The sequence below is a fragment of the Kogia breviceps genome, chromosome 13 (genome assembly GCF_026419965.1).
Source record: "Kogia breviceps isolate mKogBre1 chromosome 13, mKogBre1 haplotype 1, whole genome shotgun sequence".
Lineage (NCBI taxonomy): Eukaryota > Metazoa > Chordata > Mammalia > Artiodactyla > Physeteridae > Kogia > Kogia breviceps.
The window spans coordinates 66,516,881-67,670,313 of record NC_081322.1 but is presented as its reverse complement, the minus strand read 5'-3'; the positions used below and the strand labels follow the sequence as shown (position 1 = coordinate 67,670,313).

Below are 1,153,433 nucleotides of genomic sequence, written 5' to 3'. Positions count from 1 at the left end.
AGGTGCCCGGTACCAGCCCTCACCTATGCCTGTGGCCTGTAGTAGTCGTGCAGAGTGCACTGCTAGCCCCAGAGCCACTGAGAGCCCAGGTTGACAGACTCTGCATCACTATACGCTCTCTGCCTTTGTCCAACATTCCCAACCAGCAAGGGAGACGTGTCATCATGTCCTATGGGTAAAATGCCAGGAAGTTTACAGAACCCTAAACATTTTCGTAAAATTGGCATAAAGTTTCCCTACACTTGACCTCAAAGTCAGTAAGGGAAAAGGCACTTGGCTCACTCGGTCAGTCTTCTTTCTGTGTCTCCTGGATGTCTACTCTCTATCTGGGGCCCAGTCATGGGTGCCGGATGATCCCAAACCTGCTCCCCAGACACTCAGATTTCTTCATTCCTTCCATATCCATCCCTTGAAGCTGGATGCTGTTCCTGACCTTCACTGCCTCCTATTATATAAGCAGTACCTCACTGCAGACCCATGGAACTTTTGTATTTGAAGTTAGGGTAATCCATGATTACAGCAGAAGAATGGGAATATGCTGGTTTGTATGTATTCGTTGAGGGATAGGGAAAGGGGGGTGGTGTCAATACTGGAAGGCAAAGGAGAAAAGATTGTCAAATTTAAGTGTTACCAACCAGAGCAGAGCCATAGATGGACCGGGCAGTAATACCCCAGGAGTGCAAGGCAGGAAGGGAGATGGAGACTCCTGGAACAGAAAGGGCTGAGCTGAAAATTATAGTCATGAAGACACGAAGGCTGAGCCATAGAGGAGATCCCATAGGCACCCAAAAAGGTGCAAACACTGTTCAAAAAGCATATCTCATAGCCTTATCAGTTTTTCCTGCTGTATAGAAACAAGGAAATGTGGTAGTATTTCCTTTACCTTAAAAACCAAGGTATCTATAAGAAATAGCTTCAATCCCTTAACCTCAATACTGAGCAACACAAAAGACTTTAGATTGTTCTACTTGTTCACCAGTGACTAGAAATGACATCATCTCCTCTACCTGTATTGCCAAGATTCCAGAAACAGAGTCTCTTTGGTCAGTCATGCTACCTCTTGAGAAGATTATGATCATGATATAACATCCCTACAAATGCAAACTAGATTTATCTGTTTTCATAGACTCATTGTTCCAGAAGAATGTTCAATAAATCATTTATAACTGCCCTTTGACTTTAAGGCTGGTAAATATTTAAGGCAAGACTATTATATACTATAGATCTACTGACGGACATGTGTGATAGACTGATACTACCAATGACATAGTCTGGTCCAAAAAAAATCAAACCTTAATCTGATCAAGTCTCTAGTCTCTAGATCTAACTGCCACTTTTACAGAAAACTCAAAGTTCAAAGGAACATGTTAATTTATGTTCCTGAAGTTACATCTATTGTATCTGTACGGTGGAAATACTACATAAAACTACATAATGACATACTACTGGACATCTCTTGCCGAATCTGCTTTCTGTGACCTCACGCTGATAGCTTGAAATTGTCCATAGTAGAGTATCTACACCACAGAAAATGACAAGTGCTACAAACTAGGGCTTTTATTTCCTGAGCATCAGTTGTTAAACACTTACCAGCACACCACTGCCTTAGCCTAGTCCCCAAAATGCTCACACCCAGGAATACAAGGAGAAAGACGCCAGAGGGGAAGTAGGAGAGGAAATAGGCAGTGGTCGTAACTGACTGCAGTTAAAATATCTTATTTTGCAATTTTACAAAGACATAAGGCCACCACTAGAACCCTTTCCAGGGCTACAGGGTAAGGAGCCCTAAAACATAATCATTAGTTTCTTGATCTGCTTGGCTCATTCAAATCTTGTTCAAATGTCACCTCATCAGAAAGGCCTTCTCTAACCACTCAAGCTAATCACCCTCTTTGTCATTCTCTACCCTTAATATTGTTCTTTTTCTCTTTAGAGCACTACCTAGCATTATATTATCTATTCATAATGAATGTAAGCTCTATGAACACAGATTCTGTTCTGTTTTGTTCAGCACAGTATCCCAGCACTAAGCACAGTACCTGGGAGGTGCTCCACAAACATGGGGTGAGTGAACTAAACACCATGTGCAATGACATGGAAGGGTGTCCATCAATTATTATAGGGAACGAAAAACACACTGCAGAAAGATACTCAGTCAAGCCTCATTATCCACAGATTCTGTATTTGCAAATTGTCTACTCATTAAAATTTATCTGTAACCCCATAATCAACATTTGCCGCACTTTGACAATCATTCACTGGTATGCACAGAGCAGCAAAAAAATTTGAGTCACCCAGTGTGCATCTTCCCAGCTGAGGCTGAACAAGGTGACTCTCTGCCTTCCTATTTCAGCTCTCATACTATAAACGTGTGAACCTCTCATGGTCTACTTAGTGCCATGTTTTTTGCATTTGATTTTGCTGTTTAAATGGCCCCCTAACATAGTGTAAAAGTGATGCCTAGTGTTCTTAAGCACAAGAATTCTGTGTTTTACAAAGAAAATACATATGTTAGATGAGCTTCGTTCGGGCATGAGTCACAGTGCTGTTGGCCATGAGTTCAAGGTTAGTGAATTAACAATATATATTGGCTAAGGTATCTTTAAATAGAAATATATATAAAACAAGATTATTTATTGATCAGCTAACAAACATGTTGCGACCAGAGACTCATAGGAACCTAACCCTGTATTTTCCCTAGGAGCAGTGGTTCACTAATGCAGTATTCACAGCAACTTTATAGAATATAACTATCACAGATAATGAGAACTGACTGCATACAGTATGTTCCATTTGTTTTAAAAAATATATGATAGGTAGATAGAGATAGAGATAAATTTGTTTAGACATAGAAAAATATCTGGAAGTGTACATACCAAACTGTTTACAGTGGTTGCGTCTGGGGAGCAGAATTAAGGGAATATAAAAATAGCTTCACTCTGTGCCCTTTTTTCCACCTTTGTATTTTTTCCAACTTTTTTCAATAGGTAATTACTGTTTTGCTAACTTTTCAAACCAATGTTTTTTTAACAATAAATTCTTTTTATAAAACCCTCATAAATCTAAGAACTGGAAAAAGGTCATACATTTGTAACTTGAACATTTTCATTTTAAAAGAAGTGTCAATAAGGGACTTCTCTGGTGGTCCAGTGGGTAGGACTCCACCCTCCCAATGCAGGGGGCCTGGGTTCAATCCCTGGTCGGGGAACTAGATCCCACATGCATGCCGCAACTAAGAGTCCATATGCCTCAACTAAGATGTCCACATGCCGCAACTAAACATGACGCAGCTAAGACCCAGCGCAGCCAAAATAAATAAGTAAATAAATATTTTTTAAGAAAGAAGTGTTAACAAGAAAGTGCAAGCCTATAAATAAATAAAATTAAAATAGACCAGTTAAGTGATAGAAGAGGCAAACCAGCATAAGATCAACATTTCTTAACCAAATCGCTAAATAAGTACATAAATAAATAACAAATATCTGTGAGAATGAGCCCACTTTTAAGCCAGCAATGATGCAAATGAAAGAGAACATGTAAAAAAGGAGAGTCACCAGGTTTGACATTACTTATGTAATCAAAGAACCAAGTCAGAAAAACAAAATAAAATACAAAAGCTTGAAGCAAACAAAGCTATCTAATTCACAATATGGTGAAAATAAATAAGCACAGAACAAAGGAATCTTCTTGGGTTTGACTCTTTTCAGCATCCTACATTTAAGCAGCTAGCATTTTTTTTATAGTAACCTCCTATTCAACCTTTTCAAAAATATTGGCCCTTTAATAAGAAATGTTTTTTATTTCCTCCAAAGAAGGAATACAGCATCCATGTTAGCTTAGTAATTCTCTACAAGAGTAGGTTATGTTTTGTACAGTGTTGGGCAAAGAATAAAGACAAGGATTGCTGTTCATTTATTGCAAGAATAAGAGATTCAGGGCATGCACGGGGAGATGGAGAAACAAGAGCTAGCACCCATTCCCAGCATAATGCCTGAGAGGCAAAGGCTGTTCTCTGAGTTGAAATCATTCTTCTTGTTTCATGAACAGAAACTCACGAGGTAAGAAGAACTGGGGTGCTATTTCTCATCTCTTTCTCACAGATGGCAGCAATACAGGACAGCACAGTATTAGAATTGGGTGTTAGAATCAGAAATTGTTTAACACTGTCATTCCCATCTCCTTGCACCTGCATCCCTCCCCAGCACCACCTCCCAGAAGCTCCTTTTTCCATGGCGCTCCCTGTAAGATGTTACTTTTAAAAAGAATTCTGTGGATTGAACATTTGGACTGATAGATTCCCAATCAACCCAAGTATAAGAAAATCTAGACAACTGAAAGAGCTGTTTTGGAACCTTTTCCCTGGAAGGAAAAGAAAGTTGAAGGGGTAAATCTCCATGAGAAACCACTGCAGTGTGAGGATGTCACTTGGGAAAATGCCCCTGTAGGATGCTGGATCAAGGGTTTTTACCACCATAGACGTGACTGACGTAATTGGCTATCATCAACCAAAGAAGCCATATAGCTACAACCTGCCCTCTAAAGTCCATATATTACATCACTGTATAATATATCACAGAATAGAAATTAGGACTCTCCAATGAGAGATTTTTCCAAAAGAGCCACAGGTAGCATGAGTATATGCCTGATCAATGGGTATGAAATTGTACTATATTTCTTTCCCAAGTACATTTGTTTCCTTAAACAGGCAAAATTTCTTTAATTAAAAAAAAAAAAAAAAGGTTCCAGGGCATTTACTGCTCCTTCACCGTGAACATTAATGGTTGAGAATAAAATTTGAGCATTTAAGGAGAGAAAAACATCACTATGCAAGCTAATCTTACACCAAGCCTGCAGCCAAGCTAAGTGAATTTTAAGTATGGTGGTGACTTCCTCCTCCTTCCTATCTCTGATCTATTTCATTGACTATAGAAATAATTTTTCACTACATATTTTTAAAACACATAAATAGACAACACTATGGCTCACAGATGAACTAAAGAAAGGTTTCTCCTGGGGTTTTTGTTCTCCATCTTTCTTTATAAGTCTGCAAGAAAGGGGAAAACATGGACCTTAATTAGAACCTGGCCTGGAGCATTTTTAGGGCACGTAAATTCTGGGGAAACCTTCTAGAAGCCATCACTAATAGTAAAACAAATACATTTTAAGAGTTCAGGGTTAACTTCATCTTACGAGCTGATAATAAAAAAATTTTTCTAGGATTGTTTGCCGGAAGGCTTTAAGCTTTGTTATTAGAAAATAAGAAATTCTAGAGTCTGAGGAAGGTCACGTGGCTCGCATGGCTGATACTTTCAAACTCCCTGATTCTAGCTCCCTATAGTTTCAAAATTTACAAATCCATCTCTTTGAAAAAATAAAATGATGCTTCTAGCTTCTCTAGAGTTTTTTGGCAACTGCTTATTTGTGACATTTATCTTTCAGGTGAGAGCATTTTTGGCAATAGCATCTTTTTTCTCCTACTGTCCTATTTGTATAAGGTCAGATTGGCCTCTATACTGTGGTCAGGAAGAGGTTAATTGGAACAATATTATTTTCCTTTACAATTTACAGAAATATATTTGGCCTCTGTGAAGTGTCACTTTCCTCAGAGAGAATAAGTTGCTTCCTTATTAAGCCCTTTGGAAAAACAGAAAAGTTCTCCTGAACCCTTTGGTGTTGGCAAGGCATTCTATCCTGTTGCTCTTAAAGCAAAAGAACAGAAGAGACACAATGGCCTTAAAATTTTATTCTAAAATAAACCCCAAAAGTGAAAATCTGAAAAATCATTGAGTCAGTCTTAGAATTGGTAGGTTTCAGAGGAAGAATACCATTGAAGCCATATAGGAAGGGATTTGGTTTGTAAGCAGACCGGATCTACCCCTATGTGATCTCCATATGTGAATCTAACATCTTACGGAAAAACCCAAACAAACTTTTTGGCCAACCCAATATCTTGTTTCTTTTCTTTGTAAAACCAATCTTACCCATTCCTATGACTTCAGCTCCTTTTAATACAAAGATGGCACTAAGTCTAGGCAGCCATATTCCTTGGCTCTCTTTCCCTCAAAATTTTAGCAGAAAAGCTACAACCAAAAATTCCATCCTCTCAAGATCAAAATCGATGGAATCATTGGCTTAAAAAATTATTTCAGGGCTTCCCTGGTGGCGCAGTGGTTGAGAGTCCGCCTGCCGATGCGGGGGCCGCGAGTTCGTGCCCTGGTCGGGGAGGATCCCACGTGCCGCGGAGCGGCTGGGCCCGTGAGCCATGGCCGCTGAGCCTGCGCGTCCGGAGCCTGTGCTCCGCAAAGGGAGAGGCCGCAACAGTGAGAGGCCCGCGTACCACACACACACAAAAAAAATTTCAATTCCACAGTTTAAATTCTTCTCAATCTTTTTCACAACTCTTAGTTCTCTTCATTTCAACAACAGAATCTGTCACCATGTACCCAAGAACTAAGTCTCCCTCAGTTTCCCCAGGTTTTTCCTCAATGGTATTACCTTTATCTTAGCCTTTTGATCTTTAGAACATCTGGCCATTTTTCACTGCCTCTTCTCTTGGCTTCTATGTACAGTATCTTGTCAATTCTTCCTCCTCAGGTCTACTCCTGCCTGTATGTTTCTACCACCACCGCCCCACTCCAGACACTCTTTATCATATATCCTTATATTACTGGAAAATCCTAATTCGTGGTACTCAATTTACCCATATCTAGCCCCTCCATCCCGTCCTGTTTTAGTCCATTATACCCCATGTAGCCATCTCTATCTTCCCAAAATTCCATTTTCAGTATTTTGCCCTTTGTTCCCACCTTTTACAGAAGTTTTCACCCAAGTTTAATAATCTACACTGAAACAACAGCAACCATCCATTAGCTGAGTACCTGCAACAATCATACCAAGTGCTATACAAATTGCTTTACATACATTACATATAATCCTCACTGCTATCCTAAAAGTTTTGTTTTTGCTGTTTTTGTTATTTCCATTTTATAATAAGAGAAAACTTGAGCCTTAAAATGAAGAAGCAACTCTTCCAGTAAGGACCAGAGCTGAATCAAAAGGCTCATCAGTTTGACTTTCAAGCCCATGCTTTTTCCTGATCATGAAGGTCTCCGATTGCCTAATGGATCTATCTAAACTCCCCCAGCCTGCAATTTTAACAGCCTCATCACGTGGCCCACCTGATCTACTACATCACCACAAACCTTGTGCCCCAAAGGGTGGTGTTAAGGCCATGCACTCTGTAAGCAGCTTGTCTAGGTTCAGCTCCTGGCTCCATGGCTCACCCATTTGGCTAGTTCCAGCAAGTTACTTCACCTCTGTGCGCCTCAACTTTCTCATAAATCCTGATAATAGAGTCATCTCAGAGAAATATTGTGAGATTAAATGAGACAATGCCCCTCTTCACATGACTTCCCTCTGTTTCCTCTGTCAGAAGGATCTTCTGTCTCCTTTCAACTTATGAAGATGCCACACAAACTCAACACTAACCCTTTAGTACTTAACTTTATCTTACCGTAATATTTTGTGTAGTTACTTACTTTCATTGACATATTCTCACAAATATTGAATATATTTAGAAAATGTCACATTATCTTGCTCTTGATTACATATTACCCTCTGATATTCTTTTGTTCTTCCTTAGTGTTTTTCTCTTCCCCAAATGATTATAAATTTCCATAGGATGCAGACATTATTTCCTATATGCCTCACAATAAGAACTTAGTACTGTGCTGAGCACAGAATGTTTTGCCCCCAAGCTGAGAACTTCAGATTTACATTTCATAAATTATTACTTACTAACCGTAATATCAGTTACATTTCATTCTTTCTTCTCTTTGCTGTGGTCAAATTCTTCCCCTAGATTCTAATCATCTCCAGACTAGATTCTAATATTCCAACCCACTGCCTGTACCCTTAGTAATTCACTCACTCATTCATGGCCAGTAAAAGGGACTGAAGGAAGGCCAGTGTGACTGAAACAGGAGAAGGTGAGAGGACACCGAGAAAGATTAAGCCTGAGAGGAAGGCAGAGTCACAACAGGCAGAGCCCATCTGTTTTCCTCGTCCTACTTTAAGACAGAGCATCGCCGCTGAAAGCGTTCATTCTGGAGCTAGAGAAGTGGGGTCTGAATCCTGACTGTGTAACTGTGACTGATTACCCATCTCTAGGCAGTTTCCTTACCTATAAAATGAGAATAGTAATGAAGTTGGTGTGATTATCTGATTCCCTAGGAAATAGATTCTGAGATAGAAATTTGGGTAGAGAGTTCTCTGAGGAAAAACATCAGAATGGCCATGAAGGAAGCCAGTTGCAGGAGAGGATGAAGTTAAACTGGGAAATAGTTGCAACAGAGCCTCAGCTGATCCCACAAAGAGCACTGAATCTAGAATGGTCCTGTAGAGATACCCTGAACTGAGGCAAGTCAACCAGCACTGTGTACCCCTGAATTGACCATCACTGGATGCAGGCTATCCCTGGAAAGGTATGCAGCCTTGGGCAAGGCAGCTCCTTTCTGCCGAGGGGAATTTCTAGGGAGGGATTTAGCTAAAAGCTGTCAGCAGGCAACACTTCAGGAAATGAGGGAATGAATGTCTTAGTCCTGTAGGGGGGGATTCTGTCTAACACATCACAGCATCCACTAACTACAGTCGACATAAAAATTAAATGAATTAATAACTATGAATCACTTAGGATGGTACCTGGCATATTTTAGCCCAAGATAAATGTTAGCTATTACATCAGTTTTATTGCCAAAAGGTCTCTGCTTTACCTGAAGGCTTGCTGACTAAAATTTTATAAGAAGGGTGACAGTATTTCTTTTTATTTCAATTCCCTAAGCAGCTAAACTCTGTAAATATTTATGCATTCATTTGATTATTTTGGGGTTTTGCTTCTACCTATTACATAATACTGTGTCTTGTTGTACCTTCAAGTGTTTATTTCCATACTGTCTATCACAGCTTAAAGCAAAGAGAGGAGAACAGTGTCTTCTTAACTAAACATGGTCATCACTAAACACACACCAGAGCAACTGCTGGTTATTTAAGGAGTAAATGAATACAGATAGTTTTGGGGGTTTTTTGGTTTTCTTTTTTTTTTTTGATATTTATTTATTTATTTAAGCTGTGTGGGATCTTAGCTGCGGCACACGTGATCTTAGTTGCGGTATGCAGACTTCTTGGTTGTAGCATGTGGACTTCTTAGTTGCAGCATGCATGCGGGATCTAGTTCCCTGACCAGGGATTGAACCTGAGCCCCCTGCATTGGAAGCATGGAGTCTTACCCACTGGACCACCAGGGTAGTCCCAATACAAACAGTTTTGAAGAGGAAGATGAAACTGTAAAAACAATTCCAAACTTAGGGGCATTCTTAAATGCCACAAAGACCACAAATTGGTAAATCCCTGAATGGATACCCTTCCAGCTACACTCTGGGATTTTTCTTGCCTCTTGGCATTATTCCTGAGACACTGATTTCCTCATCCTGAGGCCTAGACACCCAGCAATCAAAGTTTGGGGACCCTGGGGCTGTTATTGCAAGGGATCTGCTATATGTATGCAGCCACCAAACTTTAAATTTAGCAAAAATTGATAGTCTATAATCTCTTGCCATATATACCACTACCCTTCAAAACAATGTAATAGTCTGATTCACATGTAAGCTTATTTAATAGCATTACTGAATAAATATATAGTCTTCTGTCATCATGAATTTTCTTAATCAATGTTTCATAAATGTACAACTATTATATATTTTATAGTAAGAAAATATTCCCATACACAATCTCTGGACCTTTACATTCCTCCTCTTCTCATACACTATGTGTCTTTTTCAACCTGAAGGCATCGGAGACACTAGAATCCCTTTAAGGCTATAGACAATATCCTATTTATCTGTATATTCCTACGGTACCTCTTATACAACAGAAAATGCAAAAAAAATGTCATCAGTTTACAAAGATGTATTGCATACTTGGTTTGTACCAGGCACTGTACTAGATGCTAGAAATATATTACTGAAATAAATACATAAATTCTCTACTCACATATAACTCACAATCTAGTAGGAGAGACAAACCATTAAAAAAAAATCTATCATTGATACTTTTGATAAATGATGGAGGGAAAAAAAGGGTATGATGAGTGATTAATTTTCAGGGAAGTTGTTTCAGATTCAGTGGGCAAGGGAAGAGAGGGAGATGCCAGGAAAAGAAGCCAAGTTCAAGGTGAGATGGAAAGGATGAGTAGGAGTTAGCTAACAAGTCTGATGGCTGGAATATTCCAGGCAGAGGGCATACCATATGTAAGTAAATGGAGGAATCTTCAATGTTACCATTGGCCAATGGAAAGAACCATTTACAATTTAGAATGCAATTCAGAGATAAATTTGATTGAAAACTTGACATGCAAGTTTTTGAAAATTTGTTTACCTCAAAACCAATTTAAGAAAGCACATTTTTGGTTTGATAGTGAAATATATATTACACTAAGGATCAACCGTCAAGGTAAGTGTTATGAATATAGGGTGAACAAGATGGTGTTAGTCCTCCAAGAGCTTACCGTTCATCCAGGAGAGGCCAACAGACAATGATACTAAGAGGGGCAAGTGCTGGGAAGGGACTAGTACTGGGAGATAAGACAACCCAGAAGGGGCCAGTAAGTTCAAAGAGAGCCTCCTGACAGGAAGTAGCATATAACTGGAGATGTGCTTCAATTGGAGATGTAGCTATTGCCACAGTAGCAGGCTGAGCAGAAAGCTCAGGGTCCCTCATGGGAGAGGACTAGCCTGCCTGCAAAGTTTGGGATGCCTGAAAAGAGGTCTTGACCCCAGAGAAAAGCCTTGAAAGAAGATAGAAATATGGGCATTTGAAGGGGCTAAACACTTGAACTTGAAACCTCAAAAGTATTTTTTCTTTTCTTTTTTTTAAAGAAGTGAAATAAATTAAATTATATTTAAAATTAAATTAATTCATGAAAATATAATTCCATACTGGGACTTCCCTGGTGGTCCAGTGGTTAAGAATCTGTCTTGCAAGGCAGGGGATGACAGTTCAATCCCTGGTCAGGGGACTAAGATTCCACATGCCATGGGGCAACTAAGCCCGCGTGCCACAACTACTGAGTCTGCGCACCACAACTAGAGAGTCCATATGCCGCAGCTACACAGCCCATGCGCTCTGGAGCCCGCATGCCACAACTACAGAGTCCACGCCCCACAACTAGAGAGAAGCCTGCACACTGCAAGGAAGACCCGACGCAGCAAAAACAAAAAACAAAAAAAAATCCATACTACTTTATAAGCAAATCCAAGTATTATTTCACTCAGTTATTTACTATTCACTGTTTTTCTCAACTCAGTAACACTGTGCTTTCTTTGCAGTTACCCACTGTTTATGTTTCAAACAAACTTCTTAAATTTAGCAGATCTCATTTGCCAAATCACAAGAGAGCCAGTTTTCATGTGGACTTTATCACATGTACCCCATACATTTTTAAAATAATACTAATACTAATAATGAAAACCACATTATCTGGGCATTTCCTGAGTGTTGTGGCTTTGATAGTAGACTCTTTACAATGTCTTGGCATCTCAGATGGCATTCATTTGGGGGTTTTGTTTGTTATCTCTTCAGACATGACCCTCTGTACTCGCTCTTCCTTAATCAGCTAAACTGTTGAATGGCAAACGCTTCTCTTCCTTGGGGAACTAGAACACTGTTAATATAATCTTTTTGTCATTCTCAACCAAAGACTGTCACCAGACTCCTCAGCCTCCCTAGTCCCTAAGTATTTAAGTGTAGATTCTGCACACTTGTGAGTAAGAGAGAAATGAGTAGAGAAGAGAAGGAAGCTGGATGGAAGAAGCGGAAAACCAGAGGAAGGACGCAAGAGGACCAGAAAGAACAAAACAGAAGAGTTTACTACAGAAAACAGAGGAAGAGAATGCCAAGGAACTTCTTTCATGTATGTTACCAGATTTTCTAAGGTCAGAAAAGTCTTAGCAGCTGTTTCTTTACAATTTTGGCCACATTTTATAATGATCAGATAATCCCAGGAGTCTAAATGTCTTGCATTTTTTAGTAACTCAACTCAGTTCTAGTCACGGCTCCAAATACGTACACTTGTGGACTCAATAAATACTCCTCAGTAGGCCTGTGCTGAAAGCAAAACTTTCTCCTGAAGAACTCCATATGCTTTACCATGATCAATCAACATACATGGTAAGAAAAAGAGACAGGGCTTCCCTGGTGGCGTAGTGGTTGAGAGTCCGCCTGCCGATGCAGGGGACACGGGTTCGTGCCCCGGTCCGGGATGCCCCGGTCCGGGAAGATCCCACATGCCGCGGAGCGGCTGGGCCCGTGAGCCGTGGCCGCTGCGCCTGCGCATCCGGAGCCTGTGCTCCGCAATGGGAGAGGCTACAGCAGTGAGAGGCCCGCGTACCACAAAAAAAAAAAAAGAAAGAAAGAAAAAGAGACAGAGGTTGCTGCTATCTGCACTTTGCATTCAGAGTAAGTGCCAAAGAAATGTATTCTAATGTCTAAGGGCAATCAAGGGCAATGCGAAGACCAGGTGCCATGCCTTACCCTGTGGATTCAACCTGCCTCCCTCACTGAATCACAATGGTTTATTAATTTAAATAGTCATCCTTTAGCCATAAAATAAACAAAAGAGGATTTTTTTTGTGATGGGTATAATTTTTTTTCTTAAAAAAAAACAAACACCCTTTGGAGAAGGTATCTGTTTACCCCAAATTTAATAGAATGTAGTAAACATTTATAACATCTCTCTAAGCTTCTTTCTGTTAATACTGAAACACTGAACCACACGCGTGCATTGCATGGTAGAACCATCTGCCCCCACTGGGGTGTTACCTAATACTTACTTGAAAAACAATTTTTATTTGGATTCATGCTTCACTTCATGCTTTCAGGAGATCTGTATCTAAGCAGGCAGGGAGTTGATTTCCAGAAATTACTGCACATGCAAGATTTTGGCACTATGTTTACCTCTGGTAAAGTAACTCAACTTTTGTATTTCAGATGTGGTCTCCTGGTCTCTTTCAGGTGCTCCTGGGGACCCAGAACAATACATGAGCTCCGCTACTGCTCACAAGGGCACAGCGGTGGCTCTCAGATGGAGTCATCCTGTTAAACCCGAGCATAACAATGGGAAGCAGAGGAGCTACTCTCCAGCTGGTGTTAAACATGCAAGATATTTTTACCAAGTCCTTTTCCCAAGGCTGGCATCTTCCCTTCCAATCAGTAAATCCCTCCACAGAATCCAAATACCCCCGGGGTTCAACTGCTGCCTGGTAAGCACTGACGATCCCCCTTATACTTTCTGCAGGGGATGTACATATACAGTGTAGGTGGCTCAAAGCTGTCAGCAGTTTAGACGATCTTAATGAAGTCTTGCTTCCCTACAACAATCAAGTCTGGTAACATTTACCACCACCCTGTACCACAGCGTGAAAGTATTGTACTTTATAGAATCATGAAATGTAAAGGGCCGGAAAAGAGTCTAGAAATCAAAACCCAGTGTTTAACAAAGGAGGGAAGGGTTTCTAAGAGCTAAGGTGACTTGTCCAATGCCACGTCAATAGATGGTGACACAAATGAGACCTGAAGCTCAGTGTCTTGGCTCCAGCCTGCCTCTCACTGTATTACATTTCCTACACAGTAAGCTGTGAGAGTGCAAAGACCATGCCTCGTGCATTTGTCTCTACATATGCAGCTTCTAGCACAGAGCCTAACATGTAGCACAGAGGGAAGGAAAGAAGGAAGGAAGGAATATTTAATGGTCGAATCCTGAATCTAACTCATTTTTTTTTTTTAAGTCTTAACTATTTTAGTTTGTGTAGGTGGGTCTGTGAGAAGGGGGTGATTATGGTGGAGAAAAGACTCAGACAAAAGGACCACCAGACACATGGGGGAGCAGGCTAAGGGGCTTGAAGAGAAGGATAGGGTTGGATGGAAGTATCAGAAGCTTGTAACTGAAGAAAGAACATCAGGGTAGGATGTCTGGCCCCAAAGTATGGCTCTCTGAAGTCACATGTCTCAAAGAAGTTTTGCGGTGTGAGTGTGAAGAGGATACAAGGGATCCAGGACAGAGCAGCTATTAAGCTCCTTTTCCAATCAAGACAGCAGCCCAAAGGGTGGGGCATGGATTCTTAATCAGAGATCTCTGCCAAGTTCAGACCCCCTCCCATGAGACTTTAGACCTCCTTGAAGCATTAACCCTGAAAGTGACTTGAGCAGTGAAGATCTTGAACCCAGCCTCCTGGATCCCTCTCGGGGATGTCACCCAGAGCCCAACTTATATCAAATTCCACTGTGGGATATAGAGGGAACTAATACAGATATAGAAGCTCACCTCACAAGGATCCAGAGTTCCTCCAGTGCTTTGACATATTCAACCAGCCCCGGCCCTGACATCACAACAGCCACTCCACCTGCACATTCCCAGTGAGGGGGGGCAAGGCAGTGCTCTGCCTTCTCGTTAAGGCTCTCCTACAGTAAACAAGTGCTCCTTCTGTAGTCTGTTTAGTGCCACCTTTTTCACATTTTTGTGTGTTTTGTTTGAAATTTCACTCTCAAAATGAAGACAGCAAGCACAGTGCCAAAGGGCTGTGTAATGTCCGTAAGCACAAGAAGACAGAGATGCGCTTACAGACGAAATACCTGTGTCAGGTACGCTTTGCCCAGGCTGTTACTGGCTGTGAGACCAATGTTAGTGAATCAAAAGTCTATATTGAACAAGTTGTCTGTGACCGTGAATTCTATGTGTCAACTTTACTGCTCCTTGGGGCGCCCAGATTAAACATTATTTGGGGGTGTGTCTGTGAGGGTGCTTTCTGACGAGATATGCATCTGAATCAGTCAAGTTGATTGCCTTCCCCGGTGCGGGCATCACCCACTCCTTTGAGGGCCTCAGTAGAACAAAAGGCAGAAGGAGGAGGGATCTGCCACTTTCTCCTTCTGCCTGCCTTGAGCTGGGTCTTCTGCTCCTGCACTGGGATTTACACCACCGCCTCCCCTGCTTCTCAGGCTTTTAGACTCAGACTGGAGTTACACCACCAACTTTCTGGAATTTCCAGCTTGCTTATGGCAACTCATGAAACTTCTCAGGCTCTGTAATCACAAGAGCTAATTCCTTGTAAAGAATTCCCAGGCATATGTTTATTTATTAGTATATACGTTCTCTCTATATATATAGTGTATATATATACTATATGTGTGTATATATTATATTATATATTATATATATATTTTTTTCTCTATATACATATAGATTCTTTGGACAACTCTGACCAATACAGCGTCTTTAAACAGAAACACACCTAAAACAAGGATATGTATTAACCAGCTGACGAAAATGTTGTGACCGGGAGCTCACATGCATGTAACCCTGTATTTCGCCTAGAAGCAAGGGTTCAAGATTCACTAATTCAGTGTTTGTAGCAACTTTACAGAACAGAACTACGGTGAATAAAGAATTGACTGTCATTCTCTCTTTACTTGATCTTAAATCTCTACCTTACCCACAAGCTCAGTTAATGTCCCAGAAACCCGGGGTTAATCCTCCCCCTCTGCATCCACACCCCATCAGTCCTCAGCCTAAGTGAGCGCATTCCCTCCTCCTCTGCCCCTCTACTTGGGATCACATCCTCATCATCTAGTACCAAAATGGTCACAAAGGGCTGCTAACTTGTCTTTCCCCTTGCAGTTCCCCAGCCCCCCACCCACTGCCGATGTGAACCGACTGTGACCCCCCCCTGCTTAAAACCCCACCTCTGAGATCTCACCAAGCCTGTAGCCACATCTCATCTCCAAATTCCAAGGGAGCACTTGAAGCTCCTGTGATAACAAACTGTTGGGGGGTCTCTGCATTTGTCAGGCTCCTCCCAGCCTCTACTCCTTTGCATATGTTGATCTCTCTGCCTGGGATGCCTTTCCTTACCTTTTTAAGTCAATGACACCTACTCATCTTTTGAGACACAACTCAAATGGCACCTCCAACATGAAGTGTTCTCTGATCCAAACAGAGGAAGAGGCAGGAGCTCCTTGCTCAGGGCTACCTCTGCATCTGGTACGCACTTTGCTAAGGGCCTTGATGATATTCAGTGGTAATTGTTTACGTTTTCCTATTCCTTTGCCCTACTAGACTGAGCTCCTCGAGGACAGGAACTACTTTTTCACGTATGATCCACAGGAAGTTTCCTATACTGCTCAGAATATGGTAGTCAGTAAGTAACGATGAAAAATGAATAAGTGAATGAATAAATGACATTATTCCCACGGATCTCACTTTGACTTACTCTCCTGTGTCTTATGTGAATCTCATCCTGGTCTCAGCTCTCTACCTGCTTAAAGTAATTATAATTTGATAACTACCCACTCAGAGAAGGGCAGAGGTTTCCAGGCAAAACTGTAACTGCCAGGTGTTGACTTTTAAAGCTTATGGTTGAAACCAGAAAAATACCTGGTCTCCGGCCTAACCTTTGCTTTGACCAGGAAACTCCATCCCCCTTTTCTCTATTATCTACAATGTATCCTTCAAGGTCTAAACTTCTTCTCTAAAAAGCCTTTCCAGCTACCCTCCCATCCACCCCCAACCTCTTACTACCTTATCTTCTGTTCTCCTTGAGAGGTTCTTAGTACATGAGATCTGGTACTTAATTTTAATTATCCTTCTAGGTCTGCTGACCTGTGTCTACACCTGTCTCCTGAGCAGCCATAGAGATTCTTGAGAACAGGTTATCAGTGCGCGCCTAACATACAGGAGATGTGAAGCAGATGTTTGCTAAGAAAGTGAATCACAATAACTCTGTGAGATCCATGTGACAATAGCATAGGAGCAGTACAGCATAATTATTGAGACTAATGCTCTGGGATCCAACTGCCTGGGCTGTAATCCTGATGTGATCACATTCTACCTGGGAAACCTTGAGCTATTAAATCTCTTTATGCCTCAGCTTCCCCGTCTATAAAATGGGATTAATGAAAGCACATATCACATAGGTCTTTTGTCCTGCTTAAAAGGGGTAATGCAGGGCTTCCCTGGTGGCGCAGTGGTTGAGAGTCCGCCTGCCGATGCAGGGAACACGGGTTCGTGCCCCGGTCCGCGAGGATCCCACATGCCACGGAGCGGCTGGGCCCGTGAGCCATGGCCGCTGAGCCTGCGCGTCCGGAGCCTGTGCTCCGCAACGGGAGAGGCCACAGCAGTGAGAGGCCCGCATACTGCAAAAAAAAAAAAAAAAAAAAAAAAAGGGATAATGCATACCAAACCCTTAGCAAATTCCTTAGCACAATGCCTGGCCCATAGTGCATACTCAATACGTAGTTGGCTATTATTAATCTATTTTGTAGAGATAAGAAAACTGATGCTAAAGAATAATCTATCCAAGATCACGCGGAGATAAACTGAGAGGCAGGCTTGAAGTAGTGGAAAGTTAATTGAAGTAGTGGAAAGTTAAGAGGGTTTCAAATGGTAAAATGACAAAGTTGAAATGGGAGTAACAAGGATGAGCTGACTCAAAGAGGAGGGTCTCAGAGACAGTCCTGTAGGGTCATATCCGTACAAGGGGGAAAACTGCACAGGTAGAGATCACTGTAGGATGAAGTGATCGTGGGTGTGCAAGGCTTGGGATGAAGGGATAAGCAGTTCAACAAAGTAGAGTTCATTCTAGAACAGGGTCCAAGGGCATATTGGTTCAGATAAGGCACATAGGGCTAAAAAGAGAGCAAGAAGGGCTGGAAAGGGGTTCAACAATATGAGCAGGGAAGAGCCCAAGTGAGCCCCACCCCCAAGAGCTAAACATGGCAGGGGAACCTGTGACAAAGGAGTGTCTGAAAAAAAAACTGTCAATGCTTTGATCTGAGGAAAGGAGTACCCCTGTGGCATTTCTCACTTGCACTTGGTTCCTTCACCTAAGCTATCTTCCCTTTGGGCAAAGGTCAGCTGTGTGCTTGTGCCCACACTTGGGGCCAGCTTCTCCGTTAGGCAGAGGAAACACGGTGCCCAGGGTCCGTGATGCCTTCAGTGGTCCATGAAAATATTTTCATTCTCATTACTTTTCAAATCGGAAGAAAAAAACGTACATAATAATAATGAACACATAAAAAGAAATCCACCCTGGATGATATGCATCTTTATATCAACACAGTCGTAAACTATGACTATCAATATGGAGGACGGGGCCTTCGAAGGCAAAAGTTCTCATCTCAGTGAGTGAACTACGTTCTAGATAAAGCACCAAAGTCATAATGCAGCCCCACCAATCATGTGAGCGGGAATGAGTGAACAAGAAAAGTTAGAAAGAAATAAAGTCCAGAACACTAGGGTCTTACGTTTGGGGAAGAAATCTCTCTCTTTGGGGTGAGGACCAAGAAGATGCCAGATGCTGTCCACTCCCTCACCCCCTACCCCACCTCAGCAAGGGTACAACTCTGTATCCAACCACATTAATTACACCTGGGGGACCATTCAGTCATTTTCATGCAACATCAAAGATGACCCAAACACTTCGGCATCCTCATGTCTATCATTTACTCAAGCTCTTCCTCACTTTCAGCCTGGGCAATGCCTAGCTCACTGATGCTGTCCCAAGATGCTTAAAAAAAAATGACAGTATCAATTTTCCCTATGTTTTGAGCTCTTGAATCATAAATTTAGAAGAACGGAATTTTCATGCTGTCCTAAAACCTACACATCTATTCTTACAAAATATTAGGATCAATTAAGAACAGCTCTCATCACTGAAATATTTTAAACGAGTAAGAAAAAAAAGAGGTTATTCCTTCCTCTTATTTTGCACTGAACACAATCCACTGGGGTTTATAAATACACTTTATCATATCCCTCTGTGCTAGTCCTGAGTGTTTCCCTCACCAACGCTGCACCAACGCTGCACCATGAGAGAATGAATAAATGAATATCTAAGAGGGCCCACACAATACCCACGAGATAATCGGCATGCTGAATGTGTCTGAAGATATCATGTATGATAGACACCAAAGAGTGACCCTGTGCGTTTTACTCCTGAATTACTGGTTGGCAGGAATGGTTGAGCGATACAAACAGATCCGAGGAGGACGTAACAGCTAAATTCAGAAAACCAGCGGGCATGATTAGTAGATGTCAGAAATGATATTCTTCTGTCCCACGCCGCCCCTCAGATTTATGTAGGCCACAGTTTCTGATTTCCTTTGTTTTTCAGTCTCAATCTATTCTAGCTCCAGTTACTCACTACAAATGGCCACACTGTTTACAGAAGGCTGGGGTGTCAGCTGTTAAAGGAAGAAGGAACCAGAGCAAGTCCACCTCCCGAAGCCTCATTCCCAGCCCCATGGAGGCTCTTGGGGTTCCAGCCTCCTAGGGAGTAAGTGAAGATGGCCAAAAGTTGATCTCCAAATTGAGTTTCTGCAAGGCCAGCTAGCAGTGGCCTTGCAATCAGAAGGAGACACGGAGGGAGCATCCCCATAACAGCCACACTGAAAATAATTATTCGGATCCAGGAACACCAGCTAAGCTGTAAGAATGGTCTTGTAAGCAAGGTCTGCTTTAATAGGAACGTAAGTATTAGACATTGCAGTCTCTTATAAATTGGTTGTAATTTTCTCCTGACACTTTCTGAGTTAAACTAGTTAGTACACAAAAAATAATAATAATAATAACAAATGCCACAAAGCAAAAAGCAAACTCGATGTCTGAAGGTTAATGATTGCTCATGAAAGCCACAGAAATAAATTATCTGCCTAGGGACACTGTCACATGATCAGCACAAAAGCTGCAACAGCCAAAAATGTTTATGTAGAGGAAAAAAACACTGTCAGCGTCACAGAACCCTTCCCCCCACAGCTAAATTCGAGTCCTGAGCCAGCCAGCTGCTCCTGACTGCTTACATTAAACTAATTTGTGCTGCTACATTGCAGCTGCTTAATTTTTAGTTTGAACTTTATCACCAATAAGTGTTACAATAACAAGCGATATGATGGTATCTCTGAGGAAATATCCATCACCCCCAAACAATGACGGCTTCACAAGAGGAGATTGCAGAAAAACAAATTAAAAAGAAAGAAAAGAAAAGAAAATCACGCCCACACTGCCTCTTTAAAGGGGGGGAGGGGCGAACTTTTAGTGAGAAAGGCTTTAAAACGCTGCTTTGTTCCGAAGGCCATTCTAAAATGAAGAAGGGGGATGATTGAAAAGGTTAGCGAGCAAGGGAGGAGTTAACAAGTAAGATGTGCTTTTGCTAAGAGAGGGTGATTTGCAAGGTGAGAGCCTGAGACGGGAGAAGGCAATTTTGCTACAACAATGCTATCCATACCCTCTCTTTTTCTTGCTCACTGCCCCCCAAAACCTTATGCCAGCCCAACCTGGAGCTTAAGCGGTGATTCCGGACTTGCTCTAAACAGTCTCCTTTGGCCAGGCAGGCACTGGAGCTGACAATATTACTTGTTGTTCCCCATGTTTTCCTGTGTTGTTTTCCTAGCCCAGTGTAAATGCAGAAACTCTTCTTTGGACAGAAACAGACACTGACCTGAACTGGTTTCAATTCCTGCCAAATATGCAGGCACTGTTTTTGCTACATTGTGGAATTTGGCTTAGACCCTATGTCAGGCATTTATTTGTACTCAGAACTAGAATAGAGACCTAACTACTTAAAACATAAAAGATTAAACAAAAGCACTAGGAATGCACTGAAACTTTTCCACCATTAATTCATCTGACTATGATGAATGTTTTTAGTTGAGATATTTCATTACCCTCTCCTGTTCACTGTGTTTGGGGGGGCAGGGGGTGCAGTTTGGTGGGTGCAATTCAGTTTTCCCTGCCCTCCCCCCCTCAGTAATTACAAAAACAATTCCTTTGAAAAGGGGGGGGAAGGGGGGAGGGGGGAACACCCATGTCAGCTATTAACAGCATTTTTTAAATTCTGTGGTTTTCAGAATGAAGGTTCAAAGTGAGTGTCACTAATGTTGAGTAATAAAGTAGTTTTTCTTACACAAAGATATCCTAAATTTAAAGAGAGATGTTGATGCTGGAATAATTTTCTCAGGCAGGGAAGTAGGGGAGGGGGGAGATTTAGATCCACCCCCTGTTTTTTCAATTCGACACCATTACACCTCGTGGTCCTGGCCCAGGTCCTAGCAGTATTTTCTTTTTTCAAGCAGCTGGTAAATCACAGTACAGGGCTGACTCAGAATGCCACGGGGCAAGGCCTTCCTTGTTTCCATGGGTTCTGTTGATGTCCCCCGACTGTGGCTGGGTGAGTGTGTCTGTGAGAGTTCTCGAAGGGACGATCCCACGGGACAGACGTGGATGAGGAAGGAGTCCCTGGGGCCCGTCAGGATGGCTCATCCCCTGTGCCAAGTGGGTCACTCTTGTGCAACTCCAGGCTTTCTCTTCACCCAGGGCTCAGTGGGATGCCTCCGTCTGCTGTTGGCAAGGCTTTAAGACTGCTGGGAACTCAGACACGAGCATCCTGGGGCCTGGAGGTGTGGCAGGGCGGAAACTTGAATGAGGACAACTTTCTAAAAGGCACCTAACGGCAGGCGGGCTGGGAAGGAATCAAGATGGGAGGACAATGGAAGGAAGAATCTCTGAACGGCCACTCGATTTCCTTAATGCCGGAGTCGTCCACTTCCTTCGGTTGCCCTTGAATGGCGTGCAAGACCTTCTCCTTGCAATTGGAGGCCAGACGTCCTGTTAAAACTTCAACTGTGAAATGAGGAATTAATTTGATGGAATGTATCAGTCCATCTTACCTATCTGTTTCTCCAGAACTGCACTGAATAGGTCTGACTAGTACACTTGAAGGTTTGTGAATAAGCTCACGCACTTGGTGTGAAAGGCAGGTCTAAAGATGTGGGTGCTGGTGCGTATGTGTGAATATGCACACGCACGTATGTGCGGGGAGCACGTGGGTGAATTCAGAAGCAGTAGGTATGAAGACATGCTTCTTCATTCTCAAGCAAGCCCCACAATGACAGAAAGAACTTGCTACCAGCCAGGAATGATGTCACAGCATTGAGCAGTTTGAATTGGCTACTTTCCTGAATATCTCTAGAAACAAATCTTTATCCATGTAGCCTTTTCCAGAACAGTGCCAAATTGGCATAGACTCTGCAAATCCTGAATTAGGATCATAATTCAGGAATGTGGCTATTTTTACCCCTGTGAGCTCCCTAAGCATCCAGGCCCGATAGCCGCAGATTCCTTCAACATGCCTCTGAACTTCCCTCAGCCTAACTTCGCTTTTAAGCTGGAAATTATGCCTTTCTGGCTGCTAAATGTCAGAGAAGTGAAAATAGTTAATGAGGTATGTTGAAATTTCCAATTCAAAGCATTAATGCTTATCATTATCAGCTTGAGATATATCATTTTTCACAGAGGCAAAGTGTGGAAAGTAATATATAAAACGAAGGAATACAAATTTTGTTTTGCATTTTTGCCTCCCTGTGAGCACATGGGCCAAATTATAAAGTGACCAAAGTCACATATATAACTATTCTTTCTTAGTATTATAAATGACAGATAGCGTGTCTAAAATTAAAATCACTGTCAAACAAGACCAAAAGACAACCCTCAGAATGGGAGAAAATATTTGCAAATGAAGCAACTGACAAAGGATTAATTTCCAAAATTTATAAGCAACTCATGCAGCTCAATAACAAAAAAACAAACAACCCAATCCAAAAATGGGCAGAAGAACTAAATAGACATTTCTCCAAAGAAGATATACAGATTGCTAACAAACACATGAAAGAATGCTCAACCTCATTAATCATTAGAGAAATGCAAATCAAAACTACAATGAGATATCATCTCACACCGGTCAGATTGGCCATCATCAAAAACTCTAGAAACAATAAATGCTGGAGAGGGTGTGGAGAAAAGGGAACCCTCTTGCACTGCTGGTGGGAATGTAAATTGATACAGCCGCTATGGAGAACAGTATGGAGGTTCCTCAAAAAACTACAAATAGAACTACCATACGACCCAGCAATCCCACTACTGGGCATATACCCTGAGAAAACCATAATTCAGAAAGACTCATGTACCAAAATATTCATTGCAGCTCTATTTACAATAGCCAGGACATGGAAGCAACCTAAGTGTCCATCAACAGATGAATGGATAAAGAAGATGTGGCACATATATACAATGGAATATTACTCAGCCATAAAAAGAAATGAAACTGAGTTATTTATAATGAGGTGGATGGACCTGGAGTCTGTCATACAGAGTGAAGTAAGTCAGAAGGAGAAAAACAAATACCGTATGCTAACACATATATATGGACTCTAAGGGAAAAAAATGTCATGAAGAGATTAGTGGTAGGACGGGAATAAAACACAGACTTACTAGAGCATGGACTTGAGGATATGGGGAGGGGGAAGGGTGGGCTGAGACGAAGTGAGAGAGTGGCAGGGACATATACACACTATCAAATGTAAATTAGATAGCTAGTGGGAAGCTGCTGCATGGCACAGGGAGATCACCTCTGTGCTTTGTGACCACCTAGAGGGGTGGGATAGGGAGGGTGGGAGAGAGGGTGATGCAAGAGGGAAGAGATATGGGAACATATGTATATGTATAACTGATTCAGTTTGGTGTAAAGGAAAAACTAACACACTATTGTAAAACAATTATACTCCAATAAAGATGTTAAAAAAATAAAATAAAATAAAATAAAAAAATAAATAAAATCACTGTCACTATAAATATTTTTATATAAGTTCGTGATAAAATATTTTCCTCCTAAGATCATAAAATTTCTTTACAGGTTATTAAAAGAGATGATATACATGATATCATCATTAAATGATGATATCATCATTTTAATGATATCATCATTAAAAGAGATGATATACATGAAAGTGTGTTGCAAACTGTAGATTCTATTTAGACATAAAGGATATCATATTATGACATTTGTTTTCAAATTTTAACCATAATCTATTCTTTTATTTGCAACAAAGGTAAAAAAAGGTAAATTGATCAGGCAAAATATCCCAGGAAACAGGATTAAAAGACAAGTCTTGTCACAATTCTTCACTCAACTAGTATTTATTGTGTGTTTATTTTAGGTATACAGTGAGGGTATTATGGGTTCATTGTGTATACGGATGCCATGGGACTTGAGAGGCACTTTAAATAACAGCTTCCTGCTTGAAATATGTATTCTCGCCAATGGAAAACATCCCCCCAGTCAAACACCAAGAGGTGAGACAACAAAGCAAGAAACCAGTATCTCTGAAATCCCTCAGCTGGCATACACGTGGCTATACTGACTCCAAAGTGGTGAACGATGGGGAAGATTTGGATAGAGATGCCCACAGGCAGAGCCCACTTGTCCAATAAGCACACTGGGCTCCATGCCCAGAGCCCAGAATACTTTTAAGTACCTACGAAAATGTTCTAATTTCTTTTAAAATCAGAAGAGAAAGGAAACTTTTAAGTCAAAGAATGTTTCCATTTATAATATTAATATATTCATCTTTGCATTAACATAATCATAGAATGTACTTTTTAACATTTTTTTTTTTTAATGGAGGAAACAGCCATGAAGGCAAAAGTGCTTGTATTACTTTCCTGTTGCTGTTGTAACAAATTAGGACAAACTCGGTGTCATTATCTTAGAGTTCTGCTGGTCAAAAATACAAAATGGGTTTCACGGGGCTAGACACATGCGGGCTTGTTCCCCACAGAGAGGAAGAATTGAGGGCCCTACATCATATTAGGGCATGGCACAAGCCCCACTGAAGCTACACGCCAATCTTATTGGGAACCTCTGGGACTGCACCATCAGGGTATGAGGGACCCCTCCCACCTTCTGCTTGTGAATACACTCTGATCCCACCAGCTCATTCACTTTAAAATAAACTTTCTAGGGCTTCCCTGGTGGCGCAGTGGTCGAGAATCCGCCTGCCGATGCAGGGGACACGGTTTCGTGCCCCGGTCCGGGAAGATCCCACATGCCGCGGAGCGGCTGGGCCCGTGAGCCATGGCCGCTGAGCCTGCGCGTCCAGAGCCTGTGCTCCGCAACGGGAGAGGCCACAACAGTGAGAGGCCCGCGTACCCGAAAAAATAAATAAACTTTCTAAAGCCAGTGCTCATAGCCAGAAGCAAATGGAACAAGGTGGTCAAGATACCTCCACTCAGTTCATTGGACATTTCCTAGAGATAGATGCTCTTGTCCAAACCTGGTTCTCTGAGGCCACAGCAGTATAATCTTAAAATGACCTTTGAGAATCTGAGGGACACATTTTCAAGATTGGAATTATAATTACAAGAAGAATGTGCAAGGCAGCTATTTCTGGCACCATGATGGACAGGATAGTGATGTTTATGAAAACAAACTCGAGTTGAGCAATGGTCCAGTGGACTTCATGCTGCCAGGGAAAACCACTGGGCAAATAGGACCCATGGTTTCCTTTACTACAAGGGATTTTTTTCTCTGTAATATTATGTAATTGACTCACATCTCCTCATTTTTCCTTTAACAAACCCAGACACAGCCCCAGAGATGCCAAGTCCCCACATATTTCTTTTTTTTATCAGATACTTAACACATGGAGACACATTTACAGTCTACAGTTTAAACAACAGTCTAGGAAACTTTTGTGATTGTAGGATCTAATTTCAACTCCCCTGTAATCCACTCCTCTGTATTACCATCTATAAAATGGATATAGCAAGAATAAACCAAGTCACGAAATTATTTATGGGAATAACCACTGATGGGATTGTATAGCACTTTACACATATAAAATCCTAAGTAGTCCAAGCAATAAAAAGTAGCATTTCCCAGTGACATCTCCAAGAAAGCCAATTTCTTCTGAACAAGTACAAATTTTCCACAGAGATGCCTTAACTACAGTACTGCATAGACAGACATGAAATGTAAACTTGATAGAAAAACAGAGCACTATCACTAAATGTGAATTTGAAAGTTTGAATTTTATCACAATCACAATACATCTAGCGGTCTCCTTCTTTTTTGTTTTTTTAAGTTACTGCATATTGCGTTTTGGTTTTCTTCCCATCGTGAGGAAAAAAAAAAAAAATCACAGAAAACTATTTGACAGACAGGCCTACCAAATACTTTCTGAGTCTTCTGGTGAAAGATTGGGTCTTCAAAATGCTTCTCCAAGGGAAAATTCTTTGAAGTGTTTTACTGCCATTTGATCATTGGAGATTTTGATTATTTGCATTATTTTAAAACGTCTTCATTCTCTAAAGCCTAATAATAGTAAGTATTTTTGTAGGAAACACTTTGATAAATAAGAGAAAACTAACAATAGTATAAAATACATGTGGAATTCCTCACTGAATAGAATTGAAGTGGGGAGGAGGTAGTTAAAATGAAAAACTGACAACAGATATTTGGTGCCGCTTTATTTTTAAGGGAAGAAAGTAATTCTCCACATTGATATGTACTTTTTACAAAGACAAGGTGTAAAAAGAGTAAAAGAGCAAAGTCAGGAAGGTCAGGGTGTTAAGTGGGATTTCTGCAGAGAGATTATCTAATGACACTTTGGAAAGAAGATTTAGGTGAAACTGGAATAGTGACATCCTGAGTACTGTTTGGCCACAAACAGTAGAAATTTCTCCCTTTGTAATACCTTTCACCTCATCTTTGCAAGACAGGATAGGGAACAGAGTGAACTCTGAACGGCAGAGAACTACATCCGACTTGCAACAGAAAAAAGGAAAGAAACCGTGAGTGTTATATTATTCCAAAATATTCTTGGACCTTCCCTAGATTTTTCTTTTCCATCTTGCTACTATACTTGCCCAACCATGCTGGGGTGTTATGCTGTTTTAGACATGAGTTAACAGGTCTCTTACATACACACATTTCCACATTCCAATGAGACCTATTATATCCTTTTCCTCCCTACCTTACCCCACTCCCCGCCACACACACACACACACACACACACACACACACACACACACACACACACACACCCCACTCTCCTCCTCTACCCACACAGGACCCTCTCCCTCCACTCATTTTTCCTTATTGTTTAACACTTCCCAATGACTGAATGTTTCCAAGTCCATGCAAACCCACAGGACTAAGAAGGGTTTCCTACCACGTGACGTGGTTGATTCTGCAAAACGAAATGGCTTCAGCCAGAAAGCAGGTAAAATAGAGCAAATGGCAGGGAAAAGGAAGAGTTTGACTGAGCTGATGACTAAGTGAAGGGGTGGGAAGAGGCCTCCAGGAATCTTGTAGCACCTTTCTACTCACCCTGTGACATGTGGACCAACAGAATCAGCTGGGATCTTGTCAGAAATGCAGAAACTCAGGACTCACTTGGAGTCAAACCTACTGAATCAGAATCTGCATTTTAACAAGACCCCTAGAGGATTCAGAGGCGTTAAGGATAGAGAAACACTGCCTTGTGTCAGTCTCCTTCCACCAGAAAACTAAAGAAAGTGGTCAACAATTTAAACATTTATATCCAATAAGGAGAAAAATTATAACTTCCCTTGATAACATATTTCAAGAACTATTAGCCTTAGCAATCATGATGCAGTTATACTCATCCTCACCCTGTCATTTACTACCCTTCTCATAATTTACTAGGATTTTCTTTGCTTTATCTGCAGATTCCGTCTCTCCAAGTTCATGGCAATGCAAGAAAACTACAGTCTAAAATGTGGAATTTGGGGACTTCCCTGGTGGCGCAGTGGTTAAGAATCCTCCTGCCAATGCAGGGGACACGGGTTTGAGCCCTGGTCCAGGAAGATCCCACATGCCGTGGAGCAGTTAGGCCCCTGTGCCACAACTGCTGAGCCTGCGCTCTAGAGCCTGCGAGCCACAACTACTGAAACTCACGTGCTGCAACTACTGAAGCCCGTGTGCCTAGAGCCCGTGCTCCGCAACAAAGAGAGGCCACCGCAAAGAGAAGCCTGCGCACCGCAACGAAGTGTAGCCCCCGCTCGCTGCTACTAGAGAGAGCCCGCACGCAGCAACGAAGACCCAACGCAACCAAAAATAAATTTATAAAATGTGGGATTTGGAACAGAGATCATTAATCCTGTGATGGGCACTCCACCCTCCACTCCCAGTGAAATCAGCTCACAAAGAGGGAGAAGGGGGAAAGTAGCGTTACCCACCCCCCAGAGTCTTTTTCATTCAACTCAAAAGAACTCACTGCATATACAGCGTTTGGTAAAGGAGATGAACATTTATTGTTTCCTTTTTATGCTAAGTTGTGCTGGGGATGTTGAACCACTATATCACACCCGAGAGTCATCAGCCCTCTTTCTAAGGCCAGTCCTTTCCTCGCGACAGAGGGGAAGGGTGGGGGTGGGGTCTGGAGTCACTTGGGGTTCTACTGGAAAGTGCCTTCTAGAACTTAGAAGTGATGGAAAAAAACAAGTGAAGAACCAGGGCAGAGTTATGCAAAGTCACCTAAAAGAAAGAAAAAGAAAGAGAGAGAGAGAATTGCTCTATGGAAAGATGAGTCAATCCGAAAGGGAGTTCATTGCCATGGAAGCACAGTAAAGGAGGAGCCCCAGAGGCAAACAGTGGCAGGGCCCATCCAAGCACTCTGGGACAGGCACCCTCCATCATCAGATTTTGCATGTGAGCATTTCTAGTTCCACTGAAAACCCATCCTTATGGTGGAGATGGGGGCAAAATGTGTGACCACAGACTATTTCTGATCCCATTCACACAGTTATTCCTAATATGGTTTGGATGTTTCAAGCTAACTTACTGATGCTGAGAGTCATCCAATTTCTCTAAATCCTACTTTTCAGATTCTGCCCTACCAAAAAAAATTGAATTAATACTTGACTTTCCTTAAAGCTTGATCATAACAAGGAAAGGGGTAATCATGTGGATTCTACTCTTCAGGTTCTTTTTTTCTTATTATTATTATTGATTTATCATTTTTGGCTGTGTTGGGTCTTCGTTGCTGCGTGTGGGCTTTGTCTAGTTGCGGCGAGCAGGGGCTACTCTTCGTCGCGATATGAGGGCTGCTCATTGCCGTGGCTTCTCTTGTTGCAGAGTATGGGCTCTAGGCGCACGGGCTTCAGTAGTTGTGGCATGAGGGCTCAGTAGTTGTGGCTCCTGGGCCCCAGAGTGCAGGCTCAGTAGTTGTGGAGCACAGGCTTAGTTGCTCCGTGGCATGTGGGATCTTCCCAGACCAGGGCTCGAACCCGTGTCCCCTGTATTGGCAGGTGGATTTTTAACCACTGCGCCACCAGGGAAGTCCTATTCAGGTTCTTAATGCCATAACTTCTCACAGTGAATGAATGGGTTGACTTTCTAAATTATACATCAATCTTAAAACCTGGGTTAATGTGAGTCTGCCCGTGAGAAAGGGACATTCAGTCAAGATCCTGACAAATCATCTTTCTGGGCCTAAAAGCCCAGGGGCTAAACAGACCATGACCACTTAATCAAAGCCCAAAAGGCTGCCTTAGTAAGCTTGTCCAGAGACACTCCTGGGCCATTAGCCTCTGGTGACCATATTATTAACATGGGATTGTAATTAATCTCTGAGGTCTGTGGTCCATAAACCTTTAAAGCTCCTTAGAACTATTTGTTCCTCATACAGTTCTGGAAATGCCATGGGGATATCAAAAGATGATCACAAAGCTGCCGGGGAGGCGGGGGGGGGAGTGCTGTTCATGTCTCTATTTTTCAAAAAATATTTTCTGTTTCTCCCGTGTCCCTGGCACTGTGACTAATGCTGGGAACACTCTGAATCGGGATATAGATAGATAAACAAGAATCTACAATGTAATGTGTTAGGGCCATATAGAAGAAAATAAGAAATGCAATGTACATAGGAGAAGAGGTGCCCAAATCTTCCCATGGGATTCAGAGCAGTTTTCTTTTTTTTTTTTTTTTTTTTTTTTTTTTTTGCGGTATGCGGGCCTCTCACTGTTGTGGCCTCTCCCATTGCGGAGCACAGGCTCCGGACGCGCAGGCCCAGCGGCCATGGCTCACGGGCTTAGTTGCTCCGCGGCATGTGGGATCTTCCCGGACCAGGGCACGAACCCGTGTCTCCTGCATCGGCAGGCGGATTCTCAACCACTGCGCCACCAGGGAAGCCCCAGAGCAGTTTTCTAAATGAAATTTGCATTTGAGCTGAGACTTGAAGGGTAAAAAGGATTTGGCCAAGTATGTGATTTAGGGAGAGAATCTGACCGGTTCTGTTCTGAAAAATAAAACGGCCAAAGATATAGCACAGTTAACACCAAATGGATGGCAAGGAAAAGAAACAACTCTGACTGTTAATAACTAAGGAATAGGGTAAGAATAGTTCCTGGAGCCTTGCTACTGAAGTCTAGTCTGTGGGTCAGCAGCATCAGCTGGAATCTTATTAGAAATACAAATTCTTAGGCCCCATCTGAATCAGGTTTTCTAAAGCAGATTCAGCATATTGGCATGTTTGGAGAACTACACATACTTCCATCAGTTAGGTGCTAAGTCACTAAGAAATGGTAGGAGATGAGCCAAACAAGTAGCACAAGTCTAGCTCACAAAGGATCATATTTGCCATACACAAGGGTAACTTTAAGAACTTGAGACTGGTGAGATATCCAATTTGCATATTCAATGCATCTCTAATAGAAGAATGGAGAATGAATTGGGTCTAAGAAAAGTTCACTAGTTGTGGCAAAAAAAAAAAATCTAAACTAAGGCAGGGACAGTGGAAGAGAGAGAGAGACATTGAAAGGCTTTTCAGAGGCAGACAGGATAAGAACTGCTTGTTGACTAGTCTGAGGAGCGTGATTTTCAAGTGTCTGACTTGGATACTTAATTGGATAAGGAGGAGCTTTGCACAGATAGTATGTAGAAATATCTACTACGTGTTTGAGCCTGAGCTAAGGAGAGATGCAGAAATACAGATCTGGAAGTCATCAACACAGGGAATAACTGACGCCATGAACAGAGATATTATTTTCCAAGGAAGTTGTGTAAAGTGGAAGAGAACCCTTCCTCTGCTTGTTTCTTCGCAGTCTTCCCCTCCTTCCTCCACTGCCCCATCACAAAATTGTCAGGGCCATGACTGGTGAAGAGCAAGTTCTAGGTTCTGGGATTTTTGGGTGACATCTCCAATTATCTCTAGAATATTTCTGTCCCAAATCCTACTTCATTATGGTTCTACCTTGGATGGGATGATTGTACATGAATCTGATTTTAAAAGGCATACTAATGATTTCTGAAAATTAATGTTTCCCATCCTAAGAAGTATGTGTGCATTTTACAAGATTGTTTACCTAGTGCCTAAATTTAGAACAATACACCAAAGGATACATAATTCCCTGGTAATTTCCAACATCACACGAATGAAAGCTGTTCTTGGGAAGCAGATGGACTTTGCGTTGATGCTCCTACTACGCTAGTAGATGGAAAGCAACCAGCCACCCCAGCCCCACCCCCTAGACAAGGCTTGTTAAAACAAGGGATGAAGTGATATGATATCTGGGGTTGTCTTTAAAATAATCCAGCGGCATTCAAGGGGAGAGGAAAGGGAATATACAGACCAAGACTGGTCATGAGTTGACACTGGTCAGAGCTGGGTGAATTGTACTCAGAGTTATTGTTGTGTATGTTTCAAATTTCCACAATAAAAAAAAAAGTTTTTTTCCCAAATATTAGGAACGACAATTGAAGACTGAATTTAACTTCTTGCTCTGAACCCATCATGTTTGACCTAACTTCTTGCTCTGGACAAGTCAGATTTCTAAGGACACAAAGTAAATAACAGCTTTATCTTTGGATTTGCCGAAAGTCTCAAACTATCACTCTTTGCTTAAGGTGTTTTTGTCATTCCAATTAATCCAACATCATTCAACACATTCATTAACATTATACTTACTACATCTTCCAAATCATAATTAATAGAAAGTATTAATGGCGGTATAAATCGCTGGGAGAATCTTCTCCATTATATAGTCGGTGAAAAGCGATAAATGATAATAATTCTGCAAATTCACCTCAAGATGATCCTCAAAAGATCCATAAGGTGCATTCATTTAATTTAAATTCCTACACTGCCCAGTGAAATGTCTATAATGTCAGTTATGTCTAATTTGGCTTTTAATTTATCAGTGGGGAAAAGATTTTTCATGAGAAATGCTTATAAATATAGCCTCCAAGTCTCTCTCTTAGTTTGCCATTTAGAAACAAATCAGAAAAAAAAGTTTTTTTAAACATTGAAAAATTTAGCACAATGACAAAGATTCCTTCCATGAAGTGAGAAAGAAACATGTGTTTATTTTTAATGCCATAATACACTATTAAAATAATACAGGAGTAAAGAATCAATAAAGTGATTGACAATATTATCTATTACTGTGAAAAGGATTCTTGAGTAAAAAGGCTGAGAAATAATTAATGCTGTTCTTCAAACCACACTGATATTCTTACCCAACTATATAAATAAATGTTGTATAAAGTAATTCACATGACTAAGTATATCTAAAAATATTTTGTATAAAACTCGACTATTGCATGAATAGAATATATTTTTTCCTTTATTATGCCATTCGTTCAGGTTATTTGCCTGTTTTCAAAACTGTTCCTGATTTTACCTGATCTGCACTGTATTTCAAGGGACAAACTCTGTAAACTACATTTCCCAGGATCCCTTTCAGAGTGACTTCCTGATAGGTTTGGCCAATGGCAGGCACTAGTAGGAGATTGAGGGTAGGGAGAAGGAAGAAGCCGGAGTATTTCTTCTCCTCTTTCCCCTTCTGGTAGTGACTATATCTCCTACATAGACCAATCAGAGAGTCTCTCCTTTATGGTTCTGTCCCCTAATAGATAGCCCCTCCCTTTGCCTCTGAGCAGTCCCAGTTCCTACTCAGTGGTGCTGGCCTCAGGACCCTGGTGACGCTACTTTCTGCCTTAGTTCATCCAGCTCTAAAGGTGATAGAGGATTCCTGCTATTGCTAACCTCTGGCTGCCTTCCTTCTCCATCTGACTTTCAAGCACTCCTAACGCCTTTTGTAATTATTTCGCCATAATAAATGGGTTTAGTGAAATAAATGCGGTTCAAATTCTGTTTTCCTGACTAATATACTCTTCATCTTTAATTCTGCAATTTTATAGTCTTTTTAAAAAAGCTATTATGTGTACTGGCATAATTTTTATCCTTACAAAATGATTCTATTTATTGTTTATGATAATTGCTTCTTAAGTGGTTGCAAGTATTCTTACCAGAAATTCTAATATTTTGCTGAATACTGGTGAAAGGCTGTTTCCAGACATTTGGAAGATACGCTTATTTTTAAAATTGGTACTAATGTTGTTTTGTTTTGCCCCAGAAGTTTGGTCAATAATTACATATTAATTTCTTACCACATATGAAATAGTAAAAATAGATTTAAAAAATATGAGCCCTCCCTAAAAAGGAACTTACCATCTCACTACAGAAAATTGGACATATTTACTGAAAAAGGCTATAGAACATTAGTAAACATACATTTGCGTTACAACATAATATCTACATATGCCTTCACTTGTTTATGCAATAGGTGCATTCCTAAAAAGTTAAATGTAAATCAAGTCAAATATAGTTTTGTTAAGTAATGCAGAATGTAAACAACATTGAGGTTTATAAAAGCCCACCATTCTACCTCTTTCCTCCAATTCTCTCCCAGCTTTGCTAATTGTATTCCCCAGAGATGGGTATTGTTAATAATTCGGTGTCTATTCATCCAGATACTTTTCAATACATATATTAATTGTTTCATTTATTCAACAAATATTTATAAGCACCTACCATAAGCCAGGCACTTTCTAAGCATAGGAGATATAACGGAGGAAGAACGAGACCAAGCTGCTACGTGAAGTTTATATTCTCACAGGGTAGACAATGACAAACAAATAAAAACATAAATATCTAGTATGCAGGTAGTAATAGAAGCTAAGAAAGAAAATAAAACAGAGAAATGGACAGAGACAATGGGGAAAAGAGGAGAGGCTTTCTATTTTAGTGCCTTCTCAAGAGTATGCTACTCTACAGATTTTAGAGAGTTTTCCTTAGATACAAATGTTTAAATGGTTGACAACCACCTCTTTTAATCTTTTGTAGTAGGAAAATGATCTAGATAATCTCTTGAGGTTCCTTTCTGCCCTATCACTTTGCTATCAACAACTTCACAATTAACCACATAATTGACAACTCTTTAGAAATGTCTTTAAATGTTAATATTCATAATATCCTAACAGTTTCATGATCCTTAGCCCCTCATTCTCTTTCTATTCTAAAAAGCAGATTCTTTCTCTGTTCCCCAACCCACAGCATCACAAATTACTGACTTGGGTCACACAGGCATTCAATGTAGAAATAAATCAATAATATGTTTATACTGGGAAAGCTATGCAACTTTGTCTGACAGTTTCACTACACCCTTCTCAGATTCTCAGAGTGCCTGACATGCCCAGAACTTCCTGCAGAAGGCTTCCGATATATCAAATGCTAAGTATCATCACAACCTGACCATAAATTAGGAGACAGGGGTCAGCTCCTGAGTCAAGGGCAACTGGCTCCAGACTGGCCATCAGCTCATGCGGGACCAGCGCCAAACATCTGCCCTGACCAGGTGCCTTAAACCAGATCCCATCGGATACTGTCTCACGGGGAATGTAAATCTGAGGCTTACAACTATGTCAGCAAACATACAGCACTATGGAAATAAACGTGCAGTAGATGTCATGAAGCAGTGGAAGCAGAACGTAATAAGAAGGTGTGGGCGATCAAGAATAAATGTGGAAGAAAAAAAGGATAAACGTGGAGAGGGAACTGAACTGTGGAGAAAAAGCAGGCAGAGAAGTGTTATCCCAAGGACAGCCTCCTCTAAGAGATGCTGTTGGGTCACCAGGTGTCCTGCCAGCCTCCCTGAAGCATCACTGTATCCCAAAGGCCTGGAACTTTCTGGCCTGTGTGTGAGCTAAGATAGTCTTATGTCCTCCTTACGTACCCAGGGTTTATTCTTATTTAAAAACCTGTTAATTGAAGTCGCCTGATAATAGCTATCAGGATTAAAGCAGGATTAAAACTGCATTTTAGGAAGTTTGCCAACATCATTTGTGCAACAAGATGACCTTCTCTGCCTGATTGGTGAAGTCAGTTATCAGTAACACATTCCAAAGCTTCGTTGCATGCAGAGCACTCCGGAAAACATTAATGACATGGCCCACAGGGACATTATGGCGCAATAAAAGGGAGATGTATAAGTACTAATGCTCTGGACAAAGATTTACATTAAGTTTAGCACAAACAATTGCATCATTGCAATATACGCAGTCATGATGAAGACCATAGACTCTGCATGGACACTGCGAGGGTTCGGTTCCCAGCTCTCCAGTTTACAAGCTGTTCTACCCTGGGTAAATTACTGCCACCTTTCTATCCCTAAATGCTTTAATTTGTAAAATGGGGACACCTGAGACAGAGTGGTGTGCGGATTAAATGAATTAATACGTGTAATATGTTTATTGCTACACCAGCATTTATAGCTTATGATAGTGGAAAAAATAGTACAAATACAAACCTTGAGAATAGTAAAAAGAAAAAAAGTTGTTTCAACTATATATTTATCTTTTACATTTGTGCTAGTGTTTTAATATGCACAAAGGCTCTCCCACAAGACTATAAACTCTGAGAAGGCAGGGACCATGTTTAAATTACATATCATTGTCTCTCAGCAACTGTCACAGTTTCTAGCACATAATATGTATGTGACAATATTTGTTAAAGTAATAAATGGATCATCTAAGCCCATATTTATATCCTGTGGTCAATACACTCAATTAACAATACAGTGCTGCCCCATTTTTTCCCTTTTCATCTTTCTTTTTTAAAAAAAAAATGTATTTATTTATATTTATTTTTGGCTGTATTGGGTCTTCGTTGCTGCACAATGGCTTTCCCTAGTTTCAGCGAGTGGGGGCTACTTTTGGTTGCGGTGCACTGGTTTCTCATTGCAGTGGTTTCTCTTGTTGTGGAGCATGGGCTCTAGGCACGCGGGCTTCAGTAGTTGTGGCACATGAGCTCAGCAGTTGTGGCTCGCGGGCTCTAGAGCACAGGCTCAGTAGTTGTGGCACATGGGCTTGGTTGCTATGCAGCACATGGGATCTTCCCAGACGAGGGCTATGAACCTGTGTCCCCTGCACTGGCAGGTGGATTCTTAACCACTGAGCCACCAGGGAAGCCCCATCTTTCTAGTATAGGTTTTATCTATTCACCTTGCTGCTTCATATATCTGATATTTAAGTTTCCTCAGCAACAGTATAAGGGGATTCAAACTTGCTGTGACCATATTCCCACTTGACAAAGCATTTCTCCCACTTAGAGTCTTTTCTACCTACTTTTTAAACACAAACAATTTATAACATCTATTATCTATTCTAGATTCTGCCAGGAACAAAGTAGGAAAACCCTGGAACACCCAGTACCCACTGTGCACCTGGGTTCCCCATAGCTGGCCTCTGAATGTGTTATGATTGATTTACCATGACCTGAGTGCACACAAGAGCAGTGCTGAAATTCCTCATGGCATCCTTAGATCTCTTTTTGCCACATCCTTTGCCCTGACTTTAAGAGAAAGCCAACCATCTCTCCTCTGGCCTGTGCCACAGATGTCTTCCACATCAGTACCATCTGTGATTCTGAACAAAATGATAGTTAAAATTTGTTGCATCTGTTATTGGACCTATCTTTGCAGTACGAGTAATGAAATTTGGCTTCCAAACTAATTCATTTTTATGCCCATAGCCCAAAATAACCTGTAATTAAAACACTAAAGGTAGACACAACTGGGAGATACAAAATGAATGTGAGAAAAAGTTCTTTTTCAATAAAGAAGCATGACAGTTGTTGAAAAATATCAAGTCTAAGAGCTATTTATAATCTAAGCTAGTAGAAAATAAAATTATGGAAAGATAGCTTTTTATTGGTAGACCTGAAACTATGGAAATGGACAGAGTGTTTGATAACCTGAAATATGCTCTGTCTAAAGCACTGGGGGTTTTTTTGTTTGTTTGCTTTTTGCTGTACGCGGGCCTCTCACTGTTGTGGCCTCTCCCGTTGCGGAGCACAGGCTCCGGACGCGCAGGCTCAGTGGCCATGGCTCACGGGCCCAGCCGCTCCGCGGCGTGTGGGATCTTCCCCGACCGGGGCACGAACCCGTGTCCCCTGCATCAGCAGGCAGACTCTCAACCACTGTGCCACCAGGGAAGCCCTAAAGCACTGTTTTTATAGTGGAATCCGGAGGTGACTATTGTTTTGTTCTTATCTTAATTGTTGTGAACATATGGGGTAAAGAGAGGGAACATAAATATGATTGCAGTTAAAGTGTATCTACAGGAGTCAATTAAATTATTTTCTAAGGGATCATAAAAATGATATAATTCTATCACTTAAAATTGAAGATATGTAATTTACACATTAAACTGGTAATTTTTTAAGATTTTCAAATAATGTATTTTATATTAATTAAACAAGATGTTGAGAGTTTTCAAATGGCAAAAAAAAAGTTTAATAGGCTTGATGCTTTGGTATTTATCAAAAATATATTCTTACAATTTCTGAATTAATATTGATAATAAATTTTACATTGATAATAAACTTCTAGCCCTAGAAGAAAACTTAATCATATTTTACTTAGTTTTACATACTCTTTTTATGGATAAAAACACTTCTCTGGTTTTCCAGTGGCCTCACATATGACTAGTGCCAAGCTGGACCACAGCCCCATTTTCTTTCCATCCAGGCTCTGGGGAGTCCACCACCCTCCACCCAACAGGATACAGAAAGTTTAACCAGTTAAAACTCTCTGAGGATGAACTATTCCAAGGACATGTGCATCATCATTGTAACTTTACTAATGGTGACTATTTATTCTGCCACAAGTGATAAAATAATCTTTTTTTTCAACAAAAATGAAGAATTTTGCAAAACAAGAATTTAAGAGATAACCGAAGTTATGCTGGCTAGGAAAAGCTATAAAGATTACTGAATAAGGGGCTTCCCTGGTGGCGCAGTGGTTGAGAGTCCGCCTGCCGATGCAGGGAACACCGGTTCGTGCCCCGGTCTGGGAGGATCCCACATGCCGCGGAGCGGCTGGGCCCGTGAGCCATGGCCGCTGAGCCTGCGCGTCTGGAGCCTGTACTCCGCAACGGGAGAGGCCACAACAGTGAGAGAACCGCGTGCCGCAAAAAAAAAAAAAAAAAAAAAAAAAAAAAGATTACTGAATAAAACATTCTTAGGGCCATTTCACATAGAAGTATCAAAAGTTCTATCCTGAGAAGTAAAAAAAAAAAAAAAAAAAACCCAAATTAATTGCTATTCCAGAAAAACACATTTCAAGTCTTACCCCATTCTACTGGTTGCACCAGGTTTCATAGTTATAAAGGAGGACTGATATTTCATTTAAGGAAGTTTACCAGAATGACTTACACAAGAACATGACCATTGTGGAAGGGAACATAGCTCTGGGATTAGGATGCCTGAATTCAATTCCAGGCTCTATCATTTCCTAGGTGTGCACCCAAGGTAACCTGCTTAACCTCTCTCAGTCCCTCAGTTTCCTCAAACAGAAAAAAGAGTATAATAATAATATCAACCTTAAAGGATTATTGTGTGTATTAAAAAGGTAGCATATAAGTTTCTTGGAACTGCTTGGGTACATAGTAAATAGTCAATAAATAAATACAGGGTCACTATTATTGTTGTTATTATGATCAATACTCGGTTAGTAGGTCATCAACAACAAGTATCCATGGAAAATGAGCACTTTAGAAGACACTGTAAGATGTTACAAAGGAATACTATGATTCCTTAAGAAGATATAATGCAGTGGAAGAAGGAAAAAATGTAAATACAAGTGATAAAAAACAAAAATATAAATGGATAATAAAGTCTAAGTTAAGTGAAATAATGTAAACAAATGTTACAAATGCTAGTTACTATAATTACCATACCACTATCCATTAATGACCAATAAATTAGTAAATTATGCTCATACTGACACTTTTACTCTCTACACAATAGTTTTTTAAACAGATAGCTACAAAATTCTTTAGAAAGTCTTGTCCAAAGAATAAGTTTTAAAAGTAACTATTAATTACTCAGCATAAAAAGGAGCACCTATCTCAAAACAGCAGATAACATGATATAAATCTATAAAACACTGGACACAATCTCTTTAAAATAGAGATATCAGTATTATTAATCTTATTCTTTTTTTTTTTTTTCTTTTTCTTTTTCTTGGCCACACTGAGTGGCTTGCAGAATCTTAGTTCCCCGACCAGGGTTCAAACCCGGCCCGGTAGTGAAAGTGCTGAGTCCTAACCACTGGACTACCAGGGAATTCCCCTATTAATCTTATTCTTGACATTTTAGTCAATGTAATAAGGCATGAAATGGAAATAAGAGGTACAACTGTTATCATTTGCCAGTGGTGCTATGATCTGCTAAAAATTTCCAAGAAGTAAACTGAAAATTAATATAAGTAATAAGAAAATTTACTAATATGGTTGAAGAAAAAGTAAACACAAAAAAATCAGCAATTTTCTTAAATAATATCATTAATAACAGTACATGTAATGCTAACACATATATATGGAATCTAAGAAAAAAAATGTCATGAAGAGACTAGGGGTAGGACAGGAATAAAACACAGACCTACTAGAGCATGGACTTGAGGATATGGGGAGGGGGAAGGGTAAGCTGTGACAAAGTGAGAGAGCGGCATGGACATATATACACTACCAAACGTAAAATAGACAGCTAGTGGGAAGCAGCCGCATAGCACAGGGGGGTCAGCTCGGTGCTTTGTGACCACCTAGAGGGGTGGGATAGGGAGGGTGGGAGGAAGGAAGACGCAAGAGGGAGGAGATATGGGAACATATGTATATGTATAACTGATTCACTTTGTTGTAAAGCAGAAACTAACACACCATTGTAAAACAGTTATACTCCAATAAAGATGTTAAAAACAAAAAACAACAAAAAAGAAAAATAAATAAGAAATAAGAGTACATGTAAATATAAAAAGAGTCTTTTCACAATTGCAATAAAAAAAGTTAAACACCTAGAAATAACTTAAGAAAGAGCAGAACTTCTGCACCCACAGGGGGGTGGGGGGGTAACCTACAACATTTTACCAGAAGACAAAAGAAAACTTGAACAAAGGTTATACACCATATTCTTAGATGGCAGACTGACTATTATAAACATATCTACTTTTCATGGATTGATTATAATTTCAAGTCAATTATAATAAAAATATAAGTGAAATTTCCTCACAGTTGGCAAGGTGATTAGAATATCCTCTGGAAGGATGGCTGAAGGATAAGGTCAGACTTCATTTGGATTTAAGAAGATAAAAAAATATGTCTTATACATCCAAGCTAACAGACTGAGGGTCATGCATACACATATACATGCGAAGAGTATGGCAGGAAATTATCTTAAAAACATTATCTCTAGGCAATGGGATTATGGATGGATTTAATTTTCTTGTTGTCCTGTATTTGCCAAAATCTTTACAATAACTACTTATTGATTTTAGAATCAAAGGAAATACACATTTTTAAGAGAAAAGAGGAACCAAAAAAGTAAATAAATAGCTTGGGTTCTGGGAGCAAAGATGAACTCCAACAAAAATGATAATTTTGCCATGCTCAATAAAAATTAAATTGATATACTAAGAAACCACTTACAAGGACTGTAAGCATATATTTACTATTAAATCTTATGAGACTAGGCAACCACACAGGTATAATTTATTAATTTGTTAATTATTGACCAAAAGAATACATTTAATGCCATATACCTAGACCTGGCATTCCAGATGAAAAGGGACTACAGATAAGATAAACCTAGAAATTTTCCAAAAAAGAAGATGCCTTTTGAGGAGAAGATGGTATGTGGATAGCTAAGGCAGGAGATTACTTGGGCACAGAAATGAAATGTGATGTGGCTGCCAATGAGGACCAATAGATTGTGTGGATTCTGCCTGGCCCTGGGTCAAGATTACCAAGGCTGCTTATTCAATTTGGTTCCACTTTACTAGGATTGATGGGTCTCCTGTGAACTCAGCATACTATTAGATACTGTGATAGTCACAAAAGCATTATAAAACATGGCCCTTGATCTCCAGGAACTTTCAATCTGGTTGTGGAGGCAAGATAACACATGAACAACTTGAAAACAAGACAAAAGAATAAAGAGATTAAGTGCCGTATGAGAGGTTCAGAGAACTGCTGTAATAGAAGGCCACTGAAGGATAAAATGTAGGGGCCAGAGGAGAGAGGAGGATGTTCATGCCCCAGAAAACATGCTGTGACTTGTAAATTTATCCTTGTATCCTCCATCCCCTCTTTGATGTTGCATGAGACTCACAAATCCTACAGGTCAGCCAGTCTCAGACTGTAAGTCAGTCCTTAGAAATTTCGCCCATCTCCTGAACAAAGCTTTGTTTCAAATCACTTTTTTTTAACCATATCAAGGTTTAATCATACCACACTTTTCTCTGACAAAACCCTTACGTTTTCTACATTCATGAAGCTGATATGTCAAGATGTTTTCCACTAGAGTCAATTTATCCAAGCTGTGATAATGTAAGAGACTTTAGAGAAACCTTGTTTTAAACAGCTTTGAATCAGATACAAAAAAACCAATGTGGGCAATGATCCAGCAGGAGAGCATACTTTTCACATAGACTACTCTGGAGATCCTTGTCAACATCAGATTGCATCAAAAATTTCAAAGGGAATTGGATTATTCCGTTTTCTTTGATTGGAATTCAGAGGCAAATGGAATTCAGGGTGCGATCTGAAGAGATAAGGCCTTTGTTTTTGAAGGAATACCAAGGCCTTAAAAGTGGTCAGAGATCACTCCAATGGAGAGGGGTTCAAATTACAGAAGGAATTTAACCTAACACACACATTGCATTGGCTCCCACAGATAAACATGACACAGAGCAGTCATAGTGGATGACTTAATAAAATCACAATACAACTCATCATTGCAAGTTTTTCATTATGCTCTATGGGTACGAGATGTGTAAGAACTGGTGCATTGTTTTATAGGGAATTGATAGAGTCATCCAAGATATTTCTGGCACATGATGAAATCTAAACTGAGTTAGAATTTAAGCATTCCCCAGATGAAGATACTCGGTCTCACATTCTGTCCTTGTGTCAGGCAATAACGCTGAACATAAAACACACTCAAAGTGCACTTCAGCTTCTTTGGTAGAATTTCTTTGACACCTGTTAAATTTTAAAGAGCTCTGTGTAAAGCATTTTCTTAACTGTTCAACTGGCTCTTGATTCATTTATGTGCATAGAAATGCTCTGAAAGCTCAAAATTGAAAGTACTCTACTTACTAACATTTTTTCCTCTGGTGTGCATTCTCACGCTTCCTGATAGGGGCCTACTCATAAGTGGACAGCCTATTTGAAATGCTTATGGGCCAGAATCATGCAGATCTGATACTGTTGTCCTGAACTTTGCTGTCAGTTATTCTGATGAGCAAATGTGATTGGACCACAGTGTGTTTTATGATAAATTTCATCTGAAAGCCATGGTAATTTAAGCCCCCAAACTAAATAGATGAAACCAAATCTTAACACTATGTTTATATGATTGAAATAAACAGGTCTCCATCAGCTCTGTTATTTCAACCACCTTCACCATTGATGTGAGTTGCTGGCCAACTGTGCAGACATTTTGTTGATAAAACCCAAAGAATCAAGCCCACCATGCCTCAGAAAAGTTGACAGCCACAGAGAGACACTTACATCCACACCCAACAATATACAGTTCTCCCCAGTGAGCCACATTCTTTGCTCTTCCGTGTCATTGTAAAAATTGCCCTTTTCTGAAATGCCCTTCTCTTCCTCACCTGGCTAATCGCTTCGGGAACCACAGCCTCCAGAATATCTTCTCTGATTATGGGGTGCAGAGATCAAGCTCCCTAACACTTTCCTTACCACTGTGTACCTTAAGCAGACACTCCCAAGGAATGAGGCAACTTGGATTCAAGTCCTGACTTTGCTAATTTGCACATTTGTTAATTGTGTGGCCCCATGCAAGCTCTACCAATTTTAGTTTCCTCCTACATAAAATTAGGGTAATGGCAACGCTTGCCTCGTCGGACTAATGTGAGAATTAAAGGACGGATGCTTATAAAAATAGTAGAGAGAGGAGCCTGGCACAGAGCAACATTCAGTAAAGATTAGCCCATGGATATTCAGTCAGACCTACTTTTTTCCTTTAATACATTTAAGCTATTTATTTAGCTAGGGATTTCTTGTTGATATTTTGCATGTTATATATTATTAATATATTTTTCAGAAATTCATACAATCTAGATATGTAATCTAAATTCACTTGTTAAATTGTTGAAAATGATTTTATAATGAATGAGGCCAAATTAATCTTCAGGACAAGCCCATCTTCAATTTTATTAAGAAAATGAGTGAGGCTTTGGGGTACAGAGAGCAAATTTTTCCCCACAGGAATACATCTAATTCTATAATCTAAGTTTCTTGGGTCTGGCTGTAAAAGAATGATAGCATTATTTCTAGATATTCGGGTCTATTTCAATAGGAAAAAAATGGTAAAAATAATAAACTATGATTAATAACTGTTGAGAAGATTTTTTTAAATTATGGACTGCAAATGTTGTTTCTCCTTTTCTGTCTACTGTTTTGGTGTTTCTCACAGCCTGTTAGTTTTTGGGGGGTTGTTTTTTCTTTAAGATAAAAAGCAAGAAATAATGATAAAAGAAAATTCAGACTCTTCTTGCCAGGAGAGCTTTAGGATCTGACATTCTGAATATTCCTTCTTAAAATGGCCAACGACGTGTTGCATCAGAAAATTTTAAAAAGCAAACAAATAAAAACACAAACAAATCCTAGTAATATTATTAAATTCCAAGGACAAAGAGAAAATCTAAAAATTTTCCAAGGAGGAAAAAAAGGGTTACCTAAAGAACAAAAATCAATTTGCCATCATATTGTATATCAATGATGGAGTACTCAAGGATAATAGAGAAATGCTTTCAAAAAGAAAAAATTATCTTGAACCTAGAATTTCATAACCAGATAAAATATCAATCCAGTATGAGGGAAAAAATAAAGATATTGTTATATACACAATGGCTTATAAACTTTACCACCCAGGCATCTCTTTTGGGAAAAAAATACAAAGTACAAAAAAGGAATTTAAAATAAAAGAAGAATTTTCAAAAAGTATAACATGCTCCAAGGGGATGAGAAACAAAGCCCACTAGCACTTGTAGTTAACTCTAAATTATTTTTAATAATGTGGCTGTGAGGCTCAATTCAGTTATTAGGAAATGTCATAAGAAATAGAGGAATAGCACTTTAAAAATTAGCAAGTCTAGAAAATTCCAAATGATCTAGTCAAAATAAAGATGGGGAGGAAAGGGAAAAGTAAAAGCATGTTACCAGTCTTGTCATGTTCAGGGGGAGGAAGAAGTTATAGATTCAGATTAATTCTCAATGTCAGTTAAAGTATATAGATTTAACTATGTTTATTAGTTAAACTAACATTTAAATTGTAAGGATAGGTAACCCAGATTTAATGTGAGGTTCCATCTAAGGATGTGAATATGGGAGGCCATCGTTAGAGATCATATACCACAGAAGACTCTATCAAAAAAATAATACATGCTCCCTGACCCAGCAACTCTATTTCTAGGAAATTAGCTACAGAATTCTTGCACCTGGGCACAAAGATATGTGTACATTTAGCATTGTGGAGCCCAATCCACATGTTCTTCTAAGGGGAATTGGCTTATAAGATACATACTCCTTAACATGGAACATGATGTCACCATTAAAAAGACTGAAGTAGATTTATTAACACGGACACGGAAAGATATATTATTACATGAAAAATGTGCTGAAGATAGTATGTATGATGTGATCTCAGTTTAGGAAACTTAAAATTTTACTACATATAACTTTACATTCTGAATATGTCCTACAATAAACATGTATTACCAGCATACCTCAGAGATATTGCAGGTTTGGTTCCAGACCACCGCAATAAGGCAAATATCTCAGTAAAGCGAGTTGCATGAATTTGGGGGTTTTCCAGTGCATTTAAAAGTTATGTTTACACTATACTGTAGTCTATTAAGTGTCCAGTAGCATTGTGTCTAAAAAAAACAAGGTACCTAACTTAATTAAAAATACTTTATTGCTAAAAAATGCTAACCATCATCTGAGCCTCCAGGAAGGCATCATAGTAACATCAAAGATCACTGATCACAGATCACCATAACAAATATAATAATAATTGAAAAGTGTGAAATATTGTGAGAATTACCAAACTGTGACCTAGGGACACAAAATGAGCAAATGCTGTTGGAAAAGTAGTACTGACAGACTTGCTCGACGCAGGGTTGCCACAAAACTTCAATTTGTAAAAACTGCAATATATTTGAAGGGCAATAAAGGAAGGTGCAATAAAACAAGGTATACCAGTACTTCTGTAATTTTATAAACAAAACAAGAAAAATGAATATATATATTGCACTGTATTGATGCAAAGTACTGTATTTTATGGTTGAAAAATTACAAAACCAACCTGTTTTGGAGAGAGTGGAGAGATAGAATTTTATGTGACATTTTCAGCATGAAGTAAAGTCCAGCTATAGGAAGGAGGAAGGGAGGGAGGAGAGGGACGGAGAGAGGAAAGAGGGAAGGAAGGAAAGGGTCGGGTAACAGAGCTAACAAATACCTGGGATGGACAGATGCTACCTCACTCAACAGAAAATGGCCTCTTTCAAACCGCAACATGACTTAAGTTTGTCTTAGGCTTATATTCTGTGAAATGTGGTATTTATCTCTGAATAGATTAAGGGTCTCTTCAACTAAACCTTCCATCTGGACACAACAGCTAAAAACTGCTAAAGGGAGAGGGAAGAAGATACAGGCTGTCAGAGCTGCAATTATTTTACCTTTGGGAACTGAAACTATTTTTACTCAGAAAGAAAGTTTGCAGAGACAGCATTTTCACATTTGGCTTCACAATGCTACACACACAGAAATGATTGGCCATGGAAAACAGAACAAAATGGATGCATATCAATTGTCCTAGAAAAATGACCCAAAGACAACAGTAACCAATCTGTTTATCAGTCTCTCTCTCCACATTTATTGAACTTCTATTTTGTGACTAGATATAGGGGATAAAAAGTTGGAAGGAACATCATCGGGGCCCTCACAGACCAGACAGAAGAGTGAAAGATGTCCTAGGTAGTTAATGATTTGGGAAGTTCTGTAACAGAGGTAAATAAAAGTGCATCCTGACTTGGCTACTTTGGGGGCCAGGCAGCTTTTGAGCAAGTTGCTTAGTTTATTTGTGTCTCGGTCTCCTCATTCACAAAACAGATATAATAATTGTACTTTCTAACAGTGTTCTGGGGACTAAAGGAAGATAATACAGAAATCCACGGACAAAGTAGGCAGTCAGTAAAAGTTAGCTCCAGTTATTTGGGGAGGGACTCAGGCTACCTGGGTTTGAAACTTTATTGTGAGAACCTACCAGTTATTACATTGAGTCAGGTTTCTCAAGCAAAATCAGTGGATGATAAAAGTACCTGTCAGAGTTTTCTGTGCAGATTGAATGAGATCATCCATGAGAACTTAAATCAGAGATTAGCATCTAAGAATTCAATTAATGTTAGTCATGATCACTATCAAAATGCTCCAAAAGAAAAAAGGAAATAACAAAAACTCCTCTTCAGAGTGACAGAGAATGTTCTGAAGAGGAGGTGGCAGCAGGGGGGGGCGCTGGTCTTGAATAACTAGCAGGAGTGCTCCAAGCAGGGAAGGTGAAGGAGGAACCAAGAAAACAGCATGAGCAAAGGCACAGAGAATTTAATAATGACGATAACGAGAATAATAGTCATCATCCATCACATTCACAGAAAACAGTTGAAAATGTCCTATGGGCTCCAGGAACTATGAACTAGAGTTCAGCTGAGAAATTATAAGCCAGAGAACTTCATCAATGCATTTGGGGTTTCTGAGAACAATAAAGCAGAGTAAGGGTGTATGGTGTGAGCAAACCGTAAATAGATCCCCTAGAAAAACAACATCAAAAGGCAGGAGGAACCAGAAAAGGAAGCCCATGAAGAAAGCTTAGAGAGGCAAGAGCCTATGAAATAAAAGAGCCTGAGAAGGGGAAGAGTTTCAATAAGGAGTGGCTGGTCAACCGTGTCAAATGTTGCATAAATGTCAAGCAGGGTGACAAGGAAGAGTGGGGCCGTTGAACTGGCCAATTGGGAGGATACTGGTGAGAAAGCATTTTTAATTGCACAGTGTTGGTATAAGCCAGACTGTAATGGGTTGAGGAATTAATGAGATGTGACGACACTAAGTATTGACTAAGTATAGAGCTATTTCAAGAAGTCTAATGATTAAAAAAGTGAAAGAAAACAATCTCATAGAAACCAGAAGACATTAATTTTTAAATGTCCAAATAAGCAAAATTCACTTTTGGTTAAAAAAAGGAGTGGGGGGCTGGGTAAACTTCCCAAGGCAGCCAGAAAAATACAGGGAGAAAAAAAAAAAGAAAAAAAAAAACCCACCAACAACAACTCAATACTTTGCTAAAATGGGATTAGGGGATTACAATAAAGGTCGGGGTAGGGGGTGGAGGGGGTGAAAGTTGGAAAACAGACAATTTTCAATGACTAGGAAATTAAAATTCCAGAAAACAGGAAAGAGAAGAGAGTAAACACAATCTTATGGATCAGTTGGAAGAGCAAGAGGCAAGCTTAAACTGCCCCGAAAGAAAGTGATCAAAACCAAAAAGCACTCCTCTCTATCCCTCAGACTGAGCCAGGGACACATAGGGTCAGCAGAGAACCTGGTCCCTGTTAGAACTGTTCTGACTCCTGTATGCTAAAGAGTCCTCAGTTCTGAGTCAAGGGCAAACAGCCGAACATCAAGGCCCACAACGGCAGCGAGAGAGATTTGTCTCTAGCCAGAGTTAGGGTCCCCTTTAACCAGAGCCAGACTCTCCAGGTCCTGTCTCAGAATGTTCATCCACCTAAGGCAGTCTGCCAAAAAGTAAACCTTTTTTTGTCATAAATAAGCATGAGAAATTTGAGAGAAATATAGGAAAAGACTTCCAGGCATATGAATGATTGGATTTTGGAATAAAAGAGAATACTGGATTTTTTTTTTTCTGGAATATCTTGAAAAATCTGCCTTGAAATGTTTCAATCAGCTCTTGGATCACAGGCCAAGTGTTTTTAGAAAATATAATCAGTCGCTTTGCTCTGTGGTTCCCAGTTCCCACATGTGTAGAAGAAGGAAGATTAGATTAGTTTTAAGTCCCTCCAGCTCTGAACATTGTGAAATTTCATGATTCTCTCCTTTGTACTTCCTTCATTTTCACAGGAATATGTGTCCCTAGCACAATGCTGATGCCCTATCTTCCTAACCATATTGTTAGCCCCAATTTGGTTTTGGTTTCCTTCTTTTGTCTAAAAGGAGTTAGAAAATGTGTTAGAAGATAAGACAGTTTTAGGACACCCTGGGTGAGGCCGGTTCTTATCCAACCACGAGGCTTTTATGTGGAAAACACCCCTTAACTAGGCTGAACCCACTGGCTTGAAATAAACATTTTGATGAAACATTCTGTAAAGAAGAGCTGGTTCTTACATGAAGAAATTAATGCCTACACCCCAGTTCAATAGTGAATTCCTTCCTGAAACATTTTCTTATTGTTATGTAAACATAACCTAAGTGAGTCTGTCAAAGATAATTGCTAATATTCTCCTACCCCTGTGACTTGGGGAAGAATAAAAGGAGATGGAAACTGTTAAAAGGGGACACAGCGGCAAGGGGGGAAGGACCAGTTTACATACCACAACCAAATGTATCTTTTGTACGCCAGAGACTCTGAGAAATTATTTTTAATGCCTGGTTTCTATTTCTGTTTCTATTCTGGTTACTAAGTGGACAGATGATTTCTCAGAGTCTCTTTGAGTACCTTTTTCTTTGTGTTATGAGTATGTGTGTTAGAATACCTTTTTTTTTTTTTTTTTTTTTTTTTTTTTTTTTTTTTTTTTTTTTTTTTGTGGTACGCGGGCCTCTCACTGTTGGGGCCTCTCCCATTGCGGAGTGCAGGCTCCGGACGCGCAGGCTCAGCGGCCATGGCTCACGGGCCCAGCCGCTCTGCGGCATGTGGGATCTTCCCGGACCGGGGCACGAACCCGTGTCCCCTGCATCGGCAGGCGGATTCTCAACCACTGCGCCACCAGGGAAGCCCATAGAATACCTTTTGCGTCTTGAAGTAAATGTGGACAAAACTCCTATCTAAGTCAAGAGAACACTTAAATTGTGAATATATAATTTTTAGAGATGAGAACATTTTATTTTTAGTACCTTTTAATCTATTCTCACCATATTCTATTTTGCTAATTTCTTTCATAGAAAAAGAACTAAGGATTGGCTTTTGATCAACTTCAAAGCAAAGTAGAAGGTTTTATCTAGGAACACACAATTTGGCAAATTATATCTGATTTCAGTGTTTATGGAATGGCTGACACATGCACAGACCCCCATATGAGACTTGGTGTCTGTCTCAAACCAGAGAAGTGGGCTGACTCCTCCAGGTTACAAAGGATTTGCCATGTTCCTGCTGCCCTTTAAACCACCTGAGATGCTCAGAGATCACCACAATCCATGACAGTAATTCTCTTGCATCCTATCAGCCAGCACACTTCGAAGGAAAGGCTCCCAGGTATAAGATGTGGGGCTTTCCTCTGTAGAGCTGGATCTTTTCAAACAATTTGGTCTACTCTGTCTGTGACTGCCCTTTCAGAAAAATTTCATGTTTAACAAGCACTGAGGGGAAAAAAAGTGAAAACAAACAAACAACAAAAAAAAACCCCACCAACCTGGAAGATGATCATGCTCTAACACTAACTTGCAGAATTTTAAGCTCTGGCCAAGATTCTGGTGTTTTGCCTCTGACTTGCCAGGAGACCTTAACACACCAGCAAAACATCTTGGTGACTCAGTTTACCTCCTCGGGAAACATTTGCCTAGTCCTTGGGGTTGCAAAAGAAAATCTCTTCAGAGTGTTATGAACGTCCACATTTGCATAATCTTTCTCTAGCATTTAAAGTTTGTTGAGGTAATCCAGATGGGGACATGTAGCAAAATCAGAATTCAAATGAACCCAGTGGAAACGAATTGCTATTATTGTGTTATGAATGAGGCTGTACCAAACTGAGTTATCTTAGTGAAGAAGAGCAGCCTGCACCCCCTCTGTGAGATGCTGCAGTCTCTGGTGGGAGTTTTTGTTTGTTATTCCTGTTGAGTGACTCCTTAACAGAACACACGTGTAAGACTAATGTGAGACAAAGCAGGTTTGGGCGGTAATTTTTCTTATATTCTAATTGGGGGAAATAGTTTGAACCCAACAGGATGTCACTGAGTGCAAACACAAACCTGGAGCAGGGCCCACTGGGCATGAATCTCAGGGGCTATCAATCTACAACCTTCAATTTGTAAATATGCAGGAGACTGAGTCAGTAGAAAAAAAAATAATTTTAAACATCTGTGGTATTCTTTCTGTTCCACATTAATTACACTGCTTGTTTGCTGATGCTGACCAGAATTTTCAATCTTCAGATGCTATGCTAGGAACGTCACAAGTATTTTTCTATGTGTTTATCACTTACGTCTCTTGAAACTTTATCTCTGCCACAGTCTGTCTTTTATCATTTATTTTAGGTCCCAGTTTTGTTCTTTGGCTTACCCACCCTAGACTTCTTGTTTTTCCTTTTATGCTAAGCAATAGGCAACTCTTTTTTTTCAAGTATTTATTATAACTTTGAAGAGATACCTTGTTAATACACAGTCCCACACACATACACATCATTCAGTCAAAATGATGATATAAATGAAAATCTAAATATGCTGTTTAATCATTTGGAGAGATTGATAATTACTTTCAATCAGCTAGGATTGCTCTGACAGTTCAAAGAATTATAAATGAGAGACAAATTTGTTAACAGATTGTGCGCAATCCTTTTCTGTGTGTGGGGAAAGATATTGGGAAGGTCATTTTAGAAATTGCTATTCAGCCATCATACCATACCCCTGTGAAGCCCATACTCTGAGTTAGCCAAGAGTCCAACTGCTAAAATCATCATCCTACAACCCATGGAGGTCCATGGGTAGTTTTAGGTCCATGGTAGTTTTAAACAGAGAAGAATCACAAAGGTTTTTTTTTTTCTTTTTTCTAAAGCAGCCCAATTTGGAAACAAGAAATGGGCAGGTCCTTTGCAACAGGTAAAGCTGCCATGATCCCCACCTCCAAGTCCGTTCTGCCTTGAGAGTCGGTCTCCCTTCTCTTGCCTCTCTCCCACAACCAATGTCTCATATGTGTCTTCTGTGGCCCCAAAGTGACCAAAGAGCCCCTGTTTTGGAAACTCAAGCTCCCGTCCCTCACTCTGGCCCCAAGAGCTTCTCCTCAGACTCCAGCCTGCTCCTCTGATCTTCTCTTCCTCTGTGCCAAACCCTCGAGGCGTTGGCCAGCGCTGGGTGTCTTTTTAACCTTGCTGCAATCTACTAAATTTCCTGGAGTTTTCTCTTTTCAGGCTGAGGCAGTCTACACAGCAGCTCAATTCCTTCCTCCTCCTAATGGTAAGCCCACAAGCCATTTTTGTTTTGTGGGTTTTACTGAGAATCACCAAGGACAAAAAAGAGAAAATAACCGAAGAACCCACATGGAAGAGACGTGACTATACAATAACTCTTACATAATTGCTTAGTTCAACAATAACCATTTATCGATCACTTCCTACATGTTGAGCACTGCCCTCTAGGATCTAATAGTTATTGTTCCTGGGATGATCTTGGAAGTCCTGTTGCCCACTCACTTCCCTTGGCAAATAGCTGACTAGCCTCTCCTTCTCTCAACAAGGAGGGCAAAATAAAAACTGGACAGTGCTCGCTCCTTGGGTAGTTAGGTTTCTCAGCTCTTCAGGTGGATAGCATATTAAGATCATGACATAAACTAAATTAAAACATACACACATAACATGTAATTAGAGTAGAATTCTTTGCCATTGAGACTATTGTGAAAACTTTAGAATGGCTGCTCATACTCATACTCACCCTGCCTGTTCCCCTCCTACTATTTTGTTTTGACCAATGAGGCCTTTTTCCTAGAATCCGATAATTTGGCAACTCTTCACTGATAGGATCATAAACTGGCTCTCTGAAAAGGGCAAACAAACAGAATGCCCTGATTCACACACAGTGTTTGCTGATTCTTTTTTTTTTTAATCCCACCATCCCCCCCACCTGACGCCGCTTTCCTCCCTTGGTGTCCATACGTTTGTTCTCTACATCTGTGTCTCTATTTCTGCCCTGCAAACCGGTTCATCCGTACCATTTTTCTACGTTCCACATATATGCATTAATATATGATATTTATTTTTCTCTGACTTACTTCACTCTGTATGACAGTCTCTAGGTCCATCCACATCTCTACAAATGACCCAGTTTCGTTCCTTTTTATGGCTGAGTAATATTCCATTGTATAATATGTACCACATCTTCTTTCTCCATTTGTCTATTGATGGGCATTTAGGTTGCTTCCATGACCTGGCTATTGTAAATAGTGCTGCAATGAACACTGGGGTGCATGTGTCTTTTTGAATTATGGTTTTCTCTGGTATATGCCCAGTAGTGGGATTGCTGGGTTATATGGAAGTTCTATTTTTAGTTTCTTAAGGAACCTCCATACTGTTCGAGATAGTGGCTGCATCAATTTACATTCCCACCAATAGTGCAAGAGGGTTCCCTTTTCTCCACACACTCTCCAACATCTGTTGTTTGTAGATTTTCTGATGATGCCCATTCTAACAAGTGTGAGGTGATACCTCACATTGTAGTTTTGATTTGCATTTCTCTAGTAATTAGTGATGTTGAGGAGCTTTTCATGTGCCTCTTGGCCATCTGCATGTCTTCCTTGGAGAGATGTCTATTTAGGTCTTCTGCCCATTTTTTTTTTTTTCTTTTTGTGGTATGCGGGCCTCTCACTGTTGTGGCCTCTCCCGTTGCGGAGCACAGGCTCCGGACGCACAGGCTCGGCGGCCATGGCTCACGGGCTTAGTTGCTCCGTGGCATGTGGGATCTTCCCGGACCAGGGCACGAACCCGTGTCTCCTGCATCGGCAGGCGGATTCTCAACCACTGCGGCACCAGGGAAGCCCCTTCTGCCCATTTTTTGATTGAGCTGTTTGTTTTTTAATATTGAGCTGCATGAGCTGTTCATATATTTTGGAGATTAATCCTTTGTCCATGGATTCGTGTGCAAATATTTTCTCCCATTCTGAGGGTTGTCTTTTGGTCTTGTTATGGTTTCCTTTGTTGTGCAAAAGCTTTTAAGTTTCATTAGGTCCTATTTGTTTATTTTTGTTTTTATTTCCATTCCTCTAGGAGGTGGGTCAAAAAGGATCTTGCTGTGATTTATGTCAAAGGATGTTCTTCCTATGTTTTCTCCTAAGAGTTTTATAGTGTCTGGTCTTATATTTAGGTCTTTAATCCATTTTGAGTTTATTTTTGTGTATGGTGTTAGGGAGTGTTCTAATTTCATTCTTTTACCTGTAGCTGACCAGTTTTCCCAGCATCACCTATGGAAGAGACTGTCTTTTCTCTATTGTATATTCTTGCCTCCTTTGTCACAGATTAGTTGACCATAGGTGCATGGGTTTATCTCTGGGCTTTCTATCCCGTTCCATTGATCTATATCTCTGTTTTTATGCCAGTACCATATTATCTTGATTACTGTAGCTTTGTAGTATAGTCTGAAGTCCGGGAGTCTGATTCCTCCAGCTCCATTTTTTTCCCTCAAGATTGCTTTGGCTATTTGGGGTCTTTTTGTATCTCCATACACGTTTTAAGATTTTTTTGTTCTAGTTCTGTAAAGCATGCCATTGGTAATTTGATAGGGACTGCACTGAATCTGTAGATTGCTTTGGGTAGTATAGTCATTTTCACAATATTGATTCTTCCAATCCAAGAACATGGTATATATATCTCTCCATCTGTTTGTATCATCTTTGATTTCCTTCATCAGTGTCTTAATAGTTTTCTGAGTACAGGTCTTTTACCTCCTTAGATAGGTTTATTCCTAGGTATTTTATTCTTTTTGTGTTTGCTGATTTCTGTGATGTAAATACTTCCACCACCAGCAGGCAAGAGCCCTCACAAGTCAGTCAGAACCAGTTCTAGGATATCGTTTATCCTTCCAGTCTTTTATCAAAACTTGTTCTGTGTCTCATCTCCCAAAAACTGTTTTGGAATTGCCTCTCATTTGGAAAAGCAATAAGATAAGTAAATCCCAGCAGAATGTTAATGGCTGCATGAAAAAGGCTCAATGGGTAAACCCTGGAAGTGGTGTCTGCCTTGTCATGGAGGCTCCTGGAAGAGGGCCTCAACTCAATGTATGAAATCCACTATCAGAAATGGCAGGGGTCCCCCCAATGCTAAGGGTGCACCCTTGGTGGCAGTAAAAGCAGGGACAAAGGAAAGCCATGCTGAATGCCAGGAAGGGCACAAAGTAGATAAGAGTACAAACTCTGAAGTTTGAATGCCAAGGTTTATGATATTGGGCAAGTTACCTGACCTCTCTATGCCCAAAGTTCTTCATTTGTAAAATGAGGATAGTAATGTTGTATTACACAGAATCTAAGCTACCCTCTATTGCAAAACATAAAAATATTTTATGTTCCATTAAGAAATGTTGAAATGTTGCCAATTAAACTTACATGCCATCAAAAGTAAGACACATTCCAGTTTCACAGATGCTAAAATGTGAGAGAAAACATGTTTTAGAATCAATGAATTATGGTTGTAATTTCCTCATAGGGTTGTTGGAAAGACTAAATGAGTTGATATATGTAAAGTGCTTAGAACAGAGCCTGACACCTTGTAGGCACTATGATTTTGCAATTATAGATTTTGCCATTATAGATCATTATTATCACAAAGAGATTAATGAAAATTAAAAAGATGCAAAATACCTGATTCAAACATGAAAACTTCAGATTTCCTTATAAAACTAAGTATGAACTAAAGTGGTTCCAAACCAGCATTTTTCAAGCTGTTCTTATAACCACGTGGGTCTAGTGGACTGCAATAAAAAAGAAGTAAAGGTGGAGTTAAGGGTGAGGTGAAGGCTAAGGGAGAGAAATTCTCAGTCACCTAATTCGAAACTCAACCAAAGGAGCTTGATTTTTATCAACTGAATGCACTGGAGTTCAAGGTAAGGTTTCATTTTAATTGTGTGTTTGTACTTAAATATACATACATATATAGGTTGTGCCCCGCTTAAAAAAACACTTGCCCCCTGGTAGATAGGGACATTGGCAGAGGCACAGGGATGGCCTTTCCCAATAGTAAGCTAGTTCTCACTCAAATTCACAGATCCCTGAGTCCAGAAAGTTCTCTCTCAGGTCAGCAGGCATGAGCTATTACCTTCCCTGCTCTCCAGAAGCCCTGTAGTCTCTTCTGACCGTGCCCTCTGCCAGACCACGCCCATCACCCCTACACCATTTCTGTCTTGACTGGAGCTGTTCAAATGTTCACGTCCAGGAAGCCAGGATGGTAGCAAGAAATTTGAATATGATAGCAAAGTTTATACCCTAAACGTCTCTCTAGAAGTTTCCTTAGCTCTTACTTTTTAGGACTCACCTTGGCTACACACTGCTTTAGCAGTTGTCTGTCAGACTGATTTCCAAAACTGCTCATAGACCTCTCAGAACCAAACATTCTAAGTAGGAGATGAGGGATAAAACTTAACACATTTTTCAACAGAGGCTTAAAAATCTCCTTAAAAGTACTCACAGTCTCCCTTGAGATCCAGGTCAATGAAAAAAATATATATGAAAAATGAGTAGGGAAAAACAAAGAAAAGATAAAAAGCTATTGCACTGTGATTCCAACTATATAACAAATGTATATAAATATGAAAAATAATACCTAAAGATGAAAATAGTTGTTTTGAGGTACTGTGAAAGTAGGAGATTAAAAAATAATTCGATATTCTTATTTGATTTGTTTTGTCTGATTTTTTTTATTAAAAATGTCAAAACGGGCTTCCCTGGTGGCGCAGTGGTTGACAGTCCGCCTACCGATGCAGGGGACACGGGTTCGTGCCCCGGTCCGGGAAGATCCCACGTGCCGCGGAGCGGCTGGGCCCGTGAGCCATGGCCGCTGAGCCTGCGCGTCCGGAACCTGTGCTCCGCAACCGGAGAGGCCACAGCAGCGAGAGGCCCGCGTACCGCAAAAAAAAGAAAAAAAGAAAAAAAAAAAAAAATGTCAAAACACCTCTTATACATTCATTCAGTAACTGTTTACTGTGCAGGTAATTTTCATTTACCTTTGTTTGCTCCATCCCACCTTCATCTTTTCTTCACTTCTCTCATGTCCTCAGGTGACATGATATTAAGCCCTTTAATATCTGTCCCTTAGGTGTATACGCTTGACCTATCCAATCAGGATCTATCATGGCAAAGGACTGTCTATTTTTTCCCTACAAACCTTAGGAACTCCCCTCCCATAGATCGTATAATACTTGAGTTACAGAAAACAAGTTCAAGATTACAAGTTCAGCCAACATACCAGATGAATTGCAGAAAAGATTCTTCATGCCTTCCCCCACTAGAGTTGGTGTCCCCCAAGACAGTACAAAGAACATCTGAACTTCAGGGCCACTGTTTTTTTTAAAAAATGCTTGTATTCATTTAGGATAAGAACAGTGTACCAATCAAGGTTCAATTAGAAAAGCAGAACTACCATGAGTGACATCGAAAAGGGATTATTATCAGGGCTAAACCTGACACAAGTATGGGGGCTGGTGGAAAAGGAAGTCTGTGGAAGTTGCGTCTGTGACTGGCATTGGTCATGAAGTCGCTGTGGACCTGGGCCAGCGATCAGGAAGGTCAGCTGGACAGGAAGGAGGGGAGAGCAAGGACGAACTAGAACCTGAGACCCATGAGGACAAACTGGAGCTCATACCTCTCCTTCACTGCCCGCTGCTCAGTGATAAGGCGGTCTGCACGGTAAGACCAGCAAGTCACTATGGCGTTGCGTGTAACTCTGTCTCAGGACTCAGAGAGGCTGAAAGAGGGTCTGGTGGTTGCCGTAGGAGCTGTGGCCTTGGGGTGGGGGGGATGTCCATGAGGTGAGTTGGCAGATCAGCATCAAAAGGCATGACCCACCATTGTGCCCGGAGTTCTACACCCACCTTCCACGGGTGAACAACGGCTGCTGCTTCACTTTCACCTTCCAAATCTTGTTTAAATTTATCTTGTGCTCAGTGTAACCTGGAGCCATACAGGGTAAGAGACTATGGGAAACATTGTTCCAGTTTACCAAATTGAATAAAGCCACACAATAGATCTCTCCATTTCCCTCCCTAGAACGTGTCTGCAGAAACAACTGCTATAGTAATTCTAAATTCAATTTAATCCTAGGCTTGGCACCTAATCTCAAGACCCTGGAATTTTCAAAAGATTCTCTAAAAGGACTCAAACTGATACCCAAATGCAGGGATGGAGAAGTCAACACAAAGGGAGATCCTTATGGAAAAAGAATAGAGATCAAGGATTCAAACTGGGAACTATTTGGAATTACACTAATGCCTTCTACTGCATAAAGAGCAACTACCAGTAATGTACTAAGGAATTTTCCAAATGCCTTAATCTTCCCTGTTACCCACCCACCCCCTGCCAAAAAAATAAAAACCAAAGCAACCCACAGAGAATCAAGGCGAAAAGGAGCAAGCTGCTCTCCGCATGAAGAAACCATTTGTGTATACATTACAAGAAGCCGCAGCCAAACATTTACAGAGTACCTAACTAGTTCCTCTCATGGGCTAGACACTGTGCTGATACAGCATCCTACGCGGGGTGTCTTAAGGGAGGACGGGGACAAGGGTCAAATCAGTTCTCAATATGTTTGAATAGAGAGCTTCTAGGCAACAGTCTCGCACCTAAGCAAAATGCTGGCCACTGGCCCTGAGCCCGGGCTTGGCCAAGGGCAGGTGCAGACAGCTGACACCAGGAGCCTTCTCTCAGAGACAACCCCTGCAGAAGCCCCACCACCAGAGTGCACCGGAGACCTCTAGACTGAAAATGCTGCGCCCAACTGCAAGCATCATCACCTTCCTCATCATCACTCCCATCATCGGTGCCGTAACTACTGCCAATAGCAGGACTTTTGTCTTTCTACAGAGACATGCAGTCCAGCCAAATACCTATGTGAGGTAGAGCAACTGCAAGTCATAGACCTCTGCACAGCGGCTGAGTGACCGGATGAGGGCCAGAGAACTCTCTACTTTTCTTTCCCCCGCCTGGTAGAATAAGAACACTGTGCCGCACTGCTAAAGACCACTGCTGTGCCTCTTCCCTTTCCAACAGGAAGGCTGAACATCATTATTTTGGAAACATGACATTTTTTACATTCGTGAGTTGGGTTGGGTTTTGTTTTGCTGGGGTTGTTTCCTGTATAATGATTATTCACATACACCTGATTAACCATCTGTCAAATTAAAAGTCAAGGGTCTCCCGTCAGGAATTTTGAGGATTTTTTTTCTCCACCACAGAGGGCTCATAAGGAGTTCCTGTTAGAACCAGCTGGATCGCCACAGCTGACTGCATGCTCACAATTGCCACCACTGTCCTTTTCACCACTTCTTAGAGTCCAGGCAGGTACCTGGGAAGTCTGACTCCACTGTGGGATATTCAAGTTGAGAAAACGGTCTCCTCTCTCTCCCATATGGATACAGAGTGTCACAATAACATTTATCCTATTAACCTCAATTAGGTTTATTTGACTCTCTGCTTTTATTCTAAAACAGCTAGTCAGAAGTTTGACCTGCTGTGGACCACACATTGTCCCATATAAATTAATTGGTAATGCCAAAAATGTGCCTAATAATGGATTTTTAGTAGGCATTAAAGAAATACAATCAAGTGAAAGCAGCTGTATTGAAACACTCATATAAACTCTATAGTCAATACACTTGGTTTCTCCATTATTCCTCCGTGACAAACCAATAGGTATTAAATGTCTGTATATTAAGTGATAACAATTCTTCAGGTTAAGTGAAAACTCCAGCCATTTCAATATTTCACTAGCCTACAAGCAGCTGACTTTTAAACTCATCTAATTTTTATTAGTGATTATGATATATAAAACTGTGCTCATCAGTATAAAATAGATCCATTTAGTTCATCAGGACTTTATACCTTCATAAATTTTATAAAATATGAGTACCTATTTAATAGCATTTTCTGCTATGCTTCACTAGAGAATAAAAAGTCTATTTTTGAAAAATTGTATTTGTTTATTCATCCTGTTGTCTAGTCTCAAAATTCTCTGACAAAACTATATATATATTGCCCTCAATAATAAAACATATTCAGAATTTGAAAACATGACAAAGAAGAAATGATTGCACTTTTATTTCTTCAGTATAATACAAATGTTATACCATCACTAAAAATTTGCTGTATGATGTAGAGAACAAACGTATGGACACCAAGGGGGGAAAGTGCCGGTGGGTGTGTGTGTGATGAATTGGGAGATTGGGATTGACATGTATACGCTGATATGTATAAAATAGATAACTAAAAAGAACCTGCTGTATAAAAAATAAATAAAATTCAAAAAAAAAAATTTGCTATATGCCAGGAGCTGTGCTAACCATGTTACCAAAACGCAAGTCCGTGTGCCCGATGCACTGTGAGGCCAGACAATACAAAAACGCCTGAGCTTGGCACAGAGAAATGTTTATTGCAGGGCCATGCAAGGAGAGGGCTGGCTCAGGCCTGAAAAAGAACCCCAAACTCCCTGAAAGCTTCAGCAAAGCCCTCTTATAGGAACGGTGAGGGAGGGGCGTGGGTAGCTGTTGCAAACTTGTCCACGTCAGATCCTTTGTTCTTGAGGTCAGGTCAAGGTCAGGTAAAGATGTTCCTGTAAATCTCCACCAAACAAATGTCACTCTCTGTTCTGACAAGAAAGGGGAAGGTCCCAAGGCACAACTTTCACCCTTCGAGGTCCAGGCCTGGCTCAGAGAAGGGAGGATCCCTGCCCCGGAGCGTTCGTCCAGCACCCAGTCTGGCTCCTCCCGCCAGGGCCCAGGCCTGGCTGAAGAGGCAGATCTCAGTTGGTGGCTCCCTCAGGGCCACGTGCCCAGACCCTGCCCCGCTGTCATTGCCGAGGGAGCCAGGCGCCCAGGACCCAGCTGGCCCTCAGGCTCCTCACGCTGCGCAAATGGTGGGGGCCAGGTCCCCCAGACTGTATCCCATGCAGACTGCCGCTGCCGTTATTAGGTCGCAGAGGCAGGGAGGCGGGAGAGGTTCACCGCTGCCTCAGGGCCTGCGCGCGGCCAGTGGGCGGTCTTGGCAAGGACTCCGGAGCCCTGCAGGACACACCCCCAGCCTGTTCCATGGGCGCCCCCAGCTCACCCGCCAGCCCGAGGCCAGATGAGCTGGGGGGCCCCGGGGAGAAGGCCGGGATCTGCCACTTACCTCACTACACCGATGGTTGGCTCAAAAATGCCCCTCTAACGAGGGCCCATTGACAGTTGCTCTCTTGGGGGAGGGGCCCCCTGTGGCGCCGACCAATGGCTGAGCAGGACCTCTAACGTGGCTCTAACCGTCCGGAAATAACGGTCTCGCGGTAACCTTGCCGCGTAACAGGGTGCGTGGGGGGCGGGTATCGGCTGGCAGCAGTGGCTGAGTGCTAAGCGCTGCGCAGCGCAGCGCAGCGCTCTATTACAAGCGCATTACATCTGTTAGCTCTTTAAATCCTCATAACACTCCTATCTGTAAGTACTATTGGTATTAGGCCCATTTCATGCATGAAAAACATAAGATGTAGATAGATGTAAAGCAAATACTTAAGCCCACCCAATGGTAAGTGGTACATAGGGGATTTCAGCTACAGTTCTGATTCTAGAGCCTGAGCTCTTGGCAACCCAGCTATGCTAGCAATAAAGTAGTGATCCTTAACTTTTAGGGAGTTATGGATCACTGAGAATCTGGTTAAAGTTATGGAAACTCTCCTCAGAAAAATGCGCACGCACACACACACACACACACACACTTTCACTAATTACCGTTTCAGGGGTTCTGTAGACCTCCTTGAAGACCATCCAGAGTTTCCCTTGTGGTTCATAAGCCCCAAATTATGGAACTCCAATTTATGTATTTCCTTAAGGATCAATGTATAGGAATTTAATTGTTGTCTAATTAAGGAGCTGTAAATGAAAACATTACATGAACGTGGAGAAAGAGTGACCTGAACACTTGAACACAGGAAAGCCCTACCAATGCCAGAGCAGTGAGTCAGAGTTCAGGAGTCCTACCTTAAGGGCGCCTGTGTTACACTCTTCTAGTTACCAAAAAGAAATGAGGAAGGGGTGGCTGTTGGAAAGATACACACTGGAGAAAGAACCTCTCAGAAACAAGAACAGGAACTGCGGTTGGCCCAGACCTTTCTGAGCGTGACATTGGACCAGAAGATTGTGCAGGTCTGAGACAGCCTTCCAGACCACAGTGGCAGGAACGTGTGGGCTTGATGCGAGTGGTCTTTCTCTCCTTGTCCACTCTGTTCTCCTTTTTCTCACCTGCTTACTCTTTACTCCAGATCGTCTATCTCATCCCTCAGGGACTTCTATGTGTAAGTATAGCCCCTTAATTTTTGCAAACTCCAGTTTCTGCCTCCTCATCACTTCAGGTTGCCGTGACCCCTCATGGTTCTAACCTTACCTCAGGGCTCCTCTTGTGTGTTTTCAGCTACTGTTTCTACCACTGGAATGAATGGGGTTGGTTGCCCCATTCTTGCAGTATTTCCCAGTTCAAGAGCCTGACTGCAGCTAATGTTTTTTGTATGAGGTCATGCCATGGGTTTGTAACCAGCCTACAGTTTGGTTGTGCTTGTGACAGATGCCACACAATCCAAACAGCTGCAGCTGGTGGCAAAGAGGGTAGGGGACTCCTCCATGGAAATGAATATACCCCTGCATAGGCATGCTTTCCTCATTAGAAGATGTGATCGGGGAATTTCCTGTAGACAGGTATAGTGATAAACTATCTAGTCCAGACCCTTGAGATAGGCTGGCTGTGGGAGACACCAGTGGACTTTCCACGCCTCAAACTAGGTCCTCCAAGCGGGTCCTCCACACCGTTAGGTGGCTGCGTGTTGAGATAGGGATTAATGGCACTAGGAGTCCTCGCTGCCGATGAAAGGCCAGGAGTTGGAGGGAACCTCTGGATCTGAGACCAGCCAGGCATGTGCCTCGGTTGCATGCCATCCAGGAGATGTGTGCCCAGAGGTTTCTGTGCCAAGCTTCAGGACACAACATCCTTCCCGGTACATTTCACCGGTTGCTCACTGAGCTTTTTAAGGAGGAAGCAGCTTAACGGGCACTGTGACACATGCAGTATAATACAGTTACAGAGCTAGACAGAACATTGAACACCACCTATTCTACCCGCATATCTATGGAGCGGGAGGCCAAGCCTGAGAGGAGCTAAGTGCTGAAAGAAAAGCACATAGAGAGCTGGCGGTGAGGCTCTGATTTCCAGTCCACTTCTCCCTGTATCACCCCTGGGTTGTGAGCCACGTTGGCTCTTCATTCCCTTGCTGTCACTGAGCACTACCAATCTGTGGTGAAATAGAAAAATAGAAAAGCCTGTAAAACAATATCTCATGCTATAAAGATGCAGTCCCTATTTGTCTATATCTATAGGGTCTCTCTAGCCACAGATTGATGATTTAATGGAACTAATCCTAGATTAGAAGACTCACTGAGTCACTCTTAGACGTGTGAGTTAACCTCTATTTCTTCTTCTGAGAAATAGCAATTCATTATGCACTCATCATTTATCTAACAAACATTAACTGGATGTCTGCTACCTTCCAGACCCTGAGAGTAAAATGATGTCGATCAATTGTCTTGTTCCTCAAAGAGCTTTTACACTCTAGTAGGGGAGTGTAAGAGAACTTACACCCAAGGGATAGGGAGGCGAATGGGGAAGGGGACAACGAACTCGTGCCTGGAAGGGGGTCAGTATAAACTTGCCAGATGGACACTTGAAATTCGAAGGCGCAGGTAGAGGAAGAGTTAGACAAGCAGGGACCAGGGCTGGGCAGGCAGATGAGGGAAGGCACCGCACATCTGGAGAAGATGTGTAGCATGACTGAAGCACAGGGTTCAAGGGGAAGACAGGGTAGGAAGGGCAAGAGATGCGGCTGGCAAGTAAGCAGGGCCCTGGTGTCAACTTCACAGGCCATCCTCTCGGTTTACCCACTGGCCATGAGATATATAGCCAGACTTTTATTCTGGAAAATTATTATAATGGCTGTAGGAGAATGTGTATCAACAGCTAAGATTGGAAGCCTGCAAACAAGTTAGCCCACTGCAGTAATTTAGGAGAGTGATGATGGTATCCTGACTATGGGAGCAGCAGAGAAGTGGGAATGTTCTAGACATTTTAAAAAGTTATAATCTGAAGGGCTTGGAGATTGACTGTAGGCTGTGTGGAGTGTGGAATGTGAGCGGAGAGGGAGAAAAAGAGGCTGCAGCCACAGCGGGGAAGCAGGCACTAGCAGGTTTGGTTTGGGACATTTAAGGAAAGTTGTGGCGAAATAGCCAAGTGTAAAGTCCTGTGGAAAACTGGACAGAAGATCCAGAGTTCAACAGAGAGTTTGGCTAGGAATATAACAATCAGCATATGTATGTAAGTGGGACTCAAAACTGAAAGACAGGAGGGCTGTCAGAATTACACGGGGAGATTTTTCCAACTACACAGACCGTCCCCGTGAAATTCTCCAATGCCCTTCCTCCTACCCCCCTGCACCCCGCTCCAATTCTTGAGGGTGTCAGCCATGAGTCTCGTAAATCATTACCACCATCATACAAAGGAAGCAGAGGAAAGCAGGAGACAACACCTTTAGGGACACTGACATTTAAGGGATGGGATGAAAGAAAAGAGTGACAGCAGATCCTGAGGGGCATCAAGGGAGATGGAAAGAAAACTATTAGCCCCAAATCTTACAGAGGCCAGGAGAGGAGAGAATGTCAAAGAGGAGGACATGGCCAATCGTGTCAAACATGGTAGAGAGATCACATGAAACAGACCCCAAAATTGTTAACCCTCTCTGCACCATGCCACAGAGCTATAACGAAAACCAAATAAGGTCCTGTAGGTGCGGGTACTTTCTAAAATACAGAATATTGGGCTTCCCTGGTGGCGCAGTGGTTGAGAATCCGCCTGACGATGCAGGGGAGACGGGTTCGTGCCCCGGTCCGGGAGGATCCCACATGCCGCGGAGCGGCTGGGCCCGTGAGCCATGGCCGCTGAGCCTGCGCATCCGGAGCTTGTGCCCCGCAACGGGAGAGGCCACAACAGTGAGAGGTCCGCATACCACAAAAACCATAAAATACAGAATATTATACAGCATGAGCAGTTACTATAACTTAAGACTCAATTCAGTTCCCGCCAACTCTAGGAGTCCCTCCCTGGACCCTCCAGGCCACCCTCCTGAGGTTCCCTCAACACCATGTTTAGTTGGTCTGTACCTAGGGCAGGGGCTGTGTTTAGTTTGCCTTCACCCAGTACCAGAACAGTGCCCAGCCTAAAGGAGATGGGGAACATGTGCTCGTGGAACGAATGAGTGGTTAGGATTACTTCACTGCATCCCATAATTCTCTTCAATGTGGAAAAGATCCAGATTCAGATTTTTTTTTTTTTTTTTTTGGCCACTCTGCATGGCTTGCAGGATCTTAGTTCCCCAACCAGGGATCGAACCTGTGTCCCCTGCAATGGAAGCACAGAGCACTAACCACTAGACCGCCAAGAAATTCCCAGATTGTTTTTTTTAATAGAATCTAAAATGCTTATTTCTTTTTCTGGGCATATCATTATTTCTGTTTTATTTTATGCCCTCACAGTTTAAAAAAAAACTAAAAACTAATCAGCTCCTATAGCTATGAAGAAAGATATATATACATAAAAAACTATTTCCTCCTCCTCCTATCTCCCTTTCTGCTATTGGGCACCTTGTATCTTTCCAGAGCCCATGTTTGTTGTCTGATTTCCAGCATGTTCATATCCAAATCAATCTGAACTACTTTTGCAAGTAAAATGTTTTGAGAGCTCACCCTAAGTGCTTTCCTATATTCTAAACATTTAACATCTGCTTGGCTGGACTCAATTCCTAGTCTTGTAAGTCTTCCTATATCCACCAATTTGACTTGTCATAATTTATCATTTCAAAATCTATACTATTTATTGCTCTTGATTACAATATCACAGGTGTTCTGTACTATTCGTGATTCCTTCAATTTTTCTTATATTCTCTTGCAAAATGATCATATCTAATTAACCAGGAGGTCATTTCTACTCTTTTTCCAGCTTTTGCAAACTTTTTCCTGAATCTGCTCCTAGCTCCAGTGTGCATTTTTAAGGGTGATAAACTCAGGAAGTTTATCTTCCAGACTTGTAGATTTTCAGGGCATTTATAGTTCAGAGACATACTTTTCATGCGCAGATATTTTTACAAGGTGTTTCTGACTAATCATCTCTTCTTTATTTTCAGGTGTTTATTCAGTTTTCCATAGGCAGAGATGAGCTTTTCTGTACTTAGAGCTTTCCCCCCTCCCCCTGCCACACTCCTTATGGACATACTCTCTCCTGCAGTGTACTGGCCTTCCTCTTCCTCCTTTCATACCCAACAAGGAGCAGTGAAGAGCACAGCCCCACCCTGCAACCTTTGGTCAGAGCCACCTATTGCTTTCAGCCTCACTACCCACCCCTTTCAACTTCAGGACTGGATAACAGCAGATAGGAAAGGGGAGGTGGTGGTTGCCGAGCAAGTAGCATAGTAACGAGAATAAGTTTAGGAGACTATGGCCTCTGGGTCCACCCCACAACCCACAAAGATGGAATAGATTTCTGCCTCTTCCTGCAGACTTTGAATTCAAGGCAAAAGAAAGATCAAAATAGCAGAGCTGTACAAGCCTTGCCCAGATGACATATGGATGCCTGTCAGTGTACTCCCAGCCCAGCTAAGGATCTGTAAACACCAGAAGTACAAGGCATCCACATAGGGAGAGAAATAGATACCTGTCAAAGTCTCAGGAGCAGGCAGTTTAAAACCAACCCTCTTGTGTACTGAGTTTATTCAGCACTCACAAGAGAGAGATTGGGTCAAGTATTTCTGGACCAGTCAGCTAATGATCAAGAGCAAAGAGTTGATACAGACATGGACATTGGGGGGAATTACTGTCAACCTAATTTGTATCTTTTGCATCCTAAAATATCAGCTCCTACTTAGAGAAAATATCTGTTGCTCACCCTCCCACATCACCCTCCCACCTGGTACGTTTTTCTCTAGCAAACCTCTTAAACACCCTTGTCCTTGGTCAACGGGGGAAATAAAAACTGTTCATCTGCTTCATTTCTTCCAGTCTTGGGCAAAACAAAGGAAAAAGAACAACCTGGAAAAACCATCAGTTAAAATTTTGGTATGCAAGTAAGATATGTAACCTCCTTAAGCCTCATTTTGGCTATTTATAACGTGGAGGTAATTGTACTTATCACCTAAGGGCTGTTGTGAAGACTGAATGGCATCTCTAATGTAAAGCAGAAAGCATCTTACCTGGAAAGAGCTCAAAACACCTGAGCTACAATTATGTATGTATGTGTATTTGTTATCTTTAAGACGTATTACTCTGCTAGGAAGTACACCAACAAGATCACCCTAACCTCAGTAGACAGACAATTAGGTTTTCAGTGAACCCACATTCCTTCATAGTATGAATTAGAACATTAGTATGTATAGTAACCAAAGGTCCCTGGGTGTTGCTTGAGTATTTTATTGGTTAGAACCCTGCTTTCATCTATCTCTCTGAATTCTTCAGCTCTCTCAAGGTCTCTGCTGCACCCAAGGCCCCCTCTCCTCTTCTATGGCTGGGACCCAAAGGTCCATAATGAATAAACAATTTATCTGCACTTGAATCTTATCGGAAGGCATTCTACCAACCTAAGGGAAACTACCCATCTGGCAGAGGCACTCTGGCTGTGGAAAATTACTGATCCGCTCTAAATCATATAAAAATCCATTCGTAAAAATCCTAAGAAGAGCAAACACTTCCCCTGGCAAGTTCTCCAGCAGGTCCTCGGCTGGCAGGGGCAGCCACCCTCTCCAGGCACCAACCAAAAGGCCAGTCCTGAGCGGTGACAGATCTGGACTCCACTCCAGGGCCTACTGCACAAAAAGGGGCCCTTCTTACTAGCTCAACACTGAATCTGAACACACTGAGGATTCGTTTTGGCTGTAAAGGAAAAGCCGACGTGGAACATATAATCTGACGGACAGGATTTGAAATGAAAGACACAATACTGCCCAAGCTTCCAGGGCCTAAATTCTTATAGGAAAGAAGCAAAAACACTCTTTGGAAGCTGAGCCCAGGATACAATATGATACCTCAGCAAAAACTCAAGAGTAGCAAGGAGTTTGAACATTAAAAGACTAACTCCAATTTTCACACTGTGAATCACCAAAATCTAAATAAAGAGGAAAAGGTGTATCAGCCAGCATTTACCTTGCCGTGCCCATCCTGAAAAACTCCCCTGGTGCCTGCGGCACTCCCTCACAAAGATGAATAAGACAAGTCCTGGCCCTTGAGGAGTTTGTACCTGGTGGGAGAGGCTGGCAGGTACCTGAAATACAAGCCTTAGTATGGAAAGTGCCAAAAGCTAAATACAAGGAAAAAGCAGCAGGAGCAGTTAGCTCTAATCTCCAGGGCTGCCATGAGTTTCCTCCCAGAAGAGAGGTCATCCCTTCTGGGTCTTGGAAAGACAGCAGGATCTTGAGAGGAGGAGGGCTCTCCCGGCCCAGCGTAAACAGAGGCAGCTCAAAGAGAGAAGAACAGGGTGTGGCGGGGAGCTGGGCTCAGCCTGGCTGCCGCAGCTGCTGAGCCAAGGCGGGGTTGGGGTTTGGGGATGGCTTGAACATCCAGCAAGATTGGCCTGGACTCCTGGGGCCTTTCGAACATTGCAGATCTGCTTTTCAAAGGAAAGGCTTTTGAATGACTGTCAAAAATGAATTGGAGCCAGGGAGAGAGCTGAAATGAGTATCTTTGCATATGTACTTTTTTCTTTTTTGCCACTTGAAGAAATAATCACACGTGCAAATCGACAACTGGCCAGTCATGTATCCAGCAAGTACTTATTCCTGAGCATACATATACTCTCCACAGCAGTGATTCTCCATTGTAGGGGATCCATCCACCCCCGCGGGACACACTCCATTAGATTTAGAGGCCAAGGGTGGTACCTCTGGGCCCAAAGGCACCTGGATAACCCTATGGAGTTCTCTCACCTCCTGTCCAAGGAAGCTCACAATCTTTGCTGTACCCAGCTCACTGAGCGTGAAGTAGAGGAAGACCTTTGATGTGATGAAAAAAGATGATGTGATGAAGGTGATGAAAACAAAAACCTTCTACGGCTTTGTAGGCCTATCAGACCAGATTATCTTTTGTCTTAGAGATTTGCTCTCACCTGTTCATGACACATGGAAAGCTAACCTTCTATGTAAGAAGGTCATTATTATCACTGCAAGTGCACAAGTCCTCACAATTATTTTTTTTTTTTTTTTTTTTTTTTTTTGCGGTACGCGGGCCTCTCACTGTTGTAGCCTCTCCAGTTGCGGAGCACAGGCTCCAGACGCGCAGGCCCAGCGGCCATGGCTCACGGGCCCAGCCGCTGCGCGGCATGTGGGATCTTCCCGGACCGGGGCATGAACCCGTGTCCCCTGCATCGGCCGGCGGATTCTCAACCACTGCGCCACCAGGGAAGCCCCTCACAATTATTTTTGATTTTGTTTCTGTTTGGTGGTTTTTGTTTGCTTTACTGGGTTTCCTCCATGTTTTTGTTTTGTTTTTTTTTGTTTTTTTGCAGTTCGCGGGCCTCTCACTGCTGTGGGCTCTCCCATTGTGGAGCACAGGCTCAGGACGCGCAGGCTCAGCGGCCATGGCTCACGGGCCCAGCCGCTCCGCGGCACGTGGGATCTTCCCGGACTGGGGCACGAACCCGTGTCCCCTGCATCGGCAGGCGGACTCTCAACCACTGCGCCACCAGGGAAAACCTCCTCCATGTATTTTTAATGCAAATGGAATTTAAGGAATAATTCTAAGGGGATGTTAAGTACTTAACTTTTTCTTATATATCATAAAAACACAATCCCATGCCTTGTTGCTAAAATGGAAACTATTTTGATGACAGTTTAAACATAAAATAACCAGCAGAGACAAATCATGATTATTTATAAAAGGCTCTATCAAGAAATTATTAACTTCTTTGGGCAATTTCCACTTCACTTGTGATTTAAGTCCTAAGAGTATATTCACCTAGTTATTCACACCAAATTAATGGAGCTGTTTCTTATTATGTTTTTGACAGTACAGCATGTTGAATCTGACTCCCATCTTACTTTTCCTAATTATTTGTGAGCTTTCCTCACCTATGTTTTCTTTCACAGAGCCGTTCTTCATTTCATTAAGGAGGTAACGTGTGGAGTATTAGATGCGGCTTTGGAGTGTTCTCTGATGCCGGAGCCCTTGTTCTGGAGCAGGTGCTGACTGCTCAGATTACAAGAATAAGAAGAGTAATCTGTATCTGTCAGCTGGAGAAGCTCTTGTCTAGTGATATCAGGTACTGTCCTTTCCACCTGATTCAGAACAAAGATGTGGGATCTTGTCTTGGTGGGACCATTATACTTTCTCAAATTGTCCCTAGTTTTCCAAACTGTGGCTTTGTCTCCTCAGTGAGGAAGTCAGTGGGCTCTTCCCAGCCATCAAATTAAGAGAGAAGCACTTGACCAACATCTGTGTCACTGGCCAGAAACTCTCTCTGTGGTGGTGATGGCAAAGAAATTTCTGGCACAGCAGCCCAGACTGAAGAAGAGATTCATGAAAGATGAAGCCAGAAGAGTATCTGTTGTTTCTCCAGCACACTTGCAAGTTAGGTGAGCATAGCTGATCACCCAATTCCCAAACCAGTGGGTTTTAAAGGGGAAGCAGTCACACCACAGCACTGAAAGAGATCAGCCTCAAGGCAGGTTCTGTCACTTTCAGCCACCAGTTGAAATAAGTGTGTCTTGTATTCAATGCAGTGGTAAAGAGAATACATTTCCCACCACACCACACATGGGGAGCCGACACTTCCAAGATGCACTGCAAACCCATTCATAATGTATGAAGTCCTAATGGACAAATAAACCTGTCACATAAAAACTTCATTCCCAAGAAGGCTTTATTACCGAACTAAGAGGGAGAGGGTAGAAAAAAAAAGACGGAAACTGTCACTTTTCTGAGTATGTTCTATCTAAATGCCAGACACTTTATTTGTCATCCCTTTTTAATCCCTAAAAAACTTGTAAGAGGAAATTTTCCTCCATTTTACAGAAAAAAAAAAAAGAGTTTAAATTTCAGAAAAGTAAACTAAATAGTTCAAAGTCACACACTAATAAAATAGCATGTCAGGTTCCAAATCCAAGACTCCCTTAAATGAAATCCCATATTCCCTCCAAGGAACCACACTGCCTAATTTTAACCTGTTGTATTTAATTAAATAGAAGTATATTCTAAAAAAGAGAAGAGGGTGGTAAAGACATGAAGCTAGAAATCCCCCAGTTTTTCACATTACTGGTAAGAGCAGTGTTCCAGATTATTGAGGATATGGTATAAAACAAACATCATTTACAGTTGGACAGTTGGTGTTAGAACGCATTACATAATCATAATTTTTGCAACAGCAGCAGAAGTAAAGTTACCTTCCTTAATATTTTTAATATGTTCTGGTTGTACTAATACTGAAATTAGACCGTAGGCACTGAGCATGTAGCAATTGACGAAAAGGTACCCAAGAGCTTTCAGTCTGGAAATGAAAACTTTACCGTAAGTTCCTATGGCAGGAAGAAAAATGCCGTCTGCAGAGGTAGGGGAATTGATGAGGGGGGGGAGGAACAAAGCAAAAGAATTCAAAAATAAGACTTTCACCTTTATAGCCTGTCAAATTATAACCTTTGAAGGTACATGTACGCAGGCAAATTCCCCAGGGATTTCAGGAAATCCTATGTGTGTGTGTGTGCGTGTGTCCCATTTGTACTCTTAAGAAGTCTTACCTGGATTACATCCAAGGATATGACCCATTTCCAGAAGATGCAGTTGATGGTAAACCTCAGAAGACAGTCAACAAGAATTGGAGCAGAGTTTGTTTGCTAATATTCACTGATATCACTAGAGCCTAGGGAAGAACAACAAAAAAAAGATTTTGCACATCATCAATTTTAGGCTGTGGAAAAAAAATCCCCCCACCGTCACGGGCGGACATCACCAGCTCTCTAAGGAAATCTTGTGGCCTCTGGGATAACCCTGATATTAGGAAGCACAGTGGTGACCATCAAACGCACATGTATTTATCCACCTAAAGTAATCACCATATAAGAAGTTCCCAATGAATAACCAGGTTTGTTCCAAATATTTGTTTGAAGTCAATTGTTTGAAATTTCGAACATTTTTTCCTACAGAGAAAAATGACAAAAAAAATATTTCCTACAAAAGTCTACAGAAGAGGGGGCTTCCCTGGTGGCGCAGTGGTTGAGAATCCGCCTGCCGATGCAGGAGACACGGGTTCGTGCCCTGGTCCGGGAAGATCCCACATGCCGCGGAGTAACTAAGCCCGTGAGCCATGGCCTCTAGGCCTGCGCGTCCGGAGCCTGTGCTCCGCAACGGGAGAGGCCACAACAGTGAGAGGCCCGCGTACCACAAAAAAAAAAAAAAAAAAAAAAAAAAAAAAAGTCTACAGAAGAATACTGAGAAAAAGTCATGACAACCAAGCTTTGAAACTGAGTCTTGCGGGCCTCTCACTGTTGTGGCCTCTGCCGTTGCGGAGCACAGGCTCCGGACGCGCAGGCTCAGCGGCCATGGCTCACGGGCCCAGCTGCTCCGCGGCACACGGGATCCTCCCGGACCGGGGCACGAACCCGTGTCCCCTGCATCGGCAGGCGGACTCGCAACCACTGCGCCACCTGGGAAGCCCATGAAACTGAGTCTTTTAACCTCAGTTTCCTCATCTGTAAAACAGCGGTGAAATTACCCTCTCTGTCCACCTCACAGAAGTATTGAAACGAAAATTTAGAAACTGTGTCACTGTACAGGTACAAGGCAGTTTAACATCAACTGATAACATTGTTATGCTAGTGTATGAAATTAGTCTCAAATAATATTCCAGTCATGCTGGTAGTGAAAAAATAACTAAAGAACAAGAAATTGTAGTGAGGGAAAACACTGGGGGATATTATGAACGCTAGAGGTAGAGGAAAAGCAAAGGAGGAAGATTAAATAAATGGCATCTTTTCTTTGCATTTCTTTTTATTCCTCGGTTCTATCACCTTCTAACATGCAGTTCAACTTACTTATCTTCATTGTGTGTCATCTGTCTCTCCTGCTAGGCAGTATGCTCCCTGAGGGCAGGGATATTAAGCAGTTGGTTTCCTGATACACCCCAATCCTGCAGCACAGTGGCTGGCACGTAATGACTCAGTAAATATACTTTAATGAGTGAATATATAGGGCTTCCCTGATGGCGCAGTGGTTGAGAACCCGCCTTCCGATGCAGGGGACACGGGTTCGTGCCCCGGTCCGGGAAGATCCCACATGCCGCGGAGCGGCTGGGCCTGTGAGCCACGGCGGCTGCGCCTGCGCGTCTGGAGCCTGCGCTCCGCAACGGGAGAGACCACAACAGTGAGAGGCCCGCGTAACGCAAAAAAAAAAAAAAAAAAAAAAAAAAGAGTGAATATATAATGTGCTAATGATGCAAGGCACATTCCCATTACCAGTGTACCATTCAAGAAAGACTGATGGAACAAATTTCTCTCAGCCATTTCCTTAACAAACATTCCTAGGAAAACCAGGCGGCTGCAGCCTTTCAGTCAGGGCTTTGTGATCACGAGGAACTTGAGATTGCTCTGGCCTTCAGCAGATCTTCAGGAGCTGCAGCTTTGCTTTCTGAATGGCGCCGCAGCATGTTTCACCGTGAATCTTTGCAGGGAGGACACTTCGGTCACCCCTGGTTCACGCCATCTTCTCCTCCTCCCCCTCGGGTAGGGCAAGCTAACAGAGCACTGATAACACCTCCTCTTTGCTCCTTGATTAGAAGAACGTCCAGTGTCCCCACAGCTCTTCCTCTTTCTCCCCCTGGGGCTGTTGATTCATTTTTCTCAGCAGGCTCCCACCCATTTTCCTAGAACTGCTGCCTTTTATCAACAGGCACTGTGCTGCGGGGTGGGGGGGGGCCAGGGAGCTGGTTGTTGAGTGCAGCCCTCCAGACATCTCAACAAAGGGAGGGAGCCCACCTCTCGGCTTCAGGTTGGGAAGAGTCGCGGTTTGCCATTCTGGGGGAGCCAGTCTCCCTGGGATCCTGCTTTGCAGCCCTGCTGAAGGAGTTTGTGTTCCAAAGCCCTGCTCCAAACCAACATTTCTGATTTCACTCATTAGATTTTAGATCTATAAGAGAACTTAGAAATCAAATTCAACTCCCTAGTTTCAGAAGCCAAGAAACTGAAGCCCAGAGAGGGGAACATGACTTGCAGCAAGTGGGAGGCAGGGGGGCCTTTCCCACCTTAACCTCACCATTCCCTGCAGTGCCAGGAATGTCTGAGGAAAGTCAGACACTCTTACTTCCCAAGAGTAAACACCAGCAGTGTTGTAAGAGCAGCAGCAAAAGATTGCATGCATTTGGAGGAATTAATCAGATTTTCATAATTTTTGAAATGCCTATATCCAGATAAATCCAGTAATAGTTACTTAATTTATTTATTTTAAGTACGTTTTTTCAACAGGTTTCCCAGCAATTTGCTTTAAATAACCTGTTCTCCCTAATCTATGTGAAATGTGGTTTTCATTCCCACACTTTGCTGCTATAATCTCAGTCCACAATATAGTCTTATAAGATGTGATTGAACTCAAAACTTCTCAATGTAATCATTATAACAAATGAGTGTCTAAATTCTCATTATGGGTTAATAAAAGTTAGGCTCTGGAGAAAACAGGGTATAGATGAAATAAAGTGGATAAACAACTGCAAACAAACATTTTTGCAAACATAGGTTTATAAATTGGTGTCATGGAGGGAATAGGGGTTGCTTCTAAAGTCTGAGTTGGCAGACTCAAGAGGCCAACAAAATTTAAAATGTTCAGACAATAATATTCTAGAGCTGAAAGGCCATGAAGATGTGTTATCTAGCCCAACTATGTCAAAGCGTGGTTGAGAAATCAAGAGCCAAGAACAGGGAGGGACTGTCTCGCCCAAGGTCAGTGAGGTCTGCTGCTTCCTAGTCGGATTCTCGTTTTATCAGTTTTCACACTGGGTGGAAAAAGAAAGGAGTAACAGGGTAAGACCAGAGAGGAGCATGGAATTTTCAGGAAATATCATGAGTTCCACCCAACCAATAGGGAAGCTCTCAAAATGTTTTTGTCAACTCTAGCTAGTTTTAGCACAAGAGAGTAAATGGATCTTTCAGAATCACTGGGCAAAAAATGTAAGCAGAGTCTGGGTAAGCAAGCAGGCCTCACTGGAGGTAAATTTATTTCCAGGGATCAAAACCAGTCTGTACCTGGATAGGAAGAGATTGCCCACAGGAGAGAGTGGGAGATTTGTCAAAGCCCCTACTAGAGTCCTGAAATGCATTGCCAAGATCTATGCCTCTAAGTCAGGAGACTTTGGGCAATGTCTGAAGATGTTATTTGTTGTCACAGCTGGGGAGGGGTGGGGGTACTGCTGGCATCTAGTGCATAGAGGCCAGGGATGCTGCGAAACACCCTACAATACACAGAACAGCCCTCCACCTTACAAAACAGTATCCGGTCCCAAATGTCAGTGGTACCAAGGCTGAGAAGCCTTGTTCTCCTGCTACCTGTCAATCAGTGTTCTGCTCAGATGCAGTATTACTTCATCATTTTCTGCTAAACCCAAGAAATCAAGTAACAATTCTAAACACTCATGTCTCTCTCTCTTCAGATCTTTGATTGTTAAAGCCCTTTCCACCCCCCCCAAAAAAAATCCAGATGAAGAGGAGGTAGGAGAACAGGAAACAACAATTTCAATAAAAATACTTAGTGCTGAAAATATCTGTGTAGGAGAGACTATTTCCATGTACTTACATTTTTCTTGCTCTTTGTTGTCGTTTCACTATCCTTGGTAAATGTGTTTTCATTTTAAGTGTTACAAGCAATTATTACGTATTCCAGGCAGGGCTCCCAAGCTGTGACAATTTAAATAAGGGGGACTTTTTTTTTTAATAGGAAAAAAATGATAAAATGTTTGTTGAACACTGAAGAAAAGCTTACATCAGAGAGCAAAATGCTTTTTTATGTCATTTTAATATTAATCCAAAATGAAAATGCCCTTTACTTCTAAACGGTAAGATTTGGCAGATATAAGAGGGCAAGGATATGTCCCCTCCACATTTGGAACTGCATGACTCCTGAGAAGACTTTGAAATCAATAGTGTATAAGCAGCTACAAGTAATTTTTAAAATGGCTTAAATCGTTTACATATTCAACTCAAAGGAATAGAAGCGATCACTATGGCAGCATAGAAGGGATTTTGGATGAAGGAGCTGAAAACTTAGGTTCTAGTCCAGGGTCATTACAGTAGCCCACAACCTTGGGCAAATAATGTACCACCTATGTGTTAATTTATTCTACAATTTTATAATAATGATACTTGCCTTACAGGTCTCATAAGGTTGTTGTGAGGCTCAAAAGATATGTAAGTGCAAATGCCAGCATGTAGCCTCCCCACTCCACTATCCCCAGTTGCCCTCCGCACCACACCTTCAAGTTCTCATCAAAATGAGGAACAGCCACTACTGGCAAACATCGTCAGGGTCAGACTTGGAGCTTTAACGAAGGAGAGCTTTTGATGGACTACTTATTACACACTTTCCAATTTCCCTTCTTTAATTCCAAAAAAAAAAAAAAAAATTTGTGTGTAAGGTGAGGAATTATTAGAAGAGGGTCAATATAGCCCCAATAAATATCTTTACAGAATAAAGTCCTGACAAGTGGTCATGCACCTAAAACCAAAATACTGGAATGTTAGCTACCAAAGAGAATAATTGCTTTCTTGAAATTTCTGACAAGTTCATGAATGAGTGAGTTAGCAAGCCATGATTCTTACAGTTCTGAAGGGGCCACGTAGTGGGACGTTTTTACTTTGTAAAGTAGCTCTAAACAACATTAACATGAGGTAGGAACATGTCTTTGGTTTGCGGAGGTTCAGTGGGGATGATACAAAGAAAAAGTTATTATTAAGGGAAAGAAAAAACAAAAAAGGCAGCATTAGATGCTATAATAAAGGGACATATCCAAAAGGGGGAAAAGAGGTTTTTAGAACACTTAGAATGTTGTTTTACTTATGTGCCTTTGGTATGTTTAATGCAAAATTTTAAGGAGGCAACAAAATAGTGGGTAAAGGAAAACTAGAGGATGTAATTTATTTAGGCTCTCAAAGGGCTTTTGATGAAATCCTGCACAAGAGACTATTAAGGAAACTTGCTAACCACGAGGCAGGCCATAAAGATCTGTCAATCATGGGTTAAAAGTGAGTTAAGTAATAGAAGGAGAATAAATGACCAGCTCTCAGCATGGAAAAGAGTTAATGGTGGGGTGTCAGCAATCGGAACAAGAGTACCGTCCTCCAAGATATTTATTCACACCCTTAAAAATGGACTAAATAATGAGGCGCTGAAATTTGCTGACTAAACAAAACTATTTTGGTTCTCTAAGTCTATACAGATGGATGTGAGAAACAGAATCCAAACTCGGTAACTGGGCAAAACTCAGAGCAGGCAACTGCATAGTAATGCATGTTGTAAGTAGCAATTTAAATTACTCATCCACTGGGGTAAGTTCTGAATTAGTTCTAAACTTACAGGGAAAAGATTTAGGCTCACAGAAGACATCTTAATGAAGATGTATGCACCATGCTCAGCAGTGTTTTAAAAAGAGAGAGAGACAGCAAATAGGCTGTTAAATTGCTGTAAGAAGGAGAGTACATTCCAGTGCCATTACAGAAATCAGTGGTGCACTCTTGTTCTACATTCAGTTAAAATCGCCTTATTTCCAAAGGAAAATGGTAAGAATAGAAAGAAATACCTGGTAACACCCAGGAAACTCATTAGAAGCAGTGGGAAAAGACAGGCACAATTTCTGATGGGAAGTTTTTAAAGTTAGCAACTAGTTAATAATTTGAATGAAGGAAAGATGAACATAAGTGGCATATAAGTTTTCCATAAAGGTAAAAACCTATATTAATATTTTTGCAACTTAGATTGTAGGTAGACTAGAAACTGTCTATAAATGGCATTAAAGGAAACAGAATTTTCTTCTGATATGAGATGCTATGAGCTGATCGGGACCTCAATTCTCCCTAATGATACCCAACCCATTAGTTGCCATTTTGCATTTATTCTAAGATGGGAAATAAGAAAATGAATGTATTATAAAGTTTCATAAATATTACTTCAAATACCATTTACAAATCATATATCTCTTCTTTCAAGCCCAGAAAGATGCACAAAGATTTCATACTGATATTGTGTATCCACGCTACTAAATAAAGGCAAGCACCAGGTAGAGCCAACAGTTAAATTGTTGTGTTCGCCTGACCTTGTAAAGTTCCTGGATACACAAATCATTACACACTTTCGTTTCTCCCTTTTCCCCAGGAGGCAATTTATCCCTGGATCTGCCCACTAGGAGCAGTAAGACTGCCCACTCCTCTGCCCTCTCCCCCTCCCCAAATGTTTAACTGAGATTGGCAAGTGTTACCAGGAGATAATCAATCCAGAGGCTTCTAGAGATCAAGCCTCTGCTGACGGAGATCAGGAAGAAATGCCCTGCCACAAGGTCCAAGTAATTTAAAATTGAGCCAGTGCTTGTTGAGAAAACGACATCCTCACACTCAAGCTAAGGATTGCACAATTGGGCAGCTGCATGGAGGGCAGGGAACGATGAGGGGGACGGTTATTGGCTAATTCCCTTCCTGGAGCATTTAGACTTCACCAGAAAATTAGGGCTGAGCTATTGGAGTCTTGGTGTTTCTTCGCCTATACTTTCTGTGTTGAGGCAATTGATGTGGTGTGGAACTTCAGAAGTACTTTTCCTTGTTTGTTTCTCTTCCTGAAATCTAACCCCTGAGCACTGTGGTAAACAAAAAGAAACTAAGAATGACTAGCAGTAAAACGTGAGCAAGAACAAACCAAATATTAAAGTAAAAAGAGCATTAATAGAGCTGAAAATTGAATTTCACCACAGAAAAGTCCCAACATAGCATGTTTTTTTAATCTTGCAAGTGGAATGCAAATATTCTGTAAGGGATCCTATTATCCTTAAGAAATGATATATTTTTTTCCTACAGGCATTTGAATGCTTTAATAAAACATTTCAAGTGACATTGCTATTTTTCCCTTCAAATATGTAGATTATTTCTAAAAAGGGCATAAGGTAACATTTTCACAGCAATTCTGCAAAGTATGAAAGAACATTTTGCTGGGAGTTGGTATAATGCAAGAGCATTCTATCAAGTGGAAAGTTACTGGCTTGGCTGGGTGTTTACATAAGTATCTTCACCTCTACACTCTTTGCACCAAACTATTTTACAAGTTTCTTTTCAAAAGAAACACACACACACACAGAGCCGTTGAAGAGTTCGCTATTTTTAGGCTACCTCTACTCGTCATGTATCTTCATTCTACCATGATAGTCATAGATATCATTGCCATCCCCACTCCTCATTTCACTCTCCCCCAGTCTCTGCAGAAGCCAGGGATTAAAGTATCATTTGTGAACTGCAATATCACTACGGTCATCCAAAAATATTGAACTTAAACATACCAATGGAGAGAGAGAGAGATTTATTCAGTCCCCTCTGTATTTGACCACTAAAAGGGGAATTAAAAATGCTTGTGTGGGACTTCCCTGATGGTCCAGTGGTAAAGAATCCGCCTTACAATGCAGGAGACCGGGGTTCGAGCCCTGGTCAGGGAACTAAGATCCCACATGCCGCAGGGCAACTAAGCCCGCATGCCACAACTACGGGGCTTCTAGAGCCTCAACTACAGAGCCCGCGTGCCACAAACTACAGAGCCCACGCACCCTGGAGCCTGCGTGCCACAACTAGAGGAGAGAAAACCCGCACGCCACTACAGGAGAGAAGCCCGCGATCCACAAGAAAGATCCTGCATGCCTCAACGAAGGTGCCACGTGCCGCAACTAAGACCCGACACAGCCTAAAATAAATAAATAATAAATAAATCTTCTTTAAAAATACGCTTGTGTGGTAAACAACTCATTCAAATAGACGGCATTACTTACCTGAGACAGTAACTCTCCAGAATACAGCCAAAAGGAAAAAAGAGTTTCTTAACAGCCAAAACAGATGTCAAAAATCCACACACTTCCCTTTCAGATGAGCCTCTCAGGTTGTCTCTCAAAGCCGGTTTGCTTTTTCTTTTTAAGTTAATTAATGTATTGATTATATAACAATATTTTCTTAGGTTTAGATCATTCTTGCCGTCTATGAATTAAACCTTACTTCATGATAATGTATTTTAAATAGTTTTAACAGCTTTATTGAGATATAATTCACATAGCATGCAATTCATCCATTTAAAGTATATAATTCAATGTTTTTAGTACACTCACAGATATGCACAATCATCACCACAATCCATTTTAGAACATTTTCATCTCAAAAATAAACCCCATAAGGTTCAGCATCACTCCCCTATTCCCCTGTCCCTATCCCTACCCTAGCCCTAAACTAATAGGGTTAATGCACTTTCTGTCTCTATAGCTTCCCCTGTTCTGGGCTTCCATATGAATGGAATCATATAATGTGTGGTCTTTGTGACCGGCTTCTTTGACTAAGCATAATGTTTTCAAGGTCTATTCATATTGTAGCATGTATCATTATTCGTTCCATTTTATGGCCCAACAATATTCTGTTGTATGGACATACCACATTTTACTTATCTATTTGTCAACTGATGAATACCGATCCACCTTTTGGCTATTATGAATCAATGTTACTCTAAACATTCTTGTACAAGCTTCTGTGTGGACAAATGTTTTCATTTCTCTTGGATATAAAACTAGGAGTGAACTTGCTTGGTCATATGATAGGGATCTATGGGTCTCTTTTTAATCATTTGACAAACTACCATACTGTTTTCCAAAGCAGCTGCACCCTTTTACATTCCCACCAAGTGTATGAGGGTTCCAATTTCTCCACATCCTCATCAACACTTGTTATTAGTGGATGTTTGACTGTAGCCATTCCAATGCATATGAAGTAGTATCTCATTACTACTTATGGTTTTGATTTGCATTTCTCTGATGACTAATGATGTCAAGAGTTTTTTCATGTGCTTATTGGCCATTTGTGTATCTCCCTCTGAGAAATATCAGTTCACATCCTTTGCCCATTTTTTAACTGGGAGCCAGCTTACTTTTACATTACACATTATTTTAACAGCTGATTTTTTAGTTGAGACATCATGAGAAACAGCAAATAATAAATGGGAAGGAGCTATTAGAGACAGATATACTAGCTAGCATGATATAACAAGAGGAAAAAAAAAACTCTAAAAAGCAAACATAAAACCTCAAAAAGCAGAACATTCTCCAATCATGCAGGATGGAGACGACAGTTTCAATGAGCCCCGACAGAATCTCTGTGTTACAATATGAAAAGTGACTGAAGTTTACTGTGATTACCTTAAATTTTCTTTAAAGGCCCATTTTTAATTCTATATGGACTGTTTACAAAGGCTGGGAGGTTTATAATATATTTTGGAGCTGTGGGGATGGGGATTAATACTTGCCATCAACTGTGTGCTCTTAAATGTTTAGCAACCAACTCTCCAGGGAGAAGGAAAGGTCTGGTTTGCACTTCCACCATAACTGATTTCAGGCTACCAACTAGCGCAAGAGCTTCCTGAAATTTTAACCATCGGTTCACGAGCCAGTAGAAGTCAGCTTGGACACACCACAGCTTGATGTGTGACTGGTATAAACTAGGTGCTGTGTTAGTCTCTTTACATACATTATAACCTCATTTACTGCTTTCATCAATTTTTAAGAAGAAATGTGCTCATCCTCAAAGTAAACGGAGGCTCAGAAAGGTTTTATAAACTTGCCCAGGGAGACCCAGCTAGGAAATGTCATTCTGGTCTTTCCAGCTACAGTTCTTCCTAGTATGCTAAATTGATCCCTCATTTTAAGATGTTAGTCAAAAACAAATTTTAAATTGACTTAAAAGGCACTTCTGAAGGAGAGTCATCCATTATTTTGAAATTTTACTCATTAGGAACACCACAGCCCTTGACATCCATCCATGGGCAAGTGAGGTTTAAAGCAGAGGTATTTAGAATCAGAAAAGGCTAATTGCAGCTTCACTGGAGACAAATAGGCAGAGGCGGGTTCAGTGATAAGCCCAAAGTCAAGCAGGAATTTGCAAACAAATCTTCCCAGCACCCCAAGCAGTAGAAAGTGGCTCTGAGTAATCTAGAGATAGTCCCTTCCAGCTTCGCAAGCAGCAGTAGCTCCTGCCCAGACCAACCCCTGCCAGGGCCAGGCATGGGACTCTCACTACCCCAGTTCCACAGAGCCCCAGTTCGTGCATTCACACATGCAAAGTCAGCACATTAACACACCTCAACAAACAGCCTTATGGCAATTCCATTTCAGCATATGTCATACAATGTATGTCATACTGTCATATAACAATATGCCCCCTGCTTGCACCATGCATCAGAAACCAAGGTAGCACCTCACCACAATCTTTGGAAGCAGAGTAAGTATATCTTTGGACTGAACATTACCAGGATTCTATTCAAATTAAACACCAAATTCTCTACCCAGAAGCTAAATCACTATACTTAAAAATTTGTAATTAGACAAAGTACATGGACGGAATCACTTATGCAATCAGTGGCAAGTTTCAACTTTTGTTTCCAGCCAGAATCAAAGAGGTGGGGTGATCTACCACAGGATAACACATTGCCTTTGCCCTCCCTGGCACCCACTGTGGAATATATTACTCCATGATTGTGTGCCTGTTAGGTAAGCAGGATTATAACTCAGCAACCACGCTTTGGTAATTATTTCTCTATCAGCCAAGGCCCAAACCTCACCACATACCACTGTCTACAAGGCTTCAACACTACAAGAAAAACTAAGATACCAGTCAAGGCTTTGGAAGTCTACTTTTAACTTACAGCAAGAACACAGAGCTATAGTCTCTCAATACCTTAAAGAAACAAGAGACCATTAACGTACAATACTCTTCATTGTATTTTGATCTTCCCTATATTAAACCTGAATGAACTGAATAAAAAAAAAAAATGTACTTTTTTTTAATGCTTCTAGTGCTCCTTTTTTCTTTTTTTAAAAAAAATTATTTATTTATTTATTTTTGGCTGTGTTGGGTCTTCGTTGCTGTGCGCGGGCTTTCTCTAGTTGCGGCGAGCGGGGGCTACTCTTCGTTGCGGTGCACGGGCTTCTCATTGCGGTGGCTTCTCTTGTTGCGGAGCACGGGCTCTAGGCGCGCGGGCTTCAGTAGTTGTGGCATGTGGGCTCAGCAGTTGTGGCTCATGGGCTTAGTTGCTCCGTGGCATGTGGGATCTTCCCGGATCAGGTCTCAAACCTGTGTCCCCTGCACTGGCAGGCGATTCTTAACCACTGCACCACCAGGGAAGTCCAATACCTGCACTTTTCTTCTAACCCTGCACTCAACAAAGAAGACAATAAACAGTAGCCTCATTCAGAGATCTTTGCTAAAAAGTAGAATGCTTTGACATGCAATATTGTCGTTATTATAGGCTCAGTAGTAGACATGTAGGGGAATAAGGGGAGAAAAGACAAGAGGAAAGCAGCAATGGGCAAAGGCTGGATGCCTCCCAGCCTCCCCTTTCCACAGCCCACATTACTGGCAACCACATCCACCCTCTGCCCATTCATAACTAGAACTGCCTTCCTGGGCATGACAGCGTTCTAACGCAACCTTCCTCGTGCCATGCTCTCTTCACGCTCCCTCCATCCCCCCCATGCTCCGCTTTGCAGGCCAGCCATCTGGAATCTCATGTCCTTGGGACCAGGCTTTTGGTTGTTAGGAAATACAATAAACTAGTTTAATAAGCTAACGGGAAAAGAGTAAAGTAGATGACACCAGTCACCCTCCTGCCTCCTGTAGGTACATTCAAACTGCTACCTGGGGTCTCCTGGAAGTAATGGCTACTTTTTTATTGACTCATCCCAAGAGTGACCCCAGGGATGAGGATTTCAGCGCAGGCTATGAGAAAGGATGACACCATGTCAGGCTTTGTCCCTGGCCACTGAGATGGAGATGGCTAGAGTCAGGAATAAGTGTGGTGAGACCTGGCCTTATCAGTATGCACATTCCTTAACGGTGTGCAGATAGCTGAGCAGAAACCCAGCCAGCCTTCCCTAGGGACGCTTCCATTCTCACATCTGTGCAGATTAACCACAATCAACATTTGAGTCACAACACCCATCAAAGTAGACGGCTTGTAGAAAACAACCTTTTAGAATTCAAGCACCAGAAACACCAGTCTCTAGCAACAGCTCTTATAACCAAGATGTTGTGAGTTGTGCAACCAATTTCATACGGCTGGAAGGTTCTTTTGTCTGGTAGCCAGGTAAAACGAGGGTTGACTCCTTTAAACAATCTCCCTTCCCCCACATACCCTTCCTACACCGAATTCCTTTTGAAGCCACTGAAGATCCCTTTCACAGAACAGAGGGATAAGAACAATCCATTTGCTTTTATATGAACCTATGGTCTCCCTCCAACTATCCGAGCTAGTTCCCTTTTCTTTTTCAGACCTCTTGTCAAAATTCTCACATTGCAGGAAGGCTCTTTCTACAATGGGGCTCCTCTAAACCAACACGGCTGCAGTCCAAAGGCTGCCCAAAGAAAGATTCAGCTCGCTGCCAGCAACGTCTCGGCAATACTAGTGACCTTTCCTTCTTCCATGTGTTGATTTCTTAGTTGTCATGACCCAGTGAAGCAACAAACATCTGAGGTAGGAATTGCGTTTACACTTGTTTTTGTTTTTACAGTGCTTCAGATGATGACTCTACTCAATAAATTGAAAATCATTATTATACACAAATGCATATGCTAATGGTGACCAGCAAGCTCAGATGGCAGAATGAATAAACAATTACTGGCAAACACCATGGTATGGCGTTTCAATGAAGTCATCACAGAATCACTAGCAATTATCTTTGCAAACGTAAGGTGAGGTGTCTATGGGCTGAAAGAGAGAAATGCATACTTGTGCCTTAAAAAGAGAAATAGGAAGACTCAGAAAATTAGATTCAACACCTTAACACTCAGATCCAGAAATAATATTACAATCTTATAAACACACACTCACACACACTCACACACACACACTCACAGTAGCATGCTAGATAAGATCAAGGCAGTTTTGTTTAAAAAAGAAATCCGGGCTTCCCTGGTGGCGCAGTGGTTGAGAGTCCGCCTGCCGATGCAGGGGACACGGGTTCGTGCCCCGATCCGGGAAGATCCCACATGCCGCGGAGCAGCTGCGCCTGTGAGCCATGGCCGCTGAGCCTGCGCGTCCGGAGCCTGTTCTCCGCAACGGGAGAGGCCACAACAGTGAGAGGCCCGCGTACCGCAAAAAAAAAAAAGAAATCCTATCACATTAGTCAAACACTGTTCCTCAGGAGCAATGACAAGTCTGGTAAAACCAAATAGAAGGCAAAGATATGAAATAGTTTTGACTATTGTATAGTTTTAAGTTTTGTCTTGCTTGACATCAGGCAATTAAAGTATTACATCCTGAAATCCTCTTCCCATCAGGAGGATTCATAAGTGATTAGAAGGCCTTTCTCAGTAAGTAATTATTAATGGTCCAGTGTCAGCCCTGAGATGCACACTTCGTGGGATTCCAAGGAGACTGGTCTTAACCTGGTGCTATTTTTAGTAGTGACTTAGAGGATGGTAGAGAATATGGTTATTAAGTTCAGGATGACATCAAACTGGGTGTGGTACATTCTGCTTTGGAAAACTAGATAGAAGTGCAAATGGCCTTGATGAGTTGGAGAAGTGGGTGGATGTAAACAGATTGAGGTTCTGTAGTGTAATTCACTTGGGAAGAAAAACAGACCACAGGATTGCAGGATTCATTTTGTGATGTCATAAAGAAAACAATCTGGAGGTCAGAGTCAACACAAACTATTGGTGTTTGTGCTTTAACCTTCAAAAACATGCCTGATTTAGTAAAAGAAAACCAGGAGTCCTTTCCCTCATGCTCAATACAGACACAGGCTATACTAGAATACTCTGTGATGTCTTTAGCCCCATATTTTAAAGTAGGATATGGAGAATATGGGGGCTTTTAAGAGGAAATAAAATTTACTTACTGATTACAAGTTATACAAAGAGCCCTTAGAGAAACAACTGTAATGATAAAAGTAATGACTTAGGGGCTTCCCTGGTGGCGCAGTGGTTGAGAGTCCGCCTGACGATGCAGGGGACCCAGGTTCGTGCCCCGGTCCGGGAAGATCCCACATGCCGCGGAGCGCATAGGCTCGTGAGGCCCTGGCCGCTGAGCCTGCGCGTCCGGAGCCTGTTCTCCGCAACGGGAGAGGCCACAACAGTGAGAGGCCCGCGTACAGCACAAAAAAAAAAAAAAAAAAAAAAAAGAAAGTATTGACTTAGAAAAGTTGGAGGAAAGTACTAAACCACTTTCAAGCCTAGAAAGAGGAAAAATAGATGGAAGGATATCAGTTGCAAAGATATTAGAAAATCTTCCTAGCAAAAAAAGCTGTGGAAACCAGAGTGCTTTGCAATGGAATCAGAGGTCCTACTCTGAAAACTTCAAAGAATTGGCCTTTCCCCAGATTGGGGAACAGCTTTATGTATAGACAAAAGACTATACAGGTGAAAATAAAAACAAAAGCAAAAACCTTGTATTTCCTGTTTATCTGTTTTTTCCCCCTTTTAAAGGGTCAGTGGTGGGAGGGAAGGAAGGAGAAGGAATGTCCACTAGGTTTCAAGACTCTCCCTTCTCCATTTGAGACCATATGGCACCATTTCCCACCTATGCTTCTCCAGGTCCAAACACTGCATTGCTCAGACTCTTTGCCACACTGTTTCAGGGATGGTCTTTGCAGGTAATATTGAGTTTTGGAGAAACTACAAAGCCCAAGCTCTTTGCCACCTCTGAGTGGGATGCAGCCTGATTCCAGCAATTTACACTTTGCTCATTTCCCATCACTGGGTTTTGGCTCAAACCTTGAACTCTGTCTGGAATGCGTACCATGTCCTTTCATCAACTTCCTGAGAACTTCCTACCTTTCAAGGCTGGATACCGTCCCATCTCTCATGTAGCTGGTCTAACCTCTCCTTGCACAGTGATTTCTCCTTCCCAGGAACTCAGAGCATTCACGGCATTCTTTTGATACACAGTTACACATAGCCTTGTGACATCTAAGGTACTGCTGACTCACCATTTAACATTTACTGTGTCTCCACTACATTCCCACTAGACTGTAAGCTCTTTGAATGTGAGGATTATGTGTTAAATTGTTTCATATCTTCCTTTAGCACCCAGTTCAGCAAGTACTGCGTTCATAGTAGGGGCTGAGTTAATAGTTGCTTAATTCATTAAGGAATGATTAAGGAGCATGTTTAAAGTAAATTTGATCTTTACCTACAAAAGTTGCTTTCTACCTTGGAAGACTATTTCCAAGGAGAGACTATTTCATGAGAAAATAAAAACCGATAAAGGACAAAAATACCTTAACATCTCATAAATTCTTAGTGAGAAAAGTAGATGTTAACATTATAAAACCAAAAAAATGCCTTTATATATAGAAAATATTACATTACAGAGTCTTCAAAATGGTGTAGACAATGCCCCCTCTCCCTCATCGCTGGTGCCTGGGTGGGGTGCGCCTAGTGTCTCTCCCACGTTCTTCTGAGTTGTTTGTCTTATTGCTTTGTATGATTTCTGTTTGTATTCGTTTTGTTTTTTTTCTGTTTGTATTTTGGACATTAATGCTTTGTTGTATTTATTGTGACTATCTTCTCCCATTCTGTTCTTGTCTTTTTTTTTTTTTTTTTTTGCGGTACGCGGGCCTCTCACCGCTGTGGCCTCTCCCGTTGCGGAGCACAGGCTCCGGACGCACAGGCTCAGCGGCCATGGCTCACAGGCCCAGCCGCTCCGCAGCATGTGGGATCCTCCCGGACCGGGGCACGAACCCACATGCCCTGCATCAGCAGGCGGACTCTCAACCACTGCACCACCAGGGAAGCCCCTCAAAATGGTGTAGATTACAAAAATTATGCAACCGTTGATATTTTTCATCTAAATAGAACATTTCTTATCAGTACATGCAATTACAAAAGCCAAAAAGAAACTATCTTTTGTGTGTGTTTCATTTAAGATGATGATTTGGTCTAATAAAATTTGAACACTTTCACTATTTGAAGATTAATATTTTATGTTTATTTTACCCCAGCTCACTAAGACTGGTCTTTCTGCTATGACGGCCAATAAGGTGTCAGGGGTGGTGGACATATTTAACATGTGTATTTCCACATCTTAGATTTCAAGTTAGAACACTGGTTCATTTTACAGAGATAAATATCTCATGATAGTCAATAATCTGGGTTGCGTTTGAACCCATGACCTGGAACTTAAAAGCATCATATCTATAACACCTTTTCAAAAACCTCAGCATGGGCTTCCCTGGTGGGGCAGTGGTTGAGAGTCTGCCTGCCGATGCAGGGGACACGGGTTCATGCCCCGGTCCGGGAAGATCCCACATACCGCGGAGCGGCTGGGCCCGTAAGCCATGGCCGCTGAGCCTGCGCTCCGCAACGGGAGAGGCCACAACAGTGAGAGGCCCGCGTACCGCAAAAAAAACCAAAAAACAAAAAAAACCTCAGCATGAAGCATTGTCTGAGAATGAGCAGATACAGCTACTGTAAGCGCTGTTCAGTTGTTTATCATCTCAATACTGCAGGTGGTGCGATGTTCAGATACCATAGAAGCGTTGCGATGTGCACTGGTTGAGGAGGTTGCTTGACATCCAAGTAAAACTTGTTCTTCGCTTGAGTTATACTTTGCAGTCATCTCCTGGGAACCTGCTGCACATAGTGACACAGAATATCCCCCAAATTTCTAAAATAATTCATGATGGCCAGAGTTCTTGGAAAAGCAAGCAGAGTAGGTTAGGGGTAAAGAAATGAATTTTGACCTAAACTGTGGGTTTGAGAATTAGTCAAAAATAATAATATCCTGCCAAAATCTACATTACATTGTTCCCATCTGAGGCTGTACAATGGAAATCTGTTTTTATTCTAACTCTTATGGGATTTCCTTTGAAGACTTGCTACCACCCTCCATAACTCAGTCACGTATGTTTGTCCAGTTGCCCAGGGGGAAGCCGTTTCTGACTCTCTTTAGGACAGTGAGCAGGGCAGTCAGTTGAGTGCAATGCAACACCTGCATCAAGCCAACAACAGCCACACAGCAGAAGGGAGTGCGTAGGGATCTAGAATAGAACAGCCCCATGGGTAACAGGAATTCTCAAAGCCTTTGGCTGTTGGTGCATCACCTATTCAGTGTTCAGAAGAAAGGTCTTCACTCTCTTGAGTCCTCATCTGAGATTTCCAATAAGTGGCAAGTCATAAGTTCGGGGGCAGCGTGGTGGGGAATGTTTCAAATACTTTCTGCCAGAGGCAGGCAGAAGAAGATGCAACTTGAACAGCATAATGGCTGAGAAACTGGCTTCAGAGACCAAGAACCCCAACTCCGCCAGCAGCACTCTTACTAGCTTACTAGTGACTAAACCAGTCAGCATCTCTCAACTTCAGTGTCTTCATCTAAAAACAATCCTTACCTCAGGCTGATATGAGGGTTAAATGAAAGAAGGTTTGTACTGTACTTAGGACATCACCTAGAATATACTAGACTTGCAACTAATTGGGCTTTGTGGGATTATCACTTATTATCTGGGATAAAGGAGCTCATAAAATATCCAGGACAGCCAGGATCACCTGCACTGGAACCATTTACACTGAGGCAAGACCTGTAATGGAAAATGTCACTAACCAGGTGTCTGGATAAACAGAATGTAGGCTCCAAAGCAGCAGGGTCCTATCTTTTACCTGTCTTCCCAGAGCCTCTGGTGATGCCCTAGGCACAACGAACGCTTTTCAAGTGTTTCCCAATAAACTGAACAGAAGAACAGGATGGTGCAAGAGACCAGAGCAGAAGCAACATCATGAAGAATCTAAGGCACTGTATTGAAGCAATTACAAACTAAAGTTCTGGAAATTTCTTTTAAAGCCAATATTCATTCTTTTTGGATGTATTATCCTGACTCAGTTTTTCTTCTCTCTCCTACCCTCCTCATCTTTTGGCTAAGATTTGTGAACTCCAAAAACCTCAGCCAGATGTAATTCATGACAAAAATTGCCAAGTAAAGGGCTTCCCTGGTGGCGCAGTGGTTGAGAGTCCACCTGCCAATGCAGGGGACACGGGTTCTGCCTATATAGTCGACCTGTAACATGCCTAAGAGATGATTCAATATATGTATATGTTGTGAAATGATTACCACCGTAAGGTTTAACACGTCCATCACCTCACATACTTAACATTCTTCTGTGTGGTGAGAACGTTTGGATCTGCTCTCATAGCAGCTTTCAGGTTTACGATGCAGTGTTATTAACCACAGTCACCATGCGGTGCATTATACGCCCAGGATTTATACATCTTATAATGAAGTTTGTACCCTTTGACCACCTTCACCCATTTCTCCACCCTCCCACAACCAAGTCCCTAGCAAATCACCAGTCTACTTTGTTTCTATGAATTTGGTTTTTTTACATGCCATACATGAGATTGTACAGTATTTATCTTTCTCTGACACAGTTCACTTAGCATGCCCTCAAGGTTCATCCATATTATTGCAATATAATATAATATTTTTGCAATATAATATAATATCCATATTATTGCAAGTGGCAGGATTTCCTTCCTTTTTTTTTTTTTCCTTCTTTTTTTAGTGGCTGAATAATATTGTTTTGTGTGTGTGTGTGTGCTCCACAACGGGAGAGGCCACAGCAGTGAAAGGCCCGCGTACCGGTGGGGGGGGGGGGGGAATGCCAAGTATGTTTTCGTTCCTTTTTCATTCAATATTTGTGGGCAGGTCAGAGTGTGACAAACACAATGCTAGGTGCTCAAAGATTGCTACTAATTTCAGCAATTCTTCTTGTTCCCATAGGTTGAGAGAAACCACAGGCCATGAGGACAAAATGGGACAAGCCGTCAACCACTCTCTAAATACCCTTTTTCTGAGCCTGGTAACACATCAGACCTGTTTCTTACTGTTTCTCTCTACCAAGGGTGTCACTTCCTGGCCATGGATTGAAGTGAGAGAAGAGGAGGAGAAGATGATTTGGGTGTCTTTTCCCAGGAAAAAGGTGTATGGTTGTGATTCATAAGTGCTTCACGTGGGACACTGATTTCTCCATTTTTCACCTTATTTCAAGCATTCTTTATGAAATTCAGTTACTCGAGTGCTCAGGATTTAGGAAGCCTGGCTGATATTATGAGGTAAGGAGTAATTTCATTTTGTTTTCTAATTCAGTCACATATGAACACAGAACTTTCCCCCAAATTCCCAAGATATTTCATGTGGAATTGACACTCTTCAAAAAAATCGATCCTGGACATCCCCTCAAAATTTTTTTAAAGCCAGAATGCTAGTTAGAGGATTATAGGTCCAAGAGTTATCTTTAAAAAATGGTGCAAAAGAACCAAAAATCAGTTACATTTCAAATAAAAACCATAATTTGGTATTTAGTATCAGATGTATAAATTTCAACAAATAGTAATGTAACATTTATTAAAATGTAAAAACAATTTCAGCCCCAGAAACATATGTGAAGTAAATAGTAAAGGGGATGTTCCAAAAGATTTAATGGATTTGCCACCTAAAAACTTCGGCAATTCCAAAGTTATGCTAATTCAATTGACATTTATTAAAATAGTACAGACTGACTGGAAAACAGAGATGAATAAGATGCAATCTTGGCCTCACAAAGTTCCATCCTAGCTGCACAAAGAAAGCAATGAAGAAGCAAATTGGTGTAATACAAAGTACTATTGCCATGCTTATTGCTGGCAAGTGTCCCAGAATGAGCTCTTAGTCCAATTCTCCTAGTCCACAAGAGAATCCTGAAAGGTGAAGAGGAATCTTCCAGGTGGACGTGGCAGAGGGATAGTGATGGCAGAGACCATCACGGAACACAAGACAGTTTGGTGACACGAGTGCGAAGCGTCTATATTGGGTGGTGGCAGGGAAGGAGATCGGGCAAAGATAAAACGGGAAAGTAGGTGAAGGCAGGGACACTGAAAGGCTTGGAGTGCTTCGTAGGGTAACAACACATCCTGCATTGCCCGGGCAAATCTGGCTTATAACTATGGCCCCAACATAATTATTAATAGTGCCCTTTACACCCTCAAAAGTGTCCCAAATTGATTGGTAAGTTTTATGGTCTTCCCAGTGGTTGGAAGCTATTGGCCCTAGGGATCCAAAGATGAATAAAGCCTGACTCCTGCCCTCAAAGAGTTCACAAATATGGAAGAGGCAGACAGGAAAAGAGATAATTATAGTACAAATCAAAAGGTGATATATGCTATAACCTAAGAATGATATACACACCCAGAAGTGATGACATTTGAACAGAGTTTTAGAGAATGAGTGGGAATTGAACATGAACACAAAACACTCTAGGCATGAAAGGTCATACCATGTTGGAGAAAAGAGGGCATCCAAGGTGGTTGGACAGAAAAGAACCTCAGTGGCTCTGGTGGCAGATGAAGCTGAAAAGTTAGCCTTTAAGATGAATTGTCAGGCTTCCCTGGTGGCGCAGTGGTTGAGAGCCCGCCTGCCAATGCAGGGGACACGGGTTCGTGCCCCGGTCCGGGAGGATCCCACGTGCCGCGGAGCGGCTGGGCTCGTGAGCCATGGCCACTGGGCCTGCACGTCCGGAACCTGTGCTCCGCAACGGGAGAGGCCACAACAGTGAGAGGCCCGCGTACCGCCAAAAAAAAAAAAAAAAGGTGAATTGTCAAAGGCCTAGAATATCACATCAAGGAATTTGGAGCTGAAAATGTCAGCAATAAGGAGCCTTCAAAGATTTCTAATCAGAGGACCCATAGGATCCAATCTGGCTTTTGAATTGGAAACTCCAGCTTCTCTGTGGAGAATGAACTAGAGCAAGGAGATAGATGATGGCTGCACTTCAAATGGAACAGAATTCAGTGCTGCAGATATCAGTGCTCTCTCTCTCTTTCCTTTTGAAAAACAGTAATGACAAAATTTTTGAAAAGAACATAAATTCAACTGTATATTACATCTGGTGGTCAATGGATGGCAGTTAAAGAAACTAGATCACTCTAACATTCAATGGTCAACAGAGACGTTTAAAAAATCTTCAGTAGGGCTTCCCTGGTGGCTCAGTGGTTGAGAGTCCGCCTGCCGATGCAGGGGACACGGGTTCGTGCCCCGGTCCGGGAAGATCCCACATGCCGCGGAGCAGCTGGGCCCGTGAGCCATGGCCGCTAAGCCTGTGCTTCCAGAGCCTGTGCTCCGCAACGGGAGAGGCCACAACAGTGAGAGGCCCACATACCACACACACACACACACACACAGACACACACACACACACACAAATTTCAATAAAAAAGCCTTATTTGCACAAACATAAGATAATTTCCTCAGCTTTCTGAAAAAGGGGATTCTGTGCAGATAAGAAGATTGTGGTCTACATGAGTCCATTAACTAAGGCAGAGACTTCCCCATATTTGTGGAGGATCACAAGGAATCACCATAAAGAATCACTTTTTTTTTTTTTTTTTTTTTTTTTTTTTGTGGTACGCGGGCCTCTCACTGTTGTGGCCTCTCCCGTTGCGGAGCACAGGCTCCGGACGCGCAGGCTCAGCGGCCATGGCTCACGGGCCCAGCCTCTCCGCGGCATGTGGGATCTTCCCAGACCGGGGCACGAACCCGCGTCCCCTGCATCAGCAGGCGGACTCTCAACCACTGCGCCACCAGGGAAGCCCAAGAATCACTTTTATTAGAGTTTTCCCCCTTATGATTCCAACTTTTGAGAAATTTCTTCCACTAAACAAGCAGCATTTTAGTTATTTTCTTATTTTATTTTCTGATTGTTTTATTAATCACACATAAGACTTTCCTGCCGAAGTTTCTGATCGTTAGGAGAAAATCTCTGTTATCACACCAAGTTGATATGATTTTAGCCAAAAGCAAAGAAACTTGACATTTTATTTAGCCTGTAGGGACTTATCTCAGGTTAATAAATAGTTTCTGTTAGCATTTCTGAAATATTGAAAATACCTCAAGGAGTCCATTAAAGTCTTCAAGGACCCTGAGGGATGTAGAAACCTTTTGACAGGGAACTTGTGCACCAGAGAATAGACTTTAAAGGGTGATTGAGAATAAGCAAATCCAACACGCATCATACTCCCCCAACTCCTATGCATTCATTCTGTTTGACAAGAGTTCATTGCACACCAACTAGTCATGCACTAGGCACTGAAGTAGACATTGGGGATACAATGACAAAATCCCTTGCCCTCAAAAAGCTCGCAGTCTAGTCAGAGACACAGAGATGTACATGGACCCAATACAATTTAATAAGGGTTCGACTGCACACACTAATTTCGTGCGATGGCTGTAGAGGCATCATTTCCCAACTCTGCCTTGGGGAGCCTGGGATGGCTTCCAGAGGAGTTAGCAACTGAGCCATGTTATGGTGGAGAAGCCCAGCCGAACAAATGGGACAAGCCTTTCCAGGAAGTAGGAACAGAAACAACTAGCAATTCATCAGGAGAGACAGTATAGCACACTTGTTAAACTCACAGACCGTGAGGACAAACCACCTGGAAGGGACTCTACCCTCCACCACTCACAAGCTGATGACTCCCCACAAGCTACTTAACCTCTCTAAGCCTCTGTTTTCTCTGTAAAATGGGGACATCTAATTTTTGGAGTCATTAAGAGGACCGAAGTGCACACAGAGCATTTAGCTCCAAGCTTGGTACTCAATAACTAATGCATCTACATGCTGTTTCTCTATTGCTCTTAGAAAGCATACTGATTGTGGGAGAGTAGGTTTGAGCAGGATGGCACGGACTCGGGCCTGAAGGATTTTTCTGCTGCACTGTGAAAAGGTAGCATCGTCTTCTGTGGATCCTTGAAGGATTTTGAGTGGGGAGTAAGGAGTAACATGACATGATTTTTGCTAGAAAGATCGCTTTAGCTGTAGTGTGTAGAATGCATTGTGGAGAAACGGGAGACTTGGAGACATAGGGATAACTAGGAGACTTCTCACAATGGCACCCAATAAGCTTAGTGTCACTCAATGGTAATAGTTATAACTGTGATTGCCAAGATGAATCTGCTAAGGGAAGAAAAATATTAGTCACATTCACTCACACCAGATCTGCAATATTCCGTGAAAACTTCTCTTCCTGAAGTGTTTGCTTTTCTCCTTAGAGCAACAAAGCATCTTTTGAATTAGCACAGCAACGCATGTGGGAACTTCTTGTCAGCTCAACACAGGGGAACGTATAGAAAGTCCTTTCTAAAGAGTTCCACACCTGTAAAAAGCTTCTTTGCCTTAAATGTGATGACTTAACTAATGGCATAAATAAACCCTCTTTGAAATGCAGAAGCAGCATAGAAGGAGCCTCTAGGAAGTCTCATTTGATATGCACAAGCATCTTGAAAAAAAAAATGGTTTCCCTCTCCCCGGTCCCCACTTGACAATTCTGAAAGCCAGGAAAGCACACCAACAAAGCAGGGTCTTCACAGCTTGATCTCCACCCCCTAGCAGCTGGGCTTTGAGAAGAGTACATGTTGCAAACCACCTTTTGCCAGAAATCTCCAACTTCAGGCTAACACCAGGCCTCCAAGGGAGATGAGGAGCTTAAGCGCTATGAGCCAGACAAAAGAGACCACCAAAGTTAGGGGGTCTTGAGGAAATGATGCAAAAGGAACTCTGCCCATCAGGAATACAGCTCTACTGTCGGTGGTCTCCTTATGTTAAAAGTGTGCACCACTAAAAAAAAAAAAAAAAAAAAAATTGTTCTGGATAGATATGTAGAAAGGGAAAGCCCAACAGCTTTAAATAAAAGCTCTTAGGCAAGGGGCTGGGGAAATAAGAGAGCATTTAGAGGGAAGAAAAGGAAATTAGAGCCAAAAGCAAAGTGCCACGTTTGAACGTATTATGTTTTGCCCAAATGGTTTCTTCACAGCCTGTTAACTAACAGCTGAGGCTCTTTCCTATAACCAAGACCACCCTGATGTGAGAACTGGGTTCTGAACTCACCTTAGTGGCATGTATAAAGGCAGCTAGCTGCCTGCAGCCCAGGGAGTTAGACACAACCCATAGAGCAATTCCAGTCACGTGCAAGGTCAAGGTACATAGCTTTGCAAGCAATACTGCTGGAGAGAGTCCTGTACTTTCACCCCAAACCCATCTGGAGTCCTTGGAAAATCCTTCTGAAAAGTACCGTTAAGAAAAATTCCTAAAATGTCAACTTTAGGAAAACTAACAATTTTTGTGTCATTTTCTGAGGGCTTCCCTGGTGGCGCTGTGGTTGAGAGTCCGCCTGCAGAGGCAGGGGACACGGGTTCGTGCCCCGGTCCGGGGGAATCCCATGTGCTGCGGAGCGGCTGGGCCCGTGAGCCATGGCCACTGAGCCTGCGCGTCAGGAGCCTGTGCTCCGCAACGGGAGAGGCCACAACAGTGAGAGGCCCCCGTACTGCAAATAAAAAAAAAAAAAAAAAAAAAACTTTTTGTATTTTCCATGAAAATTATTTTTCTATAACGGAAAATTAATTTTTCTATAATTTTACTCCTCTATAATGTGTTTGAATCAGTTGCTTTTATAACATTCATACAGAATTTATTAGAAATCAGCTGTAAATGTATTGTGCTGTTACAATATAATCTCCTCCTTGGTCTGCCTCAAACTTCAGTGAAGCTTAATCCACATGCAAAATTTTTAAAAAGTTATGTACCTGTATAATGCCAGAGGTACACAAAATCTATGGATGCAGAATCAAAGAAAGAATGTGTAGAAATGCAACTGAAAAACTGTTATGAATAGGAAAAAGTTGGAAAATAACTAAAAATTATTATGATTCTAATAAAGATGGGAAAGAAGAAATGGATTATTCAAGTCCAAAATTATCCATTGTAGTCTGTAGAAAGTTTTGATTTCTGGCATGTGCAACAAGAAATAAAGCAAAAAGAGAGAAAGACTTGTGAATGGTTCAGTCTGGCTTGTTAGGAGCTTTAACAAGGAGAAAAACAAACAACACATCAGTGGGTCACAGGTCAGATGTAAAAGATATGGTTTAATGAATAAAACTCAGATGTCTGGCATGACTGCTACGTTTCCCAAGTAGATATTGATAGTAGATTTTTTTAAGTATAAAACATTATAAAAATCTAGCCCCCATGGAAAGATTCTTTATATGCTGTATACTGTGTGTGTGTGGGTGTGTGTGTGTGTGTATTTTATACAAAGCACAAGGAGCCAGCATGGTCCTTCTTCAAGGATTTTCAGTCTAAAATGTGGCAGGGAAATAATAAAGAGACCAACACTTAAAAACTTCTGGGAGAAATATTGAGTGGTATCATCGAAGGAAACTATTGAAGATTTTCAAGGGAAGACCTTCCTATGATCAACCTATCAAAAGTTTTTGTGCCATATTGAATAAACAACTAAGAACATAAAAATTCACCTCTGGACATCTGTAGTGGACAAAAAAATTATCTTAGTTTTTTTTTTTAAAATAAAACTATTCTCTAGTATTTTCTCTTATGTCACTGAATATCCCTTTCAGGATAACTCACATGATAAATTCCTTTCAGAACTAAGAGTAACTACAAAGAAAAAAGTTTATCTTTCCTAATGAACACTAGTCCTTTCCTCATTTGACACTGAAGCCATATAACCCAGCATATTTCTCCCTTTGCCTTGGCTACCAGGAAGCTCTGAGAAAATTTGCTTTCCTCAGGATTTACGGATCCCATTATCCATTTTTCTTCCTCCTTTGATGTTTATCTTTTGCTGTTTTATTCTTGTGTGAAGGTCCTTCTGTCCTACTGTGTCTTTTGAAAAGCTGTTATCTCATTCAAAGTTGGGAGGTGAACAGTAGGAGAAAGAAAAGAATAAGCATTTTCTTCCTTTCCATCTAGGACAGCGCCCTTTGCTCAAAGTGGAGAAAAAAAGGGATGAAAGGCCAATGAACTTTGAAGCCATTTTTCTGGATTTGGAGAAACAATAAACACAACCCTTGCTTTGCAAAAGGTAACTTTGGTCTGGAGTCGTGTTCCACTGTCTTTTAAAGGCAATAGAAAATGATAGAAAGTCTTTCACCTGTGAAGTCAAGCAGACTTCATTTGAAACCCCAGCTCTGCCCCTTGGCAGCTGAGTGGCTTCAGTCGAATCACTTTACTCTCTGGGCCTCAGATAATAATACTTTTTTAGCAGAGTTGATATTGAAATTAAATAAGACAATGTATACAGAAGCAAATGGCATATTATATGGCACACAGCAAGCACTTCAGCAAGTGTCGTCTCCCTCCTTTCTTTCTTTTATTTTCCCCGAGGGCACACTCTTCTTCTATTTCTAAGACATCAGATATAGTGTTGTCTAAGGAGGAGAATTCAGTGTGGCAGTTGATGATAGCCAAAAGCCATTACCAAAGACTTCTTTTATTGTTTTTCTCCCTTAGAGACTATTTGGGGGGCGGGGGGGATAAGAGGGATCCCTAGCCAACTGGGTAAGTTAATTATTAACTTCCTTCTTCTGTTAAATATAATAATATATTATTGCCAATTAGAGTTTCTGATCAACTTGAGGTTCTTATTGTTACTGATATTATTTTAAATAATTCAAGTCAAAAGCAAAACCTGCTGAACGTTTTAAATAGCTTGAGCAGCTTGATGGCCTACAGGCTTCAGAAGTATTGAAAGGCACTAGAATGCTTATCTCACTACCTGACTGACTTGTAGGAGTCTGGAAGCTTCCACTGGGGCATCACAAGGATGGTGGCTGATGTGGCAGCTATTTCTGATGAAATCTACCAGGCTTGAGATAAACTAACACCAAGGGCATCAGAATCAAGAGATGTGGTCTTCAAAGAGAATGAACTGTCTCTCCATGCCCTAGAGGGTGTCCATTTAGCCATCAGATGACAATACCTGGCTGGGGGGCGGGGGTGGGCATCACCATATTGCAGAATATGATTCTTAGCTTTCAGGTACAGAAACTCAATTTTGTAAGTGCTTAGCAGACTCTACAGTCTGACATGCCCTAACCAAAATTAAGATAAAATATATATTCATCCCCAGATTTATTAATTTTTAATAGGAAAGGAACATGCTTTTTCAGTGGCTGAAATACTTCGGTCCACCAAGTAGATTATCTTCTTACATTTATCACCCTATCCTGATTCTTTTTTTTTAATAGCTTACCATTTTCTCAATTATACATAAACAAAGAAGAAAGAAAAAACACTTTTTTGAGAATGATTTATGTAGATTTTATTATTTATTATTATTTATTTATTTTATTATTTTATTATTATTTATTTTTATTATTTCTTTCAACTGCTATATATTGTTCTATAGTATGGCTATAGTATATTTTATCCATTCCCTTCTTGTACACACATACAAGAGATTCTCTAAAGTATACACCTGGAGGCAGAATTGCTGATTTACAGGATATGGGCCGTCCCATATGATTATACCTATTCACACCCTAGCAGCCATGTTGGTTTGCTTCCTCACATTCTGAACAACAAATAGTATTAGACTTTTTAATTTCTCCAAATTTATGAAAGTGAAATTAAATCCCATTGGCATTTTATTTTGAATTTCCCTGGTTACTGTTGAATTTATGAGCGCCATCTCATATATTCATTAATCATTTGGTTCCCTGTGGTTTACTATGAGTTGCTTGTTCATTTTTTTGTCCAGTTTCTTATTGGGTGGTTTCATCTTTTTGTTTTTTTTTTAGCCTGATAGCATTTTTAAACATATTTTTACAAATTTACATATTTTACACATCTTGGGTAATAATCCTTTTCCTATCATATAAGATATTATTCTAGTCCACTCTTTGTCTTTGAACATTATTATCTCATTTGTCATTCAGAAGCAGTCTTTTCGTGTATAACTTATGCTTTTTTTGTATATCGCTTCAGAAGTTTTTCCCTACCGTAAAATCTTAACATTATTCCCTATGTTTTCTTCTGGTTCTTACAAGTTGAATTATTTATCAGAAATGTCCTTGGTGGACATGCAGTCAGAGCAACAAGACTGATCATGGAAGACAGCTGACAAAGGCCATGGTAAAGCCAGTGAGCAAACAGCCCCATGTAGCAGAGGACACTTCTCAAGGGACCAAAACTTGTGTCTTGTTTGTCCAGTGCCGATAATCACAGCCAAATTCTTACTCTTTAGATTCCACTTCATCTAGGTGCCATGCTGACCATCTGCCTTCAGTTAACACCTCTTCCCCTAGACAACTCATTAGACTTTGGCGTTCATAGTTGATTCTAATCATTTATGTTGCTCTGTTGCTCAGTGGTTTCATTGCTCTATTGTCACGGGAGCGCCTCCCTGAGACTCATGGCCTGGTCACCGTGGTTAGATACGGTTGATCCCTGCTATCCCCAATCAAACCCACATAGATAGTCTTGTGAGTTACTTCTCTAGATAGCTAATCTCACCCATTATGTGTGGTCCTTTCTAGTTTTCTTACTTTCAGAGGGCAAACCTCGTGTCTGTTTACACTTCAAAATTCCAGTGATGCCTTATCTCATCTCTGTGTTCTGAAAATTAAAAGAACTTTGTAATAAACCACCATGTTTGGAAAGAAAGGTGATCAAGTGGTCTCTCTAGCACTGATAAAGGGACACAATTAATTTGTCACTAAAAACCATATCAGTCCATCAACAGATGAATGGATAAAGAAGATGTGGCACATATATACAATGGAATATTACTCAGCCATAAAAAGAAATGAAACTGAGTTATTTATAATGAGGTGGATGGACCTGGAGTCTGTCATACAGAGTGAAGTAAGTCAGAAGGAGAAAAACAAATACCGTATGCTAACACATATATATGGACTCTAAGGGAAAAAAATGTCATGAAGAGATTAGTGGTAGGACGGGAATAAAACACAGACCTACTAGAGCATGGACTTGAGGATATGGGGAGGGGGAAGGGTGGGCTGAGACGAAGTGAGAGAGTGGCAGGGACATATACACACTATCAAATGTGGATTAGATAGCTGGTGGGAAGCTGCTGCATAGCACAGGGAGATCACCTCTGTGCTTTGTGGCCACCTGGAGGGGTGGGATAGGGAGGGTGGGAGAGAGGGTGATGCAAGAGGGAAGAGATATGGGAACATATGTATATGTATAACTGATTCAGTTTGTTGTAAAGGAAAAACTAACACTATTGTAAAACAATTATACTCCAATAAAGATGTTAAAAAAAAAAAAAAAAAAAAAAAACCATATCAGGCACTTTTCTTTTTCAGATTCTATTTGTCCACTGAGCAGTCTTCACCCAAGTCAGAGCTGCACCATGGCCTCTAGGTGTTCCAGAATCCTAGTTATAAACGCTGATTTGTATCATGTTTGCCTCTGGTATTCTTCAAACCAGTGCTCCGCCTGTCATAAATGGTTCTCGCGAAATAATCTGAAAGCAGAACATCAAGAAGTTATCGGTGAACTGGCTCTGCACCTTTGAACAGGGGTCCTTTTTCTTTCATCTGCTTCAGAGCAACTCCTGGCTACCAGCACAACCTACATGCACTCCCCAGCATGAGTTCTGAGAGGGGCTTGCCTGTGTAGCGATTCCAGAAGCTAGGAACAACCCTGGCAGTCTCATGACAGTCTTTGGCCTCTACTGTGAGGGCAGCCTTCAGCTACCTGTAGCTTCTCTGTCGTGCCAGCTGGTACGCAGTCGATCTTCTCAAGTCTGTCGGCAAGGCATAGGCAACAGGGCGTGAACTCCGCAGAACAGTTCGGATGACCTCGTGCAACTCTTTCTGGCTTGCTCTTGATTCCCTCCATGTCCTTGGGCAAGTCATTTCACTTCCCTTAGCCTGAATCTCTGTAATCTCCAAATGAAATAGGTTGGACTAGATGGTTTTTATGGGCCCTCCCATCTGTAACTTACACTGATTCCATGACTCTTATGAGTTTACTTCAGAGAAACTCCAGCATCTTTCAAGGTGTGGCTAGAATCAGGCACATTTTTGCATACGGCTTATGAACGCTTCCCTACTATTTTATAGTCACAGTTTGTGCACCAACTAAATTTTTTTTTTAATTGAGAAATACTTGACATATAACATATTAGTTTCAGGTGTACAACATAATGATTTGATATTTGTATATATTGCGAAATGATCACCACCCCAAGTCTAGTTAACAGCCATCACCACACTTAGTTACAAATATTTTTTTCTTGTGATGAGAACTTTTAAGATGTCCTCTCTTAGCAACTTTTTTTTTTTTTTTTTTAGCAACTTTCAAATACGTAATACAGTACTTTTAACTAGAGTCACCGTGCTGTACGTTACATCCCCGGATTTATTTTGGTTTATAACTGGAAGCTTGTACCTTTTGATCTCCTTCACCCATTTTCACCACCACCACCACCACCACCTCTGGCAACCACCAATCTGTTCTCTGGATCTATGAGTTGGAGATTTTTGCTTTGTTTTTTTAGATTCCACATACAAGTGAGATCTTGTCTTTCTCTGTTTGACTTATTTCACTTAGCATAACACCCTCAAGGTCCATCCATGTTGTCAGAAATGGCAAACTTTTCTTCTTTTTTATCCATGCATCCATCAGTGGACACTCAGGTAAAGATTTCGATGATGTTGGTAACTTGACGCATTTAAAGAAAACTAAACCTTCCTAGCTCTAGCTGCCCAGGCCCTCTCACTTTTAGGAGCACAGCTCCATCAAGTTAAATCACTACCATCATGATTCAGTTGTACACTCTTGGTGGCAAAGAGGGGGATCCAAAAGAGAACCACCAATGTTGATGATCAGAGAACGAAAGATCAACGCACAGACTCAAACCTCAGTGAACTTCCTTAGTATCTAAGCATACTTTGTAACTTAGTCACCTCCTCCAAAAAAAACTCTTTAAGAGTTTTGTAAAGCCAATTAGTCCAGTTTGTTGTTTACCAAATTAATATATATCAGAACATAGCTTCCATTCTCCATTTAGAGTCTATATTTAAATAGATTAACTCTATTCTGATCTATTTTTGAGCCTGTTTTTATTGCCTGAAAATAATTTTACTTATCCAAATCTCTTCCCCCCGAATTAATAACTCTCTATAGGCCAAGTAAAGTGAAAAGGAAATAGGTTGTAGTGTCATACAAACCATATTACGAATTCACACTGTGCCAAGTATTAGGACACAAAGAAAAATAAGTTATGGTCCCCAGCTTGGAGGAGTTTGTGGTGGTAGCAATGACAGAAAGGGGGTGACATGTAGGAAAACCATGCTCTGTTGGAGCTAGCTGAATGAGTTTCACTTTGCGGGTTCCAGTCTTGCACCCTTTATCTAATCACCTAAGATCTCAGATAGCAGAGTCCTCTAGCCTCATGAACTCTGGACTTTTTTCTTTATAACTGCACTAGCTTTTCCTGTCTCCTCTGCAAGGAGGTCTACCTATTAAGCAACGAAGACCGCAGAAAGGACTCCCTGTTGGTGTTATAATGCTCTGGAACTTACATCTAAATTAATATTTCATAAAAAGCATCCTTATGCTCCACTACTGCACCAGATAATATGGGAACACATGAACACATTGCATGTGGGTTCATCTTCTGCTGGATCCACTTCCAAAATATCCTCTTAAATGTAGAAAGAAAAATGGATGAGGAGGCCCCACCTCCAGGCAGAGAATCGATTCTTAGAATTCTTTTTCTTCCTCCTGGTAATACGTTATGAAGGATCCACAAAGCCAATAAAAAAAAAATACAGGAACAGTGGCCTAGGGAAGAGCTTAATTACTGGGGGAGAATGTGGAATCTCAAGAAGGTGGTAAATGCAAGAAGAGCTAAAGAAGTTTTGAAAACATAAATAATAATTAATTTTATGAATGCTCTTTCTAAATTATTTAGCATAGATTAGCATTTATAGAGAAAACTTTTACAGAGTCCACAGAGAAGCAAACTAGACTATTGGAAAACATTTTAAATTTTTTTTAAAGAAGGTTTTAAATTAGATCTCAGTGGCTTAACTGTAAGGGTTAAAGGAATTAGAATTTTTAGCTTTATGATCACTGCCCCTGAGCCAGGTACTGTTTTTGCACTGGGGATATGATGCTGTGACAGTGGGATAAGTGTGGTCCCTGCCATCATGGAGACAGCAATTAAAGAGTCACAAAATAAATGTGTAACTACACATTGCAAGAAGGACTATGAAGGAGAATCATGAGGCATTATATAAAACGTGGCGATAATGGAGGTCCTAACCTGTCTGGAGCAAAATCACAGTAAAGCTTCATAGGATGGCAAGGTGTTACAAGCTTCCAGTAAGTAGGATTCTAATGATTCGGGATTTCAAATGATTTCAGCAGACCACTGTAGTTGTAGCTCAGAGATAATAGGAAGAGAGGGAGGCCGAAGGATCGGTCATTGCACTTATGTCTTTCCTTTGGTGAAGACACCACAGACCAAGGCCTGGTCCTCAGCTTGGCTGGTCCATCCACCCAGAGCTGAACTGGCTCCCACACTCATTAGACCACAAGAGACTGATGAAGAGCTGGTTATTAATTTACAACAGGAAGTATGCGCTTCTAGTGCCTGGAATTTAGGTGGCTACTAAATCTCAAGGGGACCCAGGAGGCCTAAGAAGCTGAGGCTTTCCTGCTAAGAATGCTGATCTTATCTTGAACACATTTATGCTCTTTTCTTTCACTCCTAGAAGATAATCTTATCTCAAAGTTAATCTGAGGCTGCTTCTCTGATACCCCTACATACCGATTCCAGAAGGTAGGCTGCACAGCAAATTAGCTTAGAAATCCCTTGCTCACTACAAATTGATGGTGTAAACAAGATTGTTTAAATTACTTAAAAGAACTGAAGCACCTACAAGCACTCCAGAAAATACCACTTAAAATACAAATAATTCACACACTCATACAAATCATTCTTATCTAGTTATTACACAGGCATCTGAATGAACAGAAGAAGGAACTAATGAATCAACAAGTGAAAGAAGACTGAACCCACAGACAACTTTGGGGTCATATATTTATTTGCTATTAGAAAGAAACCTATATTTTTAAAAGGAATTGGTTAACATTCAGACTTCCCGGTAGCTTAAACTCTCCATTCCCTGCCCTGACTCAGCCACTGATCCAAATTATTTATTATAATAAATAATTATATGATCCAAAATATTTATAATAATAAAGACTGGCCACCACCAAAATCAGTTTTTATTCAACTAGGGTTCATGGATCTTTCATAGTCCTTAAAAGAGTAGGGGGGGAAGGGGTCTCTTTTTCTCTTCAAGACCTCTTTAACTTTATGTTTTCATTTTGTTGTTAATTTTTAATAAATTATTACAAGCATATTATGGATCATCCAAATGGACCATCTTTCAATATCCAGATTTGTGATTACAATCGTGGAGGTGCCAAACGGCATTACTTTAACTGTTAAATACTAGTTAAGAATAGACGTGGATTTAATATATAAGTGATAGCTTCACACCATGTGAAAACCAAACGTCATGGTGCATTGTACATAAGGTTGTGCAATGGTTCAAATAGAGAATTTCATTGAACAGCAAGCGATAGCATCAGCTAGCCGAACTTGATAGGAAAAAAACTCGTGCTGTAATTCTTTTTGCTAGATTCACCCTGCAAAGGATGACTTAATCTTGATAAAATCTGCCATGTAAATGTTGTTAATTTCTATTTTTATTGATTCTCTAGTTTCATTTTTTATGTAGCATGCAATTGTGTTCTAGTGTTACAGTTGTATAGGAGCTATAAACATAAGTGTGTCACATATCATTTTCTGCTGTTCCATACTTAAGAAATGTAATAAAAATAATGTAAGTAAGCATTTGAGGCCTTCCTTAGAGATGTTTTTCTTTTGAAAGGGGCCCATATATTCCTCTTGAGAAACACTGATTCAAGCCAGCATTTTTCAATATTTCTATTCCGTGAGTCTCCGTCACTATTATTTCACAAACCATTTAGGCATTTTAAAGTCATTTTTAAATCTTTGTATGGCATATAGAAAGAAGAGAGTTCACATGAAATATTATATTTTAGATAAATATATTATTGAAGTTTATTTTGAGGAGTTTATTTTAACCCGATTTTTAATAATATTTATTACACAAAAATATAAAAACAAATTCTCTTTTTCTTATGTACTGCACTTATATTGTATGACTTCTTTTGAATCAAATCTCAAGGAAAAGCATATTTTGTTGACAAATTTAAAATAGGCAACATATTCTCTTTGGATTTTGTGCTAAGTGTGTATTTAACCTAGATTGAAATATAACTACATAGAATGATATATCAGAAATTGACACAACATACTTTCATTTCTCCATGCTTTTAGTTCTTGCATTTTGTACTTAAAAACCAATTAGGTTTTTAAAAAATAACTTTTGTGTTATTTGTAACTAATTAGATAAAAGGAATAGTTTCAGGCCATTATTTGTCAACATAACTTCACTATTTTTCCATGTGGCAGTTGAATCTTTATTTCTAACAAATTGAAGGCCAATCTATGTTTTCTCTTTCTAGCACTGATTTTTGAGTTCTAGAGTGACGGACGTATTTGTGCTATGTAAGAATTTTCATTATACGAAGGTAACCCCTGCATGGGGTGAGCGTCGTTGTAAGTCATTTGCAAAATAATTATCACAATGACGTTTCTCATTGGTTTATTTTATTTGGGACTATTTGTTTTCTATCTTAAAAAAATTCATGTGTGAGTGAGAATCAAAACAACTTCAAGTAGCAAAACAGTAAAAACCTCCCCTCTGACTGAGGTATTTGGCAAGTGAGTAACTGAGTTAAGCGCCTGGTGTTGATTTTCCATGTCTATTACCAGCTTAGTAGGCTCACTCAGCACCCTCTCAGAAACTCTCAAACTTCCATTTCGAACTGCAAAAAATACTTTTAAATGATTTTACTTCCCACTTTTTAAACAGTAGAAATTGATACAGATTCTGTTACTGCCTTTTACAACCCTCCCACCCATAACACAGAAGGCCAGTTGGGAAAAGCTGATTCAATACATCTCTATCCTATTTCACTGAAGTCTTCATAAAGACTTAGTTCCCTCTGATAATCTGCTCTGGTGTTTTAAAATCCTGATGTTTAGGAAGTCCTTTATGAGCAGTCATTTAACCTCTCAGGACTTCAGATGTCTCATCTAGAAAATCAGGGAGTTTGGATAAGATTATTTTTAAAGTCCCGCCCCAAATTAGAATTCTGTGATTTTTGTATTATCTGAAGCTTTAGTTTTCATAACTGTTTAACATCAGAACAATGTTTTAAAACAAATTTGAACAAGAAATCCTTTATATATAAAGCACGTAAAAATGAAGCTAAGAACACTCCAGGTCTGTAGAACACAATTTGAAAAGCACTGATCCAAAGCTCTTTTTTAAAAAATGCTTTCCTTTCTTCTTTGTCTCAGTGGAAAAGGAAAACATCTGGAAAGGATCCACCATATTAGTTTCCCTATGCGTACACCAGAACATATGGATTAAGTCACCTGTCAGCTTTTTCTTCTCCAGATTAAATAGCCATTATAAGTCACATTTCCCATCCCTTTAAAATATATTTCCCCTTTTTAAAATGAACCTTATTTAGTTTCTGTAACTCTTTATTAAAATGTAAAGTTAAAAACCAACCACAATCTCTGAAGAAGAGCCAAGTGTAGCAAAAGGACTACTTCCAGCTCTATCATTTGATTTTTCTCACTTCTAACACACTCCAAGTTGTTTCCTTTTTAATAACAGAATTGCATTGCTGCCTGCCATTCAACCAATAGCTCAGTTTGACTCACAATTTTCTTTTCTTTTTTTTTTTTTTTGGCTGAATTTGTTATACCTAGTCAGTAATTTCCCATCCAATACCCGTGCAGTTTGTTATTGTCCTCTGGGGCCTTTGAAGTTTTTCCTATTGAATACAATTCTGATTTTGATGGCATATTTATATAGTTAAGGTCACTCAATTCTTCCTCTGCTTTCCAACATACCTCATCCAACTTTATAACCCAAATAAGTATCATCTAGTTTATTGTTAAAGTTGTAGACTAATAACATGTCATTTATCGGAACATGCGTGAGGTACGTTATGGGCTAAATTGTGTCCCCCAAAATTCATATGTTGACGTCTTAACCCCCAGCGTCTCAGAACGTAACTGTATTTAGTTATAAGTTCTTTAAAGAGGTGATTAAATTAAAATGAGGCCATATAGGTGAGTCCCAATCCAATCTGACTCGTGACACCCAGACTTCAAAGAGACACCCGGGACTTCAGCACAGAGGAAATACAGAAAAGACCAGGTGAGGACACAGCAAGAAATCGGCCATCCGCAAGCCAAGGAGAGAGGCCTCAGAAGAAACCAACCCTGCTGACACCTTGATATTGGACTTCTAGCCTCCAGAACTGTGAGAAAATAAAGTCTGTTGTTTGAGCCACCCAGTCTGTAGTATTTTGTTAAGGCATCCCGGGCAGACTAATAAAAGCTACTCTATGCATGACATTGTGTATGTAGTCCCTGGGGGCTCACCAAGGAACCTCTGCCATTACAGAAAAGGCTACACGAGGGCACAAATGCCCATAACTGAAGCCAGAATAAGTCATAAAGGAAGATCTGAGCAAAATGCCTTGGGAGCACCAAGGGAGCCAGAATTCTTTCTATCTGGGGGATCAGGGAAGGCTTGAAAGAGGAGACATCAGTTGAACTGGACCTTCAAAGATGGGCAAAATTCCAATCATGGGGGGTGGGGGCAGAGGGCAGCAATCCAGGGGAACAGGACTTTATGAGGCTAAACCAGGCTTACCCCACACCCGTGAACACTTTTAGAACAACCCCAGTTGTCACCCACCTATGGACAAGATTGGTGGTTTGCAAACTTGGCTGAACATGAGAGCTAACTGGAAGATTTTTAAAAAACATGTAGATCCTCAGGCCCCACTCCCAATCTGCTGAATCAGAGATGATGTTCTAGAATCTTTAATCATCTTCTCAGGTGAGACAGAATCAACTCCATCAAGTTTAAAGCCCTTTTTAAACAAAAACATCTCACTGTCCCCCCCTCCATGGTAATAACTATATTTCTTATCAAATATGAAAATACATAAAGACAGAAAAAACTATTCCGAGTTTAGTAATGATTTCCAGTAAATTTGCACTTTATTAATTAGAACCAAATCCATAGGCTTAAAAATTATATGAATTTCCTATTTTGACATATACACATACATGTAAGACATTATTTCTTTTTTTTTTTTAACATCTTTATTGGAGTATAACTGTTTTACAATGGTGTGTTAGTTTCTGCTTTAAGGACATTATTTCTTCAACTTGCAGATAATGCAAGGTCGTATATAGGGCTTCTGCCTCTTTACTAACCATGTGTCCTCACCCTGCCACTAAAGTCCATCCGCAGTTTCTGGATCTGGATCCACTGACACTGCCTACCCCCAGTTATTCCACAGACCAATAAAATATCAGAATTTTCCATCCTGTGAATAAGGGAGAATAGGAGAGAGAAGGAGAAAGGCAGAAATAGGGATGGTTGCCACACTTCATGCTCAGACAGAGGTCCTGTGTCATTATGGCGGCCAAGTGGATGGTGGAACAAAGCAGCAGCAGTGTTTTTCTCACCAGCTAAGACCTGGAGTCAAGGTCTTGGGAGGAGGGGAAGAGAAGAATGGGCCCAATCAGAGTCTGGCTCTGACTGATTCCTTCTCTCCCCTTTTCCCTAATCCCTCTGAGAAGAAAGGTTTGGGGGCTGGGGTGGGGCTGTTTTGTTAACTCTCAGGGTCCTCCTTCCTGAAGTGATGAAAGTAATCCCTACTTGCTAAGGTGAGGATTAGGTGAGATCGTTTAGGTAAAGCACAAAAAAGACCCCATATTAAACCCCACACTGTGCCCCAGCCTCACCCTAGCTCTACCACACAGGTATGAACTCTTTCGTATATTTTTTGAAGCTGGGCCCTTCAGTCAGCCTTTCCTCAACTCAAGTTTAGCTGAAGCCCAAGGCTTACCTCCAAAAGCCTTGAATGTGAATCAAATTCAAATTTGATTTGAATTTCAATCAAAATTGCACACCAATGGGGACCTTCCTCCATACTCAGCAGCCAACCATCCCTCCCGAACAGATCAGTTTTCCTCAAGTCCATAAGAGGCCACAATGCAGACAGTGGTAAGCTGCCGTTCTCCTTTCCACTAGATTTCTCTACTGCCAGCATTAAAAGTAACATTCTCCAGAAAAATCTTTCCTGACCACCGGCCCTTAAGCCCTTTATTTGGGTTCCCTTGGTACTTCTGCTATATTCCTTCCATCCATCCATCCATCCATCCATCCATCCATCCATCCATCCATCCATCGTCTCACTAATCTAATCAGTAAAAGACTTGTTTTGGACACTGAATAAACAAACAGGCAAGGTCCCTGCTCTCCTGGAGCTGCCATTCCAGGGGGGAAGACAGTGAAAATTCAATATGCAACAAGTCAGGTGGGGATAAATGCTAAGAGGATAATCAAAACAGTGTAAGAAAACAAAGAGGGATATTGCTAGTTGGGAAGGATAATCAGGAAGACCTCAGAGAGGTGGTGTCTGAGCAGCAGAAACATGAAGAAATGAAAGTGTAGGCTAGCAGGAGAGCTGGGAAGAAAGTTCCAGGCTACGTCTTTCTTCCATAATGGCGGGGGTCTTGTGTTATTCAGTTTCTCCAACACTGGTATGGGTTGAATTGTGTCCCTCCAAAAATGTTGGAATTCTAATGTCTAGTACCTCAGAAAGGACTTTATTTAGAGTCAGGGTCTTTACAGAGGTAACCAAGTTAAAATGAGGTCATTAGGATAGGTCCCAGTCCAATATGACTGGTGCCCTTATAAAAAAGGGGAAATTTGGACACTGAGACACACACAGGGAAAAATACCACGTGAGGATTAAGACGGAGATTGGGGTGATACCTGTACAAGCCAAGAAACACCAAAGATGGCCAGCAAACCACCGAATCTAGAAGAGGGGCACGGAACACATTTTCCCTCACAGCCCTTAGAACCTACCCTGCCAACACCTTGATCTTGGACTTCTAGCCTCCAGAACTGTGAGACAATAATTTTCTTTTGTTTACGCCTGAGAAGTGTAAACAAAGTCCGTGGTACTTTGTCACGGCAGCCCTAAGAAACTAATACAACCATCGAGCACGGTCAGGGCCACGTGCAGACCACTGCCTCACCCCGGTTCACAGGATAAACCCCTGGTTACACTGGGCTTTGCCTACCCCTGGATGACTGTAACAACCCCCTCACTGGACTCCCTGTCCCCGGTCTTACTTTCTCAATCCATTCTCCACAGGACTGTCCTGAACTCTGTAAAATGAAAATTTGATCATCTCACTGGTTCACCAGCCTTCACTCACTTCTCATTATCTTCAAGATACAACCCAAATTTCTCAGCTTGGGGACCAGTGCCCATAGGATCCAGCCCCTTTACCTCTCCAACCTTGTTTCTCTCCCCACGGCATGGGATGGCCTAACTTCTACTCATAGTCAGGGCTCAACTTATCACCACCCCACTGGGAAGCCTTCCCAAGGCCCGAAAACTAGGTTAGGTGTCCCTCCTGTGTGACCCTGGAAGTGCTTGTGTGTAATGCTGTTGTGACACTTATCAAAAGTGTGTCCGAGGCTTGTTTGTCCAGCTGCACAGTTTGACCATGAGTTCCTGTCTTGGTTGTCTCTCCAGGAGCTAGGAAAAGTGCCCGGCACCTGGTAAATATTCACTGGATGAATGAATAAATGAACAAAGCATACCAGGTTCTAACCAGCTGGCCCCAGAAGGAATTTCTTTTCCCTCTAAGGGGTGGAGGATGGGGAGGTGACCTTTCAAGGGATTTCCCAATAGTATGTGGAACCACTGGAGCAGGATGGAGCTGCACCTTTCCTTAATGGTTGCAAGAGGAATTTAGATTAGACATTCAAGAGTTGGTCTTTGTGTCGCAAGACACTGCAGTACAAGGAAGGGAAGTAAACAATCTATCTGGCAATTTTTGAGTCGGGGGTTGACCAATATTTTCGAGTCTATTTTCTGATAGGAAGTGGCAGGTCTCTTCCAAGCCTCTGATTCTGTAGCTGCAAGTCCATGACCTACAGGTAAAAGTGGTGGGTGGGCAGGAGATGAGTCGATTGTTGCAACCAAAACTGCGATGTATTCTGTGCACAAGTATCCAAAAAGCAAGTATTTCTGAGCTTTAAAAATCATTGCATACACGGTTACAAATGCTGGAGAGTGTGCAAAAGGAAAGAAAGGAAAAGAGGAAGACAGTAACAATGTTTAAATATATATATTAAATATTCTATACATATAACTTGACAAAGACAGAGGGGTAATCGAATCAAATAATCAGGATTCGCTCTCTTCAGCAAATTCCTGAAAGGGGAAATATATCCGAATTTCCAGTCCTCAAGAAGGGACTAAAGAAGTCCTGTGAGCAAGAAGGGAGAAAAAAAAGAGGGGGGCGGGGGAGTTGCTCTTCGCAGCAGGAAGTCGTCAATGGATATCGAGTTATGAAGAAACAACTCTGAACAGAAGTCCTTATTCGGAGCGCTAAACTCACTTTTACCACATAAAGAGCAATATAAAAGCTCCGAGCAGCCTCATCGTGGTGTTGGGGAAACAACTCGGCTTCCCCATTTGAAAAAGCAAGAGAGCTCCGACTGGGTAGTGGCCCAGACGGGCGTTAGGGCTTTTATTTGCAAGTCAGTGAGCCAAATGGACGACCAAGCTAGTTGTGCCGCGTTCAGGGAAGCAAGGTTATTATTATCGCCTATTACCCCACTGAGCAATTTCACTGAAAAGGAAGAGTCCCAGCAGTGTGTGCCACGGTGCCATACGGGACGTGCAGCTACGTGCCCACCTCCAGAACGACTTTATTTACAAAACGATTACCATGTTATCTATTTGTTTTCCTTTTCCAGCTACAGCAGCCGTACTCAGCCCCCGAATTTCTTAATTACAAACCCGTCCGCTTCTAAATCAACCCCAAACAGTCAGGCAGAGCCCGGAGGGAGGCTGTGCAAGTTTGCACACACCTCCACCTCCCGGATCAAGGGCAAGAGCAGAAGCAAGAAACTGCGTATGTGCAAAAAGGTGGATCTGGGGACGAGGATCGCTGAGTTTGTTTACAGAGCAGAGACGCCTCAGCTCGGATGCCAAAGCTACCAAGAGCTGCAAACGCAAACTTAGCAGAAGCACACGTACCCCGGGAGCGGCGAGCGGCCCCGAAAGCACGGCCCGGATTCCAGGGCGCTGGAGCGGAGGCGGTCGGGCCCGCGAGCGCGCTCAGTCCACCTGCAGCTGCTGCCGCTCCCCGCCCCCAGCTCCTGTCCTTGAAAGGAGTGGGGGGAAAAAATGCATCTACACGCAGAATGTTTAGCTCGGGTTTACCTACTGCCCCTATAAAAACACAAAAGCACAGCCTAGGAAAGCGCGCACAGGGGAGGGGGCATTATTTGCCCGGGGCTTAAAAACCCACACGGGTAAACACAGCCATTCTTTGCAACCTGGGTAGGCTTTTGCAAAGCCGGGGAGGTAGAAGGGCACTATGGACGGGGCGCTGGGTGAAACCCGTTTTCCCACAGAAAGCAGCACAGATCGCTAGGTGAGCTCGGGGTGGGGAATCCGGCCAGAGGGGGGCGGTGAGTTTTCCTCGCTGCTCTCCGGGCAGGCGCTACCTTCGGGCTGAGAGTCCAGGGAGGATTCTGTCCTTGCTCCGGGGGCGGCCTGGTAGTTGTGAGCCGAGAGGAAGCCAGCATCCGGGGTCAGCGGGGCGGCGCCTGGGCCCGCAGCCTCTGCGCACGTGCCTCCGGCAGTGGGGACGCGGCTGCCCGACCCGGTCCGGTGTGCCCGGTGTCCCGGAATCCGAGTTTTCCCGCCACCCTCCCCGGAGGCTCTCGCTCCGCCCTTCCTGAAATCCCTTATATTAACTGTGGCCAAAGCCCTAAGAAACACAGCTCATTGTTGGCAGCTGCCGGGCGATCTTGCCGAGCTGTGAGGGCAGCAGAGGGGAAATAAAAGGGAACGGCTCCGATTCTGCCCTAGCAGCCGCTGCAAGACTTCGGCGCCGACTTCGCGATAGCGAGCGCCTTGCACGCCAGAAAGGCCCCCTCTATGTGCTGCTGAGCCGGTCCTGGACCCGACGATCCCGCCCTCGGTCTTTGGAGCAGAAATCTCAAGGACGGAAGGTAAGCGCGGCGGGCGAAACTGGCTGGGGCTTCTGCCAGCCCAGTCCTCCGAGGGCTGGGTTTGCCCGGAGGAAGAGCGTGAGGCGGAGCTGGGGAATAACAACAGGATGTGCAACAACAGGATGAGGAGGGCTGATTTAATGCCTGAAGTTCGCGGCAGAGCTACGGGGCACTTCCTTTATTAGGCGACTTCGGGGAGCAGAGGGGGGTGTGGGCTTGGGTCCCCCGCCCGATCGCAGGGGAAAGGGCTGTTTGTGCAGCGCGCGGCTCTGTTGTGGGTGGCAGGTCCGCCTTGGTGGCGAGCCCGGATGCACAGGCTCCTACTGGGATCCTCGGCATGATGATTCGCAGCCGAAGTGCGTCGGGTGAGCCTGGGGGCCAGAGCCGAGAAAAAGTGGGGTGCACCGAGGTGGGCGACACGTGTGGCGCCGGGGTTACAGTCTGCCCTTTTCACTTTCAGGACTGGAAATGGCAGACCATATGATGGCCATGAACCACGGGCGCTTCCCCGACGGCACTAACGGGCTGCACCACCACCCTGCCCACCGCATGGGTGTGGGGCAGTTCCCGAGCCCCCATCATCACCAGCAGCAGCCCCAACACGCCTTCAACGCGTTAATGGGCGAGCACATACACTACGGCGCGAGCAACATGAACGCCACGAGCGGCATCAGGCATGCGATGGGGCCGGGGACTGTGAACGGAGGGCACCCCCCGAGCGCGCTGGCTCCCGGGGCCAGGTTTAACAGCTCCCAGTTCATGGGCCCCCCGGTGGCCAGCCAGGGAGGCTCTCTGCCGGCCAGCATGCAGCTGCAGAAGCTCAACAACCAGTATTTCAACCACCACCCCTATCCCCACAACCACTACATGCCGGATTTGCACCCTGCTGCAGGCCACCAGATGAACGGGACGAACCAGCACTTCCGAGATTGCAACCCCAAGCACAGCGGCGGCAGCAGCACCCCCGGCGGCTCGGGCGGCAGCAGCACCCCCGGCGGCTCGGCGGGCACCTCGGGCGGCGGCGCGGGCAGCAGCAATAGCGGCGGCGGCAGCGGCGGCAGCGGCGGCAGCAACATGCCCGCCTCCGTGGCCCACGTTCCTGCTGCAATGCTGCCGCCCAATGTCATAGACACTGATTTCATCGACGAGGAAGTGCTTATGTCCTTAGTGATAGAAATGGGTTTGGACCGCATCAAGGAGCTGCCCGAACTCTGGCTGGGGCAAAACGAGTTTGATTTTATGACGGACTTCGTGTGCAAACAGCAGCCCAGCAGAGTAAGCTGCTGACTCGATCGAAATCCCGACGAAAGAAATCAAATCCCCCAACTTCTTCGGTGTGAATTAAAAAACATTCCCTTAGACACAGTATCTCACTTTTCAGATCGTGAAAGGTTTGAGAACTTGGAAACAAAGTAAACTATAAACTTGTACAAATTGGTTTTAAAAAATTGCTGCCACTTTTTTTTGTTGTTTTTGTTTCGTTTTTGTAGCCTTGACATTCACCTCCCTTATGTAGTTGAAATATCTAGTTAACTTGGTCTTTTTTGTTGTTTGTTTTTACTCCTTATTTCCTCACTTTCTCCAGTGCTCAACTGTTAGATATTAATCTTGGCAAACTGCTTAATCTTGTGGATTTTGTAGATGGTTTCAAATGACTGAACTGCATTCAGATTTACGAGGGAAAGGAAAAATTACATTAGTTGGTTGCATGAACTTTGAAAGGCAGATATTACTGCACAAACTCTGCCATCTCGCTTCATATTTTTAACTATGCATTTGAGTACAGACTAATTTTTAAAATATGCTAAACTGGAAGATTAAACAGATGTGGGCCAAACCATTCTGGATCAGGAAAAGTCATACTGTTCACTCTCGAGGTGGCTGTCCCCCTCCCCGGTATGTACAGACAATAACAGGGTGTGGAATGTCATCAGTGGCAAACATTTCACAGATTTTTATTTTGTTTCTGTCTTCAACATTTTTGACACTGTGCTAATAGTTATATTCAGTACATGAAAAGATACTACTGTGTTGAAAGCTTTTTAGGAAATTTTGACAGTATTTTTGTACAAAACATTTTTTTGAAAAAATACTTGTTAATTTATTCTATTTTAATTTGCCAATGTCAATAAAAAGTTAAGAAATACTTGTTTTCTAGAAGTCATTTGGGGGTGGTTATTCCCTTTGGTGGCTTTCTTTTTTTCTCTGAACACTTTATGGATGAGAGTAAAGCATTCCAGAGGATAAATTACAGGACACTAAAACAGGTCATGATGAGCTTAAAGCAGAGAGCAGGATTTAACATAATTGGCATAATGCTTCATTGTTACCACTGTAACATGCCTCTTGGTGTGGTTTAATCAAAAGCTGCGAAGTTGTCAGAGCATTTTTTTTTCTTAATTGCCATCATCTTCAAGTGTACTCCAGAGTTTAAAAGGTTTGTAATACTAAATGTTATAAATATTATTTCACAGGGTGGGAAGGGAAAAATCAAGTGTTTCTGGTTATACCTGATTCAACTACTTAGGTGGAGGTAGGAGGTAGACTGGAATAAAATACTGGAAGATTGATGAGAATGGCATTAAATATAAATCTACCTTCTTCATCTCTAGTGACGAATTTTATTTCTCAGCAAAAGTATTAAAGACAGGCACACATTTTCTAGCTTAATCTCTGAAAAAGCTTCTGGCTGGTTTATAGTTCTAAGAAGAAGAGGGGGTGGAATTCCACCTTGAGGCTTTCCATTTTGTTCTCTTATAATATTTAAAATTTACTCAGCAAGGTTGACGCAAAGGTCAAATTACAGTCTTTACAAAGATGTTCCCTCTCAAGCATGCCCTGTTTTCCAGAATTCTGAGCTTTTACTGTTACAGGCATTGGGTGCAAAGGACATGAGGATAAGATCCTTTTAAATTTTACCTGGATGCGTTATCAAGAAGACATAACTACAGTCAAGTAGGTGTCAAGTTTTGCCTTATATAATCAAGCAAAGGAAAAAGTGATATTGTTAAAATCTCAAATGATCCCAGTTAGAAGAAGAAAGAATTTTGTTTTCCCTTTCATGTTTTCCTAGCTTATAAGAGCAACACACGGTACACTCGTGAAAAAATACGGTCTTGTATATAACCTACTGGAGGAGTACAGAAATGTAGGTTGTGAAAAATCTCACAAATAATCCTGTAAAAGAGCATTTCATTTAGACTATTAAATTCTAATCTTAGATCCCATATTTCATAATAAAAAAATCAGGAGAGGAGGGTATATAAAAGTGTTAAATTACACTGAGTCTGGCATAAAAGCTGATTTCAGTATAATTCAGATCACCTACATTCTATAATTCTATTTCCAAGGCAGGCCATTAAAATTAAGATGCATACTCCACTGGGTTTTTTTATACCTCTTAATTGACACTTCCTTATTAAAAATTATGTTGTAAGTAAATTTCTCTGAAAATACATCGTTCAAAGCTCTTTACTCCATTTTAAAGGCTGATCCAGATTTTCCACATTAATAGTTAAAACTGAAGTTTTCTTCCACTTAGACATGTCAATACTAAATCTGCAATCAGCAGTAAATCTTCCTGGCTAAGCATTTTCACAGCAAGTTTTTTTTTTCCTTTGTCTTCTTTTTTTTTTTTTCCAGAGGTTCAAGTGAAAAAATATGTTTGCATACATATTAATACAACAATTCTAGTTCTCTTCCACTTGTGCCAGGAAGAAAATAAAAAGGAAGGCCATTGGAGGCACTCTTTTTTTTTTTTTTTTTTTTTGCATAAAGAAAGAATCAGGAGAACTGCCTTGCCACCACCCTTCGCCATTTATTCTGCCAGGGAATAAGCCACAACACCTGCTCTGTCACTAAATTCCTCCTGCTGCTCTAACGCCGGAACACGTATGTGGAGATGCAGAGCCGGAGGAACTATTATTAGATCCTGAGCCTATCTCTGCCAGAACAGGGGACTCAACAGGAAAAGCTGGGTTAAAAGCACAATTTCTCTTCAGTACAAACTCTCCCGTCCCCTTCGTTTGAATGATCTCTGTTTCATTAAAACTCTTTCATTATCAACAATTGAGCAGATTCGACGTGATATCTGCAGGTCTCTTAAGCAGGGAAAAATAACTCCTTGTTTGAACAACCTGATTAATGAAACCTGTACAGTGACCTAGATCACCGGGCTACTGGCAGACATTTGCAAAACCTTTAGCGGTCTTGCTTCCTACTAAGTTGCTTGTAGCATATGGGGAAATTTGACCTCTGTACCTTGGCCGTTTTTCAAAAAGTTCTAATATGGTACAAGAGAGCTTCTATTCTTTAAGCTTTGCTCACAATTAGTCACTCTTGATTTTCAAGAAGAGATCACTGATAAGCCACAGCAAACTATCATAGAGACACATCAGAAAAAGAAGAACACATTATAAAAAACTTATACCTCTGCTGTGGCTACTAAAAATCCTGGTGGCACTATCCTTGCTGGAGCTGATAAAGACGTTACAGCTATGGATGGGCGTTTGAAGAACAGTTACCTAATCCCTGCTGTTTATGGGGTGCTTGTCTAAAGCACTAGTACCAGAAGGCTGACATCTACTGTGAAGTTTATGGTCTCCAAGACTTTTACTACTGTAAACTGGGATAGCAATAAATTGATATCAACATTAAAGGCCAGATCCTTTAGAGCAAAATATTAATCCACTAATCTATTACGGGTGGCCAGCTTTGAAGTATAAACCTTACGGTCCTGGACCATTAGGTGTTTTCGCCCCCTTGTGGAATTTATTTAGAAGGTCAAAGAAAAGCTCTTGGCTTAAGAAGGGTTTTTTTGTTTGTTTTATTGTTTGTTTTTTACCATTTCTGAAGACTTCATTTTCTCTCTTGAAGCAAACAGCATATACTTGAGAAACAAATTTTCTATCAAAGGAGATTCCAGAATAAACACCCATTATGAAAATAAGAGCGTTTTACTTATTACCAAAGACCTTAACTTATGATTAAATGTACATACTTGAAATTTCAAAATAGGCATCGGCTAAGGGATTTTCTTACTAAAAGCAATGCTTTTTAGCCTGTCAGTTAAAGGTGACACACTCTTCACCCTCACAACAGAATTGTCGATTTGGGATCAGTGCAAATAATAATGCATTTGATGTACAGGGTTAGAAAGGTGGAGGAGAATCTCCAGGAATGCAGAATGAAATTACCTACGTTGGAATGTGATCAAGCCACAGGCTCTAATCTTGTGAAAAGGGCCACAGGATGTTTAATGAGACTGAGAGTTGCTGCCTAATTGATTCAGTAAAATTTACTTTAAAATCAACTTGGCAGATAACATTATCTCCCCAAAATAAATAAATGTAGAATTCAAGGAATTTGGGACTCAGGCCACCGGCAATTTTCTCCTCTCTTCTATTGTTTTACGGGCACAAGAGAGAGACAGCCTCAGAGATGGTATTCATCATTTTGGTACTTATACTACTATCATCAGAATGAAGCTCCTGGGCAGGGTGAAGCCAGAGAGACCCATAGGTAGTAACATCAAGTAACTTCGCCAATGAACCCCTATTATCATGTGTTCTGTTTGTCTTTTCCCCCCGCAGAACAGAAGGAACAATGGCAATGTCAGAATTTTAATTGCAATGGATTGGCTTAAATTACTTGACCTATTTTCATCCAACAAGGAGAAAAATGATTTTTTTCCCTGGTAGTCATATTTATTTAAATTAGAAAAAACAATATAAGGACATTTTGTAACATATAGTGTACTGTTCATAAAGAGTTTTAGTTTGCCTTATAGTAAGACCCACCTATATTTTTTTTAAAAATCGACACCTGAAGTAAAGAATGTTTTCCCCTTCACAGGAAGACTTAACTTCATAACTAATGCTAAATAATGAATTGAAACTATTCTAAGAGCTGCTGGTGTGAATTTCTATAGTATTTTGCTATTTGTGAACATAATAAAGAGAAGTTAAGAGAAATAGGGGTCTACTGTGTCGAGGAACCAAACCCATGGTCCTCGGGAAAGAGAGAATATCAACCAACCCCCATCACCCCATATTTTCTATGAACAGACAATGAGTTTTTAGTGGTTGGGTCCTTATCAGTTAGTTCTTTCCCTAAGGTGAGCATAAAGTTGTCAGTCCCAGGAGCTGGTTGGTAGGGCTTCTGGAGAATTCTGCTTGGCTAAACCAAGGCATGCAGAATGAAACAAAGCAGATGCAAGACAAACGATGAGTATCATTACTTGCTTTATTATGTTGTTGGTTTTCATTAGGCTGAACTAATCCGAAAGATTAGTAAGGCAGGGCGCGACGTGGGGTGAGGAGGGGGGCTCACAGGATTCCTGGAATTTTCCCATGGCCTGGCCATTGTGCTCCGCCCTGGAATCCTTCCCTTTCTTCCCTCTCAAGGAGAGGGGTTCCTTGAGTACATTTCGGGTTGCTGAACAAAGCAGACAAGGAATTCTGGCTCCAAAGCAGCCTGTGTGGCAAGACCAGGTTGGTGTGGCAAGGCTTGCAGGAGATATGCAAATAGATGAGCAGCTTTGAAAGTTAATAGTGCTAGAGGAATCCTGTCAATCCGTTCTGAAGGCTGGGTGGGAAGCAAGCTTTCGGCTTGAGCGAAAGTCCAGCTAGCAGAAAATCAGAAAAAGTCATCACAGGACAGCCAACTCCAGGTCGTGATATTATTTTGTGAACACTTGTAGGAGACAGTATCCCGGAGTGACGGAAATGTGATCGGGGCTACTGAAGGCTTTTCTCTTTGTATCTCCCTAGGGACTGGTATACCTTGTATTTCTTTAGGCAGCTTGGCCCACAGAGCTTTTTTTAATTTCTGGTATCCTAGCTTTTTTAAAAAAAATTTTTTTTTTCTTGGCTTTCTGACAGTTAATAACTCCATGCTGACAAACACACAGTAGTAAAATTGTGCATAAACATCGATAGGTCACCTTGTAAATACTGTCCCATTACATTTATTTGGATTGACTCTGAAGGAGGATACGCAGGATGATGGCTAGTTCCACGTTTCTTCTCTTTACCCAATGTGTTTAGCAAATATACGGACGATGAGGCCAGGAGGTAAAAAGTGATTGAACTTCTGTACTCCTAATGTGAACCTAAAATAAATATGTAAATCTTTCTTAGGTCTCCCTGTCTGATACCATGTTTTAGAGCAATGACTCTTAGCTGGGTGGGGCTACCCCTCTAGGAGGCAGATCAGAATAGGAAGAGGGTAAATCAGGGCAGAAACTTGAAAAAAACATATTCTATACTATTATATATTGGGGAAAATGCTTAAATACATCATCCTTTCTGTAAAACATAACGTAGAAGACTTTGAAAAATCTTCTTGACTAATGGGGCATGGATTTTGAAATGGTGAGAAATACTGTTTAGACTACATGGGACCAAATCAGAGAAATGCACCCTTCAGCCAGCATTACTGAAATCATTTTGTTGAGATGAGTTTCCAGTGGCTGGGCTGACTTTGCTGAGTACCTGCAACGTGGCAGGCGTTGTGGTAGGCTCTTTACATACATAATCTTATTTAATCCTCACAGTATTCTTGCAAGGTACAAACCATTATTTCAGTTTTAGATAAGGAAACTGCTATTTAAAGAGGAAGGGAATTGCTCAAGGGCAAAACAGCCAGTAGGAGGCTGAGTGGTTTCACAGATCTAGCTTCCAAGACAGGGTTCCTTCTAATACATAACACTGCTGTTCTAAACCAAATTACTCCTATTCTTAGATGTCACTGATTGTAAGATGATGAGACAACTTAATAAGAGTGCTTCAGGGAAAAACCCACTATATTATATGTACACAAACTGTAAACTATACTAACACAACTATGACATGTATCTATCCATACAATTACATACCACTTCCTTTTGGGATTCACAAGATTTGGGTCTACATTTTTTTTCAAACCCATAATGAAGCTTCTTCCAACTGAAGTGTGGCCCCTGCCAGTGCAAGAATAGCACGGATGATGAGTCTGCTGAATTCTTTCCTAACACCTTCACCACGTTAGCACTTGACGTCAAATGAAAGAATACCAGTGATTTGAACTAATTTTGTTTTTCTTCTTAATTGAATTACATATTGCTGGATAGTAAATAGTTTTCTTTCAGAAATTAAGCCAACACCTTAGCTTTGTCAATTCTATAATCTAGTAAGTGAAAATGTCAGTGGCTAAATTCTTCCATGTAAAGATGACCATATCACAACTACACACACTGCCTGGGAGCAACTATGATTTTACATTAATTATAAGATTCAGGCTGATTTAAGAATAATAATATATGAAAAATAAACATCTTACCATAAAGGAAATACAGTATTTAGTTATTTTACACTTAATCTCCCTCAATCTATCGAAACTTTCTTGATGTAGGTGTAAGCCCACTTCCTTTTGCTTTGGTCTTCTACTGAAATGGAGAACTCTTCCATTAATAGTTGGAGTAAAAAGAATAGCAGATCAGGAGTAAAAACCATTGAGTTGCAGCCTTAGCTCTGCAACCAAATAGCTGGGTAATTTAATCACTATTGGCTCAAGTTTCTCCATCAGTAAAATGAAGGTGTATGTTTAATTAATACATCCTGTATTTGAATTCTCATGAAGGAAACATAAACCCATTCCTATCATGAAAGTTGGAGTAAGATGTTATAAAACCCCTTCGAAATATCATTTCTTGCTGTTCTTTCTCCAAGCTAACTGTGAGCCTGGGGGTGAGCCACAGACCTGATCCAGTCGAGTCACCTCTCCAAGGGTTGGAATCACGCCTGTAAATGTTCCACTTCAGTGTCAAAACGACCAAAAGTGTTGCTACTGAGATTTCCCTATCTGTAAGCAAACACCAAAAAATTGCCACCCACAAAATATTTCTAGTACATGTACTTGCAAAGATACAGGTGACTATATAACATTGTTGAAAATAATTTGATCAGGTCTATATTTCAGATTCTGTTCTATTTTCTTACAGATTAAGTTTATTTTTTCCAACCTCATAAATAACAGACTCTCAAATATTTACCCTCTCTTTCCTTCAGACAACTCTTCCTGAACCACAATCATCATCATCATCACGGCTATCATTGTTTATTTTCTCAAAGAGACAATTCTATACATAATGCTAAAGTAGAGGAATCTAGCAGGTGTCAAACACTGTAAGTTGGTCCTTAAGAGTTACCATGGAGGTAGGAGGCACGCCGCTACGCCCACTGACTTCCCTTTCCTCAACTTCCCAACCCACGGTCTCTCTCTTTTCCCCCCACAACATTCCTCCAGTTTGGAGAATCAGTTATTTAGCTAGACGATAAACTAATAGACTAATCAAAAATAATTATACAGTGGGAATTGTAGAGCATAATTTGTAACTACCCAAGAAATAATTCTTAACTGATTATAAAAGTAACTTAGCTAAAGAACCATGATACAATATTACAATAAAATATTTGCTCCTTTCCCTACTTGGCCACTAGGTGTAGCTAAAGGTCTGTTAAGTCCACCATTGCATTTTTCTCCCGGGCAACTGCTAGACTACAGTGTCACATGCCTAAAGAAATCGCCCCTCCTCCACTGCTGCTCATGTTATTGAAACATACAATATCCCATGTGACCTACTATAACCTTCAAAACTAAAGACATGCCAAGGACACTTCGATAACACTCTGCCCAGGCACCGTTGCTCACTACACTCTAAAATTACAAATTGACAAAAGGTGTGTCTTTGAGCAATCCTCCACTTTTTTACCCTAATGCTCCTCCCTTTTTGAAGTGCTCTCATCCTGCCTTCCATTCACTCAGGTACCAGTGGCTCAATTTTCTGCCCTGCTGGGGACATTTATACCTTAAGGGAGAAATTCTAGAGAGAGGACAGCTTTAAAACTACAGGAATGTTTTGAGTGGTAAGAATGTATATCAGTCAGAAAGATAATTGCAGGTCGTTAACCCTTTTCCTACCTTCCTCTGACGCTTAAATCATTCCTCTCTCCTGTTTCTCCTCTTGCCTCTCAAGCCTGTCCAGTTCAATGTCTTTCGTAGGCCCTTCGCTCTTACCTTAAACTTTGGTGGACTGGACTACAGCCAGATAGCGGTCTGAAGGCTAGCACATCGGCTGACCAGGAAAATTCCAACAGAGAAACTATAGTCAGATCACAGTGGTGCTTAAACTGAAATTATCTTTTTTTTTTTTTTTTGGCGGTACGCGGGCCTCTCACTGTTGGGGCCTCTCCCGTTGCGGAGCACAGGCTCCGGACGCACAGGCTCAGAGGCCACGGCTCACGGGGCCCAGCAGCTCCGCGGCACGTGGGATCTTCCCGGACCGGGGCACGAACCCATGTGCCCTGTATCGTCAGGCGGACCCTCAACCACTGCGCCACCAGGGAAGCCCTGAAATTATCTTTTTTTTTTTTTTTTTTTTTTTTTTCTTTTTTGGCGCGCGGGCTCAGCAGTTGTGGCTCATGAACTTAGTTGCACCGCGGCATGTGGAATCTTCCCGGACCAGGGCTCGAACCCGTGTCCCCTGCACTGGCAGGCGGATTCTTAACCACTGAGCCACCAGGGAAGTCCCTGAAATTATCTTGATGTGAGCCTGAGATGTCCTTCTGGGGCCATATATTGTACTTATACTGAAGACCAGAGAAACTAGCAGGAGAGTTGGTGTTCCCCAAGCTTCTCACCTCACCGCACTAGCCAATTCCATGAATCCAGAGGAGTGGAACACCTGGTCAGAAGAAAGCAATACTAAGAGGCCATATAACCCCAAATACAGATGGAGAGAGAAGGTCCATCTGTCCTTTGAATTCCCTGATTCAGCACCCAGCACCCCCAGCTGTCGGCTACATATAATTCCTATGAAATATGCCCAGACTTGTCTTTATTTCTTCTAACTTGAGTGAGTTTAAGTTGAACACCTATTTAGTCACTCTGTGCCTCTGCATATGTTCTTCCCTGTGCCTGGAAGGTCCTTTTCATCTTCATCCCATTGTTGAGGTGCGCTGCAAAATCCATCTCAAGTGTCTTCCTCTCTGAGAGACCTCCCTACATTGTGGCACATTGGTTAATTCACTAATTTAATAATGTCAACAAGGACCTGGGGTTTTTTCATCTCTCTGCTGGGCTGTCCTCAGTGCTGGCCTCACCTTAGACTGGTGACAGGTAACATTAGCAGAACTTACATGATGTATGGACCCAACAATGTCCAAAAGAATGGCTGTCTCTTTCTGTGGCTTTCTTTTTTCTTTTTTCTTAAAGGGAAAAGAAAACTTCACAGAAGCACTCCTTCCCTCAGTGTATTGTGTCACATTCCCTTTTGTGGAGCAACCAATGACTGGGATTGGTTTTACCATGGGATGGAATTAACACAATTAACTCAAACTAATATTAACCCAGGGTGGAGTAGGCCAGCAACTCCATCACTAGAAGAGTTCAAAGCTAAGCTGACCCTTTCTGAAATTTTTGTTTCAAGGCATGGATATTTGCTGGAACTGAGAAGCACTATTTTTAAAGTTTTTATATTTTCAAATAAAGTCTACTTTAATGTAATAAAGATATATCGCCAACAAAATTATGTTATAAATCACTCAGAGCAGGTTTATTTAATAAAGGTTGAAATGTCTTCTATAAAGTGACATTTGCTAATATAAATAAATATCCTCTTAAAAAGAAATATATAATCATTTATGTCTTCATTTCAAAAATCCCCTTGTTAATATGATTAATCAACAATTTCTCTGAACCAAGAAAATCATGTACTGTAGGCAGGTGATTAATCTCAGTGCAAAGTGAAGAGAACCTAATATTTATGAACAGATTACTGATAGCCCTGTGGTCTATTTCCATGATAAAATGCATTGGTCCATATGCCAAACCCCAAAAAGAATATAAAATTAGTCTGGTAAGATTGAAACGGGGGCCGGGGGGGAAGAAAGAGAAATCTACTACATGACATCCTTTGTTCTATCTACTCATTGCTTGCTCTACCCTTCCACAAAATGCCCCTTTCTCCATTCCAGTAATATATCCACATAGAACTCCCATGATCTTGCTTGATGACCATGCTTGTTTATTTAGGGTTGCCCAGATAGACTCAGTTGGTCTAATCATTATAACTTACCCACTTGGCTGCAGCCGACTGGTCCATGGATAACACCTGACTCAATAAAAACCTTTCCCAAGGAGTTTAACAACAGAGAGGTCACGTTTTAATTTTTCTCTAGTGATGAAACTATAAGCCTGGAAACTGCTGTTAGCCATAGCGCCAGCTGTACTAAAGGAGCTAGTCTGGCAAAGTAAAGACAATATGAAGAGAAAAGCAGAGACCAAAAAAGTGATCTACTATCATTCATCTGAGTCCCTGAAGTCTAGCTGCAACTTTGCCTTTCCTGAAGTTTAGCTACATGAGACAATACATTTTCCTGTCCCTGAACTAATCTGAGTTAGATTCAATCACATGAAACAAAATCATCCTGACTAATACATACTAACATTCACTGACACAAAATTTTTTAAATGTTTCGTTGAAATACATGTTTGGGGGAATTTTATTTTATACCTACACTAGTGAGTGACACGAGAATGACCTTTTCCATGAAAAATATGAGGTCTATAATGTGTCAGTATTAAATTTCACCTTTTTCCTCCCCAGGTGAAGTTTCTAACATCCTTGGCACCAATATTACAATGAGCAACGGACACCGTGATGTGCTGCCCAAGCTTCCCTCCAGGACTGAAAGAACTTATTCCCTCAGTTGCCAGGAATGCGGCCAGCAGGCGGCCCACAGCTCTTTCAGAATTCCTGGTCGCCTTGCCCAAGATCATTCCCTTCTCCCAGGCAGCCTGCCTCCAATGACTCGGATAAAGGCATGGCTCTCTGACCCCAACTCAGAACAACCCTGGAAAGGCCATCCTAGCTCCAGAGCGTCCCATGGGGTGAGCTGAGGACTTTACCCAGGCTGCACCGCAGCCCATCTTCTCTTCGGCCCAATCTGCTTCCTGCCCCTTGCTTCCATAGACACTGTTTCCAACAGCATCCCCCCCAGCCACTTCCCAGTGTGGAGGTGCTAATCTCCAACTCAGAGGCCATCCCCTAAGAAACCCAACCTGCAAGGCAGTGCTTTTCAAAAATTATCAAACCACAAAAGTATTATGTGGTTTTAAGAAAAACCCAATAACTACTTAATGGCTTCTTATATTTTCCTAGCACTCTGCTAAGCATTATGATAGAGGACAGAGTAAAAGTATAAGGCATATCTCCTACCCTTAAGGAACTCACAATCTCACTGGAGACATGCAGCTTAAGCGGTCATCTTCCTATAGCTTAGCGATGCGCTCAAATGAAGAAAACGAAAAGGAAGCCAAAATTGGCATATAGGGTATGATTCACAAATATTCATTCAATGAATAAATGAGTGAGTGAATGAATAGGAAGGGATAGGTGAACTGAGACAGACCATGAAATTTATTTGAGGCCAAGCCACATTGACCACTGTCATTTTTCTTCTACTCATTAACCCACTTTATCATCTTCTACATTTCATATCAAAATATAGACTAATCGACCAAAGCAAAAATATAAGACCCTACTAGGAATTCTTCTTTGGTCTAGAACAGTTCTTAAGGAAAAAAGCTTGTCCTTTTCCCATTTGCCAGAATCTAATCTCTCACACACTGTGAATGGCCAATGTGGACCAACCACATTCCCATTTCACAAATAATCTATGGAGAAAGAAGGCTTTTCTACAGTCAGTAATGATCATCTCAACACTGACAATCTTACATCAATCACTATAGTGTTTTATAGACATCAACCTCACCTTATTTGATCCTCAACATCATCCTGGGAGGTAGGAAGAGTAAATATCCTTGTGTCCCTCTTTCACAGATGGAGAAACTCAAGTCCAGAGGTCCTACTTGATAGAGGTGGGATTATAATGAAATCTTCTGGGCTTCCCTGGTGGCGCAGTGGTTGAGAGTCCGCCTGCCGATGCAGGGGACGCGGGTTCGTGCCCTGGTCCGGGAGGATCCCACATGCCGCAGAGCGGCTGGGCCCGTGAGCCATGGCCGCTGAGCCTGCACGTCCAGAGCCTGTACTCTGCAACGGGAGAGGCCACGACAGTGAGAGGCCCGCATACCGCCAAAAAAAAAAAAGAAAAAGAAAAAAAAAGAAATCTTCTGACTACCACAGCATCCCTACAAACTCTTCAGTTTTACACAGACTATTCATGCGGCTCTGTCTCTTAATGCTCCCAAGTGAGAGTTATGGTTTCTGTTTGTAATAAGAGAATTTATATTTTTAGTTCTAGCAGCACAATTAGCTTTGGACTCAGTAAAAGTCAATCAAGCTTAATCAAGCAGAATTTGTATCATTGCATATATTACTCAGAAATAATGCATTTGAATAAAAGCCTTGAATTAGAAAGAGAGAAGTTTGTCCAATTAATTATACTCATATTTGAACAGATAAATATGTACTGCATTCTAGATAATAAAATCTTTAACTACTATCTAGGATACTATTTACAATTACACGATTCCTCAAGTGATAAAAACTAGATTCTATCAGAAACTCCTTTCCTTTTCTACTCAGCTCTACAGCATAACATTCTATTCTTAACTGCGATACACTTATTTTAAAACATGTCTACTCTGGCAGATCCCTTGTGGAGGAGAAGTGGGGGCAGGGGTGAAAGCTGACGGGAAAAGAAATTGTGCTGCGAGCTCCTGCGATGCACCTTCAGCTAACAGCAGCTTGCTATTTTCTCTACATGTTTGCAGCCAGCATATGGCAAAAATATCAGTTCACTTTCTCTTCCCTTCATGAGTGAACTGAGGTCATCTCTTGTGCAGACATTATTCTGTAATAATTACTCTGTAGGATGATTTGATTTCCTGTTCTCTTGTCTACTTTTGTTTCCACCTATAGTTACATCACACTGATGCTCAGGAATAATGTCTTACTCAGCTCCATTCCATCTGCTCATGTATATAATGAAGATTCAATTTCTAAAGTGTTCTATTCCTGAATCTCAGTCTCATCCCAGCAGCCTCATTTATGGACTATATGACCTTGGCCAAGACAATTATGTCCTTACTGGCTTTAACGTCCTCCTTTAGACGAAAGGGAAAATTATAACTGTCCTGCTTATTAATGTGTTTTGAAAGATCACAGGGGATCCCTGGAATGTATGGATTTAATGTTCGTGGTTATGCATTTACATGTAATTCCTGAAAGTCCTTGACATAGATAGTAGATTGTCATTTTGAATTAGCGGATGTTTAAGGACAGCACCCAAGATAGTCACTCAGCTGGTGCCTGAGCTCCTGGACTGTCCAATAACTGTATCTTCTACAGGCTTTGTGGTTCCCTTCTCATAGGCAAAAATTCACGTTGAGCAATAAAAACTTTTTTTGTTAAACACGGACCCCTCAAAGCAAGCCATCTACAGCTGCTGTTGGAAAAACTGAAAAGAAAGTAAAGAGGGCTTAGAAAGTGATAATTATTTGTGAGAAAAAATAAGTTTTGAATACATTAAAGAGTGGAATGTTGAATTTGGCAGTGACTAGTGACTCTGTTTTGTAAATGATTCTGCCATATTTATTCAACGTGGAGGGAAGAAAAAGTGATTAAAGAAACTATTTCAGTAAGTACTTTAGCCAGTGCAAATATGGAAATTTCTGGGGGAAAAAACCGATATGTTAAAATAGGTTTGTAACTTGAAGGATTCCAGATGAGTTCAGATGTATCTCTCTCGAACATTAAGAACCTACTAAGGGGACTTCCCTGGTGGTGCAGTGGTTAAGAATCCGCCTGCCAATGCAGGGGACATGGGTTTGAGCCCTGGTCCGGGAAGATCCCACATGCCGCGGAGCAACTAAGCGCGTGCGCCACAACTTCTGAGCCTGCGCTCTAGAGCCTGCAACCACAACTACTGAGCCTGTGTGCCACAATTACTGAAGCCCACATGCCTAGAGCCCGTGATCTGCAACAAGAGAAGCCACTGCACTGAGAAGCCCACACACCGCAACGAAGAGTAGCCCCGGCTCGCTGCAACTAGAAAAAGCCCATGCGCAGCAATGAAGACCCAACACAGACAAAAATAAAATTAATTAATTAATTTAAAAAAAAAAAAAGAAGGACCTGCTATAATCGGCAGTGTGGAAATGCTGGGCATGTTATTATTGTCCTACCAATGAGATATTGTTCCATGCAATGAGTCCTGATCACATAAAAGTTACTTTCAAATTTTTTTTTGACTGCTACATAAAAAGACAAAAACATTTTAAACCCCCCCAAGAGCTCATAGGAGAATATTAAGCAGATTAGATGTTTCCTGTGTTTGCTTAAAACTACTGACTATTTTAAAGGTGTCCCTATGATTGTATAAATGCTCCTACCTTTTAAATTATCTGTTTTCCTTCTGTGAATCTCTTCTAAGAAAGCAGTCCAAAATATGGAGAAACATTTATGCATTACAATATTTGTTGCAGAATTTTATGTAGTGAAAACCTTTTGGAAATAATCTACATGTCCACTTACAAGGGGATGGTTCAGTAAATCATGGTTTAGACATGAAAGGAATATTATATAGTCATCGGAAATGATGCATTAACGGATTTTAATGCAAAGTAGAAATGCTGTGACAAAATTTTAAGAAATTCAGAATAAAAATCCATTTTACTGTTTGAGCTCAACCTGGTAAAGATATGTGTTGATAAAAGTCTGAAAATGAATATGCCAAAATACAGTAGTTTTTGAACAACGGAATTTAGAGTTCTTTCTATTTGATGTATGTACTTTTCAGTTTTTCTATAATGTACATATATTATATTTACAGTTGGGGAAAAAAAGAAAATTTTAAATAATCTATCCTTTTAACAATGAACAATATTATCTGCAGGAATGATGTGTCATGAATAAATGAGACACTACCTCAATGTCAGAAACCAGAATAGTTGTTGACAATCTATGGGTTTGTAAATGTCTCCCAGCTTGCTGTCTGCCACTTATGAAATCAGACTGTCTATAACTTTTAAATGTTTCTATAGCTAGTAAAACAGAAATTACTGACAATGTCAAGAAAAGAAACTTCCAGATGCCTATTATTACCCAAAGTAGTTATTTATTTATAAATGTCTGACTAACTAAATACTAGGTACTGAGTATGCCAAAGGCTGGGGAAACAAGAGAGAATAAGTAACGCAGAGTTTACAGTCTAACGGGAGAGACAAATGTGAAGCAAATAATCATTTAACCTGAAGCCAGAAAGATTAATGGGTGTTAGTGAAACCAAGTTGGGGGCTGAGTCAGTGCCCTTGTAAATTGCGGAGAGCCACGTGACTAATTCTGTCCACTAAAACATGAGCAGGAGTGACATCAGCATTTCCAGGCTAAAGCAGGCTCTCCTTCCGTGACCTTTAACTGAGGAGGCCATGTGTTTAGAGGGTACAGGCCTCAATCACTGAGTCACCACATGGATAGCAGTGGCTCTGGAGAGTCACTTGGGCACACAGCAGACTTTGCATTGATAAGAAGTAAATCTTTACTGTGTTCAACTGCAGAGAATGTGGGATTATTTATTTCTAGTATAACCCAACCTATCCTGTCTTAAACAGGGAATTTAAAGGTCAAAAGTGGGACTGAATCAAGTAAATATGCTTTGTTTAGAGAAGGAATGTGCATCTAGAAATGAGTGTGAATTACATCCATTGTGTCTGATATCATTATAACATGACCCCCATGGGGATGCATCCAGCAGTGTTGTAAGTTGGGGTTCACTCTCTTGTTCTCAAATCTCCCCATGACATGAGACTGGAACATGTTTTTCCCAGCCCAGTTTGTTTAATTTCTGGTCAGTCCTCCCCAGTTGAGGTTATGTTTGAAGTATACTTCACATTAGACTGCCACCAATCTCTGACTGACTAGTTCTACAACTCTTTCTTTGAAGATGCCTCCATTCAATGTAAAGCTTGCATGTTAATACCTAGCATGAAGTTCTTTTGCTTCACTTTTCTCAAACCCTGTCATCAAATATGTTTTTCACACACAGAGCAAACAACACAAAGAGAAGTCATAGAGAAGAAAGCTACCATGTTGTAAAACACACAGACCACTCAACTCAGGGTGGTGTTCTGGGGAGCATTTGGGGCGTGCCACACAGATGTGCACCGCCATGAGTGCAGATGGCACTCTGCTGAGCTAGTCATCCCTGTCTAAATATATGGTAATGGCTAACATTATGCAGGCCTCACTGTGTTAACAGGTCCGAACCAGAACAGCCATGTCCACCAGACACACAATATTGGGATCTGAAAGAATTACTTCCAGTTCCAACTTCACAATGTCTTAGGACTCGCATAACATTTCTTTCTTCATTCAGAACTTCAGGTCACTTGTATCAACCCTCAGTTTAAGAAATCAACAACGATCCACAGATTTTCCCCACGTGCGATATCCTAAAACCAAATAATGAACAATAAAAACTGTGCAGTCATTTCTCCTAATGAGATGCCATTTCACAATGGAAATTTTCTCCCTTGTTTCTATAAGTTTATAAAGGTCAATTGTTTATATTGTAACAGGTTTCTTTATTTGAAGAGGAGGCTCTCCACATTTTGGAGGACCTACTAAGATTCAGCTCTGACCTTCCTGCCACAGACCAGGACCCATGAGCCTGACAACTTCTGCATGCATTCCTCAAGGCCCTGTGGGTCTCTTCTGCTTGAGGTTCCTGGCCTATGGTGGAGAGGTGAGCCATATACCAGGTCTAAAATACAAATTCACTGAAGCTTTCAACCCTGAATTTCTTTTTCTCTTTCCTGAGAAAATTATATTTTACTTATTTATGTATTGAACTTTCTGATCAGACTTGTTTTGCTAAAAACTCTTGGTAATACTGTGTTATCTACCTAACCTCAACTTTATCTTATTCTGTCTTCTCATAAACATTTGTTAATAAGACGGAAAACAACATCAAATGATCAACAGATAGAGTTCCAATAAGTCTAAGTCCATGACAAAAACCAGCTCCAAGGACTTCTGCTAATGACCAAGATGGAATAACAGGAGCTAGATTCACCCTCTTGTCTGAACAACCAGAACGAATGGACAAAATATATGAAACAACAGATTTCAAGATACTGGGCATCAGGCCATGAAGAACACTGGTCACTGAGAAATGGGAAACAAAGTGAATCCATGATTTCCTCAGCTTACAGCTTTGAGAGAGTTTTCAGGCCCCAGACAGCATAGAAAAGGAGTCCTGGAGAAGCCTGGCTGACTCTCTGAGTTGAGGAGATGGAGCTAAGAGTCTGAGGAAAATTAGGAGGCTAGAGTTCACAGGACAGAGTATTGGTGATTGCTGCTGGGAAAGAACCACCCAAAAGGATTAGAGCTAACAATAGTTGGTGCTCACCCCGGACTGGGAACAGTGCCTATTCCCACTAGCCAGAGAAAAACATCATATTAAGTACAGAGAGCAAAGATAAGGATGATGGCAGATTTCTTATAAGAAAAATGCAAGTGAGAAAACAGTGAAGCAATATCTTAAACTCCAAAAATCTGCCAACCTAGAATTCTATACCAAGTAAAATGTCTTTTAAGAACTAAGGTGAAATAAAGACTCTTTAAGATGTACAAAGGCTGAAAAAAAATTCATCACCAACAGACCTGCTCTATAAGAAATGTTAAAGAAAGTTCTTTGGGCAAACACGTGAGGAAAAAAGGGAAAAAAAGAAACATGGAACAAATAGAAAACAAATGGCAAAATGATAGACTTAAACCTAACTATGTCAATAATCACTTAAATATTAACTGCTAAAACATCCCAATTAAAAGGTAGAGACTGTCAAATTAGATTTTTTTAAAGAAAGGCCCAACTATATGATATCTATCTATTTATCTATCTATCTATCTATCTATCTATCTAGTGCATGTGTGTGCATGTATTGAGTTGGCCAAAAAGTTCTTTTGGGTTTTTTTGTAAGATGTTATGGAAGACCTGAATGCACTTTTTGGCCAACCCATACTTATATTTATAATGAAATAAAAGGAGAGAAAAATAGGTACCATGTTAAACCTAATTAAAAGAAAGTTGAGGGCTTCCCTGGCGGTGCAGTGGTTGAGAGTCTGCCTGCTGATGCAGGGGACACGGGTTCGTGCCCTGGTCTGGTAAGATCCCATGTGCCGCGTAGAGGCTAGGCCCATGAGCCATGGCTGCTGAGCCTGCGCGTCTGGAGCCTGTGGTCCCCAACGGGAGAGGCCACAACAATAAGAGGCCCACATACCACAAAAAAAAAAAGTGACTGTACTAGTATAAGACACAATAGATTTCAAAGCAAAGAATATTATCAGGAACTTTTTAAAGGTTATTTCATAATAATAAAGGGGCTAACTCATCAAGAAGGCATTAAATATCTAAATATATCTAAATTTATGTACCCAATAACAAAATACATAAAGTATAAACTGATAGAACTACAGGAGTAGTAGATAAATCCATAATAGTTGGAGATTTAAATATTCCACACTCAATTATTGATTGAACAAATATACAGAAAATCTGTAAAGACATAGAAGAATTAACATAATCAACCAACTTAATTGATATTTATAGAACACTCCACCTAACAAAAGCAGTATATGCATTCTCTTTAAGTGTGTATGAAAAATTTACCCAAGGTAGACCATATTCTGGGCTATAAAAAATGTCTCAATAAATTTAAAAGAATTAAGTCATACCAAAGATTATCTCTGACCATAATAGAGTTATTAGAAACTAGAAGATGACTGGAAGATCACTAGAAAAGCTTCAAATATTCGGAAACTAAATGACACATTTCTAAATAACCCATGAATCAAATAATAAATCAATAGGAATATTTCAAAGTATTTTAAACTGAGTAAAAATAAAAAGAAACTATTTCCAAATTTGTGGGATGTGTCTAAAACAGTGTTTAGGGAAAATTGATAGTATTACAAAGTGAAATCCAAGTATCAGAGGAAGAAAATAATAAAGATCAGATCAGAAAGCAATAAAATAGAAACACAAAACCAATAGAGAAAAATCAATGAAACCAAAAGCTTTGAGAAGATCAAAAGACTGGCAAAATCTCTAGCCATTAGTCAGGGAAAAAAAAGAAAGCTTTCACAAATTATCAATATCCACAATGAGAAGTGATAACAGTCCAACTTCTACAGATATTAAAAGGAAAATAAAGGAATATTATTAAAAATTTTATGCCAATAAAGTTGACAACTTAGATGAAATGGAAACAAATCCTTGAGACACATAAACTTCAAGAAATAGATAATCTGAATAGCCTTATATCTCTCAAAGAAATTGAACTTGGAGTTAAAAACTTTCCCACAGAGAAAACTTCAGGCCCAGATGTTTTTACTGGTAAATTTTACCAAACATCTAAGAAAGAAATTATGCCAATTACACACAAAACATCGCAGCAAATTAAAGAAGGAGTACTTCCCAAGTCATTCAATGAGACAAGTATTATCCTATACCAATATGAAATAGTACACGAAAAGAACACTACAGATCAATACCTCTCATGACATAGATGTAAAATTACTAACACAAATTTTTTCTTTTTTAATATATTTATTTATTTTTGGCTGCGCGGGGTCTTTGCTGCTGTGCACGCGTTTTCTCTGGTTGCAGCGAGCGGGGGCTACTTTTTGTTGCAGCGAGCGGGCTTCTCATTGCCATGGTTTCTCTTGTTGCAGAGCACAGGCTCTAGGGCTTCAGTAGTTGTGGCTGGAGGGCTTAGTTACTCCGTGGCATATGGGATCTTCCCGGACCAGGGCTTGAACCCGTGTCCCCTGCATTGGCAGGCGGATTCTTAACCACTCAGCCACCAGGGAAGCCCTAAATACAAATTTTAGCAAATTGAATCCAAAAATATGTAAGAGGGGAACTTCCCTGGTGGTCCGTCCAGTGGGTAAGAATCTGCCCTCTCAACGCAGGGTGCCCGGGTTCAATCCCTGGTCAGGGAACTATATCCCACACACATGCCACAACGAAGATCCCGCGTGCCTCAACTGAGACCCAGGGCAGCCAAAATAAATAAACAAGTAAGTAAATGGTTTTTTTTTAAATAAAATAAATTGCTTATTAAAAACAAACAAAAATACATAAAAGGACATCATGACCAAGAGGGGGTTTATCCCATGAATGCAACAATTGTTTAACATTAAAAATCAATTAATGTAACCATATCAACAAACAAAAAAGAAAAAAACACATGGTAATCTAAATAAATGCAGAAAAAGCATTTAACAAAAATCCAACTTCCATTCCTGATAAAAATTCTCAGCAAGGGAACTTTCCCATCCAAAGAACGGGAAAAAGTTCATCTAAGAAATACCAAAGGCCAACATCATTCTTAATGAAAAACAAATGCTTTCCCCCTAAGATCAGAAACAAGACAAGGGTATCCACCCTCATCAGTTTTATCCACCACTTTACCAGAGGCTCTAGCCAGTGCAAAGGGTAAAGAGGAAAATAAATAAATAAAAGACACCCAGATTAGAGAAGAAGTAAAACTCTTATTTGCAGATGGCATGATTATCTATATAGAAAATCCTACAGAATTGATTAAAAAGCTACTAGAACAAATAAATGAGTTTAGCAAGGTTCAGGACACATGGTCAATATACAAAAATCAACTGAAGCTCTATTTATTAGTAACAAGCAATCCAAATTTTTAAAAAGCAATACCATTTACAATAGCACCAAAAATGTGAAATAGGGATAAGTCTGGCAAAAGATGTAAAAGACACAATGAAAACTACAAAACATTGCTGAGAGATAAATAACAGAACTCCTAAATACATGAAAGGATAATATCATGTTCTTGAGTTGGAAGACTCAATATTGTTAAGATGCCGATTCTTCTTAAATTGATCTACAGAGTCAATGCAACTCCTATCAAAATCCCAGCAGGCATTTTGTGGAAATTGACAAGTTGATTTTAAAGTTCAAATACAAAGTTTAAAGGAGGTATAAAGGAACCAGAACAGCCAAAACAAGTTTGAAAAAAAGCATGAAGTTGGAGGGCTCTCACAACCATATTTTAAGACCTAGTATAAAGCTACAGTAATCAAGATGGTATGTGTTTGGCATAAACACAGACAACTACATTAATGGAACGGAACAGAGTCCAGAAATAGACCCGCAAATAAATGGAAAACTGATTTCAACACAGATACAAAGAAGAAAGTATAATTTTTTCAACAAATATGCTGAAATAATTGGATACCCATATACAAAAATATGAACTTTGACCCATATATCTCACCATATACAAAAATTAACTCGTGACTTCCCAGGTGGCATGGTGGTTAAGAATCTGCCTGCCAGGGCTTCCCTGGTGGCGCAGTGGTTGAGAGTCCGCCTGCCGATGCAGGGAACACGCGTTCGTGCCCCGGTCCGCGAGGATCCCACATGCCGCGGAGCGGCTGGGCCCGTGAGCCATGGCCGCTGAGCCTGCGCGTCCGGAGCCTGTGCTCCACAACGGGAGAGGCCACAACAGTGAGAGGCCCGCGTGCCGCAAAAAACAAAACAACAACAACAAACAAAAAAACACAAAGAATCTGCCTGCCAACGCAGGGGACACGGGTTCGATCCCCGATCCAGGAAGATCTCGCATGCCGCGGAGCAACTATGCCCATGCGCCACAACTACTGAGCCCATGCACCTACAGCCCATGCTCCACAACAAGAGGAGTCACCTCAATGAGAAGCCCGCATACCACAACGAAGGGTAGCCCCTGCACGCTGCAACTAGAGAAAGCCCGCATGCAGCGATGAAGACCCAATGCAGTCAAAAAATATTAAATTTTAAAAATTTAAAAACTAAAAAATAATTTAAAAGATAATAAATTAACCCAAATGGGATCATAGATCTAAATGTAAATCTTAACAAGTGCGTGACTTCTAGAAGAAAACGGAGCAAAATATTTGCGACCTTAGGTTAGGCAAATATTTCTTATCCATAACTACAAAAGTGCAATATTTCTTTAAAAAACAGTTAAGAAATTCTGCTCTTTGAAAGACACTAAGTGAATGAGAAGCCAAAGTCCGAGAAAAAAATATTTGCAAATCGTTATCTGAAAAAGAACCTGCATTCAGGTTATATAAAGAACTCTAACAACCCAGTTTAAAAATGGGCAAAAGACTTGACTGAACAGACATGTCACCAGAAAAACCCAAAAACCCAAAACAACAACAACAAAAAATACACAGATGGTAAGAAAGCACAAAGGATGTTCAATATCATTAGTCATTAGGAAAATGCAAATTAAAACTGCAATGAGATACCACTGCGCACCTAATAAAGAGGCTAAAATTAAAAACATCGACCATGCAAGTGTTGGTGAGTATATAGAGGAATGAGAGCTCTCATACACTGCTGATGAAAATATGAAGTGGTACAAACACTTTGGAAAACAGTGTGGCAGTTTCTTAAGATGCTGAACATATACCTAATAGATGACGCAACTCTTCCACACTTAGATATTTACTCAATGGAAAACAAAGCATATGTCCGCGTAAAGACTGTTACATGAATGTGCACAGCAGCTGTATTTGTAATAACAAAAACCTGGAAAACACTCCAATGTCGAAGCACAGGTGATGGATAAACAACTGGTGATATACCCATGTAATAGAATACACATCAATGATTAAAAACAAATGAATTATTGACACACAACAACATAGATGAATCTCAAAATACTCATGTTGAATGAACGAATCCAGAGAGAAAATACATACTATATTCCATGTATATTAAGTTCTAGAAAACATCAACTAATCTATAGTTAGAAGAAACAAATCAGAGGTTGCCTGCAGACCCAGTGGTGGAGAGTAACTGGAAAAAAGCAGAAAGGAGGTATTACCAAGGGGCATGAGGAACCTTCTGGAAGTGATGGATATTTTCATTATCTTGATTGTGGATTGGTTTATGAGTGTATACACATGTCAAAACTTATCAAATCTCATGCTTTAATTATGTGCATTTTATTGCATGTCAGCTATACCTCCAAAAAGTTGTTAATAAAAATCTTACAAGCTACTGTTCCTCATTGGATGAAATGTACTTTGGGTCACCACCCGAAAAACTTACAAGGCCTATTTTAACTATTTTCTGTGTTTACAACCCTGAGAGTTTAATTTGGAAAACAAATCTCCACAAAGTCTATCTGGTGAGGGCCAAAAATTATCAAGTCTGTTGTCAAAGATAGCCAACCACTGGCTAGGGGCTCAAGATATGAGCTATAGAATCAACACATTAGACTGACCATGATCATTTCTCCAGATGCAGTCCATTCAATCCAAGTTTGCACTTCTGCGAAACCAGACACCTGCTTCTTATGTGTAGTAGCATTGTTTCTCGAATTATTGCACACATTTCACAAAATGGCACTATTTCACCCAGGGTAATTTGGAATCACAGTTGCCACTTTAGATGAACTCTAGGTATTTCCAAAATTGTCCATCTTAGAGTCATCTTAGAGCAAATGGGCAGTCCATTTCCTAATGTCAAATGTACTGTCTTTTTTGATTGGTATAGAGAAGCCTCCAAGCAAAATTCTGATTCCATAATAGCTTTAATTATAAGGAAAGCACCAAAAAACCATAGCATATTATAGTCTCTCTTTTTTTTTTTTTGGTACACGGGCCTCTCACTGTTGTGGCCTCTCCCATTGCGGAGCACAGGCTCCGGACGCACAGGCTCCGGACGCACAGGCTCAGAGGCCATGGCTCACGGGCCCAGCCGCTCCGCAGCATGTGGGATCTTCCCAGACCAGGGCACGAACCCGTGTCCCCTGCATCGGCAGGCGGATTCTCAACCACTGCGCCACCAGGGAAGCCCTACAGTCTCTCTTTTGATCTACAGGCAAAGACCTACCTTGCCTCAAGTCTATAGCAGTCACTGCCGAATTCACAGTGCCTTCTGCTGGCACAGTTTCAGGCTCTTTCTTGCAGGTAATGCTATACCGTTTTGGCACTTCAACTGGCTTATATCCTGTAAGATAGTTAAGTAAAACTATTTGTAATTTACTTTGTAAATTACTAGCTATTGTTCTAACACTATACCTTGCTGATTCCTTTCTCACATGAGGGAAACATGCATACAACCTGAGGTTACATAATCCACAACACCTCCCTAAAGTTAGATGCCACTTAAGCAAAATTGAAGTTTAAGGGAAGAAGTCTAAAATGAATGAGTTTACTTTGAAGTGATATTTTTAAAATCCTGATTTGATGAGGTTTATTCTGAATTAGCAAAATTAAATTTTTCACTACCAGGTAGAAATTAACATTTATAATAGAAAGCAAATTTGGTTATAAAAAAAATTTAAGTTCAATTTTATGCACAATTAGGTCACAGATACATTACATCCACTCAAAAGCATTAATTCCTAGTAGGAAGAACCAGGCTATGGATGATCTCACTCAGACAATGACGGAGTGAATTGTACAAGCTCCTAGACAGACTTTCAAACTAGAATTTCAAATAATTCCACTGCAAGGATAAAGGAGGTTATGGTACAAACTGGTTGAAGGCTTTGGGACAGAAATGGGAATTTAAGCCAGAATTCACACCTAAGTTTATTTGCATCTAAACCCAGGCTCTCTTTCTCTGAAGAGGTAGCCCAGGGTTAGAAATCCAACTCACCAGCTTGGTGTCTGGGCATCACTGCCACTTATGTAAGAAAGGAGATTGCAGTGATCTTGAAGTATGAGATAGCGTCTGTAAATCTCTGACATTACCCATTGCATTTAAAGTTATAACTATTTATTGAGCAGAATGCCAGGTAGGTGATATGTGAAGAACCTGAGGAGCCACCAAAAAAAGAGGCTTTCATACCGAACAATCAGCTTTCTGGCCAAGGAGAACTTACATCCAAATTGTCAGGAAATAGGCAGCAGGATTTTGGAACTGCCTGTACATGATTAGCTGGAAGTCAGAGGGAGTCAGAGTCTTTATAGCTGCTTATCCAGCTCCTGTCTACAGTGTGTCACTCCCCAGCTAAGGCTCGAAGGTGCTCTGTTCAGACCAGCTCTAAATGCCTACAGGAGCTAATGGCCCCACCTTCTGGAGACTATCACTTCACAGACCTCTGCTGGGAGACAAACTAATAGACCCTCCTGTGAAGAATATTTCTGGATACTAAATTTATGCATTTTCCTCTGTAGTCTGATCTAATTTGTTTTTTTATATTCACCAGTTTTCAATGATTTCCCTTCGATTTATTCTTGTTTTTTACCTTGGCTCATGCTTCCAGGCCATTTCACTTATCATCCAGCTTCCCTCCCCTGCATGTCCCCCACAGCCAAAACAAACAAAAACTCTTTAAAAAAGAGGTTTTGGAGTATGCTTCTAAATAACAGCCTCACTCGAATGTTAGGGCCTCTAAGATTATAAAATCGATACAAATATTTTTCTTTTGAGACAGATTTCATCATTGTATCAGTGAAAGAAATGTAAGGTGGTGTTGGGTGTTGATTTTTGAAGATGAAGATGCCTGGGGAGAGGTCTATTTGATGGAAGATGAGTCACATCTGGCAAAGGTTTAAGTCAAACAGCGAGTTTGATAAATCTGTCCAAGGTTTAAGAATATTCAGACACCTTTTCTTCCCAGGAAAATCCCCCACGGATCTCTTCAGGAACAAAAGCTTCTCTACAATGGTTCTAAACGATTCAGACATAACTTCCTGCATATGCCACCGAAGGGATTTCTTTACTTTTAGTAAGACCATTAGCCAGCTTGCCAAATTCTTCAGCATAACAAAATTAGAGGCCGTTTCCCTCTTGGGCATGCTGAAATGGTGAAAATTGCCCGAGAAAATTGAAATCCTGATCATTGATTTTCTTGCTGTTTTCAAAAGACCCAAACCTTTCTACGATTAAATTGAAACTTTTCAGGACAAACACAATCAAAACCATAGGGGGGATACCTCTCTACATTCTTAGAACAGTTTCACAGCTAAAACCTATACATGACATTTCTTCAGACACAGATTTAGAATTCAGTTATTTTTCTAAAATAGAACTCTTCTTTCTGGGCTTATGCGGAATCCGCTGCTTTAACTGTGTTATTCCATTTGTCCTTGGTATCTGGGGTCCGAGAATTAAAGGCAGAAAAATAACTGGTAAATACGGTCTGCAAAACAAATGCTTCACGTCACAAACTTAATACTGAAAAATAAATCTCTCTCCCCATCAGTGGGCTGCTTCAGAGAGAGACTCTTGGCAAAATGGCCAAAATGTGAGACCTTTGGTTTTCTCATAAAATATAATTCTAAATGAGTAGATAGTGCTGTCAGTATAAACATGTGGTGTGTATACTTCTGAATCAAGATGCTTTGTGGTTGTCCGCAAGTTACAGATGTGGTTGCGCAATGCCACCGTCAGATGATACGTGATAAAACGTGTTAAAGCATTGAAGGAAAGTTTACATATGGAAGCTTTCACCACAGAAAAACGGGATGACCTTTTCCAGGATAACTGTACTCCACGAGAATATCTGGGCTATTAAGAGAAGTTCTTTCGCTCATTCATTTCCTGAACACGATACAACAATATTTAACCTCTCAATGAATTTGTACGCCCTTCATTCCTAAAGACCTAGAGCAGAAGGAGGGGTTCATAAAAAGGCTTTCAAGGCCATGGACCTCGAGCTCAGGCCAGCTCTGCCACCGGAACATCCATGTTCTAACTTAGAGTGCGTATTTGTTCTTTTGCCGAGAGCATTCCCTCCCCCTCTTGGTGGGAATGGTATCCCGGTTTTCTTGTGAGTGAGCTGTCTCATCCACTCTCCACGTGTGTGGGAAAACTCTCTCCACTTTACTCAGGAGTGGGGCCTAGGCTGAACTGCTTGTTTTGCTACTATCCCCCCACCCTACCCCTCTCACCACTCCTCATCAGCAGTGACAGGCTGAAGGGTGGGCTGGGCACAGCAACCCAATCGGGGCCACAGACAGGGTGTGTGGATCCCTAGAATTACGAGGAAGGTACAGGAAGCAATTCTCTCTCTGAAGAATTTTAAAGTAGAGTAATATAAATCTGAATCTGCTGTGAGCCACAGAATGGAGCCTACAAATGGCATTATTTGAGCACAAAATCTAGCAGTACCTAAAGTTAGCTCCAGTTCATCAAAAGGAACATCAAATACTGAGAGTTCAGGCTTCAAATATTTGCAATAAAAAAATCCTAACTGGCATGTGAGCTTCTCCACCTGCTCAAGAAACAACATGTTCATTTTACATCTCAATTAAATCATTATTCAAGACATGTTTTCAAAGAAAACAATCTGAGACAAAATGAAACAACTTAAAAACATAAGTAGCTATATATGTAGCTTGTAAATTACGCGTATAGTTATCAATTTTACAGTTAAATTGGAATGTATTAAATTCAAATATTTAATCTACACTATCCTTAAAAATACGAAGGGTCCTGAATACAGCCAACAGGATCAATAATAAGTATAGATTTAGGGACACAGTTACCCCTGCTATGGCTTTCTCAAGAGCATCTTGAAAGCACAAATTCTAATTCTCACTAACTGAGCTATTTCACTCAGCTTTACAGGCTTATAACCACCCCTGCTCATTCTATAGCTCCAAGAACTTTTCCCAGTCAATACTTTATTTGAACAAACATTTATAGCTGTATGATGAGATCTACTCAGTCACCTCAAAAAGAATGGAGACTCAAAAGACAAGCTTTTGTTTACAGAATCCTTTAGAAACTATCCCGAGTGACGAGACTCACTCTTTGTCAATTCTTTATTCTCATTAATAACTCAGGTATAGTTTCCTCAGAATGGACTCTGTGTGGAATCAATCTCCTATGCAGAAGGTAATTCTGTTGTCATTCCAAGTTACAAATTCTTCAGTGCACTTTCTTCCTTTGAAAGTATAGGACAGATTTCAGGTGTAAGGTCTGGGTTTTTCAGTGTTTTTTCCAAGGGGAAATAAATGACCATCTGACAACAGAACACTGCTTTATTTTCCTTCCTGCCAGTCTCATGAAGCAGTCAAATTAGTGTCAGAATCATGTTGGCATTCATTAACCATTTTAACTGGTTTCCTTTCCATGTAAATGATCTTGGTGTAGAAACCAGCCTTTGAATTTTTTTCCAGCCAGTATCGTAACATTCTGGCAGAGTGAAAATGGACAAGAGTAACATCCTGAGAGACAGAATTTTAATTTTAATGTTTTCAAACTTGAATATATTTTAGCCCTTTGCAATAGAACTAAAAGCAAAAATAAATAAATGGGACCCAATCAAACTTACAAGCTTTTGTACAGCAAAGGAAACCATAAACAAAATAAAAAGCACAGAATGAGAGAAAATATTTGCAAATGATACAACCAACAATGGCTTAATTTCCGAAGTATACAAACAGCTCAGACAACTCAACAACAACAAAACAAACAACCCAATCAAAAAATGGGCATACCTAAATAGACATTTCTCAAAGAAGACGTACGGATGACCAACAGGCACATGAAAAGATGCATAACATCGTCACTAACTATTAGAGGAATGCAATTCAAAACTCCAATGAGGAACCATCTCACACCGGTCAGAATGGCCATCATTAAAAAATCTACAAATAACAAATGCTGGAGGGGGTGTGGAGAAAAGAGAACCCTCCTACACTGTTGGGAATGTAAATTGGTGCAGTCACTATGGAAAACAGTATGGAGGTTCCTCAAAAGACTAAAAATAGAGCTACCATGTGATCCAGCAATCCCACTCCTGGGCATATATCTGGACAACACTATAATTCAAAAGGATACATGCACCCCTATGTTCACAGCAGCACTATTCATAATAGCCAAGACATGGAAACAACCTAAATGTCCATCAACAGATGAATGGATAAAGAAGATGTGGTATATATATGCAACGGAATACTACTCATCCATAAAAAAGAACAAAATAATGCCATTTGCAGCAACGTGGATGGACCTAGAGATTATCATACTAAGTTAAGTAAGCCAGAGAAAGACAAATACCATATGATATCACTTATATGTGGAATCTAAAATATGACACAGGGCTTCCCTGGTGGCGCAGTGGTTGAGAGTCCGCCTGCCGATGCACGGGACACGGGTTCGTGCCCCGGTCCGGGAAGATCCCACATGCCGTGGAGCGGCTGGGCCCATGAGCCATGGCCACTGAGCCTGTGCTCCATGACAGGAGAGGCCACAACAGTGAGAGTCCTGCGTACCACAAAAAATAAATTAATTAATTAATTAATAAAATAAAATATGACACAGATGAACTTATCTATGAAACAGACTCACAGATGTAGAGAACAGATTTGTGGTTGCCAAGATGTGGGTGGGTGGGAGAGGGATGGATTGGGAGTCTGGGATTAGCAAATGCAAACTATTATATATAGAATGGATAAACAACAGTCCTACTGTATAGCACAGGGAACTATATTCAATATCCTGTGATAAACCATAATGGAAAAGAATATGAAAAAGAATATATATATAACTAAATCACTTTGCTGTACAGCAGAAATTAACACAACACTGTAAATCTACTATAGTTCAATAAAATAAATTTTTTAAAAAAGAATATATTTTAGCCCTTTGAATTTGTGTGTGTGTGTGTGTGTGTGTGTGTGTGTGTGTGTGTGAAGCATATTATTTAGATCTTAGTTAAACATATGTATTCCAACCTTCTGAGTAGGAAGATGTTTTAGTTAGATGTTCTTGGCTGCATACAACTGAAAATTGGACCCAAATTGACCTAAACAAAAAAGGTATTTCTCCAAACTTGGCGGGATTCAGGGCTCAAAAGCTAACAGCCAGGCATTTCTCTATCCAGCTTTACAATATGTCTTGGCTCTTCAGGGTAGCAAGACAGAGGAAGTAGTTACTGGACTTTTATCCCATGAGATTTCGTGTCTAGCTGGGAAGAAGATTCTTTCCCGGAAATCAGCAAATGTCATTACACTTCCTTAATTCTGATTGGGTGGCTGGGCAATCTCTGAACCAATCAAGAAATGTAATGTTCAGATTGGCTCCACAAATTCCTGTTACCAAAATGGTGAATGAATAATGGAAAGCAAAACAAAACAAACACAACACTATCTTTTATGAAATGTCCACTATGGAAGACAAGAATTATCTTTCATTTTTGGAATAGTTGTATAAAAACCTATGAGGGCAGTTAACAGTTAAACCTATTATCTAATTATGGTCACAAGATTCAGCTTAGGATAAACTATACTAAAATACTTTGGAACATTTTCAAATCTACATAGCCTGTAAGAAGGAAACTCCACACAACAAGTCAGTTTATCCCGAAGGTATGATATGTTTTACAAATCATTCTCCGAATGTAATTCTAAACAAAATCAGATTTAGAATAATGCCCTAGCTAACCCAGCAATTCAGGGTGGAAACCTGGGTAGAAGGCATAAAGGGGAATAACTTTTTCTGCTTCATTTTAGGGCTCTATTATCATAAGTGATATTTGAGAAGGACATATTGACCACTGCTTGTCTCTTTTCTAAATAAACTTTATCTTTCTTTTAGATTAGTTCATCGAAAAGCAACAAACATATACTATCTTAACACCTTACTGAAAAGCCTTTACAAAAGTTTAATATTATCATCTCAGTATCTGTCAAAGGTTGACATAAAAAATGGTCATTCTTAGACCTTTTTGAATCTTCTACAAAATAATATTGAAAGGTACTGCCCACTGTGTTATCAATTGCTCCTCTGTATGGATCCAAGCAAGGAATTCCTCTTGGAAGATAATTCCTGCCTGGAACACAATGTTGGGAATACTGTTTAGTTTTGTTTTGTTCTGACTGAATATATATGTTTCTTTTATAATATCTAAAAGGACCTCTAGAATCCATTATGTTTCCTTTCTGGTTTTGTCTACCAGTAAACTAAAAAAATATATTGCTAAATTTATATTAAATCATATATGTATTATATTATGTTAATGATACAATGTTAGATTTTTGTGAAAATAAATTCTTCTCCTTAAAAAGTTTTGACCATTCTTTTACTCTTCATATCAATTGCTTTGTCTGATATCTGGGAAATGTCAGTAATATGAAAGTGGACTGAAATCCTATTTAGAAGTAAGGGTAAAATAATGTATTTAAAATATATGTTACCTTCCTAAGTTACATACAGTTAAATTAAAGGTGAAAGAAAGTTATGTATAAGGACTTTTTGATACTAAAGCCAAAAGCACTGTGGAGATGTAGAGTACTGTGGAGGTTCATAAAACATAAAAACATTGGTTTAAGCTTTTTCCTCAAAAAAAAAAAAAAAGATAAAGAAACACAACTTTCAATTAAGTGAGATTAATAGCAAGTGAGGTAACCTGAAATGAAACGCCACATGTCTTTTGATATTGGTAATCTAAATTTTGTTCTAACTCATTCATCGATTAATTTACACTGTATATACACTGCCATCTGGGAAAAAAATGGTTTCCCTCTCTCAGAGAAATTCAATCCTTTTAACACACATAGAGCTGCAAGAGAGGAAGAGGATACTGCGACCATTCAGTCATTTATTCATTCTTTCAACAAATATTTACTGAGCACCCACTATGTACTAGGCATTACATTTTCAACCCTATTCTTGTGGAACCTACAGCCAATTGGAGGAGGCAGACATTAAACAGACAAAACAAAATTTTTAGATAAATATATCATAACAAAATGGTAAGTGCTATGCAGAATTCAAAAACAAAGTGTGAAGAGGAAGAAAACAGGTAAGATCAGGGGACTGGGGAAAACAATCCTGAGGAAATGACATTCATGCTGGATGCTGCAACAACAGTATGAGTTAGGCAAGTCAAGGAGGGCAAGAGGGAAAACATTCCTAACAGAGGAAAAAGGGTATGAAAGGGCCAGAAGCAAGGAAATGCCCAGCACATCTGAGGAACTGAAAGGCCAGTATGGCTTCAGCTTGAAGAGAGAGGCGAAAAGTGGCAGAAACTTGGTACGGAAATGAGTATCTGTTTAAACCGTCAGATCACTCAAACAAATCTAACGATGGGGCAAGACAGCAATAGATACGGTGGACAGATTGCCCTTAGACTCTTACTCTCAACTGAATTAGAGATTAATATATGTGCATATGGTACTGATTTTTAATAAAGTGAATTTTTCAAAAAAAGACCAGAAATCCATGACCACTTGCTGCTAACTGATGCTGAGCTGTTCTCTCATTAGTTAACAAATATTTATTGCACTAGGGCTGGATGTACAAAGGTGAATGTAATAGATACCTCTCTTGCCCTCATGCAGCCTGCAGTCTAGGAAAGATAGAAATAAACAAGCAGGCAAACACCTGGGACTTTTACATAGGTCAGCAGTGGTAGAGATGGCCATTCCATGGAGGAAGGAGAGGAGAAGGCAGTGGTTAACAACGGCCACAAGCATGTGGGTGAAGTAGTTGTGAAGATCGGACGGGAGCCCAAGGCTCCAGTGGGCAAAGGAAATATTCCCCAGCCAAGAGACGTGGACTGACAGGTATGGGGGAGAGGCTCTTTTGGTGTCACCAGGTCAGCACTGCCAAGGGCAAATCTCTCCTAGTTCTTGACTATACATGATGCTTCACTTTATTTCCTTCATCAGATGGAAATACTACTGACTTAGAGAATCATGCAGCTTAGAGTTTGGGGTTCTTTTAAGACAAAACTTTATGTTTTTTAACTATCATATAAAATGCTCTACAATTAAATGTCAAATTATTTGACTCTGTGCGTTTGTATTTGAGGGAAATTGTGGTTATAAGCAGGCATAAAAATGTACACCCTGAAAGAATGAGGAAGTAACTATTGCAGTTAGTACATTGTTTCGGTCTCTGACCACAGAGGCAGAGGCTAGAAACAAACTTGATTTACAAAGTAAATATAATTTCTACAGTTGGGTTCAGCCTGTTGTTTTCTTAAAGGAAATATATTTTAGTTTGCACTGTGAAAAACACAAATTAGCATTTTTCAGAACATTAAGAATCAAACACGGTTATCATAAAAGCATAGAAAAAAAGGAACTAATTTTATCTTCCAGCCATAGATGATGTTCAGAATCAAAATGACATGTTACTAATGCTCAGATATCAAATTTGTGGGGCTCTTCTCTTATCCACATATTTCCCCATATCTGTCTCTTTATTTCAGCAGAAGACAAGACTCCAGCAATGGTTCATCCGTGTGATGGGAATATTAATATTCCAGAACTTTCTCTGTGTCATTTGATCAGGAACAACAGTCTCTTAATATTCCCTGACTCTGTAAAATATGGGCATACATTTGAACTGAACTTGGGATTTTTTTTTTTCAAAAGAAGCCCTAATCTTTTTTTAAAAAGTGTTTTATATTCAAATTAAAGCACTTTTTATAGGAATTTTCCTTCCAGAAACAGTGGCCAGGGGAGGGGAAATTTCCCTTCTTTTCTCTCTTAGTTCTTTTGGCTGGCAATTAAAATGACATAGGCAGATTGACAGGAGGAAATCAAATTTATTACATGTGCACGGGGAGTCCACATAAGTATGAAAAATTCCAAAGATAGCAAAGCAGGGTGAGGTACATATATTTTGACCTAAGGAGAAGGGGGCAGGGGTCTGAGGTTTCAAGAGGAAGTAGGGTCATTCACAGGAAGATAAAAACAGTTCATGTTTGGGAAACAAATGTTTGCTGGGCCATCCAAACACAGTGGGACACAGAGAGGACTTGGATCAAATGGGCTCTGCTAGGTTCCCCCCTGTCCACTACACCTAATACTTTACTGTAATTATGCAAGGTGATATAGCTCCTTCCTGGGACAGGCCTCCTATCTTACATTCTTTTAGGCAGTTAGGGGGAAGTTCAAAGGTTTTTCCCGAGTCTTTTGGGCTTTGCTTGTTTTCAGCTCAAAATAATCCACGTGCCAGAGTGCCACATCTTGAGGCGGCCTGCCCTGAGCCCCACCACAATAATATAAGCAGCAAGGCATTTTATACCTGTGGTCCTGAACTAGTCACAGTACAAAAATCAAAATACACTGAATACACTCCTCAAAACAGAGGCTACTCTCTGTCCCTTGAGCTAGGAAGGAAGCTGAAGGCCAACCTACTCAAAACTTTGGGCCGGGATTTCCAAAAGCAAAGCTGAACTCATGCATTAAGGCTGCATGTTTAACATCAGATGCCAGGATAAGGCGATGGAAGATGGGGATTATAAATCAATGTCAGTATCCTGAAGCGCTTTGCAAGGTCAAAAGTGGAGTTGTAAGACTTAAATAAACAGTAACTTGAATAGAACCCATTTGTATGGAGATGACCAGTGGAGGGTGGCTTCCATTTACCTCCTACGCTCCTGAGGGCATATTTTGGTTTATGGGACCCTTTCCAAACCCTAAAGGCACCAGACTGGAAATAGGGTGGGCACAGACCAGAGCAATCCATGCACCGTCCCCTGCTGAAAACCAGAGCTGGATCAATTTTGGGAATCAGAGGCTGACTCAGTCAGAAGTGGGGGATGGAGCAGACTGAAAGGAAGCCCTGGGGTAGACTAAGGCCCTTGCAAATTGAAGAGGAAACAGAAATTATGACTAAGCAGCGGAAGTTGGTAAGTAAGCCTAGAGAGGAAAATGGAGCAGATGTGCAGAGAAAAGATGTGCCTTATGATTCTTGGTGACTTTCCTGTTCATCCCCAGCTCAAGTGTACATGTGTCCTTATTATTATAGGTTAAAAAGTAAACACTTTTTCCTCGGATCACTATAATAATCTCTAGAGGTTCCTTGCAAACGCAGAGGCTCTAGTCACACACCAATCCAAATCCCTACTTCATCTTGTGCTGACCAAAAAGGTCAACACTGAGAAAATTCTTTTCTGTGTGTTTAAGTGAAGGAAAATCATAGTCACTGACCCAAAATGAAGCTTCTTAAAGAAAAGACAACTGAAATTACTCCTGATCTCTCACAGAAATCCTGGCTTAGCATTTGAAAATGAAAAAAGGTCCAGAGGAGATAAAGGGACCTGGGGAAATGACATCAAAAAAAAGTTTCTGATTGTGCCAAGAGCCTCTGTCTTGGGACACTCACTGTTCAACAAGCAAATGTTTATGGAGGATTCAGCAGGGGAAAACCTGACAAAAAGTCCTGCCCCCATGGAGCACACAGAGAAGAGGAGAAGATGTAGAAAAAACAAAGTAAGTAAAACATACATTATGTTAGATGAGTTCTAAAGAGTACACAAAGCAAACGACAGAGATATAAAGCTGGGCGTGGGGCACATTGCTATACAGAAGTGTGTGCAGAAAAAGTAAAAATTACTTGTAATCACCAACAATAAAGAAATTACTGGCTGCAGAGTGACATATTTCCTCAAATTTTTTCCTTTGTATGTGTATATATACAAAAGCAGTCACATATATACAAATATCATTCTACAAGGACAATTTTTAACTCATCTCTCCCCATGACCTTATATTATGAGCATGTCCCCATGTCCTTCTTAAGAACTTCAAAATATCCCAATTCATAAATATGTAATAATTTTATTTTTCTCCTGTGGGTATTTCAGTTGTTTTCAATTTGGGGTATTATTATAAGTCTGCAATGAACATTCTTTTGGGTGTAAATGTCTGCATCCTCTGATTATTTTACTCAGGATAAATTATTAGAAGCAAAAATACTAAGTACTGGGGAATGAATATCTCTAAAGCCTTTGCTTCATTTTGCCATATTGACCTCCAGAAATCTTGATCAATTTTTCCTTACTGCATTAGGAAAGCATTGTTAATAAATTTTCATGGACAACATTTTATGAAGGGAACCATACTCCATTCAACATACAGCTTACATAGAGTATATCTAGCTTTGGGCCACTATCTTTAGAGTATCTCTCCCTTCATTTCCTGTTCTTACTTGGAGTCCTTCTGCATTACCCTGTCCTTAATCCATCATTGTACTTTGGAGTAGGAGGCAGATATCTTGTCATTCAGTTCACAGGTTTCCAGATTAAGAAGAGCCACACTTGGACTTGATGTAGAGACCCCTGTGAACCATCCCCTAATGAAGAGACAATCCTACACTACTCAGACATACTGGAGTTTGAATTTGATATCATGACGGGTGGGACTTGGGGGATGTCACCCTCAGAAAGGAGATGAGTGTATCTGGCATGCAGGAAGGAAAGTGGCCTGAATTTAATTACCAGAGAGGTGAACTATGGCGATTATTTGTGCCTGTGGTGGATTTGTACTTCCCCTGGAAGTTAAGCTCATATGACTGGTTTTGGTCAATGATATGTGGGTAGAAGTGATGGTTCCTTCACCGGCTACAGTTACCCAGAGAAACGCACTCCTGTCTTCCTTTTTAGAAAGTGGTGCTTCCTGAGATCTGCCACTTTTGTCTCCAATCTGTTTGTTCCATGGCATATTCTCCATCTCCCTCAGTAATTATTCCTATTTATTCTCAGTCCTACTCACACAGAGTAGTGCATTCTCCTTTAGAAATGAATGTTGATGGTAATTTCTAATATTTTCCACAGTTGGCCCTCTTCACACTACCCATTCTTCCCTATAAACTCAGTACTTCATCAAGGATTCCCATGAAGATTTTGCTGATCTCAATTGCCTTTGACCATACTTTCATAGAACATGGAGTTTGCAGGATTTGTTTCTTAAAGATTCATTTTGCTTTCTGACTATATAGCTGTAATGTGTCTTTAAATTATTATTTTAAAGATTATTATACAGTTAAATTGAACTTGGGGGGGTATGTAAAATTCCAATATGTAAAATTCCATATTCCACAAATGTTAGCACATATTTACGTAACCACCACCTCAATCAATATACAGAACAGTTCCATTGCCCCCCAAAACTTCCCCTGTGCTATCTTTTTATAGTCACACCCCCCTACCCTTAAATTCTAGTCTGTTCTCTGTCACCACAGTTTTGTCATATAGAGACTGTCATATCATTGGAATCACACAGTCTATAAATTTTGAGACTGAATTCTTTAATGCAGCATAACACCTTGAGATTCACCTAAGTGGTTGCATGTTTAACAGTTGGTTCCTTTTTATTGCTGAGTAGTATTCCGTTCTATAGATGTACCAGGGCTTGTTTACCCATTTATCCACTGAAAGACATTTGAGTTGCTTCCAGTATTAGCCATTATGAAGAATTCTATAAACATTCATGTTCAGGTTTTTATTTTGAATGGGTGTTGAATTTTGTCAAAAGTTGGGGTTTTTTTGTATCAATTGATACAATTATGGTTTTTTTTTTTTACACTATTAATATTGTGGATTACATCGATTGGTTTCCAAATATTGAATCAGCCTTGCTTTCCCAGGCCTCACTGCCTGTGGTGTATTATTCTTTTTATATATTACTGGGTTCAACTTGCTAATATTTTTTGGAGAATTTTTATATCTATATTTATGTGGGATATTGATCCACAGTTTTCTCTTTTTTGGGAGTGGGGTGTTGGTATCAGGGTAATGATGATCTTATAAAATGCATTGGGAGGTATTCTTTCCTCCTTGATTTTCTGGAAGAGATTACATAGCATTCATTCTATTCCTTTAAATAGTCAGTGTAATTTGCCAGTGAAATGATCTGAGACCACAGACTTATTTCTCTGAAGATCTTAAACCTTAAATTCAATATCTTTAATAGTTATAGAACTGTTCAGGTTACGTATTTCATCTTGGGTGAGTTCTGGCAGTTTTTGAATCTCGAAGAATTCATTCATTTCATCCAAATTGTTAAATTTATGTGCATGGAGCTTTTTTGTAGTGTTCCTCTTTTGTCATTATATATATATATTATATATATATATATATATATATATATATATATATATCTGCAGGCTCTGTAGTGACATTTTCTGTTTATAGTTTAATACCACTATGATCAGATGTAGAGTGTTTTTGCACTTTCCTTATTGCCCTGTATGATTTTCAGAAGTAGAAACATTTGGAACTTTCTTTTGCATTCTTACTAAAACTAAAATATGAGAAAAACTTTCCTCAGACTTCCAGTGCCTCATCTCTAGCCTAGGTCCAAAGATTTAGATTTTAGGTGACAGAGCAACTGTCACCTAAAATGGAAGGAAACAGTTTACTGGCAACACTGTATTTCTGCAGGACTGAAACTGGCAGGTCATAACAAACTAGCAATAAAGGAGATTGTCTCATTCTTTGTGTAAATATTCTTTGTGGTTTCCAGAAATTATTTGGGAGCAGAATCCTAAAGGAAGAGTGCATAAGTACAGAATATCACATTAGATTTTAATAATTTTAAGAAAATTTAATTTTAAAAAAAGATGTAAAGCACTGTATTTAATAATCACCACAAATTATAAAATACATCAGTTCTCTATTATAGCCATAAGCAAAATCTTTATAAAGTTGAAGAAATTTTTTTTAATCTGATAATCTTTTGACTTTTTAATCACTTAATTGCCATTTTAGTATGTTGTGTTTTGCTGAGCCTTTCTAAATTTGCCCATCATTTCCTGTTACAATTGTTTGTCAAATTCTACAAATGGCCCTTATTGTCATTCATTAGTTAATGTGAAGTACTCTTCCAAAGGATTTATTTGTTCTCATGTTATTCCTTTTAAAAAGGAGAAAAGTAACTTAATAAACCCTGAACAAAGCTGCACTTTCTTAGACCCCCCCAAAAAGTTAACTACCTTTTGTGAATTCATCATTTTAGTCTATTCATTTATATAAATTAATATTTGAAGGTATCTCTACATCAATCAATTTTACTGGCAACACTCTCAGATTTTGTTTTTAAAAAATGTCTTTATTAAACTCTCATTTTTGAAGGATATTTTCACTGCTTATAGAATTCCGAGTTGGCAGGTTTTTTCTCAGAGCATGTCAAAAATATCATTCCATTGTCATCCAACTTTCATCTTTTTTTTTCTCCTCAGAGCTGATGTGTTTTATCCTCTGGATGCTTTCATAATTTTCTCTTTGACTTTAATCTTAAGCAGTGCCTAGGTATGCTATGGTTTTATACAAATTCTTGAATCTTTGGCTTGATGTCTTGTATCAGTTTTGGAAAATTCTCAGATAATATCTCTTCAATTATTGCTTATCCTCCATCCTCTCCCTCTTCTCCTTCTGGGGCTCCAATTACACATATGCAAGAACTACTCTCACCATTTGCCATATATGTCTTGTTCTCTTTTGTACTTTTCATCTTTTTTATTTCATACTTTCTACTTAGCAGTTCAGTAATATTCTGCTGTCTCATCTACTGTTAAATTCATTTGATGAAATCTTTTGATAATTGTGTTTATCAACTCCTGAATTCCCATGGACGATGTTTATAGGTTCCAGTCCCCTGGCAAAATTCTTTTTATCTATTTTCTTAAATATATTAATCACAACCATTTAAAACCATCTGTCTAATAACTCCAATACACAGATGACCCTAGGATCTGTTTTTATTGTTTTTTCTCTTTGTTTTTGGTCATTCTGTCCTGTCTCTCAGGATGCCTGACTATTTTTTATTGAATGCCAGGCATGTGTGATGAATTATAAGGGCTCTGGATATCTTTCTTTACAGAGGTTGTTGGTTTTTTAACGTTGTTGTTGTTTGTTTTGTCTTTCCAGGAAGACAGTGGAGTTATAGATCACTTTGATCCAATCGGATATAAGATGATTAAAATCCAAGAGGTCTTTGGAAATATCTGAATCCAGTTTTTCTATTTCTCAAACATTGTGAAACTGCCTAAAGTTCTAGTTAGCATCTTAGCTTCCACTTTCTGCTTTGTTGCTTATATTCTCACTGTGTGTGTCTCATCAAATACACTTACAGGGAAAAAAATTGTAGAATATCAAGCTTACTTACCTGCAATTCCCTTTTCTCCAGGGTCTAGACCCCTGAAGTCTTAGCTAGTTTTGTCATACTGAGCTCCAAATTTTGCCTACCCAACTTTGTGAGCCTACCAAAGTTCTGAGACTTTTTTTTCTCTTATCTTCACACCCGTGCCACTTTCTTATTGGAAACTGGCTTCAGAGGATAATCAATAAAGAACATCAGGTTTACATCAATGTCTTGCCCTTGTTTCCAGGGTTTTATCCTGTTAATCCGAGTAGGTTGTTAGTTGTTCTCTGATGCCTCCAAATGCTATTTGGCTATTTTTGTTTTTTGTTTTTAATAAATTTTCCTATTTTTTTTTTAATTGTTCTTGTCAGGGGGAGGGAGTCGATCTGATATAAACTACTCTGCCATAGCTAGAAGTAGAAACTTTCTAATAAGATTTTTACATTATTCTCTATATTCTTACTAAACATATTTTCTCCCTGTCATTTTTCACTTACTATTTCAACTGAAAGATATTTTACTATTATCATTAATTATATAATGTAGCTTTTTAATTTCTTTCCATTTATTTAAGCCTATAGCCTTATATATTGTTTCTTGTTAATCTCTAAGCTTCATCTCATAATCCAAATTCTCTGTAAAGTTTCTGTGTCTAAAATAGTATCCATTATTATCCTTACGATTAAATGACTTATTTCTAAAGTTACAAGAAAGGTATTATGATTTTTAAAAAACTGGCCCACAGATATTTTATTCATGTTGGTATAAATTCTTTTCTTCTATTGTTTATTTTATTTCCATAAAGAATTTCAAATTCCCTTGCCTAGATATCCATCCTTGCTTTACAGTTTTTAATAATATATTCTACTTAAAGAGAAATTGAAACTTAAATTTTTCTGGGATGCTCTAAATACTCTACTTGTATGAAATTTGTATTCAAATAATTGTTTATTACTTCATTCATATGAGTAATAGTCTCAATAAGAGGTATGACAAATAATTACATGGATGCAGACGTCATGCAAAGAATGCAAAGACTGTGAATTTTATTCTTCATTTACTCTCTTTCATGCCAGTAATAAGTTAAAAAAAATTAAAACTAAAAAAAAACTACTTTGTATTGTTCCAGATAAAGATGAAAAGTTTGAAGTCCCATTTTGAAGGGAAAAAATTCTTATAAATGAATACTACGGCTTCCTGCCACACAGATGTCTTAAAAAATAAGTTTTCAGTTCTGTTTCTATCAGAAATTTACCCTCCCAGCATAAAACTTCCCCATGTCAAACTCTCCTGGGTTGTTTCTGAAAGCACCATGAGCTCCTTCTCACATGTGCGCCACAGCTGACCCTGCATGTGGTTCTTTGGGCCCAAACTCCTGGTCAAGGTACACTTTCCTTTCTTCTCTCCTGATCCATGTTCTGAGATCACCATGATGCAGGAGCAGCTACACGCCTTGGATGATGGCCTTTGCTAACACCCAACCAGCCTAGGAGACAGACCCTTCCCTGTCCATGATGCAGCTATGTTCAGACGGCAGCATTTAACAAAACTACTGTAGTTTCTCTGATACAAGATACCAAATGGAAGGGTCTCTCATAAAGGCTACCCTCACAGTTCAGTTTCAACTTGCCTTCATGGTCTCCATGGGTGCCCCCAGCCAGCCTGAACAGAGTAAGGGTTCGGCTGTTCTAACCCCAGGAATGCCCTGCGTATAACTGTGCCTATAGGTCCAGGATCACTTAAAATGAGAAAGAGGGGCTTCCCTGGTGGCGCAGTGGTTGAGAGTCCCCCTGCCGATGCAGGGGACACGGGTTGGTGCCCCGGTCTGGGAAGATCCCATATGCCGCGTAGTGGCTGGGCCCGTGAGTCGTGGTCGCTGAGCCGCACGCCCGGAGCCTGTGCTCCGCCACGGGAGAGGCCACAGCAGTGAGAGGCCCGCGTACCGCAAAAAAAAAAAAAAAAAAAAAAAAAAAAAAAAAAAAAAAAAAAAAAAAGATGAGAAAGAAAGATTGTTTAACTTTCCTCAAATTTAAGGTCCTCAGATTAGCTCCTCCAGCTCAAGGAGGACTGAAGAAATGCCTCCTTCACAGGGAAGTCTAGTCCTCAACCACAGGATTGTGCTGCATTGCAACCCGAACAGAACAGTGGCACCAGAACAGAACAGTGCAGTGACAGCCATCCCAGATTCTGTCTTAACTCCTGGTGACGTTCAGGACACAAACAGTGGCGTCCGGGTGGAGCTGCAGCAAATCCAGTCCTGTTCTCTTTGACTGTTTTTCCTCCAGCCTGAGGTCAAGATTCTTTCTGGAGGGCCTTCCTTCAGTTCTCTCCAGCTCAGTGCATCCCAGGCAAAAAAAAAAAGCTAACTGCCACAAATGACTTGTGGAAGAGCATCTGCAGTGTCACAAGGTCATGCAAGAGGTTTGTCAGCAGCAGATTCTAAATTCATTACCCTAGACACCGCACAAAAATTCAGTCTCAGAGGCATGGTCTAGGCTTGAATACACCATGCACTCTGTATCACTAGACAGAGCATTCAGCAACAATGTCCTCTGCAGAAAGATCCACCCACAGATGCTTGATTTTCATTTGTATGACTCGATTACCAATTCTAGAGGCTTTATGCAAAATAAAAGAACGGTGTGGCTCTAATTTAGCAAACAGAAATGCTGGCTACTTTTTAAAAAGTTTCTTCAGCTTCTACCATTCAAAGTTTCAAAATGCAGCTGGGCCACCTCGTCAACCCATGTTCCCAATGACACAAGATGCAGGGAAGGCAAAAAGAATACATGGCTGGCTCAGTTCCTCTGGACTTAGCTCTTGACCAGCTTATTTAAATCATGATTCCATCAGTTATTATGTATCAGTACTTATATCGCCAACATTTCCAATCAGGCCCCAACGAGGGTCCTCCTGCCCAGTGTCACTGGAGCCAGTAGAACGAGACCGAGTTTGGTTCAGAAGCAAAGCAAAGCTTTCTTCCTTGAGCAAAGAAGGAAGAGAAGAGCATGCTCTAGCATATATGCTCTCCAGGACAGGCGTGGGCGGGGCCTCATTATAGCGTTCTCCTGAGCGGGGAGGGGCAGAGTTCTGGGGTTGGCGCAGGCACGTTGACCACACTCCGGATCGGATCGCAGCGCCGGCTGCAGCATCGCTTCACACGACTTGCCGCCGCCATCTTCAATTGAGGTGTCCTGGGTGGGGGGGGGCTTCTGCACACGGCCCGCTGATCTGACAGGTCTGAGCAGCCCTTGGGCACTAGGAACTCTGGCCTGAAGTGGTGGGTGCAAGACCTCTGCATACAGCACCCTATGAGCAAGTGAAACTAGACTAAGCACGGAGGAAACGAAAAAGGTTAGACATTTTTATTACCCAGATTCTATTTTTCTTTCCCGGGAATGTTAATGGACCTTGCTGATGACACTTATAGACAAAGGTAATAAGACTTGACGATGTCTGGAAGTGAAACAGAATGACATTTTAGCTTCCAGTGCAATGGTAATAAAATTTACCCAAAAAGGACACGTAAATGTCCCATTTAATAATTAAAACTCTTCTTCATTAGGTAGCTGGGTGGCCGGATCTTGGTCCGAAGACTTCATAATTAGGAGGAGAGACAGACTGGCCATTCTCAAACTGCCAGACATTTACATCTGAGAGACTGAATGTCAGGGGTAGGACTTTGTAGTTAGGATGGACACCTTCCAAAGGAACACTTTGATGAGCATTTCAAAGTCAGGAACCTAAGCATTTCCCTTCAGATATCTCTGATCGTGGCTGGAGGAACCCAGAGGCAAGTGCTTCAGCCTGAGACACTGAGTACTCTGTTTAATAATGTTAAAGATTACCCCACAGGAAGTAGCACATCTCCAATGAAGGATTTTTTTACTCCAAACTGACTGTCACTTTCCCGGTCTGAAAAGAAACAAAAAAAAGCAAAAAAAAAAGAAACAAGGTTGGGGAAGCACAGAGCGTGGGCGGGGAAGGCAAGGGGAAGGCTGAACTGGGCATAGGGACGCCAGGGGCGCACACCTGTCCTTCCTCTGCCTGCACCCTCTGCCCTGGGGCTTGGAATGGCCAGTTCTGTCTGGTCATTTGAGTTTCAGCTCAGATGTCACCTCCGCAAACAAGGACTTCTTCAACCTCCCTGTGCACGGCAGCTTCTAAGATGGCTTCTTACTGTTACAGTCTTCAAGGAAGGAAAAGAAATTATTTTCAAATGCTTCACTAAAGAAAAAAAATTTACCACAGTTTAAAAACCTTCTCCCTCTTTTGTACACAGAAACGTCACTTCTTTTTTTTTCTTTTTTTTTGCGGTACGCGGGCCTCTCACTGCTGTGGCCTCTCCCGTTGCGGAGCACAGGCTCCGGACGCGCAGACTCAGCGGCCACGGCTCACGGGCCCAGCCGCTCCGCGGCACGTGGGATCTTCCCGGACCGGGTCACGAACCCGTGTCCCCTGCATCGGCAGGCGGACTCTCAACCACTGCGCCACCAGGGAAGCCCAAGGAACGTCATTTTTTATCAGAACCATTCTTATAAATGTATTGGCTCCAAGCAAAATTTCAAGAAAGAATTCCCATATTGTTAGGTCAAAAACCAAACCAGCCAAACAAACAAAACGATTTAACTCTTCCCACCTCCTAAACATTATAAACGTTGTAACCAAAGAAACTAGCCAGAACTACAGCACCACTTCTGTTTTCAATTTGCTTGCTAGGGCAGTTTTATATTTTCACCCACCCTGTTTAGATCCTTTGAGGAATCAGTGATGAGTTCTAATTTACTAAGTGTGTAATTTGGGTAAGAAGCAGTACTGACTGCTTTCTTTGTACAAGGAAACATAGTAAGCACCTTTTTGGAGGGGGTTAGTGAAGAGAAATAGACCTTTAAAGAGCTTATAATACAACTGGGAAGGGAACAAGGAGAAAAAGAAATCACCATTTAATGCGCATCTGCAAAGCCCTGTGATGTGTACTTTGTGTATTGTACTGCTTTGAGATCCTGTTGCAAATGATAGAAACTGATTCTGGAACACTTAAAACAGAAAGGAAATTTACAGTTAGCTTACTAAATCTAAGAAATAATGGGGAATCAGGTTTGAGAAATGATAAAGAATCAAGGAAATCGAAACAGAAGAGACTTGGCTTAGAAATACGCTGATTAAGGTTATGCTGCTAAAATCTCTCGCAGTAATGCCGGGACTGCTGGAAACTCTCCATCGCACTGGACACTTACCGCTACCCCAGAAAATAATCTTTGTTCCCTGCATCACTCCCCAGATTCAAAGTTCCAGCTGGGAGTGGGTTTGGACAAGTTTGGGTCATGTGCTCACTTCTAGCTCTCGCGAAGTTTCCCTTACTACAGGAACGCAGAACCCTGCCCCCAAACATACCTGACTCACTGATGAATGAGGTTTGAAATGGACAGAAGATTTGGATGTTGGGCAGCCAACAGAATAGCAAGTGTTCACAGGTGTCTACCGCTTCGGTCTCCTAATATCTACACGCACCACTCCTCCTTTATGTTAAAACAAACATTTACATGTCAAAATAAATCCTCCTTCCTAATGTAATACAATGCCTGGCAAAAGCTTGGAATGTAAAATATTTAATGGTAGAACCACCATTCCGACATGTCAAAATAAGTTGGAATAATGAGCCAAACCTATCAGTTTAATAGAGAAACAAGTTAAATATTTAGGTTCAAAACAGCAATTTAGTTCAAAATACACAAATACAGAACTGGAAAATCATATTTAAAACATATCACATTGAAAACAACCAAAACAAAACACGGGGATTTGAGTTGACTGCAAGTATGGTGAGAGTAGGGCTGCCAGGTAGGCGATGACATTCTGACTACAGTGACGTGCGGGGCCCAGAAGAAGGGCGGCGATGGTTCCCCACCCTCTGCTTGAGTCAGGCCATAACGTTCTCATTTCTGGATCTTCGAGACCATACGTAGGAGAAACACAGGCAAATTAAAAGAGGAAAACCCGGTGCAGGAAAGGTCTGGAGACTGTGTCATATGAGGAACAGCGGAAGAAAGCAGGAGTCGTTAGATAAAAGGGATACGGTTTTCAGACATTTTAAGGGTTGTCATGCGGATGTGGTTTGAAATTTATGATCCATCGCTCCGCATAACAAATGCGTAGTCGGGGTCTGACAGGAAAACTGTCTCCATGCCTAGGCCATGTGGCATTCAAGCATAGTTGCTGGCAGGCAGACCTTTGTACAGCACATCCTTTCACACAGAATGTCAAGGGCCGTGTCTCTGGAGCATCCCTGAAGTTTGACCCTTCCCATCTGTAAACATGACCTGGACTCAACATCAAAAACATCAGAGAAATCTTTTCCTCTATTTCCACTACATATGTCTGAAATGGCTACCGGAAGGAGCCTTCAAAGTGGGGGCAGCTCAGCAGTACTGAAATGAGACAGACTTTCCTCTGATCTCTTTGGAAGAAGATACTGCAAGAACCAAGTCTGTCTACACCCTTAAGGACTTCATTTATTTACTCATAAAAATCTTCTGAGCACTGACTCTGGGCCCGTCACTGTGTTGAGAACACTTAGATAAAAGACACCATCTTTGTTCCCAAGGAACTCACAGTCTAGTGGTGATATGGGTAAATAGATCATTGTAATGAAACTCAATGAAATGTTATAATCATGAATATTTTCCTAGGTAGATCTTATAGTTCCCTACTTGACACTAATATTAATAAATCATTTTGATTTTTTAAGTTTTCCATACTTAATTCTAAATGTTCTGGGGATTAACAGATGCATACTTATTAAGAAAGATATTTCCCTTCCTAATTAACTGAGGTTATTTACTATTTAGAGACAGACGGAGGATATGGATCGTTCCCAACACCTGAGGATACATGTTCCCAAGAGTTGAAGATACATGCAAACTCTACTAATAGTTACTATGTTAATATTCCATAACTCTGATCAAGGTTATCATCCAGTCCACTTTCCTGGATTTACACTATCTAACTCTCTCATCTACCTATAGGAATCTATAACTGCTATACAGGATGATCCATTTGGTGTGTTTGGGATTCTTAAACTATGTAAATATGTCTTTGACTCTAAAGACTTATAAACTGTTAACAACATAAAACATATAGATGCCTTTCCACTTAATCTTTTTCATAATTGAAATTTTTGTTCCATAATCAGCCCACAGATGTTATGAAACTATTTGTAAATAATTCTTAATACTGAAAAATTTTAAAGTCATGAGTTATAATCCATAGCAAATTTCCAATGATTTTCTATCTTAAAATTTGCAGACAAATTGTTCTTAAATAGAGGATTTCAAATACCAATATTTTAAAATATTGATAAGCTGTTAGACCTAATTTCCCTCCAACTTGTAATTTAATACATATACACCACATGCTCAAAAATTTCCAATTTTTCTCAACACGTTATTAAAGTAATAAGGAAAAACTCTACTACCACTATCAAAGATGTCACGGTTCTAATGGAAGAGCTAAGGACAGGAGGCAGGCATTTGTGGGAACAATTCTACTTTTAAAAATGGGTTAAAAAGGTAAGTCATTTAAAATATTTGTCATGTGAATGCATGATTACGACTTCAAATTGCTATTTAGTTACATTTCATATTGTAGGCTATTAAAACTGCGCTTCTGCAGCCTATCAAATGCTAAGTTGACAAACAAAACAGTATTCACTTTTTTAACAAGGGTTTGCACTAAGAAAAAAAGAAAACAAAACAAACCCACCTACCTAAATATGTTAAAAAGAAAAAAAATAGAATAAGAGGTGAGGTTCTTAGCTTTCAAACGTCCTCCTAGAGCTACCAAATATTTGCATTTATAAATGAATTGATACAAATGTTTACCTTGAGATTAACAAAAAGAAACACATGAGGATCACTGGTGAGAGCTGGTTTACACAGCTGGACTTGGTTTCTTTTTCACTGGCTTCATCAGAGACCAGACTGCCTTCATTTTTAGCTGCTCTGCTTTGTGCACAGGAGTCTTCTGTAGTTTCCTGATTAGCCACCTCAGGTTTTTCTCTTTTTTTTTTTTTGTGGTACGCGGGCCTCTCACCGCCGCGGCCCCTCCCGCTGCGGGGCACAGGCTCCGGACGCACAGGCCCAGCGGCCATGGCTCACGGGCCCAGCCGCTCCGCGGCACGTGGGATCCTCCCGGACCGGGGCACGAACCCGCATCCCCTGCATCGGCAGGCGGACCCTCAACCACTGCGCCACCAGGGAAGCCCATAGGCTTTTCTCTTTTATTTGCATTTATTTTTATCTGAAGAGCTGTCCTGTCCTGGGCCTTTTGTGGCTTTTTTCAACATGCACTTGCAGGCTTGGCTCCTGCTCCTTGGGTTGAACGGACCTCCTTTTTTGCCTTGTGGCAATGTTTGCTTTTTCCACTTACCTAGAACAACATGTGCACGTGCTGCATTCTTTCACATTCTTTACATCATTTAAAAACTGATACAAATGAATAGTGGCTACTTCCTACGGCGTTTGTCTGACTTGTAGGCACAGAGTAGGGAATCTTCTACTGATAATCCCACCTTGTGTCAGAAAATACCTCCCAACTGATACATTTAGCATTAGCTAATTTCTATACTCTTTATAGACACAATAAATGAGCCAAGAACACCAAATAAATGACAAGGCTCAGCAGTAATAAATTCTAGTCCCTTCATCTTCTTCCCATAACTTAATGTAATTTTTTTTTCCTTTTGTTCATCATTGGGGAATCATGGCTTTTTAACAGATTAAATGTGTTTAAGTTAACTGGAAGATTTATTATAACTTTTAATGTCAGAACTTTGGCCAGCAGTAGCTTCAGTGGTAGATTTTTAGGTAGGTTCCTATGTCTCTTTGGTATGTATTAATCTTTGAAAGCTTTCTTGCTTTCTGGCACAAGATGATCCAAGCTATCTTGGTATATTTCTAAGCCAAGCATAGAGGGAGATGTTTCTTCAAGGGGCCTTAGTTTCCTTTAGTGAAAAAATACAGAGAGCAAGAACTGGGTGATAGAGTGCAACATGGGTACCATTGTTCCTAGGTTACTGCAGTATCAAAGGTACACATTTTTCTTTTAAAGTTTACATCGATATTTCTAATTCTGTTCTAGAATTACAATGTTCCTATGTAATTTGAGGGATTCTATAATTGTAGCACTTTTTCTCTTACACAAGCAAGAATAATTCCTATTTTCCTTATTGAACTAAGAGTTCCAAGATACCCACCCCAACATCAATATGGACAATAAAGTACTAACTAAAACTCAACATTTTCTGGGTAGCCACTTTGTTTTGAGAAGGGATCCCAGGAAGGATGGGATTTTTCCAGCTACTCAGTTATAGGTTCACTCTTCAGCCTTCATTCTCCGTGGCTATGTAGGTGCTTGTTCGACAGATAGTTTGCTTCAGTTTTTTCAACTGGTTTTGAGTCTGAGGTCTTTTGCATCCTCATCACTGCCAGCTCTGCATTGTCAGAAGTGGAAGCTTTGGGTCACTACCCTTCTTGGTTCTAATACCCAGTTCTGGAAGAGAGTCCAACAGCTAGTCTAGTTCACTCTGAGAGGATGGAAAAATTTCCCTATGTGGTCCATTATAACTTACTGCACAATTAAAAGTACAAATTCATTTATCCAAGGGGATGCTGGGCAAATTGATTCTTCCCACTTCTCTTTAATTTCTAGTAATTAAATTAAATTAAAATTTAGCTCTCCTAAATTTTGCCCTTATCATAAAACTCTTTAAATGTACCCTGGTCTCTTTCCTAAGCCAAAAGCACTTCCTTGTATATACCACAAAACATTTTCTCATTCCCTTAGCAAACTGATATATCATGGAATGTTGTATTTGCATTAATGAACCTAAGTGATTGTCCCAGTGAATACCACTTCCATCCAGCCCCGGCCAGTTCAAAGTGTTTAATTTTCTGCAGGAAGATCAAAGAAAGACTTTGTGTGCAAATAACATTACATGTAAACTCAAGAGTTTTGAAGTTTAGACTAAAAGTCTCTCCTTTGACCCATGATCCGAAATTCATTTATTTTGAATATATCATCTGATAAATTTTCATGTATCAAAAACAAATATATCTTTCATTTAATTACAGATGACACTGGTGTAGAACTCCAATTTTTCAGTCTTGGACTCCATTTTTCAATCTTCCAGAAACTACTTTAGAATATCAGAAAACAAGCAGAATGCATCAAAATGAGACAGTTCAATAGAAATACTATGTACATTTACATAAGGTAATTGCATATTTTCACTTCAGCTTTTCTGTCATTTATCCTTATAGAGAAAAAACACAACATCACATTTAATTTACCAGTTCCATTATACAATATAGGTGTGGTTATGCATTGAAATTTTAACAGGTTTTTAATTTAAAAAACACCAAATTTTGGAATAAATATTATTTTAAAACCCACCAGATTAATTTTTGTTGTTGCTATTTTTCAACCCCTGTTTTTCTATAACTGGGACTTTTACTATTTAGGATAGATTTAAAACTATTACATTTTTCCCTTCTCAGACTCAGGCCCAAGATTCCAATCTTTTCCATGACCTTATTTTTTTCTTATTCGTACAAAGTTAAATTTCTCTTCTTGAGTTTAAGTCTCTGATATAAAAAAGTATTCATTTAAAACAGCTTAGTTCATATAATATTTAACTTCATACACATAAATTTATATTGTCATCCTATTTTTTTAGCTAAATATACAAAACACATTCAAGCAAAATATTCAAATTCTACAGGATATGCTTCTTACCAATAAAGCTTGATAGTTTCAATTAACTGTATGGGTTTTGTTTAATTGTTTGCTTATTGTTGCCTCCCCCCTCATAAGATACTCATTCTTTAGATTCTAAGATCTCTGAATTTTACATTTTGAATTTTAAAAACGTTAAATATATTAGTAGCCTGCCAAGTGTGGTTTATTTTGTCTTGCTTTTCTGTTTTCTTGTTTTTCTGTTTTGTTTTGTTAATGCACACACAGTTATTTATGATTATACATATTTAAATATGTACTCTGGGGGGAATTAGTCCATTTTCATCTACATCCTGACTCTAAAAGGAAGGTTCAGGCAGTGGAAGTGTTGATTTCTGTGAACAGACTTCTGGTGAGCCCCCTTTTCCCGTTCTGCAGTGTGGGACACTGCAGGACTGCACTTCCTTAGGTGAGGACCCAAACCCATTACTTCTAGGCTGTGCTCTTCTAATCCATGGGGATGTAGTGATCCATCTCAGGGACTTCATCTTATTTCCAGACAATCTATAGAAAACTTCTTTTCACCAATGGGGACCTCATAGGAAGGTAGATTTGGGGCTAAGAGTGGAAGTTTACAGCTGGGCTTTCATTACTTTTTAATAATAGTTACATTTTCCCACAAGAAAGTCTTTAAAGAAGTCATCTTTTGATGACTTGGTGGTACCATACAGATAGCTGAGAGGATTCCCCTGCATTTTTTCCTTCATGCTTTTAATGATTTTGCAATCTCTCTTGCATATCTGTGGGGAAGGCAGTTAGGAATTTGTCCTTTCCAAGGATACCATGACTGCATCTGGCCATAGTTCCAGGTTGAGTCTAGGACCATCATGTTGCAGAAAACCAGTGGGGCCCACATTTATCTTGTTTGAACAGTGACCCCTGGAGTTAGGCAACAAGGCAGCTCTGTCAGGATTCAGCTACAATTTAGGATCATAACTGATAAACAAGATTAACTGGTTAACATGATTAATTTAGTACAATTCAAATTGATACAGAATGGATTACAAAATGGTTTAAAGATGAATGGAAGAGGTGAGGTGCTTCCTTTCCAGTTCCTGAACTTGAATCAAGGCCCACACATGGTAAATTAATCGAATCTAGGGATAACCGGTCACAAAAGATATTTAGAACAGGAAAGTGTCCTTAAAGACTAGGCAGGCAGATCGACAAACTCAATTAATAGTCTGTTTCTAAAATAACAAAGTCTAGGCATCCATGCAACACAGAGGGAGGTAAGGAGGTGACATAATAAAGAGGATTAAAAAGCAAAGGATCAGAGTTCTTAACCATTTGCTCACTCCCTCCTATCCTGCTGACCACCTCTGCCTTCTCAGGGTTTGTGTTGTTCCAGAGTCTATCAAAACTACATCAAATTATTGTGGAGAAAAAGACCATACACTTAGAATTTAAAAATAGGTCCATACTCTTTGATAAGAACTGCACTGCAAGAAAGAAGGAAAGGAGTACTCACTGCATCATAATTAGGTGACCACCACACCCCTGTTTTTTAACACATCAAAATGACAGGCTTTCCTTTAAGCATAATTTCAACCATAGACCCCTTCTTAGAATTGCTTTGTGATCAACAGAAGTGGAGCCTCATGACACTCAGGTAGGGGAAAGGAGAACTCATGAGCCTCAGGGAAGAAAATCAAAATCAAATCAATGAAAAACTAACACTAAAAGTGTTAGTTACCAAACCTCAAAAAAAAAAAAAAAGCGCTATTTGAAAGAGATGCCTTTGGCAAAGGAGGCACACTGCTCGAATGGCAAAACACCATGGATCTATCATTTTTGGAGAATTGATTCCTTTATTTAACTAATGGCAAGCAGTGCTGTCTCATTGGGAAGGGCTGATTTTTTTTTTTCATCAAATCTCATCTACCTGAGGATGGATCAGGGTGGTGGCTCTGGACAGGACCTCTGAGTCCAAGGGAGGTGGGAAGATGATCTGCGGGACCCCTTCCCTTGCCAAGATTCTGCAGATGCCACTATAACCATCAAACCCCAGAACAAGGAGTAATGAGAAGAGGGGATGGAGGAAAGAAATATACCTGACAGTCAAGTCCCAGTGCAAAACCACAGGTCCTCGAAGTTGCGAACATCAGCAACTGACGTTTCAGTCAGTCTGCATCATTGCCTTCTTGTCATTAATTTTGGTATCTTATTACCAGAGTTCTTTCAAAAGGGATATATTTCCCAAGTCTCCTGTGGGGAACACGAGGAAGTGGGACACCATGAAGTGACTGTAACCCTGGAGTTGGGGAATTCTGCCCCCAGGGTTATGCTCGAGTATTCAAATGCCAGGAGGGTTTTCCTGCCAAGCTGCAGCAACAAGCAGATCACTACCCAAAACAGTATCCTAGAACTCTGCTGGATAAACTGTTGGTGACACAGGTTTAGACAGGATGGAGGGGAGAAACATCACCATGCTTCAGCCATATGGTCTTCCAGCCCCCTTGCCGGCAGGTTAGAACAGTGAATGAAGCCTGTTCTGGAGAATGTCATTGCTGCAGTCCTTGGTGGCCATGAAAACTCAGCTCTACCCTCAGTACACACATTTCATGTGAACGAGGCAGTACACAGTCCCATGCTCCTGGGTCTCTACTACATTCAGCAATGCAGTAGGCAGGGACTCTTCAGAGATGAATCCAATATTACTGCAATATGACAGATTTTATTCTGACCTTCCTTGAACAAAATATTGACATGAGCCAAATCTCCCTTGTGGAATGCATGCAGCAAATCTTTTTAATTGAGATTAGAGAATCTGTGTAAAGGAGCTTACTCTAAAATTTATCTGCATTATTTATAAGAAGAAATTCATGATTAAATTGTTATCACGAAAAAGTATTTAAGTGTAGATATTTTTACACTTAAGAAGTGGAGCTCTTCTTTCCAAGTGTGGCACCCAATACTTATGCAAATTTCAAATGATTTATTTTATTTGTGAAAGCTCCTTCACATTGCCCTTTAACAGAGACAATCCTTGTTTAACTAATTCTCACTTTAAAGTAATAAAACTAAATTCTTTTCCTAGGGTGTGAATCATACATTTCACTTCTGGAGACCATCTACACACAACTAGCACAAATTAAAGAGGTATCACCATAGGAATCAAATATTATAACTTGCTGCATGGTTTTGTATTTAGGCTAATTGAAAATAATCTCTGCTTGACCACAAGCCCACACTTTCCCCTATTCTAGAAACACAAAGGTGATGTCTGCTAAGGAAAACAGAGTGTACAGACTTGCTCCTTACCCCAAGACAAATCTAACCCAGGTCAAGTGTATATACACCATGACCAAGAAATGACAAAATAGATTCTCACACTTAAACTCGATTCTAAACAGCAACAATTTCAAAATGCTATTAGTTTAGAAAATATTAATTCCCATTTCTCAGGCTTGACTTAAACTCATCATTACTGGAATTAGTTAACATAGATTAGTGTTCATTATATGGATCATATTTACTGTGTTAATCTCAGATCAACCATATAAAATAGATAGTCCCATTTTACAGAGTAAGGAATTAAAGCTGAAGAAATTAAAATAGAGCCTAAGTAAAAGACAGAACTGGAATTCATATGGAGGCTGCCTAATTTTCAGGATTATAGCCATAATTATTATATGATTTCTGCTTCTCTTAAGCCCGTGGTAGAATTCATAAACTCTTATATTTGAAACAGATCATAAGTGAGTCATTTAATCTAATCCTCCTCCACTGCTCCCACCATGCAGAAATTTCTTCTTCAGTATCTTTAAAAGAAAGAACAACCAGGCTTTATTGGATATTTCCAAAATTGGAGCTTCTTTCTTTGGAAGATAGTTCATTTCATTGCTGGACTATTATAATGGTTAAGTAGATCTCCCTGAATCCAAGATGACATTATAAAGATTTCTTTCTGACCTCTTTCTTCTCTAAAATTCACTAGCAAACAAGAACAAGAAACAGAAATAGAAACTCTAACATCAATGAAATCAGAAGAACTGAATCCGTAAACCCCAAACCACAATGAATGAGGACTACAACACAAGACATAATGGCAAATGATCCCACAGAAAAAGTGTGCGTGACAGAAACGGGGTTGGAAGGCCACAGGAAAGGCAGTAAGAAAGTGAAAAGCAAGCTAATTTGCCTGGTAGACTCTGAAAAGACTAAAGAATTTCAAGTTAATGCTCAGCAAGTGGTGATACTATCAAAAGTATAGTAAGGCAAGGGACTACAATGGGATCATTTGAATGCTAGTCCTTTTTTCTTTTTTTCTTTTTTTTTTTTGTGCAGTACGCGGGCCTCTCACCTCTCCCGTTGCGGAGCACAGGCTCCGGACGCGCAGGCTCAGAGGCCATGGCTCATGGGTCCATCCGCTCCGCGGCATGTGGGATCTTCCTGGACCGGGGCACAAACCCGTGTCCCCTGCATTGGCAGGCGGACTCTCAACCACTGCATGGCTAGTCTTTTGTTTGGTTGGTTTTTGTATTTGGTTTTTTTAACTAGGAGAACAGTTAAGCCGAAGGGTCCCCAACTCCACATCACAAAGTCAAGTAACCTCTCTCCACCTTCTGGGGATACCTGAGGATTGTTCTCTGGAGAAAGTTAACCAAAAAGGTTCTGGACTCAGGGATATGAGGCCCAGAGGAGGACAAGGTGAGGAACAAATTATAAAGTGGGAAGGAGGTTAAATACATGAGTCTTCAGATTAAAAAACCCATTAAGCACCCAACACAATAAATGAAAAAAGGTCCACATCAAATTTTATTATTGTGAAGCTTCATGATATCAGAGATAAAGAGTAGATTCTGGGCTTCCCTGGTGGCGCAGTGGTGGAGAGTCCACCTGCCAATGCAGGGGACACGGGTTCATGCCCCGGTCCAGGAAGATCCCACATGCCGTGCAACGGCTGGGCCCGTGAGCCATGGCCGCTGAGCCTGCGCGTCCAGAGCCTGTGCTCCGCAACGGGAGAGGCCACAACAGTGAGAGGCCCGAGTACAGCAAAAAACAAAAACAAAAACAAAAACGAGTAGATTCTAAGAGGTTCCAGAGAGGAAAAAAGAAATAGATCATACAAAGGACCAGGAATAAAATTTTAAGAAAAACATTTGAAATGAATAGACAAGGGAATGATGCCTTAAAAACTTTGATAGAGATGTAAAAACGTTTTATCCAAAATTTTTTTTTACATTTTGTAAAAAGGTTTATATCTAACCAATTAATCAAGTACAAGAGTAGCAAAAAGGCATTTGAGGCATACAAAGTTTCCCATAAATGCTTTCTCAGGAAGCCAATAGACAATATATTTCACTAAATGAGGAAGTAAACCAAGAAAGAGGAAGAATGGAAATTAGGAAACATGAGAAAGGTAAAGGGAATTCCCAGGATGACAGCAAAGGAAGTGCTAGGACCACAGCTGTGCAGCAGACCAAGAAAGTTACAAAACTGGACCGGAGCAGGAAGTCAAGGCTCTGAGGGTGTTTGTATGTGGAAGAGATATCTCCAAGAAATATTAGAATGTATAAAATTACCTGACAGATTTGATCTTGGAGGAAACTGCACAGAGAGGTATTTTACAGAGTTCTTGTACAGGTTGGGAAGACACAGTGTTCTCAATACTAAACAAATACAAAGAAAAGGTAATCATTAACTCCAGGAAAAACAGAAAATTGCAAAAGAATGGAACTATTATAACAGTGTTCCACCTGATTTAGCATTGAAATTTATTTCAATAATGAAAACATAGAATATGAATTTAAAATTGAGATGTAATTTTCTTGAGAAATATGAAAAGGAAAAGTGGTGTAAATAATTTAAATCTTTACCTATCATTATGGGAAGACAATAGGTAATGTCAAAAATTGATGAGTTGACAGATAGCAATCTAGGCATCTTATTTACAAATGAGAAAGTAAATCACAGAAGCAATATCTGTAATAGTTTAGTATTTTTGCCTGGGGAGCTTTGGGGAGCATGGCAAAGTTGAAGGAAGGGATAGTGGAGAGAACAAAGGAATACTGTTTCTCGTGATAAGCTTTTTAGTATCATTTTTAACTATTTTCTTGTAATACTTACCTAACAATGTTATTTTCAAAAACTAAATTTATTCCTTACAGTAGCTCAAAGATTGATTTTATAATAAAGTACTGAGCTCTATTAATTTCTCTTTTTAGTTACCTACTCCAGTTCTTTGAGCCTCTACCAGGCTACAGATAGATTCTTGGGAGCCACTAGTTAGTGTGTTTGTAGATTCATTTTAATTGTAATTAATATGTACAGGCATACCTCATTTTATTGAGTTTTGCTTTACTGTGCTTCACATATATTGCATTTTTTACAAATTGAAGGTCTGAGGCAACCCTGCATCTAGCAAGTCTATTGGCACCATTTTTTTCTAATAGCATTTGCTCACTTCATGTCTCTGTATCACATTTTGGTAATTCTCCAAATATTTCAAACTTTTTCATTATTATCATATTTCTTATGGCAATCTGTAATTAGTAATCTTTGATGTTATTACTGTAATTTGTTGAAACACCACAAACCACGCTCATATAAGATGTGGAACCTTAATAGATAAGTGCTGCTTGTCCACCGACCAGCTGTTTCCCTGTCTCTCTCCTTCTCCTCAGGCCTCCCTATTCCCTGAGACATGACAATATTAAAATTAGGCCAAGTAATAACCCTACAATGGCCTCTAAGTGAAAGGAAGAGTCATACATTTCTCACTTTAAATCAAAAGCTAGAAATGACTAGGCTTCGTGAGGAAGCCCTGCTGAAAGCCAGGATAGGCTGAAAGCTAAGTCTCGTGCACAAGTTGAGAATGTAAACATTCTTGAAGGAAATTAAAAGTGCTATTCCAGTGAACACATGAATGAGAAGAAAGCAAAACAGCCTTCTCACTGTTAGGGAAAATGTTTTAGTGGTCTGGATAGAAGATCAAACCAGACACGATATTCCCTTAAGCCAAAGCCTAATCCAGAGCAAGGCCTTAACCCTCTTCAATTCTATGAAGGCTGAGAGAGGTCAGGAAGCTGCAGAAGAGAAGTCTGAATCTAGCAGACGTTGGTGCATGAGGTTTAAGGAAAGAAGCTGTCTCCATCATATAAAAGTATAAGGTGAAGCAGCAAGTCCCTGATATAGAAGCTGCAGCAAGTTATCCAGAAGATCTAACTAAGATAATTAATGAAGGTGGCAACACTAAACAGATTTTTAGTGTAGACAAAACAGTCTTATATTGGAAGAAGATGCCATCTAGGACTTTCACAGCTAGAGAGGAGGAGTCAATGCTTGGCTTCAAAGGACAGGCTGACTCTCTTGTTAGGAAGGTAAGTTGAAACCAATGCTCATTTACCATTCCAAAAATCCTAGGGCCCTCAAGAATCATGCTAAATCTACTCTGCCTGTACTCTATCAGTGGAACAACAAAGTCTGGATGACAGCACATCTATTTACAGCATAGTTTACTGAATATTTTAAGCCAACTGTTGAGACCTACTGCCCAGAAAAAAAATATTCCTTTCAAAAGATTACTGTTCATTGACAAAACACCTGGTCATCCAAGAGCTCTGATGGAGATGTACTATGAGATTAGTGTTGTTTTCATGACTGCTAACAAAACACCCATTCTGCAGTCCATAGATCAAGGAATTATTTCGACTTTTAAGTCTTATTATTTAAGAAACATATTTTGTAAGGCTATAGCTGCCATAGATAGTGATTTCTCTGATAGATCTGGGTAAAGTAAACTGAAAACTTTCTGGAAAGGATTCACCATTCTAGATACCTTTAAGAACATTCACGATTCATGGGAAGAGGTCAAAATATCAACATTCACTAGAGTTTGGCAGAAGTTGATTCCAACCCTCATGGATGACTTTGAGGGGTTCAAGACTTCAGTAGAGGAAGTAACTGCAGATGTGAAATAGAATTAGAAGTGGAGCCTGAAGGTGTGACTGAATTGCTGCAATCTCACAGTAAAATCCTTAACATGAGGAGTTGCTTCTTATGTATGAACAAAGAAAGTGGTTTTTTGAGATGGAATATACTCCTGGTGAAGATGCTGTGAAGATTGTTGAAATGACAGTAAACGATTTAGAATTTTATACAAACTTCGTTCATAAAGCAGTAGCAGGGTTGGAGAGGACAGACTCTAATTTTGAAAGCTCTACTGTGGGTAAGATGTTATCAAACAGGATTGCATGCTACAGAGAAATCATTTGTGAAAGGGAGAGTTAATCAGTGTGGCAAACTTCACTGTTGTCTTATTTAAGAAATAACCCCAGCCACCCCAGCCTTGAGCAGCCACCCTCCTGATAAGTCAGCAGCCAACACTGAGGCAAGACCCTCCATCGGCAAAAATATTCCAACTCACTGAAGGCTCAGATGATGGCCAGCATTTTTTATCAAAACAGCATTTTTAAATTAAGCTATGGACACTGGTTTTTTTTTTAGACAAAATGCTATAGCACCCTTAATAGACTACAGTACAGTGTAAACATTAACTTTTATATACGCTGGGAAACAAAAAAGTTCATGTGACTTGATTTACTGCAATATTAGCTTTATTTTGGTGGTCTGAAACTTAACTCACAATATCTCCAAGGTATGCCTGTGTAAGTCAATTCTGGATTATCTGGGTAGCTGTCATTTCTGTGTTACCATGTATATCGTTCATCTTGTACCTTCATTATCATGTGCACATCTGGTTAAGTTAGCACCAATTATTTTAATAATTGCAGGAAGATGAGAAAGAGCAATAAATGATGCATTAATATCAAAGGAAGTCCAGTTGAAATTATGGCAGGTCCTGTGAATGAAACTTATGTAGTAATCTGAATGGACCAAGTGTTGATGAAATTGAGTCATTTCATAAAGCCTATTGTAGACGAGTGCCAGGAACTCAAAAGGACCAGCAGCCAGTACCATATTCATGTTGCAAGTAGCAATTTGGGTTCAGCAAAATATTATCTGTCACATAAAAGTAACGTTGTTATTTTGTTTTTGTTTTTGTTTTTTAACATCTTTACTTGAGTATAACTGTTTTACAATAGTGTGTTAGTTTCTCCTTTACAACAAAGTGAATCAGTTATACATATACATATGTATCCATATCTCTTCCCTCTTGAGTCACCCTCCCTCCCACCCTCCCTATCCCACCCCTCTAGGTGGTCACAAAGCACAGAGCTGATCTCCCTGTGCTATGCGGCAGCTTCCCACTAGCTATCTAATTTACATTTGGTAGTGTATATATGTCCCTGCCATTCTCTCACTTCATCACAGCCCACCCTTCCCCCTCCCCATATCCTCAAGTCCATGCTCTAGTAGGTCTGTGTTTTATTCCCGTCCTACCACTAATCTCTTCATGACATTTTTTTTCTTGGATTCCATATATATGTGTTAGCATACAGTATTTCTCCTTCTGACTTACTTCACTCTGTATGACAGACTCCAGGTCTATCCACCTCATTACAAATAACTCAGTTTCATTTCTTTTTATGGCTGAGTAATATTCCATTGTATATATGTGACACATCTTCTTTATCCATTCATTTGTTGATGGACACTTAGGTTGCTTCCATGTCCTGGCTATCATAAATAGAGCTGAAATAAACATTTTGGTACATGACTCTTTTTGAATTATGGTTTTCTCAGGGTATATGCCCAGTAGTGGGATTGCGGGGTCGTATGGTAGTTCTATTTGTAGAACTACAAATTAAGTTATTCTGTTAAGAGGAAATGTACATTACTTAAATTTGAGAAGCACTGACTTATTGTTTGTATTTACCGAGAGATCTCTCTGGGCTGGTTTGCTACAATCCAATATGAAATATCACTCACTGTGGCCCTCACCAAGTACTCATTAATTTCAAAGGAAGTACTTTTTTCTCTCACCCGTTTTAATTCACCTACTTTATTATCAAATGATGCAGTAAACAGCTTCACTGTCTTCCTCTCTGGAATTTCTTTATCCTGACCTCCACTTACTGGGTACTCATCTATCTATAACCTATGCCTTCCCTGAACTCGGAGAAAGGGGTGAAGAAAAGTCGGGGAGTAGGATATTTCAGTTTCCTTTTGCTACTGTAACAGGTTACCACAAATCTAGTGGCTTATAAACAACGCCAATTTCTTCTTTTACAGTTCTGGAGGTCAAAAATACAAAATGAGTTTCACTGGGCTGAAATCAGGTGTCAGCAGAATTGCATCCCTTCTGGAGGATCTCAAGAAGAATGTGCTTCCTTGTCTTTCCCAGCTTCTAGGGGCTCCTCACATTCCTTGGCTTGTGTCCCTCCATCACTCTGACCTCTGCTTGCATCATCAAATCTTCTTTTCTGACTCTGACCCTCCTGCTTCCCTCTTTCATTTACAAGGACCCTTGTGATTACAAGGGACCCACCCAGTGATTCTGGATAATCTATCTCAAGATCCTCAACTTGATCACATCTGCAAAGTCTCTTTCACCATGTAACATAGCATATTCACAGGTTCCTGGGATTAGGATGTGGAAGTCTTTCTGGTGGCATAATTCTGCCTAACACAGTGGGTATCAATATGCCCAGCCAGTCCCAAGAGCAGAAACTCTGATGGGGGAACCCAACTTGGAAAAGTGTGGGAACACATTCTCCAGAAAGAGAAGAAAAGGGGAGTGGACGTAGGTTAAGAGAAAGAGACATTATATGGTGAATAAAGAGGAGGTTCTTTTTCTGAGGAGGATTAAGGAACAGGTTGAAGGCTTGAGATGGTGGGAAAGACTTGGAAAAGTCACTGTGGAAGGTGGGAAAGCCTGCAACTAAAGAAAAAGCAACTGCTTTCCCCAGGGCTTACCTGAGTAAAGGCAGTTACCTGAGTAAGATGTGGGGTCTGAGTTCACGCCAATTAGCATGTACATGAAGATGGCACTAAACCCAGTGCCAAAAGAGCCGTCTAAATTTTTATTTCAAATTTTAGGACGAAACCAAACAATGACATCAGAATTAAAGTGCTTCTACCATCTCCTTTTTGTTAGGCCATGTTTCTTCTTTTCCCTTGATTCCTATAAGAAACTTGACACTAATTAAGCTAGCATAAGAAGGTGGTAAAAAAAGAAGATGAATCATAGACCACACTGGAAATAAACCAAGAAATAAGAAAAACTGATCTCTGCCCCAATGAACAACAATGGTGAAAAACTGTGCTAGCAAAGGGGCTATGTACTGAGAGTTTAAATATTTTTTAAAGGACAAAACATGGAGTCTGATAAGATGTACCAGCTGCTTCTCTTTTCTAAGGCATTTGCCCAGGAGACAGCTACTAAAGCTGGAGCGTATTTCTCTCTTGCTATGTCACAGGGTGTTCCTCTCCCCTCCCCACCCCCTCCCGGCTCTCCTGCTGCTCGCGCGCGCGTGCGTGTGTGTGCGTGCGTGTGTGTGCGTGTGTGTGTGTGTGTGTGTGTGTGTGTGTGTGTATTTGGTTTCTCTTTCCCTCTTAAGAACTCGGCCCCTGCCTGTCTTCTGATCTTGCTGCCGCTCTGACTAGTTCGCTGCCTCTTGCCTCTCCTTTCTCTCTGCTTAGCGCCTTGCCTTCTGGTAAGTATGACAAACACTCCCCCAAGCCCTGTGAGATGATGTAGGGTGCAGTTTGTGGTGTTCGAAACTTGCAACTTTGAGACTGCCAGTGAACTGTTGAAGAACTTTCCATTGTTTTATTGACAATTAAAATGTGTTGCCCAGGAAGGGATGTGTGTGTGGTAATCTGTTGGGACTGCCAGGACAAGTGAAAAATTCTCTCTCAGAGGAGGCAAAAGATGGGCAATGAGGTTTATAGAAGATAAAACAGAAATAATTTCTTGCTGTAAAACTGACTGATATAGAAAGAGAATTTAAAAGTAACAGAGTCCTTTGACTTTGTTTTTTTCCTCTTGTGGATTTGTCTTGAGGCTACTTTTAGGAATTGAGTTGTCCTGTGGTTTAGGACGACTCAGCTATTCTGTTTTAAAGCAAATGTGGAGCCTGAGTTTAAAGGAGATCCATGGACTTAATATAAAAAATCAATGATTATGGCCTCTGATGAATGAAGAATAAATCAAATACAAACAAAACACTTGCATTTAGACTAACCACACTAAAATTCCTAGGGACAGTCAGTTTTAAATTCATTGCTTTAAAGTTTGGTTTACTTTAGATTTTATTTCATCCTCAGGAGGCTCCCTGACACTTTAAAACCCACATATGGATTTAAACCAATAAATGTTTACTGTTTTCAATTTGATTTTTAAAGTATTCTCTTCCCTTGATTTCCAAAGATGAAGTGCTAAAGGCCAGGGCTCCTTTTAGAAGAGCTTAAAATAACTTCTGGCTGGACAGCAGGTGCCATGTGTCCTTTTCCAAGTTCAGGGGAAGCATAAGTTATATATAGTTGTATGTGCCCAACAAGCAGGGGTCAGGATAAAGAATTCCAGTGATGAAGACAATGAAGCTGTTTACTGCAGCATTTGATAATAAAGATGGTGAATTAAAATAAATGAGAGAAAAAAGTACTTCCTTCAAAGTTAATGAGTACTTGGTGAGGGCCACAGGTAGATGGCAATGTCTGTACATTGAGTCTCCTGTTCTTGTTTGCATTCGAGCATTTGACATCGCCTGCCCTGAGAACGAAGGAGGAAGCTGCATGGTACATGCAGCGGTATGTTTTAGTTTTTGCTTTCATGCCACCACAACAGCAAAACCTGTGTGTTATTAGGACCCTGTCATAATTGTATGCCGCTAATTAGCAGCATCACCATTAAATATTACTTACAAATAAAACGTACCATAACTTAAAGGTCTAAGCCAAAGGTACTGCAACACTAGAAATGGTGATAGCCAGAAACCCTCAGCCCATTCCTCACCCCCTATTTCCAAAGAGCCCATATTATACCTGGATTATTCCCCTAGTTCATTCCCTCCCTGCTTTTTAGACATTCTTACTTCTTAAAAAGTATTGTTATCCTAGAGCTCCTTCACTGAGACAAGAAAGTTGTAATCTGTTTTTTTTTTCTAAAAGAAAGTCCGTTTTTATATCAGATCAAAAAGGTATAGAAACTCAAGAAATTGTTATTATGAGCAACACCGTTTCCATACAAGTTCATTAGTTAATTTATACCTTTCCTCATTCTCTCTTATTCCAAAAATGAGGCTGGTTTGAACCTCAGGAAAAAAAAGTATTTTCCTGATTGATAATTACATGTTGCTCATTTGGGAAAAGGAAAATACCAGACAAGCAAGTATCTCCTGTATCCACTATAATAATTCATTTATATTAGTGGACTCATACTAATCAATGTGGATTAAAATAGAGTTCAGAATGTTATCATTATGAATGATTTTAGTAAGGTCAATGGCTCTTGTATTCAATGTTTTAACTTTGGGGGAAAAAAGTACCAATTTAAATTTAAACATTAAATGTATACATCTATGTATTTATAACGACTGTAAATCTACATAGAATTATTTAAGAGAATGGTAACACAAACTGGCTATTCTAAGCAAAATGACAAATATGACCATGAAAAATGGTATCCTGAATTACTCTGTTAACGTCAATAATAGGAGATACTGTCGGAATTTAAAGACCAAAACCAAAACTATGCTGGCAGTATGACTCGATTTGGAAAGATGCTTCTTACTGTTCCTACTCAACTAATTGCAATATTGATGGTTTGTGGAAGTACAGTCATCCTATGTTAGAAACTGTAATTAGTAGGTACCATTTACGTGTAACTGGGTTAACTACATCGACGCTGGCTGTGCTTACCACCAGATACCACTCCCAGTATGGAGGCCAATCAGTCTGCACAGCTGTCGGGGGAGCCACAGTCAACACCTGTGGGGGACAGTTCAGTATTGCCCAGTCAAAATGGCCTGGAGAGCCAAGATGATCAGGATTCCTCAGCCCCACTCCCAGCACCTGAGGAGGAGGCAGGTGTGCAGCCTGAACAGGGAGCCCACGATATCTCTGAAGAATTGAACCGACAACTGGAAGACATCATTAACACGTACGGGTCTGCTGCTGACACGGCAGGGAAAGAGGGTCTCGCCGCGGCCGAGGAGCAGCCTGAGAACACAGAACCACCCGACAATGAGGACAGGGACTGCGAGGAGACCACCGGAGAGACGGAGAGAGAACCTCCGGCCTCTGGAGAGCCACCTGCAGCCAAGGAGCCTGTCAGCAATAAAGAGCAAAAATTGGAGAAGAAAATTCTAAAAGGATTAGGCAAGTAGTTACGTTCTAATGTACGACTTTTCTTTGAATTATTCCTAGAAGGGGGCACTTCCTCCAATCTTGCTAAGAGCCACATCTCATATTTGGATTTTACCACAATAGCTTCCTCCAGGATCACCAGTACCTTACTGTGCTTATGCTCAGTCCCTTAGCAGTGTGTTCCATTACTACACATATAAAATATTTTTTAATTTAACAAAGCTCTTTGGAAGTGCATTAATTATAGAATGTTGAAAATCTCAGAAAGCAATTTTACTCACATTAGTTCACTGGTTCAGCAAATATTTACTAATGCATAGTCTTTATGAGGTACACAAAGATAAAAGAGTCTTTGGTTAAGGAGCTCTAGGTCTGGAGAGAAAAAGACATGTACACTAATTGTTATATAGGATAAGTGCTACAACAGGCGCAGGAGAATTTAGGAGAGCATGGAGCACTGGTAACACCACAAATGGCCCTGAGAGAAGGATGAGAGAGTAAATTTCTTAGCTATTAGTGAGGGCATGTTACTGCACCTAGGGGCGTCCCTCTGTCTGTCCTGGTGAATTTCACTGAAACACTCACTACAATCACCACCTCCTGTGTGATACATTCCCTGACATGCCCAGGTAGAGTTAGCATCACCTTCCATAGTTCTCCATGAAATTTTCTGCAGCAATCATTTGTTGATACACCTGCCTCCCAAGCTGGAGGGAGAATCTATTGAGACAGTGGTCACATCTTACTCATTTCTGGAAGACACTGTGGAAGAGTAAAAGATCATGGGCACTGGAGTCAGAACTGGGTTCAGACTCCAGTGAACAGGTTACGTGTAAACCCCAAAGTACGTCTATGCTGTCATGGGACCTCACTTTGGCACGTGAAACCACTGCTGGCAATGCTTTCAAAAAGGGCTAAGGGACACATTCAGACAGCTACTTTACCTACTCAGCATGAAGATTAACCCAGATAACACCAAGTTCTAAAGTGCAAGATTAGAATCACTTTAGTGTTTTGGAACTCTGGGAAACAGAATAAAGTTGCTCTGTGTTACAGAGCTATTTTTTCTTCTCTATCCAAGGCATCTCAGAAATAACCTTTTGCACTAGTCACTGTTAAACTTTCCATAAGATAAAACAAAATCACATCGCAGAGGTAAATGATTTTAGTATTCTTAACCAAGAAAGTTCTTTGGCTTTATCACTTTAAAACTATTTCTAGGGCTCCCCTGGTGGCGCAGTGGTTTAGAGTCCGCCTGCCGATGCGGGAGACACGGGTTCGTGCCCTGGTCCGGGAGGATCCCACATGCCGCGGAGCGACTGGGCCCGTGAGCCATGGCCGCTGGGCCTGCGCGTCCGGAGCCTGTGCTCCGCAGTGGGAGAGGCCACAACAGTGAGAGGCCCGCATACCGAAAAAAAAAAAAAAAAAAAAAAAAAACCTATTTCTACATGGGAATTTGTATGTGTTATAATGGGGGGATAGGTATGAAGAAAGCAGGGGTGAAGTTAAAGATGACCAATTTTGGTTTCTACTCTGTCTTCCACGAGTTATTTCAAAGTCTGTATTAACCTCATACTTACCAAATAATCAAAAAAATTTTTAGAGAAAGAAAAAATTTCACAACTAATTCTGCCACTTTCTATAAGTTACCAAAGTTCAACTGAATGTGTTTATCAGAACCAATGTTTGTGATCAGAGTGCCCAGGTGGGTCCACTCTAATTACATGTGTATAAGCTGCTGACACTTTCATGCTGTTCCTCTGAACACTATCAGTATATTCTTCTAAACACTGTACTATTTCAGCTATGAGTTAAAACAGTATTTTTTTTTAAATTTATTTATTTATTTATTTTTGGCTGTGTCGGGTCTTCATTTCTGTGCGAGGGCTTTCTGCAGTTGTGGTGAGCGGGGGCCACTCTTCATCGCGGTGTGCAGGCCTCTCACTGTCGTGGCCTCTCTTGTTGCAGAGCACAGGCTCCAGACACGCAGGCTCAGTAGTTATGGCTCACGGGCCCAATTGCTCCGCGGCATGTGGGATCCTCCCAGACCAGGGCTCAAACCCGTGTCCCCTGCATTGGCAGGCAGATTCTCAACCACTGCGCCACCAGGGAAGCCTAAAACAATATTTTTAAGCTAATTTAAATATTTTAAACATCATTTCAACTATCTGCAAGTGGTTTTAACAGGTTTCTTGGCTATTTATCAATTAAATGATACTACACTATGGTCTAGACCAATGATTTCAAACTTACTGTGCATTGGAATCAAATGCAGAATTTGTCAAAAATGCTGTTGCTGAGCAGAGAGACTCAGAATTGGTAGGTCTGGACTGGGGCCAAGGCACCCTGGGTAATTTTGACACAAACAGATTGTGGAAGCAATGGTTCTGATGCTTCAGAAAGTTCTTCCTCCACCCATTTGGAGAAAATATAAAGTGCCGGCTGTGGTCTTCTTTTAGAAAGTATTTGGAGTTTTTATAGAATATTAGTATGTCATTCAATCCATACCTGAAGATATATCTTTAGTCTTTGCTTACATATTTGATCAAAGATGAGTCTTTAATTATTGTATGTTTATCAGATAACATTTGCTTTATTGATACTTTTGAGATACCGAAATGTTCTGACTCTCTAACCCCAAATTTTCTTAAGTATATACTTTGGGATATTTGAGATTTCAGACCAAGCTTGTTTCCTAACTGCCAGAATTCTCTGACCTTTAATATATACAACAGTGAAAAATCTCCAACAGTGATGGGCACAGTTTACAACATTTTCTAAATTTATTGGACCAAAAACACCCTTCTTTCACAGAACACCTTTGAATATTTGAGAAATGTCTCTACAACCCAAGCACTCAAGACTTGTTTTTCCTTTACAGGCTGCATATCCTCCCACAGTTAACACATTATACACTACAGCAGCTGGGGGAACACTTTAAAATCTCTTTGGTTGGTGGAGTCACTTTCTCCTTGGCATTGACCAAAACAAAAAACAGATTCCACATTAGACAGCACCATGACATGTCCTCTTAACATCTAAGTGTCCCCCTTCCTTCCCCCACCCCATCTTCCAGCTCACAAGTGTTTTATTAATCTCTTCTCTGTCAACGTTATGTGGGCTGCACAAGTCCCACATAGTAAGAAGCACAAAACAATGATAACATGTAATATCCCTTCTGATATTTAGACTGATAACGGATTGAGTAGGAATTCATAGGTTTGAAGCATAAACCCAAGAGAAAAACAAAGCTGATCCACAGGTCCATTCTGAGCTCAGAATCTATCTAGTCAACCCACTGATTTACTGAGAGAGAAATTAGAGCCTAGAGAGTTTTAAAGTCTGCCAAAAAAAAAAAATTATTCAACTAATTGATGTGGTTGTGAGATTAGTCATAAAGAGAGCAAGGTGCAGACCTGAAGCCACTAATATTACAGGGCCAAAGATATATAAAAATAATTGGTATTTTGGTTAGGAGCATTTAATTGAGCTATAGTTAATCGCTTTCATCTTTCCAGTGACAGGTGAGTTTCAGTTCTACCTTCTGAGTAGAATCTTGACTAGGACATTGATTTTCGGCCATTGACTTACTCTGCGTTAGAATGGTCACTTTCCCAGGTAGTCTGTTTTATAAGATTTTAGCTTGATTTTTCTCTAGTTTCACTCTGAGAAGGAAATAAACTGTTGCTTTGATACAAATGCTAAATTTTCTGGAAGAAATGGTAGAAAACCAGAAGAATTTAGGAGAGAGAGGAATCCACGGAGACTGAAGGGTCCGTGAGTAGATTCACAGAGAAACTTAAACTTAGGCCAGATCCTGAAAGGAGAGGAGGGTTTAGAGGAGTAAGTGAAATAAGAGAAAAAATAATTTGTCTTGGGCAAAATGATTAGTACTTTCTTCTGACCCAAGTTGGGAATGGATGTATTTATTTCCTACTGCTTTTTCTGATATTATTCTTTTTTATTGTAAGGTTTTGCTTTGTTTTGTTTTCCCTGGAATAATCTCCTCATTATTAGGCTCAAAGCTGTTTTCTTTTTAAGAGAGTTTTCTTTATAGTTATAGCTAAGAAATTGCTAGCAGTTTAAACACATAAAGCCGATTTTTCCTCTTGTGTCTGACACTGTCACCAAATGACCTCATTTCCTAAAATTGTAATTATAGCCTTTCTTAGAAGATGAGTGGGTCTCTGTCTATCCCCCTCCTCAACAAAATCCACACAGCACTCTAGTCCAGTGAAACCAATGGAAGTTTACAAATTAAGCTCTCTGATGTTACAAAGTTACGTATTCCATACATGCTTGTCTCCAGTTTCTTGGATTTTTTTTGTTTAAATCATTTTTGAAGGGTAGACTGATGCATCTGAATGTTAAACTTCTATACAAAATAAGAGAATATGAGAGCAGAAAGACACCTCAGTGAGTGTGACAATTAAAAAAACAACAAAGGGCTTCCCTGGTGGCGCAGTGGTTGAGAGTCTGCCTGCCGATGCAGGGGACGTGGGTTGGTGCCCCGGTCCGGGAAGATCCCACATGCCGCGGAGTGTCTGGGCCCATGAGTTGTGGCCGCTGAGCCTGCGCGTCCGGAGCCTGTGCTCCGCTCAAAAAAAAAAAAAAAAGTAAAAAAACCCCTATTCTCATCATTAAAGAAAACAAAAGGGGGAGAAGATACTGAATATGGAGAGAAAAAGAGACCCACTGGACTCACTCAAGACACGATACAGTTTTCTACATTGATACTCCCACTGAGAGGTATGCTAAGCATACATTAAATGTCACAGGGGAGGGTAAGACCTGTCTTTCCTCTAGTTGATCACAGAGTTGTCTTCTGGACAGTATTTACTTGACTTAACATGACATTAGTGCACAGGTTGGCTTTGTTCCATTATTACCAAGATTTACCAAACACTTGCCACCGGCCAGACACTGTGCGGGGTCCTGGGCCAAATCTGACCAACAGTGCAGAGTCTCTTGCCTTTAACAGATGATCCTCCAACTCAGGACAGCAGTCATCACGTGAGCACAAACTGAAGACAAGGGTGAGGGGACGGCCTGACCAACACAAGTCCGTCCTGCTGCTACAGAAATCACTCAAAGCCATGCCTGGTGGCGGCGGAGGGCAGAGCTTACCAGTTTAAAGGCAGTGTTATGCCACAGGCCACACTGGATTGCTGGTGGGGCACCGCTCACCCCCACCTTCTCCCCTGTCTCAGACTGTGTCTCTAATCTGAGCTGACTTACTGGGCAAATATAGATGAAACCAGCTGTTAGGAATGAGGTCACTTTTTTCAAAAAAAGTTTCCTTTAATTTCTCTAGGTTTCCCTGGCATCAAAATTCCACATGGGAGTGGAGTGATTTAGAGCAAGTAGACAAACCTTGGATTCAAGCCTTGGCTCTGCCAGTACTGATTATGTAACTTTGGACTTCTCTGGGCTTTCGATTCTTAATCTATAAAATTAACCAGTTGTCTGGGTGCTCTTTGAAGTCCCTTCTAGACCTAAAATTCTTTGATGCCATTAGAGTTAGCAGTTTTAGCAAATGAAAATACAAGCTGCCCAGGGAACTTTGAATTTCAGATAAACAAACCATTATTTTTTACGACGAGTGTGTCCCATGTCCTGTGTTTCATGTGGCAATCCTAATTCCATGATATATCTGCCTCTCCAGGATGAAAGCAAAAATTCCAGCAAAGGACACATGGCTGTTCTTGGGGGAGAGGTTGTCCAAGTTGTTAATATTCTTAAGCAGATTTATATCAGGAAACTTGGGCTCCACTGTATGGTCCTGACCTCCCAACCCTGATGAGAAAGGGTGGCTGTCACAGGTGGGTGAGGACGGGGAAGCTGCTCCACCTTGACCCTACTGTTTGCAAAGATACCTTCAGTGGTACATACATGTAGGCCTCAGCCGCCGGCTCCTGCCTACAACGCTCAGCCCAGTGGGCACTGAAAGACAAGATTTCCAGGCATCATAGAAAGGCTAACCAGGCAGTTTGAGCTGAAGAGGACGAAAGGAAGAGCAATGGGGAAAGAAAAGAAAGAATCTGAGGCTCACTGTCAAATAATCATGAACAGATGAGTTTTTCAATGTAGCATAAACTCCAACTGGAAACAGAAAATGAAACTGTCAACAGAGATTAAGGCCTGGGTGAGAGCAGGGAAGACCCGGGGAGGCTAAATCTGCAGCCAGAGAGACACAAAAAGGCCTGTGAAAAAGGCCCTGCATGTCTTGGGTCCATTTTCTCTATATTTTGACTTTATTCCCCACTTGTTAGGAAATACAATCAGAGTCATTCCACCCAAACGTCACGGAGTAAGGCTCACGCACAGAAACAAGAGAATTGGTTCCCCCCCAAAAGAGAGCAAAGAGGTACTAAAGGAACAAAACCAAAAAAATGCGTGGACTAAACTGTCATGTTTCTCTGCTTTGGGCTGGAATTTTAACAGCTCCATGTATTAATGCTGGCTGTTTCACAGTAGTCAGATATTTGGATAGGCTGGTTTGCTTCTTTTTTTAGATAATTAACATGGGGAAGTGGATGATTTATTCTTTCATAAAGTCAGTGTTTTTTATTCTTTTGAATATTTTCAGAATGTTCAAAATCCCTTGGAATATTTAGAACATGGAGGGAAGTAACAAGAATGGATTCTTGGGATGAAAATTTGGGGACTACCCGTATAGCAGACATTTATTGAGAATCTACCACGCACCTGACACCGTACCACACATTTTTACAAACTTCTCATCTAATCACTTATTCTGCAAAATAGGTATCACTCCTTCATACAGGGGAAAAAAAACAAAATTACATCTGTGGCTCAGACAAGTGAAGCGGCTTGGCCAAGGTTGGATAGCAGCTAACAAGCAGACAACCTGAGATTCTAACTCTTATCATCTGACATCAAGTTCAACACTTATTTTTTTAAAATGTCTTTATGGGTTTTGTTTTCCTTTAAGGCAAAGAAGCCAATCTGCTAATGCAAAATCTGAACAAGTTGCAAACTCCTGAGGAAAGGCTTGATTTTTTATTCAAGAAGTATGCTGAATTGGTAAGTTCTTTGATTAGCCCTTTTTGTCAGAAAGATTCAAGCTCTGGTTAGAGCTGAGAAAAGGATGCTGTTAGTTTTTCAGGTATATCATTATAGCTGGTTACCTCAGACAAGTCAAAGCCAGAATTCATAAAGGCAGAATTTTTAAAAAAGAAGGAAAGAAAGAAAAAGAAACAGAAAAACTGAGGAATAACAGCAAAAAGGAAGAAAGAGGATACAGTTGGAGTCTACTCCACCTTCAATTATGTGCATAATTTGGGAGATGGAAGAGAGAATCATAGATAATTAAAAACTGTGGATATTTAAAAGTTCTTTTTGCCTTCTCAATAAAATAGAAATACACTAGAATAAAGGCAAACTTTCATCCAGTTCTTGTACACAGATTTTTTTGAGGGGGTGGTCCCCTCAGGAAGGCAGAGGGTTGAGTTTATCCCACCCCTCAGTTTGTGACACATTCTCATTTATTCTTGATGACTTTATTGATTGATTCATTCATTCATTCTCTTTGATCTACATTCTTCTCCTTGGCCCCCACGATGGCAAAGCATTTGACATGGATTGTTTTGTTTCCGGTTATAGGTCCTCCCATGCAGTCTCCCTCTCAATAAGGTAGGACCACTGGCAGGAAGGGAAGCCACTCCCAGACTTCAGAGAATCTGTGAAGTGGATGGTCTCCTCGCCAGTACTCTTATAATAGGCCAGTTAGAAGAAAGAGGAGGGTTCAGTGAAGCCAGCCCCCTAGTTTCAGTGAACCCTCACAAAAACTGGCTAAAGGAGTTGCACCTGAGGTCCATGCACCACCCGTGAGGTCCATGCACCACCCCTGAGGTGTACAAGACCCACTGAGGAGATGTGGTGTCCTCTCAGGTGAGGCTGGGCAATGTACCTTTCTCTCATTTCTGCTTCTTTTCCTCATATTTTTCCATTTTCTTATTTCTTTTGGAGAAGCAGTGACAGGAAAATGAAACTTAAGCCCCTACACACAACAAAACAATTCCTCCAGGCAGTAGATTGAACTGCCCCTGAAGGCAGATTGACCTTACAGCAAAGAAGCTTAAGAGTCAGTGCCTCTCACTTGTATGGGCCCCTGTGAGGCCCTGAACATAATTCTCTTTTTTCCTTTTTTTTTTTTTTTTAAAGAAGGTCTCCAAAACTGAGACCCACAAATCCCTCAGGTCTCTGGCTGCATCTTATCCCTATTGATGGAGTAGAATTTAGTGAGTGACTTGTTTTCCTTCTTTTTTTACTCTAATTTTAGCACTGTGATCCCTATTTATTTTTCCTTTCTTCCTGGTACCTCGATGCATCCTGCTATGCTGAATTGTCATGCAATAGACCCAGAGAAATTCTGAAACCCTGAATGACTAGTGATCGCTTAACTCTACCAACAAAACTTTTAAATTATTTTTTAATCACATAAACCACATCAGAATAATATAAGGCAAATGCTGAATACACAAGTAAAAATATCTCTAATCCTACAATCTAAAACACAATCGTCGATTTATCTGTCTTCCTTTCCAGTTCTGCCATACATTCAGAGACACCTTTTGTATAACTACCATCATAAGGTGCATATAATTTAGTATCTGTTTTTCTGGCTCATATGGCAGACATTTTCCCATGTAGTTTGTAGTCTTCATAATTATATTTTGTCAAAGCTATGTAATTTTCCATTAATTGACTTTATCTACTGGTTCTCTAATTTGGGGACATTTAGACTGCTTCCAGTGTTTGTTTTACCAAATATTGCTGCAGTGAACATCATCATGCATGAGATTTGTTCGTTCTCTTTTATGATCCTAGGAAAAAGTTTCAGAATTGGGATTCCTAAATCAAGCAGTATAAATGCCTTTTTTAATGGCCATATTGTTTTCCAAAAGAGTGGTAGAAATTTAAAAAGCAAGTATTAGTGTATCAATTTTATTGCAACTTGTTTAACACTGGCTGTTAACCACTCATGAGCAATTTCAGTGCCATAAAATGGTAGGTGTCAAATTTAATATTTTTCCCCCAAATCTGGCCCCATCCTCACCTGTCCATCCTTGCTCTTTTCAATAATTACTACATTGATTTCCCTTTGCCCTTCAATTTACTCACTCATACCAAGGCCATTCATATTTAGTTCCTAGTGCCATGTTCCATACTTGGATGAACTGGGCATCTTCTAGACTACTACTCTTTATGGTGCTGTAGCCCCACAGCAGAATATCGGGAAAGAACCACTTATCTAGTCTTTCCAAGATTTTCTTCATAAGCCAGGGTTGTTCACCCTGGTCTCCAGGAACTCCCCAAGCCCACTCACTCTCCTAGCCAAGAAGTCAACCCCACAGAGGTTATTTTTCCAGAAATTCTACTCAATTCAAGTCTTAACTATACTTTGGCATTTGTATCATACCCTATAATAAACTTTTAAACTCAAAATATCATTCTAGAAAAAATGAATAGGAGAAAATTGACCCCCAAACCCCATTACATATCCTATTCAGAAAGGAAAAATTATGAAGAATTTCAGTCTTTTACTTGGACCCTAAAAGCTATTTTCCCTGATCATTGATTCAGATATTAATACAGAGAGTGTCTGAAATACAAGTGTTAACATAGAATAAATCATTAAATTCAAGGCTGTGAATCAAACTGTCACCCTAGCTCACTCATCGTTACAGATTCTAAATCCTGTAATATCACCAACTGTTGTATTTATTAATAAATAAGGAGAAGTTCATTAATAAATAAGGACACCTCATGACTAAATTAAGAAATGACCTGGAAGAAATATTTTTTTGCAAATTTCCTCCATTTAAAAGTAGTTACAGGGCTTCCCTGGTGGCGCAGTGGTTGAGGGTCCGCCTGCCAATGCAGGGACAGGGGTTCATGCCCCGGTCCGGGAAGATCCCACATGCCGTGGAGCGCCTGGGCCCGTGAGCCATGGCCGTTGAGCCTGCGTGTCCGGAGCCTGCGCTCCACAGTAGGAGAGGCCACGACAGTGAGAGGCCCACGTACCACAAAAAAAAAAAAAAAAAAAAAAGTAGTTACAACATTACTAACTAGTTAGCATTAATTTTATTTTTTTAACTTAATAATTTAAAAAGAAAGAGAGAACAAAAGAAATTCCAGATAAAAATCTTATATGCCTGTTAGAATTGAACAGAAGACACATGTCTAAGGGTATTATTAAATCACAAGGCCAGCATTTGACTGAAGTTGACCCAGCTGCAATGTTTACTTTCACTCATTAAGAAACCCCATATGCATTCACATAAATCTGAAGTATTGAACAAAATTAGCCAGTCTAAAAAAAAAATCGTCAGCAAGTTAAGGGGTTCTATTTAGAGCAAAGCAAGACAGACCTAGCTATATTTCAGATGTGTATGATCCTGCCTTAAAACTGGAACATTTAAATGGCCAGTGAGGTATAGCACAAATCATCTCTTCCAACTTATGAAACACATGCAAGGTACCCTCCTCCTGATGCTCAGATAAATCCACGCATAGGGCAGTGATCCCCCAAACAGGGGAAGTTTTGCCAACCATGGGCTAGTAGGCAATGTCTCCGGAGATACTCTGGATGTCACAGTTGGGGGTGCCACTGGCATCCGGTGGGTAGGGGCCGGGGATGCGGCTAAACAGCCTACAATGCAGGGGACAGCCTCCACAGCAAAGGACAATCTGTCCCCAAATGTCAACCGTGCTAAGGTTGAGAAACCCTGACAAATGGTTTAATCTTCCATAGGTAAAGTCTGAACCAAAACGGCAATAACAATAATAACAACATATAAATTTCAAGAAAGGACAATAGGTCATGTATGAAAGTATGAACACAAGTATGAGAAGTTTCACCCCTGTCTAATAACTATGGTGCAAAATGAGGTTAGCATGAGAAATATATAATAAAATATAATTGGTTTTCCAATTGAACCTCAAGAAGGATACCAATTTCAATCGATATTTATAGTAATATGGACTTAGTTTTTCCTGATGCTAATTCTCACTAATAAGTAAAAAATATCCTGAAGTATGAAGATAGAATATCATGTATGAATACCCCAGCTTAATCTGGCAAGGGTTTATCATGGACATTTCAGGCTGATGGGAGGGAGGGAGGAAAGGATTAAAATAAGATGTAAACTGAAGAGAGTGTGACAGTCCTGTTCATCTAGTTCAGAAAGAACAAATGCTTTCTCAAGACAGGGTAACTGAGACATGCATCAGGGCTCACACTGTGTGTGCATCCACGCGCATCTGGCTCTGCGAGGTACCAGGAGCACCTGGGATCCGGAGCACCCAGAGGCTCCCAGGCCTTTTCCTCTTCATTAGCCAACAAGGTCATTATTAGGGCGACTACCCTCCTGGCCTACGCTCCGTTCGGGTTCTAAGGGAACGAAGTGCAGCAGAGGAAGTGGGTCTGGAAAAAGGCTCCAGCTTGTTCGTGGCCACACTGATCATCAGTCTGGGATCCGCACTCCTACTACGCTAGTCTCTGGAGGCTGAACCCCAAATTCCCCCCATTCCAACGAGATTTCCATAAAAATGTGTGCCCAAATTTACCAGATAAAAATACAGAACACCCAGTTAATTTTGCATTTCAGGTAAACCGACAACATTTTTTTTTTTTTTTTTTTTTTTAGTAAAAGTACCTTCCATGCAATACTTTGGATATGCTTTTACTAAAAACTTATTCCCTATTTATTTTAAATTCAAATTTAACTGGGTGTCCTACATCTTACCTGGCAACCCTACCTCAGAACTTTAGCATCCCGAGATGGAAAGCCCAGGGGTTCGCTGGTTTCATTTTCCATGCTGCCCTTGATTTTGATACTTCAGCTGTGGCTGCTGGAGGAGTGTGAGAAGAGGCCCCACCTGTGCTCAGCAGATAACAAGTGTCATGGTTTATTCACCATAAGCACAGAGGGTGAGGGAGATGCGCAGGGAGCAAGGCTTGTTAAGGATACTTGCCATGTGTGCTGTTGGGCTGTGCAGTGGCTATTTCTGAAACTTTGGTGACACATCATCAATCCTTAAGTAGTCGAGGGGTACGTTCTCCGCTCCCCCTTTCTCATAACCACAGACTTCAACTTCTGTTTGCTAGGAAGCTGCTTTTTGCCTTCCTACTTTTAAAAAGTTACTAAAGCGTGTCTTGAGAAAGAATTGTGAAAACTAAATGTAAACCAAGCAGACACACCATTGACTATCCTCCTAACGCAAGGCATTATCATGAATTCTGAGACATGCTTTTCTATACCGACTGACTTCATTAGACTCAGGAAAGATAAAACTGTTTCTAGACCACCAAGAAGAAGATCAAAGCAAAAGAGATCAATAATAAGAATGATGAAGGAAAAAAAACCCATAAATGTTATGCTCTTAAAACCATATCTACAAGTACTGCCAAGTTAACATTTATGAAGTTCTTTTTTTTTTTTTTTTTTTTTTTTTTTTTTTTTGTGGTATGCGGGCCTCTCACTGCTGTGGCCTCTCCCGTTGCGGAGCACAGGCTCCGGACGCGCAGGCCTAGCGGCCATGGCTCACGGGCTTAGTTGCTCCGCGGCATGTGGGATCTTCCCGGACCAGGGCACGAACCCGTGACCCCTGCATCGGCAGGCGGATTCTCAACCACTGCGCCACCAGGGAAGCCCTATGAAGTTCTTTTGATTCCAGAGGGACAGCGATAATAGCAAAACATTTTCCAAATAACCATACAGTGGTCTTTAGGCGTTTCCTCTTTGGGTCCTTTTCTATCAACTCAACAGAGATCCCTGCTGTTTTCTTTCACATTTGCATCCCCACATCCAGCTGGATGAGCATCGCACTGAGCAAAGGAAGTTAAAACTCTTACAGAAGAAACAGGCACAGATCCAAAAAGAAAAGGACCAGTTACAAGGTGAACACAGCAAAGCTATCCTTGCACGAAGCAAACTGGAGGGTCTGTGCCGGGAGCTGCAGAGACACAACAAGACACTGAAGGTATGTGTCACTGAGGCCCCATATAACACACCTTCTTGCATGCTTTGTAGGCACAGGCTTCTGCTACTTATGGTAAGGGTGTGAGTTTTAGAATCAGAGAGAACTGGGTTCAAATACTAGCCCTGCCACTTGCTCACCTGTAACTTGCAATAAATTATTTTACCTCCCAAGCCTGTTACCTCATCCATAAATGAGGATTATACCAACTTCGCTGCGTGGTCAGGGAAAAATTAAATGAGGCCACACATGTAAGGTGCTCACATAGTACCTGATGCGGAGCAGACCTTTAGTAAAATGTGTGCCATGCCTCTTCCTTATGTTGAGTTTGTTTTGTTTTGTTTTTTAAGGTAGGCCTTAGTTCTACTCTTTAAAATACAAATTTATAAAAATTCAACATTTTTTGTATGATAGTGAAATCTGCATGACATGAAATAAATTGACACAAAGCTAACTGACAGAATAAGGCAAGATTCAGAGCTAAAATGTCAATAGTCATCTGAAAAAAGAAGCTACTCGAAAAAACAATGAAGCTCTTCAAGCTTAATTATTCAATCTAAAAATAATAGACTGATCACTTCAGTCAGTCTGCATGGGTTTCATTAATTACAGCGTAAGCCTCTAGCAGTGTGGCTAATTTGATTACACACAGACACTAGCTGCATTCAGTGAAGCAAGATGCAGGGCTCTCCAAGATAATACTGCATGCATCCACAATCCCCTTTCCAGCTGAAGATCCTAAAGTTTTTGACAAACAAGAATTAATTAGATAGCAATATTCTTGTGAGATAGTTATTATTACACGTGTTTAAAAGAAGATACTTTAAGAAACAGAGAGATTAAGATCATTGCTAAGCTTTTACAATGGAGTTAGGAACAGAAATAGAAGAGGATAATGGCTCCTCATATTCCAAAATTGTTTTCTGATATCTGGGAAATGAGAGGCCAGTGCGACGAACTCTAACTCTCAAATTACGAGTTGTAGGAGATGGGCTTCTGGCATCTCTTTAATCATTGTGCTGGGACAATCGAAACCCAGGTTATATGGGAATGGGGTCATCCTCCTCAACTTCAGATATGTAATCAAGTAGTAGCATTCTGTGCTTACATAAATCTCCTGGCTTTCAGTAGTGTTGTACAGTAAGGAGATAAAAGTTAAATTTCCTTTAATGATGTGGATGGAATGATGTGGCTTGATCTCTTTGGACAGCATTCAAAGACAGAATGATGGAAGTGGCAGGAGATCCTGTAGCTATACCCATACACCATCAGTAATGGCTTCCAGTTATGGAAATGGAATTAAGTAGCATTATTATGCCAGGACTTGTGCTGAGTGCTTTTTACATATGCCAGGACTTGTGCTGAGTGCTTTTACATACACATTAGGTGTAATGTTGCATAAGTAACAAGCAGCTCTAGATCATTTATGTCTTTACTGAATTTCTGTCTTGTTGCTCTATCAATTGCTGAGGGATGGGTGTAAAAAATCTCCTACTATAATTGTGAAACTGCCTACTTCATTCTTTTAATTACATCAATTTTTGACTATAGGAATCATCTAGTTCAAGCTATTCATATGTCTATAGGTAAATTAATAATTTATTGATTCATTAAATAAACATATACTGAACACCCATGGATTGTGTCCCAGGCACAGCACTGGTTCTAAGATGCACAATGATGCTTGAAAAGTTTTCTTAGTTATTTCAGATTTTGTCCCTCCATTTTCTTTGCGTTATTAATTTTCACTTTGAATTTTGTGCATGATAAAGAAAATTTTATCTCAGACACTGTCCAAATGATTGCATTTTCTTTACCAGTGGACTCAAATTTTATGATTGCAGTACATTTATTTTTCTCTCATTGAAAAACCATGTAATGCAAAATGCAAGACGCCATTCTGTGGGCCAGGATTGGGTGCTATGATGGTTTGACATGTGTTTAATGCCATATTAACAGCCATACCTTCTTTCTCTAGCCAGTGACCAGTGAAAAACTCAGACTTGCTGGGTAGCATGGGGTGGTCCTTTCATTTACTCATTCATTCATGGATGGAATAGTTATAAATGCAAATGACAATCAGATCACGGAGTATAAGTCTACGACTAGGAGGTTGTTGGCTTCTAAACTAATCGGGAACAATAAGGAGACAATCAGTATCACATGTATATTCAACTGCTCTTAACAGACGCCAAAATCACTTTTAGTGAAATACATATAGTAAGTGTTAGCATTCAAAGTTCAGGGAAATAACATCTCCGAGTTAATTTCTTCAGATTAGGAAGTGTAGATTTCTTCTACAATATCCCTAAGAAATTTCCACTCAATAATTATTTATACCATGAATAAATTATGATTCTGATATCAGGAGTCATATTAGAGTTAGAAAATATGCAAATATTGTAGAAGAAAGGGGATACGTAATGATAAATTAAAATATTTCCAGAGCATGTATTTTCAGCATCAACTTTTATTTTGATCACATTATTCTACTGTAATAATAAAGACTTGCACAATTACTTCTGTTTCAATCAGCATTTCTTTTTAAAAATCCTGTTACATAATTTGATCACGGTAGGCAACTAAATGCAGTATAATTTTACTTGCCAACAATGAAGCAAGCTTTCATAATAACAATTAATCAGAACTAAAGGAATCCTAAAATGTCTGTATCACTTGTCAGCAGTGTCTCTATCTTTGGTATGATGTAGCAAGATTAAGCCCTTTTATTTTAAAAGAATGAGAGGAATAAGTACAATGCAAGTAATTCTCAGTATAGATATGGGGAAAATTTGGGTACATTGTTAGCAGTTAGCAATGAAGGGGGACTTCTGATTTAGGAGAAAAGAGAACAGAAATGATATGAGTTAATTTTCAATTCTTAGATGTTAACAAAGTAGAAGAGGGGAATATTAGATATTTCATTTTAGAGTTAAAGAAGATTTGAAACATAATATTGCTTTCAAATTCAAAATTTACACTGAACATTTCAATTACCCTATGTGACACAATGGATGATTGTTCCTTCAAGAAATATCCAGCATAGGGGACTTCCCTGGTGGCGCAGTAGTTAGGAGTCCACCTGCCAATGCAGGGGACATGGGTTGAGCTCTGGTCTGGGAGGATGCCACATGCCATGGAGCAAGTAAGCCCGTGCGCCAGAACTACTGAGCCTACGCTCTGGAGCCCGCGAGCCACACTGCTGAAGCCTGCGCGCCTGGAGCCTGTGCTCCGCAACAAGGGAGGCCACCACAAAGCCCGTGCACAGCCACGAAAAGTGGCCCCCGCTCACCGCAGCTAGAGGAAGACCACGTGCAGCAACAGCGAGCCAACACAGCCAAAAATAAATACATAAATTTATATATTTTAAAAAATATCCAGCATATTTTCTAAGATTTCCTTTTACATTCTTGAACTGCTGTAATTCATCTATGGTTATCTTAGTTTACTTTTCAAGCTTTTTGATGAGAGTGTTTTTTTAACTAAAAAAAAATTTATATTGTGATCACTTATATTTTAAAAACTTGGGGAATACAATTATGTGATTAATATGCCACCATTTTTATAGAGGCATAAGATCTATTGTTCTTCTTTCTATACCAAACCAAAGGAACACGTGATATGTCCCATCAATCAGTAAAACGAAGTGGCCTTTTTTTCCAGGCTTCAGCCAGGAGATCAGAACCTTAGGGCTGCATGTCTGTTAGAAATCCCAGCAGTTTATTCACTCACCAGGGGACCCGTTGTCTTTAAAACAAGCCTACTCATCACCAACCATCAAATCCAAGGCCCTTGCTGCACCTGCTCTGAGTGACCGTGTATTCACAACTGAAACCTTTGCTCAAACATTTGTTTGGGGGCTGAGCAATGTTACCTCTAGAGAGCTGAGGAAAAACATCCTTCTTATTAGCCTGCACACTAATCTCCTTTCACTGACCAAACCCTGAGTTCTGTAAACCCTGGTGCATGTAAACCAGCATAACAAAAGAGTGTGCTTTCTATCCACAGGAGGAAACCCTTCAGAGGGCACGTGAGGAAGAAGAGAAAAGGAAGGAGATCACAAGTCATTTCCAGGGCACCCTCACAGATATCCAGGCCCAGATCGAGCAGCAAAGTGAGCGAAATAGGAAGCTCTGTCAGGAGAACACTGAGCTCGCAGAGAAACTAGAAAGCATCATTGACCAGTATGAGCTCAGAGAGGAGGTGAGAACCACATCCAAAAACTTAGAAGCACTGCATATAAAACCGGATCTGGGGCTTCCCTGGTGGTGCAGTGGTTGAGAGTCCGCCTGCCGATGCGGGGGACGCGGGTTCGTGGCCCGGTCCGGGAGGACCCCACATGCCGCGGAGCGGCTGGGCCCGTGAGCCATCCATGGCCGCTGAGCCTGAGCGTCCGGAGCCTGTGCTGCGCAACGGGAAAGGCCACAACAGTGAGAGGCCCGCGTACCGCAAAAAAAAAAAAAAAAACAAATTAAAAAACCAGATCTGGGTTGTGAAGGTGGGGAACTTGGTTAATGACAAAGTTATGGCCAGCCCTCTCGATTGATTAATATTTAGGATTGGATTTCTTTTACTAGCCAAAATAAAAACAGACAGTATTACAAAATACCTGGCTGAAAGTCATACAGGATTTCTCTGCAACTGGAATCACTGCAAAGCAAAGGCAACAAATAGAAAGTGCTGGGCCGTGAACACAGTTATTCTTGAAAATAGTATTTCTCAGCCTTTTTGTTTTGTTTTGTTTTTTTGCGGTACGCGGGCCTCTCACCGCCGTGGCCTCTCCCGTTGCGGAGCACAGGCTCCGGACGCGCAGGCCCAGCGGCCATGGCTCACGGGCCCAGCCGCTCCGCGGCATGTGGGATCCTCCCGGACCGGGGCACGAACCCGCGTCCCCTGCATCAGCAGGTGGACTCGCAACCACTGCGCCACCAGGGAAGCCCCTCTCAGCCTTTTTGAAACTCTCTATACAGAACCAAGAAATACCTCACACACTCCCTCTTAAGAATTACTATGTCATCGAAATTAAAGGTCTGCATTGTATATAATCCACAGTCAAATAATATATAAAATATTACTCTATATAGTAATTATAGTAATAATGGCATTATTATTTATGCTTAGCTTGTGCCAGGCAATATGCTAAGTATTATCCTTACCATATATTATGTCATTTAATTGTCTCAACAATCTTATGCACCAGATGATAACATATTATCCACATTTTATAGATGGGAAGCAGAGGCTACGAGATTCAATCAATTAGCCATAGACGCAAAAGCCAAAGAGTTTTGTTGTCAATGGTTTACACTGGGGGACTAATAGGGATCTTTTATTATTCCAAAATTAAACTTTAATATTCCATATGTTTTTAAGACTCCAGATGCCCCCTCAGGATTTTGATATATCATATCCCTTTTCCCCATCCCACCCAAATTTTAAATATCTGCCTTAAAATGTAATATAACATAGTCAAAGTAGCCCTGTTGGCAACATGCTAAGGTTTTATCAAGAAAAAAACTGAGCCAATAGAAGGTGGTCATGGCAGTTAGGTAAATCAAGAAACTCCTCACAGTAAGCCATAATGCCGTGCTACCATTTTATCTTGTCACGAAGATCAATCCTGCTCCGAAGTGGAGGTTCGGGAGAAAACAAAAGGGAAGGAGCTAAAAAGAAAATGTCCACACTCTTCAGAGAGATCTCATATGGGAACGGCCTGGTAGACTAGTTGTATATTCCTAGGATTGGTTCTAGGTAAGGACCAAGGATGGAATTCCACGTGTCCTCTTGCCAATGGGACCTCCTAATGACCAAGAAATTCTCCACACTGAGGTAGAGTTGGAAGTTTCTCTTCACCAAGGTAGTCAAGAGGTCAAAAGGCTAGCACATCTGCATGTCAATTCACCTGTGACCCCCCAGCCTTGTCTTGCCCACCAGAGAAACAGAGCTGATGTCAGGAGCTCCTGTTTCAGTCCCAGGCCCAAGGCCACAGGCTGTTGCCTCAGGGCTTCCTCACCACCCTTTGAGGCAAGCAGGTAGAGGAGAATTCACCATGATAAAATAAATCAATGTTGTGATTAAAAGTGGTTTCAGGGCTTCCCTGGTGGCGCAGTGGTTGAGAATCTGCCTGCCGATGCAGAGGACACGGGTTCGTGCCCCGGTCCAGGAAAATCCCACATGCCGTGGAGCGGCTGGGTCGGTGAGCCATGGCCACTGAATCTGCGCGTCCGGAGCCTGTGCTCCGCAATGGGAGACGCCACAACAGTGAGAGGCCCATGTACCGCAAATAAAAAAAATAAAAATAAAAAAATAAAAAAATTTTAAAAAGTGGTTTCATATTCACAGAAAGAGCCAAAATACCAAGTGATAGTGCTGTAGCCCTTGCAACATACATCACTGTCTGTGCTGCCAAGCATAATTACTAGCGCCATATCTAATAGTTACTAAATTTAGAAAAATACTGTTCGGACCTTTTGGAGTTAGCATTGCTGAACTCTGGCACCTCCACCTTTTGCAGCCACTTTTGTGTAGTGCAAAATGCAGGGGACTCCACCAATTTATGACTTTCATATAAAACCATAAGCAATGCCAATGCATTTATGCCTCTTTTTTTAAAAAAAATCTTAAAACCCAGGGAACACGTGTTTATGTCAACATTACTTTTTTTTTTTAACATTTTTTTCAGCACCAATAATAAGTCAAGCTTGATAATGTGCACTTTATTTTTCCTTAGCACCTGGACAAAATATTTAAACACAGAGAACTGCAGCAGAAGCTGGTGGATGCAAAACTCGAGCAGGCACAAGAAATGATGAAGGAAGCAGAGGAGCGACACAAACGTGAAAAGGAATATGTACTTATCACCTGAGTCTGTGTGCTTGTCTGGTCTGCCTTGGGGTCAGAGAATCCCTGGGAATGTTGTTCTTGACAATGGTCATAGAGCACTAGACTGATGGAGAAAGAGCCTAAGCTTCCCTGGAGAATGGAATTAGCTAGCCCAGTAGGAAACACTGTAGCTACACTGTTTTTTACCTAAAACAGTCATGCAACCATTCACCAGACCCTTTTCAAACACCTTTCATGAGCTATGCACCCTTCTAGGTGCTGGGGTGTAGCGGTGAACAAGGAGGAGAAGGCCACACTCCAGCATGAATCTAACTGGGAAGAGACGCAATAAACAAGAAAACAAATAAGGAAGGATAATTTCAGAGAGAATAGTAAGTGCTACTAGGGAAATAAGGAGGAACCTCGAACGGGGCAGAAGGAGAGGACCTACTTTAGACTGGCTGATCAGGAAGGCCTACCAAGAGGAGGAGCTTGAGCTGCGCCCTGCCTGATGAGAGGGAGTCAGAGAGGAGGTCTCCAGCAGCAGTGTCTGTAGAAGAGACAAAGATCCTGATGCTGGAACCAGCGTGGCATCCTCCAGAAATTGGAAAAGGTCAGGGTGGCAAGAGCAGGTTGACCCAGTGGGAGAAAATTTCAAAATAAAATTGTAGACGTAAACAGGGGCCAAACTGTATAGCTTTGTAAGCTTGAAATGTAGTTTGGATTTTATTCTAAATGTAACAGGAAAGTACTGGGTAGTTTTAGCAAAGGAAGTGACATGATCTGCTTTGCATCTGTAAAAACTGAATTTGGCTCGTAGGTGGAGAGTGAACTAAAGAGGGACAAGAAAGCAAGAAGAGAGCTAGGCAGCAATCTGGGCAAGATCTGATGATGGCTTGGATCGGGGAGGCGGCAGTGGAGGAGAGCTGGATGTGGATAAAAGTTATGTTTTTAATGTAAAACCAACAGGCAATGCTTTGAACAGGAAGATGGTGACAGTGAGGAAAGGAAGGGGTCAAGGATGACTCCTGAGTTTTTGGTTTAAGAAACTGAGTGGTGACTTTGACTGACATCTCATTAACCCCAAACACTCCAAAACACTTGAGAGAATTGAGGCTCAAAAAGGATATGTGACTTGTTTAAGGTCACACACTGCTAAGTGACCAAGATGTGCTGGTCACGTCTCCAGTGTATCTGTCCCCAAAGCCCAAGCTCTGTGATAGTACATCACACTCAGAGGTGTGTTCCAGAGGCAGGAGTTAAAGCACATGTCTATTGCTGGGGAGAGAGAGATTTGACACAGTCAGTGGACAAGTTGTTCAAATGTAGCCATTTAATAATTGATCAAAAGCTCTGCATTTACCTAAAATCAGACTACAATCATTTCAATTTGTTAGAATAGGAATTTTTTTAAAACTTCGGTTTTCAAACTTGGCAACAAAAGGATGAATTCTGGAGAACATAACCTGCTGGACGTTGCGTAATTTCAAATCAGATGTCCGTATGCTCTTAATAAAAATATTAATTTATTAAATCCATCTATAACCTAGCTCTCAAAGTAAGAAATAAAGCATTTATTTATTATTCAGAATCCAAGAAAACGGATACTCCACTGTTGATATAATCACTCTCGGGTAAAATATGCTTCCTACAGAATATCAGCACCTTTGGTATTTAATATATGAGGCATGACAGAGGAACAACCAGGCAAAGATTCATGTGAGAGAGACTGGGGGGCAGACACGGAGTGACTCAACCTTAGCAAGAAACTAGCATGCTGCCCTCTTTTCCTTCCCTGATTTAGCAAAACAGCAGGTACAAGTCAAAGAAAGGTAGTCCCCCTCAGTTCTACAAAGCTGGCGGCTACCTTCCTGGGTTCCAGCTCTGACACTTCTTTTTGAAAGTGATGAAATATCAAGTCAGAGCTGGGGGGTAGGGGATGGGCCGTTCTTCATTTCAAGAAGAACAGGCAGCCTCCTTCTTCTTCATCGGGGAACCACCCATCACAACAGGGCCCCTGTGTGTCAAGCAAGGGGTCGGCCGTGTACATTGCAGCCACACAGCTCAGATGGCCAGAGGGGGCACTGCACGACTTCCACTCCGCAGCTGCCTCAGACCTCTCTTACACTGAGTCAATTGCACTTCTATAATAATTGATCCTCACTGCTCACTGGGAGGCATGGAGGGACATATACAACCCCCTTTTACAAATGGAGAGGTCAAGACTAACTTGGATAAGAAAAAAGATGCCTCCAAGTTTTTACAAATAATGATTTTATTATTTTTGGTTCTGATAGCAAAGATGAACATTTTTTTTTACAACATGAATAAACAAAAAAAGTTTTACATCAGCCGATCTTGAAATAAAATAGAAACTTCTTAACTGACAGCCACCTGACTGACTAACCAGGTTACCCATGATGTTCACCGTTCTCTGGAAGCACGCTGACAGATGCCCATAGCATGCTGAATCCTGGGGCTAGTTAGCCGCTCTGGAATATCTACACGTGGTTGCCCATGTTAAGTAAGATAGAGCTTACTAAGAATCGGGTCTTTGCTCCCAATTTCTTCCCAGTTATCCTTGGTTTTGTATTATGTAAATCAACAGAATGATACATAAACTGATGAAATATGTGTTAAAAGAAAGAGTTGTTTCTAAAAAAAACTATGCTTAATGATTTGAAAGCCTAGATGTAGGCCAACAGCAAAAAAACAATTGTCAACTTAGACGTGAGCAACTATAAAAGACCGTAAGAAAGTTGTAAAACTCTAGAGAACTATCCAATCAAGCTGCTTTACAAATATCTTAGGTCTTTAGGTTCTAGCAGTACTGTTTTAAAAAAATTATAAATCTTATATGCCATATTACAGATACGATTTTTGTAAAAACAAGCAAAAACCCTCCGAATTCCAATCAGAAGATCCATACCCAAAACAAAGATCACAGCCCTACATCAAAATTGATAAATAAATGAACATACATCTTAAGTTAGAATAACATGTCTTACATATGTATGTGTCATTTTTACGCCTAAAACGACTCTTTCAATTTAACCTATGAGTTCCAGTTCTGATCATGTTTGACATGAGGGCCTTGGTTGTATTTGAAGGGCTGCCTTATAGAAGAGGGGTGAGACTTCTTTTGTAAACCTTATAGAGGATTTGTAGTAATAGGTCAAATTTCTAACCTGGTGTTTCTCAAAGTATAATCCATGGACCACCAGTAGCCAAACCGTCTTGGATATTTGCTCTAAGTACAGATTCTAATCACACCCTATACTTCCTAACTTATTTTCTCTGAGAAGAACCTGCACTTTAACATGCCCCTGAGGAGATTCTGACGCATACTATGGTGGAGAACACTGGTCTAATATAAAGGAACAGTTGCTCACAACAATGCCCCAGGTGGGAATATTATGGAAATGTTCAAGCAGAGGCTGAATGATAGTTGGCCAGAATTGCTACAGACGGGTCCAGAATTTGGTGGGAGGTTGAAATTTCGTGTGATTCATGCTTGAGTTGGAGACTTTTTTTCCTCTTTTTTTTTTTCCATTGGAATCACTAATTTTTAGTTGAGAATCAAACTTTTTTTAAACTAGTTGTTTTCTTAGCTTTCTTAGATTATTTACAAAGTTCCTCCAAAATTACTTAAGAGGATTACTTAGCAAGTAATTAAGTTTACACACAAGTTACAACAAATGGTAATCTAGAAGATAATTTGACAGTCTTTCCATGCATTCTCTCCTCACAGTTGCTGAACCAGGCAGCAGAGTGGAAACTTCAGGCCAAAGTGCTGAAGGAACAAGAGACAGTCCTGCAGGCTCAGGTGAAGTAGGGGGACAGCGATGCATGGGTGTGCCCTCCCCTCTGTGAACCAAAGGTAGACTGCAAGATGCCTTCCCTGTGGGAGGGGAGGTAGGGACAGGAGTTGGAAATGAAGAGTAACTTCATATTTATTATTTTTAAGTAAAAATAAAAGTACAATGTTATATCTAAGAAAAATAAGTGCTCTGCACCAACAGCTTCTAGTCCAAAGGTCTGTTGACATATCAATACAAATGAGGGTCAACCAGAATAAGCTGGTGGGCAGGTCCTTGCCTACCTGTTCATATGTCCTCTCTCTCCTCCCCCATTAACCTGTCAAGGTAAGGGTAAAATGTAAACTGTCCAGATGCACCATCTATAATTGTCAATACTGAAAATTTCCTTACTTGTTTGACATTATTTATAATAAAAGGAAATTAGAAAAATAGAGTCAGCACCCACGTTTTTGTGCTATCACAGGTTGGCCTTGTCAGTGCCAAATGATTAGAGATGGCAGACGTCAGAAACCATTTCGATTTGGCTTCGTGATGTTATGTGTATGTTTTGATTAGACTATGGGAATTTGTATTTCAGGCTCAAAAATAAAGCCTCATGCAACAGCTGGCTCTGGAGGAAAGCCAGACCTATCCATCTTTCTGGTGCCCTTGGGGCTCTGCCCCTGCTGGCAAATGTTCCCTGTCAGGTTCCAGGAGAGCCATCCTGCCACAGGCTGGGCCACAGAGGGGCTCTAGCTCCCCGGCTGAGAGAAATGCCCAAGTGCTAAAGGGACTGTAAAATCTCACAGAGCAAATTCACAGAAAGCGAGAAAATCAGAAGCCTTCCAAACTGGGCAGCATTAATTTAAGATTTGAATAATTCACTTGTAAATGTTTACGTGCTGACTGCTGAATATTTGTTCATTGTGAAAAAAAAATTCTTCGTAGTATGAATGAACAAGTTCAATGAATACGTGTTCATTTTTTAAAAAGGAAAGTAGGAAAGACAAGAAACTTAAAATCACAAATTATACCACTACACAGACAAAAACATAAATAACATTTTGATATCTAACCTTCCTAAAGCGCACCTTTCCAATGTGTGTACAAAACGCAAAGATGAATTGTTTCCCCCATTAATATATCAAAATAGTTCTAAAATATTAATTACATAAAAATACGAATCGTAATTTATTTTCACTATTAATAGTATCGAAGGACTAAACTCTAAAGTTACAAACTCAAGGTCATCCTTTAGGCAGTCGCGGAACACATCATATCATGGTGTGGGGTGGGTGGCAGGCAGTGGCAGTTTTCTAAGCAGAGGCAGGCAGGGGGGAAAGGAGGTGTGACCTCACTGTCCAGTGGTGGGGGGCTGCTGTGGGGAGAGTCCAGAGAAGCAAGTCAGGGCTTCTGGCTCTATCTCTGTCCCATGCACAGCACAGAGCCTTGAGGGGTACAACAGGCAGTACTTGAAGCTATTCATTGTTCCATCTGTTATAAGCAATCTCTACTCCTCTATGCTAAATGAAGAATAGATTAATACCATTAGACTCTGAGCTAGAGAGTGACTCATTTGGCTGGTATCAGAATCTAGGTCTTTTAATGACCTGTGAAATAACATAAAGGTGTGATCCAATTTCCCACCTATACCCACTCAAGTTTGAAAAAGTATGACCCAGGGTTCTAGACTTGCCAGTGTTCCTCGTTCATCCCTCAATACTGGGTCGAACCCAGGGACCAGGGTCAGAGTCCTGGCTCTTCTACTGTGAAGCTGTCTGATTCTGTGCAGCTCACCTAAACCTCCCTGGACCTAAATTTCCTGGTCTGTAAAATAAGGATGCTGTAATGGATCAATGATCCCAAGCTGGAGTCCTCTGACCTCTGGGAGGCCCATTACTTTTCAGTATTTCCAAAACCTAACAGCACATAAGGCAGCAGCTACTATCTAAAATGTAGCTGTTTCTGACATTGTATCAGCTTTTGCTTAGCAGCATGGATGGCAGCTATTCATATGTTGATTAAGTTTATAGAAGGAAAATGAGTTAATGAGCATGTAGTATATGCAGTTTGTTTTCAAGTTATGCACTCAAAACCCTTAGCTCAGGGCTTCCCTGGTGGCACAGTGGTTAAGAATCCGCCTGCCAAAGCAGGGGGCACGGGTTCGAGCCCTGGTCTGGGAAGATCCCACATGCCATGGAGCAACTAAGCCCGTGCACCACAACTACTGAGCCTGCGCTCTAGGGCCCGTGAGCCACAACTACTGAGCCCGTGTACTGTAACTACTGAAGCCCGTGCCTAGAGCCCATGCTCCGCAACAAGAGAAGCCACTGCAGTGAGAAGCCCGTGCATTGCAACGAAGAGTAGCCCCAGCTCGCCACAACTAGAGAAAGCCCGCGCATAGCAACAAAGAACCAACACAGCCAAAAATAAAAATAAATAAACTAATTTAAAAAAAAGAGTAGACACGTTCAACAATTAAAAAAAAACAAAAAAAACTTAGCTCAGTGCCTGCCCCCAAAGTAAGCATAATTAATTCAACTAATATTTATTGAGCATCTAAGTGCTAGGTGTGGTTCTAGATGTTAGAAATATAGTACTTAATAAGAGAATCAAAAATCCCTGCCTAATTAAACTCACAATCTAGTGATAAATATTAATTAAAATGCTAACAACTGATTAGTGTATGAGCTAATATTAGTATTATTTCATAGGTAAGGATCCACATAGTGATATATCAGACAAAAGAAGTTTTTATTTGAAAAAAAGTTTAAGAACCACTGGAAAAGATGTTCTCAAGACCATGTTCAGCTCTAGTTTATGAATGTAGAGAATATCCAGGGCTGAAGAACTCAGCTAAACTAGATAACCCTGTCTCCTCCATCACCTTGCTTTCCATGGCACGTGGCTCTCTCTGTAAGGACCCTCCCTTGCCTATCTCTTTTGTCTTCAAGGCATTTTCAGAACTGCAATAATTACTTAATCATCACGAAGAAAATAGAGGCCCCAAATCCCTATGTGTAATAATGGTTAAATGAGCTCCTCTTGAAAATATCAGCATTATATTTTTAAAATGTTTAAACCTTGAAAAACAAAATCTATCACAGATGATCTTGCAAAGCACTCAAACACCTCCTTCGGTTTGACAATTAAAGGAGTCGGAGGGTAAGAAGGAGAGGCCTTAGTCTCCATTTCTATGGTCTGAGCAAAGGAAATATCAAGGATAGATTGTGTTTTCCTAGGCGGAAGTCACTTTTCAGTCATAAGACAACAGCTTGCCAATCTGGGGCATGATTCTCACTTAGGGAAGAGATGTCTAGCTTTCAATTATACAAACCAAGGCAATAGAGTAAATGTCAGAGATAATCAATGGGATACAATTGTGGCTACAAATAGAGTGTTCACTGGATCGATAAGGATGAAGATGGTAGTAGATGTGGGAAGTCAGCAATACCAACGCAACACAGCAGCACAGACACAAAATACTACCCCAGGGGAAAGATCAGTAAGTCAACTGTTAAAGATGGGTAGTCATAACAATCATAGTCTTTAATCTCAGAATGCCTCACCTATCTATATAAGATGAAAGGAGATTCCTCTGCAATTACTATTATATTCCCAAACCAAATCTCCCAAGTTGGCTAAGACAATCCCTGGACACATTTCTGTTTCACACAGGCTATGAATGTTTATAATCAAAATTTCTGCTCAGGTAAAAGAATGTGTGTGCCACTCCGCCCATTTAAAAGTGAAATGTCAGGGCAACTGTTGTTGTTACTAACCCTAGAATAGTTTGTTTCTATTTCTGCCTCTGGTAAAAATACTGAGGAAGGCCTCTGGATGTTCCTTCCATGCTTCTCTGAGATACCAAAGTGAAAGAGGGAATATGACACATCAAACATGCATCATGTCAGCATAGTAGTGAGAGAGAAAATATGACCAAACACATATCCATAAAGTAAACAAGAAGCGTGCATTTTAGTTCGTATCAATAAAGAGTGTCTGGGCTTCCCTGGTGGCGCAGTGGTTGAGAATCCGCCTGCCGATGCAGGAGACACGGGTTCGTGCCCTGGTCCGGGAGGATCCCACATGCCGCGGAGCAACTAGGCCCGTGAGCCATGGCCGCTGAGCCTGTGCGTCCGGAGCCTGTGCTCCGCAACGGGAGAGGCCACAACAGTGAGAGGCCCGCATAACGGAAAAAAAAAAAAAAAAATAAAATAAAGAGTGTCAGAGTTGGTTACTTGAGAAAAGTATAGTCCATACAGGTTTTGCCACCTATGACAAAGAGGTCAAATAGGAAGAAAAGCAGACTATTAAAAACAGTCACTAAAAGGAAGAAACGGAGAGCTATTGTTTAACAGGTGTAGAGTTTCAGTGTTGCATGATGAAAAGTTCTGGAAATTGGTTTGCACAACAATGTGAATATACTTAACAATATTGAACTATATACTTAAAATGGTTAAGATGGCAAATCTTATGTTATGTGTATTTTACCCAATTTAAAAGATAAAAAGAGAGAAAAAGTTGGTGGTCACTAGAAAAAAGCCAGAAGTGGTAATGAAGTGAGACACTGCTCCTTGGAACTCTAGTATATCTGTCTTCTCCACAAGAAAACGTGGGAAGGGAAACAAAATCTGCCCAATTTATACACCGAAAGAACATTTTGCCCAAAGAATGAGGAGAGAGCTGGCCGGGGTGGGTGTGGTTGCCCCCCCGCTGAGCCTGTCAAGGTTGTGCAGGTGAAATGGACCGCACACGTGCCCACTCCTTCCCTTCCTGTCTGCAGCCTACAACTAGAGGGCTGCAAGAGAGGGTCGGGGAGGGCCAGCTCAGGAGATCATATCTGCGAACCCCCTGTACTTCTGCTGGAATTACTGAAAAGCTGGAAAAAGAAAGAGGAGAAAGTAAGGAAAAGAAGTTAACAGGAGGCTTGGCCAAAAATACAAATGAATGGATTCTGTGATAGGTGAAGAGGATCAGCTGGGGGTAGCTGTCCCCAGCCTACACCACTAGACCACAGGCAGTACAGGCAGCCAGTCCCACAGGAGCTTACCCTCAAATCGAGGGACTTGACCTATTCATGCACCCTGAAATCAATTCAGTGGATCTCAGCCAGTACTTTGGGAAAAAATGAAACAATTAAATAGACTATGTCAAGAATGCATTGCACATAATGAGCAAGTACAGTTGACACTTGAACAACATGAGTTTGAACTGTGCTGACCTAATTACACGTCGGTTTTTTTCAATAGTAAATACTACAGTACTGCAGTATCCAAGGTTGGTTGAATCTGCAGATGGGGAACCAGAGGTATGAGCACCCGGGAGTACAGAGGGCTGACTATAAATTATACACAGATTTTGCACTTCATGGAAGATCAGTGTCCCTAACCCCCTGAGTTGTTCAAGGGTCAGCTGTATTGTCTTATGCACTATGTGTGTAAAACCCTAGGGTACCTTCCTGGCCATGAATTCCCTTCTGCCACTTTACACAGTCTTTTTAAATCTGTATGCCAAAGAATCATGAGAAAAATTTTCGGCCACTAGAGCTACCTCAAGTTTTATCACATATCCACAGTGTTAATGATTGATTTCAAAATGATGGTCAGCTGTTTTCTGACTTGGGAAAATCTGTGTCCTATGAAAAGTTTCACGTTATTCTGTTGTTCTTGTGTACTGCAGTAAAACCTCTGCTATTCTGAATCATGTGAGAATGAGCCATTCCAGAAAAGCAAATTTTCTTGGTTCTAGGGGTTGTCTGATTCCCACACACTCCCTCTAACTCCCATCCCCAAGACTGGGAACTCTCCAACCTACTGGCTTTCGGTCAGTCACTCTTCTCTGCTTTTGAAAAGACAGTCTCACAAGTACCACCAGCCAGCTGGTGCCCAACTGAGGACTTGAGGCTGTTCCAGACAGTCAAGAGTACCAAAGTCTCATTTGAAAATGGAAACTTTCCATGTTAGTAAACAAGAATCATCCATATTAAATCTCCACTCACTCAAAACGTGCTATCCTAAAATTATTTTCAAAAGCAAGATTTTATTATTGTATCACTGTCAGTAACAATCAAGTATTTATACACTCTCCTTCCCTATCCTGCCCTATTCCTACCCCAAATACAAGCCTCGGAATTAAGGATGTGGAGGTACAAAGGCTCTTCTCCATGCTCCCAAGCTAACCCGTATGATGTTTTATTGGTGCAAATTAGAAAAAGGCATTTCTTCCTCAAGACTCATTATTTCCATCTATAAAAAAATTGGTATAATAAACTGATTTTGTTGAAAAGAGACAATTAACTGCTGTTGGCTACAACACTGTATTCATAAATACACAAAACCACAATGTCAAAAAGGGAAATGACAATTGCTTATAATAGCACAACCTGCATAATGGCAGCAACCCTAGTCCATGTCTGGCCCACATACTTGCCTTCATTCTTGCTTCCTTCAAGACCAAGTTCAAGGCTCACCTTCTCCACAAAAATGTGGCTCAAATGATCCACCTACCACACTCACCTCCTCCTCTGATCAGTACTTAACTGACTTGGTACTTTGTATTCACTGTCCCATAATCAAGTTGTCTTTGGGATTATCTTCCTGTCAGGAGTGCAGGTCCCTCAAAAACAGGAACTGCAGGTTAAATGCTTTTGTACACAGAGTCAGTGCTCATGTTCAGTGCTCAAAAAATGTTTGTTGGTAAAAGTTAAAATGAAATGGTGATGACATATTTTATTATTTCATTTTTCTTTAAAGAAGTACTTCAATCATACTCACTGACCTAGCCTGATCTCGTAGTAAAAAGAATTGAACATATCACTAACATTGTATTAAAAATTACCTTAAATCATTTTTCTTCTCAAATAATAAACAATGACATGTTGTTTTATTCTGGAAGCATTCTGAAAGCAGTCCTAAAACAGATCTACTCTTTCCCCTGTTTACAGCTTACTGTCTACTCTGGAAGGTTTGAAGAGTTTCAGAGCACACTGACAAAAAGCAATGAGGTGTTTGCCACCTTCAAACAGGAAATGGATAAAGTGAGTACTGCTTATCCCCCACGAAATACTGACATCTTCTAGTTCGACAGGCAACACTCCTTCGGGTTCATTTTTCTCTTGCTAAGATATTTCAGTACATTTCATGAAGTAATGAAACATTTATACATGCAAATGAGATTTGGACTGTATTTTTTTATTGGTAAGTATCTGGTGAATTAGTCTTAGGAAGAGTCCGAAAACACTAGGATACATTTTCACTCTGAGGAAGAATACTTTCTTTTTCTAGGCCATGGAGAAGTGTAAAAAGAAAAGATAAAGGCTAGAAGTTTAATATTATGTTGTTTATACTGAAATTAAAAACTAATCTTTTAAAGGTTAAAAAAATTAATTTTCATACAAATATGCAAAAGCAGAATGTTAGAGTAGAAAATACCATTTCATAGGATCCTTCTCAGAAGAGAATATATGTAATAAGATATAATGGGACAGGGCCTTGAATGAGGAGATGAAGTCTGGGTGTGTTTTTACTCATCAAGTAGCGGCGAACAATTCACTTAACTTCCCCCTTATCTATAAATCAAGAAACGATTTCCCTTGCCTACTCCACAAGATTGTGAAGTTCAAATAAGTTAATGTATTTTTAAGGGTCTTAAACTTTTTTAAAGTCTTTTACAAATATGAGGTGCTAATATTATTGTTGAAAATACTGTTTACGTTTTGTTTAATTCAGTGTCTTCCCAAAATAAAATCAGCATCAGAATTGTGTTTCTGAACAGGCACTGGCATTACCCCTTTTTAAGTGTAGAAAGCATTCTTTGAAAACATTTTCATAAACTAGTATGATAAATTTCACAATTCATCAGCAAACTTAATGGGCCAATATTTGTTAAAAGTTACATCTTTCCCACTCCATGATGGATCCATCCATTAAAAAAAATTTTTTTTAATTACAGAGTTTTAATTTGGAATAAATATTAGAGTAGGAAAAATGCTGTTATTTATTGCAAAATCACACAGTTTTAAGACTGGAATAAATAATAAAAGAGGAGTTTTCTATCTGGAGTTCATTTATAGATTCTTAGTAGAATTAGCAAAAAAATTTGATATGCATTATTGCATTTCTTTAGGTGTGTGTGGTCCCATGGATTTCATCAAATTCCTAAACGGGCTGATGACTTTTAAAAGTTTAACTCAGTTAAGAAATGATCAAAATAAAAAAGCACTCAAGGCTCACGTAGCTTCTCTATAAGGACCAGGGGCCAACTGTCTGGGCCCAGCCTCTAGCCTCCAAGCAGACCCAGCCTCAGGCAGATTAGCATGAAGCAGCCAGTGCCCAAGGTGTGGTTCATCCAGGGTAACTGCACCTGAACACACGCCTTGTCCTTCACTTCAGGCAAGCAGAGAGGAGATCCTATAACCAGGAACGTGAGTAGTTTCAGGTCTGAAAAAGCCAGGATGCATTTTATTAACTTCTGGATGCCCTACACCCAGCCCCGGCCTGGCAACTAGCATGCACTCTGCACATGTTGCATTAAAGGAAATAACTCCAGCCCTACTCTTCTGCTAACTCACAACTCCACCTCTCTGAACCTTAGTTTCCCCATTTATAATGTGGAGGTGAAAACAGAACCCTCCTTGGGGGACTATCTCAAGGATGAAAGCAAGAACGCATGTAATCACATTCTGTGAATCCTACTGCTCTACAAATGTGAAGGCTGAGAAAACAGAAAGTTGCCTCTGTGTGGCTACTTCTCAGATGTGCCCAGATATTATCAACATTTTAACATCTGAAAAACCAGGCCGACTTTCTCACTAATAGTCTTCCATTCAGTACAGTAAATAATCTAAATTTCACGCTTATTCTTGGAACTCAATAAAGCTATTTTTATTTTAAACAAAAGAAAAAGCAATGTGACAAAACAGAAAGGACTTAAGTAGTTTTCCTTTCTCCTTAACTGGCTCTGGTGCAAGTAAGTTTGTTCACCACTGACCTAGATGATTCAGAAATAAATCATGACTCTCTCCACTCAGTCATCATTTCTTGACAAAGAATTTTTGCTTGCTTCAGCAGCTGGCAACGAAAGGACTTTTCTTGAAGTCACATACGTAACTGATAGTTTCTTTGATCTATTAACTCTTCAGAATTAACATTAAAACACTCATTTTTGTAGACCACTAAGAAAATGAAGAAGCTGGAAAAGGACACAGCCACGTGGAAAGCTCGGTTTGAGAACTGTAACAAAGCTCTGTTGGACATGATTGAAGAGGTGAGGAAGTTTTTCCCCTTGTTCATCTTCCCTTGTCTAGTCAATATATTTATACTCAGAAAATAATTATGGTCTAATACCACAAAATAATTACTTTAGAAAAAGAGCTGAATTTTTCTGGGATGTGGTATATGATATTGTAATAAAAATAATTAGAGCAAACATCAATTTAGTAATTTAGTCTCAGGTCCAGACTCACCAAGGGTGTTGTGACCCTAAGTCACACGCCTACTTGTTGATTCCAAAGCTGTCCCCAAAGCAGCACCACACCTGCTGGATTGTGAATTCCTTAAAGGCAGGATGAGTGTTTCACCTGTCCTTGAATTTCCCTGGTGCCTGACACATCACAGGCACAGAATAAATTAATTAGTTGATTTGAACATAACTGAGAGAAGACACTAGCCCAAGCACCCAGGGTAGGTGCTATTCGATAGACAGATACGGAGATATATTGTCTAATTCCTCCAACAGGCATTTAAATACTGATATTACATCAGGCTCTGGAGATTCTGAGACCATAAAGGCAAAGATACATGGTCCTTAACCTGAGAGGCAGGGCTTTCAGGTGAAGGCCTCTCCACGTAAAGAAGTGGAAAAAAAAAGTCTTAAAAGGTACAGAGTAGCACAAAGGTGGGGCTGAAGGAGTAAGATGATTTCACGCACAAACACACCAACATTTCTAGATAAAAGGAGAGCTGAACAGTTCGAGCAGCATCATGAATGAGTCTGTGGTGAGTTTCTCTGGATATAATTACTGTTCTAACAATTCATCCCAAATTGCAACCAATTCCAAAGAGATGTGCTTATTCATAAACATAAATCAAACAGTTGCTGGATTAGCATACAGCAGTTTATCTACAGAACAGATAAGGCATTGCTGAGGGCCAAGACCCAGTCCATCTCAGTCATTTTGCCATAAACTTCTACTTATGCCTTCTAAGTCTTAGAAGCAGAAAATTCATCTATTATAAGAGTTTAAAAGCCCTAGACTGAAGCAGAGAGAAGCTTTGCTACCTTTCTTTTCTAAAGAAAAGAATACGTGGATGAATATTCTATCAGAGTCTCCAACACAGTACAAAAATAGAAGTGATGTCCCTGACCAAGTATCTGTCCAGCCACCACCCTGTGGTCAGAGCCTAACAGACAAATTCCTGGACAAATGGTTTTGCTTCTCTCCATAGAGCATCCTGGCAATTTTGCTTTTCATGTCGTTTTATGAGTGTGTGTCTGTTTAAATCACAGAAAGCATTGAGAGCTAAAGAATATGAGTGCTTCGTGATGAAAATTGGAAGGCTAGAGAACCTCTGCCGAGCTTTACAAGAGGAGAGAAACGAACTCTATAAAAAAATTAGAGAAACAAAAATGCCTGAAAAGGATGACCAAGGTCAGCTCACCTCTGACGACGACGAGCCAGGGTCAAATACCTCCGTGGGTGAAGAGGCAGATGCGCAGGAAGCCAACAGTGTTCACAATGCTGTGCAAAATCTGGCCGCGGCCTTCATGGTCATTCATCGTCCAGAGTCAACCCTCGATGCGTCCAAAGAAATCCAAACATTAGTCAGCAGTCCTCAACGGGCCGGCGGCACGGCCCTCAAGGGGCTGGAACAAGCCCCTCTGAGGCCAGCATGCCATTCAGGGAGTCCCCTGCATCCCTCAAGTCCTCAGGCTGAGGCGGAGGGAGGCAACGAGGCAGAACCTCCCCTCAGATCAGGGTCAGGAGCACAGGCCCAAGGCAATGGTCCCCCTGCTGGACCACAGGCTGATCCGCGGGCCCAGAAGCCAGAGGCAGCATTTTCCGGCCAGGCCCCGGAGCCTCCGGCAGAAGCATTTCTGCGGGAGATGGAGGCCAAAGGGCAGCCCCGGAAGCCAGAGGCAGCAGCTTCCGGCCAGGCCCCGGAGCCTCCGGCAGAAGCATTTCTACGGGAGATGGAGGCCAACGGGCAGCCCCGGAAGCCAGAGGCAGCAGCTTCCGGCCAGGCCCCGGAGCCTCTGGCAGACGCATTTCTACGGGAGATGGAGGCCAAAGGGCAGCCCCGGAAGCCAGAGGCAGCAGCTTCCGGCCAGGCCCCGGAGCCTCCGGCAGACGCATTTTTACGAGTGATCGAGGCCGACAGTCGTGCCCCGCCCCCCGCAGCGGGAGAGCACGTGCCAGCTGGGGAGTCTAGACGTGAGCCCAGGAGGCAGCCCCCAGAAGCAGCAGCAGCGGAGGGGCTGCCAGGAGGGCCCTCAGCTGGGCCCCCGCTGCCCGAAGTGGCCGACACCAATCTGGAAGGAGTCGACTAAGCCTCCTCTGCCTTCTGAGGCTGTTCTTCCCGAGTTTCCATCGTCCTAACAGATTGTCTCCTGAAAGAGGCATTAAGGGCTGGGGACGTGTAATGGAAGAGACTTATTTAGAATCAAGACATTTTAATGTTATGCGAAGTACCTTAAGCCTTTGCTATTTGTTCTCAATTTATAACTGATTTGGAGATTTTCTGTTTAACACTGATAGTATAATTTTCTCAAATGGCAACAAAACATACGAGTAGCAAATTTATATTAATTTGCCATTAAGGTGGTACTTAATTTAATTTCTTAATCAACAGTAAGATTTGGTGTTTAAAGACTCCCATTACAATATATAAATACTGAAAATGTGATGCTTTATTTATTTCCATAGAGTTTAATAAGTGCCATAGTAAGTAACGGATGACCAGGTTCCATTTAAACATATACATTGTGTGTGTATATGTATGAATATATACATATATGTGCTTATGCACTTATATACACGTGTATAATTTATACACATGTGTGCAAATATATATTACACATACATTTTGATCATCTCTTTTTGGCTTTCTCTCATGCAGAATATTTAGATGCTTATCAAAAAAATTATCTCTTACTTGCATCTGGGACTACAGTAGACTAATGCTCTGTGAATTAGAAATAGGTTCAGAACACAAATATTAGGCTACATAATGTTGGGTAAAAATAAATAACCCAATGGTAGGTCAATAAATTCAAGCAATGGATTAAATGACAGAACAGCATTGGGTTTGACTGCAAGGCTATACAGAGCACATAGACACAAAGATGGCCAAAAGAGGCCCTAAAAAATGGGGGAACAATCACAGCAGTAGACTGCTCACCTCTTGCAGCTGCTTCTCCCACACAACTCGGCCCCTTGCCTTGCAACACCCTCATGTGGTGAAGCAGCCCACTCACGGCTTCCTGCGAGGAAAGGGTTGGAAGTGGGAAAGGGAGCTGGGGATGGAGGGATTGAGGGCCCTCAGGCTGAGAGTCTGTGCTCTGGTACCCCGCGTTTTGAGCTAGAGGTCTGGAGAGAGCATATTCACCTGGCCCTGCCAACTCTTCAGCTGCCTCCCTGTTGTCTACCACTCTCTCCAGAGGGTTTCCCCACCACCTCCTGCTGTCACTGCCCTAGGCTATATTCTCAAAGCTTCTGCTCCTTTCCAACCTTCTCCTTGGCATCAGGAAATTACATTCAGCCCTCATCTCAATTATGGCTTAGTAAAAGCTATTATTTTTCCAAAACAAATCCACACGGGATCTAAATATGAGTGATGAGGCTTGCAAACCAACACATTTTCTGCTTTGATGAATTCTGTACAGCCAGAAGTTCAAAGCAAAGGACAAGTGGGTCCCTACTCAAAATGACTTGAAAAATAGGTGAGGATTTAGGAGATGCAAAAGCTAGAAAACACCTGGGGTTGTCTACATGAGTATTACATTATTATTGCGTGACAAGAACCTCTAATAATACTGACAGCATGAATTACTCTATCTAGAGTAAAGAGAGACTGTAACAAAGAAATAGGAGGGAAGAGAGGGAGGGAGGGAAAAAACAGCTCTAACCCAACCCTACCTTAAAAGTTGAACTCAAGTAGAAACATGGTTAAAAGCTAGATTCTCTACTACTCATCCAAGAAATCATTTTTCAGTGTTGCATGTGGCTGTCTGCTAAAGCACACAAAGTGCTTGTAGGCAGCAACCATATGCTATAAGAATTGTAAACTGCATAATATTTGTTTGAAGCAGACAGTGAGGGTAGTAACAAAATGCTAGTCAGGAGAAAAAAATCAGGAAAAAAGCATATGCTATTTGAGAACCCATGTATTTTTAAAGGCTTAAAATTTTATAACCACAGGGTATCCAGCCAAATTCAACATTAACTGAAAATCTTAGCTATTTAAACATTCATTTAATTCAGAGCCAAATATGCACTACAACAATCCAGGAGGGTCTCTTTTCCCATTATTTACAGAGGCTGAACTTCCAAGAATGGGGTAAGATTAGATAATCATAGTAAAGTCTCACTCTGAATGTTTAGCAAGAGAAATAGGCAGGAGAGGAGCTGAAATCCAGTAAATCAAATATTCTAATAAATATTCTAAAAAGTTCATTTTTTTTTAATCCAAAAGCTTTCATAGCAACACGTTACTCACTATGGTGTATATCTTGGGCAGATTTTCAGATACAATAACTGGCCTGAAATTTGCAAGGCTTAATATAGGCTTTGGAAGAATTATTTTAATATTCAAAGAATGTTTTATTATAGTCCTTTGGCCTTACTAATTATAACGATAACTCATAAGACCCAAAAGAGTAAGGAATTTCTGTTCTTTATCAGGTCATATAACTATTTCTAGAGATGCCAAGTCTACTTTCCAGAAACACTGAAGTTATTGGTGTTTTCTAAATTAAATAACTATAATTTATGTATTTACTAAAAAGGCACTTCTCTTCCCAAATGCTCCAGTAGTGGTTTTATTTTAAAATTTTTCACTTATATTTATTTTTACTTACGTTACTTCTATGTTTCAACAATACCTAACAAAGATTGTGGTTATATTCTCTTGGTTGAATTTTTGGTCTATGAGTAGAATGTACATAGAATGAACACTTTGAAAATCTTGGTGTGGGTGTGTGTGCACGCATGCGCTTGGTGAGAGAAAAGAGGGAAGGAGGAAGGGAGAGAGAGAGAATGTGACGGCCCAGGCCTAATGAGAGAGCAGAACCCAGGCTCCTCGGCCTGGCCATCCACTGCTGCAGACCTATCACACTTCAGTTCCAGTCTCCCGCGAGACCACGTTTCCACAAACTTCTCTGGCATGTGCCCTCTCGGACATATTCTGAGGAGTAAGGGAGGGAGTGTAGAGGTGTCAGCTTATTTTCCTTTCTCTACCTGCTTCAAGACTTTTCTCTAACAAGCCCGGAAGAGGCCCAACATTCTGCCTTTTGCTTATTCTCTCTCCCCAATCCATCTTGATCCAGGAGGGGCTTCTTGAACGCAGCATTTCCCAGCATGCTTGGAGAAGAGGGTTGCTTAGCTAGAATGAAAAAAAAAATAAAAGATTAAACCTTGCTTTTTTCACATGGTATAGATACACATTTTTAAATAGCTCTTTTTTTTTTTTTTTTTTTTTTTTTTTGTGAGATGCGGGCCTCTCACTGTTGTGGCCTCTCCCGCCGCGAAGCACAGGCTCCGGATGCGCAGGCTCAGCGGCCATGGCTCACGGGCCCACCCGCTCCGCGGCATGTGGGATCTTCCCGGACCAGGGCACGAACCCGTGTCCCCTGCATCGGCAGGCGGACTCTCAACCACTGCGCCACCAGGGAAGCCCTAAATAGCTCTTTTTTAAAAAAATAATGAAAGTATTATGTGTTTGTTGCAAAACTGAAGCTGCTTTTCAATAAGACTAAGAGATAGCGAGGAGAGAGATCATTTCAGGAAAATTTCCTTAGCCCCTGCTCTAACCAGTAGTTAAATCCAGTATTTAGAAAAAGTGAAAGTAATTAAAATGTAAAGGATTCACTACAAGAAGATATGAAATAAAAATGATAACTCTGGTCTCTAAAATTTGTTCCCATCATAAACTGGCAAGTAGGATTTAGGAAGTAAGTAGGCAAGTAGAGTATATAGGTTAAATTTTCACAAGGCTTAACTAATTTCCATTTCTGAACCTGAAAATGAAAGTTATCATTAGATCAACCATGAGAGCATTCCGTGAGAATAGAAACAGTCATAAGTGAGAGCAATAAAGGTTTTCCTCAACACTGTTCAGTTGTATCCTCAATACCTGAAGTCGAGTCTCCTTGGTGGTATCCCCTGATAGAATTTGCACAAATGCTAGTTACTCATGCATATGTGTGTGAATGTACACACACACGTGCACACAACACACATGTATAAAATTTAACATAGATTTAATTCTGTTCCTATAGGTGAGTTTTTACACCTGTATTTCCAAAGGATACCTACTATCATTTTTCCTGACAAGGGCAAAGTATAAAAAGGAATCATTTTCTTCATGAATAAGGATATTTGACAGAAACATTTAACTAGCGAAAGAAACCTACAAATTCATTGATCCATGGCAGAAAAACTATTCACAGAAGCTGTTTCACTCTATCAGGAGATAAGAAACAAGATAAATCACTTCAACAGGACAATCAACCTTGGCAAAATCTGAATGCAAGTCCTTCCTGCCGGATATTAGAGCCTCAGACTTTCTATTAACACCGATGTTGATCCCATTTAATTAATTCATTTATTTGCAATATATGCAAATATTTTTGAATGAATGAATGAACTGTTTATTATATTTAAAAATTTTTTTACTCTTTTTTAACCCCAAATTAATTTTTAAATTAAATCCACTTCTTAAAATTTTTATATAGTTTTTAAAGGTTACTTTCCATTTACAGTTATTATAAGATATTGGCTATATTTTAACTTTGAATTTTTAAAAGTGGCCTATCAATGTTCAATTACCTCATATCATAATTAAAACATACCTAGGTGTCAGATTATTTCAGAACTGACAGTCAATGGGTGACATAACAAATAACACAAAACCACCATAACAAGAAAAGCAAGAAGACATATGTTAAGAGAGGGGAAGAAAGAAGGCGAGCGAGCTATTATATAAGAGAAAAAATGAAAAGATAAAACTTTAAGACTATTAAGAGCAATAAAGGAAGTGGCACATCAATTGGTGGTCCCTTTTGTGAAAGCAGGATTATAATAAAGGGCAAGAACCATAATGACATTCACACACCTCCACACCGTAATGTCAACTTGGGGAAATTTTTACAAACATGCTTCTCAGTGTTGTTGTTTTATTGTCTTTCTTCTTGTTTGCCTTTCTTTTAAAATAATAAATGTTGTCTTTTTAGTATTAAAATAAAATTATAGAACATTTAGAAAATAGAGAAAAGAGAAGATTTACCCAATACTCTATCACCCTAACAACCACTGTCAGCATTCACTATATAATAGTGTATTTTAGATTATTATAAATTCATTTTATTTATTTATTTTTGGCTGCGTTGGGTCTCCGTTGCTGCGTGCAGGCTTTCTCTGGTTGCGGCGAGCGGGGGCCACTCTTCGTTGCGGTGCGCGGGCTTCTCATCGTGGTGGCTTCTCTTGTTGGGGAGCACAGGCTCTAGGCGCAAGAGTTTTAGTAGTTGTGGTGCACCAGCTCAGTAGTTGTGGCTCACGGGCTTAGTTGCTCCGTGGCTTGTGGGATCTTCCCGGACCGGGGCTTGAACCCCTTGTCCCCTGCATTGGCAGGCGGACTCTTAACCACTGCACCACCAGAGAAATCTTATCATAGTGTATTTTAAATTACCTATCTTTTTGATTTAACGTTGCGTTAGTTTGTCTTTGAGGGAGGGTGCAGTAGTTCAAGTGAGAGTAATAGCTGTTAATAGCTTCCAGCTTTGTGCGTTCACACTCTGTATTCAAATTTTATATGCTTACATGGAAGCATATTATACTATTTTTAGAGTAAGCATGACTGTGCAAATACAGATACACAGGACACTTATATGTTGTTTGAAAAAGTTATGCCGTGCAATGCACGTAAACGTTCCACCTCACATATACAAATTTCCAAGTAAACCTACTGGACGTGGGCTAGAGTAAGACGTCTAAACTTAACACAGCTCAAAAAATTATATAAATATCAAAAACCAACTCTAGAGAAATACAAATAACAAAACAAAAAAAAGTCGAACTCCAGTTTATGAAGTGACAGGAAACATATGATAATACCATAAATCATTACATTGGCTAAATAAAGGTCAATGATCTAAAACAAATCTAATCTCTTTAAAGTTAATGAGACAGTTAGTGGCTTTGCTGCTCTAATGAAATGATGGTCACCATCACTAGCTATAGCCTATCTATTAAGTAGGGCAGGGCTAAAAACTGTTGTGACCTGAGATTGCTCTAATAACTACCAGGCAGATGCAACCAACCATGGACTATTCAGGGATCCCATATACTAAGAAAGTCAGAGTTGAAATTTATAGAAATAGTACAACAGGGATGCTTTCATCACATCTAAAGTCACAAGGTTAAACATGTGTTAGATTGGAGGACTATCCGTGTGACAGTATGGGCAAGATTTATTAGAAAACAGCTAATGCTCTACCCAAACCAGTATAATTCCTCACGGACAATTGTAATATAGTGTATATTATATGTTAAGGCTTGTTTTCTTAATAGTCTTATCAAGAAGTTATTCCCTGGAATAAAATCAGTCAAGTCCAAAGTGAAAAGTGTAGGATAGCACTGGTCCAGGAATCAGGCTGTTGAGTCCCTTGTCCCTGTTCTGCTACCAACCAGCAGGGTGACTTTGGAGAAATTACTTAATATCTCTGGGCCTCAGTTCACTCATCTATAAAATGACAGCCTTGGATTAGATGAGCTCTAAAGTTCTGACAGCTCCGATTAAATTCTCAAAAGACTTAGGAAGTTATGTGGGTTTTCTACTCTCCAGAGAGGGTTTTAGTGTTAAGAGATCTGCATATCGCCTTGGGCATGTCTGTTAGAAGTTAGGCAAGGGGAAAGAGACAAGAAATTACTCTAATAAAAAGTTGTTTTTAATTTTCAAATTTAGACAAGGAAAAGGTTAAGGGGTAAATCATAAATTCTTTGATTTTTCTCAATAAATATTGAAGTCTTTCTATGTGCTAAGTTCTGTGGTCGCCCCTGGTCAGAGCACCTGGTCATCCGACTCAGGCCTGAGTGTCCCTCCTACTACTTGTCCCACAAATTTCAGCAGCCAAACAGCAGGAAGGAAACTTCTAGGAGCATTTTTATTACAAAGGCTACCCAGATCTCCAGGTGAGAAAGTGTGTTCCTGGTAGAGAAGGAAGGTTATATGAAATGTGTGTGTGGTTGTTTGTGTGTGAATGTATAATGTGTGTGAGTGCATACCTGTATGTGAGGGCATGTATGAGGATGCATGTGCAGCATGTATCAGTGTATGTGTGTAGTTTTGTGCAGGTGTGTGGTATGAATGTAGTTCTATGTGAATGTTTATAATTCTATGTGACTATACTTCTGCATAATAAGTTGACGTGAGCCTACGTAAGTGTGTGGCTGTGTGAGAGTTTCTGGGGTGTGCAAGTTAATGGTGTGTGTGCGATGAGGCTGGGAACGGAAAAGCTGAAATTCTGTAGATGAGGTTTTAGGCGTGTGGCTAGCTTGTTTTTCACAGGATCATGTCTTGTTGCAGACTTCTCTTTGCACAGCTAATCCTTTTTTTGCTTGCAGTGTCACAGGGCTCATTCTTCTTTGGCTGACAATCTGCCTCTGAACAAACATGCAAGTGGGTGAGGCTGTAAGTGGTAGTGGCAGCTATTCATGAAATACGTGCATACACCACCAGCCCAAGGTGACGGCCACCACTGACTCACAAGGCCCATCCTCAGGCAAGGCTATGGGTATGTCTGGGGAAATTCACAAAGACCAGCCACAGCTTGAGCAAGGAACATAAGCAGTGGTAGCTGAAAGGCTAACTTTATTCTGGTCTTTCTACATGCAAAAGAAATTTCTCACATGGGCACTGTTTCTAACAAAGGCGGCATCCTTGGAGGCAGAGTTATAATCTCCTCTGCCAACCCCCTGAATATCAAGAATGTTTCTCTGAGCTAAAAGCCAAGATCGTGCCCAATCTATTTATGATTTAATCAGTGAGTCAGAGGGTAGCAAACCAGAGTTGATTGCAGATGCTAGCAGCCAGTCCGTCATGCCCATGACTCATCCTTTGAGCAGAGAGATTTTTTGCTCTGATACAATTCATCTCCCCAAAATATCTAGTATTGACGAGCTGTGCTGTCATAGCTAGACCATCTGGCTGCTCCCTTGTCGGTCATTAGCAAACTGATCCAGAAGTCCTCCAATTCAGTCTGGGAGTAATTTAAAGCAATGCCCAAAGGAAGGAGAGTGAGAGTTTTTATAACAAATTAATTGCCTGCCATACAAGTTAACTGATGATCTTCCAAAGTTAAAGGGAACAAAACAACTAACCATAAATAAAATTAAAAGACAAGAACAGGGGCTTCCCTGGTGGCGCAGTGGTTGAGAGTCCATCTGCCAATGCAGGGGACGCGGGTTCGTGCCCCGGTCCGGGAGGATCCCACATGCCGCGGAGCGGCTGGGCCCGTGAGCCATGGCTGCTGAGCCTGAGCATCCGGAGCCTGTGTCCGCAACGGGAGAGGCCACAACGGTGAGAGGCCCGCGTACCCCCCCCCCCAAAAAAAATGACAAGAACAGAATGGGAGAAGATAGTCACAATAAATACAACAAAGCATTAATGTCCAAAATACAAACAGAAAAAAAAAAAAAACAGAAATCATACAAAGCAATAAGACAAACAACTCAGAAGAATGTGGGAGAGACACTAGGAGCACCCCACCCAGGCACCAGCAATGAGGGAGAGGGGACATTGTCTATAGAGACTTTTAAAATGGTAATAAAACCAACTGCAAGCCAGTCTTCTTTTTATCATCATCATGCACAGAAATTCTGAATAGCATCAGTGGTAAAATTGTCCTCCCTGGCAGAGATGATCACTCTTGCTGTGTGCCCCGTCCCCCATCTGTACACCACTGGCATGGAATAGGATGAGCAGCTCATAAAGGAAGAAATGCAAATGACGGACACACATCAGGCCAATAAAAAGTAAAACAATGAGATGCTATCACCTTTGCTCATTAGACTGACAAAAATTTCAATATTGATAATATCAAATATTAGCAAGGATGAAGCAAACCAATAGTCATAACCTGTGGGTACACTACTGGGTGTCTTTTTCTTGTCCATTTGGGCATTTTGGCAGTGTGCGTTACACTTTTTCTAATGTGCAAAAGTAAAAATTATTTACCAAAGAGCGGACACATGGCTCTTGCCTGCCCGCATCCTTTCTTTGTTCACAGAACCAACTATTGGCTTTTGGTTTCATCTATTTTATCTTTTTTAATTGCACATTTTGTTTCATTAATTTGTGTTAATTTCTTGATGTTTCATTTGCTGTTCTTTTTCTAACTTCTTGAGATAGAAGTTTAGATTATTTTCTTCCTTTCTTCTTTTCTAACATATGAATTAAAGACTACTTAAGAATATCTTTAACTACATTCCACAAGTTCTGATCTATTATATTGATTATCATTCAACATATTTTCTAATTTTCACTAGTTTTTCTTTGAGATATGTTTAAAGGTATATTGATTCATTTCTAAACAGAAAATTTTCTATTTATCATTTCTTAAGCTTTTAATTAATAGTTTAATACTGTTATGGTCATAAACCATATTCTGTAGGATTTAATTCATTTGAAATTTGTTGAAATTCTTTATAGCTCAGCATAGGTCAATTTTGGTAAATGTTCTGTGTGTTGAATGCAATGTTCTATATACTCGGTATACAACAGTTTGGTCAATTTTTTAAATTAATTAATTTATTTTTGGCTGCATTGGGTCTTCATTGCTGCACACAGACTTTCTCTAGTTGTGGCGAGTGGGAGCTACTCTTCGTTGCAGTGAGCAGGCTTCTCTTTGAGGTACCTTCTCTTGTTGGGGAGCACGGGCTCTAGGCGCGTGGGCTTCAGTAGTTGTGGCACGCAGGCTCAGTAGTTGGGGCTTGCGGGCTGTAGAGCACAGGCTCAGTAGTTGTGGCACACAGGCTTAGTTGCTCCACAGCATATGGGATCTTCCCAGACCAGGGCTCAAACCTGTGTCCCCTGCATTGGCAGGTGGATTCTTAACCACTGTGCCACCAGGGACATCCCAGTTTGGTCAATTTTGTTAATCATGTTCAAATCTTCTTTATCCTGGTTGACTGATTGATTGATTTTTGGTCACTGGTTCTATCAGTTACTGAGAGAGGTATGTTAAAATCTCCTACTATAATTGCAGATTTTCATATTTCTCCATTTTGTTCTACCAAGCATTACCTTATACATCACCAGGTGTATATAAATTTACAATTGTGATTTTCTTATGTTGGAATGACCATTTTATTATTATGAAATGTCCATTTTTATCTTTATTAACACTTGTTGCCTTAAAGTCTACTTTATCTGATATATGTACAGGTAAATGAGATTCTTTTGGTTAATATTTACATGCTATGTCATTTTCCATCCTTTTACTTTCAACTTTCCTGGATTCTTATACTTTGCAACATGCACTTGTGTACAACATAGAGCTGGGTTTTGTTTTGATTTGTTTTTTTGTTTGTTTATTTTGTTTTATTCATTCTGACATTTTTTCTTTTAATTAGAATTTTTATTTATTTACATACAATAAGTGATATATATAAATCAAACTCACCATCTTGCTATTTGTTTTAAATGTGTTCCTTCTGCTTTATGTTTCTTTTTTCCCTTTCTTCATGTGTCTTCCTTTAGACTATTAATTTTTCTTATTTTTATTATCTGATTTCTCCCTCTTTACCTGGCTATTTTAAATTATACAATATTGCATTATGTATTTAGTGGTTACCATAGAGATTTCAGCATTCATCTCTGACTATTAAAGTCTAATAAAAAGTATTAAATTTACCACTTTCTGGCCAAAGCAGGGCCTTAGTCCAGTTTAACTCCATCTAATCCTTTTCTGCCTTCCCCTGACTCATCTTTCAGTTTATGTTCTCTCTCTTCAACTATATCTAAGCCATTGTGAAACAAATCCATTGAAATCTTAATTTTAGATATTAATTTTCAAGTTTAGATATTCCATCTGATTTCTTATAGTTTCCAGTGCAATTTCTATCTCATCATTTCAATTCTTGAACATACTAATCACAATTATTTTAACTTCCATGCCTGATAATTGCAATATTCAAATCTCTTGAGTGTTTCCCCACTCAGTTTTCAGTAGTTTTCTCTTGAGGTGTACTAGATAATTTTTGTCTGAATGCAGGGCATTTTCTATTAAAAATTTTGAGATAATTTAAAGTTCTAGATTGCATTATCTTCCTGAAGGGAGTTTATTTTTCCTTCCAATAGGCAGTTAACTTGGAGCAGATTATCTTACCCAATCATAAATTGAAGTGATTTGAAGTTGGGCTTCTGACTTTTTAAAGAGTCTTCTATTTCCTATGGTATAGTAATTTGAGGGTCCCAACCTAAAACCTGAGTGGTGCCAAGACCCTAGATCACTGGCTGTCCCTAAACACCAACTTTTGCTCTTCGTGCCCCATAAAACTATTGGAAGCATAGCTTAGCTTCTCAGCCTCTCAGCCACAGCTTGGATATTTGCAAGTGCCTTGAGGGAGAAAACCAGTCCGAATGTCACTTCATTTCTTTATTTTCTTTTTCTTAAGGACCTTGTCCCTTCAAATTTTTGCTGTCTGAGTAGCACTCCAGTGCCTTCACACAGGTATCCTATGCATTTTCTCCATCTTTGCTAGTTGTTCTCAGAGGGAAGGTTACCCTACAGCAAGTGATCCCAGCCTCACCAGAAGCAGAATTCTCACCCAGCTTGTCTTTTGAGCATCAACTTCATCATCTTGAGATTCTGGAAATTCATCATACTTCCTTTGAGCTCTAAAATTAAATGATTCCCTATGGCTTTCCTTAGAGTTTCTGTTTCTTTAAAGAACCAACTCTAAGGGATCTGTTTTTTTGTTTCAGCTAGTATTTTGACCTTTATTATTATCTAATATAATGAAAATATTAAAGATCAACCATAGTTGAAACCAGACAAATAAGTTTTTTCCTGTGTGCCAAAGCAGCTGAGGTCACAACTGGTCCAGCAGGAAAGTGTGCCATGATAAATTAATAATGCCTACCGTAGAGAGAAGTAGTGGCAGCATAATTGCCAGGCATTTGTCAGACACAAAGGAGATGATCCACAAGTGGATTCATCTCTCAGAGAAGTTGCTTTGCTTTGCAAATCCATTCAAATTTTAAAAAGACAGCTACTGCCTCTCTCTTCAAGGTGGACAAGGATTTGCTAACATGGCAAGTATTCATCCCATAAACTGAGACTAGCAAAAACCAAATCCCAATGGCTCATGGTTTCCCATCCAGTTGTATAAGAGTTTAAGTCTGAATTAGATAGGAAGAGGGGGCAAGCCGGCAACTGCAGAGTTTGACATAGAATACAGCTGTCTTAGTTCATTCAGGCAACTATAGCAAAATACCTTAGATTGAGTGGCTTGTGAACAATATAAATTTATTTCTCACAGTTCTGGAGGCTGGGAAGCCCAAGATCAAGGTGCCACCAGATTCAGTGTCTGGTGAGAGCCTGCTTCCTGGTTGATAGAGATGGCCATCTTCTCACTGTGTCCTCACCTGGTGGAAGGGGTGAGAAAGCTCTCTGGAGCCTCTTTTCCAAGGGCATTAATCCCATTCGTGAGGGCCCCACCCTTATGATCTAATCACCTCTCAAGGGCCCCACCTCTAAGTACCATCATATTGGGGATTAGGATTTCAACAAAGGAACTTGAGGGGAACACAAACATTCAGTCCATAACATTGCTTGAGAGTCAGCTGTCAGAAAATGGAGGGTAATTATGGTGACCACATTTTCTATACCCCAAATAGAGGGAGGCACTGTCTGAGGAGGGCTAATGCTCTTATATTAGCAATAAGACAGAATGTTAGAAATTAAGACTGACCAGAAGCCAGCACATAGGTATAAAACATTATAATTCTGTCACTGGTTCAAGATGTTCTTGATTTTCACTAATGTGGTTCCAAGACAGGACTTTGGAGAGTTGGCCACATTGATGAGATTTTCCAGAACAGAGTTACAGGAGGGAAGAGCCTCCCTGCAGCCTGGTGTCAGCCTCCAAGCTGCTCCCGGACCCTCCTACAGGGAACCAGAGAGCACTCCTAACCTGCTTATTTCAGACAGTGGCTTCGCTTCTTGTCTGCAGCCTCACAGATTCCAAAGGCCTTTACTTTAAACCAGCCTGCGAGCAGGGACAGTCAGGAGCGGCTGCCACCGCGCCGATCATGGGTTTGTGCAGCTGCTTGCCCAAGGAGCTGCTTTGAGTTGACCATCTGGACCAAACCCACGGCCTCCGCGCTGGCTGCCGCCGGCTCCGGCACAAAGAGAGCACGAGCGCCACCTACTGAGCACTCCAGACGTAGCCGGCGTCGCGGCCAGCCGTGTCGGCCCGTCACCCAGCCACGGGCCTGAACCACCTTTATACAGAGGTTAAGGTGGCCTCGTCTTCTGCCAGAGTTAGTGATTGTTTACCATGGTTAGGCTGAAAAAGTCTCAAGAAAGTTTCTTTTGCTCTGAACAAGCGAAACGAAACTACAGTTGGGATCCAGGCTGTATTCCACTGAAGTGAGCCGTGGGCAAGCCAGCCAGGGCAGAGTTTGACATAGACCACAGTTATTAAGGACTCACCCTGAGCCAGATGCTGGGTGAGGCACTAGGGAGAGAAGGGTGAATGATCTACACTAGACCAACAACAGAAATATGATAAAGCTGCATCTGTACTCCACAACTGACGAACCCACTCGAGGAGCCCAGCCACAATTCACTCCACAGAGTATATTTCAAAGTATGGAATTGCGGGGAATCCGGGTTTCCCATCTTTCCCTGTGTTCTATCCCCACTGTCACTGAGCTTAGATTAAGAAGTGATGATGGGGCTTCCCTGGTGGCGCAGTGGTTGGGAGTCCGCCTGCCGATGCAGGGGACACGGGTTCGTGCCCTGGTCCGGGAGGATCCCACATGCTGCGGAGCGGCTGAGCCCGTGAGCCATGGCCGCTGGGCCTGCGCGTCCGGAGCCTGTGCTCCGCAACGGGAGAGGCCACAGCAGTGAGAGGCCCGCATACCGCAAAAAAAAAAAAAAAAAAAAAAAAAAGAAGTGATGATGACTTCTTTATTCTTCTGTTTTGGTTTGTTTTTTGAGTTACCAATTAACAAATAAAATATTTGGAATCTTGGTCTCAAAATAGCCATTCTGCAGATGCCCTAAGCATCCTCTTGGCCTGCCTTTCAGAAAATCTTGCCAGGAAAACTCTCAAAGTGCTAAATCCTTTCCCTGTATTCACAAACTCCTCTACATGTGCTAATAGCACATTTCTGACAATGATTAGTAAAATACATTTTTAAACGTTTTTGGTGCCTAATGACATCAGGAAATCTTAAAGTACAGACAGACAGACATTAGGCTAGTTAGTAAACAAACACCCTATTAAGTCAAGACCCCAACACACAGTGATGCGGTCACACTTTTGCAGCTGGGCAGCAGAACCTGAACACCCCGGGGGGGGCCCTTCCCTAAAGAGAGATCCTGGTGTTTTAGCCACGAGGCACAGCCATCATCCAGGCATATTCTAATAAGCTGTACAGGTGAGCCTCCTCCTCTGGGAGGAGACCAGGTAAACGCAAATGATAGGAAATAGGCAAAGAAGTGCCCTGTTGGATGCAAGATACATAGACTTAAGGGAGAAATTAATATTCACAAACTAAAAGTTCTTAAGCTACTAGTGTGAGAATTGTATCTGAGGCCCTGCTAAAGTTTCTGGTATTTTACTATGATTTTACTTTTGAATACAGTCCAGGTGAGCAATAACTTGAGTATTAGGTATTCAATATTTATATTAGCTCATATTTTTACCCATAAAGATTCATTCATCATGTTTTCCATCCATCCCACCCCCCTTCTTTTTGCAAGGTTCTGTGCAAAGTAGTTTTGAAAATGTTTCCATCCGATCATTTTGACTGCTGACCTGATACAATTTCTTATATGCCTTATTCTTTAATTTCAACAATTCAGTTTAGACAGGGCACTTACAGCAACTATCAGCTACTACAAATCCACAGTTAGCCATTAGGTGAGCTGCTGGGAGGACAGGCATACACCACTCTGGACTTCTCCCAGAACCTGCCATAGAACTCTAAGGCTGCTCTGGCCCTCGTTCTTTCCAGAATACCTCACTGGTCTGAGGATTGGCGTTGTGCTTCTCTAGTCTCTTTTTGAGGAGTACCAACTGGTAGGTACTGGGCAGGACCCAGAGGCTGAGGCTCAGCCTTCATTCATCCTGCTTTCCTTCCTTCCTCTCCCTCCTGCTCCATCCCTCAAGGTCAGCAAGAGACTATGAACTGTCACCTGACCCAGTCAAAAATGCTCAAGACTTGGGGACAGCCTTGGTGAAAATAAACAGAAAATGAAACAAAACAAAACAAAGTAACCATACATGCTTATACAGGAAGGAAACTTAATACTCCAATTCAGCCTCTTACTCGGAGCTTCAGGGCCCTCCATACTCCCAGCCCCAAAGTTGTAATCACATTAAACATCTCCAGCGATGGGCACTTATAACCCCAGAGCAGCTCATTCAGTGTTTAGATGAATCTTCCTTATACCAGCCAGAATATGACATGATAATACTAGTTAACTTGTTAGATATTCAATTTTGTATATATAATATTTTTTATTCTCCTCAATAATGCAGTGAGGAAGATACTAATATGATCCTATTCTACAGATGAGAGAAATGGAGCTTAGAGAGGTTACATAACCTGCCCAAATTCATCCAAAAAGGAAGATTCAGTGCAGGATTTGAACACAGGCTGTCTGACTCCAGAACCCATCTAAATTATTAAGTTTGCATAGCGTAACGATTCCTGCTTCCTCTCACATCCACTAATTTAGTCTTTGGTTTACCCCTTGGGCCATGAGGGCATCTCCTTCCTCTTCCTCGTGTTAGCCTTGACGTTCCGCATAGAAGAGGTACTGTCCCTTCTCCTAGCTGATTACCCAGGTCCTTCAACGTGCCTCTTAGGGCATGATTTTCATTTCTCTCATTTTCCAGGCCCTCTAATCTAAAATGCTCTATTTGGTCTATGTCCCTCTGAAATGTGTTACTCAGACCCAGCATAACCATATCCTTGAGGTGGTAGGACCAGTGCATGGTAAAAAGATGTGACCGCTGCCTGCACTCTAGACTAGCACCATCCAACACAACTTTCTGCAATGACAGAAATGTTCTACAGCTGCACTGTCTCACTCAGTAACTACCAGCCTCCCTGGGCTAGTAGGTGCTTAAAATGTGGTTACGGAAACCAAAGAACTAAAATTTATGTTTTATTTTATTTAACTAATTTTATTTTACATAGCCAGGTTTGTTAAATGGATACCTTGTGGAGAGTGTAGTTCTAGATTCCACATTTCTGCATCATATCCTGATCCCTGTTGAGTCAAACGTTCCCAGTAAGTATGTCATCCCCATCAGAACGCATAGCTGGCTTTTGGGACCCCTGCGCATATTTTACATTTATTTTTGACAAATGTCACCTCGTGATCATTCCAGTTGTCAACTTAAAGAAAAACACACAACCTAAGAGCTGTAAGTTTAAGTTTTATTCTGGGTCTTGCTGAGGAGTATAGCCCAGGAGACAGCCTTTCAGTAGCTCTGAGGGAACTGCTCTGAAGAGGCGACAGAGAAGCCAGGTTATATATGATTTTTGGCAAGGGAATACATGCAGTCAAGCATACATCTTGGTAAAAGGCTACTGCTAATCACAAAGAACCAATATCTCAAGTTAATGATTTTAGTGCTTTTCTATGTATGGGAAGATGCAAAAATCTGGGTTCATTAAAATTCTTCCTGAGATATGCATCTAACTGTCTAAGGGGCCTTCTTGTCCAAAGCACAGAGGGCCTCACCCTGTCATCGTCTTAACTTCTTCTCAGGGTGCCCTGTCGGTCAGCAACTGCAGCTGGTTATGACTTAACCCTTGTAGAACTGGGTGCTGAGGAATGCAGATGGAAGCAATGTTGCTAACCAGCTGACCTTAAAATAGGGAGGTTCTTCTGAACTATTGGGTGGGCCCAATGTACTCACAAAAAGTGGAAGAGGGGAGGTAGAAAATGATGGTGGAGTGATGCAATATTAGGAGGACTCAACCCACCATTGTGGACTTTGAAAATGGAGGGAGGGGGCCGTGAGCCACGGAATGTGGACAGCCTCTAGAAGCTGGAAGGGCAAGGGAACAGATCCTCCTCTGGAGCCCCCAGAAAAGGATGCAGCCCAACCAATACCTTGATTTTAGCCCAGCGAAACCTGTGTCAGGCTTCAGACCTACAGAACCGTAAGATAATAAATGTATGTTGTTTGAAGATGCTAAGTTTGTGGTCATTTGTTAGATCAGTGATGGAAAACTAATGCAAGTGGAAACACATTGGTAAGTTAGAGAAACAGCAAGGAAACATCACTGAAACAAAGTAAACAAGGGAAGGAGTGATAACATATGCACTAGAGAAGTAACTGGGGGCCAGACCATGTAGTTTCTTGTTGGTCAGTCTAAGAATTTTGACTTTTACTCTAAGAGAAAGGCGGAAGCATTACACAGTTTCAAGTGGGACTGTTATGCTGAAAATCCACTGAGAGGGCAAGGCAGAAGCAGTAAGAGGGACTGGAGGGCTACTGCAACGAGCTGAGCAAGAAACAATGACTTTGTCGCTTGACAGTGACATTGACAATGACCGAGCAGCAGCACTGGGCAGTGTGAAGTATTTGGATTCTAAACATATTTCAATGGCTGAGTTGACAGTACTTTCTAAAATATTGGATATAGAATATGAAAAAGAAGAGTCCAGCATGATCCCAAGGATCTTGGTCTAAGCAATTGGAGTTGCCAGCAACAGAAACGGAGAGGGATATGGGAAGAGCAGTTTTGGAGGGAAAGATCAGAAACTCGGTGTGGGACACGTGAAGGCTGAAATGTCTAATAGACATTCTGCTAGATTGTATTGTTCGACATCATTCTCTCCCTTTCAGCTGATGGAGTATACTTCCCTATTTTATTGACTTTGGTCTCGGCCATCAAAAATCCCCACCTACCCTTTCATTCCTGCTCTCTGCTACGAGAGAATAGACCAGACCAGACAGAAGTGGTGCCTTCAGACTGGTACCTAGAATGAGAAGACAGAGAAGATCCATCTATGGAACAAGGGAAAAATCGGAACCCAACCTATAGCCTGGAGCTGAGATGCAGCTGAACTACAAACCCATGAGCAAGAAATAATGTGTGTCAGTGTAAAAGCCACTGAAATGTGGGGTTCATTTGTTTTTGAACTAATGCAGCCTAGAGTTTAGGGAAGAAGTCTAGGCTAGATATGTAATGTAGGTATCCTCACTATATGGTTAGCATTGAAAGTCAGGAGACAGGATGAGACCATGAGTAGAGATAGAACAAAGAAGAGCGTTGGAGAGTGACCACTGGGTACTTCGCGGTTAAGTGAGTGGGGAGGTGAAAAGAGCCAGGTGGGGAGGCATTGAGAGGAAGCTAGCCAGTAAGGTAAGAGGAAAAACTGGAACCTGTGGCATGGTGCTCTGGCAAAGGGAGTGATCGCTGTATTAAATGCTCATAATTTAAGTACAGTGAGGACTGAGAAATGACCACTAGCTTTAACATATGGAGGTCACTGATGAACTTCGCAATAGTCTTACTGGAGTGATCAAATGAAAACATCACTCTTTGTGATCCTGGTCACCTATTTATTCATTCACTCAATAACTACTCAGAGCACCTACTCTGTGACAAAGCACTATTCTAGACATTTGGCATATACCAGTGAAACAGACACCCACACCCACCCCAGAAAAATACATGCCCTTAAGGGGCTTAGATTTTACTAGAGAGACACACACACAATAAACAGAAAGCATAATAAATGAGACAGAAGGTGATGACTGCTATTAAAAAATAGTGCAGGAAAAGGGAAATCAGGGATGCCAGAGGATTGCTGTTTAAATAGGGTGGTCAGGGTAGGCTTCGTAAAGGTGACATTTGATTAATAGCTGTAAAGAGCTTTCTGAGCTAAAACTATACGCCAAGATTTTATTTCCCTCAATGTCCTTAGTTTACATCCCTCAGCTGACATTAAATAATCAAGTATTTCTACAAGACCTGTGACTTTAGAGGAGTCCCCAAATGTTAATTAGTTGAATAAATAAACCAGGAGCAAAAACCAGGATTCAGCCTCCACTTATATCACTGTTAGAATAATCCAATTAGTACTGTGATCTATCAGAACCACTCAACAAAGAACACTCATCTTGGATTAAGTCTGATGAAGGTTCATAAGATATTATCAACTCAAAAAAAAGCCATTAATAATAGATTATTAAAAACTGAATTACGGGGACTTCCCTGGTGGCGCAGCGGTTAAGAATCCACCCGCCGGGCTTACCTGGTGGCGCAGTGGTTGAGAATCTGCGTGCCGATGCAGGGGACACGGGTTCGAGCCCTGGTCTGGGAGGATCCCACATGCCGCGGAACAACTGGGCCCGTGAGCCACAACTACTGAGCCTGCGCATCCGGAGCCTATGCTCTGCAATAAGAGAGGCCGCGACAGTGAGAGGCCCGCGCACCGCGATGAAGAGTGGCCCCCGCTCGCCGCAACTAGAGAAAGCCCATGCGCAGAAACGAAGAAACAACACAGCCAAAAATAAATAAATAAATAAATAATTAAAAAAAAAGAATCCACCTGCCGATGCAAGGGACACAGTTTGGAGCCCTGGTCCGGGAGGATCCCACATGTCGCAAAGCAGCTAAGCCTGTGTGCCACAACTACTGAAGCCCGGGTGCCTAGAGCCCGTGCTCCACAACAAGAGAAGCCACTGCAGTGAGAAGCCCGCACACAGCAACGAAGAGTACCCCCTCCCCGCTCTCAACTAGAGAAAGCCTGTGCACAGCAACAAAGACCCAACGCAGCCAAAAATAAATTAATTAATTAAAAAAAAATTTTTTTTAACTGAATTACGTGTACATTTAGCTACTCATAGAAGAGGCTTAGTTAAGCATACGTGCTAAATAAGAACACCAGCATTAGAAAGTTACTTTCACATGACACAGACCTGAAATTAATCTTGGTGTTTCACATGAGGCAGGCAAGGGCCAACAGCCAGTTTCCATTCTGTCTTGGGAACATGCCCTGTTATTGCTCATTCAAGACTGTTGATGTCTGAACCACACACACTCCATGAGGCTCCCGGTTACACCTCCCTCCTAGGAGAACCAAAAATGCATAATAAGTAACAGAATCATTTCACACATGGTTTCCAATCTTAAATTCTTTATTGAAATATATGACCCAGTGCTAGGGGCCAATCATCAGGAACCTGTACATTAACGTTTTCCATGGTGGAGAGGAAAGAGTTGTGATGAAAAAGTCTAGTCCAGGAAGGTCCAACAACTTTCTCCAATGAGGCAAAAGTCTTACAATTGGCCCAGCCCAGTATGATAGCCACTAGCCACACATGGCTATGGAGAACTTAAAATAGTGCAACTTGGGAAGGGGATTCTTATTTTAAATATTTTAAAATTTAATTAGAATGGCCACTTGTGGCTCTTGGCCACTGGACAGGATGGGACGGCTCTGAAGCCCTCGCTTCTAAGTGACGCTTGTATCTGTTTCCTTTTCTATAGGAGGCGGATTGACAAAGAGGATTTTTAAGGTGCCTTCTATTTCTGACATTTTCTGAGTTTTTCATCTTAACTACTCAAACAGTCATAAACATGATCACCTTTCTTCTAAATATGTGAGAGATTGAAGTGACTTTTTACCAATGCCCCAGAATAAATGTCAGTTTTTATGACCTAGGTATTTCTTTCCTTTCAATATGTTGATATTTGATTTTCTAAAAGGAATCCTCAAAGGAGCAGGCATCAAAAACACAAAACCAGGGAACACAGGACAATGTATGCTATGGTATAACATGTGAAAAGAAAAACTCTTTGAATTCTCCCACAACTAGCTCTTTCGTGTCTCTGGCATGCGGAGCTGCTAGTACATTCAACTGTTCATTTAGCTGACGGCTAAGGCTCTGTCCTGGGCATTATGAATACAAGATGTTGAAAACATAGGCCCGGCCCTCAGGGCATAATCAGAGTGGTATCTGCCTGAAATCCTATCACATGGTTTCCAGAGCACAACAGTCTACATCATCTCTGTACCCCACATCTGGGCAACTTCATAACAACAAGAGCATCCTTGCTAAATGCTGACACTGCAATCCTATAAAGCTCTGTTTTCATCTGGCTCTGCCCTCCCCGCTCCTGCACCCCCTGACAGCTGCAGAGACAGTACTGTTTTTGAAGAGTTGAAAGCTTACTTCCTTGGCCCACATTAGAAATCTGACCCGGAAGTGTATACTTTCAAAATGAGCACATCTCCACAAGCAGATCATTTACTTCAAGACATTTCTGATTTTCTTTCTTTGGGGTTTAATGATAAATTTTGAAATCTTTACATTCATAATTAGTATCTTGTTAATTAAAATTATATGTAAACCAAGAAAACTAGTAGTACCAAAGTACTTGTTCCAATCTCAAAATAGAAGTTCTAAAAGAAAAAACTTCAACTTGACTATCTTAAACATCATTCTTCTTAGATAAAATCATCTCTTTTGAATTTTAGCAATTTTGAATACACTTTCTTACATAGCTCAGATGATTTGCTAGAGATATTTTCTTAAAACTTTCAACGAATACAAATCCAAATATGCACATCAGCTTTAAGAGAAATCATAAACTTTTTAGCAACAGAAACAATATGCCTGTCACCTCCTTTGCAATGTTTTTACCTCAAAAGTTATAATAAAACATTAGTACTTCTTACACTAAGCATCATATAAATGCTTAATGTTAAAATCCCAATTTCAAAAGAATAAGAACCAGAGCCTATATCCCGCCTACACAGACACCAGATGAAAGACATCTGGAAAATGACTGCGATTCCAACACAATTCTTCAAAAAGCTCTTGCTTCCCTGCACACAAAGTGCTACATATGCATTAATAAACCTGACAAAAATGTAAATGAGAGACATGCCAGGAGTTAAATTTCTCTTTCAGAGTTTTTTCAATCTAATAAAATTCTTAATTGAAAAACGCAAACCTTGTAAGTCAAACGCTTTGTTAGAACTTCAATTCATTATTTTAAAAAGGATCTACATTTACAATTTCATTTCGGCATCAGGGTAATCACAGATGAACACAGTAATTTTGACCAAGAAGTATTTTAGTTGTACATACCTCGAGGAGTCTTGTCACCTCTCACGGAATGCCACCACTTCAAAAGTAGAATTCAGCAGAGTTTTTAAAAGATGTTAAAAGCTATTGAAGGTGATCAGCCTTCTGAACAAATAATCATGACTCCTTTTGGCTCCTACTCCTGCACATAGTATGTGCTCAATAAATGCTGAATTGACTAGCATTTAGCATGTCAAGAATGACATGTGAAAGATTTATTTTCGTGAGAAAGTCACAGATGTTTAACACCAAAAATTAAAGGCAGGGATAGATGCTTTTTTTTTTGGCCACGTGGCATCCAAGATCTTAGTCCCTGACCAGGGATCAAACCTGCGCCCTTGAAGTGGAAGCATGGAGTCTTAACCACGGGACAACCAGAAAAGTCTCAGATGCTTTTTTTTTAACATCTTTATTGGAGTATAATTGCTTTACAATGGTGTTAGTTTCTGTTTTATAACAAAGTAAATCATCTGTACATATACACATATCCCCATATCTCCTCCCTCTTGCGTCTCCCACCCACCCTCCCTATCCCACCCCTCTAGGTGGACACAAAGCACTGAGCTGATCTCTCTGTGCTATGTGGCTGCTTCCCACTAGCTATCTATTTTACATTTGGTAGTATATATAATTCATGCCACTCTCTCATCCCAGCTTACCCTTCCCCCTCCCCATGTTCTCAAGTCCATTCTCTACGTCTATGTCTTTATACCTGTCCTGTCCCTAAGTTCTTCACAACCTTTTTTTTTGGATTCCATACATATGTGTTAGCATATGGTATTTGTTTTTCACTTTCTGACTTACATCACTGTATGACAGCCTCTAGGTCCATCCACCTCATTACAAACAATGCAATTTTGTTTCTTTTTATGGCTGAGTAATATTCCATTGTATATATTTGCCACATCTTCTTTACCCAGTCATCTCTCAATGAACACTTAGGTTGCCTCCATGTCCTGGCTATTGTAAATAGAGCTGCAATGAACACTGTGGCACATGACTCTTTCTGAATGATGATTTTCTCAGGGTATATGCCCAGTAGTGGGATTGCGGGTCGTATGGTAGTTCTATTTTTAGTTTTTTAAGGAACCTCCATACTGTTCTCCATAGTGGCCTTATCAACTTACATTCCCACCAACAGTGCAAGAGGGTTCCCTTTTCTCCACACCCTCTCCAGCATTTATTGTTTGTAGATTTTTTGATGATGGCCATTCTGACTGGTGTGAGGTGATACCTCATTATAGTTTTGATTTGCATTTCTCTAATGATTAGTGATGTTGAGCATCCTTTCATGCGTTTGTTGGCAATCTGTATATCTTCTTTGGAGGGATGTCTATTTAGGTTTTCTGCCCATTTTTGGATTGGGTTGTTTGTTTTTTTGATATTGAGCTGCACGAGCTACTTGTAAATTTTGGAGATTAATCCTTTGTCAGTTGCTTCATTGGCAACTATTTTCTCCCATTCTGAGGGCTGTCTTTTCATCTTGTTTATGCTTTCCTTTGCTGTGCAAAAGCTTTGAAGTTTCATTAGGTCCCATTTGTTTATTTTGGTTTTAATTTCCATTTCTCTAGGAGGTGGGTCAAACAGGATCTTGCTGTGATTTATGTCATAGAGTGTTCTGCCTCTGTTTTCTTCTAAGAGTTTTATAGTGTTTGGCCTTACATTTAGGTCTTTAATCCATTTTGAGTTTATTTTTGTGTATGGTATTAGGGAGTGTTCTAATTTCATATTTTTTTTTAAGTAGAAGCAAATGGAGTCATTACTGACTTGCTCACTTTAATAACCTATGGTGTCTATTTCTCATTAAAGAGTTTATAAATTCATGAAGCTGTTAATTCATTAAACCTCACTCTAAGAATGTTAGGAAGTTGGTGTTTACGTTTTCCTGTTGTAACAGAAAGCACAATTCGAAAGGTTAAGTGATGTGCCTGAGTGTGTAAGAGGCACAATTTAAACCCGGGCTTCCTGCCTCCAAAGCCAGGTCACTGGCCCTGGTCGGCTGAGTTCAGATGCCTGTCAGGGGTTAACGACCCTGCAGCATTTCAGCAGGTGCATTGCAACTTTGATCCCTCCAGCTGGATCGGGCCAGTCGAGGCAAACACCAACACCGAAGGGCATCATCCTGGCCAGCACAGGGTGACCATGATCTGTTTCCGTCACATTCCAAGTGTTAGCATTTGCAAGTGATGTTCACTGCACCAAGTCTGGAGTGTGGATGCCAGCCTCCACGGGCATATTTCAGATGAAAAATACAATCCCTATAGCACAACTGGTAGGCCAGTTTGTTTTCACCATGAAGGGGAAAAAAATGGATCATTCTCCAGCCCAAGAAAGCATAGGTCTTAGTTTGAAGCTACACCCAAGTGGGAAAAACCAAACATGGCTTTCATAAAATTTCTAACCCACCTGATTAAATCAGATTTCATCTGTTTATTAGTCCCACAACCTCCTGACTCCCTTCGCGGCTCACTGAGGCCTGGTTTTAGCTCGCTTCACACACCCACTGCTCTCAGCTGTGTGAAGGAATACCGACACTTCAAAAGTAGAATTCAGCAAATGTTTTTAAAAGATGTTCACAGCTATTGAAGATGATCTGCCTTCTGAACAAGTAAGGCTGCTCTCAAAAGAAGCTCTTTTATGAGTCTGACATAAAGTGTGCAATTCCTCCCCTGGTATTAAAGAACTCTCTAGATTTTCAGGAGCCCCTTAGGAAGAAGCCTCCTGGGAAGCGTCCTGAGATTATCTGATGTGTGCGACCTTCAGCCCTACTTGCCAATGTGTGTGTTGTTGAGCCACTTTCCTCATCTGTAAAATAAACGGGTTGAGTCAATCTCTAAGGTCCTTCCTGCCCTAATATTATAAAGATGTTTTCTGAAGTAACATACATGATCAAATTAGGCACATATTTAGCACTTGCTACATGCCAGGATAAGTGCTAAAGCACTTTACTGCACTAAGCACTTTATTTACATTACTTCACTTAAACCTTAATAATACCCCTATCCCCAGGCAGAGACTTAATATTTACAGCTGAGGAAAGTCAGCATTAGCATGCTTGAGCAGCAGAATCTTCCTCAACCGACTTTTCCTTAGCCAATCCAGCCAATGCACTGACTCCAATTCATTTTGTAAAACTGCACTGTGACGAATGCCTTCAGTTCAGTGGATGCTAGCGGCTGGTAGCTTCTACCAGGCAGGGTCTGCATACAGTTTCCCCCGGCAAAGCTGAGTGCTTACCAAAAGTTAGTCATGTTTGTTCCCACCTTGTTTATGCCAGTTATACTTGGCACTGCAATAATGTAATTTAATAAAAATAGTACATAAACCACTGACATATAATTATATAAAGACAATACTATTTCAGTAACTCAGTAGGATGCTTTGGAATGACAGGACAAATCATATACACGCAGAAACATTGTTGAGTTAAACACAGGAGATAATACAGTAAAAGATTAGGGCACAGAAATCCCCAAAGTCTAGAGAGTTGGTCAATTTATATTGTTTCTCGTATGTCTTTAAGTTCTCATTCCATTTTGAAGAGAACTAGATGGGAGGTTTCTTAGATAATGCATCACAAAAGGAGATTTTGCAAAAAAGGCAACATGGCCCTGCAAGTGCAGGAATCACACATGAAAACTAACAAAAGAACCAAATCTGTCCAACGAATGTGTATTCCTGATTTAAATAAAATGTTTATGGTACATAAGTCATTGGGGGTGGGACTTCTTTATGGAGGGGTATAATTAATGTAATAAACTACACACATTTGAAGTATACAGTAAGTTTTGACATATATATAAGAAACCATCATCATAATCAAGGTTATGAACATATTTGTCACCCCAAACTTTCCTCATGCCCCTTTGTAATCATTTTCTCTACCTCCCCCATTAATATTCTTCTGCCCACCCCCAGGCAAAATTGATCTGCCAATACAGGCTCATTTGCCTTTCCTAAAGGTCCACGTACATGAAGTCATGTAGTATATACTTCCCACCCCCATCCTGGCTTCTTCCTCTTTAGTGTAATTATTTTGTGACTCATCCCTGTTGCTTGGATCAATAGTTTGTACCCTTTTATTGCTGAGTAGTATTCTACAGTACAGATAGCCCATATTTTGTTCATCCATTGTCCTGTTGATAGACATTTGTGTTGTTTCTGTTTGGGGCTATTACAAATGAAGCTGCCAGAAACACTCATAAACAAGTCTTTTTGTGGAAATGCTTTCATTTCTCTTGGGTAAATACAGAGAAGTGGAATAGCTGGGACACAAAATAGGTATATGTTTAACTTTTTAAGAAACTGCCAAACTGTTTTCCATCAGCAGTGTATGAGTGTTTCCTACTTTGCTTACATCTTTGCCAGCAATTGGTATTCTTTTTTTTAAGTCATTCTAATGGGTGTGTAGTGGTATTTCATTGCGGTTTTAACTTGCATTTCCCTAATAACTAATGATGTTGAGTACCTAGTCATGCGTTTGTCACCTTCATTTTTTTGGCAAAGTGTTCAAATATGTTGCACTTTTTAAAAAATGGGTCATTGTTTTGTTACTACATTTGGGGAGTTTTTCATTATTTTCTGGATACAAGTCCTTTTCTTCCAGTCTGTGGCTTGTCTTTTTATTTTCCTAACAATGTCTCTTGAGACGCTCTTAATTTTAATAAAATTCAATTTATCCACTTTTTTAGATTTTACATTTAGATCTATGATCCACTTTTAGTTAATTTTTTTTAATAAGGTATGAGTATGGATCCAGGTTTGGTTGTTTTGTTTTTCACATATGGTTATCAAATTTTCCAGCTCCATTTGTTACATTATCCTCTCTTCACCGAATTTTTTACACCTTTGTCAAAAATTAACCCATATATGTAAGTGTGGTTTACTTCTAGACTCTATCCTTCCATTGATCAACTTGTCTATGTCTGTGCAAACTGGAGGAATCTACTCTTTTTAACTTTTTATTTAAGTTTTTTTTTGATGTGGACCATTTTTAAAGTCTTTATTGAATTTGTTACAACATTGCTTCTGTTTTATGTTTTGGTTTTTTTGGCCCCAAGGCACGTGGGATCTTAGCTCCCCGACCAGTGATCGAACCCGCACCCCCTGAAGGTGCGGAAGGCGAAGCCTTAACCACTGGATTGCCAGGGAAGTCCCTAACTAACTTTTTTGATTTACCGACCAACTCGTGTCTACGTTTGTCAGGTGGCTTTTACCATATTCCAATGGTTAAGAAACTTGATACAACAGGAGAGGCAAGAGAAGGACAAGATAGGAAAGAGAGATAGGCAGGTACAAAAAAGATAAAACAGAGATATCACAACAGGTACAAGGAAAATGATTAGGAAAAGCGGACACTTGAAAAATGGCTTTTTCCCAACTCTGCCATCACCAAAGACCACCCCCACCTAATATAACTCTATCTTGTTTTGAAAGGTTATGTCTGTAAAATAAACATTTATTAGGTATTAATTCATTTATGTTCTCATATATTATGCATCAAAGGCATATACTACTGCCAGTGTTTCTGAGCTGTATGAGATAACCAAGGTTGCTACAACTCCGGCCAAAAATAAACTGACCTTTTAGATATTCTGTGCAGCCTTGTGACAGGCAATGTTCTGATCTCCATTAAGCTTTCTGAATTATTCACAACAGCCCCTGGGACGGCCACCATCTCACTCTCAGCCCAAACTACTTTCTTGTTAGAGCCATGAGGCTCTGGAGCTTCAGACAAACCCTAGCCTAGGGGCTTCCCCTGGCTTTACTTTCTTCATCAACCACTTGCTGTGTCATCAGAGTTTCAGAAAAATATGTGATTCATTAATGTGATGCGAATAACAAGAAAGTGTAAGGCACTGATTGCCAACCCATGGTTTTGCAATAACTAGGACTATCACTAATTATTAGCTCAAGAGATAACCCCTACAACATGAAAAATTTTAATTGTCTCAGACGTGTAACCAGCACTACATATAAACAGTGACCAGGTTTAGCAACTCAAAAAAGTCTGAAATACCAGAGCTTCAGACAGAAGAGTACTGAAGAGAAACTCAAAGTGAAACACACCAAGGGCAACTGTTTGAAAAGTTTGAAAAGCAAAACCCTGCCCCAATTGGGTAGACCAAAGCTGTCAGATCTGACAGACTGACAGGGTTGAATCCAGAAACATCTCAAAGTCAGATCCCAAAGTGAATAGAATGATGGATTCTTAATGTAGACTGTTAAAATGTCACCTTACACTCAGATGCAGTTCTCCTCAAGCAATGATTGATCTTAACAAAAGGGAACAGAAGTCAACAAATGAATGCACAAAAAATGAGGTAAAAGACACAACTATTGATTTCAAATATTATTCCTCCCTTTTAGAAGTTAGAAGTGTTCCATTTGTTTTCTTCTTTCTAAAAACAGGGGATGCTTTCAAATGTGCTTACCTTCATGCAAGGGTCTCAGCAAGGCCTCTCAGAATTACTTCCACCGGGGCTGCTGAAGCAAGGGCTACTATACCTTTTACATCCAGCACCTTGTAAAAACAAACCCAAAGTTCTCAACCAAAAACAAAGTCCCCGCCCACTGATGTCATTTTGAGGACTAGGAGAAGGAATCCAGACTTAATTCCCAGTCAGCCATGAACTACACGGACTTATTTATGTAGATTTAAGTTCTCTGGGCCTCAGTTTAACTCTACAATGAGTACAATAGTCAATACGATTTAAACACACAAATGAATGTAACAAAACAGAGAACAAACTAGTGGTTACCAGTGGGGAGAGGGAGAGGGGAGGGGCAAGATGGGGGAAGGAATTAAGAGGTACAAACTACTATGTATAAAATATATAAACTACAAGGCTATATGGTATAGCACAGGGAATACAGTCAATATTTTACAATAATTTTAAATGGAGTATAATCTATAAAAATATAGAATCACTATGTTGCACACCTGAAACTAATATAATGCTATAAATCAACTATACTTCAATTAAAAAAAATACACACACACACACACACACACAAAATGTGAATATGACAAAAAACACAGTCCCTGCTCTAAATTCTGGTATACTTTATGGCTATGAGTTTTCTATAATACTTTGAGGCTTGTGAGGAATGCAATTAGATAGTTCCAAACTTGACTTTTAAGATATGATCTAAACTTTCAAACAAGTCTATCAGAACCACTTGGCATGGTGTCCATCACCAGCAAACAGTGCTATAAGGGCAGATTCCATTTGGACACTGACAAATGTAATCAGTGTTTTTACTGAACACCATGAGACAAAGTACTTTGCTTAGTTTTTACAATGTTTTTGCTGTCCTTGAGGCTTAGCAATACCAAATCGAGCTTATATAAAGTGATTATCACAATGCTTAAGGCTGCCATTAGAAGAAAAGTATTCTTTAAAAATACATTATTTCTAGTACATCTATACAACACTTTACTATCTTCAAAGATATTTCATATTCGGTAGATAACATTTATCCCGTGTATAGAGAGCTGAAAGAACATGAAAAGAAAAGCTTTTTTTCTTCCAAAATTTAACTCTTTACTAGAGAAACAGCCTATATAATTAGCAATCTAATTGCCGCTAAATTGAAGTCAAAACAATATAAGCAAGGTTTAAAGAAATGGAAACCACTAAGAACAAATAAGATTTTCTTCCATTAAACTTAATTCTTAATAATCACTGTTTAACTTTGGTTTTTTTCTATTATAGTAAGAACTGTATTTTCCTTTCAATTGCAAAGGAATTTTGTTGATATAAATTACACTCTCACAAGTGTAATATCCCAAGTCATTAAGCCTTTAAATGAAATAAAATTTATGCCTCAGATGTCTGTAGTAAATAATGGTAAGACAGGCTGTGAATCCACTGGAGACTCTTTCTTCACCCACGTTTCCTGTGTTCTTATGACTTTGTGGATTTCAATCCATTGGCTGAGTATAATATCTGAAATGAAGGGGATGAGGAAATTTGAAAGATAAGCTAAACCAGATCACAGTGCAAGTCAGCAAGAAGTTTAACAGCAACTCAGTTCTTATTTTCTTATAATGAAGAAGGATATAATCCAGTCTTTTCATTATGAAAATTGTTACAGGCCTAAGAAGCAACAACAAATTGTAGAATAGGATTATCTACGTAGTCAACAGAATTCCCTATAACCAGAAAAATAACTGTGGATTATCCACATGGAAACAACTTTGTTATACAGAATGCTTATTTTGTTGCAAAGGGAATTTACATGTGGTACATCACTTTCAAACAGCATAAAAAGTTCGTAGTTTTCATTAGCTGCAGTAGTGACTTTGAAGGGGCTACCTGAATAGTGATCAAACCCTCAGAATGTCTTCTCTACTATCTTTTCTTATCAAACAATCCCAAGTTCAAAAACCTGGAATCCCAACAAAAAGTAAAGTGACACACTAAAGAGAGAATACAATGTTAGTTTCCGAAATTTTATTATTTTTAATACATACATTTCACAAACAGAAACCTTCTAACACCACACAATTCCATAACCAAATGTTTCAATTTTATCAACATTCTTTAACTATTTACACTGTCTTCCCTCAACAAAAGTGCAATCCAAGACATTTGACAAGAAATCTTCACTGATAAGAATATGTTTTTGAGCTGGTGTTAATGATGCCCATTCATTATATTTTGCAATTACTTTTCTTGCCCATTCATTATATTTTCTTGCAATAATAAAGTCAACAGGACACAGAGATGAGCTGGGTTAGGCAGCATCCTTTTATAGGAAACAAAACACTGAACGAGAGCACTTTCTCCTCACCTCCTCCCCAACCTCCGACTAAAATTACCCAACAGCTGCTACCACAAGACTAAAGAGAAGAGCAACCTGGAGTTACTGACCTGGGCACCGGAGGAGAGACTGCATGTTAAGCATTGATCTTACAGGACAAAACAAAAGATTTCAGCAAGTTAGTTTGGGTGATCTAATAAGTTACGTATCAGTTTATCTGTTAGTTTTAGGATTTAAACACCTAATAATACTTTCCTGATGAGTTAATTTCCCCCAGACAGATACGAAAATACTTTTTACTCAGAAAATGAATGAGCTTCTTCTACAAAAACTGGGAATTAAAGACTGTTTGGGGAAAGCTCTTTCTTAATTACAATGGGATAATTCACCCCACTCCCTAACTTCACAACAAATGTCTATCTTTTAAGGTGTAGACCCAGGATATCAACTGCTTCAAGCGCAACCAGTAGAGAGTGAGGAACTGAGCTGGCCTGAAGAGAAGAAGATGAGATGATCAGAAACGGTCTTCCCATTAAACTAAAGCAGGTAATTTTATTTGTTCAACGTATAACTCTTAAAAATAAAACAAGTAGATAAAAATCACTTATTAGTCACTCATGAGTAGGTTCATGTTATTGAACACTATTTATCAGAAAAACAGAAAATGGATCTCTTGGGTGACTAATATCCTTTAATATCCAAACCACAACAAAAATAATCATCTTTTCTGACATATTCCAATTCCTGTCAAGGTACTCAGAGCAAAGTACTTTGAGAAAGTGTGGAGAAAATATTAAGGTCAGCAGATTCCAAAATAAAATGTATTCTTCACATGGTTGCATACTCAATTACATTTTATTCTCAAATCAGCCAAATTTTCCATTTTAGACAAGAACGCAATGCCTCAAAGGCAAAAGATACTCTCGGATATGATACCTATGCCTCTCCTTTTATAGCAATTCAGCATCCATAGAATCCTAACTTAATCATCAAAATAAATGCCAAAAGCAAATTTTACTCACTTACAGTGAAACTTCCTCATACTTATTTCTCAGAGTAGACAACAATATAAGGAGAAAATAGTGAACGCATCAGACACTACACTTGCAAAAGTTTTAGGCTGAGGAGCTTGCTGAATGTGATCTCTATGTAAACTTGAAGCTTCAGAACAACAATACAAGCAGGTTTCTCTTTAGAAATTTAGGTGGGTTAAAGAACAGCATTACAAATATTCTACTATTCATTTAAAATTCAGAAATAAAATCCAATGGTACTCTGAAGAAAAGAGAAACTCACCAATTTTTATAACTGGGTACATGAGAGAATGAATAGCGAAACAGCTAGTTCAGTTACACCTTTGTGTATTAAAGACAAATTTGCAAGGGATGTGTCCTATAGACCTCTTTTCCTTGCATCAAATACTGTGAGACCAATAAAAATTTGCTGCTTCTTACAGACATTCAGCCTGGATGAGGTCAGCCGAATTACAATCATGCAAACCAAAAGATAAAGAATGTTAGTCAATCTCTCACTGTCAGCTGTGTTCTTTCAAACAAAACATCAAATATTCCATGTAGGAGAACTGAAACTCACTTGCAATGATGCCTAAACACTTCTGAGAGGAAAAACAACTGTTTTTCTGAGAAAAAAAAATGGTATAAACTAAATAACAGAAAATATTCACATAACCTCAAATTTAGCTACCCATAAAAGGATCATATTTTCAACATTCTTTTAGCATATATGTGTATTATAGTTGAAATTATCAAATTCATTTTTGAGAAATCATATTCCAATTCCAGTTCTCTAAAGGTATGGGGTGTCAGTCTACTTAAATCAGAAAGATCTAACAAACAGAAGGCTGGGATTTTGGAAAGCTCAATGCTCTGACCAATCAAGTTCTGTAAACGATCATCTTCTTCACCAATGGTAAGGTATCATGGAGATCTTCAGAATAATCTATTTTCAAACATATTGTTATGCATTATAATCAGTGATCTTCCAAAATTAAACACTTTAAAAAGAAATACTAAAATTATTCTTTTCCTCAAAGGTTCACAAATAATTTTTTCCTTTCCTTCTTTAGGGCAAAATCTTTGATTTGGGAAACGCAGCATTAAAGGGGTAAAATGCAGCCATAAGCAATCTGGGGGGAAGACAAGTGTGGCAATTGGTTCTGAAACTCACCAGTTAGGGTCTGTGGCTGTGAGATTTACCTGTGAGAAGGATCTGCCATCGAATGGCACTTCGACAGTGCAACCTATATAAATCAGTACCGCTCAAATCATGTTATTCTTGGATTCTCCTTAAGAGCTTGTCTGACCAACTTCAAAGACATAGTTCAAATGACAGCGTTCTGCCTTTTTGCCCTCTTGAGTCAGTCTGCATCATTTCCAAATTCGTTTAGCATATTCTCTTTGTTATAGGTCAGCTTACCTAAAAATATATACTTTCATATGCCTTACAATTTGGATATTACTTTCAGTATGAAAACTGGCTGCTAAACTACAACAGGGATAGAATCAGGGCTCGTGTCCACCTTCCAGTGATCTGTCAGTGAGGGGAAACTGCAGGCCAGCATGAGCTGCGGAACGCCAAACCAAGGTGGACAAACACACCATCAGCTCTCCAGGCACAGATTACATTCACTTGTCACATGTTTTTCCCAAGGCCCAGAGAAGATCTAAAAGTGGGTCTTTAGACAGTTAACATTTTAGTAAGAGTTTCTTCCCAACTCCTGCCATGCCCTCAGTTTATGACCACATAATCCCTTTCCTAAATCCACCCCATCCTCCCCACCACCCTAAAAGCTGCCCGAGAGACTCTTAGTGATAGTTAACCGCTCCCCCAAGCTCACAGGAGTACTGGCTGGGCTCTGGTCATGACCACAGACTAACACTCGGGAGTCAAGAGAAGGCAAGGGGCAGCCCCCCTTTTAGTGGCACACATACACAAAGGAACTCTCCTTTCAATTAGAAAAGAAATGAATGTCACAGAAGGCTTCCCTAGAAAAGATATGTAATAAAGTAATAATATCAATAAAATAGCTATTACTAAAGCAAAGCTTTCATCAATAAGCTTCGAGAACTTTGAAGGAGGAAAATGGCTTCACGAAATGGTAGTCCAGGTTGCCACAGTGTGGACACTGCTGGACGTTGCTGTACTCGGAGAAGTACTGCATCCCAATCCGCACGTCGATCACTGGCTTCCCGCAGTGCTTACAGTTCAGGCGGGCCTGGCGGGGGAACACAAGATGCCGTGAGCCACAGTACCCCTCTACCTCACAGCGCTGCCAACGTCAAACCAACGAAAACGCGAGACTGCTCTACCCGGGAAACTGATCAAGAGTTTAGTAAAGCATCCCTTTTATTACCCCAAACAGGGTATGCAGAGCATCAGGTAAGCATGGGATATACACTCAAATATTCACCCATCAGCCTGAAAGATTAATGACTCTTCTCTCCCGACGTGCAGCACTGCTAGTAATTACTCCTACTGGTGGGAAGAAAATTCTCAACTTGTACTGCCTAAACTTCTCCGGTAAAGTTCCCCTAACAATTGGAAATCTCTGCCCCCTGGATTTTAACAAGTGACTGAAACCAACTTCCCTCATCCAAACCTGCATGAAATTTCTTTGAAGTTTTTTTTTGGTTTATTTTTAAAATCCATATACATTTTTCATTCTACTCGTTACTACATTTCTGTCTTCTTTGGGGTAAAAATAAAATTTCCCTAAAATGCTCTAGTAAAACTGAGGATCCAGGAATAAGGGCTACCTTTACCCCGAGGCTTCTGGAACCTGCGAGCACACTGTACCTTTATTCATGCCCAGCGTCCCTCTAACAGCACAAGACCCAAGCTTTCAGCAACAGGTCCAAGGACTTCAGTGAATAACCAGAAATTATAACAGGCTCTCAATTCAGACTCATTCTAAAAAGGTAATAGAGAAGTATAATCTCATTTTGTCCTCAAAACGCTCCTGTAGGTAGGTAGTAGTACATGAATTCTAGATGATGGAACTGAGGCACACGGCGATAAAGCGGAAAGGCTGAGATCTGAACCACTCCAGAGCCTACCCTCTTAGCCATTACATGGACTACCTTTCTGTAACCTGAGATAAACTCCCTTTTAACAGACTAATCTCTCTGAACAATATTAAAAGTGAGATTCTAAGCAAACCTCTCTCTTTAACCACTCTCTTTAACCTATTATTCCTTTTTAATAATGAATTCCTGCTTATTCTGGCCTCGAAGTCTTATTGGAAGACACTCCTCGATGCCTTAATAGTGTCTTAACACTTGTACCTTCTCAGTGAATATAGTTAATTGATTTTTTTTTAAGCCAAAAGTAATCAAACATGTTTTCCATTTCAGTAAGGGGCCAGAAAAGAAGTGTTTGGGCTTAAATTGTTTTAAGGCTGAGTGTGGCAGGATGCCATTCTGCTTTTCTCCCTGAAGATGAGGAAATAACCCCAGTGCCTTTCAGTGGTGGAGTAGAGGGCACCAGAGAGGGAGTGACAGAGGTTGTGGTCATGGCTGTGACACGTGTGGGGAGACCTGGGAAAAACGTTCTAATTGTTTAGGCCTCCACTGTATGTGGAAAATAAGAGTCGTTTCCAGTGCTAACACTCTATGAGTTATAGACCCACACATTCTTTCACTTCCTTATTTCTTTAAAAGATAAGCCTGTCTGGTGTGTATGGGAGAGAGGAGTCTCTTCCTTTGGTTCCTCTCATTTCAAGAGCTGGCACCAAGGAACAGTGGGTATTATAAAATGCTACAGTGAATAACTAAAGGACAATGATATCTCACTTCCAAGGCTAAGTTTTAAATGGAAACGTGGTCCATGTATGAGAATAGCGTAAAAGGAGTCAGTCCGATCTGGAATCAAACGACAGGCTACAGATGGCCATTCAGGTCTCCCACGACCGTATTTCTCTTCTAAGATCACTAGTACAGACACAGCATAGCTGAAATACCAACTATGCCAACCTTTTAATTCAACCAACACAGCTTATCTTCTGAATAAACTAATAATGGTAAGGATATTCTCTTTATAAAAGTCAAACCATAATGCTAAAGATATAACACTGTGTAATAAAACTAATGAAATGTTTATCAGGTTATTTATATTAAAGACTTAGCCACTTAAGAGGGAAGGAAAATATCTCTCCAATCCATGAGTATCAAAGAATTATATAACAAGTGTTTTCTTTTCCAGAGCACTTGGAAATAAATCAAGATACTTCCAAGGATTTTGTTTTGTCTCCTGTGTTTCTATGGACTTATGTAAGGCATTTTCCAATGTTAATACTTCCTCATGACAGCTAAAGTTCAGATGCTTTCTCAGCATCAGAAGATGCCCCCCTTAGCAGAGCTTTAAGGACCACAAATCTTTCAAGTCAACCTCAAACACCTGACAGGGCAGGCAGTTCCTGGATAACTGCACTGTCCCACAGAAAGGAAACAAAAAGAAAAACCTATCTATTAAAGAAAGTGAAACTTTCTTCTTTCCTTTTATTTTTATTCATTTATTTATTTTTATTTTTTTTATTTTTTTGCGGTACGCGGGCCTCTCACTGTTGCGGCCCCTCCCGTTGCGGAGCACAGGCTCCGGACGCGCAGGCTCAGCGGCCATGGCTCATGGGCCCCGCCGCTCCGCGGCACGTGGGATCTTCCCGGACCGGGGCATGAACCCGCGTCCCCTGCATCGGCAGGCAGATTCTCAACCACTGCACCACCAGAGAAGCCCTCTTCTTTCCTTTTAAATGACAACTTTTTCTTACTAGAAACTATGTTAATCATATAAAACATTAAAAAAATATAAGTAAGCAAAAAGAAAACTAAAGGAACCACTCAGCATCCCACCACCCAGAGACAACCTCTGGTAACAGGCTAGCAGGTTCCTTTTCATGGTCACTTTTTACAAATGGAAGCATATTATTCTGCCATTTAAAGGCCACTTTTTTGACTTAAAATACTGAAAATATTTCCCACATAATTACAAGTTCCCTTTTAATGACTGTCTAGTATTCCAGTAACAGCAGCACCATGCTGCAGTAAATCAACCATCACTGCTGGAATTTGGGGAGTCCCATGGCTGCTCCCACCTCAAGCACGTTCTCCACACCCTCCCACTTCCTCCAACATAACCGCAGTGCTGCCTCTAACTCCTCTGCATTCACTTGGGGACAGAAGCCTGATAGCATCCACTACTCACTCTGTGGGGTAAATACCAACCTGACAACATGGAGAGGCGGCCAGGATGTCATAGGTGTACATGGTGCCCAGCTGGTGCCAGCTGCCATCCCACCGCGACTTACACTTGATGCAGATGATCTTGTGAACCCCTTCCAGGCAGTCCACGCACACTGCGTACAGATGCATGAGCCTCCCTGTACACAGAAGACACGATGCTGAGAGTGGCTGGCCAAGAAATCACCTTTTGTCACCAAAGGGGATTAAAACAATGGCTCATCTATCAGTTATAAGCAAAACTTTATCATTGGAATAAATATAAAAAGCAAAATAGATGATATTTATCATATATCCCCAAGTTGTCCTTATACAATAATGATGGATTACTAACTATTGTCAATGGGACACATACTTTAAGTTCAATCTTATTAAATACCGGCTTCAATTCATTTTTCCGAAAAGTGCTGCCAGGTTTATAATACGGACATCCAAACTCAAAATGACCAAGCCACGGATGCTCAAAAGCAGCCTGTGATCATGCAGGACTTTCTGCTCAGAGATCTACTGTGGATTATGGAGGCTGAACCAGCAATGCTGGTCTGTGTTCATGGGCTCTCCTGCATCAACAAGTCCCATCATGAAAAAGTCCAAAGTCTGCCTTGGTATTGGTAGCCCAGAATTATACCATAGCCAAAATTACTATGTTAACTGTTCTTGTCTCCAAAATTGCTCATCCATCACCACATCCAATTTAGGAACCAGAATTATATCTTATTTGTGTGTGTTTTTTTTTTCCAAGGAGTTCAGCGTCTTGTTATTTACTGGGCTCTTGAAAGTCATAAGCCCATTCCTCCACTATTTATCAATATCTAATGCTTGTAAAGGAAAGATGTCACCCTAGTTTATATGGAAGGGTTCAGGTTCAAATTGGGGAAGAGCTGGAATGTCCAGCATCTGTCTGGGCAATGTGTAACAACAATAACACTGCTCTCTATGTGGGGATCCGGGGTTCCACTGTGCTAAATACCTACCAGCAGCAGAACACATACTCCTAAGTGACTTCTTATTCAGAATGTGCTGCTCGCTGCCGTCAGCCAGACCATGCTCTTCATATTTTCAGTGGTTAAGGACCAGCCTGCTCCTTACCCATTAGAAAGGGCTATACAGTACTTATAGGGAAATCTTTCATTTCATTCATTTACAAGACTCTCTCTCCCCCTCCTTGAGGGCAGGAACTATGCTCTCCTTGAAGGCTCAGTGTCTTGCACAATTTCTGGAACGCAGAAAGCACTCCATAATTGTATGTTACATGAATGAATGGGATATATTAACAGCCGAAGGTGTTATAACCTTGGAGGCCTCTATGCCAAAAAATGGGAAGGGTGACAAGAGCTTCTTGCAATACTGCCCACCTCTGCTGTAGGGCACCGAAAAGAAAACAATCTCACACTCAGAGTGGCCTGGGGCATTTCAGGATGTCAGTTCAATATCTAGCAGCCCGCGGAAAAGGCTTCATTTCCAATCTCCGTCCTAGACGGAGTTCTCAAACACTGCAGATCTCAAACATTCAAAGACATCAAGGTGGCTGCTAGGAAGGGTGGGGACGGGGACGGACGGAGAAGTCACATGTTGGTAGCAATGACCGTGATGATGAAGTTGACAGGGAACTTTCACCGAGTGCTTACCAAGGATCTGACACTGTGCTAGGAGGCTACGTGAATCATTTCATTTAACCCTCACACAACAACCCTCTAAAGTAGGCGTTACTGTTATTCCCCCTTCAGATAGGAGGAACTGAAGCTTAGAGAGCTGGAATGGCTTGCCCGAGTTCAAAAAGATAATAAATAATAGCAAGGTCCAGACTCGTCTGACTCTTAACCTCCAGGCTACCTCACGGAATTCCTGGCTGGGAATTTGTCTCAGTTACTGTTATATATTGTCCTAAATACTGAGAATTTGAAATTTCTAAATTCTAGGGTTGTGAGTTCAAACAAAAAGCAGATTTCTGAGAGAATAATTACCTATGGTTCTAAGTGGTAAAGAACTATTGGACCAAAAGAAATTCCTAACTCGATCCACCTTAATAAATGGCTAAAACCAAACAAAAACATCTTCTTCTGGAAAAAATCAGGGAAGAGAGGCTGGAGCTGGTGGCTGGGGAGGGCGCTGAGGGGGAAAGAGCCCAGGGCAAGGGGATGACAGTCCACACGGTCCACCGCTGGAAATTACACATTATTTCAGCAGCGTGTAATCAACTGCAGCCTGGAATCCTGTGGCCTGGAACATGCCTTCCTACTGGAACTGAAAATGCCTTAAAGAATACATGGTTGAAACTCTGTGATGGAAGAAATTATTGACACTGGCTTGTTATAAAAAAAGATGGCATGGACTTCAAGATGTTGCAGTAAAAAACACGGACATATGACAAGGCCCCACTTATGGCACTGACTTGTCTGGTGCTGATAAAACAACCAGATCCTCAGATTTTATCATCGACAGTTAAACTTCTCAAGACTTCTGTAGTGTACACCTAACGCATCCATTATCTATTTGGATAATGTGTGTATGTACTTAGGTGTACACACACACACACACACACACACACACACACAGAATTCTTAGGCCTGTCTAAATTTTTACCTTTCTCCATCTACTCTGATGGGTACCCTTAAGATCTGGTCCTGGGCTCTGTCATATACTCCTCCTTTTCTTTCTCTTTTCTCCCCATTCAAGGCCTCTTCCACTCTTTTAGCCACTAATTTTATAAAATTAGCTTCAGTGTTCATCCTAAATGTTTATTTCTAATAGCGCTTGTGAAAGACACCTCCACACAAAAGTCCCAACATCTCTTCAAACCCAATACACACAAGTACCCCATCTTCTTTCCTCTAAGATCAGGTCCCTTCCCCAACTTTCTCTACTCCTGTTGGTGACAATACCGTTTACCTGGTCTAGAGCCAAAGTGAGCCAACAAGGACACATCTTTATCCTGTACAGTAAAGCTGTCTCCAAAGCTGTGATCTTTCCTTTAAAATAATCTCTTACAGCTGTTCCCACCTTTCAATCCCATCACCACCCAGCTGTCTCTCTTCTCCTTGCATCTAGAATACAGATTTAAGTTTCAACTGTATAGCTTCCACCCCTTTCAAGCAACTTTTCCCCCAAGCAACCATTGGCTTAAAAAAATACTGTTAAACCCTTCAATTCATCAATATGGCAAAGCTCTTTGTTATGGCTTGAAAGGACAGCCACAACCTGTTCTCCACCTACCTTACTCATTTCCTACTCTAGAACCTCTGCTCCAACCAAATGGTGCTCTTCGGTTCTCTCACTGTCTCCTCACCTTTTTATGAACAACTATTCCTTTGCTTACATTACTTCTTATCAACAAACCCCCAGTGTAGTTAGACCGTGTACTTATCAAAATCCAATGCCCCTCTTGACATCTGCCTTCACATTACCTCCTTTGACTACCCAGGCCAAAGTGTCCCCTTCCTCTTTGGAAATGATAGGTTGCTTCATGTACATAACAACCAGGTGATACCAGTTCCAAAGGTGGTACTAGTGCCTTAGGCCTGGTAAAGTTAGTTACACTTTTGTAAATGCATCTTACATCCTAAGATTATAGACTGATGAGTGGCAAGGACTGATAGTACCCAGTACAAGTATGCAATTCATAAGTTTGATTGGTTGGTGAACAGATTAAACGAAAAGGATTTGTCCATCATGCATAGAAAAAGGACAACTCTCCTCTCATGTACCCTGTACCCTTGTACCCTCATTCATCTTCATAAAGAATACTTCCAGTCATAAAATGGTAAAGTGAAGATGTTTCCATCTACTTCCCTCTAAAATTATCCCCACACAGTATAAAGTACAAGTAACAAAATACAAATTCTATCTTCCATGAAACTATGAGGTACTTGCAACACTGAATATGAGATCAGAAATTAGAGGGAGAAATAATAAATGGTTTAGCTCTGAAACTGGACAGCAAGCACAGGGGAGGCTGAGATGAGGTGCTGAAAGAGAAAGAGTGGGGTATAACAAATTACTAAATAACCACACATTCTATACAACTTTTTTCATCAAGAAGCAGAGTCTGTTGAATCATCCCCGGAATCTGGGATAGCCTTACAACTTATTTTTATGAAGAACAGAATGTGATGGAAGTGATGTTACTCGGTCCCAAGCTTAAGCCTCAAGAGAGAGAGGCCATGCAGCTCCATTCTCACCACCTTTAATGCTATCCTGAGAACACCATGTGAAAAAGCCCAGGCTAGTCTACCGGCAGATGAAAAGATATATAAACAGGGATAAGCCATTCTAGCTGAGGCTCCCAAGACCAACCAGACTGCCAACTGCTAGACATGTGTGAGAGGCCATCCTAACCAACCAACTCATAGAATTGTGAGAAATTATAAATCATCACTGTTTTACACCACTAAGTTTTAGAGTGTCTTGCCCTATAACAAAGGCTAAAAGACACAGGACAGTAGGCAAAACTCTAGAGAATGAATGAGACCACTCCTCGCAAATTCAGCTCCCTTTCCCTGCTGAGAAAGATGAAACAGAAATAGCATGCATGAAACAAGAACAGGATGCTATTAAAAAAAACTTTTGGAAATTACAAATATAATAGATAACAGAAAATCTTAAACTCAGTAAAAATACTGGAATATAAAATCAGAGAAATCTTCCAGAAAGCAGAATAAAGATAAAGACATGAACAGGGCCAAAAATATACATAATAAAGGATCCCCCCCCCTCCTCAAAAAAATAAAAGGATCAATCTAAGAGGTCCAACATCTGATTAACTGTTCTACAGAGAAGAAAGAAAGAAAGAAAGAAAGAAAGAAAGAAAGAAAGAAAGAAAGAAAGAAAGAAAGAAAGAAAGAAAGAGAGAGAGAAAGAAAGAAAGAAAAGAAAGAAAGAAAGAAAATGAAAATGGGAGGAAATCATCAAAGAAATAAATCAAAAGAAAATTTCCCCAAATTGAAGACTATAAGTTTACAAAATCAAAAAGCCAAGAAAGCCCAACAAATGGAAAAAAAGACATCATGGTGAAACTTCAGAATACTAGAGAAAATCTAAAAACCTTTGGAGGATGGAAAGGGGAAATAAAGGGCCAGGAATAAGAATAGTGTTAGACTTCTCAGTAGCAACATTGGAAAACAGGAGACAGTGAAGTAATGCCTTCAAAATTCCAAAGGGAAAATAATTATAACTTGGAAGACTATGGGAAAATATTCCAAAGGGAAAACTATTCCAAAGGGAAAATAATTATAACTTGGAGGTGTGAAGATAGAATCACGATACTATCAGACTTTCAAAATCTCAAAGCATCTATTCCCATGCTTCCCTTCTCAGAAAGCTCCTAGGGGATGCTTCGTAACAAACTGAGGAAATTTACCAAGAGAAAAGAAAGTACAGGATCTAGGAAACAGAAGATAAAAAATAGGAAAGAGATGAAAGAATTCCTAGAAGGACAGCTATGTAGTACAGCAGGTATTAGGTGCAGCAGGACAGACAGGAGCAGGAAGATGAAAGGCTCCATGAAGGAAATTTCTAGAAAAAAATTCATAAAAATGTTTGACAGCTATGTGGACATGTTTTTGAAAGGTGGTTTGTAGAGCTGCTGGAGAGTTAGAACCGCCAGCCAAAGCTTCAAAAAAAAAAAGGCTAAGCCAATGAAAATGTGAAGCAATTATTAACTTTGATAAAAACAAAAGGAGTCCCAGAACATACAGTTCTCTAAATAGGAAATACATCTACACTTCTTGGCTCAGCACTAAATATTTATATACTCATAATAACAAAATCATTAAGGATTTAACCAAGAATTGTGATGGATTATCCTGAGAGAAAGGGGAAGATGCAAGAAAGCATGAACCATCATCCACCTTAAAAGTAAATCTAGAGGTAATATCTAAAATCGGAGAATGAAGATAGCAGTTTTAAAATTATGATGGTAAAAACCTGAAGAATCAGTTAAGACTTGAAAGTATCTCACTCTGAGAAGTGAGACAGCAGGGGTGGGTGAGAAGAAGACAGGTGCGGATATATCATTTTTACTATAGGCTTTTTTAAGCACACTTTTAAAGTTATAAATGGGTTATATGTCATGGATCCCATATTTATATAAATTCAGTAGTTTTACATGAATTGACAGATTTCTCTGTCAACTGACCCAGCCCCTGTTATTCATTTTCTGGCTGAAATGTCCCAGTCTTTGTATGTCATCCACAGCACTACTAATAAGAAGCTCCCCACGCCTCACCACCAGGGTAATATCTGAGCTCTCATTTTCCTTTTGCTGCTATCAAGAACGTCTCACCTTTCATACATTTCAAGATTAATTCAACTAATCTAAAAACACATCGACCCTTCCCTCGCTGTGTTACGTTTACAAGGATCAGAGAGAATACACAGCTTGCTGGGCACAGTAACATAGGTTTCAAAGGCACCTATTTTATAGCAAGTGAAACATTTTTATGCAATTCCTTCTCTGAAGTTCCTCCCAATTATGAAAACCTATACACCTGACTCCTCTCTTCAAATTACAGCAAGACAGAAACATAAAATTACCCACCAGGACCGTTGTACTTGGTATAGTGTGACATCAGAGGAGAGGATACCACCTCACCGGGCAGAGCTGAAATATTCAAAAGTTAGCTAGCTCCTGACTAGAACAAAAACACATCACCAGTTAAAATTAAGCATCATTAACACATCATCAGTTAAAATTGGCTTTTCACTTCTCACAAACAGAAAACAGGCAAGGTGAGTGAACACCTGTACCTTGAAGGTGACAGGGAACATCGTATTCGATCTCGTCGTGTCTCGAGGGGCTTAAGAACAGAGTTCCGTCCACCAGCGGGAACTGCTCGAACACTGGGAGCGCCCGGTGGCACAGGGCACAGTTCACCACGTTCCTGTGGCTGGCGCTCAGGGCCGCGAGGATGAACTTCCGCAGGTCCTCGCCCTGGCCCATCTGGGCATCGTCCTCCACCCGCACGTGGAAAGTGTTCAGCTTGTGCCGGGGGATGTGCGTGAGGAGCTCGGACAGGTCCAGGCGCCGCAGGAACTGCACGGGCGCGTCGAAGTGGCCCCCCCTGTGAACTGACAACCCCGCCGGGCTGTAGTCAAAGTGGGCGTTTCGGAACACGTGGCCCCCCGCCAGAGCCTTTTTGTGAGGCTCCAGGTGGATGGCGTTCTTTAGGAACTCCCCGAGGTACCTGGAGGAGCGGGGGCCGCTGAAGTGGGCGGGGGAGAGGATGGAGTAGCCGGTGGGCGGGGACTGGCCCGGGGAGCCACAGGGCGAGCGCGCCCCGTAGGCTGCGGCCCCAGCGCCCTTCTCCTGGGAGTTCTGCCGGTCCATGGAATGCCGGCGGGGCAGGTCGTGGCTCAGGCCTTTCTGGGGCTTGGCGGGCGGCCGGCACTTCTTGGCCTCCTCCACCGCCTCACCGGGGGGCCTTCCGGTGTTCCTCTCCGACCCCGACTTCTTCTTTTTCTCATCCTGCATCCGCTTCACCTGGTACCAGTCCGTGTCCTTCTTCAAGTGGCCCTGGCCGCAGCGGCAGGAGCAGAAACGGAAGGCCAGGTCGTAGCCCTTCTTGGTCCACATGTTCTGGCGGCACTGCTTCTCGTTCCAGCTGCGGGCCCGGCCGATGCAGTTGAACTGCACCAGGATGCTGCTCTCCCACTCGTAGAAGCACTGCAGGTGCATCCAGGTGCTGTGAGGGCAGTGCTCGTTGTTGCACACCACCTTCTGGTAGTCGTCCTTCTCCAGGTCAACCGGCCTCCCGAAGCTGCAGATCAGCGGCGTGGCACAAGGGGCTTCTGGGGAGAAACACGCAGAGAGAAAGTCAGCCAGCGGGCTGTGGGATTCCAACCCACGGCCAAGTGTGAGATCAAAGCTACCATCCCACCTTAGCCCGTTCACGCCAAAGGTACGATTTTTCTCGTGTGGAGATTTCTACTACTGGAATAACACCAGACAGGGTTCAAAAACATTCACCATTTTCTTCTGGTGTGATGTTGTACCAAGGGAATTTATTTTCTGATTTTCCGTTATCTGCTGAAAAACATACCAGTAAGCTTCAAAAAGTCCAAATCCTTCACAGTGCAATTAGCCGTATGTCAGTACTTGTAACAGTGTAGTATGAGGTCTTCCTGAGACGTGGGTGTAATGAAAGGCAGTTTCAGGGTTCTTTTAAAAATGAATCACTCCTGGGGCTTGCCTGGTGGCGCGGCGGTTAAGATTCCGCCTGCCAATGCAGGGGACACGGGTTCGAGCCCTGGTCCGGGAAGACCCCACGTGCCGCGGAGCAACTAAGCCCGTGCGCCACAACTACTGAGCCTGCACCCCAGAGCCCGCGAGCCGCAACTACTGAGCCCGTGCGTCTAGAGCCTGTGCTCCGCAATGAGAAGCCACCGCAATGAGAAGCCAGAGCAGCGCAATGAAGAGTAGTCCCTGCTCGGTACAACTAGAGAAAAGCCCACGCACAGCAACAAAAGACCCAGTGCAGCCAAAAATAAAATAAATAAAATGAAATTTTTTTAAAAAACCACACCATTCACTTTATAAAAACAAACAAACAAAATGAATCACTCCAGTGAACTAGGAAATACGACGGAGCTACTGAACCAACAAGTTCAGATGGTAGCTCCAAAAGGGCCCTCGAAACATTATCACGGGATTTAGGTTATCCTGAATACCACAGAGAAAAGAAGACAGACTTGCCTCATATGATACAAAATGCCACCAAACGAAGTGGCAGAGGTGATGGGACCCACAGAGCCTATGGCTATGTTATAATCATCCCCTTCAATGTCGGATTCCAGGAACTTAGCCAAATGGCCCAAACCGACCTGTCTACCCCCATGATCACCGTGGCTTCCCCATCTACCTCCCAGGTGTCACAACACTTAATCTTCACTTCTCCAAATCCCAACCGTCCAGTGTGGCAATTCACAGCATGGGCTCTGCAACCAGACTACCTCGGTTAGAACCCCAGCAGTACCACTGATGAGCTGTGTGCTCGTGAACAAGTTACTTTACTTCTCTTTGTGTCAGCTTCCTCTGTATAAAATGCAGATAACAACTGAATGTACCTTATATGGCTCTTAAAAGGATGAAATATACTGATACACAGGTGGTGCTTAGAGCAGGGACTTAGAGCACGTAGTAAACCTCTTCCCCTTCCTCCCATTCTTCAAGGCCCATCTCTAGATGCCAGGACTCCCCTCTTCCCTTGCATCCTGATCTCCCCACCCCCAGGAAGGTTCCAGACTGAACCTTACTTGAGTCCCCACTGTGGTTGGTCCCCAGCGGGTGACGACTCAGGAAAGGATGCCTATTACTCAGCTTTGTGCTCCTGGCACCACCGGGCTCATGCCTTGCACACATGCCGTGCTGAATAAAGGTGCACTGAAAAGACACTGGCACATGAAACCCACACATGACAAGCAGAGCAGAAGGAAGAGAGACGGCTGTAACCCTAGGTAGAAAGACTAGTGCAGGGAAGCACACAGAAAAGAAGAGTGGTATGTATACGGGGTAAATTAACTGTAGTCACCTGAAATGTAGACACCTTTAGTATCTTAAAATGTTAATTAGTCAATTAAACAAAGTTCAGTTGCTTTTGTCTTTAATCCTTCAGAGGAACAGCCTCAAAGGCAGTGACTCTGTAATGTAATGGCAATAAGCAAAGTGATATTAACCCAGGACTAAGGAAATCAAATTTAAAGAATGACCTCGCAGTACCCTTGCATTCAGATATCCAAAATTTTAAATTTCAAATGCTGAGATGGACTTGATATTTCTTTGAAAAGTATTTTCACATTTCACACACTAGGTGTTCAGAAAGTAAGTAAATGAATAATGTCATGGCTCTTTTTCAAATTCCTAAGTCTTACAATTTACTGAAACATATAGGAAACATTTTTTTAACTGTCAAAAACAGGACTGGTGGCATTCAAAAATCACACCTATAACAAATTAGCCATATTATAGAAATGTATTTGATTGTTCCCTGAAAGCCGTTTCTAAATTTACAAAATTCCTAGCTCTTAAGAATAGCAGTCCCACAAAAGTATAAATGGAATATAAACACCTGATACAACCAAACCTTTAAGGGGGAAGTGGAAAGAAGGGAATCCCACATTCAGCGAGGGCCTGTGTTACACACCTCCCCTGGGACATTACTCTGAGCTGTGATAGCTTGACTAACAAGCAAAATGAGAAAACGTTCCTTTATACAAAGTCAGCATGGTTTTACAAAATGTATACGAACACTCCAGTACCTGTTTCTACAGCTTCACCGTCAAATATTCTGTACTCGGCTTCTATTTCTCCCTGCCCAAGTGAAAATAATCAGGGCTCACCTCATTCTGGGCAAAAATCTCAAGTAGTTTCAAGTCTGGACAATAAGATAATGAGGCTGACGTCACTTGGGCAAAGTCTGTCACTCTCTTTCTCATCCTGTATCCTTCCTACCCACTCAGGCCTCGGTCCTCCCCAACCTAGTAAAAGGGAGGGACCTGACTGCAGTCATTTACACTGGCTGGCCAACAAACCCAAAGCTCTTGACAAACTCATTCACGCTAACAGGAACCTCCCCAAACCAGACACTGCCATTTTCAGCTTCTTAACTGTGAAATGTACCGTTTTCACCACTCTTAAAATAGTTTCGGGCATCACAAGAAGATGGGGAGTTCGGCGGGGTGGAGGGGCGAGGAGGGGCTTCTGAAGTCACATGAGGCTTTCTAGACAAAGCCTAAGGCAGGGACTCGGTCACTTTCATCATTGTAAACCCACTACCGTGAAGACTGTATCATGCCTGACAAACGTCTTGTTGAAGGCAAGTGCGGCCCGGTCGGATTCAGGACTCTGCAGTGACTGGGTGCTGGAGGAGGGAGAGGGCAGGACAGTGGCCACTGAGGAGCACAGCTCACCGCTCCGCCCCTGAGTCGCAGCAGGCCTTCTAGACTCAGCACAGGGTTCTCTCTGGGGCAGAGCCTGGCCCTCACCCTCCCTTCCTCAGACTTACCATAACCTATTCTACCCTCTTTCAGCATCCAGGTGCCAAGGGCAAACTTCAGGGTTTCTGAACAACTATCTTACGACAGGGATCTGGTTCCATACAGTCATTCTTCTTACATGGGAACACAGCCGCTTGTTTGCAGAGCAAGTTCCCCTCGGGGTATGACGGTTCTGAGCAGAGGATACTCATCGCTGAGCTTCCTGAGAGGCCAGGGCATGGTGACTGAGGATATGGACTCTGGAGCCAGCCAGCCAGCCTGCATTGACTCTCGGCTCTAAACGTATTAGTTTTAAGACCTTTGACTAGTCACTCAACCTCCCTGTGCTTCTATCTTCTCAGCTGTAAAATGGCAGAAATAAGAGTGAGCACCTCCATGAAAGGGTTGCCATGAAAATCAAAGGAGTTATTGAGGCAGTTTGACAGTGTCCAGCACATAATGAGCGCCATTTAAATATAAGCAATTATTATTAAAAGCTTTATCACTTTATATTACCTGATGTAAAACCAAAGGACTGTGAATGTGTTTAGAGCAAAGCTACAACCAGGAAGTGACCGTCTTCCTTTCTCCGTCTGTAAATAAGTGCAAGAAATGTTCTGCTTCCCTACAAGAAACAAAGCAGGGTGGTGTGCGTAAAATAATTCACTAAATATCTACTGACAAGTTTTAAAGAAGAAGGAAAATTTACTTCTTCTAACCCCTTAAAGATTTTCTACTCAGTGTCAGACAAATAAGTATCTTGCTATGTGTATTTTTCAACCTAAACAATCTTTTCCAAGCCTGGATAACAGGGAGTCATAAAAGGCATGGCTGTATTTGATTCATGAGATGTGTTCCTAAAGAACTTACATAATTCAAGACTGATTATCCCCTAGTCTGGGGGTAGAGTATGGGGAAATGCATCCTCAGAATGCATAAATCTGCAGCCGTTGTGCTGTATTTTTGCTTTACTGGTGCTTTTTAATATCAGCATTACCTCTAATATTTCTCAGTTGTACCTCATAAATTGACAGCATGGCATATCATAGTGTTTTATCACATTTCTGTTCCAAAGTTACAGATTTTCAGGATGTTTTTCAGTACCAGTATTAGCATACTTGGATATTTTGAAAGCTATAATAAAGGTTTAAATTATAAGTTAATTTTAAAATAATAACACAAATGTCACCAAAATCCATGAAAAAGTTCTATAAACAACAAGAGTTCACATAATACTGCCAAGGGTTAGTAGGTATTTCTCTTTAAAAGAAAAGGTAATGACATTGGGTAACAAAGCATTTTTATAATTCAGTTGACCTGCTGGCTTTGAAAATATGAGACGGCTTGATGCATAACTTGGGGGAATGTGCCTGTTGAAATTTTCCATATAATGTGAAGCTTTTATTATTATTTATGTGTCATTAGTTGAAATTTGCATAATTCAATTCACATATAATGGGATCACACTGTACTAGGAAATAAATTAGCAGGCTGCCTTTTCTCCTACTTGGGAGATTTAGATCTTGAGGGCACTGTATCATGGAGAACTACATAGCACCCTAGCATTTCATGTACTGCATGCACTCACCCTGAAGGAGAGGTCGGTCCAAGAGCTCTTGGAACCAAACCACAACACCATAGGATGGGAACAGAACTCCAGATTAAGTATATGTGTATGTGCACTAGTGTGTGCATGTGTGCCTGTATGTGTGTATATATATAACTGCAAAGAGACTGCCCAGTTGTTAAACTATCCCACTGTTAAAGACCCCAGAAAAGACTTCACGTCATCCTCAAGTACTATAATCCAAATTTAAAGCATTTTCCTTGCTTCTCTGAAACACTCTAGAACCTGATTTTGATTATCCTTGTCAATGGCCTCCCCTTTACCTGCACAAATATTCAAAATATGTCCATAATCAAAACTCCTAAATCATATTTTTTATATGTAATTCCCATTTTACCACCTAAGTTATACGCACAGCGTGCCCAAAGCGTTAACTTACTTCTCTCTTGATGCACCCAGAATGGTGCCTGGAGACCAGAGACCACAGTGGAGTTGGCCCCTCCCCCTGCCTCTGGATTCCCAAAGCCCTCAGCTTAAAAGACAAATGGCTTCACCTCCCCGCAGTCTGTCCAACGGGTAAAACATATGGCTACATGATTAACGGCCAACATGGGTTATCTGCAGACCAGATACCTGTCAAAGAATACGATCCATAACTCACTGCTGTTCAATATCTTCCAAAAGCTCAACTGAGAGAAACAATTTTTAAGAAAGAGTCCATAGATGATGTCCAGACATTCCTCTAGATCAGACTTCCAGTGGGGTGGTCTGGCCTGCACTGTCTTATTAAGCCAGTACAGGGTTTTTTGTTATTAAGTATAAATGACTTTTAGATGTATCATGCCCTCTCTGGGTCATCCAGGCCTCCACTCCAGCCCCGTTCATATACTTACTCATATGCCAGGACCCTGGATTCACTTGGGTGTGTGAGCCCTGCGCTAGATAAAAGCTATCCCTTAGTCAAGCCAGGTGTCCCAGAGTTGCTTACTTGGACCACATTGTTTTTTTCCCTGGACAGGCTGTTTTGAATGACGTGAGCAGGCCTAATAATTTGTTTTATTTATGAAAGGACATGGTCATGGACATTGCTCAGTATTTTGTAACATCTTATAAGTCGCTGGTTTTGTTTTGCTTCATTTGTTAATCTGATGGACACTGTAGTGCAGGCCACTGCTTCTTTCCACTGAGGCCACTGTTTGCCTCTTTCCTCTGTGTGCTGGAAATCTGAAAGCCACATTTGCGACCTATCTCTTGTAATGCCTCAAGACGTCCATTATTTTTCCCAAGAGTATCATCTCTATTACTAATATTCGCACTTATTTATTATTTCTTATAGTAGTACATGTATGTTTGAAAGCCACTTTATTTTTAGAAGGAGGCTACAGATGATCAAAACAAAAATCCATTCCCCATCTCTCCTCATAACTTTCAAATCAGCTTTGCCTAATACGTGTCAAAACTTGGACTTGACGGGGGCCCAGGTGCTCCCCTCCCTTCTCACTTTCCAAAGTCGGCCCAGAGCAGGGTGCAAAGTGAGAGGGAAGGCCGGTGCTGACCCACGACCCCAGGAGCCCCACAAACACAGCACCTTCAGGAAAGGCTGCCCCCTCTGCCTTGCCTGCGGCACAAGCCGGAGGGTGCTGGAGCCGCTCTGCTCACCCGCTCCGTGCCCCTCCCCCATCCCGCAGGCCACGCCTCTCACCCACTTCCCCTGGGCCCAGCGTCCCACTCTGCTATTCATACCCAGGCCTCTACGGTTCCCAGCCCACCTGGCTTCTCTCAGACACATCTCGGGCCGGCTCCTGCCCCTCAGCTCTGCCAGCCAACCTGGCCCCTCTGGCCTCCTTGCCCCACCTGGACCGTGCAGCTGCCTCCCCCATCACCTGCTCCCAGCCTCACTGGTGAAATTAGACATGGTGAAGTGGGCTCAGACTCCCCTCAACTCCACCCCGCCTTGTCTTCTTCTGGGTGTGTGTGGAGGGGGGGGGGTCTCTCTCCTGGGCTCTAACCCACAGAGCCTAGACTCTTCCGGGCACTGTCATCCTCATGTGGGCCCAGTCTTGCCTCCACTTAGCTCTTCCCAACAACAGCAGCCTCTTTACCTCCCCTTCTCCCCTTCTCCCCCCTCACCTAGCAAACCCAGGAATTCATTTCTGGAAAATATGAAAAGGAGAATCCCATGTTCACTGCAGAGACTAGCTCTAAGGGGAGAGGCAGGAAAAAGAGCAATGAACTGAGAAATTGCAAGTATCACAGATGTGGCCACACAATCTGGACCTGCCGCAGGGTCACATTACCACTGATGACTACAAGAATCCAACCAACTCCATCTTCCTGGGATGGCTACTGAAAAAACGCCAATGTAAGAACTTAATAGCAAGAATAGCAGATTACTGTAGTCATCTCGCTTTTATTAATGGCATTAGCAATTATGACGACAACTTGTTTTTATAATAAAAGTCATATTCATTGGTAAACTAATCATAGATAAATGTACTCATATATAAGAATACAAGAAAAATAAGTTTATAAAAGGTGCCAAGTGAAATAAGGCACATGCGGGCATATATATGTGTACATGAGCGTATCTATGAATAACTAGATATCACCTTATCAATGTAATTTCATACACATGCACGTGTACACACACACACATGCCTACTCTAGATGCAATATTATTTCCACAGTGAACAACAACAAAAGACCCTTGCTTTTGCTAACCAAGTTCTTTAACAGTTAACTATGAACCTCGAGATCCACTGTAAACCCATCCTTTTGGCAATTACAATTGCCAGTAAACCACTGTTTGCTTTATGGGTTGCCCTTTCTCATGTCACTCTGAATACTGGCCAGCTCAGCATTAGCCACGGCAGGAATCTGTCAACACCTTTTGGAATTCTGACCACATTCTCTAAGATATTAATCATCCCTTGCCCCGCTGCTTAGCATCAAAGCAAATTCAGTGAGCATCTTCTCCTTGCAGTGACACGGGGTTTTGAAGCTTGCGGGTCCAGCAGGTTTGCTTCATCGTTTTTACAGACACTGGAATAAAAAAGAATGATGAAAAATATAGAAAAATATACACAAATGAGTATCTGGAACCAGGATATATTGTTCCACTCTGTGCACAGATGTGATGCCATCAGCATTTCCGCTTTCCTCCTTATGCTCCTGGAATGAATCAGGGAACATCAATACAGTGCATGACAACCCTGAATTTCTTCCATCATCGCAAGTGATCGTGAAAATGGTAAAGGTTTATCATCTGCAAATATTATGGATTTGAGGCCAGATTTTTTATTTATTTATTTATTTATTTATTTATTTTTTTTTAGTGTTTCAAAATTTTTATAGATTATTCTCCATTTAAAGTTATTATAAGATATTGGCTATATTTCCTGTGCTGTACAATATATCCTTGTAGCTTATTTATTTTATTTTTATTATTTATTTATTTATTTATTTATTTTTTTAAAGGGCATAATATTTTTTTTAATTGATCATTCAAAAGAAACAAGATAAATCCTAACTATTTTGATTGAATTTAGGGCCAGATTTTTTAAATCAGCATATCCTGATAAGTAGACTTAACACCAGTTTACCAGGTCTGACACTAAAATCTTCTGAATCTTTACTATAAAGAAGTCACACAAGAGGGAAGAGATATGGGAACATATGTATAACTGATTCACTTTGTTATAAAGCAGAAACTAACACACCATTGTAAAGCAATTATACTCCAATAAAGATATTTAAAAATAAACAAATAAATAAAAATAAAATAAAATATACGTAAATTTTTAAAAATGTCAAATACAGGATAATATGAGTACTTGACTACATACAGGTCTCTAGAGATCTGGACATCTGCAAAACAGTACAATAGTTATATTCTCAAAATGCTGTAAAAACTCAAACTATACAGGTAAACTTCATATAGGAAATATTTCTAAGTGATCTGGTCTTTGAATAAGTCAGTTTTCTCAGCAGGTTTATTATACATAATTACCCAAAGAAAGAGCCTTCAAATTTTCCAGGATATTAATAAACACTCATTTGGGCAAATGTATGGCTTCTTTTAATAGTTATCGTTTAATAAAGACCCTGTTTTAGAAGACGTAATAAAAACACCAGGGTTTGTCTTAGGGTTAAACACTTAACTACAGAAGAAAGAAAATACATGGGGTCTCTGAAAATCAGCTAATTACAAGTCAATTCAAATAACGTTTTTGAACACCTGTTATGTGCCCAGTTCAGAGTCTAACACAGGGGCTGCAACTGTTGAATAAATTTGTAAGCCATTCTTTCCTATGTCTTTGAGTATCTTATACTTTTTTGTTGAAAACTGGACACTTTAAATAACATAAAGTGGCAACTCAAAATCAGATTCTGTCTCCTTACAGGACATGCTTCTGTTGTTGTTACTGCTGCTTGTTTAGTGACGTTTAATTCTGTAAAGTCTCTATTTTTTCGTCACGTGTAGCCACTGAAGTTTCTGCTCAGTTAGCTTAGTGGTCAGCTAATAACTGGACAGAGACTTCCTTAAATGCCCTAAACCAGTAAGTGTCCCATCCTTCGCCAAGGGGCTGTGTGTGCGTGTTGGGCCAGCCTTCGATGCTTCAACAGTTCACAACCTTACTTAGCCTTTACTCTCTGCTTACTCAGACCCTCAAGATCAGCCAGAGGTGAGAATGAGGGCCTCCTCAGGTCTTTCCTGGACATGCCCAGAGCGCTGCCATGTGCACAGGCTTCTAGAGCACCAGGAATACATCAGAGCTTCTCAAAGCCCCTTATGGACCTCCTACTTCCAAGACATTCTTTTTAACTTTTTTGACCCATTTCTTGTTTGCTCCAACTGGTATCACTGCTGCAGGCAGTTGCAATGATAAATAATTGCTGCTGAGTGTTTTCTGCAGACATCCTAAGAGGGCTTCGAACACTGGGTGACCTCTGAGCCAGGTCAAATACAGACCAGCCCTGTGAATGAGGCTTTACCAGGGACCTTCCAGACAGGTCAAATGGTGAGAGTTCCCTGGGGCTAGGGCTTTTGGGGAAGCTCCAAACCTGTTCTTCTCCCTCTAGTGACTATGAGGTTGCTTGTTTTAAAGCTACCACGCATACTACTATATAAAAAATAAACAACAAGGTCCTACTGAATAGCACAGGGAACTATATTCACTATCTTGTAACAACCTATAATGGAAAAGAATCTGAAAAGTATATACATAAATACACATACATACATGTGTGTATATATATATATATATATATATATATATATATATACACACACACACAGACACACACACACACACATACAGCAGAGTAATTCAGGTATCACTCTGCTGTATACCTGAAACTAACACAACACTGTAAATCAACTATACTTCAAATATATATATAAATTTTAAAAAATAAAGCTACCACAGAGCTAGGGAGAAGGAATGGGAATAAAGCAAGTTAAAAGAAAACAAAATTCACTGTTCTTACTACAATTCAATCATTTTCCCGAATAAACACTCCTAGGATTATTACAAGCCTTCAGTTAATTTCTAGAATTTTGAAAAGTTGATTTTGATCATTTTTGCCAGTGTTCTCATTGTTTCTATGGAAAGGCAGACTTTTAGATGTCCTTCTTCTGTCATTCCAGAAGTGCTTCTTAATACAGATTTAAGTTCAAATACATATTTTGTTACAGAAAAATGATAAGATGATCAATAAGAGAGTTTCAAGCAGGACGATACTCTTTCTTCAGATCAGACAGATTCTGGGTAAGAATTTAAAATTAAAGAAAAAATGTAAAATTTCTGACCATTATCTTTTAAATGGCTGATAATGGTTAGCAAGTTATTATGATATTTGTATTCTGTTTAAATACATTAAAATGACACCATTTACAATAAACTATGATATTTGGATTCTGTTTAAATAGATTAAAATGACACCATTTACAATAAACAGGAGACTGTATCCTCTGCATTTACTTAAACCTTTAAAAAAAAGTGGGTGTGACAGTATTAATATGCAAAAGAAACTTTGTTTTCTCAAATTCTTTTAGAGGATACACAAACAAAAAAGTTTTATCACCACCTTCAAATGAGCCTTCTAAAAATTACACTTTGACGACATCAGGGACATCATACACACATTCAGGAACCTGGGAAACTCCCAGACTGAAGCCCCACGTCCTTTGGCTGTGATCAAGGAGCTCCACAACTAGGTCCCCAGGCTGGATCTCCCACCTGGTCACCCACCAGGCCCTCGCCCCAAGCCTCTGCTTCAGCTGCCATCCCTCCCTGTGGGGCAGTGCAGAGTGCAGATCGGAAGGCAAAGGAGTGGACCCGGACCACTGTGCCCACACCACACCTCAAACTCACCAGGGGGTTAAAAATCATTTCTTGACTAACTGGTATTTGAAGTGAAAACTAAAAAAGTTTTTAAATAAATGTTCTCAAATATTTTGAGATCTTTCTCTACTAAAAATTTTTAAAAGACACTAAGTCCGGTACAAAAGGGAAGCTAAAACTTTCAAAATATTTTGTCAACTTGCTTTAATTAGTATAGGAGCTATAGTAAAGCTCACTTAAGCATATCTGTCTTAACCTCTGATTTAGTTTATCCTCCCTTATGTTATTTTAGTGTGTGAGACTGTTCCAAAGAGGGTGGCAAGTTGAGTACATGGAGATTACATTCAGTTAAACACGTTTTTATGCTTTGAGTAGGATTTAAACACAAGGCTTTTCACTCAGACAAAATCTATCCAAATAAACATGAAAGCCTCACATTCTCCCTCAACCAAAAAACAAAACAACAATGTGCTTTTCAACTATATTTAACAACTTGGGGTTTTAACACTCTCTTAATATATTGGGTTTATTCTCCTAGACTCTTTTCTTGCGTTCAATTAAAACTCACAAGGCTACCCAGCCTCAAGTTCAAACTAAATAGAAAGCTACAGGCTTCTATTTTACCCATTTTTAAATTTCCATTCTGGCTCCAACACTCTGACATCAGTAAGAAATATGTATAATGACTTTAAAGTAGAAAATTCATATTTTTTCTTGTCTACCAAAGGCCATGTCAAGACCTAAAAGGACATGGACCCAAAATATGTCTGGTTTAGGCTGAATATCAGGATGAAGATAATGGTTTCATAGTTTTCCCTGAATGTCTCTTCAAAATACCAAAATACCAGAATAGAAATAAGATGATCCCTTGGTTCAGATTCTACAAACACGTCCTGAGCCCACGAGAGGATCCTTTAGGGACCTGCCCAAGCCATTCAGCTGGTAAGGGGCCTTCCCTCTCCCATTCCCACCCACAGTGGACACAGAGCCAGTTTATAAGGAGAGGAGGCAATGACCAACAGCTTTGTGTAACCAGATCATAGTAAGCAGTTCTATAATTTGGAATAGTGTCTCATTCCAAATTGTAGAACTGCTTACTATGATCTGGTTACACAAGTTTATTCAATATGGTCAATGTCCATATTAATCTTCAGAATTATTTAAAAACTACACAGGTTCGAGCCCTAGTCCGGGAAGATCCTACATGCCGCGGAGCAGCTAAGCCCATGCGCCACAACTACTGAGCCTGTGCTCTGGAGCCCACGAGCCACAACTACTGAAGCCCGCGCGCCTAGAGCCCATGCTCCGCAACAAGACAAGCCACGGCAATGAGAAGCCCGTGCACCACAATATAGAGTAGCCCCCGCTCGCTGCAACTAGAGAAAGCCCACATGCAGCAATGAAGACCCAACACAGCCAAAAATAAAATAAATGAAATAAATACATTTATTTTAAAAAGCAAGTGCTTAAACCCAATTACAATTTAAAGGTTTCCCAATCTTTGCACTCCTTAAAAACAAAGATAGACAATGAGGTAAATCTATTCTAGCTAACAGAATTGCTAATTCCAAAAAAAAAATAAAATAAAATAAGCCACGAGCAAAGGCTTACTCGTTTCTTAACGAGAATAAAGCAACTTTTCTTGGAAAGAATGTAAAGAAACGGCGCTCTACCGGTATGGAGACTATCGAATAGGGCAGCAGAAACAGCACTGATGTTGAGAAACAGAAGCTCAACCTGCTTCTCCTGAACCCTGTTTGGGTCAACATGCCAACCCCCAAGAAGATTTTTAGGGTTACTACTGTATTTAAATCAATAACCCCCTAGCACACGTGATTACATTCATTTCCGTACTCTACCAGTGCCCTAAACTAAACTAAATCCTTACACTCCTTTGTTTTCCATGTGCCTTTTCTGTCCTGCTGAACTCCCTGAAAAATACACTCTTTCAGCTCCCCTGCCTTCGCATCAAAATAAACCTGGGAAAATACTTTACAGCAGTGGTCCCCAACCTTTTTGGCACCAGGGACCAGTTTCCTGGAAGACAATTTTTCCATAGACGGTGGGGGGGGGGGGTCAGGCGATAATGCGAGTGATGGGGAGTGATGGGGAGCGGCAGGTGAAGCTTCGCTCACGCACCCACCACTCACCTCCTGCTGCGCGGCCGGGTTCCTAACAGGCCGGACCGATACCAGTCCGCGGCCTGGGGGTTGGGGACCCCTGCTTCACAGCAATCCTTCCCACCCTGGCCGTCACTCTGCTGTGATCTAAGGAGAAAAGACAAAGCTTTGGCCTGTGGGCCACACCACTCAACCTATTTCTGAATTGATGCATCAGCAACCAACAAGCAACTTATAGAATCTGTTGCAACAAGGAAAGACTTGTCAAAGGAGAGGGCGTGTCTAAGTCTTATACAGACCTCAGTAAAAGTGAAAACAAGACTCAAAAATAAATTATGTCTAATGTCCAAGCCCCGTAGTTCACCACATATACACACTCAACACAGCTGCTATAACATCACTTGTTTTCAGGAGAGCATGCCATAAAAGTTCCTACTGCAGAGGAAGCTCAAAGTTTACAGCCCAGTGATACATTAAGCCAATGAGGTCATTTTAACTAGATATTCATTCCTTTTCCAATTACTAACTTTTGTGGAACACAGATATAATTTCATAGTATGACTATTTTCAAAGACTCAAAACTATTCATTTCTAGGCCTCCCTGGTGGCACAGTGGTTAAGAATCTGCCTGCCAATGCAGGGGACACAGGTTCAAGCCCTGGTCCGGGAAGATCCCACATGCCACAGAGCAATGAAGCCCGTGCACCACAACTACTGAGCATTCTAGAGCCCGCAAGCCACAACTACTGAGCCCGCGCACCTAGAGCCCGTGCTCTGCAACAAGAGAAGCCATAGCCCCAGCTTGCAGCAACTAAAGAAAGCCTGCACGCAGCAACAAAGACCCAATGCAGCCAAAAATAAAATAAAATAAATAAATTTATTTTTTAAAAAATTATTCATTTCTGAACCATTCATTTCTAACCTCATTTATAAAAGAGTTACCAGAAATATCCAGAAGGGCTTCCCAGGTGGTGCAGTGGTTGAGAATCTGCCTGCCAATACAGGGGACATGGGTTCGAGCCCTGGTCTGGGAAAGATCCCACATGCCGCGGAGCAACTGGGCCCGTGAGCCACAACTACTGAGCCTGCGCATCTGGAGCCTGTGCTCCGCAACAAGAGAGGCCGCAATAGAGAGAGGCCGCCATAGTGAGGGGCCCGTGCACCACGATGAAGAGTGGCCCCAGCTCGCCACAACTAGAGAAAGCCCTCACACAGAAACGAAGACCAAACACAGCCAAAAATATCCAGAAATTTGTCTTTTGCCATAAGAGAATTTGTCCAGTTAAATACAGTTCTATTAAAATATATAAATATATACAAATGTATATATGATTATTTTCCATATGAATTCTAAACAGTATTTCCAAGTCTGTCAAGAGAAAAACATTTCAAATTAATTCTTTAAAAATTCTTCCAAGTCATCTTTAGATCACATATCTCATGGAACATTAAAAAATAAATTATGAGGAAAACTGATATATTCCAAAGTCAAAAATTTCAAATCTGACCATCTCAAAGAGGAGGTTTGTTTCTAATCAACCAAATCCCAAGAAAAACAATGACTTAAAAAAACACATCCATACATTTACATAAACACACTGATACAGATACATACCCAGTATCACGTGCCTGTAGAAGTTATTTTGATAAAATCCATAATACGGTTTGGTACAGTCACAATTCTTTAAACTTATTTAAAATGCAAAATGTGAAAGGGAGGTAAGGAAACAACTGAAATTCATAAGTAAGCATTCCACATGCTTTTACAACACAAACTCCCACTCCATAGGACCCTAGAGGCAGATAAAGAGCAGAAAGCAGAAAGGCCTGAAGTGAATGGAGATACAAACTAAAGAAAGTGTGATTACAGATACAGGCACACCAGTGTAAATCATGAAGTACAACAGGCCAAAAGTAAGGCTCTGTTAATCAAATGGTTAAAACCACAGAACAGTCTGCGGTTATAATGAAACCTGGGGACAGATGATTCACAGATCACAACAAAACCATACACAAGTTAGCTATCCTCAGGCTGGTGAAAGCATCCTCCCCAAGGCTTCAGCCTCCACAGTCCTTCCCCACAGTGGGGTCAGAAACTCTAGAAGGAGCTCACTCAAGGAGGTGGGCTTGCCCTGAGACCAGCAGGTGAGCACTGCATATTCTCTGGGAAAATCCACATAGCTAGAGCTCCCAGACCTGAACTTGTAGAGAAACTAAAGGTTCCCCCAAGGAAGCAGAATAAGGATGTTGGGGGAGTAACATTCACTGCAAACTCTGTGGGGCAAAGCCCAGGTTGGCCCTGGCTTCTTTCAACAAATCGGAGTATGCATTCATCACTAGGGGAAGCAGCCACACCAACACATGACAAACAAAAAACCAAAAACCCAACTAGAAAACACTAAAAAACCCCAAATCATGACACAACCATTTGCTTTTTCAAACAGATCTATGGTTTTTTTGCAAAGAGTTAGTCACAAACAATAACACGTTATCCTCCTTTGCCACAGAGAAGAATAGTTGGGGTCAGAAAGGTTCATCAGCCTTGCAAAATGGCGGACCTCAAGCTATGACCTGTGTCTTTCAAATCTCACACTCTTTAAACAAGCAATGCGTTTGGGAACCTCTTCCAAGCCACAGACATTTGAGAAGCACAGGGCAGACTGGATCAGCATGACACACAGGGTGCAAATAAACTCTTGGTTCAATTCAGTACTACGTTCTCATTTTACTAACACAGAAATGTAATTTCAGCACAAGCGCCAGAAAGACAAAAGTGAGAACTTTCCTATGATTCAGCATTTAAGTTTATTATCACAAGGAAGTTATGGGTAATTTAGCCTTAAGAGGCCTCAGTTTGTAGCAGAGGCGATAAGTAAATAACAAGCCTTTGTCTACAAGTTTCAAAGTCCTTGGAACTGGCTCGAATAAAAACCACAGGGGATTTTAGGAATGCGCAGGAAATGACAGGTGTTGAACACAGGAGCTTCAGCTGTCAACCAGACAGCAGTGGTCAGGGAGGAGGTCAAGGAGGGCGGCAGGAACTGTAACCAATTCCAAGAAACAGAGCTTTGCAGATTAAATACAAAAAGGAAACAGACCCTCACAAATGTAACAGCATTACTGTGCACTGATTCCCAAATGAACTCAGTCACTACCCTGATGCCAGGCCAAAACTGCTCTTCCTACAAGTAATTTCACAGACAACTTTTCCCCACTCTCCCCTTTCTCTTGAGGTTCTATCTCTATGTGGATGTTCTGTGATCATACAAAATTGTAACATGTCTAACCAGCAACACCTTAAACAAGGCAAAAAGATAAACAATAAGCCAGGGGAGACATATGTCCAAAAGTATCCTGAATATAAAATGACCTTGTTTAGATCAATGAGAATACAACTATCCCATTAGTAAAACGGACAAAAGTTACAAATGGAAAAAATACAAATGAACCATATACATATAAAGAGACATTCATTAGGCTGGCAATCCAATAAATGCAGATACAAATTACAGCGAGATGTGATTTTTTATCTATCTGATTGGCAAAGGTGAAAATGGTTATCAAAATCCCTGTGGAAGGGTGTGAAGAAAGAAGCACTCCATGCAGGGCCAGCGATAGTGGAAACGGGGAAACCCTTTCTGGAAAGCGGTTTGGCAACATGTATCAAAGCCTTGAAAGTCACATGCCTGCTGACCAGTGATCTCACTTCTAGGACTGTAGCCTAAAGAAGATAATCGCATCCTCTCTATGAACTGTGATCCATTAAGAACAGGAAGTGTCAGTTCAAATGTTCACTATCACCAGGATCCCAAGACCAGGAAGTCCTTGTGTCATAATGAGAAGGATCAGATTAACAGGAGCGAAAGACGTGTCAGCTAAGTGCTTCCTTGGTCAAGTGTTTTCTTGTTTCACAAATTCAATTTGAGTTCAAGTACCAGAATGATAAGCATGAGGCCTTCTAAAAGTAATTTAAATAGGCCTATTGCCTCCTTAATGGTTTTATACTAAATTTAAGCCCTCTACTTAAAAACTTGTTCATTTTTCATACACATGTCTGCGTATCAGTCAAATGGAGCCAGTATCACATAGGATCCAACTGCCACAGCGGGATCAGGCACATCTCTCTGACACGAGTGTGCCTTTTCTGCAAAAAGGGAAGGAGGCTGTCCCTGGAGCTGAATGCCCCCATCCTCCAATGCAGACCACAGACGGCTAGGTGTCCCGCTTGGCTTCCAGTCAGCACTCCATAAAGGGAGTGCTCCTGTGGCTGACAACAGCTTTTCCTCCTTCCTATGGGTCCATGGGTTCTGTAGCCCCAACACACCTACCATCCAGGTGTCTTACCTAATTTCCTACTGAACTGCAGCACATCGTCAGCATTTGTAAAACTAAATTCCTAATAGAGTGGAACCATATCATTATAGGGCTAACGTTAACTCCAACATGTAAGCACTGCCCAATAAGAACAGATCTGAGGAGTTGGAAACAGAGGAATTCTTGGAGCTGCCCTGTGTATCAGACGTGCTCGTTTCTGCCTCTACCACAGAAGGATGCTTCCCGTTTCCCAGTGCCAGGCTCTCTCCATGGCTTCTGGCAGCACTGTGTCTATTCGTTAACAACAGTCACCAAGCATCCCAGGCTCAGCCTCTCAGATTACAGACTGCACCTGCTGCCAATCAAAAATAGCCAGACCTTGATTCCCCCCATTCCTCAGTCTCCATTTCTGCCCAGATACTGAGGTCTGTCAGGCATAACAAGTAATGTGTCACTTTAATAAGAAGTTATGTTGTAATACTACAGTTCTACTAAATACTATATTGACATAATCATCACATTCAGGAGTGCTCATTTAGAAACCTAAAACAGTTTGTGATTTAGTTTCAACACTAGCGTCAAAAGACTCTCCTGAGATGCTTTTATAACTTGAAGGGACATGATCTAAGATATCAAACCTATGCTAACCCCTGGGAAAAACATCCATTTTAAATTTGACAAACATCTCCCTCACTTATAGGAGCAACTTGATACCCTGCTAACCTTCGCCTACAGTCATTCTATCAGTTTTATAAAAGCATATGCCTTCAGGCCACCTATTTCTAATAAATTTCCAATAAAATGAAAAATAGAAATCCGGATTTATGACACTATCTTTTGCTATCTATCTGTAACTGCTATTATTACAGGGGTGATACTGAACTGCAACAAATTTTGAAGGGGTCCAGAATATGCCAGTGTGGCCTAAAAATTATTTTGAGCTTAAGGCATTTGAGTTCCTGAAATCTCTTATCTGCCTAAAAGCAGAGCCTCTCAAAAGAACTCAATTGTCATAAATCCCCTCCCAAAAAGCAACCTGGGAAGACTGACTTTTACCACCAGAGATAACTGTCCACACCACACCTAAACAGACATTGTCACAAAACTATCTATCATCTCCCATCTATTCTCTTAGGGCCCATTTATCTTTTCAAAAAGTCATTTGTTTTCTATAGGTGTCCTTTCTCGCCCCCCTCTCCTACTCTTACTAAGAAGCCACTCATTTTCCTAGAAGTGCCTTTCTCCCCTCCCCTTCACCTATTAAGATGGTATATAAGCCACAAATTATAACCACCCCTTTGAGTCACATTTCTTCTGTGAGTAAATCTATCGTTTCTCTTGCTGCTCTGTCTTTTGTCAGCTTAATTTGCAGGCCCCAAATCCATTAACCTAAGAGGGTAGAGGAAAAGTTCTTCCTCTCTGACAATTTAAATCAGTGAAATACACTGCACTGTGTGTGCATATGAGAACCATGCTAATGTTCTTATTAATTATTCTAAACAGTTGTAAGATTAACAGTTAACACTTCCTTTTTAAGTTTTCCTCTTCCTTCACTTTTCTTTAAATTTCCTCTTAATATCTTTCGTTTCTAATTCTTAGATTGTTTTCAAGTATTATCCTCCTAAGTATAATTTTGCAGAAATAATTTGTTTTTCCTTTCTACTTCTGATAAATCAGAACATATAATTATTAAGTATTAGAAATGCTACTTATTTTTTGCCAGTTTATAAAAACCTCTCAAATACAATCAAGCTAAAGCATCCTGTTGATTAAATAAAGCAAGCTACTATTTCACCAACCACTGAGAACTGGAAGCCTTCTGAAACACACAGATTTAAAAAACATAGTCACTTTGTAGAAAACAATGACATCCCCCCCTCACCAGAGTTTATCCTTGTGAAACCGATTCGATGAGGATAAAAATAAAATGACAAAGATAATTAGTCCAACCTGGCACAGAGACAGATACTTTTCTACCAAGATATGAAAAATAAACCACAGGGTCAACCACTCCCTCCAGAGACAGTCCTTCTGTTCAGATGGCCCCAAGCCCTCCCTTGGCGTTGGGTTCTCTGAAGTTCACCTCAATTAGCTAATCTCCCACGGCTCTCAAAGCATCAGAATGCTGGTGCCCACAAATTAAGACAGACTTTCCGAACAGCAGCCTTGGGTGCTGTGACACTTTCATCTTGCTGTGCAGAAAGGCAGCGTGTGCAGTGTACCCACTACTTTACTGAAAAATCACAATCAACAGTCCACAACAGGTTGTACCACCAAACCTTGATTAGCTGTATCAAAAGGAAAATGGCCCAAAGATACCCATTCTGTTAAAATATACAATAACTTTACAAGCTTGCCAACTACGTATGATTATCCCCCTTTGCAGGGATGGCTCTGCACTGGTGACAAAACATCCAGATTTGACAGTCTGGCCCCACTCCCTTTCCAGTCCCGTGTCCTACCACCGTACCTCAAACCAGCCACAGACTCCTGGCAGCAACCAGAACTCAAGGCTCATTCCCACCACCTCCTGCTGAAACATCCTTCCCTCGGCTTTCACAGCTAACTGCGTCTCTTCCTGCAGCACTCAGCTCAAATGTCCCCTCTTCCAGGAAATGAATCCTTTCTTCCACTGGGCACCCATAGCACATTATCACGCCTGCCGATGTTTGTATGTCTCTGTCCCAGCTCCACCATAAGCCCAGGGGGGTGCAGATTCTGAGGCCTCCAAGTATAATTTGACATTACACTTCCAGTCATAGAAGACAGTAGGCACATAATAAATGTTTAGTAAATGCATGAGTGCATAGATGAACAAAATAGTGAATGAGCAAACGAAAGCACAAGCTAATGAATGAACTTTCAAGTTGTTACCTGGGGAGAGAGGAGAGTCTTTTGTTTACCTCTCAATAATATTAAGCCCCGGCTCATCCCGAAAGAACACCCTCAGTGCCTCGCCTCCTCTGAGCTACCCTTCCCTTCCACGTGCTCAGTTCAATTGCCCCTGCCCTCAGACACAATCCCCAGCTTTAATCCAATATGTGACCACCTCACAAGCTCCTGCTCTTTATTCCACAGCTGCCCTTGTGTAGTACATGCAATAACCTACTTGCTCTTATTTCCATAAAGACACCCAACTAGACCGTAAGCCCCCGGGCCCAATTCTTCTGTCCTTGTAATGCCAGAGCCTGACACAGTGCCTGACAAATAGCAGGCGCTCAAAACATATGAGATGGGGGCTTCCCTGGTGGTGCAGTGGTTGAGAGTCCGCCTGCCGATGCAGGAGACACGGGTTCGTGCCCTGGTCCGGGAGGATCCCACATGCCGCGGAGCGGCTGGGCCCATGAGCCGTGGCCGCTGAGCCTGTGCGTCCGGAGCCTGTGCTCCGCAGCAGGAGAGGCCACAACAGTGAGAGGCCCGCGTACCACAAAAAAAACATATGAGATGGATAAATAAATGAATGAAGAAAGGAAGAGGAAACTGTTCTCACACTATGTTTTTAACTTTTTTCTTTTGGCTAAATCATCTGATTTTTCAAGGTAAACTATGATCAGAGAGAGATGATGAGGGAAGAAGAGAAAACCCTGTATAGTCAAATCAATGCCTGCATAAGAACCTGTATGATACCACAGTCTTTTTCTATATTAATACAGAAACCATCTTACTGCCTCTCAGTATCTGTTTTCAACAAAATAGTTTAACAAGCTTTGTAATTGGATAAGGCTGAACAAATCACAAAACTTATAAAAGATATTGTTGATAGTGTCTATATCCGCCAGACCCTATGCCAAGATCTTTCGTAGACACTGTTTTTCTTAATCTGCAAAAACATTCCAAAGGGTTGCATTTAGAAAATGGAGGCTGAGAGATGTTAAGTCACTTGCCCCAAAGTCACTCTGCCAGTAAGTTGTGGCACCTTGGGTTACACCTAGGTCTATTCAAACAGTTTGGTTTTTGACTAAAACTTTAAAAATTCTACGCGTTATTTCTTAAGATTAGAATAATGGTGCAGACAGAATTTCAAAGGCTTATGCTTTCATCTTCACTAACTATCACCAGTTGCTAAAATGTCATTCACCATTATTAGGTATTTTGTTGAACCCTTGTGAGGCAGCAAATCACTAAAGAGCACAGGGGAAATAAATGTGGCCTTAGAAAAGAGTGGCAGCATCTGCTCTAGGCTCTTGATCCAAATGGGGCCTTCCTACTGCTGATACATTTGGGGGTACCAGCAATTCTCCAGCATGCCTTTAAAACAATAAGAACTAGGACCTGAAAAGGCTGTGGGGAAAGGGCACTCTGGCCACAAACTTTCCATAGGGCAATCTGTAAGCATGTATTTATTAAAAGTCATAAACATGTGCATATTCTTTGACATAGCAAGTCTACAGGTAAGAATTTATCTTAAAGAAGTAACTGAATAATGCCCAGAGATGTACAAATAAGAACTTAAAGATCAAACAACAGCAGAATGATCAGTTTATCCAAGATGCAGACATAAGATGGCATATTAGGCAATCATTAAAAATAGTGATGCACCTGTATTTACTGCTCTGCTAATGGCCACAAAGTATTATACATGTTAAAAGCAGATTATAAAATATATGATCTGATCTTTTTTTCCCTGAAAACTGTATATGTACTTTTAAAAGTCTGTAAGAAAAAAATTTTTAAGGCTATAAGACTATGTATCACAATGGTGACCTAAGTGGTAGGATTAGATGCTTGACTAGAAAGTCAAAGAGAACTTTGCCCACTTTCTCTACTTAAAAAAAATTTTTTTTCCACTACACCCATTCTATTACTGGCAAAATAATAAAATAATGAAATATTTTTAATTAAATCAACTCCTTAAAAATTCCAAGGAGCTGGTGATCAATTGATCAAAATCAATCAAGACAGACCTTTTTCCCTAAAGTCTTCCTTTTGATACCTTCAAACTCTTTAAATTGTACATAGCTAACAGCCTGGAGTAAATTCACAGGAGGACTAAGCTGCAAGATATTTCCCACTTCATCTCCTGTTTTCAATTTTCTATGTAATGATATATATTCTTGGACTTATAGGAAAGCTGACACTGAAGGTCTGGGATCTAGAACTTAAGACTCAGGTCCTGTAACAAGTAAAAAGAGAAAGAGTAAGGACTGTGCATAAGACACCATTAGCAGAGCATGGAATGGTTCTTACTATAATATACAAAGTACACAACATGAAGCTTTGATGGATGAGGCAATATTTTCTAGCAATCTCCATTACAAAGGTGGATTTCAAAAGACAAGGTCTAAAGCCAGTAGACATTTTTAAAGACATAAAAAAGTAACTTTTAAATAAGGTAAGAAAATTCCAAGAGGACAATGGTGCTCTACATACCTTAGACCCTCAAATAAATATTCCTTGATTTTAAAATAAACAGCAGGCAAACATTTTGCATTTTCCTTCTGATGGACATAGGTAATTTAAATGTAGTAAAGAGGGACTTCCCTGGTTAAGAATCCGCCTGCCAATGCAGGGGACACGGGTTTGAGCCCTAATCCGGGAAGATCCCACATGCCGCAGAGCAACTAAGCCCGTGCGCCACAACTACTGAGCCTGCGCTCTAGAGCCCGCGCGCCACAACTACTAAAACCCTCGCGCCCAGAGCCTGTGCTCTGAAACAAGAGAAGCCACGGCAATGAGAAGCCCGCACACCGCAGCGAAGAGTAGCCCCGGCTCGATGCAACGAGAGATAGCCCGCAGCAACGAAGACCCGATGCAGCCATAAGTAAATAAATTAAATAAACTTTAAAAATAAATAAATAAATTAGTAAACATTTAAGTAAACAGCTAAAAAGAGAAACTATTTAAAATATAGGGCTTCTCTGGTGGCGCAGTGGTTGAGAGTCCGCCTGCCGAGGCAGGGGACACGGGTTCGTGCCCCAGTCTGGGAAGATCCCACAGGCCGCGGAGTGGCTGGGCCCGTGAGCCATGGCCGCTGAGCCTGCACGTCGGGAGAGGCCACAACAGTGGGAGGCCCGCGTAACGGGGGAAAAAAAAAAAAAAAAAAAAAAAAATATATATATATATATATATATATATATATATATAAAATATAAACCTAGGACTATAGAAGTATGTTTGGTGGCCTAAGTATGAGAAAAATACAATTCGTGTTTACGGGGAAGAGGTGGCACTCCAAAAATCTACTTGTAAGCAGACGTATGAAATTCAGAATACATTTTCCATCAAAACAATGTTACTGTATTATGATGGTTACCTCCTGGCCTGTTCTGCGAAGATTTAGTCGTTCCTGAGAACTATCTATCCCACGCCTGTATTTTAGGTGAATGGCACTAGTGGTCTGAGTGAAGAATCTAACACGACCAGCAGCTCTCCTTCACTCAACAGCTGAAGGCTCTCAGCTCCCTCTGCACGGAGGCTCTCCAGCTAAGAGACGCCAACCCCCAGGGCACTGACCGGTCAATGGCGGGCCGAGGGGGAGGAGGCCCCGCCCTCATGCCTCAAGGTAAGATAACTCTGCAGGGCCATCCTAGCTCCAGAGCTACCTGTAATCACTGCATCACATTCACTCCTCCCTCTGCCTAGTCCTGCTTCCCTCGCTCCCCCACTAGGAACGATCCCAAGAGCACGTTCAGCAAACCTCTGGCAGCTAAATCTCTGTCTCAAACACTATTTCCAGAATCTAAGACAAGTGGCTAACCCTTAGTAAGCTCATATCATATAAGTCAGTCACTGTGTGTGTATATATATGTGTGTGTGTATATATATGTATATATAAATAATACATAATAGATATAGATATCTTATTATACATGTATGGGTGGGTACTATAATCCCATTTTAAATATGCAGAAACTGAGGCTCAGAGAAGTCAAATGACTTGCCCCAGATCACAGAGCAAGTAATTTGAGGAGCCAGGTCTACTGAATGCAAGGTCAATCACCAGATAAACTGACTCCATCTACTACAAAGAATTGCTGAATGAATGAAGGCAAACTCAGCAGCCCAGGGGTTCTGGTGTCAGTCAGGAATGAGTGGAGTGGTGAACCATGGTCATCCATAAAACAGGAATTTATAAAAGGACTTGGGATCCAGGCCCATTAAAAAGTAGATACTATGACCAAGGTTCATATATTTTTAGGCCTCAAGCAAAAAAGCAGTGGCCTAATGCAACCAGAATTCCAGAACGAAACTACGTGGGTACAACCCACTGCATGATTACTAGATCCTAAAGATAATGACTGGCAAATCTTGTCCACCTACAATCAAAATGTTGCAATATGTGCAGACAGATGTTTACTATATAGGACTAGAGGACAGCGATTTTACTCCAGTCCCTACAGAAATCTTTGTAAACCTTCATATCTAAAAATAAAAAAAACCCTTCATATCTAAAATAAAGCTTCATTTCTAAAAATACTAATAAATTTCTTTTTAGGGCTATAAAGTCCCTACAATTGACATGCAACTTACCCAAGAAGCCCAACTGCAACTTGTTCAACTCCCTCAATTACAACCCCGCCCTGGCTTCCCCAAGCTTTCCCTAACTAGCAAATCTTTTTTTTATAGAACCAGTAGTTATTTATAACTACTGACTAACAGTGAAAAACTAAGAACTAATATTATCCTACCCTAGTGTCCATGCTGCCCAAGAACCACAAGACACAAAACCATTCTATAAACTCCATACAACTACAAACACTATTAACTTTAGGTGAAGTCATTAAGTTTGCATGTTTGCCGATGTAGATCACAACTGACTTGAACAGTGAGAACAAACTGTTTAAAAGATTAATAGAATGTAGATTTACTACACCCTTGGAATAACTGTTTGATAGGTAATATTTATAATCACAAAATCGAATGTCACAGCTAAATTTTAAAAATTGAAATATACTTAGAAATACCATAATAGTTGATTAATGTCATTTTTAAATTTTAAAATAATTGGGCCTTATCAGTTGATTCTGAGGGTTTGCACATATCAGTTGCCCCTTCCTTTAAAAATTCACCAATGGCACTTCTCCCACCCCTATATTATAAAGCACAGCTTTAAATGGCAAAAAACAAACAAGAAAAAAGCATTTATAATTTCCTTATTTACCAATTTTGCACACAGGAGGCCTCAGCATCTATGTTCAATTATCATCAACTGCAGTGAGAGGTTCTTCAAATTAAGGTGCGTCATTCACTGAGACTTCACACCAGGTCAGAACCAAGAATTTGGCAACATAAAATTCAACTCACTGCTCTAACATAACTCAAGTTTGTACCTTCTCTAACTGTAATTACTGCAGTGTTTGCCCCATTTCTTCCTCCTCCCCCCATTCATTTAATAAAACAAGCTCCAAATCAGAAATACATACCTTCACACAGATATATACAGAACTGCTAAATATACCTTAGATTGTCACTTCAGAGGAGAGCAGTTAATAGGGACACCATAACCATAAGCTTAATGTTTACGAATGAGGAGATACCACCAGCCCGAAAAAAACATTTCCTCACACCTTAAAGTGGCCTAATCTTTTGGAGAAAGAAGAGGAAACAGTCAACCTGAAGCTTCCACTCGGACAATAAAACAGCGGGGTAAGCCAGAAACACCCTGGGAATGCCAGACCCATGCAGATGTCCTCTCTTGATTGCCACCTCTCCTTTAATACTTAAAGCAGCACTTGTAACACAGTAAATATTTAATATCTTTTGAATGAGCGAATGATAACTATCGTTCACTGATCACTTACGTTTCTTGAGAAACTTTACTAAGCTTGTTACAAATGTAACAAGCCTTTAAAACAAGTACTGGGGACTGGGTAGGGAAAGGACACTCTGAGCCTCACAAAAACCTTATGAGGGAGCCAATACAATCAGTATATAATTCTTTTCCCCAATTTTACAGGTGAGGACATTGAGGCTCAGAAAAGCTGTCCTTCCCAAGATGACAAAACTCTAAATGGCTGAGCCAGGAGTCTGTCTTCTTTCCTTTTGCCACATCAATACCAAAATGAAGTTTAGAGCGAGGAAAACAAAAGAACATGGAGAAGACAGTCTGGCCAAAAGTTGTATTTTCAAACATTCACAAATGGGATGTTTGTTTCTGGAAAAAAAAAAAAAAAAACTTCCTATTTCAAAATTGCAGAGACACAGCCAATGGGGCCAAAGGTTCTGTTCCTAATAGGCTACCTTTCATCTCTTCTGTTCAGATCACTGTCAGGTTCTTCGAAGTGCAGGTAACCTGTTTAAAAAGTGAGTCATCTACGTAAAGAATGGCTTCAAAAGCTGAAACCTACAAGTTAAAAGCTAGATAAAAAGAACCTAACTCCCTTCATTAAAATACACCTATATTCCCTGTCCTGAAAAACTGCCTGACCAGAGGAATTGAAAGAACTGTCCAAGTCCGAAAAAGTGCCCGAAAAAGTGTTTGCCCTATAACTAAAATTATGTCACATATTCACTATTCCTTAAATGCACCCTCAAAAGGTGCACTCAGGCACTAAGATTATTAGGCTTCCTTCTAAAAATGTGAAACAGAATTAAATAGAGGATGATTTTTTTTTTTAAACTCCGGGCTGAGAACGGAAGTCAAGTTCAGATTCTCTTCCTTCCTCAAGCGAGCAAGAGAATTAAAGAGCACAACCCCGCCCCCAGCGCGACACACACACACACACACACACACACACACACACACACACACACACACACACACACACACACACACACACACCCCCCCTCTACAGTAAAAATGTCTTGGGGCCTCTTCACCTGTGGCAATCGACACATCAAGCCTCGGTTTTCTGGGATTTGAGGCTCTCCTTCACTCTGGGGAGGGGAAGGAGGGTGGGTGAGGCGAGCAGAGGCAAGAAGGAACTGGTGCCTAAGTTTTCAATCGGACCATTCTTCTCAACTTGGGCAGCTCTTTTTTTCTTTCTTCCTTCCTTCCTTCCTTCCTTCCTTCCTTCCTTCCTTCCTTCCTTCTTCCTTCCTTCCTTCCTTCCTCCTTCTCCCCGGTCCGGGGCACACGCTCGGCTTTGCCAGCGCGGGCATGACGGGCAGGGCCCGAGCGGAGCGCCGCCGCAGCCGGGCACCCAGGAGCCCCTCGGAGTCTGGGGCGCAGGCTGCACGGGGCGCGCGACGTGCGCGCCGCGCGGACACCGAGCCGGGGCCGCCGATCGATCGCCGCCGCCGGGCGTGGGGACCAGGAAGGGGCAACCGCGGCGGGGCGGAGGGGCGGGGTGAGCACTTCCTGACTCTCGCATTGTCCACGCATCGCCCGCGCCACCCAGGGCCCCGCCGACGCGCCGTCCCCGTCGGCGAGGAAGTTGGAGCTCGCCCCTCCGGCCCCGTCTTACCGTTCTTGGCGTCGCCAGCGGCTGCAGCCCCCGCGGCGGCCGCGGCACCGGGCCCCGCGCCTCCCGCGCCCGCCGCGCCCCCGGTGCCCGGCACGCCCGCCGCCGCCGCTCCGCAGCCGGCCGCCGCCGCCAGGGCCCCCCCGGCCGCCGCGCCCGCCGCGCCCGCCGCTGCCAGGGCGCCGGCTCCATTTTCCTGCTCGTCCCCGCTGCTGTTGGCGCGCTTGTTTTTGCGGCCGCCTTTACTGTTTTTGGGGTTGGGCATCTCGCGAGTGTCCAGGTGCCCCGCGTCAGCGAAGGCGGCTCCCAGCGGCTCGGCGCCCGGTCCGGGAGGCCGAGAACGGAGGGCGCGGGCCGGCGGCTCCTCTGGCGCCCGTCTAGCCGCGCGGCCCGCGCCGCGCCATCCCGGCCGCCGCGCCCTCCCCGGCTTCTTGGAGCCGGCGCGCGGCCATCCGAGGCTCGCAGCCGCGCGGGCGCCGCGGGCTCGGGGCGCAAGCTAGAAGCTCACGAGCCGGAGGGAAAAGGCGGGTCTCGGGCTTGTTTTGATTCGGCTTCGCTGACACGCTCTGGCCCCGCCCCCTCCCGTGACGACACTGGGGATTCGGCATGGCCGCGCCCACCAGGTGACCTCACGGTAGCTGGGCCCGCCCGCGTGACGTCACGCCCCGCGCTGAACCGGCCACCTTGGAGTGACGTCATCGGGGCGCCCTCACTCCCGGGCCCCTGCTGCACCCCGGCGCCTGCGGACCGACCTTCCTGAAATGGCCCTGAACGCCAATTCAATGGCATCTGGAGTTAGTCGGGGGCCTCCTGACCTTCATGCAATTGAGGCTTAGAACAATATGGTCTGGGAAAAATAGGCGGGTGACCAGAACAGGAATGGAAAACAGAGGTTTTCTAATTAATCATCCATCGAAAGGCTTTGCCATTCAGAAACAATCGTAGATTCAGAAATTAAAGAAATAGAGTTGAGTTCCTAGACAATGGGAAAGCACATCAGAGTCCGTGAATGGAAGGCCGTCCCAGCCTAGTGGTGAAACCGCTCACTCAAACAGGACCCGCCATTCAGGGATGTTACTGAACATCGCCTGGGACCAAGAAGCAGGTGGTGCCTGGAGGGGAAACCCAATCCCCTTGGATAGGACTGAGTTGTCCTGAAAGATAGGTGGCCACTTTTGTGAGCAGGTGGAGATTAGAAGGTGACACCTGTGGTAAGGTAGTGACTTGAGGGGCAGGGGACCCTGGGAAGAGTTTCACATGGTCTCTTTTTCTGCAGCTCTTTTTCTGTTTTATGGAAAACCAGCTCTTTCCCAACCCTCAGGTCTCAGCTCAAACACATCACTTCCTTCATGATGATATAACTGACACACCTCCCCAGAAGAGCTGTCAGAAGTATCACCTCATCCATCTCTAATTATGTTGTCAAAGTATAAGTTTACTTATTTCCTGTCTATCTGCTTCTCAAATGAAAGCTCCATAGGTAGGAGATTTTATGTGTCTTGGGCACCTCAGAGGACAGCTAGCATATATTTGTTGAGTGTATAAATTAAGTACTTTCCCCGTAAACTATGGAGCAAAAACTATGTTAGCTGACAATTTACAGTTCTCCCTTCCTATATAGTGTGATCTTCTTTAATTAACCCATCTCTCCAGTAAAGCATCTTAGGCTGTGTTCTGAAGCATAAAGAGGTAGACAGGGAGGTACCCACCCTGTGCCCACCTAATGGGGAGACTCTGACTGGGAACTCTGAGCATTTATAGCAGAGTCTGTTCCAGAGCCTGGAGCTACAGGAAAGAGCACTGGATACTCAGGAGCAATTGGTGATTGGACTTTTCAGTAGGGAAGTGATGAATCTTTTAATTCCCTAATTTTGTTTGAGGAAAGTGACTCTTTAGAGGGCCACCTCATAGTTATAATAGATATTTTGTGCCTATACTTTCATGTCTATTTCTCCCCCACCCCAACTCCCCTAAGCACTAGAAGACCCGGGACTGTCTATCTTTCTAACTAATTCTGCAGAGTCTAGCATAAAGCCTGACCCACAGTTAGTGTTCAATAAAATTTTGTTGAACAGAGGATGCCTAAAGCATCCTCCATTTATTCCATTATTCTTCTGCTGGATACATTTTTCTGAACCTTAAAGTCTCAGCTAAATCATCAATTCTCTAGGAAGCCTTCTCTGATACCCCAAAGTTAGATTCAGCCCCATGTGCTCCCTGTACCTTGCCCACCACAAAAGCTTGCACACACAGTATTGAAATTGCCGATTCACTTGTCTCTTGTCTGGGCCCCCACTAGGCTATAAGCTCTGTGATGGCAGAAGCTGTCTGTCTTAGTCGTCACTGTATCCATGGTATCCAATGCGGTGCATGGTACACAGTAGGTATTTAATAAATGCATGACAAATACATGAATAAGTAAATGGACAAATGCTTTGAAGGTAGATGCAGCAGGATTTGGTGGCCACCTGGACGTGAGGGATGAAGGAGAGAGTTAAGAAATTCTGAATACTGGAGGAAAGGATGATGGTAGTTAATGAAAGGAAGACTTCAAGGGGAGAGTATTGGTGCTGTGGAGGAATGAAGTGAGTTAATGTGGGCCACTGGACTTAAATTAATTTCATTACTGATACCCCTCACTAGACATGGCTGAGAGATCTCAAAATATTTTGGTAACTTTGGCTTTGACTTTATTATTTCTTTAAGTGTTTTGAGTTTTGGTTTTTTTCTTTAATGGTGAGGATGAAGAAGCTTTAAAGTACAGGAAAATTGAGATAATTATTTTCTTGAATAAGCGTGTTGCTGTCATGCCATATTGAATCAGAGTAATGGTGCATGTACCCTGCAGACAGACATTCCCACCAGCTGCCTCCCACCTCTACATAACTGAGACTTCAGAATTGGAAACTTTCCCACAAAAATATCATAATTGGCTCAAAGCACACAGACACCCAGCCAGTTGCTGTTCTTGTTCATTGTGTGAACCACCTCCTTCTCATTCAAACTGAAACAAAATGAAAAGGAGGAAGGAGAAGCGGGCCACTTCTTCCATGCCCAACCTTGCTAGTCTATTTTTAGCCTTAGTCAACTATTGCCTGACACACAGGCAATAGTTCTGATTTTATTGCAACAACAACAAAAATGTACCAAATTCAAGATGTTAAAAACAAAACTTAGGTACAGTTCAAGGATTCCATTTTCTACTTTGCTTACAACATGTGGAATTTCACAGGAATCCTACTGTTCTAGCCCTTTTATCTTTCCCTTTTCCCCACCATTTCTGAAGGAGAAAGAGAGGGAGGAGGGAAGGAGGGACAGGGGAAAGAAAGGAAGAAAAGAGAGAGAGAACCAGGCTAAAAAGCACAAGATGGAAGAGATGACACAAAGCCCTCCCCTCAGATGCTTCTGGGGGAAGATCTCTAGGAAAACTGAGGAAGCCACTGAGCTCTGTAGAGCCACACTTGGCTTCTCTTCCTTTAATTTCCCTGATCAACTCGCGTGCTCTGAAATAAATTTCAGAAAAATCGTACCTCTACCCAAGGTTTCCTTTCTCCAAACATCATCACTTCGCCCCATCACCCAGGTCTTTGCAAAATTCAATAAAACACAGCAACAAATTAAGGTCACCAAAAGTAAACAATTTACACCCTGGAGAAAAGGACCAAGCTAATCTTCAGGGCTGGATGAGAATAAGTGGTCATTGTTTCAATGTTCTTGTTCTGTTTGGTTTTTTTGTTTGAAGTTTGTCCCTGTCTTCTGAACTCTCAGAGTGAACTAACTCATCTGGGCCAGAGTTAGCTTGATCTGCTAACACCACTTTAAGTAAATATACCTTGAACAATGTATATTATCTCTTTGCACCAGTTTCTTCCTCTGGAAATAGCTTCTCCTTTGCGCACAGGTTTACTTTGAGGAATAATGATAATTGTGATTACAAAGCACTTTGACAAAAATGGAATACTAATATAAATAATAATATGGATTATTAAATGCCATAGATCTGCTCTCCTATTAGATCATTCCCAATTATCAACAGTAATTTTTTCTCAAATATGTGCCCTCAAAATCTCTGTTCAGGCCTTTAGTTTGACTTTTACTTTATTTCCATAATATACAAAAGCAGTCACATAAAAGGTCAGATTCCTGCTCTCAGTGACCCCTGTACTGGTTGCTTACTCCACTTCAGTGACTTCTTTGCTCATACTGTTGTCCCAGCTCAGCATTAACACTGTCTTGGACCCCAAGAACCTAAACAGGATGCTGCTTTCAAGGAGTAGTTCAAGTATAATCTTTTGCAAGACAGATTTCCCTGGACTCATACCACCCCATACTCTCATTTTCCACCTCTGTGTGCCTACCACCTGGCTCCACCAATGTTTTCCAAACTGTGGGTCACATTCTCCTGACAGGTTTTAAAATTAATTCAGAGGGTTTCTCTCGGGATTTTTTTGTAAATTGCAATAGAATAGAAAATATCAGAGTGCATTGCATATAGAAATTAAGTATTGTTTTGTAAAACATACATATTATTTTGTAAAATTTAGTTTTATACACACACAAGTCCATTTCTCATTGGGGTTGCAGACAAATGAAAAATGACAATAAAAAAGTCTGAAAGTCACTTGCTATACCATACCATGAAGTATCTGATTTTATACAGGCTCTCTTTCCAAGGTCTTCGCACCACAGAGAGAGCATTTTCTCTCTCCCGTTATATTTTAAATTCTCTGAAGATAGGCACCATATCTCATCTTTTATAGTTCCTCTGATGAGCCTACCATCAAGAGTGCTTTGGGGCTTCCCTGGTGGCGCAGTGGTTGAGAGTTCGCCTGCCGATGCAGGGGACACGGGTTCGTGCCCCAGTCCGGGAGGATCCCACATGCCGCGGAGCGGCTGGGCCCGTGAGCCATGGCCGCTGAGCCTGCGCGTCCGGAGCCTGTGCTCCGCAACGGGAGAGGCCACAACAGTGAGAGGCCCGCGTACCGCAAAAAAAAAAAAAAAAAAAAGAGTGCTTTGCTTGCAAGTACAACAAACACATATGAAACAAAAAAAAAAATTAATCACCTATTAACCTGAACGGAAACATTTCTTTTCTCATACAGTGGTCCCCTCAGGTCCCCGGGAGATAGGTTAGCAGAAGCTAGCATTGTCAAAGAAGGCTTCATGGGAAAGCATTGAAGATGAGCCCTTTAAAGAGGCATGAAAGCAAGAATAAGTATGGAGCATACAAAGGGGAGAGAGGAAGCTGTAGACACTCTAGTGTTTGTCAGGTGGAGCTGAAACAATCAAGATCACAATGGGCCCAGTGTAGCAGTGGACACGCACAGCTGGTTACAGTCCAAACCTTGATAACTGCTAAGAAAGCTAGAACTCACCCTCCCTCTTTCCTTTCCTTGCTTTCTTTTTCCCCAATAGTACTTAATTACTATGCTACATATTTTTATTTTTATTACTATATGATATATTTTAATGTTTATTTACTTTGTTTACTGTCCTCACTAGAATGTAGATTTCAGGAGGGTGAGGATTTCTCTGTTGAATCCTCGGTGCCTAAAACAGTAAGGCACCACAGATAGTAAGTGTTCGACACATATTTGTGGGATAAAAGAATATATAGAAGAACACAAGAAAAGAATAGTTCAAACCAGAGGTCAAGGGGGGGGGGGAGAAAGAGCCTTCTAAAACCATATTACTATGTTCTTGGTAGACATAACATCCTTCTCCCATAGCTAGTGTGATATTTAATCCAAAGGAGACTAGCTTTGTATAACAAGGAGCCCTATGACAGTCATATCTTCTTCAGCAATTGCAGTGACCATGCTAATATCACTTTCTACACCTTATATCTCCTCCCAAACCAGCACTGAAAATTCCAAGACTCTTTCATCACCTAGATTTCATCTTCAAGATCCTCTTTGTTTCCTCCCAATTAAATCAGTATTTTTCTACACTACCACTCTAAAGCACGATTTCACCACTATGCTTTTGTCTTTCCTTCAACTGTCTATAAGGTTTGATTTAAATAATACAGCATTGGTCTTCTCTAAATACCTCTTTTAATAATACTGCACTAGTTCTATTGCTGCCTACCAAATTACCCCCACAATTTAGCAGCTCAGAACAACAAACATGCATTATTTCACAGTTTCTGCATCAGGAATCTAGGCATGGCTTAGCTGGGTCCTCAGGCTCAGAGTCTCTCACGAGGCTCCGGCCCAGGTATCGGCAGGGATGCAGTCCTGTCAAGTCAAAGCTTATCTGGGGGGAGGATCGCTCCTGAGGTTGTTGGCAGGATTCAGTTCCTCAGGGCTGCTGGCCCGAGGCCTCCCTCATTTCCTTGTCATGTGAGTGTCCCCACAGAGGGCAGCAGCTTCATCCCAGTGAGCAAGTGAGACAGCAAGAGAGAGTAAGCAAGACAGAAGCCAGTCTCCGGCAACTTAATCTCAGAAGTAAGATCCATCATCTTTGCTGCACTCTGTTCCTTAAAAGCAAGTCCCTGGTTCAGCCCACCCTCAGGGGGAGAGGATCACACAAGGACATGAATACCAGGAGATGGGGATCATTGAAAATCATCTGAGAAGTTGCCCACAGTTATGTTAATATATTGCTTGCAATCCAAATTCTAATTCCTTAGGGCTTCAAGTTTAGTTTATAAGACAAGAGGGGTGGATTGTGGTAATCACTTCATAATATATATGTATATCCAAACATCAGTCTCTGTACACTGTAAATATAAACAATTTTTATTTGCAATATGACAAAAAGAGTGAGAAAAGGTACTGACTTGTTCTGGTTCTTTCTTTTAAAATTACTGTTTCAACTAATCAATCTTTGATGACTAAATTTCACGAATTTGAAACTTTTGCAAAATTATTTTTGTTCAAACTGTTTCAGTCATCTTATTCAAAACACTACTGATGTTTAGAACAAACACACAGTATAGTACATTATTGGATCCGAATGCCTGCTTCAAGGATACAACTTTTTTAAGTGCTAAGGTTACTGCGCGCCTGTTTCCGGAGTTAATTTTGATTGATCTTAAATAGAATTCTCTCTCAAGACTCCTCTTCCTCCTTTATTTCCACTTAGAACAATTTCTACCAAGGGCATCCTGAGGAACACTGCTTATGTAAGATGTGCCTCTCTTTCAATGGTTAAATAAGTCTAAGAAACACTGCATACTTTATGAGTCATGATATACATTACTATAGTAAAGACCCTAAGAAGTCCAGCAGTAAAGAAACCTGCTTACTCCTAACTTAGAATTTCCCAAGTTTATGCAACCTATAAATTCCTTTACATGTAATACCATTAACATCCTGTAAAACTAGAGTTCTGCTAAATAGTTTTTTGGGAAAATAGTGCCTTTGAGCAAAAAATAACTACTTCTAGCATTAGCGTTCAAGTGAACAGATACAATGGTGAAAATTCAAATGAAAGGTAGACAATGGATCCCTCTTGTATGCAACCAGTTCTTCGGAAAATGTCTTGGGAAAGATCTTTAAAAACTCTATAAACTCCAGCTGTTATAATGATAAGGATGCATTAAGTACTAATTCTAAATTATGTAAAACAGCTGAACATTCACGATACTGCTTCCATTTTCAGAAGTGTATTTATGCTGTCATTATTCCATTGAAGAACAAAAAAATTAGTGTCCACAACCTACTAAAGACTACTTTTTTTTTCCAATGGGAAGACATCTTGACCAATATTACAACCAGAAGTAGCATCCAACTTTTGTTCAGAACTTTTGCTATAATAAATACTCTAGAATCTGAAAATAAATCTCCTGTACCCTCTGAGTATGATAACAGTTCTTTTCTTTGCCATCACATGAAGAATCAGTTTCACCTTTAGTCCAGTTATAAGGGTACGTTTCTGGAGTTAATTTTGCTTGATAGTGAATAGAATTCTCTCTCAAGATTGCCTTTCCTTCTGCAGAATATTCATTCTGAGTACTTGGATGTAAATATGGTACTACATGTATTGAAGATGACCAGAAGTTTGCTACTCCTGTCTTCAAGAGGCGAAGTCTATTTCCCCTCCCCTTGAGTCTGACTTGGCCTTGTGCCTTGCTTTGACCAGTTAAAAATGTAACAAAACTGATGTTGCTCCAGTTCCCGTCCCAGCGTTTACTCATACTCTCTTAAAGCCAGACATTATGCTGCGAAGGAGCTTGAACCAGACCGTGGAATGATGAGAGTCCAGTGGAGGAGGTGACAAAGACTCTTTGCCTGACCCAACTTGAATCAGACTCCTCAGAGCCCTCTTGTTGATTAGGTCCGTTTAGCAAAAATATCCCACCCTTTGTATCTTCTTGCCCTGGCCTGACCTCAGCAAGAATCCTATCAAGTTGGTTTAGCCAGACTCTCCCTACCCCTGATGTTTCCTCTCAGTAATTTTCCATCCACTGACCCCCACCCAGCTCTGCGGCTATAAATTCCTCGTTTTTCTTGTTGTGTTTGGAGTTTAGCCCGATCTCTCTCCCCTTGTAGTAGTCTCCCTGAATAAAGTCCGCCTAACCATCTTAAACAAGTTTCAGGAATACATTTTTCCTTAACAAAGGATCTTGGACGGCTGGAAGATAAGAAGCTGTCTTCCAGCCTCAGCCAAGCTCCTAGCTCAATGGTTCGCAGCCTGAGCAGCTTTTCCCCCCCGGGGGCATTTTTGGTTGTCACTTCTAGCATCTGGTAGCTAGAGGCCAAGGATGTGGTTAATCGGGCAATGCACAGGAGAGCCTCCACAACAAAGGATTGTCCCGGCCCCAAATGTAGTGCCAAGGTTGAGAAATCCCATCCTAGCTGAATGCAGCCATATGAGTCACCACAGCTTCACCATATAGAGCAGATTGTCCAGATGAGCCCATTCAAGCCACAGGATTGTGAGAACTAGTACAGAGCTGCTGTTCTAAGCAGCTCTTGGGCTAGTGTCAATGCTGTGCTCTTGTTTTAACCACTGAGGAGGGGAAGGGAAGGAGTCCTGACTTGCAGTGTTTGTACCTGCCCAAGGTATACACGCTCCTACCATGGCCAAGTTTAGGCTACCAACATGAGCCACTGAACACAAGGCTATAAAGAGGTGTGACAGTTGGCTCTGTGAATCAGCAGGACTTGGTTATACTGTCACAGGCAACTGAGGCAACATACGTAAAACGTCCTTTTGTATCTAAATTCTAGGCAGGGGCTTTCCCATGTTCCACTGACCACCTAGTCAGGGGTCTCTACTTATATACTGTCTGTGATCACCTTTCTATCAGAAGCTTCTTTAAATGCCGAGACATTGATTCCAGTATTTCTGGCTTGCGCCATTTTTTACACCATTAAAACTGTCAAATTGGGTTTAGTCAAGAGGCTCCCACAGAGGATCACAGCATGGACTCCACTCCACTCTCAAATCTGTAGTCCTGAGGCGAATGGCCTGATTTGGAATAAAATGTTGCTCTCCCTAAACGGTGGGTTTTCTTTGTGAAATGTAACTTGTGAACAATAACTAGAGGATCCAGCCTAAAGTGGAAGCAGGGGTGGGAAGACAGCCACCTAGGCCAGCTTTGGGCCCATGCTAAGGCATGCTTTTGTTCAGAAAAAAAAATTTTTTTTTGGCCACTTGGCTTGGAGGATCTTAGTTCCCTGACCAGGGATTGAACCCTGGCCCCTGGCAGTCAAAGAATGGAGTCCTAACCACTGGACCCCCGGGGAACTCCCCAGAAAAAAATTTTTTTTTTTCCAGATAGATGGAATTTCTTTTAGCACATAAGCCCAAAACATTCTTTGTTATTTCCTAGAGCACCCATTCGTCAGGTTTCAGGGTGGACACTGGATTTTGGTTCTATTAAGTGTTATTATAGCTGTGTGGTTAGGAGACGATGCACAGAGCCAAACTTCCCGGGTTTCAGGCTTGGCTTACTAGCTGTGTGACCTTCGGCAACGTATTTGTGAAATAGGGATGATAATGGTATCTCTTTCAGAGTTAAGACAGATAATTTTTGTGTAGTGCCTAGCACATAGTAAGTTCTCAATAAACAATAGCTATTATTTTTATTAGCAGGAGCATTTGAAGTTTATATTCACTGTTGCTACTCAAAGGCCCTCCTTTTAACTGTAAATGCTATTTAACAGTCTACTTTTTTAACTGTAAACAAGTTTTTTTTTCTAAAAGCAGTGCTTGTTCTAGGTCAAGGATAAACTGTTTTCAGCACACAACTTTAGTCTCATCCAAGAACAAACCACACACTACTTCCTGTTGTGTGCAAATACAGGTACCTTAAAGAGACAGCCAAAACCAGGGACACACATGGAGGCGAAGATTGCAACAGCGTGCACTCTGGTATACACAGCTGGCAGCCAGAATGGGAGAAGATTATAAGAAGCAATGCTTTCTTTGCCCAAGAGTTTGAAGTTGATTTGTGTGGGTATAAGAAGTTATTGCAAGTTACTAGATGAAAAAAAGGATGCAATGAAAACAGTATTTTTGGAAGAATAGTCTGACAGTAACATTCAGGACTGATAGGATAGAAAAAGTGGTGACTCGGAAGCCAGCAGAAAATCTACTGTATCATTTTGGGGATGAGCTCATGAGAGTTTGGGATTAGGAGGTCAATGGGGAAACCAGAGGAAAGGATGTACATGACAGACATTTTGAAGGAAGAAATCATAGGCCTTAAGGACAAAAGTCTTTGACCTTAAAGAAAGGCAATCCCATGAATATCTTATTTGGTTTAGATGAATACCATGAATTTCAATACCCACAAATAAATTGGTAGCACATTCTATCCTGGGAAAGCCCATAAGGGTAAAAAAGAACCCAATATTTACCCTATTGGTTTGTTTGCTTTTAAAGAACAAAATTAATTTACTATTAATCAAGATTTGAAAGCTCTAGTTAACACTGGGCATTTTGCCATTAGAAGATGCTGCCCAGTGAGCTAGATGTCTTTTGTACCAACTCTGGATTAAGCCAAAAATCCTGGGTTCAATGGTTTCTCAAGACATTTTTAGATTTCAGTCTAAGATGAAAGAAGTGCCAGACATTTCCTGCCCAGACTTCTAGGTGACTCCATTTCCTAACCTAATACCCAAAGAAGTAGATTTAACTACTCAACATGTATTTTTCTGGTACCAATTTTATGCAAAGCTCTGTAATAGACGGATAGCAAGCACCGTTCATTTATAAGTCACGAAGGTGTCACGACCATAGCATGAGCAGGTTAAACAGAAGGAACTTTAGATTTGCTCCATCTATTTACCTTTAACTCACATATGGGAGATCTTCTGACTTCTTTTCTATAGGTGACAATTTGACTCACAGTCTTTTCCCTTTGTCTTACCACAGAAGAGAAAACAGGCATGGATCGAATTACCAGCTGATTCTTCTCCATTTTATAATGACAACTGCATTTGGTTTGTTTTCAAAATATTTACTGAGCATATAATGAAGGTCTGTGCCAGAACCAACTGCAGTGATGAAGAAACAAACCCAGTCCACTCTCATGGAGTTCAGAGCCTGGTGAGAGAAAGCCACAGATAATGTCCTTATTCTCATGTCTTTCTTCAAAAGGACTTACAAGAAAAAAAAGAAAAGAAAAGGACTTACAGAGAACAAAGAGATGTGCAACGTAAGAAAATGAAGTATATTAGAAGAAAATGAGAAAGATAAGGCAAAGGGAAAGCAATGATGGGATCATACAATAGAGGAGGACTAATACACAAAATAAATACAATGAAGGCCTACATGTATTTGCTAAGGATCCACTAGGAATCTGGCTCTAAGCTTTTTAGCAATCTCTGTAAAAGAAGAAACATGGTCAGTTACACAATCCACAGTTTCCACCAGATAAAAGCGGACCAACTACTCAAGAAAAATATAGCTAGTCCTGATATAAGACCAAACAAACAAACCCCCAAGGATCCTACAAATGCAATACTATTGATATCCTGAAGAGCATCCCCAATAATATCCTTATAGTGAAGGAGTGGGGCTATTTCTTATAGCACATCTCAGTGTGAGCTGATGTCTTATCATCAAAGTCCAGTTCAGTAAAAGCAATTTTACATGGTTTTGCCTAAGCAGAAAAATTCATTATAATGTGATAGAAATATGCATAAAGTTCTATGGGAGAACAGAGGGGACACAACTGCAATTTCATTGTTCAAACTGTTGGAGCATGGGACTTCCCTGGTGGCGCAGTGGATAAGACTCCATGCTCCCAATGCAGGGGCCTCAGGTTTGATCCCTGGTCAGGAAACTAGATCCTACATGCATGCTGCAACTAAGAGTTAGCATGCCACAACTAAGGAGCCCACATGCTGCTCCTAAGGAGTCCGGCTGCCAAAACTAAGACCTGGTGCAACCAAATTTAAAAAAAAAAAACAAAAAAACTGCTGGAGCAGATGTCATCATTGAGGAGAGATTCTGGGAACTTCTGTTCAATTTCCAAAGGAAATAGGCAAGTTTTGCTGCAAACACCTAACCTTCTTAAAACTCGAATTTTTATTATGGATACAATATTATTTTAAAAAGGCATTCTCAGGCTTCCCTGGTGGCACAGTGGTTGAGACTCTGCCTGCCAATGCAGGGGACACGGGTTCGAGCCCTGGTCTGGGAGGATCCCACATGCCATGGAGCAACTAGGCCCATGAGCCACAACTGCTGAGCCTGCACGTCTGGAGCCTGCGCTCCACAACAAGAGAGGCTGCGATAGTGAGAGGCCCGCGCACCACGGTGAAGAGTGTCCCCCGCTCGCCGCAACTGGAGAAAGCCCTCGCACAGAAACGAAGACCCAACACAGCCAAAAATAAATAAATAATCGTATTTTAAAAAAGGGGGGGGGGCATTCTCACCATGGCAAAATTCACATTAACAAAATCAAGACACTTTCAATTGAAAGATTCTCATTTTCTCTACAGTGTACATATCTCAGCTCACCTTTAATGTTAAATATAATGAATAATAAATTGAGGGGAAAAAAGAGTCTAGTAACCTGATGGGTGGGTGCCCAAAGAATCAACGAGAGGTTAGAGTTATATCAAGTTTATAGTAGGCTCCCCCTCAAACCCAAGACCACAAAACAAAGGGAGTTCTTGGGAGATGAGTTCTGATCCCATGTTAAACTGCATTTTTTAAAAATGATATGGTCAGGAGTTAGATTTCCACCTGATAATAGAAAAAGAAAGAGCAAACAGAAAAAGAGGTTGTCAACATAATTCACACATCTGGTATCAAAGAGTCTTAAACTGCTAATCCATTCAATGAAAAGGGGTGACAAGATGTGTCTTGAAGGGAAAGAAAAGCAAAAAGAATGTAAATGCTTCCATGGTTGGTTTTATGAAGGCAGTATTTTTCTTCAGTATTCAAACAGGTGTGAAAGGGAAGTGGCATTTTCCAGTTCTTTGTACCACGACCAGCTTCCTCATCAACAGGTACAGGGCAGCCTGGGTGAACCGGCCAAGTGAGTGACAGAAGAGTCTCCATAGCACGGTGATTGAGACGAACACCAGATAACAAAGGATAATGTTAAATCTCCGCAGATAAAAATGCACAGAACGAGAATGATCGGCACAGATGAGAAATCTACTTGCCCACCACCAGTCAAAGAGCACTGAGAACCATTTGCATTGATTCTCTATCTCCCAGTACTTGTGATTAGCTGCTGAGATCACAAAACAATATTTAAGATCTTCACGCAGCAGTGCTTTAGATACTAAGGTTGACAACATTTTGTGCGTGACAGAAATAAAAACCGAGTATTTCAAATCCATCTGCCACCCTGTAAAGAGGGTGGATCATTCAGCTTAAGAATCTTTTGTCTGCTGAGCACAAATGAAGTCATCCTTGGTACTACAGACACTTGGAGACAGGATTAAGTGATGGGTGAGGAGGCGTGGGCGTGAGATCCATTTCTAAGCAGAGAGAGGGGAAAGGTGGGCCGGAAGGAAACTGGAAGGGGAGGAAGCTGGAGGTGTTACGAAAGGGAGGAAAGAGGAAACACAGGGAGGTAGCCAGCATCAACTGGCGGGAGGGAGAGGGAGAGATCTGGGGGAGAAAAGAGATTTGAGGAAGGAGACTCGCCTCTTTGAGGAAATGTTTTGCCCTGTAACCAACTGCCCCAGTCTCCATATACGCGTATATCACAATAGAAAACCTCGTGTAAAATACCAGCCTCTCAACACTGGCTTCCGGGGTGGATTTTCTTTGGGGGGAACCAAAAGTCGTGTTTGATCCTCCTTCATAGCTGGAGTGGGGCGAGAATAGAGGCGGCCCTGAGAGGACACGCACATCCATCCGGTGTATTTTCCTAACTCTGTGACGAACCAATAATAATCATTGAAAGCCTGAAGCCATCTTTGTCTCCACATCACTCTTCCCGCTTCATCCACTGAGTGTCCAGATCCTGTAGATTACGCCTCTCCGGTCTCTCACAAGTCGACCTCCTTCCTTTCTTCTCCCATCACCATTTCCCCTGTATGACCTTCCCTGACTTCTGGCAGGGCTCAATCTCTCCCAGCCCTCAATACCCGCCACCCTTTTCTGTAATTCACTTCCCCCTTGGGTCTGTTCTAACTTATATTTTGAATTATTGATATTTACGCAGACACTGACTCTCTGAGTACACCGGCAGCTATATGAGAGCTGCGTTCTCCTCAACTTTATAGATTTGACAAATAGTGTTTAGGAAATCTTTGTGAAAGCAAAGGAGAGAGAAGGAAAAGGGAATGAAAAGGGAAGTAGAAAGGGATGGAATAAAATGAAAGGGGAGAGAAGGAAGGGTGTGGAAGAAATTCAGTAGCATCTTTTTATCCGGGGTATGTAATAGGTCTTCCGTACAAGTTTAATTTTGTTTCTTCTCAAAATAATCTTTTCCGTACTTTTTCTTTTTTCATAACCGCATCCCTATTTTATTTGGAATAGGTGACTCACACAGCATTTATTCATATTCAAATACCAGTGTTTAGCCCCACATTTCCCTCTTACCCTAATACCTCTTCTACTTTGATTTTCTTTACAATCAATGCTCTTTATTCTTAAGATAGTAGAAAAATAGACTAAAAAGTTTGGAGGCTGTTCTAAATAATTTTATTCTACTATATACTTCATTTATCCTTCCTGAGTATCAGAGGTATTTCATGAGGGCCAGTAATGTTATATATTTCTAAAATGATTATTTTTCTCATTTCTCTATCTCAGAGAAATCTGACAAGAACCTCTGCAGCTGCACTGGTTATAGTCTCAGAATGATCCCCAGCCAGGTGCAAGGACAATGCCTGTTTATTAATATACCCCAGGCCAGCTGTTGTCTTAACATATGCAATGCCCAGGCCCTGGGGAGGAGGACTCTATTTTATCTGCAGCCTCCCCTTTTTTGGTAAGGAATAAACTTTGCTATCGGTTTTGAAATCGCTTCTAGTAAGTTAAAAGAAATAAATTTTGTTTTATGCAATACATTTTTCACCCAAAGCACCAATGACAGACCCTAATGTCTGCTGTGAAACGATTGGTGAAATGATGTATATGATTTCACTCGAGTCTGCCATGGAAATCAATCCTCCATGAAAGTATCCTGTAATCGGGTATAACTGAACATAATGAACAGGTAAAACATGAAACAGAAGAACACATTGGCAGGTAATATGTAAGAGAACCAAGGGAATACTCGTAAAAGGGAGACAAGACAATATAGGTGGTATTTCCGTTTTTAAAACTACTAACAAAGTTCTCTAAGGAACCCCTGAAAGAGCGAGAGGGGCTCCAGCTTGCAAATAGGCCATACTCTCCATTCTGTCACTTTTAAGTTTATGCCTTATTCATAAATACTTGATCATCATCATTCATAAATACTTATCATCTAAAATCAGGAAGGTGGCAGAAACCAAAGTATTCTGTGTCAGATTTATTTTATCCAAAGTCATACAATCTTACATTGGGAAGAGACCTTGCAATCTGACCTCCTGTTGAGCCCTGTAACTCCTTCTACTAAGTCCTGAAGCAGATGATCATTTAGCCTTAGACTGACTCCAAACTTGCTTCATCATTTAGCCTTAACTTGAACTCTTCCCATGACAGTGAGCTAAGGCAGGCTACTACATTATTGGAGATTTTTGTTTCCCAGAAAGTTCCTTTGTATGTTAAGGTGAATCTTGCTTCCTTATAATTTCTCTCGATTGGTCATAGTTTTGCTCTCTGGAAGATTCTATGTTATAATTTGTGGAGAAACCCTTGAGTAGATAGAGTGACAATTTAAGATATCCTAGGTCTGAAGAGTAGAGAATTAAGAGAGGTGAAATAAGATACATACTTATATATCCAACAATGCCTTTGGATCAAAGTAAATAGCATAGCTCATTATTCCAACTTACATTCACAGTACATAGTGTATACAGTTAAGATTTAAAGGTATGTCACCCCCAAGTACAATGTGATACCTTCTCTAACTAGACTCAACCGTCATCCCTCAATTTCTTATGTTGTTCCAATTTCTGTGATCTCCCTAGCCTAAAATCAAGCAGGTGAAAGGCTTTGGGAATACGAGATATAGGAAAATAATTTTTCCAAGAATTTTTTTCCCTGAAAATATTAGGGAATGACATTTCTTTTTGTTTAATTTTTAGCCCAATAAACTCGATGTTAAAATTTGTCACATATAAACCGAGAGGCCTTGGGAGACATCTGCATCACTCCAGACTCAGGCAAAACTACAGACTTTGCAAACAACACCTTGAAACTCTACCACTTCCCCTGCTTCTGAGGTTAAAAGCAAGTGCTTGCCCTCATTACTCTAGTTAAGATCTTATCTTCTGTTGTTTTTCTTCCTCTGATAGGCTGCCCTGGGCACAGTAGAAAAGTGCTTTGATATTTGCTTTCCTCCAGGTTCAAACTAGAAGAAGACCATCAGGAAGATACACTCGCACTCACACATACACACGCACGCGCACGCGCGCACACAGTATTAGTCTCTGCATTTCTAACTTTCCTTCCCTCATTTGTGATGGATAAATCACCATGTCCTCTGCTTTGGGTTTTTATTTTTTTATTTTTTTGCGTTATGCGGGCCTCTCACTGTTGTGGCCTCTCCCGTTGCGGAGCACAGGCTCCGGACGCGCAGGCTCAGCGGCCATGGCTCACGGGCCCACCCGCTCCGCGGCATGTAGGATCTTCCCGGACCGGGGCACGAACCCGCGTCCCCTGCATCGGCAGGCGGACTCTCAACCACTGCGCCACCAGGGAAGCCCTGCTTTGGGTTTTTATAACCATAACTTCATAAAAGAGATTTGTTCACTGTAAGTAATTAACTTTTTCTTCCTCTAAACAAATTTCAAAAGGGATATATTTTCAACACTGTAGACTAGTTCTCTCATAGGTTCCTAATATGCTGAATTCCTTTTGAACAACGGAGCATATATTTCTATCATATGCTTCAAAGAATATAGCAGACTGAGTTCTAGAAAGCAGGAGTGCTTTCTAGAAATGGATACTTTTTTTTAAACCAAATGGCCAGATTAAGCCAGATTATGCTGGGAATCTGAGATATTTAAAAATCATTAGAATTGACAAAATAAAGAAATACCTATTTAAATGCAAAATAATTCTTTTTCTCTTTACCTTTTTAAGGTCAGTGAAAGAAAGTTCTCACAATTTTACAACTGTTAAAAAAATTAAACTATATAACATCTACTTTCATAAATATTTATCCAATTTAGTCTTAAAAAAACAAGCCAGGAGGCAGTACTTTCCACATGTTTGCAAATAAGGAAACAGGCTGAGGAAGGAAGAGCTGAGACAGCCTCAACATCCCAGGAGCCAAACTTGGCGTCTCATGACATCAGAGCCCAGGTGTGTCCACTACAGCATCACTATTCTACTGATCTGTGGGTTCACTTTGGTCTGCTATTACAACTAAAAAAGACCCTTGCAGGGCTTCCCTGGTGCGCAGTGGTTGGGAGTCCGCCTGCCGATGCAGGGGACATGGGTTCGTGCCCCGGTCCGGGAAGATCCCACATGCCGCGGAGCTGCTGGGCCCGTGAGCCATGGCCACTGAGCCTGCGCGTCCGGAGCCTGTGCTCGCAACGGGAGAGGCCACAACAGGGAGAGACCCACGTACCGCAAAAAAAAAAAAAAAAAAAAAAAAGACCCTTGCATTTGCTTTCTAAATAGTTATATTCCAAACATCGTTAGCTTAGTAAATCTTGAAATTTTTCAGATGTTTCTTCATTCATGGACTGAGTAAACCAGGTCCTTTGCAGGAGATTTCCAAAAATAAAAAATAAATTGGAAGAGATGAACTATAAGACAAGTTTTAATTTTAAAACTAGTAATTCTAGGGACTTCCCTGGCAGTCCAGTGGTTAAGACTCCAAGCTTCCACTGCAGGGGGCACAAGTTCAATCCCTGATTGGGGAACTAAGATCCCGCAGGCCGCATGGCATGGCCAAAAAATATATAAATAAAATAGTAATTCTATGAGATTACACACACATACACACAGACACACATCAAAGCAAGAAACAAACATATACTTAAATGGACAAATTAGGGCATGTGAGAATCCTGCTTTATGCAAGACAGAGTCTCACCCTTAGACAAACATTAAAATGACCTGGAAATTTCAAAACATAAACTGTGAGAGCCTCACCCTCAGAGCTTATGATTTAATTAGCCTGGCAAAGAGCTCCCAAATTTAAAGTTTTTCTTAAACTTCTTAAAAAGAACTTCTTTAAAGGTCCCTGGGTCATTCTAATGTGTAGCCAGGACTGTGTCTGTAGGGAATTTGGAGAATGGAAGCCAGGCAGAGGACAGTTCATACTTTCTCTTCTTGAGAGTCAACATTTCTGCTTGTATTAAAGAGATTGTGGTGATAAATACCACAAGAGGCATCCACTGGTATTAGTCTTGGAAGGCTTTTAAAGGAGATGAGGCTTAAGCAGAATTTTGAAAGAGAACAGAGTGTAATTTTACTATGAGAATAGAGGAGCCCAGATTAGGTCAGGGAGTTAGATGCGTAAGAGTGAATTATGTTCAGAGCTGGAACAGAGCTTTTAACTGAGAACAATTAAGGAATACCAAGAAACCCATGATCAAAACTTGGTTTCTTCTAGGCACTCAGTAAATAGTAATTAAATTTCATTGTAATTGAATTGAAATAATCTTAATGGAAGGTCATTAAGTGGCTCAGATTAAGTTCTATATTTATCACTGTGTCCCTGTGTCTGTTTAATCCTGGGTCTGCTCTCAGAGATTTAGAAATATTATGACTCAAGGATCATTCTCTTCACTCTCCCTTCCTACCACGTATTATCTTTATTTGAATGGAAATGCATACTCGTAGTAACATCTCCTCCTCATTTTCAGCAGACCAAATGTTACCCTGACCCCATTCAATTAAAGATAATTCTGAGATAATATAAAATTTCCCATTATCCCAAACATAGTGGGTAGCTCTTAAGGACCTATGATGATGGTCCCATGACCATGCAGGGAAATGGATTATATTAATATTTCACTAAAACATTTCTGCTGAACTTTAGAATCTAATAATACCATTAGAGTTATACCTAGTTCCTTGTTAAAAATTGTAAAATAGGGCTTCCCTGGTGGCGCAGTGGTTGAGAATCCGCCTGCTGATGCAGGGGACACGGGTTCGTACCCTGGTCCGGGAAGATCCCACGTGCCGCGGAGCGGCTGGGCCCGTGAGCCATGGCCGCTGAGCCTGCGCGTCCGGAGCCTGCGCTCCGCAATGGGAGAGGCCACAACAGTGAGAGGCCCGCGTACCACAAAAAAAAAAAAAAAAAAAAAAAATTGTAAAATATTTCTCATACTGTTTTAAATGTTACTTTTGTTTCCAAGAGAGAGTAGAGCCGAATAAGGATAGTTTGTGAGGTATATAAAAAACTATTCACTGGCTAATTAAGTGAGAGTGAAATTTTAATGAGACTTGCTTGAAAATCCAACATGACCTTCCTGTACCATCTTTCCTTGAGGACCATGCCATCAACGCTTAAAGATCAGTACCTGTAGCTCCCATAGCAAACATAGCAGCAGCTGTCATCAACAGGTAGCAAGACATGACAGGATTAAACAGAGCATCCTTATCATCTTCAGGTGGAAACATGGCATAAGGTATGCTGGACATTAATAGGATCTGTGGGAATGGTGTAATATCTGACCTTGCAAAATATTGAAAGAGTCACAGGCTGTCTTTGAGGCCACTACCCCTCAATCATAAATTTATTCATTCACCCATTCATTCATTCAGCAAACACTGAGACTGCACTATGTGCGAGACGCTGAATAGGCCAGGCTACTCTCTGCTCTCCAGGGCTTCGTGGGGGAAAACTGTCAATAAACAAGTAAGCAGATTTAAAATTATAATTAGAAATTGAAAAATAAATATCGTGAAGGCAATAAACAGCAGGTAACGGAAGCGACTAATGAGAGGGCACCAGCCCTGCACACAGTCAGGAGAAGGAATTTGAGCGGAGGGAAGATTCTAGATGAGGCTTGATGGTAAGGAGCTCAAGGCCAGGTTGTACGGGATCTCTTTTCTATTCAGCCCGGAACCTCTCTGCTGCCCAAGAACACCTTCTGCAGGATCCAAACCGAGTCGGTGCCTTACGGTCTCCTTTGTGAAAACTATTCTGCAGTAGATTCAGCCTTGTATTGTGCATACGCACGTGCGTATATGTGTGTGTTTGTGTGTGTGTGTGTGTGTGTGTGTGTGTGTGTGTCTGTGCTGTGTGTGTATGTATTGGGGGAGATGTTGCTAGCATAATTCAGATTTTGAAATAAAGTTAATTATTTTTTATCTCCCACAGTTATAAACTTAATTTTTCAAGAAAACTACATGGGCAGTTACTGTTGAGTACTGCTCATCTGGGGAGCCCAAACTTACTGACAGTGAGAAAGTTACCCCAGTGAGACCTCTGAATCCTCTAATTTGCTGACTTTGGGGGGGTGATTTGGGGTGGGGCAGGGAATAGGAGTGCTATAACAAGAGCTTAAAAGGCTGTGATGCATGTCAGCAAGTTAGGGAGTATCTCAAGGGAACTGATGTAAAAAGTCAGTTGTGATGGCTACACCATTTAGCTTTGATGTTCTCAACCATTTGAACCTAATATCTACTTTTGATAAATATAAAAAGCTCATATACTCTGTTATGGAGTGAATTGTGTCCCCTCCACCCCCCCAAAAAATATGTTGAATTCCTAATACCCAGTATCTGCAAATGTGACCTTATTTGGAAACGGAGTATTTGCAGATGATCGAGATGAGGTCATTAGCGTGGGCCCTAGTCTGACTATATCTTCATAAAAAGGGGAAATTTGGACACAGACACAGTCACACAGGTTGAACGCCATATGAAGATGAAGGCAGAAATCAGGGTGATGCAGCTACAAGTCCAGTAATGCCAAAGATCGCCAGCAAACCATTAGAAACCATGTGAGAGGTACAGAACAGGTTCTCCCTCAAAACAGCCAAACCTGCTGACACCTTGATCTTGTACTTCCAGCCTCTAGAACTGCAAAGACAATGAATTTCTGTTGTTTTAAGCAACCCAGTTTGTAATACTTTGTTATGGCAGCCCTAGCAAAACTAATACACAAGACTCCATTTTTTACCTCTTTATTTTTAAATAATGATAGATTCATAGGAAGTTACTTTTCCATTTATTTTGAAACTTCAAAGAGACTTTAAGAATGTGTTGGGCTTCCCTGGTGGCGCAGTGGTTGAGAGTCCGCCTGCCGATGCAGCGGACGCGGGTTCGTGTCCCGGTCCGGGAGGATACCGCGTGCCGCGGAGCGGCTGGGCCCGTGAGCCATGGCCACTGGGCCTGCGCGTCCGGAGCCTGTGCTCCGCGGCCGGAGAGGCCACAGCGGTGAGAGGCCCGCGTACCGCAAAAAAAAAAAAAAAAAAAAAAAAAAAAAAAAAGAATGTGTGTAGGCTTATCAAAAGTAGATGTTGAGTTTAAAAGTTTCAAAACTTCAAAGCTAAAGGGTGTAGCCACCACAACTGACTTTTTACATAGGTTCCCATGAGCTGCTCCCTAACTTGCTGACATGCTTTTCAAAAATATGTATCATAGGGCTTCTCTGGTGGCGCAGTGGTTGAGAGTCCGCCTGCTGATGCAGGGGACACGGGTTCGTGCCCCGGTCCAGGAATACCCCACATGCCGCAGAGCGACTGGGCCTGTGAGCCATGGCCGCGTCCGGAGCCTGTGCTCTGCAACGGGAGAGGCCAAAGCAGTGAGAGGCCCACGTACAGAAAAAAAAAAAAAATGCACACTGATATGACAGCTGTCACATACAATCTAACAGAATTGTTTCGAACGAAGTTAAAGACAACGAAGTGTGACTAGAGCCATCTTACGGAAAAAACCAAACAAACTTTTGGCCAACCCAATATATAGGAGTAGGGAGGGAAGGCCTGGGTGCCAGCCAGACCTCTTCTCAACCCCAGAGAAGATCTCCACCAAGATATAATATTAGGGGGAGGTAGTAGAATGCTATACAATGCCCCACCTGAAACCTCCACCTGGTGATGGCCAGAAAATACTCCAATAGCAGGCTGGACAATTATTTCCATCCTTAGGCATGAGTATCTGGGAAACCACCAACATAACAGAGGAATGGGAACCAGGAAGACCAGGAATGGAGACCAGGAAGATCTTTATACCGTCTTGGCCCCAATCCTAATATGTTATGGAGTGACGGAATTTCTGCTTGTCTTGGAACTAAAGTTATAGGTAATGTATCAGCTTCCTGAGCATGGTGGGGGGTGGGAGGGTGGTCATAACAAAGTACCACAAACCAGTGGCTTAAAACAACATGAATATATTGTCTCACAGTTCTGGAGGCTAGAAGTCCAAAATCAATGTGTTGGCAGAACTTGTTCTTTCTGAGGTCTCTGAGGGAGAATCTGTTCCATGTTGCTCTCCTACCTTCTGGTAGTATGAAGCTTGTAGTTACATCCCTCCAACCCTCTCTCTTCATGTGGCATTCTCCCTGTGTGATTGTGTCTGTGTCCAAATTTCCCCAAGTCATAAGAACTGTAATATGAACACCAGTCATATTCGGCCATGACCTCATCTTAACTTGATCTTCTGCAAAGACCCCATTTCCAAATAAGGTCATATTCACATGTACTGGAAATTAGGATTTCAACATATTTTGGATAAAGGATATAATTCAACCCATAACAGGTATCAACCTGACTCTCTATACTGTGAGAGACAAAAAAAGTGTCTATCAGTAAGGTTCTCAGATCAGGACCTGATCCCTCAGGATCAACTACTCAACCATTGGGAAGAAGCTACCATGAGGATGGATACTGTCAGTGGGCTCCCCCTACTGGAAGAGTCAATGATATGCTCAAACCACTCTCCAGCTGCATTTGTACCTGTGTCTCCAGGTAAAATTAGCCAATAATTTTCCTTGTTCAGTCCTTAGATTCAAGGTTACATTATTCTCATAACATGAATTGGGAGATTGTCCCTATTTAACTATTCTTTGGAATATTATGTATAAGATGAAAATTATCTGTTCTGTTGCTTGAAGATTCAGTAAACTTGCTTATAAAACCATTTTGGCCTTATGATGTTTAGTTTTGTTTATAGGCAGGTTTTTTTTAAACTGCTGATTCTCTTTCTGTGTGTGTGTGTGTGTGTGTGTGTGTGTGTCTGTCTGTCTATATCTTTCTCATTCCCTGCTTTATTTATTTATTTATTTTTAAATTTAAATTTATTTATTTATTTTTGGCTGAGTTGGGTCTTCGCTGCTGCGCGCGGGCTTTCTCTAGTTGCGGTGAGCGGGGTCTACTACTCTCCGTTGCGGTGCGCGGGCTTCTCATTGCGGTGGCTTCTCTTGTTGTGGAGCACAGGCTCTAGGTGCGTGGGCTTCAGTAGTTGTGGCACGTGAGCTCAGTAGTTGTGGCTCGCGGGCTCTAGAGCTCAGGCTCAGCAGCTGTGGCGCACGGGCTTAGCTGCTCCGTGGCATGTGGGATCTTCCAGGACCAGGGCTCGAACCCGTGTCCCCTGCATTGGCAGGCGGATTCTTAACCACTGTGCCACCAGAGAAGCCCTCCCTGCTTTATTCTGAATGAATTTGGTTTTATACATTGTCGTTTATTCTTCAACGGGTTTGGAAGTCTTACTTTATATTCCTATTACTTTACTTTCACTTTACTTCTTCTTAAATGTTAACATGCTATGGCAGGTTCTGGTCAAGCTTGCTGTACCTAATTGTTCTTCAACTTTGAAACCCAGGAGACAGCTGATTGCATAGCCTACACATTATTACACAACTTCCGTACCTAGAACCAGGTGTTCAATGACATAACTATATAAAGGCAGCTTTTGAAACCATAATAGCTAATCATGTTGAAATTTGAAAAACTGGGGGTACAAGAAGCTTGATAAACATTGCTTTACCTGAAACAGGCAGAATGCTATTACCCAGTTCAAACCTGTCTGTGAAGCCTTTGGGAAGACTCAAGAAGCCACGCTCACTGAATATATCTTCCTGTCTCATGTTCTCTGTTATGCTTAAAGCTTATCACAGTAAAATGTACCTGGTACACAATTTGTTTGTCAAAGTGCTCACTTTCATCAAGACCTAGAATCAGTCCTCAGCAGAACTAATCTGCCTGGATACTTAACAAAGTCTAAGTACCAGGACTTAGAACACAACACCCTAAAAAAATCCTCCCGTCTATCTCACTTACAAACTATTTTCTAGAATTTAGTTTTACCTTGTTTTTAACTCCATAAATAGACATTATTATTTGTTTTTCAGACTTATTTTATAATCTTTTTCATATTTCATTTCATTTTTCATCTTGCATTTCAAATTTCTGAGGGCATGTTTGTTGTATCTGCTGACTCTTACTCACGGTAAATCATCTCTCTGTTTGGTTTGTGACATTCTGTGTATGTTAGTGACCTTGTTTAACCGGGTTTTATCCTGTGGGAATCCCATCCAGCCTGGGTTGTAGGGCAGTGTCTCCAAGGAAGCTTTGTGTTTTTCTCTGCACTGACAGGAGATCAATTTTTATGCTAAGTTCTAGATTAGGAGGTTCATGTACCATACAGATGGTGAGCAAAGAAGCAGATAAGAGTAGACATAGACTGTAATAAATGATAAAGAAAGCCTTACAAATTAGATGTGAAGAAAATAATTAATTTTTAAAAATAACCCTGGAAACACAGAGTGCAAGAATTATTGCAAATTAAAATAAAACTATCTAGGAGGTATGTGGCGGCATAGACCAGAATGGAATGCAGAATATGACAAAACAATCTAACTATATTACAAATATATGAAACAACCTCACTGAAGGAAGTTGGGGCCAGAAGTGGAGGAAGGCACTGACCTCAAACTTTGGAAACGAGTGGAGTCTGTAAAACTAAAGGCAACAGAAACTGTATATAGACACTGTACTCTAGCTGATAAAGCTGTTTCCCACAAAATTTGATTTAACAATTCTGCTACTGCTCTACATGTATACTGAATTTAAACAATTAAGTAAAAGGATGGCGGATGGTGGGACCCTGATTTCTCACTGCTGGAGTGAGAGATTACAGAGAAGCAAGGAGAGGTACCTAGAAGGATGCACGTGTTAATGGATTAAAGTCGGAGACAGTATACATTTATGTTTAACTTCATATAGATGTAGCTGGTTACATATAGAAATATGTATAAATATGAGGATATACATGGGTTATTATACACATATATATGTCCTCGCACAATTCTCTCTACTTTTGTATATGTTTACAATTTTTCCATAGTATAAAGTTAAAATAAAAGTTTCACCTTACTAAAACTGACTGCACATTTTTAACGCAGATGCCATATCTATGAAATTGGATAAGTTTTGTTTGTGTATTTGTTTAATAAAATCCATTTGTGGAGGTGCTATGGTGGAATATTACACTGATGCTCAGCAAATAAAAATATAAGTTTGTAAAACCTTCAAGGAAAGCAGTTATGTGTAGATGATATCTATGTATAATGCATATTTTTATAAACATATATATATGCATATATATATATGCATACACACACAGACTTAGAAAGGTCTTGTGTACTTATACTTTTAGGTTAAGATGGCAGACTGAGTGCATCTTTATCATCATTTTATCCCATATCCCACTGAATTGTATAAAAGATACATGGAAAAAATACATGAAAGAGTGCAACTAGCTGTCTAGAAAGTTTAAAGAACTGGGAGAGAGTATAAAATCAAATTGACAAAGAAACTAGAATTAAGGACATGTAACAAAATAGAATTTGGATTGGAGAAGTATGCTGCTCTCTGAGAACCTAATGGAACTCCAAGCTTAGAGTAAGAAAAGGTAGTGAACTAGAATAAATCATGGGGCAATCATCATGATAATTACTTAAAAAGTTGGAATACCTAGGCCAGCTTTCTCTACATGTATCTCTCTTCCTCTCTTAATCCTCTTCCCTGGAATATTTGGCCCTAGAATAACAACTCTTTAAAATAAGTAAGGTTTTGTCTCGTGGGCCAAAGAGAAACATAGAATAAGCCTGCTTTGAACCCATATGACTCATATTGAAGACTTTCACACCCAGGAGAGAAATTCCCTGAACACTTCCCACACTATCTTGGCCCCTAAATGAAATTTGCTTCATCTGACAGTTGATGTTGTTCTAAGTCCAACTGCCTGAGTCCCTCCAAAGGCTCTTATGATTCATGAAGAGAAGGTTAGCATTGGTATAACGTACAGAGAACCCTACAATCAGCCCTTCTATTGGAGGGACAGTCTGCTATGGAAAGAGATTCACAGTTGCTAGGCAAACACAAGGAGACACCCTGAATGATCAACCATGTTCCTTATTACAAACATATATAGAAATCACCAGACATTTGAGGCATGTAAAGGATAGGTCAAAATGAAAAAACAGAAAGCTTACCCCAGAAGAACCCAAGGTAATATAGGAAAAAGAAGATAAGGTTGAGGACACCTTTTTCAATATAGATTTAAAAGATTGGGCTTCCCTGGTGGCGCAGTGGTTGAGAATCCGCCTGCCGATGCAGGGGATGCGGGTTCGTGCCCCGGTCCGGGAGGATCCCACGTGCCGTGGAGCGGCTGGGCCCGTGAGCCATGGCCGCTGAGCCTGCGCGTCCGGAGCCTGCGCTCCGCAATGGGAGAGGCCACAACAGTGAGAGGCCCGCGTACCACAAAAAAAAAAAAAAAAAAAAAAAAAAAAAACCTGTTTAAAAGATTGATGAAGATGATAGAAAAGTTAAGCAACATAGATAATTTATCTAGCTGAGTAAGAGGTGTTTCAGAAGTAACAAACATCAAGAGTAGAAAGAAATGTGTAAGAGATTAAATATAAAATGATTTCCCTGAACTGAAATATGGAAGCATCATATCAAAAGGGCCACTAAATATCAAGCAGGGTAAATGAAAAAAGACACAGGGAGGTAGCCAGCTGCTGCATTCTTTCATCAGGAAAGAACTGGCTGTTCATCTGCCTGGAGTGTAGTTAGCTGACAGCCACCAGCTGTTGGAGCCTTTAGGATCTATATTTTAGCTTTTGAGCAGAGCCTTTGCCCTTCCCAAGTAGTCCCCAGCCAATGAACGCACATGGCACAATTTTTTTTTTTTGGCCTCACCATGTGGCATGGGAGATCTTAGTTCCCCAACCAGAGATCAAACCTTCGCCCCCTGCAGTAGAAGTGCAGAGTCTTAGCCACTGGACCACCAGGGAAGTCCCTAACAGACATTTTTGTTTCAGAGCTCCTTGCTGGGTTGGCCAAGGCTTGGTTCAACCTATCAGATGACAATCTCACTCCTTTAGTTTCATAAGGATCATATCTGTATCATGATCCAAATGTTCTCCCTGACCAATTCTTCCTCCTCATTTTATTTTTCCCAAGCATTACACCCTAATAAGTCTCCTATACTCAAAACACTTTCTCAGCTTCTGGGCATATATCTGTAGAAAACTCTAAATCAAAAAGATACATGCACCTCAATGTTCATAGCAGCACTACTGACACAAATAAAGTTCTTTACAAAACAGAAACAGACTCACAAATTCACAGTTACCAAACATGGAAGAGGGGGGATAAATTAGGAGTTTGGGGTTAGCAGATACATACTACTATATATAAAAGAGATAAACAAAAAAGTCCTACTTATAGCACAGGGAACTATATTCAATATCTTGTAATAAACTATAATGGAAAAGAATCTGAAAAGAATATATATATATATATATATATATATATATATATATATATACAAATTGAATCACTTTTCTATACACCAGAAACTAGCAAAACATTGTAAATCAACTATACTTCAATTTAAAAGAAAAATTTTAAATAAAATTTTAATAAAATTTTAAATAAAAATCACTTTCTCAGGTCTGTTTCTCAGAGGACACAACTGAAAAAGCTACACAACTGATCATGAAATATCTTTCTTTTTTTTAATTTTATTTTTCTTCCTAAATATAGTAAAGAGTGTTTATTAGAAAACAATAGCAAATATATTGAACAAATAAAAATATCAAAGGCATTTTCTCAAAAATCAAGACTCGGAAAGGATGTTCATCCTTGCTACTGTTTGTTTTGGCAATACGAAAACATTATCAGTGATGTAATAATGTAAACGAAGAGATAAAAGTATCATCATTTACATAATATGATCAAATAACTGGGCAGTTAAAAAGACTCACTTAAAAATAGAGACAATAAAATAGTTTAGTAAGGTGCAATACAAAGTAAATATTAAATAATGAGTAATTTATCTTTTTTCAATTTAATTAATTAATTTTTTATACAGCAGGTTTTTATTAGCTATCTGTTTTATACATATTAGTGTATACATGTCAATCCCAATCTCCCAATTCATCCCACTACCACCAACATCCCCCCACTTTCCCCTCTTGGTGTCCATACATTTGTTCTCTACATCTGTGTCTCTACTTCCACCTCACAAACTGGTTCATCTGTACCATTTTTCTAGATTCCACATATATGCATTAATATATGACATTTGTTTTTCTCTTTCTGACTTACTTCATTCTGTATGACAGTCTCTAGGTCCATCCACATCTCTATAAATGATCCAATTTTTTTCCTTTTTTATGGCTGAGTAATATTCCATTGTATATATGTTCCAAATCTTCTTTATCCATTTGTCTGTCAATGGACATTTAGGCTGCTTCCATGACCTGGCTATTGTAAATAGTGCTGCAATGAACATTGGGGTGCTTGTGTCTTTTTGAATTATGGTTTTCTCTGGGTATATGCCCAGTAGTGGGATTGCTGGGTCATATGGTAATTCTATTTTTAGTTTTTTAAGGAAGCTCCATACTATTCTCCATAGTGGCTGTACCAATTTACCTTCCCACCAACAGTGCAAGAGGGTTCCCTTTTCTCCACACACTCTCCACCATTTGTTGTTTGTAGATTTTCTGATGATGCCCATTCTAACTGGTGTGAGGTGATACCTCACACTGTGGTTTTGATTTGCATTTCTCTAATAATTAGTCATGTTGAGAAGCTTTTCATGTGCCTCTTGGCCATCTGTATGTCTTCTTTCAAGAGATGTCTATTTAGGTCTTCTGCCCATTTTTTGATTGGGTTGCTTGTTTTCTTAATATTGAGCTGCATGAGCTGTTTATATATTTGGGAGATTAATCCTTTGTCCGTGGATTCATTTGCAAATATTTGCTCCCATTCTGAGTGTTGTCTTTGTGTCTTGTTTATAGTTTCCTTTGCTGTCCAAAAGCTTTTAAGTTTCATTAGGTCCCATTTGTTTATTTTTCTTTTTATTTCCATTACTCTAGGAGGTGGGTCAAAAAAGATCTTGCTGTGATTTATGTCAAAGAGTGTTCTTCCTGTGTTTTCCTCTGTTTTATAGTGGTCAGTCTTACATTTAGGTTTTTAATCCATTTTGAGTTCTTTTTTTTTTTTTTTTTTGCAGTACACAGGCCTCTCACTGCCGTGGCCCCTCCCGTTGCGGAGAACAGGCTCCGGACGCGCAGGCCCAGCGACCATGGCTCGTGGGCCCAGCCGCTCCGCAGCATGTGGGGTCCTCCCGGACAGGGGCACAAACCCGTATCCCCTGCATCGGCAGGTGGATTCCCAACCACTGTGCCACCAGGGAAGCCCTTGAGTTCATTTTTGTGTATGGTGTTAGGGAGTGTTCTAATTTCATTCTCTAATATGTAGCTTTCCAGTTTTCCCAGCACCACTTACTGAAGTGACTGTCTTTTCTCCATTGTATGTCCTTGCCTCCTTTGTCATAGATTAGTTGACCATAGGTGCATGGGTTTATCTCTGGGCTTTCTATCCTGTTTCATTGATCTATATTTTTGTTTTTGTGCCAGTACCATATTGTCTTGATTACTGTAGCTTTGTGGTATAGTGTGAAGTCAGGAAGTCTGATTCCTCCAGCTCCATTTTTTTCCCCTCAAGATTGCTTTGGATATTTGGGGTCGTTTGTGTCTCCATACAAATTTTAAGATTTTTTGTTCTAGTTCTGTAAAAAATGCCATTGGTAATCTGATAGGGATTGCATTGAATCTGTAGATTGCTTTGGATACTATAGTCATTTTCAGAATATTGATTATTCTAATCCAAGAACATGGTATAGCTCTCCATCTGTTTGTGTCATCTTTGATTTCTTTCACCAGTGTCTTATAGTTTCCTGAGTACAGGTCTTTTACCTCCTTAAGTAGGTTTATTCCTAGGTATTTTATTCTTTTTGTTACAATGGTGAATTGGATTGTTTCCTTAATTTCTCTTTCTGATCATTCATTGTTAGTGTATAGGAATGCAAGAGATTTCTGTGCATTAATTTTGTATCCTGCAACTTTACCAAATTCATTGATTAGCTCTAGTAGTTTTCTGGTGGCATCTTTAGGATTCTCTTTGTATAGTATCATGTCATCTGCAAGCAGTGACAGTTTTACTTCTTCTTTTCTGATTTGGACTCCTTTTATTTCTTTTTCTTCTCTGATTGCCATGGCTAGGACTTCTAAAACTATGTTGAATAATAGTGGTGAGAGTGGACATCCTTGTCTCTTTCCTGATCTTAGAGGAAATGCTTTCAGTTTTTCACCATTGAGAATGACATTTGCTGTGGATTTGTTGTATATGGCCTTTATTATGCTGAGGTAGGTTTCCTCTATGCCCACTTTCTGGAGAATTTTTATCATAAATAGGTGTTGAATTTTGTCAAAAGCTTTTTCTGCATCTATTGAGATGATCATATGGTTTTTATTCTTCAATTTGTTAATATGGTGCATCACATTGATTTGCATATGTGGAAGAATCCTTGCATCCCTGGGATAAATCCCACTTGGTCATGGTGTATGATCCTTTTAATGTGTTGTTGGATTCTGTTTGCTAGTATTTTGTTGAGGATTTTTGCATCTGTATACATCAGTGATATTAGTCTGTAATTTTCTTTTTTTGTAGTATTTCTGTCTGCTTTTGGTATCAGGGTGATGGTGGCCTCGTAGAATGAGTTTGGGAGTGTTCCTTCCCCTGCAGTTTTTTGGAAGAGTTTGAGAAGGATGACTGTTAGCTCTTCTACAAATGTTTGATAGAAATCACCTGTGAAGCCATCTGGTCCCGGACTTTTGTTTGTTGGAAGATTTTTAATCACAGTTTCATTACTTGTGATTGGTCTGTTCATATTTTCTATCTCTTCCTGGTTCTGTCTTGGAAGCTTATACCTTTCTAAGAATCTGTCCATTTCTTCCAGATTGTCCATTTTATTGGCATAGAGTTACTTGTAGTAGTCTCTTAGGATGCTTTGTATTTCTGTGGTGTCTGTTGTAACTTCTCCTTTTTCATTTCTAGTTTTATTGATTTGAGTCCCCTCCCTGTTTTTCTTCCTTTTTCTTTCTTTCTTTCTTTTTTTTTTTTTTTGCAGTACACAGGCCTCTTGCTGTTGTGGCCTCTCCCATTGTGGAGCACAGCCTCCAGATGCGCAGGCTCAGCAGCCATGGCTCATGGGCCCAGCCGCTCCGCGGCATGTGGGATCTTCCCGGACCGGGGCACAAACCCGTGTCCCCTGCATCAGCAGGCGGACTCCCAACCACTGCGCCACCAGGGAAGCCCCTCCCTGTTTTTCTTGATGAGTCTGGCTAACGGTTTCTCAATTATGTTTATCTTTACAAAGAACCAGCTTTTAGTTTTATTGATCTTTATTATTGGTTTCTTTGTTTCTATTTCATTTATTTCTGCTCTGATCATTATGAATTCTTTCCTTCTACTAACTTTGGGTTTTGTTTGTTCTTCTTTCTCTAGTTCCTTTAGGTGTAAGGTTAGGCTGTTTGTTTGAGATTTTTCTTGTTTCTTGAGGTAGGCTTGTATTGCTATAAACTTCCATCTTAGAACTGCTTTTGCTGCATCCCATAGGTTTGGGATCGTCGTGTTTTCATTGCCATTTGTCTCTAGGTATTTTTTGACTTCCTCTTTGATTTCTTCCATGATCTCTTGGTTATTTAGTAACGTACTGTTTAACCTCCATGTGTTTGTGTTTTTTATGTTTTTCTCCCTGTAATTCATTTCTAATCTCATAGCTTTGTGGTCAGAAAAGATGCTTGGTATGATTTCATTCTTCTTAAAAATATCAAAGCTTGATTTGTGACCCAAGGTGTGATCTATCCTGGAGAATGTTCCGTGTTTACTTGAGAAGAAAGTGTAATCTGCTGTCTCTGGATGGAATGTCCTATAAATATCAATTAAATCTATCTGGTCTATTGTGTCATTTAAAGCCTGTGTTTCCTTATTAATTTTCTGTTTGGATGATCTGTCCATTGGTGTAAGTGAGATATTAAAGTCCCCCACTATTATTATGTTACTGTTGATTTCCTCTTTTATAGCTGTTAGAAATTGCCTTATGTATTGAGGTGCTCCTATGTTGGGTGCATATATATTTATAATTGTTATAACTTCTTCTTGGATTGATCCCTTGATCGTTATGCAGTGTCCTTCCTTGTCTCTTGTAACGTTCTTTAAAGTCTCTTTTATCTGATATGAGTATTGCTACTCCAGCTTTCTTCTGATTTCCACTTGCATGGAATATCTTTTTCCATCCCCTCACTTTCAGTCTGTATGTGTCCCTAGATCTGAAGTGGGTCTCTTGTAGACAGCAAATAGATGGGTCTTGTTTCTGTATCCATTCAGCGAGCCTGCATCTTTTGGTTGGAGCATTTAAACTATTCACATTTGAGGTAATTATCAATATGTATGATCCTATTACCATTTTGTTAATTGTTTGGGGTCTGTTTTTGTAGGTCCTTTTCTTCTCTTGTGTTTCTCACTTAGAGAAGTTCCTTTAGTATTTGTTGTAGAGCTGGTTTGGTGGTGCTGAATTCCCTTAGCTTTTGCTTGTCTGTAAAGCTTTTGATTTCTCCATCGAATCTGAATGAGATCCTTTCTGGGTAGGGTAATCTTAGTTGTAGATTCTTCCCTTTCATCACTTTAAATATATCATGCCACTCCCTTCTGGCTTATAGAGCTGCTGCTGAGAAATCATCTGTTAACCTTATGGGAGTTCCCTTTTATGTTATTTGTCATTTTTCCCTGGTTGCTTTCAGTAATTTTTCTTTGTCTTTAATTTTTGTCAGTTTGATTACTGTGTGTCTCAGCGTGTTTCTCCTTGGGTTTATCCTGCCTGGGACTCTGCACTTACTGGACTTGGGTGACTATTTCCTTTACCATGTTAAGGAAGTTTTCGATTATAATCTCTTCAAATATTTTCTTGGGTCCTTTCTCTCTCTCTTCTTCTGGGACCCCTATAATGCGAATGTTTGTGCATTTACTGTTGTCCCAGAATTCTATTAGGCTGTCTTCATTTCTTTTCATTCTTTTTTCTTTATTCTGTTCCATGGCAGTGAATTCCACCATTCTGTCTTCGAGGTCACTTATCCGTTTTTCTGCCTCAGTTATTCTGCTATTGATTCCTTCTAGTGTATTTTTCATTTCAGTTATTGCATTGTTCATCTCTGTTTGTTTGTTTGTACCTTAATTTTTCTAGGTGTTTTTTCTTTAATTCTTCTAGGTCTTTGTTAAACATTCTTTGCATCTTCTCCATCTTTGCCTCCATTCTTTTTCTGAGGTCCTGGATCATCTTCACTATCATTATTTTGAGTTCTTTTTCTGGAAGGTTGCCTATATATCTCCACTTCATTTAGTTGTTTTTCTGGGGTTTTATCTTGTTCTTTCATCTGGTACATAGCCCTCTGCCTTTTCATTTTGTCTGTCTTTCTGTGAATGTGGTTTTTGTTCCACAAGCTGCAGGACTGTAGTTCTTTTTGCTTCTGCTGTCTGCCCTGTGGTGGATGAAGCTATCTAAGAGGCTTGTGCAATATTCCTGATGTGGGGTACTGGTGGTGGGTAGAGCTGGGTGTTGCTCTGGTGAGCAGAGCTCAGTAAAACTTTAATCCTCTTGTCTACTGATGGGTGGAGCTGGGTTCCCTCCCTGTTGGTTTTTTGGCCTGAGGCGAATCAACACCAGAGCCTACAGGCTCTCTGGTGGGGCTAATGGCCAACTCCAGGAGGGCTCATGCCAAGGAGTACTTCCCAGAACTTCTGCTGCCAGTGTCCTTGTCCTCATGATGAGACACAGCCACTGCCCTCCTCTGCAGGAGACCCTCCAACACTAGCAGGTATGTCTGGTTCAGCCTCCCATGGGGTCACCGCTCCCTCCCCTGTGTCCTGATGCACACACTACTTTGTGCATTCCCTCCAAGAGTGGAGTCTCCACTTCCCACAGTCCTGTTGAAATCTCATAATCAAATTCTGCCATCCTTCAAAGTCTGATTCTCTAGGAATTCCTCCTCCTGTTGCCAGACCTCAAGGTTGGGAAGCCTGACATGGGACTCAGAACCTTCACTCCAGTGGGTGGACCTCTGTGGTATAAGTGTTCTCCAGTTTGCAAGTCACCAACCCAGCGACCATGGGATTTGATTTTATTGTGATTGCACCCCTCCTACCGTCTCATTGTGGCTTCTCCCCTGTCCTTGGACGTGGGGCATCTTTTTTGCTGAATTCCAGTGTCCTCCTTTCAATGATTGTTCAGCAGTTAGTTGTGATTCTGGTGCTCTCACAAGAGGGAGTGAGTGCATGTCCTTCTACTCTGCCATCTTGATCGACCATGAAATTTCTGATCTTAAATTTTTTTAATTCCAAAAACATATTAGAAAACAGAAGAATGAGAATCATATTGGTGTCAGACTTATCAGCTGCTAGACAGGGTGTTTAAATAATAAACCACTTTCCACAAACCTTTAAGGATAACAGATTTTATGGCTATACCATAGCTCTATATTCAAACTATATGATTCAAAGGGGAAAATGATACACATCCATAAAGTCAAAAAGTTTGCCTTCCACATAAAATTTTTGAAAGAAATTCTTAAAGATTTTTCTCCAGAGAAAATTTAAAATAAATAATAATAGAAGGGTGTTATTACTTAAATCTATTTTGTTTACAAGTAACAGGAATCTATGTGAACTAGCTTAGGCAAAAGGGCAAGTTATTATAAGAATGCAAAACTATTTTTTAAAATCTATCTTAGATTGAGTCCCCTAGAAACCAAAGCCTGATACAAAAGCTTATGTGCTTCTATTTAATTAGAGCATGCAAGCCTGGGAGGAGTGAGGGGAAAGGAAGCCATAAGGGAAGGAAGGAGAGCCAAACGAGGGTATGTTACTAAACTGGTCATCCCTTGGTGTCTAAAGAGTGATCTGGCAGGAGTATCTATTTTCCAGGAGGCTATGTGGATGACTGAATATCAGAACATTCTATTCAACAGCTCCTGACTCCATTGCACAATGGTTTGCCCCACAGGGAGGTGACTTCTCTGCACTTCCAGGTGGTACAGCCATAAATGGGCACGACACAGATCCTGAAATTTCCCATGCTGCAGGTCCAAAAGGGAAGCCCCAGCAAGGAGGTAAGAGGAAGAAAGTGAGAGTCAAGCAGTGCAGACATGCAGCAGGCCCTGTCTGGTTGTGCCTAAGTGAAGTTAGAGCTCACCCAGAGCTACTTGCTTATTGGTATAAACAACTGTTCAAAGACTCCAGAGACAGGCGGGGCTGAAAGGATCTGAAGTGTGCCTTAGAGGTTGTCTGATACAGAGTCCAGGAGTAGGGATGTAGTTGGACCTCTGCAACAGACTAGAAACAGTGCCTGGGACCCAGGAGGAGCATCGCTGCCCCTGTTACCATTTCTCTTTTTCTTCTCTCTGTAGGTCAGCTTTATTCTCTTTGACCACAGATGGACTTTCTCAGACATGAAGGGCAATTGAAAATATATGAGAGAATAGCCTTGAATAAACCAAAGATGATGAGAAGTAGAAGTCAACTCTCTGAACCTAAGTTTCCAAAAAATGAAACAAGCAAATAAATAACTAAAAGGGACACATGGTATAACTAGGTAGGAAGGCACTTATTATAAAGTATCAATAATTCTAAATTAATGTATAAAATTTATTGCCATCCCAATCTCCATTGTAATGGAATTTGGAGTAGGATCTTAAAATGATTCTGATTTTTAGCTAGAGAAAGAGTTTAACTTTTAAAAATGAAAATCAATGGTAATCTGAAGAAATTAGACTTTCCAGCTATTAAAATATGTCTAATTATTCTTGCTTCATCACAAGAATAAATCGACCGTGAGAGATCAATGTACAAAATAATTTATCAAGAATGTCTCTGGTCATTATGCAGACATTAAAATCCAAGTTATTAAGCTGATACTGAATCTGATAATACCTCAGTCAGGGGCTGTCATAGTTTTACCTTGTGCTTTTACTAATCTAAGTCTTTGGCATTTAGGAATTTCTCATTCTTCCTTGTAAACACAAGAAAGCATTAAAAATGTTATTTATCTGAATCCATTCTACATGGTGAGAAGTGAATTTATAACCTCTTCACTCAAGAGGGAAGCCAACAGCCAAACTGAGCCTTGAACCTCCTAATTCAACTCTAACTTTCTCAGGGAATGGAGGTTATATCTCAATTTGGGTCAGAGGTCCACCAGAGGTCCACAATCAACTGTAGCTTGAGTGACAAAGTCATGTATAAGAATATGGCTGCTCCCACTGTGACCTTGTGGACTGAGCAAGTAAAGAGGAGATATTCCCAGAGAAGAAAGAAGTAGCAGAGAAATTCGTAAAACTTAGAGTTAAGTTGAAATGATTGTTGACAATGTGATTTCAAACTTCAAAGCAATTACTAAGAAAGAATTTCTAAGATAATAGAAGCATAATACTGATCATCAGGAAACAGAAGTCCAGGTGATTGCAATAAGAGATGGTTTATTTGTTTGGGAGGGAAGCTATGTATATTAATTACTGCTTAATAGAAAATTATGAGCTAAATCCCCTATATATCATGCATACTTTATAGTAAGCAATCATTACATTTGCAATTTTAAAAAAATAATGAGGATAAAAATGTTCCTATTCTATGATCCAGTTATTTTACTGGTAGGAATCTATCATGAGAAATAATTTGAAATGCAAACAGACATGCACAGCATGTTATTATTTATTTATAAGCACAAAAATTGAAAATAACTTAAATGTCCAAATTATGGAGAAATTATCTTAAACAACTATTGATATATTCATAGAACATATGCTACTAAATCATTACAATGATGTTCCCAAGAGTTGTTAATAATGAAAAAAGGTTTTAGACTAAGCTAAAAAAAACTAAATATGAAATTGTATAAACTCAAATAAGTGGGAAAAAAATGAATTTTGTGATGCCAGAAAACACATCAAAATCCTAGTTGGAGAGTCAGGACAACAAATGATGTCAGCAGTTCTTAGGGTTTAGGGGAGTCTTTCTCTAGAGGAAGATATGAGAGAGAAGTTATCCCTTACAAAATGACAGATCCATGTACAAAACAGATAGCCAAGGATATCTTTGGCCTTATGTAGACTTTAAAATTCACAATCCTAAGCCAATACTGAATCTGAGGTCGACCAACTGGATGCATGAAGATCACACCTTCAGAACTGGAGCACTCATTTTCCTAGTGGCTTGGAATATTGGCAGCTGGTGGCTCTCAGATGAGTTGCTCTCCATGAGTTGCCATCAGCCAGACAGAGCCACCTGACCCAATGACTGAATAATGGGTCAAGCGAAACAACCCTGAAGGGTTTTCCAGTTCCAGAGCTCCCCACAGAATCAGCTGCCTCCATCTGCCCAAGCCTACTTTCTGCACTCTCCTCACACATGATACCAAGAGCACTCCCCAATAAACTTTCCGCATACAAATATTTATCTCCAATGTATGACACTAACACAGAGGAAAGCATATAAGATCCTAGTATAGGATTATGGGATCCTGATTACCTTGTTCAAGGCCATGGATCCAACCCTTGGACTTCTTGGTTACATGAGCTAATACATTTCCTGTTTACTTAAGCTCTTTGGTGTGGGGTTGCTGTCACTTTCACCAGAAGAGACTTGACTAATTATAGCACCTTGGATACAAGTCTAAGAAATAATCTGTGTGATCAGCAGAGGAATGCTTATACATTCATTCAGCAAATATTATGGAGCCTCTGCTCATCTACTTCTTGCCAGGTTCAGTTCTAGGCACTGGGAATACAGAAGTGTGTAATTCAATGTCCCTGTTCTCAGAAGGCTTACATTTAAGTGGGGAGAAGAGAAAATAAGCAAATAAGAAAATAAACAGAGTGTAGAACTTTGAGGAAAGGCTACTCAGCCACAGTTGGCCCTAAGGGATTAGAGTGCCACAGAGATTGGCTCTATTAAGTTGGCCATTCCCAGGTTCTGTACCTATGCCAAAATGTCTCCCTGGAGAGCTACTGTGGCCTATCGAGAATCATCTACAGGAACTAGTAGGGGCCTTGCAATCAACACGCTACCCTCCAGTGCTCCTTTGACCAAGGCTTAACCAGGCAACTCTGGAGACTGCTACATCAGATCTTGACATTCTGGAAAATCTGTCTCTACGGACTTCACCTCAGTCTGCCTTTCTTAGATCATTCCAAGTGCCTTATGTGAATTATTTCATTTAGCACTCAAAACAACCCTGTGAGGTGGGTATGACCATCTTAACTGACATGTAAGAAATCTAAGTCATAGAGAGAATAAGCAATTCCTCCACATTCATACCACTACTGAGTGGTTCTGAGCCCAGTCAGTCTGACTCCAGAGACCTTAGGGCCCCTTTGGAAGCCTGTACAACTTGGCAAATCTTGGCCCAGGGGTCATAACTTTCAGCGTGACTGTCAGAACTGTATCTGGGTCTGTGTTTCTTGGCAAGGTCAAGATCATGAGAAAAGGGATTCACATTTACGGGGCACCTACCTTGTTCCAAACACTTTCCATGTGTAAGGTCATTTAATCTTATAAAACAAACCGCCCTGCAAGGTTACCATTAGCGTCCCCATTTTTCTCATGAGGAATTAATGCCAGCACAGGTTAAAAATATGTCCACAGCTCTAAATAGTGCTAGAGATGGGTTTCAGACCTGGATCTGGCTGACTCCAAAATATACGCTCTTATTATTATTACAATTGCACCATGGTACTTTCCAAGTCGACAGTCATCTGGATCCACTGAAGTTTAGTTTACTTTGATTCAGCTTTCTCTGAATGCAACTGATGTTACTGAAACATCAGATGTTATTGAAACATCTGAACAGGATTCTTTATCTTGAGAATTGAGAACATACAGAGATTAATTGAGAGGAATCCAGGCGACACTATAGATGTGCCAAGTTTTTAACGTGGACATATATTTATGTTCTGTTACCAATAAGGAGTAATACCCAGGCATGGTTTCCATGTGATCACCACATACTTTCTCATCAAAGGACTGGTGAGTGTGTCCAGACACAGACGGGTATGGACACAGCCTCAGTCCTAGTCAAGGTCCTCAGCCTTCCCCTCTCCTGTATTCTAGGCTTGACCTGGCCAGATTACTCTGTCTTTGGCAGTAGTCAGGACTTTGCAGGATTTTCCCCAAATATCCTTAGGCCTTTTGCCTTTTCTCAGGTGACCACGGTTACTTCAGTGTTTTTATCTTGTACGTCCTATCACGGTGGAATTCATGTCCATTCACAACAATACCAAACCCATCCCTGAGAGCCAGACTCTCGATGAGGTCCCAAAGCTAGGACTCCTGCTTTGATCTGCGATTCTTTATCCTTCGCTCTGCCTTCTCGAAACTGTGATTTCTCTCTGCTCACCAGCCGCCAAAGACAATCTCCCAAGAGGACATGTCTTGGCTGCAAGACCTCAAGATCAGTAACCTCTTTCTGGCCCTCCTCACCCTCTGGTCCGATCTTCCCACCAGCCTCAGTAAGCCTTTGCTCTTTCCCTGGGTGCTGCTATGGCTCACTCGACTTCTCAGCTCCAAATGCTCCTGTGTCTTCCAGAATCTTGGGTCCCTGCTCACACCTTCCTGGGAACAGCGGCTTCTACTAACCCTGTCTTTTTTGGTGGGGAGAATTAAGTTCCTTAGGAATAGATGACTCTTTTCTCTATAGTTGCTTCCTGGATCTCCTTTGAAAAGATCTCTCTTCATCCACAGCTTCAGGGCAAGAAACAAAAAGATCTTTACTTAATATGCAGACCTTGCAACTAGCCCTCCAACCACCATCCCTGCAGAGAGCCCTTTTCCATGCTTAAAAAATTCTTTTACTTTTTCATGCTCTACCCCCTTGCATATGGGTTATACATTTTTATCACAACGTTATAAACTATTTAATGTATATTTTAATATATTTAACATCATTACAGTGGACTAAAGGAGCTGCTGCCACTTCTTAAGAATTAAGGTTAACTGCCAAATGTAGACTTGAACTTCAGGACTGATAGTAAACACCATTTTCTTGTTATTTTACCATGAGATATTTATAAGTGCTCTGATAATAACATATTGGTATATGCTTATTCTTAATGCTATTTCCTCCAAAAATGAACCTTGTAAACATTTAAACATAATTCCTGTCCATTACAATTTCACAATGTGGTTTGTAATTGTTCTCTGAGAATAAAAGAAATAGCTTCTACTTAATGAGAATTTACTATGTGCCACGTTCTGCACTAAGCATCTCACAGATGTTACCTCATTTAGTCCCTCAACAACACTAAGAGGCTGGTATGATCGTAGTGATTCCCAATGGGTTAACTGAAGGCCAGACGAGTTAAATAGCTCTAGCAGAGTCCTAGAACTAGGCCACAGTGGAGCTTGACTGCAAAGTCCAAACTTAGCTATCGAGTGGCGTTGCCTCCCAAAACCAGGTAAAGATTAAAAAGTGTGTTTCGTGTGCCTGGATGTGAGAGAGAGACAGAGACAGAAATGGAGAACCGGGGGGCAGGGGGGTGTGAAGGGAGGTGGTAGTGAGGAATAGAGAAATATGTAGAGGAAAAATTCCTTCTTCATCTCAGACCCTCCTATCCCATCACATTCCCCTACATAGATCCTCCACTGTGAACAATAATGGGACTACTGCTGAGACTTAGAACATTCCATTTAGGTATCATGATAACAGAAGGGACACCTTTCTTCTGACCACTGGAAGGAACTTGTCTTTTGTTCTCTCATGAAGTAATCTCCTCAAAACTTCCTTTACTCATAACCTGCATTTCAAATCACAAATGTACTCAGATTCAAATCTACTGGTGGACCTCAGTATATGAAAAGTAAGCATGATTTGTGCAATTTTGTTCGCTGGGACATCACAGGCTTAAAAACAGGCTGGCCTTTTTGTTACCTATAGCGTATCATTTATGTAGTTTTATCAGTTTACCAGAAAAATCCTTAAGATACAGTACTAATAATCAGATCTGTCTTGATAAGTTAAATGTGGTCCATGAGAACAAAAGAGCAAATGAGCCAGATAATCCTTTTCTTTTTTTCAGATAATCCTTTAAATCCAAATTACATGTTCATGGTAAGGTACCCACAAAGCTGAATTCAGTTTTTCCATCTTGCAGCCTACAAAATTACCATTTGGTGTGTTGCCACTTTAGAGTGACAAACAGGCGGCCACTTTGCCCAGATTTCATTGTAGAGAGGGTTGTAGTGTTCATAATAGCATCAATAGTGAGTCATCCTAGCGGCTGCGGCAGCAATAGCAATCTTGATATTATATTTGTTGCACGGAGATGCTATTATTAAGGCTACGAAACCAGAGCATGGCACATCTATCTTGTCATCCTGCCATTTATCTGGGAAGAAGCAAATGACTCCTGTTCCATGCCAGAGTAGGTCCAAGAAGCCCTAATTTGTCCTTAGTCCAATGGTAAAATGACGGGGCCTCTTTAACCACGCTCCCATTTCACGGATCCGGTGCTGGCCCTTGAGAACTGTGTGGGCTCAGTCTGTATGGCCTGATCTTGCCGGAGGTCTTGGGAGCACCTTCCACTGCACGCTGACATTCACAAAAATTCCTTTCCAGTGCATAAAAAGACTCTGGAATTTTCCAACACCCCCCCCCCCAAGTTATAGGGCTTAAGGACTTCTAACTGTGCAATAAGATCTCCTAAATTAACATCAGTGAGAGTCATAGTGAACTCCCTAATCTAAGTAAATGCACTCTGTTATAACCCTTGTGATGGATACTGTGAGTTGGTAACTCAACATGCAACCCATCTCATTCTGGATGCAACCGTCAGAAATCTAAGAATGAGCTTTCTAAAATTCCCTTGCAGCTGGGGTTCTGGATATGAGCTGTATTCTGTCAAGTGCATACAGTTTTGTGAGAAATAGGAGGCAGAAATGAGGCAGAGGCCATATTCCTGCCATGTTCTGTTCATTTTTTTATTCAGTAACATTCAAGGGCCTGTTCTCAGCTTCCTAAGTGTCATGAACTGTTGGAGCAGCAAAGATGATGTCTTGATTCCAGTTTCCTGGCACTGGAACACAGCGGAAAAGTCGTGGTCTTGAATTCATGACTCTAGTGGCAGTCTCAGGAAGAATACCTCCCCCAGGCGTCAGATCCATATCATTCTTGGACCCTTAAAGCAACCCAGGCCTTCATTCCTGTACCCACAGATACAACTGTAAAAGCTGTCTGCCCCAGGGAAGGCACACTCTCCAGTGCCCCCTCAGATGCAGTCAGAGGGCTTAATGGACCAAGAGAGGAAAGCCAGGGACTATGAGGGGTGATGGACAGGGGTGCTCCTCCCAAGGAGAAGATCCAGGGTCTAATCAAGGACCTTACTTCATCACCCAAGTTTTTTTTTTTTTTTTTTTTAAATAAATTTATTTATTTACTTATTTTTGGCTGTGTTGGGTCTTTGTTGCTGCACGCTGGCTTTCTCTAGTTGCGGTGAGTGGGGGCTACTCTTCGTTGTGGTGCACGGGCTTCTCATTGTCGTGGCTTCTCTTGTTGTGGAGCACGGGCTCTAGGCACACAGGCTTCAGTAGTTGTGGCACGTGGGCTCAGTAGTTGTGGCTCGCGGGCTCTAGAGCTCAGGCTCAGTAGTTGTGGCGTATGGGCTTAGTTGCTCTGCGGCATGTGGGATCTTCCCAGGCCAGGGTTTGAACCTGTGTCCCTTGCATTGGCAGGCAGATTCTTAACCACTTTGCCACCAGGGAAGCCCCATCACCCAAGTTTTCACAGCTCCTACCTAGCAAGAAGAATTTATAACTCCCATTGACCAATGACCTCACCATGTGCTTCCTGTCCTCTTTTCCAAATGATATTATTTATTGAAGTTACCTTGTTTCTACTTCTCCATTGTATTTTGAGCATAGGTAGAGGAAAGAACACTTTCTATTTATTTATGGGCCAGCAAACCAAATGCTCTATTGCCAGCCCAACTAAAATACACTGCACATCACCCAGAGCTCTTGGACTTGGAGCTGGTTGTAATATCTGGAAGGGAGTTTGAATTGCCTCCTTTAGGGGAGTGAAGGTGTTCAGTGTATGGGAAGAAGAATATGCATATGTGGAAGGCAACAGAGGAGAACCATGGCACAGACCTAATGTCCACCAAATCCATTTTTCCCTTTAATGCTAGAACTCCCAAGTTCTAGGGGCCATATGACTGCCAAGGTATACAGTATATCTCTCAGCAGCCCTTACAGTTTGGTGTCCTCTTATTACTAAATTCTGGCCAATGGGAGGTTGATAAAAGTGATTTATGCCTCTTCAGAGTGGTGTCCCCCAAAAGGAAGGCATGTGTGCTCTCCTGCTCTGTCCCCCTTTCTGCTGTGTGGTAAATGAGGAGCTTTGGGAAGGAGAAGACGCTTATTGAGGATGACAGAGCCTCCCACTGACCTTGACCTGATTAACTCTGGACTGTTACATGACAGATTTATACTGTTGTCTTATTCGAGCCACTGTTTTGTTATAAGAGCCCATCTATTATCCTAATATTTGCAGTTTACTAGACTAATGCAGAAACAAATGCAAAAGTTAATGACTAGTTGAACATGGCAAAATCTAGCCAGACTAGATATTAGAACCACATATAATAATTACCAGTTGTTGGGACTTCCCTGGTGGTCCAGTGGTTAAGACTCTGCACTTCCACTTCAGGGAGAATGGGTTTGATCCCTGGTCAGGGAACTAAGATCCCACATGCCCTGCAACAAGGCCAAAAAAAAAAAAAAAAAAAATTACCAGTTGTTATCATTACTCCTGGGACCTTGCTTTTCTGTGGCATCTGTGGTGATCCCTAAGGCGTCTTTTTTTTTTTTTTTAACATCTTTATTGGAGTATAATTGCTTTACAATGGTGTGTTAGTCTCTGCTGTATAACAAAGTGAATCAGCTATACATATATATATATATATATATATATATATATATATATATATATATCCCCATATCTCCTCCCTCTTGCGTCTCCCTCTCACCCTCCCTATTCTACCCCTCTAGGTGGTCACAAAGCACCGAGCTGATCTCCCTGTGCTATGCAGCTGCTTCCCACTAGCTATCTATTTTATATTTGGTAGTGTATGTATGTCCATGCCACTCTCTCACTTTGTCCCAGCTTCCCCTTCCCCTTCCCTGTGTCCTCAAGTCCATTCTCTATGTCTGCATCTTTATTCCTGTCCTGACCCTAGTTTCTTCAGAACCGGTTTTTTTTTTTTTTTTTTTTTTTTTTTAGATTCCATATATATGTGTTAGCATATGGTATTTGTTTTTCTCTTTCTGACTTACTTCACTCTGTATGAAAGACTCTAGGTCCGTCCACCTCAATACAAATAAGTCAATTTTGTTTCTTTTTATGGCTGAGTAATATTCCATTGTATATATGTGCCACATCTTCTTTATCCATTCATCTCTTGATGGACACTTAGGTTGCTTCCATGTCCTGGCTATTGTAAATACAGCTGCAATGAACATGACTCTTTTTGAATTATGGTTTTCTCAGGGTATATGCCCAGTAGTAGGATTGCTGGGTAGTATGGTAGTTCTATTTCCTAAGGCATCTCCTCCTCTCCCTTTTTAGGTTCTGATGTCCTTGTGACCTCTCCACTGACACTCTCTCTGAACCCACTAGTATGAAATAAGTAGGGAATAGATGACAACTCACATATATTGAGCACTTTCTCTATGCCTGACACTATACATGGTGTGAGGTAGACTGTATTATCCTCCATAGTTCTCAGATGAGAAAAGTGAAGTTCAGAGATATTTATTAACTTCTTCTAAAGTCACTTATCTATTGACTGGTGAGATCTTGCTGAAAATCAGTCCCTCTCACTTTAAAACTTAAAGGTGTACAGTTATACCCAGCTCTATTCGTGTAGTTTCAGGTGTCTTTGAGTTGGGCTGAAGAGTGGATTTCCTATTTGTGTTCTCTGTGGAGCCATTGAATGAATCATGGCACAGAAATATCCACACACTTCTGGAAGCACACTAAACTTTCAATTCCTTTGGGGACTTTTAATTAATGTAATAATGATACCATTATAATGCAAGTGACCACTGTGGCTTTCTTTCTTGCATTAATTATTAAACACTCCAGACATTTTCCAATATATCAAGCACTCTCCTTTAGGAGTATCTAGTTCAGTGCTTGCCATGCTGTAGATTTACTGAAAAGAGCATGGCATCCTAATGAAATCAACATAATCATAGCCAACAATTAAACAAAATATAATAAGAGTATACAAAAAAATATTAGAGTGCATTGCAAATAATATAGGTGAGCATTATTTTGTGAAAACATAGATGGATAGATCAATAGATAGATAAATACAGTTTCCTAGTATAACAAAACACCACAAACCGGGTGGTATTGGCACAGCTATGTTCCCTCTGAAGCTTCCAGGGGAGAATTCCTCCTTGCCTCTTCCTAGCTTCTGCTGGTTGCTGGCAATCCTTGGTCTTCCTCGACTTGTAGCTGTATATCTTCCAATCTCTGTCCCCACCTTCACATGGCCTTCTTCCTGTGTGCTCTGTGTCTCTTCTCTTCCTACAAGTGCACCAGTCATATCACATTAAGGGCCCAGCCTAATGCAGTATGATCTCATCTTTTTACATCTGCAACAATCCTATTTCCAAATCAGGTCACATTCTGAAATTCCAGGTGAACATGAATTTAGGGGGACACTATTCAACCCAGTAGGATACATATGTATATATTTGTGTACTAATGTGTATGTGTGTGTGCGTATGTACTGGGGTCAGCAAAAATTTATTTCATATGGGTCATGACCACAAATACGAAATTCTCTGATTCTAGTTGAAGGGGGCATAACATTCCCTTGTGAAACCTGGCAAAATACCACAACACATAGTGAACACACCAGTGTTCACAAAGTAGAGATGAGAATTGGGTTATATGTAGCTCAGAACAAACACTCAACATGACACCCACTCTCACTCTTAATTTGACAATAAAAATATCATTGTCTGGATCGGTGAGTGGAGCTTATCATAAAATTTGGGAATCAGACAATATTTTAAATTACTTTGATGATGGTTTTTACAGTGTCAGTGAACATCATGAATAGTAATTGTTTTGCAGCCACTCTAGTGATCTGAAGCTGGATTTGAACTAGTAATGTAGAAAGGAGTTTCTTGAGCACACTCATAATACTTCAAGGACTTCAAGGATCACTTAGTTATAGTGAGAAAACAGAAGAGTTCAATTAGATATTATTATGAATCCCACACAATCAAGGACTAGAAATTCACTGTTTCAAGGATACAAGGAGCAACCCACATATTTCTTTTTAAAAATCTATTTCACATCAAAGTACCAAGTTTTCCTAAGCTAAAAACTTGCACTATATTGCTGATAGAGTTAGAATTAATTGGGAAAAAGCTGAAGCAAATATAATAAAGTGGTAACATTTACTTTTGGTAAGTTGAATGTGGATTCTTCTCATAATATTCTTCATGTCTTTTTTTTTCTTCGCATTTTCTTGTACATTAAAAGCATTCCTTTCTCGACAAATACCATATGATACCACTTATATGTGGAGTCTAAAATATGATACAAATGAACTTATCTACAAAACAGAAACAGACACAAACATAGAGAACAGATTTGTGGTTGCCAAGGAGGCAGGGTGGTAGGGATGGATTGGGAGTCTGGGATTAGCAGATGCAAACTATGTATGTAGAATGGATAAACAAGTTCCTACTGTATAGCACAGGGAACTATACTCAATAACCTGTGATGAACCATAATGGAAAAGAATACGAAAAAGAAAGTATATACATGTATAACTAAATCGCATTGCTGTACAGCAGAAATTAACACAACATTGTAAATCAACTATACTTCAATAAAATAAAATTTAAAATAAATACCAAAAGAGTCATGTACCAAAATGTTTATTGCAGCTCTATTTACAATAGCCAGGACATGGAAGCAACCTAAGTGTCCATCAACAGATGAATGGATAAGGAAGATGTGGCACATATATACAATGGAATATTACTCAGCCATAAAAAGAAATGAAACTGAGTTATTTGTAATGAGGTGGATAGACCTGGAGTCTGTCATACAGAGTGAAGTAAGTCAGAAGGATAAAAACAAATACCATATGCTAACACATATATATGGAATCTAAAAAAACAAAAAAACCAAAAAAACCCATTTATTTCTCTTTTTAAGAAATCGGTTATGCCAAACAGTATTATTGTGCTTATTCAGACCTCGAAGACTCAAGAGGTGGCTGTCAGGGTTCATTCTCAGAGCCCCTGACTTCCTTCCGTGGCCACCTGTACAAGCTCTTCCTTACCCATTCTCTTGCTCTTGAACGTAACACGGACTTCAATTTCACCAGAAGACTTAGACCTCTAGACCTCATTTAGGTGTGGTGTCCAGGTCTATCCTGGCTTCTCTTCTTTGGCCACTGTTTAGCCTCAGAATGCCTCCCAGGATCAGCCTTCAAGGAGACCCAAAAGAGCTCATCACAATAATATCTCATCCTAGAAAAACTGTGGCTCTGGAGGAGGGGCGGGGCCCAGAAAACAGATGTGTGTTGTGCATGGCCAACGTACACGGGGCCTGGAACCCAAGAGAGTCTGAAGGACCAGCTTTCCATGAATGACAATAGGATATATTAGTGATCTTCAAATTACAGTTTGCTCCACAACCTGAAAAGCTTATGTGTTGCATAAAGACTTTGCAAAACTGTGTACCTCTTCACATATTTTAAAACCTGATTCCAGGAGTACTGGTTATCATAAGGTTTAATGGTTGCAAAGAATATCATTTCCAGTGTGCATTAAATATTGATGCATTACTACAACTGTTACCTCAGTCTTTTAAAAGTAGCCAATGGAGTATAAATATCCTAGCGATTTGATACCCACACGTCTGTTTTTAAAAGAGCTGAACAAAAAATTCTATTTAGCAGTCAGAAATTTTACTTTGTTCCTTGCTAAGTCCATTCAACCTCTTCCACATAAATTTATCCAAATGTAATATCATTCTATGTTCGAGTCATTTCTAGATCATCATATTATCTGCAAGGCAAATGTGTATATTTTATTCCTATTTTTGATTTGTATAAATGTAGGGACTAAGAAATCGTGTTTAGATAAATAAATATACTGGGAATAAAAAAGATTTTGCTGAAACACAGTCATTCAATTATTTGAACTCATTCTATGTCAAAAGCACCTAGTGATTTGTTATAAAATTTTTCGTGTTCTATCAAATGACAACTTGATTAGGTTTGCCTTCAATTTCTGTTAGAAGAAAAGAATTGGAAACCACCTGGCTTGTAACAGAAATTTTATCTAGTTATTAGGTCTTTTCACCAGGAAAGCTTTTCCAAGACATATCAAATGACTATTAATTATACATGCTACTTTTGACTTAGAGGTACTTTCTATCATAAGATATATTCAAAAGAGGTTGATAAAATAAAAATTCTATTAAACTTTTCACAGTCATAGTTTTTAATAAAATTATTTTTATCTCATCACATGTTTTAATTATATTTTGTGTCAAAACTTTGATGAGCTAAGACAACAGATTTAGGTCACTGAATTTGTGGAAAATGTTCACCATTTGACTGACTTGGTACAAGCTGTCATATCAGAATTACTCTCTTCAGAATAATTCTGTCTTCAATTTTCAATTCAGTCTATTAATGTGTATTTTAAGAAATATTATGAAAACTATTGAGAAATAAATTATGAAGCACATCTTATAAAACAGATTGCTGAGAGCAGTGAAGTCAAGATCTAAATTATGCAGAGGTAATAGAATTAATTTTTTTCATTTTTAACAATAAATCATGAAACAAGAAAATAATGGTATTTCTTACAATAAATCTGCAATTACGTGACATAATATGAAATTCCAGCTGAGTGGAAGCATGTTTTTCCCTTTCAAGGGGGAAGAGGACCTCTGGGAAAGGAGATATCAGAATGAAGAACCTTCATAAACATGGCAGCCAGCTCTCAGGCTGATCAATTTCAAGTAAGAGTATGTATGGGTATTGAGAACCTAGAAGATGATTCCCTTAAAACCACGTATGCTTGGATGTCCCTGGGAAAGTCTTCTATGCCCAGGAGTACCCAGTTTGAAGACTACTGCTATTAGGAAACAAATCAACAATCTGCCTTGACACCTAAAGGAACCTGACATATAATTAGTAACAATTATTATTATGCTGAGAAAGGTCAATTGCCATTTATAGGCTAAGGATTCCCCAAACTATCATCACTTGTGCTTTTTCATGATTTTCAGATGCCAGGTGAATATCACAACTGTTGACTCACAGCCCCTCAAACACAGCACATCCATAACTAAACTCATTGTCCTTCTCCTCAGGCCTGCTACTCGTTCTATGTTTCCTGCCTCAGCGTATGAAACCAACATCTACCTGATCACCTGTAGAAAATGCTTCTGTTGTTCACCCAAAATTCATTCTTACACTAACAGAACAACTATTTCGTTCAGAGAGGCAATATACGCAGTTTAAAAACTTTCTTGCAACGAAGAGTAGCTGTACAAACTCGGTCTGGCTAATGCATATTATAATGACAGGGATGGGACATCCAGGAAAACTCTTTTAAATGGGGCAGACTCAGCCTTTTCCTCCTTGGCCAGTCTTCTCCATCCAGCCTGGACCACAGATGTGATAGCATATGCGTCTTGCAATAGCAAGATGACAACACAAGGATAAAGGCCCACACAAAGAAAGCTGAGCAGAGAGCTAGGAGGAGCCTGCGACCCTGCCCACATCACAATGTGCACAACAGCAGTAGACTGCATCGCCAGCTTTCCCAGCCAAGCACAATCCTGACATCTTAACCAACCCAGAAACTTGCATCATTCTCCAAGGTTCATTTTCTCTCACTCCCCGTGTCCACCTGGTGCCCAAGCCCTAATTATTTTATCTCCCTAACATCTCTGTCATTTCCATTTTCTTCATCCCTACAATGACTGCCTTAGTTTGAGCTCTTGCCTTTTGGTTTGTCCATTTCTCTGGTAGCAGTGTTTTCTTATTAGAGTCTCACCTTGCCACTGAAGCTTTAAATGGCCTTTGTTGGCTGTAGAATGAAGCACCAACATCTTCAAATGAAACATTAAGTCCTAGAGTATGATCTGACACTTGCCTTGCTAGATTCATTTCTGACCATGCTTCTCCCATCCCGCACTCCAGACAAACTGAGCTACACTACGTTGTCTGTTGTTTTTAGACCTTTTCTCTCTCTCATCTTTCCCCTAAAAAACCCTCCATCCCTCATGTCATCATAGCAGACATCTACTCTTCTTTTAACACGCAGCTTGTATCCCTCTTCAAGGCTTTCCTGATTCCACCCCTCCCTTATTGAAATACATAAAGAAAGAGCATAAGGGGATTCATAAAACTTGATTTAACAGTTATTTTATCCTTTTCTGAGAAATGGGAATTTAAAATGCTACAATCTCTATGAGAATGTAGAAAATGCTTGTATATATATGTATTTTTGTACAAATATAGGTAAAAATCCAATCCTGTTATAGCTGACATAGCTTTAATGATGTTAATATTTCCACAGAAACTAGTGGTAAAATGGAATGAGCCCAGCCATTTCTGAAAATGCCATGCCTATCAGACTAAGGTCATTATTTTATTTTTTTTTTAAGGTCATTATTTTATGTGCTTAGTATTATTGTTTACTTTGAATAGCCTGGGTGGTTACCTGTCTGATTAATTTGTTTTATGTAGAGTCTAATCACGGCTCCATCAATATGTCAGCATTTAATAAACATTTGGGGGTGCTAACTGAATACTAACAATGTGGATTGTCCATTTAATCACCATAATACAGGCACCATGATGCAGCATGTGTTGATTACGTACTCACAGTTGAGAATAGATAACGGTGCCCAGATTTATTTTGACTACATTAAAATAAACCCTGTGTTTGAAACATCTGGCCAGTCTTTGTTTCCCTGTAATATGCAGCGATTAGTAACTATTTTTAAAGGCCCTTTCTACAATGCTGGAAACCCTGGCATGATATGCACAGAAAGAAAGAAGATTGGACTTGAGAAACTATTTCCTTAGCTTGTTGAGCGTTTATTTTTAATGATCATATAATCTACTTAATTGAAACACACCTGCACAGGGTGACAGGGCACAATGCTCCAGGAATGTGGGGTAAATACATAAAGTAAAGGCCTCTCCCTTTAACCCTCAGTGCACAGTGGGAAACTGAGTCTGACGGAATTGCTTCAGAATGAGCTCTCCCTTCCAGGGTTACACAGGACGTCCCTTTCCGCCCTCTTCCTTCCAGATATGCCACAGCTCAGTGTGTGCCCTGGGCCGCTATTCATTCTCCGCAGCGAGCACAGCCCCCTGCTTTGAATCCGGACCAGGTGCCTGCTGGGGGCAGATGCTCAGGACTGTTTGGAGAGGGAAGTAGAAAGGAATGGCTAGATCAGGAGGAGAGGTCAGGAAGGAGTCAAAAGAGAGAAACTTCTCTGGCTAAAGCCTCCTCCCCAGTCACCTTTGAGAAGAGAAGTGACTCCCAAAGAGAAGGGCTGGAAAAGGAAAGGAAAATGGTCCTGGCTCACCTCTTCTACCTATAGCCATCAGCCTGTGCCCCAGGGCCCCTGCTCTTAACTCGGACCCACAGCTCTGGCCCCAGCCCTGCTCTACCTAAATGGTGGCAACCCTGTCCCCACCCCGGTCCCAAGCATGAGACCCTCCCCAGCAGATGGAGGCGGAGAGGACCTGCGCTCATGGAGCTGTTGGGGAGAAAACTTGCTGCTAGGATGACGGTAAGGAGAGAGAGAGGGCTTCCCTGGTGGCGCAGTGGTTGAGAGTCCGCCTGCCGGTGCAGGGGACGCGGGTTCGTGCCCCGGTCTGGGAAGATCCCACATACTGCAGAGCGGCTGGGCCCGTGGGCCATGGCTGCTGGGCCTGCGCGTCCAGAGCCTGTGCTCCGCAACGGGAGAGGCCACAACAGTGAGAGGCCCGTGTAACACACACACACACACAAAAAAAAAAAAAAAAAAAAAAAGGAGAGAGAGAGATTGAGAGAAAGAGAGAAAGGAGGGAAGGAGGGAGGACAAAGCAAAGGGGGAGAAGAAAGGCAGAAGGAAGAAATGGAGACAAGAGATAAAAGCAGGCAGATGGGTGAGGAAGGGAAGGAAGGCTAGAGAACCTCCCCCTCTCAACTCTACCCACCCTCCCAGCGCCCCCCGCCCCCAGGGTTTAAGGATTTAAGCCTCTTCCTCCAGTCGTGGAGAAGCATTTGGGCAGCAGGCGTCCCACGGGACAGGGCTCCTAGTGCTGTGTATCTACCTGGCAGACAGGAGGAGAGAAATAGAGGCCATAAAGCCCAACTGACAGATGCTGGATCTGTGACAGAGCCCCCAGCAAGGGGTCACAGAGTGTCTCTAGGACAGAGGTCACAAGTCAGATGCCTACAGGGCCGTGCTGGTTTCTTAGCAGTGAAGTCAGCCAGGGAGGACTCTGGTGACCAGTGAGCAGACGCCAGGGGCTACTGTTACTTTGTTCCCACCAATGTTTGCTGGGTCATAATCTTTTTTTTTTTTTTTTGTGGTACGCGGGCCTCTCACTGTTGTGGCCTCTCCCACTGCAGAGCACAGGCTCCGGACGTGCAGGCCCAGCGGCCATGGCTCACGGGCCCAGCCGCTCCGCGGCATGTGGGATCTTCCCGGACCAGGGCACAAACCCGTGTCCCCTGCATCGGCAGGCGGATTCTCAACCACTGCGCCACCAGGGAAGCCCGCTGGGTCATAATCTTGACCTAGTATTATCAGATCTCCTGTTCTGTTTTATTTTTCAAGAGAATCCAGGAATCTGTTTTTTTTTGAGAAATCTCCTGATTTTTAAATGTCAATAACTACTTCTAATTGTTTTTAAACATATGGATCAAAATGAAATACTTCTGTGGGGTAGACATAATCCTGACGTCCATTTGTCAATTAAACATTTTTTTGTTTGTTGAACTTCTCCGTGGACCTTTCTGGCAGGAGCACCTGATCACTCATTTCTGATACTTTCAGGAGGTCTGAGAAAGGGGACTAGGTGAACTGGAAATTAATTGTGAAGCTAATTACCTAAAGGAATTGTTAAAATTACACAAATGGAGATACTATCTATCTAGGTTTTTCTGGGAGCCAGGGAACATAATAGCCACCATTTATAACATTATTTTGGGGAAAAACATGTTTCAATTTCCAACAACAACAACAAAAAAGCAATACGCTTTTGGAACTCCACCCCTTCATTGGTTGAAGGATGCCATTATATCCAGTATTTTAGTGGGAGAGGGTTTTCTATGATATGATCTGACAAGATTTTGGAGGATTCCTGAAGACTTAGCTAGCTATCTGATGTTCTTGCTGTAACATAGATATCTAATCTCCTATATGAGTAAGATATCTCAGCCAAGATTAGCATCATTGCCTGTGGCCCATGCAACATTGAACAATAAGATCATATATCACTTGGAATGGATATAAATATCTACAAGAAGATTAATGTGCTCTGACTAAATATTTAGTCAGGGCCATTTAAGCAGAGTACATAACTCACTCTTAATTTTAAACAGGATTTACAGATGCTGTGATGGTTAATTTTATGTGTCAACTGGCTGGGCTATGGTACACAAACACTAGTGTAGATGTTGCTGTGGAGGTATTTTTTAGATGTGATAAACATTTCTAATCAGTTTCCTTTAAGTAAAAAAGATTACCCTCCATGATGTGGGTGGGCCTCGTCCAATCAGTTGAAGGCCTTAAAAGCAAAGACTGATTATCCAGAGGAGGAATTCTGTTTCAAGACTGCAACATAGAAATCCTGCCTGAGTTTCCAGCCTCCTGGCCTGCCCTACAAATTTCAGACTTACCAGTCCCTGCAATCACATAAGCCAATTCATTAAAATAAATCTATATGTGCATGGATATATATACCATATTGATTCTGTTTTTCTAGAGGACGCTGACTGATAAGATACCCATCTATGAGTCTGGAAAGTACACTTCTTGCATTCAGTCCCTCTCTCACCTGTTCATCAGTTCTACCCTAAAGCTTTTTTTTTTTTTAGTAAAATGTAAATATGATAAAGTTAATACTTTGTAATGTGGATGCTTTCATGTTGCATCATAAGTTCTAATTCTTCCTTTAGCTGCACCTCTTAGTCTATGGGGAAATAAGAGCAAAGGAACTAATATTTACTGAGCAGATACTTTTTATACATCATTCAACAAACTTCTGAAGTAGGCATTATTTTGATTATTATCCTCATTTTTACAGAGAAGGAAAGCATCTCTAGAGTACATGTCATATACGTAGCCTGATGAATTTTCACAATCTGAGCATACCTGTGTAGCCAGCATCTAGATCAAGAAACAGAACTTGACCAGCACCCCCAAAGCACTCCAAGTATTATGTTGTATATGTATATATAAATATGATTGCATGTATATGAATGTATATGTGCAAGGGGAGAGGGGTTGTAACCACTATCCAGATCAAGATACAAAACTTTTCCAGCACCCCACAAGGCTCCCTTTGAGCCATCTTCCAATCATTACTTCCTTTCAAAGGTAACCGCTATCCTGACTTCCAATGGCAAAGATACATTTTGCTTGAGGCTTCCCTGGTGGCGCAGTGGTTGAGAGTCAGCCTGCCGATGCAGGGCACGTGGGTTCGTGCCCCGGTCCGGGAAGATCCCTCGTGCCGCGGAGCGGCTGGGCCCGTGAGCCATGGCCACTGAGCCTGCGCATCCGGAGCCTGTGCTCCGCAACGGGAGAGGCCACAGCAGTGAGAGGCCCGCGTACCACAAAAAAAAAGATACACTTTGCTTATTTTTATACCCTATATAAATGGAATCATACAAATGTATGATTTGTATGATTATAATAAATGTATAATAAATGTGTACTCTTTGGGCTCCAGCTTCATTTCCTCAACGTCTATCTCTGTAAGATTCATCCACGCCATTAATATAAAGTTACAGTTTATTAATATGAGACTCAGAGATTGTAAACTATCACTTAAATCATATAAATTATTTGACCAAGAGCACACAGCTGTAGAAAGCAGCAGAGCCAGGAGTCCAGCCCAGGAGTGTCTCATTCCAAAGCCCACAGCTTTTTTTCTGCTTTATCAATGTTTTCCAAAATAACATATGTGAAATAATTTTAAGTGGTACATGGGTAAACAGTAATAATTATGTTATTAATATTTTATTATATTATTAATATGAATATTTACTGTGCATTTGGAAAAAATAACTAGCTCCTCAAGCCCATAATAGAAGTTCCTTTTTATAAATATAGTTCAAAAGCTAGATAGATGCCTATTCTACGATCCAGTACTTCTATGTATACACCCACCAAAAGGTGAGTACAAGTTTTATTCTTAATAGTCAAAATGTAAACAGCCTAAATTTCTACCAACATTAAAATGGATAAATAAGTTGTGGAATGTTCATATAATGGAACGCTATGCACTAATAAAAAAAGAACAAGCTACTACTACATGCAATAACATGGATGAATCTCTCAGACGCCATGATGAGCAAAGATGGCAAACACACAAAAACACGCATGCTAAACAATTCCATGTGTATGAGTTCAAAAATAGGCAAAGCTGATCTATGGGGATAGATGTCAAAACAGTGGTTACCTGAGGGAGCAATATTCACTGGGAAGGGGTAAGAGGGACCCTTCTAGGGTTGGAAAAGTTTTATATCTTAATATGGGTGGTAGTTATCTGTGTGTCTGTGTGTGTGTGTATATGTGTGTGTGTAAAAATTCATGGAGCTATACATGTAAGATTTGTGCACTTTATCATTTATTCTAGAAAAAGAGCAATAAAATTTACAACAAATTAATGTATTTCCATTTTTTAAAAGTGAATCTACTTAGTCAAAATTCCTGAATTAAGAGTAGTTCCAGGGCTTCCCTGGTGGCGCAGTGGTTGAGAGTCCGCCTGCCAATGCATGCAGGGGACACGAGTTCGTGCCCCAGTCCAGGAAGATCCCACATGCCGCGGAGCGGCTGGGCCTGTGAGACATGGCCGCTGAGCCTGCGCATCCGGAGCCTGTGCTCCGCAATGGGAGAGGCCACAACAGTGAGAGGCCCGCGTACCGCAAAAAAAAAAAAAAAAAAAAAAAAAAAAGAGTAGTTCCAGTGTTCCGTGGATATTGTAAGAACCAGGAAGGTGGGATTCACTTCATAAAAGATATTCCAGAAATACTGCCCTGCACCACAAGGTCCTCTAGCAACAGCTAGTGCCGGGGGGAGGGGGAGGGGGAGGGGGAGGGGGAGGGGGAGGGGGAGGGGGAGGGGAGGGGGAGGGGAGGGGGAGGGGAGACAGAACCCCATTTCTCAAAGCATAGTCTATGGCCAGCAGTATTGGTATCACCTGGGAGCTTATCAGATCTTCAGTCTCTTGTGCCTCACTCCAGACCTACTGAAATGCTATCTGCATTTTACCAAGGGCTCCAGGTGATTCATATGCCCTGAATGGCACATAGAAGCACTAATAGAGACAACTGTTAGACTATTTCACGTGCATTTATTTTATCTTCCTAACTAGGTTGTGAACTTCTTGAGGACAGTGTAGAACAGTGGACAGAGAGCTCTGACTCCCAGTTATGTTACTTCCTGGCTAAGTAACCTTAGGAAGCTACTAGATTCCCTTAGCATCAGAATATAAATTGAGAATAATAATAATATTGTTATTAATACCTATTTCATGGGTGTTGTAAAGATTAAACAGAATAATGTATGTAAGGTGCTTAGTACATTGTTAAATACAGAGTAAAACTGTAATAAATGGTAGCTATTACTATCACCTTCATCATTTCACTTTGGGCTGAGGGCTGAAAGCCATGTAGGGTATACTTGAACATGTATCATTTGATTTGATGGTGAATAAAAAGAGAAACCCATTCACGGTTCTTTGCCTTTGGTATTCTTCAGTTTTTGTCTTATTGTACTTAAAATAAACCCGTAATTTAACCCAAAATGGAGAGTCCTCTTGGACTTTGGCAGATCCTAAAAGAGAGATGAGTAAATTGCTTTGAGGAGCCTTTTTCTATTCTTTCCCTTTCTCGCCCTCTTCTGTCCTCTTCATGAGTCACCGCCTGAAAAGCCACTGACAACACCTGAACCTGTTCAGAGAATCACTGTGGGCCTCAGACCTTCATTCGCAGCCTACTCGTCCCTCCTTTCTCATGTCCCATTTAGATTTGGGTTAAGTTGAGCCTTGAAGACATTCTAACAGAACAGAGAGTACGCAGGCCAGAAATGTAACTACAGTTGACCCTTGAACAACAGGGGTTTGAACTGCACAGGTCCACTTACATGCAGATATTTTTAATAGAAACACTACAGTATTACACAGTCCACGATAGGTTGAATTAACCCATGTGGAAGCTCAGATACAGAGGAACGGTGGATGTAGAGGGCTGACATGGATAAATTACACTTGGATTTACGACTGCATAGAGTGTTGGCGCCCCAATCCACTCACTGTTAAAGGGTCAACTGTAATTAAGAGGCATCTATGTTTTCCCCTAGTTGAAGATCTAGGATTCTGGACTAGAATTCTGGATTCGAGAACTCCCAGTATCAGCATCTCAGAGTTACAGAGATTGGTACCTTCAGCCTAATTGGGTCAACTTGGAGTGTCGCACGTACTCAGCTATGGGGACCATGTCTTAGAAACCCAGAGCTACCGAAGTATATGCTTCCTTAGTCTCAGGCTTACCAGCTTCCTGCTTGCTTCTTTTTCCTTCTACTTGACACTGGTCTATCAACGTGCTTTGCAATCAAATCTTGCTGAATCCTGACACATAGACTTATAAGTATTTGATAATAAAGTGAAGTTAAGACTTTTGTTACAGAACTAGATTCGTTGGCCTGACATCCAACAAGCCAAATGTTGAGACGCTGAGGTTTGCAGCAGAGAAGCAGTTTATTCACAAGGCAGCCAAGTGAGGAGACAGGAGAACAAATCTCAGATCCACCTGCCTGAAGGTGAGGGCCTTGGGATATTTATGGTGAAGAGTATAATGTGCAGGGGAAGGTGATTTGAGACTGGAAAAAGGTGAGGTAACCAATGCTCTGTGCAGGGGTATCTGAGTTACATGCTTCTTCATGGGATGCATGTTCAGAAAATGGCAGCATTTGCATGATGTGAGGGTGGAGTTTTTGTCCCTTTGATGTCAAAAGGTCATCCATGGGACACTCACACAAGCCCAACTGAATGGTTGGTGGCCTCAGCCAGTTTGAACTGGGCAAGATTAACTCCATGTTTCTTAATAACAACTTAAGCAACCATTAGAATAGCGACCCATAGGTCAGAGGTATTCTCTGTAGGAGGTGGTTAAAGGAGTCTTGTGATACACTGTCTAAACTACATGAAGCTTGGAGGGTATGTAATTTGCAAGAACAGTTAAAGCGAGCCTGGTCAGCAAGCTTGGCAGTTTACAGGATATTATTTATTAAGCAAGTTATAGTTTGAGGGATCTAACTGATGACTGCCCTCAGTTTCTCTTTTACCATAACCAACTAATTTTCATGGAAATTGTATTTTCCTCCATGTCACCAGCGCACAATAAGTAGCTGACCTTTGTTAAAAGTTTTATCAAGCTATCTGTTTGAACACTGTATCTCAAACTTGTGGGATCAGAGTCCATTTAAGTAAGAAAAATGAGCCCAAGTGTACCAAATAGTCTCATTTTCCAGTAGCAGAAAGAACTGATAAAAATAAACTATTGCTCTATAAGCACAGATTGTAGGTTTTATGTATTACCCTAGCAATTGAGTATGGGTTATTTATATCTCAAAGTCTAGTTTTATGGAAAATTATAGGCCAACATGCCATTGCCTCAAACGTGTTACCACGTGCAAATGTTCTAATCAAACAACCAACAAATTTATAATAATAGCGCTAAATTCATAGTCATAAAGTTGCCAGAATGGTAGCAATTGAAAATCACAATTAACTCAATAAAACACTGACGATAAACATTAAACAAAACACCCCCTTCAAAAGAGTATGGGAATTCTAACCATCATCGTATACATATCTAAGTTTAGCAACCCTCAGCTTTCTTCGTAGGTTACTTACTAGTAAGCATCTCTTAGCCCTATGTAAAGTGAAAATCACTTGCCCCTAAGCACTAAAGAAATACCTGGCATGTTGAAATCAGTTTGGGGCTCCCAAGTGGACCCTGCAATGAACCCCATTTTGGAAATCATGGTGCTAACCTAGAATATGCAAACAGCTGCTTCTTTAGGCCATTTGCTGCCCTGTTCCTCCTCTATTGGTGTCTCTGCCCCATCTCTGCTACAGAAGCTCCTCTTTCTTATTCGACAATATACTCTGAACTTTGTCATTCCCTCTCTCTCAACCCAGAGCTTGAGGCCTCTCCAAACCTTCAAACTTTGCAAAGACGTGGATGGACCCAGAGACTGTCATACAGAGCAAAGTAAGTCAGAGAGAGAAAAACAAATATCGTATAATATCACTTATATGTGAAATCTAGAAAAATGGTAGAGGTGAACTTAGTTGCAAAGCAGAAATAGAGTCACAGACGTAGAGAACAAACTTACAGATACCAAGGGGGGAAGGGAGTATGGGATGAACTGGGAGATTGGGGTTGACATATGTACGCTACTATGCGTAAAATAGACAACTAATGAGAACCTACTGTACAGCACAGGGAACTCTACTCAGTGCTCTGTGATGACCTAAATGGGAAGGAAATCTAAAAAAGAGGGGATATATGTATATGTATGACTGATTCACTTTGCTGTACAGCAAGAAACTAACACAACATTCTAAAGCAACTATACTCCAATAAAATTAATTAATTAAAAAAAAAAAAAAGGCTCTCCAAGCCTTTATCCAAATCTACCATTTCCTACTCCTGTTCTTTGATTATCTTTGGAATGTTACATGCAACAGCAGCCTCATCAGCCAGGCCTGTTTATAGTGGAATCTTCTAGCGGGTACAGATCTCTGGGAGAACAACTGCCATCCTCTCTGCCCCTGCACCACAAGCTCTTGTGTACATAAGGCTCTAGTTCCCAAATAGGCACAAACCTTAGACTGGATTGTTCTGGATCCATCCCCAAACTTTTCAACTTTGGCACAATCTGGTGAAGGCTCATTTTAATTTCTCTAATTATGAAACATAGTCTAAAAATCTGGCAATGAAATGAAGGCTTTGTTATTTCATAAAATACAGGAGCCATGTGTTACCTTTCTGTAAGAAAGTACTCATTTATCATCCAAACACTGTATAATAAAAGCTGCCAGAATACTGACTTAAAAAAGCTATAGCACTCTGCCAAATTAAAGAACTGTAACTGCCAACCCATATTCTTTCTTATTATTTTAAGCTGTAAGTGACCGTGATACATGAGCACACTTCTGGTGCTCAGAACAGCAACCAGGCTCTTCTGCTAAATTTATTCATCCATCCATCCATCCATCCATCCTTCTTTCACTCATCCATTCATTTAACAACGATTTATTAAGCACCTATTATGAGCTAGCAATGTTCTACTACTAGAGATTCACCAGTGAACAAAAAGACAAAGTCTCCATAGGATGGATGAAGGTATGGTGAGTGATGAGAGGTGGAGATTTGGCCTTCAAACAAAACTCCACCAAAGAAAAACCATCATTTGTAAATTTGTCTCTGGATTTAGTCCTATGCCTTTCAGTAAGCCTCGTTTCCTCCCCTTGATTTCTGATGCAGTGAAATCTTGACCACGACCACTTCCTGTTTGCCAGAGTCACCCTTGACACTTAGGTGATTTTCAACACTGCATAAAACAAATGATGATGAAAATTACAGCGCTAACAACAAAGTCCCTACCGAGACAATAAGAGCAACAACTAACATTTAATGAGCAGTTACAAATGGTCCCTGACTTATGAGGGTTTGATTTGCAATTATTTGACTTTACAATGGCGTGAAAGTGATACACATTCAGTGCAAACCATACTTTGAATTTTGATCTTGTCCCAGGCTAGCGGTAAGTGGTATGACCCTGTCTCGTGATGCTGGGCATCGGCAGTGAGCTGCAGCTCCCAGCCAGCTACACGACCTTGAAGGTTAACCACCGAAACACTTACAGCCATCTGTAACCACACAACCATTCCATTTTTCATTTTCAGTAGTCAATAAGTTACATGAGATATTCAGTACTTTATTACAAAATAGGCTTTGTTTTAGATGATTTTGCCCGACTGTGGGCTAACGTAAATATTCTGAGCACATAAGCTATGGTGTTCAGTCAGTTAGGTGTATTAAATGCATGTTCAACTTAGGATATTTTCAATCTATGATGGGTTTATCAGATGTAACCCTATAAGTGGAGGAAGATTTGTACTGTATAGTTAGATATTATTATTATTCCTCCCATTTTACAGAGGAGGAGAGACCAAGACTTGAAGGTTATTATGTTTTCCCACCAGCCCAAGCCAAGGATCCAGTTCTTTGATTTGCTGAACCCCTCCTGGTTGCAGTGGCAGAGTCCTGAACTCAGGGGTAGATCCCAGCTCCAAAAACACCTCACCATTATCACGGGCTCTGGGTGCTAATACCCTTTTCCTCTCCCTGCAGCCAGTTGTCAGCAAGCTCCTTCTCTGCTGATTACAACATCAACACACAGTAAATATTGAATATAGGTATAGACTGTTTACTATTCTAATCAAATAGTGCACTCTACAAAGTTAATTTGGCACCTATTTAATCAGACACATAATTGTTATTGAATTGTACAGCAATTAGATAAAGTTGTTCCAATAAATTTTGTAATCTGCCCCCAAATAATGATCTCATATTTTCTACTCCCATTTTGTAATTTTGCAGGATCTACTATTTCCTGATATGATGTGCTAGTTCTTCTCCCACTTCCTCTTCTTCTATTTCTTCAGAACACACTCACATGAAATAAAACATGATGAGTCTAGATTGTATTCCCCAATGGCCTAAATCCTACATTCCCCAGGGATAAGATCTTTCTGGGCTTCTCCTGGTACACCACACTGACTTTCCTGATCCTCTGTCTGGACCACCTGGAGGCTGAAGGAGTCAAAGAAAGCAAGAATCCCGCAAAGCTGGTTTTGACAGGGCTACATAGCATAGGCTGGGGAATCAACACAACAGTGACCTCCATCACAGGTGATGCAAAGTAGAGCTAAAAATGAACTCTCAATTTCTTGCATTTGCGATCTGGGAGTCGGAGCAAAAACATTAGAGAAAAGTTTGGTAATAAAAGAAAGGGAGAGATTTACCACCTAAACAGTGGTGAATCAATCACCTTTTTAGTATTCTTTTACTCCTGAATCTGTTCTTAACTGCAGCAAATAAAGTCACAAATTCACAAGGATAAAGAGAATATGAGAGGAGACAGAACTGATGGGCAACATTAGTAATCTTCTGGAGTTTGGAAAGCAGACGGAGGAATGATAATAGACTGGAGAAAGGTGCTACCTAAGCATCTACGATAGGGACTGAGCCATCCCCACTGCACAGGGCCCCAGAGAGGCTCAGAACCTGGCACTTCCAGGGGACCCTTAAGGCAGGAATGAGATCCGTGACTGGAATTAGGGGGACTGGCTGACCATCCGTATACTGAGCTGGTAGACTTTCCCCAGGTCCCATCTCCCCTCCCATAAATCCACACAACTCCCCCTACTCCCCACTACACAGAGACACATGGGAAAATGGAGAGGAAGTAGTTCCATACCGGAGAACCCCAGTTATGGTAGAGAGAAAGGGTGATGGGGTGAGCTGAAAACAGGAGTGAAGAGCTACCTGTCAAGAGTAATGAAATGTTGAGAGGGAGGCAGGGCTTCAGGGATAGCTTGATCAAGTAACTCAGTGATGTCACCAAGATCCTGGTTTTCTTCTGTTTTTCCACTCCACCTTCTGTGATGTCAGTTTCATAGATTTCATTCTAAGTATGACTTCCTTCCTGGTCAAAAAATAGCTGCCAGCAACTTCTGGGGTGACCAGAAAGGACCTGCCAGTCTCTTCTGATTAAAGAGTAGGACCTGCCAGTCTCTCCTCCTACTCTCCTTCCAAGTGCCAGCAGCCATGAGATACACCCAGGCAAAAAAATAGCTGAATTCTTCTCGGTAGACTGAATGGCTTCAGAGGGAATTAAGCAACGTACAGTGTCGATGTTTGGGATTTTCACAATGAGAACCTTGCTTTCCATCTGATTATCACACAGCAAATCTCACTAGTACAAGTTGGCAAAATCTACCCCCAATCCAGAGCCTATCCACTTTTTAGTGACTCACTATTAAATATGAATGGAAAGCCAAAGACCTCTAGGTATTTGAGGAAATACTCCAGCAAAAACACACAAAAATAGAGATACAAACAAATTGAAAACAGGACCTCAGTTGAAACAGACAGTGCAGGAAGTAGAAGAAAATGTCAGTGAAACCATAATTATAATCCTCAGAGAGATGAGATATGAGATATTGTATCAACAAGTGGAAACAGAATGCTACCTTTAATAAAAGTATTGGAAATTAAAATATGAAAATAGAATTTTAACTACTAATTTTAAACAATAAACCAAAGTAAATCCCTTAGAAAAATGAAAAGAGACAAAAGATGGAAGGGAAAACTTTTAAAACTAGAATATCAATTCAGAAGTACTAACATCTAACTAACAAGAGTTCACGGAGGCAGGGGAGACACACACACTCACGCACAAAATGGAAGTAAAGAAATTATCAAAGAAAAAATGCAAGGAAATTTCCCCAAATTAAAGAACATAAGTTTCCAGATTGAAAGAATCAGTACAATGCCCACATTAAAAGGTTAAAAAATTATCCATACTAAGGTGCAATATAGCAAAACTTAAAGATCCTAAAAGTTTTCACAATAAAAAAAAGTCACATAAAAAAGATAAGAAATTAGAATCTCATCTGACTTCTCCACAGCAGAACTAGAAGCTAGTTGACAACCTACTGATGCTTTTTCTACCTTGGAACTCCTCTCTTTCTTACTCTCTCAGATACCTCTCTCTCTCTCTTTCTCCATCTCTATCTCTCTCTCTCTCCAAGGAGCCATGTCACCCCAGAAGTTGCTAGCAGCTATTTTTTGACCAGGAAGGAAGTCATACTTAGAATGAAATCTATGAAACTGACATCACAGAAGGTGGAGTGGAAAAACAGAAGAAAACCAGGATCTTGGTGACATCACTGAGTTACTTGATCAAGCTATCCCTGAAGCCCTGCCTCCCTCTCAACATTTCATTACTCTTGACAGGTAGCTGCTCTATGGCCATTTAGACCTAGCCTCAGAAACCACTAGCATCATTTCCACAGCATTCTATTTGCTGAAGCAGTCACAAGCCTGCCTAGATTCCAGGGGAGAAAAAGCAGAACTACCACTGGCTCTAAGAACTGAAGTTAATGATGCAGTCTTTCCTGATATAGGACCTGTGCTTAGTGTATCACAAAACTCATTCATAACCTGTGGACAGAACACCCCTTAGGAGCCACAGAGTTATTTCAAGGAGTCCAGGAAACCATATGCACACCAAGCATTTTCTGTGGATAAATGATGTGTCTTATATACATAAATAACTATATTATATCTTTACAGTGTAAGTACTATTCTTACAAGTAATAAAATGCAAACTCATTTAAAAACCTTTGCTGAAATTGTAGATTTTTGTATTTTATATCTTTTGTATTATGTATTTTCTTAATCACGAATACTAAAAGTACAACTAACCTGTAGAGGAAATATTTTTCATGCTTAAAAGGGGTGGTCGGACTTCCCTGGTGGCGCAGTGGTTGAGAGTCCGCCTGCCGATGCAGGGGACACAGGTTGGTGCCCCGGTCCGGGAGGAACCCACGTGCCGTGGAGCGGCTGGGCCTGTGAGCCATGGCCGCTGGGCCTGCGTGTCCGGAGCCTGTGCTCCGCAACGGGAGAGGCCGCAGCGGTGAGAGGCCCGCGTACCGCAAAAAAAAAAAAAAAAAAAGGGTGGTCATATCTTCCAAACAGAAAGTTACTGCTTTCGTATTCTGCTATAAATCACAGAGAACCTCTGAGGAAATGGTTGGAATGTAGACACACTGCCTGCCTGATCCACAGGCACATCTAAGGCAGCTCAGCTCACAGACCCTGTCGCAGCAGCTGCAGGCAATGTGCCTTCCCTGTCTGCATTTGCAGCATAGCTGATTGGAGGGGTGGGCAGCTGACCCAATCAATCCTTAAACTGGCCAATGACCTATGGGGTGGTCTGGCACCATAAGGACAAACTGTGCTACTCTTTTACATTAAGCGTTTTCATTTAGACATACAGACATTCAGCATATGAGACAGCCAGCAGCAAGAACTGACGCTAGTAGATCAAGGTAACGAGGGAGCAAACTAACCCTTAAGTAGAAGCTACCAATAGAGAAACGATAAAGGATGAGGAAGCTAATTGCAAGCAGAAGAATCAAATAGAACGAAGTGGATCCAGGAACACAGCTGAGTGGTGTTGACAGAGAAGCTCTTAGGCAGCCAGGAGCGATTCTTTCCCACAGCTGTCCATTAGAATCGGACTGGGAGATGCTACTTCGTGGACATGCTTGGGGCCCAACCCAGATTTATTCACTCAGAATCTCCGGAATAGTTAGATGTTGAAAAAGCTACAAAAGCCATTCTGATGGCTTTTTTCTCCTCTGGTTAGGAGTCCCTCACCCCCCAGGAGCCCTGCTGTGGTGCATTTTCTGGTCTCCTATTTCAGTGCGTTACTTTATCATCCTAATTGCCCTGTATGCACGCTCACCGTTAATCTCCGTTACCCAGTGAAGAGCCTCCATTCTTTCCAACCCAAAGTGTCTCACTACAACAGTCACTAAAAGGAGAACTACAGGGGTAAAAAAATTTAAGAACCCTTTTGTTGAGGCTGCTAGAGATACACAAAAGCACAAGAGAGGACTTTTCATACAAAATCATCTTCTGTAAAAAAATGTGGTCTTCTCTGATTTCTTATCATAAAAGACTCCTGAGGAGTGAGTTTTCTTTGAAGAGTTATTTATATCTTTTGTTAAGGAAAAGGAAACTCCACGATTATCCGACGACAAATAAATTAAAGGTACATGCCTTTCTCTTGACTTTTTCTAAATATACGAGGCTATAAATTAATGAGGTCAACCCCACGTGCCACACAGAAAAAAGCAGGCTTGTTCCTTTGCCATCACATATGTTTGTATTTTGTCTGTCAGTCCGTAGGCCTTTTTTTCCCTCATTGTCTGGAACCGTAGGAAGCAGCTCAGACACCAGGGAAGTCTGGGATGTGAGTGTTCAATTAAGACAAATTCCTCAAATCAACATTTCTGTAACTTATTTTTAAATTGTTCTTCCAGCACAAGAAGGAGTGCTTGGATTTTCTATGAGGGAACTTAAGGAAATTTGAGTTTGCACAAGTGGTAACATTAATCAATTTTTCAATTAAGTCATTCACTCTGAAGGCAAGCTATAATTATAGCTTGTTTTGTATAATCTCAGTATACAAAATAGCACTGTTATGGATCTTACAAATTAAAGTTACTTCATAATGAGTGGCACTTATCAAATTATTTCATATGTTTTTGTTTGTTTGTTTGTTTGTTTTTTGCGGTACGCGGGCCTCTCACTGCTGTGACCCCTCCCGTTGCGGAGCACAGGCTCCGGACACGCAGGCTCAGCGGCCACGGCTCACGGGCCCAGCCGCTCCGCGGCACGTGGGATCTTCCCGGACCGGGGCACGAACCCAAGTCACCTGCATCGGCAGGCGGACTCTCAACCACTGCGCCACCAGGGAAGCCCAAGTTTTTTTTTTTTTGACAGTTCTTTGTAATTCACTATTATTAAGACATACACTTAGAATTGTTTCTTCTGTCTTAAGTGTTCAAACTAATGTCCCAAGCCTTTCCAGCCTCAGCTCCCAATACTCCTCTATCCTTCTTTACCTTAAGTTACCTGCCTTTCTCTTCCTTTGTAGGCAGAAACAACTCCACCAGTAAAGTCCTTCGGATCATCCTCCTGCTTTAAGGCACACTTCACTTCATCCCAGTCCACCCTGTAACAAGTCATCATTTTTGCACCTGTATCCCTCTCTCATTTACCCAAAGCTTCTTCTATATTTAATATATATTGTGCAAATTATTTGCTTCTCTTTGAGAATAATAATAACCCCTAATGCCTAGCACAGTGACTTGAACAAAGTAGATACTATACATTTTTGTTGCAAGAATGAAGAAATGTTTGTGGACAATTGTTTATAATTTCTAATTCCCATCCACCTATAGCCAATGACACTCATTACTGAGATGATTAACTGGAATGCAGTTTATGGCCAAGAAAAATTATTTTCACTGTGATTCTGGATCAGATTTATGATTTTGAATGTTAAGACCATGATCCAAATAAGAACTATCCATATATTAAATTGTTACAAAGGAATTGACCATCCTGAATCTAAAGGAAAATACATAAAACTATATTATGGATGTCAGTAGTAGATAGGAATGCTGTTCTATTAAGTTTCTCAAAATAACTAAATAACCCCATGGATATATTTTTTCTGGAATATATTTCTCAAATTCTAAATCATTATGGGTTTGAAACTTTGAAACTCCATTGGATACTCACCAAGAAGATACTTAACAAAATGACTAAGTAACTATCTCAACTTCTGAAGATTTTTCAAGGGAGTCTTTGACTATGAGGTCAACCTGCTCTCAAAAAAAATGCCATCAGACATGTGAGTTTCCCAGATTGCTTTCCTTTAAAAATTGCTTCAGGGCTTCCCTGGTGGCGCAGTGGTTGAGGGTCCGCCTGCCGATTCAGGGGACGCGGGTTCGTGCCCCGGTCCGGGAAGATCCCACGTGCTGCGGAGCGGCTGGGCCCGTGAGCCATGGCCGCTGAGCCTGCGCGTCCGGAGCCTGTGCTCCGCAATGGGAGAGGCCACAACAGTGAGAGGCCCGCGTAACGCAAAAAAAAAAAAAAATTGCTTCAGTTTCTCAGCCCAGCCTTTTACAAAGCCTGTAGATTGTATGTCTTTTGTGTTTTCTAAATGTCTAATAATTAAAATTTCAAATTAAAGATAATAATAGAGGGAGAATTATGATTATCTATACATATCAAAATTGAGATGAAAATCAATCCTGAACCATAATTCTCAGGTCTCTGTCGATATTTCTGAACCTTCACCTGAGTTCCAGAACCAAATCCTCACTTGCTTACTACACATTTCCCGTCCAAATGCTCCAAGTTCACCATGTCCAAATGTAACTCTCCCTAAAACCAGCCCTTCTGCTCCACTCAATTTCCCTATCTCTGCTAACACGTTATTCTCTCAGTTACTAAGGCCACACGAGTAGTAGCTTTTGACCATTTCTTCTCATTTATCTTTTGTTTTTGGCCACATATATATTTTATGGATTCATCCTCAAAAGATCTCTTGTATCTATGTTAAACCTGTGTTGTTCCCATGTACTCAGCATCCTTTCCTTCCGGGAACTATCCCTCTCCTGTTTGAGATGAGGCTGTGAAGCACAGTCTCTTACCCAATCCTCACTCAGAAACAAGCATATGACCCAGGTCATTCAAGATATCTCATCCCTCTGGCAAATGTTATTGATCAGAGGGGTAGATTTATGCTGCAAGTGGAGCCAATCAGAGTTCCTTTCTTTGAATTCATAATTAATATATAATTCTCTCTCTGCTAGAGTTGCTAATCTAGGAGTAGACGAATGTGCAACTACCTGCAGGCATCTATATGCAGGAAACATATTTAGAGTAGAAAGAGAATGAGAATAAACCAAAGAAGTCATCAGAGCTGATATGGAAAGTCAGAGTGTTTAAACAAGTGTTTGAGTCCCTGGAGCCAGCCATGCCTGAATTCCATCCCATCCCTGGACTTGCCAGTTAGATGAGTCAAATTTCAAAATCCTGACTTGCCCACTTTCTGGCTAGGTAAGCGTGGAGAAGCTCTTAACTCTTCTGTGTCTCTCTTACCTCATCTATAATACCTACCTCACAGGGTTATATGAGGATTAGCATAATAAATGCTTAATAAATGTTAGCAATGACTATGAAGTACCAGTGAATTCTGTTGTTCTTTTTTTTTTTTTTGCCGTACTTGGACCTCTCACCACTGTGGCCTCCCCCGTTGCAGAGCACAGGCTCTGGACGCACAGGCTCAGCGGCCATGGCTCACGGGCCCAGCCGCTCCGCGGCATGTGGGATCTTCCCGGACCGGGGCACGAACCCGTGTCCCCTGCATCGGCAGGCAGACTCTCAACCACTGCGCCACCAGGGAAGCCCTCTGTTGTTCTTTAGTCTAGTTTGAATTGGGGTCCTGTCACAAAAGAAAAGGTACTGGTGACAAAGTTTCAATTTCCTTTAAAATGTGCTTGGACTCCATCCTTCCTCTGCCTTCCCATTATCACCACCCCCATGAGATTCTTGAGCAATGTTTTTGCTGGCTTGTCTGACTACCCCTGCACTCTCCACACTCCACCCTAGTTACCAGTGGCAGACCTACCTTCACTAAACATCACTTTCATCATGAAACTTCCCTGCTCCAATTTTTCCCCAGACTCCTCTCCCTGGCTTCCAAGGTTCAACCTTAATTAGCCTAACATTCCAGTCAACCTGACATCCTACCTTTCACAAGATCATGCCTTGTTAATTCATGTCCCTCTGCCTTACCTTGAGTCATCACCCTCACCCATCCCATCTTTTTCCCTTTGGATATAATCAGCTCCAATCCTGCAAATTCTGCCTCCTCTATACCTCTTCCAACCATCATGCCTTTCACTGACCTTATCCTCCTTGAGATTCTGTATCATTTTCAGTTCTGTACTACAAGCTGCAACATGCAATCACGGATAATCCTGTATTATTTCAGGTGGGTCTAACTAATCCAATTAGAAAGTGAAGTTTTTAGGTTACATTTTGCGGGGGCATGTCCCCTATCCCAGTGGCAAGCACAATATAGACATCAAAATTAATATTTTTATAGGGCCAAATCATAACACTAACCATCCCTACTTTTTAAATTCTGTAGTTTTAAGGGAATTTTTCTTCAAATCAAGATAACTTTTACTGCAGTTACCTAATCTTGATGCAAAAACTCGATTCTGAGAGATACGTAAATCTCAAATGACAAAATAAGGCAATAAGGCAATTTTAAGAGAGTTACATGTTTTTATTACATAAACATTGCATTCATTGTGGGAGCTGGTCTTCAAGTTTGCTTCTTGATTTCATAGAATGTCAAATATCTGTGGAAATTATCTAAGAATGATTTATGAAACAAACACTCTTGCATCCCCACCAAAAAAGCCTCATTGCCTACATTTTCCAGCCAGATTCCTGAGAAAAATAATAGGTTTTGTTTATTTTACAGTGTAATACATAAATTTGCTTTCAAGATATAAAAAAGGACAGGCTTCTAAAATGTCTCCTTTTGTTTATAAAGTTCTATAAAAATACATTAAGTATGCTAACATGTTTGTCCTTTGATGTAATATTCCAGTTTACCAGAAACAAAAAAAAACCCACAATAAACAAAGCTATGCAAGCCACATTAATCTTGCAGCAATATAATGTCAACATCATCATGAACACCTTGCAAAAGTAGCTCTCCTGGGTACGTAATCATCTTCCTTCTTTTTGCAGCTTTGAGAGTTCCTACCAGTGCTTCAAACAGATTGGCACATTTGTCATCTCGGAAGAGGACCCCAAATTTCACACTTAATTTTCCATCAGCATCTAATTTGAGAAAACACAATGTTAGCCAATGCAAAGTCTGTTTCTTGCCACCATGTGTGGCAGATACACATAATCTTTCATAAACATCTAACTGAAGGTTAACCAAGATTACAGTTTAACAGTCAACAGTCAAAAATTCAGTAGAGCCTCTTGCCAGATTCAAAAAGTGATAGAATAAATGCAATGTGTGGTACATCTCCTAGCTTCAGTGTCATCTGGACAGAGAGTGGAAGAGAACTAAGAAACAGTAACAAAAAGGGAATGTGTGGGACTTCCCTGGAGGTCCAGTGGTTAAGATTCTGTGCTTCTACTGCAGGGAACACAGGTTCGATCCCTGGTCTCCCTAGCTGGGGAACTAAGATCCAGCATGCCACACGGTGCGGCAAAAAAAAAAAAGTGAATGTGTTACAGCACTACAGTGGACAATTCCTCTCTCTGTCTAAATTTCGATTTTTTAATTGTTAGTTGTTGAATCGATAAAAATAACAAGTACAAGAGAAACCCCGCATCAGGAGCAGTGTTTCTCTGTGTTCTGAACATGCTCAGAATCCCCAGGGAAGGAGTGGGTGACCTTCAAAATGAAGAAATCTTTATTTACCAGAATCCCTAGATTATCTAGTTTGAAGGCCAGTTTTTAATATAGATGTTAAAAGTTAAGGTAAACACTAAAAAGAAGTGAGCTATCAAGTCATGAAAAACATGGAGGAACCTTAAATATGTACTACTTAGTGAAAGAAAGCAATCTGAAAAACCTACATGCTGTATGATTCCAACTATGGGATATTCTGGAAAAAGCAAAGCTATGGAAAAAGAGAAAACTAAGTAAAAAGATCAGTGGTTTTCAGTGGTTAGGATACAGGAGAGACGAACAGGCAGAGCACAGAGAATTTCTAAAGCAGTGAAGATACTCTATGATACTATAATGATGGGAGACACGTCCTTACGCATTAGTCAACCCACAGAATGTACAATACCAAGAGTGAAATGTGATGTAAACCGTGGACTCTGGGTGATAATGATATGTCAACGTAGAGTCATCAACTGTAACAAAGGTACCCCTCTGGTAGGGGATGTTGATAATGGGGGAGACTATGTGCGGGGCTCAGAGGGTAGGTATATGGAAAATCTCTACACCTTCCTGCCAATTTTATTGCAAATCTAAAACTGTTCTTAAAAAAAAGGTTTTTTTAAAAATAAGGTGGATCTTTGGCTAAAAGTCAATCAACTGAAGTCTCAAAGGGTAATCTAGGATATCTTCTAACTGTTGGCTGTATCCTTTGACCTACCAGGCTGAACCCTTGACCCAGTCCTATCCTACTGCGCTGCTCCAAGTTCTTCCCTCTCAAAGCTGTGCCCCCTGTCAAGTAGATGGCCATCACAGTGAGAAGGGTTCTTGAGTTCCTGCACTCCCCTGTTAGAGCTTATAGCCTCCAGCTTAGTAAACTCCTACTGTGGGTGCAGCCCTGTGCTGGGCACCAGAGGCAGAGAGAAGGAAGTATAGAATCACTTTCTAGCTATCAAAGAAATGGCTTCCATTCCCACAAGGAAATAAACATACAGTAAAACAACAGCACAAAGCAGTACGTGATTGGATGTCAAGAACAAGATGACTGGGCTAGAATGGGAAGGGAAGACTTCAAGAAGGGCAGTACCTGCTCTGGACTTTAAAAGGAGTATAACACAGAGCTTTTTAAAAAAAACTTGACAGTCCTCAGTTGAAATTCTGGCCATCTGCTAGCTGTTTGGCCTTGAGAACTTTTATGTAAGGTCCCTAGGCCTCAGTTTCCTCATCTGTATAATGGGGATCTTAATACCTCCCACACTGTGAGGTTGGGGACACAGTTCTAAAGCACAAAGCACAGTGCCCAGCATATGCTAAGCACTTGATCGATGATCATTATTGGTTCAATTATTTTTTTATGGATATAATACATTTTATTTATCCATTTATCAGTTAACATTGGTTCAATTACGAATGAGAGCAATGGGGTATGTGACATTAGGCACAGGTGAAACAATTAAGTGTCTAGGAGAACAGTAATTAGAGTGGCTAATTTACTCACCGCAAGTAAACCATCTAAGAGGAGAAGACGGAAATAAGTTTGTAAAGGAAAACAGGGAATGTTTGGCCTGGAAAGCAAAGATGCACCTGTTTGAGTTCCCTTTATTTTTTTGGCCGTGCCTTGTGGCTTGCGGGATCTTAGTTCTCCGACCGGGGATTGAACCTGCGCCCTCGGCAGTGAAAGCGCTGAGTCCTAACCACTGAGAATCTTTCACTGATTACAGGAAACAGTGCAGCTGCTGGTAACCTGGCAGGTCCTTCAAGCAATCTGAGTTGCAGTTAGGAGGGTAAAAATACCCCTCACAGGGTTATTGCAAAGATTAAAAGATAGAATATAGGTAAAGTCTTCTATAGAGTGCCAGCCTATGGTAAATTCTCAATTTAGGTTAAGTTTTTACAGGTACCGAAGGCAGAAACCTGGCTGTAATCTCAGAGTTCTCCTGCCCACTCACCCCTCAATCTGACAAATGTCCAGGTGATGCCACCTTCTTTGTATCTTCTGTTGCTCTAGCCTCTCCTCTTCATGGACAATTAATTCCTTGGTTCAGGCCCAAACTGATTCTCACGTGGGTAACTGCAAGACTCTCTATCAGTTTCCCCTTCTCCATGTTTACCCCAAATACACCCTCTACATTGAGGCAGAATTTAAAATGTGGAAGAAACTTTGTATGATGCAAGCTTAAATTGATATTCTTCTACTCTACTCTTTCAATAGCTCCCTAGCACCTTCAAACTGAAGTGAAGACCATGGACTCACAATTAAGACTCTCCATCCTCTGGCCCTTGCACTCATCTCTCACCTGATCTCCTGCCATATCGTTCCATGCACCTTGTGATACAGTCAAAATGAGCACCTTGGTGTTACCCAAGGTGACAGGAGTCACTTCCCCTGGTAACTTTGCCCATATTGAGCCATCTACCCAGCATCCTAGACCCTTTTTTTTAGCTAAATTCTTTTTTCTTCAAAAATGGACTCAAATGTCACCTTCTCTGAGAAGTCATCCATGATTCCTTCAGTCGAGCTATTAAAGCTCTTCTTATAAAATTGAGTATATATCAATCAAAGCATTCACCATCAATTACAGTAATAATAGCTAACATTTATTGAGTAAAGTTGAATGCATTTATTGAACCGTTCAATGCATTTTACAATCATTAAAACTCAACCATTTTGTCAAAGATAAGACACAATTGATTGCAAGACAGCACCATTATTTTATGTTCCAATTAAATTTCCAATTTAACAATAGCACACCATGTATCACAAAACATGTCCCTCTTGGGGCTTCCCTGGTGGCACAATGGTTGAGCGTCTGCCTGCCGATGCAGGGGACATAGGTTCATGCCCCGGTCCGGGAGGATCCCACGTGCCGCGGAGCGGCTGGGCCCATGAGCCATGGCCGCTGGGCCTGCGCGTCCGGAGCCTGTGCTCCACAACGGGAGAGGCCACGGCAGTGAGAGGCCCGCGTACCGCAAAATAAATAAATAAAATTTTTTTTAAGTCCTTCTTTTAGAGATTTTAAAGTGTGAAAAACAAATATCTTCAATACTCATTGAAAGAGTAGTAGTCAGAAAAGTTTAGAAATGTGCCCAAGGTCACACAGCAAGAATACAGAAGAGCTAGGATTCATTCCCAGAGTCTGACTTCAGAGCACACACTCCATTTTTAAAAAAATAAATTTATTTATTTATGGCTGCATTGGGTCTTCGTTGCTGCGCGTGGGCTTTCTCTAGTTGTGGCAAGTGAGGGCTATTCTCCGTTGTGGTGTGCAGGCTTCTCATTGCGGTGGCTTCTCTTGTTGCGGAGCACGGGCTCTAGGCATGTGGGCTCAGTAGTTGTGGCTCGCGGGCTCTAGAGTGCAGGCTCAGGAGTTGTGGCACACGGGCTTAGTTGCTCCGCGACATGTGGGATCTTCCTGCACCGGGGCTTGAACCCGTTTCCCCTGCATTGGCAGGTGGATTCTTAAACATTGCGCCACCAGGGAAGTCCCCTAGAGCACACACTCTTAACCACTTCCCGATACACGTTTCCAGTTTATCTGTCTTCTCAATACCTAAAGAGGCCCACAAGGGCTGAGATGGAATTTTCTTTATTTTCCCATCTCCAGCACTTGAGCACAAAGGTAGCACTCAAGAAATATTTGTTATACGAAGGAGTTTAAATCTCCAAATAATCTTTATCCACTTAATTCTTTTCTACAGGATGAAAAATGAGAGACTTTAAAGAACTTAATTTTAAAAGAAACAGGTAAAACTAAATTCATCAATCTCCAACTTTGGCTAATACATCATATTTAGATTAGTCTAAATATGATTAATCTAAATCATAATTTAGATTAGTCAAAATTATTCCAGATACAACATAAATAACCATAACCTGTCAGTAGATAACATATCTCTATAGATGCTTTCCAACTTAAAAGTCATCTATTGCCAGGAACAGGTAAGTCAAGAAGGCCTAGTGAAGTTGCAATGTTCAAAATATTTTCATCCTTATAGAAGTTAGGATAATTGCTTTGTAGTCATCTAGTTTGTAAAGCTGCTCATTTTGAAGTGCAGGTTCAGTTTGCCTTAGCAAATAATAACACTGTGCTAGGGATATAGAGGTGAGACTTTTAAATGCAACTGAATCTGACCAATAAACACTAAGCTGACATGGAGAATGATCTAATAAGAAAACCCGACAAATGTTTGGAAATATATCTTTAATATCTTTAACAATCCAAACAATAGTACTACTCCCAGGAGTGACAGAGCTCATCACAGAGCTCAGGAGAAACTGAGAATGTAGAAATGAGGAACACAGGTAGGGGCATCACTGTCGAAAATAAGATTCACTGAGGGACTTCCCTGGTGGCGCAATGGTTAAGAATCCACCTGCCAATTCAGGGGACGTGGGTTCGATCCCTAGTCCGGGAAGATCCCACATGCCGTGGAGCAACTAAGCCCATGGGCCACAACTACTGAGCCTGTGCTCTAGAGCCCACAAGCCACAACTACTGAGCCCACGTGCCACAACTACTGAAGCCTGAGCGCCTAGAGCCCGTGCTCTGCAACAAGAGAAGCCACTGCAATGAGAAGCTTGCTCATCACAGGGAAGAGTAGCCCCCTCTCAGCGCAACTAGAGAAAGCCCGCGCCCAGCAATGAAGACCCAATGCAGCCAAAAATAAATAAACAAATAAATAAATAAATAAAACCTGAACTTCCATCGAGTGAATATGGTGAAGTGGGTGGGAGAAGAATGGGATTAGGAAAGATTGTCCATGTCTTTGATTAGAGTGATGCAACGTGAGAACTTAGCAAGCTGAGGATGGAGAAAGGGAACCATGAGCCGAGGAAGGCAGACTGCCTCTGGAAGCTAGAAAAAAGGCTAGGAAACAGAGTCTCTAGAGCTTCCAGAAAGGAATGCACCCTGCCAACACCTTGATTTTAGCCCAGGTGACCTTTATTAGACTCCGCTGTGGTCTGAATGTCTGTGTTCTTCCAAAATTCATATGTGGAAATCCTAACCCCACAAGGTAATGATATTAGTAGATGGGCCCTTTGGGAGGTGCCAAAGTCATGGGGGGTGTAAGGGTGTAAAGTCATGAGTCATAAGGATTAATGTCTTATAAAAGAGGCTGCAAGATTTCATCAGCTATAAAAAAAAGAGGAAACCTTGCCATTTGTGACAACATGGATGCACCTTGAGGGTAATATGCTAAGTGACATAAGTCAGACAGAGAAAGACAAATGCCATATGATTTCACTCATATGTGGAATATAAAAAACAAACAAGCAAAACCCCCCCAAATAAATGCACAAACCAAACCAAACAGAAGAGCATGCTGTGTTGTAGCACATGAAACTTACACAATCTTATAAACCAATGTTACCACAATGATAGATAGATAGATGATATAGATAGATAGATAGATAAAAGGGCTGCAAAGAGATCCCTAGTCTCTTTCACCATGAGAAGATACAAGAAGTCTGAGAACCTGGAAGAGGACTCCAAGCTGACCATGCTGGCACCCTGATCTCGGACCTCCAGCCTTCAGAAGTATGAGCGATTAATTTCTGCTGTTTATAAGCCACCCAGTCCAGGGTATTTTGTTATAGCAGCCCAAACAGACTGAGACAGACTCCCAACCTACATGACCATTAACATATTAAATGCGGACAAAACTATAATTCAAAAAGATACATGCACTTCTATGATCATAGCAGCACTATTCACAATAACCAAGACATGGAAGCAACCAAAATGTCTATCGACAGTTGAATGGATAAAGAAGATGTGGAACATATACACAATGGAATACTACTCAGCCATAAAACAGAATAAGATAACACCATTTGCAGCAACATGGATGGACCTAGAGATTATCGTACTAAGTAAAGTCAGTCAGAAAGAGAAAGACAAATACCATATGATATCACTTATATATAGAATCTAAACTATGACACAAATGAACTTATTTACAAAACAGAAACAGACTCACAGACATAGAGAACAGACTTGTGGTTTCCAAGTGGGAGGGTATATGGGGGAGGAATGGATTAGGAGTTTGGGGTTAGCAGATGCAGACTATTGTATATAGAATGGGTAAACAACAAGGTCCTACTGTATAGCACAGGGAACTATTTCAATATCCTGTGATAAATGATAATGAAAAAGAATATATACACATATATATAACAGAATCACTTTGCTGTACAGAAGAAATGAATACAATGTTGTAAATCAACTACACTTCAATAAAATATATATTTTTTAAAAGATATTAAATGTGTTGCTTCATGCACAAAGTTTATAGTACTGTTACATCAGCAACAGAAAACTACAGGGGACATTTGATACTAATGGCTTAATGGAATTTTCAAGGTACCTCTTGTTATTTCAAATGATTTGTGATTCATAAGTAGACAGAGCTATAAGTAAGAAGAATCAAGCTATAATGACAAGCAACTCTTTCAAGGTAATTTTTAAAGTTGTTTTTCACTTATATGATGTAATTTTGAAACTTTGGGTTCCATTATCCCAGTTGTTGCTGAATGTATCTACTGCTCTTACAATTTTCGAGATGCTCCTCAAACTCTTGTATGTCTGGTCTGAGATGCACGAAATACTTACAGCTACAAGCATAACAGTTGCTTTCATTACAACTTAGGAAAAGGACACTAATACTACCAATTTTACATGTCACAAATTTTGCAATAGCTGCTTATATGCTGCTAGGGGGAAAGCTAACTTTAAAAGAAAGGATGGGTTCTTTTAGTTATATACACATAAACACCTGATTATACAAAACTCAAATACTTGGAGAAAGTAAAGACAATTTATTAAAATTTCAATCCGAGTCCCTAGTCATTTGGCAATTTGCAAAATGGTGGCAGGGTAAAGCAGAAAAAAATGAATTTTAATAGTGTGACAAATAAAAATTTGAACACGATTTAATTACAAGATTTCAATGCAGCTAGGTTACAGAAGTACAGCAATTTTCTTTCCATTCAAAGGATAATGAAATATCTCAACCATTCTTTGTATAAGAAACACAATACCCCAGTGGCTCTCTGTCTCCAGAAATCACTTCAAGGCTAAGAGCAGTTATCATATGAGGCTGACAGAAGAGCTGCCATTAACCGTGTCTTGAATCCCTAGGTGATCCCTTCATATGCCTCTAAAAGTTAGTCCTACCTGCTCTAACACAAACTCAGAAGAAATACTGTATCCATGTTATAGTACTTACTTTTTGAACCCAGACGATGAATTTCCTCCACTAAGAGGTTAACTTCGTGATCCACATTCATTGCTGCCTGAGGGAGAAAAAAATAAATGTGTATTACTACAGTTTCTACATTCCATTAAACACACCTTGCAAAATCCAAGGACCCTTTCTTTTTTTCATGTAGCATTTGTAACTATTAATTTACTGGGGCCCTCTTCCTAAAAATACTTGCATGATGCACCCAGCCCTAGAGTACCTCCATTTCCCCAATTTTATAACTGCCCCTCTGGGCTGACCCCACTCTTCTTCTACACAGTCTACTGGGAAGAACGAAGCCATTCTCCTTGCACCCACTATGAACTCGAAGCCCATGCTCTGGGCACCAAAAATACAAAGGTGAGTGACACAGGACCTGCCCTCAGGGAACTCACCATCCAGACGCAGAGAAAGGCCTGCAATGAATAGCAATTGTGACAAGAAAGCACTCTTTCAGTGGTGGGTCCAAGGCATTAAGGGAACACAAAGGAGGAAGCCACAGAAGTTTTTGTCACTGGGGAGGAGTGGCCAGTAGACAGTTGGGAAAGGATGTTCTAGGCACAGGGAAGAGTATATACGAAAGCACAGAAGCAAAAAACAAAACCAAACCGCGGCACACTTGGGGCAAGGCCCTAAGCTAGAAGCTGGTGGTACCAGGAGAAACCAACACAATCCCTCCCCTCCGGGAGCCTGCGGTCCAGCAAGGAAGGCGGATCCAGGTGGATCCAAGGCAATTTTAATACCATGGGGTCAGCGCAATGATGACTTCTGGGTCCCCTCCCCAGCAGTGCCCAGTGCAACCTGACTGTAATGGAGAGCCTGTGATGAAAACCATTCATCTTTGGATATGGAGTTCAGGACTAAAAGCGGCTGGGAGAATCCCCTTGGGATTCTCCCTTGGGTCCTCCACGGGCTCGGCTGCGCCCACCATTCCACCATTCCAGCCGCCTCAAATCTACTCCCTTGAACCCAGGCTGCAGTTCCATGGGGCTTCTTTTTATTCCTCAAATACCCGTCACTCTCACACCTCCAGCCTTGCCATACCCTGTTTCTTTTTCAACCCGGACTCTGGCTATTCCTCTTTCTTGGGGCTAACTTCCACACGTCCAGTCCCAGCTGAGCTATAACTTCCTGCAGGAAGCCCTCCCTGAATCCCTGGAGTAGGAGAGCTCTCCCGTGTGTGTTCCCACAGCACGTGTGCCCTCTTCATTTCACTTGATTGGAATTGACACTTCTCCGTTTTTATCACTAGACAGTGAGCTCCTCTATGCGGGGATCTGACTGTCATGCTCACTGCTGGACCACGTCTGGCACCAAGAGCAGGAGCTCAATAAATAACTGGTTGGGCTTCCCTGGTGGCGCAGTGGTTGAGATCTGCCTGCCGATGCAGGGGACATAGGTTCGTGCCCCAGTCCGGGAAGATCCCACGTGCCGCGGAGCGGCTGGGCCCGTGAGCCGTGGCCGCTGGGCCTGCGCGTCCGGAGCCTGTGCTCCGCAACCGGAGAGGCCACAACAGTGAGAGGCCCGCATACCGCAAAAAAAAAAAAAAAAAAAAAAAAAAAAAAAAAAAAGTAAATAAATAAATAATTGGTTTGCAGACTGGAAAATGAGCAAACACATGAGAAAGGATGGAACCACCCCTGTGGGTGTTGTCACCATGGAGCTGCTGATTTATGTGAGGAACAGAGATGAGCTCTAAGAGGGAGGAAGTGCACTCAGACAGAAAAGGTAAAGAGGCCTGGCAAACACCTACGGAAAGTGGGAGGAGACAAACACAGCAAGAAATAGGAACGTGCAGGTGGAGCTGGAGGAGAGAAACCCAACCTTGTTGGATCAAAGAAGTAAAGTATAGAAGTAAAGGAAGAAGGATGAGTTTCTATAGGAAGGCAGTAATTTACAGTGAAAACAGCAACATGAGGGTTGGCAAGTATGAGCAGCTGGGCAAAAGGAATCAATTCAGTCTGTTTGCAAATTGTAAGTTTTCCAAATCAAATAAAAGAGTGGGATTGTGTGAATGGTTTACGTTGGGGTGATGATTTGGAAGAAACAACTTTATTCAGACAGATTGTAACTAATTCTCGGTAGCTTTGAAAAAACAAGAATGACATCTATGTTTAAATGATATTGATCAAGACCCCAGATTTTCTATCAGCTAATAATAAAAGCACCACTACACTGCTACACTTTCGTGTAAATCTTTTAATTTAAGAAGCCTACATTTCAATAAAATGCAACATCTTAGGTTAATGCATCTACATAAAACCAAATATCAAAAATTATAGTGTCCAAATGTGGGAACTTTGTGTTGGTGAAATCATAACGTTATATTCAATTCAAGATAGTTTAAGAGAGACACTAAAAAGCTAAAACATACCCAGAGGACACAACTGAAAGACATGCCATCAGAATAATGGTAAGAAAAAAACCTGTTAATGTCAGTGTGGTTGACAGCTGTTGTATTTCCCCGCTCAGCACCCATTCCGCCTTCTGGCACCAGCAGTCTAATGTTTGTTTGGATAGAGCCTTTCCTTCCTTACTCTAAACCCACGTGTCTTGGGTAGAGCCTCACCCTGGACTCCAAGAGTGGTTCAAAGTCAGAATACTTGGTTTGGGACATAGGATAGGTGATCCCATCCTGAACAATGGGCTCAGCCCATGAATTTTGCCAGAACTACTAGTAAAAAGACACTTTCCTACTGGGTTTTAAGGTATAAGCTCACAGCCCCTATATAAATGGCTACCATGTGAAAAGAGCCTGCCAGGAATAAAGCTGACACAAAGAAAAATCCAGCCACATAACAATGATTGAGTCTGTATATGACCTTGGACTTTCCAGTTACATGAACCAATCTTTCCTCGTTTGGCTTGTGCTGGTTTGCTTAACTTTCTGTCACTTGCACTCTAAAGAATCTTGAGTTTAAAGTTAGCCTAGAGAAGACCTGCTGCTATTTTTTAAAAATTAAAGCTCCTTTTATGTACTTATGTGAATAGTCTTTGTGTTGCTCTATTGGGTAGGATGGATAGATGGAACAGAAAGGCAGATTTGAAAGCCATATGAGACAAAATTTCTCTAACAATCAAAACGGTCTAACAGTGAATAAAGTTTGCAGTAGTAATATGGATCTCTGAGGGTTGATGAAGAAATCAGCCCACATTGGACAATAAAGGGAAATGTCCAAGGGGATTACAGTCCTTTCCAATTCTCAGATGCTTTGATTTCCTCCCACCCTGAATATTTATCTCCTTAACATCGTTTTCCACTCTTTCCACCCACCACCAGCCACACACTTCAGACCTAATTCTCCTTTAATAATGAGACTCAAAGAGGAAATCCCACCCTTAAGTACTGTGAATTCCTGGATCACATTAAGCAGATGTATGTTCATCCAATTTTAAGACAGGAAGACAACCAGAATTTCTTTGTAATTAATTACGCCTGAGGCTCCTTATCTGCATTAATTCATGTAAACCTAAGAACCTTACGAAGTAATATTATTTATCCCCATTTTATGGATGATGAAACTGACTCCGAGGGGCTTCCCACAATTAAATGCCGTTTCTACTGCATCATTCTGGCTCTTCTCCCTTTTTAAAAATTTTGTTTTATTTATTTATTTATTTTATGCTGGTTATTATGCCAACTGCACTAAATATAACAGTGGGTTGTATTTGTGTGAAATATTACATGCTGAGTACTTACTAAGGCAGACACTTAGAAAGTAGGAAAGTCTCCCTGCACTGACCCTTCGGAGTAGGAAAATAACAGGCTTAGAAACTATTGCTAGCATACATAATTTGGCATGGTTTACACCTTTATTTGATTATTTAATGAGGACAAAGGAGTATAAAATACTCTGTTGCACAATCCTTGGAAGGCCCATGTTATTTTATAAGGACAGAAGCCTGGGACCGGTGTTAAGCAGCGAGATCAAGAACAATGAGAGGCCATGGGCTTGCAGAGCAAGTCTAAGGGAAAGAGAGCCCCTCAGTGGGAGGCTCAGGGGAAGGCGATGGCAGATGCTAGTCGGGCGCTCTAATTGAGACAGAATCCAATTAGGCACTGTGCGTGGGAATCACAAAGAAAGCGGAATGTGGGAGCACTGGGCCATCTGGGCCATATGCTGAAATGCTCCACCATCAATATGCGCTTAAGAATATATTTAAGGACTCTCATAGCTTTTTTCTTTGGGTGGTTGGTTCCTTTTTTGTTTTGTTGGGTTTTTTTTTTTTTTTTTTTTTTTTTAAGTTTGGAGGCAATACCTAGAAATTTTCTAACGTCAAGGAATAAGCCTACTGGAGTGGGGACATCTTGAAATCAGGAGCCACCTCTCCACACTGGGGCTGGCCACTGTTTCCCATCCCTCCTTCACAATCCCTGACGAGCAGCTGGTGCGGGTCAAAGAATGACTGGGTTCCTTCCTGCCCCTCGCAGGCGCGCACACACTCCATATTTGGTCATCCCTGCACCAAGTTTGGGAGCTGTCGCGGAAGGGGTCCCCAAACCCGGTCCCCAGCGGGCCATCATCACACGGTCACCACCGGTACCAGTGCAGAGCCGGGGAGCGCGGGGTTCGGCCCCTGCTCCGGGGCGCACGGCTGGCTCCCGGGCGACCTCCCCAGGAGGAACCGCATTCCGGAAGCCTTTGTCTCCGAGAGTCTCGCGCCAGCGCCGCCTGCCCGCGCTCCCCGGCTGTCGGTGCGCCCCCGGCGCGCCCCGAGAGCGAGCGACGCAAACGGACCCAGCCCGGGGCTCCCCGAGTCGCTGGTGTCCCCTCACTACCACCCACGCCGCACACAGAATCGGGAGCGTACAGATCCGCACCCGCCGCCGGCGCCGCAGAGTCCACTGCCCTGAAGCCACCAGATTCCTCGGGGGAGCCGGCCCCCTCACTCCCAGCCCGACCCCGCTCAGCTCTGCGGGACTGGCTCCCCAAGCGCAAAGCGGACACATTGCTCCGCGGTAAAAATCTTTAAACGCTGCGGGTCTCCCTGCCCTGTCCGCCCCCGGTCGGCAAAACGTCACGTGAGCCGAGGGCGGAAGTCTGCTGGAGAGTTGGGGGGCGCAGGGGCGCGCCCACCCGGTCCCCCGCACCCGCTCAGCCCAAGGTCAGTTATACCCTCCAGGCGTCTTAGCCCCCTCCTGGTCCCGGCTCTCCACCCGCAGCCCACGAGCCCCCCGGCTGCTTGGCCTCCACCGGCTACCCCCGTCCATCCTTCATACCTACCTGGCCACACCTTCCCAGGGCAATCACTCACCTCTGCGCCTCCTTTTCTTTTCCGAGAAAACTGGGGCTGCGTCGGTGCGGGCTGGTTATCTTCTTCAACGAACTGGGGAGGAAGAAGCTGAGGAAGGAAGTGACTGAGGCAGAAAAGAAAGGCTGGTGTGCAGGAGGAGGAAGGCTAGCGGGGGGAGGGGGGGGAGAGTTTCGGTGCTCAGCAATGCGGCCGCCCACACTCCCAGGGACAAGCCTATGAGGAGGAAACTCAGGAGAGGAGATGCCTGAGTTTCGGGCAGACTCCAGACAGGTGGCGGAGCCCTGGAGGCTTCTAGGAAAATGCGCCCAGAGCTTCGATTACCGCCGCCTTTCCCCCGCGCCGCTCGGAGCCACGGATCCTCAACCCCAGCATCTGATCCTGGGCGTTGACTTCCTGCCAGGATCCCTCTCCTAACTTAGGAAACAAAGCGTCCCCAGCGCGCTGAATGCTGAGGTCTCCTAGGAGGAACGTAAGCCAGGAGCAGGGGCCTTCAGAAACCTACAGACGGGACAAGAGGATGGTCAGTTTTGCAAAAGAAAATTCATGTTTGAAAACCAGTTTGTTTCACTGCGAAGAAACTTTACTTGGACAAAGCTAATTCTTGGTCCCGGTCAATATAGATTTCTTCCCCTCTTTATTATTTCCTACATGTAACCTCATAATTCAATCATTTTATTCATGCATCCTTTATTTTAGTAACTGTTGTTTTATTCAGGGTGTGTTTGTGTGTGTGTGTATGTGTGTGACATGTTTGCTGTACCTGGCGTCCCTTCATAAAGGAAACCAAGAGCTTGCTGAGAGAACTGACTCAAACTATTCTGAGGACAAAGGTTGCACAAATAACTGCCCCCAGATTTCTCCCCCCCCCCGCCCCGCCCCGCCCCACCGTAGCTGATTGGATTAAGAGTGGTCATGTGACCAAGAGACACAGTCCATAAACTGGCCATCACCCTAAGAGGCGACCTGGAAGAAACAGTCCTCACCAAACCGGGACTCTCCTTAGATAAGCCAATCAGATTCTCCCTTGGAAATGGAAAGGGGAGAATACAGAGAATGAGCTATCTGACAGGAAGGCTGAAGCTGAGAGGGCTTGAGGCAGAAGTAGAGAAAATGGGCCGCCACAAAGGAAACACTGGAGTAAGCAAAAACCAAAGATGAAGTACAAGGTGGATGGGGGTGGAAGTGGTAGAAGTGCCTCTATGGGAAGCTGAGACCCAGTGGTATATTAAGAACAACAAAGACCTGCTCCCCAGGAAGATATGAGTATCCAGGTCCCTAGGGCTGCACTGGATCCCACCACTTCCCAAAGAGCGTTCTAGTTACCCTTTCACAATAAACACCTATGACTTTGGGTGTGACTTCGAATGAGTCTCTGTTCCCCATCACCAAAAGATTACTCTTCAGCAAAGGTCTGATTCGTCAAGGTTTCTCATGTTACATGAAGTTTAAGGTAATCCCCCCATCCGTTTGAGGACTAATTTTTTCTCACTAAAAGAAAGCTGAGAGGTAGTATTTTATATCTTTCAAAGTCTACATAATGCAAAAATTATAATTCAAGAAACGATCATATTTAGCAATTCTCTAAGCAGGACCTGGCTACTTTGGCTTGTGGCAATGACCACAATTCTTCATTCGGATAATATCCAGTGAAATGAATAATCAATCTGTAGTTGTGCCACTTCTTTATAACTAGGTAGTGTTTCACAGTACTTTGCCAATGGGGAGAAAACAAAAGAGAGAGAGAGGGAGAAATCGATTACTTTTAGCAAGTAAAGGTCCCTGTTACTATAAAAATGGGTTCACTCTTTTAAAATACTTTGTTTATACATGTTGCACTAAGCGTTAACATAAACTTCATGTACTCTACAAAGAATTACAATTCAAGAAAGTTGTTCTGAGTGAAAGAAATATCAAAATCTCGCCAAGTAATATTTTTCGTACCTAATTCCTACTCCTTCAGTTTCCATGCAGATTTTTGCCATTATCTTTTCTTGTTCTTTTACCAATATTATCATCATGTAGCTAAGCGATGTGGAATTTTAACGTAAAAAACAGAAAATAAAGTTTAGCAGTTAAGAAGTACTTATTAACTATCAAGCATGCACCGGCAACAATGTGCCAAAACTGGAGGGTACAAAGTAACCTAAAGCATGATCTTTGTCAAAAAGAACTTTCAGCAATGTACATATAAAATTTTAAGACAATCCTTATCTATTTATTTAATTACATAGTATAGACCAGCACTGTTTAATAGAAATATAATTGTGAGCCACTTCTGTAATTTAAAATTTTCTAGGAGCCACATTAAAAAAAGAAACTTGAAATTAATTTTAATACTATGGTTTTATATAATGTTTTCTTTAACCCAGTATATCTAAAATACTATCATTACAACTTGTAGTGAATATTTTTAAATTATTAATTAAATATTATAAACTTTGTTTTGTACTAAATCTTCAAAGTTATTGTGTATTTTGCTCTTAGAGTGCATGTCAGATGCTCAATAACTTTATATGATTAACGACTACTGTATTGGTTGGTGTAGTTACAGATAATTCCAGAATAAAGCAGGACATATAGGCTAATAAATTTGCTTAAGAAGTTACATGTTCTTGGAATGAGGAAAATAATAACACTATATTTCAAGGTTCATTTTAAAAAATATAATTGTCTCTCTTGTAATGAATAGGAAAAAATCTTTGTAAAGGATCTTCAGGACAGCAATTCTATCCTGAGTATATATACCAATAGAAAATGTACCTAGATCCACCAAGAGACATGTACAAAATATTCACTGAGTATTCATGGCAGCACTATTTATAATATTTCTAAACTAGAGCCACCCAGATGCCCAGTAACATTAGAATGGATTAATAAATTGTAGCATATTCAAAAAATGGAAATTACCCACCAAGGAGAAGGAACAACCACCAACTACATGGAAGGGTATGCTTGAATCTCACAATTACGGTGCAGAGTGAAATAGCCTATTATTCATTTTACATAAAAGTTTAAAAGCAGGCAAAACTATTCAGTGGTGTTAGAAGTTAGGATAGTGGTTATCCTTGTTGGGGGGTGGGGGATAGTAATTGAGATGGGGCATGAGGGGGGCCTTATAGGGTGCTGACCATACTCTGCTTCTTGATCTGTCTACTGGTTACGCGTGTGTTTTACTTTGACTCTTCAGCAGGTTGGCCAATTAAGATAAATTTTTTCTTCCTGTGGCTATGTTCTTTTTAATAACATTTTCTTAAAAATAAAGAAGAGAGGATCTTGACCAAACAAGGCTTATTCCAGGAATATAAGGATTATTCACCAATATTAGGAAATTTTATAATTCCCTATGGGCAATAGTCTCTAATTTTTATCTTATTCTTTAAATGAGGTTTATCATTTGGATCTATCATTCTAGTTCAGACTGTCATCACCTTGTGCTCATGCTAATGTTGGTTATTACGGTAATAATAATGATTATTACATATCTTGAGCACTAATTTTGGATCCAAGTATAGTACTGTTTAAGTGCTTTGGGTAATATAAAGAAGTAAAAGTAAAATCTGTGCCCTCAAGAAATAATGGAAAAAGAATTACATACCATGAGTAAGTGAAATTTATTTGAGGAATGCAAAGTTGGTTCAACAAATGGAAAGTAATCAATGTAATACACTATATTAATAGAATAAAGGGAAAAGTCCACATCATCATCTCAACAGAGGCAGAAAAAGCATTTGACAAAATCCAATACCATGTCATGATTAAAGCCACTCAACAAACTAGGAATAGAAGGGATTTCCCCCAACCTAACAATGAGCACATACAAAAAACTCATAGCTAACACCACACTCAATGATGAAAGACTGAAAGCATTCCCCCTAAGATCAGGAACAAGACAAGGATGTCTGCTAAGGAATACACAAAAAAAGCTAACAGCATCAATAACCCAGTTCAGCGAGGTTGCAGGAAATAATATCAATATACAAAAGTCAGTTATATTTCTATTTTTTCTATATACTAGGAATGAACAATCTGAAATTGAAACTAAGAAAACAATTCTATCTACAACAAGATCAAAAGAATAAAATACTTAGGAATAAGTTTAACTAAAGAGGTGCATACACTTGTACAAAATAGTATTGAAAGAAAAAAAATTTTAAACCCAAATAAATGGAAAGACATCCTACATTCATAGATTGGAAGGCTTAATATTGTGTAGATGCCAATACTCCACCAAATCATCGACAGATTCAATGCAGTACCAAATTTCTAACATCATTTTTGCAGAAATGGACAAACTGATCCTAAAATTCATATGGAAATGAAAGGGATTCAGAATAACCAAAATAATCTTGAAAAAGAGGATAAAGTTGGAGTATTCATATTCCCTGATTTCAAAGCTTACTACAAAGCTACAGTAAATGGTACTAGCATAAGGATAGACATATAGAAAATGGAATAGAATTGACAGTCCAGTAATAAACCCACTCATCAATGGTCAATTGATTTTTGACAAGAGAGCCAAGGCCATTCAATGGGGAGAGAATGGTTTTTTGTCTGTTTGTTTTCGTTTTTTGGCCACGCCGTGTAGCATGTGGGATCTTAGTTCCCTGACCAGGGATCAAACCCATGCTCCCTTTAGTGGAAGCTTGGAGTCTCAACCACTGGACCGCCAGGGAATTCCCAAGAATGATATTTTTAACAAATGGTGCTGGGACACTGGTTAACCACAGGAAAATAGCGAATTGGATCCCTATCTCACATCATACACAAAAACTTAAAATGGATCAAAGACCTAAATGTAAGAGCAGAAACTATAAAACTCTTAGAAGAAGACATAAGTGTAAATCTTTATCATCTTGGACTAAGTAACATTTTCTTAGATGTGACACCAAAAGCACAAGCAATCAAAGGAAAAATAAACTGGGTTTCACCAAAATTAAAATGTCAGTGCTTTAAAGGACACCATCCAGAAAGTGAAAAGTAACCCACAGAATGGAAAAAATTTTAGCAAATCATGTCTGACAAAGATCTCATGTCCAGAAAATGTAAAGAACTCTTACAACTCAACTATGAAAAGACTAATAATCTAATTTAAAACTGGGCAAAGAATATGAATAGATATTTCTCTAAAGGAGATATACAAATGGCCAATAAGCACATGAAAAGATGCTCCACATCATTTGTCACCAGGGAAATGCAAATCAAAAACACAGTAAAATACCACTTCACATCCAGTAGGATGGCTATAATTTTTAAAAAAGGAAAATAACAAGTGTTAGTGAGGGTGCAGGGAAAACAACCCTCAGACAATGCTGGTGGGAGTGTAAAATGAATGGTGCATCCTTTGCAGAAAACAGTTTAGCAGTTCCTCAAAAAATTAAAAATATATTTTAAATTCTTTGACTCAGCATTCTACTCCTAGTTCTATAGCCAGGAGTTGTATGTCCAGAGCAGACAAATCCACAGTAAAAAGCAAATGGATTATTGGTGGCTAGATACTAGGGAGAGGAAGGAAAGAGGGCTAACGAGCATGGCGTTCCTTTTTAGCGATGAAAAATACTCTGGAATTAGATAATGAAGAAGATCACACAATCATGTGAATACACGAAAAACCTCTGAATCGTACACTTGAAGATGGCAAATTTAATGGTATGTGAATTATATTTCAATTACAAATATTTTGAAAAAGAAACAATGAAAAGACAAGACTAATAAACAATTAATAATTTAAAAACAAACCAGGGTATTCCCTGGCAGTCCAGTGGTTAGGACTCTGCGTTTCCATTGCAGGGGGTACAGGTTCAATCCCTGGTCGGGGAACTAAGATCCTGCAAGCCGCAAGCCACAGCCAAAAAACTAAACAAAACAAAACAAAAAAGAGAACAAATGAAGATGCTTTGCCTGAAAAAAAGCTGTTGCACAAAAGCATTGATAGACTGCCCTGGGAAGATGCTGCCTTTTCCCATTGCTCATTTATCCATTCATTCATTCATTCAACAAATATTTATTGAAAACCGTTATGGGCTAAGATTTACATGTCTCTTTCTCAAAGAGCAGTCAAAGAGAACAAACTTCCCATGTGAAAGAGAACCATTCTTTGTCAACTGAGGAACAGGACTTTTCTAAACTGGTTTATTAGACAATGTATATCACCATTATTTCCAGGACTTACATTAAGATATTTTTCTTACTTTATTATTTTCTCTTTTCTGCCCCTTCCTCCATATCTTTCTTTCTTTTTTTCTCTTCTCTTCTCTAACATGCAAATTAGAAACAATGGAGTTCAACAAAGCTCAGGTAGTATGTCCATCACTCATCTGAAGTGATTTATTCTCTCTTTCCCTCCTCCGCCCCCCTTTTCCTCCCTTCCCCCACCTTCACTACAGAGTTTCTAGTCTCCACCCCAACATAACTTCGGGTTGCACAAGGCTTTGAGAGTCCAAGGCACAGGCTCTAGCGCCAACCCTTCTTGCTCAGCTCACCACTACCAAATGTATGCAGGCTTTCAGTGTGTCAATTTCAGATTCTTGAAAGAGAAAATCCAATTGGGCCAGTTTGGATCGATTATTATCCCAGAGTTCAATCTGCTGTGTCCAATACATAGGGTTGCCCTTTCTCTACAAAGGAGGTGTGGGAGATGAATCACCCCATAATATGTCTATCATAGACAATAGCAACTCTATAGTACAATAAAAATAAAGCCTTGTACAGTAACTAGTAAACCCCTACAGATATTTTCATTTTCATTTAAATTAATTGAAATGAAATAGCATTAAAACTTCAGATCCTTAGTCAAGGTAGGCTCAATTCAAATGCTCAATTGCTACAAGAGGTTCATGGCTACTGTATTGGACATCACAGAATCTTTCTATTTCCTCAGAAAGTTCTTTTGGACAGAGCTGTTAGAGGTGGTTTTAAAAAATCAACAAAATCTGGAAAATTATTTAGAACCTTAGTAAGATAACTACTATTTAGTTTTTGCATTTCTTCCCCCACTCCCAACCCACCAACCAAAAAAATTTACAAATCACCTCTGTTCTAGGCCCCCTACTTTTAAATTCTTACCCAAATGAGGGGCTAAATGCTACATGCAAAGAGCAGCCAGGCAGGCAGCTGTGATGATCACAGGGGAGACAGGTATCAAAGTGAGCACTAAGAAAAACAATTTCTAGTCCAAATATCCAAGCTGTTGTCCGGGGGTGACAGAAGGCCTGGAGTGGAAGGGGTTAATGCCACAGAGCATGACAGTTCAAGTTAATCAGGCTACACGTTAGAATCACCTGCTAACCTCTAAGACACAGTGCCCAGGACCCACCAAAACCAATTAAATCATAATCTCTGGGACATCTGTGTTTTAAGATCCCAAAGTAATTCTTATGTGCAGTCGAGGTTAGGAACCACCGGTTTGGACAAGCTTTGAAGCCAGCTGCCAGGGAAAGCTTGGGGCAGCACTTGCTCCAAGGAATTCCAAGGGACTTCTGCCACTTTTTAGCTACAATAGTTCATTGATGTCTTCTTAGTCCATCCCGCAGCATATAAAGGGTCTGCTCTGCTCTCTGCCCAGGCTCCCTCACTCATGGTGTCTCTGGTAGGGACACTTTCCCAGGATGAGCAGAGGACAATCTGACCCATAGGCAAGGTAGGGACCCAGCAACATTATCAGATTTGGGGAGTGCTTACTTAGGAAAGTCTCTTTTTCCCCAAATAGCTCCTCTACCATCATAATTTATGCCTGAAATTTCAATCTGTATAGATTGCTTTAAAACAGACATTGCAAATTCAAACACTTTTAGAGACAGGCAAATAATAAATGACAGCTGTAGGAATGTTTACCCAGTGTTGCTAACTCTTACCATTTATCAAGAGATGACAGGGCTTCCCTGGTGGCGCAGTGGTTGAGAATCCGCCTGCCGATGCAGGGGACGCGGGTTCGTGCCCCGGTCCGGGAAGATCCCACATGCCGCGGAGCGGCTGGGCCCGTGAGCCATGGCTGCTGAGCCTGCGCGGAGCGGCTGGGCCCGTGAGCCATGGCTGCTGAGCCTGCGCGTCTGGAGCCTGTGCTCTGCAACGGGAGAGGCCACAACAGTGAGAGGCCCGCGTACCACAAAAAAAAAAAAAGAGATGACAGAAATCTGGATTTGTAAATAAATAAATATATATATATATCCCATTTTTAAAAAAATGAGGCAATTCATTGAAATGCTTTTAACACACTGTCCAGGCAAAATGAAACTTGTCTGCAGGATGGAAAAATCCCTTTCCAAAATGCAAATGTCCCTAGAAGTAGCCAACAGAGGATTTCCTTTTTCTCAGGTCTCTGTAGGAGCATTTGTCTTTTTCTACAATCCTGATAAATCCTCTGCTTTATTCACAATTCTTTCCCTCAATCCTGCTGCTTGCTGAGCTTTTTTTCTCTTTTTCTTGACATATTTCTTCAAAGAACACTTTAAATTTGCTGCTTCTAGCCCTCACCACCTGCTATGTACTTCACTACTTATAATATGGCTTTTGCCTTCACCTTTTTGCTAAAAGTATCCTCTCTAGTCTAAGGTCACTAATGACTCACGATTGGCAGACATATTTACCTGTCCCCAGTTCTCATTGCCCTGCAGCTCTCCATAGCACTTGGCATTGTCACCCACCCCCTTAGTCATGATCATTACATAGTAAGGGAGAGTAAGTGGCTCTAGGCTGCTGGAGATCAGAAAGAAGTGGGATCCTCTGAAGGATAAAAACAAATACCGTATGCTAACACATATATATGGAATCTAAAAAAAAAAAAAATGTCATGAAGAGATTAGTGGTAGGATGGGAATAAAACACAGACCTACTAGAGCATGGACTTGAGGATATGGGGAGGGGGAAGGGTAAACTGTGACGATGTGAGAGAGTGGCATGGACATATATACACTACCAAACGTAAATTAGATAGCTAGTGGGAAGCTGCAGCATAGCACAGGGAGATCAGCTCTGTGCTTTGTGACCACCTAGAGGGGTGGGATAGGGAGGGTGGGAGGGAGGGTGACACAAGAGGGAAGAGTTATGGGAACATATGTATATGTATAACTGATTCACTTTGTTGTAAAGGAGAAACTAACACACTATTGTAAAACAGTTATACTCAAATAAAGATGTTAAAAAAAAAAAAAAAAAGAAGTGGGATCCTCTGAGTGGATCTGAGGGTGCAAACAGGAGGCAGGGGAATTCAGGCAATAGGGTCAACTACAGTCTCTTGGGAGAAAAGTGATATCCTAAGGCTGAGTTCAAAAGCAGCACGTCTAAAGCAGTTCAGAGTTGGAGTTCTGATGTGGAAGTTTCGGGTCCAGGAGAGAAGATATAAGCCTGTATGTCTAGCACAGAAAACACTAAATAAGCGTTTACAGAACAGAAGTGATCTTCACCACATCCCCTCACTATACTCTGGACCCGATGCAGAAACAGAAGCAGATCTTGCCACTGGGTCCAAGACTGGGGCTGGAGGGGAGGAATTACAGACAGAAGCCAGGGCTCAGGCAGAGGAAATCAGGGGTCAGACCCCCCAACATGCATACCCTAAAGCTCTCGGCAGAATGTTGGTGAATACTGCCATGCTGATGGACACTGTCCCCTGTGGAGAGGGCTCTGGGAGAAGCTGGGGTCACACAGCCTCAAGTTCCTTTAACCAGCTGGGGGAGAGGACTGGGACAGCAAGAAAACACCCGCATGTGTGCACAGAAAGGTTGGGAAGGGACAGAGCAGTTCACCAACTCAGACCCTTTCCTGTATCAAGGATGGATAAAGAGCTACCTCGAGGCTTCTACCATTGCCATTTCTTCCTTCTCTAAATCCTTTTCCTCTCCTGAGACTCTAAACAAAGGAAGAGTTCCCAGCTGGAAACTTGTCACTTTCCCTCTGGTCCATCCTGCCAATGCTTCTCCATACAGAGTTCTCAGATCCCTGAACCCACCCTAGCCTCCCTGGGTCAGAATCTTTAAGGCAGAGAGCTTGTTAGAAATGCAGAATCACAGACTCACTGAAACAGAGTTGGCATTACATTCCAGTCTGAGATGCCCTGCTCTGGGCTATCCTTCACCTCACTGTCAGGTTAATTTTCTGAGTACAGCTTTAATCATGTCACACCTGTTCAAAAAGAAACAACAGGCCCCAAATGGAGTCACTTGTGCTAAGCCCCACGTCAGCAAACCAGGGCTTAATACTGAACCTAATGGCAGTTACAACCTCTCCCGGGAATGTAGCCTTAACTGGTCAGTATGGAATTTTCTGGTCAGCTCCAATGAGGTAATCTGCCTCCTTCCACCCCCATAGGTAGGTTACCTAAGCCTGAAACAATCCACACTTTTCCCCCTTCTGTCTATAAAAGGCTTCCATTTTGTACAACTCCGTGGAGCTCCTTTCTACTTGCTAGATGGGATGAGACCTGATTCATGAATCATTCAATAAATCATTCAGTGAAACCAATTAGATCTTAAAAATGTACACAGTTGAATTTTGTTTTTTTTCACACACCCTCGCTCAAAATCTTCAGGGTTTCCTCATGGTCCATTAAATAAAGTATATACTTTTTACCATGCCTTTTAAAACCTTCTACAACCCCTACTACCTTCCAGATTCCTGACCCCCCAAAACCATCTGTGAAAGCCATGAGTCAGTCACATTGAACTCCATCCTCTTCCTTCACCTGGTCCAGAGTATGGGGAAGAGGTGGAGATCAGTTTTGTTCCGTAAAAGTTTAGTTAGCACTTTCTGTGTGCTCGGCATACAGCCTGTACCTTCTTTCTCCTGGGCCTGAAATCACAAAATCCCCACTTTCTTTTTTTTTTTTGAATTTTATTTTATTTATTTTTTATACAGCATGTTTTTATTAGTTATCTACTTTATACATATTAATGTATATATCTCAATCCCTATCTCACAATTCATCCCACCACCACCCGCCCCCTGGCCACATTCCCCACTTGGTGTCCATACATTTGTTCTCTACATCTGTGTCTCTATTTCTGCCCTGCCAACGATTCATCTGTACCAACCAAATCCCCACTTTCTTGCTTTTGCCTTTTTTTCCTCTGCCTGATGAGTCCTTCTTTCCTGCCATGTCTTTGCCTCCTGAAATCTAAGGCCAAAGCCATATGTTGACTTTTTAACCAAGCCCCACGTGTTACCTACAAGGCAGAGGTTACCCAGGCACCCAGTGTGGCTCCAGTCCTGTCTGTGTATGTCCGTAGGAAAGGTATTAACCTCTACAAGTCTCAGTTTTCTAATCTAAAAATTAGTGATCCTAAAACCTACAGGCAGTGTTGCTGTCATGAGTAAATAAAATCGGGTCTCTTTTTAAAAAAAATACATTTATTTTATGTATTTATTTTTGGCTGCATTGGGTCTTCGTTGCTGCGCGCGGGCTCTCTCTAGTTGCGACGAGCGGGGGCCACTCTTCGTTGCGGTGCGCGGGCTTCTCATTGCAGTGGCTTCTCTTGTTGCAGGGCACGAGCTCTAGGCTTGCGGGCTTCAGTAGTTGCAGCACGCGGACTCAGTAGTTGTGCCTCAAGGCTCTAGAGCGCAGGCTCAGTAGTTGTGGCGTACGGGCTTAGTTGCTCCGTGGCATGTGGGATCTTCCCGGACCATGGCTCGAACCTGTGTTCCCTGCATTGGCAGGCAGATTCTTAACCACTGCGCCACCAGGGAAGCCCAAAATTGGGTGTCTTTTTGAAGCATCCTTCCTCTTTGCAAAAAAACTTGGGAAATGAATTAATATAGCAACGTGCCCAGCCCTGCGTCTTCTCCTTCATTCCATTCCCCTCTGTCCCCAATGTGTCATATGCCTCTCTTGGGAGTTCTCCAGCACTTTGGACATCTTCTAGGACAGTTATATCATGTCACCTCATGAAATGCAAATATCACCATCATCTTTGAAATTTAATAAAATTTATTCAACTTTACTCCTTTAATCCTCTAGGAAGTCCAATGCTCTTCTATTTTTGCAATTCTCAGGATGTATGTTCTGCTTTCCACTGGTTCTGAGTTCTCTAATCCTAATTACATCTCACACTTCGTGAATATTTAGCCATTCTACCCAAAGCAGACATGGAAAAGCTTCCTTTCTTTATTCACCCTTCACACTAACTCCTTGCCCCCTCCTCCCCAAAACTAACCTTCGGCATTTGTGATGAATGTCAGGCTTTACCAAAGGTTTAAGGATGAAGGCAAGGTACATTAAAGCCAAGCAAGCAGTTTATAATGGAATACGAAAGTCTCGTTTACAAGTCCCCTCACCGCCCTGCCTCTGGAATTGTTCGCTGGCCCCCCTCCCCATAGCTTCAGCCTCCCCATCTGCTGCCGGGGCTGTCCTCACATCTCCCAGCTGCTTCCTAAGGCCCTTCTCCGGCCCCAAAACCTCTAGCTCACTTCCTATTGTGCAGAGCAGTTTAGCTTTCCGGTCCAAACTCCAAAGTCTCATTAATGTGCTGGGCTGAAAAAAAAGCCTTCCTCTCTGACCCTTGAACAGCTTGGAAGACCCGGCAGAAGCTTTAGAATTTGCCTTTTTTTTTTCTTCTTTTTTCTTTCTTTCTTTTCTTTTTTTTTTTTGTCTCTCTCTACCACTTACTAATCCCTAGGAGTGAAAGTAAGTCTACAGTCATTTGTTTCCTCAGAGATGTGAGTCACAACAGCTCTCTTAGGGAGGCAAAATTTGCTACGGTATATTGTTCCGAATAATACATTTATGTAAATCTGTACGGAACCTGTGCCATAGTCATTTCCTCTTAGTGGACTCTAAAGCTCTTGAGGGTGGACAGTGTCTTATTCATTTTGTATCCTTTGCAAAGCTTGGCACCGCGCCTGGCAGGGAGTGGGCACTCAACAATTGTTTAGTTGAATGGACTTAAAGGTTGACTTTCTAACCTCTTGACTCTTCTCAGGGCTATTAAAATGAGAGATTCAATGTGTACACCAAATACCTGAGCCATTGTAGCCTGAATATCTTTTTCACCTTCACCAAAATTTAAACAAATCTCTAGGAAAGAGGTAATATAAAAAAAATTAGTATGTAGTGAATACATATAATTACCAGCATTTATATTCTATTTCCATTGCCTTTTCTTTCTTTTTTTTTTGCGGTACCCGGGCCTCTCACTGTTGTGGCCTCTCCCGTTGCAGAGCACAGGCTCGGGACGCTCAGGGTCAGCGGCCATGGCTCACGGGCCCGGCCGCTCCGCGGCACGTGGGATCCTCCCGGACCGGGGCACGAACCCGCGTCCCCCCGCATCGGCAGGCGGACTCTCAACCACTGCGCCACCAGGGAAGCCCTCCATTGCCTTTTTAATGTGAGGTTAATGTACCTCTGTCCTCAGTATCGATGCCTCTGGACCATATTCAATTGAAATAAGCCACTAAAACATGCAAAAGTTAATTGAATGCATTTTTAATGAGAGTGGCAAGCAATCACGACAATGAAAGTTTCATCGATATTACCATTTCCAATGTGATGTGAATTTTTTAAATTATTTATTTATTTATTTTTATTGAAGTATAGTTGATTTACAACATTATATTAGTTTCAGGTGTACAACATAGTGATTCAATATTTTATAGATTATATTCCATTTAAAGTTATTACAAAATGATGGTCTACATTTCCCTGTGCTGCACAGTATATCCTTGTTGCTTATTTATACATATACATTTTATTTTATACATAGTAGTTTGTACCCTTTAATCCCCTACCCCTCTTGCCCCTCCCCCCTTCCCTCTCCCCACTGGTAACCACTAGTTTGTTCTCTATATCCGTTGGTTTCTGGTTTTTTACATATATTAGTTTGTTTTATTTTTTAGATTCCACATATGAGTGATAACATAGAGTATTTGTCTTTCTCTGTTTGACTTATTTCACTGAGCATAACATAACACCCTCTAGGTCCATCCACATTGTTGCAGATGGCAGAATTTCATTCTTTTTTCTTTTCTTTTTTTTTTTTTTTGGCTGTGTTGGGTGTTTGTTGCTGCGCACAGGCTTTCTCTAGTTGTGGTGAGCAAGGGCTACTCTTTGTTGTGGTGCGTGGGCTTCTCCCTGCGGTGGCTTCTCTTGTTGTGGAGCACGGGCTCTAAGCATGCAGGCTTCAGTAGTTGCGGCACATGGGCCCTAGAGCACATGGGCTTCAGTAGTTGTGGCGCGTGGACTCAGTAGTTGTGGCACACGGGCTTAGTTGCTCCACAGCATGTGGGATCCTCCTGGACCAGGGCTTGAACCCGTGTCCCCTGCATTGGCAGGTGGATCCTTAACCACTGCGCCACCAGAGAAGTCCCTCATTCTTTTTTTTGACTGAGTAATATTCCATTGTATATCTATACTACATCTTCTTTATCCATTCATCTGTTGATGGACACTTAGGTTGCTCCCATATCTTGGCTAACATGATGTGAATTTTAAACATTATTAATTTCATGTAAAATTCTTTATAAAAGCTACCTGTTAACTATCAGTTATCAGTATGTATTCACAGTACACATTTTTAACTCCTCAGAGAAAGAGAGGAGAAACGTAGTTTGATGTTTTGTCAACATAAATTGAAAAGATCTATCTACAAGAGTAAATCTTTAAGTCTTTTTGGCAGTTGTTCTATGTGTTTAATTAAGGGATAAAACAACAAAAATTTGCTGGGAAGGCACATATACCACATTTTCTTCTTTCTTGGTCTTAACAGTTGGGGGAATTCCCCGGGGTCCAGTGGTTCGGGCTCTGCGCTTCCATTACAGCGGGAACGGTTTTGATCCCTGGTCAGAGAACTAAGATCCCACAAGCAGCACGGTGCAGCCCCCCCTCCAAAAAAAAACACAACTATTTGTAATGTTCTAAATAAGCCATAAGAATTCTTTGATAAATGGAGATTTTTTTCTTCTAGAATTAATTCCAATCTATTCATTGATTTCTTAGGAACTCAGAACATGGTTTTTATTGCCACAGATTTCCTTAAAATAGCTAATTAGTTCCATGGGCTTACAAAGTCTGATTGTGTTTGATCGGTTATGTCACTCAAACATTTAGATTTTAATTAAAAAATTCAAAATCCAGATGTGTCTACATGGGTTTCTCTTTTGAATAGTTAGGTGGCTTCAGGGTGTTCCTCCAGCTATGCCACATAGCAGGAAGAATGGCTAATAGTAACCAAGTATGTAGAAGATTGTCTTTGAAATATCAGTATTATTACACAGTAAGAACTGTCACTGTAGGGCTTCCCTGGTGGCGCAGTGTTTGAGGGTCCGCCTGCCGATGCAGGGGACGCGGGTTCGTGCCCCGGTCCGGGAAGATCCCACATGCCGCGGAGCGGCTGGGCCCGTGAGCCATGGCCGCTGAGCCTGCGCGTCCGGAGCCTGTGCTCCGCAACGGGAGAGGCCACAGCAGTGAGAGGCCCGCGTACCGCAAAAAAAAAAAAAACTGTCACTGTACAAAAAGTTAGATTAGTTATCCACTTAGGGGCACTCACAGCTTACAAATGGATTGCTGTATTTGCAAAATCAGATTGGTTTTCACAAAGTAGCTTTAATAATCACAGAAATAAAGACAAAACAATGGGGATTATCCTAGAGGTTATCTAATTCCTGGCACATTGATAGGAATTCAAAGCTCATGAGAGAAAAGAAAGATGAGTGGTAATGTTATAGTCATGCAAGACTTTAATACTAATATTTTGTCAGTTCAAACAGTTATTTTTGTCATTGGTAATTATAATCTTTAAACAAACATTTATTAAATAATTATTTTTAAAAATATATTTATAGATATATTTTTTTAAAGTGTTTATCTAGTACCGACTATGAATTGATAGGTTGCTCTTTCCCCTAACAGGGTTTTTTGGTCTGATATCTAGAACCATTTCCTCTGTTGGGGAAATACCTACAAGATAATTCCTGAGCTGAGACTGTGTTAAGTCCTTTATCAAATGCTCTCTTTCAGTACTTTGCAATGATCTTCAGAAGCTTCTGTTTGTAGCTGTTTTTCTGTCCCCCCAAGAGTACAGAGTCTCTAATAGCTTGCTAAATGTAGCTTTTATTTTCAACGATTATTTTCAAACCAATTAAAAGTAGAGAGGCCTTACGTACACATGGGGTAGGCAGCCATCACCGTGGGAAAATCTGAGGTTAGAAAGAATAATGGTCGCCATACTATGTTTCAAAGCACCTACTTGTATCTCCACAGGCAAAGCACTAGAATTTGGCCATATTAGGAAGGCCACTTTCTTAACAGTGAGGCATCAGCATTACCTTGTGATGATTCTTGTTTTCAGTTCCTGTTAGTCTGCTTTTTAATTATCATTAAGTGAATTATTAAGTATGTTTATGATTCATTATAAATGACTTTTAATTAAGTACATCATTGTTAATTTAGTGTGTATCATTATATCTTTGCATCAGTTTTATTTCAGGTTCATAATTTTCTAATAAGTCACTGCCAAATGACATGTACTTCTGAAAACACCCCAAATTTGCTGTGTGGTAACATTTAATTCATTATATGCACCCAGTGAATCTACACTATTTAAATAACTTTCATAACACTAAGTTAAGTATAATAATTTACTCTGTTATTTTAAAATTTATATATTATTGTCTTAGGATATATGTTATATATCTGTCTTTATGCCTCATAAAGTAAGCTAAATGTTTCAAGCTAGATGTTTACTGTAGCTTTTTTATTCTCTCTAATTTTTTATTATCAAACAGTTCTGGGACTTCACTGATGGTCCAGTGGTATAGAATCCACCTTCTTAGGCAGGGGACCTGGGTTCGATCCCTGGTTGAGGAACTAAGATCCCACATGCCGTGGGGCAACTAAGCCCCCGTGCCACAACTACTGAGCTCGCGCACCTGAACAAGAGAGCCTACATGCCACAAACTACAGAGTCCGTGAGCCCTGGAGCCTGGGCACCAGAAGCGGAGAAGAGAAAACCCACATGCCACAATAGAGAGAAGCCCACGCGCTGCAACTAAGATCCAACACAGCCAAATAAGGAAATCAATAATAAAAAAATTTTAAAAATAAAAGTTCTTTTTTCACTGGGAAAAAATTGGTCCAGTGAAGCTGTACACTCATACAACAGTGGTGAAAACATTAAAAGACAGACTTTGGGGCCCAACATGCTGTGGATGGAATCCCACCGCTATCACTTCCCGTGTGTGGACTCCATCTCTCTAAAACTTAGATCCTTCATACATAAAATAGGAATAATAACACTTTCTTTGTAGAATAACTGTAAGGCTTACCTAGCCCCAAGCAATCATTCAATGAACAGTAGTTATTATTATTATGTATGTACAGTGGGATTAAATGATGGAGTTTGTCTTTCCAGGCCTTGGGAGGAAGATGTGGTCAGAGAATTAAAATCCGGCGAGCAGGGCTTCCCTGGTGGCGCAGTGGTCGAGAGTGCCGCAAGCCAGGCAGACTCTTCTGGAATTGATGGGTAGGATCTATGTGTTACAGCTTAGTTTCAAGATAAGAAAGTGGGTACCATGTCCCTTTTGCTGACTTGCATTTTGTAGGGACCCAGGAAGCTGAAAGAAATTGCCATGATATCCCAGCAGGAACTTCTGATCTTGCCCAGATATGGTAACTCAATTTTCTATTTAGCTTTAAACAAGTTAATCTGTAATTTAACCTTGTGTGGGTGATGGAAACCCCCTTCCCATCAGTTGGATGAGGCATTTCAGGATATTCAAAGGGTTCCTTTCAAACCATATCAGGTGCTCAAAGGGATAAGTAAAGGTGTGTCTTATGCCCACAAATCTGAGCTCTCATAGTTACCTGATGCAGTGGCTTACCCAGGGCCTGGTTTTAGAGCAGAATACAAGTTCTTTACCCCTTTAGAACAGAATAGAAGTTCTTTTTCTGAAATTGCCAGAAAGCTACTATGGTTCAGGAAACACATTTGTGTGGTACCTCAAAGGAACCTAATAGCAGGACCTTACAGGTAAGCTTAACTGGAAACAGGGCTGTGGTAACAGTAACCCGGACTTTGTCCTAAGGCTCAGGAACAGGGTCTGAATCTCTCCCTTCCATTTAGTGAGGGGAGAACATAGCCTGATTAGGGCACTGGTCAAGGGGCAGGAGTTGACCAGGGCTCCATGTAGGGCAGGAGACATGGAGGCTGTAGGAGCAGAAAAATTGAGCCCTCCTTGAAGGAAACTCAAAATCATGCACGATAGCCAAATTCCAAAGAACCCAAAGGATTAGGAGCACCAAATCTGGGGTCTAGTATGAAGGTCGAGTTCAGAAAAAAGGCAGGATATAAGCAAGGTGGAATCAAATGTAGTAGAGGGCTGGATAAAGGGAAAGACATAAATGTTTCTTCCTGAATTTTTTTCTAGAATATTCATTGACATTGATAGTTTTCACGGAATGGCTGGCCATAAGGACTGAAAAGGTGTCAGTGGCAAATGAGTGTGTGGGTGATCACAGCTCAGACGGCCTTGGGGAAAGCAGACAGGTACTGGTGAGATCAGTTATTATCTGAGCCCAGGCTGATATTTAACTTCTTTGGTTCCACCCTTAACCAAGTGTGGGGGAACCTCCCCTTTTCCCCCATGCCAACTAAGAATAGAGCTTCTGCCCTTCTCTCTCAGATGTATGGATATTCGGTGTCTTCACAAGAGTGGAGGGCGGTGTCCTTGGGTAAGCCTGAGTGGGCTCCACTCGCTGGGCAGTACAGAGTGCAGACAGAGACAGTGGCTGGTTTGGTCCCTGTGCCTAGACAAGGGGCTTTTCCAGTGAAGTCAGGGCTTCTGAGTTTTACGACTATGGGGCCTTCAGACAGCACCCCTATTGGCAGTCCTTCCCGCTCACCCCGCTTCTCTTGAGCAATGGCCTAAAGCCTTCTAGACTGCTTCTCCGGGATCAACCCGCAGGCTCCCAAGAGGTCCTCTGTAAGCCCCTCTCGTTGGAAAGTCCCTCCTCACTTACTTCCCTTTTCTCTCAGAAGCGAGATCTCCCTTCTTGACGCCTTCTTCTCCTGTGGTGTTTTCACAATAGACCTTGACAACTTAGAAAGTAATTTGTTAATTAAAACCTGAACATTTTGCTCTCCTTGAGAGCAGGGAGAGCTTAACTCCAAATCCTCCCTGGAAGTGAGGTGAAATGTTTGCATTCCATCTTTCCAGTGCAGACAAGCAGGGGAAAACAAAGCATTCCTAGAAAACAGCCTGAAATGTCACAAGCTACTGCAAAACATTCACATGAAAGGGGATCAAAGGCCATTAAAGGAGAACCAGACATCCTCAAACTAGGAACAAAGCCAACTTGGGACTCAGAGGTGTTGGGTGAGGGTTGGGAGGTGCATAGATATAATGTACAACACAGGGGACAGAAAAGGAATCGTTAGGTAGTATACACATGTATCCTCCACTGGACTATAGAGTCCTCAATGGCAATGATCGTGTTATTCACCTTTCTGTTCTCAGCATCTAGTACAATTATTAACAGTTAGTAGGTGTTCAATAAATATTTGCTTGAAATGAACTAAACTTACCAAACTATTTTCATGACAGATATTTGTAGGTATGAGCAAAGACCCCAGGATGTCTTAAAAGTTCCACACATCTCAAACTACTCAAACCTTTAGAGGGTTAGAGATATATTGGTATATTAAATGAATGCATATCAATGAAGGTCCGAGAAAAATGAAGAGAAAGACAAATATAAAGGAAATAGGCAGAAAAGTACCTGGGTGTAAAATATAAACGAAGTGGTAGTTCTCTTCTTCCAAAGCTCATCACATCAAATAATTTCTTTAAAATAACTCTAGTTAATCTAATTAGAGCAGACTTAGAAGCATTGAATATTATTAGCCTTATTTCCAAATAAACCACCTTTTTCTCAAAATAATGAAGGCAACAGGGCAGATATTACAAAACGGAAAATGTCAAGTAAATTCTGGGGTCTGGCAGATTCTCTGTAGAGAATCAGGCATCGCTCTCCACTAAGGTTCAGCCTGGTCAACACAAGGATTTGTACTGTGGGAATATTGTTGTTATTTTTGAAATGTATTGCCATTAAGACCCTTAACATCAGTTCTACCCACTTAACAAATTTTCAAGTGTATGATATATTATTGCTATGTGTGCAAACTTTGTTGCAGAGCAGAACACTGGAACTTATTCCTCTTGTGTAACTCTCTTTCATTTTTGTCTCCTTTTTCTCACTGTCTTTCACTTACCTTTGCCTTCAACATCACCTCTAGTTCCATTCTCCATTTTCCCGGCTCCAAAGACGTAATTGGACAAGTCCTTGCTTTAATCTTGTTAACTTTCAAGTGTTGTTTTCTATCTATCAAATTATTGATCATAATCCTTCAGTTCTCTCCTAAAGAGAGCAACAGCAGGTCAACAGCAAAAAATTACACTGAACTTACTTCTCACCACTCCAGGTCTACGTAGGGAAAATTTCCATATATTCTAGGAGTATTCTGTTTCTCTCTCTTAGACCGTGTACCACACTGTATTATAATCACTTGTTTACTCATAGTGAATGTCACCCTCACTGGCTTCTTACCTCTCTAAAGGCAAGAAATGTTTTCTTGAAATCCTCAAACTGAGCACAGGGCCTGACATATAGTATGTATTTAATAATTGATGAATGAGGCCTTTCCTGGTGGCGCAGTGGTTGAGAATCCGCCTGCCGATGCAGGGGACACGGGTTCGTGCCCCGGTCCGGGAAGATCCCACATGCCGCGGAACGGCTGGGTCCGTGAGCCATGGCCGCTGAGCCTGCGCATCCGGAGCCTGTGCTCCGCAATGGGAGAGGCCACAACAGTGAGAGGCCCGCGTACCTAAAAAAAAAAAAAAAAAAAAAAAAAAAAAATTGATGAATGAAGGTGGGGGGAGAGAGACAAGAAGGAAGCAAAGGAAAAAAGGAAGGAAAGGGAGGAAAAACGTTAATTTGTTAGTTGGAGAATTCTAGTCATAAAAGAGAAGAATATATATTAAATTTGTGGAAACCAATCATTCCTATGCACTCTCACAACGAAATCCCTGTAACTACTCCTCACCCTGGTCACTTGAAAAGACCTGGCTAATTGGGGAGCATATCTTGAGTTGGGGGCACTGGGCCAGTTTAAGCAGCTATTTGTTTTTTTAAAGTTTCCAAATTCTACAAATACAACCATCAACAACAAACATTAGGCCAAACTAACCCAACAAAACCAAATTTCATTTTGGTTACCAGGCAATTTCAGGGAAACTTTTGGTTTTGATTCCTCAGCTGAATTTCTCTATTTTTTAAATTTCTTTTTGTACATATAATGATTATCTTAATGACTGCTTTCTAGTAAACAATCCTTTGAAAAGTATTCTCTTTGAGTGAATAAACTGGTTTATTGAGTTACTTTGGGAAAATAGTTTTCTGTTCTTAAATCAAAGTACTGATCCAGGAAACATGAGCATTGTGAATCCTGGGATCATTGAGACTGAATCTCAGTGAGCTTATCAACTTCTTGTGGGATTGACCTTTATGAGTTTCTTTATTATATGCTACAGAAAGTAGCATACAGTTAATTTTATAGTTCTTAGCTCAAATAAACTTATTTTGGTAAAATTAGATTTGCTATTATCCAAACAGTACATTTTCACAATGACAAAAAAAATTTTTAAGACACTAAATCTCTTTCAAAATAATCCAAGAAAGTAGTTAAACTTATCTTCTATCTTGAAACTTAATTATGTCCTGTCTTTAAAATAGTTACAAAAGGCACATTAAAAAAGATATATGTCAAAAAAAAAGATTTATGTCACTTTAAAAATCTTAATGCAATGGATAAATTTTTGAGGAAAAAAAGAGGTATTCAACAAGAAAAAGAAAACCTGAATAGGCCAATAAGCTAGGCAGAAACTAATAAAGTTGGCAAAGAAACACCACCCAAAAATATCAAGTGGTTTTATAGGTGAATCATTCCCATGGTAAATAGAAAAAAATTATCTGGTAATTTTGGAGACCTAAACATAATCTTGATAGGAAAGTGGCAACAGTACAATGCCAACAACAGAAAGATGTTAGATTGATTGAGTAACAGAGAAATCCAAACTAAAGCCCTTGGGAATTCCCTGGTGGTCCAATGGTTAGGACTCTGGACTTCCACCACAGGAGGTTCAGGTTCGCTCCCTGGTTGGGGAACTAATATCTCACAAGCCGCAAGGTGCAGCCAAAAAAAAAAGATATAAAGTAAAGCCCCTGGTTAGTTCCTGGTTAGTTGTTTTCATTTTTTTGTCATTTATAATATGTATGGTTTAAAAAGGCAAATCATTTTACGTGGCTTATTCATTATAATGAAAAACAGTGGATCCTTCCATCAAAAGGTAGGATATAATTTTCACTTTATTAAATCTGCACTGGCCATCATGACTCACCTATAATCAATAGAATGCATTAAAAAGCTGTTGCATAATTTCTGCCTTGATCTATTGGAATGCTTGTTCTTTAAATACTCTCTCCAAAAACCCAACCACTATGCTGTAAGAAGTCCAAGCAGATGGAGATGCCATGAGATGCTCCAGGAGATAGCCCCAAATGAGTTCCCAGATGAGTCAGCATTAACTGCTACCCACATGAGTGAGTCATCTTGGACATCCAGCCCAGTGAAGCCTTCAGATGACCACACATAGAAGATACCACAAAAGATACCTGCTTAGCTGAGCCCTTCCTACATCCCTGACCCACAAAATCATGTTTTCTGCTGTTCAGTTTAGGGATAACATGTTACACAGCAATAGCTAACCAAACCACCTGCCAATTCTCAATTCTAAGAAGCACCCCTACCCCAAGTTCCTACATGGACCAGTGGAACTACTACAGAAGTCACCAAATGCAGAGACTTAATGATTAGAGGTTACAGGCTACAAGTGACTTCATGATACCAGCCTGATGGCCCAACCAGACTAACTCTGAGGATACCTCAACATAGACTAAGGGACCAGGCCAGAGCAGCCACTTTGCAGTAGAACCAGAGGACAGCACAAGGACTCCTGCCTGTAGATTTGAGGCCCCTTCTCTCTCACAGTCAAATCGTGTAAGCTGATGTCCATCTTTTGTCCTCATATTCCCCCATGACATCTGGGAGGAAAACAGAGAAAAGAGGAAGAAATACGAAAGGCTGAGCATTTAAGTGAATGAGACTGAATTACTCGTGATTACATTTTAACAGGAAGATTCTGAGATACGATAACTGACAAAATTAAGTTCAACCCCATGCTGATACTAATGAAGATTATAAGTATTAGAGAAAATTAAAAAGCCACATATAGTGTTTAAAATGTTTGATCCCACTACACGTATATAATCATTAAAGAAAAGAAAAAAGATACGTAGATTTTAAGCACTACACGCTTAGTGACTATAACACTTGTTGAATGTGCCCAAAGCACTAGACACATCAGTTTTTCTTTGTCCAAAGGGTTTACAGTATAGTAACAAGTTAAAGACTAGGAGGAAATGGATATTATAGCTGGTAATCATATGTTGTAAATAATTATTTATATCTTAATAAAGGTTATCAGCCCTGGCCGTTTGAATTATTTGAACAAAGAACAAGAACAAATATAAACAAACAGATTTTTAATGATCATGTTTGTCCCTGATAATAGCTTCCAGTAGTTAAACACCAGTTAGATAACAACCTTTTACATTCATTCATTCTTGTTCTTATACTGGCCAAATAAAGCATCCCATTTTACAGAAGACACTGAGACTGAGAGATGTTAAACTTGCCTTAGATTACACTGCTAATTAATTGCCAGAATCAGGTCTCAAACCTATTTTACCTCAAACTTGGATTATCTGTTTTCATTACAACTTGATACCTTCCTATTGCTGTAGCCATTAAGACTTATATTCATTTTCACTTTATTCATTTTTAGTTTTTAAGATTGCACAGAGATAACCTCTAAGCATCCTTGGAAAATGAAATATTGACAACAGCAAAGCATGACATGGGATTAAAATGAAAATACTTCACCAAGCAGAAAATGTCTAGCTCTTAAGCACCATGAAAGGTTATGGAACCCATAACACTGTAAAATGTTTTCATGGCAGGGCGATGGGAGTTAACAGACACTAATAAAGATTGTAGATGTAGAATTAAAGACAGGTTGCTTTATTTTTGTTAAATAACTGGTTTAAAAAGTTGCAGTTTTTGGAGGTGACCCTGCCTAAATGCAAAAGTTTTGCTTTAGAAAACACTACTAATAAAAAGAAAGAAAGAAAGAAAAGAAAACATTACTAATGACAAGCAACATGCATTTAGTATTTTTTACAACTACCTCTGCATGCTTCAGTATCTTAAAGAATAGGGAAACCATTTAGACTCTTCCCATTTAAAAAATTTAAAATATTGAAAGCACGCTAAATTGAGAAAATGTTTACAAAGGAAACTTAGGGGGAAACTTCCTTGCATAAAGTAAATAATAAATATTTGTTGGTTTGATTTTTATTTGGAGAAAAGTGCTTTTTCATTTTTGGTTAGTCTCCCCTGAGAACTTTATTTATACAGAGTTGATTTATTTTTGCTGTGCCAACAATTTTGTATGGATTTCTCTGCCTTTGCTCCTGATGAACTTCACGCTCATATGAGATCTTACATTTATCTGGCATTTTCTATTTCATTATTAAACCCCAACTGCAACATCTAAAAAAATAATCATTTTATGATTCTCTCCTAGTTAGGTAATGAAAATAGATCCCACTGGTAAGACAGTGTAAGATTGCCTCATGTGGTTTCTGGAGGATACAGTTGTGGTTTTTCAAGTTAACCTGATTATACATCATTTATATTGATGACTCTGAAAGAGGAAAATAAATAAGATTCATATAAAGTGTGAAAAAAAAAGGACAACTCTTTTACAAGTACAGTCTATAGTTGAGTGAAAAAGACCTGCTACAAAAGATATAACAAAGAAGTAGGCATACAATATCAAATACATGGATGGAATATATATATATGTGTACATATATATATATAATGCAAGAATAATATATAGTAATATATAAAGTATCTATTGATTTTTTAAATTATGTTTGTAATGTATATATATAACATATTATACATAAAATATAATGTGTGTATATATACATATATATCCTATATATAAAATACATCCCTTTACTTGATATTTTATGCTCATCTTTTTGTGTGGCTTTTAAATAAATGATGTCAAGAAAAATATTCATCCAAATGTTAATAGAGGTTGCCTGTGGATAGCAGAATTCAAAGTAATTTTTTTTCTTTGTTCTTTTCTGAGTTATTTTGTTTTTACAGAGAGTGTGTATATTTTTATAAAAATAATAGATTTTTCAAAAATAAAAAAATAGGAATTTTGATCACAGGTAAGAAACTATATTCCATTCCAAACTCTACGTCAATCAAACAAGAAGCACACATTGAATATCCCATGTGTCCAACCCATAGATACCGTGTTGTTTTTTGCAACTCCAAGTCTTTCTCCATGAGTTCCACAGTTAATTCAACAGACACTTCTCTTAGCGATTCGCCATCATCACATCTTCCCACAGTATCATTCTTGGTTTCCACAGAAACAAAAGCCATCTTTCTGTTTTCTTAATTTGTTTATGTACTGTTTAATCCAATTGTAACAATTACAATATTAAGTGCCACAGGTTGGTAAGCACTCAGGAAGTCACTTAATAAGAGCAGAAGTGCGTGAGTGGTTGACATCGGGTTCCCCAGGAAACACACTGAAATGAAGATTTGCATACAGGAAGTTCCTTGATAACTCTTGTCGGGAATAGCACCCGTAGGAAGCAAAGAACACCCATAATTAGGCAGAGAGACAACTGCAATGAGGTAACAACAGAGGCCCCCTCCAATCCCTGGAAGAGATCTGGAACTGAGATGTCTCTTCAGAGTTGTTCCTAAACAGTTCAAGGACCTTTAGTCTCCTTTATTCACTGGCCAGTCACCTGATGTGGGCTGCCCTTGAGGCAGGGGTGTAACCTGGGTGAGGCAAGTTCCTTCTCCCAAGGGCAATTCCCGGCAAGGGATTCCGCTGTGGGCCCCTGACAGTTCAACCTTCTCAACAGCTGGATAAATGGGTGAGGTGGGCAGTGATCTGGGTAGCTCACAGCAACCACATGGTCCACGCTCACACCACTCAGATCCACTTGCTTCCCATAATATAGTACCTGCTATGGGAAGAACTCCCCCAGGACTCTGATGGGTCTCATTTCCTGGGAGATTTCACAAAAAGAATGTGAGTGAACTACATCTTCCACAATAGCAGCTCATTTCAAGGCCGCATCTGACACTTACTGTCCCTTCTCTACTTCAATAGAATGAGAAGCCGAGAAGAGTAATGAGAAGGAGAATGTCTTCTCACCCTCAGCTAACACCTCTGTTGCTCTAGGTGGCTTACCTTGTGGGGTGACGCAGCCCCTCATCCCCCAATGGTCTGAGTGCCTTTGTCACCATGCCCTTCTCAATCTGTGGCAGTTATACTTGTCCATTTACCATCAAAACTAAACAGGGGAGACCAATACACCCCAGTGGATCTTCTGGGTGTGAAACATATTCCTTCTTGCCTCAATTGTGTAAAGTAAGTACTATTACCTCCTGATGAGTAGGTTCAATACCCTCCAGTACGTTGATTCTTTTGTTCCCTACTGATCTATTGGCACAAGGAGCCCCAAGTGACAGAACATCATTCGTGGCATAAAGTTTAATGGGACTAATAATAACTAGCTAATTATAAGCCTCCTAGTGGAAGCCATCCCGTGTGAGAACCAGGACCTTCCGATGCTCAAAACCGAGGGTTGAAAACCATAATTCAAAAAGACACACACACCCCGATGTTCATTGCAGCACTATGTACAATAGCCAGGTCGTGGAAGCAACCTAAATGCCCATCGACAGACGAATGGATAAAGAAGATGTGGTACATGTATACAATGGAATATTACTCAGCCATAAAAAGGAACAAAATCGGGTCATTTGTAGAGACGTCGATGGACCTAGAGACTGTCATACAGAGTGAAGTAAGTCAGAAAGAGAAAAACAAATATCATATTTTAACACATATACATGGAACCTAGAAAAATGGTACAGATGAACCGGTTTGCAGGGCAGAAATAGAGACACAGATGTAGAGAACAAATGTATGGACACCAAGTGGGGAAAGCGGTGCGGGGGGGGGGGGGGGTTGGTGGTGTGATGAATTGGGAGATTGGGATTGACATGTATACACTAATATGTATATAATAGATAACTAATAAGAACCTGCTGTATAAAAAATAAATAAAATCAAAAAATAAAAACAACCTAGGTTTGAGGGGATGGGAAACTCCCCCAAGTGGGTCATGGAGGACAAAGGTAAATGGGGCCACTTTTACTTCCATCCCTTGGTTCTCTGTCCCATATTGTCTACCTATTGGAGACAGGGTAACATACAGGATCGTTAATTTAGGGTGTTACTGCATCCTGGAGTATGGGGTCCCATCTTCACAGAATATCATCTCCACGCTGACACATCAGCTGCACCTTCGAAAGGCCATTCTATACTCTCTGAAGTCAGCAGCTTCTGGATGATGTGGAATGTGAGTTTAGTGGGTTATGGTTATGTGTCCACTAATGCACTTCTATTGCTGTAAGGAGGGTCTCTTTGTCTGAAGTCATGTTATGCAGATTACAAGTTGGTGATAAAAACGGTCTTAAACACTTAGATGGCTAAAGCCCTGTGAACAGGAAAGCAAATTATGCCCAGGATACATTTGATTCCTATAAATATAAATCAACTTGTCACCAAACACATGACTGGTCTCCTCGAGGGATGATGTTACATCAGGAATTGAACTTGGTGTTGAGCTGACACCAGAGTGAGCTGAGCTGAACTCAACTGTTGCTGGCAGGTTAGACATTTGGCCTTGGTAAGTGGAAGCTGTGATGTGGGGCTCATATATACTTTCCATTGCTGCCACAATAGCTACTCAGTTCCTGAGCCACTGTGCCAACGCTGGGGTGGCTGCTTGCAGAGGCTGCCTGACATCATCTGGCCAGGTTGTTTTGTCTACTTATACCTCCTCCATAGTGGATGCTTTCTGGTGGGTGTGAACACATGATGCAAAGATAGTCACACGTCATGCCCCGTCCCATAGGTTCAACCACATGGTTTCCTCCCAGACTTCCTCTTCCTTAATTTTCCAAACTGCCTCCTTCCAAGTCCCTGCCCTACCAGCCCAATCATTTGTCACTGTCCATGAGTTTACTATAATCATCCATACAATAGAAAACCATTTAACAATTAAAAAATGAACCACTATACAAGGAAGATCATGGAGGAATCTCGAATGCATTATGCTATGTGAAAAAAATTCAGATTCAAAATGCTGATTACTGTGTAATTCCATTTACATGACATCCTGGAAAAGGTAAAAGTACAGAAACAGAAAATAAATCGGTGGTTGCCAGGGCCTGAGGGTAGAGGGCAGAGTAGTACAAAGGGGAAGCCCAGAGGAATTTTAGGGGAGAGTCACAGAATGTTTCTGCATCATGATTTTGGTGGTGGTTACATGACCATTATGCATTTGTCAAAACTCACAGAACTGTGTACCAGAAACGATGAGTTTTACTGCATTTAATTTATTTTAAAAACTTCATTATAGGTTTCCAGTTTAAAACAGTTGATATTTGCTAGCAGTAACCAACTATTTGATCTTACCTGAAGACAAGTATCTTTAAATTTGTAGCTATATAATATAGCCCAGCTGTTTTAAAATAGCTTTCTCATAATGTCACTTTTTAGAACTGATATATCTAGGAACATATAGGAAAGAAATTAGAATTGGTCTCAAAGGGCCTGTTAAATAATTTTTTTCCCCTTTGTATGTGAAAGTATAAATTTAAGTAACGGATATAGAGAAAAATACCTTTCATTTGTGAAACTGTCAAGCCCTGCAGCACCAAGGCAACCCAGTACCTGGCTGGGGGGTGGAGAATGTCCCCCCTTCGTGCAAGACTTTCTGGTTTTTCAAGTGTGTGTATGTTTGGAGGGACTTTAAGCAGATACAGTGCTCCTTATAAGCACTGATGTTCAGGACTCCCCCCACCCCCATAAAAGATTGTATGTCAATTGTATCTCAGTGTTAAAAATGTAAACAAATATACATGTTAATGCCAGGTGGTGAAAAGTGTTATAAAGAAAAGTAATTCAGTTAAGGGGATAGAGCGTGGTAGTTGGGCTATTTTAGGTCAGGTGTTGAGAGGTCTCTCTCTCAGTACGTGATGTGTTCAGGGACCTGAGGTGTGAGAGAACAAGCCATGCAAAGGTTTGTGGGAAGAGTATTTCAGGTGGCAGGAGCAAAGGCCCTGGGGCAGGAAAGAGCTTGGAGGCCTAGGAAAGGTGGTGGAGAAAAACATGCTGAAGACAACTGTAAGCCAGTGCCTACCTCATATGCTCCTCTCTCTTACACCTTTGGAAGACAGGCCATCTGTGGGTCTCTGATCCCCTCTGGTAGGTGTCCTGTAGGGACATGTGAGGTATTGCTGTGGCAAATTAAAAGTTTTAGAGATACAGAAACTTGAGATTAATGGCATGTTATATATGTAAGTGTACAAAGTGCTACTATTCAAATACAGCTCCACAATCCCTCTTTTTTTAAAAAAGAAAAGTAATGCAATGCCTATAACTGTGTGTATATTAATATCCCATTAAAGCCTGGAGTAAAATGAATGAATATTGACATTAAACAGCATACATAAAGACTATAAATAGTCTCATGTGAGTTGAGTAGAGATTTGCCTCCAAATGAAACAGGGCAGGTTTTGCTGACAAAGTGTTACAAAAAACCCTTTGGATTTTCAGTGCTATTTGAATTTTGGAATTCCAGACAAAAGATTTTGAACCTATAATATTACTTTCCTTTTATGGGTCATTTGTAAGATCAGTACTCTGAGGAGTAACCTGTAGCAGACAAAATAAAAACTAAAACTGAAAAATCTGTCTAATTCTGCCCTAGCTGCTGTTTTTGAAATATTTCCTATTTGCTAAGGATAAACTGCTAAGATATTCTATTTGAGATATCTTGCAAATCACTTCTCAGATAGGTGCAGAATAGTGCAACCACATGATTTTCATAAAGGAGGAAATTGGGGGTCACAGGAGTGAGCCCCTGTGGTCTGTCCAGAGCCTAAACAGCTTTATAGAGCTGATGCTATATATTTATAGCACTAAGTTCCTAGAGATCAGAACCACCTTGTACAGAGAAAAACTTTGCCAGCTTTTCCCCCTATTCAACAACTTTGTTTCTCAGGTAAACACGGCTTGGAGCAAGAGTGGGAGTTAGGTCTCAGTGGCTGGTGTCTGACGAGAGTTCTCAGAGGGGTTGGACGTTCATAGCCCTTCAGAGCACAAAGAAATATTGAAATAATCCTCAGTAACATCTGACCTCAAAACGGTACGACGGATACAATAATAACCTGAACAATGTTCCCCTTTCACGCAATGGATATTAACCGTTTAGTGCCAGAAGCTTTGAAACAATCCAAACTACAGCCGGTTTCTAAGTTCTCCTGGTCTGAATGGGAGGCGTGCTGCTCCCCCCTGGTCTCCGCTCCCGGGGGGTGGGGGGGGTCCCAGCTCTTCCCGCAGGGCGCCAAGGGTGGCTCGGCCCTCCGCCGCGGGAACCCCGGCCACCAGGGGGCGCTGCAGCCCCCTCTCCAGGGAGCGGCCGAGCCAGCCCGGTGGGTGTTTCTCTCTCCCTCTCGCGCTCTCTCCTCCTGGCCTCACATCCGGGTCTGGAGCGCGGCAGCCGCTGTCAGTGTTGGTGCGGTCGCGTCGGAGGCCGGGCCGGGGCGCAGTAAATGGCGGCGGAGGGAGGCGGAGCGGCGGCCGCGCTCAGCCCAGAGCCCCCGAAACTTTAGACTAGGAGCCCCACAACTTTTCCGGGAAGTGCTGCCTCTCCGGGGGCGTGGACGGAAGGGGCAGACGAGGCGGGAAGTGTGTGTGTGTGGGGGGGGGGAGAAGCGGCGGGGAGCCGGGGAGACTCGAACCCGCGGCGGGGGCGGTGGCGGAGTCCGTCCGGGCCTCGCGCCGCCGCGGCCCCCGCCTCCTTCCCCGCGCCCTCCCCGCGGCCGCCGAGGCGGAGCCTCTTAGGCGGCGGCGCGCCGAGCCCAGCCGGGCCCCCTCCCCGCGACCTCCGGGCCCTGTGGCTCGGACGCCCCCGGCGCGCGCGCGAGGCCGGGGCTCCCCGCCGCTTCGGGGGGCGAGGGGGAGGCGACCGGGCGGCGCGCAGTCCCCGCCGTCCCGGGGTCGCGGGGCCGGGCCCTGGGTGTTGCATGCGGGGCGGGGTGGCTGTGAGCGGAGGCGAAGATGGAAGGTTTAACGCTGAGCGATGCGGAGCAGAAATACTACTCGGATCTCTTCTCCTACTGCGACAGCGAGAGCACCAAGAAGGTGGCGGCCCACGGGCGGGTGCTGGAGCTGTTCCGGGCCGCACAGCTGCCCAGCGACGTGGTCCACCAGGTAACACCGCCGCCGTCCCCATCCGCCGCGTCCGGGGGGCCGGCCGGCCGCCGAGGGGTAGCTTCCCGGCGGCTCGGGCCTCCAGCCGCCAGCCTCCTCGAGGTGGGAGTGGGCGCCGTTTCCAGAAGGGCCGGCGGTGGGCAGGTTTCCCCGGGTTTCTCCGCTGCGGGCCGGGGCCGCAGGTGCCCGGAAGGCCCGGACTCGCGAGGGGAAGGGGGTTGCTCTTCGAGGACAAAAGTCATGCAAAGATACGATGGGGGTGGGGGTGGGGGGGTGGGTCTGTGTATTATCTCTGGAGAGCGTAAGTCCTGTATCTCTCGGTTGCCCCTCAGAATCTGTGTTTTTCAACACTGGAAGAGCAACTTCAGATGAAAGATCTTGGATTGTTAACCATGTTTTTGAATCCTGGATCCTGGTATCTACTTTTTTATATTTTAAGGAAGCTCAGTTCTTAGGGAGATTAAAAAATTTGAACTTTTAGCTAGTAGTTTGCAAGTAGCTATGAAAAGAACTTTATAGGATGCGTGGCTGATGTAAACTGGATAGGTTTTCGATTGGCATTCGATAGCACTTGGTGGAATTTGTGGATTGGGTTGGGAGATAAGTATTGAGCAACTTGAAGTCAAAGGTGCATATTTGCTTCAATCTGTAGCCCTAGAGGAGCAAGCAGAGTAAGTTTTAAGCTTTCTTCATCACGTCTGCTTTTAAAATAGAAGGCTTCCTGGAAGTTCCTCTCTAATGTATGTGGTGAGCATTGATGTTACTCTGTGTTTAATGATTCATAGCTGCTAGTGAGAGTCTGTCTAAACAGCATATCAGGAACAGGTTTTAAGCTTCATCTTTATGATGATCCAAGCCAGTTATCCAGATCTCCAGAACTTAGAGCCACGTGCATAGGTATGATGTAGTGCACTGCGGAGAGCCCTGAATGAGGACTTTTCACACCTGGGTCCTTGACCGCACTCTGTTGACCCCCAGTGTGGCTTTGGGCCAAGCGCTCTCAACGCTTCAAGCGTAAGTGTGCTTCTAACAAAAATTCTGGGAAATATAAAAATGTCCCCAAGGCCTCTGCTTTAGAAGTTACCTGTGCACTAGCTATGACTAAATTGAATGAGTTCTGTCTTTTCGCATAATCTTGTTTGTTTTACGTTGCTTTTAAAAAATTTTGGGAGGAAAAGTTCGGTGTCTTACATATCAGCAGCTAGGAGTCTCATATTCATTCTGCTGAAAACAGACAAAGTAAGTATTTTACGCTCTGCTGGCCACATACAGTCTCTTTATGTATATTCTTTGTTTTCATTCTTACAGCCCTTTAAAAATGTAAAAATCATTCTTAGCTCAGGGGCATACAAAACGGGGTCCGCGGCTGTGCGGGTACTCTACGCTCACCATATGGCTTTGGAGTTAGACTTACAGGAGTAGGTCTGGTCAGAACATGCTCATTAATGATTTTGCTCTTTTTGTAGAAATACTTTCAAGTCATTAAAAAACTAAAATTAAGGGGAAACCTCCCCGTGTTCTGTTTGGCTTATTATGTCTGGGGTGGGGGGAGCTGAAATAAACTGACTTTCATATTTTTAAGAGTGCATGTTGTAAAAAAAAAAAAAAAAAAGAGTGCATGAAGACTTTAAGTTATTCGGGATGCAAATTAGCATTAATTAACCTTTGTTTAAAATATGTTTAATCCAATCCAAGTTATTTTCATGTTGTGCTCAATTTTATTAACACTCAAAAATAAATTTCTGTTGCCTTTTTTATAAAGAGAGAACTTAAATAGCGTAAATAGTCAGGATTCAGTTACACGTTGGAAACTAGGAACTCCCTGAAGCAGAAGCAGAATTCTTACAGCTTTCTGGGTATTTTGCAGGCAGTTTACTTAAAAATTGGCCTGACACATAAAATGTGGAACAAAAGAGAAATATGGACAATTCCCTTATGGAAGTTCAGCATTGTCTGAAAACACAGCCCTCCCTTGCTTCCTAAGTGGGAAACGTTTGGGGCAACTCACGTGTAATGTTTAGTTTTTACTTAGCACTGGGCTAGGCATTGCAGGGCATCAAAACAGGAGTAAGAAGTTCTCAAGGACCTTGTAAACTACAGGAATACACATGTGTAACATAAAGCAATGTGAATGCCCTAAGAGAGGATAAAGGAGGGTATGCCCAGGAAAGGCCTCTTGACATAATCCAGGTGGACCTTAAATTAGTGTGGAGGGATGAAGAGGACTTCCAGGCAGAGAAAAAACACGACCAAAGGTGGAAAGTGTGGGAAGGAGCCTTTTTGCAAGGACTAGCAGATAGACAGGTTTTGCTGAAGCTAGAGTGTGTTTTGGGGATACTGGAACATAGAGTCAGAAAGAGACCATGGTAGGAAAGATTCTAAAGAACAGGCAGATTTCATATTTCAGTAGGCAATGGAGACTCAATGATAGTTTTTTACTTTGAGGGAGAGAGTAGAGGGTGGGGAAGGAGGCTCGAGCAGTGGTCCGGAATGGATGCTGGGTACTGGGCACCCAAACCAGGGTGACAGCAGTAGAACAGAAAGGAGGGGCTGGATGAACAGGTCTGTGTTATTGAAGGGCTGCTGGGTAGCCGCAGTGTGAGGTGCTTTGTGGGATAATGTTTCATTGAGACCAGATTATCAAGGCTGGGTGGAGAGCTTTGAACAAATTGTGAAGGTGGCAGGGAGTTGTAGATTTAAGAGAACTGACTGGTAAAAGCAGTGCTTTAGGAGGCATTTAGAAGATCAGAGCATCCGGAAGTAGAGGAAAGAAACTGGAGACGAATTTGGGGACTGATTCTCTTGCACATACCGGGCTATGGGACTCAAATGTGGGAGTGGGGGAGACTACGGGGAGTGTGATTTTGCCCCCCCGCAGGAGGCCTTTGGAGACATTTTTGGTTGTCATGACTCCGGGAGAGGGAGCAGTTCAATTGGTGTCTAGTAGGTAGAGGCAGGAGTGCTACTAAAACAGCCTGCAATGCACAGAACAGCCCCTACAGCAAAGAATCACCTGTCCCAAAATGTCAGCAGTGCCGAGATTCAGAAAACCTGATGTGGACTCTGGTGGTGACAGTGGGACAGAAAATGAGGCTGAAGATAAAGTAGAGATTATGCAGATAGACCTGATGGGCTTGGGTTGCCTGGTCATATTTTGATGAGAGAAGAGTAGGGCAAGTGTTACTCTCTGTTGGACACCACTCACAATTAGAAAAGGGGCAGTAAGAGGGCCTGATTTTTAAAAAGTTGATAATGAGTTTGATTTCAGGCATTTTGAGACGGCATTGCAAATCTCCAGGGGATAGTTGGAAACGTGTGATTTGTCCACCCTGAGTGCTGGTTATTACAGTGAAATTCACGTGTTTGGGGTCTCTTCTCTTTCTCACCTGAGTATCTTGGAGGTAGAGGCCAGACAGCTTCTCACACTGTAGGCATGGATTTACACATCAGGGCTTTGATTGATGTGGTAGTTTTCAGCATTTGTTAATAAAAGTCATGAGAAAGCTGAGTCATCTGAGGGAATGAGTATAGAGGACAAAGAACAGAGGGCCCAGAACTGAAGGAGGAAGGAGCTGGCATTTATTGAGTGCCTGTTATGTTCTTTTACTGGGCAGATCATTTTCATTCAGGAACTCATTTGATCCTTGTAAGAACCCTGGGAAGTGAGTAGTATTCTTGTTTATTAACTAGGAACTTGATAGGCAGAGAAGTTAAATAACTAGTTAGTTGTATACACTGATGTGTATAAAAATTGATGACTAATAAGAATATACTGTATAAAAAGGTAAAAATAAAATAAAATTCAAAACAAACAAAAATAACTAGTTAGTGAATAGAGTACCTCTCCTTTACCATTACTTCTTGCCACCTCAGCTCTTTCCTGCTTTTCACTGTTCATGTGATTGGTTTGCCCATAGTTCTTATGAAGAGTAGAGACCTAAAATTATTTGATTTTGAGATATATGTGTGGATTTCCTCCTTTGCAAAATAAATAATTTTATGTATGATGATGTCTGGAAACACAGCCACTTAAGAAAAATAGGAAGATTCTTGTAGTTGGTATCCTGAGTTTTACATTGCTACAACTGTCAAACGTCTTGAGAAACGTTCATTACACTTGTTTTGGAATACCAGAGTAAAACCTGTTCTGAGTTTAAGAGTTTGTTTTGGGGAGACAGTGTGTTAATAGCTAAAGCGAGTAAGCTAAAGCTTTATAGAATTATGCTGCACACCAGAGAGGAACAAGACGAGGGGGAGAAAAATCTGGCTCATAGGATTTAATCATGAGGAATTAACATTAGGGAAGGTATGCTATTTACCACACTAATCAGTATGCTTTTCTAGCTTTTACTTAAAATTTCATCTTTGGGAAAAGTTTTAAAACTTCATATAGACTTTGAATGAATAATAGCTTGATAAAAGCTTCTAGTACTAACTGTTCTTTTATTGAAGATTATAAGCAATGTATCCTATAAATGAGGCTGAGAAAATCTTTCAGTTCATTTGTGTTGAGCAATATCTTGGTAGAATATTTGAATAACACAGTAGTTTAATGGAGGAAAAGTGACGACAATGAAACATAAACCATTTTGTCTCTCGAAATTTGTTCAATTATGTGAACTACTCGTTAGAGATAGGATTAAAATAGAGAAGCAAAGCCTCCTTTATGCATTGAAAGTTACAAACTTAATACTTAATGAAATAAATGTCAAGTTTGTTGTTCTGGAGTAGTGATTTTGTTTGTAATCACTAAAAAATTATAACAAACTATAAAAATAATCTTACCTTGAACAGACACTTTACTATACACAGTTGAAAAACATACTGTTTGTGAAAGAAGTCACACTTCATGGCTCTCTGTAGTCATATTTACTTAAAATTATTTTCTTTCCTATATCATAATGTACTTTTAGTCTTCTTTTTTTTAGCCAGTAGGCCAGAGTTAGAGTCTTAGTGTCTTGAGAATTCAAGCTAGGCATTTTGACAGAGATCTAAAAGGGTGTGAGAAGTTGATGTAAGGAGAACTAAACATGGAAGGCAAGTTCCAGCCCTGACCTTGAACAAATCACTTTAATGCCTGGATTTTAGTTCTCACCATGGAAATGATTGAATTGGGGTTTTCAAAGGAGAGGTTATAGTGTAGGGATGGCCACTGTGTCAGGCCACATCCTTAAGAAAGTAGCCACACAGCTTGAAATTCGTTGATATGCTATTTGAAACTGGAATTGATTTCTTTTACACACTTTGGGAGATTTGAAGAGGAGAATCTTGCCTAGAATGCTGAGGTGAGTTTATATATGAGGGAACTGACGAAAGTGTTTTAAAGTCCGTGGTACTTAGTTCTTCAAGGTGTCTGGTCAGTGGGAATTTGAAATGGGTGATAAGACTTGGCATTTCTGATGTTTTCCCTGATATATGTTTCATTTTCTGTAGCCTTTCCTGTGATAGATGCATCTTGATTTGTCATTTCCCTCTGCCTCTATGTAATGAATTTATGGTTGATGGATTGCATATATAGGCATGACATAAAAATCAGGTTGTAATAATAACTTTGCTTCAGAAATCTTTTTTTAAAGTTTATACCATATACCAAATTTTATTGCAGTTTGATAAATTATAGGACTTAAAAGTCTTAAAACCACATCTCTTTTGTTTTAAGAATTGACTCTATGTAGAATTTAAGCCTCTTTTGTTAAGTGATGAAGACAGAATTTATTAGACTGTGTATTTCCGTCTAACATCTTTTTTGGTTGTGGATTCCTTTGAGATTCCTGTTGCACACCTAAGTGTCCATTGACAGATGAATGGATAAAGAAGATATGGCACATATATGCAATGGAATATTACTCAGCCATAAAAAGAAACGAAATTGAGATTTTTGTAGTGAGGCGGATGGACCTAGAGTCTGTCATACAGAGTGAAGTAAGTCAGAAAGAGAAAAACAAATACCGTATGCTAACACATATATATGGAATCTAAAAAAAAAAAAAAAAATGGTTCTGAAGAACCTAGGGGCAGGACAGGAATAAAGATGCAGACGTAGAGAATGGACTTGACACAGGGAGGGGGAAGGGTAAGCTGGGACGAAGTGAGAGAGTGGCATGGACATATATACACTACCAAACGTAAAATAGATAGCTAGTGGGAAGCAGCCGCATGGCACAGGGAGATCAACTCGGTGCTCTGTGACCATCTAGAGGGGTGGGATAGGGAGGGTGGGAGGGAGACGCAAGAGGGAGGAGATATGGGGATATATATATATATATATATATATATATATATATATGTATAGCTGATTCACTTTGTTATACAGCAGAAACTAACCACTGTAAAGCAATTATACTCCAATAAAGATGTTAAAAAAAAAAAAAAAGAGATTCCTGTTGCACGTGCTGGACATCTGCTTAGAAAACATAGTTACACAAAAATTTGCATATAATTTGAGATTGCCAGCCTTCCCCCAACCTAGTCAAGCTCATCCCATGGACCTCTGCATTAAGACAGTTTTAAGGAACGAGCAGGCAGACCTGGGAAAGCTGAACATAGGTCTTTCTTAAGTCAGTTTTGTATATTTTCAGGAAATATTTCTTCATGGCTACTGTTTATACTCAGGGTGTGTATATGGTGGTGAAAACTCAGAAATCTTCCCTGCCTTCATGGATTATAACTTGTGGTAATGTTAAAAAGGGAGAGAACTGTATTCATGGGGAATCCTGGGAGGCTATGCAGACCTACTTAGGTGTAAGGGAAGGCCTCTCTGAGGAGACGGGGATGGGGTAAGGGCGTGAGAATGAGATGTTTCACATAGAAGGACTGACCACTCAAAGGGCCTGAACAGCACATGAAGAGCTCTGTGTGTTTGAGGAGATGAAAAGCTGGAGCATTATGGGCAAGAGGGGAGAATGGCAGGGGCCACAAGCTGCAGGGCCTTGTACACAGGGATAAAGAGTTTGGATTATAAAAGAATGGAAGTTTATATTCAGGGAAGTGGCAGCATCCAAAGTATATTTGTCGAAGTTTACCCTGCTGTGTAGAGAAGAGAACACTGGGGCAAGCAGAAGCAGATTGGCCACTGGATATACAGTAGTTCAGGTAGGAGACCATGATGGCTTAGATTAGTGAGGCAGTAGGTGGAGAGGAGTGGACATATTTGAGATATTTGTAGGTGGTAGAAATAGGAGGATGTGATAATGGATTGGATATGGAATATAACCGGGGGAAACATTCGGGGATGTTGCTGGAAGTCACCATTATTGGATGCCTGGAAGACGAATGGGTTTTTCAGAGTTTTTTGTGTTATTTGGGTGGAAGGTAATGGTGAATTTGGGAGTTTTCTTTTCTCAATCTTAAGTTGTCAGAAGCCTGTGAGATTGTTAAGAAGGCCTCTATCAGAGAGGATCATCAAATCTTGAGGAACTCAGAGATATTTGGCTTGGAGATGTCAGTTTGAAGCTTATCAGTGTGTTAGTGATATTCAAAGCCATGCAAATAGGTGAAATCACTGAAGAAGAGACTATAGAGAGGAAAGAAGGATTGGTTAGAAATAGGAACCTGAGGAACACTGCACATTTCTAAGTTGGGTAAACTGGAAGCCCCCTAGGAAGGAAGCTAAGAAGGACAGCCCGAGTGGTTGTAGGGAAATTGGGAATATATATTGGATGATGTCATGGATGCCAAGTAATGCAAGTGTTTCAAGAAAGGGATACTTAACTGTTGAGTTTGGCTGAGAGGTTGAGAAGATATGGGCAGAAATATGGCTGTTGGATTTGGCAACCTAAAGGTCATCAGTGACCATAATGAGCCAGTGTCATAGACTGGTAGAGGTGGAAGCCAGATTTGAGTGACTTGAGGGATACACAGTGGCCCAGGAACTAGAAATTGGGTTTAAAGAAGTTAAAGGAAACAGACATGGGGCCAAAGCGGAAGTATGAGGATGTGAAGGACGTCTTTGTTTTTTTGAGTATATAAGGAGTATTGCAGCGTGGTTTTAGTTGTTAGGATTAATAAGGGAAGGAAGGAAGATGAGGAGAGAAGTCCTTGAGAGAGCAAGAATGGTCTAGGATCCTGATCGCACAGGGCAGCAGTTCTTTGATAAGAAACGGAAAACTTCCACAATTTCAATAGGAGGAGAGAAAGGGAAAAAAAAGTCTAGTCACAGTAGCATCAAAAAGAATAAAACACTTAGGAATAAACTTAACAAAAAAAGAGCACCAAGATGTTTATATTACAAAACATTACTGAGAGAAATTAAACAAGTTTTTGGTTTTTTTTGGCTGCACTGTGCAGCCTGTGGTATCCCAGTTCCCCGACCAGGGATTGAACCCAGGCCCTCGGCAGTGAGAGCGTGGGGTCCCAACCACTGGACCGCCAGGGAATTCCCCTAAATAAAGATTTTTTTTTTTTTTTAAATAAATGGAGAGATAGTCTGTATTCATAGATTGGAAGATAGAATGTTAAGATGGCAGTTCCCCAAATTGATCTATAGATTCAGTAAAATACCTGTCAAAATTCCAGTAGACTTTTGTAGAAATTGTCAAGCTGATCCTAAAATTTATAAGGAAATGCAGAGGATCTAGAATAGCCAAAGCATTTTTGAGAACAAAATAGGAGACTTACCCTGTCTAATTTTAAAACTTATCTGTAGTGATCAAGACAGTGTGACTGGCATAAGGATAATCATTATAGGTCAGTGGAACAGAATTGAAAGTCCAGAAATTAACCCTTATAATTATGATCACGTGGTTTTTGGAAAAGTGCCAGAACAGTTCAATGGGCAAAGGATAGTCTTTTCAACAAATGGTGCTGGGACAATTGGATATTTGTAAATTTTAAAAAATGGATTTAGACATACTGTTTTATATACTTCACAACCGTACATGAAATTATCTCAAAGTAAATCATAGACTTTGTAAATTTGTAATTGTAAAACCTAAAGCTATAAAAATTCTAAATATTACATAGGAGAAAATCTTTGTGACCCTGTGTTAGGCAGAGTTCTTAGATATGGCACCAAATGCATGGATCATTAAAGAGAAAACTGATAAATTGGACTTCTTTAATGAAGTTTTAAAACTTTTTACACTTCAGAAGATACTTAAGAAAATAAAAAGACAAGCCACAGACTCTCAGAAAATATTTGAATATTACAAACTTGGTAAAGGTCTTTAATCTAGAATATATAAAGAAATCTTACAACTCAATTATGCAGAAAAAAACCCAATTAAAAAATGGGCAAAAGACTTTAATAGGTATTTCACCAAAGAAGACATTATAAATGGCCAATAAGCATATGAAATGATGTTCAACATCATTAGTCATTAAGGAAATGCAAATTAAATTGTAATGATATATTGTAACACACCCACTTAAACGTCTATAATTTAAGACTGACATTACCTATTACTGGTATTGTGGAGAAACTGGAATCCTGTACACTGCTCTTGGAAAGGTAAATGGTACAGCCATTTTGGAAAAGTTTGGCTTTTTCTTAAAAAGTTAAACATATGCTTACCATACAAACCAGCAGTTCCACTCTTAGGAATCTATCCAACAGAAACGAAGATGTGTGCACACAAAGAACTGCACATGTCCATTTTAGCAGTATTATTCACAATAGTCAAAAATTGGAAAGCAATCCAAATGTCCCTCAAATGGTGATAAACAAAATATGGTATATCCATACAGTGGAATACTATTCTATAATAAAGAGGAACAAATTACTGGTAAATGCTACCGCAAAGATGAATATCAAAAACCTGATAAATGACAGAAGCCAAACAGAAAAGAGTATGTATTGTGTGGTTGCATTTATATGAAATGTCTAGAAAGGGCAAATCTATACAGAAAGCAGAACAGTGGATACCTGAGGTCAGGGCAGGAGTGGAAACACTCTGGAGGAAGATTTTGGGGGTGATGTGATGGAAAAGTTCTACGATTGGATTGTAGTGATGATGCACAACTCTATAAACTTTCTTAAAGCTCAATGAATTGTACACTTATGGTTGAATTTTGTGATGTATAAATTATACCTCAAAACTGTAAATTAAAACTTTAATAATTTGGAGAGTGAGGGTAATGCATGAAATAGTCATCTTGGAGAATACACAGGTGAGAATGAAGGACTCTGTGCTGTCTATATAATTTTAATTACAAAACCTCAGTGTAACTTAATGTAATCTGGCATTTGGTTATGCATTTGTGTTTTGAATATCATATGAAAGGTGATATATCAATAGATATTATGTATGGAAGAGATTGCCATATGAAGATTCATTACAACTGGGTATAAATAAGTACATTATTTAATAGATTAAGAAGGGGTTGAAAAAATTGTGATTTGGAATAATGGAAATCAATTTCCATCTATTGACTTTGAATAGTAAGCTGACTTTGTATACATTTAACTCAGATATCTTAATTAATTGTATGGAAAATTATAGAAATATACTTCAAAAATCTGAGTTTGAAATAATTGTGCCCAATTATAATAATTTTAATGAAATAGTGGTTTCAATCTACAGGACTACCTCTGGTTGCTTTCTTTTATTGAAATAATTACTGTCACTATCATGATTCTTTCTGTAAAAAAAAAAAGCTTCTTTACTTAGAGGCACTGATTTGTTGTCTTCGTAGTATCTCTAAGTTGCTGTATCCAATTTGAGTTTGCATAAGTAGATAGATCTTGGGCCACATTTTATATATATATATATATATATATATATATATTTTTTTTTTTTAAGATTTAATTTTTTATTTATTTTTGGCTGCATTGGGTCTTTGTTGCTGTGTGTGGGCTCTCTCTAGTTGCGTCGAGCGGGGGCTACTCTTTCTTGCAGTGCGTGGGCTTCTCCTTGTAGTGGCTTCTCTTGTTGTGGAGCACGGGCTCTAGGCGGGCGGGCTCTAGAGCGCAGGCTCAGTAGTTGTGGCGCATGGGCTTAGTTGCTTCACGGCATGCGGGATCTAAGCAGACCAGGGATTGAACCCATGTCCCCTGCACTGGCAGGCGATTCTTATCCACTGTGCCACCAGAGAAGTCCCTATATTAATGTGCTCCTTTGGATAAAAAATAGCTGCTAAGAGTGCTGATCTAAGAGTGATTATTGCTTCTTGTCTGTGGATTATGTAAAATGTTGCATGTGGAAATAGGAATATCTATGTCCTTACGAAAAGAAATTATTGTCTAGAAACTATTCAAGAGTATTTTTGATTTTTCTTGTTGTCTCATTTGTGACTAGAAGGATCAGAGGTTTGACTGCTTAAACTACAGTGTTTATTGGTATTGTATGTTATTAATAGTTTAGAAGAATTCATATTTTTCTAAAGCACTTAATTATATTTCATAGAAAAGTATTTACTTACAACACCCTTGTGATTTTCTGCATCAGCAAGTATTGAGTATGGTCAACATTGCATAGACTTAGGAATGTGACAGTTCTAGATTTGAATCTCCACCTCAGTGCTTATTAACTTTCTTGCTCTGAGCAAGTAACTTAATTAACCCCATTTGAAGACTCCCATTTCCTCATCTGTAGACTGAGGATGATACCAAATCCAAAAGTTTCATAATACCACAGTGAAGTAACATGTAAATCTAATGTAGTGCCTGGCTCTTAGAGGGTGATCAGAGAAGTTTCGTTCACTCAAGCTCTGCTCTATTAAGGAAAATTTCATAATTTGTAGGATCTTGGCTTTAATGGTAGTAAAAAATCTCCCCATTGTTCTTCAAACCTAGCTTTATATGTTTTGTTGTTTTTGTTGCATTGAACTTACTACGCAGCCCTCAATCCTTTGATCCTATCAGTAATGCCTTGTGTTTCTCCCTTTCACGGTGTAATTAGAGGATTTTTACTCCTGAAGTGAAGTGTACCACCAAAATACTAAAATAAAGGATAATTCTGAGGTTTTGAGCCTACGTGGCTTGCGGAATGATGATAACCATTAATGGAATAAAGAAGTGGGGGGGGGGCCTAGTTTAGTTGAACGCAATGTGCTGAGTGAGCACATCCATGTCATGTTCAGTCCATCTGGGCAGCAAGGTTTAGTGGGCATTTGAAAGCTTGAGAGCAGCAGCTGGGTGGCTTTAGAAGCTTGTGCAGACTTGGTGGTGGTTCCTGAATGAGGCCATTCAATAGAAATGAGGCATGCAAACTTAACTTAGTGTACTTGAAATGTCCTTTCAGAGTAGATGGTAAATTGCACTTTTGTGTAGAGATTTAGGTATTCTTACTTATGACTTCAGAAATTTTCTGAAACTATCTTGAGACTGTTAGGAAGGCAAGGTGGATGAGGAAGTGTAACGTCTCTTTACCTGAACTTAGTCCAGCCTCCAAAGAGTTGAACCTTGGTTGTTAAACCCAAAAGGCATTTGCACATTTAAAGTAAGAGGTCTTAGCTGTTTGCAAGCAACCTCCAAGTCAAAGAAATTGCATTTAGCTGAGGAATGAGCCTCAGAGCTAGAACAGTCTAGCCTACCCTTTCCCATCAGCGTCTCGTTGCAGCTTTGTGCTTCTCATTTAACACAAGATCTCTTTCAGTCTTTATAATATAAGCCTGACAGATATTATCCCCATTTAATTAATAAGAAATTGGATGCTCTCATGATCCTCAACAATTAGTAGATGTGTGGAAAAATTCCTTGAGGGTGAGTTATCCTGGAGCGTTGCTGTACCGTTTCTTCAGGGATGGTTCTATTGAATTCTGCTTTCCGTATATTCAGAGTACTTTCTTCTGTTTAATATCTTACAATTACATCATTCATTAATTCAACAAATACTAGCTAGTGGGAAGCAGCCGCGTGGCACAGGGAGATCAGCTCAGTGGTTTGTGACCACCTAGAGGGGTGGGATAGGGAGGGTGGGAGGGAGGGAGATGCAAGAGGGAAGAGATATGGGAACATGTGTATATGTATAACTGATTCACTTTGTTATAAAGCAGAAACTAACACACCATTGTAAAGCTATTATACTCCATTAAAGGTGTTAAAACAACAACAACAAATACTATTAAACACCTATTATGCATCAGGGTATGCACCAGGGCCATGGAGTATGCAGAGGTGAATGGAAGAGACATGGTTCCTGCTCTTCTGGAAAACTTAAATCTTTCTCCTAAGCTCCAAGAACCTAGCAGGGGGTTCCTATCTGGTTCACAACTATATCTCTGGCACATTGTAGGTAGTTAACATTTGTTGAGTGTTAAATGAGTGAGCATGGATTTATCCTTTTTTTTCCCCCAAATATGTTTGCTTATCACTAGCTTGAATATATATTGCACCCAGTTCAAATAATAATAGTAATAATAAATGCCGGTGTACTGCCTACTGTATGTCAGGTACTGTTTGCACCCCTTTACAAATATTAATTTGTGAAGTGGGTACAGTTTACTATCCCTGCTTTTAAAATGAAGATAAAGAAAGGACAAGTAACTTATTACAAGGTCACATAGCTCAAAAGTGGTAGAGCTTAGATTTAAGTGTCCTTTTCTTAACCACTTTGCTCTACTTCCTAAATATTATATGATTAAATTCTTATTATCCCACTTCCATGCTCATATCTTTACCGTCTACTATATCTCTCAATATTCTAAATTCCCCAGTTTCTTCTTTAGAGTTACTTGACATTTACAGATCACGCTGAGGTCGCCACACCAGCTTGTGGAGTCCCTGTACTGCTGTGAGTCCTGTTAGGTTCTAAGAGTTATTGTAACAAGTCCTGTTTATCCATGTCTTTCAGCAGCGTGTCTTGGGATAGTTTTGTAAATAAAACTTAAAAATAGATCCTTCTGCTACATTTACTTAGATGCCATTGTTTACTTTCGGTAGTTTGCTAAATAAATTAATAATTTTATTGAAATAAAGGGATAAAATTTTAAACTTTTTATATAAAATACAAATAATACTCTAAAACACAAATAACATTCTAAAAGATGGCTAAACAGAATAGCTTTATCTGCTAAAGCCGACTTAGTCAATGTCTCCTCTGTGAAATCTAGATAATATTAATTTGTTTAACTTTATGAGGACCTGCTTCTCCAGAGGACTGAAACTTAGGAGAGGGTTCTTGGTAACCTGGTTTGGATCTCCTTAGCATAGGAATGGCAGTTTATGCCATAGATAAATAAGATCAGCCAGGATGAATTTGTGGAGTGAAAGAAAGGAGAGAGCAAAAGGAAGCCTGAGGTAGTAGCTGCCTGAGGCATTGGAGGGAAAGCAGAGAAACAAGGAAAGGGAGGAGAGTTATGGAAAGAGTCATCTGTCACGTGCTACCAAGCTCAATATTGGGTTTCATGGAGGCATGAGTGGAAGTCGGATTGCTTTCCTGACAAGTTGGTACATTACTCTTTCAAAAATGTGTTCTAATTTAGACTTTTGACTAATACATACTTGGTTTTTCTTTTACATTCTCTACACTGTTACTGAGGTTTTATTTATTCTGTATTTTTCCTTAGGATCCAGAGCAAATCCTTCTCTTGATGAGTTCTCTATATTGAGATATTTGTAAACTAACTCATTTTTTATAGTTCTTTAGTTTCCTTCAAAAATTTTATCCCAGATGTGATATTTACCTAAAAAATTCTGAATCATCAAGGAAAATCTTGATGTTCATAAAAGACAATGTTGTACTGTTTTCATGGAATTAGAAAGAAAACGGAAAACCCCGAATGAACTTTTTGGCCAACCCAATGGTTTGACATCCTGCTTCTTTGAACTTTCCCCTAATCCTCCTACCAGATAACCCCCTTTCTGTAATCTTCCCATACTGGTAGTTGTTATCTACCAACTCACTCCCACATCTCACAATCTTGTTTCTGATTATTCTTCTAACATGGACTTTGTGTTCTAGCAGATCTGTTTTCTGTTTCTGTTTCTCACACGGTTACTTGTTAGGTTTTTTTTTTCCTCATAATGTTACTTTCTTCATCTGCAGTACCATCCCCCGGCTTCCGTGCTTCCATCCTCTCCCTTTTATTAAAAATGTGCCTTAGTTTTTATATGTTTGGAAATCTCACTTGAACAACCTTACCTTCTCTCTGACTCTCATTTGCCTCCTGCCTATCCTTCTGTATGTGTTTTGCACTGTTACTGCTTTTTGTTCATTTATGTCATTGCTTAACTGCTTTTCCAGGATATTTACATCCCAACAATATTATAAGTAAATATTATAAGTAAACCATAAATAACATTCAGGTTTCTTTTCTTTCATGACCTCATGATTATCTAGAGCAGCAAAAGCACATAGTAGATGTTTATAAAACAGAGCTAACTATTTAGGGAAGCCAGTTGCTTAGCTCTGCTATTGCTGTGCATACATGGATGTGATTAGGGTGATGAATTAAGACACTTCTGGGGTCCTTACCCAGGAAAGTAAAACGTGGGGGTGATGAAGCTTGCAGCCTTGGATGTTCCACTGCTAGTGCTATGGGTACTCTCTCCCCACCCCAGTCAGTATTCTGGGCATGACGAGAGGAGGAGGCAGCAAGAACAGGAACAAATAGCACAGAAGTCTCTTGAGTTTTGACTTTGCAGCTTTGCTGACCAACATTGCCAGTTCCCTCTCCCTCCCTTTCAGAATGTTTTTTCCCTATTCTTTTTTTTTTTAATAGCAGAATTTAAGAAGTTTAAAAGAAACAAAATAGGAATTTGTTGGCAACTAAAATAAATCATGGTGGAATCTGGATATCTTGGCACTGTTGCTTATATTTTCTTTATAAAATATAATAAAGCACAGCTTTTGTCCAGTTCCAATGTACCTGGCTGAAAGGAGAAGACCACAAATCCATTTAGAGAGAGGGTGCTAGGTACACTCACATGATATCACAGAGCAATTGCACATTCCCTAGCACAGGCCATTGAGATTTGTGCCGTGTCGGAATTACAGATTATACTACTTGTCACGGTCAATGTAAATCTCACAGGAATAGTAGAAACTACTGATGTTAAACCTTTGAAATCTAAGAGCTTACTGTATTCTGTGCCTGCCTTCAGGAAGCTAAGGATTTAATAACCAGAGGAAAGGAATTTATAGTTAGGTTTTCTAATACTACCCACAATTTAAAACTCGTAGAGATAGAAATCTTTTACTTCCCTAATCACATTTCTGTAGATTACCCCTAAGACTTGTTTCTGGAGTAAATCCAAACTTGTGTTTCTCACACCTAACAAAGGGCAAAAACAGAATTGTCAAATTTACTAATTGTATTGTATAATGGTTATTTTCTAATAGTGTTCCTTTTTGCTTCCTGTGTTATTTATTTGACTGTACACCCATCTATCTGCCTTCCTATTTTTCTTTTACTGCCAAGTAACAAATGACCCAGATTTCTTCTCTACTGTCTGTACTAGTGACCTAACTTTTTCCTGTGCCTCCTACCCTACCCCTTAAAAAAAAAAAAAGAAAAAAAAAAGATACTCTTAAAGTTCACCTTTATCCTAGCCACCAAGTCCAGTTATATTTTCTTAGGTTTCATTCTGTTTTATCATCTCCCTTGTAATTGATACTGAATTAATTCTTGGTGGATATTGTCTCTTCTTTTTGTCCTCTGTGATGCTAAATTATTATGTTATTATATATCTTTAAGCATCCTGTCTTCCTACTGTGTCTTTCTCTTGTGTAGAGTTAGCTTTGACCCCTTTTCTTATTTTCAGCCTACAAAGTCCTTCAGATTTTCTTTCTCTGAAAAATCTCAGCCAATCATCCTTTTCTGTCCTTTGCATTAAATTATTTTCTGAGCTCTGACTATGTTATTGCTACACTACTGCAGTAGCCTCCTAAGTCTTAACTAGCTTTTCTGTAATTGCTAAAGAACAAAAAAGCGAATTTCTAAAAACTTATATGATACTCTTCAGAAGTGCTCAGTAAAGATTAGTCTGGCATTTAGAACCCTCTCCATCTAGTTTGGTCCAGTTTACTACCTCACCACACTATAATCCCTACTTTGACCTGTCGGCCACCCCTCCAGTTCGAATGCCCATCTTGACTACTTACCCAAAAACCTGTCCATTCTTTAACATCCAGGTTAGGCTTTTTTTTTTTTTTTTTTTTTTTTCCTAACAAATATTTCCAACTCATAGTAACTTCTCTCTAATTCTTACAGAAACAAGTATTAATTACATAGCACCTGCTATGGGTCAGGCATTGAGCTATTTGACATATTTTAATTTTAAACTTAGAGAATATATATATTATTTCCATTTTATAACTGAGAAAACTGGGGCTCCAGAGGCTGCATACTTGACATAAGCTGGAATTCAGATCCAGCTCCATCAGATGGCAAAACTTGCGTTCAAAACACCAACATTTCAGTGTATAAGATTACAGCCTTATATGATAGCTTATCTTTGTCATTTGTATGTTATGTTTTCAGCTAGGTTAGAAGTTTTTTAAGAATAGGGGACATGTGTTAGAACTTTACATGCCTCCTAGGGCCTACTGCGTACTTGGAACATTGTGCATACTTCAGAGGAAAGCATTTTGCTGAGGCTGAGGCATTTCTGTGGTGCTACTAATTATAACAATCTGCCTACTTTTCTTGTTAGAGCATTCTCTAAAATATTATGAGTGCAAGAAAGACTGCAGACATGGCTGCATACTGAATTAAAGGGAGGCAGTAGAGCAGCCTTATGATTTGTTTCCCAAAGTGTGGGCTATGTACCCAACAAATGCGAAAGCACATAGTGAGAAAGCTATATATATTTTTGAATTGTTTTTCAAATCTGATTAAGGAGAAAGTTTCGGTTTGTTACTTGTAAGTTTTTAACACCTTTCTAACACAGGTAACTAACAGGTTTTTTTTTGCAGACTGTGGTATTTTGGCTGAAATTAAATGGCAGTTTTGTTTTCATTGAATGTATTACTGTTTTTGTTATTTTCTATTTATCTCAGGTGATAACTTAGTTTCCATTTATATAGTGATACATTTTCCTTCTCAAATAAATTTATTAAGTTTTTAAAGTGTCTTGATTTAAAGAAGAAATATTAAGAACATAATAGGACAAGTCGCCCGTAGACATGGCAGAGCTTGTGATGGTGGTATGCAAGAATCTGAAGTTTGGGAAACACATAATGGAAAAAGCCAGGCTTTGGAGTTTCTCAGAGTTGGGTTCATATCTTGGCCCTGCTGATTTCTAGTCTGTGACCTTGGGCAAGGACTTTCTCTTTGCCTCACTGTTTTGATTTATAAAATGAACGTAACAATGCATAGTTCTTAAATTGTTTGAGGATTGTCTTTTTTTTTTTTTTTTCTCCAGTACGCGGGCCTCACACTGTTGTGGCCTCTCCCGTTGCGGAGCGCAGGCTCCGGAAGCACAGGCTCAGTGGCCATGGCTCACGGGCCCAGCCGCTCCGCGGCATGTGGGATCCTCCTGGACCAGGGCACGAACCCGTGTCCCCTGCATTGGCAGGCGGATTCTCAACCACTGCGCCACCAGGGAAGCCCTACCAGTACTTATTTATAAAGGCAATCCCTACCAGTACTTATTTATAAAGGCAATCCCTACCAGTACTTATTTATAAAGGCAATCCCTACCAGTACTTATTTATAAAGGCAATCCCTACCAGTACTTATTTATAAAGGCAATCCCTACCAGTACTTATTTATAAAGGCAATCCCTACCAGTACTTATTTATAAAGGCAATCCCTACCAGTACTTATTTATAAAGGCAATCCCTACCAGTACTTATTTATAAAGGCAATCCCTACCAGTACTTATTTATAAAGGCAATCCTCGGGCTTCCCTGGTGGCGCTGTGGTTGAGAATCCGCCTGCCAATGCAGGGGACACGGGTTCGTGCCCCGGTCCGGGAGGATCCCACATGCCGCGGAGCGGCTGGGCCCGTGAGCCATGGCCACTGAGCCTGTGCTTCCGGAGCCTGCGCTCCGCAACGGGAGAGGCCACAACAGTGTGAGGCCCGCGTACCGGGAAAAAAAAAAAAAAAAAAAAAGAAAAGTACTGGTATACCACTCAATAAATAGTAGCTTTTTCATCATCAATTTTGATAATATGTTGTTTATTTCCTCATTTGGTCAACTAAAAGTCTTTAATAGTATTTTAAAGATGCGGTTGAATTCTTAGTATTTTTGACCCTCAAGCAAGTATTTCACTGCCCTGGGCCTTAGTTTCTCTGGGCATTCGTTTTTTTTCATCTGCATATTGAGAATAATTTAGCATCTGTATAGGATTGTTTTGGGGACTAAATGAATTTGTAAAATAAGTAGAATACTATGGTGCCTGGTATTTGGAGTAGTGCTATATAGCTATTAGTTATTACTATTATTATATTCTTAGAAAGGATGTAGCTTTTTGGAAGATCCTGAGGCTATTTTTCCTTTGTTCTTACCATCCTGAGTTGGGGATGGAAGGTGTTTTGTTGATATTTGATATGTTCATTAAGATTTACTGAGTGTAAAGCATCTTGGTACTAGCATCATTGTAAACCAGCAAGGGAGAATAAGGAGGTCTTCAGCAAAACTACTCTGAGCCACCACCTAATTATTACAGCATGCAGTTAAAGAAACTCAAAGGAAGACTGATAAGCCCCAAAGGACTGAGGGGGTCTGACGTTGAATCATCATGAACTTCTGTATGTTATAGCATTTTCTAATTGAGTAAAATGCCATGGAACATTTGATATTGATATGTATACTTTATCAGCATTTTTTAAAGGCAGTACCACGGGTTCATATTAGTTGAATGGTTATATTTAGTACTATTTTTGTTCTTCAATTTTTATCTATTTTGTAAGATACACCTGGTTTCAGGACAAGTAGTGTTTGTGTTTTATTCTGTGCATTATGTTCCTAAATGTCAGTTATAAAACAAATGTGGAAAGCCAAGTCATTTTCCTATTTTTCTTGAGTAATTACACTGGTTCTCTTCCTATAAAGGGGAAAATTGACCTTAAGGCATAATAAAAAACTAGAGTACAGAAAGTTTTTTGTTATCAAATATTTAATACAAAAATATGATAAAACACTCATTTACAAAGCAAAAGCACCGATGCTTGAATTTCACACCAGATATCTTTCCTTTGGAGGCAGATTTACAGGACAAAGTTTAGCAAGTGACTTAATTATCCTACTTAAATCCCCAACACAGTGAATATAATTCCTTATATTTTTTTGCTCATCATAACAATTCATTTTAAATATGTGTTTAAATATGTATCATTTTAAAAAGGGGGCACGTAACTAATAATCTGTGCCTGGTACTTTGGCAGAAATAGATTTTTTTAAAATTAGATGTTTTCAGAGGATAGTTTGTACTGTGGTTACAGACTTGATATAAAATTTTCATTCAGAGAAATAATATTTTCACTAGAAGGGATCTTAGAGGTAGAATCTAACATTTGCCTTTTATTTACGAGGAAATGAAATATATTATGTAACTTACCTATATTCACATAGCAAACAGTTATCAAAACTTGATTCGTGACCTAGTCGCCAAAACTAACAACTCTTGTTTTATCATGTAACATAGTAGAACTCTGGTATAGCACAGCTTATTATATGAATTTACCACTGGGAAAATACCTGTGAAATAATGTAGTGGTTAAGTGCATGGGTTTCAATCCAAGTTCTGTTGTTTGCTGTGTGTCCTTGAGCAAGCTCACCAGCATATCAGTTTTCTGTTTTGAAAGAAGTACCTACCTCATAAGGTTGTTAGGATGATTATGTTAGTTAATATGTTACTGAGCTTGGAACAGTGCTTGACACATTGTATATACACCGTCAGTGTTAAATACCATCACAATCATCATCATTGTTATCCTCATCCTGTAATAACCTGCAATAATAGCCCATAGCACAGGTTAGAACATTATCCTAAGAGTGGGATAAATGGGTTTCTCTTTATCACAAGTAATAGAGGGACTTCCCTGGTGGAGCAGTGGTTAAGAATCAGCCTGCCAGTGCAGGGGACACGGCTTCAAGACTTGGTCCAGGAAGATCCCACATGCCGCCGAGCAACTAAGCCCATGTGCCACAACTACTGAGCTAGCGCTCTAGAGCCTGCAAGCCACAACTACTGAGCTGGCGTGCCACAACTACTGAAGCCCGTGCACCTGGAGCCCGTGCTCTGCAACAAGAGAAGCCACCGCAGTGAGGAGCCTGCGCACTGCAACGAAGAGTATCCCCCCTCCCCACCAGCTCGTCACAACTAGAGAAAGCCCATGCGCAGCAACAGAGCCAACACAGCCAAAAATAAATTTGTAAACAAACAAACAAACAAAACAAATAATAGATATTTCCCAGGCCTGTGTTTTACTGACAACTGGTCAATGATAGAGAAATATGTACAAGAAATTACATCACAACTGCTTAACTCTTTTCACTCTAACTCTACTCACCGAGTGCAGACACTTTAGAGCTCCACTCTCTTCTGTGTACTTAGGGAAGGTCATGGGCTTCCAGTCCTCCCAGTAAAGGAGCTGTAGTGGTAACATAGTGCAGTAGGAAAGAACATGCCCTGGAATCCTCCGCTTCCCCATTTCCTTTGACTATGGTGGGTTACTTTACCTCTATCCTTTAGTTCTCTTATCTGTAAAATAGCAGTAAAAGTCTGTCTTTCAGGGATGAAAGTTTCTGTTATGAAGACTAAATGAACTAATTTATAAAGTGCTTAGAATGATGCCCAGCCCAGTGTTTAAATGTTTAACTTTTATTATTATTTTTAAAATTTTGACAAACTAGAGTTGCTATGGCTCTAGAATAGTCAGTTAAGTCTCCATGTAAGAAAACAGAGGGGCTTGATTACTAGTACTGGTTTCTGAAAAATGTTACTCTTTAATTAAGATTAATACTCAATATGACATACTGTAAGGGAACATGTTTTAAGTGTTGGCTTTTCCTGTAACCTTCTGCCTTCTGTTGGTTAAATGGAATCATTTATCTGTAAAGGTGTTTTGGAAGGGCAGTTGTAAGTCTGTCTTTGCTTGAAACAATCCTGGCTTATGCCTTTTCTCCAGGCATACTTATAAATAGTACTCCCTTTCACTCTTGCAAATGTCTCAGGTTGGATGTAAATTTTATGGTCACCGTAAGTATAGTTTATTGGCCAGATTGATTTTACTAGATTATCTCCATGTCTCAATAATATTTTCTAAAGGCAAATACTACTACTGTAAGCTTAAGTTTTAGACGGTTTGTGGGATTTTTCAAATCACTTTTGTATTTTTATTGTTTTTATCCTTTCTTACCTTTGACCTATATTTCAGTTTTTTTAAAGTTTTTTTGGTTAAGTAGATAATACAAAAAATTATTTTAATTGGACGTGGGGACTTGAATTGAACTACCAATAAACTATAGGCAGTCATACAATTTTTCATATTAGAATCTTTATATTTGAGTCTGTCAGAAGTGTTTTATTTGTTTAGACAACTAAGGACTGTGATACTGATTATAAGCAATAAAATATTCATTGGTCTGTATGTACTACTCTTATCATAGTTGACTGTCAAAAGGAGTTTATTTTGCCCAAAGGGAGTAAAATTATATAATTAGGAATCAGATATATTGCTAAGAGGAATCTTTTTAATTACCTATACCATTCAGAAATTCAAGAGAAGAACTTCATAAACTTTTAAAATCTACCTCTGTCCTCTTTTTTTTTAACCTCTGTTCTCTTTTATGGTAATTATTTAACTCAATACATTCTTTTATTTCTAATTTTAAAATAAATTTTGAAAATTTTATTTATTTACTTTTAGTTTTGGCTGCCTTGGGTCTTTGTTGCTGCATGCAGGCTTTTCTCTATTTGCGGCGAGCGGGGGCTACTCTTGTTGTGGTTCATGGGCTTCTCATGGGGTGGCTTCTCTTGTTGCAGAGCACGGACTCTAGACGCATGGGCTTCAGTAGTTGTGGCACTCGGGCTCAGTAATTGTGGCTTGCGAGCTCTAGAGCGCAGGCTCAGTAGTTGTGACGCACGGGCTTAGTTGCTCCGCAGCATGTGGGGTCTTCCCTGACCAGGGCTCGAACCCGTGTCCGCTGCATTGGCAGGCGGATTCCTAACCACTGCGCACCAGGGAAGTCCCTCAATACATTCTTTTATTTTTTTTATTTTTTATTTTTTTTATTTTTTCGCACTACGTGGGCCTCTCACTGCTGTGGCCTCTCTGGTTGCGGAGCACAGACTCCGGACACGCAGGCTCAGCGGCCATGGCTCACGGGCCCAGCCGCTCCACGGCATGTGGGATCTTCCCGGACCAGGGCACGAACCCGTGTCCGCTGCATTGGCAGGCGGACTCTCAACCACTGCGCCACCAGGGGAAGCCCCCTCAATACATTCTTTATGATTCCTTTTTTTAGCGGGTAGAATGAAATCTGCCTTCTAATATTAAGCTTCTAAGTCCTGTAGCAGTTATCTGTATTGTTATAGTATGTTCTTTGATGAATTGCTCTGATAATATTAGTAAGGGAAAAAGACCATGTATAATATATTTGAACTTTTTTCTGCTGAAAAGTTATAGGAGACATTTGTAGTTTTTCTTTACACTGAAAAATATAGCTTTTGCAAATACTTGTAGTGTAGAAAGGGGATTATTACTTATTTAGTACTTGATATTTCAGTCCCTGATATATAGTAAGGGCACAAGAAAATTCTGATATTGCTATTTAGCCACAGTATTTGACAAATTTTATACGTATCTTATTTTTGAGGTGGTCTGCAGAATAATGTGTGCCATTTGTCAGCAATGTATCGATGGTTTTCTTTGTTCTTTCTGAGGACATACCATTGAGGAAAGACTTGCAGAACTCATCCTTAACTGAGATAGGAAAGTGGTTGAAATGTGAAATGGAAGTTATGCATGAGGGTATGAGTGAAAGGAAGAAAATAATCAAGAGAATACCTGTTTATTTACCTAAGTGTTAGGATAAAATCATAGCAGGAGAAAGCAAAGAAGCCATGTGGGTTTTTTTTGTGTGTGGTTTTTTTTGCACTACGCGGGCCTCTCACTGCTGTGGCCTCTCCGGTTGCGGAGTACAGGCTCTGGACGTGCAGGCTCAGCGGCCATGGCTCACAGGCCCAGCCGCTCCGCGGCATGTGGGATCTTCCCGGATCGGGGCACGAACCCGTGTCCCCTGCATTGACAGGCGGACTCTCAACCACTGCGCCACCAGGGAATCCCCAGCCATGTGGTTTTGAACTGTAGGCTTGTAATAAAAAAACATTTGAGTTGTGTAAGCAAAGCAAAAAGCATTAAAGGTTTTGGATAAGAAATTAATATAGTAAAAGTGAGATTAGATATTTGCCCCAGTGCAACTTAGTATCTCAAAGGGGTTGGTAAGATTGCATTTCACTTCAGACCTGAGTTTAGTAGGAAATTGGCGGTGGAGTTGGTCACAGAGTGATAGCGAGAGTTGTTTAGGAATGCAAACATGCTTCATGAATCCAGTAATGGATGAGTTACCCACTTTGTTGGACTCTGCTAAGTATTTAAATTAAATTGTTTTTGTAACAGAGGAAAATACTAGAGATTAGTATGTCCACATAGCTTGTAAACAGGTGAAACATGCTTTGTGTTGACAGCAGTATTTGAAAGGGAATTAAGTCATGTTGGAATGATTGGGCTTTGATGTATGCCCTTATCTTCTTTGCCATTGACTTTTTTTTTCTTGACCTTTTCTACTTGCCACAGTGTACTGCAGCAAAGATGATATGCAAGTGTGCATGGATCATGTGTAATCCAAACTACATTGGACAACGCAAACTATGTTTATTATTAGAAAATGTTTCATTTTTAAAGAAATGGTAAAAATGATCTTTCCTAGTAAGAAAGATTTAATTCAAGTGAAGACTAACAGAATGAATTCCGTAAATCAGGAGGATGTGGGCACCATGGGAGAGCAATTCTCTTCAGCACTAAGTGGCAAAATACAGTGCCAGATCTTTCGGTGGGTTCCAGTATGACTAAGTCATGGTCTCTGCCCACAAGGAGTTTAATGGAGGGAGGAGGTGTCAGGAGTGTGTGGTGCGGTTAACCTAATTACACAGGTCACTCAAGTAACTCAAATGGTAGAAGCTGGAGTACTAGTCCAAAGGAAGAAGAAGTCATTTGCATATGGAGTAGAAAGGATCTCAAATGTTACGGGAAGGAGGAGCCTGTTATGATGGGTTGTGAAGGAAGGGTGTAATTTTAATAGGCAGACGTAGGTTAGAGAGTGATCTGGTGAGAGAGAAAAGCAAAAGTATGGAGACAGGTGAGCCCAGTCTCTGGATTGACCAAAGTAAGACTGGAAAGGCAGTTTGGGATGATTTTACAGAGTCTTGAGTGCTAGAATTATGAGTTTGTTCTTTAAATATAATAATATACATTATTTGGAGCTATACTTTAGGTTTGTTAATCTGGTAGTGTGTATAAGAGTAGAAGGAGACTGCAGCAAAGTTGATTCAAAAATATTTCATTCATTCGTGTATCCAACCAACAAATGTATATAGATACTGTAAATCAGGAGTTGTTCTAAGTGGTGGGAATATAAGAGATCTTCCCTGTGCTTTGGAGGCTCATTCTTTTGGGAGATGCTGACAATAAATAACAGTAGGGTACTCAGAGGAAGGATGGCACTTTGAGCTGAGATCTGAATGACCAAGGAAGTAGCCAGGCAAAGGTCTGAGGGGCAAACAAACTGCAGATACAGCAAGTGCAAAGTCCTTGAAGTGGGAGCAGTCTTGACTTATTGAAGGAAAGGAGGAAGAGGTGTTTTAGATTTCTTGTATTAGTTATACTGTGGGTGTGTGTAAGGACTGGACCTGACACTCCAGGGAAGGATGAAATAATGCATTTTCTTTTAATTAATTTCCTTTGGTTATTCTTCAGTTGTCTCAGTACTTTGAGTCACTTTCTAGATGATAACAAGATCTTATATAAAGCCATTGTATAATGATTCATTAATGACCTGAGTATAATTTGGGAGGGCTTCCAGAGTCTTAGCTGAAACACTGTAGGACCATTGTATAAGTAGGATAGGTTAATATATAATAATACCTGTATATATGATTATCTTTCATGAAACTTGGTCTCACTTTGTTCCACCCTGATTGAGGACCTGAAGAAACATTATTGTAGTTTTTGCCATTTATTTTATGCCATTTTTGTAGTAACTATAGAATACCCTCTGAGACAGAATATGTAGATATGTGGTCTAGGTGTTTTAGTTGATCTGCATATTTTTAAAAAATTATCTGAATCCACATTAGCATTTAAAAATGAGAACAATATCATAGAATATTCCAGATTGCCAGCTTTAGAAAAATCTGAAGATGGCATCATTTGACAGGTGTTCTCCTATAGCAGCAGTTAGCTAGAGCTGAATAGCAGCTGCTCTTGTCACACCTGCTCACCTTAGCTTACTACATCCCCCATCTGGCCAGTTTCACTGATTTATGGTATACTTGCTTGCGCCTGTAGACATTGTGTTTTCAGTGGCTGCTCTAGAGCAGGGAGTATGTAGCATTGCCACCAAAGGAGGAGGTCCTCCTGTCACTACCATATAGAGAGTGTGCTCTATAATAGCATTTCTCAGAGTTTGGTCTGCAGAGCCCTGGTCTGATATTTTCATAATAATACTAATATGTTATTCCTCCCTGCTCCCCCGCTTTTTTTTTTTTATCCTGTGTTGACATTTGCATTAGTAATACAAAAGAAGTGGTGGGTACAACTGACTCCTTAGCACAAATAAATGCAGTGTCACCAAACTGTAATAGTATTGTATTCTTTACTGCCATGCAAGAAAGAAACCAATTACACTTAAGAATGTTTATGTAGAAAAAAAAACTAATTTTATTAAATCTTCACCCTTGAGCTTATATCTTTTTAGTATTTTGTGTGATGCAGTGGGAAGTATGCATAAAGCACATTTGCTGCATACTGAAGAATGATGATTGTCTTGAGGAAAAGTACTTACTTTATTGTTTGAGTTGTGAGCTGTACTGACTTTTTTTTTTTAATGGAGCACCATTTTTCTTGAAGGAACAGCTTACTTGGGTATTGGGCAGAGATTTTCTTGAAAATGAAGCAAGTATGACTGTCACTTAAGGGAAAACAACTAATGCTATTTGTTACTAATGATATAAAATTTGAACTTTCTGGCAAAAATCAGGATTTTGGAAAACTTAGCTGCAACCATGTGTTTGACTGCTTCCCAGTATTTAATGACTTTTCTGATGAGACCAGTGGTGATATTAACAAATGTAATTTAAAAAATATTTTGTAAATAAAATGTGTCAACATTTGGAAGATCTGCATGACTATGAACCAGTAGTTTACATATGACCAAAGCAGGATGCAGTGCACCAGATACACCAATGGATTTTTAATATGAGTATGCAAAAGAGTTTATTAATATGGCTTTGGATTCTATATTGCAGCTAACCTTTAAGCAACTACCTACCACTTGTAGAGTTTTGGTGTGTTATCAAAAAATGATAACAGATTTATCTGAAAAGGCTATTTAAATTGCCCTCTATTGGGACTTTTCTGGTGGCACAGTGGTTAAGAATCCGCCTGCCAGTGCAGGGGGACACAGGTTCAATCCCTGGTCCGGGAAGATTCCACATGCCGTGGAGCAACTAAGTCTGTGTGCCACAACTACTGAGTCTAAGCGCCTAGAGCCCGTGCTCCACAATGACAAGCCACCGCCAAAAGAACCCACACACCACAACGAAGAGTAACCTGTGCTCGCCACAACCAGAGAAAGCCTGCACGCGGCAATGAAGACCCAACGCAGCCAAAAATAAATAAATTAATTAAAATTTTAAAAACTGTCCTTTGTCTTCCAACACATACCTGTGTGAAGTGAGCATCTTTAAACAAAGCAACATATTGGAGTGAATCAAATACAGAAGCAGATGTTAATCTTCTCATAAGCTGGACATTAAGGAAATTTGTATATATATAAAACAATGTATTCTCAATTTTTTATTTTGGAAAAAAGTTATTTTCATAAAATTTTATGTTACGTGTGATAGGATTATTCTTGTGTTTAAATGAATTCATAGGTGCTTGTTATTTTAATTTCCCAATTTAAATTCTAATATGGTAAATATCAATAAATATAAGCCACAAAAACAAAGACTTTGAGGGAGTCCTCTTTAATTTTTTTAAGCATGTATAAGGAGGGATCCTGATACCAAATTTTGAATATCACTGCTCTGGGCTCTTAAACAACATTGATTCCTAAAGTGTGTTATACAGAGCATCTGATCTATGGACGACTAGTTCTAAAGCATTTTAATAGATACTAAACCAAAAAGAGGTTTGTTTCTAGGCTGTAGGATTTTTTAGTGCCTCTTATGAACTAAAAATGCATTGTAAAGTTACCAAGGGAGTTATAATGTATGTTTATTCAACTACAGAGCATTTAACTTGACTGGTGTTCTTTGGAATACATTTTGGAACTACTGCCCCATAAACATGCCATGTTGAGAGTTCTGTTTAGCTATGCCTTGGAGGGACCTGGGAACAGAGAGGCTTTGGACTCAGACTAATCTGGCTTTGAACCCTGACTGCCACCTACTAGCCTCAGTTTCCTTTCCTTTGAACTGGGGATAATAGTAGCCAACATTAGAGAAGTGTTCTGAGTGTTAAGTGGGACAGCAAGTAAACAGTCTTCCTAATAATAGGTATTCAATATAATTGTTCCCTGTTTTCCTCTAATTTCTGTAGTAAACCTGAGTCTCCATTACAAGTTATTCCCATGTCGGTAAAGCTGATGAGTCACAGAGAGGTGTGGGGACAAGTCTAACAAGTTAATGGAACAGTAAAAGTTACACTGACTTGGGAGCCGGTGTTGTGCACGTAGGTAGACCAAACTACCTAGGCTTTTAAGCCAGCAAAAACAGCTTGTCCATTGACCCAGTCCAACTTAAATTTAAAGAATGTTTATAAAAATGAAAGCGATGGAGTCACCTTCTCAATTTTAACTTGATAGTGACTATAAAGGGAGGATCTTACTTTCTATTATATTTTATTAAACATTCATAAAATTTCATTTTGGAGAGAATTTTGACAGTATTCTCAGTGATTATGTATTGATTCTCAGTATTATGTATAGTTATGAGGAATATATTTATTCCTCATTCCATTTTTTTGCATTTTTCTACTTTATAATTCAGCTCATAGATTCAAGCTGAAATCCTCAAATAACTTGCATATACCTTTCTTGTTAGAATTCCCTGTACCTCATGTTCTGAGCATAGGATTAAAGAGCCTTCCTAATACATTTAAACTACTCTTTCATTGTCACTTTGTACTAGGCACTCAACTTTTAGGACTTACTGAGGGTACTTGCTCTGAGGCAGCTGACATTATTCTAGGAAAAGGACAGTGGACAGCATCATGTCTTGGTAGAAGATTAAAAGCATGACTTTGAATTATAGCTCTGCCCTTTTTTGAGCCCTCTGGCCTTAGTTCCTTGGCCAGTCTGATTCTCTTTCTTCTCCTGTAAAATGATAAAAATACTAATTCTACTCCATTATTTTTAGGATTAGATGGGAACAACTTGAGTATTTAGCACTGTGCTTAGCATTGTGTGCACTCAGTAAATGTTAGCCCTCTCCCCAACACGTCCATATTTTGTGTATCAGAAGTTAAAAATGATGCTTGTGTACTTTTTGCTCATCAGAGAGCTCTTCGAGTTATTATTAAAGAACTATTTATTCTTGTTTTCTACAGTATGAAAAGGTTGATTCCTGTTCTAAGCCATGGCATACAAGGTAGAAAGACAACAACTAGAAAGACTGCTGATAGAGCAAAAATGCTACCTTGGCAAAAAGGAAAAAGTCACAAGTCATTAAGAACAGTACAAAACAAAAACTCTTAATAGTGTTATCCCATTAGGTGAAAGAAAAAAAAACCCACTTTTTCTTAAGGACCCCGAATACATATGTTATCTTCCAGGAGTTTTATAATTTTATGCTTTATATTTAGATCTGTGATCCATTTTGAGTTAATTTTTGTAAAGAGACTAGGTATACTCTTGGGCATTCATTCTATTTTGTGTTCTCTTAGCTTACTGGATCAGTGGTTCAGTTTCTGGCATTAATTTGGGGGAAACTTTTAGTCATTATTGTTTCAAGTAAATCTTCTGTTCTTTTTATTCTCCTTCTTGTCTTCTTATTACATGTATGTCATACCTTTTGTAGTTGTCCCACAGTTTTCAAATATTCTATTCTGTTTTTTCCTCTTTTAGTTTTAGAGGTCTTACTGAAATCCTCAAGCTCGAAGATTATTTCCTCAGCCATGTCCAGTCTACTAATAAGCCCATCAAAGGCATTCTTTGTTTTATAGTGTTTTAGATATCTAGCTTTTTTTTTTGGGGGGGGGCGTTTTTTAGGATTTCGTTTCTTTGCTTATATTGCCTATTCTGTTCTTGTATGCTGTCTACTTTATCCATTAGAGCCCTTCACATATTAATCATAGTTGTTTTAAATTCCTGGCGTGATAATTCCAACATCACTACCATATCTGATGATAGCCTGACATGAGGTACTGGGTTAATGATACCATAAATACATCTTTAGTAATGTGGTGGTAAGGTATGGGAGGAGGCGAAGCATTCTGTAGTCTTATGATTATGTCTCAGTCTTTCAGTGAACCTCTGCCTCTGGACTGTGAAATTCACAGTTGCTTCTCTGTCCCACCCATATCCCCGTTACCCCCCCTTAACAGGGACAGGATGGGTAGAATGGCATTTCCCTTCTCCCAGGTTAGTTAGGCTCTGATAAATACTGGGCAGGTTGGGCTCTGGTTAAATAGTTTCTCCTGAAGCCAGGCCTTGTTAAGACCAAAATTCTCTGGTGGGTTTCAAGATGGCTCCTTTTCCCCTCCCCCTGCCAGAAGCACAAGGGGTTTTTCTCCTGTATTCTCTGTGAGAACCTGGTAGAGGTTTCTCCTGGAGGTAGAGCCCCTCTATGACAAGGGGCCCTTGCAGTTTTCTCTCTCAAACTTGTACACACTGAGCCTACAGCAATTCATCGATTACAGCTTATTCTTCCCTTCCTTGGTACTGGTTTTGAGGAAGTTGATGTTGATGGGTTTCTCTTCCAGTAAGTTGTGATTCTCTATATTTGCTTTCTGTTGGTCTCCAGTTTGGGGGCAGCAGTTTGCTGTATGACCTGTGTTCTCTTACAGATCTAAGAAGAGTTCTTGATTTTTTTAAGTTTGTTCAGCTAGACCAGAAGCCCATGCCTTTCTCCCTTAACCTTCTTATCCTTCCCCCTCTCAACTTGTTAGCTCTACTTGTACATATTTAATATTGCTAACGTTTGCACCTTGTTCTAGAACCGTAATTCTTAATTGTTTACTGTTTTGACTTTAGATTGACTTCAGAGTGTAAAAATTCAAAGTAAAAAAGTATTTACATTATGATGATGTAAATATTTTTACTGCAGATCCAGGCATTGTACTATGATTACATTCTGATACTTTCTCAACTGCCTTCCTTTTCTTTTTTTCCTTGCACTGTTTGCCTTCATATCCATTCCTTCTCCTTTACTTTTTCTGAAATTTTCCTCCTGGAGCCTTCTGGCAGTTTATCTGAACTGGTTGCTCTTTTGCCCAGTCGCATAGCTGTTTTCCTGCAACTTTCTTTCTCTGCTTTCTTGGTGTGTATCTACTTTTTCCTGGATTCTCTGTCTCCAGATTTTGCTAAATAACATCATTTTCCCAAGAAAGAGTTCATAGGAGATAAACTTTTAAAAATTTCTGCGTCTGTGAAAGTGTCTGTTCTTGTTATCATCTTGATGCTAATTTGGATACGGAATTCTAGGTTGTAAATAATTTTTCTTAGAACTTTGAGAATGTTGCTTTATTGTTTTCTGATATTCACTGTTATCAGTGAGAAGTCTGAGTCCAGTTAGTGTTTTTTCTTAAGTGATCAGTACCTCTTCCTTATCGTGCTCCCCTACACCTATTCTGGCTACTCTTAGGATCTTTGTTTTATCCTTGCTGTTCTGAAGTTCCACAGTAATAATGTGTTTAGGAATTCTCTAACCCATTGTGTTGAGCACTCAGACTCTCTTAGTCTGAAAACTGTCCTTTAGCTTTGGGGTAAATCTCTTGTTCTTTCATTATCACTCTTCTCCTTTCTGTGTATTGTTTGTAGACCTCATTTTAATAAAAATTTGGCCCATCTAGATTAATCTTTGTTTTTTTCTCATATTTTCTAATTCAGCTTTCCCCTTCCTACTTCTGGAGAAATTTTATTTTTAATCTTCTAGTATTTTTACTGAACTTTGTATACAGTTGACCCTTGAACAACATGGGTTTGAACTGTGCAAGTCTAGTAACATGCAGATTTTTTCCAACAAATATACAGTTGGCCCTTGGTACCTGTGGGTTCCTCATCTGCAGATGCAGAGATGTGGATACAGAGGGCCAGCTACAAGGACTTGAAGCATCCTAGGATTTTGGTATCCCTGGCAGGTCCTGGAACCAGTCCCCTGTGGATACCAAGGGATTGGCTGTATTTCCATACCTCTTATTCGCTGATCATTCCTTTTTCATAGTATCCTGTTCTTGTTTTGTGGGTGAGACAGTATTAAATCTGTCAGAGGATACTCACTAGAATATTTTTAAGTGTTCTTTCTTCCATGAATTATGTCTTTCAGGGTTTGTTTGTTTGTTTTCTCCCATTTGTAAATTTGGCAGTTCTCTTCCATTTTGGAGGTTTTCTTCAGTTGCTTGTTGATCTTTGAGGCAGTAGAAAAACTGAGCTCTGTGTACTTGGGCATAACACCTCAAAAGGCTGCCTCACTTTATGAGGAGTGGGTCAGATTCTGCTCTTAGTTGGGTTGCTAAATGCTAGAAACAGAAGCTTTGCTCTGAGGCAACAACTCCTATCTACATCAGCTGTCCTAGTACTTCCCTGACATTTCATTTTTTAGATTTTTGTTTGTTTTCACTTGGAGGGTAAAGTGCTAATATTCTGTGAGCAACTGTAGGTATAGGGAGCTTCATCTCTGTCCCAGTCTCACTCTCAGTCATACCTAGCATTTCTGGATGAGTCCCTGCATTTTGCAGGCCAAATTGATTCTTCTCCATGGATATTCTTGGCACTGATTTCTTCTACGCTACTTTATTAGGCATGACTCCATCTGCTTTCTGATTGTAAAAATTTACTTAAATTTCCCGTCAGTTCATTGTTTTCCTTTCCCTCTTATTTATTTTTAATGCGTTCCCTTACTATCATTTTAATAAGACTCCTGAAAGGAGAGGAGGTAGATTCCTGTACTCAGTGTATTGTCTTAAACCAGAAGTTCAAAATACTTGTGAAGGCATGAGAACATCCCATCTTTTAGAAAACTTTTCATCAAAAGTTATAATAAAACCCACTTTGGTGCTTAAAGGCATTAGTTCTCAGCTCTCAAGGAAATGTGGTTTTCAGGAATGATTTAGTTTCTGAAGTCCCTGACTAAATAAAGTACATTATGATCAGGTAGTAAATAAAAAGTGATAATAATGATATTTGTGGACCAGACACTGTTTTAAGTGCTCTATTAAGTACAGTCTCTGAATCTTCACAGCAACATATGAAGTAGTATATTCTTTTCCCCAGTTTACATGTGAGAAAACTGAGGCACATTAAAGTTATATAACTTGCTCAAATATTGTATAAATGATACAGAATTATTCCCCAACCACAGTAATCTCTGTAGGTATTAAAGTGAACTACAATCTAGTTTATTTTTTCATCCTAGAAGTTAGTGGCTTTTTTGTAAATGTTATTAAACAGAGCATTTAGAAAAGGAATTGATGCTATTTATTTAAGGCTAGTATTCCTTTTTGAATCCAATAAAATTAATGAAAACTTTGACACCTCTCTCTCTCTCTCTCCCTCCCCCTCCCTCTCTCCACCCCCCCCCCCCCCACTTCCTCCCTCTCCTCTCAGACCAGGCAGCCAGGATTCTGTGCCTGACAGTAAGATGTTACAGTCATTCAGAGTTAATAGTACTTGACTGTGTTACATTTTAAAGCGCATTCCATTTCTAGAAATTTGTTCTACAGTTGTACAAGTATACAAAGATACGTGCACATGAATGTTTATGGCATTATTTGTAATAGAAAGCTGGAAAATACTAAATGTTCATCAGTAAGGGGTTGATTAATTTGTAATAGGAATATCCAGGCAATGGAATGCTGTGTTAAAAAATGAGAGACCTATATATGCTGATATAAAAAGACCTTTGAGTAATATTATGTGGAAAAAATCATATATAATATGACCCTACATGTATAAAAAGTGTGTGTGAAGTATGTGTGCTCATATGTTTGTATATATGTAGAAAAAATTGGAAAACCATAAGAGAATGGTTACTTTTGATGAGTATTGTAAGAACTTTTAATTCTGTATCCCAAGTACTATTTTATTTATTTTACCATGAGCATATAAATTTTATAATGTTAAGAAAATAAAGCTTAATTGTTTGTAGTGGCTATCAGTAGTATACCAGCAACCACTCACTGGCCTTGGGTTTCCTAGGTGAGTTAGAATCTATTGGAAGAGATCTGGGAATCTATCCTAAGAAGGGCTTTAAGTAGTTCTCACGATCAGGCAACTGTGTGAGCTTGCACACAAATACACATGATTTAGAATAAGGGAAAATTAACCATAAAGAGGCAATTAAAAGAGTGAGGCTACTTTGAATAATGCTGAACTAATAATAAATTTCAAAATTTAGAGGCAATAAGTAGTTTTCTAGGAAATTATCAAATATTTTATAGATAGAAAACCTAGTTTATTCCAAATAACTTGGAAGAAACAGAGAAATATATCAGAGATATTGCCTACCCAGTGTCATAGGTGAATTTTCTTCCAAATCTTTAAGGATCATGAAATTCCTAATCTATTTAAAGCAGGAAAAAAGTAAAGCTTGCTAGTTGTGTTTACCAAGCCAATGTTAACGCCAGTTCCAAACCTTTCAGGTATAGCTTTTTTTAAAAAGCTTAATCATTTTAAGATTATGGTTAAAATTTTATATAAATATTATTTGAGAAAGTAATGCACCATGACTAAATGGAATTCATTTCAGGGATCGAAGGATGGTTTGATGTTAGCAACTCTATTAATAATAGAACTATTAATAAGACCAAAGGGAAAAATGATCAACTTTTAGTTTTCTGCCCCCAAATGCACACAGTAAAACTAACATCTTTCTGTGTTTTTTTAAAATATAAAGCCCCAAACAAAACTATTAGAATAGTGGAACTAGCTGAATAGTTTAACAAAGGTGTTGCAGTGTTCGCCAGCATCGCCCTTAATGATAAAACACTGAAGTCGTCTTGTTAAAGTTAGGAACCAGACTGTACATGAATTGCCGTCCCAATTAAAGTCTCAATTTATTTCAATACGTGATTCTAAAGATTATTTGAAAGATTAAGTAATGTGAGAATATCAAAGAAAATTCTAAACAAGAACAAAAAGTGAAGGCTGGGCTAACCCTATTAGGTATTTAAATATTATAAGGCTGAAGTAATTAAAAAAGAAGGTTACAGGTCCAGGTTCTATGTAGAACTATGTAACACGGGGTCAGAAATAAATAAGTTACTGGAGAAAAAGATGAGGTGAAAAAGATGAGAAACACTCTCATATTGACAGTGAGAGAATAAATTTCGGTAACCTTTTGGAAAGGCAATTGGCTATAGCTAATTTTTAAACATATGTATACTTTGGTCTAGCAGGTCTGCTTCTAGGAATTTATTCCAAGCATTTCTTTAGAGACAAATTTTGTCTAATTCACAAGATCGTGATGGTAATTTAGACTTCTTGGTAATTTAGTCTATTTTCTTCTTGATAGACTTCTTTAGACTACTTCATCAGGAATTATTTTTGTAAATTTGTATGTCATAGCTCCTTTCCTTCTCTCCTGTGTTCGTGAACTTATGACCTCTGCAGTAGGGGTAGCTTGGAGAGACACACAGTGACAGACATGCCTGACTTGGGCCGCAAGGTGAGTTTTTTAGGTGATGCAGCCAGGATCAGTTGTAGAGGAATAACTGCATATATTGCCTTTGATTCCTTTTATCTCCTCATTCAAAACATCTTTCCCGAGTCCTGAGGTGGCAGCTTGGCATACAGGCTCTTAAGATTTTGTTATGTCTGATACAATAGAAAGATAGTATTTCTCCTTTCTCTTCTACCCCATCCCACCCCATCCCACCCCATTTCCACCCCACGTCCTGGGGAGAGCTTTGGGTTTAGAATCAAAAGACCTAATTTCTGGTGCCTGTTCTGCTGACTAGCTCAGAGACTTAAGAGAAGCAAAATTACCCTTGTAAACTTAACTTTCTTTCAAAGCCAAATATCTTAACCCGTTTTGTACCTGTCTTTCTACTTAAATTCCTCCTGTTTATTCCTTAACCAATTGCAAACTAGATTTTACCCTACCGCGTCTCGATAACTGCTTGAGCAGCAAAAACCTAATTGCAAAACAGAGTACATTTCCCCCCTCTTTTTAAAAATTGGATCCCACTGTTTCTCCTTTTTAGAAATTATCAATATTTATCGTTTTTCTGATTAAATGATATTATATATTTTGGGTAGTAAATACAGTCTCATGTAAAGAAAACATAGAAATTATCCCTTAATCTCAGCACCCAGAAATAAACAGTGGCATATTCACTACCTCTTATATCTACATATCATAATAGAATTGGGTTATGCTTATGTATACACTGCTTTGTGTTCTGCTTTTTGTTTTCATAACATTAACGCTATAAGTGAGTTTTAAAGGCTACATATTTTTCTCATTATATGGCTATTCCATAATTAATTTTTATCTGTTCTTGTGGTGAGTTCAGGTTGGTTTTCATCTTGAACACCCTGTACCGAAACCTGTATGTGCAATGATTGTTTCTTTTAAGGCTTGCTCCCACCTTCCAAAGCCTCTTCCCACCCTTGGTTTCCCACTTCCTGCTGGTACTTTTTCCCACTATCTCTTTCATAGGGTCCTTTTTATACCTGCCTGTTAGGTGTCCTTTCACTGCTCTGGGCTTACTGACAGTCTCATTTACTCCCCCAACTTCAGTCATCACCTCCTGTCTGCTTCTCATCTGTGGAGCATGTCTCCTCAACGTGCTCCCTTCTGAACACGACCTCTGTGTTTCTAACGGTTCCCCGGGTAACTCCCCCTGAAAGTCCCACAGGCACTGGAAGCGGATGTAACAAGGATAAAGAAAACTACAGGTGATCTCCTTTTAGGTCTTCCCGTTATTTATCTAGCATTTACCTGGAATATTTAAGACACCTAAGATATGAAATGATCCCTTAAGGGGTTCCAAGTGGGCACAATAATCATAACACAGTGCCTGCATAGCCTGCAAGGCTGTGTGCTCTTCTATTCTTAACTCTCGCCCTCCTTTTCCTCATAGTTCCCTTAATGTAAACCTGCCCCTTTCCTTGCCCTTTAAAATTTACACGTAAGTGATACCCCTTAGTGGCAGAACAGCAGCTTCCTCCTGTGCTGATTATTCATAGCAAAAATGACTGTCTTTTTTCCTTGTGCAAGTAAACAAATGGTTATTGTTAATTGTGATATGTTGCTGAACCATTGATAGGTGCTTCTTTGCAATTCTAGTAAATACTTATGATTTAGTACCACAGCATCTCAGGTACCTTAATCTTCCTTTGAGTGTTTTGGGAAAAAGAAAATAGACAAAATATGTTCCCTTTGTACAAGAAGTTGAATTTTTTGAGAAGCTGAGACAAGAATACTTAGTGCTTGTTTTAAGATTATGATGTCTGTACAGTAGATGTTACTCCAGCTTTGGGGATTATAATTTAATCTCGTAACTTAAAATTCTCTTTTCCAGTCTGATACTTGTAGTAGCCAGTCGAGAAATACTTGTTGAGTGACTAGAATGATCCTTGAAAGCCTTCATGCTTTATAAAAAAAAAAAAAAAAAGCAAACAAAAATTGTTGTTTTAGAGAAAAGTAGTATAACCACATTAAATATAATCTGGAAAATAAGAGGGAAAAAAACCATACTGTTAATCTCACCTAACAAATTTGTTGGTAGAATTTTTATGTATCTGGTTGTTTTAAAAGTTGTGTTTATGTAGTTAAAATTATGCATCCTGCCTTTTCCCACTTAGTATGTCATTTTATGACTTACTCTAAATGGCTGCTTAATAATCTATTAGTTGCAGAAACTTTTGGCCCTATTGTATGCACAGTGTTTATGAAGAAGAGTAGATGGTACCTTTGTTTCTAAAAGATATGGTTCTTAATAAAATATAGTTGTTTATCATATGAATTTTAATGTGTAGGCGAATGATAATCCTCTTATTGTAAGGTCAGTGCCTTTTTATTTTCAAACATTTAAACCTGAAACTTGAGGAAGTTGGTTGTCTGTTGAGAGTAATATACCATATGTCAGCTATGTATTTTGGAGAAGTTATAAACAGAAGTTAGATAGCTGCTTATGTGAAGCATTATTGTCATATTCTTAATGTTAACATTGTGTTCTTTTATAGATTATGGAGCTTTGTGGTGCAACTAGACTTGGTTATTTTGGAAGAAGTCAGTTCTATATTGCTTTGAAACTTGTAGCTGTTGCCCAGTCTGGCTTTCCTTTAAGAGTGGAAAGTATAAATACAGGTAAATATGGAATATATTAGTAACTGAAATGAAAATGAACTTCTAATCACAAATGAAGTAAAGTCAGAACTGTTGAGTCTTTCTGATGTTTCAGTGGCATTTGTGACGTTGAGTTAGTGTCATGACTTTTACTACCATGCTCTTTTCATTTGTTAATATTAGAAAAATATGTCTGTCTTAACTCTGTTATGGCATATATGTACTTCATACATCTTTGATGGTAATATAAAAACTGTTAAAATGGTGATTTTTAAAAAGTAATTTACTAAAAATTGCTTAGAATTTAGATGAATAATTTTATCAAGGTAAATGATGAATTATAGTGCCCATCTTCATAAATGCTTTCCTTATATTCTTTTCTACTAACTAAGTATAAAACAACATTATACTTTGTGTTTTCCTGTTTGGAAAAGCCATGAAAGCTCCATTTGAAATTAGAAAGTATTAGTTAACCAAAACTTTGATTGACAGACACAGTATTAAAAATATTGGCAGACTAAAACCCCAATACAAGCATCTGACCACCTTACAAATGTCACCTAGGATAATTTGTTTTTCTGTTATTTGGAGGCTCATTGATGCCTAAGTAGATGGAAATTTTATAAAGGTAGGAACTTAAATGCAGAGAGTTCTTTGGTTTTCATAGGAAAGGCAGGTAAGAGAAAACTTGAGGTTAGAATTTTTATAACATAGTTTTAAGTACCAGCTCAGTTTATTAGTCACCCAGAAGTTTTCATTGTGGAGCTCTGGTTTGCCACATATCATTGTTCTAGAGTTGAGAGTTTACATTCTTTTCAGGTAATTTTGAATTCCTTTACATAAATGCTGAATAAACAATGTTTTCCCTTCTTAATGTGGAGATTCTAAAGAGAAATTCTGGTAATCATGGTGGAGGGAAGTACACTTTCCTCTAGAAATGGTTCTGCTGCTGTATTGTTCTAGTCTGAAAGTGTGCAGAGAAATTCTCAGTCTTTTATCCTCTTCTCTATTTAAAATTGAATGTAGAATATTTGCCTGTAGGAGTGTCATAAGCTAGATTAAAGTGGGTGGGTATAACTAACGCCTTGTTCTGTGTCCTTGGTAGGTGAACAGTAAGATGTTTTCAGGAATTTCTGCAATGAAAATATCTAGATTAATCTAGTCTCAAACTTAGTGACATATTCTTATTTTGCTTAGAGCTCTGACATCTTCCTTTAGGGAACCAGTGTGAGTAAAAACAGCCTAGGCTTCGGGGTCCGACTCACCTGGGTGCAAATCCTAACTGTCAATGACCTTGGTATCTTGGAGTCTCAGTTTCTTTCTCTGTAAAATGGGGTTGATATGGTTATGAGACAAGATAGATATAAAGTACAAGCATAGGGCCAGACATGCAATGAATATTTAATACAGCTTAACTCCTTAAGGGCAGTTTGGTGTTACTACTTCTTTCTAGGTTAGAGTTTCCGTAAACAATCTAAGGGAGATGATCTGAATTTTGTAGAGATAAAGATTTTGTGTCTGTTGTTTCTGTATCCATTTTTGCAAAAATTCTTTCTAATGTCAAATTCATCTCTTATTTCAGTTTTTCGTGTGTATACCCTCTTTTATTTTGAAATAATAATTATTTTTATGGTTAACAGTAAAGGACCTTCCTCTGCCAAGATTTGTTGCTTCAAAGAATGAACAGGAATCTCGTCATGCAGCCTCATATTCTTCAGATTCTGAAAATCAAGGGTCTTATTCTGGTGTAATTCCCCCACCACCGGGCAGGGGGCAAGTGAAAAAGGTATCCACAAGCCATGATACTGTCCAGCCTCGTACATCTGCAGATCAGCAGGTAAGCATGTGCATGTAAATGCTATCAGTTGATGTCCTGTGTGAATGCTTAACACTGAAACATTTATTGAGTGCCTTAGTAATGAAAATGTTACCTTAAAATTTAAATTTTAAAGTAATGATGTTCTTTCTAGGAACCTGTATCCCCAGTAGTTTCGCCACAGCAGTCTCCACCAGCTTCTCCACACACATGGAGGAAGCACAGCCGTCATCCCAGTGGAGGAAACAGTGAGAGGCCTCTTGCAGGACCTGGGCCATTTTGGTCTCCCTTTGGTGAAGCACAATCAGGTATTTAGAAATTTTTTTAAAGTAACATTTATTAAGGGTTGTAAATTGAAGAAAACTTGATAATGTTCCTTGAAGAGTTGCCTCCAAGTCAGTTTTTAATTATATGTTAAGTGCCTTAAAGAGAAGCAAAAGCCAACTGTGAAAGTTTCTAAGTAGATATATCACTTTGAAGAGTGGTAATTGCATTTATTTATATCTATGATGCTTAGACAAAGGTTTATCGGAATCAGAGTCTCTGAAGGGTAAAATGAATAAATAAATATTCCTAGGGATATATTCCCAAGTATAGATTATATTAGTGAAGGGAAGTATACTTTGTTGTAAAAATGATTCTCTGCTATATAGCTTATTGCAGCAGTAAATTGGTTATACCAAATGAGGTATAATTTTAAATTGACAGAAAAGATTCCATTTTGGAAATTGTTAACATTTCTTCAAAGTTAGCATTTAAAAGAAACCTTTCATATGTGTATGGTGATTTGTTATCATTAAAAACCTGGCAACTTTATTTTTTTCCTCCAAAAATGAGTCAGCGTGTTTACCCATTCTGCTTTCAGGTTCTTCTTCTGGTGACGCAGTATGGTCAGGGCACTCTCCACCTCCACCTCAAGAAAACTGGGTCAGTTTTGCAGATACTCCACCAACCAGTACTCTTTTAACCATGCATCCTGCTTCTGTCCAGGTGTGACATTTTATTGGTATTGCATTTTTATTTGCTTCATTCAGAGTATTGCTGCAGTCATTGTTTTCATATTTTGCTGTTGCAAATTTTATAAATGCAAGTTCACTCTTTTACAAAAGAAACAACTCTGTGCGTTTTCTTCAAGTCTGTTTTCATTGGAATGTTTCACTGAAAGTTTTGGCTGATTTTCTTGCTAATTCCATAGTGAGGTTTTGAAAGGTTTCTGCATCTAGGAATATATTTGCTTGGCTTTCTTAGCACATTTTACATAACTTTCTGTTGCTTACATATTGCTGTCGTTCTACACATTTATATAATCGTTGTGCAAAAATGTTTAATAACCTATATAACAAATGTGTGGTTTGCTGATGAGTTTGTGAAGACTTCTTATTTTTTAAACATCCACAAAAAGTAAGTTTTACTTTCAAGGATAAGTAACCTAGCGATCTTGGTCCATGTAATCATATAGATAGATACTGTACTGAGGAAAAAATGTTTCATTACAGGACCAGACAACAGTACGAACTGTAGCATCAGCTACAACTGCCAATGAAATTCGTAGGCAATCCAGTAGTTATGACGATCCCTGGAAAATAACAGATGAACAAAGACAGTATTATGTAAATCAATTTAAAACCATTCAGCCTGATCTAAACGGATTTATTCCAGGTGAGTTGTTAAAAACAGAAGTTCTTCTAGATGGGATAGGACAATCTCAATTTCATAATCTCAAAAACATGGTTTTATTGGTCAGAGATTATAAAGGATAAATTAATTCTCAAATCGCCTAAAAACTTTATAATCACTGGAAACCAAAAACATGACATGTACACATGTTAAGGTTACCTTTTTCTCAGTGACAAAAGTCTTAAGACTCTTACCTCACATTTTATTCTTAGAGCTGTAAGTTCAGAATAACATTAAACAACACTGTTTTAATATTTCAGGATCTGCAGCTAAAGAGTTTTTTACAAAATCAAAACTTCCTATTCTTGAACTTTCTCATATTTGGTAAGTGTGGTATATCATTAGTTGGGTAATGTGGGTTGTTTCAGAGGAGTTTATAGCAGGTAGATTTTTGAATTTAAAAAAATAAACTATTAGAGTAACCTTTTCAAGAATATTCTCAAAGAACTCAGTATTGCCTTATAATAGCCAGCTTCTCTCTCACTCTTTAGAAAAGAAATAAGTGATAACACTGTAGTTCTTTAAAAAGTGCTATAAAATTCTTTAAGCTGTTATCACCTGTTTCTTGTTGAAAGCGTAATGTGTGGAATAAAAGCTAGTTTGCTCATACATGGTTATGTTTATCACATTTGTTTTTTAACAAGTTTAGTAAGTCCTATACCAAAGGCATGATCTTAAGGATGTGCTTAGCTGCCATTTAAATATAGACTGAGACTCAGGATAGCTGCTGTGTAGTTGAAATTAGCCATTAAAACACAAATTACAATCACAAATTATTTTTTAAAAACAATTATTGGATAAATGTTATTTCTACTGTATATCAGTGTATTTCTTTACATTCTAAATTATTTTGTTATTAAGGTTTTTAGAAGCATAGGATGCTGTGGTAGGAAGTAGGTAGATAATGCCTAAAACCGAAAAATCAAGAACTAGCAATATATGCATGCTATTTATGTAGTTTAAGGTAATGAATAAAAAATGGTTGCAGGGCTTCCCTGGTGGCGCAGTGGTTGAGAATCCGCCTGCCGATGCAGGGGATACGAGTTCGTGCCCCGGTCCGGGAAGATCCCACATGCCGCGGAGCGGCTGGGCCCGTGAGCCATGGCCGCTGAGCCTGCGCGTCCGGAGCCTGTGCCCCGCAATGGGAGAGGCCACAACAGTGAGAGGCCCGCGTACCACAAAAAAAAAAAAAAAATGGTTGCATCTGCAACCAGAAAATCAACATCAGGGTGGGGCTGCTCTTTCGTTGTATCAAGCCTTGTAATTCTATTGGATGCTTTAAAGTGCATACTTGTAGAAGTTTGATAACAATAAAAACAGTTTTTAAAAATTTCAGTGACTTAATAACTAAGCCTAGCTTTAACTAAATACTGTTACTAGAAATGCATATGGGTTAAAGGTCATTTTTTGGTGACTTTATTTATTGGGACTGTTTCTTCAGCATTTTATTATGAGAATTTAAGGCATACAGAAAAGTTTAAAGAATTGTTCCTTGAACACCCATATGCCCGCTGCCTACAGTTAACAGTTTGCTATATTTGTTTTATTACATATCTTTCCATCTATGGAATTTTAAAAATTATAGATTGCTATTTTCTGGGAAAAGGATTTCTCTTCTTTTTGAGACCTAAAGGGAGTCAAAGCAGAATATGGTTATATTAATAATAAGTTTTCCTTCTAGGGAACTCTCAGACTTTGATAAAGATGGAGCCTTGACACTGGATGAGTTTTGTGCTGCTTTTCATCTGGTAGTTGCTAGGAAGAATGGCTACGACTTACCGGAAAAACTCCCTGAAAGCTTAATGCCCAAACTGATTGATTTGGAAGATTCAGCAGGTAAGATTGGGAGCTGAAGAGACCTGATTGCATGCCTTAATAAACATAACACTTGATTCTTAAAGCAAAATAAAGATAGATGTTAAAACGTAGTTTAAGAGCATAAACATTTCATCAGAAGCACGTAGATTTGCCATCAGAATAGGATGTACAGGCTGAACCTGGATTAATGGCTTGGTTTGTTTAGTAAACTTTAAATAAAGAGATAAAGAATACATGCCACTGTTTCACCTTACACTAGTGACTTGCAGAGATCTGAAGAGCATTTCATAGTGTCTTGTTACTTTTCTGCCTTTAATTGCATTATAAATTGTCTGAAGTGGGTAAAGTAGCCTGTCTTCATTATCAACATTTTTCCATTTAACGCATCTTGATTTGTTGAAGGGAATGTCTGGTTTATCCTTAGACCTCTGCAGTCTGCAAGCATTTTCCTTTAAAAAGCCCACCTCTTTTCTTCAGACTCTAAAGAAATCTGGGAAATTTGTATTTGATGGTAGATATAGTGCTTTTTTTTTAAATGTTTACAAGAATGCTTTTATAACTGCTCATATTTACTGGTAGCCTTCTTTAAAAGGAAATAAGATTACAAGGGGTAAAAAATGAGTACGTTTTTCTTACATTCTGAATGAATAAGAGGAAATTAATGCTAAATTCTTAATGCTTCTAATTAAAACTAAATTATTATTTTCCATTTTTCTATCTAAATTCTCTTGTATTTTGTGTTGGAAGGAATTTTATGCTTTTAAAAAGAGAAGATAGAACGGAATTTGGCTCTTAAAAGGGCAACGTCTGTTTAACTCAGAAATGCAAGTCATCTGACTTCACTGTCTAAATTATACAGAAAGAACGATATACATGTCATTACTGTCAGGAAGAGAACAGTCTCCTTGGAGTTAAGAATCTGAGTGTGCTTCTAGTATTGCTAATTACTCTGTGACCTTCCTTGGGCAAGTTCTAACCATTTACTCTTATTTTTTCCTTTTGTTTCTCCACCTGAAATGTGGATTTGATGCCATTCATATTTTAAGACCTGAATTGTATCCTGACCTTTTATCAACCAATAGGTTGATTAAATAAATAATTTACTGTTGGTTTCAGTTTTTTAGAAACATTATCCTGTGAGAATCCTAGGATTTGCCTGATCATTTCAGGTGGTTATTTGGCGTCAGTTACCCTCTAACTTGAGCTGAAACTAAGTGTTTTTGTCAGATAATTTTGCTTCAGAGTTCTTTGGTTTACCTAATTAGGAAATAAACAAAAATCACTTCTTTATTTAGCTTTTTGCTAGTAGCCAAAAGGGAAGCAATTTTGATACAGACTTGCTGCATCATTGATTTGTAAATTGGGCTCGTATGTAGAGTTTTTCCATTACTTTTAATTTTTTAAAAACTGATAGCATACTAATACAAGAAGTAAGTCAGGCTTATTCTGTTGTATGTCGTTTTCTAGAGACTTGTCTGATCTTGTTATCTATTGGATTCAGATAGGTGAATCTGGCTTTTGCATGTAGTCAGTAGAGTCTTTTTTTTCTTTCTTTAATTTAAATAAAGTCTGGTTCTTTGTCATGTTGATCTACTGATGGAATTTTAAGGCTGATGATGCAAGAAGTTCTTTCCTGGGCATTGTCTTTTTACAGCTGTTAGATTTGTTTAACAAAGAGACACTCTGGTTTTTTGCCTGCATGTATCTATACACTATTGCTCTAACTATAATTTTAAAGGTGTCAAAGACTCAGTTTTTTCCAATTCTAACATAATATTATATGGTTTTCCAATCAAATTTATTGTAAACATTTTGACCACACAATATTAGATTAAAATCTGCTTTGCCTACTTATAAATGATAAATTTGGAGTTCTATTTTGAGGTGGGAAGAACCATTTAATCTTTTCTCTCCTACCTATCATAAGCCTGAGATTCATGACACAAAGTCCTTTGAATATAGAAATTGTCATGTGACACCGTGATTCAATCAGTATTCTTAAAAACCATTTTTTAATAGCTGTGTTTTTAGAAGTTCCCAGTTAAAGGAGGCATACCCAAACACTTTCTTTTGGCTGACCTGAGAACTTATCATAAATATTCCTTCTGTAGAGACTTTGTGCCTTACAGGCAAAGGTGGTTTCTGTCTTCTCTGATCTCGTACAGCGTAGCCTATGTGCTGTTCATTATGGCACACATTATGCTGAATCCTGTTCTTTTTTTCCCTCTTTCTACCACTACACTCTGAGCACCTTAAAAAAACAGGAAATGTATCATATTCATTGTAGTATCCTCAGGACCTAGCACTTTGCAGACATGGACTGAGTAGCTCAGTAAATAATTATTGAGTAAATTATGCTAAATATGTGTCATTTTTAAAGTAGGATTTTTTTCCTTAACATTTCTGTCTTTGGAAATACAGTCATTTATTTTAAGTTTATGATGTTGGGACATATTAAAATATTAGCTCCACAAGTATTTTATATTTACAATTTAAATAACTCTTACAGAAAAATAGATGATGAATAATGATGACTTGAGTTACAGTTGCTTGAACTAACAAGCTAAGCTTTCTGTAGGCATGCAAACATAGGTGGGATATATATGTATTTTTTCCAAAGTCATTTGAACAGATTTATAGGATTAAATATACCAGATAGAACAACCAAGGACCAGAGGCAGAAGTACTTGTGTAGACCTGAATTAAAATATTTAACATTGAACATCACTGAATTTGACAGCTGGAGTAAATAAAAAGGGAGACTTGTTCGTTGTCTTATAAAAGAAAACATACAAGAATTCATCTGTGGAAGCTTTCTGAAGCTGAATTCAAGAAAGAACGGTAATCTTCTAGGAATAGCTGTCTTCTTTTTTTCTAAATTTTTAAAATTTTTATTGGAGTATAGTTGACTTACAATGTTATGTTAGTTTCAGGTGTACAACCTAGTGAATCAGTTACACATATGCATATATCCACTCTTTTTTTAGATTCTTTTCCCATATAGGTCATTACAGAGTATTGAGTGGAGTTCCCTGTGCTGTACAGTAGGTACTTATTAGTTATCTATTTTATATATAGTAGTGTGTATATGTCAATCCCAACCTCCCAATTTATCCCTCCCCCACCTTAGGAATGGTTATCTTCTATTTTAAAAAAAAAAAAAAGATTAAGGTGACCTGCTAGCCTACCACAATTGTATCTTAAAGAAAAATAAAAGGGCTTCCCTGGTGGCGCAGTGTTTGAGAGCTGCCTGCCGATGCAGGAGACACGGGTTTGTGCCCCGGTCCGGGAGGATCCCACATGCCGCGGAGCGGCTGGGCCCGTGAGCCATGGCCGCTGCGCCTGTGCGTCCGGAGCCTGTGCTCCGCAACGGGAGAGGCCACAACGGTGAGAGGCCCGCGTACCGCAAAAAAAAAAAAGAACAAAAACAACCCACGTTGAGTTATTATACGTTTTAAACTCAATCTCCACCTCTTAAACTCAATTTCCAAAGAATCATCTTTGTAGCACAGTTTCAATTTTACGGGGTTTTTTTGCGATTATTTGGTCAATCTCTCTTAAACTAGATTAGAGTTTCCTGAGCAGATAGTAACCAGATTGGTCTTGTTCATCATGTTTAAGCACCTAGCAGGGTGCAAATTGAGTATACACATAAGTAGGCGTTTGCAGTTTTGAAATACCTAAGTTGGCTGAACCACTTGTTGTTTAAAACTGTTTCCTGTCTTCACACCACACTGCTCACATGAGCACCTCAGTAGTATCTGCTTGAGATGCTCAGAGAGGTAAAGGAATGTGTTCACTATTCTGTGTCCTCCTGCATAATCGCTGCTTTGTACAGTCAGCTTGAGTGTATGTTTCATTGTTGTTGATATGGTGCATAGCATAGTTCCCCAAGCTCCTAGTGGTACTTTTAACATGAATATTTTTAAAAGCCAGACTTTTTATTTATGAGTCGTTTACCAAAAATACATACTTGAGATTAGCTTGATGTGAGTTAATCAATGTTAAGAGTTTCTCTTGTGTTCACCCAGAAAATTTTAACATATAAAAGCCTGCAGAAGTAACACATGCAGCTGTTTTTAAACACGTGCATTCACACTGTACATCCTTGATTTTTTTCTAATAATGTTGTACATTTCTGCACTTTGTTACATATAGAGCTGTCACATTCTTTATCATAATTAGTAAATGTTCCTTAATTCAACCAGTTTCTTATTGATGGAATTTTCGGGTAGTTTCCTGGCTTTACTTTTAAATTGGTGTTGCAAAAAAAAAAGATACACATATTTTTGTTTTGTACAGAGAACCTCAAATCTTTGTTTCGGAAAATTTACTCTCCAAGTGCCTTTAGTTGCACAGGAAAATGAAAATAGGCACTAATATTCATCATTAACTTTACACCTAAGGAATTAATTCTCAAGCCCCCCCACCCCATATATGTATACATTCTTAACACTCGTGTCATTTCTTTTCAGATAGTGGGGTATTGGAGGTGATGAATCAGTACAATTGTAAATATTGGCAAAGGTGCACCATTTAGTGAAACTGGGCAAAATAATTAAACTCCTCAAATTCCTGGCAAAAACAGTGACAAACAAGGCTAGCTAATACTTGAAGGAGAAAATCTCTGCAAGAATGACACAATAGGGGCTTTAAAAGATTATGGTTTAAATATCAGTGGATTTAGTAAGAGTCCTTGGGAATATTTAACGATACCCCTAATTATTTTTTGCAGAAATGAGCTTTTTTCTTTATGATTGTGTTGTGAAAGTCATAATGAAGTGAAGGATGTCTGTCTTGCTCTGTTAGGACGAGAACTCCATGGAAATCAATGGGAGCCTTGTCTTCTTGCTCAATACTGCATCTTTGTTTACTATATTTACTTATAGGCCCTCAGTAAATGTTCACTGACTGAATTCATGCTTTTGTGAATTTCGCCACCAGATTTCACCCAATATCTTTAACATCTTTTATGGTTTGTTCTTTATACTCATTTTCTGTGTAAGTCTTGAAGAAAACGCCCCAGTTTAGTTGTTTTTTTCTCTTTATGAAATTTTAGTCCTTATTTTAAGTGGATTAACTTTAAATGGGCTTTTTCCATTTTTAGCTATACTTAGATAATGGAAACCTCCTGTATATCTGTGGGTAATATTCTTTGAAGTATAATAGCTGAGCCAAATAGTATTTGCTATAAAATGTTGATCAGTACTGCAAAAAAAGAAAAAAAAGGAAAAAGGCAACAGATGCAATTAAATTAGTATTTGGGGTAAATGTTTTATTGTTTTCAAACCTTGTTGGACATGTTTTTACATTCATTTTTTAAAAATCTTTGGTTTTAATTCAAAACTAATAGACTTCGACATAGTCCTTCTTAAAATCTGCTTACTGAGTAAGTTTCCATTTTGTGGAGTATTGGGGAGAAGTGGAATTAATTTTGGAAATAGAACTTAGTTTTTCGATCCATGTAATATCATTCAAGGCAAACAAAGCATATCTTAAATTAAATCTTTAATTTCTTTCTGCATATGGATTGCTTATCCCTGTCTTTTAAGTGTGAATGAAAAAGGTACTATTTATAGGGGGTATTTTTAAACTTAAAATTTATCCACACCTGTTTTTTTAAATTTTAAATGTTTTTTTCTTGTACAAACAATATTCACATCTCAAATAAATAAAAGATGTAGTTACTTTTTGCTTAGATGAAGCTGATAAATGATATTAGAACCTTGAACCTACATAATTGAAGATTTCTTCCTAGATTTGTTTTGCTACTTGAAAAGAAAATAAGTTTTAAACCATAAGACTTTAGGGAGTGTATATATATATATATATATATATATATATATATATATATATATTAGATTGATAATAGCTGGCAGTCATTTTTGAAACAATTTCTTAGTATAGTATATTGAATATAATACTAGGAAAATAAGAGAAATTTGGAGTGGGTAGATTATAAACCTAGAATGAAACTGAAAGAGGTTCTTTCTCTTTAAGAAAGAGGTTGTTCAGCAGGTACACTGAACTGAACTGAATCTGGGAACTTTTTAGGGTCTATGGAGCCTAGAAGGATGAAAACTACTGACAGTGTTTTTATTTTCTAGTGCGATCCTGAAAATAAGGTTCGCACTTTTCATATTATCATTACTAACTTTTAAATGTAGATTGACAGTACATCCGTATGATCACACTGGGTTGTGCCTTCCAGGCACACTTTTATACATGGAAATACTTTTTGCATAAAAGCCCTTTTGGGGTTGACTTTAACAAATAATTTAGGCTCATGCTCTTCTTTTTCAGCCCTGATGCTCTGATGATGTCAGGGGCAGAGCAGAACCCTCAGGAGGGAGGCAGGGTTGACACAGTGTTCCAGCAGGAGGCTAGGTTGGAACACTGCATCAGGTAAGAGTAAAACTACACCCCTGCCTCCGTAAGGATACAGTCTTAAAGACTAACTTTTGTGGGCGGCTATGAAGCTCTTTGTTGGAGTATTTATAAGGGGCCAAGTTGAAGGAAGTGTAGTTTATTTACAGACCTAATGCCTCTTCCCAGACTCATGACTGTTAGTTTCTAGAACATAGGTAATTTGCTCTTTTTCTACTGCCATTTGTTGTTCTATATATGAAGTTAGGAAAGAAGCAATGTGTAATTTTGCTAATTTATTCCAGAAATAATTTTTGAATTTTCTAGGACAGTGATTTTTTTCAAACTTTCTCATCTTAGGGACCCCTTTATATTCTTAAAAATTTTTGTGGACCCCCCCAAAAAGCTTTCTTTTTGTAGTTTAGATCTGTCAGTAGTAACCCTATTAGAAATTAAAACTGATACATTTTTAAAAAATACTTACTGCTTTATTTTAAAATAACAAGAATAAACCCCATACATATTAGCATAGGTATTTTTAGGAAAATAACCATATTCTCCAAAATAAAAAAAATTGTGAAAAAGGTGGCATTGTTTTACACTTTTGCTAATCTCTTTCATATTTGGTTTAATAGAAGACAGCTTAGAATCTCAACTAGCTGCATTCTGCAATCTGCTGACTGTGTTACTTTGTTGGAGGTATATCACGGGTTGGCACACCAAGCCCTGAGGCTGGATCCATTCTGCTGACTGTTTTCGTATAACCTGCAAGCAAAGAGTGGTTTTTGTTTTCAAAAAAGAATAATATTTATCACACATGAAAATATATGAAATTTGAATTTCAGCATCCATAAATAAAAATTTATTGGAACACAGCCAAGCCCATTCCTTTGTGAATTACCTGTAGCTGCTTTTGACAGCAGCACAGTTGAGTGGTTGCAACAGAGACCTTATAGCCTGCAAAGCCTAAAATATTTACTGGCTAGCCCTTTGCAGAAAAAGGATGCCAATCCTTAGTACATGAAGAAAATTTGGCCTCACGTAGTAAAAGGGAGGACTGTTTTCAGATAATTTTGGATATTCTTTGGTACTGCACCAAAACTCTACAAATGGTAATTTCTTAAAGGTTAATTGCAGTGTAAATGCTGAAACCATATTAATGAATTGTTTGTACTGTTACGTAGATCTGTCTTGCACTTTGAATCTTTTACCCATGCACGGCTTTGTAACATAATGCACTGATTATTTGTAAAATATCAGTTCATTGAGTTGTACAGCTCTTTCAAATGTTGGGACATTTTATTATAAAATATCAAAAAGTGTGTTTGTTAATATCACAACCTATCTTATCAAGGAAGTACTGGGAAGCTCTTGAGCTTATAGACATGGATATACGTTTTCCAAAATTCTAATCTTCACTTAAAAGCTCAAACTTTGTCAGTAGTAACAAATACTGAAAAATTGTTATTTTCCTTGAAGGGACAGGGTCACTTAATCCATTTTCGAGAAAATCCCTGCCTAATAGCAAAGTCTGAATAATTACAGTTTATCACCTGTTCTTTCAAGAATAATAGTGGCCTGTTCAGCTGACATCTGAATCACACTGAGACAACCATTGATTGCACTTTAATATGGAGAAGTGCTTCATATTTGTTTCCCATTTTGCCACAGAATATTTTAAAAATGTGTTTCCAGGGGTGAGATGTAATAAAATTAATCATTTTTACTGCTTAATTGTGAACATCCTTCCGTGAAATTGTCATACATATTTATTGATTTATTTATTTTTTATGTATTTTAACTGGAATGCATGGTGGTAAAGAATACAATGACTCCTCTATCGTAGCAGTAATCACTATATATTTAGGTGCCACTGCCTTGATTCTTGCTAATAAGCTAGCAGTTTTACCCACCATTGCTTTTGCACCATCAGTGCGTATGCCAACACAGAGAAAAAGCATTATTACTATTACAGAATCATTTTGACGTCTTAGATCCCCCTAACAGTGTCATGGGGACTGCCAGGAGTCCATGGTTCACAGTTCAAGAACTGCTGCTGTAGGAAAATAACTGTATTGGAATGACTATGAAGTATAATTATTTGGGTGAATAACACTTCAGTTCTTAGCCTCAAGGGGCTGGACCCACTGCAGCTTGGTACTAGTGAATCAAAGAGGTACCCAGAATCCATTCCAAACCTGAACTTCCCTGCAGTGGGGATGGTGTACACTCTGGCCCTAAATTTGTCAGTAGAAGACTAACAGGAGAACAGAGGTCTAGACAAGTCAAATCAGGGCCCCAGTTTGCCTTAAGGTGACATTTGAAACTTAAATAATAATGCAGTATGACTTTTCCTTTTTTTTTTTTTCGCGGTACGCGGGCCTCTCACTGTTGTGGCCTCTCCCGTTGCGGAGCACAGGCTCCGGACGCGCAGGCTCAGCGGCCATGGCTCACGGGCCCAGCCGCTCCACGGCATGTGGGATCCTCCCGGACCGGGGCACGAACCCGTGTCCCCTGCATCGGCAGGCGGATTCTCAACCACTGCGCCACCAGGGAAGCCCTGCAGTATGACTTTTAAATAGGTTCTTTTGAAAAATTAATCATCCTATAGTTAATACTATTTGTATTCCATTTTTCTTTTCTTTAATATCTGCTTTGGGAGATCTTTTAAAGACGCTTCTTCATTCACCATCCTTCTGACAGAGTTTCACTTCCGGTAAACTATCAAATCTATATCTATTATCCTTCTTTCTTTAACTCCCTTTCCTTTTGTTTTTTTGTTTTGTTTTAATTTAATAAATTTACTTTATAATTTTTGGCTGTGTTGGGTCTTCTTTGTTGCACACAGGCTTTTCTCTAGTTGTGGTGAGCAGGGGTTACTCTTCGTTGCAGTGCACGGATTTCTCATTGCAGTGGCTTCTCTTGTTGCGGTGCACGGGCTTCAGTAGTTGTGGCACGTGGGCTCAGTAGTAGTGGCGCACAGGCTTAGCTGCTCCGTGGCATGTGGGATCTTCCCAGACCAGGGCTCGAACCCGTGTTTCCTGATCTCTGCCCAATGACATATATGGTCTCCCCGCATCCCTCATTCATCCTCTCCCACATTTGCCGAAGTAGGCTGTCATACTGCTCTGATGTAGGGCTCACTAGAAACATCTTGCTGGTGAGGTCCAGCTCCAGTTTGCTGTCAAGCGCCTTGACGTCCTAGCTGCAGTCCGCATTGAAACCGCTGTGGAGCTGGGCGGCAGCTGCCCCCAGAGAGCTGGGCTTGGGGGTGAACATAGAGGACGAGACCGGCGAGTCCATCCGGGAGCGACTCTGCTCCCCCACCATCTTTAATAACTTAGGCTAATTCATCTCCCTTTGTTACCATAGGAAGAAAAGTCCATGATTTTTGTTCACACTGAAAACCACAAGCTATTTCCATGAGGAATTTGCTGCTACTGTTTATTATAAATAGTCTTTTCATTAGTTTTTCTCTAAGAGCTTTGAGTTAATAGGTCTTCATAGAACATTATATAAAGCATTTCTGCCCTCATTCTATATCACTTTGGCACTTTTACTGAGAAAGAGATAGAATTAAGAAAGAAATAGCAACAATGCTTGATCTTAGAAAATAAAAATTTATCAAAATATGATGCTGGACTACAAATTAGAACTTGCAGTGTGGTATGACTATAAAGAAATAATGTCAGGGTGAGTAAAAGGGAGTTATTTTGAGATAGTCATGTAACAGAATAGGTGAAGAAAAATTTTGAGACTTCTTCAAAGTAGCAATAGTTAATTTTGGTTCTAGGAAAATAATGGTAAAGGAGAATGAATTTAAATGAAGCAGAACACACAAAATAACTCATTCAATAAATATTTGAGTGCCTAATATGTGGTAGTGTTAGGCACTAAAATGTGAAGGATTTACTTATGAATTGATTGGAAGGTTAAAACCTATGCATTGCTAAGTTATTATATGGCTGTCTATATAGGAATCTGAAGTATAGTACTAATATTTACTGGCAATGTCTTTCTTTCTGATGGAGAAACTCAGGTGCTATTTATTTTATTCAACTTGCCCATGGTCAAACAATGAGATGGTGACAGATATTAGAGTCATATTTTTGATACAGGTTCTAAACAGATTAGGTACTCCCCATTAATTTGGCAATCAATGTGATTTCCAGACTGGGATTATATTCAAAGCCATGTAAAATTTGGGAAGATTGGAATGAGAATTTAGTTACCATTGAAATTCCTTCTGTTTTTAAAATTACAATTTGAGAGCTTAGAGAGGCCTTAACTAATTAAAAGTACAACGTGATATCACATAATACTTTACAAACCACTCTGAAATCCTGTCGTGGATTTATAGCTCTCTCAGTTAAGTCTGTAAATGCTGGTGAGCCTAGTGATAAAAGTTTGTTTCGTGTGGGCTCATTGACTTTGCTTTTTGCTCATGCCTGGGCTCTTTCTCTCCTTTTGCTGTCTGCCTTGAAAATATTTGCTGCTTCTAAGTAACAGGGAAGACTTGTAGAGAAAATTCGAGAGAATTAGTGTAAATCAGCAGTTCCCAAAGTATATGCCAAGGGAATATTGAGGGATTTTTATCTGATAAAAAAGGGTTTATATTTGGGAAAAACTGATTTAAACATGACAAGTCTTTGATATACAAATGTGCGTGGGGACACTCCAACAGGGAATTATAGTATCCCTAGATTTATTTGAATAGAAAACCTAATCTTAAAAAATACCTTACTGATTAATATTCCATGGAATACACTTCGGGAACTGGTACAAATCCATCCCTACTAAAAAAAGATTCAAAGTATGTACCCTATTGCATTGCTATGTACAACACTCTTTCTTTCTCTCCTTATTTCTAACTAGATTTTATTTTCATGGAAAACTCTGGTTTCAGGTAGACAGTAAGTTGCAGGAATAAGTATTGCCTGATTGTCTGATTGTTAAGATGTTTGTTTTTGGAACGTGAGAAAAGGAAATTCAGATCATAAATTACTACTTGTGAAAACCTTCTGTTAGGTTTTTATGAGTAAATATTCCTAAACTAAAATATATTGTTTATAGAGAATTTCTCCTTTTAACTTGCAGACGTTGGGGATCAGCCAGGTGAGGTAGGTTATTCAGGCTCTCCTGCAGAAGCGCCTCCAAGCAAGTCTCCATCGATGCCGTCACTAAACCAGACTTGGCCTGAGCTGAATCAGAGCAGTGAGGTTAGCAAAGCTTCCCTTTTCTCTCACTAACACTCGCTTTTTTAAGGTAAGAAGTTCGAGCAGGGTAATTTCAGCATATAGTTCTTTCAGCATGCATGCATAGTTGAGGGACCATATCAAATGTGACTGTGATAGATATTTGTAATTATATGACTCTGAGGTTATCAAAGTACTTTGTCATATGTGTATATATCATCATTTAGTTTCCACCATTCATTCCTACTAAATCCCTGCGAGTTAGATGGGGCAGATGCGTGAACTTAACAGTCAAAAGGGTAAATGTCTTGGACAAGATATCTTACAGCCAGTAAGGGACAAGGGCTGAGATTTGAACACAAGTCCTTTGGACGTTCAGTCAGCTAGCACACGTGCTGTGTCACACTGCCTTCTCATTCCTGTAATCAAGGCCTGGGATAATAGATTTGGAATCTTAGCATTGGAAGTGATATGAGAAGCCACTAAACCAGCTTTCCACATGAAAAAAGTATTTTCTACATTCCAGGCTATTCATAGTAATTTATTTTATTTAATACAAAATGGAATGGTTTAACCCTATTAAATGCAGTGGTTAGAGACCATGTTATATAAGACCAAGCCCAGCATGGAAAACAGAATTTGAGAACCATCCCCCATTACTTTGGAACTCCATGATACAAAACAATAAAAGTAGGGCCACTATGATTAGAATAAGGGAAGAGGATTTGAGGGCCTGCCTCCACAAAGCACCCTCTGAGGCCCCTCTGTTAAACCTTCATGCTCTGTAGAACTTCAATTGAAAACCACTGCTCAGCCTGTTAGAGCACTTTTCTTTGTGAACAAGTTATATTTTTTTCTTACAGTTTTTTGTATCACTTTTAGATAGTGCTTGAAGCTTCTGTGCTTTCTGTATCTTTTAAAGCCAGAAAAATACTGGGTTTAAGAGACACTAGTTAATTTTGGACAATTGAAGAACAAGAGAAGTAATTGGCAGGTTTCAAGTACTTGCTGCTGCTTTATGACGTAATCACAGATACCTGCTTCTGAGACATTATAATATACATCCGTCATGCTGTCAGATATAAAACCATTTATATAAGTGTTTTTCTGGAGGGAAGATTTAAGCCTTGAAAGAATTTACCAGTAGAGAGGCTTTATGGAGAATAGGGTCAGTGTTCTTGAAACCACTGTTTCTGCTGCCTTTATTCATTTCTGTTATTTTTTTTTAAAAGCAGTATCAGATTAAAAAAGTACTTTTACTGATATCCATTCATAAATAAAAGCAACTCTTTCTAAAGCATGTCAGTTCAAAAGCCCATCTTCATTCTAAATAAAAGTCACATGTAATCATTAAAGACTAGCAATGGAAATCCCTTTCAAATCTGATTTAAGCAGTTGCATTTTCCCTTCTTAAATATTCTCAGCAAGTTTCATTTTGTGGTGTTTGCTAATAAGGACATGAATGTCATAATTGGTTTGTTTTACTATGTGTGGAAAATCAAAATGTTACTAAAACTAACATTGATTTTTGACACATTTTAATAATATTTATTTTTTTAAATTTACTTAGGATATGGAAATTATATTTTAATTTTCTACCTCAAAGCACTAATATTCTTTCAACAAATATTTATTCAGCACCTGCAAATATGGATGAGGCACTGTAGGGGATAACACTAATAATAATCCGTAACATTTATTGAGCACTTTCGATGTGCCTGTTCTGTTCACAAAGCTCTTTACATACATTAACTCTTTACATCCTTATAACAATCGTGTGACATAGGCATTATTAATCTCACGTTACAGATGGTACAGCTGGAACACAGAGAGGTTAGACAAATTGCCTGAGGGTGTGCAGCGTAACTAGGATTCCAGTCGTCTGGTTCCAGAGCCTGTGCTCTTAACCATTATACTAAAGTTACAAAGATAAGAGTGTTTCTCTGCTCTCCAGGTAGCTGACATACAGTCTTGTAAAATCAAGTAAAATCTAATGCCACCAAATAGGTAGACAAATGTCTTCTTTTTGGAAAAAATATTCTGCATCTAAACTTTTCTCCAGTTAGATAATTAGCATTTTAAAAATTCCTTCTGTACCTATGCAACAATAATTATTGAAGAAACTAATTATATTAACAAATATTGGTAAGTCACTTCCCTGAAGTGATGTCCCATGATAAAGGTGAATCATTGTGGATTTTCTTTATTCAGGAAACACGCTGAATGCATCAGTATTTCTTAGTATATCTTAATTTTATGATTTTAAAACTAATCTTTAGGGAAAGCTGTTGAATGATTGCATTAGCCATTTTTGTAGATAATTTTTATAAACGTGTTCATTTGCTAACATTTAGTTTCTACATGTCTTCTCAAATTGAATATTACTATTTCAAATAGTCGAACTTTGAAGCATAAAAATGTATACTTTTCTATACTGAATTATAAAAAGAGGATTTTGGTTAATGGAGTAGGTGTGTCTGTGTGTAAACATTCGTGTGTATATATTGTATATGTGCAGATGTTTTTCCTTCAGAGTATAACTGGTAATTCTTAAGAATCAAATTTTAATATGATTTTGATATAAAATCCTATACTATTTATTACTAAGATCTTCAAATGGAATTTACTAAAATTAATAATCACTTATCACTCCACCTAATCTGAGGTATGATATTTGTGTACCTCTTTTAGAAGAGTAGTATTTCATATCAAAATACATCTTCTATATATAACACATACTCAGTTGCTTGATTTGCTCTCATTGTGGCCGCATTCTGATTTTTCTAGCATGGGGTTGGAGGTGGGTGCCTGATTGGCAGTTTTGTCTTGTGGTCTGGCATGGCCCTGTTCATAATGCTGATTACAGGGGTTGACTTGCTACAGATTGACATAAGCTCAAACTTATATTAATTCCAGAATTCTTTGCATTTTATCTCAATTATATTTTATTAAATATCTATACATATGTACAGAATATGTGCACATACATAATAGAATCATCTTTCAGGGGTCGCACTGGCAAGTCGCACTGACTTGCTTTGTTTTGACCAAAACTTTGGTACTCAGAATTCACTAGTACCACCAAATCAGTGCATTAACATTTGGATTTTAAAAGAAGGATTTGAAGTTATTCTTTCTCTAGTCAAGACAAACCCCTTTATATTTTTCTTTTGTCACCATTTATACCACTTAGACTCTGTTCCTTTATTTTGTTTTGAGTTGAATTCTGTAAGGCTTTGAATCTCTCCCATAGAGATTGCAATAAATTGTTACTGTACATTTGATCGTGAAGCTGCTCACTTTACATTACAAGATGACCCAGCATAGATAACGTAGAATGTTTATGGAAAAACAGAACTTACGGAATTTTGTCAGGCCTACGAAACACAACTTGCAGTGCAACCTCTGAATTACTTTGCTAAATCTTCTCCGGTGATCTTTTACTCCATCTTTCTCATCATGCTGACTTGTCTCTCCTCTGTCTGTTCAGCAGTGGGAGACATTTAGTGAACGCTCTTCAAGCTCACAAACTCTGACCCAATTTGATTCTAACATTGCACCAGCTGATCCTGTAAGTCAATCACTTAGCTTGCTTGTTTGAAATTAATTTTATTAACCCAAATTTTCATTCATTATGGTTTTTAGCTGATATGCATGATTCAGTGGAGTGCTTAGAGGGAAATGGTGGCAGGCTTTTCAATTTTTGTGTGTTTAATGGTGGAAAGAACTTTTTTTTTTTTTTTTTTTTTACCATTCTTTGTATTTTCTAGTTATTTTAATGAGAGAAATCTGTTTTTAAAATCTGGTACATGTGTCTAAAGGAGCATTTTGTGACAATTGATTTAGTTGACCTTGTTTTCATTTGCTAATTGAGTGTATGTTTTATTAAACATATACTGTTTATTTCAGTGTAATGACAGTAAATACTATTTGTATGCTTACACATCATGTAACATGTGCTATGTATGTAAATATGCAGTGTCATCTTTTATTTTAACAGTCCAGATGGTACAGCTTTGACTTAATTAGTATGTTGAGTCCTGTTACAAGAGAATCAAGTTCAGCAAAACAATAGTGTTGTTGGTCAGAGATTCCCATTGTGCAGAGGATGCTCTGTCTTGTCTTCCTGTGGTTCACTGTGTTGCTTTGAAAATGCTACAAAGTTCACATCCTGATTTAAAAAATAAATTCTGCCCCATAGATTGAACTTCATATATGCCCCACTTGTCCCTCAAGTTATTTGAAAACTTCTATACTGTAGCTGTTACAGTCTTCTCACTGTTCACTCCTGCTTTTTCTTTTATTTTTTCCTATAAAGAGAAGGACATGCTAATAAGTACCTTTCAAAAAGAAAGGAGGAAGTAAGGGAAGGGAAGAAGAGTGTAAAGATAGGATTTTTTAAAATGAGTTCAGTGAAAAGAATTGGAGAAAGTGACACAAGGCATTCTTTTTAGATGTTTCTGACCAAAGATAGCCAGCATTTATTAATTAAATGTTCACATAGTCTTGTGATTTAATATGGATTTGGGAGAAGTGGCATTTAAAGATAATAGTACATCTTCAACATTTTAAATTAATGACTCTTTGGTGTGTTTTATAATTTTAAAGAATTTATATCTATTTGAAATACAGAGAATGCTGTTATATTGAATTCAAACATAATGTATGGAAGTGTTTTAAGTGTCTATTTTATAATCTATTCATTATTCAGGGATCAATTAATATGTAGATTATCTGAGCCTTTGGCCTTTTCTTTTCTTACTGCTTTGAGGACATTAATCTTTGCTTTTAGTCTCTGAAAAATGGAAGAGAAATAAAAAGGCAACACTTAACAATTTTTACTGCTTATTAGCAGCAGTAATTAAAGTTTCTTGGGAAGTGACAGGTGCTGTAAGCTAAAAGAAAGTTTTACTTTAGCTCTGAGTTTCATTTCTCCATATTATCCTTATCTCCTACTTACAGAGTCAAGTTAATTTTATTTAAAGTACTTAATAAAAGTATTTTACAGGGAAGGATGTAGCAGTAGAGACTCTTTTATTCTCTAACCCTTAAGAGATATTCAAAGTAATAATTTATAGTACTATGATCTTTGTCAGGCCAGAAAAGAACATTAAATATAAAAATGTAGAACTCGGAGGCAAAATAAATTGACTCATGACTGGCAGGAAATGCAGGGAAATAGTTCACTTAATAACTGATATTCTTGTAACTTCTTGGAAATACTATCCAAATTTGTGAATTCCAGCTCTAGTGTTTTAAATGATATGGCACAATACTTTCTTTTGTTATTTCTAGTATAGCAGGAGGCTCTAGGAAAGAAAATTTTAAATGGTTAATTGACATTTTATTTATTTATTTATTTATTTTTGTTAATTGACATTTTAAACTTGAATTTAGACCTCTAAATTAGGTAAAGTTGGCAGTCTTAAATATTTATAATCTGGTACCTAGAAACATCTTTTTTCTTTTACGCTGGCAAACTATAATCTCACTATAAACTTTCAATTAGTACAGTGCCCTGCTTTCAGTGAGGGTCTGAGTTTCTTAACCTTCATTTAATTCTTACCTGACATATTACCAGTCTACAGAACACAGCCTGTGGCCACATTCTCAAATGATCCTTTGCAAGGTTTAAATAGATAAGGATTATAAGTAAGTAAATAAGGTCCATTCAGATTATAAGAGACTCACATAGGAGAAAAAGAACACTACAGTTCTGATATGAATTTAACATACCTTACAATGTCAGAAATACTTAATGGAATAATTTTTAAAAGCCAAATTTTGATAAGTAGATATTGCTCAAAAAAGTTCGTCTGTGAAGGACTCCAAACTGCTCTGTAGCACTTAGAGACAGCCATCACCCAGTGCAGTGACCTCACATGCAAACTGAGATGGTTAATTATTAGGCTCCCTGAATTGTTATGAAACTGAGTTTCTGATATCTCATTTCCAGAAACTTGGTTACTTTTGTTGAACTGCTTATTCTGGTAGAATCTGTTTCCACCAGGAAATTCTAGACTGATGAGAAGTGCAGTGCACTAGTCTCTGCCATGATTTATCTCTGATCTTGAGTGCTGTAGAATGTTTGACTCACTTAGGGTATGAAAAGGGAGTTCATTTGATCACTGATTATGCCCAGCCAACTCAGTTGGTTTGGTGAAGCCCCCTTCCAGGTGCCTGTGTTATTCTCTAGGAATACCAAGATGTCAAAAACAAGTCCAGTCTTAAGTAGACCACAGCTTAATCATTATAAACTGACGGTTGTAATATAGCTGACTTTGATAATTATCATATGTAGCTGTGAACAAAACTGTGGGCAGAGAACTGTGGGCTAACTCAGCCCGGTGTGTCTGGGAAAGTTTTCACAAAAGAGGGTATGTTTGTATGATGAGTTTTGAATGAAACTGAATTGGCAGAAGTGGACAAGGGCATTCCAAACAGAATATCATGAGCAGGGGCAGTTCAGTGCAGTGAGAGTATAGGGTAGACGTGTGGGGGAGTGATGGGGAGCTGAAGAGCGTGGTTGAAACCTGACTGGGGAGGTCTTTGTATCCTAGACCAAGGATCTGAACTTAACTGGGAGCTCACAAGAAGTACCATGATAAGATGGGGGCGCCAAAGAGGTAGCTGGGGCAGATCATTCTGGCAACAATGTGAAGGACTGATGGGGTCAAGAGGGAGTGAGATGATGACCACCTGAACTAAGTGACACAGGCGTAGGAAGTGGGCAGGGCTGGTCAGACAGGATAATAAGAGTTAAGCCAAGTAGAAAATAGAGATATTTGAGCGCAATAGAATATTCAATAAAGTACGAAGGTGTATAAAATCAAGTACCTAAATATATGATACAAATGTGCCATGAGTGTTTAGGAATGGGTTTCCTAAAGGCTTTGGGTTATTTGAATAGTTAGAAGAAAGTGAGCAGAGCCTGCCAGTCAGTCTCTTTTCTTTTTTCTCTATTTTTAAATATGGGGATGCTAATTTGGAGCAGAGAAAGTGCTACTTTGGCATCTTGTGGCTCAGGACTCAGAGACTTGTAGGCATTTATGGTTCTTCATTTGGGTGTTGAAATGCTTAAAGTCAAAGCTCTTTATTCTGCTGCACATCACAGTCACAAACTGAGCTTCTGATCCACTAGTCTGAGGTTGGGCCTGGTCATCTGTGTTAAAGCTCTTCCAGGAATTGCCTTGTCCTACTAGTAGCAGGATCCACTGGATTAAAGCTGTTGCAGGCTCATAGCAACAATTAGTTATATGACTGAAGTATGCAGTAGGAAATTGATTTGCTGGTACAGAAACTTATGCAAATTATTTATAGAGAATGAATAGAACATTCATGGTTTTCTTTTGGGGGGGGTCATCGTGACTTCCCTTTATTGTACTGAAAATATATGAAAAGGCTACTTAATATTTCTGTTACAAATTTTATAAATATGACTACACACAGAATATATAATAGATCAATATTATGAGTTAAAGCATCTAATAAGTTTTCCTTGCTTGTTTTTTTCTCAGTGTGCTTTGGGTTTGGAATAAGCATGAATCTATCATGCTTCCTCCTTTAATCTTGCCTTAGAATGTTAAATTCTGATTCTCAGCAGTTATTTCTGCTATTAAAATTGTAAGTTAAGGGCTTCCCTGGTGGCGCAGTGGTTGAGAGTCTGCCTGCCGATGCAGGGGACACGGGTTTGTGCCCTGGTCCGGGAGGATCCCACATGCCACGGAGCAGCCGGGCCCATGAGCCATGGCCGCTGAGCCTGCGTGTCTGGAGCCTGTGCTCCACAACGGGAGAGGCCACGGCAGTGAGAAGCCTGCGTACCGCAAAAAAAAAAAAAAGAAAAAAAATTGTAAACTAAGAAAATAGTAGTTATTCTTAAAGCCATGTTTTTCATAACCATAAACATAACAAACAACATTTTGAGTGTATTGTTAATAATTTCCTGAGTATGACTCATTCTTATGTGAGAAATCTAAACTTTTATCCATCTATTATGTTCATCTTTTATAACTAACTTTAGAGTTGTAGGGGAAATGTTAGTTCAGGTTTATTAAATAGTACATAACCCTGTCCAGAATTGCACTGGTGTAGGGACAGGAAATTACTGTAAATGGATTTATCTGTATAATTGCAGTAAAGAATTCATTTGTTATAAATGGGTTGAATTTAGAGATTATGCAAGTAAGCCAAGGAGACCTGTCAAACAGGAGATGGTATGCTAGAACTTGCAGAGGTGTGGTGTTAATACTGTCAGCAAAACAGTGTCCAACTTAAATTGAAAGGTCATTATCCTTCACACTAAATTATAAACTTAAACTCATTACTAGATATTTGAAATTTAAGGATCTCAAGTTCAGTCTTTAGCAGCAGCACATACAAAATATGAGCTGACTCCTAGTAGAAGGGGCTGAACACCTGTAGGCATGTTTTTCAGCTGGTCTGTTGCTGTTAAGCCAAATGCTTGATCCCATTCTAGTTCCTCTCCTGGGTGTCTCGGCTCCCAGGGCCAGGCCTCCCTGGCTACCCAGATGCACCTTTCTTTTCCTTCCCTTTTGGAGAGGCTGCCATACATTGCCTTATACTCTTTTTCAGAAGTTTATTCTGTCAGTTCCTTTACTCCTCTAACTAGACTTGCCACTCATGACTTAAGTTGAGAATTATCAGATGTAGTATAGTCATGAAAAAGTTTAAGGAAAGTATTAATGTTAGAGTAGGAGTGTTACTTATCCTAACTCTTAAAAAAATGGGTTCCTTTGTGGAAGTTTTATGCATGAATTTTAAACAGTTCTGTGGAACTAATCTATAGAAAGTATGTATCATGCCTACTGTTACAATATGACAGGCATCTCATTAACTTTGTTTTATATATGAAAAAGAAAAGTGTCAAATTTTTTGAGCAGTTTAGTGAAAATTAATTCTATCTGTTACTTAGTCTTTGGGTTCTCATGAAATAGTTCCTTTTAACCTCAAAGGTTCAGATTTGTATAATTTAATCAGATCATTTCACACTTTGCCTTTGAATATTGTCTTCAATTGTATTTTTATAAGATCAGTTTTTTTCTCACATCTTTAATCACTCAAAGTTAAAATGTACTTTTTATAAAACAAATCAGATTATTAGGCGTATATAGAAAACTTGATTTTTTTAAATATAATTCTGGAACTTTTATTTTAAAAATTAATTTTCATGCTTGCCTTAGTGTGAATGAGAAACTCTGTCCACCAGTTTTTGAAGTGTTTTTAATTTTGGTTATTTCAGGGTACCTGCTTGGCATTTTTAATACAAATTCTGTATTTCCTCCCATTTGTCTGTAGGATACTGCTATTGTTCATCCAGTTCCCATTCGTATGACTCCAAGCAAAATCCACATGCAGGAAATGGAACTTAAAAGAACTGGCAGTGGTAAGGAAGCTGTTGCTGGGTTGTATCTTAGTTTAGTGGGTTATATTTTAGATTAGCATCAAACCGAAATACACAGGTAATCATTCTGAGTTCAGGTTTCTTTTGTTAATTGCTTATTTTTTAACATAGTCCTTTCTGCAATTATATATGTATTGTGTGTGTGTGCTTGTATATTTTTTAAAATTTATATTACAGTTTTAAAAGCAAATTACTGAATTTAATTTATAAAGTTCTTGGGCTTCCCTGGTGGCGCAGTGGTTGAGAATCCGCCTGCCGATGCAGGGGACACGGGTTCGTGCCCCAGTCCGGGAAGATCCCACATGCCGCGGAGCGGCTGGGCCCGTGAGCCATGGCCGCTGAGCCTGCGCGTCCGGAGCCTGCGCTCCGCAATGGGAGAGGCCACAACAGTGAGAGGCCCGCGTACCACAAAAAAAAAAAAAAAAAATTTATAAAGTTCTTAAATAAAGACATTTGGAAAACGTGACTTTTCTAATACCCTGTGGGTTTTCATGATCATTCTTGTGAATTTACATTTAAAGTATGTTCAAATTTTAACCAAAGAGGTATATGTTAAAGTGAATTTTGTCTTTGAAATAGTATATTTTGCTTTAACTCTTGAAGTTTCTTCTCATTTTAGATTAAATGTTTTAGTTAGGCTCTCTCACAGATAGATTTGTTTTCTATGTAAGTCAACAACAAAAATTACTTATTGTACAGTCTTTTTGTGGTGTTTTATTTAACTAATTGCCCTACAGGGATAAAATTAACAAAGTATGAACATGCAGATTGACTTTTTCATTATAAAGTACCTTCTGTTGTGGCAGAAAACAGAATTCTATATAAACAGGTTTATGTTTGTCCCATTAAATATTATTTTGTCTTACATTTCATGGATTTACTTGCTACTTCTTCAGAGTATGAAACAAAGTCTTGTGCTCTGAGGTTTATGAATTTATTAATTCAGATACCTATAGGCTGTATTTTTACCTATTAATTCTCTCCTAGATCATACTAATCCCACTAGCCCATTACTTGTGAAAACATCTGACCTTTCAGAAGAAAATAAGATAAATTCATCAGTGAAATTTGCTTCTGGAAATACTGTAGGTAAGTGAAAGATAGAATTACATCTTCCATTTGAGGTTTATTAAGACTGGACTTAGAGTCTGAATAATTCAAATATATAACGATTTAATATTATCTTCACTGGATAATGCAGACAATAGTCAGTCCTTTTAAACATCGTACCCTCTGTATGAATAAATGGTTGCCCATTGCCACCGAACCTTCTTCAAGGCAGGCCTCCTGTTTGCCATCCCTCTCAACTAGCCAGATTTTGTGCATTGGCTCTTTCCCACTAGCTCCTTTCTTTCTCTCTCACAAGAAATTGTGTATATATTCATTCATTCGGCTGATGTTAATGGAATACTATGTGCCAAGCTCTGTTTTAGACACTTGGGGATTCAGCAGTAAACAAAACAAAACAAAAAAATCTTTGCCCTTTTGGAGTTTACATTCTGTAGGGGAGGTAACAGAAAAAAAGGACTCATATCTTAGGAGATAGTTAACACCCTGGATAAAAATTAAGTTGTGAAAGGGGAGAGGGAGTGACATTTTAAATAAGGTGATCAAAGAAGGCCTTACAAAAGATGACATTTGAGTTAAAACTTGAAGGAGACAAGGAGTTGGGCTGTGTGAATATCTGAAGGAAGGATGTTTAAGGCACAAGGAACAGCCAGTATGAAGCCCTGGTTTAGGGAAGATGCCTTATTTACTGGGAACAGCAAGCAAACGCCCGAGATAGAACTAGTTAGTAAATTTGGCAGGTAGAGGTAGCAAGTGGGAGAATAGTAACTGGGGAGCCGTGTAAGACCGACTTTTACTGAGTAAGATGAAAAGCCATTTAGAAGGTTTTTGAATGGAGAAGTGACATAATCTGACCTTCCTTTTTTAGCAGGATCATTCTGGCTGCTGTACTGGTAATAGGCCAGAAGAAGGCAAGAGTTCAAACAGGGAAAGACCATTTTAGGAAACAGTTATAACAATACAGGCAAGAGAAGATGATGGCTTGGCCTAGGGTGGTAGCAGTAGAAGTGCTGAGAAGTGGTCAGATTCTGGTTAGATTTTGGTAGGAAAAGACCACAAGATTTGCTTGAAAGTGAAGGGGTGGGGGGGTGGTCATGGGTGGTGGTTCAAGGGATCTTAGCAACTGGGAATTGACAGAGTCTGTGGTGGGAGAAGGTTTGCGGATTGGGGGGAGAGTAGGAGTTCAGGTTTGGATGTGATAAGTTTGAGATGCCTATTAGAACATCCAAATGGAAATTCATTAATTTTAGCATCCTTCTTGTTCCAATTAAGTAAACTTCTCAGTGATTTGACAAGAAAAAGGAAAGGGATACATTTTGAAATGAAACTAAACCAAATAACTAGTCCCTTCAATTTATCACTCTTGAAAGGTATATGAGTAGTATTTCTTCAAATTACCCCTAGAGTTTCTATTTTAAAACTTCTTTACTGCTTCACAACTCTTAGTCTGCTTCTGGGATTCTCTTCTCCTTCATAAGACTTTGAGGAAATTGAAAATGATATTACCTCAGGTGAAAAATTGGTACCCTCTAGTTAATTTCATAAATTTTATTATTGTCTAAGCACATTTTATTCCCTTGTCAAATTTTTAAAAAATTTTACATTAACAGTTTTTAAGTTAGCTTTTTTACTTAAGATATTTCTAATTTATTCTTTAAAAGTGAATTTTTTCATTATAAAAATTATTCACACTTGTAGAAATGTAATAAATAAAAATAAGAGAATGAAAATTACTTGTAATCTCACTGTTCTAGGAGTGACCGTGATTAGCATTCCTTGTCAACCTTAATCCTCATTCTGTGCATATTATAGTCTTACATGAAATGAAACTGTAGTATATGTACTGTTCTCGAGCCTCCTTCCATGTAACTTATTTTAAGTATTTCTCTGTTATTAAATAATAACTTTTTTAGATTATAACTTGTTCTCTGTGCATAGTATTTTGTTGTGTAAATAGTCCATGATTTATTTGATTTATATCTAATTTTTTACAGTTAGTAATACTATGATGAAATGTTAACGTGTTAGCCAATCTTTGAATATCTCTGATTTGAAACAATAATTCAGTTATATTTGTTTACGCCATATAGAGTAAAAAGTGAAGAAATGATGATTATTAAATAGGATATATCCCATTTATCAGCAGATGGTTACAGTAGTTCAGACTCTTTTACTTCGGATCCAGAACAGATTGGGAACAATGTAACTCGTCAAAGGTTAGTGTTTCTATCAATAAAAAGCATAATTTAAAAATATCATGTTAACGTTTTAATATTTAAAATTATTTAAAACCAAGTATAAGTTATTTTTCTCTATTCTTCAGTTCTGTACTTCTCTAAAGGCTGTGAGGTTACCTACTGATTTATGTAGAAGGGAAATGATTTTGATTCTTTCCAACTTTAATAGGAAAACAAAAGGAACCGTTACGTCTTCATGGTATTCTGTGGAAGGTTTAAAATGAGCTGATAATTTCTTGGCAGTAGTGGTTGAATACAGTCCTTTTTGTAGCTCATCAGTGAGAGTCTATTTAAGTAAGAAATGTGCAGATTTCCTTTCATTGCCTTATGGGCAAGTACCAAAAGAATTCGGTGTTTTAAAATGTCATCTGGAAGCACAGCCCAGTGTTGGGCTACCTACCCACCCTGAAGATCTGCATTATATATAACGTCTCAGGCACAAACAAAGGTGTGGGCTAGGGTGAGGGTAGCAAAGGCTCTGTCTACAAGGGCTTCAGCATCCACTCAGAACTGTGCACAGGACAGAAGCATCTTTCTCCCCTACTTTTCATTCATTGTAAGAGCCTTTTGCCACACTCCTGGAGGATATATGGAGAGAGTGGTAATATAGACTCTCTGAAGAGCTCACACAGTCAAAAGGCTGTTTTTTCATATATCTTAGAGTTCTCAGCCAGTTTGGATTTTAGTCTACCTTTTATTCCTATTAATGAGGATCAGATTGCTAAAGTCCTTGAGACTCTTTTCAGAATCCATAGACTTTGGTGGCCAGTAAGTGAAGCTCGAGAGAGGGTCGAGCGTGAGGATAAACAATCACCTCTAAAGTGGGAGGGCCTGTGGTAGCACGGGAATGGGCGTCTCGCATAGGTGAGCCGCATTCCTCCTCAGCTTGCCAGACTTTCAGTAAGTTGAAAGCTAACCGTGTCTGAAAGTAGATTTCCTCTTTTTTGAAAATAGCTTTTCAGACTAATATTATCTTTAAATGAATGGAAAAACATTACACTAGGTTAGAAGTCTACCTAGAATTCATGTTAATAACTAACTTTCTTTTTAAATTTTTTGAAATTTTGTTGAATGTATAATTATACTTTATAAAGAAGATTATTTGCTATATTAAATAACGACTTGTTGAATGCACATCATAAACAGTGCTGTTTATTCATTGTAATACTTGTCTGTCCTCTGGAGAAAATGTCACACCAATAAGATCCTTTGCTGCTTAGCTGAGTTTGAATGCTTAAGAAGGAAAAAGAAAAGCTCCAATGTCAGTAGCATGACCAGTGGTAACGGGGCGAATTTTGCAGGTCTCATTCAGGAATGTCACCTGATGACACTGCACCACCACCTCCGCCTCCAAGGCCTCAGCCCTCTCATTCTAGATCGTCGTCTTTAGATATGAACCGGACCTTTTCAGTCACCACAGGTAGGGGTTAGAAAACCATAATATATATTAAATTAAATACATTAAGCTAAAGATGTGCAACATTTTCTCTTATTTTTTGATATTTATATGAAGAAAAATTTTGAATTGAAAGAGTATCAAATGAGAGGGAATTTTTTTTCTTAATGACTACCTAAATTGAGTTCAAATGATAACGATGGGAACCTAAGAGATGCCACAAGAGATTTTAAAAGAATGATGTGGATATCAAGGAGGGAAGGCTAATAGGTCTTAAATTACATGACAAAAGAGAAAGAAGAGTCATCGCTTACTCAGAGGTTTCAATTTTTATATGACTGGTCGTATTGTTATCACGTTGGTGGAAATAGAAAAGTTAGGACGGAGGGTGATGGTGTTCTGTTTTTGATATTATGTGTTTGGAATGATGAGAAAAAAGAGAAATAACAGGCCATTGGACTTGTGGGTTAGGGAAGACTGATGTATTATTTGAGAATCATTTACATAGAATTAATAGACTGAAGTGTTAAATGAGAGAAAATTTGGAAGTCTTCGTATTTGATAACTAAAGAGCAATCAGAAACATGGGAAGAAAACCAAGAATGTATAGTGTTATGGAAATAGGGAGGAGCAAGACAAGAGTGCCTCATGCAGCAGAGCAAGAGAAATGAGGTCTGAGAAGAGGCCATGAGGTTTGACCACATTTAGATAGTTTTACAAGTTATATATGGCTTCCAATACCATATGTTGGTATTAGAAATCTTTTATCATTTGATCACATTCATTCAGCCTGTCTGTTCTGTTAGCAAAGTAATTATATATTTACAAAAAGAAGACTTGTGTGTTCACACAGGACAGCAACAGGCTGGAGTTGTTGCCCAACCTCCTGCAGTGCCTCCAAGACCACAGCCCTCACAGGTAATTCTCCTAGGTATTCACTACTAAGCATCAGTTATTATAGTCCCCTTAGTCAGTTTGTCTGTTAGGTCTTTGATTCTATTCTAGAATTATTCTGAAGATCAGGAATTACATAATTGTCATTCTTAATGTGCATTTATTAATAATGCAGGGAAGGGAACCTCCCTGGTGGCGCAGTGGTTAAGAATCCTCCTGCCAATGCAGGGGACACAGGTTCGAGCCCCGGTCCAGGAAGATCCCACATGCCGTGGAGCAGCTAAGCCCGCGCCCCACAACTACTGAGCCTGCGCTCTAGAGCCCGGGAGCCACAACTACTGAAGCCCACGCGCCTAGAGCCCGTGCTCTGCAACAAGAGAAGCCACTGCAATGAGAAGCCCGCACACCTCAACAAAGAGTAGCCCCCGCTCACTGCAGCTAGAGAAAGCCCGAGCGCAGCAACAAAGACACAATGCAGCCAAAAATAAATAAATACATTTATTTAAAAAGAGTAATAATTCAGGGAAGCTAGGTCTTATTTTAGAAGATAAGGATTCCAGTAACGATTTGAGTTATTTTTTGAAAGAAGCTCAGAAGTGAACCAAATTGATAATGTCTTGACAAAGGAGGGTTTAGAGGAAAGAGCAATGGATTGGGAGATATGAGGTGTCCATGTTATGTCCTGGATCTAGCAGTGACTCAGAGTAACCTCCCTGCATCTCCCTGGATGTGTTACTGCGTCACTGAAGGAAGTGTTAGATGACTTTCTTGCATTTGCATAAAACTGTTATGTTTCAAGATAGATTCTGGACTATAACTTAGTTTTATGTGACTGACTGTCTACCTTTTACATGAATGAGTTTGGTTGATTTTTCTGAGTTAGATTCTTCTTTTTTTTTTGCGGTACGCGGGCCTCTCACTGCTGTGGCCTCTCCCGTTGCGGAGCACAGCAGGTTCCGGACGCGCAGGCTCAGCGGCCATGGCTCACGGGCCCAGCCGCTCCGCGGCATGTGGGATCTTCCCGGACCGGGGCACGAACCCATGTCCCCTGCATCGGCAGGCGGACTCTCAACCACTGCGCCACCAGGGAAGCCCCTGAGTTAGAGTCTTATAATGAAGTTGCTTATTTGCAGTTAAAAAGATGGTTTCCTAATCATCGAAGACACTGAAATTTGAATATTCCAGTATTTATTTTATCTAAAGTGCCAACAAAAATGCTTTTACTGGGTTAAGCTGTGAAACCCAGTGAGTTGGTCTCTTGACTCAAGAACCAGTCTAGTGCAAAAGACAGAACTGTAGACAAAAATTATAATAAAAGTGCTGTAGTAAACATATTTATAAAATGCTTTGGCACAGCTTTCCTAGCTGGTAAAGTCAGGGATCACATTGAAAAGGTCTAAGTAAAATGAAGTAAGGTAGACTTAAAGCAGAGACTTGAAAGATAAAATGGTATTTCTTGGCGAGAGGGCATTACAACCAGAAGGAATGGCATAGAGGTGTAAGGTAAGCCTGGCATATTCTTCAAGGAAAAACCATTGAGTGCAGTTCAACTAGAGTCATGGGAAAGGAAATTAAAGAGGTGGAAAAGGGGCAGAGCATCTCCTATATCATACTAAGGTGGAATTTTTCTTACAGGATGTAGAGAATTTTTAAAGGGACTTTTTAAAGAGACTTCAGATTTATTCCTGTAGCATCCTGTACTTCCTTTGTCATAAAACTCCTCACACGGTATTTTAAACCCTTGTTTATTTATCTCTTGTCCTGCACTAGACTGTCAGCTTTATTAGGGGATGGACCTTACTTGTTTATTCACTATTATATCCATAGTACTTGGCCAAAAGTAGATACTCAGTAAATTTATTTTTCGATTGAAGACTTTAGAAGACTTGATCTGGCAAAGGAGTAGAGGACAAATTGAAGAAACATGCACTGGAGTGTCAGAGAGTGGCTAGAGCACGGGTTTTCACACTTTAAAAATAACAGTCTTTTTAGAAACATAATGAAACATTTTAAAAAGCTTTTTTAAAGAATGAACAATTATGCAGTAGCCCAATTAAGAAAAAAATAGATGCATGGGGAGAATCAGAGATTAGGGCCAGAACTTCCCCTCTCCTGTGATGCCCTTTCTTTGCAATAAGAATTTTGTAAAGGTATCTTTTATATTGGAGGTTTGTCATCTTAATTTTTTTAGTGTCTTAGCATTTCAATTAAGGTTTTTTAGAGCTAAATGTTGCTGTAGCTCACCTCCCTGAATTTTCAGCTAGTAAAACGAGCATCCTTATGATAAATTTTCAGAGAAAAAGAAGGCTACTCTCTGACACTGATAACACCAATAAAATGTTTGTTCCTCTATCCTAAACCCTCATATAGGCTCCTGGTCCCGTTGTGCATCGCCCAGTGGATGCCGATGGCCTAATAACTCACACTAGTACCTCACCTCAGCAGATACCAGAACAACCAAATTTTGCAGATTTCAGCCAATTTGAAGTATTTGCTGCATCAAATGTAAATGAAGAACAAGATGATGAAGCCGAGAAACATCCAGAGGTCTTGCCGGTCAGTTTTCAAGGGCTTATCTACTTTTCTGCTGGGAATCTTCTCATATCATGCTCAGAAGCCAGTCTTTAAACAGAGGAACCCCTAAAAGAGCAAATAATAGAAGGGACATCAGCGAGTAAAATATCTGCTGCTTCCTTTAGAGGATTTATATTCCCTAGGTCAGTGCTTCTCAATTTCTTATTGGCCTCAGACACCTGCTGGTTGTATAAAATGCTTAATAAGAATCAAAATCTGGGTGAGGGGTAGCTGTCACATGAAAAGACACAAACACAACCATCTGGTCTTGGCTAAAACACTGTTCTGGGAGTTGCACCTTAATGCTAAACATCTCGTGTGATTTGGTGAACATTTCTGTATAATAAGAGGCTGTGGTTACCAGAGATACACTCAGTTTGTATGAGACTAAGTCACTTTATGGGGGGTTGCATCTTACTGCTAAGCCTCTGATTCTGTGATTGAAGATTGTATGAGAGGAAGTTACGTTAGTTAGACTTAACAGACTATAGGCTGTCAAAATTTAATCTTTGCAGACAGTGTTCTGGGAGACTCCGTTTAGTTCTAGCAGCAAGAACTTCTCTAGGGATCCCTGTCTTCGCTAAGTGTAAATGTGGAGCTGGAGGGAACAAGGGGAATTCTGAAGTCCATTCTGATTGTTTCAACTTATGCTGATCTTCTCTAACACATCCAAAAATCTGCTTGTTTGACTGGCATAATTTAGACAAAGTGTTTTTATAGGTCTGATCCATGGAAAGTTTTCTACTAGCCACTTCTTCAATCCTGCAACTTTCTGCCTGGCCTGGGGCTACTAGGGAAATGGGCTGCACCTCCAGGAAGGCAGGGTGGGCCTGAGGGGAGTGCAGGTGTGTACAGGGTACTGGTACTTACTCGCCTGGAATGGATGCTTCCCTTCCCCCAACCAAAGAACTTCCCAGACAGTGCTGCATCCTCAGCTGCCCCCCACCCCCTCAGAGATTTATTACCTCCCCTCTCTGCCCTTTAGTAGTAGAGAATGATCATTTTATAAGGTATTCTCACATTCCCTCTCATCTTCATCTCAGGTTTCTTATTGGTAGAATGAATATTTTATAAACATTTAACTCTCTGACTTGTTACATGTATATTTATTCATATATGTATACTACGTATATGTAATTTGTGATAATAATATATTCATCTCTAGGTTGAAAAAGCTTCTGATCCTGCAAGTTCTCTTCGAGTTGCCAAAACAGATAGTAAAATTGAAGAAAAGACAGCTGCTAGCGCTCCCGCCAATGTGGTATACAGAAGTCTTTTTAAATATTGATCATTTTATACATATGAAAAGTTATATGAGATAATTTGAAAATCTTAGAAATAAAGTTTGAGATGATCTAACTCATTCCACTGCCTTTAACTGTAATACGCTTAGTCCACCTAGAGATAGAGATGATAGCCTATCATTTGTATTGATGCATGGCACAGGTTCGTAAATCTTAGGTGGTTATTACATTCTTTCAAACATATAAAGTAGAACTTCCTTATTTGTCATATTCAGTTTCTCTTATTGCAGTTATGAGTATAATAGGGAAAAATTATCAACCCTTTAAGGTTAATGTTCATGTAATAAGGTTAATGTTATGCTCTTTTTCTTTAACTGTCTTAGGAATGATTTTTTTCCCAAAAATTTATTATGAAAAATTTTAAACATACAGAAAGATTGAAAGAATTTTACATTGTACATTAGTAAACCCACACCTTGATTATATACCATTAGTATTTACTATACTTTATTTTTCTTCCAGTTTTATTGAGATGTAATTGACACACAACACTGTATAAGTTTAAGGAGTACAGCATAATGATGTGACTTACATACATCATGAAATGACTGTCACAGTATGTTTAGTGAATGTTCTTCATTTCATATAAATACAAAATTAAAGAAATAGAAAAATATATATGTTTTTCCTTGTGTTAATATACTTGCTTTATATCTCCGTCCTTCTCTCTAACTATATCAATTCTTCTTATCTGTTGCTTGCATTTCAAAGTAAATTACAGATATCAGGACACTTCCCCTTGAGAAAAAAATTTTGGTAACTTTTTTTTTATAATCATTAAGACATTCCCAGTAGTCATGAAAACAGTGCGTGTTTCTGAAAGTGCTTAAGTTCTACTTTCTGGACACTTTAATTTTTACTACATTAGTAGTTCTGTGACTTTTTTTAATAGTGAATTTTATTTTTGTCAGTTAATGGCAATAAATTAAAAATAGCACTTAACCAAAGAGATGGCATTTGACTCTTGTTTTTATTTATTAACAGGTCAAATCAGGTTATGGTAAATACCAGAATACCATATTTGATTCTGCTGAGGACATATTCACAGTTACCAATAAAATATCCCCTCATTTTCAAAAATTATAATTATTGTGCATCTTAGTGATGGGTTTTTAAAGAATTGCCTAGTTTTCCATTTCTTTATAAATTGTTTTATTCATTAAGTTAATATATCTTAGGATTTTTGAGTAGGAAAGCCTATTGTGATAATGGATGCATATTTCTGGAGACTCCCTTTTATAGTTATTGAACAGGTATATATCGAGTGTGTATCATATTTATGTTAAAACTGAATATGATAGCTTTGAGTCACAGAATTCGGGCCTCAAGGAGCTTATTATGTCACCCTATAAAAAGTTTGTCTAGTAGGTACATTTAGAATTGTAGTGTCACTAGGAAAGTTCTTTCCCATCTCAATTTAAGTCTGTTGTTGCCACAAATATATAAATTGTTTCAGAGTAGGACAGGTGACTCTTAATTTTTGGAGAATGAATGGCTTAACAAAACTATATGATGTTGGCAAAGTGCTAACCGTGAATGTCTTCAAAAAATGCTCATTATGAATGGAATTCTTGTCTCCTAGAGCAAAGGCACAACACCTCTTGCTCCACCACCTAAACCTGTTCGAAGGAGATTAAAATCAGAAGATGAATTAAGGCCAGAAGTTGATGAACATACACAAAAGACAGGTGTCCTAGCTGCTGTTCTTGCATCACAACCTTCTATTCCTAGGTAATCAAAGCCATTCCTAAACACATGTAACAACTAGAAACAAAAAGCACAGCAATTAAAAATATCAAACTGAAAGGAATTATGGTCAGACTAGTACTGTAGGTGAGCATAGGCTTTTCACTGCTCCTGTTTGAGAGTTTTCTCATTTATGAGAAGGTAGAATATTCTTCCCACTTTTTCCCCTTCCATTATTAAGTTCAATTCCAATTCCATTTTTACACTCTATTGCAAATCCTGGAGCAGACTTTAAAAATTATAGTGCACAGTGACTTCTGTGCTGGCACAGGGGTTAAGAATGTGCCTGCCAATGAAGGGGACACGAGTTCGATCCCTGGTCCAGGAAGATCCCACATGCTGCAGAGCAGCTAACCCCGTGCGCCACAACTACTGAGCCTTCGCTCTAGAGCCCGTGAGCCACAACTACTGAAGCCTGCGTACGTAGAGCCCATGCTCCTCAATAGGGGAAGCCACTGCACTGAGAAGCCCATGCACCACAACGAAGTGTAGCCCCCGCTCACTGCAAGGAGAGAAAGCCCAGGCACAACAACGAAGACCCAACGCAGCCAAAAATAAAATATAATAAATTTAAAAAAAAATCTTAACCTTTAAAAAAAATTACAGTGCACAGTAACACTGATGTATTAACTATGGTAGTTCTAGACTAGGAATTGGCAGACAAGGGCTCATGGGCCAAAGTCAGCCTGTGGCCTGTTTAAGGCCCATGAGCTAAGAATGGGCTTTTACATTTTTGTAAAAAAGAGAAGAGAAAAAGACAGAAAGATACAAAAAAAAGAAGAACATTCACAAACAGTATGGCCTGCAAAGCTTAAAATACTTACTGTCTGACCATTTACAGAAAAAGTTTGCTGATGCTTGCTCTAGACTGACTTAAACAATAACTACAGTAATTAAGCCTCTGAAGCTTAGATACTTTTGGTGGAGCATTAAAACTGAGCAAGTGAGGTTGAGCTATGCTAACAAGGCAAAGATGCTTCCTCTGTGTTCTGGGTTTAGAGATCAGGGAAGAATGGAGAGAATTTAAAGATTAAAAAATGAAGGTAATTTTTTTTATCTTCTCAGGTCTGTTGGAAAAGATAAGAAAGCTATTCAGGCGTCAATTAGACGCAATAAGGAAACCAACACAGTTTTGGCCAGATTGAATAGTGAATTGCAGCAACAATTAAAGGTAATGTAGTTTCTGAATCTTTATTTGGGAAGTTCCATGGACTCAGAGCCTCTTAGTGTTGAACTGGAACTTGGAGGAGATCCAGCAATTCTTATGCTAGTATGAAACTTTACATGTAGCAAGAGAAATGTAGATATGAAGTGTTTTATATACCTTTGAGTCCTTTAATATTAAAAAGAATTTCCTGTACTCAGTTTGGTATGATTGCCTTATCCTACATGTATATAAGGCATCATATTCCTAAAATGTTTCTTAACTTACATAATGAGACCCAAGAGCAGAAATGTTGTAACCTCAGATACCTCCAGTATCACATGTGTGGCTCTCTACACTCTAATTCTAAAATGATTTGAGTATTGTTAATTTACCCTTTTATCAAAGACAACTCAGATTCTATTAAAATGACTTAAACAAGTCTAAAGAGGGATGGGGGCAATTTAGATCATCTCTAAAGTAGAAAAGACAAGCCTTAAGTAGAAATGGTGCTTAGCGCCAGTGTGTATTCCTGTCATCTGTACCTGAGAGGAATGAGTTTGTTTTTCTTACTTACTACTAATCATGATTTCTTTGAATCCCTACAAATAAAAGCTAACAGCCAGAATCATTTATGACTCATCAACATTATTAAGTATTCGTGTCTTATAAACCAGTGGTTCTCAAACCTTAATGTATATACGCTTAATTAGGGGTCATGTTAAAATGAAAATTTTGATTTATATCAGGTATGGAGTGGGACCTGAGAATTCTCCAATTTCTAATAAGCTTCCAAGTGATGAAGATGCTGCTGGACTGTTGGCTCCACTTTGAGTAGCAAGGTTGTAAACCACAAAGATGAGGGAAGAGTCCTTGGAAATGTAAAATGAATACAGAGTTAGTTGAGTCCCATAACATTCTTTTCATATTCCTTATCTAGCCTTTATCACATTGTCCATATCTATGGTACATTTGTCTCTCTGTCCTAGTAAAACTGAACTTGTTGAGGGTAAACCATAATCATTTCTGTTTAGGGTAACCATATAAATGTTCAAAAACCAAGGTACTTTTTTTTTTTTTTTTTTCTTTTGGCTGCGTCGGGTCTTAGTTGTGGCACGCGGGATCTTCTGTAGCAGCGTGCTGGCACTTTGCTTTGTTGTGGTGCACAGACTTCTCTCTAGTTGTAGCATGTGGGCTTCAGAGCACATGGGCTCTGTAGTTGTGGCACGTGGGCTCTCTAGTTGCAGCACACGGGCTTAATTGCCCCGCAGCATGTGGGATCTTAGTTCCCCAACCAGGGACTGAACCGGTGTCCCCTGCATTGCAAGACGGAGTCTTAACCACTGGACCACCAGGGAAGTCCCCAAACCAAGGTACTTTTGAGAGAAAAGAGAGAGATGTGTTAATAGGCCAGGACATCAGAGATAAACTGAGACTGTCCTAGATAGATTTGTAACTATCTTGTCTCTGTCCCCAAAACCTCGCACGTTAGACATTTGATAAATGTATGTTAAAGGAATAATATTCTTGTATAACTTTCTGATCAAAGAAGATATTCGTAGCTGTTCTATGATTATGAATTTGGTCCATTGTAAAGGAAGAATGTAAAACTCATGACAAGCTTGCTAGTACCATACCTTGAAAATGAAAGTTTTATTAATGCATGTTTTTCTGAAGAACTAAGGAAAATCATAGCAACATGTATATAGGAACTATTTTAAAAATCACTTTTCGCATTACCTCTGAGGACAGAAAAAAGGAAGTATGGTACCAAATAGGAAGAGGTCATCCTGGTTAAAACACTATACTATCAGTATGATAGAGAAAAAGAAAAAAGGAAAATGGATGAATTAGAAGTTGCGGGCTATCTGAAAAGTCTGCTCAAAATCAATGGTAATTAGAAATTCTGATTACAAAATACATTTATTCATTGTGAAACTGACACTGAAAAAGGAGGTTCAGGAGTTGTTATGACTGGATGTAATCACCAGGGGAAAGAATCTGTGTTAACTGATTCATCTACAGTTATTACAGGGGGTAGGCGTTATGCAAAATTCATGCATCAGTAGCTATCATTTGGAAATATTGGCTTTTCTGATAATGAAACAAAAAACATTTTATTACCCTGACTTAAGAAATAAAGATTTAATTAAGATCATATTTTAACATTACATACATATAAAGAAACTACATTTCTAAAGTAAAGTATCCTTTTAAAATATGAAGTTGTCCTTCCTCTTAACAAATTTAAATTGATTTACTGAATGCAGAGCTGTTGTTAGATGTGCCTTCATTTTTATACATGTTGAAACGTAACTTGGCTTTGCATCTTTTTCAGGATGTTCTTGAGGAGAGAATTTCCCTGGAAGTTCAACTGGAACAACTTCGACCATTCTCTCACCTATAAGCCAATTGCCGTTAACTGTGAACATACCCATTTTTAAGCGGTTTTGGGTTCAAAGCCAATTTGGAAACCCAAACATTCAGCTCACTGCTTAATTCAACATTAAATTTTATGATTCTGTTTCGCCCTATGTGTTCACCATTGTATTTAAGTACCTTTTATTTTTTAATTGCAACAATAAAAGGGTCAGGATGACTTTGTGAAGGGTATGTTGTGTTTGTTGGCACAGCCCGCCCTTGTTGCTCCTTAGCGTTAGGCGTACATCCATAACGTCGGTCCGTTATACTTATGTGGCCAGAACCGCTCACTGCTTGGATTTACAGAACAGGCTTCCCATTTACACCTCTAACACAGACTCAGAAGTATTTACAAAAGGAGACAAAATTAAATAAACTGTCAGTTTGTCTTTAGGTTTAATACTTAACATAAGGAATCCAAAAATCTTTAAAATGCATTTCCTATTTAATTTTTGATTTGAAAGAACTATATGGTATAATGCATTTGTTAACCATAAGCTCTGCCATAATTAACATTATTCAAGAGTCACATGGTACTTTCAGACTTTTTTACGTCAACTTGGGGGGCAGATCTTATGTTTTTCTTGTGAAAATTTGATCAGTTTAACCTGTGACTTAAACTTGCTTGTGTGTGAGATTTTAATTCCACAGCAGTCATGTAAACTTACAAATTAACTGGGAAGACAGGCCTTTTAAAATTGTCCCCTAGAAGCAAAGGGAAAGTGTTGACACCACAAACAACGTAAGTACTGTCCACTTGCAAACATCACCACTTTTTGCATGATTTATGTACTTGACTCTGAATTAGAAGCTTATGCTCATCAAACTCTACAAGTTTTTTCAAGTAATATGTTTTAAATTTCTGAGGACCTTAATTATTCACAGAATAAATGGAAATTCCTTAAGATTTCTAGTTTATCTTGAGCTATCTTGTTACTCATTCTTTTGCCATAGAGAGAGGTTTTTCCTGTTAACAAAGGGTTTCTGAAGTTTGTTTTGGATTTGTTTTGTATTAGATGATATTTTCATTTTGATCACATTTGTAAGTTTGCATTTATTGCTGACTAACAGCAGATTTTCCTTTAACGTTTTCTTCTATCTGGCATCATAGATGTTAAGCTGCATGGATATATCATAAAAGAATCAAAAGTGTGATTTTACACTAATAAAAACAGTATTTTAACTTTTGTACATTTTTTAACAAGAATTTAAATTTTTGAGAATTAGAAGGAATTTGTATTTTGTTGAAAGAAGAAAATGTTTAAAATAGCCTAGTTCACAATCCTAGACTGTACTAGTAAATTTCATTTCCTTAAAGGAGAATTTGAAGCAAAAAGGAGACTGACAACCAAAAGCTTCCAAGTTTAATACAACTTTATCTACCATTATTAAGTAAAAATATTTTTACTACTGCATATATCAGCTAAAGTTTCAAAGTGGTTAACAGGTTATAGCTTCAGTTTATTAAATAATTAAATGAAGGCTTTAAGTGCCCAGAAAACTACTCAATACCTATTTTTATTTTTCTCTGTTTTAAAACAGTTGTCTTAATTTCTTCATTTTTTTCCTCAGCAAAATTCCATTACAGGCAAGTTTTGTTTTTTAAAAGGTACCTCTCCCCACCCCCTGCCAAACAGCCTTCTAATTTAACAGTGTAACAAATTTTTAAATCTTTTTATTTGTAAGGTCTAAGAATTTTGCAACAAAAGACGACTTAAAAATTACAGAAAAATTTTTAGTACTTTATAGTGGTATATTTTTAATGCTCTCTGGAAGAGTACATTCATATTAAGGATATACGTGACAAGTTTTTAAATAAAGTACCAGTTATATTTCTTATACATATATTTTAAATCCATAACTATTTCATGAAAATGTTAAAGATAATTGGTAAATCACCAACAGATAAAGACATTTCTCTGATCATTAAAGAAACACTTTTTCATTATGACTTTATTTTTCATTAGATCAGAAAACAAAACTTTAAATAGCCAATATCCTTATTCAGTCTTAGGCTCTGTCCGATTACTCTAAATAATACTGTTCATGAAAAATAACTACCAAAAGAAGTGGTTCAAAATATCATACTCAAATTTTTCTTACCGTCCATTTCACATAATTGAGTATAGATGATAAAGTTTAAAAGGTAGGAAGAGCTTTATGGGTCATCCTAGTTCATCCTCCCATCATCCATGACAAATAATCATTCTGCTCCTTACTGCATCTTCTGGAACAGAAAATAACATGCTGTCTGTCTTTGCCAGGGCAGATTGGAACTCCCGGTGTTTTAAGTCCAGTCTCACTCTTCCATACGACTTTCGATGGCGTTTTGGAGTACTGACAACCACAGGAATTTATCATCCTCAACTTCTGTAGCACAAATCCATTCATGTTTTGGACCTTGAAGAATAAATACATTCTTGATATCTGTAAAAAAAATTATTTGAGGTACACTAATTAGTCTTTGCAGGTAAAAATCAAAAGGAGAAAATGTTTTAAAATTCAAGTCATCTTGAAGAAATTTTTGAAAATTAAAAAGATTCAAATACAAATCCAGTTTAGAAATAACTTCCTAAATTACTGAATTATTCAAATATATCATAGTCTAAAATAGTCTTTACATTATAATTGTTTAATTATAATTAGCAATTATTTTTAAAGACTAAGTGATAGACGATATAATGTTCTTTAATTCCAGAAGGTACTGGAATCAGTAAAGGTCTTTACTAAGAGATAACTGTAGATAAGAAATGCTGAGAGCTAGACCTAGGCCACCTTGGTATGAGGCCAGAACAGAATTAAGCCAGTGACGTAGCTGAATGCCCACTTTTAGCTAACATTTTCATGTTCTGACATAGAGCATAACTGATAAAGGGGAGGTGAAAGGAGACATGTCATACGTGTTATGGGTAACTAACCCTTCTTAGCTGAGTTTGTCTTCTAGGTGAAATATTTATTCCCACATTTAGTGTTCATTTTTTCTCATCCTCAGGTTTTTTTTTTTTTTTTTTTTTTTTTTTTTTGTGGTACACGGGCCTCTCACTGCTGTGGCCTCTCCGGTTGCGGAGCACAGGCTCCGGACGCGCAGGCTCAGCGGCCATGGCTCACGGGCCCAGCCGCTCCGCGGCATGTGGGATCTTCCCGGACCGGGGCACGAACCCGTGTCCCCTGCATCGGCAGGCGGGCTCTCAACCACTGCACCACCAGGGAAGCCCCATCCTCAGGTTTTAAATGGGGCTGAAGCTAATGGGAAGCAGACCTTTTTAGATAAGTTCCTTCTCTAAGATCTTGGTTCTGGCTTTAACCTTAAGTCCTACCTTCACATGCAGTGAAGAATATTGCAATGAGAGGTGTTACATTCAGATTGCCTGGCCTAACAGAAATATAGGAAAGAGATACAGATCCTTTTAAGATTGGGAAGTAGAATGTAAGATAAAAACTAAAAATAGGTACAGTAGGTTTAAGTAGGAATTCTTTTTTGTAACAAATGATATTTCTGTTGAGATTATTATGAATGAAACGTTTATTATTAAACACCCTTTGCAAATTGATCCTTTATAGAAGAACTCTTAAATATGAACTTATGGAAGAAAAGGTACAGTCAAATCTGCAAAAATCACTTAGTCCTAGAAGAATGGAGAAGTAATAGATAAAAACCTAAAATTGTAACATCCCCAAGCAAAATAGAGTAATGGTTAAGTACTCCAGCTCTCCTGTCAGACTGCTTCAAAGAATCCTTCACAATGATGTAGGGCTGTGTCTCCCTTTGTGATTTTTGAAAGCTGTTTTCTTAATGTCTAGGGTGTGTGTCTGACAATGCCAGCATTCCTTTCTTTTGCTATTTTATAGGTAGATGAAAGTTTACATTAATGAGACCCTAGAAGTATTGGGGAAATTATTTGCAAGCTGTCAAATTCCAGTTCTTGTCCTGCTTTTCTATTTTAATAGTTAATATGTTTTACATACTATAGCGTTCTAAAGGTATTTAACTCTTAGGAGGAAAAGAATACATACATTTGGAATCTGGAATATCTTCTGTGAGTAGTCAATGAAGGGCCACTGATGCAATGAACTGGTAGGTTGATTTTGAAGTCCTTTCAAACGGAGTATGAGACGTGCCCCCACTAGAAACAAGCAGTGCGTCGTTGAAGAGGAAAAGACTGAGATCACGGGTATGTTCATACAGCCTGGGTTAAAAAAGAGAAGGATCAGTTTTAGAAGTTTTACGTACGTGTTTTGTTACACAGTTCACCATCTTTACACTGATAAGCTGATAGTCAAGGTTGTTCCCTACCTCAGACCTTTTGAATGGCTTATTGAAGTTCTCTGTATATTTTTCTCCTGGTGTGAATAGTCCCTCTGTCTCAGACCAGTCATGTGGGTGGGCCTCAAGGTTCCTGGGGAAATGGTTTGAGCTTATCCATTGGACAAGTATCCAATCAATGCAAGAAAAATGAACACTGCACTCTCCCAACTTTATGACATGAATCAAGTTAAAGCTGTGTTTTTAAACTTTTGTCAAAAGGTTGGTGTTTCGTGTTTGATGTATTTAGGCAATCTAGGGAAAATACGTTTTCATTTGGTTTGGTCTCATCTTTAAGGGTAACACGTTGTGTTAGAACAAAGCACAAGAATCAGTAAGGTGCAATGTGTCTTGAGTAGGAAGCAGGGAAAAGAAGCATTCACTAAGTAGGAAATAGGGATTTTTCTAATTTTGATTGGAGGAAAATTGATAAATATGAAAAGCTGGAATTAAGTAGCTCTTCATTTCCACAGGGGTTGCTACCGTGGTCAACGGTAGGCATGTTTATCAGCAGGCAAAATATTGTGTCCCCAACCTCCCTCTAGTATCTTCTGTTGGTGGACCCAGGTCACAGTGTTTAGTAGGTTTCACTGTACTCTAATGTGGGTTATCTCATGTCAGTACTCAATGGAGCATCAAGTGATGTACTAGGGAGAAGCTTGGGGGAGCCCCACCGAGGCCCCCCGCATCTCCACCCCCCACCAGGAATGGCCAAGTGCAGCAAGCTCATTATTTTGATGGAGGATGACTGAAAAAACAAAATGTTTTGTTGAGAAGCATCAAGCAACCTGCAGGAAGTTACTCTGAGGAAGTGAGTCAATTTACTGGCTTATTCACAGGAATTCTCTTTTTTTTTTTTTTTTTTTTTTTTTTTGCGGTACGCGGGCCTCTCACTGCTGTGGCCTCTCCCGTTGTGGAGCACAGGCTCCAGACGTGCAGGCTCAGCAGCCATGGCTCAAGGGCCCAGCCGCTCCACGGCATGTTGGATCTTCCCCGACCGGGGCACAAATCCGTGTCCCGTGCATCGGCAGGCGGATTCTCAACCACTGCGCCGCCAGGGAAGCCCTCTTTATTTTTTATCGTCATCATCTTTGTTTAATTTTTAAGTTGTTGATTTAGATCCACATAAAGTTTTACAGAAATGCTAAAGTAACATCAGTATATACTGTCAGCTTTTTTAGTGTACCATTCTTTTGTTTCACTTTTTCTTTTTGCTTGGCTCACTCCTCCCTCCACTCAGGTCACCCAAGTTACCGAACTAGTGCATGTCTTTCCACCTTTCTTTAACCTGCCCAGGTAGTCACTCACATATGTACCTGTATATACATCTATTTACAGGTAGGGTGCCATTGTTTCAAGTATTATTCCAGAATTTTTTCTTGATTTTCTCATCAGTGGAAATCACTTCAAGTTCTTTTTAATGACTAAGCGATACTTAATAGTGTGGATGAACCATCATTTATCTGACTCTTCCCCGTTTGATGGGCATTTGCTTTGTTGACAAGCCCAGGTCTCTTTCTTCCCTCCTTCCCTCTCTTTCTCTCTTCCTCCTTTCATTTGTTCTTTCTTAATTGCCACTGTGAGCAATGTTGGCATAAATCGATTCCTTACATATAAACAAATTCCTTACATGTGCTGTTATTTCTATCAGGATTCCCAAGGGTAGGATTGACTGGCCAAATGGCATATATATTTTTATCAAAGACTTCCAGATTGTTCTCAATAAAAGCTGCTATAATTCACATTTAGAATCCACTTTATATTATAATGGCTCTGACATATATAGTACAAACTTTAATGTGCATCTGAATTACCCAGAGATTTTGTTAAAATGCAAATTCTGCTTTGGTAGAGCTAGACTAGCCTGAGATTCTGCATTTCTAACAGCTCCTGGGTGATGCTGATATGCCGACCACACTTTTGACTAGTGAGGCACTTAAGTTGTTTATTTATTACAGTCATGCGTGTGACGTAGGCAAAGGACTAGATCAGGAGTTAAACGTTTTTAAGAAGTGCTGTACTTCAGGTTCAGCTCTTTGGAGAGTGTTAGGAAATACAGGTCACGTTAGGTGTGTGGATAGATAGAAATGCAGTGGTCATCCAACCACTGGAGCTAACTTCCTTTTTCAAACATTTCCTTCCCATCTCTGATTATGATTTAGGCTGGAAGGAGTGGGATGCTTCATATTTACTTATAGTTTATAAGAAATAATGTTCTAGATCAATTTGATAGGTTATTCTGAGAATAATGGAGCACATAGAGCTAGGGATGAGGGAGAGGGGAAGCAAGAAAGATGGGGTGCGTTTAAATCGGTGTGTGGTGGGCTGTATATGGTGAATGGCCACTTTAAATAGGCAAAAGAACTTCACCCATATTCTTGACCCTTTTTTGGCAATATTTTTACTACTGATAAGAATCATCATACCATTTTAGAAAACTGTTTAAAGCTATAATAAAAATTTGCCGTTCTATCTGAATGACCAGGAAATGTGCCTACAAGAGTGTTTTGAAGGAGTAGCTTTGAAAGGGGTGTTTGCTTGGTAAACAGATGTTTGATTTTTTCCTTTGGAAGGGACAGCATTGAAAGTAGAGGTGAATGAAGGAGAATTCTAGTTTTGTGACCCACTTGGACTGGGTGGGTGGATGGCCCAGAGGAGGGAAGAAGCAGGCACATTATTAACTTGAGCTTGGAGTTGAGGCCACTTGTAATCTGAGGACATGAGAAGGGAAAGATAAACGCACAAAGAGGTTTTTATTATTTTAATCTGATTAGGAAAGTGCTATTTAAATTATATATAAATGAGTTTTACCTACAATAAAGCTTTCCGAAAGCCATTTACACCCCCCCCCAAGATCTCCAGTAATTTTCATCCAAAGACAAAAAAACAACAGAATCTTTCTTTAAAAACTTAATTCTTCTGCACGTGTGAAAACAAATAATTTTGCCCTTCGTACTGATATAATGGAGCAACTGAAATGGGAACTCTGGATCCTACTAGGGTTTCATAAAGCTGCTTCTCTCAAAAGAACCAACTCCAAGGTTAGAGTTCTTTCCTTGAACTTGGATAGGATTTCTTTGCTAATTCACAAATAGGCTTAATGACTCAGCCAACCATTGTTTAAGTTCTTAACACCATTGGAGAAGTGTTTTGTTGTTTAATTACTGCGTTAGCCAGACCAAGAGACAAAGTACCCAACTTCCATAAATACATAAAACTTTGAAAGTAATTTTCAGAGCACAGCCTTTGGCATGAACAGAGCAACAGTCGGTCGTTGGTTCTGTGAGCTGACCTGAGCCAGAACTCCGAATGGTGGATCATTGTGGCTTTTTGGGTTGCCTGGATAAAAGTCAGTTCAGAGCCAGAGTCCGGTATCCCTGAGAAGTCTCGGTATTTCTCTTTCCCCAGTGCCTAGCTGCCCTGGTAAATGACTGAAGGTCCCTTTGGGTAAAAGCCAAAAGGAATGTTAACAGTATGCATGCTCGGTAGTGTAGTGGTGTTTTTCCTCAAGAGGACTCGGGGGTCTGAGAAGTGGATGGCTCTGTTTGGTGATTTAAAGCCATGCCTGTATTCACCAGTCTTAGAGGGCTCCACTTTTGCATCTTTGGCGACACCCCCATTAGAAGGAGAACAAAAATAAACAAAAATGCTAAAAACCAGCATGCTTAAAGTCACATACATAAAAACTGGTTTTTCTGAAAGAAACAATAATATAAAAATTCCAAGGTACATAATGTATTATAAAAGCTTAACAAACCCAAAACTCTGAGGGCCATATCCAGAGAGGGACAAATGCCTCCAGATTTCCTAACTCTAAAATGACTGTGAATTCATCTCTACCCCAGAGCAAATTTTTGCATTTATAGTACAAATATTGTTCTTTTTGTGTCACCCCTCTTGTTTATTGGTAACTTGTTTAGTTAGTACTTGTTGCTATGTTGGTGAGTTTATCATGAGGAAGTCTCATTTCATCTTGCCACCTGCTGGTCTAATCAGTGGATAGAACACTGAGACCTGGTTTTGAATTCTAAACAAGCACTTACTAGTAATGTGACCTCAGATGACTTCCGCAAGTCCTGCTTCCCCATGCATAACATGGTTCCATTCCTACCTTCCTCACCAAATGATTGTAAGGAGTATATCAAATGAGAGAAGTTAAAATATGTGGTAAACTATAAAGCTTTAGACTCATGTGAGTTGACACTGTGTGCAAAAATATAAGCAGACTTTCCTCTAAGTAGAAATCCCTGATAGAAATCGTGGAAATCGTGTCATTTCTTGGGTTTCATATGACTTCCTAAAATGACAGAAAACAAGGTTTCAACCTAAATGTTCGTTCTGTGATAACTTTTGGAATATGAACCTTTTTTGCATTTACTTAATTTCAATGTTAATGTAAAATTACATTTGTATTTATTGCTTGGCAAATCACTGAGATAATCCCTACTTAAACATAAATGTACCTTTTAATTAGAGTGTAAAATAATGTAGTATTCCCCTGTTTTCATGAAACTCTCAAATGTACTGTTGTCCAAATACTAAAGCAGAAGTCTAAATTCTAATATTTGAGACTTCTGGTTGGACGTGTAAAGAGCTTGGAAGTCATCAGTTCCATCACACGACAAAAAGGAAGCTGAAAACTCAGAATCAACAATTCTTAGATCCATCGAAGAAGTGAGGTTATAAAGTAGATTACCACCCCAAAGCTGAAGAGACAAGCTGATACGTAGAATCACAGCTTACTGGAAGCAGAAACTGCCTGCTGGAGCCAGCATCAGGTAAGAATATTAAAGCGTAGTTGACTAATTGCTAGAGTCTGACTGTGAACTAGTTCAAGAGATTACGAATTCTTGGAGGCCTAGCACTGGCCCACACCACACCCCCACACCCTTGCATGAGTTTAAAACTTGCAGGAATTTTACCTCCAGGAGCCTCACCAGGTTCTCACTGTGAAACTCAGAAAAATACCCTCATTCTTCCCATGGGGGGGGGGAGAAAGTAACCATTTGAAACATGCCCACGGAGTCCTATTCTATTCTCTTAACAAAGGCCTGCCTTCAAGGGAAACAATTTTACCAGAATCTAACCAACATGAGGAAAGGGAAATACCCAACCCCACAGCTACCTCTAACCTTCCTGTCTCATCTTAGAGGTGACTAACAATAATAATAATATAATAAAATAGAAGTTTAAAAGCTGATAGACACTTGTAAAGGTCATAGCCCAGGGGTACAGTCTCACTAAAAACCTGAGACCTAATGATAGGACATACAACTCTTCCCCTCACATCTTCCTACCACATCAATAGGACTCCTTATAATAACAAGGTATTGTAGCTGAAAAGGACTGCAAGGTTCAAATCCTATTTAAGGAATATCTAGGAAAACCCAAAGACAACAGGGGAGACAAAACTGAAAATTTTAGCCTCTGACACCACAGCTACAACAAACGGTAAATACAGGCTAACATTTAGCCAGATAAATGTAAAACCTCATACGAAAGACCTATTGACCTCATTTCCTTTTATCCAATACATCGTGTAGCTTTCAACAAAAAAATTATGAGGCAGGTAAACACAGTCTGATAAGACATGGCAAGCATCAGAACCAGACTCGGATATGGTAGAAATGTTAGAAATATTAGACCAGGGAGTTTAAAATAACTAAGATAAGCTACGTTAACTCTAATGGAAAAAGTGGACAACATGTAAGTACAGATGGGTAATATAAACAGAGAGATGGAAATTCCAAGAAAGAATTTAAAAATTCTAGAAATCAAACACCATAATAGAAATGAATAATGCCTTTGATGGGCTCATCAGCAGACTGGACATAGCCAAGGAGAGAATCAGTGAGCCCGAAATGCATCAATAGAAAGAAAACAAAAGAGTGAAAAAGAAGGGAACAGAATATCCAAAAGATGTGAGACTGTTACAATGGGTGTATAAATATCTAATGGGAATATCAGGTGGAGAAGAAAAAGGATGAAACAGAAGAAATAGTTGAATTAATAATGGCTGAGAAATTTCCAAAATTATTGACAAGCACTAAACCATAGGTCCAGTAAGCTTAGAGAATACCAAGAAGGATAAATTCCCCCAAATTTATACACATCACATACAAATTTGAGGAAATGAAAGAGAAAGATAAAATCTTGAAAGTATCCAGAACAATGAAAAAATATGAAACATCTTTCTTATAGAGGAACAAAGGTAACGATTACACTGGACGTCTCTTTGGAAACCATGCAAGCAAGAAGAGGGGGAGAGTGAAATAAGTGTTGAAGGGAAAAAACCCACCAAACTAGAATTCTGTAGCCAGAAAAAGTATCCTTCAAAAGTGAAGGAGAGGGGACTTCCCTGGTGGCGCAATGGTTAAGAATCTACCTGCCAATGCAGGAGACATGGGTTCGAGCCCTGGTTCAGGAAGATCCCACATGCCGCAGAGCAACTAAGCCTGTGTGCTACAACTACTGAACCTGCGCTCTAGAGCCCGCGAGCCACAGCTACTGAGCCCAGGCACAGCAACTACTGAAGTCCACGTGCCTAGAGCCCGTGCTCCACGACAAGAGAAGCCACTGCAGTGAGAAGCCTGCGCACTGCAACAAAGAGTAGCCTCCACTGGCCGCAACCAGAGAGAGCCTGCACCCAACAACGAAGACCCAACGCAGCCAAAAATTAATTAATTTTTTTTTTTTTAAGTGAAGGAGAGGGACTTCCTCCTGGCAGTCCAGTGGTTAAGACTTCACCTTCCAGTGCAGGGGGTGCGGGTTTGATCCCTGGTTGGGGAGCTGAGATCCCACATGCCTCACAGCAAAAACAAAATAACCATAAAACATAAGCAATATTGTAACAAATTCAATAAAGACTTTAAAAATGGTCCACATTTTTAAAAAAAATCTAAAAAGAGAAGTAAAAAATGGTCCACATTTTAAAAAAACATCTAAAAAGACAAATATTGAGGGAATTCATTGCCAACAGATCTACCTACCTAGCAAGAAATGTTAAAAGAAGTTATTCAGAGAAAAGGTAAACTATATAAGTCAGAATCTTGGACTTAAATAAAGGAAGAGTGTTTGAGAATGAATATGTGAAGGTAAAATAAATTCTAATAATAAAAAACTGGAATAATCCCTAGCATGTCTCCTACTACACCAGTGTGTTTAGAATTGCTGGCTTGACAGCTAGTTTCCTTCTACCATTGTAGCTTATTTCTATTGCTGCTGACCAAAAACAAAACGAAACAAAAACACCATGACAATGAGAAAAGTGACACAACTGTGTGATTTGATTTTCATTTAATATCCACTCCAGGTGGGGACTGAGGTGAAGGGACTGGTTTCTTCCAACCCCCCCTCCCCCCCGCCACTGCCACCACCCTGCCCTGGGCCTTTGGGAAACATTCACTGAAATATTCATTGAAATAACAGGCAAACCAATTTTCATTTCTTTTATTGCAGTTAATTCCTCTCCATTTGGTTGCTATTTGTTATTTTTGCCATTAGTACTGAAAACATAGATTGGCAAAACAGTTTTCTAAAGCAGGAATTGAAAAACTATGGCCCCACCCCTTGTCTTCTGTAAATAAAGTTTTATTGGAACACAGCTACACTCATTCACTTGGGTATTGTATTGTTTTTGCAGATTGTATTATTCATTATGTATTGCATTTATGTAGCTGCTTTTGTGCTACAACAGCAAAGTTAGGTAGTTGCCACAGAGATCATTCAGCAAGAAAGACCTAGATACTTACCATCTGCCCCTTTACAGAAAAAGGTTGCCCATCCTTGTTCTAAAGGAGGAAAGGAAATGCTAGCACCCTCTCGTCACAATAGTTCTTATACTGTGAGCACTGTACAAACTAGATATGTGAGACCTCAATACCATGGTGGTCTCAGGGTGAGACCTTCTGAATACTGACCTCAGTAACTAACTGCGGATAATCAACTGGTCTTCTCTTTCTCAGAGTCGAGCAGATCATCCATGTGGTACTCCACAACACTTGGCTCTCCTCTTAGTAGGAAAGTGACCAAACTTCAGAATTCCTCTTTCAGTGGAGTTAGTGGTCCCGGCAGTGACAATTTAGTTTCTTCCATTCTACCCAGTAGCTGCCTGGTATGCGAGTAAGGTGATAAAACACCTTACGTTGTCTCAGAGGGGTGTGTGTGTAACTTTTTAGTTCAACATAAAGATTTATCGTAAATTTACAATATGACAGACATTGTACTGGATTCTGGGAACAAGATAAATATGACACAGTCACAGCCATAGGATAGTTAAATATTTACCTTAAAGAGAAACTTAGTTCCTCATCACAGCAGTGAAGTTGGGCTACATCTTGGACCCTAATCAGATATCTGTTTACTTCTGATAAAGTCTATGAAATTAAAAAAAAAATTAGAAATATATAAATTTTTAGAAAATAATTTCCACTACTGAAGAACCATTTTATATCCCAGAAGACGTAAGTGTTGAGTAGAACTCAGTTCAGTTATGAAAAAGCATTGTTTGTGAAACAGTGAAAACTATATTTAAGGGTGTAGTCTAATTTTTAAACGATTGAAAACATTGTTTTATTATAAATGCTTTCCTAGCATCAAAAATAAGGTGGGGGTGGGGTGAGTCAGAAGGGATCTATGGAGAAAAGGAGGTGAATGAAATGTTACAAATTAAGAAGTCAGGCCCTTTTACTGATCTAGCCATGGAGATGACCACTTGATGTGTATAGTGATCCAAAGGTAAAGTTCTGTGAGCTCTGTGACTTCCAAGATTTTGAATTTTCTGTAATCCAATCAACTCCACCTCTTTCCCTATCAAAATGTGCAGATCTAAATTAGGCCCAAACAACTCCACCTTGCTTCCCCAGTTTGAGCAAATAATAACACTTCCAGTCAATTGATATTTTAATTCAATATAATTCATATATTGAACTCCTAGTATATGCTCAATGCTAGAAGACAGGTAAATCATAGTTCATACCTGATGGAGCTCCCAATCTTGTGAATAAAGGACTGAAGGAAAACGTGGCAGAAACCTTCAGGGTGCTGCAGAATACCTAGGAAGGGGCAACTCACACTGGAGATGTTGTGGGATACTTAACAAGGCAGACGAAGATTGAAATGGATCTTAAAAGGATGAATAGGAGTTTATCCAGTGGAGTAGAAAACGAAGGCAGTTTCTGAGAAGGCAGAGCATGGGCAAAGCACAGATGTGTGAAGAGAGGCTCACATTAGAGAACTGTGAGTAGATTTGTGTGGTTTGATCATAAGGTGGGTAGGCAAGGCAGTGAGAAGGAAGGTAGACTGGGACCAGATGATATTCCATAGGTAACAGATAGCCAGCAGAGGACTTCTAGGATTCCCGCCGACGTCCTCAGTGGGCAGAATCCTGCACCAGACACTATGTGCAGGGAGATATAAAATAGTGAAGACACAGCCCCATTCCTCAAAGGGGGTCATGATCACAGTAGTCTCAAGAAAGGTGCTAAGACTGCAGAGAGGTTATGGGATGGGGTCAAGACCACTTGTGCCTCTTCTCATCTAGCATCCTTGCCGATAACAGGGATGTGGAATACGAGAGCTTGGCAGCCCCTGGCACACAGCAGGCACTCAGTGGATGTTAGCTGAATCAAAATCTGTATGTCTCCTTTGTGCCAGTGACTCGAGGTTATAATTCATGAGCATGAGTTGGAGCCAGTGAGTCCGAATACATACCGGGCGCCCACAGATGGCGCTCTCTGTCTGACAGCTGATCTGTCATATTGATGTTCTGCTTCACCCGGAAAACAAAGTGATTTTAGGGAAACTGAAACTGTGATATTTTTATACGTAAAAAATCGATTAAAATATTTTATGGCACTTGATAAGGGCACGGTACTTTCATAAACTATTGTAGGAATCTCCATTTCCTGTACCCAATATGTTTTAAAACAATGAGGCTAGCGACAACACTATTCAAAAATTTCTTCTGGGCGTAACGCGCTGTCATTTACATTCAGCCCAGACTCCCATGCAGTGTACACATCACAGTGATATTTTCAGAGTCATAGGACTGTACTCCAAGATCCTGAATCCCTGCAGAATATAGTTGTGATTGCTGTACTTACTTAGGCAGGAAAGTTAATTCATACATGAAAAAGTACTTTCAGAAACAAAGGGTTTTTACTCCTTTTCTTTTAGTTATCTAGAAAAATCACCCCAATACTCCATTTTTTTAAACTTTTATATTCATTAAGATTTTATTGTACTTCTACAGGTATCTGAAAACATTGTCTCAGGTGATTTGGTTTAGAATAGGTGCCCTCCGTGCTCAAAATCACTGAATACAATGACTTCACATTAAAAGGATGAAAGACTTTGAAGTGAATACCCCGGGAGGGTAAGGTGTTTCAGGATCTTTGAGTTAGAGTACACAAAAGCACTGTAACATTTTTAAAGGACACAGGCTCTTAGCGGCAGCCAACCTGGTCTATGTAACCTTTGTATTTTTTGGATTACTTCAATTGCAGTGGTCAAGTCCCGTGGTCAACATGTTCTGCTGGAGTGTGAAGCCTCAGAGCATAGAGAAGACGAATATATTCTTCCGACCTTCTGGATGGGTACTAAAGCAGCTCCAGAAGGCTGTATGAGGCACAGACAAGGGAGCCCCGGTCTCTTTCTGGCGGCCAGAGAACGCCCATACTTGGGGTGCCCCGGCTGTGCTCTCCCTCAGAGGCTACCTCAGCATCTTTGTAACAATGGTCTTACCATGCCTCTTCAGGAAAGCTCGGAAAGCTGGTATCATTTCTCTGCACTGAAGGTGAGCATTATATTGTCAAAACTCTATCAGACAGTTTAAAGCATTCTATTCCACCAGGCAAGCACCCTCTGTGAAGCACTCAAAAGCAAAAAGGCAACATCTACATCTGATCACAGTATTATTAACACTGTAGGTGCTTACTGATATCCTAAGTATAGTGTTTTAATTATACCATAAACCTAACCCTATTCATTGAACTTAATAAGTATAGAAAACTGAAAATGGGCTTTGCGTGCAGGTAGGCCTGGATTAGAATTAGAATTCTAATTTAATTCTATCTAATTCTATGTGACTTTGTCAAGTTACTTAACTTCTCTGAGCCTCAGTTTTCTCTTGGATATCATATCTAACCTTGCAGTGAGCAGGGAGGGGGTGAATCCTATCCGTAAAGTACCTGTCACACAATAAAGGTTATTTCCTAATACTAAGAGACTATCAATGGGTTCACCTGTAATACTGCTGTTAAAAATGTTTTCCACAGCAACATTAAAAAGGTGCTCCACTGTACTTAACATCTGTTTTAAGATATATTATTCATCACCATTACAGCCCCCAGGAAGTTACCTCATTTTTCTGAGATGGCAGTAATGCTAATTTCTAGAAGTCAAAAATAGTCACTGATTTCAGAAATGTTAAGAGCTAACATTTATTGCGTGCTCACTTATATGCACCCCCATGCTAGTGAAATAGATACGTTATTATCCATAACTATGAAAACGTTGGCACAAATTTGCCTGTGATAATATGTGATGCTTTGTTCCAATTCTTGTCCTAAAAGTCAGTTCTATGAAATTGCTTTATTCATGCAACTTTCACGTAATCGAGTTGTCCTGCAGTGTTTAAACTCCCCAAGTGGGGCAGGAAGACGACAGCAAACAAAGGGCAATGTCTGAGGTCAGGAATCGTCCAGAGAGCTCCCAGCCCCGGGCTTTCCACTTCAGGGCCTCCGTGCAGACAGGTGGACGTGAGGACGTGGGGACAGTGGGGACAGTGGCAGAGTGCACCACCACGTCACAGGGTGCCTCTCCTGCTACCCTTTTGATGTAAACTGAGGAGGGAAGAGAGGTAGCCTACTGCCATCAGAGGAGATCCCAACCAGAGCAGCAAGGAGCATAGACGGGAGCTGCACGTTCCCGCTCAGACTGTGTGTGGCAGGAGTCACAACAGGGACAACTGTTTATAATGCACTCGCTCGGGAATGTAAGACAAAGGAACTCCTTATTTCATCGTGAGATTTCACACATTGAGTGTTTTTATTCCAGTGTGTGGATTATGGATTCCTTTTCTCCATGAGCGAGCTGGACTCGCCAAGGCCGCCCAGGGCTGGAGCAGCAGCATGGAATCAGGGTTAACAGTCTTGCTTCTGCCTAGTTGTGAAGTGTGTTCCTGGAACCGAGCCCCAGGGTAACTGGGACAGGTGGGAGTCTGGCCGTTTGCATGAGGATTAGTTCAGTTCCACAACCAGTTCCAGGGCGCTGCTGGGTCAAGCACTGTGCCAGCCCGTAGTGACACAAAATTAGGTAAGCCAGGGTCCCCGCCCTCAAGGAGCTCACAGTAAACCAGAGAAGATCTGGAAGCCAAGAGTAGAGAAGAAGTCTTCCCTGGTAATTCTAGTCCTTCGGGTTACATATGAAACTTTCTCTCAAGCTCAGAAGGGCTAATAAGTGCCTGGATGGTCACTCAATCTTTTACCTTCTCCGTAGTTTTCAGAACAACAGGGTAATTGTTGAAGAAATTGGTGTATATGTTCAACTGGCTTCCAAACTTTATGAATATTTCTCCCACGTAGTGAGCTGGGCCCCATTCCTGTAGTCTGTCTCTCAAGTCATCTAGAAACCACCTGCCATATGAGGAAAGTGTGGCCATGAAATATTGGCCAATGACAACCTATAAACTTAAAAAGTAAATTCGTGGTCAGTCGTTTAGGGCAGGGCTTTTGTCAAATCCTTTTGTCTGGACACTGACGGGTTCAGATTTGACAGGAAAGGAGGAGATAGGAAGTGAGGAAGCAGGTTGAGTCAGGTGGAAGAGTCAGGACCCCAGACTGGCCTCCAGAGGCTGTCCCTGACTGTCCCCCTCCCCTCTCACCCGGGGACAGTTTCTTGCGGTGCTCAGAGGAGAGTGCTCAACTCACGTCAGTGGCTGAATGCCATCACCCCAACTCAGCCCATTTCCCATGGATCGAAGGTTATCCCTCATTCAGCCATCATAGGCCTTGAAAACTAGAAGAGGCCTAGTTCCTTTTATAGGATCTGGGCCCCCTGAGCTAAGGAACATGTTCTAAGTGACCTAGAGAGTTACTGACAGAGAAGCACAAGCTCAGTTTGTCTTTATCACCAATGCAAATGATCACTTTTCTCTCTCAGCTGTTCCACACTCAAAACATATACTGTTATTACACTAACCCCCAGCCTCCGGTTCTCTAAGCAAAGTATCCTAGTGACTTCGTGCCACTGTAGCCTCCCGTTCCTTTCCCATTGCTCAACCAAATACTGCTGACTGTGAACAGCTCCATGTGGCTCCCCTTCGCGTTGTCTTTTGCGTGAATAGCATATTGAATGTAGAATCCCCAGGCACTAAACTCCACTCCTTGTACTGTGGCTCTGAGTCTAGGCAGGGATACTCCCCTGGGAATCATCACTACTGGTTGCAGTCCAGTGTCAAGAATCCTCTGTCTTCTGTGAGATGATCAGGCAAGGTCCCCAAGAAGGGCTGAGAATTACTGGGCCTCTGCATAGCTTTTTTTTTTTTTTTCTCTCTCTTTTTTTTTTTGCGGTACATGGGCCTCTCACTGTTGCAGCCTCTCCCCTTGCGGAGCACAGGCTCCGGACGCGCAGGCCCAGCGGCCATGGTTCATGGGCCCAGCCGCTCCGCGGCACGTGGGATCTTCCCGGGCCGGGGCACGAACCCGTGTCCCCTGCGTCGGCAGGCGGACTCGCAACCACTGCGCCACCAGGGAAGCCCCTGCATAGCTTTTTGAAACAATTAAGTGTGGGTTCCTCCCAGTGCACAATGAATATTTCAAAATATACCTATTCAGAGTTCACCTGTTGAGACATAAAATCAGCAGAATATCAGAGAAAATGCTCTGGATATCTGCAGCGCTCAGAATTGCTCTATTTGATGACAGTGCTGCTCTAGGTGGCCTTTTGTAAATATCTCTCACAGTTTCCAGCATTTGCACGTATTTTCTCTCACTCTGTAAGAGTTCCCTGATGATGCTGGTCCGCTTTTCGGCTGAGTCCAGCTGCAGCTTTCTGTCCTGTAGAAAAGCATTAAGATCTCAGAGGGAAAGCATAATGACTCTTTTCAGGTTTACAGCCTCAAAAGGCTGACGGTCAAAGGAGACAGAGAAATGAAAGTACTGAGCAGTCAGGCAGTCACTCTGAGTGCCCCTTTCTGGTTTGTGATATGCAGGGTTGAAGGGAACCTTGATAGGACGCAGTGGAGGACCGGGCTGACCATTGCTTGTCCCCATCATCACCGAATAGTCCCTCACATTGGCCAGCTTAATGCTGTAGCAGAGATGGGGCTTTGAACTCTTGGATCTTGAGGAGGGCAGATTGAGACTTTGATTTTATCCATCTGTTCATCCGAATATGTATTCTGTGTCATGTGCCAGCTGTTGGCTCTGCAATGATAAGACAGTACTGCCTTTACAGAGGTGATGGTCTCATGAGAAAGCCTTTGGGTTGCCCACTCTTTGTTTTCCTATTTCTTTTTCCCGTTAGCATTTTATTGATTATCCTGTAGACAGAAGAACTGACATGAGCTAGGCCTCTCATCGTCAACTAATTCAACAGTTACTTCTCACTGAGTATTATGAAATACTGAAACTCAGGCTCTTCTTCCCGTGTTTAGGGAAAAGTACCTGTGAACCCACCACTCCTGGGTAATTAGGTTGCCAGGTGGTCCATATTTTCTATATATCAAAGTCCTGTTTTATTTTGTAATGCAGAGGGAAAAGCCATACACTGGTGTAAAGAAATCCCACATCCTGATAGTAACTGTGCTGTGTTTATGTATGGAGAAATTAATTTTCCTTACTGGGACTAGGTAATTCTTTTCCTTATATCTGTCCTTTTGAAAAGTTGTAAAATTAGTATCTTTACAATAGAAAACAATTACAGTATTCAGTTTTTAAAATCTAATGGCCTTGTAATACTTGAGCCTAGAACGATGAAAACTCCTGGAACACAATTTCTTCTTTCCCCTCCAGCCCTACGTCTGCCCCACACAGCCCCAAATAAAATATGACGATACTAACGTGTAATGCCATGGGATCTTCACCTGAAACGTCAACCATAATTTCATGAACTAAAATTAAAATGTAAAAGTAATTTAAGAGAAAAATCAGAAAACTCATTCTGTTTGAAATACTATAAGCACTGTTCTTGGTTAAGTTTTATCTTTCAAACACGTGGTCTGTATATAATGCCTATTTAGGCATACCTAATGAGTTAAAAAATACATCTATATCCCACTTGGCGGTTGGCTTACAGCCCACATTATATTTTAGGTGTATTTACATACTTTTAAAATACTGGAGTTATCTAATATTTATCATCATTTTGACTTAAGGTTTCAGTTGTCAAAACCTCTGTTGTTGTCTTAAAACCATTGTCAGGTATTATTACCAATAGTCGGATGGGATTCTATTGTAATGACTGCACTGTGTAAATGCCCTCCTCCTTGGTGGTTCCTGGGGATGGGTTTGGGGATGAGTGAGCGCGGGGCCGGTGAGGTCCACGGCGGCACCGTCCACTGCAGGCGGACCGGCCCTGGGTGCTGTGTGACTGGGAAAGAGCCTTGGGGCTGAGCTCCACACTGCAGGATTCAAGGTTCTCTCTTTGCCTGTTGTCTAACCTTGGGGAAATCCTTTACGTTTTCTGACTTTACTTCTTCCTCTACAAAATGTGGGTCCTAACACCTGACTTACAGGATTCTGAGGTTGAAACGTGATAATTAATGTGGATGTGAGTTGCAGAAATGCTAGACGGCATGCATGCACTGTGTGTTACTGTCGCACAGGACCAAGCCTCTACCTGTCTGCACCTGCTTCACCCACTACTACCCTTTCTAAACGGAAAGACAGAGCCCTAAAAGTTATATTGATTATACTCAGCATCTGAAGTCAGACCATAGCTGATGGGTCGGTTAAACACTGTGAACCTTCATGTCCATGTACCATTTGTTTAAATGCCGTCCTAGTGTCCTATCAGAAGAGCAAGGAGTAGCACAGAGATGGCTCTTGCTGCCGAGATGTTACACGTGCATCCTCTTGGCTCAACTTCTTTTTAGACCAGGATTTATTCAAAAGAAAAATCTATTGGCTGTATTTCCCCCAGTTATATTTAGAGGGTTCTTTCCCCCTAAGAGAAACTTTCAAGAAAAAAGGAAGAACGAACCAGAATAAAGGTTGAAGCTTTTTTTTTTTTTTGGTCAGGAGCAAAACAAATAGAAAATTCTTATTATGTGATAATTGGCTTACCAACTCAACCAGCAACTCAAAATTTGGACCGTTTTTGCTGAGACTTGATTTTGTGTCCTGAGAATTATCTTCTATAACATTTATTTCCTGAGGATTACATGCAGACTTGGTTATTTGGGGCAGGCCGTGGGATGTCTGACTGCCCATTCAGCGCTAAGCCCCCTGAGGGCTCAGAAGCTCTGCCCTTCAGCCATAACCATAGTGGCCCTGAGACACAATGAATTAAGCACTCGATAAATTTGATGCCTCTCTTCAATTAAATTTTACGTTTAAAAAAATAATAACCTTTTGCTTCCTAGGAACTGCACCATACTTGAGAAACTAAATTCAGTGCAGCTCCCGGTTCCCCTGGAGTCAGGAGAGGGATCCTGCTCTTGAGCAGCTCCTCCCAGGTGCCTGGGACCAGGCCTCTGCCTCAGCTCTGCTCTGTCACCAGGCAGCAGAGTGCAAACAAGTTATCTTGCTTTTAAGGTGCCAGAAGCAAAAGCTCACAGTACTTTATAAAATTCACCTCTTTGTTCACCTAGTGAAAAAGTGTCAGAAGTAATTCACATGCCATTTCTAGATGTTTCCACATTAAATATGGCTTATTCTCTCTTCACTTTGCCTTGTTAATTGTTCTTGTGGTTTCCATATAAATTAGCACATTAAAAAAAAAAAGCCCCACCCCCACCCCCGCCTTCGGCCTGCAGCATCACAGGGTCCACCCCAGCAATGGAACAATGGTCCCATGTTTGTGCTGAGGCTGTATGATAATTAATGGCCACTACTGCTGCCCTTCCTAGTCAAAGATAAAACTACCTATAGCAACCCATTGATATGTAGGAGGGAGACTGAAAGAAAAACACCAATTTATAAGCAAGACTCCTTTTGCCTTACTCTACTCAGGCAAAAACAAGTTTTTATTTTGTACCTGCAGCCATTCCTTATGGCTGCCTGAAGCCTTTGTATAAGAGCCCTGGTCCTGGAACTGCATGCAGCCAGCCAGCGCCTGAGCCTGAGCTCTTCACAGCTGCTCCACAGAGCCCTCTGCCATGTCCTTTGTCTTCCCTGTTCGGGGCTGACCCATAGCAGCCTGGCATGTATTTATACTTAAATCTACTTTGAATTTTGACACAATAATTTCTAGGCATGGAACACTCTCTTCTTTCAAAATAAATTATAGTGCTGATAATTTATATGGAGAAATGATAACTTCAACCAGTCAGTGGTGACACCCGTAGTTGTGTAGGTAGACGTGGTTGTAGGCGTAAATGAAAATGAAACTCAACCTGCCTGGCCGAGGTTAAGAGAACCCAAGCGGTACAGATCGGATTGTGGATCCCACAGACGAGGGAGGCCCCCTTATCTGGGATATCTAATCTTTTTGTAGAGGCTCCCGTGAGTGCTCAGGCATTAAACTGCAGGAGTGGACTCCTAGACCCCCCTGGCTATCCTAGAACCTGCTTGCTCATGCTGGGGCTTTGTTTCACCTCTGGGTCAGCAACAGCTTTTTAAATTTGTTATTTATTTACTTTTTGGCCATGCTGAGTGGCTTGCAGGATCTTAGTTCCTTGACCAGGGATCGAACCTGGGCCTCCTGTAGTGGCAGTGCAGAGTCCTAACCACTGGACCACCAGGGAATTCCCAGCAACAGCTTTTTTTTTTTTTTTAATTTAATTTTTTTTTTTGCGGTACACGGGCCTCTCACTGCGGTGGCCTCTCCCATTGTGGAGCACAGGCTCCGGACACGCAGGCCCAGAGGCCATGGCTCACGGGCCCAGCCGCTCCACGGCATGTGGGATCTTCCCGGACCGGGGCACGAACCCGTGTCCCCTGCATCGGCAGGTGGGCTCTCAACCACTGCGCCACCAGGGAAGCCCAACAAATATTTTTTAAATATAAATTTTTCTATGTGGCTAGGAAATCAATTTGACACAGTAATTGTGTTTGAACCTAAAAACAGTGAGTTCTCTCATTTTATATTATCTGTCTAATTATTAGGATTTTTAGAGTCCATTTTTTGGTTAAGATACCATCCCGTCTTCATTTTTAGGGATGAATTTGGATGAAGTAACAGGGGCAGCAAACTTTGCACAGTTTTAAGAAACAATTATTTGGAATTGCTGGGCCTTTGCCTTGGCTCTGTCCATGACCCATAAGGGAGACCTTGGATCACATGTTAGGAGTTTTCCTCTAGGATCTTAGTTATTGCTAGCATCCTAGTTATTGCTGGTGCTTCTCCCAGAAAACACTTGGCTGCCTGAATTAGGGACCAGAAATAGTTGTGAAAATGACAGGTACAACTATGTCATATGTCATTGTCAAGAACAACTATGATTCTGGCTATGACTCATCACTGTGGTTGTATAGTATCAGTGTAAACACTATAGGCATATCAAGGCCAGGAGTTAACTACTAACTGGGCAACAAGATGATAGATAGATAGATAGATAGATAGAGTGAGCTATATATGTATCTATCTATATGTATATACGTGTGTGTGTGTGTGTGTGTGTGTGTGTGTGTGTGTATTTACTCCTGGATTTGGCAGACAAGCCCTCTTACACAAGCCCCTGTGGAAGGGTCTTTAAAACAATTATCTCAGAAGAAGGCATTACTTTCCACTCCCATGGCTGAGAGTTTGTGTGCTCTTCTGGACGAGTATCTACACTTTTAAAAATTAACCCCAAGGTGTGGAGATACTCAGCTTCTCTATTTTGTCTGAATTCAGCACCTGCGTTTAAGCTGTGGTTTTCCTTCCCAGGGTCCCCAAATTTGTTCCATGGGCACCATGCACAAGATCTCAAGTGTATAACAGAGAACCAGATAAGAATCTAACACCTATTTTTTCTGATTTGATTTTGAAAAAGGAAGATATCAAAGACATTCCTAGGGGGCTTCCCTGGTGGCGCAGTGGTTGAGAGTCCGCCTGCCGATGCAGGGGACACAGGTTCGTGCCCCGGTCCGGGAGGATCCCACATGCCGCGGAGCGGCTGGGCCCGTGAGCCATGGCCGCTGAGCCTGCGTGTCCGGAGCCTGTGCTCCTAAACAGGAGAGGCCACAACAGTGAGAGGCCCACATACCACCAAAAAAAAAAAAAAGACATTCCTAGGCATTAAGGTGTTTCACATTTCTGTAGTTTTATTACAGGCAGACGATGTAACAAGAGCAGGCCTGATTTCCAGCATGGAGCCAACTTTAAGCCCAAACTTTCTGCATCCTTTTATTAGAGTCATTAGATGATTAGGTTGAAAAGACTTAATTCAGTGTGGATTTTATTTGACAGTGGAAAGAATGAAAGTATCTTTGAGAAGAAATGTTCTAGGTGACCATTCTTTTAGGGGCCAGAGATTCCAGAAATGGTTCTCAACAATAGTGAGGTCTTTCAGAAGTAAAATGAACACTTCACAAGGAGATGCACTTGTAGTTTTGTCCCTTTTGCTTTCTTCAAGCTATCCTGCTCCAAAGAGGGGCATTTCTGGGGCCTGTATGTCCATGGTTGAGGGGGACAGCTTCATTCTTAGGAATAAATGTTGATGGAAGAACTTCAGTAAGGTTTCCAGGGAGTCAGGAATGACCCAGATGTTGTAAGGACTTTGGAATAATTTGGAACCTGTGTAATGTGGTTACATGTTGATTATTCCCTTTAGTGAACCAAGGGGAAATGAGTGGTACTGGAGCCCTGGGTGCTATTTTTCAAAGGTTTTCACAGGCTGAAGGAGGGATGGAGACTACATCCACCGTTTTGGGAGAATAATCCCCAGAAATCTCAAAGAGATAGTGCCACCATAACAAGGCAAAAGGACTCTGGGAAGCAGAAGGAGAATCTCGATTAAATGCCTGCCCTTGTGCCCCACCCCCTCCCGTGCATTCTGCTAACAGGCGCCAATCATGCTGCGTCATCTGTGTCTGTGTCAGTCTTATCCACCTCCAAGGCAGAGGCTGTGTCTTATTTTATGTCTATCCCCAGGGCTGGCACACTGCCTCGCACATGATTGGTTCCCATAAGTATTTAGGGAACTGAACTGAGAAGCTGGGACTTGACCTCTGCCTGAGAAGTGGTTTGTGATAGTTAATTTTATATGCCAACTTGACCAGGCCACAGAATGCCCAAATGTTGGTCAAACATTATCCTGGATATGTCTGCTAGGATGTTTTTGGATGAGAGTAACACAAATCAGGAGGCTGACTAAAGCAGATTGTCCTCTCTAACGTGGATGGGCCTCATCCAATCAGTTGAAGGCCTGAGTGGAACAAAAAGGCTGACCCTCTTGCGAGGAAGAGAAAATTCCTCCTACCTGATAGCCTTCAGACTGGGACCTTGGCTTTTCCCTGCCTCTGTATTTTAATTGAAACATCAGCTCTTCCTGGGTCTCTACCCTGCCCTGCCTTTGGACTGGAGCTACTCCGTTAGCTCTCCTAGCCTCCAGCTCACTGACTCACGCTGCAGATCTTAGAACTTGGCAGCCTCCATAACTGCATGAGCCAATTCCTTATAACAAATCTCTTTCTCTCTATATACACTCACATCCTATGGGTTCTGCTCCTCTGGAGAACTCTGATGAATACATGGTCCATGAGCGTTTCCTGAAGACAGAGATTTAGGGGTGGCACATCAGGGAAGCAGGGCTCTGACCTCTAAAGGGCGTAGCTGTCCCTGCGAATGTGTTTATTAAGACTCCTCTCAGAGAGGATGCTGTGGGTGGGAAGAAAAAGCCACTTCAGGGGGAGGAGGGGCCGCTAAGGTGCACAGTCTGCTAAGGACAGAGTGCGGGGGCTGAATAACTGCAGGCCTTTCGTTCTGCTGAGCAGGTCTGGCGGAGGGGATGCTGCCTCCAGAGGTCCACCCTGTTTGCCCCTCCCTGCACTGTGCTGTCCTCTAAAGCCAGGTGGACAAAGACTTCCAGAATATCAGGTCAATGGGGCAACACACGATTTGCCTGCTGGCGGAACTCACAAGTCTATTCCTCCTAACACTGTCCATGGTGACTTTGTGTTGGGGGTGGCATCCAAGCCTTCAGTCATCACAGATAGGTGCTTTTTCAATGGGCATGAAATGACGTTTTCATAGACATCAGCTCTCTGAATGACGATGCAATTTTCAGTGTTTCCTGAATCCAGATTATTTCACTTAACCAAGAATGTATGGATTCTGAATATAGTACTGGCAAAATTATTTTTTCTTGACTAAAGAACTAGCTTCAAACCCACTTTTTTACTTTTATGAATTTGAATCTCAATTAAAAAAAAAAAAAAACCACCATTTTTAGTTTCACCAAAAATATGTCCTGTGCCACAGATGAAAAAAAAAAAATTCTTTAGGTTATGTTGGGCAGAATGCGAGTATCCAGTTCTTCCCCCAAAAGCCAACTAGTTTTACTCCCGACAGTGTGATGCCACGTATGCTTGTAAGTGGCTTATATGTTACATTATGAAACTACAAAGCACACTTCTTTAATAACAATCCAGGAAAAGGAAGTTCTTAGGAGAAATGACAAGCTTTCCAGGTAGAATTATAATTTTTGTTTATGAATTTCTTAAGCACATGTGTCTAACTGTACAGTGAAGCAATGGCATAAAAATGCAGCAGCAACTTTACCTTCATGAGTAAATTGCATGTTGCCTTTGGGTCACATTTTGTCAGAATAACATTTCCTTCAAAGTCTTTGTGCTTTTTACTACATTTCTTCAGCAGAAAATATGACAAAAATTCCAGGGGGTTGTCCTGAAAAATCCCCCCCCTCAAGAAAATTTCTATTTCAAATACACGTCAACAAAAATGCAGCAGAGAACACATTTTTTAAGTTGAGTTTTCATCTCTCTACCTAATTAATTTGCAAGTCCAGAAAACAAAGTAACTGTTATTCAATTAGAGTCAGTAAATGGAGCTTTCCAGTTAATCTTGGTTCTCAGCTTATGGTCACAGTTCAGTTAGGATGCCAAGATCTTGTGGGAGGGTCTCAAGATCTTCAGAACCAAAGTGGCCCACACTTTTAGCCGAATGAGGAAAGGGGACAGGACAACTCTTGTGTCTTACAGGGAAAAGAAGGTCTGGGGGAGAGGCTTCAGCAGCAGAATTCCCGGGGAAAACACCCTGTGAGACTCCCAAATTTGGTTGCCTCTCTGACTGTAGGTTTGAGCACCACCAAAATTATATCACACAAGGTTATTTTAAAATAATTTGATGGTAATAAGTACCATGAACCTACACCAAACATGTTGAATAATTCGTTGGTGTTTGGGGAGAGTGCAGAGAATTTCAGGGCCTCAGGATCATCCCTGTGAACATCTCTGATCATATTATCAGCAAAGTTTTCCAGGGCCTTTACCACTGAGCTGCATGAGGATTGGCTAGTGCGGTGGGGAGCTGAGTCTTCAGGGAAGAAAATCATGGTGAACGGCAACTCCTCAGGCTTCTCACTGGACAGCGTACCCAGGAGATGTCTGGTGCTTGCCCTGGAAGCCAAGTTGAAACCACGATAGATAAGGAGAGAGTGTCCAAAGACGTTGTTAAAGCACCCACAAAGTGGAATTACTACAGTCGAGAGGGAAGCATTTGAGAATTTTTCCTTGGAAACATTCTAGAGACCTTATACAGCATCAGGTATGTTAATATCGCCCCTACTCCTGTCCTATTCTCAGCTGCCCCTGAACTGAGCACTGCATACAACTGTCTCTCCGTATCCACGGAGATTGGCTCCAGGATCCCCGCAGATACCAAAATTCTCGAGTACTCAAGTCTCTTATGGAAAATGGTGTAGTACTTACATGTAACCTAGGACATCCTCCCATATACTTTAAATCATCTATTACTTAATAATATCTTGTACAATGTTAATAGTTGTCAGTGCACAGCCCAATTTTTTTTTTTTTTGCTTTTTGCTTTTTTGCTTTTTGGAACTTTCTGGAATTTTTTCCCCCTATATTTTCAACATGTGGTTAGTTGTCCTAGGATGCAGGACCCATAGGTGCAGAATCCACGGATACGTATGGCTGACTGTATTTTATTTTGCTATAACCTTGCCATGGTCTTGAGGCAGAGTGTGTTCTGTACACTGCCTCTACTCGCTGTGTCCTGGTATGTGGACTGACTTTTTTAGAAAAGCGTTCAAGATTTGTTTCTGATGAAAATGCTTCTTCAGGCTTTCCCTCATGCCTGTGCCCAACCAAAGTACTGATTTGCTTATTTCTGTTCTTCTGTGTTCTCTTTCCCTTCCTCTCTTATCTAGCCTTCCTTGCCCTTCATCTTTTTATATCTGATTTCATACTTTCTCAGGTTTTCTGCCAAAATTGTTTTAACTGTTGAATAATGTTTATGTGAAATATAAGCCACTAAAACGTGTTGTTGGTTTTTTTTTTTTTTTTTTTTTTGGTGGGGGGTGTACACGGGCCTCTCACTGTTGTGGCCTCTCCCGTTGTGGAGCACAGGCTCCGGACGCGCAGGCTCAGCCGCCACGGCTCACGGGCCCAGCCACTCCGCGGCACGTGGGATCCTCTCAGACCGGGGCACAAACCTGTGTCCCCTGCATCGGCAGGCAGACTCTCAACCACTGTGCCACCAGGGAAGCCCTGTCTTCTACATTTTAAAATATTTTGAAAAACTTGCATTTATTTGAAAAACAACCTTTTTCCATTTGACTTTTCATTGCTTATGACATACATGACATACTTCTATCATTCATCTTTCCACTTTTCTTTCTAGTCCTTAATATCTGTGAAAGAACCAGGAAAAATAATTTCTCCTTGTTTATAGCTTCATAACTTTTAAAATATTGGTTGAACATCTACTAAATGTGGTAGAGTTAAAAAACCAAGAAGACAAAGCCCTGCTTTGGAGACCTTTGTGTGAAGAGATGTAGGCATATGTTTTTTTGTTTTTTTGTTTTTTTGTTTTTTTTATTTATGGCTGTGTTGGGTCTTTGTTGCTGGCACAAGCTTTCTTTAGTTGTGGTGAGTGGGGGCTACTCTTTGTTGCAGTGCGCAGGCTTCTCATTGTCATGGCTTCTTGTTGTGGAGCACGGGCTCTACGCGCACAGGCTTCAGTAGCTGTGGCACGTGGGCTCAGTAGTTGTGGCTTGCGGGCTCTAGAGCTCAGGCTCAGTAGTTGTAGCGCACGGGCTTAGTTGCTCAGCAGCATGTGGGATCTTCCCAGGCCAGGGCTTGAACCCATGTCCTTTGCATTGGCAGGCAGATTCTTAACCACTGCGCCACCAGGGAAGCCCTGTAGGCATATGTTGACATAAAATATCCGCATGCATATTTGTGTGTTACAGCTCTTGTGTAGACAGTAATTATGTTAACAGATGTCAAATAAGGAGCAGGGCAGGGGAAGGGAAGAAGTAAGGCATATGACTTGATTGGTACAGTGCTTCAGTGACATGTGAAGAGTTAGGAAAAAATGAGTAGGCAGTTAAAGACGCAGGAGAAACCTATTTAAATAGGTGGGCTTTGTTTGTTTGTTTTTAAATACTTCATTTAAAGAACTGACTGGTTTAGATGAAGATCTAAAGTTGAGACAGGAAATTGTTTCCAGAAGACTTTATTGTGATAACTGGATCATGAGTATGACATGTAAATGAGAAAACATGTTCAGTGATGTCCAATAGACTTGTCCATGGAGCCCATCACCAAATCAAATATTTTAGATAGAAAATAAGTAGAACTTAATTATAGAACAATTTAAGTCATGGGTGCTGTGGGCTAAGAGATGCTTAATTGGGATGTTGGCAATTAACTTTTAGAGCAAATTGTAGAGGGAAAAGGACCGAACTCTCTGGCTTGGCAAACAGTGAATTTTGCCTAGGTAAACAATTGACTGACACAGAATTAATAAGATGGTAAAATTTGAACCCAGGAACTAGCTTCAGCATTTTGAAGATGAATATATTTTTTCTTAATGGATATTCATGATATTTTGAAAGGAGATAGGAAAAACAAAGGGAATAAAGTTTTACCAAAGATGCTTAAGAGTCAACTTTTTTTTTTTTTTTTTTTTGTGGTACACGGGCCTCTCACTGTTGTGGCCTCTCCCGTTGCGGAGCACAGGCTCCGGACGCACAGGCTCAGCGGCCATGGCTCACGGGCCCAGCCGCTCTGCGGCATGTGGGATCTTCCCGGACCGGGGCACGAACCCGTGTCCCCTGCATCGGCAGGCGGATTCTCAACCACTGCACCACCAGGGAAGCCCAAGAGTCAACTTTTACTTGTGCATTCCTACACTTGTATTCACTCTGGATGTATAACAAGCTTCAAAATTAAGCTGCAACAAAAGTAGCAAGAGTTCTTACCTGTCATCCTGCCACTTATGTTCTTCTGCAACTCCTTGAAGAGAGGACTTAGTTGTTTCCTTACTGATTTCAAGGTGTCTTCCAGGAATTCGGTGAGGCTGGACCACATCTGCAGCTTTGATTTGCTGAAGTAGGTGGAAGGGGGTGCCCTCTCCCACTGTCGTCCCAGCCAGTCATTAAGAACTGACATTATTTTCTCCTTTTAGCATTGCAGACTTAAGCTCAGATGAAAGAATTCTTCCTGTTTACAGTATGAAAAAAAAATTAATTGCATTTATATCAGGCTTATTATCCTTTCTCATTAGAAGACTAAGATAAACACCCACAGTCTGCTTTCAAAGGTAAAATTAGAAATGCAAAAAGGATGCAATGAATAATTTCCAATGCCTATCTACTCTTTGATGGATAAGGCTGACATGTTATACTGTATTTGAAATCAAAAATTAAATAGTTGCTGGATTTTTGCATCAGAAAGCAGAATAGACATCCAAGTAAGGATATACAGTTGTATGTTTACATCCTAAAAATAAAAATACAGGAAAACCCCACTCTGCCTGGTTTCCCCATTGTGTCATCCAAAGTCACCCCCATTGTAGCCAAGCCTGTACCTTGTTTACATCATGTCAAGCTACTCTTTCTCTACAAATATCTCTACAAGACTGTACTGGGTGCTTAACAAAGTTCCTCTCCTTGAACATCAGTGACTGAATGACACGGGGCCAAGTGAAATTTGATTTTCTGTCCTAAATGGACAGTTTGATTCTTCTCCCCACGTTTTTACTGATAAACGTGAAAATATTTGTAACATGTTCTTCTAGAAGGAGAAGAAGAAGAGTGGGAAAAGGAGGAAGAGAAGACAGAGGAGGAAAAAAAGAAGAAAACCTGTTCTATAAACAGAAGTGTCTGCACCCTGCTGTCTCTGCAAGGCTGATTCCTCCCTGCTCGGGGCCAAATATGCTCTCATTGGATGATGGTGCTATATAAACTAAAATTAACAAACACTTCTGCTACAAAACTATATTAGGTCGATGTGCTTTTTGTTGTATCTATATGGAAACTTTTCCCTTACAAGCCTCCCAATCATGCCAGCTTTCCTCAGTCTTGAAAAGCCCTTAGCGTTCAGGATTAGAGAAGCAATGCTTTATATAGTTTTACATCACTCCGGGTCCTCTTTGATAGAAGGCGAGGGATTTTTAAAGGGGTAAATGATTAACATTATTTTTTTAAGGATTTTTAAAAACATCTTTATTGGAGTATAATTGCTTTACAATGGTGTGTTAGTTTCCGCTTTATAACAAAGTGAATCAGTTATACATATACATATGTTCCCATATCTCTTCCCTCTTGCGTCTCCCTCCCTCCCACCCTCCCTATCCCATCCCTCTAGGTGGTCACAAACCACCTAGCTGATCTCCTGTGCTATGCGGCTGCTTCCCACTAGCTATCTATTTTACGTTTGGTAGTGTATATATGTCCATGCCACTCTCTCACTTTGTCACAGCTTACCCTTCCCCCTCCCCATATCCTCAAGTCCATGCTCTAGTAGGTCTGTGTCTTTATTCCCATCTTACCCTTAGGTTCTTCATGACCTTTTTTTTCCCCTTAGATTCCATATATATGTGTTAGCATACAGTATTTGTTTTTCTCTTTCTGACTTACTTCACTCTGTATGACAGACTCTAGGTCCATCCACCTCACTACAAATATCTCAGTTTCGTTTCTTTTTATGGCTGAGTAATATTCCATTGTATACATGTGCCACATCTTTATCCATTCATCTGTTGATGGACACTTAGGTTGCTTCCATGTCCTGGCTATTGTAAATAGAGCTGCAATGAACATTTTGGTACATGACTCTTTGAATTATGGTTTTCTCAGGGTATATGCCCAGTAGTGGGATTGCTGGGTCGTATAGTAGTTCTATTTTTAGTTTTTTAAGGAACATCCATACTGTTCTCCATAGTGGCTGTATCAATTTACATTCCCACCAACAGTGCAAGAGTGTTCCCTTTTCTCCACACCCATAGCAAAGCAATTTGACTCTCTCTGCTGGTCAGCCTATATTACATTTTGATCCAACAGTTGCAGCTTTAGTATCTAAATGAAATTTTGCTCTCACATGTATTTTACCTTTGTTCTTCCTCTCGGATAATGAAACTTGAGCTGGCCCCTTCACCATCTCTTTATAGCTGCAATTCATTTTTCCAAATGAAAGCACATTGATAATGTTTTACTAAGAAAAATTGTTCTCTGTATTTATTATTTCTCTAAATCAGCTACTATACATCTTTGTTTAGCTGTTAAAGCTGGTGTTTTCAGTGAAGTTTTTGCAAGTGATGGTTTGAAGCAAATATTTGCAGTAATAATCCCCTTCTGAGCAATAATAACCCCCTTCTGAGTGATGAGAAATGCCCTTTTGGGAAGTGACAGCATTCCTTCAGAGAGGAATGGACCATCGCCAGAGCCAGGGTTATGAGCTGTGCTCTGTCCTTGGTGATCCTGGAGTTGGTGGGTGTCACTGGGCACGGTGGTCAGTGCCCATATTCCCATACTGTGTTGGTACGAGCCGGTGGCAGTCCCGGTGGGGGGCGGTCAGTAACATGCCAGTCAGTTGAGACAGCTGAGAAAGAACTTCTGTTCCTGCCTCCACACAGCCAAAAATACTTTCATGAGTTTGCTCACAGGTTTTGCCATGAACAGTTAAATATTACTTAGAAGCACTAATGAGCTGGCCAAGAAAAGCCACTTGTAGGTCTTGTCTTCAATTCAAATCCCTCATGGAATATAGTCCATCAACACTTTGCAGTTCACCCCTAAGCGCTGAAGTCCAGACACCTTATTCAGGAGGACTGACAGCAGGGTGGAGAAAGAGGCAAGAAGTTTGACCTGGTGCTTATTTTCAAATTAGGAATTCTCGGGCCAAAGACAGAGAAAAGTCTACATATATTTTCTAAAATAGTCTGGTTCAAAGAAGTCTCATTGTAAGGGGATAGATTTAAAACTGTTAAACACATAATGGAATACAATGGTCAAATTTTAGCATTAATTTTACCCCTTCTTCAGTGACACAGCATATAGATTGAACTACTTCAAATGAAACTATAGGGTAATATATTTTAATTCTTTGTGGTCTAGCAGTAAATAATTACTCCAACTTGTTTCAGTTGCTTGCAGTGAGATGATAGTGGCTCAAAGGTCGGGGTGTCTCTCACTTATTGGTATCTAATGTTTTCATTGACAAATAGATCAATGAAATTAAAGAGCATTCATAAGTGTACCTACACATATATAGTCAATTGATTTCAACAAAGATGCAAATGAAATCCACTGGGAAAAAGATGGTCTTTACAAGGAATGGTGCTGAAATAATTTGATAGACAGCCACATGTGTTAAAAAAAAACCACTTCAATCCATACCTTGTGTTCTATTTAAAAAAAGAAAAAGCATAAATCAAATGGATCACAAACCCAAATTTCAAACTTAAGACTATAAACAATTTAGGAGAAAACACAGAAGTGACCTTGGTTAGGTAGAGTTTTTAGATATGACATCAAAAGCATGATTTATAAAACTTAAAGACTGATAAATTTAACTTTATCAAAATTAAGAATTTCTTGTCTTCAAAAGAAACTGTTCAGAGAAGGAAAAGATAAGTCATAGACTGGGAGAAAATATATGCAAACAACTTTTCCAGAATATACAAAGATCTCTCAGTAAAAAACAAAAAAAAACCTAATTTTTAAAATGAGCAAAAGAGTTGAACAGACACTTCACCAGGGAAGACAAATGGCAAATAAGCACATGGAAAGATGCTCAGCGTCATTAGAGAAAATGCAAATTAAAACCACAATGAGGTACCATGACACACCCACTTGAATGGCTCAAATTAAGAAGACTGACCCTACCAAGTGTTGGGCAGCTGGAATGGAAATATAAAATGACACAACCACTTTGGAAAACAGTTTAGCTTTTCTTTCTTTTTTTTTTTTTCCTAAAGTTAAACATACACCTATCATGTGACCCATTCATTCCACTCCTAGGTATTTTCCCAAGAGAAATGAAAGCATATGTTCACAGCAGTTTTACTTGTAAAAGCCCCAAACTGGAAAGAACTCAAATATCTATCAACAGGTGAATGGAACAAATTGTGGTATATCTATACAATATAATCATTCCCAGCAGTAAAAAGGAATGAACAATTGATAACAGCATGAAGTGGATGAATCTAAAATAATTATTTGGAGGGAAGAAAGCCTGACAAAAAAGCATGCATACTGTATGATTCCATTTATGGAAAATTCTATAAAGTGCAAACTATTATATTGTGAAATCAGTGGTTGCCCCGGGTTGGAGTGGAGAAGCAGAGTGAGAAATTGCAAAGTGGCAGGAGGAAACTTTGGGGGATGATGAATGTGTTCATTATCTTGATTGGTTTATGGTTTCACATAGTGTGTAGACAGACATATGTCAAAATTTATCAAATTAGGGACTTCCCTGGTGGCACAGTGGTTAAGAATCTGCCTGCCAATACAGGGGGACACAGGTTCGATCCCTGGGCTGGGAAGATCCCACATGCTGAGGAGCAGCTAAGCCCGTGGGCCACAACTACTGAGCCTGCGCTCTGGAGCCCGTGAACCACAACTACTGAAGCAAGCGTGCCTAGAGCCCATGCTCTGCAACAAGAGAAGCCCGCGCACTGCAACGAAGCATAGCCCCTGCTCGCCGCAACTGGAGAAAGCCCGAGTGCAGCAATGAAGACCCAGCACAGCCAAAAACAAACAAATAAATAAATAAATATTTTAAAATCACTTTAAAAAATTTATCAAAGTACACACTTGAAATACTGTATATCAATTGTACCTTAATAAAGCTGTTTAAACAATTTAAGTAATGCCGAGAAAGATGAGTTTTAGGTGTCTGGCTTACGCACTAACTGGTGAATGATGATATCTTAAGTGAGGAATCCTGGGGGAGGGGGAGGTTTGTGCTGGGAGACAATCAAGAGTCTGCTGTAGGCGTGTGAACTTTGAGATGCCCATTAGTCATGCAAACTAAACACCCCCATGAAGATGTCGAGTAAAGGCTAGATATGAGTGCAGCTGAGAGATTTTAGAGCTGGAGACGTAAGTGTGGGATTCTTCAGCATCCAGATTGAATGTAGAGTCATAGGAATAAATGAGGCTCCCTAGGGGAAGAGTGTAGTCATGGAAGAGATGCGAGCCCGAGATCAAGTCCGGGACACATTTAAGGGTCTTGAGGAGGAGAAGGAGGAGGAGACCACTGAGGTAGGAGGAAAACAAGGAAAGGGTAGTATTGGGGAAAGCACGGGGAGAAGGAGAGTTTCCAGAAGTATTCATCCTCCTCGAATGCCGCTGAGAGGTCAAGCCCAGGTGAGGATGGAGAAGGGACCGTTGGATTTGGGCACAGGAGAGTCACTTATAGATTTTTCCCAAAGTGATTTCAGCAGGAGGAGACCACTTGGAGGAGCTGGAGGGGCGAGTGAGAGGTGAGGAAGGTAGAGGCAGTCAGCTAGACCAATGCTTCTCCAGGTGTGGCCCCCGGGTTAAGCAGCAGCAGCATCACCTGGGAACTTGTTAGAAATGCAAATTCTCGGGCTTCCCTGGTGGCGCAGTGGTTGGGAGTCCGCCTGCCGATGCAGGGGACACGGGTTCGTGTCCCGGTCCGGGAAGGTCCCACGTGCCGCGGAGCGGCTGGGCCCGTGAGCCATGGCCGCTGGGCCTGCGCGTCCGGAGCCTGTGCTCTGCGACGGGAGGGGCCACAACAGTGAGAGGCCCGCGTACCGCAAAAAAAAAAAAAAAAAAAAAAAAGAAATACAAATTCTCAGTCCCTGTGCCAGACCTACTGAATCCGAAACTCTAGGCTGGGACCCAGCAATGCGGATTGTAACAAGCCCTCTGTGAGCCAAATACACGTGAAAATTTTGAGAACCACTGGTATAGTCTACTCAAAAATTGGTGAGACAAAGTTTGGTCTCTCTTTTTTTGCGGGGGAGCGAGAGGGGAGGAGCTACTACAGGTGTTCTTGATCTGATAGTAATAATCCAATAAAGAAAGAGGGCTGAGGCTGTGGGAGAGGATTTGAGCGTAGGAGTGACGTCTTGGGAAGGTGAAAGGCGATGTGTTACAGAGCCCAAGCGGAGTAGTTGGTGTTTGATTCGAGCAGGGGTGCTTCTTCCATCGTAACAGAAGGGAAGACAGAATGGAGGTAAGAGGTGGGGTAGGTGGTGGATTTTGTGGTGGGTGGTAAATTAAGGAGTTTCCTTAGGGAAGTAAAAGGTGAAATCAAGTGAGAGGGTTATTGAAAGATTGACTAAAGGAGAGAAGGGACAACATAGTCATTTTAAGAGTGGGAAAACGAATTTACCAAGGAAATGTTATAGGATTGCTTATCAGAGCTGCAATCGCATTTGATATTTATGCCATTAAAGTTAGATCAGTAAGAACAGTTGTATTACTCTTTCCAACAGTCTTCAGCTGCTTTAGTACAGGCAGGCATAGATTATGCAGATGGTTATGTTTTAACCAGCATTGAGACTTAGCCAAATGAGCTGGGATTTGGCCAGGAGAAAAAGAAAGAAGTTCAGATTCTTTGCAAGAGAGTAATGATAATGACGAACCATTAAATCCAAGTTTAATGAGGAAGGAACCAAGGTCCAAGGCATGGTGATAGAGAGTGAAAAAGTGGGAGTGTGTGCATTGGAGGTCCTCAGACAAAGAACTCATAGAGTGGGAATATTTGAGTATATGATTTGGAAGTGGTACTCGGAGAGACAAATGCTTGAGATCAAGATTTCAGAGGTGATACAGCTACTGGGGAGGACATGCTCAAGAGTGATGCTTGAGGTGGTGGGAAAGAGATTTGTGACTGAGAAGCCTGGGCCTTCTGACTAAACCAGGGGCTCAATGGTTCACCCAGGTGGAAATTATATTTGACACGAAGTTCAGCGATGATTTTGGAGCCCAGAATGGCGGTGGGAAATCCATTGTTTGAGGACCATTAAGTTTCACTTGAGACCATTTTTGGGTCACCAAATCTATTATTCTTTTCCCCTTTCACCTTTGAATACTTTACTTTCCCTCATCCTTTCTTTTTTTCCAAAAGATCTCACATGCCTCGGAGCGGCTGGGCCCGTGAGCCATGGCCGCTGAGCCTGCGCGTCCGGAGCCTGTGCTTCGCAACGGGAGAGGCCACAACAGTGAGAGGCCCGCGTACCGCAAAAAAAAAAAAAAAAAAAAAAATTTAGAAAATTTGTTTTGCTCTCATTTTTAAAGTAATACTAGTTCACTACAGAAAATAGAGGCAAATAAAAGAGAGAAAAGAAAAAGGAAAACAAAAAGAAAGGAAAACTCACTCATCCAACTATTGTTAGCATGTTGGTATACATCCTTCCAAACCCCTTTTATACACACACACCACCACCACCCTCCCCGACACATACACGGGATTTAAGCATTGGGATCACACCTTCCATATTCTTCGTAACTTACTCTTTTCAAACTGATTTTAAAAGTAGGAAATTTGAAAAATATCCAGAACTAGATGGTGTTAAGAGTTTGCTATATTTCCTTCTAGAGTTTTCTATGCCTATTTTCTACATAGATGAGATTATATAATTGTAGTAACTGTAAAAAAAAAATTTTTTTTACAATAATTTATACTTTGTTTCCTTTTAAACTCCTTCCTATCCTTTTGCTTTTTCCTTTGCCTTGTGGAATCCTGCCAGGGTCATGCTTTGTATGTATTGAATAGTTCAGTGAAATCTGAGGATTAAGAACTTTAAAACTCACAGTTCCCTAAGGAATGGGTAGTAAGAAACAGTTTGAGAAACTTTAATTTCACACTCCCTCTCCTCTGCTTGATTAAAAAAACAACAAAAACAGACAAACAAAAAAACATAGCCCATGAGTCCATGAATACAGAGCTTTTATTTAACAGATATCTGTTAAATATGGCTGATATTAGACAGGTAGGCACTTAAGATTAGCAGCTACCACACATCTTTACAAGGCACTTCACCGTTTTTAATACTCAGAAGAAACAAATAAATTTCCTGGCTGGCTCTTGCCACTAGTGACTTTATTTCTTTAGGGACAGTTACTCTGACCACTAACCCTGATGCCCTTTCCCCCTAAGTACCTGAGTATGTGAAGTATAAAGAGAAAAAGAAATAAAAAATAAATGTGACCGAATCATTTGAACTGACGGAATTTTATAAATCCACAAAATACCATCACGAAGTAGGTATGACCACTACCTCTCTCAAAACTGACCTGATGCTCCAAGTCGTACAAAGAGATCCACGTGACCCCCTTCTTCTTCAGGGGCCACATAGCTTCCTAATTTCTCCCAGAAGTCTCTCACTTCAGGCCTCAGTAAATTTTTATACCAATTTTATAGCCTGAGGGGGGGAAAGATCAAAATGTCGTATATGCTCTAACACTGTTCACCACCATCTAGAAAATGAAACCAGAGCTGTAGGAACCAAAGCCCATTACTTTAGAACACTTATTAATAAATTAAAAACAGTGAATATGTAATCTGTGATTTTTAAAGACTATTGTTTTTCTTCAAAAGCTATAGGAGGAAGATAAGCTTTCCCCTTCATTGGTTCCTTTTTAAATTATTTTGTTTCTTTTCTGAGAGGGGAAATTTAAGTGCATTTGTACCTCCACCACTCAGAAATACTAACAAATTATTTTCCTCTAGCTTTTTTCTTTGTACACACCCATACACCAAGATATATATACTACTTTTAAAAATAATAAAATTGAGATAATACAATTTTGTAAGGGACTTTTAAAAAAGATTTTGTTTTCCTCTTAATTATGAATTTTCAAATGATCAATATTGATAAATATTTCCCATTTAAATAAATATTAAAACCACTGTTCTTTTCATTCAACCACCAAATAAACATTTCATTGTGATATATTTAATTCATTAGGAGCAGACAGGTTGGAAAGTCATTGAAGGCATTGATTTTTCCCAAAACTTCATGTCACTTTCTGGAGGTCACAGTTCAACTGAATAGAGAACCGCCATATGGTTACATTCTGGTTTTTACCTAAACCTCCATTACATTCATAGTCAAATAAGTAATTATGGCATAGTCTTATGTAAAGAAGAAAAATAGGAGAATGGACTCATTTGATTCCAGTTTATTCACCCTCACTCTGTCACCAGTTATCCTCTGTACCCAGCATTATGCATTTTTAAACATTAGAGAAACTATCTATGGCCCACATGGACATCAAAACTCTGATCTTGCTTTCATGTGGATCCATTAAGCTAGCCAGTTGTAAATGATCAAAGTCAATTCCTAGATGCCCAAAAAGAAAAGTGATTTCATACTTGAAAGCAACCATTTTGTTACAAATAAGAAATTTTTGCAAAAATTTTCTAGGTAAGCCATTGAATGTAGTCTACTAATGTCATCCCTTACATATGTGCTTATGTGTGTATTAATGCATGTACATATACACATATACATATATAAATACATGCTTCCTATGTCTTCTTTGTGCTTCCTTTTTCTTATTGAAATTTAAAATATATAACTTCATTATAGAAAGCATATTTTCATCTAATGGCACCTTCCTTAAATAGATCACAAAGTAGGATTTCTGACATTTTTCTTTTGAGAGATGGTAGTTACATGATATTATTAAGTTTCTTGGTCATTCCAAAGAAAATTTAAAATAATTTGTGTCACTTTGCTCTTTTAAGGATTAAGTGCAACAAATTCAATTCAGTAAAAATGTATTGGACACCTACTAAATGCAAGGCAGTTTGGGTCTTTAATACTTTTTTAAAAATTTTGATTTATGGTTTTTATTGCTTCTGATTTTTAAAACTCTTTAGGTCTGTACATTTCCACCTAGATCAGACTGCTTTCCTTTTAGAAGATGAATCATCTTCGTACACATGGTGACCAAAAGATTGCCATACGTCCTCTAGGGGAGAGGAAAAAAGACCCGATTCAAAAAAGGACTGGCCTCCTAACACACTCTGTACCTCGTATGCAGGAATCCGAGATGATATTAATATGAAGTGTGGCTGGAGAGCATGTGAAGAGCTGCTGTCATTTTTATAAACTCCATGCTAATTTTTCTTTGATAGTGAAGGGTAGGAATGGCATCCAGAAACATTGCTTCATTGCTTCTGTAGGGAAAAAGGGAGAATAAGTGAAGTTCTTTTTTTTTTTTTTTTGCGGTACGCGGGCCTTTCACTGCTGCGGCCTCTCCCTTTGCGGAGCACAGGCTCCGGATGCGCAGGCTCAGCGGCCATGTCTCACGGGCCCAGCCGCTGCGCGGCACGTGGGATCCTCCCGGACCGGGGCACGAGCCCATGTCCCCTGCATCAGCAGGCGGACTCTCAACCACTGCGCCACCAGGAAACCCTGATCTTCTCTTAATTTGACTTTGTCAGGTGAGCACCAGTATATCCTCTGGACATCAGTTATCCTGTACAAGGCAAGCGGCCTCAGTACTTCCGTCTCTCCCTGCGGTTTTCAGGGACAGCGGCAAATGGGGCTCCTGGGCGATTGGGTCCAAAGTGCCCTCTGTGCCTCTCCTCCTGCATTTGTGGGATGCCAGAAAGGGCTCTTGGAACTTTTGTGGGGCACTTAAAACCAGTGTAGTGACATACTTAAGGGCTCAAAATGACATTTGTAAAAGGAGCAGCCAAGAGATTTTAAATTTCCTTAATCACCTGGGCCTCATGATTTTCTGAGTAGTGTCCATTCTCTCCACAGTCACCCCTCCCCCATCACCATTCAGATAGGCTTACTCCCTACAAAAAGATTTCTGGAAAAATGTTACTTTTGCTCAATAAATTTATACAGAAAATATGGTATGTCCACAGTATAGCCTCTTTGTGGGGTTAAGAATATTTAAAACATAAATTTTGAATGTTATGTATCTCCCTCTTCGAGAAGCATGTTTAAGACTACTGTTCTTGAAGATTAAGGAACTATTTCTATTGCTGTTTCATAGGATAAGAGCCATATAATTATACAAGATCCCTGCATGTTAGCTGAATTATTCTAGAATGAATTCTTGGTGTCATAGGATGGTCCTCCACCTTCAGTAGATGGAGGTTTGCTTACCGCTTGGGCAAAGCTTCTAAAGGTGCCCAAACAAGCTGTTTCTCCAAAGTTTCCCGTAATCCCACTTGATCCCTCACAGTTTGGGAGAGACGTGGTTGGCATTTGGATTTGAACAATCTAGAGCAGCATGTTCCATTCACCCAAGGGGGTCGAACTTTGAACAAATCCTCTGAAAAACAAACAGCATCAGGCTCGGCTGTTTACTTCATGCTTCTCCCAGCCAAGTCTACACAGTTAATGGCATAAAAATAAAGCTGTTCCAAGGCAGTATTCCAGATGGCAGTAATTATAGCCACTTTTTACACACTCTTTGGTTTTCTTATCCTCTCAGCTCTGTGGCTGCAAGTTACCAGTCACTTCAGGTCAAGAAACAAAGCTCAGAGAATAAGCAACTCTTTTCTTGTAGAAACCAGTTCATCAATTTGTAGGCTTTACCTCATTTTTGGCCTTCTTGGCTTCAAGTAATTTCCCATTTGTTACAATCTCACAGAGGGTGAGTCAGTGAAAAAAAAGATGGGAGAACTCTAATCAGGTTTGCTCTTTACCTTTACACACCGTGTAAATCAGAAGGCTTAGCTTAGAGAGTGTCTCATCCCTACTCCCTTTCCACTTAAAAAAAAAAGTCATTATTCCTGCTTCCGTTTCCATTTTCATTTTTCCTCCTTTTTCACCAATCCTAATTCTTCCAAATTGTTCTGATCCTATTTATTTGCTTTTGCCTGTATTTGTACTTCTCTCTCCTTATTTTTGGTCTCACAGAGGCACTGACATTTGACCTTACATATTTTATCAGAAATCTTTTTGTTTTTCTTAATTAATAGTGAAGAAAAAAAGAGTTTGTCCTGAGATACTTTAGAGAATGCCACTTACAGGCTGTTTCAGAAAGACCTCGCTATCTTCTGTGGGAATTTGTATGTAAATCCATTGGTTTCTAAATACTTGGTTAAGATATAAAGTTATAAAATGCTACTCACTCTTATGTAGTGCAATTTTCTCCCAAATTATTTTCCTTAGGCACTTTTCTCTTTGCCTCTCCTGTAGTTGCTCATCTTCTGTCTGGGGTTCATTCAGGGTCCCATAAAGAGCTGCGGCTTCCCTAGGGGTTAGCCAATCTAAGTTGGACACACAAGCAATGCAATGGTGCTTCCAAGCACCATACTCATTATCTGTTGGCATATAGGGCAGAAACCGTCCAAACTTCATTCATTTGGGCATCCATAGGCAATCCTTCAGAAAAAGAAATGAGAAACATAAGTTACAAGGACCATTTCCCAGTAATAATCTTTTCAGGTACACAGATCATTTTTTCTTATTACATTGAGATTTCTAGTGCAGTTGACTTGCCATCTAAACTTGACTCTGAGAAATAAGAAGCATACACCTTACTACACAGGAAAAATATTCTTTGATGAACATGTTTATTATATATGAATATATGTATTAGTCCTCTTTGTACACTTATTCAATGCTCTCATAGCATTTGGTTACTTTAACCCCAGATTTTGAGAGTTCTGCTTCTAGCAATGGTATAGTAGTTTGTCTCAGACCAACCCTCCCACTGGGACCTGTATGATATTGCCAATAGGCAACCAGTTTTGAGATATGAAAACTGCAAATTTCATATAGTTTCATCTAATCAAATATCTAGACAAAATACTATAAAACAATGACTTGAGCTACCAATTCAATAAGGACTTGTGCAACCAAGACCTCAGAGAGGAGGGAAACCCAGAGACGTAATGTCCTGATTTGGCCTCACTTTTCCCTTCAAGGCACTTGACAGTTCCAAAGTAAAACTAAGGCTGAGAAGCAGAGAAGGAAGTTATGACTGAAAGACTTAGAAGCTGTTAAGAATTTTAGGCATTCTCACAGGGAAGAGAGGAAACAAATTTAAATTCAGGGCTCACTAAGGGTAATAGCCCTGGTAATGACACCAGGCTTTTAGCTAAGATCCTTTTCAGTAAGGATGACAAGGAATTAGACTGAAACTAGCTTTGAAATATTCTCTGATTGAATTTAAGTGAGCTATATCTAGCCTAACCAAATGCCAGAAGCAAAAGCAAGTTCTCTCTGGAAGAAGATAATAATATCATCTGGCAACTCAAATTATTGCATCGATTTTTTATATTCAGTATTTGGTACTCAACCAAAAATATCAGGCACACAAAAAGACAAGAATTATTTGTTTCTTCTTTTGTTTTTTAATAAATAGAGACCCTCAGAAGATCCAAAAGTTGTAATTATCAGACATGAACTTTAAAAAAGCCCTGTAATTACTATGCCTAAGAAATTAAATTGCTGGGTGGAAAATTTTGGCAAAGTAAGCAAATTGACACTCTAGAAATAAAAAATATAATAACAAATTTAGCACTCAATGGACCAGTTTAAGAGTGAATTAGAATCCAGCTAAAGAGATAATTAGGAAACTGAAAGCTAGGCCAGAAGAAAAATCCAGACTGAAACACTGAAGGCCAAAATTATGGAAAAGGCACATTAGAGAATATGAAACTTATGGGACATGGTGAATCAATCTAATGTGTTGAAACCCAGAAGAAAAAGAGAGAAAGTGGAGCAAAAGCAATATATGAAGAGATAGCATCTGAGAACTTTGCAAAACTTATAAAAGACATTAAAATCCCCAATTAAAAAATCAATGCAAAAATACAAAACAGGATAAATACACACACATACACACACCCCTCCAGGTACATTGTAATAAAACTGCAGAAAACAAAAGACAGAGAAAAAGATCTTAAAAGCATCTAGAGAAAACAAATATTACCTTTAAAGGACCAACAATAAAACCCCCTACTTCTCAAAAAAAATTATGAAAGCCAGAGAACAATGGAACATTTTCAAAGTTCTATAAAAAATTAACTGCCAACCTAGAGTTCAAATTCCCAGTGGAAATATCCTTCAAATTTGAAGGTGAAATAAAGACATTTTCAGACAAAAACTAAGAGACTCTGTCAGCAGCAAGCTGCACTGAAAGAAATATTAAAGAGAATTCAGAAGAAAATTGATCCCAAAAGGAAAATCAGAGATGCAGGAAGGTATAAAGAACAACAGAAAAAGTGGTTACTTCCATGGTGGTGCAGTGGTTAAGAATCTACCTGCCAATGCAGGTAACACGGGTTTGATCCCTGGTCTGGGAAGATCCCACATGCCACGGAGCACCTAAGCCTGTGCACCACAACAACTGAGCCTGTACTCTAGAGCCTGCAAGCCACAACTGAGCCCACATGCCACAACTACTGAAGCCCATGTGCCTGGAGCCTGTGCTCCAAAACAAGAGAAGCCACCACAGTGAGAAGCCCGTGCACCACAACAAACAGTAGCTCCTGCTCGCTGCAACTAGAGAGAAAGCCCACATGCAGCAATGAAGACCCAATGCAGCCAAAAAATAAATAAGTAAATAAATAATAAAATTACTTTAAAAAAATAAAGTATATATTCTGACCACAATGCAACTCTGAAAAAAAATTTTTTTGAAGTGGTTACTCATAAATTAATATTAACTATATAAAACAATAGTAGTAAAGCCTTGTGAGGTTAATATATTTTTTTTTAATGTGTGTTTGTGTATTTTATATATGTGTGTATGAGTAAAACTAAAATATTTGAAAACAAAAGCATACAAACTGAGCAGGGAAGCAAACGGAGTTTAAGAGTTCTATGCTCCTTGCATTACCTCAGAGGTGGTAAAATAACCCTGGATAAGTGGTGTAATCTCTGTGGTAGCCATAAGAGAACTGCTAAAGAATTTATAATTAATCTAAAAAATATTTAACTGTATCTAACTGTAAAGAGACAAGGAGAAAAACAAAATATAAAATAATAAATAAAAATAGTAAAATGTTGGACTTAAGCCCAAATATATCAGTATTTACATAAATGTGAACAGATTAAATTACCCCAGCTAAAAGGCAAAGATTGTCAATGTTAAAAGAAAACCACCACCACCATATTCTGTTTACAAGACATGTTCCTTAAATATAAGGACACAGAAAGGTTGAAAGTAAAAAGAGAAGAAACAATATACCATGGGAACACTAAGCTTGGATTCATAAATGCTCTAAATCCAGGGCTCACAGTTGCCTTTTGCATGTGGCCCCTACATAGAGAGCCAAGTATTCTCCAAGATCAGAATCTCAACATAAGCCCATTCTGGAAAGTCTGTATAAGTTAAAGGAGTAAATTATTGACTTGTATTTAAAGTATGTCTACCTTTACATTTTATTAAGTCTTTTAAAAGAAAAAGAGGAGACAAACAGGCCAAATGCAGAAATAATGGCAGAGGATGTAGATCTAGATTTATATTCTGTTAGCCAAAGAGGAGCAGTTAAAGTTGTGGTTGTATAGCAATTTTTGAGGTGGGTTATCATGAATAAAACAATATCATGTAAAAACCAAAGTTTAAGTAATTTTTCACAAAAAAATGGACTTCTTAACCAAGATAATTAGTTTCTAAATAACTAAATTGAGTTTTTAAAGATTATTAAAATTACATGAATTATTAGAAGAGTGTATATCCCCCTGACTTATAAAATAAATTACTGTATTTAATTCATTGCCATTTTTTTTCTCTTAAGGGTAAGTTAATTATGGTTCAGATACGCTCAGTTATTATCTTCAGGAAAGGGAGCTACCCCAATCACCTCATTACGGATGACAGTTGCATTTGGGCCCTATTACTAGGAAATGACAAGTGGTAAACCTGTTCAGTGAAAAATTTCCAGGGCCAGCTGACTTGTGCAGCTGCACACAAATCTTTTGGATTCAGAAAAGAAAAGATATAGAGAGAAATAAAGCGTGGTAGAGAAATCCACTTTGGCCACTTGCATCCTTTCTGAAAACCAGTCTTGGACAACCCTAAAAAGAAAAATGCAGAAATTTATTTCAGACCACTAATATCTAAAGTTGATTAAAATCCAGTATAAATATTGGTCACTGTTCTTTCTCTAGTGTTCTACCTATTAAAAAATTAAGTCCTAAATAACATAAGGCTAGATTTTTAAGTATCCACTTTCAATGATCCATTCTAAAGAGGAAGATGAATTACAAAAATATCTAAAATCCACAGGGGAAAAAAGTCTGAAATAAACATAGTTGTTTGATATAAATATGGGTTTTTTCCTTTTTCTTTACCCAAATTCAATAAATCAGCAAGTCCTGTCGGCTCTATACATATATATCCCCCAAATATGTCCCCCATTCCAGCCACTTCTCTCCACCCCTCAGCCTTCACTCTAGTCAGGGCACCTCCACCTCTCTCCTGGGCGGTTGCAGCTGCCTCCTGATTGCCTCCCTGTTTCCACTCCAGTCTTCCTAGAGCCCATTCTCCACACAGCAGCCCAAGTGTGTTTTAAAAATGTAAATTAGATAATGTCACTCATGCAAGTAAAACCCTACAGTGACTTCCCAATGCAATTAGAATAAAAACCTATAGCTCCATCACACTTAGTAGTGAAATAGTAAATGCCTTCCTCTTAACAAAGCAAGACTGACTACACTCACTGCTTTAACATGGAATAGAGGTTCTAGCCAATTCAATAAGGAAAGAAAAAAATAATGAAAGGTATACGTATTGGAAAGGGAGCAGTAAACTGTCTCAATTCATGTACCATGTACGTGAAATCTATAAAACAACTATTTAAATTGTTGAACTTATTAATAAAAAATTGCTACTTTTCTTTTTTTTTAGATGTTTATAGAATTCTACAGCAACATCCCCTTTTTCATTCCTGATATTACTAATTCACATTTTCTCTCTTTTATCCTTGGTTACTCTTCCTAGGAGTTCATTGATTTTACTACTACTTGTAACAAACCAGCTTTTGTTTTCATAGATTTTCTCTATTGTTAGTTCATTTTCTATATTATTGATTTCCACTCTTATCTTCATCATTTCTTTCTTTCTACGTACTTTGGGTGTAATTTGCTATATTTTTCCCCAGTTTTTTTTTTTTTTTTTTTTTTTTTTTTTTTTTTTTTTTTGTGGTATGCGGGCCTCACTGTTGTGGCCTCTCCCGTTGTGGAGCACAGGCGCTCCGGACGCTCAGGCTCAGCGGCCATGGCTCACGGGCCCAGCTGCTCCGCGGCATGTGGGATCTTCCCAGACCGGGGCACGAACCCGTGTCCCCTGCATCGGCAGGCGGATTCTCAACCACTGCGCCACCAGGGAAGCCGCCCAGTTGTTTTTTTTTTTTAAATTAATTATTTTTGACTGTGTTGGGTCTTTGTTACTGCACGCAGGCTTTCTGTAGTTGCGGTGAACGTGGGCTACTCTTCGCTGCAGTGCGCGGGCTTGTGGTGGCTTGTTTTGTTGCGGAGCATGGGCCCTAGAGCACGCAGCCTTCAGTAGTTGCAGTGTGTGGGCTCAGCAGTTGCAGTGCACGGGCTTAGTTGCTCCACGGCAGGTGGGATCTTCCCAGACCAGGGATCGAACCCGTGTCCCCTGCATTGGCAAGCGGATTCTTAACCACTGTGTCACAAGGAAGTCCCTCCCCTAGTTTCTTAAGGGGGAAGTTGAGATCATTAATTTTAAACACTTTTTCTCATTAACATAAACAATTACATTATATTATTTTCCCTCTAAGCTGTGCTGCGGACCACGTGCTTAGCCATGTTGTATATTCATTGTCATCCAACTTGAAATATTTTCTAATTTCCCTTGTGATTTCTTCTTTGACCATAGGTTATTTATAAGTGCTGTTGATTTCTAAATGTTTGGGGATTTTCTAGATGTTTTATTTTTATTAATCCCAAAATTTATTGCATTGTTGTTAAAGAATATACTTAATAAGATTTCACCCATTTTGAAATGTATTGAGTCTTAGTTTGTGGACCAGGAAATGATGTATAAAGGTATAAATGTTACTGTGCTCATAAAAAGAACATATTTGGAAATTGTTGTATCTAGTTTCTATAAATGTTAGTTCAAGGTGGATAAGAAGATTGCTCAGTTCTTCTATATTCATACTGATTTTTTTTCTTTAGCTCTATTCTGTCAGGTTTTGTTTCATGTAATGTGAAACCCTGTTATTTGGTACATAAACATTTATAATTGTTATGACTTGATGAATTGTTACTTTTCTTATTATAAAATGTCCATCTCTATCTCTCTGGTAATAGTCCTTGTCTTGAAGTCCATTTTGTCTGATATTAATATTGCCATCCTACTTTTATATGCTTACTATTTGCATGGTGTATCTTTTCCTATCCTTATACTTTACCAATCAGTTCCTTTATATTTAAAGTGTATCCCTCGCAGTCAATATACAATGAGATTTTTTTTTTTTTTTTTTTTGTGATATGCGGGCCTCTCACTGTTGTGGCCTCTCCTGTTGCGGGGCACAGGCTCCGGATGCGCAGGCTCAGCGGCCATGGCTCACGGGCCCAGCCGCTCCGCAGCATGTGGGATCTTCCCGGACCGGGGCACGAACCCGTATCCTCTGCATCGGCAGGCGGATTCTCAACCACTGCGCCACCAGGGAAGCCCTACAATGAGATTTTTTTTAGTTGACAACCATTGCCTTTATCTGAGGGTTTAGTCTGCTTGTATTTAATATAATTATTGTTATAGTTGAACCCAAGTCTCAGTTTTGTTACTTGTTGTTTGGTTGTCCCATCTGTCTTATGAGCCTTTATTCCTCCTCTCCTGCCTTGGTTTGAGTTAATACATATTTTTGTTTTCCATTTTAATACCTTTATTAGCTTTTTAGGATATATTTGCATTAGTTTTATAAGCTGTTGCTAGGAAGTATGATATGCATCTTTAATTTTTTGTTGTCTACTTAGAGGTAATAGTCCTATAAAAGTAAAGACCAGTGCAACAATATAATTCTCACCATACTTTGTGCTTTTGTTATCTCTTCTGCATCTACTTATGTTATAAACCCCACAATACCTTGCTTTTGCTTTAAATAGTCATATGTCTCTAAAATAACTTCAAAATTTTATATCTTCTCACACATTTATCATTTCCTGTGCTCTTCATTCCTGTTTATAAATCCATGTTTCCATCTGGTATCAATTTCCTTAGCCTGAAGAGCTTCCTTTAGCATTTTTTTACTGCAGGTCTTCTGACAACAAATCTTGTCAGTTTCCTTTTATTTGAAAATGTCTTTATCTCACATTAATATTTGTAATACTATTATGATCCCATTAATTAATTCAAATAATTATCATCCTGTAGCCAATCTGGTTTCTGCTACATCCTATTTTTCTTCTTCCTCCCTCATGCCCATATTATTTTAAAGCAAATCCAAGACATCATATAATTTTTTTAATTGTACTTTTTAAATATTTATTTATTTACTTTTGACTGTGTTGGGTCTTCGTTGCTGCGCGCGGGCTCTCTCTAGTTGCGGCGAGCGGGGGCTACTCTTCGTTGCGGTGCGCGGGCTTCTCATTGCGGTGGCTTCTCTTGTTGCGGAGCACGGGCTCTAGGTAAGTGGGCTTCAGTAGTTGTGGCACGAGGGCTTAGTTGCTCCGCGGCATATGGGATCTTCCAAGACCAGGGATGGAACCTATGTCCCCTGAACTGGCAGGTGGATTCTTAACCACTGCGCCACCAGGGAAGTCCCAAGACATCATATAACTTCATCCATAAATATTTCAGTGTGTATCACTAAATAATAAGTTGTTTTTTGGTTTTGGGGGGGTTTTTTTTGGCCGCACCTCACGGCTTATGGGATCTTAGTTCCCCGACCAGGGATAGAACCCAGGCCCTTGGCAGTTAGAGCATGTAGCCCTAACCACTGCACCACCAGGGAATTCCCTATTACTAAATAATAATAATAAAAAAATTTTAAACATACACTGCATATAATGCTATCATCATACCTTAACATTCAACAATTTCTCAATATGACATTCATAAAGAAAACTTTTAAAATATGACATCCATCAAGAAAGACTTCAAAGTGAGGATCCAGAAGAAGTAAACTTCTTACAAGCATGCCACCTAAGCACAGATAGATCTTGAATGAATACAAAATCCAAGCCCCTACTCAAGTGGTCCTCTTGGAAGCTATATAGGTCTTAGGCCAAAGAAACATTTCATGGACCATGAAGGATGTACTGCTGGCTCAGCAGCTAACAACTACACACAAAAAAGGACACTTAATACCTGATTGTCCTCTGTATATAATCAGCAATAAACATCTGCTACAGCCCCAAGCCACCATACAGCAATCCAGGTATGAGTAAATCTAGCTCTTCCCTGAAACTCCTGATTTTCTCCAAACTCAGCAGAATTACAGATATTTGTGGCCAATCTCACAGCTGATTAGAAACTTTGGTATAAGAACCTACCAGAACTCATTTACCTAAGGCCACTGGGAATACAAGATTTTTTTCTCACTACTAAGTGGCTACTGCTGCCCAATTACTGGGTCCTAATGGACTCAGATTAACTCACTGAAAGAAAAGTGGTAACTCTGAACAGACTTCATCCTGCAGTGGATCTTCTCTGACCTAAGTTCCCATAGAGTGGGTCAAGCCTCAGAAAGTTTCAACGTGAAATGAAAATGACACCTCCAATTAGGTACAAAAAAGACCTTAGTTACCCTCACCAACAGGTTGTTGAATATCCATTAGACCCAGAGACAGTCTTGACCATGAATTAACAAACTTTTGGCTTAACTGGAGCCTCACTTACAAGTCTTGGGAAAGGAAATGTTCTACCTTGCAACACAACACCAATTCATACATGTAGAAGGAATTAAGAAATGAGAAAATCACCACTTGGTGGCTATCACGGTAATAAGTGCTTCAGGTAAGAATCATCAATGTATGCTAAAACTAGTAAGTAAAAGTCTGACGAGGAAAAAAATACTTGCAAAGATTCAAATACTTTTTAATTAATTTAAAACTAATCACTCAAATACTTTCTAGTTACTTATTAATTAATAAATACAAAATACTTAAGAATTAACCATCTTAACCAAGTGGTAAAGTTAAGATCATAAATAGTAGGACAAACTGACATGCTATTCCCCCACTATGATCCACTGAGAAGAACATAGCATTAAGTCTGTGTTATTCCTGCCAAGAATGTATGACCTCAATGTTGTCTTGAGGAAATATCAGCCAACCACAACCTGAAGGTCATTAAACAAAGGAGCAGATCTACGTTCTTCAAAAGTGTCAAGTAAGAAAAGACGAGGAAAAACTGAGCAATTGCTCCACATCGAAGGTGGACGTAGAGACATGAAAACTAAATACAACAGATGACCTTAGATTGGATTTTGGACTGAGAAGGAAAGGACGATTATAAAGGACATTGCTGGAACAATCAGGAATATTGACTGGAGTCTGTGCATTGGACAGTAGTGCTGAATCAATGCTGATTTCCCAATATTGCAGGGTGTACTATGATTTTTCAGCAGAGTGTGCTTGTTTTTTAGGAATCATACTGAAATGCTTAGGGTTAGTGGGGCAGTATGTTTACAACTCACTCTCAAATATTTGAAATAATCAGGTAAAAATGGTAAAATGCTAACAATCAAGGAATCCAGATGAAAAGTTTAGCGGAATTGTTTACACTATTTTTGTAACTTTTCTGTAAGTTAAACATTATTGTAAAAAGTGGGTTTTTTTGTTGTTTTCTTGTTTGTTTTTAAGAAGCAGCAACCTGCTTCAGTTCCAAGGTTTAACGATTGCCTGTTATTTTTGTGTGTTTCTACTCCCCTGACTTTAAGTCACTGCTTTTTCTTGGTCCTTGTCCATGCAGCTTTGTCATAACTGGAGACAAAACAGAGTGGCTTTAAATGAACCTGTTGTCAGGGCAGCCTGGAGAGAGGGTGGGAGTCGGGGTGTGAGCAGAAGGAAAAAGAATGGAGTTGTGTGTGTGCTGGCAGCACAGAGCACTCACAGGCAGAGGTGTCCCTTAGGGGTCTTCTCAGTATTGATAGAGATTAACGTTCAAACTGAATGAGACTTGTGACCACACCAAGGACAGTTAATCCCAGTGGACTCGTGACCTTAACTCCTGCTTCATAGTCATTCCACTGGCCCTTGAGAGACAATTGGCTCTCATTTGGAACTCTAAGACAGGTCAATAAAATAAGATGCAAAACAGAAACGTTTTCAGCCTCCTTTCCAGAGACGGGTCTCAGTATCTTCAGAGTCTTTGTCCCCATCCTCACAGCATCTACTGTTCCATCCCAGCCAAGCAAAAGAGAATTGAGCCCGAATTGCTTTTTAAAGTAAACCTTAATCATCCATGTTTTATATTTGTTCCTAGTCTGCGCTGCTGCAAGGACACATTCGGGTATAATGAATTTTAAGCAAGAAGGAAAGAAAATGCTTCGGTCACATTAAAAAAAAAAAAAATCAGGACATGAGGAGCAGAGAACTAGGGTGGTTTGCGGTAATGACATTGTGGCTCATTGCATTTTAGTTTATGTCGCAAAGTCAGACATCCGTGAAGAGAAATACCAGCATGTGAGGAGACAATGAAGAAAATGTGCTCCGCTCGTTTGTTGTGACAAAGATAGCTTCATTGGAATAATTCACGACAGCGCCTCGCAGCCACGCACAGTGTGTGCTTTGCAAAACTAATCGGCTTAGCGATATGGGACTTGAATCGAATTCTCTGCTCTGAAGTTTCTAAGAAGTAGAAGGACGCCACCCAAATTGTGATGAAATGGCTGAGGAGCGGATGGGGGCGGTGGCCTGGAGAGGGCCGAGTGCCTTTGGCAGAGGTCCCTGCACTCCAGTGGCCCAGGCGGCACCTCCTCGTCTTGTCTGGTGGCTTGACACACGTTCCATGGCGTGGTAAGGGTCTGTGTTGGGTGATCTCCACATGGAGGCCAGTGTCACACAGCATAACGACTGGGTCTGGGGTGGACAGAAAATGCGGAACCGTGAGCTGAGCTCTCCAGTGAGTGAGAGCAAAGCTGGGTGTGGGTACAGCAATAAGGAGGGTGACTGAAGAGTTTTTCTTTTTTAAGATTTAAAAATAATTTGTATATTCTGATTCGTAAATAGTTAAATGGGTACATAAAAGCATAAAAAATTAGGTTACACTTAGTTGGTACAATTATGGGTGATTGGTAGTTTCCTCTTTTTGCTTTTTTTAACTTTCCAGTGTGTCTCCAAAGGCCTGATTTTACCACTGAATAGACAAAAAAGGCCCAAGGCTTTCATGCAAGGCATCCCCTCCAGGTGGAACACTCATCCTCCAAGTCTTGGCTTGCCTATTTCCTACGCAGCCTTCAGAATCCAGCCTAAATGTCAAATCCTCAGGGAAGGCTTCCCTGATCCCCTGGACTAGGTGAGGTCCCAGTTACTTTTCCTTTGTCACTTAGCATCACCGTAGCTATTTCTTTGATATCTGTTGGGTTGGCCATGCCTGCCCTTGGGTGGTGGAAAATAAAGGATAATGCACGCACATGGATGTGACATCACTATATGAGCGCAGGATGACTTCCCTTGTGTGATTCTTCTTATTATATGACTTGTGGCCAATGAAGCAGTGGGGTCCTGAGGAAGGAGTAAGAAACTTTCTCCAGAACCAGCATGGCAGATCCAAGTCACGTGGCTAGTAAAAAGCTATTTTTGCAACAATGTAGGTAACAATATAAGGCGATGTTAGTGGGTTTTGGGGATGGTATTTCTGGGGTACTGCCAGAATCCTCTCACCTTCCCAACAGGCTGACCGTTCCTGCTCCCCAAACACTTCCCCGAGGGAGGCTACTCTCGCCCCCTGAGCCCTGCCTACTTCATGCCATCTCATATTCTTTGCTGAAACCTGTATCCTTTACACTTGATGTGCACTAAAGTGTAACCTAAGCACTATTTTTGTGTTTCCTTTCTTGCTGACCCTCAAATTTAGTCCTTTTTTGGACTCATTCACCATTTAAAGTCCTTCTCTTCCACTGGACTGGAAGCCCCATAAACAAAAGGTATGGCAGCCATCTTGTTTGCTGCTCTGTCCCTAGCATCTGGTATGGTGCTTGTAACTTAGCAGGGGGTAAATAGGTATGTGTAAATTAGAATAAAGAATCAAAAATAAAAGTTGAAAAACAGGAAGAGAAAATCACTGCTTGTATTAATTTCCTGTTCATTATAACAAATTACCACCAATTTAGTGGCTTAAAGCAGTACAAATGTATTCTCAGTTTTGGAGATCATAGTCTGAAATCAGTTTCACGGGGCTACAGTCAGGATGTTGGCAAGGCTGGGTTTTTTCTGCAAGCTCTAAGGGGGAGAACTTGTTTCCTTGTCTTTTTCAGGGCCTAGTAGCTGTCTCTATTCCTCGGCTCAGGTCCCCTTTATCTTCAAAGCCAGAAGCATAGGATCTTCAAGTCTCTCCATCTCTCCCATCATCACATCATTTTCTCTTCTGACTCTGATGTCTCTTGCATCCCTTATAAGGACCATTGTGATTATGTTGAGCTCCAGTGATGCAGGATAATCTCCCCAACACAAATTCTTAATCACATCTGCAAAGTCCCTTTGCTGTACAAGATATCACTCATAGGTTCCAGGGATTAGGGCCTGGACATATTTGGAGACAATCATCTAGTCTACCACAGTGCTGTAACTTCTGAGGTATGCAAAACACCCCCAATTATTTCCAGTGGTGCTATTTTGTACTGTCAGATATCCAGTGAGGTGCATGAACATCCCTCTTGTTCCATTTTAGGCCAAGTTTTAGTCTACTAAAATATGAACTTCTGAGGGTAGGGGTCTTTTACACTCTGTTTAGTGTTGAATCCCATTGCACCCAGAACTATGCTTGTTATACAGTAGACCCTCAGTAAATATCTGCTGAATGCTGCATGAATAGACTTTAGCTTTTGTCATCCATCATTTACTTCCTCTTCTTTAGATAAAATAACCTCAGTTCCTATTTGGTGGTCCATGGGGTTCTACAGGAGCTGACTTCATCCCTGACTCCAAAAAGCACATGGTCAAAGCTAATTAAATTCATGTGGGTCAATCCCATGGCCACAGACACTGGCAGGAGTGGGCATGGACCCAAACTAGTCCAGAGGGAAACCAAACAAATAATTCTTTTCTTCTGGACACAAATGAGGAACCATAATAATGACGCCATGACTGCTGAAGGCAGAGCAGAGGGGCAGAAAGAAACAAGTTGTTTAATTGCTGAATCTCTGGATCGAACTTCAACACAGCCAAACCTACCTATGGGTTTTCCAATTACACGAGAGTCAAATATTTCTTTTATTATTTGTGTCAAGTTTAAGGTTACTTACAAAGAAACATTCTAAAACCACTAAGAAGTATTGCAAGTGAAACGTGAAAAATCTACAGAAACAGAACAAATAATTTTGCTTTGCTAATAGAGAATAGGAGGGACAGGACACTCATACCATCTGTGTTCCAGCCTCCAAGAAGGAGTAGATGAAAAGGTGGAAGAAGGCTTGGGGCCTTTTGGCCACCCAGGCCTTGTGTCTTACCCTTGGTTGGGTATCAAATCACCATGGGAACTTAGTACAAACAGCTTCCTCAGCCCCATCCCAGGTGTTTGAGCCAAAATGTCTATGGGTGAGGCTCACAGTTCATGTTTTTAACAAACTCCAAGGGACTCTAACGGGTTTACCCTCCTCAACATTGGTGAACTTGACTGCCCACTGGTAGAGGAGGCAGCCTAGCAGATCCTAATGCTGATGCCAAAGTACAAAGTGTTGAATATATGTATGGTGTCCTTAGGAGAATGTATGATCCTATTTGAAGCCCTGAATTAATTAAATACTTAGAATCTGCATGAGGGTCTGACGTGCTCTCTCCTATGTGTAAAGGACATCAGTTTGACTGCTAAATGCTTTTTGTTTTTCCAAACCTGGCTGGTTCTCAGCTAGATTCTGGAGAGTTGGTATAACAAGAGAAGTGACAGCTAGATAAATGGACTATTATGGACCATTTTTAAACCTATTGATCTTCCTTTCACTTTCCTTAAATAAGGGAAATCAGGGTAGCTCCAGGGTTAGTGAATTCAAGAACTCGGTGTCATTAATGGCTAAGGATTTTCTATATGTTCACTTCCTGCTCAGTAGTTTGCTTTGGTCCCTCCAACTTGTTCCCTGAGGTGGTTCCCAAATGACTGTTGTGAGCAGAGATCTGCACACAACAGAGCTCACAGGCTATAGGGCAGAAGAGGGCATGTCCTTACCTCTAGTTCCTTTTTAGGTCCCTTTGAGAGTGAAGAAAACTCTCCCAGAAACTCTAGCAGCCACCCTCTTGTGTTTCCTTGGGCAGAATTAATATCTACACGCCCTTTCCTAAACCAGACACATCAAAGAGGATGGAGTGACCATGATTCTGTCCAACCCGGACTCACTCTTTGGGGGTCGGTGTGACCCCACCACCCCTGAAGCACATGATACCTGAGGGAAAATAGGGGCTTTGTCAGGAACACGGAGAGGAATTGGGGAATGGCATGGGTGGGTGTGTGTGTGATGGACGGTGTCTAGCCCACTACACAGGAATTGATGCAAGAAGAGGAAGGATCTCCAGCGGCCCAAGCTTCTTTCTGATCTACCCAACCCTTAAAGACGCCTGCCCTTTCCCTTCCCTTCAGAGCACTTACTTATCTCAGTCCTTGCTTCCTTACACTTGAGATACTACATGGGGATATTTCGTAAATGGATAAAAGTGGTTTTAATATCTGGTAGTACAACTCTTATTAATTTTTTTCTTTATATTTAAATTTTTCGTAGCTGTTGTAGTCCGTTTTCTTTTCCAGATTAGCTTTAGAATCCGTTTCTCAAAGTCCATAAGAAAATGCCGTTTTGGGATTTGTACCAAGATTGAATTGAATTGAAAGATGAATGTGAAGGGAATTGGCATCTTGAAACATAGCATATCTGTCTATTTACCCAGGGTTTTTTATTTTTTCTGCTACCCTTTAATACAAATTTCTAATTTCCTTCATAAGGGTCTTGCGCTTATCTTTTTAGTTTTATGCAACACACGTAAGGAAGCAGAGCTGAGAGAAGGGAGAGAGTGAGTGAGCCCTGGTAACATTGAATCTAAGGATCTAGCGCAGCCTAAAGTAGACAAATCTTAAGTCAATAAATTCCCTTTTCTTCTTAGGCTGGTTTGAATTTCATTTCTGTTATTTGCACTTGAAAGCATTCTGACCATGACATCAAAAGAATACATAGAGAGGATAGGAGGAAAGATTACAGGCAGTCACCAGGCACTTACTATGTATGTAATAAGAGCACCCTCCTCTGCTTCTAAGACTTGCTAGCCATTTAGGTCTCACAGGGAGCTACATCTCCTCTCATTCGGCCTCAACCCTCCTGAAAATTTCCTAAAGAGATTTTAAGATACAGAATGGAGACAAATGCTCTCTTAAAACCTTGTCTCCATTTTCCAATGAATTATCTGTGGATTTGACCCTTCGCAGAGGGTAAAGGATACTTGGTAGATCTGGAAGCTAGTATCATGTCCTTTATAAATGGCTGGTAGGATCATCAGGGCTGCTACATTTGGGAAGTTGTGCAATGAACAAGTTTAGGAGGTGCCATTCACACAGGTGATAGAGTGAAATAGCATCCCCTGGAGGTGTGCGATATGGCGCCCTTAGGTATTATTACTATGCATAATTCCTTTTGGAATTGCTTTATAGAGGTCTTGGATTAATTAAATAATGAAAGGTCTTCAATGAAGCAAAGTATTAGTAATATCCTATATTCTAAAACTTGTAATATCTTGAAAAAAATCCTTCCTCTGAGAGAACTACCAAAGGAAAGCTTTGTTCTGGTTATCTTTTTGTTATCATTGTAATTAGCAGTGTTTTACACATCTTCATTCACTGAAACAAGCATTTATTGAGTGGCTACTGTGAACCTGGTATTGTTTTAAGTGCTAGGGACAGAAAGAGTTACCGGAAAAAGTCCCTGCCCTCATGGAGCTACCTTCTAGTGGAATAGGCAGATGGTAAATGAACAAGCAAGTACTGCGGTGTATAACATAATGGCAAGTGGAGCTACCATACTGTAAAGAGAAGTGAAACGTTACACAGGGAGGGTAGCAACACGTATAAAACAGGGAGTGAGGACTTCAAGTGCAGAGGCTTCGCCTAATGTAAGCTGGTGACCGACCTACCACCCACTCTCCCTCTGTCCCCACCTCCACCCAGTAAAACAGCTTCGGGGTTTGGCTTCTCCTTTCCTTTCAAACTCCAGGATTTCCTTATTAGCTTCATCCACCCCTAAAAGCCACCCAACAGCAAATGCTAATATTTTATGTGGTTGCCCATGACCATCTGATCTATGTGAGAGGACAGAAATATGTCCAGAATACGGGGCTGAGGGGAGGGAAGAATCAGGATGACCAACGTTTCCAGACCTGTCTTGGATATTTAGAAAACAATGGGTCTCTGAATACTCCCTTGTCCCCTCCACACAGAAATGTCCTTCTTTCACGTGGACGTCAGTAACTCAGCGTGATGTAGCCGTTCTATATTTAAGGTTAATCTAGAAGTGTGTTGTCTCTGAAAAATGTATGTACCGGATTTCAGAGATTACAATCGAGATTAACATCCTCAACTGAGCCCTCCCAGGGGCTGCTTGGGAAGACGGGGTGGGTGTACTGAGGCGAGAGTGCGGGGCGGCGGCGTTCCCCCTTAACTATACATGAGTTGGTACGTTTTTCTGCCCTCCAACCCCCTTTCCAGGTGACTCTGATGGAGACAAGCAACAAGAGCTAATCCTTGTTCGGTGGTGATCTCCCTCTCCATACACACACACAAACACACACACACACACACACACTCTCTCTCTCTCTCTCTCTCTCTCTCTCTCTCTCTCTCCATCCATGTCTTAGGACTGCAGTTACATGAATCATGAATGTTGCCCCACCCATCAGGAAAAGGTACAAGTTTGAACAGCTCCAGCCCCGTAATGAAAGGCCTTTGTAGGAGGCATTACCTCTTGCTGAACAGCAGCAGTTTGAAACCGGTCCCACCAGTGCGACTAGGAGACTGATTCAATCTTCTCATAGGTTTCTCCAAGTGTGACAGACGCAAACAGCCCAGTTTCCTTTAAGGAGTCACAGGAAAGGTCAGCCTACTCAAGTGGCAGGGGGAGAACACCACTGGAAACCGTCAGAACGTGTGGACAGATAAGCATAATGTAATGGGGAAATGCCAAGATAGAGGTTTGTAAAAATGATGGGGGTGAAAGATGAGCAGGAAAGGCTTCCCAGTGGAGGTGACATTTAAGTTGAAGTGAAAGGGAGAACTTGCCAGAGGGACGGTTTAAGAAGATGAACCTTTGAAAAATGTCTTAAATATCACAAAACTCCATTTAAGAAAATTTCCAAAGTCTTAACATTATGGAATATTTATTAGGATAGAAAAGAAAAATCTTAGATATTTGAATATATCTCATAGAGATTAAGAGGAAACTTTTAATGAAAACTGTGACAACATATTTCTGACTCGTACTGCAATATCCTGTTTAAGCTTTATAACTGCCTGAATTAAAACAAAGTTATTCAGAAATTGTAAAACAGAGCATCTAAAACAATGGTTTCTCTGTCTGAAAAGCAAGGTATTGCACAAATATAGCTGAGCTTACATGCAAAGATTTCAGGCATTCAAATAATGCTAAATTCTCTCATATATTCACAAACTTATTCATAGTTATGGGGGAACAGGGACTAGAGGAGTAAATATAATTCAGAAAAAACACTTAATAATTAAAAGTTGATTGCAGTGCTACCATTTGATCCAGCAATTCCATTTCTAGTTATATACCTAAAAGAAGTAAAGCATCCATATAGAAAGACTTATACACAGTTGTTCATAGCGGCATTACTTGCAGTAGCCAAAATGTGGAAACCACCCAAATGTCCATCAACTGATGTGTGGATAAATAAAATATGGCATATCCACACTATGGAATATTATTTGGCAATAAAAAGGAAAGTCTTGATATATGCTATAAAACAGGTGAACTAAAGGCCACATATTGTATGATTCCATTTATATGAAAAGTCTGGAATAGGCAAATTTATAGAGAAATAAAATAGATTAGTGGTTGTGCAGGGCTGGAATTGAGGGGCATTGGAATATGGGGAGTGATTGCTAATAGATAGGGGGTTTCTTTTGGGTGATGAAAATGTTCTAAACTTAAATTCTGGTGATGGTTGCACAACTCTGTGAATGGACTAAGACCAGGGGTCCCCAGCCCCTGGGCCATCGACCGGTACCAGTCCGCGGCCTGTTAGGAAGCGGGCCGCACAGCAGGAGGGGAGCGGAGGGCGAGCGAGTGAAGCTTCACCTGCCACTCCCCATCGCTCGCATTACCGCCTGAGCCATCCCCCCCCACCCCCCTGCGGAAAAACTGTCTTCCATGAAACCGGTCCCTGGTGCCAAAAAGCTTGGGGACCACTGCTGAAACCATTGAACTGTGTCCTTTAAATGGATGAATTTTATGTATGTGAATTACATCTCAATAAAGACGCTTTAGGGCTTCCCTGGTGGCGCAGTGGTTGAGAGTCCGCCTGCCGATGCAGGGGATACAGGTTCGTGCCCCGGTCCGGGATGATCCCACGTGCCGCGGAGCGGCTGGGCCCGTGAGCCATGGCCGCTGAGCCTGCGCGTCCGGAGCCTGTGCTCCGCAATGGGAGAGGCTGCAAAAGTGAGAGGCCCGCGTACCGCAAAAAAAAAGATGCTTTAAAATTTTATTGCATTAACTTTAGGCTAAAAATGAAAATAAGTTGGGCTTTTAGATTTGGTTAAAATCAAGCACAGCTCAGACTGGATTAGACCATCTGCACATGGTGTCTTCAGCTGTCAATAAAGAGGGAGAAATGGCTGACCAAAAGAGATGGCAGGAAGTCATGTAAGAAAGACTTCATCCAGACTGTGGGGAATGACCTGATTGGTGTTCAACAACAAAAACCACCACTACAAATTAAAGATCCTGGTTTCTGGATGCCAAGCCCAGAGACCAGAAATTGACATACAACTTCCCCCGAAATTAGTAGCCCAGAACATGTAATAACAGCTTCATGGGACTATGAAATACATACAACTCTGCAGAAACACAGCTGCTGTCAAACAAAGCAGAGTAATTTCACTTAACAGGTTAGTTCCGTATCCTTCTCCCACAGAAAGAATTCAGGTGCCAGACAGTGAATGAAGTTTCCAGTGAAAAAATGTCAGGCCTGGGCTTCCCTGGTGGCGCAGTGGTTGAGAGTCCGCCTGCCGATGCAGGGGACGTGGGTTCGTGCCCCAGTCCGGGAAGATCCCACATGCCACGGAGCGGCTGGGCCCATGAGCTATGGCCACTGGGCCTGTGCGTCTGGAGCCTGTGCTCTGTCCGCAACGGGAGAGGCCACAGCAGTGAGAGGCCCACATACAGCGGGGGGGAAAAAAAAAAAAAAAATGTCAGGCCTAATGTTGATGAGCCTCAAAATATACCACAAGATCACTAATGACCTCCAGTGGTTACAACTGAAATTGCTCGGTTTGTGATACATGAGACTAGAACAGGATGGCCCACAAAGCAATTATGGATATAGGGTTTGGTCTATTGTTTTCTTATCTTGAAAGCTGCAAAATTGGAGTCAAAGGAAGCCTACCCAATGACTACCATAAAAATCTCCCTTCCTCCTGATTTTTAAGCATTGACTGAAGAGCCTCTTTGTGGCCTGTCTGTGCAGCCTCTTTCAACATGCCTGGAAGACGGCTGTCTCCCTCCAGCAGTGACTTGGTGACTCCATCAGGAATAATCCACTGGAAGCCCCACGGATGCAGAGAAAGCTGACAGTGGAGAAGGTGCATTTGTAGGTAGGAGAGATGAAATGACTGATCAAAAGAGATGGGCACAGGAGGAAGTGTAAGAAAGACTGAGAGAAGCAGGTATTGTAAACTAAAATTACCCAGTTTGGGGCTTCCCTGGTGGCGCAGTGGTTGAGAATCTGCCTGCTAATGCAGGGGACACGGGTTCGAGCCCTGGTCTGGGAAGATCCCACATGCCGCGGAGCAACTGGGCCCGTGAGCTACAACTACTGAGCCTGCGCGTCCGGAGCCTGTGCTCCGCAACAAGAGAGGCCACGATAGTGAGAGGCCCGCGCGCCGCGATGAAGAGTGGTCCCCGCTTGCCACAACGAGAGAAAGCCCTCGCAAGAGAAACAAAGACCCAACACAGCCATTAATTAATTAATTAATTAATTTTTTTAAAAATAAAATGACCCAATTTGGTCTTGCACAACGCTGACACTTTTTGGTAAATATCTAAGAAGTTTGAGGCTTAGCCTGCCCCCAAGCCCCACCACCAGGTTGTAGTGAAGACAGCACCAAATGACGCCCTACCTGGAGTTTCACTTGAACAAACTTTAGTAAGTAAGCCCAAACCACTCATACAGCCTCCTCTGTAGGCCTGACAAAATCGCAGCTCTCTGCCCTCTGGGTGAAAGATTCATTCAACTGAGAAAGAACAATGTTCCATAAACAGGATTCTATTACTATCCTTTTTGTTGGCCTCAGGCTACCAGAAAACCCCCAGTCAGACAAGGCCATTTTTTGGAGATGAAACCATCCTTAATAAGCACCGACTGGCCTGGCTGGATTCTTCAACCACGTCCAGGCGTGCCGGAGGGCTCTCTAGAATATTTTGGTCAGTCCACATATCTGAATACCTTTAATTTCACCAAAGACAGGCCATTTCTAGCATTCAGCCAGCATGTTGACAAGCCACTAGTTGCTCTGATAATAACTAATAACTAATATTTGCCATGCCAATTAGCAAAGTATCTGGTAATAATTAAAACTCTGTGACCTTTCCAATACAGTGCTAGCTAATCACCCCTAGAGTACTAACTCTTGATCAGAACACTAGCTGCCCCTGGGTGTAATTTCAACTAACACTTTCATATTTCACACCAGCCATGCTAGAGTATTTTTAAATAAATTACAGACATAATAGGATGCAAGGGAAAGAATTAGAAGAACCAGGACTTAACAGCAATCAGTGACCACTGCCATATAAGTCTTGCCCATATTCCTAAATGTTGCTACCACTGTCATTTCTCAGATATTTTTTGGATTCATTCATTCATGTAACAAATATTTCGGAGTACCTACTTCAAATATCTTATCTGTCTGAGAGTTCCAAGGGGAATTTAATATACTAAGAGAATGTTAAAAATTCATTGGCTGAAGTTATTTATAACTTTTTGCAAAAACTAAACATCCTGCTATGGTATGAAGGTGTTCAACTCCCCAAGGCTCCATTTTACCCACAAAGAAGCAGCAGCACTAGAAAAGATTGTTTATAAGCCTTAAAATATCAGTTGCTTTTTTCCTGTGGAAAAAAAGAAACTCTTAAAAGTTATATGAACACTTTATGATATTGTATTTTCTTTAAGATAATTACATCATTAGGCTACATTTACCTTAATTGTGATTTAGTGCATCATAAAAAAATCGTGAATAAGAATTCTTGATGTTGCTTGTTAGTCCAGAGGTCAAACCAGTGACTTATAAGAGCAACTCTTTCCTGAAAGAGCTATAAGGGAGAGAAAGTGACATTTTCCTTTACAGTTCGATATGTTCTTAGTTGCTAAGCAATCCATAGGCAACCTAACAACCTCACAGCTAATATTTGCATTGCACGTTACAGTTCACAAAGCACTTTCACATGTGTAGTAAGGGTCTCTCGCTTCAGCTTAAACTCCTTTTATCTAGGGATGCAGGCAAGCCCAGGCTTGTTGGGTGGGCTGGTGGGACAGGCTGGCAGGGATGTAATTGCAGAGGGGCTCAAGGAGGGCCCAAAGAGGTCATGGGTCCTCACTATTGTTTCCACCTAAGCTAATGTGGTCTGGGGAAACGGATCCCAAACATTTCATCTTGAAAACACATACTGGCTACTTGCTTAATTATGAAAACAGGGCCATGTGAAGTAGGTGTGATTTTACTAACCCATAGTCCTACCTCTTCATGGCACCCACCAAAAGGAAAGTTAGTAAATTTTGCTGAAGAGCCATTGTTAGGAGTGTCTCCATGAAAGACATACACCAGGACCAGCGTCCCCCCAAACCAGGACTTCAGTCCAGCTTGGTTCAGAGGACATATATAAACCCACTGTCTTTATTACTAGTCAGGCTTTGGTCCCAGCCCATCTGGTCTCCGTCCCTTGTGAATGTATCTGGACCGTGCAGGAGCTCTGAGGACCCAGGCAGCCCCCTTTTCCATGAAGGTCTGGCAGAGCTGCCTGAGCCATTCCAGTGACTACTTACTGCATTATCTTTCAAAGGAGGGGCATCCCCAGGCCCCAGGGAACCATGCAGTTGGCACAAGAGGGAAGAGAGAATTAAAGAAACACATATCAACACTCTCCACACCAAAATACCACCAAAGCACCTCCTCTTGTCTCCTCCCCCTTATAGCAACCAGGGTGTGTCCTGGAGGTTTCTGTTTCATCTCTGGAGGTGCTGACAGGGCAAAAGTGGGAGCAGCTCTTGCACCTCCCATAAGATTGGAGTTGTGGACTGGGGTGAGGAGAGACTGTCTTTGGGGTAGGGTTATTTTTGTTTAAAGTGACTCAAACACTAAGTTCTTTACAAGTATTTATTTTATTTTAAATATGGCAACATGAGACCCAATATATCACAGTAAAATTCACCTTAGAGGTCTTCCCTGGTGGCGCAGTGGCTGAGAGTCCGCCTGCCGATGCAGGGGACACGGGTTCGTGCCCTGGTCCGGGAAGATCCCACGTGCCGCGGAGCGGCTGGGTCCGTGAGCCGTGGCCGCTGTGCCTGCGCGTCCGGAGCCTGTGCTCCGCAACGGGAGAGGCCGCAGCAGTGAGAGGCCCGCGTACCGCAAAAAAAAAAAAAATTCACCTTAGAAATCTTTTCTTATTCTAGAGTATGGGACTCACCTGTCTATTTAATGAATTGTTGCTAAAAGGCGTCCAGGCACTGAATCTTGTGTGGAAGCTCTCCATTTCCAAGCTTTCCCTGGGAGAATTCCCAGCTGACATCTCAGCAAATTATTTTTGTCCGGTCCTAGAAACTGTAGGTTCATTTCATAAACTGTAGGTTTAATTAAGATTACCTAGAACATCCAGTATATCCATGTTGACCATATAGGAATAATAGAATTACAGCAATTCATTTACATATATTTGTTTATATAGATACAATCAGAGCAATCATATATATCTATCCATACAAATATACACAGAGAGTTCATGAACTCTAAATCATTGCAATTATTCTCTCCTCAACTACTTGCACCCAAATGTGAATCCAAACCAGAGCTGTTTTTTACTTTGCCGGCAGAATGACTCAGAAATTGGAATGATTCTTTATCAGCCATGAATACTGACTTTTTCTTTCTCTGGAAAGCAAGAATCTGAAGGGCTCCAAGAGGGCGCCCCACCTCCACCCAGTGCCTAGCTTTTGAGGACATAAGTCAAAGAGGATATAGAAGAAAAAGTTAGGCTAATATATTAATGATCTATTGCTGCATAGCAAATTACCCTAAAATTTAACAGCTCAAAACAACAAACTCTTATTATTATCTCAAAGTTCCTGAGGGTCAGGAATCCAGGCACAATCAAGTAGGGTACAGTATTGTTAGTCTATAGGGCTGCCATTACAAAAAACCACAGACTGGGCGGCCTGAACAACAGAAATTTGTTTTCTCACAGTTCTGGAGGCCGAAAGTCCAAGATCAGCTTGTCTCTGGTGAGGCCTCTCTTCCTGTCTTGCAGGCAGTAGCCTTCCTGCTGTGTTCTCACAAGGCCTTCATTCTGAGCACACATGGGGTGGGGTGTGGGAGGCGCTCTGGTATCTCTTCTTCTTCTTCTTATAAGGATACCAGTCCTATTGCATTAAGGCCCCCAACCTTATAACCTCATTTAACTTTTATTACCTCTTTAAAGGCTCCACCTCCAAACGTAGTCACATCAGGGGTTGGGGCTTCAACATGTGGATCTGAGGGTAGGGGGACACAATTCAGTACATACCAGGTACCTCTGCTTCAGAATCTCCCATAGGCTGCAATCAGTGTGTTGGCCAGGACTCCAGCCTCATCTGAAGGATCTGAAGCTCATTCCTGTGGCTGTGACCAGGATTCAGTTGCTCATGGGCTGTTGGGTGGAGGAATCCTTTGCTTTCCTTGCCACATGGGCTTCTCCATAGGGCAGTTCACATGGCAGCTGGCTTCCATAAGAGGAAGCAAATGAAAAAGCAAGAGAGGGCACACAAGAGGGAAGCCACAGTCTCTTTGTAACCTAACCTCAGAACTGGTATCCCATCACTTTTGCTCTGTTCTATTAGGTAAAAGCAAGTCGCTATGTCTGGCCCACACTCAAGGGGAGAGGATTATACAGGAGCGCAGATAGTAATACAATCTACCACAGTTCACCCTTTGGATCAGTTCCCTTCCTTTCCCACATACAGAACACACTCATCCACGCCTTAAAGCAGACAACCCCAAAGTTCCATCTCATCAATATTTTGAGCTTAGATCCCAGCAGACAGAAATGATTCATAACAGCCTCTACAGACCCAGATATACCTACTCTTGATCTAGAGAACTCTGAACTAAAAAGATAAGCTATCTGGTACTAGCCCCTACACACAATAAATATAATGGTAGAACAGGAAAAGGATAACTACAATAAATATTCCCATTTGTAAAGGAGAAGAACGATATATAAAAGAGTTAATCCATAGCAACTCTGAGATCCTGCTGTAGAACGCTGGAACCCAGTTATCATTTTTAGTCTCAAACAATCACATTCTCTTTTATACCGTGTAGGTAACTCCTTTGACAACATGGCTTTCTCAATATCTGTCTCAAGTTATTTGATTCCAGGCAGTGTTAAATGCCACAGTTGTTTAGAGACTCCTCTCTCTCTCTCTCTCTTTCTCTCTCAATTGAATTGCAAGTAGTTTGAGCCTATCAGACTTTCCTTAGGAAGAGCCAAACCCTAAGTCTCCCCTCTTTGAGATATTTTCCCAGTGTGAAAGTGTTTGCTGGGCACCACCTTATTCCATTCAGAGATCCTAACAATGGTGTGACAGCCATACTCTTCTTGACTTGGTCTTTGCCACTAGGCAGAGTTTTAAGCACACTTATTTGCTCAAAGGACTTCTCTGTTGCTTCTTAACTAGTTGAACATGTGAATCAGTTGCACCTTCCAAGCTTGCAAAACCCTGAGTTTTTTGGTTGTCTCTGAATTCCTTTTCATTCCTGCTTGCAAACCAGCCAAATATTTTCTGAGCTCCTTTAATTCTTGTAGTACCTTGGCAAATGCAGCCAGTAGAAATGAACACATTCTAATAACAGTCATTTTCTACCTCTTTGTATAAAGTACAAGCTCATTAGGTATGTAATATGCCTTTTAAGCTATTCTAGACTATACTTTTATACATTTTTTTTGGTAACATGGACTGCTGACTGTCCAAGTCTCCAATAACAATTTCATGCTGCCAGACTGGATGTTAATGTCACATAATTTGGAATGTATTGATGTTGGTATGGCAGCATCCTACTCCTGGAACCAATATTTGTATCTACCAAACATTAAAGGAAGAAATAACAAACTTATTCCAGAGAATAGAAAAAGTGGGAATTGGGGCTTCGCTGGTGGCGCAGTGGTTGGGAGGCCGCCTGCCGATGCAGGGGACACGGGTTTGTGCCCCAGTCCGGGAAGATCCCACATGCCGTGGAGCGGCTGGGCCCGTGAGCCATGGCCGCTGAGCCTGCGCGTCCAGAGCCTGTGCTCCGCAACAGGAGAGGGCACAAAAGTGAGAGGCCTGCATACTGCAAAAAACAAACAAACAAACAAACCCCCAATATGTCGTTTATAATAACTTTTTAAAATCCAATTTAAATCAGAGGTACAAATGTTCCACATAGAATACTAAAAATTTTATCGAGACATTTTTAAAGATCCAAGTAACAGTAACGTCTATATAGATGTTAGTTGTACCAAATTAATCTATTAATCAAAACCCAGCAGTGGGGTGGAGGGGTGTGTGTGCACGTGTGTGTGTGTGTGTGTGTGTGTGTGTGTGTGTGTGTGTGTTGGACAAACTAATTATGAAATATGTATGAAAATGCAAAGGGTCAAGAACAGCAAAGACAACTTTAAAAAGAATAAGGTAATAAGACTTACTCTACATGGTATCAGGACTTATTTACTATAAAGTTAGTGTAAATAGAGCATGAGATATTGGCATAAGAATAGACGAATAGGGCTTCCCTGGTGGCGCAGTGGTTGAGAATCCGCCTGCCGTTGCAGGGGATGAGGGTTCGTGCCCCGGTCCGGGAAGATCCCACGTGCCGCGGAGCGGCTGGGCCCGTGAGCCATGGCCGCTGAGCCTGCGCGTCCGGAGCCTGTGCTCCGCAACGGGAGAGGCCACAGCAGTGAGAGGCCCGAGTACCGCAAAAAAAAAAAAAAAAAAAAAAAAAAAAAGACACTAGTGGCACTGCAGAATAGTAGGAAAGGAATATTCTAGTCAGCAACACATGGAGTAGAACCGCTGTGTTCAGTTGGGCCCAGCTGATCCCAGAATCATTATAGTAAAAGATTGTTTTAAGTCACTAGACTTTGGAGCGTTTTGTCATTCAGCAATAAAAACTGATAGAAAAAATTCATACCTGGAAGTAGAGTATTGCCATAACATAACTTAAAGCATATGGCAATGATGTCAAAAAAGAGCAGCAAGTGGAAATTGGAAGGGTGCTGAGGAGACTGTCAGTGGAGCCTAGAAGAACAGTGAAGTTGCTAAGACAGACTAGAAAAAGGATCACCTGTGTTATGTAGCAGTGGAATGTTTAGTAAGACAACAGTGTTACTGTTGTTGCCTGCATTAATGTGGACAATAGGAAATCTACCAAGGAATGTGCAGACCTGGCTAAAGAGATTCCAAGCAGGATATAGAAAGTTCTGACTGGCTTCTTAGCTGAATATGATACAATAAGAGAGACATGAACTGACCTGAAAATCTATTTAGTTTTTTAGCAGAATCTAGCAGAAATAAAGAACATCTAGTACAGTATCTCCAGCCAGCAAAAAGTCTCAAAGTAATAAATGGCTTCATTTCAAAGACCTCCTTGATAAGGTCTTTGAAAGGTTTAAGGTGGAGTGTCTCATAGACCCTCTCATTTAGAAAATAAAAGAGTTCCTAAGAGTCTTAGAGACTTTGTCCCACAGCACCCTGATTCATATCCCAAGGCAGCCAGGGGCCTATCTCAAAGGGATTTGAGGATGCAGCTTTTTGTGTGTGTGTGTGTGTATGTGTGTGTTTGTGGTTACGTGGGCCTCTCACTGCTCTGGCCTCTCCCATTGTGGAGCACAGGCCCCGGACACGCAGGCTCGGCGGCCATGGCTCACGGGCCCAGCTGCTGTGCGGCACGTGGGATCTTCCCGGATCGGGGCACGAACCCGTGTCCCCTGCATCGGCAGGCGGATTCTCAACCACTGCGCCACCAGGGAAGCCCGGATGCAGCTTTTGTTGAAGAGAATGGATTATAATAAGATACACAGAAAGCCCACAAAATTGTCAAGAAGATTGTTCTGGTGAAAGCATGACCAGCTTGAAATAAAAGGGACTGAGAGGCCTGAAATAGTCTCTGAGCCTCCAACTGTCTACAGGTAAGAAGCAGGCTGAGAAAGCTTTGCAACTGCAACCACAGATAATTTCTTTTTGAAAAAGATGGGTAACTCAGAGGACAGAGCCAAGAGTCAGGAGTGCAGAGCCAAGAGAAGCTGAGAACAATGGATTAGGAGACTCTGCTCCCAGGGAGTAGAACTGAACCATAATCCAGGAATTATCAGGACAACTGGTCTGGCTGAATTTCAGAATTGCTATGTACCAGAGACTGCCCTGTGACTTCTGTTTCCTGCCTTTGTGAATAGGAAAGACTGCTGTGGTTACCCTTCTTGCGTTTCACTCGTGTAATCTAGGTGTCTGGGAGACAGCTACATTCACAGGTCTCCAGTTCAAGAGGAGCGACAGACAAGGAGCCTCACTTGCAATTGGACCTGATGCAGATCACGAGAGACTGGACTTCTTGACTGATACCATAATTGCATGAGCCTTTGGGTGTCTTGGGATGGGGTAAATGTATTCTGCTTGTGAAAGGCATGTGAATTGTTGTGACCAGAGGATGCAACGTTGGTATATTGTCTGTACATATGGCCAGGAATGATGGCTCCCATCCAGTTCTCCCATCAAGAAGTGGAGTCGGGCTTCCGCGGTGGCGCAGTGGTTGAGAATCCGCCTGCCGACGCAGGGGACACGGGTTCGTGCCCCGATCCGGGAAGATCCCACATGCCGCGGAGCGGCTGGGCCCGTGAGCCATGGCCGCTGAGCCTGCGCGTCTGGAGCCTGTGCTCCGCAACGGGAGAGGCCACAACAGTGAGAGGCCCACGTACCGCAAAAAAAAAAAAAAAAAAAAAAGAAGTGGAGTCTCATTGCCCTTCCTCCCCACAAATCTGCACTAGCACTGCCTTGTTATAACCAATAGGATGTTATGGAAGTGATGATATATGACTTCTGGTCCTGGGCTTTAAGAATCGCAGTTTCTCTTTTTGCACTCTTGAGATCTAGCTGCTGGGCAAATAAGCTTGGGCTAGATTACTGAGTGAGGTGAGACCACAGGGAAAGACAGAGGTTGAACCAGCCCCCAGCTATTTCAGCCACCCCAGTCAGAGCACCAGATGTGTGAACGAAGCCATCTCGGGTATTCCAGTTCCAGCTGAGCTCTCGGGTAAACGCAACCAAATGAATGACCCCAGCCTACCAGATGAACTGTGAACCCACAGAATTGTGAGAAACAACGATTCCTGTTTCAGATTTGGGGATGGTTTGTTATGCAGCACAGGCTGACAAAGTTGTGTGTTGCTGAGCATCCAGAACTCTCATATATAGCTGGCCAAAGTGTAAATTAGTATAAGTACTTGAAAAACGGGCATTATTTCCTAAAGTTGAACATATGCGTACACCTGACCCAACAGAAACACATGCACATGGGGACCAAATATATCCACAAGAATGTTCATAGCTGCTTTGGATAGCTCCAAACTGGACACAACCCAAGCATCCATCAACAGTTGAATAGATAAATATATTGGCATATATTCATGCAATAGAATGCTACAGGTCAATGAACAGGCTGCTGCTACACACAACAATATGCGTGAATCACACACCTAAGACATTAAACAAAGGAAGCTGGAAACAAAATGATACATTTTGCATGGTTTTATTTATACAAAGTTCTACGCTCTAGTGGTTGAAGTCAGGATAGTGGTTACCTTTGGGGAGGAAAGAGAGGTAATGACTAGAAGGGATATGAGAGGGGATTCTGGGGTGCTGCTATTGATCTAGGGGTGGGAGCCTGGGTGAGTTCACTTTGTAATCCATCGAGTATTACACTTATAACTTTCATATTTTTCTATAACTTCTATTTTGATTAAGAAGTTTTAAAACAACATCAAATACTACCAAGTACTAGAAAAAGTAAAAGTACAGCTTTATAAAGATAGAAAACTTTACTGAAAAACAATTTTTAGAGATCTAAATCAATGGAGAGAGATGTTTAGAGATATGTATTAGAGATTCAGAAAAATGAAGAGACTAATTCTCTCAAATTGATCTACAGATTCAATGCAATCTCAAAAAAATCCCGAAGTGATACTGTATGTGTGTAACTTGAAAAGCTGATTCTAAAATATTTATGGAAATTTACAAGGCTAAAGTAGTCCAGACAGTCTGGAAGAGCAAGAGAGGGAGATGTGTTTCTAGATATCAAGACTTATTATAGGGGAGGAGGGAAAAATTGGGAGTTTGGGATTAATATATACACATTAACTGAATCACTTTGCAATACACCTGAAACTAACACAACTTTGTAGATCAACTTTACTTGAATAAAAACAAACAAAAAAACAAGGGAATACAGAACAGGGAATTACAGCCATTACCTTGTAATAACTTTTAATGGAGTATAATCTGTAAAACTATTGAATCACTATGCTATATACCTGAAACTAATATAATATTGTAAATCAACTATACTTCAATAAACAATTAATGTAGAAAAACTTATTATAAAGCTGCACTAATAAGATGACATGGTATTAGCATGGGGACAAATAACTAATCAGAGGAGCAGAAGAGAAGGGTCCAAAATAGACTCATGTATACATGGGCACTTCTTAGATTTCAAGTCAAAGAGGAAGAGAGAGATTTTTCCATTTATAGAAAACAGAGTATCTATTTTAAAAAGAGAAAAGCAAGTGGACCACTTTCTCACACTGTAGGAACACATCAGTATCTGGAGGCTTTTTACATATAAAATCAATTACACATGGCTTGTGAGTGCCCAGAAGACAAAATTAAGAACAATGGATGAGGTCAGAGAGATGGATTTTGGCTCCGTCTAAGTGGGAAAACAATCACTTCAGCAGCATTAGCTGTCTTGGGAGGTTATGTCCATTACAGAAGATGTTAAAACACAAATTGGATGACTGCTTCCACTGAAATTCTAGCTGAGAATCAAGCATCAGAAATGTCTAAGTTTCTAAGCAACCCTCTGTTGCTATAAATACCAAGAACAGAGGGAACAATGTGAATTTCTTCAGCCTGGAGTAGCTGAAGAAATTTTACTGGCAAGTCAGAAGAATCTGAGAATAAGCCAAACACTGGTGGTGCCTCTACGCTTATTACACTTCAACGAGACAGAAGCACATTTTAAAAATGAATAGCTTGCAAAGGCATGTACCATATTAGGAACAGTTTTAGAAATATTACAGAAGGGCAGCATGACATGGTGAGCACCAAATTTGAATTCCTTCTCTGATCCCCCCAAATTGAAGCCTTAGGGACTTCACTGGTGGTCCAGTGGTTAAGACTCCATGCTTCCACTGCAGGGGGCATGGGTTTGATCCCTGGTCTGGGAACTAAGATCCCATATGCCGCACGGCCCAAAACAAAAAACCTCAACCTCCCCCCCAAAATTAAAGCTTTACAAGTAATTTCATCTCTGAGCCTCAGTCCCCTCACATGTGAAGCAAGGCAGTGATGTGTCTTGGCAAACTACAGTACAATAATGTTCAGATAAAAACCTCATGGCAATGTGGAAAATTAAATACCTCCCTCTGATTCAACATTAGATCAAAACAAATCCTTAGTTTCATAAGATGCCCAGCTGTTGTTATGTGAAATCTCTCCAAGAGCCAACATAAGGGATTTTTATTTAGCAAGTTCTCAAAATTGGTATTATCCTCTGTGGTAAGGTATTACTGAGTTACAAAAATGAGTGGAACATTACAGAAAAAAGAGTTGCTATCTCTGCTGGTGGGCTTCAATATGTGAGTACAGTACATCATATATAAACATAGACACAGATACAAATTCCCACAGGATTATATTCATTCTCTTAGATGAATATCTTACTTTATTGAATAGTTATTTGATCCAGGGAGAGACAGCATGCTGGCAATCACTACTTCTTTAAATGGAATGATTTCTTTTCATAGTCCAGCATTTAAAATCTCTCCAGGGACTTCCTTGGTGGCACAGTGGTTAACAGTCTGCCTGCCAATGCAGGGGACACGGGTTCGATCCCTGGTCCAGGAAGATCCCACATGCCGGAGCAGCTAAGCCCGTGCACCACAGCTACTGAGGCTGCACTCTAGAGCCTGCCAGCCATAACTACTGAAGCCCGTGCACCTAGAGCCTGTGCTCCGCAACAAGAGAAGCCACCACAATAAGAAGCCCGTGCACCACAACAAAAAGTAGCCTCCATTCACCACAACTAGAGAAAGCCCACGCATAGCAACGAAGACCTAACGCAGCCAAAAATTAAAAAAAATAAAATAAAATAATTTTAAAAAATCCTTTCAGCCTCTAAAAAAACCCACAAAACTCTCCAAATAGTAGCTGCATAAGATATTAATAGGTATTTCCCAGAAAAACAGCATCTGTGGTTAAATCTGCCTGGAAATGATTGATTGAACAAAATTAAAACTTTTTTTGTAGGATGTTTTGCAAATTTAGTATATTGATGTTCACAGTCAATCTCCAAGAGAAGGAGGTAATATGTAGCATATCTCTTGTTCATTGTTAAAGGAGCCTATCATGAAGTGTATTAGTTGTCTAATGTGGGTATCATAGTGGGTATCTAGTGCTGTGTAACAAACAGTCCCAAAACGTAGTTGCTTTAAAAAAGCATTTATTCTCTCACAGTTTCTGTGAGTCAGGGGTCAAGCATGGCTTAACTAGGTCCTCTGGTTCAGGGTCTCTCACAACCCAAGTGTCAGCTGGGGCTTTTGTCATCCCAAAGCTGAACTGGGGAAGGATCCACTTCCAAGCTCGGGTAGAGGGTTGTCAGCAAGATACAGTTCCTCACAGACTGAGGAACAAGGGCCTCAGTTCCTTGCAGGCTGGAGGCTCCCCTCCCAGGTGGGCTTCTCCACAGCTTAGCTCACAAAACGGCAGCTGGCTTCCACCCAAGTAAGCAAGCGAGAGGGCAAGAGAGGGCAGGCAAGACGGAAGCTAGAGTCTGTAACAAAATCTCAGAAATGATATACCATTGCTTTTTGATTCGTCAGAGCAGGGGTCAGCAAACATGGTCAGCAGGCCATATTTGGCCCACTGCCCATTTTTGTAAATAGTTTTATTGAAAGACAGCTAATCATATTTATTTACATATTGTCTGTGGTTGCTTTTCAGTACAACAGCAGAATTGAGTAATTGGGAAAGAAACCATATGGCTCACAGAGTAAAAAATGTTTCCTACCTGGCCCTTTACAGAAAAAGTTTGGCAAACCCTTCATTAGAAACGAGTCTAGCCTCCACTTGAGGGGAGGAGATTCAAAAGGGCCCGAATACCAGGAAGCTGGGGTCGTTGGGAGTCATTTTAGAAGCTGCCTACCTCATAGTGCCTGCCAACAGGTAGGGACTTGGCAAGTAGTTGCTGAGTGAGTAAATGAATAATTGCTCACATCCACCAATTTTCTAAATTCAAGGGCTGAAAGAAAAGTTGCTAGCCAAGAGAAAGCCAAATTCCTTCACCGATTATTAGGATTTGACAACTGCATCACAACTGTAACAACTTATCAACTTGTGTGATCTTCTTAGTAATTTCCATCATTATGTCAAGTGAGTTAGATGGCAAAATAAGCTTAGAATTGAATTCATATGTAGATCGGACAGATTATTCTTTCACAACATCAGCAAATTGGAAGATGAGAATTCACTCTGGGGGAAAGAATATTTATTGTGTATTATGTTTATGATAGGACAGCTACAGTATCTTCTAATACCAAGAGAGACTCAAAACCTAAATGTACAAAATCAAATTCTCATCCATTTTTTTCATCTTTTCTCAATGTGCTTTCTCCAAAAGCCAAAATACTGTACCACAAAGTTCTTCCTTGATCATTTAGGATCTCTCTTGTTCTAATACAAAGTAGCGAGTCATTCTTATTTATTTATTTTGGTGGTACTTGGGCCTCTCCCGCTGCGGAGCACAGGCTCCGGACGCGCAGGCTCAGCGGCCATGGCTCACGGGCCCAGCCGCTCCGCGGCAGGTGGGATCTTCCCGGACCGGGGCACGAACCCGTGTCCTCTGCATCGGCAGGCGGACTCTCAACCACTGCGCCACCAGGGAAGCCCCGCGAGTCATTCTTGGAAGAGGAAATGTCCCGCTGCTGCTTTGCTTACAGCCTAGTCTTCCACTGAATTGAAACTCCAGCATGGGTGACACAAACTGGAGAACTATTTCTCACCTCACTCTGTAAAACAAAGGCTCTAAATATTTCTAAAGTTTGGTGCAAAAAGGGAATAAAATAGGAGACCCCAATCTGTGGCTCTTCTCATGTGTTACTGGATCCAACAAGCATATTAAGTGACTAAACCAAAGTGGGGAGGGGAACATGGAATAAAGGCTATATTTAACATCCTACATTTTTTTGAGTAGCTACTCTGACTGGCACAGTGCTAATAAGTCTCTTTCCCATACACGAGCTCATTTATTTCTCACATTCATCCTGGGAGTTTGATTACAGATGAAAAGAACAGGGTAAAGAAAATATTCCAAGGTCACACAGGTAGTAACTGGTATCAAGTTTAAAAGTTATACTGGATTTTTCCTACCATGTGAGTGCAACTTGAATTGGATGTATGACTGGTATGGGTTAATTTGGAAATATACTTTCTATCCCGTGACTTATTAGTCTTTATAACTGACATATCAGTGAGAAACTCAGCAATCGACACTTGCACCTCCATGCTTAGGGAGAAAAAGGCGGATGGGGGGTGGCGGGTAGGTGCCTGTTGTGTGACAACCAAAGCCAGGTTAAGGGGTGAGAGGGCTGGACAGCTGCCAGCCCATACAGAGAGCTAAATCATCACTGGGCTAAATCAGAACGTGCTGTCATTAACTATGTTTCCACAGGTGATTGGTTACACAGCTGGAGGAGGGGAAATTACTCGGGTCCTACTCCACTGAGCAAGACACTGACTTGGAGTGGAAACTGGAAACAAAACATTGTTCCCTGGCACAGAGGTACCTACATTTGAGTACTTTGGCAATTCACATTGCGAGTTGTACAATGATTCATTTATTTTCTAAAAGTTAATTCCTTAAATATGCCTCCTCAGGGCTTCCCTGGTGGCGCAGTGGTTGAGAGTCCGCCTGCAGATGCAGGGCACGCGGGTTCGTGCTCCGGTCTGGGAGGATCCCACGTGCCGCGGAGCGGCTGGGCCTGTGGGCCATGGCCGCTGGGCCTGTGCGTCCGGAGCCTGTGCTCCACAGCGGGAGGGGCCGCGACGGTGGGAGGCCCACATACCGCAAAAAAAAAAAAAAATGCCTCCTCAGAGGTTGTGTGGTTCTAAAGATTGCAGAAAAGAACTGGTATACAGGAAAAGTGAGTGTGATTTGTGAAAAAAACAGAAATGAAAGATAATTCCAGTTAAGTAAAATGTCCTATATTCAGGGCATGTAAAAACATGCCATTTTGAACATAAACTGGTATATAATTTTTATTAAACGCACAAATAAATAATAAATAATGAAAGTAATAGCATGTTTTGAGGCACAGAAGGAGTTTTCTGAGCCAAAAATGGACATAATCAAATGCTGGATTTGCTGACAGATATAGAAGTTTAAAGCTATAACATTAAAATTATAACAAGAAGTGACTGTACTATTTAAATTCATTCAAGAAGAAGAATCAATTACTGTTGTTCTAAAACTTCCAAGTCCCAACCCCTACTTTCTTTCACGTAAATAATGGTTTTTAGAGCACGATCTCTGAGGTTCCTACGATGCACAAACGTCAAGATGGGCCTGAAAACAATTACACGGCTGTGCTGCACTTGAATACGTGTGTTGTTAGGATATTCTGTTCTGATACACGGCAAGGTTGATTAATAAGCAGAGCATGGGTCCTTTTAAAAAGATAAAATATAAGTATCATGATTTTAACTAAGATTTGACCTTATTGATCTATATACGACTATAACCCTATTCATCAAATCTTAGCGTATTAACTTTTCAGAGCTATACAGTTCTAACCACGAACTGTATTCGCAGTGGATTCTTTGTATTTCTCTTTCACTACCTGCCCCCATCCCTCTCCTTCCCCCCATCACGTGACCCCACTTTTCGGACTCTGGCAGGAGGAAAAGGGCGAGAACTGCCCGAAGGAGGGAGGGAGTCGCTGTGAGCCAGCTCAGAATCCTATGAAGATCAGTGTTTTCCAAACTGCTCAATAACTCAATGACTTCATCCCTATCTCAAATGCGTGCTCTGCAGGAGATAACAGTTTACTGGCCACAGCCCAGTTCAAACCTGACCCTAAGCAGGGACAGTGGTGTTTCTCCCAAGGGCCACTTCGGTGCTGTGGTTCTCCAAGGTCACCGAAGGGGAGCCCAGCGAGGGTGCTGCTTTGGGTCTTCCCGAGGCTGCACCGGGAACTAAACCGCCCGGGAGCTGGGCCCCCATGGCCCCCCAAAAAAGCTGGGCAGCCCAGAAGGCAAGCGCTTTACCTCCGGGAGGTGGCGGAGAGTCCCGGCTCCGGGCGTCTGCCTCCTCTTTGGACCGCGTGGAGCTGCGAGAGCAGGACCCTGGCCGCAGCAGGGGGGCAGGGGCGGGGCCTGCAGCCAGCCGTCTCTATAGAGACCGACCACACGGCCCCCCCCCCCACCCCGCCGGCCGGGCAGCTCACGGCACCAGCACCCACACAGGGTTCCAGAGCGGCTGGAGGGACTGCGTGACCGACGCCGCCTTCCCGGCTGGAGGACCCAGAAGCCGGACGGACCAAGCCCCGAGCGTCAGCGCCCTGCCGGCCAACGCCGCCTCCTTAAGGGCTGCACCGGATTCCGGCCCGGGCGGCGTTCCCGCTTCTTTGTCACCCTTCAGGGAGTCTGCGGTGGGATCCCGGGCATCTCTGTAGTTCCAGAAGCCCCTGAACACACGGAGCAGTGGGGCCAGACCCCGACAGGAGACTTGGGTACGGAAGCCAACGTTTGCTTGCTCTCAAAGAAAGCCAGCAATTTTAAGGCTGTGTGATGGAAAAGGTGGGATTTCTTATCTTCAGCAAATCCTCAGAATATTTTAATACTTATTGCCAATTTTCACATTATACAGGAGGTACCAAAGCCAAAGCAACATCCTTCTTAATTAATTTCTAATGGTTCTGGTCAAAATGCCTTTAAGTATTTGTGAAGCCTGGAAGTTTTTTTCATTTATATGTAGATGAATAGTTACCACCAAGGAAAGATGTTCACAACATGAAAAGCAGGTTAGAAAACCATATGAATAGTACTAATTTTTGTAAATAAACGTTTGTCTAAGAAGTCTGGAAGTATGTAAACAAATGTTAAATGGTTTGCTCCGGTAGTACTTTTTAAAAATCAATTTTAAAATTCTACAATAGGGCTTCCCTGGTGGCGCAGTGGTTGAGAGTCCGCCTGCCGATGCAGGGGATACAGGTTCGTGCCCCGGTCCGGGAAGATCCCACATGCCGCGGAGCGGCTGGGCCCGTGAGCCATGGCCGCTGAGCCTGTGCTCCGCAACCGGAGAGGCCACAACAGTGAGAGGCCCGCGTACCACAAAAAAAAAAAAAAAAAAAAAAAAAAAAAAAAAAAAAAATTCTACAATAAATATGCAACATCTGTATAATTAATAAATTTTAGTCTGATCCAAGCACCTCATTTTTCTCCCCTGTTGCCTTTAACATGTTTTAGTTGTGTGAAAGGATACAAATTAAACTAAAAATTTGTTACCTGGGACCCACATGGGGTTCACTGACACAAAGGACAAATGAACCAGCTGAATAAACAAGGTCAATCTGCTGCTCTGTCACTAAACCACAGGAAACAGCTTTTGCATTACTCTATCTTAGGACCCATCCAAGAAAAACACAATTGGCAAAGTTTCCTTTTGCTCTGTCAGACCCTAGAATGCTTTTTCCCTTGGAATCCCTATTTGCTCAATCCAACAAAGCAGTTTTGAAGGTTACATTGTTCTGGTGATTTTCTGTTTTAAAAGCGGTATTAAAAAGACTGATTAGATAAAGTGATAAAAACTCTTGGAACGCAGAATGCCAAAAATTACTGAAATTGAGACTTTTGAAAAATGTTGTTCAATGGGTCCCCACCCTCCCCATCTCCCATTAGGTAGATGCTTGTTTCTGGGGCCTGGAAACAAGGAGAAAGAAGCATGGACCTATTCTACAAGGTGAAGGCAAGTGAGCTATAAATGGATAAACCAAATGTGGTATATCCATACAATGGAATGTGATTCGGCCAGGAAAAGAAGTATTGATAACATGCTACAACATGGATGAACCCTGAAACCTTGAAAACATTATACTAAGTAAAAGAAGCCAGTTACAAAAGCCATGTATCGCATGATTCCATTGATAGAAAATGTTCAGAATTGGCAAATCCGTAGAAACAGAAAATAGATTACTGTTGCCAAGGGCAGAGGGGTTCAGGAGATAGGGAGTGACTGCTAATGAGTTTCTTTCTGAGGTGATGAAAACATTCTAGAATTAAATGATGATGATGGATGCACAGCTCTGTGAATCTACTCTAAACTGCTGAATTATATAGTTTAGAAAAGGTAAATTCTATGGCATACGAATTATTTCAATAAAGCTATTTAAAAACTAATGTTAATGTTCAGCTACTGTTTGCTGAACATTACTGGTGTCAGCTATTGTGCTAAGCATCTTATATGTACTTTCTTACTTCTTCATAACAACCACTACAAGCTGGTCGTTAACCTCAATTTCTAGATTAAAAACAAAAAATAGAAACTGAGTAAACACACATGAACCCAAAGCTAATGGGCAGAATGCGGATTCAAATCAAGGTCTAAGTAAGGTCAAAGACCATGCTCTTTTCATTACGCCAATATTTAAATGTGCATAAGTTGCAAGATTTGCAAGAGTTACAGAACCTCAATTTTCTAAACACAGTTTACCTGTGAGGACTGAGCCCTTGTATTCCCAGATTGAAGACTACAGGTTTCTCCAAAACAGAGAGACTAATTTAAAACAATCACTTTATTAAAAATAGCAAATTTCACAAATACTCATTTAACATTTTGTTGTCACTGGCCACTGGAAAACACACCAGGCGTGTGTACTGATTGTCTAACGTAAACTGAAGCTGGGCTCCCACAAAAAGCCTGGGCATCATCAACTTATGATCAACAGTGGAATACGTTTGGTGAGCTCAGGAAGGACAAATCCTTCAGCCCCATCAACAACATTTAGCACAGTGCATTTCAAGTATAACCCGTAAGGCAACAATATAAAGCATAGCAGCGAAAGCTCTGTATCACATTTCCTGATTACGCCTTCCACAAGGCTGAGGCCTCCAGTTATGGTGAATTATGGCAAGTCGAGTTCACTGAAAGCAGCATGTGAAAGCAGTCGCTGCACTTGCACTTTAATTAATTCCTTATTGTGGAAGATGATTCTGCTACTGGGTTCAGCTAGAAGAGTAAAGAATGCTGCTTTTCTTCAAACCACGAGAAAGCGACTGCATTTCATTTTAGCCGGCAGAAGTATTTGGAACATCTTGTGCATCTGCCAAATGGAGTTTCTGTCTGGATTCATCAGTTAAGAAGATTTCCATTCTCTAATGAGTACTTCTTTGAAATTTCTGGAAATTATATTCAAGAGCTAAGAGACAGAGGTATTAAAAAAAAGTATGTTTAAAGGGAAAGTGCCTATGCTGCTATTGAGAAACTTGGATGTGGTAAGACAATCTTTAAATGGAGTAAAGTAATTTTACTATGTCTAGAATTTGAAGATTTAAAAACAAATCACTGATTCAAGACTATGTTCCAGGACTTCCCTGGTGGCGCCGTGATTAAGAGTCCACCTACCAGGGCTTCCCTGGTGGCGCAGTGGTTAAGAATCCGCCTGCCGATGCAGGGGACACGGGTTCGTGCCCTGGTCCGGGAAGATCCCACATGCCGCGGAGCAAGTAAGCCCGTGAGCCATGGCTGCTAGGCCTGCGCGTCCGGAGCCTGTGCTCCGCAACGGGAGAGGCCACAGCAGTGAGAGGCCCGCATACCGCAAAAAAAAAAAAAAAAAAAAAAGAGTCCACCTACCAATGCAGGGGACACAGGTTCAATCTCTGGCCCGGGAAGATCCCACATGCCATGGAGTAATTGAGCCTGCTCTCTAGAGCCCGCAAGCCACAACTACTGAAGCCCACATGCCTGGAGCCCGTACTCCACAATTACTGAGCCCACGCACCACAACTACTGAAGCCCACATGCCTGGAGCCCGTGCTCCGCAACTACTGAGACTGTGTGCTGCAACTACTGAAGCCCACGCACCTAGAGCCTGTGCTCCGCAACGAGAAGCTACCATAATAAGAAGGCCGTGCACCACAACGAAGAGTAGCCCCTGCTCGCTGCAACCAGAGAAAGCCCACACGCAGCAACAAAGACCCAATGCAGCCAAAAAAAGAAAAAATAAAAATAAAAATAAAAAATTGGGCTTAAAAAAAAAAAGACTATGTTCCAGGTTCTAATAGAGCATAGAATTATTTTAATGCAGCAAGAATCATTTTCATGGTAAGAAGCTGATTAGAGGCAAATATGAAAACTTACTGGATTAACAAAATTCACTTGAAAAGACAATACCACTTCATTTCCTTGGGAAAATAATTTGTGAAAGTCCAAGAGTATGAAATAAAATCATCATAGCTCTAAAACCTTTCCTATAATCCTCTGAATTATTCTTCAAGAAAACTGGAAATAGGATAAAATTCCTGCATAGTTTATTCCATTCCCTTCTCATCACTTTCATTTTCCTCTTTCACCTATATGATCCACTTGCCACCTGTTTTTCAAGACTCAATTCAAACAATGATCTGGATATATTAAGGACAACTAAACACTAGCAATACGTGTACAGCAGATGTTTGCAAAAATGTACAGACATGAGCTGTGCCGTCAAGAGATATTCTTGTTCAATTGGAAGGTTGAGATTTAACACATATCAACAGATAATGAAACAATGCAGAATGCTAGTTTGGGGTACAAACAAAATGCTTTATGGAAGTGGTCAGCTTGAGTGTTATTTGATAAGGAGAAGGGGGAGGCCAGAGCAACTCTAGGTAGAAAGTACAACCTGAACAAAGGCATTAGGTGAGCATGAACTTGGGCATCCAGAGAGCCAACTTGGTGGGAATGAAAAATAATGAAAAATATAACAGGATGAATATGCCATGATCAAATTACTGAGAACCTTTAAAAAATCTGACATAGTAAAAAACTTGGTAAGAAACAAGAATGGCAAGATGAAAGTGATGTTTTAGGAAGAATAACTCAATAGCAATGTCTACAGCAGTACTGTCCAATAGAAATATAATGTAAGCCACAGACATAGTTTTTAAAATATATTTTATTTATACTCATAATCAGGAAATTATCATTTCAACATGTAATCATAAAAATATTGAGATAGTTTATATCTTTTCATTCTAAATCTTTGAAATCAGGTGTGCACATTATACTTAAAGCACATGTCAATCCATGTTGCCAACTTCATGTGCTCAGTAGTTACTTGGCTAGTGGCTGCCATATTGGACAGTGCAGCTCTAGAGTTTCTAGAGAACAGAAATTTGAAAGGCTGTGGAATCAGGTGATGAGAGTAGAGAATGAATACAAAACAGAACTGATACTGATAACACCTGACAACTAACTGTAATTAAGAGACAGCAAATAATTTCATGTTCCTGTCCAGGCTAAATGGCAGATAGTGCCATGACTGATTGGCAATGTCTGCTATAGTCATAGAAGGGATTTTTAAACAATCTTGAAGATTAAAATAATAGGGGCACTTGAGAAAACCATAATTCAAAATGAGACATGTACCACAATGTTCACTGCAGCACTATTTACAATAGTCAGGACATGGAAGCAACCTAAGTGTCCATCAACAGATGAATGGATAAAGAAGATGTGGCACATATATACAATGGAATATTACTCAGCCATAAAAAGAAACAAAATTGAGTTATTTCTGGTGAGGTGGATGGACATAGAGTCTGTCAATACAGAGAGAAGTAAGTCAGAAAGAGAAAAACAAATACTGTATGCTAACACATATATATGGAGTCTAAAAAAAAAATGGTTCTGATGAGCCTAGGGGCAGGAGAGGAATAAAGATGCAGAGGTAGAGAATGGACTTGAGGACATGGGGAGGGGGAAGGGTAAACTGGGACGAAGTGAGAGAGTGGCATGGACATATACACACTACCAAATGTAAAACAGATAGCTAGTGGGAAGCAGCTGCATGGCACAGGGAGAGCAGCTTGGTGCTTTGTGTCCACCTAGAGGGGTGGGATAGGGACAGTGGGAGGGAGACACAAGAGGGAGGAGATATGGGAATATATGTATACATACAGCTGATTCACTTTGTTATACAGCAGAAACTAACACAACATTGTAAAGCAATTACACTCCAATAAAGATGTTTAAAAAATAAAAATAATAGGGGCACTGTTGACAGCGAGGAAAATTAGGAGGGGAAAGTATGAATATGGAAAGAACATTTATTACAGATGAGGAAACTAGGGTTGCTAGGCTTGGCTCAAGGTTATATAGCTGCTTACCAAGACCTGAGACCAAGGGATTCAAAGGCCATGTACTTGCAGTCTACCACCATGGCCTGCTGAACTGTGGGGGCTGAAGTGAGGAAAGCAGGAGACAAATGAATCTAAATGTTTAACAGAAACTCAGATAAGAGGAGAGGAGTTATGTATCATAAGCAGAGAGAGAATATAAAGCATAGAATATAACGTAAAACAAATAAAAAGAAAAAAAGGAACCGGGAACTACTCCTAAGAAAAGCCTCCTAATTAACTCCTATCTTACCCCCATATTAAACTCCTTCTTGGCAGTGGAATCTTACATTATTTTAAAAAAATTTTTTTAATTTTTTGCGGTACGCGGGCCTCTACTGTTGTGGCCTCTCCCGTTGCGGAGCACAGGCTCCGGACGCGCAGGCGCAGCGGCCATGGCTCACGGGCCCAGCCGCTCCGCGGCATGTGGGATCCTCCCGGACCGGGGCACGAACCTGTGTCCCCTGCATCGGCAGGCGGACTCACAACCACTGCGCCACCAGGGAAGCCCCAAATTATTATCTCCTACAGTTTATGTGGCTTCTCAAAACTGTGTTTTCTTCATCTGTAAAATGGGGAGTATAACACCACCTACTTCCAAGAGTAGGACCAAATGAGATAATGCGTGGAAAACACTTCATATAATGCTTGGCAAATAGTAGGTACTCAATATAGGTGAGATACTAATTACTCTTACTGGATTTGTATATATCTTCCTATTTCTTCATTGTTTTTACTGCACAATTCAGCAGTTAGTAACAGTATATGTTATTGCAATAAGTGATTTTTTTAAATATATATTCTATATAGTTTGGAAATTTTCATATACACATGATTACATGTAGCAGTTACCCCGTATTAAAGACGATACTCTGAAACGTTAAACAATCTACCCAAATTTACATTAGCAAAACGTGGAACCAAATTTCAAAAATCAAATCTCTTAACTCTACAACCGGTATCCTTTCTAGTATCTCATTATTTGGTTCAAAGAGATGTCTTACCACTAAAATTATTTTACAGGCAGGATCATTTTTTTTTGTTCTTATATATCTCACATTGTGCCTATCAGTATGTTCAAAAATACATTTTAAAAATTTCTTGAAATAACTGCTCTAAATTGAAATGTCAAAACATGAATATTTTACATGTGCCTTTGTGATTTCCTTTAAGTTAATCCTATAATACACTTTTTAATGCATCTAAAATATTCTAGTTCTAATACTAAATTTAGAGTACTGTATTATGTCTGCTATCCCACTTCCATTTAGCTTAAGAATCTAAGATTCAAAATAATATATATGGCAACTAGCCTAATTCTTAATTCTCTTGATTAAAACATTTTAAAAATTTGTCTTAAAAACCCAGAAACCATATAGAGCAAAGCACAAACCATAGAAAAACAAAATTTCAGCATATAAAACAACTGGGAAATTCAATTTAGAAACTAAAGGGAAAGAAAGACGGCCCCAGTAAATAGCAGTAGGTTTCTTCACTTGATTGGGACTATTCACCAAAAATTATCATCTGTGAACATTTCACTGTTGATGTTAAGCAAAGGATACATGGAAGAATTCAATTCTTCTAGCTGTAACACAAAGTAACAAATTTAATTTTTATTTTTATAAGGTAACTATCATAGATAATTGTTAACCATACATTATTAAAGATATTATTTTGCATTTAAGCTTTCTTTAAACAAAAAAGTATTAAAAAAAAAACTTTCTAAAAATTTCCAGACTGGGAAATTCACTTATGCAAAATAATAATAAAGTAGCTTTAGTATTTATGAAATAAGAATATAAGAGAATTAAAACCATATGATAAAAACTGAAGTTTTATAAGGATTCTTAAAACCATGCTTAATTATAATAATTTCTAATAATACATTTTTTTTAAAGCTGCCATTTTAATGATCAAAGTCTTTAAAACTTTATGAATTACAAAAACGATTTTATGTGATATTTTACAGAGAAAAAAATCTGAGTTACAAAAACATTAAATTGCCCAAAGTTATACAGCTCTATGTAGACCCTGGACTAAACAAAGGCTTTCTGGTTTCAAATTCAGTTTTCAATGTACCACAATCACAATTAAAAGTATAGGTTTGAAAATTTTAAACTATGGGCATACAATTTCACTCACATTTACTTATCAAAAGATAGAGAAAAGCAATAGGAATTAACCATTTCTGTTACTGGTAAATATGGAATCTGAAACTAAAGAATGTTGAATTCATTTTTTATTTATTTTTGTTCCAAAAAAGATTTAAAGAGGCAAATTTAATTAACACTTTTCAGTATATAAGAATCCTATACGGGTATTACCTGTTGAATTGTATCCTCCCAAAATTCATGTTTTAGTCCTAACCCTTAATACTTCATAACGTGACTATATTTGGAGACAGGTTCTTAAAAGAGCGAATTAAGTTAAAATGAAGTCATTAAGATGGGCCCTAATCCAGTATGACTAGTGTCCTTACAAAAAGAGGAAATTTGGACATAGGGACCCACACAGAGAGGAAGAATGCCACGTGAACATGAAGATGGTCTTCAACAAGCCAAGGAGAGAGACCTCAGAAGAAACCAACTCTGCCGACACCTTGGTCTCCAGCTCTCAGCCTCCAGAACTGTGAGAAAATTAATTTCTGTTGCTGAAGCCACCCAGTTTGTGGTACTTCGTTACGGCAACCCTTGCAAGCAAATACACACGGCAACCTACTAAATTACCATAAACACCAAACACAGTATAAGTAAATTAGGCAAAATGCATTAATCATGCCAGGATCTTTTGACCTACTATCTTCTATATCTTAAGATCTTTTATATGTACAGAAGCAAATATTTTCCTTTTAGATTTGCCAATATCCCAGGAAATATGCTTCGATGTAAATATAAGGATATATTGGATCCCAATATATCCTTTGGATATATTGCTTTCAATAAAGAGTATAAAGTCCAACATGGGTAAAACTTGAAAACATTACACTAAGTGAAAGAATCCAGACATAAAAAGCCATGTACTTTATGATTCTCATTTTTATGAAATGTCCAGAATAGGCAGATCTATAGAGACTGAAAATAGATTGGTGGCTGCTAGGGGATAGGGGGAGGGGAGCACTGAGAGGTACAGGATTTCTTTTTGGAGTGATGAAAATGTTCTGAAATTAGATGTGGTGATGTCTGCACAACATTGTGAATACACTAAAAATCACTGAATTTATACTTTAAAATGGTTAAAATGGTGAATTTTATCTCAATAAAAATTTTGATTAAGAAAAGAGTAAAGAAAGAGGACTGTACTCACATCAGACAGAAGCCTATCCAGATTGGAGTCACTGGCTGCTTTTCTCTTATCCTCAGGAAGTTCCTCTAACTCCCCATAGAGCTCCAAATTCAAGCGAGCTAATTTCTCCTGCATTCCCCGAACATGTTCCATCTGTTCAATGGAACATTCATTTCCTGGGGGAACATTCCAGAACATTAATAAAGATTAGGATAGGTAAACTAACTGTCTTGAGGAGAAACTTCTAAAGTCAAGGTGCTTAAAAGAAACTGGTTTTCTTTCTTTTGTAAATTACATTAATGACTGCATATTTTCTGTGTAAAATTATAAATCAAATCTCCAACCAGGAAAACAACAATCTAAAAAATAATCATGGGCATTAAAAAATGATATAGAAAAAAATTTTAAGAATGAAAGAGGGCTTCCCTGGTGGCGCAGTGGTTGAGAGTCCGCCTGCCGATGCAGGGGACACGGGTTCGTGCCCCGGTCCGGGAAGATACCACATGCCCTGGAGCGGCTGGGCCCGTGAGCCATGGCCACTGAGCCTGCGCGTCCGGAGCCTGTGCTCCACAACGGGAGAGGCCACGACAGTGAGAGGCCCGCGTACCACAAAAAAAAAAAAAAAAAAAAAAAAAAAAAAAAAAAAAAGAATGAAAGAACCCTTCAGGTAAAAAAAATTTTTTCGATACTAATATATATAGAGGTGTTAACACCATCTATTCACGTCCTAGTTGACAACTGCCACTAAAACTGAGTAACCCAACATTTTATAATGATCTGAGTGAAACTAAGAGTCCTATAAGGACTTCAACCCTGAATCATTCTGCCAACCAACCGTGCACTCCTCCTTTAAGAAATATAAGTGAAAATATTAATAAAGTGTGAAGAATGTAATGAAGCATGAAAACCACAATGTATACATAGTAGAGAAAGACAACTTACTGCTAAAGGATAGGTCTTGCGTTGTTTATTGACTAGACTCCTCTGAGGTAGCATTATCTGCCCAGAGCAACTGATGTATATACATGAAATATTACATATTTTCATTCAGTTTCAGTGCAGCCTCTGCAAATTCTTGATACTATCATTTTCCCCTCCCCAAACCTTTGCTTTTTCTCAAAGGCATAATATAGCTCAGCTAATTGAAGTATGTATCTTGAATAAATATGAATTAATGTAAATTATACTATCTTTTCCTCTAGCCAGCTTTATAACATCTTCATAAATTGACTATATTACATTATGTTAAGGCCTACTAATAATTTTAAAGCTAGTTACAGCTCTTTCAAAATCATCCTTTCTTCATAGTAAAATATCTCATATTTCCTCTATTTTAATGATATTTTTCAACAGTTAGCAACCTGGAAGGTCAAGTGGAAGAACTACCTCAAGAGATATATATGTATGTGTGTGTGTGTGTGTGTGTGTGTGTGTATACATATAAAGATAAAGATGTACATATATTATATAGACAGAGGAAAACAATATAGAGTAAAAATATATAAAGAGGTAGAAAACACAAGGAACAAGAGAAGAGATTCAGGAGATGGACCCAGGTGACCTAACATGAGAACAACAGAATCTCCAAAAGGATAAAAAGGAAACAGATGGAGGAGAAATAAATAACCAATAGAAAAAAATGTTCCTTGAGATGAAAGATGAGTTGGCAGATATGAAGGGCTCACTGATTTCCAGGCAGGGATGATACGGTCCTAAGTATATTCTGGTAAACACTTAAACTTTAAAGATAAAGAAGAAAATCTTTCAAGCATTGAGACTGAAAAAAATTACTTGGTAAGAAAGAATCCAGGGACTTCCCTGGTGGTCCAGTGGTAAAGAATCCACCTTATAATGCAGGGGATGCGGGTTTGATCCCTGGTCAGGGAACTAAGATTCCATGTGTCGCAGGGCTGCTAAGCCCACACGCCACAGCTACTGAGCTTGCATGCCTCAACTAGAGAGCCTGCGTGTCGCAAAACTACAGAGCCCATGCCCTCGGGAACCCACATGCCACAACTACAGAGTCCACGTGCCCTGGAGCCTGCGCGCCGCAACTAGAGAGAGAAAACCCGCATGCCAGAACTAGTGAGAAGCCCGTACACCACAACGAAGAGCCCCTGTGCCGCAACAGAAGATGCCGCGTGCTGCAACTAAGACCCGACGCAGCCATAAATAAAATAAAATTAAAAGTAAATAATAAATAAATCTTTTAAAAAAAAAAGAAAGAAAGAATCCAGCTGGCAATCAACTTCTCATCTGCAATGCTTATATACAGCAAACCATCGAATAACAGACTTCAATCCAAGAATACGAAGTCACTTAAAAGTTAGGGCAGGGGGCTTCCCTGGTGGCGCAGTGGTTGAGAGTCCACCTGCAGATGCAGGGGATACGGGTTTGTGCCCGGGTCCGGGAAGATCCCACATGCCGCAGAGCGGCTGGGCCCATGAGCCATGGCCGCTGAGCCTGCGCATCCGGAGCCTATGCTCCACAACAGTGAGAGGCCCGCGTACTGCAAAAAAAAAAAAAAAAAAAAGTTAGGGCAGGAAGGGTGTTGGGGAGAAAAGTGAAGAAGTAAAAGTGATCCAGAGATTATATCTGAAGGGTGGGAGAGAAGAGAGGGGAGAGGGAAGTGAAAGTATTCTAAAGATGCCACCTTACCGGGATGGAGTAAAGCAAGGGGGAAGGGATGTCATAAAACATCTTTGTGAAATACATAACGTGTTTTAATGTCTTCTTTTCAAATAGTAGTATAACCATGACTAGAAACCCAGAAACTATAAGAAAAGATAGACATATTTGAGTATACAAAAATTTAAAACTTTTATAAAGAGATGTATACCATAAAATCCACAGACACACTAATGTTGCTTAAAAAAACAAAAACAAAAGAGGTCAGAGGATTAGTACTTAAAATATGCAAATGGCTCTTAGTAATTAACAACAAAAGGATAAATAACCAAATAAAAAACAGGGTAAAGGTCCTAAAAAAGAGCAATCCAACCGCTTAACAAACATTCATGGCTATTCAAACTCAACAGTAATAAAAAAAAAAACCCTTTACACCAACAGGCTGGCAAAAATGAAAAGGCTGGAAATACCTATTAGCTGCTGGGAATTCAGGGAAAAGAGCTGTTTCATAAATTGCTAATGAAAACTAAAAGTGCAATAGCTTTTCTGAAAAGCAATCTGGATACTTTTATTAAAATTAAAATTACCTCTGTGCTTTGACCCAGTAATCCCACTCGTGGGAATCCATCCCAAAGAAATCTAAACAGCCACATAAGGATATATGCAAAATGATGTTCACTACACCATTGAGTTTAGCGGCTCCAAACTGGAGACAAAGTAAATGCCCTTCAACAGAGAAATGGCTGAATAAACCAGGGTATATTCACAACTTGAAAATTATGTAGCCATTAAAAAAAAGAATGAATTAGAGCTATACCAGGTGACTCAGAGAGATTTTCAACAGGTATTGTTTAGCGAGCAAAGCAAGACACCGAAAAGTATATATAAGATACTATTTGTAGAAAACAATGAAAAGAAAAATCTGTGTGTGCGCGTGTGCGTGTGTGTGTGTTACACAGTTAACTGGTTGGGGCTGGGGGGAGACAGAGGCAATAGAGGGTGTAAGGGAACGGGTAGGGAAGCCAAGTAAAAGAGCTGGGGAGGGAAAGACAGCACTTAAAAACACAATATTTATGTTGATGGCATTTATGCTTTTGTGTGAGATTCCATATGTGTGCATTCAATAATTTTTAGATTGCTTTTTAAAAATGCAGGGAAGGAATTTTTATCATCAGAAAAAGCTTATAAATTGAGTTGGAAGCTGAACATGAAATATCTGACCATACACTTTGTGAACTCGTATACAAAAATACCTATTCAGAGTTTTATTGGGACGATCAGTTAACTGTTCTTACGTCTTCATCAAGCCAGATTCTTTAATATTTGAAAGTCAGGCATTGTGAGCAAGAAACAAGTTTAGGCTTGAAAGGGTAAAGAAAAATGATCTTGAGTCTTTCTAAAACTGAAATACTAAATCTAAAATATTTCAGTTGACAGAGAATGTTCCATTTGTTTGTTACACTTTCAAGATACTTAGTCCGTCAACAGCAATCCTACTTTAACAATTCAACTAACCCTCCCTTTTTAAAAACCTTTTTTCCTGAAATCTTACAAGACAAATTATATCCCACGACAAATAAAATCTAGGATGACTGCGTTTGATGCCTCTGGACTGTTTTTTTTTTTTTTTTTAAATAAAAGAAAATGACACTTCAAAAAGGAATTGCAAAATACATGCAGAAAATATGATGCAAACATCTTGAGAAGAAAAAGAGTAGAGAGAAACATCTATGGATTACCGAATGCTTGGAGTTTTCCAGAGTGGAAGTCATTCAAAAGGCTGAGGAGCCCCCTCTCCATCTCCTGGACATCGGAGACATCGGTGAGGAAGGAGTGCTGGATCGGGGTTGACTGAGCACCGCCTTTGCCTTCTCCACCCTGAGGTTTGGCCTTTTCTTTCGTCACTCTGTAAAAAGGGTGCAATAAAAAATTAATTGCCTATAATTACCTTTAAAAAGAGATATTTTTTCAGGCTGTTCTAGATTAAGGAAAAAACAAGACATCCGAATAAAATAAATACTAAATAAAAGCAGCCATTTCAAGGCAGAAACCGAAAGAACAGGCTATGAAAATCTCAAACAAATGTATAAAATATAACTACTAAGGTATGTAAAGAGTTTGAGTCATGTACTTTTACTCTATGGTAATTCTTTGGACTGCAAAAAAAAACTGAAGAGAGAATTAGTAAGTCTTTTTACTAGCCTGTGTTTCATCTTTCACTTCTCTGTAAACATATTCTGCTTTCCCATCTAACTTTATCCTAGCTGTTCCCTGAACTATGGGCTGTCCAACAAGTGGTTATGGGGCCCCTACTCTGTAGCTGACACGGTGCCAGACACTGAGTGTATGAATGCGTGCAGGCCATCAGTGACGGCACTGAAGCGCGCCCGGTCTAAGGAGAAAGACGGACAGAAATTCACAAGCAACATGTGATGGAGCGCTAGAACCTGTTATCCTTGACTCCTCCAGCTTCCTAAGGCCCCCACGTGCAGTCATGAAGTCCCACCGGTCACCCCCACAGAGCTGTCTCTAATCTCTCCTCCTCCACTGCCACTGTCCTATACCCGACCCAACTACTCCAGCAGCTTCCCAGCTGCTCTCCCGGCCTCTACGTGCTGTCTCTGAGCCCACAGAGCAGCCAAGTCAATTTTTAAAACGTCAAAGTCAGATCATATAATTTACTTAATGCAAACCTTTCGGGAGTCCGATAACCTGAAGAAATTCTATCCTCTCTTGTATGTCAACGCTCTACACATTCTGAATCTCTTTTGCCTCCTAAAACATCCCTTCTCTTGTCTCCTTGCAGCTAATCCTCTGCCCGCGTTAGCACCCTTCCCCTCACTGCCATCCTTGCCAGGCTACCTCCCACACATGCTTCAAGTCTCCGTTTAAATGTGATTTGCTCAGGAAGGCCCTTTCCGAACCCCTAGACTAGGCCAGTTCTCATTACACATGTCTAGCATATGCCAGGCTCTCAAACTCTGGAGTGATGGTGCTATACATACTGTGATACGGGAGCAGAGAGAAAGAACAGTCTACTCAACCTAAGGGTAGCAGAGAAAACTTCCTAACTAAAGGTGATATGTGAGTGAAGGCTTAAAGACTGGGAGTGAACCAGGCAAAAATGGGAGAGGGTGTTGTGTGTTACTTTTATAACCCCGACGCGTGCTATAGATCCTGACGTAACACATATATTCAGGACTCAGTTAATTTTGACATAACATAGCACGAAGACCTCTTCCCCACAAGTGCGCTCGCCACAATGTGGGTAAGATGAATAGGGTGTACCGGGGGGCCCTGAGTGTGCGGGCAAAGGTGGCAAGACTAATTAATTCCTGTGAAAAGAAATCAACTTAGAACACGTAGGCCGTTGATACTAGGTCACTAACAGTTCTTCACAAAGCGGGATTTGTAATTTTACATACATGATATTAGATTTACTATCACTGTCTAGTATCTTGCTACTCAAAGTGCTGTCCAAGACCTGTACCATCAGTATTACCTGTGAGCTTATCAGAAATGCTTAGCTGAAGCCCCATCCCGAACTAACTGATTCAGAATCTACATTTTAAAAACATTCCCAGGAGATCCATATTCACATTAAAATCTGAGATAAACTACTATAGACTATAAGGTTTCAGTATAGCAAATTTTTTTTTTCTTTCAGATTGGAATCTTTATCCAAGTAAGTGTTTTGCATCAGTTCATCACTTAGCAACTTTCTCAAAAAAGAAAATAAAAATCTGTTTCTTCTTACTTCGGTATTTTTGATCATGTCACACTGTCTCACTTTATGTTAAAGTAATTCAATTAAAAAGCACTCACTGAAATTGTACTATGTGCAAAGCCCCACTCTAAATACTGTCTGGCACACAAGACCCAGCCCTCAGGAAGCCCACATTCTAGAAGAGGGTAGAGAAATAAAGGTACAAGGTAGAAAATGACAATGAGATACAAATAAACTGATGCAAAAATTTGGAAAAAGGAGTGATTTCCTTAATCTCTTGGCTTTCTTTCCCCATCAACCATAACCGTATTCAAAATCTGATTCTAAATTAAACTCCTCCAGGAGGAAAACCCCTTTCCAATCTGATAATATATTCAATATATTCAAAACAAGCCCTTATAACTTTTGTTTTTCATTTAGTCCTTATTGGAATGTTCTTTTCCAAGGGTCTCTGGCTATGTCCCTTTTGTTTCCTCAAAGACAGTGTGAGATCATCACCAGCAATCTTGTCTTTTGTGTTAATCCAGTGGCTACAAAGTGCTACAAGCATTACTTCCTTAACTAACTCTCATGATGAGCTTGCAGTTAGAAGCTTATTTAATCATAATTATCTAGAGGATTGAGATTATGAAATGCTTTTTCTCTTAAGATATTATCCCGCTTTCCAAATATCTAACCCTAAAAAATACTCATATATGCAGCAATAATAGGTAACATTTAAACTTGGCCTGTTTCCTTTAAAGCCTTAAGACAAATATTAATATGTCCACTAAATATTAATAATGATTACTTCTAGGTGGTAGGATTTTAGTATTCGTCTGTTTCTTCTGTGAATTTTTCCTGTGTTTAAATATTTACAATAAATACAAATCATTTCTATTAAAACAGTGAACTCATTCTTTTTAAAAAATTAAAACTACCAAAGCACAAGCACTCAACTTAAAAAAAACAACAACCAGATATGTCTTTTCCATTTCTGGCTAGCTCATCAACTTTGTCTGCAAGTTTTCTTGCTCTGTATTTTTTTAAAAATATTTATTTATTTGGTTGCATTGGGTCTTAGTTGCAGCTCGAGGGCTCCTTACTTGCGGCATACAGGCTCCTTAGTTACGGCGGGCAGGCTCCTTAGTTGCGGCTCACTGGATCCTTAGTCGCGGCATGCATGTGAGATATAGTTCCCAGACTAGGGATCGAACCAGGCCCCCTGCATTGGGAGCGCAGAGTCTTAACCACTGTGCCACCAGGGAAGTCCCTGCTCTGTATATATATATATATATATATAGATATATCTATCTATCTATTTCTATCTATCTATCTATCTATCTATATCTATATATCTATCTATCTATATATATATATATATATGTTGTTTTTTTTTTTTTTTTTTGCAGTACATGGGCCTCTCACTGTTGTGGCCTCTCCCGTTGCTGAGCACAGGCTCCGGACACACAGGCTCAGCGGCCATGGCTCACGGGCCCAGCCGCTTCGCAGCATGTGGGACCCTCCCCGACCGGGGCTCGAACCCATGTCCCCCGCATCAGCAGGCGGACTCCCAACCACTGCGCCACCTGGGAAGCACTGTATATTTTAATATGAGACAAAGTAAAAGCCTAAGGCCAATCATTCATTCTGCATTTTCTCTATACACTGTAACCTTCAAAAAATTTTTTTCTAAATCACATGGAATATGTGCCTCAAAAGTCAAACCAAGAGAAAAAAATGATATAAGAATTAGTGAATTTAGTATTTACTTTAAATAGCATTTTGCTGTGATAATGTGAAAGAAAAGAATTCACCTTTTTAACTTTGGTCGCTGTGAAGTTGACTGTGATGCAGGATTTGAAAACCCCGTGCTTTTACTAACTGGAATGGCATTTTTTTTGGCATTAACAACCTGAGTAGAGTGGGCACTAAAAGACTTAGGACTCTTCCTCTTCACTTTGCGCTCCTCCATTCTTTTAAGTTCCTTACTGCACCAAGGCCAGCTTCTTATGACCTAAGGAAATACAGCAAAATTATACATATGCTATAACACGCCAAAATGAAAGGGCTTCAAAGACCCACTTCATGGGCTGAAAGAGGATCAAGAATTTCAGAGGTCATTAAAGAAAGTTAGAACAAGGATTCTTAAGCTTAGTTTACTGTATTATGTACACAGAAGACCTAACCAAAACTTCCTGCTAGAAAAATTTTTCACTGTTTATTAATTCATCCCACAAAAATTTACTCTCTTCTACAGGTCAGGCACTATTTGGGGCATTGGGGAGACAGTACTGAACAAGACAAAGTCCCTGCACTCAACGTTCCCTACATTCTTATAGAAGGGGAATAACATATAAACACTAAACAAATCATCCAGCCTGACTCAAGCTTTATGTGCCCCTTAGGTCTCCCTTCTAAAACATATTCTTTGAAAAACCACCTAGATACAAACAGATATATAACTGACATGGGTACCTGCATTTTAATTAGCAACTATAAACCTTATTTCAACTACCAAGTAGAAATTCAGTTGTTGCCTAGAGTTAATACTGATTCTAGTTCCTTGATCAAATGAAGTTCTGTAAAATTAAGCTTGTTCCATCACAATTTTAAATTTACTTTCTCTACCTATTTCCAATGAAACATGAAACTTTATTATATATGTTTAGTTTTGTCAATGTCAAAAAAGTTATACTATGAAGTTACAGTTGGTCCTTCCATAGAGAATATGTGTAAAACCTTCTATTTATCCAGTACTTTCCCTTTATGTATTAACCAGCTTTATTTCTCTAACAGCCACCCATCTAAAAATATCCTTCCACATTTCCTTTTTATTTATGCATATTAAATTCTTCCGAATTATATTGTTTCATGTATCATAAGATGAGAGATTTATATGGCTATTCTTTTCATCAGATTGTAAAGTGCACTAGGACCGTTAGGCCTTTTATTGTATGTTGTGTTGAATTTAATCATTCTATGACCATTCAAAAAGTCTCAAATCCACTGACGTCACTCCTCAAGTAATTATTTGAGAATTTTAATGGAAACAGATTTTTTTTGGCTACTGTCTGGACTCCGTGCTACTAGCACTGTTATTTAAACCATTGAGCTCAGTTGGCTCAGGCTGACTCTAGACAATCATAACTGGAGCTAAACCTCCAAAGGACCAAAGACTGTAAAGGAGAGGCTCTATTGCCCAGTCTCTAATCCCAGATAACGAACGTAAATCCGCTTAAATCTTGGCTAACAATTTTTCCTTCAAGAAGCATTTTAAGTACAGAACAGACATTTTGGGGTTGTTTCAGCATGCAACACAAATTAAATTTTTTAAAAAATAACTGAATTGAGAAGATGGGATATCAGTTCTCCAAAGAGGCGAGGATCCGTATAAATTTATGATACACATAAACACACTGGTTTTCTAATTTAATTATGCTTATACACAGTTGGTACACAAGAATAAAAAACAAACCAGGAAACAATGCAAATAAACCAACAGTGGTCTAAACTATTGATAAAATGTTCTGAGGGGCCACAGGGCTCGAATATTATGCTTTTTTGGTTAGATAACATCACTACAAGAGCACCGAAACCCTTCTTGTATACCAAGCAGCAAGGAACCATTCAGAGAAAACCTTCATAGACTACAGCTCGTAGTCTAACTCACACATTAGTTTGAGAGCCAGGAACCCACAGCCTCCAAGCAGGACCACTAGAAATTCCTCTTGACTTCACCTCATTGCCCTTCCCTAATCAGCGGTCACGGAGAACCTTCCCCGCCCAGAATCCGGTGGCGGCCAGAACCGGTGGTGGGAGGGGCCTACAGGGGGACATTGCGGGGCGGCCTTTGCTTCCACTTCATACCTGGGGAAGAAGGGGATCGCGGTCCTCTTCCTCAACCTGCAGGGACCCCGAGGCCTCTGAAGCCACCGCCGCAGCTGCAGCCGCCGATGCTACAGCTGCAGCTTGAGCCGGGGTCACATCTCGGAGCTCTAGCCTCCACAATGCCCTTTGTTTACGGAAGTGACGTAAGGAGGCGGAGCCTCCGCTTACTAGCCGGGAGCCTCGCCTCTTCCTGTTCCACCTGTGCGGCTCCCGTCTCCGGCTCTGGCTCTGCTTCCCCTGTCCCGCATTCACTGTAAGTTCGACTGTCATGGAAAGGAGGATCCAGAGCTGGGCTTTTATTTTGTGCTCAGTGGCCCAGAAACTGGGAGGGTACGGAGGGGAGGTGGAGGCAAGAACCGGAAATGTAGTACTTTTTCCGGAAGCTGTCCCGCCCCCTCCGTGAGTGTCAGCTCCCACGCACTACAATTCCCAGCATGCTGTTCGAGCAAGCGTGGAGGCGGAACCAGAGTGTCGCCATAGCAACTGTTCCGGATTGTTTCTGACGCCTCGCCTGGACTTCGCAAGGTAAACCAACGTTGGCTTGTAAGGCAGCGTAAAAAAACGTGACTCTGTTTAGCAACCCCGAGGCTGAGCCCCTGAATGAAATGCTATTACTGCTGCTATAAGTAGCTACTGTTCAGGCACTTGACAGACGTCATCTCTAAACCTCACTGCAATCTATAATTAGGTGTTAGAATCCCCCTTTTAGAAATGAGGAAGCTGACACTCAGAAAGGCTGCGTCTCTATGTCGCCAGGACAGTTCCTCCCTACCTTTACTCCCTCTGGAGAAGGAATTGAGGATTGAGAAAGATCGAACTCTCCTAAATGAGGGGAGAATCCATGTTTTATTCCCTCATCTGAATAGTCTTCCCCGTTGAGGGTGGGAGATTTTAGGTTCATAGACCTTTAGATTGAAGAGACTAGAAAGCACCATGTACTTCTCCCTCGTTTGCTAAAAAGGAAACCGTATCTAGAGGTCGTATCAATGCCCGAGAGGCAGAGCACAGAAGAATGCAATTATCCTGGTTTCTAATATGGGATGTTCTGCCGCCACCCCTTCCATTTTTTAAAATTCTGAAATGTTTAAAAAAGAAAAACAGAGTAAACATTCATGCACCCACTATCCAGAATTAACGGATGTTACGTTTTATCATTTTATATTTTTAAATGAAGAAATATACCATTACAGATAAAGCGGGTGCTACCTATTCTCAGTGCCACTCTACTTCCCTTCTGAGGGGTAACTACGGTCTTAAATTTGATACGCATCTTGCTAATCTAGGTTCGTATACTTTAACTGTTACAATGTATTTGTAAACAATATATAGAATGACTTTGGGCTTTTGAAGTTTTACATGAATGCTATATATTTTATGTATTGACCTACAACTTGACTTCTCACCCAAGTCTATGTTTTTGAGATCTATCCACATTGATACAGATAGCTAGACTTCATTTGTCTTAATTATATAGTATTCTATCAAATAGGCTTGCCACAAACTATCTGAGAATTCCCATAGTGATGGACATTTAGGTTGTTTCCCATTTTTCACCGTTACGAACAATGCTGTAGGGGGCAATCTTCTCAATATCTTTTCTCATTGTCTCTTAACTCATCCCTGAATTGTCTTATCTGAATAAGCAGAACTTGCAAACTGGTGATTCACAGGCTTTTTTTTTTTTTTCAAGTTGGTTACTAACAGTTAAAGCGAAGGAATTAAAAATGATGTCAGCTCATCCATTTGGCATCCCAGTAATAAATGGGAAGATCTGACCACACGAGATCGGCACAACAGCCTGGCAACAGTAGTTCAAGTCCAAGAGCAGCTGCCGCCTTTAGATCAGTTCAGGTGATCTCTATTTTTCTCTAAGACACAATGCGTTTAGTATCCCTCTGAGCCCTGTGGTATTTGCATTTGCAACATAATACAGTAATGAGTTAGAGTCAAAGAGAGGTACTTTTATTTGAAATCTAGAGTTCTTTTTTTTTTTTTTTTTTCTTTTTTTTTTTTTTTTGAAATCTAGAGTTCTTGAAAGAAATCTTGTTCTTTGAGACTTACTAGATTTTCCTTTATACTGCAAAGATCCCTGCTTTGGATTGTTAAATGCACACCTTGTGTAAATTAATCAGATACTTTCTTCCCAAAGACAGTATGTATTTCCAGGATAGGAGCTGTGATCAGCAAGACCACTCCCCTCACCCCCCACTAATGTACTCTATATAGCATATTTTCAGGACTTCCCTGGCAGTCCAGCGGTTAAGAATACGCTTCCACTGCAGGGGGCATGGGTTGGATCCCTGGTCGGGGAAGATACCACATGCTATGCAGTACGGCCGAAAAAAAAAAAAAAAGACTAGCATATTTTCAAAAATATTATTTCTTATGGAAAATTTCAAACATATACCGAAGAAGACAGAATGATATAATGAACCCCTAAGTATCCATCATCTAGCTGTTGACTCATGGCCAATCTTGTTTCACTTATACCCCTCCCCTGACATTTTCTCCTGTCCAGTAATATTTACATTGAAGCAAATCCCAGATATCACTGAATCTGTAATATTTCAGTGTTGATCTCTAAAAGACTTTTAAAAACTTTACCATAATATCACTATTATTCCTAACACAATGCTAATTGCTTAATATTTTCAAATATGCAGTCAGTGTTCAAATTTCCAATAGCATCATAAGTGTCATATTTTTTTTTACATTTTATTAAATCAGGAATATTTTTCTGTAATGTCCTTAGGTGATGAATGGGTTTGGAAGCCACTGTTGTACATCTTCATTTGTTGAGCTGCAAACTGGCAATGTCTTTCCCCTGGAGGTTACAATCTAAAGCAGATGAAAGGTATCTCAACCCAAAGCAAATGGCTATTCTACCTCAGTGCCTGGAAAAGAGTCACGCCTTATTGTCCCTGTGGTTCTTTTAGGGAAGAGATTTTTGGGGTTTGATTCTTTAACTTGGAAGCCTATCTATCATTTCCAAGGGTTCCTACATCTCCTTTTCCTCCTATACCAGAATGGCTAGGCCAAGATAGATCAGAATCAATGCTTCTTTGCATGCCTGTCTCAGGAAACAGCTAGTAAACAAGCCTTAAAGCAGAAATGAGCTTGCCATATTCATGGAACTGGAAGAATGCCAATCAGTGTGGTGGTATGGATTCTGGTCTCCTCTAAGCTGTACATCTTAAGCAGTAGTGAAGGATCCCAAAATAAACACAGGGACCCTTAAACTTGTAAGTATTTTACTGCTGACTGCTTTGGAAATGCAAACAAGGGGGTAAACAACTGACCTGAAAAGTTACAGACTTAGACATTTACACAATTCTCACATATATGGTCTTTGATTAATCTTTCTCCCTCAATAGGCTTTAAGTTCCTTGAGGGCAGGTATTATTTTTTATTTGATTTTTGTATGTTAAGCACATTGCATTGTGCATTACATAGAACATGACATAAGGCAGGTGCTCAATAAATGTATGTGTTATGAATGAATGAAGTTCTCTGATTTTATTTCTGAAAGTAAAATGTTTCACATAATTCTTCTTTAAACCCCATAATGCCAATCAGATGATGTCACTAATCCCCAGGCAAGTGCCCTGTTTTTAGCTGGGCAATTTGTGTTTTGTTTCCCAAGCCTTCATACCGAGAGATCTAATGAAGGAACTAATCCTGCAGCTTAGGGAAATTGTTGCCCGGGTGATTATTTTAAAAACTTAATATTTGGTATAGTTTCGGTCTGTGGTTCTACAAAATTAATGTTTTGATATAATTTCGTATTCACACTTCCTTTTTAAGGGCAGGAGTAGTTAACAGGATTAGGGGATGGCTGTCAGCAAGAGAAGAGAACAATTCATCCTTTCTCGAAGTTCTTGTCAGAGGGACACTCCACCTTTAGAAGAAGGCTTACTGTAGGCTTAACCAAAAAACAAAGTATACCGGGACCAGCAAATTAGCTCCACTGCATTACAACCCTTCCATCAGTTTTCTTTCTTTTTGTTGAGTTTTAATTAAGTAGCAGTATTATCATGGAGCATCACAAGATTGCTAAGAAATACCTGTTGGGATAGCTTACAGAATAGCAGTACAAGATGGAGGGAAGGAAGGAAGGAGGAAGGAGGGAGGGCAGGAGGGAGTAAAGCGTAGGAATGGCTCCCATAACACTATTTATATCTCTATTGAACGAAGACATTTTGGAATGTTACCTAAAACCTAAGCTGCTACCACTCTGTCTTTTGAGTTGCCGTAATTCCTATCAGTGGGGAAATAAATCTTTACATTGGGGCAAGAAAAGGGATGAGACTCTAGGTAGATGGCCCATGTAGGTCGTAATATGGTAATGGATACGTACAGGTGAACGGGAGGCTGAGTTTGGGGATATGCGGTTGACAAAGGCGAATTGTTCTGTATGATAAAGTGGGGGAAATTGTTCTCTGTGGCAGAGGGTGGGGGTTGAGAAATGTTGCTCATAGTTAGCAAAAAAGTGGGGAGCAGATGGGGAACGAAGGGACAAGATGGTGGGAAGAAGCAGAGCAATGAGGGCTGTTATCCAACTGTAATTGTTAGTGTGGCTATAATTACACACACATACACACACACGTTCTCGATGCTTCCAAACATCAACATAAATCCCCTACAAGCTCAAGGCTTTGTGTAAATTAGTCAGTATGGAAATCAAAGGAAAAGCTTTGTATTCTACATCTTTAGGAGATTTCGAGAACAAGGGCAATATGTATGGAATAGTAAAGTAATCCATAAACTAAACTATGTCAGATGAAGCAGGAGCTAAGAGTACAAGGTAAATGAGAAAATTACAAGCCACAGTTTCCCCTGCAATCTTAGAGAGGGAAAGACATGAATTTTCCACCATCTGAAGATTGGAGGTTTATATTAATTTCATTTTAACCTTAAAGGACAAGCATACCTGGGATGACACCTGGTAATCTCCTGATCTCTCCCACTAGTCTGTTACCTACCTGAAGGAAGGAACTATATCTTACACAACTTTATATTCCCAAGGTCCAGCATAGTGTCTGTCGTACAATAAAAACCTAGAAAATGTTCATAAAATGAGTGAATAAATCAGGAGAAAACTAGACTTATATGATGGCGAGTAGCAGAATGGCATTATTAATTTAATCAAGTGTCACCATAACTCAGAAGACTAATTCACAGATTAGAAATTACAAGGATTCTTAGTCATACCTACCTCTGGCCTCCAGGTGGCAGTATTATCTCATATTAAATTGTTTGAGACCAGATTGCATTGAACTTTTGAGGAGGGAAAAAAAAATAACCATAAATGAATTAAACAATTCTGTAGCTTATTTCTGTAATTGTACTGAGCAAAAATAAGAAATAAAATATACTTACATGAGATTATAGATTTCTTCTCCAATTTCAACACAAATGAGAATTACCAGTCGTTCTCTAATTCAAGCAGTTTCCAAAACTTTGAAGGTAAATACAAATTGGTGTACTTTGCTTACAAAACACATGTATTTCTTTAAAGTATGGAAATGGGGGGAGGGGCAGTAATTTGTCTAGAAATAATTCATCTACCAACAAACAAGGTGACCAGATTAAATACAGGATGGTCAGTTAAACTTGAATTCTAGATAAAGAATACTTTATTCATATAAGTTTAGCCCATGCAATACTGGGGACTAAAAAATACTTGTTTATCTGAAAATCAAATCTAACTGGTCATCCTATATTTTGCTTTGCTAAATCTTGCCATCTTACCAACAACATTTTGTTGTCGTCAATTACAAAATAAGCAGAACTCTTCCAGGTCTGCAGGGCCCAGTGCTGTTTCCTTATTTGGAGAGATGAAAAGGAAGTAGCTTGGTAGGGTCGGCTTCCTCGCTGTAAGTCTAACTTTACTGTTCTTTGTACTCTACCCATGCAGATCAGAGTTCCCCAGCTGAGTAACTTATCTTCAGGAAACTGACCTCTCAAGCAAGTGCAGATGGTGTAGCCTAAAGCGGTGACTTTATACAAACAGTGTTTTATAGCACTTGTGAGTCTGGTTGCAAAAGCCAAACCATGAATGAGATTCTAGACCCTGTCACCTCTGATTTATACTTTTCAGTGGTACCTGATCCATAGCAGCTATGACAACAGAAATAGGTGAATTGCTTATGAACTAAATCCTATTTCAAGAAAGTAAAGAATTTTCTGGTAAATTCAATCATATGTTACAGTTCTATGTACATTTTCATTTTTAATGTAAGCACTCCCTATCTTCTAGGTAAAATGTACTTCATAATGTCATTTATAAATATTTCTGAATTTAAAATAAGCTTTCCAGGGACTTCCCTGGTGGTCCAATGACTAAGAATCCACCTTCCAATGCAAGGACGGGTTCAATCGCTGGCCTGGTCGGGGAACTAATATCCCACATGCCTCGGGGCAACTAAGCCTGCGCCCCCGCATCTATAGAACCCACGTGATCTGGAGCCTGCGGGGCACAACTAGAGAGAAGCCCACACGCTGCAACAAAGAGCCTGCCGCAACAAAGAGCCTGCGTGCGGCAACTAAGACCCGATGCAGCCAAAAATAAATAAATAAATATTTTTTTAAAAAAGCTTTCCATAGAAACAATATTATGCATGGTAGCTCTTCAGGTTACCTAGTAACAGTGTATTTAATTATGTGAGTGAACCACTGTATTTTAAATTAAAAACAGTTTTGTTTTTTTTTTTGCGTTATGCGGGCCTCTCACTGTCGTGGCCTCTCACGTTGCGGAGCACAGGCTCCGGACGCGCAGGCTCAGCGGCCATGGTTCACAGGCACAGCCGCTCCGCGGCACGTGGGATCTTCCTGGACCGGGGCACGAACCCACGTCCCCTGCATCGGCAGGCGGACTCTCAACCACTGCGCCACCAGGGAAGCCGTAAAAACAGTTTTTTTAAAGGTGGTTATAATAATAGTATTTTAAAGAGTAAGAAAGAAAAGAGGTTTTAAAACATTGAATATTCGTGTCTGAGGAAATCTCAGTAACTCTTTGGCTCTTGCTCTGTCCCAGAAGTCATTCTAAGTGATTTAAATGAATTAACCCATTTAATCCTCATAGTCACCCTAGGCGGTAGGTTTTGTTATGATCCCACAAAAGTGGGGCAAGGGTTCAATAGCCGCCCAAAGTCACACAGCTACCAAGTAGTTGAACTGGGACTTGGGCCCGCCCACAGTTGCATTAAGCCCTGTACATCACAGCTGCGTTGGTGTAAATACAGAGTTCAGTGAATTGTGGGAGAAGATTCTGAAGGGGACATCTGATCCGCTGTCTCGGGTAGTACACCGTATTGTTCACTGAGCCTAGAACAGTTCAAAGTGAAGGGCTGGTCTTTTCCTTAATTTAGGTGTATTTTGAGTGCTCCTTTTGTGTTTACCAACCAGAATGGAGCTGTTTTGGAGTTTATAGATGCAACGAAGAATGTCAGAAAGAGGAAGAAAGATTTACCTGAGGTAACTGGATAAGAGTTAATAAAAGGTGGAGAATATTAAGGGGCACATGTGTGCGGGTATGAGACAGAAATTTCTGGGGTGGAAATCATTGAACTGAGACCTGAAAAGAAAAATCATTGAGTTGACACCTGAAACGAAAAATCAAAAGGAGAAGAATTTGACTTTGTTAATCAAGGAAAAGGAAATGGGAAGTGGAAGAGATATTGCCCCAAACGGTTGCTAGTTCTATCTAACTCGCTCAGATTTGTGACACCTGAGGTGGGTCATGCATGACCCAGTTGTGGCAATGGTGCGCTTCCTGAAGGCCGTTGCTCAAGGTACAGTCTCTCATGTGCTGAAGGAAGAGTCAGACTCCAAACCCCACTTAGTCGTCTTTAGACACTCTGTCCACCCTTTACCCTCTCCCAAAGAGGTAAGAGGTAGGAGGGTGGAGGGAAAAGAATCCTGAACTTAACTCTTTGGAGAACAGCCTTCTGACCTTGCTACCTAGCTAGCTGGATAACCTTTGGCCTCTGTTTCCTAAGCTGGGAAAACAGGCATGATATTACCCACCTTGTGATATAAGCACCCAGCAAATATTAGCTCTCACCCCATTTAATCTTCATAACTCTATGAAGTAGGTATCATTCCCATTTTACAGATGTGGAAAAGGAGGCTCAGAGGAGTTAAGGTCCTTGTTCAAAAGCACGTGGGTGTGAGTACAGAGGTGGAGATAGGATTAAACCCTGTCATTTAATCCTAATGACTATTGCTCTTTCCTTTGCAGTATTGCCTTCAGTAGAAAATGCAACCCCTGAAATAAAATGGATTACTTTTTTCCCCTATAGTGAAAATAAAATAAAGCCTTTTTCTACTTCAGTCCTGATAAATAGGAAAAAAATAAAGAAAACCCAGAAATATTTTTTTTCCTACGATAGCAAAAACGGAAAGGTTTTCTAAAGCAAAATATACTGTTTATAAACATTCCAAAAAGCTTTCAAATTATGAATAAGTAGACACTTGTAGCCTTCATTCATTATAGTAACTTTTATTTTTAAACTATTCCTTATGACACAAATAATACAAGCCTATGCATTCAACATGTGTTTACTGAGCATCTACTAGGTGTCAGATATTTTTCTAGGCTCAGTGAACAGTACAGACAAAAGTCCCCGTTCTCATGGAGCTGGTATTCAAAGGTAAGCATGGCAGATTGTACGAGTAACCATAATAACGAAATCACTTCTATAGGATAGGAAGGATAAGTATTATGGGGAAATAGACTTGGGAAAGGGGAATAGGGTGGTGGGTGGCGGCTGCAGTTTTAGACCGGGGGCTGTGTACGGGAAGGCCGAATTGAGCAGGTGAGCTGTGAGCAGAGACTTGAAGAAAGGGAGGGGGGAGTCATGAGAACTCTAGGGTAAGAGCAGAGGAGGGACCAGTGCAGTGGCAGGAGGTGGGAGTGTGCCTGGTGTGTAAGGACCCGCATGGGGTCAAGCTGCCTTGAGAGGGCTGAGCACGGGGAAGGGCAAGAAGCGGAGAGGTGGGAGAGCTGAGGCTGCGTGGGTGGGAGGGTGGAAGAAGTGGCAGATTATGTGGGGCCTGGTGGGCCATTATTTGGGTTTAGGTTTTTTTCCCTTTGAGAAATGGAAGCATCTGGAGAGTTTTGAGCAGAGGAGTAACATGATCGAGCCTTCGGTTTTCTTTTTTTTTTTTTTTTTTTTTTTTTTGCGGTACGCGGGCCTCTCACTGTCGTGGCCTCTCCCGTTGCGGGGCACAGGCTCCGGATGCGCAGGCCCAGCGGCCATGGCTCACGGGCCCAGCCGCTCCGCGGCATGTGGGATCCTCCCAGACCGGGGCACGAAGCAGCGTCCCCTGCATTGGCAGGCGGACTCTCAACAACTGCGCCACCAGGGAAGGCCCCACGCCTCCGTTTTGATAGATCACTAACCTCAGGCTGCTGTTGGGAATAGACTGTGGGACTAGAGGGGAGGAGCAGGGAGACCAATTTGGATACCATTGAGGTGATCCACGTGAGAGATGATGGTTCCTGGACCAGGATGGCAGCTGAGAAGGAGGTTAGAAGTGGTCAAAACCTAGATCCATTTTGAAGGTAAAAGTAACAAGGTTTGCTGAGAGATTGGATATGGGGTGTAGGAAGATGAGTCAAGAATCACTCCCGGGCTTCCCTGGTGGCGCAGTGGTTGGGAGTCCGCCTGCCGATGCAGGGGACACGGGTTCGTGCCCCGGTCCGGGAGGATCCCACGTGCCGCGGAGCGGCTGGGCCCGTGAGCCATGGCCGCTGGGCCTGCGTGTCCGGAGCCTGTGCTCCGCAACGGGAGAGGCCACAACAGTGAGAGGCCCACGTACCGCAAAAAAAAAAAACCCGAAAAACAAAACTCTCTCTTCCAGACAGCCTGGTTACTGGTCTCATCTCACATGTGGACAATATATGAATGTATGTATATATATACACACATGTATTCATACATGCTTAGGATATGCACATTGTTCTGCCACTTTCCCTTTTCACTTAACAATGTATCTTAGATTTTGTTCCATATTGACATATGCAGAGCTTGCACTTTCTAGATATACTAGTATATTAAGATTGATTAATATGATAGCTACCCAGGTTATTCTAGTCAAAACTGTCAGGTAATCTTGCCTGGAGAGACCCCCACCACTGCATCTGCCAGAGCTTTGGGTCTGTCTTCTAATCATTCAGTTCTTGGTTTCTTCTTTTTCTCCTTATAGAAACATGTCTGCCATGGATTGCTTCCTCTTGGGCTTGCTTTCTGCTTTGTCATGCGAAAGTGTAGCTATTTACTCACTCAATTTTTTTTTTTTTTTTTTTTTTTTTTTTGCGGTACACAGGCCTCTCACTGTTGGGGCCTCTCCCGTTGCGGAGCACAGGCTCTGGACGCGCAGGCTCAGCGGCCATGGCTCACGGGCCCAGCCGCTCCTCGGCATGTGGGATCTTCCCGGACCGGGGCACGAACCCGTGTCCCCTGCATCGGCCGGTGGACTCTCAACCACTGCGCCACCAGGGTAGCCCCTCACTCAATATTTATTAAGGATTTTCTACCTCTTTGGAGTATAGTGTGAGTCAGGAGACATAGAGTCTGCAGGAGCTCCTGTCTAACTGTAGATGCAGGATTGTAAACAAGTGATGACAATGCCACTTTATATATAGTGCAGTAACAGAGAGAGAGCAATGGAATACTTTGGGACCATGGGGAGGGAGGGGGAAAAGGAGCGACTAACCTGGCATAAAAGGTGAAGCTACTATAGGAAAGACTATTTAGGGGCTTTCCTGATGGCGCAGTGGTTGAGAGTCTGCCTGCCGATGCAGGGGACACGGGTTCGTGACCCGATCCGGGAGGATCCCACATGCCGCGGAGCGGCTGGGCCCGTGAGCCGTGGCCGCTGAGCCTGCGCGTCCGGAGCCTGTGCTCCGCAATGGGAGAGGCCACAACAGTGAGAGGCCCGTGTACCGCAAAAAACAAAAACAAAAAATGCTTTTGATACATAATACTGAAGTGCCCTCCAGAAAACTTACTATTAATTTGAGCTTCTAGCAATCATGTTTCAGTGCTGTTTCCTCACATTCTAGCTAATGCTGATTATTATTCTTTTCAACCTTTATTATTTATTATATTAGAATATTTATTTCTTATTATTATTTTCAACCTCTGTCAATTGTAGTAGAAAATGTATCATGTTGCATTATATTTGTGTATTATCTGCCAGACAATGAGCTCCTAAAGGAAAAAGACTATATATCTTATTCATTTTCCAATATCCAGAGTCTAAGTTACTGCCTGAAAGAAATAGGGGATGTGATCCGACAAGAGAATCCATGCTAAGGAGAGAAAGGGTTTTTACCATCCCTGGGTGCAGTTGCATCCTCTGAGCCAATGACCTGTGTGCATTATGTAATTGAAAGGTGTGGCTCTAATAGGGTGAGCTTCAGACCAGGAAGGAGAGAATCTACACTAGACCAAAAGAGGGTAAACAGGATCTTGCCGTTTTCCTCAAATAACAAACATGATGGCTGGGGATTTATTTTACCAACTCTGAAGAGGAGAATCACCTGATAGTTCCTTTAAGCTGTAATGCTATTAAAGCATTACATATCACAGCTTTTAAAAACAATTAGATATATTTGTGATTTCGAGATCAAAAAGAAAAACTTTCAGTCAATACCATCTTATATTTGTGGCCTTACTTAACAGTAAGAGCTGCCAAAAATTTTCTTCTTCTTTTTTTCTGCACACTTCTCCAATATTTTATTTATACCTTTTCTTATAAAACCTTGACTTTCTCCCCTTCCCCATACTTAGTTTTTTGGGTTTTTTTGTTTGTTTGTTTGTTTGCGGTACACGGGTCTCTCACTGCTGTGGCCTCGCCCGTTGCGGAGCGCAGGCTCAGCGGCCATGGCTCACGGGCCCAGCCGCTCCTCGGCACGTGGGATCTTCCCGGACCGGGGCACAAACCCGTGTCCCCTGCATCGGCAGGCGGACTCTCAACCACTGCGCCACCAGGGAAGCCCCTTCCTAAATCTTTATGTCATTTACAAATGTATTATGTAACCATAATGATAAATGTCATTGTTTCCATTTGTTACTGGAAGGGAACGCTATACAAAAAGAAAAGGAATCTGTATCTTCATAGTAAATATCAATATTTTTAGCTTTGTTTTCTAGTTTTGCAAGATTGACTCAGTAGGGTCTGAAAAAAGGAAAAATGTTTTCGAGGTCTAATGGTAATTCATCACTCTCCTAAGATTATTAAAATTTCAGTGGGAGATTTCCTTAAGGTGCTGCTAGTTAGAGTATCCCTCACATCTAAGAATTTCCATATGTTCCTTACAGGGGTTTCACCATCCCTCCTACTTATCACTTAACCTGTTTTGAGTTATGGGAGTTCCCTTACTATTCTTATAATCCAGGCTGACAAAGATGGGGCCCCAAGTTGTAAGAAAGGATAAAAAAGAGAGCCATCATCATTAGGGCATGATAAGAGAAATTCAAAAACCCAGACAAGTTCCTGGAGTAAGAAGTGCTGTAGTATTACTTAATTTTTTTTTTTTTTTAAATTTTTGGTTGTGTTGGGTCTTCGTTGCTGCGCACAGTCTTTTCTCTAGCTGCAGCAAGCGGGGACTACTCTTCCTTGCTGTGTGCGGGCTTCTCACTGTGGTGGCTTCTCTTGTTGTGGAGCACGGGCTCTAGGTGCACGGGCTTCAGTAGTTGTGGCATGCGGGCTCAGTAGTTGTGGTGCACGGGCTTAGTTGCTCTGTGGCATGTGGGATAAATGCTTTAAAATTATGTCTTTAGTTTTTTTCTCTCATGTCCTTAGTAATTTCTCATACTAATTGTCTTGGTTTGATTACTTAAAAATTATTCAGTGATTTTTTTCATTGAAGCATCATTAATAATTATGGTATTTGAAAAAGTAATAGTCTCTATTCAAGTTAGATTAGTTTATGTTTTAATGGCATGGTTTTTGTTGCTACAAGTTATATTTATTATTCACCTGACAGTGCCTAGACAACCTTACTATTAACTCCTAATCTAAAATTTAGTAATGTGTTAAGATGAATAGAAGTCAAAGGAATAGGAGATAGGAAACAATGAGTTCTTTAAACATCATTTAAATTATCAACGTTGTCTACCTGAAACTGTAATTGAGAAAGAGGGGGATCAGACTTGAGTTACAAGAAGTAGCCTCTTACTGTTTCTATCTTTAAAGGATCGAACCTGATAAGGACTCTAGAATGTTTCCTTGACAATCTGAGGAAAGGAACTTGGGGCTCAAAGTCTCCTCAGTCACTCTGGAGTTTAGGCATTTAATGATCAAATGATAATCATCAGGCATTTAGGTAAACTAAAATGAATATATCTGACCGCATCCCATCACTTCAATTCCAGAAGGTTAAATCTTTTAGAATAACCAGAATATTACAGCTACATTAAACCTTTCAAATATGAAGTTAGGTATATAGAATTCCCAATAAAGTATTTCAGAAAAGAAGTTCCACAAGGCCTGTGAATCTCCTTGACAGAGTAACATGCAGAATGATGTCAGCCTAGTCAAATGTTTTGATAAAACAAGACTTTCAGATGGAATGATAAATTTAGCCATTGTCTAAGTCAGTCAAGATTTTCTGAACAACTCTGTGAACTTAAGATGGCAGAGGCAAACTTTCCCACGTGAAACAATGAGAGAACAATAAGTAGTATACTCTCCTCCCAAACTATGTTCCCATCGTGTCTCTATCTTGCTCTAAAGCCTCCTGTCCTTCCCTCTTTCTTAGAGAAGCATCTCCCCAAATCTGTGCCATGGAACACTGGTATTCTAAAAGATAGTAATAGATCTTGCTGAAAAATAGATGCCTGTGGGAAAAAAGAATTCAAAAATGTGTTTTTAATTCTATGTATGTAAGAAAAACTCTAGGGACTTCCCTGGTGGTCCAGTGGTAAAGAATCTGTCTTGCAGTGCAGGGGATGTGGGTTCAATCCCTGGTCAGGGAACTAAGATCCCACATGCCGCGGGGCAACTAAGCCTGCGCGCCACAACTACTCAGCTCACGCACCTCAGCTAGAGCCCGCGTGCTGCAAACTACAGAGCCCATGCGCTCTGGAGCCTGCACGCCACAACTAGAGAGAGAAAACCTGCATGCCACAACTAGAGATAAGCCCTTGCACCACAACAAAAGATCCCCGCGTGCCTCAACAAAGATCCCGTGTGCTGCAGCTGAGACCCGACGCAGCCAAAAATAAGTAAATAATAAATAAATAAATCTTTTAAAAAAAAAAAGGAAAACGCTAAACACCTTTAAGAAATTATTAACATGGAATAATTTGCCTTTAAGCAATGGAATGCCAACTTCTGTACATTAAAAATCACTTTTAAAAAGTTAAAAGACAATAGAGACTGGAGAAGTTACATGCTGTACATTTAAGTGACAAAAGATTGGTATCCAGAATATATTAAAGGACTTACCTGGTGGCGCAGTGGTTAAGAATCCTCCTGCCAATGCAGGGGACACTGGTTTGAGCCCTGGTCCGGGAAGATCCCACATGCCGCGGAGCAACTAAGCCCCTGCGCCACAACTACTGAGCCTGCTCTCTAGAGCCCGCGAGCCACGACTACTGAAGCCCACGCACCTAGAGCCCGTGCTCCGCAACAAGAGAAGCCACCGCAATGAGAAGCCCGCGCACCACAACGAAGAGTAGCCCCTGCTCGCCGCAACTAGAGAAAGCCTGCACACAGCAACAAAGACCCAACGCAGCCAAAATTAAATAAATAAATAAAATAAAAAGAGTATATTTAAAAAGTGAGCAAAAGGTACGAACAGTAATTCACAGAGGAGAAGATCAAAATGATCAATAAACACATGAAAAGTTGCTCAAATTCACTAGTGATCGAGTGAATGCAAATTAAAACTAAAAATACCATTTCATACTCAGATTGGCAGAAAACTAAAGAGTCTGATACTGTCAAGCGTTGTGAAGAATGTGAAACAGAGTTCTCATACACTGCAGGTGGGAATATGAGCAAGTACCACCCTGGAGAGTTGATTGGCAACATCTAGCAAAGATGTGCTTCACTCATGGTCCAGTAGTTCTAAGTAGAAGCACATGTGCACAAGGAAATAGACAAAAAAATGTTCATGGCAACATTGTAACAGCAAGAATTATAATATTCATATCTCAGTGTGCCTAAATGGAATGGATATATTGGGAAATAGTCGTTCGTTGATTCAGTAAATATTTATCGAGCTCCTGCAGTATATGCCGGTGCTGTTCACGGTGTTGGGTACACATCAGTGAACAAAACAAAAAATCTCTCTCACAGAGCTCACATTTTATTGCAGGGGGTGGGGGGTGGGGGCGGGGAACGGTGAGATGTGTTGTGGCGAAAAACAAAGCAGAGGACAAGGAGGGACCAGGGGGAGGTCTTGAGTGGTCAGAAAGCTAAGACCCAGCAGAGCGAGGGAGTGAGCTGCGCAGACATCCGGGGAGAGCGTGGGAGGTACAGGAGGCTGCAAGTGAACTTGAGGCAGGAGGATTCCTGGCGATTCTGAGAAATGGCACTGGTGGGGTGGAGGGTTGGCAGGTGCCTAGAACCAGGGAAGCCTGAGCCCACTTTGAAGACCGCTGCTCTAACCCACGGGGCCCTCGGTTCCTGAGCACTCACGATAATGCTGGGTACCATTCTCAGCTTTTTACACATATCTTGTCATTTCATGTTCACAGTCTCCTTACGTCGTCTGAAGGTATTTAGCCTCATTTCATAGGTGAGGCGTGTCATTTAGCATATGCTCATGTTTACAGTGAACGTATGATGCTAAAGGTCCACGGGAAGTCGAATCTTCCCCCATCCGGGGCCTAATCAGTTCTAAGGAGTTTGTGTTGTCTCCTCAAAGGCTATGTCATTCTTTTAAGGTTGTGCCCTGCCCCCTTCCCTCCTGTCTCACTACCGTTTGGGTGTAAAGATGCTCTGTATGAGGACAGGAGTCACTGCAAGCAGTGGTTGTCTCTGCGGAGGTGAACTAGAGTCATATGGCTCAAGGGTAGGAGGTAGGGAAACTGGCTTTCACTCTTGACCTTTTGTGCAGTTACAAATTTTTTTAAATCAGCATACATAATACATTTTCCAAAAAAGTAAAAACTGAAATTAACTATCTGGAGGTGAACGATTGAAAATATACAGGGATTTTTGGAAGAGCCTATTTCATATATTATAGCATATGCACGGCTGCTTTGCTATGACGCACCTTGTGAAATGTCATTTTGTTTTCTGAAAACAAAATGAAGGAGCAGACTTGATGCAGCACCTGATACGAGAACCTGACCTGCAACATTACCTTTAGCATCAAGCAGCCACATTATGGGAAAAAAAGAGCCCCCTTCACATTTAAAAAGATTTTTGTGTGCTATTTTGTATAGTAAAAATATAACATGAGAGATATTTAACATTAGGTGTCATTTGTTTTTAATAAAATGTTTTGATTCTATAAGTGGATCTGTTAAAAAATGGAAAAAATAATCCAATTTTGATCATTTCTTATCATTCATCTGAGGGGACATTTTTGGCCACCTATTTTAATTTGGGCAGAAACTGTAACTACTGATTTTCTGATGGTATTACATTAAGATGTTACTACATTAAAAAGCATTTAACTCCTGATGGTCATCAGTGAAGATATTGTAACATTAAAAAGCACTCTGGGGTCAGTTTGCTTTGACAGAGGATAAAGATGAAACTCCTCAGCCCTTCTCATGGTGGTTCCCAGCCACTGTGCTTTACCCTTTTGTGAACCTTCCTTTACCCACAGTATTCTATCCTTTGTACCCTGGTTCCATTTCATTTCTTACATTTTCCAGACTTTGTTCTTATTCCTTCTTTCATTTGGATCCCTCCCACTCCACTTTTAAAACTGTGCTTTAAGGGCCAGCATAGATCTGCCTTTTTCTTTAAGCTGTCACTGACTGTCCTCAGCTGCAGTGACTTTAACCTCCTGCCCAAATCCTATCATGTACCATTTCTTTACCTCACTTGGTCATTATCATTGACTGGGTGCAGAACACGGAATAATGGCCTCCCAATGATGTCCACATCCTAATCCCCAGAACCTACCAGTATGTTAGGTTACATGGTAAAGAAGAATTAAGATTGCAGGTGGAACTAACGTTGTAAATCAGGAGATCTTAAAGTAGGCAGATAATCCTGGATCAGCCAGATGGACCCGCTGTAATCATGAGTCCTTTAAAAGTGGAAGAGGCAGAAGAGGGAAGGAGAAAGATGCAGTGTGAGGGCTCAGCCTGCCAGTGCTGGCTTTGAAGGATGCCATGAGCCAAGGAATGTGGGTAGCTTCTAGAAGCCGGAAAAGGCAAGGACACAGATACTCCCACAAGAGCGTCTAGGAGGATTGCAGGCCTGCTGACACCTTTATTTTAGTCCAGTAAGATCTGTTGCAGACTTCTGACCTCCCACACTGTAAGATAATAAATCTGTATTGTTTAAACGACTTAAGTTTGTGGTAATATGTTACAGCAACAATAGGAAACTAATATACTGGATTACTTAGTTATCTTTTTAGGTATTTTGACATCATCCTCTTAAGTGATTTTAAGTTCTGAGAAGATGGGTACCAAGCTTCAAATATGTTTACAGGCCAACATTATAACAGGGTCTTGAGCCCAGTGTCATAATCCGATACTAAGAATTCAGGAAAGAGAGGGGAGAGTTAACCCACTAAGAAACCCTGTACTGATTTTTAGATGTCATATCTACACACACAGGCTTTATTCACAGGGCAATCATTCTCAGCTTTACTAGTTCTGATAGGGGCCATAAGTATTTATGCTGGTATTAAACAGCTCTCCTGAGCAAACTTAAAGGGGAGTATATAACTTGTGCAGCTTTCCAGTGAGTCATTTATTCAATGCACATGATGTGACAGGCTTCAGACTGCTGTTTAAAAAATGTTCTTCCAGGGGCTTCCCTGGTGGCGCAGTGGTTGAGAGTCCGCCTGCCGATGCAGGGGACATGGGTTCGTGCCCCGGTCCGGAAGGATCCCACATGGCCGCGGAGCGGCTGGGCCCGTGAGCCGTGGCCGCTGAGCCTGCGCATCCGGAGCCTGTGCTCCGCAACGGGAGAGGCCACAGCAGTGAGAGGCCCGCGTACCGCAAAAAAAAAAAAAAAAAAATCCTTAAATCCTTACATATCAAGGATACTTCTAACATCATTGGTTCTCGGTTAGCATGTGACTTGAGTGGCTTAAAATTGCAGATGCGTGTTCTCTTTCTGCAGGCCCCACTCGCTGGCAGCCCTCTGAATTGCTTGATAAATGGGTTGGGGCAGTATTCCCAAGTTTAGTATGTACTGCCTCCAAAATCTAAAGAGGACCCCCCAATCCTTGTGCCCCTTGGTGGTGGTGGTACAAGGACAACAACTTGTCCTGTTCCTTAGGTGGTCTGTTGTGACATCCCAGGCTACTGGCTCTCTGAAAGTCTCACTGAAGTAGCAGGCCTGTGAATCTTGGTAGTGTTTATCTCTCACCCTCTGGCATGCAGGGTTCTTACTATGGCATCCAGAGTACTTGTCCCTTTCTATTCATCAAGTCTACTTAGCATGATGTCACAGTGGACCAGCTTGATTTTCCAGAGAATATCAAGATGATCAAGAATTTTGAGGACAATATTATGAAGAAAGCAGAAAAGTTTAAAAGCCCTGACTCAGGACAGTAAAATATACTGCTGTCCTTCTCATGTAAAGGTAAATTTTTTGGATCCTCTTTATTGTGGGGCAAGAACTAAATAGTGTATGCCAGAGCTTGTGTTGATCATTTCTATTGAACATACTATATCCAGCTTATCAGTTTCAGTTGGAGCTAGCAAGTGGTTAAGTTTAAAATATCACCATTAATCAGCATAATCTATCTGGTTTTTGCGGCAGTCATACAGGTGAATTAAACAGGGAAACCAACACACTGCATCCTCTAAATATTTCAGAGCTGTGTGAATTCTTGAAATTCCTCTTGGGATGTGTTTGGTTTACTATCTTGGCACTTAGACTGACTATAGTGGGGGGACATTTTCAAGGATTTCTTTGTAGCCCTTCTTACCATGATAATTTTTACATAGTAGGTCACAGAATGTGAAAGTTCTGCCAAATGATAAGTATGTCCGTTCAAATTTCACACCTGGGAACTAGGGAAATAACCACAGAATAGATTATTTCCTATCTTTTTTTTTTTTTTTTTTTTGCAATACGCGGGCCTCTCACTGTTGTGGCCTCTCCTGTTGCGGAGCACAGGCTCCGGACGCGCAGGCTCAGCGGCCATGGCTCACGGGCCCAGCCGCTCCGCGGCATGTGGGATCTTCCTGGACCAGGGCACGAACCCGTGTCCCCTGCATCGGCAGGCGGATTCTCAACCACTGCGCCACCAGGGAACCCCTATTTCCTATCTTTAGGATTCTGTTCTATTCTGCAGAGTTTGCGGGATCACAGTAACAATGGACTAGTGCCAGGCATCAAAGATATCACCTGGCATCCGAAAGTCCTTACTCTACCCAGAGGTCTATGATGGCATCTTGGGTTTGATTGTTTCAGTGTCAGTTCAGGCCCTATTTATGTAACAGTCCTCAAAAAAGTCTAGGAAGAGGGACTTCCCTGCTGGTTCAGTGGTTGAGACTTCGCCTTCCAATGCAAGGGGTGTGGATTCGATCCCTGGTCGGGGAGCTAAGATCCCACATGCCTTGCGGCCAAAAAAACCAAAACATAAAACAGAAGCAATATTGTAACAAATTCAGTAAAGACTTAAAAAAAAAATGGTCCACATCAAAAAAAATCTATTAAAAAAAAAGTCTAGGAAGATTCTTTTCTCCAGTGTAAAGTTTCTGTTTTAAATGGCTGCAAGAGGTTTTAAAGAAAGATTGGAAGAATTTTTTCTTGTGCAGACTTGAGGAGGTATTATAAAGTCCTTCCTCAAGGAGACCCATACCCGCCTTTAATCATGGGATCTGGTCTACGAACTGGCTTAAAACTCAGTGAGAGACCACAATATTTTTCTATTTTGCAGCTGATGTCAGTCTTCTCAGCAGTTATTTTGTTATTCATTTTCCAAGGCAAATAAGTAATGCCTTGATTGGGTATCCATCCCTCTGTCTTGCTCCTAGCAGGGTCATAATCTGTAACCATTACCACAGCTTTCTGTAAAGACACTGTGTTTGCCATTCCAGCCTTGCCGTCAGTTACGGTAGTTATGTCCATATTGACTCTGCCATTCTAGAATCTTATCACCTCTGTTGAACTCTGGTTTCAAGCCAGCAGCTCTTCAACACATAGAGGAAATGTGTCATTGAGTTTCTCGAAGATCCCAATTTCAAACCGCTTGATGCATTTCTCATTCCCTTAGTGAAGCCAATGTCCTCTAGGGCTTCCCGGGGAATATGGTCAGACAGTGCGTTCTCAGATCAAATATAAGAAGTGTGATAAATCTATCTTAACATGTTCACCTCCCTGACCTTTATGACCCCTTCCTTAATCTTCTGCCAAAGTAGTTCTGGCATCTCAACCTTGCTTACAATAAGACATCTAGATGGCCACACTTGAAGAGCCCATCTCAGCAGCATGTTAGGATAACTCCAGATCTCCTTCCCAGGAGGCGTAACCCCAGGTCACAGGAGAGTGCTCCAGTGTCAGCAAGTGCTCCACTGTGCAGATTTATATTCTTTGCCCCGTACCGCTACCCCGATCGATTGAGCGCTCTCGAGATACACTCCCACACGTGCTCTTCCACTTCTTGCCAGCATTTATTATTGTGGTCCTGTGATTGTTTTGATTGTATAAGCTGCATCCTCCCAGAGTGGGAAATGTTTTTTCCCAGTAAACCCTTGTTATTCCTGAGGCGGTGAAGGTTGTAGTGGCATATCTTAAACAGAAAAAGCATTGTCTTACAAAGCAACTGACTCAGGTGAGGTTTTTGTAAAGCTTCCAGCCATTGTGAATTTTTCTCTCTAGCAAGGGGGAAAGGATTGGTGCTTCTGGCAGAAGTTTCAGGGACATTTGGGGATTCAAGATATTCTGATGTATCCACCCAAATGTCACTATCCCGGATGTCAGGATACAGCTTTCCCTAGCAGGGCCCTGACTTTGGCACGGAAGACTTTTTGAGGTTGTGTCTTCACTCTCCTTTGCAGTTTTGCCACTCTTACAGTTAAGTCTGAGGCCTAATTTTTTAAGCATATATTGCCCTACAGCTATAGGAAATGAGGGTCATTTTATTTATTTTTATTTTTCCCCTTTCTCTTTTTATTTCCTTGTTTTTATAAAGGTATAATTTACATATAGCAAAGTAAATACATATTAAATGTAGAGCTTAGTATATGTTTACATTTGTATACATGCTTATAACTGCTACCCAATCAACATACAAACCATTTCCAACACTCCAAAAGGCTTCTTCATATCCCCACCCAATCAGCATTTTCCCCAGAAAGGCATCACTATTTGATTTCTTTCATCATAAATGCATTTTTCCTGGGAATTCCCTGGTGGTCCAGTGGTTGGGACTCTGCACTTCCACTGCCATGGGCCTGAGTTCGATCCCTGGTTGGGGAACTAAGATCCCGCAAGCTGTGCAGCATGGCCAAAAAAAAAAAGCATTTTTCCTATTCTTTTTAGAATAATTTTTTTTTTTTTTTTTTTTTTTTTTTTTTTGTGATATGCGGGCCTCTCACTGTTGTGGCCTCTCCCGTTGCAAAGCACAGGCTCCAGACGCGCAGGCTCAGCGGCCATGGCTCACGGGCCCAGCCGCTCCACGGCATGTGGGATCCTCCCGGACCGGGGCACGAACCCGTGTCCCCCGCATCGGCAGGCGGACCCTCAACCACTGCGCCACCAGGGAAGCCCTAGAATAATTTTTTTTAAATAAATTTATTTATTTATTTTTGGCTGTGTTGGGTCTTCATTGCTGTGCACGGGCTTTCTGTAATTGTGGTGAGCAGGGGCTGCTCTTTGTTGTGGTGCAGGGGCTTCTCATTGCGGTGGCTTCCCTTGTTGCAGAGCACGGGCTCTAGGCGTGTGGGCTTCAGTAGTTGCAGCACGCAGTCTCAGTAGTTGTGGCTTGTGGGCTCTAGAGCACAGGCTCAGTAGTTGTGGCGCACGGGCTTAGTTGCTCTGCGGCATGTGGGATCTTCCCGGACCAGGGCTCGAACCCAAGTCCTCTGCATTGGCAGGTGGACTGTCAACCACTGCACCACCAAGAAAGCCCTTTCCTATTCTTTAACTTTGTAAAAATGGTTTCGTGGTTTGTAGTTTTGTTTTGTTTTTTGGCGGTACGCGGGCCTCTCACTGTTGTGGCCTCTCCCGTTGCGGAACACAGGCTCCGGACACGCAGGCTCAGCAGGCATGGCTCACAGGCTCAGCCGCTCCGCGGCATGTGGGATCCTCCCGGACCGGGGCACGAACCCGCGTCCCCTGCATTGGCAGGCGGACTCTCAACCACTGCGCCACCAGGGAAGCCCCAGTGGTTTGTACTCTTGCTCATCATTATGTTGTTGTGTGAAGCAGTAGCTCTTGTTCATTGCTGTTTGGCATTCCCTCGTTACCATAGTTCTTTCATCCGTTCCCCTATTAATGGACATTTGGGTTATTTCCAGTTTGTGCTATTATGATAAAACTGCTATGCACATTCTTTCATGTGACTCATGGTGAACATAAACACTTATTTCTTTGGGAAGTCGACTTTTTCCAGAGTAGAATTGCTCAATTATTGACCGTATGTACATATAACTTTAGTTAAATACTGCCAAGTAGTTTCCCAAAGTTGTTGTACTGATTTAAACTCCCCTACCAGCAACAAGTTCCATTTGCTCCACATCCTCACCAGGTATTTACATCATCCTGACAGTTCTTTTCATTTAAGTCATTCTTGTGGGAGTGTAGTAGTATCAAATTATAGGTTTAATGTGCATTTCCTTGATGAATAGTGAAATTAAATCATCTTTTCATATGCATTTTGCCATTGTTTATCCTCCTTGTGAAAAGGGTTTTGGAGGCAGTTTTTGTTTTTGTTTTGTTTTTAAATTGAAGTATAGTTGATTTACAATGTTGTGTTCGTTTCTGTAGTTTCTGGTGTACAGCAGAGTGATTCGGTTATACATACATATACATTTTCTTTTTCATACTCTTTTCCATTATGGTTTATTATAGGATATTGAATCTAATTCCCTGTACTATACAGCAGGACCTTGTTGTTTATCTATTTTATATATAGTAGTTTGTATCTGCTAATCCCAAACTCCTAATTTATGCCTTCCCCCCACCCGCCTTCCCCTGTGGTAACCATAAGTTTATTTTCTATGTCTGTGAGTGAGTCTGTTTCTGTTTTGTACATAAGTTCGTTTGTGTCATATTTCAGATTCCACATATAAATGATATCATGTGGTGTTTGTCTTTCTCTTTCTGACTTTTTAAATTTAGCATGATAATCTCTAGGTCCATCCATGTTTCTGCAAATGGCATTATTTCATTCTTTTTTATGGCTGAGTGGTATTCCACTGTGTATATACCACATGGAGGCAGTTTTCAAAAATCCAGCTATATGAGTTTCTTTTTTTCTTATTGATTTGTAAGAATTCTTTATGTGTTCTGAATCTAAGTACTTCATTGAATACATTCTCTAAGTCCTTGGCTTGCCTTTTAACTCTCTTAATGATGTCTTTTGATGAACAGAAGTTCTAAATTTTTTTTTTTTTTTTTTTTTTTTTTTTGTGGTACGCGGGCCTCCCACTGCTGTGGCCCCGCCCGCCGCGGAGCGCAGGCTCCGGACGCGCAGGCCCAGCGGCCATGGCTCACGGGCCCAGCCGCTCCGCGGCACGCGGGATCCTCCCGGACCGGGGCACAAACCCGCGTCCCCCGCATCGGCAGGTGGACTCTCAACCACCAGGGAAGCCCAGAAGTTCTAAATTTTAATGAAGTCCAGTTTATCTATCTTTTCTTTTTTATAAAAAAATAAATTCATTTATCTATTTATTTTTGTCTGTGTTGGGTCTTTGGTGCTGTGTGCAGGCTTTCTCTAGTTGCAGTGAGCGGGGGCTACTCTCCAGTGCAATGCACGGGCTTCTAATTGCAGTGGCTTCTCTTGTTGCGGAGCACGGGCTCTAGTCTCACAGGCTTCAGTAGTTGTGGCACACGGGTTCAGTAGTTGTGGCTCGTGGGCTCTAGAGCGAAGGCTCAGTAGTTGTGGTGCACAGGCTTAGTTGCTCCGTGGCATATGGGATCTTCCCGGACAAGGAATAGAACCCTTGTCCCCTACATTGGCAGGTGGATTCTTAACCACTGCACCACCAGGGAAGTCCTATCTATCTTTTCTTATAGTTAGTGCTGTGTATGTTCTGTTTAACCCCAAGGTCATGCATATGTTCTCTATTTTCTTCTAAAAGCTTTATTATTTTTTTTTAATTTTTAAAATTTTTATTGGAGTATAGTTGTTTTACAATGTTATTATTAGTTTCAGGTGTACAGCAAAGTGAATCAGTTATACATATACATATATCCACTCTTTCTTTAGATTCATTTCCCATATAGGTCATTAAAGAGTATTGGGTAGAGTTCCCTGCACTTAAAAGCTTTATTGTTTTAATATTTACATTTAGGTACATGATCTACCTAGAATTACTTTGGGGATATGGTGTGAAGTAGAGGTCAAAGTTCACTTTTTCCATATGGATATCCAGTGGATCCAGAACCAATTATGGAAAAGACACTGACATGGAAGACATTTTATTTTTATAGTGGGCTTTGTGTTATAGTTGAATGACATGAATATATTTTCTTTTATCAAGACTTTAAAAGCAGTTAACAGAAGCCAAACCATTCTATAATTCTTGTAATTACTATTGCCATCTGTTTCAGTCCCAGATTACCACATAACCGTGCTATGCCTTCTACTGCCACCACATTCCTGTCCAACATGGGCGATTACAATTTGTGAAGCCATTGTTATCAGAGATTATAACCATCTCACATACTTACCAACAATGGGGTTCTTTTTGCTGCATGACCAGTGGGTGATCCAGGTTTAGAATCCTGTCTTTTTAAAAAAATTTATTTATTTATTTATTTTTGGCTGCATTGGGTCTTTATTGCTGCGCGCGGGCTTTCTCTAGCTGTGGCGAGCGAGGGCTACTCTTTGTTGCAGTGCGCGGGCTTCTCCTTGCGGTGGCTTCTCTTGTTGCAGAGCATGGGCTCTAGGCGGGCGGGCTTCAGTAGTTGTGGCTCGTGGGCTCTAGAGTGCAGGCTCAGTAGTTGTGGCGCCTGGGCTCAGTTGCTCTGCGGCATGTGGGATCTTCCCAGACCAGGGCTCGAACCTGTGTCCCCTGCACTGGCAGGCGGATATTCAACCACTGTGCCACCAGGGAAGCCCTAGAATTTTGTCTTGAGGGTTTTCGTTCTGTGGCTACTTGTGGTATCAACTTGTTTATTCTGGTTTTCTCCCAAAGCAGAGCCTGGGTCAAGGGTTACATGCAAATAGTTTATTTGGACTGTGATTCAAGGAAGCAGAAAGGAGGGACCAAGGAAATTGAACTAGGGAAGGAGAGGAAGGCAACACTGGGCTGCATTATTAGCAGACTGATTGGTGCTTTTTCCTGCCGAGAACTTCTGCAGACCTCTGTCAAAGGAAGAAGATGAGAAGCATTTCTCCCAACAGCTGGTTTGTGCTTCTGGGTGTGTTGTGTCAGTACCAATGAGCTACCACATTGTCCTATACCACTGGTCCAGAGAAACCCCGCATAGGAAACAAAGAGTGTGTGGTCCACTCTCGAGGAGAGATGCTGTAAAAGGAAGAGTGGAAGCCTGTGTGAAATCAGTTGTATCACAATCAGATGTGAGAAAAGGAGATGTACACAAAAGGTTTCCAATGCATATGTTGATATAGTTCATGGGACCCAAGAGTAACGATGCAGCTGGTATCAAATGCATCTGAAATCAAGTACTCGAAATCTCATTAGGTACTCTCTCCATATCTGCTTTTCTCTGTACATGTCCTTCATTTCCAGCTCCCGGCAGTATAGCTTTGTTTGATTCACAAATGCTGGGTGAGTGGGAAATGACCATCCATGTCTTTTGTGTTTATGTGTTCCCTATTCAATATGGCAACCAGACTGAACCGAAAGTTCTTTATTCCAAGTTCAAATTCCCTGAAGTTCAATGTGAGCAGATATGACTTACATTATGTCTAAATGGAAGTGTTGATTATTATTGTGTTTTTTGCTAACTCTCTGTATTCCCTCTACTATGAGAATGTTAAAGAAGAAACATGTGGCAGAAGAAGAATTGCCATCAACCCATGGCTGATAAGCAATGTGAATGAGATATAATCGTTTATTGTTTAAGCCACTGTGATGTGGGGGTTGTTACTGCAGCTTACCTAGTAAAAGTTGACCAATCCACATGCCATGGTGACTGCTGACAATCATGTTTTGACTGCAATTATCAGCTGGGTATATCTGACTCAGGTATCTTTTATAATTACCCGGAGTCCTTTAACTCAGGAATTTTTATAAATAAAGAAAAAAGATTAATTAGCGTTATTGGGACCTCACTGTGAACATGTACCACATAAATTTTACTCAGCAGTTATCTTAAAAATATATTCAAGATATTAAACTCTTTAGGTTATAAGTAAAAGGGACATCTTTCAGCAGAGTTTAGTAATGGTGATTATTATAAAAATATAAGTGGTAAAAAGAGAGAGAGAATCTCAAAGGAACTTAAGACCAGTAGATATCTTCAGAATCTGGAACATGTCCAAGGCAGTACAGGGATAGTTATGTGTGGTCACACAGGGTTATGAGTGCCCTGGTATTAATATGACTCTAATAATCTTGATCTCTGCTTCTCTTGCTGTCTTTTTGCATCTCTTTCTGCTACCACCTGGCTTCCTTACAGTCTATTTTATACACTTTCTCTTCCTCATAGCTTTTTCTGTGTCTATACTTTCTGAATTTTAGTGCCTTCAGCTTGCTCATAAATTTGGTTTGCCCTTGGTTCCTTCTAGGACATTGTTGAAGCTTCAACTTCCAATACTAGTTGCCTCATTTATATTCTCCCATCTATATTCAAATTCCTGATTTTATATGACCCAGCTGTAGTGGGCTGAATAGCGTCCTCCCAAATTCATGTCCACTCAGAACCTCAGAATGTGACCTTATTTGGAATAAGGGTTTTTGCAGATGTAATTAAGGCATGGATATCAAGATGAGATCATCTTAGAATAAGGTGAACCCTAAATCCAATCATGAGTGTCCTTATGAGAGACAAAGAAGGCTAAGAAATAGAGTCACAGAGAGGGTAAAGGCCATGTGAAGACAGAGGCAGGGATTAGAGGGTAGCCAAAAGCGGAAGGAATGCCAAGAATTGTCAGCCATGTGAAGCCAGGAGAGAGGCATAGAATGGATTCTCCCTTGGAGCCTCCAGAAGGAACCAACCCTGCCAACACCTTGATTTCAGACTTCTGGCCTCTAGAATTGTGAGAGAATACATTTCTGTTTTAAGTCATCCAGTTTGTAGTAATTTGTTATGGCAATTACAGGAAACTAATACCCCAGCTCATCTCTGAGGGCTTTTAATAGTCCTAGGCCATTGGCTGGGCTATGGATTGGCCACCGCTGGGTGAAGTGCTTAGAGAAGGGTCATCAGTAGGGCTGTGAAAGGGTGATTTCCTTTGAAATGACACTGGACATAGGAGACATGTAACTGGCACGTCTAAAACAATTTAATGCTTGGCCTCCAAGCATCTGTATTCTTCTTCCCTGATGGACAAAATGTCTCAGTTGATGTGATTCAACTCTCCCACGCAGCACTGCCTATGTCCAGTCAGACCAACGTCTAGAGGTGATGTCACAGGAGCATTTCAGAATTTACTTGTCATTATCAGCATCCTCGTTTTCTGGTCAATGTCCATTTCGATGTCCTCTATTCAACTGAAGTCCCAATTGGTATTATACTGTTGCTATTCAGTATCCTATAAATGAAACTAAAGTTCTCAAATTTGAGCGTGATCTACTTTAAAAGGACATATACAGCTGAAAACCCTCAGTCTTGACTTCAGTCATTTTAACAATAATGCCACCATACAATGTATTATTAAAATAAAGCTATGGGTATAAACCTATAGAGTAAGAGTTGGCAAAATTTTCTGAAAGACTAAGATAGTAAATATTGTAGGCTTTGTGTGCCATATCATTTCTATCCTGACTATTGTAGCATGAAGATAGCTGTAGACAGTACATAAAATGAATGAGTGTGGTGTCTTCCAATATTTGGGGACAATGAAATTTGAATCTCATATAATTTTCATGTCATGAAATATTCTTCTTTTGATTTTTTTCCTCCAACTATTTAAAAATGTAGAAACCATTCTTTGCCAGTGGCTGTAGAAAAGCAGGCAATGGGACATACTTGGCACATGGGCCATACATAGTTTGCCAACTCCTGCTATAGAACTTTGGGTTCTTTGTCCACCCAAAGTCACCCCTTATTTTGCTAATGGGACCCTAATTTCATTTGGGGAACCTTTTTCCACCTTCACTTCTCATTGAAAACTATCTGTCTGCTTCACGTTGTGCTACAGGAGATATGGCCTTGGGTATAGTGACTGGTTCGACCAGAGTGCATACTGCAGTTGTATGGGGTCTACTTTCTCTTTCCACAGAAACTTGTAAAAATAAGGGCATGATTGTAAGCCTGGAGATGCCAGAGGCTACCACATGAATCTTAAGAATGAAGCTGACACAGCAGAAGGCTGAGCCAAGAACCTTAAGAGAAACTGAATTTTGATTACATTTTTGGAGCCCCTGGATCAAGCTACTCATGACACTAAACAACCCCAAGGCTACATGAATAAATAAATTTTTCTTTCCTATTTAAGTGAGTTTGAGTTTGGGTTCTCTGTCACAACAACAGGATACTAACTGAGGCAAAATCTTTCACCTTGACATTTATTAGAACTACAAAACAAAAACAAAATTTAAAATTAGATGCCAGCTTAATTACCAAACCAGAAAAGTTCAAATTAACAATGCTATAGACGTTGTTTTACTGAAACTAAATTTCTCTTTCCAGTGTGAATATGGCATTGGCTAATATGTTGTGGGTTGTTTGGAGTTTTGCATGCCTTTGTGTCCTACACAGAAGGTGTGTGCCACGCAATGAATCATTTCTTCATTGCTTTCCTCTATTTGAACTATTACAAAACTTTCATTCACAGAGCCTGCTGTGATAGCCTTCAGTCTTGTCTTGGTACAGATGTACAATTTACACAATAAGTCAGCCTCTTTCCTCTTTTGCTAAGACAAAGAAGAACATCATTGTGCTTGCCTTGCAAACTATATTGATATCAAATTAAACTTTCATTTTATTAAATCACTTAAGCCAAAGTCTTTGATCTGTGAAAATATTTTTCAACCATGAATGGAAAATAAAGCTTTGTGTTTTTAACAAGAAACAAATTCAGCTGTGGTGATTGTGTCAGTTAGCCACTGGGACATGCCAACTGTTGGTAATTAAGCAAGCCTGTGATGTCTAGACCTGCTTCATTTGTTTGTGGCCCTTTTTCTGTACCTTCCATTGACTCCCGCTTGTGTCCCATGATTCCCTTCATTGGTGTGGTCTATTAGGGGTTTTAAACTAATTGCACAATTTGTTAGAGTCTCTTTGTCTACACTTGCATGAAGTCCTCGTATTACTTTTCAGTTGGAATACTATAATCTGTACTTGTGCTACTTGTTTTAACCAGGAATGGTGTACTATTGCTCCAAAAATCCTGCAAAGATCTCAAAACCACTGTGGCTTATAACAGGAAGCATTTCTATTTTTGCTCACAGGCCTGCAGGTTAGCAGGGGTAGCTCTGCTTTAGGCTGCAGGTTGGCTTGTCTTGGCTCTTGGCTTTAGGTCAAGTGTAGGACTGCCTGCGTATCTTACTCTGGGCCCATACTAATGGGCAGCAGCGAGCTGGTGCATGCCTCTTCATGGCAATCACGGAGTGCTGAAGACTGAGTCAAAGAAGGCAAGGACATTTAGGTCCTTTGTGCATGTCATGTTCACTGACATCCCATTGACCAGAGCAAGTTACATGGTGCAACATCAGTGAAGTAAGGAAATACACCCATCCACTCTAGTGTGCTGTAGGTTTACATGGCTGAAGGATGGAGGGAAGAATTGTGAACAATAATCCGGTCTAGTACATATGGCTTCACTTTGTATGAACTCTGTCTCTGCTCCTCCAACCCTCTGATCTCAATTTCTATTGCTAATATGCCCTGTGGGAGTGAGAGGGCTTTCTATAGCTATTTTGGATTTTAAAGGAAGAGAATAGTTTCCAGATAGCTTAATGGCTATAAATCCAGTAGCTGTTACAGCTGAGTTTCCATTTTGGCTCAAACTTCTGGCTTCTTCCTTGATTTATTTTTATGATAAAACTATTATTTTAAAATATATTAAGATTTAATTTTGTGTTTTAATGCAGTAAAAAAATGTATATCAGTCTATTTTTTTGATGTATCCTTAAATATACAGTGTAACTAGTAAGACAATAAGGGGTCTTATTCACAGCCAGGTTTGTAGGACCTAGCATAGTGCTGGGCATATAAGGTATGCTTGATAAATATTTGTTGCTTGAAATACATTGCTTTGTTACTTACTGATTGTTACTGATCACTAGGTAGTAACTTGGACACGAATAGACATTTTCTTTTTTTTTTTTTTTTTTTTTTTTTGTGGTACGCGGGCCTCTCACTGTTGTGGCCTCTCCCATTGCGGAGCACAGGCTCCGGACGCGCAGGCTCAGCAGCCACGGCTCACGGGCCCAGCCGCTCTGCGGAATGTGGGATCTTCCCGGACCGGGGCACGAACCCGTGTACCCTGCATCGGCAGGCGGACTCTCAACCACTGCGCCACCAGGGAAGCCCGACATTTTCTTTTTTAATGTATATATAATTAATATCCTCCAACTTCATCCATCTGTTAACTGTACCAAAAAAGGTGTTTATAATGTTCTATGTAGAAAGGTGGTAAGTTTGTGTGTTTGCTCTTTTCAGGACTAGTACAAATTGTTGTTTGTGGTTTTTCTCAGGTTTGTTTTAAAAATTATTTACATACCCCTTTGATGTGCTAAGAGTCCTTAGAAGAATATCTAAATGGATATTTAGAAATATGTACCAATACAGGGCAAAAATCTACTAATTTTCAAGTGTATAAATATCAACCAGTGAAAATACCGTTTTAAATTGCTTTAAAAAAGCATTTAAGGGCTTCCCTGGTGGCGCAGTGGTTGAGAATCCGCCTGCCGATGCAGGAGACACGGGTTCGTGCCCTGGTCCGGGAAGATCCCACATGCCGCGGAGCAACTAAGCCCGTGAGCCATGGCCGCTAGGCCTGCGCGTCCGGAGCCTGTGCTCCGCAACGGGAGAGGCCACACAGTGAGAGGCCCGCATACCGCAAAAAAAAAAAAAAAAAAAAAAAAAAAAAAAAGCATTTAAAATTAAGACTGTGCATGATATAAAATGATCATAATGCACGAGGAAGGTAGTAAAAAGAATAAGTGCTCCTTGAAAGGTTATTTCCTCTTAGAAGGAAGTAAATTAATTCCTGGAGTTGATTGTATGAAAACTGAACACATCAGAAAACAAAAGGAACTTAATTGAAAGACAGTTTGCTTTTTATAATAGGTCATCTACTTAAGAGAAGAGCAAGACTGAAGTAATTAAATGCCTTCTTGGGTCTTTTTTCCCAATGATTCTGAGAGTTCAGGCTATTTCCTTTGCTTTTTTACAGGAAACATTTATTATACCTTAAACATGCGCTAATGTCTCTAGTTATAATCATCTTGCCAGATATACTTAAGGCATAAAGAAAGGAAGGAAACTAATATTCATGAAGTGTCTACTATATGCCTGGTAAGGTGCTAGAAGCAAAGACTTGTTGAGATGAGAAATATTCTTGTTCAGAAGTTTAAATGTCAGGGTTTTTTGACTCCAAAATCATGTTCTTTGGCGTGAGCTAAAACCGGAGAAAACTGTCCATTTGATAGTGTAGTAAACTGGCATGAACTCCACTTGCAAGTTCAGTAATTGCAGTGTAGTAAAACCAAGTTTTATTTAGAGATAAACAAACAAGTATGTACATGTGTTTTGCAATAGACAAATCACAGTGGTTCAAAGTCTTACAGTGGGTATTCCCCAGTGCCACATAAGAGGCCCCAAGGAATGGTTCAAATGTGAATCTACCCACTGGACACTCCCCAGTCTTGGGCTTGAGTTGACACGCTGATTCCTCCTGGCTGGAATTTCTACCTGTGGTTGTCCCTGCTGTGTCTGCAGTGCTGACCTTACCCCTCAGCTCCAAATCCACTTCTGGTGGTGCCTTGTTTTCCTCGTGCTTCTAGACTCACTTTGCTACTCTGGTGAAGCCTCTAGACATTCTGTTTTGACGTTTCTTGATTTAGAAGAAGGCTTGCAAATTCTCTCTAATCCCAGCAGGAGGTATCTCTTTCATCAGATACTTTTCCCAAATTAAAGGATTCTTTCCTTGATTATCAATTATCAACATTTATCTAAGTGTTTGTGGTCTTTACAACCTGCTACTAATCTTTCCATCCTGTCCTCAAAGAATTTATAATCTATCGAAGGAGAAAAACTGTTTACATAAAAACAAAAGCTGCCAAATGAGAGCTATAGGTAAGAATAGTAAGCATCACAAGACTTCCTAGGAGGGAAGATTGAACCTGCACTGTGGTTCTCAGGGAGCTGAGACTAGAGCTGGCCTTGAAAGGGCTTGTTGGCCAGAGGTCCTTCACCCCCCCAATCTAATATCAGGCTCTGGCTGGCATTAAAGGACACATCAAAGACGGGAGGAACACAATAGGGCTGCCATTCTGGAGGAACAAAGGCATCCACATATCCTTCTCCTGTACTGAGTCAGCTTCCCTCTCCCCGTGCAGAGCTTTAAGGGGCTTTGCTTTCTTCCTGGTCCGTGACTTCACTCAAAGAGCTCTGTGCTTATGAGAAAAGCTGGTCTGGTTCTGCTCTGGGCCTAAGGGGAAGACGTATTTGCAGCTTCTATCTTGTCTGGCCCAACTCACAGCGTACGAGATAAATCTCAGGCAGAAACTCTAGTCAGAGGAGTAACTAGTATGCATTTCCCTCGAAAGAGCTGTGTCCTATTTCTCTGGAGTCCTATGCGATGATGAGACAGGATAGCAATAAAAACTGGCTAAGGGCTTAGATTTGGGAATAAAAAAATATTTTCCTTAAAATAGCTGTTCTGAGTATAGCAGTAAGAGTTGGGAGAGGTCTAGAAGACTTCAACAGAGCTAAAGGCAGAATTGGGAAAAATATCTGATTATTATTCCACTTCTCCAGAAGTTGACAGGACTAGGTGCTCAGGATACCTGCGATCAGAGGTTTTCTGTGCTTCTAGGTTCTTCACACATGTTCATAATACCCGGTGAGGTGGTAGCTCCATTATAACAGACTAGAGAAGTTAACTTGCCCACGTTTGTGAAACTATTAAGAACTAATTAATTAAGACTAATTGATGAAACACTTGATGGGATGTGAATACAGGTTCATGGATTGAACTCGTTTTTAATTAATGTAATTGAAGAATTAGCAACCTGAGAATCAAAGGATAGTTCCAGACTGCTCCACTGCTCTAATTCACTAGCTCAGCTAAATTTTAATGTGTATGAGGATGCTGATGAATTAATGTTACCTCTCCCAAGTAATATATTTGCATTTCTAACTGGCATTAGGATATATCTTAACCCAATTATTATTATTTTTTTAAAGCAATATAAACTTGCTGCAAATGAAAACTTACTCCAGATCCCCTTAAATAGAAGTGCCTAAAGCACAGCAGTTCTGGCTCAAATGCGAGATGGTGTAGGGAGTGGGTGGTGGACTTGCAAGATCTTTTTTTCCTCCACTTATCTTTTCCCTCCAGGTTGCCCCCGACTGACTCCAATGGAACTCTCTGCTCTAAATTATACTGTGATGGCCAATCCCAAACTTAATCCCAGGGGGATGAGAACTCTAATCTGGTAGGTCTCCAGAGGTCTTTGAGTGTTCACCCTACAGGTGGGCGCTGAGACTTTCATGGCAGCTATACCTTGCCTATAGCTCCTAAGTCTCTTTCCTTTTTTTTTTTTTTTGCAATACACGGGCCTCTCACTGCTGTGGCCTCTCCCGCCGCAGAGCACAGGCTCCGGACGCGCAGGCCCAGCGGCCATGGCTCACGGGCCCAGCCGCTCCGCGGCACGTGGGATCCTCCCGGACCCGGGCACGAACCCGCGTCCCCCGCATCGGCAGGCGGACTCTCAACCGCTGCGCCACCGGGGAAGCCCAGTCTCTTTCCTTTTGAGGAGATGGACCTAATCTAGGTAGCAGAAATTTTCTCCAGTTTAATTATGTCATTTTGATCACAAAAATTAGACAAATAACCAGGAGCTGTCTCCAAAATTCACATCTTCTCATGGGTAGAGGCTTGGGGAAGGGAGTGGTCAAGCTCTATTTTGTAACTCTATCTGATTCTGAGAGTTGCCCCAATTTACTTACTTCACCTACCCCACCGCAGCCCCAGAATGAAAAATGTAATTATATTGTGATATTTCAACTTAATAGTGAAGAATGTTTTTAATTTCTTTAGGAGACTGTAGCTTCCAAGACTGATTGTATTGTATATTCACATGCCATAATTTCACTGATATTCTCTTTATATATTAATTCTCCATGAAAATGAAAATTTTTTAAATGTTAACTTGTTTTCATTTTTGTTTTTTTCACTAAACTGATACTGCTAATAAGCTCAGGAATGCAAAATTCACATTGCACGTCATATAAATCAGGTTGTTTAGGCATTCCTAGTGCAGTTTGATAAAATGTCTTTCTTAGGTCCTGTATAGTCTCAGGAAAGATAAGTTACTAATGTCAGAGGGTAATCTGTTTTCCTTGGTGTATTACTTTTATCAGGTGTAAATGTGTTTGCCTTCAAGCAACTGAAAATGCAGGAAAGAGAGGCTTAAACATGTAAGAGATGTACTTGCCTCAAGCAATGAGATATCTGGGGGCAAGCTTCCAGAGTGGGGATGATGCCTTAGCAATGCCTTCATGTGGCTCTCATTTTCATGGTTGAAAGATAGCTTACCTTCAGGCATCATGTGAGTTACAAGTGGGAAGATGGAGGAAGAAGGAAGGGCAAAGTGTAAAGGAAGTTGCCAGCCCAGTCTTTAAAAAAACTTTTTTGGAAACCTCAGGCAGAGACTTCTGTTTACACTGCATTGACCAGAACTGGATCACAGGGCCACCCAACTTCTATCGGCCCGAGTATAGGAAAGCAAGTATCTCTCTTTACAACCTGCATCCTAGTAGAGGAGGCTGGATGGAAAGCTGGTGAAATGGGTGGTCAGGGAGCCAGCTTACAATATCTGCCACCACTGATTGGGATTTTTCTCTCACTGATTCCTTGTCAAGTGGAGTAATTTTAAGCAAACAAAAAGTTTTCAGTTCAGAAGTTCTAGTTTAAGAATGCAATGTCCTCACCACTTATTTCCTCTTTTAAATGATAGATTTGGGCTGTCTTGTCTCTAAATAGCTACTTATTGTAGCTTGTGTTTTGAGAGCAGCATATCTAAGATCAAATGACAAAATGAAGGGAAACATCTTGTGACCTTTTGCTTTTAGTCATTTGGGATGTATTTCTTGCCAGGACAGACAGTTCAGTATTTTTAAATATTCTGGTGTTTATTTGTTCAAGACCAAGACAGAACCATCACAATTAATGAAGATACGAAAAAAGAGCCAAACAATGAGATATACAAATGAACAAGAAATTCATTTGAGTCTGTTGAACTAAGACAGTTCCAGTTAAAGAAATGTAATATCTTTTTCTTTGGAGGCAAAAAAATTTGTTAATTTCCATGGGTAAAATTTCACACTGTAGTTCTTAAACTCTACTAAAGACATCTAAACATTGTTTATTGATCATAAAAATATCTAATTTGAATAGCTGATCCTACTGTAATTCTAATCATTAGATTATTGCAATTCAGATTAAAAAATGTTTCTTTTTACAATTAGAATAAAACACTCTCATTAGAGAAACTTTGTAAAAGGAGAGAAGAATACTTCATACATCCACTATTGTGAGCACTTAACATTTTGATATTTCTGTTTATAAATAGGAAATAATAATAGCCAATGTTAATTTAATACATACTTTAGGTTAATAATTTTAGATGCATTATATAACTTAATCCTCTCAAAAACTCTAGGAGCTAGGTACAGTTTTATCCCTGTGTTTACAGATGAAGATAGTGGTGGTTAAATAACTTGTTCAAAGTCATATGGTTGGTAAGTAACACAGCTGGAATGTCAGTTCAGAAAATCTTCAGAACCTCAAAATCCTCGAGACCTGAATGGGCCGTGTTGGGTATCTAGGAGGCTGGAACAGACAGACTTGAGGACTTGCCATGCTTTTGTGTCTTTGTAACATGTGATTCAAGATTCTGATTTCCAGGGAAGATGGCTGAGCTGTCCATCAGTAGCCTAGATCTGAGAGCCGCCTTGGTTCTTGTTCTTCGTGAGGACTGAAGTTTCATGGATCCTTAGATTCTGTGAGCCTCTCCCTGGTGTTCAATAAATTTTCCCCTTCATTTCCAGAGTATTTCTGATGCTCCCTATCAAAGAACACTGATACAATAGGTTTTGTGACTTAACTAGAAAATCTAAACGTTTTCCCATGGGAAAATGCAGTTTCCAACAAGAAACCTGTAGGTGAACGTCTTAAAAACAATCCATTAGAAAGTTGGATATTCTATTCATAAATATAAAACATATTATGTTCCTTATATCCTATCCTAATTGACCTTTAAAAAAATTATCTTTCGCAGTACTATTTGTTCATTTTATTGTTGGAAGTTATGTACATAGGGGCCTCATATATTGACCCTAAAATTGTGTACCTTTAGCCATTTCCATTTGGTAGGGACCTTACCTGTTTTACATAATAGCTAATACACTATTTATGCTTAGTAAAAAATTATTCATACTCTCTCATTTGTTTTAGTTAAACAAGTTATAGTGAATTTACTCATGTGTAAAACTTCAGACAAAACAGGCAAACTGATAAATACTTTTAGACAAAACTGGAATTATTATTATTTTTTTTTTCTGTACGCGGGCCTCTCACTGTTGTGGCCTCTCCCATTGCGGAGCACAGGCTCCGGGCACCCAGGCTCAGCAGCCATGGCTCGCTCACGGGCCCAGCCGCTCCGCGGCATGTGGGATCCTCCCGGACCGGGGCACGAACCCGCGTCCCCTGCATCGGCAGGCGGACTCCCAACCACTGCGCCACCAGGGAAGCCCTGGAATTATTTTTTAAAAAACTAAACTGAAAGGCTCCTTTTAACTCCTCCCAATCTCCATCTCTTCGCTAGAGGTGAATTCAATGATCAGTTGGCAGTGAAACCTTCCAGTTCTCTTCTATACATTTACCTACATGCATGCCCACATATAGAAATGTAGAGGTTTGCTCTGTACGTTTTATTTTTTAAAACTGAAATGTGCTAAAGAATGCCATTTGCTCGTGTCACACAACAACTTGTCTCTGAGCTCTTTTCCATGTCAGTACATTATGGATCCATCTTATTCTTTTAAGCTGCTACCAGGTATTCCATGATGTGGATCTACAATGGATTGTTTAATATTCTTCTGATGGACAATTTAGTTGTTTGTAATTGTTGATGATTACAGTGAAGTTGTGGTGAATATCCTTATGCATTTCTCCTTGTGCATATGTGCCCATATTTCTCTAGGATAGATATCTAGCAGTCGATTTCTTGAGTTGAAATATGTGTGCTTTAAAATTTTTTTTAATTAATTAATTTATTTTTGGCTGCTTTGGGTCTTTGTTGCTGCACGAGGGCTTTGTTGCTGCGGTGAGCGCGGGCTCCTCCTCGTTGCAGCTTCTCATTGCGGTGGCTTCTCTTGTTGTGGAGCACAGGCTTCAGTAGTTGTGGCACATGGGCTCAGTAGTTGTGACTCGCGGGCTCTAGAGCACGGGCTCAGTAGTTGTGGAGCACAGGCTTAGTTGCTCCGTGGCATGCGGGATCTTCCCGGACCAGGGCTTGAATCTGTGTCCCCTGCATTGGCAGGTGGATTCTTAACCACTGTGCCACCAGGGAAGTCCCTAAAATTTTTGATAGGTAGTAAAATATGAACTCATAGCCAAGTACATGGCCATATACCATCAGTTCCTTGTGATCACACTGAATCTTTTCTTTCTCGACAGTTATTCTTACAGAACATCATTCTTAGGTTCCTTTTTCTGATTCCTCTCTCTCATACTTCCATTCCTCTAAATGACTCATATTAAAGATGCATTTTTGGTTCCAAGGAATAAGAAACTTACTCAAACCTGCTTAGACAGAAGGGGTAACTTATTGACTCATGTAACCAAACTGTGGGGAACGCCCCAGTCTCACTGTATCTCAGGGCAACGGGCATTTGAAGCCAGAACACTGCCAGGATGCATTTTGCTTCTCAGTTTTTTAAAAAAATTAATTAATTTTTGGCTGCGTTGGTCTTTGTTGCTGTGCGTGGGCTTTCTCTAGTTGCGATGAGCGGGGGCTACTCTTCATTGTAGTGTGCGGCTTCTCTTTGTGGTGGCTTCTCTTGTTGCAGAGCACGACCTCTAGGTGCGTGGACTTCAGTAGTTGTGACATGTGGGTTCAGTAGTTGTGGCACACGGGCTTCATTGCTCTGCGGCATGTGGGATCCTCCCAGACCAGAGCTTGAACCCCATGTCCCCTGCATTGGCAGGCAGATTCTTAACCACTGCGCCACCAGGGAAGCCCCTTTGCTTCTCAGTTTCACTCCTCTTCTACAGGGCAACTTCTTTCTTTGAAAGTTCTTTATATTCAGATACAAGTCCTTTATTAGATATGTGCTTTGCAAATATTTTCTCCCATCCATGGCTTGTCTTTTAATTCTCTTAACAGTATCCTTCAAAGAGCAGAAGTTTAAATTTTAAATCCAATTTATTAATATTTTTCTTTTATGAGTTGTGATTTTAGTGTTGTATGTAAGAAATCTTTGCCTCACCCAAGGTCAGAAAGATTTTGTCCTGTTATCTTCTGAAAGCTTTGTAGTTTTAGGTTTTACATTTGGGCCAATGATCAATTTTGAGTTAATTTTTGTATACAGTGCAAGGTATGGATGGAAGTTTATTATTATTATTATTATTATTCTATGTGGATATATGATTATTCCAGGTGGTTATTTCAACCATTTGTTGAAAAGACAATCCTTTATTCACTAAATTGCCTTTGCATCTTTGTTGAAAAGCAGTTGTCCGTTTATGTGTGGGTCTATTTCTGTACTCTCTATTCTGTTCTATTGCTTTATTTGTCTATACTTCAGTACTACACTGTCTTGAATACTGTATCTTTATAGTAAGCATTGAAATCAGGTGGAGTGAGCCCTCTTAACTTTGTTCTATTTTTTTAAAGTTGTTTTGGCTATGTCAAGTCCTTTGCATTTCCATATGAATTTTAGAATCAATCTGTCAATTACTGTAAAAATGCCTGCTGGGATTTTATTATAAGTAGATTTTTAAAAATTGAGATAAAATTCATATCACATAAAATGAACCATTTAGCCATTCTAAAGTATATAAGTTATGCAACCATCACCATGATTTAATTCCAGAACATTTCTATCACCTCCAAAAGAAAGCTTGTATCCATTAGCAATCACTCCCCTGTTACTCTCCCACCAGCGCCTAGTAACCACTAATCTGTTTTCCGTTTCTGTGGATTTGCCTCTTACGGACATTTCATGTAAATGAAATCATTTTGCCTTTTTGTGTCTATCTTCTTTCATTTAGCATAATGTGCACAAGAGTCATTCATGTTGTAGCATGTATCACTTGCTGGAATTTTGATTGGGACTGCATTGAATTCATAGCTCAGTTTTTGGAGAATTGGCATCTTAACAATGTAAAGTGTTCTGACCCATGATGAGATATCTCTCCATTTATTTAGGTCTCCTTTAACTTCTCTCAGCAGTGTTTTGTAGGGTTTTTGTTTGTTTGTTTGTTTGTTTGTTTGTTTGTTTTTTCGGTATGCGGGCCTCTCACTGCTGTGGCCTCTCCCGTTGCGGAGCACAGGCTCCGGACGCGCAGGCTCAGCAGCCATGGCTCACGGGCCCAGCCGCTCCGCGGCACGTGGGATCCTCCCGGACCGGGGCACGAACCCGCGTCCCCTGCATGGGCAGGCGGACTCTCAACCACTGCGCCACCAGGGAAGCCCCTGTTTGTTTGTTTTTTAACAGATTGGTTTTAAGCAAATCTTTTTACTGTCCTGATACCTTTTTTTCTATTTTTACAGAGGCCTGCCTAACTAGATTATTATTTTTTTGTCTAGTGCTTTTTAAAAAAAAATTTGTTTGTGTTTAATGGTGTCTCTTTTTAAAAGTTGAAGTATATAGCTGCCGTACAATATTATATAAATTACAGATGTACAATATAGTGATTTTAGTATAGAAGTCTTGCACATATTTTGTCAGATATATCCCAAAGTATTTTATACGTTTTTGACACTGTTGTAAATTGTTTTTTTAAAATTTCAGTATCCAATTGATCATTGCCAACATACAGAAATACAATTGACTTCTGTATATGAATTTCATTGATATTCTCTATTGTTTTCATGATTTCTATTTCTTTCTTTCCTCTGTGATCTTAATTATTTCCTTTCTTCTGCTTACTCTGGTTTTCATTTGTTTTCTTTTTTCTAATTCCTTAAGGTGGAAGCTGGATCAGTGATTTGGTACCTTTTCTTTTTTCTAATGTAAGCATTTAGTGCTATAAGTTTCCCACTAAATTGTGTTTTAATTTTCATTCAATTTAAAATACTTTCAAGTTTCCCTTTTGATTTCTTCTTTGACCTATGGATTATTTAAAAGTATGTTATTTTTATTCCAAATATTTGAGGATTTTCCAGAGATCTTTCTGCTATTTATTTCTAATTTAATTCTATTGTGGTCAGCGAACATACTTTGTATGACTTGAATCCTTTAAAATTTATTGACACTTTTTTGTGGCCACAGATGTGGTTTGTTTAAGTAAATGCTCTATGTGCAACTGAAAAAATTATGTTTTCTGCTGCTGTTGAAGAATTCTATAAATGTCAGTTAAATCAAATTGATAGTGCTGTCCCATTCTATATCTTCCTTAATTTTCTGTCTACTTGTATTATTAATTATTGAGAGAGGGAGTAGAAATCTCTGACTATAACTGTAGATTTATCTATTTCTCCACATAGTTCTATCAGTTTTTGTTTCATGTATTTTGAAACTCTGTTATTAAGAGCATAAGCATTTATGATGGCATCATTTTATGATGAAAAAAATGACCTTTTTTCCCCTAGCAATGTTTTAAATGCTATTTGTGTCATACATTTTAATTATACATGTTATTATGTCTATAATATACTGTTATGTTTGTTTAAACATTCAATTATCATTTAAAAATATTTAAATGAGAGAAAAAATCATATAATTTACCCACATAGCTACTATTTCCAGTGCTCTTTATTCCTTTTTTAGATCCATATTTCCATCTGGTATCTATTTTCTTTTGCCTGAATATTTTCTTTTGCTTTTAATATTTCTTAAAGCGTGAGTCTGCTGGTGATGAATTCTTTCAGCATTTGTATGTCTCAATAAAATAGGAACTTTGTGGTTAAAGTGATTTAGTCTTTGTTCTCAGGATTAGTTAATAATTTATTACAGGCTTGAATGTGGAGTATCTGTTTATTCATGTTGACATGTATATCTTTCAGCATAATAATGTCTTATTTTTAAATTGGAATTTTGTTTGTTTGTTTGTTGTACTGCCTACAATGGGCCAGGCTCTGTTGCTGGGTGAAAGTGCTGTCCCAGAGATAACACCAGTTTTGGGGCCTCATGGAGTCTCTCATCCAGCCATGGGATCTCACATTCAGTGCATCCAATTTCCAATCACCATTTTATTATAATTGTGCCTATATTGTCCCAAGATAAATTTTCCTTTTAAATCCTAGGAAAGCTTTATGAAATTATTTTCAGCTTTTCTCCATTCCCTTCCTGAAATTTGGAATTATTCAATTGCTATTTCAATATTCATTTAAACTTCTTTGGAATCTCCAAGGTTAAAAGTTCTTGTACAAAGAACATCAGAAAAAGAGTAACAGTGTCTAGTTTTCACAATTTTCTGTTGTGTTATAGTGACTGTGTAACACATTTGTTCTTATCTGAGTCATCAGTGGACAGCTTCCAGGTCTCTATGGAACTTTGTTTAGCAGATGGTTTGTTAATCTATGTCAGAAATTCAGTCTAAAGGGTTGATATAGCTCGCTTAGTGACAATGATTTGTTTGCCAATTGCATTACTCAGTACTAGTCTGATAAGTGAATGTAATTTGAAAATGTATACTGAGCAACATTTTTATCCAGTTTTCCCATGGTGCCTATCAGAAGTAAACATATAGCTTTGTTTTACATTTGCTCAGCCAGTAAATATAATTGTTTGACATTTTATAGAAATATAAAGGCATCAAAACTAAGCATGTGATAAACCTTTTAAAGGGATGTTCCATTAAAACTGGAAATTTTATTTTAAGAGTTCATGTTGTTGCTGGATCATTGGTACCTATAGGTTAGGGCCCAGGATGAGTCTTGACCTCAGATATAGAGGCCAGAGGGGAAATGCAAGACGGGATAGAATTAGGCCTGGATAAGAGCAAGATATGGGGTTAAAGATACAGAACTTTGTATTAGAACAGTTCCAAATGGAAAAACGGAATGGGCTCTTCCGTGAAGCAGTGAGTTTATCTAGGTGTGTTCAGTGGAAGTTGGGCTATATGGACTGTCATAGGATATACCTGTATTAAGGAAATGTGACTTCTAAGACCCCCCTCTTCATTTTAAGCTTCTTTTATTTTAGTAGTGCTATATATTATAGCGAAAGTTTATAAGTATCACAAATGCTTAACATCAGGGGACAGATTACACAAACTATGACTTATATGCATTTTAGAACATTTAGAACATGCATTTTAGAACATAAAGTTACAAGTTTACAGGCTGAGTCATTAATGACAAGCTCTACATAAATCATTTTTTAAAAAACAATCAAGATTTCAAGTTTATATTGATTATAAGAGTGTAAAATATGTTTATTACTTATTATTTTAAAAGAATATGAAATAATAAAAATCAATGATGGAGTGTGTTGATTTTAAATAACATCCTTTAGAGTCTTAGAAATTTTGTTATTAAAGAGAGTATGTATTTTATTTAACAAAGTTTTATTTAGTGCCCAGGGATGAACTAAGGATTAACTGATTAATCCTTACAGCAACCCTAAGAATAATAAGGATAATCATTATTATTATATGCTTTTAAGTTAAAAAAAAAAGCAACGTGGAGAACAGAGAACAGTGTACTGAATGCTACTGCTGTTAAAGAGTACAGATAGAGATATAGCCTTGCATATGCATCAAACTTCTCTGGAAGAATAATTCTGTCTCTGTCTCTCTTTCATTTTCTCTCTCTCTCTCTCATACATACACACACACACACACACACACACACACACACACACACACACACACACACACCTGCCTCTGGAGACGGGGACTGGGATTCAAGATGCGTTCAATACATTTTTTGTACTATGAAATTAAAAAAAACATTTGCATCTATTATTTTAAAATACTATTAAAATAATTTGAGTCTATACTATATAAAAACAAAAAATTAAAAATATTTGGTTCTGAAGTTGAAGCCCAGGAAAAAGATGTAGCAAAACCAGAAGTCAATGCTTGAGATGGGTTAAACTTCATATGTGAGTAATGCCATAAGGTTCAAATAATGATTGAAGGTCTACAAGAAGGAAACCAGCAGCTAGATAATGAGATGGAGATTAGGATAAATTGAGAAGTTTAGGTTAAATGAGAAGTCATAAATCAGGAAGGAGAATAATTTCTAGGCAAATGCTATATCAGAGAGTTACAGCCACTGGGTGATCAGACCTAAAGATGGTTAAGAAATTCACAACATAAAAAGAGCATAGTGTCAAAAGTCCTGGAAGTTGATATCTGTGGAGCAGTTGATTTACAAGCAGCAAACCTTTAGTCCTAAGACTGCTTCCTAATGGTGACCCAGGCACCTTTTTACTTTTCTTGTTGAGGCAAATGGCCAACCTCACTTGGCAGACACAGCTCTTACAGAGGAGAGCAAGTCCCACAGCATGTTCACAGGGAAATATTTCTCTCCTTCTCACTCACCTTTCATCATCCATCCACTCCCTGGATGTCCACTGAGCACCTACTATGCACCAGTAACCTTTATTTAATAGGCATAAACTAACATTTCAAAATTTAGGGAAAAGAGCACTGTTCTCTCTAAACTGTTTAATAAGCAGTCTGATCCTTGGTTTCTAGATAGGTATTGTAACTTAGTACCATCTGGCTTACTGTGTCATTTGTGGCCTAGCAAACGTCATAGGCTAATGTGTTAGTTTCCTGTTGCCACTGTAACAAAGTACCACTAAGTTAGTGGCTTAAAACAAACACAAATTTACTCTTCTTACAGTTCTGGAGGTCATAAGTCCAAAATCAGTTTCACTGTGCTAAGATCAGGGCTACATTTAAGGGAAGCTCTAGGGGGGAATCCATTCCCTTGCCTTTTTCTCCTTCTACCAGCTGCCCACATGCCTTGGCTTGCGGCTGCATCACTCTGACCTCTGCTTCTGTCCTCACATCTTCTCTGACTCTCTTGCCTCCTTCTTTCCCTTTAAGGACCCTTGTGATTACATTGAGCCCACTCAGATACTCCAGGATAATCTCCCTCACTTAAAATCAAGTGATTATGGACTTTAGTCAAATCTACAAAATACCTTCACAGAACTACCTATTGTGTTTGATGGGATACCTAGGGAGATAGACTGGCCATAAGCTGATCACCACATTTACTTAATATTTTCTTTAAATATACTCACTATTTAAATACATTTACTGAAAAGGAAAAGTTTGTTTTACTACATGATGAAAAACCCGTATCATATTCCATAAATATAAAATATATGAAAACAGGGCTTCCCTGGTGGCGCAGTGGTTGAGAATCCGCCTGCCGATGCAGGAGACACGGGTTCGTGCCCTGGTCCGGGAAGATCCCACATGCCGCGGAGCAACTAAGCCCGTGAGCCGTGGCCGCTGGGCCTGTGCGTCCGGAGCCTGTGCTCCGCAACGGGAGAGGCCACAACAGTGAGAGGCCCGCATACCGCAAAAAAAAAAAAAAAAAAAAAAAAAAGAAAACAAATACTATGAAAATACTTGTTAACTTCTGGCTAGATACCACTGCCTGCCGAAGGCTGAACCTGTGGCTTGGTCTCATTGTCTGCAAAAGGAGACCAGCAAACGTTAGAGAGGTGTTGACAATTCAACACCAAACTGAGCCTTTCTCCTTGATAGGAAAAGAAGGATTGAAAGACCTTCAAAAGAACATGACTTTCTCAATATTTAATGAAGCATCCGTGCACCAAGTAAAATCCTATCACAGATTGCCAGAGATTCTGTTTCAGACCTTGGGAAACATTGGCATAAAGTTCTCAAATCCAAGCTCTTGAATCAGGCTGAATATAAATCCAGAGTCTCTCCTTCATGCACTAGCTATGCTCCAAATCTATTTCCTTACCTGTAAAATGGCAGTACTACTAAAACCTGTTTGTAGTCTTGTTTGTGGTTATTTAAATGCGATAATGCCTGTACAGTCCTTGGCATAATGCCCAGTACATGGTAGGTGCCTTGAAAATATCAGTAACTTTAAAAAAATAAATTTATTTATTTTCGGCTGCTTTGGGTCTTCATTGCTGCGCACGGGCTTTCTCTAGTTGCGGCGAGAGGGGGCTGCTCTTCGCTGCGGTGGGTGAGCTTCTCATTGTGGTGGCTTCTCTTGTTGCAGAGCACGGGCTCTAGGTACACAGGCTTCAGTAGCCATGGTTCATGGGCTCTAGGGCACAGGCTCAGTAGTTGTGATGCACCAGCTTAGTTGCTCCACAGCATGTGGGATCTTCCCAGGGCTCGAACCTGTGTCCCCTGCATTGGCAGGCGGATTCTTAACCACTGCACCACCAGGGAAGCCCAGAAAATATCAGTAACTTTTAAAGGAGAAGTCACTGTTGTAACTCCAGCATCAGGACACTTTCTGATATTGTCAGCTTTCTCCTTTGCCCCCGCCTACCCTCAAGTTGAGATACTTGGCCTTGACCTGATCTCTTCACTCTCAAGGTACAGAAGCACATGACTGAATCTTTTATTTTGGCTGTGGAATCAGGACCACAGTTCAGGTCTAAGTGCCCTGTAAGGAAGGGGTGTGGAAGTTGATCCAGGTGTGGATTGTGGGCAAGGTCACCTGAGCAATTGATGGTCAGCAGTGGCTTGCCATCATCTGCATGGCACATTACCAACAGATATTTAGCGTGAGCACTTACTATGGGTAAAACTTACGAGAGCTTCGGGGCACTATGCTAGGTGGCCTTTGTGAGCTTGAGGCTGGATGTGTGCAACACACTTTGAGGAGCCATTTGGAAGCTACAGATCACGCACAGTCAGGCCACTTGATGGTTGATAGGCACAAGCTCTAAGGAATAAAATTATAAATTGCTCAGAGTTGTATTCTACATTTCCCTTTGGCTACCTGTTTGTTTCTCAGTATAATTTGAGGTGTTGACTATGGCCTACAATAATCTAGGTGGTTTCGGGTACTGAGCTGTCTTATGAATTACCTTTCTCTCTAACCTCCTTGTGGTTAAGATTGGCAAGCATAGTTTAGGATTATAATTGCTGAATTTCAATGACAGAAAGAGTACTCTGTAATGAAAGATACTTGTGTGTCATAAACATCCTGATTTGATAAAACAGTAGTTTTCCTTACGAAAAGGTCATAATGGACATGCGATTTTTTATGTTCAGTTTTTTTTTTTCTTAAATGTAGTTTTTTCTAGAAGGGGAAATGTTGGGGGAGACATATTATTTCAACTCTTTATGGGCATACATTAAAAAAAATCTGGGCATGTCTGTGAAATCTGAATTGTATACTGAATTATTGCCAAATTCTAGTTTATTAGGAAGTGTGAGCTATGGCTAAATTAGTAATAGAAGTTAAAAGCTAATTATTTAAATTACAGTTAGACTTAGTTGAATATTAAAAAGGGCATTTCTTCAAATTGTATTTCCATATTACTTTAAAAATAGCCTAATATAAATGACCCAAATAGGCACACATTTTTTTTCTCAGTCTTATGCAATTAAAACAGTATTTTATAGAAGAGAGCTGGTTTGCTGTAGTTACAGTCTTACTTTGAGAAAAACAGACTGCTAGGTCATTTTCCATTGGGATGAGGCATAGATCCAGGCTTTATGCAGCCCAAAGCTTATGCAATTTTGGAGTTCCTCTTTGAGAAAAAAGAATACCAAATAATTGATTTTTGCAAACTTCACAAAAATATGTGGCCCTGTGAACACATTGGTAAGGTCTCCTCACAGGGCCAAGGAAAAATCAAGTGAGGAGCCCTGAGGCATTAGCCTTGTTACCTTTACAGTAAGTTCACCTCTGACTAAATATATATTATTGTGAAAATTTCTGAGAATGCTCCAGTTTCCCACATTCATGAAAAAGCTCTTTGGGTTTGATCCTTGGGGATGCATAATATTACAAATAATCAATTACCTACGTAAAATGATGAATTATTCTGTTATTGACAGTGTTCCCTTATCGTATCTGTTTATTGAAGCATAATACAATAATTTAAAATTTTACCATTTTGTGTTTTTCAAAAGAAATAGCCAATAGCCCTTTCACAGGATGTGAGAAAAATGGAACCAAAGGAATTTACATATATATATATATATATGTATATATATATATATATATGAAAGCATTTTTTTTCTCTTGGTGTAGATTTTTTTTCTGGAGGCTTAATAAGTAATAAAATTATACCTTGCTTGTATTTACATAATTACTTTCTCATAGAATGTTACATTAATGTATTAGTCTTAAGTAGTGGTTGAAAGTAGAAAAAAACCCAGTAAAACATGGAGCCTAAACTTAAAATAACTTCACAACGGAGAAAGAACAATTTTCCTGACCATGTTTCTTCGATCTCCATGATCGAAAAGAAGTGGGCAATTTAGATATTTACTGCATGTAGGAAATAAAGCAATTTCTATAGATAATTCTACAAAAAACTTTTTTTCAGAGCTTCTTGAAATAAGAATATACTTAATTTTCCATTTTGACTATAGAAAATTGGTCTCTCAATTTTTTCTTGTCTCAGGTACATAGTTTTTTTTTTTTTTTTTTTTCAGTGCGCGGGCCTCTTACTTCTGTGGCCTCTCCCATTGCCGAGCAGAGGCTCCGGACGCGCAGGCCCAGCGGCCATGGCTCACGGGCCAGGGTACATAGTTTTAATAGCCTAATATTTGGTCATGTTTTTCCCATTTATTTTTTTTTAAATTTATTTTACTGAAGTATAGTTGATTTACAATGTTGTATTAATTTCTACTCTGCAGCTAAAGTGATTCAGTTATACATATATACATTCTTTTTCATATTCTTTTCCATTATGGTTTATCACAGGTTATTGAATATAGTTCTCTGTGCTATATAGTAGGACCTTGTTGTTTATACATTCTGTATATAATAGTTGCATCTACTAACCCCAGACTCCCAATCCATCCCTCCTCCACCTCCCCTCCCCCTTGGCAGCCACAAGTCTGTTCTCTATGTCTGTGAGTCTGTTTCGTCAATAAGTTCGTTTGTGTCACATTTTAGATTCCATATATAAGTGATATCATAGGGTATTTGTCCTTCTCTTTCTGGCTGACTTCACTTAGTATGATAATCTCTAGGTCCACCCATGTTGCTGCAAATGGCATTATTTTGCTCTTTTTTTATGGCTCAGTAGTATCCCATTGTATATATCTTCTTTATCCATTCATCTGCTGATGGACATTTAGGTTGTTTTGATCGCATTTCTTCTTTTTGAAGATGAAGAATGAAATAAATGACCAGACGAGGGAGGAAGGAGAGGAAAGAGGCATAAAATTAGGATCCTCGACTGGAAATTGGAGAAGGAAAATAATATGAATTTACTGAATAATATATTCCTCTGACCCACTTCATCATCTTATGACACCACATTTGGAGCACGAAAAAAGAGAGAAAAGAGAGAGGCCTACTGTGCGGATAAGACGATTTGCCGCCTCCAGATGGAGCCGGACTTGCTCGGTCTGTCCAGCCTGGGCAGCAGGGTGGCCACTGCAATTGCCAGGTGGGCTCACTTGGTTTATGTACCTCCCCTTATGATAATGCGTAAACTAGTTTTGCAACCTTAAGACATTAAAAGTAATAAGAGGGAAGGTACAAACTTTCACATAAGCACTAGGGATGCAATGTACAACATGATAAATATAAATTAACTTCGCTGTACATTCTATATGAAAATTGTTAAGAGAGTAAGTAAATCCTAAGAGTTTGCATCACAAGGAAAAAAAGTTTTTTCTATTTCTTTAAGTTGTATCTATATGAGATGATGGATGTTTACTAAACTTACTGTGATAATCATTTCATGAATTATGTAAGTCCAGTCATTATGCTGTACACCTTAAACTTTTACAGTGCTGTATGTCAATTATGTCCCAATAAAACTGGAAGAACACCTGGAAGTCCAGTGGTTAGGACTCTGTGCTTCCACTGCAGGGGGCCCAGGTTCGACCTCTGGCCAGGGAACTAAGCTTCCCATGAGCTTCATGGTGTGCCATCCTCCCCTCCCCCCCAAAAAAACTGGAAGAACAAAAAATTTTTTTAATAAAAAAATAAAAATAGTAATGGGTTAATTGGGAAAGATGGCACCCCTATTAAATAACTAATACATAGTTAATTTAAATTTAATGCACACCTCACCTTTATCAACCAAGGATTTGAGGCAGCTCACCAGGTACACATGTAAAAAAGTAAATATTCAATATTCAAAAGTAAATATTCAATAAATAGAATTTTGTTTAAAGTATGGTCATGGAAAATAGAGTGGAAAGTGTGGTGGTGGGATTGGGTGAAAATAGAACACATATATCCTGGCCCGGAGGGCACAGATACTATAATAGGACAATAAATTTGTCATGAAGCTATGGGTCTACGGTCAGTTAAAATTTTGTTAATTAACCGTGGAGAAAAAACGTACTCATTTCTTCTAGGAAGCGGTGCTTTTCCTAATATAAGTTTTAAAAGGAATTTCTCAAGTGAAGCTGTAGTAAACAATATTCATAGCAAACAAAAAATAATAAGTTTATAAGCTGTTTCTTGTATTGTCAGTTGATGAAGACCAGCTGAGTTTTTTAAAAGCTGCTGGGTAAAAACAGCTCTGCAGGGAGTAATCCATACTATGGAAAGAACCTGATACTATTTACTAAATAGTTCACCAAATTATAAATATGAAAGCAGAAAGCTAAAAAAATACATAGTGTAATACTGGTACTTCCAATCTCTTCTCAATAAGATGTTGAAATTGGCTAAGAGAAATGTTTCTGCCCTGATTTTCTTTTATTTTTTTTATTTTTATTTTTATTTTTTGCAATACGCGGGCCTCTCATTATTGTGGCCTCTCCCATTGCGGAGCACAGGCTCCGGACGCGCAGGCTCAGCGGCCACGGTTCACGGGCCCAGCCGCTCCGCGGCACGTGGGATCCTCCCAAACCGGGGCACGAACCGGTGTCCCCTGCATCGGCAGGCGGACTCTCAACCACTGCGCCACCAGGGAAGCCCTACCTTGTTTTTTGTATAATTCATACATTATAGTCGAATAACTGTAAAGAAGTTATTTCTAACTGCTCTGGTTATGATTTTAAAGGCTATTTATTTGCTGCATTTCATCTTCTATAGCTGTTTTCTCTCTTTGAGTCAGTTCCTTCATTCCTTCTTGAGGTGGTTACTTGTAGAACAGAAGAATGGCAATGTGATTTCAGTAAGGTCTTTGATAGTCTCCCTTGATCTCCTTATAGACAAGATGGTGGAATATAATTTGGGTGGCAGATCTGTAGCCAGTTGGACATCTCTGTCACCCAAATGTTTACCAACAGATGGCTGTCGTTCTGGAGGGAGGGCTCTGTGGCGTGTTGTAAGGAGTAGTCCAGGTATAAGAAACGCTAAGGGAGGAGCAGGTTGGTGTGGTGGAGTAGATGAGCTCAGTTTTGGATATTTCTGTGAGGCTTTCAGGTTGAAATGTCCTTTAGCAGGTGAGCAAATGGATTTGGGGGAGGGAAGGAGGAAGAGAGAGGGGGGAAGAAAGAGAGAGGGAGAGTGAAAGGGAGGGAGGGAAGGAAGAGGAGAAGAAAAGGAAGGAAAGGAAAAAAGGAAGGAAGAAAGAAAAATTGAGATCTAGTTAAATAACACACGTTTATTAAGTACCAACAAACTATATACCAGGCAGTGGCTAAGCACTTTACAGGTTGTAACTCATGTGGGTATCACAGCATCCATATAAGGATTATCTTGCTTTGGTCTCTGCTTTACAGATGAGGAATGGAGATATGGGTGGTGAACTGCCTTTCCCAGAGCCACACAGCTGGGAAGTGGAAAAAGCTGAGCCGTGAGCTCTGGTGAAAAATGAACAGCTGGGAATTTAAGCAATAAAGTCATAGGTGTAGCTCTGGGAGCCTCTATGAGCTGAGGTACAGTAGCTCCTCCAAGGTCAGTGTGTTGGCCTATAGAGGCTCAGAAAAATAAAAGCCATATTTCCTGCAAATGTGCATTTTTCACAGTGTGTTCATAGCTTTTCGCCCCTCAAATTAGGAAAATATGATATAGAGTGAGTGAAAAAGGAGTGTGGCAGAAACCTGGGAACAGCTTCAAGAAAGTGGAAATGGTCAAAAAATGGGGAGGAGATGCAGCGTAGAGTCAAGGGCTAAAGCAAGCACGAGGTTGTGGGTGACATCAGCAGAGCCATTTCACAAGAGGGATGGGTGAGAGCAGATTGCAGTGACTTGGTTTGTGGACCTGGAGACCTCAGGTGCAGACTAGTCTAGAAGCTTGACTAGGAAGGGAAGGAGAAAGAAGGGTGGGGTGGCTAATTATATAGAAAATCAGGATGAAGGGAAGGGTTTTTAATCTTTTAATGAGAGGCGTGAGCGTGTCTTAAATGCTCAAGTGGCAAGTGGGGATAGAGAGAGAGCAAAGATTCCGAAGAGGGGTGATTGTAGGAGCACGGTGTTGGAGATGCAGGAGCTGATGAATCCTTCCTAATAAGCACAGGCAGGTAGAATGTCCACCTGGAGATGGAGGAAATGATGCGTATGTATACAGGTAAGTCTGGAGGTAGAGGAGAAGCCCAGATAAGCTAAGAGATTGCTATCTGGTCTCACAGCCAGCTTGTAGCATTTTTGGAGGTAGTAGAATCCACTATGTTTCCATGATATTATTCCTCTCCCAGTGAAAAAGCCTCCCCTTGACTTCCGAGATACTAGGCTATTTTTGGATCTTCTCAGGCTTATTTGAGGGACTCTTTTTCTGGTTTTCTGGATCTTGTTTCTTTTCTTACCAGTTAAATGTATTCTGGGCCCCCTTGTAGTGTGACACAGTTGAATAATTAGGGATCCTGGGGCCTGACCTGGGTTCAGACTCCGACACTATTGCTTCCTAGCTTTGAGCTCTTGGACAAGGTACTTAAATTTACTGAGCCTCTCAGCTACCTCATCTATAAAGTGGGTACAATAAAACTTACCTTCAGATTACATGAGGATTAAGTGAGATAATATGCACACAATGCCTGGCACAATCCTTGGTACGTAAGAGGTGCTCAGAAATACAACGGCCTGTCTCTTCTCGCTCCCTTGGTGAGATTCCCTAGAGACCCAGGCTCCTTGCTTCTGTGCAATTTTGAGAAATTTGAGAAATTCATTTTGAGAAATTTTGAGAAAGCCACTGAATCTTTCTGAATCTATTTGTTCATGTCAAAAAATGGAGACAATCTTACTACACACCACTGGTGTGAGAATGCAGGTGGCTCTATGGAAGTCTCCGGGAGACTGCTCCATCAGTCTTTGCTGACTCTAAATCTTACCGACTTCCTGAGCTTCACTTCTCACCCATTATGAACATCTCCCCACAAGCATATTTTCCAGCCTCTTCTCACTTGAGCATTAGGTTCTAAGTACTTGTTGGATGTTGCCTGGATCATCTGCTAATGGGCATGATTATTTTCATTTCTAACTTGTTATATTCACACTCATCTATGATCTCTTTTGTATCTTACCTAGTTGGCAAACCCTTCCTCCTGACCTTTACTTTCCCTGGTGGCAGCCACCTCTTCTTCTATTTCTTCTCATTGTACTGGTTATTTTCTATTTGCTGTCTATCCCCTCCTCCATCCTTCGTGCCTGAGCATCTCTCAGTCTCCCTGGCCAACTGGCTTCTCATTAGAAGTCCTCGTCCACAAGGGGGGAAAATTGTCTACGTTCTGCTAGAGAACATAACCATGGTTCTATTAAATTGGAAGCTAAGATGACCCTCTTGGTTGTTTGGGGCTCCTCTTACCACTGGAGGTATTGGCTGCTTACTAAAGAGATATCTGGTTGTTGCTACACAAAACAGTCAATGGAAAGTTATTGTCCAGGACTCAGATCCTGCAGGAATGAAGGTTTGGTTTTACCCTAACAGGTGCTGACCGAGAGTAAAGAGAATATGGAGTGAGTGGTAGAAGGGTGTTGTGGTTATCAGCTTAGACCCCCCACGACTAGTTATAGAGGTGGGTGCATAACTTATGCTAATTGATTTTTTTCTTTATCCTCCCCTCCTTTCCTGCTACCCCATATGAGGTTCTGAAGGTAGTTAACATTGCAATTTAGGTCCTGCTCAGAACATAACTGAATTGGTATCCTGTGGCTGACAGTAGCTAGGGGTGTTTCCCACATGTTGGGGGTCAGAGTTTCCTCACTGAGGGAAGAGCAGAAATGGATGCTGAGGGGAAAAGGCGGGCTGTTCTGATTAACGTCCATTTGTGTCTGCTCCCCTCTGCCCCACCACAACCATTACCTGATCTGTTCTAGCCCATGATGTTGGGCCAGCTTCCCACCAATGCGAAGTACCGGCAAGCGATTGAAAGTGGGGAGAAGGGAGATTGGGATATTTCCCCCTCATTCTCTTCCTGCTCAAGGGCTACATTTTTGGCAGTGAATGCACTTCTTCAGTTTACAAGTGACCTCCTTCTCATGGCACCAGCTTGTATGGTGCTTTGAGAACACTTCCTTCCCCTGGGCTTTTTTTCCAGGTCAGGTTCTTTGGGAAACAGACTGTGATACTCTGTCTGTAGAAGGTTCACTGAGGAGTGAGTGCTTGGGGCTGCTACTTGGGGTGGGGAAGTGAGGGAGGCAGGACTGGGCAGAGTATGTTGGGATGGCCCTGCAGTTCGTTGTCACAACTGGGCAAGTGGGCGGGACCTTTATACCTCCATGTAGACCAGTCATTGTGTGTGGTTGCCTCTAGGGAAGGGCATGTCTTCAGTAAGGAAGTTCCTTTTAGTGAAGGACAGGTCCCAAAGAGGGACTTGGCTAACGCCTGTTGGCCACCAGTACTCCCAGCTGCTGGCGGATGGGGTCAGTCCTGGAGGGGAATCAGGGTGGTGCTCCCCTTGCACCCTTCAAACCCAGGGGCCCCCAAGGCTTCCCGCTAGTCCAGGGGGTCTCAGCATCCATCGATGCCTCTCTTAACCTGCTCACACCTCTGTAACATCTTATCTTTGTTCAGTTCTCTTAACTGAACCATCTGAGTTGATCTGTTTCCTTTCAGAGCCCTGACTAATGCAGATATTAATTGAAAAATGACATGAATAGGGCTTCCCTGGTGGCGCAGTGGTTGAGAGCCCGCCTGCCGATGCAGGGGACGCGGGTTCGTGCCCCGGTCCGGGAGGATCCCACGTGCCGCGGAGCAGCTGGGCCCGTGAGCCATGGCCGCTGAGCCTGCGCGTCCGGAGCCTGTGCTCCGCAACGGGAGAGGCCACAGCAGTGAGAGGCCCGCGTACCGCAAAAAAAATAAATAAATAAAAAATAAAAAAATGACATGAATATATAAATACAAACTCTCATATGTTCAAGAAGGAGAAGTTCAGTACCTGATGATAGGGAGACCTGACCTGGCTGCGGAGGTGAGGGCAGGTTTAGTCAAGGAAATAATGTAAGTGAACATCTGAAGGGGGAGTCAAGGTAACTATAACAAAGAGAATAAGGGGGAGGGGAGGGGAGGGGAGGGGAGGGGAGGGGAGGGGAGGGGAGGGGAGGGGAGGGGAGGGGAGGGGAGGGGAGGGGAGGGGAGGGGAGACTTTTTTCTTTTGGCCATGCCACACAGCATGCATGATCCTCACTGACTGGAGATCGAACCCGTGCCCCATGCAGTGGAAGCGTGGAGTCTTAACCACTGGACTGCCAGGGAAGTCCCGGGAGAGACTCTTTTAACTGAAGAAAATGTTGAGTCTGTACGGCCCGCCCCACTCTCAGGTGAGGGCGAGAGTAGAGGCTGGAGAGAAAGGCAAGACCACACCTTCAGGCTTTAAGCCCCCCATTCAGGATAATTCTAAAGGTATTGGAAATGCTTTGAAGGTTCTGGAGCTGGGGGCCATAATCAGATTTGCATTTGAGGAAGATCTCTCTGGCTAATCAAAGACCAGTGTCATTTTTAATTTGGGGAAAATTACCACTTGCCTGCCAGTGTCTGTTAAAAGCAGAAGACTTCGGTTTATAGAAGTCTCCAGACTGACTAGACAGAAATTTCTATCACTTGGCAAATCCCACGTATAAACTACAGTATATTTCATGGACGGAATGTTACATGTTACACCCCACTGTGCCTATTGTGTCTTTCTCACATTATGATAATTTGTTGCATTTTTTCCTACTGGGTAAGTGATACTAATAGTGTATCAACCACAAGACTTTTCATACAATAACAATTTGTATTATATATCAAAAAGTTGGAAAATACTGTATACTCTATCAGGACTTCTGATTTTGCTTTCCACTAGTTTTTGGAGTCTTTACAAAGTATATAAACTTCTACCACTTTGGTTCTGGAGTTGATTTAATAGGATTTCTCTTTATTCTCTCTTCAAATATGTTAATGGAAAAGTGTGAATACAGAGCGCTAGTCATGGTTTCATGTACAGATGTAGTCTCGGACCTCAGGGCCCCTTTCTGCTTTCTCAGTTCTTGTTGACTGTTGAGCAGAGATCAACAGAGTCAAGGACAGAGCCCGATCCCTTGCAGAATTTATGAATGGAGGAAGAGAGGTGACAGCCGCACAGAACAACCGACAGGAGGGCTGTGACCAGAGCCCAGAACACCAGCCTCCCCCAGTGTTTCTATCCTGTCGCCCTTCCCAGAACCCCCTGCCTCACCCAGAAAGCTCCCAAACTGGGACCTGGGAGTTTAATATGCCATTGCTTTCTGCCTCTAGTAATTTAGGCATGAAGATTCTCTTGATCTAAATAATTAACCTAAAAACAGTTGATTCTGTCATCTCACTGGGTTAGTGTTACTGGTTTAATTGTGTCCCTTAAAAAGGTATGTTGAAGTCCTAGCCCCCCAGTACCTCACACTATGACCTTCCTTGGCCGTAGGATCTTGGCAGATGTAATAAGTTAAGATGAAGTCTTACTGGAATAGGGTGGGCCCTTAATCCAGTAGGACTGGTGTCCTTATAAGAAGGTTAGAGACACAGAGACAGAGACATGTGGGGAGAATGTGGCCATGTGACAACAGAGGCAGGTATTGGACTGATGCATCCACCTCTTTTTTTTTCCTTTTCTTTTTTCTTTTGCGGTACGTGGGCCTCTCACTGCTGTGGCCTCTCCCGTTGCGGAGCACAGTCTCCGGACGCGCAGGCTCAGCATCCATGGCTCACGGGCCCAGCCGCTCCGCGGCATGTGGGATCCTCCCGGACCGGGGCACGAACCCGTGTCTCCTGCATCGGCAGGCGGACTCTCAACCACTGCGCCACCAGGGAAGCCCATGTATCCACCTCTAAGCCAAGAAACACCAAAGATTGTTGGCAAATACCAGAAACAAGAAAGGATTCTCCTTGACAGGTTTCAGAGGGAGCAGGGCCCTGCTGGCACCTTGATTTCATATTTCTAGCTTCCAGAATAGTGAGACAATACATTTCTGATGTTTTAAGCCATCCAGTTTGTAATTTGTTATGGCAGCCTGAGGAAATGAATATAGTTGGTGTCAATTTTTATCATAAACCCTGAGGTGAAACCCATTATCTATTATCATGTAAAGTTTGAGTCCTTTTTGATAACATTTACTGACTCCTAGAGGGACAAAAAAGATTTATTGAGTGCTGTAGAAAATATTTTGTTTTCAAATGGGACAAATCTTTTATTTCCATTAAAGGCAGATTTTAATTTTTACCTTTTGGATAATTATCAAGAAGAAGACATCAACTGTACATCCCCTAGTTGGTTGATGCAGTTTGCTTTCCTTTGTCATTAAGAACATTTTTTTCCATTCACATAACCATAAGTCATTGTTCTATCTCTGAGATTTCACATCTGGTGCCCCCTTCTCTAATCACCACGTTCTTGCCTATTTTTTCTGATATTCCCCTGCAGCCACTTAAGGCCCATTCCGTGAAGTTCTGGGCCTTCCCAGGACTGCATGCTGGAAACTCTCCCCTCGAACTCAGGCCATTTACTTAATGTTTGTCCATCACATTCTCCAATCCACCTCATACTCCACAGACAGCCTTTTAATGATGATCTTCACTGTGACCTTGATCCCCCCCGAAGTTCCCACTGTGTTAATTTGCAACTGTCTGCTCTCTCTGTTCTGCAGCTTCTAGAGTGCAGAAAAGTTAGATCCAGGTACCTCTTACTCAAGCCATCCAACTCACCTGAGCTGTCATTCAGTAATTCTTGTATTCTCCACTTGTTGAGTTGCTAAGAAACTCCCCACATTTCCTTTCTCATATCCCCTCCAAATGGATGGTTTTTGCTCCCGTCTTACTGAGATCTAGGCCATCTGGCAACTTCATTTGTATTCTTGGTCTCATCCTTCCATATTCACTTAGTTCTCTCCAGAATCTTCAATCCCTTGATAACCCACTACTTCTTCCCCTCCTAACTTCCTATGTATTCAACTGAAGTGACAGAAAAATCCAACCAACAGTTTAGTGCTTCTCAAACTAAAATATTACAATACATCTGATTCACCTGGGGAGCTTGTTGAAAAACATTCTCAGTCAATATGGGGCTCGCGATTCTGTAGTTCTAATGAGATCCCAGTGATGCTAATGTTCCTGGTCCCCAGACCACGAGGATTTACCCCTTAAGTGCATATGGGGTCATCCTTATGGGGCAAGTGCAGTATTTGCATAATGGCTTTCATTCTTCTGGGTTGCCTCTCATGGTCTCAAGATCCTGCCGCAGTTCCAGATATCCCATCATGATCGGAGTGCATCCAAAGGCAGGAGACAGCGGTCTGACCAGAGAGATGACAATGAGAGAGCCTTCTCTTGTCTCTCTCCTCTCATCAAGGAGGTGACTACTTCTTGAAGGCTCCCACCTCCCCTTAAAATTTATTGGCTTAGAGTTGGGTCACACCTGACCACTCACTGTCAAACCATGGGACAGGAGGACTAGGACATCTCAAGAGGCTGGACATACTGGTACACAGGGTGAGTTCTGTCAGCAGAAAGGGGGAGGACGGCCCTCCAGGATGGGCTCTCTATATCCTCTCTATTCATATCACTGATATCTGGCTTCTGCCCCCACTGTCATAATGGAATTGTTCTTTTGAAGGTTGCCAAGAACCCCTTCCCCACTTACCTCTGCCTGCCTCGTTTTGGCCACTTTTTCAGTCTTCAGCCCTGCTACCCTAGGGATTGGTGAAAGCCACCACTCAGATTTCCTCCTCTGTTTTCTTTCAATCTCCTTTCTTCTCCTCTTGCCCCCTGGCTGGGGCCTTTCCCTGATTGAACCTTAGCTCTCTGCTCATCTATACTTACAGTTCGTCATCTATTAGCTCTTAGGACATCTGTTCTCATGTATTTAAGTATTACCTTTAAGTAGTACCTCTATGGCTCCCAAACCTTATCTGAATTCCACCCTCAGATCTTTACCTACCCATGACATCCTTCTAACTGCATGTCACACCAAACCACTCCTCTCCCAAATGAGATTCTTTTCCTACTTTCCTTAACTTAGTAGGTGGCGTTAAATTCTTCTTGGAATAAATTAGCATAGTTTTTTCTGTTATATATATTATTTTACAGGATGTTAATTGGGAAGTTAACTGATGCACCAGGAAATGACAGCTGTCAGATACCAAAATGAGTTAGGATGGAGATTACAAGGTGGAAATCTCAAAGTACTAAGTGGTTGAGGACTGATGAGATACCTATTCAGACAGAGGCTACAAAAGAGGTTACTGTTGGGAGGGCTTTGGGAGGAGGATTTGTTTGGATGGAGCTGCCCAGGGAGTTCTGGCCTCACTCCACAAGGGTAGGAGCACTGGCATCTGACACCAAGCCAGGTGAGGACTTTCTCAGAACCTCCGAGAGTGTGGTGGAGGCTCCAAGCTGACAGTGGATGGTGCCACATTCCCACCTGAGGAAGGTACTGCATCCTATGGGGCAGAGTAGAGGGCCACGTCTGGGAGGAAGTTGTTCTACCTTTCAACCATAAGCTTTCTAGAAATGTGTGAATCTCAGAGACCATATGGGAGTCCACAGTAGGAAGGTCAGCTTGGGGTCATTTTGAAAGGGATTCTGCCTAAAAGGTCTTGCCGGAGAGTTGAGAGGACCCAACAGCGAGAGTCTGTGTGGAGTGGACTCAAGGAAAACCAAGACTGAGGTAGAATGAGCAGTTAGAGAGAGACCTCCTTGCCAGCCTCTCAGGAAGTATGTACAAACATTCCCAGTAGGGGCCACAGAAGTGTTCATGAAAGATTTGGCTTCAGACATCCATCAGGCCCAGAGGGTGTGATGCCCTTTTTGTCAGAGTACCAGTCCAGTATAAACCTTCCTGCTGCCCCTGTCCTCCCTCCCCTTATGATTGTTAGCGAGCTGGCCGGGGAGGGTGAGATGGAGGACAAAGCCCTTTGCCTGACTTCTGCCCACAGAAAGCCCTGCTGGGGAAGGGGCAAGATTTTAATTACTGAAATAAGAGCATGTCTTATCTCTAAGTAATAGCAGGATTTTCAATTACCTGAGAGAGAACATAAGAGTTATGGGACTGCTTGAGTTGTCATCAAGTGGAAGGGGAAGAACTATCCTTATTGAACTGATTTTTAATGGGGCGGTAGGCAACAAAAATTGAGTTGCTTTTATGGGTACACTCCACAAATCCTGTTTATTCCATGTTCTGGTTACGTAGAGAGCTTAAATTCAGCTTCTGGAGTACTGAAATCATTTTATTAAAAAATTCTATTCACATTGCCCCAGGATTACAAATTAACAAAAATGTCCTTGCTCCCCTTATATTAGTTTATGTGATTAAACCATATTTCTTTGCAGACTAAGACGACAGTCTCAAGGGATGAGAAGGATGAATGCATAAATTAATGAACAATGCTGAACCACAACAGTCTGCTGAAGCAGTTAGTGTTATTCATGATAAAGGACATGTATCTAGACTATGTAAAGACCTATTCCTTTTTAATAACAAAAAGACAATAATCCAGTCTTTCAAAAATGGACAAAATTTCTGAACAGACATTTCTCCACAAATGTATGCTATCTTATTACAAAGAAGAGAAACAAATGGCCAAAAAGAACATGAAAAGATGCTCCAAATCATTAGCTTTCAGGGAAATATAAATCAAACCCACAACGAGATAACACTTCACAACCATTAGGATGGCTAGAATTAAAAAGATAATATCAAGTATTGGTGAGGATGTGGAGAAATTGGAACCCTTATACATTGCTGGTGGGAATGTAAAATGGTGCAGCTACTTTGGAAAATGGTCTGGCAGTTCCTCAAAAAGTTAAACATACCATGTGACACATCATTTCTACTCCTGGGTGTATACTCAACAGAAATGAAAACCTGTATCCACACAAAAACTTGTACATGAATGTGCATAGCAGCAGTACTTATAATAGCCCAAAAGTGGAAACTCAGCTGTCCATCAACGGATGAATGGATCAACGAATGTGGTATATCCATGCAATGTAATATTATTCAGCCATAAAAGGAACTGAAGCACTTATATAGGGTGTAACATGGATGAACCTGGAGAACAGGATGCTAAGCAAAAGAAGATAGACACAAAGGGGCACATATTGTGTAATTTCCTTTACATGAAATGTCCAGAAGAGGCAGATACATAGAAACAAAAAGATGAGTGAGTATTGAAGAGAACTGTGTTTTTTTTGGTGGAGGGGGGGGATAGAGGAGGAGGTGATTAAAATGTTCTAAAATTGTGATGTTTGCATAACACTGAATATACTAAAATCCACTGAATTGTATACTTTAAAAATAGGTGAATTATTTGTGAATTCAAAATGTTATTTCTGGTTCCCTGCACAGGGAGCCCCCTGATGGCTGGGATGGAGCCAGCTTTGCTGACTGTATCTTAATTTTCCAGCCAGCGCTTCACACAGAGGCGCTCAACAAATACTTGAGAGAATCACACACTTTTATACTGTACCTAATGTTTATACGGTGCTTCATAAATTTCAAAGCACTTTTTTCAGGGACAGCAGCAGTTCCTTTGTGCCTCATAATAACCCGAAGGTTGTGAGAGTGGGTGATCTAGGAGACTGTTATTTGCCCATATTGTGAAAAATGATCCGCTGTACAAGGGAAAGACCAAAACTCATTTCTATCTATTAACTTTCATCTGAAGGTGCTCCCTTAGGCCTGTTTGTCTTGCACTTCTCCTGTCTCCCAGAGAAAGGGGAATCCACTTTGTAGTACAATCAGCACAGCTCTGGGAGACTGATTCCCAAACTGCAACCCAACAGCACAGCAATTCGGGTCACTTGGGGGGCAGAAACCGAAGAACCGAGATTCTTTTGCTGAGCAAACATAGCAAGGAGGCCAGTGAGATTTTAGCTTCAGGGTATTGGACTCAGTCTCCTCAAATACTTCTAACCAGAAGGTTTGAGTTAGTGGGGTGTCCCATGACCGTGATCTCAATAGCATTTAGCTTAAACGTCTTCCAGGCACCGAATTCAGGGTTCTAGGTTCTGGTCCGCCCTCTCCCCTGTCCCCCCGCTCCCCACTTTCCCAACACACACACACACACACACACACACACACACACACTCACTCACTCACTCTCTCTCTCTCTCTCACACATGCTTGGGGCAAGAAACCCAGATTCAGCACATTTCTCCAGGACCCTTCCAGATGGAGGGGAGGGAGCCACAGGAGGAGCCATTTTGCTAAGAAAAACTCACTTGAAGCACCTCCAAAAAGAAGTCCTTAGAGTCCTCCCCGCCCCCCAGTCGGGACGCGCGCACTCCTAGTCGACTACAGAACCCCTGGCCACTGGGCGATTTAACGAGGTCCTCTTTTAGATCCACCGAAACGGCCCAGAAGCCACGGCCGCCTTCCAGAGGGGGACTGGGAGAGCCTGGGGGGACCCCCAGAGGCCCCGGGGTGTCGCCGGCGGGCGGGGCGCGCTGACCCGGGCCCCGCGGGCAGAAGCGCAGGTGAGCAGCCGGAGCTGGGCTCGCCGCCGCCGCCCTCGTGCCTCCACCCCGCGGCGCCCCACCCCTCCCCGCGCGGGGGCCGGGGATCCGGCGAGCTCCTCTGCCCAACCACCGGGGGGGCTTTGACGGGAAGTGGGGCGGCGACGTGGGAACCCCCGGACCAGGCGGCCGTCCCCGGCCCGCCAGGGTGCGTCCAGGCGCGGGGCCACCACCTCCCCGCGAGCGCTGGGCGCGGCGGCCGCGGGAGCCGCAGGTGGTTCCTCGGGCCGGCCCTTTTCTCCTCCCCCTTTCCTTTCTTTCGCCTCCCCTCCCTCTCGCCCGGTGTCGGCGGCACTTCCCCCGCTTCCTCCTCCCTCTCCAATCGGGAGGGAGGGAAGGAGCCGCCGGCTCTTTCCTGCCTCCCTGCAAACTTCAGCGGGACTCGCGTCTCCACTCGCTGCCTCGCCCGCCGCGCCCCCAGCCCGGGAGCTGCTCCTCGAACTTCCTTTGGCCGCGCGGCCCGGGAACCCTGGCGGCTGGAAGGGCGCCGCCGGGCGCCAGGCGGCCGCCGCTCGGACCCTCCGGAACCCTTCCCCGCGGCTTCCCGGGCGGCCGCCGCTCCTCCTCCTCGTCGCCCGCCCGCCCGCCCGTCGGTCCGTCCCGCCCGCCCGCCTCGCCGCTCCCCGGCGGGTAGGAGCCTCCCGGCTGCCCCCTCGGCGCCCCGCCGCCGCCCGGACTTTTCTTTGTGTTGGATGCGGACTGGCGCCCCGCGCCGACGGGGGCCGGACTGAGTGCCGCGCTCGCCCGCGCCGCCCGGCCCGGCCATGCCCTTCCATCAGAGGACCGTGGAGCCCGCGCGGCTGCGCCAGCCGGAGGCGGTCGGGGCGGCGGGCGCGCCGCTCTTCCGCTCGCTGGAGCAGGTCAGCTCGCACGCCCTGGTCTGCCTGCTGGAGCAGCTCGCCGACCTGTCGCGCTGCGCCGGGGACATCTTCGGCGAGCTCGAGGGACAGGCGGCTGCCCTGGGCCACCGCACCGCAGCGCTGCACCGCCGCCTCGACGCCCTGCACGCCGCCACCGCGCGCCTCGACCACCGCCGAGTGAAAATCCGTGAGTGGCAAGCGGCTCGGGGGAGGGGAACGAGGCGGGGAGGCGCCCAGCCTGCTGCTCCCTCCCGCCCCCTGGCGGCCCCGAGCCGGCTCTCTGGCATCCGCGCTGAGCCCCGGAACCTCGGCCCAGCGCGAGGGTCGGGCTCTCGAGTGGGGACGGCGGGACCCGAGACCCGGCGGCCGTGCAGGTGGCGGGCGCGTGTGGCGCTCTCGGGTTCCGAAGGTTCCTGGCCGCCTCGAAGGAGTGGGCGCCCTGATGGAGTGTGAGAATTGGGCTGGCCCCGTCCCACTGTCCGCTCCTTCCCTCTTGTTTCTCTGTGTGGGAGGCTGAGAGGAGCCCCGGGGGCGCTGTAGGCAGAGGAGGAGCCGAGGTCGTGGGAAAAGGGTCCGGGAAAGGTAGTCTGTTGCAGAAGCAGGGTACCACGTAGGTATGGACCTACGATGATTCTAGTCCTTGAGACTTCAGGAGGATCCGTTTGTGAAAATCTCTGTGGATCTCAGCGAGCGTTGGGGCTGCATTCACCTCTCTGACCGGTGCTCTTACCTAAGTACAAACAAAAGTCCGCTTTTAGTTCAGCGTTTTCTTTTTTGGTGCTAATGTTTGCCTCTTCCCGACCCCGGGCCCCTTCACTGACCCACCAGCTGTTTATAATTCAGTAGCCTTGACTTTGTAGCGAGACTCAGCATCCCATTCGTCTTTGTCTAACCTCCTCCAACTCTGAAAATCAAGTCTCTGTCCTGAGGTAGTGATCTCTCCAAGCATCTATTTCATTTCAGCAGCTTAACCAGCTCCAGTGAATGAAGTAACTGGAATTTCCTGTTGGCCCAAAGTAGAGAAACTTTCAGTGTGATGTTTATGTGGTTTCTCCCCTTTTGGTACATGGACTTGGTCATATTCCTCAGTGTAAAGAGTAAAGTGGAGATGGTTGATGAATTGCAGGGTGGGAGGGGAGGTGTTGGTGTAAAACACGCCTAGATTTCAGCAGCTCTGGATGAAATACTGTCTCTCTTAGAATCACTTCATATACAATCTTGAATAGCTGGTTTACAGTTTTTTTTCATCCTTGCTAGAAAAGCTTAGCTATATTTTACCACTTTACAACTGGAACAGTTCGAGTTTTTAGTACTTTAATACTGGTGAGATTGTTTGCTGTAGTACATCTTTCTCCAAGTTGTGAAGTTCTGTGATGGTTTTACATTTTACAGTTCATCTCTCAGATATTGCTGTCAACACATCCTTATAAGTTGTGGGCTGTTCTCAACCAGGGAGAGTTCCCCCCATTCCTCCCACACCAAAAAAGAAGTTAGAAAGGAGGAAGAAAAGTCAAAGTGGTCTCATAAAGTTGTTGGACATAACAAGAATATATCTACTTAATGTGAATACTGACCTCATGCATCAAGATATACTGTCTTAGTGGAATGTCATTGTCATCTCAGTAATCACTAGATGCTTCTATGCCTTTCCTGTGTAGAGTGTCTGTGTGTAGGTGAAGGAGAATTTCACCCTTGAGGAATGCTGTGATGAGGCAGATCTGACTGCTAGGTGAACTGATCTATTGTGGGAACTGAAAGACAAGAGAAAACTCCCTGGAGGTCAAGAACTTCTTTTGACAGTTTTTTTTTTTTTTTTTTTAAGTTATTTTCAAATTTAAATTAATTAATTTATTTATTTTTGGTTGTGTTGGGTCTTTGTTTCTGTGCGAGGGCTTTCTCCAGTTGCGGAGAGCGGGGGCCACTCTTCATCGCAGTGTGCAGGCCTCTCACTGTCGCAGCCTCTCCCGTTGTGGAGCACAGGCTCCAGACGCGCAGGCTCAGTAGTTGTGGCTCACGGGCTTAGTTGCTCCGCGGCATGTGAGATCTTCCCAGACCAGGGCACGAACCCATGTCCCCTGCATTGGCAGACAGATTCTTAACCACTGCACCACCAGGGAAGCCCTGCCAGTTTTGTTTTACATTTGAACATACCACTTTTCTCTCTTTTCATACATATGCACCAATAGCTAAGGTTCATAGTCAAAAATCCCCCAAATTCCCTGAATTAACTAAGGTTGTCCTAATTAGTGACTGAAGTAACTCTCTTCAAAACTTTTCACAAGTTTCTTTGAATCTTTGGCTTTGATTTCATATGCAAAACCTGGCTCATCCTTTTTTTTAATGATGGAGAAGGAAGGCGTTTATTGAATATAATTGTGTCTGAGAGTAGAAGTACACATATAGAGAAGAAAGCTGAACTATAAAGACATGGTGTTTTTGTGGTTTTTCACCTTCACACACTTAACTTTTTTATATGCTAAGATGCATTGAAACACTATGCATTCATCTTATTTAGACTCTGTTAGGATTCTTTTTTTATAAATGTCTTGTTCCTGTGTAAAAACTACATTTTGAAGTCATTTTGGTCCCCTTTTAGGCAGGTCTAGAGAATAACATGCTACATTAGAATGGACATGTAGACTTTTAGACTTGAAACTGCCTGTAAAGGACATCTTTTTCATTAACTCTTAACAAGGGAGGAAATCGAGTCCAAGAGGGTTGAAGTGATTAGCCCCAGGTTAGGTGGTGGTCTAATGGCACAGCTGGGCCTGGAGCCCAGACCTGATTGACTCGCCTCCTGTCCCACTGCATATATCCTGCCCCTTTTAGTGTTACCTGGGAATGGGGAACAATTTAGATACATTCCATAAACAGTCCCAAGGATGACAATGACCACTTAATTTCATCCTTCTTGTCAGATAAACCTTGTAATGAGTCTCCCAAGGAGCAAGTAACAGAACTGAACAGTTTATCAGAAGCCAGAGTGCAACAGCAATGTATACATTTCACTGCCTGATGGGTCTCTACTATAATCAAGGGTGTGAGTGGAGCTGTTTAAAAAACGTATACACTTTTATCTTTCCAATACAGAAACAGCATTTTAGTCCTGTGGGCCAGCCCTGCCTCAATAATTCTGAGAGTATTTAGTCAAGTTTGCCATTCCTCAAAATCTCATAGGTAGTCATCCAAAATAATTTTTTTGTTATAATTGGGGATAACATACATCATTTTTACCCTCCTGCTTATCCTTAAAGACTCCCCTAATGCTTCCCCCAACACCACCAGGTTGGAGGGAGGGTTCCCATGGCATCCAGTATAGGCATCTGTTCAGTTCCTCCATCCCCACATTTACCAGTGTGGGCTGAAATTCTCTATTCATTTCTGCTCCCCTCTGCTAGATAGCAAGCTCCTGAGATCAAGGATGGCTGCATCTTTGTTTTTCCAAAGTTTAAAACAGTGCCTGGAATGCGACAGCTCAATCGATATTTGAACTGAACTAATATTTAGTTTCTTAGTGCTCAGTGTCAGGAAGAATAACTACAGAAACCTTTGGGAAGGACTGTTATACTGACTGCTGCAAGTCTGCATGAACAAGACAATTGCTTTATTTAATTAATTTTTTTAAAGGGAACATTTTGTTTACTTATTTTTGGCTGCGTTGGGTCTTTGTTACTGCGCATGGGCTTTCTCTAGTTGCGGTGAGTGGGGGCTACTCTTTGTTGCAGTGTGCGGGCTTCTCATTGCGGTGGCTTCTCTAGGTGTGCAGGCTTCCGTAGTTGTGGCCCGCGGGCTCAGTAGTTGTGACACACGGGCTTAGTTGTTCCACGGAATGTGGGATCTTCCCGGACCGGGGATCGAACCCACGTCCCCTGCATTGGCAGGCAGATTCTTAACCACTGTGCTACTAGGGAAGTCCCGACAATTACTTTAAAAACAAATGAAAAAGTAAACTTTCTGTCTCTTTAAGGTTATGAGTATACTTTCATAAAAGTCAAATGTTGGGCTTCCCTGGTGGCGCAGTGGTTGAGAGTCCGCCTGCCGATGCAGGGGATACGGGTTCGTGCCCCGGTCCGGGAAGATCCCACATGCCGTGGAGCGGCTGGGCCCGTGAGCCATGGCCGCTGAGCCTGTGCGTCCGGAGCCTGTGCTCCGCAACGGGAGAGGCCACAACAGTGAGAGGCCCGCGTACAGGAAAAAAAAAAAAAAAAAGTCATATGTCGTTAATTCTGCTGACAAAATAAGTTCCCATTAAGAATAGTGACAGTGGCCAGAAATCTGGGTAGTTACATCTTGGCTCTGTAAATATTCGAAACAGACTTTTCTATACAGAAATCAGTAGACACTCTAACAGCCCTGTATTATTTTTAAACCCTGAGTGGTTTGTTTCTTTTTATAATTAATAATATTATACTATGTAGCACTTTTATAACTGAAAGAATGTTCTTCAATTCTTGCGAGGTAGGAAGGCCAGGTTGTAGTATATCCGTTTTTTTTTTTTTTTTTTTTTTTTTTTTTTTTTTTGCGGTATGCGGGCCTCTCACTGCTGTGGCCTCTCCCGGTGAGGAGCACAGGCCCCGGACGCGCAGGCCTAGCGGCCATGGCTCACGGGCTCAGCCGCTCCACGGCATGTGGGATCTTCCCGGACCAGGGCACGAACCCGTGTCTCCTGCATCTGCAGGCGGACTCTCAACCACTGCGCCACCAGGGAAGCCCCAGTATATCCGTTTTATGGACAAAGAAATGGAAGTTCTGGAATTAGTAAGAGGTATACATATGCAGACATTGAGTCTTCTGATTTCTAGTCCCAAACTTCACCTTAACAGTGCTTCCTGGGTGAATACGAAATGTAATTGTTGAAACAGATTTGGAAAAAAGATGATTAGCAGGCTTTTTTCCCTTATAGCTCCAGAAAAGCAGATTTTTCTCCCCCTTAGATTCTAGAAGTGTTCTAAGTTCAGGGAGGTTTGTTGTGTTGCACGACTGTAGGGGCACCATTCACACCTTAGTGTGTGTTAACTGTGCTTCCGTGGGGTTGGTGTGGTTCTTCTCAGCAATTGCACCCATACATGATGGCCTTGGTAGAATGTATACAATTTTTATAGGTGAGATAAATGGCATTCAAGATAGCTTGCTGTGATTTGTAGTGAGGTGGATGGACCTGGAGTCTGTCATACAGAGTGAAGTAAGTCAAAAGGAGAAAAACAAATACCATATGCTAACACATATATATGGAATCTAAGAAAAAAAAAATGTCATGAAGAGCCTAGGAGTAGGACGGGAATAAGACACAGACCTACTAGAGCATGGACTTGATATGGGGAGGGGGAAGGGTAAGCTGGGACGAAGTGAGAGAGTGGCATGGACATATATACACTACCAAACGTAGGGTGGATAGCTAGTGGGAAGCAGCCGCATGGCACAGGGAGATCAGCTCGGTGGTTTGTGACCACCTAGAGGGGTGGGATAGGGAGGGTAGGAGAGAGGGAGATGCAAGAGGGAAGAGATATGGGAACATATGTATATGTATAATTGATTCACTTTGTTGTAAAGCAGAAACTGACACACCATTGTAAAGCAATTATACTCCAATTAAGATGTTAAAAAAAAGAAAGATAGCTTGCTGGCAGAAAGATCGTATGGGCACTGTTTTTGCATAAACTAGGTATGGGTTTGTATTGTCTGTATTAGGCAGACACTATAGCCTAATACTTTCTGGGTGATGCTTTAAGTGTCAAACAGCATTGTCCTACCTCACAATGACTGTTCTCCTGACCCAACCAGAGGGTTGGCTGGTCCTGATGTCAGAGTGTCTTTGCTTTTTTCTCAGAATGAATCTTTCATACAAGGTGCTTGTCAGAGTTGGGAAGACAGTACAGACTTCACTGCACTCTTAAGAACAGGTTGTGTGATTGTTTTTGTGCCTGCCTGCCTGCCTGCTGATGAATGTTTGTTATTTCTGGTGACATTGGCATAAGACTTGCTTTCATTGAAACATACCACATGCTGGGGAGGATGTTGGCGTGGAAATGAGGTCTCCACCGACCTCTAATCTCTGGATGGCCCCTAAATGTATTAATAGAAACTGACAGCTGAATGGCCAGATTGCACCTCAGGTTTAGGAGGCCGCAGGAGATGAAGGCAGTGTTTCCCATACTTGCCTGACCTTAAGAACTGCTTGGAACTCTCGTTTAAGTTACGGATTCCCAGACCCTTCCAAAGCTTGTTGAGCCGGGAGTCTCCAGTATGCTTAACAAGTGCCCTTGTGTTCTTAGAGGACCGGGAGGACTGCTGAAATAGACAGGAAAGCTCATTGGGTTGAGAATTGGGAGACTTGAGTCTGGCTTCACCTCTGCCATTTTCTAATGCAGATTTGGAGAATTTATTCAAAACCTCCTTTCCTTATCTGTAAAATAGAGACTTTGTCTAAAATAACCTCTATGGGCCTTTCCAATTTTGGCATTTTGAGATGCTAAGGAGGGGTTACTATTTGATAATAGTAGTATCTCCGATGACCTTGTAAATACAACTTTGATCAATAATCTCTCTCTGATTTTTATCGTTAGGCATCTAAAAAAGTCTTTGTGTCGAAAATCAATTCTTTATGACCATATGGACTCTTTTAACTCATATTTTACCCACATGGAGTGCATGGAGCTTCACATCTTGAGGGGTTAGTCATTTTCCAAACAGATTAGGTAGGTACTTGTTTCAAATTTGTGTATATCCTGCCCACAGTCCATTCATAGCTTCCTCTTCATCTTTGAAAAGTGATAACATCATTTTGGAAAGAGAACTGTTTAAATGCATTTGCCATATGTTAGATTTCTTAAGAAGAGAGTTATTTTTTTTTATTTTTTATTTTTTGCGGTACGTGGGCCTCTCACTGCTGTGGCCTCTCCCGTTGCGGAGCACAGGCTCTGGACGTGCAGGCTCAGTGGCCATGGCTCACGGGCCCAGCAGCTCCGCGGCATGTGGGATCCTCCCAGACCGGGGCACGAACCCGTGTCCCCTGCATCGGCAGGCGGACTCTCAACCACTGCGCCACCAGGGAAGCCCAAGAGAGTTATTTTTGAAAAATATTATGAGCATATATTGTTTAAGCTGAAACATCAATCTACTTTTCGACTCCTGGGTACTGTAACTATAATTACTTGACTTAAAAAGCTACCTACATTTAGGTTGAAATGATTTATTAAGTAACTATCTAGTTTTCCGCTATATGAGAGGAAGAGCCAGTATTAAAATTTCACCTGTATGTATTGTGTTAGGGTTGGGACTAGCAAATGAAAAAACTTACATAATAGGAGAGAGATCTTTGAGAGTCTTAATATTTTGGAAGAAAATTTAGAAACAGAAGAATAACGCAGTGTTTTCCTCTGGCTATCATTTTAATATGTTTTAAAAATCACATTTCAGGTATAAAATAAAATGGTTTGCACCTAACTAAGCACCTAGTAACTTATTTATTTAACTCTGTTTCTCCTCAAATTGGTTTATATCCTGGAATGAATTAATTTTGCAAGATTTGAAGTTCAAAATCAGCAGGATGGTGCTGGATGATGTTACAGTTGTGGTAGAGGATGTTACATTTGTGCTGCACACCTTAGCAGCACTTTAGACAAATGTAGCAAAAGAAGATGGAGCATCTGTTTTTGAATGAGGGCTTTTCTGAGAAAACGCCCTGGAGTCCCCAGCCTCAGCCCCGTTCCTTGTGAATTAAATGACATGTCTGTGAGAGCATTTAGCATCACTCCAACAAAAAAAATGACATTAGTGGTATCAGTATCTAGGCAGCAGCACAATTCCAGTTTCTGGTATTGGGCTGTCTTTTCGGCAACTTTGTATTGTCTGATAGTGAGGACAGCTTATGTCAGAGCACTTGCTATAGGCCAGACCCTTTATTACATACAACAGCTCCAGGAAATGGATACCATTATTATTTCTGTTTGACAGATGATGCAGCTAAGCCACAAATAATTTGTTTGTCTACATTCACAGCTAGTAAGCAGCAGAGCTGGGATTTGAACCCAGGCAGACCTGTGTCCAGAGCCTGTCGTAACCATTCTGTGGTACTGTCTCTCCTCAAGTCATGATATTTTGTACTCAGGTGAGGAAAGCTGATACTAAGAGGATATGGCAGAAACCTGGCAAATGTCTGGTGGGGGCAGACCGGGGGAAACTCTAAGTCTTTTGATCTTCTCCGTTTTCCTTCTTTTTTGGTTTTGAAACCTCTCAAACTATTAGCATATAGCCAAGAAATTTGGGACATGCCTCTGAAGTACTTAGCACAGTGCTTGGCACACAGCTAATGTGTATTTAGCCTTTGCTGTTGTTTTGATGACAGTGAAGGCAGAGTTAGCATCTGAGGGTACATGGAAGTTCATGTACTACTGCAGGTGGCCCAGTCCGTCTGAGGCCGCCCACTGAAGCCTAGAAGATGAAGCTTTGGTCAGAGAGAAACATACAGATACTTCTCATTTGAAAACCAGAGAGTTCTGCCCAGAATCTTAAAGTACATGTGGTTCCTGACAGGAAGGTGGGAAGGGTGGTGGTTTCTTTCTGCCTCCCAGGGGTCTGGCCTGTGGAGCTGGGGTTGGAGGAGCGAGCCTTTCTCCCGGGGCCTTTATGAGGATGTCTGAGAGCCCTCTTCACCTCCATTTCCTCCTTTCTCCTTGCAGCCACTGCAGACCCAGCTCAGCTCCCACTGGGTTCTTAGCTCTAAGAGCGTCCCCTTTACCCCAGATGCCCAGGGAGCTGTCAGCACCTAAACCCTGCTCCTACCTGATTTCACATCCCCACTCAGAACTTGAGGGGAGCTGCTCAGACTTCAGCTTTCCCTGGGCATCTTGGGACACAGAGCAGTTGTTAGCACTATTTCATTCACCTCGTGTTTCCCACACTTTCTGAGTTATCAGATGCACCTGGGCGCTGTTTAAAAACAGATTCCCAGAGATTCTGGAGACTCTGAGTCAGCAAGTCTGGGGTGAGGCCAGGAACATGCCTGGCTGACAAGTACCCCCAGGTGATTCTGATTAACCGAGTTTTGGAAACACCAGTCTGTGTTATGTGTTAGGAATCTGGTCCATTGAAGATGGTGGGCTAGTCCTCCATTCATGAAGTATATTTGGGGTTATTCCGCTAATGCTGAGTTGTGAGGGGTACAAGAGGAACAGGGTCCTTCTTCAGGTACTTTACCGTAAGGTGTCAATGATTCAGTATGTAAGTAAATATTAAGGAATTAACCACTATTGACAACACTATTTTTTCCCTTCTGGAATAAGATTTTTTTTTCCCCCCTGTGGGATGGAGGGAATTTTCTTCTGTTAGTATTCTTTTATTTTCACTTATTCTTCTGATTTGTTTCACAAGAAATTACCCACCCACATCCCCAAAGGAAAGCAGTGTCTTGCTTGGGGAGAACAAACAACTGTTTCTGGTTATTCTGCAGGGAAATCCTCTCTTGTCGTTTCCTCTACTTTTTACCCCTTCAGATTAAAAGCTGGTAAAGTACTGTGTGGAGGACTGTGCAGTAACTGGCTGATTAAAACGGCAGTAACACACGGTAGAATAAGATGGGGGCTTGCTATATGGCTGTATTAGACATCCGATGAAATGTTCTGAGGACTCAGAGAGCACAATGTATAGCAAAGGAAATCGAGTTAAGTGGAGGCTATGCTGGGCACAGCCCACTTATGCCTGACTATGTTGGCATCTGAGAACGACCGTTGAGGCGCTCTGCCATTTCCCCGCTGATGTTCTGGCTGCTGTGACCACTGTCTAGGCAAGGGCGCCGCCTTCCACCTCTCAGGATGTTCCAGCTGTACTTAGCTAGCTGGTGGCATCTCAGGGAGCTCCAGGGAGCCTGACTCTATAGCTGGGATTCTGTACTTCTGCATTATATGAGGGCTTAGGTTGGTGGAAAATCACGATGCATTCCGAATAATCTTAGCATAACTTTTCATTTAATTTATTGAATAGGCAATACATTTACATTGTTGAAAAAAATATATACAAAGTTATGCATTGAAAAGTCTCACTCCTGCTTGTGTCCCCTTTCTGCCTTGTCCTCCCCCACTGCACTAGAATAACCACTTTATTAACGTCTCTGTATTCTTCCAGAATTTCTTCATGCAAACATAAACATGTTAATTTATGTTGTTTTCCTTTCGTTTGCTATCGATGTATAATTTCTGGATTGTCCTGTTGCCTTTCCTTATTTGTATATGTGATCCAAAGTGATTATTTTCATTATTTTTCTGTATGTCTTTTAAGCCAGTTTCTTTTTTATTTGTAAAATCGAAGTTAACTCTTTTTTTTTTTTGGTCAGAGAATGCAGTTGATTTGGGAAAAAACAAGATTAATTAACCTTGAAATGGATTGTTAATCTAAGCACCTTCTTAAATGTTTTTTTATTGCCAGTGCTTTGATTTAGATACATTTAAAATATGAGCTTCCCAAGAGATGATTAATCTTTTCCTGTATTAACAAAGGAAAAGGGAGGAGGGACTTCTGTTAAATGTTTGTAAGAACACAGTGTAAGTTGAGTTTGTTTAAAAGTGGGCATTTTCTGCCTTTTATCTGGATATCCAGCATGCTGCATGTGAATTACTTCCTGACGTGGGAGGGGACTATTATTGATATAGGGCTGCATTTGAATTTTAGTGTGGAATGTTTTACTCTTAGATAGTGACTTCATTAGCTAAATAAATGCACATGATCCGGAGGTCTGCTTGGTATTTTTAACTTCACTGTCTTGGTTGTATCTACCTTGAGTGCAGAGTACAGTGCAGAGAGACCCTCATAGACATTTGAATGAAGCAACTATGGACATTTGAGTTATTTTTTCCCCTGTTGTCAGCCTGCTTAAGACCAAAGGTTGGTACTGATTAGTATAGAAATGACTAACTTAAACATTATTCATGAGTGTAGACTCAGAAACTCAATCATTGAATTACACAGCCTACCATGTAGTTTTGTGTAAATAAAAGTACATTAAAAAACTTTCAGCCTTGCAAAGTATGTCCTCAAATAGTTCTGATTATAAAATTATAATGTATATTCATCATATATTTCAAACCTGTAAAGTACAGAGAATATAAAGAAGAAAAAGTATTACAACCTAGGGAGTGTCCATTTCCTCTTTTTTTTATGGTTAATAAATATGTATGGATCTATCTATAAGTATAGCAATAGATAGCATTTTTAACAGAACGGGGAACATCACTGTCGCTATATAATTTTTTGTCGTGATCTTTTAAAACCTAGCTTATATTGTGAGAATTTCCCCCAGGTCATTGACATCCAGAGGCTGTTTTAAATAGGAGGAGCATTGGGGTGCATCTCTCTGACAATCTCTTACTTTGCTTTGGCTCCCAAGTGAAGTCCTTATGATGTTCCCAGGGGTCTGTGTGTTCACACAAGAGTTATCAAGCAGACAGAATTTTTTTTTTTCTCCTGGTGCTTCCTAGGGTTTGTTCTGTGTTTAGTTATTTGAGAACTTGTCAGTTGCACTCATGAGTAGTGTCTAGGAGAGGATGTGTTGGGGTTCTATCCGTTAGTTCAGTGGATTGCTAAGTCTTTGTCATTATCCTCATCTGCTTGAAAAATTCATCATATTTTATGTCTAAGATTGTTTGCCCAATACGACGGTTCTCTGTATCCTCGCAGCAAACAGATCGTTGAGTCAAAAAATAGTTGTCTCGGGCTTCCCTGGTGGTGCAGTGGTTGAGAATCTGCCTGCCAATGAAGGGGACATGGGTTCGAGACCTGGTCTGGGAAGATCCCACATGCCACGGGGCAACTGGGCCCGTGAGCCACAACTACTGAGCCTGCGCGTCTGGAGCCTGTGCTCCGCAACAAGAGAGGCTGCGATAGTGAGAGCCCCGCGCACCACGATGAAGAGTGGCCCCCGCTTGCCGCAACTAGAGAAAGCCCTCGCTCAGAAACGAAGACCCAACACAGCCAAAAATAAATAAATAAAAATAAATAAATTTATTTAAAAAAAAAAATAGTTGTCTCTTTCCTTCTTTTTTGGTTCTTTAGTTGAGCTGCCTTCCTGTTGGTACTAATAAATATTATGTTGCTGTTTTTCCTCTGAAGTTACATTTCTTTTCCGCTTGAAACACAAGTAACATTTCCCTTTTCCCTTCACCAAAATGGCAATTAGAAATCTGTCTCAAGGTTTCTCACCTTGGCGGGCACCTTGTCTTGGCAACATATGCGGTCTGTTTAGATTAAGCTCAACAAGATTTAAAAACAAAGGTCTGTCAACTATCTCTTGCCGCAGCTTTGGTTCTTGTTTTGTGGAAAGATGAGGATTAACCTGTTCCTTTTATTGTAAATGTTGGATGGTTTAGTTGAAACATGAATAGTCTGTGGAAAAATAGGGGGACGGGGCAAATTCACTCATGATAACGGTGGCAGGGGATGAAGGTGTGTAATGGGTGGGAGAAATGTCTTTGAGTGCCATTAGTACATTTCATATAATCTAAATATATTGCTTGTAAATTGCCCAGTCCGCTTAATAATAAGTATTTATGTTAACATTGATGGGATGACATTTGGAGCTAACATTTGTAGGCTACTTACTGTGGGCCAGTTTCATTAATCCTCATAAAAACTGTGTAAGAGAGACATTACCACCCCCACTTTACTGATTTTACTGAGGGGCCCAGAGAGGTAAGGTAATTTGCCCAAGGTCACAGAGCTGGTAAGTGGTAGAGACAAAATATGGTATAGGTGGGTTCTGTGTTTAAACATTTTATTTGAATAATTTTATTTAATTTTTGTGAACTTTTAAGTTCATTTTAATATTGAAAAATTTCTGAATATGCCTAGGGGTTGATAGGTATTTTCTATTTTATTCTGGTTATTTTTAATCATTTTGCCACTAGCCCAGTGGCATGACCCGTGGAGGTGAATTCGCAGCCCATGTGACAGTGCTCTTGTGAATCTGTAGAGAATTAATAAGGTTCGCCTAGGTGCTCTCGTCTCTAAATACAAAGTCTTTTTGTTAATGCGTCCCATCTTCTGGTCTCTTTTCCTTTGCCAGACATTCTTGATCAGTGTCAGAAGAGAGGTGATATAGGAACAAATTCAATTTCAGGCTTATTTTTATTTAGTGCTATGTTAAGGGGGCAAATTCTCTTCTTGCCTTTCCCTTCTCTCCCCAAGCCTGCTGTATTTAAATGCTGTGACAGTGTAACGTGCTATCTCAAGCCTGTACCTCTAGGAAATGGCTTAGTTTACTTGTTAGTGATGGAGGAGGAGACTAGCTGGTTGATACTCCACTCTAGCACATTTACCTGTGTTAATGGAAAATACCTTTAACTGCGTGGTGCTTGCTGGTGGCAGCGGCCATGGAAATTGGGATCCATAACCATTAACTTAAATCTGCAGTTCTCAGAGTGTGATTCCTGGGCCAGGAGCATCGATCGGCATATCCTGGGAACTTGATGGAAATGCAAAATCTTGGCCCCCCCCCACCCAGGCCTACTAAGCCAGAATCCGTGTGGGTGGGCTCGGCAATGTGCTGCCAACAGCCCTCCAGGTGATTGCGATGCTGGAGTTGAGAAGCACTATCTGCAGTATCAGCTGTCCCGGGGCCAGAGGAGTGCATCTTCTTGAGACCTGTAGCCTGCGCTGCGCTTGGGGCAGGGCCTGGGGCTGCAAAAGCTGAATCCCCAGAGGGCTCTTTACCAAGCTTGCGCCTCCGCCGGGGCAGTTCGGGTTTATGAAAGCGCGCTTCATTACCATACAACGGGAGTCTTGCCTTAAGAGTCTCGGAACCCTGCCAGTCTGTGCCTCAGAGGCACACGGGCTAGTTGGCCTTCGCTCTTTGCAGATTAATAACCTGCCCCCGGGCTTGCTCATCGTCCTCAGGGCTAAGGGCAGCCTCTCTGATTTCCCTTTTCCCAGGAACTTTAAACAGCATCTAGAGAGCAGCAGGGAGATGACTCACCACAATCGTAGGGTAGGGACACAGTTTCTAAACAAAATCTGAAGGGAGAGGATTATTCTTTCTAAATACTGATTACATAAAACCCCCATTTCGATATTTTAGTGAGTGCCTCCTAACTAAAAAACGTAACTAGGAAAACTTGAGGCAGACATGGGAAATTTTACTTGTGGATGGGACTTACATGTTTGAATAAACGTGAGAAAAATATACAAGCATAAATGTATTGAGTACTTGGTGTTCTGTTGCTGGTGGTGGAATCCTATTTTGCTTTACCCAATATAATTCAGCTTTCCCATTGATTACTTTCTTATTTATGTAAGCTGTCCCTAAATTAGCTGTTAGTACAGTATAATCCACTGTAATTTGGAGAGGTCAAAGATAATTGAAGCAGTTTGATAATGGCTGCAGAGCCTTGTAAAGAGACAGGCTGTGTGACCTTGAATAAATTACTTAACCTCTCTGTGCTGTGTTTTCTCCTTGATAAAATGGGTATTGTGTTAATGGTAGTTGTGTGGATAAAAGAGATATATAGAACAGTGCCTGGCCCATACAAACAAGAAATATTAGCTGATAGGTACTTTGGATTGGCCCTTACTATTTTAAAAAAAACTTTTAACTTCTTTTTTCTGAATGTATTTCAAAATTGAAGTGTAAATAAAGTTAAGACTTTGGACTTAATTATTTGTTTGAACCCTAATAGTGTAAAGTTTCCCGATGAGTGTTCTGGTTAATTGTGTTCTGGTTGATTGAGTTTTCTAGATAGCTGATAATTAGGTTTGATAATTGGGTTGATTGTGGGACTTTAGGATCATTGTTTTGGATATCATAATTCAGTTCTGAAGGTCTAGAATATCGGATTAAATTTATTCAGCGTGTTCTCTAAAAATAGTGTTTTGGTTACATTTTGATATGAGTTTTGATGTCATTTTCCTCTTTTCAAACTGGGATCAGATAAAATGAAGTTAGTTAGGGGTTTTGGGTTGTTGAGTTCCAATGAGTTGGTTTTATTACCCATATAATCTCTAATTTAGAAATCTATCAAGTTACAGAAGTTACTTTGTAAGTTGTTTTGAACTTATAATACATTTCCTCTTACAAACCATGTTTCCAAAGCATGACCAGGCTCAGGACACAGGGTAACCCCCGAAAGCCTGTTCAACCTGAAATATAGATACCCAGTCCTACAGGGCCACAGGGTCTAATCATCACATGAGAATTTGCTGTGGGAAAATGGATTATAAATGGCAAACCAGGATACAAGATCACATTCTTCTGTCCTCCGAACCCTTTCCCTAAGCTGTGTGACACTGGCTTCATCTATAGCATGAATGATTTGAATCAGGCCTCCAAATTCCATTTTGGAGGGGAGGGCAGGTAGACTTCATGGTTTTGTGATAGCAGGATGTGTGAGTTATAAAGCTTTGGAAGCAGAGGGTAAGATGGCTTCCAGGGTGCATAGGTGTATGCGACTGAGCACGTTTTAGGTCTTGTGCTTATTTAGCAGGATCTTGGCTGTGGGCACTCATTACAGTTGAGAGGTCCAGGCCGAGTCGGGGAAGGTGAAGCCACCAGCAGCCTTGCAGGTTCACGTGGGGCAATTGGCAATTGTATGCAGAGCATTTCAAGCTGAGTGTTTGTAATAGGAAGCTGCTTATAGTGCCTCTTTTTCTTGGAGAGTTTAAATGGATGAGGGTCAGCAGTTTTATCAGTTAAAAAAACCCACTTATTATAATCATTATTTTTTTGTTTTTACTTACCAGTTTTATATGAGCATGCATTTACATGTGATTTCTGTTCGAAGATTGTGTGTGTTTTTTAAATAAACAATATGTAAAGCATTAAAGATCCTTTCCATTTCCACTCATCATTCTCTGGAAAAGGATCTGAATTGTTTATAGAATCCAGCAAGCTTTCGGTAAAGTACATGTTTTTAAATCATCTTGAGCATGTAAAGAAAAGACAGACTTGAGCTTGTTAAAAAAAATTACTCCTGTCAACTCCCATGTAGCTTCGCCTGTCAAACAAGACTTGAAAATGTTTTCCCCAAGTGGCCATGTCTTAACAATTTATGTCCTTGAGGGAGTTCCTTGGAAGGAACTAAATTCTGGGAGGTCACATTTTTCTTTCAAGTTTGATTTCCAAAGTGAAAATGAACTTCTGTTTTTTAACTTGAACTTTGAAAAAAAACTCGACGAAGAGCTTTTAGAACTATGCAACGATTGTGTTATACGGAACTGGGCTTCCCCATCTCTGTAGCCAGAAATGAATCTTGACAGTTTCCTTTGTAGCTATAAAAATGAAGGGAGAAAGAGAAGAGGTAAAAAATGCTGAGTCTTAGAAATTGTGCTAGCCACTTAAATCTTAGCTACATAAATGTCTGTTTATATTGATGGGACAAGACCAAATAACAATAATTTTTTTTTTCTAGTGAAGTATTTTCTCCCTTGGGAAACCACTTTGCTTATTTCTCAGGCTTTCTCACTGAAAATGCCGAAATCTAGCCAAAATCTAGTATTTAGCATAATTAGGAAATGTACAGTTTTGACAGTCCTTGAAAAGGAATATATTTCATGTTTTGAGAGTCATATGTAGTACTTTAAGTTGAGCCATGGTGAGCATCTGTTTCAGGAAGAATTGGAAAGGATTCTGAATTACCTGTAATATCCCTTTTGTGCAGATGTTTTTGCTGTAACCATTTTATATTAGAAATAAACTATCTTCTTTCAGATGGCATTGCTGATCTAGACAAAGCTGAAGTATCCTGTTAGTATACTGTGCGTTTTAATTTTCCTGGGTCACAGATAATAATTAAATGCTTTACTTTTAAAATCTTATTGTTGAGTGGTGGGTGGTCAGAGGAATAACTATGAAGGGGAAAGAAAATCATAAGGCGGAGGCAGTGATAAAATTCTTCATTGGCTGATACATAGTTATTGCAGCACCTTTAAGGGTAATGTATTGTCCTTAGCATTCAAGGATGTAACTGCTAAGGGTCTGTTAAACTACTCGCTTTGACTTTTCCCTGTGGCTGTAGAGGATTTATGGTGATTCATTTCATGCTTCCTTTGATGAGGAGCTGGCTTCATGGCCATGGAAATGAGCAGCGGGTATTGGCTCGTGTGAAAAAAACCTATGGACGTGGGTCATATTCTATCCTAGAACCATCTGTTCTTTCCTCTCTATGTATCTAAAATGGTACCTGTATTTCTGGGCTGAGTTAAAAATCCCTTTCTTTCCAAATGTCTCTCTTTTCTACTTAATAATAAAAATTAGAAAATGGCTTGCCTTTCATGTTATCTATCTCTAAAGTCCAACAAAAATACTAATTCCTCAAGAGTGGGAGCTGCCTTATGCTGCTTAAGATTCTTTTACGTGCACTCATGGATGTTCAGACAGAGATCCAGAAACAGTATCTGTGGGTGACATTGGAAGAGTGTTGGAATTTTGAGAATTTTACCTTCTAATGCTTGACACTATGACACTTGCACAAGTTATATCACCTCTCTAGGCTACAGTTTTATCATTTGAAGTGTAGGTGAATGAGATTACATGATCTCTAGAATCCAAAGTAAAGAAAGAGGATTTTTTGTTTGTTTTTCTTAAAATTCCTAAGGAACTTCTCACATTGGGATGCTATGAACTGACATCAGGTAGAATGGACAAATAGGGTAAGAATTTCTGGTGATTTCAGAAATTAAATAGTATGACTTTGGTCACTGAATGCAGCTGGCATTTCTCTGCTTTGGGTTTTAAAGAGGAGTTATATTTTCCTTGGAGTCTTGTTTAAAGTTGAGACTGTCCATGCTGGTCAACACTCGGCATATGTGTCCATTGTAAGAGTTCTTTCCCAGTGATTCTGAGGTTTTCACACAGTGTGTAACATGTATTAGAATGTCTTTCTGACTTCATAGGAAGAGTGAAATATTAGCTGTTACAGTTATAGAATTCCACAAGTAATGGACTTTTTTCTTAATCCTCTTCCCTAAGATGCAACTACTATTGGCAGGTGGTGTATAACAGAAGGATTTGAAAATCACGGCTGTTTTCCGGTTGTTCATTTGATATTTGCCTTTCTAAATTCATGTTCATGAGAGTATGGAAAGGATATGAAAGTAGAGAAGATAATGAACAAAATAAAGATACATTCTTTTGAACAGGCAATTAAAGGGTCTGAAATTCTTTCTGTTAGATGCTTTGCGTTTTGACTTACTTGGGATTTGGTGAGAGAACGAAATTCTAGAAGAGAATTGAAAACATTGTGGTTGACCAAACATTGACATTTTATCCTCCTTTTCTTTCCCTGTCCTTTAGAATAATGTCTCAAGTATATGCATTTCCATTTGGTTCTTTCCAAGAGAAATTATGTTGTGTTGAGTGATGGTCATGCTATCCTCCTTAATTTTTTATATACAGCAGAACACAGGCTTCACTTAGATGATTTTTGCATTATCTCACATGATGACAAAACATGAAAATCCAAATTTTGATGTAGACTAGAAAGCAATTCTTAGGTTGAAGTTTTCCAGTATTTCAGTCTTTTTTTTTTTTTTTAACAATGTCAGAAGTTGCTTCATTGTTTTTTTGATTCTCTCCTTCCTTTTACCTCCTATTGACCAGTTGTAAACAGAAATACTCTTTAATTTCAGTAAGAAGGACATTGTTATATGGTAGAACATACCTTTTACTGGCCTACAAAAAGCTTTCAATTAAAGAGTTGCTGTTGTAAACTGTTATTGGACTTTGAACTCTGAAACAGTCCAGGAATAGGCATTTTAAAATTCCACTTTGGTTTTTCTCGTTAAGCTTGTGCTGTTAATTAAGTTCAGAAACGGGACTCCGCTTGCCTGCTCCTGCATTTAGTGTTCTGTCTGGAGTTGCAGTTGTAGTTCTTTGCCTTGGCTGAGGAATTGCCACCTTTAAAGGGACGTTGACACCAGTTTTCCCGTGGAACACGGCTCTGGAACGCTAATGGCTGCAAATAGATGCAATTTGACGTCTAAAAAAAACCTGATAAAAATATTATTCTATACATTTCAGTGAAAGTCTTCTTTCCATAGTAGTCATTTTGAGAGAGTATGTGTTTCATCCAGTGTTGTTGCTGTTGCTAAAAACGTCGAATTTTTTTTTTTTTAATATTTATTTATTTATTTGGTTGCGCTGGGTCTTAGTTGCGGCTGGTGGGCTCCTTAGCTGTGGTATGCGATCTCTTAGTTGCGGCATGTGGGATCTAGTTCCCTGACCAGGAGTGGGACCCGGGCCCCCTGCATTGGGAGCGCAGAGTCGTAACCACTGCACCACCAGGGGAGTCCCAAAATGTCGAATTTTTAAAAAATTGAATCTGGAATGTGTTAGCGCATTTATATTTTTGGTGTGTGCTTGTGTGTTAGTTGTATGGTTAAATTCTCATTGAAAGGGTGCCAGTGCTACAGGATTTTATCCCCCACACTCACTGGTGCCACTTCCCTCCGCAGAGTTAATCATAGTCAGCATTTTGGTGTCTGTCCTCACAGCTCCCATCACATTGTTTCGTCATCCTCCTGTGGATAGACCTTTGGGTTCCTTTTCAATTTTTATCATTTCAAGCCACGATGCAGTGAAAATCCTTGTACGCACCTCGTTGTGTAGCAGTACTGGTAATATCTGGCGTTACTGTGAAGCTGTCCTTTGAAGAGCATGGATTTCGTTTTTGGCAAATTTATGGCAAGAAATCTGGTGATAAGGTGTGTGTTCAAGCTCTCCAGGTATTGAACATTGTGACATAGAGTGAGAGTTTCCAGAGTTATTCCTGGAATAAAATGTCTCAAGGTCATTAATTCAGAAGATGATATTTATCTGGATATAGCAGTTCCTAGGGTGTGTGTGTGTGTTTAATTCATCTCCTTACTTTATAATCAGACATGATACTTGATGTGCCATTTGAATTGTGTTTAGTTATAATAGGTGATTTTCCTGAATCTTTAGTTAAATAAATGTACTCGGATTCATTGTTGACTTTCACCCCCCAAATGATAACTGCTGCTGTTTTTGACTGCAGGGCCTTTCCTACAGTTTGTCAATCTGACTACATCTACTGACTCTTGCAGGGAGGTGGCATCTGAGCTATGTTGTGTACTGTTCCCCATGCCTCTATGCCTCTCCACTCTCCTGCGTTCTCACGGCGCCCTGTACCTACCCACCTTAGAGCAGCTGCACCTGATGTCGCGTTCCTTCTTTACTGTGTGTGTCCTTGCAGATAAAGTGCATTGAGAGCTGGCACTGTTTTACAGATCGATTCATCCCCCAGCTAGACACCGTGTATTGATTCAACTCATGACTGGATACAGTAGTGGAATAACAGCGGAGAGAATCTGGAGCTCACATTAGGAGGGACTTGGTCACGAGGTAGAAAAACAAGGTGCTGATTTCAATGGGCAATAGGGAAATTAATGGTATTTGCATAGAGGGGTGATAGGAGTATACCTTTAATTAAGGAGATTAAGTGTTGTAATGTACAAGATGAAATAGGAACCTGAGACAGGAGTTTAAAAACAAGTGGGGATGAGGTTAAAGTGGTCTGGCTTGTATTTGGGTAATGGTAATAGAAAAAGAAAGGAGACAATATTTTAGAATAGAATTTACAAGAATGACAACTGACTGGGCGCAACACCCGTGTGTTCATTCAACTACCCGTGTGCAATAACGCGCTGGGCACTGGGTTAGGCATCGGTGGGAGGGGGCAAAGGACAAGCCTGCCGCACAGGTGCGGAGAGCCGCTGGCCTTTGGCGTAGCATGTTGATGCAGCTACAGTCGAGGTAAAGTCAGGAAGGAGGAACTGGTTTTGTTGGGCAGTCTTGTTAGCTTTTTGACTTGTAGGGTTTAAGCTGCAGAGTGGTGTTCAGCAGAATAATAGTTGGCACCGTGAGTTCTTTTGAAATAGATTTTGGGTTTAATCTGTGTGGAAGTGATAGTTGAAGCCACAGGAGTGTAAAGCAATGCAAGAATTCGATTCTGCATTGTTAGGAAGCTAAGTCGCCGTGTGTTGTGGGGTGGTGCAGAAGCCAAGGGTTTCCGAAAGCCCTCTTCCCTCACATTCAGGGCAGCAGACACAAGGACTGAGAAACGAACACTGAAAAGGGAAGGTGGAAAGTCGACAACATGAAGATGAAGGGCCAAAGGACTGCTTATTTCGTTGTATCTGTTTCACATTCCACTCTTCTGACTTAGCGTCCATGATGGTTAATTTTCCGTGTCAACTTCGCTAGGCTGTGGTGCCCAGATGTTTGGTCAAACACCAGTCGAGGTGCCGCTGTGGAGGTATTTTTCAAGTGTGATGAACACGGAAATCAGTAGACTTTGAGTACAGCTGGTTTCCCTCCATAATGTGTTTGGAGGATCTCATCCTATCAGTTGAAGGTCTTAAGGTACAAAGACTGAGGTCCTCTGGGGAAGAGGCAATTCTGCCTCCAGACTGTAAGGTCGGGTCTTCCCCGGCTCACTGGCCACCCTGCAGATTTCAGACTTGCCTGCCCTGGCAGCCGCATGAACCGATTCCTTAAAATAAATGTCTCTCTCTAGATTGATGGGTGGACACACACACACACACATGCACACACACGTGCACACACACACACAGCATACATACCTACACATACACACATACACTCTAACATGGCTAGAGGCAAATTGTAAGTATTTTCTATTTATTGAGCTTACTCTTTCGCATTTAGTGCCATCCCGGTTTTTTTGTGATTTTTTTTTTTTTTTTTGCGGCACTCGGGCCTCTCACTGCTGTGGCCTCTCCCGTTGCGGAGCACAGGCTCCGGACGCGCAGGCTCAGCGGCCATGGCTCACGGGCCCAGCCGCTCCGCGGCACGTGGGTTCCTCCCGGACCGGGGCACGAACCCGGGCACGAACCCGTGTCCCCTGCATCGGCAGGCGGACTCTCAACCACTGCGCCACCAGGGAAACCCCATCCAGGGTTTTTGAGTCTTTTGACAGACAATTTAAATTGTCCACTTCTCAGGCAGTTTCCGATTCTTCTCTTGCTCAGTTAGTACCTTGTGTGCGCCCGCCCCTCTTGGGCATCATGTTATTGTAGTTGTTCGCATGTCCGCCTGTCTCCCCAAATGAATCTGCAAGCTTCTTGAAACTTACGACTTGCTCCTACTAGCTTGTGTAGCTTGGGTAGCCAACCTAGTGGGCACATAAGAATTTGTCACTATGTGTCTGTTGAGTGAAAGAGTTTATCACTGACTGATACTAGAAAGAACTTGAAAGGAGACATACTAAAATGGAAAATAAGTGTGACCAAACAGAACCAGAGAGGCTGGCAAGCACATCGGCAGCATCTTCTGGATCATAGTCGTATATTGGATGGCAGGTGTGAAATGTATTATGGTCATTTGGATACCACAGCGAACCATTATCTAACCAGTATTTGGTTTTCAATTTTTCAAATATTTACTCAGATATGACTTCACCAGTCATGGCCAGATAAAGCTAGACTTTAAAATATTTCTTAGAGACATTTTCAAGGAAACATAGAAGCATCGGGAAAGAGAAAGAAATGCTTGTAGTCTCATCACCCACATAAAAAATGAACTTTTTTTGTATAGATCGACCTAGAATTTCTTTTTTTTTTAAGAAGATGTTGGGGGTAGGAGTTTATTAATTAATTAATTTTTGCTGTGTTGGGTCTTCGTTTCTGTGCGAGGGCTTTTCTCTAGTTGTGGCGAGCGGGGGCCACTCTTCATCGCAGTGCGCGGGCCTCTCACTATCGCGGCCTCTCGTTGCGGAGCACAGGCTCCAGACGCGCAGGCTCAGTAGTTGTGGCTCACGGGCCCAGTTGCTCCACGGCATGTGGGATCCTCCCAGACCAGGGCTCGAACCCGTGTCCCCTGCATTAGCAGGCAGATTCTCAACCACTGCGCCACCACGGAAGCCCTAGAATTTTTAATATACTCAGACATATGCAATGATAGCATATTGTATATGCTGTTTCGTTAATTGCTTTTTTTCAAGTAAACATGTCATGACACCTTTAGCTGATATTAACTATACATAATTTTTAATACCTGTGTAGTATTCCATTACAGGGAAATATATATATTACTTAATCAATCCCTTATTATTGGACATTTACTCTCTCTCCTCCTCTTCCCCCCTCCCCTCACCTCCTCCTCCTCCTCCTTGTTCTTCTTCCCTTCTATTTTAAACAGGAGCTCAGTGCATATATTTGCACATATATCTTTCTGCACTTAACTATTATTTCCTAAGAATGAATTTTTAGAAGTAAAATCTCTGGGTCACTGGTAGCCAGCTTTATTTTTAATGGAGGTTTTTGCTACATATTACCTAAGTGCCCTCCAGAAATGTTTTACCAATATATATTAATTCCAGAGGTGTAGGAGAGGTCCATGAAAGGTGTTCTTGCAACATGTACAGGTATGTGACTGACCAATTGCGTTTTTTTTTTTAACCCTTTCTAGGATGGGTTCCTTTTTCTTAAGTTTTGAATATTCTGCATAAGATCTTGTTCAACTTGTTAAGCCTATTAGTAATTCTACCGGGATAAATTAATAGTCATCATATATCCAGGCTTGTTTGAACAAAATGCTCAAGCATCCAAAATATGAGTAGCCAGTCTTGCAGCATTCGTGAGTGACTCACTTATTTGTTTGAAGTGCGAAAAGATGGGAGGAGGCAAGTCAAATGACTGTGAATCTTCTTTAAAGGAACCATAATACAATATATAAGGTCAAAGGACTATCCCTAACACCAATCCTGGGGGGATGGAGTATAGCACATCAAATCATGGCATATTGACATAAAAATCCAAACAATTACCAATGATACAACTATCAGTTAAAGATAATGGTTTCCCAAGGACCAGGATCACAGCATCTCAGTTAGTATCTTAATGCGTCTCTGGTAAGAAATGTTAAAAGAGTAACTATTGTAGCCTCAAATTGAATTTTTCTCATGGATTACAATTAAACTGCACTTGTAATGTTACTTCATGATAATCCAGAAATCTTTTAGAATGGAAAAAAATCTATGAAAGCTACAGTAGTTATTTCTGTTTTTGTTGTTGTTCATAAAGCTACATTCATTTAACATAAAGGACTATCGTTTATTCTAAGATCAATTTTTTGAAAAACAGTTTTATTCTAGGAATAAATTTGTTTCCTCATTGAAATTATTCAAGACTCTTTTTCCTACTGAGATTTAGTTCTTTCTCCATGAAGCCCAGGACATTCCAGAAACTTAACTGAGACATGGTTTCATAAGATCAGTCCTGGTATTTCTTGTCTCTGTTTACTGCAGTTAACAAATGTAATAAAAGGTAAATCTGAAATATGAGAAATGAAATTTAAATTTTCCCGTTTAACCATTTTTATTTTTTGATTAAAGATCATTAAACAGTTGTTGGAATTTTGAAAATATATGGATAAATGTAAAGTAGTTCCCATGGTATCTATAAATTAAGGGGGTATGTGGAACTGAATAAATCTGCCTTTCTGTGTCTGTGGTCAGAGTCCTATATTTTTCTTTCCCAGAGTTCAAGGAAGGAGTACTTTTATAAAAAACATTTCTGTGTAATCAGGTTTGTGCATTCGATTCATTCAGTATTCAAATGGAAGTACTAAGACACACATCAGTGAAATCTTCTGTGCTCAGACTCAAGTTATAGCTAATTGAAGTCTTAGATGTTCCAGCACAGCCTAATTAAGAGGTAGAGGAAATGGGAAAATAGACAAATGATATAAAAACATAGTGCCGCTCCTGAGTGTGCAGCCGCAGAAGGGGAATTACGTAGGTGTGGTTACCACTGCTAGTTGGAGTTAAATCTGCCAGGTAAAAACCCCTGGGCTCCAGCGTCTTCAGTCATGTGGATGTTTAGCAAAAGATACAGTATTTTGCATCAGGGAAGGAATAAGAAAAATGTGAGGTATTATGTGAAAGGATATCATACAAGTTATGTATTTTATACATTTATTTATTTATTTTTGGCTGCATTGGGTCTTTGTTGCTGCACGCGGGCTTTCTCTAGCTGTGGCAAGCGGGGGCTACTCTTTCGTTGCGGTGCGCGGGCTTCTCATTGCGGTGGCTTCTCTTGTTGCGGAGCACGGGCTCTAGGGCTTCAGTAGTTGTGGCTGGAGGGCTTAGTTGCCCCGCGGCACGTGGGATCTTCCCGGACCAGGGCTCGAACCCTAGTCCCCTGCATTGGCAGGCGGATTCTTAACCGTTGCACCACCAGGGAAGCCCCAAGTTATGTATTTTAGAAAGGGTGTGGCGGGGAAAAGTTAACTCTCCCTCTCTTAATTAACTCGCTATGTACTTGCCTGACTCAAGGTTATATTCAGTTAACATAATAAGTAAATATGTCACGAAGGATTTTTAATACTGTGTGTGTATTTTTGTAATTCTCAGGCTCTTACATCCTCAATGAGTCGATCGTTAGATGTTAGAGCATCATTCTCTTAACCCCAGATCCATAATTTGGTAGGAGATGCACAGGACTATCTTGGCTTTTCTTTGGTTGTAGAGAAATACTCTCCTTCACAGCTGCCATTCAGAAGTGTCTTAAATTTATTTATACTTTAACTAGTAGTCAGGAGAAGTATGAGAGTGATTTTGTAGGATAAAAGTTAAGAATTAGTGCAAGCATCTCAAGCTACTTGCCTATTCTCTTGCCCTTTGTCAGTATGTGTAATTGCTGACTACCTACTCCAGCCCTGTCTTGCTTCGAGTACTACAGCTGTCGACTTAGTATGTGTGGGAGAACAAGGGTACAACTGTAAATATAAAAGAAATGAAACATTTTCAAAGTTCTGCTCCTTCCTGCTAGCCCCATGACATCCTCTTGTCATGAGAGTAAATTTTGTCAGATTAACTTGAAACTCTTTTAATTACAATTTAAAGTTTAAAAGACTTGTACAGACCACAGCTGAACTCAGCGATAGCTAGAGGCTTCTGTTTTAGGAGATAACTGTAGATAGCAAACGATTGTTGCCAAGGTAGTCTTAGACTTTCTTTATCAGATGCTGTTTCTTAAATGATATGTTCAGAAATTTTTTTTAACATTTCCATATATATCTTAAAATTCCTTTTTGCCATTGTTTTCTCACTGAAATTATTTATAGACTTTTTCATTACCTAGATTTAGTTCATTTTCCGGATAGTTCAGGGACATTTTAGAAACTTCCAACTTCTACGCAGAAATGAAAGACATTCGTTCTAGAGACAGTGTAGATCAGCCTTGGTGTTTCTCTACTGCTGTTACCAAATGTAATAAAAGATAAATCTTTTTACAATACGAATATGAGGAATGAAATGTAAATTTTCTCATACTTGATAATTTATATTACTTTAAAAAATTAAATGTTGGTGTTAGTCCTGACATTATGCCAGGACCTAAGATGCATGGGTATTGGCCCTCGTTGGGTGGAATGATTCTTTTTAACCTCTTTATGAGGAAGAGTCTTTGGCTCTGAGTTTCTAATGTCATTGAAGGCCTCTGATAATTGGCTTATAAAACTTTTCTGAAAATGTATATGAATTTCTTTTAAAAATTACAGAATAGATAATTAAAATGTAAGTTAAAAAACCCAGTAACCTCAGCTCTATTAACTCCGGTCTTCTGACAGAACAAAACCTGTGTTGATTTTTTTCAGGCACCTTGATACATGCAGACTTCTCAGAGTGACTCTTTAGTGAGACTGATTGCCCAGTTTTGCATGAGTATGGTCAGCAAGGAATCCAGTTCAAATAGTAGAATAGCATCTGTGAGTAAGAGAGAGAGAGAGAGAGAGAGAGAGAGAGAAAGAGAGAGAGGAGAGAGAGAGAGAGAGAGAGAGAGAGAGTGTGTGTGTGTGTGTGCTCACGCGTGTGTGTTTACGGGATGGAGGACAATACGTACAGATTGAGGCAACAGTAAGTCAGGCTGAAATCCTCTATAAATGAGAATTGATTATTGCAGCTGATAAATGTGGAAATGGGTAATTAAAACATGGTATGTAAGGACACAAAGTTTTCCTCAGTGTTGTCTTCTTTTTCTGTTTTTTTTTTTAAATTTATTTTAGACTGCGTTGGGTCTTCATTGCTGTGCGCAGGCTTCCTCTAGTTGTGGCGAGCCGGGGCTGCTCTTCGTTGCGGTGCGCAGGCTTCTCATTGCGGTAGTTTCTCTCGTTGCGGAGCACGAGCTCTAGGCACGCGGGCTTCAGTAGTTGTAGCACGCGGGCTCCGTAGTTGTGGCCCGCGGGCTCCGTAGTTGTGGCGCACGGGCTTGGTTGGGATGTGGGATCTTCGCGGACCGGGGCTCGAACCCGCGTCCCCTGCATCGCCAGGCGGATTCTTAACCACTGCGCCACCAGGGAAGCGCAGGGTTGTCCTCTTAAGACAGTTTGTGGTGTTGAGAACCTCTGTCAGGTTTCTCAATAATGTTTTCGTAGCTGGATAATTAGGATGTACTACTGACGTGATCCAAAAAGTTTTCAGCTCTGAAAGAAGTTGCCAGAAGAGGGGAAGCCTCAGTGTGTACCCGTCTGGAAATAGAATGTCGATTCCACTTAGGGGTGAGTGGTCAAAGCAGATCACTAGTGTGCCTGTGTGTATCGTCACAACCTGCATTAGCAGCTTTGCTCTCTCCTCGTTTATATATGGTTTTAGCCCCTAGATCAGAGTTTCCATTCCCCCACGTTATCGTAGATCCTCTTACTGTTTCAGCAACAGAATTCAGCACTGAGTGTGTGTGGCGAGTTTCCACCCCCATAGATAATATATCACTAGGAATGTTTTTGGATGCAACCGAAAATCCCTGCACTGGGGTAAACAGACGTTTCTTTTTCTCAGGTAACAGAACGTCGGGCAGGTAGGCAGTCCAGGGTCACGCAGCTGCTCACCAGCGTTGTTAAGGACCAGGCTTTTCCTATTTTGGGGGACCCATCTTGGTCATGGGGGTTCCTCCTTAGAGTTTTTGCGGGAGGTAATGTCTGGTGACTTCCACCTACATCACATTGGCAAGAACCGTGTATGTCCACCACCAGCTGCAGGGGGGTCCTGTGTTTTCATCTGGGCACATGGCTGCCCTGGAAAGTAGTTAGTGTTGGATTAGTAAGAAAGAGGGGAGAACGGGTCCTGGATTGGCACTGCAGTGTGTGCCACAGAATGCTATTATTATCCCACTGAGTTTATTTGGATGTAATCCTTTTGATAATCGCTCACATAAGATGATAGTACATCATGTGGCTTTGCTTAATTCTTTTAGTTTCAAAGTTACTAAATTGCAAAAAAGTTAGTATTCTCTATAGGAGGAAGGATTGTAATTTTGTGTTCAGCTGTTGCTATTGAATATGATGTTTTCCTCCGACTTATCTCAAAACTATAAACTGAGTAAAACCCATGCCAAGTTAGGTATTTGTTTCACATATTAAAAAAAAAAAAAAAATCATCAACTGCCTCTTACTGAGCAGCAGCTTTTCAAGGGAGAGTGGAGAGTGACCAATGGATGGGACGTGGCCTCTGGCCTCACAGAGCTTCCGGTCTGGTGGGGCAGCCGGGGGACCAGCTGCTGACCACAGTAAAAGGGAACATGAAATACAAGCTGGATGTGGAGGTTAGAGGTCATATTTTAACACGTATTGTAGGAAGAGAGCAACAATGTGGACTTAAAAGTCAAGTAATGTTGTTGTTCAGTTTCCATGTTTTAATTGTCTTTTTATGTATGTGTAATTAACATAGTAAAGAAGGCTCCTGTCACTTTAATAGGAAAGGAAAAGGACTTTTATGACTCAAGCATGTCATTAGAAGCATGCATGTTCATTCCTCTTATTCTCTTTCCTTCCCGGTTTTATGGATCTTTCCTAGGCTCTACTCAGTCCTAGTTCTGAAAGGAGCCACTGAAGGTGTCTAATTATATAATGAAGTTTAGTTTCCCCAAATGAAATATGGTTAACCTAATGAAACTAAGCCACAAATACAGAAAGAAATGCGTTTTCTTTTTAAAATCAAACAATATCGGGGCTCATAGGGCAGGATTTGTAAATCCCTTCACAGGTACCCAAACTGACTGCATTCACATGCACATCACACCAGTGTGGCTGATTTATTTTCACATAGTTACAGTTGTACTCTATGTGTGGTTCTGCAACTTGCTTTGTTTTTTTTTTTTCTCGTAGCATCTTTTTTTGATTATTTTCTCCACAGCACACATGGAATAGTGGTTTTCTCAATCAAATATTGTGCCACCCTCCCCTAGGGAGTATTTTTAAATATGTGAGGCCTTTTTACGACAAAGTATCCTGGCCAGACTGCCAGTAGCGTCCCGTGGAGAAACAGTGACATGGAAATACCTTGTCTTTTTCACGTTTCTTTATGTAATTAAAAAATGTGATTATACCATAAATATTCCCTCCCCGATGGTCAGTGTCTTTAAACACACACACACACACACACACACACACACACACACACACACACACACACACACGTGTCTGTGCATCTGTAAGAGCCTAGCACAAATTACTAGAAGAATTGCTGGGTCAAGAGGGTATGCGTGTTTTAAGTTTACTTATATGCTCCCAATCGCTCTCCCAAACCGCTGTACAAAATTACAGTCCTAATAACAGCGCGCACATTCTCCCACATCCTTTTCAACATGAGATATCATCAGTTAAAACGTTTTGCCTACATAATGAGAAAAAATAAAGTGGTGTTTAAGTTTCCATTTTCCTGTCCAAAGTCCTGTTACAGAGTCTTTTCAATATGGTGATAAGCAACTGATTTGCTTTTAGAGAAGTGCAGCAGTGCTCATCTGCTCTGAATATCCCGTTGCCTGTTTCATTCATGTTTCAGAAACAGCCCTGTTCACCAATCAGTCACCTCTTTGGAGTGTCTTTTTTGTCTCATCTGCTGGGAGTGTCATACCTATACTGACTGGAGTGATTTTTATGAAGAGCTATGAATTGGTATTTGTATAGAGGGAGCTGTGTTTTCCAAAATCTGGTTGCTACCCAGTTAGTGGGTTGGTAAAACCAAATTATGGCTCATGAGCAGTATAAAAAAAGAAATAGAATAGAAAATGTCGAAGGGTCTCATATACAGTAAAGGTAAGGCACGTTTCATGAAACTTATTGAATGTGTATTTTAGTATGTGTTTTGAATATGTTTGTGCCTCAATACATGTATATATGCCTCTTTAATATGTCTGAGTGCTATACTGTGATGTAAAATATCACTGGGTTGAGGATTTCTGGTAAGGAGAATCTTAGCTTTAAAAATTTATTCAGAACACAATTTATTTCTGTCCTAACCGAGGGAGAAGTTTTCATACTTGTTTGTGGCATTAAAAAATAAATTTCCAGGGCTTCCCTGGTGGCGCAGTGGTTGAGAGTCCGCCTGCCGATGCAGGGGACACGGGTTCGTGCCCCGGTCCGGGAAGATCCCACGTGCCGCGGAGCGGCTGGGCCCGTGAGCCGTGACCGCTGAGCCTGCGCGTCCGGAGCCTGTGCTCCACAACGGGAGAGGCCACAACAGTGAGAGGCCTGTGTACCACACAAAATAAATAAATAAATAAATAAATAAATAAATTTCCAATAGTATCAATACTTATAAAAGGTTAAAGACTAAGCCTTTCAGAGGGGCTTAAATGCTTAAAGATAGGCGTGTCACCTAATTGGACTTGGAGATATAATGGGTGTGGAAAGCCAAATTGGGTTGGGTGCAGGAAGAAGAAATGATGAGTTACACCATGCTAAACTTAATTTCACTGAGCAATGTAATTTATCTGCGCTCCAGTGCAGTCCCTGCCCTTTACTCTGCAGTAGCTGCGCTGCTACGCAGGCAAGAATATGCAGGGGAAATCTTGACACTCAACAGTTTTGCCCTGTGAGCAGCAGCACATGTGCAACTGATCATCCAAGAGTGGTGGCTTGAACTAATTTTGACTCTTTTGCTTCCTTCAGTTCCAGTACTGATCTTAAATGCGTTGCTTAGAAAATTACGTGTTGGTGATTATAATAAAAGGGGGTAATTAAAATTAAAAAAAAAAAAAGCAATGGGACACTGCATGTGGGTGTACTTAATTACCTGGCAGCTGTTCCTGTTTCTAAAGTGTGAGACATATGGGTAAATGATAGCCTTTCTGTTAGAAATTCTACCCACACTTTTGTGTTTCTTCCCTTTTATAGTTGGGTGTTTTCCATCATTTGCAGAGCAATAATGATGATGACTATTTTGCGCTGTACTGTATGTTTCCCAAGTGTTTATATCTTTCATTAACTTTGCCTCTACCAGTTTTCATGTTCTTACTTGAATCATTCTTATTCAATAATTGCATCTTCATAAAAAATGATATGAGTGGAACCTTATAATCTTATTTTCTGGATTTGTAAATAGTGATGTTAGAAAACTGGTGTGTTTCAAGTTCTGTGGTACAGTCATAAATTAATTTCTTTCAAATTTTATGAGGTATTGCTGATACACTTTTGGCAAATATAAACACTAGATAAGAAATCTTATTTCACAAACCAAAGAAGATGGAAGTGAAAGTTCTGTAAGGACTGTCAGCCACCGCATGATATTATTGGGTACTAATGTTCTCTTTTGTTCATATGAAGCATGGAGAGGCAGTGTTGACATTGAGTATACTTAATTGTGTCACTTTAAATTTAGGTAAAATCTTTTAACCCCTCAAAAAGTTTCAAATTATTTTATTTTATTTATTTATTGGTGAGCACGCTTCTTTTTTGAAGTATAGTTGACTTATAATGTTACTTTCAGAAAATAATTTTATACGTATTCTTATTCAATCTAATCCTGTCTGTGTGATGGCATCCCAGGAGCCAGAGCATGCATTTCTCTGTCCATCTCAGTTTTGCTCAGTGGTACCAAGTCATCTGATACCTAGTGTGATTTTGGATCAGCATCTCCTACTGACTTAACAGAAAGTTTGCTTGAGTAAGTACTTTGTCAGTGGTGATTATAATGACTGAGATTCCCATTAAGCGTCTTATGGGACTTTGTTAGTTAGAAGATTCTTGAGATGAATTTATAGTTATCTTACAGAACCATGTTATTGTTCTTCCTCCTCTTTGAAAATCACTCCTTTCCATTTACCTTTCATCTAAAGAAGCTGCAGCATAAAGAAAGAGAAGACAAGCTTTAGGTGATGTGAGTGAGTGTTAATGTTTCATTGTTTCTACTTTAGCCCTTCTATTTCGTAACCTGTGTCATAATTTCCAATGATGTAAATGATAATTAGACCAGTTGGCTTGATGAAAGAATCTTGTATATTGCAGAAATAGAGTCATTTTAGCAGGTGTTTAGAAAGAAAAACGAAAGTGAACGTCATAACACGTTATGCTCTGTATGTTCAATTTAGGAAAACATATTTTGTGCATTTCTTCAAATAGTATTATTTGTGCTACTCAACAATTTTTTACTTTTTCTCTTCTTTTTCTAAGATGCCCTCCCCAAATTTAAATTGTAAAAGGACTAGTGAGCATTTAGAAAAAAACTAAAGAAATGCCAATAAAAGTCAGTTGTAATTTATACAATTTTTTTCTTTGAAAATATTAAGTATTACATTAAGTTCGTTGGCACGTGTAGGCTTAACAGACAAGTTTTGTTGTGTGTGCTCAAAATATGAGGCAATTTAAAACAATCGTGTTGCAAACAGATCTAACTTGCTCTAATTAAATAAGACCCACACAAAACCTTTCAGAAATAGAATTCCATATTTTCTCTCAGTGGCCTTATAGAAGGAAATAAAGATCTATATCATATTTAGGTTTAATTATTGGAAGATCCGTAGAGTTTCAAGTTTCAGAATGGCTTCTTTGACTTGAGGAAGTAAAGCTATTGCATAGCAATGGTCTATTGAATGAGGCTATCTCTAGTGCCTTCCCAGTGAGGGGCCAGAAGAAGCTTACAGAACCCACATCCCCTGCAGGCTGTCGTGGTCTGTGAGGAGTTCTGGATATAAAGGTTGAGCGACTTCTTGCTGTTGCCTCCCCACTCGACTCTGCTTGGTAGCCTGACTGTCATCCTAATTGCCGATGACGGTGTAGTGAATACACTTTCCTGTAATAACCTGGTGTGTCATTCTCTTTGTTCAGCTCCTTGAGGATTATGTGATACGTAATAAATAATGGCTAAAGAAGCTTCTATATGCAACTCCTTCTTTTTTTTTTTTTTTTTTTTGGGCAGTACGTGGGCCTCTCACTGTTGTGGCCTCTCCCGTTGCGGAGCACAGGCTCCGGACACGCAGGCCCAGCGGCCATGGTTCAGGGCCCAGCCGCTCCGCAGCATGTGGGATCTTCCCGGACCGGGGCACGAACCCGCGTCCCCCGCATCGGCAGGCGGACTCTCAACTACTGCGCCACCAGGGAAGCCCGCAACTCCTTCTTAATTTAGCAGTAAACCAGTTTAATGATTTAAAAAACCCCAGAATATATCAAGGTACAGTTTTTATACCAAATTTGTTCAGTTTTGCTATTTTGTGGTTGATTATATTCATCTTACCTTCCACCCCCTCTACCACTCTCATCTAGTACCTCTCTTTCAATTATTTTGCCTGAAAGCTTTTTTTAAAAAAATGCTTTCCTCTTCCACGGCACTAACCCAAAGAAATACTGTGTAAGTTTGGAAGGTGGACTGTAAATTGCCCTGATGGTCTGTTACACTGGGGAGTGCAATAAACAACTCCTACCAGTATTTACACCATGGTGGGGCCCTTCCCTCTGAATGTGGTTTTTTTGGTCTGAGGGTTAGCTGACAGAATCAGCAGAAGTCACACTGTGTAAATTCCAGACCTAAGCTTTAAGAAGTCCCACTACTTACATCTAAGAAGCCCAGTGACCCTAAGGAAGAGGGCATATGGATGGAGAGAGGCCCTCCGACTACTGGAAAGAGGAGGGGCCTGGCCCTTCCAGTTTCTTAGCTGGTCCCTGCTGGCTCAGTGCAGCCTCCTGTGATGACTGGCAAAATGAGGTGAAGAGAAGACTTGCCCAGCTGAGCCCAGCCTGGATTGCAGCATCGCCAGCAAATGAAACAATTGTTTCTTTAAGCCTCTAGGTCTTAGGGTGGTTTGCTGTGCAGCAGTAATGAAAACACCCGGAGATTGAAAAATGCATTTCAATAGCTACTTAGCAATAATTTGTATTTACATGCTAGCAAAGTAAAATATGAGTTATTGCTTATCGGCTATTAAGATAGATTTATCAATGTACTATGTGCTATTTACTAATATAGTGACATCAAGAGGGAAAGAATAAAATAGCCATTGGAGAGATTCGACTGTCACTCGGTGTTATTAAATACAAGCTCTATAAAGTAGTGATGACTTTGAAAATTTTGGCAGCAATTTAGACCACAAAGTTGGAAGAGAAATGTTAAGTAAGAACGTTAAAAATATTATTCTTTTGATGGGATGCGTTAAGTTCCTTTTCCTCTCAGAATCCTTTTCTTTTCAATTGATGTTTCAAACTAAATACCTCTGTAGGTTGACCGATTACAAATGTTTTCACTCAAGCACACTAGCTTCTAAATCTGTCTCTAAGCTGCTTTCTTAAAAAAGTGAATAAGCTTAGGAAATAATTATTCCACAGAGTACACAAAACTCCCGAGCAAGCTTTTGTTCCGTGGACAGATTTGATTCATCAAGAAACATCAAGATAATTGTCACGATTTAAATTTTTAAAAGAAACCAAGAAGCCTTTGGCTCAAGTGTAAAACTTTCTGTTGTTTTCTTGGCATGACGCCTTGAGTTGAATATTTTGTGCTGTACGTTGCTCCATTTTGTTTTGTTTTGTTTCATATTTTTGCCCCTGGGACAGGAAACTACAGTACAAAATATATTCATTTTGGTAACCAGTGCTGGTCCTTTGGTGACTCACTCTTCTTGAGTGATTAGTACAAAAAAGAGAGGCTGACACTTAAATGCTGCTCCCTAGTGGATACAGATGACGAGCCAAGGCCTTATTCTTTCATCACAGATAATTTTCTAAAGCCGGGAATCGGTATTTTGACACAAGAAGGACAACATTCACATCAAAGCCCCCTCCTGTTTCATAATTTTTTTTTCTTCCCGATGTAGTATGCTCCATTTTAATTAAAATTCTTAATGGGCTCCAGCAGTGTACATTTGAATACACCGGTGTTCCCTCCCTCTTGGCATTAATCTGTATGATCCTGTAAAAGTAATTTTATAGAGAAACATTTTCTCTCAAAATTGTAAGCTTCACAAAGGTGGCATCATGCCTTATTTGCTCAAGACTGTAAAATCCAGAACCTAGGACAGATCTTAGCATTTCTAACTCTACACTCAAATTATTTTTTGAATTAATGAATTTAGCTTTTTAGTCAACTTTTTTTGTTTCCCCTCAGGAGTCTAGGCAGTGGGCTAACAATCCCAGATTGGCAGATTATGTTGAGGGATTATGTCACGTTTTCCTACTTCTTCCTCAGTGGATAGTCACTGATTTTTTTCTACCCCAGTTCTGTTAAAGCATTGATAATTATTTTCAATTCAAGTATCTATAATATACTGAGTCTTTTCAATATACAGTTTCTAATGCTTACAAAATATCATTTGGAGTTAGGGGTTAAAAATATTGGCGTGGTTGATTTTCTTATAATTCCCTGCTGAAACCCTGTGTAACAAGGGATTTATGTGGAATGTTAAGAATGTTTCGATGTTTCTGGAATTACTGAGTTGGAAGGTGCTTGAGGAAGAAAGATGCATTGGAAAGGCTTTTGTATCCCTATAATTACATGACAAGAGGGAAACTTCAGGTTCTTGGGAACTTTAGTAGGATTCTCTGTTAACTGCTTGTATTTAACATTTCCCCCTACCTGAAAGAATATAAAGATGTTTTGGTTTTAGGTTTACCTTTTTGCTCAGAAGATATCATACTCTGTGTCATTCACTTTCTTTTAAATTAAGTTATATATATCGAGCACTTATTTTATGCCACATACCTCTTAAATTCTTAAGGTGTCACGGTGAACAAAAAGACCAAGATCCCCGCTCTGGGGAAGTCTGCCCTGTAGTACGGGAGCAGACAAACAATGAAAATAACAGCAAAAAGGAGATTTTATAGTAGGTTGTAAGGTGACGAGTGCTATGGAAACAGTAAAGCCAGGGTAATGGAAATCAAGGAGAGAGAATGGGTTATAATTTTAAGTAAGCCGAGCAAGCCTCTTTAAGGTGACTTTTAAGCAAAGCTGGAGGAGGTGAGGGAGTGAGTCTGGGAGATGCGGGGCAGGAGAGGCTTCCTGGCAGAAGGAAGGGTAGGGGAGGAAGGAGACGGGTGGGAAAGGGCCTGAGCAGGGTACAGGCTGCCTGCTGCTTCTGAGGAATGCTTTGATGGTTAAACTTGGTCCAGATTGCTGCTAGATCATGCTAGCATTTGTGAACCTTATTAGAAATGAGCATTATATTATCCTATCATCAAATAAAATAAGACTAAAAAGAGAAATTACTAGAATAGAACCACATTATAAGATACGATCTTCAAACATTTCTCCTTTATGGTTTTGAGGCCCTATGTAAATCATACAGTACCTTAGTGACAGGTAACTGTTGTTCTAGAATTCCTGATCAGGCCCCAGAGGCCTTTTAGATGTCTAGGGTCATTGACCTTGTATCCAAGGTTAGAGACCATATAAATCAGATAATTAGAATGAAAGGAGTTGAAGTATGTAAAAGTCCTTAAATCTGTGTCTATACATAGTAAGTACTCTGTAGATATTAATTGAATCTAGAAGCAGAATATTAACTAGAAGATGAATTTTAATATTTATATACTTCTATAGAAAAACACGTCAGGTTTTAGTTTTTTATTTAAAAAGTAATAATTTATCTTTTGTCTCATCTTCGTCTTCTCTGCCATCTTACTTCCTTATCTCAGTCTCTATTCCTCAAAATCAAAATCAGATTTTGAATTAATAACAGTAATAATAGCACAGCAATGCCTGTGTCTCCCTTTTAAAAACATCGTCTTGTGTGTTACACATTTTCAGCTTTTCAGTCCAGTTGGATTTTTAAACTGATTACCTGACACTTTGGAAGATATTGCTTCTTATTGAATATTACAATATGAAAATAAGTTTTCGAGAAATTTTTTTGCTGTCTTCTTGTTCTGATCTCCTTTTTTAAACGACGAATACATATAAACTTGAAAAATAAGTTTTATCTCTTATTAAAAGTATAAGTGATTCTGTTAAAGTGGTACCTAATTATACCATAATTTTGATTTTTTTTTTTTTTTTTTTTTTTTTTTTGCGTTACGCGGGCCTCTCCCTGCTGTGGCCTCTCCCGTAGTGGAACACAGGCTCCGGACGTGCAGGCTCAGCGGCCATGGCTCACGGGCCCAGCCGCTCCGCGGCACGTGGGATCTTCCCGGACCGGGGCACGAACCCGTGTCCCCTGCATCGGCAGGCGGACTCTCAACCACTGCGCCACCGGGGAAGCCCCATAATTTTGATTTTATCTTTTTTAATTTTGATATTGTTTAGGGCCTGCTTTGTGCCAGGGGCTGACTAGGTGCTAATATAGGCACATCTCCATCTTACATACATGTGTTTTTAAACATATGTAAATGAGTATGGGTTTGAATAATGGCCCTACCACTTTTAAAGATGTGCCCTCATTCAGGTTAATTGATTCTGTGAGACTCAATCTTCCCACTTATAAAATATAGAACTGATGTTACTTTCAGAATTGAGAAGAACGAAGATGATGTCTGCAGAATACCTAGTTTAGTGCTTGACATACAGTAGACTCAATAAATGGTAGCTGCTGTTAAGTTTTTAAAACCCAGCATCTCACTTATTAAGCTTTTTCAGCTTGATTTGCTTTCATCTCTGACTTGTCTTCTACCTAATGTGTTAAGCTTACCTATACTTACCCTGCTCATCAGCCTTTTGAAAATAACCACTTACGTGTTTGATGAGTACCTTTAGGAAGCAGATCCAGTATTTAAAAGAATCTTAGAGTAAAATACTTGAGAATGATTACCCTTTAATTATAGTGTCTTTCTTTGAACCCTTGAGTTTCCTCTTCATTATTTTTCCCTCGCAGGCCCACAGCCTTTATCCCCCTTGCTCGGCCCCCTTTTGGATCTCCCCACTAATTACTTCCTCTTCTCCTCTCCCCCCACTTCTCTTTTACACTCTACACTGCTGCTAGAATAAATTTCCTAAAGCATCGCCATACCCCTTCTTTCATTTTCTTAAAACATTTACTTTGACTCTTCGTTAACCACGTCCGAAGTTCTTTGCCTAAACTTCATGGTTCGCTATAATCTGGAACCCTCTTACTTCCTTATTCAGTTTAACTTTCCATGATTCCTAAACCAGTCGGTGGAGCCTGCGCACAGCCTTGTCTGTTTCGTCTCTGTTCCTTACTTGCGGCTTTTTGTGGGTCCCGTTCTTTCTGCTCACGTTGTTCTCCCTCATCTTCTCTACCTTAAGTCAAGCCCGTGTTGTAAGGGTGTATTCAAGTTCTACACTCCTTTAAAGTGTCTCTTTCTGACCCTGATTTCAGTGATTTTTTTAAGAAAAAAATTTCACGCATAAACTAGTAAAACATTAGAGAATGTACTTTGTAAAGTACGAACTGCTCATTTTAGTCTTATATCCTGAGGAGAAATACACATTCTTTGTAGAATTGGCCTCTTTCACGAAATGTAATATCTTTGAGATTCACCCATGCTGTTGCACATGGCAGCGCTCACTCCTTTTCATTGCTGAGTAGAATCCCAGTGTTTGAACATAGCCAAGTTTGCTTATCCATTCTTCTGTTGATGGACATTTGCATTATTTCCAGTTCTGGACTATTATGAATAAAGTTGCTGTGAATATTTGTACAGAAGTCTTTGGGTGAACACAGTTTCGTTTCTCTTGAGTAAATACCTATGAGTGGGATTCGTTGGTCAAAGGATTGGTAAATGCTAAACTTTATAAGAAGCTACCACAAATTTTTCCAAAGTGGTTGGAATGTATGAGAATTCTAGCTGCTACCATCCCTGCTGTTGTCATTCTTTTTTTTTTTTTTTTTTTTTTTTTGTGGTACGCGGGCCTCTCACTGTTGTGGCCTCTCCCGTTGCGGAGCACAGGCTCCGGACGCACAGGCTCAGCGGCCATGGCTCACGGGCCCAGCCGCTCCGCGGCATGTGGGATCCTCCCGGACCGGGGCACGAACCCGTGTCCCCTGCATTGGCAGGCCGACTCTCAACCACTGCGCCACCAGGGAAGCCCCCTATTTTATTTATTAAAAAAAAAAAATTTGGGGGGGGGCGGGTCACGCTGCACGGCTTGTGGGATCTTGGTTCCTCGACCAGGGAATGATTGAACCTGGGCCCACAGGCGTGAAAGTGCTGAGTCGTAACCACTGGACTGCCAGGGAATTCCCTCCATTATGGTTATCACAAGATATTGAATATAGTTCCTTGGGCTATACGGTGAGACCTTGTTGTTTCTCCATTCTATATATAGTAGTTTGCATTTGCTAACACCAAACTCCGACTCCATCCCTCTGCCACGTCTCCTCTCCCTTGGCAGGCACAAGTCTGTTCTCTATGTCTGTGAGCCTGTTTCTGTTTCATAGATAAGTTCATTTGTGTCATATTTTTTATTTCAGTGTATTTATTTATTTATTTATTATTCTTATTCATCCATTTTATACACATCAGTATATACATGTCAATCCCAATTTCCCAAATCATCACACCACCACCCACACCCCCCGCCACTTGCCCCCCTTGGTGTCCATACATTTGTTCTCTACATCTGTGTCTCAATTTCTGCCCTGCAAACCAGTTTATCTGTACCATTTTTCTAGGTTTCACATATATGCATTAATATACGATATTTCACTCTGTATGATAGTCTCTAGACACATCCACGTCTCAACAAATGACCCAATTTCATTCCTTTTTATGGCTGAGTAATAGTCCTTTGTATATATGTACCACATCTTCCTTATCCATTCGTCTGTCGGTGGGTATTTACATTGCGTCCGTGACCTGGCTGTTATAAATAGTGCTACAATGAACATTGGGGTGCGTGTGTCTTTTTGAATTATGGTTTTCTCTGGGTATATGCCCAGGAGTGGGATTGCTGGATCATATGGTAATTTTATTTTTAGTTCTCTAAGGAACCTACATACTGTTCTCCATAGTGGCTGTATCAATTTACATTCCCACCAACAGTGCAAGAGGGTTCTCTTTTCTCCACACCCTCTCCAGCATTTGTCATTTGTAGATTTTCTGATGATGCCCATTCTAACTGGTGTGAGGTGATACCTCATTGTAGTTTTGATTTGCACTTCTCTAATAATTAGTGATGTTGAGCAGCTTTTCATGTGCTTCTTGGCCATCTATATGTCTTCTTTAGAGGAATGTCTATTTATGTCTTCTGCCCATTTTTGGATTGGGTTGTTTGTTTTTTTAACATTGAGCTTCTTGAGCTGTTTATATATTTTGGAGGTTAATCCTTTGTCTGTTGATTCGTTTGCAAATATTTTCTCCCATTCTGATGGATGTCTTTCGTCTCATTTATAGTTTCCTTTGCTGTGCAAAAGCTTTTACGTTTCGTTAGGTCCCATTTGTTTATTTTTGTATTTATTTCCGTTACTCTAGGAGGTGGATCAAAAAAGATCTCGCTGTGATTTATGTCAAAGAGTGTTCTTCCTGTGTTTTCCTCTAAGAGTTTTATAGTGTCCAGTCTTACATTTAGGTCTCTAATCCATTTTGAGTTTATTTTTGTGTATGGTGTTATTGAGTGTTCTAATTTCATTCTTTTACGTGTAGCTGTCCAGTTTTCACAGCACCACATATTGAAGAGACTGTCTTTTCTCCATGTATATCCTTGCCTCCTTTGTCATAGATTAGTTGACCACAGGTATGTGGGTTTATCTCTGGGCTTTCTATCCTGTTCCATTGATCTATGCTTCTGTTTTTGTGCCAGTACCATATTGTCTTGATTACTGTAGCTTTGTAGTATAGTCTGAAGTCAGGGAGTCTGATTCCTCCAGCTCCGCTTTTTTTCCCTCTAGGCTGCTTTGGCTATTCAGGGTCTTTTGTGTCTCCATACAGATTTTAAGATTTTTTTGTTCTAGTTACGTAAAACATGCCATTGGTAATTTGATAAGGATTGCATTGAATCTATAGATTGCTTTGGGTAGTATAGTCATTTTCACAATATTGATTCTTCCAATCCAAGAACATGGTATATCTCTCCATCTGTTGGTATCATCTTTAATTTCTTTCATCAGTGTCTTATAGTTTTCTGCATACACATCTTTTATCTCCCTAGGTAGGTTTATTCCTAGGTATTTTATTCTTTATGTTGCAATGGTAAATGGGAGTGTTTCTTTAATTTCTCTTTCAGATTTTTCATCATTAGTATATAGGAATGCAAGAGATTTCTGTGCATTAATTTTGTATCCTGCAACTTTACCAAATTCATTGATTAGCTCTAGTAGTTTTCTCGTGGCATCTTTAGGATTCTCTATGTATAGTATGTCATCTGCAAACAGTGACAGTTTTACTTCTGCTTTTCCAATTAGTATTCCTTTTATTTCTTTTTCTTCTCTGATTACCATGGCTAGGATTTCCAAAACTATGTTGAATAATAGTGGTGAGAGTGGGCATCCTTATCTTGTTCCTGATCTTAGAGGAAACACTTTCAGTTTTTCACCATTGAGAATGCTGTTTGCTGTGGGTTTGTTGTATATGGCCTTTATTATGTTGAGGTAGGTTCCCCCTCTGTGCCCACTTTCTGGTGAGTTTTTATCATAAATGGGTGTTGAATTTTGTCAAAAGCTTTTTCTTTATCTATTGAGTTGATCATAAGGTTTTTCTTCTTCAACTTGTTAATATGGTTCATCACATTGATTTGCGTATGTGGAAGAATCCTTGCATCCCTGGGATAAATCCCACTTGGTCATGGTGTATGATCCTTTTAATGTGCTGTTGGATTCTGTTTGCTAGTATTTTGTTGAGGATTTTTGCATTTATATTCATCAGTGATATTGGTCTGTAATTTTCTTTTTTGTAGTATCTTTGTCTGGTTCTGGGATCAGGGTGATGGTGGCCTCATAGAATGAGTTTGGGAGAGTTCCTTCCTCTGCAGTTTTTTGGAAGGGTTTGAGAAGGATGGGTGTTTGCTCTTCTCTTAATGTTTGATAGAATTCACCTGTGAAGCCATCTGGACCTGGACTTTTGTTTGTTGGAAGATTTTAAATCACAGTTTCAATTTCATTACTTGTGATTGGTCTGTTCATACTTTCTATTTCTTCCTGGTTCAGTCATGGAAGGTTATACCTTTCTAAGAATTTGTCCATTTCTTCCAGGTTGTCCATTTTATTGGCATAGAGTTGCTTGTAGTCTCCTAGGATGCTTTGTATTTCTGCAGTGTCTGTTGTAACTTCTCCTTTTTCATTTCTCATTTTATTGATTTGAGTCTTCTCCCTCTTTTTCTTGATGAGTCTGGCTAATGGTTTATCAATTTTGTTTATCTTCTCAAAGAACCATCTTTTAATTTTATTGATCTTTGCTATTGTTTTCTTTGTTTCTATTTCATTTATTTCTGCTCTGATCCTTATGATGTCTTTCCTTCTGCTAACTTTGGGTTTTCTTTGTCCTTTCTCTAGTTCCTTTAGGTGTAAGGTTAGATTGTTTACTTGAGATTTTTCTTGTTTCTTGACATAGGCTTATATAGCTATAAACGTCCATCTTAGAACTGCTTTTGCTGCATCCCATAGGTTTGGGATCATTGTGTTTTCATTGTCATTTGTCTCTAGGTGTTTTTTTTTTTTTTTTTTTTTTTTTTTTGTGGTATGCGGGCCTCTCACTGCTGTGGCCTCTCCCACTGCGGAGCACAAGCTCCTGACGGGCAGGCCCAGCGGCCATGGCCCACAGGCCCAGCCGCTCCGCGGCACGCAGGATCCTCCCGGACCAGGGCACGACCCAGTGCCCCCCGCATCGGCAGGCAGACCCCCAACCACTGCGCCACCGGGGAAGCCCTGTCTCTAGATATTTTTTGATTTCCTCTTTGATTTCTTCAGTGATCTCTTGGTTATTTAGTAATGTATTGTTTAGCCTCCATGTGTTTGTGTTTTTTATGTTTTTTCCCCTGTAATTCATTTCTAATCTCATAGTGTTGTGGTCAGAAGAGATGCTTGATATGATTTCAATTTTCTTAAATTTACTGAGGCTTGATTTGTGACACAAGATGTGATCTATCCTGAAGAATGTTCCGTGCGCACTTGAGAAGAAAGTGCAATCTGCTGTTTTGGGATGGAATGCCCCATAAATATGAATTAAATCTATCTGGTCTATTGTGCCATTTAAAGCTTGTGTTTTCTTATTAATTTTCTGTTTGGATGATCTGTCCATTGGTGTAAGTGAGGTGTTAAAGTCCCCCAGTATTATTGTGTTACTGTCAATTTCCTCTTTTATAGCTGTTAGCAGTTGCCTTATGTATTGAGTTGCTCCTATGTTGGGTGCATATATATTTATAATTGTTATATCTTCTTCTTGGATTGATCCCTTGATCATTATGTAGTGTCCTTCCTCGTCTCTTGTAACATTATTTTAAAGTCTGTTTTAGCTGATATGAGTATTGCCACTCTAGCTTTCTTTTGATTTCCGTTTGCATGGAATATCCTTTTCCATCCCCTCACTTTCAGTCTGAATGTGTCCCTAGGTCTGAAGTGGGGCTCTTGTAGACACCATATACATGGGTCTTGTTTTTGTATCCATTCAGCAAGCCTGTGTCTTTTGGTTGGAGCATTTAATCCATTCACGTTTAAGGTAATTATCTATATGTATGTTCCTATGACCATTTTGTTAATTGTTTTGGGTTGTTTTTGTAGGTCCTTTTCTTCTCTTTTGTTTCCCACTTAGAGAAGTTCCTTTAGCATTTGTTGTAGGGCTGGTTTGGTGGTGCTGAATTCTCTTAGCTTTTGCTTGTCTGTAAAGCTTTTGATTTCTCCATCGAGTCTGAATGAGATCTTGCCAGGTAGAGTAACCTTGGTTGTAGGTTCTTCCCTTTCATGGGAAGTATAAGTATATGATGCTGCTTTAAGTATATCATGCCACTCCCTGCTGGCTTGTAGAGTTTCTGCTGAGAAATCAGCTGTTAACCTTATGGGAGTTCCCTTGTATGTTATTAGTCGTTTTCCACTTGCTGCTCTCAGTAATTTTTCTTTGTCTTTAATTTTTGCCAATTTGATTATTATGTGTCTTGGCGTGTTTCTCTTTGGGTTTATCCTGTATGGGACTCTTTGTGCTTCCTTGACCTGGGTGGCTATTTCCTTTCCCATGTTAGGGAATTTTTTGACTATAATGTCTTCAAATATTTTCTCAGGTCTTTTCTCTCTCTCTTCTCCTTCTGGGACCCCTATAATGTGAATGTTGTTGCGTTTAATGTTGTCCCAGAGGTCTCTTAGGCTGTCTTCATTTCTTTTCATTCTTTTTTCTTTATTCTGTTCTGCAGCAGTGAATTCCACCATTCTGTCTTCCAGGTCACTTATCCGTTCTTCTGCCTCAGTTATTCTGCTATTGATTCTTTCTAGTATATTTTTCATTTCAATTATTGTATTGCTCATCTCTGTTTGTTCTTTAATTCTTTTAGGTCTTTGTTAAACATTTCTTGTGTCTTCTCAATCTTTGCCTCTATTCTTTTTCCAAGGTCCTGGATCATCTTCACTATCATTATTCTGAATTCTTTTTTGGAAGGTAGCCTATCTCCATTTCATTCAGTTGTTTTTCTGGGGTTTTATCTTGTTCCTTCATCTGGCACATAGCCCTCTGCCTTTTCATCTTGTCTGTCTTTCTGTGAATATGGTTTTTGTTCCACTGGCTGCAGGATTGTGGTTCAGATTCTGCTGTCTGCCCTCTGGTGGATGAGGCTATCTGAGAGGCTTGTGCAAGTTTCCTGATGCGAGGGACTTGTGGTGGGTAGAGCTCAGTAAAACTTTAATCTGTTTGACTGCTGATGGGTGAGGCTGGGTTCCCTCCCTGTTGGTTGTTTGGCCTGAGGCAACCCAACACTGGAGCCTACCTCGGCTCTTTGGTGGGGCTAATGGCTGACTCTGGGAGGGCTCTCACCAAGGAGTACTTCCCAGAACTTCTGCTGCCGGTGTCCTTGTCCTCATGGTGAGACACAGCAACTGCCTGCCTCTGCAGGAGACCCTCCAACACTAGCAGATAGGTCTGGTTCAATCTCCTATGGAGTCACTGCTCCTTCCCCTGGGTCCCAGTGCACACAGTACTTTGTGTGTGCCCTCCAAGAGTGGAGTCTCTGTTTCCTCCTGTCCTGTCAAAGTCCTGCAATCAAATCCCGCTAGCCTTCAAAGTCAGATTCTCTAGGAATTCCTCCTTCCATTGCTGGAACCCCAGGTTGGGAAGCCTGGCATGGGGCTCAGAACCTTCACTCCAGTGGGGGGACTTCTGTGGTATAAGTGTTCTCCAGTTTGTGAGTCACCCACCCAGCAGTTATGGGATTTGATTTTATTGTGATTGCGCCCCTCCTACCGTCTCATTGTGGCTTCTCCTGTTCCTTTGGATGTGGGGTATCTTTTTTTTGGTGAGTTCCAGTGTCTTCCTGTCGATGATTGTTCAGCAGTTATTTGTGATTCTGGTGTTCTCGCAAGAGGGAGTCTAGTGTAGCTATCCATTTGTGTCATTTTGTAGATTACACATTTCTCTTTCTGACTTACTTCACTTAGTATGATAATCTATAGTTCCATCCATGTTATTGCAGATGGCCTTATTTCATTCTTTTTTTAATGGCTGATTAGTATTCCACTGTATATATATACCACATCTTCTTTATCTGTTCATCTTTTGATGGACATTTAGGTTGTTTCCATGTCTTGGCTATTGTGAATGGTGCTGCTATGTACATCAGGGTGCATGTATCTTTTTGAATTATAGTTTTGAAGGCCACTTAATTCTTTATGGGTGGAGGGAGGGATGGGGTACAAGTATTTGGGGGCAGGTGGTGATGGGTGGTTTGGGTAGGCCCACTAGAAGCAGACAGTGTTCTCCTGACTGCCTCTATTTTCTTTCAAATTAGAGGGGCAGGCATGGTCATCAGTGAGATTGGTTTTGGGATAGATGGGGAACTGTTTTAACTTTCTTTTACTTTTCAATTCTACTTTAGAACAGGTCTACAATATTTTGGAAACATTGCTTACCAGTTATAAACATTGTTGGTGTCAGCAAAGCTGATGGTTTGTATATGTTTGGAGAGTTCAATCTGATAAAGTATCAGCCCATGAGCTTGAATGGGCCCAAGATTGAAGGTGACTTGGTTTTATTAAACAGTAAATATTTTTAACATACCTATTACATCCAAGGCATTTTGATAGGTGCTATTAAAATACAAAGAATTACTAGGAAATGATAGAATAAGTTCGGTTGCTCTAGCCCCAAAGTCAGAGTACTAGGTTCCTTTCACTTATCAGCTATGCCACTTTGTATTGTAAAGGAACTTTTGGGCCTGAGAATTTCCTTTTCTATATAACAGAGGGTGTGGACCAGATGAGCACTAAGATGGTATAAGATAGTAAAACACACACTTACACACCCACAACTTATAGATATTTGATTAGACAATAAAACCTTGATATAGACATTAACACCTGTGGATGATAAGAAGGGGAAAATTTGCCTGGTGACACAAAATGTTCAAGGATAGGGCTGTTGGCAGATCTCTGCGAGAATATAGTCTGTAATACAGTGTCTTACTGATGGCAGCTTTGAAGTGTTGATAGTACTCCCTCAGGCATACTTGATGAAGTATAGCGTTCTGGAATAAAAGCTAAGTTTCTTAAAAAAAAAAGTAGCTAAAATTAAAAAAAATTAGTTTGTATATAAAGATAAGAAGGTTGTATACATTGATATTTTAAGCAGTTAATGAGTAAAAGTTATTATGTGGCAATTACTTATTTTGTGGTGAATAAAATATATTTATCCCAAATTCTTAAGTTTTCAGATAATGCTTTTTATCCTGAAGATAGTTTCAAGGAATATCCTTAATTGCTCCCAGGAGTAGATGGAGAGAAGAAGTAATTTGACAGAGTTTCCAGATGGACATTAAAAAATACTAAATTTCCTTTAAGTTCCTAATGACAAACTGTGCATTTTGTTTTATTTCCTCTCCAGACAAATCAAGTAATCCTGATGTGAGTACGAATCTGCTGTAACCCAGATTTAACTTTATTAAAACAGACGGTACAAAAGGAGAAGAAAAGTCTTTTACCATCCCCTATGGGCAAAGCTCAAACTTATTTATCCTCATCCAAAGGCAGTTTCTCTCTGTTTTGGCTTGACTTCTGGGAGCCCAGAACTCTTAAAAGATGTTTTCTTGAAAATAGTGAGCTCTTTTCTTGTCTGTCCTAGTGTTCTTGGCTGAGCTTCCCATATTCTGGCTGCTTTTACTCATTAATATTCAGCTTGATCCATAGTGACCGGGAAGGCAGCAAAGGGCTGGAAATTAGTGCAATGAAAGGTCCTATCAGGGCTTTCTGAGGAAAGATGCAAATGTATCCAGGAATAGTGTAACCAAGTTTCATTTTCTCAAGTTAGTTGAACGCTTAAGGCTTTCAAGCCATTTAAATAGGAAGTGGTTTTTTTTTTTTTTTTTTGATGTGGATTCAATTAGGACTTAACTTTTTTGCCTCCTTGACAGTAAATATACTTTTCTCGTTGAGAATAAAATAATGAATCAGGTTAAGATAAGCATAACACTTTTCTTAGCTCAAGCATATTTACACAGATTGACAAATATTAAATCATTTACAAATTGCTGTCAGCCACGTGGCTGAGATGAAATTGATTGTAAAAGTGGAAACTATAACTTAAGAATTAGTTGTTTCCTTTTCAGCATATTGAAAAAACACATTTAGCTATTCATCCAAGGATATAATTATTTCTTTCAAAGATGGCTTTGAAACGAGTAATCAACATATATAGTTTACAAGGTTTTACAGTGTAGAATCTTTTTTTTTTTTTCAAATTAATTTATTTTTGGCTGCTTTGGGTCTTCCTTGCTGTGCGCAGGCTCTCTCTAGTGGCGGCGAGCGGGGGCTACTCTTCGTTGTGGTGCGCCGGCTTCTCATTGCGGTGGCTTCTCTTGTTGCGGAACACGGGCCCTAGGCACACGGGCTTCAGTAGTTGTGGCATGTGGGCTCAGTAGTTGTGGCTCGCAGGCTCTAGAGAGCAGGCTCAGTAGTTGTGGCACACGGGCTTAGTTGCTCCATGACATGTGGGATCTTCCCGGACCAGGGCTCGAACCCGTGTTCCCTGCATTAGCAGGCGGATTCTTAACCACTGAGCCACCAGGGAAGTCCCTACAGTGTAGAATCTTTTAGTAGAAGTTTTTTTTTTTTTTTTTTTTTTTTTTTCCTTCAGGAGAAATTGATTGTGTTCTGTTAACGAAAATCTGAAAAATACATAATTGAAGAGAGTGTGGTCGTTATTTCTCCAGACTGCAGCACTTTTTTATGAAGCCTGTTTTCATTGAAATCAATTTGTAAATCCTGTTTGCTTATTAAGGTTTGAGGCTTCCTAGAAGGCTAGAAGGAAAATCCTATTACCACAAATGCTTCCGCAACTAAATCTGTGCATTAAAAAAAAAAATCTGTCAATTGCTTTTTAAAAATTCAATGTAATATTGATAAAAAAATTATTGGACAACAAACAAATCTGATGCTTTTAAGTCATAATGGGATTTGGCCTTCATTGAAATAATTAGGGTGAAGATTCCTTGCTCTCCCATCAGTTGTCCCACACTGTGGTAGCATCTGGGCAGGGCTGATGGGAAGGAGGTAGAAACCATTACCCTTGGACGCTAACTTTATTCAGTCACGTTATGAACAGAATATTCTTATGTGTACAGGTAGTGGAGATTCTTCAGATGACTTCAGTATTGAACACTGTTTTTTTTGAAGTTGCAGCCTTGAAAGACAACCGTGGGGTTTTTTTGGTTATTTATTTATTTATTTTTAAATTTTTTAAATTTTATTTTTTTATTTATTTATTTTTTTCCAGTACGCGGGCCTCTCACTGCTGTGGCCTCTCCCGTTGCGGAGCACAGGCTCCGGACGCGCAGGCTCAGCGGCCACGGCTCACGGGCCCAGCCGCTCCGTGGCACGTGGGATCTTCCCGGACCCGGGGCACAAACCCGCGTCCCCTGCATCGGCAGGCAGACTCTCAACCACTGTGCCACCAGGGAAGCCTGACAACTGTGTTTTATCATTAGAATTCTGATAGTGCCTCTCTGAGGCTGATGTGGGATAACTGGAAGTGGTTGAGCTCTGTAATGACATGTCTGATGTTTTCTTCTCAAACCTGTGCTGGATAAAAATGTGTTTTTTCAGCATCCACTTATCCCATAAATATTTACTAAGCACCCAGTTATATGGACTAATTCCGTTTTTGCAGTAACAGTTTCTGCTAATCAGTGAGGCTTCAAATGCCTTCTAGTCTTGGCCAGTGGCTACTGTGGACAAAGAACTGGAGGAACATGCTTTAATTACACAGAAATAAGTAATTTAAATGTAGGTGGTTCAAAATAATATTTCAGAATATTTCAGAATAATCCAAAATCAGTATTTTGAGTTCTATAGTGAATGGCTATTCGGGGTAAATTAAAACATTGACTGTGGGGAGTTAACGTAACCGGTGTGGGGTGTAGGGTTCCAAAGTGTGATGGTAAAGCTGTAAGTCATCAACTCCATAGAGCAACTCAAACTGGCTTTGCTGTTTGTGATGCCACACGTTAGAATCCTCTTCTAGATATACATATCGAGGGTGGGGATAGGAAATTAATACATATTGATCATAATGAATGATTTAGATGTATATCATTTTATGGATGTGTGTGTGTATGTTTATTTAAAGTTAGTTTTTCCAGATGAAATATGTTGACAAAAATATTTAAATATAAATAAATATATATAAATAAATTTCTTATATCTAGTATACTACTGAAATATTCTGGTGAATATTATAAAAGTCAAGATTTTTTTTTTCTGATGAATGAAGAGCTCATTCAACTTATAAATATATATGTATGTGTAGTGTGTTTGTGTGTATATGTGAGAGCTACTTTGTCCTAATAAAATCAACTATTAATAGTCAAGCCACTACCATATTGTAGTCTAACATGATACACAGCGGGCTGTTTTGGTATAACTTATTGTTATTACCATTGTTACTTTTTGTATCTCTTGTATGAAGAGCCCAGAGGAAGCAAATAGGGGACTTGCTATTCTAGACCTAGTTTTCATTTACAAAGGAGAATAGGTTCAGGAACTTTCCATATGGTAAAATTGTTGGCGTACATCAACCCAACCTTTGGTATATTAATTATTCATCCTTAAAATATAGAGTAAAAGAATGATAATTTTCTTGATTATATTGACCTACATAATTGACAAACTGCATAGGGAGCAATTTGGGAATTGAATATTCTAGGTGTAGAATTTTATGGTCCTATTCCTTTTGGGAACAGGTTTGACATTAGGTTGGTATTTTTGCAGCAAGAAATGTTGAGTAGAGAAGACTATTTCTCATCAACATCTCATTAATCCTAATATTGCCCTTAGAAGGGAAAGAAATAGCAAGTGTTCGAGATTAGTCTATGGGGAAAGTAGAAGATAAACTTCACATTGTTTTAGGTATTATATATATATGTGCAGCAGAAATTTAGATATTCAGAAGTATGCTGATGGAGTAACAATGTGTATATGATATACAACAATGTTTTGTTTAGTCTTGATTATTAAATGAGATAGTCACCTATAAAAATGTTTATTTGATTATATAAGCAATATTTGCTAATGCTGAGAATTTGGAAAATACAGCAACCTGCCACATGGAGATGGTGTATTCTGTTATGTTTTGCCTTTTTTCTAATATTAATTTAGATCCTGAAGGGTAGTTGAGATTTATATGTGCATATGCATTTATGTATAGACTGTTATAGTTTGATATTCTGTTTTTTTAATCTACTTTAAAAAAATTTTGTATTAGCACAATGACTTTTATTATTTTTATTTTTTAACATCTTTATTGGAGTATAGTTGCTTTACAGTGGTGTGTTAGTTTCTGCTTCATAACAAAGTGAATCAGCTGTACATATACATATATCCCCATATCTCCTCTCTCTTGCGTCTCCCTCCCACCCTCCCTATCCCACCCCTCTAGGTGGTCACAATAATCTATTATCATGAACATTTCCTCATGTTTTTTAAATTGTAATTGTTAGTGAAAACATAATATTCCATCCCATGTATGTATCATAATTCAACCATTTCCCTGTTTTTGAACATTTAGGTTTTCTAATTTAAGTTTTTACTATTAAGTTACTATATTTTGTCATAATCTGTAATGAGCATAGTTGCTTGATTCTTTGATATGTGTATTTTTGTTACATCTAATATGATGAAATTTATACATGAAATAAGCATATGACTTATTTAAGTGAAATTTTAATATGGATATATACACACACAAACACAATTACTCTACTTTAAATTTTTTTCAAAATTCTGACATTAATCAGAAAAAATGCTACTTTGAGTAGAGTGAAGACTGACTAGGAAATATTTTACACTGTTACATTTAATTATTTTACTTTTTTGTGTAGCCTTAGATGTGATCATTGTTATCTTTCTCATATAATGAAAGAAAGCTATAAAAATGTCTAATTAAATAAGTTGCTGAAAGTAGAAGTGTTTAAGGAGAGTATTGAGGATGCAAGTTTCATAGTAGGAATACAGGAATAGGAAATAATGTCTGATTAACCTGGGAAATGGGAGAGTGGGTCCTTTTTATTTTCATTCCCCTGTTTGGAAATTTTGTAACTTGATGGGGAGGCATACATTTGATTTTTTTTTTTTTTTTTTTTTGTGATATGCGGGCCTCTCACTGTTGTGGCCTCTCCCGTTGCGAAGCACAGGCTCCGGACGCGCAGGCTCAGCGGCCATGGCTCACGGGCCCAGCCGCTCCGCGGCATGTGGGATCTTCCCGGACCGGGGCACGAACCCGTGTTCCCTGCATCGGCAGGCGGATTCCCAACCACTGCGCCACCAGGGAAGCCCTATACATTTGATTTTAATATCTAAACTCTGTGTGCCAGTTAATGAATTGATAACACAAGGTCTTTAATGCAACATTCAATTCCTACATTGAAGACTTAGTGCTGTTTTAAATGTTCTGGCAGGAGCAAGCTGTTTCTTTATCCTTGTCTTTATTTCCCCATTAAAGTCATCCCTTAGGACGGCTGTGGGGGGATTGGTTCCAGGACCCTCAAGGATGCCAAAATCCGTGGATGCTCAAGTCCCTTATATACAATGCTGTAGTATTTGCATATAGCCTACGAATATCCACACTTCAAATCACCTCTGGATTACTTAAAATACCTAATACAGTGTAAATGCTATGTAAATAGTTGCCAGCATGGCAAAGTCAAGGTTTGCTTTTGGGGACTTCCTGGAATTTTTTTCCCCTGAATATTTCTGATCTGTGGTTGGTTAAATCCACACATATGGAACCTCAGGATACAGAGGGTCAACTGTATATACTGTATTATTAATTTTTAAACCTCTTGCATTTCAAATTATGTTTATTACAAAAAATTTTGAACATGATTACTGTGTGGTAAGTTTTAAAGTCACTCCTGCCCCACCCCAGGCTGTATCATTAGTGTATAAGAATTCAGTTGATCTTTGTGGATTTTTTTCTTTCTCAGGTAACATTGGTGCTTATTTGTCATTCTACGGGCCAGCAAAGTACAAATCTAGAGAGGAAAATTGAGATAATGGGCTAATAAGAAGGGCCAGGAAAAACCCAAATAGCTCCACAGGGGCAGAGAGGGAATGTTTATGACCTAGACTCAAATTGCCAAGACTGGAGAGTAGGAGATAGAGCCAGGAGCTTCTGTCACATGCACGCACAGACACACATGCACGCACAGACACACACACACACTCTCTCTCTCTCTCTCTCACACACACACACACGCACACACACCTCAGTACCTGGCTGCTCCTCTTGTCCCCAGTGCTGTCAAATGCAGTAAGGAAAAGAGGAGTATTTTCCTTAAGAGGTTCCTCCCCTGCCAGGATCACAGAGAAGAGAAGCTGATGCTGAAACCCCAGTGAACAGCTTATTGCAAAAAAGGACCCAGTTGAGCAGTTTAATGTGCCCTCAATCCCAAGCGCACTTCACAGGTATGTCTGGTATGTCTGGTGATTTAGCAGAATTTATAGGCTATAGAATCAGCCCATCTACGGACATCAACTGTGAGAAAATGACAGTAGCTGTTTTGCGGTTTTGCCTTAAGAGGAGAGATTCTTGTGTTAACATCCCACCTAAAAGAGTTAGTTCTAAAAACTGAATAACAGTCTTTAGATTGAATTAAATTAAGTGGACTGGTCAGGCAGGGCTGGATGGTTGTTTCCAGATGTTTCTTTCCCAGATCAACATTAATTTGCTGGCGAAGACGGCACATGGAATGATTTGGACACCTCAGAGCCAGGGATCATTTGATCAGTTAAAACCAGACTGTCTGGAGACAGCCTTCTGCCTGTTCTTGATTCTAACAATGGATTGTTGTAGCCACTAATGCCTCCCTGCAGGGTCAGGAAGCTGACCGATGCTGAAGGCAGGAGAGAAACACCCCTCAACAGTAATTTTCCACAGAGGAAAGCTAGGCTAAGGAAACAACATTCATTCAACAGATACTTTTGAGCTTACACTGCGTTCATGGCACCGTCTTATTCTCCAAAAGTCTGGAGGGAGAAAGAAAAGAACTCCTGCAGGGATACAGAGCAGTTATGTAGTGAGGGGTAAGTGAGGGGTGATAGTCTAGACTTGAAGTGTGAAACAGACGTGAACTCTGGAAAAGCAATGTCTGGACATAATCAGGACACATGGTGACCTGAAATTTTATTTAGAGAGTTAAACAATTCGTTTTTCTGGTTATTTGTTCCACGCTTCTTTGACGGGACGTGAGGGAAACCTGTAGTTCAAAGTAGTAGAGACAGGTATAGATATTAAAGAAATCTGGTTCTCACGAGGGATCTTTCCAAGGATCTGTCGCAGTTTTTGCAAGATGCCCCTTCTGCCATTTAGGATCTTTGGAAATATTAAAGTTCGTTTGTTTGGGGAAGACGTGTTAGACGGTGTTCGACTGTATTTAATCCAGGTGGGGGGAATGTGAGGAGGAACAGAGGCAAGCCTTACTGATCTGAGCGTCAGTCAGCACGGGGTTTCCGAGCGATATGAATTGCCCACTCAAGCTACACAGCGCGTCCGTTCTTCTGCCTTGACATTACATAATATCCCCAGGTGATCTCATTTCATCTGTTCTACTTTTTGTACTTGTGGGAATTAACTCCAGACTCACGACACCAGACGCATGCACCCAACTTCAGCAACCCGAGTCGCCTCGTGTCGTACAGTGAACTCTTACAGCTTCCCCTCCTTCTCTTCTCTCTACTCCCTTGTCTCCTGGAGCAAGGGTCTTCAGACCCTAAGTGCGGTCCATGACCAGCAGCATCAGTGTCACCCGGCCTGTTAGAAATGCAGAGGCTCCAGCCCCAGTCCAGACCTACTGAATTTGAATCTGCACTTTAACAAGCTCTCTGGGTAATTCTATGCACATTAAAGTTTGAGACATGCCGTCGTAGACTTTGCGGTCTCTCACCATCTCACATGTCAAAAGGTTGTCTCTCTTCAGTACTCTCAATAATCAGGGTAGTGGGTTGGGATTGTATCTGTGGAAAAGCACACTGTGGAGGACTAAAGCTCTCCAGTGCACTGCAGGCTCCAGCACTCCCTGCCGCCTCCTTGCCTCTTTCAGTCATTTACCTGCCTGCCCCTGAAGACACCTGTTCCCAAGCATCCTGGCCTGGCCACCCTCACTTCACTGCACCAGTCCCGAGCTTCATTTTTTTGGACTAAGTGACTGCAAGGGCCTCTGAACTGGCCTTCAGCGCCGTTCTGATCTGCTCACCCTCAGATCCACCTGCCTGTCAATCCAGATTCCACGCCTGCTGAAATTCCTTGGTGGCTTCTCATCACTCACTGCTCTTTTCTAGAAGTTACTCCCTGAGTACACCTCGCTGATTCTGTCCTCTGTTTTGTACCTCCCCCCCCCTGCCCCCCGCCCCCATTTCCCTGAACTCTCCCTTCCTGCTCAGCCCCTGGACATCACTGTAGTGTTACCTACCCTGTCTGCTCTTGACCCCCTCCCGGTCCTGTCCTCCACTGCCAAGGGAGCACCACCCAGAGGAACGCTCCTGTGTGGCTGTGCTCTCCCACATGGGAATGTGATGGCCTTGGGAGCAGGGGCTGTATTTTTATTTGTACCTGATATCCTGTGGATGAGTGCAATGTCTGATAATTGTAGAGAGTAATCAATAGATGTTTCTTACCTTGAACTTGTTACACTGACTAGGAAATTTGGTTTGTTTTCCTGGAGTTATGAATATAGCTAAGTCTTCCCCCCACCCCTTTCTGGAACTCGGGTATGCATAATTAGATCAATCATAGTTCTTGGTTTATGACAGATTATCATTGGTCCATGCTCGCCTGCCTTTATTTATTTAATAGTAAATTAATATGCACTCCCGACACCTCTTCCTCCCCAACATGAGAACCAATACCTTATTGTTCATCTTTATTTAGTTTTGTATCTCTCCTTTGTATCATCCCCTGCTTCCCTGCCACCTCCCCTGCCCACCCCATCCTTGACAACTTATTCTTGAATTCCCTTGACCATTTATTCTGTGCCAGGCATGCCGACGAGCAAGTCCCTGATTAACTCACTGAATCCTCCAAACAACTCCGTGAAGTAAGCAATACAGTAAAATTCTCTCTTTTTTCTATTTATACTATTTGAGGGCAATGGTTAACAATCATCTTAATTAGGAATGGTATCACATGGTATCCTCACCTTGTTGCTATTTTTAAAATTTTTTAAAATCTAAATTGGCTCACAGTATTTCTCCAGCAGGCATGGGGTTGATTTTTGGTTTTAAGTGTATGTTCATTAGTACTCTTAGATACTTGCTTCACTGCATCGCTGTTTTCCTTTAATAAGGTTTATATTTGGAAGGGCTGATGTTTATGGCCTTCTTGCCATCTACTAAGCTAAATCTGTTATGATATGGAATCTCCCCTGTTAATATGAGAAATCATGATGTTTTTCCTTCTGAAAAATCCTACTGAGTTTCTAGTTCTTTGTTTAAATTGAATATGGCTCATTCTTCTCTCTTTCAGTATTTGGGATCAAAATAATATTTTCTCTTAAGGTAAATTAAACATTTCAGCTTTATATTTTATAATTTGTTATAAGTAGAGTGATTATATGAATATATTATGAATTAAATGTAGAACAGGTTCTGCTAAAGTGTACTAGTGTAATACTAGGACTGACCGTTTGAAATTTGAACTTTAAACATCATATTGTAGAGTCACTTTAATTTATAAGAATGATTTTTTGAAAGATTGGCAGATTTTTCCAGTTCCTTCACTTGAATCTTTCTTGGGGAATGGAATTTTGTTAAATTTGGAAATTTCTTCTTTTTTAATATAGATTTTTCTTTCCATTTATTGAATTTATTGATGTATTTCCTACTCACATACTTTATAGTTTTGTCCATTCTTCTTAGCTTAAAAATCTATTAACTTTAGGTGTCAATCATTCATTTTCAAAAGAATCATCTACCTTTTATGGTTGTCAATTTCATTGTATTTTCCTTCTCTATATTGTTTGTTTCTTTATCGAGTTTGCCTTTTCTAATTTTATTTTGCCTCGTTAATTTGTTCCCTAAGTTCTTCATCAAGAGGCTTGGTTTATTATGCTTTTCTTTTTTCTTTTCATTTTGTCACCAATATAATCACAGTCGTACGGCAATGAATTCTCTTTCCTTCTGCTTCGCAGCTTTCCAGCATTTTGTTACCTTATTTACCAAAAATGTTTTATTGTGTTCTGAATTCCTTTCCAGGTTCAGTCTTTGAGATGCTTTGGTTTTCAGTTTGCATATACTGGAACATTATTCAAGATTGATTTTTTAAAATCTAATTTTGTCATAATGTAGGCCACATTTTTGACTTACTGCATGATCTGTTTTTGTAAGTCATTTGGTTAGAATTGGAAATCAAGTGTGTTTCTCTCTCTCTCTCTCTTTTTTTTTTGTTCACTCCTATATGGCAGTTAGGGTATTCCAGGCGAATTTCATTGTCTGCTTAAGCTGTGCTGTTCTGGCAGGGGCCTTTCAAGTCTTAGTTACTCTTGTAGTTCTCTCTGGCCACGTCATCACAGCTTTCCCTCTTTTGTTTACATTGCTGCTAGCTTTTCATTTATATTTACTTATTTGCTGGCTAGACTAGAACATTTTAAAATAGATTTGCTTTAATGTACCTTGAGGCTCTTTGTCTAATTCCCTAATAGCTAGCATGTTTGGGGCACCCACTACCTACTATGGTAGTTGCTTTTACGTACTCTCTAGTTTACTCTTCACAGGATCCCTGCAAGTTAGGTGGCATTTTTCTCATTTGACAGAGGGAGAAGCTGAAGCATTCAGATGCTGGACACAGTTCCCCAAGTCACATGACTCGTAGGAGAATGACCTAGCAGACAGGGCTGTCTCCTTGCTGGGGCTGGCTCTGAAGCATGGCCTTCCTGTGACAGTGACAGTGCGTTCTGTACACACTGGGTACACCTGGGAATGTCCCCTGATTTTTAGTCTGTGTGCATTTTTTGGACAGGTAATCAGTTACACTACAAAAAAATAATTCAATGGTACTTAAAAAAAATAGGAAGTTTGTTCTATTTATGTTTTCTTTTACATTTTGAGATATCTCACAAGATAAGCTACCAGATGTAATTGGGATGTAATTTGTGCTATTCTCCACTATCCTGATTGTTTTTGCATTTTCTTGCTTTCACGTTTCTGGAATGAACTTAAACTCTGATTTTCTATGGAACTAAATTGGAAGATAATGATATGTGCTTATTCTGTATAGGCAGCTCTGAACTTTGCTATATGTGATTTGTGTACCATTGGTAGTGTAATTAACCCTTCTCAACAATCTCTTTATTCAGGATTCAGTGTTCTTCAGATTTCTTAACTCTGATGTTACTAGATCAGCAGTGACTCTAGGAAAAAGCTGCTCGTGTTGGTGCTACTATGGCCTGATCTGTTCGACACTTCCTCACTGCTCTATCTCCCCCAGACTAGCTCCTTGGGAAGTTAGTCAGTAAGGGCTGCTCTGACAGTGGTGTCCCCTCATTCACCCCATCTTTCCTTCCCACACGTGTGGCTCAGGTATGAAGCCAGGAGGAATTGTCCTTAGGTCTCCTGTCTCTGATCCCCTACTTCTGCTCTAAATACCCAGCACATCGGATATTTGAAAAATAGAGACTGGCTCACAAAGTCATAAGCGGGGGGCACTTGGGAGATCCACCAACTTGTCTCAGGCCTCTGTAGCTGTTTCCCACCTTAAAATAAACACTAGTCAACATTGCCACACACTACTGAGCTTGAAGGAGGCTGTACTTGACGGAGCAATAATCTGGAATATCATTACCTGTTTTTTTTTTGATTCTAGAATCCTTTCCCCTCACAGTTCGAAAGTGTATCTGTTCTAGTGTCAGAGGTTTGTGTTTCAGCATGCTTTTTGAATAGCATTATAGACAATAAGGAAAGGCTTTTATTTCCATTTTTCATTAGCATTTGTAGTAAAATTGTTTAAATTAATTCTTGTTATTTTATATTAGCAACTTACATCTTGGCCTCTTTTCTAGAACTGACGTGGAGTTTAGCATTTTCAGTAAGTCAGATTCCATCATTATAGTAACAGACTCCCTTGATCTTCTGAAAACAATCGACTAATGTTATAAACAATCGTAACATTTTGCTAACATTAAATTATTTTGGGGAGGGTCATGAGCATCCTGCATAAGCTCTTCCTACCCTATTGCTTCTTTTGTGACCTGCTCGGGTTTTGGTCTTATTGACAAATTGTTTCAGATCATTTAGGTCATGAAATACTTTCTTCTGTCTTCAAACAAACTGAGGGTTTTGCCTCAGTTCTGGGCCTGGGTGATAATTTCCTTTGTGCATATTTTCTTTCAGGCTCTTCTTTCTCTTCTCCTAAATCTGAAGGATTCTTTTCTTTGCATCTTAAATGTTATCTCATCTTCTTTCTTGGCAGGTACTACAGAGTATCCTGTTTTTTTGTTTTTTTTAATACAGTTTAAAAACTTGACCATTGGGTTATGGTTTTGTTGTTTTTGTTTATTTGGGTGGCTTTAACTTGAAGATTGCTTCTTAATAATTCATGTCAATAGTCTCCTTCAATTCTTAGAAATTAAAAAAATTATTTCTGTGATTTTGGTTCATATTGTTCAGTTTCTCAAACCTTTCTGCTCTCCATGATTTTCTTGGCCCATGAATTTATCTTGCATTGTTACATCCATGTGTGCACATTGTACTGGTATATTTTCAAATCAGTTAATTCTCTGGAATGGGATATGGTTTTGATTTTTGTCAGCTCATTTATACCTTTAGTTTCCTTCTGAAGAAATTCATAAACTTTTTGGAATAATGGACTCTTTTCTGGGCTTGAACACAACTACTGATGAGTGGTCCTACAGAAAACCTGTGGACCCCTTCCCTTGCCCAGAAAAAGGGGGATATATAATTTCAGAGCTTTGCGGATCCCAAGTTTCTATATGATTCTCCCCTCCTTTTTAAAAGCTCCATGGAGAACATGCTGTATATGGACTGCTTGACCTTTCTTTTTCACTTAAACCATATTGGCAGGTCCTTTAATTAGGTGGGAATTTTGACTATGAGAAGCAGCAGCCAGTCAGTCCCTCCCATAACTGCTGGAGTTCGTGAATTTTGTTCTACTTCTAATTAAACTAGTTTTTAATAATGACATTAAGTATTATGTTCTTCCTCTATAAATAGACACTTACCTTGGGGAAATTTCAGTGGCTCATTTGGTATTTACACGTTTTTCATTTTATTATTTTAAGTAGCCTGTATCCTCCTCCTTCTCACCCTCATAGAAGTGGACATTGCGGAGGAAGAGGCAGGAGCCTCTGACACTCAGGCCCAGGGGATGAGTCCAGTGACCCAGGAGACAGGAGGGTCATGACATGTGAACATTCTTAGGTGATGATTTGTATGGTTTTTAATAATTTATTTTTTAAAAGCCCCCTCAACTTTATTGAGATTTAATTGACGAATGACAGTATGCACATGTATTTTAAATATCAAGCACCACAAATTCGATTTAGCAAACATGTATTGCTCAAGTCTCTGCCCGGTGTCAGGCAGGCCTCCTGTTTCATCTGCATGTGGCTGGAGTGGGACCTCTTACTGTCAGATCTCTCTGCGCATTTCTTTCATACAAAAGTGTTTTAGAAGAGTGTAAAATTCTGTAGAGGCAGAAAAAAGAAGGAAAAGTATCCTTCCCTACCATAGTGGTGTCTCTGCAGTTCCCTTTATACCTTTCTCTTTTGAGTGTTATAGGTAAATTGGTTTTAAACTTTATTGAACTACATTTTACATATCACCCATTTCCAGTGTACAATTCACTAATTTTAAGTAACTTTACTGAGGGGTGAAACTATCATCATCGGTTTTAGATCATTCTCACCACCCCTTGCCCAATAAGATCCCTCGTGCCCGTTTGCAGTTGATTCTTATTCCATTTCAAGACCACATGACAACCTGCTAATCTGCCTTTTGTCTCCATACCTCACCTACTGTGCTTCAACAGCTTGTTTATTTTATGGAATATAACCCAGGTGACAATACCAGAGAGGCGACCCACTAGGAATAAACTACTTGCTGTGATAAATAAGTATCTGCATTATTGGTTTTCCCATCTGGCTCTTATCAGCAGCAAAAATTTGTACAGAAGGGGAAAATGTAACTCAAATCAGGGAAGAGTTCACTTTATCCTATGCTGAAGGGTAAGGGAGACCCCTTGGAAGGAAGCCAGGGATTGTTGCAGGGAAAGAGGGCCTGTCTCCTGGCCCACACCTCACCTGAGAGGCTTAGGGCTTCCAGCTTCGGCTGATTAGTCCCCCAAACCCTGGGAAAGAGTTCCTGCACTTCTCTCCTCCTCTCAATTAGGGCTGGAGCCTGCAGTCTAGTGGTTGCCTTTTGGATTAGTGTGTTCAGAAAAGTAATAATACTATTACCACCACTGGAATGACCAATATTGACAACACTTAACATGGACGGAGGTGTTTCCTAGGTACCAGGCACTCTTCTAAACCCTTGAAATGTATTTACTCACCTGTAAACTTGCACATTTTACAGATGGGGAAACTGAGGCACAAAGAGTTTAAGTACCTTGTTCAAGGCTACATAGCTGGGAGGTAATGGAGCAGGGCTGCTGAATGATTTTCTGCATTGGGTGAGGTTCTACAAGCTCAGCTGAAACACTCTCAGTAGACTCCTTTGCTATCGACTATTTTGATTGAGAAATGGGGCTCATGCACAATATGTGGTCTCTTGTGTCTTCCTTCCTTCCTTCCCTCCCTCCCTTACCCCTCCCCCTTCCTCCCTCCCTTCTTTCCTTCCTTTCTTCCTTCCTTCTTTCTTTCCTTCCTTCCCTCCCTTCCTCATTTATTTATTCATTTATTATTGAGGTATCGTTGATTTGCAATATTATATTAGTTTCAATGGTACAATAGTTAAAATTTTTAAAAATTGATTTCATAACTGGCTGTCGAGATAGCCTATACCTCTCTGGCCATATTAATTAGGTGAGTGGTTTATCTGCAGTGATCTAAACAACTAGTCAGAAAATGTTTTCGATCAGTGTTTTGCTTTCAGCTTCATATAGTTGCTATTCGAAAAGTGCTTCCTCTTATGAATAGGACGGGACTTGAAGACAGCTACTAATGCAGGTCCTACAGAGTGCCCAGAATGTTCTAAGTCATTTAAGACTGTGGTGTACGCCAGGTTTTAACTGTGTGTCAGAACCAGTTGGAGGAGCTTTTTGAAAGTAGGCGTGTCTGAGCATCACTCTTGTCCCAGTGAATCAGGAGCAGGGTTTGGGCTCGGGCATGCAGCTCTCAGCAAAATCTCCTTGGGTGGCTGGTGCGCGGCCTTGATTGGGAAGTCCTGATCTAACAGGTGTCCCTTCTCTAGCATTCCCGAGGATGCTTGCATGGCTTTGCCCTTCATTCTCTGTTATACGTTTCTATAAATTAATGCATATTAAACAGTGGCATATGAAATCATATCCATATGAAGGTATTCACATACCCCTAAGTACTGAATTTGCTAATGGATGTTTTCTGTTTTTGAAACTTCTCATGAGCTCTCCCTCTGTGTTATCTACAGAGCTTTAGTCAAAACCCAAGAGTGGGCACAAACAAAGCTTCATTAGAAATGTTTGGTGGTCAGGGTCAAAACTGCATCGGTGACAGCCTCGGATGTGAGCCTGAAGCTGTCATCACCTTGCGGGTCACTGTGTATCCCCTACTCGGCTCACGGCAGTTTGAACGGCGTGGGACTGTGTTGGCATCAGACAGGGAGGGGGTGTATACCCGTCCGTATTACTCAAACCCGTCATTCAGTAGTGATGTGGACGTGGTACCTGCCATTCTGTAGCGTTCCTGATACACTCAGAAGCGCTGTCAAGCCTAGCTAATAGCTGTCTGGTATCTTAGGTTTTTTGTTCTGTTTTTCATTGTCTATTTATTTTGCAAGCATGACTTTCTCTTCTTAACTGTTCTCAATACAGCAGACTCATGTGCTAAAGAACGGTGCTTCCTCTGTGAACAAATAGTGGAGCGAGGGAGGGAGGAATAGACTGATGGGGGAGCACATGGAAGGTGAACTTGATGTCTTTGAATGGAGAGGGTGGCTCGTGGATGGGAGGGGCTGGGAGAAAGAAAGAAAGAGGGGGAGGCAATTGACTGATTAACCTTTCCGGTGAGTCTGGGAGGTAAATGGATTTCATTGCGGGGTGGGGGGGTGGGAGAGGGAAGGTTTTCAGTTTATCTGTTTCCTGTGAAATTCTTCTTGCAACAAGCCAGGACACCGACCTGACTTCGACTTCGTATACACGTTACATCTGCCTCTTCCCACAGCCAGAAAAGATCTCCTTTCCTGCTCTGATTAGCCAACATTTTCCATTATGTATAAGACTCACCGTGGCCCTGTGGTCACCCCTTCCTTCCTCTGCAGCCTCTAGTCTTCCTCCTCTCCCCTGAGTTACTATAGTATTTGAGTTGCCCTTCCCACATTTGCACTTAATTACAGTCTCTTTTGATTTGCTTCTTGCTTTTTGTGAGGGAGGTAATTTATCTTCCCAAACAGACGGTAACCTTACCAAGAGCAGCACTGCATCTAGGTCACTTCTGCATCCCTGTTGCCCCTATGAGAGCAGTGCTAATGCTTCCTGGTCCAGCTCTGACCCTCCCAGAGAGCTCAAAGGACTACTTCCTTTTGGCTTCTGGCTTGATGAGTGATGGAGAGATACACCCCTGCTCCCCAGACTGGATCAACCCTAAGAATGGCAACTTCTGTGGCTGGAGTTCACTGTTTCTTTGACCTGGTTCTAGCTGACAAGGCAGTTTTCCTGGAGAGCTTCCTCCCATCGCTATAGTCTTGGTAAGAGGAGAGGGGAATGTAAACTGGTTTCACAAATTCCAGAGATCTAGCAAGACCTGTTCTGTGCCTCTCCCTTCAGTTTCAGGTTGTTGAGTGAGCCCTCTGTGGTCTGGTTTATCCTGACTTGCAGGGAGCCCCTGCCCTTGCTAAACATTGATTCAAATACTTGGAGTGGCAAGGAGCACTGAGGGCACTTTTCTCCTCTCTTCTGCCTTCTCTCTCCCTCTCTCTGTCCCTCCCTCCCTTTCTTTCTCCCTCTATCTCTCCCTCCCCCCCGCAGGCTCTCTCCCTAGAGGAGTTGTAAATAGCAAGAATTGGCCTGTCCTGCTCCTGCTGTAAGTTTTGCTACTCAGCGGAATGAACATTCTCCTTTAATTCACTGTTATTCATTGACTGGTATCTTGGTGTTCAAGAAATGCAATGTTGGAGCTAAGTATCTGATGTTTATCAGGTCAAACTTGCAATTTGTTGACCTTGGGTAGCAGGTGTCCCATTGTAACATAGCTGTGCTGCAATGCAGAGTCTGCTTGTGCTCCGTCCCTTCAGCATGTATTTCAGAAACAGCATCAACAAGAAATAAAACCTGCATATGAATTTATTTGCTTTGCTTCAAAAAATAGCAAATCAGACTTTATTATTTCTGGGGCTTTGGTAAATTTGATTAGAGCAGATATTTTGAAATAGAGTACTAACTCTGCTTCCATGTCAGTAGAGCCATAACCAGGAGTCATAGGTATTGGCATAAACTTGGGCACCACTCTTTAAGTCAGTGGGCATTGGTTTGAATTTGCATGTTCCTCCTCCCTCCTCCTATTATTCTTAAATATTTATTTCTTCATTTACTTCCTTACTTACCTGGCTTGCTTGCTTGGGTTATTTCCATTTCAAGGCGTGGTTTCTTAAACCTAGGCACCTCTCTTCATATAAAACGTGAATTTTTTTTTGTAGCTAAAGAAGATTGGGAATATGTCTATGAATAGAATCATCATTTTCACCAACAAGATAGCTGTATTGACGAGGAGGGACTAAAAGCCATCATTTTGGGCTTCCCTGGTGGCGCAGTGGTTGAGAGTCCGCCTGCCGATGCAGGGGATACGGGTTCGCGCCCCGGTCCGGGAAGATCCCACGTGCCGCGGAGCGGCTGGGCCCGTGAGCCATGGCCGCTGAGCCTGCGCGTCCGGAGCCTGTGCTCCGCAACGGGAGAGGCCACAGCGGTGAGAGGCCCGCGTACCGCAACCCGCCCCCCCAAAAAAAATCCCCCCCCACAAATAAGTAAAAGGCATCATTTAAAATTTTACAGTAAGATATCTATGAGCCACACAACAGCACAGTTTTTGTCCGGTTGCTGCCTGGAGGGCAGCTTGGGCTGGAGGGCTCTCCTGTGTGGAGAAGGCGTGGAAGGATGGCACTGACCCGGCTGACATCTGCAGCAGCCCGTGAGCCCAAGGTTTCCGTAACACTGGAGGCTGAGACCTGGGGAGGGATGGGCTTTCTTGCTCTTTTCCCGACCCCTGAGTTCTGTCCAAACTCAGATCCTAGCTCTGCTATTTCCTAGCTTTGTGATCCTACGGTATGTTATTTGCTGTGTCTCAGTTTCCTCAGCTGAAAATGGTGCTGTGGATAGTAGCTACTTTGTAGGGTTATTTTTTTTTTTTTTCCTTTTTTTTTTTTTTTTTTTTTTTTTTTAGCGATACGCGGGCCTCTCACTGTTGTGGCCTCTCCCATTGCGGAGCACAGGCTCCGGACGCGCAGGCTCAGCGGCCATGGCTCACGGGCCCAGCCGCTCCGCGGCATGTGGGATCTTCCCGGACCGGGGCACGAACCCGTGTCCCCTGCATCGGCAGGCGGATTCTCAACCACTGTGCCACCAGGGAAGCCCTTTGTAGGGTTATTGAGAGGATTCAGTGAGTGGCTTACTTCAGAACAAGTCCTGCTCTATAGCAAGCACCTGCTTCATTTTTCATCATTCAGTTACATCCCAAACAGTGGTGATTAATCCACGTGGATGTTTGCTTTCCTCTGTAATGAGAAGTTCAGGAGTGGGTATCCCAGGGGTGATATGGTGGTGTCACGAGGCTATCATCATACTCCATTGTTTCCACTCTGCTATCCTTATTGGGTCTATCACCTCGTAGTCATAACATGGCTGCCTCGTCTCCAGCATCTGTCTTAGGTTCCAAGCAGGAAGAAGAGGAAGGGCAAAGGGTGAGCACCAGCTGAATTGCCTCATCTTATAACGAGATTTCCCAGAAGCCCCATCCATCAGTTTCCACTTCTATCCTGTTGGCCAAAATGGTAGCAGGTAGCCTTATCTATGAGGGAAGAAAGTGTAGCTGTTTAATGAGTCACATTATCATCCTCAACAGTATCAAGGTTGTTACTGGTAGGAAGGAGGAAGTAGGAAATGGATATTGGGCAGGCAAACCAGCAGTGTCTGGCACCACGCTCAATATTACTGTAGAAAGGGTCCTTGAATGTTGATGTCCCTGGAGATGGAGAACCTTGGAGGAAAGAGGTTTCAGGATGCTGCTTAGAAATTATGGAAATATGCAGACCTTCTGGACAATGATTTCTAGAGTGAAACATCCATTTCCTGGCCATCCCAGAGTAGCTGTGGGCCTAGCACCGACCCATTCCCATCTTTCCCCTGCTTTCTCAGCCTTGCCCACCTCCCCTCCCGTCACTTTCCAGGGACTTGAATGTCCTTTTTAGACATTTTCCCTCTATTCTGTTGCCCACAAGTTCCAGGGTGCTTTGGGGAGCACCCATGGAGGCGGTGGCAGCCTGGTGGCCTCACCAGCCCTGAGGACAGGAGGCAGGGCAGCCCGGTCATCCCCAAGGGGTGGGGAGCATGCGGGTTAGCATGCCTTGGGGGAACTTCCCAGTGTCCAGCTCCCTGCTTGCTGTGTTTTTTCCTCCTCTAATCGAATTCTTTGTCCTACATACTTCCTCGGTTTTATTGACATTCCATTCTCATGGTGAGTGTTGATGAAATGGAAAAAGAGCCTCTGCCTGGATGGGTCAGCAGGGGAAATCTTGGCTCAGGCTCTTGGACCCAGTCATGGCGTTTCCCCTCTGCGGTGGCCATCACCGAAGTGACTTGCTCACGGCACACATCCATTAGTGGTTCTGAATTTGGGGAAGGGCAAGAGGCCAGATGTCATCGTCTAAAACTCCACCTCAATCAGAAACAATGAAAGACTTGTCAGCATGGGAACAACTACTTAAAACTCAGGCTCGGGCTTGGTTATAGGCTGTTTGATTAATAGCCAATATTTTGGCCTGCATTTTGTTAAAAGCACAATACCAGCCAATATTTAAGCAGCTTTCCATACCTGTTTGCAGCAGTCTCACTTTCCCTTCAGAATCAGTAAACTTTCCGTTAGGAAAAAAAAAAAGGGCCTGGTGTGGTATTTCTCAGGATTTGCTTTAAATCTACTTCTAATTCCATTAGCTCTCTTTAGAGAGCCAATGCAAACACAATTACGGACAGCTCCTTATGAAGGCATAAACGCTCCTTAGTCTGGCTGAAACTCAAGGTGGTATCTCCAGTGCCCTCTCCTTTAAAAATGAGGTTTTTTTTTCTCTTCTGTCAAGTGGTTTATAAATGCAGTGGCTCAGCAAGGGAAGTTAATTTTTTTTAAGTGTATATTTAATTTGTTTAATGCTGTGTAAATTCCACAAACCAGCTCATTTAGTACAGGGGAGATATATTTAAAGTCCACAAAGTAAAAGGTGGATGCTATTGTGTCAGACTAGTTAAAAAGGAAGATGGTTGAAAGACTAGTGTTTCAATTCAATTATAAATATGTTTTTTGTATATGGAAACGTTCTCATAGCAAAACGTTCAGACATTACAGTTCTCCCTGACCACTTTTCCTAGTCCCCTCCTTAGAGGTAACCAGTGTTTTCACTCTGTCATATATCTTTCCAGACTTTTTTTCTATGCATTTATATTTACTTGCAGAAATTATCCTTAAAATTGCATATAGTATTATAATTTGCATTATACAGCCCTCTGCTATTAACAGAATATACCCTTTTTTAATTGAAATATATTTGACATATAACATTGTGTAAATTTAAGGTTTACATGTTAATTTGATACACTTATGTATATTGTAATATCATTGCCACTTTAATGATAATTAGCACCTGTAGTGCATGACATAATTATCATTTCTTTTATAGTGGTTGGAATGATTAAGTTCTAGTCTCCTAGTGAGTTTGATGAGCAGAACAACACATCTTGAAGATCATTACGCACAGGCACATGTATACTTGCCTCATTCTATTCACTGCTGCATAGTATTCTGTATTATAGCTACACCATAGTTTTAGTCCTTCCCCTGTGGTTGGTCATGTAGGTTGTTGCCAATGTTTTGGTGTACGGCTTTGTTTTTTGGGTATTACAGACTATGGTGCAGTTCTTGTATTTGTCTTCCCGTGCACAGGTGTGAGTGTTTCTCCAGGATAGAATACTGAGAAGTAAAATATTTGAGGCATAGAGTACGTGGCATTTAAAATTTTAATAGATACTTCCAAATTGCCTTCTGAAAGGGCTGTACTAGTGTACCTTCCCAGCAACAGTATACGAGAGTTTCAGCATACTTTTTATATGGCATTTCTTTTCTGTGTTTTTAAACAGCCTTTTAAACAGCTAGCCTTAATGATTAGCTTTTGTATACAGTTTTATATGTGTTCTGGGGCTACACTTAGTACTCATATGTATTTAATAAGCTTTTAATTTGAAGTGATGGTAAATATTAAAGCACTTTTATCCCACTGAGGCAGCAAAAGTACACCGAGAAATTGTCACCCTCTCTGTTTCAGTGAGGTATGTATGTATGAAAAGCGTGATTAAGGTGCTGTCTGTTGATTGCTATGTTTTTTTTAAAATTATTATTTATTTATTTATTTTGGCTGCGTCGGGTCTTAGTTGTGGCACACAGGCTTCTCTCTAGTTGTGGCGTGTGGGTTTTTCTCTAGTTGTGGCATGTGGGTTTTCTCTAACTGTGGCATGCGGGCTCCAGAGCGCGTGGGCTCTGTAGTTTGCGGCACATGGGCTCTCTAGTTGAGGCGTGTGAGCTCAATGGTTGTGGTGTGAGGGCTTAGTTGCCCCATGGCATGTGTGGTTTTAGTTCCCTGACCAGGGATCGAACCTACATCCCCTGCATTGTAAGGCAGATTCTTTACCACTGGACCACCAGGGAAGTCCCTATTGACTGCTATGTTTAATTGGCACTGTGAGTTGCCTACCAAGCATCCATCCACGCTATAGTTTTATTAGCAGAACCTCTTATTTTTTTTTCTTCAGAAAGTGACCCCATTTCAGGAGTAAATCATTGAAATACCATTTTCCTTGCCACTTGAGTTGAGGTATAAACATATGTTGTAGTTGTGGCCCACGAGATATGGCAAGACACCTGCTGAAGGAATTCTGGGAAGAATTTCCTCTTATTCGGCATGTATTATTTCTCATTGTGACACCTACAGCAGTTGTCTCCATCTTTTGATAAGAAAAACATGTTAAGGGAAGGTGGAAAGAAATTGGGTCCTTGGTCTGCCAGATCGGCCAGGATTGCTCTCAGCGGCAAGTAACAGAAATGTAAACGAAGTGGCGTAAATAGGGATTTTTATTTCTCATTTTTCTTGGCTCAGCTTCGCAGTGATGTTATCCCCGCTCAGGTTTATCTACTTGCCATATGCTGACTTTTCCCCTTTATGCTTGTTACTTCCTGGCTTCTCAACTCTAGGGGGAAGGAACTCCCATTTAGCAGAGAGCAGACGCTTCTCAGCAGACTGGCTCTTTCACCTCATGCCCAGCACGGGGGCACATGGCCGTCTTCATCCCCAAAGCTAACCAGAGTCGGATATTAGGCATGGGGGAAACAATTCTCATGATTTATCTCCTGATGCAATCTTTGCAGCCATATAACAGATCTTTTCCTTGAGACATTTTGGGTTGTGGTGTATTTTTTTTTTTGCCACTTTTAGCCAAAACAGTTCTAACACATTCAAATAAACAGATGAGAGTATCATGCCAAGAACCATTGTGCTTCCTTAAGGCATGAATCTAGTCATGTGTGCCTTTGACAGATATGTGTTATTTGTGCCTTTCTAGCATACATTTCCTACGTTTTCTGTAAATAACATCTTTATTTTCTTTTGGGAGACCTCCTACCCCGTTCTTGGCTTCTGTGACTTTGGGGGCAGCTGAGTTAAGTGTGGGCACTCGCCCCCAGCTTGGAAAGAGTTATCATCTTGGGTTCCCTGAGCCAGTTGATAATCAGCCATGGGTCTTAGGCCGGGGCCATCAAGAGACAGGATGGGATGAACCCAGAAGAAAGTTGAGCTGAGAGGAGAGTTTTGCGATCACGTCTTTTGAACTATCTGTCCCTGGACGCGTCACTTTTTGCTTATGTCCTTTAAGTTGTGTTTCTAGTATTTGCTACTGAATGTCTAGCCAACGTAGCCTCCAGACCTAACTTGTTTTCTTCTCAAGCCTTAGTTGGCTCAAAATTTGTTTGGGGCACTTTGGGAGGAGACGTTGGTAGAGGCCCGTCGGGGCAAACACCCAGCCCCTCTCTTGTTGAAGCAGGTGGGGGTGATGAGGGGAAGAAAGCTGAGAGTGTCCTGCTGAATCCTCAGGTCAGATATAAGGGAGAAGTGTGGCGTGACGCCGGGAACCTACGACGCACCCCGCACCCGAGCGCCTCTCTCCCTTCCGTGGGCGTTCCTGGGGGGCGTTGCAGTGGTGGGACAGCAGTGATGGACGTCATCATTCCAGCGACAGCTGTTGAGCGCTGCTGGGCGCCAGAGGCTGTGCTCAGCACTTTGCACTCATTATCTCATTTAATCCTCATAACCACGTCTGTGGTGGATGATGCTGATATCACCATTTTATAGAGGAAAACGAAGTTAAAAAACTTGGTCAGGGTCCCGCTCGGCAGCAGTGGTGGGACTTGAGCCCCGGCAGCCTGATTCTCGGATTGCGTGTCCCCCCGTCGGTGATGTGTTTCCAGCTTGCTTGAGCAGCCTCTGCTGTGTCCTGCCTTTTTCCTGGCTGATGCTCTGCCGCAGTTTTGGTCCCCCGCTCTTTCTCCCTTCATTCAGTGCACCATTTCTGTTAGCTTTGACCTGTGAAACTCTGCCCCCCTTGAGGCCTCTGGAGAATCCACTGTTCTTGGTCACTTTATTTGAAAGTAACATTTCCTGGGAACTCTCCAGCGTGTATTGTCTGTATCAACAATTCTTCGTCTTTTAGGGACTGGTGCACTCTTTGGATAAGCTTTATTCTCCCTAGAGAACATTGCATGTACGCATGTCAGTTTGCGTACGGTTTCATGGGCTCATGGGTATCCTGAAAACCGTGTCTCTTTACATGCCCAGCATCTTACAGTCTCCAATGGAGTAGATGCGCAATACGGTGGGTATGAGCGAAATGTTCCTATCATGTAAATATCTTGCCTGCGTTTAAGGTTTTTTCCTAATCCCCCAGAAGGAAGGGATAGTCTCAATCTTATACTGAATTTATTTGTATATTATGATGTCACTAGCACAGTTATTTGTCTAATAAATTGTAGAGTTTTCTTCATAGAGGCAGTTGAAGGAGACCCCTCTGCTTTATTTTTTTGCCAGATCGTCCTTGTTCCAAGTAGTTACTTCAGTTTCTCGTCCTTAGTAATGGATCAGGAATTTTCTTTATGGAACGTTAACTGAAATAATATGGAAAGTTAGTAGATACAAAAGTTCCAGTGTAGGAAACAAGTCTTATCAAACCTAATAGGCTCAAGAAATGAGTTTGGGCCACAGACCTCTCATGTTGTAACACGCCTGTTTTATAGAGAAAGTGGGAATTCTTGGATACATACTGCACTGAAACGTGTATAAAATTTTCAACTCTCTTCTTAACGGTTTAGTTGACTCATGCATGTGGAGCCTGAAAATGAGCTAATTTTTTTTTTTTTTTTTAAAGACCAACTGTTAAAATTCTGTTGCGTGTGTGCATTACAGCTTTTGTGTTTGGATTATTGGTGCTCAGATTGAAAAATCTTGCGACCCTTTTGTTGTTGAAAACTGACCTCCTTTATTTCAGAAATTACTCGGTATGAAAAACATGTCATTCAGAGTAGTTTTCATGATTTTCTGACAGACAGACATGTTAGCGCCTTTCAAACAAACCAAAGCCTTCCTCTAAGACGATTTCTGCTCCTGTGAACTAAAATATGTGCTCGGACAAAGCAGTGTCTTGGTCTAGAATTCTTTTGTTGGGGCTCACTCTTGTAGAACAGATTTCCCTGCTTCGCCCTGTGGCTGGACAGTGAGTGAGGCTGGCAGGATCGAAGGTCAGCGTCGGGGGTGGGGACCGGGGAGGCAGCAGCTCCTCTCTTAGGATGCTCGGGGAACACCACTGCATCTCCCAAGAGGACCTCAAAGAGAGTTGTGCCGCTGAGGTCCCAAAGGGGCATACGGCCTCCTCTCACAGTCACCGACCATTGGAGCCTAGATCGTGGGACTTTTTAATTTGATTTCCTAGTAGGTATGAGTTTAAAGACATTACAGAGCATCCATCTGGTCTCCTGACTGTGTTCCCTTTGAGTAGTTGTCCTTTTGAAAGCGACCTCAGCATTTAACTTTAAAGCCGGAGAGGATGGAGGGAGGCAGACAAGGAACTCCACTCTGTGGTTACCGCTATGACCACTGAGGTCACAAGGCATTCGTCACCGCTTTTATTCTATGCAAAGCAACTTGCTTTTCTTGAGTTCCCCAAGCTTTTGTACACTGAAGCAAGAATCAGAGCATCAAAATAGTAAACCTGATTACATTCCACCTCACTTCCAACTCAACTTCAAAGAAATTTGCACAATTTTAAGGTGTCCTGTGTAAATTGAAAATCGTATTGCTACAAGAGCTTTTTTGCTTATGGGCCAGATGAAGTGTTTTTGTCTTCTCATCTGTTTCAGGGCTCATCTATGTGAACACATTCTTTTTCTTTTGGTTGGTTTATCAGATGATGGTATATTTAGAAGTGATGTGCACTGCAGTGATGTCAGAAATTTGTAAGAGGGAGACCGTGGCTGGCTTATCTCTCTGTTTACGGTGTTAGCACTGTGACTTGCATTCAGTGAATGGATGAATTTATTGCTTGAATACTGAACCATCGGTTCAGTATTCACTCTCAGAGTGAGAGGCATGGTGCTAGTTTGTGGAGATAAAAAGTTTAATTAGGTACTGTTCTTCTTAATGAGATGGAAGAGAGAGATAAGAAAAGGAAATAATTACTAAACAGGATGGAGCATTCAGGCCGGTGCACAGGGAATATGGTAGCACTGGAGAGATTCTTATCCAACTCTGGGGCGTCTCCTCTTTGAGAAGGTCCTATCTTAGTTGATAGGTGAGCAGGGGCATTGTGAGTCACAGAACACAGCATGGTGTGTGCTAGGGAATATAGGCATTGGGGACACGATGCTAGGCGGCTGGTGGCAAGAGGCCTGTGATGGGTGGGGTCCTTTTATCGTGGAGGACCTTGTGTGGCTGGCATACAAAGGAGATTTGGTCCTGGCCTAGGGAAGTGACCTGGAGTGATACGGGCAAAATGCCGAATAAGTAGATGACTCTGTAGGCTTGTTAAACAAATGGACATTGAAAACATCCATCATGAGGGACACTGTGGGACTTGGTAGCATTTTGTTGTTTTGAAATTTTGTGATGATGATTGATAATTAATTACAGTCTGTAGTAGATGGGAATGAGACAGTGGTAATACTTCCTTCTTAGTGGAGAATGAAGTATTTTGGTTGCAAGAGGGGAAGGGGGGAAGGGAAGGAAGAGGAGGAAGAGGAAGGAGGTGCAGGCGGTGTACTCTCTAGGCTGGATGGAGGGAGTGGAGCAGCCTGTGTAGGCTGTGATTCGTGGGAAGGGGGCTGGCACAGCAGAGGGCTTGAGAACCCAATGAAGACTTGCCTTCATAAAGCCCTTTCCTGCTTGTGAAGTCCCTTCGCCTGTATCATTAATTTTGAGCTCACAAAAATCCTTATTTAAGAAGCCGAAAAACAGCAAGAAAAAAGAAGCAGAACAGTAATTCCTGTTGACTTACAACTGAAGTTCAGAGAGATTGCAATGTTCAAGAATATGCAATTAGGTATTGAAAGATGTGGTAAAACCTCTCAAATTTCTGACTCCAGATCTCATGTCCATTCCGTATTATTGTACTTTTGCCCTGCTCGCTGGCAGCTCAGGGGTCCTGGACCTTTTCCTCCCAGCTTTGCAAGCAGCTTCCCTCAGCAGAGAGGCCGCTGTGTGGACAGACCCTTAACAGTATAGAAACTTAACTTATAGTCAGATGAAGATGGTGATGGGTGTACTCTCCGGAAGCAAGATCATTTTGGTTGTGTGAGGCCTCACTTTGATGACAATTTGCTTTTACGGTTGTGCCTAACTTGTTAAAATGCCCTTCAAATTAAATAGTAAAGTCATGGTGGGGAGACAGGGTGGGCGGAGCTGCCACAGCACTGAGAGAATTAACACCTTTGTCTTCTTTTCTGCTCAGTAGTTCCTTATCACATACTTACAGCTGAAAGGAATCTGTTCTATTTTTGACTGCTACAGTATTTTAATTCTGGCAGACTCTTTTGAGGAGAGAATGTGAGCATTTATATTTTTATTTGTTTACATAGAAAGGTAAAAGTGGTGAAATCCGAGTTAGGTCCGCTGTCTGTTTAACAGTGCTGTGCTAATCAGTTTCTGCTTCTGATAATGGAGGGATGTTTTTTTTAATGCCTTTGTGCCAGGTATTATCCTAGGTGTAGAATAACGGAGATATGCCCTTCTGCAAGGGGTTAGCTGGAAAGGTCTCACCTTCTGTGTTTGTGTGCTGTAGAGCTGGGATTCTTAACCCGGGGTCCATGGATTTCAGGGGTAACATTTGTGTGTCTATGTGCTTTCTGCAGAAAATATCCTTAGTGTTCATCAGATTTTCAAAGGTTAAGGACTGCTTTTTAGGATGATCCCTTCTCTTGCATGGATTTCAAAAAGAAATTTCAATATATAGGAAAATCCTGAATGCAGTTAACTCCTGCTCCGTCATCTTTGGGAAACTTCTGCCCCTCATTCTAAGTGGCCAGCTTGCCCACACATTTCCGCTATTCAGAATCTGTGTGGTCTTCTAAATTAATTCCAGGTAAGCTTAAAATTCACAGTGTATTTTACAAGTCCTCTCATCTATATGTGGTTGCTACAGGTGTGTGATTTTTCTCTCAAAAGAAAAGTTAAAATCGATTTGGAATTTGCATTGAACCACATTGCCCTGCAACTATAGCTATGCCTCTTGGTAGCATTTAGTGTGTATGACATGTTTACGTTTGAAAGGGGTGAGATGTTCTTAGAATGAGAGACTGAAAATGAGAGAAGGGAATTTGGAACTAAAATAGGTCTGGTTATACCTGTAAGAATTTATAATGGTAACTTTTAAGTCAGCCTCCTGTCTTTAGATTGTGGGCTGCTTCAGGGCAAGGGCTGAGGCCATTCTCATTTGTTCCTTAGCACCTAGTGTGGGGTCTGCACACAGTAGGTATCCAGTCATTTTTTGGTGAAAGATCTTCTCACGTGAGCACTAGTTCTACTGTGCAGGTCCCGCCAAACTTCATAGTGCTTATCCAGGAATGCATGGGAGATCTCTACACTGATCTCAGAATCCTGGGGGCTAGGGCAGTGGTCCCCAACCTTTGTGGCACCAGGGATCGGTTTCGTGGAAGACAGTTTTTACACGGATGGGGTGGTGGTGGGGGCGATGGTTCAGGTGGTAATGCGAGCGATGAGGAGCGGCAGACGAAGCTTCACTCGCTCGCCCGCCGCTCACCTCCTGCTGTGTGGCCCGCTTCCTAACAGGCCGCGGACCCGTAGTGGTCCACGGCCCAGGGTTGGGGACCCCTGGGCTCGAGCACTGAGTGGTGTTTTGTTTTTAAAATGCTCAAAATCCTCAAAGGGGTTTCTCCTAGAAGTGGATAAAATGTTATTCTTCTCTCAGCAAACTATTTCATTATAAAAGCTTAAAACAAATAGTTACATTTTGGCCAGTTGTTTAAGTAGGTAATTTGGGGAGTGGAAGGCCTCTTTCTTCTTCCCATAAAAGGAAACTGAGGCCAGCAAATACCATTGTGAGCTGAATTACTTTTGGTTCATGTTGGCAATTTCTCTGTTTGTTTGGAGAGCTTTCTCTGTGGGTTTCCTCACCGTGCTTAACCATGGTGGTGTCCATTGTCGAGTTATGAACCGCCTAGGAAGGAATTCTGCTTTAGTTTGTAACAGCACGACAGTATCTTGAATACATGGATTCTTTTTTTGTTGTTGGTATGCGGGCCTCTCACTGCTGCGGCCTCTCCCGTTGCAGAGCACAGGCTCCGGACACACAGGCTCAGCAGCCATGGCTCACGGGCCCAGCCACTCCACGGCACGTGGGATCCTCCCGGACCGGGGCACGAACCTGTGTCCCCTGCATTGGCAGGCGGACTCTCAACCACTGCACCACTGGGGAAGCCTGAATACATGGATTCTTTTTTTTTTGTGGTACGTGAGCCTCTCACTGTTGTGACCTCTCCCGTTGCGGAGCACAGGCTCAGTGGCCACGGCTCACGGGCCCAGCCGCTCTGCGGCATGTGGGATCTTCCCAGACCAGGGCACGAACCCACGTCCCCTGCATCAGCAGGCGGATTCTCAACCACTGCGCCACCAGGGAAGCCCTACATGGATTCTTAATGAGGAGGATATAATTCTATTATACATACTGATGACGAAAAGAACAAAAAGCATGCCTTATTCAGTTCCAGGTGGATTCTCTTTGCTGCGTTACCCATGGAAAGTGATAAATGCCTCCAATTGTTGGACACGATCCAAAATTAGATTGAATAGAGATTTTAAAATAATTCTATTAGCATGCAAAAATCATTTGCATTTCTATGGAAATGGAAATTTAAAATGTAATAGCCTTATTTGCTCTGAAGAAAATGAAATAATAAACATGTACAGGATCTGTATGCTGAAAATTATAAAATGCTATCAAAAGAAATCAAAGAAAACCTAAATACTTAGAGAGACATACCATGTTCATGGATTGGAGGATTCACCATGTTAAAGATGGCAGTTCTCCTCCAAACTGATCTTAGATTTAATGTAATTCTTATTAAAGTCTCAGTAATTTTTTTTTTTTTTTGGTAGAAATAGACAGACTTATTCTAAAATTCATATGGGGGCTTCCCTGGTGGTGCAGTAGTTAAGAATCTGCCTGCCAATGCAGGGGACATGGGTTCAAGCCCTGGTCCGGGAAGATCCCACACGCTGTGGAACAACTGAGGCCATGCACTACAACTACTGAGCCTGTGTGCTACAACTACTGAAGCCCCCGTTCCTAGAGCCCGTGTTCCACAACAAGAGAAGCCACCGCAATGAGAAGCCCACGCACCGCAACAAAGAGCAGCCTCCCCTCGCCGCCACTAGAGAAAGCCCGTGCACAGCAACGAAGAACCAACGCAGCCAAAAATAAATAAATAAAATAAATATATTAAAAAAATAAAATTCATATGGAAAGGGAAAGGCCATAGAATAGCCAAAACAACTTTGGAAAAGAAAAAATAAAATGGAACCAATCACTCTTCCTAATGTTAAGGCTTACTGTATAGCTATAGTAATCAGGACATTGTGGTACAGGGATTGGGTACACAGTAGGTCAGTAGAACAGAATAGAGAATTCAGAAATAGGTCCACACAAACATGCTTAATAAATGATGCTGGAGCAACTGAACATCTATAGGCAAAAAATGAACCTTGACCTAAGCTTACACCTCATACAAAAATTAACTCAAAATGGATCATGGATTTAACTGTAAAACATGAAACTACAGAACGTCTAGGGAAAAAACAAAGGAGAAAATCTTCAGGACTAGGACTAGGCAAATATACACACACATTTCACTGAGAAAGGAGATACAGATGGCAAATAGGCATATGAAAACATATCCAAAGTCATTAGTCATTAGAGAAATGCAAGTTAAAACCATAATCAGATGTCACTACATACCATTCAGAATGGCTAATATGAAAAAATAATGCCGAGTGCTAGTGAGGATGCGTAGAAATCATTCCTACATTGCTGGTACAGAAACTCTGGAAAATAATTTGGCACTTCCATTTAAAATTAAAAATGGACTTGCCATATGATCTAACAGTTGGACTCTTAGGCATATATCCCAGAAAGATGAAAACGTATACATGAATGTTAATAGCAGCTTTATTTGTAATAGCCCCAAACTAGAAAATACTCAGATGTCCTTCAGTGAATGAACAAACTGTGATACATGTATACCATGGAATAATACTCAGTAATAAAAAGGAGTGAGCCTCAAGGAAATTATGCTTAGTGAAGAAGAAAAAAACAAAGGCAATCTCAAAGGGAAATACCCGGCATGATTCCATTTGTATAGCATTCATGAGATACCATATTTATAGAGATAGATAACAGATTAGTGGTTGTCAGGGGATAGGGATGGGGTGGGTGTGGCTATAAAGCTGTAGTCCCTGTGGTGATGTAATATTCACTGAGGTGATGGTTCTTCAAAGTAACATGTGGGACCCATATATATGCTGTGTATAAGAGACCCACTTCAGACCTAGGGACACATTCAGACTGAAAGTGAGGGAATGGAAAAACATATTCCATGCAAATGGAAAACAAAAGAAAGCTGGAATAGCAATACTCATATCAGATAAAATAGACTTTAAAATAAAGAATGTTACAAGAGACAAGGAAGGACGCTACATAATGATCAAGGGATCAATCCAAGAAGAAGACATAACAATTATAAATATATATGCACCCAACATAGGAGCAACTCAATACATAAGGCAACTGCTAACAGCTATAAAAGAGGAAATCGACAGTAACACAATAATACTGGGGGACTTTAACAGCTCACTTACACCAATGGACAGATCATCCAAACAGAAAATTAATAAGAAAACACAAGCTTTAAATAACACAATAGACCAGATAGATTTATTTGATATTTATGAGGCATTCCATCCAAAAACAGCAGATTACACTTTCTTCTCAAGTGTGCACGGAACATTCTTCAGGATAGATGACATCTTGTGTCACAAATCAAGCCTCAGTAAATTTAAGAAAATTGAAATCATATCAAGCATCTCTTCTGACCACAATGCTATGAGATTAGAAATGAATTACAGGGGAAAAAACGTAAAAAACACAAACACATGGAGGCTAAACAATGTGTTACTAAATAACCAAGAGATCACTGAAGAAATCAAAGAGGAAATCAAAAATACCTAGAGACAAATGACAATGAAAACACGATGATCCAAAACCTATGGGATGCAGCAAAAACAATTCTAAGAGGGAAGTTTATAGCTATACAAGCCTACCTCAAGAAACAAGAAAAATCTCAAACAATCTAACCTTACACCTAAAGGAACTAGAGAAAGAAAGACAAACAAAACCCAGTTAGCAGAAGGAAAGAAATCATAAAGATCAGAGCAGAAATAAATGAAACAAAGAAAACAATAGCAAAGATCAATAAAACTAAAAGATGGTTCTTTGAGAAGATAAACAAAATTGATAAACCATTAGCCAGACTCATCAAGAAAAAGAGGGAGAGGACTCATATCAATATTGAGAGACGAAAAAGGAGAAGTTACAACAGACACTGCAGAAGTACAAAGCATCCTAAGAGACTACTACAAGCAACTCTCTGCCAATAAAATGGACAACCTGGAAGAAATGGACAGGTTCTTAGAAAGGTATAACCTTCCAAGACTGAACCAGGAGGAAATAGAAAATATGAACAGACCAATCACAAGTAATGAAATTGAAACTGTGATTAAAAATCTTCCAGCAGGGCTTCCCTGGTGGCGCAGTGGTTGAGAGTCTGCCAGCTGATGCAGGGGACATGGGTTCGTGCCCTGGTCTGGGAAGATCCCACATGCCACGGAGCGGCTGGGCCCCTGAGCCATGGCTGCTGAGCCTGCTCATCTGGAACCTGTGCTCCTCAACGGGAGAGGCCACAACAGCAAGAGGCCCGTGTACAGCAAAAAAAAAAAAAAAAAAAAAAAATCTTCCAACAAACAAAAGTCCAGGACCAGATGGCTTCACAGGTGAATTTTGTCAAACATTTAGAGAAGAGCTAACACCCATCCTTCTCAAAACCTTCCAAAAAATTGCGGAGGAAGGAACACTCCCAAACTCATTCTATGAGGCCACCATCACCCTGATACCAAAATCAGACAAAGATACTACAAAAAAAGAAAATTACAGACCAATATCACTGATGAATATAGATGCAAAAATCATCAACAAAATACTAGCAAACAGAATCCAACAACACATTAAAAGGATCATGCACCATGATCAAGTGGGATTTATCCCAGGGATGCAAGGATTCTTCAATATATGCAAATCAATCAATGTGATACACCGTATTAACAAATTGAAGAAGAAAAACCATATGATCATCTCAATAGATGCAGAAAAAGCTTTTGACAAAATTCAACACCCATTTATGATAAAATCTCTCCAGAAAGTGGGCACAGAGGGGGAACCTACCTCAACATAATAAAGGCCGTATACGACAAACCCACAGCAAACATCATTCTCAATGGTGAAAACCTGAAATCATTTCCTCTAAGATCAGGAACAAGACAAGGATGTCCACTCTTTCCACTATTATTCAACATAGTTTTGGAAGTCCTAGCCACGGCAATCAGAGAAGAAAAAGAAATAAAAGGAATACAAATTGGAAAAGAAGAAGAAAAACTGTCACTGTTTGCAGATGACATGATACTATACATAGAGGATCCTAAAGATGCCACCAGAAAACTAGTAGAGCTAATCAATGAATTTGGCAGAGTTGCAGGATACAAAATTAATGCACAGAAATCTCTTGCATTCCTATACACCAACAATGAAGAATCAGAAGGAGAAATTAAGGAAACACTCCCATTTACCATTGCAACAAAAAGAATAAAACACCTAGGAGTAAACCTACCTAGGGAAATGGAAGACCTGTATGCAGAAAACTATAAGACACTGATGAAAGAAATTAAAGATGATACCAACAGATGGAGAGATATACCATGTTCTTGGATTGGAAGAATCAATAATGTGAAAATGACTATACTACCCAAAGCAATCTACATATTCAGTGCAATCCCTATCAAATTACCAATGGCATTTTTTACGGAACTAGAACAAAAAATCTTAAAATTTGTATGGAGACACAAAAGACCCCGAACAGCCAAAGCAGTCTTGAGGGAAAGAAATGGAGCTGGAGGAATCAGACTCCCTGACTTCAGACTGTACTATAAAGCTATAGTAATCAAGACAATATTGTACTGGCACAAAAAACAGAAGCATAGATCAATGGAACGAGATTAAAAGCCCAGATATAAACCCATGCACCTATGGTCAACTAATCTATGACAAAGGAGGCAAGGATATACAATGGAGAAAAGACAGTCTTTTCAATAAGTGATGCTGGGAAAACTGGACAGCTACATGTAAAAGACTGAAATTAGAACACTCCCTAACACCATACACAAAAATAAACTCAAAATGGATTAGAGACCTAAATGTAAGACCAGACACTATAAAACTCTTAGAGGAAAACATAGGAAGAACACTCTTTGACATAAATCACAGCAAGATCTTTTTTGATCCACCTCCTAGAGTAATGGAAATAAAAACAAAAATAAACAAATGGGACCTAATGAAACATAAAAGCTTTTGCACAGCAAAGGGAACCATAAACAAGACGAAAAGACAACCCTGAGAATGGGAGAAAATATTTGCAAACGAATCAATGGACAAAGGATTAATCTCCAAAATATATAAACAGCTCATGCAGCTCAATATTAAAAAAACAAACAACCCAATCCAAAAATGGGCAGAAGACCTAAATAGACATTTCTCCAAAGAAGACATACAGATGGCCAAGAAGCACATGCAAAGCTGCTCAACATCACTAATTATTAGAAAAGTGCAAATCAAAACTACAATGAGGGGGCTTCCCTGGTGGCGCAGTGGTTGAGAGTCCGCCTGCCGATGCAGGGGATGCGGGTTCGTGCCCCGGTCCGGGAGGATCCCGCGTGCCGCGGGGCGGCTGGGCCCGTGGGCCGTGGCCGCTGGGCCTGCGCGTCCGGAGCCTGTGCCCCGCGGCGGGAGAGGCCACAGCAGTGAGAGGCCCGCATACCAAAAAAAAAAAAAAACTACAATGAGGTATCACCTCACACCAATTAGAATGGGCATCATCAGAAAATCTACAAACAGCAAATGCTGGAGAGGGTGTGGAGAAAAGGGAACCCTCTTGCACTGTTGGTGGGAATATAAATTGATACAGCCACTATGGAAAACAGTATGTAGGTTCCTTAAAAAACTAAAAATAGAATTACCATATGACCCAGCAATCCCACTACTGGGCATACACCCAGAGAAAACCATAATTCAAAAAGACACATGCACCCCAATATTCATTGCAGCACTATTTACAATAGCCAGGTCATGGAAGCAACCTAAATTCCCATCGACAAATGAATGGATAAGGAAGATGTGGTACATATATACAATGGAATATTACTCGGCCATAAAAAGGAATGAAATTGGGTTATTTGTTGAGACGTGGATGCATCTAGAGACTGTCATACAGAGTGAAGTAAGTGAGAAAGAGAAAAACAAATATCGTATATTAACCCATATATATGGAACCTAGAAAAATGGTACAGATGAACCAGTTTGCAGGGCAGAAATTGAGACACAGATGTAGAGAACAAACATATGGACACCAAGGGGGGAAAGCGGCGGGGGTGTGGGAATGGTGGTGTGATGAATTGGGCGATTGGGAGTGACATGTATACACTGATGTATATAAAATTGATGACTAATAAGAACCTGCTGTATAAAAAAATAAATTAAATAAAATTCAAAAATTGAAAAAAACCCCAAAAAACCAAAGTAACATGTGGTACAATTGCATAGAACTACACACATACAATGAGTCCATATATTACAGGTGAAATATAAATAAGATGTATGGATTGTACCATTGTCAATTTCCTGGTTATGATATTGTACTGTAGTTATGTAAGATACTAATTTTGGGAGAGAGGTGCATGGGACTTCCCTGTACATTTCTTTGTACCTTCTTGTAAATTGAAAATGATTTCAAAATCACAAGTTTTAAAAAATAAACCTGTTTTACCTTCGCATCTTAAAAAAAATTCAAACTTAATTCTGTCGTTTTTCAATATATGCATGGTGCTGTGTCATTGTAGTCTTAAGGAGTAATGATACACTTATTGTGCTGTAGGGGTTTTTAATCTGATAGGTCACTTTAGGAGGAAGTTAAAGCATATACATTTCCTTCCTCTTTAATCTTAGCTTTGGCTTTTGTCATTAAAATAAGTGAATCCCTGAGTTTTTGTAGTGCTATTGCCTGATTTAAGAAAAACTCCTATGGTCAGTATTAGTCATTATTTTAGCTTTACCAAAGAGGACTTTAAAAAAAAACCACAGTATTCCTCTGACACGCATCTTCTATGTGACTGGTGCAGTTAGGCAATAGCAACACATGTCCAAGGATGAAACTCAATGCGTAACAAAAGGTTAAAGCGTTTTCCAATAGATTACCGAGAATGTTTGACATTTCCTTAACGACGTAGGTGTTGGTTTAGCTTCAGACTGGGTATACAGAAAACTGGAAAGTATCACTTAGAAGAATTTTAAGGTGACAGTGGATATGGTTGCTGTGTTGGAATGAAAGAGTTAAAATCAGGCCAAGGAGTGTAATCAAAAGATATCCAACAGTCCTGGTGAGGTTTACTTTAGATCAAAGTTCCAGGATAAATGATTTAGATTTATAGTGCAACCAGATTTTATAGTCATTCCTTTCCAGTTAATCCAAATTCTATCCTGTACATTTAATCTCTCAAAAGGTAAATGAAGGCACATAATATTGGAATAGGATCCTTTATCTTCTGTTGAATTCAGTGCTTTCATAATCAACATGAAAAAACTCTCTCAGTTGGGTAACAAATGATTTCGAAGTGGAGGCAGCTCTTTCCAAGTAGACAGTATATTCTGACACATGATGATACATGCAGACGTATCGTGTTACAGAATGAAGTGGCCATTTTTGTGGGATGAATTTTCTAAAGAACATTTTGAAATATTGGAGGTTTGGATTATTGTAAAACAAATTTTCCCCCTCACAAATTAAAGTCTTTGATCCCTCTAGTTGCCAAACATATAAATTCTAATGAGGATATTAAGATCTAAGTGTCTGGATTTTCTGTTTACTAAAAAAAACTTTAAGAAAATCTCAAGTAAAATTCTGTATTGTTAAAAAGTGCCAAAAATTATTTTTCCATTTAAACTTACTGTAATATAATGAGACAAATGGTCTGAACCCAAGGAGGTATGGATTGCACTTGATTTTGCTTAGCAATGTTCTCTTTTGATTAAAAAATGAAAGTTAAAGTTTAAAAACATTTGGAAAGAAAGTTCTTAGTTTTTTTGTCGCTCAGCAACCTAGAGTTTAATGACCATTTATAGTGCTAATAAACAATTTTTGCAGTAGGCAATGTTAAATCAAGTTGAAAGATGGCAATGAGAGAACATCAGAACACCTCTGTATTGCTTCATCTTAAATTTGCTACATTCTTCATTTGGATATCCAGAGCATTATATTCTGAATTCTTTCAGCACCAATCAACAGGAAAGACATGTAGGTGACATTGGAAAGTTACTTTGTAGCCCTTCTGTAGGTACTAACCTAAGCCAACCTGAGACCTTGCCTTGAGATCAGATTGGACCAAACTGCACATCTGTCATTTGATAAGCTCAAGGTATCTCGAGCACTCAAGGAGAAACTGGAGGTTTCGAGGGTATCTGGGTTACACACTTGGTTAGATAAACCAATTCTAATTTCATTAGCACCATTATTTCTGTGTATATTTACAAGGGGGGAAAGAAGAAGACTTCTAAGGAGTTCCAAATCTCTCTCATATAGTACAGGTTACCATAAAACTATTCATGTTGTATAGAATTTGTTTTGAAAAGATATATACCGGAATTCAAAACAATTAGGTAGCTCAGAATGTTTTCTGTGCTGGGAGGTAACAAACAAAGCTGCTTCTAATTTTTACAGCTGGATAAACTTGAACACTTAGAGAGTAGGTGATTTGCTGATGATCAAACAAGGGGATCTGACGGAAAGCATGGCTCTGAGCTCTGAACTTTGACTCCTGTACTTTTGTAATCTAATGATTGAAAACACGAGAGTGACCTGAATTAAAAAGAAATGTGCAGAAGGTCATTTGCTGGAATCTCATCTTCATTATAGAGCTTAAGGTGTGAGGATGCTGTCATCCTAGAAGGAGCGGAGGCAGGATTCAGCACTGGGTAGAATCATATAGTTTCTACCACCCCACTGCAAGGAAATGTTGCCCTCATTTTAGTCTGTTTGGACAAATCTGAATCTGTGAGTCCTGTGGAGAAAGGATCCATGCTCAGGTATTGTTTAAATGATCTCACTAATCTAACAAATACTTTGTGGTATCCTTTCCTATATTAAAATAAGAATTTCTTAGTCAGTGTAATCCATTTATACACTTTTCTTTTCTTTTTTTTTTTTCTTGGTGTTGCTCTGCACAGTGTGCGGGATCTTAGTTCCCTGACCAGGGATTGAACCTGCGCCCCCTGCAGTGGAAGCACAGAGTCTTAACCACTGGAATGCCAGGGAAGTCCCTATACACACCATTTTAAAAAGTCAATATAATGAATGCCCTAACTGTAATGTAAGGAGAAATAAAAGGAAAGTCATTTGTAGCTTTTCATAGTCATTGCTCAGGCAAAACTATACTAGAAGATGTAATGACACAATTAGATGCTTCCATGTATGTGGAATGACCATGATGAGAAAGCTGATGTTTCAAACACTGCGAGCGGGGGTGTTGTCAGTGACACAATTTTCAGAAATGATGAACAATTCTCGATAAAATTCCAAAGTAAGCAAACTGAAATGATCTTTCAATTTTAACAATATCTGTATTTCTGGAAGATTTGGCATAAAGTCAAGCACAAATATTTCATTTTTATGTAAAATAGAATTGAGTTTCTAATCTCAGATGATATGAAAAAGACTTTTTTACTAACATAAGTCTAGAACTTCTGAAATCTGTGCAGGAGGTAGGACCATATCCTGTCCCACACATTGTCAGATGTCCAGTATTCCCTGCTGCCTGCCCACAAAATGCCAGTGATGTGACCCAGTCAATGTGGCAACCTGAAATGTCCCACACAGTTCAAGATGCCTGCTGGGGAGAGGTACTGCTCCCACTGAGAACTTCCAGGGTTCATTTCCTGCTTCTTTTGATGATTTGCCTGCTTTTCAGAAGAAGGCACTCTGTCATACCATCTCCTAACTTCTCTTCGTTGGGTACAGTCGTGGGTGGGAGGTAGGAGAAGATTGTAGTTTGTAGTAGTGGAGAGTAGTGTGATTTTAATTCATGAGGGATGATGGGTCTCTACCCTTAATAGTGCTGTTTACCCCAGAAAAAAATCATTTCCCCGACCTCATCTTCTCCACAGTTATGCTGGAGAGTATGTTAAAAACTATTGTGAAAAAGGATTGTTAATTAGAATTTTTCTTCAGAAGACTGAACTATTCAATATTATTAATGGTAAAATTTCAAAGCCTCAGACCACCTAGTTTGGGTCATCATAGCAGAACCAGTCACTGACAGCTGAGTGTGACTCTGTAACCTATCAAGTGTTGCCGTATTTGACTAGTGTGTACCAGCAGTCACCTGATAGAGTAGACGACACAGTATGTGATGTAACATAAGAACAGTGATTTGTTCTAATACCGTCCCCAAATAATGTTAATTGTGTTGCATTTCAGATGATACACCTCATGAAGATGTGCTGCTCTGATGCCCCATCCCCACCCCTGGTCCTCAGGGCCATGTTTGTTCAGGGAGCCTGACCCAGTGCACTGGACTAGGTTGACCTCCAATCCCAAGCTGGTCAATCAGGGTGTCCTCTTGGCTACTGCGACAGGGAGAATGAAAGAGGAGAGAAAGAGAGAGAGAGAGAGAGAGAGAGAGAGAGAATTTGGTGCTTTCTGAGGGCTGAGGAAGGATTGGTACAAGGCCTCTCTCCTTGGCTTGTAGTTGGCCATCTTCTCCCTGTGTCTCTTCACATTGTCTCCCTTCTATTTGTATCTGTGTCCAAATTTCACCTTTTTATAAGGGCACCAATCATATCGCATTAGGGCCTGTCCTAATGATCTCATTTTAGTTTGATAACCTGTTTAAAGACCATATCCTCAAATAAGGTCACGCTCTGAGATACTGGGGGTTAGTATACTAACATATCTTTTTTAGGTGGGGGACCCAGTTCAACCCATAACAGGTCCTCTAAGCCATTGTCTCACTCTGTGGCCTGGGGAGCACAGGAAGTTGATCTGCAGAGATAAAGAAGAAGGTACAAACAAGACATTGAGAGAAATATCGTCATGGATACCTGACATGTCATTTCCAGTTTTCCCTGGAGACCAGATTCTTAATGTTGGTTTCTATGAGTTACCATTTTGGCCTTCTAATACATTCCCCTTTGCTTAAGTTTGTTTAAGCTGGTTGCTGTTAGTTTTAGCCAAGGGGGATGCTAACTAATAAAGAACCAAATTGAGACAGGCATGCCACCCTAAGGAGCTGGTTATGACTTTCTAGGTTATGTGAAGCTGTTGCTGGTTAGATGAACTAGGAAAAGGAAGCAGGAAGAACCATTTGAAGCCCATGTCATAGATTCATGAGGTAATGGAGGGAAAAGTAGAAAGGAGAAAATAGATATTGGTCCTTTTCAGAGTATCTGTTATTATATGTTATGGATTGAATGTGCACCCCCCCTGCCCAATTCATATGTTGAAAGCCTAACCCCCAGTGTGATGGTTTTAGGAGGTGAGGCCTTTGGGGGTGGTTAGGTCATGAGGGTAGAGCCCTCATGAAGGGGATTAGTGCCCTTTTAAGAAGAGACATGAGAGCTTGCTTACTTTAAGTTCTGTGCCATGTGAGGATTCAACAAGAAGACCACCATCTGCAAACCAGGAAGCAGGTTCTCAATAGACACCAGATCTGCCTGTTTCAGCCACCCAATCTATGATATTTTTGTCATAGCAGCCTGAACTAAGACACTGTGTAAACCCTTTCATTTAATTAGGGTCTGAATTAAGGACGTGGATGAAAGAGATTCAAAGAAAGATGGAAAGTGAGAAATCCACGATGACTTTGAATTTTCTGTTTTAGGCGGTGGGGCTAATGGGTTTGGTATTAACCAGTTAGATGGTGCTGACTTTTCGTTTGAGGAATGACCTTAAGTTCTGATTTGGAAGTACTGAGGTTGAGGGCCTTTAGGTTAGTCAGATGAGGATTGCCAGGAAAACAGTTGGCCATGGTAACGGGAGTGCAAGTGCTGGAAACATGGTTGTAGAGTTCTTGTAATATGTTATGTTGTTTGAGGGCATGTTGACTGGAAGATATCACCAAGAGAGAATCCCAGAAAGGGCCATGAATGAACATCACCATTTGAGGGGCAGAGGAGGAGGAGGGTCAGCAAAGAAGACTATGACAGAGAAGTGGCCATCTGATATAGCAATTGGCTTTAAACAGACTCAATATACATTTATCAGACATTTATCAGCATAGCAGGTACAAAAGTTGTGAAGTTGTGTCGCTGTGCACTGAGGCAAGAGCCGTGCATTGAAAAAACTGAGGCAACAACATAGATTGTTCCTTCAAGACTGCAAGAAGGGAAGAAAATGACTGCTCAAGAGGAAGGTAGGATAGAAGGAATAGTCCCCACATGAAGAGGGGAATCCATATTCCTCCAAAGATGTGCTACTTAAAATACCCATTGTTCACTGAGGCGTGCAGAGTGTCTGGCTGAATGCTCAGTATACATTACCTAATTTACCCCCCTTCTACAAACCTGTTTGACTTTAGAGAGAGAAGTTAGGCTAAATCTTTCTGTGTACCTCAAATTCATACAACGTATATGGCGTTGAGCCAGTAAAGGAGCCCAGGTCTGTCTGAATCCACAGCCATGCCATCCCTCACGTCCACCCTCCTAAAAAATGAATTCAAAGTGTCAGTTAAATACAAGAAAATACAGAAAAGCAATTCAGGCCATCTCCTGGAGTTTTTGAGGTGGGATTTGGCAGGCATACTACATTACTGAACTAAATGAACAATAATAGGTTAAAAAAATAAAATTGTAAATGGCAATAAGAGGCATAGAGGTCCTGTTTGGCTTGGAAAGAAATTGGTCCAGGGTTAATTGTGTAAGTGAAACAATAGGAGTAGAAATTACAGATTCATTTGGGTGGCAATTAGGAAAAAAAAAATCGGTTAATAGAAAGCTAGACGAGCACTTTCAATAAAGATCAGTAATATAATAAAGGTCACTTCTAAGAAAACAGTTAACCAACCTAGATATGAGTGTTGGAAGGCCAGAAAGGCATGAGTTTGAAACTAGACTAGTAGATGAGAAAGTCAAAGATTAATGCAGAAAAATTAAACAGAAAGGTAGAGTGAAAGAAACCCCCACTGGAAAAAAAAAAGAATATCAAGAGATGAAAGGGAAGAAATTAATGAACTAAAGTCGTTCTCCACTGGATAAGTAAAAATTTAAGTTTAACATGCCATATCTTTTCTTGCATATATAAAAGGGTACGTGTAAAATAGAACCATGCAGTTCACAAATTGAAAAGTAATGTATCGCTTATTGTAGTAATGTCTACTAACTCATATTCCCCTGCCTTTCTGACCCTGCACCCACTGGAGCACCCAACCACATCTTACTCAACCTGTGTCCTTAGTAGTTCCCAACCTACTTGGTACACAGTGGTCCTAATAAATACCTGTTAATTCCGTGTGTTCTTTCATTTCCATTTGATGCAGGGAACCTAAGAGGTGAGGGTCTGGGGTTTTAGGTACTCGAGTAACAATTTACTAGTTCAATAAAATGAACACTATTTTGTTTCTATATCTGGAGTTAGAAAACTAAGAAATAGGGACTCTTAAGATGATGTAATTAAGTTACATTAGATTTTTCACATTATTAGAAATGATGTCTATTATCACTTGGTTTCTGATTACAAATCTGTATTTCTCTTCATTATCCGATTTTTAACCCAAGATGACCTGTTGGAAAACGTAATAGGTACCTTCCTATTTAAGTGTTTCGTCAAACTGATGCAAGGCTCTATGTTACACAAGAGAACAGCGTTATATTTTGTTGATTTTTTTGAACTTTTAATTGAAAATAACATTCATACAAGAAAGTGTATATGCTTAACTGCTTTCTTTTTTTAAAGACACCAATTGTACTTGAACATTTGTTACGTTTTTTTAAATTTTATTTATTTTTGGTTGTGTTGGGTCTTCGTTTCTGTGCGAGGGCTTTCTCTAGTTGTGGCAAGTGGGGGCCACTCTTCATCGCAGTGTGCGGGCCTCTCACTATCGTGGCCTCTCGTTGCAGAGCACAGGCTCCAGACACACAGGCTCAGTAGTTGTGGCTCACGGGCCTAGTTGCTCTGCTGCATGTGGAATCTTCCCAGACCAGGGCTCGAACCCGTGTCCCCTGCATTAGCAGGCAGATTCTCAACCACTGCGCCACCAGGGAAGCCCGCTTAAGTGCCTTTTAACTTGCACATGTCTTCTGCTTATTGAACAGTTTCATGGAGAGTTGGTTGGTCCTTCTTATACTTTAATAGATCATAATGTTCATTTCTGGGTCCTCCTAATGTGCAGCTGCTAAAGGAAGCAAGAAGGGCAATGCTAATATTAAAATATCATGAAAAAAGAATGTCATTTACATAGGACCTTCTGGGAGTATGGCATATTAGGTTTTTGTGTTCTACTCAGTGTTTGGAGGTCTTAACTTTTTGATTGCAAGGTAGGACTCCTATGCACTTAAAAGTTTCCTTGAGAGATTTTTTTTGGTTGAGCTTAACTCTTGCAAGGTGGGAATAATTTGCTGCTGCAGCTGCCTCTAGAAACTTTTAAAGGGTTATCTCAGTGAAGCTTTGAGTGTCTGTCCGTAGATGCCCATCTCCCCACCGCCACCTCCTTTGAATCTAGGTGAGAAATGGATGTGAAGTTGATAATGTACACAACCTCATCAACCTTTTGGAGCTGCTCTGCTAAATTAATTGCAGCAGACTCCTCAGGGTGTCCTTTTGTGGTACTGCTGATTCTTTTAAGAACCTTGGCTCTTTTGCCAAAGGTATCACGTCTTTATAATCTTAAACATATTAATGAATGAAACATTGCTCTGTTTCTTCACTTGCTTTGAGGTATGTCATTGATAGTTTAGCGATCCACTTAGCCATCAAAATCCTATTTTGACTTGTCTACATAATCCTTTTAGCCTATTTTTAGATTTATTAAGTGCTTTTCATGTAGTTGATGAAAAAGCTTTCTTTTAAGAAATTGTTTCCACATGACCCTGGGGGCCTCCCATTGTAGCTTAACAGTAGTTGAGATGTTGCATTGTTTGTTGGAAACTGCAAAGTAGAGTCAGTCCTGGCATATGGGCACCCTAGCCGTAGAGCTTGGAGGGCCTCGGGGTGGTAATTTAATCTCTTCATTTTACAGTCACGATGTCCAGAGAATTTCAGCAACTAATCCAGGCTGACTCCACTGGTCAGACAATGTAGATTCTGACTCCTAGGCCCTGTTCTTTTGCCTACATCAGACTGACACCTGAATACCTGAAGACGTTGAGATCTTTGCCAAAGAAGTGCCTTTCAAGTTGCTTTGTGTGAGAGATGCAAAGGAGGAGGTACTTTTGTCCTGAATGTGTTTGGTTTAAGTTTTCAAACAGAAGTTTATGGCCTTCTTTTCTCCTTGGGGTTGGGAAAGAAGGCAGTGTTAAAGGAGAGAGAGACCCAGAAATGCCACCATGCTATCATAAATGAGGAGAAGGGTGGGCCGTATTGGAGCTACTTTTGTCAATTATACAAATCTTCTGCAGCAGGTGCATATACAATAGATGGTGGGGCAGCAGGAGCCTTGGCAGCCTCTAGACCCCTCACATTCTCTTGTCCATCATCTGCATCAGGACCCATGGCTTTGCTTCCTAACCATTTCTCAACTCTGTCTTTATGCTGGACTATTTTTACCCATTCAGTGTCCTTAGCTATCTTTTCTGCTGATTAAAGAAATTCAGAAAGGAAAGAGAGAGAGATTCTTTTTATATTCTATTCCAGGGTCCCCTATTACATATATTAAAGTTGGTTCTTATATATATAAATTTTAACTCTCCCATTTTGTCACGTTTGTTCCCTTTTCTGACATACTCTGCTTAGAGACTATACATATAAGAAAGGCTAAGTAAATATAATGTAGGAAGAAAGCTGGTTTTCGTAAGTCACTTTCTATCTCATGCAGGTGGACTGAGCGCCTTACGAAGATCTCCCTGGAGGCCTGCACCCCATGCTGGGTAGCATACAGTAGTCTTGGCTTTAGTATAGTGAACACTTCTGGTTTTCATTTTCTCAGGTGACCTCCAAAGGTTCAGGACATGTAATGAAATGAGTCCCAAATTAGGGTCATGTGCAGGGTGGGCTGTGGCGGGGGGGCAGGGACTTAGCTCACGGGAACCAGCATATCCCCAGCCGCAGCCCTCTACTCCTGAACTGGCTTTGGGGAGTGTGCTTTGTTCCAAGTACCTACTCCTCTCAAAGAAATACATTTTTGTTTCTTTGTGAAAATGGCCGGAAATGAAAAAAAGCCACCTGTGATTTGTCAGTAAACTTGGGGATTTATTAAAATCTTGCTATGCAACCCTTCCTTATTAATGTCAATGGGCTCAATTCATGGTCCACGCATTGTTAACGATTTGTCGATTGACTTTGTCTTCCTAGGAAGCAGAACCGTGGTTTTCAGCTCCGGCTGCTGCTTCTTGGGAATCAAGTTGGATTCTGTAGATTTGGCATTGTGCCCACACATCTGTAGAGTTGAAAACTCCCTTGGTGATTCTGATGTACAGCTATGGTTAAAACCCATTGAACTAGACTAGAGCATGAACTTCAAAGAGTTCAGGGAAAGTACTCCACTACTCCAAGTCATTCCACAGGAACAGGTAAGGAGGCTGTTTTCGCTGAGAGCCAGGGAGCGATTTCAGAAGCCCAGAGGAATTGTTAATCCTGGTGGCCGTGAGAAATTAAGCTCTTAGGGATTTAGTTCTGTTCAGGCTCCTCCTCCCAATCCCCATTTGATTTAATAAAGACTCTCACTTTATCCTGAAATAGTTGTGAATGGGAATGTTACTATTCTCTGCTGCTAAAGCACAAGTATATATACTCCAATAAAGATGTTAAAAACAAACAAACAAACAAAAAACCAAAAATAAAATAAAATACCCTAAAAAAAAAAAAAAACAAACAAACGTCCTTTCTCCACTCTGTTGCCTGGAAGCGAGGAACAGAGGAACCGGGGTAGTGTGTTTCTCATATTTTATTCCCAACACCCCTGCCTCCCTCCAGATAATAGATGTGATCAAATAAACTAAAATCCCCTCTCACCCCATCCTTGGACATTTCCAGCATTCATTAGCATATCAAAAGCTGGGAAAATCCTGTGGTTAACACGATAACAAAAAAATCTCTTTAAAACTTTGTTTCAGTTAAACAAACTTATTTGCATAGGAAGAGACTTTTTGCTCCTATTATACCTACAACTAAGTATTTTTTCCTTAACATCAGTTTGGGAAAGACTGGCCAAGTCACTTTCTGATTCAGTGATTTTCTGAGGGTCAATTTCTGACAGCTGAACCTCTTTTTAAACTCCCCTTTGAAGTTGGACTGAATTAACAAATGGAAGGCTTGGCAAAGCAGTTTACTAATTCATAACTATATCCCTCTGCCTTCTTTGTGTTGCTAAGTACTATAATCTTTGACCTGAAAGGAAGAATACTGCTAACAAGTAAATATTTAAAAGGCCCATGAAGTATAATGTGTATAATGTGCGAGTTTGTGCCTGGGGAACCCGTCTGCTGGCTGAAAGCAATGACTCACTTTTCATCTCCTAAATAGGCTGTTGTTTTACAGTAGGTTGAAAGGAAGTATTTTAAGTGCTAAGAGTTAGATTTTTTTTATTTTTATTTTTAGATTTAGTTAGCCATTGGCTTCACCGATTTGAAGGTGACGTGTAATTCATAACTCTTGAGTGTGCTGGTAACTCTGTACAAGCAAGTGAGCGTTACTGTGAATGAATGAACTCTGTGCTACCAAAGACGACTTGGAACAGAGTGAGGAAACGGAAACATGACTCATTGATGAACTTGAAGAGTATCAAGGGGGACTCACTAACTTCAGAGCCAGAGCGGAGGCGTGGTAAAGCAGGGAGAACCTGGATGGGGCAAAGAAACCAGGGTTCCAGTCCAACAAGGGCCCCTGACTGCCTCGGTGACAGTGGCCGAATCACTAAACCTCTCGGCCTTCTTTCTTCCCATAAGGGGTAGCGTGAATTATTTGTTGCTAGGACAACTGCCAGCTTCAAGACTTGATGAGCCTCTGAATTCTGTGCATTTTCTGGTTTGTGTGGAAGTGGGTGTGTATGTTTTAATGGCCTTCAGATGGGATTCATCAAAGCTCCATGAAGCAAACCTTTATTTTTAAATTTTGAAGTGAATTGCAATGACAGAGTATGGCCAGGGGAGTCCATGACAGAAAATGAGGAAGCAAGTAAACTTTGATTTGTAAGGCTGTGGGCAACTGATTTCCTGTGACTATGGCATTTGGTATAGAATGATGCGTATGTGATGCTGTCAGAGAAAGGTTCATTATTGTCTACAGGCAAAAGTTTTGCTCTATCAGGATTTCTTTTCAAAAGCTGTAAAACAGCTCCTAGCTACCCTGTTCAATATACCTCACTATGTTTTAAAAAAATATTGAGATCACCCTACTGAAATATATCCACAGGCATTTTCCATTAAGAACAGCAATCTGCGTACCTGCACCTAATTTTTAGCTCTTGCAACGTAGTTTTTGCACAGTCACTATTGTATAAAAATAATCTTGTGTTCTACTATTTTCATGTAATGATTTTCTTTCATGCAGGCTAGATTGACAGGTACATTGAAATATCAGTGCTATGCCTGTTAGAAACTAACCTATGTATTCTCTAAAAGTGGTAATCTGACTTGAATGTTTTGGGGAAGGGGGATAGCACAGTATTCTGAGGGTCATGATTAATTCTCTTTAATTATGGCTATGAGAATACATCAATTGTCAGGGAATAATTGTACCGAAAAAAAAATAAACAACCAAATATTTTTAATTTTTTTTTTTTTTTTTTTACGCGGGCTTCTCCCTGCCTGGCCTCTCCCGTCGCGGAGCACAGGCTCCGGACACGCAGGCTCAGCGGCCATGGCTCACGGGCCCAGCCGCTCCGCGGCACGTGGGATCCTCCCGGACCGGCGCACGAACCCGCGTCCCCTGCATCGGCAGGCGGACTCTCAACCACTACGCCACCAGGGAAGCCCCCAAATATTTTTAAAGGGTAACTTTCAAAGTTAAATCATATGTGAAAGTTTCTGTAATTTTATCCCTTTTTCTTCCTGCAGCTTAAACCACGGTATAATATTTTACTAACAATGGTTTTTGTTTTTTTGATAAACTGGTGCCAATAGTCCCTTACCTATTTGTTTTCTGATTGTATTTTGCAAATTCTCCAGTTCAAAAAGATATGCCTGACAATAATGATTTCCATATATGCGTTGAGGGTGTCCTACAGTGCTATGTGCTTGACTCATAACCCCACTAGGTGGCAGTATTATTGTTCTTGTTCGTATGTTTTCAGTGGGTGGCTGGATTCAGAGTGGCTTGCCCCAGATCCAATTGTCAATAAGTATGTGTTGAAATCAAGATTGGAATCCAGCTGTGCCTAATTCAGATATTTGTGCTGTGCTCCTCTCTGTGCTGTATGAGTATGTCTTGTGGGGGGGAAAGGGGAGGAAAGTGGAAAAGCCTTGCTTTCCTACATGATCTATTCAGTAAATTTGTACTGAACACCAACAGAATTAACATTTTTCTTCTCAAGGAGTTGCCCATCACTGGTGGACAGGAGAAGGGATAGTATGTATGGGTGGTTAGACATCAGTTACCTATGGCAAACTAAGAAATCCCATATGCCCGACTTCGTGGTGCCTTGCAAGTTCTTGGGGTGAGGATGTGCATAAATAAACAACCACTTTGGAGGGTCAGAAATAATGCAACCAAGGAAGGGGTACTGAAGGGGGTGGGTTGGCCTCTGCCGACGGGGCCTAAATCAAAGACTGAGAAGTCTGGGTTAGATTAGCAGCGGCGGCTCCTGAGCAGCATTTGACAAGATCAGGGCTGCGGTTCAAGGCTGACGTGGCATAACGTGGAGGCCCAGATGGATCAAACTAAGCTGGAAGCTGCGGGGATTTCCCTTAGGGCAGACGGGAGAAAGGTAGAGGGACGTCTCGGAAGGTTATCTTTGAGTCTGGGTATGAAGGTGGGAGTGAGGCTGAAAGGAAAACCTAATGGTTTGGAGCAACCTGGGCGACGTGCAAAGTAAGCGCAGAAATAACTGTAGAAAGACGAGGGCCCAGTGGAGGTGGGCGATCCAACTTTTGGTCAAGCTGTTTTCCCCATTCACGAGGTGTTAGGGACTCACAGGGTGAGAGTGAGCCACGAGTGGGGGGCTGTCCTGTCCCTGCTGCAGACGGAACTTGTGTTGAGACCGCACCTGCGGGGAGGCGTTTTGTTGTTTGCAGTAGAGGGGATCAGAGGGAGAGGAAGGCAGCCTCTAGAAAAAGGGACTGAAAATGCCACGAGGCAAATTCATTCATGCTGTAGCTGGTGAGCCGCAGGCAGGAGTGAACAAGGAGAGGGGAGATGGGGTAAGTGAGGTTTTGGAGTGAAGAGGAGAGACAGGTGCGGTGTCAGGGGTGGGGACCCTGGCGGGTCCCCCAGCTGACGGGGAGGCTTGCTGGGCAGCCGTAGGGCCCTACCCCGTGCTGAGCAGTGAGGTCAGTCAGCCTCGCCCAGCCAGTCGATGCCTACCCTGACCTGTACCTGCCCTCCAGGTAGTTAGTACACAGCCAGTGACCCCCAAACTTGTCTGATCAGCCCCCCAGGTGCTTCCCTGGCCCTTTCCCCAGAGATTCTGTGTGTCTGGGATGGGGCCCCAGAGTTTGTGTTTTAATAAGCACCTCCCAGGTCGTGCCGATGAGCAGGCAAGTTTAGGAAACACTGACATGGATGCCCGAATGTCCTAAAGGCTGGACAGTGCCCTCTGTGATGTTTCTTCTTTAGCTCCTCACCCATCTGGCCTGTGTAAGTATGAAAGACACTTCTGAATTTTAACCCGTAGGTTATTGAAGTGAATGGATACCCAACTGTTTCTATTTTATAAGATACCGTCAGGTTTTGAGTTTTATGCAGGATTCTTTGCTGGTTCCTAACGCAGGCTTGGCGAGTGTTTGAATACTACAAATACTCCATCCCTGAATTTACCCAAGCCTCTACTGCTTGGGGCTTTACAGAAGATGGATTGTTCCGTTCTGCCACCTGCTGGTCAACTACAGGCAAACCATGTCTGGTTTTGAGCATGATTTTCAATGGGTCATAGATGAGGCAAAAAGTCTTTATCTCTAATAAGGCCATCTGCTCTAAATTAAACCTTGTATACTTAATGTTGCAAATCTGACAAAGTTAATTTTCTCTCCTCTCTGGAACCTTTCTTCCAGCCCAGGTGTTAAAGTACTAATAACAATGACACATTCTGAGAGATCAGTTACCTGTGTTAATCTCAGAAAGAATGGTTTTTTTATGCCTCATGTCTGTTCTATGGACAAATGATTCTGGCAATTCAAAACCACGGTGAAGTCTGATAGGATTGAGGCTCCGGAATATTGGAGGAGTGTAATCTTGGAGAATTGCTTTACCTCTCTTAATATCAGTTTATTTTCAGTGTAGTTACATCACCTTCATCACCATCATCATCATCATTATTTTAAACTGTGCCTGACTCTGGGTCCCAGCTTTGCTGATGACCTGACAATTAATTTCTAAAAATGTTCTGGGGTATCTGTTAAAGGCTGGGCCACACGGTGGTAAACTACTTAGATGGAATTCCTGCAGCCACGGAGCTAGTGTCACAGTGTCACACAAAACCCCTCAGATTCTTTGTTTCCTCATCTGTAAGATGAAAGTGTGTGACAGAATAATCTCTAAGATCTCCTTTGGTCCCAAACTCCTGTAATTCAAACAATCAGCCTGAGTGTAAGACTTAGTTTTCCTAGTGACTGTGGAAGGCAGTGTCTGTTCTCGGCCTTTCAGATGGGTACCCCTCTTCCCCCGCACCCCCAGGCCCCAGTGACACCGATGCTGTCTAGGAAGCTTCTGAGGAGACTAATTTATGCTTTGCATCTTATGATGCTCTTTTAAACATTTTAAAAAGTTAGAATTGGAAAAATGGCAGGCTTCTTCATTTTATTGTTCCTTTAAATAGTTAGCTGAAACACAGAACCAGCATTAACTTAGCTTTGTCTGTAAACAAAGTGTAAACTTTCTCAAAGATTGGTGTTTCTTAATTGGGGGTAGGGGGCATACCTTACACAGACAAAGTGTTTGATGGCCAGAGAGACACAGGATGGGTCAGGCCCAGCTGGAATCGTATTAGTGCCTTGATTCTCAACCGTGGGTGAATATTAGAATCACCTTTTGTAAAAGATTCTTGTTCAGTAGGTTATGCATAGATTGGGTTTGGGGTTTTGTGTTTGGCACTTAACGTTTTTAAAAAGCTAATGCAGTTTCACTTGGGGCTGACCCATTCTGTGTTTCTTGGAGCGGTGCTAGAGGCCATCAGACATTTGGGAGCCTACAGGGTTCCAGACACTGCTCGGCTCTGGACATTGCACACCCACAAATGCTTACTGGTCATCACCTCTGTCCTCACCTTTCTCTCCTACCTTTACGAGGCTGGTGGCAAAACATTTTATTAGGCTGTGTTGATTCCTTAATTATTCTTTAGTATGAGGCTGTCCCTTAGATAAGTAAGATCGATTTTGAACTTTCCTCAGGCTTCATTGTGATCTCATTTTGTAAAGGGTGTCTCTTCTGGAAATGGCTGAGCATATGCTTACATATTAATTCTTACCTGACTTAGGTGATTCTTAAATGATGTCACTTCCTTAAGTGACACCCTTTGACCTAATCTCAGATACAGGCTGCAACCTACTATAATTTCCTATGGCCTGAACAAGCAATATTGCACTATGTGATAAATTAAAGGTTATGTGACACCGTTAACTTTTTTCTTATTTTGAATTGTAATTTACTTTTAGCCAAGCATTTTCTTATCAACTCTAACCAATAATGTGTATTTTATGGAACTATACAGTAACTGGTACTTTTCTTCTGTATTCATTCCTCCTCTACCAAATAATTGTCAGCAAACTGAACTTTAGAAGATGCTGGAGCACATCCTGAGTATGTGTGTGCATGCGTGTATTTGGTGATGAAATTTGGAAGTTTCTTTACGTTTTAGCTATTTTACACAGCTGTCATTACTTATGAGGTAAGCTACACCTGTGCTATTTTTGTAGTATTTCCTTTTAACCTGTCAGGATTTCACACTTTTCTTCAAACCATTCATGGCCTCACCTCATTTGGGAAGAGAAATGGGCCTAGCAGTTCCTTGAGAAAATGACACAGGTGCAGTTCCTTGAGAATTTTGTCTGTGTAGGTGAGGCCTGCATGCTTGGTTCTCTTCCTCACAAAGCTGGCGCTGAGTGAACTGTTTTCCTGCTGGGAGTCTGACCCTCCTTTGCAGCTCACCATCCCCTTCCTATATGTGCAGCCACAATTTTAATCTCCTGCTTCTGGCCTTACCAGACGTCTCCACTTGTGTACCAGCCACCTCTACTTCAAGTCCCGTAAGATCAATGGTTACCTCTTTACTGCTGCTGCAGATGAAAATAACCTACCAATTATCAAGTGCTAGTGATGTCAGCATCTCCCCAGTTAGTTTTCAGGGTCCCTGGTGTCTTTGTCCTGCAGGGGGTTGAGCCCAGGAATGAGAACAGAGGGTGCTGCTCACTTGGCGCCCTTTGAGGGAAGCCTGTCGTAATTGTCTCTACGTTTCAGGGAGACAGCAGAGTAGCTGGGCTGGGAGAAGGGAGATTAGAACTGGGAGTCTCTATAACTAATGCCTTCGTCTGTGCTAGCCAGTCTCTATCCACCCACTCCAGTCTGCCATCAGTGGCAATGGTCTCTTGTTTATTTTGTAGAAGAAATACTTCATCCTTCTTTGAAGTTCTTTTCCACGGCATTATCTTAAAGAAGCATATTATAGAAACAAAAATTTCCTTGATTTAACACATTCAGTTTGACCCTGGAAAGCAAGTGTTACAACCAAAAGTTTCTGAACGTCTTAAGTGTCTTTTAGGCTATTGGTTTTCTGAATTTCTCCTTGTAAAAGTGTTTATTACTTAAGATTGTGACAAATGTGATTGTACAGGGACAGCCAAAGTCGTCATCATCAGATTGAATTGCTCTTCTCGAAGCAGACTTTTTTATTTTTTATTTTTTTGCGGTACGCGGGCCTCTCACTGTTGTGGCCTCTCCCGTTGCGGAGCACAGGCTCCGGACGCGCAGGCGCAGCGGCCATGGCTCACGGGCCCAGCCGCCCCGGGGCATGTGGGATCTTCCCGGACCGGAGCACGAACCCGTATCCCCTGCATCGGCAGGTGGACTCTCAACCACTGCGCCACCAGGAAAGCCCAGGAATGTGCATTTTTAACAAGCCCTCCTGGCCTCCTAACTCCCCTACCCCAATCCAAGTTGATTCTGATACCGGTATCCTCAGGAACACATTTTGGGAAACACTGAACTGTCAGTGTCACAGATAGTTTGAACTGTCTGTGCTTGTGCAGTCTGCACAACTCCAAGTGCCATTCCTACTTCTTCTAACCCAGGGTCAATAGGCTATGGTCTAGCGACCAAATACAGCCCACCACCTGTTGTTATAAATAAAGTTTTATTGAAACCCAGCCACCCTGATGGGTTTACATACGGTCTGGTGTTTTTTTTTGCCACAATGGCAGATAGAGTCGTTGGAACAGAGACCGTAGAGCTGACAAAGCCTAAAATATTTTCTCTCTGGGCTTCCCTGGTGGCGCAGTGATTGAGAGTCCGCCTGCCGATGCAGGGGACACGGGTTCGTGCCCCGGTCCGGGAAGATCCCACATGCCGCGGAGCGGCTGGGCCCGTGGGCCATGGCCGCTGTGCCTGCGCTCCGCAACGGGAGAGGCCACAACAGTGAGAGGCCCGCATACCACAAAAAAAAAAAAAAAAAAAAAAAAAAGAAGCCTAAAATATTTTCTCTCTGGCTCTTTACAAAAAACTTTGCTGACCCCTGCATGTAATCCATCATTTTGTGTGGGAGCGTGTCAGAGGTAGTCCAGTAAAGAAACTGGAGTATATATAAGAGAGAGTTGACTGTGATGATGGAGGGCATATAATTGACCAGTTTAGTTTAACAAGCATTGATTTAGTCCTTACTGTATGCTAGGTACTGTACATGCCTCGGTTTTCCCACTTGGGCAGCTTAGAGTCTTCCGCGGCAAATGCATGATTTCAGATGTGTTAGGGGAAGGGCAGCATTTCTTTTCATAGTGTGCCATTGGAACGTGGCATCTAACGCAGTCTAATCCCTGAGGTCGGGAATGATGTCCTAGGAGTCTCTCACCCTCAGTAACTTGCCCAGCAGGTGCCTGTAGTGGATGAGATTCAGAAATAGGCACCGCCTTCCCCTTGCTTGCTCAGGTGAGTGGAGTGTGTTGCCCCGCCCCAATCAAGTTGGCTTGGCCACGTGACTTGCTTTGGCCAATGAATGTTAGCAGCCCTGATGCAGAAGAAGCTGGTGCAGTTGAGCTTTGCTCTTTGGTGCCACTGCCATGAGAAAGGTAAGCCTGGACTGGCCTGCTGGTCCTAGGAGGGAGGAGAAGCCCTACAGGTTATCCCTAGGGTGACCAACCATCCCAGTGCGCCTGGGACTGCCCCCGTTTTAAAAATAATTTCCATGTCCTAGGAAATTTCTCAGTCTCCGGCCTACTGGAGCAGAGCCACCCCGAGCCGAGTCTAGCTTAGATTAGCTGGCCTCCAGATGACCCACAGAATCGTGAGAAATCCTAAATGATTGTTGTTTTTAGGTCACTGAGTTTTGGGGTGCCCTGTTATGCAGCAGTAGTTAAGCAGAATAGAGCCTAATAAACGTTTGCTTATTTCAACTGAGGTAGCTCCTGGCGGAAATTTTGAAGGTTGAGTAAAAGTTAAGCAGGTGAAAAAGATGAGAGGTGTTTTGGCAGATGGAGGCATAAAAGGGTCAAGGGCCCGGGGGCCTAGAATACAGTGTGAGCTGGCCGGTGGAGGACAGCTCTGAGCGGAGCGCAGCTGAAAGCAGGGGCCCCCTTTCCCAGGGTATTGGAGTAGCCCAGGGGAGAGGCTTGAGGCTGAGGCTGTCTGCAGGGTCGAAGGGAGCATTTGGGAGTAGGAAAGACCTTGCCTCAAGTCTCAACTCTGCCACCTAATAACTTGGTGGGAGGTTGTTAGGTAAGTTACTTTATCACATTTATCCTTGGTATCTGCATCTGTAAAATATGTATGATAATACATATTTCACAGGGTTTTTGTGAGAGGGAAGAAACCAACAGGAGAGTTTGTGATTTTTTTCATTCTGACTCGACATTTACCTATCCAGCTGGCAGCGAATGATCCAGTTAGAACAGTGTGGCTGAAAGCAGGGCGGGCATTGCCACTTTTGCTCACTGGTTTCAGAACTTTTCAAGTTTTCTTTCTCCCACCTTTTTTTTTTTTTTTTTTTAAATGTTTGAATGTCTCATTTATTTCTCACACATTTGTCTGGTTCAGTAGAATCATTGCTGATATCAGCAATATTTAACACATGTTTAGCATGGAATTGGTAGTATAATAAAGGGAATAGCTGAAATGATAAAATATCTGTTAAAAAAAAAAGATATATTCAGTGTGCTCTGGAGAGCCATAGTGAATATAGTTTTAAAGATAGAGCCAAATAGAATGAACATTTTGGAAGGTCACTTAAGGTTGACTGAAAAAATTCTCTGTCTTAATCATGTACCAGGAAAAACTTAACGAAAAAAAATTTTCCACTGCCACAGAGCAACTAAATTTACATGGTGGAACCCAGGAGGTCCCAGCCTGTCTGCATGGATTACCAGGTAGGATGTGGGCTGCTTTTCTGATTTTGGCTCGTTGTTGATTGCCCCAGGTTCTGGGTGGGATCATTGAATTCCAGAGTTTTGGTGGATGGAAGCAATGTAGATGTCCTTACAAGTTAAGAAAAGCGTGCCGCCTAGCAGTTAATGACCTTCTTTCTTCTCAAAGTGATGCAGTATAACTCTATGGATAATGGAAATTTATTATTAACCCTTTAATTCAGATTATATATTTTTAACAGTTTACAAATGTTACTTCTGCTTTTTGTAACTTAGTGATAAAGGAATGGAATTTAGTTATAAAGGTCAAATTATCTCTTTGACCTGGAACATGGTAAGATCAAGAGAAAGAGGGAACACGGGAATGAGTAGACGATTCTGTTGTTCACTCTTGTGACCAGCTTTGGTTAGTGCTGGCTGTGTGTTAGGTACCGTAGGAAGCATGGAGGGAAAAGGATGAGATCCCTGGTTTGGGGGGAACGTTATTGGCTAGTACTGTGCTAAGTCGAAGATGGTCCAGGGCCCTACCTGGGTGCTTTGGGAATTCGGAATTTCAGACCCTATTCCAGACTTGAATCAGACTCTGTGTTTTAATAAGACTTCCTGTGATTTATGTGCAAGACAAGTTTGTGAAGAACTGGTTGAGTAAGTAGAAAAAATAATAATTACGAGGATCTGGAGAGGGATGAAGTACAAAGGAGATTATGATTAAACATTTTTTTATATGGAGTTTTATTTCAGTTTCAGAGTAGGTTCGTCCTTGAACTTCAAAGTGAATGCTCAGTTTTAGGGGAGCTTCTTGTATGAACTTCTCGGATGGGGACATTTTCTTGGTCAAGGTTGGGGCAAAGTTTGCGTTCTTGGCAAGCCCCTAACAGTGCACAGTACACATCAGTGACAGTATCCATCAGTGACAGCTTCTGACCAGGGACAGGCCTTACCCCCTTGCAGCATGCCGCATCCCAGGGGGTTGAGAGCAGTAATGTGCTGCCATATTGCTCCAGTGTCAAGTGATCCTGTGGGAACAGTGTCACTAAGGCTTGGTGTCAGAACTGTTCAGGAGTCCTTTTCAGACATGAAGACACTGAAAGGTGGGATTTAGGCTTGTGGTGATACATAAATACAAGTGTTTGCATTTAATCTTTCCAGTTGAGGGAAACACTCTTAGTTCCATCGAAAGGGACCTATTCTGACTTTCAAAGCTAGAGCTCAACGTAAAGGCAGTGCTTTTTTTGCTTTTAAGTATTGAAGCAGTGGTAGGTGTGGAGCACCCTAAAAATAGACCTCTCTCTGAATAGTTAATTGGCAATGGTTCATCTTCTCTGACTTCCTTCTTGAGTAAATCAGTTGCTTAATGCCGCAGGGGGTGGGAGGTGAATGAGGAAGGAGGATTTAGTGTACTGTAGGAGTTAGCTTGCTGTGGCCCTGGGGGCAACATGGGCTTTTTGTTGTTAGTTATAAATGTCTGGCTCGAACTGTTTACTTCTAGATGTTGAGATAAGCTTTCATTATTCGTGTGTACAAATTACCTCATAGAAAGTTTGCATTTGAATCTACTCTTCAATTATTTACAAGAGATGACAGTTGGAAAAACTACTGCACCCTGTCCTAGAAGCTGATGGTCTCTGTGACTCATGGGGTAATCTGATAGGGTACACACTTCACTGCTTCTACCCAGTCAGGGCTGTTTTAGAACGAGACACAGTTCAGAGTGACTCTTCTTGCTGTGGTATATGTTTTTTTTTTTTTTTCACCCTTGTCTCTGTTCATTGAGGCTTCTGTTTGTGTGCCCCATTCCAGCCAAGCCAGCAACCCTACCAACTCTGACCCTACAGCACTGTTCTCCATTGGTTTCTGACATCAGCGTTCTGCCTCCCCTATTCTTTCTTCCAGGTTTGAGGGAGAGGTGTAATAAAGAAGAAGAACCTTTTGTATTCTATTACCAGTTAATCACTAAAGGGATGTTACCTGTAAGCTTAAATTATACATAATGGCCAATCTCTGGGAACCCTGCTTTGCAGGTAATGAGCATTAAGCTAAAATACCTTCATTTAGCTCACAGGAAATATCCTGGCCAGGCCCACCTGTGAATGACTGCGGTGGGGGCGGGGGGGGGGGGGGGGGGGGAGATGAAATTAACACATCCCCTCTGGAGGCTGATGGGAATCAGGAAATGTTCGACTTCACTCCCTCCCCTTTTAGTATAAAAGGAGCCTGAATTCTCACTCAGGCAAGATGATTCTTTGGGGCACAAGTCCACCATCTTTTCTGTTTGGTTGCCGGCTTCCCCAATAAAGTTGCTATCCTTTGCCCCAGCAGTGTATCTCTCGATTATTGCCCTGTTGTGTGGCTAGCAGTAGGAGCTTAGACTCTGTGACAGAGGGTCAGGGCAGAAAAGGTACACATGGAGATTGAAAGTTATAATGCTCCTTTGTGGCCTTTGAGGCCAAAAAACTGATGGCACTTGAAATTAGTTCCTACTCTTGGCTGGCATTTTACACAGATGGCAAGGGCAGCAATTACATGCCTGATTGAGTTGAGAGATTTGTCTAATCCTCTATCCTGTCATGTTTAACAATTTTTATTAAATCAAAAACTTCCATTTGAGCTTAACTCATCTTTAAGGATGTCAGTATATAGCGAAACATGAAATATTGTGTCTTTTGGCAAGGACTTTCCAAATGTATTCAATCTATCCCTTTGACTCCTGGTGGAAATATAAATAATAAATCTTTCCGAATTAATGGGTATTTGACTCAGGAATTCTCAAAGAAGATGATTCTAGAACTTCCCTTAGTAATATATTCTGGTGCATCCCAGTTTTTATAGTTAACTTTTCTTTAATGTATTACTTAAATCATTCCTGAAATAATACAGAGTAATTTCTTGTCTTTTTGTCAGTAACATTGGGTAACTTCCTCACCACCCTCAAGTGCTAAGAACTTAAAGAGGTAATAAATCATAAAGCCGGTTTCGGTCCACCTGGGGGTCGTTATCTAGAGGCTGCTCCTCCAACCATTTCAACCCTTGGGCTTCCATCTTGCAAGTGAAAGGACAAGGGTGCTGGCCAGGAGGCAACTGTAACAAAGCCCTTCCTTTCCACTAAAGCTATGTATTCACTCCATGGGTGCTCATGACTCCATGAAGCATATAATTTAAGCAAGATTATTTATCTGATTTCCTGTTGCCTGATGCTCAGCAGGGGCAAAATGGTAGGTAGGGAGCAGTTATTGGCACGTATGATGACAACAGAAGTTTCACTTTGACAGCCTGACAGTGAGGGGGGAGATGGGAAAGCACTGCTCAGTAAGGAGTGTGGATAAAAAAAATCTGTTCAGCATGTCTGTTTAAAAGGTCTGGGAAGAGTGTATTCTATTGTAGATTTTCTTGGGAAAAAGTGGTTAAATTATGATGGTTTATTACATTGAAGATTATAGTGGAATCTGATATTTGAAGAAACAGGTTATATTCTGAAAGTAGGGATTTTCCACTGTGGGGTTATTATGAAGATTAGCAATAGTATATGTGATGTGCGTGGCACAAAGTAGCCATGACCCCGATGCTGCGGGTAGGGGTAGATTTGTATGACCCTAGGGTTGATAGTTCAGATACTTAAAGTGTGTGGTTCATCTTAGTTGTTGCATAAATATAGGTTGAATGAATGTAATAGCTTTTTAAGCAGTTCACTTGTGTTTTTCTAAGCTAATTGGAGTACCTAATCTAACACAGATAGTTAAAATACAAATATTTCCTACAAAGCTGATTTAAGTCATTATATTTTATCTTGGTCACAGGGGAACTCTGGTCCAGTTGTCAAAGTAGTTAAGTTATTTGACCTTCTTTTACATAAGTGAAGATATTAATAATCAAGTCTCAATATAACAGAAACAGAATAACTAATAGATGGAGAATTGGTTATATGCAAACATGTCCATCGGTCTTGTGAATGATGGGAAATCCATTACGTTTCTTTGAAGTCCAGCATAAGTGTGTATTTACTTTGAGGAAGAGTCATGAGTCTAGTCCTTGAATGGACCAGTTTTGCTTCTTGATTGCTTGGCGGTGAATATTCCTCTAGCCCCTCCCATCAGCTCTTTTTCAGATGTGTGTAGGAGGTACCAGAGGAAAACACACCAGTTACTAATAACATCAATTAAGCTATGCAATTGTATGTGTATTTGTGCACACTCCAAGGAAGCTGGTCTGGGGACAATGTTCAAAAGCACTTGCTGAATATGAAGAACAGCATGAGATTTATTTCAGGGCTTAGATATTTCTAAATTAAAACTGTAACTGCAGGATGTAGACATCAGTGGGGATACCACTGTGTTCCTTGTTTGGGGTCCATGGATCCTTAAAGAATGCATACTTGGATGTCGGGGTCCCATGAATATCTGAAATGGTAAGCAGCATTTGGGATGTTTTGTATTTTCTGGCATGAGGGCCTTTTTTTTTTCTACGTTTAATTTTATATTTTGAGTTTCTCAAAGTCTTTGACTCAGAAAGAATATTGGATATTTGAACTTTGGTGTTAGCCATTGATGCTATATGTAATTATATCATTTTTGCCCTTATAATAGTGATCAAATCACATACATTCTCTGGACCTGAATTTCTCCATCAGTAAATTGAGGGGTTTAAACTACATGATTACTTGAGGACACTTTGAGCTTTTATACTGAGTCCATGTTTTTGCTACCTGGACTGTTCTGCACCTTTGCCCTTTAGTCCTAGTACCTGTTCTCTGTCGTGGTTTCCATAGTAATATGAGCTGTCCATCCAAGGAACACTTGGCAGCTGCTCTGTTTTTCTTCTATAAATGTTCCAGTCCTGGTAAGCGTGTAGAGCCATTTTCTTACAATCTCAGTGAATTGCAGTAGATGTATGATGCAAAATCCTGCTTTTATTATTTTTAATCTAAGTTTATTTTCTATTATAATTTGTTAGCTTTAATGTATTTGCTATTACAGGAGAGTGAGTACAGGAGAGTGAGATGGACCCAGTTCTCTACTTGCCCTTACTCTGAATGACACTTTGGGGAGAGGATACTGACCCAAGTCTCTATGATGAAAAGTTGCAGAAGTTCTTTATACCCCTAGGACCATGGAATTATGTTGGCCTTGGGTGAAATGATGCACCCAAATTCATTCCAACATGTGGCTCCGGATATTTTGCATGCCCTGATTAAGGGTTTACAAAGGGCTAGAGCCTACAGCTAAAAGCTACTAGCATAGCTCTCAGATTATGGTTCTCTGTGATAGGATGATCATTCAAAGCCAGAGAGGAATGACCCCCACGGGCTGCCGGTGGGGACGCAGAAGTGGGTCATCAGCCCCGGACTCTGGCTGCTGGTGGAAGACAGGAGAGACAATGACAGGTGCAAGAACGGCTGCATTTCACCTTCGCTGAAAGCTGGGAGTGACATAATAGCTGGGTCAGTTTTATTCCCTTTGGAAGTACATTTCCTTAGATGATGACATTCCTAAATCCAGCTAGGAATGCTGGATGTGTATATAACTACATAATCTTTGAAAGCTCCTTCTCAAAATCCCATTTCCAGAAGTGTGGTCTGATGATAATTAATTAAGTTTTGGCGTAAAAAAAAAGTGTCCAGAAGTGTGTATGCGTTTCTGTAGCTTTGCCGGAGTTCAGAAGTTTGAGCTGCCTCTGGAGTATTGACTGCAGGGAGGCGGGGTTTTTTGTCTCCAATGAGGTGGCTTCAGTGTTGGGAAAGCCTATCGCCTTTCATGGGAGCGCTTACTCTGTAATCCAAGCAGTAGCCACACAGCCCGTTTTATTGTTTGTGGAGTCCTGTGGCTCCTGAGTGCTTCACAGACAGGAAAGAGGGCAAGTGAGCTGAACTCTTTGATTTCTCCCAAGTCACCTGTGTGGGTGAACTTTAAACTAGGCGCCTGAGTTGACGCTGAATCTTTCTCTGCAGCCTGAAGAGTTCCTTCTGTCTGCAACAGACGGCTGGCTTTCTGCCCTTGTGGGGAAAGATGCCTGGGAGAGGAGTAGGATTACAGTATGGGATGCTAGGTACACACCAAAGAGTCGGAGTGCCTTGGTCCTGTTCTTCACCAAGTCCTGACAAGCGTTCCTGAAATGAACACCCTGCTTCATTTTTAAAATTATACTTTTAGTTATTTTTATTTTCATATTTTCTGGAGGCGAGGTAGGGACTGTGGATGGTCCTGATCTAGAGACCAGGTACCACAATGTGGCTAAGGTAAAAAAAAAAAAAAAAAAATTTTTTTTTTTTTGGTTTCCTAATCTCTCATTTTTCTTTTCTTTATAATTGGGTGACATAGAAGCAATCTTTCTGCAGAATGCCCTGGCTGACTCTCAGTATTGTCTGAACAAGTAGGAAGGAGCAGTTTCATTGAGAGGACCTGGAACGATTTTTAAAAACGAGCTTTTTGTTGGCTGGACTGTCCTTTGTCTATAGTTGATTTTGATGTGAAAGAAGATGAAAAAGGAAGGCTCTTCAGGTTCCTTCAGACTCAAGTCAAACCCAGGTTCCCTCTCACGTGCTGTGAGTTGGATAAATTTCTCCTCCTTGTCCAGGCAGACAAAGAGGCTGTTTCGCAGTGATGGAGAGCTCTCAGTTTGTGGGCAGCAGGTGGAAGCGGATGATGAAAACTGGACCTACAGAATCCAGCCCAGAAAAGGTGACTTGACTTTTTTTTATTTAAACATTTTTAGGAATTTGCTATCTAGAATTCTTTGTTTCTATCACTGATTTCTGTTCACGATTTTTGGCCCTGTTAGGAGTTTTTGTATTGGAATTCAGTGTCATTCATTTGTTTGCATGTCTAAAATAAAAATGCTCCTTCAATTAGATTCAACCTGAGATTGTGTCCTTCTAAGAAGGGTAAAATAGCTGTTACGTGTCCTCAGCACTGCCCCCCCCCCCCAATCATATCCGCATGCTATGTGACTTGTGCAAAGTTCAATGGTAAACTACATCCTGGGAGGAATCTTCTGCTCTTTACAACAATTGAAAGTTAGGACATGGAACTCTTTTCTGAAACAGTGCACTGAGAAAACTTTGGGAATGGTGGATAAACTTTCTGCATATTTCTTTAAGAAGACTGATGAATTATACAAACGCTTGGGTTAAACAGGTGTTGGGGTGACATCGAGGAAATGAACACACGAAGTGCTGGCCCTTGATATCCTGGCCAGAAGGAGTTTTTGGATTTCTTTCAAGTTCCTTTTCAGACCATTGCTGGTCTCTGTTCTCAGGTTTAACATGTTTTGCCTTCTTCAAGGTGAAGAAAAATATCAGTCCTGGCGGAAAAGAGGGAACTATTTCAATATTTCTTAAACACACCCTTGTTTTATATTTAGAATTTCTGAGGTCTTCCTTTTAGAACGTTTACTGGAGAGACTGAATTGTTAGGCTCTAAAATGGTTTCTCCATTCAGAGCTGTGTCACAGCCCAGTGGGGGAGCACTATTTAAGGTTTACAAAGGAACCTCGCCCAGACATTCCGCATGCTTGTATTTTCCCTGTTTATCACATTCTTCCCGTGCCAAGAGGAGCCTCACTAAAACCTTTCAGGGACCTGCCCTCCCCCTTCTTTTGGGAAATAAAACTGCTGAAACGTGAGAGAACTAAGTTAAATATGTGCTTAGGGGGACAGTAATTATATTCCATGGACTGAGAATTAAGCGCACCCTTCTTCATGGATAATGTGGGTTAAGCCATTTGCTCTTGTCTGTTAAACTGTGGCACAAGAGGGACTAGTTAATGCTCTTTGAAGATGTCAGTTGTTTATTATGTCAAGAAGGGGGTCCACAGTGGTCTGCTGATACTGAGCCGAAATACACAGGTTTTTAGTTCAGATGCTGTATAATTGCCAGGCATAGAAAAGCCATTTGTGCTTTCTGGCTGGAGTTATGTAGTTTAGTAAGTCCACGAACTTTACTTTTCTAAATCAGGAATAAGCTGTGGTTTTGGTAAATGGGTGGGTTGTAATGTTCAAAGGGTGGATACAGTGGTGCTGTGGTCGCGAAAGGGTGTAGTTTTAATTCCTTTGGCCTTTGCCAGAGGTTGCTTTCTTATGACTTGCTTTGTTTTAAATCAACTGCTGTCAAGTTTCTGTTAAAGATTGTGTACATGTGAGCACGCGGCTTTAGGATTTCCATCATAGATGCGCCATCTAAATTAACGCCAAAGGGAAAGAGACTGTGAATTTGCATGGATTAGTTTTAGTTAGGAAATGAAGCAAATACTGTACACTTGACTTGTGAAAAATAAAGAAGTTATTGTAAAGACCAGGGGCGATTTGTAGAGGGAGGACTTGTTTATGTAACAATACAAAAGATTGTGCCCTTTATCCCTTACAGTATTAGGGGATACAGTAGCCTCATGAAGATAAATGGTGGCATAATACAGTGTAAATTTATATGGTTCTTAGAAATAGTTGGACATGGATAATATTATCACTTTTGACATGTGCAGTTAGGGGAAAGTCCTTCAAAAGCTGCCTATAGATCAGAATTCGTGGTCTTAGATTCTTTTTTCATATTTGACTTGCAAAAGAAAATTGGCTCCCAACTTTGACATGTTGCCTCAGGGGCATTATAACAGTTGATCTTGATTCCACATAATTCTTTCCTTTGGAGAGATACAGAGTGACATTTGTTTACGCTTACAGATCAAAAGAGGGAAAATCTTTCAGAAAATTTACACAGGATTGGAGTTTTGTTTCTTTTTTTCTTTTCTTTGAGCATCAAATAAGCTAAAAGTCTAACAAGGATTATCAGTCAGTGCTAAGAATGCCCGGTGGCCATATTAGGATTTGTTTGCAAATAAATAAGCATCGAAGACATATTGGTCTGATGGGGATTGTGTAGCATCTTTCTTTTATATCTGTCTGCCTAGACCACAGGCATCCACATCCACTTTCCTTTCAGCCTGCTCCCTAACCCCCGACCTTATATTCACATTTTTTGATATACACAGGTTTCTAAAAGCCTGCTCTCCTGCTTCTCCTATGCATACATATACTGCCATCAAGCAGTGACAGCCAGAAGTAGGGCAGTGTAGCTTAACAAGTCAGCCTTGTGTCAGTGGTCCTGTCTGTGTTCTTCCCTTTCCCCGCCGCACCCCCCCAAGGGATCTCTGTCTGACGAGGTGTCCGGTTCTACAGGCTTTCTCCCTCCCATCCAGCAGCTGCTGCAAGGCCGGACGGAGTGCTTGCCCTGCTCCCTGCCTACATCTCCAGGTCGCATGGCTTTGCACAATTAGCCCACTGAATCCCTGCTATCAGTGTAGGTAGTATGTTGAATAAGTTGCATGTTCATTTTATAAAACAGTTCTTTGAAGTTTTGTTTTAGAAGTTCTTTTTATAGTGAATCTCCATGCTAGATTGCTTATCAGTAACATCAGATTAAAGGGTTTGAGTGGTTACCTTTGTGGATATCTATCCGTACATAGACCCATAGCTTTACAATCCAGTGTTACCGCTTATACTTGAGAAGCTAAGGCTAAAATTCCTGAGCCTCAAGAGTAACTAGAATATACGTATTTATGTGTCCAAAGCAATCACAAGTAAGGACCTGTGTGCTTTCTCTTGTTGAAGCACATGGCAAGTTTCAAAACTCTCTTGCATTGACATTTGTACTCTGGAAGGTAAAAATGAATTGAGTAACAGCAGTGACCCGTCCTTATATTCTTCATGTGATGTGACCCAGTCTAACGGCAGATGATGTTTTGACTTAATTAACCATAAAAGTCAAGGGTGTGAATTACTGTCCTTTTGAATGTTACATCTAGTGAATCATGAGCTGTTTTACTAGATGTCTATGTAGTCAAAAAGTAGAAGTCAGTTGTAGATGAGACCATATGTTGCTTTTCACGTGGAGTTGTGAGAGTTTTTAGGAGGAATTCTCACTGAGTACCACGTGTGGGATACAGAGAAATGTAGCACCCAGGCCCTGAAGTCATGGAGTTCATACTTCAGTGGAGAAGCAGAGAAGGCACGTAAGGGAGAATTAAAGAGAAAATGCAGGATAATTGTGAAAAAGTGTAAAGTGAGTGGCTTAGATGAGAAGGTACTTGATATGGAGCATTTCTATGTTTTGCATGGTCTTCTGGCTGTGCATTGATTTCAACAATATTTAATGAGCTCCTGCTTTGTTTCCAGCACTCTGGAAGGTCCTCAAGGGAAACTAATGACCAGTAGTTATTTATTCTGTGCTTCCCCTATCTTGCTTACTTACTCTTGTCAATTAAAACCAAAAGAGGAGGAATGATAATGGCGTGTCCTCTCATGGAGCGGAGCGTGTTCTGTTGGAGCCCCAGTTCCGTGTTCAGCTGGGCAGAGGCATGATTGATGATCTTGGTATTGGCAGGTCAGGAGACGGGGTAACTGACATGCCTGGCTGCAATTTTAAAAATGCTTTCATTCTGTTCTTCTGGACATTGCCATATGTGTTAACAACATTATAAAATTTGAATCATTTGGATTTCCGTTCTCTCCCTTTCTGAGAACGACCAAAATGACCAGAGAATGACCTTACTCTAGATATCAAGGGTAATGAATAATCCATACACTAGATAATCGTGTGGAGTTGGCTGTATTTAAAATAATTTCATCCCAGTGTCCTCCCTAATAAAATAGTTGCAGAAAACAGAAGCCTTGTGCATAATTAGATTAGCAGTGACTTCAGATACTACAGTGGAGGAAAATGGCATGGCAGACTAAAAGCAGCAAGGTCAAGATCCTGTTTCTATGTAAATACCTGTAATTTATTTTTGATCATAAAATCCTTAACAGTATAAGATTTAAGAACATTTCCTTTGTGGCAGTAAAAATACCCTGAAAAATATTAGCAGATATTGTCAAAGCAGAACCCCAAATTTGATAGTAAAATTAAACAAGTAATATTTATCCTGAGGGTCACTATGTACGTTGGAAAAATAGCTCAATGGAGTTTATCTTGGTGTCTTAATAAAAAGAGATAAGAATAATATTCTCAGTGCAGTGAATGTAATGTTTTCTTTCTTTCTACTGAAGTTGTGAGAGAGACAGTGAGGGCCACTTAATATTTTATCTGGTTCATCGAGACGTCCCTTTATTAACCTTTGATTGTTTTGTGTGTGTGTGTGTGTGTGTACAGCCTCCGGATACCCAGGCTCAGCGGCCATGGCTCACGGGCCCAGCCGCTCCGACTCTCAACCACTGCGCCACCAGGGAAGCCCTGTTTTTTCTTTTGAAGTTGGGAATCTCTGTTGTCTCGCTGCCTTGCTTTATTGCAAAAAAAATTAGTTATTAAATTGATGAAGTTCTATTGAAATATTTTAACTAATACTCTTCCTTTATTTACTTGTTTTTAAAAGTTTGTGGGTTTGTTTTGAGACTTAGCTACTTATTTAGATTACTGGAAGCATCATAGAGTAATGAAGGAATTTACTTATTGTCAGAGCTTGGGTTTGGAAGTGAGTAACCTGTGTTCTTTTTCTTTCTTTTTAAAAATTCAATTAATTAACAAATTAACGTATAGTTAATATAACCTGTGTTCTTTTCCATGGAAGTGTCTTTACTGGGTTTTCAAAACTTTTTTGAAATTGTTCTTTTCAAACAGTTATTTAAAAAATAATTGTAAAAGACACTGCACAGGGCTTCCCTGGTGGTGCAGTGGTTGAGAGTCTGCCTGCCGATGCAGGGGACACGGGTTCGTGCCCCGGTCCGGGAAGATCCCACATGCCGCGGAGCGACTGGGCCCGTGAGCCATGGCCGCTGAGCCTGCGCGTCCGGAGCCTGTGCTCCGCAACGGGAGAGGCCACAGCAGGGAGAGCCCGTGTACCACACACACACAAGACACTGCACATTAATTAGGGTTAATTTTTATGTCTCTTACAATTCATATTATATTTATATAATTATGTATCAATATTATAGGCATAGGAAGTGTTATATTTTCATGTAATTTCAGGGGTTTGGGGTTTATGTATCATTTTCTATCAAATTAAATGGTGTGTGTGTGTGTGTGTGTGTGTTGTTTTTACCACAGTATTTCCTGTCAAATACTTCAGGTAGCTCCAATTCTATGAATTTTACCTGAAGGCCTGTTGTGTCTGCAGCCATTTGTCCATCCTTACTGTGGTCCAGGCCCTCATCAGCTCTTACCTGGCCTTCTGAATGGTCTTCTACTCTTGTTATCTTCACTCTTGCCGCCTTTGAGCTCTTCTTGAGTCTACACTGTAAACAGAGTGATCTTCCTAAAATACAAATACCATAGTCCCCCCTTATCCACGGTTCCACTTTCTACGGTTTCAGTTACCCGTGGTCAACTGTAACCCGAAAATATTAAAGGAAAATTCCAGGAATAATTCATAAGTTTTAAATTGCACGTCATTCTGAATAGCATGATGAAATCTACCAACATCCTGCCCTGTCCTGCCAGAGACGGGACTCATCCTTTGCTCAGGGTATCCCGCCCGTTAGTCATTTAATAGCTGTCTCATCTCGGTTATCAGATCGACTGGTGTGGTATCGTGGTATCGCAGTGCTTGTGTTCTAGTCACCCTCATTATACTTAATAACAGCCCCAAAGTGCAAGAATAATGATGTTGATACTTCAGATAAGACAAAGAGAAGCCATAAAGTGCTTCCTTTAAGTGAAAAGGTGAACTTCTCAACGTAAGGATAGAAAAAAAAAATCATATGCTGAGGTTGCTAAGATCTACGGTAAGAAGGAATCTTCTGTCTGTGAAATTATGAGGAAGGAAAAAGAAATTCATGCGAGTTTTGCTGTTGCACCTCAAACTGCAAAAGTTACAGCCACAGTGTGTGATAAGTGCTTACTTAAGATGGAAAAGACATTAAATTTGTACAATAAGATATTCCGAAAGAAAGACCATATCCACATAACTTTTGTTACAGTATATTGTCATAACTGTTCTATTTTATTATTGGTTATTGCTGCTAATCTCTTATTGTGCCTAATTTATAAATTAAACTTTATCATAGGTATGTATAGGAAAAAACAGCGTACGTAGGATTCGGTACTATCCTCGGTTTCAGACACGCACTGGGGGTCTTGGAACGTATCCCCCGTGGATAAAGGGGGACTGTTCTCTAATGGGGTCATTCTTCTGTGGCTCCCAGTGTGCATGGAATGAAGTCCTTATCATTTAACATAACAGGAGATCCTCCTCCACCTGACGCCTCCCTGTCCCCTCTCCCTTTTAACTCCAGAAATAGCAAACAGACCCACAGCTCTTCCACAACTCCAGAACTTTCATCTCCCATTCCCTGGTCAGGATGCTCCAGTCTCCTCCTCTGTCTGTTACTTCCTGCTTTAAAACTGTGAAGTCCTCCCTGATTCCCAGAGGGTAGAGCTGATTTCTCCCTTCTCTGTGTTACTCCTGACCTCCTGCATACCTTTGTAATTGCGTCTGTCACACACCGGGTTGCACTTATTTGTTTACTCGTCTGTGACTTGAGCTAGACTGTGAGTTCTTTTAGGACAGAGGCCAAGTCTTCCTTATCTTTTTTATCCCCAAGGCTACGTACCCAATAAAGGGATGCTGACTGGGTGAACGTAAGCCACCTGGGACACTGTTAATAGTGCTGTTTGCCCAGGCCCACATGCCAAACAGTACTCAGTGAATTTGCTTACAGCATGGTGGGTTACAGGTAGCACTGCATGCATGCTTACCTTGTCGATCATACTGATACATATCATCTTACAAGTGCTCCTGACTCTGGACTGCTCTGAGTGTAACAAAAGAGAGGGTGCAGTTTGTGGGAACATAAATTTGGCGGCAGTCTGCCGTTTCCTGTTGCTCCATGCAAATCGTGCACGTATGAAACACTTTGTACAAGCGTTTGATCCTGGCTGTTTTGACCATGAGTAAAGTTGACTTAGTGAACAGGGATGAGGTGTGGGTTGGACGATGCCAATGCCTGATAAGGAGAGGCAACTCGGCGCTATCGCAATCTTTTCTTAACCGGTTTTCCTGCTTTCACTCTTGCTCTCCCTCACCCCAAGCCGGGCAGTCTTCACGCAGCAGCCTCAGCAACGCTGTAAGACATCAAACATAGGTCGAGCCGTGTAACTTCCCTGCTTAAAACCCTTCTCAGACAGTTTAATAACGTCTTTACAATGTTCTGTGAGGCCCTGTGTGATCGGCCTCCCTCACCCCGTTGCTTCCCCAACCTCAGCACCTGTGCTTTCCCTTCTCTCTCCACTAAGTCAGACCAGGCTCCTTGCTGCTGTGAGAACACGCCGTGCAGCTTGACCTTGCCCTCCGTTTAGAATCCCAGCTGTGCACACAATTCTCTCTCTCCCTCTCACACTTTTGCCAGGTCTTCGCTCAAAAATCATCAGGGACCTTATTTAAAATTGCCACATCTTCAGAGAGTTGGCACATGTATGGTCTCCTCATTTCCCGTGCCATCCTGTGGAACAGTGAGATGGGCTCAGTAGCACTGGTCCCACCATAAGACTAGACTTCTAGGGAAGCACCTTGCCCTCTGCAGCTGTATTCCTTTCCTTTGGTGCTCTGCCTCGTGGATGACGGGGATATAGTCTAAGCGAGGACACCGAAGTCTGAACTTGGGTGCATCTGCTCTGGGGTCGCTTAATGCCAGCAGCCCTACACAGAGCTGCCTATAGGAAGTTGATCTTTTCATGAAGCCAAGCTTTAAGTATTTACCGATGTGAATAATTTTCCTATTCCAAGGTAATGTTTGTCACTACTTAACAGCAAATAGAAAGGCATGCGTGATCTAAGCAGTCTTTGCTGCCGTCACTTGATGATAGACTCAGCACTTATGTTTTCAAATAAACATATATGTTCTCCCAGACCTACAGTAGTGTAAGCCATGACTCCATCTGGCACAACTTCTGCTGACATCTCTTATCACATGGTCATATCAGTGTTAGTGTCCCCCATTGAACTCTGAAACCCTAAGGGAAGATAATTTGCCTTTTTTGCCTTTGTGCTACCTGGACATTTTATAGTGCTTAGAACAGAATATATTAGATGGTCAATAAATATTTATCAGACTAAGAAAACACAAAATGTTTCCTTATAATACAAATATCTAAGAGAAAGAAATGAAGGGAAACAAAGATTTACAAAGCATATACACAAGTAGCTTGAGACCTTAATAAAGTTCCAAGTGGATTTCCACCTGCAAAAAAAAAAAAATAATAATAATAATAAAATTGCCACATCTTCATCCTGACCCTTCTATCCATATCTCTGTTTTACTCTGAAGCGCTTTCCACCATCTAATATACTATATACTTTTCGTATTTATTTTCAGTACTGCCTGTCTCCTCAAACTAGAATTTAACCTCTAGGACAGGAGTGATTATTTGGGTTTGTTTTGACAACCAGTGTTTCCCCAGGCCTGGCCCATAGTAAGTGTTCCGTACATTTTCATTGGAAGAGAATGAATGATGCAAAGACCACTAGGTCAGGAAATCTGGATGTTTTGCTGCTGTCACTCGCTAATTGTGTGACCTGAAACAAATCACATGATCTGTTTAAGCTCTAGTTTTCATTTCTGTAAAATAGGATAATACCTATACGTCATACATATGGGTAGCAGGTACAGCTTGTTTATTGAATAGATGAGTGTGTGTTTTATAGATACTGTTATCAGCCTACAGATTGAATCTGGTTGTATTTAATGGTACTGTCCCTGGGTTGGCAATCCCTTCACTATCAATAGTTGAGTCAAAAGATGTCTTCATCCTAGTATAGAATATATATATACTAATCTCAGAATTTTCAGTATAGAAGTAATTGCTTTTCAACTACTTGTGTAACCTAGGCAACCCAAATGGAAGCTATCACTTCCTTTACATAATTTTCAAGTAATTTATACCTCAGTTTTTATGTCAAATCCTGAAATGATTAAAATACTAAATTGGAAGTCATGTCTAAATCAATCAAGCCCCCGCCCCCCTTAAGTAGTAACAATAGCTAACATTTAATGGGTGTGTGCCATGGCTCGACACTCTTAATGACACAGTACATGAATGAACTCATTTAATAAATACTGTCTGGATACCATAAGTGGTCAATAAAAATAATAGTTGGTTTGATAAGGAAGGATTAGATCGTTAGGGAGAACTGAAAACTGGGCAGAGAAACTTATGTGTGGTGAGACAGGGAACCAGGCATAATTCTTCAGAAGAAAGAGAAATGACATTGGAAGCACTTAGGGCATTTTGGGGTCTTTGCCTCGTTAGCTTCTGTTTTCAGGGCAAATGCTCTGCTTTGAGACTCTTTGGGTATGTGCTTATTTGAAGCCCTTTTAAGTCTAGCCTGTGTCTTAGCCAGTGTCTTGTACTTTACAGATAGTGAGTAAATACTAGTTGTGTGAACACATGATAAGCAGTGCTGAAGGAAATTGCTCTGGTTTTGGCGTGCAGAATGGATTGGAGCGTTTGGAACTAGAATCCTGCCACATAGGGGCTGCAGAGGTTGAAAAGAGGCAAAAGTGCTGGTCGAAGTGATTATGTAGGCACGTGAGGAAAGCAGTTATGGAACCACAGATTTCCATGTTAGGCCCTCTTTGTTAAGGTAAGTCATAGGTTTTAATAATTGTTAGTGTAGCAACAGTATCTGTGATTTTTCAAAAGGTATAGTTATACTTTTCTAGCTTTATGAAATGTGGGTAGTTACACCTTGTATTTCTAATCTTCCTAATTAAAGGTGATATTTATGGTGATCACTGTGATGATAAACGTGATTGGGAAACTTACATGTAATCAACGTACACATTGTTCCTGGACACAGATGTGTGTGGTGTGAGGCTGGGGGAGCCAGAAGCTGGTTGCAGTGGTGTCTCTGCGGTCTGCCCCACTTCAGCCTTTACTGAACTTCTCTGTATCATCAAATGCAGCATTGCAAGGTGTTCTCTGTCGTTTATAGCTGACATTTGATGACCGACTAGTCACCAGAGACATTAGATCAACAGCTATTTATTTAGTTCTTGCTAGAACCCATCACTATGCTGGGTGCATCACATTTTGGCCACGTATACACGTACAATACATGGTGAGCGCTTGTCTAGGAAGCAGGTGTCTGAGACCATCTCCCTGGGGGCATTTGTTAGCCGGAGTCCTCAGTTAGTTCCCTCCCTCAATACCACCCTTTACTTAGACTTATTCCCAGGATCTGGGTGTGGGTTGTGGATTCTTGTGCTTTGAGAGCTCCTGTTGCCTTGTAGACTTGATATAAAGCAACACCTTGAGAAAGCCACTTGGAAGAGTGAACCTCTCCTAGATTCAACGTGAAAATGGCTTGGCTTGTGAGTGACCTGACACACAGCCTTCCCTAGAGCAGGCTCTCATTAAGGCTGGTGGAATGAAGAGTGATTCTATCCTGCCATTTTCATGCCCTCCTATTTTCAGAAAAGGCTGTGTTGGGGGCAGTAACGAATGGAAGATAATGGAAGAAGGTGGCAATAGATAGGAGGGAAGGAGGGAGGATAAAAGATATAAGGAGAGAAGAGATAATGAGTCTCCATACATCTCTATTCTGCCTTCTTTTTTCGAACACTTTTCTGATCCCATCTTCTAAATCAATAAAATAGTAGTAGTCTACTGGGACTCTGACATGTTTTTGCATATGCCCCTTGCACGACTAATTGTGCACTTGTAATAGTTAAGGTTTGTTTGCTTTTAAGGCATAGCTTAATAAAGTTTCTGTACATGGTTGAAAGAAGTGTGGAGTAAGGATAAAGCCTAATCTGTTCACTGGTTAATATAATTTCAGTGGGGCAAGTGAATTGTCAGATTAGAGTTTAATGTATATTTATCTTTCTCTAAGGGAAGCCCAGTTATAAGTAAAAGCCACAAGCAGTTGAGATTTCAGTAAACTGTATCACTTGCTTTTGGGGGGTTTTTTAGTAAACTTTAAAAAGAGAGAGTGAGAATAAATATATTTTATTGTTGTTACAATTCCTTTGCCTCTATTCCTGAAGGTTCTCTTTCACTTTGTAACTAGAAGCGCCTCAGCTAAAGTAGAAGCTGGGTATCTGGTGTTTCCAGATTAGCCAGAATTCCTACCTGGACACAGGTGTGTATTGCTTCAGTCTTGAGTGGCTGGGGATTCTTTTGCAAAGAATACAGAAGGCAGTTTGAGTTTACCCCTGTGGGCAGTTGTTGGATTGGTTGCTCTGGTCATCTTGACTGGTGGTTATTTATTTACATACTTTGTTTTCACCAATGGAAAGTACATAGAGTGCTTTGACTTCCTGGAAAAAGAACTTTGATTTTCACCTTAAAGTAATTTTACTGCAGAGTTAATCAACACACTGTATTCCAACTATAAAAAGATCATTTAAGTCCTTTTTTTCCTTGCCAGCTTTCCACGTCCAATTCTTTGTCCTTAAGTCTGAATGTCTGAATGTTGTTCTATTCTAAGGACCCCGGTTCCATTTGATTTGTAAGCAATTTTTGAGACAGCTTGTTGCATTTGGGATGTCCTTGTGTGCTTTAGGAAGCTGGAGAGTTTGGGATTGGTCTCCTTCAGTGTTGCTTTGGATCATCAGACCTTGGTTACGTCCCACACACTGGGGTATGCGTTAGTTTGTCCCGTGGATCTGTGTGCTCCTGTCATTGTAACTAGGGGAGAGTTATGTAACTGAGTTTAGAAATCCAAACGGTTATGTTTCAATTCCAACTAATAAAGGTCTGAACAAAAACACAATTGCTAAAGTTTCCTCTAGTTTCTGAGAAAGTTAAGCTAAGTTTCTCTCCAATAAATGTTTGTTTGGAATGGGAGAAAGAACCTTCTGTAGTAGATCTATGATGTGAATGTTGAGTTTTTCAGTGCCCAGGAAGTTTAATTATAGTTGTTTAAGTCAGTGACTTTCAGAAGTTTTGCCTGTGTCCAGAGTAACAGGTACACATTACTTTTGTTCCTAGTCTATACAACGCATATAAACACATACATATATACACACATACATTCATATACATATATACACACATTTGCATCTATATAAAATGAAACAAAAGCTGTGTGAAACTGCTTACCTTTATTGCATGGCTACATGTGATACCCTCTCTTTTCTCTTCTGGTTTTTGTTTTTTGTTTTTTGTTTTGTTTTGTTTTGTTTTGCGTTACGCGGGCCTCTCACTGTTGTGGCCTCTCCCGTTGCGGAGCACAGGCTCCGGACGAGTAGGCTCAGTGGCCATGGCTCACGGGCCCAGCCGCTCCGCGGCATGTGGGATCTTCCCGTACCGGGGCACGAACCCGTATCCCCTGCATTGGCAGGTGGACTCTCAACCACTGCGCCACCAGGGAAGCCCTTCTCTTCTGTTTTATTCTGTTAGATTTTACTAGACAGAAGACGTCAGTCCCGACCTACTAAATTGATTTTTATCACTACCTATTAGGTCACAGCCTTTGACTGGCAAAATAATGCTTTCTGAAGACTTCACTTCTGGTGGTAGGGTTTTATTATGCTGTGTTCCAGATAGCTCCCTCACAGACTGTGATGGAGTTTCTGCAGCTCGTCCATCATCATATTACTGTTGTGGGAAGGCCTCTAACACCAGAAGTATCTTGAGATGGAATGCAGATTAGTGGTGCATCTCAGAAAAACCACCTGGTCTGAGAACTGAGCAACGCTGTCGAGCACCTGAGCAGTCACTCACCATAGTAAGTCCTCTTCTAGGTTTCCCGCTGCGCCTCCCAGCCCAGGCCCATGCTGGTGGTTAAGGGGAAATGCTTGAAAACTCGCAGGCAGGACTGAGCGCTTTCCAGCACGGACCTTGCTCCCTGCTGGAGCACAGCTGTGCAGAGCCTGCTAATACACTCCGTGCGTTACTTGCACCTGCTCCCCGGCCCACGGGAAAGCTCATGAATAGCAACGTCTGACGAATATCTGCCCTAATCCGGAGGTTTTTCTGTCATTATGCTGACTGGCCTGTTGTCCATCCCCCTTAGAGGAAAATCAGTTGAGAAGTTCAGTCCATTTAACTTTACTTTCAAATTGTTGGACTCTAGCCTGTATGTATCAGAGATCCTATGTCCGAACTTGGAAGAAAAGCTGCATTTTCTTTGAAACAAAGTTATTGCAAAAAACTGATGACTGATAAGAGATGCTTTTCTAAATTGTGGACTACATGTTAGCTTATAGAAAACCTTAGAGGAAGATGTCTTTTATTATTTGTATTTCTGTGTAACAGAAGCTTGCTTCATTCATAGTTCAGAATTATAAAACAATTTTAAAAATTGTTCATGAACATCTTTCTAACATTTGCTCTGCACATAGAGTCTGTTTGCAGGTCATAGTTTACCCAGAACTCACTCTGTACAGTCTCATTTCATTGCTCTGACAGTCCTGTGAGATGGGCAGGACGGTGACCCTTTTGTGCTGAGAAAGCTGTCCCTGAGAGATTAAGTGACTTGCCTGGAGCCTTAGAGATAATAATGGAATAGTTGGATTTGAATTCACTTCTTATGACTTAGTCCCCCCCTCTCTGCATGACATTGTGTAGCATCTCTGCTCAATCCTCAGGACAATCGAAGCTTGTTTTGTTTGGATGCTGTGGTGTCACTGTGAATAGTCATTGAACCTTGTAAGTACCTGGTGACACCCTGGTGGTTATTGAGGTTTGTAAGGATCTTTGCTTTGGCATGAGGTGGGTCTCCACTGCCTGCTTCTTAATCCACTTTTGCTGTAAGGCTGTGAGCTTTCTCTTTTCACCCACATAGTCGTGCCATTGTTTCTAATATGTTACCTTGTGTGGAGGGTCTGGACAATCCAGCTTATTACAACAGTAATGACCGGAGGATCATAATCAAATCCGAAACCACAGCCCTGTGAGTATTGCTATCTGGTAGCACAAGTATGGCTATCTTGTGTCTTGGCCATATTTTGAGTGATTGAGTGGTTGAGTTTTTCAGAAAAGTGATCTCTGAATAAGTGGGATGTTCTGTAATATGTAAATATGTTTTTTCCATGTTTATCTTCTTCTGTTGGATTCTTTTTTTTTTTACTACAGTTAAATAAAGCACATGTTTGCATTAAGTTATAGAGTTGTGACTATATTTGGGCATCCCAGTTCTTTTTGTAAATGTTAAATTTTAAACACATCTATAAAATCACTCTGAGTTTCCAAGTAGGATTACTGCATTGTTTCACTTAAGCAAGCATTGCTTTTCAGCTTTGGTCTCATAATTAACCACTTTCTCTAATGATGTGTTGAGTTCTCACTCGCCTCTCTCCTCTCCATCTGATAGCTGGACACCAAATATATTTTTTTGTTTTTCATGTGGTTGAAATGGCCTCTCCATATCTTCACTTTCATATCTGCTTCTAAAAAAGTCAAAAGATGGTGACAATAAGACATGTTTCTATTATCTGAAATCAATTCTACTCCACTAAACTTTTTTGGCCAAAAACTTAAGTGATGTTTATCCTCCTGAACACAAATGGGAATTATATAAAATGTGACTGAAAAAGCTGATTTGTCTCAGCTTTTTCTGTGAATTTCTTAATAAACCACTAATACGCCAATACTTGGAACTAATATGACCTGTTAATAGTCTCTGTTGAAATAGTCCTCATTTTGCATCCTAGTCCTCATTTTGGCTCACAGTAGTTGCTCAGTGAATGCTTTGATTTATGCATAGGAGAGCTGCAAAAATGCTCAGGTGCAATTTGAATACATTGAAAATAGAGATGTAGAAAATACTTCTTTTCTATTACTCAAGAAATGAGGCTCAGAGAAAAGTAACCATTTCCAAAAGTATTGCTGTCTTTTCTCTCATGCTCCAAGCATAAGAGAAATGATAGAAGAAGCTCACTCCTGATATGAAAAGCTTTTGATATCCAAAATAGTTATTCTGTGTTGTGTTTGTAAAATCTCAGAGATGATGACAATTGTAAAGATGTCTTTCTTTTTGAATGAAGTGCAATTTCAAAGAATTCCGACTCTTCTGGGTATACCTAGAGAAACCAACTTTAGCAACTCTTCGAGAGAGAGAGCTTATTAAAGTGATGATCACATATTTTCTTCTCTTGGTGCCATTTGAGAGCATTTTAGTAAATATTTGTATATAGTTCCTAAATTGGAGTTAGGAAGGTATCTAAGTAGAGTTACCTTAAAAAAACAAAGCTAATTTTTCAGGACTCGAGGAACGTCCGAGATAGCCTTGTGTGACAGATGAGAAGTCAGGGGGCCAGGGAGGTGAGTTCACTTGCTTTAAGACCTCACAGCATGGGACTTCCCTGGTGGCGCAGTGGTTAAGAATCCGCCTGCCGATGCAGGCGACACGGGTTCGAACCCTGGTCCGGGAAGATCCCACATGCCGCGGAGCAGCTAAGCTTGTGCGCCACAACTACTGAGCCTGCGCTCTAGAGCCCTCGAGCCACAACTACTGAAGCCCACACACCTACAGCCCGTGCTCTGCAACAAGAGAAGCCACCACAGTGAGAAGCCCGCGCACCGCAACGAGCAGTAGCCCCCACTCACCACAACTAGAGAGAGACCGTGCGCAGCAACAAAGAGCCAATGCAGCCTAAATAAATAAAATAAATAATTTTTTTAAAAAAAGATCTCACAACCGAAAGCAGCCCAGTTAGGCTAGGCTGTGCCCTTTTCTTCTCTCTCTCTTTTTTTTTTTTTTTTTTTTTTTTTTTGCGGTACGCGGGCCTCTCACTGCTGTGGCCTCTCCCGTTGCGGAGCACAGGCTCCAGATGTGCAGGCTCAGCGGCCATGGCTCACGGGCCCAGCCGCTCCGCGGCATGTGGAATCTTCCCGGACCGTGGCACGAACTCGTGTCCCCTGCATCGGCAGGGCAACTCTCAACCACTGCGCCACCAGGGAAGCCCCTTTTCTTCTCTTTTAGATGGTATTGAGACTGTGTTCCTTTCTATCAGTTTCTTTAATTGTGACATTCCTGACTGCCCTATGAAGGTCAAGTGACAGATTTCTCTGTTGACCTTCCAGAGCAGGTTTTGGAAGCTTTTCACCCACTCTGTATCACACAGAAAGTTTTCTTTTTTTAAATTTTTTTTTTTTTTTTTTTTTTTTTTTTTTTTTTTTTTGTGGTACGCGGGCCTCTCACCGCTGTGGCCTCTCCCGCTGTGGAGCGCAGGCCCCGGACGCGCAGGCCCAGCGGCCATGGCTCACGGGCCCAGCCGCTCCGCGGCATGTGGGATCCTCCCAGACCGGGGCACGAACCCGCGTCCCCTGCATCGGCAGGCGGACCCTCAACCACTGCGCCACCAGGGAAGCCCAGAAAGTTTTCTAAATAGAAGTGCCGAAGCCAAGCAACTTACTGGTGATGGCAAAGGCAAAAGAGGGACAGCATCAACGCTGGAAACAGGCTCTCCTGTGTCACTTTTACTCTGCTTACAAAAGCAAAATTCATTCAGGTTTGAAAGAATTGAAGGAAAAAAAACAAAACAAAACCCCAAAACAAACAGAAAACCCCAAGGGTCTCAGCCTGCAGCCTTTCCTTTGTATGAGCTGAAGTCCTTAGAGACAGTTGAATAACTTAATAGAGCCCTCAGAAGCACACCTGCCTTGAGAGACATAAGCGCAGTTTAAAACTGAACTTAGTATTCTGTTTTTGACAGAGAAACTTTTTCCTCTTGAGGAACTGTAGATTTTTATTATTCTTAATAGCTGAATTTGCAGAGATGTGTTAAATAAAAATAGAACACGAAGTAAATGCCAGCTGTTTCCATCAACAGAATTGTAGGTGACTTTTATTAGAATTTTACTGATGTTAAGTGAAGAAAGAGGCAAAGAGAAAAGGAGAGAGGAAGAGAGAGAGAAGGGGGGCAGGATGGGAGAGAGGAAGAGGTAAAACAAAATAAAAATGGCAAAAGCACGGATCTGTTTGTCTTGATCAAAGAGGAGGGTCAGAAAAGAGCTGTTTCTGTGGGATACTCTGTCCTCTGTGGATCTTGTAACTCTGTGATTATCTTGCCCTGTGGGAAGAAGCCACCCTGAAATTGGTCGGCCAATTTGAAGAATCATTTTCTTGCTTATTTTTAAACTCCTAAGGACAGGGGAAAAGACTGAAGGAGCCTAAATGCTGTGGTTTCCTCAAACCATTATTGTTGTAAATCCTATGGGTCCTGAAATAACTTGCTATTCCTGAAGTTTCAAACTGCCCGATTGCTCAGAAGACTTGGCAGTTGAAAGGGAAATGATTAGCTCTTTCCTTTAAGTGCTGTCCCCAAGGTTTAAGTGGGTCAAAATTGAAGAATGTGGTGATTTCAGAAATAAACTACCTTTTTAAAATGGAAATTCTCCAGTTTTTTATACAGAGCTTTGAGTTTTTCAAATATTTTCTAAATCAAAAATAAAATATTTTAAATTTATAAATTGTAAGTAACTTAACCATTAGATTATTTGATTATCTGTGCAGAAATTATCAGGAGCCTGGGCATTTTAACTTGGTGTCTTCCTTTTAATGTTTATGTTTTTGCTTGATGATTAAAAGTAATTATAGTCCAGTAACTCTCTCTGGTTATGGGCTTATGTTTTACTAACAAGTAAATTGTGGCAGAACTTGTGTTCCTTCTGGTTGGCTGGTACATGATCTTGAATACTGTTGATTTGTAGTCTGACTTCTCTTTAGACTGATTTAGGCTGGTGATTTTGTGGACAGAAGAGTTGCACCTGTTTCTAGAGTTGAAGGTTGGCTATTGTTTTAACTTCCTCTCATTACTCAGATGCTTAGGAAAAAATGATACAAATGACCTCTTTATTTTAGTTTGGTTGAGTTTTTGTGGGGAGGGTTGCCATTGATATGTATATTTTGGGAGTCAGTCCCTCCACAGGCACATTGATGAAATATACAGCATGAAAGGTTATGAGTTTATTTTGATGTGTTTTAACCCAGACTCTCCAGAATATAATATAAACGTATTTGGCACACTGACAATGGCAAATCTTTAAGAGGATGAAATTTACACTCTAGTGGTTTTATTTTTCTCCTATAATACATTCCATTATAAATTCACCAAGAAAGGGGATCTGGGGTCATTATTATGACATCTTTTGGTGTCCTCCCTCCCGCTGGACACCCTGACCTCAACATTCTTGTATGGATACTTCCAGAAAAAAAAATTTTTTTTTTCCCTTTTCTACTTCCATCATTCTTCAAACATTTAATTTAGGCTAAATGAGAGAAGGAAAAACTGCCTTCTGAGTTTGCTCTGACGAACTTGCTTTGAGAGAGAACGGTATCTGTGTTTATGGGTTTGAAAATGAGGCCTCCTTTGGACTATTAGTTTATAGAAATGATAATTTATAAAAATTCCACCATAAGTTCAACTATTCAGTAACTATTATTTAATGTTGAGTTTTAGTACAATTGTATGTGGGGAAATAATATCTATTTATTTAATTTTTAAGGAATATGTTAAATATTTTTATGACTTTTCATAGGAATCATTATGCTCTTGGGTAGACATCTCATGCAGGTTTTATACACTCTCCACTATTTACTTTTGGGTGAAATAGTAGAGTGATAATTCTGGTTTATGCTATAAGCATTGATCATCTATTTTGTTTCAGGCACCTAACAGGGCATTGGAGGTTAGGTGTGAATGAGCAAGTCCTTATTTTGAGGAACTCTCATTTTAGGTGGGAAGACAGAATTGTGACACTATCACAGCTACATAAATAAAGCTGGGGATTCTGCTGAGGGAGAGGAGCGAGGTCAAGGATGGCTTCAGAGAAGTAAAAAAACAGGCTGTGGGGATGGGGGCTGTATTCCAGACAAAGACAGTAATAGTCTGATCCAGGATAGTGCAGGTATGAGACCATATGGAATATGGAACAAAGCCTACAGATGAGGCCGCTGAAAGGAATATGGCTGGAAATTTGGGGCAAAAGAATTGAGTTCAAGTCCAAATTTATTGCTAGATGAGGAGTTCGGGATTTATTCTTGTGTTTTTTACATAAGTGGAAACATGATTTCTTTTTTTTTTTTTCTCCCCTAAGAGGGAGAATGGAGCACTAAGTGCTCTTTTGGAAAGATGTAGTAGGTATAATGGTGGATTAAGAGGTCAGACTTAGAAAAATAAAACTATTATAAAGTTATAAAGGAATATTGTCACTTGAAGAAACAGCCATCAGCACTACCTTTTGAAGCTCCATCAGGCTGGATGAATGGAGCAGGGTTTCACAGTAAAGGCTCCTTTCTGCTGCCATCGCCTAGGAGGCATACTGTGCCTAGACTGGAGCCCCAAGGACAGCAGTGGAGTCAAGGCAACTCTGCACATCTAAGGGAGATCAGGAGAGGCTGTAAGGTGACCTAAGCTAAGAGCTCAGGTCAACTTGGACACTCATTCTTACATTCCCTAGGGAAATAGAACCAGAGGGGCCAAAGCGTTCTTTAAAAAAAAGAAAAATGAAAAAAGAAAAAAATCAAATCATTTGGGTGTTGGAAGAGCTAGGGTTCCATGAATGAGATTAGAGACAAATTCCATGGTAAGGAACCAAATAAGGGCTTCCTTCTTGGTTGTGATGTCAAGAAGTCTAGACCTAGACTTGGCTCTGAAGGAAAAAAAAAAAAAAAAAAAGGAAATAACTAAGAACTGGCTCAGGAGAGTATATTTTAAAATGGCCAATTAAAGCAGAACTTCCATGATTCCAGGAGGAAATACAGTGACACGAATGAGGCTACCTAAGGCCAGAAGCCATTGAAGAGCCCCCAGTGCAGTATTTACAGGGTGCCTTGGAGCTTCATAGTTGGTTTGTGTCCAGCACAAAGTAACCTGTCTTTTTAAGGAGCCAGGACTGAAACGTCTCCTGAGAGAAAAGTGACTGCAGAGAGGATGGAGGTTGCCTTTGGGCTCAAGTAGGTCAGCCCTGGCTGCGGAGTGCAGAAAAATCAAACAGGGTGCAGGGTCAGATGATGCTAGGAGGAGGAAGAGTCTAGAACAAAGTCCTGTGTGCCGGATTTTCCAATGATGAACCGAAACTGCCTACAGAGGTGGCCAGACTGGAGGTACTACAACCAGTAGTAGCTTTAAACTAGCCAGTTTAAAGTGATAAGGCTGTCATTTTTTCCCGTCTTTCTCTTGGTTCTGTGGTAGTCATAAATATACAGAAAAACTCAGACTGAGACTCTCTCTTTTCTGAGAAATTCAGAATATTGGTAAGAACTGAACTATCCTAGCACAGTGGATAAGATGGGAATGACTAACACTTTAAGATGTTCAGAGAGTGCCATTCAGCCTTGGCCACCAGAATGGCTTCTTCTGTGGTCATTCTCATATAGGCAGCCCCGGAGGGTTTCTGCATCTTCAGTTTCTGGCGGTACAGGGGAAATGGGAGCACTGGTGTTTGGGAATATGTCTTCAGTCTCCTCTGACTCTTAAAGCACTGAGGTATGCCTAAAGAGACAGGTATGAAACAGGCCTTGCCTGATTTAAATACCTTTCTAGTTGATGCAAAACAAACCCTCGAATGGGTGCGGAAAAGGGTTTTTCCATCTTTGTCTGACTTTTTTGGGTAAGAGTCAAAATCAGGATGCATAAAGAAAAATATGGTTTGCCTGTTTTTCTTGTAATTTTGTTTTTTGTTTTGCCAGGAACAAAGAATTCTGAGCCCCTCTAGACTCACTCATTATATGCATTATGCAAATTAATTCCTAATTTACCCGCTTCCCCATTATTTTATTGAAACCAAACAAACTTTTTTAGCAGGCAAGTGAAATAGCACTGGAGTGGTTTGGAAGACCTGAGCATCTAAACATTTTTGGCTGTACGTGTGGCTGTCACTCCCTCTGACCGAGACAATAATATTAAACTTTAACATGATGCAGGATGTTGTAATCCTACAAGAGAGAGAAGTGGTTGGGCTCTAAGGTCATGGTTGGCAAAGGCAAGACCTTTGTTCTGTCCAGAGGGCTGTAAATTCTCTGAGCGAGCCTCATGCTTGGCCCGCTCCCTTCACGCAGGCTTCCTAGGGATTTAGTTGTTTTTTTTTTTTTTTTAATAAAAAAACTATGTTAGTTTTAATTTTTTTAAATTATTTATTTTCTTTATTTATTTTTGGCTGCGTCGGGTCTTAGTTGCAGCACGCAGGATCTTAGTTGCGGTACGCGGGCTTCTCTCTAGTTGTGGCGTGCAGGTTTTCCCTCTCTAGCTGTGGCTTGCAGGTTCCAGAGCCTGTGGGCTCTGTAGTTTGCAGCACGCGGGCTCTCTCGTTGAGGCATGCGGGCTCAGTAGTTGTGGTGCGCAGGCTTAGTTGGATCTTAGTTGGACCAGGGAGCAAATCTGAATCCCCTGCACTGGGAGGTGGACTCTTTACCACTGGACCACCAGGGGAAGTCCCTTAGGGATTTAGCTTTGAATTTCACTAGCAGTGATCATTGGTGGTAGATAATAATAATTTTTTTTCTTCTAGTTTTATTGAGATATAACTGACATACAGCACTGGTGTACAGCATAATGGTTTGCCTTACATACAGCATGAAGTGATTAGCACAATAAGCTTAGTGAACAGCCATCATCTCATGTAGATAGAACATTAAGGAAATAGAAGAAAGATGTTTTTTCCTTGTGATGAGAACTCCTGGGATTTACTCTGGACAACATTCATATTCACATAGAGCCATGTTAATTATATCTCTCATGTGGTACAGTACATCCCTAGTGCTTCTTTATCTTATAACTGAAAGTTTGTACCTTCTGACCACCGTCATCCAGCTCCGCCTCCTCCCCACCCCCTTGCAACTTTCTGGTAACCAGAAATCTGATCTCTTTTTCTATGAGTTTGTTTTTGGAGTATAATTGACCTACAGAACTACGTTAGTTCCTGGTACACAACATAGTGATTTGATATTTCTGTGCATTTCAAAATGGTCACTGTGGTGAGTCTAGTTATCATCTGTCACCATACAAAGATATTATATAATTATTGACTATATTCCCCACACTGTACATGTCATACCTGTGACATTTATTTTGTAACTGAAAATTTGTACCCCTTAATCTCCCTCACCTATTTCTCTCCTCCCTCCACCCCCAGATAATAATTTTAATGAATAGTCCTTATTCTTTTTTCCTAGTTTAAACAGTGTGCCTTTTCAGGTTTTACTTCTCAAACCTATTCACAGTTGTTTCATGGTGAAACAAGGGATTTATTTTTTTTAATAATAATCTTTTGATGTTAATAAAAGCCTATTCCATTTCCACTGCTTGTGTTTAATGCTGTGACTTTTCAGATGGTGATACCTATCATTTCGCTAATCAAACAGAAGATGGTATTTGTATTGTTTAGCAGTGTTATATCACGGAAAGGTTTTTTTTTTTCAGTAAAAATTTAGCCATAGTAAGTACAGTGATATGGGGAAAACAGGCTTTAAGCCCTTGTGATCATAAATTGAAGTCCGTTTAAAAAGAAAAAAAAAAATCATACCCCTTCTCCAACAGTTGCTACCTTGCTAAATGCGTTCGTTTCCTTGAGCTGTTGTACCAGAGTACCACAAATGGGGTTGCTTAACACAACAGAAATTTCTTCTGTTCTGGTTCAGGAGGCCAGAAGTCTGAAATCAAGGTGCCTGCAGGGCCATGCTCCCTCCCGAGGCTCAGGGAGAAAATCCTTCCTTGCCTCTTCCAGCTTCTGATGACTGTAGGCATTCCTTGTCTTGTGGCCATGTAACTCTAATCCTTGCCTCTTCACATGGCCTTCTCTGTGTGTCCTTTTCTGTTTCGTATAAAGACACTGTTACTGTCCTTAACACCACCCTAATCCAAGATGTCATCTCATCTTGATCCTTATCTCAAGCATGCCTACTGAGACTGTATTTCCAAATAAGGTCACATCCTGAGGTTCTGGGTAGATAGGAATTGGGCGGGGGTGGGGGGGTGGAGACACACTATTCAACCCATTGCATTAAATTATAGATGTTTTAACCTGTAGCTTGGTTAGATGGCAATAGGCAAGAAGCTGTCATTGATCATTATTAATTTTGCATATTCTTCTATTATATAATTATTACATAAATTATCACATCGTATTACAGTTATTTGTTTACCTACTTGCCCCTTGCATTAAATCATAAGAAGGCAAAGATTGTCTTTTTTCCTGATATAATGCACCTAACAAAATGGTTATTTATGTTATATTAATATACATATCTACATATGTCACAGCAAAAAATTAATGGAGTGGGTTAGAAGGATAGAATCTTAGAGTAATGTAGTCCCTACGTTTAATCCGCACCTTTACAGGTCATGAATTGCTCTAGAGACCAGCTAGATAAGCCTACAGATACGGCTACAGTCATGTTCTCTTTACTTTCCAATTCAGTGTTCTTTTTAGCACATCAGATCATCTCTATATTAGAAGGTTTAATTGTCAGTATTCATAGAGTGCTGTTAAAAGCATGCAACCACCCCAAACCCTGGGTACTAACCTATGTTCAGAAGCCTTAATTCTCCAGAGTGTAGAATTTCTCTTGCTGTGTGCAATTTTAAAAGTTGAATCTAACCCGCAAGAATACTTTCAGGAATATCTTTGCAATTCATACACTGCATAGAAGACCACTTGAGATAGGAAAGGATGAAGAATGACTCCTACCGTCTGTGGGGAGGGTCACATGTTGAGATGGGAAAGGCTGAATCAGGTGGTTTGACTTTGATCTTGAGGCAGCTGCTACTTAGTTGAGCCAAATCACTTCATCTCTGAACCGGTTTCCCCAATGAGATGAGCTGGTTCCTTCCAGTTCTGTTCTAAGAGTTAATATCACTGTTTGTCATTCCACATGCAGGTTTCTTTTCATCCCAACTAGCTTCTGGCTAAGAACCTCATCCATTTCTCTGTGGTCATAGCAACTAGTACAGTGACTTCCTCATGGTCGGGAACTTATTAACCAGGCCCTGCTAGTGATACTGGAAGGTGAGGAGCAGAAACCCAGCTAGGCTGCGCTGAACCTCATGTCGAAAGCCTAAAGGCTCAGAGCATCCACCGTATGTAGCTAGGGCTGCAGCAAGCACCCCAGGACGCAGGCAGACAGATAGACTGGTTCTGAGTCAGTTTCCTGTATCCTGTGGCGTCAAAAGGAAGACCTGCACACAGCAACGGGCCTTGTGAACAATGGTCACTTCCTGTGACCATCAGAGTCTGAGGGCCGGGGGTGAACCACTGACGGTTCAGACAGCACTCTCAGGCAGGGCGCTCCCGAGGCCACATCTGTAGACTGTTTCTCTTCACATCTGTGATAAAACTCCTTCTCTCCCTTTTTAACCTGTGTTAAAGAGTTTACAGTAAAGTAAACCTTGAACTTGCAAGAGTGAATTTAGCTTTCCCGCGGAGGGGGAGATAAGTAATACGCCGCTTATGGGTACAATAGCGTTGGATAGTCACAGACTCCGATGCCAACTTAACTATATTAATCTTTGTTTCCTCGTGTGAAAAATGGCAGCGCCATAGAAGTTTTAAAAAACCCTCCACACGCAGGAGGGAGGGGATATGGGGATATATGTATATGTATAGCTGATTCACTTTGTTGTAAAGCAGAAACTAACACAGCATTGTAAAGCAATTATACTCCAATAACGATGTTTAAAAAAATTTTTTTAATTGAATAATAAAAAAGCCTCCACATTTTTTATGCTAACACACAAGTATATTAATAGTAGTAGTAACAGTGGTAGTCGACACTTTTGTAGTGCTTTTACTATTTGGCACTGTTTTGAGCACTTCACACATATCCACCCATTTATGTAGACTCAGCTATGCGCACAATTTCATATCGCAATGTTCAGTGCTAATTCTGTAGCAGTATATGAGTTGTTCCACATCAGAAAAAAAGAGTGTGACTAGCAAAAGAATAATGATGTCAAAGAATAGTTGTGAGAATTAATAGCAAACAGTGAAAGCGAATCGAGTGATTTCTTTTGTGTGTTGTGGATCACGTGAGGTGCTCCATCTGCTGCAATGGAAAATGCTGAGAGATAAGAGAAACAAACGGGCTGGCTCTCGTGCTGCCCCGCGCTGGACCACACGAACATCCACCGCTCTCCCCCGGCTCCCCTCACTTTCCAAGATGATCCTGGCTGATTCCAGGGTGTGAAACTCCGTATGAAAGATAGGGAGGTGTCAGCAGCTCAGCCCAGAAAGCTGGGGATTGGGCAGTGGCTTCCTGTAATCCCAGGCGCTGGCTGACTGCCCCGCTCTTGGCAGTGAGGGCTGGGAGGTGGGCTGGGAGACAGCTGTGCTAGCACTGCAGCCCGCACCGGCCCGTGGAGCGCTGGCCCCTCATGGAACTGCCTCACTATGTCCTGCCTGAAAGGTGAGGGGGCTTTGGGCCCACTGGGGTGGTGACGTTACAGTTAGAAAAATGTTCGTTTGGCACCAGAGTCTAAATCCCAGGGCTAGTTCTCTTAAAATCAAAGTTTGAGGGAGTTGTGTTAAGCATGAAAGTGAAAAAGTCATTGTTCTTTTTTGGTTGCAAACAGGAAGAAAGACCTCCTGCTGGGGAGATGGAATTTTTCTTTTAGACAGAGAGGATATTTCTCTGTTTGGATGCGTTTTGGATGTGTTTTGTCATAGACAAAAGTAATTAAAAGTTTAGAATGACAGGAAACTTAATAGTCTAAGTGGGAATGGTTTACAGCTGTAGTATGAGTCCTGTTAGAGAAGTTTTCATGTGATGAGTTGCTTGTGTAAAGGGTTAGAGCGAATAGAAAGGGGGAAGCGATTCTATTGCTTTCAGCTTTAACGTGTGAATCCAGGAATTAAACTAATTTTACCGTAGAACAGACTTCTCATTCTAGCTATGTGTGTATGGATTCTAGTACTTTGGGAAGTACTGGAAGATGGGGAATATATGAATATATGTAGTGATTCCCCCATTAGTTGGAGAGTATTTTCTCTTTTTAGGCAGTTATTTTTTCAACACTATTTTTCTTCCAACTCTTGGCATAATGTAATTAATTTAAGCATTTAAGAATGTGTTTTTTGATGAGATTGTTGGAATGGGGGAGTTAAAATGAATTTCCTTGGAACTAGAGTAGACTATTTTGTTCATATATTTCGGTGTATATCATTGTGTTGATGCGAAATTCTTGATGGCTTTTCAATTTTTGGAAATAAAGTGGTCCTGGCTTGCTCTGCCGATTTGCCCCTTTGTCCTGAGCCTAGTACTGAGGTATAGACCAGGGTTCTCTAGTCTCAGCCTTTACAGATTTAACCCTGACACCTTAAAAACCACCAGTCTTTAATATTAAACTTTGAGTTTGTGTTGTTTGTTTATATGGTTGGTATAAATTTGATCAAATCGATGGGGTAAAAGCAAAAAAGAACATCACATCTTTCTCTCCCTAAGAATTCAACTAGGGGCTTCCCTGGTGGCTCAGTGGTTAAGAATCCACCTGCCAATGCAGGGGACACGGGTTCGAGCCCTGGTCCGGGAGGATGCCACATGCTGCGGAGCAACTAAGCCCGTGCACCACAACTACTGAGCCTGTGCTCTAGAGCCCACGAGCCACAACTACTGAGCCAGCGTGCCACAACTACTGAAGGCCACACGCCTGGAGCCCGCCGCAACCAGAGAAAGGTGCACACGGCAACGAAGACCCAATGCAGCCCGAAATAAATAATAAATAAATAAATTTCTTAAAAAAAAGAATTCAACTAATTCTTACTCTAAAGTGTATCTAGTTGCAATGGATTTCGGAGGAGCCCCATCAGCAGAAATGAATTTGAATATTTCTGAAAAATAATTTTGGGTGAAATGAGTTATGGGCTTTCCGGATGCTTTCTCAAAAAATTGTTTGCTCAAAAGAAAAGGAACTATGAAGAGCCAAAATTCAGTATCATTGGATGAGTGTGCCTCCTAACCGAGTGTCATTTCCCCCGCTGAAACCATTATGATCTAATGACAGCTTCCGGTTTAGGATTTTTAATTGAATGCAGGTGTGGAGTTGTTGCAGGGCATGACTTCTGCTGCATCCGCGTGTTTGCCTCCACCCATTCCCATCACAGCAATTTCATTTTATTAAAGAATCTATCAATTTCATGGACTCTTAGTTTCCGAGGTAACTTGGGAGATTTTAGAAAGTCAAGTGAATGGCATGTGATGACAGCTGAATGCTTTTATGCTGAAGTGTGTGTTCTAATCAGGACTCCACAATCCCTTTTACGAAAAAACAACCCACTTTCCCATCTCCCAGCAGCCAGGACAACAGTTGACATTTTGCTCTCTTCCTGTGATTTATAGCCTCTTGATTTACAGTAATGATTTTTAGGTTGCCCTCTGTCCTACATGTGAGGCCAACCCAAGATAAAGTCATGGTGAATGAGATTAAACACAGGAATATTAAGGGCTGCTTGTGTTGCTTTGTGTTCTTACTGCATTTGTGTTTCTGTCTGTTGGAGGCTTTTTCAGAGGACTTCATTAATTGGCCTGTTTCTGTGGCTCCCTGAGTCCTAGGAACTGTTGGTTATGATTAGCGTTGACATGAAAAGAAGCATGATTGCCCTTCTTTTGGGTTCAATTGTGTCTTTGTATATTTCTTTTAATTGTTGAAGAAAACACATCAGACAGCCTCCCACGTGGATGCTGGGTTTCCTTTTCTCCATTTATACTACTTTTTTTCTGAAGTCATGTCTACTCAGCTTTTGGTCAGTTTGGTACTAGAAAAAGTGCCTTCTTGGAAGAGAGATGTCATCTTCGTCACTGTTGTTGGCTATAATAGCTCGTATAGTTACAATCACCTTCTACTGTTGCCATTGAAATAGCTCAGATACATTTACTCCACCCACGTTTGCTTCGTATGGGCAACATCTGAGCTCCCGGTCTCTGGGAAGATGTTCTCTCAAGTTCTGCCAAGGTCCCTGTCGTTAACAAAGCCGAGGTGTGTTGTCCCTTCACTGTGTAATCAGCAGTCTGGGAAGTGAGTTTCTAGCCAGTCAAATAATATGATTCACAGGAAACTACCATGCGTATATTGTATACCATTCATGGATGACTTTATTCAAAAAATTAGAATAAAATATTTTTACCTCCAAAACTGCATGGAACATAATTAAGTTTCTCCGAGACGGTTCAGAAAATGCAGATTTCTTAATTACTGTGCACCAGCTTCATCTTTATAAATCTTAATTATCTTTTCGGTACATCTCTAACTCTGAAGACTATATTTTTCTTTTAATTTCCAATCTATCACAGATAGGCATTTTTAAAACATTAAATCACATGGTGTGGGCTGTCACCACAATGTCAAACAGGTGTAATAAAGTTCTTAAACATTTTATTTCATTTCCTATAGTAATCTTACTGTAGACTGGTAACAAAGCGTTGGCACTTGTAAGTAGATAAATCTGTATAGTTAGTAGACACTTCTGTATTAGTTTCCTAGAGCTGCTATAACAAATTACCACCAAGTGAGTGGCTTAAAACAGGAATTTCTTCTTTCAGTTCTAGAGTCTAGAGTGTGACCTCAGGTGCTGTCAGGGTCTTGCTCCCTGTGAAGTCTCTAGGGCAGAATCTTTTCTTGCCTCTTCCAGTTTCTGGTGGCCTCAGGTATTTCATGCCTTGTGGCAGCACCTATGCCTCTGTCTTCACATGGCCTTTCTACCTGTGGATCTCTCTGTGACTCTCTGTCACTTGATTTTCTTATTAGGACACCTGTCATTGGATTTCGGGTCTACCCTAATCCAGTATGTGACCTCATCTTAACTGACTACATTTGCAGACTCTAGTTCCAAATAAGGTCACGTTCTGAGGTTCCCAGTGGACATGGATTTTTGGGGGGACATTAGTCACTCTATTAAAATGGACCATGCATAGTCACCATGGATTGAGGGTAGCATTATAGGAGGTGTATTTTATGGGGAGCTGTAAGAATGGCTGTCCAGTGTAGCTGCTGTGATGATGTATTTGAAATGTGTAGCATTGCAAGTTTGACAAGTTTTATGTGTAGGTAGAAGGGTTGAATGTACCCATTACGATCAGTCATGCAAAAGAAAGTGTTGCCTTTTTATTTCCTATAAAGGATCCAGTTTCCTTCATGTACTCTGATCCTGCTGAGGTGGGGAAAAACAAAAAACAAAATTGAACTTCAGTTCACTGCAGTCAACTCAGTGTGAGCCAAAAATTTAAACAGTTGCATTAGCTAGCTCAGGCTGTTGGATGAATTGGTCTCTCAGAATTCTCCTATTATCTCCTTCTCTCCAAAGTGGATTCTGTTAAGTTCCTCCCTAATTAATATGACAGAAGTGATGCATGCTGAGTTATGTACTTTTGAATTATTGACTTTCTCATTATCTAATTTTTGAAATGGTAAAGCAGGATACTTCCACGTAGTTGCTTTTAAAACATAAGGTATTTTTAAAAGTGTCCTCACTCTTACTATGGAAAGGATTAATACATATGTCCTTTTGACTCTAAGAATAATTTCAGTGTGTTTCGTGAGAATCGTGAATCTTCAGTTTCTGAATTTAATATTGATTTTACCTGGCCGACATTCTCTCCAGGGATTTAAACCTGGCTTTGGGGTTGGACTAGATTCTTTCCCATACTCTCCTCTTACTGTCATCCAAGATCCAGAAATTGAGTTTCATGGATTGGAAAAGTGGTGCATTCTCTACAGTGGGTGTATCCCAGCTGCCTACATACTCAGCATGGTAGGGTCCTGTCTGCATCTTTTTCTGCTTCACAAGTTACAGATTTAGGAAAGCCTTTAGGTTGTCCAATAATAGCAGAGTTATGTTGGAGATTACAGCTATGAACTATGCCAGGCATGTATTTCTGCTCTCGAGAGGGCAGTTCATCGTAGAAATTCAGCTCTGTCCTTCCTCCTCGTGCGCCCTGGAACAGATCACCGGCCTCTTTCCAGTTGTCTCGTGTATGTTGTACATGTAACAGAATTCCTTAGATTCTTTTCTTGGCAACATTTGGAAAATAATGTCTGGAATCAGAAACAGATTTGTTATTTCTGTGCTGAAACAAGTGCATTTTTCAAGTTAGCAAGCAACCATTTGCTCTGGAAGGTTCCCCCACCCCTTCTTAAATCCAGTAATAACCTGTCAAGTAAGTGTTGAGCAAAGTTTATGCTATTTTACTGTTTGATTCTGAGCATCATTTTAAAAGGCTTGAACAATCAAAATGCAAAGTGACCCTGGGAATATTGCATCTGCGTGAATCTGGACACTTCATTATCATACATTCAGATTTTGAGTTTTACTTAAATTAGGAGCAGCCTTTAGGACCATAGTCCTGCAAGCCTTTCCTCCTTTCGTTTAAAAATTGCCTATAATCGCTAGCCGATAACCTATAGCTACCAAGAGGAATTCACATTTGCTAAATCTGCAATTTAAAGTAGCACTTTTAGTAAACACACTGATGATATCATGCATTTTTCAAACTGGCAGGCAAAGCCCTTGAAATTTAATAAACCAAACAAAGCTAGCCCTTTATTTCCTTTGTCTTTCCCTTGAAAACTTTATCATGCTTTCCAGTTCTCTTTCTCCCTTCCACTACTAATCAAAATCTTGCTTTTAAATATGTTGCAGTAGAAGCCAGATCACTGTGCTGAAGAGGTGATATAATAAAACCTAGGAGATGCCATCCTTAAGGAATGAAAGAGCAGTTAACAGAGCTTTGCTGCCTGAAGCACGCAGGGCTGGGGGTCTGCTTGTCTGTGGAGCATGCTCTGTGCAAGGATAGTGCCCTGGGTGATTTGGTGGAACTGAATCAAATGACTCGAATTACCAAAAGCTTTGGCAGAGGTTTCCGTTAGATTCTCCATTTGAATATCTCCTGTCTCGATTTTTACCTATTTTTGTTTTCTTTATTTGCTGATTTCCGTGTCTCTGTTTTTTCTAGTTTTTCCCTTTCCTCCTCTCCCCCTCCTCTGATTGCTCGTTGAGGGGGCTGCATTATACCTAAGCTGGATTGAACTCCCTCTGGTTACGAAGGTGCAGATCAGTAATCTGCACACGCGTTAGTAAAGGTGATAGTTAATAGACGAAGGCAGATGGACCAGTGTGATAAAGGCAGTTTACCACTCAGGACATCATGTCACCACCATCAGCCAGGCACAGAGGTATGCAGGGGTATGTATTTTTCTATTTTAAACATCAGAAGAAAATACTGCCGAAACAACCGAAGGGCCTTTAAGCGATTAATAGCTTTTGCATGATTGAACGTATTGGGGATGAAGGGTAGGCAGATGGATATTCCTAGATTTGAAAAATGTCCATTGTTTTATAAAATCATACATAGCAGTTGGATTTGAAATTAAGAGGTCTTCATTTGACAGGCAGTAGTGTATAATGACCAATGATTGGGTATCTATTAGCAATGTCCGTTCTCTACCTGCTGATTATGTCGTGTTTATCGGGTTTTGTTAACTTAAATTGGGTTTAGAATTTGTATTGTTGTTACTGTCAAAATGTGGCTAATACTGAGAGCCATTGAGACAAAGGCCATGCTGCCTTGAATGAGGACTTAATTTGGGGGGGTGGGCTTGCATGATAAGAGCAATGTGAGTGCTTGTTGCCACTTCTTCATTGGAATGTCTTCTTAAAACAGAAAGATATAAATAGCATAAATTGAGCTTTAGAAACTGGGAGTTGAAATATAGTTTAAGTGAATTTATATTTAAGTGGAGTATGGTTTTCAAAGGTGAGATTATATATTACGTGTTTGTTCTTGAGAAATTTGGCAAGAGGCAAGACAGCATTTGGAAACAAAAGAGAAAAATTCCCTCCTCTGATGACCATAAGAGGACATCTATGCTCCTTATGGTTTTATTTCACTGAGTGACACTGTGCAAGCTTTGGAAACTTCTAGAATGAAAGTCGGGACACCTGCCTCTGCTCTCTGATATGTGGAGGGGGAGGGGTGGGGGATGCCCTGCGACTTGCCCGGGGTGTTCTTAGGAGAGGGAAGAGAGAGGGGGTTCAGAATGGTTAAGGTGGCTTCAGGAAAGGCAGGAGTCCAGGAGATTCCAGAGTTGGTAGAAGGTTGGCTGGGGAAACTGAGAAGCTGAGAGTAGTGCCTTTCCTGTTTTCAAACAGAAAAGGTTCCTCAGCAAATGAAAAGGGAGCCTCAGAAGATGCCTGTGAGGTGGCATGGTGAGGGGAGAACAAGGCATGTGGGAGAACGTACCCCAGATAGTACTCCGTCTCTCCTTCCTTGGTCATCTCTTAAAAATTTGGAGTTTTTCTTTAACCCATTCCTCATTTTTAAGAGGACAAAGGAAGCTCTAGTTCCTACTTTTTCCTGCAAAAGTGTTGCTATAACAGAATACCTAGTTTTATGCAAAAAAAAAGGCCATGGGCTTCCCTGGTGGCGCTGTGGTTGAGAGTCCACCTGCCGATGCAGGGGACACGGGTTCGTGCCCCGGTCCGGGAAGATCCCACATGCCACGGAGCGGCTGGGCCCGTGAGCCATGGCCGCTGAGCCTGCACGTCCGGAGCCTGTGCTCCGCAACGGGAGAGGCCACAACAGTGAGAGGCCCGCGTACCGCAAAAAAAAGGCCAATATTATCCCAAGGTGGCTAATTTATATATCTAGATTCATACAAAATTTGTTGATATTCTGAAATACCTCTGAGGTTCATCACATCTGACCAAACTGTTTTGATAGAATTTAGGGTGCAAGTATTAATTCATCAGATGTTAATGGGTACTTACCATGTGCCTGGCTCCCCCCCGCCCCAGGAAAGCCTTCCATCTCCCACGTTCCTGGACTTCTCCCAGGCCCAGGTCTCCTTGGCACCCAAGACCTTTCCAGCTGCTTTCCTGTCCTCTCAAAAGGTACTACTGCTTGCCCCTGATTTGGGGGTTCCTCTTTCCCCAAGACTGACTTTGAGAACAAAGCAAAGCCAGAGACTTTTTAAAGGGTTTCCCAGCTAACGATGACCCAGATAACAGAACATTAACAGATTAATCTATGAAGAAGATTCAAGAAATCCCAGCTCTGTCCGTTAATAACATAAGCTTGAGTAAAGATCTCCTTAGCTATGAGAGTAGCAGCTACCTGGCAAAAGATCAAGGATTAAATAATAACTTACATAAAATGCTGGACCTTTCCTCACAAGTATATAGTAATGTTAGTTAGATGTGACCTCTCTAAGTGCTTCATAAAGTTACCGATTAGACTTACCTTGGGCTTGTGAAAGTAAAGACCAACTGCTACCACAATTTGCAAATACAATGTAACTATCATATATAGTGAAAAGCAGGTAAACTTCTGGTTTTTCATTGCACCATATTTACACTAACTTTTGTAAAGTTTTCTGGAATCACCGTTGTATAAATACACCCAGATGAACACACAAAGAATCATAAGTCACATATACTGGCAAATGAGCACTGTAGCAACACAAATATTTTGAAAGCGGGGGAGGCCAAGGAGAGTATCGTGAGCTGTTCTAACTGCTCCAGAGGAAGTGTTTGCTCCCACAGCAGTTGAGACGAAAACCATTCCTTTTTGGAAATGGAAATGTTCCTGGCAGAACAAATACTTGATAAAAGTTTAAAACAAGATTTGGGCTGCTCGTATGGTGCCTTTTATAAAACTGCTTTGTATTCAAAAAAATCTCTGCATATCTGTAGACGAGAGGAACGTCTATAGATGGTTAGTTTTATCCTTCATAGGTAGACATGTCCTTATTTCAGGTTGACTGTCAAGGAATCGGTAGCTGGCTCTCCTTCATCGCTGGAGTATTTCTCCTTTCGCTCAGTTCCTTCTTCCATTGCTAATTGGCCCATTTTCCACCTCAGAGAGAACAGGTTAGTGAGTGTAGGAGTTGTCTAGCTGAATTGTCAGTAAATTACAAAGGAAGTTTAAAAAAAGTAGCAGACTGAAAAGATGACATTGTGTGTCCGTTCCTCCAAAAAAGCAGGGTCCATAAACGCAGGAGGGACTGAGTGCAGATGAGTAAATTTTTGATGGCTTTAAGCATGATTTAAAGCATTGGTTAACAGGAGGTAAAACATCAGTTTGATATTTGCCATCACTTTTAGGTTTGGGATTATATGATTCCAACAGAGACAGCTTCTTTTCAGTCACCTATTGCGAACGTCTAAAGCTTACAGGTCCAGTATGTTTTCTGCTTCCCACAGAAAGTTAATGTTGATATGGTAGACATTCTAAATCTTTATTCATATGCTTTCTTGGCTTACAGTAACAAATTTGGCTAGAAGTGAGTTTGTCTTAGTTGCTCCCCGCCTCTCACTCACCTTCATGAAATCGTTGAATAGACCCATTGTTGGAGTGTTATCTGCAAAAGATAAAGTGTCTGTGAACTGAGGGGAAAACAGGAGCCCCTAAAATAGATGAGATTCCTTTGGCACATGACATACCAAAGGGTTCTCCCCGACTGCTGTTTTGGACAGTGTTTGACTAGGTTTTCTTTAATTTTCCCTTTCCCTCATTTCAGCATTGGAAAGTGACCTTCCTGCTCTGTGTATGGAGACCAGCTCCCTTTCTCTGTCTCCCGCTTGATATTGGCCCCTAGCAACTCTGTGAGGTCTGCAATTAGGTCAGGCTGTAGGGATGCCCGATAGAGAAGCGAGAGAACAGGCAGGCTTCTCTCTGCCAGAGTCCGGCTTCCTCACTGCACAGCGAGAATTCTCATGTCAATTCTAAGATAATTCTCTAATCACTGTCAAGAGCCCTTTGCTGCTTTTCAGTAAGGGAATCTAGTATTTGTGATGTACTGATAATTCCCACATTTCTATCTCCAACTGGGACCTCTCCCCTAAATTTCAGATGTGAATATCCAACTGCCTCCTCCACGTTTCCAACTGGAGGTCTAATGGGACTTCATGAACTCCTTGTCCCCTTCCCACATTGTCCCCGCATCTGTCCCACTTCCTCATTTCCATAGGTGGCAAATCCACTTTTGCAGTTGAGCAGGCTATAAACCTTGAAATCATATACGATTCCTGTTTCTCTCCTAACCTCCCCCCCCCCCCCCCCCCCCGTTTAATGTCAGAAAATCCTATTGACTCAATTAAAAAAAACTCCTTTCTGGGATCTGCCTACCTCTGGCCACCTCTGCTGCCAGCTCCTTGCCTGGGTCTCACCTGGACGACTATCACGGCTTCCCTTGACAGCCTGTTTGCAACCCAGTAGCCAGAGTGAACCTCTGAAAACCTAAGTGAGTTCACGCCACTCCGTTGCTCAAGACACCTTTCACTCAGAGTGAAAGCTCAAGCCTTGGCAATTTCTCGTTACTTTGGGAACCTCAATCACAGGCCAGAACTAAACCATAGAGGAGAAAAGTGGTTTTCTAAGGACCACGGAACTTGCAGCTGTGTCAGATCCTTTATTCTGGCAGAAAATGAAAAGCTTTCCTTGCTGAAACCATACCCCCAGGTGAGCAGTGTTCTTGTCCGGCGCTCGTGGAAGGTGTGGTCTTTAATGAGATGCCTTCATCTTTTTTCTGCAGTGGGAATGAAGATCGTTCCAGTCTGTCTCATTTTATCATCAGATGTAGCCGTTTGTGTATTTAATGCAGCTACGAAGGTGTACCTTTCGTTTTTCAGAAATAAATTTGATAAGAGAGTTTCTGTTGGAATTTTGAAAAATTGATTTCCGTGGCTTTTGTTTTTTTTGTTTTTTGGATAGGGATTAAGTTAGAACTAAACAGTAGGGAGTCTGTCCATATTAGGAAGCTAACAGAAATATTTAATAAACAGCTCCGTTTTTATTCTTACGCATATACTTGTTTTGCTGAGCCTTGGTTTGTCATAAGGAATATCAAAAAGTCTTCTCATGATAAGTGCTTGATATTTTACTCTTTCATAGAACCCTGGCTTCCCCCCCCGCCCTTTCATAGCATTATTAAAATGGAGGGCAGGCTCTGACCCACTCACTGAGTGAGATTTGCAGGTTCTTTGTGACATACCATGTCGTGTGTTTGGTAGTGAAAGGTGCTGTGGCTTCCCTCCTAGATTCTAAGCTCCTTGAGGGCTTATCCCATTACCTTGACCAAGAAAAGATTCCAGTTGGTATTTGTGATTAAAGGAATGAAATGTAATATTTAACCTAGTTTATGTGGAAAGGACTTCATCCATCACTCTCCATGAAAATAAATGGACTCTTCTGAGGATAGCTTAAAATAGAAAAGTGGATTTTTCTACTTTCAATGGGACTGAAAATATGCAGGCAGTAATCAGAGCAAGAAAGATTTTTAACTTTCAAAGTTTTATTTTCTATAGCAACCTGATAGAAAAATCTGGTGCAACGATTTCAGTCATTAATGGCTTGTTAAGAGGGGGAAGCTGATCAGAGAGGAGGAGGAAGGTTAATGTGTTTCTAGAAATTCAAACATTCAGAACAAATGAGTCTAGACTTTGTGGTGACAGGGAGGGAGACATGCTTCCCAGGTACCTTCTTGGTCTTTGAAGTGGCAGGTCACCATCAGGGAAATGGCCAGTCCCCTCCCTGCTGGCTCCTCTCAAGCACCGTCCTGAAGTGGTTACACTTCTCCTGAAGGACTGGGGATTTACTCACCGAGGAGAAGCACAGCCTTTAAGCACTTTTTTCCCTCTTGAGTTTTCAATTGGAAAAAAAACAAAAACAAAACAAAACAAAAAACTCCGTGCCAATGCATAGTCCCATGAATGGGCAATTGACTGTAGGTAAAAGGAAAGTGATAAAATTATCTTTAGAAATATGAGATTATTTTCTCTTAGCAAGTCATCATTTAAATATGGGACTTTTTCCTTTTTATATCTATTTAAATATTTCTATTGAAATTTTATCTCATTTGACCTTCCGATCCCTGATTCTAAATTTTCAGATCCACTGGATTATTATTTTCTAGGGTTCCCCTGTATGCATTTCACTCTTATTTCCATTACAGCACTTGTTCCCCATTTTCTCCGTCAATATGCTTACAGTTTGGTCCCTGTGTTTTTCTGTCCATGTTAGGTACTATGAGAACAAGCTGGTTATTATTCAGTACCTTATATCAGAGTGTACCTAAAGGTGCTTTATTAATATCTGTTAGTGAATGAGGGCTTAGTTGCATTAAGAACTTTATTTTTCCCCTTTACCTCTGTGAACTGTTATGGTTATTAAAAATTACAGGAACTTTAACCTGTAGGTTGTGTTTTCAGCTTAAATAAAATGAGAATGGTGGACCCATCCATCATTTTAATGACCAGTGGAGATCTTACTAAAATGCACATTCAGGATGGTGAGCCTGAAATCTGCATGATATGATTAACCAGGAGTAAAATTTTTGCGTGTGAAGCAGAAAGACTCTTAACCTAGGAGTCAGAGAGAGTTTCTCATCCTGAGTCTATCATTCACTGACTCTGAGGAAGCCACTTAACCACTGAGCCATTTTCCCCATCTAATCAATAGAAGTGGCTGCCCTGCCTACTTGATGGGGTGATTTTGTGGGAATCAAATGAGATAAAGTACCTGGAACGTTATTGGGGAAACTGGCAATTCTCTTGCTTCCTCCTCTTTCATTTTCCTATACTTCCTGTCAACTCCACCTTTTTAATATGTTCTGGAACCTGCCTCTCCTCTTCATCCCCTGGGCTAGCACTGCCTTAGTGTGATGACTTAGCATGAAGAAACCATGCTTTTATTGGTTTATCAGGAGTCTAACTTTCTGATTCTAGGCTAATTGCTCTCTGATCCCCTACTTCAGACCCTATCCAGGATGTAACAGACCTCATCGTCTTTCTTCTCTTACTGTAACTCTTCACTCTCCCCCACCCCCACACCATAACATTGCCTTCAGGATAAAGTTTAACTTCTTTAATATGATGCAGGGGAGCCCTTTATAAAAGAACATCTCCCTGTCTTCCTCTTCAGCCTCAATTCTCACTTGCCTCTTCCCCCATCCGTATTCACCACTTTTGCTCATCTTCCTTGGCACGTGTCAGGACCTTCAGCTTAGGAGGACTATCTGTTTCTCCCGTCACATCTACCTAACATTTAGATTGGACCGACAGGACTTAGTTCATACGTTAGCTCATCTTGGAAGCTCTCCATCACTAACATTCCAAAGCTGGTTTTTCAGCCCTCCTCCGTGCTGCCTGTCACATTGTCACGCAGCTGTCTGTCCTCTTGTGCTAGGCAATAGGAACCTAGAAGGCAGGGCACGTGTATCAGTCATCATTGTCCTTGATGCCGAGAATCACATAAGACTTGGTTGAGTTAATTCATTCATATTTGAAAATCTTTAAAAAATATGAGGGAGGGCTTCCCTGGTGGCGCAGTGGTTGAGAATCCGCCTGCCGATGCAGGAGACACGGGTTCGTGCCCTGGTCCGGGAAGATCCCACATGCCGCGGAGCAACTAAGCCCGTGAGCCATGGCCGCTAGGCCTGCGCGTCCGGAGCCTGTGCTCCGCAACGGGAGAGGCCACAACAGTGAGAGGCCCGCATACCGCAAAAAAAAAAAAAAAAAAAAAAAATATGAGGGAAAGTTCTGGTATGTCATCTGGCTTAGTATTAGAAGCAAAATAGAAAATATTACCCTGCCCGTGTATAAAGTTATAAACTGTTCACACCTGGGATACTGAGGCTCATTTCCAACTGTTCTCTTTAAGTAGGTTCCAAGGAGTTGAAATGCATTAAGAATTGCACAAGTAAGTTTTTTTTTTTTTTTTTTTGGTCTGGGAAGAAGTAACTATGCCCAAAAAAAGTCCTAAAGTAATTTGGGTTTTACCTGGGAAAACCATGTTTGGGATGCAGGACCACATTATTCTGTAGGAATAAATGACACGAATATTGTCAACCAAAGCCAGGTGTTCGGGTCCAGGGATTTATGACCTGGATGGTGGTGCATACCAAAAATATTAACCCATTCAAGACAAGTACAGGTAAACAATTTAATGATGGAGCCATAATTGATTATCAAGCTAAGATAGTATGTTTGAGTCTTCTGGAATGAGGAATCCAAATCATGCAGTACTGCTGCTCTGCTCTACCAGCCGTGATATGCAGACTCTGGCCCCGTGATGTTCATCACCTGATGCCGTGCCTGTCATCGTGTTACACTACATGGCAAAAAGGGACTTTGCAGATGTAATTAAGGTTACTACTCAGTGACCTTAAGAAGGGGAGATTAGCCTGGATTATCTAGGGTGGGCCTCATGTAATCACATGAGCCTTAAAGAGCAGAGCTGCTGGCGAAGGGGGAGTGGGAGGGGCTCCAAGTGTGGGAAGGATTCAGTGTGCTCTTGCTAGCTTGAAGATGGGGGGAGCCATCAGGAAACCTTGAGAAGGAACTGAATTCAGCCAACACCCGAATGAGCTTGGAAGCAGCTCTTCCTCTACAGCCTCCAAGTAAGAGCCCACACCAGCCACACCTTGATTGAGGCCTTGTGAGACCCTAAGCAGAGATCCCAGCCAAGCCTGCTGGACTTCAGAGCTGTACAGCCCTGAGAGAAATAAGTGGGTATTGTTTTAAGGTGCTGAATTCATGGAATTTTGTTAAAACAAAAATGGGGCTGACGTATGGGAGCTTCTTAGTTTGGGAACCTTTCTGTTAGGACACTTGATTTCCGGTGGCCCTTCATATTGAATGGGCTATGTTTGACAGACACTAAAATTAAATGCTCTTTCTGATAGCTGTGAGCGTTCTTTACTTCTGGCTGATCTGAGATCTTTCCCTGACCTCCGGAACATCAGAGTTGACCCGAAGCATGCCCATGAGTGTGTCTTAGACTTCTAAAGGCTCCAGTGGAAAAATCAACCAGGGGAATCTTATGTTATTATATGCTGACTTTGTTCAGGAAAGGTTAACAATAAATCTGAGGCATGAAGATTGTGTTTGGTAGTACAGGATCAAAGGCTCATTCTCAATTTTTCCAAGTGTTGTATAAAAGTAGGACATTTAAGATGTTTACTTCCCTTTAGCATAGTTTCTCTAATATTGCCTTTATGAGAGCTATTCTCTGTCAAAGGCCCCGTCAAGCCCCAAATGCTTGAAATATACTAATCTTTTGTTAAGGAAAAGAGAGAGGATTTGATTGTGACTTCATTTAAGAAATACTGTACTCTCATGTTGCGATTCTAAAAGCCATTCATTTTATTTATGAGGTACAGGACAGGCAAAGACTTAAGTCTGGGCCATGCTTTGTCAATGTGGTGAATTTGTCGGTTTTAAATATTAAAACAGTTGACTTGGTATCAAAAGAGGAAACAGTTGTGTCTGCATAGGATGATGACAGCAGAGTCAGAAATTAACAGAGTGGGTAGCGCTGCTTGATCTCTCGCCTTTGTAGAAATGGACTGGGACTGCCTGAGAGGACAGATGTATCTATCCCTCTCAGGACACGAAGTAACCACCTTATAGATAATCCTTTGAATGACTCGTTGAAGAATGAAAATTAAAAAGAATGGGCTACTGACCTGATGGGGCAGCACCGCCAACAAAATTTTTTTTTGCTTGCTTTGCTTATTTTCTATGTGTAATGAATTTGAGATATAACTTTGACTTTGGAAATAAGAGTTTCATTTGACCTTCTGCACATTCATTTCATCCCTCAGATATTGTCTACATTTTCTTGTTTTTCTAAGTCAGTCTCTTGTCTTTGTCTCTGCATATTTATTTTTTTCGAAAGAGACATTTACTTAGTGTGAGAGCAAAGCTCCTGCCCAGTGGTGTTTGAAGACCAGGCTGGCTACTAAATTGTCTCTCTCCATTTCCTTTCTTCCTTGGTCCTCACACTTCCTTGGGCACACTTATTAACCTAGATCTACTTATTTATTGTTTTTCTTCTAATTATGTTTCATCCCTTCCTTCTGAATCGAAACCTCTGGTTTGTTTCTCTCCATTCTACCACTCTTTATAATTCTTCATTACTCCAGTTTCTCTCTGAGTTTTAGGACTATATTTTAAAAAGAAATATCAGAAACAAAATCTTGACATTTTAGGCTTATCGTATAATCATCTGACATTATATTTACTTATAAAGCCTTATAATTATGTCAAATAACTTCCTTTCTCTCCCTGATCCTCTCACCTGAGTCTTATGTGTACAGTTTACTAGTGCCCAGTAAATTACAAAGTATGAACTGGAAAATGGCCCATGAACCTCAGAGGAGGAATAAATTAGGAGACAGGTCTGGCATCCAGTTCACAGGCTCTTGTGTGGAGCCGTCTGATCACTGGTGACTTCAGCTCTGCAGGGGACTGTATGGCAGGGGGCAGGAGTCACCTACCTTCCCTGCATCTCAGCTCTTTCACCTCTAATATACAGATGGTAATTCCCTAACTTGTGAGATTTTCATGCACTTCAAGTGGTATAATGCATGTAAAGCTTGCCTGGAACCTGTCTAGACCCAATAACTGTTAACTGCTGTTTTTCTTTCTGTCCTATATGTGTGTTAAATGCCACATAGCCTCTGTTAATCTAACCGCTGTTTGTGACACTGCAGCGTCAAAGAGGATCCTTTCACTCAGCATTTTCTGTTTCCTAAGTGGATTGGTAGGGATCGTACCCACTTGTTTTTACTCTTCATATGCAGATGCTCTCAGCAAGTGCCCGAACACCCGTAATCCTGCTGCACTCTGACTTGCCAGTGACGGGAGCTATAAATTCAGCTGCTGTGCACGAATGAAAATGAGGGGATTTGTTTTCATAGTGCGACAAGCCTTATAAGCCTTATTACTCTTTTGTCACTTCATATTTTAAAAAGAACAGAAACTTTTGCTGTTGTTGCACTTTTGCCTTTCCTGCTTCACTGTCCCAGGCTGCTGGGTGTGAGCCACGCTGGAACGTTCATCTAAATGTCGGTATGGGTTTTGGTGTTTCATTGTGGGGTTATTTTTTTTTTCTTTTTCTTTTTCCTCTGCACATAACTTTAGTTTCTAAAATATGTAACTGCGAAAGAAAGCCTTATCCGTACAAACTCCAGTGCAGCCTCACAGCGCTGTTCTTGACCTCGTATGTCAATAGGATAAAAAGGAGGAGCCCAAAGAGCGACAACATTGATTTGTGCGCTGCTTATACAGCTGGCTCAATTTGCTTTCTTGTTTAAACACTGCAAAGCAAAGACAAAGAAGCTAATGTTACACACATTACAGGGTGTATTACCTTTTTAAAGGCATATCTGTAAGTGTAAAGAAGCAGGATAGATGCTGGGGGAATTTTTTAAAAAGGATCAAGATTGACAAAATTTTTATGGATATTATCAAGATGGATTTTATTCAACTTAAGACCCTGTGTCAGGTTATTTTAAAATTCATTAGTATTGCAGGTAAAAAATAGAAGGAAATGAGGATATTTAAATACAAAAGTAGACTCTTGAAAGTAGTGATACAGAGAAAGTTAAATTTCAAAATTGATGAAATGTAGCCAAAACTGCATGCGGAGGAAAATTAGTAAACTTACATGTTTATATTTTTAAGCAAAAAAGAATAAAAATCAAGCTCTTGACTCCAGGAAAAGTATGAAGGTTCAAAGTTATTGAAATGGCTTATAATAAAAATTGGAGAAAAATGGCACACCCACTGGAATTTGTTCATATATTACAGGTGTTCTGGGTAAAAGAAGAGAGGGCAGGGAAGGGACATATATAAGAAGGAAGAGAAGTTGGGGACTGTGTATGACAAAATATGAGGTTTTAACATTGTGACCCGAGATAAAATTTTAAATTTTATCTTTAATCTTGTGATCATTTTGTCCAGATATTTTCAAATCATTTTTTTTTCCCTAATAGACTTCCTTACCGGATCCCCAAATATTTCCCCAACACTTAAGTTGTCCTTAGAACTCTGCTGCATTCCCTCATGTATCAGCCTAGCTAACCTCCAATTTTATGTTGTCTTTTATTTTGCAGCAAAATAAAATGATTTTGTATCTTCTTGCTCGGGGTGCATATGGTGATTGGACAGGACTGAATCCTTGCTGTTTCTGACAGGCTAGAAGCATCTCCTTTATCTATCTATATCACATAAGTTTGTGCCCCAAATAGAACTTTGAGCTCAACTAGTGTGATTCTGTCGTTACAGATGTGAAAAAACCAAGGCCCAGACACAGTAAGGTTCCAGGTCTCACCTATCAAGGTGTGAGGACTAGAAATGGCAATCCTTGGCCAAAGGCTACTCTGTCTCTACCAGTTTGTAGCCAGCCCAGTTATTATATGTGCCGACCCTTTCAAGACCCTTTCAACCAATTTTCTCTTTGGCTTTTACATGAACATTTGGCAAGAAGGGCTTCCATCATTCAGATGATTTTCAAAGACAAAGACTCTCCTTTTAATTTATCTTTGATATTTAAGAATGGTTCTTTGATAATCACAGGAACATCCCTTCAATATTTTAAAATTCTGTTTTTACTTGAGTACTCACTTGATGTGGAAGAATACCTTTAAGTCACTCTACTGGTCTTTCCTCCGTGGAAAGCTTTTTGGCATTATCTACGTAGAAGCTGGATATATGCACGCTATGAACCAGCAAATTCCCCTTTTAGCGATGTACCCAACATAAAGATATAAATATGTTCACCAAATGACATGCATGAGAATGTTCATAGCTGTACTTTTCATAATAGCCCCAAATGAGGAAAAAAAAAGTCCATTAACAATAAAATAGATGAGTAATAAGTCTGTTACCATACAGCAATAAGAATAAACAAACTACTGCTACATGCAACCACCTAGATGGATATCACAAACATAGTGTTGAGTGAGATATGCCAAACACAGAAGAGTATGATTCTCATCATATAAAATTCAAAAACAGGCAGAAGTAATCTTTGGTGGTGATGTCAGGGTAGTAGTTACCTTTGGGACATGAACAGGGAGCTCTGGGAGCTGCTAACCATCTGTGTCTTGATGTGAGTGCTGGTTACATGGACATCCACTTTGCGGCAATTCAGTAAAAGCTGTTCGCTTAACCATTTGTGAACTTTTCTGTACCGATAAAAAGTACACTTAAAATCCATGCTTAAATTTAGCTTTCGGTTCTCAGACTGTGTGCATCTGTGTGGGGCTTGGCTTGCTGTGTTTGCTTTGTTAAGTGCTTATTCCTTCTATAGGCATCCCGAGAGCGCCTATGGGGTGGCGAGTAGTTAGGAGGGGGCTTCCAGCATCCCACACACCTGGTTTTAATTCTTGCCCCGCCACTGGACAAGCCTACGGCCTTTGAAAATTACTTAGCTCCCTACTGCATCTCTGTTGCCACAACAACTCGGGGCTGTGATCAGCATCAGTGAGTTAAATGAGATAATGCATGGAAATGGTCGCTCAGAGTAAGCACTATTAACTTCTAGCTATTGTTTTTATTTTGTCTCCCTAAAGACTGTTCTGTCCTTTAAAAATACAGAGCAATCTTGCTATTTGGCACCAGGCCAGGCCTACAACCTAGACATGGGTTTGGGCTTCCCATTCTTATGTCCTTAGATTTCATACTCTCCATTACTCTTCTGTTCCAATATTCATGATGATTCCATGTCAAGAATTCCCAATCAAGGGAGTCAAGAATTCCCGTGTCTCAGTGCAATCTCTTCTATTCCTGGAGATATGGAGCTATTTTGCTCCAGCTTTTTTACCTTAAAATGTTCTCATTAATCCATTGCCTTCCCCACCCCTCCACCTCCCAATGATAATTTTTTCTTCCTAAATACAAAAAATGCTGGGTGAGCTGCAAGACATGGGGAGCAGACTTCCCGTAATTGCCTTGCTGGGTACCTTTTGCCCAAATGAGTGATTCTTCTCAGGAATGTTCGGAACCTGTATCCGGCCATTGTTTGGTGGGAAGATGGGGAGTGCAAATGCTATACAGAGATCAGGAAAGGGTGAAATGGAGGAATGGGAGACCCTTTCTTTTTTCCTTGAATGAAACTCATCGATTCAGAAAATAATCCCCTCCCTTTATGCCTAAAGATTATTGTCATTCATTAACCCAGATTGTTGAATCTTGTTTTGTAATGTGAATCCAAAAAGGGCTTTTCAGTGACCCATGGACACAGAAACAAACCAGAGAGCTTGAAGAGAAACAGACCAAAAATGTTCTGAAAAGGGATGTTATAATGACGTATTTCAGAGTTTGAAACTACTTTCTTGACCTCACATATCCTTTACATGCCCACCCATTTTTCTCTTTGTCTTCAGAGCAGAACACGTTAATAAAACAGGTGGTCTACATCCAGTCTCCTCACTTCCCCGCTGCCTCTTCACTTGTTCGTGGATGTGGATCTGGATTGCGGGTCGTCCACTGCGCGCTGTGCATTCCCTCAGGATACTCGCAGCTTCCCTGCGGCCGGGTGCAGCGCTTACACTTTTTGTCTCTGCCTCACTTTAGTAGCACATTCTGTGCACGTGACTATTTCCCCCCCTTGATACAGTTTCCTCCCTTAGAGTTTAAGAACCTACTTCACTGGCCACTTCTTGACTCTTTCTTCCTCTTTCTAACCAAGAGCCTTAGGACTCAATCCTCCGTTCTCTTCTCTACCTGCCTTCTTTCTCCAGGTGTTCCCATTCAGTGCTTTTAAGAACCTTTTGTATGCTCATTTCCAAGACTTTTTTTTTTAATTTATTTTTTTCAAGTATAGTAATTTACAGTGTTGTGTTCATTTCTGCTGTACAGCAAAGTGATTGCGTTATACATATATATATACATTCTTTTTCGTATTCTTTTCCATTATGGTTTATCGCAGGATATCGAATATAGTTCCCTGTGCTATATACAGTAGGACCTTGTTGTTTTCCAAGTTGTTTTTAATCTCCGACCCTGGCCTCTCCTCTGAGCTTCAGACTCAACATGCAATTGGCCACGTGAGATTCTCACTTGCGGGTCCCGTGGACGGCTCCGTTGGAGCATGTTTTGATTCCCTTCCCCTTCAACCGTTCCCCCTCCAGGGTTCCCTTTCTCAATAGGTGGCATCACTAGCCTCCCCCAAGGTAAATTCTGCAAAAAACAACAACTGGAGTTAACTGTTCCCTCCCTTTCTTTCTGTCCCACATCTAACCTTTCTATTCTACCTCCTAAATATATTTTGAATCCACCCATTTCTCTTTTTTCAGCACCAGTTCAAGCCCCCATTATTTCTTGCCTAGTTCACCACAGTAGCTTCCTACTTCCTGTTACTTGTATACAACCTCTTCTCCACGCAGTGGAAAATTGGATAGTGGGCAGAGAGATCTGGTCGAAGCTCATGTGTTTGTTCCAAAAATTAGAACTCAAGTTGGCCAACTTCTCATTCAGGCTCTGTTGTCACTGACAGAAAAACACTCAGCATCAAGAGTTGTGAGTTTTATTCAGGGTCTTACTGAGGACTAGCTTAGGAGACAGCCACTCAGTAGCTCTGAGGAGAATGCTCTGAAGAGGCAGGGGAGAAACCAGTTTATGTATGATTTTTGGCGAGAAAATACGGGCAGTCAAGCGTATGTCTCGGTAAAAGGTTACTGTTAATCACAACCGATATCTCAAGTGAATGATTTTAGTGCTTTTCTATGTATGGGAAGATGCAAAAATCTGGGTTCATTAAAATTCTTCCTGAGATATGCATCTAACTGTCTAAGGGACCTCCTTGTCCAAAGCACAGAGGGCCTCACCCTGTCATCAGCTTAATTTTCCTCTCAGGGTGCCCTGTCCGTCAGTGACTTAACCCTTGCAGAGCTGGGTGGAGAGCATCGCTCTCTGTTCTTTGTCCACCATAGACAGAGAGGGCTGACATATTTCTTTTTTAGAGATAGAACATTTCAGTAATATAAATGGGAAGCAAAGAGTTACCAATCAGCCCTCTCTGAATCCAGAAATGGAGGGAATAAGAAATACGATATGGCCAATGTAAGAGTTCTGGATCCTTCTCCAGACATCTTGTTAGAAACCCTTAGTTGTGTGTGGAGGAGCGTCATTTCTGAAGTGTGAGAAAGAACTAGCACCAGGCAACAACCTGCAGGCACTGTGCCTGCTTTCAAAGATTGTTTACGAAAGTTGCCCTGCTCCCTGTTGCTCTTATGACGCGGACTATGTATCAGGACGATTAAAGAAACATCTTGTACACATGTCACACTCGCCTTGAAAAGTTAAATTATTCATATATCGAGACGGCAGTAAATTACTTTCTTCATCCAAGATGCCATTTCTCTGATTTATAAAAATCTGGGTAAGAACATTAATATTTAATGCTTTTATTTTATAATATCAGGGTGTTTATGAAGAAATAAATATTTTTGAGTAATGAGATACATAGAAATTCCATTTGATTGTCATTTTTTTTTTTTTTTTTTTTTTTTTTTGCGGTACGCGGGCCTCTCACTGTTGTGGCCTCTCCCGTTGCGGAGCACAGGCTCCGGACGCGCAGACTCAGCGGCCGTGGCTCACGGGCCCAGCCGCTCCGCGGCACGTGGGATCCTCCCGGACCGGGGCACGAACCCGTGTCCCCTGCATCGGCAGGCGGACTTTCAACCGCTGCGCCACCAGGGAAGCCCCTCTTCAGGTCATTTTATCAAAAGGAAAATTGGATAGCAAAATAGAATTTTTTAAGGAGATTCACTAAATTACCATTAAATTATGCCTTGAAAAAATACTGCTGAAGATATTACTAGCTACGTGGTGTTTTTTTTCCTGCCTCATTTCAGAGATGGCTTATTTGTGTAGTGTGCTCAGAAAAATAGTGTTCTGTCAGTAGCTGCTCACCTATGGAGTGTAATTCTTCAGTGGCGTTTTGGAATGTGTAAGTATCAGAGTTTCTGTATCCCTGCTTAGATTATTCAGTCTTCTTCCTGAGAACACATGATATAATAGAGAATTAAGGCCAAACATAAACTTTTCTAGCATTGTTTCTGTTCATTTTTTTCCCCCAATTTTAATTACATAAGGTAATTGGAAAAGTGAGTTTATCGAACTTGCTCTTTTAATTTGTGAAGTCAGATTGCAACAACCTATGGAATAATTCTGGTTTCTTGAAAATCATTCCTTTGAACCTTCCACTCTCACCTCTACTGCCATTATTTTTCTTATATAATGTGAATTTGAGCATGTCTTTTAAAAAATCTGCTGTAATTTTTTTTTTTAAGTTTTCCAAAAATGAAGTCTATGGAAAGAAACCAGTCCTGGGCTGTGTTGAGTTGATGTACTTAGTAGGTGACCGTGTTGAATACTACTTGTGGGCCACTGATGCAATTTGAGTAAAAGAATTCTCCAACTTTCTCAGCTGCTGATTTAGGAAGATCAGATGTAAATGACTGTATTTCTGGATCTGAATCAAAAACAGATATAAAAGGCGACAAATCCCAGTTGTTTCTGGAGCCTCTTGTAATTGTTCTTTCTCAAAACTTGGCCAGAAATCCTGCAGCGGTTTCTGTCACTGGCTCATTCAGCTCCATCTCACCCCCTGTCTGGCCTGACTTCTCCTATCACGTTAGCTAAGCTAACACCTTCATTTCCCAGACTGCCTTGCAGCTAGAGTTGCAGGTACATGACCTAGGCTCTGTCACCCAGACCCACTGATTGAATTTGGATGCCAAACTGAGGAATCATAGGCAGTAGCTGTGTAGGCTGTTTGGATCTCCTGGCAAGCCCAGCAGCACTGGTCTCTTGCTCTTCCAACATCTGCTTCTGTGGACACTTGACATCCAGACTTGTACATGATCAGTGATAGCCCGTGCTGACCAGCAGTTGGCGACAGCAGCAACATTTCATTGTAACAGTCCTGACTGTGGGGTGTAAACTTATCCTCTGGCCACCTGGAGATTCTGAAAGCTCCTTAAGGTCCCTCAGTAATTCCTCTTACCTTAATATAATGAGTGGATTCTGTTTGCATCTAAGTGTTCTGGCATTGCCATCATAGCTGCTTTAATAAAGTGCTGGCTGTCCTGTTTCAATTATCTGATGTTCTTTCCCTAAACACTGATGTTCTTTCCCTAAATATTGATAGTGGCTAGATTTTCTTGTGTATTCTTTATCAGAATTGATGCAGTATTTCAGAGTTGTATGTAATTAATATTGAGGAAAAGACAGCGTTTTAAAAATAAACAGAAACTGGGTTATTTTTCATTTATGGTCTTTTTTATAAGATACATTATTTTTTTCTTTTCCATTATAGGTTATTATGAGATATTGAGTATACTTCCCTGTGCTATACAATAGGTCCTTGTGGTTCACCTATTTTATATATAGTAGTGTGTATATGTTAATCCCCAAATCCTAATTTATCTCCCTCCGACCCCCACTATCCCCTTCAGTTACCATAAGTTTGTTTTCTATGTCTGTGAGTCTGTTTCTGTTTTGCAGATATGTTCATTTGTATCATTTTTTTAGATTTTATATGTAAGTAATATATTTGTTTTTCTCTGTCTGACTTCACTTAGTATGATAATCTCTAGGTCCATCCATGTTGCTGCAAATGGGATTATTTCATTCTTTTTTATGGCTGAGTAATATTCCATTGTGTGTATATACCACATCTTCTTTATCCATTCATCTGTCGATGGACATTTAGATTGCTTCCATGTCTTGGATATTGTAAATAGTGCTGCTATGAACATTGCCTGTATCTTTTCGAATCAGAGTTTTCTCTGGATTTATGCCCAGGAGTGGGATTGAGGGATCATATGGTAACTCTCTTTTTAGTTCTTTAAGGAACCTCCATACTGTCCTCTATAGTGGCTGTACCAATTTACATTCCCACCAACAGTGCAGGAGGGTTCCTTTTTCTCTGCACCCTCTCCAGCATTTATTATTTGTAGATTTTTAATGATGGCCATTCTGATCTTTGTGAGATGATACATCATTGTAGTTTTGATTCGCATTTCTCTAATAATTAGTGATGTTGAACATCTTTTCATGTGTCTATTGGCCATCATTTATGGGCTTTTTTCATGACCATACAGTTTATACAAACCCCACTCTTAGAAAAAAAAAATAATCAGTTTGTCAGGGTAAGAAGTAATCAGGAACTAAAATATTCATTCAAAATTGTCCAGCAATAGGAAATTGAAAGAGAGACTGGTGAGACTAGAGACTAACGTGAGTCAGTAAGTGACTGTGTCCCATCCCCCCAGATTGTTGGTGTCCTACCTACCTGCAATAGATTAGCACTGAAGAGAGGGAGGCAGTGTTAGGATACAGCCAAAGGTGAGGCATGGGGGAAGTCATTAACATAAGGGGCACAGACTACTTACCTCCGTTCCTTCTTTCATCAACATTGTTTATCTTGGTTTTATGGAATTACCTACTATCTCAATTCATTTTTCTATGTCTTTCAAATTTTTCTAAAACACAGGATCACTACCTTATATGAAAACTTTTGGTGTCCAATCATTACCGACTGAATGAAGTCTAATCCCTTTATTCAATAGGCAAGATTCCTACCAACCAGTCCTGACTTACTTTTCCAGCCATGTTTCCACTGCCCGCCCTAGGAACCCCAGTTTTTCATCTGAAGGGCCGGCAGATTGTCTCAGGCAGTTTCAGGTGCAGACAGCAACGTACGCAGAAGGGGATTCAACACAGGGTGTGAGGATCGTTGGAAAAACTTGGGGAACAGGTCCAAGCTGAATTCCCAGGAATGATTTCCAAGAAACCAGTTCAGAACTGGCTCACCAAGGGAGCCGTTCTCTCTGCTGCAAGCAGAAAGCTGGCACTCAGGTTGGGACTCCAAGATCACATTGCCACAGCTGTGTACCTTACCTGCGAAATGAGTGCCACTGGTCTTGCCTACCATCTCCACGTAAGGAGGGACTGGATGCTGAGGCTGCAGTTACCACTCCTACGGAAGTGTCTCAACAGTCAGACTAACCACCAGAGCTAGCTGAGTGCAGACTCAGGTCCTCAGCCAAGTTTAGGTGCAGCGACTTTTCAAACCAGGAGGCTCAGGTGTACTGGAGTCTGGGAAATGTGGTTTCCAGCACCCAGTGACTGCAAGGCGGTTTGACTGACGCCATCAGAGGCAACGTGCACCATTTGTCATACACGTGACTCAGTATTCCCAGCACACAGACGCCTCGCTCTCTTCTTTTGGCCTTTGCTCTTGCACTTTTGTCTAGTTGGAATGAGTTTCATATCCTCTCTATGTAGCAAAGCCTTCAAGGTCTAGCTCACATGTCATCCTGCTATGTCATGTTTTCCCTGATATTATTTCCTTTGGGCCCCTCGTTAGAGTTTACCCTCTGTTTTAAAATGTCTTATTACCATTTGCTTGTATCTGTCGTCTTCTATTCAGTAGAATTCCTTACAGACAATGAATAGATTCATTTTTGTCATTTAGTCAAACTTACTGGCATCTCCAAAGCCAATAAAGGCCTGGTCCTGGCCCTCAAGGAGGGAAGGTCCTAGTATGGGAGACAGATAAGGACAGTTATGGAATGGATAAACCACAAAGGAGTGGACAGTCTACTCTTGCAGGGAGAGGGCATGGGAGATGAAAGGATCAGGGAAGGCTTTGTAAAAGAATTGTCTGCATCTTGGGGTCTCCAGTGCCTAGAGTAGTGCTTGGTGTATAGCATCTTTAATAAAGAAGACCAGGCTGGAAAGGAGTGATGTGACATTTTTGAATGAACTTTTGTCTCTTCCTAAAAGCTCTCTATTAATACTGATACTTTGACATTAGTTTTTTGTTTTTTTTTTAATTTTTAATTTTTATTATTTTTTAATTTTTTTGTGGTACGCGGGCCTCTCACTGTTGTGGCCTCTCCCATTGCGGAGCACAGGCTCCGGACCCGCAGGCTCAGTGGCCATGGCTCACGGGCCCAGCCGCTCCGCGGCATGTGGGATCTTCCCAGACCGGGGCACGAACCCGTGTCCCCTGCATCGGCAGGCGGACCCCCAACCACTGCGCCACCAGGGAAGCCCGACATTAGTTATTTTTTAATGCCATAGAGTAAAGCTAAATCCTCTAGAGCTCATTGTGTTTAGACTGTTTCTTTTCTTCCTGTAACTCATTCCTGTAATAAAATAATATTAATTGCATGCGTGCTGCGTATCAGATCTGGTGCTCGGCACCTGGACCCTGCAGACCGGCTGAGCTGTGGCCTCTGTTCTACAGTCTAGATCCTGTGTCTAGTGGGACATACAGTTACTAAACAAATAACTACACAAACACAAGTACTAGTGCTGTGAAAGAAAAGTGAAGGTCTCCGTGAGAGTGAATAATAGAAGGTATAAACAGGATCAGGGTCAGGAAAGGTTTGCTTTCCTGAAGAAATGGCAATTAATCCGAGCCCCAATGTATGATGGGAAAAGAGCAAGAAAAAAGGAACCCACTACTCTTCTGTCTCTCATTTTTCACAGCAACCAAAAAGGAGTTTTTCCCTTTAACTCTTCCCCCTTTGTCGATCAGCCCCAGCAATCATTTGGTTGCCAACGTGCTTGCTATTAAAGTAAATAAATTCCAATTTCAACACACAAGGAAACATTTGAAAAAGTGACTTGTACAATGTATAATGAGGTGAAAATACCCATTATCTGTGTGGAAATTTTTGTTTAGTATTTGCAAGCTACTTGTTAAGGGAAATTTTCATAGAGGTTAAACAACCATGGCCCTATAGACAAATGCTTTTAAAATTCCCAGGCTCTTTCCCTCCCTCACCTGTTTCATAAACATGGGTGATTACCCCCTCTTTTAAAATGTGCCTATGAATGTTATGTGTTGTCACATTGTATCAAGTTCCCAAGCATCTGGCTTTTTCTGGCACCAGGATTGGCCCCGTGCAAAGAGATCTGTATGGATTCGGCCCTGGCCCGCCAGGAGCTTACAAAAATGGCAGAGGGGGTTTTGCCATGTGTAGAATACACAAAGCATTAAGGCAAACCACTTAAAAACCATTTGAATTAACCCGAGAATGGATAATTGATGCTAGAGCATAAATAGACTAAGTACCTTCTATTAGGAAAGCAAGAAGAAAGACATTCATCTTGGGGAATGGAGGCAACCTTAGAGAAAGCCCATGTGGACAGGGCAGGCTGAGGGGAATTAGCTCCTCCTTTGATCCCTGAGGGAAACTTCCGAAGCCGTCTGCATAGAACAGAGGAGAATTTGCAGGCTACTGCTGACAGCAGCCCTCTGCCCCAGGACTACCAAACGATCCCCTTTTCCACTGCGATGTTTTTAGGACATTCTACACATTTTAGTGCTCTCTGAATGAAGCATTCACGTTGCCATTCAACATGTTTAGTTTGGGGTGCATTCTAAGTCAAATTATACAAGAAGCTATTTGTGGCACGCAGCAGCTGCAGAAAGAAGAGGCCGTGTTTTTTTGCGGGGGGCGGGGAGGGGAGTGGTGGTGTTAAACAATATGAGTGAAGCTAGAAAGTTCAGGATATAGAGTTATCGTTGTTGATGAGTGGTTGTGATTGTATTGACAAGAGGGAGAGGAAGGCTACTGAGCGAAGAAGTGAATCTTATCCTATTTCAACATGGGGTGTCCTGCTGGAACTAGCTCTCCAGAGCTGCCCCAGGGATTATTTTGATAATGAACCTCATACATTGTCTGGAGTCTGTGGCTGATTCCTCTACCCAGTGGGGTGCAGTTGGTGAGTATTTCTCTTCAGAAAGCAGTTAAAATAATTAAATTCCATTCAAGTGAAGCTGATTGTACATGAACATCAAGGCACGTATTGAAAAGTGCAGTTATTTTAGGACCGCCCTCGATAGTCTAAATGTATACTTAAATACAGTTTGCTAATGAGAATTGATTGTGGCAGCTTCATTTGAACTTGTTTCTATCGTATAGTGATGTATATAGATTGCTACACACAAAGAGATAGGTGTTTCAGATGAGATGATAAAAATGGATGAAGCGGAGTCTTCTGAGAGCTGCTGTACAACTTGAGAGAAGTTTGGGAAAACTATTCGGCATTGTAAGAACTTAATCTGTTTTATTTTCTCCCCAGATTTCTTTTCTTTTTATTCTGGTTGGGGAAAATGTTGATTGCCCGTGTCTTTGTTACCAAATTCCTATAGTGATTTCTACTCCCTTGATCTTTTTTCTTTAGTGAAAACACACACACACACACACACAAAATAATCAGTGGAGCAAATTATGAAATATTCAACCTGTCTTTATATTTCCAAGCTTCGATAGTTTTGGCTTCATATTAGAAATAATGTTAGGTACATGAAGAAGACTGTTGATCTTAATCCTGCCAGATATTATTGTATTTGCAAGATGAGAAGAATTTCTGGGTTTTTTTTTTTTTTTCCTGCTTTCTGTTTCAAACTGCCATGGTGCCGATGCGGAGGACCTAAGCATATCATTTTTTACAGAGCCAGTGGCCAGCTGTTACCTAGTATTAGCATTATTGTTTTGATTACCATTGATTTTTCTCAGATTCTATGTGAGCCTAATTATGTGGGCTCTGCAATCACCATGCTTCCCTTCCCTTCCAGTTGTGTCCAGTTGTATTGTCCCCTAGCACCAGGGAATGCCCACAAGTGTGAAGACACTTCTGCAGCATCAGTTCAGAAATCTACATCGTGAAATCCTTGCTTTAGAAAGCTTAGGTTACGAGAATTAGGTTACTGAACATAAGTCTCTATATACTAATCAATGTTTTATTTCTTGTCTCTTGCTGTCATTTGTTGTTTACTTATTTAAATTTTACCTCTCTGGATTGAAAAGAAAAATCCATGAAAGTATATGAAAACTTGAGTTTATAGGCAGGTTTTATTTGTTTCAAAAGTCTGTGACTGCCTAACTTAAGTAAAAGTTCTGTACTCTCTAGATTGTCTGAATATCATTTTATGCCACGCTGACCTTCCCTTGCTCCTGCTGTGACATGTCCAGCATAATTACAAAACCTTCCTAGCACTCATGCTTTATAAGGAGCTATGGTTTCTCCGAAGAATTCTGCTGCTATTTATTCAGTGGCTTAGGACAGTGTAAATTTTTTTTTTTTATAAAACCTAACACAAATCAGATAAATGTTATCCTTACCTAGATCGACTTTTACCATTACTAGAAAACCAAATACAGTTGGAGACATTTAACTATAAGTATTGCTGTCAGTAGTTCATCAGCAAACCAAAGCAGTCTGTCTTAATTTGTCTAATTATCATTTTGCATGTGAACCAGCTGGCCTCTTAACAAAAGCAGTTGATCACATCAGCTTATTAATTGTAGCCTTCATCTTAACCATATGTGAAACAATGTAAGAAATCACAGGAAATTAAAGAAAAACTGAAGGGTTCATGGAATTCTTCCCATTGCTTGTAAAATAAAAAGCTCAAGTGATTCTTTTCTCTAAATCTTCATACTTATTGATCATTAGTTGGGAAGAACTTAGGCAATGATAAATCTGATTTCCCCTTGTTCATTTAAAATTATTTTTTGTATTTGTAGACAATATGGTTTCAGAATCATCTTCTCTCCAAATGGAAACACACCCCTTTGGATTCCTTTGTTATAAGATTTTACCTTTTGGTTGTAAATTAATATGGACCTCTATTTTCTTAGTCCTAGTTATTCACTTGTAGCTGCCCCCTTATTGAATCAGAAATGCTTTCTATAATTCAGGGGTGCGTCCTTAATCTGAGTTTGGTTGCAGATACTAGGGAGTTTATGAATATTCACAAATCTTTCTGGAGGTATGAGATCAACTTTGTCTAAATTGAGGCTCAAAAGGGGCACAGAGATTACAGAGTATGGTCTTTCTTTGGTGGAAGAAGATGACATGCTTTTGAGACATGACCATGAATGTGGGTGTGTTAAACCAAAGCCCTTTTTTCCAAGCTTTTCTGTCAAGAGACAGCAGGAGTCCTTTTCCTGTACCAGTGTCTCATTGAGCGGACAGCGTCCCCCTGTAGGTGGCAACCTTCGACTTTATTTTGTCAGTTTTTCCCCTGGTAGTCATGATTAGGAAGTATCCTTTGCTCTCAGTTTTTTTTCTAGGTAGAAAATTCTTCTCAAGTGTAGATTCTTTACAGGTTTTGTAACCTGTAGGTGGCAACCTTCGACTTTATTTTGTCAGTTTTCCCCTGGTAGTCATGATTAGGAAGTATCCTTTGCTCTCAGTTTTTTTCTAGGTAGAAAATTCTTCTCAAGTGTAGATTCTTTACAGGTTTTGTAACACCATCAATCAAGCAGGTCCTTAATATTGTCCAATTTAAAAAGTAAAAGAGAGCCCAGAATGTAAAGCACCTCAGCTAATCACATGACTCTCTTAAATTAGATTTCCAAGATCATCACATTATACTTTGGCTTTTCATTCCATGATGAGATTTTTTTCTTCTCTGAAGATTTAGAAGAAAGGTTACATTGATTTTTTTCTTTTCAAATTTAAAATTCTATTTCCCTTTAAATTACTTTTATTATAAAAGGATATAATAATGTTAAATTTAAATAGCCCAGAAAAAGTATTTTTATTTCCAAGTGATTGAAAATTATTCTCTAAGATGTCCTAGGCCTTTAATATGTATTCAGCAAATATGTTTTGAATGACAGTATTGGGGAAGGTAAAATGAGTTAATTGAACTAGTTGATATGTTGCTCTACTCATATACATTATTTCTCTCCTGAAATGAGTGATTATATACCTCATACAGGCTGAATAAAATGAATTAGATGAATCAGTTCACGCGGGTGGATGGATTAGGGCTATACAATATGTGAAGAATAATTAGTCCAAGTGTAAGAGGCTTACATTTAGTGATATTATTTGTTCTCTTTCTGCAAGACAGACGTAGTTCACTTTGGAGGAAGTTATCCTTGAAGTAAAATGACATATATTTCTGAAACAGAGAGTTATGGAAGCTCTGTCAAGGAATGCTTCTTAAGGAAGGTTAATGCTTGAATTATAACTTTAAAAAATGAATAGGGGCATGCCAAGGGGATGATAAGTCGGGGATCCAGCATTCCTGGGGAAGAATAACAGGGTCACAGAGGGAGAAATGAGCGTGGATGGTTGGAGCCCTGCCCCATCAGCCCTCTGCACTGAAGGCAGGGTAGCGTGGTATATTGAAAACTGGAGCTCAAGATGCAGAATGAACTCAGCTGCTGGGTAGCTCTGTGATCTACTGCAGGTCACTTATTTTGTAAAATAAAAGGAGTGGACTGGATGCTCTTTAGGGCTCTTTTCAGCTCTACCTTTCTAGGAGCCTGTGACATCTCCCCTTTCCAGTTTGCCCTGGCTGTATCCCTACCCACCAGTATTTCCAGTCTCAGGGCCCATTGCCTTCACAAAGCTCTCCCCTGTCTGCCCCACCTTATGTCCATCATGTCAGGACAGCCTCTGGATTGTCGCATTCCCTGCTTTAGAGAGACAGTGCGTCCTTCCATCCCCGCAGGCATGATTGAACTTTGAACGCTCAGTCAGCAGGGCTCCCTTTGTGTTTTAGACTTTTGATGGGGGTTTCTTTTTTCCAAAGCATACTTTCCGTCTGCTTCGCCTTTCATTTGTTCAACACTTGTCACATGAATATGGTGACTTGACTAAACGAGTCACAGTAATAGCAGACGTTTTGAAATTGGCCAAGCAGATGGTAGCAATGGCTTTAGATTAAATTATTAACTAGGATCCACAGCAGAAGCCTTTAGCTTTAACACATGCAGAGTGAAGGGTATTTCCTAGCGTCAGGATTAACTGGCAAAGTGGATGCCAGATCAAGTTCCTTCTAAAGAATTGATACATTATCATCTCTTAAGGTTTCCCTTTCTACCCCCAGCCACTCCCCCGACCAGATATTGATGAGAAGAGAGATTTCCATTTGTCTTGTTTTCAACATGCCAGATGATTCATCATTAAAGATTAATTCAGAAGCAGAAGAAAGAAAAGACTATTGTACCAATGAAAATAACATCGTACCATTGTTATTTTCACATTTTTGTGAAATAACATGATGCATGGGACGGTTAAAATAATTCTTCATGGGCATCTGCCATCAGACACATATTTGCATTCCAGGCCAGCATCTCTACAACCATGCGTGCGTGTGTGTGTATGTTTAACGTTATTATTCAACTGTTAAATGTGTAAGATTACACCCAGTGTATATTCAAATTTCCCCATTTGTCTAAAAGGCCTTTCTTTATAGCTGGTTTATCCAAAACTTGCATCCTATCCAGAATCATACATCTGGTTGTGATGTTCCTTAAATCTCTTTTAATCTGGCACATTCCCTTTATTGTTATTATTATTTAATTGATTTATTGGAGAGGGCAGACCAGCAAAATGTTCCACTTTTCAGTTTGAGTGATTGTTTTTTCCTCTAGCTCTAAGTCTTGTATTTCCTGTAAAATGGAAAAATTTAACTTGTCAAAAATGTTTCACTCGAATTTACCATGGGTGATGTTTATATTACTTGGTATTTCATCACGTCAGGGCCCACATAATATCAGTTGTCCCAGTAGCGTCTGCTGGATTAAGGAGATGGCAGGCTGATCCTTCCATTGTGCTATTGCTCTAATAGTCCTCTTAGATGGCAGCTCTTCAGTAATGGCATTTAAAACTGACAAGTAAATCAAAGAAGAATTTTTTTTTTTTAAACATCTTTATTGGAGTATAATTGTTTTACAATAGTGTGTTAGTTTTTCCTTTACAACAAACTGAATCAGTTATACATATACATATGTTCCCATATCTCTTCCCTCTTGCATCACCCTCTCTCCCACCCTCCCTATCCCACCCCTCTAGGTGGTCTCAAAGAAAGAAGAAGTTTTAAATGTTTAGTATCTTAGACTAAAGAGATGAAGAGTAGTAATTTGTAAGAAAAATGCCTGATGTGAAAAATAAGAGATTGATTCTTCTTTTTTTTTTTTGAATTTAATTTTTGGCTCGTTGGGTCTTCATTGCTGCACGCAGGTTTTCTGGCTTTCTCTAGTTGTGGTGAGCAGGGGCTACTCTTCCGGGGTTCTACCCTGTGTTGTGGTGCACAGGCTTCTCATTGCAGTGGCTAAGAGATCGATTCTTTAGCCAACAACTGGCGAACTCATCTTTCAGTTTTTAATCAATTAAGTGCCAAACAGCAAGAACCTATAGTGAATTCAATTTGGCTTGAATAGTATAGAGTATATTTTTCCACCTGCTGTATCAAATACTTAAGGCTATTTTTTAATATCATAAATTACAATTGTATTAACAAATGAATTTGTAGATTTTTTAAAAATCCCTTAATTGTGAAATTTTGTCTATCTGAAATTCAACTTTACCTGGGCATGCTGTATTTTATTTGGCAGTCCTGTTCTTAAAATTTACTCTCTTATTTGTACATTTATTGATCGTATTAATTCATCTGCCTATTATTAATTTGCTTTGCAGCTTCAATAATGATTGCCATTTTCGTAGATAAGAATTATAGACTGTATATAATTTCTCTCAATGTGCAAGTATTTATAAAAACATGAAACAGAATTCTTCCAGAAGTTAAAGTTATGGGAAGACTTTGTTCCTTAATAAACCAAAGCTAGGCCTAAGCTTTCTGTAAGTCTAGCTATTATTAAAGCATTGTTATGAACGTTTATTTAGGAGATTATGTTGCTAGTTAATTTTTATAAATTCCTAAAACCTCTTACTAGTAAGTGTGTACATTTTATTTTATAGACCTGTGGCCTTGCATAGGATACTTTCTGCTCTGATGTTTTCCAATCCAACAAGTCTGAAAAGCACAAGAATGAATGGGTGTGTCTATGGATTTAAATGTTGTATTTCAAGTATTTTAACTATGCATAAAGATAATCAGTACACCTAAATTAACTTAATCATGTACAGTCTTCTATTTCAGATGTTAAGCTTGATTTTTAAAAATAGCATAAAACACATCAGTAGTCAGTTAAAAGCACCATTTATAGATGAGGCTAGTCTGAGAAATTTTCTATTTTCAAGAGCTAAATTCCTTTGAGACATGCTTAAATTATCATTTAGAATCTGGAGCTCTGACCAGAACTCCATTACATCTGACTTTTCTTTCCCTTCCCTCCCCTTCCCCACTTAGATGACCACAGTGATCTTTGTTGATTATACGGTCCATTTTCAATTGGTCTAGGACTCAAATTTTATGTAATTCAAAATGTGTATATATATTACATGGCATAATCATGCCTTGTTTCTACGTGTAACTCCTGTTTAGTATTTGAAAATGTTTCTTTTTACAAAATACTTTTAAACAAAGTTTGTGAAAGTTTTCAATTCAAAATAAAGACTTTTAATGCCCTAACTATATTTAATGCCTGAAGCTTTGTGTAAATGGGGAGGGGAAAGGGAAGAATTCAAGCGGGGTGGAGGCCTATCTATGAGTCCTTAGACAGCTCTGCACTTAAGCTTGTAGGTTTACACCTGTAATCTTTTGTCCTTTTTATATGTTAAGTATATAATGGTTCCTGAAACATAATACACACTGTTAAAGGCAGGCTGCTAAGACCAAGGATGTTGTGGAAAAACAACCCTCCGTGAGAATTGGTTCCTACCTCCTCACCACTGGCGTGAGAATTGGTTCTTACCTCCTCACCACTGGCGTGATTTGCTGCCACTGGGTCCCCACCTTCTCTCCCTCCCTCCAGTCAAGCCCACTTAAGCCCCTCAAACACACTCTTCACCTACACTAGTGATATCTTACAGTGTCACGCTGGCCATACAACTTCCTCTCTTAAACTCCTTCAGTGACTCCCTATAGCCCACCAACTAAATTCCACCCCTTATGACAAGCAAGGCCCTTCAGGGCCAGGCCCCTGCCCCTCTCTCCACCTTTCTCTGTGTCACTCTCCCATAAGCTTACAACCGAAGCATTTGCAGATCTCCGTGTGTCCCAGGACTGGGCTTTACCTAGAAGTTCCCTCTTCCTTCGCCTCTGTTCCCTAACAGATGTTTGTCTGTTTTCTACTGGAAGTTTTATGGTTTCTTACATTCAAGTCTTTTATCCATTTTGAGTTGGTTTTTGTGTGTGATATGAGATAGTGGTCTAGTTTCATTGTTGCTCATGTGGCTCTCTAGTTTTCCCAACGCCATTAAGGGCCCATCAACACATGAATGGATAAAGTAGATGTGGTGTGTGTGTACACACACACACACACACACACACACACACACACAATGGAATACCACTACTCAGTCATACAAAAAGATGAAATCTTGCCTTTGGCCACAACATGGATGGACCTTGAAGGTATCATTCTATGTGAAATAAGTCAGATGGAGAAAAACAAATACCATATGATTTCAGTCATATGTGGAATCTAAATAAATAAACAAACCAAACATGGATAAAGAGACCAGGGTAGTGGTTACCAGAAGGGATGGGGGTGAGAGGAGGGGAAAATGGATAAAGGGGGTCAACTGTATGGTGATGGAGGGAAACTGAACTCTTGGTGGTGAGCAGGCTGAAGTTCGGACAGAAGTTTAAAAATAATGTTGTACACATAAAACCTATGTAATGCTAGAAAGCAATTTTTTAAAAAAGCGTAAGTGGCTACCAATAACTAAAATATGTTTGCGTTTGCTTGAATTCTTCTCTAGGGAGCAATACTGGGGCAGTGTTTTCTGACCTAATACCTCAAATTATGACACAAGATCTAAAGCTAAATGCATTAACTTTCAAACACAAATAAAAAACTAATTTATAAAAAATAAATTTAAAATAAGTGAGCTACATACCCTTTGTCATCTTTCCAGTAAACATCATGGTCTTATCTCTCTCGCTAAGCTTATTCATTGTTTTATTATTTTTATCTGTTTGGGTGTGGTCACTGGCTTTCATAGGAAGTTCCTTCCCACTGGACTATGAACTTCCTAAGAAAGCCAGTGACCATGTTGGATTTACTTTTAACCTGGATGCCTAACACAAGGCAGCTAATAAGTGCTCGATGTAAAATTACTGACTGGTGAAACATAAATTCATATTCACAGTTAAAATTTTTAGAATATGTGTTACTTTGCAAAATATTCCTCTGACTCTTTGCTAGTATGTTATATACCTGCTCCTGGGAAGTAATCGGATAACTGTAGAAATAATCGGATGATTCCTAGAAGAAAAAATTTAAATGTTGGTTAAAAATAAGATTTCAGGGCTTCCCTGGTGGCACAGTGGTTGAGAGTCCGCCTGCCGATGCAGGGGATGCGGGTTCGTGCCCCGGTCCGGGCGGATCCCACATGCCACGGAGCGGCTGGGCCCGTGAGCCATGGCCGCTGGGCCTGCGCGTCAGGAGCCTGTGCTCCGCAACGGGAGAGGCCGCAACGGTGAGAGGCCCGCGTACCGCAAAAAAATAAAAATAAAAATTTCATTTCAGTGAAAGATTAAGCAGAAATGTTGGACTTTTATGAATAAGGATGCCAATATTTAATAGTAGTGGTAATGGAATTCCAAAATTCTGGACCAGGATAAGCCTCCAGGATTATTCAAGTGATATTAGAGCATATTCTCCTTTGTAATATTTGACAGTATTTTTAGAGAATAATGATTTACTCATAAATACTTTAATTTATAGGTTCTAATAAGGACTTTTGTGTAAGATACATTAACTTGAATGTACTAACTGAAGACTTCTACTCTTAAATATTTTTATTAGTTATGGGCTCTAATAAAGACTTTGGTGTAAGATATATTAACTTGAATGTAGTAATTAAAGATCTCTTTGCAAAACTTAATTGCGCTAATGAATGAGGGCTCAGGACACCCAGATTCTCATCTTAGCTCTGACATGCATCAGCGTCTAGATCTCAGTTTTCTCATTTTTAACTGGAGTTTAAATGTACCTGTCTGGTTCGCTGAAAAATTGACTGTCAGCCCTAATAGGAATGAGAAAGTTCTTGATAAGTAGCTAATTTAAGTAAACTGGCTTAAATTAGACGTTCAGCTTGAGATAATGTGAGATTCGAGCAGAGGTTAGTAAGATGGAGCTGCAGGACAGACCAGTGAAAGACAGCAGACGGAGGTTAAGACTGAGCGGGGTGTTTAAAGGCAGAAGCTTCATCCAGAGGTCAGCATATCTTTCTCTAAAGGTCCAGAGAGTAAATATGTTCCGCTTTGCAGGGCATATAGCCTTTGATGCAGCTACTCAGCTCTGCAGCTGTGTGCAGCCTGAGAGCAGCGTAGACAGTAGATGAATGCATGGGCGTAGTGGTTTTCCATCACAACTTTGTTATCCGACACTGAAATTTGAGCCTCATATAATTTCACATGTCATGAAATATTATTCTTTTAGTTTTTTTCAACCATTTATAAAGGGACCAGCTGGATTTGGCCCAAGGGCCATAATTTGTTGACTCCTGCCTCACACCAGCAAAATCATTAAGGTTTCAAGGGGGAATAAGTGAGTAGCGTAGGACGGAAGTATAGCAACTGGCTCGTGGAAACTTGTTAAGAGTTTCTCCCAGAGAAGGAGCAATCAAATGTAGGAAAGGAGCTAGTGGTTTGCAGTGTTGATGAAGAATAGTGTCAGAACTGGGTCATTAGCCGTATATGATTAAAAAGATAACTAGAGGGCTTCCCTGGTGGCGCAGGGGTTGAGGGTCCGCCTGCCGATGCAGGGGCACGGGTTCGTGCCCCGGTCCGGGAAGATCCCACACGCCGCAGAGCGGCTGGGCCCGTAAGCCATGGCCGCTGAGCCTGCGCGTCCGGAGCCTGTGCTCCACAACGGGAGAGGCCACCGCAGTGAGAGGCCCGTGTACCGCAAAAAAAAAAAAAAAAAAGTACCATGGATTTATGTATTTTCCGTTGAATGTGTAAATGGAACCATTGAAAAATACTAGACACTTCTGTAAAACCATGGCTCTTCAATAAACTATGACATCCAGACAAATGCAAATTGTAAGATGAAAACACTTCCTCATTCTCATGCTTCTATGCAGGATGTAAAGTAAGAGATGAGAAACTCGGGGAAATCTTTATAATTAGAAAGCTCTTTCCAAACACGACTTATTATGTAACACAATAAATACCATAATTTATGTGGTTCCTTCCTGAAGCTCTGGATTTAGGAGGTTAAGAGGCAGTGTGGAATAACGCATAGAGGACAGTGTGCCCCCTATCCGCCCGGGGAAGTGGAGTGGAAGCCTGCTTTCTACCCCTAGACTCACCACTGACTGCTGTGTAACCAGATAATGGCATTATCTTTACACAACTCAGGCCACTTAATATCAGGTTTAATTGAATGAGAAAGGAAATTACTCCATGCGTGACTCTTACCAGAGTTCATTTTCTTAGAGCACTTCTCTGACTAGTCCTCATGTCTCACTACCAATAAACATATCTCCCTCTTTACTTTTTTTTTATTTTATTTTTTTTTTTGGTGGTATGTGGGCCTCTCACTGCCGTGGCCTCTCCCTTCGCGGAGCACAGGCTCCGGACGCGCAGGCTCAGCGGCCATGGCTCACGGGCCCAGCCACTCCACGGCATGTGGGATCCTCCCGGACCGGGGCACGAACCCGTGTCCCCGGCATCGGCAGGCGGACTCTCAACCACTGCGCCACCAGGGAAGCCCTATCTCCCTCTTTAAAATGAGAGCCGGGGGGATTCACTGGATGGATTCTTATTTTATTGCCATTGCCTCCTTCAAGGTTTTACTCAGATCTCACTTTTTCAAGCTCTACCCTGACTCCTGTTTAATACTACAACTTGGCCACCTCCCCTCCTCCCAAGCCCCTTTTATCCTATTCAACTTTTTCCTTTGTCCATTCCACTTACCACCTTCTAATATACCACGTAATTGTGGTTGGGGTCAAGTAATGTAAGCTCCAAGAGGGATCTCAAATGAGTGGCCCTTAGTATGTGCTCAGTATTTATCTTTTAATGAATGAATCTATGTTCCAATGCCATTGCTGTATACATGAAAGGCCATATGCTGTTTCCAGTTGGAAGTTTGCATGGGGACATTCAAGCTCGGAAACTTGTTGGTTGTGAACTGACTAGGAGTGCTTCCTGCCAGAACCCTCTACTACCTGTCTGAGTGCAATGAGCTGAGAGGCAGCTCTTGAAGCCCGACCAGGTTGTCATTCTTATTTATAAGTGTGTTTTCCTAAGGGAGACTTTGCACCCTCGTTTCAGGCAGCTTACACTCACAGTAGTTTGTCATTTGCCATCTGGCCATGTGGTTACTTTTAAATAAAGCTATGTATGGGATGAAAGAACACAAATTGGAAATCCGTGATAATATGTATGGTGATAGGACAAGATGTGTGTTTTGGTTTTTGTTTGTTTGCTTTGCTTTTGTTGTTGTTTCAAAAATAAGATTGGGGGGAAAATGATTTGAGGAGGAATCATTCCAAAGTTTTCCCTAGAGGGAGCCCCTTGTATAAATTTTATTCTTTGCCTAAGAGCTTTTGTTTTAAACTAAATGTTTTGAATTAGTGGATTATTACATTTTTCCACTCAGTTGTAAGTCTGGCCCAAAGCTATGAAATCAGAGGTTGTCTAACGTGCCTCAAAAACTGTTTTGCCATGAAGTGGAATTGGGGAGAGATGTGAGGAGCATTCTTTTCCTTTGTCCCTTTTCATAATATTTTCTTATTTGTGTTCTTTTTGTTCCTGTCCCTTTACCCCAGAGTGTATTTTTTACAGTGTCTGCTTGTACCACGTTTCGGATTCTTCTCTATTTGTGTTTCCCCAGTTCTCTGTGGCTAATTGCAAATGGGCAAAAGAACCAGAACTCAGTACAGTACATTCAAGTTAAAGAGAAACTCAAATAATGATTGTTAGAAATTATTCCTCTTGTCTCCCGTGGGTGGTGTTTGATGTGGAATTTTAAAAACCTGGCTTAGATGATAATTAAATTTAAAATACAGATTTAAATGATTAGGGTACTATATCATCTAATTTCTCCTTTGGAATGGGAGAAGTTGAGGGGTCTTTTTGTGGGGTGAGGTGGGAGAGTTGCAGCAGCTAGATGCAAACAAGATCACCCTTTGGAACAGTGACAACGCTATGCTCACACTGGCAAGAAAAAAAAAAAAGAAACTGGGTGAGAAGACTGGGCGTACTAAATTGCACGAAAATGCAACCAAGTCCTCATTTACAGCTCCATGGAGATTCTATTGTAAAGTTTTACTGCTTCTTTGCAAACATTCCTTTGGTGTGGGAGGCTGAGCCTGGAGGCATGGCTGGGGAAACAATAGTCTGGCTCTTTTTTTCCCCCTAAATCAGTTCAAATGCCTGACTTAACTAGGGAGTCAAAGAATCAACAGACTGGCTCTAAGACTTGTCGGCTCCAGTAAAAAGATCTGGATGTTCCCAGTGGCCCAGTGAAAATGGGGAACACATTTACTTCACTTCACCTTCCTTAAGGAAAATCTGCACTATTTTTGTGGAATCCAGAGAGGAGAAACTTCTGATCTACTGGAGAGAAAACTGAACAATTGAGCACCAAGGCAGAAAGACCGATGTGGCTATCATGCAAATAAGAACTGTGATTGGCTTTCGCTTTCTTTCTGTGCACGTTGCCACTGGCCGCTCTCAGCCTTAAAGATTAGGTTTCAGTGGGAGTGTTTCAGGTTCAAGGACTGTTAATGGTTTGTAACTGCCTGACAATAAGCTCAACCTCAAAGTTACATCACCCGGGCCAGATGTCTAAGGATTCAAGGCCAGAGGAAGAAAGTTCGAATCTGGAGCAGAAGCCGCTTGCCACCTGCTTGCTGCACTGAGCTTTTAATGTGATTCAAATTTCTAAGCCCTATGTAGACATCCTGGAAATGGTGGTCTTTATTAATACAAAGATCAAGTCTTTAATTAAACTTTTTAGGAAGAAAAGTAAGTAGTTTCTTTTCTCCCCCACCACATGCGAGTGTGTGTGTGTATGTGTGTGTGTTTTATGTACGACTTCATCCTTTCGAGTGACGGAGGAATTAAGGGTGTGAAAGAGCATAATTGGCATGAGTTAAACTCCATTCTATACCAAGTTGTTCAAACACCTCAGACTTTCGTAACTCTGGGGCAGAATCCTGTGATTTTTTTTAGCATGTCTTATTTATTTCTGGTTGGGATTTTAGGTGAATTCATTTCTGCTTCTCAAAAGAAGTCCTTTGAAGAAGCGGGGGGGGGGAACCCCTTGTATTTACTTTATGTCTGCCTTGATGTACAGTGTATGGTTGTTTGATTCTTTGGCTAAATATATGAGGAGCCTCTGTGTAATGTATCACATATTTTTGCTGGGGTGATCCTCTAAAACTCCCTGGCACTCTGTTAGGTATTTAAGAGCTCAAGGACAGGCTCTGTCTAGACTGATCAGCCATTGTAAAGTACACAGCTTTTGTGATGTGGCTTTATTGTATTCTTACACTGGTTTAAATGTCTTTAATCCAGGTGCTTCTTCATTCTTTGGAAAGTATACTTTTTATAAATACATGGTTCTGTTTTTACACAGTTGTTGGTTTATTTTATTTTACTTTAGTTTTTGGACCAATGGATTTAAACTGGATAAATGTGCCATGGTAGGGGCACTGGTAAGAGAAACTTTGGAGAAAGCAAGAGAACAGCCCTTGGGGCTCATTTCTACAGCTTCCCTGGTTGAAGGCTGTCTTTGGGTGGACTGATTAAAGTCGGCCCTGGCAAGAGTGAGATACACCAGGCGAGAGACAACTGTTCTTTCTTAGGAGCCAGTTTGGTAGCTGTGTGGTGGGGCTGATGGTGTGATTACACAGACAGTATTACTTGGATTTGATTTGTAATTGGCGAATAGGAAGAGTTTCAATTTTCAGTATTTTCCAACTCTGAAGTATGGTAATTCAGTCTTTCAAATAAATAGACATTAGCCCAAAACATTGTAATTAACTGTGGCTACTCTTTGGGGGACATATGGTGAGTCCCACCCTGTGCAAGATTCTCAGATACATAACTAAGAGCTCAATGGGGTCTCTGTGGATTTTGTAGATTAAGTTTGATAGTTCTATGCACCATGCAAAACATTTGTTCCACGGAGGTTTTGTGAAATGCCAGGTGCCTAGTTTACATGCTGCTTTTAGCAAACATTAAAAGCAGAAAGCACACAGGACATTTCTGTTTTTAACTTGATGTCTAGTTCTCAATGTTTATTTTCCCATTTAGCAATTTCTGGAGAAAGTGGGTTGGTTTTAAAAAACATTTTGTCCAGTTTTATTGAGATATAATTGACATATAGCACTGTGTACGTTTAAGGTGTATATAGCATAATGATTTGACTTGCATACACCATGAAATGATTTTCACAGTAAGTTTAGTGAACATTCATCATCGCATATAGATACAAAAGAAAAAGAAAAAATTTTTCTTTGTGATGAGAATTCTGAGGATATACTCTCTCAACAACTTTTATATAGAACACAGCAGTGTTACTTGTGTTCATCGTGTTGCATATCACGTCCCTAGTACTAATTTATCTTACAACCGGAGAAGGTAGGATGATTTAGGAAATGAATTATTTAAAGCCCGGCTTGTAGAATTCAGTAGCTGTAGAGAAGATGGTATATGGGGTGAGCGCTGACCATGGTATATGTGGTGGCTTATGTTACCAGGGGCACTGAGAAAGGCCAAGTTCCTCTTCAGTGATGGTTGAAAAGTCAGGAGCTACCTTCAAGTAATTGTACTGCTCTCGCCACATCCATTCTTGATATGAGTTATTTCGTAAGCGAAGACTTTACATATATTAGTTCATTTGATCTGTTTAATGGCTGTAATAGCTGTGCTGTAAGGTACATTGAGTTAATTTTAAACATGTTCAGATAGAAAGGTTCAGTAGTTCATGCATGCCTGTTGATTTTCTTTTGAGAGTCTACTTTATGGTCTCATTTCCAGGGACATGTTACATTGTAGAAACAAGTATGCCCAGCGTGTCCTGTGTGGCATAGGTCAGAGGTAGGTAGAGGTAGGTAGACTCGCCCCTGACTCACAATTGTCGTATCTGCTGGTTTTATAGGCGTTAGACTTGTCATCCTCAGTAACTGCCTCAGCACAAGGTCCTTCTCAAACTTCTTTAGTCTCTTCTACGCCTGGCTTATGGCAGCAGTTATACAGAGAGTATTTTTTTAAATTGTTGTTGAATATTTATGGTGCTGTCAGTTTCGTGTTGGGATCCATTGGTACCCCACTTAGATTGTGTTGTCAGGAAAAGATGAAATGCGTAGACAGAGCGATCCCAGTCCCTAGAAGGATAAAGGAAACTTGTCACAGAGATTTAGCCTACTTATCTTTTCCCCCTCTGATGTCCTCAGTCCCTTTTGTGTTGGAAAAATTCAATTGAATTGAATTATATTGGGAAAAGTCAATTGCATTGGAATTTCTAAAAACATTGGAATATGAAAGTATTCCATGGGGCTTCCCTGGTGGCGCAGTGGTTGGGAGTCCGCCTGCCGATGCAGGGGACGCGGGTTCGTGCCCCGGTCCGGGAGGATCCCACATGCCGCGGAGTGGCTGGGCCCGTGAGCCGTGGCCGCTGAGCCTGCGCGTCCGGAGCCTGTGCTCTGCAACAGGAGAGGCCTCAACAGTGAGAGGCCCGCATAACACACACACACACACACACACACACACACACACACACAGAGTATTCCATGAGAGCAAGAAATACAGAGAAAATTTTGTAGCACAAATGGATTTCTAATTAGATATGCTATTTAAATGTATTACCTTGAATGTTTATGATTAGTTTTGTAAAAATTCAATTGAGTTTATAACAGTGATGTTTTAAGAATAATGCCTTAGAGGGGAAAGAATTGGTCCCAACTTCTTAGTAGAAAATTTGTTTTCTGTCTTGACAATCTAACATTTACTAATGCAATGACATAGTACAACTGACTATTATTTGTCATGGCGGAGTTAAGCAGGAGTTGGAGGTCTTCATTGATTTTGTTAATCATTTTCTAACACTGGAGTAGAGGGAGGGCCTAAAAAGCTGGGAAGCAATTAACTGAACAAACACGAACCACAGTGGGAAGGACCCCTGGGATCTGAGATTGAATCTTATTCAAAATTTGTTCCATTTCTCCCTTGCTGGCCCTTACCTATGGATGTGTTAGGTACCAAGAACCCACCTTGATGTAACACATTTAATTTGACCTCTGAATGTGTTCTTTCTTTCTACAGCTGTTTCCAACCTAGATGAGGAGAGTCGATGGACAGTCCACTACACTGCTCCATGGCACCAGCAGGAGAATGTGTTCCTTCCCACCACAAGGCCCCCCTGCGTAGAGGACCTGCACCGCCAAGCCAAGCTCAACCTCAAATCAGTATTGAGGGGTAAGATGGTGCCCTGCAAGCTTGCTGTTCTTGGATTATTGACTGTTAGAATTGAAAGCATAGATTTGGTTGCTATTTATAATGAACGGATAGTATGCTGTGTCTTTATAAAGTATCATAAATACTCAACAACCGAATACATACCTAATATGTTCTGGTCTCTGAAAGCTGCCAATTTACAGATATGCAAATCTGTCCTTAAAGAGCCTGCTTCTTGTTAGAACCCTCTAGCACGTTTAAACCACTAGTACTAACGTAATCCAAATAAACACCTGCTGATGTGGGAAATTTTGCCACTGCCTTTTTAAGACTATTGTAAGTATTCAAAGCAAATTGTTAAAGCTAGTACTTTGTAATGGTTTGTTCAGTTAGTTCAGGTTGGGTGGAAAGGGGACCTAAATATAAACTGTGAAGGAGTGCAGAGCGGTTTGATTTATCAGAACTTGGGCAACACCCAACGGGGCTGCTTTAAGCCCAGGTGGGCAGAGTGCACTAGCCAGTAGGCAATCCAGGAAGCGTGTACACCTGTATCTAGTTTAAAATTCTCATTTTTACCTCAGCTTGTTGCTGATGTTAAGAAGAGTTTTATGCATGGTACAGAGAAGGCATCCTAAAAGTGATAAAGGAGGGAGGAAGTTCTTTAAAAGAGGAAGAAGTGACTTTTAAGATTCAGAGACGTCCTCTTAAAAAAACAACAAACCAACATTCTTATCCTACCAGACTCTGCTTCTACCAGTTTTCTCCTATGTGCTGTTTGGGATCTAACTATACTAAAAAAGCACTTGTTGCTTATCTGAAATTTAATTTAACCAGGCATCCTATATTTTATCTAATTGTGAAAGATGTAAGTCTTTCACAGTTACTGTGAAATACTGTTACTGATTCAAAAAAAACCCAGCATGAGGACCCCTCTAATTTTTATGGTAGTTTTTACTTGTGTATCAGTCATTTATTAAGTAATTCATATACTAATGTACTGTTACTATAACTACTGTGGTTACTAGCTAACATTTATTAAACACTCAACCCTACACCAAGTATTGCTCTAAGCCATTGCACGTATTATCTCTTAATCCTCACAGTAATCTACAAACCACTACTGTGCCAGTTTTACAGATGACAACATGGAGACACAAAGATTAGAAACTTGCCTAAGATCTCAAAGTTAGTGGCAAAACCAAGATTTAACCTTGGACAGTCTCAGGCTATAGAGCCCATATTCTTAACTTCTGCCTTTAACAACCATTTGTTTGAAACCTATTATTCTGGCAGAAATGCAGAATAAACAGACAGGGTCTCAGCTCTCGAGGAATTTATACTTACATCTAGAGTGCAAATCACAATGTGAACAATACTCGAGGTGCCAAAAATTGCTGTATTGTAATTAAAGAAAGCAGATAATCTCTGCTTAGAGAGTAGAAGGAATAGCTGTCAATAGACTCACAATAGATTTGGTATTCTGAGCAGAACTGTACAAACATTTTCGATCATGGCCCTATTTTTTCTTCCTTTAATCTTTTATAACGCCTCAGTTATCTCAACTGTATTTTGCAGTCTTATGTATCTTCTATCTTACAGTCTTGGCAATGGATTGTCCAGCGATGAGGACATTATTGGGCTCCCTTTTTTCATTTAGACTGAATACCCTGTATACTTAGTGACTACACACTTAAGTGAGAAGAATCACATTAGTTGGGCTTTTCCATGTGGCCTTGGAGTTGTACTTTGACCTTTGTTGACTTCATGAGGGGCCTAAATCCAACCACAATTTCTTCTAGATCCCTTCAGTTCCTAGTGATTTGTCTTTAGTAAATTTTGACAAAGAGCTTCTCTACTTAGAGCTCACCTTCCTCCACCAAAGAATTAATAAGAAGATTAAATGGCACAGTTCCCAGGACAAACACCTGAGGGAGTGCCATTGTTAACATTTCTCTTGTTGCTCTGAAGACAGGACACTGCATGGTCTGGCTTGTAGAGGATGCTTTCTCAAAGGTATATGTGAGTTTGAATATTCAGGCCCAGTGGTTTTTTGATCACTCTCCAGGAAATTGTGCTTCACTACCTGTTTCAAGTATTTTCAAGTACCAGATCGGAGCTTCTCTTTTCTGCCCTTAGAACACTGAGCATCTGTATATAGATTTTTCTGATTTTATTTTCTTTTTGACTGTTCAACAGATACCTGTGAAATATCATCACCACTGGTTTTGCCTACACTTAGATTTTATTTTGAAAAGGTAAATGCTTCAGTGATTGCTTAAATGCCCTAAAATCGTTCATCGAAGGGATTTACTATTAATAAAATCAATAAGTTTGGGAAATTCTTAGAGCTCAACTTTTAAATCTGGATTTAAATGTACCTTAAGAGATTTTAGATAACTGATAACTTGAAGAATAGTGGTTGAGAAAGATGAAATGAGAAAGAACATCTGAGTTCTTTTGTTCTTCATTTATTTACTTTTAGTCACATGTACAGAACTTCACATACCACTTCCCCGACATCATGTTAGCAACTCGAAATAAACACAACATGAGTGCAGAGTATTTATTGCCTCATTATCAGTGAAGATTAAAAAGAAAAAATCCAGTCCCTTACTATATGGCACTATTAAAGTATGATGTTATATAAGATTATCAGTCTAAGTTAATTTGACCTCAACAGCCTTTGCTTAAAAATATAGAAAGGGGGCTTCCCTGGTGGCGCAGTGGTTGAAAGTCCACCTGCCGATGCAGGGGACACGGGTTCGTGCCCCGGTCTGGGAGGATCCCACATGCCGCGGAGCGGCTGGGCCCGTGAGCCATGGCCGCTGAGCCTGCGCTCCGCAACGGGAGAGGCCACGGCAGTGAGAGGCCCACGTACCACAAAAAAAAAAAAAAAAAAAATATATATATATATATATATATATATAGAAAGGTAGGTCACTATTCACAATGAGCATTCTAATATTTTGTTCCTCCTTCTAGTGTTACTGTGACTTTGTCCATTGTTTTAAGGAAGGAATACTATCGTTTAATGTTAAACAGGTTGGTGCTTTTTCTTAATCATTAAATGCTCATTGTCTGAGCTGTTCTGTCAGTTTTTGGGGGGCGCTCAGCTCCCCTCTTGAGGACCATAAAATACAGAGGGAAATGATACAGTGAATACGAATAAATTAATAACTAAGTGTTGTAAACATTTGCTTATGTTAAAGTAATGCACAGGGCTTCCCTGGTGGCGCAGTGGTTGCGAATCCGCCTGCCGATTCAGGGGACACGGGTTCGAGCCCCGGTCCGGGAAGATCCCTCATGCCGCGGAGCGGCTGGGCCCGTGAGCCACAACTACTGAGCCTGTGTGTCTGGAGCCTGTGCTCCGCAACAAGAGAGGCCGCGACAGTGAGTGGCCCACGCACCGCGATGAAGAGTGGCCCCCACTCGCCGCAACTAGAGAAAGCCCTTGCACAGAAACGAAGACCAAACACAGCCAATAAATAAATAAATAAATAAATTTATTAAAAAATAAAAAATAAAGTAATGCACAAACGCTTACTGGTCAGTAGAGTGGTTGAGGCACAGCTTTACTGAAAATGCTTTTATGAAGAAGCTAAGCTAGAGTTAGCACGTAAAGGTAGATAATAGACACTGCTTAATACGTATTTAAGAATCAATTCTGTGCTATGCCAGGAGTTTTTAAATGAGGAGACAAAAGGTCGTGGGTCCCCAGCTTTAAAGAGCTGAGCTTGCTGTCTGGTGTCAAGACTGAAGTACACAGATAGTAGTGTAATGGAGATGGGCGTGAGGGATGCTGGGCATATAGGGGAGAGCTTGGTCAGCCAGAACAGCACTAGGAGACCACCACTCTCCCATCCCCCACTGCAGAGGAGATGGGCTTTCCCGGTGTGTCACCCAGCATGTGGAGTGCCTGCAGCAGGTGGTTTCCATTCCGGTCCAAATAAAGCAGAGATCTTTTGTATTTGCTGTTGGGGGCTAGTCTCTGGAGAACCTGATAGAATTTGATCCAAGAATGCTCTTGGATCAAATGACTTGGTTTTGTTGATTTATTTAGTTACTAGAGATTTAAGTAATGACTCATTGCTAACAACGATACAAACATGTACCCATTAGTTTTTGTTTTTTTTCTTTTTGGCTGCCTTGGGTCTTTGTTGCTGCGCGTGGGCTTTCTCTAGTTGTGGCGAGCGGGGGCTGCTCTTCATTGCAATGCGCCGGCTTCTCATTGCGGTGGCTTCTCTTGTTGCAGAGCACGGGCTCTAGGCATGCGGGGTTCAGTAGTTGTGGCACACGGGCTCAGTAGTTGTGGCTTGCAGGCTGTGGAGCGCAGGCTCAGTAGTTGTGGCCTACAGGCTTAATTGCTCTGTGGCGTGTGCGATCTTCCCGGACCAGGGATTGAACCCGTGTCCCCTGCAATGGCAGGCAGATTCCCAACCACTGCACCACCAGGGAAGTCCGTACCCATATTTTAAGAGTATTTTGATATTTGGGTAAACAGGACATCTGGCTAGTAATGAATAGTGAATTTTACTGAATTTCCAGAAGAATTCTTCCCTTTTAATTTCCATAGTTATTTGAACCCTTCATGAACTTCATCAGAGTTAGTTGAGATGATCAGTAACCTTTATCTATCTAAATTTTTACCTAGGTAGTTTTTATATATATTGAAGGGGCCACAATTCAGTGGGAAAAGGGGAATTGAGGGATGAAGTGTGCTCGCTCAGATTCAATGAAAGTTTCAGATTTTATTTCTTCACAACCTGTAGGCCTCATTTGACAGTTTTAAGATTATTAAAGGCTGAAACAAACATGTTATTTTTCAGGCTTCATTCCCCCAAAAGGCCAACTTGGGAGAGAGATAAACATACTTTCTCATGGTATGTTTAACAGGCAGTTTGGTTACTGCATCTGTGTTAACTCCTGCCTGAATTAGTTCACAGAGCATCTGTTGTTGGTATCAGAAACTATCTAGTCACAGCTCTCATTCCTGAAGAAACACATTTTAGCAGGTCAGCCTGCTCTGTGGCTCTAGAATTAGAAGTGTAAGCACAGGGAGGAATGTTGGATCTGGCCTGTGTTAATTCAGAGTCACAAGGTTATGTTTATTATATCTGGAGAGATAAGAATTAGGGATTTACACTTCGAAGAAATGACTGTTTGTACCAAGTGATTTAAAGCAACTGTGTGTGTGTGTGTGTGTGTGTGTGTGTGTGTGTGTGTGTGTGTGTGTGTGTACAGACCAACCTATTTAACATTAAAGAGTGGTATACCTTTCTTAAAATTATGGGCAAGGTTTCCAAGTAGTCCCAGCCAGGTTTCTCTGACAGTTCCTGACACACAGACTTTTTCTAAGGGTCACTGCATCTTCCTTTCATTGTCAAGAAACCACCTACTAGTTGCATTTTGACTTGGACAAGTAAGTCTGTTCTGGGAAGGGCTGTGGGGATCTCTGGGTCTTATGAGGGGGCTTAGTGGTCTCATTTGTCTGCATTGGGCTGATGGGCCTCTGGGATATCCCAGGTGCCCTGTGGTTTTGGCTGTAGAGTCTCCCCTTGGGGGTCCTGTGGCATTTTTTACAGAGCTTTCTGGAAGACACCTTTCTAGGCATGACCTGGGAGATGTTGGCTGAGAGCTCTCTCTCTTGGAATGATACATCTGCTCACCACCCAGACAGGCTCAGGACAAACATCTGCTTTGCCCACCTTGTGCTAATGACAGTGAATTCTTCATCTTTTTCTTTTCTGTCACTTTTTAAAAATTATGACATAGAACACAGACAAATACATAAGACTTGTACAGTTTAACAAATAATTATAAAGCAAACATCTTTGTAACTATTATTACTCTGGTCAAAAAGTAGAATATGACCTGAACTCCAGAAACCTCCTGTTGTTCTTGCTTTCTAATAGGAAAAGCCCAGGTTTCATGAAAAGTGCATGGGTCACATCTAGGTTCACATCCTGCCTCTGTTATGTACTAGGACTATATTATTTGAGTTTAATTTTGAGTTTGTCTCTTTAACGTTTTGAGGGTTTTTTTTTTTTCATCTGTAAAATAAGATCATAATATCTGTTTTCGTGGGAATAAAAGCAACTTATTTATATAAAGTATCTCAAAGTACCTGCCTCTCAAAGTGGAAGCAGTGTTTGTAGAAAGAAGGGTGCCTTTTAAGTGCAATGAAATACAGATAGAACTTTCAGCCTTCTTTCCCAAATGGCTGTCATGATTTAGCTGGCACTTCCTCTCCCAGCCATTATGCTCCAGGGATATACAGTGGGGAGGAGGGAGAGAGGAAGAGGACAAGGAACATTGTCACATGACAGTGACAGCCATAGACACTTGTTCATTTCATCCACACGGGCAAGATTCCTTTTCCCCGACTCCCCATCAACCTCTGAAAGATGCCCAGGATGCTAGAGCTAGAAGGGCCCTCCCCGGTCCTCTGGTTAATAAAACCCCTTTCTATTTTGTACGTAAGCAAGCCAGGACCTATCAGAGTTAAGGGATTAATTGACAGCTGCTTTGCAGTTTATAGATGGCTCTGCCAAGAACTCCAAATCAGGTTTCTCAGCCCATGCTGGCCTGTTTTGATCTCAGATCCCAAGGGCCTATCTCTGACGCCTCTTCAGCTGCCCTCAACTTCCAGAAAGGTCACTGGGACAGGGCTTACGCGGGGAATCCAAAGGCTCAAGGCAGATTTGGTTTCTTCAGCCAGTTAATTTAGGAAATGCAAAATAGCCTAAGGTTGGCTTCCCTGTTGCTCATGAAAACTTCTCTTCACTCATTCCTGATTTCTTAAAAAGTCAAATATGTTTAAGAGAAATAAAGAAAGGAAGCTTCATCATGAGACATCATGTGTGACAAACATCTGTAACCATTGTTTCATCCTAATAGCATTTGGTGCATATTTTTAGGGCAACAGTAGGTCATTAGTACCTCGATGGACTTAAAAAAATAGTAATTAAATAGGTTATAAAAGCAACAAAAGAAAGAAAGATAAGGGATTAGAAACATTAAATATACCAATGGTTTAGTACTTGTAGCCAGTTTACTCTTTGCCTACTTCTTTACTTACATTCTTCCTGAAGAATCCTTTGGTAAAATTGATGTGTTAAAGGAGACGGTTAAATGTCACTGGTTAAAGAAGGATTATCTTTCTTTTTTTTTTTTTTTATAAGAAAGAAACATTAAGTTACACTCATTCATGGAGAATTTTAACTTATTTACTAGTTTAAACAAAAGTAGGCATAGAATTGAGGGCAGGGCAGGGAGTGGTTCGTTATTCTGGAAAAGCCGCTGAACAGAAGTAGGATGTGTAATTGTCTCATCTTTCCTGAACCGCAGAGGCATTGACATCTTGTTCTGTTGTCAGTAACTGTTCTGACAAATGAGATAGGAGACCAGAATTGTGGTTTCAGTGCTACCAGTAGCCTGTGAGATGTTGGAAAATCATATACCTTTAAAAAAAAAATTTATTTATTTTTGGCTGTGTTTGGTCTTTGTTGCTGCACGCAGGGTTTCTCTAGTTGCGGTAAGCAGGGCTACTCTTCGTTGCGGTGCGTGGGCTTCTCATTGCAGTGGCTTCTCTTGTTGTGGAGCACGGGCTCTAGGCGCACGGGCTTCAGTAGTTGTGGCACGTGGGTTTCCGTAGTTGTGGTGCGTGGGCTCCACAGCGCAGGCTCAGCAGCTGTGGCGCACGGGCTTAGTTGCTCCGTGGCATGTGGGATCTTCCCGGACCAGGGCTCAAACCCGTGTTCCCTGCATTGGCAGGTGGACTCTTAACCACTGTGCCACCAGGGAAGCCCCATATCCCATTTTTGTACTTGGCTTCCTCCTCTGGAAAACAATTTTTCAATCTCCAAGTTCCCTTCTAAGCTCCAGAATTCTGATTGGCCTCTTTTAACTGTTTAAGCGTGATATGCAAAGTTTATTAACACAAAGATACAATTTACAGCTGAACACAAATACTGACAAATTGAGTTGTCCACAAATCTAAGTTTGTGGTGACATAAAAGTTTCTAAGTGCACCCAGCAAGTGAGGCACTGGGCTGGATGTTGTAGCAGAGTCAGAGATAAATCGACGTGGCTGCCTTCCTCGTTTACACCTCGTCAGAGAGGGAAGTGTGTGAATAACTCACAAGGTTGATACTGGTGGTATCGCTGAGCCACACCCTTGTCCATGGGTGTTGTCTTTAAAACAGAAATCTGATCCTGCCTCTCATTAAACATTTTTTACCAGCTTTCCACCACTGGCAGGTTAAAACCTAACTTCCTTAGCATCTGAGAACCTTCCTTACCCCTGTTTGTCCAGCCTCACCTGACAAATCCCCCAATCTCCCCCATGCTTCTCTCCTCCTCCACCCAAGGTCTTTACCTTGTGCCCTTACACGTAAGGATAAAGTCCTTCTGTTGGAACCCTGGCCTGTCTTGCCCTCCCTTTCTCTCCACACCACGCCTCAATCCACTTCCTCTCTCTTCTAAACCACAACCTCCCACACCTGGCCAACTCCTGTTCCCCTTGTAAGGGTCATCTGGTCGGTGGCCGGATTCCCCCAAAACTTTCCTGGACTTCCTCTGGGCAGACCTGGGCATCCCTTACCCACTTTTCTACACATGCCCACAGAACCTTACACCCCTCCATTAAACTAGTAATTGTGTTCACATGTTTATCCCCCCCCCCCCACCTGACAGCAAGACCTTTGGCAGCAGGACCTTTTCTTGTGATTTGTGTGACCCCAGTGCGTGGTACTGTAAATACTGTTGTATTTGTGGAGGTCCTGGAAAGGTCATCTCGAACTCACGAGGAAGATCCGTCACAGCCACAGAACAAGTGGTGAGAACACGGGAGTGAGGAGATTGGAGATGGAGAGAGTGCAGGGAGAGGAGTCGTGAAGGTTGAGCCTGGAAGGCTTTGATCTAGGGGGCTGGAAGGAGAAGTCAGGAAAAGAGTAACTGGGGAAGAAGAGAGGAAATCAGGATGGGGCAGTGACCATGGTGCTTGGGGATGGGCGGAGTCGGAAGAGAGGCTACTGAATTGGTCAGCAGGCAGTCATTGGTGACCATCAAAAGAGTGGTTTCAAGGGGGTCTGTGGATTTAAGAAGCCAGGTTTCATGAGATAATTATTTTAACAAGCAGAAAAATAATATAAGTAATATATTTTAAGAAATAGAGTAAATGATGTCAACAGGGCAAAGAGAAAAAGGACAGTATTTTGAGGTGGTGGCAGGCTAGAAGTAGTAGTATTCTTTGTTTTAAAAACTAGAGCCAATTAAAACATGGTTGAAGACAAAAGAGCCCACAGGAGGAGAAAAGGTTGCAAATATAAAGAGAGAATGGGAGCATTCCCTGAGGAGACAGCAGGCAGTGAACGGGCGCAGGCAGAGGTCAGGTTTCGACTTCTAGTTCCCAGACAGGACTGGGGAAAGGGCATTTTGAGATGGAGCAAAAAAAAAAACGTTGAATTTGTTTATTAAGGGGTGTTGGAGTCTTGATAGAAAAATGGCCCCCACTATGTGGCTAGTTCCTTGGTGAGAAGGATGACTTCATTTGGAGCTCTCTTGTTCAGTGCTTGTGGATTTAATTAGGTTGACTTTTCAAAGACAAATGGCAATGTTATTAAAGACTTTTTTTAATGTTTAGTATTTCGTTAGACTTCCTTTGGAGTTTTTATCCTTAGGGAAAGTTGCCCAACCTGATGAAACAATGGATTGAATTCTCTATTGAGAAAAGAGAAGTGCAAAGACAAAAATAAAAAATTAACAGAATGGAATGATATACAAAGGTGGCGGTTTAACTTGTGTTGTTCGATTTGATGGCACACAACATTTTTTATAATACTAACTCTCTGGGTATGATAACCCTGAAAGGGTAGTTAACCTGTGAGAGGGAAGTCAGATGCAAGAGCCAAAGAAAAAGGAACAATCATTGCTTTTTCAGTGGGTAAAGAGACCTGTTGGCCTTTTTTTAACGGTAAGCAACACACAAAAGATAGACTAGCAAAGACAGTCATTTAAATGATCCGGGTCTTAACAAAGCACTATGGATTGTTTAAACAAAAGGCTTTTTGTTTTGTTTTTGTGTCCACGGTCAGTCTGCTGTTTCAGCAATTCCATTTTAATTCCTGATAAAGTGAGTAACTTGAGTGGCTGCTATATTTCGCCCAGCGCAGCATAAAAATGCTACATTGAAGGTACTGTGGATAAGGTTTGTTATCATTCCCTGAACAACTGAAGTCCCTGGTGTTGGTTTAGAATCTTTGCAGGCTATTTGATATTGAGTAACCTTGGTGATGCTCCACGACTGCCAGTGATAGGGCTTTTTCATTCTAAAGTGAAATGAGATCACCTCCAGTTTGGCTCTGCTCTGGTGGTGCTCAGCGAGGGCTCGCAAACTCGCAGCACCTTCACCTTTATCATGGGCACCAGAAAGCTTTCACCTTAATTTAAATCTGATTTGGTTCTTCAAGTCTCCTTAAATGATCGTGGGTATGTGAAGAGAAGAAATGTTAAAAACCAGTTTTTAACTGGTTTTTTGAGGAATAATTCCTTCCGTGGTTTGCAATGAAAAATAAAGCTAACCGTTTTATCCAATGGTATAAGTTTTAATATTTAATTCCTGTGTTTTGGGAGGTTTTTATTCCACCCTAATAGAAATTAACCATAGAGGGAGAATATCAATTAAAATGACCCTTTTTTTGGCCCTTCTTCATAAATGAGATTGCCTGTGGTGTTTAATGTCCATGAAGGAGATACTGGTCCCAGGGTATGGAGCAAAAAGACTCTTTTCAATGCCTTTTCAGTATATTAGTCAGCAGATCCATTTCCTGGGTGACTGTTGAGCTGATGACACCACATTTTCCCATCCTGACCACTTTATCTCCCCAAACTCACTAAGGAGATTGAAATGAGAAGTCATTTGGAATAGTGCTAAAATAAGTGTTAGGCATATGAATGCAGCAGTCTGCTTGTCATTTCCCCCCCATCCTTTGGCAAAACGTATCCATTTCAAAGGTGGCTTTTCCGACCATCTCTCTTCTACCTTACTCCTTCCCAAAACGTTTCTGGGAGCTTTCCTGTGACATCTGTTCTATCGGACCAGAAATCTTTGGGGGAGTTGCCCATGATGGAATTAGTGTTTTAATGCTGGATTTGGTCAGTGTCCCTGAAGTTCTACCAAGACCAAATCTTCTTGTATAGATAACCCAAATAGAGCACTGAGTATCACCTTCCCTACCTGCTCTTCCCTCATCCTCTTATTTCCTGAACACATATATGATTGGGACCCCTTCCCCCTTAAACTCTGTGTTGCTGCTGGCCTCAACCCATACCTGCCAGTTGCGCTTAATAAACACTGATGACATGAGTGGTGTACCAGATAGATAGGCAGGTCACATTGCCTTGGGTAAAATCAGAGGGAAAGTATGGCCAAAGATAAAATACACCTGGGTGAGGGATAGGGACGGCCCTTCTGTCACATAATCACAGTACCCTTTCAAGTACTGGTGGTTCATTCATTTAATGAACTCCCTGGCCACCCACACTGAGTACCATGTCTGGCTCAGACACCTTTAGGAGGACATTGGCTTTTACTTTCAGGGCCTGGGAAGCCATTGGAGAGGTTTGAGCTCAGGAGTGACATAATCCGACTCATCATTTTTAAATGGTTAAATCTGGTTCTGTGTTAAAAGTTTGCAGTAAAGGGAAATCTTAAAGTATGAAAATTCTGTTTCCTTCTTCGGGAGCCTCTCCTCTGAGTGGAAGACTTTTCCTTTTATGTCACACCTACCCCAAATGGTTGAATGGATTTCACATCAAGCACCTTTAATATTGTTTCTCCTTCTCTGTGGCTACTTACCTTCCTCTGAAACAGTTTTCTCCTCCTGTGGCTTCCAGACCAGCAGTAAGAACATCACCGGGGAACTTATTAGAAAGGCAAGTTCTCAAGCCCCACTCCAGACCCACTGAATCAGACACTCTGGGACCCACTGGTCAGCCAAGTGGTTAACTAGCTCCCAGGGGATCCTGATGCACCCTAACTGGGAGAACCAGTGCTCCATAAATTGTGGACTTGTTTAATCAGTCAACTAAATTGTAAACACCTTGAAAGTTGTACCCCTTCGCTTTCACTAGCTCATCGCAAGCTAGGGTTCAAACACACAGCTGTTCACTGTCAGAGTTTGAGCTCTTGACTGCCTCCATTCATCTCCCTGGCTGTTGGCAGAAGGTTACTTGAACAAAGTGATTCATCTCCTTCCAGGACGCTTCCTTCTCCTTGACACGTGGGTGATTGTTGGCATATTTTCTGATTGGCCGTCTCTTTCTTACCTGCAGTTAAACAAAGTGTACTCTAACACCTGGAACATTTTGTCTCATATGCACCATTAAGAGAGGAGATATTTCAGAACTTTTAGGGAGACTTGGGCTCAATCATTAAAGCCATATATTTTCTCCTTTTCTTTATTATTTTATCGTACTTTGGATGCAAAGTATCTTTCACGTGACGATTGATAAAGAAGTTGTCTTATGGACTACTCAGATATGCAGTTTTTGGAAGATAAATTTGGATATAATACTTCATATATAATAATATGCTTTTATATCATTGTAAGTATTGTAAGTATCATATCAATACAAACTCTTACTCTTAAGCGGAGAGGGGAGAAAAGAATGAATCATTAGTGTAATAGTAAACCAAAAAGGCATATTTATTTGGAATCTATTGTTTTAAATTGCTGTCAAATTATCTAGGACAATATCCATTGAAAGTATTAAATCCATGGTGTCTTCAGGTTTAACATAGCTTTTCAACTCACTTGATATGCTGCAATTAACTGAATAACTTAAAAACATTTGACCATTTATAGTCTCTTAATTATGTTCTAATTTGTTGATTCTTAAAGACGATTTAAATAAATTGAAGTACAGCTGTTTTGAAGAAAAGAATTTATGGAAAGTCCAAATGTAATTTTGGAAAATCCAGTATACATGATTGGCAAGGCAGAATCTGAACTACAGTATCAGTATGATTTCTTTCTCTTGCTCAGGATTGCCCAAACCCAAAAATTAAGGTACTAGAAGGCAGATCCCTTCTATATTAAAATGCATTTTGGATTGATTTTCATTAAGAAAATAAGTTCCTTAATGTTTACAGAGCATAATATTTGAGTGCAGTAAATTTTTCCTACATGCTTGTTACTTGAAAGCTCAAACTAGAATCTTTAGCTGTTTAAGACCTGATACAGCTGTTGGACTGGAATTGATTATTGATTTTTTTTCTAAATATATGTTTGTAGTCTTCTGTGTTCTCAGTTCTCTGGTACCGGACAAAGATATGTAATAGAACTGGCGTTTGACCCTGTCATTGATAATCTGATGGATAAATAACTGGGACAGAAGTTTGGAAACCTGGATCTACCAGAAACTTAAAACACTTGTGTTTTATAATCCGTAAGGCAGGTATAATATCTGCTTTCCTTCAGTTCCCACAGAAATATTTTTACACACAAATCAAATAATGATGGCCAAGGGCTTTCAGTTGAGAAAATAACGCATTTATTAAGTGTCATCAGGAATAATGGCTTTAAAACTCAGTGATCTGAAAAAATGTGTTTTTTAGACTGTGGTTCATCACAGAACATTCTCACTGAAGCAGTACATCATGACCACTATTTATAATTAACTTTGGAACTGGAGTCCTCCCAATTGTTAATGACCTTGAATTATAGGAGGAGAATTATGAAAGATTTAATACTGTTAAAAAGAAACCACATTCAGATTTTAAAGTATGGTACATCTAAAATGCTGTACTGTTGTAAAATACCAACATTGTGCTTTTGACTTGAATGTTTCAGCACTTTCCTAGCAGTTCATGCTCGTATACACCACCACTATACATATAACCTTAAAAATGACAAAAAATCTTTCTTTACCAGTCCTTTTGGCTTTTAATGCAGCAGTGCTTGTTTTCTTTTTTTTTCCAAGTGTAATTAATTTACAATATTCTGTTAGTTTCAAGTGTACAGCAAAATGTTTCAGTTGTACGTGTGTGTGTGTGTGTGTATATATATATATATATGCTTTTTCAGATTCTTTTCCATTATAGGTTATTACAAGATAGTGAATATAGTTCCCTGTGCTATACAGTCGGTCCTTGTGGTTCACCTATTTTATATATAGTAGTGTGTATATGTTAACCCCAAATTCCTAATTTATCTCTCTCCCCTACCCCTGCTATCTCCCCTGCTATCCCCTTTGGTAACGATAAGTTTGTTTTCTATGTCTGTGAGTCTATTTCTGTTTTGTAAATACATTCATTTGTATCATTGTTTTTATATTCCATATATAAGTGATATCATATGATATTTGTCTTTCTCTGACCTACTTCACTTTATATGATAATCTCTAGGTCCATCCATGTTGCTGCAAATGGTATTATTTCATCCTTTTTTATGGCTAAATAATATTCCATTATGTATATATACCACATCTTCTTTATCCATTCATCTGTCGATGGACATTTAGGTTGCTTCCATGTCTTGGCTATTGTAAATAGTGCTGCTATGAACATTGCGTCTACCTTTTCAAATTGGAGTTTTCTCCAGATATATGCCCAGGAGTGGGATTGCTGGGTCATATGGTTACTCTATTTTTAGTTTTTTAAGGACAGCAGTGCTGCTCATTTTAAATACTTCCTTTATCATTGCTTTCTCTTCTTACTCAGACAAGCTAACGTTGAGCAAACCTCACTTTTTCCCCTTTTAGCATCCACTCATCTTACCACATCATTTCCTTAGGGAATAAACGACAAGTCCCTTTTTCTTCCCACCTTGCGTTCAATTTCTCTTTCTCCATCTCCTCCTTTTCCTTCTATCTTTCGTTTAAGTAAGTCAGAATTTAGTAACCATTTATTTAAGTTAAAAACTTTGTTCTCTCAGAGTACACTTCAAAGTCTTTATAACAAATTCATGAAATTTTTCACTTACAATTGTCTCATGGAAGTATAAATATGAAAAAATTAATTATGACAAATTATACAAATCAATGGTAAAAATGCCAGTGTGCTTTTACTAGCATCACTAGGTGTTTTACTTTTCCTCATACAGGTAACGTTCAGACTCTTATTGTGGTTTAGTTGGAATTCATGTATTTGAGTACTGTTAGCTTAGCTGAGTCATAGCATCTGGAGGAAGGTGGTAAATACAGGTGAGGTCATGTCACTTCTCTGTTGGCAGTCTCCAGAGGCTACCTTCCGGCCTTGTGCTGACAGCCAGAGTCCTTACAGGAACCTCCAAGGCCCTATGTAACCTGCTCCCCCTTTACCTGTGTAACCATCTCCTATTGTCCTTCCTCTTCACCCAGCCCAGATCACTCTTCCCTCCAGCTCTTTCTCAGGGTGATGGAACCCACTTTCTTCACTCAGATATCACCACTCAGGTGGCCCTGCTTCAGTACCACTCGCTATGCTTTTCCCTGCTTTATTTTTCTCTTAGCACTTAGGACCTTCTTATGTATTATGTAGTTGATTCTTTTTACTGTCTGTTGTCTGTGACCTCTTAGATCCTAAGCTCTATGAAGACAGGAATTTTTGTTTGTTCTGTTCACTGTGGAATCTCCTGTGCCTATAACAGCACTTGGCAGGTAGTAGATGACTCATAAACATTTATGACTTAACAGATAAACGTGGGATGGGGATGCTTTCCTCTGGAGTATACATGAGGAACCAAGAAAAGAGAATTGTCTTAGGGGTTAATGACTTCCTCCAACTTCGATCCTGCCTTTTTGGCAGTAATTGCTACTCTACCTCCTTACTCCTTTTCTTTGCTATTCTTTCGTTAAAAACACCAGTTGAACCTGGCACAGCAGAGGATCTAAGGAAGTATGTGATATGGTTTATAATATTGACGAGTTCAGGCTAGCATGGACCGTTGTAGTAACTAGGGAAGGCTTTGTGGAAAAGGAGATTTGAAGTAAACCTCAAAGGAATTTGATTGAGCTGTCTTGAAGTAGCACAGTGACTTGGGTTCCCTGTAAGCATGGCGGCTGCCACTGCCGGCCGGTAGACCCTGGATGCCATCATCTATAAGAGGGTTTGGGAACTGATGATGGTAATATACATTATATATTAATATGTATAATTAATATAAATTGAATAATTTATCAAATAACTTACAAAAGGGATCAAAAGATTTTCTTTTTCATCTTAAAATTCTGAATCTGCTAATATTTTCATTACCCATTTGAGATATGCAGTGTTTTCACCTACAGACCTGCTTTCCCTTTGAGGAAAAGTTAAAAGTCCATCTCTAATCTTAATTTTAGTAGACCTTAAATACCAACATTCTTTTAGATGAACATTTACTTATTTCATTTTGTACTCGTATTTTTGTTCTTGTTGTTATGGAAATGTAAGTATAGGGGAAAAACTATAATAAAACTAGTTTAACATCTTTTCTTTCTTGGAAAGAGTTTAAGGAAACTAAAACCCAAAAGTGAATGTACTGATTTGCTAGATAAAGACTAATGTTATTTTATCCATAATTAAGTGTGGTACAGAGAGATACGAAGGAGGGTAGTTTCTCGTCATAAGCAAGTTGATACTCTCAGGAAAGAGCACCAGCTTTGGGGCCAGAATACCTGGATTCTAGCCTTGGCTCCACCAATTGGAGCAAGTTTCTTTTTGTGTCTCAAGGTTTTCGTACGTAAAATGTGGATAATTATTATCGCCATCTCTTAGGCTCATTGTGCAGAGTAAATGATTTATTGTATGTAAAGTGCTTAGAACAATGGCTTGTTCATAGGCAGCCCTCAATCAAAGTCAATATTATTAATACACAGTAGTTAGTATGTCTGCTGAGAGTTGTTTTTACGTCTCGCCTTTTCCTACTACAAAGGGTAACTTTTCTTGGGACCTTAGAGATTGGTCCTGAAGCTGACAGATGTTTCTTGCCCTGAGTTGCACAGCTCTTCAGTAGCCAAACGGGCATCTCCAGATGCCCAATTCCTGTCACAGTTTCTTTTCCATGATGCTCTAAGATTTCTGCCAAAGGCACCCCTACCCATTTCTTTGAAGATCCTTATGTGAGTGTCTTTCACATCTTAGCATCTTCTGGTTCCACACTGGGTTAATTTCCTAGGGCTGCGATGACAAAGTACCACAAACCGGGTGGCTTAAAACAGTAGAACTAAAAACAAAAACAGAAACAGCAGAACTTTATTGTCTTACAGTTCTGGAGGCTGTAAGTCCAAAATCAAGGTGTTGGCAGGGCCATGCTCCCTTCAGCCTCTAGTGGAGAGTCCCTCCTTGCCCTCTTCCAGTTTCTGGTGATCCCACGTGCTCTTTGACTTACGGCAGCGTAACTCCAGTCTCTGCCTCTGTTTTCACAAGGCTGTCTTCCCTCTGTGTCAGTGTGTCTCCAAATGGTCCTGGTGTCTCTTTTTCCCTCTTCTTCTCATAAACTTATCGGTCATATTGGATTAGGACCCACTCTAATGATCCCATTTTATCATGTTTACATCTGGAAAGACTATTTCCAAGTGAAGTCACATTCATAGGTACCAGGGGTTAGGACTTCAGCATATCTTTTCTAGGCACACGGTTCAACCCAGCACACATACTTTCCGATCAAAGAACCTTGATCCTTTTCTCTCCTTGCTTTGGTACTTACAATGTATCAAATACATTTGACCAAGCACCTGGCTGATACTCCTCCAGTGTAAAAACGCCCCTAAGTATGAGGCTTTGTGTTACGTGAAACTAATTAGGTTTGTAAGTTTTGTAGTTAGATTAATTCAAGTATTTGTGCTCTGTTTTGGATTGAGAGGAGTTAGAAGGAAATGTTCAGGCCAGTGACGGTAAGAGAATCCCCATATGAGCGTCATACTCACTTAGGAAAAGCAATACAACCTCATGGTGCTTTGGTAAAGATGTAGCCAAACAGCTTGGTCAAACTGTAGAATCTTAAAGTAACTGTGTAGGGCTTCCCTGGTGGCACAGTGGTTAAGAATCCGCCTGCCGATGCAGGAGACACGGGTTCGAGCCCTGGTCCGGGAAGATCCCACAATGCCACGGAGCAACGAAGCCCGTGCGCCACAACTACTGAGCCTGCGCTCTGGAGCCCACGAGCCACAACTACTGAAGCCCACGTGCCTAGAGCCCTTGCTCCGCAACAAGAGAAACCACCGCAATGAGAAGCCCACGCACCGCAACGAAGAGTAGCCCCTGCTCACCGCAACTAGAGAAGGCCCACATGCAGCAACGAAGACCCACAACGCAGCCAAAATAAATAAATGTATTAAAAAAGAAAAAAACAACTGTGTAGCCAAGCAGGTCTTGTTATGGAATTGCTTACTGGCTTTTAAAAGTGGGAGAGTTTGAGGTAGTTATGGTTTATGTGGTAAATGCTGACAGCAGTGACTGTTTTCTGAGCACCCGCCAGGTGGAGGGTTCTGTGCAAAGTCCTGACACACCCTGACCTAGTCTCTCACCTTAAAGAGCAAAGTACTTGGAAAGATGAAATATTTGTTGACTGATTCTCATGACAGCTTCCCAGAAGAAGTATTGTGCCAGCGCTAGAGGTGGGATCTGAGTTTCCAGGAGGTTAAAATGCTGTCCCCCAGGTCTCACAGGTGGTGAGCGGTGCCTGGTTTGTTCTGGATTCCAGACACTCAGTGGCTTCCCCGTAGAGTCCCTCCCAAAGGTTAATGTCCTGTTACTGAAACACAGTAGGGTAGCTCTTCATCGCAGCTTCCACATCGAAAGCCTCTCAATCTCATTCAGAAAGGATTGGAAATAAACGCTTAGTAAGTGTTGGGAGAATGGGTGACAAGAATCTGGAAAATCATAGATGCAGTGTTGTCCCTCTTTTTGGAGGAGTCATTAGAGCTGGCGTGGAATAGTCTCATTCTCCCCCTTGCTTATCAGGTAGGGTTGCCCCTCCGAAGGTAGTAGGTATGGCTGTGTGTGTGGCTTGTTGTATCCAAAGAAATAGAAGCAGAAGTAAACTCTGGTTATTTCTGGCAGAAGTTCCCAGAGCCAGTGTGAAACGCACATTCTCCCAGCACTGCTGCATGACGGTCCAAGCACAAGCTGAGAAGGACCTTCCCTCGGCCTGGTCCCTGCGTGACTGGTGAGCAGAGCCCCCAGTAGCTCTGCCTGGACCAGGAGGACATGCAGGAAAGAATCTTCTTGTTGTATTAAGCCACTGGGATTTTGGAAGTGTCTGTGACTGCTCTATATTCCAGCTCATTGTCACTAATGCAGTACATTCAGGAGCGAAACAGAGAGAGTGGAAATTCATCAAGGATTTCCAGTAGAGAAAGTGACTTTGAAGGTAACTCTAAATCTTCTTGCCACAGACTCTCTCAGCATATCTAAAATGTTAAAACAGAAAGTCTAAAGAATAGTTTAATATGTGAAGGTTTGGAGGACAGAACAGTATTAAATTCACAAGATGTTTAGGTAACCATCTAATCCTATGACAGTATTTTTTGCTTCTATATTAAAAACTTTGGTCTACCAAGGTATTCGTCCATTGTTCTTGCGCTAAAGAAAATAGTTTGACATGAAAGGAAGGAGGAAGAAATTTGTGGCTGGGAAACCAGAGGACACAATAAACAGTGACACCTTTATCCAAGTAGTACTGTGAGAACAATAGCATGGTTTTACTCTTAATTTCTGTTGCAAGAGACGTATGTGTTAAAGACAGAGCTTCTGTTACGTTTAGTATCGTGTTTCCCTCCTGTGGTTACTGGCATAACCTGGCTTTAAATTATGCTTTGCCTTGCTCTTACCATCAGTTCAGTGTTTGAAAAGTCTTTGTTTATTCATGATGGCTAGTACTCACTTACATCTCACTCCACAGACAATAAACTCAGTTTTTAATGAACAAAGCCATGGTTTAGAAACTGAGAGCCATTGCAACTTGACAGGAGGAAATTTTCCTAGATTTCCCGTAGAGTTGGAATAAGATAAATGGCAATGGAATTTGATGAGTTTACTAGATTGCAGAAATCTGATAAGGGTATAAAAAAATTGGTCATCTGCCATAAATTTATACGGGCTAATTTTTTTTGGGGGGGGGGCTGTGTTGTGTCTTCGTTGTTGCGCGCGGGCTTTCTCTAGTTGCGGCGAGCGGGGGCTGCTCTTCGTTGCAGTGCGCAGGCTTCTCATTGCCGTGGCTTCTGTTGTTGCGGAGCACGGGCTGTAGGCATGTGGGCTCAGTAGTTGTGGCTCACAGGCTCTAGAGCACAGGCTCAGTGGTTGTGGCGCACAGATTTAGTTGCTCCACAGCATGTGGGATCTTCCTGGACCAGGGATTGAACCTGTGTCCCCTGCATTGGCAGGCGGATTCTTAACTACTGCACCACCAGGGAAGTCCCTATATGGCCTAATTTAATCTTAACCAGCATCGTGTTCATTTGATATGCTACTGTTTGTTATACTACTATTTAAATATTTTTGTGACATAAACTTAATCTTGGGGGGGAAAAAGGCATTATCTTTTAAACTAGGCTTAAAAGGTGACACACATTGGAAATACTAATAATTGTCAGCCTTTCATGCTTTTAACTTATGGATAATAATTTTGCGATATTTTGGTCTTTTAAGATTCAACGGGTATCAAGTCATTAGGCTACTTTAAATTTCTTTTTAATTAAAAAATTTAATTGTGTAACTTGTACAATATAGTTTCAGGTGTACGACATACTGATTCGATATTTAAATACATTACAAAACAATCCTAGTAAGTCACCATACAAAATTATTACAGTACTGTTGACTATATTCCTTATACTGTATATTATATCCCTGTGACTTATTTATTTTATAACTGGAAGTTTGTACATCTTAATCCCCTTCACCTATTTTGCCCAACCCTACCTCCCTCCCCTCTGGCAACCATCTACTTGCTCCCTGTATCTATAAGTCTGTTTCTGATTTGTTTGTTTTGTTTTTTAGATTCCACGTATAAGTGAAATCATACAGTATTTGTCTTTCTCTGTCTGACTTATTTCACTTAGCATAATACCCTCTAGGTCCATCCATGCTGTTGCAAATGGCAAGATTTCATTCTTTTTTATGGCTGAGTAATAGTCCTCTGTATGTTTGTGTGAATATTGGAGTACATATATCTTCTTGAATTAGTGTTTCTGTTTTCTTCAGGTAAATACCTAGAAGTGGAATTGCTGGATCGTATGATAGTTCTATTTTCAATTTTCTGAGGAACCTCCGTACTGTTTTCCACAGTGGCTGCACCAGTTTACATTCCCACCAGCAGTGCACAGGGGTTCCTTTTTTTCCACATCCTTGCCAACACTTGTTATTTCTTGTCTTTTTGATGATAGCACTTTGCTTATTTTTAATATTATTGCCAAGAATATCAGAACTAATATCACCTTTAGAGATGATCTAGCCTAGCAGTCCCTTGCAGAGGAATCTTTTTCAAACACATTCTTAAATGGTACCTGGTCCGTGAAACAGATTTTTTTTTATAATAATAATTATTTTTTAAAATAAATTTATTTATTTATTTTTGGCTGTGTTGGGTCTTCGTTTCTGTGCGAGGGCTTTCTCCAGTTGCGGCGAGTGGGGGCCACTCTTCATCACGGTGCGCGGGCCTCCTCATGGTCACGGCCTCTCCCGTTGCGGAGCACAGGCTCCAGACGTGCAAGCTCAGTAGCTGTGGCTCACGGGCTCAGTTGCTCTGCGGCATGTGGGATCTTCCCAGACCAGGGCTTGAACCCGTGTCCCCTGCATTGGCAGGCAGATTCTTAACCACTGTGCCACCAGGGAAGCCCCAGATTTTTTAATATTATAAACTTCTATAATTTGAGACTTGTACTTATCATCAGGTCAGTGGATGAGGGGAGAAAGGATTATTTTGAACAAGAAAAGGACTTAGGTTTAAAGGGCCTTGGCCTTCACTTTGTATTTTGTTTTGTTTGGCAGCTATTTGAAAGCACTGAATTACGTGATAAGTAGCTGCCAGTGGTAATAGGTTTTATTGGTTTGTTTTACAAGGCTCACCCTGAATCCTTAGGCGACTTCAGTTTTATAGGACTACAGAAAAGTTAATTTAGCAATACAAGTTAATGACATGTAGAACTATGGAGCTGTTATTTTTTATGTTAGCTTTAAGATAAAAAAATAAAATAAAATATTTACAGAATCCCAGAACTCTGCACAGGACACCATTGGAAAACCAGTCATCATGCTCCATGTAACATCGCTGTAGAATGAGAGCATAGAGTCTGGTTGTACTATCTGCTTTTGCAGAGAGATTGTCAAATATTGGAGAAAGTGTGAAAGTATTTCTCACTGAAAAAGGTTAGGGTTAGTAAATCCTCATTTTTAAAAGTATGTTCTGGAAGTTTCTGAAATTTTTTTTGTTAATTTTCTCTTTTACTCAGTATTAACAGTGGTTGCCAGCCCACACATTGTTCAGCCCATAAGTAACTGAAGTAGTAGGGTTTAGCTCTCTCATGATTATCAGTACATTTTTCAGTTAGTTTGGCATTCTAAAAGAGCCTCGTGACTATTTCCATGGGACTTAAAAAAAATCTGATTTATAGTTTTGGTTTGGTTCTCCACTCCCACTGTGAGGTAGATAGCACAGGAGAGTGAGGATATTTTTTATTCTCCAGTTGCAGAATTTTTATCCCTCCACTAAAGCAACTATTAATCTCCTCTTTGAAGAAGAAGCTTAGCTCCTAGTGTTAGAAGGGAACTCCAAAGATGCCCTGCTTTAGTTCTGTGCCATTAGGCGCATGGTTTTGTAAAGCTGTGCAAAGAGGAAACTTGTCCAAAACCAAACACATGTCACCTTCCTTTGCCAAGCTGGATATTTAAAGGAACCCTGTGGGGAGTCCTTTTGCAAGGCAAATGCCCCTCTGCGGTATCTGGGTAATAGGAGAGCTCCTGGGGCTTTGAAAGGCCATTAGAACTCTTCTTTCTATGCTCACCTCCACCAGTGGGAGTTATCAGTGCAATGGTTTGTTGCTCCTTGAAGAGAATCTCTAATCTCTGAGCAGCCAGTGGTCCTAATCCCCCTGTGATCCAGGGATGCTACTTACCTTCCACTCAGTGGTGCCAGGCATTCCTCCGTGGACAGGAAGACATCTCAGACTGCCAGCCAGCTTGTACTAACTAAACTCTGCACAGTGATTATAGGTTGTTTAGCATCAAAGTTAAATTGAGAAGTAAAAACAAAATGAGAACATTATAATCCATGATTTCTCTTGTCACTTCCAGCTAATCAGTCTAGAAAACAAGCCTAGCGTGAGAATTGCTTGTGTTTTTTGATGTGGAATTACTTAATCAATTGTTTCATGTCAAAAATTATAGTTAAGTATGGAAACCAATATGGAGGTTCCTCAAAGAACTAAAAATAGGGTTGCCATATGATCCAGCAATCCCACTCCTGGGCATATACCCAGACAAAACTCTAATTCAAAAGGATACATGCACCTCTATATTCATAGCAGCATTATTTACAATAACCAAGACATGGAAGCAACCTAAATGTCCATCAACAGATGAATGGTTAAAGAAGATGTGGTACATATATACAACGGAATATTACTCAGCCATAAAAAAGAATGAAATAATGCCATTTGCAGCAACATGGATGGACCTAGAGATTATCATACTAAGTGAAGTAAGTCAGACAAAGACAAGTATCGTATGATATCGCTTATATGTGGAATCTAAAATACAACACAAATGAACATATCTACCAAACAGAAACAGACTTACAGACATAGAAAATAGACTTGTGATTGCCAAGGGGGAGGGGAGTTGGGGGAGGGAAGGATTGGAATTTGAGATTAGTAGATGCAAACTATCATATATAGGATGGATAAACAACCAGGTCCCACTGTATAGCACAGGGAACTATAATCAGTATCTGGTGACAAACCATAATGGAAAGGAATAAGAAAAAGTATATATATGTATAGCTGAGTCACTTTGCTGTATAGCAGAAATTAACACAACATTGTAAATCAACTATACTTCAATAAAACTGAAAAAAATTTATGGTCAGTAAGAACTTGGGTTCAAATTCTGAGTCCACTGCTTACTTGCATAACATTACACAACAAGTGATTTAATTACCCTAACGTTGACTCAGAGGGTTGTTGTGAGGTGTAAAGGTAATCCCTTTGAAGTGTATTAATGTGGCATGTAGAGAGTGTGGCAGCTGCTTTACTAATTTGTAGTTCTTTTTATCATCATTTTTATTATTAATATTGTCATTATTTTGAAATTGTGTTATGCGTAGAGAAATATTACTAGGAAAGGTAAGTAAGGAGGATTAAACTAATCCTGGTTCTTAAAGCCCTTTCTCCCCCTCCCCGGCCTGTACTCCTGCAGAATGTGATAAGCTGCGGGAGGACGGCTACCGGAGTTCTCAGTACTACTCCCAGGGACCCACCTTTGCAGCCAACTCCAGTCCATTCTGCGATGATTATCAAGATGAGGATGAAGAACCAGATCCAAAGGTAAGGCTTCTAAATGCAACAGAGGATCCTGGACTGGATCCCAGAAGAGAAAAAGGACATAAGTTGGAAAAACTGGTGAAATCAGAAGAAGTCTGTTTTTTAGTTAATAGTATTATCCCACATTAATTTCTTAGTTTTGGCAAATGTATTACATGATTATGTAATATGTCAATATTAGGGAAAACTGGGTGAAGGGTACACAAGGAATTCTCCATACTATCTTTGCAACTGTTCTGTAAGTCTAAAATTAGTCCAAAAAAGGTAAGTTCAGGACCCAAGGAATCCATTAAAGGGATATAATCAGTGTATTGATTTCAGTACGGTATTCAATAAATTACATGAGATATTAAACACTTTATTATAAAATAGGCTTTGTATTAGATGATATGCCCTAACTGTAGACTAATGTTAAGTGTTCTGGGCATGTTTAAGGTAGGCTGGGCTAAGCTGCAATGTTCGGTAGGTTAGTGAATTGTATACATTTTGACGTTTGTTTTCAACTTACGGTGGGCTTATCTGACAAAACCCTATCATAAGTTGAGGAAGATCTATACGAAGAAGGTCTTTTTTTTTTTTTAAGAAGGTCTTTTATTATAATAGGAAAAGCAGCTATTTCAAAATTGATCTAGCGTATAATTTTTTTTTTTTTTTTTTTTTTTTCGGTACACGGGCCTCTCTCTGTTGTGGCCTCTCCCATTGCGGAGCACAGGCTCCGGACGCGCAGGCTCAGCGGCCATGGCTCACAGGCCCAGCCGCTCTGCGGCATGTGGGATCTTCCCGTACCGGGGCATGAACCCGTATCCCCTGCATCGGCAGGCGGACTCTCAACCACTGCGCCACCAGGGAAGCCCTAGCGTATAATTTTAAAAACTCACTTTTCTCTTGTTGGTGTAAGGAGAATTAAAATCAGAAGATGAATTACATGGTGAGGATCTTGTTTTGTTTGGATTAAGTTTTTTCAGCTTTATTGAAATAGAGTTGACAAATACATTTGTATATATTTAAAGTGTGATGATTTGACACGTGTGCTTTGTGAGACAACCATCACAATTAGGTTGATTAACACATCCATCACCTCACTACTTTAAACACAGAATTATAATTCATTTTTTAAAAAAGTAGTTATTAAGCATCTTCTGTGTGCCAGGGACTCTTCTAGGTGCTGGTGATGTAACAAGCAAACAAAAGAAATCCTCGTCCTTGATGGTGCTTTGATTTGATGGCGAGACACCGAGAATAAATAAGCAATGATGCTGTACTAGTGACGTGTGCTCTAGAGTAAAAGAAAACAGAACAAGAGGTTGCAATTTTAAATTAAAGGGGTAGGCCTTCCTGAGCAAAGAGGTGATTGGGATTAAAAGAGTGAGCCATGCAGAAATCTTGGAGAAGGACATTCCAGAAAGAAGCAGCAGCCAGTGAATAAATGTTTCTCAATGTATATAACATTTACCTGCTACTACAAAATGCAAAGATTAATAAGATATCTGTACTTGCCTCAAGAAACTTAGAGCTCTCAGGTAGGGAGAACTCACCAGAACGAAAACTTTTACATATATTAACATGATGCAATAAGTGTTTGTCATATAGTGATATTCGAAAGAGAAATTCTTCTGACTCGGGCCGTCACGAAATGGGGATGGGGTTGGGAGAGGGTGAGGTGTGTAAGAAGAATATTTATAGACTACTGCAACAGGCAAGATGTCCTGAGGACCTAGAGATCCAAAGAATGGCTGTGAATGGTGAGGAAGGGGGAAGTTAAAAGCTAAAGTTAAGAGATGGTGTTTTTCTAGGAGTTAAGGAGACAAATTTCAAGTGTTAGCTCTGCCACTTGCTGCATTTCTTTGGATGTATCACTTGGGCCTTCAAGGCATTAAGTTCTTTACCTAGAAAGTGGTGAGTGGAAAATTGTTCTCTGAGGTCGGAGCTGTAATTCTGCCCAAGTTAATTTTAAAAATTAACACAATACCAATACAGTAAGTCCCCTACATATTAACGAGTTCTGTTCCGAGAGCACGTTCGTAAGTCCAGTGTGTTCACAAGTCCAGCAAAGTTAGCCTAGGTACCCAACTAAATCAGTCGGCTATATAGTACTGTACTGTCATAGGTTTACAATACCTTTCACACAGTACGTATAAAACAAACACAAAAAATAAAGAAAACATATTTAATCTTACAGGATAGTACCTTGAAAAGTACAGTATGGTACCAGCTACATCACTGCTGCTTTTACACTTGCTTCCGAACATCCTGGGCTTGAAATAAAGATACTGTACGACTGTACTCTATACGGTACTGTACAGTAAAGTACACAAAAGCATAAGCACTCGTAGAGGATGCACGCACGTGACAGTGTACGCCAGACATGTGAACTGACTTAAGTGATTGGACGCATGAACACGGTTCGCATCTCTGAAAGTTCGCAACTTGAAGGTTCATCTGTAGGGGACTTAATGTAAAAAGTTGAGTAGTTTTGTTCTGTTTTAGTTTGGAGTCATTTTAGGGGATGGGAGGAGGAGGGTGAGGACTGGAGAAACTGAGTCCAGGCTTCCTACCTGGGAAAGCCGTAAAACAGAAGAGCAGTAGGGGAAGGAGAACCGGCCTGACCAGGTATTAAAACATAAAGAGTCAAGAATCACTCCAGTGTGGCACCTGAATATACAGACCAGTAGGACAGAATATTAAAAACAGACTATAAAGTCCAGGAGTAGACCTAAATCTTTAGGGATTTAGTGTATGATGAAGTTGGCACTTGAGATCAGGTGGGAATTCATTAACTGTACGAGGGGCTCCAAGCTAGCATTTTATGGTCTCCATGTTAAGGCCAAGACCCCTAACTGCAATCATGTCCGTAAATGTCATTATAAGAGTTGGGATCATTTTAAACCTGGAGTCTGTAGAAGTCAACTTAAAGGGACAGTTCTACGGGGGAAACCCTTCACTTTGTATTTCCAGGTGGGCAGTGGAGGTGGGGCTATGGTGAGGAGAGCAGTGAACTATAGAGAAGAAGGGACGGGTAAGTTAACAAATGCTTAGGGGACAAATGGTCTCACAGCAAAATTAGGATGAAAAGCATCTAACTTGCATTCAAGAAATAATTAAGTAAGCATCTATTATGTGCTTAAGATAGAAGCACTGTCCTAAAATGAGAGTTGCTAATAGGGCAAAAGTTAAGGACATGAATTAGAACAGAAAACTTAGGGGACGTCTGTTCTGGTTATTTATTCTGGCTAATCATTCCAGAATAATTATCCTAATGCAAAACATTTCCCAAGTAGGACTTGTGTTTAGGTGTGGTGAAAGGTATTTTGCTAATGATATCCACATATATCTTTCAAAGTAGTGATGTAGTGTAGCAAGAAAAGAAATTGCTTGAAATATTTCCAACTATATATGTTATGCATATCATTAAATAGTAAACATGCTGCATGAAAAATGCCGTCTGCAAAGAGATTCAGAAATCTCACAAAATACCTTTTTATTCAACTGTGAAATCAAAGAGAAAGGCATTGCTTTAGTATTGTCCTAGCCTTGACATTTTTTTGTTCTTTTAGTTTTCAGTGTGTACCGGGTACTACCAAAGAGGTTATTCAGATATTTGAAGAAAATTCAGTTATAGATGACAGAACACTTCCTTGAGAAGGCATTTCTCCAACTGCCGTTGCTGAAGGTTATGTTTGATGAATATCTTCACTGAATCAAGGAAACATTCATAGAGGGCCCATTGTCTCAGCAGAAAGAATGTCAGTCATTACTCAATCTCTTGCATAAAATTCCCCCCCCCCCAAACAGATAAATTAGACTGGGATTGTGGCAATAAATCGTTGGCTTTAATGGTATTGATAGAAACAGAAATTTTCTAATTTCTGTTTTTCTTTGAACTGGCATCTCAGGTTCTGTTTTAGTCTTCACTGATAGGAGAGATTTAAATTGAAGGAGGACTTAGAAGACGACAGAAGGCCAGTAGCCTTACTTTGTGACTGCACATGGAGGAGGCTTGTATAAGGTGATGCTTCTGAGCACCGGTCCAGGGCAGCTTTTCCACCTGTTGAAGCTGGTGGCCTTGGCAAATTGCTTCCCTCTGTGACCTTCAGTTTCCTCAGCTGTGAAGAGTCATAAACTACATGTTCTGGTTTTGCTCAGGACAGTCTGGTTTACAGCTGCTCTTCTGTGTGATTATGAAAAGCACCCTTTCACTCTCAGAGGTGTTCTGGTTTTGCTAATAAATTGCATGATTACCTCACCCACCTTGAGGATGATTGTGAGGTTGAAGTGAATTAATGTTTGTAAGATCCTTAAGCATGGTGCCTGGTGCATAGTATATGCTCAAATGATGGCGAATAGTGTCTTCTAAACTGTCTGGTTTTATGAAAATTGGCCCCTCTTTCAGTCACTCTGAGTCTTTTATTCCACCCACATAGGATTTCCTACCTAAGACAATGAATTTGAGAGGTTTCAGCAATTACTAAAAAAATTTCTAATTGTGTCTTTACAGGTTATCTACGTGTAGAACTACCAGTGGTTATACTGGTACTAACTTTATAATGATAGTAAAATACTTTAGAACTTCTTCAAAATTATATCTAATTTTCACAAGAACTCCCATGAAGTAGGTACTTTAATAATTATTACTATCATTTTAACCATCTGGAAACTGAGACTCAGATATATGAAATTACTTTCCCAAGAAGATCATATAGCCAGAATGAGTCAGAGACGACATGACCCAGGGCTTCTCACCTTATATTTCATTTCTTTTCATTGTACCATATTGGTGAAATAAAAGGGCAAGATTACTAAATTACCCAATGCCTTCACATCATGCCTGCCGTTGTCATTTTTTCCTTCTGTTTTTGACCTGTCTGATACTCATTCATTCATGCTATTGTTTTCAAAAACCATCTAAGTCCTGCTTGGTCTCAGTATACAGACAGGGCCCCTAGCCTAGGGTAACTTAGCATCTAGAAAACGTTTATGATGATTCTAGATACAGTCATTTCTCACTGGGTCTCTCTGGCTGAGTAGTTTCAGGAGGACACAGTGGAAGCACAGAGGAGTCTTTGCTGGCTTTTTGTGTTCACTGCTCTGCAATTTGTGGCACTTGTTACTCTGTACCTTTGCAGGCAGGGTAGGAAGATTGGGGTCTGTCATTTCCAGGCCTTTATGCATTCAAACAGTGAGAGTGTCTCTCATAACTTGTTCCAGTTTCTCTTGCTATACACATCCCATTAAGTTGGAATGGGCTGTATTCATATCTGCCCTCCATTCTAGACTGGGGCAGGACGGGGGGGGACAGACACACAGCATTCTCATTGTGTTGATCTCTATATTCCCAGTATGGAGCCAAGCACCTGGCACAAAGAAAAGCTCAGAGGCTGGGCTCGGTGCTGTCTGTGAGTCTACTTAATACTTACTGCAACCATGCAAGGTAGCTTGCATGGTGCACACGTCACAAATGCATCTTGGAGGAGTTACACCACTTGCTTAAGATCATAGAGCTTTTAAACCCTGAAAAAGAGTTCTCTCTCTCTTTTTAAAAAGAGCATTATGTGGTATAATTTACATAAAATAAACTACACATCTTTAAAGTATACAATTTAATAAGTTTTGACATATTTATACATACAAGAGACCATCACCACAATCAAGAGAGTGAACACACCCTTCACCCCCAAAAGTGAACTAGGATTAAAACCCAAATCTGTGACTCCACAGCCCCTGTTTTCCCTCAAACAATGAGTGTATGTGGAATTGAGCCTTAGCTACAGCTCTTTCCTGCTAACTACTCTCTTAGGGGAGTTTTGAATTGTTGAGATAATAGGAAGAGAATCTTTTTCAACCCATCATCCATCAGTAAAAGAGTGGATAAATGAATGTATTAGAATGGAATGTAGGCTTCAGTGAAATGGATTAACTATAGCTCACAAAACAACATGGATATGTCTTCGAAACATAATGGTAAGTAAATAACACTACAAAGAGAATGGTACCATTTTTATAAAGTCAAGCAAGTCTAAATATGTAATTTAGACATATTTATGCACACACATAACAACAATTTAGGGAATGATAAATAACAGAAGTCAGGAGAATGGTTACCTTGGGGGAAGCAGGGAAAAGTATGGGGTGGATGCAATTTTTGGTACTATTTTAAGTCATGAGTTGGGTAGTAGGGTCTTAAAAATTCATGTTATGTTACATACTTTGTATATATGATTTATTATAATAAAAGGTCATTAAAAGTAAGAAATTACATTATCACTTTGAACACTTAGGTTCACTTAATATGTGATCATTTAAATCCAAAATATTTTAATTCAGTACATGGTAAGAAAGTTTAGAGCCCATGATAAAGAGGCTAGGTTTGTGGTAATATACTGAGTAGGAGAGAAGGAACAATTGAAATTATTTAATAATGTGAATGTGGAAACCACCTCCTGGCCATCGTGGAGCTGCTGGATGGGCCATGAACTGTGCTTCTGTGTGGATCCCCTCAAACCACTACCCTTGGTTTTTGTTGTTGGGTCCTGGGTCCAGGGCCCAGGGGGCCGGGGGGAGGAATAAGGAGAGAAGAGAATGAAGTCAGGATCTCTTGTGTCTAAGTGTATTGACGGTGGAAGAAGCATATAGCCAAAAAAGACTCCAAACATTTTGGCGCCTTATAAAACTATCTAGAATCTTTAAAAAGCAAGAGTTGACCCAAGAAAGATTTAATTCTGCAGAGAAAAACACCATGGACTAAGTAAGTGTCCTGTAAAAAGGACTGGAATGTATGTGGTTTTCCTCTTAAATGGTGCTCTATATAGTTTCATCTGTTCTATATCTATTTTTATGTAATAATTGCTAAATGAATGCTAACTTTAACTCTGGCTATAATTAGGTTTTCTAATTTTTAAAAGCATAGCAGATTTAAAAAAAAAAAACTTGGGTGGGCATATGTGTTTCATAGTTAAGCCCACTTTTTGGTAACTTGGCCGTCTGCCAAAGAGACCATGTTTCAGGCCCCACCATCCATCTGGTGGGAGTTTGTCTGATTTCCAGACAGGACCTAGTAGTCTCTGAAATGCAGGACTTACAGCATCCAAAATTCACAAAACAACTGCTGGTATGGCAGGTGATCTCCCTTTGTAAATTAAGCAATTTGACACAAGAAATCGAGGTTTTTTTATGTTTCATTTGTGACTGTCCATTCCTTCCAGGAAAAGGATATGGGGTGTTTTAGTGAACATTACTGATCAATTTACAGTTTTTAAAACTGCATTTAAGTTCTGAAAGCAAGACCACTTTAAACTCAATATTTAAAAAAATAATTTACCCTGTACTGAGGGATCCCTTAACATGAAGCATGGCGACGCTATTTAAGTTATTCTGTTCTCAACACAGGGAGCTTGAGTTGCTCAAAACGTACAGCTGGTAAATGACAGAGCCAGCATGCTGATACTTACTGTTTTTTACTCCAGAGTGTAGTGTTCCATCCATTACACCACACTGTTGACTTTACTCTAGCTTTTTTAAAGGTTTTGTTCTTATTCAGAGATATAAATGGAGATTTTATTTTTATTTTATTTTATTTTGGCTGTGTTGGGTCTTTGTTGCTGCACACGGGCTTTCTCTAGTTGCGGCGAGCGGGGGCTACTCTTTGTTGCGGTGCGCGGGCTTCTCGTTGCGGTGGCTTCTCTTGTTGTGGAGCACGGGCTGTAGGCATGCTGGCTTCAATAGTTGCAGCACGCGGGCTCAGTAGTTGTGACTCGTGGGCCCTAGAGAGTTCAGGCTTCAGTAGTTGTGGCGCACAGGCTTAGTTGCTCCTCGGCATGTGGGATCTTCCCGGACCAGGGATGGAACCCATGTCCCCTGCATTGGCAGGTGGATTCTTAACCACTGTGCCACCAGGGAAGTCCGGAGATTTTAATTTTAGATAGAAAACCTAGTAATTTATTGCAAATATTGCCAATTTGTTATTTTACACTGTTTGACAGCAGGAGCTCTGAGGGCACATGTGGGTTCTAATCCCAGTTGCCCACATGTGAAGTTCCCAAAAGTGAAGCTGCTTTACTCCATTTCCTTATTTACAAAACAAGGCTAATGCTGTGAAGATTAAATGAGGTACCAATTCCTATAAAGCCTGTAACCCAGGGCAAGGCATTGAGCAATCAGTTACTAAATGATGACCCCCTTTTTAGCTAAAATTGTGAAATAGCTCTCTATGCAATTCTGATTTAAAGCCTTCTGAAACTTACATTCTCATGGGAGAGACAAACAAGGTGAATAACTAAAATATATGCATACTGGTGATATGTACTTTAGAGAACAAAGAAAGCTGAGAAGGGGGATATAAAATATTGGGGAGGAGTTGAAATTTTAGGTAGGTGAACAGGTAAAGACCTCAACAAGAAGGGGACTCTTGACTAAGCACCTGAAGAATAAGAAGGTGCTATCTGTGAGGATGTCTAAGGGAAGAGCAAGTGCGAAGGCCCTGAGGCAAGAGAGTGCTTGATTTGTACAGGGAACTGGATGGAGGATGGTGAGGCTGGTGTAGAAAAAACAAGGGATAGAATGGTAGAAGATGAGGTCAGAGGTAGCAGTGGGCCAGTTCATAGGTCATGTTGGGTCTTGTAGGTTATAGTAAGGATGCACAGGAGCAGCACGATCTGACTCTTTTTTTTTTTTTTTTTTTTTTTGGTACGCGGGCCTCTCACTGTTGTGGCCTCTCCCGTTGCGGAGCGCAGGCTCTGGACGCGCAGGCTCAGCGGCCATGGCTCACGGGCCCAGCTGCTCTGCGGCATGTGGGATCCTCCCGGACCGGGGCACGAACCCGTGTCCCCTGAATCGGCAGGCGGACTCACAACCACTGCGCCACCAGGGAAGCCCTTTCAGACCTTTTTGATTAGAATTTGCTTCTTACGGCCTTTAAAATTTGTGCTATATTTCAAAGTTGCCTGAAAAATTATTTCTGTGTATAGATATCAGAAAATCAGAGTAACCTTCTAATTTACTAAACTGAGATTCAACTTCAGACATGTGACCTTTACACAAACTGCATGAAATTCTCAAGTAAACGTAATTTTAATTTGTGTATGTGTGTGTTTGTGTATCTGCAACATAAGGGTAGCTAATGAGCATTATAAATCAAACCTAACGCGAGTGTCACAACTGCCAAAGGGATAGAAATAATTGATTTACATCGGTATGGCTTAGCTGCTGCTGCTGATTCAAAAATCCCTCTGATTGCCTTTCAAGCATCTGTAGGAGTTGTGATCATTTTAACCAGTGTTGGATCAAATATGAATAGATATGGTGCAATTTAGTATCATAATAGGATGTCAGTAACATATGCTCATTATAAATTGAGTATATTGTCAATTTAATTACACACATTTCACGTTTTCCTTAGGTGGCAAAGAAACTAGGTTATCATTTAATACATTTTATGTACTAATAATATAAAGTCTCAAATATCGAGATGTCTATTCATATGATTTATATTTTTATTTCCACAATGCCTTTTCCACAGCTGTCATGTCACTAGGTTCACGAATACCTCTAGTGGGATGTGGAAGGTAGGGAGGATAGCCCTTTTTCACAGCCAAGTAAACTTCCGTGTTGAGGAACAGCTTCAAGATCAATTAACTGTAAAGTGAGTGACCTGAGTCATTGGATTCTTAGCCTAGAACCCTAACCCCGCACCATCCCATTTTCATTAGCCCTTGTGTAGTCTTTTTCAGATTTGTGGAGTCCTAGTAGTTGTAGGATAAATACAGATATTTTGCGGGAGGGTTAATTCAATAGCAGTAAACGTTTGAGATGGCAGTGTTCTTCTGTTTGAGATATCTAACTAATGCATTTCTATAGATGTCTTACTGATGTCCTCTTGGAAACTTGCGTTAAATCCAGAAATGCATCAACACATGCCTTTTTAAAGGTAGAAAAATCTTCACAAACATAATGTTAAATGAAAGAAATAAGTCACGAAACAGAAAATACAATATAATTTCCCTTAGAGAAAATTCAGTGACAGGCAAATGAAGCTGGGGTGTTAGGAGTCAGGATAGCAGTTACCCTTTTGGGGGGGCTGTGTGGTTGAGGGGTGCTGAGTTGACCTGGGTGCTAGTATTCTGGGAATTCCCTTGGGAAGTTTCATTGACTTTTCATTTTTAAGGAAAACCTGTCTTAACTGCCTTAGGTGGTAGTTAGTTTAAATGCTTTTGACTTGAAGAGCAGTCCTTAAGCATTTATTATGATTATAACCTGCCATTTCCCAACAAAAGTCAATTACCCTTTTTTGTTGTTACTGTGGCTGCGGTTCCTGAGACCGCGTCACATTTCTTTTGAGTTCTTGGTGTTTTCTTGTCATAGAACCAGCTGCTGGAGCCATGGTGAAGTTCATCATAAAATGCGTGCCAAAACAACTTTCTTGCTTACACTTTTTAAGATGTTACAGGAAGAAAGGTATTGACGAGGGCCCCCCAGTTAGCATGTTAATCTGTGTAAAAACAGACACTGCTAGAAACGTTTTCACAGGGACTTTGATAAGGCTCCAAGCAGAGCTTCAGTCAGCTTCTTATAATTTAACAATTTCACACTGATTTTTTTTTTTCCCATATAAATGGTTTCCGAAGAGCACAGATAGTTGAGCAACAATAGCTCTATCGTTTTCAAACTGTTCTTGAGGTCAGAGCCTAAAGGAAATGAGATTGAGGCTAGAAATTACTTTGAGCAAAATGAAATTTTAATAAAAATAGAAACTGATGGGCAAACCCATGATGTTTCTCTGGGCTTCTAATGTTAAACTAAATCCAAAGCTTTCTGATCACAGTAAATATAGAAAAAAACAGGAAGAACTTAAAACATTTTGTGGGTCAGCAAAACCTTTTGCAGTCCTCATGGCTTAGAGACTAAGGCCTCTGCAAATCATATATATTACGGGTCATACTGAAGGTGATGAACAGTTCTCTTGCAAACCGTTGCTTCTGTTCCTAAATGTGACCAATTTTTTTTTAATGGCTTACTTCAAATCAGTTAAAATTTTTTTTTTTTTTTTTTTAAAGAAATGTATTTTTAGGGGCTTCCCTGATGGTGCAGTGGTTGAGAGTCTGCCTGCCGATGCAGGGGACGCGGGTTCGTGCCCCGGTCCGGGAGGATCCCACATGCCGCAGAGCGGCTGGGCCCATAAATCATGGACGCTGCGCCTGCGCGTCCGGAGCCTGCGCTCTGCAACGCAAGAGGCCACGACAGTGAGAGGCCCGCATACCGCAAAAAAAAAAAAAAAATGTATTTTTAAATGTTTCTGCCAGCATTTACACACACTATGGCTTCCTCTCACTTTTTTCCCCCTGCAGTGTTCTATATCTTCGTCGGAAGAGGAAAGACTTTCTACCAGGAGACCTAAAACGCCAACCTCAAGTGACTTCTCTGACCTTAATACTCAAACCAACTGGACCAAATCACTTCCCTTGCCAACACCGGAAGAGAAGATGCGACAGCAGGCCCAAACAGTCCAGGCTGATGTAGTTCCTATTAACATAACTGGTATGCTTTGCTCTGCAGACAGGTTCCACATGTTCTGGGAGAATGACTATGGCTCTTTGTTTGTTATATGCTCTTAGCATGTCATTTATACATCAGAGGTAAATAGCTGTGGTCTGACTTCCTGCTCTTTGTTTAATGAAGGGAATACTAAAACATATATATGTGTGTGCATGTCAAATATATATTGCTTTTAGATTAGAAGACTATGTCACCAAAGGTTGATGTCAAAGAACTTGGTGGTCCAGGCATTCAGCTGAAGTGTTTCTTTTAATTGATTTGCCTTCTAAAAATATTTTGGCTATATGGGAATATCTTCCAAACGTGATCTTGGGTAAGAAAAAATTAGGTTTACCTTCTAAAGGGCTGTTTTAACTCATTTTTAGAAGTGAAAATATAACACTTTAGTGATATTTCTGAATGATTTGCTTACCTTCTTGTTTTCTCAAGTAGAAAAGAGAAAAATTACTTAAAATAAAAATATCAAGTGAATTAATAAAAACTCTAAATATATTTTTTTTAAAACTTAATAGGGTGGTAAAATTATATCTTGAGCTCCATAATTTGAATTCTATAACCTTCAAATAAAAATCCATTCCTTCTGAATTTAAAAATATCATCTATGATAATTAAAGTGACAACAAGGTACATACAGTTCAAAGACAGTATTTCACAAATGTAGAAGAACTGTTAAAAGGTATCAAAACTTTTCTACTTTATCACTTCCATAGCCTGCAGAGAAGCTAGGTCAGTGGTTTGGGGGGTGTACAAAATGCAAAATAGACACGTTAAGAGTTAGTAGCTTCAGCCATTAGACTGTGTGTTCAAGAGAAATAGTTTACTGATAGTGATATTGATAATCAGGCCATACAAAGCCTGGCTTATAGGGCCAGAACCTAAAAAAAATCAGGTGACCAATAAGGATAAGTTTTCATAAAAAATTAGGATGGAAAGCCATAGCACCCTTGCTATGTTTCTGAGGCTACTGCTCTTGACTACTGTTAGAAAGCTTTTTGCCATGACATTGGTGGGACTAAAAACATTTTGTAAGGGACTAAAAACATTTTGTAAGGAACTGAAAACATTTTGTAAGGAACTGAAAACATTTTGATAGTTACTGAAGAATTTTTTAAAACCTTACCGGATGTTTAAAAATTACATTTAAAACTCTATTTTGAATTCCAGAGAAATTTAATAAATAAGTACCTGAATTATTTTAAATTCCATGTGCATTTTTCCATGTTTACTATACTTAAGCCTTAAAGGAATAGCATGGCATTTTATTCCATTTTCTTTTAAAATAACATTGATTTTTCTAAGCGTGATTCTCATTCACCTAGATCATATTTTTTAAAGATATTTTTATATGTAGTTACGTTTCAGAACAAAGTACAATGTTTATTGCTCAATGAAATACATGGGTGCATATTTTCTACAAGAAAATGCATTTTATTATTTGATTGATTAAATGCAGCAGAATGTAATTACATTATATATGATTAAATGCCTCAGAAATAATATTATAAGATTGTGCTATGAAATGTGACAGTCCTTAATGGAATTAGGGTAAAATGCATTATCATGAAATTAGGAAATTTAAAAGAGTAACTGGAGTTTCAGGAGTAAAAAATAGTTTGCAGTGAAATACATTGTCACAACAGCAGACACTGTCAGTCTCTTTAAACTTAATTCTCTCCTGTTTGACGACTAAGTGGATATGAATTGCATAGAGTTTAAAAGGAGGCCTTGAAAATGCCACACAGGAAAGGTGAATGACAGTAAACAAATGAGCAGTATGAGTTAGGAAACAATGCAGTGTAATTCTGAGTGGTTAACGTTTTTGGAAACGTAGAAAGCAAATACCTCATTACGTACTGATTGATCCATTTTCTGGATCCGTGTGTTCACATATACACACATATTTCATAAAGAAGTAGTTTTTCTAATGTTCTGGTGTAAATAAGCATTAAATTTAAAATGTTTACGTTTAGTGGTTGAATTGACATAGGTTACACAACTTCCTGCTCTTTAAACAATATATTTCTAAAGCCCTAGAAGACTGTTGAAATAAAAATGTAGCTTCCTGTAGGGCATTGTCATGTGTTCATTTTTTTGGATGAACATTGACCTTCTATTTGGTTTGCAGTACAGTTCAGCAGAGGGAAGAATGCCAGTAAATATATTATTTTAAATCCAGAGAGATGCTCACCAGGCGTAGAGGTAGAACATTAGCACAATGATCTGCTGGCTTGAAAATCAATTTAATCCCTTTAGTCATAGTCCTGTGGGACTCATCATGTTCTAAGAGTTGAGAAAAAAATGTTTAAAATAAAATGTACATATGAGTATGTCCCACAGTTGGCCATGTGGAATAACAACTCTTCCACCTGGAAGATAAATAGAGTGGGTAAACATACTTAAGCACTTCTTACAAACTGCCTTTGTACTGATGTTTGAGCTAGCTAAATTGATTTCTAAGTAGTACCCATGACCAACTAATGACATTTTTCCTTTTTTCGTTCTTTTTTTTTTTTGCGGTACGCGGGCCTCTCACTGCTGTGGCCTCTCCCGTTGCGGAGCACAGGCTCCGGACGCGCAGGCTCAGCGGCCATGGCTCACGGGCCCAGCCGCTCCGCGGCATGTGGGATCTTCCCGGACCGGGGCTCGAACCCGCGTCCCCTGAATCGGCAGGCGGACTCTCAACCACTGCGCCACCAGGGAAGACCCGCCATTTTTCAATGAAAGGGAATAATTAAATTCCTCTCAATTCAGTAGATATTTACTGAATAACTGCTTTGTATCAGGCATTGAGCTGAATGCCACAGGCGATGCTACAGTACATGGTCATGGTCCCTACCCTCCAGAAATGTATAATCCAGTGGGGGAGACAGTCCTTTTAGGTCACGATTCAAGATGGAGTGTTGGCACCAGTAATGGTGTATGTCTTAGATGTTCAGCTTCATGATTTGTTTCTTAATTTCTTTGGAGCTTGGGTGGTTTATCTTTGTTTTAGTTTAGGAAGGAAAATTGGAGACTAAGTGCAGCTATCTATTAATGTTCTGTCCATTCTTAATGGCTTGATCCAAGAAAATGTTTTTCCTCTGCTTCAAGGAACTAGTGGACCAGTGAAGTCCTGACTTGTCCCTTACAAGCACCATATATGCTATTGTACATAGTGACCCATTTATCACAGTGATGGTACCTTCCGGCGTTTCAGGGTCTTCTCTAAGTCACTTCTGTTTTTCTCCATTAGGAACAAAGGTGTGAGCATTTTCAAGTTTGCAAGCGCTTATCTAAGTTTGTTGCTTTGTAGGTGAAATGTGTTTTGATCATTCAGATCTTTTATCCTCTGTTTTGACTAGAACCTTATTGGTTCTATTCACAATTTATTCCCATTAAAATAGAAGATACATTGTTTACAACATACTCACTTTGAATTTGCGTCAATATTGCTAAAAAGAGTGAATAATTTTTATACTTTTCTTAAAACATAAAAGTATGTATTTTGTATATGTATTTTTTTTTAAATCTCTTTGAGGAGAAGAACGATTTAACAAGGTCAATGCTGTAAAACTTTCTTTAATTAAACAGTTAAATTTAAAGCAGACCAATCAATAACTGATTGCTCTGCTTTAAATTTAAACTGATAAATTTAAAGCAGACCAATCAATAACTGATACGTTACGTTACTATTTTATGGTTTCCCATAGGGGTGTTAATCACACAGCTTACGCGCTAGAAAGAAAAAAAGTCTTGTGGATGTGGCATTCTGGGTTTGGTTTCAACATAACTGAAATGAATTTAGATCAACTTTAAAAAGTGGTTAAGAAACAGCAAGAAGCAGTTCAGCTTTAACAACAGCAGTGCTCCTGGGTCTCATTGTGATAAAAGTACTTTATCATTATAAGGCTTTTTCTTTTTCATTATCATTGTATCTCACACCATAGCAATTACCACAGTCTATCCAAATTATCAGCCCCCTTGACGGAAGAGAAAGCCCTTCATCCAAAATTCTTGATTAAGTTATTTGTTTCATCACATAGGACAAGACATTACATTGGTCTCTGGAGAGGACCAGATGAGTCAAACATATTCATCACTGGCACCGCATACACACTGATGTTAAGCGTGATTTCAGTGACCAGAAGACCTTTGTAAAATACTTCCAAAATGATACGTTTTTTAAAGAACACAAAATCACTTTTCCAGTGGGTTATTCACCAGTTTGTATTTGCCACTCCAGCTCATTTGCAAATGAGCTCAAGGTGCTTCCTTTGGGAAGGACACACACATAGAAATTGGAAAATAGCCTTATGGTGCTAATGTGCTTTCCTTCCTTTTTTGCCCTTCAGCATTCATTCATCATCGTATGACTGGCTAACATCATTATTAATACCTTCTTATCATTTTACAACAAGCTTCTGGAAGAAAGTGCATGGTGTCGGCTTGCTTGAAAATAACCTTGCTTTGCTTGTTCTACTACTCTACATTAGGGGAGAATTTCGATCGCCAGGCCAGCCTTCGGCGGTCTCTAATTTACACAGACACTCTGGTAAGACGACCGAAGAAAGTCAAAAGGAGAAAGACTATTACAGGAGTCCCTGACAGCATACAGAAGGAGCTAGGTATGGCTCATCAGAACTGTATTCTGTTGCCCCATTGCTACTCACCATTACTACGCTAACCTCATCCGTGGTGCTTATGAAATCGATACATTCTGATAGCCTTTTGGTACCCCAGAGGGCCAGCTTTTTTCTGAACAAAGAACTGGGTACAAATCTTAACATCCCATGCAGATGATTTATTCAATTTTGTTGAGAAGGTAAGAGGAAGAGCCTATATGAAAACTATTCATTGGGATGATAGAAATTTAAGTTATGTCATCATCTCTATGTACCTTGAACGGTGGGCATTCCCACAATAAAATTTACTTTCAATTTAGAGCTTAAGTCTTCATAAAACCAAAAACTTATTCTAGGACTTCAAATTATGAATAGAGACTTCATTAGTTGTACTGACAATATTGGTGGCATTTTGTCATCAGAGACAGCAGCATAGCATAATTAGTAAATACCAGTACAGTAGAAAATAGTCACTTATGTTGGCTAGTGCTTTACTGGTACTTCGGTGAAACAATTTCATAGCTTTCTGATTCAGTATTTTTCAACCTTTGATAAAAAAAGAAAACGAAAAAAACTTTCGGCTGGTGGAGAGGGTGATTTACTTATTCACTTATTCATTTTGTTTCTGCTTATGTTGATATATGCTTTGGATAATCCTTTCCTTCTTTTCTTTCTATATTCACTTCCTCTCCCTGTTTTTTCATGGCCCATCAGGAAAGTCTGCCGAGATAGCAGGGCTAAGAGCAGGGTCTCTGGTGCCAGGGTGCTTGGATTTAAATCCTATCTCTGCCAGTTACTCGCTGGGTGGCCTTAAGCTGGTTACTTCACCTCTCTGGGTCTATTTTTCCATTCAAAAAATGTGGCTGGTGATGTTACTAGAACTTACCTCATAGGTAGGATTTTTTTTGAGGATTTAATGAATTTATACAGATGAAGCACTTGGTGCCTGGTACTACTATAAACGGAATAGCTACAATTACAATTATTGTATTCAACTAAATACTACCTATCTTGAAACTTGCCTTTTTCTTTTTGGCCAACCTGTGGACTTCTTTCCTTATAATTACTCCACCTGGTCTTTTTACTTATATTTGCTATTGAGGGCTATACTCCTAGAAACTCCTAATCATTATTTCTGAACTTGCCTATTAGTCTTTTAATCAAAATGAGTTTATCCTTGCAATATTGGTATATGTTATAGCAGTTTGAGGTAGGATTTCAACTTCCAGGTGCCACAGACATCACTCCTGTGTGTTTTTTCCTAACACCCTTGCCTAAATGCTTTGTATTAAGGAAGGAAGTCTCCCTCTTCTTCACCCCGCGTCTTCTCTTTTACTGCCATCCAATTCTACAGCATGTGATCTCTGCCTTCCAGACTGTAACATCAAAGGGACAAGAGTAGCGATGCTTTTCCTCTGCTCTAGGTATAGCTCCAATAACCCCGATGACATACGGGTGCTCATCTTATCCCATAACACAGGAGTTTAATCACAAAGAGAGGCAAGATTGCATCCACGAGATTTATGAAAGTTGCTTCTGGTTCATGCCCTCACATCTGCCTCCTTTAGTGGGCCAGGGCTCCTGTATCCCATTCTTTCAGACTCTATTTTTCTCTCTCCTTTAGATAACAGCTAACTAATTTTAGAAAAAAATAATATGTACTAGTATGTTCAGCAGATATTAATGGGCTAAGCTTTTACAGAACTCAGGTAATATTTATATTTCAACTGATCTTCTAGGAGATGAGCCTTAACCTAAAAAAGTGACTTTAAAGACAGCTCTTTGCAAGATAACAAGGTTGATGTTTCCAGGTAGGCTACATTTTGAGTGGCTTTCCAACCAATATGGGTAGGTTTTGTATGGCTTTGTGCAAAGAGTATAAGAATAGTTTGGCCTGAATAAAGATAGACATACACATAAGTATTCAATATGAATTATCTATCTATCTATCTATCCATCTATCTATCTATCTATCTATCTATATTTCCAGAGCCTCAGAGTTAAGAACTTTTATCACTTTTATTACTGAACCAACCAGTATGGAGCCAGTAACTCAGTTGCCTCTTTGACCTTACTGGAAGGATCTGATCAGCTAGGTAAATCATATCTTCTGTAATTTTAATATTTTTAAAACCAATGATAGAGTCTCTAGGGTCTGCATTCATTTCTCTTTTGCACGTTAACATAGGAATACCACTAATCCTAGGGGAAAGACAATAGCTTTCCCTACATCAGCTGTGTTGTGAGTGTTACCAGATGTGAGACAGTTCATGTCATTGCACAGTTGATGACATGTCCTGGATCACTGCTGGAGGTCAACTGAGACAGCTGTATCTAAGTTAGAGCTAGTTTTTTTTTAAAAAAAGACAATTAGACAACCACTCTAGTTTTATAGATAGGGTAGTTGGAAGGATTCGTGGGTAGAGTAAGGGAAAGTAACATTTGAATACAGTAACATATAGCAAAAAAATTAGATCTTACCTTTTCTTTGTTCGTTCATTTGGACAAAGGTTGACCTTGCCCTTCTAATATTTTGTACTTATAAGGTGTCTGATTGGAAAGTTTTGTGCTACCTAACTAATGACTATCAAAAATAGACACTTCATGTTTTCTTTAAAAATTAGTCTTCCTTAGATATAAAGCATAGGGAAGGAGGCTGAGTCAAAGAAGTTAGATTTTTAAAGGATACGATTATCTGAAAGAAAGACATTTAATAGGAAAGATGCAACCTGTCAACTAAACACTGCCCAAGTTGTTGGGACTTTGGATTTTTAAAATCTAACCAGGGATGCTCCCCAAAGTAGAGGGTTAATTGTGCTTAATTATATGCAGCTTTTACTTCAAAATCTTTAGTGGCCTCGAGAGACCAGTCAATATAAAGCTTTAAAATCAAGGTATATTTTCTGTTTAAAGCATACTTATGGTATATAATGTGTTGCCTTCCGTTTAAATAAAAGGCCGAAATTTCTAACTCTTTCTTTACTGTCATCTTAAACATACATAGAATTGTATTTGAATGACCTGTTATGAGGTTTCATCTTTTAGAATCAGATAAGATTATTTTGTTGGTATATAATGATTGTTTGGCTGCTGAATAATTTGGGTACTCCTGGAACTTACCCCAATATGGATTCTCCAAGCAGAAAAGGCCTTGTTTAAAGGAAACCCCTTCCGAATAATTTTTGCTGGTTTGTACTAAGAACATTACTTTAGACCTGACAATACATTAAACCTTAAGTAAAACTAACTTGTAGATTTCTATCATTTTTTATTACATGTGTTTTTTAAAAAATTGGGCAGTCCTTGTAGTATTATATAATAAGTAAAAGAAAAAATATGTGTAATTCTTTTAAAATCAGGTAAATCCCATTAAGATTTTTAGCAGCACCTGAGCAGACTATATTTGTTTGTTGTTCTATTTTTGTAATTTTTGCTGTTTAATCAAGATAGCATTCAATCTGTGTCCTGTAATATTGTCGCACTTTTTGTAATGTGAAAATTTTGGAGGATCTGTCTTGGGAACAGAATTTTGGTGGTCCCTGTGATAAATAATATCAGAGTTGTTTTATATATATATTTTAGAGGTCTTTAGAAAAGCGTTGTTATTTTAATTTAAAAATAGTATTGAGCTCTAGGTGGTAAAGAAATGGCTGCAGTCCCAATTTCAGAAGCCTAGAATGGTTTCACATGCAAAATTGTTACCTGAAAGAATCAAGACTATGTTTATGGCCCTTAAAGACATTTAAAAATCTACCACTGACCTCATGTAAAAACTACTACAAATTTGAAAGAAAAAGATATTAACATAATAAGGTATGCTGAATGTTTGGAATTGAACTGGAGCAAACTGATACAGAACTACAAGTCAACCCTCCACCTTCTAAACTATACTAAACTGCAAAAACTTGCACCTTTTTTCTTTCCTTAAAGTGGGTTTTTCTTCTGTTCCTGCCCTTTTGCCCACTTCCCCTCTTTCTGAGGGAGAACGTCACATGTGCACACGTGAGTGAGTGTGTGCAGTAAGTATACTTGGCAGAGGGTAGGAGGAGGAAATAGATCCTCTTTGCCAAAGATACAGGTACAAAAACGATTCTCCATCATCGCAGTGAAGGAAAGAGCTTTATTCTGGGGAGCCTTTGTTGCAGGGTAACATCTCCTGTGCATTTGATACAAGACCACTGCTGCCATTTTGGCATTATGCTTTGCTCCTTGAATGAGCTGTGCTATCCGGTCAGGGACATGTGCCATATGATGGTTAATTTAAGAGGGGTAGGGAGGGAGATCTCAGGAATCCCATCATCACCAATGTCCTTGTCCAGGTAAACAGTGATGCCAGTTGGTCCTTGTTGGATAACAACAAAGAAAGAATTATGGTTTTGCTACGATTTTTCAAGATTTAATTTGTCCTAAAGATTACTACGCATGGATTGATTTTTTTTCTATATATACTTTAAGTTCTTGGCTTCATGACTTTTTTCTTTTCTTTTTTTTTTTTTTTTTAAGCTTCTCTTCTTTCCTGGGTAGCTTGAAACCTTTACCTACACTTAAGGATTTTTCTCATCCATTTTCCTCCCTCTCTGTAAACCCTGCCTCGTGCTGCTGCTGCTGCTTTTTTTTTTTAAAAACATGCTATTCTTTCTGTTTGGTTGTAAAGCTCCAAGAAATGAATAATCCTAATCTGAGGAAGTGTTCACTGGATCTGTTCCTGCTGCTTTTTCCCCACCAAAACACAACAGATTGCTACTGAATTTTGAATGTCATCAACAGACAGATGATAATGGCTTAAGATGGATAATGAAATGTTTGAAACACAGATGGGCCTGTAAATCATTTTTCTTTTTCTTAGGATTTCCTTCTGACATAAAAAAAATTAATGTAATTAACAATGTTTTATACCAATATCCCTCATAAATGGTATCTCTGTCGCCCTGTTGTTGAACTGCTACATTCATCTGTCTGGAAAAGACAGTCACTGCTTGACGGCTGTTCTGTGCAATTACCAGGTGGGTGAAAGGCTACCTTTACAAAAAGGAGGTTACGTGAAAACTAAACCTTCCAAGAAGCACTCAGCTTTGACCTCAAAGGAGGGAATACCTGAGAATCCTATATGCAGCACTTAATCTATAGGAGGATGTGAAGTATATATTAAGAGAAGTACCCAAAATTCATAATAAGGATTTTCATTTTAGGGGCTATCAGAAACTATCAGTACTTAAACTTTCTCTTAGGTGCTTACAGGAAAAAAGAAACCAAACCAAATAGAAAAGATTTTTTTCTTTTAAGTACAACAGAACAGAGTCAGAAGGGGGTGAGAGATCAAGGTAATGAACTAAGATACTGCTTTTTATTTTTAGGTGACAAGCCTCTTTCTGCTTTATCTCCAGCTTCGAGGGGCACTGGCCAAGATGATGTCCGTGGCCGCTCATTGGACACCCCAGACCACTACTGTACGCTCGGAAGGCTCGACAGCTATCGATCTGCTGGGCAGCGCTCAGAAACCAGGGATTCCAGCTGTCAGACTGAGGAAGTGAAAATCGTACCACCTTCGATGAGAAGAATCAGGGCGCAGAAGGGGCAAGGCATTGCTGCCCAGATGAGTCACTTCCCAGGCTCCTCTGGGAACATGTCTGTGCTGAGCGACTCTGTGGGTGTCGTGTTCCCTTCTCGCCTCAACAGTGATGCTGGTTTCCACAGTCTCCCCCGGTCTGGAGCGAGGACAAACGTTCAGTCCCTGGAGCCACGGCTGGGTGCCCTGCACCCTGCAGAAGACGCAGACGAAACTCTCGCCTACCAGAGGGGTCACCTGCAAGTAGACGAAGACTTCGGACATCTAGGAGCTGCCCCAGGGACTGGAACGCTTTTGAGGGCCAAGTCCCAGGAGCCGGGCCCCTTGGAGGGTGAAAACGTAACAAACCCGGTGTGCGTAGTCTCTCCTCACGCGACCTACTCCACCAGTGTCATCCCAAATGCCACCCTCTCCTCCTCTTCAGAGGTTATTGTGATTCACACTGCTCAGAGCTTAGGGCAGCTGGACAGCAAAATTACCAGCTCATCTTCATACACAAAGATCAAATCCAGAGACCACTTCCTCTCCAGGCAGAAGGACGGTCATCATTCTCCCCGTGGTAACTGGACTGAGGGCCACTCCACCATCTTTTCACAGGCCTCAGATCCTCATTCGTCCAGTGCAGCCACTCTGCTGTCCCTCTGTGATCCTCCGGTCTCTCTAAATACGCCCGCAAATCGGGAGAATGGGTCCCAGGCCATGGCCTACAATTGCAGAAACAACCTGAGCTTCCCGGTCCACCCCCAGGATCTGAACAGCAAGAGTGGGTCCAGTCATTCAGGAGGCAGGGGACACGGCGGCAGCGCGGAGCCCTGGGAGTACAGCGCCTCGGGTAGTGGGCGTGCGTCCCCACGGAAGCCACATTTGGCAACTCCTGGTTACCCCACTCCTGTAAGTAGCATGAGGGGTGGCAGTTTGGACCAGACGTCCAACAAAGGTGATGCCAGGGCCGTGTATCCAGAGGACCACGATGGCTGCTACACTCCTCTGCACGCCAACTCTGGACACGGACCTGGGAACGTGTGCAACAGCAGCGATGGCTTTGGGAACCCGAGGCACAGCGCGGTCAACATTTTTGATGGAAGAGCGCGGCAGAACCAAGGGAACCGGTCCAATTGCCAAGACAAAAACCTTTCTCGAAACATCTCTCTGAAGAAAGCGAAGAAGCCTCCCCTGCCACCCTCTCGGACAGACTCTCTGCGCAGGATTCCCAAGAAGAGCGGCCAGTCGAACGGGCAGGTGCTGAACGAGAGCCTGATCGCCTCGCTCCAGCACTCGCTGCAGCTGAAACTCCCGGGCAAGGGCGGTAGCTCGCCCTCCCAGAGCCCGTGCAGTGACTTCGAGGAGCCCTGGCTGCCTCGCTCCCGCAGCCAGAGCACAGTGAGTGCAGGCAGCAGCCTGACCTCCGCCACCACCCCCAACGTCTACGCCCTGTCCGGGGTCACACCGGCACAGAGCGACACGAGCAGCGTCAAGTCCGAGTACACAGACCCGTGGGGTTACTACATTGACTACACGGGCGTGCAGGAGGACCCGGGGAACCCGGGCGGGGCGGGGCCAGCCGGCAGCGCCGCGTCGCCCGGAAACGGGCCAGGCCGCCGTCTCCCGGAGGGGTCCAGGGCCGCGGTAGCCCCGGTGCCTGATGGCACAGTCAAACCAAAGATCACATCGCCGGAGAAGTCACACAGGGTCACTTCTCCATCCAGTGGCTATTCCAGCCAGTCGAACACGCCCACAACTCTCACCCCTGTGCCTGTGTTTTTAAAGTCAGTGTCACCAGCCAATGGGAGGGGGAAGCCCAAGCCCAAGGTGCCAGAAAGGAAGTCCTCTCTGGTATCTTCAGTATCCATCTCCTCCTCGTCCACGTCTCTCTCCTCCAACACTTCTACGGAAGGAAGTGGAACCATGAAGAGGCTAGATTCGGTGCTGGCGACTCCCCTTGTTGCTCCTCCTCTCCCCCCCCTCCCCTCTCCTTGTCCCAGTGACAAGTCTCCTTTCCTCCCTCCCCCCCCTCCACCGGCCGATTTCCCCGAGGGCTCGCCTCTGCCCGGCTCTCCCGTCTTCCCCGCTCCACCACCAGAAGTTCTCAATCCCTTCTGTCCCCCCACCGACACCTTCTTTCCTCCGCCACCTACAGCACTTAGCCCCCTTCTTCTGCACTCACCTGCCTCCCTGCCACCTCTACCACCTGCCTTACCCCCCTCGGTGCCCCCGCCTGCCCCACCGCTTGACCCCAAGTTGATGAAAGATGCCAGGCCTTCTTTCAAAACAGCTGGCCAGCCAGAGCCCTCCCGGGAGGCCTGCAGGCAGCCTTCCACCAAGGAGGAGGGTGGTAGACCCCCCATGCCCCTGATCACCACGGAGGCGTTGCAGATGGTGCAGTTGCGGCCGGTGAGGAAGAACTCAGGAACCGAGGTAGCACTGTTACGTGAACATGCATCTCAGGAAAAACGAACTCCGGTTGTTCCCCAGTATCATTTAAAGCCATCTGCTCTCCTGAAAGCCCGAAATAGCATAAATGAAATGGAGAGTGAAAGCCAGCCTGCCTCCGAGACAAGCTCGCTCCCGACTCCTGCCAAGAGCTCGACTCAGGGTCACCAGGACAGTGTAGCCGAGTGTGACCTCCCGGGCCGCGCCGGCGGCGCGGAGGCCGGGCCCGGGCCCGCCCCACCCCATGACCCCCCCAGCCCGTCGCCCAGCAGGAAGCCCCCCCCTGTTTCCAAGAAGCCCAAACTGTTCCTGGTGGTGCCACCTCCGCAGAGAGATTTCACAGCGGAGCCCGCAGAGAACGTGAGCAAACCGTCGCCCAGCCCCACGAGAGGAGAGGCACGAGAGAGGTGTGCAGCCGGGGCTGGTTCCGATGAGACCGACTCTGGCAGCTCGGTTCTTGCGGGAGGAGCTGCAAGATCTGAGTCCCCGGGCAGAGTGGAAGCCAATGTCCCCATGGTGCAGCCCGATGCCTCGCCAGCCCCCTTGCGGGAGGAGCCGGGCGCCGAGAGCAGTGCGGACGCCCGGGACAACGTGGAGAGCTGTTTGTCTCTGCAGGACCCAGGGCGTGAGTCTGGTTTTCTCTTGTTCCCCTCCGACCATATGCAGCTGAGGCGAACAGGGCTGGTGCACGTTCACGTTCAAGCCAGTAGTATGTGGACTCCCTGCGCTGCCTCGTACTTAGGTTACCAACTTGGCGTTTCTATGAATTTTTTTTTTTTTTTTTAATCTAGATCTAAGGGTAGAGCTTACAGAAGTTCAGAAAACAGAGTGAAGTGGTCGGCAGCAGGCTTGGTATTAAATAGCAGTGAGTAATCCCCCTGGAGAGCCGCAAAGAAATGTTCTAACAAAATTGAAGGGAGATTCAGTCAGTGTATCTAGACTTTAACAGAAAAGCCTGAGCTTTGATTGTCATGCTTGTATTATTTTCCCCATCTTTGTAAAATATCAAACTACAGGCCCTGCTGCCTCTCCCTGTGATTCTCATGTTGTCAGAATGGCAGGGAAGCATATTTGGGAGCTTGGCTAAAGACTGAAATTCAAGTCATTTGTGCATCTTGTGTCTGCCTGCTTGTTTCTCCATAGCTGGGGTACCGGAGGCTGACACAGCCGGTTCTTCCTCAGAGGCCTGTGACTTCTGTAAGGAAGACGAGAGTGATGAGGTGATGACCCCCAGTAGACCCCGGACCACGGAAGACCTTTTTGCAGCTATTCACAGGTATCCAAAACTCCTTCCTCTTTTTTTTCATCTACTTTATGAGTCCCCCTTTCCAAATCGTTTCTCAATGTATTTTTCTTTCTTGAGGTTTCTGCTGTCACCCAGTTAGGCTTCATTAACCTGATTATTGATTTCTTAGTTTGTTTCTAAATTTTTATTTGCCTTGACTGCAATTTCTGTTTTACTTTGTTCCACTGATTTTTATGATGATATGGGGGACAGAGGCTCGATGTGATGATGCCATTTGGTTGGCCCTTCTCTTACTAGCAAGAAATGCAGAGTCGCTGTATTTGATTGGATATTTACAGGAGTTGGGTTAGAGTAGCCAGTGGTCCAGTCCAGGATGAGGGATGCTGTGTTCTGTGGACTTAAGGTGCACAGACTAGCTGTACAAGACTTCTTCTTTCCTAACAGTGTTTGGTTTTATTGCTGTTATTATTTTCATTTTGCAGAAAAACTAGGATTTTATAGTGTAATATCTTTGGCTACTTAAATGTTTCAGTAAAAGTACATCTTTTTTAAGCAGGAGCCAAAGGAATTAAACTTGCTTGTTACTATATACTGCTAGTGCCATCTACTGGCATAAGAAATTATTGGGTTTTTAAAAAACGTAAAGTTTTCAAAATAACTGCCTGAACTGTTGTGCTGTTTATATGTGATCACCTTGAAGAGTGAAGATGACTTAGCACTAAAGTTTTATTTATTGCCTCATTTTTCTGGCTATAAACAGTTGAGTACCCCCACAACGGTGTCATTGTAAAAATGGATATGATTGTGTTTGTGCAAGGACTTTAAACTATATGCTGTGTAAACCCTTTACTTCCTTCTAAAATGCTTTACCATAGTATTTTCAGATAACTCTTATGAACGCCCCTGTGCTGCCAAGGTCCCTGAATCAGGTCCCTTTTTTTTCCTCCTGAAACCAAACATCCTGTAAAATCATTTGATTCTCTGTGTAAGTAACCTATGTCAGGAGTGCTTTCCCAATTCTTGGAATCTAACTGAAAAGGCTGTTATTGCATGAGATGGAAAGCAGAGGCTGTGCAGTCCCTACCTGCGATTCCTCGTGCAACATGTAAACATCTCACTTAGGGGGGGGGAAACTAAGCTGATGAATTAAGGTGTTTGTCAAGAATTATGTTCTTTAACTCTTGACTCCACTACCGGTATAATGTCCCAATAGACCCTAAAAACTGCCTCTTTAACATTGTCTGACTGCTCTCTGTGCTCTCATTAGAAATAAAAGGGTAGCTAGTGATCACATTATTCCTCCAAATAGGGAAATAAAAATTCCACATCCTTTGAAAGCAACTTCAGTGACATATCTAGAGGTTTACGCTTATGTTTCTAACTCGAGTCATGCTGGACACCTAATGAGCTCTCAATGATTGTGTAACTGTTAGGAAATTCTTCCAAGGCTCAACATCTCCCGTTCGGTATGGGATGCATTGGGTTGCTATATATGCAGGCATATATATTTAAAACAGCATCCACAGAGAAGATGTGTTGCCTGGTTGCTCTGTGCACTAAATACTTGGTCTCAGAGAGAACCCCAACTGTTGTGGGGCCACATTACTACACACTTTTCCTAACAAGATACCAAGGATCTCCTCTGTATTTTATTGTGGCAACCTTCTTAAGGCACTAAAAGACTGTGGTTTCTCCTACCAAGGAGTTACATCTACTGCAGATGCAGAAATTGGCCAGTCTGTATTGTTACGTGTACACAACAGAAGGAAAGACTGAGTAGGGTATGGATTACAGAGTGAGGGCAAGGATGCAGGCTAATTTTTAGTAGATGGATGGATGGATAGATAGATAGACAGATAGATAGATGGATAGATAGATAGATGCAGGCTAATTTTTAGTGGATGGATAGATAGATAGGTAGATAGATAGATAGATGGATAGATAGATAGGTAGATAGATAGATAGATAGATAGATAGATAGATAGATAGATAGATAGATGCAGGCTAATTTTTAGTAGATGGATGGATAGATAGATAGATAGATGCAGGCTAGTTTTTAGTGGATGGATAGATAGGTAGATATATAGATAGATAGATGCAGGCTAATTTTTAGTAGATGGATGACAGATAGAGAGATAGATAGATAGATAGATGCAGGCTAATTTTTAGTAGATGGATAGATAGGTATAGATATAGGTAATATATTAGCAGACATAATAGGAAGCTATCTAAAGTCTGTGATTTTTAGGGCTTTATTTTATATCCTTCAGTACCTAAGCTAATAATCTAAAATAAAGAATATCTAAATTGAAACACAGCTTTCAAATTTTATAATGCAAATTAATTCACTTCAGATTTAAAGCCAGATGGAAAATGTAGAACACCAGTTGAGGTGTGAAGTTTGTATCTTTATTGAAGAAATTAGTTTTTAAGCCAGTGTTTATTGTTCAAGCGTTTTTTTATAGCCATTTTCCTTAGAAATACACACACACATATTTATAGTCTGTGCATATATATACATACATATATGCAGAGAATTCATATATTTAGTTTTAATTCTCATTTTAGTTGGCAGTTACTCTTGAGAAACAACAATACTTTTATAAATTTCCATCTCCTGTCTTCATTCTAAATCTACAATTAAAGGTTGTAGCTTTAATCAAGCATAGCTGTGGCTTGTTATGTGGATCTCAGCATACCCTCTCCATTTAAAAGCCAAACAGAAAATCCACATTTAAAAGTCACAAACCAGGGCTTCCCTGGTGGTGCAGTGGTTGAGAGTCCGCCTACCTACTGATGCAGGGGACGTGGGTTCGTGCCCCGGTCCGGGAGGATCCCACATGCCACGGAGCGGCTGGGCCCGTGAGCCATGGCCGCTGAGCCTGCGCGTCCGGAGCCTGTGCTCCGCAACGGGAGAGGCCACAACAGTGAGAGGACCACGTACCGCAAAAAAAAAAAAAAAAAAAAAAAAAAAAAAAGTCACAAACCAATACCTACAAGAATCAGATGAGCAGAGATGTCTTTGGGAAGCAAACAGTATAAATTGTGAGGTCATGTGCTCTACTGGAATGGTACTCCATCAGGTCCTACTTCTTGTATTAAGCTGTATGACTTCACTCTCTAGACCTCAATTACTTTCTCTGGTCAGACCAAACCATCTAAATGTTTTCCAGTTCTGAAATTCTGAGATGTTATTGTTTCTGTGGTTTTTGTCAGTGGGTCAGCAACTTAACTCCAGAGCAGTGCTCTTGTGGACAGTGGAATAGAACTGTTGAACCAAAGTATCATAGGCTAGTCTCTGCTGTCCCAAAGGGGCTGGCGCTATGTCAGGTCTGGCCACCCCCTTCAGCCTATTAATTGGGTTTTTACCACTTCCTGTCTTCCATTTTAGTGGCTTCTTTTTGGCCAGAAGCACAGAGAGGACCCTGGGAGCACCAAGCCCAGGGCAGCCATCACGGGGCCATCCTCCCCTGTGCCTCGATGTGCAGGACAGGTAAAAACAGCACTGAAGCCTGAGCTGATAGCAGGAAGGAAGAATTATATTTCCCTAAATGACACTCAAAGGTTTATTAGGCACCTACTCTATGCCTGACACTTTATGGCTATGACTGCATTTATCTTTATTGATAAGCTCTGAACTGTCTACTGTTATTCCTTTTTTCCAGATAGGAAACAGGATCAGAAAGTTTAACTTGCCCCAGTTTACAGAGCAAGGAAACTTTAGCAGTGGGTGAACCCAGGTCTGTGTGACTCCAGAGGTCCTTTATCTCATTGAATCCTCACAAACCTGTGAGGTTATCATCATCATCCGCATTTTACAAGTATGAAAAACTTGTAAATAGATGAGAAACTGGTCCAGGGTCACACAGCTAGAAGTTGCTCAGATTCAGCTCTTAATCTCTTATGTTCAGATAGCATCCTCTCAACCTTTGCCTGTTGCATGTTCTAGAATTTTATAGCAGAAAAAGAGGTATAACCAAACCACACCTGCACTTAGCTGAGAGATTCCTCCCACACTGAGTTGTTGATATGAAGAGACCTGCAAGGGGCCACTTGGCACATCTGCTTTATTTTCTCTAGTGCATTCTCAGCAGAAGACACATTGAGCCAGGGAGATTCTTAGAGACTGGGTATAAGAAATTCCCCCAGGGCAATTTTACTTTTCCTGAAGGCCCCTCCTCTTTCACATTCTACCCACATCCCTCACATTTGCTTGCTCTGCTAGTGGGTCTCTGCAGTCAGCCAACGGGATCTGATGTGGAAGGTTCACTCTTATTTTCCGGAAGATTGGGTTTCTAGGAGTTGACAAATGGTCCAGTAAGAGCCAAGGCAAACTGGTTTTATGCCAAACTCTAGAATGATGGAGAACGTAAAGTTGCAGAGTTGTTCTAGAACCTAAGGTGGGGGCCTGTCTCAGTACGTGGGACATTCTAGGAGTTGGCTTATCTGTTAGGCCAGTGGTCCCCAACGTTTTTGGCACCAGCGACCAGTTTCGTGGAAGACAGTTTTTCCACGGAGTGGTCGGGGCGGGGGGTGGCTCAGGTGGTAATGAGAGCGATGCAGGAGCAGCAGATGAAGCTTCCCCGCCGCTCGCCTCCTGCCGTGAGGCCCACTTCCTAACAGGCCCCGCTACCCCGCGGCCCCGGGGCTTGGAGACCCCTGTATTAGGCCATTCGAGTGCCAGCACCATGAAGTTCACCCAGCATCGGTCCCATATAGAAGAGTTAAGTAAGAAATGGCAAGTATTAAAAACGTTGGAAATGGTCCTATCCAAAGTAAGATAATACAATGTTTGAGATTCGTTTCAGAATAATCCAGTGAGGGTAGAAATGAAAACGGGGTGGCCATAAGTTAATAATGATCACAGCTGGGTCATGGGCACACATAGTAATACAATGAACTATTCTCTTTGCCTGGGTGTTTGGTACATTCCGTAGTGAAAATAATAGGTGGTGTGCGGTGAGAGAAGCAGGGTGGATGTGGTTGGCAGCCAGTGGCCCACCAGGAGTTAACCTTCCTCTTAACGTTCTTAAATCTCAGGTCTAAGAGGAAAGTCCTTGGCCGTAGAGATTCCGATGATGACCACTCGCGAAACCATTCTCCCTCCCCGCCAGTGACACCCACCGGTGCTGCCCCCAGCCTGGCCTCCCAGAAGCAAGTGGGATCGATTCAGAGAAGCATCCGGAAGAGCAGCACCAGCAGTGACAACTTCAAAGCTCTGCTGCTGAAAAAAGGGAGTCGGTCAGACACCAGTGCCCGCATGTCCGCAGCCGAGATGCTCAAGAACACGGACCCCAGGTTCCAGAGGTCAAGGTCAGAGCCTTCACCAGACACCCCCGAGAGCCCATCAAGCTGCTCCCCAAGCAAGAACAGAAGGGCCCAGGAGGAGTGGGCCAAGAACGAAGGCTCGATGCCTCGGAGCCTGTCCTTTTCTGGCCCCAGGTACGGCCGCAGCCGAACTCCGCCTTCTGCCGCCAGCAGCCGGTACAGCGTGCGGAACCGGATCCAGAGCAGCCCCATGACCGTCATCTCAGAGGGCGAAGGGGAAGCCACGGAGCCCGTAGACGGCAGGGCTCTCCGGGCCCTGGGCGCTGCGAGGGGACGTTCGCTGGAAACACTGGCGGGGGATGGCGTGGGTGAGGGCCGCCTGCTCTGTGCAGGGCAGCCCGCTGCCTCGCAGGGGGCGCAGGCTCCCGGCGCCATGGAGGGGCGGCCCGGCGCAGAGGGCACGGATCCATCAGAACAGCGCGGAGGTCCCCAGAGGGAAGAGAGTTAAGGGCAAGAACCTCCCAGGGGATGTGAGGAGATGTGCAGCACATCGCTCTGGGAAGCCTGACAGGTACCCTTCCCTGCCTTGGCCGTGGATCCCGCTCAGCATCTGTGCTGTGGGCCCGGCACGGGCCGGCCCCGCAGCGGAAAGGGAGGGCTATTTAGGACTCACTTGGCACTTGCCCTGTGGCTTAAAAGCAAGTAGAAGCTTAACTTCTAAAAGTGCTTCCTGGGGAAGATTTTTTTTTATTTTTCTCTAAATGCTGGGTGTGTGTGCAGGGATGTGTATATGTGTGCATTTGGAACACTTTTTATGTTAAAAAAAAAATACAAGCAGCATGTACAGAAATAGGAGAGACAGCGTTAAGCTAGGTAGAGTAATGGAGCCTCCTGAGTAAGGTGGTAACTGCTTTAAAAGTATTACGTTTATGGAAATTAGTGAGTTCCAGAAGAAGGGAGAGGACCATTACTTCTGAGAGAGAGGGGGTAGATTTGCTGGTGCTGAGCGCACAGAACGGGCGGGGATGGGCACAGGTGTGCTTTCAAGGGGAGCTGTGTAGTGGTTACCCCAAAAAGTTGGTAAGGGGCTAAGTGACTCATTGGTTCAGGTACTTTTTTCTGGGGAAAAAAGGCTTTGTTTCTTTTTTGTAAAAATGACAGATACGTGGACATGGCAACGCTGTAACTCGGAGTCTGCTGCTGTGCAGCCACAGACACACAACTTCTAGCCCGGTTTGTAGAAATGTAGGTAATTTTTTAATGACTTTTCCTCCTTGAGCAGCAGCTGGGACCTCCTTGGAGAGCTGAAATGACAGTGGCATATACAGAGAGGGTAACAGAGATGAGAGAAGGGGAGAGGAGTAAGTGATACACTGCTGGAATTTGTTTCCTGCTTATTAAATAAAATTATTTTTCAGAATTAAATTTTAAAACTTGCACTACAGAACTGTGGGTGGAGCCTTTCCTTTTACGACTTTTTTTTTTTAAAACCAGAGTTTAAACTTCCATTTGGCAATTTCTTATCACTTGAAACGTCAACATTTGCTAACTTTTGGATATCCTTTTGGTTACACCAAAGAAAAAGTTAATGCTATTTTTCCTTGAACTGCCTGCCGTATCATGTCCTCACTTAGAAAGGTTTATCAAAATCTATTATATATTATCTTACTTTGAAGAAAATGCTGAATAGCTCTTTTTGGTCAAATAAACTGATAAAAATTGGCAGGCCTTGGCTCTTAATTAGCCCTGGGAAATGAATTTTTAGATTAAAAAGATTTTTTGCATCATTTGGTTTGTGTGTTTTTATATTTTTTACAAATAATTGAGTTCACTAATTACCTTCTAATCTTCTCCGGTTAGAATTTTAACACTTTTAGACATGGAAGAAAAGTGTGTAAAGTATTTATTTTTATGTGATATTCCTGTGACCACTTCCAACTGCCGTGTACATAGATTCCTTTATTTGTTGGTCAAATAAAATCAGAGTCTTGTCTTCTTCATCAGAAGGACTTAAGATGAGAGTATTGAGATTATTAGCCTAAATACAGTGCAGCTGCCAATTATCATCTTTTCTGGTATGAAAATATCATCTAAAAGTTGGACTGCACAGGCCCAATCATCATAAAGTTTATACAATAAAACCTTAGGTACCCATTTTAGACACGTCTTTAAGACAAAAACAAACCTAAAGAATTGAGACTCCTTCCGTCCTCTGAAGAAAACAGAAAACGTCTTTTCACATAACCAGAAATCAAGACCTGACATCTGGCCAAGAGCAAAAGGGCTTTCTACCACTGGGAGCAAGAATCTTTTCTCCTAAATTTTTGAAAAGTGACATTGGCTTTTGAATATGAAATCTTTTCATAGCTACCTAAAAAGGATGAGAATGTACGTGGATATCAGAAAACAAATTTAATATATAAATCATTTATGTTGAAGGTAAGATAAGCACCCTCAAAACTAATTATAAAGCTTTTTTTAAAATCCCCATTTTTAAAGGAAAAATATATTAAGTTTTTAAATTTGCTTTGAATAAAACAATTGTAAAGTAAACATTTGAACCTTTTTTGTTCTTGTTGTTTGTACGTGCATTTTTGAATGGTGAGCTAGGTCTTCTGGTTACAGAACTGGTGAGTGCTTTGCTGGATACAAACAGAGCAGCGGTGGTGACCAGAAGGTGCCTGTGGGAAGTGGGGACCCAACAGAGAGGAAATAGACCATCACAGACACTGTGGGTGGTGCCGTCCAAAAGGACCTAGGGAAAAGCAACTCTGAAAGGTGTCCAATGGACTTTTGAATAAAATCCCAGTAAGGTATCGACTGAGAGTTCGGGTGATGTGACGTGTAGAGAGATGCGAGAACTTCTCACAGCATGGTTGAAATCTAGGGAGACAAGGATCTAGACTTACCCCGGCAACACACAGCGTCTTCAGCTTTGCTACTTTGTGGGGCTCAATACTGTTAATGCCCCATATACATTTAAAAACTCAATGAGGACAGACTTATTGACTCTTCCCTGTACCCCGAGACTTGAAAGCCCCAGGGCTAAGCTGTTTCCACCTTGTTTTTTTAAGAGTTAGGAGAGAAAGAAATGACCATTTGGTCTGTCGGTTGGGAGCAGCCTCAACTTTCATCTGATTTCTGCCCTCCTATTTCTGAAAAATGTTGATTGAAACCATTGCTTCTCCTGTGGGGAAGAGAGCATATTTGTTTGGGGAATCACAAGGACAAGGAAAGAAAAGGAGGCATTTCTGTTTCTCGATCTTATTTCCCATCCACCAGCACCACGCCCAGCTCTGGGGTGGGTGTCCTAGGAGGACAGGGGAAACACAGGATTAGTTTTCTGCATTAATGTGTTTTCAGCACATAAATTGAATTTGAACAATTGTTTATATTGCTGGGATGCCATCATGAAATGGGTACAATAGGATAATTTCGCAGACATTAGGATATTGTTGGGCGGGTAGGGGGCAGGAGGGTCTTTCGAATAAAACATGGACCCTATTCTTGAGGTTCTGTAATAAGCTATTCATTTACTATAACATAGTTTCTTTCAGTGAGCTGCCCTAAACTGCCTTCCGCACAGGCCAGCCTTTACTCACAGAACAAGAACTAGAGCAATCTGTAGTCACTTGTTCAGCATTGAAAAAAAAGCCCTTTACCAAATATTTCTCATGTGCTAGGTAAGGAAGAGGGAGTTCTAAGATAGAAAAATGTGGATGAGAGATCATTAAGGTGCTTCCAACCTGGTGAAGAAGACATACAGTGAACTGTCAGAGTAGACGAAAAGGAGGGACCATGGGCAGACGTTGCTGCGCGCCCTCCCGCACCACGTGAGTTCCCCTTTACCAACAGAACACCTGATCGGTCAGCCAGTGCAATGGGGAACTCTGGGGAAAGGATCACTTACCTAAGGAGTCCTGTGGTAGACAGAAACAGCTAGGTCCTCTACCACTGTATCGCTGGGTCTTCGGCAAGAGACTAGCAATGCACCAAGTAACATACTAGTACCGCCCACCCCACCAGCTCCCACAATCCAACGGGCCATGTGGCACGGTTTTGGCCAGTGAGACTGGCAAAAGTCTAGGAGTTTCCAAGAGAGTTGCTTTCCTTATGTAGGCGCCATCCCCTTCCTCCTTTTATCCCTAGAATGGGTGGGAGGCTGGAGGAAGAACAGTACTCTTGCCGCCTTTGAGGCACCAATAATGACGGAAGAAGCCACACGTTGTGGATGGCGGAGGAGAAAGGAGCCTGGTCCATGGATGACAGCCAGAGTCACTGCACCAGCCTCGGGCTGTCTACCTCCAGACCCACTGGGTAAGTCATTTGTCACCTGCTTTGCAGTTGAGTGGTACTCTTCTCAGAGGAAGATAAGACAGGGATTGGCTGTGGTGAACCTGAGCTAAGAGTGTACGAATGAGGAGGATTTGGCCGAACAGGGGAAGCCGGCAAACAAAAGACACTCCAAACGGAGAGGATAGCGTGAGCAGGGGCACAGAAGCAAAGTGTTTAGAGGAAAGCAAGGAGCTAAAATAGGAAGTCACTAGAAAAACAAAGTGGGACATGAGACTGGAAGGGTCATCTCAGGCAAGAATGTAGAGGGCCTGGGGTGTCATCCCAGGTAATCTGGGTTATGTTTGTAGTACTGGGAAACAACGAAGGTTTTTGAGAAGGGGAATGATGTGACCTGCCTTGGGTCTTCTTAGCCTTTTCTCAAGCTACTCTCTCCCTTGGTAGCTGCATCTAATCCCATAGCGTTACATTAATGTGATATATACCCGTCACTCCTGAGTGTCTCCTGTCCTGACTTCATCCATGAGCTCCAGTATACCAGTTGCCTACTCAGAATCTGCATTTAGAGGTGTTTTACACTTAAATATATCCAAGCCTTTATCAGTGGGCGTTACCATTCACACAGTGGCTCAGGCCCCAAGTCTAGTCTCATCTTTATGGCCTCTCTTTTCACCCCACATCTAAACCAGAAGCAGGTCATGTCAACCATATTGCCAAAATATATCACAAATCCAATCACTTCTGACCAGTTCCACTGCCACCTCTCAGGTCCAAACTTATCTCTTGACCAGACTACTGCAGAAGCCTCCCAATTGGCCGTCTTACCTTTATCATGCATCTTCAACCACCCTCAATTCGCCTTACAAAATCCGCTTTTAAAAACAATTCAAGCACTCCCCTGCTTGAAACACTCCAAAGACTAGATGTTGCAATTGGAATAGGCTTCCAACTTCTAGCTGTGGCCTTCAAGGCCTTTAAGATCTGCCACTATTCCCCTCACTCAAAAGGTTCGCCTCATTCTTCTTTCTGTGCCCTGATAGATGCTACTTCTGGACTTAGAGACTTTATGCTAACTATTGAAAAGAAAGGTGCCTGTATTTCTATGCTGGATTAGGTTCCTTGGGAAGTAGACACTGTGACACATTTGAAAGGAAAAGGGAGGAAAGAGAATGGGGCAAGCAGAGCTATCACCCTGCAGTACTGATCAGTCAGCTAGGTCCTTTATCAGTGTCTTGCTTGGTCTTTTGCAAGAGGCCACCCTGAGAAAAGTGTGCCCTCAATTTCCACAGCCTAGTGAAATCACTACTTATCCTGCCTGCCTTGAGAAATAGCATGGCCTCAGCTTGAAAGCTAAGGTGGACCTTTTGAAGCCAATAGTTGGAGGCTGTCAACCAAGCACACTTCTTGCAGCTGGATGGCAAGTCTTTTCTTGAGGGGGGATATGATGGCACATCTCCATGCCTGCCACACTCCACCACTTGCACTGTTTGGATCCAGTTCCCCATAAGCATGTGGAGAGCAGCTCCTCGAGGGCTCTGGTGGACCTCTCTTCCTGAGGAGAGATTTAAAAAGAAGAATTTGATAGGACCAAGTACAGAACCTTCCAGCAAATAGTCTCCAGGACACAAGTGGTACTCATCATCCCCCACCTCCACTCTAAATTCCTCTCACCCTCAGCTATCACCTCTATTGGGCTTGGGGCTTTCCCGATGGTGTGAACCAAGCCCTCATTCCAGAGTGTTCTGAAATCCTGGGAGCCAGGGTGGCTGTACTTGCCTGTGGATAGACAATCGGGGAAGAAGTACAAAGGGTGCCCCAAGTGGGCCCTCTAGTTCCCTACCTCATGCAACTGTAGGCTTGCCTACAGTTCAGGGTCAGTTACTGCTCACAAGATGGTGACTCTTATTGCCTGCCGGTCCCTGGACACAAAGAGACCAGAGTGCCCAGCTGGCAGCAGTAGGTTGAAGTTCAGTGGAACCCTTGCTCTGTTGCCAATGGAGGGTGTACACCTCTGAGAACAAGGACCTCTGGCTCTGCAGAGCCCAGAGTTGTGGGGTGGAAAGTCCTACATCCCTAGTGGTTCATTGGGAGTGATTGATGATAAGTGAGGTCACTCCTCCTTCTACCCCTTGGTTCCCAGATGCATGTGTCCTTCCTGTTATAGACACAGCACCATATAGGTTCTCTGATTTAGTAAGTGTACTGTGTTTGGGAGATGGCGCCCCATCTTGGCAGGGTATTGCCTCCAACCAGGCACTAAAGCAAGTCATTCCAATATGCTTTCAGGCCAGCAGCTTCTAGGTGGTGCAGTATGTCAGAGAACCAGTGGATCCTGCGGCCATGAGCTGACTCTCCCTGATTGGATGTTATGATGTGTAGATCACACATTCTGTAAATCCACACCAGCGGATCAGAGACTTCGTAAGTTTCTAGACTGTGGTGCTGGGCAAGACCCTGTGAGCAGGAAAGAAAGCTGCATACCCAGAATAGGTGTTAACCCTCGTGCCAATGAATTGCTGGCCCTGCCAGGAACGAATGAGTCTAATATACTCAACTTGGTATCAAATGACAAGTCAGGCTTCCGACAGCCTTACCAGGGTCTCAGGATTGGTATGTATTGCTGGCAGGTTGGACATTCAGATTCAGCAGTGTCTAGGTTGGCCTTGGTAAGTGGGAGTCTGTATTTTTGGGGGTCCGTGCATAGCCTCCATCTTTGCCACCACGGCCACTGTATTTGTGTGCCCATTGTACCAGCCCTGGGGTGGGCACCAACAAGAGCTAATACCAACGGGCAAAGTCATCTCGTCTACTTGGTTGTTTAGTGCCTCTTCCAGTGGGTGCTTTCTAGTGGGCCTTAACATACGATACGGTTTTTCAGGTTCTGTGCCTGTTTCCAGATGTCTAACCATATGCCTATACCCGCAGACCTTGTCTCAATCCCATTCTTTTTCTTTCCAAACTCCTGACCCGTTGGACAAGCCATTGGCCACTGCCAAGATTCCATGTATATTTTAACTTTTCTCTCTCACGAAGTGAGTGACCAGGTCCATCGCCAAAAATTCTGCCCTTTGTTTTTTGCAGAAGATTTTTTTTCTCGAAGCTTTCTTTCGACGTCACCTCTGAATGGGGATGTAATGCAACTGCTGTCCATCTCCAGCTTGGGCCACATAGTAAGCCAACCCACTGACCAAAAAGCAAGCTCAAGTCCCTGCCCCCCCCCCCACCTTCAGCCTATCTTACAGGTCCCAACAGCCATAGGGAGGGAGCAAAGTGGGGGCAAGCGTAATGACATGAGGATCTGGGCCACCTGCTCATGGAGCTTGCTTGCATGCCCCGTTCCTGCTCATGACTGCTCCTCGAGGTATCGCTTCCATCTCACGATGCAACCGCCTAAGGTCCCACAGACCCCAGGACGGCGGTGGTTCAGACAGGGCCCAGCTAAGATGGGCAGCTCTGGATGTATCATCACTTGGTGTCTCATGGGTCCATCTCTACCAGGGCCCAAGTAGCACTCCAGAAGCTGCTTTTCAGAAAGCATGTGCTTCTCTCCTGCACTTAGCACAGCCCTGCTTCAGGACCCCAGGGACCTGCATTGTGATTCTCCCACGGGGTCTTATAAATTCCACACTGCAATTTTTTTCACCACTGACACCTCCAGTACCCTAGGGTCTGCCAGATCACATGGTCCAAGGTGCTGATTCCTTCATATCTACCACTTCTGGATCTGTTTTTAGTGATTGATTCCCCCCTGATTATGGGTCATATTTTTCTGTTTCTTTGTGTATTTTTCTAGTAATTTTTTTATTGGATACTGGGAACTTTGAATGTCAGGTTGCTTGTTGACAGATTGTACTGTATTCCTTTAAATAGTATTCGGCTTTATTCTGGCGCACAGCCAAGTCTTCTGGAATTAGTTTGATCCTCTCAAGGCTTTTAAGCTTTGTTAGGGGAGCTCCAGAGAAGTCTTTGGTTTAGAGGCAATTTAACCTCACTACGAACACCATACCCTTTTGAAAACTCTACCTGATGCCCCATGCGTTCTTGCTAGTGGGAACAAAAGCTATTCCCAGCCCCAAATGTGATCTGTGACTCATTTGTTCTACTGCTTTCAGGTTGTTCATTTCTTGGCAGGGATAGTTTCTTCTTACACCTTCACAGATTAGTGCTCAGCCAAGACTCAGAGGGACTCAGCATGGATCTGCAGAGCTCTGTGTGTGTGTGTTCCTCCTCTCCTTTATTTGGCCCAACAGATCCTAGCCATCTTGGCGTCCCATAACACTGGTCCCTGTCTCCTCAACTCAGTGAGATCACTGGCCTCTCTGTGGCTTCCTCCCTGCTCCTTGCTTTGCTGTCTGGAAATTATACCTCCAAGCCATAAGCTTGAACACTCACTGGGCTTCCCTTTCTTCCCCTTCTCTCAGAGATCACAGTGGTGTGCTATGGGCTTTCCATGTCTGGCTCCTGTTTCACCATCATGGCCAGAAATGGATGTTCATCTGGGGAGCTTTAAAGAGCATTGCTCAAGGGAGTACTATTTTTACTTACCGCCCTGCTTGAGGGAAAGGGGGTTTAGAGACTTACACTCTTACTTCACAGGTCAAGGAATCAGTGTGGGTTTATCCTACCTGCCAAGTACATCAATCTTAATTATATATCCAGGGATTGGAGAAATAACAATGAGGGTTTGCAGACCCAGTGGACCCACTATAAGCCAAACTTTGACTAGTACTCCATTTGTTTTCTAACGTCCACATGCTCCCACTTTAAAATGGGAAGGGGAACTATGATGACACTTTGAGTTTCTGGGTATCAAATGTCAATTTGAATCCGGGCGTATCTGGATATTTTTCTTTCTCCAATGTGTAGCCACCTGAGTAAATGGTCATAGGACGTTTTGGAAAAATACTAGGGGAATCACTACTGTATACACTGAACTATTGCAGTGACCATTCCCCTAAGGGCCCAGTCGGTGGGTTTTGAGTCTGGAAACTGGGCAACGATCACAGTTTTGTGGGGGGTTTTTGGAGGTTTTTTTGGGGGGGTGGGGGGGAGGTGATCTCAGCCCCCTGCTTATCCATCCTTGATCTCTTTTGATTATATATAAAGAATTACCCTTATTGGTTACCCTCTCTCTTTTGCCCCTAGGGATGCCATGTTCTATTAACTATCTCCGTAAGACTTCACAGATCAGGCCGCCTTGGCTGCCATTTTGACTTTGGTGTTTAATACAATTTACGCACCCTTACTTTTGTGGTTAGCACTGCCACCTGGGCTCTGCCAGGTCTCGTCATCACCCACATAGCTCTCAGCAAGCCAGGTCCCACCCCAGCCTTTCCAGCCGGCCCAGCCTGCAGAGGAGACCCTCCACAGAGTCCTTGGTGATGCTCACACCTCTCTCACCAGTGCGTTCCCACTGGCCTTGGTAAACGATGGCTCCTCTGGGCCTTCTCGTGGAACACAACGTCTATGGACTGAATTGTGCCCACCCCAGATTTATATGTTGAAGCCCTAGCACCCAAGGTGATGGTATTTGGAGATGGGCCTTTGGGAGATAATTAGGTTTAGGTGAGGTCATGAGAGTGGAGTGCCCAAGGTAGGATTAGTGTCCTTACGAGAAGAGAAAGAGACCAGAGCTTCCCTTCCCTCTCCATCACGTGAGGCTACAGGAAGAAGATGGCTATTTACAAGCCAGGAAGTGGGCCCTCCCCAGGCACTGATTTGGCCAGCACCTTGGTCTTGGAATTCCCAGCCTTCCGAACTGTGAGAAATACATTTCTCTTGTTTAAGCCACTCAGTCTGTGGTATTCTGTTATAGCAGCCCAAACAGACTACGACAAAAACCCTCCGATGGGCCTTGTTGCCGCCTATGATATACCCATTCCAACATGCCCCTTCCGTGAGCCTTTTCAGTACTTCCTCTATTACCTGTTCCATCAGTTCAGGCATTTCAGCGTTTCTATCACTTTTACAGGCTACTAGGAGCATCCCTAAAGCAGTGAGTTTGCTGGATCCCCTGGAGTTCTACTCATGGTGTTAACTCCTGTATCCAGAGCAATATCCCCAAGTCAGTAAGCTTCCTGTATCCAGTCTTGTGTCCTGGCACCTTTGACTGAGCACCTCCAGAGCCCAGCCCCCAGGGTACTCTCCTGGCCGCTGCCAGTACCCGTTGGCTAGGCTGTGCGGCAACCTTTGCACATCGTCCATCTCTCCCTTCATCAGGCCCAGCCTGGCCTCTGCCAGGTTATGCTGTGACTTAACCTTGGGTAAATGCCTGATAGTCAGGAGATGGGGTGGGGACAGCTCCTAGAGGCACCTGTTGCCTTATGGGGGAAAGACCTCTATATTGTCTTTCCTCATATTAGGGCAGGAAGAGGGAGAGAGGGTAGTTCTAGCTCTTAATGGGGGGAAGGGTGGGCCTCTTCCACAGGCCCAGAATGTTCAGAAACTTCTAGGGAGTCAAAACTGTTGGGGCCATCCACCAGATGTCCCCATTTCACGTTCCACGTTTGGTCCTGACCTTGACACGGCAGATCGGGCTTGGTTGAGCATCTGTTGGTGGTTATTCCTTTCACCATCCAATTCTTCTGCTGGCCTTCTGCATGAGGTGGGGACTTCTTAGCAAGGTATGAAAGAGGCTCTGGCCCTCACGTGTAGTTTTACGTTCTTTGTGAACTGACCTCAGCTTTTCATTATCCACCTGCAGGACAACAATCCAACTCAGTAACGACCATTCAAGTCTATTGTCCTTGTACTCAATATCCACCCCACTCCTAACTTGTGAAGCTCCTGAATCATTCACCAGTCACTGCATTCCTTTTCACCAGTAAGCTATTCCATTTAAGGGATTAATAACTGGACAGCCTCGTGCCATGAGCTGCATATGAACGGCCTGTCCACAGGGATGGGGAACTCATAACCAGCCAGGCGGTGCATGACCCAGTCCCCAAAATGCTTACTGCCCACAATCTTGGGGCCACACTGATACCAGCTGTGCCAGTTCGATGCTGGGACAGAGTTGGGAGTACAAAAGATGTATGGTGATGTCATACCAATGAAAGGAAAAAGGAAAAACAAGATTGGGCCGGGGAGCTGTCAGACTGCAACACAGATCTGACACTTTCTACGAGCCCGCCAGGGAGCTCTGGAGCAAAGACTGTTTATAGGAAGGGGTCCGAGTCGGACAGAAATGGCTAGGTGTTTGTACCACCAGCTTGCTCAGTCCTTGGCTGAAAGATGCCAGTAAAAAAGCATGCCATCAGCTCCTCCTGCCTCGCTCCACTGTAGGCTAGGTACCCCCCTGAAAATAGTGTGTCCTTATCTTGAAATCTGCAGTGGATCCTGAAGAAAGTCACAGCTGGAGACCTGGGCTAACCACACCCCTCACAGCTGGGCAGCAGTCCTTTCATGAAGGTGGATCTGAGTGGCACGCCCCCACCCCGTGCTTGCCGGCCGGCCCGTGACTCCAAGTCCCAGAAAAAAGATATGCCCATTCTTTGGCCACAATCAGAAATAAGTACCAGAAGTGATTGATGACAGCCTCGCTTCAGTAACCTCGCCTCTGAGCCAGGCTCCCAGATCACGCTCATCAGCAGCGACCCTGCTCTGGTAACCGCACCTCCACAACTAAAGCTCCATCAGTTCCTAAGTGACTCCGAAAGTCTGCGAATCCTTGAACTCTGCACTTCCAGAAACTCCGTACGAGTCAGCGTTTTCTTTGTCCAGAGAGACTGTGTCCTGCACGCACAGCGCTCCCTGCTCAGCAAGCAGTCTGTGCAGCTTTGTCCTGGATACTGAAGGGGGCTTCTTCCTTTGACACGTCACCTCTGCTCCAAAGGCTTCCCCCGCCCCCAGGCTGTCATCCGAGTGGCTCCTTCTCATGACTCAGATCTCACGTGTCTCTTCCTGGGGGAGGCCTGGCCTGCCTGCCCACGTGACAGCCACTGCACTTGGCCCAGCCACACCCTAACCCACTGCCCCGTTGGTATTTGCCCTCTCTCTCTCTCTCTCTCTCTCTCTCTCTCTCTCTCTCTCTCGCTCTCTCGCTCTCTCGCTCTCTCGCTCTCTCGCTCTCTCGCTCTCTCGCTCTCCAGAACATACACTCCACAAGCACAGGGGCCCTGCCTGTGCTGCTCACTGTTGTATACTCAGCTGGAAGGTGGACTGAGTAGGAGAGTGGAAGACGTGGGTGGATTTGATGGGTCCAGCCACCGATGGGCGCATTTCTGCCCTTCACCATAGCCCAGCCCCTGGAATAGTGTGCAGAGCCTGCGACCCAGGAGGGACTCCATAATGCTTCTTGAAGAATGAATGAAAATAAATGGCATTCCAGTGAAATATTTAGGAGGAAAAGCAAGATTTTTAGAGGGTTAAGTGATGACTAGAAAGGAATGAATGAATGCACTCAGTTTAAAGAATTATTTTCAGGCTTTTAAAAACATGAAAAATTGACATGCACGTAGACTAACGTGATGGGGTGTGTGGGAAGCACAGTGGTGGTGGTGGAGGGGTGTTGCCCACCTTAAATCCCTGTCATGGCCCCTGAGATACCACCTCACAGCCTAGAGCTCCAAGGAAGCCTCTGGACAACTCTTCCCAGAGAAACTGGATAATCAAGGCAAGGGAGAAATGGGAATGATTGTTCTATGTAAGGGTCTAGGGGGAACTAGGGTTTGATTCTGGGGAGCGGGGAGGATCAGGCCAAATCAGAGCCTGTTGGTAAGCAGAGTGACTGGAGCATGTTGGGAAGGAGAGCCTGAAGACGGGAGAAGGCCTAACTGATGGAGCATGAATGAGACCAACAGGAAAGGTGGATGGTTTAGCCTCGGAAAGGAATCTAGACATGAATTTCCTATTGATAAGAGAAGAAAGATCTCAATGGAAATGTTGAGGGATATTTTGTAGTCAGCGCCAGCCACATAATCAAAATAACTGATTCATTGCTGTGAGAAATACTCTCTGGTCTGGATTAATCGAGGGCTGAAAAATGTTTTAGTTTATGATTTGTGGACCAGGAGGGGAAAATGGGATATCTTGGACTAAATAGTACAAAATCGCTTTTTTATGGCACATGTTTCAGATTACAACGAAATCTTGGCAATCAGACATATGCTCTTCTCATCTAAAATGGAAGTTACTGCATAAATCCATAAATGTTAGCTATGGAAACCATTAACTGTAGGTACGTTGGTCTGGTGTACCCAGGTTAGGGAGATAGATGAATTTTAAGAGATACCGTATAATGTTGGGGCTGCAGGGGCCTTGAACATCATCCGGCCCCACCCTTTCAGCCACTGGATACCCAGATCTGCCACATAAGTGATCACGTGCCTGCTTGAACACACACAATGATGGCAATGGGAAGTAATGTCATTCGTGGGGCAGCTTCACCTATTGGGAAGTCACTGAGCTCCAAGCTGCTTTTCTTCTTCGTTCTACAACCATCATCCACTAGGAGCCCACAGTAAAGCTATGACCTTCCCATGACAGGCTTCCAGATATCTGACTGACACTCTTCTCCAGGACAAGCGTGTTCCAATACAATTAGGTCCAAGTGTCAGCCTCTTTGATTTCGCAGCAAACCCCTCTTTGAATACTGAATCATTTTGATATACTGATTCAGTCTATAAAAATACTGCATAAAATACTTTAAAAATTCAAGTGAATTTTTAAAAAGTCTACGTGTGTATACATTTCTGCCAAAAAAACATGCCTCTCTTGAGTATCAAAATAAAATAGGAAGTCCCTAACTTCATACATTTATTTTTTGTCACGGAATATTAGCAACACTTTTGAGTATTGTGAGAGCTTTTCTTGTGTGGTGGGGGCAGCGGGCAGATAGCAAAGAGGGCTCAACAGAAAAAGTAACAGTGGCACCTGCAAAAGACACTTTGATTTTTGTTTCCAACTGAACTTGAGTTCTCTAGGCTTGACTGCCTTGTAGTTCCACACAGGATAAACTTTGACATTTTTATTGATAATATCTGGAGGAGGTAACATCCAACTGACACAAATCCAAGTAGAAATAAGGCAACATGATTGTGATACAGTGAAGAAGGGGGAAGTAACGTGACGTTTCCCTGGAGCCTCACAGAAATAAAGATCGATTTACATGTTTATAGAATACTGTCCCCTGTTATCTGTGTATCTAAAGCTTCAAGCATTAAAAAGGCACAGTGGAAATAAGCTCAATTCATAGTAGTACTCTCAGGTAGAGACACTAGACACATTTTGCTTATGGGTAATGTGGACGTCTATGTTAAACAGAAGTTTTGCCCCTGGCAATGGACCTTCCTTCTCATTTTCTCACTCCCTTTCTTTGGGGGGTTCTTTTTTCTGAATCAACCACACTTCATTTCTTCTATCGAGCAATTTGAAAGGACTGTTGTAGCCTGCGGTGTAGTAAACCTTTTCATCGAAAACTTTTCCTTCTTCCCTCAAAATGCTTGCTAATGCCAAGAGTTGTTCTTGATTCTTTTGGGCACTAGAGAATCCATCGAAAGACCTACAAAGAAGAAAGTAAATGACCGTAAATGATTTTCATACTGATGTGAATGTCAGTCTAAGAAGACAAGTGGGAGCTGATACAAGGAAACCTGGATGGAGTGCGGTTTCAAAGCCCCTCCCTCTTGGCAGCTGAACTGACTGTTCCCTTCCTCTGGTTCCCAGGCTCAGTGTGACCTCGCACGCACTGAGGGGACCCAGGAGGAGGCAATACGTCCCAGCTGTTGGGCAGAGTTGGAAGTTATGCCATCTTGTGCTCTAACTCTGTGCTTCTCAAGCTCTAATGTGCACGCGAGTCACCTGGGAAAACGCAGGTTCAGGAGGTCTGGGCTGGGGCCCCAAAGCCTGCATTTCCAACGGTCTCCTGTACTGCTGATGCTGCTGGTCCGAGAACCGCACAGAATCCCCCCTAGCAGCCTCCCTTTCAGTCTTTCCATTTGCTGTCGAACATTTCATCTTTCTTTTTCTCTTTGGAAAAAGGGCAGGCACTGTATTACAGATGAACATAAGTTTTGACCCTATGTGGAAGAGATGGACATTTTGGCAGCTCTATACAGTCTGAGAAAAGCTCTAACAGAGACAGAATCAAAGTGCTTGGGAACACTGAGGATATGATTACATCGGGGCAAGGTGTGTCTCTGAGTTGGGTCTGGAACGGAGGATAGTTTTGCTGGGCAGAGAAAGGGGGGGGGGAATAAGAAAAGAACAAAAGTCCTGAAATCCAAAGCAATTTCATAGTGAGGCATAAAATGAGGTCAGAAAGGTGAGTCAGGACTCCCCTGGTGGCGTGGTGGTTGAGAATCCGCCTGCCAAGGCAGGGGACACAGGTTCGAGCCCTGGTCCGGGAAGATCCCACATGCCGCGGAGCAACGAAGCCCGTGCACCACAGCTACTGAGCCCACATGCCACAACTACTGAGCCGACGTGCCTAGAACCCGTGCTCTGCAATGAGAAGCCCGCGCACCGCAACGAAGAGTAGCCCCCGCTCGCCGCAACTAGAGAAAGCCCGCGTGCAGCAACAAAGACCCAACCCAGCCAAAAATAAATTAATTAATTAATTTTTTTTTAAAAAAAGAAAGGTGAGTCAGAGCTGGAAGGAGGAACGTTGTACATCATCCTAAGGCCTTTTGAGATTATTCCAAAGGATGCTGGAAAAGCAGAAAAGTAACTTGATTAGATCTGGGTAAGAATATAGGCAGAGAGGTGGAAACTACAGTGGAGAGAAGGGGCCAGTTAGCAGGTTGCTAAGAGGATGGGGATGAAAAGACAGTCAAACGATTTGCATAAAAAGTGGGAAAATAGAAGTTTAAGTGTAGATTTTAAAGTATATAAACAAAAATACCCTGAGATTAAATCATGACAGCACACCGACCTAGCTGAGTTGCTGAAATGTAAACATGATGAATTTGAAGGCTGAGAATAGGAAAAACAGACACAAAAACAATCCTAATATGCCTTCTTTAGCATAAGGTTTATTATCAGTGTGCCAGTGGAAAAGATCATTCCTACCATTCTTCAGATAAGATGTAAGGTCTCGAGGGTACGAACCAGGCCTGTTCTGTTCAACAATGTCTACCAGGCACCTAGTCATTCCTGGCATGTGGTACCTTTTAAATCCCAGTTGAATAAGCAGAGGAATCTGTGTATGCACATGTATATAAAATAAAACGTTGAAGATAAATTGATAAAACTGTTCTATAATTTCCATCATGTTGACTGATGATGATAATTCTGAACCATGTGTTAGGAAACATTTCTGCTCCTAAATTTATTATTTATTTCCTTAAGGAATGTTCTGCCCAAAGGGAATCTGTTTCAGATTCCACTTCTTCCTTGAAATCGAATCTTGAGCCTCTTACTTAGAAATCATCTTTTGTACTCTGAATACACGTTGTTCTACAATGATCTATCCACGGCTTTATTCAGGACACAGACATATACTGAGCCTCCCCCCACACACACCTGCCTCACCAGGAGCCGAAGGATATGGGCAGAGTAACATGTTGCTATATTCTTGAGGAAGTTACAGTCTATCAGTAGGTCATTAGAATGTAGAATCGTAGCACCGAGTGGCTGGCTGACTGGAGAAACTGAGGAAGGCATCACAGACAAGGTACCAATTGACCTAAGTCCTGAAGGATGAAAGTAGGCTCTCCAGGGAGAGAAGAAAGAGGGAGCTGGAGCTGGTAGTGATGTCATGCTCACGTTCTAAGTATTTTAAGTAAATTAACTCATCGGATCTCCATGGCCTCGCTGTGAGATAGTAGGTAGGTACGGTGATTAGACACATTTTACAGATGAGATTTTTGGCAAGGAAAGTCTCAGGAACTTGCCTAAGGTCAAAGGTACAGAGATGTGGAGGAACTCAGTCTACTCAGTGAAGGGTGGGAGGTGGGGGGGGGTTGTCAGGGAGACAGGCTGGGCCGCCTGTTGCAGGTGATGCGTACCCTGAACGGTCTGAATGTCACGCGCAAGCGAGAGGAAGCCAACAGATTTCTAAACACAGTAACAGGTTGGGGTTTTGTTGCTGTCGTTGTGAGAACGATCGGGGTTCCAGGTCGGAGGGCCAGGGAGAGGAGACTGGTGGGCAGAGAGAACAGCTGGGAGGCTCTTGAAGTGGAACCTGAGACTTAAAAACGTCGGAGTATCTGGTGAGTGTCAGGCATGTGCCCGAGCCCCGGGGTAGCAAAGAGGATTTAGCTGCGGTCCCTGTAAGGTGAGGGCCCGAGCAAGTAACAGTGGGGGAGGAAGGGAACGGAATCACGACCCTTTCTGAGGCGAACGGGCCAGATTCAGGGGCTGAGTGTGCTGCCATGGCTACGACGGTCCTTGCTGGGGAGGCCGGCAGGCTGATCGATCAGTCACTTCGCTGAGACAGACACTGTGAGGTCAGAGTAAGGAACCAGTAAACCAACCAATAGAGGCAGTCACTGCGGGAAGCAGCTGCCGTCCTTTGGGCTGGGGGAACAAAGGGAAGAGTTTGAGGCTATCAGAAACTATGAGTTGAGAGGAGGGGTACCATGCATTGTTTTAAGCTACTTTTCTCCAAATTTAACTAGAGGGCAGGTAAGGGCAGTCTTTTGCTTTTGTCGGGGAAGGTCCGGTGTATAATTTGTATTGCGTCTTATCTGTGGAACGTGTGTATCAGCCTTCTCCTTAAATGTACTAGTTATTTCTTGTAAAGGACCCTTAGTAACGTATAAAACTAAGTCACTAGGAAAACACCACAAAATGCATTAGACCTGTTTTTATGGAAGGGGGAAAAGCATAGGAGCTAAGCTGCACAGGAGCTCAACTATGAGTGCCCGCAAGTAAAACCAACAGTCAGAAAGGCTATAAATTATCTACCACTTACCGTACAAACACTGTCATTTCAGCTCTGTCTTCAATGAAGACATCTGACTCTGAAGGCCTGGGGGGATCAGATTGCTGTTCAGAGGGGATATACAGGGAAATGGTAATGGTAGACTCGCTAAAAGGACCTGAACCGGGCTCCACGTAGGTTGTCACTGGAGCTGTCATCTTTATTTTCATCTCTGTGCCACAAAAAATATATATTTAAATGCAAAGGAGACCGTGAAAGCAGATTTAGTGTATTTAAGACTACATTTAAAAACTTTTTTTTTTTTTTTTTTTTTTTTTCGGTACGCGGGCCTCTCACTGTTGTGGCCTCTCCCGTTGCGGAGCACAGGCTCTGGACGCGCAGGCTCAGCGGCCATGACTCACGGGCCCAGCCGCTCTGTGGCATGTGGGATCCTCCCGGACCGGGGCACAAACCCACGTCCCCTGCATCGGCAGGCGGACTCTCAACCAGTGCGCCACCAGGGAAGCCCTAAAAACTTATTTTTTGACCTGAGTTTCTTGATTTACTTGACATAAATATTTAACCTTGAAGATAATTTTCATCTTAAAATAAAATAAGGGCAAAATGACAATTATCCACTGCCCACATGAAACACTTTCTGTATTATTGTATTTTTCATTAATACATTCCATAGTTTTAGGGATAGAAGGGGAGTCCAGTTGATTCTTTACTTTTACAGTTCAGAAACAGAGGTCCCACTGGCAAAGTGACATGCTAAAACATAAATAGCATGAGAGCCAAACCAGAAGATATATCTTGACACCCTGGATCTTGTGTTCTTTGACCCTTCCTGCCTCCTAATGTCTCTTACCCTACCAGTCACCAAATTATCTCAAAGCATTAGCCATGAAAAGGCCTTAATGCTAGTTACACAGAGGCCCAGTTCATCCAGCAGAATCAGAAACAAGGAGAACAGAGGCTAAAAAGCACTGGCCAGTACTACACTCCTCTAGACGCCTCGGGTCCTGAGCAGAGTCCTCCTCTCCAAAAATTAAGTCTTTGATGATCTGGTTATTTTTCTATTCTAAAAGATATTTATTTAATCAGCAAAAACTCAATAAGCCAGGGCGCTCAACCACAATACAGTGTGTATAATTACAAGGTAAACTGCCTTCACCTTTCTCGTTTTTGCCTTGAATGTAGCTGTTCAGCCTTGTGAAGCCAGTCTGCATGGCCGAATCCCAGTCCATAGACTCAACCGAAGTGCTGACCCACTTCGCAGGTCCGTAGTGTCGGATCTCATAACTTCCAGGCTAAGATGGAACAGGGGGAACTTGGGGAAGCAATTCGAAGAAGGCAGAACGTGAGATGCAACAGTACAGGTACCTTGATCTCGGGTCCACCTGGGACGGCCAGTCCAGGGGCTGTGCTCCCCTGCGGTCTGGCCGGAGGTTCTGGCTTCCCAGCACCGGGCAGGGCTCCTCCCCCGCGGCTCCCATTTTTGGATTAGAGACGCCGGCGCCCTCTGCCCCACAAGCAGGGGTAGGGAGAGTCGGCTCAATTCAGGTTAAAAGCAAGCAACTGTTCCGCCCCCGCCCGGAGGGTCCCATCACAGGTTTTGGGACGTGGTCGTTTTTTTTTGTTTTTTTTTTTACCGCAAAGATATTGAGATGTGGCCAGTACCTGGGGGTAGTAACTACGGCTTACCGACTGCATCTTCCCGTTTGTGCAGGAATGGAGCTCGGGACTCTGACCATTTTTAAAAATGTGCTTTTAAGTTAAACCTGTGGGACCCTCCGGCCGCATTGAAGATCACCTCGAGGACAGCCCCACGCTGCCCCCACCCCCGGCCCTCACTCTTCGCGCCCGCGGGTGGAGCCTACCTGGGGACTCGCGTCCTCCGGGGCTTCCCAGCCTGGCGTCTCCGCGAGGGCCTCCGAGCCCTCGGCTGCCCCGGGATCGGGCTCCAGCACCTCGGCCATAGGCGGCACCGACACTCCGGGAAAGAGGCCAGCGAGCTGCGCCGGAAGGGGGCCACTCGGGACCGCCCAGCCTGCGTGTCCCCGAGTCCCCGCCCCGTAGACGCCCGGCCCCCTCTACACACCGCAGGAGCCCCGAGTCCGCGGGGCACTGCGGGGCCCAGGCCGGGAGGGGGCGCTGCGACCGCGATCCCAACCCTGGCCGGCCGCTCCCCTGCGGGTCCCCCAGGAGACCAGATGGCAGGGTCTGCTTGGCCAGGCTTTCTTTGGGGGGCGGTTCTCCCGCCCCCACCCTTTTTTTTAAAACAACTTCATTGGAGTATAATTGCTTTACAGTGTTGTGTTAGTTTCTTCTGTATAACAAAGTGAATCAGCTATATGCATAGGTATATCTCCATATCCCCTCCCTCTTCTGTCTCCCTCCCACCCTCCCTATCCCACCCCTCTAGGTGGTTACAAAGCACCCAGCTGTTCTTCCTGTGCCATGCAGCTGCTTCCCACTAGCTATCTATTTTATATTTGGTAGTGTATATATGTCCATGCTACTCTCTTACTTCGTCCCAGCTTACCCTTCCCCCTGCCTGTGCCCTCAAGTCCATTCTCTACATCTGTGTCTTTATTCCTGTCCTGACCCTAGGTTCATCAGAACCATTTTTTTTTTTTAGATTCCATATATATGAGTTAGCATATAGTATTTGTTTTTGTCTTTCTGACTTACTTCACTCTGTATGACAGACTCTAGGTCCATCCACCTCATCACAAATAACTCAATTTCGTTTCTTTTTATGGCTGAGTAATATTCCATTGTATATCTGTGCCACATCTTCTTTATCCATTCATCTGTCATTGGACACTTAGGTTGCTTCCGTGTCCTGGCTATTGTAAATAGTGCTGCAATGAACACTATGGTACATGTCTCTCTCTCTCTCTCTCTTTTTTTTTTTTTTTTTTTTTTTTGCGGTACGCAGGCCTCTCGTTGTGGCCTCTCCCGTTGAGGAGCACAGGCTCCAGACGCGCAGGCTCAGCGGCCATGACTCACAGGCCCAGCCGCTCTGTGGCATGTGGGATCTTCCCAGACCGGGGCACGAACCCGTGTCCCGTGCATCAGCAGGCGGACTCTCAACCACTGTGCCACTAGGGAAGCCCCACGTGTCTCTTTTTGAATTATGGTTTTCTCAGGGTATATGCCCTGTAGTGGGATTGCTGGGTCATATGGTAGTTCTATTTTTAGTTTTTTAAGGAACCTCCATACTGTTCTCTATAGTGACTGTACCAATTTACATTCCCACCAATAGTGCAAGAGGATTCCCTTTTCTCCACACCCTCCCCAGCATTTATTATTTGTAGATTTTTTGATGATGGCCACTCTGACTGGTGTGAGGTGATACCTCATTGTAGTTTTGATTTGCATTTCTCTAATGATTAGTGATGTTGAGCATCCTTTCATGTGTTTGTTGGCAATCTGGATATCTTCTTTGGAGAAATGTCTGTTTAGGTCTTCTGCCCATTTTTGGATTCGGTTTTTTGTTTTTTTGTTATTGAGCTGCATGAGCTGCTTGTATATTTTGGAGATTAATCCTTTGTCAGTTGCTTCATTTGCAAATATTTTCTTCCATTCTGAGGGTTGTCATTTCATCTCTTTTACGGTCTCCTTTGATGTGCAAAAGCTTTTAAGTTTCATTAGGTCCTATTTGTTTATTTTTGTTTTATTTCCATTACTCTAGGAGATGGGTCAAAAAGGATCTTGCTATGATTTATGTCACAGTGTTCTGCCTATGTTTTCCTCTAAGAGTTTGATAGTGTCTGTCCTTACATTTAGGTCTGTAATCCATTTTGAGTTTATTTTTGTGTTTGTGTTAGGAAGGGTTCTAATTTCATTCTTTTACATGTAGCTGTCCAGTTTTCCTAGCACCACATATGAAGAGATTGTCTTTTCTCCATTGTATACTCTTGCCTCCTTTATCAAATATAAGGTGACCATATGTGCGTGGGTTTATCTCTGGGCCTTGAATCCTGTTCCATTGATCTATATTTCTGTTTTTGTGCCAGTACCATACTATCTTGATTACTGTAGCCTTGTTGTATAGTCTGAAGTCTGGAAGCCTGATTCCTCCAGCTCTGTTTTTCTTTCTCAAGATTGTTTTGGCTATTCGGTGTCTTTTGTGTTTCCATACAAATTGTGAAATTTTTTGTTCTAGTTCTGTGAAAAATGCCATTGATAGTTTGGTGGGGATTGCACTGAATCTGTAGATTGCTTTGGGTAGTATAGTCATTTTCACAATGTTGATTCTTCCAATTCAAGAACATGGTATATCTCTCCATCTGTTTGTATCATCTTTAATTCCTTTCATCAGTATCTTATAGTTTTCTGCATACAGGTCTTTTGTCTCCTTAGGTAGGTTTATTCCCAGGTACTTTATTCTTTTTGTTGCAATGGTAAATGGGAGTGTTTCCTTAATTTCTCTTTCAGAATTTTCGTCATTAGTGTATAGGAATGCAAGAGATTTCTGTGCATTAATTTTGTATCCTGCTACTCTACCAAATTCATTGATTAGCTCTAGTAGTTTTCTGGTAGCATCTTTAGGATTCTCTATGTATAGTATCATGCCATCTACAAACAGTTACAGTTTTACTTCTGCTTTTCTGATTTGGATTCCTTTTATTTCTTTTTCTTCTCTGATTGCTGTGGCTAGGGCTTCCAAAACTATGTTGAGTAATAGTGGTGACAGTGGGCAACCTTGTCTTGTTCCTGATCTTAGAGGAAATGGTTTCAGTTTTTCACCACTGAGAACGATGTTGGCTGTGCATTTGTCATATATGGCCTTTATTATGTTGAGGTAGGTTCCCTCTATTCCTACTTTCTGGAGAGTTTTTATCATAAGTGGGTGTTGAATTTTGTCAAAAGCTTTTTCTGCATCTATTGAGATTATCATATAGTTTTTATCCTTCAATTTGTTAATATGGTGTATCACATTGATTGATTTGTGTATATTGAAGAATCCTTGCATTTGTGGGATAAGCGCCACTTGTTTGTGGTGTATGATCCTTTTAATGTGCTGTTGGATTCTGTTTGCTAGTATTTTGCTGAGGATTTTTGCACCTATGTTCATCAGAGATATTGGTCTGTAGTGTTCTTTTTTTTTTTTTTTTTTTTTTTTTTTTTTTTTTTTTTTAATAATTTTTATTTATTTATTTTTGCGGTATGCGGGCCTCTCACTGTTGTGGCCTCTCCCGTTGCGGAGCACAGGCTCCGGACGCACAGGCTCAGCGGCCATGGCTCACGGGCCCAGCCGCTCCGTGGCATGTGGGATCTTCCCGGACCGGGGCACGAACCCGTGTCTCCTGCATTGGCAGGCGGACTCCCAACCACTGCGCCACCAGGGAAGCCCTGTAGTGTTCTTTTTTTGTGACATCTTTGTCTGGTTTTGGTATCAGGCTGATGGTGCCCTTGTAGAATGAGTTTGGGAGTGTTCCTCCCTCTGCTATATTTTGGAAGAGTTTGAGAAGGATAGGTGTTAGCTCTTCTGTAAATGTTTGATAGAATTCGTCTGTGAAGCCATCTGGTCCTGGGCTTTTGTTTGCTGGAAGATTTTTAATCACACTTTCAATTTCAGTGCTTGTGATTGGTCTGTTTATACTTTCTCTTTCTTCCTGGTTCTGTCTTGAAAACTTATGCTTTTCTAAGAATTTGTCCATTTCTTCCAGGTTGTCCATTTTATTGGCATATAGTTGCTTGTAGTAATCTCTCATGATCCTTTGTATTTTTGCAGTGTCAGTTGTTACTTCTCTTTTTTCATTTATAATTTGGTTGATTTGAGTCTTCTCCCGTTTTTTCTTGATGAGTTGGATAATGGTTTATCAATTTTGTTTATCTTCTCAAAGAACCAACTTTTACTTTTATTGATCTTTGCTATTGTTTCTTTCATTTCTTTTTCATTTATTTCTGATCTGATCTTATGATTTCTTTCCTTCTGCTAACTTTGGGGATTTTTGTTCTTCTTTCTGTAATTGCTTTAGGTGTAAGGTTAGGTTGTTCATGTGAGATTTGTCTTGTTTCTTGAGGTAGGATTGTATTGCTATAAACTTCCGTCTTAGAACTGTTTTTGCTGCATTCCATAGGTTTTGGGTCATCGTGTTTTCGTTGTCACTTGTTTCTAGGTATTTTTTTGATTTCCTCTTTGATTTCTTCAGTGATCTCTTGGTTGTTTATATCATATTGTTTAGCCTCCATGTGTTTGTATATTTTACAGTTTTTTTCCTGTAATTGATATCTAATCTCATGGTGTTGTGGTCAGAAAAGATACTTGATGTGATTTCAATTTTCTTAAATTTACCAAGGCTTGATTTGTGACGCAAGATATGATCTATCCTGGAGAATGTTCCATGAGCACTTGAGAAGCAAGTGTATTCTGTTCTTTTTGGATGGAATGTCCTATAAATATCAGTTAAGTCCATCTTGTTTAATGTGTCATTTAAAGCTTGTGTTTCCTTATTTATTTTCATTTTGGATGATCTGTCCATTGGTGAAAGTGGGGCGTTAAAGTCCCCTACTATGATTATGTTACTTTCAATTTCCCTTTTTATTTTTATTTTTCGGTACGCGAGCCTCTCACTGTTGTGGCCTCTCCCATTGCGGAGCACAGGCTCCAGACCCGCAGGCTCGGGGCCGTGGCTCATGGGCCCAGCCACTTCATGGCATGTGGGATCTTCCCGGACCGGGGCATGAACCTGTGTCCCCTGCATCGGCAGGCGTACTCTCAACCACTGCGCCACCAGGGAAGCCCTCAATTTCCCTTTTTATGGCTGTTAGCATTTGCCTTATGTATTGAGGTGCATAAATATTTACAATTGTTATGTCTTCTTCTTGGATTGATCCCTTGATCATTATGTAGTGTCCTTCTTTGTCTCTTGTAATAGTCTTTACTTTAAAGTCTCTTTTGTCTGATATGAGAATTACTACTCCAGCTTTCTTTTGATTTCCATTTGTATGGAATATCTTTTTCCATCCCCTCACTTTCATTCTGTATGTGTCACTAAATCTGAAGTGGGTCTCTTGTAGACAGCATATGTACAGGTCTTGTTTTTGTATCCATTCAGCCAGTCTGTGTCTTTTGGTGGGAGCATTTAATCCATTTACATTTAAGGTAATTGTCGATATGTATGTTCCTATTACTACTTTCTTAACTGTTTTGGGTTTGTTATTGTAGGTCTTTTCCTTCTCTTGTTTCCTGCCTAGAGAAGTTCCTTTAGCATTTGTTGTAAAGCTGGTTTGGTGGTGCTGAATTCTCTTAACTTTTACTTATCTGTAAACGTTTAATTTCTCCATTGAATCTGAATGAGATCCTTGCTGGGTAGAGTAATCTTGGTTGTAGGTTTTTCCCTTTCATCACTTTAAATATGTCCTGCCACTCCTTTCTGGTTTGCAAAGTTTCTGCTGAAAAATCAGCTGTTAACCTTATGGGGATTCCCTTGTATGTTATTTGTTGCTTTTCCCTTACTGCTTTCAATATTTTTTCTTTGTATTTAATTTTTGATAGTTTGATTAATATGTGTCTCAGTGTGTTTCTCTTTGGGTTTATCCTATGTGGTACTCTCTGTGCTTCCTGGACTTGATTGACTATTTCCTTTCCCATGTTAGGGAAATTTTCGACTATAATCTCTTCAAATATTTTCTCAGACTCTTTCTTTTTTTCTTCTTTTTCTGGGACCCTTATAATTCGAATGTTGGTGCATTTAATGTTGTCCCAGAGGTCTCTGAGACTGTCCTCAATTCTTTTTTCTTTATACTGCTCCCTGGCAGTTATTTCCACCATTTTATCTTCCATCTCACTTATCCATCCTTCTGCCTCAGTTATTCAGTTATTGATTCCTTCTAGAGTATTTTTAATTTCAGTAATTGTGTTGTTTATCACTATTTTTTGCTCTTTAGTTCTTCTAGAGCCTAGTTAAATGTTTCTTTAACATTTATTTAATGTATTTTCTCCATTCTGTTTCCGAGATTCTGGATCATCTTTACTATAATTACTCTGAATTCTTTTTCAGAGGTTGCCTATTTCATCTTCATTTATTTGGTCTTGTAGGTTTTTACCTTGCTCCATCATCTGTAACACATTTTTTTGTCATTTCATTTTTTTTTTTTTATGGGTGCTGCTGTATTCTTGTCTTACTGGTCGTTTGGCCTGAGATGTCCAGCCCTGGAGTTTGTAAGCAGCTGGATAGAGCTGGGTCTTGGTGCTGAGATGAGGACCTCTGGGGGGGCCTCACTCCAATTGATATTGCCTGGGGACTGAGGTTCTCTGTTAGTCCAGTGGTTTGGACTTGGAGCTCCTACCACAGGAGCTTGGGCCCAATCTCTGGCCTGGGAACCAAGATCCTGCAAGCTTCATGGCACAGTAAAAAAAAACAAAAAAAAAAAAAAAAAAAAGAGGAAAGAAAGAAAAAGAGGAGTGGTACAATATCAAAGCATAAAAAACAAAATAAAGTTAGAAAGGTAAAAAATATGTATTAGGGAAAATAAAACTATAATTGAAACAACTACAACAAGGTAAAATAAAACCACAACAGAAAAAAGAAAAAAGAGGGTGGGGCGGGGGGAACAAGCCAAAAGGAGAGATCACTAACAAAGTATAAAGAATAAAATAAAGTTAGAAAAATAAAAAATTTATTAGCAAAAATAAAAATATAAAAGAATCAACAACAGTGAATCAACAAGGTAAAACAGAACCCCAATCTAAAAGAGAAAATAAAAAGGGTTTCCCTGTTGGTGCAGTGGTTGAGAGTCCACCTGCCGATGCAGGGGACACAGTTTCGTGCCCCGGTCCGGGAAGATCCCACATGCCGCAGAGTGGCTAGTCCCGTGAGCCATGGCCGCTGAGCCTGTGCGTCTGGAGCCTGTGCTCCTCAATGGGAGAGGCCACAACAGTGAGAGGCCCGTGTACCGGGGGTGGGGGGGGTGGGGTGGGGGGGTGGGAAGAAAGCCTTGGCTATGGGAGTGGAGTTTAGGCGAGGGGGTGGAATGTAAGCAAGGGTGGGGTTTTCGGACCTAGGTGGGTGTGGAATGTCGTTTGACTGTGGGTCTGCCCTTGTTTTTTAATTAACAGGTACCAGTCCGGGAACCTTTCCCACGGCCCCACCCGGCAGAGAACTGGTTCTGCTGACAGTCTACTCCTGGGAAGGGAAGTGAGTAAGGCCCGCCCTCCGGGTGCTTCAGTGAAAGGTGGGAGTGGGGGCGGGGAGGGGGAATGCTCCTACCAACTCTGACCTTGGCCACGGTTTGGAGGTTTGGATCCGGGGACCCAGCCCGGGGCAAGAGGGCAGCCCCAGTCACACCTAGACAGCAGCTTAGGGCCCAAACAGCCGTCAGGGACCCTAGAGGGAGGAAGTGGGTGGGACCACAGTCCCACCTGGAGAAAATCTTCAACTCTACTGGTTTCTTATCCTCTTCCACCCAAATGACACCCACGCCTCTGAGTCATCCCACCAGACCTAACAGGCTGGGAAGGTGTGATGGGAGAGAGAGAAGGGACAGTGGCCAGACCCTAGTGATTTTGAAAGTTTTTGGTTAGATTTATTCTGTATTTTTTTCTAGGAGAATTATTGAGATAAAATTCACTTACCATATAATTCACCCACTTAAGGCATACCATCCAGTGGTTTTTCATGTATATTCACTGTTGTGTAACCATCAACCACAATGAATTTTAGAACATTGTCATCATCTTCATCCCCCCAAAAGAAACCCCAATGAAACCCCTTTAGCCATCATTCTTCAATCCTCCACCACCCAGTCCTAGGCAACTGCTAATCTCCTTATTTCTATTCTGGACATTTCCTATAAATGGGATCATACAGTATCTCAATATATTGGGCTGCTATAATGAAACACTGCAGACTGGGTAGCTTATAAACAACAGAAATGTGCTTCTTACACTTCTGGAGGCTGGAAGTCCAAGATCAGGGTGCCAACAAGGTCAGATGAGGGCCTTCCTCCTGGTGGGACTACTTCACATGATGGAAGAGGCAAGGAGCTTTCCCTGGTCTCTTATAAGGGTGCTAATCCCATTTGTGAGTGGTCTGCCCTCATGACTTAATCACCTCCCAAAGGCCCCACCTCAATGCCATCACATTGGACATCAGGATTTCAACATACGAATCTTGGAGGACACAAACATAGCATATAGAACGTGGTGTTTTATGACTAGCTATTTTTGCTTAGCAAAATGTTTTCAAGGTTCATCCATGTTGTAGTGTGTATCAGTACTTCATACCTTTTTTTTTTTTTTTTTTTTTGTGGTACGCGGGCCTCTCACTGTTGTGGCCTCTCCCATTGCGGAGCACAGGCTCCGGACGCGCAGCCTCAGCGGCCATGGCTCATGGGCCCAGCCGCTCCGCGGCACGTGGGATCTTCCCGGATCGGGACACGAACCCGCGTCCCCTGCATTGGCAGGAGAACTCTCAACCACTGCGCCACCAGGGAAGCCCCTTCATACCTTTTAATGGCTGAAAAATATTCAGTTGGATAAACATTTTGTTATTCATTCATCAGCTGATGAACATTTGAATTGTTTCAAACTTTTGGCTATTATGAGTAGCAATACTGTTATACACACTTGTATACAGGTCTATATGGACATATGTTTTCTTTCTCTTGGGTAAATACCTAGGAATGGAATTGTTAGGTTAAATGCTAACTCTATATTTAACTTTTTGAGGAACTGCCAAACTGGGTTTTAAAGTGGCTGCACCATGGGAATTCCCTGGCGGTCCAGTGGTTAGAACTCCACTCTTCCACTGCCAGGGCCTGAGTTGGGGAACTAAGATCCCACAAGCCACATGGTGCAGCCAGAAAATAAAATTTAAAAAATAAAAAAAAATAATTTAAAATAAATAAAGTGGCTGCACCATTTTACATTTTCACCAGTGAGGTATGGGCAATTTCTCCACATCCTTACCAACACTTCTTATTATCTGGCTTTATTATTATAGCCATCCTAGTGGGTATGCCTAGTGCTTTACATTTTTTTGTTTTGATATATAATTCACATAACATAAAAGTCACCATTTTAAAGTATACAATTCACTGTTTTTCAGTATATTCACTATGTTATACAGGCATCATCACTAATTCCAGAGCATTCTGTCACTCCAGGAAGAAGCCCTGTACAATTTAGCAGTCACTCCCAACCTCCTGGCCTCTGGCAATCACTAATCTACTTTCTGTCTCTATGGATTTGCCAATTCTGGACATTTCATACAAATGGAATTATATATAATATGTGATCTTTGGTGACTGGCTTTTTTCACTTAGTGTAATGTTTTCAAGAGTCATCCATGTTGTAGCAGGTATCAGTACTTCATTCTTTTTTATTGCTGAATAATACCCTGTTGTATGGGCCTCCTGCTTTTAAAGCAATTGATGTCTTTACCTTTCCTTCCCCTTCCTGGCCCAAACAGGTATGCAGTGGCCTGCGGATACCTGACACTCTCTAGTGTTATAGCAAATCTATTATTATGCTGAGCTAAATTTGAATTATTTAGTGAAGGCTTAATAATAAATTATGACTTATTTTTTAAAATAACCTTATTATTTTAACTTATGTAACAGATGTGATCCATTGTGTAGTTAACTTGGCAAAGCTAAGAATACAATTTTACTTTACAGAAAGGTTTTTTTTTTTTTGAAGAGGAAAGGGAAGTAATTAACACTGTTGCTTAAGAAATCTATTGTTCTTTTTCATCTGCACCATACCTTTTACAGTTATTGATGCTTTTTGAAGGCAAGAGCATTTTATCTGTAGAACAACTGAGGCTAAATTTGGAGACATTCATTTTATAGGGTGTGGAATATACAATTAACGAAGATAACAGCAGGTGACTAAGCTGAATTACCTATATTTACACGGTGATAATTAGTCATATAAAAGAAGGAAGGAAAGAAAAGGATTTATTTTAAACTAATATAATTTCAATTAGAACAAACAATATAATTCAGAAGGCTCAAGTTTTATATTCATGTGTCAAATAATCTAGCTAGTTTTCTTGATTAATTAAGGTAAAATTTTTCTTTCTATCAGCTCATATTTAATTGATGTTTATGTGACATTATGAAGATATTTTAAGACTTACAGCACTTGTGGCACCTTTATATCACCAGGGGCCTCCAAGTTCATGCCAGCAGGGAGCAAACACGGGAGAATCCTGCAGCAGGAATTCCAGCTGGTTCTTATTATTCACGGCAGGTATATATGTTCTATAAGGTCACCATGGACATTGAACTAGTCAATACTGGTCCATCTCTTCTAGGAGAAATACAGACTTAGGTTCCTGTGAGCCTCTGGTTACATTTTCATCAACAGATCAATATATAACCTCATTTTATGTGTGTTATTGTATAAAGATAACTCATTTAATATATACTGTTAATTCATTAACACTGAACTCACCAAAAACAACACTGTAACTTATGCCTTAATGAAGTGTATATAACATATATCTTCTCTGAAAGGCACATCCCAGCCTTCTTGCACTTAGGAGCACTAGATAGCACTTCCGCACTGCTTGGGGGGCATTTAAAATAGCAAAATCACCAAGAAGTATAAAAATGTGGCACTAAATAAACTGTGAAAAGGACACTCATTTACCATATAAGACCTCAAAGTAGAGGGCAGAGCTTAGCCTTGCTCGACCTCACCTGGGAATGTGCAGCCAATGGCTCAGCTTTTTCACCACTCCATGCACGCACATATCCACCTGTGATCCAGAAAGTGCTGTATTGATTTGGGGGTTACAAATACGTATCAGCAAGTAGGTGAATTTGTAAATATGGAATGTGTGATTAATGAGGATTGACTGTAAATGCTTCCTGCACTAAGTTATATTAGTCACTTCCATTCATAGTTCATTGATCAAAGCAAGTCATCGGGCCTTAACTGACTTCAAGAGGGTGTGAAAGCACAATCACACCGTGTTGTCAAAGAAGATTTCAAATATTTGAGAGAAGTACTAATGCCAATTGCCGATGATATCATTTGGTCATTCATTGATTATTCCATACGTGTGGCAGACTTTAGTTCCCAAAGATAGTTGCAGCATTATCTCCCATCCAACATGCTGTTCTTATTATGTGACTTTGATGTACCTCCCATTGAGAGAATGAGGTCTCTGCTCCCTTTCCTTGAAACTGGGCAGACTGTGTGACTTCTGAGGCTAGGTCATTAAAGACCTCCACCAAGTTCTAAGGACACCTACTCTTAGAAATGCAGCAACCATGCTGAAGGGAAGCCCAAGCAGCTCCACAGAGAGCTATGCATAGGTTCCTAGCTGATGTCCTGACTGACAGGTAGCATCAACCACCACATGTGTGAGTGACCAAGGGTTCAGATGGCTCCAACTCCCTGTCCTCCAGACAGCCTCCATTCTTCCAAGCTGAGGCCTCAGAGGTTATGGAGCAGACACAAGCAATTTCCACAGAATCTGTGAGTGTAATAAAATGGTTATTTTTTATGCCACTCTGTGTGAGGTGACTTTTTTTCAGAAATAATAACTGTAAGAGTTATTATATGTATCATCTATGTATAGTGCTGTAGTAGGTGTTGGTGGGTCTTAGAAGTGTATAAAATTTGGTCCTAGTCTCCACATACTTTACATTCAGGTCATTGTTTAAACTGAGGCCATCCTTGTACCCACAATGTAATTAAATAGTTGGTCTTTTTATAGTTACCACCATCTCAAATATGATAACTGTAAAATGGGTGGCAGCTTGGTATTCTAACAGAAAATGTAATCTTTTCTTTTGCTTGGTTTCTCCTTTAGCTTTGGTGAGAATTTTAATACTCATCCATTATTTAGACACAAAACAACCCACGAAGCTCCATTTACACTAAGCACTTTGCTCAGTGCCTGACACATAATTGCTTGATAAATGTTGAATGAATGCCAGTCCGAATTTATCAGACACAGATCGTGATCGAGTGTCTTTAGAAGCACTTGTGAACCACCTTTCTCATGGGCCACAGAAAATGAAGAGACATTTATTGAATGTGGGGTTGAGGATAAGAAAGCTAAGGTCTAAAGCTGGGAGTGTCTTTAAAAATTAAAACATCAATTCTAATCAATATGAGGCTGATACAACTTCTGAGACTGTGGTGAGTGTTTGTAAAAACAGAGAGGGATATCCACACTGATTTTAAAAGGTTCATGCTTTGAAGTAAAAGTAGACAACCAAATACACCACAACTAGGTAGCCAATGTTCTCAAAAAGCTCTTAAAAGAAATTAATATAAATTCATATTTAAATATATTACATACATTTTGTGTTTTAGTTTGGTTTTTATTATTTATTTAATGTTTAGAAACCTGGGGATTTTTCCAGGTTCATATTTATTGTACAAATGGAATATCATTTGATGAGGTGACATTAGTTTCTCTAGGCCTGAGAATATAATGGATGCAGTAGAGACAGGTTGGACTCCATTAATGTTGCTTTCACATCTGGAACTCTTTTGGACCTGCACTTGAAATACAGGATAACCAAAGCAAAGCCTGCATATGTGATCTGTACATGGTTCACTCTACTTGTGAGAGTGTAAGTCTTGACTTTTTTTTTTTAATACCAGTGAACTGGAATTGGGTATCCGTTTCTGGGCCTACAATGGCTTCAATCCTGCCATAGTCACGAATTCTATAGTTTGCGTCCTTCAACATATAAAGCCATCCCTCCACCAGATCAGAAGAAGGTGCCTCCTTCAAGGTTTAAGAGTCTGGCTTTCCATCTCAACTCTCCTACTTCCTGGTGTGTGACCTTGGGCATGTGGTTCAGCCTTATTGAATCTGTTTCTTCATTTGTACAAATGGATGCTATTCACCTCCTATGATTTTTGAGGATTCCAAGAGATAATGCCTGTTTATCTCTTAGCCCAATGTTTTGCATGTTGTATCCTGATAAATAGTAGTTATTAGTATGGTCTTTTGTGAGTAAAAACTCTGGACCTGTTCATTAAGAACTGGAATTGGTTCTTTGAACTCACCTGATCCCTTGCTCATTGAACACACATATTGCGTTCTTATACATTCTGCCTATAGGAGAAAACTTATTGAGGTCACTTACTTGTTTATTTTTATGATGACATTAACAAAATAAGAGGAGAGAGGGAGGGAAAGTGTGGCTAGAACCATTGGGTTTGTGTAGGGAGGAGAGAGAAAACACAGGTATTTCCTCTGAAAAAATTCAGATTTCTCTTTTTTCCTTGTGTGAAGCTGGCTTGCTTTGAACTGGGATAGCCTCTCTCCCAGGGCTGCATTATAACTGTGACAGGTCCAAGGTACTTTTGCCTTGGTGGGTCCCTTCCTCTGTAGAAAAATACAAAAATTATATTTTATGACTCTGCTGGTATAAAGATGAATATAATCTTTGACCCCCAAAGTTAACTTTTAAAATTCTGATTGTAAAAGAAATTAAAATATTTTTATGGGCTCCTAAAAATAATGTGAGCTCTAAGCATGGTGCCTGGTGAGGCTAATGGACAGGCAGGCCCTGATGTCTTAGTTTCCCTACAAGAGAATAAGAACACATGAGGTATTATACGGGATGATAAATACAGAAAGGCACTAGTACTTACTCTGCCTTTTTGGCAGATGTGTGGTTTAACTTTGTATCCTTCTAACAACCCCCTGAGACAGGTCTTATGAATGTGATAAAGGAGTAACTAATGAATAATTTAGAACCAAGAAGATTCAGTGTTTGAAGTGAGAAGATTTAACTTTGGCCTCACCTTGTTCCGAATCCAGATGGAGAAGATGAATGCTAATGTTGGCCCTTCAAAACATCCAACTATGTGTATTGTCTGAAATTGCTGGGGAATTGGAGAAGGAGGAGGTAAATTTTAACTCCATATTGAGAGTCCTGCACTGCACTAAGAATATGGTGGGGCTTAAGAGTTTGTTGATGCTTATGATACCTTATTCTGACATCAGAAGGTGGTGATCTCAATTCCTCTACCAGGGGCTGATTTGGTCTTTGCGACCACATGGTTTGTGAGGAGTAGTTGTGTGTAATTCTAATCTTTCCTCTTCTATAGGTAAGGTTCTCTCCCCCAACCCCCTGCCAGCTTCTTTCAAGATTTTTTCTTTATTTTTGATTTTCTGCAGTGTGAATATGATGTGCCTAGGTGTAGTTTTTGTTTGTTTTGTTTTGCTTTGTTTTTGGCATTATTCCTGCTTGATAGTCTCTGAGTTTCCTGGATCTGTGGTTTGACATTAATGTAGGGAAAGTTGCCACCATTGTTGCTTCAGATTCTTCTCCTGTTCTTTTCTCTTTCTCTTCTCTTTCTGGGATTCCCACTACTTGTATGTCACACCTTTTGTAGTTATCTCACAGTTCTTGGATATGCTGCTTTGATTTTTTTTTTCAGTTTTTTTTTTCTCTTTGCTTTTCCATTTTGGAAGTGTCTATTAACATTTCCTTAAGCTCAGAGATTCTTTCCTCAGCTATGTCCAGTCTACTGATAAGCCCATCAAAGGCATTCTTCATTTCTGTTACAGTGTTTTTGGTTTCTAGCATTTCTTTTTGGTTCTTTCTTAGAATTGCCATCTCTCTGCAGACATTGCCCATCTGTTCTTGCATGTTGTCTATTTTTTTTTCCATTAGAGCCCTTTGCATATGAATCATATTTATTTTACATTCCTGGTCTGATAATTCCAACAACATTCCTGCCATCTCTGAATCTGTTTCTGATGCTTGCTCTGTCTCTTCAAACTGTGTTTTTTGCTTTTCAGTATGACTTACAGTTTTTTTCTTGAAAGGTAAACTCAACGTACTAGGTAAAAGGGACCGCAGTAAATAGGCCTTTAATAATGTGGTGGCTGGTGGTTAGGTGTGGGGCAAGGGAAAACGTTTTATAGTTTTATGATTAGGTCTCAGTTTTTGTAGTGAGCCTGTGCCGCTGGGCTGTGAACTTCACAAGTGCTTCTCTGTTGCTTTTTCTTTTCTGCCATTCATTGGAACAAGATAACTAACAGGGCTGGAGTTGGGTATTTCCTTTCAGCAGAGTAAGACTAGAACCAGCTGGGGCTGGGAATTTCCCTCCCCCCAGGTGAGTTAGGCTCTGATAAAACCCCAGCAGCTTAGGCCCTGGTGAAGTAGTTTCTCCTGGGGGCAGGCCTTGTTAAGAAGATCAGCATGTTCTGGCATATTTCAAGATGGTTCCGCTTCTCCTTCTGCTGGAAGCGTGAGAACGTTTTCTTCCCAGAGCTCCACTGTGAGAATCTGGTAGGGCTCCTAGAGGCAAGACTGAGTTTGGGCCTGTTTGGAGTTTTCAATTCTCAGATTTGTGTACTCTTGAGCCTCCAGCAATCCTTCCATCACAGTTCAGCTTTCCCCACCCTGGCGCTGGTCCCTGAGGATGTTTCTGCTTGCGGATTTCTGCTCAGGTAAGTTGTGATTCTTTGTATCTGCCTGTGTGCCTCTCTAATTTAGGGGCCAGCGGTTTGTGACCTCAGTTCTCTGAGGGATTTAAGAAGAGTTGTTGATGTTTTCAGTTTGTTCAGCTTTTTCTTGTTGTTAGGGTGGAGGAATGACTTTCAAGCTCTTTTCATGCCAGACTGGGAACTGGACTCCTTTTCCTTTGTATAAAATGTTGCCTGAGTGATACTTTCTCATCCCGTGTAGAACTTAGTGAAAATATCCACATTCTGGTCACTGTTCCTATTATACTCCCTCCCATTCTTAATCTTCTCCGGCTACAGTTATCGCTTCCCCAAATACTTTTTAGCTGTTAAAGGTCTAGTTCTTTCATCCCTGGATTTTTTTTAAAAATTCCACTCTGTCTTGGAGTGCTAACAGCTAGTACTACCCATGTGTGCCAGTTGTGTTAACATTTAAACAAGGATGAACTGTTGACACTGTTGTTTCTAATATTCTGCCGGCAAATCCTGTTTTGTGAATTGAATTGGTGGCAGATGCACATTAGGCTGATGGCTTCAGTAAGGGGTTTACAGAGAATGCTGGGCTATAAATGATGGTTCAAAGCTAGATTTACAGGTCTAGTTTTCTCTAAACCTGTTACCGTACATCTGTCCACATTGAAGCTCACCTGTATTTTGTACCCACTCACATTACCTAGAGAAAGGACTTTCAGCCTTGCCTTCATATTAGAATCACTGGCTCTACTTCTGTTTAGTTGGTCTAGATGGGTCTTGGTATCAGTATTTCTAGCAGTTCCTCGAGTAATTCTACCATGGAACTAGGGTTGAAGTCCACTGGTGTGCAGCAGGTTTTGGCAGACTGCTTCGCTAAAGGAACAGATAGTAAATATTTTAGGCTTTGAAGGTTGTATGGTCTCTGTTGTAACTACCCAACTCTTGATGTAGCAGCCATAGGCAAGTGGGCGTGGCTGGGTTCCAATAACTTTATTTCTAGCCCCCAAAATTCTAATTCATATAGTTTTCATGTGTCATGAAATATTTTTCTTTTGATTCTTTTTTAACTTTTTTTTTTTTTTTTTTTTTTTTTTTTTTTTTGCGGTATGCGGGCCTCTCACTGTTGTGGCCTCTCCCGTTGCGGAGCACAGGCTCCGGACGCGCAGGCTCAGCGGCCATGGCTCACGGGCTTAGTTGCTCCGCGGCATGTGGGATCTTCCCGGACCAGGACACGAACCCGTGTCTCCTGCATCGGCAGGCGGATTCTCAACCACTGCGCCACCAGGGAAGCCCTCTTTTTTAACTTTTAAAAACTGTAAAAATCAGTCTGTCTCACAGGATGTACAATTAACAGGATGCAAGTGGGATTTGGCCTGGGGCTGTAGTTTGGCAATAGTTTAGCTGTAGTTTATTTTCTTCAATTCTTCAGTTTGGTTCCATAAGAGAAAATGTTTCCTTAGCTACATCACTGACAACATCTTCAATGAGTCCTAACATTGACTCCTTATTTCAAGTAAGTCTATCAGAACATTTTAAAACACAGCAACACATTTCCTTATTAGCCTTTGAAATTGTGGCAATTGGGATGCTTTTGTCTACAAGTAACAAGCATGGCTTAAATGGCTTTAAGCTGTAGGAAAGGTATTCTCTCATTAAAATATAGACAGTTGCAGGGTTATTCAGCTGCTTGACAATCATCAACCCAGGGGTTTTCCATCTTTCTACTCTACTATCCTCAATACTAGTCCTGGCTGATGTCTTGCCTTATGGTTGCAGGATGGCTGTTGCAGCTCTAAGCATCACATGCAGATACATAACATCCAGCAAAGAGGAAGAGTATCTCCTTCCATGCATTTATTTTTAATATGAGGCAATCTTTTTTAGACCAAGCCTCTCCTTCTGTGTAGATCTCTCCTTCATTCCCAAAGACCAAATCAGCCACCGGTGAAGGAATTGAGATCACCATAATTAATTAGCATGATGCATCCCCTGTCACCGGGTGGGATCTGGTCTGCCTCTCACAGGTGGTTCCAGGATCCCGGAACCAAATCAGGGTTCTGTTAGCAAGGGAAGAGGAAGAAACAGCAGTTGGGACTCAACAGAGTCTCACAAGAGAACTAGATTCTTAGGATTTAAAAAAGAGGGCTGTCTGCTGAGCTTCTCATTTCCATTTGTTTATTTACTTCCCTTAAAGATCATTAGAGAATTGTTCAGTACAATTTTCCTGAAAGAAATATTGATTTTTCACTCAAATAGATATTTTGCTTCAGCCCTCAAAGAAATTACTTTATTTCTATCAGATTACATTTGAAAAGTAATGCATCCTACTTTATTTTTCTAAGACTGTACCACGTTGCATATCTAGCATAAAAATGTTCATATCAAAAAAGCTCTAGAGAGTCATTTTTTGTTCATTTTGAACCACCAAAAGGTTGTTTAGTTTTGCAGTTTATACTGTGAAAACACTAAAAATATTCCCCCCGCCCCCGAAATTACAGCAATGAGTACGAGTTTAAGAACCATGTGTGGTTCTTATCCTGATACCCACCTCCATGGGTATCCTGATACAGCCCCCAAGTGGTACATGACCCACCTCTACCTCCCCATTTGAAAATCATGGAGGGAGATTTGTATCCCATTCCAAACTCAGAGCTATGTCCATCCTGTTGTGAGCCCTGACCCCCAGTCAGGAGCGGGGACGGAAATTCCACATTTGCAATCTCTTAGGAGACCAGCTGGCACCGTGGAAGCTGCTCTGGCCCAGAATGGAGAGGACAGGCTTCCGGTCCCAGCTCTGCCTCTTAGGTGGTATTTAACACTGGACAAGTTACTTAACCTCTCCGAGCTCTAGTTTTGACATCGGCAAAGCAAGAGTTTGAACTATGTGATGTATAAGATTCCTGTTAGAGCATCGGCAAAGCAAGAGTTTGAACTATGTGATGTATAAGATTCCTGTTAGAGCTTATCTGTGTTTCTCTTTACCATGTGATCCAAGATTTCGACTTTTCCCTTCCAATGTTGAACTGATTGCTATTCTTGTTCCTGCTGCTTGGTGAAGGCTCACGCTGTCACTGTGTCCCCCAAGAAAATGTGTCAGAGCAGCTACCCTTTGTTCTGCCACCGCACATCCAGACAACCCACAGTATTCTAGTGTGAGACATTCACATGTAACTAAGCCAAATCCTCTCATTCTAGGAAGCAAATCAGAAGGTAAGCCAGAGCAACACTACAAAGGAGAGAATTTTGGAGAGCTTTATTTTCTTTTTAACTAAAATGTTTGCAAATGTCTGTTCTTCGTTATTAATATTGACATTTCACCATTATTTACTACTACAGCTCTAGAGGTGTTTCTCTCACCTTCTAGAACTCTCCATGCATCTTCACACAGAAGTGAAATGATGAGGCCCTGAAAAACTTGTGTGGGAAGAAAAGTTTTATTTTGGTGGCAAAAGCAGTTACCTCTGGCTTATCAACATTTTTCTGTTTTTCTTTCTTTTCAGAGCTATTTCCTATGTTCACTAGTAATTCTTTTTCTTCCTCAACTCGCATAGAACTTTCTTGTTTTTCTCAGGGCCGTTATATGTTATTAAAGAGCCTGGTCATCTTTAGAACAACCCGGGGAGATTTTTCCCGAAGCAACTTGAAAATGTGTTAACAAGATGGACGTTTGTCAAGCTCCCCCATCCCCATTCATCCAGGTGTGGCCAGTGAATTACAGCTTCTTAGGTCCAGAGGCCCTTTTCCCCCCTGCTCGGGCGGGCTCAGTAAAGGGTGGAGAGCCGTGTTTTAATGGTTACAAGAGCAGTTTATAATGGCACGACTAGTCCAGGTGAAGCTGCTTTATACTGAAGGCCCGCATCCAGGGCCTCTCCTCCAGGGGCGTTCCTGGTGGCCTCTTCATAGGAGGGTGGTGAACACGAGAGAAGGGCTGCCTCCCCGGGCAGTGGGGAGTAAGGGAAGGTCTGCTCGCTGCTCCAGGGTAAGCCCGGCAGGAAATCGGTCACCTCTCCTGCAGGCGGCTGCTCTGGAAGGTCGAGGCCGGAAACCTGCCCCTGGGGCCGAGAGGCCTGGCAGTGGCGATACAGAAAAAGTAGCAGAAAGGCCAGGAAGAGCAGGACGGTGGCTGGAAGCAGGATACACAGGAAGGGCTCTACATCTTCCTTGGTGGAACTTATCTTCCGGGTGCCCTGGGGTTAGGGAACGGAATTGAGTTAGAAGATGGGGAGAGAAGACCCCTGCATTTCTTAGGCTGATCTTTGTCTTCGTCTTGTATTCTCCTTATCATTTACTCACTCTAAAAATCACTCTAATCATTCATTTATGCCAATGAGCTTGAGCCTGAATGAAGTAAAGTGCACTTCCGTGATAAAGTATAAATTCAGAATGTCAGAAGTACACAAGGGTACCCTACAATATTTCCACTGAAGTAAAAATATTAGGATAAATTTTAGTTGGCAGGTCCATCACTCATTCTTTGAATGAGAACTCTTACTATTTATGTACTTATTTTGTTTAGAATTAGACCAATAATGTTTCATTGCCACAGAAGGATTATATGGAACTGACTTCTTTAATTCTAGCGTAAAATCTGACATTGTTATGTGCTCATATCTCATGTAATCAACATTTGAAATCCTATTGGATAGCTGATGCTTATGATGATTGAGATTTTGAAATTTCCTCAATATGTTTTTGCAATATTTGTAAGATAACTATGGAAAGTTGGAATTATCTCAAGAAAAAGAATTGCAGATAAATTTATTTATTTTATTTTTGGCTGTGTTGGGTCTTTGTTGCTGTGTGTGGCTCTTCTCTGGTTGTGGTGAATGGGGGGGCTACTCTTCGTTGCGGTGCACAGGCTTCTCATTGCGGTGGCTTCTCTTGTTGTGGAGCACAGGCTCTAGGTGTGTGGGCTTCAGTAGTTGTGGCTCACAGGCTCTAGAGCACAGCCTCAGTAGTTGTGGCACACGGTCTGAGTTGCTCCGCGGCATGTGGGATCTTCCCGGGCCAGGGCTCGAACCCATGTCCCCTGCATTGGCAGGTGGATTCTTAACCACTGCGCCACCAGGGAAGCCCAAGAATTGCAGGTAAATTCATTCTTAAGCAACCTAAAAGGTATTGATTTTATTGTATCTGCTCACAAGAATAATGATGGTTCTTGATGGAGTAAATAATAGGCATGAAATGATACTCCAACAGCAAGGTAGAAAAGCCATATGAAAAATTAAGTCCTGTTCCAAATTGCATAGACATTGCTTTACACAAAGCTACTAAGAAATAATGAAGTATTAAAAAGCTGCTCTGTTCATTCACAACACATGTGAATGTTAGTATACACTACTACAGAGGAAAAGAAAACAGTGTAAAGCCTTATAATTGTGTTTAAAGAAACAACATATTGAGATCTTTATCTACTGATTTAAAATAAAACTTATAAAACTATGAAAGCTGAGGTTTTTGCCTTGATTTTGGTGGAAAGAACAAATGTTTTGCTGGTCTTGACCTCTTAAGAGACTGACTTATCTAGTGTTCGTATAATCTTTTTTAATTCCTAAAGAATTTACAACTATGTTGTTAATTCTGACTCAAAATTAGATGGTTTATTTAATATTTACACTGCTAAATATTTTGTTTTCTCTGAGATATGAGTTAAGATATTTTAACTTAAAGTGCAAACAAAGGTTTTCTTGGGAAGCAGAACTTCGTCTTTGGGCTTTGACAGCTGTGGTCTTAAATTCCAATATGACCTTCTGATACCTGCGTGACCGTGAACCATTCACTTGCCCCCTCTGTGTCTACTGTTTCTTCTCTATGAAATGAGAATAAGAACATCTTTTTTGGAGGGTTGGCATGAGAATTTAATGAATCAACGAACTATGAATTCTTTCTGTTTTCTCACACATAATCTAGTTTATCACAACTATTAACTTAAAATCTGTTGTGCTGTAACAAGGACTTTGATTATAAAAGCTATAAGAACTCAAATTTACTAGTTATTAAAATATCAAGTTGGACTGAAAAAACAATTTAACTATGTTTATTTTCTTCCACTAGATGAATCATTTAAAATGTTAAAACTATTACCTCTTAATACTTAATCACTCTTCAACCTTGATAAACAAGAGCCATTTTGCATAACTGATTTTTCCTTCATTCTCCTTCAGTAACATGGATGATAATAGTTTCTAAACAGTTGTGGGCATCAAATTTTAAATACTTTATTAAACCCTCTAACTTCAGTATGCATAGAATATGAAGATACTTAATATTCTATTTAAAAGTTTTTCTGTAATAGACGCTCTTGCTTACCATTATGCTATTAATGCTATTAGTTGCAAAAATTTGTGAAAAGAGAGATGCTACAGTCCTCTTCTGTAATTGGTGCGTCCATTGGTTATTTTGTCCAAATATTGAGTGGCACTGAAAGGTTTATCTAATACTGCAGATTAGGACAGTTTCTTAAGATAAAGAACTCTTCTTTCTTCCTAGTTAAGAGATCACAGAGCTATGAACAAATTTATGACGGTATCCTTAATTTGTTTATTTAATGATTCATGGTATATTGGTTCAAATTGTTGTGGATTTTGTTAATGCAGAAGGATGTCTTTTTCTTTTTTAACATCTTTATTGGAGTATAATTGCTTTACAGTTGTGTGTTAGTTTCTGCTTTATAACAGAGTGAATCAGCTATACATATATCCCCATATCTCTTCCCTCTTGCGTCTCCCTCCCTCCTACCCTCCCTATCCCACCCCTCTAGGTGGTCACAGAGCACAGAGCTGATCTCCTTGTGCTATGCGGCTGCTTCCCACTAGCTATCGGTTTTACATTTGGTAGTGTATATATGTATATGCCACTCTCTCACTTTGTCCCAGCTTACCCTTCCGGGATGTCTTTTTTTAGTCAAACATTCTAATTGTTTCACTACCCTCAACGTGGTTTTTTAACTTTTAACATTTCTCGAGGACTTTGCTGTTCAGGGAATACTTTAAAGAAATAACCAATAGAAAGTGTAACTGCTGCAGGATATATCATATATATGTGTATAATTTATGTCTGTTAAAAGTGGTTTTAGAGAATTTAAATACCAATCTCACCACTCGGTTTTCCAGAAAACAACAAAATAGGTTTGTTTCCCCGTTTCTGGTGGGACAGTAGTATCACTCATTTCCCTGCTGATCGTAAAATTAATTCTGAGTTTTTAGGTTTCTACAAATATTTTTCCTTAATGACGTCTCAGATTGAGACTTCTTTGGGGATTTCCCAGGTAAAGCAAAACAGCTGCTGCATTTCTTAGTTAAGAGGCAAAGCGTCCTTAACCCTTTGCTTCTGCTAACTCTTAGAAACAGCTGGAGAGCCAAAGTGAGTCTCTCTCTCTCTCTCTCTCTCTCTCTCTCTCTCTCTCTCTCTCTCTCTCTCTCTCTCTCTCTCTCTCTCACTCTCTCTCAAAATGTAGACTGAGCAAAGAACAAAGTTGTCGTTGTCATACCAAGACATAAAAATTTGTTGACTCCTAGCTTCGGTGTTCACACCTGTAATACAAAATGTTGCCACTAAGTTTTCCTAAAAGCGTAGGCATTGTTGGTTTTAAAGCTAACAAAGATACTTTGGGGAAGAAAAGGCATAAGTCATAGGTACAAACCTGAAGATGGGTTTCCGGAAGAGGCAGGCTCGGCTCGCTGGTTAACCACTCGTATGTCCCCCTGCCAGCGTGGCCAAACTTCTTCCAGCTGCTGTCCATCAGTTCCCGCATGTTTTCACCCGACTGCTGTGCCAGTTACCCTTCCCCCTCGCTGCCCAGGTTTCAACAATACTGCTGCTTCTTGGCCTGCATCCAGTTTGGAGGAATTCGGCTGATGGCTGTTGGTAAATTTGTTCCGAGTGTCAACAGGGAAAAGAAACCAACCAGAGAGACGTCTCAGGACTATATTTAAATTCAGTGCCTCTGGGTTTGCTTTTGTGGCCTTTATCACCGTAAGGATTGGCATCAGATATCGGATATGGAATAGATCTCAGACAGAGGACTTCTCCGCATTCGTGTTATTATAGTGTCGTGAATGGTCTCAGTGAATAACGAGCTGTTTGTATTTAGATGTAAATACGACCCTCTCCCTTCCCTTACCATATCCCCCTCCAGACATGTAGCTGAGCAAGAACTACCCAAGCTGACTTTCCTTTCATTATTTCTGGATTCTGTTGTACAGAGAGAAGGAGTATTTGGTAGTGAAGCAAGACTCATATCATTTTTGTGAATTATTTAGATGAAGGACACTAAATGATAAAATTGTACAGAAGCCAGAGAGACAATAGCTCCGACTGTTTGGATGGAATGTTTGCTGTTTTCATAGCCTTAGTTCTGATTACCTTGTGAACTTTATAAAATTATTTATATCAAGCAATAAGAAACTTTCAGTTTACACATTCACTGAGGTAACTTTGGGATGTTTAATTCTACTGGACGTTTAAGACATGGCAGTTGGATCCTTTCTTTTAGTAGAGTAAACTTTAGCTTCAGATATTTACTCAAAATGTTAACAGCTCAGAATTGCAACTACCCATGTTTTTTTTTTTTTTTTTTTTTTTTGCTCTTTTTTTTTTTGTGTGTGTGTGGTACGCGGGCCTCTCACTGTTGCGGCCCAACTACCCATGTTTTTATCCAGGCATCCTTTTCATTCAAGTGATTGTTATGATGCTGAAGTAATATTTAAGTGGGATTCTTTTCTCTTAATTAGGATTCTTAGGGCTTCCCTGGTGGCGCAGTGGTTGAGAGTCCGCCTGCCGATGCAGGGGACGTGGGTTCGTGCCCCGGTCCGGGAGGATCCCACATGCCGCGGAGCGGCTGGGCCCGTGAGCCATGGCCGCTGAGCCTGCGCGTCCGGAGCCTGTGCTCCGCAATGGGAGAGGCCGCAACAGTGAGAGGCCCGCGTACCGGAAAAAAATAAAAATAAAAAATTAGGATTCTTAATCTTTGGCCCGTGGTAGTGTATGGATAGGTTTTGGGGAGGGTGGTAAACTCTCTAAACTTTTAGGTACGTTTAGTTTTCATGGGAGGATCCATAGTTGTCATTACCTTTTCAATGACAGCTGCCCTCCCCAAGGCACTTCGGCACTTTGCCAAACTTATTTGTGATAAAACATTTTCACTAAGTCTCCCAGTGCTTCAATCAGTATCCTAGTGTGGGACATCTTTGTCATTTCATCCTTTCCGTTCTTCATGTGGAATGAGTTGATTTTGTGCTTTCGGTTAACATGTTGCTTTGTTCCATGGATGTGTTCCTATTTTAAGTCAATCCTGTATCCCCACTTTGAAACATCAGGAGCACCTGCAGACCAGTGTACTATTTTGCTTTTTTGCATGTCAGTGGTTTTGCCAATACTATGCCCTCAAGTCCTTCTCTCTCTTTTTTTTTTTTTTTTTGTTTGTTTGTTTGTTTTTTTGCGGTATGCGGGCCTCTCACTGCTGTGGCCTCTTCCGTTGCGGAGCACAGGCTCCGGACGCGCAGGCCTAGTGGCCATGGCTCACGGGCTCAGTTGCTCCGCGGCATGTGGGATCTTCCCGGACCAGGTTACGAACCCGTGACCCCTGCATCTGCAGGCGGACTCTCAACCACTGCGCCACCAGGGAAGCCCCTTCTCTCTCTTTTTTAAAAAATAAATTTATTTATTTATCTTTGGCTGCATTGGGTCTTCGTTGCTGCACACAGGCTTTCTCTAGTTGTGGTGAGCCGGGGCTACTCTTTGTTGCAGTGCACGGGCTTCTCATTGTGGTGGCTTCTCTTGTTGCAGAGCACAGGCTCTAGGCGTGTGAGCTTCAGTAGTTGTGGCACGCGTGCTCAGTGGTTGTGGCTCGTGGGCTCTAGAGCACAGACTTGGTAGTTGTGGCACATGGACTTAGCTGCTCTGCAGTATGTGGGATCTTTCTGGACCAGGGCTCGAACCAGTGTCCCCTGCATTGGCAGGTGGATTCTTAACCACTGCGCCGCCAGGGAAGCCCCTTCTTCTCCATCTTATCTACTTATTTAAATACTTTCCTTTCTTTTTTTCTTTTTTTTTGCGGTACGCGGGCCTCTCACTGTTGTGGCCTCTCCCATTGCGGAGCACAGGCTCCAGATGCGCAGGCTCAGGGGCCCAGCCGCTCCGTGGCATGTGGGATCTTCCCGGATCGGGGCACGAACCCGTGTCCCCTGCATCGGCAGGTGGACTCTCAACCACTGCGCCACCAGGGAAGCCCTACTTTCCTTTCTTGAGAAGCAAATAAACAAGTTGGAAATCTAGATCAAAAGCATTAAATGTGAATCTGTAACGTTGACCCTCCTCCAGCATTGAATGAATCAGAAAAAAATTACTGCTTTTATGGATACATTTTGGGGGGGATCAAGAAAAAGAAACATATTACATAAATAACGTATGTAATACATCAGAAGGTGATAAATGCTTTGGAGAAAAAGCAGAGAAGGAGCAGAGTAAACGCTGAAAGGGGGAGGCATTTTTAAAGTGGGAAGTCAATTAGGATCTCACAGGGAAAGTGATATTTGTGTAAAAAGCTGAAGGATTCAAGAGACTGAGCCATGAAGTTATCAGAAGGAAGAGCACTGCAGACAAAGGGAATAGCCAGTGCAGAGGCCCTGAGGTAGTCATGTGCCTGATAAGTTCTCAGAATGGCTAGTAGGTCGGGGGGGCTGGAGCAGTGAGCCAGAAAAAAAGTAGAAGATAGAAGACAAGGCCGGGGAGGATACATGGGTGGGAGGTGGTCGGGCAGCACAGGGTGCAGGATTTATAGAGCATTGTAGGAATTTGGCTTTTATTCTGAGTCAAATGGAGAATCAGAGGAGTGACAAGATCTGACTTCCATTTTAAAAGAATCACTCGGTCCTCTGCGTTGGAAATAGTTACAGGGATTAAGGGCAAAAGCAGAGAGACCAGTTGGGGCTCTTTAAATCAGGGGAGAAATAATGGACCAGACTAGCAGAAGTGGAGGTGGTGAGGTTCTAGATATATTTTAGACTTAGAGTCAATAAGATTTTATGAGCTAAAGGTGGTGTAAGATTGAAAAAGTATCAAGGAGGAAGGAGGATTCTGTTTTAGACTTGAGTAATAAGAAGGATGACCATTGAAGGGGAAAGACTGGATGGGGCAGGTTGTTTTGTTTTTTAAGCAAGATGAGTAAAGATCAGGAGTTGAGTTTGGGGCATGGTAAGTTTGCAATGTGTGTGAGTTTGTGTATTTGACTTTGGAGTTTAGGAGTGAGAACTAGACCACAGATAATAGCTGGAATCCATTGGCAGGGAGATGGTATTTAAAACTATGAGATGTAATGAGATCACCAAGAGAATGAGGGTCAGTAGGATTGGGGGACAGAGTGAGTGGTCAGTGAGGGAGAAGAGAAACCAAGAGCGTGTGGTGTCCTGGACACGTTTCTATAAGGAGGGAATGAATTATCTATCTCAGAAGCCACTGTGTGATCAAGTAAGATGATGAATGAGATTTACTCTGGGATTTAACAAAATGGAGGGAAGGAGTGTCATTGGTTGTTTGGATAAGAGCAATTTTGGTGGAGTGCTTGGGGGAAAGCCTGATTGGAATGGTTATGAGAGAGAAAAAAAAAAAAGAATTGGATGTAGTGAATATCAACAACTCTTGAGTTATGTTGCTTGAAAGGGGATCAAAGAAATGGATCCAGTAGTTGGACAGAGAAGTAAGATCAAGAGGGTTACATAGTAAAACAGAGCAAGTTAATAGATCATAGAGAAAAGAACACATCAGTATATATCAGCAATTCCACTTCTAGGAATTTTTCCTGAAGAATGAATTTGATGACTACTCAAAGATATATATACTGTTGAAAAATGTTTTAACAAATCGTAGATGTCTATAGTAACAACTAGAAATTTAAAAAATTCTACAAAATGATAATTGGTTAATAAATTAAGGTAAACACATCTTATCACCCAAAACTAAATACCAGAAAGATGTAAACATGCTTACCATGCATTAAGAGAAACTTGTCAGAAAACTGCATGTTTATTATAAATGTCCATGTCTCTGCTTATAGAAAAAAGTCAGTGTTAAAAATGGTAATTTTTCTAGTTAGTGGGATTATGAGTTGTTTCTTATGGGACTAGGGTTCTTCTTTTTGCTGACCCACATTTTGTAATTTTTCATGAATGTGTTATACAAGCAAGACAAAATAGTTTCAAGATCTGTCCATCTTTGGAGGCCCACATGAAAGCCACTCTGTTGTAATATCCTGCAATTTCCTGCCCTCCACCTGAAATAGGAATGAATTACAATGTTCTTTGAATTCCCACAGTTATTCCAATATTATAACACTTATTTAAGTCAGCTTTGTATTTCAAAAATAAGTTAGGAAGTTGTTAGTTGACTCAGAAAGGGGCTCACTGAAGAGTTGTATAAAATCATGTTCTCTGGTGTGACTTCAATTTATTGGGATATGCTTAGCCTAGAGAGCCAATAGCCTGAATTTGCTATAACTGCTTACAGAAATGCTCTAGTATTTAACTCTAGAAAGTTATACCTGTGTGGATTTTAGCAATCAAAGTCTTTTTTTTAGGCCTCCGTGGTAGATGATCTTTTTCTTTTCTTTTTTTCTCCACACTAAAAGGCAGAACACTTCCTGTTATTTCAATAGGCTTTTAGCTAAGATTTTTCTGTTTAGGACTTTTATAGCTTGATGTTAATTATAAACACTGACACAATTAGTCTGAAAGTTTGATTAGCTATTTCTAAAACTTCTCTAAGTATTTTAGAACTGAGGAGAGAAGAGTTCTTCCATGCTCTACTTAATTCTTTTCCTTCTCCCCCTCTCTCTTTTGAAATTGACTTGTCTTCACCCATTTGCTCTATGTTTTCTGAATTCCCTTGAACTCAACATTATAAATTTTCCATTTTTATTTTCAGGAACTACCAAGACTTCTTGGTTTTCTCCTGGTTTGTGGAACTTAAGGGAGTTAGACTTCGTTGTGTTACACATTTCATCTTCTGGGTCAGTAATGGAGAAAAAGTCCTTGAAAACTCAAGGTCAGGGAAGATTGAAATACGTGAAAGATGCCTGTAAAATGGTAGGGTTTTTTTTTTTTTTTTTTTTTTTTTTTACATTTAATTTCTAAGCTAGTAAATACATTTGAATTTTAGCCAACTGGTCAGTGCACTTTCTCAAGATGCTATTATAAGAATTAAATAAACATTGGATTAGAATGACTGAAAAACGAATCAGCAGATGGCAGGCAGCACTGTGACAAATCACTGCCTGCATCAGAGCCGGTGGAGGCCCAGGGGTTCACCCAAGGGTCAGCAGATCTGGCCTTGGTTTTTGTTCAGCTTTGGCCCTGATCATCTGGAAAGAAAGACATAAACAGTTTGACTAAATCCACTAACAATAAGGACTGAAAAAAGAAGCTACCCCAGAATGATTTTTTTAAACCAACAAGTATGACAATAAAAAAAGATTATTGATATGAAGTTTACTTTGGAAGAATATGAGCACTTACGGAAAGGGAGGTTTGAAGAGAAGATTAAAAAAAACCTTTTTATGAGGGAATAATATAAAACAGAACACAAAGATCTTCTGTGTTCAGTTTGATTAATTTTGACAGTTTTATTCACTCCTATAATCACCACCTAAAACAAGATATAAAACATTTCCATCACCCCAGAAATTTCCCTCCTTCTGCAGTCAACTATTTTAAAATTTCTATCTACAATGGAAGAGTATTTTTTAAAATCTCAATTCTTCAGAAAAATCAGGGAGCAGGACATGAAATGTATAAGCTTACTGTTCTCTGGTTATGAACTTGAGTATTTTCAAACATTTGGCCTTTGGTTTTCTATACTTGAAATCATGGAAAATCTAAGCATATTTAAAATAGAATAATGATCACAAATGTATGGAAATCAAATTGATGAATTTAAAACAGGAACTAGTAGGTAGATACATTTAGATTAAAATTTCTCATGTAATTTACGTATAGTTTTTTATTCATATATACGACAGGGAGTGGGTTAGACGGGGTGGAAAAACCTCATTATTTATTTGATACTTACATTGTCATATATTGTCATATTATATATTTTTCTTACAATAACTCTTGTTATAAGAATTTTTCCTAATTTTGCAGATTAGGAAGTTAAGGCTTGAATTAAGCAATCTTGGGGAAAACATTTCCAAGGTTTTCCAAGATAATACAATTCCAGGAGCCAGGTCTGGATATATCTAACGCCTCACTGTCTGTGAAGCAAAGGAAGTTTATATGACAAAGAAGTCCATTCCTCTTTTAACAGGTGTAGCAGCCTTATATTTGGTGTACAATCCTAGAGGTGGCAAATGTGGTATGACCATAAATATGAGCTTCATAGAAAAAATTAGAACTCCTTTCTTTAGCATCAGTTATTTTTTGACGCCTCCCTGTTTTGACACCTCCCTGATTTGCCTCTATCACCAGGCACAGTCAACTACCACCTCCTCTGGACTGCTTCTGTGCCATGTACATGCTTTCATTAGTTCACATGCTATATTTTGTGTTGAAATTGTGACTGTCTTTCTTTACTTCACTGGTAGAAGACAAAGAATTATCTTTTAAGTTACATTCTCCTAAAGCTCAGTCGAGGCCTGACATCTATACGCACATGAATGCTTTGGAAAGAATGAAGTGCTGGTGTCTCATTTTATGTGTGATCTGTATTACTCTTTGGAATGCTGTCAGGAAGAAGACCTCACCAGAGAGAAGCGCTCTTAGTGGATTGCATGCACCTGCAGTATGTGAGGGGACCCTGGGGGTTGTCCTGTCAGCTGCTGAAACTGCGTCTAGCCTCTGGGCCAGTGCCTTCCTCTGTGGTCTCTGCTTATTCAAACTCAGCTGTTGCTGGAACTTAATCAGTGGGCCTGCGCACTGTCCTGCCATTTACTTGAGCTTGTCAGAATCCCCCCAAAGATGTTGCTAATAAAATAAGTTTAAGCAATTGTCACTTAAAATGTCCAAAAATGTTCTCAGGAGAATTTTAATCTGAACAAGGAATTTAGCAAGTAGTTTGGAATAGAACAAATACCGTAACTGGCATATGTTAGGTCGAGTACAGTTTATGAATAAGCAGGAGCTAATCTTAGACATAGAAAAGAACAATTAGAACATTCATAACTGATTTAAGTACGTATTTTGAAGTCTTTTTTTACATTAAACTCTTCTCATCCGTTTAGAAATATTATCATATGAAAATGCTTGATGGATTTGACTTCATGATTCAAAATCAAAGAGAAATGAATTCCAAATACATCTTGACTATGTGCAGCCCGATAATTGACACAAAATTTCTTCCTTCAACAAACATTTCAACATTTTTGAAATAGTTATACTATTAAAGTCACAATGTATAGGTTCCTGATATTCTTTCCCCTATAGACATCAGTCAATAATTATGTGTGTTTGTCCAAATAAGAACGAAAGCTAAACACCCCGTCCATGCCCCTGCAAACACACACACTTATGCTAACAGAATAAAATCTGTTGGATTTGTGATTACAGACAGAATTATGGAAATTCCATTCTATAAAAATTAGGTGGAGGGAAATTTTGGATTGTCGTCTAAAATGTTGTCCTGTTTATTCTAAATAATATTATATAGAAAGATTTAAGCAATTTGAGGATGTATTTTCTTTTGGCAATAAATTAATCAGGTGTCAAGCTAACCAGAAATGAGAAGCTTCTGTTTACGTAGGCCACAATTGCCTGCTCCAAGGCATTTACCTCTGCTTTTTTTCTTTTACTCTAGTTTATCACAATTAATTTTAATCTATCTGTCCTTTATAATCAAAATATAAGCACAAATAATGCATTGAGAGACTCATTCTCAATAAAAATATAAACATAGGGAAATAATCAAAGCAGTAATTTTCACTAGATTCTCTTTAATATCAGAAATGGATGTAAATGACACTTAACCTGTTACCTTTGCATGGCTAGCATACTATTCCACTTAGAGTTCTAATAAGGCAACAGTTTCCCAGGAGAGCTTATACATGGCCCAGTTACATTTCATTTCCTGATCATGCTCTCTCTTTTGAGATTTTAACCAAGTGGAAAAATAAAGTTTAAAGGGTAACAAAGGATATAAAGGATTCAAAATCTGGGTAATCAGCTTTTGAATAACAATTGAAAACTCATTCTCTTTTTGGAATTTTATGAGAAATTATAGTATCTGAAAGAACATAAATGCCCATATACAGGAGAATGTTTGAATAAACTGTGATGTGTCCCTACAAAAGCACACTCTGCAGCTGTAAAAAAGAATAAGCAGCATCTCTATGGATGGAGGAATGACAATGTGGCAATAGGAATAAGAGGGAGCAATACTTCTCTGATTATACCTTTTTGTATCTCTCCGACTCTTAGAATCTTGGTAATGTCTGACATATTCAGAAATTTTTATTTTTCTCTAAGTTGACCGATTTTGTTTTCAAATTTATTGTCATCGTTGATATTATTTTAAAATCACACCTGTAGCTATGGTTAAGTTCTTTTTCTCATCCCCAGTTTTATTTGTGCCTTGTAATTTTTTTCATCTTTGAAAAAGACTATACAGATTTCTCAATTGTATTAATCTTTTCTAAAGACAATATTGGGCTTCTTGATTCGATCTTTGTTTTCTATTTTATTAATTTCCACTCTAAAATGTTTTTTTCTACTTTATTTTAATTTATTTTGCTGCTCTGATTATTCTAAATTTCTTGATGAATGCTTAACCCTGGAAATTTTTAGTCTTTTTTCCTAATATGAGCATTTTTGGGCCATAAATAACCCTCTAAGTATTGCTTTAGCTGCATCCACCGAGTTTTTATATGTATAAATTTCATTATTTAGTTCTGAGTATTTATAGATTTCAAATATTTTTGTTTGACCTAAGATTTATTTAGATATGCATTTAATTCCTACCTGTCAGGATTTTTTTCATTTACACTTGTTTTTGATTTATAAATAAGCTTGATTGTTTTCAGAGAACATATATGTATGAAACCAGTTCTTTAAAATTTTATAGCATATTTTATAAAAATATGTGGTTGGTTTTTCTTAAGTGTTCCATGTGTGGTTGAAAACAATGACTGTTCTCTAAGTGTTGACTTTAAGGTTCTGAATATTTTAATCAGATCTTAATCATTTTTTTCAAATAATACAAAGAACTTGGATCACCTTAGCCCTACCCCGACCCCCAACTTGAATGATCTGATATTTTAGTTCTGTTTTTTTTTTTTTTTTTTTTAATTAATTTTGGGGGAGTGGATAGTTTTAGGCTTACAGAAAATACTGAGCAAAATATACAGGGTTCCCATATTCCTTTTTACCCCACCCCCAATTAACCATATTTTTAACACCTTACATTAGTGAGGTAGATTTGTTATAATCAATGAACCAATATTAATGCATTATTATTAGCTAAAGTTCATAGTTTAATATTAGGGTTCATTCTGTTGTACTATGGGTCTTGACAAATGTATAATAACATGTATTCATCATTATAGTATCATACAAAATAATAGTTTCACTGCCTTAAAAATCCCCTGCCATTCACCTATTTATTCCTTTCCTCCTCCCCACAAATCCTTGGCAACCACTGATCTTTTTACTGTTCATAGTTTTGCCTCTTCCAGAATGTCATACAGTTGGAATCATACAGTGTGTGGCCTTTTCAGATTTCCTTCTTTCACTTAGCAACATGCAGTTAAGTTTCCTCCATGTCTTTTCATGGCTCCATAGCTCATTTTAATTCTGGGTGTTTTTTTCGTTTGTTTGCTTTTTTCAGTCCGAAAATAAGACACTCTCATTTTAGGTAATTCTTGTTTAGATTTACCTACATAGTTACAAATTTCTTGGCTTACTATCCTTCTTGCATCAAGTTTTCCTTTAGCAATCATTATTCATCTTCCTTTCATGAAGTAATAAAAGCACTCTTAAAAACACAAAATACATTTATTTTACTCTCATTGTTGAGGTAGCTTTTCTGAGCAAATATTTCCAGATTGACAGATATTTTTATCAGCATTTTGAAGCTGATATGCTGTTGTCTTCAATATCTGTTGTTGAAGAGTTAGTTATAACTCTTTAACAAGTAATGTCTATACCCTTGTAACTAACTGATCTAGCTCTTCTACCTGGCCGCATTAAAGAGTTTCTTTTTGTTTTTGGTCTTTAATATCATTATGAAATTAAAGGTGAAGATAACATTTTATTTAAATCTTATAAGTTGTATTTTATACATCTATGGGTCCTTGTCTTTCATTAGCTGTTGGAGAATTTCGAATTACTATCCTATTGCCTTTCTTTCATTCCTTTTGAGATTGTTACTAAATGTATTTGACCTTTTTATTCTGTCCTCAGTGTCTCTTAACTTCCTTTTCATGTTGCATGTCTTCAAATCTGTGCTGTGTTTTGCATTTATCAACTGGTTAGTAATTCCCTCCTCCACCAAGTCTAATCAGCTGTGAAACACGTTCATTCTCGGGTTTTACATTTTAACAATAATTTTCATTTCTAGGTGCTTTAGGGTTTTTTCCCCTCAAAATTGGTTGGCAAATTTTCATAGTCTTATTCCTAGAATCCTTTATTTTTCGGTAACCTATTATTTGTTTCTTTAAATATTTCTTAAAACTTCATTTCTTTATCTCATCATTTAAATGTCTGTGTCCTTTAAGGTTAAAGTCTGTTTATTTTTGCTTAATCTCTCTCAGGAGACTGAGAATGGATTTTTCCCTGTGTGTTTGGTAACTTTTAAAATTGTGAGCTCACATTTGGTTGAACCTGATCTATGGGAATCCTGAGATACTAAATTGAAGATGCTTTCCCTAGAGATGATTTGCATTTAGTACTGATGGGGCCAACACCACCCTGGGATAACACTTTAGCCACACTTAAGAATTCAGGATTAAAAGTGGGAGTTGCAGATTCAGCTTTTGTCTACCTTGTTGGAAGCCCCAGGTTCAGTCTTTTAATTCCATGGTGATAGAGGGAAGTCTACCTTGCTGCTCTTTGCTCTGGTTTCAGCTTCACCTTGCCCTGCCTGTCAGATTCTTGAGTATCCTTCTGCACATTGCTATAGGATAGAGAATTTCTATTTAAAAATTCTTAAAAAAATTTTTATTGAAGTATAGTTGATTTAAAATGTTATTAATTTCTGCTGTACATCAGAGTGACTCAGTTTTACACATATATACATTCTTTTTAAAATATTTTTTCCATTATGGTTTATCACAGGAAATTGAATATAGTTCCCTGTGCTATACAGTAGGACCTTGTTGTTTCTTCATTTTATATGTAACAGTCTGCATCTACTAACCCCAAATTCCCAATCCATTCCTCTCCCACCCCCCACTTCCCCTTGGCAACCACAGGTCTGTTCTCTATATCTGTGAGTCTATGAGTCTGTTTCTGTTTTGTAGATAGGTTCATTTGTGCCATATTTTATATTCCACATATAAGTGATATCATATGGTATTTCTCTTTCTCTTTCTGACATACTTCACTTAGTATCAAAATATCCAGGTCCATCCATATTGCTGCAAATGGCATTTTTCTTTCTTTTTTATGGCTGAGTAGTATTCCATTGTATATTTTATCCATTCATCTGTTGATGGACATTTAGGTTGTTTCCATGTCTTGGCTATTTTGAATAGTGCTGCTATGAACATAGGGGTGCATGTATCTTTTTGAAATATAGTTTTGTCTGGATATATGCCTGGAATGGGATTGCTGGATCATATGGTAATTCTATCTTTAGTTTTCTGAGGATCCCCCATACTGTTCTCCATAGTGGCTGCACCAACTTACATTCCCACCAACAGTGTAGGAGGGTTCTGTTTTCTCCACACCCTCTCCATCATTTATTATTTGTAGACTTTTTAATGATGGCTATTCTGACTGGCATGAGGTGGTACCTCATTGTAGTTTTGATTTGCATTTCTCTAATCATTAGCAATGTTGAACATCTTTTCATGTGCCTATTGGCCATCTGTATGTCTTCTTTGGAGAAATGTATATTTAGGTCTTCTGCCCATTTTTTGATTGGGTTGTTTGTTTTTTTGTTCTTGAGGATAGAGCATTTTTTAATATTATTTGATCATGGAGTTTTTTTGGGTGGGTGGGGGGACTTATTTTCAGATCTAATTTTCCAATGAACATTCCTTGAGCAATGCTGTTCTAGTTCAACAGCTTCATTTTATAGGTGAGGAAACTGAAGCAATGTGACTTATCCAGTGTTTCACAAAGAGTCGGCATTAGAACCAGGGGAAAATCCTTTACATTGTAAAACTAGTGTGATTTTTAACCCTGGAAAATTCCATAAGTAGAATGTATGTGACATGTCTCATCATTAGACATGTTTCTAAGAATGACTATCTTGGGGTGGATATTTGTTAAAATATATAAGTAAAATCTTAGATTTTTTTTTGGAGAGAGGATTTTTTTTGGGGGGGTGATGTTATGATAGGTATTGTGCTTGGTTGGAGAATACGCTGTGTAGTTTCCCAATAATAGGCTAGGTGATTTAGAAAGATATTTGTATACTCTAAGGTATTGCTGTTGAAATACAGAGGGCCAAGGCATTAATAAATAAGTTCATGGCCCAATTTATCCAGATGAAAGCCTTTGAATTGAAATGTGCATTATTTAACAGTCCTGTTCTTTGATATACAATTGGGATACCGGTAATTTAATTTTGGGACATCAGATTTGAAATGCCAACTTTAATCTGTATTCCCATTTTAAGTCTCATGCCTTAAAAATAGTATTTGTAACTAAAAAGTTTGCTGAATCTTATATTTCAGTTTCTTACCATTATATATTTTGATTATACTTTACACATATTTTTAATACCCCTACTGGTAGTTCTCCCTGCAAATAGATATTTGTTACCATTGTTATAATAAGCAGTTAGTACTGAATTGAAATTTGAAACTCTTTATCCATCACTGGCTGAATTATAGAATACTAGAGTTTGAAGGATTCTTAGGTGGGAGTCTAAGTTCAGGGCCTCAGATTCGGAATTAACCACCAGGCAAATGGTATAGATCTTTTACTACTTGGCAATATTTTTGTCATTTATTGAGCAAGCATTTCTATTGGGTATCTATTAAATTCTAGGCATTATGATGTGTACATATAAAACAATCCCTGCCCAAAGAAACTTGTAACTATAAGACAGACAAGCAAATGAACATTTAGAGGTCAGTGTGAAGCATTTGGGCATCTGTATACCCAAAGAGCAATTGGAAACCTTGAAGAGGGCAACTAAACCTAATAGGGATGTGAAGACCGGTCTTCTGGGATAAATATGCAATTAACTCTTTTCTTGCTCCTTCCAAACATTCACCACTCTCTTTAAACCTTATGTCAACCTCCCCTCTTTTCTCCTGGGCTCATTTTTTTTCTCTCTGAAATAACTATTAAGCAAGACTCTGTCCATTCTCACTTTAGTTAACTTTCCTCATCTTTTCTCATCCACCATGGTGGGGGGTTGCTGTGGAAGAGCTGTCCTTTTCATCCAAAGCAGCTTCTGTCTGCCCAGGTCCATCTCCAACCCATCATCCAACCCAGCCTCCTCCCTCCTGGGATCCTGTTTGCTTTCTCCAACTCGCTCACTCTCATGCTGACTCTTTGTTGCTCTCTCTTCCTCTTCCTCTGTCTCTCTCTTCCTCTCCCTCTCTATCCTGTCCCCTTCTCTCATACCACAGGATACCACATCCACCCCACCCCTCATCCCTAGCAGATAGTGACAGTCTAGCCTCTCTCTTTCAAATGATTTCCCCTCAGTCCATAAGCATTAGATTATCTCCCATCTTGAAATAAACAAAACGAAAACTGTTTCCCTTGGCCCTTGTTCCTTCTTGCCCTCCTTACCTCCACAATTTAAAATGGTCATTGTTCATGTCTTACTTTCTCCAATTGCTCTTCTCTCTACAGTGTGGCTTCTGCCCTCACCTTTGCCCTGTGATTGGTCTAATGAAAGTTATCACAGTCTTCAAATAGACTGTGGACTATTTCCAGTCTTTATCCCACTTGATATTCTTGCTCAAAGCTCTCTTCTTGAAGTGCTCATTTAGTCGACTTGGTTAACACTGTGTTCTCCACTAGTCTGACTGGTGGTTGTTTCTCAGGCTCCTGTGTAAGCAACTCTACCATAGGCTTGTTTTTGCCCAAATGATTGGTCCCATGGTAAGCTCTCTCCAAAAAATCAGCTTTAAATATAAAGATCCCAATGTATTGGATGGAAAAGAATAGAAAAAATATACCGTGCAATCACTAACCAAATGATTAATATCATTAGTGTTAATATCAGATAAATTGATATCAACGTAAGGAATATTAACAGGGGTCAATTTGTTAAGATGATATAATAGTCCAAAAGATAACAACAGAGCTTTGATATATGAAGCAAAACAGAAGAAATGAAAAAAATAGACAAATGCACAATTATAGTTGGAGATTTTAACATTCCCTTTCAGTATAATTGACTTAGTTAATATTTATAGAACATTCCACCCAACAACAGTAGAATATGCATTCCTTAGGTATACATAGAACACATGACCATGTTATATGGTCAATAAGACAAACCATATTCTGAGCCATAAAAGTCCTTAATAAATTGAAAAGTGTTGAAATCATGTTCTCTGGGATTTAAATTGGAAATCAATGGAAACATATCTGAAAAATATCCAAATATTTGGAAATTAAACAACACACTTCAATAAAGCAATATTAAAGAAACAAATCACAAGGCAAATTAAATATTTTGAACTGAATTCCACCTTAAGAAACTTTTAAAAAAAAGGAGTAAATTAAACACAAAGGTAAGCAATGAGGAGAAAAATAATAAAGATAGTAACAGAAATTTAAAAAATAAAATGGACAAAATTAGGGAAAATTAATGAAATTAAAAGGTCATTTAAAAGGAATCAATAAAAGCGATTAACATTTAATCAGACTGCTCAAGAAACAAAAAGAAAAGGCAAAAATTGCTAATTTCAGGAATGAGTGGAGTGTTACAACAGATATTTAAAAATAAGGAAATATTATGAACACCTTCAGACCAATAAATTTGACAACTTATAAATTCCTACCAAAGCTCACTCAAGAAGAAATATATACCATGTGATCTAGCCATTACGTTCCTAGGTATCTATGCAAAAGAAATGAAAATTTATATATAAATGTTGATAGCATTATTCATAATCACCAAAAGGTAGAAACAATCCAAATGTCCATCAACTGATGAATGATAAACAAAATGTGATATATCCCTACAACGGATTATTATTCAGCAATAAAAGTACTGATACATGCTGTAATATAGATCAATTTGAAAACATAAGTGAAAGAAATCAGTTATAAAAGACAACATTATATGTATTCCATTTTTGTGAAGTGTCCAGAATAGGCAGTTCTAGAGAGACAGAAAATACATAGTGGTTGCTTAAGGCAGGTGGAGGGGAGTGACTGCTAAAGGTTATAGCATTTCTTTTTGGGGTGATGCAGTGTCCTGAAATGTACTGTAGTGATAGTTATACAACTACTTGAAACTAAAGATTACTTTGGGGCTTCCCTGGTGGCGCAGTGGTTGGGAATCCGCCGCCAATGCAGGGGACACGGGTTCGTGCCCCGGTCTGGGAAGATCCCACATGCTGCGGAGCGGCTGGGCCCGTGAGCCTTGGCCGCTGAGCCTGCGCACCTGGAGCCTGCGCTCCGCAACGGGAGAAGCCACAACAGTGAGAGGCCCGCGTACCACACACACACACACACAAAAATCCTTTGAATTGTACACTTTAAATAGGTGAATGGGGACTTCCCTGGTGGTGCAGTGGTTGAGACCTGCCTGCCAGTGCAGTGGACACGGGTTTGAGCCCTGGTCCAGGAAGATCTCGCATGCCACAGAACAACTAAGCCCACGCACCTAGAGCCTGTGCTCTGCATCAAGAGAAGCCACTGCAATGAGAAGCCCGTGTACTGCAACGAAGAGTAGCCCCCGCTCTCTGCAACTAGAGAAAGCCCGCGCGTGGCAGCGAAGACCCAATGCAGCCAAAAATGAATGAATGAATGAATAAATAATTAAATAGGTGAATGATAGGGTATGTGAAGCTCAATAAAACTGTTATATAAAAGAAGAAAAAGATAACCTGAATAGCCTCTATCTCTTAAAGAAACTAAATTCATAGTTTAAAACTTTACCCAAAAGAAAACTGCAGTCCCAGATGAATCCATTGAAGAATTCTACTAAGCATTTAAGGAAAAGAAACAATACCAGATCTACAAAAACGCTTACAGAAAATAGAAGAGGAAGAAACACTTCATAATTCATTCTATGAGGTATCACTCCAATACCAAAATCAAAGGCATTAAAAAAAACCTGTATACTAATATTGCTTATGAATATAAATGTAACAATCCTTTAAAAAATTAGCAAATTAAATACAGCAGTATGTGATAAGAATAATACATCATGACTGTTGTGGACTGAATTCTGTCTCCACTGCCCCTGCCCACCAAATTCATAGGTTGAAGCCCTAACCTCCCAATGTATCTGCAATTGGAGATAAGGCCTTTAAAGCAATAACTAAGGTTTAATGAGGTCATAAAGATGGGGCCCTAATCCTACAGGACGGATGTCCTTTTACAAAGAGGGAGAGATACCAGAGGTCTCTTTCTCTCTCTGTCTCTCTCTCTCTCTCTCTCTGCACATGCACAGAGTAAAGACCACGTGAGGACTCAGTAAGAAGGGCCATCTGCAAGCCAGGAAGAGAGGTCTCATCAGAAACCAACCCTACTAGCACCTTGATCTTGGCATATAGCCTCCAAAATGTAAGAAAATAAATTTCTGTTGTACAAGACATCCAGTCTGTGGTATTCTCTTATGGCAGCCCTAGAAGACTAATACGATAACCAGATAGTTTCTCCCAGAAGTGTAAGGTTGGATTAACATTAGAAAACTAAGCATGTTTTTAACTATATTAACTGACTAAAACAAAGAAAAATCGTATGATATCCTCAACAGATGCAGAAAAACCATCTGACAATTTGCAAAAATAACTCATAAGCAAAAAAACATTTCAACAAACTAGGAGTGGAAGAGAACTTTCTCAACCTGGAAAAGAAGAGCCAACATTATAATTAATGGTGAAAGACTGCTTTCCTTTTGAGGTCAGAAATGAGGCAAAGTTGTTCACTCTCATCACTCCCATTTAACATCTTGCTGGAAGCTAAATCCAGTAAAATAAGGTCAGTAAAAAACAGAAGATATGTAGATAGACAGGAATAAAATTATTTTAATTCTCAGATGACAAGATTGTCCACATAGAACATGGTACTATTCTTACTACTAGAAATAGTGACTTTAGCAAGGTCACAGTACCATAAAGTCAATATAGAAAAATCAGTTGTATTTCTAGCAAAAGCTGTTGGAAGTTGAAAAATGATACAAATTATAATAGCATAAAAACAAAATCCTTAGGGATACATTTAACAAAATATGTGCAAGAATTGTACACAAACTATAAAATTTGAGGAAAATTAGAGAGATATGCTATATTTGTGCATCAGAAGAGTAAATATTGTAAGATGTCAATTATCCCCCAATTAATCTACAAATTCAATGTAATCTCAATTCAAATTCCAACAGATGTTTTGAGGAAATTGATAAGATTTTCTAAAATTTATATGGAAATGAAAAAGTCTTACAATAGCCAAAGCAAATTGAAGGGAAAAAAGTTGGATGCTTTACTCTAAAGGCTTACTTACACTAAAGTCTTCCTCTAAGACTTACTCTAAAAATACAGTAACCGTGTTGGTGGGGTACAATATAAGCATATAGATAACTTGAAAAAAATGGGGAGTCCAGAAATAAACCCACAATATAGGGTCTACTGAGTTTTTGAAATGGTGTCAAGGTGAATTCATAAGGAATATGCAGTGGTGAATTCATAAGGAAAGGATAATCTTTTCACCAAATGGTGCTGGAACATTTTGATATCCACATGCAATGAAATAAAACTCAGTGCTTGCTTTATACTATATAGAAAAACTAGGTAACGGAAAATGGATCACTGACTTAAACTAAGTGATAGCAAAACAAAACAAAAATAAACAAAAAAACTGCTAGAAGAAAACACAGGACAATTTTTTTAATGAACTGAAGCAAAGATTTCTTAGATGAGCTGCAAAAATCATGACCTACCAAAAATTAAAAGTGATACATGTGATTTCATCAAAATTAAAACTTTTGCTTTTCAAAATTTACTGTTAAGAAAATGAAAAGACAAGACACAGTCTGTGATTTACAAAAACTATATCTGATAAAGGACTGTATCCATAATATAAAAACATTTACGACACAGTAAGAAAACCAATAATTTTTAAATGAGTAAAACAGAGATATAAAAGTGGAAAATAAACACATGAACAGATCCTCAACATCGTAGTCAATAGGGGAATTCAAATTAAAACTGTTGATACAATGAGCTGTCAACAAATATCTCCCTAGAATGAATGAGATTAACAAGATGTTAATCTCCCTGACAATGCAGATGTTGACAGGAATATGGAGAAGCTAGAATTCTCATACTAGCTGCTGGGCATGCTAAATAGTATCACCACTTTGGAAAAAAGTTTCACCGGTTTTTAAAAAAGGAAAACCTACATTTGCCCTAAGATCCAGCAATGCCACTGCTGGGCATTTATCCAAGCAATAAGAACATATGTTCACACAAAGACATATATGTCTCAATCCTGGGACAGAAAATGGAATAAGCATTAAATGACAGAAGAGAAAGATGACAACAACATACAGAACAAAGTGGATGAACAGTTTTCAAAGGAGGGGGTTGATATGAGTCAGAAAAATAGTGTGGAAGCAGATGGTGGGGAGCCTAGAGTCATCCTGTACTTCTTCCAGCCTGACTTTTAGAAATGTGGAATTGAGACTTCCCTGGTGTGTCGCAGTGGTTAAGAAGCTGCCTGCCAATACAGTGAGCACAGGTTCAATCCCTGGTCCAGGAAGATCCCGCGTGCCGCAGAGCAACTAAGCCTGTGCACCACAACTACTGAGGCTACATGCCACAACTACTGAAGCCCGCACGCCTAGAGCCCATGCTCTGCAACGAGAGAAGCCACCACAATGAGAAGCCTGTGCACTGCAACGAAGAGTAGCCCCCGCTTGCCGCAACTAGAGAAAGCCCATGTGCAGCAACGAAGACCCAACACAGCCAAAAATAAATAAATATTTTTTTTAAAAAAAAAGAAATGTGGAATTATCAAGGAAAAACTGTTTTGTTTAAGGTGAGGGAGTTGTCTAGAAAAGAATTGGCAAGGAAGGGGAGTTTACTGATAAGAGAGCAATTATAGATTACCACCATAAGTGGATCAAAAACAATATAAATACAACTCTAGAAGATAACTGTCTTTTCAGGTAGCTATAACAAAATACCATAGGCTGGATGGTTCATAAGCAACAGAAACTTTTTCTCACTGTCTGGAGACTAAGAAGTCCAAGATCAAGGCGCTGGCCAATTCACTCCTCGTTCGTAGACCTCCATCTTCTTGTTGTGTCTTCACATGGTAGAAAGGGTAAGAGAGTGTTCTGGCATCTCTTTTATAAGGTTTCTAATCCCATTCATGAGAGCCCCACCCCATAATCTAATTACTCCCCCAAACCCCACCTCCAAACACTATAACATTGGGAATAAGTTTGGTTTTTTTTAACATCTTTATTGGAGTATAATTGCTTTACAATGTTGTGTTAGTTTCTGCTGTACAACAAAGTGAATCACCTATATGTGTACATTTTTCCCCATATCCCCTCCTTCTTGAGCCTCCCTATCCCACCCCTCTAGGTGGTCACAAAGCATTGAGCTGATCTCTCTATTCTATGCAGCAGCTTCCCACTATGGAAATAGGTTTCAACACAAGAATTTTGGTGGGACACAAACATATAGTATATAGGGATAACTCAAGTTGTTTTTTTTTAATTAGATTTTGGATCTATGCATAAAATAGACTAATAGAAAACTTTAATTTGTTGCTGATTTGGAAAGTCTTAAGACCATCCAGTGCCATTATGAGAATTAAATATTCAATTACTATATCCCACTGAATTTTACCTATTCTAGATTAACATAAATTTTAAAAACTTATGCATAAATACTACTTGGATACAGTTGTTTGATAAACTTTATACGTTTTCAGGTCCTTGTTGATTATCTCTTTTATATATAGTAGTGTGTATATGTTAATCCTGAACTCCTAATTTATCCCTCTCCACCACCTTTCCCCTTTGGTAACCATAAGTTTGTTTTTGAAGTCTGTGAGTCTGTTTCTATTTTGTAAATAAGTTCATTTGTATCATTTTTTTCAGATTCCACATGTAAGCGATATAATATGATATTTGTTGTTCTTTTTTTGACTTACTTCACTTAGTATGATAATCTCCAATTCCATCCATGTTGCTGCAAATAGCATTATTTCATTCTTTTTTATGGCTGAGTAATATTCCATTGTATGTATGTACCACATCTTCTTTATCCATTCCTCTGTCAATGAACATTTAGGATGCTTCCATGTCTGGGCTATTGTAAATAGTGATGCAATGAACATTGGGGTTCATGTATCTTTTTTTTTTTGGCGGTACACGGGCCTCTCACTGTTGTGGCCTCTCCCATTGCAGAGCATAGGCTCCAGACGTGCAGGCTCAGCAGCCATGGCTCATGGGCCCAGCCGCTCTGCAGCATGTGGGATCTTCCTGGATCAGGGCACAAACCCGTGCCCCCTGCATCGGCAGGCAGACTCTCAACCACTGCGCCACCAGGGAAACCCTCATGTATCTTTCTGAATTAGAGTTTTCTCCAGAGCAGGATTGCAGGATCATATGGTAACTATATTTTTAGTTTTTTTAAGGAACCTCCATCTGTTCTCCATAGTGGCTGTATCAATTTACATTCCCACCAACAGTGTAGGAGGGTTCCCTTTTCTCTACACCCTCTCCAGCATTAATTATTTGTAGACTTTATGATGATGACCATTCTGACTGGTGTGAGGTGATGCCTTATTGTAGTTTTGATTTGCATTTCTCTAATAATTAGTGATGTTAAGCATCTTTTCATGTGCTTTTTGGCCACCTATATGTCTTTTTTGGAGAAATGTCTACTTAGATCTGCTGCCCATTTTTTGATCGGGTTGGGTTTTGGTGGGTTTTTTTTTGATATTGAGGTGCATCAGCTGTTTGTATATTTTGGAGATTAATCCCTTGTCGGTTGCATCATTTGCAAATATTTTTTCCCATTCTGTGGGTTGTCTTTTCACTTTGTTTATGGTTTCCTTTGCTGTGCAAAAGATTTTAAGTTTACTTAGGTCCCATTTGTTTATTTTTGTTTTTATTTTCATTACTCTAAGAGGTGGATTCAAAAAGATATTTCTGCAATTTATGTCAAAAGGTGTTATGCCTATGTTTTCCTCTAGGAGTTTTACAGTATCTGATCTTACATTTAGATCTTTAATCCATTTTGAGTTTATTTTTGTGTATGGTGTTAGGGAGAGTTCTAATTTCATTCTTTTACATGTAGCTGTCCAGTTTTTCCAGCACCACTTATTGAAGAGACTATCTTTTCTCCATTGTATAATCTTGCCTCCTTATTGTAGATTAATTGACTGTGGGTGTGTGGGTTTATTTCTGGGCTTTCTATCCTGTTCCATTTATCTATACGTCTGTTTTTGTGCCAGTACCATACTGTCTAATTGATTACTGTAGCTTTGTAGTATAGATTGAAGTCAGAGAGCCTGATTTCTCCACCTCTGATATTCTTTCTCAAGATTGTGTTGACTATTCAGAGTCTTTTGTGTTTTCATACAAATTTAAGTGTTTTTGTTCTAGTTCTGTGAAGAATGTCATTGGTAATTTGATAGGAATTGCATTGAATCTGTAGCTTGCCTTGGGTAGTATAGTCATTTTGACACTATTGATTCTTCCAATCCAAGAACACTGTATATCTTTCCATTTGTGTCATCTTCATTTTCTTTCATCAACCTCTCATAGTTTTTGGAATACTACAGGTCCTTTGCCTCCTCAGGTAGGTTTATTCCTAAGGATTTTATTCTTTTTGATGTGATGGTAAATGGGGTTGTTTCTTTAATTTCTCTTTCTGAACTTTTGTTGTTAGTGTATAGAAATGCAACAGATTTCTGTGTACTAATTTGTATCCTGCAACTTTACTGAATTCATTGATGAGCTCTAGCAGTTTTCTGGTATCATCTTTAGGATTTCTATGTATAATATCATGTCATCTGCAAACAGTGACAGTTTTACTTCTTCTTTTCTGCTTTGGATTCCCTTTATTTATTTTTCTTCTCTGATTGCTGTGGCTAGGACTTCCAAAACTATGTTGAATGAAAGTGGTGAAAATAAAAGTGGTGACATCCTTGTGTTGTTCCTGATCTTAGAGGAAATGCTTTCAGCTTTTCACTGTTGAGTATGATGTTAGGTGTGGGTTTGTCATATATGGCCTTTATTATGTTGAGGTATGTTCCCTCTATGCCCACTTTCTGGAGAGTTTTTATAAATGAATGCTGAATTTTGTCAAAAGCTTTTTCTGCATCTATTGAGATGATCATGTGGTTTTTATTCTTCAATTTGTTAATGTGGTGTGTCACACTGATTCACTTGCGTATATTGAAAAATCCTTGCATCCCTGGGATAAATCCTACTTGATCATGGTGTGTGGTCCTTTTAATGTATTGTTGGATTTGGTTTGCTAGTATTTTGTTGAGGATTTTTGGATCTATGTTCATCAGTGATATTGGCCTTTAATTTCCTTTTTTTTGTGGTATCTTTGTCTGGTTTTGGTATCAGGGTGATGGTGGCCCCATAGAACGAATTAGGAAGCATTCCTTCCTTTTCAATTTTTTGAAATTGGCTGAATTGGGTCTTTTTTTTTTTTTTTTTTTTTGCAATATGTGGGCCTCTCACTGTTGTGGCCTCTCCCGTTGCAGAGCACAGGCTCCAGACGCACAGGCTCAGCAGCCATGGCTCACGGGCCTAGCTGCTCTGCGGCATGTGGGATCTTCCCTGACTGGGACATGAACCCATGTCCCCTGCATTGGCAGGTGGATTCTCAACCACTGCGCCACCAGGGAAGCCCTTGAAATAGTTTCAGAAGGATAGGTGTTAACTCTTCTTTAAATGTTTGATAGAATTCTCCTGTGAAGCCATCTAGTCCTGGACTTTTGTTTGTTGGGAATTTTAAAATCACAGATTCAATCTCAGTACTTGTGATTGGTCTGTTCATATTTTCTATTTCTTCCTGGTTCAGTTTTGGGAGATGTATCTTTCTAAGAATTTGTCCATTTCTTCTTGGTTGTCCATTTTATTGGCATATAGTTGCTTGTAGTAGTTTCTTATGGTCCTTTGTATTTCTGTGGTGTCAGTTGTAACTTCTCCTTTTTCATTGTACTTTTATTGATTTGGGCCCTCTCCCTTTTTTTCTTGATGAGTCTGGCTAAGGGTTTATCAGTTTTGTTTGTTTTTAAAGAACCAGCTTTTAGTTTCAGTGTTCTTTTCTATTGTTTTCTTTGTCTGTATTTCATTTATTTCTGTCCTGATCTTTATGTTTTCCTTCCTTTTCCTAACTTTAGGTTTTGTTTGTTCTTCTTTCTCTAGTTGCTTTATGTGAAAGGTTAGGTTGTTGGAGACTTTTCTTGTTTCCTAAGGTAAGATTGTTTCACTATAAACTTCCCTCTTACAACTGCTTTTGCTGCTTCCCATAGGTTTTAGATCATCATGTTTTCATTTACATTTGTCTCTAAGTATTTTTTAGTTTCCTTTTTTAATTCTTCAGTGATCCATTGGTTGTTTAGTAGCATATTGTTTAGCCTTCACATGTTTGTGGTTTTTTGCAGTTTCTTGCTTGTAGTTGATTTCTAATCTTATAGCATTGTGGTTGGAAAAGATGCTTGATACAATTTCAGTTTTCTTAAATGTACTGAAGCTTGCTTTGTGGCCCAGCATGTGATCTATCCTGGAGAATGTTCCATGTGCACTTGAAAAGTGCACAATGAGTTAAATCCATCTGGTGTAATGCGTCATTTAAGGCCTGTGTTTCCTTATTGATTTTCTGCCTGGATGATCTGTCCATTGATGTAAGTGAGATGTAATGTTCCCACTATTATAGTGCTACTGTCGATTTCTCCTTTTATGTCTGTTAACATTTGTCTTATATATTGAGGTGTTCCTATGTTGGGTGCATATATATTTACAGCTGTTGTATCTTCTTCTCAGATTGATCCCTTGATCATTATGTAGTGTCCTTTTTGTCTCTTGTAACAGTCTTTATTTTGAAATCTATTTCGTCTGATACCAGTATTGCTACTCCAGCTTTCTTTTGATTTCCATTTGTGTGGAATACCTTTCTCCATCCCCTCACTTTCAGTCTGTATGTGTTTCTAGATTTGAAGTGGGTCTCTTGTAGACAGCATAGTATATGGGTCTTGTTTTTGTATCCATACAACCAGTCCATCTCTTTTGGTTGGAGCATTTAATCTGTTTACATTTAAGGTAATTATCGATATGTATGTTCTTATTGCCATTTAGTTAATTGTTTTGGATTTTTTTTTTTTTAGGTCGTTTTTCTTCCTTTCCTCGTTTGTTCTCTTGTGATTTGATGACTTTTTTTAGTGTTGTGTTTGGATTCCTTTTTCTTTTTTTTTCTGTTATAGATTTTTTTTTTTTTTTTCGTGGTACGTGGACCTCTCCTGTTGAGGAGCACAGGCTCCGGACTCACAGGCTCAGCGGCCATGTCTCACGGGCCTAGCTGCTCCGCAGCATGTGGGATCTTCCCAGACCGGGGCACGAACCCATGTCCCCTGAATCAGCAGGCGGACTCCAGGGAAGCCCTGTTATAGATTTTTGGTGTGCAGTTACCATGAGGTTTTGATATAGCAGTCTCTATATATACATGATTGTTTTAAGTTTCTGGTCTCTTAATTTCTTTTTTAAAAAAAAATTTATTGGAGTATAGTTGCTTTACAATGTTGTGTTAGTTTCTGTTGTACAGCAAAGTGAATCAGTTATACGTATACATATATCTCCTCTTTTTTAGATTTCCTTTACATTTAGGTCACCACAGAACACTGAGTAGAGTTCCCTGTGCTATACAGTAGGTGCTCATTAGTTATCTATTTTATACATAGTAGTGTATCTATGTCAATCCCAATCTCCCAGTTCATCTCACCCCCCTTCAGCCCTTGGTATCCATAAGTTCTCTACATCTGTGTCTCTGTTTCTGCTTTGCCAAACATTCATCTGTACCATTTTTCTAGATTCATGCTGGTCTCTTAATGCAAATGCATTTCAAATATGCTGCATTTGTACTCTCCTCCTCTCATGATTACTGGTTTAGATATCATGTTTGTGTGCAGATGATTTCCTATCTTTACTGAATGTTTGCCTTTTCAGGTGAGCTTTCCCATTTTGTAATTTTCTTGTCTCTAGTTGTGGCCTTTTCTCTTCCACCTAGAGAAGTTCCTTTAGCATTTGTTGTAAAGCTGGTTTGATGGTGCTGAATTCTTTTAGCTTTTGCTTGTCTGTAAAACTTTTAATTTCTCCATCTAATCTGAACAAGAACCTTGCTGGGTAGAGTATTCTTGGTTGTAGGTTTTTTCCTTCCATCACCTTAAATATATCATGCCACTCCCTTCTGTCCTGCAGTGGGTGGGTTTTTAACAAGCTATTCCCTTACCCACTGTTCTGTAAGACAAGCTCAAGTATTTCTCATAGTCACCAGTTTCTGTTAAGCCTATGGGGCACAGTTTCAGGATGGGCCTTTTAACCCTATGGGGCATGGTTTCAGTTGTATCATAGAGTTAGCTAGATCACATGTTTCTTGGGAAAATATTTTATTTACATGTGATTTATATATTACTTGCTTACAAAAAGGCTTTAAGGTTGTTCATAAATAAAAACCATATAAAACTAAAGGGCAGGGCTTCCCTGGTGGCACAGTGGTTAAGAATCCGCCTGCAAATGCAGGGGACACACGGGTTCAAGTCCTGGCTCGGGAAGATCCCACATGCTGCAGAGCAACTGAGCCTGTACGCCACAACTACTGAGCCTGCGCTCTAGAGCCCATGAGGCACAACTGCTGAGCCCGTGTGCCTGGAGCCTTTGCTCTGTAGCAAGAGAAGCCATTGCAATGAGAAGCCCGTGCACCACAATGAAGAGTAGCCCCCGCTCGCCGCAACTAGGGAAAGCCCACGTGCAGCAATGAAGACCCAGCACAGCCAAAAATATACATATAAAAAACCCCTAAAAGGCAGGGAAATGGGTACTTTCAGAGGATACGAGTGAAATTATTCTTTCCACATGGCTGGAAGAATTGAACTTTGAATCAGACCTGGGCTTGAATTCTGACTGTTTTCTAGCTGGGCAGGCTTAGGAAAGTTATCTCAGTATACTTTCCTTGCAATAAAGTAACATGAATTGAAATGACTTTGTTGAATTGTTGTAAAGAGTAAATAAGCTGAGTTAAGATACGCAGTAAGTAACATGGGGCCGGTGGGTTGTTCTTCCATTACTCCTCAGCACACTTCTCTGCATGAGCCTGAATTTAGCTCTGAGTTTTCTGGAAGTTAAGGTAAAAATTAAAACAAGTAAGCACCCATTTTTTTGGAAAAGTCAATAGTTAATGCACGATCAGATAATTGTTATCAAAGACTCTGGTTTTGAATTCTGGAAAAATGGGCCTCATGGTTCCTTATATAAGAAAACAAATGAGTAATGTCATGGGCACCTGCTATTAATATAGATTTATGGAAGACAAATTTGGCGATTTCTCATATCAACCTTTTTTAAAAGCTGCGGTCATGACATTAAATCTTAATTCAGTGACGGCATTTCCAAAGGAAGCTGAGATAATTTGGTCTAAATACATTGCTTCTCAGTGGCATAACCTAATGCAGGAATAAAATTAGAAATTCTAAAAGTTGTGGATATTTAAAATGACCTTTTAGTTTGTCTTCAGTATCAGCTCCCTCAAGTTTTCCTTTAGCAAATGCTAGATTGTTGGGTTGACTACAACCATCCGTTGAATTTTGTGATGCTTATTTTTATAGCAGATGGATTTATTCTGTATTTCCCATGGTCATGACACCAGGCCAGCTCTCGTCGTGAGGACTAGTGTAACACAACTATTTTGAGAGCACAGGTTTTAAGAAAAGGTTTGAAATTTAGGTCTGTGGGTGATTTCAACTGATTGAGGTTGGAGATGCTGCACTGGACAGGGTTTTATTCAGATTGTTAATTTCATTTTCATTTTTACCCCAAGGTATCATGTGATGGAGAGAGCATGGCTTTGCGGTTAGACTGATCTGGGTTTGATTCTGGCTCTGCCAGTTGCTAGCCATGTGACCTCCAGCAACTTATGCCCCTTCTATTTTTTGGAGCCTTAACTTTCCACCTGTAAAATGTGATCTGAGAAACTTACCTTGCAGTTGGTGAAATGAGAGGACATATTGTAAGTACGTTGTCTAGCACAGTCTGGGTATTGAGATAGTGAGGATGTGGTTTTGGGGGCTTGTTTGGGTTCCTTGCCATCTGATGCTCCATTCAGACAGGAAATATTCTTTCTATGACAAGCTTAAACATGGAGTAGCAGAGACTCCTGTTTCTCTGGAAAGGTCTGTCCTCTTAGTCTCACCTTTCTTAAGAAAATGCTTACTTCAGTGTTCTATAAGTTCATTTTTAAAATGAAAATAACAAAAACAAATGAAGAAATGATTAAATAGTCAACACTGGCTGCCCATTATTGGTGTTGTAGGTAAAATTCTCCTAGAACTTTTGCATAGTCTGTTGACTAAGAGTATGAGACTGTGATAATAAATGAGTTTGACCATTTATCTACCGGGTTTCCCTAGTAAAGTCATTGCCAGTATTAGTTATTAAATATTTTAGAATGAATATTAGCTTAGTAATTAGCAGTCAAACAGGTTCCAGACATCTAAGGGTTGGTATATTCATTTATAGGGTGCCAAATCTGGATAAGAATTTAAAATTCATTCTTCTGATTTATATGTTACCCATTTCATCTTTAAACATTGTTAGGTCTATTTTGATTTTTGAAATATTCCTAATTCAAAGCAACTTTAAAATTTATTACATGAGACTAGTATTTTTTTTTAATTTAAAGGGCCAATCCCAACATTAAAACATTGAATTTTTCTGTTGTTAAGTGTTAAATATTTTTTCTTACAGTGCTTAAAAAACCCAGACCAAGTGGAATTTTTAAAAAAATGTATGAAATTCATGAATACATACAGAACTGTATGTAAACTTTATAGTAGGGAGATACTTCTTAGTAGGAAAAAATCTGTGCACTGTTCCTCATTTGAATATCTCCAAAGCAGCCGCTTTTGTGAGAATTTCCAGGAGCTGCCTTTCAGAATTCTGGTCAGGGAAACTGAGTTGTTTATATTTTACCAGATGTTGGCAATCACTTCATGAGCCATGTCACGTAGGAGATGAGGGAATGAGACTCGGAGAGGTAATTTGCTTACAAACACACTGTGTTGATCTAAGACTGGGAGTTAGGGCTCCTGATTCCCAGGTGATCACAACAGAATATAAGGTGACATGAGAGAAAATGCACCTGTCCCAAACATAACTTGATGAGTTTACCCTAGATTTACAGCCATCCTTCATTATGATAATCCTAGGACAGAATTTCTTTCACTGACTATTGTGCCACAGATTCCTTTGCAGTCTGGGGAGGTCTATGAATCCGTTTTGAGAGTAATGTTAAAGATTTGAAATAACTTTAAATGCATAGACTAAAATACATTTTATTACAAAGGAAACCAATGTAGCTGTCAAAATACTCAAGTTTTGAAACAGTAAATATAGGTATTCTTCCCCATTAACACATTAAATGACAAGAACTAGCAGTGGTTCTGATAGCAACTCTAGTGCTTCCCAAATATGAGAATTTTGAGGGATCTGCAGTAGGAAAAGATCTGTGACTTCATGGGTAACAAGTCACTAGGCCTGCCATCATCACTGTGGTTTGTTGCCTACATTACAAATTGAAAGACATGTTAAATTTCAGTTAGAAGTCAGTAAAAATAAGGCTATACTTTTTTCCCTTTCTTGTTTAAGAATCCCCTAATTCTTTGCACACCCCAGGTCACAAATCTCTGCTTTAAAGTGAATCTACCTGGGGGGTTAAATGCTTGAACAACTGCTACCCACTTCTGGGCCTCTACCTACACTATTCCTTTGAGGGACCAAACTTACAGCCTTTTAATTTTAGGTCAGATTATACATCAGATTCTTAGAACTAGATTCTTAGAATAAGACTAAACATAGAATAATTTTTGACGAGTGATCCATAGGCTCTCTATCAGAATCCTGTTGAAAGCTTGTCAAAATGCAGATCCCTGAGGCCTGCATCATTCTTACTGTGAGAATTTCTATGGTAAGGCCTGGACACCTGCAAGTTCAACAATCAATCAAATGGTTCTTATTTCCATTACAATTTGAGACTGTCCAGGGTAGCTGAGCTGGTGCAGGTGTATACGTCAGAGGTACGGGGAGGCGTGTTTTTCATAGAGATTGAGTCACTCAGTAAGCCTTTGTCCTGTTATGTTCCTTATGGAGATTATATAAAGAAATAATTTACAGTTCTAAGACTGAATTTGGCTACAATCCACATGGAGTGGGTGATGTCTTTTGCCAGTTAGCTAAAACATGAAGTGGGACTAATGCAGCCACTGGCAGAAGGAGGTGAGATGCCTAAGTTTACCTGGAAGCGACTAGAAGGGAGGCTAGGGAATCAGGTGGAGGACACATTTGGTTTACTTACAGCATCTGGGGCCTCCAGATGGGAGGAACCAAACTCTACTCTGTCAAACTGGCTCACACATCTCAGGGGAGAGAATTTGGGACCTCAGTGGAAGATGATGTGATGAGGCAGCCTTATTCCCAAAGAGGCAGAAACCTTTCTGATGCTGCCAAGGGCCAAAGGCATTGGACCTGGGAGGGCTCGTCAAGTGCCAACTCTGTGGGCATTTCCTTGGAAATAAATTTGCTTTTGTAGGGGCAGCTGTCTCTGCCTGCCACCCACCAATTCCAATTGCCTTGCAAAACTAGACATATTGTGATTTTAGATTATTCACTGCAAAAGCTGGTGTAAATCTCAATCCACAAAGTTCATGTATCACGTTTCAATTTTCTTTATTTTCTTCTAACTTTACCTAGAAAGTGTTCTGAGCCTCCATTCTGCCAGAGTGGCTGATCACTCTGTTACTCCTACACCGTGAATTGGGGTGTGGAGATCTTTCTGCTACTCTGTGAAGTACCTAGGGATTGGGACGTTTTCCCCAGGCTATCTGGCCTGACTGCAGCCAAGGAATACCATGCAGGAATGCTTTTTCTTAGTTTTGCCAGTGCAGGGGTCCTCCCTGACCTGCAGCCTTTCTGCTGTTAAACCTCTTCTTCCTCTTCCTTCCAGCCCTGGGAATTCAGCTCTAATCAAAGAGGAAGGATTTCTTTTCCCTCACGTTTCTACCCTAGAGAGTTTGTCTTCATTCTCCCTTTCCATGACACCCTTCCCTCAAAACCCACAATTAAACTCTCTCCTCTCCCTCCCCCTCTCTCCCTCCCTCCCTCGCCCTCTCCCCCTTCCCCCTCCCTCCTGCCCTCCCTCTCCCTCTCCCTTCCCTCTCCCTCTTCCCTCCCTCCCCCTCCCTCCCTCTCCCCCTCCCTCCCTCCCTCCCCTTCTGTCCCTCCCTCCCCCTCTCCCCCCTCCCTCCCTGTCCCCCCTCCCTCTCCCCCCTCCCTCCCTCCCCTTCTCTCCCTCCCTCCCCTTCTCTCCCTCCCTCCCCTTCTCTCCCTCCCTCCCCTTCTCTCCCTCCCTCCCGTTCTCTCCCTCCCTCCCCTTCTCTCCCTCCCTCTCCCTCTCCCCCCCTCCCTCCCTCCCCTTCTCTCCCTCCCTCCCCCTCTCCCTCCCTCCCTCTCCCCCCTCCCCCTCCCGCTCCCCCTCCCCCTCCCCCTCTCCTTCTCCCTCTCTCTCTTTCGAAATAGTGGAGAATCTCACAGGCAACTTCTTGTCATTCTGCCCCATCATATCCCTATCCTCTCCTGGAACAGTGAACCCCAAGCCAATCATCTACTTGAATAGATACTGAACAGATGTCAGCTATGCTCAGTTTTCCAAGAAATCTATTTCTAAATGGTTTTGATCTGAGAGGGATTTGTAATAAAATATATTCCTTCTACTTCAAAAATGAATCTATTTTTGGGTTTGAGAAGAATGTTATTTTTGTAATTTATTATTAATTAGAAAATTCATTAATACTTACTGATTTGATGGCCATCTTCGGAGCAGATTACAACAAACCTTAGAATATTGAACTTTTAACTCTAATATAGCTAACAGTATCTTTTCCTTTATAATTGGTAAATTAACTTCAATACTCACTTTTTCAAGTTGAGTTATAATGGAGCCTTCTGCATCACAACATTTAACATCTAATTTATTTCCTTTAAGGTTATTCTCTGCTGGAGAGACTGGCAGAAGTGTGTTGTTTTACTTCCTTATATCATTTGCATTGGTTATAACAATAGCTCAATATAGCAACTAATGTATTGATATAAAGAAGACTAGGAAACCATATCAAAATCAATTAAAGTTCAATATTTGAGTTCTCTGCTCTAAACTGTGGTAAATCTGATCCCTTCATCTTGAAATAATACTTTTTTTTGTGATTTAGAAACTGCTTATACATTTTCCTGGCATTTTATTATGTTGGTACCATCTCTGAGTTTGGATGAGACCATTAAACTAAATAGTTTGTTTCTCTGACAACAAAACATTTTGTGCAACCAGATTAAGTTAGCAGGGCAGACTCAGGGCACAGATGACTTGCTGTGGTAACTAGGAATCTGTAAATAAAAACAAACAAGGAAGAGCTTAGAGTGCTCTTCCAAAGGCTCGAGATAATAGGAATGTTGGTCAATATGTGAAAGCCACAATATTGCATTATACTTCAATTTTATTTTCAATTACGTATTGAACCTATCTTTAAGCTGGATGGGAAAGTGAATTTTCTAATGAGTGATATAAAATATTTATCAAAGCTAAATCATAATAGAAGTTTTGATCATAAGCCAAATAGTTGAAGCATCTCAAGTCTCTAAAGAAATACATATAGATTTATGTACATATTGTATTTATTGCTGGATATTAATAATGGAAGAATTGGTATTGACCTAGAATTTATTTCCAAAGTGTTCGGTTAAAGAGATCTGCATCTGAGCTGCTGACCTCCTCTTATAAGATTGGCACAAGAGGGCTTCCCTGGTGGCCCAGTGGTTGAGAGTCCGCCTGTCGATGCAGGGGACACGGGTTCATGCCCCGGTCCGGGAAGATCCCAGATGCCGCGGAGCGGCTGGGCCCGTGAGCCATGGCCGCTGAGCCTGCGCGTCCGGAGCCTGTGCTACGCGAAGGGAGAGGCCACAGCAGTGAGAGGCCCGCGTACCGCAAAAAAAAAAAAAAAAAGGTTGGCACAAGATGTTAAGCTTTCTGTGTTGTAGTGCATTCATGGATGTGAAGTCAGCTTTTCTGGCCAAGGTCCAAGGCCCTCTCTACGCTGCCACAGCTGTCTCTATGAACATGGTTGGTCCCTTGTTGGTGATTTCCTTATGCAAAGTATGTTAGTGTCTATTTTAGATTTATTTTGTTCATACAATGAAAGGGGCTGAGTCTTAGCAGTACAACTGTGAGATTACCAGAGTGTATGACAGAAAGATCATGATTTAAGGTCATATACACAAATTCCATCCATTTTGTATGGCTTTTATCCCTCTAGTGGCCAAATAGCAGTTTTCCACAATTCGGGTATGATGATTCCTAGGCTTATACTATTAATAGGCTTTTGAAAGAGTCAATTTAAAAACTGCAATCCAATAAGATAATGAAGTTAAAAGCGGCTGTATTTTTCTTTTAAATATTACCTTTTAATAACAATATTCCTATTTAGGGATTTGGTTGTTTATGAACAATCAAGGTAATACATTCGTTTAGTTCTTTTAAATGAATAAACTACATCAATATCTACTGATAACATGAATTTGATATCCATTCTTATGAAGAAAAACATCAAAATAATATTGTAAAATAAGCCCTCTTTTTAAAAAGGAAACAATGTATATATGTAGTAGTATATACAGTAAACATTATGTATAACGTAGTATAATACTGTATATAATATATAATACTATGTTATATATATTTTTTTCTTCAAATGTATTTTCTAGGCATTCACCACATTGTCAAATGACTATCTCTGTGTTATAGAATTGGAAGGGGGAGTTTCTTCAGAGTTATGAAACGCCAAGGAAAGGAACCTAGTTCATTTAGCAGAATTTGGTAAACAGATTATTATTTTTTTATTTTTTATTTTTTTTGTGTGTGGTACCCTGGCTTCTCACTGCCGTGGCCTCTCCCGTTGCGGAGCACAGGTTCCGAATGCACAGGCCCAGCGGCCATGGCTCACGGGCCCAGCCGCTCCGCGGCACGCGGGATCCCCCCGGACTGGGGCACGAACCCGCATCCCCCACATCGGCAGGTGGGCTCTCAACCACTGCGCCACCAAGGAAGCCCCAAACAGGATATTTACATAGATTATTTTGATATATTTATTCAGTGAAGAAAATGGTTTCACCTATCAGATTTTGATGCATTTGAATCTTTATTCTACAACACAAGCAACATAAATACAATATCTTTTAAAATATTTTCTCTTTAGAATTTTCATTTTCACCTCAGATAAAATGTACACAAAATACACTTGCAAGCTTGCTTACAGGAACCTGTTAAACAACACAGATTATATCAAATCAAATAGTTATATCAACATATAAAGGATGGTGGTTTTCTTTTCTTTTCTTTTTTTTTTTTTTTAATAAATGTGACCAAACTGACCAAATAAGAAGGCAAAACAAAAACTGTACTTCCTTGACAAGTCCTTTGGAGTAAACAAAATGCTTCAAGGCTCCTGGTGAATAGGGTTGCAAGGGATGAGTTTTGCATTCTATGGATAAAATGGTATACGGACTCAAATCATTATGGCTATACCAAGCTTCGTTTATTTATAATTTTCAGTGAAAACAAGTCTAGTCTTTGGCATAATACAAGAAAGGATAAAAGGACCCTTACCACCCGTTGGCTTTACTTAGAGTGGGAGATGGTAGCAGGGCAACCAATTATAATGTAATTTATCTAAGTCTGTTCTTCTTAGAACGGCAGGAAAATCATCTTGAATCAGTCTTTTGGCATGATTAGGGCAATAAACTTCTTATTCTTGCCCCCATCCCCACCCATCCACTAAAAACAAATTAAGAAACAAAACCAAACAAAACCAGCCTTTCCCTCTAGGCACCTGCTCCTGCCCCGTTCATGCCATACCTGGAAATTCTACCACATGGTTTCAATTGAAGTGAAACCAAACATATCAAAAAGCATTCATCTTTGTCCAGTTTTACCTATTGTGTGGGAAACCAAGTTTTATTAGAGAGAACCACTTCCAACAAAAATTGGATGAAAGAAGAGAGGGAGGAACACAAAGTTGCCTGTACCTAGTCAAGAGGTAGCCGTGGTGGCCACTGGTGGCTGGTAGAGCCAGGGCCGTGAGCTTCCCAACTTTAAGAGAAAACATACTTTATATGTTAGTTTAAAAGATTGGCTTTTGGATTCCTCCCTCCCCTTTTTGGCACCAGCTGGTAAAACAAAAATAAATTATTACTAGAGATTAATTTTTAAAATTTAATTCAACATCCATTATTATTTTAAAAAAAACCCTAAATGCACACATAATTTCCAAAAATGATTACGGGAAATGAAACTGCAATAGAAAAGCTTCAATTATTCCTGTCTACATAGGCAAGGACTTGAATCCTTGACATCATTAACACTGATGTGCTTTCTCATCTCACTAATTCTAGTAAATATAGTCATTAATTTCTACTTATATAACAGCTTAATGTCAGGATACTTAAACAGAAGTCTTTAGAAAAACTTACTGAATCAATAAAAATTTTGTGTAATTAGTATAGTTTATACAAGGGAGATGATTTTTGAGGTACTCAAATTTTTTTCTCTTGAATTATTACCTCTATGGTCCTTATTTTGTTTAATGGAAAAAGAGTTTCCAAAACTAATTCACTGAATAAAGAGTTAGATAAACTAAGGCCCCATCTATATTTAACATGATTTCACTGTATTCCCAAAGCATACTGATGCACTTTTACATTTTTCTCATTTGGAAGATGAGATAATGAATATGGGCTTGATTGTGTAGATATGTGCACAACACAACATATGTAATGAAAAGTCCTTAAAACAGGCACATGTGCTGCTCAAAAGGGAGTTGGTTCCACTTGCAAATTCCCGTGAAGCTATTTGGTAGACTCTTTACAGATATGTAGGAAATTAAAATATTAATTTACACCAGACAGTTAAGTGAAAGATGAAGGCACATCAAGTAGTATAATATCATCTTGATGTGCTGATATTCTGGTGACTAATGAGGGATATAAAACTACTGGCAAGCGAGCAACTACTCAAAAATTTCTGGAAGCCAGGAGCCAAGGTTGTGATGGAATCAGCGTGGAAACATCTCATCAAAACTGTATGGACAGAAGAAATTAAAACACTACATACTTTAAAATCACCTTCAGTACAAGTCAAAAAGTCAACATGATACAAAAGGTCATCCATAGAGTTAATGTTTCTAAATACAAAGACGAGAAGCTTACATTGATCTCACTGTTCCATAGAACTTATACATTCATTGTCTTCTACCTTGTAAAAATCAATTGTTGGCATAATAGACCTGGAAACTGGGAAGACTGAACAGCAATGCTGTAGAGAATCCAATTCCAAGTTGTCTGCCCAAGGTGAAGTTCAGTTTTTCTCTAGTGCTTGGTAAGTCAGGTTGATCTTAAAGGGAGTAGTTAGAAATTTTTTCCAGGTATTGGTCCTCAAAATGTGGTCCCCAGACCAGCAGCACTGGCCTCATCTGGGAACTTGTTAGAAATGCAAATTTCTAGGCCTACTGAATCAGATACTCTGGGCTCCGGACCAGCAATCTGTACCTTAACAAGACCTCCAGGTGACTCTGATATGTGCTAAAGTTTGACAACTACTGTTCTAACGTCAAAAGATACTAGACGACCACTACTTGAACTTTCAGAATACAAATTAACAGTACAAACAATTTTGGGTAGTTGAAAAGGCTGGAAGGACTGTAATTGGATGGAATTCAGCAGAAGTTGACTGCAGTTGTGTCACTAAGACGGCCAGCTAGCTAGTCTCTCCCTCCCTAGACCCCCCTTGCATTATCACACAAAGAGAGAGCGGAAAGGTTTTGGATGGTGCTAGCGGTGTGGTAGTGGGTTTTTCTTCAATTGATAAGTACTGCCCCTCTTTACAAAGAAATTAGGCATTGTTCTCAAGTAAGTTTCTCCTACATGATCCAGGGGATGATTTGCTTTTTTTTAGTCTATCTTCCCTGAAGTAATAATTGTATTTTGGAAATCTAAATGGTGTTCTAATCCAAAACCTTAATTATTAGTTACTTCCACATCAAACACAAATATTACAATACAGCCAGAGGAAAGGGATCTCACGAAAGACAGAGACAAAGTTTTCTAGATTGCTGCACTCGTGAAGGAGGAGAGCACATTTTTTTTGGATGAGGCATAATTATAAATGACTTCTTTACCCAATTCCATAAATCTTGCCATAAACAAGATCATATATTCAATAAAAAGTGCTTAAAAATAGTCTTCTGCTTTTTTAAGGCCACACTAAATCTTCCTAAATGGTACTCAAGCAGATGTAAGTTCTGTCATTCACTTACTGCATTATGTTGGATTTTTCCTTCTGCCTGTTTCCTTGTCTACAAGGCAAGTAGAAATATTTAGGTGTCATGGCACATGGTTACTCTGGATATTGACCTGATGCCCTCAGTACCTGAATCTTTAAGCAATCTTGTCTGACCAGTTGCTGCTTCAGAGAATGTGCATTTTGAAAAATGGTCATTTACTTTGCATATTCCCCAAATTTGATGATGACCTACAATTTAGTCCTATATACTTCCAGGGGAAGCAAGTAGAGAGGCACTGTTGGCTACAGGGCACTTTATTTTGAGTGATTAAATGGTAATTGGTAAAGGTCAACAAATTGTTCCTGTCATTCCAGATACAGACTATCATGTTTTTCCACAGAATAGCTGGCCATGGACAGTATTATTCCATAATTTCCACCTAATTTGGTGAGTTTCCTAAAGTACCACTGAGGATCTGCTTTAAGAGTAAAGTTTAGATTTTGTTTTATTTTCAAACATAAAAATATTATGTTATATATGAACCTACTATGCCTAAACACTATCTTTTCCTTTTAACCCTATTGAAAAATCCCCACAACATTATAGATAGGGACATCAATGTAATATCTTCAACTCACTTTAACTGTTTAATTCCTTGAAACACTGAAGTGTTTACACTGTGCACTTAGACATGGTGTTGTAGAGAGAGGCTGGCCTTCGAATTCAGGAAGATCTCTCTTGCAACCAACTTTGCCACTTATGGGTTATCTTGGGCAAGTTTCTGCACCTCTCTGGGTATGCATCCTCATCTGACAAAATGAGGACAACAATACCTGTTTCACAATGTTATTGTGGGAATTAAATATGGTCAGTAGGTAAAGGTCCACATTCTCAGAGGCACTCAATGACGTCACCTCCCCCCACTGCTGTTTGTAACCTCTTGCTATTGTTATCAGTTCCAAACAGAGGTCTTCATTTTGCCTAGTTTGATAGGACTGACACAAATGGATTTTTCTTTCTGAGAAAGAAAACTTTCCTACATAAGCAATACTATGATGTATTTGGGGAAGTCAAAAATATCTATTATATAATTGCATTACCTTCTTATAGTTAAGGCTATTTGACTCTCTCAACTGACTGTATAAGCCCTCTCCTTGGAACAAGAATAGTAACAACAAAGCCTAGTGATCGCTGTACCAAGAAGTTTCAATTTAAAGGTACTTTGGAATTATGATAACATTTTGTCATGTTTGATTTAGTCTGAGCTGTTTTATATGTCAGCATCTGCCTTGGTCAGTCATTAAAGAGCCTAAAAGTGGTAGAAGTTGCCCTAGTTTTGTATTGATGGAGAAGGCAGGAAAATAATCATAAGGGGAGAGATGACAAGAGGGTGTAAAGAGACAGCCTAAGCATCTGTCAAAGCTGATCAGGAGATGCAAGAGGTAGGAGAGATCCTATGAACAATTTAGTAGCCCTCCATCAAATCTAAGACCTCCTATGGCAAGGAGGAATCTGTTGCAGAGTGTGGTGTACTTGGCTGGGCTATTCAGTCAGGAATTCTTTTGCACTTTGAGTTTTCTAGCGTGCTTCCTCACTTTGGAAAAGATGAACACTTTACCAAAATATTAGAAAAAGAATACATCTCAACCAGAGGGTAACACACTTTGGGCAGTAAATACAGGCAACTAAAAGCAATAAAAATCTTACTCTGCTTAGATCCGAAAATATATGGTAATAGCTATTGTAACTACAAAGACTTGTCTTGACCTTGGTCTTTCAGAGACCATGAGAGGGAATGAAAGAAGAGATGGGGGAAGGCAGAAATTGAGACACCAGGGAGAGTGAGGGGCTGATGGGGCAGTGTGGGGAGGGACCACTCATCTACTAAGGGTTTTTACATATGTCCCTTTCTTCTTCACCCCTGGGAAGATTTGACTGACTTCGCTATGACCTGAAGTGTACTATTCCTCGGAGATTATTTGCATCAAGCCATGTCCTTTTTGAAAACTGCAACTACCTCTGAGAAGTATTACTGTGACTTAGCTAATTTTCCAGCTGAAATCTGACATGGATGTGATGCACAGTGTTTTGGGAATGGAGGTGGGTAGAAGACTGCTGTGGGCCAGAGGGGTGGTCTACAGAAAACATGACGGGAAGGGACCAAAACCCTCTGACAAAATTGCAGGTAGAGAACGATGTACATCCTCTCATCTTTTATTCTTGGGACCCATAGTTAGGCTGGTACTAGAGCAGTGTTTGAATACAGAATGGGGTAAACTTGTTTTCATAAGCTAGCCATGAATCCCACAATAGAGAATCTGTCAAGACCATGAATTCTGACTTCTAAACGGTTAACAACTTCCAGGACATGACCTTCATAAATTGAGACTGGCTTCCTTTGAATTTTTATACTTTATAAAAGTTGCTAGATATAAACATTTTGTAATTACTCTGCTTTGCTGAAGCTCCCCCCATCCCCATCTACTTACAAAATATAAAAAATCTAAAGTACAGAACACAACTCATTGCTATCCCAGCGATTCATTGCTTGTTAACATCAAATTGTTGATCTGTTTCTAAACTTGCATTATTGTCTAATGAGCAAAAACTGAAGGGAAAGAGTGTTTTGTGGAACTGGAAAAACATCTTCTGAATTCTGTGGTGATCTCCGGATGGCACAGCGAGTGATAAGGTTCTTTCTTTTAGATTGCCTAAATAAATCGGGGAACCCTGTCTTCCTCTTAACCTTGTAGATAGTTACATATTCCTAAGGAAGACAAAGTTTACAAATACCAGCACTGAATAAAGCTGTCAGTTTTAAATAAGAGTTGATGTTTTAGGGATAATATTTTCTATTATGAGTAATTTTTAGGAGCTGGGAAAATTAAAACGTATGTCTTAGCAACTAACTCTTTAGAATGTGTGTGAGTGGGCTTGACTGAGGAGTTTCAATCACTATTATAATTTAAGAAGTATTAAATATACTGTAAATAATAAGATAAAGATTCCAAATTAATTTTCTAGTAATAATTAGGAAAATAAATATCTGCTTAAAATATGCCTGAATTAAAAGACCTCAAACAGAGGGCAAATCTACTTGCCAGAGAGGAGAAATATTTTAAACTGAAAAACTTCATTTCCTAAACTTCATCCTGTGTCCTTTTCTCCTGTAGTTTTATTTTCTTCTGAGACTAGAGTGTGTATGAACGACACCATAATTTCACACGATTGTTGTCTAATATTTTCAGATTTAAAAGGATTTCATCATCACTTCCTTTCCCATCCCTTCCAGCTGTCTCCCTAACCCCACACCTCTTGCTCCCTTCCCTGAGACGTCTGTTCATTGGACGGTGAATTCTTGAATTCCTTTCTTCCAAGGGTGTTGATATAAAATGAGTTGTTTGGTTTTCTTAAAGACAAAATGTTATACCTTATATTCAGATAATTGTGGAGCATAGAAATGTGTGTGCAACAAGGAACTAAGGCACCATTTTTTCTTTCCCTTTTCATTTTTGTGTTGGGAACAAAAGCAAAGACTATTGGGACAGTCAGGGTGGCCGGTCTTAAATCATTTGGCACTATCCGTATCAGCCAATACCACTGAGGACTATGTGTCAAAGGCTGCCGTGCCACAGACTTAAAATCCTGCCATGAAAGAATTTCCTTTCTTTAGAAGTAGGGAAGTGAAGGCACAATAGTACCTTACATGAGGAAGTTGGCAAATACCAACCAGAAAATCTTGACAACTTAGGAACAATTTTGAAATGTTCTGGAATATTTTACAGAGGAAGTAAGTCATCCCTTTCTTGATTATGACACCCAAGAATACATTTTTCCAACTGTTTTCTTCCCTGCCGAACTCATAATCAGAATATAAATCTTCCTCCAATTAATCATGTCTGGTACTTCCTCCAATTAATCGTGTCTGGTAATCATGTCTGTGTGTACATCAGCTTGACTTACCAGCAGATATTTCTTTAGCTATTTGTATTTTTTAAAATGATGGATCAATGTAATGCTTTCAAAGGAGTGGCCCTTGAAAGTGACTCATTTGGGGATAATATTGCAGGCAAAGCATTGGGAGATAAGATTCAGAAATGTGTCAAGGAAGGTAGAGTCTTCTGAAATTATGTGCAAATTTAGAGTTTCACTTGTGCCATCCAGATACAAACTTAGTATCCAGAATGGCCCCGATGCTGATTAGTTAGGGAGCAACTGGGTGTTCTCTGAGTCACTGGGGCTGGTGGTGGGGAAAATGCTATCAGCTGGATTGGCAGACATACTCTAAACCCTCCTAGTGTTATTTCCTTGGGAATGGAATGTGAGTCTTCTACACGATGATGTCATAGACACGGCCCACTCTGCCGAGCCATTCTCTCACGGCCTGGCGAACTCTGATGTCAGTCACGTGACAGGTCAGCTGGCTGATGCATGGGAACACTGCTGGCTGGAGCGCTGTGAAGGTCTGGTCTGGAAGGATCTGAATCTGATTGAGAACTGTTAGCACCATGTTGGTCCATGCCTAAGAGAAAGGAATTTAGAGCATCAGCAGTTTTCTCCAGCAGTTTCATTTGTACTCTTAAGTGTGGCTAATGTGCAAATGAGTTTTCTCAGGCTTTAGGCTTCAATAAATGTAGTCTTTACTAATTTAATGCACTTATAATAAAACATCAGTTTAAGTTCATATATATATATATATATATATATATATATATATATATAAAAGGACTAGCAGAGACTCATTTCACATTAGGAATACATTATTTCCAACTTTTACAAGATACAAAAATCTTACTCCTCAGATTTTTAAAAACTCTCTTGCCTTCTCATGATGAGATCTTTCATAGGCCATATGACATTTTTAATCAGCAGTCTCTCTAATGTCTAGAAAACTTGGAATAGGTCTTTTTGAAATCATAAGCAAATCTCCAAGACATGAAAAAGCAATTAAGTTTTGTTATTTGTCAAGAAGGTCATCTGTTAAAGAATAACTTTACATCTCAGTTTGACTGGATACTTTTACAAATACAGTCTAAGATGATTTATGATTTTTGTGTATTCTGAACTATGAAGTTTAGTTCTATGTTCAAGATACATCAGAGGAAAAAAGAATCTTGCAAGATTCATACTAATTCTAAATTTATGTTCATTCTAACAATACATTCCTGTATAGGTCCATAGAATCCTAGGACCCAAGAGTTCCTATCTTACTATGCCTGCAACAGGAATCTACAACTTAAAATAAACATCCAGATTACTTTTAAAGGGCTCTCCACGAGTTTAGATCCTTCTCTCTTTTCCCATCTCATCTTTTCTTAAATTGAATGAAACAGTGCCCCTCTTCTTTACTTCTCAAGCTCATTTTTGGGAGGTACCATAGAATTGCAAATATTAATTACATAAAGGAATAGGAACACTCTGAAAATGAGAATTTTTATGTGCTCAGGATGGGCTAGAAAAACAATTCATTGGAATAACCACATAATATGCACTTTGCCTTTTCCCTTTACATAATTCTTCATAACTACAGAATTGCTTCAGGGCTATCTTCAAATGATTAACTGGCATTGAGTCCTGGGTTTTAAGTCCATCCATTTTCTAAGCTTTGGCGTCATCTTATTTACACAGGTGGGTTCCTAATTCTCAGTAGTATCTGTTATAACCCATAAAAACAATTCCTGAAATTATATGAGAATACAATTTCAGTTTCACAAGGATATACTGATGGATCCTATGCCTTAGGGGCAGGCAGTCCCCTGACTTTGGAGGCTCATAACGTGTCTGAGTGCACCCTGAGGGGCACAGGTGCGTCACTGATACCCAGCTTCCCTCCTGCATGGTCGGCTGTGGACCCTTGCATCCTCCGGCGGGGGGCGGGTACCCACCTGGATCTGGGCTTCCGCGTCCCTTGCGGAGACACTCCGGGAGCTGCCGGTGGAGCCCGAGCGGGGCCTCTTCTCCTGGCGCAGCAGCTCGGGGCCCGCGCTGAAGGAGTGCCGCATCTGCCCCTGGTCCATCAGGTGCTGGGGCCGCTGGAGCAGCGGGGAGCCTTGGCCCCTGGGCCCCAGCGGCTCTCCCTTCTTCTCCACCTTGACCTCTTTGGGGAAGGCGGGCAGGTTATGCTGTTGTTTCCTCTTCTTGTACTCGGTCATCAGCTTTGAGATGGTCTTGTCGGCTGCCATGGTGTAGATTTTGTTGCCGGCGTTCTCCCACCACTCCTTCTTGCGGCTGGGGTCCTTCTTCTCCACCTTGGGGCTCGGGGGCAGCAGCAGCATTTCCCCGCTGGTGCCCCTCAGGCTCAGCGGCTCGCCCGCGTGATCCCGGGCCTGACTGCGGTCATCCTCGGAAGGCGTGTCTTTCCCCGAGAAGCCCCCAGTGGACGGGGTGGATGACTCCGACTGGAAGGAGGGGAGGATGAAGAAAGGGTCGCTCTTGAAGATGGGTGCCTCCTCCATACTGTTCTCCAGGTCCAAGTGCATCTGGATGTAGTTATTACACAGCTCCATGCACAGCTTGTGAAGCCTCTTGACCAGCCACGCCCAGTCCGCGTTGCTGACGGGCTGGACACTGAGTGAGGGCATCCGAGCTCTCCACTGCCTCTTCTCCTTGCCTCTAGGGGGGCTCACCTGGGCGGTCTCCTCAAAAATGTCTTCATCTTCTGATGAACACTGCTGGGAGGAATCTGTGCTCCTCTCATCGTCCTCAAAAAGGACCTTCTTCACTTGCTCAGCAGTGATGGTTTCCTGGTTGCTGAGAACAGCACAGACCAGTGCATGGAAATAAATGTTAAAACTCATGGCAGACTGGCGGTAGAGGTTGGCAGCGCCCCCGATGCCAGACACTTTCTTCAGCAGGCACTTCAACCCAGGGCTGGTGTCAAACTCTCTGGCAGTCCTGTAGGAGTCTAACAGCAGGTCAAAGATGACGGCCAAGTTCTGCATGGAGATGTATCTGAGGAAGCCAGCCAGCTTGGTTTCTGGCACTTGGATTTTCTCCTCCCCAGGAGAGGGGCCTTTGACAAACTCTTCTAACAAGATATCATATAAGTTCTGTAGTAACACTTGATGGGATAGTAAACTCACCACAATTTCCCTGAAGGAAACACTTCAAATGAAAAGAAAGGCATCGATTAGTAGCCAGTTGCCTTACATGAGTTACCTTAAAGCAATTCAGACCTTACACAAACAGAATGACTAGGCAAAATTACAAAGTAAGCTACTTGTATTTTAATGTCTTTCTTCAAAAAGGACAAATTTCTTGGGGCATTACAAGATGACAATTTTAATCATGATTAATGGAATTCCTGACACTTTAAAAATCTGGGAGCTATAGAATTAATATTATGATATTGAGTTAATGATTCTCAATAAGACTTAGGAAACAAATAGAACAATTTTATAAATTTTTTTTTTTTTTTTTTGGTATGCGGGCCTCTCACTGTTGTGGGCTCTCTCGCTGTGGAGCACAGGCTCCGGATGTGCAGGCTCAGTGACCATGGCTCACGGGCCTAGCCGCTCCGCGGCATGTGGGATCTTCCCGGACCAGGGCACGAACCCGTGTCTCCTGCATCTGCAGGCGGACTCTCAACCACTGTGCCACCAGGGAAGCCCCTATTTCATTCTTTTTAATGGCTGAGTAATATTCCATTGTATATATGTACCACATCTTCTTTATCCATTCATCTGTCAATGCACAGATGAATGTTTCCATGCCGTGGCTATTGTAAACAGCACTGCAATGAACAATGGGGTGCATGTATCCTTTCAAACCATTTTTCCCTGGATATATGCCCAGGAGTGGGATTGCTGGATCATAGCTCTATTTTCAGTTTCTTAAGGAACATCCATACTGTTCTCCATAGTGGCTGTACCAATTTACATTCCCACCAACAGTGTAGGAGGGTTCCCTTTTCTCCACACCCTCTCCAGCATTTATTGTTTGTAGACTTTTTGATAATGGCCATTCTGACAGGTGTGAGGTGATATCTCATTGTAGTCTTGATTTGCATTTCTCTAATAATTAGAGATCTTGAGCATCTTTTCATGTGCTTCCTGACAATCTGTATGTCTTCTTTGGAGAAATGTCTATTTAGGTGTTCTGCCCATTTTATGATTGGGTTGTTTATTTTTTTCAATATTGAGCCACATGAGCCATTTGTAAATTTTGGAAATTAATCCCTTGTTGGTCGCATTGTTTGCAAATATTTTCTCCCATTCTGTGGGTTGTCCTTTTGTTTATGGTTTCCTTTGCTGTGCAAAATCTTTTGAGTTTAATTAGGTCCCATTTGTTTATTTTTCATTTCATTTCCATTATTGTAGGAGACAGAATGAAAAAGATATTGCTGCAATTTATGTCAAAGAGTGTTCTGCCTATATCTTCCCCTAAGAGTTTTATAGTATCTGGTCTTAGATTTAGGTCTTTAATCCATTTTGAGTTTATTTTTGTGTATGGTGTTAAAGAATGTTCTAATTTCATTTTTTTACATGTAGCTGTCCAGTTTCCCCAGCACCATTTTTTGAAGAGATTCTTTTCTCAGTTACATAGTCTTGCCTCCTTTGTTGTAGATTAATTGACTATAGTTGTGTGGGTTTGTTTCTGGCTTTCTATCCTGTTCTGTTGATCTATATTTCTGTTTTTGTGCCAGTACCATACTGTTTTGATGACTGTAGCTTTGTAGTATAGTCTGAAGTCTGGGAGCCTGATTCCTCCAGCTCTGTTTATCTTTCTCAAAATTGCTTTGGGGCTTCCCTGGTGGTGCAGTGGTTAAGAATCTGCCTGCCAATGCAGGGGACACAGGTTGGAGCCCTGGTCTGGGAAGATCCCACATGCTGTGGAGCAACTAAACCCGTGCACCAAAACTACTAAGGCTGCACTCTAGAGCCCACGAGCCACAACTACTGAAGCCCACATGCCTAGAGCCCGTGCTCTGCAACAAGAGAAGCCACCGCACTGAGAAGCCTGCCCACCACAACGAAAAGTAGTCCCCGCTCTCAGCAACTTGAGAAAACCCACATGCGGCAGCGAACACCCAATGCAGCCAAAAATTAAATAAATGAATAAATAAATAATTTTTTTAAAAAGGATTGCTTTGGCTATTCGGGGTCTGTTGTGTGTCTATACAGATTTAAAATGTTTTTGTTCTAGTCCTATGAAAAGTGCCATTGGTAATCTGATAGGGATTGCACTGAATCTGTAGATTGCCTTGGGTAGTATAGTCATTTTGACACTATTGAGTCTTCCAATCCAAGAACATGGTATAGCTTTCCATCTGTTTATGTCATCTTCAATTTCTTTCATCAGTGTCATAGTTTTCAGAGTATAGGTCCTTTGCCTTCTTAGGTAGGTTTATTCCTAGGTATTTTATTCTTTTTGATGGTAAGTGGGATTGTTTCTTTAATTTTGCTTTCTGACCGTTTGTTGTTAGTGTACAGAAATGCAACAGATTTCTCTGTATTTATTTTGTATCCTGCAACTTTACCAATTTCATTGATGAGCTCTAGTAGTTTTCTGGTATCATCTTTAGGATTTTCTATGTATAGTATCATGTTATCTGCAATCAGTGGCAGTTTTACTTCTTTTTTCCAATTTGGATTCCCTTTATTTCTTTTTCTTGTGATTGCTGTGGCTAGGACTTCCAAAATTATGTTGAATAAAAGTGATTCCTTGTCCTGATCTTACAGGAAATGCTTTCAGTTTTTCACTGTTGGCTCTGATTTTAGCTGTAGGTTCGTCATATATGGCCTTTATTATGTTGAGGTATGTTCCCTCTATGCCCACTGTCTGGAGATTTTAAAAATCATAAATGGGTATTGAATTTTGTCAAAAGCTTTTTCTGCATCTATTGAGGTGATCATATCGTTTTTATTCTTCAATTTGTTGATGGAGTGTATCACACTGATTGATTTGCGGATATTGAAAAAACCTTTTATCCCTGGGATAAATCCCACTTTATCATGGTGGATGATCCTTTTAATGTATTGTTGGATTTGGTGTGCTAGTATTTTGTGGAGGATTTTTGCACCTATGTTCATCAGTGATATTGGCCTTTAATTTTCTTTCTTTTTTTTTTTTTTGTTGTATCTTTGTCTGGTTTTCGTATCAGGGTGATGGTGGCCTCATAGAATGAGTTTGGGAGTGTTCCTTCCTCTGCAATTTTTTGGAAGAGTTTGAGAACGATGGGTGTTAGCTCTTCTCTAACTGTTTGGTAGAATTCACCTGTGAAGCCATCTGGCCCTGGTATTTTGTTGGGAGTATTTTAATCACAGTTTTAATATCAGTACTTGTGATTGGTCTTTTCATATTTTCTATTTCTTCCTGGTTCAGCCTTGGGAGATTGTACCTTTATAAGAATTTGTCCATTTCTTCCAGGTTGTCCATTTTATTGGCAAATAGTTGCTTATAATAGTCTCTTATGGTCCTTTGTATTTCTGTGGTATCTGTTGTAACTTCTCCTTTTTCATTTCTAATTTTATTGACTTGAGCTCTCTTCCCTCTCTTTCTTGATGAGTCTGGCTAAAGGTTTATCAAATTTTTTTATCTTCTCAAAGAACCAGCTTTTAGTTACATTGATCTTTTTATTGTTTCCTTTGTCTGTATCTCATTTATTTCTGCTCTGATGTTTATGATGTCTTTCCTTCTACTAACTTTGGGGATTTTTGTTCTTGTTTCTCTAGTTCCTTTAGGTGTAAGGTTAGGTTGTTTATTTGAGATTTTTCTTGTTGCCTGATGTAAGATTGTATTGTTATAAACTTCCCTGTTAGAACTTGTTTTGCTGAGTCCCATAGGTTTTAGATGATCATGTTTTCATTTTCATTCGTCTCTAGGTCTTTTTTGATTTCCTCTTTGATTTCTTCAGTGATCCATTCGTTGTTTAGTAGCATATTGTTTAGCCTCTATGTGTTTGTGTTTTTTAACAGTTTTTTTCTTGTTGTTGATTTCTAATCGCATAGCATTGTGGTCGGAAAAGATGCTTGATATGATTTCAATTTTCTTAAATTTACCAAGACTCGCTTTGTGGCTCAGCATGTGATCAGTCCTGGAGAATGTTCCATGTGCACTTGAAAAGAATGTGTATTCTGCTGCTTTTGGATGGAATGCTCTATAAATATCAGTTAAATCCTTGTGGTTCAATGTGTCATTTAAAGCCTGTGTTCCCTTATTTATATTCTGTCTGGATGATCTGCCCATTGATGTAAGTGGGATGTTAAAGTCCCCCACTATTATTATGTTACTGTTGTTTTCTCTTTAATGGCTGTTAGGAGCACCTCAATATATAAGGCAGATACTAGGTTGGGTGCATATATATTTGCCATTGTTATATCTTCTTGGATTGATTCCTTGATCATTATGTAGTGTCCTTCTTTGTTTCTTGTAACAATCTTTAAAGTCTATTTTGTCTTATATAAATATTGCTACTCCAGCTTTCTTTTGATTTCCATTTGCATGGAATACATTTTGCCATTCACTCACTTTCAGTCTCTATGTGTTCCTAGGTCTGAAGTGGGTCTCCTGTAGACGGCATATATACATGTGTTGGTTTTGTATCCATTCAGCCAGTCTGTGTCTTTTGGTTGGAGCATTTAATCCGTTTACATTTAAAGTAATTATTGATATGTATATTCTTATTGCCATTTTAATTGTTTTGAATTTGTTTTTGTAGGTGCTTTTTCTTCCCTTCCTCTTTTGTTCTCTTCTCTTGTGATTTGATGACTAACTTTAGTATTGTGTTTGGATTACTTTTTCTTTTTTGTGTGTGTATCTACTGTAGATTTTCGGTTTGCAGTTACCATGAGGTTTTTGATATAGAAGTCTATATAAAAGCAAGATTGTTTTAAGTTGCCATTCTTTTAATTTCAAATGCATTTCCAATATCCTGCATTTGTGATCTCCTCTTCTCACAATTGCTGGTTTTCATATCATATTTGTGTGCAGATTATTTCCTATTTTTACTGTATGTTTGCCTTTACCAGTGAACTTTTCCATTCATAATTTTCGTGTTTCTAGTTGTGGCTTTTTCTTTTCTGCTTAGAGAAGTTCCTTTAGCATTTGTCGCAAAGCTGGTCTGGTGGTGCTGATTTCTCTTAGCTTTTGCTTGTCTGTAAAGCCTTTGATTTCTCTGCCAAATCTGAATGAGAGTCTTGCTGGGTAGAATATTCTTGGTTGTAGGTTTTTCCCTTCCATCACTTTAAATATATAATCCTACTCCCTTCTGGCCTGCAGAGTTTCTGCTGAGAAATCAGCTAATAACCTTATGGGAATTCCCTTATAGGTTGTTTCTTTTCCCTTGTTTCTTTTAATATTTTTTCTTTAATTTTTGTCAGTTTCATTACTATGTGTCTCAGTGTGTTCCTCCTTGGGTTTATCCTGCCTGGGACTCTGAACTTTCTGGACTTGGGTGACTGTTTCTTTTCCCATGTTAGGGAAGTTTTTAGCTTATCTCTTCAAATATTTTCTTAGGTCCTTTCTCTTCTCCTTCTGGGGCCCCTATAATGTGAATGTTGATGCATTTAATGTTGACCCAGAGGTCTCTTAGGCTGTCCTCCTTTCTTTTCATTCTTTTTTCTTTATTCTGTTCTACAGCAGTGATTTCCATCATTCTATATTCCAGCTCACTTATCTGTTCTTCTGCCTCAGTTATTCTATTGATTCCTTCTAGGGTATTTTTCATTTCATCTATTATATTGTTTGTTTGTTCTTTAGTTCTTCTAGGTCTTTGTTTCTTGTATCTACTCGATCTGTGCCTCTATTCTTTTTTCAAGATCTTGGATCATCTTTACTATCATTACTCTGAATTCTTTTTTAGGTAGATTGACTAGCTCCACTTCGCTTAGTTGTTCTTCTGGGGCTTTATCTTGTTCTTTCATCTGGGACATATTCCTCTGCCATATCATTTTGTCTGACTTTCCGTAATTGCAGTTTCTATTCCACTGGCTGCAGGGTTGTAGTCCTTCTTGCTTCTGCTGTCTGCCCCCTGGTGGATGAGGCTAAGAGACCTGTGCAGGCTTCCTGGTGGGAGGGACTGGTACCTGTCCACTGGTGGGTGGAGCTGGATCTTTTCCCTCTGGTGGGCAGGGCCATGTCAGGGGGTGTGTTCATCGGGCAGCTATTTATTCAGGAAGACTTTAAGCAGCCTGCCTGCTGATGGGTGGGGTTGTGTTCCTTCCCTGTTGGTTGTTTGGCCTGAGGCATCCCAGCACTGGAGCCTTACAGGCTGTTGGGTGGGGCTAGGTTTTGGTGAGAAAATGGCAGCCTCCAAGAGCGCTCATGCCAATGAATATTCACCAGAACTGCTGCCACCAGTGTCCTTGTCCCTGCAGTGAACCACAGCCACCCCCCCACCCCCAACTCTGCAGGAGACCCTACGATACTAGCAGGTAAGTTGGGCCAGTGTTTTATGAGGTCTCTGCTTTTTTCCCTGGGTACTGTGCACGAGACCCTGTGTGCGACCTCCAAGAGTGGAGTTTCTGTCTCCCCCAGTCCTGTGGAATTCCTGTGATCAAACCCCACTGGCCTTCAAAGCCAGATTCTCTGGGGGCTCCTCCTCCTGTTGCCAGACCCCCAGGCTGGGGAGCCTGATGTGGGCCTCAGACCTATCACTCTTGTGCGAGAACTTCTGTGGTATAACTGTTTTTCAGTTTGTAGGTTGCCCACCCGGTGTATATGGGATTTGATTTTATCACTATTGTGCCCCTCCTACTGTCTCATTGTGGCTTCTTCTTTGTCTTTGGATGTAGGGTGTCTTTTTTGGTAGGTTCCAGCATTTATTTCTCAGTGGTTGTTCAGCAGTTAGTTGTGATTTTGGTTTTTCCATAAGAAGGGGTGAGCTCATGTCCTCCTACTCCACCATCTTCAAACCCAAAGCTTTCAGAATCTTATTGAAGTTGGTTTATAGGCACCTAACCAGTTTTCCAGGATTAAAAATGTTAATGCTTTAGGTACATATGTATAAAAGCTTTAGTGCTTCCAGTGTGTGAGATAGAGAAGGTCTAAACACTGAAAAGTTTAACTTTAGAGGTATTATGGGGCTAATATTTTCAAAGAAAGAAATTAAAGAAATTGCTAATTTAATTTGCAGCCTTCTAAAACAAACCTAGGAGCGAAAACAGCATTCACTCAGCACAGGCTAATTCCTTTCTGCATCCTTTTCTGCCAGCACAGACGTGGGACTTGTTTGTGGGCCTTGGATGCACAGTTGGGGGAGGTGGGAGAGGGTGAATGCTCCCTAGACATCTGGCCAGATCTCCTGGTTGAGAAAGCAGGTGCAACCCGCCAGTCATGACAACTTCCTAATCAGGGCACAGCCCCGATAAGGCAACATTAGAAGTGAATACTCACATTTTGGTGATTCAGCCCCTTTTGTTTGGCTGGATTCCTGTACTAAGAAAACATTCTCAATTCCAATTTCAACATTTTAATCCACCAATGTGGTTTTGGGTTCATGGTTTCCCATTCTTTTCACTGCTCTTAGAATTTCATGAAAATAGCTTATGCCATGATGTTGCAAACTAATTCCCATAACTGGATAATGACAAAATTACAACTCATTCATACTACTGATTTCAAAAGTTCAACTGTTACATTAATACTTAAAAAATTTTTTTTATTGGAGTATAGTTGATTTACAATGTCATGTTAGTTTCAGGTGTACAGCAAAGTGCATCAGTGACTATATCTCATACATATTACATATATACTTATCTCCTTTTAAGATTCTTTTCCCATATAGGTCATTACAGAGTATTGAGTTCCCTGTGCTATCTTATTAGTTACCTATTTTATATATAGTAGTGTGTATATGTCAATCCCAATCTCCCTCTACCCCCTCCCTTTCCCCCTGGTAACCATTAGTTTGTTTACTACATCTGTGACTCTATTTCTGTTTTGTAAATAAGTTCATTTGTACCATTTTTTAAGACCATGAATTTAAAAATTACTTTTGTAACTATCAGGAAAAATATTTTAACTAGCAAAAAAAGAACAAAAATCCTCCCATACATTTTTTAAAGGTTGACCTTGACCTTTGTGTAGTGGTCTCTCAAAGAAAACATCGTACTTTCAGCAAAAATGGAATATGTACAAAGATCTGTCACTCACAAACAGCAACCCCTTCTAACATATCACTTAAGCAACTATTTTGTGGTAAAATATATATAACCTGATGTTACCATTTTAACCATTTTTAAAAGTTCAGTAGCATTAAGTACATGCACAATGTTGTGTAACCATCACCACTATCTATTTCTAGAACTTTTTCATCATCACAAACAGAAACTCTGAACCTGTTAAATGGTAACTCCCCAACCCCTCCCAATTCCCCCACCATAGAAGTTACTTGAGGTATTAGGAGACTTGAATATGCACTCTTTTGAAGAAGCAGGCTGTGAAAGCCACCAATTTGGTCTAGTGTTTCATGTCCACAACTACAGGACCCTAATTAAGAAGGGAAATCCTGTCACTTATCACTGGGCTGGCCTCCCCACTATACCATAAATCTTCAAGGGACAGGGCAGTGCCTTTCTCATCTTCTTGTCCCAGGGCAAATGTATGCAGAGAGAAGCATTCAAAACAAACCAAAATAACCAAAACCAGATTAGTAATGAGTGCAGGTGCCTGGAAGAAATGGTCTCCTTGAGCAGTGGCTCTGACACTTCAACCCCATCCTACTGGCAGCCTGGACTCCTGAAGTAGGAAGCACAACCTTCAGAAGTCATCTGTTGATGGACACTTAGGTTGCTTCCATGTTCTGGCTACTGTAAATAGAGCTGCAATGAACATTGTGGTACATGACTCTTTTTAAATTATGGTTTTCTCTGGGTATATGCCCAGGAGTGGGACTGCTGGGTCGTATGGTAGTTCTATTTTTAATTTTTTAAGGAACCTCCATATTGTTCTCCATAGTGGCTGTATCAATTTACATTCCCATGAACAGTGCAAGAGGGTTCCCTTTTCTCCACACCCTCTCCAGCATTTATTGTTTCTAGATTTTTTTGATGATGGCCATTCTGACTGGTGTGAGATGATAGTTCATTGTAGTTCTGATTTGCATTTCTCTCTCTAATGATTAATGATGTTGAGCATTCTTTCATGTGTTTGTTGGCAGTCTGTATATCCTCTTTGGAGAAATGTCTATTTAGGTCTTCTGCCCATTTTTGGATTGGGTTGTCTGTCTTTTTGATATTGAGCTGCTTGTAAATTTTGGATATTAATCCTTTGTCAGTTGCTTCATTTGCAAATATTTTCTCCCATTCTGAGGGTTGCCTTTTGGTCTTGTTTATGGTGTCCTTTGCTGTGCAGAAGCTTTTAAGTTTCATTAGGATATGGGGAGGGAGAAGGGTAAGCTGTGACAAAGAGAGAGAGTGGCATGGACATATATATACACTACCAAACGTAAAATAGCTAGCTAGTGGGAAGCAGCCACATAGCACAGGGAGATCAGCTTTGTGACCACATAGAGGGGTGGGATAGGGAGGGTGGGAGGGAGGGAGACACAAGAGGGAAGAGATATGGGGACATATGTATATGTATAACTGATTCACTTTGTTATAAAGCAGAAACTAACACACCATTGTAAAGCAATTATACTCCAGTAAAGATGTTAAAACAAACAAACAAACCCAGATTTCTCTTTACTTAAATGTTGCAATCTGGTTTTAGTTCCAGTCTTTTTTCCCCCACGGGTGATTTTAATGTGGACCTCTGAGGACACACCTGACCAGAAGATGCACAAACTTTTCTTACGTCTAACTCATCTTCTCCTCCCTTCTATGCTAAGAATTGCCCCTGTGAATGAGTCAAATCCAACAACGCAAAACACTTAAAGAATTTTAGAGGATGTTTTAAGGCATAGTGGCTTCTACTAAAGAATTTGTGCTTTTCCTGTTTTACTGAATTTCATTGAGGGGGTAATTGTCTATTAAAAGTACTAAGTAAACTGAGGAACCATGGTGATAAATTTTTAAATCTTAACCTTTTAAAACCGTTAAACCAGTAACATAGGAATATTAGGTGATCCTATTTTTCCTGTGTTTTATTTATAATGTGAATTCAGCTTAGTATTCCTCTCCCCCCTTTTCTCCTTTTACTTCAAAAATTGTTTTAGTAGGAATCATTGGCTGAAGGGACTAGAAATATATAAAATAAAGGAAAACAGGTAAGAAAAGAACTGAAATTTGAAAGTAGATCAACACTTAAAGCTGTGGAAAGGAGTGCACAATCGTTGGTATGCAGAATAGATAAAAATGCCCAACACTTTGGAGTGATCGGCAGTGGAGGGAAGCAGGGCACAGAATTGGGAGGAATTCGTGGGATATTGGTAAAGTTCTACTTCTGAGGTGCAGCGGCAGGTTCATAGTTATTTCACTTTTTATTCATGCTTGATAACCTTTGATCCTTCCACATAGTCTTCTGTATGTACCACACACACTTGACTAAAAATAATTAGTACCTGGAAATGTCACCCAAACAGGTATATTAATCAAACTGCTATGCTACCTGGTAACTTTTGGAAAAATCACACTCTCTCCCTAACATGGAAATGGTAAAGGACACAGGCATTGTGCTCAGCTAGACCTGGTTTTGATTCCAGCTCCCTTGCTTCACAGTCTCCCAAGTGGAAGTGGATTGCCTACTCCCTGTACTTCATCTATTGCACTCAAATACTTATCATCATTTTTATTAGTGTGTCAGGAGTTTTAAAATGGGAACTTTCAGTCACTGGCTTCATCTTAAACTCTAGGAACAATGTTTTTTGGGCAGGATGATAGTATTTAAAAAGAGCAAGTTTCCTGTGGCATGCACTGAGCTTTCTGTATCCTAACAGCTGTACTGCTCATGAGAAGGTAATGATGTATTTCTCACTGAAACAATATGAATCAGGCCTCATATTTTTCTAAAAAGGATTATGATATGTATGATGCTATAGATACAGTGAGTTGTGTCCCCCCACCCAAATTCATACATGGAAGTCCTAATCCACAGTATCACAGAATGTATACTTGGAAAAAGGGCCTTTAAAGAAATAATTGGTTTAATGAGGGCATTAGGACGGGCCTTAATCCAATATGACTGGTGTCCTCCTAAGAGGAGGAAATTTGCACAAAGACATAAAAAAAGGAAAGACCACGCAAAGACACAGGGAACGGACATTCACCTAGAAGCCAAGGAGGGAGGCCTCAGAAGAAACCAACATGGCTGACACCCTGATCTGGGACTTCTAGGCTCCGGAACTGTGAGAAATTAAATTCCTGTTGTTTAAGCCACCCCATCTGTGTACTTTGTCATGGCAGCCCTAGCAAACGAACACATGTGAAATGTGGGAAATTTGGTTAAAATGCTAACAAGTTTTTGCTAAGTGACTCCACAACTGTTTTCAGTATTCTTGGCTGAAGCTTGAATTACAATGAGTAAGAGCTGGGAATAAATGAACTTTCCTATTTATAAGCACTTGGCTGCTTACCTTTTCTTGGTGTGTCCATTTGGCTTCTCATCAGGAGGCAGTTCAATAATGAGCTGACAGGACTGAGCATGATCAAAGTTGTTTGGAGTCTTTGGGGAGCTCTGGGTGTCCAACATAAACACCTGCACACGTATACAAAGGTACAGGTCAGAGTGCCACCATCCTCGACCTGCCTCCGCCAGGGATCAGCTGGATGGCCTTCGGCAAGTGGCTCACTCTTTCTACTCATTTTTTCACCTTTAAAATGACGTTGGTAATGATTTCCTACCGGTATGTTTGTTGAGAGAATTAAATGAATTAATATGTGTGTATTGACATATGCAAAGCATTAGAACAGAAGAGTAAATACTCAATAAAAGTTAGCTGCTGGCACGAATAGTAATAACACTACTGCTTCTGCCACGTGACAGGTCATTACACTCCAAATAGCAAGGACTGACATTTAATGTTAGTTAAGAGTACATAAAAAGGGGCTACGTTTGTAAGAGGCCTTCTCTGCTTTAGACGTCTGTTTGGTACATATTCTAAACCATGCAGGAACAGGAAACTAATTGGGACTTCTCCTGTCAGGGCTGCTGCTGTGGCCATGCTGCTCTATTAACAGACAATGGGAGAAGTGACTTAGAAAACAGTAGCCACTTCTCGGATTCTGATCCAAATGATTTCATTTGACATTATTTAATATGCCTTCACTACTTCTCTTTGGAAACCTGAGTATTCTTAAGGAATTTTTTCTTTCCAAATCTTGTTAAATTATCAGATAATTGAATACTGGGTTATCTGAAGAGTAAATATGGGAGAAGGTTTGGGACTGAAGAAGAAAGTAATATGAAGAAATAAAAGATTCACTGTTTTCTGCTGTTCTTCTCTGTTAACTATTTCAGAACAGGATTCCACTTTCCTATTCTCGCTGTGGGTGGAAAGACTGCTGGATGCACATGGGAAAATTCCTCATCTAGTCAGCTGTGAAGGCTTTCTACTTAGAGAGGCCACCCCTTCAGAGGAGGACCACCCTCTTGCCTTCTCTGTTATGGTTCCTGGCCAGAACCCGTGTCCTGGGATGCGAGGAATGTGCTCAGCAGATGTGAGTAGTATCAGTTGTTAAGAACTTCTGTAATTTAGTGATTCATTGACTCAAGAAATATTGAGTAAGTGCCTTCTATCTGCCCTGCTCTAGGACTACCAATATACAGAATATGTTCTCTGCTCCTGACTCATCAGCTTACAACCAACTTTTGTGACTTCTGCCATGTGTCAGAAGAAAAAGTAATTGGTACATGGTGATTTCTGCACGGATAAAGTCCATCTTAATGTTACTCATTAGTTAACATTCGACTCAAATTTATTAAACAACTTGTAAATGTCAAGTTCTTTGCTGTGTATGGGAGATAGAGGGAAAAAAAAATAAGTTTACCATTTTTAGACACTCATAGTCTAGCATTAACAACAGTATTTCAGTAACTATTTAGAACATAAGCAGTGCAAGACAGGTTATGTATGGAGTGCAGTGGCTGGGTGGAAAAGGACCCTGTTTGATCAGGGTACTGGAGGATGCAACAAGCTAGAAATGGTGAGAGGACCATAACACTGTTGACTAGGTTCAAGTGATTTCTGGAAAAGAACAGCACTGGCCAGAGCTCAGAGCCAGGACACATATGTCCCTAAAGGAATGAAAGGCAGTGTGGTGATGGCACGGCCTTCAGAAACAGCCCCTAGCAATAGCTCAAGCTTCCAGAGCCCCGGGGGTCAAAGACCCCACCCTTACCTGCTGAGCCATGGCTCGGATGCGCCAGTACTCGGCCTCGGCACTGGGGGAGGAGGATGGGGCCGCCACCCTCACCTGGCAGCCTTCCCCGCTGAAGCTTTCGGTGCCGCTGTGGAAGCAGCCCAGCAGATCCTGGGGAGAAACACAGCAGTTATTCGCTGGGTACAGCTGAGCTCATGGCTCCAGGCCCTGTCTTTGATCTGCCATTGTCACTGTGTCTGGAACAAAGTACTGATCCGGCTACCTTGTTCCCACCAAGTGAGACCGCCTGCTACAAGGAAGGAGGCGGAATCCAGGCGACCCAACTTGAGGAACACCAGGGAGCTGAGGAAGGCTGGAGGTGCCCTGGTCTCTCCTCTGAGTGACTTACCTTCACTGGCTTGAGCGTGGCCGAGAAGGCATCCTGCAGGGCACAGCAAGCCAGCCTCCACATCTCCTCCGTGAACACGGGGCCCGCTGTCACGAGGACGTACCTGCCAGGAGAAAAACGGAAAGAAGTCTTGAATTCATATATTTTATTGTCACAAAAGGTAGGTAGGTCCTTCCAGACGCGTGCCTAGATTTAGTCTGTAGTTCCCTTACAAGTCTTGCTGTCTTTTGTCACTCTTGCCTTCGGCCCATCTGGTATGCCATTGTCCTAATACTATTTCCTAACCCATTTAATGTAAAAAAAAAAAAAAATCAATGCATCCCCACTACAAATAGGCCAATGTTTAAACTCAGGCTTACATGTATATATTCTATACTAATTTTCCCATTCCAGCCCAATTTGCCACTCCTCTACACATAACAAGATAAAACCCTCTTGTCACTTGTAGCTCTTATCTCCATGTATGTGTTCATGCCGTTCTTCTGCTTACAAAGTCGCCACCTATCGGAAGCTAGCCCACCTTGGGCGATCTGACCAAGTATCATTACTACAAAAGGTCTTGCTGACTGCTCTACTCTCCAGGCGTCTCATCCTTTCATGGCATTTATAGTTCCTCCTTCCTATTATCACTCTTCCCATGACTCTCTCTGTCCTTTAGAACAGGTTGTATGCTCCCTGCGGGTAGGGACCTTGGTCACATCACTTTCTGGGCAGCAGAGCACCCTGTATAATAACTTACACAATAAATATTTGCTGACTGGATGAAATTAAGAGTTAGTAGCACAGTCATTTTTATCTATAAGAAGTAGACAGCTACCATCAAAGAATTTAATTCCCCTGGATTTCATAATAAAAACTCCAGTTTTGTGGCGAGCCAGGGAACCTTTATGTCACCTAATACAGGAGCAGCCCACTCGGGAGATGGTTTCTGTGGGCTTGGCCACACACGCCACCAGCAGCTCGAAGAGGTCCTTCAGCATGGTGTTGAGTATGCTCTCGTACCTGATGTCTGCAGGAAAATCAAAGCAAGATTGCACTCAGTGGTACTGCAAAGGAACGGGCTGGATGGCATCTATGCTACAGCAAAAGAGGAAAGGCTAAATGATACAAAAAATACACAAGTTTCTGGGAAATAGAGCAATGAGAAAAATGGCCATAACAATAACAACAAAAACCAAACACTCATTACAGCAAAAGTTATCTTGGTTTTACCTAATTTTAGCTTGTTTCATCCATTTCTAGATATATCAAGATGAAATGCATGTGGCTCACTTCAATGTGTTGATGTACACTTTTCAAAGTATATAATTCCTCTGCTTAAGCAAAACAGAACGTACACTATTATACAGCCTGAATACTAGCTAGTATAAATTTTAATTCTTAAAGGGAAAGAGAAAACAAACATTCCTTACGGAATGATCGTTGAATTAGATTGAATTAAATGCTCTTAGTAAACAAACAAATCTTCTCATACCAACTACCACTTCTTGAACCTTTTCAGTTTGGCTTCAGTCTGCATGCTGTTCCCAGACTAAAGAAAATAAGACCTCCCCAAATCACATTCTGTTTGCCCAGTTCAAGGAATACACCAGTATTCTTTTCCACAAGGTCCTCGTGATGCCACAGAACCAATTCTCAGGGGAATCCTCAAGGGTCCTGAGCTGTGCAAAGGCAGGACCTGGACAGAAACTCTACCACTAGGGATGCAGTTAGTGCCTGCATGTGGAAATACCCATTTTTCTTCTTTCTCGATCGGTGTGTTTTTTGCACAGCAAACTGTCCTTACTAAGCTTAGTGGAGACCCGCATTTCTTATCTTTGCTTTTTGACTCTTCCTTGGGGTCAAGTTCTCATGAGTTTCTCTAACCTCGCCAACAAGGGAGCCTCTGACCTCACCTCTTCCTTTTAACTTCTGTATGGCTTTCCCTTTTCGTTATAACCTTTAGGGCTAGCAGTAAGATTCCTCCTGCTCCCAAATTTCCAGATCTTTCCATGGCAAGAATCTATTTCACAAATGCTGCTCCACTGGTACCACAGCTGACATACAGCTCCCTCTCTGTCTGCTGACTTCAGCATACTATCCACCCCACACTTCCAAATCTTTTTCAAAGTGCCACAGATATTAAGACCCCCCCTCTTCCCGCCTAATCTGTTAAGTAACCTCTTGCCCATAATTTGAGCCTTTTCTAAAACCCTGCCTCTTCCATTTAGCCTCCCCAGATGCAGCAGGACAATAGGATACACTCTCTCCCTTACCCCCCAGCCTAGAGGGGTATTTCTTCTTTTTTAATTTATTATATACTTGAACTTGCCTCCCCTTTCCTAATGCACAGATATCCTAGACCTCATTAGGTGTTTTATTTTTAGTCACACATGTATTTTAAGCATTCTGTTTGATAATTTTGTAGACGACACAGGGGTACCAATTTTCTTTCTACTATTAGAAGGCTGGCAGTAACCATGTAATTCTATTTTAATAATTCCCAGGACAAAAATCATGCACTGGTGTTTCCTAAGCACTTCTAGACAATGCTGCTGTCTACTAAACAACTACTCAGCATGGGCTGCTCTGGCACCATAGATACCTGAGTGGATGAAGCTCTGAATGTGCTCCACCACCAGCTCACAGGACAGACCAATGGCATGCTTGAAGTTAGCAGAGGCCACGTCCCAGTAAGAATGGTCTTTATGGCTACGGCGAAGCCAAAGGGACATCACGGGAAGGAGAAGGTGAACAACTGCATAGATGCCAAACCCTGGTCCTGAAAAAGAAAGGTCAGCATCAGAATTGTGATCTTAGCACCTCCCCTGCAACAAAATGGCAGCGCCGAGTGACGGCAGAGAGCTTCCCACCTCTTTCCTCTGTCGCAGGAGCTCCCTTTTCTGAGAAGGAGCAAGGAAAAAGAATTTACCACGGGTTGGGAAATATATGGTCTTTGGTGACATTTTTCTTTTTTGTTTCTGCATGATTTTAATTACATAATACATAAATATACTCGTTAAAAATTCAAACAATACTGATAAAGCTGAAGTATGACTTGATCAATTCCTTAGTCCCCATAAACATACAAATACATATACACATGTAAGAAAAAGTTCACCCTTTGAACTGTAAGTACGTATATTTATATGAAACTAAGAGTACACATACTTATATGAAACAAAGAGAAATATAGGTGTTTTTTAAAAATTACTTTTATATAAATGGGATAAGGTAAACCTTGGTCTGCATGTTGATTTTTTGCCCATAACAGTTACAAGTTAGAGATCATTCTGTGTCAGCAAATTAGATATTCCTCATTTTTATTACCACATACTGTTCCAAACTATTAATTTACTTATCCATTCCCTTACTGATGGAAATTTAAGATGTTTCTATAATTTGCTTTATGAACAACACTGTAATAAAAATATTTGTGGGGCTTCCCTGGTGGCGCAGTGGTTGAGAGTCCGCCTGCCGATGCAGGGGACACGGGTTCGTGCCCCGGTCTGGGAGGATCCCACATGCCGCGGAGCGGCTGGGCCCGTGAGCCATGGCCGCTGAGCCTGCGCGTCCGGAGCCTGTGCTCCGCAAGGGAGAGGCCACAACAGTGAGGCCCGCATACCACAAAAAAAAAAAAAAAAAAAAAAAAAAAAAAAAAAAAAAAAAATTTGTGGAAATGTTGATGGATTTTTAAAATTCTGACTACAAAAGCAAGGTATCCTTTTCATAATAAACACAGAAAACACATGAGAATATAAAGAAGAAGAAAATAATATTTTGATGTATTTCCTTCTACTACTTTTTGAATGTATTATCTTTGGGTGTATGTGTATATTTATAAATGCTTCTCATAAAGTTGAGATTGTACTCCACACTAAATATATTTTAACATAATGCCCTATAAACAATTATTCATGTCATTAAATATTATTCAGATATTCATTTTAATGCCTGTAGACATTTACATGCTTTTACCATAACTTATTTAACCCATTTAGGGTGTTCATAATTATTTTGGTATTCAAGATGCTTCATCAAACATCATTATATATAGAATGTTATCTTCATTACTGTTAACTTCCTTTGATAGATTTCTAGGAGTAGAATTATTGGGCTAAAACACTCTTCATACACACTTAGTAGTAGAAAATTATACTGACCAATAAAACAGATTTAGAAATAGTGGCATATAATTAATTCTGTAAGATACCTGCTTATTCTTGGATAGAAAGACTTTAAATTTTTAATGTGTAGTAGTAGCTATAATGGTGTTCCTGAAAAAAATTCTGATATAAACTTTGCTATGGATTTTAAAACAGTATCACTTATCAAGTCTTCATCAGTTTATACTGAATACAAAACTCCTCTTATTACTTGAGAATTAAACTGATGGTTTCATTTGTGGTTCTGATTCTGTTAGTGAAAACTAAAATTTCTATAAAAAATTTCTCCGATCTTGGGAAAATTTGGATAAGTAAGTGTGCATGCTAACCTTGACTAATTCAGAACAAGAAATAAATTCCCAAGGGCCATTTCCTGTACTATCAGGAACTCACTAGATGTCTTTTCCCAAATATATCACCTATGATCCTTATACAATTAAGATGTTGCTGTCTTCATACATTTGAGTGGTTGGTTCATGTCAGTGGTAGACCTATTAAGCCCTACTGACAGCCCTGGGGCCAGGAGTATATGAGACCCAGCCACAGAGGAAGGCTGTAACCATAGAACAGAGCAAAGCTAACTGGCTCAAGGGGACATTGATACCACAGCATTGGCCCGAATATAGTGGGGTTCTACACATTCACCTACCTGGCCACCACCCATTATTTATAAATGGACTGGTGGGAAATGCATAAACAATACAAGGGCATGTCTTAAATGTTCAACAAATATATATATCAAGCATCTCTTATGCTCTCTGGGGTTACATCAGTGAAATAGACACTCATACAAATACCTACCTGAAAAAAAAGTTATATGTATAACAAACTCCCTCGAAAAACAGACATAGAAATATTTACCAGGTGTTTTGGTAACATCTCTCAACAGCTCAAAGAGCAAATCCAAGGTCGGGGGTTGGTGCTGACGTGGACAGTTAGACACAGCTGCTGTGAGCTGCTCCAGCAGGATGATCCAGACTTCTATCAGACCTGGAAACCAAAAGCAGACCTCTGTGAAATTCGGTCAAACATAATACAGAACCATCACAAGACCAAAACTAAACACTATACATAAAAGGCTTCTGAAAACTACCAAGTGCTATTGGATATAAGGAATCACTCTGTAAGGTAGCCCTTAGTGCCTATAAGCATGGATAAATTATGATTTACATGTTCTGACAAAGAAAAAAAAATACTGTTCAAGTGTCTTCCTTATTCCCCTTCAGGACGAAGGTGATATGGTATGTAAATTCTACTATATGAAATAATTGTTAGATTCATTGGGAGTTGATGATAGCAAAGTAATAATATCCTTCAAGTTCCATTACTTTAATCCTTTTAAAAAAATTATTATAAATATATAAAACAAAAATTACCATTTTAACCATTTTTACATGTGTAATTCAGTAGTATTAATTACACATATGATGTTGTGCAACCATGATTACTATTAATTTCCAAGACTTTTTCATTACCTCAAAGAGAAACTATAACCAGTAAGCAACAACTCTGCATTCTCCCCATCACTCCAGCACCTGCTAACCTGTGTCTGGCTTATTTCACTTAGCATAATGTTTTCAAGGTACATCCATGTTGTAGCATGTATCATAACTTCATTCCTTTTAACGGATGAATTATATTCCATTTTATGTCTATACCACAGTTTGTTTATTGAGGCACAAAAGTATCTAGAGTAGAATATACAAAATAGCTCACTCTATATCTTATTTTAATACTTCTAATTTTCCAGCAAAAGAAAACTGTATGAGAAGATGCAATGTTGAAATATTCCCATTAAAAAAACCCTACTTCCCCAATTTTGAATATCCCCATTAATAGGAGCCAAAACCAAAGTCATGGACAATAAATATAAGAAAACCAGGTGACAAGAAATTCTCATGAACCTCAAAATATAAGTGGGGGTGGACAAGCTAATTAATAGGATATGCAGGGGAAAGAAAAACATGTTACACACTACTGTAAGGGGAGCAACCAATAAAATCCAAGTGGAAAACTCTACGTGTCAAAGAACCTCACTTCTTCAACAAATAAACTGCAAAGACGTAAAAGAGAGTTGGAGGGGAAAATCTATAGATTGACAAGGACTTAAGAGATGGAGCCACCGAACATGTAGTGTAGATCTTACATGAATCTTGAAAATTAACTGATATGTATAAGAAAGTTGGCTATAAGTTAAAAATAGCTGAAGCCACCTCGGCCATGAATCTGGACCTGTCAAGCCCAGGTGGAGTCCCTGGCACGCTGGGCAGCATGGGCGGTGCAAATGGCCTGGCTCTGACTCTGAGAACACCAGGCTGCCCTGTGCACCTGAGGCCACTGCCCTGCCCCTCTGGCGGCTCTGGGTCCCCATTGCCGTGCACCAGCCAGGAGGTTCCAGGGATTTCGATGTCCATGTCTTTGGGTAACCATTACTTTGCCTGCCACATGCTTGCAGGACCTTGGTTCCCAGGCCGGAAGTCAGGCCCAAGCTCCTGTGGTGGGAGCTCCGAGTCCAAACCGCTGGACTAACAGAGAACCTCAGGCCCCAGGGAATATCAATTGGAGTAAGGCCTTGCAGAGGTCCTCATCTCAGCACCAAGACACAGCTCTATCCAACTGTCTGCAAGCTCCAGTGCTGGATGTCTCAGACCAAACAACCAATAAGACAGGAATACAGAAGCACCCATCAAAAAAATAAAAAAATAAAAAAATTAAATGACAAAAAAATATGTTACAGATGAAGAAGTAAGGTAAAAACCTACAACACCAAATAAATGAAGATGAAATCAGCAACCTACCTGAAAAAGAATTCAGAGTAATGATAGTAAAGATGATCCAAAATCTCAGAAACAGATGGAGAAAATACAAGAAACATTTAACACGGGTCTAGAAGAACTAAAGAGCAAACAGTGGTGAACAACACAATTACTGAAATTAAAAATACTCTAGAAGGAATCAATAACAGAATAACTGAGGCAGAAGAACAGATAAGTGAGCTGAAAGATAAAATGGTGGAAATAAGTGCCAAGGAGCAGAATAAAGAAAAAAGAATGAAAAGAATTGAGGACAGTCTCAGAGACCTCTGGGACAATATTAAAGGCACCAACATTCGGATTATAGGGGTTCCAGAAGAAGAGGAGAAAAAGAAAGGGTCTGAGAAAATATTTGAAGAGATTATAGTTGAAAACTTCCCTAACATGGGAAAGGAAATAGTCAATCAAGTCCAGGAAGCACAGAGAGTCACATACAGGATAAACCCAAAGAGAAACATGCCGAGACACATATTAATCAAACTATCAAGAATTAAATACAAAGAAAAATATTAAGAGCAGCAAGGGAAAAGCAACAAATAACATACAAGGGAATCTCCATAAGTTTAACAGCTGATCTTTCAGCAGAAACTCTGCAAGCCAGAGGGAGTGACAGGACATATTTAAAGTGATGAAAGGGGAGAACCTACAACCAAGATTACTCTACCCAGCAAGGGTCTCATTCAGATTCGACAGAGAAATCAAAAGCTTTACAGACAAGCAAAAGCTACAAGAATTCAGCACCACCAAAGCAGCTCCACAACAAATGCTAAAGGAACTTCTCTAAGTGGGAAACACAAGAGAAGAAAAGGACCTACAAAAACAAGCCCAAAACAATTAAGAAAATGATAATAGGAACATATATATCAATAATTACCTTAAATGTGAATGGATTAGATGCTCCAAACAAAAGACACAGGTGAACTGAATGGATACAAAAACAAGACCCATATATATGCTGTCTCCAAGAGACCCACTTCAGACCTAGGGACACATACAGACTGAAAGTGAAGGGATGGAAAAAGAGATTCCATGCAAATGGAAATCAAAAGAAAGCTGGAGTAGCAATTCTCATATCAGACAAAATAGACTTTAAAATAAAGACTATTACAAGAGACAAAGAAGGACATTACATAATGATCAAGGGATCAATACAAGAAGAAGATATAAGAATTGTAAATATTTATGCACCCAAAATAGGAGCACCTCAATACATAAGGCAAATGCTAACAGCCATAAAAGGGGAAATCGAAAGTAACACAATCATAGTAGGGGACTTTAACACCCCACTTTCACCAACGGACAGATCATGCAAAATGAAAATAAATGAGGAAATACAAGCTTTAAATAACACATTAAACAAAATGGACTTAATTGATATTTATAGGACATTCCATCCAAAAACAACAGAATACACTTTCTTCTCAAGTGCTCAGGGAAGATTCTCCAGGATAGACCATATCTTGGGTTATAGATCAAGCCTTGATAATTTAAGAAAATTGAAATCGTATCAAGTATCTTTTCCAACCACAATGCTATGAGACTAGATATCAAATACAGGAAAAAATCTGTAAAAAATACAAACACATGGAGGCTAAACAATACATGACTAAATAACCAGAGATCACTGAAGAACTCAAAGAGGTAATCAAAAAATACCTAGAAACAAATGACAATGAAGACACAATGACCCCAAACCTATGGGATGCAGCAAAAGCAGTTCTAAGAGGGAATTTTATAGCAATACAATCCTACCTCAAGAAACAAGAAAAATCTCAAACAACCTAACCTTATACCTAAAGCAATTAGAGAAAGAACAAAAAAACCCCCCAAAGTTAGCAGAAGGAAAGAAATCATAAAGATCAGATCAGAAATAAATGAAAAAGAAATGAAGGAAACAATAGCAAAGATCAATAAAACTACAAGCTGGTTCTTTGAGAAGATAAACAAAATTGATAAACCATTAGCCAGACTCATCAAGGAAAAAAGGGAGAAGACTCATATAAACAGAATTAGAAATGAAAAGGAGAGGTAACAACCAGCACTGCAGAAATACAAAGAAAGGATCATGAGAAATTACTACAAGCAACTATATGCCAATAAAATGGACAACCTGGAAGAAATGGACAAATTCTTAGAAAAGCATAAGTTTTCAAGACAGAACCAGGAAGAAAGAGAAAGTATAAACAGACCAATCACAAGCACTGAAATTGAAAGTGTGATTAAAAATCTTCCAGCAAACAAAAGCCCAGGACCAGATGGCTTCACAGACGAATTCTATCAAACATTTACAGAAGAGCTAACACCTATCCTTCTCAAACTCTTCCAAAATATAGCAGAGGGAGGAACACTCCCAAACTCATTCTATGAGGGCACCATCACCCTGATACCAAAACCAGACAAAGATGTCACAAAAAAAGAAAACTACAGGCTGATATCTCTGGTGAACACTGATGCAAAAATCCTCAGCAAAATACTAGCAAACAGAATCCAACAGCACATTAAAAGGATCATACACCATGATCAAGTGGGATTTATCCCAGGGATGCAAGGATTCTTCCATATATATAAATCAATCAATGTGATAAACCATATTAACAAACTGAAGGATAAAAACTATATGATCATCTAAAGAGATGCAGAAAAAGCATTTGACAAAATTCAACACCCATTTATGATTAAAAACTCTCCAGAAAAGTAGACACAGAGGGAACCTACGTCAACATATTAAAGACCATATATGACAAACACACAGCCAACATCATTCTCAATGGTGAAAAACTGAAACCATTTCCTCTAACATCAGGAACAAGACAAAGTTGTCCACTCTCACCACTATTCAACATAGTTTTGGAAGTTTTAGCCACAGCAATCAGAGAAGAAAAAGAAATAAAAGGAATCCAAATCAAAAAGAAGTAAAACTGTCACTGTTTGCAGATGACATGACATTTTACATAGAGAATCCTAAAGATGCCACCAGAAAACTATTAGAGCTAATCAATGAATCTGGTAGAGTAGCAGGAACCAAAATTAATGCAGAGAAATCTCTTGCATTCCTATATACTAATGAAGAAAAATCTGCAAGAGAAATTAAGGAAACACTCCCATTTACCACGGCAACAAAAAACCTAGGTATAAACCTACTTAATGAGACAAAAGACCTGTATGCAGAAAACTATAAGACACTGATGAAAGAGATTAAAGATGATATCAACAGATGGAGAGATATACCATGTTCTTGGATTGGAAGAATCAACATTGTGAAAATGACTCTACTACCCAAAGCAATCTACAGATTCAACGCAATGCAATCCCTATCAAACTACCAATGGAATTTTTCACAGAACTAGAACAAAAAATTTTACAATTTGTATGGAAACACAAAAGACCCCAAATAGCCAAAGCAGTCTTGAGAAAGAAAAACAGAGCTGGAGGAATCAGGCTCCCTGACTTCAGACTATACTACAAAGCTACAGTAATCAAGACAGTATGGTACTGGCCCAAAAACAGATATATGGATCAATGGAACAGGATAGATAGCCCAAAGATAAACCCATGCACACATGGTCACCTTATCTTTGATATGGGAGGCAAGCATATACAATGGAAAAAAGACAGCCTCTTTAATAAGTGGTGCTGGGAAAAATGGACAGCTACATGTAAAAGAATGAAATTAGAACACTTCCTAACATCATACACAAAAATACACTCAAAATGGATTGAAGACCTAAATGTCAGGCCAGACGCTATCAAACTCTTAGAGGAAAACATAGGCAGAACACTCTATGACATAAATCACAGCAGGATCCTTTCTGACCCATCTCCTAGAGAAATGGAAATAAAAACAAAAATAAACAAATGGACCTAATGAAACTTAATAGCTTTTGCACAGCAAAGGAAAGTATAAGCAAGATGAAAAGACAACCCTCAGAATGGGAGAGAATATTTGCAAACGAAGCAACTGACAAAGCATTAATCTCCAAAATATACAAGCAGCTCATGAAGCTCAATATTAAAAAAACAAACAACCCAATCCAAAAACGGGAAGAAGACCTAAATAGACATTCCTCCAAAGAAGATATAAAGACTGCCAACAAACACATGAAAGGATTCTCAACATCACTAATCACTAGAGAAATGCAAATCAAAACCACAAAGAGATATCACCTCACACCGGTCAGAGTGGCCATCATCAAAAATCTACAAAAAATAAATGCTGGAGAGGGTGTGGAGAAAAGGGGACCCTCTTGCACTGTTGGTGGGAATGTAAATTGATACAGCCACTATGGAAAACAGTATGGAGGCTCCTTAAAAAACTAAAAATAGAACTCATATGATGCAACAATCCCACTACTGGGCACATACCCTGAAAACCATAATTCAAAAAGAGTCATGTACCACAATGTTCATTGAAGCACTATTTACAATAGCCAGGATATGAAAGCAACCTAAATGTCCACAGAGATGAATGGATAAAGAAGATGTGGGACATATATTCAATGGAATATTACTCAGCCATAAAAAGATATGAAATGGAGTTATTTGTAGTGAGGTGGATGGACCTAGAGGCTGTCATACAGAGTGAAGTTAAGTCAGAAAGAGAAAAAACAAATACCGTATGCTAACACATATATATGGAATCTAAAAAAAAAAAAAAGGTTCTGATGAAAGAACCTAGGTAGTGGCAGGACAGGAATAAAGACGCAGATGTAGAGAATGGACATGAGGACATGGGGAGGGGGAAGGGTAAGCTGGGACAAAGTGAGAGAGTATCACTGACATATATACACCACCAAATGTAAAATAGCTAGTGGCAAGCGGCTGCACAGAACAGGGAGATCAGCTCAGTGCTTTGCAACCATCTAGACGGGTGGGAGGGAGATGCAAGAGGGAGAGGATATGGTGATATACATATGCATATAGCTGATTCACTTTGTTACACAGCAGAAACTAATACAACACTGTATAGCAATTATACTCCAATAAAGATGTTAAAAAAAATGTTGAAGCTGGATGATGGGTACATGAAGGTTCATTATACCATTCTGTCTAGTTTTATATGTGTTTGAAATTTCCATAGGAAAATGGAAAAGCAATTATTTGCCTTTGGAAACCAGAGGAATAATATCTAAGTATATCAATGATGAGAAGTAATTTTTAATACTAACTTAAAGCTTTTACTTTTATTCTTTTCTCTGATCTAGCTATGTTTCATATATAACTTTAAAACCCTCAATGAATTTACACTGTGGGAAAACTTAAATGGGCTGCCTAGAAAAACAATGGATTAACGATTTGCACAAATGGGCAGGAAATGCTCACTGTTACATATACAAACTGTTTACAACTGTTTTAAAGACTGTATTATAGATAAGCAACATTAGCTTCTGCTTTTAACTGGGTTGGTGGTTTAAGATGCTATGTAAAAATTCCTATCTAATCATTAAAAATGAAACCTCTATTAGGCAACATCTAGCCAATTTCCAATATTTAATTGTTCTCTACAGTAGATATTTATTCTTTCCTATATTTTTTTCTGAAAACTAATCTTAATTTGTAAGGTTCTACTGTTTATAATCCCTTTGGAAAGCTGGAAAATTTCTAGTTATCCCCATAAGTGAATTTGTGTCTGAAAAATAAAACAGACGAATATTGAAAAACAAAAAACAAATAATGAAAAACAGAAAAGCAAATTAAAAAACCTTCCCCAGAAAGTCCTTTTGCAAGGGTTTGAAACACCTATGCTCAGATATTAGACTTCTTTAAGGATATCATTTCCATTTTTAGGTCTAGAAACAGGACAGGGTCATCTGAATTCAAAGACAGCAAATGTGAGCATGAGTGAACCAATCTGAAAATTATCCAAAGTTACTAGATTGAAGTCGAATTCACAGGAAATTACACAGGAACTAATTTGAAACACATTCTTTAAATTTATTCTTTTAATGAGCCTTCAGCTTCACCAGTCATAAACAGACTGTCTCTTCAGTAATGGCTTAATTTCCCCAGTCTCTAACCAGATAGTCCTACAGGAAGTAATTATATAATGATTGTGTTTCCTAGAAGGTATTAAAGGCAATTACCAGACAATTTAAGTATCAATGCACCAAATGCAACCATAGTCCAATTTGCTAAATTCAAAAGAATTCGGAGTTAAAAACTATATGTAATGGAATCTGCAAATCTACACTGGTTTTAGATGGAGGTATCCATCTAAAAAGGATTGGTTTGGAGACATTGATTTAAAATGTTTTCGGAGAGTCCATGGAAACTTTAGGTAGGCTTTTTCTGTTAGAATTATAAATAATAACAATATAAATGGATGATCAGTTAGAATTATAAATAATAATATAAATGGATGATCATTCATGATCTATATAAACTACTGAATTCGTGGCTTAGGCTTTGGGGAGTACAAACAAAGCAAATAACCTGGTTAGGCCCAATCAACTAACTTACCAGTGTCATCATCAAAGTCAGACAAGACTGACTCGATTCCATCCTCACTGCTTGCCGACTGCTCCTGAAGTCTTCGGGGCAAGCTAGCGAGTCGCCCACTAAGGAATATTGGCTTCAAGGGCATTTTGTAGATTTTGGCCAACAACTAAATTAAAAATACCAAATTGCAATTACATATTGGAAAAAGCTACACTCTATTGAATGACAGCAAAACTATATACCCCTGGAAGAGAAGGTGGAGAGAAAACCAGAAAAGCTCCCACTGTAGCAAAGTTTCAAATTTGCTCGTGATTTGGATTCATAAGGCAGTTCACAAGAGGCATTTATCCCATGAAGCAGCTAAAACAGCATTCAGTGGCAACAGAAAGGTAGAGGAAAAGATTCTGTGGATACTTTATCGGCATCTTAATTGCATATGAGTTTTATAGACTTTTATAAACCTGTGAAGGGAACCATAAACATGTCAAGAATTTTTGTCTAAGAGTAAGTGTTCTATGGGGGTCATTGGGAAGAGAGTCTGTAGGCAAATGAGATACCAGACTCTGATTTCCCTTCCCCTGACTCAACATCAAGGAAATGGGGGGTGGGGGGGAGGGCACAAGGGGGATGGAGGAATGCGAGGGCAGGGTGGCTGCGATGAAGGCATGAGAAGCAGAGCTAAGAGGCTGCTGGGGTTCTTTACTCCGCTCTCACTGCTACAGCCCAGACAGCCAGGATCTGTTATTTGGGACAGACTCCCAAGGAGCTTTGTACCTTCATGAATTAGAATTGTGCCTGCTGTGCCCCTACTGTTTCAGAAATTAGGGAAACAGCTGGGAGTGAGACAGACAGAAATCCTGCCCTGTGCATCTTACAGACATACTCCTTTCACAATAAATAAAATTTCTGATAGAAACGTTACAGGAAAAATTAGGCAGTCCTAGAAAGAGCGACCTAGGTGTGTGGGGAATGCTGGCAGCGAGTTGGTAGATACCTAAGCCCTGGTCTCTCTGAGGAGATGATGTTTCAGAATCTGGACGATAAGGCGTGTCATACAGAGATCTGAGGAGAGAAAATTCCAGGCAGAGGGAACAGCAACAGCCCTGAACAGTAACCAGTAGGGTGTGTTTGAGGGACAGAAAGGGAGTTTGGCGAGCACAGTGAGTGAGAGGGAAGGAGCTGAGGGGGGAAAGGTCAGGGGTCGCGGGGTCAGGTCACATGGGCCTTGTGGAGGCAGCTGGAGGAGGAAATCAGGGCTGTGTCTCCTTTCTAAAGCCCTGGGGCTTAATGCTACCAATGCTATCACCAAGGGAGCGTGAGGAACAGACAGACAAGAGGACGCCAGGGACACAACCTTAGAAGACAGGAGAAGAGCTACGGAGAGGGGGTGTCACTGAAGCCTAGGGAGAAAGGGCTTTGAGAAGGGAGCATCGTCTTGTTCCATGGGCGTGTGACACGGTAACGACAGAGAGTCACTGGACTTAGCATAAGGAAGGTCACTGTTCACACTGATAAATGATGTTTCATTGGATTTTTTTTTTTTTTACTAGATCTTGACTGCATATGACCCTCTTTTTTTAATGTCTCTTTTCACTGTGTGCAGCCCACTGTCCATGTTTTTGTACCATCGGGAGGATTTCCCGTGACCTCTTAGCCTGACACAGATATAGAGATTATGGTAGTTCATGTATCGGACTATGAATGAGAAGTTTCAGAGATCTCAAATCCCAATTGTGTGTTTTAGTACATTTTCATTACTTTCTTTCTCTCCTTTGTAGAAGCGGGGGGACAAAACTTTATACCCCAACTCTAAGCCCCAATCTCCTCAGAGACAGCAGAAAGTACTTCTCTTGGGTGTCCACAAAATACCTCCATGCATGTTTTGTAAGCATCTTCTGAGGTGGGTTCCAGGGCCTGCGTACCTGAGAACAGCGCCTGAGGTAATCCAGGGCAGGGAGGCACAGGTCTGGGGACGTGGCTCCGGATCCTGGGACACAGTCTCCGATTTCTTTACAGTCCACCTCCCCTGGGGGCCGCAGGGGAGACAGAGACAAATATGGTTTATCCCCTGACAACAGAAGACCTACTTAGTCATACAGCATGCGTTCCCCAAATGTCTACTAACATGGGAAAACAAAGGAAAAATTACTCCAAATTGTACAACCCTTTCAGTCAAATTTCCTCCTACATGTGTACATGGTAAACACATTTGGGGTCACTCTGTACATCTTACCTTGTTGAAATTATTCTGTTCTGTAACTCCCCTTTTCACTAAACAATGACCACTTTTTCCATATCCTGCGACAGTACTTTCAGTGGCTGGATGGTGGTTTTTTGTACCCGGACACACTGCAATTTTTCTAATTCACTTCCCTGGGCCCCGCTGTTGATGGTGTGACTCTGAAGCTTTGATGACAGGATGCTCCTGGAGACCAGCCGTGTGCTGGGCAGAAAGGAAGCACTAGGCCTCTCTCTGTTTGGAAAAGGACCTCCTTTGTTGCCAGCGCTCAGCACTAAACAGTGATGATAAAGGAAGATTCTGGGAACATCTGAAACATCTGGGGTTTGGGGATGGAGACTACTAAATTGAACTGAAATGACTTCTATTTTGTGTGTATATATCTAGACATTTAACAGATCTGCAGAGGGCATCTAGATAGTCTATAGGCACACAGTAGTTGGAAATTCTCATTTTTCTTCTCATGTACGAATCTACTTCTATACTTCTAATAAAATTATTCCGCAGCACTGTAATTGTTTCTGTCTACAATCGTAGCAACTGGCACCCTTCCCTGTGGGTAAACAGACATAATTACTAGGTATTAGTTAAAATTTAGCAGACAAAGAGGCATGTTTCTCCTTAAGAACGAAAAGAACTATTTGTATATTTTAGATCAGGGACTGGTCAACTTTTTTTATACAGGGCCAGACAGTAAATATTTCAGGCTTTGCAGGTCACACTCTCTTTGTTGCAACTTCTCAACTCTGTCACTATAGCACAAAAACCACCACAGACAAATGACCAGGGCTGTGTTCCAATAAAGCTTTATTTCTAAAAACTCTGAGTGGGTGGGATTGGCCTGTGGGCCATAGTATGCCGACCCCTAGTTTAGATTAACACACCTTACAGTATAAAAACACAGCAGTTCAAATTCACGTTGACATAACCAAGTGGGAATAAAAAATAAATCCATTTCCTATCCTGTTAATCACAGTGTTCCAAGTTTTTTTTACGGAGGCTGCTGTGTCACACATCAAAGTCTGTGCACAGGGTGGCCCCTGGAGGCAGGCAGGACACAGCCAGCATGGCTGTACTGGGGCCTCGGAAGTGCCCACTGACCCCAAGCCACAGACAAGTAACTCCACCTTATAATTCACAGAAAAAAAAAAAGGAATCTCTCTGTTTTAAATATCCTCAGGTGCGCACTGATAGTTCTGCATCTCCATTTTCAGGCCCCAGCTCCCTTGCTGAGATAAGATCTCAAATTTCTAACATTTCTACCGTGAACATTTCTAACATCTCCACTTGAATATTTCATAGAAACTCAACACGTCCCAGTGTCCAAAGATAGAATTCATTATTGTTCCTCTCCTCCACTCCTAATTCTGGGAAACATCAGTCCTGGCAGGGAACTTGGGGGGTCAACCTCAGCTCCCCCCCCTCCCCGTCTCAGGCCTCACATCAGAGCAGTCCAAGCCCTCTGGAGCCCATCTGTACAATATCCTGAACTCCATCCTCTCTGCTCTCTCCCAAACTCCTGCACACTGGTCTCTGCCTGTAGCCTCTTGTCCTTGCCCACAGGGACACGTGCCTGCAGTTCAGTTTGTAACATCACATGTGATGCACCGCACTGTGGCTTCAAAACCTTCCCTGCACATTCTCGATTTCCTGGTGTGGCATGCAGGGCCCTTTAGAGCCTGGCCCCTTCCTCTCTTTCCAACTCATCACCCAGGATCCCTCCTTTGTGGTACCTCCAACGTACCCTACTTGTAGAAAAGTAAACCTACAGCAGCTCACACCGCAAAGTTCAAATGTCACTTTCCCTTTGAAGTCTGCATGGCCCTACTACCAGGCACCCCGTCTCAGCTGCTTGTTCATTTCAGCTTAAATGTCATTTTATTTTTTTTCTAGCCTCTATGAAAATATTCATCTTCCTGAACCGTGACTATTGATTTGTGTGTGTGTTTCCCAGAAGAGGCTGTGAGCCTCTCACAGGCAGGAAGCATGTTATATTCACCTCTGTATCCCCATAGTATGTACAGGTCACCATGCCCCCATAGCAGGCCCTGGACTGTTCACCGAACAATAGAATACCAATGATAACGGTTCGTAAATAAAATATAGGGTTGTGGAATAATGGAAAATACGTATGTTGGTCTCTGCCTCTGGCTCCTGGCACAGAACTCCTAAAACCCTAATTTCCTAAAAGATAAGATTACTAGAAGCATCTTTTGTTCTAATATTTGATCTTCAACTCGAGTTCCTGATGCAGAGAACTCGAAATCCCTTGGAATTTCCTGGGTGATAGAGGCTTTTGTTCTCGTGAGGCAAAGCTTGGTAAGCTCCCGGATGGGGGCTGGCCACCAGAAAGACCATAGGAAGAAGAGGGGGTTTGGAAATCGAGTTAATGATTGATCGTGGCCACGTGATGAAGCCTCCATAAGAAATCCCAGAGTGTGATGTTCAGAGAAGCTTCTGGGTCGGTGAACACATCTACTTGCCGGGAGGCGGTTGTACCCCAACTCCATGAGGGCAGAAGCTCCTGAGCTTGGGACCCTCCTGGACCTCAACTTATATAATCTCTTGATCTGGCTATTTATCTGTATCCTTTATCTTATCTATTATTATATGATAAGCTGGTAAATGTAAGCATTTCCCTGAGTTCTGTGAGCTGTTCTAACGAATCACTGAATCCAAAGGATGGGGGGGGGGGGGTCATGGGAACCTCTGATTTGTAGCCAAGTTAAACAGAAGTTGTGGGTAACTTGGGGACCTTCTACGTGTAATTGTCATTTGAAATGGCGGGGGGCAGTCTCATAGGACTGAGCCCTTCACCTGTGGGGTCTGCTGGTCTAACTCTGGTTGGGGTCAGAACTGAATTGACAATAGGACACCCAGCTGGTATCACAGAGAACTGCTTGGTGTGGGAACAGAGCCCACACATCTGGTGTCAGAACTCTTGTGAGTGAGGTAGTAGTTGAGAGAGGAAAGGAGAAATACAGGAGGAAAGTTTTTTTCTAAACAAGGACTGGATTTTTTACTCTCTAAGGCGGAGATTCATTACTTTAAGCTATTCTTATGATTGAGATACTAAACTGTTTGGCTTCTGTTTAACGTAGAGCAGAGTTTAAAAAGAATAAAATCTTACTCTGTCTTCCAAAAGAAACCTTCCTCTGAAGCCCAGTATGTAAAGTGGATAAGCGAGGGGCTTTCATGGTTGCCCCTCAGCTCAGCCCTCTATTTCCCAGGGTATATACAGAAGCATGGAATGGGTGTGTGTAAGAATAGAATATAACAAGGATGGTCTGTGGATCAGACCTGTGGCCTCCAGCCTCTCTCTTGAAACTTGCATTTTACTCCTGCTCCAAAATAAGGGGAACAGGAATGAAGTCACCTAGCTTCCCTGTGTCCTATTTTCTTTTACAAAGAAATGGTCAGTTATTTTGCAAGAATACAGAAGAATATTATGAACCTTATATTTTCTTTTTTAAAAAAGGTTCTCAAGGCTCCAGGTCTCAGAGCACACCAGGGTGAAAATCTCAAAACTTGAAGACTTAAGTTCCTTCTAAACTTTGGGTTTAACTAACTACCACTCCCTTCCATTTCACCCCAGATAAACGCGTGTTATACAAACATCTGATCCAGCAGGTGATGCTGTATAGCAAGACTCTGCTGTGTTAAAGTATTTCTAAAGCAAGCATAAAATCAGCTAGGTAGCTCCTAAAACACACCAAGTCTCAAAGAAGGGTGACTTCTACGCCTTCAAAATACGTTTTGTAATCAGTAAGGTCTGGGGGAAGGCATTCTTAATTTTTGCTGAAGAGCTGGGAACTCAAACTCTAATTAGGCTAATAGACTAATTAATAGACTTCTAATTATGCGACACTGAGGACAGTAGTTTCCTGTATGAGGGTAATTACTGAACACAATATTGAATATTTTAAGATTCAAAAAGAAGTTGGAGTAAAGTAGTATATGAAGACATGTTTCATTAGAGAATTATTCCGTGAACACAATGAAAAGTATCCACCCTGGACAGAATCCAAGCTGCGTTTACAGTGAGCTTTGTGCTTCTGAGCGCACAGCACGGCGCCATCTGCTTCTATACCAGGAGGCTTGCTTGCTGCAGCCAGTTCACAAAGAGCCACCCAGGAGAGGGTCCCCAGCTGTCGAGAGGCAGGAAAGGAGGGCTCCACTTACCCAGTCCTTTGACAAACTTCATAAGGCACATGATGTAACTAGTGGCCGCGTTAGCAAAGACCTGGATGTTGTCGGTATTGAGAAAAGCTTCAAATACATCAAACACCGGAGCCTGGCCTTTTCCTGAGGGAGGAAGATTATAGGGTTTTAAGAAAGTTAAGTCTCTGTCCTTCAGGCTGCCCATACTCCCAACACCTTCCACAGAGCCTTAAAAAAAGGTCTGTTGGAGAAAAGCCTGGGCCTTTTGACTGGATAACCGGCTTGGCTCCCATGTTGTCCATCTCAGCTTTGCCTGCAGAGGGAACTGTAGGAAGGCTATGAAGAGAGCTCGGTAGAGGGACGAGGGCAAAGCCGGCTGAACACAGGGCTGAGGCAATGGGTAGGTCTACACAGGGCAATTAAATACGTGGTCTTTTGGAATTCTCCTCCACACATGATCATAGGGAAGGGAGGGTTTAGATAAAGCCCTGAGGGCATATACTAATTTATTCATAGCTGAGACGAAAAGAGTTAACACAGAAGGCTTAAGGCTGCTATCCTTAGAAAGGCCTACTTGCACGGTGGGCCCTTGGCTGGAGTCTGGGAAGCTGGCTCTCAGAATATTCCCAAGCAACAGTTAACTGGACGGTTCACTGTGACTGGATGGTTGGTGCAAACAACGCGGCTTAATCTGAACCCCTGCTTTTTTTCAGGGCGTATGGATTTTGGAATATGCTAGGCAGAGGGTATCTAAGTGATCAGCCCTTAGCTGGGTCTCTAGTGGGCTTCCCTGGGCAGAAAGACCTACACACTGCCCTATGGTCATACGTGTTGCTGCATTTTCCCTGCTGGAGGAAGAGTGTGCTCTGTGGGACCCCCTCAGGGGACGGTGAGAGCTCAGGGAAGCCTGTGCAGGGATTCTGTTTTTCCCCTTATGATCTGGCTTGTCCTTACTATGTTGCCATAATAAATCTTGGCTGTTAGCCATGTAATAAATCTGAGCTATGTAATAAATCTTGCCATAACTACATGCTGAGTCCCATGAGTCCTTCTGATGGGTCTCTAAGTTCAGGGGTAGTCTTGGGGACCTTTGACACAACACCTCTGGTCACTGGGCCTGCTGTACGGCTGCCCATCTATTTCCAGCCAGACCTGATCTCCCTAACTCGAATTCCCTGTTATTTGGATACATTTTCGCTTCTTACTAGCAAGCGGATAACATTTTTCTTTTGGCTTTAGGAAAGAACTCAACACAGATACGCATAAGTGAAACAACAGAAGTCTCTCGGCCTTTTGTCCAATCTGTCACTGAGATCTGGGCCTGATAATGCTCAGGGTTCTTGGTCTGCTGGCAGAACTCAGAACTTGGGTTCCTGATACACCAGCCCATTTCCTGCTGCTAAAACAGCTGAACGTCAGTCTTCCCTATTATCCAACTTCTTTTTAAAAAAAATTTATTTATCTTTGGCTGTGTTGGGTCTTTGTTGCTGCGCGGGGGTTTTCTCCAGTCGTGGCGAGCAGCGGCTACTCTTCGCTGAGGTGCGCGGGCTTCTCACTGTGGTGGCTTCTCTTGTTGCAGAGCACGGGCTGTGTGTGCATGGGCTTCAGTAGTTGTGGCACGTGGGCTCAGTAGTTGTGGCTCGTAGGCTCTAGAGTGCAGGCTCAGTAGTTGTGGCGCAAAGGCTTAGTTGCTCCACGGCATGTGGGATCTTCCCGGACCAGGGCTTGAACCCGTGTCCCCTGCATTGGCAGGCGGATTCCTAACCACTGCACCACTAGGGAAGCCCTATCTGACTTCTTCTGATAGCATGAAGCTTGGCATAAAGAACTAATGCTCCATAGCCAGAATCATCCACACGTTCTTCCCACTATCACTACTCCTATCCAACATAATACCGGAAGTCCTAGCTGGAGCACTTAGGCAAGAGTAGAAATAAAATACATCCAAATTGGAAAGGAAGAAGTGACATTGCCTCTTTTTGACGATGACGTGATCGTGTATACAGAAAATCTTAAAGATTCCACCAGAAAGATTCCACTCAAAAACCTTAGAGCTATAATAATTATGGTTTAGAACTAATAAACAAGTTTCAGGATACAAAATCAACACACAGTCTTACCCATGGAGTAGTCACTGACCAGGTACTCCTTCACCTCAGACTTGTTCCCACTGTGCACTGTTTCCAGGGCACTGAACAAGGGCCTCCAGCCCGACTGGATTTGGGTGGAACACACTTCAACCAGCTCACCGATGGATGTGACGACCTGCAGAGGCAAAGGAGGTGGCATTTAACGCCTTTTCCTTCTAAGAAGCAGGCGAATTTCTGGCAAGAATGATGTGATTCTCTGCTCCCTATTTCTGAGTTAATTTTAGTGAGCGATAAAAATCAGAACCTAGAAAAATCCACTGAAAAGTCTCCTAAATAAGCAGCTGTATCACATTAATTTGCATTTTACTAATGACTAATGTTGCTAAAACTTTTCACAAGCCATTTGTAAATATTTTGGTGTTTTTGAAGTTAGGTTTTTGTCTTCTCATTATTGTCTTTTTTTATTGAGTTATTAAGGGTTCTTTGTGCATTCTAAACGTAAGCCCTTCCTGAGATATATGATTTGCACTTCTTTTTTTTCACAGCTTTGGGCTTCTCTTTTTATTTTTATATGGTGTCTTTTGAAGAGCAAAAGTTTTAAATTTTGATGAAGTCCAAATCATCAATTTTTTTCTTTTTATGGATCCTGTTGGTGTCATTTCTAAAGAATCTTTACATAACCCAAGGGCTCAAAGATGGTCTCCTATGCTTTCTTGTAGAAACATTTATAGTTTTTGCTCTTATTTAAGCCTGTGACCCATTATGAGTTATTTTTTGTGCACGGTAAGAAGAAGGGTGTAAGTTCGTTTTTATTGTATATGTTCAAGCACCATGTGCTAAAAGTAATATCCTGTCCCTCTACTGAATTGCAATGACATCTTTGTCAAAAATTGACCATATATGTGAGAATTTATTTCTATACTTTCTATTCAGTTCCACTGATCTACAGGTTTACCCTTACACCAATACCACACTGGATTGATGACTAAAGTTTTAAAATCGGGTAGTATAAATTCTCCAACTTTGTTGTTCTTTTTCAAATGTGTTTTCTCTATTCTAGATCCTTTGAACTTGCATATAAATTTGAGAATCATCTTCCCAATTTCTTCAAAAAAGTCTGCTGATATTTTGATAGGAATTGCACTGGATCTATACATCAACTTGTGAAAATCTGCCATTTAAAAAATACTGTCTTTCAAGCCATGAACGTAGCATATCTCATAATTTATTGGAATATTCTTTATTTTTTTCTCAGCAATGTTTTGTAGCTTTCAGTGTACAGGTATTTCATGTCTTTTACTAAATTTATTCCTAAATATTTTGATTTCAATGCTCTTGTGAATGGAATTGTTCTCTTAATTTCAATTTTTGATAGCTTACATCTTGAATATAGGAATTCAATTGATTTTAATACATTGTTTTTGTATCCGGCAACCTTGCTAAACTCACTATTTTTTTTTTTAACTTATTTTTTTGGCTGTGCCGCATGGCATGTGGGATCCTAGTTCCCGGCCAGGGACTGAACCTGCACCCTCTGCACTGGAAACGCAGAGTCTTAACCACTGGACTGCCAGGAAAGTCCCGAAACTCACTATTAATTCTAGTAACTTTTAAAATAAATTCCTTAGGATTTTCTACATATAAGACCATGTTGTCTCTGAACTAAGACAGTTTTGCTTTTCAAAATTGGATGCCTTTAATTTTTTGGTACAGTGAGTAAAAGTCATAATGTTGAATAGAATTGGTAAAGATGGAAATCTTTGCCTTGTTCCTAATTATTGGGAAAAAGCATTCAGTCCTTGACCTTGTGTAGTGTTTGATGTAAGATTCTCAAATACTCCCTTTAACCAATTAGGGAACTCCCTTCTAGTCCTCATTTCTTGAAAGTTTTTTATTTAAAATGAGTGATGGATTTTGTAAAATGTTTTCTCTGTGTCTATTAAGATGACCATAGGGTTTCAATCCTTTATTCTACTAATAAGATACATGACATTAATTGATTTTTGAGCTGTTAAACCAATCTTACACTGATTCTTTCTTCTGCTATCTCAAATCTTGTTGGTAAGCCCATCTAGTGGATTTTTCATTTGTTATTGTCCTTTTCAATTCTAGAATTTGCATTCTTTCAGTTTTCATTTCTCTACTTAAGATTCCCTATTTTTGAGTCATTGTCATCATATTTTCCTTTAATTCTTTGAACCTATTTATGATAACTGCTTAAAGTCTCTGTCCCCTAATCCAACATCCCAAGCCAGAGCCAGGACCCAGTGAATAGAACCCTCTTCCCACCATGTGCACCAGATTTCTTTGGCTAAATACTTTGTAATTTCTACCATGACGGCATCATTGGTAGAGGTCACCAGCTCTTCTAGATCCTGTGTCTGCTTGTCTTCCCACCTCCAAATCTGCATTTTGGATATATATAATCCTGGTTTTAGCTTAATCCAACATCTGGTCTCACTCTAAGTCAGTTTCTATTTATTGTCTTTCCCTCAAGTATATATCACTGTTGCTTATTCCTTTGCATATCTCACTTTTTTTTTTGCTAAACATTGGATATTTTAGATAATATATTGTAGCAATGCTGGATTTGTATGTATGTATGTATATATGTATGTATGTGTTTGTTTGTTTGACTAAGTTGTTTGGACTTACACTGTAGAATCTGTCTCTACTCTTCCTGTGGCATGAGGCACCAATAATGTCTCTACTAAATTTCTTTATTTTTATTTTTCAGCCTGACTTCCTAGTGCTGTCCCCATGTCTGCATAGGTTAGGTGTCACTTGATGAAGTAGGCAGAGATTCTGCTCAAATACCTTGAGCCTTTAAGGCTTCCACCCTCTGCCAACCAATCTGTGTGTGCAGGCTGGGGAGAATATACAAAGTTCAGCCAGTTCCTAAGTCTCTCTGGTCTTTTACTTTCTGATGGGATCTGTACAGTCTATCCTATATATGCCCATATTTCAGTCAGCTAGAGATGCATGACGGACTTACCTAGTCCTTCTATGAAATCTCTGGCTTCCAGAGTCCTACATTACATTTCTTACTGGTTCACCACTGCAGCCTTAGGCTAGCAAAGTTGTAGTATTATTCTATTGCTCATTTCCTAATGAATTCACCACTTTTAGTTGACAGACCAATGGTCTTTCTTCCTCTTCTTCAAACCAAGTCTGTCTCTTAGCGCAGAAAAGCTGATTTTCCCAGTCAGCCCCACACTGGTCAAATTACTATTCTTGCCAACAGCTTCTAAGTGATGACTTCCATCTTCAGCAAGAAGGTCACAGACTCCCACTGTTCTTAACCAAAGTTCTGGCAAGAACTATTTTTCACCATAAATGCTACTCAATTTGTTGTCTGCCCTTGGTCAATTGCAAGAGTCCTGAAATGGCTGCTTTTGACAATTTTTTTCTTTTCATATACTTGATTTTTGTGGAGAGGATTCACTAACTTCTTCATGCCACCATAGCCAAAATTCCTCCTGTCCTAAATGTTTCTGAACATTGTTCAGAACTTAATAAGCAGAGTTATTTTAAAGTCAGTCTCTGATAACTCCAATATCTGGATTCCTGGTGGGGAGTTAGGGACAGTGTGTGTGTCTATTTTTATTATTTTATTTCTGTATTCATGACATTCTATTTCCTAATGAGCCAATTATTTTAGATTGAATGCAGACATTCAGCTTCACCCGATGGCCAATTCCCTCATGGCCAATCCAGTCTCAGAGCTCTGCTTACTTCTTTGGGCTTCCTATTGTTACTTAGTTTGGGGCATCTTAGTATTCCTTGCTTTCTTGCCAGCGTGTACATGATATTTAAAATAAAATTTTTAACCCTTGTTTAACATTTTTAGTAGATTTCAGAGACAGAGAATCTGGCTGTGTTCCTAGCCCACCATCATGCTAGATAAATATGAAGTCTCTAGCTAGTTTCTTTACCATCTGTCCCTCTGTAGAGAATATGATAGTGGTTAAGGGTATAGGCTAGGTATGAGAATACGGATTATTACAGCTAGATTGCCTGGTTCAAATCCCAGTTCCACCAATCACTAATCACGAATCCTTAGCTAAATTGCTTAACCTCTTGTCACAGATTCCATATAAGCTTATTGGAAAGATTAAATATGCAGCATTCACAGAACAGTCCTGCCAGTGCACTCAACAAGAGCCAGCAGGCTATGGCAATGATGGCAGCACTGCTACCGTGACACACTGACCTGGTCTTGTACATCCTCGTCACACAACTCCAGCTGCATGATACGCTCAAAAGGTCGGAAGAGTGCTTCATTAAAGTGAAAATGAGGTGGCTCATGCCAGTCGGTGAGAACCTCCGTCAGTATATCATGGATGAAGGAAACTGCCTTCTGAGACACATGTCTTTCCTTATGGCAGGCAGCCTGCAAAATTCAGAGTCAAACACCCTCAGGACTTCAAGCAACTACGAATCTGGTTTCTGAAGGTCTTCCTAACACACCTTATTGTAGGGAGATGGAAGCAGCAATTCTGCTAAAGTAAAAGATTTCAAGGGATAAGTATCAATGAACAGCACACTAAATTGCATTTTAAATAATTTAACCAACTGATCAGACACATCTCCAATTTCACTTTGAAATTTCTGGAAAAATAAAAGTTTCTAATAATTTCTTCTTCTTTTTTCCTGTAACCTGACAGTTTTCTTGGGTGGTATAGAACATGCTGACTAAAGACACTGGAACCCAGTCTGGAAACCGCCCATGGTCTCATTGTTAGCCATGCCCCCAAACATATGAAGATCAGATGTGATGTTTGTCCCTCAGGGATGTGGGATGATTGCACCAATACAACTTTAATTGGCTCACATCTTTGTATCCGTGTCCTTTAGCGGTCCTCTCCCACACTGACCCTGGGCTTGGATGTGTGACTTGCTTTGGATAATGGAACAATAGCAAATATTACATAAGTAGAGAATTGAAAAGCAATTCTGATTTGGGGTTTGCCCTCTTGCTTTCCTTTGGAATCCTAAGAATGCCATGTGACTGAGCCAGGGCTAGTCTACCGGAGCAGGAGAGACCACATAGAGAGGACCATCATCTGCCCAGGCTTACCAGTCATGAACCAGCTGGTCCCAGTCTTTGCAGAGGCTGACCACAAGTGAACACATAAGGCCAGCTGAGATTAGCCAAGCCTGGCTCAGAGTAGAAGAGCTGCACAGCTCAGCTCGAATTTCTGACCCAGAGAATCATGAGCTAAATAAACAGTTATTGCTTTAAGTCACTAGGTTTTGGGGGTGGTTTATTATAGTATAATACAAAACTGATATACTGTTTCTCCATAACAAAGCTATTTTTTACCCCCTTTCCTTACTAGAATGTTCTCAGGTTAGTAAATTTATTTCCCCAAAATACTTTATGACATAGCTCTACCAAGTAAGTGCTAAAGGACTATTTGGAATAGTTATCACTGTGAAACAGGGCAACAATTTCCCCATCAACTTAGAAGTAGCCAGTCATCATGTATTGAGATGCTTAGATAGAGTTACCATATAATTTATCATATGGACTGCTTTCTTTTGGAGAGTCAAAGGGGTCCTAGTTAATTCTGTTGGGGAAAGCAGGATTTACGGTTCCCCTACTTAGAAGGCACTGCCCAGAATATGTTTAGCTATTAGAAAAGAGAGCCTGGCAGGAACAAAAGACATAGTGATATTCATGTATAAAAATGAAACTCCAGACTTAGGTTGATAGCAGACCATGAAGTATAAGAAAACGGCAGTGTGAGGTGTCTAGGTGAGTCACATAGTTTTAAAGAAAGAGGGTCAGAGTGATACCAGGGCAGTGCTGCCCTTTGCGGCAGTTCTTTAGGTGCCATAAGGTATAATCAGAGAACAATGATGCTCATGACCAGGTGATGGGAACCTTACTGCTGTGGCCACAGTGCCCTCTGTCCCGTGATGCCGGGAGACCCCTGTGCTGGCTCTGCTGCAGGAGGCCCCTGGGCTCCCCACTTTCCAGGTGCTCACCTCCACCAGGTGTGGCGCCACAAGACTCCAGCAGCGCATCACGTGGAGCAGGGGCCGCGATTTGCTCTGCACGATCCTCAGCATGGCGTCCCCGAGGCGGAACAGGTGGAGGGCGCTTTTTCGGTCTTGGGTGGACTTCACTTCTCCTACAGGAAGGTAAGACCATGAAAGCCATCAATCCAAAACTCAGAAATAGTTTGACCTGTTCAAGCACGGAGAGAGGATGAAAATCAAAGAGCCGTACTCAGATCAGTGGGATTATTCAGTATGAATTTGCCAAGACAGGAAAGGAGCCTGGATGCAAGAAAGAACAGGTGATTCACTTAACAAAGCCAGGGCCCACCTCTCCTGCTCACTGTAGCATCCCTGACATTTACACTTGTCAGGCAAACAATGCCTGTTGATAAGGAGGAATGATGTCGTGGTTAAGTAGAAGGGCCAGGGAATCGGCTGCCTAGGCCCAAATCCTGGCTCCATCATGTAGTAGCTGGGTTACGATGGACCAGAAGTTTACCTCTCTAATCCACAGTTTCTCATTGTAAAAGTGGAGATAATAGTACCTACTTCTTAAAGTTACTTCAAGGATGAAATGTGATGATGCTCATAAAGTACTTAGCACAGGGCCTGGCACAGACTACTTGCCCCACACACTTAGTTATATTTTACTGTTGTTATTGTCCCCATCCTCTACAGCCACCATCCACTTGGTCAATGCTTAATGGTACCTCTGAAGCCCTTGTCAAGCAGATCAGGCCCCTTTGCACCCAATAACATGCGATCTAACCTCTGTCTTGCTTACGTACAATCCTTGCCTACTCGGATCTCTTGCTACTTCTCTGCCACTGTCACCTTAGTCTTCTCCACTCTCTGTTTGCTCACGTACTCCTGCTTCTCCCATACACCTACAAAATACCGATCACGATCAGTCTCTTCCAACCAGAATGTTCCTTTCTAAGTAGTCTTGCTGTATCAAATAAACTTCAAAATGACACTAACAAAAATCATTGACATTTACTGATTGTTTACTCTGCATCAGACATTGTGTTGGTTCTTCATGTCTCTAATCACTTTTATTTTTATTGAAGTATAGTTGATATACAATGTGTTAATTTCTGCTGTACAGCAAAGTGATTGAGTTATACACATATATACATTCTTTTTTATATTCTTTTCCATTATGGATGATCATAGGATATTGAATATAGTTCCCTGTGCTATACAGTAGGACTTTGCTCTTTATCCATCCTATATATAATAGTTTGCGTCTGCTAATCCTAAACTCCCACTCCATCCCTCTCCCACCCCACACCTTGGCAACCACAAGTCTGTTCTCTATGTCTGTAATCACTTTAATTTTAAAAGCAACCCTTAAGAAGTAAATGTAACTACTGCCATGTACAGATTAGAAAACTGAAGATCAGAAAGGTGAACCAACTTGCCTAAAATGACACAGCTGGTAAGCAGGGAAGGTAGCATTTTAACTTGGATCTGATTGATTCCAAAGCCAATGCTGCTTCCCCCTAGGTCTGCTGCCTCTTCCTGACCCTCACTGCTCATTGTTTTTTGTAAGCTCAGAGTCTGCTGATTTCTCCATGCAGAAGACTTTGAAAGTGGTCCCTGGGCTCAGAGATGCTCTGGCAGTTGGCTGGATCTGGGAAGTTGGCTTTATATAGCTAAGGTTTTAAAGTCTATTAAAAACTCACAGGAAAGGACTATGGTTCTCAAATTAGAACCTGCAGTAAGAATCAAAATTCCTGAAGACGGAAGGAACTCGGAGGTTGTGCATTTCAACCTGCCACCAGTGCGATCCTGGCACACGGCTCTGTGACTCTGCCATGGGGACAAGGGTACTCACTGTTATAGAACAACAACCCTGGCTGCTGATGGACAGCTGCGTTTGTGAGCAACCTGCCACCCACTTGGGACGCTTGGGTGATTCGGTACAACTCTACCCCCTCTTCCACGTGTTGGCCTTCGAGAGGGCCTTCATCTGGCCTCATCCGTGAAGACAGCTATACTGACCCACTGTTAAATGGACAGGCCATGAGAGCAGTTTTTCTAAGAGTGGCCTGAGGCTTCTGTCAAGCCTTCCATTTTTCTCCCCCAGGCCCTTCTGAAATTAGAAGCTGCTTCTGCAAGTAGGCTGGACTAAGGCAGGTGTGTGCTTTGTGATATGGAGAGGAGTTCCTACCCTCATGTGAAGCTATCTGCAACCTGAGTAGCCACACCATTTCTATATCACAAGCACAAGATTTAGCAGAACATAGTCCAGCTCCAGCAGTGATACCTGCAACAGTGGTGGCAGCAACATTTCCATTCACAAAGAATGATACCCCGTGCAAACCGCCAACCCCCATCTGCCATGATCGCATATGCCTCAACACCAGATGACAAATCTTCACTCGAGCCAAGATGACTGTGTACGAAGGGAATGTGGGTTCAAGTCTTTAGGCAGGCTGTTGGTATCAGAGATCTGGGCTGTTTCCTGCTAACCTCTTGGCACAGTTTCTGCCGGGAAAGAATTACCTGGCATCGCCAGTGAGTAATCAACCGTTTCTGTAACGGAATGGAAAAGCTGGGACTGCGATGCTTTCTTCAGCTGGTAAAGAAAACCTCCCAGAGCCATGAGGTTCAACTTATCTGTAGCATCTTCAAAGAGCCTGGATGAAACAAAAAGACTTGTTACTTGGAAACAATTCAGCAAAGTCTTTATGGCAGAATGATTATGGTAATTTTCTTAGATGTGATTAATGAAAATGTGTAAACACTGTAAAGAAAGGTACAGTATTATATCTGTATTATGTATTATAAATGTATATAAATGTATTATTTCTAATACATTTATATAATGTATTATATAAATGTATTAGAAATAATACATTATTTATATAATAAATGTATTATAAATAATGTATTATATAATAATGTATTATATCTCTTATTACTGAGTACAAGTCTACTCTAAGATTCTAATCTGAAGGGCACAGACCATATCATATTTTTAAAATAATCTTTGTAGCCCCATGGCCTAGCTCAGTTGAGATGGGCACTCATAAAACATTTGGCAAGAAGTTGAAAGATGGCAAAGCATCGCTCCCGGAAACTGAAAAACTGGGAATAGAATTCTTACAATTAGCTTCAATTTCATAAACTATGTTAAAGAAAAAACTCAGCAAATTAATCAAGGCTTTTGTTGGGCTACAACTGGCGAGTTTAATGCTGGGCTTAGCTCTGAGGAGGATTCAGAAGCAGAGTAAACTTGACCTGTAAGCCCCCCAGGGGCAGGGACTGACCTTCTTACCCCTCTGACTCATACACCCAGAGCCCTGGACATGGTGAAGCTCAAGTATGTACTGGAATAATGAATATTCCCTAACATAAAGGACTTTGCAGGTTCTTTTTGTTTTCCACTCTGTTGGGCACAGACATTTCTAGAAGGAGCTAGGGAGAAGGAGGTAAGCACAGGTAGCAGGGCTTAGAGGAGGATCAGAGGCTCACTGGCACTTGGAATGTTGGGATCAAACACCGGTGTGTGTGGCACATGAGGAAGGAGGCGAGCCAGCCTCCCTCTGCTCTGGGGTCATCCCGATGCCTGTCCTCCAAATCCGTGGTGACACCAGAAGAGCAAGCAGCCCTCTGGGGTGCCATGTTCTGGGTGAGGGAGAGTGTCTCCAATAGGAACTGAGTAACAAAGCCCTTGTGAAGGGATAATACAAGGCACACAAGTTTTAAGATGGGAATCCGTTGGTTAATCATTCACAAATTATCTAAACAAATCTATTTTTCTTGTGTTTTGTCATTTCAATGTCAACACCATTTGGTTTCTGGATCCCATTAATCATTTCTTCTTCCTCTTTCCTAGTAGGAAAAGAGTGGTGAATATTATATCCCATCTGACACCTGTATACCACTTTCCAGCTTCCCAAACACTTTCACAGCCCCCTTGTTGGATGGACAGGAAAAAGGGATTATTGTACCAAATTAGTAGATGAAGAAACTGAATCTCAGTGTAATTATTTACACAGGCTCAACCCTGCAGTTGGTTGGTGTCAAAGCCAGGAATGAACTCGAGTCTTCTGTGCCCAGCCAGTGATGTTCCTCCCATATCTCTACGCCCTTGTGGTCCATCCTCCCATGTGAACTTCACTGCGCCTGTGCTGGGTCGTCTGGGGCACGGCCGCCAAGTGTGGAAGAGTGAAGTGGGATGGTCTCCAGGTGAAGGTGACCAAAGCACTTTCCGCATCAAGAAGGGCCACCTCAATTCAGAAAAGCAGATAACAGGAAAGAGGGGGCTCATTCTTGTCTAGTTTCCTGTGCAGCCACAGGAACAAGTAGCCAAATAATCACAATATATTATCATTTGTACATAGCTCACAAATATCAGTACATTATTGTAATTTTGCACAGGCAGAAAGAAAAACCTTTTTGAAGACAAATTGGGACAAATGTTGACTTTAGCCTCATTATACTAGGGGAACAAATGGTATATATTAGTCTTGCAATAAATTCTTAAATGTTTTAAGATTGCATTTTCTCTAATAAATATGCTTTTTTTTTTTTTTTTTTTTAAACAGAAGGAGGGCCACCTAACAGTTGGAATTACTGTTGATTCCTCCCTCTACATCTTAATGTGACTGCTGGGCATCAATTTAGATCACACTCCCGGGCGCAGGATTTTAAAATATTATCATAAAAATAGCAAGTGTTTACTATTTGCCAAGCTCTGTCCTAACTACTTGCAGCGAACTAATTAATTTAACCTTATGGCTAGCCTGTGAGAGTTATGATACTTTCCGGCCCTATTCTACGATGAGAAAGCAAGGTCTGTGGCAGTTGCCTGCGGTCACGGAGTAAGCGCAGAGCCTTCGCCCCGGGTTGCCTGACCCCGCCCCCAAGCCTCCAGCCTCAGTCACCAGACAAAAGAGTTCATTGTGAGCGTGCAGCGTGATGGCAGACAGAGACGTACTTGAAAAAAATTACAAGAGGCTTCAATGACGGGCTAACAAATCAAGTTGTCCTGGGGATGATTTTGAGAGCAGAAGAGAAGCATGTGGTGTGGCCAGCAGACGATGGGGACAGCCCCCCGGGGCGTGGCGGGAACAGCACGCACCTGTCGGCCTGGGTGGACAACGTGAGCACGACCTTGGCGGCGCTGCTGCCCGTCATGAGGCTGCCCCCACGGAAGTCGGAGGCTCGGCCTCGGCTGCCTTCCCGGACGAGTTCCTGGATGGAGAGGGGCTGGATGACGGGGGCCGCGCTCAGGGAGCTCCCCCGCTCCAGGCTCTGCTCTTGGGGCGAGCCCTCGCTCTCCGGGTCCCCGAGGAGTCCGCCTCTGGGGGCCTTCTGAGGCTGGCTGATGGTCAGCGGGGGCCGAGAGGTGCCGTCGCTGAAGTGGGTATGCTCCAACGTGCCCACATACTCGCACACCCTGGAGAGAGTCACACACAGCAGTGGTCGAAAGTTGCAGCTCAGCCGGGCCCGCTCTGGCGACCCCACAGTGAGATACAAAGCAGCTCAGCCAGCCTTAACAGTCCTCCCGAACTGTTCCCCTTCCTCCAGCCATAGCCACTTCTCTCCCCACCTCTCTCCATTCCCACTCCCTCTCTTCCCGCTATACACACTTTTGTTTGAGTTGGACCAGACAGCCTGGAGGTGGGGTAAGGATTCCTCGGTGCAAGTTTGGGAACAGAGCTCTCTTTATCCAGGTACGTCCTGTCCAGCGTACTGGCTTATCAGGACTTTGGCTGTTTGAGTGAGTTTTCCCAACGGGTCCTCTTCCCTCTCTCTCGTGCTCTAGTCAGGACTCGGGAAACATCTCCTCACTGTGAGATCCCAGAATGAGTGTGCATATGGCGGACTGGGCCTCTGGCCACAATGGGCCCTCACTCAGGGGTTCCATCCAGCCATGTCCCACTGGGTCCTGAAAGGTCCACGTAACCACTACTGGGGCAGGGGGTGGGGTAGTCACCTAATCACGGTAAACTCAGAGAAGAGTCACAACATATGGCCAGCTTCCACACTGTTCCCAACAGGACCTGAGACTAGAGACCCCTGATCCCAGAATAAGTCCAGTTACTAGGAAAGACTATCTTGGAGAATCCACTCTGATGTTCCATAATCAGGCCATTTTTTGATTCCATAGAAATTGCCTGGGTGCAATTTAAGTCTTTCTCTTTTTCTATTTTTGCCTGTGAAAGCAATGGAGAGTAGCGGGTCACCAGCCTCCACATTAAAACCAATTGTGCTCCAGGCTGATTCATGCTGGCCCTTTCACATGTTCCTCTCAAGATGAGTTTTTCAACCCTAGAATGATCGTTGAAAGTCGACCAACACTCGCTCAAGGCTGTATTTGCTTTGAGGATGATAAACAGAACCTAGATCTGGCCAGTGCTCTGGGCAAGATCTGGATGCCTGAGCCCTGCTGCGGGCCTCCATCCTTCTCCTGACCTCCCTCCACCACTCGGCCAGAACTGAGCTTGTAGAGGATGGGGTGTGTGCTGAGGAGATGAGCAAGAAAGCCGCAGCCTCCCTGTGCCTGCTGCGGGTGGAGAGTGGTCCTTCCTTTGTCCGAGGTCCACCCGACCGCCAGTGCCAGGGAAGGCAGGCTTTTCTTCTTGGTCCGTGGGAGGACTGTGGAGCTCTCGCTTTGCTTTTATTTTACAGGTGCTGTGAACTGTGTAACTGATTGGGAGGTTCTTTTTACTTTGATACTACAAAGCTAAGAGCCAAACTTTTGGCTGTCTTTGATACAATGTACTATTCTATTTTTTCCATCGTCTAGCTAAATTAAAAGTAGGCAAATGGTACTTTTTTTTTTTTTTTTTTTTTTTTTTTTTTTTGCGGTATGCGGGCCTCTCACTGTTGTGGCCTCTCCCGTTGCGGAGCACAGGCTCTGGACGCGCAGGCTCAGCGGCCATGGCTCACGGGCCCAGCCGCTCCGCGACACGTGGGATCTTCCCGGACCGGGGCACGAACCCGCGTCCCCTGCATCGGCAGGCGGACTCTCAACCACTGCACCACCAGGGAAGCCCAAATTGTACTTAATATGTGTGCACGTAAGCTAACAAAAATCCTTCTTTCAATAAAAAGGACATTAATAAACATACAGCCATGTTATGTTGCTGACACATGACCAGCCTTTAGATCTGCCTAGTATTCACCTAACTTACGTGGTCTTTTACCAGCCTCTAGATAAGAATCAGTTTTTCTTCCCTGGGATAATGTACCTGCCTCTCACAGACAATGTCAGTGATAGTTCACAGTTTCCTAAATTCAGTTCTGTCACTCTGTTCTCTGAGACATACATTCAGTTGGGCCCTTATTCCCTTTTCTCTTTTTAACCTCTCATTTGGGGCTTTTCCAAACTCTTGTGAATTACTGTGAGCCGTGTACGTGCTGGCAGGTGCAGGGTTCTACCCCTTCCCCACGGCAGGCCCCCTCCCGGCCCTCCCCACCCCACTGGCAGGCGGTGCCAGGCACGCGGGAGTCGGGGTCCGGTCACGCACCTGAACACGTGTGGCCAGCAGTCCGGGTTGTGGCTGCCCATCTCCAGGCCGACGCCGAGGATGGCGCCCATGCACAGGACGTGGGCTGTGTGCAGCCCTACCCCCTGCAGCTTCCCAATCTGCTCCAGTTTCTGCTCCACTTTTAGTTTCACTGCATCAGAAAGACATTCGTTAGAATAACAGTCCAAGTAAGGGAGACAGAAGGGGAGGGAGAAAGGAGGGAAACGAAAGAATGTGCTCTTGTGCAAGGGCAAAAGGAAACGGGAGATGTCACTGGATGTCGCTGGCAGCGAGCTCTTCAGTGGCAGGTCCCCGAGGCTCTTCATGCAAACTGCCCAGCCCGCAGGCCCACCGACATGGGTGACCCCAGCCCTGGGGTTTCAGAAGTCCATGGATTCTGAGCTGGTAGGTACAGTTCCTCTGGGCCCACCCCTGGGATCTGGGTCAGTCACAGCAGTGAGGATGGGCTTCAAGGGCCAATCCCAGCTAAAGCCATCTGTGCCCAGACCCATCCTCTGCCCCTGTGTACTCATATTGATAATAAGAAAGAATTCCTGGCATTCCCAAGTCCTCTCTGAGGTTTATTTAATGTCAGGGGTTCATGATGATGATCATGTCAAACAACATATGTACGTACACACTCAGCACCATGATGACTGCTTTATAACTGAAAATTCCCATATCCTTTCACCCCCTGAGTTTACGTTTATACTTGTGATCTTCAAATAATACTTTTGAAATTGTAGATAATGAATGAGAAAGGATGCAGAAGGTGACTTAAGATGGCAATTATGCAAAATGCCAAGGCAAGGCCGAACGACAGCATCCTCCATGGATTAAGGTGTCCAGTCACTGGAAGATGGGTCTAGTGGGAAAACTGAGCAATGGTCCAGAACCCAGAAACACAGCACGCTCACTACAGAGGAAGCCGAACCATGCCCCTACTGTAAAGGGCAAACTGATTTTTAGCAAAGCATCATTTGTCTCACGGATGTGATATTGATTTTATTTTTTATTTGTCTATAATTCAAATACTAGCTCTGGTTTAATAGTTTTTGAAGAACTTTACATTTAAGTATTTTTAGGTACGTTATAGTTGTACATTTTAAGTAAAAGTGTGATACCCTTTTGCAGTTAACACTGGGGATGTGTAAGAGTTGCTTTGTTTTCACATGATTTTCTCTATTACTCAAGTTTAAGGAACACCAACCTAACCTGTTTTTCTCAGCGAAAAATGTGCTGACTCTTTCTGTGACTACCCGTTTTATACACCTGATACACTGTTAGCACAAGTTCGAACAAGCTTCCAGTTTTTCCTTGTTTGCTGTCTGCCATTTATCTTCCACTGCTATTAGAAAGGCCATTCTCTTTCCTTATATCTAGATAACCATCCACTTCATTGACTGACTAATTTTAACAAGTTAAAAATCAACCCTTTCCCAAGTTCACAAAGCTCAGGTTTTTCTGACAAGAGCAAAGTCTTCCTGAGCCTCCTCTCAGGGATTCCTCCATGGGTTTGATTCCCCCCTTCAGAACCCTGGCCATTCCATCTTTCCCACTGTAACCTGAGGGGGTCCTCAAATGGGCACCCCGGGAAGCTTCAAAGCCAGTGGCCAGAGGACGCCACAGGTGTGAACAGCTGAGCCAGGTGGGCCTCTGGCTAGCAGCCAAGTGTACTTTCCTAGTTGCCAGGAGCCAGTATGTCTTTTGTGTCCAGAGGGACCTATTGTGAGCAGCCTGGAGGGTCAGCCATGTAAAACTGACCCAAGCCTGTGGTCCAGCGGGATCTCATCACCAGTGGTATACAATACGCCGTGTATCACACATGCAACGGGGACAAGCGTGTCTGCTCGTGTGTGCGGGCACGTGCAGGCCTCACATAGGCACCAGGTGGATTCCAGCCCTTCTGCTGTTACCTTGTGCTATGGCATCGCTGGGTTCCTGGATCTCCCTTTCCTCTTTCTCATCCTGGACACAGGAGGCAGCTGCCATCTGGGCGAGGGCCGACGCACAGTTGGCTGCAACTCCTTTAGAGGAAACAAACAGTTACCCCTTAACAAACAAGTAACCCCTTATCTAACCACTCACCTGGCAGAAGCACTTCTAAAAGACTTGTTGTCCACTAGGGCCGTTCCTAATGAGTTCCTCGGGAACACCCCTTGGGCCACGGGTCAGGGATACCATGTCCGCCGTACCTAGAGCACAGCTCAGCCGCGCTGCTTTCCGCAGCCCATCGAGGCTCATGCAGATGGCATCGCGTTCTTTTTGGTTCTGCTCTTTGATGCCTTCAGCTCCCAGAATGAAGGCCAGCCCTTTGGAGCTCCCCGCCATTCGGCCGGTCAGAGGGGTTGATAAAGTGTCGATCAAGTTCTTCCAGCAGCCAACCAGAATGTAGCGAGCGAATGCCACACCTAGAACGTGAAGGGGTGTGGGTCACCTTCCGGAGATAAAACAACCTGGCAATGAATGGCCTGGGATTCTCTGACCATCACATTAGCATTATCGAGCTGTGTGCAATTCTACTACAGGAAATACAATGGAAAGGGTTATATCGTATTGCATTTCACTTTGTGCTTATAAATAATGAATGTTGCGTCAGCAGCTGGATGATGCTAGTAACTTCCATCAGGTATTTTTCTGCCAAGATGAAATCTTAATTCATTTACGTCAGTACAGAAAGCTGCCACATGATAATTTAATTGCTGGTAACACATGCGATGGATGTATATTCATAAACTCAAGACCCAAGTCACTACCTGCCACCGTGGAGTCATCAATTCTCCTGCCCTGGGCGAAAGGAGACTCCATAGAAGCTGAGGCCATCAGCTGCCCTCCAATTGCACTGCTCTCTAAGCCATCGATATCTGTCAAGGAAAAAAGGCAAGGTGTTATTTATTTTTTTTCTTTTTAAAGAATACTCCAGTCAAAAACAAACAACTACCACAATATTCATTTTCTTCCCAACAAATAGTCATGGGATCTGTTATGTACCAAGTATGTAGCAACCTTTTATCAGAATATTAAAAGTTTTGTTTTATCCATTCAGTACAGTTTTCTTTCATTGCTAGAGCATTCTTTCTGTTAGGCTGATGTATTTTTTTATTTGAAAAAATAAATTCTGATACCTCTGTTGCTAGAAAATCTATTGATTTAGAATATTTTGATCTTTGCATACTCGCTTTTATTCAAAATTGTGGCATTATTCCCACATTTTATATGTACAGGTTACTCCAACATGCATCTGTTTTTCAGAGCTTCCTCAAAATAATTAAGAGGAGGATAAGCCTCTTGGTCAGATAATCATATAATCTGATTGGAAAGCACAATACCTTACTAATAATACCTTACAACTTTCAAAGTGTTTTCACGTAACATTTTTTTCATTAGATCGTCCCAACAACTCCAAGTACGTAGGCAGGGTAGGTATTATTTTTCCTTATTTCACAGAGGAAGAAATAAGTATTCAAAGTAGGTAAATCACCCAAGTCATGAGGCTGGCAAAGGAAGGAATTAGACTTAGTATTCACGTCTTCTGACACCCATCCAGGCCTCCTTCCATGACACCAAACTTCAGCTCAATATGGGATTCTAGTTCACCCTGTTTAAATTTTTGTTAAAATATACTCTCATCTACAGAATTAGTTCAATGAACCATTCCTTAACATGCTGGTAAGAAGAGACTGGCCTGGGTTGAGAGGGCTGGGCTTCAATTCAGCCTTGCCTCTGAATTAAGTAGTCTTGTAGCCTTGGGCCAGGTACGCCATTCTCTGGGCCCCAAATTCCTCAGTAAAAAGGAAGTAACCATTGGAGGAGTGACCATGGAGTAGAAACATACGCATCTGAATGCAACTAACAGGTAAATGCACCACACAGAGGGGAACATAAGCTTATTCCCTGACTTTAGAACTTCACCTTCACCCCAACAGGGTGAGACTTGGCATGGTGTTTGAAAATTATTTCATTATATCTTTGATTCTTACAGTAACTCCAGGAAGTCTAGAGACTTCTGGTAACACATCTCTTTGAAAGATGCTCAGAGAATGGCTTGTAAAAGTTCTCACCTCAGTGAGAAAAAAATCTGTAACTATGAGAGGTGATTGATGTTAACTAAACTTACTGTGATGGTCATTTTACAATACATGCATATATCAAATCATTATGTTGTACACCTGGGATTAATATGTCAATTACCTCTCAGTAAAACTGGGTGTGGGAGAGAAGGCAGGGAGAAATCTATATGACTCCTACAGTAGGAACAGAGCAGTTTCACTGAAATCGACTTAAGGTCAAACGGTCTGATGACATTTGCCAGAAATTACCATGTATCAAAGTTTTGTTTCCTATGTGCTAGGTAAAGGACTGACGAATTCAAGTAACACACAGCTTATCTAAGTGCTAAGATTCCACAATCTATAGAATACTTTAACATGACAGGAGGAATGGCCACAGGTAGTAGTAGTACAGTGTTGATGACCAGGTTACTGCTATGGCTTTTCCTTGCACATAATGAAAAGATTAGATGGACGTTTCCAAGCTCTAGGCTAATTGCTGCTCAAATTCACTTGTCACTTCACACCTGAAATTTGCTACAAAGAATCACAGAACATAATTCTGTCGAATTCTTATGAAAGGTCTCTGTTTTCCTATCATTAACCTAAAGTTAGATAACTTCCCTATGGATGAAGCAATTGAACTTACTGTTCCATTATAAAAGAGATGGCTGATTAACAGTGATGACCGATGAATATGGCTCCTGTGAATAGCCTGTTATTTGTTCAATTTTTTAAATTTATTTATTTATTTATGGCTGCATTGGGTCTTCATTGCTGCGCGTGGGCTTTCTCTAGTTGCGGCGAGCGGGACTTCTCATTGCAGTGGCTTCTCTTGCTGCGGAGCATGGGCTCTAGGGGCACGGGCTTCAGTAGTTGTGGCTCGTGGGCTCTAGAGCGCAGGCTCAGTAGTTGTGGCACACGGGCTTAGTTGCTCCGCGGCACGTGGGATCTTCCCAGACCAGGGCTCGAACCTGTGTCCCCTGCATTGGCAGGTGGATTCTTAACTACTGTGCCACCAGGGAAGTCCCTATTTGTTCATTTTTACATCTACTGTATGACTCCTTGTATTAAGATTCAGGGAAGAAATGCAGAGATTAATTTTAGCAGAAACTATGGTATTGAAATGAAAGCTGGCATGTTTAAGATCTTCATCTAAATTCCAAGGCACTTAGAAGCTCTGGACAGTACCTTTAATCTCCATCTGAAAGCCAGTTTGTGCAGAGAGATGGAAATCAAGCATTGCTTATAGGTAGACTGAATAAATGTCTCATAAATGTCTTCATAAATATGAATTCCTATTTTTCAAATCGATGTAAATATCACGACTCACAAAATACTAATTGGTCACTTGTCTGGTGATGATGGTCCGCAAGGATTGGGACCCAGTCTTGCTTCCCCCAATTCCATCCTAGTTCTGGAACCAACGCTCCAAGTGCCAGACAATGACCAAGATGCTGCCTGCTCTGGATAGACCTCACTGTATGTCTTGACTCCCTGCCTGATTTCTAAACGGAGCCTTCCTCCAAACTCCTCAGTTTTGATCTCCACCTGTCAGAAGTTCACTCTGCCACCTCTGTAAGAGTGGAAACCACAGGCAATATAACATATCCTTTGGGACAACAGAGTCTGCCTCCCAGCTGGACTGCCGCAGGCCAGCGCTGTTCCTGCCAGTGTGCCCTGTCTGGTGCAAAGCCGTGTTGAGCTGTGTGAGGACATACACACCACAGAGAGGGCAGGGAAGGTGTCCATGTAGGGCCATGCTCTACTTAAAGCATCAGTGGGAGCCATGAAAAGATCACCCAGATAGAAACCAGTCTGGGAACTCAGATCAAATTTATTCAGGCTCCTGATGACCAGTCCAAACTTTTGAGCACTCCCCGATCTTGACCTGACATTGTAGTTATGCTATGCAGAGCCATGAGTGGCTGCTTTTGCCAAAATGTTGCCTTATGACCACACCCCATACTTCCCTTTATGTTCTCATATGATATTTCCAATAGTTAAATAGGATTTTTTTTTTTTTTTTTTAAAGGATTTCTGGTGCTCTTTTTTTTTTTTTTTTTTTTAAATTATTTATTTATTTATTTTTGCTGTGTTGGGTCTTCGTTTCTTTGCGAGGGCTTTCTCTAGTTGTGGCATGCGGGGGCCACTCTTCATCGCGGTGCGCGGGCCTCTCACTATCGCGGCCTCTCTTGTTACGGAGCACAAGCTCCAGATGCGCAGGCTCAGTAATTGTGGCTCACGGGCTTAGTTGCTCCGTGGCATGTGGGATCTTCCCAGACCAGGGCTCGAACCCTTGTCCCCTGCATTAGCAGGCAGATTCTCAACCACTGCGCCACCAGGGAAGCCCAATAGGATTTTAAAAACTCAAGACACTAAAGAAAAGATGCTGGGCAAGCTATTTTACATTCTTTCTTTCTTTTTTTTTTTTTTTTGCCATGCTGCGTGGCTGGTGGGATCTTATTTCCCCGACCAGGGGCTGAACCCAGGCCCTGTGCAGTGGAAGTGCAGAGTCCTAACACCGGGCAATTCCCTTGCATTCTTTTCCACTCTGGTACAGCTGGGAAGGGAAGGGAGGACCTCTGATATGGACAAGAAATGGGGATGAAGCCAAGTTTAAAATCAATCATTTTACATTACTGGCAAATTCTCAGAAGCACTGAATGATACGGGGTATCTATGAGCATATGAGAGTTTCCAGGAATAATTCTGGGCTTTGAGCCCAGACAGTACTTCATATCCCCAGGAGAGGTCTACAGTTTTATCCCAACAGACATAGGTGCTAAATAATTCCTAATCTAATGGTGCACAGTGAGCCTGCAGAGTACCACGTGGAAAAAGGACAGAAAGTTCCTATGAGGTGAACTCATGACACTTTCCTGGAACTGTCATCAACTGCCAGGGAGGCTTTGTGGGTGCTGTTTCAAAGTCTGCTTGAAACACTACTGCTTCCCTGAAAGGGGCTTTGAAGCGTGGGCCCTCCCCACCCCACCGAGTGCCATGGAGCCGTGCAAGGAGCCACTGACCAGTCAGCATGGTGATGAGGGGAAGGCTGTTGTCCTCGGGGCTGCCCCAGTAACCGGCTTCTCCGAGCATGTTTCTGTCGAGAACCTGGAGGTAAAGTTCCTCGATCCAGGCCTGGGAGAAGACCATCAGCACCCCGCTGGTCTGGACCTGCTTCATGAACTCTTTCTGCAGAGAAGATCACACGAGAAGGTGACCAAATACGATCCCTTGCAAACAGGCTCTCATGTTCCTCTGCCGCCTCTTCACGTCCCGAATCACTGAGTCACCGCTTATGGGAAAAAACACAATCTTGGTCGATTGGGGGACAGAGGGTGGCGAGGGAAGCGGAAACTGCAATGGAAAAGTCCCAAACTTCATGAAGGTCCTTTCATTGATGTCATCCTTTTAAGAAACCCTGTAGAAGGGGTAGGGATACTACATTTTACGTTTTTGCTCTTTGACGTGTGGGAGGATTAGAAAATGCACAGAAATGTTTCACAGAGCACCCACTTCTTACTGTCCCATCAGCAGCAGAGGTGGCATGCCATCCCTGAAGGACACATGTGTCTCAAGAGATACTTGACTTACACTCATGAAGCCACCACTTACCCTCGGAAACATACAATTTGTCAATCATTTATCAGACAAACGATTGCTGATCCCTTGATGTCGCTCCATGGATTTAGGCTCTCGAACTGGTTCCAGGGTCCGCCATGGAGGGGTCTGCTCACGCCAGGGAGCCAGCCACGGAAGAATCCTCATCACCAGCATCACCTCACAGGAGGTGTTTTGTTATCGACATTAGTGAGCTTAGCTCTGGGTCCGAGTGGGTCTCAGTGAAGGGTTTTTGCAACAGCACACCTGCATTTTCTGCAAAGGGAACCATTCTCTGCGCATCTCCTGCTGTTACTTAACATGCTGATTACGTTTCTGAGTATGCCTTACACACGCGTGTTTAATGCCACTGGATGAAGTTACTGGGCCACTGGTAGGCTGCCCTTTCCAGGCACACGGGGTTCTTCACTCCTGGAGCTAGGTGGGTAGCTCTGCGGCTCACCGCGTGTGCAAATTGTACAACGGTTCCTGGGCATCGCGTCCGCCCACCCTCCACAGCCCCGCGGGCATCACCCATTCCAGATCAGGGCGAGATAGCACACATCGGCCATCCCTCTCGTGGCAGTGATGCTCGGGTGCCAGCCCAGGGGCCACCGCTGGTCCTCGGCATGGCGGGGCAGAGACGCACACTCACCATGGTGCCTGGCGCCAGGGCGGGCCGCTTCCGGTAGTAGTCGCCGTGGGAGAGCTTCAGGTTGAGCAGCAGGGCGCAGTGCGCGGCCGAGTACAGGCTGTCCGCGTTCATCAGCATCTGCAAGCCCAGGCTGCCGTTCCCGTCGAATCCCGGGGAGTGCATCATGCCTGCGGGAGGGAATCCAGAGACCTCAAACACCACGCCTGGCAAGTCCCGCTTAACGTCTGCCTTACCGCTTCCGGAGAGCCACGAACCAATCCCAGGGAAGGAGCACCTCGTGGGGCATTTCTGTAAAGCAACGACAGCCAGCAAGGAATAGCATTCGGGCAGAAACGTGCCCTAGACTGGTGGAGAAGAGCATGCACTCCGGAGTGAACCTACTTGGGAAAATCTTTTTTGTTACTCACCGGGTGCTTTGGTAAAATCACTTAAAGCCTTCTTTACCTAGGAATAGGCAGAATAATAGATTGCCTCTGTCTCCTGCTCAAACTCTCCAAATGACTTCGCATCACAGTATTAAAAAAACCCGACCCCGCCCCTCGCCTCCCCTCAGCCACCCCAACCTGTCTGTTGTTCCTTGACCTCACCAAGCCTGGACGTGCCTCAGAGTTTTTGTATTTTTGCCTCTCCGCGAATGGTCTCCCACGATCTCTGGATGACTAGCTGCCTCGATTCTTTTTTAAAATTAATTAATTTTATTTTTGGCTGTGTTGGGTCTTCATTGCTGTGCGTGGGCTTTCTCTAGTTGTGGAGAGAGGGGGCTACTCTTCATTGTGGTGCATGGGCTTCAGCAGTTGTGGCACACGGGCTCAGTAGTTGTGGCTTGTAGGCTCTAGAGCACAGGCTCAGTAGTTGTGGCGCTGCTCCGCGGCATGTGGGATCTTCCCAGACCAGGGCTCGAACCCAGGTCCCCTGCATTGGCAGGCGGATTCTTAACCACTGCACCACCAGGGAAGCCCTGCCCTGATTCTTTTAGGGCTCTGCTCAGGAGCAGACATTCCCCTTTAATTCCATCTAAAATAGCATCCCTCGTACCTACAACCATCCTCTGCAATATTCCCCCTCACCATGCATTTTTCTTCATTGCCTTAATGGCATTTATATATATATATATTTATATATATATTTGTTTACTGTCTGCCATTACTACTATTATGTAAGACCTACAAGAGAGTGGAACTTTGTTATTTGTTCACTAGAGAACCTCCGTGCCTAGAACAGTGCCTGGTACATAGTAGATCCTTTAAAAAATTACTTGCTGAATGAATAAGAATGAATGAAAAAATTTGCTATGGCAACCAGGTGCAATACACATTTAAGATGCTTAGGGCAGTAACTCATAAGTACAAACTTTTCTAAAAGTAATAATGTTCCTCAAAAAGCCTGACACGGAATTACCATATGACCCAGCAATTCTGCACTCTTAGGAGTGTACCCAGAAGAACTGAAAACCAGAATTTGAACAGATACTTGTATGCCAGTGTTCACTGCAACAACTAAAACAAATAATAGTGTAATAATAATAATTTTTAAAAACCTTTGAACTGGGCACTTTAAATGGGTGCATTGCATGGTATGTGAATTATATCTCAATAAAAGCTGTTACTCAATGAGGAAACAGTTTCAAAATATATATAAAAAAGTAATTGGTTTCCCCCCAGCTATTGTTTTGAAACATTCTTTCATATTTCACAGTATGGTTTTCACTTTGAAAGGCTCCTATGTTTTTCATAAATTAACTGTGAAAACAAAAACCAGTGATACCTCATGCTCTAAAGATGGCCTCATTCAGCCAGAGAAAGTTGATGCCTAGTTCAAACTTTCACAGACAGCTTGGGGGTGACAAAAATTACCCAAGCCTGCTTCTCCTCATCTGGTACTACGTCCGCCCCAGTCCTACACTTGTTCCTACAAACACTCTGAGGCTGGATTTGGGGATGTAGGTGAAACAGCCCATCCTGAATATGTGCATGCAAATGACACACACCTGTATACTCTTCAGAGCATGTCTAAAATTATCCTTTAATCAAAAATGTGCCTCGGGCTTCCCTGGTGGCGCAGTGGTTGAGAATCCGCCTGCCGATGCAGGAGACACGGGTTCGTGCCCTGGTCCGGGAAGATCCCACATGCCGTGGAGCAACTAAGCCCGTGAGCCATGGCCACTAGGCTTGCGCGTCCGGAGCCTGTGCTCTGCAACGGGAGAGGCCACAACAGTGAGAGGCCCGCATACCGCAAAAAAAAAAAAAAAAAAAAAAAAAAAAAAAAATGTGCCTCTTACATGAAGTGCAAAAATTCTCAAAAATTATCGGTCGAATAAGTGGGAAATACAAATGTCTAACTGGAATGGTTACTTATAGATCTGTGAACTTCTTAATGACTATGCTGGTAAGAAGATATGGATCAGAAGAAGCTTTCAAAGCTGAGAAAACTTTAAGACCTCTGCTCTATTTGAGAACAGTGTAAACATTTTTTGGTGGGAGAAAGTATGTCTATTATCCCAACGAAACCACCAAGGCAGGCAAAGATTAGGCATTCCCTTTGCCTTCTGTATAGAGTTCGGTGAGAACTTTGCAGCTGCCTTACGAGATTCTTTTACTGCAAGTACTTTGGAATCATGGGCTGAGGGGCATTTATAAAAGGAAGGTCGCGTTGAGAGTGGGTTTTTAAATGAAATCCTTGGTCAGGACACGGGCAGTGTGTCTTGGCCCTGATGGTCCATAGGAATACTCCACCCTCTTTAGGTCCTGGTGGGTTGGTTCCAGTTCTCTGGAGTAGATAAAGCACAAGAGCGGTCTCCTTCCATAGTACACAGAAAGCAGCACGCAGTGTTGCTGGGTATTTAACTACCCTGGATCACAGGTGAAAGGAATATTTGAGTCTATGAACCAGGGGAAAAAAAAAAAAAATCTGCAAGTGGCTTTGATCTTAGACACCAGTAATAATTTCTTTTAAAATTTTGAAACGAACTATTTACCTTAGAATATGTTTTGGAACCTGAGCACATGCTCAGATGCTGAAAGTGAAAAAAGCTAATGTGTCTGCTGACATGAAGACCCAAAATCATTAGCAGAGGTGTGACAAAGCCCTGGAAGTCACCGCTGGTGGCTATGCTGAGTTCTGAAATAATTTGTTACACGTGTTAGGGGCAATCTGTTGGTACCGGCGTATATCTCTGTGCAGATTAATTTCTTACTGGCAAATTTGACAATAAAACAAAAGAAGGTATAATCTATTAATTTAAGGAAGATAATTTTCTGATTTACCAGATATAGTTCACTGGTGGTATTAATACTGCAAATAACATGATCGGTGTAATTTATTAAATGCTTTCTATTTTCCAGAACCAATCTCTTCTCATACATTATTTCATTTGATATATAATATATATCAAGCTATCTATATATATTACTTAGATATATATCAGATGCCCCACTTTATTTTACCAGTGAGGAAAGTAACTTGAAAATGTTAAGTAATCTGCCCAAAGTTATACAGCTAGAAATTGGCAAAGGTCTTTTGGGCCCAAACTCCAGGCTTTTTGCACTCTGCCACACTGTACTTGCTTCTAATGTTGGGAAAAGATCCCAACCTATCATGTTCCTAACAGAGCCTCTATTTTCATTCATCCTTCTGACTGGTCTCATTGAAGTGTTATTGAATTTGGGGTGACAAATTGTAGTAACTACGACCTTTAACATATTCTGGCTATTTGAGTATTTTTCTACTTATCTGTAACTAAAGTTCATTCTCTCTCTCTAACTAAGATGTCCTTTATTGTTAGCAACAGGAGGATGGATCATTTGCTTGACAGGTTACCAGTGCAAGACTGGATACAAGATTAGCATAAAATGACCTTGAAAAGTACCTTTCATGTCTAAGATAATTTGATGTTTCTTTTTAAAGTAAACATTAAATACTTGATGTAAAACATTTAACAGTGCTGAAGAGTATAAACAATATGAACAATAGCCCTGCTTCTCCCAAGCCCCAATGAGGCCCCTCCCCAAAAGACTCACTTCCTTCTGTGTATTATGTGGAAATACAATCACAAATGAGATCCTATGACATACATTATACTGCAACTAGGTGTTTTCTAAACAATATACCTTAGACATCTCTTGATACTGGCACTTATAGATCTGCCTCATTCTTTTTTAATAACTGTGCATATACCACTGCATGATTGTACTGTGATTTATTTAATTAATGCTTTATTGGTAGACACTGATATTTTTTCAATTATGAAAAAGGATGAAATGATGAAATAACACTTCTGTAAGAATATCTGTGGGATATGTTCCTAAAAGCAGAATAAATACATATATTAAGTTTGATAGATGTAGCCAAAATTATCTTCCAAAGACAGGACGGGTCTGAGTCTCAGACCATCACAGAGCAATGGACGGCCTACCTGAGACTCGATGTAGGGGGAAGTTAATGAATCTTTCTTTCTTCACTAATCAGTTGAGTTTCCTACTCTATGCAAACAAACCTAATCCTAACTGGTAGAGGCGAGTTTTTCTACCTGTATTTTACCTTCTGTTTTCCACAAAGATACTGAGATAAATCTGCATTATCACCTTTCGGGGTGTTTAAACCATGGGGCCAAAACCTGAAGCTGGCAACAACATATTTGCCTGCTGGTTCGGTATTCACAAAGTCAGAGCTTCTTCCAGAGACTATGGTCCATTTCCGGAAGGTGATGGGAGGAGGAAGCAATGAGGAAGAGAAGGGAGATGCCCTGGCTGGGCAGGGGATGGAGGTCTGTGGCTCCCTGCTACCTGGCAGCACCTGGTAGGTTGGCAGGACCCCGGAGGAGGACACAGGATGTGCATGGGGGGCCCCAGCCTTGCCAGAACATTCCAGGCCCCACCCTGGCAGGGAGGTAGAAAACTCTGGGACCTCCCAGAAAGGCTGTGAAGTGGGACCACGGGGGCACACTGGTGATGTGAGAGGTGACGGGCCTCCCTATCCAGATCCCACATAAGCTCCCACTTCAAGTTTTACCCTGGCATGGGGACCTGAGGGCTAGCAAAGATCAAACATCTGGCCAGTTAGGCAGCCTGGAGGTCTGGAGGCAGATTTGTTTCAATTTAAATAAATAGATATTTCTTGCACAATTGAGATTCATAGTAGCTCTACCACCTTTTACGAAATTTGGTACTTCATAAATATCAGGCTGCTTGCAATAAGCCTCACACTTAGTCACAGTCAGTCTCAAGATCCTCACCAAACACCACCAGTCTAAGGAACAGCAATCCCAAAGCCACATGCCCGTGCCCCTCTGTCAATGGCTGGGGGAGGTTGGCTCTTGCTTTCTGGTCCCCAAGGAGCACCTTACACAGATGCCACTTTGTTCTATGCAGGATCAGACGCATTGCGGCGGCTATCACAGCTCACATCCAATACCATCTTTATAAAACCCATGTTTGGGGCTTCCCTGGTGGCGCAGTGGTTGAGAGTCCGCCTGCCGATGCAGGGGACGCGGGTTCGTGCCCCGGTCCGGGAAGATCCCACGTGTCGCGGAGCGGCTGGGCCCGTGAGCCATGGCCGCTGAGCCTGCGCGTCCGGAGCCTGTGCTCCGCAACGGGAGAGGCCACGACAGTGAGAGGCCCGAGTACCGGAAAAAAACAAACAAACAAACAAACAAACAAAAAAACCCATGTTTGTCTGAAGGTTTTCAAACCTCCCCACCAGAAGAAACTTTAATTGCTTTCGAAGAAAAAGCTCCCCTGAATCATGTGGAATTCAGGAGACTCATTTCAACTGTATGTTAGCTGTTGGAGGACAGGAGCCCCTGAGAATTACCAAGTGAGGTTGACCTCAGCCAGGAGGGCAGACCCTGCTAACAAGTCAGGAACAAGTGCTTCATGAGAGTTTTGGGGAAAATAAGGTTTGAAGCATTTGACACAGAAGTTAGTAATGAGTAAAATATCTGGGTTATGACTCCGGGAGACTCTTTCCCTTCTCCCCTTCTCCTGTTTTGGCTTTCATAACTTTCTCTTGGGTGAACAAAGGAAATCTGCCGTCCCCTTGTCTCACAGGTACAGATGTTTCTCTTTCACTCATCTTTCATCTTGGAGGTGACATGTGCAAGGGAGGGAGAGCTCTGCCTCAGGCCAGACGTGGACCCAGCATCCAGTCGCTTCGGCTGACCCACAGCGACAGTCAGTGTGAACCACTAAACCATAGTGGTAACTGACGAGAATCAGCTTATTGGCAGCAGGACCACAGAGTGACGGGTCTGTAATTCAGATACAGAGACCAACTCCTAACTGGTAAAAGCGCTGTGGAGGTCACCAGAATCAAAAAGACAAATGACTAACAATTTGGTTAGAGACAATCACTAAAAACTGCATTTGGAAACAACCGAAAGATTTTGAAGTCTCTTTTCAATGTATTGATTTCTACATGTAAAACTTAGTGTCACGGCATGTTGGGTCTGACAGGACATTTTACAGACCTCTAAAAGTTGAGCAGTTTGCAACATTCATGGGGCTGCATTCTGGTCACATAAAACATGCGCGAAAGCGCTGTTGTGCACGTGCTACAAATGAGTATTGATTTGAAAGACACAAAAACACAAATGTGAGGCTTTGCTTCAAATTTTGTAAAAAGACTTTGCTAGGATTATGTTTCCTAATTCTCATAGGAAATGAGGCAGGCCCTTTGGAAGTCATTCTTTACCACCGTGACAACTCATTTAATCTGGAATTACTAGGGGATGATGTTTGTAAACATGAATTTATCTGAGAGCTGAATCTTACATACTGCAACGCTGAAACTTCTGCAGCCGAGTTATTTTGTATGGATAATTTTAACTTTAAATAGAAGGGCCTAAATATAATTTTACCATTTCTTGATGACTCAAGGCCATCATTACTGCAACCAGGGGCAGTGCTGTGATCTGATACACAGCTGTTTTGGGGGATCACTAATGGATGCCAGACTCTGCCTCGGCACCAGGGACATCAAGCTAGTGAGAGCAGGCTGCCAAGCTCCTCCCGCAAGAATGCTTCCAGCTGGGAAGAGGCACAGGATCAGAGGCCCTACCAAACTCCTTCCAACTCAGGCTTTACCCTTGATTCTTTCAGCACAAGAACTATTCATAGCTTTAGGAACCAAAAAGCAAGTTCATCAATCTACAGTCAATAAATATTTATTGAGGATACATGCATATCTTGCACCCTTAGGACACAGCACAGTGAAGTTTCTCTATAAATGTTGACTGAAGAAGCATTTGTGTATGCGCACGTGTGTGTGTGAGAGAGATAGAGAGAAAGAGAGAGGGAGGGAAAGAGAGACAAAGAGACAGAGAGAGAAACAAAAAAAGACATACACAAAACACATACACTGGGAATATTCAATAAAAGAATGTAAAATCTAATGATGGTGGTATAAAAGATATTAGGGAAGGCTTCCCTGGTGGCGCAGTGGTTGAGAATCCGCCTGCCGATGCAGGGGATACGGGTTTGTGCCCCGGTCCGGGAAGATCCCACGTGCCGCGGAGCGGCTGGGCCCGTGAGCCATGGCCGCTGAGCCTGTGCGTCCGGAGCCTGTGCTCCGCAACGGGAGAGGCCACAACAGTGAGAGGCCCGCGTACCACAAAAAAAAAAAAAAAAAAAAAGATATTAGGGAGAAATACAATTTTTAAGAAGAGTATTTATACATTTTTCTAGTTTTTCAATGAAACATGATTTTTTGGTGTGTGCATATATTCCTTCACACAAATCAAATATCCAAGCTCTATATCTAATTCCAAAAAGAAAAATACTGAGAAAAATGTTGGGTAGCCTTAAAAATCGGTATTTTCATGCCTTAAAAAGAATCACAGTGCAGTTAGGAAAGTTGAGAAATTATATGCATCTCTTCTAACCACTAGGTAGGTCAGAGAGTTACTGAGCGGTCCAGGATTAGAAGTGCCATATCTCCTCTGGGGCTTGCTGCTACAGTATTGGATCATTCTCATATTAAAAAATGTTCTTCCTTAAATATACCTGGATCAAAGTGTTTTTCTTGTCCTTTTGACAAAGGACAATCTGATCAGCTTCTTAAAGATACCTAGGCTCCCTTTTAACAACACAGCAGTCCCTTCTACCAAGTTCCAGGAACTGGGCTAGAATTTTTTTTGTATTTGTGTGTGATGTGTTATTTGTTAGAAGATCAAAAATGGGGTAGACAAACGTAGGAAGCATCACAACAAACACATGTTCAAGGCTCAGTGGTGGAAGAGCAAGCAGTGATCTTGGCTTTTGACGGTTCCATGTTGGTCCTCAGGGTCAGCCCTTTCTAGTCCTGAGCACAGGCCCAAGGAGGTCCATGCACCTCAATAGCCTGCAGTCAAGAGACCCTTGAATTTCAGGGGAAGGCACAGTTGAGATCACCCTGGGGTCAGGCAATCAATTATTCCTGCGATAAATTTTTTGCACCCATTAATTGCTTTCTTTCTGTAGCACTGTGAGATGATAGAAAATATATACCTTGGTCTCTGCCCCCAGTTCCTGGCACAGAGCTCCTAAAACCCTTGTGGTTTCCTAAGTGATAAGAACACTAGGAGCATCTCTTGCTCTAATATGTGTCTTTGATCTCATCCATGACCCAGGACTCCTAAAACTCTTGTAAATTCCTAAGCAATAAGAACACGAAGAGCATCTTTTGTTTTAATGAGGTGACTCTGGGAGGGCTCCTGGATGACTCCTCGATGGGAGTAAAGAATTTTGGTTCCACCTCCATCACCCCCTCGTCAAGAAAGGGGAGAGGGGCTGAAAATGGAGCTAATAATTGATCATGCCTGCATGAGGAAGCCTCTATAAAATCCCAATAGGAGGGGGTTTGGGAAGATACCAGGTTGCTGGACACATCCACACCGGGAGGGTGACACACCCCAATTCCATGGGGACAGAAGCTCCTGCGCTCAGGACCCTCCCAGACCTCACCCTATGTATCTCTTCATCTGGCCGTTCATCTGTATCCTTTACCATATCCTTTTGTAAACTGGTAAACAAAAGTGAGTGTTTCCCTGAGTTCAGTGAGCTATTCTAGCAAATTAAGCAAACCTAAGGAGGGGGTCATGGGAACCTCTGGTTTATAGCCAGTCCATCAGAAGCACAGGTAACTTGTGTTACCTGGGCTTGGAGCTGGCGTCTGTAGTGGGGGCAGCAGGTAGGTAGCGTCAGAACTGAGTTAAACTGTAGGACACCCAGCTGGTGTCAGAGGCTTGCTTGTTGTTTTGGGGGAAAACTTCCACACATTTGATGACCAGAAGCATCAGAAGTACAGTGTTCTGTGTGACCCATAAAAAAGGGAAGAAACACAATAGGAAAGAACTGGGGTTTTCCCTACATAGAAAGGGAAAAGCTGGGTTCTCCCTTTATGAGTACCTTTCAAGAAAACAATCTTTAAATTAATTACTCCCTGTGTGAAATGCTGTATTCTTTATCTCCTTCCTCCACCAAAATCCTAGGTGACGATCTTCTGCCTTTCAATAAAACTAGTATAACCCTCTGGTATACTTTGGCCAAGATGCCCACAGCACTCCTGTTTAAATTACGGTCTGGGTCACAATGCTGACACTTGACAGACAGGAAGGGTCTGAGATTGGAGAATGTGATGTTGCCATAGTATACTGGAGTATCACACACACACTGTTTGAAGTTCAGGGGAATTCAGAATATATTGGGAGGACAGCCTGCATCTGCTCCAAGACCTCATTTGAAATAATTTACATGTCAATAGACCAAAAGTGCAGTGCTCTGTGATTTTTAGACATCAAGGCATAGAAGCATAGGAAGAATTCAGTATTTTGAGAATCACAGATTGTCATTTTGTTTCAGTCAGTAGCAGCTTTCTGGAATGCTGTTACCTCTTAGCCTTTACTCCGCACCATACAAATTTATCATCCTCACAGCGTATTCCAGCCATCGACTGCTGTGCACTTCAAAGAAACCACCTGTAAGTTACATTCCTTTGTTCTCTTTAAATATAAGAAACCCAAAGATTCATTAAGATGCTCTGAGCACTTCAAACTTCACGCATGCTGGTAATTACCCCTGAAGCAAAATGTTCTGAATATTCTTGTCGACTATGTAGCAAAAAATGATTTACAAACCTGAGCAGAAGGTAGAGGCAAAGTTCTGGAGGGCCGAGTCCACCTCTTCCACGCTGGGAAGGGCCAGGAGGCGCGGCAGGAGGCTCTCTAGGGACTGCGCGAACAGCCGGGCGCTGTGCTGATCGGCTTCCTGGTTCTTCAGTAGTTTGAGAGACAGAGCCGCGGTCCGCAGGGACCTGTGGCCCAGGCAGTCGCGAGGGGTCTGCTCCTCATCAACTAGAGAACAGTTGTCGGACCCAATGTCCGACACGTCAGACCTCCCCGAGTCCTTTTCTGCTGCCATCGAGTACTGATCACAGGAATCAAATTCTGTCCTAGAGAGGTCTTGGTCGTCTACGCTGAAATTGCTCTCACTGTATCTGGATCCGTAGGACCTCATCCTGCAGTCAACGGACAGGAAGTTAGTTATATCGGGGTAGGCAACCATATGGCTCCTTTGAACCACATCCGGCTGGTCCACGGCTTCTGGTTCTGACACTCTACTCAGAGTCTCCCTGCCCTCCTGGACGGCTGGCGACTTGAGGCCATTCTTGGGGTTTTCGGAGGGGTCCTCGGGTGTGGTCTGACCCAACTCTCCCTCCAAAGTGGTTTGACCCGTGTCCGTGGTAACGCTGATGCTGATGTCAGGGCTCCGCTCGTTCCCCGACTCCCAGGGCGTGTGTTCCGAGGACAGGACTCGCCGCTGCCAGCGGAAGTCAGCCTCGTTGATCTCCATGGAGTCCCGGCTCGACTCGGCCCCGTCCTTCAGCTCCTCCAGGCGCAGAAGCAGCAGCTGGGCCTGACTTTCGCTCAAGCCCTTGCCCTGGCTGAGCTCTTCTAAGGCCCCAAGCAAGCTGCAGACGCAGGACACGGCAGCATAGCAGGCTTCGATGCCGCCCTTGATGCACGCCTCGGTCATGCCATCCATGATGCTGAAAGCATTCAAAGGAGAAGACGGCATCAATACACGAGACATAGAAAAATGCTCCAAAATGAATAAGAATTGTTAGACTGGTGAACAGTCTAGTATTCAAAACAGATACTGTAATTTACATGAAATCTGGGCAAAAAAATAAGACGAACAATAAGCGAAACAAACATGCTCAGGCTGGAAAGTGGCCCACCTTGAATCACACTCTTTCAGTTGGCCGGTTTATTTGAGTACAAATAAAGATTGTGGATGGGAATTGATAATCTTCACAAGGACAGGCACAGAATCATCTCACTTTTGTATTATGTTCAGTTTTCCAAAGCAAAAACATTTATAATGGCTATAGGATAATATGGACCTTCCTCTATAAAAGAACTGTATTTCTGAAGAGATGCATGTGACTACAACTATTACAAATCAGATAATATTCCATTTCCTAGAGGGGCTATAGGTAAAGGAATCATATAGCTACAGTATTATAAATCAAAACGTTTTCCCCTAAAATAACCCCAATGAAGAATTTTTGGACATTTTATCTGGTACACTTTTTTCTTGAAGTCAATGAAAATATGGAAAGTTATATAATTATAATAAATTGAGATAAGACTTCTCCTATGGCCTGCAGGTACATTATTAGTCCCATTTCATATAATATAGATTCAAACAATTTCAGGGATTTGGAAACGTTAAGAATATTCAGAGAAGCAGTCTTCACCAATCAATACAGACCCAAAATGAGAACGTATCTTACAGTTTGAGAAGATCCAGATGAGACTTTCTTTTTGAAATTGATCTTTTCTTGGATTCGGGTTCAGTGGAGCTGGGTCCTGCCAAATCACAGAGACGCTGCGGGCTCCCAAGTAGCTTTAAGAATAAGGAAAATAAAATAACAGAAAAGTGAATATCATAAAAAAGCAAAAGAACCCTGAGATCAAATAAACATGTACATTCTCTATTGCATGATACAGTCTAAGGAGAAACACAACTATTTTGAATTCAAATCTTAATAAATCTGACCTAGGTGTTCTTGACTTGGAATGCACATTGGGTTCCTGGTTCCCCAGTTCAGGACTGGCTTAGACAGAGTATCCCCTGAGGGATTGTTTCAAATTTTTTTTATAGCACAGAACCAAAAAGCACCTGCATCTATGTTCTTTAGTAAGACTGGCCTGTAATTTGACTTTCTGATCCTCTCCCTGTCTTATTTTGCTATCAAATTGGCTAGCTTCAAAAACTGGGTTGAGAAACCAGTTCCCTTTCTATTCCCTGGAAAAGTTCATGTATTATTAGAACTAACCCATTCTTTGAATGTTGGTATAACTTGTTTCTAAAGCTGTATGGGGCCACTAATTTTTTTTTTCTTAATGGAAAGATTTTAACTACTGATTCAATTTCTTTAAAGATGATAGGACTACTTAGGTCCTCAATTTCTTCTTGAACCAATTTTTAAAATGTGTTATTTCCTAGGGTTTTATCTATTTTATCTAAGTTTTCAAATTTACTGGCCTAAAGGTGCCTTACTATCTTCCTTAATTTCTTTAATATTTGCAACATCTATGGTTATATGCTTTTTTTCCCCATTCTTATTTCTATTTATTTGTTTTTACCTATTCTAGAATTTTCAATTGCTTTTGCCAGGACTTCTTCAATTTCCTTAGTCTTTTCAGAGTCCTGGTGTTTTTCACTTTATTAATTCACTATATTACATTTGCTTTTTATCACATCAGTACTTACTGCTTTTACGCTTATTTTTCCTCCTTTCTACTTTTTTGAATTTAATCTGCTCTTCTTTTCCAAACTACCTAAGTTGGAGAATTAGAACATTAACTTTAGGCTTTCTGTTTTTTGATGTAAGTCATTGAAACTATAAATATCCTTCCATGCACTGTTTTGGCTGTATCTCACAAGTCTTCATGTATAGAATTTTCATAATTTTTCAGTCCAAACTAATTTTTATTTCCATATGGTAGGCGTCCATACAGAAAATTTCAATTTGAGACTAAGAAAGATTGATTAATTAAGTATATTGAAGCAGACATCCTACTGCTATGTCCATTATTTTCAAAGTGACTTATACTTGCAAGAAAATGTATATCAAGTAGAAAAAGTTACATGTTTTTCTCTTTCCATATTTCTTTCTTCTGCCAGAAATTGGGAACTTCTGCTCTCTTGGAGGCACAAAGATGAAGCTTCCACTTTTTTTCTTTGACATCAAAAAAGGAGTGATAATGCCAGAGGTCAAGGCAGTCTCTCTCTTTCTCTCCCCCTCTCTGCCAGGCCTGCAGCCAAGTGAAGTGGCTACGCCTCTGGGCCTCTAGCTGTCCCATCTCTTGTTAGAAGGACAAGTGCATTTCAGGGCCACAGGAGTGGGAAATCTCACTTTCCCTTGGGATCCCATTACATTCCCTAATCCAACTTTACCAGTAATAAATTAGATGACATATTTTAATTCTCACATTAATCTTGTGTTTATTTTTCAGGTGCTTCAGAACCTGGAGCAAAAGGAGACTGAGTGGTTAGGCTTCTGGAGTACTCTCAACAAATACTTAAAGAAAAGCAAGACATGTTTAACCTCATCTTCTTCCAGTGGAAATGAGGAACGTGGTGTCACGGGCTAGGGTGTCACAGGTCTGATAAAGACTAGGGCTTCCTTCTAAAGCCGAAATGTGGGAGAGAGAAAAGGAAGCAAGGTGTTCTTTTTGATGATGGAATGTTTCGGGGGGGAAAGTAGAAGCAAAACAGAAAATGTACTTTGAAAAGCAAAATGTCCTGTATGCCTTTGATTAATAGGCACAGAACACACATGGTGGAGTGACAAATTAGAGAGAGAGAGAACAGGGAAATAACACACGGGGTGTTCAAACTCCAAAAGGGTAAACAAACATCCTGAGCACCCAGTGGTTTTCTGTGTGTGCATAAGCCCTGCACATTTTGGTTTCTAGGTTACCAACCTTCCCAAACTATTGGAATTGCCACAGTAAGTGGAGGCAATGCTTCTGAGAACAACCTGGCCCACGTGAGTCTGCCATGCTCCACGGGGCAGCATGGCCTGGATGTGATCCCCTGGTGTCAGTTCTAGCCTCGCCCTGCAAACTGACCTTGGGAAGCTAGCAAATCTAGGAAAAGGGGAAACCACAACTAATTTCCTTTGCAGTACTAAAGAAGTTGTTATTGAAAGTACACTGACAACTACACACCTTGTAGGCAAAGTAGTTACTTAGCATTCGGCTACCAAGTGGCTCTACCGTGGGCAAGAATCACTCCAGTGCCTGTCAGCTCTGAGGGGGAAAGAAGGGATGCTGCTGCTTCAAAACACCCTCCTGGCAGATATTCTGTCTTCGGGTTTCTCCGTCATTCAGTTAAAATGTACACTTATTCTCATTCAAGCACTGCAGTGTAGGTACCAGGGGAACACACAAAAACAATGTATACAAAACTATATTTAGGGAGACAAGAAGCTTGTTCCACATTGTACTGTGAAGCAGGCAGTCTGATGAGACATATAATCAATTGCTAAATGGTGGGACGGGATTTACAGAACAGCGAAATCAGTGGCCTGAGGAAGAGCCATAAAGAAAGAGGATTTTAACAGAGAGGCAGCTGTAATTAGAACATCTGGGTTTATGTTTTAGTCATACTGCTCACAAGGACTCTGGGCAAGTAAACCTCTCCTCATGTAGCCTCAGTTTCCCCATCTGGAAAATGGGCATAACACTATATCCCTAAAGGAGTTTGTAAATAAGCTAATATGAAGTGCCAGCAGTGTCTGCCTAGCTTATTGTGATTAGCCACTTAACTGGGTGAAGTGGAAGTATGGCCAATGGGCACAGAACAGGGGGAGCTAGAAGAGAGGCAGGAAGTAGACGCTGAACAAAGCAGGGTCAGTTAGATGGAATGAGGGTCCATCCTGGGAAATGACGGGACATGAGAATGATGCCAGTTCTGGAAACTGGGCAGAGTATTTCAAGCTTGATGGGAGAGGCAATAGGCACCATTCAAGAGTGGAAAATTAGGGCTTCCCTGATGGTGCAGTGGTTGAGAGTCTGCCTGCCGATGCAGGGGACACGGGTTTGTGCCCCGGTCCAGGAGGATCCCACATGCCGCGGAGCGGCTGGGCCCGTGAGCCATGGCTGCTGAGCCTGCGCGTCCGGAGCCTGTGCTCCGCAACGGGAGAGGCCGCAGCAGTGAGAGGCCTGTGTACCGCAAAAAACAACAACAACAAAAACTGGTAAGTAGCAAATATTGCTCAGAGGAATTTGGGGGATTTTTTTGGTGTTACGTACCAAAAACCAGTGTGATTTGACCTTCATGAACAAGTTCACAGGTATAAAAATGTTGAGCACTTTCCTCTTTGGTTGAGAAGAAAGCAGAGGAATCCTTGTTTGAAGTATCTTCAAAATAACTCCAATTACTCCTCAAAACCATGAAGTAGCACACTGGGACAGCTATTCTAAGTTGGATGACTTCTGTCTCATGATGTATAGGAGAAATGAGGCGTAAGAATAAATGGGGAACAGGATCCCTTTTAGCAATCAGAGATGGGTAAAGCTCTTTTGGCGGTAATGTACAACCTGAGTATAAAATCATTTTGAAATCCAATTCTGGAAAAAGTGAAATAACATATACATCTGTGGGGGCCTCCGGAGTCTGGAGAAAAAGCTACAAAGATGAAGTACACCAGCAATGGTATACTGATGCCCTATAATCAAAGTCTACATTTGTGTCAGCACTTAAAAAATTTATAAGAATCTATACACTGATTGGTTCAAGATGGCAGAGAAGAAGGATGTGCTCTCACTCCCTCTTGCGACAACACTGGAATCACAACTAACTGCTGAACAATCATCTACAGGAAGACACTGGAACACACCAAAAATGATACCCCACATCCAAAGACAAAGGAGAAGCCACAGTGAGATGGTAGGAGGCACGCAATCACAATAAAATCAAATCCCATAACTGCTGGGTGGGTGATTCACAAACTGGAGAACAATTACACCACAGAAGTCTACCCACTTGAGTGAAGATTCTGAGCCCCACGAAAGGCTTCCGAACTACGGGGTCTGGCAATGGGAGGAGGAATTCCTAGAGAATCAGACTTTGAAGGCTAGTGGGATTTGACTGTAGGACTTCAACAGGACTGGGGGAAACAGAAACTCCACTCTTGGAGGGCACATACAAAGTAGTGTGTGCACTGAGACCCAGGGGAAGGAGCAGTGACCCCTTAGGAGACTGAACCAGACCTACCTGCTAGTGTTGGAGGGTCTCCTGCAGAGGCAGGGGGTGATGCTGTCCCACCGTGAGGACAAGGACACTGGCAGGAGAAGTTCTGGGAAGTACTCCTTGGCATGAGCCCTCCCAGAGTCTGCCAATAGCCCCACCAAACAGCCCTGGTAGGCTCCAGTGTTGGGTTGCCTCAGGCCAAACAACCAACAGGGAGGGAACCCAGCCCCACGCATCAGCAGTCAAGCCAATTAAAGTTTTACTGAGCTCTGCCCACCAGAGCAACACCCAGCTCTACCCACCACCAGTCCCTCCCATCAGGAAACTTGCACAAGCCTCTTAGACAGCTTCATCCACGAGAGGGCAGACAGCAGAAGCAAGAAGAACTATAATCCTGCAGCCTGTGGAACAAAAAACCACATTCATAGAAAGATAGACAAAATGAAAAGGCAGAGGGCTATGTACCAGATGAAGGAAAAAGATAAAACCCCAGAAAAACAACTAAATGAGGTGGAGATAGGCAACCTTCCATAAAAAGAATTCAGAATAATGATAGTGAAGATGATCCAGAACCTTGGAAAAAGAATGGAGGCAAAGATTGGGAAGATGCAAACATGCGTAACAAAGACCTAGAAGAATTAAAGAACAAACAAACAGAGATGAACAACACAATAACTGAAATGAAAAATATACTAGAAGGAATCAATAGCAGAATAACTGAGGCAGAAGAACAGATAAGGGACCTGGAAGACAGAATGGTGGAATTCACTACTGCGGAACACATTAAAGAAAGAAGAATGAAAAGAAGAGCCTAAGAGATCTCTGGGACAATATTAAACGCAACAACATTTGCATTATAGGGGTCCCAGAAGGAGAAGAAAGGCAGAAAGGACCAGAGAAAATATTTGCAGAGATTATAGTCAAAAACTTCCTTAACATGGGAAAGGAAATAGCCACCCAAGTCCAGGAAGCACAGAGAGTCCCATACAGGAAAAACCCAAGGAGAAATATGCCAAGACACATAGTAATCAAATTGGCAAAAATTAAACACAAAGAAAAATTATTGAAAGCAGCAAGGGAAAAATGACAAGTAACATAGAAGGGAACTCTCATAAGGTTAAAAGCTGGTTTCTCAGCAGAAACTCTACAAACCAGAAGGGAGTGGCATGACATACTTAAAGTGATGAAAGGGAAGAACCTACAACCAAGATTACTCTATCCAGCAAGGATCTCATTCAGATTCAATGGAGAAATCCAAAGCTTTACAGACAAGCAAAAGCTAAGACAATTCAGCACCACCAAACCAGCTCTACAACAAATGCTAAAGGAACTTCTCTAAGTGGGAAACACAAGAGAAGAAAAGGATCTACAAAAACAAACCCAAAACAATTAAGAAAATGGCAATAGGAACAAACATATGGATAATTACTGTAAACGTGAATGGATTAAATGCTCCTACCAGAAGACTCAGGCTTGCTGAATGGATACAAAAACAAGACCCATATATATGCTGTCTACGAGAGACCCACTTCAGACCTAGGGACACATACAGACTGAAAGTGAGGGGATGGAAAAAGAGATTCCATGCAAATGGAAATCAGAAGAAAGCTGGAGTAGCAATACTCATATTAGATAAAAGAGAATTTAAAATAAAGAATGTTACAAGAGACAGGAAAGACACTACATAATGATCAAGGGATCAATCCAAGAAGAAGATATAACCATTATAAATATATATGCACCCAACATAGGAACACCACAATACATAAGGCTAACAGCTATAAAGAAGGAAATCGACAGTAACACAATAACAGTGGGGGACTTTAACACCACACTTACACTAATGGACAGATCTTCCAGACAGAAAATTAATAAGGAAACACAAGCTTTAAATGACACAATAGACCAGATAGATTTAATTGATATTTATAGGACATTCCATCCAAAAACAGCAGATTAAACTTTCTTCTCAGTGTGCACGGAACATTCTCCAGGATGGATCACACCTTGGGTCACAAATGAAGCCTCAGTAAATATAAGAAAATTAAAATCATATCAGGCATCTTTTCTGACCACAACACTGTTTTATTCCACAGGGAAATAAACGTATAACACACAAACACTTGGAGGCTAAACAATACGTTACTAAATAACCAAGAGATCACTGAAGAAATAAAAAAATACTTAGAGACAAATGACAATGAAAACACAATGATCCAAAACCTATGGGATGCAGCAAAAGCAGTTCTAACAGGGAAGTTTATAGCTATACAAGCCTACCTCAAGAAACAAGAAAAATCTCAAATAAACAATCTAACCTTACACCTAAAGGAACTAGAGAAACAACAACAAGCAAACCCAATATTAGGAGAAGGAAAGACATCATAAAGATCAGAGCAGAAATAAATGAAATAGAAACCAAGAAAACAATAGCAAAGATCAATAAAACTAAAAGCTGGTTATTTGAGAAGATAAACAAAATTGATAAACCATTAGCCAGACTCATCAAGAAAAAGAGGGAGAGGACTCAAATCAATAAAATTAGAAATGTAAAAGGAGAAGTTACAACAGACACCGCAGAAATACAAAGCATCCTAAGAGACTACTACAAGCAACTCTATGCCAATAAAACGGACAACCTGGAAGACATGGACAAATTCTTAGAAAGGTATAACCTTCCAAGATCGAACCAGGAAGCAATAGAAAATATGAACAGACCATTCACAAGCATGAAATTGAAACTGTGATTAAAAATCTTCCAACAAACAAAAGTCCAGGACCAGATGGCTTCACAGGTGAATTCTATCAAACATTTGGAGAAGAGCTAACACCCATCCTTCTCAAACTCTTCCAAAAAATTGCGGAGGAAGGAACACCCTCAAACTCATTCTATGAGGCCACCATCACCCTGATACTAAAACCAGACAAAGATACTACAAAAAAAGAAAATTATAGACCAATATCACTGATGAATACAGAGGCAAAAATCCTCAACCTAATACTAGCAAACAGAATCCAAGAACACATTAAAAGGATCATACACTATATCAAGTGGGATTTATGCCATGAATGCAAGGATTCTTCAATATATGGAAATCAATCAATGTGATACACCATATTAACAAATTGAAGCAGAAAAACCATATGATCATCTCAATAGATGCAGAAAAAGCTTTTGACAAAATTGAACACCCATTTATGATAAAAACTCTCCAGAAAGTGGGCACAGAGGGAACCTACCTCAACATAATAAAGGCCATATATGACAAACCCACAGCAAACATCATTCTCAATGGTGAAAACCTGAAAATATTTCCTCTAAGATCAGGAACAAGACAAGGATGTCCACTCTTGCCACTATTATTCAACGTAGTTTTGGAAGTCCTAGCCACGGCAATCAGAGAAGAAAAAGTAATAAAAGGAACACAAATTGGAAAAGCAGAAGTAAAACTGTCACTGTTTGCAGATGACATGCTACTATACATAGAGAATGCTGAAGATGCCACTACAAAACTACTAGAGCTAAACAATGAATTTGGTAAAGTTGTAGGATACAAAATTAATGCACAGAAATCTCTTGCATTCCTATACATTAATGGTGAAAAATCTGAAAAGGAAATTAAGGAAACACTCCCATTCACCACTGCAACAAAAAGAATAAAATACCTAGGAATAAACCTACCTAGGGAGACAAAAGACCTATATGCAGAAAACTATAAGACACTGATGCAAGAAATTAAAGATACAAACAGATGGAGAGATATACCATGTTCTTGGATTGGAAGAATGAATACTGTGAAAATGACTATACTACCTGAAGCAATCTACAGATTCAGTGCAATCCCTATCAAATTATCAATGGCAGTTTTTTACAAACCTAGAACAAAAAAATCTTAAAATTTGTATGGAGACACAAAAGACCCGAAACATCCAAAGCTGTCTTGAGGGAAAAAAGCGGAGGTGGAGGAATCAGACTCCCTGACTTCAGACTATACTACAAAGCTACAGTAATCAAGGCAATATGGTACTGGCACAACAACAGAAATATAGATCAATGCAACAGGATAGAAAACTCAGAGACAAACCCACACACCTATGGTCGACTAATCTATGACAAAGGAGGCAAGGATATGCAATGGAGAAAAGTCATTCTCTTCAATAAGTGGTGCTGGGAAAACTGGACAGCTACATGTAAAAGACTGAAATTAGAACACTCCCTAACACCATACACAAAAATAAGCTCAAAATGGATTAGAGACCTAAATGTAAGACTGGACACTATAAAACTCTTAGAGGGAAACATAGGAAGAACTCTTTGACACAAATCACAGCAAGATCCTTTTTGACCCACATCCTAGAGAAATGGAAATAAAAAGAAAAATAAACAAATGGGACCTAATGAAACTTAAAAGCTTTTGCACAGCAAAAGGAACCATAAACAAGACGAAAAGACAACCCTGAGAATGGGAGAAAATATTTGCAAATGAATCACTGGACAAAGGTTTAATCTCCAAAATATATAAACAGCTCATGCAGCTCAATATTAAAGAAACATACAACCCAATCCAAAAATGGGGAGAAGACCTAAATAGACATTTCTCCAAAGAATAAATACAGATAGCCAAGAAACACATGAAAAACTGCTCAACATCACTAATTATTAGAGAAATGCAAATCAAAAGTACAATGAGGTATTACCTCACACCAGTCAAAATGGGCATCATCAGAAAATCTACAAACAACAAATGCTGGAGAGGGTGTAGAGAAAAGGGAATCCTCTTGCACTGTCGGTGGGAATGTAAATTGATACAGCCAATATGGAGAACAGTATGGATGTTCCTTAAAAAACTAAAAATAGAGTTACCGTATGACCCAGCAATCCCACTACTGGGTATATACCCAGAGAAAACCATAATTCAAAAAAACACATGCACCCCAACGTTCATTGCAGTACTATTTACAATAGCCAGGTCATGGAAGCAGCCTCAATGCCCATCAACAGACGAATGGATAAAGAAGATGTGGTACATAGATACAATGGAATATTACTCAGCCATAAAAAGGAACGAAATTGGGTCATCTGTAGAGACGTGGATGGAGCCAGAGACTGTCATACAGAGTGAAGTAAGTCAGAAAGAGAAAAACAAATATATTAACTCATATATGTGGAACCTAGAAAAATGGTACAGATGAACCCGTTTGCAGGGCAGAGACTGAGACACAGATGTAGAGAACAAACGTATGGACACCATGGGGGGAAAGCAGCGGGGGGTGTGGGTGGTGGTGTGATGAATTGGGCGATTGGGATTGACATGTATACACTGATGTGTACAAATGGATAACTAGTAAGTACCTGCTGTATAAAAAAAATAAATAAAATTCAAAAAAACCCAAAAAGCAAAAAATATATACATCTGCACAGACAGTACCTGAGGGAGCAAAAGGAAAGCTCAGCCTGGGGTCCAGTCAGATGCATGTAGTTAAAATTATCAAATGGCTTTGCTTCAGTGAGCACTTATCAACAGCCCCTTAGCCCAACTCCCAACACATGCGCACACAGCCCCCAGTGCTAAAGATACTCTTTGTTACTGGATACTGTATAGAAGCAATTAAGTTCCAGCAGGCGAATGACAAACATTTTCTAACTACTTCCTTTGTGCAAGACACGGTGCTCAGCCCCTCTTGGCAGAGCTGGTGGCATCCTTCACTGCCTCCCTACCTCTTTCATTATTTTGATGGCTTCCACCCGGTGCTGGGGTGGGGGATAAAGCAGCACGCGGTGATAGAGCGACTGCAGCACGGGCTTCATGGAGTCCACTGACCCCACCAGCCGGACCAGCTCAGCTGCGATGTAATAGATGGTCCGAGCCACGGGCCCACTGAGGGCCGGTGCGGTGGAGGAGCAGCCTGACCCCCGGCCATGGTCAGAAACCCCTGGAGACGCAGAGTCCGATTCGATGCTGGTACTCGTGTTGCAGCTATGAGCAGAGGTGATGGTTTTGTCATGAATTGGATTCCCCAGGATCACGAGGAGAGCAGGGCAAAGATTTTTCCTGAGAAGAGACGAGAAGAAAGAAAAGTTTCCCTACAAGCCAAATGATAAAATACAAATACTATCCTGAGGATAAATACCAGGTGCCTTAAAAATGACAAGTAAGAGTTGGGCTCTTTACTGCTCCTTCTTCTGGCTACCTTCTGCCCCAGCGTTCCCTGACTCTCCATCACTCCTGGGGATATCAACAGAATATTTTGCCTCATAATTCAAGCTCGGGTTAACTACATAAACTATCAAGAGAAGCAGTAGAAATCATCTTAGGTGAGGAAAATGGACTCAAGATGCTAACTGACTTAGTTATGAAGTTTCATTTTACTATAAATAACAAAGTTATTTATACTATTCATTTGAGAAGTTCATTTAAAATTCTGACACATATCATATACATAGCATTTGACTTTCTCCCTGTCAATAAGCGCAGAACCCAGAGCAGCTAGCTGGCTGCCTGAGGGTCCTGTCACTTGTGTGAATCTCTGACTATGATTAAGAGACTAGTATTCAGGTTGAGATGGAGAAAGTACCAGAGTAAGGCTGAAAATAAGGTCCAATTTTGGTGAAGGTGAATTGCCTCACCTGTGCAACTCTCTGGTGCCTTTATATGATTTAGAACGTAGGCTCTCATGATCCTATGATGTAAACAAAATGCAAGAGGGCCTCGGGAGGCATAGTTTGTTACAATAATTATCACTTTCTCTCCCCTTTCTCTCTGTAGCTTGGTCTGGGGCATATAAGCAAAGCGATCTCCTTACTTTCCCTCTAATACATTTACACATAGATGAAATGACCAGTGAGGCATGGATGCCCTGGGAAGGGACCCGCAGACCCAGCTAGAGGGAGCGAGCCCCCCAGGTTGGTGTGGAACAGGGCTCAGCATCAGGATGAGCACTCACCAGATGAGGTCCGTGAAGCCTCTGTGCAGCTGCATGGAGGAGGAGGAGCTGCTGAGCATGGACAGAACGCACTCCAGGTACAGAAGCTGCAGCTGCTGACTGTCACTGCAGAGGAACAGAACCAACATACAAATGCACACAAAGTAAAGGTAAAATTAAAGAGGTGACGTGTGGAAAACACTTGGGAAAATGTTAGGTATCACAGGGTGTTAATTTTGGGGTAGGGGGCATTGGTAGTGTTATGGGTTGACTCGTGCCCCCCCACCTTTCATATGCTGAGGTCCTAACCCCTGGCACCTCAGAAATGGTTTTATTTGGAGTTGGGACCTTACACAGGTAACCAAGTTAAAGTGAAGTTACTAGGGTAGATCCTAATCCAATACGACTGGTGTCCTTATAAAACAGGGACACAGAGATACATATGGAAGGAAGACAGTGTGAAGAGACACACGGAGAAGATGGTCGTCTACAAGCCAAAGAGCGAGGCCTCCCAGCCCTGAGAAGGAACCAACTCTCCTGACATCATGATCTCCAATCTCCAGCCTCCAGAAGCGCAAGACAACACATTTATTTTGTTAAAGCTGCTTGGTTTGTGGTACTTTGTTATGGTGGCCCCAACTAACTAATACAGTTAGGACGATTTTTCTGTAATAAACTTTACTTTTTAGAACAGTTTTAGATTTACAGAAAAACTGAATATGGTATGGAAAGTGACCATATTTTACCCAGCCCTGCACGTGGCTTATCCTGCTAAAGATGTTATTTATTTATTTATTTATTTATTTATTTATTATTTATTTATTTTTTTGCGGTACGCAGGCCTCTCACCGCTGTGGCCTCTCCCGTTGCAGAGCACAGGCTCAGCGGCCATGACTCACGGGCCCAGCCGCTCCGCGGCACGTGGGATCCTCCCAGACCGGGGCACGAACCCGCGTCCCCTGCATCAGCAGGCGGACTCCCAACCACTGCGCCACCAGGGAAGCCCCATAAAGATGTTATTAACATCTTACCATTAATGAACAAATTAACAGCTACCATTAATGAACAAATATTGATATATTGATTAAAGTCCACAGTTTATTCCAGAAATATTAATTTTTAATATGTTTCATATGTTTTATTGTACCATGATACCTTTTAGATGATTAATGCTTTACTAACTTGCATTTGGCTTTTCTTCTTTATTTTTTTTGAAAGCAGCATGGTTTTTCAACAGATGAATTATTTTTCTCATAATTATTACTATGGGGTTCCTCAATAGGACCAGATTAAAAAAAAACAGATAAGTTTATGGGATGTACATTTTTATACCTGGATTAAGTTTTCTGCCTAATCCACCAGAAAGTATTAAAATCCAGGTGGGTGGTCTTTCTGACCAATCACTTGACTCATAATTAAGAAAAATAATTATTAAATGCCCTTATTGAAAAATGTCTCTTTACCTTTCAAACTGTCAGTCGAACATCACAAAACTAAAATAACTATAAACAATAAAGAGTCTCAGTTTCTGAAATCACTGGAAATGAACCCAGAGAAAAGCTACAAGCAGTCAAGTTCCCCATGAGTACATATCAGCAAAGCGTGCTGCAGCAATACGGCAACCCCAAGGCATCAGACTTGGTGAGAGAGAGAGCTCATTGCCAAGGAAACTGGCCTGGGAGTCTCCTTGGAGACTGAATGCGGCAGCTTTTCTGTGGGCTGCTGCAGTCTGGAAAAATGAGTACTCGTGGCCTGGCACGCATCATGTCATTAGAGGCGCACCTTCCATGCATGGCCCTCAGTAGATACACGTATGTGTGTGCACAGTGTGTCCATTTCATATTTGTCTGACTAGAGACAGACGAATCTGTGAGACGCACAGGGCAGAGAGGAGCCTAGAAACTAGCCAACTCTTTCAACACACACTAGGGCACATCTGCCTACTCAGGAGACTGTGAGTCACCTTGTCTGGCCTTTTTTTTGAACAGGTTGAGCAACTACTGGTCTCACTCTCTGCTCGTCGCTGGATTTCCTCCCAGGCCCATGATCCATAGAGAACAACTCTCGCGGGTAGACCAGTAGTCCGTGAAGGAGCAGCAGGGCAGCCCTGGCAGGGTTACTGTGACAGCAACCTGGCAGCACATCCTTGATTACTGGAGTTCTTAAAATTTTGTTTCGCTTTGAACTATTTTGATTTTGCCTCCCTTAGAAACAGATTCAAATTTAGTTTAGAAAAAGGAGAGAGGGAGTTAATTGCATAAGGAGGGGAATGGAATTAGAATACACAATGTGAAGGCTCAGCCTCACCTCATTGATTCCAAGATGTCTCAGTATAGATTCCTCTCTGACATTCTGTACTGAGAAGAGAGGGAAGTGGGGAGAGGGTGGTGGGAAACCAATGGGCAGAGAATGAAAAAATATCTTTCTAATCCCGATTATCCTTCCAAAACTTCTTGGATTTAAACAGCATCATGTAACTCAACTTGCCTAATATAGAGCTCTATTAATACCGCATCTCCGAGGCATGTGAGTTAACCTGTGTGCCTGAATGCATTTTCTGATTTCTCCTGAGAGACTGAATATATCATGAGTACATACCCCTGCAGAGCTAAAGACCTGTGAGGTATATCGGCATTGATTTGGGGAATGGATATTGGGTGGGAAGTAATGACCATGGTGTAATTTCAGAGGAAGAGCCTACTTAGAAGGTAGGAGAGGTGTCAAGTTTAGCCAATGGAGATAAAAGGAGTTAAAGTAATAAAATCAGAAGAAACTATATAGATGTGGAAATTTAAGGAGAATTAACAGAACCACCAGAGCGAGAGCAGCCAAGGGCATGGCATTATCTGACCAGGGGGTGTTAAACGTCTCCCAGTGAAGCTGCACTAAGCCTGCTGCACCCCAGCTTCTGCAGTAATAGAACCCCCATCTTAGGGCAATGGAACCATGATGGGAAAGGCCATAACCAAACAAGGAGAAGAGTCTCCAGAGGCAGAATTATGATAAGGAAATTGCTTTGAAAAATCAAGCAAGACTATGAGAATCCTATAAAAATCATTAAGCTCTATAACAATATGCCTAAAGCCATCTTTGATCCATGTCCAATGAGAAATCCTAGAAAACCATATGCATGTCACGAGTTATTTTTTTTCCATTTAAAGCCTATCCCTGAATCATATGGTTTAGAAAGGTCTTCATGTTTTCAGTGACTGATAGAAATGTATGACCTTTAGTTTCTAATACACATATGTGAGCATTTGTAATGTACGTTTGTGCATTGTATTTTCCTGACAACCTTCAGTCAAATTTCTAATGTAAGAAACTCAGTGTTCCTAAATGCATCACAAACTAGAATTAGCACTGATAATTCTGAAAGCAAACAAGCTATTTTAGAGCTAATATTTATTATGTGCTGTGCAGTAAAAAAGAATTCCACTTATACCAGTACTTCCTAGAAGATATAGATATGAGTGTCTTTAATAATAATTATACAATAAGCATAACTCTGGACTGTTTAAGGTAAGCCAAGTTATATGGTTGCCCTACAGGTAGGGGTCCCTGTAGGTGACATTAGAGCCATCCAGGTTTTAAAGAACCATGAACTAAATGAACCCCAGATGCCAGGCAGGTCCTTACTAGACTTTGCTAAAGGCTCTTTCTGGACCAATGAAGAATGGTATCATTTATAGACCTACAGACTTGTTCTAACTTCTCCTGATGGCTATTTTTAAATTATTAATGGCATAATTACCATGAACTATTATTAGCACTTTTGTAGCACTTAAAAATTTTAGATTTTTCCCTTAGCAAACTACTCAGAAAAAAAGAGTTTAATTTATTAGTTTTCCCTTGTCAGCACAGTAATGAACATAGCCTTTATGTTTTTCAAAATTTCGGTGGTCTTTGTTTTATTCTCTGACAAGGCTAAGACCTGAAGGGGTGGGCCAAGAAGAAGAATCCTTGACAGCTGGCAATAGCCAGCTTGCTAGTTGCTACCAGCCAGCTGTGTGTTCCCCTGGGGAACAGAAACAACTGCACAGAATGTTAACATCAGATGAGGACTCTCCACAATGATGATGTAACAAGATGAAAGCCAATCAACAATCACATCTGAACAGAAATTTTTTTTTTTTTTTTTGGCGGTACGCGGGCCTCTCACTGCTGTGGCCTCTCCTGTTGCGGAGCACAGGCTCCGGACGCGCAGGCTCCGCGGCCATGGCTCACGGGGCCAGCCGCTCTGCGGCGTGTGGGATCTTCCCGGATCGGGGCACGAACCCGTGTCCCCTGCATCGGCAGGCGGACTCTCAGCCACTGTGCCACCAGGAAAGCCCTGAACAGAAATTTTTAAAAAAATCTGTACAATTACAAAAATGACCAAATATTATCCTCCCCTGTAAGTGACTCCTGCTGCTCCTCCAGTGACAACTCTGGCTCCCATCTGGCCCTCTTGTCAGCTAGATGAAAACTAGGATGCTCAATGCTAGAACTGCCCCTTGCTTTCTGACAGTTCTCAGTCCTTGAACAGAACCCCCAATTCCTTTAATCTGCACCAGATTACCTATCTCAGGTTCAAATCCTGTAACAATTCCTAACACCCACCCTTTTACTGGATGTCCTAGCGATCGCATAGTGTACAGGATCCCCTGCTGCAGCAAGTTAATAACCCTAATTCTGTTAACCTCAGATGCTCCTGGTGATCTTGGGTTGGTGGGCACTGACAGTCTTCTAGGTTAATTTTCTCATTCAATCCTTACAAAAACCCTAACATATTTTATATTACTAATATTATATATATTACTATATTATACTTATAATACAAATTAAAAATATTTTGAATAATAATCATTAAGCATATCAATATTAAAATTATATTATGAATATAATTAACATGTTATTTTATTATAAATATTATTATAACATATATTATTAATATAAAATAATATAACGTGCTAATAATAATTAATTATAGGATCAATAAGCTTAGGGTGATTGAGCTCTTTGCCCAAAGTCAAGAGCTAGTAAGGAGCCTAACAGGGGTTTTAACCCAGGTAATCCAACAAAGATAATGCAGTTGAGCCAATAGTAATTAATCTATGGTTGTCTCTCAGGAGAAAACAAGCCAATGAGAAACATATTCCAGCTCTGATCTAGCAGCTGGCTCTGCTGAGATGGACAGGAACTGGGCAGGGGTGGTGAGAAGTTAGCACTGGAAGCGATCTAAACCCCGGGCATGGATGGGTAGAGTGAATATATAACCTATCCCAGCCTGGACACTGTTGAGAGTAAAGGAGGGTGATTGTAATCATACACAACAGGCATAGCCTGGGACTGTCCCAAGGAAATCAGGTAGCACAGGGTCCCTATAGATGCGGTCACCATGGCTGGTGTTACAGCCTGCAGGTTAGGATGACCATCTGAATCCCAGCCCTACAGCTCCAATTCTCCATGGTCAGGAAGACGTGACCTGAGTGGGGCAAGGGAGCAGCCAGGTACATTCCATGTACATTCCCCCCGAGGGAAAAATAATGCCCATACCTGCAGCCTGCCTAGGGTCCTGGGGTGGGAGAAACTTGAGGGTGGGGTGTGGAAGAAGTCAAGTGCTATTTTGTTTTGGTTTGTACTACCTATGTATTAAATAAGTCTCTTCGTTTTTTAAGTGCTTGATATAAATTGAGCTTAACTCGGTCAAAATATGCAGGTGACCTGGAGGAATGATAGATATATTGAAGTACAGACTATCCGGCAACAACTTTTAAGAGTAGTTTTAAGCCTAGCTTAAAAATAATCCTGAGTTTATGAAGAAACAAAAACAACAACAACAACAACAAATTTCTGCAATGTTTCCAGCAAAGTGAGAGAGCTCATTCATGTCTGCAACTGGACTGTTTCTCGCGGCTCATTACCATATATAAAATTCTACAAGCAGAAGTTTTCTGAATTATCAATTACTCTACTTACCAGTAAACAATAGTTTAATGTGTCTTTCCCAACTCAAAGGGTACTTCAGAAACCTACCATGTTGTAGAATGTTGCAGTTAATTATAATATGTAGCTGGTAGAGACTTTCATCCCACCTTGGCAAGTCTGGCCTTTTTATGATTTGGCTTTACTACAGATGCAGAAGTTATCAACTTACTGCATGGAGAGCTGGAGCAGTGGACATCACAAAAGAACTAATATCACTGATTAAACTGTCATGCATGCAAATAAATGAAAAGTATATAAAAATCAGAATAACACATTTTTTTGTAAAGATAGGTGTGTGTGCTCACAGGCTCAGGAGATGTTAGAAGAAATAGAAAAGATCACACAGCCCAACCTGGCCATTTAGCAGAGGAGGAAGGTGCAATAGTTGGATGAGAAGGCTCATTTGGAGCCACAGACCTGGGACATGCCAGGTTATGACTAGCCCTCATGTCAACTAGCGCTTAGCCAACATTTTTTTCCACTCACCTCTATGTTCAAGGGATGATCTCTTCTACCACGGATTGTTTTCCCTTTTTCTCATCAGAAAATTACAGCCTTCAGTAACCGTATTTGGTCATGTGGGCTTGCCCAAGATCACTGAACACATGTCTCAGGAAAGACAGTGAACTGCTCAGTGAATACGAACGGGGTGGTGGGAACCACTGTCCCTAATGCTCTGCAACTGTAAGCGATGCTGCAGGCAAAAGTTACTTCAGAAATAGTCCGTTAACGAATCAGAGCACCAGTGTTGAAGGCACTTACTTGATGGCAGCTTGGAGCTTCTCACACAGAACAGTGAGCACAGAGACAAGGTCATCACAGAGGGACTCTACAGTTGACCCTTCAAACAGAGGAGGTGACAGGCATTAGACATCGGCAGGAGGCACTACAGGCTTCCTCAACAGTCCTTCCCATCTTCTGCTTTTGATACTTTCAGGACTGGAAAGATGATTTTCAGATGCTGAGCCTTCCTCAGGTCACCAGAAGGGTCACAGAAAAGAATTAAAGGACTGATGATCTCATCAGTCCTTTCCAAAGTAAAACACTCAAGATAGTCCAGGAAGGAAATAACAGACTATTTATTATAAGTAAAATGCATTCACACTTAACAAAAAAGATTTGGTTAATTTTAAGGAACAACACAACTGATAACAATTTTCTCAATATTTAGGCCAGCAGACTATACATGTATCCCTTATTCTGACCTCTTGAATTTCTGGGTCTCCTGAGCAGACCTGAGCTGTATCCCAGAGAGATAAAGTATGGTGGCACGGAAGAAAGATGGGCTTTTCATACTAGGAAACTAGGGAAAGGAGGCAAAAGAAGTTAGTCACCATCGTCACCTATTTTAGCTATTTGTCCAGCATCCTCAGGGTACATGGCCTTCATTGTTAAAGGAGCAACAGCCAAGGTCAGAAAAAATTTTCCTTTCAAACATGTTTGTGTCCAGAATCTAGCAACAAAACTCCCACAGAAGCAATGAAGTGTATTGGAAAAAGGCTGAAATTTGGAATCTGTTCAAGTACTGGTCCAGAGTTTGCTGACTGTGTGACAGTGGGTAAGCTTCAGTTTGGCCTTCGGCAAGATGCGATAAATAATAATGAAGCCCCAGCTCTGTTGGGCCAAGTGAAGTAACAAGTGGAAGCATTTGCTTTTTTTTTTTTTTAAATAAAAACCTGTGGAGAGCTATACAAATGTGCCCAAGTGTTTGATGGATGTATATAATGAATGAATGAATGAATGAATGACCATGAGGTCAGAGAAGATGCAGGAAAAATGGCAAGAGTGTAAGAAGGAAAATAAAAATAAAATTGGAGGAGGGCAAGGGAATGATAAATGGCTGATCCTCAGAATTTAATATTTTAAACGCAGGAACAAATTGAGAAATGATAAAGTACAACAATAAAAGATAGTTGAAAATAAATAAAACCCATAAGTAGTCTTGAAACTCAATTTTAGGTAAATTTCAAATGAGTCCATCAATTTTTTTACTGATATAGATTTTAAAGATGCATCCTTAACCAAGAGGACTTTGACCTCTATTTTTAGTTTATAAAATCATCCTACATTAAAGGAAGACATTATGGGAACTGCAATAGCCAAAAGAGGAAGAGACTGGTGGAAAATCTTGGAGCATACCACTGAGAGCTTCAAAAGGTGAAAGGATGCTGCAGCCCACGAATGCAGGAAGATGTGACTAAAACAACATGCTCATGTGATGCTTTAGAAAATGACTTAAAGCAGTCATTTTTCTTTCATTTATTCTTTTTCTCCTAACTGTGGCTGTTTAGGTACTTCTTTCTCTCTGTTTCATTCCCTGTCTTTTTCATCTCCTCTCTACCCCGCCCCCCTTTTCCCCATCATTAACCGGCAAAAATATCAAAGCAAAGCAGATTTTTTTCAACATTTAAAAAATTACTGAATAAAGTTCAAAATAAAAGTTATATTTCAGTATTTCAATCAGATAATTTGAATTTTTCATATCTCTTTCAGAAAACAATACCATCAAACATTTTTAAGAAGTCAAAGTGCTTGTCTGTTGTACGTGGACCTTTGTTTTTTCCTGTCCTGTGGGTGAGAATGAAAGTTCCTTACCTTGATTTCATCTGCTACTGAAACTGGGCTGTCTGTCCTTCCCTGTGAGGTGACTCATTTTTCATATCAAAAACTCGGTGTTTAACAAATACCCTTCAGGGGAAATAATGAACCTGACTTCATGAAGAGTGACGTAACTACAAAAACTAGCTTCCAGCCGGAAGGTGTGTGAAGGGTTAATTTCCTTGACACAGCTGGAGCAGGGACAAGTATGTTTGGCAGAGTGTGTAGGAAGAGAAGGAGACAACGGCTGACTAAAGCTAAGCAGAGCACCAAGGAGAATGGGGAACTAACCCGAGAGCTTTTACTCAGCGTTATATCCCCACCCCAAGCACACAGTAGGTGCTCCTACACCAGCTTTTTAAACTGAATGCACAGAAATCAAATCCAATACCTTGACTCCTGAATTCCTGCGGTACATCCGGGTTTTCAATTATCTAGTAAGGGAGACACACACAGGGCAATTAGGAGATTCACGCAAGAAAAATCCCGACTGTTCAACAACGGAAAGTTCTAGGAAACAAAGCGTCACCTGAGTGCTCTGGGCTCTGCTAACTTACCTAGGCGCACCCTCCGGCTCTTGATAGCATTTCATTACTCATGGTACTTACGAAAAGGCTAAGATGTCTGAACTATCAGTTCCAAAAATAATTCAGTCAAGAGTCCACAACCCCCTGGAAGTTTAAGCCCCGCGTGGACTTGATCATTCCAGGATGCTGCACGGCTATGACCTGAGGCAATACCTGCCTAAACAGGTGCATTCTCTTTGCACAAAAAAACAATCTGTCCCAAGGTCACAGACTGCACTCTGACTGGCACCTAATGAACACAGATTCTTAATCGTAAGAAGAATCAGGTTCCTGGACTTCAACATACAGGCTCAAGGTGACTGCGGGTCAGAAGTACCAGATTCCTAACTGATGGGGGAGTGTATTAACTTCTGACTGTCTGACCAGACCGACCCTCTAGGCCATCTCTAGGTAGATCTAGAACTATCAAGGTAGAGACAGAACCTGGAGGGAAGGGAGAACAGGAAGGAAAAGACATTTACTGGTAGTAAGATTATTTCCCGTGGTAGGGACAATTCAGTGACTACTGAGCTGAGAGCAGGAAGGCAACCCTTCTGTCTCCCCACCTCTTAGCACTGGGAGATAAACAGAAGGCATTTCCATGCCAATTAACGGCCAGATATAAATCATACCGTAGCACTGATCATTTTAAAACTTGTTACAGGCATGTATTTCTACTCTTCTCTGTTCATAAATTTGCAAGCTCAGCAACTTCTACAGTGTTTTGGGAAATGCTATGTTAGTGCCTACAGCTCAGCACATGGATAAACATTAAGTTCAGAACAACATTTTCTGGAGGAAATCCATCTGAATCATTTTTATGGACAGGAGAACCACTACCACCAACCCCCCAAATATGTACATGTGGCATTTTTTCTTTTTAAAATGAGTAACAACAATTTAACAATGGCTTTTGTCATCGAAGTAATTCAAAAATAAAGCTCGATAGTAACTCAGGGTTTCTGAGGCTACAAAATCAAACTGAGTAATCTGCCCTGGGAGTAGGGGTGGGGAGGGGCTAGACGTTAAGTTGAAGATACATTTTATGCTAAGCTTTTGGCATTCTAGATTTATCTTCTTTCCACTGTATTTAAGTCTTTCTAATTCTGAGATGGCCCATGATGTCTTTCCAGTGATGGGCCACGCTAAGCACTATACACATCTTCTGCAAGTAACGCTAAGTGTCCCACGGGAGAACATGCAGCCTACTTAGAGTGAGCCTCACCATTCCTAGGGACCACTCCCCTTTAACAGCTTTTTTAAAAATAACCATTCTCAGGTGGCAAAACTTACGTCTCCCTCTACCAAACATCCAAAGTGCAGCAAATATTAGCATCCTGAGAATCATGTTTTTCTGGGACACGAAAACATCTCCAGGGATCTAATGAGTAATAGAAAGGAAATTAACAGGAAACACTAATTTTCTATCTCATTTGGGATCTTGCCTCCGGATGGGGTGAGTCCAGATGGTCAGTGATGAGACGGACCAGAAGGTTAATTAGCCACACAGTACCTAGGACAGAGGCAGACAACCCTCTAGTTTTATCCAGACCTCTACAACTATACCTGTCACCACTGTTACAGAAGAGCAAGATAAGCTAAAAAGCTGAGTCGTTTTACTTAAAACCCCAAATTCTCCTACTTAAAAATTTTAAAATGTAATGAAATAAACGATCATAATTGAAATCACTTTGAAACTACAAAGTTTCATTTAAATGCTTCATCTTAAAACATTAGTGTTATAGTATTTCCCATCCTGTTGCCATTTAGCAAGGATGGAACATGATCATATACTAGTATCAGGACTCTCAACATCTTAGCGTTGTTTCCATTAAGAAACTTCTTTTCTCTTAATGCTTTCTGCTTACAGATTTGAATTTCTTTTAAACGAATATATCTATACCATCATATGCAAAACCTTAGTATAAATGAAATCGTTTTTAACAAAGAGTAAGCTAATAAAATAAAAATATCTCAAGTTTAAAAAATTTTTAATAAAAACTTGGGCTTTAGATATAGCAAACACAAAAGAAAAGCAGTATTTGTTTTTTCAGATTAGTGGATTTAAAAAAACACAAAAAAACACTGGCTGCCAGACTGCATATTAATAACCTGGACTGGGAGTAAGGAGACTAGGGCTTTTGTTCTGGCTCTTTCATTGATATGCTCATTAATTTTAGATTTCAATTTCATCTCTCTGGGCTTCATCTTCCCCAGCTGTTTTTCTGAGGAATAAAAGAATGTGACCAGATAATCTCTAAGGTTTCACTCAATGCCATGATTTTCTAAAAATTAGGAAACAGTTGAAGTTAAAAATTAGAAATGAGCTCTTCATTTCTGTAAAATTAATTTCTGAGATATTTTGCATTGCCATTGAGAGTTCCTATTCTAAAAAATAACTAATAAAGTGTTCATATCAGAATACTTCTTGTAGATTTTAAAAGAAGTTTAATCTGAATTATTAGAGGCATTTTTTTAAAAACACCAATTTTGAAGAGGAATCATCTCCTCAATTAACATTCCCAGGAGATAACATATACAAGAAGCTGATTACATTTACATTTTTTCCCAGGAATGCCCATTTTAGACAATCTGCTCAAGTTTAGAGCAAAAAGCTCGAGTGGGCTTTGATGACAGAGAGAAGACAAATTCAGCTTTTCCCTGACGGCACCAGCAGGTGAAGGGAAACCTCCTGCCCCAGCCTTTTATTTCACAAACAGAAACATATACACCAAGCCTCAAAGCATGTAATTAATTAATTGCTAGTAATTTTTCTTAATTCTGAATTTACTTCTGTCTGTGATGTATTTATTCATCACAATATTTTTCATAAAATTGTTCAATCTGAGATGTTTAAAACATGATTTTAAAAGAAAAGTGAATTTTAAATTAATGACTAAGAAAATGACCAAAACCGTAAGGAAAAATAACTCTCCAAGCTTTGGAGTGAAACAGGCAAAGATACATTTAAAGAGTTTAATTTATATAAATAAATGTTCTTCTGAACCAAGCCAGCCCTTCCTAATGTTTCAGTAGGAAGCAGCCCTGGCAGGGGGAGGGGAAAGCATATAGGACGTGGGACACTTAGCATGCGGTTACACAGAGACACTGGCAAGACCGGGATGAACGTGTGGGTACCAAGAGGCTCACCGTATTCTCCTGCCTTTGTCGTAACTGTAAAGTCAAGTCACTCAGCATTTGACTGAGAGTTGCCCGCACAGCAGTGTTTATACTACGCTGGTGACAGCTACATATGTATGTTTCAATGCACACCTGGTAAAGAAATAAGACAGCAACATACACGATCTGTAGATATCAGTTCATTACCAACATGCTTTGGAATTAATTAGAGAGTATGTTAAAAATCTCTCTTAAATAGAAAGTCAGCCTGATTTAAGACTAGTTGTCAATGAGTACTACTAAATATGTATTTTAAATCCTTAGGAATTTGTTTTTAATCATATAGGAAAAGTAATCTTTCCCTAAAGATTATCACTCTTAAAAACTTATTATTCTGAGCAACACAGAAGAATGCAAATTAGTGATTTTTAGATATGCCAAATAATTCTGCCTAGAACAAACTCAGGTGGCTAGAAATTAATCAGGAGAAGTTGTCTCCATGGCAAAACAGGAACAGAATTTAACTCCTGAGTTATGAAGTGTGGGGAAAGGGTTAATGAAACCCTTTCTCCTCTATAAACAAGTTTGACCTTGGATTAAGTCTCCAGCTGTGTTCTTTTGGAAACCTGATAAAAGTAGGACAGTTAGCTGAGTTACTAGGCAGCATGGCTTAGGGTAAAAATGTCCCGGATTACTAAGCTGCATCTGAATGCGGAGAACTGTGAACAAACTATAAAAACCTGGTGAGAAGTTTCCCTGGGTGACTGTTGTCATTGATCACACCCTCTGGGACCTCTGCCAGCTGAGCTCATGCAGTTGTTACAGATTATTGGTTCCTACATAGTCGAAACCTGGGGACGCTAAGCCAAGGTGACTGTGTACCCACAAAGGTGGCTCTCATCTTTTTGCTCCTAAGCTGACATTTTGAGAGCCAGCAACTAGCCTCTGGACTGCAGCAAGGACTCCTGTGAAAGATAAATGCCTGCTGTTGCCCTACTTCTATTTCCTGTCCTATATCCTGCTAAGTGAACATAACGCCAGTTGTGGTCTATTTGGGTGTTGTGAGTCTGAATGTCTAGCTGAACATGAGAAGACTCCCTGATGGCTGCTGCATGGAGAAGTCCCAATTTGGAAAAAAACAAAACAAAACAAAACAGAACTCTCATTTGATGGTGATGTTATGTTAAATGGCATGACTTTTCAGATTTTATTGACCTCTAATTCTTTTGGAAGCTATAGGAATGGGCATTGACAATAAATGCATGCTTTAAATTTGCCCTCTTTTTCCTCTCCATAAGATATGTTATCCTTTCCATTTCCCAAGCATATTTAGTCCCACAAAAAGAAAAAAAGGGGGATTTAATGCACCTAAATTATTTTTCTAGGAGTAACTCCAAGACTATCTACAATGAAAATACAGGGTTCTCACCCAAATGGCAAATTTAATTTGATGACTGATAACTGAAACAAGAGAGAAACTAAATGTTAACCTTTGTTGCTGCTACTGCTTAAGCTAGACCTTTCTGCTGGGCCTCATTAGAACAACCTTCTTGGTAAAATTAAGTAGGTAAAAGTAAATATTTTCTAACAGTTTAATTTATCTCCTACTGAATGCTTAATATTCCAAACGAGCATTGAAAACTCAACAGTGTATTTGGAAGTGGGCTTAGATTAATTCATTTTAAGTTAAAAAATAAGAGCAAGTTCCAAAAGATTTGTTTTTCAAACTACCATTTAGGGTATATCAGTTTTTAATTCATTTTCTTAAACAATCGTGGATTATAATGTACCTGAAGGTACAATTTATACATACTTAGAAGAAAACACGTTTTAATCTTGAAAGGCTTTTACTTTTGCATGTGATGAAATAGTTTAAAAACTGAAAATACATCTGAGTGAGGTATTTCACTTTGATGAAATCAAATTCTCCACGGTGTAATTAGGCACACTCGTACTATATATACCTTAGGATTTAACAGTTTTCTTTAAATCTTATACTCTCCCAAGAAATCTTTATAACTGTTGATCTTTAAGATCTCTAAGCTCTGACATTATAAATTTAAGGGGGAATTTTAAGCCTTAGATGCACTAAAGATGAGAGTAGCTATCTGGAGAGCTGAACTACACACTTAACATAAACATGATTTTCCTGAATACTGAGAGCCATCTATATCCTCCCTTAAAAAACTCTATCAGTCCCTTTAGACCCAAGAAAGAAAGCACACATGAAGAACTGGATTTGAAGCAACACAAACAGTGCTGTAAACAGATGAACTTCACAAGTAACAAATGTATTTCTTTGAATTTTAATGTTACCACCATTTTTAATGTTTAGGAGCTATTACTACATGTACAACACTGGAAATGACTTATTGCAAGAGGCTTTTTATTAAGGGAATAGATAGGCGTGTTTTGTCTGCTTAAAAAAAAAAGATTAAGGAGATCATTCTACTAAAGTTGGGAGTATAAATACTGAATACGACAAAAGGGTATCCTTTTAAATATAAAAATGATCATGTATCTGATAACATCACTCTCTTTAGGTACTCAGAAAGAAATGCTTCATCAGTTATCCTGACATCTTCTACAGAAAAGTTCCTTTAACTTGCTATATTAATAATAAATTGGTAAATCCGAAAGGTTTGCAGAACTACATTTCCCCTTATAAATCTGACCATTGTAATTCAAGAGCAGTGATTTTTTTCACTTTGTGAATGTTTTTCTTCCTATACCTCAGGGCAGTGCTAAGATGAGCACACTGAATCAGAGAAGCTCAGAGAACACCATGTCCAAAGTCAGGCTGAGTTTCTGGAAAAGGAGCTCATCAGTTTCTTCTTTTCATATATCCTATATCAGTTCTGTCTCCTCATGCCCTTTGCTTTCATGGTGCAGAACTGACACTTAAAAAGCCTCAGTCCTGCACCTCTGCCAGAGGCTCAAAGGGCAAGTCAAATACCTTGTGAAAAGCCCCAGGCCCCTGATCACCAGGGAATGCACGAAGACACAGGGCAGTGAGGAGTTTCGTAAGGGACATTTTGATCATTTCATGCACTTGTGGACATCTAGCTTTATGGCATGCTAGACACAACTGAGGGCAAAAACATACATCATTAATGAAGCAAAACAGACCCCAAAAGCAGAAGGAACAAGAACAAGAAAACACAAGTTTGCAAGCCATACATAAGCAATACAAGTTTTGCATCACCGAGTCAACAGACTGATAAATAACAGTACTAGGTTACAACCACGGTGCAATCACTATTATTAAATATGAAGCAGCACAGTGGAATGTAGCAGATATTCAATATACATTAACCAAAGTGATAATAAATTTTAAAGAAGCTGCCACAGTAGAAGTTTGCTCTAGCTTTACAAAGTACGTATGACCTTCACTTTGTTGAACTATGCATTTACCTTCTCTTCCCTATCTGAATGGGGTTAGTGGCATAGCTTTGTTAAAACAGTGCATGGTACTGACTAATGAGTTCTATAAAGAGAAGAGCTAGTATGTTTCCCACTGGAAAATTTTTACGGAGATGACAATTTATGGTGATAAAAATAGAAAGGATCAGAGATTAAGTAAGCTACAAGAAAGCCGAAATGTCTCTTATATGAATGCTTGCGGATCACATTAGAACCAAAGGAAATTTTGATGATCACTGTAAGTCTGAACTCTGTTATATCATGACGACAGCTCAGTGGCTCTGCCGTTCCCAGGTAAACAGCAGTAACAGGTGGGTATGTGACAGGTGGCACCTCATCAAATGGGTCCTGTTGATGCAAACACACAGGCACACACACACACATACATACACACAGGCAGAATGAACTGAAGTTGTTTTATTATTCCTAAGAAATACCTGTGTAAGTAAATCTGATCCCATGCTGGGGTAGGGAAATTTGCTGGTTTTCCTTTTGGATCTCAACTTACAAGGAAATTCTTAAAGTGCCAAGGCATTTACGGAAAACTGATTGTGACTTCCTTCTTCCTCCTCCATGTTCTTCTTGGCTTCAGCTGGCATATTAAAAGGGCTTAAGACCCCTCAGCCCCTCAATGCCTGCACCTTCTCAGGCAGAGACTTCTGCTTTGTCTACACAGGGTCTACCAAACTCTAGCCTCTCTGTCCAGTGAACCAACCCAAAATGAAGTAGCGGGGATCTCTGCATTGTTCAATGTGTCTTCTAACTCCAACTAAGTTCTTCAAGAGCCATGCAAGTCAGAGGTTAAAGGAAAGTGGAGAATGTCTTGCAAAGGACTAGTTCACTCAAAGCCTATCTGGCAGTAAGTAGCCAAAGAACAGACACCTTAGAGGAGTCAAACCAGAGTCAGCAAAGAGACTGGCCCACGAGGAAGGAAAGAAAGTTTCTGGAAGGAAAAGTGGAGAAGCTCCTTAGAATGGGGTTTCCTCAATAGTAGCCTCAGCTGGTTTAATGGGTCAGCTTCCTTGGTCGGTTTTCTTGCCAGGAGGTGGGGCTACCCCTCCCAGTCTTAAAGAGAACAAGACAAATAAGATGCTTCCAGGACAAACGGATCAAGTAAGTCATCTGTATACTTTTTTTCCGGGTTATATCTGGAGACTAACTGCTCCTTAATTGTAAAATATTTTATTTGAGGTATGACTCAGAAATAATGCTTCCACATTAGATTAAAAAAAAAAAGGAAAGAGAAGTCAGCCCAATTAAAATAATACTTTAGTGACAACTAGAACCATAACATCAGAATCTTTGGCAGCAGGTCTTGAGCTTCAGTGATTTTTAAGTTCCCTGACGTAACAAGTGGAACTACTGCTGAACTCCATATCCTCTGAGGATAACGTAATGTTCAGAAAAGATATACTGAGTATCAATATGTAAAGATACCCAAGAAAGTGGCATATTCCTGCTGGTCACTTGAATCTACGGTCACAAAAAAAGTAAAATGTATCAATACTTCTGCTTTACATGTAAAACCACCATGCAGCCATTCTCTAACTAAATGCCTTGGTAAAGGTCCAAAGTGGATAAGAATCCAAAGAATTTCAGTCAGTTGCTATATTAATATGGCAAGATTTCATTAACATTTTCTAAGACTGAGGGTAGCCAGGAAGCAACCGTATAGCATAGTGGTTAACAGCACATATTTGAAATATAAAAAGCCTAGATTTGAATATCTAAAAAAATATTTCTTCAGTATTGTTTTTTATTTATAAACAAATCAATATACAATAAGTCTAGATGGCAGTGGGAGGAGCTTACTTACAAAGGAAGCATGTGGAAAGTGGAGTGCGTGCAATCAGACTCCAGCCTGGAGACCCCTCCCTCCCATCCACCTTAGGGCTTTCCTGGCCTAAAAATCACTGGGCAAGCAAATTAACCTCCCTTTCTCTGGGATTCTTTATATAGCTTGGTTATGGTAAAGATTAAAAGAGAATGTGTGAAAAATACAATGCTTATTGACATGCCCTAGGAACTCAACCATCAGTAGCTACCATTATTAACCACTGTTTTGGAACTGAGGGATGGAGGATGGACAGAGTAAAAAAGGGAGGTTCCTGAAAGTAAAAACCTTAAAGAAAAAAAAAAAAGGTCTTTGAGAGAGACTCTGCTTGAACTTGATAACATGCTACAGGATCAAAGACTGGAAGTTTCCCATGACTAAGATCAAACCAGCAAATACACATTTACAAACAAGGCTTTCTCACTTAGAAAAATCCCATTGAGCAGCCTTCAGCAGGCATGAGAATATGCTCCAAATCTTACCAATGAAACAATATCATTAACCATCTTCAGATCAGCTTCACAGAGCTTCTGGTTATGGCACTACCTCTTCCTTTAACCCCAAGGCCTTGGCGAGTTTTACTTTGACAGCTTTTTCCTACCTTAAGGTAACTATCCTTGGAACACTCAACACACCTGCTAATTTGGGCATAATAGTAGGAGAAATACTTAGGGTCCAGCTTTCAACCAATGAAGACAATTTTGTATCCATACAAAGTTTTAGTAATGACAATTCATGAAATTAAACAGAAAACACATGTTGGATATTTCATAACTGTCCAATTCTAAATTCGGCTGATATTTCTTATTCCTCCTGCATCACAGAAGATCCTATTCTGAAAAACTGTCATTATTCCAGTTTAATTAAGCAAGTTAAAGTTAGACACACAAATGAAGGCTGCCCTCTTATTTACATTTTCAGTGCTTAATGATCCTTTTATAGTTTCAGCAGTACCTTGGGAAAACAGACTCATTTTTCATACTTAAGCACACATCCCATTTCCTGATCAACAGGTTCCAGGGTAAACACTATTCTTGAGTAACAGTCAATGCAGACAGAGTAAGAAAGAAGAGAGTGCGTGGATTCTCTCCCAACATTTCCACAGGGGTTTTAAATGATTTACTTTAAGGTATTTTTATAAATTGTTTCCCTAGCTATATCAAAAGTGACAATAGGAGAAAAGATTTTTTTTCTTGAAGTTAAAGACTTATTTTTATGAGAAATTCAGCTACAACCAAGAAAGCTTCCAGGAGCTAAGTGGTAGTTTTAGGCTGAAATGTCCTGCTTTAAAAATAGAGATGCAGATTTTTCAAAGGCTAATTTTAGCAGGTGGAAAGCATTTAAGAACATGCAAAAACCTGCAAAATCATTGGGTTTCACTATGTCTACAGAATACCATTATATTTGTGGCAGTATAACTCTCTTTTGTAATTAATGTTTCCTGTTGATGAAAAAGTATTTCTTAAGCAACTTCTATGGTGAAAAACCAAAAGGTTCTAAGCTATTTTGCAAATTTGAGGAAATATAAAATGTAGCCAATGTAAGAAAAATACTTATACCTATCATGTGTATCTGAAGTAAACAATGATTTCAAATAAGTCCACTACTATCCTTTCTTAAATTATCCATACATAATGCACTTAATAATCTATAGCTGTAACTACTGATCCATAAAGCTTATATTTATAAATTGTTCCTATGCTTTTCATATAAATAGATGTACTCCATGCTCGTCTTATGCCAGATTACATAAATATGGATTCGGGGAGGAGGTATGTTTTTGGGGTTTTTGTTTGTTTGTTTGTTTGTTTTTGCGGTACACGGGCCTCTCACTGTTGTGGCCTCTCCCGTTGCGGAGCACAGGCTCCGGACACGCAGGCTCAGCGGCCATGGCTCACGGGCCCAGCCGCTCCGCGGCACGTGGGATCTTCCCGGACCGGGGCACGAACCCGCGTCCCCTGCATTGGCAGATGGACTCTCAACCACTGCGCCACCAGGGAAACCCAGAGGTATGTTTTTAAAGGTTGACAGTGGGTCTTACTGGTGGAAACACATACTCAGAAGGAACAGTGGGATAGCTCTGTGGCAGTTTAAACCGTTAAAGCGTTTTAAGAGATATGTTTGATATACATCAAGCAATGACAAATGGGAAGGAGAAAACGTGGAGATGATTTGGCAGGAGAAGATGATGAAAGACAAGGGAAATTAGAAGAATCAAAATCTTGCACTTATTAGGGGCCACCATTGAGAGGATTCTGCTGCTGTGTGTGCATCCCTACTTCGTGGAGGGGGCTCGACTGGCCATGGCAAAGAGGCATGGCAGACCTTGCCTGGGATTTAGGTCTATAAAGCCAGCAGAACACTATCTTTAGATCTCATTTTAATGAGATTATACCAATATTCACTTGTGGCAGTGCTTCTCAAACTTTAATAGGCTTACGCATCCCACGGAGTATCTTATTACAAGGCAGATTCTTATTCAGAGGTCTGGGTTGGGGCCCGAGGACCTGCATTTCTAACAAGCTCCCAGGTGCTGCCATGCATCTGCCGAGTGGACCACACTTGAGGCTTTAGAGCATCACAGCTCCTTTCAATATGGTTTTACAACACAGCTTGTTGGAGAGAACAGTAACTATCAGAGCAGTGATTTTCAACTTGACTTCTGCAGTAGAATCGACCGGAGGCCTTTACAAAATTTCTTTGCCCAGGTCCCTCCAAGACCAAAAAACTCAGAATTTCGAGGGCAACCCTAGGCATCTTATTTTTGCTAATACTTCCCAGGTGATTTGAATATGCAGCCTTTGAAGAGAACTACCAACGTAAAAGTAGGGCCTCTGATGCTTTGCAACTGTAAGTATCCCATACGTAAGAGAGTTCGTTTCAGGAGGGTAAAGAGAAGTCAAAGTTTAATCAAGTAACTACTGAAAATAGTCAGCCTTATACAGGAACCTATGCAAACTTGTATAAGCCCGTCTCTAGTTCTGATCTTTAGTTATTGTTGGTAGCGAACTGAGGCATACTATTCTCTTAAGGAAAAGATCTATTTTAAAGATAAAAGGCAAGATTAGTTTAACTTCAACACTGTGTCTGAAGGGTGCTCACACCCGGGAATGGTCTGGACGAGGGGAAGGTAGGCCCTTTGAGAATTACCACTGATTTCCACAGGGCAAGTGTAAGGGCCCCTGTGAGTGTCCCTTCCACAACCAAACTGTGACAGCACGTGCTACAGGGTATAAAGACCAAAAGCTCAGTCATACCGACCAGTCTTGCTTCCTGGTTCTATCATGTCCTAGCTGTGTGGCTAGTTCAACAGTACTGTTGTGCAGAGTATATGATCTAATACAGGGAAAGTTCTGAGAACGGTGCCTGGCAGAGAGCTAAATATGTACTAAAGGTCGCCATGTAACATTGTCTTAGCCATGTAATATGTACTTATCTCTTGCCACCAAGAGTGATGTTATGTTTTCAAGCCTCCTCAGAATGATCAACTCTGAGACGGAATGGCCACGGAGAGCCCAGAGCTCTAGTTAATGACTGGTGGAAGTACTCTGAGTTGCAGCCAAGCCTGATGGATAAAAGATCCACTATTCTCAGCAGGAGAGCACTTTGCAAGGTGTTTTTATCACTGGCTTTCTGATCGGTGCCACTGGAAAGAGTGAGCCCCTGGTGCTGGCATCTGCATGCCTGTCCTGCTCCCGGATCACTCTGCTTCTTTCAGCAGACTGGCGTGTAGATGTCCTTACCCACGGACTGGCCAGCTGCAAGAGTTGGATTCTTTTTTTTTTTTTTTTTTTTTTTTTTTGTGGTACGCGGGCCTCTCACTGTTGTGGCCTCTCCCGTTGCGGAGCACAGGCTCTGGACGCACAGGCTCAGCGGCCATGGCTCACGGGCCCAGCCGCTCCGCGGCATGTGGGATCTTCCCGGACCGGGGCACGAACCCGTATCCCCTGCATTGGCAGGCGGATTCTCAACCACTGCGCCACCAGGGAAGCCCAAGAGTTGGATTCTTACTCCCTTCAACCTGGTGCCCACGCCAGGTCCAGGCTAGCACAGAGGAGTGATTCTGCACACTGCCATTTATCAAAAGCACTTTGAAGTGGAGACCATTGTGGTCCTTACAAAGCAGTCTCCATCCCCCTGCTATGCTGGAGAATCTGCTGATGTTTCCAGTCACCAGAAAAGAGTGGGGCGTCTAAGTGAGGGCTGGGGGAACCTGCAGCCTCAACTCTTTAAGTTCCACCATGGACAGGGACGTGGTAGGACCTTCTTGTGGATCTACAGGAGAGGCAGGGCCTAAAAACATCTGCTGGGAGCCTGCGCACTGTCAAGGGAAGGCCCCCGCGGTCAAATACAGGATGAAAAGTTTATTTTTAAGATCTTTGCCAAGTCCTTCCTTCAGAGGAAGGCAGTCCGAAGCCTCCATCCTGAACAAGAAATCAAAGCTAGCATTGGAAGTAATGCATTTTTCCGTGATGGTCTGACCCCTGCTTCGTGACCTTCGTGCTGACATTCTGCTGGGAACTCTTCCAACTAGGGGTTCTCAGTAGGCTGCAGGAGGGGCAAGAAGGGGAAGTAAGCTTGCTACTGTTGTCTCAGGAAGCTAGCCCAGTTGATGACCCATCCCTTCAGGGTCCTGGCCGTGTCAACATTATTTAGTGGAAGCCTGGATGTCGTCATCAGTCCCCTGCTCCAGGAGGGCAGCAGCTAACCTGGACCCAGCATTTACTATGCGGCTGCCTGCACTGAAAGCTTTTTACATGGATTCTATCTTTCTTGTCTAATCAGCACAACCACACTACGAGATAGCGAGATAGGTGCTGTTAGCATTGCTTTTACACAGAGAACACACACAAGCCCAGGGAAGTAGCTAAGGCAACACCACTGGGAGGTGGTAAAGCCAGGATTTACACCCAACCAGTGCAACTCAAGAGCCCATGCTGTCACCACCAAGCTCAAATGCCTTTATCTTTATATGACTCTTGGGCTGAGATTTAAAAAAAAAAAAAAAGTTTTTCCTTTATAGGTTCTGGTAGAGACCACTGTGTTTTGATGTTTCATCCTATCTAGACAGATCTGTCAACTCTCTACTCTGGCTTCCAGATCCCCTCTGAAACCACCCTTGACTTGGGTGGCCCATGGCAGTGTGTATCTGCTGTTCAGGAATTACATCTCGAATCTTTCACAATCTCATTCAAAAACTCATCCCTGTGAGGATGATAAAGACCTCACCCTCTTAAAGGGAGCTTGGGAATCCCTGGTGGCCTCCCCAGTCCTGAGGGTCCTACAACAACCCATCCCCTTCCCCATAGCCCTCCTGGGCAGGGGTCGAGCTAGGCAGTGGCTGGGCAGTGACACGCTGCATTTCCCTTCTTGTCCCTTCACATGGCAAAGAAATAACAAGCCTCTTACATGCCAATCCTGTTTCTTGCCCTGATCAAAACTACATTTGTCACTCTGAAAGCAAACCAGCATGAGGTATCTAAAATAGTCAAACTCATAGAAACAGAGAGTAGAATCGTGGTTGCACGGTGGGGGGAGGAAGAGGGGGAAATGGAAAGTTAATATTCAATGGGTATAAAGTTTCAGTTATGCAAGATGAATACGTTCTAGAGATCTGCTATACAACACTGCACTATGGTTAACACTACTGAATTGTATACTTTAAAAGTTTGTTAAGATCTCATGTTGTGTTCTTACCACAGTTAATAAAAAAAAAAAACCTACAAATGACAAGATCACTCACAAGTATCTTAAAATTCAACTAAAAATACTGATAGCTATTCTATTTCTTTACTTATATAGAGTGAAACATACAAATGTGGTAAAGAAAAGTGTTCTTTCTACCTACATAGATACGCATTTGAGAACTGATTTATGTTGTAGTGAGGGGTCAGCTGTCTGTTTTTCTTTTGACTGACACATTAAAATGTTCTATGTGCTCAAAAATAATTTTCTTTCAATTTTCACTCTTCAATGCCACATAATACCATAAAAGCACATGTATCAGCCAATATAAATACTACTCATGATAATGTTAACTATGTATTATGATGGATATGTTAATTAGCTTGACTGTGGTGACTATTTCACAATGTATATGCATATCGGAACATCGAACATTTTATTTGTTGGTTATACCGCAAAAATGATGAGAAAAAGAAGAAAAAAAAAAAACATGCCCGAAGTGCTAAGCGTCTACCTGGTATACTCAGTAAATGGTAATCATTAGTGTTAAAAAAAAACCAAAATACCCATGACTGCTGATAGTTAGGCTTTCTTTTTCTCTATAATTTCAGAATTCAGAATATCATTGGCTCCTTGAGGTCTACATGTGTAGTCTTGTCAAAACACACAAACCCTGAAGATACTCTTTTCAAGAAGTGGCAGGAAATTCACTCTAAGCATAGGAAAGTACAGCTTTGGAATGATACTGTTTCTAAAAGCCAAAGGCATATGCCAGACATTCAAGAAAGCAAGTATTCTGTTGGACATACTGCTGGGGGTGCTGAAGGTACATATTACTCTAGGCTGCAATACAGATGGAAAAGAGAAGGCTTTCCAATGATCATTACAAAATGCATTCATCAGGGTTTAGGAGACGGGGATGCAATTTAAACAATAAACATCTCCCCTAAATCTCACACTTGGTTTCTTAAAAACCATTTAAAAAAATCAAATTCTCTTCAATCAATCTTAGGAAAAATAGTAAGTGCAATACCTAGGTGTAGCAGCGTCAGGAGAACCAGTACTGTTATTTCCATGGTTAAAGCCTCAAGTCAAGCAAACCAAAGCATGCAGAGCACCGACTAAGGATGGTGGCCCACATAGCCTGCTTCCCACAGACCAACTCCACAGTGGAAATTCCCCACAATAATGATCAGAGAAGGGCTCACCCCCACTGCTGCGGCTTGGCTCCACCCCAGCATTTAGCCCAGGTGGGGGTAAAGCAGTTGTGAGCAGACAGCACACACAAGCAGCACTTGAGGGTCTGGGGAAAACGGGTACTCACCTCTGCGATCTTCAGCACTGCGCTCCCATTCAGGTCAAAGGTTGGGGTGTAGGTTATGCAGAGTAAAACCTTTAACAGCCAGGAGGCAGAAGAGGAAGGAAGAGAGAAGGAAGTAAAAATTTCGAAATAAATGTCCATTTTACATGTTATTAGTGCAGTCCTATTTTTTATGACTCTTTCGCTCTTTGCTTTTCATAGGTTTCTTTCCACCCCACCCACTGCTCCCTAATTAGTGACCACACATTGCCCAATAAAACAGAGACTAATACTTGTAAAAGGAAGAAGTATTGTAAGCCTGGCCAGAGATGGCTTTCTTCAACAACTCCAGGTCTGTCCAGGAATAAAGAGAACCAAATGGCCAGGTTCACTGCTAGGTCCTGTACATGAATTACCTAGATTGGTATTTTTAGTAAGTGTCATTATTACTGTCCTCATTTTACTGATAAGGAAACTGAAGCTGCAAACGATTAAATAAACTGCCAAAGTCACACAGGTACCAGCTGTGGAGCTGAGATCTGAACCCAAGTAATCTGACTCCATGCCCTGACTGACCATGCAATACTGTCTCTATATCTTCCTAGACCCGAGAGTCACTGTATTTTTCTGTTCCTGTTGCCTTCCCAGATCCACATGGGATGAGACATTCTTTTGTGGGCACTTTCTTCTTTCCTTCTTTATTTCCCCCAGAACACTGCCTGGGTCTTATTTATTAGTTCCAGGTTCCCTTTATTCTGCAAGTTACATAGACAGTGAGTCGATGACATTTACAAGATCTCTAAAGACCACTAAAAATTCCACTTTCTACTTGTAGAGCTATTAGGGAATAGATCAATAAAAGCCCAGGGCATTTTAAGAATTGCTTCTAATTTTAAAGATAAAAGGCTAGATGCTCCCCTGTCCATTTGGCTTCTGATGCTGCAAATTATCTTGCCGGAGGTCCCAGTCATGAAATTGCTGATGTCTGTTCCTTGATCCCCAAACCCAACAGCCATGTCTTGCCTGCAGCTTGGCCTGTCAGTGGCAGCCTCAGAGGAAGTTTCTTACCTGGTTCTGCCTAACCTGTGAAAGAGCACTGAAGCCTAGAAAATTTACCTAATACAGGATATACACCTGATCAGCACATCAAAAAGTGTAACTGTCCCATGGAACAAGGAACCTCTCCTTATCGCTCAGTCTTAGTTACCAGCCAGGCCAGCCCTAGGAACAGTCACACCTTTAGAGAAAGCAAACACGTAGGTAATTAAAGAAGGAAAAAAGGATTCTTGCCAATTTTAGTCACAAGGTTAGATAAATTCACAATTTTTTGCTCCTTAAGGCACCTGAGAGCCAAGCATTGACTCCAGATAAAAATCGTCTGAATGCCATGCTGGCCGAGAGAGGGGGATTGTGGGAACTACTGCCCCATGGCTTCATGGGAAAAGGTTTTGTTTGATGACTATCTTTGGGGGTTGGAGTCTGGTATGCAAGGAGGGATGAGAGCTGAAGACAACAGTATCACCAGGTCCTAATTTCACCTGCAGAGAGGCCATGTCTTCTAATGCCTCTGTACTTGATGGTACCTCTGCCTGACACCCTCCTATCCTGGGATCCTCCTAGGCTTATTCCTCATGTGGCTCATCTATTGGCTTCTTGGTGGTCTCAACTCAAATGTCGCCCCTCAGAGAGGCCTGCGGCCCTCCCTGAACACTCTCTCTGAAATGGCCTCTCTCACAGCTCCTTGTTTCACTTGCTTCAGAGCAAGCACCAGTCTCATAAATTACTGGTCTATTTACTTATTTATAATCTTCTCATTAGACTATAACATCCACTGAGCATCTGAAAGGCCCTCAGGACTTTCTCATATGAGGCTTTCTTACTTTGATTTCTTGCTACCTTGCACAGCTTCTCTTATTTATTTTTTCTGTGTCGTGTTTCATGGCAGGTGGGTGGAGGGTATGAGACAGTGGCTGGTGTAGGTGGTGGTCTGGGGAGGTGAGGTGGCCCATCCTGGCTCTTGGTTTTTTAAGTCAATAAAGGCTGGCAACTGACAAGACCTTACAATATGAAACTAATCATGGCAAATTTTTGTCTGAACTGGCTAATTAATGATGTTACTTATAGGACCAATGATCGACTTCCTGCCTTCCATCGCTCCGTGCATTCATACAAGGTGTGCAAGGGTAAGAAAGAAGTTTTCAAAAGCCAACCCAGTTTTCTGTGAGCAACAGCTGCTTTATGCAACAGAGGCTGGAGGGAGTGGGAGCCGTGTCTATGGTGAGGTCTTCAGGAAGGGCACTGAGTTGGCATATTTGCTAATCAAGCTTCTCAGGGGAACAGAGGAGGCTGGACTCTCTCTGCCACCGGGAGGCCAGCCAAGTGCAGAGGGAGGCCTCTTAGCAACAGTCTGAAGGAAGCTGAAGATCCCTGCACCCAACTGAGGCTGATCCTGTTCAAAAGATCATTGAAAAAAAGGCTCTCCACACCTAATGTCTGGCCACTAATATCCAAAGACTCACTGAGCTCTATGCAAACACTAAAAACAAGAAAAAATAGTGAAAGTGAAGCATAATTATGAAGTTGGCTCCTTAAGCTCACATAGCTTGTTTTCTGGAAGCACAGCAGGTTTTAACTCCAGAGCTGACGGTGCCCATGGTCCCCCCCATGACTCCCAAGACATATAAAGGGCCCCCTTTAGCAAGGATGCTGCAGCAGACAGAAGTGACTTACTGAAAATGATACATGGAAAAATGGTGCCCAAAGCCTGGCAAGCACGAATTCACTGGATTCAAACACAGACCGGGTGTAGGAAATTTAGGCTGACAGCAAATTAATTTCAAGTGTCTGACTTCCACTGCATAATGAAAGAGTAAGAAGTTTCGACTGGTATTCTGAACACGTTGGCCTCACAGAAAACAGGAGCACCTAAATATTGAGGACAATTCCATTAAAAATACATCCCTCACAGGGTCATTAAAACATACTGACTACATTATCACTGAACAGCAAGAGCTTGAGTGACAGGCAGCATCTTACAATCTAGATGGTTGGTGCTGCCTCCATAAATAAGCCAAGAGGATGGGGAAAGTAGGTGCAAAACCTTCCACAAAAAGGGCACTATCATTACAGAGGCTAATAAAAATCGCAATTATGAAAAAACAGTAACTGAATAGCTACTACATACAAGAAACAACCCTGCTATTAAAAATGTGTATAGAAACACTGGATAAAACAGATTAGACTGGAAAGGAGAAAGAGAAGCTGATTTATTGCAAGCATTGGGCCCAAGTGATAAGAATCTGAAAAATGTAGCCACATTAGGAACACAGAGAGACAGATGTCGATAGATAATGATGACAAGTGCAAGATCACAGGTATGTGCTTCTGATCAGGAAAAACCCGGATGAATCCTCTCGCAAGGCAAGGGCATCTTATCGTCATGACTGGGGTTTCTCCATCAGGCTCGTTCTGCCCTGTGATCGCAATCATGACAGAGCAGGGGCTGTGATGTCAGGGCTAAAACACAAGTGTTTCAGTAACGTGACTGTGGCATGTGATTTAGTAGTTAATTGCTGTGACTTTGCCTACATCCTCTAGCCCCTTATCTTTAAAATTCCCATCCCACCTCACAAGGATATTTAGAGGAAAAATTAATTAAATGACTTAAAAAAAAAAAAAAAAAAAAAAAGAGGGGTTTCCCTGGTGGCGCAGTGGTTAAGAATCCGCCTGCCAATGCAGGGGACACGGGTTCGAGCCCTGGCCTGGGAAGATCCCACACGCTGTGGAGCAACTAAGCCCGTGTGCCATACGCGCCTACAGCCCGTGCCCCGCAACAAGAGAAGCCACTGCAATGAGAAGCCCACACACCGCAACGAAGAGTAGCCCTCACTCATCACAACTAGAGAAAGCCCGTGCACAGCAACAAAGACCCAGTGCAGCCAAAAATAAATAAATAAATAAAAATTTTTAAAAGAGTACACACAGTACATATATCTCTAGGTTGTCTTCTCATAGATTAAACAAGTCTCCATTCGATGTAACTCATGGCAGCCATTCCAGTGTAAATAATTAGATGCATTTTAAGTAAAAAAAAAAAAAAAAAAAGAAAGAAAAACAAATCAATCAGATCATCCGCATTCAAAAGCATAAATCTTTCCAAGTCTTCAGACTACTATGCACCACTGCCCCCAATTCCTACTGTCTAAAGCCCTCGTCATTCTGACCCAGCTCCGCTTCCTCTCTCCTCGGTGTTCTCTCTTTCAGGCCCCAAATCAATTCAAGGCATTATTCGCCAAGGTTCTCATTGCTGTGGGGTCACAAATACAAAGCAAGCACCACCTTTACCATTACAAACTCACCATCTATTGGAGAAATGAATACTTGTACAAGTATACTTCATGGCTGACTATAGTGAGTGCTACTGCAATCGTGAGGTATGTAATAATTTTTAAGGTCAGAAGACATCTCAACTTCGGAGAGCAGAGAATTCACAGATTAGATAATGTGTGAGCAAAGCACTGATACAGGAGAGAAAAGGGAGGGACAGATGTACCCAAAAAAGGAAATGTTGTGAGTAAAGGTATGAAGTGTGAAGGCAGAGGCTGGAGATGATGCTAAAAAGGTTGGCTAGAACCTTAACACACATCAACTTAAATGCCCCATGTTAAGTCTTTTGCACAGACTATTTTAGGGCTGGTTAGGGCAGCAAATCACAACTAAAACTAGATGTAGGGACTTCCCTGGTGGTCCAGTGGTTAAGACTCCAAGCTCCCAAAGCAGGGGGCCCGGGTTTGATCCCTGGTCAGGGAACTAAGACCTTGCATTCCACACGGCACAGCCTAAACAAACAAACCAATAAAAACTAGATGTACTGAGGCAAACTAGAAATCAGAGCAATAAAGCAGACAATATGTTGTAGATGAATTAAAGACAGAGCCTAGTCATTCCAGTGGCAATGAACTGACTGGGGTGCACTGGTGAAGGGATGAAGGGAATTCACAAATAGAAGGCAATGGTCACCCATATATGAAATCTGGGTGTCATCCAACCACCGTTCTCTCCCCACCTACTCCTTACCATTCTGGTCAACCTGGCTGAAATCTCTCATATACCCCTATTCCCATATATTTCATAAAGCTTTGTATTAGATAATAAAGTGACATGTTTTAGAGAACAAAGATATACCTTGTTCAAAATCCATCACATAAAATATTACTCTACAGATGTGAATTAACCCCAGAATGGGCAGAAAACGCAAAAGGCTTATTCCATAGCGTTTATTTGGAGCAGTTTAGATATACTACTTCAATCCGGGTGCCCTCTCCACCGCCCACCAGATTTATGAGCTCCTCGGTAGGTCTAACTTTTTGACGCCCACCATGTTTACAGTGCCCTGCCAGGCTCTGGGAGGTGTGGTGAGTCCCAGCCCACGCTCAATCCCTCCTATGCACTGTCCACATGAGTAATCAACTACACAGAGTTTCAGTGGGACTGTGCATCTGTGTGCCTAGTCATTATTGTAAAATGCGTAGGCAATGTGATAAGACAGGCCGGTGAGACAGAAGGAAATTGTCCTGGGAATCTGAATGTCAGATCCAGGTGGTGTGACTGGCTAAAGGCAGGTTTTGCAGCCTTATGGGTAATAATACTAGAGTTTCAGATGACCTGGTTAGGGTAACCAGAATTTAGTGAGCCCCCATTCAGGATGTCCAGCTATTTGGCAGGATCTCAGGCAGGACAGGGAGAAAAACATCTCTACCAACCAGAGGGCATCTCCCATGAGACTTAGAGAACATCTGTTACTCTCTGCTGAGAACCTACTGTTTTGCACTCAACACAGTAACTGGTAACTTATGTAAGATTTCTGAGTCAAAGAGCTCATTTCTGCTAAAGTTCCAAATGAGTCCTCTACAGGACCATTTGCAGGAAAGAAATGATTCTTAAGCTTACTGGATAGCAACTGCACTCCCACTTTACCTCTCCCTTGTGCTGCATTACTCAGGCTGCCATTCATTCATTCATGCCACAAATACTTACTGAGGTGTGACGAGTGGTCAGGCCTAGCGCTAGGTGTTGGGCATACGGGAGGAACTAAAAGAGATACCCTGGGGGCTTCCCTGGTGGCGCAGTGGTTGAGACTCCGCCTGCCGATGCAGGGGACACGGGTTCGTGCCCCGGTCCGGGAAGATCCCACATGCCGCGGAGCCGCTGGGCCCGTGAGCCATGGCCGCTGAGCCTGCGCGTCCGGAGCCTGTGCTCCGCAACGGGAGAGGCCACAACGGTGAGAGGCCCGCGTACCGCAAAAAAAACAACAAAGGATAACCTGATCCCTGCGCTCTGTAAAGCTAACATCTGGCTTCGAAGACAGTAACAAAACAAGGGATTACAATAAGTTGTGCTGAGCATGATAACTGGGAAAATGCACTGGACTCTGAAAAGCATATCAGGGTCTAACACACAGTACACCTGTAATGTTATACCCATCGTTTTTTTTTTTTTTTTGGCTGCACCTCATGGCCTGTAGGATCCCAGTTCCCCAACCAGGGAATGAACCTGTGCCCCCTGCATTGGAAGGTGGAGTCTTAACCACTGGACCACCAGGGAAGTCCCTATACTCATCTTTAATGGAACCCTAAATTTATACTGTAACACATATAATTAAGGACTGAAAAACCCAGGGAGGAAGATGAGGAGACCATCAAGAAGTGAGCTAATCTGTGGGAGTCAACCTACCCTAAGGCATACTGGGGACACGGAGGCACGTTGAATGAACAGGAATCTTCTTTTCTTAAACTATTAAAATATACATTAGTGCTTAATTTACACATAAGTGCTTCCTGAGGTCACTGTAGTTTCATTTCTCCAAATATCAGATGCTATTTATAAATCAAACCAAATAATCTACTATAGCTCAAAAAAGTAACTCAAAATTTGAGTACAGCCCACAGGGGCTTTGCTTTGTCTTTCCCTTATTTGAAGAGGAGCAAACTCTCTGGAAATCGTTGATGCCAGGTGCCATTTCAAACCCCAGCTCTGGTTCTGGCTGAAATTTTCCCTTTGTTACTTAATGCACGTTCCCTTCTGGCCTCTCGTGTATATTGGCTTGAAGATTCATAAACTTAAATGTATTTTCATAATTCCTTTTCTTGAGAAATAGCCCAGTTCTTTTTTTTTTTTTTTTTTACTCCGTTCAATTCGGCAAAAACAAAGATGGAAAATTCAGTGACAAGGACAGGAATACCGAGACACCAAATGCCTTTCTCTTGCGTGCAGGGCTTGCCCCCCTCCTGGGAGTGCAGCCTTATGATTATGTACCGCTGAAAGTGTACCTCGGCCATGAAATAGGAATAGATGCTCCACCTATAAACAACAAAGCAGGCTCAGTCTTCTGCAGACCGAAGAAGGGCTGAATACACATCTTTAGAATTTGGGGGGTGCAGTATCACAAAGACAACAGAGAATTTCAGACGCCCTCTTCCCATGGTCTAAATTTAAAATGTGGATGGCCAAAGATAAGCATTTTTTTCTTGTCTTGATCAAAGTTGCTCAACCTCAGAAATACCGACATTTTGGGGCCAAATAATTCTCTTCGTGGGAGACTGTTCTGTGTATTATAGGATGTTTAGCAGCGTCCCTGGCCCCTATAACCTCTAGATGGCAGTGGCTCTCCCTCCCCCAGTTGTGACAGGCAAAAACATCTCTAGACATTGTCAAATATTCCCTGAGGGACAAAATGCTCACCTGTTGAGAACCACTCTTAGGTCATTTATACCCCATGCCTTGTGGATATAACTGAGAATCTCCACACCACCCTGCTTCCAAAAGCCTCAGAGCTAGAATGCAGGACTTTCAGAGGGGACCTGGGGTGACCCACTGATCCTTCACCCGGCTTCAGAGATCCTGAATTGAAGGTAACAACAAGGCTGTTGTTGAGCCTCACCCCAATCTTTATTTTGATCCAAAGAAAATGAATCAGATTATTTTAGTGCATGAAACGTCTACCACTTGTGACTTAAACTGATTTACATTAGGCTGACGTGACAGCTAATTACAGAAATCACTTCTGGTTCAACTTGCCCAAATTCTGGCAAATAGCTATTCTGAGAGGATTTTTTAGTCAGTAGATGATTTTTCTAGAGCTCATGAGTCCCCAGTTTAGAAAACATTGTAAATTACTTATTGGTTTATGGTCATGTCTCAGGTTCTTTCCTGGCCTTTATTTGTTGTCACTAGTAATAAGTTTAATATTCAACATATACATCAGATGTGCCCTTAGCACCTAATTCTAGGAAATATTACACCAGTGATATCCGCAGAAAAAATATGTAAATATTAAATTATAATGAACTTGAACTTAGCTAATTCGCTTGAATAATCCAATCGTTCTTATTCTTCTTATATTCTCCCTCTAAACTCTCTTCCTCGGCAAACTCTCATAACTCTTACCTCTAACTAGAAGCCTCACAAATGCATTTCTAGAGCCAATATTTCTCCCAAGTTTCAAACCTTAATTTCAGCTTATAAACATCAGAAATGATATATGCAATTTCATGAAAATCACATAAACCACACTAAGTCTCCAACATGGTAAACAGCTAACACTTCTTCCTGCTCTAAAATTCTTAATTATGCAACCATTAAAATTATCTGTGAGGGGATAAATATAGCCGTGTGGGAAATGCTTATAATCTAAAGTTAAATGAAAAGCAAAAAATAAAATCATATACAGTGAATATAACTGTAAACACATAAATCAATATAATTAGAAACGCATATACAGAAAGAAGTCAGTCACAGTGATGAAATCTACAATGAATGTTTTCTATTTTGGAAAGCCTGTAATGTGAAACTCCTTGTATTTATTCTTTTAAAATATTGTAATTCTTTGATATCTGACAATATGAACTCACCATCTCTCTCCTAAGTTAGCCCCTTTAAGATCCATCATTCAGCCGGAAACTCCAGCTCCAAGTCTTGAAATCATCTTGGATTTTCCCCTCCTCACCTACTCACTGCATATGCCACCGCCAATCACCAGCTACTGCAAATCCCCTCAGCGTGCTCAGCTGCACTTTTCTGCACTCAGCTGTGGGGCACCCCTCCTGTCCCCTCCAACCTGGCTCTCACAATAAGCCATCTCGCCAGTGCCTCTGACTTGGCTCTGCTGATTCTCCAAGCATCCTGCAAAACCCTTTCCCCTTCCCCCGACCTTCAACATCTAACACCCAGCTCTGAACGTGTCACTTTCTTGCTACTCTGAAGACCCCCCCAATCTCTACAGACTCCCGGCTACTTACTTACTCTGACCAGGCCCTCTAGAATCTGCTTCAACCTCCCCTTCAGGCTCATCGACCATTATCCCTCACTAATCCGGGTTTCCACCCTGTGCTTTTCCATCTTCAAGACTTTTCCTCTACCAAGAATGCCCAGCTTCCCTCCCAGTATATATAATGAACTGATTTCCAAACACCCTTCAAAGTCCAACTCAAACAGTATCCCCTCCTTGAAATGCTGATCTGCCCAGCTGAATGTGGGTTTTCCTTCTGAATTTTCCCATTGAACTTTTCTTCTGCTATAACATATACAACTATCTTGAATTATGGCAATTGTGCACACCTTTATCTTTTTCCTATTAGATTATAAATCCTTGTCTTGGTTTTGCTTTTAGTTACTATAAAGTTTTATGTATTGTTGGTAAATATATTCACAATGAAATAAAGTTTAAAAAAATTTTTTAAAGTCCAATGAATTATCTTTTCTAATTTAACTGTAACAAATTTATTTTGACCTAATCTCACAGTTAGATTTTTAAGAAGTTAATTTCATCAGTGTGTTCCGGATAACACCCTTACACCTCCTTCTCTCTTTCCCTCTGAGAGTCTCCACAGAATGGGTGCCTCATCTCAGATCGTCTGCCTATATATGCATGAGGCTTTTGATAGTTTTATACTTAATGCTTAGAGAAATGACCAACAAAGCCTCTTGAGACAGTTTATAAAGGGCTAAAGACAACTTGATTCTCTATATGTTAAACATTTAATAATTATAAAACTCTTCTAGAATACCCAAATCATATGAACTCTGCCTAGTAGGATAAAATAGGAACTTATTTGCACAGATAAATGGTGGGATGTTTTCTGTAGACCATGGGATCATGGCTATTGGTTAGGACCCTAAATATATCTAGGTGGATAACAGATACATAATAATTTACAAAATTCTTCTTTTAAGCAAGGAAGCTACAATTCAACAATAGTAAATATGATGAGGTCCCGTTTCAGGAATCAGAAATATATATGGGTTCTTTTCTTTACTCCCTTCTTTTACTATAGAAGAATATTACCCTGTTATAGGCTGTATAGGAAGGGGCTATAGAGGAAGAAAAGAGACAAGAAGAAACACATAAAGCAATGGTACTTCTAATGTTCTGGTTCATAGTTTGAGTGAGTTCAGAGGTGTTCATTTTATTATCATGCTACAGATACTGTTTTCTAATAACTAACAAAAATGAAAGCTAACACCAACCCTATGCCATGCACTGTTCTAGACACTTCTTTTATATCAACTCATTTAAGAGTCACTATAACAATAATATTAATATTATTTGCATTTTACAGATCAGAAAATTGAGGCAGATAAATAGCTTTCCCAAGGTCACCAGGCATTCTAGCTTGAGAAGCTGTGCTCTTACCACCCTGCTACCAGGTATTTTGAAAAGAAGAAAAGTAACAAAAGTTTAAAAACAATAGAGTCCAAAGACTGTTTCATAGGACAGTTACACAAAGCCATTCTTTCTCCCAGACACACTTGGCCACTTAAAAGGTTGCCCAATGAATTCCTATCTACTCTAAGAGATTACTAGTCTCTCATTATGTTTCACTCTTTTTCAGAAGCCATATTACTCACATTTGCAGTTAAACAAGGATGCACAGTTTTCTTCTAAAACCACACATCCAAAAAGCAGATCTACTCCCAGCCTTGTTACAATGCCTTTCCAGAAAAACACAAATGATTGAAAAAGCAACTCTGTTACCAACAACTGCCCAGCCAAGTAACTGAACCACTCCAGCTTCAATTTACCTATAAAAAGAAAGATCTGATTATGTATGAGGTTACTTTAATTCTAAAGTATGAATACATGTTGATCTTTCTCATCTTTGAACTCAGATTATTATTTATAATCACAACTTTGGCTTCTTCTGTCAATTATCCTGGTGGGCCACTGGAAACCACCACATGTGTTTCCCTTTCTCCATTAGTCAGTAACTAAATTAGCAAGCAATTAGTAAGCCATATGCCAGATGCTCTGTTAGGCTACCAAAGGGATAAAAACAATACTAACAATATGTAATTAGTTTTCAGTTACAAACTAGTGAAATTTTCCATTGTGCCTGAGTTGAGTTTAGGACTAACTAGTTGGAGAAATTATGATATGCAGTTTCCCTGAATCAGCCACAGCAGGCAGTCCTCGGCCTTAGCTTAACCTCATACCTCTCTGAATGCATCATCATACCTTCCCTCTGAGGAAAGTGCAGTAAAAAAAAAAAAAAAAGCAGCAGGTGGTGGAGGGGATGATGCACCCACCAGCTGCCTCTAATGGAGGGAAGGAAACCAGACTATGATTCTCACGTGATAAGAGATGGTGGCTGACTGCCAGCTCTCTCTCAGCACTATCCCTGTCTTTTTCAAGAATAGAATTCTGGGCACGTCGCTGCCGCAAATAAAGACTACACTTTCCAGCCTTCTTTACAACTATTGCCATATGACTGAGTCCTGGCCAATGGGAGAGAAGCAGAAGTGTCCTGCATCACCTTCCTCCAGCCAGTTGGCTGGAATGTAGACATACTGGCAGGAAATGGGGAGCCCCTGTGTTTCACAAGCTGGAGAAACATGACCCAAGATACAAGAGTCTGATAATGGAGTTCAGCCAATACTGGCCTAAGGTAGCGCAAAAGAAAAACAAATTTCTGCCTTGTTTCAGATGAAATAAATCCTAACTAATACAGCTTACTTTTCTTCCCTTTCTCCAACCCTATCCTTGCCTACCTGATTCTTCCTTATGCTTTCGATCTTATTTGTTTTAAAAATGTCACTTCTTAAGAATAGCCTTCTCTGTCCTCTTCATCTGCTCTCCAGCAGGGTCTATTATAAATACACTTTTCTAAATTTTTCTTTCCTTATATTTATCACAGTTTACGTGTATTTATCTATTTCATTGACTTCTATCTCCATCACTAGCCTCCAAACAAATATTCTTTTTTTGTTTGGTTTTGTTTTCTTCACCATATGATCCTCTGTGCCTAGCACAGTGCCTGACAGGAAGAGATCAAGTATTTGCAGAGTAAATGACTGAAAAAACTGGAGGATCTCCCCACTCTAGGAATTCTAGAATATCCACAGTAAATACCACAGGGCTCTGCATTTATACTTGCTTTAACAAAAATCATGGGGAAAAGTTTAAAAATACTTAGCAGAGTTGCTCTCAAATGTATTCAAAGGGCATAGCATTGAAAATGGTGGTGCTTGCTTTTTAAAAAAGGGAAATTAATAGATAAGATGAAAATAGCTTCATCTAAACAAATAATGCATAAAGTATTTAGTGGAAAATCACTTTTCTCAGTTTTCAATTGTTTGCTTCTGACTTTTTCATATATTTTTATTGTCTGTCTAATGCAGTCATACCAAAGGGTAAAGAAGCCTGGGAGGAAAACTTAGAATTTTCTCTATATGTGTACAAAGGAAAAAGATGATCAACATTTGATCTTAGCAGCAGGAAGAGGGAGTGCTATTTGAGAACCATTTAGTTCACAGAACCACGTTTTAGATACTTCCCTGCATTAAGTACGGAAATAATATGTAAGCATGTAGCTAACCTCCAATAATGGTACATTCTAAATTAAACATTTTTCATCAAACACCAGAATTTTTGTTCATACCAGAGATTGCTGCAAATCTTCTAAGTTGGTAGCTTTAGACTAAGAACGGATTTCTCCTTGCTTATGGGAAGGCAGGACAATTCAACCATTTCCCCTTCAAATTTTACTAATGCTCATTCCTTCCATAAGGCACTCTAGAAGATCAAATGCCCAGAATTAGGGATATAAAAACTAACCATTTGAGTAAATGGTACAAATATAAGACTCTGCTATTAAAACATTACTGAGAGGAGATTTAGAAATGGTCCTTCCATTTGGCCTGTTTCTTACTCTCAGACCAAGGCGGTGACTGCCATGCTGGTACCCTGTAGTACCAGGTTCTAAATGGAAATCCCGAAGCTTAGGTCTAGCAGCCCTACAGTTAGTAAGCTCTTTCTCCACTAGTCCACTAGTCTCTCCCCTTTACATTTTCTATAGATGTTTGGTTGGCTTTTGTTATAAAATATAAAAATACCTCAATGATATACTCTTCCTTCCCCCAACTCTATCTCTCTCTCTCTCTCTCACACACACACACACACACACACACACACACACAGAGAGAGAGAGAGCCATGAGCTAATTTGATGGGAAAAAGACTTGGATTCTTTCTTTACATTTGAATCCAGCTCACAGAACTAGTGAGCGTATACACTGTCATGGAAGGATACAGAAAACACACAGGACTTTGAGCCACTCCTAGTTTTGCCCCTTATTTGGCTGTAACTGATCTTTTCTATTCAATCATCTGTAAAATGCAGATATAATGACAACCATCTACATCTTTCAGGACAGACTTAGAAGACAAGGTAACCTACTATTTAAGAAAACCAGTTTGAGTGTAGGCTGAATTACAATTCAAATACTGGTCCTGCCATTTCACTAGCTGTGTGATCTTAGTGTGAATGTATTTAACAGTGTCTAATGCATAATAAATGTTAAATAATTGGCCCCTGTCATTTCTCTTTGAAAATGTAAAGCATTCCACCAATATTCAATTATATTATCTAAAGACTCACATAAAATAGGACGTCCAGTAACAGAACGCTCATCAAATGCTTGCTCAGTATGCAGCATCATAGCCTTTTTTACCAACAAAGCCGGCTGCCCCTCCCCAGACAGGATGCTCACATCTCTAACATGCTTACAGAGGCAGAAGGCCAGCCGCCAATTCCCTTCTTTCTTTGAAGAGTCAGCCAGCTGTATCAGTTAATAACATCACTAAAGATTATCCATCAGAAAGAAGGGGAAAAAAGTCCTAATTGCTCTAGTCAGAGGTGTCATTAGTTATGTACCTGGCTCCTATGAAGTCTGCATGGCATTTACGGAAATGGCACACACCATGGGAAAAATGTTACCAAAGCGAACAAGTATTTAACCTAAATATTAAGTGGCTCCCTGCCATCTACTAATCCATTTCAAAGGTAATGCATCTTCAAAGAAACCTTCTTCCTCATTATCTACAGTTCTGACACTCTACTTGCTCAGCGGTACAATTTTTATTTGGGTTCCACAGCCATTTCAATAAATCAAACTTGCCTTTTCACCCCCTCCTGTTAGATAGCATAACTAAATGATCTAACCTCATCCCTATTTAATTTGTCAGAAGCAAGTATCATTGACATTTTTTAACCCTCCAATTGAAATTCTAGGGCCTTCTTTCTTAATGAGAACACTACCATCAGAATCTTGGGTTTCATTATTAGCTACTTTCTGTTTAATCTCAGGGAAATCTCTAAAAGAGGGAACCATGTTATTTTCTCCCCAGGAATTTAATACAATTGCTACAACACTTCTAAAAATGTGACATGGCTCAGTTTCTCATGTTTATAAACACTAGCAGATAGCAATATGTGAGTAAAATGTACAATACAGCTGTTTGAAAAACAGCACTTAGGATTTGTCATAAAAATGTACTATGCCATGGTTGGAGAGACATAAATAAAAACTACAGGGTGTGGCTTTATTTCTCCTGAAGAGTATACTCAGACCAACATTTGAAAATGCCTACCGTATAACATTTTAAAAGATTTTCCTACAATATATTTCTATAAAATGACTAGAGAATTTTTACAAGAAATATCTAGTTTAGATAATTTATTATCAGAATGAGTTACATAGAAGCACCAAGAATAAATTAATATACCCTTCATATATAATGGGAATCCAGTCTTTCCCTCTGAGGACTCATCCAATTCATATTATCTCTATCTCTCTCTCTATATATATATATTATGCGTGTGTGTGTGTGTGTGTGTAATTTCTGGGAGAAAGAGTGGTAAAACCATTTTAATGTGCTAATGATATTAGCAAAACAAGGACTTATTTTAAAGTTTTTACTTGGGTCATGACAAGCATTACAAAATTATAAGAAAGAAGGGTGCACACATCTGAAGAAGACTAAAGCTGGTATACAAATTCCTCCTACACGGAAAAAGGGTATAAAACTTATTTCTAAGCCCCATATGCTATAAGTTGTGTATATCTTTATACCCAAATGAGTAATTTAAATCTCAGAACTCTGAAATAATCATGGAGCCCTCACTTGTGGGCTATCACAGTCAGACCACCATCTCCAAAGTTTCATCTGATGTTAATAATATTGCTAGAGAGAGAGCTTCAAGATGGCAGAAGAGTAAGATGTGGAGATCACCCTCCTCCCCACAAATACATCAGAAATACATCTACACGTGGAACAACTCCTATAGAACATCTACTAAACGCTGGCAGAAGACCTCAGTCCTCCCAAAAGGCAAGAAACTCCCCACGTACCTGGGTAGGGCAAAAGAAAAGAGGAAAAACAGAGACAAAAGAATGACAAGACCTGCACCAGTGGGATGGAGCTGTGAAGGAGGAAAGGTTTCCACACACTAGAAGCCCCTTTGCAGGCAGAGATGGGGGGCGGAGGGGGGAAGCTTTGGGGCCACGGAGGAGAGCACAGCAACAGGGGTGTGGAGGGCAAAGCGGAGAGATTCCTGCACAGAGGATGGGTGCCAACCAGCACTCACCAGCCCGAGAGGCTTGTCTGCTCCCCATCCTGGGCGGGCGGGGGCTGGGAGCTGAGGCTCCGGCTTCGGAGGTTGGATCCCAGGGAGAGGACTGGGGTTGGCTGCGTGAACACAGCCTGAAGGGGGCTAGTGCGCCATAGCTAGCCAGGAGGGAGTGCGGGAAAAAGTCTGGACCTGCCGAAGAGGCAAGAGACCATTGTTTCAGGGTGCGCGAGGAGACGGGATTCAGAGCGCCACCTAAACGAGCTCCAGAGATGGGCGCAAGCCGTGGCTATCAGCGCAGAAACCAGACAGGCATGAGACGCTAAGGCTGCTGCTGCCGCCACCAAGAAGCCTGTGTGCGAGCACAGGTCACTCTCCACACACCCCCTCCCGAGAACTTGTGCAGCCTGCCACTGCCAGGGCCCCGTGATCCAGGGACAACTTCCCTGGGAGAACGCATGGCGCACCTCAGGCTGGTGCAATGTCACACCGGCCTCTGCTACCGCAGCCTCTCCCCGCACCCCGTGCTCCTCCCTCCCCCTGGCCTGAGTGAGCCAGAGCCCCCGAATCAGCTGCTCCTTTAACCCCGTCCTGTCTGAGCGAAGAACAGATGCCCTCAGGTGACCTACACGCAGAGGCAGGGCCAAATCCAAAGTTGAACCCCAGGAGCTGTGTGAACAAAGAAGAGAAAGGGGAATCTCTCTGAGCAAACTCAGGAGCAGCAGATGAAAGCCCCACAATCAACCTGATATACTCTGCATCTGTCGAATGCCTGAATAGACAACGAACCATCCCAAATTGAGGTGGTGGACTTTGGGAGCAATGATATATATATATTTTTTCCCTCTTTTTCTCTTTCTTTGAGTGTGTATGTGTATGCTTCTGTGTGTGATTTTGTCTGTATAGCTTTGCTTTTACCATTTGTCCTCGGGATCTGTTTTTTTTTTTTACTTAAAAATTTTTTTTCTTAATAATTATTTTTTATTTTAATAACTTTACATTATTTTATTTTACTTTATTTCATTTCATTTTATTTTATCTTCTTCTTTCTTTCTTTCTTTCTTTCTTTTTTCCCTCCCTTTTATTCTGAGCCATGTGGAGTACAGGCTCTTGGTGCTACAGCCAGGCGTCACGGCTGTGCCACTGAGGTGGGAGAGCCGAGTTCAGGACACTGGTCCACAAGAGACCTCCCGGCTCCACATAATATCAAACGGCAAATATCTCGCAGAGATCTCCATCTCAACGCCAAGACCTAGCTCCACTCAATGACCAGCAAGCTACAGTGCTGGACACCCTATGCCAAATAACTAGCAAGACAGGAACACAGCCCAATTCATTAGCACAGAGGCTGCCTAAAATCATTATAAGGCCACATACACCCCAAAACACACCACCAGATGCAGACCTGCCCACCAAAAAGGCAAGATCCAGCCTCATCCACCAGAACACAGGCACTAGTCCCCTCCACCAGGAAGCCTACACAACCCACTGAACCAACCTTAGCCAGTGGGGACAGACACCAAAAACAACGGGAAATACGAACCTGCAGCCTGCGAAAAGGAGACCCCAAACACAGTAAGTTAAGCAAAATGAGAAGACAGAGAAACACACAGCAGATGAAGGAGCAAGGCAAAAACCCACCAGACATAACAAGTGAGGAGGATATAGGCAGTCTACCTGAAAAATAATTCAGAATAATGATAGTAAAGATGATCCAAAATCTTGGAAATAGAATGGAGAAAATACAAGAAACGTTTAACAAGGATGTAGAAAAACTAAAGAGCAAACAAACAGTGATGAACAACACAATAAATGAAATTAAAAATTCTCTAGAAGGGATCAGTAGCAGAAAAACTAAGGCAGAAGATTGGATAAGTGACCTGGAATATCAAATAGTAGAAATAACTACTGCAGATCACAATAAAGAAAAAAGAATGAAAAGAATTGAGGACAGTCTCAGAGACCTCTGGGAGAACATTAAATGCACCAACATTTGAATTATAAGGGTCCCAGAAAAAGAAGAGAAAAAGGGACTGAGAAAATATTTGAAGAGATTATAGTTGAAAACTTCCCTAAAATGGGAAAAGAAATAGTTAATCAAGTCCAGGAAGCACAGAGTCTCATACAGGATAATTCCAAGGAGAAGCATGCCAAGACACATATTATCAAACTACCAAAAATTAAATACAAAGAACAAATATTAAAAGCAGCAAGGGAAAAACAACAAATAACACATAAGGAAATCCCCAAAAGGTAAACAGCTTATCTTTCAGCAGAAACTCTGCAAGCCAGAAGGGAGTGACAGTTCATATTTAAAGTGATGGAGAAAAACCTACAACCAAGAGTACTCTACCCAGCAAGGATCTCATTCAGATTTCATGGAGAAATTAAAACCTTTACAGACAAGAAAAAGCTAAGAGAATTCAGCACCACCAAACCAGCTTTACAGCAAATGCTAAACGAACTTCTCTAGGCAGGAAATACAAGAGAAGGAAAAGACCTACAATAATAAACCCAAAACAATTAAGAAAATGGTAATAGGAACATACATATTGATAATTACCTTAAATGTAAATGGATTAAATGCTCCCACCAAAAAGACACAGATTGGCTGAATGTATACAAAAACAAGACCTGTACATATGCTGTATTCAAGAGACCCACTTCAGACGTAGGGATACATACAGACTGAAAGTGAGGGGATGGAAAAAGATATTCCATGCAAATGGAAATCAAAAGAAAGCTGAAGTAGAAATTCTTATATAAGACAAAACAGACTTTAAAACAAAGACTATTACAAGAGACAAAGAAGGACACTACGTAATGATCAAGGGATCAATCCAAGAAGAAGATATAAGAATTGTAAATATTTATGCACCCAACACAGGAACACCTCAGTACATAAGGCAAATACTAATAGCCATAAAAGGGGAAATCAACACTAACACAATCATAGTAGGGGACTTTAACACGCCACTTTCACCAATGGACAGATGATCCAAAATGAAAATAAATAAGGAAACACAAGCTTTAAATGATACATTAAACAAGATGGACTTAATCGATATTTATAGGACATTCCATCCAAAAACAACAGAATACACATTCTTCTCAAGTGCTTATGGAACATTCTCCAGGACAGATCATATGTTGGGTCACAAATCAAGCCTTGGTAAATTTAAGAAAACTGAAATCGTATCAAGTATCTTTTCTGACCACAACACTATGAGATTAGATATCAATTACAGGAAAAAATCTGTAAGAAATACAAACACATGGAGGCTAAACAACATGCTACTTAATAACCAAGCGATCACTGAAGAAATCAAAGAGGAAATCAAAAAATACCTAGAAACAAATGACAATGAAAACCCAAAACCTATGGGATGCAGCAAAAGCAGTTCTAAGAGGGAAGTTTATAGCAATACAATCCTACCTTAAGAAACAAGAAAAATCTCAAACAACCTAAACTTACACCTAAACCAATTAGAGAAAGAAGAACAAAAAACCCCCAAAGTTAGCAGAAGGAAAGAAATCATAAAGATCAGATAAGAAATAAATGAAAAAGAAATGAAGGAAATTATAGCAAAGATAAATAAAACTAAAAGCTGGTTCTTTGAGAAGATAAACAAAATTGACAAACCATTAGCCAGACTTACCAAGAAAAAAAGGGAAAAGATTCAAATCAATAGAATTAGAAATGAAAAAGGAGAAGTAACAACTGACACTGCAGAAATACAAAGGATCAGAAGACATTACTATAAGCAACTATATGCCAATAAAATGGACAACCTGGAAGAAATGGACAAATTCTTAGAAATGCACAATGCTCTGAGACTGAACCAGGAAGAAATAGAAAATATGAACAGACCAATCACAAGCACTGAAATTGAAACTGTGATCAAAAATCTTCCAACAAAAGCCCAGGACCAGATGGCTTCACAGGTGAATTCTATCAAACATTTAGAGAAGAATTAACACCCATCCCTCTCAAACTCTTCCAAAATATCGCAGAGGGCAGACCACACCCAAACTCACTCTACGAGGCCACCATCACTCTGATACCAGAACCACACAAAGATGTCACAAAGAAAGAAAACTACAGGCCAATATGACTGGTGAACAGACGCAAAACTCCTCAACAAAACACTAGCAAACAGAATCCAACAGTACATTAAAAGGATCATACACTATGATCAAGTGGGGTTTATCCCAGGAATGCAAGGATTCTTCAATATATGAAAATCAATCGTTATACACCATACTAACAAACTGAAGGAGAAAAACTATATGATCATCTCAATAGATGCAGAGAAAGCTTTCAACAAAATTCAACAGCAATTTATGATAAAAAAAAACCCTCCAGAAAGTAGGCATAGAGGGAACTTTCTTCAACATAATAAAGGCCATATATGACAAACCCACAGCTGACATCATCCTCAAAAGTGAAAAACTGAAACCATTTCCACTAAGATTAGGAACAAGACAAGGTTGCCCACCTCACCACTATTATTCAACATAGTTTTGGAAGTTTTAGCCACAGCAATCAGAGAAGAAAAAGAAATAAAAGGAATCCAAATTGGAAAAGAAGAAATAAATCTGTCACTGTTTGCAGATGACATGATACTATACACAGAGAATCCTAAAGATGCTATCAGAAAAATACTAGAGCTAATCAATGAATTTGAGAAAGCTGCAGGATACAAAATTAATGCACAGAAATCTCTGGCATTCCTATACACTAATGATGAGAAATCTGAAAGTGAAATTAAGAAAACATTCCCATTTATCATTTCAACAAAAAGAATAAAATATCTAGGAATAAACTTACCTAAGGAGACAAAAGACCTGTATGCAGAAAATTATAAGACACTGATGAGAAGAAATTAAAGATGATACAAATAGATGGAGAGATATACCATGTTCTTGGATTGTAAGAATCAACATTGTGAAAATGACTATACTACTAAAAGCAATCTACAGATTGAATGCAATCCCTATCAAACTACCACTGGCATTTTTCACAAACTAGAACAAAAAATTTCACAATTTGTATGGAAACACAAAAGACCCCGAATAGCCAAAGCAATCTTGAGAAACAAAAATGGAGCTGGAAGAATTAGACTCCCTGACTTCAGGCTATACTACAAAGCTACAGTAATCAAGACAGTATGGTACTGGCACAAACACAGAAATATAGATCAATGGAACAGGATAGAAAGCCGAGAGATAAAGCGCTGCACATATGGTCACCTTATCTTTGATAAAGGAGGCAAGAATATACAGTGGAGAAAAGACAGCCTCTTCAATAAGTGGTGCTGGGAAAATTGGACAGCTACATATAAAAGAATGAAATTAGAACACTCCCTAACACCATACACAAAAATAAACTCAAAATGGATTAAAGACCTAAATGTAAGCCCAGACACCATCAAACTCTTAGAGGAAAACATACGCAGAACACTCTATGACATAAATCACAGCAAGATCCTTTTTGACCCATCTCCTAGAGAAATGGAAATAAAATAAAAAATAAACAAATGGGACCTCATGAAACTTAAAAGCTTTTGCACAGCAAAGGATACCATAAACAAGACCAAAAGACAACCCTCAGAATGGGAGAAAATATTTGCAAATGAAGCAACTGACAAAGGATTAATCTCCAAAATATACAAGCAGCTCATGCAGCTCAATAACAAAAAAACAAAAAACCCAATCCAAAAATGTGCAGAAGACCTAAATAGACATTTCTCCAAAAAAGATATACAGATTGCCAACAAACACATGAAAGAATGCTCAACATCATTAATCATTAGAGAAATGCAAATCAAAACTACAATGAGATATCATCTCACACCATGGCCATCATCAAAAACTCTAGAAACAATAAATGCTGGAGAGGGTGTGGAGAAAAGGGAACCCTCTTGCACTGCTGGTGGGAATGTAAATTGATACAGCCACTATGGAGAACAGTATGGAGGTTCCTTAAAAAACTACAAATAGAACTAACATATGACCCCGCAATCCCACTACTGGGCATATACCCTGAGAAAACCATAATTCAAAAAGAGTCATGTACCAAAATGTTCATTGCAGCTCTATTCACAATAGCCAGGACATGGAAGCAACCTAAGTGTCCATCAACAGATGAATGGATAAAGAAGATGTGGCACATATATACAATGGAATATTACTCAGCCATATAAAGGAATGAAACTGAGTTATTTGTAGTGAGGTGGATGGACCTAGAGACTGTCATACAGAGTGAAGTAAGTCAGAAAGAGAAAAACAAATACTGTATGCTAACACATATATATGGAATCTAAGAAAAAAAATGTCATGAAGAGATTAGTGGTAGGACAGGAATAAAACACAGACCTACTAGAGCATGGACCTGAGGATATGGGGAGGGGGAAGGGTAAGCTGTGATGAAGTGAGAGAGTGACATGGACATATATACACTACCAAATGTAAAACAGATAGCTAGTGGGAAGCAGCCGCATAGCACGGGGAGATAAGCTCTGTGCTTTGTGATCACCTAGAGGGGTGGGATAGGGAGTGTGGGAGGGAGGGAGACGCAAGAGGGAAGAGATATGGGAACATATGTATATGTATAACTGATTCACTTTGTTGTAAAGGAGAAACTAACACACCATTGTAAAACAGTTATACTCCAATAAAGATGTTAAAAAAAAATCAAGAAAACAAACAACTGAATTCAAAAATGGGCAGAAGACCTAAATAGACATTTCTCCAAAGAAGATATACAGATTGCCAACAGACACATGAAAGAATGCTCAACATCATTAATCATTAGAGAAATGCAAATCAAAACTACAATGAAGTATCACCTCACAGCGGTCAGAGTGGCTATCATCAAAAAATCTACAAACAATAAGTGCTGGAGAGGGTGTGGAGAAAAGGGAACCCTCTTGCACTGTTGCTGGGAATGTAAATCGATACAGCCACTATGGAGAACAGTATGGACGTTCCTTAAAAAACTAAAAATAGAACTACCATATGACCCAGTAATCCCACTACTGGGCATATACCCTGAGAAAACCATAAATCCAAAGAGTCATGTACCAAAATGTTCATTGCAGCACTATTTACAATAGCCAGGACATGGAAGCAACCTAAGTGTCCATCAACAGATGAATGGATAAAGAAGATGTGGCACATATATACAATGGAATATTACTCAGCCATATAAAGGAATGAAACTGAGTTATTTGTAGTGAGGTGGATGGACCTAGAGGCTGTCATACAGAGTGAAGTAAGTCAGAAAGAGAAAAACAAATACTGTATGCTAACACATATATATGGAATCTAAAAAAAAAAAAAAAATTCATGAAGAACCTAGGGGCAAGATGGAAATAAGGATGCAGACCTACTAGAGAATGGACTTGAGGATACAGGGAGGGGGAAGGGTAAGCTGGGACAAAGTGAGAGAGTGGCATGGACATACATACACACCAAACGTAAAATACACAGCTAGTGGAAAGCAGCCGCATAGCACGGGGAGATAAGCTCTGTGCTTTATGACCACCTAGAGGGGTGGGATAGAGAGGGTGGGAGTGAGGGAGATCCAAGAGGGAAGAGATATGGGAACATATGTATATGTATAACTGATTCACTTTGTTATAAAGCAGAAACAAACACACCATTGTAAAGCAATTATACTCCAACAAAGATGTTAAAAATAATAATAATATTACTGTAAAGTACAGTTATCTCATCATTAATTTCCTAGCTGCTTTCCAAAAATGTTTGTCTAAAATAAAAGGATACTACAAAAAAACTATGTTAAGGCTAGGTTTATTGTGAATTGAAATATTTTTTCCCAATACCAACAATGTTTACATTTTTAAAAACAGTAGCATGTACCAAAGGCCCTTATCTTTTAAAAGTTTTTTAGATATCTAATTATGAAGAATGGCAGCCCAGATTATTGTTTTTCTTTTTTTCTGACAATGTCTGACCTATTCCCAGACATTAACTACAAGTACCACAGTCTAGTATGGTATCATTAGAAAGTCCATTAAGACAGGCTTTCCAGGATTTCCAGCAGAGCTAACATGTGTCAACTCCTGTCCTCAGCAAGGCTAGCAGAAGGCACCACTGGACTGCAATTAGAAAGCAAGTGTAAGTTTTTAAAACAGGTGTTTCTGTTGACATAACCATTAAACATCCTGCTCTCCTCCATAGCTCCTAGAAGAACAGGTACTTTCTCATTTTAATTTTTAATACAAATTCCTGTTTTCCATGAAAAGCTGTATTCCTAGGAAAATTTCCAGAATAATATGAAATCTGTAAGGTGTGTCTCTTAGTATGACATCAACGCTCACCCACCAGTATTTGGAGACCTATTAGTGGAAGAAGGGTCAACAGGCTAGACCTGAAAGTCATAAAAGCAATGAATATGGCAGTTGGCCTTGCCTCTCTCAATGGTGGCACAGAGGTAGCAGAAAAGTAAAACGAATCTAAGAGGCAGTTACTCTTCGGTTCCTAGGAATGCACAGCTGCCCCATGTATGTCAAAGGATAAGGCAAAACTGGACATTCCAGAATCAAAGAGAGTTAAAGTCAATGAGAGCTTAAGGATGAGCTAGCTCAGAGATTCTCAGTGCTTACTGTGTATAACAACATTCCGAGCCCCGCCCACTGAGATTATGACTCAGCAGCACTACATAGTGGTAGCAGAAGTAGTAGGAATAGAAAGAGTAATGTACAACACTTCCAAAGCACTTGCTTTGGGCCAGATACTGTGCTAAATTCCTTACAACTATCACCTTACTTAGTCCTCACAAGAGTCCTATTGGGTAGGTGCTTCTATTTCCGCCATTGTCCAGCTGAGGAGACCAAAGCACAGAGTGGTTCAGGAATCTGTCCAAGGAAATCCAACTAGGAAGTGCATAAGTATTCAAACCCAGACAGGCTGGCTTCAAAGTCTGAGCTCTTAATCACGACACTAAATTACCTACCAACAGGGCTAGGGGGAGACGCAGGGCATTAAGACAATGTCATGATTGAAGTTGATCTTTTCTCAATGCAGAAACTGAAAACCGGAAAAGTGACATCTCTTATCGAAGATAAAAATCCTTCAGTGCATTTCTAGGAAGAAATCAACCATTATAAGACAGCAACTACTCTTACACATTTCTCTACACACACTCCTCTAGGGAGGAAATGGACAGATGACGTGATCAAAAGCCACCTCATGTATTCCAGCTGTGTTACTGTGACCAAAGTGCTGTTCTGGGATACAGATTTCCATCCTTCTCCGCCCAACTCACTGTTCACTCACAGGAGGGACAAAAGGGGGAAAAGGGATGAGAGAGACGCTATCCCACGTGGGAGATAAGGTTCACATAATTTGAGGGTGGAAATAAAGCTGTGATTCTGATATGACTCCCAAGGATGGTCTGCCTTCCCTTAAACTGACTCTTCTAAAACCTTAGTATATGTCAAAACCTCATTAGCTCTTTGCTTTGTTTTACCATATACAGGCAGGCAGAATGCCTAGAATGCTCAGATCTACCCCAAGCTGAAACTACTCACATACATTCTCTCAAACGGTCACAAAAGCATTTCCTAACAACATCTGATATGCAAGATCAGGCCAAAAATCTTACGGATTTATTGAAATCGTACCTTTTTACTTACGTTGAACAGAAATGATCGTTGTCATTTCTGTTCATCGATCAAAGTTATTCTAGGGCAACCTAAGCAAGGATAATAACCATATATTCCAAATAGACCACCAGGCAGAGGCATTTTCAGGATAACAATGAGGGCGGGAGCACAGCGTTTGTTCCCGTCCCAGTGACGCAAACTGGGAGCCGCGTCCAACCCACCTTCATCACTTCCACCTGCAGGTCTTCGTGGAGGGAAGGCGTCACTTTCACGGTGTTCAGGATCTGATTGAGCAGCTGCTTCTCATCAGAGTCCGTTTCCATGGATACAAACCTCTCTTCCGCCAGAAGCTTCTGTAAAGAGGCACAAGGCAGTGATCACAGATAGGCTTTCCCCTGCTGCCTTATTCTGTCGTAGCTTAGCATGTACTGAGGATAATGTTTCTTACTCTGGAGGAATATAGCTGGAGGCCATTAGGAGGAGCTGCTTCTATGTGCCATTAAAAAGAAAAATGCGCCAAGCCTTTGGTAAACGGTTTTTGGCAAAGGCTTTTTCTTGCTATTAGATAATTCACTCTAAAATTTATGAAGTGCAGGTCTAACGTGGTGGCCAAATAGGTCATTTGGTTGGTGGGGACGGAGGACGAATGTGCCAAGCAGAATGTAGCCCCTCACAACATTCACATTTACACTTGCCTTTAAAAAAAAAAAAATTTTTTTTTAATCTGTTTATTTTTGGCTGTGTTGGGTCTTCTTTGTTGCGCGCGGGCTTTTCTCTAGTTGCAGTGAGCGGGGGTTACTCTTCATTGCAGTGCGCGGGCTTCTCATTGCAGTGGCTTCTCTTGTTGTGGAGCACAGGCTCTAGGCACGCGGCTCAGTAGTGTGGCTCGCAGGCTCTAGAGCGCAGGCTCAGTAGCTGTGGCACATGGGCTTATTTGCTCCGCGGCATGTGGGATCTTCCCGGACCAGGGCTCGATCCCATGTCCCCTGCAGTGGCAGGCGGATTCTTAACCACTGCACCACCAGGGAAGCCCTACACTTGCCCGTTCTGAATGTAGCTTTGTCACAGGAAAGGAGAAGGTCCTGGAGACGAGTTAATTTTTCAAATATTTACCTTTGTACTTCCTAATGTGAGCTGTCATTTACCCAGGAATTATTCATGAATCTACAAATCTTAATACCATTCCATCAGAAAATCAATCCCACAAAAACCTACACAAGAAGACAGTCACTTTCATGAGGTTTCCCAGCAGTCATTACATCTTGCAGGATAGCTCTCCTCTATTTGAGAACAATTCTTACTTTTCATAAAATTCTTTCTGAGATTAGACCAAAACCCCACTGCCTACCACCTCTATGCCCTCATCTATCCCTGGAGTCACGCAGATTAAGCTTCTAAAATAACTCAAGTCAGCTATGAAGTCCACCTAAATCTCTTCTTCTCCACACTAAACCTCCTCGGGAGCCATCGGATGTTCTCTGCGTGATATGGTTTCACAGACACTCTCCTCCTTAACATGTGGCCTCCAGTGTGCATGTAACACTTCAAGGGTGGTCTGCTGGTACAGGGCGGGAGCACCCGAGACTGCATATGAAGCTAAATGTATGAACTTTGGGTGATTATGATGTGTCAATGTAGGTTCATCCTTGGTTAAAAATAAAAGTACCATTCTGGGAGTGATGTTGATGCTGTGGGAGGCTATGCATGTGTGGGGGAAGGGAGTATATGGGAAATTTCTGCACCTTCCTCTCAATTTTACTCTAAACCTAAAACTGCTCTAAAGTAAGTTTTTTAATAATAATAAAAAGATGGCAGAGGGGAAAGAAAGAAATGCGGTCTTTGGTGGCACCATTGCTCTCCTATTCCAAACCTGGAATTGCTTACCTCTATAATTCTAGTTGTGTAAGATAATTAAATCTGTTCATTGCCTAAAACCAAACAAAAAACAGTAATGCAGAAGTTTAATCACATTCTCAGATCAAATTAGCTTAGTTCTAAGTCACAGCACATTCTGCGCTGACTCACCCAGAAACTTCTCATTCACAAGGGCGGCAGTTAAGCTATTCTTCCCTATTCTATCCTGGGGCAATTGATTTTTGAGACCCCAGTGTAGGATGGATTTTATATTTATCCCTATTAAATGTGTCCTTGTCCGATGCAGCATAGGGTTGCAGCCATGAAGAATTTTTGGAATTCTGATTCATCCAGGGTAATGACCCCCTCTTCTAGTTGAATGTCACTGAAGATACAGAAAACAAGTATTTTAAACCTTCTTCTTAGGACTCCCTGAATTTGTCTATACAGCTATACCTCATTTTATTGCACTTAGCTTTACTCCACTTCACAGGTATTGTGTTTTTTATAAATTGAAGGTTTGTGGCAACCGTGTGTCAATCGAGTCTATTGGCCCCATTTTTTCAATAGCATTTGCCCACATCGTGTCTCTACGTCACATTTTGGTAGTTCTGGTAATATTTTAAACCTTTTCATTATTACTGTATTTGTTATGATGATCTGTGATCAGTGATCTTTGATGTTACTGCCACAGCTGACTGAAGGCTCAAATGATATTGGCATTTTTTATCCATAAGGTATTTTTTAATTAAGGTATGGACATTTTTTTAGACATAATGCTATTGCACACTTAAGAGACTACAGTATAGTGTAAACGTAACTTCTATATGCACTGGAAAATGAAAAACTTCATGTGGCTTCACTCTAATATTTGCTTTATTATGATGGTCTGGAACTGAACCCACAATACCTCTGAGGTATTCTCTCAAAAGAGATTTTTGACTCTCATGTAATGTATGTAGGGCAGCCCAGAGTTAGTTTATATACAAACCTGTTTTTACTTAAAGTGCTAAAGACTAGAAAGCTCTTTAAAAAGGCTTTAAGTTAATGGGAGGTCACAAGGGATGCTGAGAGGAAGACTCCCTGCCCCCCAGATCAATGAAGTTCCCACGATTATTGAAAACATGATACTGTAACTTAGAGTGTTTGAGGGTTAAAAAAAAAAAAAAAGTAACTAAATGGAAAATCTATATACTACTAAAGAAAAGGGAACATAGTGGCAGGTCAAAACAAACTCCCATTCATTTTTTAAAATTAATTAATTTAGTTTTGGCTGCGTTAGGTCTTTGTCACTGTGCAAGGGCATTCTCTAGTTGCAGCGAGCAGGGGCTACTCTTCATTGCGGTGTGTGGGCTTCTCACTGCGGTGGCTGGGCTTCTCACTGCGGTGGCTTCTCTTGTTGTGGAGCATGGGCTCTAGGCGTGTGGGCTTCAGTAGTTGTGGCACATGGGCTCAGTAGTTGTGCCTTGCGGGCTCTAAACTCAGTAGTTGCGGCGCACAGGTTTAGTTGCTCCGTGGCAGGTGGGATCTTCCCGGACCAGGGCTCAAACGCGTGTCCCCCATTGGCAGGCGGGTTCTTAACCACTGCGCCACCAGGGAAGTCCCCCATTCATTTTTAAAGTTTGCCCAATTACTTTGGAGAAAAGAAGAGTTTTTAATAACTGTTCGTTTAAAATTTTTTTTAATGTTTAAGAATTTCTAATGCTATTGCATATTGAGATATACATCCTCTAATTCCAATCTTCTAGGGAAAAAAAGAGTTGTAATTTTCTTACTCTTTCATATTTATTTCTCTAAAGGTATTAGAGACCTCTCTGAACTTAAAGAGCTAACGATGAAACAGTAATGTGAGAAGACATCCAACAAATGCCACCAATCCCTGGTCATGCTGAAACAATATCCCGTAGGCTTGAACTCCACAGTGCTTGTCATTCACATACCAAACCACTTAAGAAGTCAATGTATCTATACAGCCAACAACTTTGCACCTTTGGAATTAGACCTATTATGTACGATGTAAAACAAAATGAACAAATGCTCAGAGAAGGAAATGCATTTGTGCAATTTGAATTTTCTGACTACACAAAATTTCTTTTTTCTTCCCAATCTTGTTCTGGAAACAAAACACATTAATCCATTCGCCAACCTAACTGTAGAACAGAAAACAAAACAAACTCTTTCCAGCTTACCGTCATTGCTCATGACACAGACCCAGAGAACTTGAATGCATATAAGATTTGAGTTGGTATAGAACTGCAAGCATCTCTCTTGGGAGCCCTTACTCTGTTAAGTTTGGTGTCACAAAAAATATTTCATTTCTGTGTGGGCTTAGCTGAGTCTCCATGAGTCAGTGTCTGAACAACAAATGCTTAGCAAGATAATGCTGTACACAGAGAAATGCTGATAAATACAAGAAAATCCTGTTATCTTCTCTGGTTATTACCCAGTTCAATCAAATTTTTGTCTGGGTCTTTAAACAGCTAGTATTTAGAATGTTAACTATTTGCTCTTTCAATGCTAAAGTGGTCTGTCAATGTCTGTCATCCTGTTGCACTCAGAGCCATACCTGTATCCCTGCCAAGGCATGTTGGGCCAGCTTCACATTCTTGGATTCCAAAGCCAACTGGAGAGGCAGCAGGCATTTCTCCCTGGCAAACACATAAATAAGGACAACATGTGAGCTCAGCAACGCTGGCAGTCAAGTGATCCAAGACTTATGTATACCCACCTCCAAATGCCGCCACACACGTACACAAAACTATGACCAATAATGAAACTGCATATGGATTTTTTAAAACACAGCAAAAAAAAAAAAAAAAAAAAAAGCTGTGCAGAAAGCATAGCATATCATGGGAATTCCCTGGCGTTCCAGTGGTTACACTTCCACTGCAGGGGGTTTGATCCCTGGTCGGGGAACTAAGATTCCTCAAGCCGTGCTGTGCGACCCAAAAAAAAAAAACATAGCATATCAGCAGCTCACCTTCTTAGGATGGCTACAGAGAAAACATACACAAGGACTCTCAAACAACTGTTTTGGTGAACTAACCATCACATGGTAAGTCCCTTACCATTCCATGAACACGCCTTGCTCTTTCTAGAAGTAATATAATTGCCTGTATTCAGTACACCTGGGGTGTATAAGTCTAGAAATCACTGTTTATTTAGATTTCTATACCTTGCTCATTCCTCTCCCCCACCTGGCAAGTGAGGGCATCACCACCACTACTCTGCCTCTTGGATATAAACTGAAATTTGATGCACTTGTCAATTTCTCCCCCAATTCAAATTGTTCAATGATCACTTATAATTTATGAACCTGCCCTTTAGTCTCCCCATCAGGGAGACCTAAATTTTGTGATGGATCCTTTTAATGTTTTTATTTATTTTATTTTTGGCTGCATTGGGTCTTCGTTGCTGCGCAGACTTTCTCTAGTTGTGATGAGAGGGGCTTACTCTTCTTTGTGGTGCACAGGGGCTTCTCATTGCAGTGGCTTCTCTTGTCATGGAGCACAGGCCCTAGGCGGGAGGGCTTCAGTAGTTGCAGCACACAGGCTCAGTAGTTTCCACATGCAGGCCCTAGAGCACGCGGGCTTCAGTAGTTGTGGCACGTGGGCTCAGTAGTTGTGGCTCACGGGATCTAGAGCGCAGGCTCAGTAGTTGTGGCGCACAGGCTTAGTTGCTCCACAGCATGTGGAATCTTCCTGGACCAGGGATTGAACCCATTTCCCCCACACTGGCAGGCGGATTCTTAAGCACTACGCCACCAGGGAAGTCCCTGTGACGGATTCTTATTTTTTTTTTTTTAAACATCTTTATTGGAGTATAATTGCTTTACAATGGTGTGTTAGTTTCTGCTGTAGAACAAAGTGAATCAGCTATACATATACATACATCCCCATATCTCCTCCCTCTTGCATCTCCCTCCCACCCTCCCTATCCCACCCCTCTAGGTGGTCACAAAGCACTGAGCTGATCTCCCTGTGCTATGTGGCTGCTTCCCACTGGCTATCTGTTTTACATTTGATAGTGTATATAAGTCCATGCCACTCTCTCACTTTGTCCCAGCTTATCCTTCCCCCTCCCTGTGCCTCAAGTCCATTCTTTGTCTGCGTCTTTATTCCTGTCCTGCCCTCAGATTCTTCAGAACCATTTCTTTTTTTTTAAAGATTCCATATAAACATGTTTCCAAGACAGAAATACAAACAAACCATCAACAGCTTTGATCCATGAGAAGTACCTGGAGTCAAGTGAAAGACGAAAAAAATGGCTTTAGAAATATTTATATATGTTGAAGCTTAAGAAAAAAATAACTGGGCCCTAAAATATGTTAGGAATAAACCAAAAGGGCTACAAAGAGAAATCTATGTTTCTGTAAGAAGCATTCACTCTAAATAATTAAACAATAGACCAAGAATTTTAATCAACCCATTATTTCCCCACAGTTACACTGGCACAACAAATGAAATGTTACTTAGTTTTACCAGGTTCCTCCACCCTCACTTAAACCAGAGCAGCCCCATTTTTATCTGTTTTATATTTTCAGCATAAACTGAAAGATTCATTGACTTTAGAGAGTATGAAAGCCACAGGGTAAGACAACGGGATTTCGTCATTGGAGGAATAAGGGTCACTGCTGCAGAACACAGTGAAACAGAAAGTTAATTATAGCTCTGATTCCTTCCTGTCCACCCTGCAGCTTTTCCATGGAATCCTCCATCAGCAGCTCCATGACAGATTGAGAGAGAGAGTACCAGACACTCCCTCTAACGCCGGCCACAAAGAACAAAACCAGACTATTGGAAAGAGCATTAAGCCCTCCTAATCCTTCTCACTATCCCCAAGTTACAATACCCCACTTTTATATGAAAATTGATTCACACTACAGCCATTTTTCATTAGTACATCCTTTGACAGGTGGATAAATTACCCAACTGTGCTACTTCCAGTTGGGTGGCTGTAATTTTGTTGCTGTTACAGTTATCGTCAGTTTCTCTCAGTTACAAGGCAAACACTGCTAGGCAGTCAGTTAAAGCAGGAATAGCTAATTTTCCAAATTTTGTTTATTTAATCATAACCAGTTTACAAGCTTGGAAAAATTAATTGGAAGGGTGAAAGTCAAGTGAGAATTAGCAGTAGTGGGCTGATGGAGGAATTAACAGAAGAGCCATAGAACTTCATCTGGAAACCCTTGAAACAATCAAATTTCCACCAGGCTTAATTCACTGTGAAAGAACTTTCATCTCCAGTTTTTGGAGTCAGATCTGCCAATGAGGGCATGGTAGCAGTGAGCAAGTGTGCATGTCCCAAACTCTTAACAGTCTCATACCCTGGGCCAGTGAAAGTCTCTGTTGAGTGGTTGTGTGCTGAAAATGCACAAGTATTACACATTTCTCATCAAAGGTGCCAAACAAGAGTGGATGCCACATTCAGCAGCAACAAGGACCTTCCTGGAATGCTGAACCCCCGACCCTTAGGGAGCAGCATCATGTTTGCAGATAAACAACAGCATGCTCATATTTCTCTGCCATTGACAGTATCAGTCCTTGAAATCCTCATTCCACTCTCTTACCCACTTCTACATTCACACATTTCTACTGCAGACCGGAAACAGACTGCTGACAAATGCCAGGACTACCAGGTCCCACCATGATTCCAGGGGACATCACTGAACTGTTCTCCATGCCAGTCATGGTCACCAGGAAGGACTGGAAGATGTAATTGGTTCAGCTAGGTTTTGGTTTAATGGCAAGGTATCACCATTTAGTAGAAGGACTATGGGCTGTGGAATCACACAGACCTGGATTCAAACCCTACCAATTATAAATTGTTCAGTCTCAGTTAATATACTTAACTCTGTTGAATCTTAGCTTCCTGGACTTCCCTGGAGGCGCAGTGGGGTTAAGAATCTGCCTGCCAATGCAGGGGACACGGCTTTGATCCCTGGGCTGGGAAGATCCCACGTGCCACGGAGCAACTAAGCCAGTGTGCCACAACTCCTGAGCCTGCGCTCTAGAGCCCACAAGCCACAACTACTGAGCCCGTGTGCCACAACTACCGAAGCCCATGTGCCTAGAGCCCGTGCTCTGCAACGAGAAGCCACCACACCACAATGAAGAGTAGCCCCAGCTCGCCACAACTAGAGAAAGCCTGCGCGCAGCAACGAAGACCCAACGCAGCCAAATTAATTAATTAATTTTTTTAAAAAAATCTTAGCTTCCCAATCCATAGCAAGAGCATCTTAAGACCAATCCTGCAGGGTTATAGTAAAGAGTACAGAAAATATATACCAGGGGTTGGAAAACTTTTTCCATAAAGAGGTAGATAAAAAATATTTTAGGCTTTGAAGACCATACGGTCTCTGTGCTCAACGCTGCTATAGCACAAAAGCAGTCAGAGACAACATGTAAATCAATGAGCCTGGCTACATTCCAGTAAAACTTTATTTACAGGACTTCCCTGGTGGCGCAGTGGTTAAGAATCCGCCTGCCAGAGCAGGGGACATGAGTTCAAGCCCTGGTCCAAGAAGATCCCACATGCCGGGGAGCAACTAAGCCCATACACCATAACTACTGAGCTGGCGCTCTAAAGCCCATGAGCCACAACTACTGAGACCGTGTGCCACAACTACTGAAGCCCACGTGCCTAGAGCCTGTGCTCCGCGACAAGAGGAGCCACCGCAATGAGAAGCCCGTGCTCAGCAACAAAGACCCAACACAGCCAAAACTAAATAAATGAATAAATAAATTTATTTTAAAAAACAGAAAACTTTATTTACAAAAACCGGCAACACGCCAGATTTGGCCTACAGGCTAGTTGCCCAGCCCTGATATAGACAAAGGAGCAGCAAAGACCATGATTTTCAGTACAGGATAAGAAGGTCTATCTCATCTTGTCATAGTATCCAGAAAGATTTTACAAAGGACATAGAGCACATGTCCTGGGAGGGTCTTAGCAAGACAGATTTCTCTTAGAAAATCAGTGCTTTGAGGAAGCAGACTAACAGACTTCACCTGGGTACTAAACCAAGGCACTCCATCCATCCAACTGTCCATCCAACCAACATCTGAGTGCCTGCTGTGTGCAAGGCACCGTCATGGATGCTTGGAAAGACCCAACAAGGAACAAGACAGAACAGATACTTGCTTTCATTTTATTCATAGGATGAAAAGGAGAATAAAAATTACTTGTTATTTTGCTTTTTAGTCTACCAGTCACTGTAATGTTAAAATAGGCATTCTTACCCTTGTTCTACATTTGAGAAAATGGAGATTCAGAGAGGGTTCACAGCCTGCCCAATGTTACATGGCTAAAATCTATCAGAGACAATTCAAGTGGAAATCCATCTCACGCCCAAGACCAAGTTTCTTCCAACACCCTTTGGTGTCAAAAGATCAGAGCAAAGCTAGAATAGTTCTGTTTCTTAAGCTTTTTTGGATCATGAACACAAAGAGATCCTCTTCCTAGAGGAGCATGCAAGTAATTTCAGGGGATTCACAGGCCCCCTCAAGCCCTAACTCCACATAGATCCCAAGTTAAGAGGCCCTGCTTTCCGGAGAGAGGACCTGCCCAGCATGGCAGAAACTTCCGTGTCTGTGTAAGAGAAGTGGGCCATGTTCCCTGGCTAGGCTTAGGGTTCCACTAGGATGAAAAGCTTTGAAGTGATGTTACACTGAGCCCTAAAGCAGAGAGGTGGCTGTGTGTGTGTGTAGGAGGTGAGAAGGATGACGAACACCCCTGAGGATCCAAGGCCTCCCAGCGCCTCAGCCCCAGCAGTCCCCGAGATGAGTGTCATGAGCCTCAGATTACGACTTCAACAGGAAACGAACACACGTGGGGCACAACTGATTTCACTGCTTGTTCTGTGGTACCACACAAACCCTGCTGCCTTAATTTTTTAAAGTGATTTTTAACAAAAGAGAATAACAGGCCTGTTAATTGAGTCTCAGGATGAAAGTTATAACGAAGATGCAATGTGGCACACACTCAGTCCCCTCTGCACAGACCATCTTGGAATAAATCACCTTTTGATCTTGCTAGATGATGCCTAATTGGGGAAAGGGCATACCAAAACCAACATTCAGTTACATCAAGGGATTATTTTTTATGCACAAGCATGTGCAAGATCACTCTTGCCTAATTAAATATGGACAGCGGCCCCAGGTTGCATGCCTTGGCATGTGATTATTTCTTAAAGAAGAAGAATTAGCAGCTCTGCACATGCACGAGGAAGACATTATCCCATGACGGTGTCTGGTTGTGTCAAGGAGACTGAGTCTCTCTCCTTAACGTGTTGTCACGGTTCACAGGCCAGCTTTATTGGGCTGGAAGATAACAATGGACAAAGGGATATTAAAATGGGTGAATAGGGGAACAGATAGGATTTACCAAAAATTACCTTTCAAACATGCGCACAGAAATGAACTTCATGTAAGACCAAAGCTGTTTCTGAATTTTAGGTTGCTTCCTCTTCGATGCACTACACAGGATGAAGCACAAAGATACCTTAGATTTCTGAGGTCTGCTCATACCGTAAACTTCTAGGATTCTATGATCTGAGCCATTTATTCAGTAACTGTCTGGAGTCCTTCACATAATAACCACGGCTCTGATTGAATATCAGTGGCCTGTATGTCCCAAGTACCATGTTCACACCGTCATATTTACTATTTTATCACGTACAGATTTAACGGTTGACAAAACAAACAGACTAGATTACCTGTCCAAGGCCACATGTTTGTAAATGACAAGAGCTGTGATTTAAATTTAGACCATCTGTCTTCAAAACCCCTGTTCTCTGGCCTCCGCCAGCCGACAGCTCCCCACCAACTGTGGCATATGGCACCCTGCTTTACAAAACAGCAATCCAGATGTCCACCCGTTTAAAAGAATGGGGACAGACATCAAATAAGTAATGTAAATTATCTTACTGTGAGGGGTAATTCATGAAGAAATGTGTTACATTTGACAGTTGGAATGTAGTTATGAATGTAAGGTATATACAGTTTGGATGAGTGGGATAAATGCGGCTTTGGATCTAGCTGCTGGGTTCAAGGACAGCCATCACTTTTCCTAGTAATCATGACCTTTCCTAGTTTGAGTACAGAAGGTTTTTCAGCCCCTTGTTGTGACACTTGGGATATTATTTGTGTTTATGAATACCGATGCTTTAAACAGTCTGCATCAACACTGATGAATTTTCATTGACTAAGCTTTCACCAGAGCCAATTCACTGAGCCAGTTGGAACTGAATTGTTTCCTTAATTGATCTTCTCTGCAGTGCAGTTAAAATGTTTCCATTTTATTTCTACTTTCACTCCTATTTTTATGAAATTATCTTCCTCAGTAACCTCTATATTTCGCAACAAAGATTAGGTTCACCCTTCAGGAACTGTTCTAGGTCCTAGGGACACAACTGTGAACAACATAAAATCCCATCTCTCCTGCAGGATTTCGAGATGCCTTAGCAAGCCTATTGCGATTATTAAGTAGAACATACGAAACTGCCATTTTCTGTACATTGGAAAGGGTTGAATATCCATAATTTCACATGATTCACTCTGTTAAAAAGAATCCTAAATAGATAAACAACAAGGTCCTATTGTACAGCACAGGGAACTATACTCAATATCTGGTAATAACCTATAAGGAAAAAGGATCTGAAAAAGGTTATACATATATATGTATAACTGAATCACTTTGCTGTGTACCTGAAACTAACACGACATTGTAAATCAACTATATTTCAATAAAAATTTTTTAGAAAAGAATCCTAATATAATATGGTTATGCTCATATTTTCCCTCAAAATATACTTTTATTATATTTCATTATAAAAGGCATGCATGTACATTACAAAATCCAAACAATACAGAGAGACACACAACAATGAAAATCAATTAGGACACTACCTAAGAAAAGACCTGGGCTGAATGCTGACCATGGGTATGTCCAGAGAGTGGCATGGAGAATCTTTCATTTTCTATTTATACTTTCTATTTGTATTAATTTTTATATAATAACTCTAGCGTATACTGATATAATCTGAAGAAAGTATTCATAAAGCCATAATGTCACTGGCTCCTCACAAGTTAACCTCACAGCATTTTCTTCTCCTGCTCAGCTCAAAAAGGTGAGTGAATCTGCACATACACAGAGAAAATATTAAATATGGAACTCATTTTCTTCCTGGCACTTAAATCAACAGTCCAAGTGTTCTTTTTAGCAATTATATGTACACTTCTTGTTTATAAAGTAAACCTCTATTTACCTGATGGGCCTCACCCTGCTAATAGGTTTTTGTAATGAGAGGATAACTGCAGATAATTTAGTAGGTTAACAATCACCTGAAAATTTTTAAATACTATCTAGATTTTTATCTCTGCTATCTGACATGTCTAATTAAAAAATAAGCTGTAAAAGAATAGAAAGCAAAATAAATACAAAAACATTTTGGTATACTATTGTAATAGGGAAATGGGTTTATCTTTTTCAATTTAATATTCTTGCAATATTTAAAAAATACAAAACACAATAAGTCAAGAAGATAATTTATGAGTAAATTTTTATTCATTTTGAAAAAAAATTTTTCCAATGACTTATTGAGACATGTAAGTTACATATAACATTGTAGAAGTTTAAAGTGTACAACAAAATGATTTGATATATGTATATATTGCAAAATAACAACCCCAATAAGTTTAGTTAACAAGAATCACCTCACATAGTTATAATTTTTTTTCTTGTGATGAGAACTTTGAAGATCTATTGTCTTAGCAACTTTCAAATATATAATGTAGTACTGTTATAGTCACCATGCTGTATGTTATATCACCATAGCTTATTTATCTTTGAAAAAAATTAAAGGTGGCTTGGTATTTTCACCCGCAATCTAGAATTATCAACACTACTACTTCTACCGAAAGATATAAATTCTATGTAATCGGGGGAAAAACACTTAAAGGTTTTCTTTTTTTTCCCCCCCAGAGGACCTAAAAAGAGAAAATAAAGTCCATATTAATCATAAGGAGGTTGTTCCTGATTTTTTTTTTAACAACTACTGAGCATCTATTATGTCTGGGGCACTGCACATGGCCCTGAGTAAAGAACAGAGGAAAACAGATATCGTTCCTTTTCAAGATAAGGGCAAGTGTAAATGTGTACATTCACCTTCTGAATGGATGAATGAGTAAACAAACGAACAAATAAATAAGTTGAAAATGCCTAAGAAATGTTAACATAAAGGCCATTTAAAGACTGGTTGAGCTTATAAAAATAAACAAGTCCGGTAAAAATTTAAAAAGACCAAATCAAGTGGCATTCCCATTCCATTGGATACAACAGTCTGTGTTGGACACAACATACTGGCTTTTCTCTTTGGATGGAGTGTTCTGCCACTTTCAACCAGAGGATTACTAACTGATACAAGGGAAAGTGACAGTGGATGTCACAGAAGTGCCAATTGTTAAAGCCGTACTGTGCCACACCCCAGGCTAAGGGCCTGGGCACACAATTTCATCTAAGCTGCACACCAACCCAACGAGGAAGGACAAATGTTATCAACATTTACTGATGAGGGAAGTGAAAGGCAGAGAGGACCAGTCACTCCTGGACAAGGGCTGGAGCAGCACTGGACCCCTGCACTCAAGCTCCTTAACAGCATGTGATGTGAATGGTTACCATTTGTCACTCTCACACCTGTTCCAAGACCTGGTTAAGCATTTCACACACAGCAAGACTGTGAAGCACCCCTCACAAAGAAACTCCTTTCTGTCCATGGTCAATCCATCCTTATACTTCCTCATTTTATCTCCCACATCAATCATTCACGCATGAACTTTTACATTTTTCCACTTATAAACCCCTCCTCACCTCCATCAACACACTTATACAACCACTTCCTGTGGCACCATGGAAAGATTTTACTCTTTAATTCTGTCATCAAAAACAATTTGTCAATGTATCTCAAGAGCTTAAAAATATTAGTATGCTTTGACCTAGGATTTTCTATTGTATGAACCTTTTCTAAAGAAATCATAAGAGATATAGCAAAGTTTCACGTGCAGAGATTTATCTGTAGTTTTATTTATAATGTAAATAAGGTTAAATAAATTCTGGTACATCTCTGAAATGGAATAACATACAATAATTTAAAGTATCTTGAAAAGTTTTTATTAACACAGGAAAATGCTTTGAAAATGTTATGCCAAAGAAATTTAAAATGAGAATACAGTGTAGAAAATATACCATACCATTAAGAAGTTATATACGCACACAAGTGAGTGGAGGAGAAAGGGACTGAGGCTGGAAAGAAATTTCTCAAAACCCCTCTGGAATATATCTCAGTCTTTTGGGAACATGGATGGTTTTGGTTTTATTATTTACATGTTTCAACATTTAAAAATCTTTCAATAAAAAAAATATTACCTTTAGAAATAGAGAAGAAGTGATGCTAGCCCTCTCCTGTATGTGCATAAATACACACCCCCTTTCCTTCAAAGCTTTGGCCTCGAATCCTCAAAGGCCGTGTTTCCAGTAACAGCTTCAATCTAATCCTTCCTAAATTTCCTCTGTGCTAACTTCGTCTCTTCATCAAGTCACTACCCTTCCCACTTTAGCAAAAGCTGGGCAATATTCCTGGAATAGTTTCTCTTTCCCCAAAGACATTTCCTTAGCATCTTTCAAACACTTACTGAATTCTTTCTTCTCCCCAAAACCTTTGTGGCTGAAAACCGGCTTGCTTATGACCCTCAAGTATTGATATAATTACCAAAGTCACATTATCTAAAATCAGTATGCTTAAATTAATTTTGCTTCTTTCTATGGCATGTTTTCTTCCAATCAAGCTTTCAGGTTTACAGTGTGAACATACTAACAGAATGAAACATGCCTATGGGAATTGCCCTGCCCTGCCACATGGAACCACAGGCATTTTGTTACTTAATGATTTTTTGCGTGATGAAAATGCTCTGACAGGCAATCTAGAGGCAAGACTCTGCCCAGAATCTCTGTCGTAGAGGGGCAAGTACGGAGAAACCACCAGAACAAATAAGATTTCTAACTCTAATACTCAAATCTTAGGGAAGAAGAGAAAATGAGCCATACCACAACATCATCTTTTTTATGTGCTGATAACTTTATGCAAATGGTAGTTACCTCTTGAAAAACAGTAAGTCTCTGCAATAAACATCATTCAGAAACACCTATATAACCCAAAACAGTAACTTAAAAAACAAAAACTAATCTGAGACAAAACTGTGATTTCTTTACATTCTATTCAGAACTCACTCGCCTATTAAAGCTCACAAATAGTGTGTATACATTTATTATAATGACTTCTCACCACTTAAATGTCATGACAGCAAAATGGTAGGATTAAATGTAGAGTTACATTTTTCTGTGAGATAGAAATTTCCAGTTATGATGTCAAAACGCCTGTAAAACCAGTCTATTAACAAATCAACACAAATGTCAGAACTAAAATTTGTATTCCTCAATGGCTAATAATCTATCTTTGAGAAGTATGTAAGATGTTCAGTAATAAAAAGATTTTTTATTTTAATATTTATGTAGCCTACTAGACATCCAGGCTCTGTATGAAGTATTAGGCATAATGATGAATGAGACAGAGTTCCTGTCCACAAGGAACCCACTGTCTAAGGGAGACAACACAGGTACAAAGTAATAAGCACTTGTATTAAGGTATACACAACTACAGGAGTATGTAATAGGGGCAGGAGAGATCCAATCTAGAAAAATTCAAGTCTTCATGAACAAGGTGATACTCATTTGGCCCTGAAAAAGGACGGGACAGTATGGGACTTGGTCAGCCAGGTGAGGAAGAGGGAAAGGACATACCCAGCTGAGACTGTGAGTGCAAACGCAGAGTGGATTCATGGAACAGCCCAAGTACAAGTATGACCCAATAAGTCATGGTGGGAAGTCTGGTGAGAAATGAGTTTGACAAAGTAGATTTGAACCAGGTTTTGAAGGGTCTCGCATGTGACGCCAGAGAGACTGGCCTTTAGCCAATTGAAAACGAAGAGCTAATAAAAGATTTTTAATCAAGGGAATAAGGTGATCTCAGACACTTTCTATACAAAATGGAACTCTGGCTACCATGTGGGAAACAGATAAAAAGTACAAGTATCATGGAAAAAAATTTTTGGAGTCAAACTAATCTGGGTCAAATTTAGGCTCTGCCAATTACAACCTGTGCACTAAGTTTTCAACCTCTTCAAGTCTCATTTTGTTCATCTCAAAATACAGAATTAACGTTATCTACCTTGATAAGTATTGTGATGATTGATAAGAAGCTACATTAGAAACTTTGCTGATTGCCAGCCTAACCTTCTCAGCACTCCCGAAGACGCCTGGGCCAACCCCCTTCTCTTCCAACCCCTGGTTCAGTCCTGCCCCAGCAGAGGTCTCGTGGGCACAGGTATGGACCTCCCAGACTGCAGGTAAATCTCAGACCACAACCCATGCAAACAGCTGCCCTGTGGCCAGGCCTCAAGCCTAGAGATGCACATTCCCAAAGATAGAGGTGGGGAAAGGGCCCACATGCTGTTTCTAGAAGGAGGCTCAGCATAATCTAAGTAGGGAACTCTTAAGTCTCAAGTACTCAGAGCATGAGCTGAGGGTGCAGGGTGGGCTCTGGGTGGGAATGTTCCCTTAGCCCCAAGGAGAAGGAGAACGGGGCCTCTACAACATGAGCCCAGCGCAGGGTCCCACCTCACCCAGGGCTTAGGGTGGTACAACAGTGCCTAACATCTTGTATGCCCAACAAATGATTGTTGTCATGGTACTTTTTCTTACTGGTCACACTGTCTTGTTATTATAGTTTTGTTGTTGACATTATTTACTGGCAGCGGAAAGACCTGGAAGAAGGAACTGCCCTCTGCTATAGGGGTGTAGTCCTGGAAGTACAATGTACTTGGGCTTGTATTAAAAAATGGAAAGGAGGAAACAGAACCTAGAGATAGCACAGAAGTAGAGTAGAGAGGACCTACTGGAAGAACAGTTTTGAGGAAGGAAGTGGGAAGGATAATGATAAATAGTTTTGTATATTTTGAGTTCAAGATTCCTTTGGGCATCCAAGTACTAACAAACAGAAAACTGGATGTACCCATCTGGAGCTCAGAAAAAATGTAGACAGTAGCCATCTAAAAGTGGTAGCTGAAACCTTGGAAGTAGATGAAACTTCCAAGGAAAAGTAAAAGATGTAAAACAGAAGGACAGAGCTTAGAAAAATCCCTCCAGTCAGTGAGTGGAGAGAAAAAATGATGCCAGCAAAGGAAAAGTCAAAGGAAGCTGTGATGCTCAAGAAGATGGCAGAAAGAAGGCTGCCTTCAAGATATGTCCATACAGTGTTAATACCAATCGGTCATTGAGTGCCCACTCTGTGCCAGGCATTATGACTTGGCATATATACATGATCTCTTTTAATTTAGTACTTACAGCACTATGTAATAGGTAATTATTTCCATGCCATCAATGAGCTAACAGGCTCAGAGATAGTAAGTAAATTGTCCCATGTCACATAACTACTGTAAAGCATTAGGTACCGTTGTAAGCTGAACCCTACTGTTAAAACTTAGGAAAAACTAGGAACACTTTGGCCTCTGCTGTACAGAAGAAGGTATGGAAAGGAAGAGAAGTGATGAGCCCATCCAATGGAAGAGGCTGTGAACTAGGAACTTTCTCATTATGTTACCTCGTTTAATCCTCATGAGAAATGGGACAGTGCACATTATCAAGTCCATCTTACAGTTCAAGACATGGAGGCTCCCAGAGCCAAGTAGCCATGGACAGAGCTGGTAAATGGATGAGTCCAGATTCAAATGTAAGGACTGTGTGACACAAAAGCCTACACTCTGTCCATAGCAACATGTTGCCTCTCCACCATTAGGGAACAGGAACTAAAAGGGGAAGGGAAAGGCATCTACAAGGTGGAAACAAACACAGACCTTCCTGGAAATTAACCAAAGTAATAAAAAATATTAATCATCCAGTTGTCTTATGTTCTCCCCTAAAACAACCCAGCAGCACATGAAAGCCAGTGCAATAATCCCCACTTCTCTCAGGACAAGTACCATCAAGAATTGTTTCTGTCTGAATAAAGATGAGCTTTAGCAAGAATGTGGAGAAAAGGGAACCCCGTGCACTGTTAGTGGGAATATAAATTGGTGCAGCCACTATGGAAAACAGTAGGGAGACTCCTCAAAAAAATTAAATATGGAATTACCATATGGTCCAGCAATCCCTTGTCTGGGTATATACTCAAATGAAATCAGTATCTAAAAGAAATATCCACATTCCCATGTTCATTGCTGCTTTATTCACAATAGCCAAGTTATGCAAACAACTTAAGTGTTCATTAACAGATGAATGGATAAAGAAAAGGTGATATCTATGTAGCTACAGACAGAACCACACACAATGGATTATTCAGACATAAAGAGGAAGGAAATCCTGCCATTTGCAACAACACTGGTGAATCTGCAAGACATTGTGCTAAGTGAAATAAGCCAGAGGCAGAAAGACAAATACTGCATGAGCGCACACGCTTACATGTGAGATCTAAAAAAAGTCAAACTCAGAGAAAGAGGGAATAGAATGGTGGTTGCCAAAGGCTGGAGGGCGGGGCAATAGGGAGACGCTGGTCACAGGGTACAAACTTTCAGTTATGAGATGGATCAGTTCTGGGGATCTAATGAACCACTTAGTGACTATAGTCAGTAATACTGTGCTGTATACTTGAATTTTGCTAAGAGAGTAGATCTCAAGTGTTCTCACCATACACACATAAACTAACTATGTGAGGTATTGGATGTGTTGATTAACTTGATTATGGTAATCATTTCACAATGTATATATAAATCAAATCAATACACTGTACACCTTAAATATATACAATCTTATTTGTCAATTACACCTCAATAAAGCTGGCGGGGGCAGAATGAAACCTTTTATATTTTGAAGTTACAGTCTCTGTCCCGTTTAAAGCGCTGCAGCTCTTTTCTCCACGGGCACTGAAAATCACTTTCAGCCATCCACGTACAGAGATGACTCCCTTTAAGCAATTCATTTTGACAATAAGCATCAGATAGAGAACAGTGATGTTAAATTTTATTTTCCCATAAGTAGCAACTTCTCCCAGCAGTAATATGTTTGTGGTATTTCAACAACTGAATATCCCAATACGTTCGGCACTGCAAGCACTTTTTAAAAAATAAGCCTTGGGTGAAAGCCAAAAAAGGTTAGTTTGGTTCCTTACTAGCTGCCTGCTTTGAACACATTATAGACTCTATACTTTCCCTCTCCCAGCCTGTACAGTCAGCTGAATAAGACCTACGTTAATCTGCCACTCAACAGGTAGGTCTGGCCTCACCTGAGGTGAGGACAAGACTGGGATTAAATTTACTTTTATTTATTTATTTATTTATTTATTGCGGTTCGCGGGCCTCTCACTGTTGTGGCCTCTCCCGTTGCGGAGCACAGGCTCCGGACGCGCAGGCTCAGCGGCCATGGCTCACGGGCCCAGCCGCTCCACGGCATGTGGAATCTTCCCGGACCGGGGCACGAACCCGTGTCCCCTGCATCGGCAGGCGGACTCTCAACCACTGCGCCACCAGGGAAGCCCTAAATTTACTTTTAAAGGTTGGGTTTGTTACTGGCATGATAGTGCCAAATTGAAAGTTGCCGTTTTCAAACTTTGGCAAGTTACCTTTCAGCCTGATTTAAACTGCCTTAAACATGCTCACCCTGTAGGCAGTTTTATTTACCATACATCAGCCATGGGCTACTTTATTCCTCTCAAGGTAATATATCATGCAGTTATAGAATATAACTGCATTACCTTCCTAAATGCAACATGCACTGGAAGAAAAACCAATGCCCAATATTTTTTTATGCACTGAAGGGAAGATAAACAGTAGCAGACTGTCCTCTTAGTGAAATTTTTAAAGACCAGAAGACAGTAAACCAAGACAGTAGGAGCCGCCTGACACCAATCCCAGTCCAGGGCATGACAATGGGACTGCAAAGGACTGAGCTGTGACTAAACAGGGAGGCCGTCCAGATCCTCCTTCTCGTGGGCGTTCACACAAGTCTTCCTGGTGTTATTATCCTTGGCACGCTTAGCCATCAGAGGTCACAAAGAACAAATGCAACACAGCCATTCACGACAGTCTTGGCTGTAAATGCCCTAAACCCAAGTAGAGACTTAGTGAGTTTGCAAAACTACATATCCCACAAAATCAGTGGAAACAAGCTAAGGTCCTCAAGGCTGATAAAGATGTTCATATAGCAGAAAGGGAAATTTGTCAAAGAATTTATCAAGTATTCACATATTTGAAACACTATAACTATGATTCTTCTATAATTACTATTTTTATCCGTAAAATCCCACTCTATAGACTCTTCTAGCTTAAGAAAAGAATCTCTCCTTTTCCAAGGTAATGAAAGGAGCCCCATTCAGAAAACGGACAGGGCTTCCCTGGTGGCGCAGTGGTTGAGAGTCCGCCTGCCGTTGCAGGGGGCGCGGGTTCGTGCCCCGGTCCGGGAAGATCCCACGTGCCGCGGAGCACCTAGGCCCGTGAGCCATGGCCGCTGAGCCTGCACGTCCGGAGCCTGTGCTCCGCAACGGGAGAGGCCACAGCGGTGAGAGGCCCGCGTACCGCAAAAACAACAACAACAAAAAAAAGAAAACGGACAGTAACTGACTCGACCGCGTAAACACTCTTCCAGCTGCACAAGATGCCCTGTTACTAGGGTGACCTGACCCACTGTCTATATCACAGCAGGAACATGCTGAACAGGATCAGAATGACCAGGAACCCTGCAGCTGAAAGACAAGGTCAAATCAACCCGGGAAATAAACATTCAGACTCAAGTTTATGGGCCCTTACTCATCACCACTGTCACGGCCACAGTGGGTGGCTGTCCACTCTCCCTGGGGACAAAGAAGGACCCAATATCCCTATGCAGGCTGAGCTCCACCCAGTCTTGCCCGGAGACATTTCTGCTGGCAAGCCAAGGCAGCTGGACCTGCCCAACTGAAAGCTCAGGGTGTCTGAGCAGGGAGCGCCCCTGCTCTGGTGTAAGTGTGAAGGTCATAGGAAAGATCACAGTATTGTGGGGGGCAATGAAGTCTGTTAACTCTGGCCCAACCTGGAGATTTATGATTTCGTTTTGGCCAAAAAACATAGGGTATAATCCTGGGCATGTTGCTGAGCTCTCTCTGGGCCGTCGCTTCTACTCACAAGACACTGGGAAGGGTCTGCCCTTCCCAGCCCCCTTCAAAAGGATGAGAAGGATAAACTGAGTAGGAGAAATGAAAGGGCTTTGAAAGCAAACACTTTATAGAAGTATCAGGTAGGTGTACTGGGGAGGGTAAACTCTAAGGAAACCCTCTTTCGACCTGGCTCAGACACCTACCTTCTTTTTAAGTCTCAGCTGTCTTATCTGCAAGATGGGGATCTCTCTATCACCTCTTCAAATTCTAAAAGCCTCTACTTCTCTGAAATGTGTGGTTGGCAGCGTTAGCAGCCTTCTCCTTAGCAACTAGATTCCAACTTTGTTTTGACTGACAGTATGGTCAGCCTCAACTGGTAGATCAAGATTGGTCTAAGCCTTTCCGGAGAATCCTGTTTCCTACTTTTCAGCCTCCCCTGTGGCTCTGAACAACCTTTTGCTTTCCTGATATAAAGGACTAGACCTGTTTAGCTGGCACTGCCCTTCTGCTTTCAGTTTTTTTGCCTTGTCTTGGATTAGGATGTGATGACTGGAGCTGCAACAGCCTTTTGGTGGTATGAAGAGCCAACTATAAAGGAAGGCCAACAGAATCCTGGACATACCCGTGCTGAAGGCCTAACTCCACACTGCATATTATATGAGGGAAATAAGTCTTATCTCGTTTTTACTGCTGTTAGACTTTCCACTACTTACCACTGAAGGCATTCATAACCTATACACTGTGATAAAGCCTATTCCTAGAGAAGAGCCGATATTCAAATAATTGCATATATGCCTTCTCTCTCAATACATTTTTCCAAAGAGGAAAGGGGAAATGAAGGAATAGATAGGGACAACGTTCATTCCTATTCTAACAAGTCTAAATGACAGGTTTCAGCAAACATGCATCAAAGACATAGAATATATTAGTTAAAAGAACAATTTTCAAGTCAGACCTGTTTTTGTACCTCTATCATATATTAGTTGTGTGACTTCAAGCAAATGGTTTTATCACTCCAATCTGTTTTATCATTAAAATATAGGTTATATTAGAACCTACTGTACTTGTTGTAAAATTTAATAAAGACAATACATAAAGTCATTAGTACAATTCCTGGCATAGATCAATGCTCCATAATTGGTAGCCTTCAGTATTGTGGGGGGCAGGCACATTATATAGACCAGGGTCCCCGAGTATAAAGATGATGGAGTTTGGGGTCTACCTAGAGGAACACATGAGTAAATCAGTTATTGGTGGCAGTGGGACAAGGCTATGATATTCACCTGTGTGCCCAGGGTATGGGAGAGAAGCTTGGCTCCATCTCCAAGGCCCCAGGCCTTGTAAATGCCACAGATGTTTCAGCTCTCCTATTCCACCAGTTACCAAATACTGAATTTAGAATTTCAACTTGACCTGCAGAAGAAATAAAAAGGACAACAAAATGGCCAAACGACAGCCAGAAAAGAGGAAAAAGATCCCATCAATAGATCTTCAGGTTACAGCTGCCACATTCACCTGGGCTATCCTCCTACCCCTGTGTCCCTGAGGGTCACAGGATTCCTTTAGGGAGAGTGTATTGGGGAGGGTGCTTTCAGCTGCAAGTGATAGGAAATCCAACTCCCTAAGAGGCTTAAACAAGGAGGCAGCCTGGCTCCAGGCAGAGGTTAAGTCCGTCCTCTCAAGGCACAGCCAAGAACCCAGGTTCTTTCCATCTTTCTACTAATCCATCCTCGATTTGTCAGCTTTATCCCCTGGCTGGCTCCCCTCACAGAGACAAAGCAGCGATAGTTGCTACAAGCATCATTCAAATGTGACAAGTTTTCAGAGGAAGAAAGAACTTCACCTTCACAGGACTGAGACAGCATACCTCTCACACTCCATTCTGATACACGGGATGCAGGGCCAGCCCACGGCCACACCAGACAGTCCAGCCTGCAATGGGGCAGCCTCCTCTGAAGCACATGGATGATCAAAGAGGCAGTTCCTGATACCCAATCAGGCCTGTTGGGGGTAGGGGGTGGTTAGGCAACCAAAGGTTTCTGTTCCACAGAAAAATGATGGTTCCAGTTCCCTATTTCAGATGCCAGAACTGATTTTAAAGAACATTTCCAAGGGCCACAGTGCAGTTTTCCAGATCTTGCCAACTTGGGCTGATTTGTTTGTAATTCCCAAGGGCCAATTAGGCCTCTTTGTATTCTTGGAAATCAGAAATAACACTTAAATCCAGATTCTTATCTGCTCCTTTGTTCCCAGAACTTTGCTTTCCACTCTAAAATCACATTTTGAAACTCAGGACCAGAAAAAAACAAAACAAAAAACCCTTAATCCTGCTACCAACTGCCAAAACACCGTGAGCCTATTTTATCAGAGGGAAGTTTCTCTTGTGATTTGTTGTATATTCTGCAAAGTACTGTCTTATTTGATATCTTATGTAATCTTCATAAGACCTCAAAAAGGAGGACATTGTTTGCAGGACTATGACAGGGCAGTTTCCATGGCTAGTGGTTCTAAAAAGAATCCGGGGACAGTTCCCCAGGCCTGTGAGGCGGAACAGACAGCCACCTCCCTCCAAAGCATAACCGCATGCCTGCTGTGCAGGCCTAAAGCTTTGGGGGCCAAGGCAAGGTCCTGAGAAGGTAGGGCTGAGAGCAGCTCCTGTTCTCAGGTACGAGGAAGAGTTGGTGACTCCGAAGAATGAATGATTTGAGATTCTGGCTTCTGAAATGGGGAGAAATGGTTCTCAAAGTATAGCCTAGACACCTGAGATCTTGTCAGAAGGTCCATAAGTTCAAAACTTTTCATTCTCAATCTCTTAGGAGTATACAGTGGAGTTGATCAAAAAAGAATATTCACAATTATTTGAAAAGGTGATTAAAATTACCCTCCTGTTTTAAACCATTTACCTGTTGAAGCTGGATTTGCTTTACCTACTTCAACCAAAGCAACAGATTGTAACAGACTGAATGGAGAAGCAGAGCTGGGGATCCAGCTGTTTTCTATTAAGCCAGATAGTAAAGGTATTGGCAAAATGTAAACTCTGTTTTGAAAGCAGTTACCTTTTATTTTAAAAAAAGTCTTTACAGGGCTTCCCTGGTGGTGCAGTGGTTAAGAATCTGCCTGCCAATGCAGGGGACACAGGTTCGAGCCCTGGTCCGGGAAGATCCCACATGCCACAGAGCAACTAAGCCCATGTGCCACAACTACGGAGCCCACGTACGGCAACTACCGAAGCCCAGGCACCTAGAGCCCGTTCTCCACAACTAGAGAAGCCACCGCAATAAGAAGCCCGCACACTGCAACGAAGAGTAGCCCCTGCTCACTACAACTACAGAAAACCAGCGCACAGCAATGAAGACCCAATGCAGCCAAAAATAAAATAAATAAAATGAATAAAATTTTTAAGTCTTTATATTAATGTGTAATGGGCTTATTTTTAATGAATTAAATATTTTAAAGTTTCTATTTTAATGTCTAATATGGTAAATATAATCCAAAAAATTCTTTAAAAGTTCTTTGAGGTCCTCAGTAGTTTTTAAAAGTGTCAAAGGTCTTGAGACCAAAATGTCTGAGAACTGCTGCATTAATGTAACGAATGAGTTGAAACCGAGCAGGACCCCGTGGAGCTCCTGGGCATGGAAGCCTTTCCGTCCCCCATTTCTTGTTTGTAGGCAAAAGACTCCAGCCTCCATGACCTTCCAAGAGTTTCAAAGGGGAGATTCCAACAGTTGCTAATCAGGGAAGGGAGGGGACGCAGAGGGAAGGGAGGGGATGCAGAGGGAAGGTAGGAGCAGCCAAGAAACAATAGTGCAGCCTTGGGGCAAGGTCCTGGTTCAGGCTCAAGGGATACACATAACAATATCTTTGAATTCTCTACAGAACTCAACAAATGGAAGGTGTTAGCATTCTTCATTCCAGAGAAGACCACCTGAGGCCAGATTAAATGAACCAGAGAAGTTTATCAAGAGACCACTTGAGACCAGATTAAAGGAACCAGAGAAGCTCACTAGGAGAGACCACCTAAGGCCAGATTAAAGGAGTGCAGACCCTGCACACACCCTAATATTATCAGCAACCCCTTGAACCTTTGCTATAAAACTCCTCACCAAATCCAAGTTGGGACATACAGTTTTTGAGGGGCACGAGCCCAATGTGTCCCCCTTTGCCTGGCACAGCAATAAAGCTATTCTTTTCTACTTCACCCAAAACTCTGTCACCAAGATTTCGATTCAGCACCAGCGCAGAGGCCGAGTTTTCAGCAGAACAGATAAAGAAAATGTGTGATTTTCTGCACCCAGTTCCAACGGGGGAGTCCCCACCACCAACAAGCAACTCTCCAACATCAGTGGGGTGTCCTACAGTTCGACTCAAAACACTGTCTACCTGGAGACAGCATCAAATTCCACAGTTAAGTCCCACAAGACTCACCCCCCAACCCCCGCTTCAGATGCCAATCACAAGTTTAGGTTGTCACCTGTGCTTCAGACCGACCTGTCACAGCGTGGACGTTCTCAGCACACCCTCCTTAGGTTGGATTAATTTGCTAGAGCGGCTCGGAGAACTCAGAAAAACATTTTACTTACGAGATTATCGGTTTATTATATAAGGACATAGCTCAGGAACAGCCAGATGGAAGAGACACAGAGGGCAAGGTGTGTGGGAAGGAGCTTCCCCGCTCTCTCCAAAGCGCTCCACTCCCTGCAAATCTCCACAAGGAAGCTCTCTGAATTCTGGAGGCTTCATGACGTAGGCACGGTCGGTTAAATCATTGGCTCTAGGCTACTGAACTCAAACCCCAGCCCCTCTCCCCTCCGCAGAGGTCCAGGAGTGGGGCTGAAAGCGCCAGCCCTCCAATCATGTGGTTGGCTCCACCTGCAACCAGCCCTCACCCTTAGGTGCTTTCCAAAGTCACCTCATTAACCTCGTTAACATAATAAAAAACACCTCTATAGCTCTAGTCACTTAAGAAATTCCAAGAGTTTAAGGAGTTCTGGTGCCAGAAATGGAAATGAAGACCAAATACCATTGACCCTTGAACACCTGGGAGGGTTAGGGGTGGTGACCACCTGCAGTAGAAAATCCAAGTATAACTTTACAGGCGGCCCTCCTCATCCTTGGTTCTGCATCTGTGGATTCAAACAACCTCGGATAATGTGGTACTGTAGTATGCGTTAAGTGAAAAAACGCTGTGCATAAGAGGACAGGACCCTCACAGTTCAAACGTGTGTTGTTCAAGGGCCAACTGTATGTGTGTTCAATATTTATTATAAATCACGATATCACAGTGATTTATATGTGTGTGTATATATATATACACACACACACACAATGGAAAATTACTCACCTCTAAAAGGAAGGAAATCCTGTCATTTACAATAACATGGATAAGGCTTGAAGGCATTATGCTAAGTGAAATAAGTCAGAAAAAGACAGATACTGTATGATCTTATATGTGGCATCTAAAAAACCAAACACATAAAAATGGAGTAGACGGATTGGTGGTTGCTGCAGACACAGGGTGGGGGGATGGGTGAAAGAGGTCAAAGGGTACAAACTTCCAGTTACAAGATGAATAAATTCTGGCCCTCTAATGTACAGAATGGTGACTCTAGTTAATAATAATGTTATTGTATACCTGAAAATTGCTAAGACAGTGAATCTTAAAAGTTCTCACCACGCACACACAAACTATGTAGGTAATGGATGCGTTAACTAACCTTATTGTGGTGATCATTTCACAATATATACTTACATCATGACATTTTATACCTTAAATTTACACAACGTTATATGTCAATTATATCTCAATAAAGCTGAAAAAGTGTGTGTGTGTGTGTATATATATATATATATATATATATATATATATATATATATATGCCAGTGACACAAAGCGTCCTGAGACAAACCCTGTGGGCTAGAAGCTGCTTTCTCACTAGGATGCTGCAGAAATATGAAGATGCGGGAGGGAAAACAGAGGTTCTTCCCCTGCCCAGGAGGCAGCAGGCAGGCATGGTGAGCCCTTGCTAGGGAGAGCTGGTCCGCATCTGTGGCCTGCAATGTGGTCCCTGCAGATCTGTCTCCTTTACATCTACTGCTCGGTCAGTGATCACAGGGGGGAAACAGAGGCACCTCCCTTCACCAGCGCCCATCCTTCTGTGTCCATATCCACTCACAGAAGCCGACAGGCAAAATGACTAGCTCAGGGTCCCAATGGCCCCTCATGGGAGGACCAGGACTTGCACCCAGGACCTAATGTATTACGATTATGTTTACCTTCCCATCAGCAAGCGGTGGGTTCTTAGAGGAGAGATTTTCTGTTTTGTTTCCCACTGTGTTCCCAGCACACAGAACGTTGCTTGCTCGGCCCTGACTCCAAACCCAGGACACCTGCTCACCCCAGCCATTGCCTCTTCCCCCAGAGCCCAGATCCCCCTCGCACTGTCCTCCTACCTATCAGGGCTCCAGATGCCGCCAACAGAGCTGTGGACATTCAACACCCAGAGCTGCAAGGCAATCAGTGCGAACAAATATTTATAAAGGCGTCCACTGTACTGAATGCTTGGGCGCGCACACCTTAAACTAACAATCGCTTTCTTTCTTAATCAAATACCCTACTGACTTTACATTATATCTATATTTTTACTATCTCTGAAACACATGCATGCTCCCCTCCCCCGTTTCAGCAAATATCATGTTACTGGCCTTATCGTCCACATCCAGCTTTATTTCAGAGACAGAGATGGAGTGAAAACCCGGTAGGGTCCGCAGCCCCCCGCGGCCTTGTTACTTAGGGCCCTCCTGCTGCCCTCTCCCCATGACTCAGCTCCTGCACAGCTGGACCCACTCTCCTGGCTTCTCTACCAACCTCTCTGAAATAAGCACACAAAACGCCTTTTGTTTTTGAAGGACTTTCCTCCCAGCTGGTAAATATAGAAAAACAAAATGGGGCTTATAAAACAAAGCCAGCAATGGGGAGAGGAAAAAAAAAAAATCTTTGAAATGCAACAGTTCTCTGGATGTCACTAAATTTAAAATGAGCCTAGGTCTGCCCCCATTCAAAATACAACCTGTTCTAGATATATTCCTTTAGTTTAGGCCTCAAAATGAGTTCTGCCATAAGTCTCCTCTTGGTAATTCTGCAGCTTTCCTCATCTTAACCATCCCTAAAGAAATCACCTCAGTTGCTACTTTGATTCTTCCCTGCATCACGTAAGCAGAAACCTGGAGAGGTAAGGGTTCGTTTTTGAATCACATATTTACCCAGGCTTCCCAGTGTGTATTCACATCAATCCCAGACTAACATCTCTTTCACCTGAAGTCTCATTTGGCCTTTCAGACAGGAGAAGTCAATTTAGGTCATTTCCTGGCAAAGTCACATCTACACATTAATCTCGAAAGCTCTAATAATTCGTGGTTCGCCCCTCATCTGCATATAGGACACGCCCTCTGTTAAAAGCTCTAGCTCATTGGCGATTGCACTTAAGGTTGTTTTCAATACAAAGTGGTCTCATTGATATTCCAACACTGGTAAGTTGGACTCATGAACGAGCAGTGGCTAACTATAGCCGATTTCCCAAGAGCTCTTTACAGACATAGCGCTTCGTCAAATAATTTGTTGCATGAAGTTTAATTTTATATATTTCAGCTTTTCACATAAATTACAAATCCGAAAACAGAAACTTCTGTGTTAAGTCAATAATGGGAGAGGTAATACTCTGTAATGGGTTACGAAGGTGAACTTTGACTCCAAGTCCTGACTGTCCCAGACTGGTTCAAGGAGTCTTTCCATCTCAGGGCTCCCCCCACCTCACAGGAGAGCAGGCAGGATGGAGACCAGCATGCGTAACACCTAAGAGTCCCTGGCGCATAATAAAGGTTGAAAAATGTTGACTTAGTAGAACGTCCCAAATTCAGTCGGGAACATGTGAATCACAGGCAATTAAGCATGCCAACAAGCATCATTTTTTTTTTTTTTTTTTTAAGGTACGCGGGCCTCTCATTGCTGTGGCCTCTCCCGTTGCGGAGCACAGGCTCCAGACGTGCACGCTCAGCGGCCACGGCTCACGGGCCCAGCGGCTCCGCGGCATGTGGGAATCTTCCCGGACCAGGGCACGAACCCGCGTCCCCTGCATCGGCAGGCGGACTCTCAACCACTGCGCCACCAGGGAAGCCCAACAAGCATCATATTAATGGTACTGAACTATAAAACATAAAGGGAGAGCTCCTGTGTCAAATTAATTGGACTTAGCTTGAAGAACATATATCAGGGCATTATGTAATTACATAATCCTACTGAGTTATAAACAGTTCAACTACACATAAATATGCAGTAAAATACAAATATAAATATGAAAACAAAGATGTCCAAAGAAACTAAATACGATTCTAGTCTTTGTACCATCCCCAGTAGAAAGGTTCTAGCAGGGGAAAAAGAGAGATTCAAATACCTCACTGAGCTATTTACATCACTGAATCGATAAGCTCAGGTCCCTACCCATCTCTTGGAATCCATTTTTATAACCCGTAAATGTAAACAATTTCTCAGAGTCACACTTTGAAATTAAAGCAGGAAATCTGGACCTAAATTGCCTGTAAGACACCGTTTAATTATAAAAAGCAGGTACAGACTAACCCACACAGCAAAAATCCTACCTTTATTCCACTCAAAAGGAATGAAAACCCAAGAAGGAAAACTCATGTTTGGACTGTTAGACTTCTTCAAAATTGAGTATGTTTCCTTCTAACACTTCCTTTTAGAGCTAAGTGCCAAAAAATAAAGGACATCAACTACTTGTTACAAAGGAAGGATGAGTGGTCATGGCTGGTTTTGAACATTAATTTGTTGCTCACATCCCAAAATATCACTCAAGCCCAATAACCTCTACATCCCAGCTCAGGCAGGCTATGCACGCCCTGATGGACTGCATCATTTAAAGTGCTTTTAGGTCCAGGGCTATTAACAAGGAGAAGCTTTATAATTGAGAGTTAATTGTAAGTCTTCCTTATCAAAGGGGTTAGAACACAAAAACCATTAGAATTGGCTTTACAGGCTGGCAGATATACAGAAGCAGCTGTTTGTAAGTTAGGAAACAGTATATAGTATTGTCCCTTATACTATGTTAAAAGGTGACAGGAATACTCTTTGTTTCCACAGCAATAGGGAAAGGAAAGAGAGAAACTAGATCTTCGGGACACCTTGATTTCTAACGTGGATTTCAGCAGCCCCCCTGCTAAAGGGTGGGCTTACAGGCTATTCCACATGCCACCTTCTCCCTGCAGACTGGTTTTTGTGGCTAACACAGAAATGTCACTCTGCTTACTTGTTTAGGGGAAGCCGGATCTCAGGGAGCTGGAGCAGTTCAGGTCAACTTCATGGCAGGCCCTTGGTCACTTAAATGATTCCCATTGAGCCCGGGCAAGATAAACAGCTCCCCCTCCATTTTTCCTTTCATGGCTCCGTGCGATAAAGACTTCTCTAAGACTGAGCCAGGCTTAGACTAACCAAAGTGTCTAAAGCCTTCTATATGTATATTTTTTTCTGGTGCAGAACCAGAAAAAGATTAAGAGAGACAAAACTTACTTACATTTGCATTCCTCTGCAAATAGAAGTCAGCCGTGGTATGGAGGAAAGCCGGAAACCACCAAGAGAGGAGACCTCAAGATGAGTTTAAATCCCGGAGAAGCACAGATGTTTGCAATTTACCTGGAATAACGTGGAAGCCTCATCAGAAGCACCTGTCCTGCATTTATGCTAACATCCTCCCTTCAGTTAGCATAAGCTGAAGGACCTGGGAATTCTACACTGGCATCCTTTGCCTCCTCCTCTTGACAGCAGGAGGTAGCAAGGGTAGCCCAACACTTCTCCATGACATAAGAAAAGTGGAAACAACAAATGATGACATCCAAACTGCCTGCCAAAACCCACTGCTCCATTTTAAATCACACACAGTACTTCCCAGTTGATGTGGAGACACTTATTTCTTCAATTAAAAAACAAACAAAAGGACTTCCCTGGTGGGGCAGTTGCCTGCCAATGCAGGGGACACGGGTTTGAGCCCTGGTCCGGGAAGATCCCACATGCTGCGGAGCAACTAAGCCCGTGCACCACAACTAAGTGAGCCTGTACTCTAGAGCCCGTGAGCCACAACTACTGAGCCTGTGAGTCACAACTACTGAGACTGCGAGTCACAACTACTGAGCCCATGTGCCAAAACTACTGAAGCCCGTGTGCCTAGAGCCCGTGCTCCACAACAAGAGAAGCCACCGCAATGAGAAGCCCGCCCACTGAAAGGAAGAGTAGCCCCCGCTCACCGCAACTAGAGAAAGCCCATGTGCAGCAACAAAGAGCTAATGCAGCCGAAAGTAAAAAATAAATTTTTTAAAAAAATTGCACAACCTGTAGAAGTTGCCCCAGGGTTCAAAGCACAGAACTAAAGCACTAAAATAGATAAAGGCAGCAGAAAAGCAATTAAAACCATACAAAGAATAGGAAGCTATTATGGATGGTTGTCTCTAAGTATAAATGCTACTGAATATGTTCTCACCCTACATGAAAGCTCAGCAGGTCCCCAGATCAAAATAAGGAGGAACATGTCAATATCTGGGCTGAAAGAAGTGTCTGGACCAGGAAGGCAAAATGAAGCTGGGTGGAGGCTCAGCCAGGGTGGGGATGGGAAGGGGTGGGGGACATATAAGGACAAATGGGAAGGAGGCTGTTAAGAGTCTTTCTGGGAACTGCAACTGGCATAAGAAAAGTAATTAGGCTGAGGTTGACTCTGAAGAATCATGGAGGAGGCAAGCAAAATGGCAGCTGAGCCATGGCTGGAGTAATATGTGGGATTGTTCCCAAAGGGCGCCGAGAAATGCCAACAAGAGGTTTGCTGCCAATGGCAAAATGGCAGCTGAGCCATGGCTGGAGTAATGTCTGGGATTGTTCCCAAAGGGCACTGAGAATGCCAACAAGAGGTCTGCTGCCAATGGCTGTCTTCTAACAAAATTGCTCAAGGATTCCCTTGACGGTTTTATCTCATCTGGACCAGTCCTGTTGTAAGTTACTTGGGCTTAGAGAAAGGGAAAATCCTGGATTGGAGAGGGATGGAGGTAGAGATTCTTGAGTTCTTTAGAACAGAAATTCTCCAAGTCAAATTCATGCTGGGGGTGGGTGTACGGCAGGCTGCGTGCTTCTTCCAGGTGGGCCAAGGACTCTTCATGGGAACCCGATGAGAGCTGAACCTCTTGTATATTCAATGTCCTTTGATACAGAATAGTAATCAGGGTCTTGATAACTATCACCAACCCTCAACCTCAATCTAATAATGCACATTAGACTAGTCAGGGCTTTGGTTGAGCAGAGAGTAAGGGGTTTAAGACTATGTTAGCTGAGGTCAATGGATTGGGTGTTGGGTTTCCGGTCTACTCTTTGGGACCTACCATTTTGGCCAGTGAGATATTAGAGGTTCTGTCGCTAAAGTTGAGATTCCCATTCTGGCACAGAATTCTTCCAAACAGTATGTTTTCCAAGAATCTAGGTGATGAGGACACAGGTTCCCTGAGATGTACAATGCAGAGTCCGGAGAGGCACTGAACTAGGGGGTGAAAAGATGAATAATTTGTATATATGAACTCCTTGAGGATAGGGTCTCAGAATAGACTCCCTAAACAACGGCCAACCTGATGGATAAATGCCATGACAGAATCATGTGAAGAGTACAGTGAGGGTATGAAGGAGAGAAGGGTCACTTTCACCAACCATAGCTCAGTCTTCAAGGATAAGTAGGAAGAGGAAGTGAGAAAGATTGCATGTCATGAGACACACCGTGGACAATTCTGATGAAGAGAGCAGCTCAGAAAGCATCCCCGTGTTATTTTAGTGTCCCATATAAAGGGGAGTATTGGATTGCTAACTATAGACCTCCAGACCTGCTGTCTTGGTCTTGTCATGCAAAAGGAAGAGGACTTGTAACAAGTATGCTCTACTTCAATGTATGAGATGGTCCCCAAAGGAGGAGGGGCAGAGATTGGGAAATGCCCTCTGTAAAACCCTAGTACATGTGCAAGAGGGTATCCTGGAGTGGGGGTCTTAGTAAACATGTCCTTGGTCATGGGAAAGAGCTTGTTTCTCTGATGGTGCATGCCACTGAGGTGCGATTCAAAGCAGGACAGGACCACAGTCTGTAGAACCTGGAGGAGGCAGAATAGAGCTTGACCTGAATGTGGCTGGCCTCGGCAGCTGTGAGAACTTTCTGACAGAATGGCGAGTGCGGGGCCAGAACTAGGGGAAGGGAGTTGGTCTTGGGTACAAAATTTAAGGGAGCACTGAAAACTTAGCCCTCAAGATAAATAACATTTTAAGGTCACATTTTTAAAACTCAAAATTAATGCACAAATTCTATGATGAGCAAAACATAAAAATTTTGAGACAGGATCTGGCATGTACGTGTACAACTTAGCCTCACTCACCTCACCCTGGTCCCAGTCCTGGGCAAGTGAGCCTCCTGGAAATCTGGCAGGGAAGATGGAGTAGTACATACAAGACCAGGCAGCTCAGCCATGATGTCCAAAGAGGTAGAGGCCGAACGTCTGTGGGCCTTGGCACGGGCTGAAAAGCACCCTCCTTGCAGATCTACACAGAGCCATGTGAGGGTATCCAGACCCAATGCTCCAGAATTTTGAGTTTCTTTCTCTTTTTTTTTTTAACGTCTTTATTGGCATGTAATAGCTTTACAATGGTGTGTTAGTTTCTACTGTATAACAAAGTGAATCAGCTGTATGTATACATATATCCCCATATCTCTTCCCTCTTGCATCTCCCTCCCACCCTCCCTATCCCACCCCTCTAGGTGGTCACAGAGCACCGAGCTGATCTCCCTGTGCTATGCAGCTGCTTCCCACTAGCTATCTATTTTACATTTGGTAGTGTATATATGTCCATGCCACTCTCTCACTTCGTCCCAGCTTACCCTTCCCCCTCCCTGTGTCCTCAAGTCCATTCTCTACGTCTGCGTCTTTATTCCTGTCCTGCCCCTAGGTTCTTCAGAACCTTTTTTTTTTTTTTTTTTAGATTCCATATATATGTGCTAGCATATGGTATTTGTTTTACTCTTTCTGACTTACTTCACTCTGTATGACAGTCTCTAGGCAGGATTTCAAGTTTCAAATCCACTAGAGAAGACAGCAGGCAGGGTGCTCTGGCCCAGATGCCAGCAGAGAAGCTGACCACTTCCAACCAAGAGTCAGAAGCAGAAGAACACTGCAGGAGTCCATTAGAAAGGGAAGAACATTCCCTGGGAATGAGCCAGCAGGTCAAGAATGATCTAAAAGAGCCAATGACTGCAAACCACAATGGTACTGAACGGTCCACAGAAATGGCATAAGCCCTTTTCCTACTAACACATACGGTTAGATAAAAATGTAAGCTTTTCAACACTTCAGAGAGAAAAATGATCAGACAGACGTAGGTATCATCAGAATCAAGCCATCACAAAGACTGGGGCACGGAGGGGGAAGACCAATGCATAAACTTGCATGAAGCTAAACATTACAGAAGTTATGGTACCTCCAGGTGGGCTGAAGCCTGGTGATGCCCTCACAAAACAGACATCAGCCCTAAATATTCATAACAAAAACCAGAGCAGCCCTGAAAATTCCATAAATGATCAGGTTATTTTGGTTATATTACTTGATTCCCAAAACCACAGGGAAAAAGGAAGAGGTGTAGGGGGTGAGAGGAAGTAGAAAAACGGGAAGAGAAAACATTTAATATTGTTAACTACTAATAGTTCCTTTTTGTTGTTGTTGTTGTTGTACGCGGGCCTCTCACTGCTGTGGCCTCTCCCGTTGCGGAGCACAGGCTCCGGACGCGCAGGCGCAGCGGCCATGGCTCACGGGCCCAGCAGCTCCGCGGCATGTGGGATCCTCCCGGACCGGGGCACGAACCCGTGTCCCCTGCATCGGCAGGCAGACTCTCAACCACTGCGCCACCAGGGAAACCCACTACTAATAGTTCTTGATCAGCAGCTTCCAGGACTTATTTCTTACTTGGCTGAAAGACCAGCTGCCAACAACAGTAGAGTCAGTAACTATCAGCAGTACCTTGACTTGGGCAGAGACATTTTACCAAGTGTGTCACTGTGGGTGATCAACCTAAGCTGCCTTTTGCTAGTCACACAAGGAGGCCAAGGAAATGGTAACCCCAACCTGAGTGACAGCCTGAGCTCTGGAAGGCCTCTTTCTTGAATGTGGGCACACCGCGATGGCCCACCAACTCACAGGTTTTATTCAACCCCATGAAGTTGTGTAAGATCTCAAGTATAAGAAGAGGGGAAAGAGGAGCAAAGACAGTGAGGGTCCAGTCTCAGAAGATAAGGATGCTTAAATCTCACCCCCAAGATCAAAAGCAAGACTATAGGCAGGAAGGTGGAAAGATTTTCATATAACTATCTACTAACAAACTCAGGAAATATTCCACAGGGCGGGTTCCCTGGCTCTTCCTCCGGCCCTGAAATTCACTGTGTGAATCCCCATCCTGGTTGCTAAGGCTGCTCACCGTACCAACAACGAGAGTGTGCATTTATTCAGTGAAAGAGCCCGGGGCAGAAATAAGCAATGCCTCTGACCACTCCTTCATTTCAGCTAAAATTTTTTTCTGTGGGTTTCTCCCCTTCAGTGCCCTATGCATGACCAACTCCAGTCACCAGAGTCACTAAAAGCATTCACGTGACGTCTAGACTTTTGTTTTCACAAGAAGGCCTCAGAGCAATCAATGGCAAAAAAATAAATAAGAGATAATACAACCATAGTTCTTTCAAGGTTTCAATTTTCTTCCGGTTTGAGCTATCACTATTAATGTACACAATTGATCAGAACAGTATTAGTAATTATCTATCAGAATGTTAACATATTTAACTTGAAAAGCAGTCAATTAATGGCAAAAGAAAAAATAAGAAAATCACCACGGCAAAAGTATTTGATGCACAGCAAAGGAAACCATAGACAAAATGAAAAGAAAAGCCAGAATGGGAGAAGATATTTGCAAACAAAGCAACCGACAAGGGATTAATTTCTAAAATATGCAAACAGCTCATGCAGCTCAATATCAAAAAAAAAAGAGACAACCCAATTAAAAAATGGGTAGAAGATATAAACACACACTTCTCCAAAGAAGACACACAGATGGCCAGAGACACATGAAAAGATGCTCAACATCACTAATTATTAGAAAAATGCAAATCAAAACTCTAATGAGGTATCATCACCTCACACCGGTCAGAAGGCCATCATCAAAAAAATCTACAAATAGTAACCTCTGGAGAGGGTGGGGAGAAAGGAAACCCTCCTACACTGTTGGTGGGAATGTAAATTGGTACAGCCACTATGGAGAACAGTATGGATGTTCCTTAAAAAACTAAAAATAGAGCTACCATATGATCCTGCAATCCCATTCCTGGCCATATACCTGGAGAAAAACAAAACTCAAAAAGATATTATACTCACACCCCAATGTTCATTGCAGCACTATTTACAATAGCCAGGACATGGAAGCAACCTAAATGTCCATCAACAGATGAATGGATAAGGAAGATGTGGTACATATATACTATGGAATATTATTCAGCCATAAAAAAGAACAAAATAATGCCATTTGCAGCAACATGGATGGACCTAGAGATTGTCATATTGAATGAAGTTAAGTCAGACAGAGAAAGACAAATATCATATGATATTGCTCATGGAGTCTTAAAAAAGGGTATAAATGAACTTATTTACAAAACAGAAATAGAGTCACAGATATAGAGAACAAACTTAGGGTTACTAAGGGGGAAAGGGGGAAGAGAGGGATAAATTGGGAGATTGGAATTGACACATATACACTACTATATATAAAATAGATAACTAATAAGAACCTACTGTATAGCACAGGGAACTCTACTCAATACTCTGTAATGACGTATATGGGAAAAGAATCTAAAAAAGAGTGGATATATGTATATGTATAACTGATTCACTTTGCTGTACAGCAGAAACTAACACATCATTGTGAATCAATTATACTCCAATAAAAATCAGTAAAAAAAAATCTTTTTAACATCCTTACTGGAGTATAATTGCTTTACAATGGTGTGTTAGTTTCTGCTGTATAACAAAGTGAATCAGCTATACGTATACATATATCCCCATATCTCTTCCCTCTTGCATCTCCCTCCCACCAAAAAAAAATTTTTTTTAATTTTTAAAAAGTATTTGAGATTTGATTTAGTCTTCATAGCTCTTTCCAAAACCTGAAACAACAAAAAAAATCTGCGAATAATCACTTCTATGTGATTATGTAACAGAAATGGAAACAATCTGAAATGCCAAGATCAGAATGCCAAGAAATAGTTTATGAACCTCGCTTCTTTCTTGTATACTAAATATCATTGAAGAAAAAACTCACTAAAATAGAAATATAACCGAAGAAAAATATTTAACATATCCAAGTTCTTTCTTATAAGCAAATATTTACAGTGCCTAAATTAAAAATTTTTTTTTTAGATTTATTGTGCTCTAACAATAGAAAGATGCCATGTTAAACATAATACTGGACAGAGTAAGTGCCCTGTGGGTTTAAAAATGCCTGGAAGATGAATCAAAGGATTAAAGGAAAACCGATTCACAACAGAGGGGGAAAGTCCACTATGGTGTATGTTCTCATTATATCACTTCCCTGATATCAAATGAAATAGACAATCAGACTTGATTCAATAGCTTGTTTTTGTTCTAATTATGGCTTATTCCTATACCCTAAAAAAGGCTTTGAAGGGCTCCCAACTATTACAAATCACAGTCAGCCTGAAACCTTCTGATATGCATAAAATTCTACAATAAATTTATACTTGGTGCCCCTTAACAGTGTTTTCCAGCTACGTTTGTCTTCATTCTCCTCCCTTGGAATATAAAACTGAGTGCAAGGCTTAAATCTGCTATTTCTCATTCATACATTCAGTTCTCTGTACAAGAATGCCTGACGGACTTTGTCGCACATCTGGAATACGATAACGCACATTCCTCTGTATACAGGATGACATCACCAGCTTTTTATCATTCGGACAAATACTCTGAATCATATTTCTAATAATGGTGAAGATACGTAAACACACACACACACACACACACACACACACACACACACACACACACACACACACACACACACACACATATATATTCATATTTATCCACGGTTCCTTATCCAGCAACTTTCCCACCAATTCTGTCATTACCTCCTATGGTTGAACAAGATGGCCAGCTGGCTCTGGGGTAAAGCTCAAGACCATGGACAAAAGTAACGCTCAGTGGCTAAACGGGATCAAACACGGCCCATTCACACTGTACTTTCTCCAACTCATTTGGTCACACACACACCTAGAGTTGGAAAATGCCAGTTGTCTTTTGATGAACATTCCCCAGGCACTGTACCAGGAGCCTCTTCTGGTATCAACGTCACCTTCTTGCCCCTAACACTGAAGGCAAACCTTATCAGAGACCCAAAACCATAGAAAGTCTCACTGTAGCTTCAACAACCCTTCGGAGAGAGAAACAACCTTTAGAGCAGTGTCATCAAATGTTTTCACTCATACAGCCACTAAGAAAATTTTAAAATTCCATTTTTCACACATTTTAAGTTGACATTTAAATTTCTCAAGCATAATTTTAATTAACTGCAAAGGCTGTAATTCTGGCATATTGGAATTAGTAAAATTTTAATTAAAACATATCACTCATTTCAAGGTGTCCAATGAAATCCAAATACCACACCAATTTGAAAACCACCTTCATCCATCAAAAAATATGTGAACAAACTCTTCTTTTAGAGTAAAAAAGGCTGTATTGTTCTCTTGCCTCCTGGAACTTGTATTTCCACTTTATCCCCACCCCCAACCAGATAATTTTCTCTTGATATAACATACTTTAATATTTGATTTTATTTATCTCCCTATTATATTTCTCTGTAACAAAAATGTATATAAATTGATTTTTGAAAATTTCCTGTGGCTATAAGGCTTAAAAGTGTTCCATTTTCTTCTGATGCAAATGACTGATCCAAACAACATTAATAATTATAAGAATGTTAATATAGTTAGCATGGAAATTACAATTTTATTGGAAATGTATTTCCTTTTTTTTTGCCATTGTCACCTTTTATTTATTTATTTATTTATTTATTTATTTATTTTTATTTTTTTATTTTTAAACATCTTTATTTGAGTATAACTGTTTTACAGTAGTGTGTTAGTTTCTCCTTTACAACAAAGTGAATCAGTTATACATATACATATGTTCCCATATCTCTTCCCTCTTGCGTCATCCTTCCTCCCACCCTCCCTCTCCCACCCCTCTAGGTGGTCACAAAGCACAGAGGTGAACTCCCTGTGCTATGCAGCAGCTTCCCACTAGCTATCTAATTTACTTTTGGTAGTGTGTATATGTCCCTGCCACTCTCTCACATCGTCACAGCTTACCCTTCCCCCTCTCCATATCCTCAAGTCCATGCTCTAGTAGGTCTGTGTTTTATTCCAGTCCTACCACTAATCTCTTCATGACATTTTTTTTTCTTAGATTCCATATATATGTGTTAGCATACGGTATTTGTTTTTCTCCTTCTGACTTACTTCACTCTGTATGACCGACTCCAGGTCTATCCACCTCATTACAAATAACTCAGTTTCATTTCCTTTTATGGCTGAGTAATATTCCATTGTATATATGTGCCACATCTTCTTTATCCATTCATCTGTTGATGGACACTTAGGTTGCTTCCATGTCCTGGCTATCGTAAATAGAGCTGCAATAAACATTTTGGTACATGACTCTTTTTGAATTATGGTTTTCTCAGGGTATATGCCTAGTAGTGGGATTGCGGGGTCATATGGTAGTTCTATTTGTAGTTTTTTAAGGAACCTCCATACTGTTCTCCATAGTGGCTGTATCAATTTACATTCCCACCAGCAGTGCAAGAGGGTTCCCTTTTCTCCACACCCTCTCCAGCATTTATTGTTTCTGGAGTTTTTGATGATGGCCAATCTGACCGGTGTGAGGTGATATCTCATTGTAGTTTTGATTTGCATTTCTCTAATGATTAATGATGTTGAGCATTCTTTCATGTGTTTGTTGGCAATCTGTATATCTTCTTTGGAGAAATGTCTATTTAGTTCTTCTGCCCATTTTTGGATTGGGTTTTTTGTTTTTTTGTTATTGAGCTGCATGAGTTACTTATAAATTTTGGAGATTAATCCTTTGTCAGTTGCTTCATTTGCAAATATTTTCTCCCATTCTGAGGGTTGTCTTTTGGTCTTGTTTATGGTATCCTTTGCTGTGCAAAAGCTTTTAAGTTTCATTAGGTCCCATTTGTTTATTTTTGTTTTTATTTCCATTTCTCTAGGAAATGTATTTCTAAAGAAATGGACAGGGCTTGTTTATTTTTCTCAACTGGTTCATATATCTATAGATTAATATTCTCGATTGCTAAAATAAGGTGGGGTTTAACATCAATTCCATACCTTTTTTTGCCACGTTTAAAGACGTAAGCAATAAGAAACCTTTTATATACAAGAAAGGAATGAAGGAGATTTATCTTCAAAAAATCTTTTTGTCTATTATCTCATAACTAGATTAGGTCCTCCTTCAATTTTGTTGAAAGCCAAGAAGTAAATACTAACCTGCAAAACGATGTGTGCCCTGATCACTGTATTCATCCTCTTTATCAACACAGACATTAATATTTTCATAGTCCTTTGTTGGTAGGAAGTGGGTTTTGCACCCCAGGAAAACACACCACAGTCAGATTCGGGATGGGATGGGTAACAGCTGTCCTTTGTCAGGAGAAGGTTAAGAAGTGAAATGGAAAAGGAGACGTGGCAAAATCAGTTCTGAAGCAAATAATCTTAAGACAGGGTACCTACCGAAATTGGCAAATCGTCTCCTTTAAACCATCCACGCCTTAGTATCTCTTGGAGTGTTTTCACATGGATACCCCAGCTGGAATATACCTCCTCCGGGCAAGAATGTTGCTGCCAGACATTCTACCCATTTAGAAGCTTTATACCCACAAAAGTACACTTGGTTTGATTAACATATGAATTACCTTACAATATATCAGCCAGTAGCAGACACTACAGGAGAAGTAATACATTTTTTAAAAAGACAGAAACATAATTCTTGTTCAATCTACTTGAAAAGAGAGAAAATACCTAATAAATCAGTGTCCTGACAATATAGAAACTATATGCAACAAAAGATTGCTTTTAATAATCTCAAAGAAAAACCTGGAAATGATCCAAATGTCTAACAATAAGAAAACTGTGAAATAATTTATGTTGCAGCAGCCATACAATGGACATATATGCAATATTTTAATTTGAAGAACATATATTGACATTAGAAAATGTTCTTCATATGGTGCTGACCGAAAAAACAAGCAGGAAACCAACTTGTAAATAAAACTTCATATTAATTTGTATGTGTGCTGGGGGGAAGGTCTATTAAGAAAATCTATTAAACCGTGTTCAGTGGTTATCCTTAGGCGGTGTAATTATGGGTAATTTTCTTATTTGCTCTTTCCCAATTTCCACAAAAAGCATGTATTTCTCTCATGATGGTGGAGCGGGGTGGGGAGTGGTAAGAGTTGAGGAATTGGGGAAATAGATTCACTGTCTCAGGGCTGCTGCTGCTGCCTATAGAGTTTGTGAGACGGTGGCCAGCTAAGGGGCCAGTGAGAGCTTAAATCCAACCCACATGGTACAGGGCTGCTCTACCACTAAGGGGGCGCCATTTCCCAACTCACAGTGGAAGATTCTGTCCACTGTCCACATCCTCACTTACATTTTGGTCATTTCTCTCCTTGACCAATTTTATCTTCTCATCCCTGACTCCCACAGCTGGTTCCTTTGGATTACTGACTTCACTCATTCCAAGACAGGTAGAAATCAGTGCAATCAGCTTCCCATCATGCTAACCTCATGAAATATCCCAGTTCACTGATGCAAAAAAGCCACCAGTCAGCAAGTAAAATGCTATAAACCAGTGAGGTTTTCTGGCCCTTCAGGAAAGCACAGTGGGCAATTTTTACTTCCACTATATTACACAACTCCAGTCTCCTTACCTCAGCAAGTGTGGAGGGATCTTGACAATGGTATCCACACTATCCAGGGTTTCTGCAAAGGGAAAATTACAGAGTTAAAAATAAATATGTAAAGACTGAGAATTTAAATTGTAGACAAATTTCACTGTTAGTTTCTTTTTTCCCCCTGGAAATTCCTATAAGTATAAATTAGTCAATTCTCAATTATCTGCATGCAAATCATCCATACTTAAAAATCCTTTTCCTTTGCTAGCCCACAAAACTTCCTCTCAGAGCTTAAAGATTAGGATGTATTTCGCTTAGAGACAGAATAAACAGTTAAATTCCTAACCTGAAACAGAGTGGCAATTTAATCTAGTTACAACTGGCTAAAAATGTTATATTCTTGCAATAACAATAAAGAAAAGCTATTTCCTTGAAAATACCATTTTAATACCCTTAAATAATAACTTATACTTGTGAGAGACTTTCACGTTCACAAAGCACTTTATGCAACAGATCATCTCACACACATTTATGTCATGGCAGATGAAACTTTTTAAAAATCATACTATAGTTAGGGATGCGGACTGGGAGGCTCACCCCCAAGTCTCATAACTCTGACCTGGATGTTCAGGACTTTACCATTGTTGTGGATTATTCACATTATTCTTGCTGCCTCCAGTTGTTGAGATAATGAAACATTCACTATTCTCTTCAAAAATAAAAACTGTTCTATTTCAATAGCTCCAACAATCCTGCACCCAATTCCAATGTGTGTGCGTGTGTGTGTGCGTGCGCGCATGCGCGCACACGCGAGGGGAGCGGGGGGATGGTTTTCCCACACCAACAAGCAATTCCCTGACAGTAGCTGGGTGTCCTCCAATTTAACTCAACACTGACACGAACTGGAGAGAGCATCAGATCCCACAGATTTGGGCTCAATCCTACAAGCCTGTAACACCCCCCGCACCCCACCTTCAGATGCCAATCTCAAGTCCAGTGTCACCTGGGCTTCTGACTGACTGGCTAGAAATTAAAGTTTCCAACAACCCCCTCCTTGGGTTTAATTAATTTGCTAGAATGGCTCACAGAACTCAGACTTTCACCTAGTCGATTACTGGTATGTTACAGAAGGATATAACTCAGGAACAGCCAGATGCTAGAGATGCATGTGGCAAGGTGTGGAGAAAGGCAGAGGGAGTGCATGCTCTCTGGGTGTACCACTCTCGCCAAATGCCCCTGTGTTCATCGGCTGGGAAGTGCTCCAAACCCCATCCTTTGGAGGTTTTACGGAGGCTTCATTACATAGGCATGATTGATTGGCCACTGGTGTTTGAACTCAATCTTCAGCTCCTCTCCCCTCTGTGGAGGTCAGGGGTGGCCCTCTGTGGAGGTCACGGGGGTGGGACTGAAAAGGATGGTTTTCCTGGCAGCCAGCCCCCATCCGTATGTGTGGTCCAACGATCACTTCATTAACCTAACAAATGACTCTATAGCTCTCTTCACTTGGGAAATTCCAAGGGTTTTAGGAGCTGAGCCAGAAACAGGGACCAAGACCAAATATATATATTTCTTATTATAAATCACAACATCACACACTCCAAGCAGTCTCCAGTTTTTCTGTTCAAACTCTTGCCTTCTCTCTTCACTGTTTAGAGTCAACAAGCCCTGTCGACCTGAACTATTTTTATTGGGGAAGGAGAAACATCTCTCCCCACCCTGCTAACAGATCAGAGGGAACAGTGGACACCAAATGTATCCCTGAGACTCAGGACTAAGAACAGGCCAAAACATGATGATGGCGTCTGGGCCCAGTGTGGTACATGGGACAAAACAGTGGGTGTAAGCCAGACGGTTAGCAAAATAGAAAGATGGATCAGGAGGGTCGGTGATGCTGTGGCCACAAGGCCAAGGGAGGAATTAGAAGGACTGAAGTCAGTTCTTAAGATGAGACAGGATAATGAGAAAACAAAACCCTGAGATGCAGATGCAGGGAGTGAGTCTGCATCTCATGGGTGAGTCCAGGCCAGCAGTCAGCAGGGCAGAGCCAGTGCCCAGGACAACTTGACGCTGCTTCCCAAGAAGAGGGTGTGACGCTGAACAACCAAATCGCTGTGGTTTTCCTCATCACACAGAAGAGTTTATATTCAACTCAGGATGTGCAACAGTGCCCAACTCTACAAGTGCTAACAGAGAGCTAGAGGAAAGGGAAAAGAGAAAGTCGGTCACAGAGCAGCCATAATGAGCCCATCCTGTTCCAGAAGGGACGCCGGGTAGGAAGCTGCATCGGGGGTTGCACGTCAGAGCACAGGGGAAGCCCAGGGATGTAAATGTGGGCATCGCATTCTCAGAAACTGAACTGAAGCTGTGGCTCTGAAAGTGTTCATCTCCAGTCGGGCTGCGAGTCAGAGAGGAGAGCTCATGGCTGATTCTTGTGAAACGCAAACTTTTAGGCTGGGGAGGAGCTGGAGCTGCAAAGGAGACGGAGCAGCTCAAGAGGTAGGATCGAAACAGACGGGGTGCAGGCATGACGCCAAGGTCAAGTTGGGGGCCCAGTGTGGTTGAGAGGACTGGTAAGAGGGATATGAGAATGGTCTGCTAGACTGAGGTCTGGGTACCTTATTCTTCAGTTGGTGGAAGAAGAGAGGAGAAAGTCAGATCGCAGTGAGTTGAAAAGTAAGCAGGAAGTGAGGATGTGGACACAATCACTACATTCACTTTTTTTTCATTATTAATTTTTATTGGAGCATAGCTGCTTTACAATGTTGTGTTAGTTTCTACTGTACAGCAAAATGAATCAGCTATACATGTACATATGTCCCCTCTTTTTTGGATTTCCTTCCCATTTAGGTCACCACAGTGCACTAAGTAGAGTTCCCTGTGCTATACAGTATGTTTAGTTACATTCCCTTTTTAAGAAGTTTAGCTGTGAAGGTAACAGATGCTGTGGCTGGAAGGAAAAGCGGGTGGAAAGATAGACGGAAGGATGGTGGTTAGACAGACCATCCTTCTCTTACTTGGTATTCAGACCTCTAATTTTCTTTCTCTTTTCCATTTTCCAAATCCATTCTACAGGAGCTCCCTGATAAATGCAAACACCTAAAGTTTCTAAAAGGGACACGGGCCAGTTCTAATGTTCTACCATTCTATTTCATCCTGCCATTCCCAGCTCCCAAGCCTGCAGGTTTGCCAGTGCGTGAAGGAGAATGCTATTCTTTCAGGCTCTCCACACGCTGACCCAGTCCCTTGCTCTTTTCTATTCCTTAGTCAGACCATTTCCTCACTGACAAAAGTATCTAACCTAGATAGCTTAAAATAGAGAAAAAGTACACACATGTTCCTTGCCCGTTATAATGCAGCCATTAAGAAAACTGATTTTCAGAGACATATTAATAATAAAGAAAAGCTGAAGTTAAAAAGCAAGTAACAATCTGCCATATATGTATAACCCTTTGCAGAAGGGAAATACTCCAAAATGTGATTAGTGTTTTCTCTGGGTGGTGACATTATGGGTGATTTTAATTTTTTCTTTATAGTGTTCGAATATTTTTCAATATTCTAAAATGAGCATAGGGCTTCCCTGGTGGCGCAGTGGTCGAGAGTCCACCTGCCGATGCAGGGGACACAGGTTCGTGCCCTGGTCCGGGAAGATCCCACATGCCGCGGAGCGGCTGGGCCCGTGAGCCATGGCTGCTGAACCTGCGCGTCCAGAGCCTGTGCTCCGCAAAGGGAGAGACCACAAGAGTGAGAGGCCCGCGTACCGCAAAAAAAAAAGAGCATATATAACTAGAAAATAAGACAAATATCACTTAAAACCCAAATAAGACATTAACATGTTGATTTATTTATGTACTGAACATGTGCCTCTCATATTGTACGTGCAGAAGCCACAGACAAGCATAAGCAACGGTCCCTATGCACAAGAAGCTCACGTCTACACTGTGGACATTTGTTGCTTTGGTTGACTGGCATCCACTCTGCTGCCTCTGAAGCAGCAAACCCTAATTTTGTTTTGAGGAAGCCATCCTTCCCTCACTCTGGGATTTCACTGGGCCTTGTAGCCAGCTAGCCCAGAGGACTGGTTCAGGGATACATACTCAACCCATCAGGACAAAGAGAGAACTGTGACACCGAGGACTGGGTGCGAGTGACTGGAAGAGCCCCACCCTCTTGAGATGATCCCATGATAGGCCAAGTGGGAAATGACCCCTTTCTCCTGTAAAGGCCTAAATGTGGAGATACTCTCTCTCTCTCTCTTCTATGACAGTTTTAATGGGAGATGACTCCTCTCTCCTGTGATGGTCTAAATGTCTTTCTCCTATAATAGTCCAAGTGGGAGACGAGCTCTTTCTTCCGAGATGGAATAAGTGTGAAGATGACCCCTCTCTCCCATGGTACTTTTTTTTTTTTTTTTTTTTTTTTTTGTGATACGCGGGCCTCTCACTGTTGTGGCCTCTCCCATTGCTGAGCACAGGCTCCGGACGCACAGGCTCAGCGGCCATGGCTCACGGGCCCAGCCGCTCTGCGGCATGTGGGATCTTCCCGGACCGGGGCACGAACCCGTGTCCCCTGCATCGGCAGGCGGACTCTCAACCACTGCGCCACCAGGGAAGCCCTCCCATGGTACTTTTGATAAGAGATGACTCTTTCCTGGGATGGTCTAAATGTCATGGTGACCCCTCTTCCCTATAACGGTCCAAGTGTAAGATGACCCACCTCTCCCATGATGGTCTAAGTCAGAGACGATCCCTTTCTCCTGAGATGGTCTAAGTGTGCTGATTCATGAACCCAAAGCTGTGGAGACACAGGCTGAGAGTGTTCATCATCCCAAAAGAGCGGAGTGAGGTCCTTGAAACAGTATCTAATTCCTGAACCAAGCTCAACCCACAGCTAGCCTTCCAAGGGGTATTTAGTTCATAGAGTGAATACATGCTCTTTTGCTTAAGTCTGCTTGAATCCATTTTTTTGGTCTCCTGAATCCAGTATATTTCTCAATCATCCTGCCCCTAAAAGAGTAGCTTTGTGCATAATCAACTATAATCCCCAGCAGCAGGTGCTATAAGAGGGTCCTGAGAGCAGGGCTCAGAGCCCAGAGGAGCAACTCATTCGACTGCAGAGCTCAGGGGAGGCTTCGTATGTGAGCTGGGCCTTGGGATTCTGAAAAGGGAAGCTGTGGCAGAAGGACTAGCCACGAGCCCAGGCAGAGAAGTGGGCAGCACACGGCATGTACAAGAAATTACGTGGCTTACTGGAGACCGCCGAACCCTTGCTATGGGGGCGATGGGAAAGGAGGCTGGGGCTCGATTCCAAAGAGCATTCTAAGGAATTCACACTTTACTCTAAAAAAAAAAAAGTATGGGGGTTGAGGAGTGAAAAGCATTTTATAGCCAAAAAAAAAAAGATGGAACAGTGGAAAATGGACTGGAGTGGGAAAGAGAACAGGAAACCATACCTTCACGTCTTTGTTTCTGCCTCATTCTCCCTCCAACATACCCTTCTAACAAACTAATTATAGGGAGAGAGCATTTTATTCATCTTTCTATCCCCACTGCCCAGTACAGAGGAGGTCTTAATAAACCTTCGCTACATAAGTGAAGAAGAGAAGAAACCCACAGCTTACCCATTCTCCAAGTCCAATTTACTTCAAAAGCCCCACCAGCTCACACCAATCCCCCCAACACACCCCTGACCCCACATTCATCCCCTCTTCTTTGATCTCTTTTCCTGGTTTACTCATTCCAACCTGCACAATGAATTCCCCGCACTGTTCTTTAACTGTTTCATGAGCTCCCATCTCCTCTTGTTCACTAAGAACGTCCACTGGGAAAAGAATCACATCTACTCTTCCAGGCAGGCTGGACTCCAGGCTCTGCATAGATCATCTACCTGCCTCAGCTCTGGGCTTCCCGGTCACTTCAAGGACCTAAACTAGGCAACACTGCACTTTAACTTAACAAGATGTTGAGTGTCAAAATTAAAATTAAAAATACTAGATTCCTCTCCTCCTCCCTGTTATCTAAATCTGCTTAACTTACAGCAAAATAATAACGAGTACAAGGAATAGCATGTTTCGAGTGCAGTCAGCCCTGCTTTATTATGTTACCCAGCCATCTGTGACCCTTCATTAGAGGCATTTGAGAATCTACCCTGATCACTCTGCTGAATGACAATGGCAATGCAAAAATAGTACTGCGGCTTTAAGAGCCTTGCTTCTCACTTATGTACCTGGTCCATTTTTTTTTCCCTCTAACAGTAAACAAATGGTCAAGTTCTGATTCTGCCTATGAGATAAACTTCCTAGACAACATTCTAGGAAATTTTGTGATGATAGGCGGACATAAAAAAGATGATGTGGCTGTGATTGTTTGTACACACACTCTCAAACATACGTGAATTCAGACCTTCTAAATATTAACCGAGTCACCACCTAAGGCACCATCAGAATTCTCCATTTAGTGGAAAACCTGCTAACAGCCCTTCTCTATCTCTTTTCAGGCTGTACCACAGTACAGTGTCATGACAAGCACCGATGGCTCTTTGGTTGAGAGAGAAAGGGATTCAATTTTATGTTTTAATTAAGTGGCAACTGAGGAATCACATGCAGGCTTGGGCAAGGCCAGGGGCCAAGAGAGCTGCCCTAGTTCCTCCTTCGCCTTTCTTTTTTTTTTCTCCTAAAGCATCACTGTCACCTAAGTCTGCTCCTGATCTCTCTGCATTCCCACCCAGACAATTTGGATTGCCCACGTTCTTGCCTAATTGGAATGTCATTCAGTTTTCTCCGAGGTTGAGTTCTACAACCTGAGTCTGATGGGAAACACAAATTTGCTACCTGGAACTTCTTTCAATGCTTGCACAGCTCACAAATCTAAAATCCCACCTGTCTGAAGGGCAGGCGACAACAGAATTGCAGAGGTAACCCCATCCCACCCGTATGTTATTTTTCATGTAGAATAACCATGAAGGCTAATACTTAACAAGCTGGCCTCTATCAGGAGAATCAAATTAAATAAGCTATTCCTTCCCGGTTACACTCGCCAAGGTTTTGAGATCGGGGTTGATGGTTCAACTTCCCTCTTTCCCACAGGCGCTTCGGAATCAGGCCCCTGGATTCCCACCAGCTTGCGGTCCTGACTCGGAGATGGGTGACCACCGTCCGCCGTGCTGGGGATCTGAAGAAAGGGGCCGCCCGGAGGGGAGGACGGCGTTTCCCCGTTAAGGTTTGGAAGAAGATAAAGAGACCTGAGGGGAGGCGGATGGATGTCAACGCCCGAACCCAAATTCGCATATCACACATCAGTTTACCGAGGCAACTCTGGCAATTGCGCGAAATGCTTCGGTGACAGATGCTCGGCGAAAGCCCCCCACGCAGAGGGACCACTGCAGCCAGCCCCCGCGACCCTCCGGCGGCGGCGAGCAGGACCCACCGGCAGGTGCCCTACGCCCCGCGCCCCGCTCGGCGCGCTTACCCAGGGCCCAGGTGCAGCTCTCTTTGATGGCTTTGTACTTGCTCCCGGACGCTTCCTTCTGCAGCTTCCTTAGGATCTCTTCCATCTTGACCTTCGCCGGGGGCCGGCCGCAGACAGCAAGGGGAGCGCACGCGAGGCCCGGCAGGGACGCCGCCGCCACCGCCGCAACCCGGCCCTGGGCGCCTAGGCGGCCGCTGCGCTCTCCCCGCTCCGACCCCGCGCGGCGGCTGATGAATCACGCCCGCTCCATGCCGCCGCCACGTCAGGCCCGGAGCCCCGCCCGCCGCCCCGCCCGCCCGGTCAGGTGCGTCCCGCGCGCGGCTACGGCCACGGCGACGGCGGGCTGGGGATCGGAGGCCGCGACTCGGCCCCGGCCCCCGAGGCGGTCCCGGGGGCACGGAGGCTCGCGGAAAGGTGCAGGTGGACGTCGTGGGCTGGCTGGCCGGCTGGGCGTTGGCCGGGCTCGGTCCGAGGGAGCGTCTTGCGGCGGCGGCCGGCAGCGGGTGGGGAGGGGCCTCGTCTCTGCTCCCGCCACACCCCCATCCGGGGCGGGCGGAGTTGGGGCGGCCCGGCCCGGGCTAGCGGAGCTCCCGGAGCCGGGTGGCGTGGCGCCCTCTGCGTCCCGTCGTCCAGGCGCTGCTCCCTCGTTAGTGATAAGCAGCTCTTCTGGGCCACCCTCTGTGCCAGGCTCGGGCGCTACCTGTGAATAGACTGTGATTCTGCCCAACCGTGTATTCCACACCATCTCACGTGTGTGTGTGATGAACATCCTCATTATACACAGGTTAAGGTACTTCCCAAAGCAACAAGATTTGGACTCGAAACACTCTTGCATCCAAAAACCCTTTTAAAAATCTCTCTTTCTTCCCTTTCCCTTCCTCTGTTGACCTGAATTGTTTTCCTCTGAAGAAAAATAAAGGCGGGGGCGGGCGGGGGAGTGGCGCACAAGGGCTACGTGACTTGGATAGGGGTGGGAGAGGTGGACAGAGAAAGCTTCCGCAATGAAGAACCTTCAGGCTGAACTTGGGAGGCGGACGTGGGGGGCTGGATGGGGAAGGCAGTGTGAGGCAGGGCCTCTACTCTTGGGAGAGCACCTGTGTTTCAGGAACTTCAAGTCGGGTTCAACGATGGGAGCCCTAGGATGGTTGCTGCAGGAAGGAGGGAGAGGAAAGCAGGAGTCTTATTTGGAGTCTCATTTTTTTCCCTGTTGTGAAAGCTGTGGTTGGGAACTAAGAAAGGATTTTAAGCATTTTTGTTTTTCTTTAGACATGTAACGTAGTGGTAGTGAGGAAGTTACATTTCAGAGGAGTAGACTGGCAGCTGGGAAAAGAGTAAGAAGATTCTGCAGTAATCTAGAAATAAGTTGAGCCAATGATAGATGGAAAGAAACAGAGGAAAATATAGCAAGAGATATTTAAGGTGTCGAAGCAGTAGGATTTACTGACTGATTGGGGTAGTAACGTATGGGAGAACTTCCAGGTTTCTTGTTTGGGAAAATGGGAGGATGGTGGCCCCATCCTTCCAAGTTAAAGAAGAGAGGAAGAGAAAGGTTTGGAGTCCAGGGGGTATATGAGTTCAGTTTTGAACACGTTTAGGTTGAAAGGGTAATGAGATACCATACGGTGTTTTGTTTATGGGCAGGAACTCAGGACAGGGCTCTGAGATAGAACTGAGGATGTGGAACCATGAAGTATTGAGAATTGTTGATGCCTAGGATTTGGCAAAGGTTGCTGGGAGGTAGTGGATCAAATGGGAAGAGCAGGAGGCCAGAGAGGAAATTGGGGGCCTCTTACCCTCAAATGACGGGCAGGGGAGCAAGTGCCCACAGAGGAGGCTGAGAAGGAGCTGTTAGAAACCCGCAGTGCAGGAGGGCAGCCAGGAAAGGGAGTGTCACAGGAGGGTTTCCCACAGATGGGGGTGTTCAGACTGCTGCTTAAGCCCTCTTGGTAGTGAGGAGGCAAAACTCACAAGGCCTAGCCCCCTAGGGACCCTTCTACTCACATCCACACACATTATGAAGCCATCATTTGAAGAAAGGTTTCCAGTGCTAAAAAAAAAAAGTTCAAAAACACTGTAGTCGATAATATAATTATGTTAGACTACATTGTGAACTATTTGGAAATATACAGAGAGAGAGAGAGATCACAACTTTATACCGTATAGAAAAATATATTACAAATGTGTTAATGTGTTAAAGAGTTAAATTTAAGAATTGAACCATAGAAGGTTTAGAAGAAAATGTAAGTGAATATACTTATCTTAATGCATTAAGATTATTTCTAATAAACCAGCTACGGAAGAAACTGAAAGGCAAACAGATTTGACTATTTCAATATGTAGAAGCTTTATAGCAAAAGTTCCATGCAAAAAATAAAAAGCAAATGACACTCTGAGGAGCAGATTGAAAAGAGAGCAGCTCACCTTTTAATTTTATGTGTAGTTATGTTTTTTACTCTTTTTAAGATTATTATCTTTGTAATTAAAAACAAATTCACTTAAGCTATATACCAGAAAAATAATATTTCAGAGATAAAATGATTCAATAGCTTTGTAAAAAAGCTTTTACAAAGTATTAAAAAAAAACAGACGCACACTTTAAAACAATAAGCAATAATATGAAGTCAGTTCACAGAGGAATAAATACAAATGACACAACCTATGAAAAGTGTTCAAGCAACTACTAATCAAAAGAGCACAAAATCTTTCAATAAAAGGTGATTTTCTTTTTAATAAAATTGGCTAAGAGATTTAAAATACTATTGCCTGGTGTTAGTAAGGAGCTGGCCATTAGGTACTCTCATGTTATGGGTGCTGGTGGAAGGGTAACTTGGTACCCATTCCTGGAGGGATTCTGAATGTGTATATAGCAGAGGTATGGCTCCAACCCAGCAATCCCACTTTTAGAAATTCATCTTAAGCAAGTGATTATGGAAGTGGATAAAGGTTTTGTTTTTTTTTTCCACAAGGATTTCAGTGTGTCATTCAATTATCTTTAAAAATTGAAAACTATCTAAATGTCCAGCAACAGAGAAATGGATGAATAATTTATGATGTATGTATCCATAAAGCAGCAAAGTATATAGCCTTTAAGAATAATGCAGGAGAGGAATATTGAATGCCATGAAAAGCAGTTTCTACTGTATAGTTAAATGAAATAGAAGGTTATAAAATGCTATGTACTTCTTTGCACAAAATGAGCCCCATTTTATTATTTAAATATTTGATATGGATGTACATATGTTTAAAAATACGTACATATATATAAATGGAAAATAAACATAAACTATTAACAGTGTTTATCTCTGATGGGGTTATAGGTGAGTTTATTTTTTCGTTGAACGTTTTTACTTTTATGATTGCAAATTATTTTTTTTAAGTGGTGGGAAAATGAAATAAAAGTAGTATCTGGGCAACAGGGTCAATGGCCACAGAGAGGACAAATATAAACACAAAAAAGGATTAAATGGATATGAGAGTTTAGTCAGGAAGGCTGCCCCAGAAGAATAATGAGGGCAGAATCTGGCTGCAGTGGATAAAGAGCAGGTAGAAACACATGTCTAAATAACCCACTCAAGATGTTGGCTGTGAAGGAAAGCAAGAGTAGAATAGTTAAAAGACCTTTTTTAAAAAAAAATGTCAACTCATGGCAGGAAATGTCCTGAGTCCACCCAGTATACACATAGGTACATGTATAGCTAGATTAAAAAACTGAAACAAAAATTTTATTTCTAAAACAATACTTACTGTTAAATAAAATAGAATTACTATTAAATATGATTTTTATTCATTGTTGCAGGCACACTTACCCGTTTGGAAATTCAATCCAGGTTGGAGACATGAACACAATGCTACATGCATGACACAGGTGCTTAGTGCTTTGATGTCTATTTCTTTCCACTGTTTTTAGTTATGTTGGTTAAAAACTCTGGTTCACACACAAATAAGTGGTGTGGATGCTATTAATAACAAAATACTCTACTTAGCGACAGAAATTACAAATTTCAGTGAAGTCTTCTTTAATCTTAATCTAAAATGGTGATAAATTTATAATCATTCTTCAAGATATTTGAATAACAAAGTATTAGTAATTAGTTTCCTTCTTTGGGCATCAACTTTAACTCAAATATGCATCTGGGATTTTAAAAAACAAATGGATCTTTTATCTAAATGCTTTTCCTTGATATTTCAAATTTCTTTTTTGGAAATGTTTGAAGTTTCAAACAAATACTTGCAATATTATTAGTATCTTTCATTTTATTCCATTCAAAATGTTTTCATTAATAATGTTCTCTTCCTGTGTTGCAAAATGTTGAGGACATATAGTAACTACAGTGATTACTTAAATTGTATTTTGTAACTGTTGGATATAGTCAACATCTTGAAATATATTTTTACTTTTTTCCTATAGATCCAAATTCAGTTAATTAAAAATGTCAAAAAAATCTAGTTACATGTGCCAATTTTGTTACTGAAACATCATCTCCAAAAACGTTAGCCAAAGGAGATTGCTTTTAAACAGAAAATGTGAATCCCATTTTTCAGTTCATATAACTTAATTAGTATTTTCTTCATAATGATCAATTACTACAGTATGATATAACATATGCACATATTAGTCAATGGAAAGGCTACAAAGATCCAACAATACAGTGGTTTAGAGAACACAGACTTTTATTTCTCGTTTAAATTAAGTCCTGAGTTGGTGGTGCAGATTGATACAGCAGTTCCAGGAGATCATTCAAGGACCATGTACCTTACATTTTACTCCTCTACCATCCCAGAGCAAGTTGTTCTCATCTGTGTGACCAAGGATGGGTCCTAGGCAGGTTGTGTTCTAGTTCACAGGAAGAGGAAGAGAGAGTAAATGAGTCCAGGTCTCAGATGTAGATGTCACACAAATCCATTTTCCTTTTTCCATTGTTGAAGACAGTTGCAGAGACACACCTGGGTACAATATAGTCCATCTGGGCCCCCA

General features: G+C 40.9%; 11 protein-coding genes, 1 non-coding gene and 1 pseudogene across 33 annotated transcripts; 4 read left to right on the top strand and 9 right to left on the bottom strand.

The window, feature by feature from the left end:
- Positions 1-113,103: 113,103 nt before the first annotated feature.
- CITED2 (Cbp/p300 interacting transactivator with Glu/Asp rich carboxy-terminal domain 2) lies at positions 113,104-116,005 on the top strand. Its single transcript, XM_059083417.2, has 2 exons — positions 113,104-113,859; positions 114,320-116,005. The coding sequence occupies exon 2, from the start codon at positions 114,328-114,330 to the stop codon at positions 115,144-115,146; it is 819 nt and encodes a 272-aa protein (XP_058939400.1). The 5' UTR covers positions 113,104-113,859; positions 114,320-114,327; the 3' UTR covers positions 115,147-116,005.
- A 61,901-nt stretch (positions 116,006-177,906) lies between these two features.
- TXLNB (taxilin beta) lies at positions 177,907-216,456 on the top strand. Of its 2 annotated transcripts, XM_067010904.1 has the most exons (11): positions 177,907-178,089; positions 180,302-180,754; positions 187,698-187,789; positions 193,583-193,753; positions 197,759-197,953; positions 200,481-200,600; positions 204,324-204,398; positions 211,319-211,411; positions 213,544-213,639; positions 214,882-215,616; positions 215,704-216,456. In XM_067010904.1, exons 2-11 carry the CDS (start codon positions 180,316-180,318, stop codon positions 215,920-215,922), a joined length of 2,235 nt encoding a protein of 744 aa, XP_066867005.1. In that variant the 5' UTR covers positions 177,907-178,089; positions 180,302-180,315; the 3' UTR covers positions 215,923-216,456. The 2 variants fall into 2 exon arrangements, with proteins under 2 accessions (XP_066867005.1, XP_058939398.1); XM_059083415.2 differs by having other exon boundaries at positions 214,882-216,456.
- Positions 216,457-246,396: 29,940 nt separating this feature from the next.
- Positions 246,397-289,034, bottom strand: HECA (hdc homolog, cell cycle regulator). The gene is made up of 4 exons (XM_059083416.2): positions 288,638-289,034; positions 259,720-260,760; positions 252,961-253,115; positions 246,397-249,956 (listed from the first exon to the last, which is right to left on the bottom strand). Exons 1-4 carry the CDS (start codon positions 288,897-288,899, stop codon positions 249,792-249,794), a joined length of 1,623 nt encoding a protein of 540 aa, XP_058939399.1. The 5' UTR covers positions 288,900-289,034; the 3' UTR covers positions 246,397-249,791.
- A 70,712-nt stretch (positions 289,035-359,746) lies between these two features.
- ABRACL (ABRA C-terminal like) lies at positions 359,747-373,496 on the bottom strand. The gene is made up of 3 exons (XM_059083427.2): positions 373,400-373,496; positions 368,129-368,195; positions 359,747-360,333 (listed from the first exon to the last, which is right to left on the bottom strand). Exons 2-3 carry the CDS (start codon positions 368,187-368,189, stop codon positions 360,149-360,151), a joined length of 246 nt encoding a protein of 81 aa, XP_058939410.1. The 5' UTR covers positions 368,190-368,195; positions 373,400-373,496; the 3' UTR covers positions 359,747-360,148.
- A 31,116-nt stretch (positions 373,497-404,612) lies between these two features.
- REPS1 (RALBP1 associated Eps domain containing 1) lies at positions 404,613-484,716 on the top strand. 11 transcript variants are annotated; one of them, XM_059083408.2, is made up of 20 exons: positions 404,622-404,893; positions 443,356-443,479; positions 445,099-445,295; positions 445,429-445,582; positions 446,140-446,201; positions 446,771-446,933; positions 447,212-447,275; positions 448,633-448,787; positions 460,233-460,354; positions 463,821-463,901; positions 469,646-469,733; positions 470,739-470,840; positions 472,963-473,035; positions 474,358-474,476; positions 475,288-475,370; positions 477,717-477,902; positions 479,086-479,181; positions 480,807-480,955; positions 482,036-482,141; positions 484,453-484,716. In XM_059083408.2, the coding sequence occupies exons 1-20, from the start codon at positions 404,741-404,743 to the stop codon at positions 484,519-484,521; spliced, it is 2,346 nt and encodes a 781-aa protein (XP_058939391.1). In that variant the 5' UTR covers positions 404,622-404,740; the 3' UTR covers positions 484,522-484,716. The 11 variants fall into 11 exon arrangements, with proteins under 11 accessions (XP_058939394.1, XP_058939392.1, XP_058939391.1 ...); XM_059083405.2 differs by having other exon boundaries at positions 446,140-446,264; positions 472,966-473,035; XM_067010894.1 differs by having other exon boundaries at positions 404,623-404,893; positions 475,306-475,370.
- Positions 484,717-486,790: 2,074 nt separating this feature from the next.
- ECT2L (epithelial cell transforming 2 like) lies at positions 486,791-549,464 on the bottom strand. The gene is given in 21 exon segments (XM_067011201.1): positions 486,791-486,962; positions 488,550-488,722; positions 497,125-497,213; positions 498,557-498,607; positions 499,299-499,455; positions 499,554-499,627; positions 501,326-501,473; positions 502,681-502,895; positions 505,125-505,211; positions 511,316-511,479; positions 514,394-514,576; positions 516,946-516,979; positions 516,981-517,056; positions 522,682-522,803; positions 524,430-524,565; positions 525,523-525,691; positions 526,497-526,749; positions 530,240-530,342; positions 530,344-530,394; positions 547,915-548,027; positions 549,399-549,464. Coding segments are annotated over 21 exon segments (2,592 nt in total). The 3' UTR covers positions 486,791-486,834.
- On the bottom strand, positions 506,674-506,746 carry TRNAG-GCC (transfer RNA glycine (anticodon GCC)). The gene has a single exon. It is a non-coding gene; the product is annotated as a tRNA-Gly (tRNA).
- A 9,135-nt stretch (positions 549,465-558,599) lies between the features above and the next one.
- CCDC28A (coiled-coil domain containing 28A) lies at positions 558,600-582,522 on the bottom strand. 5 transcript variants are annotated; one of them, XM_067010898.1, is made up of 6 exons: positions 582,137-582,366; positions 580,084-580,283; positions 576,300-576,466; positions 571,954-572,108; positions 570,213-570,235; positions 558,600-559,048 (listed from the first exon to the last, which is right to left on the bottom strand). In XM_067010898.1, the coding sequence occupies exons 2-6, from the start codon at positions 580,239-580,241 to the stop codon at positions 559,042-559,044; spliced, it is 510 nt and encodes a 169-aa protein (XP_066866999.1). In that variant the 5' UTR covers positions 580,242-580,283; positions 582,137-582,366; the 3' UTR covers positions 558,600-559,041. The 5 variants fall into 5 exon arrangements, with proteins under 5 accessions (XP_066866999.1, XP_058939406.1, XP_066867001.1 ...); XM_059083423.2 differs by lacking the exon at positions 558,600-559,048 and adding an exon at positions 565,047-565,612 and having other exon boundaries at positions 582,137-582,331; XM_067010900.1 differs by lacking the exons at positions 558,600-559,048; positions 582,137-582,366 and adding exons at positions 565,047-565,612; positions 581,940-582,027.
- Positions 582,523-582,603: 81 nt separating this feature from the next.
- NHSL1 (NHS like 1) lies at positions 582,604-883,480 on the top strand. 5 transcript variants are annotated; one of them, XM_059083403.2, is made up of 8 exons: positions 645,681-646,026; positions 825,643-825,795; positions 850,148-850,275; positions 861,609-861,798; positions 866,289-866,420; positions 871,802-875,038; positions 875,557-875,689; positions 880,700-883,480. In XM_059083403.2, exons 1-8 carry the CDS (start codon positions 645,744-645,746, stop codon positions 881,433-881,435), a joined length of 4,992 nt encoding a protein of 1,663 aa, XP_058939386.1. In that variant the 5' UTR covers positions 645,681-645,743; the 3' UTR covers positions 881,436-883,480. The 5 variants fall into 5 exon arrangements, with proteins under 5 accessions (XP_066866993.1, XP_058939386.1, XP_058939382.1 ...); XM_067010891.1 differs by lacking the exon at positions 645,681-646,026 and adding an exon at positions 780,891-781,083; XM_067010892.1 differs by lacking the exons at positions 645,681-646,026; positions 866,289-866,420 and adding an exon at positions 582,604-582,682.
- An 11,692-nt stretch (positions 883,481-895,172) lies between these two features.
- On the bottom strand, positions 895,173-901,099 carry HEBP2 (heme binding protein 2). Its single transcript, XM_059083419.2, has 4 exons — positions 900,908-901,099; positions 900,202-900,337; positions 899,076-899,256; positions 895,173-895,721 (listed from the first exon to the last, which is right to left on the bottom strand). Exons 1-4 carry the CDS (start codon positions 901,004-901,006, stop codon positions 895,523-895,525), a joined length of 615 nt encoding a protein of 204 aa, XP_058939402.1. The 5' UTR covers positions 901,007-901,099; the 3' UTR covers positions 895,173-895,522.
- Positions 901,100-913,427: 12,328 nt separating this feature from the next.
- LOC131767821 (ATP synthase membrane subunit K, mitochondrial pseudogene) lies at positions 913,428-913,705 on the bottom strand (annotated as a pseudogene).
- A 6,552-nt stretch (positions 913,706-920,257) lies between these two features.
- SMIM28 (small integral membrane protein 28) lies at positions 920,258-924,170 on the bottom strand. The gene is given in 3 exon segments (XM_059083425.1): positions 920,258-920,280; positions 920,283-920,604; positions 924,060-924,170. Coding segments are annotated over 3 exon segments (456 nt in total).
- Positions 924,171-964,202: 40,032 nt separating this feature from the next.
- Positions 964,203-1,148,719, bottom strand: ARFGEF3 (ARFGEF family member 3). Of its 3 annotated transcripts, XM_067010901.1 has the most exons (35): positions 1,148,459-1,148,687; positions 1,141,032-1,141,083; positions 1,104,870-1,104,898; positions 1,103,228-1,103,309; positions 1,099,029-1,099,160; positions 1,073,293-1,073,361; positions 1,061,057-1,061,179; positions 1,057,732-1,057,774; positions 1,055,505-1,055,583; positions 1,048,797-1,048,901; positions 1,047,571-1,047,904; positions 1,037,380-1,037,492; positions 1,035,719-1,036,629; positions 1,025,611-1,025,777; positions 1,024,382-1,024,547; positions 1,020,060-1,020,167; positions 1,019,499-1,019,714; positions 1,019,220-1,019,330; positions 1,017,304-1,017,454; positions 1,014,909-1,015,226; positions 1,012,325-1,012,458; positions 1,009,799-1,009,944; positions 1,008,018-1,008,197; positions 1,003,835-1,003,979; positions 1,001,736-1,001,858; positions 997,237-997,340; positions 995,336-995,480; positions 986,928-987,056; positions 984,506-984,682; positions 982,816-982,930; positions 981,922-982,024; positions 981,552-981,683; positions 979,787-979,908; positions 967,218-968,436; positions 964,203-965,854 (listed from the first exon to the last, which is right to left on the bottom strand). In XM_067010901.1, the coding sequence occupies exons 5-35, from the start codon at positions 1,099,128-1,099,130 to the stop codon at positions 965,663-965,665; spliced, it is 6,282 nt and encodes a 2,093-aa protein (XP_066867002.1). In that variant the 5' UTR covers positions 1,099,131-1,099,160; positions 1,103,228-1,103,309; positions 1,104,870-1,104,898; positions 1,141,032-1,141,083; positions 1,148,459-1,148,687; the 3' UTR covers positions 964,203-965,662. The 3 variants fall into 3 exon arrangements, with proteins under 3 accessions (XP_066867002.1, XP_058939373.1, XP_066867003.1); XM_059083390.2 differs by lacking the exon at positions 1,104,870-1,104,898 and having other exon boundaries at positions 1,148,459-1,148,719; XM_067010902.1 differs by lacking the exons at positions 1,055,505-1,055,583; positions 1,057,732-1,057,774; positions 1,061,057-1,061,179; ... (3 more) ...; positions 1,141,032-1,141,083; positions 1,148,459-1,148,687 and having other exon boundaries at positions 1,073,293-1,073,332.
- Positions 1,148,720-1,153,433: the final 4,714 nt, after the last annotated feature.

Coding starts and splice junctions, on each gene's coding strand:
- CITED2 (XM_059083417.2), top strand. CDS start 114,328: ATGGCAGACCATATGATGGCCATGAACCACGGGCGCTTCCCCGACGGC.
- TXLNB (XM_059083415.2), top strand. CDS start 180,316: ATGGAGGCCAATCAGTCTGCACAGCTGTCGGGGGAGCCACAGTCAACA. Junction 193,754..197,758: donor GACACAACAAGACACTGAAG/GTATGTGTCACT, acceptor TTCTATCCACAG/GAGGAAACCCTTCAGAGGGC. Junction 213,640..214,881: donor TGTTGGACATGATTGAAGAG/GTGAGGAAGTTT, acceptor TTTAAATCACAG/AAAGCATTGAGAGCTAAAGA.
- HECA (XM_059083416.2), bottom strand. CDS start 288,899: ATGCCCAACCCCAAAAACAGTAAAGGCGGCCGCAAAAACAAGCGCGCC. Junction 260,761..288,637: donor CGCTGGCGACGCCAAGAACG/GTAAGACGGGGC, acceptor GTTTCTCCCCAG/AAGCCCCTTGTGCCACGCCG. Junction 249,957..252,960: donor CCGCCTCTCCATGTTGTCAG/GTTGGTATTTAC, acceptor TTCCCCCGCCAG/GCCCGCCTGAACTGTAAGCA.
- ABRACL (XM_059083427.2), bottom strand. CDS start 368,189: ATGAATGTGGATCACGAAGTTAACCTCTTAGTGGAGGAAATTCATCGT. Junction 360,334..368,128: donor TCATCGTCTGGGTTCAAAAA/GTAAGTACTATA, acceptor TTCTCAAATTAG/ATGCTGATGGAAAATTAAGT.
- REPS1 (XM_059083404.2), top strand. CDS start 404,741: ATGGAAGGTTTAACGCTGAGCGATGCGGAGCAGAAATACTACTCGGAT. Junction 460,355..463,820: donor AGCTGAATCAGAGCAGTGAG/GTTAGCAAAGCT, acceptor CTGTCTGTTCAG/CAGTGGGAGACATTTAGTGA. Junction 469,734..470,738: donor ACTTAAAAGAACTGGCAGTG/GTAAGGAAGCTG, acceptor ATTCTCTCCTAG/ATCATACTAATCCCACTAGC.
- CCDC28A (XM_067010896.1), bottom strand. CDS start 582,427: ATGACAGTCGAACTTACAGTGAATGCGGGACAGGGGAAGCAGAGCCAG. Junction 580,284..582,136: donor GCGATCCCCTTCTTCCCCAG/GTATGAAGTGGA, acceptor GTATTTCCTTAG/GTCATAAGAAGCTGGCCTTG. Junction 570,236..571,953: donor TGGATAGGCTTCTGTCTGAT/GTGAGTACAGTC, acceptor TTTGTGTTACAG/CTAGAAGAATTGAATTCTTC.
- NHSL1 (XM_059083403.2), top strand. CDS start 645,744: ATGCCCTTCCATCAGAGGACCGTGGAGCCCGCGCGGCTGCGCCAGCCG. Junction 825,796..850,147: donor CCTCAAATCAGTATTGAGGG/GTAAGATGGTGC, acceptor GTACTCCTGCAG/AATGTGATAAGCTGCGGGAG. Junction 866,421..871,801: donor CAGCATACAGAAGGAGCTAG/GTATGGCTCATC, acceptor CTTTATCTCCAG/CTTCGAGGGGCACTGGCCAA.
- HEBP2 (XM_059083419.2), bottom strand. CDS start 901,006: ATGGCCGAGGTGCTGGAGCCCGATCCCGGGGCAGCCGAGGGCTCGGAG. Junction 899,257..900,201: donor TCAAGGCAAAAACGAGAAAG/GTGAAGGCAGTT, acceptor TTTGTGGCACAG/AGATGAAAATAAAGATGACA. Junction 895,722..899,075: donor GAAATGACAGTGTTTGTACG/GTAAGTGGTAGA, acceptor TCTTCTTTGTAG/GTCTTTCGATGGATTCTCTA.
- ARFGEF3 (XM_059083390.2), bottom strand. CDS start 1,148,543: ATGGAAGAGATCCTAAGGAAGCTGCAGAAGGAAGCGTCCGGGAGCAAG. Junction 1,017,455..1,019,219: donor CAGCGATGCCATAGCACAAG/GTAACAGCAGAA, acceptor TTTCTGATGCAG/TGAAACTAAAAGTGGAGCAG. Junction 968,437..979,786: donor AATGGACACACCAAGAAAAG/GTAAGCAGCCAA, acceptor TTTCATTTGAAG/TGTTTCCTTCAGGGAAATTG.